This window comes from Ranitomeya variabilis, chromosome 6 (assembly GCF_051348905.1).
Source record: "Ranitomeya variabilis isolate aRanVar5 chromosome 6, aRanVar5.hap1, whole genome shotgun sequence".
In the NCBI taxonomy this organism is placed as follows: domain Eukaryota; kingdom Metazoa; phylum Chordata; class Amphibia; order Anura; family Dendrobatidae; genus Ranitomeya; species Ranitomeya variabilis.
In genome coordinates, this window is record NC_135237.1 from 24,328,719 (window position 1) to 25,482,151 (window position 1,153,433).

Here is a 1,153,433-nt window from a genome sequence, read left to right on the forward strand (position 1 = left end):
TAATCATTGTAGGCTGTATCCTTGATCTCATACCTCCCAAAGTCACCGCTGTTATTTATCATGTACGTTCCCATTCCTGTCATCACCATGCCCCTTTTCCTGATCACTTTATCCAACGATTCGGACGCCATTTTTTGGAACAAAAAAATGCGCCTTCCCAGCAGCAACTGGGTAGGAAACCACTTTACAGTTTTGCAAGGTGTTTATGATGCCCGTAAATTTTTTTTTTTACAAAATAACCCCCCATGGGGAAATGTTTGACAGCCCATGCACTTAGTGTATGGGCATCGCAAGTCAAGGAGACCCGCTCATTGACATTGGGCCTACTTTTTAATGAGGCCTTCCTCCACCTCTCTTCATTTTCCACCTCTAGATCAGGGTTCATGTGTTCCGTGCTGCTACAGACAGCCAATTTTTTGCCAAGGGTGTCTAAGATGGCCATACTATGTTTTTAATAAATGTATCCCCCTTGTGGAAACGTTTGTCAGCCTATACATTTACTGTATGGGCATTACAAGTGTAGGAGACACAATCCTTTACATTGGGCCTAGGTTTTAATGAGGCCTTCAGCAATGTCTCCTCATTCTCCACCACTAGATCACCAGGGTTCACGTGTTCTGTGCTGCTACAGACAGTCAATTTTTTCGAAAGGGTGTCTATGATCCACATGAAATATTTTTTAAAAATTTACCTCCCATGAGCAAATGCTTGTCAGGCCAGGCACTCCATTACAAGTCTCAGAGACCTACACCCCTACATTGGGCCTACTTCTTAACTCTGTCTCCTGCAATGTCTCTTCTTTACCTGCCACTAGATGACTAGGATGAATGTGCTCTGTACTGTTATAGGCCAGTAAATTTTGGGCAGGGGGGCTGTGATGGCACTATTTTATTTAGTAAAAAAGGACCCCACATTGAGGAATTGTTTGTCAGCTCATGCCCTCCATTACAAGTCTCAGAGACCCACACCCCTACATTGGGCCTACTTGGCTACTTCTTAGCTCTGTTTCCTGCAATGTCTCTTCCTTATCTCTGACGACATGACCTGGGTGAACGTGTTCTGTACTTTTATAGGCCACTGAATTTTGAGCAAGGGGGGCTGTGATGGCAATAGTATATTTTTAAAAAAGGTACCTCCCATTGGTGAAACCACATCCTTGTTGGCAAAGACTTCATAACATTTGTGTACCTTAAAGAGCTCACTTGAAAAGCTCCTTTTTGTGTTGCCTGGTTGCTCGCATTGGACACAATACACTTCATATAAATTTGATAAAGCAATGCTGTTACTTTGCCTCAGTAGTTCATTACAAAGATTTCTTTGTCGACTATATTAGTTTCTCTCCTTGAGAGCCATAACTTTGGCTGCCTCGAATGTACAAATGGCTTATATACAAATGGCGATTTGGAATCCAAATTAAAATACTGTACACCGAATGCATTCAGACAATCACATAGCTGCATGTCTTGTAAAACATTTACAGATGTGACAGACAATGCTCATAGTGACACAATCTTGAGAAATGTTTGTTTATTCACTTCACAAACAGTTCTAAGCCTCTATAGGTTTGCTGTTTGTCATTGTAAAACATTAAGGTTTACTGAAACTCTGCCTGTGGTGGTTTGATCTAAATCCTTATGGCTGTTATATTCTAGCGGTTTATGGCCCCTCGTCTGATGACTCCATGATATCTGAGTTTCATACAACCTTGAAAGCTGGCCACTTGAAGGTGTGGGTAAAACCAGAGTTACTACATAGTGTAAATCACTATATAAGACCAGAGAAACATGACTAAGACAGATGCCCAAACTGGGGTACCTGTACATGTACAGTGTGCTGATACCTGCATAATTGGGGATGCCCTTGCAGTGTAGGTAATCTCCCAGGGGTTCTCTGTCTTGGTGTTGCTTCTCTGATATTCCAGACGGATGATGTTTAAAAGCCTCTTGTGGATGATGTAAGTATACTGTATGTAGTTAATCTTCATATATACGTAATCAGTATATGTATTTAATCCATATATGTACTTATTAACCTTTGTATGTTATCATATAAAAAAGTGTACGCACTCCACACTATTCAATCATACAATACTTCAGTCTGCAGTGTGATTTCTAGAAGTGTGTTCTAAAAGTGTGGATTACATTAGAATTAAAACCTGAAAGATGTATACAGACTGTGCCCTGCTACCTGCCACCATCGCACTCTAACAAGCATCTCTATTCTTCCGACAGGTATGTTCACCCACCCAGTCCACCCAGCTCTCCTGCTGTCTGTCTGTGAAGTGCACATAGTACATCACCCAGCTTTGCGCATAGACTTTCCTCTGCTCCTAGCATTGTGATGGTATGTTCACCCACCCAGTCCACCCAGCTCTCCTGCTGTCTGTCTGTGAAGTGCACAGAGTACATCACCCAGCTTTGCGCATAGACTTTCCTCTGCTCCTAGCATTGTGATGGTATGTTCACCCACCCAGTCCACCCAGCTCTCCTGCTGTCTGTCTGTGAAGTGCACATAGTACATCACCCAGCTTTGCGCATAGACTTTCCTCTGCTCCTAGCATTGTGATGGTATGTTCACCCACCCAGTCCACCCAGCTCTCCTGCTGTCTGTCTGTGAAGTGCACATAGTACATCACCCAGCTTTGCGCATAGACTTTCCTCTGCTCCTAGCATTGTGATGGTATGTTCACCCACCCAGTCCACCCAGCTCTCCTGCTGTCTGTCTGTGAAGTGCACAGAGTACATCACCCAGCTTTGCGCATAGACTTTCCTCTGCTCCTAGCATTGTGATGGTATGTTCACCCACCCAGTCCACCCAGCTCTCCTGCTGTCTGTCTGTGAAGTGCACATAGTACATCACCCAGCTTTGCGCATAGACTTTCCTCTGCTCCTAGCATTGTGATGGTATGTTCACCCACCCAGTCCACCCAGCTCTCCTGCTGTCTGTCTGTGAAGTGCACATAGTACATAACCCAGCTTTGCGCATAGACTTTCCTCTGCTCCTAGCATTGTGATGGTATGTTCACCCACCCAGTCCACCCAGCTCTCCTGCTGTCTGTCTGTGAAGTGCACATAGTACATCACCCAGCTTTGCGCATAGACTTTCCTCTGCTCCTAGCATTGTGATGGTATGCCTTTCAGCTAACCCCCAACTTACTCTGTGATATTTATGACCTTGTTTACTTAGTCTTGATTGTATGCATCTGGTCCACCCTTAATTCTCTGACCAAGATGAGCAGAGACCACTCCTCTCTGCTCCACACCTGAACGCACTTAGTTTTCCATATATTGTATAGCACAAGTCTGCATGACTTCAGTCTGCAGTGTGATTTCTAGAAGTGTGTTCTAAAAGTGTGGATTACATTAGAATTAAAACCTGAATTGAACCTGAAGGGAACTGTCCAGTCACTGTAAACAATGTTTCTGTTTGTTGTCACTTTTACCCCTATAATCTTTCACTTTCTGCTACCTCCCTCAATCCCCACACCAAGTAAGGAACTGTTCATCTCCTCTTCAATCCTCCCCATCCACCTCACCTCCTCCTCAGAACTGTTCCTTAACATACAATCCTCTGTCTCAAAGCACAGGCAGCCCCCTCACGCTCTCTCCAGCTCCCACCTGCTAACACTATCTCTGCTCCTTCTCACTGCTGGTGATATCTCTCCAAATCCTGGTCCTCCTCACCACATTCCCACAGTCATTTCTACCTCCCATCCACGCTCCATCACAAACTTCCGTAACCTCTCTAACCTTATACCCATTCGCGCAGCCCCCGCTTCCCCAGTCCCACTAACAGGAGCTCTGTGGAACGCTCGCTCTGTCTGTAACAAGCTTTCCTACATCCATGATCTTTTTGTTACTACCAAACTTTCCTTCCTCGCCATCACCGAAACCTGGCTCACCCCTTCTGACACAGCCTCTCCTGCTGCACTCTCTTACGGTGGCTTCCACCTTTCTCACACACCCCGCCCCAGCAGCAAGCATGGTGGAGGAGTTGGTTTTCTCCTGTCAGATAACTGCTCCTGCACCCCAATCCCACTGCCACACTCTGTTACCCTCCCTTCCTTTGAGGTGCACTCTGTGCGCATCTACTCCCCCTCCAACCTCCAACTGGCTGTCATTTACCGCCCCCCAGGGCCAGCCACCATCTTCTTTGACCACTTCACCACCTGGCTACTTCATTTCCTTTCTGCAGACATCCCCACTATCATCATGGGCGATTTCAACATCCCCATTGACACTTCCCTCTCAGCTGCCACTAAACTTCTATCTCTCTCTTCCTCCTTCGGCCTCACTCAATGGTCTTCTGCAGCCACTCACAAAGATGGTCACACACTGGACCTCATCTTCACCCGCCTCTGCTCCATATCTAACCTCTCTAACTCACCTCTTCCTCTCTCTGAGCACAACCTTCTCACATTCTCATCTCTCTCCACTCCATGTCTAGAGTCCCCACCCCACAAACTTTCACACCCTCGCAGAAATCTTAAACATCTTGACCTACATTCATTCTCTAAATCCCTCCTCCCTCTCACAGACATAAGTTCCATACACAATGCGGATGACGCTGCCGCTCTATATAACACCACAATAGCTGTAGCTTTGGAATCTGCTGCCCCACTTACACATACCAAAGCTCGCAAAATCAACAGACAGCCCTGGCACACCAGCCTGACCAAAGAACTGAGGCGAGCTTCCAGGGCTGCTGAGCGCAGATGGAAAAGATCCCACTCCAACGACCACTTAATCGCATTCAAACAGTCCCTCACTACTTTCAAGACCGCACTCGCCACAGCTAAACAAACCTACTTCTCATCTCTCATATCCTCCCTGTCTCACAACCCTGTCATGAATCCCCAATGGCTAGGGATAGCACAGGATAAGCAAAGTATAATAAATATCGGACGAGCTCTAGGGTGATGGAACCTGGGCTGACCGCTGCCCTACGCCTGACAAACGCAACTAGAGATAGCCAGGGAGCGTGCCTACGTTGGTTCTAGACGCCACGCACCAGCCTAAGAGCTAACTAGTACTGCAGAGAAAACAAGACCTCATTTGCCTCCAGAGGAATTAACCCCAAAGATATAGTTGCCCCCCACATGTAATGACGGTGAAATGAGAGGAAGGCACATACATAGAGATGATGTATATAGCTTTAGCAAATAGAGGCCCGCTGAAAACTAGAAAGCAGAATTACACAAAAGGGGACTGAGCGGTCAGCAAAAAACCCTAATCAAAAAAACCATCCTGAGATTACAAGAACCCATGTGCCAACTCATGGCACATGGGGAGAACCTCAGTCCACTAGAGCAACCAGCTAACAAAGAGACATTCTAAGCAAGCTGGACAAAAAAACAAACAACTGAAAATCAGCACTTAGCTTATCCTGAAAGATCTGGGAGCAGGTAGGCAGGAACCAAACAGAGCACATCTGAACACATTGATAGCCGGCAAGGGAAATGACAGAGAGGCCAGGTAAAATAGGAAACACCCAGCCTCTGATGGACAGATGGAAACCAAAGGCCGCAACCCACCAAAGTCACCCAGTACCAGCAGTAACCACCAGAGGGAGCCCGTAAACAGAATCCACAACAGTACCCCCCCCTTGAGGAGGGGTCACCGAACCCTCACGAGAACCCCCAGGGCGATCAGGGTGAGCTCTATGGAAGGCGCGGACCAAATCAGTCGCATGAACATCGGAGGCGACCACCCAGGAATTGTCCTCCTGACCATAACCCTTCCACTTAACCAAATACTGGAGTTTGCGTCTGGAAACACGAGAATCCAAGATCTTTTCAACAACATACTCCAATTCTCCCTCCACCAGCACCGGAGCAGGAGGCTCGACCGAAGGAACAACAGGCACCTCATACCTCCGCAACAACGACCGATGGAACACATTATGAATAGCGAACGATGCTGGGAGATCCAAACGGAAAGATACAGGGTTAAGAATCTCCGAGATCCTATAAGGACCGATGAACCGAGGCTTGAACTTAGGAGAAGAGACCTTCATAGGGACAAAACGAGAAGACAACCACACCAAGTCCCCAACAAGAAGTCGGGGACCCACGCGGCGACGGCGATTAGCAAACTGCTGAGTCTTCTCCTGAGATAACTTCAAATTGTCCACCACCTGATTCCAAATGTGATGTAGCCTGTCCACCACCACGTCCACTCCAGGACAATCCGAAGACTCCACCTGACCAGAGGAAAAACGAGGATGAAACCCCAAATTACAAAAAAAAGGAGAGACCAACGTGGCCGAACTAGCCCGATTATTAAGAGCAAATTCGGCCAGTGGCAAAAAAGCAACCCAGTCATCCTGATCAGCAGAAACAAAACACCTCAAATAAGTTTCCAAGGTCTGATTAGTTCGCTCCGTCTGGCCATTCGTCTGAGGATGGAATGCAGACGAGAAAGACAAATCAATGCCCATCTTGGCACAAAACGTCCGCCAAAATCTAGACACAAACTGGGATCCCCTGTCAGAAACGATATTCTCCGGAATCCCATGCAAACGAACCACGTTCTGAAAAAACAAAGGAACCAACTCAGAGGAGGAGGGCAACTTAGGCAAGGGCACCAAATGAACCATCTTAGAAAAGCGGTCACACACAACCCAGATAACGGACATTTTCTGTGAAACCGGGAGATCAGAAATAAAATCCATGGAAATGTGCGTCCAAGGCCTCTTCGGGATGGGCAAGGATAACAACAACCCACTAGCCCGTGAACAGCAAGGCTTAGCTCGAGCACACACTTCACAAGACTGCACAAAGGTACGCACATCCCTAGACAAGGAAGGCCACCAAAAAGACCTGGCCACCAAGTCTCTTGTACCAAATATTCCAGGATGACCAGCCAACACAGAAGAATGGACCTCGGAGATGACTCTACTGGTCCAATCATCCGGAACAAACAGTCTTTCTGGTGGACATCGATCCGGTTTATCCACCTGAAACTCCTGCAATGCGCGTCGCAAGTCTGGGGATACAGCGGACAATATTACCCCATCCCTAAGGATACCAGCAGGCCCAGTGTCCCCAGGAGAGTCAGGCACAAAACTCCTGGAAAGAGCATCTGCCTTCACATTCTTTGAACCTGGCAGGTATGAAACCACGAAATTGAAACGAGAAAAAAATAACGACCAACGAGCCTGTCTAGGATTCAAACGCCTGGCAGACTCAAGGTAAATGAGATTCTTGTGATCAGTCAAGACCACCACGCGATGTTTAGCACCCTCAAGCCAATGACGCCACTCCTCAAATGCCCACTTCATGGCCAAAAGCTCCCGATTACCCACATCATAATTGCGCTCGGCGGGCGAGAATTTTCTAGAGAAGAAAGCACATGGCTTCATCACCGAGCCATTAGAACTTCTCTGTGACAAAACCGCCCCCGCTCCAATCTCGGAAGCATCAACCTCCACCTGGAAAGGAAGTGAAACATCTGGTTGACACAACACAGGAGCAGAAGAAAACCGGCGCTTAAGTTCCCAAAAGGCCTCCACGGCCGCAGGAGACCAATCAGCAACATCAGCACCCTTTTTAGTCAAATCAGTCAAAGGTTTAACAATACTGGAAAAATTAGCAATGAACCGACGATAAAAATTAGCAAACCCCAAGAACTTCTGAAGGCTCTTAACAGATGTAGGTTGTGTCCAGTCACAAATAGCCTGAACCTTAACGGGATCCATCTCAATAGGAGAAGGAGAAAAAATGTACCCCAAAAAAGAAATCTTCTGGACTCCGAAGAGACACTTTGAGCCCTTCACAAACAGAGAATTGGCCCGCAAAACCTGAAACACCTTCCTGACCTGTAGAACATGAGACTCCCAGTCATCAGAAAACACCAAAATATCATCCAAATACACAATCATAAACTTATCCAGATATTCACGGAAAATATTGTGCATAAAGGACTGAAAGACTGACGGAGCATTGGAGAGTCCAAAAGGCATTACCAAATACTCAAAATGGCCCTCAGGCGTATTAAATGCGGTTTTCCACTCATCACCCTGTTTTATCCGCACCAGATTATACGCACCACGAAGATCTATTTTAGTGAACCACCTAGCCCCCTTAATGCGAGCAAACAAATCAGTAAATAATGGCAATGGATACTGGTATTTGACTGTAATCTTATTCAGAAGGCGATAATCTATACAAGGCCTCAGGGAACCATCTTTTTTTGCCACGAAAAAAAAACCTGCTCCCAGAGGGGACGAAGATGGACGAATATGTCCCTTTTCCAAGGACTCCTTAATATAATTCCGCATAGCAGTATGCTCTGGCAGTGACAGATTAAATAAACGACCCTTAGGGAACTTACTGCCAGGAATCAATTCTATAGCACAGTCACACTCTCTATGGGGAGGGAGCGAATTGAGCTTAGGCTCCTCAAAAACATCCCTATAATCCGACAAAAATGCAGGGATCTCCGAAGGAGTAGATGAAGCTATAGAAATCGGAGGTGCATCATCATGAACCCCGTGACATCCCCAGCTTAGCACAGACATTGTTTTCCAGTCCAGGACAGGATTATGAGTTTGTAACCATGGCAGACCAAGCACTAGTACATCATGTAAATTATACAGTACAAGGAAGCGAATCACCTCCTGATGAACGGGAGTCATGCGCATGGTCACTTGTGTCCAATACTGCGGTTTATTCATAGCCAATGGTGTAGAATCAATTCCTTTCAGAGGAATAGGAACTTCCAGAGGCTCTAGACTAAAACCGCAGCGTTTAGCAAATGACCACTCCATAAGACTCAGGGCAGCGCCTGAATCCACATAGGCATCGACGGAAATGGAAGACAGTGAAAAAATCAGAGTCACAGACAAAAGGAACTTAGACTGCAGAGTATCAATGGCAAAAGATTTATCAACCCTTTTTGTGCGTTTAGAGCATGCTGAAATAACATGAGCTGAATCACCACAATAAAAACACAAACCATTTTTCCGCCTATAATTTTGCCGTTCACTTCTGGACTGAATTCTATCACATTGCATAGTCTCAGGTGCCTGTTCAGAAGACACCGCCAACTGGTGCACGGGTTTGCGCTCCCGTAAACGCCGATCAATCTGAATGGCCATAGCCATAGACTCATTCAGACCTGTAGGCGCAGGGAACCCCACCATAATATCCTTAATGGCCTCAGAAAGACCATTTCTGAAGTTTGCAGCCAGGGCGCACTCATTCCACTGAGTAAGCACCGACCATTTCCGAAATTTCTGACAATATATTTCCGCTTCATCATGCCCCTGAGAGAGGGCTAATAAAGCCTTTTCAGCCTGAATCTCTAGGTTAGGTTCCTCATAGAGCAATCCCAATGCCAGAAAAAACGCATCCACCCTGAGCAATGCAGGATCCCCTGGTGCCAATGCAAATGCCCAATTCTGAGGGTCGCCCCGTAGGAACGATATAACAATCTTGACCTGTTGAGCAGGGTCTCCAGAGGAGCGAGATTTCAAAGAGAGAAACAATTTACAATTGTTCCTGAAATTCAGGAAGGTAGATCTATCTCCAGAAAAAAACTCTGGAATAGGAATTCTAGGTTCAGACATGGGAGTGTGAACAACGAAATCCTGTATGTTTTGAACCTTTGCCGCGAGATTACTCAGGCTGGAAGCCAAACTCTGGACATCCATGATAAACAGCTAAGATCAGAGCCATTCAAGGGTTAAGAGGAGGTAAGAAGCAGCTAGACAGCAATTAAGGGCTAGGCAGCAAAACTCTGAAGGAAAAAAAAAAAAAAATTTTCCTTGAACACTTCTTTTTCTCCTGCATCAGCCCAAACAATTAACACTTTGTGGGCCGGCTATACTGTCATGAATCCCCAATGGCTAGGGATAGCACAGGATAAGCAAAGTATAATAAATATCGGACGAGCTCTAGGGTGATGGAACCTGGGCTGACCGCTGCCCTACGCCTGACAAACGCAACTAGAGATAGCCAGGGAGCGTGCCTACGTTGGTTCTAGACGCCACGCACCAGCCTAAGAGCTAACTAGTACTGCAGAGAAAACAAGACCTCACTTGCCTCCAGAGGAATTAACCCCAAAGATATAGTTGCCCCCCACATGTAATGACGGTGAAATGAGAGGAAGGCACATACATAGAGATGATGTACTGTATATAGCTTTAGCAAATAGAGGCCCGCTGAAAACTAGAAAGCAGAATGACACAAAAGGGGACTGAGCGGTCAGCAAAAAACCCTAATCAAAAAAACCATCCTGAGATTACAAGAACCCATGTGCCAACTCATGGCACATGGGGAGAACCTCAGTCCACTAGAGCAACCAGCTAACAAAGAGACATTCTAAGCAAGCTGGACAAAAAACCAAACAACTGAAAATCAGCACTTAGCTTATCCTGAAAGATCTGGGAGCAGGTAGGCAGGAACCAAACAGAGCACATCTGAACACATTGATAGCCGGCAAGGGAAATGACAGAGAGGCCAGGTAAAATAGGAAACACCCAGCCTCTGATGGACAGATGGAAACCAAAGGCCGCAACCCACCAAAGTCACCCAGTACCAGCAGTAACCACCAGAGGGAGCCCGTAAACAGAATCCACAACACAACCCTAAACAGTTATTCAACACCTTCAATTCTCTCCTCCGTCCCCCAGCACCTCCTCCCTCCTCACTTATCTCTGCTGAAGACTTTGCCTCATTCTTCAAGCAGAAGATTGATAACATCAGAGACAGTTTTGGTCAACAAGCCCCAGAGCCCTTCCTCCCAACTTCCCTACCCTCCACCTCCAAAACCAACTACTCCACCATTACAGAAGATCAACTCGCCACTCTACTCTCAAGATCGCATCTCACCACCTGTGCACTTGACCCGCTCCCATCCCACCTCATCCCAAACCTCACCACAATCTTCATCCCAACCCTAACCCATCTCTTCAACCTATCACTAACAACTGGTGTTTTCCCCTCAAGCTTTAAACATGCCTCCATCACACCTATCCTCAAAAAGCCCTCTCTTGACCCATCCTCTGTATCTAGCTATCGCCCTATATCACTTCTCCCCTATGCCTCAAAACTACTGGAACAACACGTCTACCTTGAACTGTCCTCCCATCTCTCTTCTTGCTCCCTCTTTGACCGCTTACAATCTGGCTTCCGGTCACACCATTCCACTGAAACTGCGCTAACTAAGGTCACCAATGACCTCTTAGCCGCCAAGAGCAAGCGACACTACTCTGTTCTCCTCCTCCTCGACCTGTCGGCTGCCTGACACAGTGGACCATTCCCTATTATTACAGACCCTCTCATCCCTTGGCATCACAGACTTGGCCCTATCCTGGATCTCATCATACCTAACAGACCGGACATTCAGCGTCTCCCACTCACACACCACCTCCTCACCTCGCCCCCTATCTGTCGGAGTCCCACAAGGTTCAGTCCTTGGGCCCCTGCTCTTCTCCATTTACACCTTTGGCCTGGGACAGCTCATAGAATCTCATGGCTTTCAGTATCACCTCTATGCTGATGACACACAGATCTACATCTCTGGACCAGATATCACCTCCCTACTAACCAGAATCCCTCAATGTCTGTCCACTATTTCATCCTTCTTCTCCGCTAGATTTCTGAAACTTAACATGGACAAAACAGAATTCATCATCTTTCCCCCATCTCACGTGACCCCCCCAACGAACCTATCCATTACAGTGCATGGCTGCCCACACTCCCCAGTCCCACAAGCTCGCTGCCTCGGGGTTATCCTTGATGCTGATCTCTCCTTCAAACCACATATCCAAGCCCTTTCCACTTCCTGCCGACTTCAACTCAAAAATATTGCATTCCTCAACCAAGAATCTGCAAAAACCCTACTCCATGCCCGCATCATCTCTCGCCTTGACTACTGCAACCTCCTGCTCTGTGGCCTCCCCTCAAACACTCTCGCACCTCTCCAATCTATTCTAAACTCTGCTGCCCGACTAATCCACCTGTCCCCCCGCTATTCCCCGGCCTCTCCCCTCTGTCAATCCCTTCACTGGCTCCCCATTACCCAGAGACTCCACTACAAAACCCTAACCATGACGTACAAAGCCATCCACAACCTGTCTCCTCCTTACATCTGTGACCTCATCTCCCGGTACTTTCCTACACGCAACCTCCGATCCTCACAAGATCTCCTTCTCTACTCCCCTCTTATCTCCTCTTCCCACAATCGTATACAAGATTTCTCTCGCGTATCACCCCTACTCTGGAACCCTCTACCACAACACATCAGACTCTCGCCCACCATCGAAACCTTCAAAAAGAATCTGAAGACTCACCTCTTCCGACAAGCCTACAACCTGCAGTAACCACCGATCGACCAAACCGCTGCATGACCAGCTCTACCCTCACCTACTGTATTCTCACCCATCCCTTCTAGATTGTGAGCCTTCGCGGGCATGGTCCTCTCTCCTACTGTACCAGTTATGACTTGTATTGTTCAAGATTATTGTACTTGTTTTTATTATGTATACCCCTCCTCACTTGTAAAGCGCCATGGAATAAATGGCGCTATAACAATAAATAATAATAAATAATAATAATAATAATAATACTATTCCTTGAATTTTGTAGTTTGAAATAAAATAGTGTTGTATTGCAAGTATTAGCCTTATTTAAAGCTGTATCTGAACGTTAGTGTTAAAAACACGGCAAATAAAATTGCCAAATTCTCCTGTAAATAATTCTGCAAAGAGGGAACCATCATACCATTAAAAAATACAAGTGGATTTTCATGGGCCCATCCAGTATGTGGGTTCCAAGGCGTAATGGGGTGCATGTGACTGACTATGCAGCAGGGCTGGCCTTGCTGCCAATGTGTAAAACAAAGGAGTACGGAGCACAAAATGCATATTGTTAGGTGGATTTTCAGGGGCCCATCCACTATGTGGGTTCAAAGGCTTATTGGGGTGCATATGAATTGGTAGCAGGGCAGGCCTTGAATTCAATGCAACACTGGTTTTCAGGAGTCCCCCCTGGACATCTTATGACACGGGTATTGTGGTGCGTCGTAATTCTTGGCAGCCCATCCTCTCACAGCATAGGCTACAACAGCTTAGGAGACCCACTGTTTCATAATGGCCCTTTAGGAAGATTAATGCAGCCTGATGCACCAGTAAAAATAGGCTCTGTGACTTTGAGTCCTTCCTTCATAAATGAAACAAGATGGGTCTGCTTATGTGTCACACACCACACGGCCAGCTAGGGGTGTTACATGTTACAATGACATTTCCCAGTGAATGCATTTGTAGTGGTTGAAAGCAATGTTAAACTTGAAAAATGCTTCAAAAACGCTGCGTCTGAACTAAGCCTAAGTGGGGGAGGAAATTTTTGATCTGGTGTTAAATATTTGGCCTTACATGCAAGTCATTAACCTGCAAAGGATGTACCGTGTCATATTTCCAAGCAAAATCCGTTTTGGTTTCGTTTTAGTGTGTTTTTTGTCGCACCGGGAGAAATGGCATGAATCTTGGAAAAAAATGTTTACGGCTGTGAACTACGAGTCAAGAATGCTTCCAGGGGCGATCCCCATGATGTTCCTGTGTCATTTGAGCAGTGTTTCCATCATTTTCAGGCATTTTTAGACCTTAAAAGGACCCCCGGGGGGATCGCGGTAAAAATACAGGGTCTCCCGTAGACTTACATTGGGCTCGTTATTCTGGCCGAGTACCCGAGTATACCAAACTGCTCGACCCGAGCAACGAGCACCCGAACATTTTAGTGCTTTCTCATCACTATTGTTCACCCGTTTTTTGAGGATTGAGCACAAGATGTCAATGGAATTGAGATCTGGGAAGTTTCCTGGGCCCCAAATCTCAGTGTTTTGTTCACCAACCTACTTATCACTTTTGCCTTGTGACGTGGTCTCCATCATGCTGGAAAAAACATTGTTCTTCATCACATTGCTCCTAGAAGATGGAATAAATTGGTCCTGGAGGAGGATTAGATCCTGTTCTTTATTCATGGTCTTGCTGTTAAGCAGAATTGTGAGTGAGCCCCTCCATAGATGAGAAGCCCCAACACATGAATGGTCTCAAGAGGCTTTACTGTTGGATGACACAGGAATCTTCACAGCGTTCACCTTTTCTTCCCAAAGTAATCATGCTTCCAGATGTCCAAAGTGGTCTAAAAGGGCTTCATCACAGAAAATAACTTTTCCCTTGTCCTCTGCAGTCCAATCCTTGTACTTTCTGCAGAATATCAGTCCATCCTTCATGTTATTCTTGGCAAGAAGTGACTTCTTTGCTGCCATCTGAACACCAATTCATCCTCTAAAGTCCTTCGATTCACTGTGCGTGCAGATGCACTAACTCCTGTCTGCTGCCATTCCTGAGCAAGCTCTGCATTGGAGATGAACTGATTCCATAGCTGAATCCTTTTCAGTTGATGGTGCCAGCATTTTCTGGACCTTCTTGGGTGCCATAAAGCTTTCTTCACAGCAACTGAATCATTCTCTTTGAAGTTCTTTAAAAGCAAGTTAAATGGTTGATTTATGGGCAATATTACAATTAGCAATGTCATTGCCTGTAAAACCCATTTTGATGCAAAGCAATGATGACTGCACGTGTTACTTTGGAAGTAACTCTGGTTAAGAGAAGAAAAAAGTAATTTCAAGCAATAGCCCCGTTTTAAAGCATCCAGTCTGCTCTTATAATCAATCAGCAGAGCAGAGTAATATCAGCTGCCTTGTCCTTGTTAACACTTTCTCCCGAGCAAACGAAAACTTAATTGAAATGATGTAAGCAGGTCATTTTGTGGCAGGGTCGAGATTCTGTGTTTCGTTTTTTTTTCTGATTAAGTTAGTTGTCATGTCAATGAATGACTTTGAAATTGTTTGCAATTCATCTCATCACTGTTCAGAACAGTCTAGATTTAATACAACGTGAATCTGTAAAAACTGAAGCAGCGAAGATTGCAAAAAACAAACTTTCTGTCAGTCTCAAAACTTTTTCCCGCAACTGTATCAATCTCAGATCATCTATATAACTCATATAAATCTTTCTCATGCGACTGCATTAGCTGCCTCCAAAAATGGAGCAAAATGTTTAAATCAATGACGTTTCATAAGATTATTTACAGTAGGATAATCTGTAGCATAAAAATGAATATTTTTGTGACACTTGTTCCCTCCCAACAAAGATTTCTGTTCTCATAATCGAATGGACCACCACAAAGTACAGGTTGTGTACGACTTGCACAGGTGGTAGGTTTTATGATTTACTGGTGTGGGCCAGAATGTAAGTTGTATCTGGGATTGCTGTGAGGGTAGGCAACGGGTGAAAAAATAAACCTTTATAGATACCTTTCCTCACCTCTTCTTACACCGTTTCCTCTGCATCTTCTGTTCTTCTATAGCTCCGTTCTGGAGTTGAGACCACTCATAGGCCTCAAATTGGTCTCATATGCCCACCACTCCCCTCCAATCCCACCTACATGAGTACATGAGGCTAATTAATGGATTCAGATTGGTCACCCTCATGCTCCGCCCCACCCAAATGACCACATGAGGCCAATCATAGGCCTCAGTGCTGGAATGGAGCGAGAGAAGAGCAGGAGACTGGGCAGCTGCGCTGGAGGCGGTGTAAGAACAGCTGAAGAAATGTGACTATTTAGGTTTTTTTTTTATTTCACACCTTTCTGGCTATCAGTGGGATATGGCAAGATGACAAATCAAAATATTTCACGAAATTCCTAATGATTTAGCTCAGGTAGGAATTGATTCACTCATAACTTAAAGTTTTATCTTAAGATAAAGTGTACTTACATTAGATAAATAAATAGACACAAGATAGATAGATAATAGATAGATAGATAGATAATAGATAGATAGATAATAGATAATAGATAGATAGATAATAGAAAGATGTCTCTGTGTCAGCAATTGAGTCTTCCTGTGTCTCCTACCATAGTGTTTTATATATATTTAATTGCCTTAAGGGCACACTAGACAATATACTACATACACAATGGTTACACATATACAATGGTCAGATATTCAAATACAGACAGTGGTAGGACAAAAGAAATAAGCAGAATATATGTCAATTACCAGTTTGATGTTAGGCTGTGTGTGTTATGGGCCGCAGGGGTCATGAGCTGCAAGCTCGCTCCTAGGTCCTTCACAGCTCTTTACTGGACCCGGCCTCCACTGTTGGACTGCATGTGCAGCGCCCCAGAGTCCTGGTCATTGCAGTACTGTGGCTCCGCCACTATGGGGAGCTACGGTGCGTCCGATGGCACTGAAGGAGTTCATCTGATCAGGTATCACAGACACCAATACATTTCACAGCTGGGCCTCCGGGGGGAGCTAAGGGTGCTATTCATTAGGCCACTCCCCACCATAGTGGGTAAACTGGGGGTCAGGCAGGAAGTTAGATCAGAAAGCTGACTGGATTGGACGAAGCAACACCTGGTGGCAGAGGGTGTTGTGGAGGAAGAGACAGTAGGGTCTCTGTCAGGGGTGGGATCCTGACAGAGGCTTGGTATTGGAAAGAACGTAACGGGTCCGCGCCAGCTCCGGGAAGCGGCGGGGCCCAAGAAAGGACTAGAAGCGAGATAGATTGTGCTGAGTGAGAAACGAGATCAAGCGATAGGAGAATACCAGTAGGGGTCGTGCTGTAAGACCGGAGCAACATCCTACTGAGGCGCACTACCGGTGGCCGGAACGCCGAGGGAGTATCATAACATTCAGCTTCAAGCAATACTCTAAACAGCGGCAGGACAGTCAGTCTAAGGCGGGCTGTCTCACACAAATCACCTATGAAGTCTTGGGGGGCACCTTGTGGAGAGGGGCGACTCTAGGGTCCCGGAAGAGCTCCGAGCCTACCCGTCAAACGGGTGCCGTCCCAACCAGAACAACCGGGAGGGACAGAGGATTAGAAGAACATCATTTAATCGAGTTGTGAGGGAACTTAAGAAACAGACACAACGGTTGTGGGGACTTTCCGTAAGCACAGCAGGGAAGGACCGCAACACATAGCGCTAGAAGGAAGGCACCGATTTCCACCTGTGAAGAGAACTCTGGAGGTGCCATTGGACCGGCCGGACTTGCGCAGCCTGGTGAACCGTATTCTGGATTGAGGACCCAGAGATCTTCAGTAAAGAGGTAAAGAGACTGCAACCTGGTGTCCTCGTTATTTACTGCACCGCACTACCTACATCCACACCTATCATTCACTGTGCGCCCCACGGCAGGGTCACGGACCGGGGCCTAGCCGCCGTGACAACCCCAGAGCAGAGAATCAGAGGCCCGGTACCGGGTAACCCCTCGGCCCTGCGGCGGTGGGGGCGCTACAACTTGGGGTCACGAACAGGATCTACTTAAGCCTGAAGAATCAGGTCATGTGTGCCTTAGAACTGTGATTTGTTGTGCTTGGACTGTACTTTATTGCAAAGACTGTGCTGCGCCATTTACCGCCAAAATCCGCCGCCATTGCAGCGCTGAAGAGAGTGCAGGAAGAGAGAAGGGGCGTGAAGTAGGCGTAGACAAGCTGGAGAGCGCGAACAGCAATGGCCGCCCAGTCTAAGTATTTCTGTGTCCTGAGGACGTGCCCGTCAACAGCCGAGGTCTGCCTCCTGATCCTGGTTGGAGGGTGGAGACCATGGGGACGGGGCCGCCCACGAAAGAGACCGTGGGAAGAGGACATTGGAGAGAAGGCAAAGATGGCGACACCAGGAACCCCGCGTGGGACTGACCCGATCCGGCCTGAGGCTGCGCAACCCGACACAGCCCCAGAAGCGCCGACGCTGCGGGGTCTGACCCTTACGGAACCACCGATGGGCCGACCCCCTTTGCCGCTGTCTGAGGAGTGTGTGGCTGCAACCGAGGCCCGACAGCTAGCCCGCCGGCCGGAGGCTGATGCCCGCGTGCTTACTCGGCTAGGCCAGCCCACGGAGATCCGTTTGTCCCCAGTGTCCCCTGTTCCTTCCCGCCTGGCCGCGGCTGGAGGTACGCTACAGACGCCGGACCTGAAGATCTTGCCGGACGCCGAACATCTGCGGCGTCTGATGACAGTATGGCGGAACCGGCCCCAGCCTGCAGCATCGATTGACTTGGTCAGAGCTCCGGAGATCCCGCTGTCCCACTGGGGTGTAGTGGTCTCCTTCAACCCCCGATATGGGCGCGGGGTTATCCAGGAAATCGGGGAGCCGCTACAAATTCATGTGGATCGGGAGGAGGTGGAGCCCTGCAGCGGAAGATTTCCCCGCGACCTGGAGCCAGGTGATGCGGTGACTTACACCAGATGGAGGAGGGCTACGGTAGAGGCTGGCTGGATGGCGCGAGGCGTGCAGCGATGCATTGCCCTCCAGGCTGCTGCCGGAACACCGGAAGAAGATGATCCTGTGGGGAAAGCAGCCGAGCCCGGCCCCGCAGAACCTCGAGAAGCCCGGCCTCGCCATGCCCCGGAGGAACGTGTGCACCTGCCAGCGAGAAGGGCCTCCCGGCGAGGGATTTTATCACTGCTGGGACCGGAACCGCTTCCTGGCTCACCACTGCGATCCGTTGGCCTGGTGAGGCCAGATCGGAGACCACCACCGTAAGATTTTACTGTTCTTTCTTACTTGTAAGTAGTTACTGTTTTACTGCTTTAATGTTGCTGCTAAACCCGTTCAGGGTAAACTCTAAAAGGGGATCCTTCTATGGACCTGGGATCCCTATTGTTTTTGGTTATTTTCTATTTTTTCTACGTTATTTAAAAACTGCTGAAATCATGAACAGTGCATGATCCGAACTTCTTGTATATAGTTTGCACCTTATTAAAGGCGCTCCCTACTGGTTTTACTTAAAGAAGGACTCTTTGCGAAGATACCGCACTGGAACCTTTGCTGAGTATGGACTGGTAGCTTGAGAAGATATGCTACCTCACAGAGACTTGGTCCCCTCTTAAAGGGGATGTTCATTTGCCGCACTTCGATAGTAATATTGCTTAAGACAAGTAGCAATAATGTTGATGAGAGAAAAGTGATAATAATGTTTGTACGAGAAAGTTATATGTGTTCAACTGGTTAATTGTGAAGAAATGTTAATGATGTTATCTGAGAAGAAAAAGGTGAAAGATAGAAGAAGGATGCAGTAGACCCGTAGGGATAGATGTGGTGTCCAGCATGCAAGAAAGAAAGATAATGAGAAGGCTTAATGTTCAGAAGAAAATGCTTGATAATGTTGATAGATAGCTAGGATAGAAGGTAAACCCTGAGTCCTCATAGGAGTCATGTAGAGATGGCTCAGTGCTCTTGAACTGAAGGTAATGTTATGTTCTATACTGTGTATAGTAGTTGAAAAGGCAGAAGGCCCTGGCTGAACGGGGCGGTCCTGTAACAGAAAGGAGAGGCAGTAGGTCTGGTGCCGATAGGACAGGCGGTCCTGCAGATCCAAAGTAGGAGAATGTAAAAGTTAAAATACCTTATAATGTGATTATAGGAAGGTCTTTAGTGGATTAAGAGTGTATGTCCTTAAAGGCAAAGTTAAATTATTGTTCAACAATTTTGCACTTAGTAGAATACCCGGTTGGGTAGCAGGAGTTATTTATAACCTGTAATTTATAATGTTAACCATGTTTGTAACGTTTAAGTGTCCTCACCTCCCATAAAGGGAAGCTCTGTTCAAGTATACTTATTGTTATTGCACTCAACAAAATTGTATGTCTTTTTGCTAACTTGTATTGTTGTTTTCTTCCCAGTCCCGGAGTACTGTGTTTAACCAGGGGGGAGTGCAGTGCCCCAGAGTCCTGGTCGTTGCAGTACTGTGGCTCCGCCACTATGGGGAGCTACGGTGCGTCCGATGGCACTGAAGGAGTTCATCTGATCAGGTATCACAGACACCAATACATTTCACAGCTGGGCCTCCGGGGGGAGCTAAGGGTGCTATTCATTAGGCCACTCCCCACCATAGTGGGTAAACTGGGGGTCAGGCAGGAAGTTAGATCAGAAAGCTGACTGGATTGGACGAAGCAACACCTGGTGGCAGAGGGTGTTGTGGAGGAAGAGACAGTAGGGTCTCTGTCAGGGGTGGGATCCTGACAGAGGCTTGGTATTGGAAAGAACGTAACGGGTCCGCGCCAGCTCCGGGAAGCGGCGGGGCCCAAGAAAGGACTAGAAGCGAGATAGATTGTGCTGAGTGAGAAACGAGATCAAGCGATAGGAGAATACCAGTAGGGGTCGTGCTGTAAGACCGGAGCAACATCCTACTGAGGCGCACTACCGGTGGCCGGAACGCCGAGGGAGTATCATAACATTCAGCTTCAAGCAATACTCTAAACAGCGGCAGGACAGTCAGTCTAAGGCGGGCTGTCTCACACAAATCACCTATGAAGTCTTGGGGGGCACCTTGTGGAGAGGGGCGACTCTAGGGTCCCGGAAGAGCTCCGAGCCTACCCGTCAAACGGGTGCCGTCCCAACCAGAACAACCGGGAGGGACAGAGGATTAGAAGAACATCATTTAATCGAGTTGTGAGGGAACTTAAGAAACAGACACAACGGTTGTGGGGACTTTCCGTAAGCACAGCAGGGAAGGACCGCAACACATAGCGCTAGAAGGAAGGCACCGATTTCCACCTGTGAAGAGAACTCTGGAGGTGCCATTGGACCGGCCGGACTTGCGCAGCCTGGTGAACCGTATTCTGGATTGAGGACCCAGAGATCTTCAGTAAAGAGGTAAAGAGACTGCAACCTGGTGTCCTCGTTATTTACTGCACCGCACTACCTACATCCACACCTATCATTCACTGTGCGCCCCACGGCAGGGTCACGGACCGGGGCCTAGCCGCCGTGACAACCCCAGAGCAGAGACTCAGAGGCCCGGTACCGGGTAACCCCTCGGCCCTGCGGCGGTAGGGGCGCTACACATGCATGATAGAGAGACCACATGGCCTTACACTAGCCTTTATCCCCTTTGGGTCACTCTTCTCCTGCCCTCTGGGCTGAACCTAAATCTCCTCCCTTTGCCTCTGCAGCTAAAAATTCCCAAACCTAAGATGGGTCATAATTCCTTAATAGATGGTTGTAGGGAGGTGGTTTTGGTGCCATCAGATCCGGCTGTTGCCTTGCTACGCATTAAAACCTAACACAGCTTTGCTATCTGGTTTCTACTAACTGCTCTATGTAACTACATACCCCTATGTGCTAGAACAGGTCTAGACTCAGGCAGGCGTTTGCCATGTTCTGGAGATCTTGGAAATATACATGTTGTACAGCTAGGACGTACAGTATCTCCATAAGTCCTTATAGAATTATGTTTCTGGATTGTTCTAGAAGTTGTCTCCAGCTTCAGCAAGACTCTATATGGCAACCAGACCCTTGGAAAAAACTCAGAAAAAATACATACAATAAGATACGGCCTTCCCACTATATGAGGTATTGGTTTAATACAGGCTAGGAGCGGCACATGTGCAAACTACTTGATAAGAACAACCACCCCCACCCTCCAAACATTGCAGGGGTTGGCTGCCTAGTAGAAAAAATGCACATTGTTATAACTCACATAGGACGCCAGTCACACTGATAAGTGTGGTGCACAGTGTCTGGTATGCAACCTATTAATGACGCCCCTTGTATTAACAGGCGGGCTGCCCAGCACTTTAATATGCAGCACACAGTGACAGACGCCCCAGAAAAACCTAACCAACATAGAGGCCTGGCCACATCCTGCAAAAAAGGATATGATATAGTGCAAAAAAAATGCATGCATATGATAAACACATACACTATTTGAGGTATTGGTTTAATATTATAGTGTGACTGGCGTCCTATGTGAGTTATAACAATGTGCATTTTTTCTACTAGGCAGCCAACCCCTGCAATGTTTGGAGGGTGGGGGTGGTTGTTCTTATCAAGTAGTTTGCACATGTGCCGCTCCTAGCCTGTATCAGTGGAGGCCTGCTGCATCCTGCTAAGTGTGCATTTGTCATCAGACAGGGTTTTGGGAAGGCCGTATCTTATTGTATGTATTTCAACCAGGCCCTTGTCCTGCTCTGAGCTGGTAAAGGTGTGAGATCTGTCACTTATAGCCTTACAACGTTTGAGGCTTGACCCCATGCTGAGCTAGGTGTTCTCATACAGCTGCACACTGAAGGGGGTTTCATAATCCCATGCCAGATTGGATGCAAATGATTGACATGAAATTATATCTCCAACATTCTTCACATTCATTAACAAGTATTAACATCACGTTTAGTCATCAAATACATTATTGAGACTTCCTCAATATAAATAGATAGGATATAGAGATGAGCGAAAACCGTGACAATCGGGGTCTGTACTGAATACTTAGTGTTCGGACACGGACCCTGAACACTGTTAGAGGAGGGATTTCTATTACTTCTCAGGCTTTTTCTGCCTTAGGTACCAAAGCTATGAGCAATAATCAGTGAGACACATACACGCCTTGTCTTTCCAAATAGTCTCTGTTTAATGAATTGATAGGGTGGTCTTTTAGACAAGATCAAAGGGAAATGAGGCATCTATCTATATAATCACCTAAAGGGTACTTTCGTCTGTTTGTCAGTCTGTAACGGAAATCCCAGGCTTAGTCCGGCCGCGAATTGGCCCCTCCCTACTCTCCTCCAGTCAGTGCCCTCTCCCTACTCCCCTCCCATCAGCGCCAGTGTGTCGCCCCATCCCAGACCAACTTTTTACTATTGATGCTGGCTATGCAGCATCAATAGTAAAAAGATATAGTGTTAAAAATAATTTAAAAAACCCCAAAATTGTGCTATTCTCACCTTCCGACATCCACGATGTGCGCGATGCTGCCTCCAGCTTCCGTTCCCAGAGATGCATTGCGAAATTACCCAGATGACTTAGCGGTCTCGCGAGACCGCTAAGTCATCTGGGTAATTTCGCAATGCATCTCTGGGAACGGAAGTTGGTGTCCGCATCGCGCGCCTCAAGACAGCTTCGGTGGACGACGGAGGGTGAGTATATAACTATTTTTTATTTTAATTCTTTTTTTTAACAGGGATAAGGTACCCACATTGCTATATACTGCGTGGGCTGTGTTATATACTACGTGGGCTGTGTTATATACTATGTGGGCTGTGTTATATACTACGTGGGCTGTGTGATATACTACGTGGGCTGTGTGATATACTACGTGGGCTGTTATATACTGCTTGGGCTGTGCTATATATTACATGGGCTGTGTTATATACTGCCTGGCTGCTATATGCTACGTGGGCAGTGTTATATACTGCATGGACTGTGTTATACAGTATACTAATTGGCCTGTGTTATATACTTCATGGGCTGTGCTATATATTAGGTGGGTTGTGCTATATACTACGTGGCTGCTATATAATACGTAGCTGTGCTATATACTGCGTGGCTGTCTGTGTTACATGGGCTGTGCTATATATTATGTGGCTGCTATATACTATGTGGCTGCTATATACTATTTGGCTGTGCTATATACTACGTGGCTATGCTATATACTATGTGGCTGTGCTATATACTACGTGACTGTGCAACACACTACATGGCTGTGCTATATACCACGTGGCTGTGCTATATACTACGTGGCTGTGTTATATACTACGTGGCTGTGCTATATACTATGTGGCTGTGCTAAGCGTGACATACATACATACATACATATTCTAGAATACCCGATGCGTGTTATATACTACGTGGACTGTGCTATATATTACGTGGGCTGTGTTATATACTGCCTGGCTGCTATATACTATGTGGGCAGTGTTATATACTGTGTGGCCTGTGTTATATACTACGTGGCCTGTGTTATATATTGCGTGGGCTGTGCTATATATTACGTGGGCTGTGCTATATACTACGTGGCTGCTATATACTGTGTGGCTGCTATATACTACGTGGCTGTGCTATATACTATGTGGCTGTCTGTGTTACGTGGGCTGTGCTATATAGTATGTGGCTGCTATATACTATGTGGCTGCTATATACTGTGTGGCTGCTATATACTATGTGGCTGTGCTATATACTATATGGTTGTGCTATATACTATGTGGCTGTGTTATATACTACGTGGCTGTGTTATATACTACGTGGCTGTGCTATATACTACGTGGCTGTGCTAAGCGCGACGTATATACATACATACATATTCTAGAATACCCGATGTGTTAGAATTGGGCCACCATCTAGTTACATAATAATCTGGCAGAAATATGAGTTATACAATGGGATGTCAAACACATCCTAGGATGGAAGATATATTACGTGAGATTATGTGGGGGAACTTTCCTTATGTCAACGTGCTCTGGTTGAAGAGGAAGTCTGTGTTACCATTTGGGATCGGCACCCCGAACATCGGCTAAGAGAGCTGCAGTTCTCACGATGTCAGATGACAGCGTGAGTCAGCAGCTGTGACCGGCAGTAAAAAGGTTACCTCTGGCCACAGGTGTCTGCTGGTGAGAGAGTAATACTCCCATCAGCCTACTCTTGCTGTCACTGATAACAGCGAGGGCAGGCACCGCTGACAGGAGTATTCATCACCTGGCGCTTGTGCTAAAAATATATATATTTTTAAATTACATGGGGTCTCTTCTATTTTTGATAAGCAGAACAGGTAAAACTGACAGCTGCAGCCTGCAACCCTCAGGTGTCAGCTTTATCATGGCTGGTTATCAATAATAGAGGGGTCCCATGTCGTTTTTTTTTTAATAATTAAACAAATGATTTAAACAAATTGCGTAGGATAACTAGCCAAGCTAAAGCAGACAGCTGGGGGCTGATATACTCAGGCTGGTAAGGGGACATGGATATTGCCCCCCCCCCCAGTCTAAAAATAGCAGCTGGGCCAGAAAAGGCATATGTGGATGGGTTAATCTGTACAAGATAAGTGACAAAATGGTTTACTTCATGTACTAATTCTATTATGGATGTCTTTATTGTGAATCTATTATGGTCCTGCTGTTAATATTTGACTTCTGTGTCTGATACTTGTTATGGCCCAGTGGGGTGGATATTGATTATAGGTATTATCTGAAAACCTCATCTTATCACTATCTATTACTAATTAGCTGTGTGTATATCAGGCTATTGATCTTTTATCTTGTGTGCAGCTGATGATACTATATTCTTCAGTCTTTATCTTGGCAATGTAACCTATAAGGGATAGGTTTTTCCTCTCATATGGCTATGTACATTAAGCTCCCCACCGAGTATCTTGGAATGTACATGTAACTTCTGTTCAATCAACAGTATTTTCCAGTAAGGTAAGGAGCTAACCTCATTGCAGCACACTTTACCTCATTGCTGTGTAACATCACCCACCGAGAGATAGCTATATGACATAGTTTATTGCCTAGAGTCTCTCTATCAGACTCAGATATTGTATATATGCACTTAAGCACTTTATTTGGTTGGTGGTGTTGGCTTTGGTGAGGGAGGTCCTGTTGTAGGGTCAGATAGGGACAGTCTACGTGGAGTGGGGGCGCCACAACGTATCCCCTATGGTGCCAACCTCCGCTGTTAGGAAGAGGAGCGAAGAAATAGATTTTGCCTCCCTTAGATTATTTCTGTGTGACTTGATCAATGAATTTATATTCGCTGCTGACATTGAATAATTCATGATCCTTACATGCTCTACTCGCCTAATTATGTATATTGTGTCGGCTTTTTTAATGAATACAAATAAACTACAATTTTATAGGGTTTTTTACCTTTGGTATTCCACAATTATAGACCCTGGTCCATTCTATTTTGCTTTTCTCACATCTATTAGATGCATCAATTCTGGTGCTTTGCAGCTTTTCCCACTTGCCACTACCCTACGTTAGCAAGTGGGGTAGTGGTTGTGGGGTTGATGTCAGCTGTTTTATGGCTGCAGACATCAAGCACACAGATTAGTAATGGAGAAGGGACTATAAGACACCCTCATTAGTAACCCCATAGTTAGATTGTAAAACACACAAAGCCAGAATAAAATCCTTTCATTGAAAGAAAGACACAGATTCCTTTATTTGAAATAAAAATACTAAAGTACAGATATACTCACCTATACACCTAATCCACTGAAGCCCATGTCACCTGTAAAAAAACCAGAAAATAATAAACAACCTTATCCCTCACCTGTTCCCTGACATGAATATATTCCTCATATGCCCATGTTCCCTGTAAAAGAAGAAAAATAATAAACAACCATATACCTCACCTGACCGAAGTGTAGATTGGCAATACTGTCCCATGCCGTAATCAACGCTGCGATATCTGATTTACAACATGAACAGTGCTGTTATGTGACCGTTCAGGTTGAAAACCAGAAAACCTTTACTGGTTGCTTTATGGAGGGACCCCAGAATAAAAATGATGTAGGGTCCCCCCATAATTTCAAACCAATAAAGGCTAAACAGACAGCTGTGAACTGATATTTATAGCCAGGGAAGGGGCCGGGGAAATTGGCCCTCCTCCTGTGCTAAAGACCTCAGTCCTCAGCCCCACCATCAATAAGATGCACCAAATCTGGCGCTAAGCCTCACTCCTTCACTTGCCCTGGTGCAGTGGCAAGTGGGGTAATAAATAGTTGTGGGGTTGTGGTAATAGATAAATAATAGATAACATATAGAGAGATAATAGATAGATAATAGATGATAGATAATAGATATATAATAGATAGATAATAGATATATAAATAATAGATAGATAATGGAAATATAATAGATGGATAGATTATATAGATAGATAATAGATTAGATAATAGATAGCTAATAGATGATAGATAGATAATTGTTAGATAGATAGATATTATTAACGGATGTTTTCACACAGATTAATAATAATAATAATAATAATAATAATAATAATAATATACCGTAATCTTTTGTTTCCTCTTTGGAGCAGGATCTGTTCCTGGTTCCTGTATTGTAACACTGACATCTAGAGGACATTTCTGGAACTAATGTTGTAGATTGATAACATGAATTCTGAATAACTAGAAATAAGTGAATCTTTTGAAATGTGAATTCTCCAGTTTCGTCAAAGTTTTGCCTATAATTAGATTAATAGGGAATCGATTTTGCATGAATTGCAAGTATGACAAAGCCTCCAATTTCCCTTAAGAGACATGTATGACACTCTGAGGTTTCACAATAGATTCACAGTATAAATGTTAACATGACCTCGCCATATGCGGCTATAGGGAAATGGGTGGTAACGATTCTTCCCTCCTCTGTTGTCACTCACAATAGCTGTAATGTTTGAAGACATTTTAAACAAATGGCTCCTTGTGCCATGAATGATGAGATCTGTCCTTTTTGCGCGATGGCTCCTTTTCAAATACTGTAGACCCCCAGAAAATATGTCCATGAAAAATAAACTTGATTGACACATCCAAAAAATAGATACAATCTTATAATTTTATTCCATGTCTGTCAAACATGTTGGTGATAGAAATCAACCATCAAACGAGCACCGATCGACTATATTCAGCTGGGTGGTTGTTTACCCGCCTCTATGATAATCCGCTAGATGTCATAGCTGAAGTGCATTATCGGGAGAAGCAAAATGACGTTACCCTGCTCTCTGATGCTTCAGTTGGGCTGAGCAAGTTTTTTTTTCTTTTTTGACAACCGCAAATCTAATCTCCATCTGTGAATTTCAGGAAATCCAGATGTCTAGCCTCAAGCCCCTGATGAAGCCAGTTATGGCGAAACATGTCGGAGAGAATATGAGTGAATTTTAATCGGCTCTAGTGGTCCGTCTGGCAACTGACATTTATAAGCATCCTGAGAAAAGCTCCCCTAGCTGGTGGACTGCAGCCATTAATCTAGGTAGGAGACATATTAGCTTTAGGAGAGCGATATCCCATAGAGGAGTTCCAAATAAATACTATACAGCAACACCACCTGAGGCATTACAATCTTTATTTGATAGGCCATATTAATTAACTACAATAAAAGTCAAGTTTTAATCACATTATCCCTTAAGTTGGGTCCATTTACCCCCTGGGTAATCTGTTTCAGGAAATCTGACTTGGACTCGATCATCTGCAGATTGGTCCGCTCATCTCTATTTCTACTCAAATTTTACAAAATGTGGGTATTTTGTTATTTGCTTACACGCAGAATCAGCAGAATGGAAAAGGGTTAGAAAAATGTTAAAAACTAAAAAAAAAATCCTTATACTGACACTCACCTCTCTGACCCATGCGTCACTTGTCTGGTCCTCAGCACATCTTTTGATCACTGCCTCTTGTGCTGAAATCAACGGTTCTGCGTATGCTCCAGTGACTAATCAGAACTGTCAGCCCAGTCCTTGTGGGAGGGGGCCAGTTATTTCAGTGCAAGTGACTTTGATCAGAAGATGCAGCTAGGACCAGAAGGTACGACTGGACGGGTGATGGTGAGGAGCTGAGGTGTCAGAGTGCTGAGCGGTAAGGTGCAGCTTGTGAAAAGGTGGCTCCAACCTGAGACTTTGACTCTGGCCCAGATGGTGGAGAGGGTGGTGGTCGACCAGCTGGTGGGAGCTCTGCCAGCAGCCATATAGTGTTGGGTGGAGCAAGGTGACCTAAGCACTCTGAACCAGGTGGTGGGACTGACTGAGCGGTTCACAGCCATTCAGGACTTTATACGGGACACGCCTCCATTACAGCTGTCACATCGGGCCCCACAACCCAGTAGCCTGGGAAAAGTCCACGACCCTCTACTGGGGTCATTCAGAACCTAGCCCGTACTGAGGGGGCATCCCGAAGGGAGAGTGACAGCAGACCTGTGTCCCCTAAATCGGCCCTAAGGTCCAGTCGCGCCACAGCTATCAAGTATTGGCAGTGCCAGGGCTCAGGACATGTGACTGCCAACTGCTCCCTGACAGTTGAACCCATGGACTGCGGATACACTCGCCATGTGTCTATGTATGCCCAGCCAGTGTGCACCGCCACTACAGGCACTGTCGGTACCGAACCCCAACTGTGCAAGGTACTCGTTAATGGGTAACAGACAGACATTCTCTTGGACTCGGGGAGCTTAGTGACTCTGGTACATGGGTCCCTTGTTGCAGGGGACAACCAAATGGACGGAAGGTGGGTGTGGTATGCATACATGGAGAACTCTGAGAGTACCCGACCGCGGAGGTTACATTCTCCACCCTGTGTGGAGAGATAAGACATGTGGAGGGAGTGGTAAAGACTCTTCCGTATGGTACTGTATTGGGAAGAGGCTTACCCCTGTTCTGTTCCCTGTGGGAGACCAAGGTTAACCCTCCCAGGGTAAATGGTCTTCCGGGCGCAGAACCCGAAGATCCCGAGTCAGGAATACTTGCCGTAAGGGTCGCCAACATAGGGATAGAGTGTAACCCCGATAGGTTTCCTCTAGAGGTATTGGCAGGAGAGGTCGAGGAGACCTCGCCGATCCCCAAGCTGGAAGTCTCCCCTGGTAAGTTCGGGACAGCTCAGCTCCAGGATCCCACCCTTGCTCGGGCACGACAAAGGGTGACAGAGGTGAATCGAGTGGCTCAGTAACCGGGTGCAGAAACTGTTTTTCTATATGTGGCTGTCAACTAAGACCTAATGTAAAAGATTGACAAAATCTGGGATGAAGTGGTAGAAGAACTGATAGTGCTTCAATCCTACCATCGCGCAGTGCTTGAAATGACCCACACCCACAAGCTGGGAGGGCACTCAGGGGCCAAAAAGACGCTGGAAGGCATACTGCAGCGTTTATTTTTGGCCTGAGGTCTATGCGGAGGTCCAGAGGTAGTGTGACACATGTCCAGAGTGCCAACTGACCTCACCCACCGCAAACTACCGGAGTCCATTGGTACCTCTGCCCATTATAGAGGTACATTTTGAGCGGATTGCGATGGATCTAGTGGGTCCGATAGTTATATCTGCACAGGGCCACTAAAACATATTGGTGGTCGTCAGGATCAGACTGCCCCAGAGGGGAGCGGGAATCCTCCATTGGGCCCCTTCCCAGATCTGGGCTCCCAACCTTATTGTATGACCAGCACTTGTCATAATTCACTTAATTCACTTTGTACAGAAAAAAGCAGCATCTCATTCATTAACCAAGCTACCCAGTTTATTATTATATAGGATTATAGGTAAATTTGGGAACCAGAGTCTTGTAATATTTGTATGCAGGTGAAAAGTGGGCCCCCCAAAGTCGATGTTACTGGTGGGCCCTGGGCTCCCCAGTCCAACACTGGTGGTCGTAGATTGCGCCACCTGGTACCTGGAGGCCATTCCGCTTAGTAACACCACAGCCAAACTTATCGTCTGGGAGTTTTCCATGTTCTGTTGTCTTGGGCTTCCGAAGGAGATCCTCACTGATTAGCGGACTCCTTTTATGTCTAAGGTGACAAAGGAACTGTGCAAGCTTCTAAAAATAAAACAATTGCCCACGTCGCTGTATCACCCCCCGACCGACGGGTTAGTCGAGCGCTTCAACAAAACCCTCAAATCCATGTTGAGGAAAGTAGTCGCCAAGGATGGAAGGGATTGGGACATGCTGTTGCCCTGCTTGATGTTCGCCATTCGGGAGGTACCGCAGACTACCACAGGATTTTCACCCTTTGAGCTACTTTATGGCAGACTTCCTAGGGGTCAAAGAGATGTGGGAGCAGGAACCTACGCCACATAGGAGGGTCACTGAGCACGTGGCCAATATGCAGGACCGAATTGCAACGATCATGCCTATAAAGGAGCATTTGGTGGATGCTCAAGCAGCGCAGAGCCGCATATATAACAAAAAGGCCACGGTACGGTCCTTTAACACAGGAGATTGGGTGTAGGTTTTGGTGCCCACCACCGAAAGCAAGATTATGGCCAACTGGCAAGGGCTGTATGACGTTAGGGAAAAAGTGCTTTTGAGGAAGCCTCATTGTGCGCCAAAACGTCGCCTATAGAAATAAATCCACTTTCTATTTCTTTTTTTCATCTATCTATCTATTATCTATCTATCTATCTATCTATCTATCTATCTATCTATCTATCTATCTATCTATCTATCATCTATCTATTGTCTATTATCTATCTATCTATTATCTATCTATCATCTATCATCTATTATCTATCTATCTATCTATCTATCTATCTATCTATCTAGCTATCATTTATTATCTATTATCTATCTATTACCTATCATCTATCTATCCATTGCCTATCTATCTATCTATCTATCTATCTATCTATCTATCTATTATCTATCTATTATATATCTATCTATTATCTATCTATCAATCATCTATCTATTATCTATTATCTATCTATCTATTATCTATTATCTATCTACTATCTATTATCTATTATCTATCTATTATCCATCTATTGTCATCATCTATCTTTTGTCTATTATCTATTATGTATTATCTATCTATTATCTATTATCTATCATCTCTCTATTATCTATCATTCTATCTAATATCTATTATCTATCTATTATCTATCTATCCATCCATTTTTGTGTTTGTCTTTCTAATCTTTTCTGGTTTACAGTTAATTTTAGTTATAATGGGATTACATCTGTGAATCTTCAGACTTCACTTTTTTCCTGAATATTTTAATATTAATAGTTTTTTTACTCCATAACTAATTGTTGGATTCGGCCGCTGATTCTGTAAACAGTTGTTGTTACAGATAGAATTGGAGGTGGTGGGTATCTGTGAGCAGCGGCCTCTGTGGGGATCAGTTATTATCTGGCACGTTCTCAGACGGAGCTGTCGAGCGGCTCTAAGCGGTAAACAAGGTGTTCGCTGATAAACACATAAATAGCTGCAAGAACCTGAGATTGCCGCCGTCCCATAATGCACCAGGATTGTGTCCATGCCTGAACGCATCTTGTGGATGAAATCTCATAAAATCTACGATTTGTTACTACAAAAGCTAGACATTTTATTTGGGGGCGGAGCTGAAGGATAGGCTGGGGTGCACTTACTTTTTATTTTCTATCACACTTTGTAATAATTTATTGAATCTCAGACAACTGATTTATTTTTTTCACAGATGGTTGATTTAGGAAACCATCAACAAGTTTCTTACTAGCCAAGTCGATCCATCCTGGTGGTGGGGTTCATTTTAAGCCATGTGATATGCTGCACTGAATTCTGGGAGAAATATTGTATCACTGTACAGTGAACGGCACCAACTAGAATGTGAATTTATACGGTAAATTCTCCAGACACTGAACAAACAGGGCGTGCTATGGAAAGTGATTACAGAAATCTAAGTTTACTCCTTTGAGTATTCCAGTTTTGTTTTATAAGATTTCAGAGATATAGGTCTTTTATTTAGTATTAGTTTTCTAGTTTTTACTACTGGGTCTGGTTAACAGGCTCCTCGGGGGCGGGTCTTTATATTATTCAGTTTGTGAGCCACACCCCCTAGGAAGATTGAAAAAATTCAGGGGAGGAACAGGAATAAAAAGTGATAGAGAAAGAACAGTGGTTGTTTTAGGTGTAAAATTCCTAAAAGTGCAACATGTCTAAAGAAAAATAAAAGAAAGTAACAGAGGTGTAATTGGCACCAAAGATCCGGGGCAAAGCACACGCTCCAATTCTTTGGTGTGGACAGGCTCCAGTCGGTGATGAGTATAGAGGCAGAACCTCTGGGGCTGCGCAGAGCCCGGACCCCACAACCCAATTCTACACCTGTCCTCTCTCGGAACCTTAGTAGACATAGTGACATTCTGATTCCATGATGTCAGTAATTCTCTCTTCCCCGGGATTGTCAGGATCCATACTTCATCATTTACGGGGGTCAGTGACAACAAGTGACATTTTCCTATACGTTTCCTGGATCTCCATAATGTGCAGGTTACAGGACGCCTCCGTCTCCATGTCCGGGGTCGCCAGTGCAACCTCCATATCCGGCTGATTAGATCAGACTGGTATTTATAGAAATATAACCTTTTTAACTGGAAGCAAACATGAGACAAAGATGGGGCTGCGAGGTCAGGTGCCGATCGGCCGCGCGTTCTCTGATGTCATTAGTATCGAGGCTTTTTATAGACGGAGAATGAGAAAAGAGGGAAAAATGACTGCAGGAGACAGAGGCAGGAGATATGGGCAACACGGATGAGCCCAGAAAATATTACAATTCCAAAAATTTTGTTTCGGGGAAAGTTGGGTGACAACATCCAACATGGGCTCTGTTAGAACACATACAAGATTTTTCACCCAGCTTTCCTACTATTCTGTTTGCAGAGGATGCTATTTGTCGTTCTGGGTTTGGAAATGCCGGCTTACTAAGACAGTGCACGCCATTGCAACTCATTTCCACCCAGCTTTCCTGCTATATAAATAAATCTGGGTGCAGAGGACGCTTTTTGACATTCTGGGTTCTGGAAAAGCTGGGCTTTAAGATAGTGGCTGCCATTGTAACTCATTGTATCCCAGCTTTTCTGCTGTAAATTAAAAAAAGATCCAAACTACTATGGGAGCCAAGGATGATAGAAGCCATTCAGAGCTGTAGGAAAGGTGGGTAATGACTCTCAGGTAAACTCTAATGGGCTTTAAGATATGGCTGCCATCAGATTTTCTCCACACAGCCACCCAGCTTTCCATCTGTAAAGAACTTCAGTGCTGGTCGTCTATGTTGTTCTGTGACTTAACAGCAGAACATATTTATCATTCAGGGCTTTTGGAAAGCTGGGTAATGACTCTCACAAACTGTAATAGGCTTTCTGGGAAAGCTGGGATGCAATTAATATGGCTGCCATGACTGTTCCTGCATGCAGTCACTTAGCCCTGAATAGTCACTTGCCCTTTAGGGTTCTAGAAAAGCTGGGTACTGACCCATATAGAAGTTACTTATTTGTCACTCAACTTCCCCAGAAATTGATTCAGGCTGAATAGACTTTATCAATTTCACACAAAAATGATGTCTCAAGGACTTTTGGGAAAGCTGGGTTGCAATTAATATAGCTGCAGTTAAGGATCAAAAAGGTCATCAACTTTTTTACTCTATTATCCTTTCAGGAATCTGGGAAAGCTGAGTGACCCCCAGTCAGAGATGTATAAAAGCTTTTATAACTGTATTCCATCCCCATGGCATTTTTTCATACCCAGAATAAAAAATCTGATTAGTTGTGTGTGCAGGAGTCAGGGAAAGTTGGGTGATGGTGAAAACTATCATGTCCTTTTTCCCAGATTCTGTAACAGAAGATTTTTAGTGAGAAAATGTGGAGATTCCCATATTATGGCAGTACACAGGTAGCAGAGCCGAGTTTGTAATTTTGCACAACTCATCATGGGGATATTGTTACTGATGTAGTCTGACATCTGCTTCCTGGCTCAGGCTCCTGTTCTGCTCCGTGCTTTACACTGCAGGTGCACTTGCTCGGAGTGGCTGCTGATTACAAGGTAAAAGCTCAGCAGTAGGTTAGTACATGAAGATCTGATTATTAGGGAGGAGCGAATATTCTCGGTTATACGCAGAAATCACTCGAGTATCTGGGGCTTGGATGTGCTCGGCACAGCAATCATTAGCTGGTGCTCGGATTTGAGGCTCAAATCCCCGCTCGCATGTTTGGTACCTGTTACGCAGCCAATAAGCATGCAGAGATCGCCTGCCAGTCACTGTAATGCCATAGCCACCTTGGTAGTGGCATTACTGTGATTGGCTGGATATAATACTTCATCAGGAGTTATAAAAGAACAGGCACCGCCACGCTCGAAAACACTGACACCATTGCACATCTCAGGGACAGGTATGATTGGAGGGAGGGAGCAGTTATCCAGGCCAGTGTGTGCGCAGTATAACTAATCAGAGTCTTCTACTGTTGATACTATTGCTGATGCTGAACCATCATGATAACAGCCCTTCTATGGACTAATCCTGCATTTTGCTGTTTGTATCAGATACATCCTGCATTTAGCCTAGGGACAGTTGCAGGAGCAGGGAGAGTGACAGAATACACCCTCTAGGCAGGGCTTAGGGCTTTGCAGTCCATTACTAAATACTGTATATAGCTGCTGCATGTAACCACATTCTTTTTTTGGGGGGTGAAAAAATTGACTTTGTTGTCCTCCATACTGTTTAACGTGTTCAGTGCTACATTACGGTGTTATATAAAACAAAAAAAAATGTTCCAAATTTGTTTTATTAGTCATCCATAGAGTTTACCACGGTTAGTGGTACATTATAATGGTATATAACACTCCCTCCAAAAAAGTCATCCATACAGTTTAACGTACTCTGTATAAAATTACGGTGGTTTAACATTTTTAAAAACTGCTCGGCCATCTGCAGTGACCCAACTTTTTGGCTCATTAAAAAAATGCAGTTTCAATTAATAAAGGAAACTTGATTTCCAGAGACCTATAAATTAGAAAATAGATAAGGTGCACGGTAAGGGACAGGAGAGTGGAAGTGCTGGTGATGCTTGTGCACATAGACGCCAAGGACGTAGGGTAGGTGCGACTATGCTACTGCTGGAGCTCAAAAAATAAACACCCATCCACAACACATAGCTTCCTATGTGTATAGCTTCACCTAAGCCCCTGACTCAGTGGGCCAAATGCCTGGGTCCACTATTGGTGCCAGCGGGTGACACCACTACATCTTCCCCTGTACTAGGTGCGTCCCAATCCCCTGTTCATGACATTGGCGCAGATGCCTCCCCCCCTGCACCTGTCCTTGCACATTCTGGGGCACCATCATGAGGCAGTTAGATAGTTAGGAAAGGATAATGAATTTTTAATTAAAGCATATTAGAAAAATTTCGGACCACCCCTTTAAAAAATGTGAGCTTCAAGTATACCCATCATCTTAGGTGACTTTTTAGGCCAATGCATAAGTCATCCTGCTTTTTTTCACCAGTTTCACTCTGCAGACTTTATATCAAAATTTCAGTTTTCTCTGAGCTACTGGATGAAGACTAGCTGCTATAATGTCTCCCATGCACAGCACACACAGACATGAAGGATTCCCGCTCTCCTGTCTCTATGTAGCAAAATCTTCAGAAGTAATAATGGCATGACATCATGCAGCAATACTGAGCAGTGTAGCTCTGATATCAGGACTGGAGTGAGATACAACACTTAGGGCTTATTTCCACATGCGAGACATACGTCCGTGTCTCGCAGGTTAAAACCCTCTTCTGGCGCCGGCACTCCAGAGCGGAGCGTGCGGCCGCACAGCAACACATGGAGCTGCACGCTCCGCTCCCAAGTGCCGGCGCCAGAAGAGGGTTTTAACCTGCGAGACACGGACGTATGTCTCGCATGTGGAAATGAGCCCTTAATAGAAAACTGCAAAATGGAACATCTTTTACAGCAGGACTGAAAAGTGTAGATGTGAATCCAGCAGTGGGGTGAGGGTAATACTGAAAAGCAGAAGCAGGACAGAGGACACTATACAGCAGTGCTAAGTAGTGAATCCAACACTGGTGTGAGAGTAACACTGGAAAGCAGCAGCATATAGGGCATTGTACAGCAGTACATAGCAGTGTAGCTGCGAATCCAGCGCTGGGTTGAGATAAACATCAAGCATGAACTGTGTTTGTCTCTGCCTGCTGCTTCTACCTTGCTCCTCTCTCCTTTTCCCTCTTTTCCTCTTCGTAGACTTCAAAAGCCAACAATAATCTTTCCTGTAACAATAATCTGATCTTTCAATGAGTTGGCGATCCAACTCATATTTAGCAAGAGGGATTTTAATAGTTTTTCACAGTTAATGATGAGTACAGGATATAGTGTTGAAGAAGTGGCTCATAAGTGGAGAAAGAAGCGTATTCCTCTTATATATTAACATTTTTTCTTATATTTACCCGTATTATTATTTTATGCAAAGTTTGTTATAAATTGTGTGAACCGTGAAACTGCAGCTAACACATTGTGCTATCACGATGAGCTGCGCAAAATGACAAATTCATCTCTATTACATTAATAGACTCGGCTCTGCCACATACAAATCAAATTGAGGATCTGAGCATGAGAGGGAGCGCGGTACTTTGCTTTGATGACACAGACTTTAATCTGATTGCTACAACTATCAAAACAATAGCGTTTTATAATAATCCAATGATAATATCATGGAGCGCTGACGACTTACATGAATCTAGTGCCTGAAGTAAAAATAATCTTTACCCCGGTCCTTAAATGCCCCCATCTGAGACTCAGGGCCATGATCAGTCCCCTGGTAGCCAATTGGTCACCAAAGTGTTAATAGTAGAAGTGCAGTGATACAATGTCAGGGCTGCGACTGCTACATTGTAACAACTGCATATTTTGTAAATAGAATGTTCCAAGTCTGAAGATTGTGATTCTGGTAAAACATTAGTAGAAGCTGAAATGAATCTGAGAATTAACCTCTGTGGTGCTGATGATTTATTTATGAGGTCGTCTTCTGGCGAGATGTGATGTCATGTCTATGGACGCGCGTTCTTCTATGTAACAGCCTGACCTCCTGCTCATCCACAATGCAATGAGTCAGTGACACTTTATGTCTTTTATCCAAAGCAATAAACACCAGCTCGGAAACTTGGATTTAGAGCTGAAAATGGAAAATGGCTTCAAGATAAGGAGCAGAGAAGGCTTCAGCCCAAATCCGATTATGGCGAAGGATAATCCATCCAGCAATATCAAACCATAAACTTATTGAAACAACCAGATTGTCATTTCAGAAGGATGAAGAAAAGCTCATGAGGCGCCCATTAATGTCAGAGTCCGGGGGCTGAGTGCTGTGGGAAGAGAAATCAGGGCCGATAGGAGATTCGGTATTTATAAAAAAAAATCAGATTTTCCATCTACTTCCTAATAATAATAGCTTTTTTTACATTTCTTCTTCTTTTTCTTATTTCCTTCCACCTCACTTACTTCATGAGAACAAGCAAAAATAAAGATGAGCTCACAAGTTTGTGAAGGAATGCTTGAAAAATGCCGTGTATCACTGAGTACGTACAGGGAGTCTAAAGCCTCTTTCACACTTCCGTTTTTCTTTTTCCGTCACAATGCGTCATTTTGTGAACAAAAACGGATCTAGCAAATGTTTCTGCTGGATCTGTTTTTTTCTCATAGACTTGTATTAGCGACGGATTGTGACGATGGCCACATGTTTCATCCGTCGTGCACTGGATCCGTTGTAAAATTGCTCTCTGTCGGGTGGAGACAATGCACAGACGAATGTTTTTTCTGCACATCGGAAAATCGCTCAGTGACAGATCCTGCGCTGCCCGTCGTTGGCTATAATGGAAGCCTATGGGCGCAGGATCCGTCGCTGCCTATGGACGCAGGACTCCAGCGACGGATGCCGTCTTTTGAAACTGAGCATGCCCGGAAGAATTTCCCATCAGGGAAATTCTCTCTCGCTCTCTCTCTTTTTACTATTGACGCTGTCTATGCAGCATCAATAGTAAAAGGATATAATGTTAAAAATCATTGGAAAAAAAAAAATCGTGATATTCTTACCTTCCAGCGTTACGGGAGCTGCCGGCAGCATCGCGAGCATCTGAAAGGCTGCGGGGGACGCCGGAAGGTAAGAATATCACGATTTTTTATTTTTTTTCATTATTTTTCACATGAGTTGCGTTGTATATGCGTTTTCGCAGGTGAAAAACGCGGCGAAGACACATACACAACGTGTGCACATAGCCTCGATGGATCCATAAAAAAAACTGACCCAGTGCACACGTTTTTACAATCTGCACAGGATCAGTCTTTTCAACATTTTGACGGATCCTGTGCAGATTGTAAAAAACAGAAGTGTGAAAGAGGCCTAAGCAAGAATGTTTCTCCTGATGGAGGGTGCCAAGTTGGTGCAAGGAGACTTATGTGCCATGCAATGTCCCTCTGGGAAACTAAATATGAAAAAATGTCATTCAGATAGGAAGAAAAATAGAATTTAAGTGCCACCTATTGGGGGTAGTATTCCTAAAAGTCGGAATTCTTTAGCCCCCTTTGCAGAGGCGTCTCCCAGTGATTTGCACTGATGAGGGTCAAACACCCCGAAACAAGTGGCTGCAAATAGAATGTCTGGTTTGGCAAGGCTCGTTAAAGGGTCAATATTGCTACCCCTGATAGGTGGCGCTAGAGTTCACATCCTCTCCCTCTATGAAGAAGATATTTGCATGCATAGGTAGAGACAAACCGTGGACACTTGGGAGTATGTCCACCTTTACCTTTGTTTGAGGTATTGATTGAGTGGGTGAGAGCTTCCTTCTATCAATACTGTTGTAAGTAGCATGGTGCTTACAAGAGGATTGTCCTCTCCTTCCTTGTTTCCTTCCTTTCTGCACCTCACAATTCATTTTCTACTAACTCTCTTCCTTTCTGTCTTCTTCCTTGTTAATTTCCTTCCATTTTAGTTCCTTTAGTTTGTTTTTCTTCCCAACTAACTCCTTCTTTCTTTCTTTTTCTTTCTCTTTCTTTCTTTCTTTCTTTCTTTCTTTCTTTCTTTCTTTCTTTCTTTCTTTCTTCCCTCAATTACTCACTGTACCCCCCTTTTTGCCACCTTTCTTTCTTCTATTTTGCTAATTCTTTCAATTTCTTTCTTCCTCTTTTTAACTCTCCTACTTACCTTCTTCATTCCTTTTCATTTATTCCTTTCTGCTGATTTCCTTCTTTATTTTTTCCTTTCTTCTTCCCATCCTTCATTCTTGTCAGCATGATGCATTCCTTTCTTATAACCTTCATTTCTCTTCTATTATTTCCCGCCTGGTGAGGTGGGTTCTCTAAACCTCAGGTCAGGGTGAGCAACACGAAGTGAAGGCGATGATGCCGGCGAGTGGATCTTGCCGGATGGCAGGTGGATCAGCAAGGGCCGGCGAAGCAGAGTATTAAGATGTCAGATGGGCAAGCAAAACTGGAAAAAGTAAGTGCAGGTATGCCTGATGTGTGTATCGTACAGGAACAACAGAGATGTATAGGCAAACGGGTGTCTTCCAGGAGGAGAGCAGTTACATCTAAATAAATAGAAGAGAGATGTAGGCAAACTGATATCTTTTAGTAGAGATGAGTTGAGAATGGTTAGTACTCAAGAATCTTGATACAGCAGAGTTGTAGCCATAGACAACACCTAAGAAAGCAGGACTGAGCTTAGCATAAAACTAGCGAAGGAAATAACTAGATAACTGGCTGGAGCTGCCAGAGACAACATTAAAAGTTGGGTGATGACATTACAGGGACTTGTACTAATATACGGACGAGCAGAGAGGGAGCTGGTGATAGAAAAAGGAAGCAAAGCCCGACATTGGAGCCGGGACAGGTGAGTAACATTTTCCTTTCTTCTCTCTTCTTCTTCTTCTTTTCTTCTTCTCTCCTTTCTTTTTCCCCACCCTCCTTTCCTCTCTGCTTTTCATTTTTCTCTGACAGGTTCTTCGTCTCCTCCTAAATGTTTTGCTCTTGTTTTTCTTGCCGCCTTTCTCCCTCTCTCTTCATTATGTTTTCCTTTTTCTTTTGTGTCTTCCTTTTATTTTATCTTAAGGTGTCCTTGCTTCCTAATAGCAGCAGGCAATGCAGATGATCAGAACCTCGCTACAAGGACAGAACTTGTGCTGAATTGTCACCGTCACAACAAAACCCAATCAAATGTATTCCACTGCTAAGGACTGAAGTGACTGAACCCAGTAATTAGAAGGGGGCACATAATTATGGCCATATAGTGAATATTCCTACAGCTGACATTATTGTCGCAGTGCTTATCAAACATTTATTGCGGCATTGTATATTATTATTGGCTCTATAATGGCTGTTATTTTGTACTGTTATATAAACATATTGTAACAATTTATTCCTGCGTATTAACAAGGTCACTCAATACATAATTCTTACAAGAGGCACAACTAAAAAAAACATTATCAAGGCTGACGAGAGTCCTTGTGTGATCAGTTGTCATTGACTACCAGAGCAGAGAGGAGGCAGATATAGATTGATCTCCATTATATATTTCTTCTCAGTCTTGTGTATTTTCATCCACAGTCTGACAAACCTGTACATTGTTCTATAGTATGCAGCGACCGCTAGTCCTTGAGCTTCTTTTCAAGGATGGATAGATGCAGAAGTTAAACTTTCCTGCATGGGGGGTAAAAATTTAGTTTTCTGCACAGTTTAGGTTTGAGTAGTAATCATGTGACTTCTTATATTCGATTTGCACACTTACAGTCACGTGCCAACTAGCTGCTCCTCCAGAGCTAGTTGACTTGTGACCATAAGTATGAAAATTGCATACAAGTGAACATGTGATGACCACTGGAACCAGCAAGCAAACAGAATGTATATTACACCACTGTCAGGATTGGATATGGTATAGTGATGAATTTTATAATTAATTCTCCTGACACAAAATCCAGATGTACTTTATCCTTCAAGGGAATCTATCATGTCCCCAAACACTATTGACCTGCAGATAACCTCATATCTGACATGACAATTTGTCAAATGCTGCAAAAATGTATTAAAATAACCATGCATCACATTATCTGACAAGCTATGCATTGTTGCATGTGTAAAGGATCAGAACAAATTACAGAAATACATCACTAAAATCACCAACAGGAATGCATCAGAAGAAGCACAATCACAGGAACACATCACCAGAACTACCATCAGTACAGTAATACAACATCACAACTACTATCAACATTTAGGAATACAATATGAGAACCACCGTGTGTTCAGAAATATAGCATCATAATCATCATCAGTACAGGAAGACATCACGAGAACAACCACCAGTACATGAATATACATCACCAGAACCATGATAAGTACATGAATGCAGCACAAGAACCACCATCAGTACATGACTACGTCACCATTACCTCCATCAGTACAAGCATAAAGGACCAGAAACACAATCAGCAAATTAATACATCACCAGAAGCCCCTTCAGTACATGACTATATCACCAGAAGTACCATAAGTGCATGAACATATCATCAATGCTAGAACCAGCATAGGTACATGAATACATCACTAGAACCCCAATTAGTACAGGAATTCAGCACCAGATCTAGCATCAGTACCTGAACCCAACACCAGAACAACTGTACATGAATACTGCACCGGAACCACCATCAGTACAGGAATACAGCACCAAGTTTAATACAGTGATTAACTGCAATGTTAGGTCAACTTCATATACAATTGCATTGCAGACATCATTAGACAGGGGACCATACAAAAGAAAAATATAAATTACAATGAAGAAGCTAACAATGACAGGTTGGAACACAGGTGGAGAGGTCCCTACCCTTGCTGACTTACATTGTACACGATAATGGGGAAGGAGACAGTTGGTTAGAGGGTTGCATCAGCTCAGATGATGATGAGGTGACAGTGGAGTCATTGCAGGCTTTGAGCTTTCATGACGTGATGGGTTTTCAAGTTCCATCTGAAAGTTCTGAATGTGGTGGATAATTGGACGTGTTGGGGTCAACTTCACATTGTCCATCTTGTGGTAAATGACCTCCACACTATCCTCTCTTATAAAACATTGACTACTCACCATCCGCGTTGTGAACTACAACCCCCACATTATCCACCCTTATTGACCATAACCACCACATTGTCTGCCTTTATTAGCTATAACTGTCACACTGTCCACCCTTATGAGCTATAACAGCTGCACTGTCCACTCTTATTAGTATAACTGCCGCACAGTCCACCCCTATTAGCTAAAATGCCACACTGTCTGCCCTTATTAGCCATAGCCATTATGTCTGGTCTCTACTGCCTTTATACTGTGCTCCCAGCTTACACTTTTCATCCGATACTCTGAACTCACACTGTCCCCCCATGCATTGAGGAGGCCTCTATAGATGTGAGTAGAGCAGGACCCGGGTCTGACTGTTTAAACAACTGCCCATGAAAAACTATATAAACTAAATACACAGCCCAAAAAGGGGCTGCTGGCACACAGAGAGGGTTTATTTTAGAGATAGAACCATTGTTGTGGTGGGATGACTTATATGCCTTTTTGATCAAAACAATGTCAACTAAGTACCCTGTGTTTTATATATATGTACTATTAGTATGCACTTACTGCAGGGTATTAATTTATTTTGTTTTTTATCCTAGGTTGTGTTTTTTAAGCTCAAACATGGGACTGCTACACGACACAAAGAAGACAAAGATATTACCTACTGCCAGGTACGACCGGGATACATTTGAAATGAACAGCGATGAACTGGAAGTTGTAAAGGACTTCAACCTACTTGGATCAATGATCACTCAAGAAGCAGCGACGACAAAGGAAGTCAATAGGAGAATAGCTATGGGCAAATCAACAATGGAGTCACCGGACAAGGTCTTCATACCGAGGAACATTTCACTGGTGATGAAGACACGGCTCTGTAGTAACATATGGATGTGAAACCTGGACAATAAAGAAATAAGACAGAACAAGAATCAACACCTTCAAAATGTGGTGCTGGAGAAGGAGGTTATCAATACCATGGACGGCAAGAAGAACAAGCAAATCAATTTTGGAACAAATCAAGCCAGACATGTCACTGGAAGCAAGGATCACCAAGCTACGACTCGCCTACTTTTGATACATCATAAGAAGAGAGCGATCGCTGGAGAAGGACATCATGGTTGGAAGAATAAAAAGAACAATGCGAAGAGGAATACCAGCAACTCGATGACTTGATGCAATCAAGATAATGGCGGTGAAGAGCCTATCTATGCTTCACAAGATCGGTCTTCCTAAAGAGCATTCATCCATCAAGTCGCCATAGGTCGAGATCGAGCTGATGGCCGTTAAATAATAATACAAAATATTCGTTAATGGCCTCTGTGTGAATGTATACCTACACATTTCTCTGCCCGTATCTATTGAGGCTTGCTGGCACATAAAGAGGTTTTACTTTAGAGATAGGACCATCCTGAGTGGGCACACCGTGTCATGGAAGGGTGGCTTATACTCTTCTTTGATCAAAACAGGGTCAACTAAGTATTAGTTATTTATATGTACTGTTACTATGTACTCATTTACTTACTGCAGGATATTTGCTCATTTTGTTTTTATTCTTGGTGATGTCTCTATGTTACATGATGTAGTAAAAAAAAGATACTTTTTTTTACCATGGATTCTGTTTTCGATCTCTTCACTTCTGGATCTTTTGGAAGATTTGGATCATCCTGTTTTTGGCATACGTGTAACCACTACCTACATATTAAGTTATTTGTAGTGAGGTAATGCCCTATACTTGCTTTTTTTAGCACTAGGCAGCGTGACAGCGCCTTCTGCATGCACCTGGCGCAATTGATCCACCTGCCCACATCTTTCCCTACTACTAGTTTCACCACTTATTAAACTGTGTTGTAGAAAAAAAACACATTTTATACACAATATGCAATATGTGATCTCAGATTAAAAAGTGTCTGTGTAAGAGGGTTTAAAATGAACTGCTACCTGCTTACAAAAAAGTACTAAAACAATACATGGACCACTCATTTCTAAGACTGTCTATCTGCTGCCCCCTGTCGTCTGGACAATTACGCGATTGACAGACGATCAACGGAGGAGGCCGCAGCGGTCTGTTTCCGCTAATAGGCTGGTTATTGGGAAACTAACAGTGAGCATATGGTATATACACCTCTGATTCCAACGCATGGAATATATGTATATGCCTCCAATATAGCCAATAAAAACTCCATGATAACCCTAGACTACTCGCTGCCACCACCAGTCATTTATACAGGCTGACTGGAGGCCTGGTTCTGGCTCTGGTATCGTATGGCTTTTGGGTGTGGGTTAAAGAACAAAAGGAACATAACTATTACATTTTATGTTTAATCCAAATGATAGGCAGTGTTATAAGAAAAATATACGAAAGATTTTACAAAGGGGACAAAACAATACAGCATATGCAATTACAGAAAATAAAAGGGATTAACAAAACACTTACAATGCCGATCACAGAGATGATTCTTCTTAGTGGATGGAAGACATCCGATTAAAATGTCTGGTTACGAGGTCACGCCTACACTGGTATGCATCTTCCTCAGCATTGAACAGAGATAATAATGAGTCTTGACCTTCTATCAGTAACTTAGTTAAACCTACACCCCTCCCTCTTGTGATGACCTCACTTGGGCTGGATTGTGGGATGTCCTCAGCCCTTCAGAATTTTATGAAATTCCCAAATTATGTGATAACTTCACTTCTGATGATCGCATATGTTCAAGATCACCGCCATATTTTTTATTGCGATTTTATCATTACTCAGAGACCAAACAAGACATGGCTGTTGTCAGTTATCTGCCCACTATGGATCTGGGGCTTATAGGCAGGTGTTAAGGTTATGAAAAAATATGCATCTTCTTCTCTGATTAGTCCTAAATCTGAAAATGTACAGTACAGACCAAAAGTTTGGACACACATTCTCATTTAAAGATTTTTCTGTATTTTCATGACTATGAAAATTGTACATTCACACTGAAGGCATCAAAACTATAAATTAACACATGTGGAATTATATACTTAACAAAAAAGTGTGAAACAACTGAAAATATATCTTATATTCTAGGTTCTTCAAAGTAGCCACCTTTTGCTTTGATGACTGCTTTGCACACTCTTGGAATTCTCTTGATGAGCTTCAAGAGGTAGTCACCAGAAATGGTCTTCCAGCAATCTTGAAGGAGTTCCCAGAGATGCTTTCACTTGTTGGCCCTTTTGCCTTCACTCTGCGGTCCAGCTCACCCCAAACCATCTCGATTGGGTCCAGGTCTGGTGACTGTGGAGGCCAGGTCATCTGGCGTAGCACCCCATCACTCTCCTTCTTGGTCAAATAGCCCTTACACAGCCTGGAGGTGTTTGGGGTCATTGTCCTGTTGAAAAATAAATGATGGTCCAACTAAACGCAAAGCGGATGGAATAGCATGCCGCTGCAAGATGCTGTGGTAGCCATGCTGGTTCAGTATGCCTTCAATTTTGAATAAATCCCCAACAGTGTCACCAGCAAAGCACCCCCACACCATCACACCTCCTCCTCCATGCTTCACGGTGGGAACCAGGCATGTAGAGTCCATCCGTTCACCTTTTCTGCGTCGCACAAAGACACGGTGGTTGGAACCAAAGATCTCAAATTTGGACTCATCAGACCAAAGCACAGATTTCCACTGGTCTAATGTCCACTCTTTGTGTTCTTTAGCCCAAACAAGTCTCTTCTGCTTGTTGCCTGTCCTTAGCAGTGGTTTCCTAGCAGCTATTTTACCATGAAGGCCTGCTGCACAAAGTCTCCTCTTAACAGTTGTTGTAGAGATGTGTCTGCTGCTAGAACTCTGTGTGGCATTGACCTGGTCTCTAATCTGAGCTGCTGTTAACCTGTGATTTCTGAGGCTGGTGACTCGGATAAACTTATCCTCAGAAGCAGAGGTGACTCTTGGTCTTCCTTTCCTGGGGCGGTCCTCATGTGAGCCAGTTTCTTTGTAGCGCTTGATGGTTTTTGCCACTGCACTTGGGGACACTTTCAAAGTTTTCCCAATTTTTCGGACTGACTGACCTTCATTTCTTAACCCCTTCATGACCGTGGGATTTTTCGTTTTTCCGTGTTCGTTTTTCACTCCCCTCCTTCCCAGAGACATAATTTTTTTATTTTTCCGTCAATTTGGCCATGTGAGGGCTTATTTTTTGCGGGACGAGTTGTACTTTTTAACGACATCATTGGTTTTACCATGTCGTGTACTAGAAAACAGGAAAAAAATTCCAAGTGCGGTGAAATTGCAAAAAAAGTGCAATCCCACACTTGTTTTTTGCTTGGCTTTTTTGCTAGGTTCACTAAATGCTAAAACTGACCTGCCATTATGTTTTTCCAGGTCATTATGAGTTCATAGACACCTAACATGACTAGGTTATTTTTTACCTAAGTGGTGAAAAAAAATTCCAAACTTTGCTAAAAAAAAAAAAAAATTGCGCCATTTTCCGATACTCGTAGCGTCTCCATTTTTCATGATCTGGGGTCGGTTGAGGGCTTATTTTTTGCGTGCCAAGCTGGCGTTTTTAATGATTCCTATTCGGTGCAGATATGTTCTTTTGATCGCCCGTTATTGCATTTTAATGCAATGTCACGGTGACCAAAAAAACGTAATTCTGGGGTTTTGATTTTTTTCTCGCTACATCGTTTAGCGATCAGGTTAATGCTTTTTTTTTTTTGATAGATCAGGCGATTCTCAAAGTGGCGATACCAAATATGTGTAGATTTGATTTTGATTTTTTTTTAATTGATTTATTTTGATTGGCGCGAAAGGGGGTGATTTAAACTTTTATATTTTTTTTATTTTTTTCACATTTTTTTTAACTTTTTTTAAAAACTTTTGCCATGCTTCAACAGCCTCCATGGGAGGCTAGAAGCAGGCACCACTCTATCGGCTCTGCTACATAACAGCGATCATCAAATCGCTGCTATGCAGCAGAAATGCAGGTGTGCTGTGAGCGCCGACCACAGGGTGGCGCTCACAGCTGCCGGAGATCAGTAACCATAGAGGTCTCAAGGACCTCTATGGTTACAATACTGAAGCATCGCCGACCTCCGATCATGTGACGGGGGTCGGCGATGACGTAATTTCCGGCCGCCCGGCCGGATGCGGTAGTTAAATGCCGCTGTCTGCGTTTGACAGCGGCATTTAACTAGTTAATCGCGATTTCACCCGCCGCTATTGCGGGCACATGTCAGCTGTTCAAAACAGCTGACATGTCCCGGCTTTGATGCGGGCTCACCGCAGAGCCCTGCATCAAAGCAGGGGACCTGACGTCGGACGTACTATCCCGTCCGAGGTTAGTAAGGGGTTAAAGTAATGATGGCCACTCGTTTTTCTTTACTTAGCTGCTTTTTTCTTGCCATAATACAAATTCTAACAGTCTATTCAGTAGGACTATCAGCTGTGTATCCACCAGACTTCTGCACAACACAACTGATGGCCCCAACCCCATTTATAAGGCAAGAAATCCCACTTATTAAACCTGACAGGGCACACCTGTGAAGTGAAAACCATTCCCGGTGACTACCTCTTGAAGCTCATCAAGGGAATGCCAAGAGTGTGCCAAGCAGTCATCAAAGTAAAAGATGGCTACTTTGAAGAACCTAGAATATAAGACATCATTTCAGTTGTTTCACACTTTTTTGTTAAGTATATAATTCCACATGTGATAATTCATAGTTTTGATGCCTTCAGTGTGAATGTACAATTTTCATAGTCATGAAAATACAGAAAAATCTTTAAATGAGAAGGTGTGTCCAAACTTTTGGTCTGTACTGTATGTCCCATCACTCTCTGATCTAAACAAACTCCAATAATCATAATTTTCTTTTGGAGACAGCCGTCTATTGTAAATGTATAACATTTCCTCTAAGGGAGTCCAGGTGTGATTGAAATTCAGGATGTAAAAATAATCTCTTCTATGGCTCTATGTGTAAACATAGGTACCTTTCTTCCAACCCTCTGAAAAGAACTTGTTCTGTCTTAATTATTTGTCCTTTCTATATACTTCTGTCTCATGCACAAAAGACATCCTCCTTGACACTGCCACGGTCCTTTATTTCCAAAAGGGACTGCCTGCTTGTTAATTAAGATGCTTCACTTCACAACTGTATGTAATTCCCTACTTATGCCCAGTGCACAATCTATTCAGGAGACTCAGACTGTCGGCTAATTGTTTCCTCACTGGCAATCTGTGCGAGAGGGAAGGAGGGAGGGGGGTGAGGGGGGCTTAGATATTTTTAATATTTTCTATGACAGTATCTTTAAAGGTTTGTGCAAAATGCCAGGGAGAATAGGAGTTACGCTCACCTTGTGAAGTTGTGACAGGCACAAGTACTATGTAGGCATGAAGAAAAACAGTTGCTAGTGGATAATTCCTTGTATAAATCAATTCTTCAGAAATGATAATGAGAATATTTTTTTTATATACAAAACGTGTTTCAATGCAATATCAGCATCTTTATCAAGTAAAGTAACCAAATTTTGTATTTTCCCTCACGTGGCAGATTGCAAACTATGTGCCAGATTCATCATTTGCATTTTTTAAGTCACTTTTTTCTTTTTTTATCTTTTCTTTTATCTAAATCCTTAGACATGATGCATGGGGTTTATGAGTTTTGTGCAAAATAAAAATTGCTCTTTATCTTCTCCGTTTTTGAGGGAGATCAAGACCCAGGGTGATAAACTTAAATTACGTTCATGAAACGGGAGAAAAATGAATGAAACAAAAAGAGCCATCCAGGAACCTAACAGTGGTAAAAGGAAAAGATGCTGGGAATGTAGACATACAGACACACAACAAAAATAAAAACAGTGTTAGTCTAGCAGGGTAAATCCCTTCAGTAAAAGGCTAGAACTCCTTAGCACAAATCCACCTTGAAGTATAGCCAGCAAGGAAGTGTAGTGAAGGGATAATATATAGAGCCCCGCCCAGAATGTGATAGGGCAAACCAAAATGGGAAAATGTAAATCACCTGGAGAGTAGCAGACCAAGAAGAGAGAATAAAGACAATAGGAACAATCAGTGATTGGATAGGGAAGGAAAAGAGCAATAGCTCAACAGACAGAAGAATCGGCCATGAAGCAACAGGTCACTGGATCGAATCCCCAAACTGAGCCTTTAAAAAGGTGAAAATTAAAAGAAGAAATATGGCGGAAATGAAAAACTGTCAAAACATCAAACATTTGGCAAGTAATAGATGCAAAAATGAATCAGGCTCTCTATTTTCTCGAGACCAATTTAACTCCCTGATTTCTTAAAATAGCAACTCCAATGAAATTTATTTAAGGGCGAATTAAACATTTCAAGAGCACATCTCCTCAGATCACATAACAAAACTTCAGATCATTGACTTATTTAAATACGGAGTGCCAAACATCTAGCTGCATACTAGGTAGGTTACTACCTGTACCAAATTTAACAGTAGAACCTGCAGTTCATACTCATTTTTCAATATACAAATTTAACCTGTTGAGGCTGGTGTATTTACTGTGAATATCCCTTTCAACGTGGTTGTATAATCCTGATTTTAAAAATTAGCTTTTTATAAGTCAAGCTAAAGAGTAAGAAAACTAATGAGTATATTCAACCACTGTCCACACAGCCTGACCATCAGCTGCAAGTTGTGTTGAGCAGCAACAGAGAGGAAGGTCTCTGAGGGGCTGTCATTCAGGCTATGTGGGTGGAGATTCATTCGCAGCAGGGAGGAGGGTCACTGAGAAGTTGACAACCAGGCTAGATGGATGGAGATTCAGCCACAGCAAGGAAGAAGGTCACTGAGAAGTTGACACAATCAGGCTAGATGGACGGAGATTCAGCAGCTGGGAGTAAGGACACTGAGGAGCAATCAATCAGGCTAGGTGGGTGGAGATTCAGAAGCAGCAAGGAGGGACACAGATAAGCTGTTAATCAGGCTAGGAAGATGTAGATTCAGCTGCAGCAGGGAGGAGGGTCACTTAGAAGTTGATAATCAGGCTAGATGGATGGAGATTCAGCCGCAGCAGGCAGGAGGGTCACTGAGCAGTTGACAATCAGGCTAGATGGATGGAGATTCAGCAGCAGGGAGGAGGACACTGAGGACTGTCAATCATGATAGATGGATGGAGGTTCAGCCGCAGCAGGCAGGGGGGTTATTGAGAAGTTGACAATCATGCTAGATGGATGGAGATTCAGCAGCAGGGAGGAGGACACTGAGGACTGTTAACCATGCTAGATGGATGGAGATTCAGCCGCAGCAGGCAGGGGAGTCATTGAAAAGTTGACAATCAGGCTAGATGGATGAAGATTCAGCAGCAGGGAGGAGGACACTGAGGACTGTTACCCATGCTAGATGGATGGAGATTCAGCCGCAGCAGGCAGGAGGGTCACTGAGCAGTTGACAATCAGGCTAGATGGATGGAGATTCAGCAGCAGGGAGGAGGACACCGAGGACTGACAATCATGATAGATGGATGGAGGTTCAGCCGCAGCAGGCAGGGGGGTCATTGAGAAGTTGACAATCAGGCTAGATGGACGGAGATTCAGCAGCAGGAAGGAGGACACTGAGGACTGTCAATCATGCTACGTGGGTGGAAATTTATTAGCAGCAGAGAGGGAAACACAGTAGCTGTCCATCGGGCTAGGTGGGCAGATATTAAGCAGCAACAGGAAGGAGGAACACTGAGGAGACTAAACATCCTATACATGGTAATCATATGCCCTTGTTTATATGTAACCCAGGTAGAACTCAACCCTCAATCTAGTTCTTCGACTCATTTGGAGGCTTTTCTGACCTTTTGAGGTATAATAACTTTGCATGCCTGATTAGTATCCTGATTACAGCACTTGGCTGTTCCAGTCATAAAATACAGCAGCAGGATGCAGGTTGCTTTAGTGTCTCTATTCTCATGATTGGATAGGGTCCCATTGGGTGAGACCCTGAAGGTCAGACATTAATCACCTGTCCTGTGTTAAGCAGCAAGGTCTTTGCTCATCGATTGCTCTGACAGTCTATAATTTTCGGTCTCTTTGGAAGGGCAAATAAATATTAATTGGGGCAGGGTTTGCATCTTTCAGTGGTTTAATGAGAAGATTGATGTCCATAGCCTGCAGCTTTGTGTCTTTCTTCTGTGCAATCATGGCTTCACTGGGATATAGGAACACTAAATCTAATCTTGCCTCCGCTGCTAGCTGTTCACCGGGATTTTCTGCATATTCCTGAGATAAACAATCATGTATAACACCTATGAACAACACGGGGTTAATACTGATTGTTTAATCCTGATCAGTTCTATATTCAACTGAGGGTCTATTTTACCAAGAGATGGAGCTTAGTGACCTTTGAGTCCTAATGAAGGAAGGAAAAAGGGGAGAGGCTCCTGCTGCAAAGGCATCTCTTCTGATGAACTGTGCAGGCTGCATCACATATGTCCGAATGAGGCAGAAGTGAGTCAGTGTTCAGAGCACAGCTGACTGATGATTTCTCTGCTGTGCTCTAACGCTGTGGTGTATCTTTATGTACCACTCCATGTAATCCTATCATGTGCAATACATATTTTTTTCCATTTTTAAAAAAAATATTTCTTTATGGCACATCCCCTTTAACAATTTTTTCTCTGCACTTTCTCAGTTGTGTGTTCCTTTGGGCACCACAGATTATTTATCTATTAATATGTTTGTTTTTACGAGCTTGTGAACTTGATATCCCTTTTTTCTTCTTTTTGCTGATTTTCCTTTTTCACTTGTTTTCTTTTCATTAATGTTTTCCCAATAAAACAATAAAAACAAAATAGCTGATGACAAAGGAGGACATTTTGTTTAATAGAAAAGGCATATGACGTGTCGTATCGAGAAAGTCATGCCGAATACAAGAAGAAAATTTACAATGAAAATTCCCTTGCCTTTTATTCCTAAATAAAATTACCCTAATTCCGTCATTTTAAACTACTTTTTCATACAAAGTTTAATATATTTAAAACAATAAAAAAGGCTTTTATTTGCCTTAAGGGATAAAATATCATTATGTAAAATCTTTTCCATTTTTAATTTTTAATGAACTATTTTATTTGATTCTAAAGCCCAAATCTATTATTAATTTTATTTCTTTTTTTAAACTAATTATCATATGAGCAGACATAAATTATCACTACCGCTTATTAGCACCTTTATCAATTCTTTTTAGTAAAGGCACCATGCCATGCATTTATGTCACCAACCATGGTGATAATTAACAGCCGAGCTTCTGCGGTAAAGACCTGATCAGAGAAACCTCCTTAGATGCCAAGGTCAATAGCGACTGCGGCATCCAAGGTGTTTGACAGAGAAGGGAAAAATCATCCGTCAGCTCAACATGGCAGGTAATGAGATCGCACGATGCCAATGGCCCCAAAGGCGGACATGACCTTCTGCCTATTAGCATCTATACCAGTCAACTTCAATTTTCTAGAGGAAAATAGTCATAAATTCAATAATAATGCTATTTAAAATTCTCTCCAATAAAATAAATAAAAAAATGAATCCTTTTTTCAATAAAACTTTAATTTTTTACGATCCCGAAAAATAAAATAATATATTATTAAATAAGCTCTCTCATCAAAATGTTTATCCTCTTAACATATTGCCATCATTATTTTCATTTTTAGTTTTTTTTAAAGATTTTTGTATCATTATACATAATATCACATTGTAGCTGATGAACAGACTTGTTTGCAGATTTTTATTCTCATTCTTATTTATCTGATATATTTTCAGCATTATCATTAGGTTGTTTTGTAAAAGTCTTTTCTAATTTCTTTCTTTCTTTAATTATGCATTTATTTTACATATGAACTAAAAAATCCCCAAAGCACTTTATTTTTATTCTTTAAGAAGCACTCCTCTTCCTCCTCCTCTTCCTCCTCCTCTTCCTCCTCCTCCTCCCATAAAATGTTTTATTCTTTTAATATATTGCCATCATATTATACAACAATGTGTACATACAATTGCTCATTTTGCCTTTCTACCCAGATAATTCTTCTCTTTTCCATTCTATGACATCACGAGATTAAAAAGTGACCAGCTCAATCCTTCTAAGCTCTATGTAGAAACAGGAGGTCAATTTTCCCTGCATGAGCCATCATTGCAAAAGTCCCTGGCAGGGGGAGAAGGGAACAGCTGGAGGTGAAAGGAATGATTCTGAGCAGAGAAAAGAGGGCAAACTAGAAAACCCCTTATAAAATATAACTTTATATATTTTTCGAGAAAAGAGAAGAATTAACTGGGTAGAAAGGCAAAATGAGCAATTGTAAGTACACAGTGCTATATAATATGGTGGCAATATATTAAGAGGATAAAAACTTTGATAGAAGGAGGAGGAAGAGGAGGAGGAGGAGGAAGACAAGGATGAGAAGATCTTCTTTAACCAATAATTCATACGTTATTCCCAACAGTACTAATAAAAACTTCAACCCAATCTGCAAAAAAAAACCTTGAATGTAAAAAAACTCATTTGCATAAAAAAAAAAATCAAAAGTCATGAATGTCACAATGGAATGATGGAAGAAAATGATTAATAATTGTTTAGTTCTTAACAGGTCAAAAGTGGTCAGTTTTTGTTAATTTATTTTCGCTGCCCCTCGGAGAATGGTGTGGTTATTGGCCATGGATGTAGAACATTTTATTTAGTGCTAATTTAAATAGTGCTTACTAAGGGTCAAAGCTCATAGGGTAATTAGGCCTGACGATACGCCCCAGAGGATCCTATGAACCACAACAACTTAACTAAAGATCATAAAATTCTGCACTATATAAAAAGGTCCATATCTCTGTAACAAAAATGGCACACTGAGGGGAGCAGTGGGAATAAAATAAGAGCAAAAACTGACGAGGTTTCACCTGGTCACAGGTTTAAAGGTCAAAAAATGCCACTAATTTAAGGCAACCTGAGATCTCCATAATGCTAGACTATCTATGGCTTATAACAAGGACACATCTCCTAGGGGCTTGTATGTTCTCCCCATGTTGACGTGGATTTCCTCCCGGTTCTCTGGTTTCCTCTCTCCCTCCAAAGACATAATGATAGGGAATCTAAATTGTGATCCCCAGTGGGGACAGTAATGATCTCTGTAAAGGGCTGTGGAATTATTGGAATTATGTGAGTAAAATAAATAAATAATAAAGCAGAAGAAGCTGAACAGATTGATATGTGGGTTGCCAAGTCATGACCACTAAAGTGGAGATATGGGACTCTCGTACTCCCGTTGTAACTGAATCATGACATCTGCTTTGACCATAGAGAAATCTAAAAATTGCATAAAAATTTCTTACAGTTTTTTAAAAAAATAATACACTGAGCCTCACTATAAAAAATTTTTGTAAGTGGCCCAAACCTAAACTAGACCGAATGCATGAAAGTTCTCGTTTATCGACACCTATTTCTCTAAACACGTACTATAAGACAAGTATGCGTGTGCTCTGACAGCTCCTGTACATAAAAGGGGTTTAGCATATTGAAATCCAACATTTCTGATCATTTCTTCCACCAGCATTTGTCACCCGGGAAAAGTTTGGAAACCGTCATGCATATAGATGAGCGAATCTGGAAAAATGTAAATTTGCAGATTTACTCATATTTGTTCAGGATATTTGATTTGCATTGAATTTCTTCGACATGTTTAGGATGTGCCCTAAAAATAGGGTAAAAAAACCCTCACATGTTCCTTACCTTTTCCTCACAGCTTACCCCCCAGTCCAATCTTCAGTAAGAACAGGTTTTCGGTTTGGTCAACACTGGAAGTGCCAAAGACCAGACAAGACCTGTGAAGAAGCCTGCTGTGATTGTAGACCTCCTTGGGATTGTGAGGAACAAAAAGGGAGCTGCATGCAGACCCGGAGAAGGGGCTGGGGAGGGGCGAGTACAATTTTTTTATTTACATTTTTAACTCTTTTTCAGATTTTTGGAATCCAGAAAAATAAAGAAAAATGGAGGCTGACTGGCTGCCACTTTCACAGATTCGCGCAAAACGTACCAATTCGGATTGGCATGAATGCAATTTTTGGGTAAATCTGATTTGCTTCAGATTGATTTATTCATCTGTACTCACAATACTCCATGGTCAGCTGTTCCTTCTAAAATCAGCGTTTAATCTTTAACTTTTTTATATTGTGTTGTTGTTATTGTATTTCGAGCATAAACTCTCATTAAAACCCAGACTTTGTTTCTTAATTTGCTTAGATCTTTTTATGTTATTCATTTTCAGAACTAATTTTTGTATCTTGGGATAGAAATTCTCTGCAGAGCTCATTGTCATTAAGCTTCCTCATCTAACCCTCTTTTGCTTTTTAATTTCTTGTTTTATTTTTTTTTCTAATTCATTAATGTATCTCTGGGCAAAAATTCTCACCATATCTCGTCATCATCTCCAGGCTTCCTTGTCTAACACCCTTTATTGTTTTCATTAGTTTTGGATAATGACTATTGTATATCAGAACGCACATTCTCTACAACATCCTCACCTCATTCTCTTTAATTTCTTTATTTTTTATTTCTGTTGTTCGATAATATCTCAGTATCGAAATGGTCATTATAGCGCACCATCAGATCCATACGTCTAATTCTATGTCATTTTTTAAAGGGGTTGGTTACTTTTTAGGGTTGAGAAATCTCACAAAATTTGATTTAGGCAAATTTGCTCATTTCAGGGTGGAGAAGGGGTTTTTGATTTGCAAAAAATAAATTTTGTGCGAATGAAATCTTTAGGGAAGAGTACCTGTCCTACCATTACTCCTCTATTTCCACCAGTAGAATCATCTTCATAGTTTTCTAGTCCTCCAACTCTCCAGCTTTGCATGTCGGTTTCGAACAAAACCTCATTGGTTCTACACTGTGTCCAGAATTATTAGGCAATTTGTATTTTAGAGGATTATTTTTATTATTGATCAACAACTATGTTCTCAATCAACCCAAAAGACTCATAAATATCAAAGCTTAATATTTTTGGAAGTTAGAGTGTTTTTTTTTTTAGATTTGGCTATCTTAGGAGGATATCTGTTTGTGCAGGTAACTATTACTGTGCAGAATTATTAGGCAACTTAATAAAAACCAAATATATTCCCATCTCACTTGTTTATTTTCACCAGGTAAACCAATATCACTGTACAAAATATAGAAATAAACATTTCTGACATGCAAAAACAAAACCTCAAAAAATTAGTGGCCAATATAGCCACCTTTCTTTATGATGACACTCGACAGCCTCCATCCATAGATTCTGCCAGTTGTTGATCTGTTTACCATCAACATTGCGTGCAGCAGCCACCACAGCCTCCCAGACACTATTCCGAGAGGTGGACTGTTTTCCCTCCCTGTAGATCTCACATTTTATGAGGGACCACAGGTTCTCTATGGGGTTCAGATCAGGTGAACAAGGGGGCCATGTCATTATTTTTTCTTCTTTGAGACCTTTACTGGCCAGCCACGCTGTGGAGTAGTTGGAGGCATGTGATGGAGCATTGTCCTGCATGAAAATCATGTTTTTCTTGAACGATACCAACTTCTTCCTGTACCACTGCTTGAAGAAATTGTCTTCCAGAAACTGGCAGTAGGTCTGGGAGTTGAGCTTCACTCCATCCTCAACCCGAAAAGATCCCACAAGTTCATCTTTGATGATCCCAGCCCAAACCAGTCCCCCACCTCCACCTTGCTGGCATCTGAGTCGGAGTGGAGCTCTCTGCCCTTTACTGATCTAGCCTCGGGCCCATCAATCTGGCCCATCAAGAGTCACTCTCATTTCCTCAGTCCATGAAACCTTTGAAAAGTCAGTCTTAAGATATTTGAAGTTGTATCTTCTGTTTATTGTTCACAGGTGGTCGTTTTTCAGCCTTCCTTACCTTGGCCATGTCCCTGAGTATCACACACCTTGTGCTCTTTGTTACTCCAGTAACATTGCAGCTCTGAAATATGTCAAAACTGGTGGCAAATGGCATCTTGGCAGCTTCACGCTTGATTTTCCTCAATTCATGGGCAGTTATTTTGCGCCTTTTTTGCCCAACACGCTTCTTGTGACCCTGTTGGCTATTTGCCATGAAACGCTTGATTGTTCGGTGATTACGCTTCAAAAGTTTGGTTATTTCAAGACTGTTGCATCCCTCTGCAAGACATCTCACAATTTTGGACTTTTTAGAGCCCGTCAAATCTCTCTTCTGACCCATTTTGCCAAAGGAAAGGAAGTTGCCTAATAATTAAGCACACCTTATATAGGGTGTTGATGTCATTAGACAACATCCCTCCTCATTACAGAGATGCACATCACCTGATTTACTTAATTGGTAGTTGGCTCTCAAGCCTGAACAGCTTGGAGTAGGACAACATGTATAAAAAGGATCATGTGATCAAAATACAACTTGCCTATTAATTCTGGCCACAGTGTAGTCAGTTTTGGTGGTGCCCACTGGATGCCCAGAGCAAAAGGAAAACAGGACCAGAGGAAGAGGAGTCTATCACAAGAAGAAAGAGGAGAGGTGTTGTGAACTATATTTCTTGGCTCCCTCTTGTGGTCACTAGCGGTATGACACTTGGATTACCTTTCTCCAGGTTGGTACCCACCTGGTTCATTAGGCCTTGGGTGTTCCTATTTAGACTTCCTGGAAACTCAGTCTAGTGCCTGGAATCGATGTAGTCAGTCTATGTCTGTTTGCTCCTGACTCCTGGTCTCCTGTTCTTTGCAAGATAAGCTATGTTCCGCTTTCTTATTTTTGTTTATTCGCTTTGCTTCTATTTTGTTCCAGCTTGTTCATAATGTGAATCTTGATTTTTGCTGGAAGCTCTGGGGGGCTGATATTCTCCCCCCACACCGTTAGTCGGTGCGGGGGCTCTTGGATATTCAGCGTGGATATTTTTGTAGGGTTTTTGCTGACCGTATAAGTCCTCTTCCTATTTTCTGCTATTAATTAGTGGGCCTCTCTTTGCTAAATCTAGTTCATTCTTACGTTTGTCTTTTCTTCTTACCTCACCGTTATTTTTTGTTGCGGGCTTGTATTTTAACTCTGGGGTCCTTTCTCTTGAGGCAAGTGAGGTCTTATTTTCTCTGAAAGGGTTAGTTAGTTCTCCGGCTGGTGCGAGACGTCTAGAATCAACGTAGGTACATTCCCCGGCTGCTGTTAGTTGTGTGCTAGGATTAGATATACGGTCAGCCAAGTTACCACCTTCCTATGAGCTGGTTTTTGTGTTTGCGGACTTAGCTGGAACTTCTGAGATCCTCTACCACTAGGATCATAACAGAGAGGCGTTGACAGGACAAAAATGCAACGGTGAGTGTGGTGGCACAGGAGAGGTCAGTGGTTGCACTCGATCGCAAGCCCATGACCGCATAGACCAGGGCTCATCCCACTGAACGTCCGGCCTCCTTTCCCGGGGGCAACATGTTACTCAGATAACACATGGTGAGGGTAAAACAATGTGGCAATACTTTATTGAACCACCAAACAGACAATAACATAATGAACAGTCTCATCAAAATTCACAAGACGGTGCAAATTACAGTCTCACCCTACCACTGACTCACTGGGATTAGCATAGCTGCGACTTTATTATGAAAAAGTCAGTATCTGATGTCCATCAAGTGCTGTACAGATTTTGCATGAAATGAACAAAGAATATGTTGTCAAAGTGAGTGGCCAAATTGTGGTGCGATGGTTGAGAGCAGTAGGGTTGAATGCACGAGGTCCAGTCAAGAAGCCTTTCATCTCTTCAAAGAACCAAAAGGTCCGACTTGAGTTTGCCAAAAACACAGACAAGGAAAAGAGTCAGATTGGTCTAAGGTGTTGTGGCCGGATGAATCCAAGTTCAATCTGTTTGGTAGTGATGTCAAGCACTATATATAATGCCCATATGGAAAACGTAAATAATGTTAGGTACCAAACACCTACAGTAAAACATTGTGGTGGCAATGTCATGGTTTGGGGCTGCTATTCTGCATCTGCCATTGACCCTCTGCATAGAATTGATGTAAATATGAATTATACCATGTACAAGGTTATACTGGAGAATGTAATGCTGCCACATGGTAAAGCCAAAGTAGGCAGGGGCTGGAAGTTCTAGCAAGACAATGATCCTAAGCACACATCCAATTTCGTAAAAAATTGGTTAGCAAAGAAAAATGTTCGCCTGTTGCAATGACCAAGCCAATCACCTGATTTACACCCTATAGAGCACCTTTGGTGTGAGTTAGGGCAACAAGTTGGAACCTGTACCCAGAGCAATAAAAATGAATTGTGCAGATTTGAGAATGGAGTGGAGCAAGATCTCTCACCTATATTCTAAAGCACATTAACGTATTGCATGATGACGACTTCATGCACTTTCAATTCATCATCAGGAACATGGCATCACAACAACCAGACAGAAGTAATCACACTTGTAAAAAAAATGCTAAACTTTTGGTTGCCACTGCACTTTATCAAATGCTTTGCTGAAGTCCAGATATACTATATCTACCGCATTTCCCAGATCCACCCAGTCAGTGATTCCATCATAGCAGGAAATTAGATTAGTCTGGCATGACTTGTTTGCTACAAACCCGTGCGGCTCTGGTTAATTACTGTATTCTTATCCAAGTACTTACATACATGCTGTTTAATAATTTGTTCAAATATCTTTCCTGGTATAGAAGTAAGGCTCACTGGCCTTTAATTTCCTGGCTCTGTCATCTTTCCTTTTTTGACGATAGGGACAACATTTGCCATTCTCCAATCTTCCGGGACTTCTGTTCTCCAGGATTTTTCAAAAATTCTGGCTAGTGGCTCTGCAATTTCCTCTGCTAACTCTTTCAGTACCCTAGGATGTAATTCATCGGTACCACGAGATTCATGCTCCCTCACCATCTCTCTGTTTATAGATAGTGTGGATTATTTTATTCCTTTGATGTTACCATGAAGATCTGTTGATGTTACATTTGCTTTCTTAGAGAAACCAGATGCAAAATAGCAATTTTAAAGTTCGGCCTTCTCAACATTATTTTTGACCACTTCACCCTTTTCATTCTGTAAAAATCCTATAGCTCTTATCATTCTCCTATCCTCATCTACAGAATTCCCTTTAATTATTTCCATTTCTATTTTTTTGATGATTTTTGCATCATTATGCAAATTATACATTATCATTTTGATTCATTAATACATAAATTCACATTGTAGCTGAACAACAGACTTGTTTGTCGATTTCTATTCTCATTCTTATTTATCTGATATATTTTCAGCATTATCAGCATTATCATTAGATTGTTTTTGTAAAATTCCTTGTAATTTATTTATGCATTTATGCATTTATTTTACATCTTCAAAAAAGAAATCCCAAAAGTACTTTATTTTTTGCTTTCTAAAGAAGCACTCCTCTTCCTCCTCCTCTTCCTCCAATCAAAGTTTTCTTATCTTAATATATTGCAGTCATTATATTATATAGCACTGTGTACTTACAATTGCTCTTTTTGCCTTTCTGCTCAGTTAATTCTTCTCTTTTCCATTAGGTCTGTGACAGCATGTGATTAAAAACTTGTTGAACCCTTCTAAACTTTAAGTAGAAACAGTAAGTCTCTCTTCCCTGCATGAGTCATCATTAGAACTACAATGTTGCCTCACTGCATAGTCACTGGCAGCCCAACTCCACACTCTCTTCAACGCCTGTCCCAGCTGTTTCCTTCTCTCCCTTGTCAGGGACTTTTACAGTGATGTAGAATTGTAGTTTTAATGATGACTCATGCACTGAAAAGAGACTTCCTGTCTGTAGATAAAGCTTAGGGGATTCGTCTGGTCTGTTTTTAATCATGTGATATCATAGACCTAATGGAAAAGAAAATGATTAACCGGATAGAGCAATTGTAAGAACACAGTACTATACAATATGACGACTACAATACATTAAGAGGATTCAAAGTTTGATGGAAGGAACATTTCTTTAATTTTGTTTTTTCTTTAATTAATTATCGACTTTCGGGAAAAAAAAAAATCCCAGGTCATCATCATCAAGCTTCCTTGTCTAATTCCCTCTAAATTCTATTTTCTTTTTCAATTCTATTAAGTCCTGGGAACATCCTGTATGTAGAATAGTGAAAGCCACTTTACATTAGAGGGTTATTTGTAGCCTCATTAGTAACAGGAGAAATAAGTTCTCGTCATCACAAACAATCTATCAGCAGAGAGTTCTCCGCATTGTCCACCACTAATAGGCTCGGCAACACTTACAAATCTTTCAAACAAAAGGTCAATAAATTTATTTTGGAGCCAGTTACACTAACAATCAGCATAGTGTATATGTAAAGGGGACATTTTCCAGATCTCCTCTGGTGCATTAATCCACCTTGCTATATTGTATTTCCATTCTGACATTTATCTAGACGCTTTTGCTGCCACATTCATCTCTATATTTTTAAAAACGTGAACCAAGCACATACTCCAGCAGGTTGTGCCTCTTGTCAAACACTGAAGTCTTCCTCAAGACGTAAAAGGCTCTTAATATTCTCCTTACATCCCTCAATAATTGTGATCCCTCAGTAAGCTGGCAGTCTACCTTCTTAAAAAAAGCTTTTAGAAGTTTTTCAGAGTAAATTTGTTCATGAGGCAGTGAGGAGAGAAAGAAGTGGTTCATAAGTATAGAAAGAAGTAGAAATATCTGATAGGATATATTTAAACATTTTCTTTCTTATAGTCACTTGTGATGTTTTTTGTAAAGTTTGCTGAATTGAAAGTGGCCATTTTCATTTTTTAAAAATGTATTATAATTCTAAAATATAATTATGATTAGTTTCACTTGGTTTGTTTGCTGTTATTCAATGTTTCTACAAATATTTTTATTTACTGTGACGACACAGAATTTTATCTTAATTAACCAGACGTCTATTTTGAGCAAGCCAGGAGGAACAGACTGTTATCTATATCTTGACTTTGAATGTATGTGTTTCTTTCTGGTTGGTCAAGAAAACACAGACTTTCGTCATATAAGACGGTAATATTGACTTGTAGGTTGACATTTGATGTAACATATTGTGCTGTTATCCTGAATGAAAAGAGAAGCAGGATAATTGAACAATGATGTTTGCTGATATGTTGATTACACATTGTCCAGGCCAGCTAGCTTGTTGACTTGAAAAACAAAGGAGGAAAAACTATGCAAATGGAATACATAATCAAAAAATGCAAGTTGATCTCATCACCATTCTTCCCTTTTATCTGTGACTGCTGGTTTGAAGGACAATTGTTAACTATAAAAAGAGGATATATGCACTTCTGTAAGAGATACCTCCATATACAGAGAGACATCCAGACATCCAACCGTCCAAAGATCTAGAGACTCTCTACAGGACAGCAGCCAAGACATCATGGCTCCAATGTGAGGGACACAGATTTGTCATTCTACAGGATGTCAGCTTAGGGGACCACGGCCCTGGCTGAAAGAATACAGATCTGCTCCAAAAGCCATTGCTGAACCATAGATACATTTGGGATGGTCAAGATTTGGACTCACCGACCACCTAAGCCCCATGGATACGTTTGTGAAATCCAGTAATGGGACCCACCGGTTACCTGGCTTTATGGAGATGTTTGGAGAAGCCAGGTTGTGACCCTTGGGTCACTTGGCCATGTACCTAGGTGGACTGTCATCTTTCTAAGCTTGTCATTGCCTCCTCTCTGTGCTTGCCATAGGTGGTGTAGTCTGCCCTGGAAGATCTGAAAGTACAGCTGCTCTTATCCCGGCGAGTCAGCGGAAGGGTGAGACTCTGTAATGTGCACCAACTTTGAGTATTGTGCTGAGACTATGTGTTCTATGTGTTATTTCACTGTTTTGTGGTTCAATAAAGTATTGCCATGCTGGCTTACCTTCACCCTGTGTTGTCTGAGAAGTATTACGCCCGTGGTAAAAGAAGAGCGGGTTTTCGGTGGGATGATCCCTGGTCCACATTGTTTCGGCTAGCTGACTAGGGCACCCGCTTTTCTTTTTATGTAATTTGTTTTCAATTTACTCTTCTATTTTGTTAATACAATCAAAAGGTTTTACAAGCGTATGAGAATAAGTAAAGTGCAGTCAGAAAAATAGCAACATTAAAGTCATTAAAGTAACAGTGCTTATAAAGGCGACAAATAGTTATTCAGTATAAAGTGCTTACCTATAATGGGGAGAGACTTAATGCACCCACCAAACTGCCCCAACGCGCGTTTCGTGTGTGTGTTTTCTCAATGGGAGGTACAACATCATTGTAGTCCTGCCATATACAGTGGGTACAGAAAGTATTCAGACCCCTTTAAATTTTTCACTCTTTGTTTCATTGTAGCCATTTGGTAAATTCAAAAAAGTTTATTTTTTTCTCATTAATGTATACTCTGCACCCCATCTTGACTGAAAAAAACAGAAATGTTGAAATTTTTGCAAATTTAATAAAAAAGAAAACCTGAAATATCACATGGTCATCAGTATTCAGCCCCTCTGCTCAGACGCTCATATGTAAGTCCCATGCTGTCCATTTCCTTCTGATCCTCCTTGAGATGGTTCTACTCCTTCATTGGAGTACAGCTGTGTGTAATTAAACTGATAGGACTTGATTTGGAAAGGCGCACACCTGTCTATATAAGATCTCACAGCTCACAGTATATGTCAGACCAAATGAGGATCATGAGGTCAAAGGAACTGGATGCCCAGGATGGGACAGATTATACCTGGATAAGGAATATTACACCTGGATGGGGGACTTTATACCAGGATGGGGAGCATAAATTACTGAAAGGGGCCCAGACTGGCAGGCATTAAAACAGGATGGGGCCAAGGATGGATGACATTATACCAGGAAAGAAGACATTATACCAGGAAGGGGCCCATGATGGAGACATTATATTATACCAGTAAGGGGGACTTTATTACTGGAAGGGGTCCAGAAGATTATATCAGTAAAAGGCCAAAGATGGAGTACATTATAGACTGAAGGGGCCCAGGATGGGGACAATAACATAGGAAGGAGCCAAGATGGAGGACATTATAACTGGAAGGGGCACAGGATGGGGGACACTATTACAGGAAAGGACCACAGGATAGAGGTCATTATTACAGGATGTTGAACTTTATTACAGGAAAGGGCCACAGGATAGGGGTCATTATTACAGGATGGAGGACATTATTGCAGGAAAGACACAGAATCAGGGACATTATTACAGGATGTGGGACATTGCAACATGGGGGGAGAACATGTGTGTCTTCACAGGATCTGGATGGGCCCATACATCTGACAAACATGCAGGTGGGGGGCCAGGTACAATTTTTGCATCGGGCCCATTGGAAAAAGGAATGTAATTAAAAGGAATGTAATTTTTGAAAAAATAAAATAAACAGAAGTTAAAAAAAATCTGCTCGTGGTAAATCTTCACCTACACATTTTACTTGTGTCACTTTCTATGTCTGGTTGAGTTCAGTGATATTATTTTATAGCTGTCTGTGTTGGCAGTTCAGGTCAGCCGGGATCAGTATATTACTCTTCAATAAGGCGGCTCAGGTCTTGAGCGGAGGGAGGTTGTGACGTCATAAATAAGGTTTTGCCACCTGATATTTACTTTTTCTTCAGCTCACAGTCTAGCCCGGTGAGTCCCCCGACACAATTATGTTCGCTGTGAATTACATTTACGATATAACCGCTCCATGACCAGAATATACAATGTAACAATCTGTATTTCACTTTGTGACACATTCATGAGATCCGAGTGATAAAATGCAGAGGACTGGTCTTTGTCACAATGTGTCGAATATCATGATGTCTTTTTGATGATGTGTTTTTCGTTTTTTGAGTTGTGATATGGAAGATTCTGAATTCATTTGGGCTATTACATCGCCGTGAGCGTCCGTGAGAATTCATTAGCTGTTCTTCGTGTTGCGATTGTTCTTTCAGCTTCTATTCAATGCTGGCAAATTAAATTATAATCAGGTTTGTTAAAAAAAACACAAGCGGGAGATTTTCTGCAAGTAATAAAATTGGTTCTTGGCTCAGAGGAACAGGCAATTATAGCTGCGGTCTGCGGAGAGAAACCCCATCAATATATGGTCCGTGCGAATGATTGTGATCAGGTCGACCACCTGCAGCAGTAAGAACATCAACATTGATTTCATTGCCAGCAATCAAAACAATGATGTTTAGTATCATCATCAATATCAATCACCTTCATCAATCATCACTATCACTCATCATCACTCTCAATATCATCAACCATCATCATCATCACCAGAAATCTTTACTCCCATTCATCACTTTCTGTCACCGCCATCAATATCACCTCTGTCAATCAACATCAATTATTATCATTTCTATCATTATCATAGACAATACAATCAACATTAATAGCATCAAAATCAATCACACATCATGGTAATTTATCACCATAGTCCTAATTATCATTAATTGTCAGCCTCATCAGTCTGACCTTATGAGGGACCAAAACCAGCGAAGTCTTGACATACAATACATGGAGAAAAGTATCGGTTAAAGTCTTAGTAATGTAATTCTGGTTTATCATTCAGTGCCATTGCCTCCAGTTTATAACCTCCCCATGTATAACATCCGGCTCCATGCCCCAGAGAATAACAACCCCTGGCCCCCGGTATATAACCTCTGGCCCCTCAGTCCCGGTGTATACCCTCCAGCCACCCTCCATGTCTTCTGCCTTTCCTACCATGTGGCAGAGCGGCCGGTGGTGCAGAGCTCACTGATACCAGCACGGTCCTGCAATAGGAGCCACCGGGGTAACAAGTCTGTCCATGACATTTCTTCCTCCTGGAAGGAACCGCAGCAACTCAGCCATGAAATGGAGACCCCGTAATGTTAGAGAGAGCTGAGGAGCAGAGGGCAGAAAAGTCACCACCGCTCTGCTGACCCCATAGCTGCAGAGTCCAGAGTCTGTTATGACCCCAGTGGACAGGGTCTCAGAGGAACGTGTAAGTATGCAAGATACAAAAATCCAGCTCATAGGGCTGTGGTAACTGGGTTGACCAAATAGCTACTCCTAACGCCAACACTAGAAGTAGCCGGGGATCATGCCTACGGTGATCGCTAGATGACTCGCGCCAGCCGGAGAATCTAACTACCCCTAGGAGAAGAAAACAAAGACCTCTCTTGCCTCCAGAGAAAGGGACCCCAAAGCAAGATACAAGCCCCCCACAAATAATAACGGTGAGGTAAGAGGAAATGACAAACACAGAAATGAACCAGGTTCAGCAAAGAGAGGCCAGCTTACTAATAGCAGAATATAGCAAGATAACTTATCTGGTCAACAAAAACCCTATAAAAATCCACGCTGGAGATTCAAGAACCCCCGAACCGTCTAACGGTCCGGGGGGAGAACACCAGCCCCCTAGAGCTTCCAGCAAAGGTCAGGATACAGATAGGAACAAGCTGGACAAAAATACCAAACAAAACAAAAGCAAAAAACAAAAAAGCAGACTTAGCTTGAAAAACAGGAACCAGGATCAGAGGACAAGAGCACAACAGATTAGCTCTGATTTCAACGATGCCAGGCATTGAACTGAAGGTCCAGGGAGCTTATATAGCAACGCCCCTGAACTAACGGCCCAGGTGAGGATATAGAAAAAGACAGACGCTCCAGAGTCAAATCACTAATGACCACTAGAGGGAGCAAAAAGCAAAATCACAACAGTACCCCCCCCCTTAGTGAGGGGTCACCGAACCCTCACCACGACCACCAGGGCGATCAGGATGAGCGGCGTGAAAGGCACGAACTAAATCGGCCGCATGAACAGCAGAGGCGACCACCCAGGAATTATCTTCCTGACCATAGCCCTTCCACTTGACCAGGTACTGAAGCCTCCGCCTGGAGAGACGAGAATCCAAGATCTTCTCCACCACATACTCCAACTCGCCCTCAACCAACACCAGAGCAGGAGGCTCAGCAGAAGGAACCACAGGCACAACGTACTGCCGCAACAAGGACCTATGAAACACGTTGTGGATAGCAAACGACACAGGAAGATCCAGGCGAAAGGATACAGGATTAAGAATTTCCAATATCTTGTAAGGACCAATAAAACGAGGTTTAAATTTGGGAGAGGAAACCTTCATAGGAACAAAGCGGGAAGAAAGCCACACCAAATCCCCAACACGTAGTCTGGGACCCACACCGCGGCGGCGGTTGGCAAAGCGCTGAGCCCTCTCCTGTGACAACTTCAAGTTGTCCACCACAAGATTCCAGATCCGCTGCAACCTATCCACCACAGAATCCACCCCAGGGCAGTCAGAAGGTTCCACATGACCCGAAGAAAAACGAGGGTGGAAACCAGAGTTGCAGAAAAACGGCGAAACCAAGGTGGCGGAACTAGCCCGATTATTAAGGGCAAACTCAGCTAACGGCAAGAAGGTCACCCAATCGTCCTGATCAGCAGAGACAAAACACCTCAAATAAGCCTCCAAAGTCTGATTAGTTCGCTCCGTCTGTCCATTAGTCTGAGGATGGAAAGCAGACGAAAACGACAAGTCAATGCCCATCCTACTACAAAAGGATCACCAGAATCTGGAAACGAACTGGGATCCTCTGTCTGACACAATATTCTCAGGGATGCCGTGCAAACGAACCACGTTCTGGAAAAACACAGGAACCAGATCGGAAGAGGAAGGCAGCTTAGGCAAAGGAACCAAATGGACCATCTTGGAGAAGCGATCACATATCACCCAGATAACAGACATGCCCTGAGACACCGGAAGATCAGAAATGAAATCCATGGAGATATGTGTCCAAGGTCTCTTAGGGACAGGCAAGGGCAAGAGCAACCCGCTGGCACGAGAACAGCAAGGCTTAGCTCGAGCACAAGTCCCACAGGACTGTACAAATGACCGCACATCCCTAGACAAGGAAGGCCACCAAAAGGATCTGGCCACCAGATCTCTGGTGCCAAAAATTCCTGGGTGACCTGCCAACACCGAGGAATGAACCTCGGAAATGACTCTGCTGGTCCACTTATCAGGCACAAACAGTCTGTCAGGTGGACAAGAATCAGGCCTATCAGCCTGAAATCTCTGCAACACACGTCGCAGATCTGGAGAAATAGCTGACAAGATAATACCATCCTTAAGAATACCAACAGGTTCAGCGACTCCAGGAGCATCAGGCACAAAGCTCCTGGAAAGAGCATCGGCCTTCACATTCTTTGAACCTGGTAAATACGAGACAACAAAGTCAAAACGGGAGAAAAACAATGACCAGCGGGCCTGTCTAGGATTCAGGCGTTTAGCAGACTCGAGATACATCAGATTTTTGTGATCAGTCAAGACCACCACACGATGCTTAGCACCCTCGAGCCAATGACGCCACTCCTCAAATGCCCATTTCATGGCCAACAACTCCCGATTGCCCACATCATAATTTCGCTCCGCAGGCGAAAACTTCCTAGAGAAAAAGGCGCAAGGTCTCATAACAGAGCAACCAGGGCCTCTCTGCGACAAAACGGCCCCTGCTCCAATCTCTGAAGCATCCACCTCAACTTGAAAGGGAAGCGAGACATCAGGCTGGCACAAAACAGGCGCCGAAGTAAACCGACGTTTCAACTCCTGGAAAGCCTCCACGGCAGCAGGAGCCCAATTAACCACATCGGAGCCCTTCTTGGTCATATCCGTCAAAGGTTTCACAATGCTAGAAAAGTTAGCGATAAAACGACGGTAGAAGTTAGCGAAACCCAAGAACTTCTGAAGACTCTTAACTGACGAGGGCTGAGTCCAATCAAGAATAGCTCGGACCTTGACTGGGTCCATCTCCACAGCAGAAGGGGAAAAAATGAACCCCAAAAAGGGAACCTTCTGTACACCAAAAAGACACTTTGAGCCCTTGACAAACAAAGAATTTTCACGCAAAATTTTAAAGACCATCCTGACCTGCTCCACATGCGAGTCCCAATTATCAGAAAAAACCAGAATATCATCCAGATAAACGATCAGAAATTTATCCAGATAGTTCCGGAAAATGTCATGCATAAAGGACTGAAAAACTGAAGGGGCATTAGAGAGCCCAAAAGGCATCACCAAGTACTCAAAATGACCTTCGGGCGTATTGAATGCGGTTTTCCATTCATCCCCTTGCTTAATGCGCACAAGGTTGTACGCACCACGAAGGTCTATCTTGGTAAACCACTTGGCACCTTTAATCCGGGCAAACAAGTCAGACAACAGCGGCAAAGGATACTGAAATTTGACAGTGATCTTATTTAAAAGCCGATAGTCAATACAAGGCCTCAAAGATCCGTCCTTTTTAGCCACAAAAAAGAATCCCGCACCAAGAGGGGAAGAAGACGGACGGATGTGTCCTTTCTCCAGAGACTCCTTGATATATGAACGCATAGCGGTATGTTCAGGTATCGACAGATTAAACAGTCTTCCCTTAGGAAACTTACTGCCTGGAATCAAATCTATTGCACAGTCACAGTCCCTATGAGGAGGCAATGCACTGGACCTGGACTCGCTAAAGACATCCTGATAATCAGACAAGTACTCCGGAACTTCCGAAGGCGTAGAAGAAGCAATAGACACAGGTAGGGAATCCTCATGAATACCACGACAGCCCCAACTAGACACTGACATAGCCTTCCAGTCAAGGACTGGATTATGGGTCTGTAACCATGGCAGCCCCAAAACAACCAAATCATGCATTTTATGTAGAACGAGAAAACGTATCACCTCGCGGTGTTCAGGAGTCATGCACATGGTAACCTGTGTCCAATACTGCGGCTTATTTTCTGCCAATGGCGTAGCATCAATACCCCTAAGAGGGATAGGATTTTCTAATGGTTCAAGAATAAAACCACAGCGCTTAGCAAATGAGAGATCCATAAGACTCAGGGCAGCACCCGAATCTACAAACGCCATGACAGGATAAGATGACAGTGAGCAAATCAAAGTTACAGACAGAATAAACTTAGGATGCAAATTACCAACGGTGACAGGACTAACAACCTTAGATATACGTTTAGAGCATGCTGAGATAACATGTGTAGAATCACCACAGTAGTAGCACAAGCCATTCCGGCGTCTATGAATTTTCCTCTCATTTCTAGTCAGGATTCTATCACATTGCATCAAATCAGGTGTCCGTTCAGACAACACCATGAGGGAATTTGCGGTTTTTCTATCACATTGCATCACATCAGGTGTCTGTTCAGACAACAACATGAGGGAATTTGCGGTTTTGCGCTCACGCAACCGCCGGTCAATTTGAATAGCCAGGGACATGGTATCATTCAGACCTGTGGGAATGGGAAAACCCACCATAACATTCTTAATGGCCTCAGAAAGGCCATTTCTAAAATTAGCGGCCAGTGCACACTCGTTCCAATGTGTCAGCACGGACCATTTCCGAAATTTTTGGCAATACACCTCAGCCTCGTCCTGGCCCTGAGACATAGCCAGCAAGGCTTTCTCTGCCTGAATCTCAAGATTGGGTTCCTCATAAAGTAAACCGAGCGCCAGAAAAAACGCATCAATATCAGCCAATGCCGGATCTCCTGGCACCAACGAAAAAGCCCAATCCTGAGGGTCACCCCGTAAGAATGAAATAACAATTTTTACTTGTTGAGCAGAGTCTCCAGACGAACAAGGTTTCGGGGACAAAAATAATTTACAATTATTCCTGAAATTCCTAAACTTAAATCGGTCTCCTGAAAACAGTTCAGGAATCGGAATCTTGGGTTCAGACCTAGGATTTCTGGTAACATAATCTTGTATACCCTGCACACGAGCGGCAAGCTGGTCCACACTTGTAATCAAGGTCTGGACATTCATGTCTGCAGCAAGCTTAAGCCACTCTGAGGTAAAGGGGAAAAGAAAAAAAAAAAAAAATGAGAGAGGGAAAAAAAAACCTCAAAATTTTCTTTCTTATAATCCCACTTCTGCAATGCATTAAACATTTAATACTGGCCTGGCATACTGTTATGACCCCAGTGGACAGGGTCTCAGAGGAACGTGTAAGTATGCAAGATACAAAAATCCAGCTCATAGGGCTGTGGTAACTGGGTTGACCAAATAGCTACTCCTAACGCCAACACTAGAAGTAGCCGGGGATCATGCCTACGGTGATCGCTAGATGACTCGCGCCAGCCGGAGAATCTAACTACCCCTAGGAGAAGAAAACAAAGACCTCTCTTGCCTCCAGAGAAAGGGACCCCAAAGCAAGATACAAGCCCCCCACAAATAATAACGGTGAGGTAAGAGGAAATGACAAACACAGAAATGAACCAGGTTCAGCAAAGAGAGGCCAGCTTACTAATAGCAGAATATAGCAAGATAACTTATCTGGTCAACAAAAACCCTATAAAAATCCACGCTGGAGATTCAAGAACCCCCGAACCGTCTAACGGTCCGGGGGGAGAACACCAGCCCCCTAGAGCTTCCAGCAAAGGTCAGGATACATGTTGGGAAATTGGATTTTGGGCTCCCCCGGTGGCCACTGGTGGAATTGAACTGGTGTGCATCATCCCCTCTGTTCACCTGTTTCCATCAGGATGTGGGAGTCGCTATTTAACCTTGCTCCTCTGTCACTTCCATGCCGGTCAACATTGTAATCAGAAGCCTTTCTGTGCATGTTCCTGCTGCTAGACAACTCCCAGCTAAGTTGGACTTTAGTCCTCGTTTGTTTTTGCATTTTGTTCCAGTTCACTGCTGTAGTTTCGTTTCTGTGTCTGGAAAGCTCTTGTGATCTGAAATTGCCACTCTGATGTTATGAGTTAATACTAGAGTCTTAAAGTAATTTCAGGATGGTATTTTGATAGGGTTTTCAGCTGACCATGAAAGTGCCCTTTCTGTCTTCCTGCTATCTAGTAAGCGGACCTCAATTTTGCTAAACCTATTTTCATACTACGTTTGTCATTTCATCTAAAATCACCGCCAATATATGTGGGGGCCTCTGTCTGCCTATCGGGGAAACTTCTCTAGAGGTGAGCCAGGACTATATTTTCCTCTGCCAGGATTAGTTAGTCCTCCGGCCGGCGCTGGGCGTCTAGGGATAAAAAACGTAGGCAACGCTACCCGGCTACTGTTAGTTGTGCGGCAGGTTTAGTTCATGGTCAGTTTAGTTTCCATCCTTCCAAGAGCTAGTACTTATGTTTGCTGGGCTATGTTCTCTTGCCATTGAGAACCATAACAGTTTGACCGGCCCAAAAAAGGGTTAAATTAATTGACAGAGAAAGGAGAGAAAAGAGAAGTCTGCTGAAGATTTTTTTTTTTTTTTTTTTCTCCCCTTCCCTTCAGTTCTGAGTGTGCTTGTAATTGAATCTCTTGCAAGTCTGCCTATATTGCACCCTTTCTCTCTCTCTCTCTCCTTCTAATCCTGGAATGGCTCTGTGTTCACCTGTTTAAAATGGATATTCAGAGTTTAGCTGCAGGTTTGAGTAATCTCACCACGAAAGTTCAAAATTTACAAGATTTTGTTGTTCATGTTCCTATATCTGAACCTAGAATTCCTTTGCCTGAATTTTTCTCGGGGAATAGATCTTGCTTTCAAAATTTCAAAAATAATTGCAAGTTGTTTTTGTCCCTGAAATCTCGCTCTGCTGGAGATCCTGCTCAGCAGGTCAGGATTGTGATTTCCTTGCTCCGGGGCGACCCTCAGGATTGGGCTTTTGCATTGGCTCCAGGGGATCCTGCGTTGCTCAATGTGGATGCGTTTTTTCTGGCCTTGGGGTTGCTTTATGAGGAACCTCAGTTAGAGCTTCAGGCGGAAAAGGCCTTGATGTCCCTATCTCAGGGGCAAGACGAAGCTGAAATATACTGCCAGAAATTCCGTAAATGGGCTGTGCTTACTCAGTGGAATGAGTGCGCCCTGGCGGCGAATTTCAGAGAGGGTCTCTCTGATGCCATTAAGGATGTTATGGTGGGGTTCCCTGTGCCTGCGGGTCTGAATGAGTCCATGACAATGGCTATCCAGATCGATAGGCGTCTGCGGGAGCGCAAACCTGTGCACCATTTGGCGGTGTCTACTGAGAAGACGCCAGAGAATATGCAATGTGATAGAATTCTGTCCAGAAGTGAACGGCAGAATTTAAGACGAAAAAATGGGTTGTGCTTCTATTGCGGTGATTCAACTCATGTTATATCAGCATGCTCTAAGCGTACTAAGAAGCTTGATAAGTCTGTTTCAATTGGCACTTTACAGTCTAAGTTTATTCTATCTGTGACCCTGATTTGTTCTTTATCATCTATTACCGCGGATGCCTATGTCGACTCTGGCGCCGCTTTGAGTCTTATGGATTGGTCCTTTGCCAAACGCTGTGGGTATGATTTGGAGCCTCTTGAAACTCCTATACCCCTGAAGGGGATTGACTCCACCCCATTGGCTAGTAATAAACCACAATACTGGACACAAGTAACTATGCGGATTAATCCGGATCATCAGGAGATTATTCGCTTTCTTGTGCTGTATAACCTACATGATGTGTTGGTGCTTGGATTGCCATGGCTGCAATCTCATAACCCAGTCCTTGACTGGAAAGCTATGTCTGTGTTAAGCTGGGGATGTAAGGGGAAGCATGGGGACGTACCTGTGGTTTCCATTTCATCATCTATTCCCTCTGAGATTCCTGAATTCTTGACTGAATATCGTGACGTTTTTGAAGAACCTAAGCTTGGTTCATTACCTCCGCACCGGGAGTGCGATTGTGCCATAGATTTGATTCCGGGTAGTAAATACCCTAAGGGTCGTTTATTTAATCTGTCTGTGCCTGAACATGCTGCTATGCGAGAATATATAAAGGAGTCCTTGGAAAAGGGACATATTCGTCCTTCGTCATCTCCCTTAGGAGCCGGTTTTTTCTTTGTGGCTAAGAAAGATGGCTCTTTGAGACCGTGTATTGATTATCGGCTTTTGAATAAAATCACGGTTAAATATCAATATCCGTTGCCACTGCTGACTGATTTGTTTGCTCGCATAAAGGGGGCCAAGTGGTTCTCTAAGATAGATCTCCGTGGGGCGTATAATTTGGTGCGAATTAAGCAGGGGGATGAGTGGAAGACCGCATTTAATACGCCCGAGGGCCACTTTGAGTATTTGGTGATGCCTTTTGGTCTTTCAAATGCCCCTTCAGTCTTTCAGTCCTTTATGCATGACATTTTCCGTGATTATTTGGATAAATTTATGATTGTGTATCTGGATGATATTTTGATTTTTTCGGATGACTGGGACTCTCATGTCCAGCAGGTCAGGAGGGTTTTTCAGGTTTTGCGGTCTAATTCCTTGTGTGTGAAGGGTTCTAAGTGCGTTTTTGGGGTTCAAAAGATTTCCTATTTGGGATATATTTTTTCCCCCTCTTCCATCGAGATGGATCCTGTCAAGGTTCAGGCTATTTGTGATTGGACGCAACCCTCTTCTCTTAAGAGTCTTCAGAAATTTTTGGGCTTTGCTAACTTTTATCGTCGATTTATTGCTGGTTTTTCTGATGTTGTTAAACCATTGACTGATTTGACTAAGAAGGGTGCTGATGTTGCTGATTGGTCCCCTGCTGCTGTGGAGGCCTTTCGGGAGCTTAAGCGCCGCTTTTCTTCCGCCCCTGTGTTGCGTCAGCCTGATGTTGCTCTTCCTTTTCAGGTTGAGGTCGACGCTTCTGAAATCGGAGCTGGGGCAGTTTTGTCGCAGAGAAGTTCCGATTGTTCCGTGATGAGACCTTGTGCCTTTTTCTCGCGTAAATTTTCGCCCGCCGAGCGGAATTATGATGTTGGGAATCGGGAGCTTTTGGCCATGAAGTGGGCTTTTGAGGAGTGGCGTCATTGGCTTGAGGGGGCTAGACATCAGGTGGTGGTATTGACTGACCACAAAAATCTAATTTATCTTGAGTCCGCCAGACGCCTGAATCCTAGACAGGCGCGCTGGTCGTTGTTTTTCTCTCGGTTTAATTTTGTGGTGTCCTACCTGCCGGGTTCTAAGAATGTTAAGGCGGATGCCCTTTCTAGGAGTTTTGAGCCTGACTCCCCTGGTAACTCTGAACCTACAGGTATCCTTAAGGATGGAGTGATATTGTCTGCCGTTTCTCCAGACCTGCGGCGGGCCTTGCAGGAGTTTCAGGCGGATAGACCTGATCGTTGCCCACCTGGTAGACTGTTTGTTCCTGATGATTGGACCAGTAAAGTCATTTCTGAGGTTCATTCTTCTGCGTTGACAGGTCATCCTGGAATCTTTGGTACCAGGGATTTGGTGGCAAGGTCCTTCTGGTGGCCTTCCCTGTCTCGAGATGTGCGAGGCTTTGTGCAGTCTTGTGACGTTTGTGCTCGGGCCAAGCCTTGTTGTTCTCGGGCTAGTGGATTGTTGTTGCCCTTGCCTATCCCGAAGAGGCCCTGGACGCACATCTCGATGGATTTTATTTCGGATCTTCCTGTTTCTCAGAAGATGTCTGTCATCTGGGTGGTGTGTGACCGTTTCTCTAAGATGGTCCATTTGGTTCCCCTGCCTAAGTTGCCTTCTTCTTCCGAGTTGGTTCCTCTGTTTTTTCAAAATGTGGTCCGTTTGCATGGTATTCCGGAGAATATCGTTTCTGACAGAGGAACCCAATTCGTGTCTAGATTTTGGCGAGCATTCTGTGCTAGGATGGGCATAGATTTGTCTTTCTCGTCTGCTTTCCATCCTCAGACTAATGGCCAGACCGAGCGGACGAATCAGACCTTGGAGACATATTTGAGGTGTTTTGTGTCTGCAGATCAGGATGATTGGGTTGCTTTTTTGCCTTTAGCGGAGTTTGCCCTCAATAATCGGGCCAGCTCTGCCACCTTGGTGTCTCCTTTTTTCTGTAATTCGGGGTTTCATCCTCGATTTTCTTCTGGTCAGGTGGAATCTTCGGATTGTCCTGGAGTGGATGCTGTGGTGGAGAGGTTGCATCAGATTTGGGGGCAGGTAGTGGACAATTTGAAGTTGTCCCAGGAGAAGACTCAGCTTTTTGCCAACCGCCGGCGTCGGGTTGGTCCTCGGCTTTGTGTTGGGGACTTGGTGTGGTTGTCTTCTCGTTTTGTCCCTATGAGGGTTTCTTCTCCTAAGTTTAAGCCTCGGTTCATCGGCCCGTACAAGATATTGGAGATTCTTAACCCTGTGTCCTTCCGTTTGGACCTCCCTGCATCTTTTTCTATTCATAATGTTTTTCATCGGTCATTGTTGCGCAGGTATGAGGTACCGGTTGTGCCTTCCGTTGAGCCTCCTGCTCCGGTGTTGGTTGAGGGCGAGTTGGAGTACGTTGTGGAAAAAATCTTGGACTCCCGTGTTTCCAGACGGAAACTCCAGTATCTGGTCAAATGGAAGGGATACGGTCAGGAGGATAATTCTTGGGTGACTGCCTCTGATGTTCATGCCTCTGATCTGGTCCGTGCCTTTCATAGGGCTCATCCTGATCGCCCTGGTGGTTCTGGTGAGGGTTCGGTGCCCCCTCCTTGAGGGGGGGGTACTGTTGTGAAATTGGATTTTGGGCTCCCCCGGTGGCCACTGGTGGAATTGAACTGGTGTGCATCATCCCCTCTGTTCACCTGTTTCCATCAGGATGTGGGAGTCGCTATTTAACCTTGCTCCTCTGTCACTTCCATGCCGGTCAACATTGTAATCAGAAGCCTTTCTGTGCATGTTCCTGCTGCTAGACAACTTCCAGCTAAGTTGGACTTTAGTCCTCGTTTGTTTTTGCATTTTGTTCCAGTTCACTGCTGTAGTTTCGTTTCTGTGTCTGGAAAGCTCTTGTGATCTGAAATTGCCACTCTGATGTTATGAGTTAATACTAGAGTCTTAAAGTAATTTCAGGATGGTATTTTGATAGGGTTTTCAGCTGACCATGAAAGTGCCCTTTCTGTCTTCCTGCTATCTAGTAAGCGGACCTCAATTTTGCTAAACCTATTTTCATACTACGTTTGTCATTTCATCTAAAATCACCGCCAATATATGTGGGGGCCTCTGTCTGCCTATCGGGGAAACTTCTCTAGAGGTGAGCCAGGACTATATTTTCCTCTGCCAGGATTAGTTAGTCCTCCGGCCGGCGCTGGGTGTCTAGGGATAAAAAACGTAGGCAACGCTACCCGGCTACTGTTAGTTGTGCGGCAGGTTTAGTTCATGGTCAGTTTAGTTTCCATCCTTCCAAGAGCTAGTACTTATGTTTGCTGGGCTATGTTCTCTTGCCATTGAGAACCATAACAGATACAGATAGGAACAAGCTGGACAAAAATACCAAACAAAACAAAAGCAAAAAACAAAAAAGCAGACTTAGCTTGAAAAACAGGAACCAGGATCAGAGGACAAGAGCACAACAGATTAGCTCTGATTTCAACGATGCCAGGCATTGAACTGAAGGTCCAGGGAGCTTATATAGCAACGCCCCTGAACTAACGGCCCAGGTGAGGATATAGAAAAAGACAGACGCTCCAGAGTCAAATCACTAATGACCACTAGAGGGAGCAAAAAGCAAAATCACAACAAGAGTCCTCCTCTGGTATCAGCACAAACACTGCTCGCCCGCCGGGAGTTTAATGGCAGAGTAGCTGCATGCAGCCGTACATCACCAAGCACAATGCCGAGCGTCGGATAGAGTGGTGTAAAGTCGCCACCACTGGAGGAGACGTGTTCTGTGCAGTGACGGATCGCACTTCTCTGATGGAATCTGGGTTTGGTGATTCCAGGAGGACGTTACCCCCTGACTGCATTGTGCCCCCTGTACAGATGGGGGAGGAGGATAATGCTATGGGCTGTTATCAGGGGGCAGCCTCGGACCCTCAGCTCCAGTGATGGAAAATCTTAATCTTCAGCACAAGACATTGTGGACGATTGTAGCTTCAGCTTTGTGGGAACAGTTTAGGGAAGACCCTTATCTGTCCCCCATGACGAGGTCCATACAGGCATGGAGGGAACATGAGCGGCCGCACAGAGCCCGGACCTCAGCCCCATCCTAAAATGGAGATTGTGAGCCCGGCCTCCCCCCAATATCAGTGTCTGACCCCACAAATGATCTTCTGGATGAAGGAACAAAAATTCCCAGATGCCTCCAAAATATTGTAGAAATCCTTCCCAGAAGAACGAGGGCCGTTATATCTGCAGAGGACGACTCCATATTATATCTATGGGTGTAGGATGGGAGGTCAGAAAAATGCTATGACGGGAATATGAAGGGGGCACTTACTTTTGTCCATGTATCATAGCCTCTGTTGTTAAGGTTCTGAAATAACATGATCACTAAAGGGAAGGGGCAAAAGTGCTCAGCACAACATCATAGCATTAGCAGAGTGGCACTGAGACCCACAGACGGTTGAGCCTGTACATCACTCTGCTCGCTCTTCCTTTGAGTGATGGGTGGGCGTCTCACGACCTGGACTCTGATTGATGAAAGCTGCTAAACAGAGTGCTTACTCTGTCCATCATCTGCTTATTCTGACCATCATCATCATCATCAATCTCCGTCATCATTAAACACTAGCATCATTACAAGGATCAATATTCATCAACGCCATCATCAACCCAAGTCAACATCACTCATCTCCTCCATCAATATACGGGACCAATCACCATCCTCTTCATCCTCTTCATCTTAAATTCTAACTTATTACAACAAATGTCTTAAACTACCTCCAGAGGGAAAAAAAATAGCAACAAAAACCTTAGGTGTCTGTGAACCTTTGGTAGAGGAAGTGTTTCCAAAAACAAATATATTTAAAAAATATATATTTTATTTAAATCCACAACAATAAAATCAGACGAAAGGTACAGAAAAAGGATGAAAACTAGAGGGACCGGAGTATACAAGTAAATATTTCAATAGGTAAGTATTTCAAAATTCTGGAATTACATCAAATAGACATGATTATATCAAAATTAATTATGAGTTCCAAGTACTTCAAAAAAGAAGGAAAATCAATACATCTTAATGTGCTGAACCTAAAAGATATCTATTACGTTGGTAATTGGATCAGGTCTTCTGATGCCATGCCATATAAAAGAAATATAAGGTACTAACAGGGTACATAGAATAACTTGAAAAACCAAAATAAAGTGCAAAAAGTGCTATGAAACTAATACATTACGAGTTCATATACTGTGCAGTGAAATAATAATCACACAATTTGTGAAGATATTTTTTAAATGTTACCCAACTTTATGTATCAAATATATTGCACAGAACCCTGAAGACCAATACTGTATATATAGAGAGAATAAAGGCCCCTTTCCTATCAATATAATTACCAGTCAAATGGTTTAGAATCCTGCAGACCAAAACACATGGAAGCAATAGAAAGCCCCTTTCCTATTTGTATCATTACCAATCACGTGGTGTAAGTATATAAAGGAAGGCAATCTAGGAATACATAGCATTCTGTGTGTAAAGTTAGCACATTAGTAAAGGCATGGTACTGTTTAAAGTTTGTTACCTGAAGTTAGATTGCAGTGTTAGAAAGCTTAAACACATGTTTCGCCCTGCTTCTTCAGGGGTCACGTCTGAAGAATGCTGCCTAGGCATTATTGTGGGCCCACACACGGAGAGGGAGGTGTCAGATTTATGGAGGTCAGTAGATGGTGGCAGCAGAAGAAGTTCAGTTTTGGAGAGGTTGAGTTTCAGATAGAGAGCGGACATGATGTTGGAGACTGCAGACAGACAGTCAGTGGCGTTCTGTAGTACAGCGGGGGTAAGGTCAGGGGATGACGTTTATAGTTGTGTGTCATCGGCATAAAGATGGTACTGAAAGCCAAATCTGCTGATGGTCCGTCCAATTGGGGCCGTGTAGAGAGAGAAGAGAAGGGTGCCAAGGACTACGCCCTGAGGTACCCCGACAGCGAGAGGAAGAGGAGATGAAGTGGAGCCAGTAAACAGAACTGTGAAGGAGCGGTCACAAAGATAGGAAGAGAACCAGGAGAGAGCAGCGTCCTTAATGCCTAGTGACTGGAGCCTAGAGAGTAGGAGAGGGTGGTCAACAGTGTCGAAAGCTGCAGAAGGTCGAGAAGAATGAGCAGAGAGTGGTCACTGTTACATTTTGCTGTCAGAAGGTCGTTGGTGACCTTGATGAGTGCAATTTCTTCAGAATGTAGGGGGCGGAAACTGGACTGTGAAGGGTCTAGGAGGGAGTGAGTGAAGAGGTAACGGGTAAGGTGGGAGTAGATCAGGCGCTCCAAGAGTTTAGAGATGAAGGGGAGATTGGAGACCGGTCTGTAGTTATTTGTGCAGGATGGGTTGACAGAGGGTTTTTAATAAAGGAGTAATGATAGAGTGTTTGAAGGAGGAAATGAAAATGCCAGAGGAGAGGGAGAGATTAAAGATTGTAGTTAGGTGAGTAGTGATGACTGGAGAGAGAGACTGGAGGAGATGAGAGGGAATGGGGTCGGTAGTGCATGCAGTAGGACGAGAAGAAGAGAAGAGCTTGGAGACTTCTTCTGTGATGGGATCAAATGTGGAGAGTGAATCAGAGGAGATGCAGGGAGGGATGGGAGTCACTGCACTTAGTGCCTGGGAGCAGATTTCCTGACAGATATTATCTATTTTCTCTATAAATTGGGAGGCCAGGTCATGAGCACAAATGTCTGTGATAGGGGCTTGTGCTTTCGGCCTGAGGAGGGAGTGAAAGACGTCAAATAGTTTTTTTGGGTTGTTAGATAGTGAGGAGATTAGGGTGGTGAAGTAGGTCTGTTTGGTGAGGTGAAGGGCAGAGTTATAGGTTCTTAACATAAATTTGAAGTGTACGAAGTCTTCTGGGGTGCGAGTTTTCCTCCATAAGCGTTCAGCACACCTGGAGCATCGCTGAAGAAATCGAGTTTGCAATGTGAGCCAGGGCTGTTTTACTCTGTGTTTGGAGGTTCTGAGGGTGAGAGGAGCTACTTGGTCCAGGGAGCTTCTAAAAGTGTCATTGTAGTGATGTACAGCCAGATCAGTACAGGAAAAAGAGGAAATTGGGAACAGTGATGAATGTGGGGAGTCTGAAAGTGTATGAGGGTTAATGGCATGTAGATTTCTGAATGTGTGGTGGGTGGGAGTGTGCTGTGGTGGGCGAGGAATTGTGAGCGTGAAGGAGAGAATGTGGTCAAAGAGGGGAAGAGGTGAGTTATTTGGGTATCAGATTGAACAGAGATGAACAAATACCAGATCAAGGGTGTTACCGTCTCTGTGTGTTTCTGAGGTTGAGAGCTGTGAGAGGCCAAGAGAAGTGGTTAGTGATAGAAGCTGGGATGCAGATGTGGAAGTGGGGCTGTTTATGGGGATGTTGAAGTCTCCCAGGATAAGGGTTGGTAGTTCTGAGGACATGAAGTGCGGCAGCCAGGCAGAGAAATGGTCCAGGAAGTGGGTGGATGAGCCTGGGGGCTAGTATATGACCACTACTCTGAGGGAGAGGGGACAAAAGAGCCTGATGGTGTGGACCTCAAAAGAAGGGAATGAGAGTGATAGAACTGGGAGGATGACCTGGAGAGTGCATTGTGGGGACAGGAGTATGCCGACTCCACCACCAAGTCTCCGGGTCTTGGGAAATGGGAAAAGTGTCAGAATCCAGGTTTCACTGAGATTAAGAGAGTTGTTCAGAAAGTAGTTGTGCAGGAAAGGAAGCTTATTGCATACAGACCGAGGATTCCAGAGGGCACAATTAAAAGAACAATGAGAAAGATGTTGAATTTTAGACAACCTTAGACTCCATTAGGAAATGCAGCCAAGCTGGGGCCAACGATCATCGCTAATGGAGCAGAGCTAACAATATTCTAACACTTAACATGGTGAATTATATCCAAGTCTCAACAGAACATAATGTCCACCGCTACATTGTAACTAATGACAGTGAATGTGGTCGTAAGCAAGCAAGTGGCAGCGGAAATCAAAACCTGCGGCATTTGGACCATCATCCTGAATTTGTGAAGAGTTTGTTAGCTCACACCATGTTAGGGGTCGAGTTCCCATCTCTGCACAGGGGGAATCTCGAACCATTTCCACTGAGGTCTCCCATTCTTCTCCAGCTGCAGTGGAGCCTGCTCAGCGGAGACATCGATCCCAGCATCTTGCTCAGTCTGATACGGTGCAGATGGTTACTGCTGCCTTTCCAGGCTCAGCCATTGTAGCCAGTACTGGTCAGTGGCGAACAGACGTCTCTGGGACCAAGTCCTGCTTTTCCCCTTCTGAGCATGCCCAGGGTAAGTCCTTACATTGGAGGTCGGGGGTCACATGCTCAGGTACTACAGCAGCTCCCATTGGTCCTCTAGGAAGGTCCTGAAGTGGCTCAGGTACTCTGGCAGCTCCCATTCATCCTCTAGGATGTTCCTGTAGTTGCTGCAGCTATAAAAGGTTTGCATGGCCGCACGGCCATTCGCTAGTATCAACTAAGTTATGTGTTCTGTGCCAGTGTGGTCATATGTATGTGGTTTCAGGGTTCGGCTGAAATAAGCCCCTAGAATACCGGCACCTCCGGTGAGGAGTTTTGTGGGAGTGGATTCAGGGCTCGGCTGAAATAATCCCCTAGAATACCAGCACCTCCGGTGAGGAGTTTTGCGTGTGCTATTCTGACTGCATGACCACTGTTCACTCTATTTGGTAGCTGTGCTCCTCTGTGAGGTTAACAGGGCACAGCGTTCTCTTGTCTAAGGCCGGGTTCACATTGCGTTAACAACAGCCCGTTCAACACATACGTTAATGGTGATGGACCCGGAAACATTGCAGCCCGTGTCTCGGGGTCCGTCATTCAATGACGGCACATTGCTAGCGCACGCCCATTGTGGGCGTGCGCTAGCGATGCGTCCGACATTGGATTCAATGGCGGCATTAACAGACTGCGTTACACTGCGTTATGCTGCGGTGTAACGCAGTCCGTCTAATGGACGGGTTTAACACAATTTGAATCCAGCCTTAAGTGACTCTGTGAAGTAACAGAGTTCACTTATACCGCCATATAGTACCGTCAGTTACTAGCAGCGGGTTTTACTCCTGCACGGTAGACCCTGGGTATATTACTATTTAAATATATATATTTGGTGCATTCCGCCAAACCCTAACACACCAGTCATGGGTGAACAGAAATCTCTGGAGTGTCTGATTAATAATACAAGGCACAGGTATAAAAAATGGATGAGCCTCATTGCTTCACAGCAACACTGAGGAACATAGAAGCATCCAGCATTAGAATCGTCATTTCATGTTTATAGGTGCCATGTATGGCGAGGGACCATGTGTGAGGAGATGCCATGTATGAGGAGGGGCCATGTGTGAGGAGATGCCATGTATGAGGAGATGCCATATGTGAGGAGATGCCATGTGTGAGGAGATACCATGTTTGGGGAGATGCCATGTATGAGGAGATACCATGTTTGGGGAGATTCCATATGTGAGGAGATGCCATGTGTGAGGAGATGTCATGTGTGAGGAGATGCCATGTGTGAGGAGATGCCATGTATGAAGAGATGCCATGTATGAGGAGATACCATGCTTGGGGAGATGTCATGTGTGAGGAGATGCCATGTGTGAGGAGATGTCATGTATGAGGAGATGCCATGTGTGAGGAGATGCCATGTATGAAGAGATGCCATGTGTGAGGAGATGCCATGTATGAGGAGATACCATGCTTGGGGAGATGTCATGTGTGAGGAGATGTCATGTGTGAGGAGTGGCCATGTATGAGGAGATGCCATGTGTGAGGAGGGGCCATGTGTGAAGAGATGCCATATGTGAAGATATGCCATGTGTGAGGAGGGGCCATGTATGAGAAGATGCCATGTGTGAGGAGATGCCATTTGTGAGGAGATGCCATGTGTGAGGAGTGGCCATGTATGAGGAGATGCCATGTATGAGGAGATGCCATGTATGAGGAGATGCCATGTGTGAGGAGATGCCATGTGTGAGGAGTGGCCATGTATGAGGAGATGCCATGTGTGAGGAGATGCCATGTGTGAGGAGATGCCATGTGTGAGGAGATGCCATGGGTGAGGAGATGCCATGTATGAGGAGATGCCATGTGTGAGGAGATGCCATGTGTGAGGAGATGCCATGTGTGAGGAGATGCCATGGGTGAGGAGATGCCATGTATGAGGAGATGCCATGTGTGAGGAGATGCCATGTGTGAGGAGATGCCATGTGTGAGGAGATGCCATGGGTGAGGAGATGCCATGTATGAGGAGATGCCATGTGTGAGGAGATGCCATGTGTGAGGAGATGCCATGTGTGAGGAGGGGCCATGTATGAGGAGATGCCATGTGCGAGGAGATGCCATATGTAAGGAGATGCCATGTGTGAGGTTGGTGACTATACGCGCACATCTTGTATACAATAAGCTAACTCTTTTGGTTATATGTGTATAAAGGAAGCAACTCTCATCTATTCAGTCTTGATAGGAATTTTTTTTATCTGCTCTGAAAAGTGCAGGCACAGATAGGACTCTCTCACTGCCTCTCCTTGTGAAAATTGCTGGCACAGGTAGTACTGCTTCCCTGACTCTAACTGTAAAGTAAAAATGTAGAATTAGGCCACGTTCACACGGTCAGTATTTTCCATCAGTATTTGTAAGCCAAAATCAGGAGAGGAACAATCAGGAAACAGAGGAAAAGTATAATAGAAACATCTGCTCCACTTCTGCATTTACCACCCACTCCTGGTTTTGGCTACAAATACTGATGTCAAATACTGACCAAATACTGAACGTGTGAACGTGGCCTTAGGAACATTCTGATTGGATACACCTTGTCGTGGTTGGATGGCTTTTATGCATTTTTGAACAAAATTGTGTCAACTAAGTAACCCATGTTATTTACATGTACTGTTACTATTTATTTATGTATTTATTCACTTACTGCAGAGGAGTTGCTCATTGTTTTTTTTCTAGGTTTTCTCTGTTAATGGCCACAATTTGAATGTGCACATAGACATTGCACTTAGTGCCAGCCTATTTATTCAGCATAGTTGTAAATTATGTAGGCACAGATAGTACTGCCTCTCTTATACCAGCTGCAAATTATGTGGGCACAGATAGTACTGCTTCTCTGATACCAACTGTAAATTATGTAGGCACAGATAGTACTGCTTCTCTGATACCAGCTGTAAATTATGTAGGCACAGATATTTCTTCTTCCCTGATACCAGCTATAAATTATGTAGGCACAGATAGTACTGCCTCTCTTATACCAGCTGTAAATTATGTAGACACAGATAGTACTGCCTCTCTTATACCAGCTGTAAATTATGTAGGCACAGATAGTACTGCCTCTCTTATACCAGCTGTAAATTATGTAGGCACAGATAGTACTGCTTCTCTGATACCAGCCGTAAATTATGTAGGCACAGATAGTACTGCCTCTCTTATACCAGCTGTAAATTATGTAGGCACAGATAGTACTGCTTCTCTGATACCAGCCGTAAATTATGTAGACACAGATAGTACTGCCTCTCTTATACCAGCTGTAAATTATGTAGGCACAGATAGTACTGCTTCTCTGATACCAGCCGTAAATTATGTAGGCACAGATAGTACTGCCTCTCTTATACCAGCTGTAAATTATGTAGGCACAGAGAGTACTGCTTCTCTGATACCAGCTGTAAATTATGTAGGCACAGATAGTACTGCCTCTCTTATACCAGCTGTAAATTATGTAGGCACAGATAGTACTGCCTCTCTTATACCAGCTATATATTATGTACGCACAGATAGTACTGCTTCTCTGATACCAGCTATAAATTATGTAGGCACAGATAGTACTGCCTCTCTTATACCAGCTGTAAATTATGTAGGCACAGATAGTACTGCTTCTCTGATACCAGCCATAAATTATGTAGGCACAGATAGTACTGCCTCTCTTATACCAGCTGTAAATTATGTAGGCACAGATAGTACTGCCTCTCTTATACCAGCTGTAAATTATGTAGGCACAGATAGTACTGCTTCTCTGATACCAGCTGTAAATTATGTAGACACAGATAGTACTGCCTCTCTTATACCAGCTGTAAATTATGTAGGCACAGATATTTCTTCTTCCCTGATACCAGCTGTAAATTATGTAGGCACATATAGTACTGCTTCCCTGATACCAACTGTAAATTATGTAGGCACAGATAGTACTGCTTCTCTGATACCAGCTATAAATTATGTAGGCACAGATAGTACTGCCTCTCTTATACCAGCTGTAAATTATGTAGGCACAGATAGTACTGCTTCTCTGATACCAGCTATAAATTATGTAGGCACAGATAGTACTGCTTCTCTGATACCAGCTGTAAATTATGTAGGCACAGATAGTACTGCTTCTCTGATACCAGCTGTAAATTATGTAGGCACAGATAGTACTGCTTCTCTGATACCAGCTGTAAATTATGTAGGCACAGATAGTACTGCCTCTCTTATACCAGCTGTAAATTATGTAGGCACAGATAGTACTGCCTCTCTTATACCAGCTGTAAATTATGTAGGCACAGATAGTACTGCCTCTCTTATACCAGCTGTAAATTATGTAGGCACAGATAGTACTGCTTCTCTGATACCAGCTATAAATTATATAGGTAGAGATATTCCTGCTTCCCTAATACTAGTAAATTATATAGGTATATTCCTGCTTCCCTGATACCAGCTGTAAGTTGGTAAGGCACAAATAGTACTGCTTCCTTGATACTAACTGTAAATCATATAGGCACAGATAGTAATGTTTCCCTGATACTAGCTGTAAATGATGTAGGCACAGATAATACTACTTCCCTAGGTACAGATAGTACTGCTTCCTTGATACGAACTGTAAATTAAGCAGGTAATGCTTCCCTTATACCAGATGTAAATTATGTATATACAGATAGTTCTGCTTCCCTGATAATAATCGTTCGTACATTATGTAGGCACAGATAGTACTGCTCCCTTGACATTATCTGTTAATTATATAGGCACAGATAGTACTGCTTCCCTTATAGTAACTGTAAATTATAGCTATGAATGATGTAGGCACAGGTAGTGCTGCTTCCCTGATAGTAACCTTAAATCATGTAGCCACAAAAAATACTGCTTTCCGGATACCATTTGTAAATGTACACAGCACTCATATTCCCTCAAATTTACCCTTTAAGTAGCGGTTGCAGTAGTCTCGTAGTACTGAATTTCCTGGCACCTTGGAGCATTAGCCATGATGCCTCCATAAATATAATAGGGAGTGGTGTCCCGTCACAGTAGAGTGATTTCTACTCAGCATTGACGGAAGCAAAGCAAATTCGAAAACCTGTGCTCTGCAGCCCAGTCCTGAAAGAACCAGAACTGCATATGCTCGGCCTCCGCTCTATTCATTGCCTATGGAACTGTACAGCTATTTTTTATCAGTCTCATAGACAATGAATGGAGCGAAGGTCAATCATGCACACCTCCACTGCAGAGCCCCATTCTCAGGATTACTGGGGTCCCCAGCAGATACACCCCATACACCCAATCAGATATTATCTATCATAATGATAGGGGATAACTTTTTTTTTGGTGGTGGAATAGGGTGTGGTAGAGTGATTTCGCCTCAGCATTGACGGAAGCAAAGCAAATTGCTAAAACCAGTGCTCTGCAGCCCAGTCCTGAAAGAACCAGAACTGCATATGCTCGGCCTCCGCTCCATTCATTGCCTATGGAACTGTACAGCTATTTTTTATCAGTCTCATAGACAATGAATGGAGCGAAGGTCAATCATGCACATCTCCACTGCAGAGCCCCGTTTTCATGATTACTGGGGTCCCCAGCAGCCGGTAACTTTTTTTTGGGTGGTGGAATAACCCTTTAATAATACTGATCTTCTGATAAGGGCCAAAGACTCCAGAACCTGGGTACAACCCCTGCACCGACTGTAGGTCCTCCGCTGTCCCACAAGTCTTGCGCATGTCCTCATACTTTAGTGCGTCCCCCCCTAAATGTGTCGTTAAGTGTGCGATGAACACTAAACTCCATAATTTCATTAACCAGAGGCTGCGCGATCACAGAAATGTCACATTTTATTTTTCCTTCTCGCTCTCTAAGGGACGAGCAGCTGGGACATAACGCTAAGCTGTCCCCGGGGATGTGCGCTGATTACATAACCACCAGAGCCGGGTGGTGATAGGCTCCGATCCCCTGTGATCCACCATCATCACTGCAACATATTATATTAAAAAAAGAGCAACAATGTAACAAAACGATACAATAAATAAACAAACAAACAAAAGTCCTTGCTGGTGTCAGTCATCTCCACTATAGGGGAATCCCTGGGGGGCTTGGGGGGATTGTACAGTACAGCGCCTGTGACATCACTGAAGCTGAGAAAGACTGCAGGATCTGAGGGAGGGATGGGGATGGAGTAGTTGGGGGGGAGAGCTTCCTCCTCCTCATCCTCCTCCTCCTCCTTCCCCTCCTGGACCACCGGTTTATACAGAAAACAGAGACATGCTAGAGAGAGAGAGAAGAGAGAGAAGAGACAGAGAAGAGAGGAGGAGGATGGGGGGGACATAAACAAGAAAATCAATGGTAACTGAATCCTTCATTAATTCCACTAGATGGAGCCTGGTGACATTCTGCTGGATCACATTAGTGCAGCAAGGTAGGAAAGGGATCAGATCCTCTGAATTGTGCAATTAGCAAAAAAAAAAAGGGAATAAGCAAGAGGGGGGAAAAAAAAATAACCTGTCCCCCTGCAACAAGCCCCCAGCTGCTGCCTGACATCCCCTCCATGCAAGTGGTCATCTGAGGAGGGGGCTAGAAGAAGAGCCGCAGCAGCAGCAGCAGCAGCAGCATCCTAGGAGCCCCAGGGCTGGTGGTGTGTGGAGCCCTCAATGGCAGCATCAGGTAAGTGTGCAGTCCTGGTTGGCTGGAGGTGCTGGTGGTGGGGGGTGCCCTGAATTACCGGTATACGTGCCATACACATTGGATTCCTTGTGCCTGCTGTTTGCAGCTGGAAAGATCTGCAGGTCAGGTAGGTGGCAGAGTCTGGGCACAGAGTGGGCATGAGGGCTTCTGAAGGGTTAATGCGGCATGAAAACGGAATATCCGTCAATCAAGGTAACGATATCCGTGGAAGTTGTCGGCAGGTGCAGGTTGGAGTCTGCGGACTGGGGGATGTGGTTTCCCGTCTGTTCCAGAATCTTACTTTTTTTTTAATAGTGATCTTTATGATTCCGCAGGATGGAGCGCGACTTTTCACCGTGGTGGATCACAACACAAACACGGGCCGTGCTATCTGTATCCGGGCAAATGTGTTGTCATTCAGTAAAAAATGGCAGGATTCTAGCTGTCAGTCAGAAAAATGGGAAGAAGGGTCAGGAACCGGCTGCCATCTTTATTGTGCTAGAATAGTGTTGGCTACAGATGTAGCAGAGGTGAAATTGCCCAAGGGGCGATATGACGAATTCGACTCTGATCCGTCTTACAAATCAGGCTGTGTTGCATTTTACAAACTTAGCTCTGCACATGACAAACATAACTCTGCACATGACAAACATAACTCTGCACATGACAAACATAGCTCTGCATATGACAAACATAGCCCTGCACATAGCAAACATAGCTCTGCATATGTCAAACATAGCTCTGCAAAGGACGAACATAGCCCTGCACATAGCAAACATAACTGTGCACAGGACAAGTATAACCCTACACATTACAAACATAGCCCTGCACATTACAAACATAGCTCTGCATATGACAAACATAGCCCTGCACATTACAAACATAGCCCTGCATATTACAAACATAGCCCTGCACATTACAAACATAGCTCTGCAAAGGACAAATATAGCGCTACACATAGCAAACATAACTGTGCACAGGACAAGTATAACCCTACACATGACAAACATAGCTCTGCACACGACAAAAATAGCTCTGCACATTACAAACGTAACTCTGCACACAACAAACATAGCCCTGCACATTACAAACATAGCTCTGCATATGACAAACATAGCCCTGCACATTACAAACATAGCCCTGCACATTACAAACATAGCCCTGCACATTACAAACATAGCTCTGCAAAGGACAAATATAGCCCTGCACATAGCAAACATAACTGTGCACAGGACAAGTATAACCCTACACATGACAAACATAGCTCTGCACACGACAAAAATAGCTCTGCACATTACAAACGTAACTCTGCACACAACAAACATAGCCCTGCGCATTACAAACATAGCTCTGCATATGACAAACATAGCCCTGCACATTACAAACATAGCCCTGCACATTACAAACATAGCTCTGCAAAGGACAAATATAGCCCTGCACATAGCAAACATAACTGTGCACAGGACAAGTATAACCCTACACATGACAAACATAGCTCTGCACACGACAAAAATAGCTCTGCACGTTACAAACGTAACTCTGCACACAACAAACATAGCCCTGCACATTACAAACATAGCTCTGCATATGACAAACATAGCCCTGCACATGATAAACATAACTCTGCACAGGGCAAACATAGCTCTGCACACGACAAGTATAGCTTTGCACATGACAACCAAAGCTCTGCACATGGTAAACATAGCACTGCACATGACACATAGCTGTGCACATGACAAAAATATCTTTGCATATGACAAACATAGCTCTGCACACGAGAAACATAGCTCTGCACACGACAAACGGCTGTGCACACAACATAGCCCTGCGCATCACAAATATAGCAGTGTACACGACAAACATAGCTCTGAACACAACAATTGTAGCTGTACACATGACGAACATAGCTTTGCACAGGACAAATATAGCTCTGTACATGGCAAACATAGGTTTGCAAATTACAAACATAGCTCTGCAATGACAGCCAAAGCTCTGCATAAAAAAACCATCTGTGACCCAAACTTATCTCTGCCCCATGATACATTTTGCTTTCCTACCCATGACATATTTACTTTGCTCTTCTTTATTTCACAAAGTCAGATCTGCTAAATCTGTCTGGACTACACCTGACAAACACACTTCTGCCACATTTGGCAAACAGAGTTTTGCTACATCCGATACATTTAGCCCTACAGCATCTAAGAAACACAATTCAGCTACATCTGCCCTAAACTGGTCCAAGAAGCCTCAAAGCCTAGCTTTACTAAATCTAACAAACACAGCCTTGCTGCATCTGACATACACACATATCACAAACTCTCGCTGCATCTGTAACAGACAGTTCTACTACTGTGCACCTCACTAGCTTAGTTCTGGCAGGTCTAACAAACTCAGCTCTGCTTTATGTGACACTTTACAACATCTATAGATCCAGCCTTAAATCTTTGACAAACTTTTTATTGCTACGTATGACAAACCTTGCTCTGCTATCATTCTCAATCTAAGGTCTGTAAAATCCAACAAACCTACCAAACTTAGCTCTGCTGTGTCTGACGGACCCAGCTACAGGTGCTTCTCACAAAATTAGAATATCATCAAAAAGTGAATTTATTTCAGTTCTTCGATACAAAAAGTGAATGTCCTATATTCTATAGAGTCATTCCAGACAGAGTGATTTATTTCAAGTGTTTATTTCTGTTAATGTTGATGATTATGGCTTACAGCCAATGAAAACCCAAAAGTCATTATCTCAGTAAATTAGAATAATTAACAAAAAACACCTGCAAAGGCTCCTAAGCGCTTGTAAAGGTCCTTAGTCTGTTTCAGTAGCTCCACAATCATGGGGAAGACTGCTGACTGACAGATGTCCAGAAGGCGCCACTGACACACTCCACAAGGAGGAGAAGCCACAAAAGGTAATTGCTAAAGAAGCCGGCTGTTCACACAGTGCTGTATCCAAGAATATTAATGGAAAGTGGAAGGAAAAAGTGTGGTAGAAAAAGGTGCACAAGCAACCGGGATAACCGCAGCCTGGAAAGGATTGTTAAGAAAAGGCCATTCAATAATGTGGAGATTCACCAGGAGTGGACTGCTGCTGGAGTCATTGCTTCACCACACACAGACGTCTCCAGGACATGGGCTACAAGTGTCACATTCCTTGTGTCAGCCACTCATGACCAATAGACAATGCCAGAAGCGTCTTACCTGGGCCAAGGAGACAAAGAACCGGACTGTTGTCAGTGGTCCAAGGTCCCAGAGTCTGGAGGAAGAGCGGAGAGGCCACAATCCAAGCTGCTGGAGGTCTGGTGTGAAGTCTCCACCATCAGTGATGGTTTGGGGAGCCATGTCATCTGCTGGTGTAGGTCCACTGTGTTTTATCAAGACCAAAGTCAGCGCAGCCGTCTACCTGGACATTGTAGAACCCTTCATGCTTCCCTCTGCCGACAAGCTTTTTGGAGATGGAAATGTCATTCTCCAGGAGGACTTGGCCCCTGTCCACATTGACAAAAGTACCAATACCTGGTGTAAAAACAACAGTATCACTGGGCTTGATTGGCGGCAAACTCTCCTGACCTTAACCCCATAGAGAATCTATGGAGTATTGTCAAGAGGAAGATGAGACACCAGACCCAACAATGCAGACGAGCTGAAGGCTGCTATCAAAGCAACCTGGGCTTCCATAACCCCTCAGCAGCTCCACAGGCTGATCGCCTCCATGCCACGCCGCATTGATGCAGTCATTGATGCAAAAGGAGCCGCGACCAAGTATTGAGTGCATTTACTGAACACACATTTCAGTAGGGAACAGTTCGGATTTTACAATCATTTTTCAAGCTGGTGTTATAAAGTATTCTAATTTACAGAGATAATGACTTTTGGGTTTTCATTGGCTGTAAGCCATAATCATCAACATTAACAGAAATAAACATGTGAAATAGATCACTCTGTGTGTAATGACTGTATAGAATATAGGAGATTCACTTTTTGTATTGAAGAACTAATATCTAATCTAACCAAATCTATCACGCTGAGCTCTGCTACATCTAACCTACTTATCTGCCTTGCAAATCCCACAATTTTTGATTTTCTAACTATCACACATTTAGCTCAACTACAGAAAATAAATAAGTTAATAATTTTACAACTGATAAAAACCTGTTGGAAATTAGTAATTGGAGCGGCAACTGCTGGAGTATCTCTGTAAGAAGTGACTACAGACCTAGCAGAGCTGAATTTATCATAAAATCCTTTTTGCAGCTTCATCAATCAGGCATCCAGGTAACACATTGAGAGATGTAGTAAGACGACCGACCGTCAGTCCTGTGGAATTGTAAAACATACACTTATTGCTATAGGATGGACTCAATGACAAACTCAGCTCTGCTACATCAGCAAGTGAATGTTAAAGAGACATGTGGTTGACCTGAAAATATTTTCCTGGACCAAGTCCTAAGATATATTGTTTTATTTCACATATCCACCTCTTTTAGCTTGGAGATTCAGCAGAGCTGAGTTTGCCATTTGCCACAACTCATAGGTGAAACTGCAGAGAAACCTTCAACATTACCTACCTATTGAGAAGCAAGCAAGCTTGTATGCTCTGGTAGAAAGATGTAGGAATTAGTATTTGAGTCAGTTGAATGTGAAATATAATAATGTACAACCCCTTTGATGTGCATGTGCACATTATTATAATGCTTTACAATATGAGGTTTTCCAGATACAAAGTTCCAAAGTTCCTGATTCTTTCACAATTCTGGCTACCATCAGCCACCACTAGGGGGAGCTCACTGCATGCTGTGTTATCATTGAAGATAATATACAACCAGTATCTTGTGAGCTCCCTCTAGTGGTGGCTGCAGGAATCTCTCCCTAGTGATTAGATTCTGCTACATGATAAGATCCTGTCTGCAGTCACCACTAGGGGGAGCTCCCTGTATACAGAGATACATGATAAGATCCTGTCTGCAGCCACCACTAGGGGGAGCTCCCTGTATAGAGTGATACATGATAAGACCCTGTCTGCAGTCACCACTAGGGGGAGCTCCCTGTATAGAGAGATACATGATAAGATTCCATCTACAGCCACCACTAGAGGGAGCTCCCTATTTACAGAGATACATGATAAGATCCTCTCTGCAGTCACCACTAGGGGGAGCTCCCTGTATACAGAGATACATGATAAGATCCTGTCTCCAGCCACCACTAGGGGGAGCTCCCTGTATACAGAGGTACATGATAAGATCCTGTCTGCAGCCACCACTAGGGGGAGCTCCCTGTATACAGAGGTACATGATAAGATCCTGTCTGCAGCCACCACTAGGGGAAGCTCCCTGTATACAGAGATACATGATAAGATCCTGTCTGCAACCACCACTAGGGGGAGCTCCCTGTATACAGAGATACATGATAAGATCCTGTCTGCAGTCACCACCAGGGGAGCTCCCTGTATACAGAGATACATGATAAGATCCTGTCTGCAGTCACCACTAGGGGAGCTCCCTGTATACAGAGATACATGATAAGATCCTGTCTCCAGCCACCACTAGGGGGAGCTCCCTGTATACAGAGATACATGATAAGATCCTGTCTGCACCCACCACTAGGGGGAGCTCCCTGTATACAGAGATACATGATAAGATCCTGTCTGCAGTCACTACTAGGGGGAGCTCCCTGTATACAGAGATACATGATAAGATTCTGTCTGCAGCCACCTCTAGGGGGAGCTCCCTGTATACAGAGATACATGATAAGATTCTGTCTACTGTCACCACTAGGCGGAGCTCCATGTATACAGAGATACATGATAAGATCCTGTCTGCAGCCACCACTAGGGGGAGCTCCCTGTATATAGAAATATATGATAAGATTCTGTCTGCAGTCAACACTAGGGGAAGCTCCCTGTATACAGAAATACATGATAAGTTTCTGTCTGCAGCCACCACTAGGGGGAGCTCCCTGTATACAGAGATACATGATAAGATCCTGTCTGCAGCCACCACTAGGGGGAGCTCCCTGTATACAGAAATACATGATAAGTTTCTGTCTGCAGCCACCACTAGGGGGAGCTCCCTGTATACAGAGATACATGATAAGATTCTGTCTGCAGTCACCACTAGGGGGAGCTCCCTGTATACAGAGATGCATGGTAAGATTCTGTTTGCAGTCACCACTAGGGGGAGCTCCCTGTATACAGAGATGCATGATAAGATTCTGTCTGCAGTCACCACTAGGAGGAGCTCCCTGTATACAGAGATACATGATAAGATCCTGTCTGCAGCCACCACTAGGGGGAGCTCCCTGTATATAGAAATATATGATAAGATTCTGTCTGCAGTCAACACTAGGGGAAGCTCCCTGTATACAGAAATACATGATAAGTTTCTGTCTGCAGCCACCACTAGGGGGAGCTCCCTGTATACAGAGATACATGATACAATTCTGTCTGCAGCCACCAATAGGGGGAGCTCTGTTGTGAATTTGCTTTTTGCTCCCTCTAGTGGTTACTAGTTTTTTGACTCTGGTTTTTCTGTCATTCCTTTTATCCGCACCTGGGTCGTTAGTTAGGGGTGTTGCTATATAAGCTCCCTGGACCTTCAGTTCAATGCCTGGCAACGTAGTTATCAGAGCTAGTCTGCTGTGCTCTTGTCTACTGATCCTGGTTCCAGTTATATCAGCTAAGTCTGCCTTTTGCTTTTTGCTATTTGTTTTGGTTTTGTATTTTTGTCCAGCTTGTTCCAAATCTATATCCTGACCTTTGCTGGAAGCTCTAGGGAGCTGGTGTTCTCCCCCCGGACCGTTAGACGGTTCGGGGGTTCTTGAATTTCCAGTGTGGATTTTGATAGGGTTTTTGTTGACCATATAAGTTACCTTTCTTTATTCTGCTATCAGTAAGCGGGCCTCTCTGTGCTAAACCTGATTCATTTCTGTGTTTGTCATTTCCTCTTACCTCACCGTCATTATTTGTGGGGGGCTTCTATCCAGCTTTGGGGTCCCCTTCTCTGGAGGCAAGAAAGGTCTTTGTTTTCCTCTACTAGGGGTAGCTAGATTCTCCGGCTGGCGCGTGTCATCTAGAATCAACGTAGGAATGATCCCCGGCTACTTCTAGTGTTGGCGTTAGGAGTAGATATATGGTCAACCCAGTTACCACTGCCCTATGAGCTGGATTTTTGTATTCTGCAGACTTCCACGTTCCTCTGAGACCCTCGCCATTGGGGTCATAACAGTTTGCCAGGCCAGTATTAAATGTTTAATGCATTGCAGAAGAGGGATTATAAGAAAGAAGATTCTGAGTTTTTTTTTTTTTTTTTTTTTTCTTCTTCCCCTTTACCTCAGAGTGGCTATGCTTGCTGCAGACATGAATGTCCAGACCTTGATTACAAGTGTGGACCAGCTGGCTACTCGTGTGCAGGGCATACAAGACTATGTTATCAGAAATCCTAGGTCAGAACCTAAAATACCGATTCCTGAACTATTTTCCGGAGACAGGTTTAAGTTTAGGAATTTCGTGAATAATTGTAAATTGTTTTTGTCCCTGAGACCCTGTTCATCTGGAGATTCTGCTCAGCAAGTAAAAATTGTTATTTCGTTCTTACGGGGCGACCCTCAGGATTGGGCTTTTTCGCTGGCGCCAGGAGATCCGGCATTGGCTGATCTTGATGCGTTTTTTCTGGCGCTCGGTTTACTTTATGAGGAACCCAATCTTGAGATTCAGGCAGAAAAGGCCTTGCTGGCTATGTCTCAGGGGCAGGACGAGGCTGAAGTGTATTGCCAAAAATTTCGGAAATGGTCCGTGCTGACACATTGGAACGAGTGTGCACTGGCCGCTAATTTTAGAAATGGCCTTTCTGAAGCCATTAAGAATGTTATGGTGGGTTTTCCCATTCCCACAGGTCTGAATGATACTATGGCACTGGCTATTCAAATTGACCGGCGGTTGCGGGAGCGCAAAACCGCAAAATCCCTCATGGTGTTGTCTGAACAGACACCTAATTCGGTGCAATGTGATAGAAAAACCGCAAATTCCCTCATGGTGTTGTCTGAACAGACACCTGATTTAATGCAATGTGATAGAATCCTGACTAGAAATGAGCGGAAAATTCATAGACGCCGGAATGGCTTGTGCTACTACTGTGGTGATTCTACACATGTTATCTCAGCATGCTCTAAACGTATAGCTAAGGTTGTTAGTCCTGTCACCGTTGGTAATTTGCAACCTAAATTTATTCTGTCTGTAACTTTGATTTGCTCACTGTCATCTTATCCTGTCATGGCGTTTGTAGATTCAGGTGCTGCCCTGAGTCTCATGGATCTCTCATTTGCTAAGCGCTGTGGTTTTACTCTTGAACCATTAGAAAATCCTATTCCTCTTAGGGGTATTGATGCTACACCATTGGCAGCAAATAAACCGCAGTATTGGACACAGGTTACCATGTGCATGACTCCTGAACACCGCGAGGTGATACGTTTCCTGGTTTTACATAAAATGCATGATTTGGTTGTTTTAGGGCTGCCATGGTTACAGACCCATAATCCAGTCCTGGACTGGAAGGCTATGTCAGTCTCAAGTTGGGGCTGTCGTGGTATTCATGGGGATTCCCTGCCTGTGTCTATTGCTTCTTCTACGCCTTCGGAAGTTCCGGAGTATTTGTCTGATTATCAGGATGTCTTCAGTGAGTCTGAGTCCAGTGCACTGCCTCCTCATAGGGACTGTGACTGTGCTATAGATTTGATCCCAGGCAGTAAGTTTCCTAAGGGAAGACTGTTTAATCTGTCGGTACCTGAACATACCGCTATGCGTTCATATATCAAGGAGTCTCTGGAGAAAGGACATATTCGTCCGTCTTCTTCCCCTCTTGGTGCGGGATTCTTTTTTGTGGCAAAAAAGGACGGATCTTTGAGACCTTGTATTGATTATCGGCTTTTAAATAAGATCACTGTCAAATTTCAGTATCCTTTACCGCTGTTGTCTGACTTATTTGCCCGGATTAAGGGTGCCAAGTGGTTCACCAAGATAGACCTTCGTGGTGCGTACAACCTTGTGCGCATTAACCCCTTCCCGACATTTGACGTACTATCCCGTCGAGGTGGGGTGGGCCCGTATGACCGCCGACGGGATAGTACGTCATCACCGATCAGCGGCGCTCACGGGGGGAGCGCGGCCGATCGCGGCCGGGTGTCAGCTGACTATCGCAGCTGACATCCGGCACTATGTGCCAGGAGCGGTCACGGACCGCCCCCGGCACATTAACCCCCGGCACACCGCGATCAAACATGATCGCAGTGTACCGGCGGTATAGGGAAGCATCGCGCAGGGAGGGGGCTCCCTGCGGGCTTCCCTGAGACCCCCGGAGCAACGCGATGTGATCGCGTTGCTGCGAGGGTCTCCTACCTCCTTCCTGGCTGCAGGTCCCGGATCCAAGATGGCCGCGGCATCCGGGTCCTGCAGGGAAGGAGGTGGCTTACCGAGTGTCTGCTCAGAGCAGACACTTGGTAAGCCTGCAGCCCTGCACAGCAGATCGTCGATCTGGCAGAGTGCTGTGCACACTGCCAGATCAATGATCTGTGATGTCCCCCCCTGGGACAAAGTAAAAAAGTTAAAAAAAAAATTTTCCACATGTGTAAAAAAAAAAAAAAAAAAAATCCTAAATAAATAATAAAAAAAAAATATATATTATTCCCATAAATACATTTCTTTATCTAAATAAAAAAAACAAAACAATAAAAGTACACATATTTAGTATCGCCGCGTCCGTAACGACCCAACCTATAAAACTGCCCCACTAGTTAACCCCTTCAGTAAACACCGTAAGAAAAAAAAACAAAAAACGAGGCAAAAAACAACGCTTTATTACCATACCGCCGAACAAAAAGTGGAATAACACGCGATCAAAAAGACTGATATAAATATCCATGGTACCGCTGAAAACGTCATCTTGTCCCGCAAAAAACAAGCCGCCATACAAAATTATCAGCAAAAAAATAAAAAAGTTATAGTCCTGAGAATAAAGCGATACGAAAATAATTATTTTTTCTATATTTTAGTTTTTATCGTATAAAAGCGCCAAAACATAAAAAAATGATATAAATGAGATATCGCTGTAATCGTACTGACCCGACGAATAAAACTGCTTTATCAATTTTACCAAACGCGGAACGGTATAAACGCCTCCCCCAAAAGAAATTCATGAATAGCTGGTTTTTGGTCATTCTGCCTCACAAAAATCGGAATAAAAAGCGATCAAAAACGGTCACGTGTCCGAAAATGTTACCAATAAAAACGTCAACTCGTCCCGCAAAAAACAAGACCTCACATGACTCTGTGGAGCAAAATGTGGAAAAATTATAGGTCTCAAAATGTGGAGACGCAAAAACTTTTTTGCTATAAAAAGCGTCGCTGGTTTCACACTTGCGTTTTTGTCTGCAGCGTTTTTTGCACAAAAAAACGCATGCGTTTTTTCCCTATATTTAACATTGAAAACGCATGCGGTTTTTTTGTACGCGTTTGGTCGCGTTTTCAAACGCATGCGTTTTTTTTCTGCATGCGTTCATTTTCAGAAATACAACCTGCAGTATTTTCTTGCGTTTTTAAGCACATGCGTTTGTTTGCGTTAAAAACGCATGCATTTAAACACACTGAAAAGCCACCCACCACCATCAAGGTGATAAAGGGATCCAAACCCTAACCCTACCCCTAACCTCACCCGTAACCGTTTAATGAACATTTTCTGACAGTCATAGTGCCACGTATTTCAGTGCCACGTATTTCAGTGCCACGTATTTCAGTGCCACGTGTTTCAGTGCCACGTATTTCAGTGCCACGTATCACATATTTCAGTGCCACGTATCACGTATTTCAGTGCCACGTATCACGTATTTCAGTGCCACATATTTTAGTACCACGTATTTCAGTGCCACGTATTTCAGTGCCACGTATTTCAGTGCCACGTATTTCAGTGCCACGTATTTCAGTGCCACGTATCACGTATTTCAGTGCCACGTATTTCAGTGCCACGTATTTCAGTGCCACGTATTTCAGTGCCACGTATTTCAGTGCCACGTATCACGTATTTCAGTGCCACGTATCACGTATTTCAGTGCCACGTGTTTCAGTGCCACGTATTTAAGTGCCACGTATCACGTATTTCAGTGCCACGTATTTCAGTGCCACGTATTTCAGTGCCACGTATCACGTATTTCAGTGCCACGTATCACGTATTTCAGTGCCACGTGTTTCAGTGCCACGTATTTAAGTGCCACGTATCACGTATTTCAGTGCCACGTATTTCAGTGCCACGTATTTCAGTGCCACGTATCACGTATTTCAGTGCCACGTATTTCAGTGCCACGTATTTCAGTGCCACGTATTTCAGTGCCACGTATTTCAGTGCCACGTATTTCAGTGCCACGTATCACATATTTCAGTGCCACGTATTTCAGTGCCACGTATTTCAGTGCCACGTATTTCAGTGCCACGTATTTCAGTGCCACGTATTTCAGTGCCACGTATCACGTATTTCAGTGCCACGTGTTTCAGTGCCACGTATTTAAGTGCCACGTATCACGTATTTCAGTGCCACGTATTTCAGTGCCACGTATTTCAGTGCCACGTATTTCAGTGCCACGTATTTCAGTGCCACGTATTTCAGTGCCACGTATCACGTATTTCAGTGCCACGTATCACGTATTTCAGTGCCACGTGTTTCAGTGCCACGTATTTAAGTGCCACGTATCACGTATTTCAGTGCCACGTATTTCAGTGCCACGTATTTCAGTGCCACGTATCACGTATTTCAGTGCCACGTATTTCAGTGCCACGTATTTCAGTGCCACGTATTTCAGTGCCACGTATTTCAGTGCCACGTATTTCAGTGCCACGTATCACATATTTCAGTGCCACGTATTTCAGTGCCACGTATTTCAGTGCCACGTATTTCAGTGCCACGTATTTCAGTGCCACGTATTTCAGTGCCACGTATCACGTATTTCAGTGCCACGTGTTTCAGTGCCACGTATTTAAGTGCCACGTATCACGTATTTCAGTGCCACGTATTTCAGTGCCACGTATTTCAGTGCCACGTATTTCAGTGCCACGTATTTCAGTGCCACGTATTTCAGTCACGTTTAGGGTTAGGGTTAGGGGTAGGGTTAGGGTTAGGGTTAGGGCTAGGGTTGGAGGTAAAGTTAGGGTTGGGGCTAAAGTTAGGGTTGGGGCTAAAGTTAGGGTTAGGGTTTGGATTACATTTACGTTTGGATTAGGGTTGGGATTAGAATTATGGGTGTGTCAGGGCTAGGGGTGTGGTTAGGGTTACCGTTGGGATTAGGGTTAGGGGTGTGTTTGGGTTAGGGTTTCAGGTAGAATTGGGGAGTTTCCACTGTCCAGGCACATCAGGGGCTCTACAAGCGCGACATGGCGTCCAATCTCAATTCCAGCCAATTCTGCGTTGAAAAAGTAAAACAGTGCTCCTTCCCTTCCGAGCTCTCCCGTGCGCCCAAAAAGGGGTTTACCCCAACATATGTGTTATCAGCGTACTCGGGACAAATTGAACAACAACTTCTGGGGTCCAAGTTCTCTTGTTATCCTTAGGAAAATAAAAATTTGGGGGGCTAAAAATCATTTTTGTGGGAAAAAAAAGATGTTTTATTTTCACGGCTCTGCGTTATAAACTGTAGTGAAACACTTGGGGGTTCAAAGTTCTCACAACACATCTAGATAAGTTCCTTGGGAGGTCTAGTTTCCAATATGGGGTCACTTGTGGGGGGTTTGTACTGTTTGGGTACATCAGGGGCTCTGCAAATGCAACGTGACGCCTGCAGACCAATCCATTTAAGGCTGCATTCCAAATGGCGCTCCTTCCCTTCCGAGCTCTGTCATGCACCCAAACAGTGGTTCCCCCCCACATATGGGGTATCAGCGTACTCAGGACAAATTGGACAACAACTTTTGGGGTCTAATTTATCCTGTTACCCTTGTGAAAATACAAAACTGGGGGCTAAAAAATCATTTTTGTGAAAAAAAAAAAGAATTTTTATTTTCACGGCTTTGCGCTATAAACTTTAGTGAAACACTTGGGGGTTCAAAGTTCTCAAAACACATCTAGATAAGTTCTTTGGGAGGTCTAGTTTCCAATATGGGGTCACTTGTGGGGGGTTTGTACTGTTTGGGTACATCAGGGGCTCTGCAAATGCAACGTGACGGCTGCTGACCAATCCATTTAAGTCTGCATTCCAAATGGCGCTCCTTCCCTTCCGAGCTCTGTCATGCGCCCAAACAGTGGTTCCCCCCCACATATGGGGTATCAGCGTACTCAGGACAAATTGGAAAACAAATTTTGGGGTCCAATTTATTCTGTTACCCTTGTAAAAATACAAAGCTGGGTGCTAAAAAATCATTTTTGAGAAAAAAAATAAAAATTATTTTCACGGCTCTGCGTTATAATCTGTAGTGAAACACTTGGGGGTTCAAAGCTCTCAAAACACATCTAGATAAGTTCCTTAGGGGGTCTACTTTCCAAAATGGTGTCACTTGTAGGGAGTTTCAATGTTTAGGCACATCAGGGGCTCTCCAAACGCAACATGGCGTCCCATCTCAATTCCAGTCAATTTTGCATTGAAAAGTCAAATGGCGCTCCTTCCCTTCCAAGCTCTGCCATGCGCCCAAACAATGGTTTACACCCACATATGGGGTATCAGCGTACTCAGGACAAATTGCACAACATTTTTTGGGGTCCAATTTCTTCTCTTACCCTTGGGAAAATAAAAAATTGGGGGCGAAAAGATCATTTTTGTGAAAAAATATGATTTTTTATTTTTACGGCTCTGCATTATAAACTTCTGTGAAGCACTTGGTGGGTCAAAGTGCTCACCACACATCAAGATAAGTTCCTTAGGGGGTCTACTTTCCAAAATGGTGTCACTTGTAGGGGGTTTCAGTGTTTAGGCACATCAGGGGCTCTCCAAACGCAACATGGCGTCCCATCTCAATTCCAGTCAATTTTGCATTGAAAAGTCAAATGGCGCTCCTTCCCTTCCAAGCTCTGCCATGCGCCCAAACAATGGTTTACACCCACATATGGGGTATCAGCGTACTCAGGACAAATTGCACAACATTTTTTGGGGTCCAATTTCTTCTCTTACCCTTGGGAAAATAAAAAATTGGGGGCAAAAAGATCATTTTTGTGAAAAAATATGATTTTTTATTTTTACGGCTCTGCATTATAAACTTCTGTGAAGCACTTGGTGGGTCAAAGTGCTCACCACACATCTAGATAAGTTCCTTAGGGGGTCTACTTTCCAAAATGGTGTCACTTGTAGGGAGTTTCAATGTTTAGGCACATCAGGGGCTCTCCAAACGCAACATGGCGTCCCATCTCAATTCCAGTCAATTTTGCATTGAAAAGTCAAATGGCGCTCCTTCCCTTCCAAGCTCTGCCATGCGCCCAAACAATGGTTTACACCCACATATGGGGTATCATCGTACTCAGGACAAATTGCACAACATTTTTTGGGGTCCAATTTCTTCTCTTACCCTTGGGAAAATAAAAAATTGGGGGCAAAAAGATCATTTTTGTGAAAAAATATGATTTTTTATTTTTACGGCTCTGCATTATAAACTTCTGTGAAGCACTTGGTGGGTCAAAGTGCTCACCACACATCTAGATAAGTTCCTTAGGGGGTCTACTTTCCAAAATGGTGTCACTTGTAGGGAGTTTCAATGTTTAGGCACATCAGGGGCTCTCCAAACGCAACATGGCGTCCCATCTCAATTCCAGTCAATTTTGCATTGAAAAGTCAAATGGCGCTCCTTCCCTTCCAAGCTCTGCCATGCGCCCAAACAATGGTTTACACCCACATATGGGGTATCATCGTACTCAGGACAAATTGCACAACATTTTTTGGGGTCCAATTTCTTCTCTTACCCTTGGGAAAATAAAAAATTGGGGGCAAAAAGATCATTTTTGTGAAAAAATATGATTTTTTATTTTTACGGCTCTGCATTATAAACTTCTGTGAAGCACTTGGTGGGTCAAAGTGCTCACCACACATCAAGATAAGTTCCTTAGGGGGTCTACTTTCCAAAATGGTGTCACTTGTAGGGGGTTTCAGTGTTTAGGCACATCAGGGGCTCTCCAAACGCAACATGGCGTCCCATCTCAATTCCAGTCAATTTTGCATTGAAAAGTCAAATGGCGCTCCTTTCCTTCCGAGCTCTGCCATACGCCCAAACAGTGGTTTACCCTCACATATGGGGTATCAGCGTACTCAGGACAAATTGTACAACAACTTTGGGGGTCCATTTTCTCCTGTTACCCTTGGTAAAATAAAACAAATTGGAGCTGAAATAAATTGTGTGTGAAAAAAAGTTAAATGCTCATTTTTATTTAAACATTCAAAAAATTCCTGTGAAACACCTGAAGGGTTAATAAACTTCTTGAATGTGGTTTTGAGCACCTTGAGGGGTGCAGTTTTTAGAATGGTGTCACACTTGAGTATTTTCTATCATATAGACCCCTCAAAATGACTTCAAATGAGATGTGGTCCCTAAAAAAAAATGGTGTTGTAAAAATGAGAAATTGCTGGTCAACTTTTAACCCTTATAACTCCGTCACAAAAAAAAATTTTGGTTCCAAAATTGTACTGATGTAAAGTAGACATGTGGGAAATGTTACTTATTAAGTATTTTGCGTGACATATGTCTGTGATTTAAGGGCATAAAAATTCAAAGTTGGAAAATTGCGAAATTTTCAAAATTTTCGCCAAATATTCATTTTTTTCACAAATAAATGCAAGTTATATCGAATAAATTTTACCACTAACATGAAGTACAATATGTCACGAGAAAACAATGTCAGAATCGCCAAGATCCGTCAAAGCGTTCCAGAGTTATAGCCTCATAAAGGGACAGTGGTCAGAATTGTAAAAATTGGCCCGGTCATTAACGTGCAAACCACCCTTGGGGGTGAAGGGGTTAAGCAAGGTGATGAATGGAAAACCGCATTCAATACGCCCGAAGGTCATTTTGAGTACTTGGTGATGCCTTTTGGGCTCTCCAATGCGCCTTCAGTTTTTCAGTCCTTTATGCATGACATTTTCCGGAAGTATCTGGATAAATTTTTGATCGTTTATCTGGATGATATTCTGGTTTTTTCTGATGACTGGGATTCGCATGTGGAGCAGGTCAGGTTGGTCTTTAAAATTTTGCGTGAAAATTCTTTGTTTGTCAAGGGCTCAAAGTGTCTTTTTGGTGTACAGAAGGTTCCCTTTTTGGGGTTCATTTTTTCTCCTTCTGCTGTGGAGATGGACCCAGTCAAGGTCCGAGCTATTCTTGATTGGACTCAGCCCTCGTCAGTTAAGAGTCTTCAGAAGTTCTTGGGCTTCGCTAACTTCTACCGTCGTTTTATTGCTAATTTTTCTAGCATTGTGAAACCGTTGACGGATATGACCAAGAAGGGCTCCGATGTAGCTAACTGGGCTCCTGCTGCCGTGGAGGCTTTCCAGGAGTTGAAACGCCGGTTTACTTCGGCGCCTGTTTTGTGCCAGCCTGACGTCTCACTTCCCTTTCAGGTTGAGGTGGATGCTTCGGAGATTGGGGCAGGGGCCGTTTTGTCGCAGAGAGGCCCTGGTTGCTCTGTTATGAAACCTTGTGCCTTTTTCTCTAGGAAGTTTTCGCCTGCCGAGCGAAATTATGATGTGGGCAATCGGGAGTTGTTGGCCATGAAATGGGCATTTGAGGAGTGGCGTCATTGGCTCGAGGGTGCTAAGCATCGTGTGGTGGTCTTGACTGATCACAAAAATCTGATGTATCTCGAGTCTGCTAAACGCCTTAATCCGAGACAGGCCCGCTGGTCATTGTTTTTCTCCCGCTTTGATTTTGTTGTCTCGTATTTACCAGGTTCAAAGAATGTGAAGGCCGATGCTCTTTCTAGGAGCTTTGTGCCTGATGCTCCTGGAGTCGCTGATCCTGTTGGTATTCTTAAAGATGGAGTTATCTTGTCAGCTATTTCTCCGGATCTGCGACGTGTGTTGCAGAGATTTCAGGCTGATAGGCCTGAGTCTTGTCCACCTGACAGACTGTTTGTCCCGGATAAGTGGACCAGCAGAGTCATTTCCGAGGTTCATTCCTCGGTGTTGGCAGGTCACCCGGGAATTTTTGGCACCAGAGATCTGGTGGCCAGGTCCTTTTGGTGGCCTTCCTTGTCAAGAGATGTGCGGTCATTTGTGCAGTCCTGTGGGACTTGTGCTCGAGCTAAGCCTTGCTGTTCTCGTGCCAGCGGTTTGCTCTTGCCCTTGCCTGTCCCGAAGAGACCTTGGACACATATCTCCATGGATTTCATTTCTGATCTTCCGCTATCTCAGGGCATGTCCGTTATCTGGGTGATATGTGATCGCTTCTCCAAGATGGTCCATTTGGTTCCTTTGCCTAAGCTGCCTTCCTCTTCCGATCTGGTTCCTGTGTTTTTCCAGAACGTGGTTCGTTTGCACGGCATCCCTGAGAATATTGTGTCAGACAGAGGATCCCAGTTCGTTTCCAGGTTCTGGCGATCCTTTTGTAGTAGGATGGGCATTGATTTGTCGTTTTCGTCTGCTTTCCATCCTCAGACTAATGGACAGACGGAGCGAACCAATCAGACTTTGGAGGCTTATTTGAGGTGTTTTGTCTCTGCTGATCAGGACGATTGGGTGACATTCTTGCCGTTGGCTGAGTTTGCCCTTAATAATCGGGCTAGTTCCGCCACCTTGGTTTCGCCTTTTTTCTGCAACTCTGGTTTCCATCCTCGCTTTTCTTCGGGTCATGTGGAGCCTTCTGACTGTCCTGGGGTGGATTCTGTGGTGGATAGGTTGCAGCAGATCTGGAATCATGTGGTGGACAACTTGAAGTTGTCACAGGAGAAGGCTCAGCGCTTTGCCAACCGCCGCCGCGGTGTGGGTCCCCGACTACGCGTTGGGGATTTGGTATGGCTTTCTTCCCGCTTTGTTCCTATGAAGGTCTCCTCTCCCAAATTTAAACCTCGTTTTATTGGGCCTTACAAGATATTGGAAATCCTTAATCCTGTATCTTTTCGTCTGGATCTTCCTGTGTCGTTTGCTATTCACAATGTATTTCATAGGTCCTTGTTGCGGCGGTACATTGTGCCTGTAGTTCCTTCTGCTGAGCCTCCTGCTCCGGTGTTGGTTGAGGGCGAGTTGGAGTATGTGGTGGAGAAGATCTTGGATTCTCGCCTCTCCAGGCGGAGGCTTCAGTACCTGGTCAAGTGGAAGGGCTATGGTCAGGAGGATAATTCCTGGGTGGTCGCCTCTGATGTTCATGCGGCCGATTTAGTTCGTGCCTTTCATGCCGCTCATCCTGATCGCCCTGGTGGTCGTGGTGAGGGTTCGGTGACCCCTCACTAAGGGGGGGGGTACTGTTGTGAATTTGCTTTTTGCTCCCTCTAGTGGTTACTAGTTTTTTGACTCTGGTTTTTCTGTCATTCCTTTTATCCGCACCTGGGTCGTTAGTTAGGGGTGTTGCTATATAAGCTCCCTGGACCTTCAGTTCAATGCCTGGCAACGTAGTTATCAGAGCTAGTCTGCTGTGCTCTTGTCTACTGATCCTGGTTCCAGTTATATCAGCTAAGTCTGCCTTTTGCTTTTTGCTATTTGTTTTGGTTTTGTATTTTTGTCCAGCTTGTTCCAAATCTATATCCTGACCTTTGCTGGAAGCTCTAGGGAGCTGGTGTTCTCCCCCCGGACCGTTAGACGGTTCGGGGGTTCTTGAATTTCCAGTGTGGATTTTGATAGGGTTTTTGTTGACCATATAAGTTACCTTTCTTTATTCTGCTATCAGTAAGCGGGCCTCTCTGTGCTAAACCTGATTCATTTCTGTGTTTGTCATTTCCTCTTACCTCACCGTCATTATTTGTGGGGGGCTTCTATCCAGCTTTGGGGTCCCCTTCTCTGGAGGCAAGAAAGGTCTTTGTTTTCCTCTACTAGGGGTAGCTAGATTCTCCGGCTGGCGCGTGTCATCTAGAATCAACGTAGGAATGATCCCCGGCTACTTCTAGTGTTGGCGTTAGGAGTAGATATATGGTCAACCCAGTTACCACTGCCCTATGAGCTGGATTTTTGTATTCTGCAGACTTCCACGTTCCTCTGAGACCCTCGCCATTGGGGTCATAACAGAGCTCCATGTATACAGAGATACATGATAAGATCCTGTCTGCAGCCACCACTAGGGGGAGCTCCCTGTATACAGATATACATGATAAGATCCTGTCTGCAGTCACCACTAGGTGGAGTTCCCTGTATACAGAGATACATGATAAGATTCTGTCTGCAGCCACCACTAGGGGGAGCTCCCTGTATACAAAGATACATGATAAGATCCTGTCTGCAGCCACCACTAGGGGGAGCTCCCTGTATACAGAGATACATGATAAGATCCTGTCTGCAGCCACCACTAGGGGGAGCTCCCTGTATACAGAGATGCATGATAAGATCCTCTCTGCAGCCACCACTAGGGGGAGCTCCCTGTATACAGAGATACATGATAAGATCCTGTCTGCAGCCACCACTAGGGGGAGATCCCTGTATACAGAGATACATGATAAGATCGTGTCTGCAGTCACCACTAGGGGGAGCTCTCTTTATACAGAGATACATGATAAGATCCTGTCTGCAGTCACCACTAGGGGGAGCTCCCTGTATACAGAGATACATGATAAGATCTTGTCTGAAGCCACCATTAGCGGGAGCTCCCTGTATACAGAGATACATGATAAGATCCTGTCTGCAGACACCACTAGGGGGAGCTCCATGTATATAGAGATACATGATAAGATCCTGTCTGCAGCCCCAACTAGGGGGAGCTCCCTGTATACAGAGATACTTGCTAAGATCCTGTCTGCAGCCACCACTAGGGGGAGCTCCCTGTATACAGAGATGCATGATAAGATCCTCTCTGCAGCCACCACTAGGGGGAGCTCCCTGTATACAGAGATACATGATAAGATCCTGTCTGCAGCCACCACTAGGGGGAGATCCCTGTATACAGAGATACATGATAAGATCCTGTCTGCAGTCACCACTAGGGGGAGCTCTCTTTATACAGAGATACATGATAAGATCCTGTCTGCAGTCACCACTAGGGGGAGCTCCCTGTATACAGAGATACATAATAATATCCTGTCTGCAGCCACCACTAGGGGGAGCTCCCTGTATACAGAGATACATGATAAGATCCTGTCTGCAGCCACCACTAGGGGGAGCTCCCTGTATACAGAGATACATGATAAGATCCTGTCTGCAGCCACCACTAGGGAGAGCTCCCTGTATACAGAGATACATGATAATATCTTGTCTGCAGTCACCACTAGGGGGAGCTCTCTTTATACAGAGATACATGATAAGATCCTGTCTGCAGTCACCACTAGGGGGAGCTCCCTGTATACAGAGATACATAATAATATCCTGTCTGCAGCCACCACTAGGGGGAGCTCCCTGTATACAGAGATACATGATAAGATCCTGTCTGCAGACACCACTAGGGGGAGCTCCATGTATACAGAGATACATGATAAGATCCTGTCTGCAGCCCCCACTAGGGGGAGCTCCCTGTATACAGAGATACTTGATAAGATCCTGTCTGCAGCCACCACTAGGGGGAGATCCCTTTATACAGAGATACATGATAAGATCCTGTCTGCAGTCACCACTAGGGGGAGCTCCCTGTATACAGAGATACATGATAAGATCTTGTCTGAAGCCACCACTAGAGGGAGCTCCCTGTATACAGAGATACATGATAAGATCCTGTCTGCAGCCACCACTAGGGGGAGCTCCCTGTATACAGAGATACATAATAAGATCCTGTCTACAGTCACCACTAGGGGGAGCTCCCTGTATACAGAGATACATGATAAGATCCTGTCTGCAGCCACCACTAGGGGGAGCTCCCTGTATACAGAGATACATGATAAGATCCTGTCTGTAGTCACCACTAGAGGGAGCGCCCTGTATACAGAGATACATGATAAGATCCTGTCTGCAGCCACCACTAGGGGGAGCTCCCTGTATACAGAGATACATGATAAGATCCTGTCCGCAGCCACCACTAGGGGGAGCTCCCTGTATACAGAGATATATGATAAGATCCTGTCTGCAGCCACCACTAGGGGGAGCTGCCTCCATAAGGATTTTTATAGCTAGCAACCACAGTACGTACATAAATCTAGAGTTGCTCTGTCTATTGCTCTAGTTTTAATTGAATACCCAGAACTCATTGTCAGATCTGTAACTTATAATATTAAGTTTTATATGGGTTAAATTCTAGCTTTAAAGATTTGTTTTCATGTAAAAATTCTTGGTGAGGTGTAGCAAATCTAAATATTATGTTATGACAATTACATATAGCTTCAACCTAAATTTGTAAGGCAATACATAGAACCATTTTGCTTATGTGCATATATATGTACAAACTCTATCTATTATCTATCTATTATCTATCTATCTAATATCCATTATTACATGTTCTGTGGGGGGATGGATCCCGTATTTCCTGACATATCACCGATCTGCTCATTTCTATGTTGTGTATGGATATAAATATTCCCACTTTGGGTCTGGCACACATTTCGCCGGCATACGGCCTTTTCCGGTTAATTACTGACTCGTGAAGCTGGACAGTTAAATGCCTCGAGCTGAATAATTAGTGATGGCCGACAGTTTCACATTTTGTGCTTGTTATTGAGTGAAAAGAAAATCTACATCTCATGTTGTCACATTGGCGAGCCGGCTCGAGTGCTGATGTGAGCAGAGCTGGCTTCTGTCATTATACAGATTAGCCTCGGCTGCAGCTTCATACCCCTCCTCCCCCATCCTCACCTTGTTATGGGAAAACTGTGTTTCTACTGATGGTTAATATAACCTGAGCTGCAGATACTGGGTGCAGGATGGGTGCAGAATGGGTGCAGAATGGGTGCAGGATGGGTGCAGGATGGGTGCAGGATGGGTGCAGGATGGGTGCAGTATGGGTGCAGGATGGGTGCAGGATGGGTGCAGGATGGGTGCAGTATGGGTGCAGGATGGGTGCAGGATGGGTGCAGACCAGGAGCAGACATGAAGAACAGGGACCAGAAGTGATGGGAAAATGTAGGAGCATTTTACTGTGAAGAGACACAGTTCTGCAGCAAATACAGCAGAAATACGTGTGTTTTTTTTGCCATTTTCCTGCATGCTGTCAATGCAGCACCACATCCTTGTGCAAATGGGAGAGCTGGGGGCACTAAAAGGGCCCCACTGTCTCTAGGGGCCCCTATCAGCAGAGCTAGCTTTCCCTATGATACAGATGGGATCATTTTACCAGTTTACAATCTTTATTATGGATTCCAATTACGCACTATGCAGATTCAATACTTTACCGATGTAGCGAATCTCTCGACAGGCTGCAATTCCTATTGTAGCCACCGGGTGGTCATGTAGAAACACATAGAGCGTAAACCGCACCCGACAGAGATAAAACACAAATTTATGGCATCGATGATCTTCACAGCAGAATCCACATCTTCCAGCATCCTCGTTTTGCTTCACTTTTACAACAACGGTGTATTCATCCAATGATTTTGCCATCAATCCTACTGAAACCAGTAATTCCATAATCACCGCTATCAATACTCTAAGCTACATAAAGAACAACTGAGCATTAAGTAGCACTTAGCTTACAAGTGGGATTATTTTATAGTCATAAAAATAATAATCTTTATTTATATACATATTCCGCAGCGCTTTACAGTTAAAGATAAATGAGTTAAAACACATATAAAGTTTCGCCTATTGGCTCCTTCTTGGGGCAAGCTCTTGGAAGAAGAAAGAAGCCGACAGGTGAAACCCAGGGTTAGTTAGAAGCCATTGCTTGTGTGACATACATTTTACTTGTTATTAACTCATTTCAGAAGCAAAGGAAGGTAACAAATATGCAAATGAGGAGGCATAGCGGTAAACCAAACTCTTGGTGCATCGGAGCCTCCTCATTTGCATATGAATCCAAAGTGATTTTCTCAGGCCCTGTATCAGTAAGGCTAGGTTCACATTTGCATTAGGCAGAGCTGTGGAGGGCAGCGCACTTCCTCCGCTAAGCCCTGCCACACCTCTTCCATTCAGCTCCACCTACATCTGCATTTTTTGTCCTGTGGTTTTCTTTGCAGTTTTCTGTGCCAAATTTTTCAGCATGGGTCATAGGGGTTCAGAAATGATGTGCATAATAAAAAATGTTCTCCAGTCTTTTATTTCTCCTTTTTGCATCTTTTTAAAGCATAAAGTCGTGGGATCTGTTAAAATGTCACACACAATCTTTGCGGTAAAAATTTCTGCTGTACAAAAAAAAATCACTCCTGGGGGGACTGGAGTACATTTGACCCAAAATTTGGTGACTTTTTTGTAAATTTACAAATAATGAAGTGTCTGCAAACATCTGCATCACTAAAATCCCACCCACATTGGCAAACAGAGAAAAAAGGCAAATAAGTAGAAGTAGGATTTTTCTGAACGTGTTATAGACAGCCTGACTCCAGGTCCAGATAGGAAAATTGGGGTTTGTATAGATCCAATATTTATGGGATATGGATTTTCAGTGTCATAGGGACAGATGTGACACATTCACTCCCATCACTCTAGGGCCACTAGAATCCCTCCAATTGAATAAAGGTCTGATAGATGTTGCTATACCTGTCATATTTTATCTCTATGTAATGGTAAAATCATGATAAAAATATGACAGCATTGTCTAATGCCTCAGAAGCAAAGATATCTTGTAAATTGGGGATCTCATAAAATCCTGAAAACTGAGAACATCCCACAAACAGGACCCACATGAAGTCATCAAGGGAGCGCAACTTATAAGCTAATTAAAAGCAGAAACTGGGCTTGGATCAGCAGTCAGTACTTGGAAGGCACAGTTCACTGTAGGTTCTGCCCATTTTTCAATCGGACCACTTCCCTCCGCTATGCTCTGAGCCATATCTGTGACAACATCAGTGTTAGTAGGTTTATTTAGTTATTCCTTTTTATTTTTTTATTTATTTTATGTAAGTGTATACATTGTATTGCTTTGTTCCCATTTTGTATCATCTTGTATATATTTTATAAACAATGCCTATCTTTCAGGATTAAATAGAAAATGTAATAGTTCGGTTCCTCTTGCTCTGTAAACCGCACCCCCGACGCCATACTCTACCTGTAACAGGTGCTTAATCGGCCTGTATAAACAATTGGTGGTGGCAGCGAGTACTTTCTTTGGTTATTGTATAGTAGGCAGTTAACTGAAACAGTAACATGGATTTCCTTGATAAAATCCGTGTTTGGGGTCTGTGCCCGAGCAGTAGATGTTCGGTATGGACCCCAAACTTTAATGTTCGGGTTCACCAACAACTACACATCAATGTTGAACTCAACGTTTTTGTTCATAAATAATCTGAAAGACTCTTGAAACTCAATAAGATCTTGCTGACTGATTTTCAGTTAATTCACTTGACAACGAATTCAACACAAAAACTACTGCAGGCAAATGGTGCAAAATTTTGAATGACACTCAATTTAAAGAAGCCCTAAAAATGGCCTCAAAGGTGTTCGCATCCCTTAAATAATCAGCAAAAGTAAGCTATTGATCAGCAAACTTGTCCATCGTTGGTCCGATACCCCAGATTGGCCATAAGACTTATCGATCAGCCTGTACGCACACTGCATACAGCATCTCTTCCAGTGCCACCAAGAAGACCAGAGTAGAGAAAGACATGCAACACTGGAGCACGGCTGGGTCCGTTTATTAACCCACCAAACTCACCAGACCTTCCTGTAGGGCATTGACATATGTGACGGCGTCCACATCCCCCCACCACCCGCAGTGACCTCGGGTGACCACACAGGTGATGTCTTCTTTCTGGCAGACTGCGTTGTGGCTCTTGGCGCTGTGATTACAATGTGTGACAGGACTCATAAACACACATGTTCTTTCCAATGTATTACAATGCTGCAAACATCCAAATATTTGTCCCTGCCAAGAGGTGGTACTTGGGATCCTCGGCCCGTGCTCACATTGATTGTTTTCCACTGGAGAAGTGGAGAGCGTTCACAATGGTGACATGAAGCAGAGACACTTGAGATATTTCTGCACACATTTGAGGATAGCCTGCAGGTTGATGAGAATGCCGATAGCAGAGATGTATTTATGTTGGATTTCGCAGCTGCCCAGTAACCTCTGAGACGCACGTAATATTTGCTCTTAGTTACTATTTAGTATAAACCAGTGCATGCACTTTTATAAGTCGACACCGCTGGTGCTACTTCATTGAAACCTGTGGATGTTACTGGGATAACGCAGCGGAGTTGACTGGCGAGCACCATATGGTCAATTGTGTTGTTCAAAAATGCAAAAACAGTAGTAAGTGTTGACTCCTGGGATTGACACTGGTGGAAAAGATGTGATACCAAAGTCAGGGCAAGCATCTGTTTACATGGACCGACCGGCGGCACTAAACGACTTCCGATCGGTAAACATTTACCACCAACAATTATGCGGAGAAATTTAATTTTACCCGATGAACTAGTGTTTTGCTCACTCATCAGGTAACTGACAGCCTGTTCTTAAGGATTCTTGTTCACAGTAATCTTTCAGTGCAAATGCAGCTTGTCTCTCTTATTATTTAGCTAAAATCTTTATTGTGCTATATGTATCCTCTAAAAATCACCTGCGCTAAAAACTGCAGCATCACCTAGTCTGCCCAATCTGCGACTGGGGTGCAAAAGTCTTTAGAGATCCATGACTCGTTCATCTTGATGAAAGTTAGGTGATCTACACTTTCAGGGGACAGCTGGATGCGTTTATCCATTAGGACACCACCAGTAGCCGCTGAAGACACGTTCTGAGAGGACGCTGGCTGCCAGGCATGACAAAACCTCCAAGGCGTGAGAGGCGAGCTCAGGCCACTCTTCCATTTTTGAACATCAAAATGTAAAAGGGTCCAACCCCCCCCGAATAGTTGAACGAAATAGTGATGCTGATGACAGCATTGTCAGTGCCAACCATCTCAGTAGCCATTTCGAAAACTGTGCAGAAGGGTGCAGAGGTCCTTCACCTGTTCCCACGCCACAAGCATGATTTGCACCATGTCCAAACTGCGTTGTCCCAGGCTATGCAAAAGGACATGCTGCACCAGGGATTGTCTCTGCTGCCACAGCCACTGCATCGTGTGCAGAGTGGAATTCCACCATGTCGGAACATTAGTAATTAAATTGTTAAATGGTAAGCCAAAAGACCTCTGTAGCAATGCAAGTCGACCTGTAGGGTGCGATCGTCGGAAGTGAACACACAGCGACCGTGCTTTCTGCAGTAATGCTTCCAGGCCGGGATGGTGGTGGAGAAATTGTTGTACCACCAGGTAGAGGATGTGAACCATGCAAGGCACGTGTGTGAGGTTGCCATGGGGTATGGCCACCATCAGGTTTACACCATTAGCGCACACAGCCTTTCCTGGCTCCAGATTTAGTGGAGACAGCCATTGCTCTAGCTTAGCCTGGATACCTGTCAACAACTCTTGAGCTGTGTGACTGTGATCTCCAAAGCAGATAAACACTGCCTGATTGCAGTGAGCTCTGGCTGCAGATTCTATCTGCACTGTTGGAATGTGTGTCTGATTAAGGGAGAGGTTGAGGGCACAGGTGGAGGCCCTAGAGGAGGTGGAGGAGGCAGAAGCAGTGGAGGAAGTGTTAGATACAGAGGTATGTCTCTCAAGCCTTGAAGATTCAAAGACTTGTGGAGCAGCCCCTTGACCGTCTGCCCCCACAGTGACTAGAATCACTCAGTGCCCAGTCAGTTAGATGTAACGCTCTGTCCATGTTTGCTTGTCCAAGTGTCTGTGGTGAAATGCACCCTGGCAGACATAGAGTTGTTGGTGATGTTGTCGGTAACATGCTGGTGTATCACAGACACACTTTATTAGAGAAGTAATGACGATTGGGCAACTGGTACTGGGGTACTGGGGTTCTGCGACGACCATCAACTTTCTGAAACCATCTGTATCCACCAGGTGGAAAGGCAGCATTTCCTTGGCCAACAGATTGGAGCTGTGGAGATGGTGGAGTTCAAGCTCTTCGCTATGCCATGTGTAGGAGGAAACATTCTTTTAAGTGAATACAACTGCAGGAACCAAGGGCTGAGTGTTGTGCTGAGAGAGGACAGATTATGGAGCACAGGACAAACTGCTAGACTGTGAGTGAGGTGCAGGCGGAGATATTAAGGTGGATTGAGAAAGATGTGTTGTACTAGGTGACAAAAGGCAGCAGTCATGTCTACTTCCATAACAGCTGACCGGCTCACACTCACCCCGACTGTGGTGGGTAAATAATTGTAGTTTCTGCGGCCGGAGACCTGTGTGAGAAGACTTGGAATAGTGATGAAGGAGGAAGAAGCAGCAGATGGGGTTGGTGGTATCTGGTAACTGAGTCTCATCAGGATCGCCTCCACCCTTGATGGTTAACGTCTGGTGATGAGGGGCTGGTTTCTGCTCGGACCCTACTTCGTCCGCCCCAGTTCCAACAAGAAAAAATTTATGGGCATCAGTGCAGATGATTTTCTCCTCTGGATTCCGTGATTCTTAGGAGCAGACCTCTGATGCCCACGGAGGAGAATGTGTGAACAGTTCTGCAGAGTGGCTCATCTGAGGTTCCCCACAATCAGATGGGCGTTTGGATATTTTTGACGTGGGGGGAAACAATGGTGATTGGAGTGACATCTCTGAGGATTGTGCTGTGTGTGATGTTAAGGGGGAGGAAGAGGAGAAGAGGCCACTTGACGCAATGCTTGCCATCCACTGGAGCACATGGTCTTTCTGAGCCTCATCTATAAGGCGTAGTGCTGTGCTTCTGCCAAAAAAGAAAGGGAGTCGAATAGCCCGGCCAGTAACAGATGTTGTCGGGGGTCTTTGAATAGGACAATATGGTGTTTGTTCAGTTGAGCTTTCATTCACATTAACACCTAACCCACATACACGATGCACACCGATCCTATTCCCCCTTCCACCACGACCTCGCTTTTTCCCACTCATGTTCTATGTTCCTTGTACCTGCTGTTTCACAACCTTAGGCCCACAGTTGTCAGTCACCTGTCACTAAATGAACAATATTTATTTTCTTAGCTAGTGTGCCTGAACGACACTGTTATGCCTGATGATTTTTAAGTGGAAATATAGCCTTCTGATTTCCCACAGACACGGTTTTAGCACAAACGATTTGGAGTAGCTAATTGGCCTTCCAGGCTTCACCCCAATATTAGGCCTAGCGATTTTTAAGTGGAAATCTGGCCTTCTAATTTGCCACTGATACACGGTTTTAGCACAAACGATTTGGAGTAGCTAATTAGGCCTCCGGAGACTGACACACAGTATTTGCACAATCTACTTCGATGCTGGAAGATTGATTTCAGCAACAGCACTAGCGCAGGAGCGACCTCTCTGCACCGTAACACTGAGACAATGACGCCAGCAAAACAAGATGTCTGCTTCTTATATGGCCAGGGACAGGTGACTTCGGCAGCCAATCACAGAAAATCTTGTGTCATGACGTTGTGGATGGTTTCTGCGCCCTTATTGGCTGCCGGAACATATCACCTTCCCTCATCAAACACTCCCCCCCAGCTCAAAATACAGCACCACTATCATAGCCAAAGTAATAACAAAATCATTAGTAGTGTTGAGCATTCCGAAACCGCAAGTATACTTGCGGTATCGGAATTCCGATACCGAGATCTGATACTTTTGTGGTATCGGGAATCGGAATCGGAAGTTCCCAGTGTATGGTTCCCAGGGTCTGAAGGAGAGGAAACTCTCCTTCAGGCCCTGGGATCCATATCCATGTAAAAAATAAAGAATTAAAATAAAAAATAGGGATATACTCACCCTCTGACGCGCCCTGGTAGTAACCGTCAGCCTGCTTTGCTTAAAATGAGCGCGTTCAGCACCTTCCATGACGTCACGGCTTCTGATTGGTCGCGTGCCGCTCATGTGACCGCCACGCGACCAATCACAAGCCGTGACGTCATTCTCAGGTCCTAAATTCCTCATTCTAGGAATTTAGGACCTGAGAATGACGTCACGGCTTGTGATTGGTCGCGTGACGGTCACATGAGCGGCACGCGACCAATCAAAAGCCGTGACGTCATGGAAGGCCCTAAACACGCTCATTTTAAGCAAAGAAGGCTACTGGTTAACAGCGGTGAGGTGCAGGGGCCTCCGGAGAGGTGAGTATATCAATATTTTTTATTTTAATTCTTTATTTTACACATTAATATGGATCCCAGGGCCTGAAGGAGAGTTTCCTCTCCTTCAGACCCTGGGAACCATCAGGAAACCTTCCGATACTTGGTGTCCCATTGACTTGTATTGGTATCGGGTATCGGTATCGGCGATATCCAATACTTTTCGGGTATCGGCCGATACTATCCGATACCGATACTTTCAAGTATCGGACGGTATCACTCAACACTAATCATTAGTGGAAACGCAATGATTTACCGAACTGTGACCGAATTTTGCCAACTTTGAGTAAAAATGCTAATTAAAGTGAATCCGAATGTGCTGCGTTTGTGCCGAATTTGAGATTGGCGAACGTTCGCTCACCTATAGTTACAGGCACCAGATTGTGCTGCACTTATAAAACACAGCGCCATATACAGCATGTGGCGTCACTGGCACACTGCCGGCATGTATAGAGGAGGGTCACCAGCTGGCGACTGCCATCATTTTGCATAGGTTCCTTGCTGTGCTGATAGACATGCGAAATTATGTTTTCCGCTCCACTCTTTCGTTAATTAGTCATCAATAAGTATATGTTTTACTTCATTTAATTAGGAGCATTAGAGGGAGGCACACGGGTGTAATAAAAACTGTCTCCCTGTATTGATTCACACTTATTTCACTCGTTGATATTGTTTACATCCTGAAAGTGTAAATGAACGGAAACACGAAAGGAGTCGCAGCTTATGGTGCAAAATAAGAGAAGAAAAGTACATCCACGCTCCACCAGAAGAGTCTCACTTACAGTATAGGATTTACAAAAATCTACAAAAATTCTGTGTCAAGATAACGTTCACGCTGGAGGAAAAGTGAGATGAAGAACAAGACAAATGTTATCCAGTCATGCATAACATAAAGCAAGGGATGTATCTCAGGAATATGAATTAAACACCAAGGAGAACACTTTTTTTAAAAATTTTTTTTTACTATTCTTTGACCTGGAGAAAATGTGCTCATACTTAATCACTACACTTTGTATTTAGAAATCTTTGGTCTGATACATTTACTATAGCTACAAGTATGTAGTTAATATAATACAACTATATACTACAGGAACATAATAAGAAATATAACTAAAACAATACTGCCCCTATGTGCAGGAATAAAACTACTATAATATTCCCCCTATGTACAAGAATATAACTACTACAATACTGTCCCCTATGTACAGGAATATAACTACTATAATAATGCTCCTATGTACAGGAATATAACTACTATAATACTGCCCCTATGTACAGGAATATAACTACTATAATACTGCCCCTATGTACAAGAATATAACTACTATAATACTGTCCCCTATGTACAGGAATATAACTACTATAATACTGCCCCATGTACAAGAATATAACTACTATAATACTGCCCCTATGTACAAGAATATAACTACTATAATACTGCTCCTATGTACAAGAATATAACTACTATAATATTGCCCCATGTACAAGAATATAACTACTATAATACTGCCCCTATGTACAATAATAAAGTTAGTATAATACTGCCTCATATATAATTGATTTAGAACGATTTTAACTGAATATAATGCCGTGTATTGGTAAACATGTATAGGTAACTTTGAGAAGTCATAACTTTAGGTCTTGTAGAGATCCTGTTTCTCTTTAGTTTTCAGGCTGTTTATCTGGTAGCAGCTAAAGATGAAACTTTCTCCTCTCTAATTATGACGGATGACCTAGTGTACTCCCAGTGGATTATGTGCATTGACCTTCTAGATGTTTATATATTAGCTATAAAGTATTTAGACATATTTTTAACAAAATGAACAATAATTTACTTTCTTTAAACTCTTGAATACCGATGTCTAGTTATGCTCTTAAAGGGATACAGGATTGACAGAAAAAATAGTCTGCAAATCACTTTTTTGTCAAATTATTATCGTGTTTTCCACTTAAAAATCACTTCTAAGTGCAACAATGTCCTTATCTTTCTACAGGAAGTGAGAGTGGGTCTTGGTTTGTCTACAGGAAGTGGGGCTGGGTTTTGGTTTGTCTACAGAAAGTGTGGGTGAGTCTTGGTTTGTCTACAGGAAGTTTGGGTGAGTCTTTGTTTGTCTACAGGAAGTGGGGCTGGGTCTTTGTCTACAGGAAGTAGGGCTGGGTCTTTGTTTGTCTACAGGAAGTGGGGCTGGGTCTTGGTTTGTCTACAGGAAGTAGGGCTGGGTCTTTGTCTACACGAAGTGGGGGTGGGTCTTTGTTTGTTTACAGGAAGTGGGGCTGGGTCTTGGTTTGTCTATAGGAAGTGGGGCTGGGTCTTTGTCTACAGGAAGTAGGGCTGGGTCTTGGTTTGTCTACAGGAAGTGGGGCTGGGTCTTTGTCTACAGGAAGTAGGGCTGGGTCTTTGTTTGTCTACAGGAAGTGGGGGTGGGTCTTGATTTGTCTACAGGAAGTAGGGCTGGGTCTTGGTTTGTCTACAGGAAGTGGAGGTGGGTTGTATTCTCTGTACAGTAGGTGTAGCTGGGATTTTGTCTTTCTCTCTCTAAAAGGAGTTGAGGTTGGTTTTGATTCTCTAAAGTAACTTGAGGCCGGTCTTTGTCTCTCTGCTCTTGCTCTCCTGTCTGTGAAACTCCACATAGGCATAACTTAGAGGTGGCAAGAATAATGCATGCTGGTAAGTAAGGCAAATAAAGTTGCAGCACCTGTAGTGCTTTAAAGGGCCACTGTCACCCCCTCCAGCCGTTATAAACTAAAAGAGCCACCTTGTGCAGCAGTAATGCTGCATTCCTCCGAGGTGGCTCTTTTAGTTTTTGGTTCAAGTATTCCCAAAATAAAGCGCTTTGAAACTTAGCCAAAATACCTGTCTTTAGCCAGGGAGGCGGGTCCTCACTCCCCAGCTTCAACCGCTACTCTGCCATCACTCAAATCTTCAGGGGCTTTCGGTGCCGCCTCCTCAGCGCTTTTTCTCTTCAAAACCGGAGCCTGCGCTGTGTGTAAGCTCTGGCCGTGTGACGTCCCAGCCAGGCTTGCAGAATGCGCCTGTGCGGGCATTGCGGCCACCCACCTTGGGAATCCCAGCCCCGCAGTGTGTTATGCATTATGCACAGTGCGGGGCTAGGATTCCTGGGCATGCGTACTGCGTGTGTCAGCCTGTCACCCAGGTCCCCCGCCTTACAGCGTCTCTATACTGTACTGTATACTGTATGAGGAGGCACGATCAGCTGAATACAGTATACAGATGCTGTAAGGCGGGGGACCTGGGTGACAGGCTGACACGCAGTGCGCATGCCCAGGAATCCTAGCCCCGCACTGTGCATAATGCATAACACACTGCGGGGCTGGGATTCCCAAGGTGGGTGGCCGCAATGCCCGCACAGGCGCAGTCTGCAAGCCTGGCTGGGACATCACACGGCCAGAGCTTACACACAGCGCAGGCGCCAGTTTTGAAGAGAAAAAAGCGCAGAGGGGGCGGCGCCGAAAGCCCCTGTAGATTTGAGTGACGGCAGAGTAGAGGTTCAAGCTGGGGAGTGAGGACCCGCCTCCCTGGCTAAAGACAGGTATTTTGGCTAAGTTTCAAAGTGCTTTATTTTGGGAATACTTGAACCAAAAACTAAAAGAGCCACCTTGTTAGAATGCAGCATTACTGCTGCACAAGGTGGCTCTTTTAGTTTATAACGGCTGGAGGGGGTGACAGTGGCCCTTTAAGGCATTAGGGTCCACACAATTGGAATTTGCTGTCGACAATTCCACAGACACTCTGACCATTAATCAACAGCAAATTTCGTAAGACAAATTGTGTGGATTTTCTTGAGGAGTTTGATTCAGATTTGCTTCTGTGGATTCAGAACACTATCATATATGTCATAGATGTAATGGTAAAATATGTCCAATCTATAAAGTCATCTCTTGAGAGGCGATATGTACCTCACATTGAAAATTGAAGCATGTCTTATTTTAACTTGGGAAGGGAAAAAGAGCTAACACTTCATTCCAAAGTGGTATCCACTGCATGACAAGATGGTGGGAAAGTGGTATCCAGTGCTTGTCAGGGTGATTGAAAAAAGTATTACCAACTCCCTGTCAGGATAATTATAGAAACTTGATTCCAGCTCACCCAGTTGCTCTATGCTCATCCACCTGGGACTCAGACACTGGCCTCACATCAAGGATAATAGAAAAAAATGGAGTCCAGCTCAACAGGACTGGATTTTTCTCTTCTTTTTCTTTTTCAAAAGAAAATATGGTGCAAACAAAAGAAAAAAAAGGAAAAGATCAACATGACCCAGTCGACACGTTTCAACTGCACTAGGTAGTCTTACTCATCAAAGTGAACCAAGTATATTCCACGTGTTGGAATTGAATGTGTATATACTATATATACGTTCACTCATAACTGCACAATAACCTGCCTAGTAATGACAGCAACCAAGACCTAGTCCATCAATCGTCAGTTAACTGCGAATTTTTCCTGATGATTGGAGGCAGCAGAGTGCTGGGTCATGTCATAAAGGAGACAGCTGCTATTGTACTGAAGCTCAGATCCTAGAAAAGGGAGTATTATCTATGCTGTAGTACCTGTGAACATGTGGTGCTCTGGCTCAATACACAGTGAACTTTCTCAGGATGCAGAACCAAGGATGGATGGATCACTACTATCTAAAGGTACCTTCACACGAAGCGACGCTGCAGCGATAGCGACAACGATGTCGATCGCTGCAGCGTCGCTGTTTGGTCGCTGGAGAGCTGTCACACAGACCGCTCTCCAGCGATCAACTATGCCGAGGTCCCCTGGTAACCAGGGTAAACATCGGGTAACTAAGCGCAGGGCCGCGCTTAGTAACCCGATGTTTACCCTGGTTACCAGCGTAAAATCTAAAAAAAACAAACAGCACATACTTACATTCACGTCCCCCTGCGTCCACTTCCTGACTGACTGACTGACTGAGCGCCGTACAGTGAGAGCAGAGCGGTGACGTCACCGCTGTGCTGCTTTCACTTTCACTTTGCGGCGCTGAGTCAGAGGAGGAAGCAGACTGCAGGGGACGCAATGTGAGTATGTGCTGTTTGTTTTTTTTACATTTTACGCTAGTAACCAGGGTAAACATCGGGTAACTAAGCGCGGCCCTGCGCTTAGTAACCCGATGTTTACCCTGGTTACCAGTGTAAAATATCGCTGGTATCGTTGCTTTTGCTTTCAAACACAACGATACACAGCGATCGGACGACCAAATAAAGTTCTGGACTTTATTCAGCGACCAGCGACATCACAGCAGGATCCTGATCGCTGCTGCGTGTCAAACGAAACGATATCGCTAGCGAGGACGCTGCAACGTCACGGATTGCTAGCGATATCGTTATAATGTCGTTTCGTGTGAAGGTACCTTAAGTCCTATATAAACCCTTAAACATCCCTGAGTCCCATGATGAGTTGACTCCCTAATCTGTCCTCAAGGAAACCGAGTAGCAACGATTTTTTTTGCCCCTTACAGTATTGAAGTGAATGAGACATACAGGTGTCATGGAAATTTAAAGGGATTATCCAGGACTATTTTTTTCAAGTAGATGCTACACCGACATCAGAGGAAGTGTTACGGTACCGTCACACTAAGCGACGCTGCAGCGATACAGACAACGATGCCGATCGCTGCAGCGTCGCTGTTTGGTCGCTGGAGAGCTGTCACACAGACCGCTCTCCAGCGACCAACTATGCCGAGGTCCCTGGGTAACCAGGGTAAACATCGGGTTGCTAAGCGCAGGGCCGCGCTTAGTAACCCGATGTTTACCCTGGTTACCAGTGTAAAATGTAAAAAAACAAACACTACATACTCACCTTCACGTCCCCCGCCGTCCGCTTCCTGCACTGACTGAGTGCCAGCCCTAACAGCAGAGCGGTGACGTCACCGCTGTGCTGTGCTTTCACTTTACGGCCAGCGCTCAGTCAGTGCAGGAAGCGGACAGCGGGGGACGCGAAGGTGAATATGTACTGTTTGTTTTTTTACATTTTACACTGGTAACCAGGGTAAACATCGGGTTACTAAGCGCGGCCCTGCGCTTAGTAACCCGATATTTACCATGGTTACCATTGTAAAACATCGCTGGTATCGTTGCTTTTGCTGTCAAACACAACGATACACGGCGATCTGACGACCAAATAAAGTTCTGAACTTTAATCAACGACCAGCGATATCACAGCAGGATCCTGATCGCTGCTGCGTGTCAAACACAATGATATCGCTATCCAGGACGCTGCAACGTCACGGATCGCTAGCGATATCGTTTAGTGTGAAGGTACCTTTAGAATCGCCAGCAGGAGTGATCTGTGACCGCTCTGAGCCGGCAGAGAGTGGCAGCGGGTAGAACGAGCAGCTACTGTGATGCTGAGTCACTTCTCACGGTCAAGCCATGAAAGGGGATATTCAGGAGTCTGAGGTCAAAAGCCAGGAAGGTACGTCATAAATAGAAGGAAGAGATAAAGATGTGGTCATGTAACGTTCCAAGGTCAGAATATCAGGAGGATAGCGGATCAGAGCAGAAGGAGTTAAACAGATGGATGGGTCAGAACAAGGTCCAAAGTCAGGGAACAAAAGATCTACAAACGGAACGCAAGGCACTGAAGAAACAAACCGCACTTAGCTGAATGTATGCATGGCAGAGGTCTGGGAGAAACAGCTCTGTTAAGTAGCCTGGCAATCACCTGGGACAATGAACACCTGGAGACAGCCAGCACCGCCCAGCCTCAGATTGGATGACTGAGCTGTCAATCAACACACTGACAGCTCAGCACGCCCCTGCACCAGACTGGATTACTAAGCTGTCAGTAACTGCATCCCAGACACCCTGAGGGGTGGAACCATGATAGCTACATGCTTGTGAGTTCTTATGCCCATAGTAAAAAATAAAAGAAAAAAAGAAAATAGTCAAGAAAATAGTCCCGGAAAAGCCCTTTAACCATAACCTGGTGATACAATAAATTGTATAATATTAAGTTTATGGCATTATACCCAGCACGGCAGCGATGAAGGGGTTAAAGAACAGATTACTAATATTTATCAGTCGAGGTTCCTCTCTCCCATTCAGTTGGCATTATGACTATCCACAGTCCTGCAATCTCTGGCTTTGGCCCTTTTCAATGTATCCATAAAGGAATACCTAGCTACTGTCCAAACAACCAATGAGCCGCGCGCCGCACGTGTCTGATCCGCTATCAACAGTCATTAATATGAATATAAAATTACACAACGACTTCCAGGAAAAGGATTAGTAGATTCTGTAATTAGTCCATTCTCGTTGTTGAGCGTGACACGTGTTTAATGTGAATGCCTAGCTCCGGGTGGACGGGTGTCACAAGGCGCTTCCATTATACCGTACACTGCAGCGTTCTGCGCTAATAATAATTTCATAATATTCCGGCAATTAATCAACGAGTACAAGATAAATAGAGAGATGAAAACATGCGGACGGCTCATAGTTACCAGGAGGGATATACACTACAGACCCCCTACACTGATAATACATACCTAATATCTGCAGCCTGGACAAAAGGCCATTGCCCAGATAACAAGCATCAGGGAAGCTTAAAAGGGAATGTGTCATCACTAAATCACTTTAAAGCTTTTATGGTAAGCTTATTTTTCATAATGTTCAATTTTTTTTTATATCATTATCTATATTAAAAATGATCTTCAAACTTTTAATTTTAAAATTGGTCACTAAGCCAAACACTAAACTCATACTTCCTGTTCCATATAGATAACTTTTTAGTAGTCTCATTGTCATCACAGACAGGATTGCAATTAAAAACAATATCTTTATATACAGTGGATAACAAATGATCCACTATTCACAATAGGTGATATCACAGCTCACCTCCTCCTCCTGTACAATGTCTGATAACACTTCTATATACAGTAGATAACACAGCATCCACCATTCACAATAGATGTCACAGATCACCTCCTCCTCCTGTACAATGACTGATAACACCTCTATATACAGTAGATAACACAGGATCCACCATTCACAATTGGTGATATCACAGCTCACCTGCTCCTACTGTACAATGACTGATAACACCCCTATATACTGTAGATAACACAGACCACCATTCACAATAGGTGATGTCACAGCTCACCTCCTCCTGTACAATGACTGATAACATCTCTATATACAGCAGCTAACCCAGGATCCACCATTCACAATAGCTGATGTCACAGCTCACCTCCTCCTCCTGTACAATGACTGATAACACCTCTATATACAGTAGATAACACAGGATCCACCATTCACAATATGTGATGTCACAGCTCACCTCCTCCTGTACAATGACTGATAACACCTCTATATACAGTAGATAACACAGGATCCACCAATCACAATAGGTGATGTCACAGCTCACCTCCTCCTCCTGTACAATGACTGATAACACCTCTATATACAGTAGATAGGATCCACCATTCACAATAGATGTCACAGCTCACCTCCTCCTCCTGTACAATGACTGATAGCACCTCTATATACAGTAGATGACACAGGATCCACCATTCACAATAGATGTCACATCTCACCTCCTCCTCCTGTACAATGACTGATAACACCTCTATATACAGTAGATAACACAGGATCCACCATTCACAATAGATGATGTCACAGCTCACCCCCTCATCCTCCTGTACAATGACTGATAACACATCTATATACAGTAGATAACACAGGATCCACCATTCACAATAGGTGATGTCAAAGCTCACCTCCTCCTCCTGTACAATGACTGATAGCACCTCTATATAAAGTAGATAACACAGGATCCACCAATCACAATAGGTGATGTCACAGCTCACCTCCTCCTCCTGTACAATGACTGATAACACCTCTATATAAAGTAGATAACACAGGATCCACCAATCACAATTGGTGATGTCACAGCTCACCTCCTCCTCCTGTACAATGACTGATAACACCTCTATATACAGTAGATAACACAGGATCCACCATTCACAATAGGTGATGTCACAGCTCACCTCCTCCTCCTGTACAATGACTGATAGCACCTCTATATAAAGTAGATAACACAGGATCCACCAATCACAATAGGTGATGTCACAGCTCACCTCCTCCTCCTGTACAATGACTGATAACACCTCTATATAAAGTAGATAACACAGGATCCACCAATCACAATAGGTGATGTCACAGCTCACCTCCTCCTCCTGTACAATGACTGATAACACCTCTATATAAAATAGATAACACAGGATCCACCATTCACAATAGGTGATGTCACAGCTCACCTCCTCCTCCTGTACAATGACTGATAACACCTCTATATACAGTAGATAACTGTTGTGAACTCTGTGTTCAGGCTCCCTCTTGTGGTCACTGGTGGTATGGTGTGACTTTTGCTTTGGGCTCCCCCTGGTGGCTTTGTCTGTTATCCTGCTGGTCTCTGGCTATCAGCTGGTTCGTTATCCTCTGGGAGGTTCCTATATAGCTCTGTTTTACTTCCACTTGTTGCCGGCTGTCGATGTAATCAGTGCTTCTCAGATTCCTTCTGACTACCTTGCTCCCAGTCCATCCAGCTCAAGCTAAGTTTTGTTTGCTCATTTTTTGATCAGCAGTGTTTTTCATGTTTTCTGTTCCAGCTTGCTAAAATGTAATTCCCTCGCTTGCTGGTTGCTCTAGTGGGCTGAGTTTCTCCCCACACACCGTTAGTTGGTGTGTGGGTTCTTGAAATCTCAGGATGGATATTTTGTAAGGGTTTTTTATTGATCGCATAGACCCCTGCTCTATTTTCTGCTTTCTAGTACTAGTGGGCCTCTTTTGCTGAATCTGATTTCATCCCTATGTATGTGCCTTCTTCTTACTTCACCGTTAATATTTGTTGGGGGCTTCTATATCTTTGGGGATTATTTCTCTGGAGGCAAGCGAGGTCTTTCTTTCTCTTTAGGGGTAGCTAGTTCCTCAGGATGGCTCGAGACGTCTAGGAATTTTTTAGGCACGTTCACCGGCTACCTCTAGTTGTTTTGGATAGGTTCAGATTTGCGATCAGTCCAGTTACCATCTCCCTAGAGCTCGTCCTTAGTTTATTCACTTGCTGGTCTATTTGTGATCCTCAGCCATTAAGGATCATAACAGATAACACAGGATCCATCATTCACAATAGGTGATGTCACAGCTCACCTCCTCCTATACAATGACTGATAGCACACCTGCATACAGTAGATAACTGAGGATTTCTCTGGATAACTTGGATACCACAAAAATGGACCTGCATACATGGACGATTATGTTTGTCAGGGAAGTGACGTGAGGGGGTGCCCATTGTAGCCCTTATTGATGTTCTCAAAATGTTCCTTTATTCTATCCTCAAACTGTCTTTTGGTTCCGACTATATATATCTTGTTGCAAGTGCAACGTATCATATAGTTGACCCGAGTATAAGCCGACCCCCCTAATTTTGCCACAAAAAACTGGGAAAACTTATTGACTCGAGTATAAGCCTAGGGTAGGAAATGCAGCAGCAACCGGTGAATTTCAAAAATAAAAATAGATGCTCCATACCATTCATTATTGCCCCATAGATGCTCCATATAAAGCTGTGCCACATATAATGCTCCATACCATTGATTATTGCCCCATAGATGCTCCATATAAAGCTGTGCCATATATAATGCTCTGCACCGTTCATTATGGCCCCATAGATGCTCCATATAAAGCTGTGCCACATATACAATGCTCTGCACCGTTCATTATGGCCCCATAGATGCTCCATAGAAAGCTGTGCCATATATAATGCTCTGCACCGTTCATTATGGCCCCATAGATGCTCCATAGAAAGCTGTGCCATATATAATGCTCTGCACCATTCATTATGGCCCCATAGATGCTCCATAGAAAGCTGTGCCATATATAATGCTCTACACCGTTCATTATGGCCCCATAGATGCTCCATATAAAGCTGTGCCATATATAATGCTCTGCACCGTTCATTATGGCCCCATAGATGCTCCATATAAAGCTGTGCCATATATAATGCTCTGCACCGTTCATTATGGCCCCATAGATGCTCCATAGAAAGCTGTGCCATATATAATGCTCTACACTGTTCATTATGGCCCCATAGATGCTCCATAGAAAGCTGTGCTATATATAATGCTCTGCACCGTTCAGTATGGCCCCATAGAAGCTCCTTATAAGGTTGTGCCATATATAATGCTCTGCACCGTTCAGTATGGCCCCATAGATGCTCCATAGAAAGCTGTGCCATATATAATGCTCTGCACCGTTCATTATGGCCCCATAGATGCTCCATAGAAAGCTGTGCCATATATAATGCTCTGCACCATTCATTATGGCCCCATAGATGCTCCATAGAAAGCTGTGCTATATATAATGCTCTGCACCGTTCATTATGGCCCCATAGATGCTCCATATAAAGCTGTGCCATATATAATGCTCTGCACCGATCATTATGGCCCCATAGATGCTCCATATAAAGCTGTGCCATATATAATGCTCTGCACCATTCATTATGGCCCCATAGATGCTCCATATAAAGCTGTGCCATATATAATGCTCTACACCGTTGATTATTGCCCCATAGATACTCCATATAAAGCTGTGCAATATATAATGCTGCTGCTGCTGCAATAAAAAAAAAAATCACATACTCACCTCTCTTCGCTCAGGACGCCGGCGCTTTCAATATTTACCTGCTCCTGGTGCGGCTCCGTCTCCAGCACTGACGCTCAGCAGAGGGCGCGCACTGACTACGACACCGCGCCCTCTGACCTGAGCGTCACAGCCAGAGGACGCTGATGACTGAGCCGCACCGTAACGAGGAGCGGTAAATATAGCGCAGCGCTCCCCTCCCCGTATACTTACCTGCTCCTGGCGTGGTCCCTGCTTCTTCCAGTGCTGCATCTTCTTCCTGTATTGAGCGGTCACCGTTACTGCTCATTACAGTCATGAATATGCGGCTCCACCTCTATGGGAGGTGGAGCCGCATATTCATGACTGTTATGAGCGGTACCATGTGACCGCTCAGTACAGGAAGAAGATGCAGCGCTGGAAGAAGCAGGCACTGCAGGGACCGCGCCGGGAGTAGGTGAGTATAACTAGACAGCCCACACTCCCCCTCCCCTGCCGACCCCCGGATATGACTCGAGTATAAGCTGAGAAGGGGACTTTCAGCCCAAAAAAATGGGCTGAAAATCTCGGCTTATACTTGAGTATATACGGTATAGTAGTTATATTCTTGTACATTGGAGCAGTATTATAGTAGTTATATTCTTGTACATAGGGGCAGTATTATAGTAGTTATATTCTTGTACATAGGGGCAGGATTATAGTAGTTATATTCTTGTACATAGGGGCAGTATTATAGTATTTACATTCTTGTACATAGGGGGCAGTATTATAGTAGTTATATTCTTGTACATAGGGGGCAGTATTACAGTAGTTATATTCTGGTATATAGGAGCAGTATTATAGTAGTTATATTTTTGCACATATGAGCAGTATTATAGTAGTTATAGTCTTGTACATAGGAGCAGTATTATAGAAGTTATAGTCTTGCACATAGGGAGCAGTATTAGGGTATGTGTCCACGTTCAGGATTGCATCAGGATTTGGTCAGGATTTTCCATCAGTATTTGTAAGCCAAAACCAGGAGTGGGTGATAAATACAGAAGTGGTGCATATGTTTCTTTTATACTTTTCCTCTAATTGTTCCACTCCTGGTTTTGGCTACAAATACTGATGGAAAATCCTGACCAAATCCTGATGCAATCCTGAACGTGGACACATACCCTTATAGTAGTTATATTCTTGTACATAGGGGCAGTATTATAGTAGTTATATTCTTGTACATAGGAGCAGTATTATAGTAGTTATATTCTTGTACATAGGAGCATTATTATTGTAGTTATATTCTTGTACATAGGAGCAGTATTATAGTAGTTATATTCTTGTACATAGGAGCAGTATTATAGTAGTTATATTCTTGTACATAGGAGCAGTATTATAGTAATTATATTCTTGTACATAGGGGGCAGTATTATAGTAGTTATATTCTTGTACATAGGGGCAGTATTATAGTAGTTATATTCTTGTACATAGGAGTTAGGAGTAGTATTATAGTAGTTATATTCTTGTACATAGGGGCAGTATTATAGTAGTTATATTCTTGTACATAGGGGCAGTATTATAGTAGTTATATTCTTGTACATAGGGGCAGTATTATAGTAGTTATATTCTTGTATATAGCAAGCAGCATTATAGTAGTTATATTCTTGTACATAGGAGCAGTATTATAGTAGTTATATTCTTGTACATAGGGGCAGTATTATAGTAGTTATATTCTTGTACATAGGAGCAGTATTATAGTAGTTATATTCTTGTACATAGGAGCAGTATTATAGTAGTTATATTCTTGTACATAGGAGCAGTATTATAGTAATTATATTCTTGTACATAGGGGGCAGTATTATAGTAGTTATATTCTTGTACATAGGGGCAGTATTATAGTAGTTATATTCTTGTACATAGGAGCAGTATTATAGTAGTTATATTCTTGTACATAGGGGCAGTACTATAGTAGTTATATTCTTGTACATAGGAGTTAGGAGTAGTATTATAGTAGTTATATTCTTGTACATAGGGGCAGTATTATAGTAGTTATATTCTTGTACATGGGGCAGTATTATAGTAGTTATATTCTTGTACATAGGGGCAGTACTATAGTAGTTATATTCTTGTACATAGGAGTTAGGAGTAGTATTATAGTAGTTATATTCTTGTACATAGGGAGCAGTATTATAGTAGTTATATTCTTGTACACTGAGGGCAATATTATAGTAGTTATATTCTTGTACATTGGAGGCAGTATTAGAGTAGTTATATTCCTATACATTGAGGGCACTATCTATATATATAATTGTCTAAGGGTTTTTCTGTCTGTCTGTCTGTCTGTCCTGGCGGCCTCGGCCAATCAGAGATGGGCACAGCATGGCGACGATGATGTCATAAAGGTTGCCTCGACCAATCAGCGACGGGCACAGTCTGCCGCAAATTCGCCTCGACCAATCAGCGACGGGCACAGTATCGATGTAGATGTCATAATGGTTGCCATGGCGACGATGATGTCATAAAGGTTGCCTCGACCAATCAGCGACGGGCACAGTCTGCCGCGAATTCTGGAATCATCATTGTCCATATACTACGGGGACATGCATATTCTAGAATACCTGATGCATTAGAATCGGGCCACTCCATTACACACAGATAGATAGATAGATAGATAGATAGATAGATAGATAGATAGATAGATAGATATGGGATGGATAGATAGATACATCTACCATATAATTGTCTAAGGGTCAATTCTGTCTTTCTGTCTGTCCTTCTGTCTGTCTGTCTTTCTGTCTGTCACGGATATTCATTGGCCGCGGCCTCTGTCTGTCATGGAAATCCAAGTCGCTCATTGGTCGTGGCAAAACAGCCACGACCAATCAGCGACGCGCACAGTCCGGAAGAAAATGGCCGCTCCTTACTCCCAGCAGTCAGTGCCCGGCGCCCGCATACTCACCTCTGGTCAGCGCTCACACAGGGTTAATGGCAGCGTTGACCGCGGTGTAACGCACTCGGTTAACGCTGCTATTAACCCTGTGTGACCAATTTTTTACTATTCATGCTGCCTATGCAGCATAAATAGTAATAAGATCTCATGTTAAAAATAGTAAAAAAAATAAAAAATAGTTACATACTCACCGCCCGTCGGCCCCTCGGATCCACAACAGGCCTTTCCCGCTCGCGACGCTCCGGTAACCGGTCCATGCTGCTCTCGCGAGACTGCTACGTCATCATCTCGCGAGACCGCAGCATGGACCGGTTACCGGAACGTCGCGAGCGGGAAAGGCCTGTTGTGGATCCGAGGGGCCGACGGAGGGTGAGTATATAACGATTTAAAAAAAAAAATAAAAATTTTTTTAACAGGGATATGATGCCCACATTGCTATATACTACGTGGGCTGTGCAATATACTACGTGGGCTGTGCAATATACTACATGGGCTGTGCAATATACTACGTGGGCTGTGCAATATACTACGTGGGCTGTGCAACATACTACGTGGGCTGTGCAATATACTACGTGGGCTGTGCAATATACTACATGGGCTGTGCAATATACTACGTGGGCTGTGCAATATACTACGTGGGCTGTGCAACATACTACGTGGGCTGTGCAATATACTACGTGGGCTGGGCAATATACTACGTGGACATGCATATTCTAGAATACCCAATGCGTTAGAATCGGGCCACAATCTAGTCTATATATATAATTGTCTAAGGGTTTTTCTGTCTGTCTGTCTGTCCTGGAAATCCCGCGTCTCTGATTGGTCGAGGCCGCCAGGCCTCGAGACCAATCAGCGACAGGCACAGCATGGCGACGATGATGTCATAAAGGTTGTCTCGACCAATCAGCGACGGGCACAGTCTGCCGCGAATTCGCCTCGACCAATCAGCGACGGGCACAGTATCAACGTAGATGTCATAATGGTTGCCATGGCGACGATGAGGTCATAAAGGTTGCCTCCACCAATCAGCGACGGGCACAGTCTGCCGCGAATTCTGGAATCATCATTGTCCATATACTACGGGGACATGCATATTCTAGAATACCCGAAGCATTAGAATCGGGCCACAGTCTAGTAGTAGTTATATTCTTACACATAGGAGCAGTATTATAGTAGTTATATTCTTGTGCATAGGGGACAGTATTGTAGTAGTTATATTATTGTACATAGGAGCAGTATTATAGTAGTTATATTCTTGTACATAGGGGCAGTATTATAGTAGTTATATTCTTGTACATAGGGAGCAGTATTATAAAAGTTATATTCTTGTACATTGAGGGCAGTATTATAGTAGTTATATTCTTGTAGATCGGGTACAGTATTATAGTAGTTATATTCTTGTACATAGGAGCAGTATTATAGTAGTTATATTCTTGTACATTGAGGGCAGTATTATTGTAGTTATATTCTTGTACATAAGCAGCAGTATTATAGTAGTTATATTCTTGTTCATAGGAGCAGTATTATAGTAGTTATATTCTTGTACATAGGAGCAGTATTATAGTAGTTATATTCTTGTACATAGAGGCAGTATTATAGTAGTTATATTCTTGTACATAGGGGCAGTATTATAGTAGTTATATTCTTGTACATAGGGAGCAGTATTATAGTAGTTATATTCTTGTACATAGGGCAGTATTATAGTAGTTATATTCTTGTACATAGGAGCAGTATTATAGTAGTTATATTCTTGTACATAGAGGCAGTATTATAGTAGTTATATTCTTGTACATAGGGGCAGTATTATAGTAGTTATATTCTTGTACATAGGGAGCAGTATTATAGTAGTTATATTCTTGTACATAGGGCAGTATTATAGTAGTTATATTCTTGTACATAGGGGGCAGTATTATAGTAGTTATATTCTTGTACATAGGAGCAGTTTTATAGTAGTAGTTATATTTTTGTACATAAGGGTAGTATTATAGTTAGTGTATTTAGGTTACTATTAGTAGTAGTAGAATTAGTATTATATTAGTTATAATCATATACACAGTCAGACACCTGAGCTGTAACTTACTTTTTTCCACTGCTCAGATCACTGCTGCTGCAGTGACACAGGGTTTGGAAAGTTGGGTTATAGCTTAGTGATGATATATTTTAGAATAGCTGTTGATTTCAGGAAAGCTGGTTTGCTCATCCGTTTTGACACTTTGAGAGAATGCTAACATATGGAAAACTGGATTGTAGTCTAACAATTTAACTTCCTGAAACTGCTACAAACAATGGGAAAGCTGGGTTACAGGTCAGTGATGATACTTTCTGAGAGCGCTGTTAACTTTTTCTCCATATTTCCTGTTTGTGTTTGTCATATTTATTTAGTTTAGCTGATAACAATAAAGCTGTCATTCTGTCGTTCCAATCATCCACCTTCTTTTTTTATGCGATTACGTTGCGGCAACAGTAAAGTGAGATTACTCCTCGTTACCTTTCATCTTTCTGTCATTACTGTTTGAGAAGAACAATATTTTACATGTAATTTTTAAGTGCGTAATATTTCTGAAAATGAATATAGGAAAAACAAATATTTTCAGTAAATACAAAGTAAAAAAAACCCAAACATTTTGAGAAAGTATCTTTAAAATCAGCCTTGCTACATCTCCTTAGCAGTGTTAGTCATAAGATATTATTTTTTCACTTTCTTTCATTCTTGAACCATTTGAATTTCTAATTAACAAATTCATTTTATGCATAAAAAAATTTAAACCGAGCCAAAAAAAAGAAATGTAAAAAAATTGCAACCTCAGAGGTTATCTAACTTGTCTCTATAGAGCTGCAAATGACTAATGTTCAGAAAATAAAACTATAAAAACTCTAGTTGCTATGAGATTCGTTTTCAGGCAACCTCCTGGGCTGATTCTACTGGAGAATTTATAATCAAGGAACAGATCGGGAATTTATGAGCAGCATATGTGATGGATACTATGTTCAGGCACAGAGCCAAGGAGAGCTGATAACCAGATCTACCAGACCGGCCAACAGGCGCATGTGTGCCCAAAATAAAGGGTCCCATATACAATCCCTGCAAAAATGATGGAATCGCCAGATGTGGAGGATGTTCATTCAGTTGATTAATTTTGTAGAAAAAAGCAGATCACAGACATGGCACAAAACCAAAGTCGTTTTAAATGGCAACTTTCTGGCTTTAGGAAACACTAAAAGAAATCAAGAACAAAAAATGTGGTCGTCAGTAATGGTTACTTTTTTTAACCAAGCATAGGGGAAAAATTATGGACTCACTCAATTCTGAGGAACAAATTATGGAACCACCCTGTAAATTTTCATACCCGAAAATAACACCTACATCAAATTAGATCTGCTCGTTAGTCTGCATCTAAGAAGGAGTGATCACACCTTGGAGAGCTGTTGCACCAAGTGGACTGACATGAATCATGGCTCCAACATGAGAGATGTCAATTGAAACAAAGGAGAGGATTATCAAACTCTTAAAAGAGGGTAAATCATCACACAATGTTGCAAAAGGTGTTGGTTGTTCACAGTCAGCTGTGTCTAAAATCTGGACCAAATACAAACAACATGGGAAGGTTTTTAAAGGCAAACATACTGGTAGACCAAGGAAGACATCAAAGCGTCAAGACCGGAAACTTAAAGCAATATGTCTCCAAAACAGGAAATGCACAAAAAAACCAAATGAGGAACGAATGGGTGGAAACTGGAGTCACCGTGTGTGACCGAACTGTAAGAAACCGCCTAAAGGAAATGGGATTTACATACAGAAAAGCTAAACGAAAGCCATCATTAACACCTAAACAGAAAAAAACAAGGTTACAATGGGCTAAGGAAAAGCAATCGTGGACTGTGGATGACTGGATGAAAGTCATATTCAGTGATGAATTGCAAATCTGCATTGGGCAAGGAGATGATGCTGGAACTTGTGTTTGGTGCCGTTCCAATGAGATTTATAAAGATGACTGCCTGAAGAGAACATGCAAATTTCCAGTCATTGATGATATGGGGCTGCATGTCAGGTAAAGGCACTGGGGAGATGGCCGTCATTACATCTTCAATAAACGCACAAGTTTATGTTGATATTTTGATACAGGAAAGATATATATCTTGGTACTGTGTTAGCCAGTGGATAAAAAAATATTTAGACTTGAGAGTCCTCAGTAGTTGATACCTTTTAATGGCAAACTGAAAAGATGGTAACAAATTGCAAGCTATATTCATGTACATAGGGGCAGTACTATAGTAGCTATATTCTGGTACATTGGAGCAGTATTATAGTAGTTATATTCTTGTACATAGGAGCAGTATTATCTATATATATAATCGTCTAAGGGGCACTTCCGTCAGTTTGTCTGTCACGAAAATCCCGCGTCACTGATTGGTCTCGGCCGGCAGACGGAGACCAATCAGCGACGGGCATTGTCCCGTCCTACTTTCTGTCAGTGCCCCCTCCAGTCAGCGCTCACACAGGGTTAATGGCTGCGTTACACCGTGTTATGCCGTTTTGTAACGCAGTCCGTTAACGCTGCTATTAACCCTGTGTGACCAACTTTTTACTATTGATGCTGCCTATGCAGCATCAATAGTAAAAAGATCTAATGTTAAAAATAATAAACAAAATAAAAAATCATTATATTCTCACCTTCCGCCGCCTTTCCCGCTGCTCCTCGCGATGCTCTGGTCCATGCATTGTGGTCTCGTGAGATGATGACGTAACAGTCTCGCGAGACCGCTACGTCATCATCTCGCGAGACCGCAATGGATTCTTGGGACCAGAGCGTCGCGAGGAGCATCGGTAAACGCCTGGGCTGGATCCAGGGGCCGACGAAAAGTGAGTATATAACTATTTTTTATTTTAATTCTTTTTTTAACAGGGATATGGTGCCCACATTGCTATATACTATGTGGGCTGTGCTATATACTACGTGGCTGTGCAATATATTACTTGGCTGTGCAATATACTACGTGGGCTGTGTTATATACTGCGTGGGCTGTGTTATACACTACGTATCTGTGCTATATACTACTTGGCTGTGGTATATATTACGTGGCTGGGCAATATACTACATCGCTGTGCTCTATACTACGTGGTGTGTGCTATATACTACGTGGGCTGTGATTGTGATGGTGTGATATCTTATGTGGGTATCATTTTTGTGTATATTTCTATTTTACTGATTATCATGGTGTTACTGTATCTTGTAGGATGAGTTGTTATTTGCCATCTGATATTCTCCCCACAGTTCTGTATTGTTATTTCTCCACAGGGTCAGTGAATAATGTTGTTTGCCAATATGCTAATGACATGTTGACCTAGCTTGTTGAAACAATGAGCCCCTGAGACCTTCCCCCTCCTGGCCTGTGAATGAGGTAGGAGACTTGTAACTATCAGGGAGGTGAGACACAGAGATCAGTGTGGAACCTTGATGTGAAGAGCATATCAGAGAGAAAGAAGGGAATATGGACTGTTATCCTCTATGCTGGATTGTTGGACTTTTATTCTGTAACTGAACTGCATTCGTGTTCTGGAATATTTTATCCTTTGGGTGATGGATCGTATATATAGACCTTTCATGTTTTCCCTAAATAAAGGTCTTGGAATTGTTCACTATTCTCTTGCTCTGTTGATTGTGTGATACCGGAGAAGGTACCTGTGACAGTGTTATATATTACGTCTCTGTGCTATATACTACATGGCTGTGCTATATACAGTTAGGTCCATATATATTTGGACAGAGACAACATTTTTCTAATTTTGGTTATAGACATTACCACAATGAATTTTAAACAAAACAATTCAGATGCAGTTGAAGTTCAGACTTTCAGCTTTCATTTGAGGGTATCCACAATAAAATTGGATGAAGGGTTTAGGAGTTTCAGCTCCTTAACATGTGCCACCCTGTTTTTAAAGGGACCAAAAGTAATTGGACAATTGACTCCAAGGCTATTTCATGAACAGGTGTGGGCAATCCCTTCGTTACGTCATTCTCAATTAGGCAGATAAAAGGCCTGGAGGTGATTTGAGGTGTGGTGCTTGCATTTGGAAGGTTTTGCTGTGAAGTAAACATGCGGTAAAGGAGCTCTCCATGCAAGTGAAACAAGCCATCCTTAAGCTGCGAAAACAGAAAAAAACAAGACGAGAAATTGCTACAATATTAGGAGTGGCAAAATCTACAGTTTGGTACATCCTGAGAAAGAAAGAAAGCACTGGTGATCTCATCAATGCAAAAAGACCTGGGCGCCCACGGAAGACAACAGTGGTGGATGATCACAGAATAATCTCCATGGTGAAGAGAAACCCCTTCACAACAGCCAACCAAGTGACCAACACTCTCCAGGAGGTCGGCGCATCAATATCCAAATCTACCATAAAGAGATGACTGCATGAAAGTAACTACAGAGGGTTCACTGCACGGTGCAGCCACTCATAAGCATCAGGAATAAAAAGGCTAAAAAACATCTAAAAAGCCAGCACAGTTCTGGAAGAACATTCTTTGGACAGATGAAACCAAGATCAACCTCTACCAGGATGATGGAAAGAGTAAAGTATGGCGAAGGCTTGGTACAGCTCATGATCCAAAGCATACCGCATCATCTGTAATACACGGCGGAGGCAGTGTGATGGCTTGGGCATGCATGGCTGCCAGTGGCACTGGGTCACTAGTGGTTATTGATGATGTGACACAGGAATGAATTCTGAGGTCTTCAGAGCCGCCATACTGTGTGCTCAGATCCAGCCAAATGCAGCCAAACTGACTGGTCATCGTTTCATACTACAGATGGAGAATGGCCCAAAACATAAAGCCAAAGCAACCCAGGAGTTTATTAAAGCAAAGAAGTGGAATATTCTTGAATGGCCAAGTCAGTCACCTGATCTCAACCCAATTGAGCAGCATTTCACTTGTTAAAGACTAAACTTCAGACAGAAAGGCCACAAACAAACAGCAACTGAAAACCACCGCAGTGAAGGCCTGGCCGAGCATCAAAAAGGAGGAAACACAGCGTCTGGTGATGTCCATGAGTTCAAGACTTCAGGCAGTCATTGCCAACAAAGGGTTTTCAACCAAGTACTAGAAATAAACATTTTATTTAAAATTATTGAATCTGTCCAATTACTTTTGGTCCTTTTAAAAACAGGGTGGCACATGTTAAGGAGCTGAAACTCTTAAACCCTTCATCCGATTTTAATGTGGATACCCTCAAATGAAAGCTGAAAGTCTGAACTTCAACTGCATCTGAATTGTTTTGTTTAAAATTCATTGTGGTAATGTCTATAACCAAAACTAGAAAAATGTTGTCTCTGTCCAAATATATATGGACCTAACTGTACTACGTGGCTGTGCAATATATTACGTGGCTGTGCAATATATTACATGGCTGTGCAATATATTATGTGGCTGGGCAAAATACTACGTGTCTGTGCTATATACTACGTGGGCTGTGCTATATACTATGCGGGCTGTATTATATACTATGTGGGCTGCATGCCACTTGGCTGTGCTATATTTCTCTGCTGTATCTGTGCATCATGAATTGTGGTATGTGTTAAAGAGGGGGGCCCACTGAGACTCTATCACCCGAGGTCCTCAAAAACCTGGAGCAGGCCCTGACTTCACTGATTATTCGCGGTCGGGCATGACCAATCAGCGACAGGCGCAGTTTGGCCGCAAATTGGCGTGGAATTTGAACCACGCTTCGCTAATTGGTTGCGCCCGGCCGTTAGAATCCTGTGTATAAATTGCATTATTCTGAAAACTTCATAAATAAACTACATACATATTCTAGAATACCTGATGCGTTAGAATCGGGCCACCATCTAGTAGTAGTTATATTCTTGTACATCGGGGCAGTATTATAGTAGTTATATTCTTGTATATAAGGGGTAGTATTATAGTAGTTATATTCTTGTATATAAGGGGTAGTATTATAGTAGTTATATTCTTGTACATAGGGGCAGTATTATAGTAGTTATATTCTTGTACATAGGAGCAGTATTATACTAGTTATATTCTTGTACATGGGGGCAGTATTATAGTAGTTATATTCTTGTACATAGCAGTATTATAGTAGTTATATTCTTGTACATAGGAGCAGTATTATAGCAGTCATATTCTTGTACATAGGGGTAGTTTTATAGTAGTTATATTCTTGTACATAGGGGCAGTATTATAGTAGTTATACTCTTGTACATAGGAGCAGTATTATAGTAGTTATATTCTTGTACATAGGAGCAGTATTATAGTAGTTTGTACATGGAGGCAGTATTATCGTAGTTATATTCTTGTACATAGGAGCAGTATTATAGTAGTTATATTCTTGTACATAGGAGCAGTATTATAGTAGTTATATTCTTGTACATAGGAGCAGTATTATAGTAGTTATATTCTTGTACATAGGAGCAGTATTATAGTAGTTATATTCTTGTACATAGGAGCAGTATTATAGTAGTTATATTCTTGTACATAGGAGCAGTATTATAGTAGTTATATTCTTCTACATAGGAGCAGTATTATAGTAGTTATATTCTTGTACATAGGAGCAGTATTATAGTAGTTATATTCTTGTACATAGGAGCAGTATTATAGTAGTTATATTCTTGTACATAGGAGCAGTATTATAGCAGTCATATTCTTGTACATAGGGGTAGTTTTATAGTAGTTATATTCTTGTACATAGGGGCAGTATTATAGTAGTTATACTCTTGTACATAGGAGCAGTATTATAGTAGTTATATTCTTGTACATAGGAGCAGTATTATAGTAGTTTGTACATGGAGGCAGTATTATCGTAGTTATATTCTTGTACATAGGAGCAGTATTATAGTAGTTATATTCTTGTACATAGGGACAGTATTATAGTAGTTATATTCTTGTACATAGGGACAGTATTATAGTAGTTATATTCTTGTACATAGGAGGAGCATTATAGTCGTTATATTCTTGTACATCGGGGCGGTATTATAGTAGTTATATTCTTGTACATAGGAGCAGTATTATAGTAGTCATATTCTTGTACATAGGGGTAGTATTATAGTAGTTATATTCTTGTACATAGGGGCAGTATTATAGTAGTTTGTACATAGGAGCAGTATTATCGTAGTTATATTCTTGTACATAGGAGCAGTATTATAGTAGTTATATTCTTGTACATAGGAGCAGTATTATAGTAGTCATATTCTTGTACATAGGAGCAGTATAATAGTAGTTTGTACATAGGGGCAGTATTATAGTAGTTTTATTCTTGTACTTAAGAGCAGTATTATAGTAGTTATATTCCTGTACATGAGAAGCAGTATTATAGTAGTTATATTATTGTACATAGGAGCAGTATTATAATAGTTATATTCTTGTACATAGGGAGCAGTATTATAGTAGTTATATTCTTGTACATAGGGCAGTATTACAGTAGTTTTATTCTTGTACATAGGAGCAGTATTATAGTAGTTATATTCTTGTACATAGGAACAGTATTATAGTAGTTATATTCTTGTTCATAGGGGCAGTATTATAGTAGTTATATTCTTGTACATAGGAGCAGTATTATAATAGTTATATTCTTGTACATAGGGAGCAGTATTATAATAGTTATATTCTTGTACATAGGGAGCAGTATTATAATAGTTTTATTCTTGTACATAGGGGGCAGTATTATAGTAGTTATATTCTTGTACATAGGAGCAGTAATATAGTAGTTATATTCTTGTTCATAGGGGCAGTATTATAGTAGTTATATTCTTGTACATAGGAGCAGTATTATAATAGTTATATTCTTGTACATAGGGAGCAGTATTATAATAGTTATATTCTTGTACATAGGGAGCAGTATTATAGTAGTTATAATCTTGTACATGGGGCAGTATTACAGTAGTTATATTATTGTACATAGAGGGCAGTATTATTGTAGTTATATTCTTGTACATAGAGGCAGTATTATAGTAGTTATATTCTTGTACATAGGAGCAGTATTATAGTAGTTATATTCTTGTACATAGGAGCAGTATTATAGTAGTCATATTCTTGTACATAGGAGCAGTATTATAGTAGTTTGTACATAGGGGCAGTATTATAGTAGTTTTATTCTTGTACTTAGGAGCAGTATTATAGTAGTTATATTCCTGTACATGAGAAGCAGTATTATAGTAGTTATATTATTGTACATAGGGGCAGTATTATAGTAGTTATATTCTTGTACATAGGGCAGTATTACCGTAGTTATATTCTTGTACATAGGAGCAGTAGTATAGTAGTTATATTCTTGTACATAGGAGCAGTATTATAGTAGTTATATTCTTGTACATAGGGGCAGTATTTTAGTAGTTATATTCTTGTACATTGGAGCAGTATTATAATAGTTATATTCTTGTACATAGGGAGCAGAATTATAGTAGTTATATTCTTGTACATGGGGCAGTATTACAGTAGTTATATTATTGTACATAGAGGGCAGTATTATATTAGTTATATTCTTGTACATAGGAGCAGTATTATAGTAGTTATATTCTTGTACATAGGGGCAGTATTATAGTAGTTATATTCTTGTACATAGGGACAGTATTATAGTAGTTATATTCTTGTACATATCAGCAGTATTATAGTAGTTATATTATTGCACATAGGGGCAGTATTGTAGTAGTTATATTCTTGTACATAGGAGCAGTATTATAGTAGTTATATTCTTGTACATAGGGACAGTATTATAGTAGTTATATTCTTGTACATAGGGACAGTATTATAGTAGTTATATTCTTGTACATATCAGCAGTATTATAGTAGTTATATTATTGCACATAGGGGCAGTATTGTAGTAGTTATATTCTTGTACATAGGAGCAGTATTATAGTAGTTATATTCTTGTACATAGGGACAGTATTATAGTAGTTATATTCTTGTACATAGGGACAGTATTATAGTAGTTATATTCTTGTACATAGGAGCAGTATTATAGTAGTCATATTCTTGTACATAGGGGTAGTATTATAGTAGTTATATTCTTGTACATAGGGGCAGTATTATAGAAGTTTGTACATAGGGGCAGTATTATCGTAGTTATATTCTTGTACATAGGAGCAGTATTATAGTAATTATATTCTTGTACATAGGAGCAGTATTATAGTAGTTATATTCTTGTACATAGGAGCAGTATTATAGTAGATATATTCTTGTACATAGGAGCAGTATTATAGTAGTCATATTCTTGTACATAGGAGCAGTATTATAGTAGTTTGTACATAGGGGCAGTATTATAGTAGTTTTATTCTTGTACTTAGGAGCAGTATTATAGTAGTTATATTCCTGTACATGAGAAGCAGTATTATAGTAGTTATATTATTGTACATAGGGGCAGTATTATAGTAGTTATATTCTTGTACATAGGAGCAGTATTATAATAGTTATATTCTTGTACATAGGGAGCAGTATTATAGTAGTTATATTCTTGTACATGGGGCAGTAGTACAGTAGTTATATTCTTGTACATAGGAGCAGTATTATAGTAGTTATATTCTTGTACATAGGAGCAGTATTATAGTAGTTATATTCTTGTATATAGCAGTATTATAGTAGTTATATTCTTGTACATAGGAGCAGTATTATAGTAGTCATATTCTTGCACATAGGAGCAGTATTATAGTAGTTTGTACATAGGGGCAGTATTATAGTAGTTTTATTCTTGTACTTAGCAGCATTATTATAGTAGTTATATTATTGTACATACGGGCAGTATTATAGTAGTTATATTCTTGTACATAGGGGCAGTATTATAGTAGTTATAGTCTTGTACATAGGAGCAGTATTATAGAAGCTATTTTATTTGTACTGCACTAAGGGCAGCGGTCACTTCCCTCAAGTTTTAGCAGTTCATTTACCATCTGTTATTAAACCGGAACTGTCAGCTATTTAAAATAGTATATGTTGCGAGATACAGGTGCATCTCACAAAATTAGAATATCATCAAAAAGTTAATTTATTTCAGTTCTTCAATACAAAAAAGTGAAACTCATATATTAGTTAAAGCCATCACACACAGAGTGATGTATTTCAAGTGTTTATTTCTGTTATCTAATATATGAGTTTTTCTTTTTGTATTGTAGAACTGAAATTAACTTTTTGATGATATTCTAATTTTATGAGATGCACCTGTATATACATATTATAAGGTGGCTGTCGGACACATAGTGTATGGGAGATATGTATCATAGAGGTGCATGTCCTCTGTGATATAAACCTGGAGAAATACTCTAGGTCCCATAGTACTAAGAGTGGTTATTCAGCCATGACAGGTTGATTGGGAGCAGCTGTACAGTTGGGAGAAACTGCTACTCACCATATCTCCACCCCTGGGTGTGGGTCACATTGTAAAATGAGGCATTTTTGTCTCAGAGATATCAATGTATGGAGGTTTGCAGACTTCCAGTATTGTGTGCTTTTGGTAAAGGACTAGGAAGCTGGACTCTAACTCCAGCGGGTGAACCCTCCCTATTGCATAGACTTTTTACTTTATTTTTCTCTTTGTGCCGGACAATGGCTGTATTTGGGTTTTCCTGCAAAGTGGTTTATGAGGTCTGAAATAAAGCGGCCAGACTTTTAACCCCTTAACGAACTAAAGTATTTTGGTTTTTGTGTTTTCATTTTTTGCTCCTTTTTTCCCAGAGCCATAACTTTTTTATTTTTACATTAATATGGCCATGTGAGGGCTTGTTTTTTGCGGGACGAGTTGTCCTTTTGAATAACACCATTGGTTTTAACATATCATGTACTGAAAAATGGGAAATAAATTCCAAGTGCAGTGAATTTGCAAAAAAAGTGCAATTCCACAGTCGTTCTTCGTTTTTTACCATGTTCACTAAATGCCCAAACTGACCTGTCATTATGATTCTCCAGATCACTACAAGTTCATAGACATCACACATGTCTAGGCTTTCTTTTATTTAAGTGGTGAAAAAAAAATCCAAACATTTTTTAAAAAAAGGTACCAATTTAAGAGACCCGTAGCATCTTGATTTTTTGTTATCTTGGGATAAGTGAGGGCTTATTTTTTGCATTACGAGCTCATATTTTTATTATTACCATTTTGATGTAGATACAATCTTTTGATCGCCGATAAAAAGTAATTCTGACATTTTTAATTTTTTTCTCGTTACGCTGTTTACTGATGGAGTTAATTATTTTTTTACCGTATTTTTCGGACTACAAGACGCACTTTTTCCCCCCAAAAAAGGGGGGAAAATAGGGGATGCGTCTTATAGTAAAAATGCAGGCATACCCGGTGTGGTGGCGGCGGCAGAGGTGTGGTATGACGTGTGCAGGGTCCCTTCCACAGGTGAGGTCGTCCGCAGCGGCCCGGAATGCAATGTGAACGGCAGAGCCGGGTGGATCACTGGTTTATCGGTGGCGGCGGCCATCTTCCTGAGGCCGAGTTCGCAGATTTAGATCTCGGCTTCAGGAAAATGGCCTCCGCGATCTCCATCTGCGCACGCGCGGCCTCCCGCGGCCATTTTCCTGAAGCCCCGGGAAGCAGAGCACTCCATCTGCGCACGCGTGGCCTCGGGAAGATGGCCGCCGCCACAGATAAACCGGTGATTAACCCGGCTCTGCTGGTCACATTGCATTCCAGGCCGCTGTGGACGACCTCACCTGTGGACGACCTCACCTGTGGATGACCTCACCTGTGGATGACCTCACCTGTGGACGACCTCACCTGTGGATGACCTCACCTGTGGATGACCTCACCTGTGGATGACCTCACCTGTGGATGACCTCACCTGTGGATGATCTCACCTGTGGATGACCTCACCTGTGGACGACCTCACCTGTGGACGACCTCACCTGTGGACCACCTCACCTGTGGACGACCTCACCTGTGGACGGGACCCTGCGCACACCATACCGCTCATTATCCCAGCACCTCTGCCGACACCACACCACTGCTGCAACCCCCCTGTTGTGAATTTGGATTCTGGGCTCCCCCGGTGGCCGCTTGTGGAATTGGACTTGTCATCCTCTTTCCTGTTTCACCTGGTTCCATCAGTAGTGGGTGTCGCTATTTAAGCTCATTTCTCTGGTGGTTTCTTGCCGGTCAACAATGTTATCTGATGCCTCTCAGTGCTTGTTCCTGCTTCTAGACAACTACTAGATAAGTTGGACTTTTGTCCATGTTTTGTTTTGCCTATTTGTTCCAGTTCACAGCTGAAGTTTTGTTACTGTGTCTGGAAAGCTCTCGTTGATCAGGGATTGCTACTCTGGCGTTATGAGTTAATGCCAGAGTTTAAGGTAATCTCTGGATGGTGTTTTGTTAGTGTTTTTCTGCTGACCATGAAAGTATACTATCTGTCTTCTGCTATCTAGTAAGCGGACCTCAAATTTGCTAAGACTATTTTCCTGCTGCGTTTGTTGTTTCATCTGAACTCACCGTCATTATATGTGGGGGGCTACTGTCTTCTTTGGAATATTTCTCTAGAGGTGAGCCAGGTCTTATATTTCCCTCTGCTAGCTATTTAGGTCTTAGGCCAGAGCTGGGCATCTAGCGATAAATAGGAAATGCTACCTGGCTATTTCTAGTTGCGCGGCAGGCTTAGTTCATGGTCAGTATAGTTCCATCTTCCGAGAGCTTGTCCCTCTATAGGCTTGCTATGATCTCTGCCTGCAGAGATCATGACAGTTTGACCGGCCAATAAAGTGTTAAAGACCCAGGTTGAGAAAGGAGAGTTATAAGAAGTCTGCTGGAATTTTTTTTTTTTTTTTTTTCCCTCCAGTCTGCCTTGCTGCAGTCTTTTTTCTCTCTCTCCTCCTAATCTCTGTATGCTCTGTGTGCACCTGACAATAATGGATCTCCAGAGTGTAACTGCGGGTTTGAATAATCTCATCACGAAAGTACAAAATTTACAAGATTTTGTGGTACATGCTCCGGTATCTGAGCCGAGAATTCCTTTGCCGGAGTTCTTCATAGGGAATAGAGCTAGCTTCCAGAATTTCCGAAATAATTGTAAGCTTTATTTGTCCCTGAAGTCTCGTTCAGCTGGAGACCCTGCTCAGCAGGTTAGGATTGTGATTTCCTTGCTCAGGGGTGACCCTCAAGATTGGGCCTTCTCATTGCCAGCAGGGGATCCTGCGTTACGCGATGTGGATGCGTTTTTTCTGGCCTTGGGCTTGCTTTATGAGGAACCTCATTTGGAACTTCAGGCAGAAAAAACTTTGATGGCACTATCTCAGGGGCAAGACGAAGCTGAAGTTTTCTGCCAAAAATTCCGTAAATGGTCTGTGCTTACTCAGTGGAATGAGTGCGCCTTGGCGGCAACTTTCAGAGAAGGTCTCTCTGATGCCGTTAAGGATGTTATGGTGGGGTTCCCTTTGCCTGCAGGTCTGAATGAGTCCATGACAATGGCTATTCAGATTGATAGGCGTCTGCGGGAGCGCAAACCGGTGCACCATCTGGCGGTGTCTATGGAAAAGACGCCAGAAAGTATGCAGTGTGATAGAATTCTGTCCAGGAGCGAGCGACAGAATTTTAGACGGAAGAATGGATTGTGTTTCTATTGTGGGGATTCTACTCATGTTATATCAGCATGCTCTAGGCGTACAAAGAAGCTTGATAAGTCTGTTTCCATTGGCACCATTCAGTCTAAGTTTATTTTGTCTGTAACCCTGATTTGTTCTTTGTCATCCATTGCCACGGACGCCTATGTTGACTCTGGCGCCGCTCTGAGTCTTATGGATTGGTCCTTTGCCAATCGTTGTGGTTTTGATTTAGAGCCTTTGGAGACTCTTATTCCTCTGAAGGGGATTGACTCCACCCCATTGGCTAATAATAAACCACAATACTGGACACAAGTAACCATGCGTATCAATCCGGATCACCAGGAGATTATTCGTTTCCTGGTGCTGTATAATTTACATGACGATTTAGTACTGGGATTGCCATGGTTGCAGTCTCACAACCCAGTCTTGGACTGGAGAGCAATGTCTGTGTTGAGCTGGGGATGTAAGGGTATTCATGGGGACGTACCTTTGGTTTCTATTTCGTCGTCCATTCCCTCTGAAGTCCCTGAGTTCCTCTCTGATTATCAAGACGTCTTTGACGAACCCAAGCTTGGGTCGTTACCTCCGCACCGTGAGTGCGATTGTGCCATAGATTTGATACCGGGTTGTAAATATCCAAAGGGTCGTTTGTTTAATTTGTCTGTGCCGGAACATGCTGCTATGCGGGAATATATAAAGGAGTCTTTGGAAAAGGGACATATTCGTCCATCTTCTTCTCCCTTGGGAGCTGGGTTTTTCTTTGTCTCAAAAAAAGACGGCTCTTTGAGACCATGTATTGATTATCGGCTTCTGAATAAGATCACTGTTAAGTATCAATACCCATTGCCATTGCTTACTGATTTGTTTGCTCGTATAGAGGGTGCTAAGTGGTTCTCTAAAATTGATCTTCGTGGGGCGTATAATTTGGTGCGGATCAGGCAGGGGGATGAGTGGAAGACCGCATTTAATACGCCCGAGGGCCACTTTGAGTATTTGGTCATGCCTTTTGGTCTTTCTAATGCCCCTTCAGTTTTCCAGTCTTTTATGCATGATATTTTCCGCGATTTTCTGGATAAATTTATGATAATATATCTGGATGATATTCTGATTTTTTCTGATGACTGGGACTCTCATGTCCAGCAGGTCAGGAGAGTTTTTCAGGTTCTGCGGTCTAATTCTTTATGTGTGAAGGGGTCTAAGTGCGTTTTTGGGGTCCAGAAAATTTCCTTTTTGGGGTATATTTTTTCTCCCTCTTCCATTGAGATGGATCCCGTCAAGGTGCAAGCTATTTGTGACTGGACTCAGCCCTCCTCTCTTAAGGGTCTTCAGAGATTTTTGGGCTTTGCCAACTTTTACCGCCGATTTATTGCTGGTTTTTCGGATGTCGTTAAACCACTGACTGATTTGACCAGACAAGGCGCTGATGTTGCTAATTGGTCCCCTCATGCTGTAGAGGCCTTTCAGGAGCTTAAGCGCCGTTTTGCCTCTGCCCCTGTGTTGCGTCAGCCTGATGTGAATCTGCCTTTTCAGGTTGAAGTTGACGCTTCGGAGATCGGAGCTGGGGCAGTGTTGTCGCAGAAAGGTTCCGACTGCTCCGTCATTAGGCCTTGTGCCTTCTTTTCTCGCAAATTTTCGCCCGCAGAGCGGAATTATGATGTTGGGAATCGGGAGCTTTTGGCCATGAAGTGGGCGTTTGAGGAGTGGCGCCATTGGCTCGAGGGGGCTAGGCATCAGGTGGTGGTATTGACTGACCACAAAAATTTGATTTATCTTGAGACTGCCAGACGCCTGAATCCTAGACAGGCGCGCTGGTCTTTATTTTTTTCTCGCTTTAATTTTGTGGTGTCATACCTACCGGGTTCTAAGAATGTTAAGGCAGATGCCCTTTCTAGGAGTTTTGACCCGGACTCTCCTGGTAATTCTGAACCCACAGGTATCCTTAGGGAGGGAGTAATTTTGTCGGCCGTTTCTCCTGATCTGCGGCGGTCCTTGCAAGAGTTTCAGGCGGATAGACCGGATCGTTGTCCGCCTGATAGACTGTTTGTTCCGGATGATTGGACCAGCAGAGTCATCTCTGAGGTACATTCTTCTGCATTGGCAGGTCATCCCGGAATTTTTGGTACCAGGGATTTGGTGGCAAGATCCTTCTGGTGGCCTTCCCTGTCACGAGATGTGCGAGTCTTTGTGCAGTCATGTGACGTTTGTGCTCGGGCCAAGTCTTGTAGTTCTCGGGCTAGCGGACTGCTGTTGCCCTTGCCTATTCCTAAGAGGCCTTGGACACACATCTCGATGGATTTTATTTCAGATCTGCCTGTTTCCCAGAAGATGTCTGTCATCTGGGTGGTCTGTGACCGTTTCTCTAAAATGGTCCATTTGGTTCCTCTGCCCAAGTTGCCTTCTTCTTCTGAGTTGGTTCCTCTGTTTTTTCAGAATGTTGTCCGATTGCACGGTATTCCTGAGAATATTGTTTCTGACAGAGGTACCCAATTTGTGTCTAGATTTTGGCGGGCATTCTGTGCTAGGATGGGCATAGATTTGTCTTTTTCATCTGCTTTTCACCCTCAGACTAATGGCCAGACCGAGCGGACTAATCAGACCCTTGAGACATATCTGAGGTGTTTTGTCTCTGCTGACCAGGATGATTGGGTTGCTTTTTTGCCATTGGCAGAGTTCGCCCTCAATAATCGGGCCAGTTCTTCCACCTTGGTGTCCCCGTTTTTCTGTAATTCGGGGTTTCACCCTCGATTTTCCTCCGGTCAGGTGGAATCCTCGGATTGTCCTGGAGTGGATGCGGTGGTGGAGAGATTGCATCACATCTGGGGGCAGGTTATGGACAATTTGAAGTTGTCCCAGGAGAAGACTCAGCGTTTTGCCAACCGTCATCGTCGTGTTGGTTCTCGGCTTTGTGTTGGAGATTTAGTGTGGTTGTCTTCTCGTTTTGTCCCTATGAGGGTCTCTTCTCCTAAGTTTAAACCTCGGTTCATCGGCCCTTATAGAATATTGGAGATTCTTAATCCTGTTTCTTTCCGTTTGGACCTCCCTGCGTCCTTTTCCATTCATAACGTTTTTCATCGGTCGTTATTGCGCAGGTATGAGGTACCTGTTGTACCTTCAGTTGAGCCTCCTGCTCCGGTGTTGGTTGAGGGTGAGTTGGAGTACGTTGTGGAGAAAATTTTGGACTCTCGTGTTTCCAGACGGAAACTCCAGTATCTGGTCAACTGGAAGGGTTACGGCCAGGAGGATAATTCTTGGGTCAATGCATCTGATGTTCATGCTTCTGATCTTGTTCGTGCCTTCCATAGGGCTCATCCTGGTCGCCCTGGTGGATCTGGTGAGGGTTCGGTGCCCCCTCCTTGAGGGGGGGGTACTGTTGTGAATTTGGATTCTGGGCTCCCCCGGTGGCCGCTTGTGGAATTGGACTTGTCATCCTCTTTCCTGTTTCACCTGGTTCCATCAGTAGTGGGTGTCGCTATTTAAGCTCATTTCTCTGGTGGTTTCTTGCCGGTCAACAATGTTATCTGATGCCTCTCAGTGCTTGTTCCTGCTTCTAGACAACTACTAGATAAGTTGGACTTTTGTCCATGTTTTGTTTTGCCTATTTGTTCCAGTTCACAGCTGAAGTTTTGTTACTGTGTCTGGAAAGCTCTCGTTGATCAGGGATTGCTACTCTGGCGTTATGAGTTAATGCCAGAGTTTAAGGTAATCTCTGGATGGTGTTTTGTTAGTGTTTTTCTGCTGACCATGAAAGTATACTATCTGTCTTCTGCTATCTAGTAAGCGGACCTCAAATTTGCTAAGACTATTTTCCTGCTGCGTTTGTTGTTTCATCTGAACTCACCGTCATTATATGTGGGGGGCTACTGTCTTCTTTGGAATATTTCTCTAGAGGTGAGCCAGGTCTTATATTTCCCTCTGCTAGCTATTTAGGTCTTAGGCCAGAGCTGGGCATCTAGCGATAAATAGGAAATGCTACCTGGCTATTTCTAGTTGCGCGGCAGGCTTAGTTCATGGTCAGTATAGTTCCATCTTCCGAGAGCTTGTCCCTCTATAGGCTTGCTATGATCTCTGCCTGCAGAGATCATGACACCCCCCCATGAACACCAGGCCGTGGCGTCGCCCACCTACGCAGGAAGGGACCCTGCTCAGGTGCACGCCGTACCACATCACTCCACCTCTGCCGACACCATGCCTCCTGTGACCCTGCTCTGCCATAGCCAGCCCTCAGGTAAGATACTGTAAATTCGGACAATAAGACGGACCCCCATCTTATAAAAAAATCTTTTTTTCTGCAATTTTATAGTCTTATAGTCCGAAAAATACGATATATTGATTGATCTCGTGATTGTGAACTCGGCAATACCAAATATGTGCATGTTTGATTTTTCTATTACTGTTTTATTTTGAATGGGGCAAAAGTAGGGCGATTTGAACTTTTAGGCTATGTGCACACGTAGGAAATGTGGTGCAGAATTTTCTGCACTAAATCTGCATCTCCTGGCAGAATCCGCAGGTGCGTTTTTTATGCATTTTTAGTGCGTTTTTTTGTGCGTTTTTTATGCGTTTTTTGTGCAGTTTTTGTGCAGATTTTACCACTGCAGATTTCTATTAATGGAGGGGTGCAGAAACGCTGCAGAAACGCACTAAAGAAGTGACATGCACTTCTTTGAAATCTGCAGCGTTTCTGCGCAGATTTTTCTGCACCATGTGCACGGCTTTTTTATTTTCACATTGATTTACATTGTACTGTAAATCACAGTGCAGTTCTGCACCAATTCTGCACCTGCATCGTGTGCAAATACCCTTATATCTTTTTTATTTTTTTTATATTTTTAAAAACATTTTTTCTTACTTTTTGCATGCTTCAATAGCCTCCATAGGAGACTAGAAGCTGCAATACTTTGATCGTCTCTGCTACATACAGGCGATGATCAGATTGCCTGTATGTAGCAGAAATGCTCACTTGCTGTGAGTGCCGACCACCGGACGGTGTTCATAGCAATCCGGCTATGAGATCCATAGAGGTCTGCTGGAGACCTCTGGTTGTCATGCTTACCCATCGGTGACCCACGATTACGTGACGGGGTCACCGATGGGCGGGATTTCTGCTGCACTTCTGGAAAGAGATAGACAGCGGCACCTAACTAGTTAACAGCCGTGGGTGGATTGCGATTCCACCCACGGCTTTTAGAGGTGCATGTCAGCTGTTCAAAACAGCTGACATGTGCCATTAAAGATGTGGACTCAGCGTTGGAACCCACATCAAGGGGAGGGAGTCCGACGTGGGCATACTATTTCTCCCAACATTGGAAAGGGGTTAAATAGAAACGCTTCCTGTGATACCTCATCTCACTCTCGAGTGAGTAGCATTGTTATAATATATATATATATATATTTGCATAACAAAAGATGATGTGACTTAAGGTACCGTCACATTAAGCGACGCTGCAGCGATATCGACAACGATGCCGATCGCTGCAGCGTCGCTGGAGAGCTGTCACACAGACAGCTCTCCAGCGACCAACGATGCCGAAGTCCCCGGATAACCAGGGTAAACATCGGGTTACTAAGCGCAGGGCCGCGCTTAGTAACCCGATGTTTACCCTGGTTACCAGTGTTAAATGTAAAAAAACAAACACTACATACTTACATTGCCGTGTCTGTCCCCCGGCGTCCGCTTCCCTGCACTGTGTAAGCGCCGGCCGTAGCAGGGCACAGCGGTGACGTCACCGCTGTGCTTTGCTTTCCGGCCGGCACTGACACATTCAGTGCAGGAAGCTCTGAGCAGCAGCGCGGACGCCGGGGGACGTGACAGACATCAGAAGGTGAGTATGTACTGTTTTTTTTTACTTTTACAATGGTAACCAGGGTAAATACCGGGTTACTAAGCGCGGCCCTGCGCTTAGTAACCCGATGTTTACCCTGGTTACCATTGTAAAACATTGCTGGCATTGTTGCTTTTGCTGTCAAACACGACGATACACGCCGATCTGACGACCAAATAAAGTTCTGGACTTTCAGCAACGACCAACGATGTCACAGCAGGATCCAGATCGCTGCTGCGTGTCAAACACAACGATATCGCTATCCAGGACGCTGCAACGTCACGGATCGCTATCGTTATCGTTGTAAAGTCGCTTAGTGTGAAGGTACCTTTATTCTGTTTATGTTGTATATTGTGAATAATGTGAAGTGTGATTTGATGAGGACGGTATATGGGAACGAATGTCACCAAATTACTAATATTCCAGTAACGTCACATGTTGGCACTTGAAGGCAATGATATATCACCTTGCCGGAAAACATTGAGGAATTATCTGTAAGTCCTTGCACTTTGTGAGGATTCCACTGTGACTCATTCTGCTGAGGCAAACCAGACAACCTGAGTGGAAAAGACTTGTGCTGACATTTGTAGCTGCAGAACTCGTGCATGGTGACTTTCCTAACATACATTTCGCACACATCCCCAGTGCCGAGTACCGGTATCATAAAATAATTGATGGAGGCACGTGAGAAATATCCAAATCTTCCTGAATATTAAGGAGTAAAGATTGTAGATGTGGAAGAGGCGAATGTTAAAGATCAAAGATTCTGCTGAGATTCAAATCCGGAAAATCGCTCGAATTTGTCAAGGAGATTTGATTTGCATCGAAGTGATACAGTGCAAATCGAATGTTTCTTATTTTTCTATGGGTTTCCTAAGCATAATAAACATAGGTTAGAAAACAAAGTATTCACCTGCCGCGAGCCTGACCCACCACATCAGCACCACCTCCACCCGCCATCTGGTTCTCCGCGCCTCCTCTCGCACCTTCTCCAGTACATCTTCGCTCATTGCAGTAACTTCAGCATCCAAGAAGTCTACTCAGCACTAGAAACCCAGCGCAAAATGAAAATTGCATGTGCAGCGCCCCAGAGTCCTGGTTGCTGCAGTAATGTCACTCTTCCACCAGGGGGAGTGATGTTACATCTGATGGTACTAAAAGAGTTCACCTGACCAGGTATCACAGTCACACACTACACTTCACACTCCAGTCCACCAGGGGGAGCAAAGGTTCTATCTATTAGGCCACTCCTCACACACGGGTAAAACTGGTGGGTTGGATAGGAAGTTAGTCAGAAGCTGCCTGGGTTTGACCCAGAGAGGACCTGTCAGGCAGACAGGGGGAGAAGCAGGAACATCTGAGCTGCAGACAGAGGGTCCCAGTCAGGGGTGGGATCCTGACAGAGGCCAAGCACGAGATAGAATGCTACGGAGCTGCGCCTGCCCCACGTGCGGCAGCATCCTAAGAAAGGACACGAAGCGAAGTGTATGGTGGAGAGTGAGAACCGAAGTCACAGCACAAGGAGAAATACCGGGAGGAGTCCTGCCCCGAGATCGGCAGCCTCCTTCCGAGGCGCGTAGCTGGTGGCCGGAACACCGAGGGAGTAATTGACTCTACGCATTACTTCAGAGACCGGCAGGACAGTCAATTCCAAGTTGGCTGCCCGGCCTTAATACCTAAGAAGACACGGTGGCAAATTGTGGGAGAGGGGCGTCTCTAGGGTCCCTATAAACAAGCCTCAGGCCATCCCAGTCATACGGGTTGTCCTATCCATACCATCTGGGGGACAGAGAGAGAGAGAACATCAGAAACATCCAAGAAAGTTGTGAGGACTATCCCGTGGTGCCGGGCAGGGAGGTACTACAACACACAGGCGCTAGTAGGAAGGCTACTGATTTCCACCTGCAAAGGGAACTCTGGATGTGTCTTCGGACCGGCCAGACTCTGCCTGCCCTGTGAATGGTACTCTGGACTTTGGACCCTGAAGTCTTCAGTAAAAGGTAAAGAGACTGCAACCCTGTGTCCTCGTTATTCATTGCGCCTTACAACGTCCACTATCACCACCTACACATCTGGGAAGCCCTGGGGACATACTTCACCTGTGGGAAAGTACACCATCTAGCTGCCATTCCATCACCCCAGTGGACCCCTAAGCAGCGTCAGTCACCCTGACCGAGTACCACAGGTGGCGTCACGAACACCAGACAAACTTCACCTTTAATTGGATGCCCCTCAGAAGGGCCACGGACCGGGTCGGGCCACCGTGACATTCCCAGAACCGAGAGAGATAGACCCGGTACCGAGTACTCCATTGCCCTTAACGTGGGGGCGCTCCACATGCAAAAACTTTCTGGTTTTCTGGAGATTTCGCTCATCTCTAGTTAATATGTCATGTAGCTACTTTGCTTTGTATTGAGTTACCGAGGCAGGATAATTAGGATCATGATGACACATTGTATCAAGTGTATACCCATCACTTTGTTCTAAATTGACATGCCAGTTTGTTTCCATGTGGATATTATAAGGCGAGTGGTTGAGATTTTGGTCTGCTTATTCACATATCTTTTATACTGCCCCTATAGACAAGCACTTCCGCTCTGTCTAGCTTGATCTGCAATTTTCAAAACACCCTTTAAAGGGTCGATATTGACTTTTTGGAATGCTATTTCCTAAAAGTGTCCCCAGAAGTTCTTCCTCTCTTCATTGGCAAAGAAGCTATTTGCCATGGATGGGTGACCTTATCTTTACTCCGGAATCATCCCAATCTTAAGATAGATATGCTCAAAATGTTTGAGATGAGATTCCTATTTTAAGACTTTAAGAATAATGAACTACTTAGGAGTTTCTCTTTGCCCTTCAGGCATCAAAGGCCCTCTCTATGGTCGGCAGATACATCAGTCTTCCTAAGTTACTATATCCAACATATTCCACAGCAGTGGACATCTGGCAACTACAGGCGTATGCCCAACCGGCATTTTGGGCCATGCCTCTATGTTCTTTAATGGGCTCCTATTGCATTCTATGATTCCTTTGGGCATTCATAGGACATTGTGAATTCTTTACAAAAGAAGACTCAGACGTATGACACAGTACAGGCACAATATCTATGTCACCCGTAGGGTCGAATATGTGTTGGTTATAACAGCAGGGGGAATGAGTTGTTCATAAATAGTGCATAGGAGAAACAATGCACATGGAAAACTTATCCTCAACTTTACTATGAGTTACCGTGGCAGGCGTCAGCACCCGGTGAACCCAGCGCTCAGGGTGTTGAAGAAACCATCGGCCATTTGTGCACTACCTGCATGGAGCTGACCCAATAACTGTGTTGTACAGCAGAGTCTAAGTGCTGTAATTGTAGCTGGCATTTATTGAAACAGTTTAATCCCTGTGATGCCTCGGTCAATTGTGACTGTAGCATTTAAGAAGTTGTAAATAAGGTGTTGATGTCAATTTCATGACAATATCAGTATAGTTCCCATGTCAGCCATGTTTCTACACACTTACGAAGTGCAGTGTGTGTCTGGTCTTCATAGGAGAATGGTAAATTTACAATACACATACATTGTATAAGGAGGACTGTATATATATATATTTATACGTGTATATACAGTTTATACTGTGATGCAGTGACCCCTGTTACAGGTAGGGGGCACAGCTTGCTCTCCCCCGAATACGCATGGAGGCATTTTGAGGCCATAGGAATGCATGGCAATCGCTGGCATAACTGTGGTGATAAGACAAAGTCCGGCATTATTGTGAATGGCTGTTATGTGTGTCGCAGAGGAAGATACTCTGCACTGTCAGCTTGAAGTAAGGTTGTTCTGGGACCTGTAGTCCCACAAGTAATTGTGTTGTTTTAGAGGGAGGCTGGCAGGGCTAGTTCTGAGAGCTGGGCGGGTCAAACTAGCTACATACACAGAGCTCCCACCTATGGGAGTGGTTACAAGTATGTAATGTGACCATGGTGTGGGTCACATGTTTTCTGGGTATGGACCTGAATGGTTTACCTGGAAGGTCCTTTGTGAGTAGAGGCCTGGGTGTTGGGAGGTCCAGAGTGAGGACCGGATTCCTGGAGAGCACCTGGTGAGGTCAAGGTCCTGGAAGGCCTCTGTGTTGGGAGGTCCTAGGAGTAGGACTGGATCCCTGAAGAGCACATGGGGAGGCCTTGGACCTGGCGGCCTGTATGTTGGACGGTCCCAGGTGGGGATGGATGTCCTGAATAGCACAGAGAGGCCATGTGTGCAGAGTCTGTGATGGCACTGCATTGGGGGAGCTACAGCCCGCCTGAGGATCTGGACTGACTGATGTGTGCCTGCCATGCAAGTTGGTGATCCCAGTTTGGCGGTTTCCCTGGAGGAGAGAGGACAGACAGGAGGTCAGCGTGTGGAGCAGGAGCTCCAGAAAGGTAACACCCGGGAAGGGGGCTATCATAACTGCAGATACATTTTTGCCAGTGGAACAGACTGTTGATGCTTGTTGTGTTCGGACATTGATGAACTGTTCGGTGAACGGTCACCCATGGTAACTGGATGAAGTGAGAAGTCAGACATGTTTAGTGTCTCTGACTTGTGAAATGTAAATAATGAACTGTGCATGTCCCGGTTTATGCTGCATAAAATAAACCGGATAGACTGTTTAAGTGAAAAACCGTGGCTGTCTGAGTGTATCCCGTTGCCAAGCGAGTGTCCCCCAACACATGCGGTAAGAACTATCTCATAACCTACTGAACCGCCGCACAACCAGCTCTACCCTCTCCTAGTGTATCCTCACCCATCCCCTGCAGACTGAGCCCTCGCGGGCAGGGTCCTCTCTCCTTATGTACTTGTGTGCCTTGTTTTTTGCTCATGTTTAATGTATTTGTCTATATTTGCCTCCTTTTTACATGTAATATAATCTTAGAACAAAGAGGGCACCATCCGGTAAATAAACAAAGTATTAGCGGATTCTCCTGCAGTATGTCTTAAATCAATTGAACAGCCAAAACAAGAAGACATACACAAAAGCAGGGATCACCTTAGAAAATAGCAAAAACAAGTGGTGATTACACCATAAATAGCCATAACAAACAGGAGCTACGGTTAGCCTAATTACACCAGGTCATGCATAATAGGTTCAGCATTTCACATGTAAATGCCGCTATAATAATGCATAATAATAATAATGATATATATATACATATATAAATATATATATACACATTTATATACATATACACAGCCATACTGCAATATACTGTACAAGAGCTAGCAAGTTCAAGATGGCAAAAAAAAAAAAAACAACAACAACAACGAAAATATAAATAATAGAAAAGTTTACTTCATTCGCCTTTTCCTGGAACATTAATTAATTATAATCGAAAAAAAAAAAAAAGAAAACATTTGGAATCTCCGAGTGTGTAAATTTTCGAATTAATAAAATATTATAATATTTGTCCCATAATGTAAATGTTAAAAAAAAATGTAGATCAGAAAATCGACCCATCCCCCCAAATAGTGACACTAAAAACCACAGCTCGTACCACGAAGGCAAAAACACGCCCTGATACAACTCAGCAAAATAAATTAAAAAGAGGAAAAAGTAAAAGTGAAAAAGAGACCAATAGAACTGTGTCTCATAAAGGTCCGTATAGACCTGGCGCTGGGCCCTGCATGTAGCGGTGTTATGTTTTGGCACAGTTGTGTGGTTTTCTGTGGTTTTCCATTCTGTAGGTCTTCAGTTGAACCTATTTTAACTCATCGGGGTATCACTTTTGCACCAAAGGAGGAACATTTAGATAACATTTCCGTCTCTCCAGTATATTTCACAGTCTTTTGTATTATGATCCATGCATTTATCATATTTTGTAGCTATGGCATTACATAGTCAGAGCTGTTAGTATTTCGGCACTCGATAAACAGCGGTGAACCGGCAACCTCTATATAACACCCTGCGGGTAAGCGGACAATGTCAGCGCTGTTCAGCTCTGTCAGATTGTCATAACAACACGTATTATACGCCACCAGACTTATTAGTGTAGGAGTAAATGCATTACATTTTCTCTATATACGCACAAAACTTCACGAGAAACAGCATTGTAAATCGAACAAGCGCCCCTGGAAGGTAAGATAATATAACTATAAGATAAGAAACTGTACACTGCAAGATCTGCAAAATCCATGGATACGGTCAGATTTCCAGCGCCCAAGGTTTGGCGTGAAAAGGGTAATTTTCTTAATAACATGGTAAAATCATATGTCCCAACTCTCCTGAGACGAGACGTCTTGTAGGCTCCCAACAAGAGGGAAGGTCCCTCCCTGATCCAAAACAATTAGAAATGCTCCTGGATGATGTAGAAACCCCATGAAAATCATTGCTCCCCCAATATTTTTTTTTCTGTGATGCTGAGAACTGATGATATAGTATGAAGCATATTCAAGTGGTGGAAAAGGAGCACAGATAAGGTGTGACCTGGCCGAAAAAGAGCGTGGTCACGAAACGGTTTTGCACAAAGTTTTTGTAGAGGATCTTTCTGTTAGGCTCACCGGGGGAGGTGGATCTTCTAAAACCTCTGGTCCACTCAGACTCCAGGTGTTGATGCAGCAAACCGGAAGGCACATGGGACACTCAGGAATATCATGGATGAAGTGGAATCCAGGAGGGATGGAAGCTCGTAAAGCAGAGTATGCACAGAAGTTGGAGCACACCAAACATAGAGATCTAGAGGCTCAATCCCAAGACACAATTTTGCGTCCAAATTGACCTCAAACAAGTCAAGGGAAATTATGTCACGAATCCATGCCGGTGTCATGAGTGTGTCATGCCAACTTGGGAGATCTGGGGGTAGAAGAGGTTTGCATTTTTGCTCCTCTAATGCTGGCCAATCAAAATACGGCCATTCCCAAAGAGGAATTCTGAAGTTTATGCCCTACTGTAACTTAGTATACATAGCACCACTCATATTTCTTGGCAAAAAGCATAACTCTATTTAACAAGGTTCCCCATCAGGATGTATCAAACATTACTGGGTAGGACACTCCCATATTAATATACCACCCCCAAAGAGCAACAACATGGACTAATAAAAAAACCACCAATCAGATAACTCAGAATGATTTTATTGAAATATAATTCAAAAACGTTAATTAAAATAATAAGAGGTCAACAAATAAAATTAAAAGAAAGGGGAAGGGAACAATTCTGGCAATAGCAAGATTTGGGATATGATACGTTACAGGTAGATTTGATAAATGTTTATGAAAAATGATTTAGCAAGAGAATGATTTTTCAAGGGCACATGATTAAAGTAAGTGCATAGATCACCATTAACCACTTACCGACATCTGCCGTATATGTAGCTGGGTGAGTTCGCCTTTTACCCTGCAGATAATAGATGTGTGTAGCCTCTATCAGCAACTGGTGGAGCGGAGCTCCGTCCTCAACTATCAGCGAAATAAATCAACAAGCATCGGCATGGGGGCGCGTTATTCTGTGCGCCCATAGGAGCCCCCGTGATGCATTTGCCAGACACCGGTAGGTTCCTATAACCTGGGGGTCTGTTGATGGCCCCTTACCTGTCATCATTGAGGTCCATGAAACCCAGCCTGTGGTCGAGCTTCTAAGGAGACTTTGATTTTAAATGCATTGCAGCAATTTTGTGGCATTGCTGTATATAGCACAAGTGATCAGACTATCACAGGATCAAGTCCCCCTAAGAAATTGAGTAAAAAGTTTTACAAAATTGCAAAAATATGAAAGACTTAAAAAAAACTAAAAATTCAAACCACTCCCTTTTTTCCCTAAAAATAAAGTAAAAAATAAAGATAAAAAAAATGTAAACATTCACATATGTGGTATTGCCGTGTTAATATATCAAAACATAAAAATAATTACCGTAACCTGATCGGTAAACAATGTAACAGATAAAAATTAAAACACCAAAAATACTGTGTCAATACGGCAAAAAATGCAAAAGAAGTGATCAAAATGTCATATCTATCCCAAAATGGAATCAATAAAAGCATCGTCTTGCTTTGCAAAAAATAAGCCCTCATACAGCTCCGTCAACTGAAAAATGTAAATGTTACGCTTCTCGGGAAAAAAGGGACACAATCAAAAATACTATGTTTCAAATTTCTGATTTTTTTTCACCAATAATATAATAACAAATACTGGACAGGTTTTGGTATTGCCATAATTGACATATTGACACAAAATGTACACCTTAAAATTATTCTAAAAAATCAATGTCAGAATTGCATTTTTTTTTACAATTACACCTCATTTTTAGTTACCGTATTTTTCGGACTATAAGACGCACCGTACTATAAGACGCACCCCAAATTTGGGGTGAAAATTGCAGAAAAAAATATTTTTTATAAGATGGGGGTCCTTCTTGTCCCAATTTAAGATCTCTTATCTGAGGGCAGGCAGTGGCAGAGCAGGGTCACAGGAGGCATGGTGGTGGCAGAGGTGAGGTGATGCTGAGGTGCGGTGGGCGGAACAGCGTGCACCTGAGCAGGGTCCCATCCTGCTTAGGTGGGCGACGCCATGGCCTGGTGTCCATGGGGATGTTGCTGTGGTGGCGGGAGATGTGCGGTCACTTCCTCAGGTGGCAGCGGCCAGGGTCCCTTCCACATTTGAGGTGACGCCACAGCAGTAGTGAAGGAGAGCAGCAGAGCTGGGTGGTTTTCCTGGTCGCGGCGGGCTTACCGGCATTGTCACGGCGACAGAGGTGCGGGCATGATGTGGCACGGTGAGCTGTATGGCGTGAGCAGGTCCCATCCATATTTGAGGTGAATCCGCGGCCCGGTATTGATGGAGAGCGGCAGCGCTGGTGAGTTACGGTATTTTCCGGTGGCAGCGGCCATCTTGCTGAGGCCGCGCGTGCGCAGATTCACTACTCTGCGTCCCAGGGCTTCAGGAAAATGGCCGCTGCGATCTCCATCTGCGCACACTCGGCCTCCTGCGGCCATTTTCCTGAAGCCCTGGGACGCAGAGTAGTGAATCTGCGCACGCGCGGCCTCAGCAAGATGGCCGCCGCCACCGGAAAATACCGTAACTCACCAGCGCTGCTGCTCTCCATCAATACCGGGCCGCGTATTCACCTCAAATGTGCACAAGACCCTGCTCACGCCATACAGCTCACCGCGCCACATCATCCCCGCACCACAATGCCGGTAAGCCTGCGTTCCGAATATAAGACGCACCCCCCATTTTCCTCACAATTTTTTTTGGGAAAAAGTGCGTCTTATATTCCAAAAAATACGGTATTTCTCATCTTCCAGTACACAATGTGGTAAAATGAACGGTGTCATTCGAAGGTACAATTCGTGCCGCAAAAATAAAAATCCTATTCATTTCCGTGGAGAGAAAAATAAATAAAAGTTATGGCTCTTGGATAACGGGAGAAGAATAGGAAAACAAAAAAAATTAGCCTCTGCAAGGAAGGGTTAATATGATCTTTTTATATGATTATATTGTGAATAATGGTCAAGTTCAATAAAAAGTGGTTGTATCCAGTAAATAAACCGATGTATCAAAGAATTAAGTAATTAGATGCTAAGTATAATTTTCATGTCCCTAAAGCAAAGTGTAGTGCTTAGCCATGATATTAGTAGTTTCCATACCCTCCATCCCACCCCAACCCCGACGCGCGTTTCGCATCCAGCTTTCTCATGGCTGGTTCCTTTATTACTCCATGTTGTTGTTCTTTGTAGGTGGTGTACTCCCAGTTGGTTGAAAGGAAAAATTGCATCAATATTACCAAGGGGGGCATAAATTTTTAACATGGGGGCACAGAAGAAAATGAAGAACTGTTCCACAATCTGTGGAGGAGGAACTCAGTTTAGAATTTAAAAAATCCAGCAAAAGGCCATCTTTAAGGGCATTATTAGCGCCAATGAGTATTCTTTGTTGGGACAATCACCTTTCAGTTTTGTAATTGGAAACTTATTAATGCCTACTATTAAAGGTAATCTGTCAGTCAGTATTATCTACCCTCTTAAGCTGTCTATATGGGCAAATGGGTCATAGAAAGTTGAATAAAATGATACCTTGATATCTGCTATCCGATGTCTTATTTCCAAGAAATCTATGTTTATCTTAGTGTGTAACTTAGCTGTTAAGATCTATGGGCCAGACATAGATCTCCCCGAGAATCTACCTCCAGAGCTTATTAGTTAATCAGATAAATAACCACTTGTATGCAAAATATATGTCATGTACTACTAGACTAAGATCATCCCAAATAAAAAGGTGCAACACAAAGACACATTATTAAAATTATTTTTTATTATTAGTAATATTACAGTAAAAAATGATAATGAATAGAAAGTAGAGCTTATTGTAAATTTTAACAAGTGTGAGACATGTAGATCAGGAAAGACAATCTGTAATGCTCCGATCTCCTTCACTTGGTTAGAACAGTCACGTGATGACAGAGCCTCTTTAAATAATTAAGAAAATATGAAGTTGTGATTTTGGCGCTGGAATAGGGCCAGTAATACATGAATGATTCAATGCTGCTGATTCAGGTTCTTCCAACATTTCGTCCTGATTTCCTTCATACGGATTGTTATACATTGTGCACTGAACTCTTCTGCCAGCTGCTCACAAATCATTCTCTACGAGCTCTTCTCCCTACAAAACCCCTTTGCTGATAATTCCATTTTAAAGCGGGGAGTGATTTCTTGCCGGCTTCTGTCTGGCTGTCAATGTGTCAGGTACGTTCTGATAACACAGAGCCGTCATTCTCCAGGACTCAGAATCCTCGCACCTTCTTCATGTCAGAATTTCAAGATTCAATTTAACTGACGAGTTATGACCGGGCTTAGAAGCGTCTTCACTCCGCCACGTTTCTCTAAAGCTTAAAAACTCCGTCAGTGGCGACTGAATGCAAACATTATCATATGCAACATTTCGCCCCTCCTTGCTTTGTTTGTTTTTGTAGTAAACATTAGAAGATCTGGGTTGCATTATTCTAGTGCAAAAACATCTTATTTGCCACGATTCCTTCTATCTGGGCGTCTGGACTCAATAAATGCCAGTTCTGCCGTCCGATCAGGACAACTGTGTGCCGGGGCTTTATCAATATGAATTACCTGGCTGTTTAGCCGGCTCTTTGCCTTAGATTTCTGCCAGTTGTAGCTTTGCTCAATATTGAGTCTGGCATTCTGATCTTTGCTGCTCGACCTTGAGTTTGCCTTGACCATCCATTTGCCTTGCCCCTTTGTCGTGATCTGCTACCTCCTTATAATTCTGACTTCGGACTTTTACCTGACTACGTCTTTGTCTCACCCCTCTGTTTATGACCTACCCTCCTGAATTTTGACCGTGGACCTCTTGAATAGCCAGCCTCACGGCTTGTCCCTGAGTAGTGACTTGCGTCACACTATTTCTATATCTTCAGGAGGCAACACCCAAAACATTGCAACATATTATAGTATTAATAATAATCTTTATTTTTATATAGTGCTAACATATTTCGCAGCGCTTTACAGTTTGCACACATTGTCCCCGTTGGGGCTCACAATCTAAATTCCCTATCAGTATGTCTTTGGAATGTGGGAGGAAACAGGAGTACCCGGAGGAAACCCATACAAAACCGGAGTACCCAGAGGAAACCTGCAGCGCCCCAGAGTCCTGGTCGTTGCAGTACTGTGGCTCCGCCACTAAGGGGAGCTATGGTACGTCTGATGGCACTGAAGGAGTTCATCTGACCAGGTATCACAGACACCAATACATTTCACAGTCTGGCCTCCAGGGGGAGCTAAGGGTTCTATTCATTAGGCCACTCCCCACATACTGGTAAAACTGGGGGTCAGGCAGGAAGTTAGTAGAGAAAGCTGACTGGGTTGGAACCAGGCAACACCTTGTGGCAGCGGGTGTTGTGGGGGAAGATTCGGTAGCGTCCCTGTCAGGTTTGGGACCCTGACAGAGGCCTGGCAACAAGGAAGAACGTCACGGGACCGTGCCTGCTCAGCATAGCGGCGGTGCCCTAAGAAAGGATTAGAAGCGAGATATATTGTGCTGAGTGAGAAACGAGATCAAAGCAAGAGGAGAAATACCAGTAGGAGTCGTGCTGTAAGACCGAGGCAACATCCTACTGAGGCGCACAGCCGGCGGCCGGAACGCCGAGGAAGTATTTATAAATCTAGCTTCAAGCAATACTTCAAACCAACGGCAGGACAGTCAGTCTCAGGCGGGCTGTCTCACATACATCACCTATGAAGACATGGGGGGCGCACTAGGAGAGGGGCGACTCTAGGGTCCCAGAAGAGCTCCGAGCCTACTCGTCATATGGGTGCCGTCCTAACCAGAACATCAGGGAGGGACGGGGGAGAAGAACATCATCCGAACGAGTTGTGAGGGAACATCAGAAACAGACACAACAGTTGTGGGTACTATCCCGTAAGCACAGCAGGGAAGGACCACAACACATAGCGCTAGCGGGAAGGCACAGATTTCCACCTGCAAAGAGAACTCTGGAGGTGCCATTGGGTCGGCCGGACTTGCGCAGCCTGGTGAACCGTATTCCGGACTGAGGACCCAGAGATCTTCAGTAAAGAGGTAAAGAGACTGCAACCTGGTGTCCTCGTTATTTACTGCACCGCACCACCACCACCATCCACATCTATCAGATACTGTGCGCCCTTCAGCAGGGTCACGGACCGGGGCCTAGCCACCGTGACAACCCCAGAGCAGAGACTCAGAGGCCCGGTACCGGGTACCCCTCGGCCCTGCGGCAGTGGGGGCGCTACAAACCCACATACAAACTCTTTGCAGATGTTTCCTTGGTGGGGTTTGAACCCAGGACTCCAGTGCTGCAAGGCTGCAGTGCTAACCACTGCGCCACCGTGCTGCCCAGTATTAGAATAGCTCCCCCAAAAAATGTTGTAAACAATAAGCTTTTCCGTTATCCACCAGTTAAGATGCTGAAAAGCAGGGACATAGAGTCATCAAACTTTTCGAGGTGCTGCTGGTGCTCAGTGGAGCATGTGTGAACCTTATCGGAGTCAATGTAAATTTATTCAGTAAATTTAATATCATTCATTGAGAAAAAAAAGTTGACAAATCCCTAGTAAAAAAAAAAGTTTACCTTGAACCTGTCAGATCTGTCCCAGACCACCACTACAGATGCTGATTTCACTATTCGTCATATGCTAATGAGGCAGGACTAGTCCAGTGGGTCATTTCTTCCCCCAGACTAGTCCTGTCTTGGATCATGCCTTTCTGGGTGTGATTGGCAGCCTCCATGTCATCCCCTTTCTGGAGCGTGTGACGACGCATCACGTGCATGGGCAAGATGTGCAGCAGTCCAATCACTATGGGGACTGTAAGGAGGCTGTCCATCACATTCAGGGGGGCATGATTAGTGCTACGTTCACACAAAGAGTATTTGGTGAGTTTTTATGTTGCAGATTTTCTGCACTATTTTTGCGCTCTAATTTACATATTAGCTTTAGAAATTGTGCAGCAAATCTGCAACATCAAAATTTCAACAAAAACTCATTGTGGACACAGCAAAAATAGGCAGCGGCAAAAACTCTGAGGATGATCCGAGGATGGACTAATTGAAGCTATGGACTAAAAGTAATTGTTAAAGAGTAACCATTGTTTTAATTTTATCTCATAAATCAAGAATCTTTGTAATACATCTTATCAGGAAAATCTGCTTCTTTTCTGGACCGATCATTTACTCTTAATTTATGGGTAAAATTTAAAATTTATAATTCAGTTTTCCATTATTGAGATAGGAGATGACAGTTAGTGCTCATAAAGCTCTATGGAGGAGCTGGAGACAGACACTGATGATCTACTGCAAGTTCTCCTGAAATGACAATAACAGTTCTCCGTAGAATTTTATGACCACCAACTGTCCTCTCCTATCTCAGTAATGGGAAAACCTGTATTCACGGAAGACACATTTTACCCATGAACGGAGAATTTTGAGAGTGAATTATCAGTCCAGGAAGAGAAAGAAGCAGATTTGTCCAACAAGATATATTACAAAATTCCTTATTTTCATGTGTTTTATTGATTAATGACAAACATAAAAAAAATATAGAACACCGGTTATTCTTTAAATTAGTAAGGCACGTAAAAGACTTTCTGGGAATAATTGTATCAGCAGTCATACATTGTAGCAGTTTGTGCCTGTACAGTTTTCCTTTAATTTACCTATTACGGTAAATAATGATGGTGCACTGGTTTTCTTAGCAGAACTAATTAGGGCTGATGAGAGAAGGATAATAATGCCATTGTGTTGTCAGAAAATATCCACAGTCTCATCACTAGAGAAGAGACAAAAAGTGGCAAAAAATATATTGATGAATAAAAACTTACTTTATTGAGTCTTCTTATAAAAGGTGCACTTGCCACTGCCCTGGTTTCTGCACATTTTATACAAAGATTCAATAAAGTAAGTTTTTATTCATCAATTTTTTTGACTCTTTTTATCTTTTTTTTTTAATATAGGGCTGATGCTTACTTTAAAGTCACGTTCACACGTTCGGAATTTTACATCAGTATTCGTAAGCCAAAATCAGACGGAAAATATAATAGAAACCCGTCACCACTTCTGTATTTCTCACCCACTCCGGATTTTGGCGAATACTGATGTAAAATACTGAACGTGTGAACGTGGCCAAAGGCCTCAATCGAGACAACAATTAAAGAACTAACGGATAGGCATTTAAGAGGAAAAAGCTACGAGAGGGGTAATCAATTAGGAGTCGATGGATGTTGTTATCTCAGGTGGACTGGGAGACGATGATATTTGCTACCAGTCCCAAATTTACCAAATGAGCAGAGTTTGCATAAACCTCATGCAAAATTTGGTAATCGCATCCATTTTGGGTGTCTTCTCCTATATAACTTGTGCTCATGCGTCACGCAACCATGAAGCTGCTTGCACCTGGGTTGCTGTGGCAGCACAGGGGTTAAAACATTTGAAACATTGTAACATTCCGTGTTTACAGAAATTACTTCCTGTTTACGAAACCACTGGAAATCAGGTAATATAAGTCCACATACACACAGAGATAATAAAAGAGATCTCGGACCACCATACGGAAGGGCGGGCAACCGGACAGACTATTACCGGCAGAGCTAGAGAGAAAAGAAAGGTGCCAGCACCCAGCAGAATATGAGAATCCTCCCAGGATTGCCCCACTGGATCATCACCTGATGGGGCGCAAGGTAATTGTCATCCTGGCGGGAGGGAGTCCTTGTTCTTCTGCTCATCCTGGAGAAATTATTATCATACATGACTGATAACAGAGAACAATAGAAAAAGGGGAACAGCAGCATGGTAGATGGTAGGATACCTGTTTAAGATCAGCTGTAGAATCATAGGAGGAGGAAAATGCTGAAAATAAGAAGCCAACGTTTAGATAAAGCCGCAGGCTCAAATAAAGCCGCAGCACCGCCATTATGGGCTCCGAATGTCTTTCACAGTCTTTGAATTGACTTCTCCTCACTGTTTAACACTGACAAAGTGCAATCCTGGAGGCGGACAAGCAGCTAGCAGTCTCCCTGCCATAGAACCAAAAATGATTCATATGGCTGACAGCAGAGAACAACCGTAAACTCCACATCTCATATTTTTCTCTTATTCTTTTGAAAACGTAACATCAGTTCAGCTACAACCTGAGATCAAAGAACAAAACTTTTCATCTCTTAAAAGGCCTCGTGACAGCAAATGAAATGAAAGAGAATAGTATAGAGAAATGACAAAAAGGAAATCGGAGGCAAATTTTAAAGATCATCACTAACTACGGTACATAATAACAGAACCACCTCTGTGACACTTAAGAATAAAACCAGTATATTGTAATATTTCACCTATGTAAAAGAATATAACGACTATAATACTGCCCCCTATGTACAAGAATATAACTACTATAATACTGCTCCTCTGTACAAGAATATAACTACTATAATACTGCCCCTATGTACAAGAATATAACTACTATAATACTGCCCCTATGTACAGAATATAACTACTATAATACTGCCCCTATGTACAAGAATATAACTACTATAATACTGCTCCTATGTACAAGAATATAACTACTATAATACTGCTCCTATGTACAAGAATATAACTACTATAATACTTCCGCCTATGTACAAGAATATAACTACTATAATACTGCCCCTATGTACAAGAATATAACTACTATAATACTGCTCCTATGTGCAAGAATATAACTACTATAATACTGCCCCTATGTACAGAATATAACTACTATAATACTGCCCCTATGTTCAAGAATATAACTACTATAATACTGCCCCTATGTACAAGAATATAACTACTATAATACTGCCCCTATGTACAGAATATAACTACTATAATACTGCTCCTATGTACAAGAATATAACTACTATAATACTTCCCCCTATGTACAAGAATATAACTACTATAATACTGCCCCTATGTACAAGAATATAACTACTATAATACTGCTCCTATGTACAAGAATATAACTACTATAATACTGCCCCCTATGTACAAGAATATAACTACTATAATACTGCCCCCATGTACAAGAATACAACTACTATAATACTGCTCCTATGTACAAGAATATAACTACTATAATACTGCCCCCTATGTACAAGAATATAACTGCTATAATACTGCCCCAATGTACAAGAATATAACTACTATATTACTGCTCCTATGTACACGAATATAACTACTATAATACTGCTCCTATGTACAACAATATAACTACTATAATACTGCCTCTATGTACAAGAATATAACTATTATAATACTGCTCCTATGTACAAGAATATAACTACTATAATACTGCCCCAATGTACAAGAATATAACTACTATAATACTGCCCCTATATACAAGAATATAACTACTATAATACTGCTCCTATGTACAAGAATATCACTACTATAATACTACTACTATGTACAACAATATAAACAACTATAATACTGCCCCTATGTACAAGAATATAACTACTATAATACTGCCCTCTATGTACAAGAATATAACTACTATAATACTGCTCCTATGTACAAGAATATAACTACTATAATACTGCCCCCTATGTACAAGAATATAACTACTATAATACTGCCCCCATGTACAGGAATATAACTACTATAATACTGCTCCTATGTACAAGAATATAACTACTATAATACTGTCCCTATGTACAGGAATATAACTACTATAATACTGCTCCTATGTACAAGAATATAATTACTATAATACTGCTCCTATGTACAAGAATATAACTATAATACTGCTCCTATGTACAAGAATATAACTACTATAATACTGCTCCTATGTACAAGAATATAACTACTATAATACTGCCCCTATGTACAAGAATATAATTACTATAATACTGCTCCTATGTACAAGAATATAACTACTATAATATTGCCCCTATGTACATGAATATAACTACTATAATACTGCTCCTATGTAAAAGAATATAACTACTATAATACTGATTTTATTTCTATAGCGCCAACATATTCCACAGCACTTTACATTTTAGAGGGGACTTGTACAGACAAGAAAAGACATTACAGCATAGCAATAATCACATAAACAACAGATACCAAGAGGAATGAGGGCCCTGCTCGCAAGCTTACTATCTATGAGGAAATAGGGGAGACACGAGAAGTGGATGGTAACAATTGCTTTCGTTGTTCTGACCAGCCATAATGTAAGAAATTTGGTGTTCATGTAAAGCTGCATGAACCAGTTTTCAGCCAGAATATATAAAAGTACAGACACAGAGGTCTATTAAATGCATAAAGCATGAGAGAACATGATGCGAGGGACCTGGTCATGGTGAAAATTTTGAATGGGCCACCCATGGATAGATAAGTAAATGTGATGAGGTGTTAGGCCAGTCTGAAGAAATGCATTTTAGGGCACGCCTAAAACTGTGGGGATTGGGGATTAATGAAAATATCCTGTGTAGTGCATTCCAAAGAATTGGAGCAGCACGTGAGAAATCTTTGAGACGCGAGTGGGAGGTTCTGATTATTGAGGATGTTTATCTCAGGTCGTTAGCAGAGCAGAGGGCACAGGTAGGGTGGTAGACTGAGACCAGGGAGGAGATGTAGGGTGGTGCTGAGCCATGGAGTGCTTTGTGGACCCGAGTGATAAGTATACATTGAACTCTGGAGTGGATGGGTAACCAGTGCAAGGACTGGGACAGGGTGGAGACATCGGTGTAACAATTTGTGAGGAATATAATCCTGGCTTCAGCATTCAGGACAGATTGGAGAGGGGAGAGTTTGGTAAGAGGGAGGCCGATAATTAGCAGAGAGTTACAATAATCCAGATGAGAATGAATAAGAGAAACAGTAAGAGATTTTGCTGAGTTGAAAGTAAGAAAAGGTCGAATTCTAGAAATGTTTTTGAGGTGCAGATAGCAAGTGCGAGCCAGTGATCAGATAAGGGGAGTGAATGAAAGCTCAGAATCAAGTATGACCCCAAGGCAGCGGGCATGTTGCTTTGGAGTAATGGTGGAACCGCACACGGAGATGGCAATGTCAGGCAAAGCTAGGTTAGTAGAGGGAGAGAACACGAGGAGGTCGGTTTTTGACAGGTTCAGTTTCAGAAAAAGAGAGGACTTGATGTTAGAGACAGCGGTAAGACAATCACTGGTGTATTCTAGAAAGGCAGGTGTGATATCAGGAGCAGAAGTGTATAATTAGGTGTCATCAGCATAGAGATGGTACTGGAAACCAAATCTACTGATTGTTTGTCCAATGGGGCAGTATACAAAGAGAAGAGGAGGGGGCCTAGGACTGATCCTTGAGGAACCCCAACAGTAAGGGGAAGATGAGAGGAGGAGGAGGAACCAGCAAAACATACAGTGAAAGAGCAGAGAGATAGGAGGAGAACCAGGAGAGAATAATTTCCTTAAGGCCGATGGAGTGGAGCATAGTGAGGAGGAGCTGATGATCCACAGTGTCGAATGCTGCAGAGAGATCCAAGAGGATTAGCATGGAGTAGTGACCATTAGATTTAGCTGTTAGTAAATCATTAGAGAATTTAGTGAGGGCAGTTTCAGTAGAGTGTAAAGAGCGGAAGCCAGATTGAAGAGGGTCGAGAAGAGAGTTATCTGAGAGATAGCGGGTAAGACGGGAGTGGACCAGGCATTCCAGGAGTTTAGAGATGAAGGGAAGATTAGAGACAGGTCTATAATTAGCGGCACAGTTTTGGTCGAGGGATGGTTTTTTAAGTAATGGGTGTATGATGGCATGCTTAAATGAGGAGGGAAAGATACCTGAAGAGAGAGAGGTTGAATATTTTTGTTAGGTGAGAGGTGACAGCAGGGGAAAGGGACTGGAGGAGATGTGACGGAATGGGGTCACTAGTGCAAGTGGTCGGGCGAGAAGATGCAAGGAGCCTGATTACTTCTTCTTCTGTAACTGGTTCAAAGTCAGAGAGTGAGGTAGATGCAGTGGTGGATGGAGGACAATGCATTGTATGAGGGGATTTCCTGTCGGATATGGTCATTTTTTCTTTGAAGTAGTTGGCCAGATCGTCATCATGGAGATCCGAGTTGCGGGCCTGCACTCTTGGGTTGAGTAGGGAGTGAAAAGTGTCAAATGTTTAGGATTATTGGATAGTGAGGTGATGAGGGTGCTGAAGTATGTTTGTTTGGAGAGGTGAAGGGCAGAGTTGTATGTTTTAAGCATAAACTTATAATGGATGAAATCTTCGGGTGGATTGGATTTTCTCCACAGACGTCCGACACACCTGGAGCAATGCTGGAGAAAACGTGTTTGCAGCGTGTGCCAGGGTTGTCGCCATCTGTGCTGAGTTGTTCTATGTATAGGAGGTGCAATTTCATCCAGGGCACTTTGCAGGGTTTCATTATAATGTTTCAGTGCAGCATCAGGACATAAGATGGAGGAGATAGGGGCCAATGAGGACTGCAAGTTCTTCATAAGTTTCTGGGTGTTAATGGCCCATATATCTCTATAAGTGTGGAAATTGGGGGTGTCCAGAGCGGAATGACATAAAACACTGATAGGTTTACATTTTTTTTTGCATAACTCAAGGTTATACATTTGTATAACTTTTGGCATTTTCACATGTGTTTCAACTCGCCGTGCCAAAATGGGTGTTGCTGGGGCATGACGGTGCACCTCAGAAGCATATGTAGCTATGTGAATGAGCGAGTATAATCATTGCTCGGGTTTTCCAAGCATGCTCGGTTGATCTTCGAGTATTTATTCAGTTTTTGATGATGCAGCTGCATGATTTGTGGCTACTAGACAGCTTAAATACATGTAGGGATTCTCTAACAACCAGGCAACCCCCACATGTACTCAGGCTGGCTAGCAGCCATAAATCATGCAGCTGCAGTTGACAAAAATGAAATCTCCGAGCACGCCAAAATACTCAGAGACCACCCGAGCGTGCTCGGGAAAACCCGAACAACGAGTATACTCGCTCATCACTAGTAATAATATGTCTATATTCGGAAGAGTCAGAGTTTTATCGGCCATTCCAGCTTTATTTCCTTGCAAACACTGTAGATCAATAGCTTTTTTGGGCAGAATCATCTGTCGATAGCAAAGGATCTCAAAGCTGAGCCGCGAGAGCCGTAAATCACTGACAGTGTTAGCTGCACATTAAACACAACACGACTTTCATCAAATGTTGAAATGTGGATGCATTTATTAATGTCCAGACAAGTAATGTTTCCAATAATACCGCAGCAAACACAGGAGCGGTGGTAGCGGCTTAGTCATAAACTGTAACTTCAATAAATGATGACGATTATATGTTGTATCAATCGAGCCCAATTGTGAGACTTCAAAGTCAGTAACAGTATGTTATTATTGCCTGCCATATGGGCCCCATAAACTATGCTGCCAACATAAATACCCCAGAAACACTGTATAATAACCTTACAGTGAAATCTTCTACTGTTCCCTACCCCCCGCAAAGTAGGATGGCCCCAGAGTGCCCCCAATACAGTTATATCCTCAGTTTGCCGATATACACATTATTAGTCCCTCAGTGACCCCAACACATTATGATGGCCCACATACACCCACAACACAGTATAATGGCCTCCACAGTCTCAGGGCACAGTATGACAGCTACCACACTCTTACAACATAGTATGATGGCCCACACAGCCCTCTACATAGCATAATGCCCCCTACCCAGCCCTCCACATTGTATAATGGCCCCTACACAGCCTTCCACAGTGTATAATAGCCCTCACATAGCCCTCCTCACAATATCATGGCCGCAGCACAGCTCTCCTCACAGTATAATGGCCCTCACACAGCCTTCCACACAGAATAATGCCCCCACATAGTATAATGGCCCAACACATGACTCCACCCAATATAATGGCCTCTACACAACCCTCTAAACTATATAATGGCTCCAACATCCTTTCAGACAGTATAATGGATCGCAGCCAGCCAAACACACAGTATATTGGCCCACACACAGTACTCCACACTGTATAATGGCCCACATGTGTCTCGTCACACAGTGTAATGGCCAACACATAGTCATGCACACAATATAATTGCCCACACACAGCCCACCAAATAGTATGATGTCCCTGCACACCCATCTACACGGTATAATGGCACTTACCTAGCAATCCACACAGTATAATGGCCCTCACACAGCCTTCCATTCAGTATAATGGTCTCCACGCCCAGTATAATGGCCCTCATATAGCCCTCCACACAGCATAATGATCCCATGTAGCCCTCCATACAGTATAATGGCCCCTGCACAGCTCTTTACACAGTATAATGGCTCCCACACAGTCCTCCACACTGTCTAATGGCCCTCATGTATCTCTTCACACAGTATAATGGCCCCATGTAGCCCTCCATACAGTATAATGGCCCCTACACAGCTCTACACACAGTATAATGGCCCCCACACAGTCCTCCACACTGTCTAATGGCTTTCAATTATCTCTTTACACAGTATAATGGCCCCATGTAGCGGTCTACACAGCACTATACACAGTATAATGGCCCCAATGTAGCACTCTACACAGTATAATGGCCCCCATGTAGCGCTCTACACAGCTCTATACACAGTATAATGGCCCACATGTAGCGCTCTACACAGCTCTATACACAGTATATTGGCCCCCATGTAGCGCTCTACACATCTTTATACCCAGTATAATGGCCCTCATGTAGCGTGCTACACAGCTCTATACACAGTATAATGGCCCCCATGTAGTGCTCTACACAGCTCTACACACAGTATAATGGCCCCCATGTAGCGCTTTATACAGCTATATATACAGTATAATGGCCCCAATGTAGAGCTCTATACAGCTATATACACAGTATAATGGCCCCCATGTAGCGCTCTACGCAGCTCTATACACAGTATAATGGCCCTCATGTAGCTTTCTACACAGTTCTGTACACAGTATAATGGCCCCCATGTAGCGCTCTACAAAGCTCTTTACATAGTATAATGGCCCCCATGTAGTGCTCTACACAGCTCTATACACAGTATATTGGCCCCCATGTAGCGCGCCACACAGCTCTATACACAGTATAATGGCCCCCATGTAGCGTGCCACACAGCTCTATACACAGTATAATGGCCCCCATGTAGTGCTCTACACAGCTCTATACACAGTATGTTGGCCCCCATGTAGCACGCCACACAGCTCTATACACAGTATAATGGCCCCCATGTAGCGCGCCACACAGCTCTATACACAGTATAATGGCCCCCATGTAGTGCTCTACACAGCTCTCTACACAGTATATTGGCCCCCATGTAGCACGCCACACAGCTCTATACACAGTATAATGGCCCACATGTAGTGCTCTACACAGCTCTACACACAGTATAATGGCCCCCATGTAGCGCTTTATACAGCTATATATACAGTATAATGGCCCCAATGTAGTGCTCTAAACAGCTATATACACAGTATAATGGCCCCCATGTAGCGCTCTACGCAGCTCTATACACAGTATAATGGCCCTCATGTAGCTTTCTACACAGTTCTGTACACAGTATAATGGCCCCCATGTAGTGCTCTACAAAGCTCTTTACATAGTATAATGGCCCCCATGAAGTGCTCTACACAGCTCTATACACAGTATATTGGCCCCCATGTAGCGCGCCACACAGCTCTATACACAGTATAATGGCCCCCATGTAGCGTGCCACACAGCTCTATACACAGTATAATGGCCCCCATGTAGCGCTCTACAAAGCTCTTTACATAGTATAATGGCCCCCATGAAGTGCTCTACACAGCTCTATACACAGTATATTGGCCCCCATGTAGCGCGCCACACAGCTCTATACACAGTATAATGGCCCCCATGTAGCGTGCCACACAGCTCTATACACAGTATAATGGCCCCCATGTAGCGCGCCACACAGCTCTATACACAGTATAATGGCCCCCATGTAGCGCTCTACACAGCTCTATACACAGTATATTGGCCCCCATGTAGTTCTCTACACAGTTCTGTACACAGTATAATGGCCCTCACACAGCTCTCCATAAAGTATAATGGCCCCATCCACAACCCTTCACACAGTATGATGGCCCCGACAGAGCCCTCCATACAGTTTGATGATCCCCACATACTGTTGATGGCCTCCAAAGCATTGATGAAATAAAAAACAAACACTCACCTCTCTCTATTTCCTTGCGGCCCTAGTCTCTGCAGCGTGTAGTGTGAAGCACCGTACAGCGGTCGAGATATAGCGGAGTCATTACACCCGCTATGCTATAGCATCATTGCTTTCAACTGTTTCTTTATCCACGATGCAGATACCAATGATGTGTGATGTAACTGACCCCCCTAATTCACGGGCCTTAGCGCGGCTGAGGGGTCTTCTGCTATTAGGGTCATAGCTCTGGCAGCAGCCTGATCCTAGGCCAGACATCACCGACTGACTGACCCTTTTCAGACCATATGCAAAGTCTTCTGAAGCACTGCAGATGCTGCTGTAATCACAGGGTCTAACTAACGCTGACTGTCTTTAAAGACCGTTAAATCCTGTGATTACAGCAGCCTCTGATCTTTTCTGGGCTATTGTCCCTTCAGTAGGACAGGAGTGAGGAGAAGAGGGGAGGATTGGGAACCCCTTTAAGTTAGTTTACCTACAGTATATCTATCAGCTTCTATAGCTGACATCAGCAGGGGATACATATATATATATATATATATATATATATATATATACACTAGTCAACTAGTCACCTACAGATTACATTTATATGACCTTTTACGATCTTCCATTCTAAATCCATAGGTATCAGAGTTGTACAGTACTTTATATTGATGGCCTATCCTTAGCACATCCGGCACTTCCACCGATCAACCACTCTTAGTGCCGGTGGAGGCCAGATGTGGTCAGCTGCGGAGTGGGAAAGCATAGCTCTGTCAACTGTGTAGTAGCCGCAGCCGGATGCTGCACTTCTGTCCTTATTCAAAAGAATAGAGGTGGATTGACAGTTCACCAAACTTTTCAAAGGGCACAATGCAGTCAGGTGGGTAATGTTCTCCTACCCTTCACCAAACCCAACCTCTTCCATCAGACCATATCAGATGCACTGGTCCATCAGATGCACAGAACAGGTTTCCTCCAGAGTCCAATGGTCGCGGCTTTACACTACTATATCCGATGCTCAGCGTTGTGCTTGGTGATGTACGGCTGCATGCAGATGCTCAGCTTTATAAACTTCAATAACATCACTCACAGGTGATGCTGGTATCAGTGAGCTCTGCAACATGATCTGTTACATAGTAGTAAAGGCCGAAGGCATGGGGTTTTCAACATCGGGAGAATGGGAATGGATGTTAAACACTGTTGGTGATATGATAGATGTGGTATATGGGGATGAAGGGCCAGATATTATATACCAGGGGTGAGGGGCTGGATATTATACACTAGGGCTGAATGGAGATCCTGAATTCAATGATTAAGACATGAGGTCTAATTATTTTCTACATAGTCTGTATATATATATATATATATATATATACAGCTCTGGCAAAAACTGAGAGATCACCATCACCACATCAAATCCCTGTCATGGCCGCCCAATCTCCAGACCTGAACCCCACTGAAAACCTCTGGAATGTAATCAGGAGGATGATGGATAGTCACAAGCCATCAAACAAAGAAGAACTGCTGACATTATTGTACCAGGAGAAGTGTGACAGACTGGAGGAAAGCTGTCAAGCCGCAGGAAAGCTGGGATTAATAATCATGGTTATTCCACACAATATTGATTTCTGAACTCTTCCTGAGTTATAACATTTGTATTGCTGTTTCTAAATGATTATGAACTTGTTTTCTTTGCATTATTTGAGCTCTGAAAGCACTGTTTTTTTTTTAATTTTGACCATTTCTCCTTTTCAGAAAATAAATACAACATTTATTGCTTGGAGCTTCGGAGACATGTTGTCAGAAGTTTATAGAATAAAAGAACAATTTACATTTTACTCAGAAATATAAAGAGAAAAATCAGACAAACTGAACATTCTGCAGGGGTCTCTTAATTTTTGCCAGAGCTGTATGTATATGTTCTTGTTTGAAAGTTGTAATGGAAATGTATTAAAAAAAACCAGTCACGCGCTGGGCCTTTAATAAAATAACATTTTACAAAAACACATCAAAGGTGTTTTATATTGAATCTATCTTGAACATGGCTGAGGACAGCGATCGTCTGACAAATTGCTGAATTAAAATTCGTTGACCATATTGAGATGTCATGGACGGGCCCGCTCCTCTGATTACCGTATGCTAATCGCATCCCCACATGGAGGAGAGTTCAGATACAGAACTTTGCATATAAATCAGTAAATTATGGGCACTGGAAGCCCCGGCCGTGTCATCTTCAGCTTCTAGGCAAGATCATTGATTAAATACTTAACTTCTTATTATGATAATACACAAGCGATAACAATAATAAGGCGTCAGCGCTGGATAACAGATCCTTATGACAGCTTCCTTACGGGGCTTGTCCACAAACATTATTCCCTTCTCTGTCTATGGGTTGTGTTTGGCTCAATTCGGTTAAAAAGAATGGGACTTACCGGCAAAACCCGGTGAAATCTATGGGAAAGATTTGTGGGTCCCATATTCCAATATCAGCACACTTATTACACTTGCTCCGTCCCTTGTTTTTTCGACTCCCTGTGTATGAATGAGTCATGTTCAAACAGCGGAAGTTTCTTGTTTTCCTTCTAATGGATACATAAGACGTCTCCGTCAATAAGGGGGCGTAAATCTTTCCAGTGGGGTTTATTTGCGCGGTTTTAAGTATATGGTCGCTGCGCTGTAAGCACGACTCTTCCAGCAGAGCTTTTTTATATTTTATGTATTGAAGTTCAGATTCAAGGAGAATTGCAATCAGGCGTTCAGCTCAGACAAAGGGAAAAGTCGTGAACCCAGCTCGGCACGCTCTACGGAATCTAAATGGATAATGTACTGAAGCCTTCCACCGAGCCATTGTGTGCCGTGACAAGCTGCCTCGTTTTCTGTACTTAATGCCAGTGCTTTATGTTTCCTGCTCAGTTAGTCATCCGGACAATTATACATTTTTTTCAATGTATGGTAAATGACGGTGATACTGTATATATCAGGAGGGAAAACAAACAAATGTGCATTTAAAGCATGTATCTGCTTTTAAGAATTACTTAGTAATTTACCAATACATTTACGGTAATCACAAATATTGAATCACTTCGTAAATACATCACATTACTTGCCCTGTACTGACCCTGTACTAACCCTGAATTACATCCTGTATTATACCCCAGAGCTGCACTCACTATTCTGCTGGTGCAGTCACTGTGTACATACATTACATTACTGATCCTGAGTTATATCCTGTATTATACCCCAGAGCTGCACTCACTATTCTGCTGGTGCAGTCACTGTGTACATACATTACATTACTGATCCTGAGTTATATCCTGTATTATACCCCAGAGCTGCACTCACTATTCTGCTGGTGCAGTCACTGTGTACATACATTACATTACTGATCCTGAGTTATATCCTGTATTATACCCCAGAGCTGCACTCACTATTCTGCTGATGCAGTCACTGTGTACATACATTACATTACTGATCCTGAGTTATATCCTGTATTATACGCCAGAGCTGCACTCACTATTCTGCTGGTGCAGTCACTGTGTACATACATTACATTGCTGATCCTGAGTTACATCCTGTATTGTACCCCAGAGCTGCACTCACTATTCTGCTGGTGCAGTCACTGTGTACATACATTACATTACTGATCCTGAGTTATATCCTGTATTATACGCCAGAGCTGCACTCACTATTCTGCTGGTGCAGTCACTGTGTACATACATTACATTATTGATCCTGAGTTACATCCTGTATTATACGCCAGAGCTGCACTCACTATTCTGCTGGTGCAGTCACTGTGTACATACATTACATTACTGATCCTGAGTTACATCCTGTATTATACCCCAGAGCTGCACTCACTATTCTGCTGGTGCAGTCACTGTGTACATACATTACATTACTGATCCTGAGTTATATCCTGTATTATACGCCAGAGCTGCACTCACTATTCTGCTGGTGCAGTCACTGTGTACATACATTACATTATTGATCCTGAGTTACATCCTGTATTATACCCCAGAGCTGCACTCACTATTCTGCTGGTGCAGTCACTGTGTACATACATTACATTACTGATCCTGAGATACATCCTGTATTATACCCCAGAGCTGCACTCACTATTCTGCTGGTGCAGTCACTGTGTACATACATTACATTACTGATCCTGAGTTACCTCCTGTATTATACCCCAGAGCTGCACTCACTATTCTGCTGGTGCAGTCACTGTGTACATACATTACATTACTGATCCTGAGTTACATCTTGTATTATACTCCAGAGCTGCACTCACTATTCTGCTGGGGCAGTCACTGTGTACATACATTACATTACTGATCCTGAGTTACATCCTGTATTATACCCCAGAGCTGCACTCACTATTCTGCTGGGGCAGTCACTGTGTACATACATTACATTACTGATCCTGTACTGATCCTGAGTTACCTCCTGTATTATACTCCAGAGCTGCACTCACTATTCTGCTGGTGCAGTCACTGTAGGCATACATTACATTACTAATTCTGCGTTACATCCTTTAACATCTATGAATTTTACTTTCCAATTCGACTCTACGGGTACTAAAAACTAGATATTATATTTGTAGCAATTTTTAATGTTTTTTTCAGACTTTATTGTCGACTTATTCATAGGATTCAGCATGTCTTTAATATCAGTTCAGTGGTATCTAACTCCTGGTTATGACTAACCTGAAGTGGGACAGCTTGTTGTCATACAAAATATTAAGATTCATAACACAGCAAAATTGAGGGGGCATTCACTACTCACACACACAGAATTTCCAGTAGGAATAAGAGCTGACATTATAAACCTCTTTTAGTAGTGGAATTACACAGTTTAACATTTGGGAACTGAGGAAATTATGTGTAGCTGAGAAGCCCATACTCCCTGCAATGCTCAGTTGACAGAAAGAGGATATCTATTGTGAGGAAGCAGCTATAGAGTCTAAGATTTGAAAGGAAGGGATGCAAATATCTAACACCTTTAGAAGTATCTGTTGTTACCTAAGAGGAAACTGGATGTCTGCAGCCAGTCGATTCGGTGTCGATGGGAAGTTATGAATATTGGGGTTTGTATAGATCCGATATTGATGGGACGATACATCTTCAACTTCAGGACTACTTTGGGCAATATTTTGTAATAACTGTGACACCTGCCTATAAGTCCCAAATAAATAGTTGTCAGATAGCTGACAATAGCCATGCTGTGTTTACTACCTATAGAAAGGTAAACTCCCGATAAAAAATGGTGGCGATCTGAATATTCTGCGATCGGCAGGAGTGAAGATATTGTTAATTTTGGGAATGTCATAATTTCCTGAAACTGAAGCCATATCCCTGTTTTGATTCATCAAGGGGAGTTGTGTGGGTGTAATTTAGCAGCTAATAAATGGCAAATTCCAAATGTTGGATGTTGTCAGTACTTGGAGGCACAGTTCACTATGGGTGCTGTCTGTTTTCCTGAAGCCATTGCTGTGATGACAGGTGTAGCAACTTTCTTTTGTTTATGTAATTGTATATGTTGTATTGTTTTGTCCTCTTTGTAAAATTGTTTGTATATGGTTTATAAACACTATGGTTTATAAACACTGTCTATCGTCCTGGAGATGTAATACCATACGCTCACTGTTAGTTCTCCAATAACTGACCCATTAGTGGAAACAGTACTTGGAGGCACAGCTCACTGTGGGTTCTGTCCGTTTTCCTAGAGTTGCTACCTTCATTAATTCTGAAGCTATTGCTGTGACAACAGGTGTAGTAACTTCCTTTTGTTTATCTTATGCATTTTATATAATTGTATATGATGCATTGTTTTTATCTCCTTTTTAAAATTGTTTGTATATGGTTTATAAACACTGCCTATCATTCTGGATTAAATTTAATAGTTCTGTTCCTTTTGTTCTGTAAACCACACTCCCGAAGTCATATGCTTCAGGAACCCAGTTGTCCAATCAACTTGTTTAAGTGATTGGTGGTGGCCGCGAGTAGTTCTTGGATTATCATGGCTATAGCAGTGACCATACTGGGGAATATTTATATTCCATGTGTTGGAATCGGGGGTGTATACACCATACGCTCACTGTTGGTTCTCCAATAGCCAACCTATTAGTGGAAACAGCCTGCGGCCTCCTCTGATGATCGTCGGCGAATCGTGTAATTGACCTGATGATAGGGGCAACAGAAGGCTGTTTGTGACAAAAAGGTAACAGCGGGGTGGTTCAGCGCAACCTCACAGGCTGTGATCTTTGACATAACTCTATTCTTTTTGTATTGGCCAAGACTGGTTCATGTCCACTTGTACAGAAGAGTTGCAGGAGGAGTATCGACCAGACCCTCCTAGTGGGAAATTATTCCAAATCATCCTATATGTTTTGATGCCACCTTCCATGTACACATCTATTTTGAACATTTGGAACCTGGCAATATGCCTCATACACTTAAAAAACTCTTCCTGCAATCTCAATGTCCTTGAGGTGTAAGACATCCACAACTTTCGAAAATTACTTTCTTGTAGATTGAAAAATCGGCCAAGTGAAGAGAATGCAACGCATACAACAGAATGGAGAATAGAGCTGAATTTTCTAAAACCGTAAAAGGCGGAATATTTATGATTGTTTTTGGACTTTTCTTACATTTCTGTTCTTAGTTGCATCCTATGGTGACAAGAAGCTCTCGCTTGTTCATTGTTTCTGATACATAGAAACCCCACGGCGAGTCTAAATTTGACAATCTGACTTTCTGACTTCACAAATGTTAAAGATGGTCTTTGGGAAATAAGGTGGCGGTCTTTAGGAAATAAGGTGGCGATCTTTAGGAAATAAGTTGGCGGTTTTTAGGAAATAAGGTGGTGGTCTTTAGGAAATAAGGTGGCGGTCTTTAGGAAATAAGGTTTCAGTCTTTAGGAAATAAGGTTTCAGTCTTTAGGAAATAAGGTGGCGGTCTTTAGGAAATGAGGTGGAAGTCTTTCGGAAATGAGGTGGTGGTCTTTAGGAAATAAGGTGGCTGTCTTTAGGAAATAAGGTGGCTGTCTTTAGCAAATGAGGTGGCGGTCTTTAGGAAATGAGGTGGCGGTCTTTAGGAAATAAGGTAGATTTCTTTCACTGTGAATGCTACACAACTCTTTATTTTCCTAAAGGATAGTTGATAAATATTAAAGAACCTTCAGTAGTTTCTTATCTAGGGTATGAGATAATCTAGAAGAACCCAGGGCAAGAAGGGTTAGGGTCTGGAGAATTGATATTGAAATGGTTTAGAAGTCTTTAACCCTTTAAGGTTTTAACCAATAGAAGTTGCTGTTCTTCCTTTGTTCCCTGTTACGTCCTTGTGTTTTTTTCCAATATAAATATGAGGGGGATTATGCATGAGTTACTTTGCCCAAAAATAAGGAAGCCAGAAGGTCCCAGATGATAATGTCCAGTTGTAGCTGAAGCCATCAAGCATGAGATTTGCTGCTTGATGCAGAGGAGTATGTCGGCTGTATGACTTTTGTCGCCCTTTTACTTACAAGAACGAAGAGCCTGGGGACGGGGAGTAGATGTAACAATGCCCTGCTGCTGGTGGGGATGGCATCATGTTCATTGAGGAGAAGATGGATAACAGCCTCCTGGTGGTGGCAATAGATGTAAATCCCAGTCTTTACCATTTTTCCTGGTTGCATTTGTGCATTTTGTTTCTACTTACATCGTTCACCCTGTAGGCCATGGAAAATATACGCTGTCCCTGTCCATAATTGCTGCTCCTTGTGCCTACAGTGCAGTGAACTTTTGAACTCAATGCTAAGTCTTGAGCGTGACCCACATTCTCCTAATTGCAAAATCATGAAACAGGCCCCCTATCAGCCAGACATGATGCTCGCTGGGTGTCTTTCACTGAGGCTGAGTACACACCATTATTTCTTAAAAGGCAGCAGACTCTACTAAGTGCCAAAGCAACTTCAACACCAGCAATCTGACCGGTTGGGAGGTGAGTTGGTAAATCGTGAGATGATTGGAAGCGTACACTTGATTCCTCAATGGATTGTTGATGTCACATGGAGAAGGAATAGGCAGAGAAGTCAAAGTTTGACTACTGTTTATGATGACTCTAGACTTTTCTACGCAGAGACCAAAATTCAGTTTGTTGCCCCTGCCTATAGATAGCTTAAAGTGCACCTGTCAGCAGGATTGTGCTCAGTAACTACAGACAGTGTCTGGTTGGCGGCATTATACTGATTACAATGATACCTGGTGATGAAATCTGTCTTGTGGTTCTTGTGTAATCTTTATTTTCAGTTTTCAGTTAATGATAGGTTCATGCTTTGGGGCGACCTGTGTGGGTGAAGCTTTATGTGGTGCTCTGATTAGGTGTTCACCTGTATGGCTTCTGATAGGTCACTAATCCTCAGTAACCTTCCTCTTAGTTACATACCGAATATAAAAGTATTAAAAAAAAAAAAATTACATTCAGCAGGCAGGCTCCGGCGCCTGCACCTGCACTGCAGCATGATCACATGTATCAAAATGGTGCCAGCCGCACCTGCGCAGTAGCATGTATCTTGGTGGAGACAATTTTTGTTCCTGTAGCAAAATGGCGCTGGCGGTGCCTGCGCTGTAGCATCTGTCAGATTGCCAATAGATACTACTGCACAGGCACAGCTGGTGCCATTTTGAGACAGAACACTGACTCTAACTGACAGTGTTGCTGTCAGAGATAACATCTTCTTGTTCTGATTGGGATGAGGGATGGGATACATATTCCATTACTTCCACCTCTGCCTTCTCTTTAATATATTTATGAGAGGCAATGTAGGCCAATTGAAATCTTGCTGGACGGTTGGTGCTAGAGACTACTGCATCACCTGCCAAGCTATGATAATCTCCCCTGATTGACTGTGTGATACCATGTGAACGCATTATGGGGGAGCCAGGGTGAGATCATTAGAGATTACATACTAGAGATGAGTGAATCTCTTTAAAATTAAATTTGCCAGCTTCATCGATTGTTTTGATTGACAGAAAATCGATTTGCCGTGAAACGCAAATATACAGTGAAGCCTCCAACTGACCTTTAAAAAACACTGAAAGGTCACCTGTATCCAACCCCATTCCCAGCTCTTTAATATTACAAAGCCTTAGAAATGTCAAAGTGACCTCAACATTTCTGGGTAAATGTATGGCAGCTGTTTTTTTACCGTTGTGCTGTCACACATTATCTGCAATGTTTATTCAGTATTTTATTGCTTTCTCTCCCTGCCTCTATAGGGAATCTGTCAGCTGTGTCGTTCTTTCACTATCCAGATTCGCCACAAAATCGCTGCTGCATTTCCACCTTCTGCTTTTATACTGGCTACAATAATTTCTCCACATTGATTGTCGTATACTATGTGATAGCTGCAAAATATTAACGGGAAGCCCAAACTGCAACACCTGAAGTCATACGAGTCTTCCCTTACCGATGCAATATTTTGCAATGTATAAAATGGCAGCCATTATCTTACATGATTCACACTAAGTAAATCGAAAATTGTTCAAATTTGTCAAGTTCAGTAAATTCCCAAAAATTCATTGACAATTTAATTTGCATATAATCATTTTGCTCAAGTCCGTTAGTGATGTCAGTAATGTACTTTGCTTTTTCTTACTGTTCTCACTTTCAGTTCTTCCTTCCTCCTTCCTGTACACAGATACAGAACCAAACAAATACAAGTTAGCATCCCACAAATTAACCGCAAGTGCTCCTACCTATGAGAGCTTTAAACCTGTGTGATGTGTTGGGATATGGATGATTTTTTTCTCTTTACACATAATAGGATATAGACAACTTAAATGTTTTCAATTGAGCAGCAATAAATTAATATGTTGAATCCTTTAGGGAATAAAAAATATGACAAAATTGATTTGGGATTTTTTTAAAATATTAAATTGTATTTTTTTTTCCATTTCAGGGTTGTAAACACACAATGACCTTATAGAGGATTTCATCTCTGTAATTATAACTTCACCGCGGACTAAAGATTCTTGGGGATCGGAAAAAAATTCTATAAATTATTTCTGCCTTTGGACTGTCACATTTGTCTTTTTTTGCAACTGGAATCTCTATGACCATAATGACTAACCAAGAAAAGTGGGTCAATCTCAGCCCTGCAGAATTTTCTCAACTTCAAAAGTATGCAGAATGTAAGTATGATTTGCTTTGAATATTTTAATCTTCACAGTTAATTTCTGTCGAACATCACAAATGTGCTGGAGTGAATGTATGCCGCGACCAAATGCTTCCTCGAGGGCAAATTATCAGTCTAATGTATATCTTTATAATCCTATCTTGTAATTGTAAGGGTCAGTGACGGATAGTTAGAAAAGGATGGTCCCAGCTGCAAAGGTCTGTCCAAGTTATATATATATATATATATATATATATATATATATATATATATATATATATATATATATATGTATCTGATATGTGAAAAAGGATCAGTGCTATCCAGGTAATTCAATGTATGTAGAATAAAAATGATTATGTATGCTACTTAATAAAATGTATCAATTTCTGAAGAAATATGTGTATAGTATTATAGTAGTTATATTCTTGTACATAGGGGCAGTATTATAGTAGTTATATTCTTGTACATAGAGGCAGTATTATAGTAGTTATATTCTTGTACATAGGAGCAGTATTATAGTAGTTATATTCTTGTACATTGAGGTAGTATTATAGTAGTTATATTCTTGTACATAGGGGCAGTATTATAGTAGTTATATTCTTGTACATAGGGGCAGTATTATAGTAGTTATATTCTTGTACATAGGAGCAGTATTATAGTAGTTATATTCTTGTACATAGGAGCAGTATTATAGTAGTTATATTCTTGTACATAGGGGCAGTATTATAGTAGTTATATTCTTGTACATAGGAGCAGTATTATAGTAGTTATATTCTTGTACATAGGAGCAGTATTACAGTAGTTATATTCTTGTACATAGGGGCAGTATTATAGTAGTTATATTCTTGTACATAAGAGCAGCATTATAGTAGTTATATTCTTGTACATAGGGGGCAGTATTATAGTAGTTATATTCTTGTACATAGGAGCAGTATTATTGTAGTTATATTCTTGTACATAGGGGCAGTATTATAGTAGTTATATTCTTGTACATAGAGGCAGTATTATAGTAGTTATATTCTTGTACATAGGGGCAGTTGGAGCGCCCCCAGACGCAGGGCCGCGGGGTACTCGGTATCGGGCCTCTCGGTCTCAGTTCTGGGGTTGTCACGGTGGCTAGACCCGGTCCGTGACCCTGCTAAGGGGCGTCCAATGAAAGTTGTGAGTGGTGGTGCGTGGTGCAGGTCGCGATGAATAACGAGGACACAGGGTTGCAGTCTCTTTACCTTTTTACTGAAGGCTTCGGCATGCACAATCCAGAGCACTGCTAACAGGGCTGGCTGAGACCGGCCGGTCCGATGGCACCTCCAGAGTTCCCTTTGCAGGTGGAAATCCGTGCCTACCTTCTAGCGCCTGTGTGTTGTAGTACTTCCCTGCTGAGCACCACGGGATAGTCCTCACAACTGTTATGTCTGTTTCTGATGTTATTTCCCACAACTTATGTCTGTTCTGATGTTCTTCTCTGTCCCCCAGATGATTTGGCTAGGACGCACCCGTATGACGGGTAGGCCTGGAGTTCTTCCGGGACCCTAGTGACGCCCCTCTCCCACAGTTGCCCCCTATGTCTGCTTAGGTGATTTAGGTGAGGCAGCCAACCTAGAGTTAACTGTCCTGCCGCTGTTTGAAGTAATGCTTGGAGCCCAATACTTCCTCGGCGTTCCGGCCACCGGCTATGCGCCTCAGTAGGATGTTGCCTCGGTCTTACAGCACGACTCCTACTGGTGTTATCTCCTTGTGCGTTCATATCGTTTCTCACTCTTCACAATAAACCTCGCTTCTTGTCCTTTCTTGAGATACCGCCGCGATGTAGTGCAGGCGCGGTTCCTTAACGTTCTTTTCTGTTCGCTAGGCCTCTGTCAGGATCCCACCCCTGACAGGGAGCCCCCTGAATCTTCACCTGCAACACCCTCTGCCACAGGATGTTGCTTGGTTCCAACCCAGTCAGCTTTCTCACTAACTTTCTGCCTAATGCCTAGTTTTACCAGATTGTGAGGAGTGGCCTAATACATAGTGCCCTTAGCTCCCCCTGGAGGCCAGACTGTGAAGTGTATTCGTGTCTGTGATACCTGGTCAGGTGAACTCCTTCAGTGCCATCAGACGTACCATCACTCCCCTTAGCGGCGGAGCATCAGTACTGCAACGACCAGGACTCTGGGGCGCTGCACTGTATTATAGTAGTTATTTTCTTGTACATAGGAGCAGTATTACAGTATGTATATTCTTGTACATAGGGGGCAGTATTATAGTAGTCATATTCTTGTACATAGAAACAGTATTATAGTAGTTATATTCTTTTGTACATATAGGCAGTATTATAGTTATATTCTTGTACATAGGGGCAGGATTATAGTAGTTTTATTCTTGTACATAGGGGCAGTATAATAGTAGTTATATTCTTGTACATAGGGGGCAGTATTATAGTAGTTATATTCTTGTACATAGGAGCAATATTATAGTAGATATATTCTTGTACATAGGGGCAGTATTATAGTTATATTCTTGTACATAGGGGCAGGATTATAGTAGTTTTATTCTTGTACATAGAAGCAGTATTATAGTAGTTATATTCCCTTACATAGGGGCAGTATTATAGCAGTTATATTCTTGTACATAGGGGGCAGTATTATAGTAGTTATATTCTTGTACATAGGAGCAGTATTATAGTAGTTATATTCTTGTACATAGAGGCAGTATTATAGTAGTTATATTCTTGTACATAGGGGCAGTATTATAGTAGTTATATTCTTGTACATAGGAGCAATATTATAGTAGATATATTCTTGTACATAGGGGCAGGATTATAGTAGTTTTATTCTTGTACATAGGAGCAGTATTATAGTAGTTATAATCCTGTACATAGGGGCAGTAATATAGTAGTTATATACTTGTACATAGGGTCAGGATTACAGTAGTTATATTCTTGTATATAGGAGCAGTATTATAGTTATATTCTTGTACATAGGGGCAATATCATAGTAGTTATATTCTTGTACATAGGAGCAGTATTATAGTAGTTATATTATTCTACATAGGGGCAGTATTATAGCAGTTATATTCTTGTACATAGGGGCAGTATTATAGTAGTTGTATTCTTGTACATAGGGGGCAGTATTATAGTAGTTATATTCTTGTACATAGGGGCAGTATTATAGTAGTTATATTCTTGTACATAGGGGCAGTATTATAGTAGTTATATTCTTGTACATAGGAGCAGTATTATAGTAGTTATATTATTCTACATAGGGAGCAGTATTATAGTAGTTATATTCTTGTACATAGGGGCAGTATTATAGTAGTTATATTCTTGTACATAAGGTCAGGATTATAGTAGTTATATTCTTGTACATAGGAGCAGTATTATAGTAGTTATATTCTTGTACATAGGGGCAGGATTATAGTAGTTATATTCTTGTATATAGAAGACAGTATTATAGTAGTTATATTCTTGTACATAGGGGAAGTATTATAGTAGTTATATTCTTGTATATAGAAGACAGTATTATAGTAGTTATATTCTTGTACATAGGGGACAGTATTATAGTAGTTATATTCTTGTACATAGGGGCAGTATTACAGTGGTTATATTCTTGTATATAGGGGAAAGTATTATAGTAGTTATATTGTACATATGGGAAGTATTATAGTAGTTATATTCTTGTACATAGGGGCAGTATTATTGTAGTTATATTCTTGTACATAGGGCAGTATTATAGTAGTTATATTCTTGTATATAGGAGCATTATTATATTATTTATATTCTTGTACATAGGGGAAGTATTATAGCAGTTATATTGTTATACATAGGAGCATTATTATAGTAGTTATATTCTTGTACATAGGAGCAGTATTATAGTTGTTATATTCTTGTACATAGGAGCATTATTATAGGAGTTATATTATTGTACGAAGGAGGCAGTATTATAGTGGTTATATTCTTGTACATAGGAGCAGAATTATTGTAATTATATTCTTGTACAAAGGGGCAGTATTATAGTAATTATATTCTTGTACATAGGGAGCAGTATTATAGTGGTTATATTCTTGTACATAGGGGGCAATGTTATAGTAGTTATATTCTTGTACATAGGGAGCAGTATTATAGCAGTTATATTCTTGTACATTGGGGCAGTATTATAGTAGTTATATTCTTGTAAATAGGAGCAGTATTACAGTAGTTATATTATTGTATATAGGAGCAGTATTATAGTAGTTATATTCTTGTACATAGGAAGCAGTATAATAGCAGTTATATTCTTGTTTATAGGAGCATTATTATATTATTTATATTCTTGTACTTAGGGGAAGTATTATAGCAGTTATATTCTTGTACATAGGAGCAGTATTATATTAGTTATATTCTTGTTTATAGGAGCATTATTATATTAGTTATATTCTTGTACATAGGGAGCAGTATTATAGTAGTTATATTCTTGTATATAGGAGCATTATTATATTATTTATATTCTTGTACATAGGGGAAGTATTATAGCAGTTATATTCTTGTACATAGCAGCAGTAATATAGTTGTTATATTCTTGTACATAGGGAGCAGTATTATAGCAGTTATATTCTTGTACATTGTGGCAGTATTATAGTAGTTATATTCTTGTACATAGGGGCAGTATTATAATAGTTATATTCTTTTGTACATAGGGGCAGTATTATAGTTATATTCTTGTACATAGGGGCAGGATTATAGTAGTTTTATTCTTGTACATAGAAGCAGTATTATAGTAGTTATATTCCCTTACATAGGGGCAGTATTATAGTAGTTATATTCTTGTACATAGGGGGCAGTATTATAGTAGTTATATTCTTGTACATAGGAGCAATATTATAGTAGATATATTCTTGTACATAGGGGCAGGATTATAGTAGTTTTATTCTTGTACATAGGAGCAGTATTATAGTAGTTATAATCCTGTACATAGGGGCAGTAATATAGTAGTTATATACTTGTACATAGGGTCAGGATTACAGTAGTTATATTCTTGTATATAGGGAGCAGTATTATAGTTATATTCTTGTACATAGGGGCAATATTATAGTAGTTATATTCTTGTACATAGGGGCAGTATTATAGTTATATTCTTGTACATAGGGGCAGGATTATAGTAGTTTTATTCTTGTACATAGAAGCAGTATTATAGTAGTTATATTCCCTTACATAGGGGCAGTATTATAGCAGTTATATTCTTGTACATAGGGGGCAGTATTATAGTAGTTATATTCTTGTACATAGGAGCAATATTATAGTAGATATATTCTTGTACATAGGGGCAGGATTATAGTAGTTTTATTCTTGTACATAGGAGCAGTATTATAGTAGTTATAATCCAGTACATAGGGGCAGTAATATAGTACTTGTACATAGGGTCAGGATTACAGTAGTTATATTCTTGTACATAGGAGCAGTATTATAGTTATATTCTTGTACATAGGGGCAATATTATAGTAGTTATATTCTTGTACATAGGGGCAGGATTATAGTAGTTTTATTCTTGTACATAGGAGCAGTATTATAGTAGTTATTATCCTGTACATAGGGGCAGTAATATAGTAGTTATATACATGTACATAGGGGCAGGATTACAGTAGTTATATTCTTGTACATAGGAGCAGTATTATAGTTATATTCTTGTACATAGGGGCAATATCATAGTAGTTATATTCTTGTACATAGGGGCAGGATTATAGTAGTTATATTCTTGTACATAGGGGCAGTATTATAGTAGTTATATTCTTGTACATAAGGTCAGGATTATAGTAGTTATATTCTTGTACATAGGAGCAGTATTATAGTAGTTATATTCTTGTACATAGGGGCAGGATTATAGTAGTTATATTCTTGTACATAGCGGCAATATTATAGTAGTTGTATTCTTGTACATAGGGAGCAGTATTATAGTAGTTATATTCTTGTACATAGGGGGCAGTATTATAGTAGTTATATTCTTGTATATAGAAGACAGTATTATAGTAGTTATATTCTTGTACATAGGGGAAGTATTATAGTAGTTATATTCTTGTATATAGAAGACAGTATTATAGTAGTTATAGTCTTGTACATAGGGGACAGTATTATAGTAGTTATATTCTTGTACATAGGGGCAGTATTATAGTAGTTATACTCTTGTATATAGGGGAAAGTATTATAGCAGTTATATTGTACATATGGGAAGTATTATAGTAGTTATATTCTTGTACATAGGGGCAGTATTATTGTAGTTATATTCTTGTACATAGGGGCAGTATTATAGTAGTTATATTCTTGTATATAGGAGCATTATTATATTATTTATATTTTTGTACATAGGGGAAGTATTATAGCAGTTATATTGTTATACATAGGAGAATTATTATAGTAGTTATATTCTTGTACATAGGAGCAGTATTATAGTTGTTATATTCTTGTACATAGGAGCATTATTATAGGAGTTATATTATTGTACGAAGGAGGCAGTATTATAGTGGTTATATTCTTGTACATAGGAGCAGAATTATTGTAATTATATTCTTGTACAAAGGGGCAGTATTATAGTAATTATATTCTTGTACATAGGGAGCAGTATTATAGTGGTTATATTCTTGTACATAGGGGGCAGTATTATAGCAGTTATATTCTTGTACATTGGGAGCAGTATTATAGCAGTTATATTCTTGTACATTGGGGCAGTATTATAGTAGTTATATTCTTGTAAATAGGAGCAGTATTACAGTAGTTATATTATTGTATATAGGAGCAGTATTATAGTAGTTATATTCTTGTACATAGGAAGCAGTATAATAGCAGTTATATTCTTGTTTATAGGAGCATTATTATATTATTTATATTCTTGTACTTAGGGGAAGTATTATAGCAGTTATATTCTTGTACATAGCAGCAGTAATATAGTTGTTATATTCTTGTACATAGGGAGCAGTATTATAGCAGTTATATTCTTGTACATTGTGGCAGTATTATAGTAGTTATATTCTTGTACATAGGGGCAGTATTATAGTAGTTATATTCTTGTACATAGGGAGCAGTATTATAGCAGTTATATTCTTGTACATAGGGGCAGTATTATGGTAGTTATATTCTTGTATATAGGAGCATTATTTTATTAGTTATATTCTTGTACATAGGGGACAGTATTATAGTAGTTATATTCTTGCACATAGGAGCAGTATTATAGTAGTTATATTTTTGTTCATACGGAGCAGTATTATAGCAGTTATATTCTTGTACATAGGAGCAGTATTACAGTAGTTATGTTCTTGTATATAGGAGGTATTATTATAGTAGTTATATTCTTGTACATAGGGGCAGTATTATAGTAGTTATATTCTTGTACATAGAGGGCTGTATTATAGTAGTTATATTCTTGTACATAGGGGCAGTATTATAGTAGTTATATTCTTGTACATAGGGAGCAGTATTATAGTAGTTATATTCTTGTACATAGGGGCAGTATTATAGTAGTTATATTCTTGTACATAGGAGCAGTACTATAGTAGTTATATTCTTGTACATAGGAGCAGTATTATAATAGTTATATTCTTGTATATAGGAGCATTATTATATCATTTATTTTGTTGTACATAGGGGAAGTATTATAGCAGTTATATTCTTGTACATAGGAGCATTATTATAGTAGTTATATTCTTGTACATAGGAGCAGTATTATAGTAGTTATATTCTTGTATATAGGAGCATTATTATATTATTTATATTCTTGTACATAGGGGAAGTATTATAGCAGGTTTATTCTTGTACATGGGAGCAGTATTATAGATGATACATTCTTGTACATAGGGGGCAGTGTTATAGTAGTTATATTCTTGTACATAGGGAGCTGTATTATAGCAGTTATATTCTTGTACATTGGGGCAGTATTATAGTAGTTATATTCTTGTACATAGGAGCATAATTATTGCAATTGTATTCTTGTACAAAGGGGCAGTATTATAGTAATTATATTCTTGTACATAGGGAGCAGTATTATAGTAGTTATATTCTTGTACATGGAGCAGTATTATAGTAGTTATATTCTTGTATATAGGAGCAGTATTATAGTAGTTATATTCTTGTACATAGGGGGCAGTGTTATAGTAGTTATATTCTTGTACATAGGAGCAGTATTATAGTAGTTATATTCTTGTACATAGGAGCAGTATTATAGTAGTTATATTCTTGTACATAGGAGCAGTATTATAGTAGTTATATTCTTCTAGATAAATGGGGGCAGTATTATAGTAGTTATATTCTTGTACATGGAGCAGTATTATAGTAGTTATATTCTTGTATATAGGAGCAGTATTATAGTAGTTATATTCTTGTACATAGGCGGCAGTGTTATAGTAGTTATATTCTTGTACATAGGAGCAGTATTATAGTAGTTATTTTCTTGTACATAGGGGCAGGATTATAGTAGTTATATTCTTATATTCTTGCACATAGGGGCAGTATTATAGTAATGTTCTTGTACATACGGACAGTATTATAGTCGTTGTAATGGGAGTGGTGGAACCATTTTGCTGTTGTCCAAAGAGAGACTGGAGGGGCATGACTAGGTGAGCATCTGATTTTTACTAGAGCCCCTGATGGTGGGGTTAGTTTGTCTCCCAATGAACACCAAGTGTGCACTCCAGGACCATCCACAGACACACGCCAGCTGACCCCCAAGGGACTGGTAGTTGGAACGGCCTAGAGGGAGAATAGAGCTGATGTAGGCAGGCTCTGGCAGAAACGGACTAGTAGGGCTGATAAAAATTGGCATGGCAGTTGCAGGTTGGTCTGGCAGATATACAGTCTGGTACAGGTAATTCCGGCTGATATACAGACTAACAATGAAAGTATTGACAAGGAGGTTCAGGGACAGACAGACTAGTGAGAAGTAGCAGACTGGGACCTGTGAACTTGCAAGCATGTTCATGAACAAACAACGTTGCCCAGGCACCTCCCATTAGGTGGAGATGCCTTAATTAATAGGTTTCTCCGAGCCATAGGCTGGAGACACTTTAGGATGGCGCGTGCTGTCTCTTGAAGAGGGTGGAACCACACAAGCGCCCTAAGCACAGTGCCTTGGGTTCTGCCTGTCTTGTGCAGACCCTAGTCAGCAGCAGGAGGTGGAGGGAGTGCTGGGCCGCTGCGGTCAGTAAGTTTGCATGCCTGCTGGGGAAGAAGGGTTGCATGCAGGGACGCCGGTGCTACAGTTGTTATAGTGTGAGGGGCCAGGGCCATAGTTGTGGCTGAGAGTATGTACTTTAATGTGCACTAGTCTCCCATCACATGAATATAATGTCCCTTTTGCAGCAGACCTTCTGCCAAATCAGGGTCCCATTGGGCTGGCTGAAGTTCTGCTGCTGGCGTTGTTGCATATAAAGAGACAGAGTCCATTTCAAACTTATAACAAAAAACTTTACTTTTCTCTGTTTACAGCACATCCTTTTCAGTTACAGCATTAGCATAGAGTTTCTTACAGTTCACATTCTCTACTTTCCCTGCACTAGGACCTCTCCTCTCGCTTCTGCTCCACACCGCTGTCACACGCTGTACCTGTGGCCCCTCAGGACCCTGGATGGCTGGGCTTTCCTCTTAAAACGTTACGGAGCTACTGGGTAGCTCAGGCTCTAAGGCCCACCTAAGCTGTTCGGGCTCCCTAGCCCCTCTGACCATAACCAGAAAACTCTTCCTGCCTTATCCCAGTAAACTCCTCCTATTATCCACTATTTACTATGTACCCATCTTGTGGCTCAACTAAGGTACTACACTGTCCCTATATCATTAGGTAAAAACACTATACACAGTAGTACCACACGTTATGTAACAGTAAACATTTAGGAGACACATATACTGTACATAACTAAAAGAACTTATCCTTACACAATGCCGCGGCCAGGCTATAATTAAACGAGTAGAGCAGTATACCAGTCTCTATGACCCCCTTACATTCCCCCTTCCTTTAACAATGGTCGTCCTTGACCATTCCCATATAAAACTTTATTAATAACAATGTATACTCCACGCTGGGAGACAAGAGAAGTAAATATACACTGCTCAATGTGAGCAAAGTCTTTTAAGGAATTTCCTTTTTTTTTAGAGGCACCTGGCGCACTGTCCTCCAGTTAGCACCTGTGGTTTTTTTCTTTTAAATCTGGTCCCATCCACTGGACTCGAACATATGTACACCGACATGACCCATCCATTGAGTCCACAGTCCTTGGAGGAGGCTTCCCCCCTTCCTTTGAGCAGAGCACACCCTTCTTCCAGCATGTGAGCTGCCTGTCCCGTAAACAGTCTGTTGCCGCAGCCTCACACTTAGTCGGTGACACAGTTCAGGGGTCCATGCCTCTGCCATCCAGCAGGAAGGGCGCAACAGGCGCAACAGAACAAAAACAACAGTCTCTTCTGATCATACTGTCCGCATTACTCCTGACTCTGGGAGTTTTTCAGGACTCCTCTGTCCTCAGGGACGCGAAACAGTCCTGCATATCTATTTATTTTACTCCAACACTATATGGTGCGACTAGCACTAACATTCTGTTTAGCAAGAAAGTGCATATAGTTCAATGGCACGCATCCCGTGTTGCTTAATCATAATGGTTCCATGCCTGCATATGAGCTGAAGAGGACTCTGCAGCCACTGAGTCCATAGGCTGCCAGGACTTAGCAGAGGCAGAATGGGGCTGGTAGGTAGAACAGGCACGGGGAACTGACCGAACCTGGCTCTGGCCCGCATATCATTCTAGGCCATCATCCTCGGAGCACAGAGCCACTGCCAGCGCAAAATAGCCTCGGGGTAGTCCTCTTTGACAAAGGAGACCCAGTCCCCTTCCACTAGGGGTCTCCCAAACCTCAGAGAGGCAGTGTTCACATGCACCTTGTCATTTGTGCCTTGCTCCCAGATAAAGCTGTGCCCATGCTCGATTTTGGTATGGACAAACTGCCCACGAGTGTGATGCCCAGCCATCGCGCTCTCTCCATGCTGGCGCAATTCTGTCTATATCTCCTTTTTTCGCTGTTTCTTTCCCTCTATGATGCCTGCAATCCAGGTGGATTATCCAGGGGTTGGAAATGGGTCCTCCACTGCCTGATGAAAATGTGATGTGACCAGCACCGTGCCTGCACGGCCTCCCAATCCTGACTAACACGGGTCAGATCAAGAGGCACCGGATCACTATTCGGAGGCCCTCTTCCCAAGACAGGAAGTTGAGGGACAGTCCAACCTGGCGGAGTACAAGGCCATAGCAGGGACCAGCCTTCCGGGGTCAAAGCCCGAGGTGCACTCACCGCCATTGGTCTCAGTGGTCCAGCCATGCCCATACCACGACCATTGGATCCTTCCTCGGACACCACTGTGCACTCCGGCCCCTGTTGACGAAGCACCAGCTCAGCCTCCCTTTCCGCTTTATGCTCCTCCAGGGCTTTCACTAGTGCTGGTCCCTGTCGATGCTATGGAACTGGCTCCAGATGAAAAGGTTCCGTTTCCTGCGAATGGCTTTCCGGCTTGGCCCTTTCTCCCAGCGTGGGCTCCATCAGTGCGATCGCTGTTTCATGCTCCCATTGACGAGGCTCCATCTTCCCCTGGTGACACGGTTCCTGGCATCGGCGTTCCTGCTCTTGATGACATTGTAGCTCTGTCTCCGGCAGCCGCTGGTGGCTCTCCTCTGCAGATAACGGGTTCATTTCAGCAGCGACGTCCCTCTGTCGTCCAGACTGGGTCTTTTCCTCCTCCTGCGGCCACTTCCACTCCACGCGGCCTATACCTCCACAACGAAGGGTACAGGAGTGGTGAGTCGCTGCCGGTGCCATGTCTCGTAATGGTGCCACACAGCTGCACACGGGATTTTCTTCTGGGCCCCACCCATTCCAGGGTGGGGTCGCTTTCGGCCGCTCCACCCATTCCTTGGCAATCTGTTGTAGGGATCAGGACCTTCATCTTCTCCAGCGCTCCCACCAGGGGCGGGCAACATAATTAGGCCACCGACTCCTCATGCCATTTCGGCTGCCAGACAGCTCCTTGCGCCATTTCCCTGTCAGGACGCCCATGAAGGGTGGGATCAGAGCTATTGTCCTCCATTTGCGCACCATTTTCCGCCATCTTTAGAGCCACCATCTTTGCCAACACAGTGTCCGTCACATTCAAAGTTTTAGACAAGTCCAGGATATCAGTCACATTCACATTTTCTTCATCCTTTCATTTCACGTAAACAATATCTTCCACGGCATTCCCATGCTGCATGATTGTGGCATCCTGCTGACTACGCCAAGTGTGAGGGAGGGCCAGGGCCATAATTGTGGCTGAGAGTATGTACTTTAAGACGCCCTGGTCTCCCATCACATGAATATAATGTCCCTTTTGTGGCATACCTTCTGCACCGTCAGGGTCCCATCGGGCTGGCTGAAGTTCTGCTGCTGGCGTTTTTACATATAAAGAGACAGAGTCCATTTCAAACTTATAATGTAAAACTTTACTTTCCTCTGTTTGCAGCACATCCTTTTGCAGATACAGTATCAGCATAGAGTTTCAGACAGTTCACATTCTCTACTTTCAGTGCACTTCTTTCTACAGTCCTCAGTACGTGCCCGGGTCGTACCGCTTCTTGCGGTAACGCAGCTTCCTTCCTGTCCAAACTCACTGCGCTTGGGGGTTCCCTAGTCCATTTTGCCTGGGTCTGAGGGCATCAGCCCATGCGATGATCTGCCACATGATGAGCAACCTGCATCCCCTTACTGTATAGGACCTCTCCTCTCACTTCTACTCCACACCGCTTTCACACGCTGTACCTATGGCCCCTCTGGACCCTGTATGGCTGGGCTTTCCTCTTAAAACATTATGGAGCTACTGGGTAGCTCGGGCTCTAAGGCCCACCCAAGCTGTTCGGGCTCCCTAGCCCCTCTGACCATAACCAGGAAACTCTTCCTGCCTTATCCCAGTAAACTCCTCCTATCATCCACTATTTACTATGTACCCATCTTGTGGCTCAACTAAGGTACTACACTGTCCCAATATCATTATGGAAAAACACTATACACAGTAGTACCACACGTTATATAACAGCAAACATTTAGGAGACACATATACATAACTAAAAGAACTTATCCTTACCCAGTGCAGCAGTCGGGACGTTATTAAAGGGGTAGGGGCATATACCAATCTCTGTGACCCCCTTACAATATTCTTATTAAATTGTTTAATGAACACATAACACAATATGACACTGTAACTCATCTCACCCTGCACAATACTTCTTGCTTCTATTTTGTTTTATAAATCTCTAGAAAAACTTCCATTTCTGTTGCTGCACACTTACTGATAGGCAGCTAGTTGGAAATGACGCACTATGGAGACGCGGGAGCTCGGTGTTCGGGCTGCAGGAGCATTATTTTGAATCCTAGACCTTGAATTGTTTTTCACCGATTATATTATTTGTTATTGCCATTAGCAAATAGTCAGAGACGTTTGTGGAAACCCACGCACGTCCGCATTGTATCCATGGCCCTTCGTCTGTCAGACACAACTCATGAAAAGATTAGCATTTGCATTTAGCATTGCGGTATATGAATTGTCATAGCAACTAGGAGCGCGGAATGGCAGGTAGTTACTGGAGATATTATGCCGCAAAGTTTATGCTTCTCTACAAAACACATCCTTCACAGGCTGCAGTTAGAAAACAATTCTGAATATTCTAGCACTGTGATAACTTTCTCTATCGCTGTCGTGCGTCACAATTTGTACACTGATCTCTCTATATACATCTACCAGTGACGTCCATTGTGACTGCAGGGACCATTTTCTTTCCCTAATGGCAGGATAACTTTGTAAAGGATGTCATCTCTTTGGCTAAGAAAATTGGAGCTGCAGTCACCCGAACAACAGGAGCCTGTAGGAGATGTGCCAGACCCGACGCACGCGGTAGAAGCGGAACGTGTGCATTAAATTGCATTTTTTTAAGTTTTGTTTTTTTAAATTTTTGATCCGAGATTTTAAAGTCCAAGAAAAGTCCCTTCAATAGTCTAAGAATATTTAGTGATGATCCACCTGTGATAACTGTTATACAGAAAAATAAAAATCTAGTCCTGTCATCATATACCAACTCTAAATGATATTTTTCACTATTTTTTTGTGTCGGTTTAGTATGTGCATTGTAACAAAAAATATTCACAATGTGGAAAGCATCAACGAGTAGGCTAACTGCTATTGAAACCATCAACAAGAAGGCTACATTTTATTGTGTTTAACTGTTCCAGATCCATCAGATCCATTTATACTACTTGTTTACTAACGTGAACCGGAATCCTCATCGTGTCAAGCACTGTATTCGATAAGGAAAATAATATATATATATATTTATTGTTGGGATTCACTCTTTGTGCTAGGCATTAGGTGTTAGGTAGCGTTCGCACAGGCAATGCAGTTTTGACCTAGACACATGCAGTTTTATTGCTTTCCACAAGTTGCTCAGAACCAAAACAAACTCATAAACATAAATCCCTAGCCTATATTCGGCTGAGCTAGTCCCGGCTTGGTCAAACAAATCAGCTATTGTCCTTAGTAACCAGCGATACTTGTGGTTCTTACAGACGGCCTGTGCAGACTCTTCTCAGGAAGGAATTTTTGCCTTGTCTGCATTCAGTAGACTGAGTCCTTGGTCACCCCATTCATAGAAAGACCCCAGTTCGTCTTTCTCTCAGCTACAGCTCACATCTTGTCTGGTCAGCCTCACCAGCACCACACCAAACTCTGCTTCATCCAGAATCCTGACGCTCCCTGATGATACTGCTACACGATGAGGGTATGTGTCCACGATCAGGATGGCCGGCGGTATCGTCGGAGCGCCAAACCCACTCGGCGCTAAGCCCCACCCCCTTCTGGGACGCGATGATGCCGGATGTGTTCATTGCACACATCCGGCATCATCGCACCCCTCGCATAGGACCCTGTGTTATTCCTTGCGGCGGCGCAGCGTCACTGCAAGGAACATGGACATGCTGCGATCTTATAAGACGCGCAGCATGTCCAGAGTCGCAGGGCCGACAGATGCGTGTTACCACGCATAGTGGACACGGGATTTCATAAAATCCCCTCCACTATGCTGGAACATCTGGACGCTGCGTGTTTGACGCTGCAGCCCCACGCAGCGTCAAACACGCAGCGTTTCCTGAACGTGGACATGTATCCTGAATCTACTTCCTGCTTCTTAGAGTCACACTGCAGGTGCTTCTAATCAAACACTGCAGGGCTGGGATTTAACCTTGCCCTTCCCAGCTACGCTACTATATGTATATAAAGTTGTATTTTTTTTTCTGACAATAACTACAAAAACTTTAATTCTATATTCACAACTTTCATGCTTTTAAGGGCAGCAATGCTTTCAAAATACTGTAATGAAATATGCATGTGGTGCTAAATTTATAACTAGCACGGACACAAAATAAATGAATGGAAAAGATATGAAATTTTCAAAAAACTGTACCGTACTTATTTTTCATGCAATCACTGAAGCAGACAGTACAGGCCCTCCAACCATTATGGAGCCTTCCAAATACACTGTGTTCCAAATTATTATGCAAATAATATTTCCTCATATTTTCTCTAAATTACCTATCTGAATTGCAGTCATTGTTATTTTCCAGTCATCTACTATTCTAGTATAATTGCAATGTTTTGGAACAAACTGCCTATGAAAACATGAGAACCTACAAGGAACGCACTACTAGAACCAATATAGAAATATAATAAACTTTATTAAGTAACCAATGAAAACAAGTCATACATGTATCACAGGGAAAACCAAATGGCAATGATCACCAAACAAAGGCAATGTGTAGAACAACAGGCAAAAGAGTAAACAGTACATAAAAACCTCTTAATGTATTGCCAAAAGTGCAAATGCTTAGTATATTGCAGTATACGGGATAGAGAGGCCCCCACAGATAAATACGTAATCCAAAAGCAAAAGTGCTGAGTGCTATAAACGTATATAGTAGGAAGACAGTCATCCCTCAGAGGAAAAACTAAGTAAAAATCAATGAATCATATTACCTGGAGATAAACCACACTGCCACGAGCCCCAACGCGCGTTTTGGCGCGATGCCTTCTTCCGGGGGTGTGGCGTAATGCAGACGTGAGAGATATTTAAGCATGACATAAGCCAATCACAGTGTGCCTAGTAAGGAGGCCGCATTGAGACAGAAAGCCCGCGCATGCGCAGAAGCAGGTAAACAATGACGCAGTAGGGAGAGGAAGACCAAACAGGTCTCGACCCAATAACCCCACAGCGCGTGCGCAGTGGATATTAACGTCGCCAAGACAACGGAGAGGGCGTCAACAGAGGAGGACGCCAGGGACATCCAGGTCACGCCCACCAGTAAGGCGCGAGCCGGATGAAAAAATCTTAGCGTGTACAACTCAAAGAGATGCCGTCGCCGTTGGTCGGCAACTAAGGTAAAAGCGCGAACGCCCTACGGAAAAGAAAGAGGGATCCAATAATATAAATGGAAAATGCGTAAAAAGAACAAAAAGCAAATGCGATAAGTGATAAAGAAGGGTGAAAAGGGGAAGAGATACTGAAACAAGTAAAAAATAAACAAGCGCGACAAAGGCACATTATCACTAAGTGGCAAAAATGAAAGGAAGAAGAAATGATTGAAAAGGGCAAAGATAATGGGAAAGTGTAAATGACAACGAAGCACATCTTTTCATACCATTATTAAAAGACATATAAACATATAAAAAATACTAATGAATATACAATGTGACAAACAGCAATATAAACATAAATATAAATATTAATAAAGTGTGAAGGATGCATCAAAAAAGATCCAAGTGAGGTGATCGATGAATCCACAAGATGGACAATACTTTCCCCGTAGAAATAGTCACACAATGGGCATAGAATAGCGACATCCAAGGAAACTATGAAAGGCAAGCGACATATGATTAAAAACACAATAATAAAAGAATATATACAAAGCCAATAAAAAACATGGGGACTGATGATTCAAAGGAATGAGGAAAAACTAAGGGCTTCATTAAGGCCATGGGGTTGCAGAGTTTGGAGTCTCCAAATCCATCGCGCTTCTTTTTGTGCAAGATGACGACCAAAATTGCCACCATGCTGCATAGGAATGAGATGGTCTATTCCCACAACCCTAAAACCTGTGGGGTCACAATCATGATAACGTTTAAAATGGCGGGGAACCGTTTTCAAGCATTCGATGTTCTTCTCTTTTTTGGCTGACAAAATATCCCGAACATGTTCACGTACACGTAACTTAAAAGCACGTGTTGTGAGTCCAATATAAATTTTGCCGCAAGGGCAAGTTCCATGATAAATCACCATTGTGGTCGAGCAGTTGATGGAATGTGTGATTGCAAATTCTCGACCATCAGACGATAGAAAATGGGTGGCATTATCAATATTTTGGCACGATATGCATTTGCCACATGGTTTACAGCCCCACCGAGGGGGATGATGGCCAGAGATTGTTTGAAAAATGGGTGCTGGAGTATTCGGTAGAAAATAACTACGCACCAAATGGTCCCCCAAATTCTTAAATCTACGGGCAACCACAGAGGGATGAGAGGGTAAGTATTGTTTAAGAACCGGATCGGCAAGAAGTATAGGCCAATGTTTAGCCAAAACTTGCGACATTTCCTTCCACCGAGAATGATATTGTGTAATCATCCTTACCTCTTGATTCATTTTGATTTGAGGTTGAGAGAACAGAAGTTGATGTCGATTTGTGTTCCTGGCCCTGTTATATGCCTTTTTGACACACCTTTTGCTGTATCCACGGGCCAAAAAACATTGTTTAAGATCTTCAGCTTGTCTCTCAAAACTTTCCACTGATGTACAAATTCTTTTCAGGCGGAGAAACTGTCCAACAGGGACCGCATTGATCACATGGGGTGGGTGGGAAGAAGAAGCGTGAAGTACAGAATTCACTGCAGTGTCCTTACGGAAAACACTGGTACCCAAAAGACTTTGGCTTTGTATATATTCTTTTATTATTGTGTTTTTAATCATATGTCGCTTGCCTTTCATAGTTTCCTTGGATGTCGCTATTCTATGCCCATTGTGTGACTATTTCTACAGAGAAAGTATTGTCCATCTTGTGGATTCATCGATCACCTCACTTGGATCTTTTTTGATGCATCCTTCACACTTTATTAATATTTATATTTATGTTTATATTGCTGTTTGTCACATTGTATATTCATTAGTATTTTTTATATGTTTATATGTCTTTTAATAATGGTATGAAAAGATGTGCTTCGTTGTCATTTACACTTTCCCATTATCTTTGCCCTTTTCAATCATTTCTTCTTCCTTTCATTTTTGCCACTTAGTGATAATGTGCCTTTGTCGCACTTGTTTATTTTTTACTTGTTTCAGTATCTCTTCCCCTTTTCACCCTTCTTTATCACTTATCGCATTTGCTTTTTGTTCTTTTTACGCATTTTCCATTTATATTATTGGATCCCTCTTTCTTTTCCGTAGGGCGTTCGCGCTTTTACCTTAGTTGCCGACCAACGGCGACGGCGTCTCTTTGAGTTGTACACGCTAAGATTTTTTCATCCGGCTCGCGCCTTACCGGTGGGCGTGACCTGGATGTCCCTGGCGTCCTCCTCTGTTGACGCCCTCTCCGTTGTCTTGGCGACGATAATATCCACTGGGCACGCGCTGTGGGGTTATTGGGTCGAGACCTGTTTGGTCTTCCTCTCCCTGCTGCGTCATTGTTTACCAGCTTCTGCGCATGCGCGGGCTTTCTGTCTCAATGCGGCCTCCTTACTAGGCACACTGTGATTGGCTTATGTCATGCTTAAATATCTCTCACGTCTGCATTACGCCACACCCCCGGAAGAAGGCATCGCGCCAAAACGCGCGTTGGGGCTCGTGGCAGTGTGGTTTATCTACAGGTAATATGATTCGTTGATTTTTACTTAGTTTTTCCTCTGAGGGATGACTGTCTTCCTACTATATACGTTTATAGCACTCAGCACTTTTGCTTTTGGATTACGTATTTATCTGTGGGGGCCTCTCTATCCCGTATAACTGCAATATACTAAGCATTTGCACTATTGGCAATACGTTAAGAGGTTTTTATGTACTGTTTACTCTTTTGCCTGTTGTTCTACACATTGCCTTTGTTTGGTGATCATTGCCATTTGGTTTTCCCTGTGATACATGTATGACTTGTTTTTATTGGTTACTTAATAAAGTTTATTATATTTCTATATTGGTTCTAGTAGTGCGTTCCTTGTAGGTTCTCATATTTATTCTTCTTTGCACTGAACCCTAGTGATTTACATCCGAGCACCCTTGGGATTCTCTATTAGTGGTGCACGCATGGTTTGGTTTATATGATTTGCCTATGAAAACAGTATCTTTAAAAAAAAAAAAAACACTCAAAATGCATGTTCCAAATTATTATGCACAGCAGAGTTTTCAACCTTTTTTTTTATTTTGAACAAAAAAATGGCCAATTGTAAAGTTATAAGCATTATCAGCTTATTACAAAATGAAATCAAACAGTTTTCAAGTGAAACCTTTATTCTAGGTGATGTTACATTTGCACATAGGACCCCTTGTTCAAAAGAAGCTTCTGAACTCTCTCGTCCATTGAATTTGTCAGTTTTTGGATGGTTTCTGCTTCAATTGTTTTGCATGTGGACAGAATCCCCTCCCAGAGCTGTTGCTTAGATGTGACCTGCCTCCCGCCATCATAGACACTCCTTTTGATGATGCTCCAGAGGTTCTCAATGGGGTTGAGGTCAGGGGAAGATGGTGGCCACACCATAAGTTTGTCCTCTTTTATGCCCATAGCAGCCAGAGATGCAGATGTGTTTTTTGCAGCATGAGACGGTGCATTATCATGCATGAAAATGATCTTGCTGCAGAAAGCACGGTTCTTCCTCTTGAACCATGGCAGGAAGTGTTTTAGAAACTCCACATAGATTATGGAGTTCATCTTTACCCCTTCAGGGATCATAAAGGGGCCGACAATCTCTCTCCCCATGATTCTAGCCCAAAACATTACTCCACCTCCTCCTTGTTGGCGCCTTAGCCGTGTTTTCATGGGGTGTCCATCAACCAGCCATCCTCCACTCCATCCATCTGGACCATGGAGCGTTGCACGGCACTCATCGGTGAACAGTTTGGAAGTCAGTCTTCATGTATCGTTTGGCCCCTGGAGCCGTTTCTGCTTGTGTGCAGTGGATAGAGGTGGTCGACAGTATGGCTTACGCACAGCTGCAAACCTCTGAAGGACCCTGCATCTTGTTGTTCTGGGGACGTTGGAGGCACCAGCAGCTTCAAAAACTTGTCTGCTGCTATGACAAGGCATTTTTGCAGCTGCTCTTTTAACCTTACGCAATTGCCTGTTGGAAAGAGTCCTCAATTTTTCCTTATCAGCACGCACACGTGTGTGCTGGGAATCAGCTACATACTTCTTGATTGTGCGATGATCACGATGAAGTGTCTTGGCAATGTTGATTGTAGTCATGCCTTGACCTAAATACTCCACAGTTTGTTGCTTCTCAGCAGCCGACACATCCTTTTTCTTTCCCATTTTGGCCAAAAATGTCGGCTGCTTAATAATGTGGAACAGCCTTCTTAAGTAGTCTTGCCTTTATTTGGACACACCGGCCAAACTAATGTGCACAGGTATCTGCAATTCAGTCCTGACACACATCACCATCAATGAGTGTACATGACAAACCAAAAAATTCTAACCTTATCACTCCTAAACTCTATGTGCAGAATCATTTGGAACACAGTGTACACGTGTTATGTTGCCAGGGTTATGAAGTGGTGAGAGTTATGGCATCAAGGCTGGTACGGGGGCAGGGGTTAAGGTCGTGGGTGATTTTATAGTGAGAAAAGTTTAAGTCGTGGGTGGTTAATGATGAGCTGATGGCCTGAAAAAAATGACTTGTGGGCTGTGGCTGTTTACATGTTTACAGTATAAATTGATTTTTTTTTGCATAAAAATATGAACAAAAGCTAAATGTCTTGTTCACAGACCAAACCAAATAAAACGACTCATAGCACAATTTTAAGAAATAATCACCAAGAGGCAAAGACTGGAGGAGAATTCTATTACTGCGGTTAAAGACTTATTGAAACATATAAATAAATACTAAGGGCAAAATAAACCCAAAACATTCCCAGTAATCCTTTAAAGACTGGAGGTTAGAATTTAAAAATGCCTTTAAAATGAATGAAAATGAGCTGCAATACCAAACATAACCTTTGGGCAAGGGTGGCGCTGGTTCATTAAAAGAAAATTATTTTAGTAATCCCAGATAACCCTTTCAACTCCTCCACCCTCGGGCAATTTTATGTTTTCGTTTTTTCCTCCCCTTCTTTCAAGAGCCATAACTTTTGTTTTATTTTTCTAGCCATAAAGCCATATGAGGGCTTTTCTTTTGCGGGACGAGTTGTACTTTTCAATTACATCATTTATTCTGCCACAAAGTGAACTGAAAAACAGGGGGGGAAAAATCAAAGTGTGGAAAAATTGCCAAAAAAATGGAATTCCACAATTTTTTTTTGTGTGGTTTTTCTTTACCATATTCACTGAATGCTAAAACTGCTCTGCCATTATGATTCTCCTGGTCATTATGAGTTCACACATACCAAACATGTGTAATTTTTTGAACATAAGAGGTGAAAAAAAATCATAAATTTGTAAAAAAAAAATGTTCACGCTTTTGTCTCTATTTTCCAAGACCTGTACAGTTCTCATTTTTCAGGACTTGAAGCTGTACGAGGGCTTATTTTTGTGCCCTAAGCTTAAATCAGTCATCAAGTGCAGGGAAAGTTGCAGGCTCAGTGTGTGAGCCTGCATCAAGGGCAGGGACATGTTCGATTACGTAAATATATGTCGTATGTCGTGAAGGAGTTATGATTTCTGAAAACCATTTTTCTTCTTCCCCTTATTAAACATGCAATCATGGATCATCAGGACTTGCATGTTTATTTCAAGACCAGTATGAGTATAGGTAGCCGCCATAATCTTATAGAAGTATTTATCTCATATTGCAGGTAGGTAAAAATACCCAATGCCTTAAACATCCATTGGATAGACAAAACCTTCTACACGAGTTAGCATTACGATGACAAATCTCATGTGTATGGCCGCACTCAGTTATTTTTTTTTTATTATTTAAAAGATTGTTTTTATTAGCATAGAACACAGCCATTAAATATTGAAACATGGTCATTATTAAAATCAACCCCAGCCTATAAGTAGTATACTCAAAAATAGGATTCGTTTTTAATAAAAATAGAATACAGCCTATAAATACTGTACTATACTCAAAAACAGGATTATTTTTAATAAAATAGAACACAGCCTAGAAATATTGAAACTTTGTTTTGAATCAAAATGGAATCTACCCTATCCTATTCTTGAGTATTTATAGATTTGGCTGAATTTTAATAAAAAAAAGAAACCCTATTTATAGACTGTGTTCTACCAAAAATAATAGTCCAATTTTTAACTATTTATAGACTTTGCCCCATGCTTGAGTATTTATAATACTCAAGCATGGGGCAAAGTCTATAAATAGTTAAAAATTGGACTATTATTTTTGGTAGAACACAGTCTATAAATAGGGTTTCTTTTTTTTATTAAAATTCAGCCAAATCTATAAATACTCAAGAATAGGATTGCTTTTTTATTTATATTTATTTAAAATCATACACAGCCTATAAATACTCATTCATGGGGCATAGCCTAAACTATTGTACAGATCAATTTTAATAATAGAACACAGCCTGTAAATATTCAAACTTTATTTTTTATTTTTTAATTAAAAAATTGAACCTAGATTATAAATGCTCAAGCATGGGGCGCAGCCTGTATGTAGTTAAAAATTGGAGTATTTATTTTTTATAGAACAAATCCTACAAATATTGTAACATGGATTATTTTTTTAAAACATAACCCAGACTAATAATACTCAAACATAGGATTGTTTTTATTTTATATTTATAAATTACTGCCTAAAATTAGTGAAACATAGGATTATTTTATCAAGCTATATCCCAGCCTAGGATTTTTTATTTGTATTTTTTTTTTTTTGTTAGAGTACACATCAATCTTAATAATAGAACACAGCCTGCAAATATTTAAACTTTTTTTTTTTTTTATTAAGAGGGAACCTAGACTGTAAATAATCAATCATGGGGCACAATCTGTGAGTAGGTAAAAAGTGAAGTTTTTCTTTTTTTTTTTATAGAACACGGCCTACAAATCCAATAACATTGATAATTTTTTAAATAGGACCCAGCCTAATAATATTCAAACATACGATTTTTTATTTATTTATTTTTTATTAAAATAGAGCACATATCAACCATAATAATAGAACACAGCCTATAAACACATAATGATATTTTATGATGTTTCTCAGTAAAATATATGCAAATTGTCTCTTCAGAGAGGAAGAGGACTAGAACTCTGGTGCCACCTATAGGAAGTAGCAATCCTAAAAAAGTCAATATCGACCCTCTAAGGAGCCTTATCACATGACTTAGGATGAAAGACAAAGCCAAAATCTTAATTTGCAGATACTGTGTTTCGGGGAACTGTCCCTCGTCAGTGCAAAGTGTGAGATAAGGTTTGGCTGGGTGAGAGGCATCTGACCGGGATTCAAAGGGTAACGTTACCTTTTAATCCCAGTAAAATATGTGAAATTGAACTTTTTTAGTGATTTTAATGGTTTTCCGTGTGGCTGCATTTATACATTTGACCACTAGAGGCACTGTTGCATTGGATTCAAGAGGAACTGATCTAATTTATTTATTCATTTATTTATTTATGTATTTACTGTTTTTAATTAAAATTTATGATATTATTCAAAAGTATAAAAATAGATAATCAGAAACAGACAGATTGTGCTGTAACTTGGTGAATGAATATTACAGCATAGGGCGTAGCAGTAAATATTCTCGGTGCCGCCTGTGTGTGAATATTCATCAGCGATGTTATCCCTCCAACCAGTTTTAGGCACATTATAAATATTTCATCTGTTTGTTCTCGGCGTTCGCAGCAGAAGTAAAGATTATTGAAGGTCGTTTCAAGCTGTAAAATAGCAGATCCTGTCCACAGAAGGCAGCGGCGTTTATGGGGTGGGATGGAGAATTGCGCAGTACTGATTCTAGGCATTTTCAGAGCTGAAATCCAGGGGACAAAAGAGAATGGCGTCATATCCGATCCTGGGTTATCGCTGGTTCGGCGGCATTGGGGGGACGGAGGCTGAAGAAGAAAACGGCTAAAATATTTTATAATGTCATATATCTCCTTTATATCATGTTCTCACGCAGTATTTTTTTTCTGCTTCATTTTGGAATCTAAGACGTCTGTTGCAGATAATTGTGCAAACAAAGTGGATGTGATTCCAAGAAAACACAAACTCCCTGTGGGTCTAAAGATGCTGCTAATCCATCTGCAGAATGGTGCATTGCTTACTTATAGGTTTCTATGTTCAGCCAGAAAAAACACATGTAAAAAAATGAATTTGTGTTTCAAAGTGCAGAATCCAAACTTTATTATGCAAAATAATGTATTAAGTTACACTACTTCAAATCTGCACAAAAATGCATTCAATAGAGGAAAAACCACATAAATTGTAATTTGTATCCTCATCTACACCTACAATAGGGAGCTTCACTATTATACTCCAGAGCTGCACTCACTATTCTGCTGGTGCAGTCACTGTGTACATACATTACATTACTGATCCCGACTTCCATCCTGTATTATACTCCAGAGCTGCGCTCACTATTCTGCTGGTGCAGTCACTGTGTACATACATTACATTACTGATCCTGAGTTACATCCTGTATTATACTCCAGAGCTGCACTCACTATTCTGCTGGTGCAGTCACTGTGTACATACATTACATTACTGATCCGGAGTTACATCCTGTATTATACTCCAGATCTGCACTCACTATTCTGCTGGTGCAGTCACTGTGTACATACATTACATTACTGATCCGGAGTTCCATCCTGTATTATACTCCAAAGCTGCACTCACTATTCTGCTGGTGCAGTCACTGTGTACATACATTACATTACTGATCCAGAGTTCCATCCTGTATTATACTCCAAAGCTGCACTCACTATTCTGCTGGTGCAGTCACTGTGTACATACATTACATTACTGATCCGGAGTTCCATCCTGTATTATACTCCAAAGCTGCACTCACTATTCTGCTGGTGCAGTCACTGTGTACATACATTACATTACTGATCCTGAGTTACATCCTGTATTATACCCCAGAGCTCTACTCACTATTCTGCTGGTGCAGTCACTGTGTACATACATTACATTACTGATCCGGAGTTCCATCCTGTATTATACTCCAAAGTTGCACTCACTATTCTGCTGGTGCAGTCACTGTGTACATACATTACATTACTGATCCTGAGTTACATCCTGTATTATAGTCCAGAGCTGCACTCACTATTCTGCTGGTGCAGTCACTGTGTACATACATTACATTACTGATCCTGAGTTACATCCTGTATTATACTCCAGAGCTGCACTCACTATTCTGCTGGTGCAGTCACTGTGTACATACATTACATTACTGATCCTGAGTTACATCCTGTATTATACCCCAGAGCTGCACTCACTATTCTGCTGGTGTAGTCACTGTGTACATACATTACATTACTGATCCTGAGTTACATCCTGTATTATACTCCAGAGCTGCACTCACTATTCTGCTGTTGCAGTCACTGTGTACATACATTACATTACTGATCCTGAGTTACATCCTGTATTATACTCCAGAGCTGCACTCACTATTCTGCTGGTGCAGTCACTGTGTACATACATTACATTACTGATCCTGAGTTACATCCTGTATTATACCCCAGAGCTGCACTCACTATTCTGCTGGTGTAGTCACTGTGTACATACATTACATTACTGATCCTGAGTTACATCCTGTATTATACTCCAGAGCTGCACTCACTATTCTGCTGTTGCAGTCACTGTGTACATACATTACATTACTGATCCTGAGTTACATCCTGTATTATACCCCAGAGCTGCACTCACTATTCTGCTGGTGCAGTCACTGTGTACATACTGTTGTGTATCCGCTTTTTGGGCTCCCCTGGTGGTTGCTGGTGGTACTGGTGACTTGTTTGCACTTTGCTGCTTCTGTTCACCTGCTTCCATCAGTGTTTGGGAGTTTCCTATTTAGCCTTGCTCTCCAGTCATTTCCTTGCCGGTCATCATTGTAACCAGAGCCTTCGGTTGCATGTTCCTGCTACTAGTCTGCTGATCAGCTAAGTGGACTTTGTCCTTTTGTTTTGTACCTTTTGTCCAGTTTGCAGTTTTTGTAATTCTCTGTAGCTGGAAGCTCTTGCAGGCTGAAATTGCCACTCCTGTGTCATGAGTTGACACAGGAGTCTTAAAGTAATTTCAGGATGGTTTTTGAAAGGGTTTTCAGTTGACCGTGAAGTCCTCTTTTGTATCCTTCTGCTATCTAGTAAGTGGACCTCTCTTTGCTAAATCTACTTTCATTCTGTGTATGTCTTTTCCTCTTAATTCACCGTTATTACATGTGGGGGGCTGCTATCATCTTTTGGGGTATTTCCCTAGAGGTAAGCCAGGTCTGTTTCTTCCTCTACCAGGTGTAGTTAGTCCTCCGGCTGGCGCGTGGCATATAGGAAGCCGTAGGTATGCTCCCTGGCTACTGTTAGTTGTGTGGTAGATTTAGCTCACGGTCAACTCGAGTTTCCATCACCCGAGAGCTCGTTCGTTACTTATATGTTTCTTACGTTCCCCTGCCATTGGGAACCATGACAGTATGACCGGCCTGTGTTAAACTTATTGGCAGAAGGAAGGAGAGAAAAAAGAAGTCTGTAAATTTTTTTTTTTTTTTCCCTTTTTCCTCTATGCTTGCTCCATAGTTGGACCAGTTGTATTTCAGCTTTAATTACAGCCTTTGCCTTTCTCTCCTTATAATCCTTGAATGGCTCTGAGCTCACCTGTTTAAAGATGGATCCTCAGAGTTTGGCTGCAGGTTTAAATAATCTTGCTACGAAGGTTCAAAATTTACAAGATTTTGTTATACATGCTCCTATTTCTGAACCTAAAATCCCTACACCAGAGGTGTTTTCCGGAGATAGATCTCGGTTTTTGAATTTCAAATATAATTGTAAATTATTCCTTTCTCTCAGACCTCACTCCTCAGGAGATCCTGTCCAGCAGGTTAAGATTGTAATCTCTTTGCTGCGAGGTGACCCTCAAAATTGGGCATTTTCATTGGCACCAGGGGATCCTGCGTTGCTCAATGTGGATGCGTTTTTCCTGGCTTTAGGGTTGCTTTATGAGGAACCTAATTTGGAGATTCAAGCTGAAAAAGCTTTGATAGCCCTATCTCAAGGGCAAGATGAAGCGGAGATATACTGCCAAAAATTTCGTAGGTGGTCTGTGCTTACTCAGTGGAATGAGTGCGCCTTAGCGGCAAATTTCAGAGAGGGCCTTTCTGATGCCGTTAAAGATGTTATGGTGGGGTTCCCTGTGCCTACAGGTCTGAATGAGTCCATGACAATGGCAATTCAGATTGATCGGCGTTTGCGGGAGCGCAAACCCGTGCACCATTTGGCGGTATCTTCTGAAGAGACGCCAGAGAAAATGCAATGTGACAGAGTTATGTCCAGAAGCGAGCGGCAGAATTATAGGCGTAAAAATGGGTTATGCTTCTATTGTGGTGATTCTGCTCATGTTATATCGGCATGCTCTAAGCGTACTAGGAAGGTTGACAAGTCCATTTCAATTGGCACTTTACAGTCCAAATTTATTTTGTCTGTAACCTTGATTTGTTCATTATCAGTTATTACCGTGGATGCCTATGTGGACTCTGGTGCCGCTCTGAGTCTTATGGACTGGTCCTTTGCCAGGCGCTGTGGGTTTGATTTAGAGCCTCTGGAAGTCCCTATACCTCTGAAGGGTATTGATTCTACACCTTTGGCTTGTAATAAACCACAGTTCTGGACGCAAGTGACTATGCGTATGACTCCAGACCATCAGGAGGTGATTCGCTTCCTTGTGTTGTACAATTTACATGATGTTTTGGTGCTTGGATTACCATGGTTACAGTCTCATAACCCAGTCCTTGACTGGAAGGCTATGTCTGTGTTAAGCTGGGGATGTCGGGGGGCTCATGGGGACACTCCTATGGTGTCCATTTCGTCATCTATTCCATCTGAGATTCCGGCATTTTTGTCTGATTATCGTGATATTTTTGAAGAGCCTAAGATTGGTTCACTCCCTCCTCACAGGGATTGTGATTGCGCCATAGATCTGATTCCTGGCAGTAAATTTCCAAAGGGTCGTTTGTTTAACCTATCTGTGCCTGAACATGCTGCTATGCGCGAGTATATTAAGGAGTCCCTGGAAAAGGGACATATTCGTCCTTCTTCATCACCTTTAGGAGCCGGTTTTTTCTTTGTCTCTAAAAAGGATGGCTCTTTGAGGCCTTGTATTGATTATCGTCTCCTGAATAAAATTACAGTCAAATATCAGTATCCGTTGCCTTTGCTGACTGATTTGTTTGCTCGCATAAGGGGGGCTAAGTGGTTCTCTAAGATTGATCTTCGTGGGGCGTATAATTTGGTGCGAATTAAGCAGGGGGATGAGTGGAAGACCGCATTTAATACGCCTGAGGGCCATTTTGAGTATTTGGTAATGCCTTTCGGCCTTTCTAATGCACCTTCTGTCTTTCAGTCCTTAATGCATGATATTTTCCGTGAATATTTGGATAAATTTATGATTGTGTACTTGGATGATATTTTGATTTTTTCTGATGACTGGGAGTCTCATGTTCAGCAGGTCAGGAGGGTTTTTCAGGTTTTGCGGGAGAATTCTTTGTGTGTAAAGGGTTCAAAGTGTGTTTTTGGGGTTCAAAAAATTTCATTTTTGGGGTATATTTTTTCCCCTTCTTCTATTGAGATGGACCCTGTCAAGGTTCGGGCTATTTACGACTGGACGCAGCCTACTTCTCTGAAGAGTCTCCAGAAATTCTTGGGCTTTGCTAATTTTTATCGTCGATTTATAGCTGGTTTTTCTGGCGTTGCTAAACCTCTGACGGATTTGACTAAAAAGGGTGCTGATGTTGCCAATTGGTCCCCTGCTGCCGTGGAGGCCTTTCGGGAGCTTAAGCACCGCTTTTTGTCTGCCCCTGTGTTGCGCCAGCCTGATGTTTCTCTTCCCTTTCAGGTTGAGGTTGATGCTTCCGAGATCGGAGCGGGGGCGGTTTTGTCGCAGAAAAGTTCCGACTGCTCAGTGATGAGACCTTGTGCGTTCTTTTCGTGAAAATTTTCGGCCGCCGAGCGAAACTATGATGTTGGTAATCGGGAGCTTTTGGCCATGAAGTGGGCATTTGAGGAGTGGCGTCATTGGCTTGAGGGTGCCAGACATCAGGTGGTAGTTTTGACTGATCACAAGAATTTAATTTATTTGGAGTCTGCCAGGCACCTGAATCCTAGACAGGCACGTTGGTCGTTGTTCTTTTCCCGGTTTAATTTTGTGGTCTCGTACTTACCGGGTTCTAGGAATGTGAAAGCAGATGCTCTTTCTAGGAGTTTTGAGCCTGACTCTCCTGGGAATTCTGAACCTGCTGGTGTCCTTAAGGATGGAGTGGTTTTGTCTGCTGTCTCTCCAGATTTGCGACGTGCTTTGCAAGAATTTCAGGCGGATAGACCTGATCGTTGTCCGTCTGGTAGACTGTTTGTTCCTGACGAGTGAACCACTAGAGTCATCTCGGAAGTTCATTCTTCTACTCTGGCAGGTCATCCGGGAATTTTTGGCACCAGAGATTTGGTGGCTAGATCCTTCTGGTGGCCTTCCCTGTCTCGAGATGTGCGTATTTTTGTGCAGTCTTGCGATGTGTGTGCTCGGGCCAAGCCTTGTTGTTCTAGGGCTAGTGGGTTGTTGTTGCCCTTGCCTATTCCGAAGAGGCCTTGGACGCACATCTCTATGGACTTTATCTCGGATCTCCCTGTTTCTCAGAAGATGTCTGTCATCTGGGTGGTGTGTGACCGTTTTTCTAAAATGGTTCATTTGGTGCCATTGCCTAAGTTGCCTTCCTCATCTGAGTTGGTCCCTCTGTTTTTTCAAAATGTGGTTCGCTTGCATGGTATTCCGGAAAACATCATTTCTGACAGGGGTACCCAGTTCGTGTCTAGATTTTGGCGGGCAGTCTGTGCCAGGTTGGGCATTGATTTGTCCTTTTCGTCTGCATTCCATCCTCAGACCAATGGCCAGACGGAGCGAACTAATCAAACTTTGGAGACTTATTTGAGGTGTTTTGTGTCTGCGGATCAGGATGATTGGGTTGCCTTTCTGCCGTTGGCGGAGTTTGCTCTTAATAATCGGGCTAGTTCTGCCACTTTGGTTTCTCCTTTCTTTTGCAATTCAGGGTTTCATCCGCGTTTTTCATCTGGTCAGGTTGAATCTTCGGATTGTCCTGGAGTGGATGCGGTGGTGGATCGGTTGCATCGGATTTGGGGACAAGTGGTGGATAATTTGGAATTGTCCCAGGAGAGGACTCAGCAGTTTGCTAACCGTCGTCGTCGTGTTGGTCCCCACCTTCGCGTTGGGGACTTGGTGTGGTTGTCTTCCCGTTTTGTCCCTATGAGGGTTTCTTCTCCCAAATTTAAGCCTCGGTTCATCGGTCCTTATAGGATTTTGGAGATTCTTAACCCTGTTTCCTTTCGTTTGGACCTTCCGGCATCTTTCGCTATCCATAATGTGTTCCATCGGTCGTTGTTGCGGAGATATGAGGTACCGGTGGTTCCTTCTACTGAACCTCCTGCTCCTGTGCTGGTGGAGGGTGAATTGGAGTACGTCGTAGAGAAGATCTTGGACTCCCGTATTTCCAGACGGAGACTTCAATATCTGGTTAAATGGAAAGGCTATGGTCAGGAAGATAATTCTTGGGTAACTGCCTCTGATGTTCATGCCTCGGATTTGGTTCGTGCCTTTCATAGGGCTCATCCAGATTGCCCTGGCGGTTCTTGTGAGGGTTCGGTGCCCCCTCCTTAAGGGGAGGGTACTGTTGTGTATCCGCTTTTTGGGCTCCCCTGGTGGTTGCTGGTGGTACTGGTGACTTGTTTGCACTTTGCTGCTTCTGTTCACCTGCTTCCATCAGTGTTTGGGAGTTTCCTATTTAGCCTTGCTCTCCAGTCATTTCCTTGCCGGTCATCATTGTAACCAGAGCCTTCGGTTGCATGTTCCTGCTACTAGTCTGCTGATCAGCTAAGTGGACTTTGTCCTTTTGTTTTGTACCTTTTGTCCAGTTTGCAGTTTTTGTAATTCTCTGTAGCTGGAAGCTCTTGCGGGCTGAAATTGCCACTCCTGTGTCATGAGTTGACACAGGAGTCTTAAAGTAATTTCAGGATGGTTTTTGAAAGGGTTTTCAGTTGACCGTGAAGTCCTCTTTTGTATCCTTCTGCTATCTAGTAAGTGGACCTCTCTTTGCTAAATCTACTTTCATACTGTGTATGTCTTTTCCTCTTAATTCACCGTTATTACATGTGGGGGGCTGCTATCATCTTTTGGGGTATTTCCCTAGAGGTAAGCCAGGTCTGTTTCTTCCTCTACCAGGCGTAGTTAGTCCTCCGGCTGGCGCGTGGCATATAGGAAGCCGTAGGTATGCTCCCTGGCTACTGTTAGTTGTGTGGTAGATTTAGCTCACGGTCAACTCGAGTTTCCATCACCCGAGAGCTCGTTCGTTACTTATATGTTTCTTACGTTCCCTTGCCATTGGGAACCATGACAACATACATTACATTACTGATCCGGAGTTCCATCCTGTATTATTCTCCAAAGCTGCACTCACTATTCTGCTGGTGCAGTCACTGTGTACATACATTACATTACTGATCCTGAGTTACATCCTGTATTATACTCCAGAGCTGTCATCAGAATTCTGCAGGTTGTCAAGTTAGCAGGTCTATTATCAAATTCACCCTTGGAGTCCTGTAATGTAGAGAGTGGGCAGATAATTTTTCATTCATTAAATGACACTAATCACATGGGTCATGCTGGGTATTTGAGCCCATAAGTATATACAGTTAAGTCCAGAAATATTTGGATGGTGAAACAAGTTTTGGCATTTTAGCTGTTTACCAAAACATTTTCAAGGTAGTTATATAATCAATCTGGGCTTAAAGTGCAGACTCTCAGCTTTAATCTGAGTGATTCACTTTCTAATTGGAGTAAGGGTTTAGGAATTACAGCTCTTTAATATGTAGCTGGCTCTTTTTCAAGGGACCAAAAGTAATTGGACAGTTATCTCAAAAGCTATGTAATGGGCTTCATGGGCTTTTCCTCATTAATCTATCATCAGCTAAGGTAAATAAAAGGTCTGGAGCTTATTCCAGATGTGGCATTTGCATTTGGAAGCTGTTGTTGTGAACCCACAACATGCTGTCTCAGTAGCTGTCAATGGAAGAGAAACAGACCATCATTAGGTTGAAAAAAAAAAAGAAATCCATCAGAGAGATAGTAGAAATGTCAAGACTGGCCAAGTCAACAGTTTGGTATATTCTGCAAAAAAAAGAGTTCACTGGTGAGATTGGGAACTCAAAAAGGCCTGGATGTCCACAGAAGACAACAGTGGTGGATGATTCCAGAATCCTTTCCATTGTGAAGAAAAACTCCTTAACAACATCCTCCAAGTGAAGAATACTCTCCATGAAGTCGGTGTTTCAGTATCTAAGTCTCCCATACAGAGAAGACTTCATGAGAGCAAATACAGAGAGTTCACCACAAGATGCAAACCATTAATCAGCCTGGAAATAGAAAGGCCAGGGTAGATTTTGGAAAAAAAACATCTAAAGAAGCCTCCCAGTTCTGGAAAAGCAAAACTAACATCAACCTGTCCTAGAATGATCGGAAGAAGAAAGTCTGGAGAAGGCTTGTAGCGGCTCCTGATCCTCGGTACACTTCATCCTGTGTGATGGTGGAGGTGGTGTGACGTCCATGGCCTCCAGATTTCAGGCAGTCATTGTCTGCAAAACATCACACAGGAGGAAACCAGTGATGGTGACGTCCATGGCCTTAAGACTACAGGCCGTCATTGCTACAAAACCTCACACAGGAGGAGATAAGCAATGGTGACATCCAGGGCCGGCGTCAGCACCCGGCGCACCCGGGCAAGTGCCGGGGCCCTGACAAGACAGGGGGGCCCACTCACGCAGTCATAGAATAGATCCATCTGGCCGCTTTAACCCTTTCTACCCTTTCAATTTGCGCTGCCTGGCACAAGCATCTTCTCAGTCAGTGCAGGGCCAGGCACGTAGGGGTTAAGGACACAGCCAGCATGACATTGTGGGCGGAGAGTTCTCCTGCTCTGCTCTCCTGGCTGCCTGCAGTGCTGAACTAATCAGGCACAGGCAGATTCCAGACTGGAGGAGCTCCTACTGGCACCTGAGTGAGTGCCATGCTATCGTTGTATGTTCTGACAGTCTGGGTGACCTGGGGCGGCCATGGGCTGGGCGGCTGCAGCTGACATATATATATATACTACAGCAGCCGCCCAGCCCAGGCCCCCAGCACAGCCTGTATAGATACAGTGTATATAATATATATACAGGACAGATGCTGGGGGCCTGGGCTGGGCGGCTGTTGAAGTATATACACCGCACAGTACCTCTCCCCTGTATATATACACCGCACATTACCTCTCCCCTATATATATATACACCACACAGTACCTCTCCCCTGTATATATACACCGCACAGTACCTCTCCCCTATATATATATATACACCGCACAGTACCTCTCCCCTGTATATATACACCGCACAGTACCTCTCCCCTGTATATATACACTGCACAGTACCTCTCCCCTGTATATATACACTGCACAGTACCACTCTTCCTGTCCTGTATATATACACTGCACAGTACCACTCCTCCTGTATATATACACCGCACAGTACCTCTCCCCTGTATATATACACTGCACAGTACCACTCCTCCTGTATATATATACACTGCACAGTACCTCTCCCCTGTATATATACACCGCACAGTACCTCTCCCCTGTATATATACACTGCACAGTACCACTCCTCCTGTCCTGTATATATACACTACACAGTACCACTCCTCCTGTCCTGTATATATACACTGCACAGTACCACTCCTCCTGTATATATACACTGCACAGTACCAATCCTCCTGTCCTGTATATATACACTGCACAGTACCACTCCTCCTGTCCTGTATATATACACTGCACAGTACCACTCCTCCTGTCCTGTATATATACACTGCACAGTACCACTCCTCCTGTATATATACACCGCACAGTACCTCTCCCCTGTATATATACACCGCACAGTACCTCTCCCCTGTATATATACACCGCACAGTACCTCTCCCCTGTATATATACACCGCACAGTACCACTCCTCCTGTATATATATACACTGCACAGTACCTCTCCCCTGTATATATACACCGCACAGTACCACTCCTCCTGTATATATATACACTGCACAGTACCTCTCCCCTGTATATATACACTGCACAGTACCACTCCTCCTGTATATATACACTGCACAGTACCTCTCCCCTGTATATATACACCGCACAGTACCTCTCCTCCTGTATATATACACCGCACAGTACCACTCCTCCTGTATATATACACCGCACAGTACCACTCCTCCTGTATATATATACACTGCACAGTACCTCTCCCCTGTATATATACACTGCACAGTACCACTCCTCCTGTATATATACACTGCACAGTACCACTCCTCCTGTCCTGTATACAGGGCCGGACTGGGACTAAAATTCAGCCCTGGCATTTGAAGTGACACAGGCCCACTTGTCACATGGTGACTGTATAATATCTTTGTACACTTGTAGGCAGGGCCGGTTTTAGGCAAAGTGGGGCCCTAGGCAAAGTTTAAAATGGGTCCCCAAATGCCAACATATTGCACATCACACAGAAGCCTTTCTGTTGTATTTACGTGCGCTGAGTTCAGGCCGCTAAACGAGTTTGATCGACAATACTGAAGTTGTTCAACGCTTGTTTCCCGGCCTCTTTCCACCAGCTGAGGAATAATGATGAGACAGAACGATCACTAATAGATCACTAACAGATCACCATACAGTATCATGTTTTCAGCAGCACATCTACAGTTTACACTGGCAATGTGCTGCTGACAACAAGGCTTTTTGTTCCAGCAAAAACAATCCGAATATGCAGCATTTTACTTGTTTAGTAAAATACACCCCATAGTCCTCCATATATTATAATGTGCTCCATAGTCCTCCATATAGTATAATACACTCCCTATAGTCCTCCATATATTAAAATACACTGCTCAGTCCTCCACATAGTATAATACACTCCTCATAGTCCTCCATATAGCATAATACAATCCTCATAGTCCTCCATATAGCATAATACAATCCTCATAGTGCTCCATATAGTATAATGCACCGCCACAGTCATCCATGTAGTACAATTCACTTCCCATAGTATAATGCACCCCATAGTTCTTCATATAGTATAACGTATTCCCCATAGTCCTCGATACAGTATAATGCAGCCCACATATAGTATAATGCAGCCACCCCAGAGTATAATGCAGCCACCCCAGAGTATAATGCAGCCACCCCAGAGTATAATGCAGCCACCCCAGAGTATAATGCAGCCACCCCACAGAGTATAATGCAGCCACCCCAGAGTATGTAACCCCCATAGAATATAATACAGCCCACCTCCCCATAATATATAATGTAGCCCCCCATAGAATATAATGCAGCCCCCCATAGTATATAACGCAGCCTCCCCCATAGAATATAATATACCCCCACAATAGTATATAACACAGCCACATAGTACATAACATGGCCTCCCCCATAGAATATAATATACTCCCCATAGTATATAGCAAAGCCCGCATATTATATAGCACAAACCGCATAGTATACAGCACAGCCTGCATACTATAGCACAGCTCGCGTAGTAGATAACACAGCCCACACAGCAGTATTCAGCACAGACCACACAGTAGTATACAGCACAGACCACACAGTAGTATACAGCACAGCCCACGTAGAAGTATACAGCACAGTCCACACAGTAGTATACAGCACAGCCCACAGAGTAATATATACAGCACAGCCCACAAAGTAATATATACAGCACAGCCCACAGAGAACTATATACAGCACAGCCCACAGAGAACTATATACAGCACAGCCCACAGAGAACTATATAAAGCACAGCCCAGAGTACTATATACAGCACAGCCCAGAGTACTATATAAAGCACAGCCCAGAGAGTACTATATACAGCACAGCCCAGAGAGTACTATATACAGCACAGCCCAGAGAGTACTATATACAGCACAGCCCACAGAGTACTATATACAGCACAGCCCAGAGTACTATACACAGCACAGCCCACAGAGTACTATATACAGCACAGCCCACAGAGTACTATATACAGCACAGCCCAGAGAGTACTATATACAGCACAGCCCACAAAGTAATATATACAGCACAGCCCACAGAGAACTATATACAGCACAGCCCACAGAGAACTATATACAGCACAGCCCACAGAGAACTATATAAAGCACAGCCCAGAGTACTATATACAGCACAGCCCAGAGTACTATATAAAGCACAGCCCAGAGAGTACTATATACAGCACAGCCCAGAGAGTACTATATACAGCACAGCCCAGAGAGTACTATATACAGCACAGCCCACAGAGTACTATATACAGCACAGCCCACAGAGTACTATACACAGCACAGCCCACAGAGTACTATATACAGCACAGCCCACAGAGTACTATATACAGCACAGCCCACAGAGTACTATATACAGCACAGCCCACAGAGTACTATATACAGCACAGCCCACAGAGAACTATATACAGCACACAGTAGTATACAGCACAGAGCACAGCCCACAGAGAACTATATACAGCCCACAGTGGTATACAGCACAGAGCACAGCCCACAGAGAACTATATACAGCCCACAGTAGTATACAGCACAGAGCACAGCCCACAGAGAACTATATACAGCACAGAGCACAGCCCACAGAGAACTATATACAGCCCACAGTAGCATACAGCACAGAGCACAGCCCACAGATAACTATATACAGCCCACAGTAGTATACAGCACAGAGCACAGCCCACAGAGTACTATATACAGCCCACAGTAGTATACAGCACAGAGCACAGCCCAGAGAACTATATATAGCACACAGTAGTATACAGCACAGAGCACAGCCCACAGAGTACTATATATAGCACAGAGCACACAGTAGTATACAGCACAGAGCACAGCCCACAGAGAGCTATATACAGCCCACAGTAGTATACAGCACAGAGCACAGCCCACAGAGAGCTATATACAGCCAACAGCAGTATACAGCACAGAGCACAGCCCACAGAGTACTATATACAGCCCACAGTAGTATACAGCACAGAGCACAGCCCACAGAGTACTATATACAGCCCACAGTAGTATACAGCACAGAGCACAGCCCACAGAGTACTATATACAGCCCACAGTAGTATACAGCACAGAGCACAGCTCACAGAGTACTATATATAGCCCACAGTAGTATACAGCACAGAGCACAGCCCACAGAGTACTATATACAGCCCACAGTAGTATACAGCACAGAGCACAGCCCACAGAGAACTATATACAGCACAGAGCACAGCCCACAGAGAACTATATACAGCCCACAGTAGCATACAGCACAGAGCACAGCCCACAGATAACTATATACAGCCCACAGTAGTATACAGCACAGAGCACAGCCCACAGAGTACTATATACAGCCCACAGTAGTATACAGCACAGAGCACAGCCCAGAGAACTATATATAGCACACAGTAGTATACAGCACAGAGCACAGCCCACAGAGTACTATATATAGCACAGAGCACACAGTAGTATACAGCACAGAGCACAGCCCAGAGAGCTATATACAGCCCACAGTAGTATACAGCACAGAGCACAGCCCACAGAGAGCTATATACAGCCCACAGCAGTATACAGCACAGAGCACAGCCCACAGAGTACTATATACAGCCCACAGTAGTATACAGCACAGAGCACAGCCCACAGAGAACTATATACAGCCCACAGCAGTATACAGCACAGAGCACAGCCCACAGAGTACTATATACAGCCCACAGTAGTATACAGCACAGAGCACAGCCCACAGAGTACTATATATAGCACAGAGCACACAGTAGTATACAGCAGAGCACAGCCCACAGAGAACTATATACAGCCCACAGCAGTATACAGCACAGAGCACAGCCCACAGAGAACTATATACAGCCCACAGTAGTATACAGCACAGAGCACAGCCCACAGAGTACTATATATAGCACACAGCCCACGGTAGTATACAGCACAGAGCACAGCCCACAGAGTACTATATATAGCACAGAGCACACAGTAGTATACAGCACAGAGCACAGCCCACAGAGAGCTATATACAGCCCACAGTAGTATACAGCACAGAGCACAGCCCACAGAGTACTATATATAGCACACAGCCCACGGTAGTATACAGCACAGAGCACAGCCCACAGAGAACTATATATAGCACAGAGCACACAGTAGTATACAGCACAGAGCACAGCCCACAGAGAACTATATAAAGCCCACAGCAGTATACAGCACAGAGCACAGCCCACAGAGAGCTATATACAGCCCACAGCAGTATACAGCACAGAGCACAGCCCACAGAGAACTATATACAGCCCACAGCAGTATACAGCACAGAGCACAGCCCACAGAGAACTATATATAGCACAGAGCACACAGTAGTATACAGCACAGAGCACAGCCCACAGAGAACTATATAAAGCCCACAGCAGTATACAGCACAGAGCACAGCCCACAGAGTACTATATACAGCCCACAGCAGTATACAGCACAGAGCACAGCCCACAGAGAACTATATACAGCCCACAGCAGTATACAGCACAGAGCACAGCCCACAGAGAACTATATACAGCCCACATCTCTTCTCTTCCTCCCCTCACCTCCTCCGAGAATGGCCCCACAGTCCAGAAAAAAAAAAAAAACTCTCCTCACCTCTCCTCGCGCCCAGCGTTGCTTCCTGGTTCCTGCTCCTGTCTCAGCAGCTGCAGTCTGCCCGGGACACAGCAGGTGCGCGATGATATGACGTCATCGCGCACCCGCAGTGTCAGAGGCAGAGCGGGGAATGATGGGAGAGGAGCGTCTGTAGACGCTCTCTCCTCCATCATTGCATTCAACTGTACCGGCGTCTATACGCCGGTATAGTTGAATGCGACGGCGGGGGCGGCGGATTGAGCGGCCCACCACTGGCACCGGCCCTTCTGGCATTTGCCAGAAGTGCCCTATGGCCAGTCCGGCCCTGCCTGTATATATATACACTGCACAGTACCACTCCTCCTGTCCTGTATATATACACTGCAGAATTTACAATAGCTATCACTCATGTAAGAAGTGAAATCTGGCATTGTACTCTACCTATATTTCTCTGCTGTATCTGGGCATCATGGATCGTGGTATGTGTTAAAGGGGGGGGGGGGCCCACTGAGACTCTTTCGCCCGGGGCCCTCAAAAACCTGGAGCCGGCCCTGGTGACATCCATAGCCTCCAGACTTCAGGCCGTCATTATCTGCAAAGCCTCACACAGGAGGAAACCAGTGATGGTGACGTCCATGGCCTTAAGACTACAGGCCGTCATTGCTACAAAGCCTCAGACCAGAGGACACCAATGATGGTGACGTCCATGGACTCCTGACTTCAGGCCGTCATTATTTGCAAAGCCTCACACAGGAGGAAACCAGTGATGGTGACGTCCATGGCCTTAAGACTTCAGGCCGCCATTGCTACAATGCCTCACACCAGAGGACACCAGCGATAGTGATGTTGATGGCCTTAAAACTTCAGGCCATCATTGCTACAAAGGATTCTCTATAAAGAATGAAACATGAACATTTTATTATGGGAAAATTAATTTGTCTAATTACTTTTGAGCCCCTGAAATGGGGCGGCTTTGTAGAAAAATGACTGCAATTGCTAAATGTTTCAAAGGATATTTTAGCTCAACCCTTTTTAATTAAACCTGAAAGTCTCCACTTCAATTACATCTCGGTAGTTTCATCCTTAATCCAAAAAAGTGGCCTGCAGAGCTGAAATCACAAAGATTCAGTCACTGCTAGTGTTGAGCATTCCGATACTGCAAGTATCGGGTATCGGCCGATACTTGCTGTATCGGAATTCCGATACCGAGATCCGATATTTTTGTGATATCGGGTATCGGTATCGAAACAACATTAATGTAAAAATGTGTAAAAGAGAGAATTAAAATAAAAAATATTGCTATACTCACCTCTCCGACGCAGCCTGCACCTTACCGAGGGAAGCGGCAGCGTTCTTTGTTTAAAATTTGCGCTTTTCTTTCCTTTACGTGAGTCCCGGCTTGTGATTGGTTGCGTGCCGCCCATGTGACCGGGACGCAACCAATCACAGCAAGCCGTGACGTAATTTCAGGTCCTTCAGGATTTTAAAATTACGTTCCGGCGTTGTGATTGGTTGCGTCGCAGTCACATGGGCGACGCAACCAATCACAGCAAGCCGTGACGTAATTTCAGGTCCTTAAGGATTTTAAAATTACGTCCCGGCTTTGTGATTGGTTGCGTCGCAGTCACATGGGAGACGCAACCAATCACAAGCCGTGACGTCACGGGAGGCTGGACACGCGCGCATTTTAAAATGGGCGCGTGTCCAGCCTCCCGTGACGTCCCGGCTTGTGATTGGTTAATGGCGGCCATGTTGCCGGGACGCGGACCAATCACAGCAAGCCGTGACGTAATTTCGTCACGGCTTGCTGTGATTGGTCCGCGTCCCGGCAACATGGCCGCCCTGACCAATCACAAGCCGGGACTTCACGTAACCAAGTAAAAGCGCGAATTTTAAACAAACAACGCTGCCGGTTCCCTCGCTGAGGTCCAGGCTGCGTCGGAGGGTGAGTATAGCGATATTTTTTATTTTAATTCTTTCTTTTACACATTTATATGGATCCCAGGGCCTGAAGGAGAGTTTCCTCTCCTTCAGACCCTGGGAACCATCAGGAATACCGTCCGATACTTGAGTCCCATTGACTTGTATTGGTATCGGGTATCGGTATCGGATTGGATCCGATACTTTGCCGGTATCGGCCGATACTTTCCGATACCGATACTTTCAAGTATCGGACGGTATCGCTCAACACTAGTCACTGCCCAAATATTTCTGGACTTAACTGTATAATGTGACACCAGTAAGGTTATGAGGGAAGTTCTGTTTTTGATAAATTTTTTATGAGAATCCTACCCAAGAAATAGTATGAACTTCGAGTAAGTTGTGGTAGATGTTGTTCTTAGCGGGTGGGAAAGAAATCTCCACAGCGATCTCTGAATGTGACAACCCCACAGCCTGAAGAGCCTTTCCCCCTGACATGGACGAGATATGGAGAAAATCCCGCATCTCACCCGATTCTTCGTTTTTCCATTGGGCAGGGACAGTTTTTTCTTTTAAGAGAACATTTAAGAATATTCTGAGTATCAGTATATTAATCCCTGGATACGTTTTCTTTCCCTTTCTTTAAGATTCGACCAAGAAACTCAAGGACGTCTTGGAGGAGTTTCATGGTAACGGAGTCCTGTCCAAATATAATCCGGAGGAGGTAACTCACTTATTTATCAGAATTGTCGTTTTTCTATATATGTTTGAGGCTGAATTGACATTTGGAGCAGGATGAAGCGCTGTTCCCCCACCAAAATGTGGGAAACATTGATGGAAACGGGGTCCATCTGGTGTCGGGGGTGTCCATTGGCAGGGCCGGCCTTTGCCCTGTGCGACCTGTGCGGCCGCACAGGGCGCCAAGGCTCGTTAGCATACAAGGGGCGCATTTGAGCTCAGCAGATTAATGTCACATTACATCACAATGTAGACGCTTAATGGCCTGAGGGCGCCCGCACCTCTTGTGGCGCCCCCCGCCGCGCCATTTGCGCTATCTGTATCTGCTGCTCGCCTGCTCCTGCCCAGTGCCGCCCGCCCGGCGCCCGCCCTGTCGCTCGGCTCTCTGCGTGTGACGTAATGTCACACGCGCAAGCCATTCTCCCCGCTGGGCAGGGACAGCACGCAGAGGAACTTTAGTTCCGCCTTCTGCTGTCCCCGGCGGGAGAGAACGGCTGCACAGCGTGTGACATGATTACGCCACACGTCCCCGCTCGTGCCCCGCCGCTCTCTTCCCGGCACTGAAGAGCAGAGCAGAGGTGGACCTGAGGAGCCAACTGTTACTCAGCCAAGCAAAGCGTGAGTAATAACCACCTCACATGGCCTCCACTATGCTGGCGGTCGCCCCGGGGGGGGGGGGGGTTTGGGGTGCAGCTTGCTTTTTTGCAGTGTGCGTGTGGGGGGGGGGGGTTGGGGTGCAGCCTTATTTTTTGGTGTGTGTGGAGGGTGGGGTGGGGTTGGGGTGCAGCTTGCTTTATTTTTTGCAGAGTGTGTGGGGGGGGGTGGGGTTGGGGTGCAGCTTGCTTTATTTTTTGCAGTGTGTGTGTGGGGGGGGTGGGGTTGGGGTGCCGCTTGCTTTATTTTTTGCAGTGTGCGTGTGTGGGGGGGGGGGGGTTGGGGTGCAGCCTTATTTTTTGGTGCGTGTGTGTGTGGGGGGGGTTGGGGTGCAGCCTTATTTTTTGCAGTGTGTGTGTGTGGGGGGGGGGCGGGGTGGGGTTGGGGTGCTGCTTTATTTTGCAAACGTATTATGTGTGGGGGGGGGGCGGGGGGTTGGGGTGCAGCTTTATTTTGGAAACTTATTATGTGTGTGGGGGGGGCGGGGGGGGGTTGGGGTGCAGCTTTATTTTGGAAACGTATTATGTGTTGCCGCAAGCAAGGGGCCCATCCGCAAGCATGGTCGCTGTGACTGGGTCTGGACACTGTGGCTGGGCACCATTGCTGTGACCCTTTTGCTGTGGGGCCCATTGTGTGGCTGGGCCCTGTTGCTGTGGCTGGGCACTGTGCTTGTGGTGGGGCCTAGCCACAGCAATGGGGCCCAGCAGCAAGCACGGGGCCCAACAGCAGCAATGGGGCCCAGCCACAAAAAAAGGGGACCAGCCGCAAGAAAAGGGCCCAGCGACAGCAATGGGGCCCAGCCACAAGCACGGTCACTGTGACTGGGTCCGGACACTGTGGCTGGGCACCATTGCTGTGACCCTTTTGCTGTGGGGCCCATTGTGTGGCTGGGCACTGTGCTTGTGGCAAAAATAAAAAAAAAGGACACACCATGGATGCGGGCGGGCGGCACTGGGCCCCCCCAAGCCACGGGCCTGGGTGCTTCCGCATCCGTCACATCTATGGTGTGTACGCCACTGCATATGGCTCTAGGAACACAAAAGGGTGTTTAGCCTGATTTTCAGGCGTCCTATGGGTCTACCATGTAACATACTACTATGTCCAGGGCAGTAGGGGCTAAAATAGCCCTATGGTGCCTAACCTAACCATGGCAACCGGGGGGGCAATTGGGGGTTAGGTGCATTGCTCAGGAGCCACCCTACTCTCACTTCCTCCCGCTCCTCTCTGCTAAATGTATTCATCCATCCTTCTCCTTCTCCCCCTCCCACTCTTCCCAGACTTTGTGCAGTGTACAGTGGCTTACTTGTTTCTAGTTACTTATCACCTGCTCACCTCTGCCACCTTAGGTTTAAATGAGCAGATAGATGGTTATAGTAGCATGTGGACTGCACTAATAAGACTTTTGGTCCACCTAACCTTTTCAGGGAAGAATAACATTTGTCAGGCAAGATGAGCCCTAAGAAAGCATCTGGTGCACAGAACAGAAAGCGAAAGGCCTTAGCAGAACAGGCAAATCAAAAGCAAGCAGGGTCTTTAAAAAGACTGTTCGAAAAATCTTCTGAACATGGTGGCACCAATGTACCGAGCACTGCTGAGGAATCAACATCAGATATTCCACAGCAAGAATGTGAAATAAGGAGTGGTATGGATACAATCCCATTGGAGCCAGGGGAACCATCAACGTCATTGAAAATTAGGATCAGCGAAGTTGACCAAGAGTCTACCATAGCAGACGTTTATGAGGTTGCAGTAGAACAAGATCAGTCTACCACACCAGCCCTCACATCAGAAGGGGATAACACATGCCAGCATGTGGAGGGCATTGATGAGGCTGAAAGCAGTGAAATTTCTGCAATCATTGACTCAGATCCTGCACTTTGGCCTACATTAAATTCTTCATCAATTGATCTAATCGTAGAAGCAGGCCCTGTGCAACTTGAAAATATAGAATTTAAGAGAGATGAGAGGAATCGACATTTTTCAGAGGACTTTTACTCTAGAATTTTGGACAATGGCGTGAAACGAGCAAGAAAGTGGTTGGTGTACTCCAAAAGTTTGAACAAAGTATTTTGCTTTTGTTGCAAACTGTTTGATAGAAGATCCCGTACGGCACTTGCATTGGATGGATCACAGGATTGGAGCCATATGAGTCAGATGTTAAAGGCCCATGAAACTTCCATTAACCATTACTCAGCAGAAACAAAGTGGATAGAAGTTCAGCTTCGCATGAAAAACAAAAAAACAATTGACCGTCAGTTACAGAGCAGAATACAGAAAGAGCAGCAGCACTGGAGAAACGTACTGGAAAGACTCATGCGTATTACTCAGTTGTTGGCTGAACGGAACTTGGCATTTCGAGGATCTTCTGATCGTCTATACACCGCAAATAATGGAAATTTTCTTGCTATAGTACAGTTATTAGGAAATTATGACTTTGTAATGGCAGAACATCTGCGACGAGTCAAGTCAAAGGAGACATCTGACCACTACTGTAGTAAAACTATTCAAAATGAAATAATTAATTTGATGGCCAAAAAGGTTATTAGTGAAATTCTTGAAAGATGCAAAAAGGCAAAGTATTATTCCTTAATTCTTGATTGTACAACTGATCTAGCCCATCAAGAGCAGATGTCTTTTACCATCCGTTTTATTGATGTTAAACTTGGGTTATGCCAGATCAGGGAACATTTTCTTGGATATGTTGCTGTAACAGACACAACTGGTAGAGGATTATCAGATATTATTCTTAATTTCCTAATTAGCAAAGAGCTAGATATTGATGACTGTCGTGGCCAGGGCTATGACAATGGTGCCAATATGGCAGGCAAAAATAATGGTGTTCAAGCCAACATACTAAAAAAAAATCCATGGGCGTTTTTTGTACCATGTGGATGCCACAGCCTCAATTTAGTGGTTGGAGATGCAGCAGAATCTAACATAGATTCTATAACCCTGTTTGGAATTATTCAGCGTGTATATACTATTTTTGCTGGGTCAGCCAAGAGATGGAAGGTTTTGACAGACCATGTATCAGGTCTTACTGTAAAACCTCTATGTACCACAAGATGGGAATGCCGGATAAACTGCCTCAAACCACTGATCCAAAATCTAGCAGGTATACAGGAGGCATTATTTGCCCTTTCTGAAGACAGCAGTACAGAGCCAAAAACAAAACATGATGCTCTAGAGTTGTCCCAACATATCCTTAATTTTAAATTCATGGTGTCCTTAATTGTGTGGTATGACATATTATTTCAAATCAATATTGTGAGCAAAGCTTTGCAAAACCAGACCGCCAACCTCATCACAGCAGCAGACATGATTGAAAAAACCCATGATTTTCTTAAGAAATTCAGGGAGAATGGTTTTGAAGGCTCTTTCCAAAGAGCAAAGAATATAGCAGAGGAAAATGGTGTGGACCCCATATTTAAGAGTACCTCACGTGTTAGAATTAAAAAACCCACTTTTAGCTATGAAGGACGGGATGAACCAATTGTGGATGCAAAGCAGAAATTTAAGGTTGAGTTCTTCAATGTGTTGGTGGATACTGCTTTAAATTCAATGGAGGAGCGTTTCCAGCAACTCAGTATTCATAATAAAAAATGGGGCTTTTTGTACGATATAAAGAGCCATGAATCACGGGAAGACTTGTTGGCACATAGTGTAGAACTGCAGAAGTCTCTGACTTATGGCAATAAGTCTGACATAAATGGTGCTGAACTTTCTGATGAACTCTGGCACATTCGGAATGTGCTCCCTGATGATGTTGAGACTCCGCTGCAGATACTTGGTTTCCTCACCAAAAATGAGTTTACAGAGCACTTTCCACAAACCTGGACTGCACTTCAGATTCTGTGCACCATCCCGATTTCTGTGGCCTCAGGAGAGCGCAGTTTTTCAAAACTTAAGCTCATTAAGACATATTTAAGGTCCACTATGACAGAGAGCAGGTTATCCTCACTTGCAGTCTTGTCAATTGAAAATGATGTGTTGGCATCTCTAGACTTAAATGAAACTATTGATGAGTTTGCCAAAGTAAAAGCACGGAAAGTTGCTTTTTAAATCAGTTTATGTAGCACGTTATTATGTTCTTGTTGTTGCTGGATTACAGTATAGTGCACTTTATTTTTATTTTTTTGTCTTGAAGGTTGAAAATTGTGCACATATTTAATGACAGTTTTTCTCATGTATGTTGCATATTTATTATATTATTTATATTTGATATTTTAAGATATTTTATTTAGTATTAAGGTGGATCAAAAGTCATAGAATGACTCTTGGTCCGCACGGCACCCGACCTGCTGCCACCCGTCCGGAACTCTTCTCCATGCTGGCCATCATCTCTGCACTCCGATTGGCTGTCAGCGTTGGGCTGACAGCCAATCAGAGTGCAGGGCGGTGTTTGGCCTTGCAGGCCGCCGCTCTGCACTCTGATTGGCTGTCAGCCCATATGGCTTTGGACCAAGCGTCATTTTTTCCTTTTGGTCCGCTTTAAAGCACTTTATAATTCCCGTTATTGCAATATTAGTGTTTCTTCAAGTGTTTTGCAGGGAAACACAAGTTTTCTAAGTAAACGTGTTGTTGTGAATATTAAAGAGTTATTGTTTTCTTTCAAAGTTTGGAGGGGGGGGGGGCGCCGTCCTGCAGTCTCGCACAGGGCGCCTTTTGGGCTAAGTCCGGCCCTGTCCATTGGATACATATATATATTCCGCCCCGGCCTCTTGGGTGTGTGACCAGGAAGGTCCATGCCTCCTTGCAATGGTGCTGAGGATACAGTAGAGCTCCGACCTGTGACAATCCTATTATTGTATTCTGAAAAGTTATGGACGCTTTCCGGGGAGATTCATTTTTACTTATTTGCTTGTATTTTGGAATTAAACGAACATTCTTGTAATTGAGTTTCTTTAAAAATGTAGCACCGTTCTGCTTTTTAGACTTTTTGTTTTCCTGAACATTTCTGGCTGCAGAATGAGCTAACTGAGAATTGATCAGGAAGCAACCTTCGAGGGTTGGTTCACACATATCCTCAGAGCTTCAGCTAGATAACTCAGACTATTTATTACTCTTTTAATCTGTGTACAATCTGTGTGCAATCCATATACAATCTGTATACAATCTGTGTGCAATTAGTATGCAATTCATGTGCAATTTATATACAATCTGTGTGCAATCCATGTACAATCCATATACAATCTGTATACAATCCATGCACAATCAGTATACAATTCTTGTGCAATTTGTGTACAATCCATGTACAATCCATGTACAATTAATATCTAATGCAATTTTTTACAGCAGCAGACATTGATCATTTACAAGACCATTTACAGTTTCCTTTGTATAATGGATCTACGCAATGTGTCTGTAAAAAACTGATGCTTTACTACATGTGATATCCGATTTTTTTTTATTTTTTTTGTGCAGCCATAGAATTCAATGGCCGAGTCTCATCCAATTTCTGGAAGAAACTAGCGCATGCTGTATTTTTTTTCAAATGCAGATTTCCTCAGTAAAAAAAAAATTACAGTCTGTTCATTAACGGACAGCACTGGGACAGAAAATACAGTCATGTGAACGGGCCCTAACATGTAGTTTGACAATCTATTTTTCTGTCCAATAGTTTTGCAATTTGCACAGGTTTATGACAAAGTAGATCTGAACTTTCACGTGGTCATAAATGAGCTGAGAGGAGCTCTGAAAACGTCACATGACAAACTTACAAACTTTCGATCTGAAATTCCATCAGAGCTCACTGACAAATTCTCAGTTGACTCATTTATTGACAATGTAAGACAGCGGCTATAAAGGGCAAAGGGAGGAAAATTTTTAATGAAGCTCAAATGCAAAAATAATTTTTAGCCCCTAAAACATGCATTTAAGTAACAAAAAAAATTGTCATATGCTTAAAGGGAGTTCTCCGGAAAAGCAAAATACTGGCTTCAGTGGTCGTGTGGCGGTCTTGCAATCAGCAGAATTGAGGCCAGAGATTGGCTGAAGCAGTCAGGGGTAGTTTTGGCAACTTAAGAGGCTACTGAAGTTTTTGTTTCTTCCATCTTTGTACTGCTATTAAGCCACGCCACAGGCGGCACGTCAAAGGAGCGGATGTTACACTGCAATACCAGAGCATTGCTAGGTATTGTGTCTACCATTATGCAGATTCAGGTCCCCTATACGGACTTTGATAAAAAGAAAAAATATAATAATTAAAAAAAGCCATCCCTTTTAATATTTTTGTGTTTTTAATATGGTGAAGATGAATTATTGTTTCCACATAATGAAGAAAATAAATAAGGAAAAAAAATAGAGAAAAAAAGTTAACACAGTTTATCTCCACCATTGTTATCATTCATCAGCTAAAAAAAAAAAACAAGAAAAAAACAAGAAAACAAACAAACCTATTTAGTCTCGTCACGTCTGCACTGTCCAGATATGATAAAATGTCATGGAGTTTTTCTCAGGTGTAAGAAGAAAGAAAATAAAAATTACAGTTTTTTTTAAACATTTCACATCCAGAAAAATAGCATTCATCACGCTGCATTTTACCCGCAGAAACGGCGGCTCTTCCCACAGAAAAGCTAATCTTCATACAGCCCCATGGTTAGAGTCTAAGAATTTGGAGATACAGAACTATTTTGTAAATTTTTTTTTATTTTTAAGCATTAAAGAATAAAAAAGTGACATACATTGTATCACCATAGCCAATACTGATCTGAAACATAAAAGTTAATTTTGAAAAATCCCTGGCTGTAATTTGTAAAAAAAAAAAAATAGCTGCGCATTACTCACCCTCACTGGGTCCAAAGCTGCTCCCGGCGTCTGTAATTGTCTTTGTGACATGAGCGCTGCAGCCAATCACTAAGCTCAGCAATTCTGACAGTGTTGATGGCTGAGTCGCTGAGCTGAGTTACTGGCTACTTTTGCCTTGCTGCGAAGCTGCTTCCAATATTATTGACTATTTTACTTTGTGTCCCGGTCCAGGAAACTTGCAGTCCGCATATCTGCTGCTGCCACCCAGCCGGGAATTGGCATCCAACGCTGCTTTTGGGCAGTGATCCATTACAATAGCACGGAGTAGCATTGTGGCGGTGTCTGGGCCTCTTACCCATCGGGAAACATGAACCCCAAATTATTCTGTTCTGCATTTTCCCATAGATCATAATAGACAGTAATATTCCCACTGAAGAGCTTAGTGTTGTGTGTTGTGGTGAGCAGATTGCTATCTGGCAACAAATGAGCAGCGTTCTGCCAACCGTCAGATACAATAAAAGCAGTCATTCTGTCACTTTGCGTAAATCAAGCCTCGTGATAACCGTACAAGTAATGCTGCTGCTGCTTTGTGGTATTGTAGTACAAAACCCGACCATGTGGAGCGCTGCAGAGAGTAAGACGCACTCATTTCGAATACAAGACGTGCTTTACTTTATAGAATTATTATTATTATTTATTTATATAGCATCATTGATTCCATGGTGCTGTACATGAGAAGGGGTTACATACAAGTTACAGATATCACTTACAGTAAACAAACTAACAATCACAGACTGATACAGAGGGGCGAGGACCCTGCCCTTGCGGGCTTACATTCTACAGGATGATGGGGAAGGAGACAATAGGTTAAGGGTTGCAGGAGCTCCGGTGTTGGTGAGGCGGTAGCTCCGGTAGTGATGAGGAGGCAGCGGGGTCAGTGCAGGCTGTAGGCTTTCCTGAAGAGATGGGTTTTCAGATTCCGTCTGAAGGATCCGAATGTGGTTGATAGTCAGATGTGTTGGGGCAAAGAATTCCAGAGGATGGGGGATATTCGGGAGAAGTCTTGTAGGCGGTTGGGTGAGGAGTGTTGTGAATTTGGATTCTGGGCTCCCCCGGTGGCTACTGGTGGAATTGAACTGGTGTTGTCATCTTCTCTGTTCACCTGTTCCCATCAAGATGTGGGAGTCGCTATATAACCTTGCTGCTCTGTTAGTTGCTTGCCGGTCAACAATGTTATCAGAAGCCTCTCTGTGCTTGTTCCTGCTCCTAGACAACTACTAGATAAGTTGGACTCTTGTCCATGTTTGTTTTTGCATTTTTGTTCCAGTTCACAGCTGAAGTTTCGTTACTGTGTCTGGAAAGCTCTTGTGAACAGGAATTGCCACTCTGGTGTTATGAGTTAATGCCAGAGTTTTAAAGTAATTTCTGGATGGTGTTTTGATAGGGTTTTCAGCTGACCATGAAAGTGTCCTTTCTGTCTTCTGCTATGTAGTAAGTGGACCTCAAATTTGCTAAACCTATTTTCATACTACGTTTGTTATTTCATCTTAATTCACCGCCAATACATGTGGGGGGCCTCTGTCTCCTTTCGGGGTATTTCTCTAGAGGTGAGCTAGGACTAATATTTTCCTCTGCTAGCATTATTTAGTCCTCCGGCTGGTGCTGGGCATCTAGAATCAACGTAGGCATGCTACCCGGCCACTGCTAGTTGTGCGTTAGGTTTAGTTCATGGTCAGCTCAGTTCCCATCTTCCAAGAGCTAGTTCCTATATATGCTGATGCTATGTTCTCTTGCCATTGAGAACATGACAGTTTGACCGGCCCACTAAAGGGTTAAAATCCTTGGCTGAGAAAGGAGAGAAATAAGAAGTCTGCTGAGAATTTTTTTTTTTTTTTTTTTTTTCTCCTTCTAATCTTTGAATGGCTCTGTGTCCACCTGTTTGTAATGGATCTTCAGAGTGTAACTGCAGGTTTGAATAATCTCGCCACGAAGGTACAAAATTTGCAAGACTTTGTTTGTCATGCACCTGTATCTGAGCCGAGAATTCCTTTGCCGGAATTTTTCTCGGGGAATAGATCTGGGTTTCAGAATTTTCGAAATAATTGCAAATTATTTTTGTCCCTGAAATTTCGCTCTGCCGGAGACCCTGCACAGCAGGTCAGGATTGTGATTTCCTTGCTCCGGGGCGACCCTCAAGACTGGGCTTTTTCATTGACACCAGGGGATCCTGCGTTGCTCAATGTGGATGCGTTTTTTCTGGCCTTGGGGTTGCTTTATGACGAACCTCATTTGGAGCTTCAGGCAGAAAAAACTTTGATGTCCCTATCTCAGGGGCAAGATGAAGCGGAAATTTACTGTCAAAGATTCCGTAAATGGTCTGTGCTTACTCAGTGGAATGAGTGCGCCCTGGCGGCGACTTTCAGAGAGGGTCTCTCTGATGCCATTAAGGATGTTATGGTGGGGTTCCCTGTGCCTGCGGGTCTGAATGAGTCCATGACAATGGCTATTCAGATCGATAGGCGTTTGCGGGAGCGCAAACCAGTGCACCATCTGGCGGTGTCCACTGAGAAGTCGCCAGAGAGTATGCAGTGTGATAGAATTCTGTCCCGAAGCGAGCGGCAGAATTTTAGACGAAAAAATGGGTTGTGTTTCTATTGTGGTGATTCTACTCATGTTATATCAGCATGCTCTAAGCGCACTAAAAAGCTTGATAAATCTGTTTCCATTTGCACCTTACCGTCTAAGTTTATTCTATCTGTGACCCTGATTTGCTCTTTGTCATCTATTACCACGGACGCCTATGTCGACTCTGGCGCCGCTTTGAGTCTTATGGATTGGTCCTTTGCCAAACGCTGTGGGTATGATTTAGAGCCTTTGGAGACTCTTATTCCTCTGAAGGGGATTGACTCCACCCCATTGGCTAATAATAAACCACAATACTGGACACAAGTAACTATGCGTATTAATCCGGATCACCAGGAGATTATTCGCTTTCTGGTGCTGCATAGTCTACATGATGATTTGGTGCTAGGATTGCCTTGGCTGCAATCTCACAACCCAGTCCTCGACTGGAGAGCTATGTCTGTGTTGAGCTGGGGATGTAGGGGGGCTCATGGGGATGTACCTGTGGTTTCCATTTCATCAACTATTCCCTCTGAAATTCCTGAGTTCCTGTCTGACTATCGTGACGTCTTTGAAGAATCCAAGCTTGGTTCATTACCTCCGCACCGAGAGTGCGATTGTGCCATAGATTTAATCCCGGGTAGTAAATACCCAAAGGGTCGTTTATTTAATCTGTCTGTGCCTGAACATGCTGCTATGCGAGAATATATAAAGGAGTCCTTGGAAAAGGGACATATTCGTCCATCGTCATCTCCCTTAGGAGCCGGTTTTTTCTTTGTGTCAAAAAAAGACGGCTCTTTGAGACCATGTATCGATTATCGGCTTTTGAATAAAATCACTGTAAAATATCAATACCCATTGCCGTTGCTGACTGATTTGTTTGCTCGCATAAAGGGGGCCAAGTGGTTCTCTAAGATTGACCTTCGTGGGGCGTATAATTTGGTGCGTATCAGGCAGGGGGATGAGTGGAAAACCGCATTTAATACGCCCGAGGGCCACTTTGAGTATTTAGTGATGCCTTTTGGTCTTTCAAATGCTCCGTCAGTTTTCCAGTCCTTTATGCATGATATTTTTCGCGATTATTTGGATAAATTTATGATTGTGTATCTGGATGATATTCTGATTTTTTCGGATGACTGGGACTCTCATGTCCAGCAAGTCAGGAGGGTTTTCCAGGTTTTGCGGTCTAATTCTTTGTGTGTGAAGGGTTCTAAGTGTGTTTTTGGGGTACAGAGGATTTCCTTTTTGGGATATATTTTTTCTCCCTCTTCCATTGAAATGGATCCTGTCAAGGTTCAAGCTATTTGTGATTGGACGCAGCCCTCTTCTCTTAAGAGTCTTCAGAAATTTTTGGGCTTTGCTAACTTTTATCGTCGATTTATTGCTGGTTTTTCGGATATTGCTAAACCATTGACCGATTTGACTAAGAAGGGTGCTGATGTTGCTGATTGGTCCCCTGACGCTGTGGAGGCCTTTCGGGAGCTTAAGCGCCGTTTTTCCTCTGCCCCTGTGTTGCGTCAGCCTGATGTTGCTCTCGGGCTAGTGGATTATTGTTGCCCTTGCCTATTCCTAAGAGGCCTTGGACGCACATCTCGATGGATTTTATTTCAGATCTGCCTGTTTCGCAGAAGATGTCTGTCATCTGGGTGGTGTGTGACCGTTTCTCTAAGATGGTCCATTTGGTTCCCCTGCCCAAGTTGCCTTCTTCTTCCGAGTTGGTTCCTCTGTTTTTTCAAAATGTTGTTCGTTTGCATGGTATTCCTGAGAATATCATTTCTGACAGAGGGACCCAATTCGTGTCTAGATTTTGGCGGGCATTCTGTGCTAGGATGGGCATAGATTTGTCTTTTTCGTCCGCTTTCCATCCTCAGACGAATGGCCAGACCGAGCGGACTAATCAGACCCTGGAGACATATCTGAGGTGTTTTGTGTCTGCTGACCAGGATGATTGGGTTGCTTTTTTGCCATTGGCGGAGTTCGCTCTCAATAATCGGGCCAGCTCTGCCACTTTGGTGTCCCCGTTTTTCTGTAATTCGGGGTTTCATCCTCGATTTTCCTCTGGTCAGGTGGAAACTTCGGATTGTCCTGGAGTGGATGCTGTGGTGGAGAGATTGCATCAGATCTGGGGACAGGTGGTGGACAATTTGAGGTTGTCCCAGGAGAAGACTCAGCTTTTTGCCAACCGCCACCGTCGTGTTGGTCCTCGGCTTTGTGTTGGGGATTTGGTGTGGTTGTCTTCTCGTTTTGTCCCTATGAGGGTCTCTTCTCCTAAGTTTAAGCCTCGGTTCATCGGCCCGTATAAGATATTGGAGATTCTTAACCCTGTTTCCTTCCGTTTGGACCTCCCTGCATCCTTTTCTATTCATAACGTTTTTCATCGGTCATTATTGCGCAGGTATGAGGTACCGGTTGTGCCTTCCGTTGAGCCTCCTGCTCCGGTGTTGGTTGAGGGTGAGTTGGAGTACGTTGTGGAGAAAATCTTGGACTCTCGTGTTTCCAGACGGAGACTCCAGTACCTGGTCAAGTGGAAGGGATACGGCCAGGAGGATAATTCTTGGGTGAATGCATCTGATGTTCATGCCTCTGATCTGGTTCGTGCCTTTCATAGGGCCCATCCTGATCGCCCTGGTGGTTCTGGTGAGGGTTCGGTGCCCCCTCCTTGAGGGGGGGGTACTGTTGTGAATTTGGATTCTGGGCTCCCCCGGTGGCTACTGGTGGAATTGAACTGGTGTTGTCATCTTCTCTGTTCACCTGTTCCCATCAAGATGTGGGAGTCGCTATATAACCTTGCTGCTCTGTTAGTTGCTTGCCGGTCAACAATGTTATCAGAAGCCTCTCTGTGCTTGTTCCTGCTCCTAGACAACTACTAGATAAGTTGGACTCTTGTCCATGTTTGTTTTTGCATTTTTGTTCCAGTTCACAGCTGAAGTTTCGTTACTGTGTCTGGAAAGCTCTTGTGAACAGGAATTGCCACTCTGGTGTTATGAGTTAATGCCAGAGTTTTAAAGTAATTTCTGGATGGTGTTTTGATAGGGTTTTCAGCTGACCATGAAAGTGTCCTTTCTGTCTTCTGCTATGTAGTAAGTGGACCTCAAATTTGCTAAACCTATTTTCATACTACGTTTGTTATTTCATCTTAATTCACCGCCAATACATGTGGGGGGCCTCTGTCTCCTTTCGGGGTATTTCTCTAGAGGTGAGCTAGGACTAATATTTTCCTCTGCTAGCATTATTTAGTCCTCCGGCTGGTGCTGGGCATCTAGAATCAACGTAGGCATGCTACCCGGCCACTGCTAGTTGTGCGTTAGGTTTAGTTCATGGTCAGCTCAGTTCCCATCTTCCAAGAGCTAGTTCCTATATATGCTGATGCTATGTTCTCTTGCCATTGAGAACATGACAGAGGAGCGAATAAGTGTGGAGGAGAGAAGGAGGTCTTGGAGGGACCGGAGAATACGTGAGGGAAGATATCGGGAGATTAGGTCAGAGATATATGGAGGAGACAGGTTATGGATGGGTTTGTGGGTCAGTATTAGTAATTTGAGCTGGATACGCTGAGTGTTGTGAAATTGGATTTTGGGCTCCCCCGGTGGCCACTGGTGGAATTGAACTGGTGTGCATCATCCTCTCTGTTCACCTGTTTCCATCAGGATGTGGGAGTCGCTATTTAGCCTTGCTCCTCTGTCACTTCCATGCCGGTCAACATTGTAATCAGAAGCCTTTCTGTGCATGTTCCTGCTGCTAGACAACTCCCAGCTAAGTTGGACTTAGTCCTTGTTTGTTTTTGCATTTTGTTCCAGTTCACAGCTGTAGTTTCGTTTCTGTGTCTGGAAAGCTCTTGTGATCTGAAATTGCCACTCTGATGTTATGAGTTAATACTAGAGTCTTAAAGTAATTTCAGGATGGTATTTTGATAGGGTTTTCAGCTGACCATGAAAGTGCCCTTTCTGTCTTCCTGCTATCTAGTAAGCGGACCTCAATTTTGCTAAACCTATTTTCATACTACGTTTGTCATTTCATCTAAAATCACCGCCAATATTTGTGGGGGCCTCTGTCTGCCTTTCGGGGAAATTTCTCTAGAGGTGAGCCAGGACTATATTTTCCTCTGCCAGGATTAGTTAGTCCTCCGGCCGGCGCTGGGCGTCTAGGGATAAAACGCAGGCTACGCTACCCGGCTACTGTTAGTTGTGCGGCAGGTTTAGTTCATGGTCAGTTTAGTTTCCATCCTTCCAAGAGCTAGTTCGTATGTTTGCTGGGCTATGTTCTCTTGCCATTGAGAACCATAACAGTTTGACCGGCCGTAAAAGGGTTAAATTAATTGACAGAGAAAGGAGAGAAAAGAGAAGTCTGCTGAAGATTTTTTTTTTTTTTTTCTCAGTTCTGAGTGTGCTTGTAATTGAATCTCTTGCAAGTCTGCCTATATTGCAGCCTTTCTCTCTCTCTCTCCTTCTAATCCTGGAATGGCTCTGTGTTCACCTGTTTAAAATGGATATTCAGAGTTTAGCTGCAGGTTTGAATAATCTCACCACGTAAGTTCAAAACTTACAAGATTTTGTTGTTCATGTTCCTATATCTGAACCTAGAATTCCTTTGCCTGAATTTTTCTCGGGGAATAGATCTTGCTTTCAAAATTTCAAAAATAATTGCAAGTTGTTTTTGTCCCTGAAATCTCGCTCTGCTGGAGATCCTGCTCAGCAGGTCAGGATTGTGATTTCTTTGCTCCGGGGCGACCCTCAGGATTGGGCTTTTGCATTGGCTCCAGGGGATCCTGCGTTGCTCAATGTGGATGCGTTTTTTCTGGCCTTGGGGTTGCTTTATGAGGAACCTCAGTTAGAACTTCAGGCGGAAAAGGCCTTGATGTCCCTATCTCAGGGGCAAGACGAAGCTGAAATATACTGCCAGAAATTCCGTAAATGGGCTGTGCTTACTCAGTGGAATGAGTGCGCCCTGGCGGCGAATTTCAGAGAGGGTCTCTCTGATGCCATTAAGGATGTTATGGTGGGGTTCCCTGTGCCTGCGGGTCTGAATGAGTCCATGACAATGGCTATCCAGATCGATAGGCGTCTGCGGGAGCGCAAACCTGTGCACCATTTGGCGGTGTCTACTGAGAAGACGCCAGAGAATATGCAATGTGATAGAATTCTGTCCAGAAGTGAACGGCAGAATTTTAGACGAAAAAATGGGTTGTGCTTCTATTGCGGTGATTCAACTCATGTTATATCAGCATGCTCTAAGCGTACTAAGAAGCTTGATAAGTCTGTTTCAATTGGCACTTTACAGTCTAAGTTTATTCTATCTGTGACCCTGATTTGTTCTTTATCATCTATTACCGCGGATGCCTATGTCGACTCTGGCGCCGCTTTGAGTCTTATGGATTGGTCCTTTGCCAAACGCTGTGGGTATGATTTGGAGCCTCTTGAAACTCCTATACCCCTGAAGGGGATTGACTCCACCCCATTGGCTAGCAATAAACCACAATACTGGACACAAGTAACTATGCGGATTAATCCGGATCACCAGGAGATTATTCGCTTTCTTGTGCTGTATAACCTACATGATGTGTTGGTGCTTGGATTGCCATGGCTGCAATCTCATAACCCAGTCCTTGACTGGAAAGCTATGTCTGTGTTAAGCTGGGGATGTAAGGGGACGCATGGGGACGTACCTGTGGTTTCCATTTTATCATCTATTCCCTCTGAGATTCCTGAATTCTTGACTGAATATCGTGACGTTTTTGAAGAACCTAAGCTTGGTTCATTACCTCCGCACCGGGAGTGCGATTGTGCCATAGATTTGATTCCGGGTAGTAAATACCCTAAGGGTCGTTTATTTAATCTGTCTGTGCCTGAACATGCTGCTATGCGAGAATATATAAAGGAGTCCTTGGAAAAGGGACATATTCGTCCTTCGTCATCTCCCTTAGGAGCCGGTTTTTTCTTTGTGGCTAAGAATGATGGCTCTTTGAGGCCGTGCATTGATTATCGGCTTTTGAATAAAATCACGGTTAAATATCAATATCCGTTGCCACTGCTGACTGATTTGTTTGCTCGCATAAAGGGGGTCAAGTGGTTCTCTAAGATAGATCTTCGTGGGGCGTATAATTTGGTGCGAATTAAGCAGGGGGATGAGTGGAAAACCGCATTTAATACGCCCGAGGGCCACTTTGAGTATTTGGTGATGCCTTTTGGTCTTTCAAATGCCCCTTCAGTCTTTCAGTCCTTTATGCATGACATTTTCCGTGATTATTTGGATAAATTTATGATTGTGTATCTGGATGATATTTTGATTTTTTCGGATGACTGGGACTCTCATGTCCAGCAGGTCAGGAGGGTTTTTCAGGTTTTGCGGTCTAATTCCTTGTGTGTGAAGGGTTCTAAGTGCGTTTTTGGGGTTCAAAAGATTTCCTTTTTGGGATATATTTTTTCCCCCTCTTCCATCGAGATGGATCCTGTCAAGGTTCAGGCTATTTGTGATTGGACGCAACCCTCTTCTCTTAAGAGTCTTCAGAAATTTTTGGGCTTTGCTAACTTTTATCGTCGATTTATTGCTGGTTTTTCTGATGTTGTTAAACCATTGACTGATTTGACTAAGAAGGGTGCTGATGTTGCTGATTGGTCCCCTGCTGCTGTGGAGGCCTTTCGGGAGCTTAAGCGCCGCTTTTCTTCCGCCCCTGTGTTGCGTCAGCCTGATGTTGCTCTTCCTTTTCAGGTTGAGGTCGACGCTTCTGAAATCGGAGCTGGGGCGGTTTTGTCGCAGAGAAGTTCCGATTGCTCCGTGATGAGACCTTGTGCTTTTTTCTCGCGTAAATTTTCGCCCGCCGAGCGGAATTATGATGTTGGGAATCGGGAGCTTTTGGCCATGAAGTGGGCTTTTGAGGAGTGGCGTCATTGGCTTGAGGGGGCTAGACATCAGGTGGTGGTATTGACTGACCACAAAAATCTAATTTATCTTGAGTCCGCCAGACGCCTGAATCCTAGACAGGCGCGCTGGTCGTTGTTTTTCTCTCGGTTTAATTTTGTGGTGTCCTACCTGCCGGGTTCTAAGAATGTTAAGGCGGATGCCCTTTCTAGGAGTTTTGAGCCTGACTCCCCTGGTAATTCTGAACCTACAGGTATCCTTAAGGATGGAGTGATATTGTCTGCCGTTTCTCCAGACCTGCGGCGGGCCTTGCAGGAGTTTCAGGCGGATAGACCTGATCGTTGCCCACCTGGTAGACTGTTTGTTCCTGATGATTGGACCAGTAAAGTCATTTCTGAGGTTCATTCTTCTGCGTTGACAGGTCATCCTGGAATCTTTGGTACCAGGGATTTGGTGGCAAGGTCCTTCTGGTGGCCTTCCCTGTCTCGAGATGTGCGAGGCTTCGTGCAGTCTTGTGACGTTTGTGCTCGGGCCAAGCCTTGTTGTTCTCGGGCTAGTGGATTGTTGTTGCCCTTGCCTATCCCGAAGAGGCCCTGGACGCACATCTCGATGGATTTTATTTCGGATCTTCCTGTTTCTCAGAAGATGTCTGTCATCTGGGTGGTGTGTGATCGTTTCTCTAAGATGGTCCATTTGGTTCCCCTGCCTAAGTTGCCTTCTTCTTCCGAGTTGGTTCCTCTGTTTTTTCAAAATGTGGTCCGTTTGCATGGTATTCCGGAGAATATCGTTTCTGACAGAGGTACCCAATTCGTGTCTAGATTTTGGCGAGCATTCTGTGCTAGGATGGGCATAGATTTGTCTTTCTCGTCTGCTTTCCATCCTCAGACTAATGGCCAGACCGAGCGGACGAATCAGACCTTGGAGACATATTTGAGGTGTTTTGTGTCTGCAGATCAGGATGATTGGGTTGCTTTTTTGCCTTTAGCGGAGTTTGCCCTCAATAATCGGGCCAGTTCTGCCACCTTGGTGTCTCCCTTTTTCTGTAATTCGGGGTTTCATCCTCGATTTTCTTCTGGTCAGGTGGAATCTTCGGATTGTCCTGGAGTGGATGCTGTGGTGGAGAGGTTGCATCAGATTTGGGGGCAGGTAGTGGACAATTTGAAGTTGTCCCAGGAGAAGACTCAGCTTTTTGCCAACCGCCGGCGTCGGGTTGGTCCTCGGCTTTGTGTTGGGGACTTGGTGTGGTTGTCTTCTCGTTTTTTCCCTATGAGGGTTTCTTCTCCCAAGTTTAAGCCTCGGTTCATCGGCCCGTACAAGATATTGGAGATTCTTAACCCTGTGTCCTTCCGTTTGGACCTCCCTGCATCTTTTTCTATTCATAATGTTTTTCATCGGTCATTATTGCGCAGGTATGAGGTACCGGTTGTGCCTTCCGTTGAGCCTCCTGCTCCGGTGTTGGTTGAGGGCGAGTTGGAGTACGTTGTGGAAAAAATCTTGGACTCCCGTGTTTCCAGACGGAAACTCCAGTATCTGGTCAAATGGAAGGGATACGGTCAGGAGGATAATTCTTGGGTGACTGCCTCTGATGTTCATGCCTCCGATTTGGTCCGTGCCTTTCATAGGGCTCATCCTGATCGCCCTGGTGGTTCTGGTGAGGGTTCGGTGCCCCCTCCTTGAGGGGGGGGTACTGTTGTGAAATTGGATTTTGGGCTCCCCCGGTGGCCACTGGTGGAATTGAACTGGTGTGCATCATCCTCTCTGTTCACCTGTTTCCATCAGGATGTGGGAGTCGCTATTTAGCCTTGCTCCTCTGTCACTTCCATGCCGGTCAACATTGTAATCAGAAGCCTTTCTGTGCATGTTCCTGCTGCTAGACAACTCCCAGCTAAGTTGGACTTAGTCCTTGTTTGTTTTTGCATTTTGTTCCAGTTCACAGCTGTAGTTTCGTTTCTGTGTCTGGAAAGCTCTTGTGATCTGAAATTGCCACTCTGATGTTATGAGTTAATACTAGAGTCTTAAAGTAATTTCAGGATGGTATTTTGATAGGGTTTTCAGCTGACCATGAAAGTGCCCTTTCTGTCTTCCTGCTATCTAGTAAGCGGACCTCAATTTTGCTAAACCTATTTTCATACTACGTTTGTCATTTCATCTAAAATCACCGCCAATATTTGTGGGGGCCTCTGTCTGCCTTTCGGGGAAATTTCTCTAGAGGTGAGCCAGGACTATATTTTCCTCTGCCAGGATTAGTTAGTCCTCCGGCCGGCGCTGGGCGTCTAGGGATAAAACGCAGGCTACGCTACCCGGCTACTGTTAGTTGTGCGGCAGGTTTAGTTCATGGTCAGTTTAGTTTCCATCCTTCCAAGAGCTAGTTCGTATGTTTGCTGGGCTATGTTCTCTTGCCATTGAGAACCATAACAGCTGAGGGAATGGGAGCCAGTGAAGAGATTTGCAGAGGGGGGAAGCAGAGGAGTAGCCAGGAGAGAGATGAATTAGTCGGGCAGCAGCGTTAAGGATGGACTGGAGAGGTGCAAGGGTGTTACCAGGGAGGTCACAGAAAAAGATGTTGCAGTAGTCGAGGCGGGAGATGATGAGGGCATGCGCAAGCATTTTAGTAGATTGACGATTGAGGAAAGGACAGATTCTGGAGATATTTTTGAGCTGGAGGCAACAGGAGGTGGAAAGACCTTGAATGTGCGGTTTGAAGGACAGGGCAGAGTCAAGGTGTGATGGTGTGATATGCTATGTGTGTATCATTTTTGTGTATATTTCTATTTCACTTATTTTCATGGTGTTCTCTTGTAGAAGGAGTTATTTGCTAATTGATGAATGGCTGTTGCTGCCATTTGATATCAGCCCCCACACTACGGTATTGTTTGCTAATATGCTAATGATATGTTGACCTAGCTTGTTGAAACAATGAGCCCCTGAGACCTTCCCCCTCCTCACCTGTGAATGAGGAGAGGGACTTAAAATATCAGGGAGGTGAGACACAGATCAGATCCTGTGTGGAATGATGATGTGTTCACAGCATCTCAGAGAGAAAGAAGAGTATATGGACTATGCTATCCTCTGTCTGCTGGATTGTTGGACTTTTATCCTGTTACTGAACTGCATTCGTGTTCTGGACTATTTTATATATGTATATGGACCTTTCGTATTTTTGCCTAAATAAAGGTCTTGGGATTGTTCACTCTTTGCTGTCTCTGTTGATTGTGTGGTACCGGAGAAGGACCCCATGACAACTGGTGGCAAGCAGCGGGATCAACAGAGCGTAACCTAATGGAGAACCACCCACAGAGTGAGTACAGAAATTGGACTGTATCCAGTTTACAGGAGAGAGCCAGAGACCTGGGCCTGAACTACCAGGGACTGACTAAAGAGGCCTTAATTGACCTACTGGTGGGTGCCAGCCGGCCACCTCTTCCCATATGTCTGAAGTACGAGCACTGGAGACGAGGACCCCCACCCCAAAAAGCCAGTGGGTAGTGTGGTACGAAGAAGAGATGGCGGTTCTGGGCCCAGGCATCTTTCAGGAGTACAAGGAGGAGGCTGCCCACCGGGCACCGCAGAGACAAGAAGCAATGGAGCTTGAAAGAGGGAGTAATGCAATGTGGAGTGTAAACCCAACGATTCGGGAGTCTGTACGGATCACCCAGACAGACTTTAAGCCATTTGATGAGGCTTCCGGAGATGTGGAGGGGTTCTTAAAGGACTTTGAGCAGCAGTGTGCTGTGATGGAAGTGCCCCACTCTGGCTGGATGCGTTTGTTAGTGGGACTCCTGAACGGTAGCCTGGCGGAGGCTTACCGAACCATTGACTCACAGCGGAATCGGGATTATAACATTGTAAAGCGGACTATCCTGGATTACCATGCTATCACCCCAGACTCATATAGGGCCAAGTTCCGAGACCTACCATGCACTACGGGGGGATCGTTTAGGATGTATGCACATAAGATGTCCCAGGCATGTCGGAGATGGTTGGAAGCAGAAAACGCCTTTACTGTGGAAGATGTTATACAGGCGTTCCTTATAGAACAATGTCTTGCCAAGTGCCCCGCAGAGGTACGGGATTGGGTCGGGGAGCGCACGCCGTGCACTGTGGATAGAGCTGCAGCCCTGGCCGATGAAGCCCTTACTACCCGATCGCAATGGAGGAGGCTTCTGGACAATGAACCACGGCCTGCTCACATGCCCCATCCCCCTCTGATTATATCTGCCCTTCCACCTAGTCGCAGGCCAATGACAATCACGCCTCACGATCCTGGGCCCCAACAGTTCCGACCACGACCTGGGGGTATCACAGAGAGGAGATGTTATGGGTGTGGGCAACCTGGACATTTGCAGTCTGGCTGTCCCTCAAGAATTTGAAGGAAGCCCCACGCAGCCCCACCTCATCCAGTACATCTTGTGCACTCCATCCCGCCTGAGGAAGAGCTACCACCACCCCCACCACCACCATCAAGACTGTATTGTCTTGATGAAGTGTACACTTGAGTAAGATACGCCAAATTTTTGAAGAGATGTTCACCTCTCTGGTGCATCTTTCAGCTGCCATGGTCTCACTTGTAAAAAACGTAGTCAGGGACTGGAAAACATTTCTTTTGTAAAGTATGATGACAATTTCAGGGACGCTTGGCCACGTTTGCTACTGCCTGAGCTCACCCGACTTTTTTAAAATATGACGGAGTTGGCCTGAACTGGCACAAAAATTACCAAAACTCACTATGAGTCGCACAAAAACTTAGCAACATTTCAAACAGGTTTATGCTATATAACAGGCGAAAACTGCTTGATAAATCTGAGCCGTAGTTTAAACCTACAGTACTTCTGTGGCAGAGCTAAATTTACTTTTAACCTCTTTGAGACTATTTTGTTTGAGCAGCATTTCACTGTTTTGTAGTTATGTTTCACAAGGATTTTTCCCTCATTCCTTTTATCCTGTGACTGGCACGATCATGTCACTTGTACCTTAAAAAAACATCTCCAGAATTTGCACATTTCTTACCATGGAATCTAATAAAAATCTACTTTGAAAACAGCCGCAATGCTCATCTTTGTGTCTAGCAGCTACATTGATGTCTCCACGCTGTGCCAGTCATTGCACTGGTTGCTCAGCTGGCATAGAATGCAACATGAATTTATCACACCCACCCACAAAACTCTCCACAGTGCTGCACCGCCCTAAATCTCCTCATGTTTCAGTTATAACCTTACCTATCCCCACCACAGTGCTGCACTGCCCGTCATCTCATCCTGCTTCTCTTTCTACCGGTTTACACGTACTTCCTACAGTGCAGCACCATATTACATCTTCTCACCACTCTCTATGTAACACCTTCTCCAGGATTTCCATTCTTGCCATCAGTCTCAGGGATACTGCAAAAGAGAGGGGCCAGAAGATCACAGCGTCTGGCCACACAAAATTATGCACTGATTAGAACTGCTTCAGCGTACTATTAAACAGTGCAAGATTTTCCTTCGCTCTGTCATTGCAAGTAATAATCAGTTCAGTTGATCACCTGGAGCTCTCCATCCTGAATTCTCCCAGCTGTTCTGTATTGACCACTTCCCTCTGGTATATGCTGTCCATTAGCGCTTGGGAATTGCCAGTCATAGTTCTTACTTCCTGGTTAGGTGTCTGAGGAGAAATTCAGTGTTTGGAGTAGGCGGTTGGAGAATTGTTATAGAGATTGCTGCGTGGAGTTGGTTTGCACATTTATCCTAATTCTCTCCTGTTTGGTTTCTCCTACCTATCCCTCCCCTGTGTTCCACCCTGTTGTTTTGTGAGTATATTTGTATGATTGTAGTTTTATTTCTTCCCTGTCTGTCTTCCCTTGTCTGTGTGTTTTGTATAATCCTATACACTTCAGCCTCACACTTCCATGGGTAGGGGCGGGAACAGATAAGGGCAGAGACAGGAGTGTAGCAAGCTACGTGACCTTTGTGTCTTCACCTTCTGGGGTAATCCGGTGGACTGGGATAATCTAGGGCACTCCCTAGTTCGAGGGATCAGGTAGGCGCTTAACGTCCTTAGTTACTATGTGACAAATATTCTCCATCATCTAAACCTCCGCTCTTGTCTTTCACATGCTGCAGCAGTTTTCTGGGATGCTCTACTCCAGTTTGTCAGTTTAGTTTTCAACTTAAGCATGCCCTAAAGCCACATCTTTTTAGTCTATTTACTATCTATTTACTAGTCTATTTACCTCCTATTTACCTCCCTTTATATTTACCTCCCTTTATATTTAGATAGATAGATATGAGTGAATCTCTTGAAAATCGTTAGATATGCCTTAATTGGCCTCTTTTGTAAAAAACAATAAAATACAACACACACCTGATCAAGGCCCACCGCTCACTATTCTTCCCTCTGCTTTCTTCCCCTCTACTTGCTTTAGAGCTGTCTTCTTTTTGGTTTTCAGAATGGTTTTTCATCTGGATCTTCCCACCATACTCCCAATGCTTGCTTCGGAACGGTCTTCTATTAGGTCTTCGTTCTTTAGTCCAGACATTCCGGCATTGACTACCCCCCATGTGCTCACGTGAGGAGCAATGGTGCCAGTGAGGTACGTCGTGCCCTACTTGACTATACAAGGTTTAGTTAGCACTGGAACATCTGTACCTGATTTGAAGACCTAAGAGAAGACCATTTTTGAAGTGAGTGGTGATGACTTGTGGCAACTGGACAAGTAAGGGGTGAGCCTAGGAAATATGAGTATAATTTTTTGTTATATTTTTTTCTGTCTGTCTTGACAGCTATATAAAGAATTCTGGAAAATGACGCCTGGCTATTTGCCAATTTGCTACATTTGTGCAAACTGACTGCCCAAAAATCGGAATTTTTTGTCAAATTTGATAGATTTTAAAGATTATTATTAGAAATGAGTGAATTGATTCTAAATGTAATACACTTATGTACCCGTAAGCCCCTGCACTTCCATACAATCCAGTAGCACTTTATGTGCACTTACAGAAACCGGCTGTAGGGCTTTACAGCTTTATGACTTGAACCATGAGATAAAATGGGCTTATCCAATTTCCTAGCCTATTTTAGGACATGGATGGGACTTACAATGTGCCATGGTTTTTTGGATGTTGTCTGATCGACATCTGTACTTTTAGCAAGATTTTTTATACCAGCCGTAACATGAAAGCTGCAGATATGAGTGTAGAAAAGACTCATAATTGAATTGTCCTCTGTGGAACGGTGAGGTCCATCCCGCTCTAGTCAGAAAATACATTGTAGCCATATCTACAATATTAAGCTGGAGCTGTGCAATTATTCAGCAACTTCCAGGTTTCGTACGCTTTCTACTCTAATGTCTTGGGAACAAAGATTTGCCTATGAAGTGACGGGACTACCAAGAGTTCAACCGGGGTCCGCTAATCTCCTTTTGTGTTGCCAAAACAGGACTGAACTAGACCAGGACTTTAGAAGTAGATCCTTTAGGCTATGTTGGCACAATATGATTGCACTGCATTCTTTCCTAAATCTGCAGTAAAAACACCCCAATTTTACAATTCAGAGATGATTCTTCACCATGAACGCTTTGTCAAGTTCCTCAGACAATTCCTGAATTATTTTTGCAGCACTGCAGGGGCATTTCTCTGATGAGAGAGGGAGAGGGACTGTCTTTCGGAAATCCTACTGCCTTGAATGGGAGTGGTGAGTCTGTGCAATGGTTAGGTAAATAATTATCGAGATCTATGGTTTCCACAAGAACATTGCCCCACCACGGTTGTCATATCTTCCCTTAATGCATCTTGGGACCATATCTTCCCCAAGTAAATGTTGGTTTTACACATGATAGAAAATCAGATTTATCCAACCAGGACTTCCTTGGTCCATGGTCCAGTTCTGGTGCTCACATGGCCATTGCAGATGCTTTTGATGGTAGAGACAGGAGTCAACCTGGACACTTTGGACTATTTGTGGCTACACTGACTCATACACAGCAAGCTGAGAAGCTCTGCAAGTCCTGTTCTTTCCATGTACCATATTTGTAGTAACCACTGTTTACTGGGAACATCCCACAAGACCTTCCATCTGGGAGATATTCATTCCTTACCCAATTGTCTATCTATCACAGTTCCTTTGACCTTTACACTTGCTCATTTTCCCTGTTACCAACATATCTACTCTAAAAATTGATTGTTCACTTGACTAATATATATCCCCCCGTCCCTTTACGTTAAGTGGGAATAGAGTGAAATATTTTACCTAGTGCTTAATGTACATATGGCATGTTACAAACAAGACTGTGCATCATAATGTTGCCAACTAGAGTACCATACAGTTTATAAAAAGTAGTTGAAGCCACGATTATTATAGGTGAGACTCCTACAAAATTATGTGGGGTCCCTCTGTTTATTAACCAGAAAATGCTAAGTAGACAGCTGCGGGTTGATATTAATTGACTAGGACAGGGCCATGGATATTGGCCCCCACCCAGACTAAAAGCATCATCCCTCAGCCACCCCAGAAATGACGCATGCATTGTTTCCCAATTAGTACCCAATTCTGGCTCTTAGCCTCCGCTCTTCCGACTTGTCCTGGTGTAGTGGCAAGTGGATAATAGTTGTGGGATTGATGTCATATGTTTTATGTTCGCTGAAATCAAGCCATGGGGTTAGTAATGGAGAGGTGTCTATCAGATCCCATAGTTAAATTCAATAAAAACACAGAGTAAAATCCTTTAATTGAAAAAAAATAAGAATAAAAAAGCAAAGTTATACTCACCTTTCCACCAATAATCTGTACTGCTCATGTCCCACAATGATCCCCATGTCAGCTACATCCAGATGGTGGGGTGAGCGGTGACATCAGTGGCCCAGTCTCATTCTAGTAATATCAGCACAAAGCTGTCTGTTTGGCCTTTGCTGGTTAGTAATTATCTGAGGTACCTCATCTCATAATAACCAGTAAAAGATAACAAAACAGCTGTGAGCTGATATTAATATGCTGGGAATCTTTTTGGCTATTGACCCTTTCCCAAAATATTACCACCAGCCCCTAGCTGTTTGCTTTACCTCAGCTGGTTAGGAAAATGAAGGGGGGACCCCAGGACAGTTTTTTTATTTAATTATTTATTTAATACGCGCAATACACAGATGGCCTGTGCTGACTACAAGGCTCATCAGTGTAGCGTTGTCTCGCTGATCGCAAGGAGACCAGGCTACAATGATGAGAGCTGTATTTAGCACCCGACCCCTGAGAATATTGCAGAATATTTTGCGAACCAAAGACAAGCATGTCAACATTTTTTGCACAGACACATGGTCCATGAAAACACACTGACATGTGTACAGAGTCATACATTTGAATGGATGTATATGTCTCTGGTAAGTGTGGAAACTATCACCACATGTACCAGAGCCACTGACATGTGAAAGAGGCCTAACTGTGAGCAGCCTACATGGCGTAAACGTGCTCCCATGGCTGCAGTGCCTACCGACTTGTTGGTCGATGATTTCACTGGATCTTGATTATTTGCCCAAGTGCATTCAGCAACATAATCTTCCTCAGACAACTATTAATGACCCCAGTGATAGCAGCCGAAGCCGTACGTGCCTGGATTTCTGTGGTGCTCATAATTCATGTTTGATAAATCGATTAGAAAATTCTGTTTCCTTATTTTCATCATTTGCAGTAACGTCGCCATCCGGTGATTTCCAGAATTCCACATCTTTTTATTTTTTCTTTTTGCAATTTAAATGTCAAGGATTGTAGTATCTGCCATTACTACCCCTTGTGGTCGGTCGTTCTACAGTCTGTCCACTCTTACTGTCCGGAATCGCCTTTCTTCCACAAGTAATGACTAGAGCGTTTTCAGCAGATCCACTGAAAATTCGAATTAAGCTTTTTCCAAAGTTTTTCATGGGAAAATAAGTTAATATGTAATATGTAAAAAATAAAACATCACTTATTCTCTTCTCTCCGACCCTTTTGCTTCTCATCATCACTTGTCCAATCCTTGTCCCATATTCTGATGCCCGCCACGAGTGCTGAAATCCCTGACCCTGTGCCTCTCACACTGAGACTGAACTTCCGGCTCTGATGTGACTCGGGGGGGTTTGCGTAAGGTGATAGCATCATGATGGGCACCATGAACTTGCTCGCATGTTCATAAAACTGGCAAGCGGCCGCCATTTCTCTGGATCCTCACGGAATTTAATGACTAGAAATCCGCACTTTGGTGAATGCAGAATTTTGGAAAATTCGAGAAGAATTCAATTCCACTTGAAGGTATTTGATCATCTCTACTCCTGTCATCTTTCGGGTTCTTAAACTCTTATAGGTTTCTGTTTTTATTCTGAGCTAAGCAAGCCCGACTTTTCTAACCTCTCAATATAGGAGAGACCTGGCGTAATTATCTAGGTTTTTGCCTTTGAACTGACCTTGGATTTCCAATATCTTTTTTAGAATGACGGCGCTGCCCCCGCTTCATGATTGACAGTGGAAACAGACGCTCTGCTGCACGACTTCACCTCTGCTCTTCGCTGTCAGTCAAGAAGCAGGAGACAGCGCCGGCGGGGAGACGAGAAGAGGAGCCATGGAGTACACATGCCCTGATTCACCCACCCGTGGCACTCGCAAAGGTAATTTGCAAATAAATAAAAGACGACTTTCGGTCTGTTGCGACACTGCAGGGCAATGATAGCAGTACCGTTGGATATGTTTTACCCTACCCAATCCTGCACTACCTCTGAAAGTCTTAACCTCATTCGGACATTTGATTTTCTCATGTGCAAGAAAAACAGACCGATTATTTTGATCAGAGTTTGATCAGAGTTTCACCAGTTTTTCTCGTTTTTGGTAGAAAAAGACTTGCATTGGCGATTTTGAAAAATCTAACACAAGTTTCTGCAGACCTCTCAGAGAAAATCATGTGAATGGCCCCACAGATTCCCTTTCAGTGGAAGTTTCTAGTGTGGCACCACATGGCCAACATCCAGATTTACACTTACCTCCTCGAAAGTGATGAGTGAACATGCTCGGATTACGTCTTATCGAGCATGCTCGGGTGTTATCCGAGGATCTGGGCATGCTCGTGTATTATGTTTGAGTCCCTGCAGCTGCATGATATGAGGATGTCTAAAAGCCGGAAGTCATGCAGCCGCAGGGACTCAAACATAATATACAAGCCCCCTCAGATCTTCACCCGAACGCTCTCATTCTACTTTTGTAGAATCCCAACAGGTTGGTGACACAAGACTTATCCTTCATGAATCCATGCTGGTTGTCAGTTATTATATTATTCTCTGTAATATATTTCTGCAGGTCGTCTTTTATAATGCCCTCAAAAATTTCACACACCACTGATGTTTGCACTTTCTTACCTTTCTTAAATATCAGTACCATGTCAGCCATCCTCCATTCCTATGGCTCCGATCCTGTAGCAAGATGATGATGTGCAGTATTATTTGTGTTTTTCTCCTTACATGACTGATGGTCGCAGCATGTGTTATTATTTCTCGGAGGAATCTTATGTGCATTTTGTCAGTACTCAATAAAACAAGCACAATTACACGGAATAACATTTTCAAGGAAGAAATTCTTAAAACGTGGTGAAATCCCAGGAAATTGAGGACGGGTGGTGACCGTGTTATCTCAGTGATACAACATACAAGTCTAATCGTTCTCATTATCCCACGGCTGCTACTTCCAGGATTTTTTATTGTCGTTCACAAACTGGCGTTTTAAAGCAACAGGACATTTTTCCGATTCATTTTCAACTTATGCCTCAGAATTTTGGCCTGGTTCCTTTATTCTTGTCTATACAGGCTCAGACTGGCCCATAGGGGAACAGGGCAATTCCCCGGTGGGCCCCCTGTGCAGATCTGGGCCATCAACTCCATTCTGTGGGCAGTACTTGTCATAATTCACTTGATTCACTCTGTACGGAAAAAAAAAATCAGCATCTCAGCATTCATGAACCAAACTACTCAGTTTATAATTATATAGATATATAGGTAAATTTGTGGATGAGGGTAGTGTAATTTGTATGCAGATGAAAAGTGGGACCCTCAAAGTCAATGTTACTGGTGGACCCTTAGCATTCCAGTCTGACACTGCGTCTATATGTGGGTTTAACCCTATTTCTTGACATTGCTTTCAGACCAGTGTTTGTTATTATTATTTTTATTATTATTATTTATTAATATAGCGCCATGGCGCTTTACATGTGAGGAGGGGTATACATAATAAAAACAAGTACAATAATCTTGAACAATACAAGTCATAACTGGTACAGGAGGAGAGAGGACCCTGCCCGCGAGGGCTCACAATCTACAAGGGATGGGTGAGGATACAGTAGGTGAGGATAGAGCTGGTCATGCAGCGGTTTGGTTGATTGGTGGTTACTGCAGGTTGTAGGCTTGTCGGAAGAGGTGGGTCTTCAGGTTCTTTTTGAAGGTTTCGATGGTAGGCGAGAGTCTGATGTGTTGTGGTAGAGAGTTCCAGAGTAGGGGGGATGAGCGAGAGAAATCTTGTATGCGATTGTGGGAAGAGGAGATAAGAGGGGAATAGAGAAGGAGATCTTGTGAGGATCGGAGGTTGCGTGTAGGTAAGTGCCGGGAGACGAGGTCACAGATGTATGGAGGAGACAGGTTGTGGATGGCTTTGTAATGTCATAATTAGGGTTTTGTACTGGAGTCTCTGGGTAATGGGGAGCCAGTGAAGGGATTGACAGAGGGGAGAGGCCGGGGAATAGCGGGGGGACAGGTGGATTAGTCGGGCAGCAGAGTTTCGAATAGATTGGAGGGGTGCGAGAGTGTTAGAGGGGAGGCCACAGAGCAGGAGGTTACAGTAGTCAAGGCGGGAGATGATGAGGGCATGGACTAGGGTTTTTGCAGATTCTTGGTTTCGGAATATACGGATCCGTGAAATATTTTTGAGTTGAAGGCGGCAGGAAGTGGAAAGGGCTTGGATATGCGGTTGTTCTGACCTGTATACTGTATGTCTTACCGTGTTGTATGAATCCTGCTGCCCATGACTTTCAGATTTCTGCATCACTGAGATACACAGGAACATCAGTCTCCCATGTACTTCAATTGCACAGAAGTTTAATTGCACTAGTGATGGACAGTCCGGCTCTCCTGGCTCCGCTCACCAAATAGAGCCAGCTCTTTTGGATCCTAAATGGATCCATTTTAAATATGTGATCACAATGACATTAATGCATACAAAATGCAGCTCACCCACGGACAAAACTCCGCCTACTTGCGCTTAGCCAATTAAGTTCATGAGTGGGTGGAGTTTAGTTCAGTTGGGCGGAGTTATGTGCTGGACACCAGAATTTTACGCCCAATGAGAGTCATTCAGAGAATTTAGTGGTTCTCACTGGGCTGCCGGCTCCTATCGTACACAGCAGGGAGTCGGATCATTCGCAAATGACCCATCACTAAATGGATAGGAAGTGTGCATGTAGAGTTGTTGCTGTGAGTGCAGAGATCATGTGTGCAGCTGAGTCAGAACCAGACAACAGAGCGGAGTAGCTACTCTTAGAAACTACATTGATATACCCTAGGGATTCCCGGTAGAAGGGCCACAAGGGGCAGGTGAAGGACTCTGCCATCCAACTAATTCATCGCTTATCGGCATGCTAAATTTGCAGAATGGGCAAAACAAAAATTGGAACAGGACCCTCAGTTTACACAGAACATTCTGTTCAGTGATGAGGCAAACTTTTTTGGGTGGACCATTTATATGGATACACCTAAATAACATGGGAATGGTGACAGTTTTCTTGCGTAGGGTGTCTTGCATTGAAATCTTCTGCAATGACCCGGGTACTGCATTCTCCAGATATCAACACAATTGCTATCCACTCCTCACGTGTTAACCTCTGCGACATGTCAATGACTGTAAACAAAGAGAAACTTGTAAATAACTCATGAAAGTTACATTAAAACCAAGCACACCATTATTTTTCTTGTGAAATTCTCAATGAGTTTGATGTGTCACATGACCCTCTTCCCATTGGAAAAAATAATTTGGATCCAAAATGGCTGACTTCAAAATGGCCGCCATGGTCACCACCCATCTTGAAAAGTTTTCCCCCTCTCATATGATATCACCAACCATTCCCATTTTATTTAGGTATATCCATATAAATGGCCCACCCTGTAGAATAATTCAGCATGTGCCCATGTTTCTGCTAATCTGTACAATTCCTTCTCTGCTCCACTACATTATTCACATCTTCTTTCAGTATTCCCCTCTTCTTTGGAATTACCTGCCTGACACTATCTATCACCCTTCAACTTCCCATACCTTAAATGTGTGTTCTTCTAAAGTCATTTTCTTAGGATATCATAAAAGTGAAGGAGTTGGCAGAGTTGGCTTGGCTGCTTGTTGTAAGCTTACTGTACATTCATATAACTGTTAAGAATAAACTGTCCTGTGTGAATACCTGAGGAATAACACTTTTTTCTGGCTATTGTATAACTGGTAACTTGCATTTTCACCATATTTTTCCTCTGGAGGCTTCATCTTTTATTTGCAATCTACACTGAGCTGGTGGGAGGAACCAAGCTGGTGCAATCACTTCCATATACAGCACATAGAGATATGAGATGTCACGCTCTTCATTTCCTTTTTTAGCACACAAATACAATCATCAGCTGCATGGAAAACATTGCATAGCAATAGTGAGCACTCTACAGGAGAGAGAGAGGACCCCACTGACCATAAGAGCTTACACTCTACAGGAGAGAAAGAGAGAGGACCCCACTGACCATAAGAGCTTATACTCTACAGGAGAGAGAGAGGACCCCACTGACCATAAGAGCTTACACTCTACAGGAGAGAGAGAGGACCCCACTGACCATAAGAGCTTACACTCTACCGGAGAGAGAGGACCCCACTGACCATAAGAGCTTACACTCTACAGGAGAGAGAGGACCCCACTGATCATAAGAGCTTACACTCTACAGGAGAGAGAGGACCCCACTGACCATAAGAGCTTACACTCTACAGGAGAGAGAGGACCCCACTGACCATAAGAGCTTACACTCTACAGGAGAGAGAGGACCCCACTGACCATAACAGCCTACACTCTACAGGAGAGAGAGGACTCCGCTGACCATAAGAGCTTATACTCTACAGGAGAGAGAGAGGACCCCACTGACCATAAGAGCTTACACTCTACAGGAGAGAGAGAGAGAGGACCCCACTGACCATAAGAGCTTACACTCTACAGGAGAGAGAGGACCCCACTGACCATAAGAGCTTAAACTCTACAGGAGAGAGAGGACCCCACTGACCATAAGAGCTTACACTCTACAGGAGAGAGAGAGGACCCCGCTGACCATAAGAGCTTACACTCTACAGGAGAGAGAGGACCCCACTGACCATAAGAGCTTATACTCTACAGGAGAGAGAGAGGACCCCACTGACCATAAGAGCTTACACTCTACAGGAGAGAAAGAGAGAGGACCCCACTGACCATAAGAGCTTACACTCTACAGGAGAGAGAGGACCCCACTGACCATAAGAGCTTATACTCTACAGGAGAGAGAGGACCCCACTGACCATAAGAGCTTACACTCTACAGGAGAGAGAGGACCCCGCTGACCATAAGAGCTTACACTCTACAGGAGAGAGAGGACCCTGCTGACCATAAGAGCTTACACTCTACAGGAGAGAGAGGACCCCACTGACCATAAGAGCTTACACTCTACAGGAGAGAGAGGACCCCGCTGACCATAAGAGCTTACACTCTACAGGAGAAAGAGGACCCTGCTGACCATAAGAGCTTACACTCTACAGGAGAGAGAGGACCCTGCTGACCATAAGAGCTTATACTCTACAGGAGAGAGAGGACCCCACTGACCATAAGAGCTTACACTCTACAGGAGAGAGAGGACCCCACTGACCATAAGAGCTTACATTCTACAGGAGAGAGAGAGGACTCCGCTGACCATAAGAGCTTACACTCTACAGGAGAGTAACAAGCAGAAAAACACACAGCTACAGATGTACCTCATAATGAACATTGATCATAAGCAGATATATATAGAAGTATAGAGGCAATCCATAGCCAAAATAATAGGACTATCAGGATCCACTAGAGTCAACAAGAAAACACCACAAAAGAAATAGTGGAAAAATTTCCAAAACTAGTAAAAAATATGCAATATAAATTTTATTATAAATACAGAAGGTAACAGACAGGGATGAAGCTAAAACAAGCAGTGAACCATGTCAAAGCACAAACGGTGGGAGACCGCACATAATGCCCGATATCACAAGAGTGGAAGCATAACACATATTGAAAATAGCAGTCTAAGCGTAAATATCATGCCTATCCAACATACCTAGTGGTGTGTAACAAGGGCACCAGCAGTCACCCGCCCTCCCCGACGCGCGTTTCGAAAGTAAAACTTCCTTCCCCAGGAGAGAGAGGACCCCGCTGACCATAAGAGCTTACACTCTACAGGAGAGAGAGAGAGGACCTCACTGACCATAAGAGCTTACACTCTACAGGAGAGAGAGAAAGGACCCTGCTGACCATAAGAGCTTACACTCTACAGAAGAGGACCCCGCTGACCATAAGAGCTGACACTCTACAGGAGATAGAGGACCCCACTGACCATAAGAGCTTACACTCTACAGGAGAGAGAGAGGACCCCACTGACCATAAGAGCTTACACTCTACAGGAGAGAGGACCCCACTGACTATAAGAGCTTACACTCTACCGGAGTGAGAGGACCCCACTGACCATAAGCGCTTACACTCTACAGGAGAGAGAGGACCCCACTGACTATATACACTCACCGGCCACTTTATTAGGTACACCATGCTAGTAACGGGTTGGACCCCCTTTTGCCTTCAGAACTGCCTCAATTCTTCGTGGCATAGATTCAACAAGGTGCTGGAAGCATTCCTCAGAGATTTTGGTCCATATTGACATGATGGCATCACACAGTTGCCGCAGATTTGTCGGCTGCACATCCCAAAGATGCTCCATACAAGGCAGGATGGATCCATGCTTTCATGTTGTTTACGCCAAATTCTGACCCTACCATCCGAATGTCGCAGCAGAAATCGAGACTCATCAGACCAAGCAACGTTTTTCCAATCTTCTACTGTCCAATTTCGATGAGCTTGTACAAATTGTAGCCTCAGTTTCCTGTTCTTAGCTGAAAGGAGTGTTACCCGGTGTGGTCTTCTGCTGCTGTAGCCCATCTGCCTCAAAGTTCGACGCACTGTGCGTTCAGAGATGCTCTTAGGCCTACCTTGGTTGTAACGGGTGGCGATTTGAGTCACTGTTGCCTTTCTATCAGCTCGAACCAGTCTGCCCATTCTCCTCTGACCTCTGGCATCAACAAGGCATTTCCGCCCACAGAACTGCCGCTCACTGGATTTTTTTTCTTTTTCGGACCATTCTCTGTAAACCCTAGAGATGGTTGTGCGTGAAAATCCCAGTAGATCAGCAGTTTCTGAAATACTCAGACCAGCCCTTCTGGCACCAACAACCATGCCACGTTCAAAGGCACTCAAATCACCTTTCTTCCCCATACTGATGCTCGGTTTGAACTGCAGGAGATTGTCTTGACCATGTCTACATGCCTAAATGCACTGAGTTGCCGCCATGTGATTGGCTGATTAGAAATTAAGTGTTAACAAGAAGTTGGACAGGTGTACCTAATAAAGTGGCCAGTGAGTGTATATATATATATATATATATATATATATATATATATATATATATATATATATACACTCACCGGTCACTTTATTAGGTACACCATGCTAGTAACGGGTTGGACCCCCTTTTGCCTTCAGAACTGCCTCAATTCTTCGTGGCATAGATTCAACAAGGTGCTGGAAGCATTCCTCAGAGATTTTGGTCCATATTGACATGATGGCATCACACAGTTGCCGCAGATTTGTCGGCTGCACATCCCAAAGATGCTCCATACAAGGCAGGATGGATCCATGCTTTCATGTTGTTTACGCCAAATTCTGACCCTACCATCCGAATTTCGCAGCAGAAATCGAGACTCATCAGACCAAGCAACGTTTTTCCAATCTTCTACTGTCCAATTTCGATGAGCTTGTACAAATTGTAGCCTCAGTTTCCTGTTCTTAGCTGAAAGGAGTGGTACCCGGTGTGGTCTTCTGCTGCTGTAGCCCATCTGTCTCAAAGTTCGACGCACTGTGCGTTCAGAGATGCTCTTAGGCCTACCTTGGTTGTAACGGGTGGCGATTTGAGTCACTGTTGCCTTTCTATCAGCTCGAACCAGTCTGCCCATTGTCCTCTGACCTCTGGCATCAACAAGGCATTTCCGCCCACAGAACTGCCGCTCACTGGATTTTTTTTCTTTTTCGGACCATTCTCTGTAAACCCTAGAGATGGTTGTGCGTGAATATCCCAGTAGATCAGCAGTTTCTGAAATACTCAGACCAGCCCTTCTGGCACCAACAACCATGCCACGTTCAAAGGCACTCAAATCACCTTTCTTCCCCATACTGATGCTCGGTTTGAACTGCAGGAGATTGTCTTGACCATGTCTACATGCCTAAATGCACTGAGTTGCCGCCATGTGATTGGCTGATTAGAAATTAAGTGTTAACAAGAAGTTGGACAGGTGTACCTAATAAAGTGGCCGGTGAGTGTATATATATATATATATATATATATACTGTACATATATACATTGCTCAAAAAATAAAGGGAACACTTAAACAACAGAATATATCTCCAAGTAAATTAAACTTCTGTGAAATCAAACTGTCCACTTAGGAAGCAACAGTGATTGACAATCAATTTCACATGCTGTTGTTCAAATGGAATAGACAATAGATGGAAATTATTGGTAATTATCAAGACACCCTCAATAAAGGAGTGGTTCTGCAGGTGGGGACCACAGACCACATCTCAGTACCAATGCTTTCTGGCTGATGTTTTGGTCACTTTTGAATGTTGGTTGTGCTTTCACACTCGTGGTAGCATGAGACGGACGCTACAACCCACATAAGTGGCTCAGGTAGTGCAGCTCATCCAGGTTGGCACATCAATGCGAGCTGTGGCAAGAAGGTTTACTGTGTCTGTCAGCGTAGTGTCCAGTGGCTGGAGGCGCTACCAGGAGACAGGCCAGTACACAAGGAGATGTGGATGGGGCCGTAAGAGGGCAGCAACCCAGCAGCAGGACCGCAACCTCAGCCTTTTTGCAAGGAGGAACAGTAGGAGCACTGACAGAGCCCTGCAAAATGACCTCCAGCAGGCCACAAATGTGCATGTGTCTGCACAAATGGTTAGAAATGGACTCCATGAGGATGGTCTGAGTGCCCGACGTCCACAGATGGGGGTTGTGCTCAAAGCCCAACACTGTTCAGGACGCTTGGCATTTGCCACAGAACACCAGGATTGGCAAATTTGCCACTGGCGCCCTGTGCTTTTCACAGATGAAAGCAGGTTCACACTGAGCACATGTGACAGACGTGACAGAGTCTGGAGACACCATGGAGAGTGATCTGCTGCCTGCAACATCCTTCAGCATGACCGGTTTGGCAGTGGGTCAGTAATGGTGTGGGGTGGCATTTCTTTGGAGGGCTGCACAGCCCTCAATGTGCTCACCAGAGGTAGCCTGAATGCCATTAGGTACCAAGATGAGATTCTCAGACCCCTTGTGAGACCATATGCTGGTGCGGTTGGCCCTGGGTTCCTCCTAATGCAGGACAATGCCAGACCTCATTTGGCTGGAGTGTGTCAGCAGTTCCTCAAGATGAAGGCATTGAAGCTATGGACTGGCCTGCCCGTTCCCTGGACCTGAATCCGATTGAACACATGTGGAACATCATGTCTCGCACCATCCACCAACGTCACATTGCACCACAGACTGTCCAGGAGTTGGCGGATGCTTTAGTCCAGGTCTGGGAGGAGATCCCTCAGGAGACCATCCACCGCCTCATCAGGAGCATGCCCAGGCGTTGTAGGGAGGTCATACAGGCACATGGAGGCCACACACAATACTGAGCATCTTTTCCTTGTCATGAGGAATTTCCACTGAAGTTGGATCAGCCTGTAACTTCATTTTCCACTTCGATTTTGAGCATCATTCCAACTCCAGACCTCCATGGCATATTAGTTGTGATTTACGTTGATCATTTTTATGTTCTATTGTTCTCAACTCATTCCACTATGTAATGAATAAACATTTACAACTGTAATATTTCATTCAGTGATATCTAGGATGTGGGATTTTAGTGTTCCCTTTATTTTTTTGACCAGTATATATATATATATATATACACAGCTCTGGCAAAACTTAAGAGACCACCACATCACAACCCCAGCCCAATCTCCAGACCTGAGCCCCATTAAAAAATGGATAGTCACAAGCCATCAAGGAAGAACTGCTTATGTTATTGTACTAGGAGTGGCATAAGGTCACCCAAAAGCAGTGTGAAAAACTGGTGCCAAGAGGTATGAAAGCTGTGATTAAAAATCATGGTTATTCCACAAAATATTGATTTCTCAACTCTTCCTGAGTTATAACATTACTATTGTTGTTTCTAAATGATTATGAACTTGTTTTCTTGCATTATTTGAGCTCTGAAAGCAATGCATTTTTTTTTTTATTTTGACCATTTCTCCTTTTCAGAAAAAAATACAAAATGTATTGCTTGGAACTTGGGAGACATGTTGTTAGAAGTTTATAGAATAAAAGAAAAATTTACATTTTACTCAAAAATATACCTATAAAGAGAAAAATCAGACAAACTGAACATTTTGCAGTGGTCTTTTAATTTTTGCCAGAGCTGTATATATCATGGAAAGCTGCGTAGCAACACAAAATGACATTAGCTCCCTCCTGCTTCAGCAGTGTATGAATTGATGGTTGGCAAGGGATTTTTTTTTACGAATTGCATATGAACCTCAAAGTGTTTGAGTTCACGTGAAACCGTGTTTTTCTGCAATCTTGACTTGAGCTGGATCGATCCGCTCATCTGAGTTTGTATATTTTCCCTGTGTTGGTCTGGGTTCCCTCCGGGTTCTCCGGTTTCCTCCCACATTCCAAAGACATACTGATAGGGATTATAGATTGTGAGCCCCAACAGGGACAGCGATGATAATGTGTGCAAACTGTAAAGCGCTGCGGAATATGTTAGCGCTATATAAAAATAAAGATTATTATCATCTCTAGTAATTAACATAAATAAAAATATCACAGTTGTATTTATCTTTCTGCATTTAGCAAAAAAAAATTGATAAATAAATGTAGCGCTTGCACATGTGATAGCACAACGGTGCCTAAACAAATTAAACCTTGTCAATCAAAAACAAAGCTATTTAGAAAAAAAAAGTTTTGACTATTATAATTTTAACCTTTTGAAGGTGAAAACAAATAAAAATTCTTCTGAGAATCGCATCAGCAACATTTCTTAGTGATCAAATTAAAACTTTGTAGCGTTCCACTGCCTCTCTCCTCTTTAAGGTTTTTGTTTATCTTTTTATTTTTTTTAAGTTTGGCGGAAAATATATTGATATCATTTGTAGATATTTGTGTAATGTGTAAGTATATAATTCATATAATCACACCTCAAGGACTCACGTTCTGTACAGAGACCCTTTACTGTCACTTTTCACCCTGATTGTTACATTAATTAGCAAAGAATATTGAACCCATTTAATGATGTAGTAGAAATATTGAGCCGTATTGTGTCTCAGACATAAGACCTGATGGCGCACAGCGTATCCGCGGTGTAATGCCGATGCGACGCCTTTATCAGCTTTTTTATTTCTGGATTGAGATGTCCTTTGGCTATTTGAACTGCTGACATAATAAGAGGGATGTCGAGGGGCAACTTGTACAATGTGACTGAAGGAATCTCATTAGACACTTGAATAAATGTTCCCTCGCTGCCGATCTACGAAAGGGAATATTCTGTCCCTCATTTATTATACTAATATCAGCCTCGGAGAACGGATTATGGTATTTGTACAGACTGAAGTGTTACGAGATCAGAATAAAATAAGACTTTTCATGTCTTAAAATGAATAATAATAATAATAATATGTCTACTGAATGCGTCACTATAACCAGCCGGTCCAGCAGAAAGCCATGTACATGGTGAGGTGCAAATCATTGTTCTAGACGTCCAGTAGAGGAATATGAGAAGTCCAAAAAATCATTGCAAAATGATCAAGGGAATTCGAAGCCACCTAGCATCAGCAGTGCAAGCATTAGAAGCATTGGGTGTATTGACATTGGCAACTGGATATGATCGTAGACGGCCATTTGGTGCCATTATAATGCATCATGGTGCTTCCACGCAGAAGAAGTCCTGGTGCTCAGAAAATTCACGCGAGTCGCACAAACGCTCACTACCTGTCACGCTGTGACGGTCTTCGGTAAGTGAAAGGGGAATCAAACTGTTCCTGGAACTGGGACCCTAAGTATCCCTGTCCCAGGGGTACTCTTGAAGGTAGAGAGGCCTGAGGCTCCGATGTTACTATGCTCCTGTTAAACCCTAATATTTCCCCTCCCCCACCCTATGAGGCATGGGATATAAATGTATGGTAAACAAGACAAAAAGACAAAACAGGGATAACAGAAAACCCCTATTATATAAAAGCACTAACCAACAATAGGGAGGATAGGGACAGGGAGGAATAATCTAAATAGGAACAGGGACCAGGCGATAAACACACACGTACTGCAGCAAACCACAGAACACTACTACAACAACTCTACTCCAACCACTTAGCTTTAGCACACAGCACAGGAAGACAAATCTTTCACCAGCAGGGACTAACCACCCAGAGCCTGTATACTGTAAATAGAGTAAGCAAATGATAAGCAGTTGCAGCTGAGAACAACCAGACTGTATGGTCTCAGTCAGCATGGAAAGAGTCCTTAACCCTCTCAGCACCGAAGGAACAAAATCCATTTAAAATAGGACATGAATCACACAATCTGTAAAGAAGACTTGCGATTCATTAACCAACGTGACCGTCTAACTCCAGGTCTTCCAGCGGGACATGATACGCTCATGACACTTCCTGATACAAAACACCAGAATTTGAAGTGTGCCAATGGTTCCACGGGCTGCGGTCCAATATTCTTTGATGAAAATGTGAACACAGCCTGTAACATGCATGAAGTTCTGCAATTTTATACAAAGCTAAAAAATATAGACGCCTTCTGGTTTGTTTGGTGACGAAGTTCTTAACTTTTAACACTGTTCCTCTGGGCTCCTCTCAGCTGATTCATGATCATGAGAAAGATGAGCTGAACTTGGTCAAAAATCAGCTGAGAGGAGATGATTTTATTCAAAATTACATGACTAAATTGAATTAAATGAATAAATTGTTCCCAAAGATGTCTATATTCTTCATCTAATCCCAAGCGCAATGATTATTTGTTACTATGAGTTTTTTGTATGGCACACTCTACTTCCTAACGTAATTTTTGTTCAACTTATCTTCATTTACTTAACTTGATTTTATAGTGTAGTTACAGATATGGGTTAAATAAAATACAGCAAGGACTTCTTTTTATCCTCACATGAAATTTTTTTTCAAACCCATATTTGAAATGACACTAAAATAAAGATTAATAAATGAAGATAATAAAATGGCTAATTTTAGATTGTTTAATTTCAACTTTTTATGAAATTCCATTCCCAGTTTTATTGTTTTATAATTTATTTCTTTACATTATCTTTATCTTTATCTGCATCATAACACACTTCCTATCATCTTATATATATATGTTTTTTTACATTTTGGATATGTTTCAGTAATTGACAGACATAGAGATATATGTAACATTGTACAGTATTCAAAAATAATGCAAAAACCATCAAAAAGGCATAATGTATATATTACAATGAGAAAGAATATTGTGTAATGTATACACAAAAAATGTATGGGCAAAATGTTACATCTCAAACACTTGTTAATATGTGCTCTTATTTTTATCTTCACATGCCATCCAGAAACAGGATATTCTGAATCAAGTAAGTAATTTTTAAATTATTAAACTACATTTCAAATATTTGACTTGTTTCTACAAAATGTATGATAAAAATCTGAGGAATTACCTCAAAATCCCATTTATAGTGAATAATATAGTACAGTAATTATATTCTTGTACATATGGGCAATATTATAGTAGTTATATTCTTGTACATAGGAGCAGTATTATAGTAGTTATATTCTTGTACATAGGGGCAGTATTATAGTAGATATTCTTGTACATAGGGAGCAGTATTATAGTAGTTATATTCTTGTACATAGGAGCAGTATTATAGTAGTTATATTCTTGTACATAGGAGCAGTATTATAGTAGTTATATTCTTGTACATAGGAGCAGTATTATAGTAGTTATATTCTTGTACATAGGAGCAGTATTATAGTAGTTATATTCTTGTACATAGGGGCAGTGTTATGATCCTAGTGGCAAGGATAGCAGGTCGGACTAGCTAAGTAACTGAACAGACTACTAGCTCTGGGGAAGTGGTAACTAGATTGACCGCAACCTGATCCTATCCGCAAACAACTATAGGCAGCCGTGGAGCGTTACCTAAAAATCCTAGACATCTCGTCACGGCCTGAGAAACTGACTATTCCTGGAGGGAAAGAAAGTCCTCTCTTGCCTCAGTGGAATGACCCCAAAGATATAGAATAGCCCCCCACAAATATTAACGGTGAGTTAAAGGGAAAGCACAAACGCAGAGATGAAATCAGATTTAGCAAATGAGGCCCGCTAATACTAGATAGCAGAAAATAGGAAGGGAACTGTGCGGTCAATAAAAAACCCTATTCAAAATATCCACGCAGAGATTGCTCGAGCCCCCGCACCAACTAATGGTGCGGGGGAAGCAACTCCGTACCCCAGAGCTTACCAGCAAAAAGAAATCACATGTTAGCAAGCTGGACTAGACTCATCATACACAGAAATCATATTGCAGGCAGATGAGCAAAAAATATTCAAACAGAACTTAGCTTATCCTGAAGAGGCAGAAAACGAGATAATCAGGAGTAATCAGAATAGCACTGAATACATTGACAGCCGGCAACAAGTGGAAGTGAAGCAGAGCTAAATAGGAGCCTCCCTGGTGAATAACGAGGCAGCTGATCCAGCAGACCCGCAGGATAATAAACCAAACCACCAGGGGGAGCCAAAAAACCAAAGTCACACAATACCATCTGTGACCACAAGAGGGAGCCTGAAAACGGAGTTCACAACAGGGCAGTATTATAGTAGTTATATTCTTGTACATAGGAGCAGTATTATAGTAGTTATATTCTTGTACATAGGAGGCAGTATTATAGCAGTTATATTCTTGTACATAGGGGCAGTGTTATAGTAGTTATATTCTTGTATATAGGGGCACTATTATAGTAGTTATATTCTTGTACATAGGGGCAGTATTATAGTAGTTATATTCTTGTACATAGGGGCAGTATTATAGTAGTTATATTCTTGTACATAGGGGCAGTATTATAGTAGTTATATTCTTGTACATAGGAGCAGTATTATAGTAGTTATATTCTTGTACATAGGAGGCAGTATTATAGCAGTTATATTCTTGTACATAGGGGCAGTATTATAATAGTTATATTCTTGTATATAGGGACAGTATTATAGTAGTTATATTCTTGTACATAGGAGCAGTATTATAGTAGTTGTATTCTTGTACATGGTGGCAGTGTTATAGTAGTTATATTCTTGTACATAGGGGCAATATTATAGTAGTTATATTCTTGTACATAGGAGCAGTATTATAGTAGTTATATTCTTGTACAAAGGGGCAGTATTATAGTAGTTATTTTCTTGTACATAGGAGCAGTATTACAGTAGTTATATTCTTGTACGTAGGGGGCAGTATTATAGTAGTTATATTCTTGTACATAGGGGGCATCATTATAGTAGTTATATTCTTGCATATAAGATCAGTATTACAGTAGTTATATTCTTGTACATAGGGGGCAGTATTATAGTAGTTATATTCTTGTACATAGGAGCAGTATTATAGTAGATATATTCTTGTACATAGGGGCAGTATTATAGTAGTTATATTCTTGTACATAGGAGCAGTATTATAGTAGTTATATTCTTGTACATAGGGGCAGTATTATAATAGTTATCTTCTTGTACATAGGAGGCAGTATTATATCAGTTATATTCTTGTACATCGGGGCAGTATTATAGTAGTTATATTCTTGTACATAGGAGCAGTATTATAGTAGTTATTTTTTTGTATATAGGAGCAGTATTATAGTAGTTATATTCTTGAACATAGGAGGCAGTATTATAGCAGTTATATTCCTGTGGATGGGGGCAGTATTACAGTAGTTATATTCTTGTACATAGGAGCAGTATTATAGTAGTTATTTTCTTGTACATAGGGGCAGTATTATAGTAGTTATATTCTTCTACATAGGGCAGTGTTATAGTAGTTATATTCTTGTACATAGGAGCAGTATTATAGTAGTTATACTCTTGAACATAGGAGCAGGATTATAGTACATTCTTGTACACAGGAGCAGTCTTATAGCAGTTATATTCTTGTACATAGGGGTCAGTATTACAGTAGTTGTTTTCTTGTACATAGGGGCAGTATTATAGTAGTTATATTCTTGCACATAGGAGTCAGTGTTATAGTAGTTGTATTCTTGTACATAGGGGCAGTGTTATAGAAGTTATATTCTTGTACATAGGAGCAGTATTATAGTAATTACATTCTTGTATATGTAGGAGCAGTATTATAGTAGTTATATTCTTGTACATAGGGAGCAGTATTATAGTAATTACATTCTTGTATATGTAGTAGCTGTATTATTGTAGTTATATTCTTGTACATAGGAGCAGTATTATACTAGTTATATTCTTGTACATAGGGGCAGTATTATAGTAGTTATATTCTTGTACATAGGGGCAGTATTATAGTGGTTATATTCCTGTACATAGGGGGCAGTATTATAGTAGTTATTTTCTTGTACATAGGAGCAGTATTATAGTAGTTATATTCTTGTACATAGGAGCAGTATTATAGTAGTTATATTCTTGTACATAGGAGCAGTATTATAGTAGTTATATTCTTGTACATAGGAGCAGTATGATAGTAGTTATATTCTTGTACATAGGAGCAGTATTATAGTAGTTATATTCTTGTACATAGGAGCAGTATTATAGTAGTTATATTCTTGTACATAGGAGCAGTATTATAGTAGTTATATTCTTGTACATAGGAGCAGTATTATAGTAGTTATATTCTTGTACATATGGGGCAGTATTATAGTAGTTATATTCTTGTACATAGGGGCAGTATTACAGTAGTTATTTTCTTTTACATAGGGACAGTATTATAGTAGTTATATTCTTGTACATAGGGGCAGTATTATAGTAGTTATATTCTTGTACATAGCAGCAGTATTATAGTAGTTATATTCTTGTACATAGGGCCAGTATTATAGTAGTTATATTCTTGTACATAGGAGCAGTATTATAGTAGTTATATTCTTGTACATAGGGGCAGTATTATAGTAGTTATATTCTTGTACATAGGGGCAGTATTATAGTAGTTATATTCTTGTACATAGGGGCAGTATTATAGTAGTTATATTCTTGTACATAGGGGCAGTATTATAGTAGTTATATTCTTGTACATAGGGGCAGTATTATAGTAGTTATATTCTTGTACATAGGGGCAGTATTATGGTAGTTATTTTATTGTACATAGGGAGCAGTATTATAGTAATTACATTCTTGTATATGTAGGAGTAGTATTATGATAGAATAATAGTGGCAGTAGTATGTATTTATATAATATGCTTAGTATTGCACGTGGATGGAAACTAGTGATTTTCTTGTACAGTACATAGAAGGTAGAATTAAAGTAGTGATAATAATGGCTAAACTGGCCTTTTTTCCCAGCTAATGATGTCTTTAGGGCGCTGATCAGTTCTCTTCCCTTATTCCACATTGGACTTTGAAGAAGAGGTATAATTTAGCAAGGGCGACAAGGACACTGTCAGTGATTGATGACTGGTAAATTGTCTTTTAATGCCTCCTGTCTACATTTTTTTTTTACCACCAGGCAATTGACTTTGAAGGTTTCCAGCTATTTATGAAGACATTTTTGGAGGTTGACCTGCCTGATGAATTCTGCAAACATCTTTTCATGTCATTTAGCAACAGATTCCAAAACCCAAGTCCCTCAATGCAGAGTAAAACAGCGCTTCTTTCTGGTGGTAGGTTGTGAATATGATCTTGTTTAACCTTATGTCATCATAAGAACATATTGCAAATATTTGAACACTTAATGGAATTGTGACTACATGACCTGGTGATCGTCATTGCTCCTCCTTCTCCTTTTTTGTATTACAGCACACCATGTGGTGGGGCATGGTATTGCAGGTCAACAAAAATTTGAAAACTGCTATATATTATTAAGCTATCATGTGCTAACAATGCTAGAATATTTAGTATTTTTAATTATTTTTAGGGTTATTTTTTCCTTAAAAAATAATCACCACCAATTGTTTACTTAGTATAGTCATGCACAATTCAAAAATGATACCTTAATCTATAAGTGGCCACCATTGGTACACATTTTCATCGTAATTATTAACATGGTGCAAGTGACATGTTCAGTAATATTTGCAAAACTCACTGACCATTTTAGTTATTTTTCACTTTATTTTGTTCATAGAATGGTGCATATCTCACAAATTTATTTTTCTAGGTGGCACCATTTATTTTTATTATACAGTTTGTATTAGGATTTTTGCTAATTTCTCATTGTATTGTCCTCTTTTCTTACATATCATGAAGCTTCTAATAAAATACCTAGTGGAATCACTTTTTTAAAGAAAACCTGTATTCACGTCAAAAGTGGCCAGTTATTGCTCTTATTTTACTTCTGCTGTCCCCTGGAGTACGACATTTTTTTCATATATATCTGCTATATTGTTGCACAGTTATGGTGTTTTTTATTTAATGCTGATTTTTGTGTTTTTTATTGAGGGGCGTAGCTTACAGGATCCGCCCCATAATAAAAAACATAACAATTTGTAGTAAATAAAAAGGCCTAAATTTCTCTGGATCCTTATGTCAGTTTACAAAAAACAAATAACAAAAATACAGAATACTTAGGGGAGCAAGAGGAATGAAATAAAAGAATAAACTGGCCACTTTTGATGTGGTGACAAGTCCTCTTTAATAAATTGTCTAGAACTTAAAACATTGATGACTTATCCTTAGGAATAATATTGGGTTGGTGGGGGTCTATCAGTCATCAGCTCCATCAATTAAGTGTTTGTTATTCCTGTATAAGCCGAACCAGTGTTATGTCGGTAACTCGCATGCCTGATCAGTCACATCCTACTCATTGTGTTCACCGCTCTGCTCCTTCCAGTCTTAGGCCATCGTGCTGCACTGCTTCTTGCAGCACTTCCATCACTACTTTGCCGCAACTTTTGCTGGTGCCACCGCTATGTCCATCTTTTCCCTGCAACACTCACTGCTCCAGCTGTGGCAGCATCCCTGTGTTTCTCTCTCTCCTTCCCCAGTGCACGCCGCACTGACTTTGCCATCTGCACGCTTAGTGCATGTGCGCTCGCGCTCCACTGCTCTTAACGAGGCAGCGCGCGCACATAGTAAAATGCTCCCTCCCCAACTGTGAGGTGCCTGAGATAATTTGTTATTGATGTTGGTGTGTGCAACTGTATGTTGCCAGGTCTCCTGCCCTTAGTTGGTTAGTTGTTATCTATCCAGTTTCCTGAACCCGAACTCTTGATACTCGCATGGCCAGTCTTGAACTCGAACCTCTGGTCCTAGTGAGGCCTGAAACTCGAACCTGACATGTGGGGTCAGCAGCTGCATTATCGGGGACTGCCAAGGAGTGGTAGATGGTGGCTATGTGCAGCCCAGCATGTCTCCACTGTAAGGAGGTGGAGGGCACCCTCACGTGCCTTCTTTCTCCTGGATGCTGTTCACACGGTTATATGTGGCACCTCATTGTTATTGATGTGATATGTAATGTTTACATATTGTGATGCCATGTACTGTTGATAGAAATAGGATCTCAGGTAGTATAGGACAATAGTGGGTAGATAGAGGGGGCACATTAGTGATAGAGGACAGCATAGAATAAAGTAGGAGGTAGGCAGCACAGGGGTTAAGTAAATGTGAGGGACACCATTTAATGCAAACAATTAATCGTTGACCCACCCATCTGATGATCTTATATGAATGACTTTTCCCAAGGATAGGCAATTAACATTTGACTCCCGGACATCACCTTTAATAACATTGATAAATCTATGCTACCCTATAATATTACAATTGGCTTATTTATAGAAATGCATTGATTTGACAGTAGTGGTACCACGATAAAACTGGTAATTTTTGCATTCTTTGCAATACCACTCCGAACCACATGGAGTGCTGTTATTAATTGTACCTCCACTCTCTTCATATCTTGCATGTTATATTGTTATTTAACAATTCAATGTTTGGTAAAAATGTAGGAAATGAGGGGCTACAATCAACACCTCAACCATAAGTCCATGTAACTTAGCTGTGTGCTGTACGAGAAAGGAAGAAGCGATTATCGGATTCCGTACTTGTTTTGCTAAACTTAAATGCCAATATTCACTGATGTCATGTTCTTATTCTTACGGTAATTATTCTTTCTGTAAACCATGTCCCCCACAGTTATGACTCTCCTTGATAGACAGGTTGTCTCTATCCACGCAGTGTAAATGTTTAATTATTCATCCGTGTTAGTGAATCGTGAAGAAAGAGACAATAGTCTGCTTAACACTGTCAGGTGCTAAACAATGAGATCGTTTGCTGTCTACAGCTTGTCACATCACATCAGGAGCAACGCGTTCTGCAAGGAGAGGACCGTAGATGGATCCTTACTTTCGACGAGATTAAAGAGATTATTTTATGATAATTCTTCTGAGAGTTTATTGGTCTAATATAATATAATTTATAATCTCCACATCAATGTCTTTCAATATATCTCATCTCCTTCGGGGGGTTGTTGTAGATCCTTCCACATTGCCTAATAACAGTACATATGTATAATAATCATAGCGTACGTATTACAGCCTCATTGCCGTCTATAAGAGCCCCGTCAACACAGGAAGCTTCGAACGGCAACATGGAGGCATTTTGCCCGGAGCAGCTTCAGTCTAACCCTAGAGGATCCGGCACTAGAGATGAGCCAATCGATTCGAGAAGAATCAAATTAGCCTAAAATCTCACTTAAAATTTTAAGTTTTCTTTTAGATACGTGCATTCAGTTGGCTGCCATTTTGCTAAGTTCTAAAGAGCCAATAAGTTTTGAAAAAATATAGATTTTAGAATTGAGCAAAAATATTCTTATGACCCCGATGTAGCGACCTCACTGGAAACTGTGGCCACCGGTCAGAGTCCTCCTCCCTGCAAGCATCACTTTTTTCAGATTATCAGGCCCCTCAATGAAGTCACTGGACAAGGTCTTAAAATCAAGGACTTCATCACTGGCGGTGAAGATACAGCTCGTACATAGTTTGGTCTTTTTTGTAGAAACAAGCGGATGTGAAACCTGGACGATAAAGAAACAAGACAGAAGATGAATCAACACCTTCAATATGTGGTGCTGGAGAAGGTTGTTATCAATATCATGGATAGTAAGAAGAACAAACAAATCAACTTTGGAAAAAATCAATCTAGACATGTCACTTGAAGCAAGGATCACCAAGCTTCGACTTGCCTACTGTGGACACATCATATAAAGCAAACAATCATTGGAGAATGACATTGTGGTCGGAAGAATAGAAGGAACAAGACAATATGGAAGACCAATAACCCGATGGCTTGAAAGTATCACAGTAACAGTGCAGAAGACCCTAGTGGACTTATCTAGGTTTGCACAAGATTGATCTACCTACAGAAATTAATCCATGAAATTTTCATGGCTTGAGAATCGAGATCAAGCTGAAGGCCGGTAAATAAAATAATAAAATCTCTCTCAATGTCAGAGATAAAGCTGCCCTGGTCCTATTCCTCAGAAGAGGTATCGAGAGAAGGAGGATTCTGGTTCCTCAGCCATGGACCAGAGGATGTTGTAGAGTAAGACACGTCAGGATGTTGTTGCTCTTCCATGTCATGACTTCACGTTGTAAATTCGGTATAGGAGGCGCCGAAGGTGCCCGAAAGATTGACCAAATGAGTGAGAGCGACAGGTGAGGACCAGGGACAGATGAATATATATACAGTACAGACCAAAAGTTTGGACACACTTTCTCATTTAAAGATTTTTCTGCATTTTCATGACTATGAAAATTGTACATTCACACTGAAGGCATCAAAACTATAAATTAACACATGTGGAATTATATACTTAACAAAAAAGTGTGAAACAACTGAAAATATTTCTTATATTCTAGGTTTTTCAAAGTAGCGACCTTTTGCTTTGATGACTGCTTTGCACACTCTTGGCATTCTCTTGATGAGCTTCAAGAGGTAGTCACCAGGAATGGTCTTCCAACAATCTTGAAGGAGTTCCCAGAGATGCTTAGCACTTGTTGGCCCTTTTGCCTTCACTCTGCGGTCCAGCTAACCCCAAACCATCTCGATTGGGTTCAGGTCTGGTGACTGTGGAGGCCAGGTCATCTGGCGTAGCACCCCATCACCCTCCTTCTTGGTCAAATAGCCCTTACACAGCCTGGAGGTGTGTTTGGGGTCATTGTGCTGTTGAAAAATAAATGATGGTCCAACTAAACGCAAACCGGATGGAATAGCATGCCGCTGCAAGATGCTGTGGTAGCCATGCTGGTTCAGTATACCTTCAATTTTGAATAAATCCCCAACAGTATCACCAGCAAAGCCCCCCCCCCCACACCATCACACCTCCTCCTCCATGCTTCACGGTGGGAACCAGGCATGTAGAGTCCATCCGTTCACCTTTTCTGCATTGCACAAAGACACGGTGGTTGGAACAAAAGATGACACATTTGGACTCATCAGACCAAAGCACAGATTTCCACTGGTCTAATGTCCATTCCTTGTGTTCTTTAGCCCAAACAAGTCTCTTCTGCTTGTTGCCTGTCCTTAGCAGTGGTTTCCTATCAGCTATTTTACCATGAAGGCCTGCTGCACAAAGTCTCCTCTTAACAGTTGTTGTAGAGATGTGTCTGCTGCTAGAACTCTGTGTGTCATTGACCTGGTCTCTAATCTAAGCTGATGTTAACCTGCGATTTCTGAGGCTGGTGACTCGGATAAACTTATCCTCAGAAGCAGAGGTGATTCTTGGTCTTCCTTTCCTGGGGCGGTCCTCATGTGAGCCAGTTTCTTTGTAGTGTTTGATGGTTTTTGCCACTGCACTTGGGGACACATTCAAAGTTTTCCCAATTTTTCAGACTGACTGACCTTCATTTCTTAAAGTAATGATGGCCACTCGTTTTTCATTACTTATCTGCTTTTTTCTTGCCATAATACAAATTCTAACAGTCTACTCATTAGGACTATCAGCTGTGTATCCACCAGACTTCTGCTCAACACAACTGATGGCCCCAACCCCATTTATAAGGCAAGAAATCCCACTTATTAATCCTGACAGGGCACACCTGTGAAGTGAAAACCATTCCCGGTGACTACCTCTTGAAGTCCATCAAGAGAATGCCAAGAGTGTGCAAAGCAGTCATCAAAGAACCTAGAATATAAGACATATTTTCAGTTGTTTCACACTTTTTTGTTAAGTATTCCACATGTGTTATTCCACATGTGTTAATTCATAGTTTTGATGCCTTCAGTGTGAATGTACAATTTTCATAGTCATGAAAACACAGAAAAATCTTTAAATGAGAAGGTGTGTCCAAACTTTTGGTTCTGTACTGTATATACTATATACTGTGTATATATATATATATATATATATATATATATATATATATATATATATATATACATATATATATATATATATTATTATTATTATTTATTGTTATAGCGCCATTTATTCCATGGCGCTTTACAAGTGAGGAGGGGTATACATAATAAAAACAAGTACAATAATCTTAAACAATACAAGTCTAACTGGTACAGGAGGAGTGAGGACCCTGCCCGCGAAGGCTCACAATCTACAAGGGATGGGTGAGAATGCAGTAGGTGAGGATAGAGCTGGTCGTGCAGCGGTTGGTTGATCGGTGGTTACTGCAGGTTGTAGGCTTGTCAGAAGAGGTCGGTCTTCAGATTCTTTTTGAAGATTCTGATGGTAGGCGAGAGTATGATGTGTTGTGGTAGAAGGTTCCAGAGTAGGGGTGATACGCGAGAGAAATCTTGTATATGATTGTGGGAAGAGGAGATAAGAGGGGAGTAGAGAAGGAGATCTTGTGAGGATCGGAGGTTGCGTGTAGGTAAGTGCCGGGAGACGAGGTCACAGATGTATGGAGGAGACAGGTTGTGGATGGCTTTGTAATGTCATGGTTAGGGTTTTGCACTGGAGTCTCTGGATGATAGGAAGCCAGTGAACCAATTGACAGAGGGGAGAGGCCGGGGAATAGCGGGGAGACAGGTGGATTAGTCGGGTGACTGAGTTTCGAATAGATTGGAGGGGTGCGAGAGTGTTAGAGGGGAGGCCACAGAGCAGGAGGTTACATGTAGGTAAGTGCCGGGAGACGAGGTCACAGATGTATGGAGGAGACAGGTTGTGGATGGCTTTGTATGTCATCGTTAGGGTTTTGTACTGGAGTCTCTGGGCAATGGGGAGCCAGTGAAGGGATTTACAGAGGGGAGAGGCCGGAAAATAGCGGGGGGACAGGTGGATTAGTCGGTCAGCAGAGTTTAGAATAGATTGGAGGGGTGCGAGAGTGTTCGAGGGGAGGCCACAGAGCAGGAGGTTGCAGTAGTCGAGGCGAGAGATGATGAGGGCATGGACTAGGGTTTTTGCAGATTCTTGGTTGAGGAATGAACGGATTCGTGAAATATTTTTGAGTTGAAGTCGGCAGGAAGTGGAAAGGGCTTGGATATGTGGTTTGAAGGAGAGATCAGCGTCAAGGATTACCCCGAGGCAGCGAGCTTGTGGGACTGGGGAGAGTGGGCAGCCATTTACTGTAATGGATAGGTTCGTTGGGGGGGTCGCGTGAGATGGGGGAAAGATGATGAATTCTGTTTTGTCCATGTTAAGTTTGAGAAATCTAGCGGAGAAGAAGGATGAAATAGTGGACAGACATTGAGGGATTCTGGTTAGTAGGGAGGTGATATCTGGTCCAGAGATGTAGATCTGTGTGTCATCAGCATAGAGGTGATACTGAAAGCCATGAGATTCTATGAGCTGTCCCAGGCCAAAGGTATAAATGGAGAAGAGCAGGGGCCCAAGGACTGAACCTTGTGGGACTCCGACAGATAGGGGGCGAGGTGAGGAGGTGGTGTGTGAGTGGGAGACGCTGAATGTCCGGTCTGTTAGGTATGATGAGATCCAGGATAGGGCCAAGTCTGTGATGCCAAGGGATGAGAGGGTCTGTAATAATAGGGAATGGTCCACTGTGTCAAAGGCAGAGGACAGGTCGAGGAGGAGGAGAACGGAGTAGTGTCGCTTGCTCTTGGCGGTTAAGAGGTCGTTGGTGACCTTAGTTAGGGCAGTTTCAGTGGAATGGTGTGACCGGAAGCCAGATTGTAAGCGGTCAAAGAGGGAGCAAGAAGAGAGATGGGAGGACAGTTCAAGGTAGACGTGTTGTTCCAGTAGTTTTGAGGCATAGGGGAGAAGTGATATAGGGCGATAGCTAGATACAGAGGATGGGTCAAGAGAGGGCTTTTTGAGGATAGGTGTGATGGAGGCATGTTTAAAGCTTGAGGGGAAAACACCAGTTGTTAGTGATAGGTTGAATAGATGGGTTAGGGTTGGGATGAAGATTGTGGTGAGGTTTGGGATGAGGTGGGATGGGAGCGGGTCAAGTGCACAGGTGGTGAGATGCGGTCTTGAGAGTAGAGTGGCGAGTTGATCTTCTGTAATGGTGGAGAAGTTGGTTTTGGAGGTGGAGGGTAGGGAAGTTGGGAGGAAGGGCTCTGGGGTTTGTTGACCAAAACTGTCTCTGATGTTATCAATCTTCTGCTTGAAGAATGAGGCGAAGTCTTCAGCGGAGATAAGTGGGGAGGGAGGAGGTGCTGGGGGACGGAGGAGAGAATTGAAGGTGTTGAATAACTGTTTAGGGTTGTGAGACAGGGAGGATATGAGAGATGAGAAGTAGGTTTGTTTTGCCGTGGCGAGTGTGGTCTTGAAAGTAGTGAGGGACTGTTTGAATGCGATGAAGTGGTCGTTGGAGTGGGATCTTTTCCATCTGCGCTCAGCAGCCCTGGAAGCTCGCCTCAGTTCTTTGGTCAGGCTGGTGTGCCAAGGCTGTCTGTTGATTTTGCGAGCTTTGGTATGTGTAAGTGGGGCAGCAGATTCCAAAGCTACAGCTATTGTGGTGTTATATAGAGTGGCAGCGTCATCCGCATTGTGTATGGAACTTATGTCTGTGAGAGGGAGGAGGGATTCAGAGAATGAATGTAGGTCAAGATGTTTAAGATTTCTGCGAGGGTGTGAAAGTTTGTGGGGTGGGGATTGTAGACATGGAGTAGAGAGAGATGAGAATGTGAGAAGGTTGTGGTCAGAGAGAGGAAGAGGTGAGTTAGAGAGGTTAGATAGGGAGCAGAGGCGGGTGAAGATGAGGTCCAGTGTGTGACCATCTTTGTGAGTGGCTGCAGAAGACCATTGAGTGAGGCCGAAGGAGGAAGTGAGAGATAGAAGTTTAGTGGCAGCTGAGAGGGAAGTGTCAATGGGGATGTTGAAATCGCCCATGATGATAGTGGGGATGTCTGCAGAAAGGAAATGAAGTAGCCAGGTGGTGAAGTGGTCAAAGAAGATGGTGGCTGGCCCTGGGGGGGCGGTAAATGACAGCCAGTTGGAGGTTGGAAGGGGAGTAGATGCGCACAGAGTGCACCTCAAAGGAAGGGAGGGTAACAGAGGGTGGCAGGGGGATTGGGGTGAAGGAGCAGTTATCTGACAGGAGAAAACCAACTCCTCCGCCATGCTTTCTGCTGGGGCGGGGTGTGTGAGAAAGGTGGAAGCCACCGTAAGAGAGTGCAGCAGGGGAGGCTGTGTCAGAAGGGGTGAGCCAGGTTTCGGTGATGGCGAGGAAGGAAAGTTTGGTAGTAACAAAAAGATCATGGATGTAGGGAAGCTTGTTACAGACAGAGCGAGCGTTCCACAGAGCTCCTGTTAGTGGGACTGGGGAAGCGGGGGCTGGGTGAATGGGTATAAGGTTAGAGAGGTTACGGAAGTTTGTGATGGAGCGTGGGTGGGAGGTAGAAATGACTGTGGGAATATGGTGAGGAGGACCAGGATTTGGAGAGATATCACCAGCAGTGAGAAGTAGCAGAGAAAGTGTTAGCAGGTGGGAGCAGGAGAGGGCGTGAGGGGGCTGCCTGTGCTTTGAGACAGAGGATTGTGTATATATATATGTATATACATATACTGTATATATATTTTGTTTTACTTTTTCTCAATGTTTTTTATGCTATTGGATCTGGATTGGCAGATATGAATTACATTGAATAAATTTGATGCAATTCCAATTTTCTCTCCTCTGAAAGGAAGAAAGCTGTCTCTCTCGTGCCACCTATATTTAGCTTAGCTACATCATGAACCAATGCCTGACCCATGAAAAAGTCTTAAAACGTGACTACCTAAGAAATGCCACCAAGGACTCTCAGTACCCTCCTATAAGCACGAACTCTGAAGCAGCTGCCTACAGGTGCCAATATTTGCTCTAACACTGTTTCAAGGTTGTTTAAGGGGTCACACATTGACTTTTGGAGGAGAGACATTTTGCATACTTTCTATTGCATGTACTTTTAGCCTTCAGTACATTAGCTGAAGCTCCTCAAGGAGAGCCAATGAGTCGCCTTTGACTTTGTTCTCGAATAGTCATGTTTCAAGACATAGATTCAGAGGATAGCTACCTATAGGTGGCACTAGAGAGAGAGAGCTTTCCTCTTTCTGTAATTTGCATACTCATACCGTTGTTGCAAAGGTTTTCATGACTCATGACGCAACACTTTGTTAACTAGTCACAGAAAGTTTTCTCACTTAAAAAAGTTTTTTTGGAAAACTTTTCTCCATAGGTTCACCGAGTTGTAAAATAACAAACTGTGCTTTACTTATCCTCCCTTGGTCTCCCTTGGTCCATGCTGTTTGGCTGCAGAGGTAATGACACGCGTACAGCGCGGCAGCCAATCTGTCAGGACTTTTGTGCATTACTGCCCTTTTCCAAGATGGCGTCTTTGGTCTCATGTGCACTTGTCTTCCTGCTATAAAACTCCACCCCAGCCTTCAGTCTGTGCTAGAGTATTCTGCCTTGCATCCAGCTCCTGACCTCTGATTACTCCCTGGCTATACACCTGCTCCTGTGAAACTGTGTGGTGATCCTGCTACTCTGCTCTGAGTTCCTGCTGCATACACCAGTTCCAGTAATCCTCCTTCATCTGCTGCTCGTGTTTACTTCCATCTGCATTTGCTGGACATGTAAGCGTTTGCTGCTCTGCAAAAACCTGAGACTATTAACCAGGCCTCCCTGGTTGAGCTAAGATATGATTTGAACTGCCTTATAAGCATATCTATCTGTGCCTGGACTAAGACAAGGATTTATTCGTGTCAAGTATCCTCAAGAATAACTGTGCTTCATAGACTTTCTGCTTGATTGCATTTTCCTCTGAAGTTTCCTATAGACTGCTAAGCTGCGTTTATTATTTGCACCAAGTGTTGTGGACTTGAGTTTCTCTCTGCACCTGTTTGAATCACCGTGTGATAATATAGACTTTACCACTTATAAAACTGTGTCTTGTAGTTGTCTTGTGCCACGCAAAGAGTCTCCTGAGTTATCCCCTATAATTATTACACAATCATTGAGTTCAACGGCTCGTTTTGTTGTGGTTATGACATTGCTACAAGTTGCCCCAAGACTTAGTGCCTTGGGATATACATGCTGTGATATTTTGTGACGTCAGGGTCCTGTCCAGCACCGAAGCAGAGAGAAGATCGGTGAAGAGGACAACGTATCTAAGGAGTCGCCATTTTGTTAAATTTGAATAAAGTGTAATAAAAAATTAAAACTCATGATGTTTTGTAAAATTTGAGGCTCTAACCTTCAGAAATCTACAGACATCACATTACGATATGGTGGGGATCTAATGTCCATGAGGAGAGATCAGTGGGGTCCATGACCTGGTACTCTTCTGATTGATGGAAACAAGGGGGCTGTGGTCATTTTTCTAACCCCATAATCCTTCGGCTGGAAGATTTTTGGATCCCCAAAAGTTGTTTGGTCTTTCGTTGAAACAAGTCAAACCGTACAATCAAGTCAAATTGTCTCAGTGGAAAATATGAAGACATCTTAAAGGGAACCTGTCACCCCGCTTTTTCCGTATGAGATAAAAATACTGTTAAATAGGGCCTGAGATGTGCATTACAATAGTGTATTTTGTGGACCCCGATTCCCCACCTATGCTGCCGAAATACGTTACCAAAGTCGCCGTTTTCGCCTGTCAATCAGGCTGGTCTGGTCGCATGGGCGTGGTGACATCGCTGTTTCTTCCCCCAGATCTTGCTTATTTTTCCGTTGGTGGCGTAGTGGTTTGCGCATGCCCGAGGTGCCGAATCCACTGCACAGGGGAGGGAAAAGAGCGCGATCTGCGCTATTCCCCTGGTGATCGGTGGGGGCGGCCATCTTCCTGTGGCCGCGCGTGCGCAGGTGGAGCGCTCTTCTTCCCGGGGCTTCAGGAAAATGGCCGCGGGATGCCGCGCGTGCGCAGATGGAGATCGCGGCGGCCATTTTCCTGAAGCAGAGTTCGCATCTCGGCTTCAGGAAAATGGTCGCCGCGATCTCCACCTGCGCACGCGTGGCATCCCGCGGCCATTTTCCTGAAGCCCCGGGCAGCAGAGCGCTCCATCTGCGCACGCGCGGCCACAGGAAGATGGCCGCCCCCACCGATCACTAGGGGAATAGCGCAGATCGCGCTCTTTTCCCTCCCCTGTGCAGTGGATTCGGGACCATGGGCATGCGCAAACCACTACGCCACCAACGTACAGATAAGCAAGATCTGGGGGAAGAAACAGCAATGTCACCACGCCCATCTGACCAGACCAGCCTGATTGACAGGTGAAAACGACTACTTTGGTAACGTATTTCGGCAGCATAGGTGGGGAATCGGGGTCCACAAAATACACTATTGTAATGCACAGCTCAGGCCCTATTTAACAGTATTTTTATCTCATACGGAAAAAACGGGGTGACAGGTTCCCTTTAATGTTCGTCCTGCTTTCATCTTACATTGCTAAAATGGGTTCATATGGTCCGTTAACCAAAATTGATCGTGAACTGTTTACTTTATTGGGATCCATCATTGACAATTGGAGACACTGTGTTGCAGAAATTCCCACAAGTTGTCCCCGCGGTTGTTTTTTTATGCACTGAATGTCTCTTCCGAATATCGATAACTGTGTGTCCTAATGACATTGTTCTTTACCTTGTAGGTCTTCGCATGAATTATAGAAGCAACAGTTCATCACGATCTTCATCCCCGGTGTCCTTGCGACCTCCTGACGTCATCCAGCTGAAAGATATTGTGTGTTATTTATCACTGCTGGAAAGAGGAAGACCCGAGGATAAGCTGGAATGTGAGTATTACCGCCATTGGCACTGCACCATATAACCAGTATGTAGCATATTGTAGCATTAATTTGCAGCATTGTGGTCCTAGGTTCAAATCCCACCAAGGACAACATCGGCAAGGAGTTTGTAGGTTCTCCCCATGTTTGCGTGGGTTTCCTTCAGGTTCTCCAGTTCCCTCCCTCATTCCAAAGTCGTACTGATAGGGAATGTAGATTGTGATTTTCAATAGGGAAAGCGATGATGATGTTTGTAAAGTGCTTTGGAATTAAAGGTTATCCAAGTGCAGTATAATGTAAGGGAAAAGACCCTGATTCCTAGGATGTGTCACTTACTCGGCTGCGTTTTGTTTTTTCAATACAACCAGATTTTATTATCAGGAGGAGATTATCACTGTAGGATTAGGTGTCTCATGCCTCCTAGTCCAACCACTCCTCCACCACTGTTTAGCAGCTTTGTGTCAATATACAGTGTACACAGAAAACTGCCAAACAGTAGCGTGGGTGAGGTTAGCTCTGCTAGATCTGCAGCAGAGTAATCAGTGATTGTGTCATAACTAATACATTGCTGGAATCATGGTCTCAATCCTTACATCAAGCTGCCTCCAGATTAGATAGCAAAAACCTGCTGACAGATTTCATTTAATTGCACCAATTAAATAATAATAAATAATTTGATAGTGTAACAGTGTAATATAGTAAATTTCAATAATATATTGCATGATACAACATGATATATATGTACCTAAACAGCATATTGTAAAGTATAATTATATAAGTATTATGGAGATGCTACCCACTTGGGTGCGTGTTGAGGCAACACAGGAACCGCTTCCATTTAAATGTCCAGGCTGGTTTATTGGTGCTTCATAAACCATGAAACAAGCAAAGGAAAATAAACGGCCATTCAGTGCAGGCAAAACAAAGTAAACAGTTCCAACACAGTCACTGTAGAGCCAGTCCAGGACACAGAGGCTGGATAGCACTTACTATACCGGCTCAGTCTGGAGACATCACACAGGAGGTCTTCTTACCTCCAGATACAGACCATGTGTCAAACAAATAGACTCCATTTTACCTTGTGAACCACATCCAGGGTTGGGTATGTGGGTAGCCATCTCTCAAGCTGCAGGTAACACCTGGCCCAAATGCACCAAACAAAGCTCTTAGTAGTATGTGCACTAGAGCATTACTCCAGGTTTACATCACAGAGGACAACCACCTCAGTGATACATATCCCACCTTACACAGTATAATGTAGCATAATGTATTGTATAATACACTATATTAGGAGGTACGTCATAAAGTATATAATAGTGTTATTTAATAATGTATTTTATTTTTTTTGCACTGGAGCTCTTACAAAGAGACTGTCTAGTAGTGGACGTCAGATTCCTGCTCTTTCGCTTCCACATAAGGAGGTCAGCAGAAGTGATATCTACTGATACCCGTCCATCAGAAGGTATCATGCACCTTTCCTAGTCTGACAATTCTTGTTGACAAGTATCAGTAGATGTGACGCCATCGGCCCCGCTGACCTCCTGATGGGGAAGTGTGCCAGTAGAATCACTACTTTTAAAGATCTTCCACCGGACACCAGGAGACATCTTCAGAGATGTCGTGGAGTCCATGCCTTGACCGCTCAGAGCATGGGTAGAATATGGCAAGTTTATAGTTATTATTATTAGCTTTTTGGATTCTATAAAAGTATTTGTGGCACAAACAGAAAGTTTGTGTCATCATCATGTAGGTTGGAGAATCACGTGATCGCAGTCATGGTGTCCTCGTCATCTCAGTCTTATTCCCTACAGCCTCTTGTGAGGATTTGTTTACCATCTTGAAGATTACAGGCGGGTTCTTATCATTCTCTGTTAAACAGCGTCCTCTGCTGGACGACCTCAGCAATAACATGCCAAATCTTCAATTCTAGACCTCATTCCCGTCATTAATCCGGCTCTGCTCTATTATTATTTTCTATAGAAGGTTGTGTGATGTCAAAAGGCCACAATGAGTGTAAGCTTTATCTCCTGAGGCTTTGTGGAGAAAATTGGCAAAATTAAGAGTGTTGTAGGGTCTAACAGGCCCAACGTTGAATACATTGTATTCACCGGTTGTAGCCCCTCACCTGTCCTTCAGCTCCCTTCTCCGCAGAGCCTCGGTCCTCCATGCCGGTTTTCAGTTCTTCTTGTGCTTCCAACAGAGGCCAGTGATTAGCCTCACATGGTCACGTTTTGGAGTTGAATCATGTCATTGACCTCCATGTGGTGTGTTTCTCCATGACACCACGTGAGTCTACAGAGAACTCCGGAAGAACCGAAAATTGGCCTGGAGGACTGAGAAGTTGTGGTGAGGACAAATAAGGATAGGTGAGGGTCTTGGGTCAGTGATTGTAATGTATATTCTGTTCCTTAATTTCTGGTAAAGTTGTGTGATAACCATAAGGGTGACTCCTCAGGGGCGGATCTTTCTTTCTTTTTGAATTTTTGGACAACAAATGTGCACAATTTTGAAACAATATGAAAACAGGATATATAGGGATGGATATGACATAAGTATTGGCACACACATTTCTAAGGATCCATGAATGAGATGATTGTCTAGAATCTCAAGATCCCCAAGCCTATATAACTGTTGTCCATTTTCAAAATTTGTCCCACAGATTGCTTTAAAATAATGAAATAATCATTACTTACTTGATGGAGACCCTGCTGCTCCATCCTTGCCTCTCGGCTGTTCCCCGCTGATAATTGTTCCCTGTCTACAACATGTGACTGTTGTAGCCAATTACTGCCCTCAGTGGTCAAATTAAGGCAACCTTGGCCAGACTGCTAAGCCCAGTGACTGGTTGCAGTAGTCACATGTTGCAGACGGGATGTCACCACTGCAAACAAGGTGGTAAACAAAGATCTCATTAAAATTTAAGTAAGAGAAGCCATATTGTTCTATCTCCCAGTTTTTGTATCCGCCCACGAGGAGCTGCATTCAAATTTATTTTCTTAATTATATACTTTATTCATTATTGGACGACCCCAACTGGAAAGCTAAAGTGCTCCATATAAATTAGAACGCCCATATACTCACCTCCGATGCTGCTTGAGCAACGTCAGCGCTGCATCTCCTGATACTGTTACACTAAAAGAACGTGTCAGAAACTTGTGCAGGAAGAATTTCTGATATTTTTTCCATTGTTTTCCATTTTAGTTATGTTTCGGCTGTACGACACTGATGGGAACGGCTACCTGGACAGTGCGGTGAGTGTCAGACCTGCGCAGTATGTCATGGATTACTTTTCTTACTGAGGTATTGACCATTGCTTCCTCCAGACCTTCCCAGCTGCTGAGCGGGGGCACTTACCTTTGAGGGGTCTTTTTACATCATATAGTGTACAATTGAAAAATCTTTTAGCGCATGCGCCATAAGTAACCTGATAATGCGTGCAGCTCCATACCGTACAGAGACATACATCAGGCCATGCTGAAAAACATATACTGCGCACCCAGGGATTTCCTAAAAATCAGGGCCCCCAATCTTTGGCATCTGAGCCACATGTGGCTCGCAGGTCCCTGGTGCGTGGCTCGCGGAGTCTCGGCTGTCTACTCCGGCAATCGTGACTGTCAACGTGACATCAATAGGACAAAGAGAATCGGGGCATTAATTATTGTGAACAGGTCACTCTGGGGGCATTGTTACTTTTTTGGGCAGCATTCAAGCGTTTTTTTATTTTTAAAGGGGCATTAATGCTTGATAAGGAAGGAATCAGACCAGTGCAACTTTCTATGGGGACAATCTAGGCATTATCATGTTATGATGGGGCAAAGGTGGCATTTTTACTTTTCTGAGCGCACACCTACGAAGACCACCCATCGGGCTTCCGCTATTTCTTTGCATAGAGTCATCTGATAAGATAAAGTTTTCCGTCTCTGATGATCTATCAGACTAAGTATTCAATCACAAGTAATAATAATAATAATTTTATTTATATAGCGCTGACATATTCCGCAGCGCTTTACAATTATAGAGGGGACTTGTACAGACAATAGACATTACAGCATAACAATAAACACAGATCAAAACATTAATTGTATATATATTCCCCAAAACATTTTACTCAATGCGTATTGCATTGCATGCATATGCCTTTATATGCTAAATTGCATATTGCGAAACAAAGCGACTCCAGAATACATATTATACAGACAAAAAACGAGTCTTGCTAGTAAATAGAAGTATATATGAACACATTTTATTGGTTAAATAAATCACAGAAGATATTATTAAAAAAGGGGCTTAAAAAGAGCACAGAAAATAGCCCAAAAGGTCACAGAGCAATAAATTAGTACAAAAAATACAAAGATATACCAGGTAAGTGACAACTAGTCCAAGTATAATAGGAGCTGGGTACAACCCCAGGACGTACGGGGTAAATATATATATAGCTAATGGTGTGGCTATTGCACAGTCTCTGTCTAAAGGTGCAAATGGAATCCCACCAAATGCGTCAGAGGGAGGTACATATTACCCATGTGGTTAACAGTGATCACAAAGTTTACTCCCCTTACTATATAACCCAAGTTGGCTCTAAAGCGCACCTATACGTAATGAGACCTGCACAGCATTAGCAATAAGTTAAGGAGTAAATTACCCATCATAACGTCCAGGTAGTCGTGCCACAGCTCCTTCCCCAACGCACGTTTCGGAAATCCGTTTTCCTTTTTCAAGGGGCGTGATTTATGTGGTAAGAAGTTACTCCCTTTATACTGCGTGCTGCACACCACATGGTGGCAGCAGGCAAATGAAAACCTGCCTATTGCGCACGCGCACCACCGCTGAGCCGCCGAGCGCCGTGCCTTCAGACACACCCCCCATCTGTCAGGTCACGTGGGGCGGTCGGCGCCTTGCCGTCACCACGCAACAAGACAAGATAGGGGCGGTCCAAGAACACGGAGCAGAAGACGTTCTGTGTTTCTCAGAGCTTCAAGCTCCAAAACTAATATGGACTATAGAGCACGTGAGCAAGTTTGGCTTACTCGCATTAATGAGGTGTTCAGTGACAAATCCAAGGCATCGGTGGCAACTGGTAGTAGGGATATACATGAGGCAACAAAGAGGCTAAAGGAATTACTTCACAAACGTACTAAGGTTTGGTGGAATCGGGCATTTCTGACTAAATATATTGAGACGGGTTTGACACCGAGGGGACTTCGTGTCCAAGTTTTTCCGTCATTTGAAGTGGAAGATATTATCTTCCAACAAAAATGGGAAGAATGTGCCAACGTGTGTTCCAGGGGCTTTATGGAGTTATTAGCACAACATAATCAGGACACCATAGATACCCTAGATCAAGAGATTGAAATAGTCCAAAATACACTTAAACAAGAACTCTCAGAAATTGAGTTACGGACATTAAATCAGGATATTGATATTGAATTCCAAAAATGGGAAAAAGACATCTGTACAATTAAGACCACAAAATTTCAGAGAGATATTGGTGACAAACAATCCAATACGATGTATAAATGGAATCGGAAATCAAGGAGGTATGTGAAGAGATCTAGGGGAAGACCGCCCCACGTGACCTGACAGATGGGGGGTGTGTCTGAAGGCACGGCGCTCGGCGGCTCAGCGGTGGTGCGCGTGCGCAATAGGCAGGTTTTCATTTGCCTGCTGCCACCATGTGGTGTGCAGCACGCAGTATAAAGGGAGTAACTTCTTACCACATAAATCACGCCCCTTGAAAAAGGAAAACGGATTTCCGAAACGTGCGTTGGGGAAGGAGCTGTGGCACGACTACCTGGACGTTATGATGGGTAATTTACTCCTTAACTTATTGCTAATGCTGTGCAGGTCTCATTACGTATAGGTGCGCTTTAGAGCCAACTTGGGTTATATAGTAAGGGGAGTAAACTTTGTGATCACTGTTAACCACATGGGTAATATGTACCTCCCTCTGACGCATTTGGTGGGATTCCATTTGCACCTTTAGACAGAGACTGTGCAATAGCCACACCATTAGCTATATATATATTTACCCCGTACGTCCTGGGGTTGTACCCAGCTCCTATTATACTTGGACTAGTTGTCACTTACCTGGTATATCTTTGTATTTTTTGTACTAATTTATTGCTCTGTGACCTTTTGGGCTATTTTCTGTGCTCTTTTTAAGCCCCTTTTTTAATAATATCTTCTGTGATTTATTTAACCAATAAAATGTGTTCATATATACTTCTATTTACTAGCAAGACTCGTTTTTTGTCTGTATAATACAGATCAAAACATACCAGGAGGAATGAGGGCCCTGCTCGCAAGCTTACAAACTATGAGGAAAAGGGGAGACACGAGAGGAGGATGGTAACAATTGCTTTAGTTATTTGGACCAGCCATAGTGTAAGGCTCGGGTGTTCATGTAAAGCTGCATGAACCAGTTAACTGCCTAAGTATGTAGCAGTACAGACACAGAGGCTATTAACTGCATAAAGTGTATGAGAACACGATGCGAGGAACCTGATTGTGGTTGAAGTTTTTTGAATGGGCCACACAGGGATAGTTAGGTTAATGCGTTGAGGCGGTAGGCCAGTCTGAACAAATGCGTTTTTAGGACACGCTTAAAACTTCGGGGATTGGGGATTAATCGTATTAACCTGGGTAGTGCATTCCAAAGAATCGGCGCAGCACGTGTAAAGTCTTGGAGACGGGAATGGGAGTTTCTGATTATTGAGGATGCTAACCTGAGGTCATTAGCGGAGCGGAGGGCACGGGTAGGGTGGTAGACTGAGACCAGAGAGGAGATGTAGGGTGGTGCTGAGCCATGGAGTGCTTTGTGGATGAGGGTAGTAGTTTTGTACTGGATTCTGGAGTGGATGGGTAGCCAGTGTAATGACTGGCACAAGGTAGAGGCATCGGTGTAACGGTTGGTGAGGAATATGATCCTGGCAGCAGCATTCAGGACAGATTGGAGCGGGGAGAGTTTGGTAAGAGGGAGGCTGATTAGTAGAGAGTTACAATAGTCCAGACGAGAATGAATAAGTGAGACAGTAAGAGTTTTTGCAGAGTCGAAAGTAAGAAAAGGGCGAATTCTAGAAATGTTTTTGAGATGCAGATAAGAAGAGCGAGCCAGTGATCGGATGTGGGGGGTGAATGAAAGCTCGGAATCAAGGATAACCCCAAGGCAGCGGGCATGTTGCTTTGGAGTAATGATGGAACCGCACACGGAGATGGCAATGTCAGGCAAAGGTAGGTTAGTAGAGGGAGAGAACACGAGGAGTTCAGTTTTTGACAGGTTCAGTTTCAGATAGAGGGAGGACATGATGTTAGAGACAGTGGTAAGACAATCACTGGTGTTTTCTAAAAAGGTCGGCGTGAAAACAGGAGAAGAGGTGTATAATTGGGTGTCGTCAGCATAGAGATGGTACTGGAAACCAAATCTACTGATTGTTTGTCCAATAGGGGCAGTATACAAAGAGAAGAGGAGGGGGCCTAGGACTGATCCTTGAAGAACCCCAACAGTAAGGGGAAGGGGAGAGGAGGAGGAACCAGCAAAACATACAGTGAAGGAGCGGTCAGAGAGATAGGAGGAGAACCAAGAGAGAACGGTGTCCTTGAGGCCGATGGAGCGGAGCATAGTGAGGAGGAGCTGATGATCCACAGTGCCGAATGCTGCGGAAAGATCCAAGAGAATTAGCATGGAGTAGTGACCATTAGATTTAGCTGTTAGTAGGTCATTAGAGACTTTAGTGAGGGCAGTTTCAGTAGAGTGTAAAGAGCGGAAGCCAGATTGAAGAGGGTCGAGAAGAGAGTTATCTGAGAGATAGCGGGTAAGACGGGAGTGGACCAGGCGTTCGAGGAGTTTAGAGATGAAGGGAAGATTAGAGACAGGTCTATAATTAGCGGCACAGTTTTGGTCGAGGGAGGGTTTTTTAAGTAATGGATGTATGATGGCATGCTTAAATGAGGAGGGAAAAATACCGGAAGTGAGAGAAAGGTTGAATATTTTTGTTAGGTGAGAGGTGACAGCCAGGAAAAGGGACTGGAGGAGATGTGACGGAATGGGGTCACTGGTGCAAGTGGTCGGGTGAGGAGATGCTAGGAGCCTGATTACTTCTTCTGACTGGTTCAAAGTCAGAGAGTGAACTAGATGCAGTGGGGGAGGGAGGACAGTGCCTGGTATGAAGAGATTGGGAGATGATTTCCTGTCGAATGTGGTCAATTTTTTCTTTGAAGTAATTGGCCATATCGTCAGCACCGAGATCCGTGGTTGGGGCCTGCTCTCTTGGGTTGAGTAGGGAATGAAAAGTGTCAAAGAGACGTTTAGTGTTATTGGACAGCGAGGTGATGAGGGTGTTAAAATAGGTTTGTTTGGAGAGGTGAAGGGCAGAGTTGTATGTTTTAAGCACAAACTTATAATGGATGTAATCTTTGGGTAGATTAGATTTTCTCCACAGACGTTCGGCGCACCTGGAGCACCGCTGCAGGAAACGTGTTTGCAGCGTGTTCCAGAGTTGTCGCCGTCTGTGCTGAGTTGTTCTATGTATAGGAGGTGCAATTTCATCCAGGGCACTTTGCAGGGTTTCATTGTAATGCTTCAGAGCAGAATCAGGACATGAGATGGAGGAGATTGGGGCCAATGAGGACTGCAAGTTCTTCATAAGTTTCTGAGTGCTAATGGCCCGTATATTTCTATAAGTGTGGAAAGTGGGGGTGACCTGAGCAGGATGGCAGTTCTTGATAGAGAATGAAAGAAGGTTATGGTCAGAGAGCGGAAGAGGGGAGTTTGTGAAATCATCCAGTGAGCAAAGCCGGGAGAAGACCAAATTGAGGGAGTTTCCATCTTCGTGAGTTGGAGAGTTAGTATGATGCGAGAGGCCGAAAGAGGAGGTTAGAGATAAAAGGTGAGAAGCAGATGGGGAGAGGGGAAAAGCAATGGGGATGTTGAAATCACCCATGATGAAGGTGGGGGTGTCACGGGAGAGAAAATGTGGAAGCCGGGAGGCAAAGTGATCCAGGAACTGATGAGAGGGGCTGGGAGGACGATACACCACCGCCACCCGCATGGAGAAGTGGATGTAGAGTCTAACCACACAAAGAGCAAAGATGCGGTGTGCTGCCCATCGCTTCCATCGTCAGTATCTGATGACTGCCTGTCGCCTCCATCATCAGGTGGAGTCAACGAGAGGTCACCAGATACTGATGATGGAGGCAACGGGCGGGCACCAGATACTGATGATGGAGGCGACGAGCGGTCACAGATACTAACGATGGAGGCAACGGGCGGGCACCAGATACTGATGATGGAGGCGACGAGCGGTCACAGATACTAACGATGGAGGCAATGGGCGGGCACCAGATACTGATGATGGAGGCGACGAGCGGTCACCAGATACTGATGATAGAGGCGACAGGCGGTCACCAGATACTGATCATGGAAGCGACAGGCGGTCACCAGATACTGATGATGGTGGCAACGGGCGATCACCAGATATTGATGATGGAGGCGATGGGCAGTCACCAGATGCTAATGATGGAGGCGACGGGCAGTCACCAGATGCTGATGATAGAGGCGATGGGCGGTCATCAGTTACTGATGATGGAGGCGATGGGTGGTCACCAGATACTGATGATGGGTGAAGGGAGGTCACTAGATACTGATGATGGAGGTGACGGGCGGTCACCAGATACTGATGATGAGGCAAAAGGAGGTCACTAGATACTGATGATGGAGGCGACGGGCGGTCACCAGATACTGTTGATGGAGGCAATGGGTGGTCACCAGATACTGATAATAGAGGCAATGGGCGGTCACCAGATACTGATAATAGAGGCGATGGGTGGTCACCAGATACTGATAATAGAGGCGATGGGTGGTCACCAGATACTGATAATAGAGGCAATGGGCGGTCACCAGATACTGATAATAGAGGCAATGGGCGGTCACCAGATACTGATAATAGAGGCGATGGGTGGTCACCAGATACTGATAATAGAGGCAATGGGCGGTCACCAGATACTGATAATAGAGGCAATGGGCGGTCACCAGATACTGATGATGGAGGCGATGGGCGGTAACCAGATACTGGTGAGATTTAGATGTATTCTTTATTTATTTACTTTGCATTATGTTCATTGATAAAAATAAACTATTAACATTTCTATTTTCTAGCCTCGTAGACATTAAATGGAGTGGAGGTCGAGCACGCGCAGCCACCTCTGCTACATTTAAGAGATGGTGCTGCAGAGCCCTGTTCCCAGACTTTCAGTGCACTGATCTTGGGAACACTCTGGGTCTCAGACAGCGGTTGGACCCCCAGCACTCAGCCACTTATCGTTCACTCCTTGCAGACACTTGTTCTTTTGGAGAATAATCATTTAATTGTCGGCACTTGCGCATTATTTTTTTCACTGTTGCTTAGTATTTTGCTGCCACCTGCTGGTCAATCTGTGTATTATCTCTCTAACTTCACATTGTTCTTTACATTATATTATTATTATTATTATTATTTATTGTTATAGCGCCATTTATTCCATGGTGCTTTACATGTGAGGAGGAGTATACATAATAAAAACAAGTACAATAATCTTAAACAATACAAGTCATAACTGGTACAGGAGGAGTGAGGACCCTGCCCGCGAAGGCTCACAATCTACAAGGGATGGGTGAGGATACAGTAGGCGAGGGTAGAGCTGGTCTTGCATCGGTTTGGTCGATTATATCTCTCCTGATACTGTGAATCTTTGTATGTTTGTTTTCAATCGTAAATTTCTTTCCCTGACTCCACTTTGGCCATTTTTAATTGTTTAAATTTTATATAAATTAAAAATAAAAAAATAAATATTTGTTCATATTCTGTTTAAGTTATACATCTTCAACTCAACTCTTAGGTTTATATATTCTCATTTTTCACTTTTCCTCGCTTGCAGGCTTTATTCTTCAGTGGTGTAATACTCCTCTTTCACCCCTTACCCACACTCTCAGTCATTGGCGGCTTAGTTTTCTCCTTTCCTATGTATGGGTTGGTCTCCAATGCCTTGGGTAGCACACAGAAGCTCCTTTCAATAGAGACTGCTTGCACCCCTTTGTCACTCTTTATTCAGGGGTGCAGTTACCAATTGGCAAGTGCACCGATCCCCCACTTTACTTTGGCCCTAACGAGTTCCTACTTTGGCATACCCATTGGCAAGTGTTTCTCTCCTCCTATTTGCTACTATAGCTTTTTGTCTAGGATTTTTTCTTTCTTTTATCGGCAGATTGTCTACAAATCCTTCCTCTTTCTAGCAAAAGAGGAGAACCCACTCTCTGTAAAAATCCAGGGTTCATTGGGCAAAGATACTTACGTTAACTCCAAACAACTAATAACTTGGCATTTCATGCAGCTGCTCAGTGTGCTAACTCTTTATGCTCTGCTTTTGTCCCTGCAGACATCACTCATGCTACTCATGCAGCTGCTCAGTGTGCTAACTCTTTATGCTCTGCTTTTGTCCCTGCAGACATCACTCATGCTACTCATGCAGCTGCTCAGTGTGCTAACTCTTTATGCTCTGCTTTTGTCCCTGCAGACATCACTCATGCTACTCATGCAGCTGCTCAGTGTGCTAACTCTTTATGCTCTGCTTTTGTCCCTGCAGACATCACTCATGATATAAGACTGTTGTTTGACAAGATGTTGCTATTCTTCTGTTGTCAGGAGCTGGAAAGTATAATCACACAGATGATGCACGTCGCTGAATATCTGGAATGGGACGTCACCGAGCTCAGTCCTGTAAGTGACAACTACTCCATTACAATGTGTAAGGCTGACACGACCGTATAAACGACATCTGATTTTTATCCGGGAAGAAGTGGACACTTATTCATATATATTTTCATCCGCATGGGACCCACTTTCATACAACAGCAGCTTCCCTCTTTCCTGATTGCAATGTATCACTAAAAAGCGGACGCTACATGGTTGATCGTATGGGATCTGATTTTTTTATGTACCATTCCTTTGACGTGGACATTTTTTCCTGGGGAAAAAAATGTCATCTGGGCAGTGTAATTGAAAAACATTGATCCAAGTTCTGCTTGTGTAATTGAATTTTTTTTTTACGGATATCTCTCACAGTGAAAATATGGTCGAGTGAACATACCCTAACAGGCAGATCTGGCATCCTCGATTCTGGAGTTGTAGAGCCACATTTATCAGATCAAGAAGGAATGAGTTTGACAAATGTGTCAGGGATCAGTTTATAAGATGTAGCAGAGCTGAGTTATAATTCATTGGAGCCGGTGATATATAATTAGTTACATGTAGCAGGGATGTGTGTATCTAATGCAGCAGAGCTGAGTTATACGTCATTGGAGCTGGTGATATATAATTAGTTACATGTAGCAGGGATGTGTGTATCTAATGCAGCAGAGCTGAGTTATAGTTCATTGGAGGTGGTGATATATAATTAGTTACATGTAGCAGGGATGTGTGTATCTAATGTAGCAGAGCTGAGTTATACTTCATTGGATCTGGTGATATATAATTAGTTACATGTAGCAGGGATGTGTGTATCTAATTGTAATAATTATAGGGGATAACTAAGTTTGTCCAAACACTTGTTGATTGTGTTCAAAGCTTCCAAACTTCTTTTGCAGACCTTCCACATCTTTCTGCAGTGATCTAATTATGGAAAACACCTGCTCTAATCTGCTCTCTGCAGTCATTGTTCCAGCAGTCTCCTTTTTTTATGGCTAGAGTATCCTGTAATAATTATAGGGGATAACTCAGGAGACTCTTTGCGTGGAAGAAGACAACTACAGGACACAGTTTTATAAGTGGTAAAGTCTATATTATCACACGGTGATTCAAACAGGTGCAGAGAGAAACTCAAGTACACAACACTTGGTGTAAATATTAAACGCAGTTTATCAGTTTATAGGGAACTTCAGAGGAAAATGCAATCAAGCAGAAAGTCTATGAAGCACAATTATTCTTGAGGATACTTGACACGAATAAGTTCTTGTCTTAGTCCAAACACAGATAGATATGCTTATAAGGCAGTTCAAATCATATCTTAGCTCAACCAGGGAGGCCTGGTTAATGGTCTCAGGTTTTTGCAGAGCAGAAACAGCTTACATGTCCAGCAAATGAGATGGAAGTAAACACGAGCAGCAGATGAAGGAGGATTACTTGGAAACTGGTGTATGCAGCAGGAACTCAGAGCAGAGTAGCAGGATCACCACACAGGTTCACAGGAGCAGGTATATAGCCAGGGAGTAATCAGAGGTCAGGAGCTGGATGCAAGGCAGAATACTCTAGCACAGACTGAAGGCTGGGGTGGAGTTTTATAGCAGGAAGACACAGTGCACATGAGACCAAAGACGCCATCTTGGAAAAGGGCAGTAATGCACAAAAGGTAAAAAATGTTCAGAGTCCTGACACTAATGTAGCAGAGCTGTGTTATACTTCATTGCAGCCAGTGATATATAATTAGTTACATGTAGCAGGGATGTGTGTATCTAATGCAGCAGAGCTGAGTTATAATTCATTGGAGCCGGTGATATATAATTAGTTACATGTAGCAGGGATGTGTGTATCTAATGCAGCAGAGCTGAGTTATACGTCATTGGAGCTGGTGATATATAATTAGTTACATGTAGCAGGGATGTGTGTACCTAATGTAGCAGAGCTGAGTTATAGTTCATTGGAGGTGGTGATATATAATTAGTTACATGTAGCAGGGATGTGTGTATCTAATGTAGCAGAGCTGAGTTATAATTAATTGGAGCCGGTGATATATAATTAGTTACATGTAGCAGGGATGTGTGTATCTAATGTAGCAGAGCTGAGTTATACTTCATTGGAGCCGGTGATATATAATTAGTTACATGTAGCAGGGATGTGTATCTAATGTAGCAGAGCTGAGTTATACTTCATTGGAGGTGGTGATATATAATTAATTACATGTAGCAGGGATGTGTGTATCTAATGTAGCAAAGCTGAGTTATACTTCATTGGAGGTGGTGATATATAATTAGTTACATGTAGCAGGGATGTGTGTATCTCATGTAGCAGAGCTGAGTTATACTTCATTGGAGGTGGTGATATATAATTAGTTACATGTAGCAGGGATGTGTATCTAATGTAGCAGAGCTGAGTTATACTTCATTGGAGGTGGTGATATATAATTAGTTACATGTAGCAGGGATGTGTGTATCTAATGTAGCAGAGCTGAGTTATACTTCATTGGAGGTGGTGATATATAATTAGTTACATGTAGCAGGGATGTGTATCTAATGTAGCAGAGCTGAGTTATACTTCATTGGAGGTGGTGATATATAATTAGTTACATGTAGCAGGGATGTGTGTATCTAATGCAGCAGAGCTGAGTTATACTTCATTGGAGGTGGTGATATATAGTTAGTTACATGTAGCAGGGATGTGTGTATCTAATGTAGCAGAGCTGAGTTATACGTCATTGGAGCCGGTGATATATAATTAGTTACATGTAGCAGTGATGTGTGTATCTAATGTAGCAGAGCTGAGTTATAATTCATTGGAGCCGGTGATATATAGTTAGTTACATGTAGCCAGGATGTGTGTATCTAATGTAGCAGAGCTGAGTTATAATTCATTGGAGCCGGTGATATATAGTTAGTTACATGTAGCAGGGATGTGTTTATCTAATGTAGCAGAGCTGAGTTATACTTCATTGGAGCCGGTGATATATACCGTAATTAGTTACATGTAGCAGGGATGTGTGTATCTAATGTAGCAGAGCTGGTGTGTAAAGTTTTTTTTATCCCGGACAAACCCTTTAAGGAAGTGATTTGGGGTAGGTGAGAAGGGGGAATGCAAACTATAAGCTACAAAAAGAGTTTTATTTTCTTGATAAAAAAATGTATTTAGTAATCTGATAAATATGGTAAGTGGAGTCTAGCTTAACAGACATTAGTAAAACTGTAAAAAAGTTGTGAGGGCTAAGGAGCCTAAAGTATTATCTCCATGGGGCTACGACAAGGGGGAGCTTAGGAGACTAATGCAAATCACATCTGCCTGTGGCCAATACCAGAGAGAATTTGGGGGAATAATGCAAATTCTATATACAACACCTCAGCGGAATTTAGGAACCAAATGAATGAACATGAGGAGCCTATTGCAAATTATATCTGCCTGCAGCCAGCACTAGGAGGACTAAAAAGAATAATCCAAATTCTATCAACCTGCAGCCAACTCTAGTGGCAGCTAAGGAGAAAAAAATGCAAATTCTATTTGCATATAACCACCACTACGGAACTTAGGAGCCTACTGAACATTGTGTCCGCAGTCAGCCCGCACTAGGGGGAGCTGAGGAATCTAATTCATATTGTATCTGCCTGTAGTCACCAAGATAGGGAGCTGAGGAGCCTAATGTATATGGTATTGGCTTGTAGCCACCACTAGGGGGAGCTGAGGAGTCTAATGTATATTGTGTCTGCCTGTAGCCACCATTAGGGGGAGCTGAGGAGCCTAATGTATATGGTATCGGCTTGTAATAGTAATAATAATCTTTATTTATATAGCGCCAACATATTCCGCAGCGCTTTACAGTTTAACAGTTTCAAACACAGTCATAGGTAACAATGTTAACAATACAGTAATAAGCCACCACTAGGGGAAACTGAAGAATCTAATGCATATTGTATCTGCCTGTAGCCACCATTAGGGGGAGCTGAGGAGCCAAATGCATATTGCATCTGCCTGTAGCCACCAATAGGGGGAGCTGAGGAGACTAATGCATATTGTATCTGCCTATAGTCACCAAAATGGGGAGCTGAGGAGCCTAATGTATATAGTATCTGCATGAAGACTCCACTAGGGGGAGCTAAGGAACCTAATGCATATGGTATCTGCCTGTAGCCACCACTAGGGGGAGCTGAGGAGCCTAATGCATATTGTGTCTGCCTGTAGCCATCACTAGGGGGAGCTGAGGAGCCTAATGCATATTGTGTCTGCCTGTAGCCATCACTAGGGGGAGCTGAGGAGCCTAATGCACATTGTGTCTGCCTGTAGCCACCACTAGGGGGAGCTGAGGAGCCTAATGCATATTGTGTCTGCCTGTAGCCACCACTAGGGGGAGCTGAGGAGCCTAATGCATATTGTGTCTGCCTGTAGCCATCACTAGGGGGAGCAGAGGAGCCTAATGCATATTGTGTCTGCCTGTAGCCACCACTAGGGGGAGCTGAGGAGCCTAATGCATATTGTGTCTGCCTGTAGCCACCACTAGGGGGAGCTGAGGAGCCTAATGCATATTGTGTCTGCCTGTAGCCACCACTAGGGGGAGCAGAGGAGCCTAATGCATATTGTGTCTGCCTGTAGCCATCACTAGGGGGAGCTGAGGAGCCTAATGCATATTGTGTCTGCCTGTAGCCATCACTAGGGGGAGCTGAGGAGCCTAATGCATATTGTGTCTGCCTGTAGCCACCACTAGGGGGAGCTGAGGAGCCTAATGCATATTGTGTCTGCCTGTAGCCATCACTAGGGGGAGCTGAGGAGCCTAATGCATATTGTGTCTGCCTGTAGCCACCACTAGGGGGAGCTGAGGAGCCTAATGCATATTGTGTCTGCCTGTAGCCACCACTAGGGGGAGCTGAGGAGCCTAATGCATATTGTGTCTGCCTGTAGCCACCACTAGGGGGAGCTGAGGAGCCTAATGCATATTGTGTCTGCCTGTAGCCACCACTAGGGGGAGCTGAGGAGCCTAATGCATATTGTGTCTGCCTGTAGCCATCACTAGGGGGAGCTGAGGAGCCTAATGCATATTGTGTCTGCCTGTAGCCACCACTAGGGGGAGCTGAGGAGCCTAATGCATATTGTGTCTGCCTGTAGCCACCACTAGGGGGAGCTGAGGAGCCTAATGCATATTGTGTCTGCCTGTAGCCACCACTAGGGGGAGCTGAGGAGCCTAATGCATATTGTGTCTGCCTGTAGCCACCACTAGGGGGAGCTGAGGAGCCTAATGCATATTGTGTCTGCCTGTAGCCACCACTAGGGGGAGCTGAGGAGCCTAATGCATATTGTGTCTGCCTGTAGCCACCACTAGGGGGAGCTGAGGAGCCTAATGCATATTGTGTCTGCCTGTAGCCATCACTAGGGGGAGCAGAGGAGCCTAATGCATATTGTGTCTGCCTGTAGCCATCACTAGGGGGAGCTGAGGAGCCTAATGCATATTGTGTCTGCCTGTAGCCATCACTAGGGGGAGCTGAGGAGCCTAATGCATATTGTGTCTGCCTGTAGCCACCACTAGGGGGAGCTGAGGAGCCTAATGCATATTGTGTCTGCCTGTAGCCATCACTAGGGGGAGCTGAGGAGCCTAATGCATATTGTGTCCGCCTGTAGCCATCACTAGGGGGAGCTGAGGAGCCTAATGCATATTGTGTCTGCCTGTAGCCACCACTAGGGGGAGCTGAGGAGCCTAATGCATATTGTGTCTGCCTGTAGCCACCACTAGGGGGAGCTGAGGAGCCTAATGCATATTGTGTCTGCCTGTAGCCACCACTAGGGGGAGCTGAGGAGCCTAATGCATATTGTGTCTGCCTGTAGCCACCACTAGGGGGAGCTGAGGAGCCTAATGCATATTGTGTCTGCCTGTAGCCACCACTAGGGGGAGCTGAGGAGCCTAATGCATATTGTGTCTGCCTGTAGCCATCACTAGGGGGAGCAGAGGAGCCTAATGCATATTGTGTCTGCCTGTAGCCATCACTAGGGGGAGCTGAGGAGCCTAATGCATATTGTGTCTGCCTGTAGCCATCACTAGGGGGAGCTGAGGAGCCTAATGCATATTGTGTCTGCCTGTAGCCACCACTAGGGGGAGCTGAGGAGCCTAATGCATATTGTGTCTGCCTGTAGCCATCACTAGGGGGAGCTGAGGAGCCTAATGCATATTGTGTCCGCCTGTAGCCATCACTAGGGGGAGCTGAGGAGCCTAATGCATATTGTGTCTGCCTGTAGCCATCACTAGGGGGAGCTGAGGAGCCTAATGCATATTGTGTCTGCCTGTAGCCATCACTAGGGGGAGCTGAGAAGCCTAATGCATATTGTGTCTGCCTGTAGCCATCACTAAGGGGAGCTGAGGAGCCTAATGCATATTGTGTCTGCCTGTAGCCATCACTAGGGGGAGCTGAGGAGCCTAATGCATATTGTGTCTGCCTGTAGCCATCACTAGGGGGAGCTGAGGAGCCTAATGCATATTGTAATTGCCTGTAGCCACCACTAGGGGGAGCTGAGGAGCCTAATGCATATGGTATCTGCCTGTAGCCACCACTAGGGGGAGCTGAGGAGCCTAATGCATATGGTATCTGCCTGTAGCCATCACTAGGGGGAGCTGAGGAGCCTAATGCATATAGTAATTGCCTATAGCCACCACTAGGAGGAGCTGAAGAGATTAATGCACATGAATTTAGGCCGTGTTTAATGCACAAGCAGTCCTCTTATGCTCCCTCTTGTGATGGCTTACAGGATTTTGGAGGACATTGACTGCAGATTTATCACTGACCTTGTCCTCCTCCTGCACCCCAGCAGACCAGGACAAGGTCTAGAAAATACTCAATGTTGCAACAATAATACAAATCTTAATTGCCCTTGTGTGACGTCCTCCACTTCTGACCACAGATTCTCCATGAAATGATGCAAGAGATCGACTACGACCACGATGGGACGGTCTCACTGGATGAATGGATTCAAGGGGGAATGACCACCATCCCCCTCCTTGTTTTACTTGGGTTGGAAACTGTAAGTTGTTGTTTTTTTTTGTTGTTCTAATAGATTTTTTGTTTAGCCGCCTCCATATTGCTAATAATAACCCTTATATCAAGTAACATCATATGACATTGTCCTGCCCTCTGACCATAGGGGGTCTCAATCCTGGGGTTGTTGCTGCAGTTTCTAGCTAAAACCTGCCCTTCATTGTAGCCATAAAGACAAAGTCCTTCTTATAACCTAAAGGTCAGTGGGTGCCCTCCGCCCGAGCCTGGCGCGCCCATCCCTGTCTATAATACCAAGGGAAGCCACCGGATGGCAGAATACTACCAAGGAGTAATGATAACGGGTATGTATAGGCGCGTATATGTATATTATAATCAGTCCTACCCAAAGGAATAATAATACACTGTGTCACCACATCGGCCTCCAACTCAGACGCCGACGGGTGTTCCGACCCTACTTCATCTGGAGGAGGGTCTGGAGCTTTGTACATGCCTTATAACATCATCATTAAAGGAAATCTGTCAGCAGGCTTTTGGTATGTTATCTGTGAGCAGCATCACATAGGGGACAAAGACCCTGATTTCAGTGATGTGTCATTTGCTGGGCTACTTGGCGCAGTTTTGATAAATTCTCTGTTTTTTTTAGCAGTTCTCTGAATGCTGAGCGCTGTATAGCCCCGCCCACACCACTGATTGGCAGATTTCTGTGTTGAAAGCAGCCAATCGTTGATTGGGGAGGGGTTAGACAGAGCAGGAGGACTAAAGGCACGAGCCAACTAGTCCTCTAGTGATAATCTCCTGCTGATAAAACACTGATTTTTTTAAAACTATAGCAAGCAGCTCAGTAAGTGACACGTCGCTGGAATCAGGGTTTCTGCTCCTACATCATACTGCTCTCAGATGAAATAGCAAAAATCTGGTGACAGATTCCGTTTAAGCCTTAGGGTAGCACTCATTTCCCAGCAAGTGCAACTCATCTCAACTTTCAGATTTTGAAAGAAGTTCTTAAACCATTTTCATCCCTTTTACATAAAACCAAGGCTGCCACCAGGAATTTCAGGGCCCCATACTAGCAAATTTTTGGGGGCCCCTTCAGACTCCATCAAAGCTCCACCTCTCACACCTTCCACAGTCTCAGAGCCCTCTCTGGGAAAAGCTCCACTTCTGCACCACGTCCTCACCAATCACACATAACAGTTCCCGCTAAACACCAGATCACATACACAACCAGCAGCTTTTGTTTTTGAACTAAGTAGCAAAGCCACTAAAGAATCAAGGTCTCCAAAAATTCAATATAAAACAGCAGAAAATGAGGCAGCAACACTTACCTGCTGAGATCTTGGAATAAATGCACTGCAGGGTGCAGCCAACCCATAAAGCAGGATGTTAGCAACACAGGTGCAAAATACCAGATCAACAGCCAGTCTCCACCTACCCATTCCTGGAGGGGGTGACTGCCCAGTATACAATTGCCCAATGAAGGTCCACATAGTATGTTGTTCACACAAGGGTACTGCATAGTGTCTGGTTCAAAGCCTATTAGTCACGCCCCTACTTTTCGATTACGCGGGCTGGCCAGCACGCTCTCAATGCATCCCAGTGTGAACACCCCTCATGTGAGACCGAACGTGTTTAGGCTTGGCTGCACCCCAAAAATATAGTGCAAAAAATATACAAAAATAGTGAGGTATTGGTTGATATTTTGGCCAAAATACGTAAGCTCGTAACCCACGCCAAGGGTCCCCACGCTTTTGTTTTTGGCCAAAAGATTTTTTAAGCTGCCACCACGACAAGGTAAACTCTTTTGGCCGGGCCCTACTCTTCTCTAACCTGCTAAATTTTTCTTACAATACCAATACTCTTTTTAGGTATATTTTTCTTTAAGGGAATGTGTCACATAATTTTTTTTAAAATGGTCAATAATATCACATACAAGGGACAAATATTGTCACACCATGGCCGGGCCACATATTACCACCACATAGTGATCATCTAACACCACATACAAGGAACAAATACCACCTCATCATGACCAGACCACATATTACCACCACATATGGACCAAATAATAGCACATACAAGGAACAAATACCACCACACCATGACCAGACCACATATTACCACCATGTAGTGACTGAATAATACCACATACGAGAGACAAATATAGTCACACCATGACCAGACCACATATTACCACCACATAGTGACTGAATAATGCCACATACAAGGGACAAATACTGACACACCATGACCACACCACATATTACCACCATATAGTGACCAAATACTACCACATACAAGGGACAAATACCACCACACTATGATAAGACTACATATTACCACCACGTAGTGACTGAATAATACTACATACAAGGGACAAATACCACCCTCGATGTCCAGACCACATATTGCTACCACATAGTGACCAAATCATACAACATACAAGGGAGAAATACAGCCACACCATGACCAGACTGCATATTACCACCACATAGTGACTGAATAATACCACATATAGGGACAAATGCCACCACACAATGACCAGACCACACATGACCACCAAATAGTGACCAAATAATACCATATTCAAGTAACAAATAGCACCACACCATGACCAGACCACATATTACCACCACATAGTGACCGAATAATACCGCATACAAGGAACAAATACCGCCATACCATGACCAGTGCACATATTACCACCACATAGTGACCAAATAATACCACATACAAGGAGAAAATACCACCACACCATGACCAGACCACATATTACCCCACATAGTGACCAAATAATACAATACTGATCATTAATAAAAAAACACAATACTAATATTTACCAGAAGTGCCATAATACACAGGAGATCTGTACATAATATACAGTGTGTAGTGTAAGTGTACAGGTCATGCAGTGATCACCAGTAACATTAATGTAAAGGATCTAGGGCGCACCTTTGATGAGACAACATAGAAATAAAGGATTAAATATAGGTCAGGTTGCTCCACCTTGCATGGAGAACAATATGCATATCGCAGAAAAGACCAATACAAAAATTGGTGCGCACACTGTTATGATCCTAGTGGCAAGGATCGCAGGTCGGACTAGCTAAGTAACTGAACAGACTACTAGCTCTGGGGAAGTGGTAACTAGATTGACCGCAACCTGATCCTATCCGCAAACAACTATAGGCAGCCGTGGAACGTTACCTAAAAATCCTAGACGTCTCGTCACGGCCTGAGAAACTGACTATTCCTGGAGGGAAAGAAAGTCCTCACTTGCCTCAGTGGAATGACCCCAAAGATATGGAATAGCCCCCCACAAATATTAACGGTGAGTTAAGGGGAAAGCACAAACGCAGAGATGAAATCAGATTTACCAAATGAGGCCCGCTAATACTAGATAGCAGAAAATAGGAAGGAAACTGTGCGGTCAATAAAAAACCCTATTCAAAATATCCACGCAGAGATTGCTCGAGCCCCCGCACCAACTAACAGTGCGGGGGAAGCAACTCCGTACCCCAGAGCTTACCAGCAAAAAGAAATCACATGTTAGCAAGCTGGACTAGACTCATCATACACAGAAATCATATTGCAGGCAGATGAGCAAAAAATATTCAAACAGAACTTAGCTTATCCTGAAGAGGCAGAAAACGAGATAATCAGGAATAATCAGAATAGCACTGAATACATTGACAGCCGGCAACAAGTGGAAGTGAAGCAGAGCTAAATAGGAGCCTCCCTGGTGAATAACGAGGCAGCTGATCCAGCAGACCCGCAGGATAATAAACCAAACCACCAGGGGGAGCCAAAAAAACAAAGTCACACAATACCATCTGTGACCACAAGAGGGAGCCTGAAAACGGAGTTCACAACAGTACCCCCCCCTTGAGGAGGGGTCACAGAACCCTCATCAAAACCCCCAGGGCGATCAGGGTGAGCCACATGGAAGGCACGAACCAAATCGGCCGCATGAACATCAGAGGCGACAACCCAGGAATTATCCTCCTGACCATAGCCTTTCCACTTAACCAAATACCGAAGCCTCCATCTAGAAATACGAGAATCCAAGATCTTCTCCACCACGTATTCCAATTCTCCCTCAACCAGCACAGGGGCAGGAGGCTCAACCGAAGGAACCACAGGCACCACATACCTCCGCAACAACGACCGATGGAACACATTATGAATAGCAAACGATGCCGGGAGGTCCAAACGAAATGACACAGGGTTAAGGACTTCCAAAATCTTATAAGGACCGATAAACCGAGGCTTAAACTTAGGAGAGGAGACCTTCATAGGAACAAAGCGAGAAGACAACCACACCAAATCCCCAACGCGAAGTCGGGGACCCACACAGCGACGGCGGTTGGCAAAGCGCTGAGCCTTCTCTTGTGACAGCTTCAAATTGTCCACCACATGATTCCAAATCTGATGCAACCTATCCACCACAACATCCACTCTAGGACAGTCAGAAGACTCCACCTGACCCGAGGAAAAACGAGGATGAAACCCTGAATTACAAAAAAAAGGCGAAACCAAAGTAGCAGAAGTAGCCCGATTATTAAGGGCAAACTCGGCCAATGGCAAAAAAGTCACCCAGTCGTCCTGATCAGCAGAAACAAAACATCTTAAATAGGTTTCCAAAGTCTGATTAGTGCGCTCGGTTTGGCCATTCGTCTGAGGATGGAAGGCCGACGAAAAAGACAAATTAATGCCCATCTTAGCACAAAAGGTCCGCCAAAATCTAGACACAAACTGGGATCCTCTGTCGGAAACAATATTTTCAGGGATCCCGTGCAAACGAACCACATTTTGAAAAAACAGAGGAACCAACTCGGAGGAGGAAGGCAACTTAGGCAAGGGCACCAAATGGACCATTTTAGAAAAACGATCACACACCACCCAAATGACCGACATTCTCTGAGAGACAGGGAGATCTGAAATAAAATCCATGGAAATGTGCGTCCAAGGCCTCTTCGGGACAGGCAAAGGCAACAACAAGCCACTGGCACGAGAACAGCAAGGCTTAGCCCGAGCACAAATTCCACAAGACTGCACAAAGGAACGCACATCCCGCTACAAGGAAGGCCACCAGAAGGACCTAGCCACCAAATCTCTGGTACCAAAAATCCCAGGATGGCCTGCCAACACTGAAGAATGAACCTCGGAAATAACTCTGCTGGTCCATCTATCCGGGACAAACAGTCTCTCTGGTGGACAACGGTCAGGTCTATCCACCTGAAACTCCTGCAGCACTCGCCGCAAATCTGGGGAGATGGCAGACAAAATCACCCCTTCTCTGAGGATATCAGCTGGCTCTGAATCACCAGGAGAGTCAGGCACAAAACTCCTAGAAAGAGCATCAGCCTTCACATTCTTCAAACCAGGCAGGTATGAGACCACGAAATCAAAATGAGAGAAAAACAACGACCAACGAGCCTGTCTAGGATTCAGCCGCTTGGCCGACTCGAGATAAATCAAATTCTTGTGATCAGTCAAGACCACCACACGATGCTTAGCTCCCTCGAGCCAATGTCGCCACTCCTCAAATGCCCACTTCATAGCCAACAACTCCCGATTACCAACATCATAATTCCGCTCGGCAGGCGAAAACTTTCTTGAAAAGAAAGCACATGGCTTCATCACAGAGCCATCAGAGCTTCTCTGTGACAAAACAGCCCCCGCTCCAATCTCAGAAGCATCAACCTCGACCTGGAAAGGAAGGGAGACGTCTGGCTGACATAAGACCGGAACCGAAGAAAACTGGCGCTTCAGCTCCCGAAAGGCCTCCACAGCCGCAGGAGACCAATTAGTAACATCAGAACCCTTCTTGGTCAAATCCGTCAATGGCTTAACAACACCAGAAAAATTAGCGATGAAGCGACGGTAAAAATTAGCAAAACCCAAGAACTTCTGAAGACTCTTAACATATGTAGGCTGAGTCCAGTCATGAATAGCCTGAAACTTGACTGGGTCCATCTAAGTAGCAGAAGGAGAAAAAATGAAACCCAAAAAAGAGACCTTCTGGACTTCAAAAAGACATTTTGAGCCCTTCACAAATAAAGCATTGGCACGCAGGACCTGAAACACCATCCTGACCTGCTTAACATGGGACTCCCAATCATCCGAAAAAAACAGAATATCATCCAGATACACAATCATAAATTTATCCAGATATTCGCGGAAGATGTCGTGCATAAAGGACTGAAAGACAGAAGGAGCGTTAGAAAGTCCAAAAGGCATCACCAAGTACTCAAAATGGCCTTCGGGTGTATTAAATGCAGTTTTCCATTCATCACCCTGCTTAATACGCACAAGGTTATACGCACCACGAAGATCTATCTTAGTGAACCAACTAGACCCCCTAATGCGAGCAAACAGATCAGATAACAATGGCAGAGGATACTGAAATTTGACCGTGATTTTGTTTAGAAGGCGATAATCAATACAAGGTCTCAAGGAACCATCCTTCTTAGCCACAAAAAAGAACCCCGCACCAAGAGGGGAGGAGGAGGGGCGAATAAGTCCTTTCTCCAAAGACTCCTTTATATACCTCCGCATAGCAGCATGCTCCGGCACTGACAAATTGAAAAGTCGTCCCTTAGGAAACTTACTACCAGGAATCAAATTTATAGCACAATCACAATCCCTATGAGGAGGTAGAGAACTGAGTTTGGGCTCATCAAATACATCCTGGTAATCTGACAAAAACGCAGGGACCTCAGAAGGAGTGGATGAAGCAATTGACACCACAGGAGCGTCACCATGAATTCCCTGACAACCCCAACTTGACACAGACATTGCTTTCCAATCCAGGACTGGATTATGAGTCTGCAACCATGGCAGGCCCAACACGACAACATCATGCAAATTATGCAATACAAGAAAGCGAATCACCTCCTGATGAACAGGAGTCATGCACATGGTCACTTGTGTCCAGTACTGAGGTTTATTCGTAGCCAATGGTGTAGCATCAATTCCCCTTAGTGGAATAGGGAATCTTAAAGGCTCCAAAACAAAACCACAGCGCCTGGCAAATGACAAATCCATCAGACTCAGGGCAGCACCTGAATCCACAAAAGCCATAACCGGGTAAGATGACAGGGAACAAATCAGGGTAACAGACAAAATAAACTTCGGCTGTAAAGTACCGATGGTGACAGATTTATCAATCTTTTTTGTGTGCTTAGAGCATGCTGAGATAACATGAGCTGAGTCACCACAGTAAAAGCACAACCCATTTTGCCGTCTATAATTTTGCCGTTCACTTCTGGTCAGAATTCTATCACATTGCATAGACTCAGGTGTCTGTTCAGAAGACACCGCCAAATGGTGCGCAGGTTTGCGCTCCCGCAAACGCCGATCAATCTGAATGGCCAGAGTCATTGACTCATTCAGACCTGCAGGCGTAGGGAACCCCACCATGACATTCTTAATGGCTTCAGAAAGACCTTTTCTGAAATTTGCAGCCAGGGCACACTCATTCCATTGAGTAAGCACCGACCATTTCCGAAATTTCTGGCAGTACACCTCTGCATCATCTTGCCCCTGAGAGAGGGCCAACAACGCTTTTTCAGCCTGGTTCTCAAGATTAGGTTCCTCATAGAGCAATCCAAGGGCCAGAAAAAACGCATCCACACTGAGCAATGCAGGATCCCCTGGAGCCAATGCGAAAGCCCAATCTTGAGGGTCCCCACGCAAAAAGGAAATGATAATCTTAACTTGCTGAACAGAATCCCCAGAGGAACGAGGTTTCAAAGAAAGAAACAACTTGCAATTGTTCTTAAAATTCAGGAACCTAGATCTATCTCCAGAAAACAACTCCGGAATAGGTATTCTAGGCTCTGACATAGGACTGTGCACAACAAAATCCTGAATACTTTGTACCCTTGCAGCAAAATGATCTACACTGGAGGCTAAACTCTGGATATCCATATCAGCAGCTGAACTCAGAGCCACACCAAGATTAAGAGGAGGAGAGAAGCCAGACACACTGCAGCTAGACACACGGCAGCAAAAAAAAAATAAAATATCTCCAAGCTTCTTTTCTCCTGCTTCTGCCATGCAATTAACACTTTATAGGCCGGCTGTACTGTTATGATCCTAGTGGCAAGGATCGCAGGTCGGACTAGCTAAGTAACTGAACAGACTACTAGCTCTGGGGAAGTGGTAACTAGATTGACCGCAACCTGATCCTATCCGCAAACAACTATAGGCAGCCGTGGAACGTTACCTAAAAATCCTAGACGTCTCGTCACGGCCTGAGAAACTGACTATTCCTGGAGGGAAAGAAAGTCCTCACTTGCCTCAGTGGAATGACCCCAAAGATATAGAATAGCCCCCCACAAATATTAACGGTGAGTTAAGGGGAAAGCACAAACGCAGAGATGAAATCAGATTTACCAAATGAGGCCCGCTAATACTAGATAGCAGAAAATAGGAAGGAAACTGTGCGGTCAATAAAAAACCCTATTCAAAATATCCACGCAGAGATTGCTCGAGCCCCCGCACCAACTAACGGTGCGGGGGAAGCAACTCCGTACCCCAGAGCTTACCAGCAAAAAGAAATCACATGTTAGCAAGCTGGACTTAACTCATCATACACAGAAATCATATTGCAGGCAGATGAGCAAAAAATATTCAAACAGAACTTAGCTTATCCTGAAGAGGCAGAAAACGAGATAATCAGGAGTAATCAGAATAGCACTGAATACATTGACAGCCGGCAACAAGTGGAAGTGAAGCAGAGCTAAATAGGAGCCTCCCTGGTGAATAACGAGGCAGCTGATCCAGCAGACCCGCAGGATAATAAACCAAACCACCAGGGGGAGCCAAAAAACCAAAGTCACACAATACCATCTGTGACCACAAGAGGGAGCCTGAAAACGGAGTTCACAACAGCACACCTGATAAGTAATAAAAAAATGCAAAGCTTTATTCATAACCATGGACATACAAACCCATTAAAAACATTTAAAAACATATAAACATGACACAATGATCATCCAACCCCCCCTGATACCGTGTAAGATACCTAAGTGGCCATATGTGTCACAGAGAGCAAATTGAAAAATGCTTATAAGATTCTTAATTCTATAATTGTAAAGTTACCCCCGAATGAGAATAAGATAATAATCATGCATCATATAGAGGTCACATATAGACAGAATTCTAGAGGGATAACCACCAAAGAAGAACAGTGCTGCAGATGCATGCACTCAGATAAGCAAGGACTCACTTGCAGTTAATACGACCTCATATGCTCCAAGAACGCTCCAGAGCACAAAAAGATGCCATGAAAAGCAAAAGGGCACAAAGATCAGGGGTGTGCGGAATCTCCTCACAAAGAAAAAAGTGACGTAGTGCCTTCCTGCACAGGAACGGGGACCACCCTTAATTCATCACCCTTTGTTGTCCAAACACCCCTAGACTAAAGTTACCAATTCATCATTATTATTCACTCTCCCCCATCTCGAATCATCATCACCCTTTGGTGTCCCCGACCTCCAGTCTCAACTAATAATTATTTCCTCTCCCCCATCCCACAGTCTCAATCATTATTTCGTCTTCTCATCCCCCAGTCTCAATTAATCATTATTTCCCCTCCCCAACCCCCAGTTTCAATCATTATTTCCTTTCCCCCACCTCCAATCTCAATTAATCATTATTTCCTCTCCCCGACCCCCCAATCTCAATCATTATTGTCTCTCCCCGACCCCCCAGTCTCAATTAATCATTATTTTCTATCCCCCATCCCCCAGTCTGAATCATTATTTCCTCTCCCCTACCCCCAGTCTCAATTAATCATTATTTCCTCTCCCCAACCCCCAGTCTCAATTAATCATTATTTCCTCTCCCCAACCCCCAGTCTCAATTAATCATTATTTTCTCTCGCTCATCCCCCAATCTCAATCATTATTTCCTCTCCCCATCCCCCAATCTCAATTAATCATTATTTTCTCTCGCTCATCCCCCAATCTCAATCATTATTTCCTCTCCCCATCCCCCAGTCTCAATCATTATTTCCTCTCCCCTACCCCCCAGTCTCAATTAATCATTATTTCCTCTCCCCAACCCCCAGTCTCAATTAATCATTATTTCCTCTCCCCATCCCCCAATCTCAATTAATCATTATTTCCTCTCCACGACCCCCCAATCTCAATCATTATTGTCTCTCCCCGACCCCCCAGTCTCAATTAATCATTATTTTCTCTCCCCCATCCCCCAGTCTGAATCATTATTTCCTCTCCCCTACCCCCAGTCTCAATTAATCATTATTTCCTCTCCCCAACCCCCAATCTCAATTAATCATTATTTTCTCTCGCTCATCCCCCAATCTCAATCATTATTTCCTCTCCCCATCCCCCATTCTCAATCATTATTTCCTCTCCCCTACCCCCCAGTCTCAATTAATCATTATTTCCTCTCCCCAACCCCCAGTCTCAATTAATCATTATTTCCTCTCCCCAACCCCCAGTCTCAATCATTATTTTCTCTCCCCTACCCCCAGTCTCAATTAATCATTATTTCCTCTCCCCAACCCCCAGTCTCAATTAATCATTATTTCCTCTTCCCATCCCCCAATCTCAATTAATCATTATTTCCTCTCCCCATCCCCCAATCTCAATTAATCATTATTTCCTCTCCCCGACCCCCCAATCTCAATCATTATTGTCTCTCCCCGACCCCCCAGTCTCAATTAATCATTATTTTCTCTCCCCCATCCCCCAGTCTGAATCATTATTTCCTCTCCCCTACCCCCAGTCTCAATTAATCATTATTTCCTCTCCCCAACCCCCAATCTCAATTAATCATTATTTTCTCTCGCTCATCCCCCAATCTCAATCATTATTTCCTCTCCCCATCCCCCAGTCTCAATCATTATTTCCTCTCCCCTACCCCCCAGTCTCAATTAATCATTATTTCCTCTCCCCAACCCCCAGTCTCAATTAATCATTATTTCCTCTCCCCAACCCCCAGTCTCAATCATTATTTTCTCTCCCCTACCCCCAGTCTCAATTAATCATTATTTCCTCTCCCCAACCCCCAGTCTCAATTAATCATTATTTCCTCTCCCCAACCCCCAGTCTCAATTAATCATTATTTCCTCTCCCCATCCCCCAATCTCAATTAATCATTATTTCCTCTCCCCATCCCCCAGTCTTAATTAATCATTATTTCCTCTCCCCATCCCCCAGTCTCAATTAATCATTATTTCCTCTCCCCATCCCCCAGTCTCAATTAATCATTATTTCCTCTCCCCGACCCCCCAGTCTCAATTAATCATTATTTCCTCTCCCCATCCCCCAGTCTCAATTAATCATTATCTCCTCTCCCCAACCCCCAGTCTCAATTAATCATTATTTCCTCTCCCCAACCCCCAGTCTCAATTAATCATTATTTCCTCTCCCCGACCCCCCAGTCTCAATTGATCATTATTTCCTCTCCCCAACCCCCAGTCTCAATTAATCATTATTTCCTCTCCCCATCCCCCAGTCTCAATTAATCATTATTTCCTCTCCCCATCCCCCAGTCTCAATCATTATTTCCTCTCCCCCATCCCCCAGTCTTAATTAATCATTATTTCCTCTCACCATCCCCCAGTCTCAATCATTATTTCCTCTCCCCCATCCCCCAGTCTTAATTAATCATTATTTCCTCTCCCCATCCCCCAGTCTCAATTAATCATTATTTCCTCTCCCCATCCCCCAGTCTCAATCATTATTTCCTCTCCCCAACCCCCAGTCTCAAATAATCATTATTTCCTCTCCCCATCTCCCAGTCTTAATTAATCATTATTTCCTCTCCCCAACCCCCAGTCTCAATTAATCATTATTTCCTCTCCCCATCCCCCAGTCTTAATTAATCATTATTTCCTCTCCCCATCCCCCAGTCTCAATCATTATTTCCTCTCCCCAACCCCCAGTCTCAAATAATCATTATTTCCTCTCCCTATCCCCACTCTCAATTAATCATTATTTCCTCTCCCCAACCCCCAGTCTCAATTAATCATTATTTCCTCTCCCCATCCCCCAGTCTTAATTAATCATTATTTCCTCTCCCCAACCCCCAGTCTCAATTAATCATTATTTCCTCTCCCCATCCCCCAGTCTTAATTAATCATTATTTCCTCTCCCCATCCCCCAGTCTCAATCATTATTTCCTCTCCCCATCCCCCAATCTCAATTAATCATTATTTCCTCTCCCCATCCCCCAGTCTCAATCATTATTTCCTCTCCCCATCCCCCAATCTCAAATAATCATTATTTCCTCTCCCTATCCCCACTCTCAATTAATCATTATTTCCTCTCCCCATCCCCCAGTCTTAATTAATCATTATTTCCTCTCCCCATCCCACAGTCTCAATCATTATTTCCTCTCCCCAACCACCAATCTCAATTAATCATTATTTCCTCACCCCATCCCCCAGTCTCAATCATTATTTCCTCTCCTCATCCCCCAGTCTCAATTAATCATTATTTCCTCTCCCCCATCCCCCAGTCTCAATTAATCATTATTTCCTCTCCCCCATCCCCCATTCTGAATCATTATTTCCTCTCCCCAACCCCCAGTCTGACTCATTATTGTCTCTCCCCCATCCCCCAGTCTCAATTAATCATTATTTCCTCTCCCCATCCACCAGTCTCAATCATTATTTCCTCTACCCCATCCCCCAGTCTCAATTAATCATTATTTCCTCTCCCCATCCCCCAGTCTCAATCATTATTTCCTCTACCCATCCCCCAGTCTCAATCATTATTTCCTCTACCCCATCCCCCAGTCTCAATTAATCATTATTTCCTCTCCCCATCCCCCAGTCTCAATCATTATTTCCTCTACCCCATCCCCCAGTCTCAATCACTCAATCATTATTTCCTCTACCCCATCCCCCAGTCTCAATTAATCATTATTTCCTCTCCCCCATCCCCCAGTCTCAATTAATCATTATTTCCTCTCCCCCATCCCCCAGTCTCAATTAATCATTATTTCCTCTCCCCCATCCCCCATTCTGAATCATTATTTCCTCTCCCCAACCCCCAGTCTGAATCATTATTGTCTCTCCCCCATCCCCCAGTCTCAATTAATCATTATTTCCTCTCCCCCATCCACCAGTCTCAATCATTATTTCCTCTACCCCATCCCCCAGTCTCAATTAATCATTATTTCCTCTCCCCATCCCCCAGTCTCAATCATTATTTCCTCTACCCATCCCCCAGTCTCAATCATTATTTCCTCTACCCCATCCCCCAGTCTCAATTAATCATTATTTCCTCTCCCCATCCCCCAGTCTCAATCATTATTTCCTCTACCCCATCCCCCAGTCTCAATCATTATTTCCTCTACCCCATCCCCCAGTCTCAATTAATCATTATTTCCTCTCCCCATCCACCAGTCTCAATCATTATTTCCTCTACCCCATCCCCCAGTCTCAATTAATCATTATTTCCTCTCCCCATCCACCAGTCTCAATCATTATTTCCTCTCCCCATCCACCAGTCTCAATCATTATTTCCTCTCCCCATCCACCAGTCTCAATCATTATTTCCTCTCCCCATCCACCAGTCTCAATCATTATTTCCTCTCCCCATCCACCAGTCTCAATCATTATTTCCTCTCCCCATCCACCAGTCTCAATCATTATTTCCTCTCCCCAACCCCCAGTCTCTGTTCTTCCTCATTTTCTGTCCCCCTCTCCACACTCATTTAATTCATGTTATTACAGCACAGTACATTATACCCTGGGGCCCCTTCTTCTTCTGTTCAGCAGTAAGGGCAGTAATGCCCTGATGGCGGCCCTGCATACAGCCACACCTGTAAGTTGAGCAGCTTGTTCCAGCTATTACAGCCGGCACCCTGGTACCTGCTCCACCAGCCGCACCCCTGTGCCAACGATCCAGGACTGTCTCCCTGAATTCTAGATTTGTGTTTATCATGGGGTTGGGTAGATTACCCAACCCCTCCCCCGCCCCTCGAAACCTGCATTATTGATATCCTGGTAATATACAGTGCCTACAAGTAGTATTACCCCCTGCAGATTTAGCAGGTTTACACATTTGGAATTAACTTGGCATTGTGACATTTGGACTGTAGATCAGCCTGGAAGTGTGAAATGCACTGCAGCAAAAAAGAATGTTATTTCTTTGTTTATTTTTTTTTTAAATTGGGAAAAGTTGTTTCAGAGGGTCATTTATTATTCAACCCCTCAACCCCCCAGAATTCTGTTTGGTTCCCCTAAAGTATTAAGAAGTAGTTCAGGCACAAAGAACAATGAGCTTCACATGTTTGGATTAATTATCTCTTTTTCCAGCCTTTTCTGACTATTTAAGACCCTCCCCAAACTTGTGAACAGCACTCATACATGGTCAACATGGGAAAGACAAAGGAGCATTCCAAGGCCATCAGAGACAAGATCGTGGAGGGTCACAAGGCTGGCAAGGGGTACAAAACCCTTTCCAAGGAGTTGGGCCTACCTGTCTCCACTGTTGGGAGCATCATCCGGAAGTGGAAGGCTTATGGAACTACTGTTAGCCTTCCACGGCCTGGACAGCCTTTGAAAGTTTCCTCCCGTGCCAAGGCCAGGCTTGTCCGAAGAGTCAAGGCTAACCCAAGGACAACAAGGAAGGAGCTCCGGGAAGATCTCATGGCAATGGGGACATTGGTTTCAGTCAATACCATAAGTAACGTACTCCACCGCAATGGTCTCCGTTCCAGACGAGCCCGTAAGGTACCTTTACTTTCAAAGCATCATGTCAAGGCTCGTCTACAGTTTGCTCATGATCACTTGGAGGACTCTGAGACTGACTGGTTCAAGGTTCTCTGGTCTGATGAGACCAAGATTGAGATCTTTGGTGCCAACCACACACGTGACGTTTGGAGACTGGATGGCACTGCATAGGACCCCAAGAATACCATCCCTACAGTCAAGCATGGTGGTGGCAGCATCATGCTGTGGGGCTGTTTCTCAGCCAAGGGGCCTGGCCATCTGGTCCGCATCCATGGGAAGATGGATAGCACGGCCTACCTGGTGATTTTGGCCAAGAACCTCCGCTCCTCCATCAAGGATCTTAAGATGGGTCATCATTTCATCTTCCAACAAGACAACGACCCAAAGCACACAGCCAAGAAAACCAAGGCCTGGTTCAAGAGGCAAAAAATCAAGGTGTTGCAGTGGCCTAGTCAGTCTCCTGACCTTAACCCAATTGAAAACTTGTGGAAGGAGCTCAAGATTAAAGTCCACATGAGACACCCAAAGAACCTAGATAACTTGGAGAAGATCTGCATGGAGGAGTGGGCCAAGATAACTCCAGAGACCTGTGCCGGCCTGATCAGGTCTTAGAAAAGACGATTATTAGCTGTAATTGCAAACAAAGGTTATTCCACAAAATATTAAACCTAGGGGTTGAATAATAATTGACCCACACTTTTATGTTTAAAATTTATAAAAATTTAACCGAGCAACAAAACTTTTGGTTTGTAAGATTTATGCATCTGTTAATAAATCCTGCTCTTGTTTGAAGTTTGAAGGCTCTAATTTATTTGCATCTTATTAAACCTGCTAAATCTGCAGGGGGTTGAATACTACTTGTAGGCACTGTAACATAACACAGTATAATGTATCATAAACATACTGTGCAAACAGGCTCTGACACACTGCCCCAAAACTTCCCATGAGGATGTAACTTTAATCAACTTTTTTTTATCCACCAGGATTTACTTAAGGGACGATTTATTAATGACCTGTTGGATCTTAGCGATGATCTGTTGTGTGTTACAAAATTAATTTCGCAAAAGAAAATAACATCCAAATGTCGATTCTCTCCAAGCATTTGATCGCGTTGATTGGCACTTCATGGAACACACACTTATAAAGTTTGGCTTCCCTCCAAGTTTTATAGACAAAATTCAGGCCTTATACACAGTTCCCTCAGCAAAACTTAAAATAAACAATACGTTATCCACTAGCTTTGATACAAAAAACAGTACAAGACAAGGTTGCCCCCTATCACCCCTTTTATTTATTCTTTCAGTTGAGACATTTCTACAAAAAATTAGACAGTCTCCTAAGATGACTGGATTGGAAACCGGCCCAATAGAACATAAGTGTGCAGCTTAGGCAGACGATATACTTTTTTTTTTGGTAAACCCGAACAATTCTAATCAAACTCTACTTGCAGAGCTTCAATCTTTCAACTCAATTTCTAACTTTAAAATAAATTTCACTAAATCGAACCTGTTACATATATCTTTATCACCCGAAAATAGACATAATTTATCAACACTTTCCCCATTTAAAGAATGCTCTTCCATCATCTATTTGGGAACTAAAATTGGCAGCTCGTCCTCTCACCTTTATGATCTAAACTTCAAACCACTACTACAAACAGTCAAAACCTCCATTTCCCACTGGAAGGACATTCCTGCCTCATGGTTTGGTAGAGTCAACTTAATAAAAATGATTATTCTCCCTAAAATTCTAACCTTCTTCAAACATTGCCGATAGATATTCCCCAACAATTTTTTTCAAAAACTAAAACTCCTGATCTAAAAATTTATTTGGGCAGATAAAAATCATAGAGTCAATCACCAAAATAATAAAAACCTAGAAAACAAAGGGGGACGAGGACTGCCTGATTTTGAAAGATACAGAATATCGAGTCATATAGCCAGAATAATTGATTTACGCTCACCCTCCTCTACAAAGCTTTGGATTCCACTGGAACTATGTAATCTTAATGGAGGCTTCTCACATTACCTATGGCCTACCCCTTTCAATAGATTCAAATAGAATAATATAAAAAAAACCATATACTAACACAACCCTCAGACTATGGCACAAAACCAATAAAAACAAGAACCTCATTCCAAACATATGCCCAACCACTCCTATCTTGCATCTGATCCCCAACAGATACAGGACTCTCCAAAAAAAATTTTGGGTCCTTAATCTCCCACATAGACCATGCCAATAGATTCCCTCATTTACAAAAATAGATGTAAAAACAAGGAGAAAATTCATTTTCTCACTAAAAATCTTCACTTAGACGACGCCGAAGACCAAATACTGCAAGAGGTAACCAAACTTCATCTCCCAGACATTTCCACTTCCCTACCAATCCTTAAACTTTTCACAAACACAAAAGATAATGGAAAAATAATAGCCAAAATCAACAACAATTTAACCCAAACAGACGATATTCCGGACTTTGTTTAAAAATGGGAATTAGAGCTTAACACAAAATTCCACTCAGAGGAAATACACATAATGTTTACAAATACTCATTGGCTAGCTTCTTCTTTGAAATTTCAAGAACTCAACTATAAAATTATTTCAAGATGGTACAGAACTCTGGGAATCCTAAATCGAATGAACAGTTCTATTTCTCCCCTTTGTTGGAGATGCAACGGAGAAAGAGGTACTCCAACACAGATTTGGCTAGAATGCATAAAAATGAAACAATTCTGGTTAAACATCAAAGAGTTCATTAACATAGATATACCAATAACACTCGGCTTCATTCTTCTCAATTTGGATCCCTCCAATATATACCTAAAGAGAAAATCACCGATACCTCATGTGATCAATGCGGCTAAAATTACCATTGCACGGCATTGGAAAGATGTTGAAGCCCCTACATGTAAAGAATGGTTAAAAGAAACAAATCAAACAGGCGTATACGAAAAGCTTAGACTATCCAATTCCAAAAACTCAAAAATTATTGACTCCTGGACCCTGTGGTTAAATACATCAGAGAAACCTCCAGGAGAAACAATCTATACTCCTTAAAACATAGCTCTTTACAATGTTATCACTTCTTTATGTCTATTTCAAAATCGAATGTTTACACCCACATTGGAAAGACTGAACTTACTATTTAATCAACATCATCTCTCTGAGCAGGACACCTCGGAACCCTTTATCTACCTTTCTTTCCCTTCTTCCCATCCCAAAATTCTTCCTAAGATTTCGCCTCCACTCCCTTTACTCCCCACTTCCCATTATAGTTAGATGTCTTTGTGACTCTCTGAAAATAACAACTGGTTATGCTAATAGTGACCTTTATTTTACGTCACAAAAAAGATGTCATGTTCTTTTGTTTTCCTTGCTTGTTAAAAAATACTTTAAATAAAGAATTTATTTTTAAAAAAAATTATTGGGGACATGTCTGTGTTCTGTGTAAATGGAGATTGGACCCCCATAATCACTGGACCAGGAGGGGCCAAGGACCCTCATGCACTAAGCACTGGTGATCAGGTCAGGGTAGATAACACTCATTCATCGCCATCTAGTGGAGGCAGAATGAAAAGCAACACAATTCTTTCAGAACAATATTAATTTGAAGTCTTCTATTATGTAAAAGTATTTGTACCCCAATTAATGTACATGAAATAAAGACAAGTAGAAAAGTGTGAACTTTAGAAATATGTATAATGCACCACATGTCATCGTACATAGAAGGTTCGGAACTTTCTAAATGAAACACATTTTACTTTATGTCCACTAGATGGCAGACACAGATTATAGAATCCATCCGTAACCAGTGGCTATGGGAGCTATAGATACTGTAGACATATGGAAAGATTGAAAAGAAAAAGAAGAGGCAAAAAAAGAGAAAGGAATATGCGATTAATACGGCAGATACATATGAGAGACGATTGATATGAAACTATAGATAAAAATCATATAGAGACATATTATATTAAAATAATCTTTAAGAAATAACCACTAAGAATGTCACGTACTGACATGGAGAACACACAACACCATAGATTACTGAACCGTCACAAACATTCCGCACCACTGGACTGTTGTATGTATGTTTAATATAGTAGGTAGTTTAATATCTATGCAATGTTTAAATATAGTATATTTTGGCTATCTACTGTATTTGGTAGACTCTACCAGATTTGTCTTAATAGTGTGGACATGTGTAAGTAGCGCTACAATACTGCACACACACATACATGGTAGTGCCATAGCGTAACCAATAAAATACTGCGATGCTTCGCATACTTACAATACTTAAACACACATAAATACCCACATTACACACATATACATGTAATACACTGATGCATACACATTATAACACACATATATAATTATTACGCACACTTTACACAAACATAACACGCATACATACACACATTTCCCACAAATACAAACACATGACACAAATGTACATACAAATTATAAACGCATTGCACACATTAAACACCAATGCATACATATTGAACACGCAATGCACACATACATACAATACAGACATTACACACACACTTGCATACACATTAGATACACAAAACAATCATATACATACAAATAACATACTTCACACTTGCTGCACATTTTACTTATGGATTTCACATACGTTACACATCCAAGAATAACATTAAACACACATTGGGTACATGAACATACATACACATTATCTATATATGTATATTACATGCTAACATACACACATGTTACACACATACATACTATGCATATATACATACCCATTACATACACTTCAAACACACACATGCAGAGTACGTACACATACATGCACATTACACACACATGACTGTACACACATACACTACATTACACACTAACATACATACACATTATACACTCATACAGTTGCTGATGTTTTTTCCTGCAGCCACTGTGATGAGCAGAGCCTGCTCCCTGTCTGAGCTGCTCTCTGTAGTTCCTTCTATTCTTTATTCTATCCGCAAAGGACACTATTCTGTTTTATCTCCTGCCCATTTGCTGCCCCTCCTGCCTTTCTGCTGTTTTTCTTGCTATGATTTTTACTCCCCTGTCTTTTTACAGGCTATTCTGTTGTCGTTACTGCTCAGTTGCTTTCCCTTCTGCCTTTCTGCTTCTGGAGCGCCCCCACTGCCGCAGGGCCGAGGGGTACCCAGTACTGGGCCTCAGAGTCTCTGTTCTGGGGGTTATCACGGTGGCTAGGCCCGGTCCGTGGCCCTGCCTGTCAGGGGGACGTCCGGTGAAAGAATAGTGAATGATGGTGTAGTTGTGACGTGCCGGTCGCAGTAAATAACGAGGACACCAGGTTGCAGTCTCTTTACCTCTTTACTGAAGATCTCTGGGTCCTCAGTCCGGATCCCGGATAACCAGGCTGCGCAAGTCCGGCCGGTCCAATGGCACCTCCGGAGTTCCCTTTGCAGGTGGAAATCTGTGCATTCCTTCTTGCGCTATGTGTTGTGGTCCTTCCCTGCTGTGCTTACGGAAAGTCCCCACAACTGTTGTGTCTGTTTCTTAAGTTCCCTCACAACTCGATTAGATGATGTTCTGCTAATCCTCCGTCCCTCCCTGATGTTACGGTTAGGACGGCACCCGTTTGACGGGTAGGCTCGGAGCTCTTCCGGGACCCTAGAGTCGCCCCTCTCCACAAGTTGCCCCCCAAGACTGCATAGGTGATTTAGGTGAGACAGCCCGCCTTAGACTGACTGTCCTGCCGTAGGTTTGAAGTATTGCCTGAAGCTGTATATAGAAATACTTCCTCGGCGTTCCGGCCACCGGTTGTTTGCGCCTCAGTAGGATGTTGCCTCGGTCTTACAGCACGACTCCTACTGGTATTCTCCTTCTTGCTTTGATCTCGTTTCTCACTCAGCACAATCTATCTCGCTTCTAATCCTTCCTTGGGCACCGCCGCTATCCGGAGCAGGCACGGTCCCGTGACGTTCTCTTCAATTGCCAGGCCTCTGTCAGGATCCCACCCCCGACAGGGGCCCTACCGAATCTTCCCCCACAACACCCTCTGCCACAAGGTGTTGCCTGGTTCCAACCCAGTCAGCTTTCTCTCTAACTTCCTGCCTAACCCCCAGTTTTACCAGTATGTGAGGAGTGGCCTAATGAATAGAACCCTTAGCTCCCCCTGGAGGCCAGACTGTGAAATGTATTGGTGTCTGTGATACCTGGTCAGATGAACTCCTTCAGTGCCATCAGACGTACCATAGCTCCCCATAGTGGCGGAGCCACAGTACTGCAACGACCAGGACTCTGGGGCGCTGCACTTCCTTTTACCTTCCTATTACCCCCTATCCTTTTGCCATCTTGTCTACTATTCTGTAATCACCCTTGTCTATTTCCTTCCCGCCTTTGGGTCTTTATTGTCTCCTTTCTTTTGGCTCCTGTCTTTTTTCTGTCTCTCCAGCTATTTTGTGGTCACTCCTTACTATTTGCTGTCCCTCTTACTTTACTTCTATTCTTCTTGCCATTATTCTTGCCCTTATTTTTCCTCCACTGTCCTTGTACTGACAGGGGATATTCTGTTGTCTCTCCTGACATTTGCAGTTTCTCCTGCCATTTTGTCTCCTTTTTGACTACCTGTTACCCCGTGTCCTATTATCTATCTCCCATGCTATTCTATAGTTACTGCTATCTATTTCTTGTCCTTCCTGCCTTTCTGTCTTCATTGCCTATTTCCTTTTACCTCCTGTCTTTTTACTGTCTCTCCTATTATGGTGGTGCTTTTCCTGCCTATTTACTATCTCTCCTACCTTTCTTCTATCCTTCTTTCCTATCTTTTACCTCCTGACTTTTTACAGTCTCTCCTGCTATTCCGTTGTCTCTCCTGCCTATTTTCTCTCTGTCCTCTCCTGCCTTTCTGCTGTCCTTCTTTCATATCTTTTCCTCCTTACTTTTTACAGTCTCTCCTGCTATTCCGTTGTCTCTCCTGCCTATTTTCTCTCCATCCTATCCTGCCTTTCTGCTATCTTTCTTTCCTATCTTTTAAATCCTGTCTTTGTACTGTCTCTCCTTTTATTCTGTTCTCTCTCCTGCCTATTTTCTCTCCGTCCTATCCTTCCTTTCTGATATCTTTCTTTCCTATCTTTTTCGTCCTGTCTTTGTACAGTCTCTCCTGCTATTCCGTTGTCTCTCCTGCCTATTTGCTCTCTGTCCTCTCCTGCATTTCTTCTGTCCTTCTTTCCTATCGTTTACCTCCTGACTTTGTACAGTCTCTCCTGCTTTTCCGTTGTCTCTCCTGCCTATTTGCTCTCTGTTCTCTCCTGCCTTTCTGCTGTCCTTCTTTCCTATCTTTTTCCTCCTTACTTTTTACAGTCTCTCCTGCTATTCCGTTGTCTCTCCTGCCTATTTTCTCTCTGTCCTCTCCTGCCTTTCTGCTGTCCTTCTTTCCTATCTTTTTCGTCCTTACTTTTTACAGTCTCTCCTGCTATTCCGTTGTCTTTCCTGCCTATTTGCTCTCTGTCCTCTCCTGCATTTCTTCTGTCCTTCTTTCCTATCGTTTACCTCCTGACTTTGTACAGTCTCTCCTGCTTTTCCGTTGTCTCTCCTGCCTATTTGCTCTCTGTTCTCTCCTGCCTTTCTGCTGTCCTTCTTTCCTATCTTTTTCCTCCTTACTTTTTACAGTCTCTCCTGCTATTCCGTTGTCTCTCCTGGCTATTTGCTCTCTATCCTCTCCTGCCTTTCTTCTGTCCTTCTTTCCTATCTTTTACCTCCTGTCTTTTCACTGTCTTCCCTGCTATTTCATTATCACCCCTGTTTATTTTCTATCCCCCTTCCTTTCTGCGCTCTTACTTGCCTGTCTCTTCTGTAATTTCACTGTCAACCTTGCTATTTTTTGTCTCTCTTACCCAATTGCTGTTTCTCCTGTGTTTCAGAATTTAACAAAGGTCAGATGCCTAAAACATTTTTATTCTACCCAAGAGTCTAATTACAAAAAATCCTGTAGCTTCTGTGACTCTCAGCAGCTAAAAGAAGATTCATATAAAATTAAATTGGTGGGAACTGGCATTAATGGTTTATAAATTTGGGCAAAATTGCCTCAATGAAGCTTCACTTCAGATGAACGGCTAAATATGCTCCTCTTTATGTTGCAAAAAGGCGTCGTAGATTTAAATAGAAAAATTAAATGCACACACAAATATGATTTCTGGCACTGAGACACTGTAAACACTTAAAGGAAAAATGGAGGGGAAAATGAAATAATCTAATAAAATGTGGAAGCGAATTCCGGAGCATCGGTGCAGCTCAAGAGAAGTCTAGAAGTCATATTTAAGCCATGAAGTGCTACATAGACAAAGGACACTACTATTACTATCACAAAGCACAGGGGGAGTGAGGGTCCTGCTGATTGCTATGAGAAAATAGGGGGGAGACAATAGGTAGAATGCACTTGTTATGTACGGCCCAGCCATCATTATGATATTAACCTGCAGGATCCGTGATCAGCCAGGATCTGTCTAAGTGCAGTCACCAAGTGCTATTGGGTACATGGAGGATGTGGAGACAGGTGAGCAGGAAGGAGCAGAACATGATTGACACATTTAGAAGGTGCAGCGCCCGCCAGAGCCTAGGGGTACTCGGTACCGGGTCCGGTCATCATTAAAGGGGTGATCATGGTGGCAACGACCCGGTCAGTGGCCCTTGGCGTCCAAGCAAAAGGAACAGTCTTTAAAGGGGTTTGTGAAATAAGAAATGTTCAAAAGATACAGTGAAGGAGCGGTCAGAGAGGTAGGAGGAGAACCAGGGGAGAACGGTGTCCGTGAGGCCGATGGAGAAGAGCATAGTGAGGAGCAACTGATGATCTGCAGTGTGGAATGCTGCGGAGAGATCCAGGAGAATCAGCAGAGAGCAGGGATCATTAGAGTTAACTGTTAGTAAATAGTTACAGATTTTAGTGAGGGCAGTTTGAGTAAAGAGGGGAAACCAAATAGGAAAGGGTTGAGAAGAGAGTGATCTGAAAGATAGAGGACCTTTACCAAAATTATATCACCTGACCCTTACCAAAATTATAAATTGATATTTTGAAAATATCAATTAAAAATGCAGTGCATCTTTTCAGAACTTCTCTAGAGACTTACAAAAAAAAGTAGTTAAAAATTAGAACAAAAACTGTGAATAATCCGCACTAACATGGTCCTGAAGAAGGTCATACTAGGACGTCCTAGTACAGAGTATGAGCGGAGCCCACTCAATAGAGGCAGATGCCACCTGTGTTATCCAGCCAGCAGCGATCTGAGCTAGATCTGATCACTGCTTTTGATCCACTTCAGTGCCAATGTCAATCCCCGACACTGGCATTTAAGAGGTACAACATCAGAGTGGATCCCGTTCTGATGCTCATCGGTTCTCGGCAATGTTTCACTGCCATCTTTGCACTCCCATGAAGTTTCATTGTGATTAAAGCAATCTCAGGTTTAAGTCCCCAAAGGGAACTAAAGTGAGAGGTAAAAAGAAAAATGTCTTAAAGAAACCAAAACATAAGTCTGAATCACCCCCTTTTCAAAATCGAAAAATAAGGAAATTAAAAATTTTTAAAAAATGAAGCTACTTAGCATCTCGGCATTTGTAAAAGTCTAAACAAAATATAAACTAATTAACCCATTCGATAATTGTTGTAAAGAAAGCCAAACAAAACACCAGAGCTACCATTTTTTGAGCACTGCACCTCTTCTAAAACAAGCATAAAATAAAACAAAAACATCACATGGAATCTAAAATGATATCACTAAAAGCTACAACCCGGCAGGCAAAAAGCAAGACTCCATACAGGTCATCAATGGAAAAGTAACCACTGTCAAAACGTTCTCAAAAACATCTACTCTTCCTAGTAAACAAGTAATACTTACACATTTTAATTCTTTTGGCACTGATATGTCGACAAATAGTAATCTCCCCAAACCAGTGACCCGGGAGCTGATTGTCGCTCTGATGCCCACTTCAGCTGACCCCCAACTCTTAAGATCTGTAGGTCCAGTTGTGCTCTACACCTCATGACTCTTCCCGTGTACGTCTATAGCCAGACTGTCATGTTTTACCGATGTTCCTTGCAGAACGTGAAGGACGATGGGCAGCATGTTTGGAGACTGAAGCATTTCAATAAACCTGCCTACTGCAACCTCTGCCTGAACATGCTGATAGGACTCGGGAAACAAGGATTATGCTGCTCATGTAAGTCCCTAATATCACGTACTGTATGAGGGCTCAAAACACCTAATGCAAAATTTAAAGGGCTGGTCTTTAGAAGACAAATCTTTCTACTGAAACCTCAGGTGATCGACGTCTCTGCAAGAAGGTAAGTCTGACCACGCATTTCTACTGCAGTGACCACTATAGGCAAAATGCAGTATTGCATGCCAGGAACAGTGATGGGCTTCCCTGGATTGAGCCTAACCAGATATTTCTATTGCAGCGGCCACTATAGGGGAAATGTAGTATTACATGCCATCATGGTAAGTGAATCTGACCACACATTTCTACCACAGGGGTCACTACAGGTGAAATGTAGTATTACATACCATCAAGATAAGTGACACTCATCACACATTTCTACTACAGTGGCCCCTATTGGCAAAATTATTAATATTATTATTATTATTTATTATTGTTATAGCGCCATTTATTCCATGGCGCTTTACATGTGAGGAGGGGTATACATAATAAAAACAAGTACAATAATCTTAAACAATACAAGTCATAACTGGTACAGGAGGAGAGAGGACCCTGCCCGCGAAGGCTCACAATCTACAAGGGATGGGTGAGGATACAGTAGGTGAGGATAGAGCTGGTCGTGCAGTGGTTTGGTTGATCGGTGGTTACTGCAGGTTGTAGGCTTGTCAGAAGAGGTGAGTCTTCAGGCTCTTTTTGAAGGTTTCGATGGTAGGCGAGAGTCTGATGTGTTGTGGTAGAGGGTTCCAGAGTAGGGGTGATACGCAAGAGAAATCTTGTATATGATTGTGGGAAGAGGAGATAAGAGGGGAGTAGAGAAGAAGATCTTGTGTGGATCGGAGGTTGCGTGCAGGAAAGTACCGGGAGACGAGGTCGCAGATGTAAGGAGGACACAGGTTGTGGATGGCTTTGTACGTCATGGTTAGGGTTTTGTACTGGAGTCTCTGGGCAATGGGGAGCTAGTGAAGGGATTGACAGAGGGGAGAGGCCAGGGAATAGCGGGGGGGACAGGTGGATTAGTCAGGCAGCAGAGTTTAGAATAGATTGGAGGGGTGCGAGAGTGTTAGAGGGGAGTCCAGAGAGCAGGAGGTTGCAGTAGTCAAGGCGAGAAATGATGAGGGCATGGACTAGGGTTTTTGCAGATTCTTGGTTGAGGAATGTACGGATTCGTGAAATATTTTTGAGTTGAAGTCGGCAGGAAGTGGAAAGGGCTTGGATATGTGGTTTGAAGGAGAGATTAGCGTCAAGGATTACCCCGAGGCAGCGAGCTTGTGGGACTGGGGAGAGTGGGCAGCCATGTACTGTAATGGATAGGTTCGTTGGGGGGTCGCGTGAGATGGGGGAAAGATGATGAATTCTGTTTTGTCCATGTTAAGTTTCAGAAATCTAGCGGAGAAGAAGGAGGTGATATCTGGTCCAGAGATGTAGATCTGTGTGTCATCAGCATAGAGATGATACTGAAAGCCATGAGATTCTATGAGCTGTCCCAGGCCAAAGGTGTAAATGGAGAAGAGCAGGGGCCCAAGGACTGAACCTTGTGGGACTCCAACAGATAGGGGGCGAGGTGAGGAGGTGGTGTGTCAGTGGGAGACGCTGAATGTCCGGTCTGTTAGGTATGATGAGATCCAGGATAGGGCCAAGTCTGTGATGCCAAGGGATGAGAGGGTCTGTAATAATAGGGAATGGTCCACTGTGTCAAAGGCAGCCGACAGGTCGAGGAGGAGGGGGACAGAGTAGTGTCGCTTGCTCTTGGCGGTTAAGAGATCATTGGTGACCTTAGTTAGGGCAGTTTCAGTGGAATGGTGTGACCGGAAGCCAGACTGTAAGCGGTCAAAGAGGGAGCAAGAAGAGAGATGGGAGGACAGTTCAAGGTAGACGTGTTGTTCCAGTAGTTTGGAGGCATAAGGGAGAAGTGATATAGGGCGATAGCTAGATAGAGAGGATGGGTCAAGAGAGGGCTTTTTGAGGATAGGTGTGATGGAGGCATGTTTAAAGCTTGAGGGGAAAACACCAGTTGTTAGTGATAGGTTGAAGAGATGGGTTAGGGTTGGGATGAAGACTGTGGTGAGGTGTGGGATGAAGTGGGATGGGATCTGGTCAAGTGCACAGGTGGTGAGATGCGATCTTGAGAGTAGAGTGGAGAGTTGATCTTCTGTAATGGTGGAGAAGTTGGTTTTGGAGGTGGAGGGCTGGGAAGTCGGTAGGAAGGGCTCTGGGGGTTGTTGACAAAAACTGTCTCTGATGCTATCAATCTTCTGCTTGAAAAATGAGGCAAAGTCTTGAGCTCAGACAAGTGGGGAGGGAGGAGGTGCTGGGGGACGGAGGAGAGAATTGAAGGTGTTGAATAACTGTTTAGGGTTGTGAGACAGGGAGGATATGAGAGATGAGAAGTAGGTTTGTTTAGCTGTGGCGAGTGTGGTCTTGAAAGTAGTGAGGGACTGTTTGAATGCGATGAAGTGCTCTTTGGAGTGGGATCTTTTCCATCTGCGCTCAGCAGCCCTGGAAGCTCGCCTCAGTTCTTTGGTCAGGCTGGTGTGCCAGGGCTGTCTGTTGATTTTGCGAGCTTTGGTATGTGTAAGTGGGGCAGCAGATTCCAGAGATACAGCTATTGTGGTGTTATATAGAGCGGCAGCGTCATCCGCATTGTGTAAGGAACTTATGTCTGTGAGAGGGAGGAGGGATTCAGAGAATGAATGTAGGTCAAGATGTTTAAGATTTCTGCAAGGGTGTGAAAGTTTGTGGGGTGGGGTTTGTAGACATGGAGTGGAGAGGGAAGAGAATGTGAGAAGGTTGTGGTCAGAGAGAGGAAGAGGTGAGTTAGAGAGGTTAGACAGGGAGCAGAGGCAGGTGAAGATGAGGTCCAGTGTGTGACCGTCTTTGTGAGTGGTTGCAGAAGACCATTGAGTGAGGCCAAAGGAGGAAGTGAGAGATAGAAGTTTAGTGGCAGCTGAGAGGGAAGTGTCAATGGGGATGTTGAAGTCGCCCATGATGATAGTGGGGATGTCCGTGGAAAGGAAATGAAGTAGCCAGGTGGTGAAGTGGTCAAAGAAGGTGGTGGCTGGCCCTGGGGGGCGGTAAATGACAGCCAGTTGGAGGTTGGAGGGGGAGTAGATGCGCACAGAGTGCACCTCAAAGGAAGGGAGGGTAACAAAGGGTGGCAGTGGGATTGGGGTGAAGGAGCAGTTATCTGACAGGAGAAAACCAATTCCTCCACCATGTTTGCTGCTGGGGCGGGGAGTGTGAGAAAGGTGGAAGCCACCGTAAGAGAGTGCAGCAGGGGAGGCTGTGTCAGAAGGGGTGAGCCAGGTAGTATTGCATGCCAGGAACAGTGATGGACTTCCCTGGACTGAGCCTAACCAGATATTTCTACCACAGTGGCCACTACAGGTGAAATATAGTATTACATGCTGTCAAGATAAGTGACTCTTATCACATATTTCTACCACAGTGGCCACTACAGGTGAAATGTAGTATTACATGCCAGCCCATTATATAATGTAATACGTAAATGTACCCTGTCTGTGTAGGATTGGGGTTACGCTACCACCTGCATTCATGAAAGCTACACTCCTGAGCCTATGCGTGCTGATGCTGTGTCACTGGTGTTATTATCCCTGTGTTATCCTTCTTCTTTCATAGAAATAATTTAACTCAGAAAGTGATCCATAAATAAAAGTATACTAGATTGTATATGGTTGTTTTGTAATATATAAGTGTAGGTGATTTATAGTTAGTATTGTGATCATGGTTTTGTGGGATCCAGAATGTAAATTTAGCTCCGGAGTAGATTAAGGTGCTTTGGTGGAGGACCATTGGGAAAGAAGATTTGTTGGGGCACCAACCAACCATCTAATAAGGCCATGCATTTGCATTTCCCTTTTCCCCAAGTCTTTAATATTATATGGAGGCAACGAGATTAGTGACTGCTTTAGACTTGGATAGAGGAATCGGAATCAGTGGCCATCATGGAAGGTGATCATGGAGGCTCCTAGGGTGGTGGAGACCTCGGTTCACATGCCACCTATGACTTGGAGACATCTGAACATTGCATGTTGGATTCTATGATCTTGGTTGTACCTTTAAGAGATCTTTGCAGAGCTCTTCGGCTTCTGATCTAAGCAAAGACCGCAAACTGTTTACTGTTCTCCACAATAGGTGAGCAATAAATACATCATTGAAGCAGAAGAGTTAGAATTACACCGTGCCAAAGCCACAAGCCTCTACCTCAGAAACGCTGCTGAAATATTAAAGTCCTGGAGTAATGTGGACTCAGCGAGTCTTAAGTAATGTGATGGTAATATATAATACCGAAGGTGAAGAAAGCACAGACGAGAAGCGGAAAGATGACCAAGAGAGCTATCACATCTGACTTACACAAAGGCTAAGTCCTCATCCCTATTACTGATCTATACATTTATTTATCTATTTATTCCATGCGGAGAAAAGTATGTGCCCCCTACACAACAGCTCCTGCTCTTTCTACAAGATTTTGGAGGCGTCTGTGGGAATTGTTTCTCCTTCATACAGAAGAACATTTGTGGGGTCAGACACTGATGTTGGGAAGAGGCTGGGATCACAATCTCCATTATAGGTGTTGAATGGGGCTGAGGTCCGGGCTCTGTGCATCTGCTCATGTCTGTCCCCCTCACGTTTGTATCGACCTTAGTAATGGGGGACAGATCAGGGTCTTCCCAAACTGTTCCCATAAATCTTCGAAAAGATTTCGTTTCAGTGGAACTAAGGGTCCAAGGTCACCACTTGATAAATATCCCAGAGCATTATCCTCCTCCACCATCTCTATAGCGGGTACAATGCAGTCAGGGGGTAACGTTCTCCTGGAATCACCAAACTCAAACTCAGAGGAGGTTTGGACTCTACAGTTATGGAATGCTCCTCAGCACTCTACCCCTCGCTCTACAACATTATGGGGTCTCCACTTCATGGCTGAGTTGCTGCGGTTCCTTGCACTTCTCAATAAGATCACTCACAGGTGATGCGGGAAGATTTAAGAGGTAGAAATATGATAAAATATGATAAAAAGACCTGTTACCCTGGTGGTTCCACAGGGTTCTGTTCTGTACTTTTCTTACATCCAACTGAGGTCAGAGCAGATGATAGCTGATTCCACCGATCGGCTGCCGGATGTTGGATCTCCACCGATCTCTTGTTGATGAAATAGGTCATCAATATATAAGTTCCAATCGGCCCCTTTAATCTGCACAACCAAATTATTTGTAACTTTTCTATAATGAACATTTATCTATATAATGTTTTGGAATATAGTCTTACAAATAATGAATATAAATGTCAGGTATGACCAGCATTGGACTAGACAATCCCACCATAGCTACCAAGGAACGTCCAATGGACTCCCTGTTCAGAGGTGACTTTGGAGCAATCTTTCTCCTTGTATCTATTTCTTATGGAATAATTTGGTGAAAACCAGATTTTGCCAGCAACAGAGATCACAATTCATTTACAAGTGAATGGGAACATCGTCTGCATATTTGGGCATGAGCGCCTGAAATAATCTCCACTGGTTCCGGGAGGCCCAAGAAAGTTGACTCTGAAATTGTTTACGTACTTTTCCATCTGAAACCGTGGCATTACATGATGGAGTCTCAGGTTCTCTGTGTTTCATAGACTTGGTTCTTAGCAGGATTCATCTCCTTCTGTCCAACTAAAAGGGAAGTTCATTTTTGTAAAATTTTTCCAAACATGTCTGATGGATTTCAGTAGCTCAATTGGACCAACTGTTGATGTTTCAGACCATGCATGACCACCATAGGTAAAGAAAAGATGAAAATTAGTAGGGTTAGGCCCGGATAACGATTTCTATATTAGAGTTGATTGATTTTAAGTTTTTGATTAGACTTCAGGTATCAGTTTTGAATGAGCTTTGGCCGAGAGCATTTTGGAAACATGGTCTTTGTTATCGAAGCTCTACCAATAAGTGGAGAGAATAAAAGTTCAGTAATGTGAGGGACCTGGTTCTGTCGCTCATACAGACAATGTTTTGTTTTCTTGGTAATGTCATCGATAATCCTATGATCCCACATTTTGCCTAATGTGCCTGGAAAATCAAATGTTAGAAGCAGATGGTGTATTCCGGAAGGCAACAAATTTACCCAATGAAGACATAGCGTTGTTGTCGTCGTGTGTTACAAATGAACTTGTGCTGCTGAGTACATGGCATCTATGACAACACTTGCTATCTGGAAATGGACTAATCAGCTATTTAAGGATCGGATAAACCAATAGACGAAACATCATAAACTCATATGGCTTTTACTTTTGTGCTTGCCAGCTGCTCATAAGCGTATATTTTGGAAAATGTAGATTTTTTTTATATTTTTATTAACAAATGACACCAGTCCATTTGGCTGCCATTAATTTGTCTTCAAAGTACTCATCATTTCAGGGGGTCATTTTTTAAAAATTTGAGTTGGGACTAATTGGATTACACATTTCCTGCCCTGCTCTGATAAGGTTTTCTTGTTTTATATTCATCATGTTTCCCGTAATTATTGACCATCTGAAGACGACGGAGAAAAACAGCCCAAGTTCTCTTCTACGGATTCTCCTGTTTCGACTTCTCTGGAAATGTGGATGAATTTCTTCTGCTTGTTTTAAATCTTTAAAGAATGCACTTTTATATTTTATTCATATTTTTGTTTTCCAGTCTGCAAATATACCGCCCATGAACGTTGCGTTTCCAGAGCTCCTCCATCCTGCATTAAAACTTACGTAAAGTCAAAGAAGAACACAAATGTACGTCCTGGATACAAAGTTTAGTTTCCAAGTTCAAACATTTTGATTTTTTTTTTTACATTAAATTTTCTTGTTTGGTTTTCCAGGTTATGCATCATTTTTGGGTGGAAGGAAATTGCCCCACCAAATGTGAAAAGTGTCACAAAGCCATTAAGTGCTACCAAGGCCTCACGGGATTACACTGTGTGTGGTGTCAGATTACAGTAAGTTTATTATTTTTTTATATATATAAACCATTTAGTGAAAGAGAAGGGTGACTTTTTTTTATTTTTAATTTTTTTTATATTTTGTATTAAAATTTTATTTTGCTACCAACTTACTTTATGAAGTAGTAAGTTATATCTAAAAAGAGTTTTATAGTAAAAAAAATGGCAATAAACCTGTATGGTTTGAAATAAAAAACTTTGTAAAATAAACTATTTAGGAATTCTTAGTTGATTGAGTTGGGTCCTCCATCTACCAGCAAAAGTGGGGAACAGCTAACAGGTTTCCTTTGTTCTGGAGGACTCGGAGGGTCTTTAGGATTCAAAGAACTGAGTAATTTGTTCTTTCTCCTATAGGGGCACCGTAACAAAAATTAATACTTGGGTGTCAGGACGTAGAGCACTTAAAGGCCTTACATCAAAATGAGGTCCTCTTTAAAGTTCCTGCCACTAAGAACAAAAGGGCCTGATTTTCGTTTAACACTCTTATCACCCAAACTTTGGTCCCTTACTCCAAGGGCCCATGGTAGCCACATGGTCTTCTACTCCCTTAAAATTGATTAGTGGGAGTTAGATCAGACACTCTTATTTTTTGGAAACCCTTATAATGAAAAAGCATTTTCCAAATGTGGACAATCCATTTACAAGCATGTGTCTGATTCCCGTATCCTCCAGACGCTTGATTTTTTTGTAAAGTTTTATTTTCTCCCAATTTCTAGTCTTCTGTATTCATAGGCATGCTAATATGAGAGAAGATTTTAAAAATATGTATATAATTTAAAATTTATAAATTTCTTCTGTTAATATATTTAAAAAATTCAGGACCATGAAAAAAAAAGACATACAATATTTTATATGAAATATTTATTTTTTCTGAGGATATTCTTTTTTTTATAGATTGGAATATATTTTAATCAATTTTATTCATTGCTTCCATATTTTTTTTAGATGATTTGGGTGTTATTATCTAGCATGCATCTCCCTTTTCATTAAAAATGAAATAAAAAATTAGAAATTTAAAAATAATATAAAATTTTTAGAATTTTAAATATTTCAGATCAATTGCATGTTTCACTTTAGGGAATAATAGGAAAGAATCTAAAAATGCAGTTGATATCTAGGTGCTTTAATTAGTCTTTCTGGAAGAAAGTTGCTAAAATAAGTCGGAATAATAGAGCAACACTAAGTACAGCAGTCATAGAGAACATTTCTGTACAGTATGCCGAACACACACCTCCACAAAAAATTGAAGAACAGATAAAAAAAAGCTTGACTAAATCTTTTGGAGGAAACAGTACACACATTTTAAAGAACATTAAAAAAATAAAATGTAACTACGGTATTTAATCATTAACTATTACTATTATTAAAATCATTATTTTGTTTACATTTGTATTTATTGTATTCCTTTGTTATGTAACTATTTATTATTACAATTATTAATATTATTATAATTATTATTATTTTCTTTCATTTCCATGTGTATGTATTTTATTTTCTGTTATTTATATTGAATTCAAACAATACCAAAGAAAATAATAAAATCTAATGGTTATTCAGTTTTTTACAGTTTTCACCAAAAATGCACAAAGGCAAGTTACACATTTCTCAGTTAGAACATAAATATTCAAAAAGTTATTTTTTTTGTTTCAAAAATGTGTAAAAATTAAGAATTATTTGTTTTAGTTATAATAATGACATAAATGTTTTCAGGTTAAAAATAATTCATTAAAGTTTCAAAAACACAATACAATTTCAGATTTCTTGTTCACGTTTTATTAAACTATGAGAAAGATGTTAGACTGAACATTTTTTAAAATAAAAATTAAAAGTAAATAAATGAATAGATTTTAAAGACAAAACAAAACGATTGAAAATTTTTGATCAAATCAAGTATCAATGTGTCAATATTATGGATAAGTGAAACAATTCACAGGACCCTGATCCAGCTGCATATCAGTAGTCCATGGCCACCAGAGAGTAGCCCTGTGAACCAGTTACGTACTACCGGCCGGAATTCCCAACACCTTTTCTGATTTGAAGGTCCGGCACAACGTCATCGTTGTGGTGTGACTCACATATGACGTTGTGACAGTCCGGCTAATTATTGGAGGAGTCGGGGTAGGACGCGGTTTACAGAGCTCATGTCAGAAATGGACAACTAATGAGGATGCTGCACCAAGCTTCTGCGAATCGATTGGTGTAACGCTAATGCTAGCGCCCTGGCATGCTCCCCCTTCTTGCAGGGACGCCTACATACCTCCACGCCCGTGCAGTGCAATCACCTCCCCATTTCTCAGCACATCTCCCTGCTTCATTCTGTCTGTGCATGCCATTCCTAGTCCGAAGGCGCTCCCCTTTTCTTAAAGGGGCAGCGCACAGTTTGAAATTTCTCCCAGCCAATATCTGGAAGGTATCTTCCTTAAAAGGCACCACCCCTTATAAGGAAGTGTCTGAGCAATGTTCACCCTTTAGTGTTTGTGCAACTAGTGAGTTGTCAGGTCCCAGTCCCTGAACCTGAATCCTTTGGTCCTTGTGTGACTAGAGCCTGAACCTGAACCCCTGTTCTTTGTGTGGCCAGGGCCTGAATCTGAAACCGCATCCGGCAGTACCTGGACCCTGAGAAGCCGCAACGGCTGTACCTGAACTCTGAGAATTTGCATTAGTGGTACCTGAACCCTGAGAAGTCACACTGGTGGTACCTGAACATAAGAAGCCGCATCAGTGGTACCTGAACCCTCAGAAGTCACACCGGTGGTACCTGAACCTGTAACCATTAAAATCAGTACTAGAACCTGCACCTGTGTCAGTCCTGGTTAGTGTTCCAGAGTTCGTACTGTCGGAGCCTGCTCATGTATCCGAATCCATCCCCGTCTATGACTCCGTGTCAGTATCTCTTCCGCTTGAGGATCCAAAACCTGTGTAGTCTGAACAAAGTCTGCACCCTCTCCTGCTAGCGACTCAGAGTCCAGTCTGTGTCAACATACCTGACCCCAGCTGCAGTACTGGGGACTGCTTATAACTGGTACTTGGTGGCTACCTGCAGCTCAAGCCTGACTCCACTATCAGGAGCTCCAGTGAAAAACAGGTAGCCGCTTAGCTATGTCCCTCCTATGTAAGTCTGTGGCACAGTGGGTCCCCAAATGACGTGCGCCACCTGAATACGTGACAGTTTGGTCAGGTAATGGACCCCACTGATCCTTGTGGCTTTTTGTGCATAGTGCTATATCAACAGTTGTCTCACCAGCAGCAGGAAAACATTTTTTTCATTCTACAGATGGTGCATGCCGTATTGGAAACCCTGAAGTCAACTGCATCAGCCCAAGTTGCAGTACCTGTGGCCACGTCTACTCAGCCTGCAACTTACGCTTCTAAAGGGGACCTTGTCCTGTCTGATCTGCCATGTTACGATGAGGATCTGAAGCAGTTACATGGATTCCTAGAGCAGTGGATGCAGCACTATGAGCAACAGGCCAATCAGTTCCCCCAGATCCGGTAATGATGGGATTCCTTATGTCCTATCTAGCTGGAGATGCCCTAGCGTGACTCAACCACTAGGAGAAAGGGGATCTTGTCATCTTGGACCAACAGTCCTTCTTTTTGGCCTTCCAAAAGGTCTTTGATGAGCTGAGTCTTAAACCTTCTTCTATATCTTCCATTCCCGCTTACAGGAGCAGAGCAGAGAGGTGACGAATGTGAGGGAGCCGTCACGTTTGGCTCTGTCCTTCCAAAGACCGCCTGTTCCCCAACTTTATGAAGCAGCTGTCCATATTGAATTCATGCTATTTGACCGTGTTGGGCTTGCTGAGCAACATCCTGAACTCAGTCGTGATTAGGGATTTCATTATTGCTTTGGTTGTGTGGAACATCCCATCTGTCTTTTTCCTGAGAAGTCTGAAAAACTCAAAAGCCTTGGGTCTATAGGAAAGGCTACCCTTGGCAAGAGTATTCCCTCTCCACCTTTGAATTTGACTGTATCTGTGTCATGTGGAGACTTTGGTTTGGCGTCAAATATCTTGCTGCAAGCTGTGAAGAATCTGTATCAGATTTCCTTTGCACATCTTCAGTATCTGATGAGATTGTTATCTAGCGAAGGAGAAGCCCTATCTGAAAACAGTCAGGTCCAGATGTGAGCATTGCATACGGAGAAGATTGATTTCCATGTGCTGTCTGGTTTATTTCATGTACTTCTCTTAGGTCTTCTGGGCCTGAAAACTCAAGTTCCCATTTTAGTCTGGAAGTTCAGTGAAGTGCTTTGTTGGGGACAGTCGTGTCACAAGAGATGTCTGATCTCTTGACGAACAGTTCAGCCGCCAGTGTCACCATCTTCTCCATCAGGTCTGCGAATTGCCGACTCACTGTGTTCTGACCCAAAAGAAGGTAACCGGAGGTGTTATCTACACACAACCCCAACGATTGTTCCAATGACCTGTTCCCAGGAACCTCCCCTCCTCAAGGACGTATTTTCTTGGACACCAGTTTGAAGATGGACTGAGAGAAGGTATCTTCAGTTTTCTGGTGGTAATATGATGAGAACATCAAGGCTGAGGCATCTTCCAAATCTCTACTTTCCACCGACCATGAGGAAGAGCTCCAGTTTGTCATTGTATCTTCCAAGGTGGTGGTAGTTGGTCTTGCTTGGCACAGAGAGACTTCACCATTTAAGATTCCTGGTACTACACCAGCATTGTCCTAATCTGAGGATGTCTTCATGGAGAGAAGTATTCTAATCATGAAGAAGAGAATTAACCTTTCTTCTTGTGGACTACAGTGAATGTAGTTCTGAAGAGAAGTCATGAGCGTCCATTAAAAAGAGTATGGCTCCACTTCTTTTGTAGAGAGTCCTCGTGGGCTTGAGAAAGAGGGGCTGTAAGGAGGGTCCTTAACGCTAATGCCAGTACCCTTGCATAGTTCCCCTTCCATGCAGGGATGCCGACATACTCACTGCCGCAGCCGAGCGGTTACTTGGCCATCTCTCGGCATATTTCCCTGCTTCCTGCTGTCTGTGCATGCTGCATAGACTTCTCATCTAGTGCGTTCATGCTGCCCTGCTCCTAAAGAGGTAACGCGTGTTGTTTGAATATTCCACCAGCCCATAACTGGGAGGCATCTGGTATAAAATGTATCCTCCCCAATATGGAGGTGCCTATGCAACGTTCTTACAATAGTGAGTGTTTGTGCAACTAGTGAGTTGTCAGGTCCCAGTCCCTGTACCTGAATCCTCAGGTCGTTTTGTGACCAGGGCCTGAACCTGAAACCGCATCCGGTGGTACCTTACTCCTGAAGCTGCTCCAGCAGTACCTGAACCCTGAAGCCATAGCCGTGAAGTGGCACACAAATCTGTATCCATTCAATCAGTACTATAACCTGCACCTATGTTTGTCCTGGCTAGTGTTCCAGAGTCTGTACTATCGGAGCCTGTTCCAGTATCTGAATCTAGCCCTGTCTGTGACTCCTTGTCAGTTTCTGTTCTTCCCGTGGATCGAGAACCTGTGTAGTCTGAACAGAGTCCGAACCCTCTCCTGTCAGCAACTACAAGTACAGTTCATGTCTGCGTACCTGACCCCTGGGGTCAGCAGCTGCAGTATCGGGAACTGCCTAGAAGTGGTACATGTCGGCTACCTGCAGCTCAAGCCTGACTCCACAATCAGGAGCTCCAGTGAAAACCAGGTAGCCGCTTAGCTATACCCCTCCTAGGTAATCCTGGCCTTGTGGCACAGTGGATTCACAAACGACATGTGCCAGTTGCGTGCATGACAATTGGCTCATTTTGAGTCAATAAGTGAGCAGATCGAGAGCTTTAACTCCTATCAATTTTTTTTTCTTCCCAACCCCCCCAGTGGTAACAGTTTTCAGCAGTGTATCACCCATTCCTGGCGATATTATTTGAAGTGTTTTGTAGGGTTTTTTATCCATATTTCTGAACAATCATGGTCTGATTGCACTTTGTGAAATTGCTTGGATAGTTATCAGAAACGTTACTGCAGTTGTATGGCAGGTGGAGAAACTGAGACTATAGTTTTGAATACAGAATTTAGCAGGAAAACCTAATTTTTTCCATCTTTTAAAAATCCTGGTTTCAAAAATATTAATTCACGTAAACTTGTCTTGATCAAAAATCTTCAACTGCTTTGCATTTATAGCACCAGTGCAAAAGAATGCATCCTCGTGTTTTATACTGTAGTTATGTGCAAATCCTAGTCTGAATGTAGCTGGAAACAGACAAAACTCAAGAAAAAAAATACATCTTATACCCTGCTGTAAGTAACTAAATAATAGTAGTATATATAAATAACATAGGGTACTTATTAAACACTATTTTTGATTAAAAAAGCGTAAAATCCATCCCACCACGATAAGATGTACCCCAATTGGGACGGTCTTATCTTCTAGTCAATACCTCAACTTGTGTCAGACGACCTCAATGATAAATGAATGATTGATATAGAACCCAGGAGGTTTGAAACGTGTTGCACTTTAGAGCCTTATAATTCCATCTATGCACTATTGGCTTGATACAATAATGGTGGAGAAGACCCTGTTGGACCTTTCTAGGCTTGCATTAATCTTCCTACAGATCGTTTCCTCTATCAAGTTGCCATGGCTCAAGATGGAGCTGAAGGCCGATAAAAAAATGCACTTTTGTTATATAGTCATTTTGATGAAAGATTATGCATAAAGCAGGACTTTTTTTGTCATTTTGTATGAAGTGTTCTACTCTTGGAGCCGATGAGGATACCAATCACTCCTAGATTACAGCAGACAGCTTCCAAAAGTTGGTGAACTTTATGCTATGCTAAAGCTGATTTTTTGCTATTTTTTTTCATACCTTCCTCAACCCTCTTTAATACTCATAAGTACGCCATCTACGACTGGTCTTACATTTTTTATGAGAAGGAGAGGACGTTGATCCAGCTTCTAACCTACGACTCAAATTGGTGTAGTTAAAAACATGAAGTCTTTATTTCCAAGGTTAAAAGTATATCCAAGGTATCAAACAACATCAATGGCTCCCCATGTGTGTGGATGGTAGGGAGGACATAGTGGATAAAGGAATGGAAAGACCAGACACGTTTAGAACACAAGGAGCGTTCTTAGACTGGGTTCAAATCTGGACAACAATAAACACTAATAGGGTGATGAGTGTTTGGGAAGGGGTGTGGGTTTTAACATATAAGCAGTTACAGAATTGTAATGTGGAGAATACCCCAGAATCAGAGGGGTCTACCAAGGAGCATTCAACCCTCTATTGGATCAATCTTGTTTTTTTCCAATACTTTTATATTGATGACTTTTCCTTAGGAAAACACACGGCACTTCCACCGATCAGTTATTCTCTGCTCTGGAGTAGGCTTAGTGTAAACAGGGTACGGAGTAGGAACTTCGCACATCATCTGCAGGGTACTGCAGATCATCTCCTATTGAAAAGAAATAGGCAACTCTATGTTGAAGTCAAGATATTAGTCTACAGGAACGTGGAAACTCTTAAATGTGGTTGTCCCCTTTCAACAAATTTTTGCCCGTAGGCACAGTTAAATGTAAATTAAAAAACTGAGCTTTTATTGGCGTCCTTATTTGCACTGCTGCCCCAGTCTTTGTTATTTGGCTGTGATGATGATGTAACATTGAAAACGCTGCAGCCAATCACTGAGCTCAGGGATTCTTGTTGTATATATCAGTAGAGATTTTGACCTCAGAGATTGGGTGGAAAGTGTGGTGCCAAGCCTATGGGTAAATATTTGATAAAAATGTAGCTTGTAGTTTAGGAGAAAGAAGCCTAGTGTATCGAGACTGGAGATCCTAGTCTACAGGGAAGTGGAACTCATACTTTATGGAGAACTGGAGCTCCTAGTCTACAGAGCAGTGGATATCCTAGTCTACAGGAAAGTTGCACTCCTACTCTATTGCAAAGGTGAGCTTCTAGTTTATGAATATTTGGAGATCCTAGTCTATAGAAATGTGGAGCTCCTAGTCTATGAAGAAGTGGTGGTACTAGTCTATGTGGAAGTGTAAACCCTACTATATGGAGCAGTGGATCTAATTTCCCATGTCAAAGTGATGCTTCTAGTCAATGGGGAAGTAGAGCTCTTTGTTTATGGAGAAGTGGAGCACCTGGTCTATGTAGAGGTGTTTCTCCTTGTCTATGAGAAATTGCTGCTCCTACTTTATAGAGAGGTGTTGCTGATGGTCTAAGGTGAAGTGGAGCTTCTTGTCTATGAAGCAGTTTTGCTACAAGTTTACAAGGAAGTTGAGCTCCTGGTCTGTAAAGAAGTGGTGCTTGTAGTCTGCATTGAGGTAGTGCTCCTAGTCTACTAGGAATTGAAATGCCTGGCCTATAGAGAGGCGGTGCTGCTAGTCTGTGTGGAAATGGAGCTCCTAGTATAAGGAGAGATTGTACTCTTAGTGTATGGGTAAGTAAAACTTCTAAACAAAGGAGAGTTGTTGCTCCTTGTCTATGGGGAAGAGGAGCTCCTAGTCTATGGAGAGGTTTTGCTCCAAGTTTATGGGAAAGTGGAGCTCCTGGTCCATGCAGACGTAGAGCCACTGATTTATGGAGAGGTGGTGGTCCTAGCCTATGGAGAAGTGGAGCTCCTAGTATGTAGAGAAGTGGTGCTTGTTGTGTACAAGGAAGTGGTGCTCCTAATCTACTGAGAAGTGGAGCCCCTGGTCTATGTAGAGGTTGTTCTTGTAGTGTACAGGAAAGTGGAACTCCTAAAATAAGAAGAGATGTTGCTCCTTGTCTATGGGGAAGAGGAGCTCCTAGTCTGTGGAGAAGTGTATGGCACTCCAAGTACATACAGAGGTGGTGCTTACTGGGTACAAAGAAGTAGTGTTCATAGTCTAGTGAGAAGTCGAGCCCCTGGTCTTTGAAGAGGTTGTTCTCCTAATGTACAGGGAAATGGAACTATTAAACTAAGGAGAAGTGTTGCTCTTTGTCTACGGGGACGTGGATCTTCTAGAATATACAAAAATGAAACTCATGATTTTTGGAGAAGTGGAGATCCTAGTGTATAAGCAAATAGTCTAGTATATGTAAACATAAAACTCCAAAAAAAAGAGACTTAATGTATTAGGAAGTGAAGGTAATAGTTTATAGGGAAACCGTTTAGTCTATGCAGACCTTTAGAAACTGTAAGTTAAAGAGGTCTACCTTTTAGGAAAGCAAGACCTTCTGTTTTACGTGGAAGTAGTCTATGGAGCGGAGGAGCTCCTTGTCTACAGAGAAGTAAAGCTTCAAGTTTATGGAACCATTATGCTTAGTCTAAGGGGAAGAGGTTCTTTTTTGTCCATAGGATATAGTTTCTTGACTTTTGGGAAGTGGAGCTCCTGGTGTATAAAAAGTATTGTAATATTTTAGGAGGGTGGTTCATATATGGTAGGAGACCCAGATGTTTTTCAAATTGATTCTATTTCTTGAGTATATGCCTATATATTAATTTTATAATTGATTGACATGAATATAACAAGAGTTGGGAAATGTCCTGTAACTATTAAATTGTGATTTACGATTTACTATTTTCATTTTCTCTGCAGCTTCACAATAAATGTGCTTCACATCTTAAACCTGAATGTGACTGCGGACCCCTGAAGGATCACATCTTAGCACCCACCACCATCTGCCCTGTCGTGTTGGTGAGTTTTCCCTTTTTTGCTTTGGATCTTGGTTGAAGTTTCTCTAATATACTGCTTCCCCATTAAGACGACAATGAAGTCTCATCAGGAGAGGCAATAATGGAGCCTGAGTCAGGTTTTATGACTTGTATAGTACTTACCAGAAGCGGTACAGCAGGTCACTTCTACATTTTACGTCTTTTAAAGATCCAACTTCCCAGAAGGATGAAGGTTTTCTTATGGTCAGTTCTGGATGTTCAGTGAGTATCTGCAATGCAGAGGTTACTGTGAATGATGACACCGAGCGCAGCAAATAGAAAAAGATGAATCTCCGAGAAAGCGGAACAAGTCACTGCCCAGTGTATAATATAGCACCATAGTCAGTCTGTCTACTATCTATCTATTATCTATCTATCTATCTATCTATCTATTATCTATCTATCTATCTATCTATCTGTCTATTATCCGTCTATTATCTTTTTATCTATAAACTATTCATCTATCTATTATGTATCCGTCTATTATCTATTATCTATCTATCATCTATCAATTATCTATCTATTATTTATCTATCTATCATTTATCTATTATCTATCTATTATCTATCTATCAATTATATATCTATCATTTATCTATCATCTATCTATTATCTATTAAGCTATCATTTATCTATCTATCATCTACCTGTTATCTATCTATTATCTATCTATTATCTATTATTCTATCTATTATCTATATATCAATTTTATATTTATTATCTATCTCTGTCTATTATCTATGTATCTGTTACTGTAAAAGTCAGAAGGACGGTAAAACCTAGGATTTACCGGTCAATCTGGACATTCACCGAGGCCGTCGGTAAAAGCTCAAAATGAAAAGTAAAATTGGACTTTTACCGGTGAAGTCTTGGTAAATGTTAACATTTCTCAACAGCGTTGGTAAAAGTCAGATGTATTCCATATAAACGAACAATTTTGGACTTTTACCTGGGCGATTTGGTAAATCTTTACATTTACCAGCATGCGTTATTACACCATTCTCAGCTACATTTACCAACTGCGCTTGGTTAAAGTCAGATGTTCCATCTTCACACCAGATATTTCTGACTTTTACCAGCGCTGTTGAGAAATGTTAACATTTACTAAGACTTCACCGCTAAAAGTCCAATTTTACTTTTCATTTTGAGCTTTTACCGACGGCCTCGGTGAATGTCCAGATTGACCGGTAAATCCTAGGTTTTACCGTCCTTCTGACATATATATCATTTATCTATTATCTATTATCTATCTCTATTATCTATGTATCTATTATCTATCTATCTATCTATCTATCTATCTATCTATTATCTATCTATTATCTATCTGTCTATTATCTATTATCTATCTATTATCTATTATCTATTATCTATCTATTATCTGTCCTTCTACCATCTTTTACTTATGAATTATTTGTCTATCAACCTCTTTTCTAGTATTCTGTCTTCTCTTATCCAATCTTCCTTCTCGTGTATTCAGGATACATGCCCCATCATTTCAGGAGTAGTAATACCAGAGCTGATTGCTTGGCTGATACATTCCTGTACTCTTATCTATGCATGTATCTACAGACATTTATAAATGTAGATGTCACGTGTCACAGCCATCGAGTTATCACAGTACCCGGAGACGCAGATGACGCGCTCAGCTCTGCTACATCAGTAATGATATCAATGTCATTCTCCTTCATACTCAGTAATTGATGATTTCTTACATGGTGCTCTGCTTTCCATAACTCGACCAAAGGCACAAACAACAGATCGATCCTTGCCTGTTCTGTAACTTTGTGTCGGAGATCTGGCACGGATAAGGTTGTGCAGCGCACGTATGTGGCCGCCATGCGCTAATCACCGACGGGTAAAGCTCTGGTTTTACTTAATTCAGTTTCAGTATTTATTGAAAAATCCAATAGAAATTAGTCTGACGATGTCCGAGACGATGACACCCCCCCTCTGCTGTCAGCGGCGTGTGTGTCGGGGGTCTCGGCAGTGAAGTCATGGGGCGGCTTGATTCAATAACTCCGTACGTGACACGCGGAGCTTTGCCTTTCTGGATTTCATTGTGTCCTCGTCTTCAGGAGGAAGTCATTGCGAGCCCTAAATTGTATTAGTTTTCTCTTTATTTATTTTTTTCCTAAGCAACAACAGACATATTCTGGGACTCTGCTACAAAGTAATTAACGAGACAGAGACGGCCATAGCAAGACGCTGTGTTTTCTGTCAGGAGACGACTGCTTCATTTTACATGGCCGTCTTGGTATATTAGTGCCCAGCTCTCGGGTTCCCCCTTTTATTTTTATTTTTTTCCATTTTATTGTAGAGATGAGAGAATATTTTTTTTTTAAATGCAAAGTTCCCAATTGCCATGAAACTCAATTCTATGTTCATTACTCACTAATCTCTGCTCTTCTTTCACTCACTATCTGTATAGTTTATTCAGTATTTTATGACTTTCTGTCTCTGTGTCTGAGCAGTGAGCTGCGACGTCCTCTCACTATCCAGATTCACCCTAGATTGGCTGCTGCATTCCTTGCCTCAGGCTTTTTTACTGGCAATGATAGTTCCTCTTGATTGGCTTTACTATACCATGTGATGTTAAATCTGAGAGGCATTTATCAGGAAGCTCACCCGACCGTGTTCAAGATCGCAAGATTTGTCTCTGGCTGATGCAATATGTTAAAGCGAATCTGTCACCTAATCTGAGAGCATCATGATGTAAAACAGAGTCCTTGATTCCAGTGATGTGTCACTTACTGGGCCGTTTGCTGTAGCTTTGATTAAATGTATTATATTCATGAGCTCTGTATAACTCCACCTTCACTACCGATTGGCAGCTTTCTACTGTGTACACTGTGCATAGGCAGAAAGCTGCCTATGAGAGGTGTAGGTGCGGTGAGCTCAGCGTTTAAATAACTGGTAGATCTGCAAGAGATAAAGCAAAAATATTTTAAAAACTCCAGCAAGTGGCCCAGCAAGTGATACATTGCTGGAATCATGCCCATCTGCCCCTACATGCATGATGGGGTAGAAAAAATCTGGCAACAGATTGTTTTTAAATAGTAGCATTAATTTTAGGTAATTTGTGCAAATTGTTCCAATTCACCAGATTCAATAAAAATTTGATTTGCATTGAATCCATCTGTGATTGCGGCTTTTAATGCAATCTGTAAAAGTTTCCAGCATTCCTGTGGGCTATTATGTGGTGGTTTTCCATACTTTCCAAGATTAGTGTTGGCAAAACACAGTCCCAACCCCCCAAACTGATTGAAGCCTCTTACTATTGGCAGCATTTACATAAACCACCAGCATTTAGAGTCAGGGACATTCAGAATTGTCCAAAAAATAAGCCCATTACTCGCGGCAAAAAACCCCCAAAGTGACTTGTACTAAATAGCTAAAAAAAAACTAAGGAAAAGATGTTATAGTCGCCTTACACGTTGTGTAATGTCCTGAAGAAGATTTTCCCCTGCAGCACAGTGCGTTTCGGCATCCGACCGGCTGCAGAGCAGTGCTTACAAGCTCTTTAGAAAACAGCTTGTAAGCACTGCACATGTTCAGCCACCACTGCTACACAGGAACAACGAGCTGAAAACTAATGAAAAGTCTTAATATCTCAAGAACGGCTGTTAATTTTAATGAACAATAAATTGCAACACTAGTTATTATCTCATCGTACCCATCTAGGAAGATGGGAATAACACTTTAACCCCTTTAAGATGTCCAACCCACATGTATGTTGCAAGTTGGATGTGAAAGTATGGAATGGGCTCAGGAGCTGAGCCTGCTGCACTTCTAGTAGGTGGTGGCTTTCTGACAGTTGTGTTAACCACATGTAGGCCTGTGGCCCCCTGCAACGTGATTGCATGAAGCTGAAGGCAGTTAAAGGGAACCTGTCACCCCCAAAATCAAAGATGAGCTAAGCCCACCGGCATCAGGGGCTTATCTACTTCATTCTGTAATGCATTCTGTAATGCTGTAGATAAGCCCCCGATGTATCCTGAAAGATGAGAAAAAGAGGTTAGATTATACTCACCCAGGGGCGGTCCGATCCAATGGGCTTCGCAGTCCGGGGCCTCCCATCTTCTTACGATGACGTCCTCTTCTTGTCTTCCTGCTGCGGCTCCTGCACAGGCGTACTTATATTCCCTGTTGAGGGCAGAGCAAAGTACTGCAGTGTGTAGGCGGCGGGAAAGGTCAGAGAGGCCCAGCGCCTGCACACTGCAGTACTTTGCTCTGCCCTCAACAGGGAATATAAGTACGCCTGCACCGGAGCCGCAGCATGAAGACAAGAAGAGGACGTCATCGTAAGAAGATGGGAGGCCCTGGACCGGACCATGACACCCATCAGACCAGACCGCAGCGGGACCGCCCCTGGGTGAGTATAATCTAATGTCTTTTTCTCATCTTTCAGGAAACATCGGGGGCTTCTCTACAGCATTATAGAATCAATGCAAAACTCACAAAAATCGGTAAATATTCGTGGCCGAGAGCTACAAATTATTATATCTCTCCCAATATTTCTGTCCAAAACGATGGGACAGTCTAGGATACTCCCCAATACATACAAAACAAGAGAATGGAGTATATAAATCCCAATACGCATTTTAAAAAGTTATATAATTTTATTAGTATTATCAAAAAACATATATCTTTGTAACGCAAGCTAAATAATCAAATATAAATACAGTACAGATATACAACAGGATAAGTGAAGGAGGAAACACTTAAGTGGTGGCGGAGCAGGTAAAGAGCCTATCACATCGTATCACCAGAGCTGCTATTATAAAAACCATGGTATAGGAACACTTGTGGCATTATAGAATGCATTACAGAATGCTGTAGATTAGCCCCTGATGCCGGTGGGCTTAGCTCATCTTCGATTTTGGGGGTGACAGGTTCCCTTTAAGGGTCTGCTGAGAGTCCTTGCACTTGCAATGTTGATATTCTGGTGATGACCGGTCACAGGAGGCTTAGTAGGTGATGACCTTGCCCAGAGCAGTGGACACTTCAATGCTGTGATGGAGCCTCTTCCTGCAGCACAATTCTGGTTTTCTTGAAAGACGCAGACTTTTTACTGCTCCGCTGCTGGAAGAAAGTGACTTCTGAACAATGGCAGGAGGTTTGGGAGGTGATTCTGATCCATCTTCAATTCTATAAGGTTCAACAAGCTCCTCTGTACAAATTGCAGCTTATAGCCCCTCGCTGGTGTCTGAGGGGAAGTGGAGGTCTGTGTCCTTTACTGATCCAGCCTCGGCCCATCCATCTGCTCCATCCAGAGATACTGTCAACTCAGTCCATAAAACCTGTAAACAAGCGTCGGGCTCAGCCTCCTCACCTCGGCCGTGTCTCTGAGCACTGAGTACCTTGTACTTCTGTGTCTTGCTCAGTGGTGGTCGGGCTCAGTCTCCTCATCTCGGCTGTGTCTCTGAGCACTGAACACATTGTTCTTCTGTGTCTTGCTCAGTTGTGGTCAGGCTCAGCCTCCTCACCTTGGCCGTGTCTCTGAGCACTGAACACCTTGTACTTCTGTGTCTTGCTCAGTGGTGGTCGGGCTCAGCCTCCTCACCTCTGCCGTGCCTCTGATCACCTTGTACTTTTATGTCTTGCTTAGTGGTGGTCAAGCTCAGTCTCCTCACCTTGGTCGTTTATCTGAGCATTGAACACCTTGTACTTCTGTGTCTTGCTCAGTGGTGGTCGGGCTCAGCCTCCTCACCTCGGCCGTGTCTCTGAGCACCGAACGCCTTGTACTTCCGTGTCTTGCTCAGTGGTGGTCGGGCTCATCCTCCTCACCTCGGCCATGTCTCTGAGCACTGAGCACCTTGTACTTCTGTGTCTTGCTCAGTGGTGGTCGGGCTCAGCCTCCTCACCTCGGCCATGTCTCTGAGCACTAAACGCCTTGTACTCCTGTGTCTTGCTCAGTGGTGGTCGAGCTCAGCTTCCTCACCTCGGCCGTGTCTCTGAGCACTGAACACCTTGTACTTCCGTGTCTTGCTCAGTGGTGGTCGGGCTCAGCCTCCTCACGTCGGCCGTGTCTCTGAGCACTGAACACCTTGTACTTCCGTGTCTTGCTCAGTGGTGGTCAGGCTCAGCCTCCTCACCTCGGCCATGCCTCTGAGCATCTTGTACTTCTATGTCTTGCTCAGTGGTGGTCGGGCTCAGCCTCCTCACCTCGGTCATTTATCTGAGCACTGAACACCTTGTACTTCTGTGTCTTGCTCAGTGGTGGTCAGGCTCGACCTCCTCACCTCTTCTGTGTCTCTGAGCACTGAATAGCTTGTACTTCTGTGTCTTGCTCAGTGGTGGTCGGGCTCAGACTCCTCACCTCGGCCGTGTCTCTGAGCACTGAACACTTTGTACTTCTGTGTCTTGCTCAGTGGTGGTCGGGCTCAGCCTCCTCACCTCGGTCATTTATCTGAGCACTGAACACCTTGTACTTCTGTGTCTTGCTCAGTGGTGGTCGGGCTCATCCTCCTCACCTCGGCCGTGTCTCTGAGCACTAAACGCCTTGTACTTCTGTGTCTTGCTCAGTGGTGGTCGAGCTCAGCTTCCTCACCTCGGCCGTGTCTCTGAGCACTGAACACCTTGTACTTCCGTGTCTTGCTCAGTGGTGGTCGGGCTCAGCCTCCTCACGTCGGCCGTGTCTCTGAGCACTGAACACCTTGTACTTCCGTGTCTTGCTCAGTGGTGGTCAGGCTCAGCCTCCTCACCTCGGCCATGCCTCTGAGCATCTTGTACTTCTATGTCTTGCTCAGTGGTGGTCGGGCTCAGCCTCCTCACCTCGGTCATTTATCTGAGCACTGAACACCTTGTACTTCTGTGTCTTGCTCAGTGGTGGTCAGGCTCGACCTCCTCACCTCTTCTGTGTCTCTGAGCACTGAATAGCTTGTACTTCTGTGTCTTGCTCAGTGGTGGTTGGGCTCAGCCTCCTCACCTCAGCCGTGTCTCTGAGCACTGAACACTTTGTACTTCTGTGTCTTGCTCAGTGGTGGTCGGGCTCAGCCTCCTCACCTCGGCCGTGTCTCTGAGCACTGAACGCCTTGTACTTCTGTGTCTTGCTCAGTGGTGGTCGGGCTCAGCCTCCTCACCTCGGCCATGTCTCTGAGCACTGTGCACCTTGTACTTCTGTGTCTTGCTCAGTGGTGGTCGGGCTCAGCCTCCTCACCTCGGCCATGTCTCTGAGCACTGAGCACCTTGTACTTCTGTGTCTTGCTCAGTGGTGGTCGGGCTCAGCCTCCTCACCTCGGCCGTGTCTCTGAGCACTGAACGCCTTGTACTTCTGTGTCTTGCTCAGTGGTGGTCGAGCTCAGCCTCCTCACCTCGGCCGTGTCTCTGAGCAGTGAACACCTTGTACTTCCGTGTCTTGCTCAGTGGTGGTCGGGCTCAGCCTCCTCACCTCGGCCGTGTCTCTGAGCACTGAACACCTTGTACTTCCGTGTCTTGCTCATTGGTGGTCGGGCTCAGCCTCCTCACCTCGGCCATGTCTCTGAGCACTGAGCACCTTGTACTTCTGTGTCTTGCTCAGTGGTGGTCGGGCTCAGCCTCCTCACCTCGGCCGTGTCTCTGAGCACTGAGCACCTTGTACTTCTGTGTCTTGCTCAGTAGTGGTCGAACTCAGCCTCCTCACCTCGGCCGTGTCTCTGAGCACTGAACACCTTGTACTTCCGTGTCTTGCTCAGTGGTGGTCGGGCTCAGCCTCCTCACCTCGGCCATGCCTCTGAGCATCTTGTACTTCTATGTCTTGCTCAGTGGTGGTCGGGCTCAGCCTCCTCACCTCGGTCATTTATCTGAGCACTGAACACCTTGTACTTCTGTGTCTTGCTCAGTGGTGGTTGGGCTCGACCTCCTCACCTCTTCTGTGTCTCTGAGCACTGAATACCTTGTACTTCTGTGTCTTGCTCAGTGGTGGTCGGGTTCAAGCATTTTTTTTAATGTTCGAGCTGCAGCTCGAGTTCCCGCCCTGCATGTTTGAGCATTTTAGACAGCCAATGAACATGCAGGGATTGCCTAGCAGTCACTGTAATTCCGTAGCCATCTTAGTTGTGGCTTTACTGTGATTGGCTGGCCGCATAGCGTCATCAAGTCTATGTCAGACCCGTGATGCCATTCTCGGCACACTGTACCCCCGACACAGTCAGCGTAGGGAGAGGTGCTACTGATAGAGGGACAGAATTGTAGCTGCATATTAGCCAAGGGATTGAACGACATTTACATTTCTGTGACGTACAACAATAGTGCTTCTTAGGGCTAACGGTAATCAATAGTAATGCTGCTGTTAGCAGCACTTAGGGAGAAATTGTGCTGAAGGGATCATGTAGGGCAGGATAGTGTGAATTACATGTCCTTTATGCTGAAGCCTGCAGCTCATACCAGAAGCACTTCTCAGGGCTAATAATATTCATTTTGTTCTTAATCCTTTAAATTGTTGTGAGCAGGTAAATATTATACACCATTTTTACTGCTGCAGTTGTGCATCAAAAGCATACAGCCAGAGTTGGTTGGATCTCAATAGTATCACTATATTGCTCCTGCTGTGTAACCAGTCCATCTGAGGTGGGTAAATTTTCCTGCAATAGTAATCCTGTAAATTTTTCAGCAGTGAAATTTATCATGTTCCAGTTGTGCCCCAAAACTCACAAAAAAATGGTTTTGTTACTAATAGCATCGCTAAATTGATACTGCAGTCTAATACGTCCATCTGAAGTGGGCAAATTTTCCTGGAATTGTAATACTGCTACTTTTTTCAGCAGTGGAATTTTACATGATATTTATTGCTCTGCATTTGTGGATCAAAACATCCAACAAAACGTGTTTGTTTAAAAATAGAATCACTATATTTATACTAAAAAATGTTTAGAATTGAGAGTCCTCAGTGGTTGATACCTTTTAATGGCTAACTGAAAAGATGGTAACAAATTGCAAGCTTTCGAGACTACACAGGTCTCTTCTTCAGGCATAGACTAATTCAAATTCTGAAGAATCACATATTTATGCACAACATAGCACAGAAAAAAAAACCATGGATAAGACAGGTGGCATGAAGCAGAATTACCATGAGTGATTTCCTGTATATTTATACTACAGTCTTATACTTCCATCTGAAATGGGCAAATTTTCCTGCCTTTGTAATACTGCAGTGTTTTCTCTAGTGGGATATATGATAGGTAATTTAAAATGGCCAAGGTGCATGGTATGGGACAGGGAAGTGGATGCGATGACGATGAGCACAGAGGCTGAGGCTGTGGGCCAGGTGATACTTTGCCTGCCACGGGAGCACAACAAACACACACATCATGTCGATCTAGCTTCATGTATCACTTTGTAGGGGGGTGCAGAATAACAGTCTTGAAACCAGACCAGTGTGGAAAGGTTGTTGGATGGGTAGCAGATAATGCTTCCATTCACTTTGCTAGCAAAACCCTGTCTTCTATAAGGTCCAGTCTCAGTAGCCGTGATTCTGGTCCACATAATCATCACCCTGATTCTCCTTTCCACCATGTTGAGTGCCCGGAGACAAGTGATCCCACACTTGGACACTCTGAACAGCTGTTCATCCCATAACATCAGCCATTCACTGACAAAAGTTGTTACTGGGAAGGTCCACGTAACCATGGACATGTAGACAATTGCTTGTGGCCAGGAATGCAATTTTTCCCTGACGGCACACTCGGTGAATATTGTTGAAGCCGCGACCCAGTCGGACCTCGGGACGGAACATGTGCTACCAACACCAAGGATTGCAGGGTTGCCCCTACCTTCTACAGCAGTTACTGCACCTCCTCACCCTCCATTTCAGAAACGTCAACATCAGTTGCAAGCTGGAAGCACTGCAGCACTGCCTCGGCCAAGTGGCAACAAGCTCTGCTGAAGCTAATCTGCATAGGTAACAAACTGCACACTGCTGAAGAGTTGCTGAAATGTCTAACAGACCAGACTGATATGTGGCTGTCACCCCTGAATCTACAGTCAGGCATAGTTGTGTGTGACAATGGCCGTAACCTGGTGGCAGCTCTGAAGCATGGCAACTAGGGTTGAGCGAAACAGATCGGCACTTTTAGCAAAGTCGGGTCGGCGGTACACGATCTGCAATCCAAAGTCGGGTTTCGTTTATATATATATATATATATATATATATATATATATATATATATATATATATCATAGAGACACATATATATATATATATTTATATTTATATTTACTTCAGCGCGATAATGTTGAAAAGCCGGTAATTAAATTGCTTTTCATTTCTCCTGCCTAAACCCGACATGATATGAGACATGGTTTACATACAGTAAACCATCTCATATCCCTTTTTTTTTGCATATTCCACACTACTAATGTTAGTAGTGTGTATGTGCAAAATTTCGGCGCTGTAGCTATTAAATTTAAGGGTTAAATCGCGGAAAAAATTGGCGTGGGCTCCCGCGCAATTTTCTCCGCCAGGGTGGTAAAGCCAGTGACTGAGGGCAGATATTAATAGCCAGGAGAGGGTCCATGGTTATTGGCCCCCCCATGGCTAAAAACATCTGCCCCCAGCCACCCCAGAAAAGGCACATCTGGAAGATGCACCTATTCTGGCACTTGGCCACTCTCTTCCCAGTCCCGTATGGGGTAATGAAGGGTTAATGCCACCTTGCTGTTGTAAGGTGACATTAAGCCAGATTAATAATGGAGAGGCGTCAATTATGACACCTATCCATTATTAATCCAATTGTATGAAAGGGTTAAAAAAACCACACACACATTATTAAAAAGTATTTTAATGAAATAAACACAGCGGTTGTTGTAATATTTTATTGCTCTCTCAATCCACCTGAAGACCCTCGCTCTAAAAATAATAAACCGACAATATACATACCATCCGAGGATCTGTCAGGTCCCACGATGTAAATCCTTCTGAAGGGGTTAAAATATTTTACAGGCAGGAGCTGTGCTAATGCACTCGCTGCTGCCTGTAAACCCCGGCGAATGAATGAAGGTAATGTAGGTCAATGACCTGTAGTTACCTTCAGTCGCGGTGATGCGCCCTCTGCTGGATGTCCTCATGAACTGCAGCCTGGGAACTTTTTCCCACGCTCCAGGTCATATGAGGACATCCACCAGGGGGCGCATCACCGCGACTGAAGGTAACTATAGGTCATTGACCTACATTTCCTTTATTCGCCGGGGTTTACAGGCACGAGCACAGCTGCATTATAGCAGAGCTCCTGCCTGTAAACTATTTTAACCCCTTCAGATGGATTTACCTCGTGGGACGTGACAGTTCATCAGAGGGTATGCAGGGCCGTATTTAGAGTTTCTGCTGCCCTAGGCACTTTTCGTGCTGCCTCCCCCATTGGCGAGTATGACTAATGCAGACTCTATCGGCAGTGACTTAGGCTACTTTCACATCAGCGATTTTTGACACTTGCGGCAGATCCGGCAGTTTTTCCGCATCCGTAACGGATCACTTATGGCAACACTGTGTTCGGCCTCATTCATTCCCTATGGGACTTGCGGCACTTGCGGTTTTGCTGCGATCCGGCAAATGCGGTACTTGCAGCAACAGGAAAAAAAAATGATGCTAGCAGTGTTTTTTTTTTGTCTCGCCTCAAGTGCCGCACATGTCCACAAGTCCCATAGGGAATGAATGAGGCCGAACGCAGAGTGGCCGGCCCGTAAGTGATATGTTACGCGACAGATGCGGAAAAACTGCAGTGTCTGCCGCGAACGGAGAAAATCGCTGATGTGAAAGTAGCCTTAGCAAACCTTTCCATTAGTTGTCATGTGAGAATCTGGTGGATCTCATACACAGTACATAGTCAGTTGATTCTGCCACGGTTGCACGGTTTGGCTGACAGATTTTTAAGGGCAACCTGTCAGTCGATTCATACTACCAAAACCACGGGCAGCATCAGTCAGACTGCAAACAGGGACGTTTATCTCTGCAATGCTCGGACGTTTCAGAGAGAATAGTGTGAAGAGCTGGATGGGTAATTTAGTGAGAGAACGGACTAATCTGTTGCTATCGTCTGTGGGCTTCTCACTCCATGTCTCTAGATCAGGGGTGGGCAATTTATTTCCCCGAGGGGCCAGATGAAAGACCATGACTGTTGTGGAGCATGAAATAGCATGAAAATAATTCTACTCAATATTAATTAGTATTAATTGTATCACTTAATATTGAGAATTAAGTATGCTGACACCCGCTATATATCTTTAAACCCCCCACAGCCCCTTATATACAGCATGAGCCCCACACAGCCTCCCCATATACAGCATGAGACCCACATAACCTCCCCATATACAGCATGAGACCAGCCTCTCATCTCCTCAGCAGCCTCCCCTCTCCAGCCTCTCATCCCCTCTCCTCAGCAGCCTCCCCTCACCAGCCTCTCATCTCCTCCCCTCAGCAGCCTCCCCTCACCAGCCTCTCATCCCCTCTCCTCAGCAGCCTCCCCACACCAGCCTCTCATCTCCTCTCCTTTCCAGCCTCTCATCTCCTCTCCTTACCAGCCTCTCCTCACCAGCCTCTCCTCTCCTTAGCAGCCTCCCAACACCAGCCTCTCATCTCCTCTCCTTTCCAGCCTCTCATCTCCTCTCCTTTCCAGCCTCTCATCTCCTCTCCTTTCCAGCCTCTCATCTCATCTCCTCTCCAGCCTCTCATCTCCTCTCCTTTCCAGCCTCTCATCTCCTCTCCTTTCCAGCCTCTCATCTCCTCTCCTTTCCAGCCTCTCATCTCCTCTCCTTTCCAGCCTCTCATCTCCTCTCCTTTCCAGCCTCTCATCTCCTCTCCAGCCTCTCATCTCCTCCCCTTACCAGCCTCCCCTCTCCTCACTCACATCAGTAGACTCCCGTCTCCTCTCTCACCTCACTCCTCTCTGCAGCTTCCTGAGTCCTCACACACTGCCCGCCTCCTCTCCCTGCTCACCGCCGACTTCAGTATCGTCTCCCACAAACATGTCCGTCCTGCTTCTCTACAAAAAAGCAAAATGTCTTCCAGCTTGAAACGTGTAAATCACCACAATCTGTGTCTCCCCTGTATGTGCATGCTGAGACTTATAGTGCCACAGCAGCTGAGACAGGACAGAAGGGCTCTTACCTGCAGACAGCAGTCATGGACCTTAGCAGGGTCCCCCCTCTGACAGGCAACATCTGAGGGGGCAGACAAGCACAGAGGTGAGACCCCCAATATCCCCAGACCTCCCTGATTCTCCCTGTACAAACCCCCCAGTCACCTTCTCACCACATGGGGGACAGTACTGGCAGAGCACAAGAAGTGCAGCACTGAAACACTTCCCCCGCAGATGACACAGAAAGGTTCCTTGTTACCGAGGAGACAGGAAATCCTCGGGCTGACAGCAGTTAACTCCTTACTGTCTGTGCCGTCACCTGCGGAGTATTCCTGAGGGCTCTCACACCTCCAGTCTGCTCCAGTGCTCCTACATAAGAGCGCGCAGCGTGTCACATGACCCGCGTCAGGACCGTGATACACTTGGGCCTGCTGCTTAAAGGTACAGCACCCATTTCTGCCCCATACAGTAGTCAGGGCTGTAATGCCCTGATGGCGGCCCTGCGCCCGAGACCCCCTCCCCCCGCAGCAGCCAAGACTGAGGTGGGTGGGTGGGGCCAGGGGTGAACCTAGCCTCTATGCTGCCTGAGGCGAACTGCAAAATGGCGCCCCCCCCCCCCCATAGTAAAATCAGTATAAATAAATCTGGTTTACTCTTTACTTACATTCAATTTACATTACATTTACTCTTTACATGCATTCAGTAGTTTGAAGTCACATAGAGTGCAGAAATATGTCTACAGCCCTGAACACCCCTTTAATTGCTACGTACTGTAGATCTGTATCCAGATGTACGATAAATAATAATGATTGCAGGGGCCTTCACCATTTGACCCCCACTAATCACAGGCTGCAGTGGTCGTACTATTATGTACAGCAAATGACTGTGAGGTCAGTGATTGGCTGCAGCGGTCATGTAAATAATGCACAGGTCGACATCACTTTTGGTACCAGAGGGGAACACCGACACGAATGAGAATCACTAAATAATGTAATAGGGGGTTTTCAATTTTATTTTTTAAGACCATCCCTTACTCTTTTGAAAATTTGGCAAAATAAGAGAAAATTAAAGCCCACAACTGTCAGGTGACTGGCACAGGCCCCCCTTCAGGGAAACGTCTAAGGCTATGTGCACACATTGCGGGTCCGCCGCTGTGGGTCCGCAGCGGTTTCCCATGCGTTTACAGTACAATGTAAACCTATGGAAAACGGAATCCGCAGTGCACATGCTGCGGAAAAATCGTGTGGAAACGCTGCGGAATGTACATTTACATTACGTTTACATTCCGCAGCATGTCAATTCTTTGTGCGGTTTCTGCAGCGGTTTACACCTGCTCCATAATGGGAATCTGCAGGTGTAAAACCGCAGGTGAAATTCGCACAAAATCTGCAAAAAAAAAAAAAAACACAGTAAAGCCGCGGTAAAACGCAGTGCCTTTTACCTGCGGATTTCTGAAATCCTCTGCGGAAAAATCCGCAGCCCTCAAAAATACATGTGCACATAGCCTCACAGTCACCTGACCGCTGCAGTTAATCACAGGTTTTATCTGTTCTGTGACATCCAGATGGTGCAGTCATCACTTCCAGAACCGCTGTCGACCACCAGAGAGGTCTGTGGCTGAATTTCCGGGGGTGACAGGAGAGCAATATCTCTCTGTGTAGGATTTATTTTAAATAAACTAGTATGTATATACTGTATATTTCCCCATCTCAGACAACCCCTTTAATGCCAGGCAGGATACAATACAAACATAACACATCCTCTTCTATTTACCTTCATGGTCGCACAGTCTCCTGCTGCCTGCAGCTCCTGTACTTGGGGACTGGTACCATTGTCATATTAAGGAAGCAATTTATGACGTGGGATTTACCCTGCTGGCATCACTGCTATATTCTAGTGACAGTGACAAGCGCATAATACCGGGGGCATAGGAGAATAGATGGGGGCACGAGAGAACAGAGGGGGGGGGGACGAGAGAATTACAGTGACGGTTGCGCACTCTAATTGTGAATATAGGGGAACCTCAGAATATGACCTCGCTGTTATTGAAAATAAATCTATATACAAAAACGAACACTGATTTTACCGCCATATTGTGACAATATGCAACTCTGATGGTCGCAATACTCTGAGTGCCCCTATAACAATACAATAATGCTGAAGTGCCCACTTTACATTTAATAATGTCCCCTAAGTCCCTCATGTACTGCTCCATTATACACAGTATGGTGAGCTCAAAGCTTCCCTATACACAGTATAAGGCCCCCACAGCTCCCCTATACACAGTATGATGGGCCCACAGCTCCTCTATACACAGTATGATGGGCCCGCAGCTCCCTTATACACAGTATGATGGGCCCGCAGCTCCCTTATACACAGTATGATGGACACACAGCTCCTCTATATACAGTATGATGGGCCCACAGCTCCTCTATACACAGTATGATGGGCCCACAGCTCCCTTATACACAGTATGATGGGCCCGCAGGTCCCTTATACACAGTATGATGGGCCCGCAGCTCCCTTATACACAGTATGATGGGCCCACAGCTCCCTTATACACAGTATGATGGGCCCGCAGCTCCCTTATACACAGTATGATGGGCCCGCAGCTCCCTTATACACAGTATGAGCCCACAGCTCCCTTATCACAGTATGATGAGCTCACAGCTCCCTTATCACAGTATGATGGGCTCACAGCTCCCTTACCACAGTATGATGGGCCCGCAGCTTCCTTATACACAGTATGATGGGCCCGCAGCTCCCTGTCATGATTTGGCAGTCTGCAGTCACATAAAGTGACTGCAGACATTTATTCCAAACCTTTATCAACTTTATAGTATTAAATTGCTTATTATTAAATTATTAAAGCACCACTCTAGCAGGGTTTTTTTCCACCGCTGGAGTGGTGCTTTAAGCGCAGGTCCCCATTCCCAGTCATTTACTCATCCTCCGGTGTATTCACTATTTTGTGGCACTGCTGCAGTCCCACAGCTCAAACTTGTGAGTGCAGCTTCTGACTGGCCAGAAGTGAGAAGCTATGTCACATGCGCTCAATGTAAGACTATGAGGCTATGTGCACACGTTGCGGATTCGTATGCGCATTTTTCCCGCACAGTTTTTGCAAAATTCACAGGTAAAATGTGCTGCGTTTTACATGCGTATTTACCGCGGATTTCCTGTTTTTTTTGTGAGGATTTTGCCTGCGTTTTTACACCTGCGGATTCCTATACAGGAGCAGGTGTAAAATGCTGCGGAATCCGCACAAAGAATTGACATGCTGCGGAAAATACAAAGCAGCGTTTCCGCGCGGTATTTTCCGCACCATGGGCACTGCGGATTTGGTTTTCCATAGGTTTACATGGCACTGTAAACCAGATAGAAAACTGCTGTGAATCCGCAGCGGCCGCTCCGCACCGTGTGCACATAGCCTGAGAGTGAGAAAGAGGCCAGAACGAGACTCCCACAGACTCACACTGATTAGTGACCTCTGCGCTGCTCCATGAAACACTGGAGCCTCGGACAGGTCACAAACTGCAGGAGACGGAGCTGAGGGGAGACAAAAACAGATGAAAACGCCAGAAGGTGAGGATCAGACAGGGAGCAGGGGACGGGGATTGTCAGCACCGCTCCAGCAGTGAAATAAAAAATAATGCTGGAGTGGTGCTGTAAATGTGATGCAGCTCTTGGTTACTGTATGCGGCTCCTTATACTAATACTCATAAAGACCCAGGTGGTCCGTATCAAAAGCCCCCGACCCCCCATCTCCAGCCTCCCCAGACAGCAAATATTACATGATGGAGCACATATAATATCATAACAAAACATTATAATATTCAGCCCCAATACGCCCATCATCTCACATCCACCCCTCGGTGCCCTGTCCCACTTCACCCACCTTCAGCCCCCACAACACCCCCATGGTCTCACATTTACCCCCCAGTGCCCTGCCTCCCCTCCCCCACTTCAGTACCCAATACCCCCATCATCTTTCATTCACCCCATCAGTACCCTGTCCCCCTCACCCACTTTCAGCGCCCACAACACCCCCATAGTCTCACATTCACCCCCCAGTGCCCTGTCTCCCCTCCCCCACAATACCCCCATGGTCTCACATCCACCCCCTCATTACCCTGTCCCCCCTCACCCACTTTCAGCTCCCACAATACCCCCATGGTCTCACATTCACATCACAGTGACATACCTGAATTTAATAAGCCTAAAATGTTCCATCCCCAGCACTTACTGATAAAGTTTGCAGACAGGACCAGGAAGTGTCTTGGTGAAATGCAACATGTGGGCACTAGGACCCAGCGTGCCTGAGCCAATCCCAGCGTGCACAGAGGGAAGAACTGCAGCCGGGAAAAGCTTCATGATCAGGTCAGAAGGGGCGAAACCATTCACTGCAGGAGGGAGACTGCAGCCGCCACTGTGCTAGCAGCGTGCAGAGTCTCCGTCAGATGGGAGCAGACATTATACTGCTCTGCTCCTATGCTGTGTTCTGTATGTCACAGAAGTGGCCCTGGCTCCCGGTGGGCCCCTTCATGTGACAGGGCCCGGGCGATGCAGGCAAGCAGCCACAGTCCCCGCCCACAGGCTGTGCTTAGTTCGTTCAAGTAGCTCGTCTTCCTGGCTGCCTGGGCATGCTTATGGCTACTGCTAGTACCCGGCACATCTGATCTGACTGCAGGGGGCGGCGCTGTGCTGTCGCCCCCTGTTTTGAGGGACTGGATGCCGCTAGAGGTGAAGTGCTCAACTCACCTCATTATAGCGGCGCCCCTGGGTGGGGCGACCCCGGACTTTCAAAAAAAAAAATAAAAAAAATTTTTTTTCTTAAACTTGCTCAGGTGCCGCCCCCTGCATTGTCCCCGCCCTAGGCACGTGCCCTCGAGTGCCTAGTGGCAAATACGGCCCTGAAGGTATGTATATTGTTGGTTTATTATTTTTCCAAGCGAGGGTCTTCAGGTGGATTGAGAGAGCAATAAAATATTAAAGCAACCTCTGTGTTTATTTCATTAAAATACTTTGCAATATTGTGTGTGTGTTTTTTAACCCTTTCATACAATTGGATTAATAATGGATTGGTGTCAGAATTGACGCCTCTCCATTATTAATCTGGCTTAATGTCACCTTCCAATAGCAAGGTGGCATTAACCCTTCATTACCCCATATCCCACCGCTACAGGGAGTGGGAAGAGAGTGGCCAAGTGCCAGAATAGGCGCATCTTCCAGATGTGCCTTTTCTGGGGTGGCTGGGGGCAGATGTTTGTAGCCAGGGGGGGCCAATAACCATGGACCCTCTCCTGGCTATTAATATCTGCCCTCAGTCACTGGCTTTACCACTCTGGCGGAGAAAATTGCGCGGGAGCCCACGCCAATTTTTTCCGTGATTTAACCTCTAAATTTAATAGCTACAGCGCCGAAATTTTGCACATACACACTACTAACATTAGTAGTGTGGAATATGCAAAAAAAAAGGGGATATGAGATGGTTTACTGTATGTAATCATGTCTCATATCATGTCGGGTTTAGGCAGGAGAAATGAAAAGCCGGCAATTGAATTACCGGCTTTTCAACATTATCGCGCTAAAGCAAATATTAAAAAAGTATGCTTCCCCATTGAATTGCATTGGGTTTCGTGTTTTGGCCGATCCCCAACCCCGACTTTTCAATAAGATCGGCCGATTTCACTCGACCCGACTTTTGAGAAAGTCGGGTTTCGTGAAACCCGACTCAATCTCAAAAAATAAAAAGTCGCTCAACCCTAATGGCAACCATGCACATGTCCCACATGCTCAACTTAGAGGTTCAGCATTTTCTCAAAGCCTACCCAGGTCTGCCACGTGTGCCAATTTCTATAAGTCAGCTACTGCTGCCGTAGCCCTGGCCTTGCTGCAGAATTGTTTGCAACTTACAGCTCATCGACTGGTTTGCGAAGTCACCACGCGTTGGAACTCAACATTACATATATTGGCAAAGCTTTGTGCACAGCAGAGGGCAGTAGTTGAATACCAGCTACACCATGCACGCCGCTATTCCGTTCAGCCTCAGCACATAAGAGTTGATGAGTGGGCATGGATGTTTGACATATGTCAAAACTTTAAGGACTCGACCAAGATGGTGAGCGGCGCTGAAGCCATAATCAGCATCACCATCCCACTTCTCTGTCTACTGAAACACTCACTACTCACAAATAAAGAGGAGGCTTTGCAGGCGGAGCAAGTTGAGATGGAGCAAGAATCTCATTTCATCTTCTCAGCATGGATTGGATGATAATGAGAAGAAGGAGGAAGAGGAACAGGAGCTGGTTGCCTGCGCTACAGATGGTAGTACCCACACCACCTTCATCCCATCTGTTCAGAGTGGATGGCCTGAAGACGAGGAAGAGGAGGAGGATTAGGAAGACAACATGAACAGTTGTCCTCTTGGTGGGGACAGGGAAGTCTTGGCTGGCACACAGAGCTGAGTTTATGTTCTGCTGCTATTCCCGTGAACCTTGCATTGTACCCATTTTGGCCAACACTAAATACTGGTTGCTCACCTTTCTAGACCCACGCTACAAGAAAAACTTTATATCTCTCCTTCCAGTGGCAGAGAGGTCTAAAAAAAAAGTGTTGTAGACCAGAAGGCCCTAGTTGAAGAATTATTAAAAAAAAATACCCATCTTACAACACTAGAGGCAGAGGTTAGAATTCCTTGAATAACCAAGAAGTGGAGACTACGGAGACATACACAAGATGCAGCAGAGGCATGGGAACACTCTCATAGGTCTGTGACAGTTTACTCGGACCCTCCCACAACCATAGCCCTGATGTGACGGTACCAGCATCCTCTGTGATTCCTCTGTGCCTTACAACTATTGAGTATCCAAGCTAGACTCATGGCATGACCTGTCTCTCTACGTCATGGAGGTCCTGGCCTGCCCTGCTGCAAGCATTTTGTCAGAGCAGGTTTTTAGTGTCACCTGGGGTATTATAAGAGGAGAGAAGAGGAAATTTGAGACAATGTTCTCCGCCTGTCAACTGGAAATGCTGACAGGCTGAGTCTTATCAAAATGATCAAGGGCTGGATTGGGCCAGACTTCTGTACACCGCCAAATGACAGCAGCAGAACATATATTCAAATCCAGTGTTTTTTTTTTTTTTTTTTTTGGTCTATTTGCATATTTGCATGCATACCTGCCCAACCAAATATGGGTATATGCTTCAGAATTTCATCTTTTTTGTGTCATCCTCCTCCTCTTCCTCCACCGCCATATCAACAGGGTGATGATGCTACCCTCGCTATCAAATCTTTAAGGGTGTTTATGATGCCCCCATTAACAATTTTTAGAGGCCTACCTTGAACATTCTTTTATATCTATGCATACCCTCCAGGGGTAAATGTCTGACGCCCGCCAAATGTGTGCATCCAAGTAAAAGGGAAAGTCCTTAAAGGGGTTTTGAATAAAGTTTCTGTTCGTGACTCCACCTGTGGTTCTCGGTCAGTGATGACCGACGCTGCTTAAAGGGGTCTGCTGGGGTGATGTTATGGCAGCTAAGATGGTATGGCTTCCCACAGGTGAAACTGGGTCCCCATGGCTTCCGGTGTATAGATGAGGATGGTGGGTGGTATAGCAAGAAACGGAGGACACAGGTTTGTAGTCTCTTTACCTGGTTTACTGAAGGATTCAGGCAGCCACAGTCCAGTCCAGATCACAGATGCAGGTATGGTCCGGCAGGCTTGGAAGCGAGTTGGGAGTTCCCCTTACCAGGTGGGGTTAGAAGCCTTCCTCCTAGTGCTGTGGTGTAAGCCCTTGCTGCTTTAAGCCTCTCACAAGGTCCTCACTAGTGATGAGCGAGTGTACTCGTTGCTCGGGTTTTCCCGAGCATGCTCGGGTGGTCTCCGAGTATTTGTAACTGCTCAGAGATTAAGTTTTCATCGCCTCAGCAGCATGATTTGCAGCTACTAGACAGCTTGAACACATGTGGGGATTCCCTAGTAACCAGGCAACCCCCACATGTACTCAGGCTGGGAAGTAGTTGTAAATTATTCAGCTGCAGCAATGAAAACTAAATCTCCGAACACTAACAAATACTCGGAGACCACCTGAGCGTGCTCGGGAAAACCCGATCAAACAAGTATACTCGCTCATCACTAGTCCACACTTGTGTTCTCCCTGTTCTCCAGGTTGGTAGGACTCTACCCAAATGACAGGTAGCTCAAGCCTTTTTATAGGGTCTCTATCATGACCAGGGCTCTATACGCTACTGTGTCCTCAGGTGTAAGGGCGGACAGGTGACAATAAATCCAGCTGTTCTGCCGGTTTCTGCTGTGCCACTTGGAGTACGACACAACCCCGGTCTTCCGGCTACCAGTGTCTGCGCTCAGTAGGGTGGTAGCTCAGTCACAGCTATTCCCCTAGTTCTTCGCTCTCCTGTGCTTCTCTTCCCCTCCACGCTCTCTACAGCTTGTTCAGAGTTCTGTTCTATCTCTTTCCTTTCAGGAGCTGCAGCACCCTCGTGGCTGCACGACCCCTCTCTTTATACGTTCTGTCTCAGACTGCTACAGTCTGCTGTCTGGCAGTCACTGACTGAACTCACTTCCCCTCCAGACCAGAACAGAATATATATAGAGGAGCCACCCACAAGCTGGATCAGAGCTCCCCTTCTGGCCTGGAGTATGAACATGTTGTATGCTTGTGATACCAAATAAAAGGAATCCTTCCTCGCTTCCAATCATGACATTACTCTCCCCGTGAGGAAAGCAATGTAACTGTAACAACCAGGGGTGTTACAAATGCTTTTCAGCCCAAGCACTTAGTGCATGGGCATTAACAGTCTCCACTCCTTAAAAATGGGAAAAAATGTTTTCTGAGTCTCTGAACTAAATCTCTTCAAAGGGATATTGGAGTGCCTCCTTCTAAATTTTGTCATCCCTTGCACTTATTACATATGCTTTACCAGTGTAGTAGACGCACTCTTTAGTAATGGGAAAAAAATGCTTCTCTGTGGATCCACCTTCCAGTTGAGGGAAAAAAAATTTAAACCAAAAGAGCTTCTATGGGTTCTATTAGTGTATGATTCAGTGCGTTGTGGGCTGTCAGGTGGTCATCACATAGGGAGTTCTCACATTGCGTACAGGATTTAACAGGGGAGTTTGTACATTAAGTACAGAAGAGCCTGTCATCCTCCTTATCAGGCTGAATAGATGTGAAATGCTCCACTATATTCCCCAGCATGGTTGATAATATAACAAATCTTGATCCTGCTACATTAAAATAATCCCTTTTTTAGGGTTAATTCAAATAGATTCTATTTTGTTATAATACCACTCTTATCTGCAAATCGTCTATGGTGAGGTGTGGCAGAAGGGATAGCGTATGACAGGCATCTAGTCAGAGATTATTGCCTTATAAATTCTAAGCCTTGCTGCTGCTTTTTTTCCATGGACTCATTGACTGATTCATGTTTTTTTATGGTGATCTGTACTCAGATATTCATGAAAGCTGGCAGTGTTACTTGCGTTCCTGCAGAGTTTGTTGCTGCCATGTACAAGAAAAAATATTTTCAGGGCCTGTTCAAATCTCTTCTATATTGTACAATAATACTACTCTTATCTGCACTTTGTCTATGGTGAGGTGTGGCAGTAGGTATAGGTTATGAGAGTCATCTAGTCAGGGATTATTGCCTTATAAATTCTAAGCCTTCCTGATGCTGCTTCTTTTTTACATAGCCTTATTGACCGATTCATGTTTTTTTACAGTGATCCGTACTCAGAAATTCATCAGAGCAGGCAAAATTAACCAATTTAATGTGTCCATTCCCAGTTTCTCTCTATCATCTGTATGTAAGAGGTAGGGGTGGGAGACTTTACACTACTGGAGCTGCAATTACCACTTCTAAACTCTCCAGTGCTTTGTTTCCATTTATTTCTGGGTACTTCTTTAAGTATGTTTGGGGTTATTGTCCTGCTGGAAGACCCATGACTTACGACACAAACCCAGCTTTCAGACCCCTGGCACTACATTGCGACCCAAAATTCTTTGGGACTCTTAACATTTCATGATGCCTTGCACACAGTCAAGGCAGCCAGGGCCAGAGGCAGAAAAACAACCCCAAAATATCAGTGAACCTCCACGATATTTCACTATAAGTATTGTGTTCTTTTATTTGTAGGCCTCATAACATTTACAGTAACAGTAGAATGATGTGCTTGACCGGAAACCTCCATCTTGGTCTCATCTATCCACAAGACGCCTTCTGGCCCTCTAAAAATTGTGGGGCCTGCCTGTTATCCCTCTATAAATTGTGAGAGCTGCCTGCTGGCCCTCCAAGTTTCAAACTTTACATTATTAATATGAAAAAGAAAATTTGCCACCTCAAAAAGATAAATTACATTGCAGTGGAAATATACGACTATGCAAAGCGTAGCCATCTGCTGGCCATCCAAAAATGGTTAGTGAGGGCTGGCTGCTGGCCCTGTGACAATAGTGGGGCTCACCTGCTGGCCTTCTAATATTAGAAAGGGCCGCCTAATGGCCCTCTACAAATAGTGATGGCCACCAAATGGCCCTGAAAAAAAAATTGTGACTTTCAGAGACCCTGCTTCATAAATGAAACAGGATGTGTTTGATCATGTCTCACATACCTCATGGACAGATAACGTATTATAATGCTAAAATTATATTTGCTGTAGAATGTTTTTTTCACCACTGAAAGCAATGCAAACGTGTAAAAACGCAGCAAAAACACTACAGTATGTGTACATAGTCCAAGGTGTGGAGAAGCATTTTTTTTCTCTTATTTATTTTGGCTTATATACAAGTCATTGTCCTGGAAGGAATGTTTCTTAACATTTATTCCAATCAAATCTTTTTAACTGTGGTTTTGCATGCTTTATTGTTAGTCCATAAAAGTGGTGTAATATTCTGATAACATTGTTCTCAGCAGCGACCTGGGATTCAGAGATGCTTCCAGGGGTCTTCCCCATGCCGTTCAGTTCTGTTCAGGTGAAAAAAACTTATGGCTCATTAAAAAAAGGCAAGAAGAAAACAATAGTAAGTGGCGGGAAGGAATTAACACACCAAAAGCCATTAATCATATCAAGTTAAGAGCCCAGATACAATCTTCTGCATCGTAATATGTACACTGCGTGCAGAATTATTAGGCAAGTTGTATTTTAGAGGATTATTTTTATTATTAATCAACAACTATGTTCTCAATCAACCCAAAAGAGTCAAAAATATCAAAGCTTAATATTTTGGAAGTTGGAGTGTTTTTTTTTTTAGATTTGGCTATCTTAGGAGGATATCTGTTTGTGCAGGTAACTATTACTGTGCAGAATTATTAGGCAACTTAATAAAAGCCAAATATATTCCCATCTCACTTGTTTATTTTCACCAGGTAAACCAATATCACTGCACAACATTTAGAAATAAACATTTCTGAACCGCAAAAACAAAACCCCCCAAAATTAGTTACCAATATAGCCCCCTTTCCTTATAATGATGCTCAGCAGCCTCCATCCATAGATTCTGTCATTTGCTTGATCTGTTTATGATCCATATTGCGTGCAGCAGCCACCACAGCCTCCAGACACTGTTCCGAGAGGTGGACTGTTTTCCCTCCCTGTAGATCTCACATTTTATGAGGGACCACAGGTTCTCTATGGGGTTCAGATCAGGTGAACCCGGGGGCCATGTCATTATTTTTTCTTCGTTGAGCCCTTTACTGGCCAGCCACGCTGTGGAGTAGTAGTGCAGCGCCCCAGAGTCCTGGTCGTTGCAGTACTGATGCTCCGCTGCTAAGGGGGGCTATGGTACGTCTGATGGCACTGAAGGAGTTCACCTGACCAGGTATCACAGACACCAATACACTTCACAGTCTGGCCTCCAGGGGGAGCTAAGGGTACTATGTATTAGGCCACTCCTCACATTTGGTAAAACTGGGGGTTAGATAGGAAGTTAGAGAGAAGCTGACTGGGTTGGAACTAGGCAACATCCTGTGGCAGAGGGTGTTGCAGGGGAAGATTCAGGGGGGTCCCTGTCAGGGGTGGGATCCTGACAGAGGCCTAGCGAACAGAAAGAACGTTACGGGACCGCGCCTGCACTTCATTGCGGCGGTACCCCAAGAAAGGACAAGAAGCGAGGTTTATTGTGCTGAGTGAGAAACGAGATCAATGCAACAAGGAGAAACACCAGTAGGAGTCGTGCTGTAAGACGAGGCAACATCCTACTGAGGCGCGTAGCCGGTGGCCGGAACGCCGAGGAAGTATTGAGCTCCAGGCCTTACTTCAAACCTACGGCAGGACAGTCAGTTATAGGCGGGCTGTCTCACTCAAATCACCTAAGAAGACATAGGGGGCAACATTTGGAGAGTGGCGACTCCAGGGTCCCGGAAGACCTCCGAGTCTACCCGTCATACGGGTGCGTCCTAGCCATATCATCGGGGGGACGGAGAAGAACATCATAATCGAGTTGTGAGGGAACTTCAGAAACAGACACAACAGTTGTGAGGACTATCCCGTAAGCACAGCAGGGGAGGACCACAACACACAAGCGCTAGAAGGTAGGCACAGATTTCCACCTGCAAAGGGAACCCTGGAGGTGCCATCGGACCGGCCGGACTTACGCAGCCCGGCTAACCGTATTCCGGATTGAGGATCCTGAAGCCTTCAGTAAAGAGGTAAAGAGACTGCAACCTGGTGTCCTCGTTATTTACTGCGACCTGCACCGCACCATAACATCATCACCATCCCCCACCTTTCATTGGGCCCCCACAGCAGGGTCACGGACCGGGTCTGGCCACCGTGACAACCCCAGAACAGAGACTCGGAGGCCCGGTACCGGGTACCCCTCGGCCCTGCGGCAGTGGGGGCGCTACAACTTGGCGTCACGAACAGGATCTACTTAAGCCTGAAGAATCAGGTCATGTGTGCCTTGGAACTGTGATTTATTATACTTGGACTGTGACTTATTGCAAAGACTGTGCATCGCCACTTGCCGCCAAAAGTTCCCACTAAAACCAACGCCATTACAGCGCTAATGAGAGCACAGGAGGAGAAGAAGGGCGTGGAGTAGGCGTGGACCAGCTGAAGAGCGCGAAAGACAATGGCCGCCCAGTCTAAATATTTCTGTACCTTGAGGACGTGTCCGTCAGCAGCCGAGATCCGCCTCTTGATTCTCAATGGTGGGCGGAGGCAGAGAAAACGGAACCGCCCACGAAGGAGAGAGCGGGAAAAGCACGAGGAAGAAGTCAACCACATGGTGGACGCCATGGCCAGCCGCCCGGAGCCGGAGCGTGGGGTCGGAGCAGAGGACTCCCCCAGCTACCCAGAGAGATACCGTGGCCAGGCATCACCTGTTGGCTCTGACTTCCTGCAGGCCGGAGTGGACAAGCTCAGCGACCAACTCCTGCGGACGCAGCTGAGCACTGAGGCCGGGTGGAAGAAGACCTTCATTGGGAGCCTCACCAGACGCCTGTCGGCAGCCTCGTCTGGTCCGGAGCAAGAAAGAAGTTCCAGCGCTCCGAAGCCAGAAAGCAAGGCCCTGCCGGAAAGCGAGATGCTGCAAGCCGAGATGACAACGTCGCAGCACGAGGCCCTGCAGCCAGCATTCCAGACCCCAGCGGAGGAAGAGCAGACCGGCACCGGAGGGACCGCATCTGAAGCAGGTATGAAGGACGACCCTGCCCTGATGACCGACACCACTCCAGTGACTGCTAGTGCCACAGCTGCTGACTCCGTTCCAGTGACTGATCTTGCAGCAGCCGCTACCTCTGCTGCAGCAAATGCCCATACTCAAGCTGCGCAGACCTACATCGCTGTGCATGATTTAACCGTACATGAAAGACGGATTAACGGCGTTTGTCCAGCACTGGGTGTAACCCTGGACCTCACTTTTCCCAGGCCAAGAAGGGTTAAGTGCCAGGTGCAGCCCTGGAAGCCATCCAACTAAACCTCGGAAACCTGAACATGTAAATAGTTCACTGTTTGTTTCCATGCTTTTTGCTGCTTTAAACCCGACTAGGGTTATTCTTAAAGGGATCCCTTTGTTTACCCGGGATCCATATTGCTTTTTATTTTTTTGCTTTTATTTTCCTTTTTGCTCCTTGTTCCCCCCCCCCATGTTATAAAGACTGCCGAATCATGGACGTGAATGGTTCACAAACTGTAATGTAAATAGTTTGCACCTTCTTAAAGGTGCCCCCTACTGGTTTTACAACAAAGAGAACTCTTTGCGAAGAAACTGTTCCTGGAAACAGTACAGAAATTCCTGCTGCAAAAGGACTTGCAGCTTGAGAAGTTGCACTACCTCATAGAGACTTGGTCCCTTCTTAAAGGGAACGTTCATCCATAGCACTTACAGAATGATGATGCTGTGAAAGGAAGTACTAATAATGCTTACATATGAGAGTTATATGTAGTGAGCTAGTTAATTGTGAGAAATGTTTAATGATGTTGCTAGAAGAATGAGGACAGCAAGTGAACCCGGGTGGGGTTAGTCGGTGAGTCCTCCTAGGAGCCATACAGAGATGGCTCGATGATCCTGAACCGAGAGAAGGAAGATAAGTTCTATACTGTGTATAGTAGCAGAAAGGCAGTAGGCCCGGGCGGAAAGGGGCGGTCCTGCAACAGAACGAGAGGCAGTAGGCCTGGGGCAGATAGACAAGCGGTCCTGCAGATGTAAAGATCGAAAATGAAGAAAAGTTGATTAGCCTTAGTGTTTTATAAGAAGGTCTTTAGTGGATTCAGCGTGTACATCCTTAAAGGCAACGTTAAATTATTGTTCAAAAATTTGCACTTAGTAGAATACCTGGTTGGGTAAGAAAAGTTATTTATAGTATGTTATTTAAAGTATTTAACCATGTTTGTAACGTTCAAGTGTCCTCACCTCCCATAAAGGGAAGCTCCGTTCAAATTTGCTTATTGTTATTGCATTTCAAAATTGTATGTCTTTTTGCTGACATGTATTGTTGTTTTCTTCCCAGTCCAGGAGTACTGGATTTAACCGGGGGGGAGTGCAGCGCCCCAGAGTCCTGGTCGTTGCAGTACTGATGCTCCGCCACTAAGGGGGGCTATGGTACGTCTGATGGCACTGAAAGAGTTCACCTGACCAGGTATCACAGACACCAATACACTTCACAGTCTGGCCTCCAGGGGGAGCTAAGGGTACTATGTATTAGGCCACTCCTCACATTTGGTAAAACTGGGGGTTAGATAGGAAGTTAGAGAGAAGCTGACTGGGTTGGAACCAGGCAACATCCTGTGGCAGAGGGTGTTGCAGGGGAAGATTCAGGGGGGTCCCTGTCAGGGGTGGGATCCTGACAGAGGCCTAGCGAACAGAAAGAACGTTACGGGACTGCGCCTGCACTTCATTGCGGCGGTACCCCAAGAAAGGACAAGAAGCGAGGTTTATTGTGCTGAGCGAGAAACGAGATCAACGCAACAAGGAGAAACACCAGTAGGAGTCGTGCTGTAAGACGAGGCAACATCCTACTGAGGCGCGTAGCCGGTGGCCGGAACGCTGAGGAAGTATTGAGCTCCAGGCCTTACTTCAAACCTACGGCAGGACAGTCAGTTATAGGCGGGCTGTCTCACTCAAATCACCTAAGAAGACATAGGGGGCAACATTTGGAGAGGGGCGACTCTAGGGTCCCGGAAGACCTCCGAGCCTACCCGTCATACGGGTGCGTCCTAGCCATATCATCTGGGGGACGAAGCAGAACATCATAATCGAGTTGTGCGGGAACTTCAGAAACAGACACAACAGTTGTGGGGACTATCCCGTAAGCACAGCAGGGGAGGACCACAACACACAAGCGCTAGAAGGTAGGCACAGATTTCTACCTGCAAAGGGAACCCTGGAGGTGCCATCGGACCGGCTGGACTTACGCAGCCCGGTTAACCGTATTCTGGATTGAGGATCCTGAAGCCTTCAGTAAAGAGGTAAAGAGACTGCAACCTGGTGTCCTCGTTATTTACTGCGACCTGCACCGCACCATAACATCATCACCATCCCCCACCTTTCATTGGGCGCCCCACAGCAGGGTCACGGACCGGGTCTGGCCACCGTGACAACCCCAGAACAGAGACTCGGAGGCCCGGTACCGGGTACCCCTCGGCCCTGCGGCAGTGGGGGCGCTACAGTTTGAGGCATGTGATGGAGCATTGTCCTGCATGAAAATCATGTTTTTCTTGAACGATACCGACTTCTTCCTGTACCACTGCTTGAAGAAGTTGTATTCCAGAAACTGGCAGTAGGTCTGGGAGTTGAGCTTCACTCCATCCTCCACCCGAAAAGGTCCCACAAGTTCATCTTTGATGATCCCAGCCCATACCAGTACCCCACCTTGCTGGCGTCTGAGTCGGAGTGGAGCTCTCTGCCCTTTACTGATCCAGCCTCTGGCCCATCCATCTGGCCCATCAAGAGTCACTCTCATTTCATCAGTCCATAAAACCTTTGAAAAGTCAGTCTTAAGATATTTCTTGGCCCAGTCTTGACGTTTTATCTTATGCTTCTTGTACAAAGGAGGTCGTTTTTCAGCCTTCCTTACCTTGGCCATGTCCCTGAGTATCGCACACCTTGTGCTTTTTGTTACTCCAGTAACGTTGCAGCTCTGAAATATGGCAAAACTGGTGGCAAATGGCATCTTGGCAGCTTCACGCTTGATTTTCCTCAATTCATGATGGGCAGTTAATTTGCGCCTTTTTTGCCCAACACACTTCTTGCGACCCTGTTGGCTATTTGCCACGAAACACTTGATTGTTCCATGATTACGCTTCAAAAGTTTGGCAGTTTCAAGACTGCTGCATCCCTCTGCAACACATCTCATAATTTTGGACTTTTCAGAGCCGTCAAATCTCTTTTCTGACCCATTTTGCCAAAGGAAAGGAAGTTGCATAATAATTACGCACACCTTATATAGGGTGTTGATGTCATTAGACAACACCCCTTCTCATTACAGAGATGCACATCACCTGATTTACTTAATTGGTAGTTGGCTCTCAAGCCTGAACAGCTTGGAGTAGGACAACATGTATAAAAAGTATCATGTGATCAAAATACAACTTGCCGAATAATTCTGCACACAGTGTATTGTCCCATCCACTAACTCTTGCAGAATATAGTCTACCTCTATAAAGTAGCAGTATAATAGTGGTGCCACAGCTTTTATTGTTGTGCATAGGGGGCAGTATTATAGTAGCTATATTCTTGTACATAGGAGCAGTATTATAGTAGTTATATTCTTGTACAGAGGGGGCAGTATTATAGTAGCTATATTCTTGTACATAGGGGCAGTATTATAGTAGTTATATTCTTGTACAGAGGGGGCAGTATTATAGTAGTTATATTCTTGTACATAGGGGGAGTATTATAGTAGTTATATTCTTGAACATAGGAGCAGTATTATAGTAGTTATATTCTTGTACATAGGGGGCAGTATTGTAGTAGTTATATTCTTGTACATAAGGGCAGTATTATAGTAGTCATATTCTTGTACATAGGAGCAGTATTATAGTAGTTATATTTTTGTACATAGGGGCAGTATTATAGTAGTTATATTCTTGTACATAGGGGCAGTATTACAGTAGTTATATTCTTGTACATAGGAGCAGTATTATAGTAGTTATATTCTTGTATATAGGGAGCAGTATTATAGTAGTTATATTCTTGTACATAGGAGCAGTATTATAGTAGTTATATTCTTGTACATAGGGACAGTATTATAGTAGTTATATTCTTGTACATAGGAGTAGTATTATAGCAGTTATATTCTTGTACATAGGGGCAGTATTACAGTAGTTATATTCTTGTACATAGGAGCAGTATTATAGTAGTTATATTCTTGTATATAGGGAGCAGTATTATAGTAGTTATATTCTTGTACATAGGAGCAGTATTATAGTAGTTATATTCTTGTACATAGGGACAGTATTATAGTAGTTATATTCTTGTACATGGGGCAGTATTATAGTAGTTATATTCTTGTACATAGGAGCAGTATTATAGTAGTTATATTCTTGTACATAGGAGCAGTATTATAGTAGTTATATTCTTGTACATAGGAGCAGTATTATAGTAGTTATATTCTTGTACATAGGAGCAGTATTATAGTAGTTATATTCTTGTAGATAGGGAGCAGTATTATAGTAGTTATATTCTTGTATATAGGAGCAGTAATAGAGTAGTTATATTCTTGTACATAGGGAGCAGTATTATAGTAGTTATATTCTTGTATATAGGATCAGTATTATATTAGTTATATTCTTGTATATAGAAGCAGTATTATAGTAGTTATATTCTTGTAGATAGGGAGCAGTATTATAGTAGTTATATTCTTGTACATAGGGGCAGTATTATAGTAGTTATATTCTTGTACATAGGAGCAGTATTATAGTAGCTATATTCTTGTACATAGGGGCAGTATTATAGTAGTTATATTCTTGTACATAGGGGCAGTATTATAGTAGTTATATTCTTGTACATAGGGGCAGTATTATAGTAGTTATATTCTTGTATATAGAGGCAGTATTATAGTAGTTATATTCTTGTACATAGGGAGCAGTATTATAGTAGTTATATTCTTGTACATAGGAGCAGTATTATAGTAGTTATATTATTGTATATATGATCAGTATTATAGTAGTTATATTCTTGTACATAGAGAGCAGTATTATAGTAGTTATATTCTTACACATAGGGGGCAGTATTATAGTAGTTATTTTCTTGTACATAGGGGCAGTATTATAGTAGTTATATTCTTGTACATAGGGGCAGTATTATAGTAGTTATATTCTTGTACATAGGGGCAGTATTATAGTAGTTATATTCTTGTACATAGGGGCAGTATTATAGTAGTTATATTCTTGTACATAGGGGCAGTATTATAGTAGTTATATTCTTGTACATAGGAGCAGTATTATAGTAATTATATTCTTGTACATAGAAGCAGTATTATAGTAGTTATATTCTTGTACATAGGGGCAGTATTATAGTAGTTATATTATTGTACGTAGGAGCAGTATTATAGTAGTTATATTCTTGTACATAGGAGCAGTATTATAGTAGTTATATTCTTGTACATAGGAGCAGTATTATAGTAGTTATATTCTTGTACATAGGAGCAGTATTATAGTAATTATATTCTTGTACATAGAAGCAGTATTATAGTAGTTATATTCTTGTACATAGGGGCAGTATTATAGTAGTTATATTATTGTACGTAGGAGCAGTATTATAGTAGTTATATTCTTGTACATAGGGGCAGTATTATAGTAGTTATATTCTTGTACATAGGAGCAGTATTATAGTAGTTATATTCTTGTACATAGGGGGCAGTATTATAGTAGTTATATTCTTGTACATAGGAGCAGTATTATAGTAGTTATATTCTTGTATATAGGAGCAGTATTATAGTAGTTATATTCTTGTACATAGGAGCAGTATTTATAGTAGTTATATTCTTGTACATAGGAGCAGTATTTATAGTAGTTATATTCTTGTACATAGGGGCAGTATTATAGTAGTTATATTCTTGTACATAGGGGCAGTATTATAGTAGTTATATTCTTGTACATAGGAGCAGTATTATAGTAGTTATATTCTTGTACATAGGGGCAGTATTACAGTGAAGTACATAAAACTTCTAAAGTTGATTCACAAATCAATGTTTTTCATAAATGTGCTGTCATTGTACCTAAAGCACGTTAATTCATTATTGAATATTGGTTTTTACATGTCAATCACACGGACCAGAAATTGACAAAATTCTGATCTGGTGTAACCTGTAATCCATCTGGGTTCTCATCTCACAGGTTCGATTCCTGCGGGTTCTGCCATCTGTAATGCTCGAGGAAGCAGTGGCCGAGCGTTGTCTCCGTGTCTCTGTACAGTACAGAGTAGGGCCCCTGGCCGGCCGTGTGTTGTTACCTCTTGTAATTTCAGCTGCAGACAGCAGGATATTTCATGCCAGGACCTGACAAAGTAGAGATGAATGAGAGAGACTGGAGTAGGACGATGTCCATCCGGTAGCAGTAATGGCACATAAGAATACATCTTCTGCACAATTCAGAGGTAGACGCGGGATGGTCACACGTGGCAGCAGGTTACTATCCGGGCCTCCATCTTCACTTCTTGTCGGGCCGCATGGGTTAGGGTGTGTCGCTGCTGCTGCTCATAACTATTCTCTACTTCCAATGTATTTGTACCTCCCGCATCTAGTCGCGCCTCTGCATCTTTGTACCTGTTAACCCTTGCAGCACCTCCTTAGGAGATAATATCTGCCATCCTGGCCCGCCTCCACTATGACCCTCAGGTCGGGGGACACTCTTCTTGTAGTAGTCGTCTCACTTGCCTGTGTCACCACTTCTGCCTCCTGATACTTGGTACCTTCAGAACTTGATACCTGAGTGTGATCCCCTCACTTCTCCGCACACAATACCCATAGTAGGTGCTGTTCTGCCAACCAACCTCATTCTTTCTCCTTTCAGTAATTCCACCAACTCGCCAACAAACAGGAGCTATGTCCCTATACCCTCTCAACCCCTCCCAGCATGGGCTCACCTAACATTTAACTCTGCATGCAAGCTAAAGAAGTGCTGCAGGCCACAGAGTAGATAAAACAACATACACAGGTCAATGCATTATATTAAGGGGCGGAGAGGGAGGTGCCAATGGCTTTTGCAGCCGTACGTCACCAAGCACAATGCCGAGCGTCGGATGGAGTGGTGTAAAGCTGCCATCACTGGATTCTGGAGGAGACGTGTTCTGTGCAGTGACGGATCGCACTTCTCTGATGGAGGAGTCTGATGGAGGAGTCTGGGTTTGGTGATTGCAGGAGAACATTACCCTCTGACTGCACAGATGGTGGAGGAGGATAATGCTCTGGGAATGTTATCAGGGGGCGGCCTCGGACCCTCAGCTCCAGTGATGGGGAATCTTTATTTTCAGCACAAGATGTGGACAATTGTAGCTTCAGGTTTGTGGAACCATTTGGGGAAGAGCCTTATCTGTCACCCATGACTGTGCCCAGTGCACAGGGTCCATACAGACATGGGGGGAGAACATAAGCCTGGACCTCAGCCCCATCCTATAAGGAGATTGTGAGCCCGATCTCCCCCCAATATCAGGGTCTGACCCCACAAATGATCTTCTGGATAAAGGGACAAAAATCCTCACAGATGCCTTCAAAATCTTGTAGGGATCCTTCCCGGAAGAACGAGAGCCGTTATATCTGCAGAGGATGACTCCATATTAGTCTCTATGGATGTAGGATTAGAGGTTAGAAAAGCTCCAGGATGGGAATCGGGAGGGGGCACATACTTTTCTCCCTATAGTGTCTTTCAGTTTGTCAATTTCCAGTAATCATCGTGCAGTTTTTCTCTTGACCAGCAGAGGGAGCTATGTTCCTATTTTTCAGCTCTCACATCCTGGTAAAGTTCTTGCCGTTCACATATAAAATGTTCTTATGACTTTAGATTGAGCCAAAAAAGTCGGTGATTTAATGTATTTGAACAATAAAGCGTCAACATATTCTATGAAGTCATTACTTTCATCAGTAATTAATTGAAGATTTACATCGAATAATTACTAATGTTTAATTAGTGTTACCAAACTCACAGGCAGCTAATTAGATTTTATGCTCCATTTGTAATCACTTAAAACTTTTCCATTATATAATAATTTTTCCTAATAGTCACATGGTTTACAGGTATCACTGTTTCATCGGGGTTTGGAGGAAATCAAAGTGTTGTCTCTAGAACTTCCAGCAATCAGTAGATTCTGCACAGTTCTATAAATAATTGTGCTATTTAGGGGCAGGGCCTAGCATTGCTAAGCAGGGGTTGGGCCTAGTGATGCTAAGCAGGTGTGGGGCCTAGTGGCACTAAGCATTGGTGGGGCCTAGTGGCGCTAAGCAGGGGTGGGGCCTAGTAGCACTAAGCATCGGTGGGGCCTAGTGGCACTAAGCAGGGGTGGGGCCTAGTGGCACTAAGCATCGGTGGGGCCTAGTGGCACTAAGCAGGGGTGGGGCCTAGTGGCACTAAGCATCGGTGGGGCCTAGTGGCGCTAAGCAGGGGTGGGGTCTAGTGGCACTAAGCATCGGTGGGGTCTAGTGGTGCTAAGCAGGGGTGGGGCATAGTGGCACTAAGCAGGAGTGGGGCCTAGTGGCGCTAAGCAGGGGTGGGGCCTAGTGGCACTAAGCATCGGAGGGGCCTAGTGGCGCTAAGCAGGGGTGTGGGCTAGTGGCACTAAGCATGGGTGGGGCCTAGTGGCACTAAGCAGGAGTGAGGCCTAGTGGCGCTAAGCAGGAGTGGGGCCTAGTGGCGCTAAGCAGGGTGGGGCATAGTGGTGCTAAGCAGGGGTGGAGCCTAGTGGGGGCTACACAGGGGTGTGTCCTAGTGGCGCTAAGCAGGGGTGAGGTCTAGTGGTGCTAAGCAGGGGTGGGGCCTAGTGGCGCTAAGCAGGAGAGGGGCCTAGTGGCGCTAAGCAGGGTGGGGCGTAGTGGTGCTAAGCAGGGGTGGAGCCTAGTGGGGGCTACACAGGGGTGTGGCCTAGTGGTGCTAAGCAGGGGTGGGGCTAGGTATAGGGCCACTTCTCATCCATCAATGCAATATAGGAACAATTCATTCTGATCTGCTGAGGAGAGCTGTCACAGTTTATACTGTAGATGAATGTGGATCTGTGACACAGGATCCTCGGACAGTAAAATCTAAGTATCTATGTGGAAAATACATGTTCTAAAGTAACTCTGTAACTGCTACACCCACAGTGCCCCTGCAATATTCCCATTCATAATACCCCAGTGTTAGTAGCACCATTAACAGTGTCCCTGTCGTAAAATAAAACAATCACGGCATCACACCACCTCTAAAACAACACTATCCACCATGCTCATAACAGCCCCATTTGCAGTGCCAATTTACTACTGCCATTCACAATGCACCTATCATGGCGTCATTGTCATATATTGATGCCACTTACGATGATGAGGACAAGGCAGCTGATACCACTCTGTCATTCTGCTGGAATTATAAGAGCAGACTGGTTGCTTTATAAGGAGACTAGTGCTTGAAATAATTATCTTTGTTTGTTTACCATGTTACTTCCATGGAAATAGTTACAGTCTTCATTGTTTTGGATCAAAGGGCTTTACAGGCAAGGACATTGCTGCTTGTAAGATTGCTCCTAAATCGACCATTTATTGGATCATCAGGAACTTCAAAGAGAGAGGTTCAATTGCTGAGAAGAAGGTTTCGAGGTGCCCAAGAAACGGTTATCAGGTGCCAGGACAATCTCTTAAGGAATCTTCTATGGGATTGGATCAACTCCAGCGCAGAGTTTGCATTGGAATGGCAGCAGGCAGGAATAAGCGTATCTGCCCACAGTGTGGTATTTATTGGTTTATTAGAGAATATTATTTGAGTGGCACCTATTTTGTGGGCACTATATGATGGTAATTTATTGGCTCTTTAGTGAGTATTGTATAATATATGTTCACAATATGGTGGCATTATATTGGCTTGTTAGTGTATTATTCAGTAGAACATATGTGTGCACTATATGGTGTTAAATTAGCTAATCAGAGAATATTACTCCTGTAGTACACATTATGAGGGGCACTATGTAGTGGCATTTTATTGGCTTCATAAAGAGTATTAGTTTCGTAATACATATAATTAGTATTATTGGAGTAGTATTTATTATGTGTGCACGATATAGGGGAATTATATTGCTTAAAATGGTATTTTACATTAGTATTCATATTATTTCTTCTCTGTATGGGGTATTGTATTGGCTCATTTTGGAGGTTTGAGTATTGCATACTGTTTTGGCACTGTATTGTGGCATTATATCATTATCAGCTACTTTGAGTATTATTGGAATTGTACATATCATGTGAGTATTGTATGGGGGTATTATTTTGGCTTATTATGGTATTTTACATTAGTATTGCACATTATTTCAGCACTCTATGGGGTATTATATCAGTTACTTTGCATATTATTGGAGTAGTACATATGTGAGCACCGTATGGGGGTATTATATCAGCTTATGGTATTTTACATTAGTATTGCATATTATGTGAGCACTATATGGGGTATTATATCAGTTACTTTGTGTATTATTGGAGTAGTACATATTATATGAGCACTATATGTATTATATCGGCTTATGGTATTTTGCATTAGTATTGCATTTTACATGAGCACTACATGGGGGTATTATATTGGCTTATGGTGTTTTGCATTAGTATTGTATATTATGTGAGCACTATATGGGGGTATTATATTGGCTTATTTGGGTGATTTGAGTATTGTATGCTCTTTGGGCTCTGTTTGGTGATGTTTTTCACCAACGTGGGTTGAGCTGAAGAGGAAAACTGTCAAAACTTGGGGGTCTCTAATTTCTTTTTTGCCCATTGCCCCGTTTTCCTGGGTCCCACAATACACAGACCGCAGCGCAGATCGAGCGGAGCGCCCCCTATAATCACTGCCGCATCAATTTTTACGCACATTTGGGAGAATTCATGGCACTCCTGCCGGCTACAGAGGCAGCTATCACATTTCTTAATAAATGTCATCTTTATTGCCATCTCCCTGATTCCTGTAACATTTTAATTAATTCATACTGATTGAATAAATGTACATTTAGACTAGTTTCTTAATGAGGGCACGTTTAGTATAAAGGTTCTACATCATCCTGATATCCTGCGGGTAATTATATCCTAATTATATGGTGAGAAGAAAGAGTCTATAACTCAGGGCAGCCATTGTTCATTGGACCCAATTAACAATTACACGCGGATAATAAAAAGTTCATGACGAGGTTGTCCGTCAGTCAATTTAAAAACCTTTATAGCAATCGAACCTCGGTACAAGACGGAGATCTAACCTGGTTAAGATCTTCTGGATTTACTGTCAAGTGGCTCGTGGAATAAATTATCGCACGGTAACGCTGGTGAAATGAGCCAGCTGACTCCGCACTTAGACCTCGTTATCGCAACGGAGGAGATCGCCGTCATATCAGCCCAGTTACTTTATCGGATTTAGTGGATATGGAGGAGATGTCTATCGAGTGACAAACGTGGGTTGCCAGAGACAGGTGAACCCTAAGCGAGCACTTAAAAAGTAATGATGCCCCTTACAAATTGCCAAAACGAAAACCCACAAAAAAAAAGTTTATACTCACCCAAGTCGGCAATCAAGTCCTCTTTTCCTGTGTACACAGAGTGGTGGCTCAATGCAATGGCGCCATTGCACCGTCTTCACCAGGATGCTGTCACCTTCTAAGCCGTTGGGTTCTGCTCTTCCACAAGGTTCAACTGTACCAGCGTCGTATTACAATTCATAGTGACGCTCACTTGGAGATCCAAGGTGCCCTGTTGTGAATTCCGTTCTTGGGCTCCCTCCTGTGGTTGTGAATGGTACTTTTGTGAGTTCTGCCCTTGGGCTCCCTCTGGTGGTTTTGAGTGGAACTGCTGTTCCTTGAGTTTAGCTTTAGCAGCTGCTTTCGCTGATCGTCTCTCCTGGCTTTGCTATTTAACCTGGCTCTGGTCTTCAGTTCATGCCAGCTGTCAATGTTTCTGGTTTGGGATTCAGATCTCTCCTTGGATTTCTCTGATGGCCTGTCCATTTCAGCAAAAGATAAGTTTTTGCTAGTTCTTTGTTGTCCATTTGCTTTGGACTTTATTGCTCAGCTCATGTTATGTTTCCTTTTGTCCAGCTTGTCATTATGATATATTCAGGCTAGCTGGAAGCTCTGGGGAAGCAGATTTGCCCTCCACACCGTGAGTCGGTGTGGAGATCATTTTTGTAAACTCTGTGTGGAGTTTTAGTTTTTAATACTGACCGCACAGTATCCTTTCCTATTCTGTCTATTTAGATTAGTATTGGCCTCCTTTGCTAAAATCTGTTTTCATTTCTGTGTATGTTATTTCCCTCTCCACTCACAGTCAATATTTGTGGGGGGCTATCTTTCCTTTTGGGAATTTCTCTGAGGCAAGATAGCTTTCTGTTTCCATCTTTAGGGGTAGTTAGTTCTCAGGCTGTGACGAGGTGTCTAGGGAGAGACAGGAACACTCCACGGCTATTTCTAGTGTTGGTGTTAGGATTAGGAACTGCGGTCAGTAAAGATACCACCTCCTCAGAGCTTGTCCCATGTTGCTCTTTAACCACCAGGTCATATCAGTGTTGCTCCTTAACCACCAGGTCATAACAGTGCCCGTCCAGAAGTCCGAGACGTATGCTGTGCCCTTGATCTTAGGTGCTGTTGATGCGCAGAGCATTCCGAATGAAAAGAAAGTATTGTTTTTTTCTTTGAAATTTTGCACCACACTAAAAAAAAAACATTCAGGAGCATCAGGGAGATCCGCTAACTCTTCTAGGAGTCTGGAAAGTTTTCTCCTTTTCCGGGAACCTCCTGGACAATCCTAGATCGTTGGATCTGTGGTTTCACAATTGGGGCATATAGTGGAAACAAATTGGTGATGATGACAGTCCCAGATTTGGCAAGAGTAATGCGAGACCAGTGGCCTCTTCAGCTACAGGTGGGCACTTCATACCTGTTCTTAACTTCTGAATGCAAGCCAATCTCAATAGTTGGGCACCTAAGCACTGTGAACTAAGAAATGTTCTCACAAGGTCTGTGTCCCCTCCATATATCTAATCTGGAGGCTCGATCATGCTATTTTCAACCTGCAGCTCCTGGGCCCTAATGCAAAATTCAGCGCCCCAATCGGCAATTTGCTATTTACAAAATCAGTGTGACCATTTGTGGCACATGCATTTTGGGGACCCGAAAGGCACCTGAGCATTGAACTGTAATGGAGAGCTGAGTTGAATGAGCTAGGTCCATTCTCTTTTTGTGAAGCAAGGGGACAGAAAGGCAAAGAAAAATAAGTTGTGATGAACAAATCTTCGGAAATTCAAATTCAAAAATTTGCTTCAATTTGGCAAGGACATTCTACCAGCATCAAATTTTCCATAAAAATAATATTCACTTCTTTACTCACATGTTCCGCTACTCACTGTTAGGTCCTCCACTAAGTACTATTTTGTTTTTCCTCCGATACGTGACTTTCTTTTTGCACCTCCTCACTCTGAAATTTGGCTTCCACTTCACACCGTGCGCCATTCGAAACCTAGTCCGCACCTCGGGCAGTATACTTTGTGACTTCATGCCTACTCACTGCCGAAGCTCCAATGCAGAGAGAAAAGGATCAAACAGGACATCGTGTGTTGGCCACCATTTTTCTGAATTTGCATGATGCAAATTTCAAAAACTTTGGATTGATGAAGATCTGAATTTTTGGGAAAATATTACTGTTTTCAAACAAATTTTCCTACCTCTCAAACTAAGGCTAAAAGTAAAAAATGGCAACTGTACAACCGAATAGTCTTAGCGAGTCCAAATAAAATGTTGGTGCATAGGTTTTTCTATATGCTCCTATATTTTATGTACACCTATGCAGACCTCCCCTAAAGAGAAAATTGGTGAGAATTGACAGGCTATCTTTAGCCATCCCCATTACTCATAGTCTCCTGAATTTCCATCCTAGGTTGGGTCTTGGATTCACGCTATAGACTCAGTCAATGAATTTTTATATTATGACGCCCATTCAGAAAAAAAAAAAAAAAACTCCAGAAACTCAAATTGATGTGACCCTTATGGAATTGATGTGCTTAAAATATACAAATCTGACTTTAATAGTGCGATGAACAGCTGTTTTTTGATGCTGCATCACATTTTTTCCTAATTAGCCCCCCAGACACCCGGTTTTCAAACACTTTGATAAACAGAGCCCTTTAGGGTCTATTTAATCGCAAGAGCAATTAATATACATAAATATATAGGTAAGTAGATCAGTTATAAAAAATACGAAGACGCATTCAGACACAAGGTAAAAATTTGAGAAAAGTGTTAATTTTTTTTTAATAACGGAGGAGAATTTTGGAAGTTTCTTTTCAACTAAGACGTCTGTCATTAAGATGATGATAATGTAAAAATACCACTGGGAGGTCTTGACTTCTCTTAGGTTCATTGTTCACATTTGTGAACTAGGGTTTGGCATGTGCACTGGAAAAGCAGAGATGGATAGTAAAAAAATACCAATGTGGTAAATCGATACTATTTCACACCCTTCTGTCTGAGGAAATCCTCCCAACATATCGAGTACGTCCAACAGAAGGTGGCACTGAAATGTGAATGCAGCTTTATGGTTTTTAGATTGATCAATGACCAGTTCTTTTTGTCGTTAACTCCATCCATCTTGTCCTCCAATTTCTTTTCCTTTGAGTTTGATTGTCTCATCCCAAATAAAAAAAATATCATATTATTCTACCATGATGAGGTTATCAGATCCTTTTATTGACCACTAGACTGTGGCCCGATTCTAATGCATCGGGTATTCTAGAATATGCATGTCCCCATAGTATATGGACAATGATGATTCCAGAATTCGCGGCAGACTGTGCCCGTCGTTGATTGGTCGAGGCAACCTTTATGACATCATCGTCGCCATGGCAACCATTATGACATCTACGTCGATACTGTGCCCGTCGCTGATTGGTCGAGGCGAATTCGCGGCTGACTGTGCCCGTCGCTGATTGGTCGAGGCAACCTTTATGACATCATCGTCGCCATGCTGTGCCCGTCGCTGATTGGTCGAGGCCGCCAGAGACGCGGGATTTCCAGGACAGACAGACAGACAGACAGACATAAAAACCCTTAGACAATTATATATATAGATGTTGTATAACGAGGCATTTTGGAAGGAGCACTACATGGATAAGAAGATAATGGTCTTATCTAACTTTGGTCATCCAAAAACCATGTCAAAGGAGTTCTCTCCATGGGTTGGACTATGACAGCAATGAAGAGGTTGCCAGAACCTCCCGGCATACAATGTACCTCCAACAGATGGTGCCAATGAAATGTGATTTGTTCTCTAGGGTCTTTAGATTTCTCAATGACAAGTTCTTTGTAAACTTGTCTCCATCCATCTCATTCATCATTGTCTTCTTCTTCTCTCTTCCCCCATGAGTTGGGTCATCTCAGAATAAATTTACCACAACAGAATTGTTCCACATTGGTTGGGCTTTGACAGCCGTGATGGCGTTGTCAGAATATTTTATTGATCACATTCTAGAATGGGGCCTGATCCTTTTGGAGGGAGCACTAAATGGATAGCGGAATCAAAATGACCCTGAGGATAGTGGAAAAAAAAGGGATCAACGCCGCACACGATCTAAGTGCAGTAGAAGCTAGGTTTAAATTGCACGCTTATATAATTGCACTCACCTAGTCAAAGGCAAAAATGAAGCAAAGGGGATCCAACAGGAATCCAAGGGGAATGGTCTGCAGCTCGGCTGACTGGGCACACGGAAAAGGCCCTCAGACATCCGTGGTAAAACAGTAGATTGCAAGGAAAATCCCAGTATGCAGCTCTCCCGTATAGAGATTATTGGAATTGTATTGTGTTTTTATGATACCTGAAGAAGGATATTTACTGTATCCGAAACACGTTGTATCTCCTCCTATCAAGCAATAAAAAAGAAAATATTCAAAATATCATCTTTGGATAATCTCTATACGGGAGCGCCAGCTGCATTCTGGGATTTTCCTTGCTAATTAAATGGATAACAAAACAATGGTCTTGTCTAGCTTTTGTTATCCTTGAACAAATCGAACAGGTTCACCAATCGCGAGTTGTGAAAGTTAAGGAAAGCATAGGCATACAGTAAAAAAAATTACACCAAGAGGTATGTCAAAGTTATTGGGTATACAATAATGTAGGTAATGGCAAATCGTCCTAAAATATAGAGTACCTCCAAAAGTTGGTGCCAGTGAATTATTCTCTAGGGTCTTTAGATCTTGTAATGAAAATGCCTCCAGGTGTCTCCATCTGTCTTCTTCTTGATTGTCCTTTTCTACGTCTCCCTTCTCCCATGTGTTGGGTCATCTCAGAATAAATCTCCAGCCCCCCCCCCCCCCCCAAAAAAAAAATTCCATGTTGGTTGGGATATGACAGCCCTAACGGGTTTGTTAGGACCTTTTATAATCCTCGCACCTTTTCGAGGGAGCACCAGATTGAAGTACGGTCTTGTCCAACTTTGGACATCCAAGAACATGTCGAAGTGCTTTTCAACTTTGAACAATCCCTATTTGTTACAAAGCTCCCTTGACATTATGTTGAACACAGTGTGTCTCCCTGCTGAGACCCCAGAGATCAGCTTTAAGTGTTGCGTTTGCACTGCGACCCCACCTCAGGAGAAATATGGTATTTCACAAAGCCAGGACAAGACAGGTCCTCCTGAGCGAGATTTACTCTTGAATTCTAGAAATCTGTTAGCCTGTATTGTTCCTCCCTATTTCTCCAATTGCATTGTAGAATGTTCCATTGTATGGCATTCCTTGGAAGTATTCAATAAAAGTATGGCTTCTGCTGGAAACAATGGTGCCTTACAGAGACACCATTCTCCAACAGTTGCAGGTACTTTGCATGGCTATGAGTTGCGTATGAGATCTGAAAATCACCTGTTCTATATCTGTAAATCCTGACTTGGGATCGGGAGGTCTTGTTTTATGGTCCAAAATTATTTTTATAAGATATAATATTTAAAAATACTTTGTGCTAGAAATTGTGCAAACTAGTTACATTGAATGATCTCTAGGTGAACGTTCCCTCTTCTTACAGGAGAGACAGTCAACGCTGAAAAGAGAGAAGAACTGTTCCCAGCAAGGACACAAATCTGGTGAAAGAGTAAAAATGCAAAGAGCAAACTCGGTAACGGTGGACGGACAAGGACTACAGGTTTGGATGCAAATTGTTATGTATATAATTATATCGATCAGAGCTACATATAAATCTGTGCAGAACAACTCCCAATAACATATGTATAATCAGATAAATGGAGTCAAAAGAACTGTTTATAAATAAAAGGGTATAATGTTTATTAAATATACATCTTGTAACAATACCACAATCTGAATAAATCAGTACAAAAATTACATGTAGTTACAAAAAAGGGTCACTCTCTATGTGCAAAGGATCCAGGTAAAGTATCCCAACATCCACACTATTATAAGGTTCAAGTTCACAAAGCCGTATATACTAATATGCAAGGTAGCCACCATTAATTCTGCTAACATTATAAAGCATAAAAATAATTGCAGGATTGAACCTCACCCATAATGATCGTAGTGTGGATGTGTTTATGATTAATAAGAATTTTAGGTAGAGATGAACAAGTCGTCTGAAATTTGTTCTATTCCATCGGTAAATTCGATATGGAGCGAGTATACTATCTTACTTGTTCTTAGTTTGCCTCTGCCATTGCTGCTGCTCCTTGGTCCTCTACACAACTGTTTACTTCTTCTGGTGCTGTAGCCCACATGGTCACGTAGGTGGAAATGTACATCTTTGACTTCAATAATGTCCATTGCCTCCCAACTTCCCTGCAAGAGGTCAACCAATAGCCTCAATGCAGGAAGAGCCATAGACCCGCCCCAGAGGGGCCGGCTGGATATGTAATGAGTGAAAGAGGCGTGAAATTTTGAGAAAATTTCTAATGAGTTTGATTTGTTACAGATCAATACGCTTATCTTTAATAAGGACTGAATAGAATATTTTCCACTCCGACGTAATGAGGAAATAACGACGTAAATTAAATACTCATAGAAAATCAGAGGGAGAGTTGAGTTCAGGTTGAAGGCTGACATATTGGATATAATAACAAATTATTGAGACATTATGATAAAAACCCACTGCTCGGCCTCAAGTGTGAGCTTCTAATTATGAGGCAATAAAATCTGATGACTTGGCGATGTCTCCCTGGTCATTATTTGGCAATGGCACGCTAAGTACAGGGAGTTCAGAGATTTATTGCAATTAATGCCTCTTCAAAATTTTATAGCCGCTTTAAAATCTGATCTCTACTTCTCTAGTATCATTCATTGTCTTCTAATTAGTGCCGCGCTGCACGGCTTTCTCATTCTGCAGTAATATAGGGGCTGCCGTCCATATGTTCCATTAGGTCATAACCAAGGAGCAAAGAGTGGCTTTCACTTTGGTGGCCAAGACATTTCTTTTTCTTTTTTTTTGCATTTATTTATTTCTTTTATTTTCCTTATCATCATCGATATTTTTAAAAAAAGAATATATGTATATAGATAGATAGATACATAATATAGATAGATAATATAGATAATAGATAGATAATATAGATAGATATTATAGATAGATAATAAATAAATAGATAGATAATAGATAGATAGATAGATAGATAGATAGATAGATAGATAGATAGATAATAGATAATAGATAGATATAGAGATATAGATATATACTTATTGTAGACTTCTGTTCTTTCAGGAATTCCACAAATTATGGTCAAAGTTCACAAGTTTCAATAAAAATAAATACCAGTACTTTATCGAAGTCCCTCATGCTGATCATATGGACCCAGACTAACAAAGAGTCAAACACTTTACGTTAATGTCCAATATAGACAGGTGGTATTAAATCATTATATAATATAATAAAACATGTAATCTATGATATTGGTTTTTTTCATATTTAATATTTTAAAAAAATAATTTGCATTAGTTTTTTTTTATAAAAGCATTGCAAAAAAGTTAAATAAAAAAAAGTACATTAGGAGAAATGGATGAATCTATTTTATATTGAAGCATTTAGTGAGTGTGTGTAAAGGTCATTGTGAAGAGAAGAGGAGGAGGTGAGCTGTGACATCACCTATTGTGAATGGTGGATCCTGTGTTATCTACTGTATATAGAGGTGTTATCTATAGAGGTGTTATCAGTCATTGTACAGGAGGAGGAGGTGAGCTGTGACATCACCTATTGTGAATGGTGGATCCTGTGTTATCTACTGTATATAGAGGTGTTATCAGTCATTGTACAGGAGGAGGAGGTGAGCTGTGACATCACCTATTGTGAATGGTGGATCCTGTGTTATCTGCTGTATATAGAGGTGTTATCAGTCATTGTACAGGAGGAGGAGGTGAGCTGTGACATCACCTATTGTGAATGGTGGATCCTGTGTTATCTACTGTATATAGAGGTGTTATCAGTCATTGTACAGGAGGAGGAGGTGAGCTGTGACATCACCTATTGTGAATGGTGGATCCGGTGTTATCTACTGTATATAGAGGTGTTATCAGTCATTGTAAAGGAGGAGGTGAGCTGTGACATCACCTATTGTGAATAGTGGATCCTGTGTTATCTCCTGTATATAGAGGTGAGAGAAGCCCAATCACCCTACCTATAGATCACCAGACAGTAACCAAAGCAAGGAGTTATATTAAATTTACTTTTATTGTACATACACAGCAACAACAATATTATATTTAACAATTTACACCAATAAAACTCATATAAAATCAATGAATCTGTACGTGTCTCAGGACAGTATATGATATCACGGCTACCCCACTATTGCATACTCGGTCCCTACCAGGAACACACTATATTGATCTCATTGCTCCTTTCTTAAGAAATTGTAAAAAAATAAAAAAATCCAAAGTGCAAGAGTGCTAAACAATTTCCATATATCATCAAATAGATAAAGAACTGTGCAATGTGCTAAGGCCACAGATACTCAAATACTCAAATATAAAGTGCAACAGTGCTAATGAGCTATATGTGTCTCCAACCAGCATAAAAAAGTGCAATGTGCTCAGACTGCATTTAGCAGCCAGCTTCCGTGCTTAGAAAACACCACTGTGCAAAAACGCTGGAAAGGACCATAAATATCATATATACTGGTATATACCTTGGGGTCAGCCGGCCGTGTCCTGAGATAACGCACCCCGACGCGCGTTTCGGATTATTTCCTTCGTCAGGGGTGTTTATGAGTTTTATTGGTGTAAATTGTTAAATATAATATTGTTGTTGCTGTGTATGTACAATAAAAGTAAATTTTAATATAACTCCTTGCTTTGGTTACTGTCTGGTGATCTATAGGTAGGGTGATTGGGCTTCTCTTTCCACTAGGTGGCGGCTGTCACCAATTTACACAGAGTACCAAGAACTGGTGAACTATGGCATTTGGGAATAGTATAGATATATGATTGTATTTTCTGTATCTGTGGTACTGCTGTGTTCTAACATTGTATATAGAGGTGTTATCAGTCATTGTACAGGAGGAGGAGGTGAGCTGTGATATCACCTATTGTGAATGGTGGATCGTGTGTTATCTACTGTATATACAGGTGTTATCAGTCATTGTACAGGAGGAGGAGGTGAGCTGTGATATCACCTATTGTGAATGGTGGATCCTGTGTTATCTACTGTATATAGAGGTGTTATCAGTCATTGTACAGGAGGAGGAGGTGAGCTGTGATATCACCTATTGTGAATGGTGGATCCTGTGTTATCTACTGTATATAGAGGTGTTATCAGTCATTGTACAGGAGGAGGAGGTGAGCTGTGATATCACCTATTGTGAATGGTGGATCCTGTGTTATCTACTGTATATAGAGGTGTAATCGGTCATTGTACAGGAGGAGGAGGTGAGCTGTGACATCACCTATTGTGAATGGTGGATCCTGTGTTATCTACTGTGTATAGAGGTGTAATCGGTCATTGTACAGGAGGAGGAGGTGAGCTGTGACATCACCTATTGTGAATAGTGGATCCTGTGTTATCTACTGTATATAGAGGTGTTATCAGTCATTGTACAGGAGGAGGAGGTGAGCTGTGACATCACCTATTGTGAATGGTGGATCCTGTGTTATCTACTGTATATAGAGGTGTTATCAGTCATTGTACAGGAGGAGAAGGTGAGCTGAAACAAAAAAATGGCCGGTCATTAGGGCCTATTTAGGAACGTTCACATGGCTCCAAATAATAATATAAGCTACAACACCTTCCTAAGTCTATAATATGATTAATACTAATGGCATCATATGGATCTAAGAAACGTTTAATTGAGGGATTTGTCCTTTTATCAGGAAAAATAGTGCTGAATGCCGCAATATATTGGACATGGGATGTCATTATGAAATATTCCCTTTAAGAAAGTACTCCTCCTCCTCCCATCAAAGTTTGTATCCTCTTTATATATTGCATTAACCATATTATATAGCACTGTGTACTTACAATTGCTCATTTTGCCTTTCTCTTTAGCTATTTTTTTCTATTTTCTCTGCTCTCTGTAGAAACAGGAAGTCTCTTGTCCCTGCAAGAATTATTCCCCTCTTCACCTCCTGACCCAGCTGCTCTCTCCCCCCATCACCCTACCATAGAGTTTTGCAGTTACTTATGACTCATACAGGGAAAATTGACCTTCTGTTTCTACATGGAGCTTAGAAGGATTCAGCTCGTCAGTTTTTAATCACGTGATGTCATAGACCTAATGGAAAAGAGAACAATTTACTTGGTAGAAAGGAAAAAAGAGCAGTTGTAAGTACACAGTATTATATAATATGATGACTGCAATATACACTGCTCAAAAAAAATGAAAATGAAATATTCCAGTTGTAAATCTTTATTCATTACATAGTGGAATGTGTTAAGAACAATAAAACCTAAAAATTATCAACGTAAATCACAACTAATATCCCACAGAGGTCTGGAGTTGGAATGATGCTCAAAATCAAAGTGGAAAATGAAGGTACAGGCTCATCGAACTTCAGTGGAAATGCCTCTGGAGCGCCCCCACACCGCCGCAGGGCCGAGGGGTACCCGGAGCCGGGCCTCTGGGATCTCAGTCCTGGGGTTGTCACGGTGGCTAGACCCGGTCCGTGGCCCTGTCTGTCAGTGGGGGACGTCCGTTGCAAATAGGTGCTGTTAACGGTGGTATAGCGGTGCAGTTGTGAGGTGCAGGTCGCGGTAAATAACGAGGACACCAGGTTGCAGTCTCTTTACCTCTTTACTGGAGATCTCTCGGTCCTCAGTCCAGAATCCGGTCCACCAGGCTGCGCAAGTCCGGCCGGTCCAATGGCACTTCCAGAGTTCTCCTCACAGGTGGAAATCAGTGCCTTCCTTCTTAGCGCTTTGTGTTGTAGTCCTTCCCTGCTGTGCTTACGGAAAGTACCCCACAACTGTTGTGTCTGTTTCTTAAGTTCCCTCACAACTCGATTAACTGATCTTCTGCTAATCTTCCGTCCCTTCCTGATGTTACAGTAAGAACGGCACCCGTTTGTCAGGTAGGCCTGGAGTTCTTCCGGGACCCTAGAGACGCCCCTCTCCCGCAATTGCCCCCCAAGACTTCATAGGTGATATGTGGTAGACAGCCCGCCTGAGACTGACTGTCCTGCCGCTGTTTGGAGTATGGCTTAAAGCTGTATATTATTCCACTCCCTCGGCGTTCCGGCCACCGGTAATGCGCCTCAGCAAGGTGCTGCCTCTTTCAACAAAACCCCTGCTGGTATTCTCCTTCTGCTTGATTTCGTTTCTCACTCAGCACAATCTATCTCGCTTCTAATCCTTTCTTAGGGCACCGCCGCTATTCTGAGCAGGCACGGTCCCGTTACGTTCTTTCAATGCCAAGCCTCTGCCAGGATCCCACCCCTGGCAGAGACCCTACTGTCTCTTCCTCCACAACACCCTCTCTCACTAGGTGTTGCTTCGTTCGATCCAGTCAGCTTTCTCTACTAACTTCCTGCCTGACCCCCAGTTTACCCACTATGGTGGGGAGTGGCCTAATGAATAGCACCCTTAGCTCCCCCCGGAGGCCCAGCTGTGAAACATATTGGTGTCTGTGATACCTGATTGGAGGAACTCCTTCAGTGCCATCGAACGCACCATGGCTCCCCTTAGTGGCGGAGCCACAGTACTGCAACGACCAGGACTCTGGGGCGCTGCACTCCCCCCTGGTTAAACACAGTACTCCGGGACTGGGAAGAAAACAACAATACAGGTTAGCAAAAAGACATACAAATTTGTTGAGTGCAAAACAATAAGCATACTTGAACAGGCTTCCCTTTATGGGAGGTGAGGACACTTTAACGTTACAAAACATAATCAAATATCATAGCAACAGGCTACAATTAACTCTCATTACCCAACCGGGTATTCTACTAAGTGCAAATGCCGGAACAATAAATTAACATTGCCTTTAGGAAACATACACTCTTAGTTTACCAAAGGCCTTCCTATAATCACATTACAGGGCAAGGTAACTTCACATTCTCCTACTTTGAACCTGCAGGACCGCCTGTCCCTATGGCACCAGACCTAATGCCTCTCCTTTCTTTTACAGGACCACCCCGTTCAGCCAGGGCCTACTGCCTTTCTCTACTATACATAGTATAGACATAACATTCCTTTCAATTTGAGAGCATGGAGCCCACTCTGCTTGGCTCCTATAAGGACTCACTCACTAACCCCTACGGGTCTACTTTCTGTCCTTAGTAACGAACTAACTTTCTATGGGGACGCAGGGTTTACCTTCTATCCTCACCTTGGTTATTACTTCTTTACTTTCAGTTAAACGGAACTCTACATCTACCCCTACGGGCTTTCTGCATCTTTCTCTTCAAAGAACATTATCTAGGTTTCACATTTTAAACAAATTAAACACACATAACTTTTCCATGAAAAACAGTTACATTTCCTTCAAAGCATTATCTTGACATTACTGTTCTAAAACAGTATCACTTTCAAGTTCAATTCTAACCTCCCCTTTAAGAGGAGATCAAGTCTTTCTGAGGTAGCTCTTCTTCTCAGCCTACCAGTCCATGTAAAGGCTCCGGAATGGTATCTTCGCAAAATGTCTTTAAACAAAACCAGTAGGAAGCACCTTTAAGAAGGTGTAAACTATTTACAAGAAAGTTCAAATCATGCACAGTCCATGATTTCGCAGTTTGTGTAACTTTGTGCAAAACTTCAAGAAAACAACAATAGTGACCCCGGGTCAACAAAGGGGTCACCTTTCTTAAAGTTTACCCTGGACGGGTTTAGCAGCAACTTAAAGAACAAACAGTAACTATTTACATTTTAGAAGCAATAAAATCTTACTGGGGTTCTGCGGAAGGCGACCTCTTATCCGGCCTCACCAGGCCAACAGATCGCACCGGTGAGCCAGGACGCCGTTCCGGTCCCAGTAACGATAAAATCCCTCGCCGGGAGGTCCTCCTTGTCGGCAGGTGCACCCGTCCCTCCGGGGCACGGCGAGGCCGAGCTTCTCGCGATTCCTCGGGGCCAGGTCCTGCTGCCTTCCCTACGGGATTATCTCCTTCCGGTGCTCCCGCCGCAGCCTGGAGGGCGACGCATCGTTGGACACCTCGGGCGAACCAGCCCGTCTCTCCAGTGCCCCTTCTCCACCTCGTGTAGGTGACGGCGTCTCCCGGCTCCAGGTCACGATCGAACCTTCCGCTGCAAGGCTCCACCTCCTCCCGGTCCACGCGGATCTGCAGCGGCTCTCCAATTTCCTGGATCACCCCTCTTCCATACCGGGGGTTAAAGGCCACCACCACACCCCAGTGTGAGGACGGAATCTCCGGAACACTAATCAAATTAACTTGCTCCGCCTGGGGCCGGCTCCGCCACTCTGCCATAAGACGCCGTAAGTGCTCAGCATCCGGCATGATTTTCAGGCCCGGTGCGGGTAGCGTACCTTCCGCCGCGGCTGGGTAAGCAGCAACAGGAGACAACTTGATCTCGGTGGGCTGGCCCACCCGGGTGAGGGCACGGGCATCAGCCTTCAGGCGGCGGGCCAGCTGTCGGGCCTCGGCTGCAGCCACACATTCTTCGGACAGTGGCACAGGGGGTCGGCCCAACAGTGGCTCGGTGAGGGTCAGACCCCGCAGCGTTGGCGTTTCGGAGCCTGTCCCAGCTTGTGTGGCCTCGGACTGGGCCGGGTCAGCTCCGCGCTGTGCTCCTGGTGCCGCCATTTCTTGTTCTTTTCCCGCGTCTTCTTCCCGCGGTCTCTTCCGTGGGCGGCCCCGTCCCCATGGTCTCCACCCTCCGGCCAGGATCAGGAGGCGGATCTCGGCTGCTGACGGACACGTCCTCAAGGGGCCGAGATATTTAGACTGGGCGGCCATTGTCTTTCGCGCTCTTCAACTTGTTCACGCCCACTTCCACGCCCTTCTTCTTCTCCTGCGCTCTCCTTAGCGCTGTAATGGCGGCGGTTTTGGCGGGAACTTCTGGCGGCAAGTGGCAACACACAGTCCTTGTAATAAAGCACAGTCCAAGCACAACAAATCACAGTTCCAAGGCACACATGACCTGATTCCTCAGGCTTAAGTAGATCCTGTTCGTGACGCCAAGATTTGGAGCGCCCCCACACCGCCGCAGGGCCGAGGGGTACCTGGAGCCGGGCCTCTGGGATCTCAGTCCTGGGGTTGTCACGGTGGCTAGACCCGGTCCGTGGCCCTGTCTGTCAGTGGGGGACGTCCGTTGCAAATAGGTGCTGTTAACGGTGGTATAGCGGTGCAGTTGTGGGGTGCAGGTCGCGGTAAATAACGAGGACACCAGGTTGCAGTCTCTTTACCTCTTTACTGGAGATCTCTCGGTCCTCAGTCCAGAATCCGGTCCACCAGGCTGCGCAAGTCCGGCCGGTCCAATGGCACTTCCAGAGTTCTCCTCACAGGTGGAAATCAGTGCCTTCCTTCTTAGCGCTTTGTGTTGTAGTCCTTCCCTGCTGTGCTTACGGAAAGTACCCCACAACTGTTGTGTCTGTTTCTTAAGTTCCCTCACAACTCGATTAACTGATCTTCTGCTAATCTTCCGTCCCTTCCTGATGTTACAGTAAGAACGGCACCCGTTTGTCAGGTAGGCCTGGAGTTCTTCCGGGACCCTAGAGACGCCCCTCTCCCGCAATTGCCCCCCAAGACTTCATAGGTGATATGTGGTAGACAGCCCGCCTGAGACTGACTGTCCTGCCGCTGTTTGGAGTATGGCTTAAAGCTGTATATTATTCCACTCCCTCGGCGTTCCGGCCACCGGTAATGCGCCTCAGCAAGGTGCTGCCTCTTTCAACAAAACCCCTGCTGGTATTCTCCTTCTGCTTGATTTCGTTTCTCACTCAGCACAATCTATCTCGCTTCTAATCCTTTCTTAGGGCACCGCCGCTATTCTGAGCAGGCACGGTCCCGTTACGTTCTTTCAATGCCAAGCCTCTGCCAGGATCCCACCCCTGGCAGAGACCCTACTGTCTCTTCCTCCACAACACCCTCTCTCACTAGGTGTTGCTTCGTTCGATCCAGTCAGCTTTCTCTACTAACTTCCTGCCTGACCCCCAGTTTACCCACTATGGTGGGGAGTGGCCTAATGAATAGCACCCTTAGCTCCCCCCGGAGGCCCAGCTGTGAAACATATTGGTGTCTGTGATACCTGATTGGAGGAACTCCTTCAGTGCCATCGAACGCACCATGGCTCCCCTTAGTGGCGGAGCCACAGTACTGCAACGACCAGGACTCTGGGGCGCTGCACCTCAAGACAAGGAAATGATGCTCGGTAGTGTGTGTGGCCTCCACGTGCCTGTATGACCTCCCTACAATCCTGGGCATGCTCATGATGAGGCGGCGGATGGTCTCCTGAGGGATCTCCTAAACCTGGTCTAAAGCATCCACCAACTCCTGGACAGTCTGTGGTGCAACTTGACGTTGGTGGATGGTTCGAGACATGATGTCCCACATGTGTTCAATCGGATTCAGGTCTTGGGAACCGGCTGGCCAGTCCATAGCTGCAATGCCTTCATCTTGCAGGAACTGCTTACACACTCCAGCCACATGAGGTCTGGCATTGTCCTGCATTAGGAGGAGCTCAGGGCCAACCGCACCAGCATATGTTCTCACAAGGGGTCTGAGGATCTCATCTCGGTACCTAATAGCAGTCAGGCTACCTCTGGCGAGCACATGGAGGGCTGTGCGACCCTCCAAAGAAATGCCACCCCACACCATTACTGACCCACTGCCAAACCAGTCATACTGAAGGATGTTGCAGGCAGCAGATCGCTCTTCATGTCATCTCCAGACTCTGTCACGTCTGTCACATGTGTTCAGTGTGAACCTGCTTTCATTTGTGAAGAGCACAGGGCACCAGTGGTGAATTTGCCAATCCAGGTGCTCTGTGGCAAATGCCAATCTTCCTGCATGGTGTTGGGCTGTGAGCACAAATCCCATCTGTGGACAACGGGCACTCAGACCATCCTCTTGGAGTCGGTTTGCACATTTGTGGCCTGCTAGAGGTCATTTTGCAGGGCTCTGGCAGTGCTCCTCCTGTTCCTCCTTGCTCAAAGGCTGAGGTAGCAGTCCTGTTGCTGGGTTGTTGCCCTCCTATCGCCCCCTCCACGTCTCCTGGTGTAATGGCCTGTCTCCTGGTAGCTCCTCCAGCCTCTGGACACTAAGCTGACAGATGCAGCAAACCTTCTTGCCACAGCTCACATTGATGTGCCATCATGGATGAGCTGCACTACCTGAGCCACTTGTGTGGGTTGTACAGTCCGTCTCATGCTACTACGAGTGTGAAAGCACAACCAACATTCAAAAGTGGCCAAAACATCAGCCAGAAAGCATTGGTACTGGGATGTGGTCTGTGGTCCCCACCTGCAGAACCACTCCTTTATTGAGGGTGTCTTGATAATTGCCAATAATTTCCATCTGTTGTCTATTCTATTTGCACAACGGCATGTGAAATTGATTTCAATCAGTGTTACTTCCTAAGTGGACAGTTTGGTTTCACAGAAGTCTGATTTACTTGGAGTAATATTCTGTTGTTTAAGTGTTCCCTTTATTTTTTTGAGCAGTGTATTAAGAGGATGCAAATTTTGATAGGAGGAGGAGGACAAGGAGGAAGAGGAGGAAGAGGAATGCTTCTTTAACCCCTTAGTGACAGAGCCAATTTGGTACTTAATGACCGAGCCAATTTTTACAATTCTGACCAGTGTCACTTTAAGAGGTTATAACTCTGGAACGCTTTATCAGATCCCGCTGATTCTGAGAATGTTTTTTCATGACATATTGTACTTCAAGTTAGTGGTAACATTTCTTCGATATTACTTGCGATTATTTATGAAAAAAATGGAAATATGGCGAAAACTTTTAAAATTTTGCAATTTTCAAACTTTGTATTTTTATGCCCTTAAATCAGAGAGATATGTCACAAAAAATAGTTCATAAATAACATTTCCCACATGTCTACTTTACATCAGCACAATTTTGGAATCAATTTTTTTTTTTTTTGTTAGGGAGTTATAAGGGTTAAAAGTTGACCAGCAATTTCTCATTTTTACAACACCATGTTTTTTTTAGGGACCACATCACCTTTGAAGTCATTTTGAGGGGTCTATATGATAGAAAATAACCAAGTGTGACACCATTCTAAAAACTGCACCCCTCAAGCTGCTCAAACCCACATTCAAGAAGTTTATTAACCCTTTATGTACTTCACAGGAACTGAAACAATGTGGAAGAAAAAAATGAACATTTAACTTTTTTTGCAAACATTTTACTTCAGAACCATTTTTTTTAATTTTCACAAGTGTAGAAACAGAATTTGTTGTGCAATTTTTCCTGAGTACGCCGATACCCAATATGTGGAGGTAAACCACTGTTTGGGCGCACCGCAGAGCTTGGAAGTGAAGGAGCACCGTTTGACTGTTTCAATGCAGAATTGGCTGGAATTGAGATCGGACGCCATGTCGCGTTTGGAGAGCCCCTAATGTGCCTAAACAGTGGAAACCCCCCACAAGTGACACCATTTTGGAAACTAGACCCCTTAAGGAACTTATCTAGATGTGTGGTGAGCACTTTGAACCCCCAAGTGCTTCACAGAAGTTTATAACGTAGAGCCGTGAAAATAAAAAATCGCATTTGTTTTCACAAAAATGATTTTTTTCGCCCACAAATTCTTATTTTCACAAGGGTAACAGGAGAAATTAAACCACAAAAGTTGTTGTGCAATTTCTCCTGAGTACGTCGATACCCTCGATACCCCATATGTGGAGGTAAACCACTGTTTGGGCGCACCGCAGAGCTTGGAAGTGAAGGAGCACCGTTTGACTTTTTCAATGCAGAATTGGCTGGAATTGAGATCGGATGCCATGTCGCGTTTGGAGAGCCCCTGATGTGCCTAAACAGTGGAAACCCCCCACAAGTGATACCATTTTGGAAACTAGACCCCTTAAGGAACTTATCTAGATGTGTAGTGAGCACTTTGTACCCCCAAGTGCTTCACAGAAGTTTATAACGTAGAGCCGTGAAAATAAAAAATCGCATTTTTTCTACAAAAATTATCTTTTTGCCCCCAAATTTTTATTTTCACAAGGGTAACAGGAGAAATTAGACCACAAAAGATGTTGTGCAATTTCTCCTGAGTACGTTGATACCCCATATGTGGGGGTAAACCACTGTTTGGGCGCACCGCAGAGCTTGGAAGAGAAGGAGTGTCGTTTTACTTTTTCAATGTAGAATTGGCTGGAATTGAGATCGGACGCCATGTCATGTTTGGAGAGCCGCTGATGTGCCTAAACAGTGGAAACCCCCACAAGTGATACCATTTTGGAAACTAGACCCCTTAAGGAACTTATCTAGATGTGTGGTGAGCACTTTAAACCCCCAGGTGCTTCACAGAAGTTTATAACGTAGAGCCGTGAAAATAAAAAAATCGAATTTTTTCTACAAAAATGATTTTTTGCCTCCAAATTTTTATTTTACCAAGGGTAACAGGAGAAAATGGACCCCAGAAGTTGATGTACAATTTGTCTTGAGTACGCCAACACCCCATATGTGGGGGTAAACCACTGTTTGGGCGCATGGCTGAGCTCGGAAGCAAAGGAGCGCCATTTGACTTTTCAATGCAAAATTGACTGGAATTGAGATCGGACGCCATGTCGCATTTGGAGAGCCCCTGATGTGCCTAAACAGTAGAAACCCCCCAAAAGTGACCCCATTTTGGAAACTAGACCCCCCATGGAATTTATCTAGATGTGTAGTGAGAACTTTGAATGCCCAAGTGCATCACAGAAGTTTATAATGCAGAGTCGTGAAAATAAAAAATATTTTTTTTCCCACAAAAAAGATTTTTTTAGCCCCCAAATTTTTATTTTCACAAGGGTAACAAGAGAAATTGGACCCCAAAAGTTGTTTTCCAATTTGTCCTGAGTATGCTGGTACCCAATATGTGGGGGTAAACCACTGTTTGGGCGCACGGCAGAGCTCGGAAGGGAAGGAGCGCCATTTTGAAATGCAGGCTTTGATAGAATGGTCTGCGGGCGTTATGTTGCGTTTGCAGAGCCACTGATGTACCTAAACAGTAGAAACCCCCCACAAGTGACCCCATTTTGAAAACTAGACCCCCCAAGGAACTTATCTAGATATGTGGTGAGAACTTTGAATGCCCAAGTGCTTCACAGAAGTTTATAATGCAGAGTAGTGAAAATAGAAAATATTTTTTTTTTCCACAAAAAAGATTTTTTAGCCCACAAGTTTTTATTTTCACAAGGGTAACAAGAGAAATTGGATGCCAATATTTGTTCTCCAATTTGTCCTGAGTATGCTGGTACCCCATATGTGGGGGTAAACCACTGTTTTGGCACACGTCAGAGCTCGGAAGAGAAGGAGCGCCATTTTGGAATTCAGACTTTGATAGAATTGTCTGTGGGTGTTATGTTGTGTTTGCAGAGCCCCTGATGTACCTAAACAGTAGAAACCCCCACAAGTGACCAAATTTTGGAAACTAGACCCCCTAAGGAACTTATCCAGATATGTGGTGAGAACTTTGAATGCTCAAGTGCTTCACAGAAGTTTATAATGCAGAGTAGCGAAAATAAAAAAATATTTTTTTTCCCACAAAAAAGATTTTTAGCCCCCAAGTTTTTATTTTCACAAGGGTAACAGGAGAAATTGGACCCCAAAAGTTGTTGTCCAATTTATCCCGAGTACGCTGATGCCCCATAAGTGGGGGTAAACCACTGTTTGGGCGCACGGCAGAGCTCAGAAGGGAGGGAGCACCATTTGACTTTTTTAGCTCAAAATTGGCTGTCGTGTTTGGAGACCCCCTGATGTACCTAAACAGTGGAAACCCCCAAATTATAACTCCAACCCTAACTCCAACACACCCCTAACCCTAATCTCAACCCGATCCATAATCCTAATCACAACCCTAACGATAATCACAACCCTAACCCCAAAACAGCCCTAATCTCAACCCTAACCATAACCCTAATCAAAACCCTAAATCAACACACCCCTAACCCTAATCCCAACCCTAATCCCAACCCTAACCCTAATCCCAACCCTAATCCCAAACGTAACCCTAATCCCAACCCTAATCCCAAACGTAACCTAATCCCAACCCTAATCCAAACCCTAACCCTAATCCCAACTCTAACCCTAACTTTAGCCCCAACCCTAACCCTAACTTTAGCCCCAACCCTAACCATAACTTTAGCCCCGTCGTCACAAAAAAAGTTCAATGTAACCTTTTTTTTGTACGTCGCGTCCGCCATTTCCGCGCATGCGTGGCCGTAACTCCTCCCCAGGACATAGACTGGGCAGCGGATGCGTTGAAAAACTGCATCCGCTGCCCATGTTGTGCACAATTTTCACAACGTGCGTCGGTACGTCGGGCCGACGCATTGCGACCGCCCCGTACCGACGCAAGTGTGAAAGAAGCCTAAGGCTACTTTCACACTAGCGTCATACTCGGCCCATCGCAGTGTGTCGGGCCGACGTACCGACGCTAGCGTTGTAAGCGCCGCACAACGGGTGCAGCAGATGCTGTTTTTTCAACGCATCCGCTGCCCCTTTGTGAGGTGCGGGGAGGCGGGGGCGGAGTTCCGGCCGCGCATGTGCGGTCGGAAATGGCGGACACGTCACACAAAAAAGTTACATGTAGCTTTTTTTGTGCCGACGGTCCGCCAAAGCACGACGCATCCGTCGCACGACGGATGCGACGTGTGGCAATCAGTCGAAATGCGTCGCTAATGCAAGACAATGGAGAAAAAAGGCATCCTGCAAGCACTTTTGCAGGATGCGTTTTTTCTCCAACGACGCATTGCAACGGAAGCCAAAAAACGCAAGTGTGAAAGTAGCCTAATCCTAACCCTAGCCCTAACCCTAACCCTAAATTTAGCCCCAACCCTAACCCTAACCCTAGCCTTAACCCTAACTCTAACCCTAGCCCTAACCCTAACCCTAACCCTAACCCTAGCCCTAACCCTAACCCTAACCATAATTTTAGCCCCAACTCGTCTCTCCTGCAGGAGGAGACAGAAGAGGACCCAGGGACACCGGGTGAGTATGATAGGGTCCCCGAATCCCCCTATTTCTCTGTCCTCTGATGTGCGATCACATCAGAGGACAGAGAATTACAGATCGCTTTTTTTTTTTTTTTGCGGTCGCCGGTAAACTGTTAATTACCGGCGATCGCAAAACAGGGGTCGGTGCAAACCGACCCCGATCATGTTCTTTGGGGTCTCGGCTACCCCCGGCAGCCGAGACCCCAAAGTTCTTCCGGGTGCCGGGCGGCGGGCGCACTGCGCATGCGCCCGCCATTTTTTCCCGGAAAAAAGATGGCGGCGCCCATCGGGAGCCACGAGGAGCACCAGGGGAGATAGGTGAGTATTGGGGGGCTATCGGGGGCCATCGGGGACCCTATTTCTCTGTCCTCCGATGTGCGATCACATCGGAGGACAGAGAAATTAAATGGCATATCGCGGTTTGTTTTTTTTTGTTGCGACCACCGGTAAACGGTTAATTACCGGCGATCGCAACTCAGGGGTCGGTAAAAACCCCACGAATCATGTTCTCTGGGGTCTCGGCTACCCTCGGCAACCGAGACCACAGAGAAAATCCGACTCTGGGGGGCGCTATTCACTTTTTCCACAGCGCCGTTAATTAACGGCGCTGTGGTTTAAGTACCCTTAGCGGCCGCCGTTAAAAGGCGTATCGGCGGTCGTTAAGGGGTTAAGACAGACCCATTTGTCAAGCAAAATTCCTTATTATAGTGAAGGGTTCATAAATCAAAATGACAAAATAAGTAAATAAATTACAATGATAATAAATATCCAACATGGTAATATTATTATTATTTATTATTATAGCGCCATTTTTTCCATGGTGCTTTACATGTGAGGAGGGGTATACATAATAAAAACAAGTACAATAATCTTAAACAATACAAGTCATGCCTGGTACAGGAGGAGAGAGGACCCTGCCCACGAGGGCTCACAATCTACAAGGGGTGGGTGAAGATACAATAGGTGAGGGTAGATCCAGACTAATAATGGATCCATCGCTTTAACTTAAAATCTGATAAAACCAAGTGATATTAAATCTTTCATGTAATAAAAAAATAAGCTATAGTCAATTTTTTTATATTTTCTAATTATAAATATTTCTTTAATATATTTTCAATTTTAAAATTTTTATTGGTTTAAAAGAAACATAAAAAAATGAAGAAAAAATATCTAAACGATAAAGAAATGATCTGATGATGGGTTTAACATTCCGCTCATTAGGAAAATGCAAAAACAAATGAAGAAAAATAAGAAATGCTCATATTCCAGTTAATTCAATTCGCAGTTGTAAAATGAGAATATGATAGAACTTCTTGCCGGAGTCAGGACTAATATGTTAGGTTTGGCCGTGATCATCTGAATTTCTTCTTTTTCTCTTCTTATTAATCATACTTAAGCACATTCATCTTATTCCATTCTTGCTAACCAGAATAATGATCATGATTATTACTTCTAATTAGAGGAAGTAATAGATCATGTATAACCTTAGGATGAGGCTCATTAATTAACCTGGGTCCATAGGGACGTGGGCTAAGCACTTTATCTTTGTCATGTTAAGTTTAGTTTATCCTTCGCTACAATAGATGATTTTATGGTTATTGAAATTGAAATAAATAACTAAAATTGATGAAAAATGAAAGAAACCCTGGATGTCAATACCTTGGTAATATGCAAGAGGGCGAGCCGTGAAATGTTTAATCAATTTTAATTAGTTCCAGTATTATATTAAGCAGCAGTGAATGTATTACTTATACGTTTGACAACTGCAATTATTATTACACGGAACGCTTTGTATTTCCATGAGCTGAATCTTTAGTGAGAGTTTTTTTTTTGTTTGTTCTTGTTTTCGCTAAATTATATTTATTCGCTTTGTTAATGTATTTTCTAAACATGTTAATAAATTAATTAACTGTAGCAAACTCCGTATTAGTCTGGGTAATATATCCTCCTTCCCAGCGCCTGAGTTTGTAGGTTTGTACTTTTTTAAGATTTCCTTTCATTCTGTATTTCCAAAAGTTAAAAAAAAATAGTATTTTTGAGAATTTTTGCCACTTTGGGCAATTGATGATTTTTGTTTCTGTTTTTAAGAGAATGAATTATTATTTCTTATTTTTAATTTATATATATTTTTTTAAATATTGCTTCGAAAAAAGACAATTAATATATATTTTTTAAAATTTTGCTTCGAAAAAAGACGAACTATTCTATCATATGTCAAAAACAATCAAAATTTGTCAATACAATCAATTGCCAAAAATGAGGCAGTACGAAGGATTCTCTCCATCGCTGTCCATCATTGTCTTTGACAATGTCCTTCTGTAGCTCTTAATTCAAGAGGTTTGAGCTGGTCTTCTCCTCTCCTTGCGCATTGAGATGGCGCATGCGCATTATTGCCAGTGGCACTGCAAGGAGTGCGCATGCGCAGTTCAAGTTCTCTTACTTCCCCCGTGTGTGAACGCAGTATTTTTTTTGCTGCATCACATATTATACATTTTGAGCTGCACAATTACCGATCTTGATGGGTTCACAATCATGTATGCCTGGAGTCATAGTGGAGCTTTTTGGGGGAAATGTTGGCGCAGTTATTGTGCATTTACAATTTCATATTGGCTCTAGGATTTTTGGAAAATCTCTAGATCTTGGGACAACCCTTTTCGGGCCAATATAGGAGAGTTGAGAAATAATTGAGTATAATAAAATTAAATTCAGGATCAGGACCACTCAAAAATTCATGGAAAGGATCGAAGAGTGAGGTAGATCCTGAGCTCTTCCGCCAACAAAGGTGGTAAGGGTGAAAAAAACTAATTTATTACAACGCGTTTCAGAGTAGATCCTACTCCTTCCTCAGGCATATTTTTTTCTATCGCTAAAAAATTCATGACTTCTCGCAATGTGCAATCCCACTTAAAAAACATAATCATGTCCCCCGATTTATACCCTTGAATACGAATGGCCATCACAATTAGCTATTCCGCAATCTTTCTTACCTTAAAAGCCACATTCAATTCTACGATATGGTTGCAAGCCACATCCAGTGCTCTCATCCTCCCCTACAATGGTGTTACCCAGAGTCCAGATTACGAGTATGATCCAAAAATCAAAAATCTGGCACATCTAAAAAGTATAAAGCTTTATTTTTCAATAATTAAAAACATTGCAGTGAAAGGATGGCATGCCAAAAAAGACTTGTATGGAAAAAGTCCCTTATTAGAGCATAAAAGTTGATGTGTTTTGAGACAAACGATGAGTAACAGGCATATGCCTCGAAACACGTGAACTTTTATGGTCAGGAACAGGTCAGTGAATCACTTACTTTATAAACTTTTGCCTTAGTTTTGCTTGTTTTCTTAAGAAAAATTGCAAAAGTGGTCGCTGAATATAGGGACAAAAATTAATGCTATGATTATGATCTAGTGTTATTACTAGTCATGGTAATTTTACTTTTTGATTACTCCAGATTACTCCAATTGCAGGAACACATCCTCTTCTGATCTTTGTAAATCCAAAAAGTGGTGGAAAACAAGGTGAAAGGTATGTAAATTCCCTGCCTTCTCAGACCAATTCCAACCTTTAAGAACAACATGTGAATAATTATGTATGTAAATTTAAAGTAGCACTAAACCAAGAAAATTGACATAAAAATACCCCAGTATTTTCAGTCCTCATCTTCTACTCTCCATTCATCATGTATTGTCTCATGTTGCAGTTAAAACTGAGCTGAGTTGTAAAACAAACTTCTCTATGTGCCTCAGGAGCTCAGCCATGTTCATCTCCTCCTCTTTCTCACTGCCTTGTGTCTGGCTGTAAGACAACTGGCTGCAGCAGGAGCCTCTCCCCTATGCCTTGTGTGTAGTAGGACCAAAAAAATTGTCAGCTACTAGTGATGAGTGAGTGTACTCGTCGCTTGGGTTTTCCAGAGCACGCTCGGGTGGTCTCCGAGTATTTTTGACTGCTCGGAGATTTTGTTTTTGTTGACACAGCCGCATGATTTACAGCTGCTAGCCAGCCTGAGTACATGTGGGGGTTCCCTGGTTGCTAATCAAGCTGTCTAGTAGCCGCAAATCATGCAGCTGCAGCAAAGAAAACTAAATCTCCGAGCAGTCTCAAATAATCGGAGACCACCCGAGTGTGCTCTGGAAAACCTGAGCAACGAGTACACTCGCTCATCACTATCAGCTACACCTATTGTCGGAGGCCCTAAACTCATTTTTGATTAGTGTTGTAGAATCATTACCCAAACAACATAATGTATCTAGGTTATGTTTAGGGCACTGAAATACACCGTTACCACATTTTAGAGTATTGTGGAACGATAGAATTTATATCGCCTACAGACCATATCTGGCAGGCTGAGGTCATTTTACATACTCACACTTTGTGCTTTGTAACCTCAGTTTAGATTAGTGTGGAAACCCCCAAACCCTGGTGTTCAGTTCCAGTTGGAACATGTGTCAATCAGGTCAAAGGCACACAATGCACTATTATGTTCTGTCGACATTTAAGGATAGTTTGGAACCCTGTTGTGAATTTGGATTCTGGGCTCCCCCGGTGGCTGCTTGTGGAATTGGACTTGTCATCCTCTTTCCTGTTTCACCTGGTTCCATCAGTAGTGGGTGTCGCTATTTAAGCTCATTTCTCTGGTGGTTTCTTGCCGGTCAACAATGTTATCTGATGCCTCTCAGTGCTTGTTCCTGCTTCTAGACAACTACTAGATAAGTTGGACTTTTGTCCATGTTTTGTTTTGCCTATTTGTTCCAGTTCACAGCTGAAGTTTTGTTACTGTGTCTGGAAAGCTCTCGTTGATCAGCGATTGCTACTCTGGCGTTATGAGTTAATGCCAGAGTTTAAGGTAATCTCTGGATGGTGTTTTGTTAGTGTTTTTCTGCTGACCATGAAAGTATACTATCTGTCTTCTGCTATCTAGTAAGCGGACCTCAAATTTGCTAAGACTATTTTCCTGCTGCGTTTGTTGTTTCATCTGAACTCACCGTCATTATATGTGGGGGGCTACTGTCTTCTTTGGAATATTTCTCTAGAGGTGAGCCAGGTCTTATATTTCCCTCTGCTAGCTATTTAGGTCTTAGGCCAGAGCTGGGCATCTAGCGATAAATAGGAAATGCTACCTGGCTATTTCTAGTTGCGCGGCAGGCTTAGTTCATGGTCAGTATAGTTCCATCTTCCGAGAGCTTGTCCCTCTATAGGCTTGCTATGATCTCTGCCTGCAGAGATCATGACAGTTTGACCGGCCCGTAAAGTGTTAAAGACCCAGGTTGAGGAAGGAGAGTTATAAGAAGTCTGCTGGAATTTTTTTTTTTTTTTTTCCTCCAGTCTGCCTTGCTGCAGTCTTTTTTCTCTCTCTCCTCCTAATCTCTGTATGCTCTGTGTGCACCTGACAATAATGGATCTCCAGAGTGTAACTGCGGGTTTGAATAATCTCATCACGAAAGTACAAAATTTACAAGATTTTGTGGTACATGCTCCGGTATCTGAACCGAGAATTCCTTTGCCGGAGTTCTTCACAGGGAATAGAGCTAGCTTCCAGAATTTCCGAAATAATTGTAAGCTTTATTTGTCCCTGAAGTCTCGTTCAGCTGGAGACCCTGCTCAGCAGGTTAGGATTGTGATTTCCTTGCTCAGGGGTGACCCTCAAGATTGGGCCTTCTCATTGCCAGCAGGGGATCCTGCGTTACGCGATGTGGATGCGTTTTTTCTGGCCTTGGGCTTGCTTTATGAGGAACCTCATTTGGAACTTCAGGCAGAAAAAACTTTGATGGCACTATCTCAGGGGCAAGACGAAGCTGAAGTTTTCTGCCAAAAATTCCGTAAATGGTCTGTGCTTACTCAGTGGAATGAGTGCGCCTTGGCGGCAACTTTCAGAGAAGGTCTCTCTGATGCCGTTAAGGATGTTATGGTGGGGTTCCCTTTGCCTGCAGGTCTGAATGAGTCCATGACAATGGCTATTCAGATTGATAGGCGTCTGCGGGAGCGCAAACCGGTGCACCATCTGGCGGTGTCTATGGAAAAGACGCCAGAAAGTATGCAGTGTGATAGAATTCTGTCCAGGAGCGAGCGACAGAATTTTAGACGGAAGAATGGATTGTGTTTCTATTGTGGGGATTCTACTCATGTTATATCAGCATGCTCTAGGCGTACAAAGAAGCTTGATAAGTCTGTTTCCATTGGCACCATTCAGTCTAAGTTTATTTTGTCTGTAACCCTGATTTGCTCTTTGTCATCCATTGCCACGGACGCTTATGTTGACTCTGGCGCCGCTCTGAGTCTTATGGATTGGTCCTTTGCCAATCGTTGTGGTTTTGATTTAGAGCCTTTGGAGACTCTTATTCCTCTGAAGGGGATTGACTCCACCCCATTGGCTAATAATAAACCACAATACTGGACACAAGTAACCATGCGTATCAATCCGGATCACCAGGAGATTATTCGTTTCCTGGTGCTGTATAATTTACATGACGATTTGGTACTGGGATTGCCATGGTTGCAGTCTCACAACCCAGTCTTGGACTGGAGAGCAATGTCTGTGTTGAGCTGGGGATGTAAGGGTATTCATGGGGACGTACCTTTGGTTTCTATTTCGTCGTCCATTCCCTCTGAAGTCCCTGAGTTCCTCTCTGATTATCAAGACGTCTTTGACGAACCCAAGCTTGGGTCGTTACCTCCGCACCGTGAGTGCGATTGTGCCATAGATTTGATACCGGGTTGTAAATATCCAAAGGGTCGTTTGTTTAATTTGTCTGTGCCGGAACATGCTGCTATGCGGGAATATATAAAGGAGTCTTTGGAAAAGGGACATATTCGTCCATCTTCTTCTCCCTTGGGAGCTGGGTTTTTCTTTGTCTCAAAAAAAGACGGCTCTTTGAGACCATGTATTGATTATCGGCTTCTGAATAAGATCACTGTTAAGTATCAATACCCATTGCCATTGCTTACTGATTTGTTTGCTCGTATAGAGGGTGCTAAGTGGTTCTCTAAAATTGATCTTCGTGGGGCGTATAATTTGGTGCGGATCAGGCAGGGGGATGAGTGGAAGACCGCATTTAATACGCCCGAGGGCCACTTTGAGTATTTGGTCATGCCTTTTGGTCTTTCTAATGCCCCTTCAGTTTTCCAGTCTTTTATGCATGATATTTTCCGCGATTTTCTGGATAAATTTATGATAATATATCTGGATGATATTCTGATTTTTTCTGATGACTGGGACTCTCATGTCCAGCAGGTCAGGAGAGTTTTTCAGGTTCTGCGGTCTAATTCTTTATGTGTGAAGGGGTCTAAGTGCGTTTTTGGGGTCCAGAAAATTTCCTTTTTGGGGTATATTTTTTCTCCCTCTTCCATTGAGATGGATCCCGTCAAGGTGCAAGCTATTTGTGACTGGACTCAGCCCTCCTCTCTTAAGGGTCTTCAGAGATTTTTGGGCTTTGCCAACTTTTACCGCCGATTTATTGCTGGTTTTTCGGATGTCGTTAAACCACTGACTGATTTGACCAGACAAGGCGCTGATGTTGCTAATTGGTCCCCTCATGCTGTAGAGGCCTTTCAGGAGCTTAAGCGCCGTTTTGCCTCTGCCCCTGTGTTGCGTCAGCCTGATGTGAATCTGCCTTTTCAGGTTGAGGTTGACGCTTCGGAGATCGGAGCTGGGGCAGTGTTGTCGCAGAAAGGTTCCGACTGCTCCGTCATTAGGCCTTGTGCCTTCTTTTCTCGCAAATTTTCGCCCGCAGAGCGGAATTATGATGTTGGGAATCGGGAGCTTTTGGCCATGAAGTGGGCGTTTGAGGAGTGGCGCCATTGGCTCGAGGGGGCTAGGCATCAGGTGGTGGTATTGACTGACCACAAAAATTTGATTTATCTTGAGACTGCCAGACGCCTGAATCCTAGACAGGCGCGCTGGTCTTTATTTTTTTCTCGCTTTAATTTTGTGGTGTCATACCTACCGGGTTCTAAGAATGTTAAGGCAGATGCCCTTTCTAGGAGTTTTGACCCGGACTCTCCTGGTAATTCTGAACCCACAGGTATCCTTAGGGAGGGAGTAATTTTGTCGGCCGTTTCTCCTGATCTGCGGCGGTCCTTGCAAGAGTTTCAGGCGGATAGACCGGATCGTTGTCCGCCTGATAGACTGTTTGTTCCGGATGATTGGACCAGCAGAGTCATCTCTGAGGTACATTCTTCTGCATTGGCAGGTCATCCCGGAATTTTTGGTACCAGGGATTTGGTGGCAAGATCCTTCTGGTGGCCTTCCCTGTCACGAGATGTGCGAGTCTTTGTGCAGTCATGTGACGTTTGTGCTCGGGCCAAGTCTTGTAGTTCTCGGGCTAGCGGACTGCTGTTGCCCTTGCCTATTCCTAAGAGGCCTTGGACACACATCTCGATGGATTTTATTTCAGATCTGCCTGTTTCCCAGAAGATGTCTGTCATCTGGGTGGTCTGTGACCGTTTCTCTAAAATGGTCCATTTGGTTCCTCTGCCCAAGTTGCCTTCTTCTTCTGAGTTGGTTCCTCTGTTTTTTCAGAATGTTGTCCGATTGCACGGTATTCCTGAGAATATTGTTTCTGACAGAGGTACCCAATTTGTGTCTAGATTTTGGCGGGCATTCTGTGCTAGGATGGGCATAGATTTGTCTTTTTCATCTGCTTTTCACCCTCAGACTAATGGCCAGACCGAGCGGACTAATCAGACCCTTGAGACATATCTGAGGTGTTTTGTCTCTGCTGACCAGGATGATTGGGTTGCTTTTTTGCCATTGGCAGAGTTCGCCCTCAATAATCGGGCCAGTTCTTCCACCTTGGTGTCCCCGTTTTTCTGTAATTCGGGGTTTCACCCTCGATTTTCCTCCGGTCAGGTGGAATCCTCGGATTGTCCTGGAGTGGATGCGGTGGTGGAGAGATTGCATCACATCTGGGGGCAGGTTATGGACAATTTGAAGTTGTCCCAGGAGAAGACTCAGCGTTTTGCCAACCGTCATCGTCGTGTTGGTTCTCGGCTTTGTGTTGGAGATTTAGTGTGGTTGTCTTCTCGTTTTGTCCCTATGAGGGTCTCTTCTCCTAAGTTTAAACCTCGGTTCATCGGCCCTTATAGAATATTGGAGATTCTTAATCCTGTTTCTTTCCGTTTGGACCTCCCTGCGTCCTTTTCCATTCATAACGTTTTTCATCGGTCGTTATTGCGCAGGTATGAGGTACCTGTTGTACCTTCAGTTGAGCCTCCTGCTCCGGTGTTGGTTGAGGGTGAGTTGGAGTACGTTGTGGAGAAAATTTTGGACTCTCGTGTTTCCAGACGGAAACTCCAGTATCTGGTCAACTGGAAGGGTTACGGCCAGGAGGATAATTCTTGGGTCAATGCATCTGATGTTCATGCTTCTGATCTTGTTCGTGCCTTCCATAGGGCTCATCCTGGTCGCCCTGGTGGATCTGGTGAGGGTTCGGTGCCCCCTCCTTGAGGGGGGGGTACTGTTGTGAATTTGGATTCTGGGCTCCCCCGGTGGCTGCTTGTGGAATTGGACTTGTCATCCTCTTTCCTGTTTCACCTGGTTCCATCAGTAGTGGGTGTCGCTATTTAAGCTCATTTCTCTGGTGGTTTCTTGCCGGTCAACAATGTTATCTGATGCCTCTCAGTGCTTGTTCCTGCTTCTAGACAACTACTAGATAAGTTGGACTTTTGTCCATGTTTTGTTTTGCCTATTTGTTCCAGTTCACAGCTGAAGTTTTGTTACTGTGTCTGGAAAGCTCTCGTTGATCAGCGATTGCTACTCTGGCGTTATGAGTTAATGCCAGAGTTTAAGGTAATCTCTGGATGGTGTTTTGTTAGTGTTTTTCTGCTGACCATGAAAGTATACTATCTGTCTTCTGCTATCTAGTAAGCGGACCTCAAATTTGCTAAGACTATTTTCCTGCTGCGTTTGTTGTTTCATCTGAACTCACCGTCATTATATGTGGGGGGCTACTGTCTTCTTTGGAATATTTCTCTAGAGGTGAGCCAGGTCTTATATTTCCCTCTGCTAGCTATTTAGGTCTTAGGCCAGAGCTGGGCATCTAGCGATAAATAGGAAATGCTACCTGGCTATTTCTAGTTGCGCGGCAGGCTTAGTTCATGGTCAGTATAGTTCCATCTTCCGAGAGCTTGTCCCTCTATAGGCTTGCTATGATCTCTGCCTGCAGAGATCATGACAGAACCCATAAACTTTGTTGACCATTGCCCAGAGAGCATACTTCTGGCAGATGTATGGCACTTTCTGTACTTATACCTCAACCATACTTCAGATTAGTGTGGAACCCCTAAACTCTGCTTATAATTCACTTATGTCATTTAGGCCGAGGACAAAACATACTCAAACCTTCTAACTCCATTTTAGATGAGTGTGGAACCCATAAGCTCTGTAGACCATTGCTGAAGAACATTTGCCAGTTGGTTGATGGTCACTTTACGTATCCATAATATGTACCTACTTTTTTAATTACTGGGGAACCTTTAAACTTTGTCCATTGCACATAAAACATATGTAGGTTCATTAAAGGGAACTTTATGTAGTTACATCTTATAACCACTAGACATGAGCAGATCAGGCAAAATTCTAATTTACCTGTTCACGTGTCTTTTTTCTGGGAAATTCAATATTCTCTGCAAATGTAATGTCCCTCTTCAGCCCCTCTATTACTCACTGCCATCCATTCAGCCCTCCTTTCATCTTCCGATCACCAGCTACTCTCGCTGGATTTCCCGGGCTTCTCACGCTGTGCTGGACTTTTGGCTTTCATGAGGCCCAGAGGGATTTGCGCAAGCCCACAGAGGGCACATCATCTTGATGTCGCGATGTGCGCCAGGACCTTCGTGAGCAGAACCGACACATCCACATGAAAGCTGGAAGTCTCGGCACAGCTTAAGATGCCCGAAGATTCGAGCATGAGCGAAGATGGACGAGTGGCACTAAAGAGCTGAGTATCCGGAGAGGTGAGCGAAAAGTTTGACATAAAAACTGTCTATAGTGGCTAAGAAAAATGGCAGCCAGTGGCCACCTTGTTATAACATTACATAAAAATTTGCAAGTTTGTGAATGAGGGTTATGAAGGATTCAATTACACTTGAATTTATTTTATCCTCTCTAGTGAACACCTTTTAGATCAGTGTGTAATCATTAAATTCTCTCAATTGCTGATAGAGCATTGGCCGGTTGGTTGAAGAGCCCTCTATGTTACCAAACCTTGTAGCCACATTTTAGATCTATGTTGAACCCATAAACTCCATCACCCATTTTTCATAACAGATTTGTTGGACAGGTCAAGGGCACTCTACGTACTTACACCTTGTAATCATATTATAGATTAGTGTTGAACCCGTAAACTCTGTCCATTGCCCATAGAACATTGGTTGGATGGTTGGAAGTCACGCTATATACTTACACCTTGGAAACCTGTTTTAAATATCATGAAACCTCTAAACTCTATTGTCTAATACTCGTAGCAGATATATTGGTCCGGTCAAGAGGACTCCAGGTTCTCTTATTTTGTAACCACATTTAAGATTATCGAGAACCCTAAACTCTGTTGACTATTGCCGACAAAACGTTTATCGAGACCCACAGTTCAACTGCCCATAATAACAATATTACGGCATGGTACTCTTTTTTTTTTACATTTTGTAAAATTGTCCTCTTTTTTTGTTCTCACAGTCACACATAAGCTCGTAATTTATTGCCGAGACTCAGCATTTGCCTTTCTATAATTATTATCAATATACCTCATATTACGAGACATTACTTAATATATGAACCGTGAATGTGATCAACAGGGAGCGTTCAGTTTTATTTTACTATCTGATTATGAAAACCATTTTTCTTTCTTACAATTTCCATCACATTAATGAATTTTTTATCAAGGGTAGGAGAAAAAAAAAACACATTCAATATTAGAGGAGATTAACAAATATGCTCCGAATGAGTCCTATGTCTTTATTGTGCTATAAAATGCCAATATGTTTTGTTTTTGTCACTTCATAAACTTCTTGTAAGTTTTCTTTCATTATTTTTTATCTGCAGGATACATAGGAAATTTCAGTACCTTCTAAATCCACGACAGGTTTACAGTCTTGCTGGGATCGGACCTATGCCGGGGTAGGAGGCTTCGTCTTGTATATATGTTTACATTTACATGAGTAATATTCTCTATTCCGTCCCCGTGAAGTTATTTATTTTTTTCAAAAATTAATCTTTTAAATTTGTAATTTTACCAAATAATAATTTGAAACCACATGAAAGTTTTTCCCCCATTCTACAAATTATCCGTTCATATCAACTTTTGAAACATTAATAAATGATATAATTGTTTGGCGCTTGCGGTAATAGCTTTGCTTCTACATTTATCTGGGATTATCTGCAGGTTGTAAGACTAAATACATTTTTTTACTTTGCTTTTTTAAAAATGCATGCCGGTACGATTTTTACAATATTTTATTATTTATATTTTATATTCATTTTGTTTTGATTTGCACATTTTTTTAATGAGATGGACAAAAATTTGCCCCCCCCTTTTGCTTTCAAAAAGAAGAAACAAACTGATAATTCCATTGCAATAAATTATAAAGGTCCTGATCAATCCTACAATAAAAATATGGAACTTCTTCCGCGCAAAATAAAATGTTAAAATTAGGAGTAGAACAAGGTGATTTCATTTAATAAGATTTGCTGAATTGAAGTAACCCACTAAAACAGGAACTATGTACCCTAATGCAAAAATGGGAACAGGACATTAAATACTATACTCATATGGGTCAAAGGGATCTTTTCGGGATTCTATTGGCTCCAGGTCATGATTTTAACTAACTTTGCACCACCTATGGCATGGGGCATTCCTAGAGGGACTTGCGTTTGCTTTTGAATTTTGAGGCCGTGTCTCCTCCCCAGAGGAAAGAATCCCCTCCCTAGAGGAGCCACAGACATTGAGGATTGGATCAAGGATAATGGAAAAGTTTTAGATGGGTAGTCAAGCTCAGCACTTAACAAAAACCTGCTCTTAAATGGGGGCTCAGTTTGATCCTTGGTATGAGCAACAAGTGTCTTCATGTCCACAATTATTTTTCTCGTTTTTGTTATCTTACAATAATGTTTTAATTTACACGCTATCTTCACTAACTACGCCTCTAAAATTTGATGGAACCCAATGGTGCCATAGTAGCTGCTGTATCTCCCAACTTGTCACTGCACCCATTAGAGCAACTAAATCCCTGCTATAGTTAAATAAAGGGGAAACATATATAGCCCAAAAATTGGAAATATTTTAATTCTAGACATTAGCAATGCTTCACGTCAATTGTCTTTTCCGTCTCAGGTTGAATTTCTTTCGGGATGTTGCAGACTTTCGGGTTCTTGCCTGCGGAGGGGATGGGACAGTCGGATGGATTTTAGACTGCATTGGTAAGAAAGTGTAATACGATATAAACCTCCATACAAACATGCGCCGCAAAGGGTTCATCTGTATTTCACTGGGTGAAAGCAGTCAAGCTCCAACTGTACAACTTAGGAATATCTTACCAATGGTATGAGAGAGGATTGGGCGTGTTGAAGGCCATCCTTGAATATCTTGACCAAGTAATAGCTAGAAGACCCCAATTACATTGAGTGGTAAGACTGTTTCATTTGTGGTGGTTATGGTCATACATGTAGGATAATTGTCAGACAAAAATTCTCATGCGCATGCTCAATTGGTTTGGCGGAGTATGTACGTTGTCTGTATGGGCAATGAACGGCTGATAGGTGTAGACACATCTGGCTGCAGGTTATGTCTCCTGAAAATAATACTATCGAGCATTGAAATTCAAAATTCTTAATTCTTCTTCGTACGAGCCCACAACTTTGTTGGTGACTTATCTCCCTTGGGAACAGAAGGATCAGACATTGAAACTCAACTTCTATTTATCGTAATCGTCTGTGGATGGGAGTTGGCAGGTCGCTATAGACATCAGATGGTTAGATGGTTCCAGAGAAATTGTCAGGCATGACCATCAATAATTTATCATCCATGCCATAGATCCTATAGCAATCTTTATAAATGAGATGACCTTTTCATCATTTTATGCAGGGTTTGGAGTAATAGGACAATCCCTTTACTTGTCACTCATCAAAATTCCAAAGAACTCGGGATTTACAGTCATGACAACCAAAAGTTATTTATTGCCCAAGTTTTATAGTTTTTTAAGCACCCCCTGCTATATTACAAGCTGTATAATGAATAGATATGAGCATTCACAGGACCTTGGTCCAGCAGCCACATCGGTGGTCCGTGGCTGCCTAGCCAGAGCACTGTGAACCTCCTCTTTCCTCTTGGCATCCTCATCACCTCTTATCATTAGGCTTTCGAGTGATGTCATCATTGCGGCAAAAGGCGAACATGACGTCACGATGGGTCTGTTGATCAGAAGCACTAGGAATACCGGTAGGAGGAGGATGTTTGCAGGGCTCTGGTCCAGCAGCTACTGACTGTCAACGTGACCCCTGATCCAGGGTCAATTGAATCTTTTTGGTCGACTCTAATAATGAAACATTACATGGCAATCATTGTGATCAGTGGACCATACATGTACCGTAATTCATAGCCATCCTGATATTTTTCTTAACATTACCTGCTTGGCTTATATGGCAAATCAAGAAGAGTTATCTTACAAAATCTAGAATTTTTTCTAAAAAATTGGTTTTCAAAGATCAAAAACCCATATCTTTTTCATTTTTTTCCCCCAGAAACAGCACCCCCCTTATTTACAGGTTGTGTCTGGTATTACAGCTCAGCTCCATTTAAACTAATAGTGCAAAGTTCCAATACTGCACCCACTCTGTAGACATTGGGTGGTGCTCTTTTTGTAATAAAATTAGACATGGTTTCATAACCCTTCTGAGAAACAGTAATTGGTGATTATTTGTGTAAGTAAAGAAATAATCAGGTGATATGGATCCACCTCTCGTGTCTCCCCTTTTCCTCATAGTTTGTAGCTTGCGAGCAGCAGGGCCCTCATTCCTCCTGGTATCTGTTTTGAACTGTGATTTCTGTTATGCTGTAATGTCTATTGTCTGTACAAGTCCCCTCTATAAGTTGTAAAGTGCTGCGGAATATGTTGGCGCTATATAAACAAAAATTATTATTATTATTATTATTATTATTATTATATGGATGAAGATTGTACCCAAACTTTGTAAGACCTCCCCATTTATTTTTTATGCCATGATGAATATTATCTCTTTATTTTTCCAACAGACAAGGCCAATTTGACCAAACAGCCTCCTGTGGCTATCCTACCTCTGGGTACCGGCAACGATCTGGCAAGATGTTTGAGATGGGGAGGAGGTAAATATTACTCATAGTTATTAGTTAAATGTATTCTGATTGTAAGTTATTTAACCTAACCATGATATTTCCATAATTTGACACATTTTTTTTGGCAATTGCAGTCTGTATTTTGACAATGGACGTTTCATGTAGACTAATGCAAAGCTTGATTAATTTCTCCCTTTAAGAGGGTTTGTTCTAGATTAGAAAAGCATGGCATGTTTTCCCAAAAACAGCACCACCTCTGTACATAGGTTATATGTGGTATTGCAGCTTGACCTCAGTTCTTTATACTAGGAGTTGTTCGCCCCTTCAAAACAATGGAGACTGTAATACAAATGATTTCATAAAATCCAGTTACAGATGAGCAAATTGATCCAGGACAAATCAAGTTCATTACGATCTACACTCAAATGTCAGATTCTCGAGAATTCCAAATTGTTGAACCTTTGATTTGCCCTAGTACAGCAAAATTATCACATTTTTCTATCTTCTTTTGAGGGACAAGAAGGGGTTGAAATAATAAAATACCTTACACAACACCTGTGCTAATCCCTCGCCTATCCTTACTACATCTCAGCCCAAGCTTCTCGGTCCTCTGCATCGGTCTTTGGCTCTTCCGGCAAAACCTTCCAATGAAAATCGAATTCCAAAAATTTCAGATCTAATTAGGTGACAATGCCGACCAATTGCTACTTTAAAAAATATTAAAGCAGATATAAGACGGTGGAGTCTCATGACTGTCTGCAACTGTGTGTAACAGGGCAGTATAGAAGGTTGGCGTGGGGCTGAAAATGAATTTTAGCCTTTTTCTTAATTTTTTTTAAATTGATCACAGTTATTTTTTTAAGGTTTGTTGAAACTTTTGGAAAATCCTTAACAGGGCTTTGAGTTGAAGTTGTATCGGTAATACAAAATCTTATTGGATTTAAGAAAAAAATAATAACCAAACTAATATTAAAATATCTGTGTAGATGTATGGATGTATGAAGGTGTAGTAACCACATGTCCAAGATTTGCCAAAGATTTATCAAACAGTTTATGACAGTTCCAAATTGAGCAAAAAGTTGCAAATTGTCTTAAATTTTCAATGTCTGCATCATGGTCACCAAAAGTTAAAAAAGCGTCTGTGGTGTACCTCCAGAAAGTAAATTACTGCATAAAATACCTCCTGTCCACAGAGGATGTAGACTTCATTTACTAACAATTTTTAAGTGACATGCACCTTTGAATAAATGGGGTGCTAATTACTCCAAAGATCTTTTTTTTTTTAGACTAGCGTAAAAACCACCAATCTCAATAAATCTGCCCCATTATCTCTTCCAGCATAAGTCATGTACCAATTCAGAAGTTTTCATTTTCGACTGCGTTCACACATTCATTGTACATGCCCATGTGCAGTGCAGTTTTAGCTTTTAGAAATGGATTCTAAAAATAAAAAACACGGATTCAAATCAGATGAAAAACAGATGAAAAATGGTCCATTTTCTATGGTTGTAAACAAGTAAATAGATATGCGAAGGAAACCTAACTATTGCTCTTACGTATGGTTGTATTTATGAATTTTTGACCCATGGGGGGCACATCAACGACCTAAAACTCATTATCTAAGGAAAAATCAAGAAAACACCACCCAGTGCCCTATCATGCATCATTAACTATTACAAATGAGGTTTTCGCTAAATACTAAATCCAAAGGATCAGCGCACTGGACTGCAACTATTGCTTCATATCTCCGGCTTAGGGCACCCTGCTTTGGACATAATCTCCTTGTGTGTCTGTTGTTTTTCTTCTGTGACATCACACAGACGTATTTCACCCATGGGATTCATTTATCCAAAGGTCACATTCTGATTCCACATTCCTGTCTTATTAGTTATAGGAGCAGATCGTAAAGATGACATACATTGCCTTATGAAAGTATTCGGCTCCCTGGAACTTTTCAACCTTTTCCCACATATCATGCTTCAAACATAAAGATACCAAATGTAAATTTTTGGTGAAGAATCAACAACAAGTGGAACACAATTGTGAAGTTGAATGAAATTTATTGGTTATTTTAAATTTTTGTGGAAATTCAAAAACTGAAAAGTGGGGCGTGAAATATTATTCGGCCCCTTTACTTTCAGTGCAGCAAACTCTCTCCAGATGTTCATTGTGGATCTCTGAATGATCCAATGTTGTCCTAAATGCCTAATGATGATAAATATAATCCACCTGTGTGTAATCAAGTCTCTGTATAAATGCACCTGCTCTGTGATAGTCTCAGAGAGCACAGAGAGCATCATGAAGACCAAGGAACACAACAGGCAGGTCCGTGATACAGTTGTGGAGAAGTTTAAAGCCGGATTTGGATGCAAAATGATTTCCAAAATTTTAAACATCCCAATGGAAGGAGTATGATACCACTGCAAATCTACCAAGACCCGGCCGTCCCTCTAAAATTTAATTTCAAACAAGGAGAAGACTGATCAGAGATGCAGCCAAGAGGCCCATGATCACTCTGGATGAACTGCAGAGATCTACAGCTGAGGTGGGACAGTCTGTCCATAGGACAACAATCAGTCGTACACTGCACATATCTGGCCTTTATGGAAGAGTGGCAAGAAGAAAGCCATTTCTCAAAGATATCCATAAAAAGTGTTGTTTAACCCCTTCACCCCCAAGGGTGGTTTGCACGTTAATGACCAGGCCAATTTTTACAATTCTAACCACTGTCCCTTTATGAGGTTATAACTCTGGAACGCTTCAACGGATCTTGGCGATTCTGACATTGTTTTCTCGTGAAATATTGTACTTCATGATAGTGATAAAATTTATTCGATATAATTTGCGTTTATTTGTGAAAAAAATGAATATTTGGCAAAAATTTGGAAAATTTTGCAATTTTCCAACTTTGAATTTTTATGCCCTTAAATCACAGACATATGTCACGCAAAATACTTAATAAGTAACATTTCCCACATGTCTACTTTACAGCAGCACAATTTTGGAACCAAAATTTTTTTTTGTGACGGAGTTATAAGGGTTAAAAGTTGACCAGCAATTTCTCATTTTTACAACACCATTTTTTTTTAGGGACCACATCTCATTTGAAGTCATTTTGAGGGGTCTATATGATAGAAAATACCCAAGTGTGACACCATTCTAAAAACTGCACCCCCCAAGGTGCTCAAAACCACATTCAATAAGTTTATTAACCCTTCAGGTGTTTCACAGGAATTTTTGGAATGTTTAAATAAAAATGAACACAAAAAAATTATTTCAGCTCCAATTTGTTTTATTTTACCAAGGGTAACAGGAGAAAATAGACGCCAAAATTTGTTGTACAATTTGTCCTGAGTACGCTGATACCCCATATGTCGGGGTAAACCACTGTTTGGGCGCATGGCAGAGCTCGGAAGGGAAGGAGCGCCATTTGACTTTTCAATGCAAAATTTACTGGAATTGAGATGGGATGCCATGTTGCATTTGGAGAGCCCCTGATGTGCCTAAACATTGAAAACCCCCACAAGTGACACCATTTTGGAAAGTAGACCCCCTAAGGATCTTATCTAGATGTGTGGTGAGCACTTTGACCCAAAAAGTGCTTCACAGAAGTTTATAATGCAGAGCCGTAAAAATAAAAAATCATATTTTTTCACAAAAATGATATTTTCGCCCCCAATTTTTTATTTTCCCAAGGGTAAGAGAAGAAATTGGACACCAAAAATTGTTGTGCAATTTGTCCTGAGTACGCTGATACCCCATATGTGGGTGTAAACCATTGTTTGGGCGCATGGCAGAGCTCGGAAGGGAAGGAGCGCCATTTGACTTTTCAATGCAAAATTGAATGGAATTGAGATGGGACGCCATGTTGCGTTTGGGGAGCCCCTGATGTGCCTAAACATTGAAACCCCCCACAAGTGACACCATTTTGGAAAGTAGACCCCTTATGGAATTTATCTAGATGTGTGGTGAGCACTTTGACCCAACAAGTGCTTCACAAAAGTTTATAATGCAGAGCCGTAAAAATAAAAAATCATATTTTTTCACAAAAATGATCTTTTTGCCCCCATTTTTTTATTTCCCCAAGGGTAAGAGAAGAAATTAGACCACAAAAGTTGTTGTGCAATTTATCCTGAGTACGACGATACCCCATATGTGGGGGTAAACTACTGTTTGGGCGCATAGCAGAGCTCGGAAGGGAAGGAGCGCTATTTTACTTTTCAATGCAAAATTGACTGGAATTAAGATGGGATGCCATGTTGCATTTGGAGAGCCCCTGATGTGCCTAAACATTAAAAACCCCCACAAGTGACACCATTTTGGAAAGTAGACCCCCTAAGGAACTTATCTAGATGTGTTTTGAGAGCTTTGAACCCCCAAGTGTTTCACTACAGTTTATAACGCAGAGCCGTGAAAATAAAAATTCTTTTTTTGTTCACAAAAATGATTTTTTAGCCCCCAGTTTTGTATTTTCACAAGGGTATCAGGATAAATTGGACCCCAAAGGTTGTTGTCCAATTTGTCCTGAGTACGCTGATACCCCATATGTGGGGGGGAACCACTGTTTGGGCGCATGACAGAGCTCGGAAGGGAAGGAGCGCCATTTGGAATGCAGACTTAAATGGATAGGTCTGCAGGCGTCACGTTGCATTTGCAGAGCCCCTGATGTACCCAAACAGTACAAAACCCCCACAAGTGACCCCATATTGGAAACTAGACCCCCCAAGGAACTTATCTAGATGTGTTGTGAGAACTTTAAACCCCCAAGTGTTTCACTACAGTTTATAACGCAGAGCCGTGAAAATAAAAATTCTTTTTTTTTTCACAAAAATGATTTTTTAGCCCCCATTTTTGTATTTTCCCAAGGGTATCAGGATAAATTGGACCCCAAAAGTTGTTGTCCAATTTGTCCTGAGTACGCTGATACCCCATGTGTGGGGGGGGAACCACTGTTTGGGCGCATGACAGAGCTCGGAAGGGAAGGAGCGCCATTTGGAATGCAGACTTAAATGGATAGGTCTGCAGGCGTCACGTTGCATTTGCAGAGCCCCTGATGTACCCAAACAGTACAAACCCCCCACAAGTGACCCCATATTGGAAACTAGACCCCCCAAGGAACTTATCTAGATGTGTTGTGAGAACTTTGAACCCCCAAGTATTTCACTACAGTTTATAACGCTGAGCCGTGAAAATAAAAATTCTTTTTTTGTTCACAAAAATGATTTTTTAGCCCCCATTTTTGTATTTTCACAAGGGTATCAGGATAAATTGGACCCCAAAAGTTGTTGTCCAATTTGTCCTGAGTACGCTGATACCCCATATGTGGGGGGGAACCACTGTTTGGGCGCATGACAGAGCTCGGAAGGGAAGGAGCGCCATTTGGAATGCAGACTTAAATGGATTGGTCTGCAGGCGTCACGTTGCATTTGCAGAGCCCCTGATGTACCCAAACAGTACAAATCCCCCACAAGTGACCCCATATTGGAAACTAGACCCCCCCAAGGAACTTATCTAGATGTGTTGTGAGAACTTTGAACCCCCAAGTGTTTCACTACAGTTTACAAAGGAGAGCCGTGAAAATAAAAAATCTTTTTTTTCCTACAAAACTTATTTTTTGGCCCCCAGTTTTGTATTTTCCCAAGAGTATCAGGATAAATTGGACCCCAAAAGTTGTTGTCCAATTTGTCCTGAGTACGCTGATACCCCATATGTGGGGGGGAACCACTGTTTGGGCGCATGACAGAGCTCGGAAGGGAAGGAGCGCCATTTGGAATGCAGACTTAAATGGATTGGTCTGCAGGCGTCACGTTGCATTTGCAGAGCCCCTGATGTACCCAAACAGTACAAATCCCCCACAAGTGACCCCATATTGGAAACTAGACCCCCCCAAGGAACTTATCTAGATGTGTTGTGAGAACTTTGAATCCCCAAGTGTTTCACTACAGTTTACAACGGAGAGCCGTGAAAATAAAAAATCTTTTTTTTCCCACGAAACTTATTTTTTGGCCCCCAGTTTTGTATTTTCCCAAGGGTAGCAGGAGAAATTGGACCCCAAAAGATGATGTCCAATTTGTCCTGAGTACGCTGATACCCCATATGTTGGGGTAAACCCCTGTTTGGGCACACGGGAGAGCTCTGAAGGGAAGGAGCACTGTTTTCCTTTTTCAACGCAGAATTGGCTGGAATTCAGATCGGATGCCATGTCCCGTTTGGAGAGCCCCTGATGTGCCTAAACAGTGGAAACCCCCCAATTATAACTGAAACCCTAATCCAAACACACCCCTTACCCTAATCCCAACAGTAACCCTAACCACTCCTCTAACCCAGACACACCAACCCTATTCCCAACCATAAATGTAATCCAAACCCTAACCCTATCTTTAGCCCCAACCCTAACTGTAGCCCCAACCCTAGCCCTAACCCTAGCAATAACCCTAGCCCTATCACTAGCCCTAACACTAGCCGTAACACTAGCCCTAACCCTAACCCTAGCCCTAGCCCTAACCCTAGCCCCAACCCTAGCCCTAACCCTAGCCCTAACCCTAGCCCCAACCCTAGCCCTAACCCTAACCCTAGCCCTAACCCTAGCCCTAACCCTTGCCCTAACCCTAACCCTAACCCTAACCCTAGCCCTAACTCTAGTCCTAACTCTAGCACTAACCCTAAAGGCCCCGTCTCACTTAGCGACGCTAAAGCGATCCCGACAACGATACGACCTGTCAGGGATCGTTGCTGCGTCGCTATGTGGTCGCTGGTGAGATGTCAAACAGTGAGATTTTCCCAACGATCGCTGCTGCGATCTCGCTGTTTGACATCTCCCCAGCGACCTGTAGCGACCTGTACAACGATGTCACATGGGAGCTATTATGACGATTCAGTGTCTGAGTCGTCAACGAGGTCGTTGGTAAGGTGTCAAACACAGCGATGTGTGCTACCCAGCGGGACCTCAACGATCAAAAAAACGTCCAGGCCATTTCGACACGACCAGCGATCTCACAGCAGGGGCCAGGTCGCTGCTACGTGTCACACATAGCGAGATCGCTACTGAGGTCGCTGTTGCGTCACAAAACTTGTGACTCAGCAGCGATCTCGCTAGCGATCTCGCTTAGTGAGACGGGGGCTTAACCCTAACCCTAATGGGAAAATGGAAATAAATACATTTTTTAATTTTTTTATTTTTCCCTAACTAAGGGGGTGATGAAGGGGGTTTGATTTACTTTTATAGCGGGTTTTTTAGCGGATTTTTATGATTGGCAGCCGTCACACACTGAAAGACGCTTTTCATTGCAAAAAATATTTTTTGCGTTACCACATTTTGAGAGCTGTAATTTTTCCATATTTGAGTCCACAGAGTCATGTGAGATCTTGTTTTTTGCGGGACGAGTTGACGTTTTTATTGGTTACATTTTCGGACACGTGACATTTTTTGATCGCTTTTTATTCCGATTTTTGTGAGGTAGAGTGATCAAAAGCCAGCTATTCATGAATTTCTTTTGGGGGAGGCGTTTATACCGTTCCGCGTTTGGTAAAATTGATAAAGCAGTTTTATTCGTCGGGTCAGTACGATTACAGCGATACCTCATTTATATCATTTTTTTTATGTTTTGGCGCTTTTATACGATAAAAACTATTTTATAGAAAAAATAATTATTTTGGTATCGCTTTATTCTCAGGACTATAACTTTTTTATTTTTTTGCTGATGATGCTGTATGGCGGCTCGTTTTTTGCGGGACAAGATGACGTTTTCAGCGGTACCATGGTTATTTATATCAGTCTTTTTGATCGCGTGTTATTCCACTTTTTGTTCGGCGGTATGATAATAAAGCGTTGTTTTTTGCCTCGTTTTTTTTTTTTTTTTCTTACGGTGTTTACTGAAGGGGTTAACTAGTGGGGCAGTTTTATAGGTTGGGTCGTTACGGACACGGCGATACTAAATATGTGTACTTTTATTGTTTTTTTTATTTTATTTAGCTAAAGAAATGTATTTATGGGAATAATTTTTTATTTTTTTTCTTTATTTAGGATATTTTTTTTATTTTTTTTTTTACACACGTGGGGAATTTTTTTTTAACTTTTTTACTTTGTCCCAGGGGGGGACATCACAGATCATTGATCTGGCAGTGTGCACAGCACTCTGCCAGATCTGCGATCTGCTGTGCAGGGCTGCAGGCTTACCAAGTGTCTGCTCTGAGCAGGCACTCGGTAAGCCACCTCCCTCCCTGCAGGACCCGGATGCCGTGGCCATCTTGGATCCGGGACCTGCGGCGAGGAGGGAGGTAGGAGACCCTCGGAGCAACGCGATCACATCGAGTTGCTCCGGGGGTCTCAGGGAAGCCCGCAGGGAGCCCCCTCCCTGCGCGATGCTTCCCTATACCGCCGGTACACCGCGATCATTGATCGCGGTGTGCCGGGGGTTAATGTGCCGGGGGCGGTCCGTGACCGCTCCTGGCACATAGTGCCGGATGTCAGCTGCGATAGTCAGCTGACACCCGGCCGCGATCGGCCGCGCTCCCCCCGTGAGCGCGGCCGATCGGCTATGACGTACTATCCCGTCAAGGGTCAGATAGGCCCAGGTCACCTCGACGGGATAGTACGTCTAAGGTCACAGAGGGGTTAAAGTTTGCAACAAGCAACCTGGGAGACACCAAACATGTGGAAGAAGGTGCTCTGGTCAGATTAAACCAAAATCAAACTTTTTGGCAACAATGCCAAACGATATTTTTGGCGTAAAGGCAACATATCTCATCACCCTGAACACACCATCCCCACTGTCAAACATGGTGGTGGCAATATCATGGTTTGGGCCTGCTTTTCTTCAGCAGGGACAGGCAAGATGGTTAAGATTGATGGGAAGATGGATGGAACCAAATACAGGACCACTGTTACTTTGATAATGACATTTAGCTAAAGAGCAGCCTACCCCTATCTCGCCTATGTCTCTAAAAGTTTACTCCCAACACTGAAAGTTATCACTTAACCACTGGATGGATGATAACTTTTTGATCGGTGAAGGTGCAACTGATCCCGAAACTGGAGTCCTGAAATGCCTCATCGAAATGGAGTGGTGGCTGTGCATGCAAGAGGTAGTTTATTAAAGGACTTGGATTTTCCCAAGATTCCCAAAAAGAAAGAATTGAGCAGCGGGCACCAAGGTGGAAGACCCTCGAATCAAAATGCTGTCATCTAGATGATGAGAATAACCATTTAACCTTAACTCACAGAGGCATAAATTTAAGTCCTTGTTCTCCAATGTAAGGTCTAGTCCACACCATATATATTTCACATCATGCAAAAGAAGGGATTTTAAATCACTTAATACACCAAAATCCAGGTGCGACTACAGCCTTCCTCTTGTATCATTTTCCATATGGCCACTCCTCTCCATGACTTAAGAAAAGCCAGAGGTTCAACTTGCATCAAAGAAATTTGGTGAGAACTTCAACAGTTTAAAAAACAAAACACTGCTATATTTATCTCACCTTGACGCTCCTCATACTCATCCCATAGCAGATACCCGCCGGTCCTCCTATCAATCCTCTTTGACTTTCTTATTTGAGATCTTCTGGCAGTGCCACTGCCGAATAGACCCCACATGGTCACGTGAGGCACAATGCACGTCATTGCCATCAAATACCATCAATTACATGCATTGTGGTCCTTGTGATCATTTGGGTCCTAGTCTGTGGAAACGCCGGAAGACCCAGAATAGGTAGAAAGTCGAAGAGAAGTGACGGAGGAGTTGACAGGGAGCGGCGGCAGGACAACTATGGAGAAGATCAAGGAGAGGTAAGTATAATAGTTTTTATTGTTTTTTTTACCCCTTCATATTCCTCATTGGCTGAAATCAAATCCCCCAAAATTTGGATTGTGATGATTTTGCTTCGAAATTCCCCCCAAAATTTTGGATTCTAACGTATCTGAATTTTGAGGGGAAATTCATACAGAAATCTAATCTTTTGGAATTTTTTCACTCAGCTCTAGTCCCTAAATATCTGTAGGAGCCAAAAACTGGGCTTGGCATGTTGGATTATAAAGAGAGTGTCCAGAAGTTGGAAAAATATATGTCCATGGACTGTGTTTTGTCTTCGGCCATTTTTTTTTTAACCCCCTTTATGAGAGGTACAAGTGAAGTCTGAGAACTGATAATCTCCGTTTACCCATGGCAGAAGCAATTTATGAGTTTTTTTCTATTCTGTGGGGTAGGCAGAAGGAGCGGCTGAGCCCCCAAATATTTCTTTATATAGATATTTTTTACAGTAAGGGTTGGAACCGTGGAAAAATGCCCCTTCTCTTGATTTAGTCCCGATGGTGATCACAAATTATCAGTCTTCATGCCCCTCCTACGGCGTTTATAACATCCACCCTTGGCCATAAGAGTGAAATTGTTGCGTCTGTTGGTTTTTACCCCCTCTACATTGAATAAAGATGGAGTCTTGTCCTTCACTGTGGTTACTGTTTGATATAAATTGTTTTCACAGGAGGGTCTGTACCGGCCCACCATCTCTCCAGTTAGACTAGAGATTTTATCTAGACCTTTGGAATGGTGGAGGCTCCCGCTGCCGGACTCCTGTGATATTACATCTATTTACTATATTTTATGGGGTTTTTTAATAGGTTACGAAGGGGAAAATCTGCTGAAATTCCTCAAAGACATTGAAAATGGCACAGTAGTCCTGGTAGACCGATGGAAAATCGAAGTAATCCCTAATGACAAAGATGAAAAGGGAGACCCAGTGCCTTACTCCATCGTAAATAATTACTTTTCCATTGGAGTGGTGAGTGATATTTGTAATTTATTTTTTTTGCATAGTTCACATCAATCCAACGTCTAGAGCCTTTGTAATGGATGCATTCCCCTAAGTGAATCAATTTAAAAAAATGACTACAAAATGGTAAAAGAAACCCAGTGATCTCTACTGATCTGCTGGAGGATAGGACATATATGGAAACTTTTAAAAATGTACTTTAAAGCAAATCTCCATTTTTTTTTTTTTATTATTGCTTTTTACTTTTTAATGGGTAAATAAACATTGAAATTTTTAATATTATAGTGTCTAGTGATAGAGTTGATTGGTGGGCGTTCAAGTCCTGGAACACCCACCATACCGATCAAACCGCTAAGACCCACATTGTCTGTGAATGTAAAGGGAAATTAACTTTTACATTTTTAATATGTTTTATGTCCTGTTTTGAAGTGTTGATTGACTCTGGACTCTGAGTTATGACACGCTATTATGTGTCACCTGTTGAGATGGATCCTTGGAGCCCTTGGTTCAGAAGATCAGCTGGAATGTAGCATGAACAGATGACATGGATGCAGCAGGGCAGTCTGCTTGGAACTACAGAGGCTGTAGATATTAGAGGGAAGTTGGAGAACAAGAGCAGAAGTGGCAGAGCAAAGTAGATCAGAAGGCTCCCTGAAGAGATGTAGCAGAGTCCAGTGATGTAGCAGAGTTGAGTACATCCATAGACTCATTGTAGTGATGTAGCAGAGTTCCTTCATGTATTAGATTGAAGTATGTCAGGATGTATCCTGTGAAAATATATCAGAGACCATCAACAAGTAAAGCAGGGTAGATCAGAAGGCATATAGTGGCAACATAGCAGAGCTCAGCCATATTTCAGGGTATGTCACGAGGTACTCAGTGGCTATGTAGGGTAGCCCAGCAATGTAGCAGAGTTGGGTATCTCCAGAGGCGTACAGTAGCAGAGTCCAGCTCTGTAGCGAAGTTGTGTATTTCTGGAAGAATGCAGGGTCGACGTAACAGAGTTGGGTATTTCAGAAAATACCGTTTGACGATGTAGCAGAGCTCAGAGACATAGAAGCGATGGGTATGTCACAGTCATAGAATGGTAACGTAGCAGAGTCCAGTGAGAAGGCCTAGCTGATAATGTAGGAGGCATTCACTCATCAGAGGAGTGTATTAGTGGTAGTTCAAAGTAGCCTAAATTTTCCTCCTGAGTTTTGTGACATTACGTACTAAGGTTCGCGATGTCACAGAGGAGCAGAGACAGACCACGACCGTAGAGTGCGAATGTAGCATCAGTGCTGATTCCATTGGAGCAGGGTTGGGGAACCTTTTTTCTACCTAAGGCCATTAGGATATTTATACCATTTATACCAGAGGGCAGTGCAAAATTATCAATTTATAACTGATCCTACTGTGTTTGGTCAAACCTTTCATTACCTCCCCCTAATGTGATTTCTGGAGCTGCTTCTCTAAGATGCGTGTTGTGAATTCTGTTTGTGGGCTCCCCCGGTGGTGTTTTATGGTAGTGTCACTTATTTGCCTTCTTCTATCCTTGATCACCTGTTGACACCCATTAGGGGAGTTTCCTATTTAAGGCTGCTTGGCTGCTGGTCCGATGCCGGCCAACAATGTATCAGTAGCATTCTGTTGCATTCTCCTGCCTCAAGATCCTGTTCAGCTAAGTTGAATTTTGTTTCTAGTTAATGCTATTTTTGTCCAGCTATTTGCAATGTGACTCTCTGTAGCTGGAAGCTCTCGTGGGCTGGAATTGCCACTCCAGTGGCATGAGTTGTCACTGGAGTTTTAAAGTAATTTCAGGATGGTGTTTTTGAGTAGTGTTTTGAAGTTGACCGTGAAGTGACTCTTTCCTGTACTTCTGCTATCTAGTAAGCGGACCTCACTGTGCTAAATCTGCTGTTCATCCTACGTATGTCTTTTCCTCTTGACTCACCGTCAATATCTGTGGGGGGCTGCTATCTCCTTTTGGGGTTCATCTCTGGAGGTAAGGCAGGCCTGTATATTCCTCTGATAGGGGTAGTTAGATCTCCGGCTGGCGCGTGGTGTCTAGGGCATCGTAGGAACACTCCCTGGCTACTTCCAGTGTCGTGTCAGGTTCAGGTCACGGTCACTTTAGTTCCCATCACCCGAGAGCTAGTCCGTTGTTATTTTGATTTCCCTGCCATTGGGAAAATCATAACAGTTTGGCTGGCCCTGCATGTGTTAAAACTATGCACTAAAGCAGGAAAGGATATGAAAAGGTTTTTTTTTTTTTTTCCTTCTGTGTTTGGAAAGTGCACCTTAGTGCTTATTTGTACTCCTTGCTTAAACTGCAGTCTTCAGCCTTTTTTTTTTTTCTCCTCTCCTCTTAATCTCTGAATGGCTTTGGTTACACCTGTTTGAATCATGGATCCACAGAGTTTGGTTGCAGGTCTGAATAACCTGGCTACAAAGGTCCAGAACTTACAAGATTTTGTTATACGTGCTCCAATGTCTGAACCTAAGATCCCTATGCCTGAATTTTTTACCGGAGACAGATCCCGTTTTTTGAATTTCAGAGAGAATTGTAAATTGTTTTTGTCTCTGAAATCTCACTCTGCTGGTGATCCTGCGCAACAGGTTAAAATTGTTATTTCTCTCTTGCGGGGTGACCCACAAAGTTGGGCATTTGCATTGTCGCCAGGGGATCCTGCGTTATTAAATGTAGATGCGTTTTTTCTGGCTTTGGGGTTGCTTTATGAAGAACCTAATTTAGAGATTTTGGCTGAGAAAGCCTTGATAGCTCTTTCCCAAGGGCAAGATGAAGCTGAGATATACTGCCAAAAATTTCGTAAATGGTCGGTGCTTACTAGATGGAATGAGTGCGCTCTAGCAGCTAATTTTAGAGAAGGTCTCTCTGATGCCGTGAAGGATGTCATGGTGGGGTTCCCTGTGCCTACAGGTCTGAATGATGCCATGAAATTGGCTATCCAGATTGATCGGCGTTTACGGGAGCGCAAATCTGTGCACCATATGGCGGTATCTTCTGAGCAAAAATCTGTGCACCATATGGCGGTATCTTTTGAGCAAAAACCTGTGCACCATATGGCGGTATCTTCTGAGCAAAAACCTGTGCACCATATGGCGGTATCTTCTGAGCAAAAACCTGTGCATCATTTGGCGGTGACCTCTGAAAAGGCACCAGAGCATATGCAATGCGATAGTGTATTGTCTAGAGGCGAACGACAGAATTACAGGCGCAAAAATGGGTTGTGCTTCTATTGTGGAGATCCAGCTCATGTTATATCAGCATGCTCTAAACGCATAAAGAAGGTTGATAAAAAGGTTGATAAATCTTTTTCTATGGGTACCTTGCAGTCTAAATTTCTTTTGTCCGTGACATTGATTTGTACTTTATCATCTGTTACTGTGGATGCTTATGTGGATTCTGGCGCCGCTCTGAGTCTCATGGATTGGTCCTTTGCCAAGCGTTGTGGGTTTGATTTAGAGCCTCTGGAGGTTTCTATTCCCTTAAAGGGTATTGATTCTACACCTTTGGCTAGCAATAAACCACAATATTGGACACAAGTGACTATGCATCTTTCCCCAGACCATCAGGAGATTATTCGTTTCCTTGTGTTATATAATCTACATGACGTATTAGTACTTGGATTACCATGGTTACAAATTCATAATCCAGTCTTGGACTGGAGATCAATGTCTGTGCTGAGCTGGGGATGTCGGGGGATTCATGGGGATGCACCTTTGGTTCCCATTTCTTCTTCTACTCCCTCTGAGATCCCAGCATTTCTGTCAGATTTTTATGATGTCTTTCAGGAGCCTAAAACTGATTCTCTCCCCCCTCACAGAGAGTGTGACTGCGCTATTGAGTTGATTCCCGGTAGTAAATTTCCTAAGGGTCGCTTGTTTAATTTGTCTGTACCTGAACATACTGCTATGCGGGAGTATATCAGAGAATCTTTGGAAAAGGGTCATATTCGCCCCTCTTTGTCTCCATTGGGGGCAGGGTTTTTCTTTGTGGGTAAAAAGGATGGTTCATTGAGACCTTGTATCGACTATCGACTTCTGAATAAGATTACAGTTAAATACCAGTACCCGTTACCTTTACTGACTGATCTTTTTGCTCGCATAAAGGGGGCGAAGTGGTTCACTAAGATCGATCTACGTGGTGCGTATAATTTGGTGCGGATTAAGCAGGGGGATGAGTGGAAGACCGCATTTAATACGCCTGAAGGCCATTTTGAGTATTTGGTAATGCCTTTCGGTCTCGCGAATGCCCCTTCCGTTTTTCAGTCCTTTATGCACGATATTTTCCGTGAATATCTGGATAAATTTATGATTGTGTATTTGGATGATATTTTGATTTTTTCGGAGGACTGGGAATCTCATGTTCAACAGGTCAGGAGAGTTTTTCAGGTTTTACGAGCTAATTCTCTATTTGTGAAGGGCTCAAAGTGTATTTTTGGGGTTCAGAGAATTTCCTTTTTGGGATATATTTTTTCCCCTTCATCTATGGAGATGGACCCTGTTAAGGTTCAGGCTATTTGTGATTGGATACAACCTACTTCTCTAAAGAGTCTTCAGAAATTCTTGGGATTTGCTAATTTCTATCGCCGATTCATAGCGGGTTTTTCTGCCATTGCTAAACCTTTGACTGATTTGACCAAGAAGGGTGCTGATGTTGCTAATTGGTCCTCTGCGGCTGTGGAGGCCTTTCGGGAGCTTAAGCGCCGCTTTTCTTCTGCTCCTGTGTTGCGCCAGCCTGATGTTTCGCTCCCGTTCCAGGTTGAAGTAGATGCTTCCGAGATCGGAGCAGGTGCAGTTTTGTCGCAGAAAGGTCCTGACTGCTCAGTGATGAGACCATGTGCGTTTTTCTCTCGCAAGTTTTCGCCCGCTGAGCGAAATTATGATGTTGGAAATCGGGAGCTCTTGGCCATGAAGTGGGCATTTGAGGAGTGGCGTCATTGGCTTGAGGGTGCTAGACATCAGGTGGTGGTCTTGACGGACCACAAAAATCTAATTTATCTTGAGTCAGCCAGGCGTCTGAATCCTAGACAGGCGCGCTGGTCGTTGTTTTTCTCTCGATTTAACTTTGTGGTTTCATATCTGCCTGGGTCTAAGAATGTGAGGGCGGATGCCCTCTCTAGGAGTTTTGAGCCTGACTCGCCTGGTGATTCCGAACCTACTGGCATCCTGAAGGATGGGGTGATATTGTCAGCTGTCTCCCCAGACCTGCGGCGCTCTTTGCAGGAGTTTCAGGTGGATAGGCCTGATCGCTGTCCGCCTGGTAGACTGTTTGTCCCTGATGACTGGACCAGTAGAGTTATTTCGGAGGTTCACTCTTCCGCGTTGGCAGGTCATCCTGGAATTTTTGGCACCAGGGATCTGGTGTCTAGGTCCTTCTGGTGGCCTTCCTTGTCTCGAGATGTACGTATTTTTGTGCAGTCTTGTGATGTTTGTGCTCGGGCTAAGCCCTGCTGTTCCCGGGCCAGCGGGTTGTTGTTGCCCTTGCCTATTCCTAAGAGGCCTTGGACGCACATCTCTATGGACTTTATTTCTGACCTTCCTGTTTCTCGTAGGATGTCCGTCATCTGGGTGGTGTGTGACCGTTTTTCCAAGATGGTTCACTTGGTGCCTTTGCCCAAATTGCCCTCCTCCTCTGAGCTGGTCCCTCTATTTTTTCAGAATGTTGTGCGTTTGCATGGTATTCCTGAGAATATAGTGTGTGACAGGGGTACTCAGTTTGTGTCTAGATTTTGGCGGGCGTTCTGTGCCAGGATGGGCATCGACTTGTCTTTTTCGTCTGCATTCCATCCTCAGACTAATGGCCAGACTGAGCGTACTAATCAGACCTTGGAGACTTACTTGAGGTGTTTTGTGTCCGCTGATCAGGACGATTGGCTTGATTTTTTGCCATTGGCAGAGTTTGCCCTTAACAATCGGGCCAGTTCTGCCACTTTGGTTTCTCCATTTTTTTGTAATTCAGGGTTTCACCCTCGCTTTTCGTCCGGTCAATTGGAGTCTTCGGATTGTCCTGGAGTAGATGCTGTGGTTGATAGAATGCATCAGATTTGGGGACAGGTTGTGGACAATCTGAAGTTGTCCCAGGAGAAGACTCAACAGTTCACTAATCGTCATCGGCGTGTCGGTCCTCGTCTTTGTGTTGGGGACCTGGTTTGGTTGTCTTCTCGATTTGTTCCTATGAAGGTCTCGTCTCCTAAGTTTAAGCCTCGGTTTATCGGCCCTTATAGGATTCTGGAGGTTCTCAATCCTGTGTCCTTTCGTTTGGACCTCCCAGCATCTTTTACTATTCATAATGTTTTTCATCGGTCATTATTGCGGAGGTATGAGGTGCCGGTTGTTCCGTCTGCTGATCCTCCTGCTCCTGTGCTAGTTGAGGGTGAGTTGGAGTATGTGGTGGAAAAGATCTTGGACTCCCGTGTTTCCAGACGGAAACTTCAGTATCTGGTTAAGTGGAAAGGCTATGGTCAGGAGGATAATTCTTGGGTGACAGCATCTGATGTTCATGCTCCTGATTTGGTTCGTGCATTTCATAGTGCTCATCCAGATCGCCCTGGTGGTTCTGGTGAGGGTTCGGTGCCCCCTCCTTAAGGGGGGGGTACTGTTGTGAATTCTGTTTGTGGGCTCCCCCGGTGGTGTTTTATGGTAGTGTCACTTATTTGCCTTCTTCTATCCTTGATCACCTGTTGACACCCATTAGGGGAGTTTCCTATTTAAGGCTGCTTGGCTGCTGGTCCGATGCCGGCCAACAATGTATCAGTAGCATTCTGTTGCATTCTCCTGCCTCAAGATCCTGTTCAGCTAAGTTGAATTTTGTTTCTAGTTAATGCTATTTTTGTCCAGCTATTTGCAATGTGACTCTCTGTAGCTGGAAGCTCTCGTGGGCTGGAATTGCCACTCCAGTGGCATGAGTTGTCACTGGAGTTTTAAAGTAATTTCAGGATGGTGTTTTTGAGTAGTGTTTTGAAGTTGACCGTGAAGTGACTCTTTCTTGTACTTCTGCTATCTAGTAAGCGGACCTCACTGTGCTAAATCTGCTGTTCATCCTACGTATGTCTTTTCCTCTTGACTCACCATCAATATCTGTGGGGGGCTGCTATCTCCTTTTGGGGTTCATCTCTGGAGGTAAGGCAGGCCTGTATATTCCTCTGATAGGGGTAGTTAGATCTCCGGCTGGCGCGTGGTGTCTAGGGCATCGTAGGAAACACTCCCCGGCTACTTCCAGTGTCGTGTCAGGTTCAGGTCACGGTCACTTTAGTTCCCATCACCCGAGAGCTAGTCCGTTGTTATTTTGATTTCCCTGCCATTGGGAAAATCATAACAGATGCGGCTGTGATGTTAGGTGGTATTGATGATGTTGCTCCTCGTAACTGCTGTGCCAGGTTTGCGTCGGCCGGAGACTGTTTCCGATGATAAGTTGGGTAAAGAACTTGCAGCAGTAAGTCATAGCAACACAGATGTATATTACACTGCAGGTCTCCTCATGGGGAAATTCATTACTGCTCATGTAACATAGAACACAAGCATTGGGACATCTGAAGCATACATCACATGAGACTCCAAGACTGCTGTATAAACATCACATAGGAGACAAGGAGACTGCTGTATACATATCACATAGAAGCCACTGAGACTGCTGAATGCATCACATAGGAGACACTGAGATTGCTGTATATACATCACATATTAGACACCGAGACTGCTTTATATACATCACATAGGAGACACTGAGACTGCTATATATACATCAGATAGGAGACACAGAGACCGCTGTATACACATCACATGGGAGACACTGAGACTGCTGTGTATACATCACATAGGAGACACCAAGACTGCTGTGTACACATAACATGGAAGACACTGAGACTGCTGTATACACATCCTATAGGAGCCACTGAGACTGCTGTATACATCACATAAGAGACACTGAGTCTCCTGTATGTGTATATATATATATATATATATATATATACACAGTACTGTATATCACATAGGAGACACCAAGCCTGCTGTATTTACATCACAAAGGAGTCACTGGGGCTGATGTATATACATCACATAGAATACATTGATACTGCTGTATACGTCACATAGAAGACACAGAGGGAGATGGTGGGGCTGGTAGCCCAAGCACTGCGAGACCCGGGAATCTGCCCAAGGGCGGGTGGGGCAAAGGGGTAGAAGAAAAGGCATTTGACACTTATGGCCTGTGAGGTAGATGTTCTCCACCCCAGCATTAGAGGTAACAGACCCCTCCAGAAATAAGGGAGAAAAGGCTAAGTTTAGCCTCAAGTACGAGCTGAGCATTATTCTTGCCCTGCAGAAGGTCTATCGGTCTGTAAACCTCTCTGATGCTAATTTTGAGTTATTGCATTCTTCTTCATTAACACCTATAATTACATTTACATAAAGTTACTTACATTCTTGAGCCCAGACCTAACGTCATTTTTTTACTGAATAGTATACAGCACTATCTTATTCTGAAGCGCTTTACATGCATTATCATCACTGTTACCATTGGGGCTCACAATCTAAGTTTCCTATCAGTACGTCTTTGAAGTGCCCGGAAGAAACCCAGACCAACACGGGAAGAACATGCAAACTCCTTGCAGATGTTATCCTTGGTGAGATTTGAACTCAGGACTCCAGGGTTACAGTGCTAACCACTGAGCCACCATTCTGCCCATCATCCTCACTGCACCGCACCCTGCTAATAGGAAATGTACAGAATTTCTAATTTTGCTTTGGCAACCTGTGAACAGAGAACAGAATATCCTGCATCTGAGATACAGTGAAAAAAAAAATGAAAGCAAACAATTTGTCAAAAAGCTTATTGTAGTTTGTAGATTAAAACTATGAAATGTGACAAACTTTGAAACAAAGGTGGAGTTTTCCTTAAAATCGTGATTTTGATTTTAAATTGTCGTTACAGTTTGATTGCAATTACATCACACAGTATTAACATTGCTTGTGCTCTATTTTTACGTTTTAATCCCTTCGTTAGTCCTTTACCATCAATTCATCTATTACGCCAAAGGTCCATGGCCCAGCTGTAATCAGGAAAATGCAAAATGAAGGTTACGGGAGGGACGGGGGCTGGGAGCACGTCTCACCTGCACTGATAAAAAGTATCTCTAGAATCTATGTACGGCTCGTATGTTGCAAAAGCACGAGAAATATTAATACCTCCTTTATAACATATTAAAGTGTCAAATGCAAAATGAGACCCCGAGGTCTCATTTACACTAGAGAGTGTTTTTCAAAGCCCATGACCCAATTCCTAAGCTCACATCATTGCCAGATTTCATCTTAATAGACATAGGATAAATGCCAATTATATACCCCCCAAAAAAATATATTTTCATCTTCACATTATGTATTTTGTCTCGCTATGCAGATTACAACCTGGATTTTTAGAGCTTACTTAACACATTTTGCTTGAAAAAAAAAAAAAAAAAAGAGAAAATTTGCAGCAAGGAAATATTGAAACGTCTCGTCTTTGTTCACATCTTATTATGAGAAAGTAAGGACAAGGCTCCGTGCTAACAGCCAATTGTAAAATAGGCCATGGGGATGGAGTTTTCATGCCTTAAATTGATGCATAGCTCTTCCACTAAGGAGATGCCGGACGGCTAAATGAGACAATTTTCCATTTCACTTAGATGGTTTTTGAAATTTAAAAAATTTACCCCACGTTTGACCTAAATGTTGACTTTTGATAGTTATCTCCCATTAGAATATTATGAGTGGAGGCAGCTACTGTATATCTTACCAACATGGCCTGCTTGACCATTAATGGGCAGTTGGAGTGAGAAAAGATGGCCACCCTGAAAATTTTTCAGTCCTGCTTGTTTCACTGTTTATAACTTTTTGTTCTTGTAGCAGACAACTAGTTAGGTCTCGTTAAGAAAAAAGTGCATATTTTCAGGTTTTTTTAGTCCACAATAACTCACCTTGGTCTTTAAAGGGAATCCATCAGTAAGTTTTTGCTTTGGAATCTGAGAGCAGCATTATATAGGGCAAGAGACCATGATTCCAGTGATATATCTGTCACCAGTGTGTCACATCCTCCTGGTAGATCTGGGGTGAGAAGATCACTACATATTGTGAATCACAGATCTTCCATGTAGCCTGTGTGTTTGTGTCTCATATTAAATGGATTTGGTTTCCTTTGGCGCTGAGGAGGTTAATGACCCTTTCTATGCTGATCAGAAACTTGCAGCTCAACTTCAGCTGCTTCTGAACTGATCATTACCTCTCCCTGATTTTCTTTTCCTTGCTAGTAGTGTTGAGCATTCCGATACCGCAAGTATCGGGTATCGGCCGATATTTGCTGTATCGGAATTCCGATACCGAGTTCCGATATTTTTGTGATATCGGAAATTGGAATCGGAAGTTCCCAGTGTATTGTTCCCAGGGTCTGGAGGAGAGGAGACTCTCCTTCAGGCCCTGGGATCCATATTCATGTAAAAAATAAAGAATAAAAATAAAAAATATGGATATAGTCACCCGTCCCGCGGCCCCTGGACCTTACCGATGTAACCGGCCGCCTCCGTTCCTAAGAATGCAGTGAGTTTAGGACCTGCGATGACGTCGCGGCTTGTGATTGGTCGCGTGAGTGGTCACATGAGCGGTCACGTGACCAATCACAAGCCGCGACGTCATCGAAGGTCCTTCACTGCTCATTCTTAGGAACGGAGGGTGCCGGTTACATCGGTAAGGTCCAGGGGCCGCCGGAGAGGTGAGTATATCCATATTTTTTATTTTAATTCTTTATTTTTTACATCAATATGGATCCCAGGGCCTGAAGGAGAGTTTCCTCTCCTTCAGACCCTGGGAACCATCCAGGATACCTTCCGATACTTGTGTCCCATTGACTTGCATTGGTATCGGGTATCGGTATCGGCGATATCTGATATTTTTTGGATATCTGCCGATACCATCCGATACCGATACCTTTGAGTATCGGAAGGTATCGCTCAACACTACTTGCCAGTTTTTTTTTCCTAGATGCTTGGAGATGCTGTGCTGCATTGGAGACCGTTGTTTCTACTGGAGATTGTTGCGTGCTGTTTTTGGGTGTATGTTTTCCTCATTGTCCTATTCCCATTCGGTTGGTACTTTCCTATCCAACCCTATATACCTCTTTACCTTTGGTGAGTGTTTGTATGTTTTACATTTTTTAATTCTTATGAAACCATAGTCTTTAATAAAAAATATAAATAAATACATAATAATAAATAATGTAGGCACCCAAGAGTATAAAGTGCTGGACTGCTTTTCTTTTTACAATGCCAGTTGTCTACTTTCAAAAAAGCTGTTTAGTATTGAGAATATAATAGGATTTTTATTGGGATGAGCGAGCACTAAAATGCTCTGATGCTCTTTACTCAAACCAAGCAATTACTAATACTCGCAAGCTCGTTTCGAGTAACGAGTATAATGGGAGTCTATGGGAAATCCAGCCATTTTTCCAGCAGACCCTACAAGGAAATCTGGGGACAGTGAAAATGTTTAAATGGATGGGAAAACAGGATGCAGAAGACCCCTAGAAGCATCTCTGACCCCCAGATTGCTGCTGAGAACAATGGTGTCACACTTTTACTCCACTTTAAGAACTGATAATAAAACATTCAAAATTAACTAGACTTGGAGTTTACAGGAAAAAAAAAAGTTGAGAAACATTGTTTCCTGTACAATGACTTGTATATAAGACATTTAAAAATGATATAAAAACTAATTTAAGTAAACCAACATGATTTTTTTAATAACTTTTAAAACATTTGTATTATTTTTTTATTAAAAAATTGGAAATTTCAGTGTAATTTATGAAGGAAGCAAGAACTTCCAAAAATGAGATGGAAGAGGGCCTATGCACTAAGTGCAAAATCTGCCAAAAGTTACAAGCAGGGTCATTCATAGACCATTGAAGGCACCAACTCTAGTGACTCATTCAAATATTGTGAACAAAGTGTAGTTGTGGTACTCCCACACTCATAAAATTCTGCCAAAAATTAAAAGCAGGGTCATCCATACACCCTTCAAGGCACCAAGTGGAGTGCCTCATAAAAAAAATTAACAAAGTGTAGTTTATGTACTCCTACACTCATAAAGACTTTGCACAAAGTGCAAAGCCAGAAAAAAATTCTAAGGAGGGTCATCTAGTCATCCGTAGACCCTTGAAGGCAGCAACTATCAGGCCTCATTGAAAAATTGAAAATTAAAACACTTTATGTGCTGCTGTCATCTGGTGGTATGGAAAAGTCAGTGCTAATCCAGTCTTTGTTCATTTTTAGCAATGTATTTTCTGTTGACAACCGAAAGCACCTGTCTGTTATGACCCCTCCAGCTGTGGCACTAAAAACCAGCTCAGACAATACGCTAGCAGCAGGGCAGCACAACACCTCCAAGGCATCGAGGGACAGCTCATGTCAGGTATCCAGCTTTGAGACCCAATAGAAGAAGGTCACAGAGGAATTAGGGAGTACGCTGGTTTTGTCAATCAGGTATTGGTTAGTTGATTGGTTCGCTTTGTAAGCTTCACAGCCATCACCAGTTTACAGCCATTATCACATACGACCATGCCAGGTTGGAGGTTCAGCGGCGAGAGCCACAGATCTGTCTGGTCTGTTATCTCCTAGGCAAATTAGCTTCAGCAGAGCCTGTTGCCACTTCGCTGAGGCAGTGCTGCAGAAATTCCAGCTTCTGACTAATGTGGACGATGTGCTCTGAGATAACAAATTGGAGATGGAGGATGAGGAGAAACAGGAGGGAGTGCAAGATCTTCTATAGGAGGAGGAACAATCCATGATTGAAGTGCAACCAACAATCAGCAGAGTTAGTAGCATATGTGCCATGCCAGGGTGGGACTCGGCCCCCACCTCCACAATGTTCACCCAGTGTGCAGGGAAATGTAGCATCCCTGGCCACAAGCATTTGTCCGTATGTCGATCGTTAAGTGTACAATCCAATTAACTGCATTAGTATGGCCATGGGTGATGCTCCTGGACACGTGCTGGTACAAGGCGGGGACACCACACCGAGAGACAAAAAAGTGGCGGTTGGAGACCGAGTATCGAGAGACGGCTTCCGCCATGAGTTGGCTGTAATCCTTTATATCTACAAGCCTAAACTGCAACATTTCCATGGCAAGCAGCCTGGAAATGTGCCCATTTAGCATTTGGGCCTGTGGGTAGGTGGCTGGGAACTTTTTTTTTCATTCCAAGTTCTGGGCTAGGGACAGCTGAACACTGCGCTGGGACAAGACTCACAGAAGACAGTATAGTAAGTTTAATATTTTATGAAATGTTGCCATTGAATTTAATGCATAGTCCTAGTGCCCTTTCCAGCCGGTGCCCGTCCTTTGGTACTTTTCACCTATCCTCAGTAGACATGTCACTTGACTGCAGACAAGTGTGAAATGTTGGAAGCCCTCACCACCGAATCACCTGTCTGTGTGCGATGCAAATGTGCCCTTTCCAATCACACTGAAATATAAAGTTGTTTCAACTCTTCTTGATACAGTACTTTGAACTTCACAGCTAAAAATAATCATTATTATACAAAACAGGGATCAAAATGAATGGCACCCGCCACTAGGAATAATATTAAATTTTTAGAAAAAAAAGATTGGCTGCACTTAAAAGGGTTCCTCAACATAAAATAAAACATTTACTCACTTCCCAAATTGGCACCATTCCTCCAATATCTGGCCTGCGACTTTCGGAGACAATACTACATTGTTCTGTCCCATGACCGCTGCAGGCAATCAGCAACCTCTGATTAGCTACATCTGTCAATACTCGGCAACAGTTTGAGAGGTGAGTGTAACGGGGTCTACCGTGCTGGAGTACCTCTTTAGTACCACCCCGTGTTTCAGGAGGTCCACTCTGCTTTGGCTGGAGTCTGAATGAAGGACGCTGGCTGTAATTCCTTGATTACATGGGCGCATATAAAATATCACTGCTTCTCCTCGTATTTCCAGTGTGACAACGCTTTACTCACAGGACACAGAATATATCACACAGATACAGAGGGCAGGCCTATTGACAAGCGGCAGGCCAGACATACATTACAATAGCCGCAGGGGGCCGGAGCCTGCCGATATTTACTGTGGGAATTACAAAGGTGGGGGAGGTCAGAAGGGGGATATCTTGTCCCCTCTGCCCAGGGGCGCAGCCTGTGGGCTGATGCATTAGGGACATGCCTCTCACATGGAAACTATTATACATACATATAACTGCACATCATAATCTGGGTGCTGAGGGGTTCCGTAACAGTGAGTATAGGTTTTCTGTTTTTAATTTTATGTGCGGCACTTTAGCAGTTAATAAGGTATTGTCCATTAGACCCCTTTAAGGAGAATAGCTGTGTATAGGATCCTGGCAAAAAAGTATGCAAAGTGGATCTCTCCCACTTGCAGACATATAATTCAGGTTACCGGTTGTTGATGGGTGTAGAGTGGGGTTTGGCTGGCTGAATCAGATGCCCTTTGGCAGGTGACCAGCTGTATACGGAGCCTTATTGGCAGTAGCTTGGTTAATTGTAATCATGTTGCAAAGCTCGTTAAAGGATCAGACATTGACTTATAGAGTCAAATGCAAATGCTGATACTAGTGAGATTCTTTTCCTTCTTAATGGGAGTAAGTTCATTTGCATCACAAAAAGATTAAAATAGTAACAAGAAAAATCAATATTCCGCTATTCATTTCTAATTCTTTGGTTTTTCTTAGCTGGTCTTTACCTAATCCACTTTTTCTAAGCGGATTGGTAGAGCAGGAATGCAGTAATGGGGTTGTGTCATTGGAGACCAACCCCTTTCAGAATGTATCTGCTGTGGCGATCAAATGATTGTCTCAGGTAGCCTTGTCTGGCCTGGTCAGAGGGTTTTGAGCCAATGAATGTAAAGAAGAATGTTCCACTGATCTTAAAAACTTTGAAGAACTAAGACACAAAGTATTTTGATGTTATCTAAGCCAGGGATGGCAAGAAGAACACTAAATCAATCTTGGAACAAATCAAGCAAGATATGTCACTGGAAGAGAGGATTACCAAGATCCGACTTGCCTTCTTTCGACACATCATACAAAGAGAACAATTACTGGAGAAGGACATCATGATCGGCAAAATAGGAGGAACAAGTTGAAGGGGAAGACCAGCAATTCGATGGCTTCACACTATCAAGATAACTTCAGAGAAGACCCTGTTGGACCTCTCTAGGCTTACACAAGACCGATCTTCCTCCAGAGTGTTCATCCATTAAGTCGCCATGGCTCGTGATCCGAAGGCCTTTAAATATATAAATAAAAAGTGTGGAAAATTGTATAACTTTTCGTTATGCAGTGAATAGACTTCTTCTGCATAAAACCAGAAAATCCAGAAGTTGGGCACAGGAATAGCACACATTTACGAGCTAAGACCTTGCAATAGGCAGTGTGTGTCAGCTGCAACATAAAGCCGACACAATGCTGCAATGGATGAAGATGGAAATAACTCTGATCATGGCTGTTTAACTCTTCAGATCACTCAATGATCCTCAAAGCTATTGTTCCGGATAAGCAGTTGTTGTTCTGCATGGATAAGTGAAGTTGGCGCAACAGGTGATAGAGCTGGAATAATGTAAGCAGTTGTGGCAGAATGGAACCATGTGGACTGACTCAGACTTGAAGATTCTGCAATAGGTCTAGACACGTTTTAACTTACGAGGGATCAGAGAAGACTCAGACATGAGGAACCAGTGAAGCAGAGCTGAATCTCGCAGAAGGATTATAGACAGAGCTGGGCTGGTGAAGTAGAAGAGATAACTCCGGACTGAATATTATTGAAACAGATTTGAGTTGATCAATAGATTGAGAGACAGAAATAGCCCAGTGATATAGCAAAGCTAAGTTTGTAGCATCGTGCTGGCACAGAAGTATGCAATAATTGTCTCAATGAGATAGCAGAGCTGAGTTTGTAACAGAGTCCATTGCAAAGCTAGAACACTGGTATGACAGAGTTGACTCAGTTATTTATCAGAGCTGAGTTTGCAATAGAGTCCAATGCAGAGATGACACAATGGTATGGCAGAGTTGACCCAGTAATATACACTCACTGGCCACTTTATTAGGTACACCTGTCCAACTTCTTGTTAACACTTAATTTCTAATCAGCCAATCACATGGCGGCAACTCAGTGCATTTAGGCATGTAGACATGGTCAAGACAATCTCCTGCAGTTCAAACCGAGCATCAGTATGGGGAAGAAAGGTGATTTGAGTGCCTTTGAACGTGGCATGGTTGTTGGTGCCAGAAGGGCTGGTCTGAGTATTTCAGAAACTGCTGATCTACTGGGATTTTCACGCACAACCATCTCTAAGGTTTACAGAGAATGGTCCGAAAAAGAAAAAAAATCCAGTGAGCGGCAGTTCTGTGGGCGGAAATGCCTTGTTGATGCCAGAGGTCAGAGGAGAATGGGCAGACTGGTTCGAGCTGATAGAAAGGCAACAGTGACTCAAATCGCCACCCGTTACAACCAAGGTAGGCCTAAGAGCATCTCTGAACGCACAGTGCGTCGAACTTTGAGGCAGATGGGCTACAGCAGCAGAAGACCACACCGGGTACCACTCCTTTCAGCTAAGAACAGGAAACTGAGGCTACAATTTGTACAAGCTCATCGAAATTGGACAGTAGAAGATTGGAAAAACGTTGCTTGGTCTGATGAGTCTCGATTTCTGCTGCGACATTCGGATGGTAGGGTCAGAATTTGGCGTAAACAACATGAAAGCATGGATCCATCCTGCCTTGTATGGAGCATCTTTGGGATGTGCAGCCGACAAATCTGCGGCAACTGTGTGATGCCATCATGTCAATATGGACCAAAATCTCTGAGGAATGCTTCCAGCACCTTGTTGAATCTATGCCACGAAGAATTGAGGCAGTTCTGAAGGCAAAAGGGGTCCAACCCGTTACTAGCATGGTGTACCTAATAAAGTGGCCGGTGAGTGTAGTAGAGCTGTGTTTGTAGCAGAGTCCAATGCAGATTTCGCACACTGAGTTTACTTAGCAATATAGAAGAACTGAGTGTAACAGAGTGCAATATAGAGCTGACACTCTAATATATCAGAGAGGACAGAGCAATATAGTTAGTCGAATGCAGATATGCACACTGTTATGACGACTCAGCAATATAGCAGAACTGAGTTTGTAACAAAGTACAATACGGATCTGGCACACTGGCATGCTACCAATTACAGCAAAGCTTTGTTTGTAACAGAGTACAAAGCAGATCTGGCAGAGCGGTATAGCAGAGTTGTCTCAGTGATATGGCAGAGCTTTGTTTGAAATCAGGGCTGGCACAGCGGTATGCCAGAGATGACAGTAGAGCTTTGTTTGGAACAGAGAACAAAGCTGAGCTTGAAGAGCGGAATGGCAGACTCTGATATATAGCAGAGCTTTGCTTATAACAGAGTACAATGCAGAGCTAGCACAGCAGTATGACAGAGCTGAGTTTGACAGGAGGTTCTAGGCTTGAGATTGTCATAGGAGGAGAAGAGCAGAAGGATCTGCCTGAGGAACAAGGAGGGTGCAGCACTAAATGTTGGAGCCAGATTAGAAGAGGTAGAAGACACTAATATAATAAATGGCACATGGTAGATGGAGGCTTGTAAAGGGGTCTGAAGTTTCAAGTTAGCATTCTAAGTGAATTTCTACACAATTAGAATAACAGGACTTTTCTTTATATCCAGTATATATAAAGTAGACCTTGGGAAGCAATTCTTGGATCACGGTATTGGCCCCATCCTAGCCACAGGTGGCCTCGGCCATCCACAGACCAATTTTTGCACATTCCTCAGCTATATATAATTTATTGTAATGTAATGGAAGCTAAAAAGAATAATAAGACTGAGCCGTCACTGTGAAAAGTATCGAACAAGAAGAAGCGCATCGAAGGAAATGTCCTGCAATCTTGTGTAATTATTATCGTATCTAATATAAATGAGAAAATGTACGTTTTACATTTGTTCGTAATGAAATATGGCGTGGAGAAGGAATTCAGACCGAGAAGGAATATAGGATAATAAAACGTAGATAATGTCTTAATCACTCTGCATTATTAAACATTAATAGAAAATCATTAATAGCATCTCTGTAACCGTCTCTGTCACTCAGTTCTCGGCCCATGGTGAACGATGCTCTTCTCGGAGACTCTCCCAACATCAGGGAATTTCTAAGGATTTAACTCCTTCATCCCCGTCATCATTGTAATGAGCTGTAATTTCATTCCAAGTCCTAATAACAATCTGTTGTACATAACCCTGCTCGAAGATGGTGCAGACTCAGGATCTAATGCTGTGCTGCAATGGTCGAGAACAGAGATAACTCTGATCCCACACCTATTCAAGGTCTAGAGAAACTGGAAAGGAATGGATTAACCTGCGCTGCCGTCGAAGGATGATGAGAAGAATGGATTCCAAAGATATGTGGTTTAATAGTCAACGTGTTTCGAAAAGTACTCAACTTCTTCATCTGGTCTAAAAGGTCTAAAGAGAGAGAGAATGTCAACCCCATTTCAGATGCAATCATGGGGCGTCCTGCCAGAGAAATAAACTTTATTGGGGTTACTCTCACTCTAGTAAAAGAAAAATTGGGTTTGAGCTTAGAAGTTGAAAGGAATGAAAAAATTCCAAAAGGCAATTCTTTATGTAGATTCAATATAAATGAAAATCTTGGCTCAACCAAGCTTGGACTGGCCCATTGGGGAACTGGTAAATGCCCCGGTAGGCCCCTCTGTAGGAGATGGGCCATCACACCTTTAAGGTGTAAGAAGGAAAGATACAGAAAATAATCCTCTAAGTTCAAAATCCTCAAAGTGAATTGTTTTATTAGGTACCAAGTGTACCATGCTCACCTCACCGCTCACCTCCCCGGTTGCCTCCACTACTCCCTGCCCACTGTCCCGGTCCTCCTTGTATCTGTGCGCTGTGAGCGAGGCCTAGAATCCACTACACATGCCCGAGGCATTACTCGCGGTTGGAAGACCTGGCCTAGAGTGAACAACGGGCAGGTGATGCAATGGGCAATGGAAGCGTCTGGAGAGGTGAGCGGTGAGTATACCTAATTTTTCTAATTTTTTACATATTACATGTATTTCATTCTGGGGTCTGGAGAGACCCCATAATAAGGGCCATTAATTTGTAGAGAATAGCTTGTATGCTTGTTTTGTTGTTTTCCCGGGAAAATCCAGGCAAACAGGCAAGTTTGAATTTTGCCTGATCCGCTCATCTCTAATAGTAATCAATAAAAAGTAGTGGCCAGAGCAAAATCGTGCACTCGTGCATTAGTCTGAGATTATTGCTATTTTTGCAACACAATGTAAAACGCATTAGTGCATCGTTCGAAAGGTCAGCAGAAAACTATAGAATATGTCGTCAGGCAGGAGCCGAATGGTCCCTCTACTCTGTCCATTTTCCAATCTGAAGCGCAAAGTCTGATTTAGTTCATTATTATTCTCATGTTATCTTGTGTCCAGTCGAGACAGAACATTGTACATATGTTTGCTTCATTTTCTGTTAACCCTTCGATTCCGCTTTACAAGCCGACAATGCTGTGCAGTTTGCATGAGGATGAGCAGAAGCAAACCCCAGATCCATATTAGCATTATATTAAAATGTATGCAACATCCAGATGGCAATTATAAGACTGTTATAGTCCTTAAGTACATGGACATATACTTATACGGGGCAATTTTTTTTACTTAAATGTAGAGATGAGTGGAACGATCCACGGAGGATCAAGTTTGAGTGAAATTTCTGGAAATTTGCAGTTTTACACAAATGACAAAAGTGTTAGATTCAATTTGCGTTTTGCAAAAAAAAAACTTGTCCATCATCATTTCACAAACTCCTGTAGCTTCAAAAAAAATGGGCTCATGTTTTTTTATGTTACCACTCAGCTTCCAGATTATGCCATGCGGCTATGACATCCAGCGGATCATCGCACCTTGTACAGTTTTGGTCAGTACCGAGACATAACAGATGAGCGGTTCCCAGTGAAGCTCAGATTGTACGGCAGAGTCATTTTACATCTCTAGAGTCACTGGGTGTCATGATCCAGGCTGAGGTTTGTTTCTCGCTATTCTCTCCCCGGTCTGGTCATGCGGGCATTAACCTTCTTTGCCCCGTTTTGGGATCTGTTTTGCTATTTCAGTCCACGGCTGCCTTCTGGCAGCATCAGATATAGTTCTTGCCCCCGGCTTGAGCGACTGACCACGTTACACCCTGATTTGTCCTCTGCCCATTTACTCTGTTCCCCTACCTTCCCATTCCTGCTTCTCCACTTGTCTTGAGGTGTGCTCCCCATGTTGTGACCTTGGTATCTGACCCAGCTTGTCCTCTGACCTGTTTCTCTGTCTTACGTCTCTGGCATCTCCGCTCCCGACTGGTTCCGACGACTTCTTTGGCTTGTATCTGACCACATGTATTGCTGTTTCCCCTGGTACTGCGTTTTCCGTCCGTTCCTGACCCAGCTTGTCTGACCTCTCTCTCGCCACCTAGTGGCACCTGTGCTGCCGCACTGAAGTTTTACGCCGTGAGTTCTACCTATCTTCCCTCTCAAGCACCCCCTGGGATAGGACGCACAACACTGCGCTGCGGCAGCATTACACTGGGGCTCTCTCCAGTAGAGTGTAAGCTCTTATAGTCAATGGGGTCTTCTCTCTCCTGTAGAATGTAAGCTCTTATGGTCAGTGGGGTCCTCTCTCTCTCTCCTATAGAGTGTAAGCTCTTATGGTCAGCGGGGTCCTCTCTCTCTCCTGTAGAGTGTAAGCTCTTATGGTCAGTGGGGTCTTCTCTCTCCTGTAGAATGTAAGCTCTTATGGTCAGCAGGGTCCTCTCTCTCTCTCCTGTAGAGTGTAAGCTCTTATGGTCAGTGGGGTCCTCTCTCTCCTGTAGAGTGTAAGCTCTTATGGTCAGCGGTTACTTTCTCTCTCCTGTAGAGTGTAAGCTCTTATGGTCAGTGAGGTCTTCTCTCTCCTGTAGAGTGTAAGCTCTTATGGTCAGTGGGGTCCCCTCTCTCTCTCCTGTAGAGTGTAAGATCTTATGGTCAGTGAGGTCCTCTCTCTCCTGTAGAGTGTAAGCTCTTATGGTCAGGGGGGTCCTTTCTCTCCTGTAGAACATAAGCTTTTATGGTGAGTGGGGTCCTCTCTCTCTCTCCCTGTAGAGTGTAAGCTCTTATGGTCAGCGGGGGTCTTCTCTCTCCTGTAGAATGTAAGCTCTTATGGTCAGTGGTGTCCTCTCTCTCTCCTGTAGAGTGTAAGATCTAATGGTCAGTGGGGTCCTTTCTCTCTCTCCTGTAGAGTGCAAGCTCTTATGGTTAGCTGGGTCCTCTCTCTCTCCTGTAGAGTGTAAGCTCTTATGGTCAGTGGGGTCCTCTCTCTACTGTAGAGTGTAAGCTCTTATAGTCAGTGGGGTCCTCTCTCCTGTAGAGTGTAAGCTCTTATAGTCAATGGGGTCTTCTCTCTCCTGTAGAATGTAAGCTCTTATGGTCAGTGGGGTCCTCTCTCTCTCCTGTAGAGTGTAAGCTCTTATGGTCAGTGAGGTCCTCTCTCTCTCTTTTGTAGAGTGTAAGCTCTTTTGGTCAGCGGGGTCCTTTCTCCTGTAGAGTGTAAGCTCTTATGGTCAGTGGGGTCCTCTCTCTCCTGTAGAGTGTAAGCTCTTATGGTCAGTGGGATCCTCTCTCTCCTGTAGAGTGTAAGCTCTTATGATCAGTGGGGTTCTCTCTCCTGTAGAGTGTAAGCTCATATGGTCAGCAGGGTCCTCCCTCTCCTGTAGAGTGTAAGCTCTTATGGTCAGTGCGGTCCTCTCTCTTTCCTGTAGAGTGTAAGCTCTTATGGTCAGTGGGGTCCTCTCTCTCTCCTGTAGAGTGTAAGCTCTTATGGTCAGTGGGGTCCTCTCTCTCCTATAGAGTGTAAGCTCTTATGGTCAGTGGGGTCCTCTCTCTCCTGTAGAGTGTAAGCTCTTATGGTCAGCGGGGTCCTCTCTCTCTCCTGTAGAGTGTAAGCTCTTATGGTCAGTGGAGTCCTCTCTCTCTCCTGTAGAGTGTAAGCTCTTATGGTCAGCTGGGTCCTCTCTCTCCTGTAGAGTGTAAGCTCTTATGGTCAGTGAGGTCCTCTCTCTCTCTTGTAGAGTGTAAGCTCTTATGGTCAGCAGGGTCCTCTCTCTCCTGTAGAGTGTAAGCTCCTATGATCAGTGGGGTCCTCTCTCTCCTGTAGAGTGTAAGCTCCTATGATCAGCGGGGTCCTCTCTCTCTCTCCTGTAGAGTGTAAGCTCCTATGATCAGTGGGGTCCTCTCTCTCTCTCCTGTAGAGTGTAAGCTCTTATGGTCAGTGGGGTCCTCTCTCTCTCCTGTAGAGTGTAAGCTTAAGCTCTTATGGTCAGTGGGGTCCTCTCTCTCCTATAGAGTGTAAGCTCTTATGGTCAGTGGAGTCCTCTCTCTCCTGTAGAGTGTAAGCTCTTATGGTCAGCGGGGTCCTCTCTCCTGTAGAGTGTAAGCTCTTATGGTCAGTGGAGTCCTCTCTCTCTCCTGTAGAGTGTAAGCTCTTATGGTCAGTGGGGTCCTCTCTCTCTCCTGTAGAGTGTAAGCTCTTATAGTCAGTGGGGTCCTCTCTCTCTCCTGTAGAGTGTAAGCTCTGATGGTCAGTGGGGTCCTCTCTCTCCTATAGAGTTTAAGCTCTTATGGTCAGAGGGGTCCTCTCTCTCTCTTGTAGAGTGTAAGCCCTTATGGTCAGCGGGGTCCTCTCTCTCTCCTGTAGAGTGTAAGCTCTTGTGGTCAGTGGGGTCCTCTCTCTCTCCTGTAGAGTGTAAGCTCTTGTGGTCAGTGGGGTCCTCTCTTTCTTCTAGAGTGTAAGCTCTTATGGTCAGTGGGGTCCTCTCTCTCCTGTAGAGTGTAAGCTCTTATGGTCAGCGGGGTCCTCTCTCTCTCCTGTAGAGTGTAAGCTCTTATGGTCAGTGGAGTCCTCTCTCTCTCCTGTAGAGTGTAAGCTCTTATGGTCAGCGGGGTCCTCTCTCTCCTGTAGAGTGTAAGCTCCTATGATCAGTGGGGTCCTCTCTCTCCTGTAGAGTGTAAGCTCCTATGATCAGCGGGGTCCTCTCTCTCTCTCCTGTAGAGTGTAAGCTCCTATGATCAGTGGGGTCCTCTCTCTCTCTCCTGTAGAGTGTAAGCTCTTATGGTCAGTGGGGTCCTCTCTCCTGTAGAGTGTAAGCTTAAGCTCTTATGGTCAGTGGGGTCCTCTCTCTCCTATAGAGTGTAAGCTCTTATGGTCAGTGGGGTCCTCTCTCTCCTGTAGAGTGTAAGCTCTTATGGTCAGCGGGGTCCTCTCTCTCTCCTGTAGAGTGTAAGCTCTTATGGTCAGTGGGGTCCTCTCTCTCTCCTGTAGAGTGTAAGCTCTTATGGTCAGTGTGGTCCTCTCTCTCCTATAGAGTGTAAGCTCTTATGGTCAGCAGTTCCTTTCTCTCTCCTGTAGAATACCAGCTCTTATGGTCAGGGGCGTCCTTTCTCTCCTGTAGAACATAAGCTCTTATGGTGAGTGGGGTCCTCTCTCTCTCTCCCTGTAGAATGTAAGGTCTTATGGTCAGCGGGGGTCCTCTCTCCTGTAGAGTGTCAGCTCTTATGGTCAGCGGGTCCTCTCTATCTCCTGTAGAGTGTAAGCTCTTATGGTCAGTGGGGTCCTCTCTCTCTCCTGTAGAGTGTAAGCTCTTATGGTCAGTGAGGTCCTCTCTCTCTCTTTTGTAGAGTGTAAGCTCTTTTGGTCAGCGGGGTTCTTTCTCCTGTAGAGTGTAAGCTCTTATGGTCAGTGGGGTCCTCTCTCTCCTGTAGAGTGTAAGCTCTTATGGTCAGTGGGATTCTCTCTCTCCTGTAGAGTGTAAGCTCTTATGATCAGTGGGGTTCTCTCTCTCCTGTAGAGTGTAAGCTCATATGGTCAGCAGGGTCCTCCCTCTCCTGTAGAGTGTAAGCTCTTATGGTCAGTGCGGTCCTCTCTCTCTCCTGTAGAGTGTAAGCTCTTATGGTCAGTGGGGTCCTCTCTCTCTCCTGTAGAGTGTAAGCTCTTATGGTCAGTGGGGTCCTCTCTCTCCTATAGAGTGTAAGCTCTTATGGTCAGTGGGGTCCTCTCTCTCCTGTAGAGTATAAGCTCTTATGGTCAGCGGGGTCCTCTCTCTCTCCTGTAGAGTGTAAGCTCTTATGGTCAGTGGAGTCCTCTCTCTCTCCTGTAGAGTGTAAGCTCTTATGGTCAGCGGGGTCCTCTCTCTCCTGTAGAGTGTAAGCTCTTATGGTCAGTGAGGTCCTCTCTCTCTCCTGTAGAGTGTAAGCTCTTATGGTCAGCGGGGTCCTCTCTCTCCTGTAGAGTATAAGCTCCTATGATCAGTGGGGTCCTCTCTCTCCTGTAGAGTGTAAGCTCCTATGATCAGCGGGGTCCTCTCACTCTCTCCTGTAGAGTGTAAGCTCCTATGATCAGTGGGGTCCTCTCTCTCTCTCCTGTAGAGTGTAAGCTCTTATGGTCAGTGGGGTTCTCTCTCTCCTGTAGAGTGTAAGCTCTTATGGTCAGTGGGGTCCTCTCTCTCCTGTAGAGTGTAAGCTCTTATGGTCAGCGGGGTCCTCTCTCTCCTGTAGAGTGTAAGCTCTTATGGTCAGTGGAGTCCTCTCTCTCTCCTGCAGAGTGTAAGCTCTTATGGTCAGTGGGGTCCTCTCTCTCTCCTGTAGAGTGTAAGCTCTTATGGTCAGTGGGGTCCTCTCTCTCTCCTGTAGAGTGTAAGCTCTGATGGTCAGTGGGGTCCTCTCTCTCCTATAGAGTGTAAGCTCTTATGGTCAGCGGAGTCCTCTCTCTCTCCTGTAGAGTGTAAGCTCTTATGGTCAGTGGGGTCCTCTCTCTCTCTTGTAGAGTGTAAGCCCTTATGGTCAGCGGGGTCCTCTCTCTCTCCTGTAGAGTGTAAGCTCTTGTGGTCAGTGGGGTCCTCTCTCTCTCCTGTAGAGTGTAAGCTCTTGTGGTCAGTGGGGTCCTCTCTTTCTTCTAGAGTGTAAGCTCTTATGGTCAGTGGGGTCCTCTCTCTCCTGTAGAGTGTTAGCTCTTATGGTCAGCGGGGTCCTCTCTCTCTCCTGTAGAGTGTAAGCTCTTATGGTCAGTGGAGTCCTCTCTCTCCTATAGAGTGTAAGCTCTTATGGTCAGTGGGGTCCTCTCTCTCCTATAGAGTGTAAGCTCTTATGGTCAGTGGGGTCCTCTCTCTCCTGTAGAGTGTAAGCTCTTATGGTCAGCGGGGTCCTCTCTCTCCTGTAGAGTGTAAGCTCTTATGGTCAGTGAGGTCCTCTCTCTCTCCTGTAGAGTGTAAGCTCTTATGGTCAGTGGGGTCCTCTCTCTCCTGTAGAGTGTAAGCTCCTATGATCAGTGGGGTCCTCTCTCTCCTGTAGAGTGTAAGCTCCTATGATCAGTGGGGTCCTCTCTCTCTCTCCTGTAGAGTGTAAGCTCCTATGATCAGTGGGGTCCTCTCTCTCTCTCCTGTAGAGTGTAAGCTCTTATGGTCAGTGGGGTCCTCTCTCTCCTGTAGAGTGTAAGCTCTTATGGTCAGTGAGGTTCTCTCTCTCCTGTAGAGTGTAAGCTCTTATGATCAGTGGGGTCCTCTCCCTCTCCTGTAGAGTGTAAGCTCTTATGATCAGTGGGGTCCTCTCTCTCCTGTAGAGTGTAAGCTCTTATAGTCAGTGGGGTCCTCTCTCTCCTGTAGAGTGTAAGCTCTTATGGTCAGTGGGGTCCTCTCTCTCTCCTGTAGAGTGTAAGCTCTTATGGTCAGTGGGGTCCTCTCTCTCTCTTGTAGAGTGTAAGCCCTTATGGTCAGCGGGGTCCTCTCTCTCTCCTGTAGAGTGTAAGCTCTTGTGGTCAATGGGGTCCTCTCTCTCTCCTGTAGAGTGTAAGCTCTTGTGGTCAGTGGGGTCCTCTCTCTCCTGTAGAGTGTAAGCTCCTATGATCAGCGGGGTCCTCTCTCTCTCTCCTGTAGAGTGTAAGCTCCTATGATCAGTGGGGTCCTCTCTCTCTCTCCTGTAGAGTGTAAGCTCTTTTGGTCAGTGGGATCCTCTCTCTCCTGTAGAGTGTAAGCTCTTATGATCAGTGGGGTCCTCTCTCTCCTGTAGAGTGTAAGCTCTTATGGTCAGTGGGGTCCTCTCTCTCCTGTAGAGTGTAAGCTCTTATGGTCAGTGGGGTCCTCTCTCTCCTGTAGAGTGTAAGTTCTTATGGTCAGTGAGGTCCTCTCTCTCTCTCTCCTGTAGAGTGTAAGCTCCTATGATCAGTGGGGTCCTCTCTCTCTCTCCTGTAGAGTGTAAGCTCTTATGGTCAGCGGGGTCTTCTCTCTCTCTCCTTTTCCTCATATGTATTTTCTGAGCAATTTCGAGCTTTCCAGTTTTGTGATCCTCTCATTTCTTCTGATATGTGTGCATTTTGGTTTAAAAATTATTTTAACTTTCACAGACTCTCAGTTTCCACACACATTGATGGCTGCAGAGTGAATTTACTGAGAATCTGTCAGTGAGTTAGTTCTGTGGACCTTCTTTTTTGAGCTGCTCTCAGCTGATTTATGACCATATCAAACTTAATCACAACCGAGAAGTCTAGAATGAAAGAGAGAAAAGAGTTATAAATCCTTTTTCTGAACAAGCTGACAAATTAATTCTCAGTTAACTCATTCTGCAACCAAAAACATGCTGGGAAACTGAGAACCCGTAAATACCTGATGGTGCAAAACTTTTAAGGAAACCAAATTGAATAAAAATATTTTTAGTCCAAAGTGACCTTATCCTTTGAGGTTTCCTACTGCAAAAGTAATGGCAACTGAAAAAAAAAACAGCTGCTCAACCGACGGGTGATGTCTAGGGTTGAGCGACTTTTATTTTTATAGGATCGGGTCGGGTTTCACGAAACCCGACTTTCTCAAAAGTCGGGTTGAGTGAAATCGGCCGATCCTATAAAAAAGTCGGGGTCGGCCGAAACGCGAAACCCAATGCAGTGCAATGGGATACTATGGTTCCCAGGGTCTGAAGGAGAGGAAACTCTCCTTCAGGCCCTGGGATCCATATTTAAGTGTAAAATAAATAATTAAAATAAAAAATATTGATATACTCACCCTCTGACGAGCCCTGGTAGTAATCGGCATCTTCCGTTCCTAAGAATGAGCGCGTTCAGGGCCTTAGATGACGTCACGGCTTTGTGATTGATTGCGGCGGCCCACGTGACCGCTCAGCGACCAATCACAAGCCGTGACGTAATTCTCTCAGGTCCTAAATTCCTCATTCTAGGAATTTAGGCCATGAGAATTACGTCACGGCTTGTGATTGGTCGCTGAGAGGTCAGGTGGGCCTCCGCGACCAATCACAAAGCTGTGACGTCATCTAAGGCCCTGAACATGCTCATTCTTAAGAAGAAAGGCTGCCGGAAAGAAGCAGGGCACGTACGAGGGTGAGTATATACCTAATAGGAATATACTCACCCTCGGCTTCTTTCCGGCAGCCTTTCTTCTTAAGAATGAGCGCGTTCAGGGCCTTAAATGACGTCACGGCTTTGTGATTGGTCGCGGCGGCCCACGTGACCGCTCAGCGACCAATCACAAGCCGTGACGTAATTCTCATGGCCTAAATTCCTAGAATGAGGAAGTTAGGGCCTGAGAGAATTATCAATATTTTTTATTTTAATTCTTTATTTTACACTTAAATGTGGATTCCGATACCGAGTTGCGATATCGCAAACATATCGGAACTCGGTATCGGAATTCCGATACCAGATTCAGAAGATCGCCGACCTCATGGCCGACCCCACACAGGGGTCGGGTCGGGTTTCATGAAACCCGACTTTGCCAAAAGTCGGCGACTTCTGAAAATGGTCGACCCGTTTCGCTCAACCCTAGTGATGTCGCATCCACATAATGCAGCACCATATATTCCACCATTGTCACCATTTATTTGACTATTTTGACAATTGTCGATTATTGTGCCATTGACTATTTCTTGACAAGTGATAATTTTTTTTGACCATTGCGAATGTTGTTATGACCATTTTTGTAACATTATGATCATTTTTTGCCCTTTTAAGGTTTTTTTTATTGACAATTGTTATCGTTCATTTTCTTCTTTTGCTCCTTGAGGGTCTTTAACGAAGTGATTTGGCCGTGGTCACAAGTCACGTGGGACTCTGCAGTTGAGCGCACGAGGCACATTACCAGGATGGCGCACAGTTCTTCTTGGTCTTGAAATTTAGAGACTCAACACAGGCAGTGCTCCCCTGTGGTCCCAATTACCAGAGTCAGAGTAGTGGATTCAGGAAACACATCCCGGACCTGGGGAGTTTACAGCCATGGGAGGGAAATAGAAATATTATAAAATATATATATATATGTATATATATGGGGCTGGATGTTATACAATGGGGTGCAATGGGGTCAGATGTTATACACCGGGGGCAATGGGGCCAGATGTTATACACTGGGGGCAATGGGGCCAGATGTTATACACTGGGGGCAATGGGTCTGGATATTATACATCAGGGGAAATGGGGCTGGATGTTATACACCAGGGGTCAATGGGGGCAATGGGGCCAGATGTTATACACCGGGGGGCAATGGGGCCAGTTGTTATACACCGGGGGCAATGGGGCCAGATGTTCTACACCAGCGGCAATGGGGCTGGATGTTATACATCAGGGGCAATGGGGCCAAATGTTATACACCGGGGGCAATGGGGTTGGGTGTTATACACCAGGGCAATGGGGCTGGATGTTATACATCAGGGGCAATGGGGCCAGATGTTATACACCGGGGGTAATGGGGCTGGATGTTATACAATGGGGGCCAATGGGCTGCAGGAAATATCTGAGTTCAGTATGTAAGCCGTGTGATGGTTGCTGGTCCTCCTGAAGGTTCTGCGCTGGCTCGTGCTGCCGCCCTGTATACAGGTCACAGGTTCCTATAAGCTCCTGAAGGTTCTGCACTGGCTCGTGTATACAGGTCACAGGTTCCTATAAGCTCCTGGAGGTTCTGCGCTGGCTCGTGTATACAGGTCACAGGTTCCTATAAGCTCCTGGAGATTCTGCGCTGGCTCGTGTATACAGGTCACAGGTTCCTATAAGCTCCTGGAGGCTCTGCGCTGGCTCGTGTATACAGGTCACAGGTTCCTATAAGCTCCTGGAGGCTCTGCGCTGGCTCGTGTGTACAGGTCACAGGTTCCTATAAGCTCCTGGAGGTTCTGCGCTGGCTCGTGTATACAGGTCACAGGTTCCTATAAGCTCCTGGAGGCTCTGCGCTGGCTCGTGTATACAGGTAACAGGTTCCTATAAGCTCCTGGAGATTCTGCGCTGGCTCGTGTATACAGGTCACAGGTTCCTATAAGCTCCTGGAGGCTCTGCGCTGGCTCGTGTATACAGGTCACAGGTTCCTATAAGCTCCTGGAGGCTCTGCGCTGGCTCGTGTATACAGGTCACAGGTTCCTATAAGCTCCTGGAGGCTCTGCGCTGGCTCGTGTATACAGGTCACAGGTTCCTATAAGCTCCGTCTTCTACATCTTGTACAGATTTTTTTCTTTGCTTCCCTTATGTAACGTTTACAGTATCCTGCAGATGTTTCTTTCTCTTGTTGTTACATTTCTTCATTTTAAAGACTAGGACTCATTATAATGGATTCTATGAAGCAGATAGTTAGTAGGTAACGTATATTCAGCGATGGATCTAAACTCCAGCTGATTGAACCAGCAGCTGTGGGACTTCATTATCTTTTGAAAGGCGGCTCGCCACACCAGCTGGTCCCCATTCGAAGGGCATGACATCATTTTCACTATACTAGTCATAAATGTAACAATTGTGTAGCGACAAAAGTTCTCGCAGCGTGGTCGCTGTTTTTTTTTCTTTCTTTTTTTTTTACAAAATAAAGTAGAGAGAGGCTGAATGAAGCCGACAGACCAAGACAAAGTACAGCAAAAGACGAGCGGACGCTAAAAGTACTAGTGCGCATGGAAACTTAGGATTATCGGAAATACTATTTGTTCTTTACTCTTCTTTTCCTGTACATGCAAAGGCCCTGATTCGTCAAAGCGTTTTCGACATATTTCTGGTGTAAAACACTTTGAAAAGTTGCAAAACTCTTGTGCAACTTGATGTTTCGACTTTTTGAGTTTTCAAAAAAGTTTTGGTCAGTGGGGAAAGCATGGGTGTGGATGGGGTGTGATGAAGCCTGGCCGATAAATTTACTAAAAGTTGTGCCATCACTTATCCTAGAAATGTTACTCCAGCCTAACATTTCTGGACAGGCGCACGCCACTAATAAGCATCTTAATCAGGTTGTCACATCTTATTCCTGCACATTCCTCCTTAAGACTGCCGTGTAAAATGCCAGTTTTAATGAATAGGTGCCCTAAGTGTACAGAAACTCAGAAAAGAAATTGAGGTAGTGGGGAGGAGGGAGATGCAGCTGCAGATGTTGTGTATGATATTGGAGGAGGAGCAGAAATGGGGAGACATCTGTGGAGCTCACAGTGGTGCACAAAACATTATAGGTGTTTGGGCAGTAGGAGACACCAAAGAAAAGACTCATAAAGTATGGGCAGGAAAGTAAAGATGGTTACTGTTACGGGCCTACCTGATCAGGTGGATTTGTAAGCCATAGGTCGGAGTGAGTAGCACGGACCAGAGGCATTGATGCAGCAGAGCTGCGCCAGTTGTGATGTAGCACGGAATTTACCGTAACAGCCATGCACATGACGCTGCCGGATACACAAAGCCTTAGATTACTCCAGCCCCACAGTAATATTCCTCCATGACATTTATTCTCAGGCTCATGATTCTTATTGATACATATGTGTATATTTTGTATATCGTTTTTTTACGGTTCACTTCCACCGTAAGTCTAAGTGGCACTTTAGAGAAATACGGCACAATCCGCATCGAGACTCATTGTCAAAACAACGTTGTCATCGCCTCCGTACAGTGGATAAGCCGAGTCCACATTGTAGATGTCCTTAATAATCTATGTAATTTGCTCACAAATCTCCAGCGCAAAATGTTTCCTGTTTCGGAGACAAGAGTATTAATAACGAATAATGTATGAATGAAAAACTTCCTTTGTCTAGGAAGATACGACCGTGCAGGGAATAGCGTTATGGATTTTTAGTTGCAGTTGACGCTGATGCTTTTGGATGGAGATTTTTCAGGCTATTTGTCTTGAGTAAAAAAGTCTTTCCACCTCAATAGTATCGATGGTTGTCCCATCGCAATTATAGGGTTTAATGGAAGGTGGGATGGGAGCGTTGCGTAAGGCTGGACACCGGTAGATACATCACCGTCTGGCCGCGATTCATAAAACATAAGAGGATCGTGCAGCAGTAGGATATAGGAATGTATCTCAATGATCCCATCCTTGGATTTACGTCCACATTGTCTTCTCCTGTTTACACCTGGACTAAATGTGCAGGTCCATGCACAACAAGAACATTTGACTTTACTTAACCCTTATGTCCAACTCCCTTTTCTCCACCCAACAAGAGTCTAGGAAGACGGGAGACATGAGGTCACACCTAAAGTAGTCATCACATCTGGAAACTCTCCACCTGTATCATGTCCATGCTCTATACATTTGAGTATACCTGGGAAGCAAAAAAGCTCAATAAAAATAAAAAAAACAATGTTCTTGTGTCTTGCAGGATGCATCCATCGCTCACAGATTTCATATGATGCGCGAAAAACATCCCGAAAAGTTCAACAGTAGGTAAGAGGTCCAGGAATTTTTTTTATAAAGTTTCTTATATTCTTATTATTCATTTGTATTTGGTGGAAAAACAACCGTGTGGTGTCCATCCTCCAACTCCAAATTGTGAGCCTAAAGTTCTAGGAATGGTCCCATCTGGTTCTAGAAGTTCCTCTTTTCATGGAAATCTCCAGTCTTCTCATCCTACAAGAACCTTAATTATTCCATTTCCACAGTCACACGAGGACTTGCTTTTCGCAGGACAAGTTGTAGTTGATTTAGTTTATTTTACCATAAAATAAACTTAAAAACAGGAAACAAAGTCTCCATTATTTTTATCCAGATGTTTTTCGGCAGAAGCGTCATTTGCATTATTTTTTTATTTAAAGTGGTCGCATTTTTGTACAAATGTGCTCCAGTCCATTCCCCTCCCTTAAGGTATTTTTATCATCAGAAATTCTTGCATAAATCTTAGCGACATTTATTTTGAAAAGGTAAAAAATATCAACTTTTATTGTTTGCAAAACTCATCAACTCGCTTGCACAATTTTAAAGAATTTGGTGCAAAAAAGAAAGTTGACAAAGAATACAAGACAAAAAAGAATAGCCAAAAAAAAAACAACGCAAGTTACTAATCTGGGCTTTTATCTTTTTATATTAAAATATAAAAAATCTTCTAGTGTTTTGGAAAACAACATAAATATTAATCAGTCTTGGAGGATGCAATGTTGCTTTTGTAATTGAAACTACAGAATCCTGGACTGGACATCTTAAGCTTTCGAGGTCTCGTCAATCGCTGTCCTGAACTTCACCAGTATCAAGATGATTGGTAACAATTATTATCCCAGGAGAATCACTTAAGCCCATGAACTTTGAGCAGTAAGCTCTTGACTAAAGAGTCAACTTAGCAAACTTTGCATAAATCACTAGTACAAGAGAATGTAAGATACTTTGTAATATATAATATCAGAGAAATCTGCTTCTTTCTCCACTTATAAACCACATCTCCTCTCCCTACTTCCTGATCATTCACTTTGAAAAACTGCTAAAATCTGTCCTGCTCAAGACAAGATGGACTGACAGCTCACTGAGGAATCGGATTACAGATCTCTATTAAAGTCCGTAGCGAAGCAGGGAGGAGTGAGAGCAAAGTGAGTGACAGAAATAAAAGCACAGAGACACATGGAGACTATGTTGCATCTTTTATTTAATCTCATAGCTGGATTCACAGCTACACTGCTCAGTATTGCTGTATAATGTCCTCCATGCTGGTGCTGCTGCTGCTACTTTTAAACTTGCACTGCAAAGAGACAGGAGAGCAGGAATCCCACAAGTCTCTGTACTGTAACCACATAACAAATGAGATTAGTGCATAGTGCCATAATGGGTGTGAACTATTTTGCATCTTTTATTTCATCTATGGCTGGATTCACAGCTACACTGCTCAGTACTGCTGTATAATGTCCTCCATTCTGCTGCTGCTTTTAAACTTGCTCTACAAAGAAACTTGAGAGCAGGAATTCCACAAGTCTCTGTACTGTAACCACATAACAGATGAGACTAGTGCATAGTGCCATGATGGGTGTAGACTATGTTGCATCTTTTATTTCATCTCATAGCTGGATTCACAGCTACACTGCTCAGTACTAATGTATAATGTCCTCCATTCTGCTGCTGCTTTTAAACTTGCTCTACAAAGAGACTTGAGAGCTGGAATCCCACAAGTCTCTGTACCGTATTGTCCACATAACCAAATAACAGACAAGACTAGTGCACAGTACCATGATGGGTGAGGAAAGTCACTAATGCTCACTAACCTCTGACATGAATTTGTTAGTTATTGTCCATGTGTGGTCTGTTGGGCCCACTGACCGAAAATGCACTCGTCTGAATATCGTATTTAAAAACTCTAAAAATAATAGAAAAAAAGTGTAGTTGTATAATATTGACGAATAAGACGCGATCATTCTTAATATATTTCTCTCATTTAATTTAAACTGAACGCGCCGTACTCTCTAATTAGAGAATAAATAATCAGGGTATAATCACTGTAACAGGCCCGGGTCTGATCCGAGGGGGAGAAATGTGTAAAAGCAGCAGGGAGCTGATGTGAAACAACTTTAAGAACTGGAATGTAAATTAATCTAAAATCAATAAAACGTTTTTTTTTCTTTTATTATTTATCTGAAAGCAAAGAGGAAAAAGCCATTTAATCTGTTAAACTTGTGTGACAAAGTGTAAAGTGAGTATTACTGAAAAATAGACGGCGTGTTAATTGAAATGTAGAAAAATGTAATGAAAACATTCTAATTATTGCAAGAAACTTCTACTACTAACATATCTGTATTGTGAACAAAGCATTTACCGACACAGTATGCAGCTCTGGGAAAAATGAAGAGACCGCTGCAAAATGTTCAGTTTGTCTGATTTTTCTCTTTATATTTTTGAGTAAAATGTAAATTGTTCTTTTATTCTATAAACTACGGACAACATGTCTCTGAAGTTCCAAGAAATACATTTTTTATTTATTTTCTGAAAATGAGAAATGGTCAAAATAACAAAAAAATGCATTACATGTAGACCTCAAATAATGCAAGAAAACAAGTTCATAATCATTAAGAAACAACAATACTAATGTTATAACTCAGGAGGAGTTCAGGAATCAATATTTTGTGGAATAACCAAGACTGGGCCAAGAAATATCTTAAGACTGACTTTTCAAAGGTTTATGGACTAATGAAATGAGAGAGACTCTTGATGGGCCAGATGGACGGGCCGGAGGCTGGATCAGTAAAGGGCAGAGAGCTCCACTCCGACTCAGACGCCAGCAAGGTGGAGGTGGGGGACTGGTATGGGCTGGGATCATCAAAGATGAACTTGTGGGACCTTTTCAGGTTGAGGATGGAGTGAAGCTCAACTCCCAGACCTACTGCCAGTTTCTGGAAGACAACTTCTTCAAGCAGTGGTACAGGAAGAAGTCGGTATCGTTCAGGAAAAACATGATTTTCATGCAGGACAATGCTCCATCACATGCCTCCAACTACTCCACAGCGTGGCTGGCCAGTAAAGGTCTCAAAGAAGAAAAAATAATAATATGGCCCCCTTGTTCACCTGATCTGAACCCCATAGAGAACATGTGGTCCCTCATAAAATGTGAGATCTACAGGGAGGGAAAACAGTCCACCTCTCGGAGCAGTGTCTGGAGGCTGTGGTGGCTGCTGCACGCAATGTTCATCGTAAACAGATCAAGCAACTGACAGAATCTATGGATGGAGGCTGCCGAGTGTCATCATAAAGAAAGGTGGCTATATTGGCCACTAATTTTTTTTGGTTTAGTTTTTGCATGCCAGAAATGTTTATTTCTAAATTTTGTGCAGTGATATTGGTTTACCTGGTGAAAATAAACAAGTGAGATGGGAATATATTTGGTTTTTATTAAGTTGCCTAATAATTCTGCACAGTAATAGTTACCTGCACAAACAGATATCCTCCTAAGATGGCCAAATCTAAAAAAAACCCCACTCCAACTTCCAAAAATATTAAGCTTTGATATTTGAGTCTTTTGGGTTGATTGAGAACATAGTTGTTGATCAATAATAAAAATAATCCTCTAAAATACAACTTGCCTAATAATTCTGCACACAGTGTATTATAGCAGTTATATTCTTGTACATAGGAGCAGTATTATAGTAGTTATATTCTTGTACATAGGAGCAGTATTATAGTAGTTATATTCCTGTACATAGGAGGCAGTATTATAGTAGTTATATTCTTGTATATAGGGAGCAGTATTATAGTAGTTATATTCCTGTACATAGGGGCAGTATTATAGTAGTTATATTCTTGTACATAGGAGCAGTATTATAGTAGTTATATTCTTGTACATAGGAAGCAGTATTATAGTAGATATATTCTTGTACATAGGAGCAGTATTATAGTAGTTATATTCCTGTACATAGGAGGCAGTATTATAGTAGTTATATTCTTGTATATAGGGAGCAGTATTATAGTAGTTATATTCTTGTACATAGGAGCAGTATTATAGTAGTTATATTCTTGTACATAGGGGGCAGTATTATAGTAATTATATTCTTGTACATAGGAGCAGTATTATAGTAGTTATATTCTTGTACATAGGAGCAGTATTATAGTAGTTATATTCTTGTACATAGGAGGCAGTATTATAGTAGTTATATTCTTGTACATAGGAGCAGTATTATAGTAGTTATATTCTTGTACATAGGAGCAGTATTATAGTAGTTATATTCTGTACATAGGGGGCAGTATTATAGTAGTTATATTCTTGTACATAGGGACAGTATTATAGTAGTTATACTGTTGTACATAGGAGCAGTATTATAGTAGTTATATTCTTGTACATAGGAGCAGCATTATAGTAGTTATATTCTTGTACATAGGGACAGTATTATAGTAGTTATATTCTTGTACATAGGTGCAGTATTATAGTAGTTATATTCTTGTACATAGGAGCAATATTATAGTAGTTATATTCTTGTACATAGGGGCAGTATTATAGTAGTTATATTCTTGTACATAGGTGCAGTATTATAGTAGTTATATTCTTGTACATAGGAGCAGTATTATAGTAGTTATATTCTTGTACATAGGGACAGTATTGTAGTAGTTATACTCTTGTACATAGGAGCAGTATTATAGTAGTTATATTCTTGTACATAGGAGCAGCATTATAGTAGTTATATTCTTGTACATAGGGACAGTATTATAGTAGTTATACTGTTGTACATAGGAGCAGTATTATAGTAGTTATATTCTTGTACATAGGAGCAGCATTATAGTAGTTATATTCTTGTACATAGGGACAGTATTATAGTAGTTATATTCTTGTACATAGGTGCAGTATTATAGTAGTTATATTCTTGTACATAGGAGCAATATTATAGTAGTTATATTCTTGTACATAGGGGCAGTATTATAGCAGTTATATTCTTGTACATAGGTGCAGTATTATAGTAGTTATATTCTTGTACATAGGAGCAGTATTATAGTAGTTATATTCTTGTACATAGGGGCAGTATTATAGTAGTTATATTCTTGTATATAGGGAGCAGCATTATAGTAGTTATATTCTTGTACATAGGGGCAGTATTATAGTAGTTATATTCTTGTACATAGGAGCAGTATTATAGTAGTTATATTCTTGTACATAGGGGCAGTATTATAGTAATTATATTCTTGTACATAGGAGCAGTATTATAGTAGTTATATTCTTGTACATAGGAGCAGTATTATAGTAGTTATATTCTTGTACATAGGAGCAGTATTATAGTAGTTATATTCTTGTACATAGGGGGCAGTATTATAGTAATTATATTCTTGTACATAGGAGAAGTATTATAGTAGTTATATTCTTGTACATAGGAGCAGTATTATAGTAGTTATATTCTTGTACATAGGAGCAGCATTATAGTAGTTATATTCTTGTACATAGGGGCAGTATTATAGTAGTTATATTCTTGTACATAGGAGCAGTATTATAGTAGTTATATTCTTGTACATAGGGGCAGTATTATAGTAATTATATTCTTGTACATAGGAGCAGTATTATAGTAGTTATATTCTTGTACATAGGAGCAGTATTATAGTAGTTATATTCTTGTACATAGGAGCAGTATTATAGTAGTTATATTCTTGTACATAGGGGGCAGTATTATAGTAATTATATTCTTGTACATAGGAGAAGTATTATAGTAGTTATATTCTTGTACATAGGAGCAGTATTATAGTAGTTATATTCTTGTACATAGGAGAAGTATTATAGTAGTTATATTATTGTATATAGGGGCAGTATTATAGTAGTTATATTCTTGTACATAGGGGGCAGTATTATAGTAGTTATATTCTTGTACATAGGGACAGTATTATAGTAGTTATACTCTTGTACATAGGAGCAGTATTATAGTAGTTATATTCTTGTACATAGGAGCAGCATTATAGTAGTTATATTCTTGTACATAGGGACAGTATTATAGTAGTTATACTCTTGTACATAGGAGCAGTATTATAGTAGTTATATTCTTGTACATAGGAGCAGCATTATAGTAGTTATATTCTTGTACATAGGGACAGTATTATAGTAGTTATATTCTTGTACATAGGTGCAGTATTATAGTAGTTATATTCTTGTACATAGGAGCAATATTATAGTAGTTATATTCTTGTACATAGGGGCAGTATTATAGTAGTTATATTCTTGTACATAGGTGCAGTATTATAGTAGTTATATTCTTGTACATAGGAGCAGTATTATAGTAGTTATATTCTTGTACATAGGGGCAGTATTATAGTAGTTATATTCTTGTATATAGGGAGCAGTATTATAGTAGTTATATTCCTGTACATAGGGGCAGTATTATAGTAGTTATATTCTTGTACATAGGAGCCGCATTATAGTAGTTATATTCTTGTATATAGGGAGCAGTATTACAGTAGTTATATTCCTGTACATAGGGTCAGTATTATAGTAGTTATATTCTTGTACATAGGGAGCAGTATTATAGTAGTTATATTCTTGTACATAGGAGCAGTATTATAGTAGTTATATTCTTGTACATAGGAGCAGTATTATAGTAGTTATATTCTTGTACATAGGAGCAGCATTATAGTAGTTATATTCTTGTACATAGGGGCAGTATTATAGTAGTTATATTCTTGTATATAGGGAGCAGTATTATAGTAGTTATATTCCTGTACATAGGGACAGTATTATAGTAGTTATATTCTTGTACATAGGTGCAGTATTATAGTAGTTATATTCTTGTACATAGGAGCAGTATTATAGTAGTTATATTCCTGCACATAGGAGCATCATTATAGTAGTTATATTCTTGTACATAGGGGCAGTATTATAGTAGTTATATTCCTGCACATAGGTGCAGTATTATAGTAGTTATATTCTTGTACATCGGAGCAGTAATATAGTAGTTATTTTCTTGTACATAGGAGCAGTATTATAGTAGTTATATTCTTGTACATAGGAGCAGTATTATAGTAGTTATATTCTTGTACATAGGAGCAGTATTATAGTAGTTATATTCTTGTACATAGGGGGCAGTATTATAGTAATTATATTCTTGTACATAGGAGAAGTATTATAGTAGTTATATTCTTGTACATAGGAGCAGTATTATAGTAGTTATATTCTTGTACATAGGAGAAGTATTATAGTAGTTATATTATTGTATATAGGGGCAGTATTATAGTAGTTATATTCTTGTACATAGGGGGCAGTATTATAGTAGTTATATTCTTGTACATAGGGACAGTATTATAGTAGTTATACTCTTGTACATAGGAGCAGTATTATAGTAGTTATATTCTTGTACATAGGAGCAGCATTATAGTAGTTATATTCTTGTACATAGGGACAGTATTATAGTAGTTATACTCTTGTACATAGGAGCAGTATTATAGTAGTTATATTCTTGTACATAGGAGCAGCATTATAGTAGTTATATTCTTGTACATAGGGACAGTATTATAGTAGTTATATTCTTGTACATAGGTGCAGTATTATAGTAGTTATATTCTTGTACATAGGAGCAATATTATAGTAGTTATATTCTTGTACATAGGGGCAGTATTATAGTAGTTATATTCTTGTACATAGGTGCAGTATTATAGTAGTTATATTCTTGTACATAGGAGCAGTATTATAGTAGTTATATTCTTGTACATAGGGGCAGTATTATAGTAGTTATATTCTTGTATATAGGGAGCAGTATTATAGTAGTTATATTCCTGTACATAGGGGCAGTATTATAGTAGTTATATTCTTGTACATAGGAGCCGCATTATAGTAGTTATATTCTTGTATATAGGGAGCAGTATTACAGTAGTTATATTCCTGTACATAGGGTCAGTATTATAGTAGTTATATTCTTGTACATAGGGAGCAGTATTATAGTAGTTATATTCTTGTACATAGGAGCAGTATTATAGTAGTTATATTCTTGTACATAGGAGCAGTATTATAGTAGTTATATTCTTGTACATAGGAGCAGCATTATAGTAGTTATATTCTTGTACATAGGGGCAGTATTATAGTAGTTATATTCTTGTATATAGGGAGCAGTATTATAGTAGTTATATTCCTGTACATAGGGACAGTATTATAGTAGTTATATTCTTGTACATAGGTGCAGTATTATAGTAGTTATATTCTTGTACATAGGAGCAGTATTATAGTAGTTATATTCCTGCACATAGGAGCATCATTATAGTAGTTATATTCTTGTACATAGGGGCAGTATTATAGTAGTTATATTCCTGCACATAGGTGCAGTATTATAGTAGTTATATTCTTGTACATCGGAGCAGTAATATAGTAGTTATTTTCTTGTACATAGGAGCAGTATTATAGTAGTTATATTCTTGTACATAGGAGCAGTATTATAGTAGTTATATTCTTGTACATAGGAGCAGTATTATAGTAGTTATATTCTTGTACATAGGAGCAGTATTATAGTAGTTATATTCTTGTACATAGGAGCAGTATTATAGTAGTTATATTCTTGTACATAGGAGCAGTATTATAGTAGTTATATTCTTGTACATAGGAGCAGTATTATAGTAGTTATATTCTTGTACATAGGAGCAGCATTATAGTAGTTATATTCTTGTACATGGGGACAGTATTATAGTAGTTATATTCTTGTACATAGGTGCAGAATTATAGTAGTTATATTCTTGTACATAGGAGTAATATTATAGTAGTTATATTCTTGTACATAGGGGCAGTATTATAGTAGTTATATTCTTGTACATAGGAGCAGCATTATAGTAGTTATATTCTTGTACATAGGGGCAGTATTATAGTAGTTATATTCCTGCACATAGGAGCAGCATTATAGTAGTTATATTCTTGTACATAGGGGCAGTATTATAGTAGTTATATTCCTGCACATAGGTGCAGTATTATAGTAGTTATATTCTTGTACATAGGAGCAGTATTATAGTAGTTATTTTCTTGTACATAGGAGCAGTATTATAGTAGTTATATTCTTGTACATAGGGGCAGTATTATAGTAGTTATATTCTTGTACATAGGAGCAGTATTATAGTAGTTAGATTCTTGTACATAGGGGGCAGTATTATAGTAGTTATATTCCTGTACATAGGTGCAGTATTATAGTAGTTATATTCTTGTACATAGGGGGCAGTATTATAGTAGTTATATTCTTGTACATAGGAGCAGCATTATAGTAGTTTTATTCTTGTACATAGGTGCAGTATTATAGTAGTTATATTCTTGTACATAGGGGCAGTATTATAGTAGTTATATTCTTGTACATAGGAGCAGCATTATAGTAGTTATATTCTTGTACATAGGGACAGTATTATAGTAGTTATATTCTTGTACATAGGTGCAGAATTATAGTAGTTATATTCTTGTACATAGGAGTAATATTATAGTAGTTATATTCTTGTACATAGGGGCAGTATTATAGTAGTTATATTCTTGTACATAGGAGCAGTATTATAGTAGTTATATTCTTGTACATAGGGGCAGTATTATAGTAGTTATATTCTTGTATATAGGGAGCAGTATTATAGTAGTTATATTCCTGTACATAGGGGCAGTATTATAGTAGTTATATTCTTGTACATAGGAGCAGCATTATAGTAGTTATATTCTTGTATATAGGGAGCAGTATTATAGTAGTTATATTCCTGTACATAGGGGCAGTATTATAGTAGTTATATTCTTGTACATAGGAGCAGTATTATAGTAGTTATATTCTTGTACCTTGTACATAGGAGCAGTATTATAGTAGTTATATTCTTGTACATAGGTGCAGTATTATAGTAGTTATATTCTTGTACATAGGAGCAATATTATAGTAGTTATATTCTTGTACATAGAGCCAGTATTATAGTAGTTATATTCCCTTACATAGGGGCAGTATTATAGTAGGTATATTCTTGTACATAGGGAGCAGTATTATAGTAGTTATATTCTTGTACATAGGTGCAGTGTTATAGTAGTTATATTCTTGTACATAGGTGCAGTATTATAGTAGTTATATTCTTGTACATAGGAGCAGCATTATAGTAGTTATATTCTTGTACATAGGGGCAGTATTATAGTAGTTATATTCCTGCACATAGGAGCAGCATTATAGTAGTTATATTCTTGTACATAGGGGCAGTATTATAGTAGTTATATTCCTGCACATAGGTGCAGTATTATAGTAGTTATATTCTTGTACATAGGAGCAGTATTATAGTAGTTATTTTCTTGTACATAGGAGCAGTATTATAGTAGTTATATTCTTGTACATAGGGGCAGTATTATAGTAGTTATATTCTTGTACATAGGAGCAGTATTATAGTAGTTAGATTCTTGTATGTAGGGGCAGTATTATAGTAGTTATATTCTTGTACATAGGGGCAGTATTATAGTAGTTATACTCTTGTACATAGGGCCAGTATTATAGTAGTTATATTCTTGTACATAGGAGCAGTATTATAGTAGTTATATTCTTGTACATAGGAGCAGTATTATAGTAGTTATATTCTTGTACATAGGAGTAGTATTATAGTAGTTATATTCTTGTACATAGGGGCAGTATTATAGTAGTTATATTCTTGTACATAGGAGCAGTATTATAGTAGTTATATTCTTGTACATAGGGGCAGTATTATAGTAGTTATTTTCTTGTATATAGGAGCAGTATTATAGTAGTTATATTCTTGTACATAGGAGCAGTATTATAGTAGTTATATTCTTGTACATAGGGGAAGTATTATAATAGTTATATTCTTGTACATATGAGCAGTATTATAGTAGTTATATTCTTGTACATAGGGAGCAGTATTATAGTAGTTATATTCTTGTACATAGGGAGCAGTATTATAGTAGTTATATTCTTGTACATAATGAGCAGTATTATAGTAGATATATTCTTGTACATGGGAGCAGTATTATAGTAGTTATATTCTTGTACATAGGGGAAGTATTATAATAGTTATATTCTTGTACATATGAGCAGTATTATAGTAGTTATATTCTTGTACATAGGGAGCAGTATTATAGTAGTTATATTCTTGTACATAGGGAGCAGTATTATAGTAGTTATATTCTTGTACATAGGAGCAGTATTATAGTAGTTATATTCTTGTACATAGGAGCAGTATTATTGTAGTTATATTCTTGTACATAGGGGCAGTATTATAGTAGTTATATTCTTGTACATAGGGAGCAGTATTATAGTAGTTATATTCTTGTACATAGGGAGCAGTATTATTGTAGTTATATTCTTGTACATAGGAGCAGTATTATAGTAGTTATATTCTTGTACATAGGAGCAGTATTATAGTAGTTATATTCTTGTACATAGGAGTAGTATTATAGTAGTTATATTCTTGTACATAGGGGCAGTATTATAGTAGTTATATTACTGTACATAGGAGCAGTATTATAGTAGTTATATTCTTGTACATAGGAGCAGTATTATAGTAGTTATATTCTTGTACATAGGGGCAGTATTATAGTAGTTATATTCTTGTATATATGAGCAGTATTATAGTAGTTATATTCTTGTACATAGGGACAGTATTATAGTAGTTATAGTCTTGTACATAGGAGCAGTATTATAGTAGTTATATTCTTGTACATAGGGGCAGTATTATAGTAGTTATATTCTTGTACATAGGGCCAGTATTATAGTAGTTATATTCTTGTACATAGGAGCAGTATTATAGTAGTTATATTCTTGTACATAGGAGCAGTATTATAGTAGTTATATTCTTGTACATAGGAGTAGTATTATAGTAGTTATATTCTTGTACATAGGGGCAGTATTATAGTAGTTATATTCTTGTACGTAGGGGCAGTATTATAGTAGTTATATTCTTGTACATAGGGGCAGTATTATAGTAGTTATATTCTTGTTCATAGGGCCAGTATTATAGTAGTTATATTCTTGTACATAGGAGCAGTATTATAGTAGTTATATTCTTGTACATAGGAGCAGTATTATAGTAGTTATATTCTTGTACATAGGAGTAGTATTATAGTAGTTATATTCTTGTACATAGGGGCAGTATTATAGTAGTTATATTCTTGTATATATGAGCAGTATTATAGTAGTTATATTCTTGTACATAGGAGCAGTATTACAGTAGTTATAGTCTTGTACATAGGAGCAGTATTATAGTAGTTATATTCTTGTACATAGGAGCAGTATTATAGTAGTTATATTCTTGTACATAAGAGCAGTATTATAGTAGTTATTTTCTTGTATATAGGAGCAGTATTATAGTAGTTATATTCTTATACATAGTAGCAGTATTATAGTAGTTATACTCTTGTACATAGGGCCAGTATTATAGTAGTTATATTCTTGTACATAGGAGCAGTATTATAGTAGTTATATTCTTGTACATAGGAGCAGTATTATAGTAGTTATATTCTTGTACATAGGAGTAGTATTATAGTAGTTATATTCTTGTACATAGGGGCAGTATTATAGTAGTTATATTCTTGTACATAGGAGCAGTATTATAGTAGTTATATTCTTGTACATAGGGGCAGTATTATAGTAGTTATTTTCTTGTATATAGGAGCAGTATTATAGTAGTTATATTCTTGTACATAGGAGCAGTATTATAGTAGTTATATTCTTGTACATAGGGGAAGTATTATAATAGTTATATTCTTGTACATATGAGCAGTATTATAGTAGTTATATTCTTGTACATAGGGAGCAGTATTATAGTAGTTATATTCTTGTACATAGGGAGCAGTATTATAGTAGTTATATTCTTGTACATAATGAGCAGTATTATAGTAGATATATTCTTGTACATGGGAGCAGTATTATAGTAGTTATATTCTTGTACATAGGGGAAGTATTATAATAGTTATATTCTTGTACATATGAGCAGTATTATAGTAGTTATATTCTTGTACATAGGGAGCAGTATTATAGTAGTTATATTCTTGTACATAGGGAGCAGTATTATAGTAGTTATATTCTTGTACATAGGAGCAGTATTATAGTAGTTATATTCTTGTACATAGGAGCAGTATTATTGTAGTTATATTCTTGTACATAGGGGCAGTATTATAGTAGTTATATTCTTGTACATAGGGAGCAGTATTATAGTAGTTATATTCTTGTACATAGGGAGCAGTATTATTGTAGTTATATTCTTGTACATAGGAGCAGTATTATAGTAGTTATATTCTTGTACATAGGAGCAGTATTATAGTAGTTATATTCTTGTACATAGGAGTAGTATTATAGTAGTTATATTCTTGTACATAGGGGCAGTATTATAGTAGTTATATTACTGTACATAGGAGCAGTATTATAGTAGTTATATTCTTGTACATAGGAGCAGTATTATAGTAGTTATATTCTTGTACATAGGGGCAGTATTATAGTAGTTATATTCTTGTATATATGAGCAGTATTATAGTAGTTATATTCTTGTACATAGGGACAGTATTATAGTAGTTATAGTCTTGTACATAGGAGCAGTATTATAGTAGTTATATTCTTGTACATAGGGGCAGTATTATAGTAGTTATATTCTTGTACATAGGGCCAGTATTATAGTAGTTATATTCTTGTACATAGGAGCAGTATTATAGTAGTTATATTCTTGTACATAGGAGCAGTATTATAGTAGTTATATTCTTGTACATAGGAGTAGTATTATAGTAGTTATATTCTTGTACATAGGGGCAGTATTATAGTAGTTATATTCTTGTACGTAGGGGCAGTATTATAGTAGTTATATTCTTGTACATAGGGGCAGTATTATAGTAGTTATATTCTTGTTCATAGGGCCAGTATTATAGTAGTTATATTCTTGTACATAGGAGCAGTATTATAGTAGTTATATTCTTGTACATAGGAGCAGTATTATAGTAGTTATATTCTTGTACATAGGAGTAGTATTATAGTAGTTATATTCTTGTACATAGGGGCAGTATTATAGTAGTTATATTCTTGTATATATGAGCAGTATTATAGTAGTTATATTCTTGTACATAGGAGCAGTATTATAGTAGTTATAGTCTTGTACATAGGAGCAGTATTATAGTAGTTATATTCTTGTACATAGGAGCAGTATTATAGTAGTTATATTCTTGTACATAAGAGCAGTATTATAGTAGTTATTTTCTTGTATATAGGAGCAGTATTATAGTAGTTATATTCTTATACATAGTAGCAGTATTATAGTAGTTATATTCCTGTACATAGGGGCAGTATTATAGTAGTTATATTCTTGTATATAGGAGCAGTATTATAGTAGTCATATTCTTGTACATAAGAGCAGTATTATAGTAGTTATATTCTTGTACATAGGAGCAGTATTATAGTAGTTATGTTCTTGTACATAGGAGCAGTATTATAGTAGTTATATTCTTGTACATGGGGCAGTATTATAGTAGTTATATTCTTGTATATAGGAGCAGTATTATAGTAGTTATATTCTTGTACATAGGGGCAGTATTATAGTACTTATAGTCTTGTACATAGGAGCAGTATTATAGTAGTTATAGTCTTGTACATAGGAGCAGTATTATAGTAGTTATATTCTTGTACATAAGAGCAGTATTATAGTAGTTATATTCTTGTATATAGGAGCAGTATTATAGTAGTTATATTCTTGTACATAGGAGCAGTATTATAGTAGTTATATTCTTGTACATAGGGGCAGTATTATAGTAGTTATATTCTTGTATATAGGAGCAGTATTATAGTAGTTATATTCTTGTACATAAGAGCAGTATTATAGTAGTTATATTCTTGTACATAGGGGCAGTATTATAGTAGTTATATTCTTGTACATAGGAGCAGTATTATAGTAGTTATATTCTTGTACATAGGAGCAGTATTATAGTAGGTATATTCTTGTACATAGGGGCAGTATTATAGTAGTTATATTCTTGTACATAGGAGCAGTATTATAGTAGTTATATTCTTGTACATAGGAGCAGTATTATAGTAGGTATATTCTTGTACATGGGGCAGTATTATAGTAGTTATATTCTTGTATATAGGAGCAGTATTATAGTAGTTATATTCTTGTACATAGGAGCAGTATTATAGTAGTTATATTCTTGTACATAGGAGCAGTATTATAGTAGTTATATTCTTGTACATAGTGGCAGTATTATAGTAGTTATATTCTTGTACATAGGAGCAGTATTATAGTAGTTATATTCTTGTACATAGGAGCAGTATTATAGTAGGTATATTCTTGTAGATAGAGGGCAGTATTATAGTAGTTATATTCCTGTGCATAGGAGCTGTATTATAGTAGTTATATTCTTGTACATAGGGGCAGTATTATAGTAGTTATATTCTTGTACATAGGGGCAGTATTATAGTAGTTATATTCTTGTACATGGGGCAGTATTATAGTAGTTATATTCTTGTATATAGGAGCAGTATTATAGTAGTTATATTCTTGTACATAGGAGCAGTATTATAGTAGTTATATTCTTGTACATAGGGGCAGTATTATAGTAGTTATATTCTAGTACATAGGAGCAGTATTATAGTAGTTATATTCTTGTACATAGGGGCAGTATTATAGTAGTTATATTCTTGTAGATAGAGGGCAGTATTATAGTAGTTATATTCCTGTACATAGGAGCAGTATTATAGTAGTTATATTCTTGTACATATAGGCAGTATTATAGTAGTTATATTCTTGTACATAGGGGCAGTATTATAGTAGTTATATTCTTGCACATAGGAGCAGTATTATAGTAGTTATATTCTTGTACATAGGGGCAGTATTATAGTAGTTATATTCTTGTAGATAGAGGGCAGTATTATAGTAGTTATATTCCTGTACATAGGAGCAGTATTATAGTAGTTATATTCTTGTACATAGGGGCAGTATTATAGTAGTTATATTCTTGTACATAGGGGCAGTATTATAGTAGTTATATTCTTGTACATAGGAGCAGTATTATAGTAGTTATATTCTTGTACATAGGGGCAGTATTATAGCAGTTATATTCTTGTACATAGGAGCAGTATTATAGTAGTTATATTCTTGTACATAGGAGCAGTATTATAGTAGTTATATTCTTGTATATAGCAGTATTATAGTAGTTATATTCTTGTACATAGGGGCAGTATTATAGTAGTTATATTCTTGTACATAGGAGCAGTATTATAGAATTTGTATTCTTGTACATAGGGAGCAGTATTATAGTAGTTATATTCTTGTACATAGGAGGCAGTTTTTCTGTACATTCATACTATGCTGCTGTTGTTGTGAATTTGCCATTGCATCTTATGGTTAGAAATCCAATTTAATAGGGGAAACAAAATGATTTAACCTTGTCCCCCTGTGAACCTGACCCAAGTCGTTTGCCTATCTTGATAGCAGACTACTTACTTACGTTTTAAATATTAACTTCCAGGCCTATGACATGTAAATCAGACACTTTCCATTGAAACACAAGGTGTACATTTCAGTCTCGGGTCTCGTTATGATATTTTGCATTGGCGAGACGAGTTGTTTATTTGCTGTTTTGGACATGTTTCACTTCCATGCAAAACATGTCCAGAACTTTCCTGAGATATTTTGTCACCAAATACCGAATAATAGCTGATAGCTTCTTGTTTTGCATATCGATGTAGCACATGCAAATCCCTGTGACGTTCCTATCAAACTCTGTGATTGCCGTATTGTCTCTGTAAGTGCTAGAAAAGGTTCATCTGTCTGATCATAGAAGGTATTTTAATAAATCAAAAGGAGAAAATCAGAAAGGTACCATGACAGGTAATGTTGTAGCTGGTGAGATGGATCTACACCTATCGATCATTGACAAATGATCCTTGGTCAAGTGATTGTCTGCTCGTGTGATGGCCCCATACACACTTTACATCACTTTGGGCAATGGCGGGACTCGTTTTTGCCATAAATGTCCGATGTCATAAGATAAAAAACAGCATCTATCCTGTGCATAGCTAAATATGATTAGCTTGAAAGAACTTCTTTAAAAAAAATCCGACATCAGAAAATGAATTTTTGTTTAAATTAAGTTTTTATGTTAAATGTATTTTGGCAATGTTTCTTTTTAATTTTCCATTTAACAATCTATATAAAAAAAAACTGAAATCATGTAGGTTTCACACTGGTCAGTAAGTCTATAATAGTCTCATTCTTACTGTTCATTACAGAAGACATTTTTTGCATTCATTGTTATTAAGATTATTATAGAATAGATAACACAGAATTCACCATTTACCGTCCATGTCACAGCTCACCTCCTCCTGTACAATGACTGATAACCCCTATATATACAGTAGATAACACAGGATTCACCATTCACAATAGGTGATGTCACAGCTCACCTCCTCCTCCTTCTGTACAATGACTGATAACACCTCTATATACAGTAGATAACACAGGATCCACCATTCACAATAGGTTATATCACAGCTCACCTCCTCCTCCTCCTGTACAATGACTGATTACACCTCTATATACAGTAGATAACACAGGATTCACTATTCACAATAGCTGATGTGACAGCTCACCTCCTCCTCCTGTACAATGACTGATAACACCTCTATATACTGTAGATAACACAGGATCCACTATTCACAATAGGTGATGTCACAGCTCACCTCCTCCTCCTGTACAATGACTGATAACACCTCTATATATACAGTAGATAACACAGGATTCACCATTCACAATAGGTGATGTCACAGCTCATCTCCTCCTCCTGTACAATGACTGATAACACCTCTATATACAGTAGATAACACAGGATTCACCATTCACAATAGGTGATGTCACAGCTCACCTCCTCCTCCTGTATAATGACTGATAACACCTCTATATACAGTAGATAACACAGGATCCACCATTCACAATAGGTGATGTCACAGCTCACCTCCTCCTCCTGTACTATGACTGATAACAACTCTAAATACAGTAGATAACACAGGATCCTCCATTCACAATAGGTGATATCACAGCTCACCTCCTCCTCCTGTACAATGACTGATAACACCTCTATATACAGTAGATAACACTGGATTCACCATTCACAATAGGTGATATCACAGCTCACCTTGTCCTCCTGTACAATGACTGATAGCACCTCTATATACAGTAGATAACACAGGATCCACCACTCACAATAGGTGATGTCACAGCTCACCTCCTTCTCCTGTACAGTGACTGACAACATCTCTATATACAGTGGAAAACACCGGATCCACCATTTACAATGGGTGATGTCACAGCTCACCTCCTCCTCCTGTACAATGACTGATAGCACCTCTATATACAGTAGATGACACAGGATCCACCATTCACAATAGATGATGTCACAGCTCACCTCCTCCTCCTATACAATGACTGATATCACCTCTATATCCAGTAGATAACACAGGATCCACCATTTACAGTAGGTGATGTCACAGCTCACCTCCTCCTCCTGCACAATGGCTGATCACACCTCTATATACAGTAGATAACACAGGATCCACCATTCACAATAGGTGATGTCACAGTTCACATCCTCCTCCTGTACAATGACTGATAACACCTCTATATAATGTAGATAACACAAGATCCACCATTCACAATTGATGATGTCACAGCTCACCTCCTCCTCCTGTACAATGACTGAAAGCATCTCTATATACAGTAGATAACACAGAATCCACCATTCACAATAGGTGATGTGACATCTCACCTCCTCCTCCTGTACAATGACTGATAATAACACCTCTATATACAGTAGATAACACAGGATCCACCATTCACAATAGGTGATGTCACAGCTCACGTCCCCCTCCTGTACAATAACTGATAACACCTCTATATACAGTAGATAACACAGGATCCACCATTCACAATAGATGATGTCACAGCTCACCTCCTCCTCCTGTACAATGACTGATAACACCTCTATATACAGTAGATAACACAGGATCCACCATTCACAATAGGTGATGTCACAGCTCACCTCCCCCTCCTGTGCAATGACTGATAACACCTCTATATACAGTAGATAACACAGGATCCACCATTCACAATAAGTGATGTCACAGCTCACCTCCTCCTCCTGTACTATGACTGATAACACCTCTAAATACAGTAGATAACACAGGATCCTCCATTCACAATAGGTGATATCACAGCTCACTTACTCCTCCTGTACAATGACTGATAACACCTCTATATACAGTAGATAACACTGGATCTACCATTCACAATAGGTGATATCACAGCTCACCTCCTCCTCCTGTACGATGACTGATAACACCTCTATATATACAGTAGATAACACAGGATCCACTATTCACAATAGGTGATGTCACAGCTCACCTCCTCCTCCTGTACAATGACTGATAGCACCTCTATATACAGTAGATGACACAGGATCCACCATTCACAATAGATGATGTCACAGCTCACCTCCTCCTCCTATACAATGACTGATATCACCTCTATATACAGTAGATAACACAGGATCCACCATTCACAATAGGTGATGTCACAGCTCACCTCCTCCTCCTGTACAATGACTGATAACATCTCTATATACAGCAGATAACACAGGATCCACCATTCACAATAGATGATGTCACAGGTCACCTCCTCCTCCTGTACAATGACTGATAACAGCTCTATATACAGTAGATAACACAGGATCCACCATTCACAATAGGTGATGTCACATCTCACCTCCTCCTCCTGTACGACTGATAACACCTCTATATACAGTAGATAACACAGGCTCCACCATTCACAATAGGTGATGTCACAGCCCACCTCCTCCTCCTGTACAATGACTGATAACACCTCTATATACAGTATATAACACAGGATCCACCATTCACAATAGGTGATGTCACATCTCACCTCCTCCTCCTGTACGACTGATAACACCTCTATATACAGTAGATAACACAGGCTCCACCAATCACAATAGGTGATGTCACAGCTCACCTCCTCCTGTGCAATGACTGATAACACCTCTATATACAGTAGAGAACACAAGATCCACCATTCACAATAGGTGATGTCACAGCTCACCTCCTCCTCCTGTACAATGACTGATAACACCTCTATATACAGCAGATAACACAGGATCCACCATTCACAATAGATGATGTCACAGCTCACCTCCTCCTCCTGTACAATGACTGATAACACCTCTATATACAGCAGATAACACAGGATCCACCATTCACAATAGATGATGTCACAGCTCACCTCCTCCTCCTGTACAATGACTGATAACGCCTCTATATACAGTAGATACCACAGGGTCCACCATTCACAATAGGTGATGTCACAGCTCACCTCCTCCTCCTGTACAATGACTGATAACCCTTTATATACAGTAGATAACACAGGATCCACCATTCACAATAGGTGATGTCACAGCTCACCTCCTTTTCCTATATCATGACTGAGGACACCTCTATTTTCACAATAGGTAATGGTCTCACTTCGCCACCTCTCTTCCCAGATCAGAGAGGTGCTAGAAGGTACTTCTATTCAGCTAGGTAAAGTTAGAGCCAGCCAGGTTGATTAAAAGTCAGAACTAGAAGTATGTATGTGACATTCGCCCTTCCTGTACAGCGCTAAAAGGTCACATGACACCAGAGAAGATCAATGTGGGTGGAAGCAGCTGACTTCTCCTCTTATTCCGGTTTCAATGGAAACCCCTTCCTATGAAGTCAAATAGTCATTTGATATGAAGCAAGAAATAGGTGGGTTCTGCTTCTGCTTGGATTTTAGTAGAAAACATTTTCTGTACAGTGTAAATTGTTATAAGATATGTGGGAAGCAGTGGCTGCCTTCTTTTCCTATTTCCTTCTTCTACACTGTAGATTGTCATCTGAGATTGGGAGGAAGTAGCTTCTCCACCTAGTTGGGTTTCAGTAGAAACAACTTATTGATAATGATGACTTAAAACTAAAATCCTCAATAATCCGAACTTCCCATTTCCATCTCCAAGACTTCTCTCGAGCTGCGCAAAGTTTTTGGAATGTAGTACCCAGGACAATTTGATTAGTTCCCAATATCCACAGTTTTAAGTGTGGCCTAAAAGCTCGTTTCTTTAGACTGGCCTATCGCCTCACTTTACTTACAGGTGCTTCTTACAAATTTAGAATACCATCAAAAAGTGAATTTATTTCAGTTCTTCAATACAAAAAGTGAATCTCCTATATTCTATAGATTCATTACACACAGAGTGATCTATTTCACGTGTTTATTTCTGTTAATGTTGATGATTATGGCTTACAGCCAATGAAAACCCAAAAGTCGTTATCTCAGTAAATTAGAATACTTTATAACACCAGCTTGAAAAATTATATTGAAATTTGAAATGTTGTCCTACTGAAATGTGTGTTCAGTAAGTGCCCTCAATACTTGGTCGTTTGTGGTCTAACACCCGATTTGGGTGGTCACTTATATTCTCTTCAGAGACTTTGGATTGCAGATTTTCTGTTGATTGAAATTCTATATAATTGAAGGTGTTTTTTACTTATTAGGAATCTATTACATCTATAAAAAATATATAGACATCTATTAAGATACTACAGTCAATCAATAAATTGTGTTTAGCATCCATCATACTCTGAAATAGTGAGCATAATACGATTCTTGTTTATGTGCAGCATTGTCACCTACATAATACAGTCAGGTTCATTATTATAAAGCACTTTATGGGTGTTGGTGACGGCTTGGTGAGGGATTTCCTTTATAGGGTCAGACAGGGTTAGCCTACGTTCAGCGGGGCGCCACAACGTTACCCTCTAGGGTGCTAACCTCCGCCGCCATGTAGGGAAACGGCGTATTAGTTATCTGTTCCCCTAGACTCTTTTCACAAATTATTATATCTTGACCTGGTTTTTAAATATTTAGCGCCTACGTCTGATCCACTCGCCAATATGTGTGTGATTTTAGGTTTTTTTAGAGGTATAATTCACCAACATAAAGCATTATTTTAAGCGATAAAGTAAATAACCACAATAAAACTTAACATTTACTAATATTTTAAATAAGAAATACACAATACAGCATACACACAACCTAAAAACACGTATGGCTGCAAAGATACAGGGTACACGAAATCCCTGATACAACAACTATCTATGCCCTACCTTGCCGCAGAGGTTGGCACCCTAAATCCTGGGCAATGGCGCCCCCGCTCAACGTAGGCTCTCCCTAACTGACTAACTGAGGTCAGGGGTTAGTAATGGAATGGCGTCTATAAGATGCCCTCATTACTAACCCCACAGTCAAATTGTAAAACAAAGTAACACCCAGAATAAAGTCCTTTATTTGAAATAATTATTCAGACTCCTTAATTGAATCTAAATTTACAAAAAACATACATAGGCACCTCAATGCCCAATCCACTGAAGCCAATGTCTCCTGTCAAAAATGTAAAATAATAATCAACCATATTCCTCACCGATCCACCGAGAAGGTAATAACCCAATTGTCCCGCTGCGCATCTAACTCTGCAACATTTAGGCAGGCTTCATTGTTGTATGATGCGACTATACAACCTGCCATTTGGCAGAGACACTGAGCTATGCATGCTTGCTCAGCTCAGTGCCTCATGGTGATGTGGCATAGTTGAGTGGGCTTCAAATCCAATTAACTCCTTTAACCTCACTGGCTTCACCACAAGCGTGAGAAAGTTATCACTCCCACAGTGCCATCAGAGAGGTCATTCGAGTTTGGCGCTCATGCTGACCTCATTGAGTTGAACTGAGTTCATTGGCTCTGAACTTTGATGACCTTTCTGATGGCTTTGAACTCCGCTCAACTTTAGCATGTCACCACGAAGCACTGAGCTGAGAAAGCATGTGCAGCTCAGTGTCTCTGCCGGATGGCATGCTGTATAGTCACAAAATCAAACAGTGCAGCCTGCCATCTATATGAAACAGAGTTAGATGTGTCACTGGACAATTGGATTAGTATCTTCTCAGCGGACAGGTGAGGAATATGGTTGTTTATTATTTTAATTCTTTTACAAGGGACATTGACATCAATGGACTGGCGTTGAGGTGAGTATGTATGTTTTGGGTAAATTTAAATTCATTAAAGGAGTCTGTGTCATTATTTCAAATAAAGAACTTTATTCTGGGTGTTACTTTTTTTGCAATTTGACTGTGGGGTTAGTAATGGGGGCGTCTTATAAACACCTCTCCTTTACTGATCCCAGGCTATTTTTTCCTAGAAAATAATTTATAAAAAAAATACAAGTACAGTAAGCTACACAAGCACTGTAATAATTATATATGTAACTGACATCTTTACCTCTATTCTATTCTATGTGTATATATCTATTCTATCCATTCTATATTTTCGAGTCATGCTGTGATTTTACGGTATGCGGCTGCTGAATATTATGGCTGTCTAGAAGTTGTGATAGCAGTCTGTGTGTCTGACTCCGTATACCTCTATTTTCATAGAACTTTGCTCCACCAGTTGCCATATTATAGAAGAATGGCTTTTAGTGAAGAACATGTTTCTATCATTGCGTAATAAAGATGTATCTAATTTATGCAACCTTAAAAGTGATTGTCTTGGACTGAAATTTTTATGACCTAACTGAAAGGTCATGAAAGGCGATCCCACGGTATCAGATGAAAATAATACCAGGAATATGCCAAAAATACAATTTATTTAAAAGCACAATGCATTTCAGCTCTTGACAGAGTCTGAATACAGCCGAAATGCAAAGTGTTTTATAAATAAATTGTATTTTATTTTTTTGTTATATTCCTGGTATTATTTTAATTTGATACCATTGAAGCACCTTTCACCTGGCATCTCTATCCTCATCATGCTCTGTCTTAACTCCCTTGGAGGAATTTCCAACAGCACACCAGGTCGGCTACATCACTTCTATGCACAACTCAATCAGATGAGAAAATTCCCTATTTTTTTGTTTTAATATTTTTTTTAATTTACTACACTAAGAAATCTCAATTTTTTCTCCCTTTCCTTTAAGGGAATTTCACTATTGTTATATTACAAAGCGTTGGTTAGAGCAATATAGGTCTTTGGTATCTCAGTCTTTGAAAACCTCTTTATCACTCTGAAAATTTGCTCTGTTTCTCCAATTTCTCACTTCATTAGGTAAAAAATTGTCACGGTATGATACAAAAATCCTTGACAAGCTGCAATTTCCATCTCAACCACTGGGGGAGCCATATATAGACAATTATGGCATAAACATCTCCTGACAGAGTATTGAAAAATCATCTTTTTCTGGTTGTCTATTAAATCGGTCATCTTGTGCCATACATTTTGGGATATCTTAAGCTAAAGAAAAGGTAATGAAGTCTTCATCTATACATAGGCACCATATGGTGGCACATGACGAGTGTACAGAACCAGAGGGACTTAGAGACTCTATTCATGAGCTCTATCAGTGTTTATTAACGGGAAACAATGGTAGTAATGTGCGGACATCTGACAACTTGCCAAGATGACTTTTTATTTCAAAACTTTAAAAGAGACTTACAATCTATCAGTATATGCAAAATATGAAGTATGCAAATGAACAATGAGATGATGAATGTATGTATGATAAACACAGAATAGAATGAATGCATAATAGACACCTAATTATGATCACATGCTTCACAATCAAAATGTATTCATCCAAAATCATTGATGACCTTGCATACTTGTTAAAAGTAGAGCGTGTCTGCAAGTGGTGATCATCATGTAATAAAGAGAGAAGAAAAAAACAATACAGGGATTCCCAGATCAGATGTTGAGACTTAAGAAAAATTGTGTCTGATTAGCATCTATGAAAATGCTGAATAATGGCAAACATGATTTTTTTTCTTAAAGTTCAAACAACGACTGTAGAGTCTTCATCGCTTATTGCTGATTTCAGAACTTGATAGTAAAGCAGAAGAAATAGTCAAACTTAAGTAATTTGTGACCTATAACTGTTCAGGATTAAAGAGCGCAATGTCCTATGGTCTTAATATTGACTTGAGTCATTAGTGGTTGGTAGTAATGGGCGAACGCGTGGATGTTCGGGTCTGGCGAGTTCAGGTACAAGTTTGGTTTGGGTACCAGAACGGTACCTGAACCCAGAACCCATTCAGATGCATAGGTTCCCGAACATCTGTTGTTTGGTACGCTGCATGGTGGTCCCCATGCTGTCATATGACAGCATGAGCCAGCAGCTGTGACCAGCAGTAAAAAAAGGTTACCACTGGTTATAGGCATTGGCTGATGACTCTTGTTGGGTCCCCCGTAAGTTTGATAAGCAGCAGAGAGAAAGCTAATGGCTGAGGGCTGATGTTAATATTCTGGGAAGGAGCCAACAGCCATAAAGGTTCTCGGTCTATTGATGTCAGCCCACAGCTGTTTTCTTAGCCTTTACTGGTATTATATGGGAGACGCCCCCCCAAAAAATAATGTGGGTTCCCGCTATACTCAAAAATCAGCAAAGGCTATGCAGAGAGCTACGGGCTGATATTAATAGCCTAGGAAAGGGCCATGAATATTGGCCCCCTCCCAGACTAAAAGCATCAGCTCTCAGCCCCCCCGGAAATGGTGCATCAATAAGATGCGCCAAATCTGATGCTAAGCTTTGCCGCTCTTCCCACTTGCCCTGGTGCAGTGGCAAGTGGGGTTCATAATTATTGGGTTGATGTCAGATTTGTTTTGGCAGCTGACATCAAGCCCAGGGGTTACTAATGGAGAGGCGTCTATAAGACACCGCCATTACTAACCCCATAGTTAGATTGTAAAAAAGACACAGAAAGACACTGACACCTTTATTTGAAAGAAAAATAAAATAGCACAGTTATACTCACCTCAATGCCAAATCCATTGAAGTCCATGTCACATGTCCAAAAAGAAAATAATAAAAAATCTTAATACTCACATTTATGCCTAATCCACCAATGCTCATGTCCCCTGGAAAAGAACAAAAAATAAATAAAAAAGCATTTCCCTCGCCTGTCTGATGTGAAGATAATCCATACTGTCCCATGACAATCCGGGTGATTTGGATAGGGATCACATCAGTGATGCCACCGCTATTCCCGCCAGCTGGCTAACCCTGAGCTGCTGTGAGAATGTCTGTGTTATTATTTCAATTAAATAATTTTATTCTGACTGTGGGTTTTTGTTACTATCTAACTGTGGGGTTAGTAATGGGGGTATCTTATAGGCCCTCTCCATTACTAACCTATAGACTTGATGTCAGCAGCCATAAAACAGCTGACATCACCCCCACAACCATTACCCCACTTGCCATCGCACATGGGCAAGTGGGAAGAGCTCGTCAAAGCTCCAGAATTGGCACATCTAATAGATGCACCTTTTCTGTGGTGGCTGCGGACTATTTTTTTAGGCTGGGGGCAATATCCATGGCCCATAACCAGTCTGAGAATACCATCTCCCAACTGTTTGCTTTAGCTTGGCTGGTTTTGAAAAATGGGGGGACCCCACACCTTTTTTTACATTTTTTATTTAAATAATAAAAAACAGCATGTGACCCCTTTCTTCTTGATAACCAGCCAGGATAAAGCTAGCAGCTGAGGGCTTCAGCACGCAGCTGTCAGTTTTGTCTGCTCTGGTTATCAAAAATAGAAGAGACCCCACGTCATTTTATAAAATGTATTTATTTATAGCGCACAGGCGCCAGCTGATGAATACATTAATCAGCGGCACCTGCTCTCGCTTTTATCAGCGAAAGCAGACGTAGGCTGATGAGAGTAGTACTCTCTTATCAGGCGACGCCTGTGACCAGCGGAAACCTCTTTACCACCGGTCACAGCTGCTGGCTCATGCTGTTATCTGACAGCGTGGGAACTGCTGGTCTGAGACCGGGGGTAATGATCTTACTGCCAATCAGAGCTGCCAGTGTTTCTCGCGCTGTCATGCAGATGACAGCGTGAGAAACAGCCAATGTTTGGGGTGCCGAACCTGAACAGTAACAATCTTCCTGGGGAAATTCGTGTTTGGGATCTGTCCACAAACACTAGGTGTTCAGTACGGACCCATAACTTTACTGTTTGGGTTCTCCCATCTCTAGTGGTTGGCCATTCATTGACCAATAGAGCAAACTTTCTTGAATTAGAGGAGTAAGAGCTTGGTCTAAGACCAGTCTGTTGTCTCTAGACTTGACATTCTGGGGTGAGCATAATAGGTTGAAGTAACAATATTTTGCTTCTGTGTTTAACCCTCATTTATGGTTAGAGGTTGGTCTACCAAAGGTCGTCTGGTGGGCCCATACAGATTAGATACATTTCTGGTTGGACCAGTTGCCCATCAAATGTGAATGGAATAGTTTGAACTCTTCTCTAACTGCAGATTGAGATATTGGTTTTTATCGTTCCTTATATACAGTATACCTGAGATATTCATGAGATCTCAGTCTTGGACCAGGCATGTTGAAATCCTACCTGACTGATCCTTCTTTTACTTAAGATCAATATCTCAGTCATCCAAATCTCATAATTTTGCCATCTGAGGTTTCTGACTTTGGCTCACTCTCTTCTGTCTATTGAGAGGTTACTAAACAAATATCTTAGTTCAGACATGTTGACATCCAACAAGCTCAATCCTACTCTTACCAATCATCAGTGTCTCAGTGATTCTTATCTCTCAGGAATGAAAATCCACCACCAGAGGTATTTGTCTTATTCTCCTCTCTCTAATAAAAGGGGAGTAGTTGGATATCTCAGATCAAGTGTCTTGAAGTCCAACATCCCCAATCCGTTTGTTACCCAAAGTCAATATCTTAGCCATCAGTATCTCAGGGAACAAAAGCCACCACACCCTTAGTGGTCTACATATTACACCCATAGTGGTCTACATATTTCACCCTTAGTAGTCTACATACTGAACCCTTAGTGGTCTATATACCACACCCTTAGTGGTCTAAATCCCACACCCTTAATGGTCTATATACCACACCCTTAGTGGTCTACATGCCACACACTTAGTGGTCTATATACCACACCCTTAGTGGTCTACATGCCACACACTTAGTGGTCTATATACCACACCCTTAGTGGTCTACATGCCACACACTTAGTGGTCTATATACCACACCCTTAGTGGTCTACATGCCACACACTTAGTGGTCTATATAGCACACCCTTAGTGGTCTACATACCACATTCTCGGTGGTCTACATACTACACACATAGTGAACTACATACTATACCCTTAGTGGTCTACATACCACACACTTAGTGGTCAACATACCAGACCCTTATTGGTCTACATATCACACCCTTAGTGGTCTATATACTACAACCTTAGTGGTCTGCTGTACATACCACAACTTTAGTGGTCGGTATACGACACCCTTTGTGGTCTACATACCACACCCTCAGTGGGCTACATACTACACCCTCAGTAGTCTACATACCACAACGTTAGTGGTTTACATACCGCACCCTCAGTGATTTACTTATACCCTCAGTGGTCTACATAACGTTCATCAGCATCTACATTATTTTACGATAGTTAAACAATTAATTAATGGTTATAAAAATGATTGTATCTATTTAGTTTCAGCTTCCTGTAACAAACTCTTTCCATTACACAAACTTTCCATTCCAACTGCTACCTGCAATGATGTGCCTGAATAACAAATGTTCCCTTCAACCAACTGTGCACATACCATAGAATTTCCCATGTTTTGATTTGCCAGCATCAAAAGACAAAAACAAACACCTACAAAGAAGTTCTGTGGTAAACACCCAGTTGGTTGAAGGGGAAATTTGCACCATCGTTACCCATGGGCAAAATTTTCAAATGGATGAGCACGGACGAAAAATAAAAACTGTTCCAGAGTCAGTGGAGCCGTTACAATTGGACGAGATGCTCAGTTTACATTGTAAAAATCCAGTAAACGGTCCTATTTAACATGGAGTTGAACCCATCTCTCTGCACAGCACATCATATATCACCACTGGCTCTTGCCGTTTTCCATTTGTTGCCCCCTGTACTCCTGACAGAGAAGTGACCCTGATAATGAAGGATCACTGCACAACTTAATTTATTGCTCAAGAGAAGGAGTGAGCCTGTGACTGTCCCCGTGCTCCAGTCCTGTCCCATGTATGATAAGTATCAGGTTTAGGCTCCTACCAGAAAAGGTTCACCTTGTCATGGCTGGTGGGCTCTCATGAATTGGCTGATTTGTGCACTCTGCGCTTTATATGTCTATTCTATTCGGTGTTTGCACATCGTAGCACTTACAGAGGTTGCTGTATTTTTCTTTTTGTGGATAGATAAATACTTATTACAACATATTATGTGTACATTTCCATATTTTTTTCCCCTACGGTCTTATTGTGGATGTAATATAGCTGCTTGCCTGACTTCTCGGTCCACATGTGCAGGGTGCTGTAGGCCGTGCGCAGTACACAGGATTATTCATGAAGCATGACAGAGGCCAATTACTATTAATGGCGCTCTGTTGTCAGGGGACGGGTGGGTTCTGGTGCTCACTTCCTGCTGTGTTTTGGAAAATACAATCAATGCCTCTTGATAATTAAGGACTTTGAGGGTCTGTCGTCTAAATGCCACATTAAGCAGGAAAGTGAGAACCTTCCTCTGAAGATTCAGGTTGATATTTCCCTTTGTATATATTAAAGTAGATATAGAAGCACCATGATACATATCTGATTATTTTAATAAAGATATCCCCCAAGAATATAAATGACTGTATAAATATTTCCTGCTTATAGATACAACATAACGTTAGATTGATCTCATTATCCATCTATCTCTCTGTCTATCTTATTATGGGATCACCTTGTGAGATGGATTCTCCGAGCCATGGGTGTGGGTGAGCACCAGGCTGGTGGCGATGGTGCCGCTGACTGGGGCTTGTCGAATGCCATGTGCATCACTATCGACCATGTATGCAAGAAGGGAGACGAAGAGGAGCAGGAAGCACTAGATGAAGCAGAGCCAGGAGTACGGATATGCATAAGAACAGTAAATGTATTGGCAGAGTGGTAACTTGCTTGCAGAGATACTGTTATGGAGCGCGCCCACATGTAAGGGCAATGGGGTGCTCGGTACCGGGTCCTTCTTCTGCTCGGGGAATGTCATGGTGGCCCCACCCGGTCCGTGGCCCTTCTGAGGGGTGCCCAAAATTAAAGGTGAAATTTGTACGGTGTTCGTGACGCCACCTGTGGTATTCGGTCATGATGACCGACGCTGCTGAGGGGTCCGCTGGGGTTTTGTTATAGCAGCTAGATGGTGTACCTTCCCACAGGTAAAGTATGTCCCCAGGGCTTCCCAGTAAGGTAGACGATGATGGTGAAGGCGCGGTAATAACGAGGACACAAGGTTGCAGTCTCTTTACCTTTTACTGTAGACTTCAGCGTCCGCAGTCCAGAGCCCTGTTCACAGGGCTGGCTGAGTCTGGCCGGTCTGAAGGCACATCCAGAGTTCCCTTTGCAGGTGGAAATCAGTAGCCTTCCTACTAGCGCCTGTGTGTTGTAGTACCTCCCTGCTGAGCACCACGGGATAGTCCTCACAACTTTCGTAGATGTTTCTGATATTCTCTCTCCGTTCCCCAGATGGTATGGATAGGACGACCCGTATGATGGGGTAGGCCTGGAGCTATTTTATAGGGACCCTAGTGATGCCCCTCTCCCACAATTTTCCTCCGTTGTCTTCATAGGTGAAAAGGTTGGACAGCCAAATTGGAATTAACTGCCCTGCCATGTTTCAAAGTAATGCGTAGAGCCTATTACTCCCTCGGTGTTCCGGCCACCGGCTACGCGCCTCAGAAGGATGTTGCTGATCTTAAGGCAGAACTCCTCCCGGTGTTATCTCCTTGTGCTGTGATCTCGTTTCTCACTCTCCACAATATACTTCTCTTCATGTCCTTTCTTAGGATGCTGCCGCAATGAGGTGCAGGCGCAGCTCCTTAATGTTCTAACTCATGCCTGTCTCTGTCAGGATCCCACCCCTGACAGGGACCTCTGTCTGCAGCTCAGATGTTCCTCCTTCTCTCCCTGTCTGCCTGACAGGTCTTTTCTGGGTCGAACCCAGGTAGCTTTCTGACTGACCTCCCATCCAACCCACCAGTTTTACCCGTGTGTGAGGAGTGGCCTAGTAGATAGAACCTTTGCTCCCCCTAGTGGACTGGAGCGTAAAGTGTAGTGTGTGACTGTGATACCTGGTCAGGTGAACTCCTTTAGTGCCATCAGACGTAACATCACTCCCCCTGGTGGAAGAGCGACAATACTGCAATGACCAGTAGTCTGGGGCGCTGCACTTACACACAGGAAAAGTAGATATTAAGGTGTGAACAGCACCACTATGAGCAGAGAGTACCTAACTATCCATTATCTATCTCTTATCTATGTATCTACTAGTATTCGGTTATTTCTCGTGTTTTGCTGCATGACAAACTGGAATTTCACTTTTTTTAGGGTTTGCATCGGTTCATATAAAGAGCATGCTTACAACAGTGAACATTTGTTTTTTTTATTGTGATCCAAATAACAAATAAGACAAAATAACTGAAAACTTCAGTGTGTGTAACTATTCACCCCCTGAAGTCAATACTTTTTAGAGCCCCCTTTTGTGGCAATTACATCTACAAGTCTCTTTGGATAAGTCTCTATTAGCTTTCCACTTTTAGCCACTGGGATTTTTGCCCATTCCTCAAAGCAAAACTGTTCCAGCTCCTTCAAATTAGATGTGTTCCTCTGGTGAACAGCGATCTTCAGGTCTGACCATAGATTCTCAATTGGATTAAAGTCTGGGCTGTGATTCGCCCACTTCAAAACATTTACACATTTCCCCTTAAACCACTCGAGTGTTGCTTTATCAGTATGCTTTGGGTCATTGTCTTCTTGGAAGGTGAACCTCCTTCCCAGTCTCAAATCACTGACAGACTGAAACAGGTTTCGCTCAAGAATATCCCTATATTTAGCACCATCCATCTTCCCCTCGACTCTAACTATTTTCCCTGATGCCAAAAAACATTCCCGCAGAATGATGCTGCCACCACTATGTTTCACTGTGGGGATAATATTTTGGGGTGAAGAGCTATGTTGGTTTGGCCCCAAAAACAGCGTTTACCTAGGTGAGCAAAAAGTTCAATTTTAGTTTCATCTGATCATAACACCTTTCTCCATACATTTGTGGAGTCTCCCATGTGTCTTTTGGCAAATTCAAAATGAGCCCTACAATTTTTTTGTGTAATTAAAGGCTTCTTCCTGCCCACTCTTCCATAAAGGCCACCTTTTTGGAGTGTACTTCTTTTTGTGGTTGTATGGACAGATATTTCTGTCTCTGTTTGGGAACTCTGCAGCTCCTTCAGGGTTACCTTTGGTCTCTGTACTGCCTCTCTGATCAATTCTCTCCTTGCCTAGGCTGATAGTTTTGGTGGACGACCTCTATTGGCAGGTTTGTTGTGGTACTATGTTCTTTTCATTTGATGATAATTAATTTTGATGGTGCTCTGGGGATCATCAGAAATTGGGATATTATTTATAACCCAACCCTGACTTGTGCTTCTCAACAACTTTGTCCCTGACTTGGTTGGAGATCTCCTTGGTCTTCATGGTGTTGTTTGGAGATCTCCTTTGTCTATATGTTGTTTGGAGATCTCCTTGGTCCTCATGGTGTTTGGAGATCTCCTTGGTCTTCATGGTGTTTTTGGAGATCTCTTTTGTCTTCATAGTGTTGGAGATCTACTTTGTCTTCATGATGTTTGGTTATTGATGCCTCTTGTTAATGGTGTTGCAGCCTCTGTGGCCTTTCAGAAAAGATGACCTGTATATAGTGACAGACGTGACACTTACATTGCCCACTGGTGAACATCTGGTCACTCAGCATGTGTCTTATGAAAGTAATTGTTTGCACCAGAAAATTTTAGGGGCTTTATAATAAAAGGGTGAATATATATGACAATTTTTAATTATTTTATCTCATAAATTTAATTTGTGCCTCTATTTTTCTCATTTCACTTCACCAACTTAGACTATTTAGTGCTGATGCATCACACACACAAATCAGATTACAAAAATATTTACACACAGAATGTAATGTAACAAAATAAGTAAAAAGTCAAAGGGGGTGAATACTTTTGCACGCCACTATATCTGTCTATCTTATATGTTTCTATCAATGTTTTGTTTCTTTGATTTTTTTTTCTTTTTTTTTTTGTGGGGAGAGGGGTGGAGTCCATTTGTAAGAAAAAGTGCTGTTCCAATATTTGCACTTTTGTTTTTCTTCAACTTCCTCCTGGAACCTTAAAGGGATTGTCCCATGAACAAAGTTCTTTTTAATCAGTATATCTTGTGATAATAATCAGTTCTACAATTGGATGTGTTTAAAAAAATGTTCCTGTGATCGATCTATCTACAGTATATCTATCTGTGTGCAAAAAAGAAAAGCCGGCAGCACTCCAATAGTTTAGGTGAAAACAGAGGATGCACGGCTTGATAAAGGCTGTTCACAGCCAAAACATTGCCACACCAGGTGAACTCATAAAGTCCCCTTTTTTTCACCTAAACTATTGGACTGCTGCCTGATTTTCTTTTTTGCATGTATCTATATGACAACTGGATAGTTGTCTGGGAGGCTTTGCACCCTGTTTTGCATATTTTGTGCAGTTCTGACTTTTTTTTTTTAATCATATACCGGTATCGATCTATCTATCTATCATCTATCTATCTATCTATCTATCTATCTATCTATCTATCTATCTATCTATCTATCTATCTATCTATCTATCTATCTATTATCTATCTAGCTATATATTATTTATCTATTATCTATCTATCTATATATTATCTATCTATTTATACAGTATATTATCTATCATCTATTTATTATCTATCTATCTATCTATCTATCTATCTATCTATCTATCTATCTATCTATCTATCTATCTATCATGTATCCATTATCTATCTATCTACTGTATGTATCCATCTATTGTCTATCTTTCTATTATATCTATTTGGCTATCCATCCATTCAGCAACTCATCTATCTGTGATAGGGAAAAACAAATGTGAACTTTTCTGTATAATTGGAGCTTAGACCAATTCTTTTTGAAAAGAAGATCATTTATGAAAGCAACAAACTGCCCTACTGATAAGTTACATTAATTTGCTTCCAAAGCTTTTCCTTGTACTTTATAAGAAGGTGATAATTAGGTTTGCAGATTAGAATATAATCAGACGGCGCTTCTGTGCCTGCTTGTTAAAATATATTTTTCTTCTTTAGATAAGTTTAAATTAATTAACCCGTGTTTTAAGAGAAAAAATAGTAAAAAAAACAATTTTTGTTATTTATTTTAGCAAAACAATCTATTGTCACAAAATAATTTTGAAGGTTAAATTAAAAATAAAATAACTTACAGCAACTGTAGATGAATTTACGCAGTAGCAGCAGGTTTTTCTAGAACACCTACAAACAGTTCTCATTCATATCCTGATTTAATTTACTTCCCTGTCATTACGCGTTCTCTATTTAATCTCCTATAAATCACACATAAATATCCCATGCATGTTACTTAACACCCGGGATTTGCAATCTTTCTGAAAGATGCGTGACGAAAAGAGAAAAAAAAGTATTTTAATGAAGTGTGCAAACAACCTACAAGCCGCTTATACCTTATATTGTGCACCAAAAAGTTATGATAAACGGTAAAAAATGTTATGTCTATGCTTTTATAGGGAAATCATTTTTTAAAAGACTTAGGAAAAACTTTTGGCTTTAAATTCTAAAATAAATTCTAAAATAAAATTGGAATTTGGAAAAAAAACCTACAAGCTAATTCTACCTTATATTGAATATCAAAATGTCCTTATAAAAAGTAGCATTTTTTGTTCATTCTTTTTTAGGCAAGTTGCTTTTTAATAAACTCAGAAAAAAATTTGCGCTTTAAATTATAAAATAAATTATAAAATATAATTGAAAAATAAACAAACGCAAGCAACCTACTAGCTGCTTCTACAATATTATACACCTCAAAGTCTTAATTAAAAAGTAAATTTTTTGTTGCTATTTTTCTAAAGGTGATTTAACCTTTAAAATACATAGGAAAACCTTTTTTTTTTTTCCTGAAATTTTAAAATAAATTCTAAAACAAAATTGAAAATTTCAAAATGTTGTGGGTTCTTATTCTGTAAGGTTTGAGAATGTGCAATTATTTGTTCTTTTGTTATATCGGTTTAAAGGCATACCGAAACATTACAATTGTCACCGCAAGGGTTGACCTTTGAAATTTGCCAGTTCTCAATTCCTTATCTTTCTCCAGGATTTTACAATGAACAGGTAGATTGATATACAGTTTAGGAAAGTAGGTAACAGTCCTATTGGTCTTATTAGTTTTCACTTTGAATTTTTTAGAAACATAGAGATTAAAAGTAAATTTGAGTTTGATATGAATTTGAGTAAACAGTAGCGGTGAGCAGATATGTTGAAGTTTGAGTTCTGGTACCCAACTCAAACTTTATTCCAAAGTTCTATTTGGGTACCGGAACTATATCCGAACTTGAATCAGAACTTGAACCTCTATGAAAACACTCGAGACCCAAACTTTTGAAAATTCTCTCTCTCTCTCTCTTTAACGGACTTCCCCACGGAACTCAGAACATTGAAATGGACTTCTGGGAGAAGTTCGTGTTAGGCGTTTAGCACCGGACACTAACTGTCCAGTAGAGGAAGGAGTATCTGACTAAGGTTGGAGTTGATAAGTCTACACATGATCCCACTGATGAGCCACCTTCGCCAGACCTTTGGAATCTCCAGTCCAGGTGTCCGAGTCACATGAGGCCATAGAGGTGACACGAGCGTGATCCAAGTCCCAGTCCGCTCGTGCACTTAAGGTCTGTCATGTTTGCTGGCAGTCAGGACATCTTGCCTCCAAGTGTCCTCAGCGGTCGTGGAAACGTCAGCATCTAGTGGCAGTTGGAGGAGGTACACTAGACACGGCGACGTTTGCCTCTAAGCTGTCCTTCAAGGGGACAATTACCATAGGCCCATCCACTCTTATGGTAGAGCTATGCGTGGACTCTGGGGCGGAGGGTAATTTTATGTCATCCGCTTTCGCCCAGCGTCATGCAATACCCCTGGTGATGCTCGCCAAACCAGTAACCGTTCGAGTGGTAAATGGGTCAACACTACCCTCACACATTACACACCAAACCATTCCTTTCACTCTTTCTGTGTCTCCATCACATCAGGAGATTATCTCCCTATTAGTCATTCCTGAGGGAATTGATGAGGTCCTGTTGGGGATACCATGGCTACGCTATCATTCTCCTCATATAGAGTGGTCCTCAGAGAGATTTTTGGGATGAAGTAAATCCTGTGAGGGTAGATGTCAGAGGGAGTGCGTTCAGGTTGCTACTACAGAGGTACCCGCAGATCTTTCCTCTCTCCCCAAGCACTATTGGCCCTATGCGGACGTGTTCTCCAAAAGGGCTGCGGAGACCCTTCCACCTCACTGCCCCTATGACTGTTCTATTGACCTCTTGCCTGGTGCTGAGTCTCAGTACATCCAAGAGAATCTGGCAAGAGGATTCATTAGGAAGTCAGTGTCACCTGCAGGGGCTGGGTTCTTCTTCGTACAGAAGAAGAGTGGAGACTTACCCCTGATATCTGAGCTTTTTGATAGGCTACGGGGAGCAAGGGTATTTACAAAATTAGATCTGCGGGGTGCTTACAACCTGATTCGCATCCATGAGGGGGACGAATGGAAGATGGCTTTTAACACCAGGGATGGACACTATGAATATCTGGTGATGCCCTTCGGGCTCTGTAATGCCCCAGCCGTTTTCCAAGACTTTGTGAACGACATCTTCCAGGATATGCTCACCACCTCGGTCGTAGTCTATCTGGATGATATTCTCATCTACTCTCCAGATATTGACTCCCATCGGAGAGATGTTCGCAAAGTCTTCGACCTCTTATGGGCAAACTCCCTCTACGCCAAGTTGGAGAAGTGTGTGTTTGAGCAGGAGTCCTTGCCTTTCCTTGGCTATATCATCTCTGCCCAGGGTTTGGCTATGGATCCTGCCAAGCTACAGGCTGTGATGGACTGGCAGGAACGCCATTCACTTAAAGCGGTGCAGCGCTTTATGGGGTTCATTAATTACTATTGTCAGTTCATCCCACACTTCTCAACTTTGGTAGCTCCCTTGGTTGCCCTCACCAAGAAGGGAGCAAATCCCAAGTTGTGGTCAGAGGATGTCTCCAAGGCCTTCCTCTCGGTTAAGTCACACTTCGCTAGCGCTCCCATTCTACATTCTACATGTAGATAAGCCATTTATCATGGAGGTGGATGCCTCATCCATTGGTGCTGGAGCAGTCCTTTTCCAAAAGGATGCTCAAGGTCGGAAGCATTCATGCTTCTTCTTCTCCAAGACCTTCACACCGGCGGAGAGGAATTATTCCATCGGGGACAGGGAGTTGCTAGCCATGAAGTTGGCTTTCTCAGAGTGGAGACATCTCTTAGAGGGAGCTCGCTTTCCCTTCCAGGTTTTCACTGACCACAAAAAACTTGGTATTTCTACAGACGGCCCAGCGGCTGAATTCTCGCCAGGCTAGATGGTCCCTGTTCTTCTCCCGGTTTCATTTTACTCTTCATTTTCTCTCCGGGGAGAAGAACATTCGTGCCGACGCTCTCTCCCGCTCTGTAGTGTCTTCTGAGGAGGAGCCTCGGCTTATTGTCCCTTCTGAGAGCCTGAGAACTGTAGCTCCGGTTTCGCTAGAGTCTGTGCCCCCGGGCAAGACTTTCGTGCCAGTGAATTTGCAACCGGAGGTTCTCTCTTGGGCTCACTCGTCCAGAGTGGGTGGGCATTTTGGGCCCAAAAGGACATTCGAGCTTTTGGCGAGAACGTACTGTTGGCCTCATATGGCCCGTGATGTCAGGGACTATATTCGGGCATGCGTTTCCTGCGCCCAGAATTGGTCTCCTCAGCAACGGCCTGCTGGGTTGCTTTACCCCCTACCGGTGGAAGACAGGCCTTGGGAAATGGTTGGGATGGACTTCGTGGTGGGTTTACCCAAGTCGCGTAGCTGCACCATTATCTGGGTTGTCACCGATCATTTCTCTAAGATGGTGCACTTGGTGCCGCTTCCACGGTTACCTTCTGCACGGGCCTTGGCGGCGTTATTCATAAAGCACATTTTCCGTTTACATGGAATGCCTGATAAAATTGTCAGTGGCCGGGGTCCCCAGTTCATGTCTCGGTTTTGGTGAGAGCTCTGCCGTTTACTCAGCATAGAGTTGAATCTCTCCTCTGCATACAATCCTGAGACGAATGGGTTGGTAGAGAGGACCAACCAGACTCTGGTGACATACTTGCGACATTTTGTCTCTGCTAGGCAGGATGATTGGGCATCTTTGCTACCTTGGGTTGAATTTGCCTTGAACAATGCCGTAGCCGATTCCACTGGGTCGACTCCTTTTCTCCTTAATTACGGCCAGCATCCGCATGTCCCTGTGCCCATGCCCGTGTCATCCACCGATTCTAGGGTGGCAGACTGGGCGGTGGAGGCACGTGATATCTGGGACCGCACACAGGATGCCATCCGGGCCTCCAAGGAGAGAATGAGGGTTTCTGCTGATACACACGGCGCCCCGCTCCGACCTTTGCTCCTGGCGACTTAGTGTGGCTCCCTGCCCGTGACATCAGGCTGGGAGTTGAGTCCACTAAGTTTGCGCCTCGCTACATTGGCCCATTCAAGGTTCTGGAACAGGCCAACCCTGTGGTCTACCATTTGGCTGTGCCTCCACACCTTGGTATCACCGACACTTTTCACGTTTCCCTCTTGAAGCCCATTCATTTGTCCTGGTTTTCTGAGTCATATCCTAGGACATCGGGTTCATCCTCGGATGAGTTTGAGGTGAATGCTATTGTGAGGTGCAAGGTGGTACGTGGCAAGAAATTTTATCTGGTGGACTGGAAGGGTCACGGTCCAGAAGATAGAACCTGGGAACCTGTGGAGCACATTCGGGCTCCGCTGCTCATTGCAGCCTTTGAGCGTAGCGAGGATCAAGGAGGGGGGGTAATGTTAGGAGTTGAGTTCCCACTGCTGCACAGGGGGAATCTCGAGCCGTGTCTGCTGCGGTCTCCCATTCTGCATCGGCCGCAGTGGAGCCTGCTCAGCGGAGACGTCGGTCCCAGCGTCTCACTGAGTCTGATACTGTGCAAAGGGTTACTGCTGTCTCTCCAGGCTCTGCTATTGTACCCTGCACTGATCTGCGCCGACCAGGCTTTTCTGGGACTAAGTCCTGCTTTGCACACTCTGAGCATGCCCAGGGTAAGATCTCTCAGTGGAGATCAAGGGTCACATGCTCAGGTACTGCAGCAACTTCCATTGGTCCTCCAGGAAGGTCCTGTACCTGATCAAGTTCTGTGGTAGCATTCCATTGGTCCTTCTTGGAAGGTCCTGTAGGTGCTGCAGCTATATAAGGTTCTCATGACCGCACGGCCATGCGCTAGTGTCAAATATGTACGAGCTCAGCGCCAGTGTGGTCGTGTGTGTGGTCAGGGAACCGGCTGAAATAAGCCCCTAGAATGCTGGCACCTCCAGCGAGGAGTTTTGTGTATGCAGTCATGAACCCGGCTGAAATAAGCCCCTAGAATGCTGGCACCTCCGGCGAGGAGTTTATGTGTGAATTCAGGGCTGGCTAATAGCTGATAGAATTCCGGCTCCACCGGAGAGGAGCTTCGTGTTGTTTGGACTGCATGACCACTGTCGGCTCTACACAATAGCTGTGTCCCCTGTGAGCTAAACAGGGCACAGCGTTCTCTTTACTACGGGCTCTGTGAAGTAACAGAGTTCATTTATTCTAATTTGCTTTGCCGCCTTACTTAGCAGCAGGTTCTTTCCTGCACGGTGGATCCTGGGTTGCGAACGCACCTATCCCATCTAATAAATATATTCGGTGTGTTCCGCCAACCCTAACACTCTGTGACTTTGCTTTGCTCCTTGCTCTGCATTCTGTGACCTTGCTCTGCACTCTGTGGTTTTGCTCTTGGCTCTGCACTCTGTGTCTTGTTCTGCTCTGCTCTCAGCTCTGCACTCTGTGGTTTTGCTCTCAACTCTGCACTCTGACTTTGCTCTGCTCTTGTCTCTGCACTCTGTGACTTTGCTCTGTGGCCCCGCTCCTTGCGGTTCTACTTGGCTCTGCCTCCTGCGTTTCTGTACTTGGCTCCGCCTCCTGCTCTTGGCTCCACCTCCTGTGTTTCTGTACTTGACTCAACTCCTTGCGGTCTTTCTCTACCTGTTCTCATAAATCCTCCTGTCTGAACAGGTTCTTTCCTGTTTTACATACCTGCCTGTATACCGGTCCCTACCAGCCCTGCCAGTGTACCAGTTCAGTCCTCTTGTCTTGCCAGAGCATCAGCTGTGCTCGCCTGTCTGCCAGTGTCCCAGCCATGCCTGCCTGTCTGCCAGAGTGCCAGCCATGCCCGCCTGTCTGCCAGTGTCCCAGCCGTGCCTGCCTGTCTGCCAGTGTCTCAGCCACGCCCTTTTGTCCACCAGTGTCTCTGCCATGTTCCGTTCCTCCGGTGGGATCAGCAGCCACAGCCAGACACCACCCTGGAGTAGCACCGGACAGCTGCCTGCCGCACAAGCCTGACCTCACCATCAGAGGCTCCAGAGAAGACCAAGGCAGCTGTCCTAGTCGCGCCCCTTCCAGGGTAGTCTGGTGTGTGGTCCAGTGGGGTCACTCCCCTCACACGCCCGCACCAACCAGTCTGGGCGCGGGCGTGACAGATTATAAGAAGCACCACCATTTTATTAAAAAAAAGTTTTTTTTCCTATATTTCTCCTCAAAATTTGGGGTGCGTCTTATAATCCAGTGCATCTTATAATCCGCAAAATATGGTAATTACTGTTTTTTGGTTGTTTGTTTTTCTCTTTTTTCCTAATAAAATGTTGAAAATAAAAGTCAATAAACTATATGTACCATCTAGTAGCCAAAAATTATTTGTTCCAACAAAACATGTTTTTACTATGCAAAAGGACTAAAAGGTTGGAAAAAAAAAAGCAGTACATATTTGCCAGTGCTACATTTATACCGACTCATAGAACAAAGTTAACGTCTTACTGTTATGCTTTTACAGTTTTACTGTATGGCTGTTATTTTTGCACTTAAAAAGGAACAAATGCTAATCCATAAATGATTTCTGTCCACAAATTATCCAATTGAAATAAATGACTCATCTTGCAAAAATATCACACCGCCATCTCCTTTGCTTGCTATAATTTTGCCCTATTGGAGGGAATTCATCAAAGTATTGATAACAGTTTTCTGTTGCTCAAAATTTTGCAACTTTTTCTATTTTACGCTTACCTGACACTTTTATAACATGCATGTTGAGTGGGTATTCGGGACCTGATAGATTCACTCAAACTTTCCCCAATAATTTGTGTAAATTATAGCTCCAGCTCTCAACTGGTGTAAGTCCCTACTTGGAGCGTCAGACAGCACCTCTTAAATTTGAAAGGAAATGCCAGTCTTGATTAATTTTCCCCTGTAATATATCAATTTTGGGGATTTTGAATATAGTATAAGGCAGATGGACGTAAAGTACGGTGAATCAGAAGCTTACAGGCTCCATATTACTTCTCATGTACATGGCACATTCATTTCTTGAAGCCTTAGCTAAGATACACTCTCAAATATTCTGTATTTGGAACCTAAAAAGTTGTTGAGTACTTTTTCTTGACATAATACGGAGGGTGAATCTTAATGCTTGAATTATTGTCTTAATTGAAGAACAAACTCCTTTGAATAGGTCCATGGCTTTTAGAATTGCCACCCCACCCAATAGGTGGTGCTAGATTTCTAGTCTTTCCTCTCCTCTCTTCCTCGTGGGCACTTTTCAATTTTTTTTTTCTTAAAAAAGCCACTTCTCGTAGCTCAGGGATCTTCAGCTTATACTTTCTTGTATACAAAGTGCTGTTTAATATGATATAGGTAATGCAATAAATGTCCAATCAGTGGTCATCTGACTATTTTAGCCACCAGATATGAGCCAATCTCCTGAAATTCATCTTTGGAAGATTCGGTTGAATTCAGCAGGGAAATTTGATTGGCATCACATTTATTAATTGCAAATTGAAAGTTCCTAAATTGTCAATAAACAACATTTAATATGTTCTGACCTCTCTCTACACCCAAACTTTGTCCCTGTTTGCATCCTCTGGTCTTCTAGAGTTGACTTCTTGGCTTGGGCTTGTCCCACATTGACTAGGGCACCTGCGAGACATTGACATCTATGATGTAGCTTGCATCCTATGTGAATAGGGCGTGGGATATCTTGGATTCTTAAAGGTCAGTGTCAGAATACTGGTGGGAGTGAGTGGCGGACTGGGCAGCAGCAGATCAGGTGAGAGGTGAGTATAATATTTTATTTTATTTTTCACCCCTTACTGAAAAGAGTCCGGCAAAATGGTAGCTGGCTAGAATTTATCGTATTGAATTGCAAATAATTCAGATTCTGACAATTCCATATTTTTTTGGGAAATTTGTAATAAATTTGATTTACCATAATTTTAGATTTTAAGATACACTTTTTTCCCAAATTTTTTGGGGAAAATGGGGGTGTGTCTTAGAATTAAACCATACCTTACCAGCTGCGGTGGAGTGGGGTCCCAGGCGGAGGAAGGAGTGGGGCGATGCTGTAGGTCTCAGGCTGAAAGAAGGGAGTGTTTGGAGGTGAAACGTTGTGGGTATTCGGTGGTGCAGTGGCTCCGCCGACATTTTGTGAAAGTCTGGAGCTCCTGCACTTCCATGGTTTACATTGCAGTGGACTCCGGGAATATAGACGCCGGTGGCGGCACATGCACACATGGAGAACTCGGCGCCGAGATCTCGTCACCCAAAATCTTTGTGCCGAGATCTCTATCTGCGCATGGGTGGCTGTTTTTCCGGAGTCTGCTGGAATGTAAACATAGAAGTGTGGGGACTCCGAGCTTTCACAAAATGTCGGTGGAGCCCTTGCAACACCGAACGCCCCTTCCTCCCAACCTGGGGTCCACAGCATCGCCCCACTCCTGCTTCCACCAGCAGCTACCCCTGGTAAGCAATAAAGTGCTTTAATAAAAAGGTTTTTTTTCCTATTTCTCTCCCAAAAATTTGGGGTTCTTATTATAAATAGGTGCGTCTGACAAATCACGAAATACGGTACTTTGAAACTATTCACTAATCTCTAACGTCCACCATTGATCACTAAAACAAAGAGGTCACTTTGTCCCTTCCCAGTTATTTTTAGGGACTCCAGAGTTGCTTTTTAAAAGTTAATGGTCGGCCATGAATCAAACATCTGCCTAATCTATTAATTTTGGTTAATATTTTCCCAATTTAGACTTTTTTTGATAGAAATTACTCTTTTTTATACAGTTTCTAGTGGTTAAAAATATCTACAAATTTTCATGCATTTTAACTTTTTTTGTTTATATTGTTTTGCTTTGTTCTATGTAAATTATATGAATTAAATAATTTTCTTATGCTAATTGCAAAACGTGTTGTAAAGCGGTTCTAAATCGGTAAGCGCCCAGAAGAGACGGGTGCAGATTGGTGGGAGTTAAAGGGGAGAAAGCAAAGCTCGAAAGTACAAACAATGCCCAATTCAAGGTATTGCTTTGCAGATGTAAAATTAATCTCAATCACAGCAGTGCACTGACAAGCATAATCAGGAGACAAATCAAGCACACATTAAATTTTACTTGTTTTGCATTTGTTCTCAAATGAAAGGCTTGACAAGCAACCTCTGCACCGAATACACACAGTAGATTAAATCAATAAATAAACTTGAAAACATGTCTTTTAGGTCGAAAAGTAAAAAGGCAAATTTTCCCCAGCTTGCAGCAACCTTATTTTTCATAATGAAGTCAAGTCTAATCTGTTTGTTCGTTTATTTCTAAAACAGATTGATTTATGAAACCAAATTTCATATACAAAATCATGGAAAATTCTGAATGACAACATTTTATATTATATTATATTTTATTTTATTATTATTTAGAATTAAACTCTAATATATATACAGTATATATATATATATATATATATATATATATATATATATATATATATATATATATATATATATATACACACATATTTATGTCTGTAAAGCTGTAGAATTAATGGCGCTATATAAGTGAGAAAAATAAATAAATAACGTTAAATAATGATAGGAAAAAATAAATAAATGAAAAATAAATAAATTATATATATATAACACTGCCACCATCACTATGGGTCTATAAATAACTCACCTGTTTTGGACCTTGGAGTGCTGCCTTTATCTTTTTTGGACATATACCGTATATATATCTATCTATATCTATGTATATATATATATATATATATATATATATATATATATATATATATATAGATATATATAGATAGATAGATTTTTTCATATATAAATATATCTATATATCTAATATCAAACCAAAGAGTAACTAAAGTTAAAAAATATATATGAAACTAAATTATTATATATTCCTTTCTTTATATTTTTTATTATATTAAAATATTTAATCACTTACCATATGTACTTTTGTTATGTTTAACAAAAAATTGGAAAAATCTAGCAAAAAAGCTGGACTATATACATGTGTGAAGTTTGGAAATTGATTTGGAAGCAAAAAAATAAATACAGGAAGAAAAAATAGCACTATAAGCCACGACTTGATAATTATTTCTTTTTTTTTTCGGTATGAATTTAAATATTTGCTAAAAGTGACTGCAGTCCATATGTTGACAGGATGTACTGCGTTGCTTTTCATAAACCTGTTACATAAATTAAATTATTCTACCAAGCTCAGCATAATTCAATGTTGTTAATTTGATTGTCAATTTATTTACTCAGTTACAAAACATTTCAAGAAAAACATTTGCAGGAAGACTAAGCAATATAGCAAAATGTTTGTGAACTGAATAAAATATCAATAAAAACATAGATATCAAAAAGTAAATACAGCAGATACAATAATAAGAGATGAGAAAGATATAACATTATTGATAGATAGATAGTAGATAGATACATAGATAGATAGATAGATAGATAGATAAACAGATGATAGATGAGATAGATAATAGATAGATAATAGATGAGATATAGATAATAGATGATACATGAGATAAATAGATAATAGATAGATTACATGAGATAGATAATGGATAGATAATAGATAAATAATAGATATATAATAGATAAAAGATAGATAATAGTTCAACAGATCGATCAATGGATAGACAGATAGATAATAGATAGATGATAGATAGATAATAGATAGATAGATGATAGATAGAGAGATGTTAATTGATACATTAATATATAAATGTGAGATAGACAGCTATTAGATGCATCAGTAATGGATAAATATGGGTGAGGTAGGTTGATAACGAGGATATACTTATGTAATAGAACCCAGCTATAATAAAACGACCTTCAAAATATTTGATACCAAAAAATTATACAAATTGACCAGTGGATGTTTCCTCTCTGAGACCCGTCCCGGCGAACGAGCCGATACAGACCGGCTCCTTCCTTAGAAGATCAATAGAGAGCTCTGTATTATTGACAGTCTATCGGGGAGTGAATGGAAGCAGATCGGAGGACAGTGATGGATCAGTAATAAGTTTATTGTGAAGCCATCGGCCTCTTATTAATCTCATCATGATTACATTATGGATTTCATTCCTTCTGATTTATTGTGTAGAGGTTACAAATTCCAGCTGTTATGCTAAACCGAAAGTGTTAGTTCCGATAGTTCTCAGGTGACGTTTTTGCAGACCATTATCATATTACAGGGACAGGACCCTTATTGTTCCATGGGGTGATTGAGATTTTAGTTTCTTATGCATTCAATTTAAACCAAAATGGAATCCCAGTTTACTTTTATTGATCTAATTTCCTTATCGGTCGTCGCCAAAGTTACATAGCAAATTGAAAGATTCCTTCCTGATCCTTCATGGCAATCAGTAAGACTGGATCAGTACTGATGGTTACAGAGTATCTACACCAGTCTGAGGCTGCCCAAAACACTGGATGGCCAAAAATTTGTCTACATATTATACAAGAAAAAATGTTGATACTATAAGTGTTCCTTCTTCTTTACTAAAGGACCTGACTTTTCAGCAAAAGTTGGGTCCGGACTTCTTGGATGACGGGTCTTGACATCAGAGTGGGGTCCCATGAACATAGGTGGCTTCACCTACTGTGAAAACCCCAAATCTCACATGTTATCACAAGATCGCGAACTTCAAACTAAACCAGTGCCACTGCTTTACCAACAATGAAGTTACTGTTTGGTAACTTTGCTCGAGGTGGCCGCAGAGGATTGTTGGATCCCACTTCTGTACAACCTAGAAGTTTGGACTCAACTTTTGCTAGAAAGTTGGGTCCATTAGGAAGGCATTGGGGACAATTATCAACTTTTTTTTTTGATAATAGAAAACTCATTGGTTTCAGACTGCCCACTATTTCTTAACCTCTTCTTAACATCCGTTGTACATTTAGGGTGCAAGTTGGGAGCAGGTGTATGGAGTGAACTCACAGGCTAAGCCCACCCCATGCATCATGCATGGCAGATGTGACAGCCATGACAGACCTCTGACAGTCATGGGTAGAGAAGACCTCCACCCCTGACTATTAATCTGTTAATTGCTACTGTCAATCTCTCACAGTGGCATTAACAGAACCCCGGCATGTCAGGCGCATCATTCTATGTGCCCGTCGGTTACCCCTCAAAGTGTTCTCAGGGTGTGATTGGATTGCTATGACAGTCGGGGGCCTGATAAAGCATAAAGATATTAAAAATATACAAAACACCAAATATTACAATACTGATCACTAATAAACCCCCCAATACTAATATTATGAAAAGTGCCATTATACACAGGAGCTCTATACATAGTATACGGTGTATAGTGTAAAAGTACAGATTATACAGTGATCACCGGTGACATTATACACCAGAACTCTGGACATAGTATACAATGTATAGTACAAGTGTACAGGTAACACACTGACTCACCAGTGAAGTCTCTAGTTGAAGATTATTATCTTTGCTTTTATTCTTCATCCAGCGCAGACCGCCATCACTTTTTCCATCCAGGACTCGTCTGTGTAGAAAATAACACACTTATCTAGAGCACCATTTCCAGAGCACGTTCCCCAACTTCTACACTACTCAAGATGAAGAAAAAATGTGACATATTGCCGCCCTGCACATGTAATAAAATAAATCACAGCAGTAATAATATCCCTTAATTTGTCCCTACAGTAATAATGTCTCACACTCTGGCCCCTTCCTGGTTCCCTTGTGTCTCCATCCTGCCCCCATATGTCCTCTCATTCTTTCATGTGTATCCATCCTGCCCCCATATGTCCTCCCATCCTGCCCCCATATGTTCTCCTGTCCTGGCACCATGTGTCTCCATGTGTCTCCATCCTGCCCCCATATAATCTCCCATTCTGGCCCTATGTGTCTTCATCCTGCTCCTGTATGATCTCCAATTCTGGCCCCTTGTGCTGGTTACAGGTCTTGGAAAACGGTAACACAATAATTTTTTTTTTTTTACAAATTTCAAATTTTTTTCACCTCTAAAAAATAAACAAAAACTGGACAAGTTTCCTATCGCCATAAGCGTACTGAAGAGGAGGATCATATTGCCAGGTCATTTTTTCCCTCACAATGTAGACTTTTAAAACAATTCCTAAAAATTGATGTCAGAATTGTGGGGTTGTTTTTGTTGTTTCACCGCACCTGGATTTTTGTTGTGTTTTCCAGTACACTATGTGGTAAAATGAATGATGTTATTCAAAAATACAATTCGTCCTGCAATAAATCAAAGCTGTGTGGACAGAAAAATATAAAAATTATGCCCCTTGGAAGTAATGCAAAATCGGAATTTGGCCACTTTTGCAAAGGGGTTAAATAAAACTAGTGATATCAATTCTTTAACTCATGGTGATTTTGAAATATATCAAATCGATATATTTCGACCTTGGTTAGTTTCTAACATTCTTGGTCAGCAGGTTCTTCAAGGGTCCAAGAGACAAATACCATCTTTAGAGTCATCCATCTGTCTAGGTTGTCACCCGATCATCTTAGCAAGAATAGGCTTACCCTAAAGTGGTTATGCCAAAATCCAACTGTACCCACAAGCCAACCAACCAATCCGGCTATTAGTTATATAATTTATCAAAATGACCAACAGCAGAATGTGTGACTTTTTCTTACAATTTAATCCTCAAAAACTAAAAAATGAAAAAAAATCACTATAAAAAGGCGATTAAAATAACATTTAGGACCAGTTAATCACAATGTATATAAAATGGCTTAAATAAACATTTAGACAAGCCACTAATTGGCGAACGAGTGGCAGTAAGATTGCTGAATCCCAATAATTAGCCTGTGTAAACATGCTGGTGATCAACTTATAGATAAGCAAAATACTCATTTGGTCATCAGATCATTTACTGTTGGTGTAAAAATCATCATTATCAGCAGCACATCTCTCCGAGTAAATGTGGGGCTTGTTGCTGACGACATGATATTCTATGGGGACAGAACGATCATGATAACAATCATTCTATTTCGTCGGTTTTCATTGTCCTGTGTAAACAGGCCCATAAACGAGTGCCCAATCAGCTTTTGTTAAAAGACCAAGAAGGGTCTAATTAAGTGGGCCTTAAAAAGTGTCTGGGTCAAACCTTTTGGCTGTAAAAAGGTTATTTGGATGTTCATGTATTAGGGCTTCTCCACACGTTGCGGTCACTTCTTCATTTTTTATCAGTTTTCGTATGAAAATTAGAGATGGACGAATTTGAGTTTAATTGAATTCAAATTGAATTTTGCAAAACTCTGCATTCTCGCGAATATGGACTTTTTGTAATCGTCTCTGCAAAGAGTCAGCAATATGGCAATGGGAGAGAGGTTACACGAGTTCATTAGTTGATGAGCTCCCGTGATTTCACTTAGAGCAGCTCAGCGCTATACATGGCGGGAGCGATGATGATCCTGTCAGTGTTTAGCTGGCCGATGGTTAGAGCTGTCACATCTCCCGATGTGACTGTTCTACAAGTGAGATCGCCATGGGTCACACTAGATTACGTGAACTACGGTGGACAGAAGAGTATATGGTTGTTTATTATTTTTGATTATTTACAGGGGACATGGGCATTGTGGATTGAGCATTAAGGTGAGTATAGGTTGTTTTATTATTTTTATTTTTATATAGGAGACACGGGCATCGGGGATTTAGTGTTAGGTGAATATAATGTGTTTTTTGTTTTTATTTTTATTTGAATATCTATTTACTTACTTCTTTAATTTCTATTTCTATTTAATTTCTATTTAATTACTTTTTTTGTTTTATTTTTTAAAAAAAATTTTAAGTTCGGTTACAGGCTCTGGCTGAAGAGAGACTACTTCTTCCATCAGCGGCGCCTGCTATCACTTTTATCAGTGACAGCAGGCGTCGGCTGATGGGAGTAGTAGTCTCTCATCAGCCGACGCCTGCTGACCTGTGGTAAAGTCACAGCTGCGGGGTCACGCTGACATCTGACAGCCACAGCGCTGTGACAGCGGTAACGGTCTTAATGGCGGTAAGGTTGCTGCTTCAATCGTGAGACCACCATCATTTTATAGGCAATCATCCTGGCTATCTCATACATAAATTTGACTTGCAGCTATTTAGCATATGATTAGTTATGCAGATTATTGTCATGTTGCTGCATTGTTAGTGTTTTGCTCCTGGTGGTGGAAAAATATTTTATTCCTGAATATTACAAAATACAACCTGTTCTCACATTCCCTAATAGCTCAGTGGGTTATTAGGTTGATTCCAAGGCAAAAAGTCACTGGTTTGAGTTGAAGAGAAACAATGAAGGTGATTTCCCAAGAAAAGAGAAACCGCATCATCCAACCCATCGATAGCGGTCTGTCAGTCTAGAATATTGCAAAACTGGATCATGTGAGCGCAACAACAGATGGAAGAATATGAAATGAAGTCCGTCCATCAATTCAAAAGCAAAGCCAAGAGGTAGATGTCCAGGCAAAATATCATGGTCAACAAGTCAGCTCATCCCAAGGTCTATCAGTTCTGGGTGACAAACAAGGCAGTGGAGGAGGCTTGTAGGCTTCATAATAGTGAGATCACAGATGTCCATGCAAGCACCGTGTGACGCACATTACACAAGTGTGGAATAGTGGCCTGAAAAGGTGAAGAAGCCTTGACGTTAATATTATCATCAAAAGCATTGGCTCGAGTTTGCAAACAAGTATGAAAAGTGGACAGTAGAAGATTTGAATAGGGTGATTTGGAGCAATGAGATGAAAGTAAATAGACTAGGCTCTAATAGGTGCAAATGGGTGGAAGAAACAAGGGGAAAAGGGGCTAACAGATGGAGAAATTGTAGGAACTGTCAATTTTGGTGGAGGAAGCCTGATATGGGGTTGTTTCATAGCCAAAGGCGTTGGATACTTGACCAGGATCGATGGTGGTCTCAATGCTGAGCTATATGTGAGTATCCTATAAGATGAGTTACTCTGTACACTCAAGTAGTATGGGTATGAAAAGGATGACATAATGATGCAACAAGGCAACAACACGAAGCATACGTCGAGATTGGCAAAGAAATGGTTCAGTGACAATGAATTAGCGGTACTGGATTGTCCCCACAGTGCCCTGACCTCACCCCAATCCAACACTTGTGAAAGAATTGAAGAAAAAACTATATACATAGCCAAGTGATGAGACCAGTATGTACCAACGGTGGGAACGTGTAGAAGAGACCTGGGATCAAATTTCGGTTGACACATGTTTGAATCTGGTCAAAAGCTGCCCAGAGGGATTCAGGCAATGTTGAAAGCCAAAGGTGGATTTACAAAATAATAACAAAGTAATAAAAATGTAAATTTAGATCTTTAGGAGCAAAACAGTAACAATGCAGTGACATGAGAAGAATAGTGGCAAGTGAAATTTAAGTATGGGATATCCAAGATGATTGTCTATAAAATGATGTCGGTCTCAAGTTCAAAGCAGAAGTGGATAATAAGATATGGAGCATGAAATTCAAAAGTTCAAAACTTTGTTACCCTTTTGCTCTTCACTGTACCTTGTAAAGGCTGACCAGGGACGTTGTGTATCAGATGATCAGTCTGACATAGGTCCTCAGCGGCTTTTCCTTATCCCGTTCCTTTAGACCCATAGGGAAGGACCTGTATATCTATTGGAGTGGAGTGGGGAGAAGCCACCAGGGACCTGCCTCTGACCAGTCATCCGAGATGCCTGGTTGCAATGAAGCGGCTGTGTATCGTTTGGGCAGTATGAATAAACTGTCAGGTTCCCTTTATCTAGCTTGAGGTATAATGATACAGGCTATCCATCTTGGGTTTCCACAAAGGTCTGCCAGCCTTCTTGATGATCATTTCCAAAATAAAATGCAGGTTTCTCTTAAAATGAGCAAAAGCAATCTAAAAACAAAAAGTAAAAACATCAAAAAGTTGAGAAGTTTTCTTATAAAAGTTAACGTTACAGTCACTGAACCAATGCAGATCAGGTGGTACTGAGAGGAACTTGACCTTAAGAACATCGTATCCTCTAATGTTCTGAGCCATCATTATTATATATGTAGCAGAAATGTTCCGTTCCTGAACTTTTACTTTTCTGCAGAATTACTGGCTGCTGTTATGAGTCTGAACATTACTCCCTTCACGTATTTAAAGAGCATTTTCTCTCCATTAACATTTAATTGATATTTTTTATGCCCGGTAACTTTCTACCAAGGTTCAAGTATGTAGGTTATTGTGTTCTTTAATTCTTCGTTACCATTGAGAGGGAAAAAAAAATTGTGTGTCACAGCCGGAGATTTAGTCTGTTGCCCCATTTTTTAATAAGATTATCAGTCAAATGTAATATTTCTTTTGACAAGAAGCTAATTTGTAATAAACATTGACATGGAAATCCCACAGAGCGACTACTGTGATTTGAACTTCAGCGTGACAACATTGTGTGACTATTTCCAGACACGAATGATGTTTGTCCTTTCTCGAAGTAAGAAACGAGACATTTGTAAATTCTAAAGAACAGCGCATGATTAAGACTATCATTTTTATTCATGAACGCTTCATATTTCTCCATCCGAGAGAAGTCTTTAATAACACTTTACATCCAGTTTCCTCCTTCGTAGACAGGGATAATATAACGATTGGGTAATAAATATGTTCCACTTTCGTATGTGCCACCCTCCTGATGAGTGATAATGAGGGTGAAATATTGTGGTGTCCAACCAGAAGCCTTGGAGTTCTTCAAAAGCTTAAGGGGTTGTCTACTTTGCGCAACCTTCTTACCATGAGAAATGACCCTTACACTTAATTGAATACCTTCCTTTCTATCACTTGACAAAGTCTCACGTTTCTTCAAATAAATTAAAGCATAAGAAGGCACCTGTTGAAATGACTTGGTATTTTCTTCTGTCGGGACACCGGAAGTCCTTCTTAGATATAGGTCATCCCCATCAAAATTCTTGATTCTACCTGTTCACAGAGTTCTTGCAGCAGTGGTTTACTAAAGGGTAGCTTCACTCAAGAAAATTGAAGGACAGCACAATACCCTTTGTATATTTGCGTAATGCTATGTAACCGGAAGTCCATCTAAGTAATAGGTGGTTTCCACAGTTGTGAATGTTAAGAGAACTTCTGAAAGTTCTCTTTCCCGAAAGACGTTGCCCACTAATTAGAAAACTCCTTCTCAATCTCTATGTTACCCCCCCAGTAATATGATAACACTTTTATTCACCTCCGGTGTTGGCGCCATTCCAACAGTGTCAGCACTGGCTCTTTTGGGATCATCTGACATTCTTATGTCTGCGGCCAGTCAGTGCTGACCTTACTGTCCCCCTCCTTTGGACAAATCAGACATCCAGAGGAAGTGAGAGCTGCAGCTGTCTTCTCACTTCCTCTGGATGTCAATTATGTCCATATAAGAGGCGAGTAATTGGCCTCCGAGAGAGACAGTGCTAACATCGCTGGAACTGCACCAGCATAGAAGTTGAGTGTAGATGTTATTATTTTATTAGGGCGGTGAGAAACATTAGGATTGAGATGGGGTTATCTGAGTAGTAGAAATTAATGCACAGAGCAATGTCCAAAGAAATTAATGAGGTGTTTGTGTACTGCTAAGAAACCTGAGGTCCTTCCAAGCAATAGGTCATCACCACTGGCCATAAGTGGTGGTCCACATCAGGATCCTGGCTTCTACCAAAACACAAGGACACAGTCAGAGACTGGAGTAGCACTTCTGGCTTAAAAACATGTCATCCCTACCCTGCTCCTCCCCAGCTCTGGCCATTTTGAAAACTACAAAGTTACAGATTTTTTGCACAAATTTTCAAAGTGTTTTACTCCAGTTTTCTGGCATAAGTACTTTGATGAATCGGGGCCATAGTTCTTCTACTGCAAAACCACCTCCCTATTTATTATTATCATAAGTTCACGTTGGAAAAAGTTTGCTTTCTTCAATGGAATTGAAGTACAGTATGTTGCGAGGCCTATTAGTATTCTAAAGATAAGACATTTTAGCAAAGTGTGATCTCTGAAGTGGTTCTTGTTTCTGGCCAATGTAAGGTAGTCCTAATCAGGTCCTTTGATCCTGGTTAATCATAGATTTCTCACTACAAAAGACCCTCCTCTTATTATTGCTGGGAAAACTACTTGGTAAAGGCTCATTTTCCTCAAGCATGCTGCTTATTGAAATCAGTAGATGTTTGTGTACTGCTTGAGCACCTGATTCTTGACGTTATCTAATAGAAGGTAGTCAAAATCACTACATTTGATCCTAGCTGATAACACATTTCCCACTGTAGTAGGCACCATTAACTTATTTCAACGAGAATCACTTGGTAACTTTCCTCTTTCCTTTGTGGAAATTGAAGTAAAGCATTGTGCTGATTTGGTATTTGTGTTTTGCTTGCAAACCAGAAGTGCTACTGAGCTACCTGTGATTTCAGCCTTCATTTTCAGCTCTGGTTATTAGATGGTGAACCTAAACAGGACCCTGCTTCATAGCTGATCACAAGGGATCTCCCAAAACCTTCCCAAGTTATTGGTGATGGAACCTCTCAATAAAGGCTCTTTTTGTCCATGAAAGTGAATTATTGCATGGTGTGTTAGGGGTCGAGTTCCCGCCTCTGCACAAGGGGAATCTCGAGCCATCTCTGCTGCTTTCCCCCATTCTTCTCCACCTGCAGTGGAGCCTGCTCAGCGGAGACGTCGGTCCCAGCATCTGTCTCAGCCTGATACGGTGCGGATGGTTACTGCTGCCTTTCCAGGCTCAGCCATTGAAGCCAGTGCTGGTCAGTGGCAAGCAGATGTCTCTGGGACTAAGTCCTGCTTTTCCCCTTCTGAGCATGCCCAGGGTAAGACCTCTCATTGGAGGTCGGGGGTCACATGCTCAGGTACTACAGCAGCTCCCATTGGTCCTCTAGGAAGGTCTTGAAGTTGCTGCAGCTATAAAAGGTTTGCATGGCCGCACGGCCATGCGCTAGTATCAACTGAGTTGTGTGTTCAGCGCCAGTGTGGTCTTATGCATGTGGTTTCAGGGTTCGGCTGAAATAAGCCCCTATAGTACCGGCACCTCCGGTGAGGAGTTTTGTGTGAGTGGATTCAGGGCCCGGATGAAACAAGCCCCTTGAATACCGGCACCTCCGGTGAGGAGTTTTGTGTTTGCTATTCTTACTGCATGACCACTGTTCGCTCTATTTGTCAGCTGTGTTCCTCTGTGAGGTTAACAGTAGTGTTGAGCATTCCGATACCGCAAGTATCGGGTATCGGCCGATACTTGCGGGTATCGGAATTCCGATACCGAGATCCAATACTTTTGTGATATCGGGAATCGGTATCGGGATTAATATCAATGTGTAAAATAAAGAATTAAAATAAAAATATTGCTATACTCACCTCTCCGACGCAGCCTGCACCTTACCGAGGGAACCGGCAGCCTTCTTTGCTTAAAATGCGCGCGTTTACTGCCTTCCGTGACGTCACGGCTTCTGATTGGTCGCGTGCCGCCCATGTGACGGCGACGCGACCAATCACAACAAGCCGTGACGTAATTTCAGGTCCTGAATGCCTAATTCTAGGCATTCAGGATTTGAAAATTACGTCACGGCTTCTGATTGGTCGCGTGCCGCCCATGTGACCGCGACGCGACCAATCACAACAAGCCGTGATGTAATTTCAGGTCCTGAATGCCTAATTCTAGGCATTCAGGATTTGAAAATTACGTCACGGCTTGTGATTGGTCGCGTGCCGCCCATGTGACCGCGACGCGACCAATCACAAGCCGTGATGTAATTTTCAAATCCTGAATGCCTAGAATTAGGCTTTCAGGACCTGAAATTATGTCACGGCTTGTTGTGATTGGTCGCGTCGCCGTCACATGGGTGGCACGCGACCAATCAGAAGCCGTGACGTCACGGAAGGCAGTAAACGCGCGCATTTTAAGCAAAGAAGGCTGCCGGTTCCCTCGGTAAGGTGCAGGCTGTGTCGGAGAGGTGAGTATAGCAATATTTTTTATTTTAATTCTTTATTTTACACAGTAATATGGATCCCAGGGCCTGAAGGAGAGTTTCCTCTCCTTCAGACCCTGGGAACCATCAGGGATACCGTCCGATACTTGAGTCCCATTGACTTGTATTGGTATCGGGTATCGGTATCGGATTAGATCCAATACTTTGCCGGTATCGGCCGATACTTTCCGATACCGATACTTTCAAGTATCGGACGGTATCGCTCAACACTAGTTAACAGGGCACAATGTTCTCTTGTCTTAAGTGACTCTGTGAAGTAACGGAGTTCACTTAAACCGCCATATAGTACCGTCACTTACTAGCAGCGGGTTTTACTCCTGCACGGTGGACCCCGAGTTGCGACCGCACCTATTACTTTATACATAAATATTTGGTGCGTTCCGCCAAACCCTAACATGGTGTCCACTTGATAGTCTTATAACTTGTCTTCGTAAATATATATGACACAATGTCTTCCCCACTTTTGACTTTACAAGTATAGGGCATGTTTACAAAGATTATGATGGTATGTTCCCACTAATGCTGATGCAGTGCCTGGATTTGTAATTCTAGGTGTCACATACATACTACTTAGCACGTGACATGGGGTGCGCCTGCAGGGGTTACTTTATCCTTTCACTCGATCTTGCATTCAACCTCCGTTGTAGGCTATAAAGTGTGCATAAATCACACAATGACACAGTCCACACATCCCGGAAACACAACACATTGCTACCACTCATCAAACACATGGTTGATGAGACCCCAAAATACTAGAGCGTGCCCTCAAAAATTATTTTCTATAGGTAAGTTGGTTGGCAGTGTTACCCTCTCCCAATAGGTATGTTTGCTAGACACTCTTCCTGCTCAATTAGCCAAGAAGAGTTCATGAGAATCTATCGTGGCCGACAGAATGATTGTTTTCTAAGGCCCCTCCCAACCCTCTCAGCAATTTTGGCGTGGCAAACTGTAAGTAGCAATGCGCCAACATCAAATTCAGTTTCCTGTTAAAGAAAATAGCAGCAGAAACAGTTTAAGTGCTTTGTGAACTTCATGGGAAGGAATCTGTAAGCCAGGCAGGAATTTATGAGTGATTTGCATGGTTCACAAGCAGACAAATGTAACTTAAAGATGAACTCCATTCAGGTCGCCCCTCAACGTCCACAGGAGAAATGAAACTGTGCAAAAAGTGGGTGATGCCATCATGTTTAATAGTCGCAAAACAATCTACGAATTGGAGGAAATAACTGGAATTTCCTGGAGTTCATGCCAAAGAATCCGAACTGAAGATTTGAACATAATGATAAGACGCATCACGGCAAAGTTTGTTCCATGACTGCTTTTCAATGACCCGAGAGAGAACCATCTGAGAGTGTGTCAGGAACTGAAAGAGCAGACACAAGCTGACCCTGATTTTTTGTCAAGTCATCACAGGGGATGAATCTTGTTGTTATGCCTATGATCCTGAAACAAAACACCAGTCCAGCCAGTGGAAGACCACTTCATCACCCAGACCAAAATAAGCATGGCAAGTGACATCAAACTTAAAGTCCATGATGATTTGTTTTTTTGACATCAAAGAAGTCGTTCTTATTGAACCATCATTACTATCTGCAGGTGCTGAAGCAATTGCGTGAGGCAGTGAGAAAAAAACGACCTGAATTGTGACAATCTGGAAACTGGCTGCTTCATACAGCGTTAAAAATCAACCAGTTTTTGGTGAAAAATGGCATGACAATGGCTTTTCATGCCCATTACTAGCCCCAACCTAGCCCCCTGGTACTTCTTCTTATTCCCAAGAATGAATAAAATGTAGATGTAGAACATGTTAAGAAAAAAATAGCTGGCGACACTTAACAGTATTAGTCAAGAAGAATATAAAAAATATTTTGAACAGTGGAAAAGCCATTGGTACAAGTGCATATCATCTAATGGAAAGTATTTTGAAGGGAATTCTTGCATACAAAAATTTAAATAAAAAATTCTCATTTATTTTGGGTACCCCCTTGTATATGATACTGTCTGACGATCAAAAAGGTCACATACTCTCTGGAAGGCTATAGATTCTTTAGAGCATACAAGGACCAAACTTACTAAAGTTTTATGCTTTAAATAAAAAATACAGTACTTGCAAGAAAAGGTATAAACAGATAAAAATATAGCAACACACAAACATGCAAAACACTTATAAAATAAAAAGGGGCAAATAACAAAAATACCTAAATGTTCCCATCTAAAGTTATTCAGTTTCCTCGAGGGAAGGAAAAGTGGATTGTGGATCACATTTAGCTCAGATCGACCCCCACATATGAACATCTTTTCATTGTGTAACCCATCTTTTATAAGATTAGTGCTGGGCTCAGGTTTCCAGGACGGCATAGACTATAATATTAAAAGTGCTGGTCTTTTGTTATGATCCTAGTGGCAAGCTTCGCAAATCTGACTAGCTAAGAAACTGAACCGACGACTAGCTCTGGGGAAGTGGTAACTGAATTGACCGCAACCTGATCCTATCCGCAAACAACTATAAGTAGCCGTGGAACGTTACCTGGAAATCCTAGACGTCTCGTCACGGCCTGAGAAACTGACTATTCCTAGAGAGAAAGTAAGTCCTCACTTGCCTCAGAGAAATGACCCCCAAAGATATAGAAAAGCCCCCCACAAATATTAACGGTGAGTTAAGGGGAAAGCACATACGCAGAGATGAAATAGATTTAGCAAATGAGGCCCACTAACACTAGATAGCAGAAAATAGGAAGAGAACTGTGCGGTCAATGAAAAACCCTATTCAAAATATCCACGCAGAGATTGCTCGAGCCCCCGCACCAACTAACGGTGCGGGGGAAGCAACTCCGTACCCCAGAGCTTACCAGCAGCAAGAAATCACATATTAGCAAGCTGGACTAAACTCATCATAAACAGAAATCATATTGCAGACAGATGGGCAAAAAATAATCAAACAGAACTTAGCTTCTCATGAAGAGACAGAAAACCAAGATAGTCAGGAGTAATCAGAATAGCACTGAATACATCGACAGCCGGCAACAAGTGGAGGTGAAGCAGAGCTAAATAGGAACCTCCCTAGAGAATAACGAGGCAGCTGATCCAGCCACAGACCCGCAAGATAACAAACAAAGCCACCAGGGGGAGCCCAAAAATAAAACTCACGCAATACCACCTGTGACCACAAGAGGGAGCCCGAAAACAGAGTTCACAACAGTCTTTGACTGCACCATGGGCAAATACAGAATCGAACATCTTGCATTTTAAGTACCTTGTGTTTCCAACCAGCCTCTCCTTGTAGTAAATAGGAAATATCCAGCCTGGCCACACAATACCAGTTGCCCAAACTTTGAAGCTTGGACTCTTCAGGCCTAGGTGTTACAATAGACACTATTGTATTCTCAGCAAAACCCCCTTTGGTTCTGAGTTTGTGTAATCAAATTAGCTAGATTATGCCCTTTGCGTAGAGGCAATCCTGTGGATGGCAGGCTTAAATTAATGTTACTTTGCTAAATACATTTTTTTGCTTACATAGGACAATGTACACCATCGAGACCAGTTGTTGCTATCGACATTGGCCCTTCGTTCTGGCAAAAACAAAGACCACCAAATAGGAATAATGATAAGCCGTCTGCTTCCTGCACCAGAGCATACATATTATTGTAACTTCAATGGATTAATTAGCTTTTCGTAGGGTAATGCAAAAGTCTTGAATAACCCCATTGCTAAACACAAAATAATGCCCACCATCTTTGCCTTGAAAGCCACCATCTGGAATACAACCATTACATTTTTATAACATTTCTGTGATTTCTGACTTTTGACTGTAGAAACAATATTATTTAGATTATGTCACGAGGTTCCTCCAACTAATGCAATAACGTAAATGGGAATTTAGTTTAGTTAGAGATGGTTTGCAAGAGATTGGAAGGTTATGTGATTAGGCGATTCCATGAAGTTATCTCTGAAATCATTTGCTAAGTGCTATTCATAACGTTGATTAGATTAAAGTGGATCAAGAACTGTTTACCTCATTCCAGATTGTTTTCCTTCTCTGTCTGCGTAGCTATACTCTGGATAAGAAATCTTGACCAGTAAAGCTGTAGTTTGGAGTCTGGGTCCCTGGATGTTGTGCCACTTGAGGACATCATTACATTTGGATTGGAAAAAAAATGCTAATTTACTAATGAAGACCCCACAATAAAGGACTTCCACCACGCAGTTCAGTCCAGTCAACTCCACTGTCAGCTTCAAGACACCTCAGGATCTGCTTTTTTTTTAATTTGTAATTGTTGAACATCAAGAGCAGATAACCGAGGACAGCAGGACATTTTCTAGTCTTAATAGCCTATACCAACTTTGATCTTTCTTGTCCTGAACACCAACTTATTTTTTAATAAAAAGTGAAAGTGACCAAACACTTTCCATAACTGTTGGTCGTATGCTTCTTTTGGCCAACAGGTATTTCTTTCACTACCCTCCCCCCATAATATGGACAGTCGACTCAGTGAAGAGTGTGTCTGTTCTCAATAGAGGTATAAGAGTATGCCATTAACTGACAGAAGCTTAACTTCCTTGAGATCGAAGGATCAGACGTTGAACTCCAGCTCACTCCAACTATTCTTCATCAATCTCCAATCTGGTGGAAAGTTGGGACATCTCCAGTAGTTGGGTCGGCGTGTTTGGCCAACCTTAATTTCAGTGAACATTGAGAGCCATATTCGAATTTTGTTGAGCTAAAAAAGATTTTTATAGATGGTACACGATAAGTCAACATCAGGAGTGACTTGGGCAATATCCAACTAGAAACACCTATCTGTAGACAGATCACCTTTGTGTTATTGGAAATCAGCAGGGCAAAGCAATATTGACATGCAAAGTGTAAAGCAAAGCACAAGTGTTTTCTTTATTTTGGACCTACTGTATTTTCAAGTTGTCCGGGGTGCATTGCCAAGAGTCTTCTCACATTTTACTGGCTCTCCCTTAAGGAGAACCACAACTTCAGGGGTCACTTAATAAAGCCGAAAAATTGTCCACCTGAAGGAAGAAGACCAGAAGACGGCACACATTTATGACATTGATTTACCCATAATGTAATTTACGTTCAACCTAGAATCTAGTTTTCCCTTATTTCCCCCACATGATCCGCTGGCCAGACGTAACTTAATGGGGATTAGAGATTTTGTTCCCAGATGGATAGCAGTTAGTTGATTGCTGCTCCAGTTTTAGGCAAAGACAATCCCTTTAATTACACTAACTGTAGCAAATAATATTCATACCTTTCGCATCTGGATTTTTTTCTTTGCTCTATTACCATCGATAGTCAGCGGTTCCATATGGATTGATGTGGGTTTTGGATATTAGAGGTTTCTTCTTGTGTAACATGGTGATGCACAATTTTCCCTTTTTTATCTCTAATCGTGTAAAACACTATTTGTGTTGCAAATTACCAGCCATTTGCAGGTCTCCACAGTTGATTATTTTGAGGGCTGCAATCTGACAAGGTGTATTTAGGAAAACCCCTTTAATAAAGTTTGGTTAAGATATAATTAAAAAACATTGCTGTTTTATTATTCACTTAATATGATTTCCAGAGCAGTGCAAATTTTTGGCAAGCATTGTGCTTACCGATTCATTGTGTCCGCAAGTATATGATTTGCTTGTCAGCCACTTACTGTTCTATATAGAGAAGTGGCTAAAAAGCTAATCAACATGTGATTCAGGAATGGATCATTTTTCTTTAGAAAAGCAAATAAGAAGCTAGTCTGGAAATGATCTAATAATAGATCCAAAATTCTCTCAATATTCTGTTGAGTGAAGTGGCTGAGATGGTAGTCAGCACATGATCCAAGAAGAAAAGGTCCAAGATTCTGTCAGTATTCTGCTGAGCAAAGCAGCTGAGAAGCTAGTTGACGTAATGTCCAAGAATCTACTCTGTGTCCAACTGAGTGAAGCAACAGAGAAGCTAGTTGCCAAGACATCTAAGAATAGATCCAAGACTAGATCCAAGGTTCTCGATGTTTTATTGAGTGATAAAGCTGAGATGATAGTTAGCATTTGATCTAAGAATAGATCCAATATTTTCTCAATGTTCCCTTGAGCAAAGTGGCTGAGAACCTAATTGACATATGATCCAAGAAGATTAGATACAAGATACTCTCAATGTTCCCTTGAGCAAAGTGGCTGAGAACCTAATCAGCATGTGGTCCAAGAAGAATAGATACAAGATACTCTCAATGTTCTGTTGAGTGAAGTGGCTGAGATGTTAGTTGTTACATGATACAAGAATTGATCCAAGACTAGAACCAATATTCTATCAATGTTCTGTTGAGTGAAGCAGCTGAGATGTTAGTTGGTACATGATACAAGAATGGATCCAAGAATAGATACAAGATTCTATCAATGTTCTGTTGAGTGAAGCAGCGGAGATGTTAGTTGGTACATGATACAAGAATGGATCCAAGAATAGATCCAAGATTCTATCAATGTTCTGTTGAGTGAAGGAGCTGAGATGTTAGTCGATACATGGTACAAGAATGGATCCAAGAATAGATCCAAGATTCTATCAATGTTCTGTTGAGTGAAACAGCTGACATGTTAGTCGGTCCATGATACAAGAATAGTTTAAAGAGTAGATCCAAGATTCTATCAATGTTCTGTTGAGTGAAGCAGCTGAGATGTTAGTCGGTAGTGGTACATAATACAAGAATGGACTGAAGAATAGATCCAAAATTCTATCAATGTCCTGTTTAGCTAAGTGGCTGAGAACCTATTCAGCACCTGATTCAAGAAGATCCAAGATTTTCTCAATGTTCTGTTGAGTGAAGTGGCTGAGATGGTAGTCGGCAGTGCACATGATCCAACAATAGATCCAAGAATCTGTCAATGTTCTACTGAGCAAAGTGGCTGAGATGTTAGTTGACATGGCATCCAAAAATAGATCCAAGATTCTCTGAATGTTTAATTGAGTAAAATGGTTGAGATGCTACTCAGTATCTGATCTCAGAATATGTCCAAGATTTACTCAATGTTCTATTAAGCGATGTGGCTGAGATGGTAGTTGGCAGGTCACTGCAAGTATGCAAATTGCGTTAATTAGCAAGGGAAACTGAAATCCTAACGGTGTGTGCATTACACACTGTTAGGATTTGGAAATCTTCTGTACTTGTCAATAATTTACCCTTTTAAGAAGATCAACAGGTGTCTGTAACGTAAAATCACTACTTGTAAATCCATAGACAGTCAACTTGGACCCAGGAGTCCGACATAGAAACCATTGTGATTTCAACCTTAGCGTTACTGTTACTTTCTAAGTAGGATCCTGAATATTTGATACTTCTCTAGAACAGAACAGTATAAGGTATTGCGTATGACACAATATGAATTCCTAATCTGGAAGATTACAGAGTACAGCAATCAAATCCGCATCATCCTATACAGAAGTATCAAAAACAGGAAAACAACTATCTGGCACACTTTTTTGTTGCCGCCAGTTGATGGGTTTGATGCCACCTCCTTTTGTCTGCCAGAATGTTGTGCAGTCAACAGTTACTCCTTATACCTCTAACATGTACGCCCATTGTTGCCAGGAATGCATGTAGTCTCAAAACAAAGAAAGGACTCACTGCTAGACACGTCAGGTATGGTGATGATTTCTCTCTCTCAAAAACAAAGGATTAAACATGAACAATTACATTTGGCTCCTAGATTAAATTATAGCTGTGTATATATAGGTAGGTATAGGTATATCTTATCAACCTACTGTATCTATCTATCTTTCTATCAATCAATTGATCTACTGTATTTGTCTATTTTTTCGATCTTTGTGATATCTATCAGCTATCTATATACAGTAGTGCGTGAAAATTTGTGAACCCTTCAGAATTTTCTATATTTTTGCATAAATTTGATCTAAAACTATTTTGAACTTTTGTCCTAAAAATAGATGAAGAACCAAATTGAACAAATGAGTCAAAAATATTAGATGTCATTTTTTTAATGTGGAAAATTATCCAATATCACGTGTTTGTGAGTAGCAAAAGTATATTAACTTTGCGAAATTGGAGTTTTTAATCAATGGAATGACAACCAGGTGTGAGTGGGCAACCTGTTTTATTGAAAGAACAGGAATCTATCAAAATCTGGTCTTCACCACAAATATTTGTGTCATAGCACGAACAGAGGAGTTTTCTGAGAACCTCAGAAGAAAAGTTGCTCATGCTCATCTTTCTGGTTAAAAAGGACACAGAGCCATCTGTAAAGAGTTTGGTTTCTAGCAGTCTACAGTCAGACACATTTTGGACAAGTGGAAGAGATTCAAGACTATTATTACCCTCCCCAGGAGTGGTCGACGATTCAAGATCAGTCCAAGAACAAGCCATTTAATAGTGTGATCACAAAAGAACCCAAGGTAACTTGTAAGCAACTAAAGGCCTCACTTACAGTATCTAACGTTAATGTTCATGAGTCAACCATCAGAAAGACGCTGAACAACAATGATGTGCATGGCAGGACTGCAAGGAAAAAGACAACGCTCTCCAAAAACAACATTAGTTCCTTTCTGCAGTTTGCTAAAGGTCATCTGGACAAGCTAAAAGGCTGTATGAATAATGTGTTGTTGATGGATAATACCAAAATGGAGGATTTTGGTTTAAATGAGAAGCATTTGATATCTATCTATCATCTATGATCTAATCATTCCCATTATAGAAAATTATAGAATTGTGTCTGCAGCGACCACTTCATTGTTTTCTGCTATGTCATTGATAACATTTTCGTGCTTAGCTATAGGTCTTTATTAAGGGAAGATGAAACAATAATTATTACAATGTATCTGAGGGCAGAGGAATCATATGACAATGAAATTCTCATCAGCTGATGCCCTTGACAGAGTCTCAGTGTTCCTGTCATCCCGATCTGTCGTAAACAAACCACTGATGAGACAATGACAGTAATTAACGAGAGCCGCAATACTACAAAAAGACTCTTATTTTTCAGCTAGAGTAAGCTGAATGATTGCCAGGCTGTACACATGGAGGACGGAGCAGTGTGTTATTAATCCTCCGCCCGGCTCAGGGAAGGACACTCATCCAGATTACTGACATTACATTACTACTCTTATGTCTTATTCTCGTTTTATCCTGTCAGACAGAAAAAAAAAAGATTGTTAATCTCAGTAATTTACAAATATGTCTCATTACTAGCAGAATACCAAGAAGAGAAACTTTAAGGAAACTATCATTTATCAAATGCAACATATGAAAAACGCAAGACTCCAAAAACACAGTGTAGCTGAGACTCAGATCTTGAAAAATGTCTTGATTTATTGGACTAAAATGTAGCACTTGAGCTAAATAAAGTCCCCACCACATTTTTAATTACGGCATCAATCTATTATCTATCTATCTATCTATCTATCTATCTATCTATCTATCTATCTATCTATCTATCATCTTTCTATTATCTATCTATTATCTATCATCTATTATCTATCTATTATCTATCTATCATCTATTATCTATCTATTATCTATCTATCTATCTATCATCTATCTATTATCTATTATCTATCTATCTATCTATCAATCATCTATCTATAATCTATCTATCTATCTATCTATCTATCTATCAATCATCTATCTATAATCTATCTATTATCTATCATCTATTATCTATCTATTATCTATTATCTATCTATTATCTGTCTATCTATGTATTATCTATCTATTATCTATCATCTATTATCTATCTATAATCTATTATCTATCTATTATCTATCATCTATTATCTGTCTATCTATGTATTATCTTATCTATCTATTATCTATTATCTATCTATTATCTATCTATGTATTATCTATCTATTATCTATCTATCTATTATCTATCTATTATCTATCTATCATCTTATCTATCTATTATCTATGTATTATCTATCTAGCTATCTATTGTCTATCTATTATCTATCTATTATCTATCATCTATTATCTATCTATTATCTATCATCTATTATCTATCTATAATCTATTATCTATCTATTATCTATCATCTATTATCTATCTATCTATCATCTATCTATGTATTATCTATCTGTTATCTATCTATTATCTATCTATCTATTATCTTTCTATTATCTATCTATCATCTTATCTATCTATTATCTATCTATCTATCTATCTATCTATCTATCTATTATCTATCTATTATCTATTTATCTTTCACATCCATCTTTCTTTCCATCCTGATGACATTTAAATCCACGTTCAGCATCACAAGTAATATTAATCCTCTTTTTAGATGCACTTTGTCTCTTCAGTCAGCATGGGGCTGATGATGAGAACTAATTAGCCAGTAAATGCTTGTGCACAGGAGAGGGATCCTGATTCCAGAGCAACGGGCCGTGCGTTCTGAGTGTGCTTGACAACTTACCTTTACAACTGAAGAACAAAAAATAAAATGTGCCTCTTGTAATATTTCTGTGTTCTGTACTTGAGGTATCTCGTCATTTAAAGATGTTGCAGAATAAAGACTCCAGCTAGTAATATCCCATTATAGCAGAATAATATGGGCTATATGAGAGGGGTATATGGAATACATGGAGTCACTGAGACCTGGCACTATGATGTGAGTGGACATTTCTTGCGTTCCCCTAGGTGGATCTAGTGGAGATAGAGGTGTGAATGTGGTACTGACTTGTCTCAAAAAGCAGTCATGGTGGAATTTAGGAGCCAAGTTGGCAAAAAAAACTTCTTAGAAATTATCAGTAGTATATGGAGACAAGTAGTTTTGCACCCATTAGACCTCAATTTAGTGCACAATGCCTCTCGTACATCCCTCTCTTAAAAGCATAATCTCCATTTCATACAAGACTAAAACTTTGCGTAGAACATTTTGAACTTTTGGATATCCACTTTCTTTGAGTGAACCATGATGAAAAGTTCTCCAGTATCTTATTCCACCCATTACAATATTTGTTATACTTATTCATCCCTTCCTGATTGGATTTATGTAGTTGGATGACCGGATGGACTGATAATTGTTTACAGGCTTAGCTACGTTAAAGTTTTGAGGTTACATCTCATTCATGTGGTCTTTCAAATGACCATGGTGACCAACATGCGATGAGCTATGAAGTGATATTGGAGCATTGATCTACTAATATACAGATAGGTAGTTTTGGTATTCAGAGGTATTAGAAAACTAGGAGACAACCTTCATAACTTCTTCAGTCTATTGTTGATGCCATCAGTGGGCAACCATCAGTAGGTCCTTCAACTCAAAAGGTCATCCATGACCAGACTTGCTTCAGCTTGTCCACTCCGTTTAGCAGGTCCCAAGGGCACTCTTCTTAAAAACCCTTTTACCCTTCACTGCAGATGCCATCCAGGGTTGCATCCCCAGAGTAGCTACAGGGACAATGGTATTGGCAGGGATGATGACAGAATACAAGGGGAGATAATCGAGGTCAAATCCAGAGAGTACACTAGAGAGAGACAAGTAAACAAACAGTCCATAGCAATATCCAGAAAAGATTCCAAAATGGATAAATCAGAAGAGAAGTCAAGTTAAACATTCTGGGTTGCATCATCAGGAGAATTTCATGTTCAAAAGAGGAATTTAGATTCCTTTAGATTTAGGGTCCTTTAGCCATCTCAAATTATAGGTCATTAATTAGTATAATGACCCTAATTACTATCCATAACTTGGGTTTATCCCCTCCTGATATGTTTATCTAGAGCAGGACAATCACCTCTAATACAGTGGCTTCAAAAACATCTCCATGTGTGGTTGCCTTCTGCTGAACCTTTGAAGCCCATACATTTATAAAGGCCTTGCCCTATGAGTGAATCTTCCAGTGCTCCAATGGACCAGTCCATCTCTGGATGCCATACCCATTATCAACTGGTTCATACAATCAGCTAACTTTACAAAGTAACTAAAAAGTTTTCTTTACAACTGTTCAATCATTTTTTTGCTTATTTGGGGTCATTCTTATTATATGGAACCAATATTCAATAAAAACCTATTTCCTTATGACCTACTGACATCACTATGAATATTAATTGGTCCAGCAGCATGGCCCTACTCACACTGGAGATCGTGTCTAATTGACGACCATTTTAGATCTATTTTTTACCGTAATTGTTTCTTCAAGTTTTCTAAGTTCACGCCAGTTTCCCAAAACACGAGCGTCACCTTCTACGAGATGTTCCATGACCTTGAACAGGACAATCAATATCATTTTAATTCCTTCTAGAAGATTGATACATATTTCTGACCAAATCTTTCTCCTTCTCCGGTGATACCAGAGGTTGAAAGTCAATTCGTCTCTTCACCAGCTCTGCTTTCTATAAACAGAGCGAACTCCTTTGGCTGGTAAATAACTGATGAACTCACTTAAGCAGTGATTATAGATTTTCTCCCAGCCTCTTTACACCACAATTTGCTTTTGATTCTTAATTCAAGGTTGTCTGGTGGGAAATGTTGCCAACGTTTTAACAGCGAACGTGATGCCAGCTGCTCAGCAAAACCTTTATTCAGAGCGGAGATGCTCTGGTCATAATTCAAGATGATTTGAGGAGGTTGGGTGATATATACTGTACTTTATGATCCTTGCCTCGTAAAGATTTTCTTTTCTTGTTTTACCAATTGATTGGACTGCGTTAACTACAGCGAGAATAAAATAGATTATAAATGTATCAGTGAATGGCCTTCTCTTCAGGAACAGGTTTTCTCCATTCTGCTATTGCCATAAGTATGGCCCCCTGCTGACTCCATCATAAGGAGGGCGCCTTAAAGAAAAAACATGGCTGACTTCTTCCAAAATTACTGCCACATCTTGCTTATTTTGTTACTGATCCTGAGTCATAGTCTGCATTAGGCCGGAGTCACACTAGAGAGTTTTACGGACGTATGAGAGGCGCAAAAACTACGCATTGCACACGGACCAATGTTTCTCTATGGGGCAGCTCCTATCTGCCGTATATTTCTCAGCTGTATTTTATGGGCATAGAACATCGCAGCATGCTGCGTTTGTCAGCGTATTGCGCAAAAAATCCACCAATGAAAGTCTATGGGGGCGAGAAAAATACGAATTACACACGGACCATCAGTGTGACTTGCGAGAAATACGCAGCGGTGTTCTAGAGAAGCGCCGGCAATTCAGTGCGGTGTACAGTAACATCACACTGACAGGTTAGAATAGAATAGATAGAATAAATGTCTACACATAGTATAGGTATATATATATATATATATATATATATATATATATATATATATATATATATATATATATATATATATTTTATTTTTTTTTTTCATACAGCGCTAGATAGCAGAACAGCCGGTAATTCAATTGTCGGCTTTTGCTATCTCCTTCCCAAACCCGACAGGATATGAGACATGGTTACATACAGTAAACCATCTCATATCCCTTCTTTTTTTACATATTCCTCACTACTAATATGAGAAGTGTCTGTGTGTAAAATTTTATGGCACTAGCTGTTAAAATAAAGGGTTAAATCACGGAAAAAATTGATGTGTGCTCCCGCGCAATTTTCTCCGCCAGAGTGGGAAAGCCAGTGACTAAGGGCAGATATTAATAGCCTAGAGCCTAGCCGGCTTTTCTGCTATCTAGCGCTGTATTAAATATATATATATGTCTCACTGATTATATATATATATATATATATATATATATATATATATATATAGACTGTATATATGTTTTCACGAATATTTGAGCCCATGGATCCATTCTATGTCCATTTTGCAAGTCGGCGAGAAAATCTCACCATACGGATAATTTTTGGAGAAAAAAAATCGCATCCTCGCATTAAATACAGATCAATGTTCAGGAGCAGCTTTTCTGAAAAATGTGTGTTCACTCACTGAGGATCAGTACAAGGTAAGCATTGTAATGTATGTACACAGTGACAATATCAGCAGAATAGTGAGTGCAGCTCTGGAGTATAATACAGGATGTAACTCAGGATCAGTAATGTAATGTATGTACACAGTGACTGCACCAGCAGAATAGTGAGTGCAGCTCTGGGGTATAATACAGGATGTAACTCAGGATCAGTAATGTAATGTATGTACACAGTGACTGCACCAGCAGAATAGTGAGTGCAGCTCTGGGGTATAATACAGGATGTAATTCAGGATCAGTTATGTAATGTATGTACACAGTGACTGCACCAGCAGAATAGTGAGTGCAGCTCTGGGGTATAATACAGGAGGTAACTCAGGATCAGTAATGTAATGTATGTACACAGTGACTGCACCAGCAGAATAGTGAGTGCAGCTCTGGGGTATAATACAGGATGTAATTCAGGATCAGTTATGTAATGTATGTACACAGTGACTGCACCAGCAGAATAGTGAGTGCAGCTCTGGGGTATAATACAGGATGTAATTCAGGATCAGTTATGTAATGTATGTACACAGTGACTGCACCAGCAGAATAGTGAGTGCAGCTCTGGAGTATAATACAGGAGGTAACTCAGGATCAGTAATGTAATGTATGTACACAGTGACTGCACCAGCAGAATAGTGAGTGCAGCTCTGGAGTATAATACAGGATGTAACTCAGGATCAGTAATGTAATGTATGTACACAGTGACTGCACCAGCAGAATAGTGAGTGCAGCTCTGGGGTATAATACAGGATGTAACTCAGGATCAGTAATGTAATGTATGTACACAGTGACTGCACCAGCAGAATAGTGAGTGCAGCTCTGGGGTATAATACAGAATGTACCTCAGGATCAGTAATGTAATGTATGTACACAGTGACTGCACCAGCAGAATAGTGAGTGCCGCTCTGGGGTATAATACAGGATGTAACTCACGATCAGTAATGTATGTACACAGTGACTGCACCAGCAGAATAGTGAATGCAGCTCTAGCGTATAATACAGGATGTAACTCAGGATCAGTAATGTAATGTATGTATACAGTGACTGCACCAGCAGAATAATGAGTGCAGCTCTGGGGTATAATACAGGATGTGACTCAGGATTAGTACAAGACATAATGTAATACATTTACAAAATGGCTCCGCTTTTTACAATTTTATTATATGTATTTAGATTCTGTTGTTGATGGCAGACACATTACATTTAGGGTACCTGTTTGATGGCCCCGTCCGCGCTTATGACTGAACCCCCTTGCAAACCAGAGTGATTGTGCGCTCTGCTATACATCATTTATCATTCACGCGCCTACTGGAGGTTAACAGTCTACTATGTCTGAGTATTTGCCTCCAGTAGGCGTAGACGCTCTAAAATGATGCTCTGCTGGCACGTGGCGCACCCAACCAGGGCCGTGGGGTACTCAATACCGGGTCCGGTCTTAAAGAGGATGTCACGGTGGTTGCGACCTGGTCCGTGGCCCTGGGCGCCCAATGAAAGGGGAAAAGGTCTTTAAAGGAAATTGTGGTAAAGTCTGTCATGACGCCACCTGTGGTGTTCGGTCAGTGGGGACCAATGCTGCTTTAAAGAGGTCCTCTGGGGGATATTGCTGCAGCAATGATGGTGATGCTTCCCACAGGTGAAGCGGGGTCCCCAGGGCTCCCAATGTGTATGGTGATGATGGTGTATGCCAGTCAATAAGTGGATGACACAAGCTGTGAAGACTTTACCAGGTTTACTGTAGATGTAGCAGGCCTCAGTCCAGGGTACCAGGTACAGGTGTAGTTAGGGTCCGGCCGGCTTGGAGGCAATTGGGGAATCCCTCTCCCAGGTGAGGTCCGTAAGCCTTTCCAACTAGCGCTGTCCTATGAGGTCCCTGCTGCTTGAAGCTGTTTATCAGAGTCCTCTTTTCCCCCTGTCCTAAGACAGGTACCTGCACGACGGGCAGCTTGAGCCATTTTACAGGGACTCTATCATGCCCAGGGCTCTTCAGGTGCTGCTGCATCTCAGGTGTGGTGTGGGCCAATCACATAAAGTTCTTAGTCCTCTGGTTCTGCCAAGTGTCAAAACTTAACCTTTATTTTAAAGGGATTTAAAATATCAAAAAAACACAAAAAAACAAAAACACCTCAAACAAGTACCAATTGATACAGCCTGTATGGTAATGTGTCAACTAATGGCACTAATATATTATGATTGGAACTTTAGTTCTACTTGTGACGTACACTGTCCCAACATATAGGATACCTATAATCAGTACGTGCAAAAACGAATCAGGTAATCCTATTATATAGATATCAACAAGTATCAAAAAAGTATCAAACATTCAATACTTAAACAGGCGGGATGAAAACAAGATACAGTGAAAATCATACGGGACACTTCAATAGGGAGAGTGCAGGGCATGACTTTGCTCAGGGGTAGCTGTGGACTGCCCTTGTAAGGGCGGGAGTCTGGGACGCAGGTTTATTGATAGCCCAATAGGGATTGACAGGGTATTGTCTCCCGACATCGCTGACATATGGAACTCTCCGCTTCAGTGAATTATGGGCATCATTTACCTGGTCTGTGGCAATTGGTGAGATCATTCCTGTTTTAATTCTTATGATTTTCACTGTATCTTGTTTTCATCCCGCCTGTTTAAGTATTGAATGTTTGATACTTTTTTGATACTTGTTGATATCTATATAATAGGATTACCTGATTCGTTTTTGCACGTACTGATTATAGGTATCCTATATGTTGGGACAGTGTACGTCACAAGTAGAACTAAAGTTCCAATCATAATATATTAGTGCCATTAGTTGACACATTACCATACAGGCTGTATCAATTGGTACTTGTTTGAGGTGTTTTTGTTTTTTTGTGTTTTTTTGATATTTTAAATCCCTTTAAAATAAAGGTTAAGTTTTAATTCCTACTATAGCTGTGTTCCTATTATACTGGTGGGATCTTGTTGGATTATTCCAAATAGTCATTTAGTATTGCTTTTTTCGCGTTCTGCCAAGTGTCCTACACTTCCACTAAGGCCTCGGGCTCCCGGTACCCAGTTGCTTCGCTCTGGCTCTAAGGGTGTCCTGCCACTGTTCCCCGGCTGAGCCCTGTTCCGCTCCCGTGCTCCTTTCCTTTGTGCTCCACTGCACTTCACCCTTCAGGTTCTCTATCCTTTCCTGGAGCTGCAGCACTTCACTGGCTGCACGGCTTTGGCTGTCTGCTCCACATCTCTCCTAGACTTCTGCTCTCCTTGGTCTCCCTGGACCAACTCTCTAACTCCTCCTCCAGGCCAGAGCACATAAAGTTGGGGGACGCTCCCCTGAATCCAGGTTCAGAGGTCCCCCTTCTGGCCTGGATTCAGAATGTGGTGCATGTGTGTGCTTACCTGGTAAAGAGAACTTCATTGCCTCCAAGCATGATATTGCCCTCCCCGAAAGGAAGACAACAAAACTGTAACAACCGGTCCCCTGGGGTGTTACACACCGTTATAGTCTATGGTGCAGTCGGTGCTTACGTCCGAATCATGGTTTGCGGGGGTTCAGACGTAAGTCTTGATGGGACCACCGGTGCCAGAACACAGTGTGATGTGAAGCACCCTACATAATCGGCTATATAACTGCCAACCTCCTTAATTATCCATTTCCAATTGATCTGTACAATTCTTCTTTTCTGCTTTCTATCATTGTTGGGCAGTTTATTTTTTCCTTTAGCATAAGCCAGCAGTATGTAGCCATGATAACTATTACTGAAGAGCAGATACGTGTTACCGCAGAGTAGGTGTATGGCAATGTCGCAGTGCTTCACATATAACAAGGGCATCTTATGGATATGGTACATTTCAACTTTCTCAGAAGAAGTGGACCAGATAATAAATTTATCATTTGTTCTCATGGGATATAGGTAAGCCCCAAGGAGTGTGAGAAGCCTGAGAAAATCCATATGTAATGGCTAAATAATAGCACAGCGGCTGAACTTGTATATTGATTACATTTTCTAGGACATTTAGGCATTAATGGGGCGAAAAAGCACAATCAATATTTATTTTTATAGCAAAATTGACAAAATGTGAGATCATTGTAATATTTCTCTAGTAAACCATAAATACACAGATTCCTTTGTTTGATCACTAATCTTTAACCATCGGTTCAACAACTACATCTTTCATTTATTTATGTTACTCATATATAGCGCCAATAATTCTGCAGCACTTTACATACAGTATAATCACTGTCCCCATAGGGGCTCATAATCTAGATTCCCTATGTATGGCTTTGAAGGGTGGGAGGAAAACAGAGAACCTGGAGGAAACCCACGCAAACATGGGGAGAACATACAAACTCCTTGTAGATGTTGTCCTTGGTGGGATTTGAACCCAGGACCTCAGTGCTGCAATGCTAACCACCGAGCCAACATGTTTTCATTTACAGGGTATAAAGGGTGGTCACGTCTCAGCCCCTTTAATTTGATAGCTATTATAGGGAAAGTCTTTCGCAAGGGTGGGATGGAAGACATCTTAGGTGGGACCAAGCTTCTCCAAGTGGTGAGATTTATCATTCTTAGCCACTTCTGACACGGAATAATGGGGGAGAGCTTCAGCAGAAGTGCACTGCATTACAGAAAACGTGATCTGAGGTTTTTGAGAAGAAAAAACTTCACTAAGGGTCAAGGCTTAGTATTCTTGGTCACTTATGGCTAAAAGAGCAGTGGGAGAGAACTTCTGCAAAAGTTTCCTTACGTACAACCTGTTCTGAGGTTTTGGAGGAGAACTTCTTGGACATAGAAGAAGCCCCTCACTTGGCAAACTTTCTCTCTCCATGTACAGTATTACATGATGGTCAATTTTATAATGGGAAAACCACTTTAATTTCCTCTTGATCCTTTTTTTGTAGTGCAGATGGCAGACCGCTAAGGTAAAGCAAAGTTGAGGCTTTGCGTTCTTGGCCTCCTATGGCAGACACATCTGTAGGACAGGACATCTGCTGAAATTAGTTACCTTACTGCCCAAGACAAGTCAAGGAAGTGGGAGAAATGACTGATTTTTCTTACGGTTTTCATTTCAATATGAGAAAGGATAGGAACAGAGGAAGAAGTAGACCAAAAAAGGAGAGAAGACGAGCATTTTCTTGCCAAGCTGAGACCAAACGAAAGTCTAGATTTCGAGTCTCCGATCTTGACCAAGTTACAACATGGTATGGCAGTTGCGTAAAAGAGTATTCTTCTCATGACCCAGGTGGTATTTTTGCTCCTATCCTCTTCTGATGATAATGTCTTGGCTATAGTTGCGGCATTTAAGTAGTATTTAGCATTCACCTGTTTATTGAGCTCATATAGCATCTTACTGGGGAGAAAAGTACAAATCAGGTTTGTAACATTTTGTTCGAGCACTTCAATTAGAACGCGGTTAGTAACTGCGGAGAGCTTGTTAGGAACAGTTTTCCACTGGTGCTTAAGCCGGACTCTTCAATTATCAAAACAGATGCTTGCCAAAAGCCACAAGACCAATTTAAAAAGTAGAATTAGTTCATCAGCAACAACTGTTTCGAGACAGCTCCATAGATCAGCCGCGTGCGATTTGCTGCGGGTAAACGGCTGCACGGAACAAGCTCTTCTCTTTATCCAGGGTAATAAAAATCATGCAGCACACTCCAGCTTTCCATATTAGCTTCATTAAGGGTTCCTTATTACTCTTCTATGCATTTGCGCCCAATTAATACCTTTTTAAATCAGTTTTTAGACATGTAAGCTCAAAATGCGCATATTTTATTTCTGTTTTTAAGTGATATGTCCATTACTCAACTTCGGGATGGAATTTTTTGATATTCTTGGCCCAGCCTAAAAATAAAAAAAAAATCATTTTAGGTAAAACTAATTAATTGTGGTATGCTTAAAGGGGCTTTACAGCTCTCTTTGGTGTTATTTGAAGTCCTGTGTCAAGCTGCCCCCTCGGACATTGGACTAGGTGTGCCATAGAATGTCACTCTTAGGTTTTGTACACATATACCGTATTGTAGGGATTCACGCTCTCTGTTAGGCATTAGGTAGCGTTCACACAGTCAATGCGGTTTGGTCCAAACAAGTGCAGTTTTATTGCTTACATAAAACTCCATGCAATTCAAAAACCAAAAACAGCATCTTTTGGTCATAAAACAAATAAACAATTCATTTAGCAGGGCACATATGGCAGTACAGCTCACCCAAACAAATTACAATCCTTTCTCCCAGAGCAAACTTCATACACAGAAGAGGCAGTATGGGTTTCTCCTTCAGCCTGAGCTCTATCAGCTTTTAGTGCCAAACAGAAGTGTTAACTCTGGGCACAGTTCACACTGAACAAGCTGCAACTTACACATGATTTTCTGCAGCTCACACACAGACTGCTCAGCTTTTCTAGCTGAGCCATACAGTCTCCATTCAGAGAGAGAGACCCTGCCACGTCTCTGATTCATCCACTGCTCACATTTTGGCTGGTCACTTACCAGCAGCACACTCAATTCTTCTCAAAATCCAGCAGACTAAAACAGACTGATCCACCCCTAGTGAACACAGGCTTTGGTTCTTAGCCAAAGCAAGTCAGGCGCATCTAATCAAGTCCTTCAGTGCTAGGATTTAACCCTAGCCTGTCCTAACATGCCTCTATGATAAACTTTTTTTTACAGTTTGTAAAAGCAGTGCTTTTCCCCTGTTCTGGCTCCAGCACCAGACATTGCATCTTCCTTCTGCAGCTCTGTTCCTCAGCGCATTTAGTTACCATGAAAAACCAACATGCATCTCTCCCAAGACTAATTGGTCTGCTCCAGTCGCAGGACTCTGACTGAGTATTCAGGTAGTTGGTGACAATGCAGCTACTATGGATTGCCTTTGACTTTAATCTGGCAAACCCAGGTCAGCTAAATGGCTGGGTAACTTTGCTATATCTCTGGCCACTTCTTATTTTCACTCTGTAACAAACCCAGCCTTGCTATATTACTGGCTAACCCTTAAATATTGTTGAGGTGTTTGTGATTTGGACTCTGTGACAAACCCAGCTCGTGTACTTCATTGGGTATGCAACAATTCACCAAACTGCTCAAAATAATTTACAAATTGCCTCAATGTTGAGAGATCCATCAGATCAAAATCTGAAGCACACCAGAGTTCCACTGTAGATACAGAAACATTCTCAACTCTTGGATTTTACCAGATTATATCAAGGGCAAAAGGCCTCAGATGACCATCATTTACCACCACATGGCCACCGAAAATTATCTGAACTAAACTTTTTTGGGGTGAATACCATTCTGTTTAGCAGTATTAATATAGTATTTGGGTAGTGTTAGGATAAGTTCACACGGCACCTTGACATATCTGATCTTGTCACTCTAGTTTTTTAATTATACATCTTCCCATTACTATCATGCTTTATAACTCTCATGGAAAATCTAAGAAGTTCCCAGAAATAGGGGTGACACATTGGAGTCGGGAAAGAGTTGGGAGGTCACTTGGGTGTTGCCAAATCATCCCGAAACTTTGGGGAAAAAAGTGTGTCCGATGTTTATTCGCTTTAAATTTCCACGTACTGCATGTAGGCACCTCATGGGTGGGCTTGCCTGAAGGCTGACAGGCTTGTTTATTATACAAGCCCTAGACGAATTACTTCAGGGGGTTCACAGGAAGTTAGACATAAGTGAATTTGACAAAATTTGATAAAATAAAAATGTTACCGATCTCGAAAAATTTCGACAAGAAGCAAAGCATTTTTTTACAATATTCAGATTTTTTTTTCCTCACTGGAGTAGAAAAAAAATATTGATAAATATTATTGCCGTAATCGTACTGACATGGACAATCATGTTTTTGGGTCAATTTTGCTGCACCATGAATGCTATAAAAAATTTAAAAAAAAAAAAGGCCGAATTGCAGTTCTTTTCCACCATTTCACCTTGGAATTTTTTCTTTTTTTTCCGATACATTGTATGGTAAAATAAATGGTGTCATTCAAGATGACAACTTTTCCTTTTAAAAAACAACACACCATATGTCTATGTCAACAAAAAAAATAAAAAAAGTGATAGCTCTTGGTAGAACAGGTGGGAAAACTGAAAGCACGAAAATGAAAAATTCCCTGATCATTAAAGGGTTAAAGAATAGAATAGATTTATCAAGAAGTCATAAAAATGCAAAGATTTCTCTATAAGTAACAGGTCACAGAAAATAGTGGCAATCTGTTTGGGGGGAATAATTAATTTAACGAAAGAATTTACCTGTGCTCTCCAAACCTTTGCATTTAAATCAATGTTCAGATCTGTATTTCTATTTTTGCCTTTCTAATTGAGCGGCAAAGTCAGGAATAAAGCGGTGAACTCAAGTGGATGATCTTCATTCACATCCTAGATTACGGCTGTCAGGTCTTTACTTGCTTTTTGCTTCTTTTATTTGCTCTTCTTAAAGAGTAGGTCAACTTTTTTTAAAATTATTGATCAGTGTTTGCAAAGTTATGAATCTTTGTAATAGGCTACATTTTCTTATTTTTCTTCCTTTTGTCTTATTTTGCCATGCTGAAAGGGCTGTTTTGCCTGCCTGGTTCATGCACTCAGAGAAGCTGTTTTGACCGGCATGTCTATCAAATATTCGTCCTCCAGTGTGAACTTTTCTGCTCCCCTCCTCTATGCTCAGACAGGGAGAGTGTTTGCAAATGTTATCTGATCATGGAGGAAGGGAGCAGAGAAGCTCCCAGTGGAGTATGGATATCGGATTTACCTGCTGGGCAAAACAGCTTCTCTGAGTGCATGAACCAGGCAGGCAAAACAGCTCTTTCAGCAATGAGCGTCAGAAAAAAGGAAGCAAAATAAGTTAAAGTTATATTACATTTTATGCATATAGTTGTAAAAATGATGTCAATTTTTTTCTTAATCTTTATTTTCTTATTTGCCTAATGACAATTCGAGGATAATTTGATTGAGGCTAGAATAAAAAAATGAACTAAACCAAAGAAAGCCAATGGCACAGCAGCCAGTAGATACGGGATTTTATCCAAAAGAAATAAAACAAAAATAGGGTAACTCAAAGCAATGTAAAATAGATACAAAATGTATTGAATTGAATAAATACAGGATCACAAAAGTATACAATGATTCCATAGAGGTAATCAAGGATATAGGAGAGGCCAAACTGGAAAAGACAGAAGTGAAGCAAAAAACTGGAATGACAGTGAGCGCGGTAGGGTCTTATCGATCTAGTCTGCTAGATCAATAATAAGATGTAAAGTTGGAGGGAAAGTGGATGAACAAGTGCTTCTCACTAAATTAGAATATCATCAAAAAGTTTCTGGCTTTGTCTATTGGTCATGAGTGGCTGACACAAGAAATGTGACACTTGTAGCCCATGTCCTGGAGACGTCTGTGTGTGGTGAAGCAATGACTCCAGCAGCAGTCCACTCCTTGTGAATCTCCTCCACATTATTGAATGGCCTTTTATTAACAATCCTTTCCAGGCTGCGGTTATCCTGGTTGCTTGTGCACCTTTTTCTACCACACTTTTTCCTTCCGCTCCACTTTCCATTAATATGCTTGGATACAGCAGTCTGTGAACAGTCGGCTTCTTTACCAACGACCTTTTGTGGCTTCTCCTCCTTGTGGAGTGTGTCAGTGACGCCTTCTGGACGTCTGTCAGTCAGCAGTCTTCCCCATGATTGTGAGCTACTGAAACAGACTAAGGGACCTTTATAAATGCTTAGGAAGCCTTTACAGGTGCTTTTTGTTAATTATTCTAATTTACAGAGATAATGACTTTTGGGTTTTCATTGGCTGTAAGCCATAATCATCAACATTAACAGAAATAAACACGTGTGTAATGACTCTATAGAATATAGGAGATTCACTTTTTGTATTGAAGAACTGAAATAAATTAACTTTTTTGATGATATTCTAATTTAGTGAGAAACGCCTATATCTCCAGAGGTCCAATATAGAAGGCCAAGAGTGTTTAGATGCCGTTTTTATTGTCAAATCCATACTTCTTCATCTGGACAAACCTCAATGATCATTGTTGATCTCCAGCAATGCAGATTTACATCCATTTTCCCTCCAAGTTTGAAACTATAAAGACAAGAACCCAAGTTATACTCTGGTTTGAGATGAGCGGATCAGGCAAAATTTTAATTTGCCTGTTCGCGTAAAATTTCCCTGGAAATTCGATTGGAGGACATGTTATTCTTAGAGAAATATGCAAAAAAATAAGAAAAAATTTATACTGACCTCGCTGCTCACTTCTCCGGCCCCTCCGCTCCTCACCATCGCCCGTCCAGTCCTCACCGTACCATCAGATCACCTGCTGCTCATGATAAAATCATCGTCTACGGAACCGTGCCAGGACTTCGGGGTGTCGTGGTGCCCTGGAGGGTTTTGCACAGGCACACAGGAGTTCATTGGCGTTATGACTTTGGTATGATCACTGTGACCTTTCATGCATATGCGTGATTAATTTTTTTAACCTTTGGATGGTGCATTATGCTTGAGAAAAATGATGTCCAGCTCCCTCATTTGTGCTGGATTTACACCGAAGTGAATTACAAAATACTTGCATTTAGGTAAATTTGTGAAATTTGGTGTAGAATTCAGTCCCACTTGAATCTATTTGCTCATCTATAGCAGAAGTATCCTCCCTCTTTTTTATCTGTTCATATAAAAAATAATATGGCAGTAACAATAATAGAAAATGTATTAGTTTAGTGTATGGATAAGAACTATGGCTAAAGGATGAACATCTTTTGAGATATTTTTATAACTACTGTATATGCATGCATTTTGGGCTAAAAATAATTTTTGCAATTGGGTTTCATTAAAAATTTGCTGTCTTTTGCTGGCTGCAAAATGAGTTAACTTAGAATCGGATAAAGCGGTCGTTAAGATGAGGCATTGTAACTTTATAATAGATCTTTTAGTGAGCACCTATGAGCTGATTTATGACCACATGAAAGTCAACTCTCCTTTGATGCTTTGATGGGTAGTCATCACAAGACAAATAAAAGAGTTACAAACTCCCTATCAGAAGGCGCTCACTGATGGATTCTTAGTTGATTTAACTAAACGAACAGTCTTAAAAGCCAAAAAGTGCGACATTTTTCCTGAAAACTAATTGCAAAAATTATTTTTAGCCCAAAATACAAGCATTTGAGTAAAAAAAAAGCCCTTGAAGGTGTCCATACTCTTTAAAAGATGCTTGACATTTTTTTTTACAAATAGTGGAAAACAAAGAAATAGTCATGGGAGCACCACGACAGAGGAGCCAGAAGACCACAGCATCTGATTTCTCCAAATTCTGCACTGATTAGACATACTTTACCTTATTAAATGGTGCAAGTTTATTTTAGCAGAGAAGAGGTTAATCTGCTCTGTTGAGAGCTCCTGAAAGCTTTCCTGCATTAAGGCTCTCAGCTGTTCACTGTTAGCCATTCCCATCTCCTATATAATCTGGGCCCTGGCTAGCACTCATTGTCAGAGATAGCTTATGCTGGATGGCTGGAGGTTTGGGGTTGTTGTTTGAGAAGGCATTTGGTCAGTTTATCTGTGACTGACGCTAGGTTTTGAGTGTGTGATAGCTCCCTTTCTTCTCCTACTTTGGTTTAACCCCATCCTACATTCTACATGTGTGGTATATTTGTATTTTTGGTATTTTTTGTTATGCCTGTTTGTATTACCTTGTTGGTATGGTTGGTGTATTATGGTACACTACTACTCCCTTCTTCCCTGGGTGGAGAAAGGATACAGACGTAGGGCGGATTCAGGAGCTAAGGCAAGGTTGGTGGCCCCGGCATCTTCTCCTTCAGAAGTAATCTGGGGGACAGGGCGAGCTAGGGCGACCCTAGTGTTGGGGGCAAAGAAAGAGCCCCTGGTCCCGGGACACCTGAAAGAAATTGTGACAGAAATTCATTTTTAATTACTTTTTTCCTTACATTTTTAATGTAGCATGTATTATTGTATGATTGCTGAACATAAGTAATAAGCAATGAAAAAAATTCATGTTAATTGTGTAAATTGTTTTAATTGTGTAAAATATATCTAATAACAGAATAAAAGAAAATGAAATGGAAAACAGTAAAATATGTAACAATAGAACTTTTTGTCTGATGCTGTCGTTACTTACAATAAATTAATTTAGCATTTGTTAATAAGACCTGTGTGGTGCTGGAGCCCTGATTGCCCTGGAGAGCTTTTTCTTGGAGCCCTCGCTCTCTCAGTGAACCATAGCTGTGTTTATTTTCTTCATGCTGCAGCAAACTTAGTAGTAAGCAAAAGTTAATAAAGGGACCCATTCATGCCCAGCCATGAACTATGTCCAGTTTTCCAATCGCACACTGGTGCTTTTTATGCATAAGTAGTTTCCATACTGTCCCTGAGCACTGAAGTGCGGCTCATGGAGACTCCATGAAAGGCTATAAAATAGACGTGTGTCCATTGGATGAAATGAACAGGGAGAATCATATTTTTGTATCATTAGCATCTTTAATTAGGGGTATGCTTCAGAAATGGGTTATTCCCATAATAGCAATAGTTTTTCTTTGCAAAGCACAGTACAAGCTGAACATAAAGTTTCATTTTTGGACCATTGTGTCTTTTTTGTATCTCCTGCCTCATTGTGTGTCCTGTTTCACAGAACTGAATGGGTTTGCCTATTCTTATCAGATAAAACTAAATTCCCAGCAGCACCCTGCTTCATCTCAGTGCTGCAGGCTCCTCACTCCGTTCTTCTGTTTGCTTCCTGATAGAGCTAATGAGATCTCAACATAGGCAATTTTTATTTCTATGGATGAAGCGACAGTTCTGAATGTAGTGATTGTGACCCATTATTTGACTTATATTCATTACTATTTAGAATCGCCACCTCCCATTGGTATTTCAGAGCATAATCATGCATACCTTAAAATGCATAGGAGAGCTGAGGATCGTATGCCTGAGCTGTGCTAAAACACAGCTCTCAAGGCAATGAGGATGCTAAGATAGGGTCTGGGGAATGTTTTATTTCATGGGGTCATTAGGTGCAAATGCATTTGGTATCAGTCGGATCTTCATCATAGCACAGCTGAGCTGTGCTAAACCTGGCTGGCAGATGTAATATGAGACAGAAGAGTCAGAGGTACATTTGCTTTTCATGAATTAGAATCTTTAACATAACAAAGCTAAGCTGGGCTAAACCCGGCTCTCAGATGTTTTATTAGATATGGTCAGTAGATGCATCTGTTTTTCATCAGTAGGGTCAGTAGGTGAAAATTCCAATGTTGTAAGTGATATCTTCAGCATTGCATTGCTGAGCTGTGCTGAACCCAGCTGTCAGATGTTATATTAGACTGAAGAGTCATAAGTGCATTTGTTTTTCATGAATTAGACGGGGAGAATTTCAACTGTGGTTAACTCGCCTCTGCACCGTGCGACTTTCTCACAGTGCTAGGGGGGATCTTATTGAGGTTCAGCCCGGCTGGGAACGGAGCCTCAATGACCGGAGGTAACCTTGATGATGACACCGCTAGTCACTGAGGCTGCACTCCCAGCAGTTCAGTCACCAGTGGTTCTCAGCCTGGACGATCGCATCGTGACGCCATCCAGGTTGAAAACTAATTATCCCCCAGACATGGATTACGGCGTGGGACAGAACGACGGAGAGGTGAGGGATATTGTTGGTTTTTATTTTTAGTTTATTACAGGAGATCGAGGGCTCTAGTGGAATTAGGCATTGTCATAAGTATGGTTTAATTAAGATTATTAAAGGAGCCTGTGTCTTTCTTTCAAGTAAAGGACTTTTTTCTTGGTGTCTGGTCTGTGTTTTCTTACAATGTGACTATGGGGTTAGTATTGGGGGTATTTTATTGATGCTTTTCTATTACTAACCATGGGGCTTGATGTCGCCTGACAATACAAAGGTGACATTAACCCCCCAGCCATCACCCCACTTGACACCGCTACAGGGCAAGTGGGAAGATTGAGGCTAAGTGCCCAAATTGGTGCATCTTAAAGCTGTGCCTTTTCTGGGGTGGCTGAGAGCTCATGTTTTTAGCCTGGGCAGGGCAGTTTCCATGGTTTCTTCCTAGGCTATTAATATCAGCCTGCAGCTGTCTGCATAGCCTTTGCTAGTTAGTCAATATAGGAGTACCCTGCGTCATTTTTTAGCGTCCCCCATTTTAGTAGCCAGTAAAAGCTAAGTATACAGATGTGAGCTGATATTAATAGCCTGGGGAGCTCCATGAGTATCACTCCCTTCCCAGGCTATAAACATCGGCCCTCAGCTGTCAGCTTTCCCTCTGCTGGTTACGAAAATTGCACAGGAGCCCATGACATTTTTTTTAAGAAAACATTTTTTTATTAATGAAATACATGTACATAAGCTGCACACACACACTGTACTAATTGTATTTTTCACTGACATCTATATATATCTATGTATTCTATATGTATACTGTATATCTATTCTATCTTTTCTATTCTAACCTGTTACGCTGTGATTTTACTGTACGCGGCACATGAATTGCCGGCTTTTCAAAGGATCTAGAGTATGGTTTCACAGGAAATAGGTTTTCTTTCCTCTGGGGGAACTAAACTTTATTAGCATGCACAAAGAGACACAAGATAGCCCCAAAAAGGCATGAAAAAACCACACCAAAACTGCAACAAAAAGGCAATAAAAAATGCACCAAACGTGTTTTTGGCACAGCTTCTTTCCTGCCAAGAAATCAGGTTTTGCTGCAGAAAAAATGCAGAAAAAATGCAGCAAAAATGCCCAGTGTGAACATACCCTTAGAGCGAACTCGTGACCCATTATATTGGAGCAAAGAGACTTTAGCTTTGGAGGACTTAACGCAGCCTTGTATTACATGGTCAACAATTTACAAAAGTGAGTTCCATGTAATCCTGCTATTCACTTATAGCTGCTGTACACTTCTTTGCCACCAGTGGTTTCAACCTTAAGATCCATGACGATCATCTGATTGCCCTTGGAAGCTTGCTTTGAGTTGTTCAGTTTTATGCACCAATGTCAGGAGTAGGTGGGAAAAGCTCAAGCCCCACAGCCCGAATCACGGCACGTAACTAACACTCCTTCTCACGAAGATAATAAAGATTGGCAAATTAATGCAGGTAGAACGAGACACGAAGGGATGAAACCCTGTAAAGAACATTTCAATAAATGTCACTTATTGTATCTGTACTAAATATCACTGCGAAATGTAACATCACAAACAATGTCACAGTGAATTCTGTAAGTGAGAAAGATCAAAAGAAAACCCAAGATGTAAAGTTCATCCAAGATAAACCAAACTGTATTTTCCTTTATCTTTCAGAATGAAGAATAAATTTTGGTATTTTGAATTTGGCACGTCTGAAACGTTCTCTGCTACCTGCAAAAAGCTTCATGAAGCGATCGAAATAGAAGTAAGTGAGATATTTTATTTCTTATCAAAACAAGTAACGTGACAGATGATGGTGAAACTGTTAAACAGAATACTAAGCGCAGCTCTGGAGTGATGTATGTGCACAGTGACTGCACCAGCAGAATAGTGAGTGCAGCTCTGGAGTATAATACAGGATGCAACTCAGGATCAGTAATGTAATGTATGTACACAGTGACTGCACCAGCAGAATAGTGAGTGCAGCTCTGGGGTATAATACAGGATGTAACTCAGGATCAGTAATGTAATGTATGTACACAGTGACTGCACCAGCAGAATAGTGAGTGCAGCTCTGGGGTATAATACGGGATGTAACTCAGGATCAGTAATGTAATGTATGTACACAGTGACTGCACCAGCAGAATAGTGAGTGCAGCTCTGGGGTATAATACAGGATCAGTACAGGATCAGTAATGTAATGTATGTACACAGTGACTGCACCAGCAGAATAGAGAGTGCAGCTCTGGAGTATAATACGGGATGTAACTCAGGATCAGTAATGTAATGTATGTACACAGTGACTGCACCAGCAGAATAGTGAGTGCAGCTCTGGAGTATAATACAGGATGTAACTCAGGATCAGTAATGTAATGTATGTACACAGTGACTGCACCAGCAGAATAGTGAGTGCAGCTCTGGGGTATAATACAGGCTGTAACTCAGGATCAGTAATGTAATGTATGTACACAGTGACTGCACCAGCAGAATAGTGAGTGCAGCTCTGGGGTATAATACAGGATGTAACTCAGGATCAGTAATGTATGTACACAGTGACTGCACCAGCAGAATAGTGAGTGCAGCTCTGGGGTATAATACAGGAGGTAACTCAGGATCAGTAATGTAATGTATGTACACAGTGACTGCACCAGCAGAATAGTGAGTGTAGCTCTGGCGTAATACAGGAGGTAATTCAGGATCAGTAAAGGATAAGCAATCTAGTCATGATTTTGGTCTTCTTGATGTTCACTTGAAGTCCCATCTTCTCGCTCTCTTCTTATGACTTCTGTATCAGTTTCTTCAGGACCTTCTGCCTTTCTGCCAGCAGGGTTGTATAATGTGTATATCTCAGATTGTTGATGGTTCTTTTGCATGTTTTCCTCAGACTCTCGAATCATCTAAGTCCAGCTCCCTCATGATTATTTCTGCATAGAGGTTGAAAAGTAAAGGAGACAGGATGCTTCCTTATCTTATGTCCTTTTTGAGCTTGAACCATTCTGTGACTCCATACCATGCTTGGACTGTAGCTTCTTAAATATCATGCAAGGACCTGACAACCTAATTGTAATGTCTACATGAGGTCACAGGCTGCCTCATACAGACCTGGCACAAGCCACTCCATCTGGCAGATTCAAGAGAAATCCCAGTAACCTTTAATCCCTGTACAAAGATCTGGTTTTATTACAGGACCCAGTTGAATGTTACCATGGAAGGGCTGCCATACGGAGGTAGGAATGGTTGACAAGCAGGGTCAGAGACAAGAAGTCACGTGAAGGAGAAAATCAGGATCTGTAAAAATAGTCAGAGACATAAGCTGAGGTCAGAACAGGAAAAGAAGAAAATCAACCAGTAGCAGAAGACACACACCTAACCAGGAAGTACAAAGCTATATCTGGCATCTTCCAGTAGTAAGCTGGAAGCTTTAGTAGGGTTTGTTGCTTTCCAATAGGCTGAAGTAAGGAGCAGATAAGTTCAGCTGGACAACACACACCCATTCTGACAGACAAGAAAGGCCCATCTATCCAAACCGTAGTGGCAGGACAGAGCCTGCCATCTAGAACTTCTGGTTCTGACATATCTTCAATCACCAGCACCGTCCGCAGAGTGAATATGGCGACTCCTGTCAACAGAATCAGACGTCGCATGAGTAGGTTCTGGTGGAGCTGTGACACTAATCATGTGCATCGGCTCTTCTACCTCACTCAGTGCTTCCCAAAGCTTATCATGCTCAACACAGTCAAAAGCCGGGATATATTCCAGTAGAACTTCTTCTGGTTGTTCCTAATTTTTCTATGATTCTCCACTTTTGCAATGTTATGTCTGGTCCTTCTGCCTCTAAGGAATCCCTCTTGGGCGTCAGGAAGATCTCTATGAACGATATTGCGCAAACACTTCTCAATGAGTTTTCGAAGCTCTGCAGGGTTACCATCAATGGTAGGTGGTTGGGTTTTGGTAGCTGCATCAGCATTTATCTTCACTTTCCAATAGGTCATCTGGTTCTGGCTCCTCTTGGCCCCAAAGCTTCTCTTGATGGACAGTGCTGGTCTTGTTGGCATATAGTTCTTTAGTGTATTCTTTCTATCTCTGATCAAATATTGTTCCTGGCTTTGGAAACAGTCATCTTTTTTTCATTTCTTATTCTTTTGATCATAAAAAATAGAAAGAATTTATCCTAGCAGTGAAAGGTAAATCCTTCACACACAACCATTTCTTGAGAACAAGCTCCATAACTGAGCATGTGCACAGCACCGTCTTTTTTACATTACAAAATTTGCCCGAAATACCCTAAGGACACATGCACATGGTGGCTAGGTACACACAGAGCATGTCACTTCTTTCAGTGATTTTTCACCCGTTGACTTGAATGGGTGCTGAAAAAATGCAGCAAAAAACGCAGGTATCAATTTTTGCAGTGTTTTTTTGTGCCAAAAACTCATTCTATGGAATAGAACTTTTTTTTTCAATGCTAAACTTTATCAGCAAGCACAAGAGACAAATCTAGCATGCCAAAAACCGCCGCACAAAAAACTCATGAAAAATGCAAGAAAATTAAAACATGCTTTTTTCTGCAGCTTGTTTCCTGCAAAGAGATGAGAAAAAAACGGTTCAAAAACGCCCAGTGTGAACTTAACCTAAAGATGCCGTATGCACATAGCTACTTTCTGCAGCAAAAAAAATACTGATGAAAAAACTCAGTGTGAACATACCCTTTCTTCAAAAAATGATAAAAGGGTTTGGACTAGGATTCTCCATACTGCCGTCACCCTATCAACACTACCTTCCCACTCCTGTCACCGTCCGACCCCGCTATCAACTGCAAAAGTGCAAACTAAACTCTCCGTCCGCGGTGTTAATTAGAGGTCCTGGCGCTAATTGTGAAGACTAGCTAGTCTAACTAGTCACAATGGGGTTCTGACGCCGAGCTGAATAATTGCCGTTTCGTACATCCCGCCGAGCTCAATATTAAGTGAAAATAGCTGCCGATCCCTCCTGCTCAGCGCTGGTCCTGAGCGTCGCCACCGACTGAAATCCTTCCAGTTGGTTTGGGGACTCCAGACCTTTATAAATTAACAGCAGGAAAATACCAAAGGTGCCAGATTGCATATTTATTGTCTTTTTTGTGTAATACTTCAATATGTATTATGAAGTGAGTGACATAAATTAGGCAGATTTCAGAATCCACAGGCCGTGGCTTGTAGGAGACCCCATGCTGTCTGACATTTCATCCTTGTCAAAGATCAAATTATTTTAATTTAGGCTGTAAATTATAACGAATGAAGACTTCTTTGTGGGAATTCCCTGTGGTAATCTGACTTTTGTTGTTACTGCTGCTTGTCAGTGTGCAAAAAATATAATATGCATGCAAATAAGCCTGGAAAATGTGTACTATCTAATTATCTATCCAGTACATTCCACTTGAAGACAGTGGGAAGTCTGACACACAGTATGTGTTTGATTCATTGAGGCCTGCAGGGTATTTACACAAGATTACTTTTAATTATGAAATTAATATCTTTTTATCTGAAATGTATAGAAGTCGGAGAAGGCATGAGGAGAATTTTTATCCAACAATCTCCATTTTTTTTTTTTACCCAATAAGTTAAATAAAATTCAGCACTACTTTAACAATAAGTGGGCTTTCTTAACTGCAAGAACGGGAACGGTCAGCCGTCAGGGAGAATCTAAACTGATGATATGATGAGAAGACATCTTGGTGGATGTCGCACAGTAATAATGATGCACTGTCCAAAATGGCTCTGTTGTCAGGTGTCCCAGAACAAGGGCCTCCTTCCCTGTCCCTAATGCTCGGGGCGCCCTAGGTCGCCCTGTTTCTTTGATTAAATCCGGGGCCACTTACCTTACCTTATCTGCTCAATCCGCCCTCAGTCTGTACCCTTCCCCCACCAAGAGGAATAGTAGTATACCATAATACACCAACCAGACTAACAAGGTAAAATGAACAGGGATAAAGAAAAATGGCAATCATAAAAATATACTCACACATACAACAGAGGTAAAGACCAGGGAGTGGGTGATGGGGTTAAACCAAAGTAGGAGAAGTAAGGGAATTATCCCACACTCAAAACCTAGCAACAATCACAGATAAACCCACTAAACACCTTCTCCAATAATAACCAACAACAACCTCCAGCCATGCAGCATAATCTAGCTCTGACAATGAGTGCTAGCCAGGGACCAGATTATACAGGAGATGGGAGTTGCTAACTGTGCACAGCTGAGAGCCTGAATGCAGAAATACTTCCAGGAACTCTCAACGCAGCAGAGCAGATTAACCCCTGCAATGCTAAAAGAAACCTGTACCAATTAATATGAAGATTAAGTGCTTCTAATCAGTGCAGGAGTACGAGAAATCAGATGCTGCTGTCTTCTTTCTCCTCTCTGTCACGGTAAACCCATGAGAACTCTATGGGAAGGGTCCATGGTTTGAAAGTGGAAACTTTATTTACTAGGGAATATAGCAAAGGGGTCAAAATGCATATTGTGAACTGCAGAAATGTTCTATTCGAGGAGAGGTGCATTTATCTTTGCTAATTGTTGCCCTATACTGAATATAACTACTATAATACTGTCCCATGTACGTACAGGAATATAAGTACTATAACACTGCTCCTATGTACAAGAATATAACTACTATAATACTGTCCCATGTACGTACAAGCATATAACTACTATAATACTGCTCCTATGTACAAGAATATAACTACTATAATACTGCCCCTATGTACAAGAATATAACTACTATAATACTGCCCCCTATGTACAAGAATATAACTGCTATAATACTGCTCCTATGTACAAGAATATAACTACTATAATACTGCCCCTATGTACAAGAATATAACTACTTTAATACTGCCCCCTATGTACAAGAATATAACTACTATAATACTGCCCCTATGTACAAGAATATAACTACTATAATACTGCTCCTATGTACAAGAATATAAATACTATAATACTGCCCCTATGTACAAGAATATAACTACTATAATACTGCCCCTATGTTCAAGAATATAACTACTATGATACTGTTCCTATGTATAAGAATATAACTACTATAATACTGCCTCTATGTACAAGAATATAACTACTATAATACTGCCCCTATGTACAGGAATATAACTACTATAATACTGCCCCATGCACAAGAATATAACTACTATAATTATAATACTGCCCCTATGTACACGAATATAACTACTATAATACTGCCCCCTATGTACAAGAATATAACTACTATAATACTGCCCCTATGTACAAGAAAATAACTAGTATAATACTGCTCCTTATATACAAGAATATAACTATTATAATACTGCTCCTATGTACAAGAATATAACTTCTATAATACTGTTCCTTATAGACAAGAATATAACTACTATAATACTGCTCCTATGTACAAGAATATAACTACTATAATATTGCTCCTATGTACAAGAATATAACTACTATAATACTGCTCCCTATGTACAAGAATATAACTACTATAATACTGCTCCTATGTACAAGAATATAACTACTATAATACTGCCCCTATGTACAAGAATATAACTACTATAATACTGCCCCTATGTACAAGAATATAACTACTATAATACTGCTCCTATGTACAATAATATAACTACTATAATACTGCCACTATGTACAAGAATATAACTACTATAATACTGCTCCTATGTACAATAATATAACTACTATAATACTGCTCCTATGTACAAGAATATAACTACTATAATACTGCCCCCTATGTACAAGAATATAACTACTATAATACTGCCCCTATGTACAAGAATATAACTACTATAATACTGCCCCCTATGTACAAGAATATAACTACTATAATACTGCCCCCTATGTACAAGAATATAACTACTATAATACTGCCCCTATGTAAAAGAATATAACTACTATAATACTGCCCCCTATGTACAAGAATATAACTACTATAATACTGCCCCTATGTACAAGAATATAACTACTATAATACTGCCCCCTATGTACAAGAATATAACTACTATAATACTGCCCCTATGTACAAGAATATAACTACTATAATACTTCTCCTATGTACAAGAATATAACTACTATAATACTGCTCCTATGTACAAGAATATAACTACTATAATACTGCCCCTATGTACAAGAATATAACTACTATAATACTGTTCCTATGTACAAGAATATAACTACTATAATACTGCTCCTATGTACAAGAATATAACTACTATAATACTGCCCCTATGTACAAGAATATAACTACTATAATACTGCCCCTATGTACAAGAATATAACTACTATAATACTGCCCCTATGTACAAGAATATAACTACTATAATACTGAACCTATGAACAAGACTATAACTACTATAATACTGCTCCTATGTACAAGAATACAACTTCTATAATACTGCCCCTATGTACAAGAATATAACTACTATAATACTGCCCCTATATACAAGAATATAACTACTATAATACTGCCCCTATATACAAGAATATAACTACTATAATACTGCCCCTATGTACAAGAATATAACTACTATAATACTGTTCCTATGTACAAGAATATAACTACTATAATACTGCTCCTATGTACAAGAATATAACTACTATAATACTGCCCCTATGTACAAGAATATAACTACTATAATACTGCCCCTATGTACAAGAATATAACTACTATAATACTGCCCCTATGTACAAGAATATAACTACTATAATACTGAACCTATGAACAAGACTATAACTACTATAATACTGCTCCTATGAACAAGACTATAACTACTATAATACTGCTCCTATGTACAAGAATATAACTTCTATAATACTGCCTCTATGTACAAGAATATAACTTCTATAATACTGCTCCTTATAGACAAGAATATAACTACTGTTATATTGAACCCAAACACAAGAATAATATAGATTTTTTTTTTTGGGGGGGGGGCAGGTTTGTCCCGAACAAATCAATGTACAGCGGATACTTCACCTTGGCATTAACATGGAATTTCCGCTACAATCCTTTATGTTTCAGGTTCATGCTCTATATGTATATTTACCGATCCCCTCCTGAGCTTTATGCTATCATCCAGGACAGTAAGGAACTGAAAGGCTTTAGTACTTCTTGCAGAACAGACATTGATCATCTCCTAAGACCATCTATATATTTTATTTATGCCATTGTCTTGGTGCCGATCAAGCTTTCATCTATTATCACCGATACTAATGTAACAGAAGAAGGAGGAAGTAGTTGTCTTTCCTCGGTTCAACAGAACATTTCGTTGGTCATTTCCTTAAATGCATTTCTAATTATGTGAGTTCTTGCCGGCGCTTTGATTACTGTGATTAGGAGTCTATATATAACCTTGTATGAGCTCAGGTGTAGGACCATTCATTATGGATCCAGCTTACTGGTGTCTACAGGCTTAAAGGGGCCAATGTGGCAATGAGTGCGCTGCACTGATCCGATGGAGCTCGTTATTTCCTTTATTGTTCTTTGACCACCCTTTAGAGTTGGGTCCTGACTTCTTCTATTGGGAGCAGTAAAATTAGTGAAATGCGTAGCTGCATTGCCACTCTAATTTAAAGGGAGGGTGATCACTCAGACCCCCGCCAATTCCCAATATGGGGCTCTAACACGTCCTATGAAAATTGGGTGGTGACTGCGCATTCGCACCTCCGCACCAATCATTGTAAATAAATCTCGGCTGTACTTGCTCACCGCTCAATATTATCATGGCATTCTAGAGCCCGATTGTCAGGATCGGGATGGGGACGAGGGTCCTAGCAGTCAGACCCTCAGCCGTCAGCATGGTATCAAATATCTTTGGTGTACCACTCCTATTGGCAAACCATGCAGCTAATATGAGGCAAGTGTTTGGGGACCCAAGAGTCAGGGTCTCCCACCCTCCCCGTGATATGAAAAGGTATCGGCATCCAATGGTACATGGATTAGAAGCCATCGGCCCACTGCTCATCCATTCATGCCTCTGAGACTCAGAGCGGTAGGCATGATAACGTCACTAGATTGCACCTTCTGCGTGGAACCTAAGTCCACCCAACGCACAAACCAGAGCAGTGCTTCGGGAAAAAGGGGTAGTGGTTATTTTATATTTTTTATTATTATTTTTTAAATTAATTAGTATTTGGACGTGGATATGGCATACATTATATTGAGTGGGTGGTCTGCTGGAACATCGTACTGTATGGGGTCACTGTGATGGCATAATTCTGTGAGTGGCTAGCTGTGGGGTATCATATAGTGTGGAAGGCTCTATAAGGTATTCTGTTTGAGTTGTGGGGGTCCCAATACTACATGTGGGGGTCACTGGAATAATCATATTGTGTATGTGGGCCATCATCCAGTATGTGAGGCTGTAGGGACATCATACTGTGTATGGGGGCCTGTGATGACATCATACTGTGTATGGGGAGGCTGTCTGGACATCATACTGTATGGGGTCACCATGAGGGCTTAATACTGTGAGTGGCGAGCTGTGGGGACACAATTCTCTTTGAGGAGTTGTGGGGGGTCCAATACTGTATGTGGGGGTCAGTAGAATAATTATATTGTGTATGTGGGCCATCATCCAGTATGGGAGGCTGTAGGGACATCACACTGTGTGTGGGGGGCTGTGAGGACATCATACAGTGTATGGGGATGCTGTGAGGACATCATACTGTATGGGGTCACCATGAGGGCTTCATACTGTGAGTGGCAAGCTGTGGGTACACAATTCTGTATGTGGGGTCAGTAGAATAATTATATTGTGTATGTGGGCCATCATCCAGTATGGGGGCTGTGAGGACATACTGTGTATGGGGGCTCTATGGACATCATCCAGTATGGGGGCTGTAAGGACATCACACTGTGTATGGAGGGGCTGTGAGGACATCATACTGTGTATGGGGGCTCTATGGACATCATACAGTGTATGGGGGGCTGTAAGGACATCATACTGTGTATGGGGGTGCTGTGAGGACATCATACTGTGTATGGGGGCTCTATGGACATCATACAGTGTATGGGGGGCTGTAAGGACATCATACTGTGTATGGGGGTGCTGTGAGGACATCATACTGTGTATGGGGGCTCTATGGACATCATACTGTGTATGGGGGGCTGTAAGGACATCATACTGTGTATGGGGGCTGTGAGACATCATACTGTGTATGGGGGTGCTGTGAGGACATCATACTGAGGAAGGGGTCACTGGGGGCCTCATAATGTGGGGAGGGGATTTGTGGGGTCATATTACTGTGGGATGGGACTACTTTATGTACTTGGGGCCACTGTGAGGTGATCATGCTGTGCATGTGGGGGAAAGACACTGTGAGGGTATCATGCTGTGTGTGGGGGGAATTTTTTTGCCATCACACTCCATGGGTGTCATGAAAGGAGACTATAGCAGATGAGAACACTAAGGGACTTCAAAAGGGTCACAATTACTGTACTAGTGCCACAATACATGTCCCTCTCTATGTTTTATTAAAAAGTTGGGATATAAACACTTCTATGACGACGCCTATACTCCATGGCCCCACCTACTGTGCCAAATTTTTTTTTTTGTAGAAAGGAAAGTGGCCCAATTAGGACTTTTGCTATTAGACTCCATGATTTCTATGTACGTTTCTGCTGGGAATATCACATTTACTGCCTATTCTTCTCCTCTTTCATGCCATTAAAGGGATGGTCTGGTTTAAAAAACAACACTTTTTATTATCGTTGTATAGTTTAGAGTTAAAGAAAACTGATATGTAATTTAAAGAGGTTGTCTTGGAGGTCATTGTTTTTAACGAATTGCTCAGAAGAATGGGTAATAAAAATAAAAGAAGTAATACCTCCTCAATCCTTTGCCTCTCCCTTTGGACACTGCATGAGCACCTCCTAGTTTGAACTTCTTGATCCCATCCCATTATAGAGGAAACGTGGCTTAGCCAATCACGGGCTGAAACAGTTCAAACTGTCTTCATCTTTCTGCCCGTGAACCCCTCTAACAAAATTAAGTGTGTCACATTCTCCTGGGAGATCTTGGGTTAGAAGATCGTTGCGCGTTGTGAATCGCAGATCTTCCATTTAGCCAGTGTGTTTGTGTCCCTTATTAAACGGATTTGCTTTCCTTTGGTGCTGAAGAGGTTAACGACTTTTTCTATTCTGGTAAGAAACTTACTCTATTTTCAGCTGCTTCTGATCTGGTCATTACCTCTCCCTACTAAGCATAGCCAGACCTTATCTGTCTTGCCAGTGAAAGCTTTGCTTCCTAGCTACTTGGACACCGTTGCTGCTACTGGAGATTGTTGCATGGTGTTTTTGGGTATATGTTTTCCTGATTGTCCTGCTCCCATTTGGTTGGTACATTCCTACCCGTCTCTACATTATATACCTCTTTACCTTTGGTGACTGTACATTTGTTGCATTCTGTTAGAACTGTTTTGTCTTTGTATCTTTTTTACCTTATATTTCTATCCCAGGCCTCATGGGGTGGGGAAGGGATATATCATGGTATAACAGGAGCATGGTAAGGTCGGAGACTCAGGCCTCTCTACCTTCAAGAGTACCCCAGGGACAGGGGAAGTTAGGGTCCCAGTTCCAGGGACAGATTGAGGCCCCTTTTCCTTACTTAAGACCGTCACAGCGTGACAGTGAATGAAGTATGTCAATAACCCTGCAGAGCTTAGTCTGTTATTCTTTGTATAATAGATGGTAGAAAAAGAGAATTTCTTCCTTGGTCAGACCAAAATGTCCTTAGAGACATTTGGTTGTCATACAAGATAGGAAATAGTTAACTATTCACTGAGGCTCCTATCTTTGAAGCCTCTACGGGGCTCTTAATGGGGTTTTACTTGTAAAAACAAGGGACTTTCCAAGTTACCTTTTATTAAAAATCCTCTAAGTTCTCACAGTTCTCAATAATGGACAGACTTTTAATTTTATTGTTCTGTGCCTAGGCTAGAAGAGCTGGCTAGTTTTCTTGGCAAGACACATACTTGCAAACTCTTTGCTTTAGAACTTCTGAGTGCTGCTCAGATTGCTGGCCAGTTTTAGTCTCCCCCTGCCCTCCTCTGAGCTGTCTTTGCAAACAGCATGGGAGAACTCACAGTTTAGACCAGAGGAGCAAACTTTCCGCTAGTCCAGACAGGCAATCATAAACGCACCTGCCCTTCTTTGGCAGTCAGGAAGCCGAGAGGCAAAGCAGCTGTGTGCTCCTGAAGAAGAAAGAACCCATATAAGTATGCCGAAAATGAAAAAGGTTGTTCCAGCTCCTTTGATTAAAATTCCAAACTTTCTGAGTTCACGATTAAAAATTACATTACACTCATAAAAAAAATCAAGGGGAAAAAAAGCAATGTGTTTTGAACGCAATCCTGAATTCTTTGTCTGAGCTTGTAAATAGAGTTGAGATAATTTTTCAAAATTCGGTTTTGATTATGATCAGTGGCGTATGTTGTTTTTGCTATATTCGCCAAACACAGCCGAATGTCATTTGAGTCAATGGGAGTAGAAATGACCGAATATGTTCGGAAACGATCATCAAACATAAATTCGGCACGAATAGGGTACCAATATGGCACGAATATGGCAAATTCAGATTTGGCGACTTATTCCGAATTTATTCCCTTAACTCTACTTGTAACCCCTGTAAGTGCCTGGCTTTATTTGAGCAATGTCTACACTCGCGCACCACCGTGCCGACGTCTGCAGGACTGCTGGAGATATTTTGGATTATTTTCTTTCAATTATCACAGGAAATCAATGATACATTTTAAAAACTATAATCTTAACGTACAAATCTTTGGTTTTGTTTCATCGCCTGTGAGAATTGGATGTCTTATTACCAATATTTGGTGAGAATTTCATGTCAATAGCTCCTTTAGAAATAGCTTTAATTAGAAAATTTATTTAATTTGATGTGTTCAATACTTATTTCACCCACTGTATATATATAATTCTGTTTAAGATTTATAATGAGACTTTCCCGAATTGCTGAAATGGATATATTAATTCACCTTTGTTCCTTACAGTGTGATGGCATTCAGATGGATCTTGGAAATATCTCTCTGGAAGGAATTGCTGTTCTCAACATCCCGAGCATGCACGGTGGCTCAAACCTCTGGGGAGATTCTAAAAAAAGAAGAATTAATCGAAGAATTGAAAAGAAGACTCCAGAAAAGAGGAACACGGTGACTGACGTCAAAGAGCTCAAATTTGCCGTGCAAGGTGCAGTAAATCTTACATATATCACATTCTGTTCAACAAGTGATACGTTATTAGAGGGGCGATCATCTGCTTTGGACCCCTATGTTTATGATCCAGAACAGAGAGCCTGTCTGTATGAGTATCTCCTGGACTGGAGGACTCAAGATGTCCTATAATTACATGGATGACTATTTTCATGATGGATGCAAAGTAACACTATATTCCGCTGTAACGAAAATGTCTACGTGGCTCCTGCTTGGCCAAATCAGGTGTTTGATACGGAGGGGAGGAGATACGGTTCTAAAAAAAAAAACAGGGATCATAGGCAAAAATATGTCTGTTGGGGTCAAGTTGTTCTTAATTGGACAGAGACATCGTCTCGAGCTGGTGATCTCACTGACTTGTTCTATTTGTCTTGTATTGATCTTGTTCCTGAAGACACCAAGAGTTTAAACTCTACAAAAGGTGGTGGAGGTCCAAGCAATCTACTGGTCATAGGGGTTGCTGATACCATAAAAAAAGTAAAAAAAAACTTGTAGAGCTATATTGGAGAGGATGTAAAGAGTCGTTCATAGGCGTTGTGAGGTTTTGCAGTTAGGCTGCAGAGGTAAACAGCAGAACAGGAACACTAAACCTTGTACCAAGGAACTGCATAAGAGGAGCATCCACCCATTCCAAGTCAAAATCCAAGTTGCAGAATTTTTTTTTTCATGTGGATTTTTTTCATGCAGAAACATCTCAAAATTTGTCCTTTTGCATTTGTACACTAGAAATAACTAGCACCTTCGGCACTATAGACATTTTTTTCCCAGTAAATGCATTAGGAACCTTATTCACCGAGTATTTGAAAATGTTTTTATATGGATTTTAGAGAGGAATTTGATCCAAAATTCACAAAAAAACGTGGTGTGAATATGCCCTTAGCTTTCTGTCCCAGTTCCACTATATACAAGAACACTCGGCTCATCCAAGAGCTCATGTATTTTCAATGGGAAAAAAGTTACAGGCTGTTGAATTTTGACTGCCGAATCCTTGTCTTCCACGCACCATTTATGGTGGAACATTTGGGAGGTCCCCCAAAATCGAAGGGCTTTGATGGCTTTCATCTAATTTTTTTTATTTTTATAAATCCTCCTCAAATTTCTTGATAGCATCACTTTTTAATATCTATCTTCTCTAGATTAGTGTTTTTGCTACTATGAGGATCAATGATCTACAGTTGACCAGAAAAATTTGCGAGTGCCATCTGGTGCTCCAAGTCAGCGAGACCGGTGCAGTCTTCACTTCTGCACCTGGCATTCCTCATAATATGGCAAAGCAATGAAGCAATTGCTAGGATGATATATTTTTGAAATGCTCAGAAAAATGGATCTAGTGATTAATCTCCTATAGCGGCTCAATAGAAAAGAAGAAATCCATAGTTTGTCAATCTTTATTGGCAACACAGACGCAAACTTTATTTCATGCAGGGGTGGTCTAAACTTGAAAGAGAACAAAGCCCAAGGATCCATGACTAGATCGTGACCAGGGCCGATTGTAAGTTTCAAAACTCCTAAATTCTCAACTTCAATTGCAGTTTATCAATTTGAAAGCTGTATATCATTGTTGTTATGGTTAGTGAAGAGCTCAGGACCTTCACAAGGGTTGTCGATTAGCTGTTGTCTGCTCCCCCCCGGCAAACAGCTGATTATTCCAGGAGACATGATGGCCATCTAGGCCATCTAGGTATTTTCCCTGTAGCATAAACTTGAGCTTGCGGAAAGGAGCCTTTTTTTAGAGCAGCATTGCCGTTCCATCCCGAGCAAAGGTCCTATGATGTCCATATGGATGACCATATGCTTGTGACAACCTCTTTAATGCCTGTGAGCTAAGATGTTGTTCCCTGAAATCAAGACTCTATGCTGGAAGACTAGTTCAGTTAGCAGAAAAAAAAAACCTACATAGATGTAATTTCTGGACATAGACCAATTCACAAACACAACGACGCCTTGAAGTATAAGAGGAAAACTGAAGAGCAGGAAGTACAAAAGACTGTCCTACATGTTCATACTTTCCAGGAAAAATCATTGATAATGATGAGTGGGTGCTTGAGCGCCATGCTTGAGTTCCCACCGTACATGTTTTGCGGCTGTTAGCCAATAAACATGCGGGGATTTCCTGCCATACATGGTAATGCCGTAGCCATGTTGGTTACTAACATTACTGTGATTGGCCGGCACATGGCATCATTGGGTCTTAAACATTACACTGTCCTCTGGATACAATTCAGAGAGAGTTAATCTTGAGGCGCAGGGCTTATGTTTAACCTAATAAATAAATGACATGGGGTCCCTCCTATTTTTGATAGCCAACCAAGGAAAAGCAGACAGCTGCTGGGTTATGTTATCAGGCTGGGAAGGTCCCTGGTTATCGGTCCCTTCACAGCCTAAAACTACCGTCTCACAGCTTCCACAGAATTGGTGTATCACATTAATTGTACCAATTCTTTGTCCAACTCTTCCCGCTGCCCTGGTGTGGTGGCAATTAGGGTAATAGTAGTTGGGTTTGATGACCGCTATGATTTGTCAAAAATCAAAACTGGCATTGAGCCCTGGGGTTAGTAATGGAGAGGTGTCTTTCAGACACCCCCATTACTAACCCAGTAATAAAAATAAAAGCACCAAAAAACACTTTATTTGAATAAAGACTCCACATCACTATCCCTCATTCACCAATTTATTGGAAAAAAAATCCCATGTAGGTCCACAGTAATTTAGTGAATCCAAAGTAGTCCAGAATAGGATAAATAAAAGACATAAAAAGACAGAAATAAAATCAAAAGACTGTCCCTCATTCACCAATTTATTACCCAAAATGTTGCCACACAGATTCCATGTGGTCCACATTCCTTGATTCTGTCTCCGGCGCCTGTGAATAGTGGTAAAGTGTCGGCTGTTCACAGGCGTCGGGAAGTGACATCAATGCTCATTATCGTCAGTGTCTCCCGCCTTTCTCAACGAGACTCAGCAGTTCTGATGGTCATTACCCAGCTACTGTGAATAGTGGTCACTTTACTGCTGTTCACAGCTGTCATCAAACTCAACTACCATTACCCGATTGCCACCAGAGCAGGGCAATCGGTAAGAGCTGGGCAAAGCACCAGAATTGGCACATCTAATGTGATGCGGGCTGGTATTTTTAGCCTGGGAAGGGCCCAATAACCAGGGACCTTCCCAGCCTGATAACATTTACAACACATGTAATTTTTTTAACTGCGGATTTACTGTATCTAATGCAAGTCTATTGTCAGTCCGTAAAAGTGGACAACATTGTTCCCAGCAGCGACCTGGGAGGCAAAGATGCGTCCACGCATCTTCCCCATGCTGTTCCCGTTCCATTTCAGTGCTGTTTCCATCCATTTCAGCAATTGTCCTGCCTCCCCCCAGCCATCCTCTTAGGGTCCTCCAGAAAAATGCTTGGGTTTCCCATTGACTTTCATTATACTCGATACTTGAGTCAAGACCATTCGAGCGTCCGACCTGCTCGATTCGCACACGAGCATTTTAGTGCTCGATTATCACTAAGAATTGATAATAAAGATGATCATTGGGTTATGCCTTTCAAGTAGCCGCAGTATAAAGGAACAAAGGAGGGTAATAATACCCAACATAGCACTCGTTTCTTTCCAGTGATGGGTAAAGGTCCCATAGTTTGAACAGAATCTTTTCTAAGTGTACTTTAATGGTTGCTAATGTCAGTCAATATTGCTAACTTCCATAGTATAATATGCATGAAGTCTTCACACACAGTTTGCTTGGCTAATTTCAGCTAAAAAATGGAATGGACATGTAGAATTTCAACATGTCTGATCCTTTGTTCTTAAAGGAGAGGTGTATGCCAGCAGTTTTTCCCCTCTACTCACTATGAAACATATGCACACTTGACCAAATCATGACTATGTATATAAGGAGGAAAATTAGTAGCTAACCAACAGGTATTGATTGTGTGTAGCCACTTACAGGCCCCATTAAACATTAAAGTTAGCCAAACCCGTCATTTTTTGTTGAACAGCAATCTAATAATTATTGGGTCTTCTCGACTCTACCAAAAGATGTCAAGGAGAGACAAATTAGAAGACATTTAACATTTGAAGGCCCAATCAATTTGGGCTCCATATTTCTTAGCTGCCCCCAGAGGTGTGTGGACTTAGTATTCTACAGGATAGACTTGTTGATCAATAGGTGTCCAATTGCTGGAACCCAGACCGATCAGCGGAATGAGGGACTTTTATCCTTGATGGGGAACTTTCATCCCCTTTCCAAAATGGCACAGCAGGTCAGATGCCAAACTGTTACTTCATTCATTCTATGTGGGGCTGTTGGAAAAATTGGCTCTCAGAAGCCCGTAGAGAATGAATGGTGCAGATTGAGCATGTTCTCCATTTTAACAAGAATAAAAGTGTTCCATTTTGTAAATCAATGCATGTCCCAGTAGTGACCCCCACCAATTTTTAAGCTATTCCATATTAGACTAGTGTTGGCCAAACTTGCCAATGTCGACATGTGCAGCCAACAGTTTAATGTGCATGGAGGTTCTTAACTCTTCCACAACAGACAGTATCAGTATATTACTATCCGACTTGTCCAGTTTCCATCTGCCGATCCTTATCTCGCAGCCACTCGCATAGGGAGTGCGAGATAGCTACAATTATCTGAACCATCCTTCGGCTGATAGCCACCCAATGTGATTTTGAGATGGGAAGATAATCGGGAAACAGACATACATAGGATGAGTCCAGTAACAATATTGCTACCAGTCAGTGATGGTCAACTATTATTTATTCATCGTAAGAAATCAAGCCGATCCATGGGTAAGAACTTTTCTCAGGCCTGCGTCAAGTTTGGGTAGTAGTTTTTTCATACTGTTCTCATAGAAAACTATTTAACTATATTACACCACAATTAAGGTCAATGCATCTCATGATAAGGACAAGTCCATTTGTGAAAAATAGTCCCAATTTTTGTAAAAAATGTGACACATCCTGATGAACCATAAAAAAACATTTTGGGGGGGCAAGTGTCATATCTTTGGCCAGATAAAGCCCAAAATACAAAGTTGTTATTGTAAAGGAAAAGGGTTCTGTTTGAGCAAATATTTAATTTACAGGTAGAATATCATTAAAAGGTTTTCTTATTTTGCACATAAATGGCATATCAACTTGACCAAGTGGTGGGACCTGCATCGCTCTTGAGAACCAGGCCTGTGTGTAATGGAGAGGTGATTGCACATTCGTTTGCATGGAAGTTCCAAAAATTTCTATGTAAGGATGCTGACCAATTGAGCGTGAAGGGGGTTGCATTTTTTATAGAAAGAAGTCAAGTTTTCCTAATCGTAGACAACCCTTCTAGAATCCCTTGGCCAGATAACTTTTATCTAGGAAATTCACGATGGTCGTTACATTTCATTTACTACGAGTTCAGAAGTATCCAACTTATTTTTATTTAGATTTTTTTTTATTGTTATGACTCACCCTAATCAATACTTATTTAAAGTCTATATTCTTTATCTGTATATTCTTAAGTCAGGGTATTTGTGTTCTTCGCTAAGGTCCAAGGGTCAACGAGGAATTATCTGTCCATTGTTCCATACAAGATACGAACTGATTGGTGGTTGATAGATCCTGTTCTACGCACAATAGATTGGGAAATGTGAGCGGTAACACGGATAGTAAAAAAGTAACATTTGATTGCCTTTTGGAAAGACAGAGCAATCTGAGACGTTGCCAAACATTTCTATTTTAGTCTAGTGTCCCCACCGCTATTCTCTAATAGAAGGTTTTCCGTTGGTATTGTTTTAAGCGATGTTAGACTACTCCTCCAGTGTGAAGAAGTCTTTTATATATACTGTGCTGTGTGTTGTTTTTTTATGTGTTTTTTATCCATATTGACCTATAGGTTTGTAATCTATATTATTCTTTATCCGATCAAAGAGTTGACGTTAAAGTGGCAAGATACTCATAGTCATTCCGCAAATACTTTGCAGCAATAGGTCCCTGTGAAAATGGATGTAGAGTCTTTTTCTACTATTGTGAAGTATTTATCAAGGTTGTCCTATTTTTTTATTAAACCAATACGGGATTTTATTATGAAGTCCACTGTAAAGGTTTCTCATCTGGTAGCCAGAGTTGAGCGTGCTTACAAAGACTGTCTCTTGATGTGAATCTACAATGTGTAATGCTTAATTTTCCCTGTGGGGGTGCTGCAGGAATGCTGAACACTTACTGCCAGGCTTTCCCACAGGTTACAGATCGCTGGGCTTCCTTTTGGGGACACACTTTAAGGATAGTGGAAACCCCTACTGGATAGGGACAGAAGCAGAGGCGTTGAGTCAAGGCACAACCCCTAAAGAAGTGTGACTATCCGCTGCCCCGTAGCTGAAGGAGACAGTTCTTCCAGATGTATATTTATCAGAGTTCGAGGTGTAACGATAGGCGGGCTGCGCTGCAAAAATGAAGGAGCCTTGGTGTTCAACATAATATTTTTTATTTACACCAATGTTTTTTGGCCTCTGGACCGGAGCCTTTTTTCAAGGTAAACAAAGCAAATGTTTATTTGTGGATTGCTCGTACGTTGACTTCTTAGGTTGTCAAGCCAAAAGTATTGTGCGGGAATTTGAGCAGAAATCAGATGGGTGCCGAAGATATTCAGTAGAGCAGCAAAATGTGTCAAATATTGTGTAACAGTAGTAAAGTAGAGCCGGGTATCGGTACAATAGGTGATGGTGCTGAAGAACCAAACAAGCCAGGTCTAGTTTAGAAGTTCAGTGTACAAGTAGCAATTGGACGTGCACCACTTGGAATCCCAACTTCCAGAAGACTCATTTAGCGCTGAAATAACCTTAGAGTTCAACTTTTGTGGACATGTGGCTATAAAGTATGGTGGAGAATGTTGGTAGACATATAATTCTAACCGAGTGACATTAATAAAGTAGCTTTTTTGGAGCCTTACTGCAAGTGCATTTGCCCAGAGAACTTGGAAATGAGTCTTTGGTCTTCAAAAGTGTAGAAAAGCTGGAAAAACAATAACGCATTTGGGTCTTATCTGGCGTATAAGGGGGATCAGGGTGCTGGGAATTGCTCGCCTGATGGAGTTGTGTAAAACAAATCAACTCAAACAGCTTGAAAAATGTCAGCTGCTGCAGACCCGCAAGTTAATTTGAGGAGAAGAAACAGTGGAGAGAAGGGGATGAAATACAGGTGGATGGAATCGGGAGATCAAGGATATTTCTGTGCGGTTTATTGAAAGTTCAGAAGCTTCTTCATCAGGACAAACCACAAATCATGTTAACTTTGAAATGCGTTGACAATAAACTGCAGGAAATCTCCTTGCTTATCTAACGGTATTTCCTAGTTTCATATACTGGTATCTTCGGCTGCGTAGTGAAGGCCATTTTTCCATTGTTTCTTCTCTTTGGTCTTCTAAGTGCAACAGGTTGTGATGTTGTGACCCACTTGTGTAGTGCACTTGACTTTCCACTCCAATTCTCTGACACCTTCCTTGGCCAGTATAAGCCTGGTCTGTATGACTGGTCAGCTGGCTAATCAGAGGATGGGTTCGACAGCGAATCAATGGTCCAAATTCCTTATTTGAGTTTCCTATTCAATACACCTGATGCCAGTTATTGAATTCTATATATATTATCAAGTGCACAAATTTAGATTATTTTTTTTTGGTTTGAAACCCAGATATTACTGGACTGTTCTTGTGGGGTAACCTTGGATGTTGACTTTGGACTAACTTCAGACTCTTTGACCCTTTTCTTGAATACTCTATCTTCCACTCCTCAATTCTGATCTGGTTTTTGCTGACCATTCTCTTCAGCCTTGATTTTGTCATTAACTAGTATATATCTGGTTCTGACCTAAGCTTGTTTGGTTATTTAGACACCTCTGGAGTCTCAGTAAGCAAATTTTTAGACCCTCACAGCCCCCACAGGTAAAGTTTTTAGGATTTCTTTAGTATGGCACAGGTGATGGAAGTTTCATCAAGGCATCAAGAATTCTCTCACCTTTGCAATACTGTGGAAATCCTGAAAACATGACCTGGAGTTTGGAAAAAACTGATTTAAGGATCTGAAATGTTGACTATGTCTATACCTTTGTACTATAAGTCCGTTTTTCTGTTTTCTAGAAATCCATTGGCAAGTGTTTGCATGTTTAGGCAATAAAGCTTGTAAGTGCCGGGGGCATAGCCCTCATTTACAGTGCACTGGCCTCTCTCCATTCGCTTATTCACTGGCCTCTCTCCATTCGCTTATTCACTGGCCTCTCTCCATTTGCTTCCTGTCAGTGACTAATAGGTCATTCTTCTCTGTGACCTGCTCTCCCACCCTAGATATTGGTCAGGAGCCATCATTCCCAAGGGTGACACATGCTGATTGGACGTCCAGTTCTCAAAATGTTATCAGAACCAAACTACACATATGTTTCCTCTGGGTATGATGGCTCCAGCTCTTGGGTGGAGGAGCAGGAGAGGCTGGAGAGCTGTAAGTGCAGGCTATTCTGCCTTCCATTTGCTTAAACATTCACCAGTGGATTTTGAGAAAATGGAGAAACAGAATTATTATACAAAGATAAAGGAACAATCAGCATTTCCTCTCTCTCCTGTAGAGTGTAAGCTCTTATGGTCAGTGAGGTCCTCTCTCTCCTGTAGAGTGTAAGCTCTTTTATGGTCAGTGGGGTCCTCTCTCTCCTGTAGAGTGTAAGCTCTTATGGTCAGTGATGTCCTCTCTCTCCTGTAGAGTGTAAGCTCTTATGGTCAGTGGGGTCCTCTCTCTCCTTTAGAGTGTAAGCTCTTATGGTCAGTGAGGTCCTCTCTCTCCTGTAGAGTGTAAGCTCTTATGGTCAGTGGGGTCCTCTCTCTCCTGTAGAGTGTAATCTCTTATGGTCAGCAGGGCCCTCTCTCTCCTGTAGAGTTTAAACTCTTATGGTCAGCGGAGTCCTTTCTCTCCTGTAAAGTGTAAGCTCTTATGGTCAGTAGGGTCTTCTCTCTCGCACAAATTTATTCTCTGCAAATATAATTTTTGTGTAAAGTTCGGTGACATTGTCAAATTCGAATTTCAAAATGTTCTCTCTCCTCTAGCAAATACCAGTGAGTTCCTGAGTTCCTTAGATCCTGCCATAGAGAGACTAACCAGTGCAATGTCCAAGTGTGGAAGTCCATTTTCAACTGACACTACTTATATACACCTCATGTACAGCAATAGCACTATTTTGAGAAGAAAGCAGCATCATGATTTGCTATCATTAGACAACTCCTTTAATTTTGGACTTTTACAGCCTTCTTCTCAAGTTGTGAAAAAAGGAAAATACAAAGATTCCAATCATTTGTTACATAAATGCCGAGTCTGTAATTGTATCTGCAGAAACACTTTTTGATTCCTTCAGAAAATAAGAACATCTCTCTGTAGTCCCGGATATTTGAGGAAAAATTGTTCTAGTTTTGAAATATTGTCATTGATTTAAAGGCTGTTGTCACCTCTGTGACAACAATTGAGATGGTTACCTTAAAAGACAAAAATAGCATTACCCCCTCAAATCTTATGTTCTCTGCGGAATTTGTTTTGGCATATAAAGACACTAATGCACCTGTGGATCAAATGTTCCCATCAATAGATGACATCTGGATTGAAGACAAAAGCAGTGTGTGTCATTAGACATACTGTAGTCGCGGGCATAACTAAGGCTGACAGCTTTGACTTCCAGAACCGTTATCGCAGTTTGAAGTCATATTTTTCTGTAACAACTTTAAAATAACTTAATAATTATATGTATATAAACTTGGGTTGTTGAATTTACACCAAAACTATGTTTGTTCTATAAGGTTGATCTTAGGCAAATCATTTTTTGGGTTGTAGGAAATCGGTTCTCCTGGACAATCATCTTGGCCAGTTCATGACTCCCCGAAGTAGTTTTTTTAACTCTACTTTTTGGCCCTATCATAACACTTAGTCTCTTGGGTGCTTGATCTGAGCACCAGCTTTTCTCACGCTACAAGGGTAATGACAGTTTATACAATGCGAAAAGTAGATCCCAAAAAAAATGTCGTTGTTCTCTAAGGTTGATTTCATATAGTGAATTTTTACGGAAATATGTTTCTCTCACCATACTTCTTGATCTTAATCTTAATTGTTCTTAATCTCTGGTGAGAGTTTTTTTAGGAACCCACATTTTGGCTACTTCTTAATCTACCAAAAGTAGGTTATTGACCCAAAGTCTCTTGGGTGCCTGATCTGAGCAACAGCTTTTCTCAAGTCTACAAATTAGGCTACCACTTATGACCTTTTATACAAAGATAAATGTAGATTGATAATGGAGTAGTGTCCAACTACCCAACTACTGAAATAATGTGGTCATTCTCTAAGGTTGATTTTATGTAACAAATTTTGAAGGTCTGTTTGAAGTAGGTTCTTCTCACCGTTCTTCTTGGCCTGTTTCAAATAGGTTTTTTCTAACCAATTTTCTTGGCCTGTTCTTGATCGCTGGTCAGACTTTCTTCTGGTCAGTTCTTAATCTCCAGAAGTAGGTTATTTTTTATCATACTTCATGATCCATGACTCCAAGTGAAGGTTGCCTGATCTAAGCAACAGCTTTTCTCAAGTCTCCAAATCAGGCTACCACTTATGACCTCTTATACAAAGAGAAATGGAGATTGATATGGAGAAGTGTCCAACTACTTAAAAAATGTGGTTATTCTCTAAGGTCGATTTTATGTAACAAATTTTGAAGGTCTGTTTGAAGTAGGTTCTTCTCACTGTTCTTCTTGGCCTGCACTTAATTGCTGGTGAGAGTTTCTTCTGACCCTACCTCTTAGTCAGTTCTTATTCTCCAGAAGTATGTGTTTATAGCCTTCTGCGTGCCATGGCCTATGCTTGACCCCAAGTCCCTTGGGTGCCTGATCCGTGCGCAACAAGTCTCCAAATAAAGCTACCATTCATGATGACTTACACTAAGAAAAAAGTAGATAGGCAATGGAGAAGATGTGTTACTGGAAGCTCCTGGTCCCAATGTAAAATCTCTAATGGAAGACCACCTACTATTTTTTCTACTGATGTTTTATTCTATGGCAGAGGAGCTTTAGAGTCCAGGACTTGGGTGTGGATGCTACTTCAGCACCCACTATAGTGATTAAACTAAGACCTTTGGGGAAAGAAATTGTGACCCTAGACTATCAGAAACTTAATAGTAGTTCTAATGCTGACCATATACTGTACTTTAGATAACTGTTGACCCACAGCTATTCCTACCAAACACTCATACACATTCATAATAGAAGGAGGGTAAAAAGCCACTTCTAGACTCCTTTGACAATAACTTATCGTCCTTAATAGAAACCCATCAAAACATTTTGCTTCCTGACCTGAGAGCAGCATGATGTAGGGGGAGTGACCCTGATTCCAGTGATGTTTCATTTACTTGGCTGCTTGCTGCAGTTTTTATAAAATCCCTCACAAAAAAAGTCCTTAGTAAATAGTTATGACCGAATGATATAATATGACAGTGTCCTGAAAGAGAATAACCTACCTACTATTCTATACCAATAATGGCTACCTTAACCTGCAGTGGTGATATATCTGTACATATTACTGTGGGAAAGCCTAATGTCATATACCCATATTTATATATATATACAGCTAGTAATGATATTATCCAATATATGGAAATACGGAGGTGGTAATGATACTCCACAAACACATTATATCCCCGTCCATATGATAAATCACCAGCCAGAAGTAGGCGGCTATAATACTCCTACCAAATAACATAATACCTTAAACAGTCAATACCCACATAGGCAGGATACTGCGGTGATAGGGTAGGTCACTTCTCCCTCGTGCGCCCCGACGCGCGTTTCGCCCAAAGCTTCTTCCGTGTTCTTGAGAACACCGATTCTGTTAACAACATAGCAGACAAGGCAGCCCATGACCAGACAGGCCCTTCTGACATTTGCCAGAATTGCCAGATGGCCAGTCCGGCCCTGCCGAACACGGACTTCTCCATGAAGTCTGTGTTACTGTTCAGATTCGGCACCCCAAACATTGGCTGTTACCCACACAGTCATCTGTGTGACAGAGCGGGAAACACGGGATGCTCTGATCAGCAGTAATTTAGTTACCGACGGTCAGAGAGCTGCGGTTCCCACACTGTCAGATGACAGCATGTGAGCCAGCAGCTGTGACTGGCAGTAAAAAGGTGATAGAAGCAAGAGCAGATGAGAGTAGTCATCCATTTACTAGCCCTTGGGCTTGATGTCAGCGACAATAAAACAGCTGACATCAACCCTAAACCTATTACCCCTCTTGCCACTGCACCAGGGTAAGTGGGAAGAGCTGGGCAAAGTGCCAGAATTGGCATATCTAATAGGCTGGGGAGGGCCAATTTCCATGTCCCCTTCCCAGTCTGAGAATACAAGCCCCTCAGCTGTCTGCTTTAGCTTGGCTGGTTGTCAAAAATGGGGGGATCCCATGCTGCTTTTTACTTATTCATTTAAATAATTTTAAAAAATGGCATTGGACCACTCTATTCTTGATAATTAGAGTTTCTTTATCTTACTTCCACATCAGGAAACGATTACGAATCATCATGGTTGTGATTTTACAGGTGGACCATCCGCTCTAATCCTCATCCGCACAGCATCAGAAACCTAGTAAGAAGCCACACAGGAGTAGTCAACCACTTCTTACTGTCTTTTGCTAGATAAGGACCATACTGAACATGACTCACTAAGTTCTGATTAATCCTCTCAATAAATTCCCTCATCTTCTAAATATCTAACATAATGGTAATAACAAATGAGAAGATGACACTTAGAATAATGTTCTCCTCGTCTCACTTTTCACTGGTCACGTCTCGTAGCTAAAAGTTTCCCATTAAGTTTCTTCGCACTTGCCTCTACTTCTTGACTTTTTGCTGTAGTACCTCGTGGCCAGCACGTTTCAGGATGTAAATAATACAATACATTTCTATGCATTTGCCCGTCGGTGTGTACAACTGTACTTATGCGTTCTGTGCTTCATAATTTGGTTGATTACTCGACTGAAGCGTTGTTTCTTTAAATGTCAAGAGTCTCTTTCCCTTTGACGACTTCCATTGTCTGCCTGGGATCCTTGGCTTGGCTGCTTTTAGCACTTGATAAATTAGTCATGTTGTACAGTTGTGCTGTTTTGAGACTATCGTGCCCTGTGTTTGTAAATTGTGGTTAGAGGCTGAAATGTGAACGTTACAATCTCTTTGCTGCCACCAATTACCGGTAATCATCTAGAAGAAACTTATTTTCCTTTCTCCTTTTCAGATGATGGATTTGAACTGGTATAATATTGGTTTCATAGTCACAATAACTACTCCTTGTAGGTTCACTTTTTTTTCCGTATGTTGCCTGCGGTTGTTGAGGATGGAGCCGGGGGGGAAACATTCTGATTTCATGTCTCTATTACTAAGTAGGGAGCTTTAGCAATATATAAGCACCGTGATGTGATATAGGGGATAGGGTGGGTGATCATCTATCAGAAGGGGAGATAGGGGAAGATAGACTAGGACTACAGTGTACTCCATACACATATTTTCATGTAAACTTGCATGAGCTTTCCTAACTGTGTTACTTATTTCACGGGACAATCCCAAGGAAAACTAAACAGTTGGGAAAAAGCAGAATAGAAAGAGGCCATGCTTACTGATACAAGGGCAGGCTCTCAAGCTAAAATGCAGCACAGGAGAGTCCCAGGGGTGGACATATCATTGGTGCAACCTGTGCAGTCGCACAGGGGCCCTAGAGGTAAGGGGGCCCATTTCTACTTCCAAAGCAGGTGCAATTTTGCATTTTTAGGAATTCTCGGGCGCAAAGGGCCCATATATTGTTCTTGCACAGGGGCCCTTTTCTGTCTGTGTCCGCCAGTAGAGACTAGTGATGGTGCTTAACAAGCCGATGGAGTAATACTATAAATAATAAGAAGGCTATAGTAGAGGGCTAGCATGGTCAGAGCCATGCATTAGAATCATGAACAGGCAGCCTTGCAGGAGACAGAGGAGTGGGCAGCTTTGCTGGAAACAGAGGTGTAGGCAGCCATGCTGTAGAGAGAGGAGGGTTCAGCCATGCTGGAGAGAGAGGAGGGTTCAGCCATGCTGGAGAGAGAGGAGGGTTCAGCCATGCTGGAGAGAGAGGAGCGGTCAGCCAAGCTGGAGGCAGATGAGTGAGCAGCCAAGCTGGAACGAGAGGAGCTGGCTGCCTTGCTGGAAACAGAGGAGCGGGCAGCCATGCTGGTGTAATGTGCCCAAGCGAGGTAGTCGGGGGGTGAGTTGCTCCTCCCAGTCTCTCTGGCGCTCCACAGACAATATGTGTCCATGTCCCGGTGGTCTGCTGTGTGTGTGGGACATCACACTTACTTCTGCCCTGCAGGCCTCCATTGTCTCCAGGTTTTCCTCTTCTGGAACCTTGGCAACAGTCAATCCAGGGGACATCAGTTTTGTAAAAACAATCAAACTTTTACTGGACACTTGTCAGTCTTTACAAACAGGCATACAGGATAAGACCCAACAGGTTGTTGTCTTTCCCACAGGTACAGGACACAACTTCAGCCTTAGTTCTCGGTATGGATACAGTGTCCATCTTGCTATCTTCTCTAGCACTAGGAATTCTTCTCCACCACTAGCAGTGGACCCAGATTGAAAAACCTTCAATCTCATAGAGTCCATCTTTCCCTGTAGCTTCACAGGCTGAGTGTGCCCAAGGGTCCCAATGTCCATCTCACGGTTCCCCAGGCTGGCATACAGAAGGGTATTTTTGACAATCCACTGCCCCGAATATTAGGCCCGCTTTGTCCCTAGCAGCCCAAGGTGTGAGACTGCTGCTGTCACTTCACACTACTGTCCTGAATTTAGCTGTCACTTCCTGAACATGGCACTAACGCTCAAAACTGGGCCGGCCAATACAGTTAACCCGGCCTAGGCTAAACGGCAGCCCAAGTGGGTGTTACCTTTGACAACATTCATGGATTTAAAATACATTTAACCCCTTAGAGTGTTAGGGAGCAGACCATCAGCTCCACCACTCCTATACTGGAGACAGAAGAGTGAGCATCCATGATGGAAACAGAGGAGCGGGCAGCCATGCTGGAGACAGAGGAGTGGGCAGCCATGCTGGAGACTAAGGAGTGGGCAGGCTTGCTGCAGACAGAGGAGCTGGAAGCCATGCAGGGAATACAGCAGAAACCTACATGCTGGGACTAAAGGAGAGGGCTTCCATGCGAGAGACTGAGGAGATGACATCTATACTGGGGACTGAAGATAGGGCACAGGGCAGTCCTGCTATAGACTATGAAGGGAATATCCATGCTGTAGAAGAATGAGAGGATAGCCATGTTGGAAACTGGAGAGTGGGTGGCCATGCTTCAGATTAAGAAGACAACCATGCTGTAGACTTTGAGGAAGATAGCCATGCTGTAGCCTGAGAAGCCATGCTAGAAAATGATGGGCAGGTGGCCATATTGCAGACTAATACCAGGGTATAATGTATACTGAGTATGATGAATATATTCATGCTGTAGATTGTGAAGAGTGAAGCCATGATGTAGAATATGATGAGGGAAACTATGCTCAACCAACTTCAGTCCTCAAGAGCCACCAACAGGTCATGTTTTCAGCATTTTCTTAGCATTGCCTAGATTATTGAATTATTACTTGTGCAATAATAAGGAAATCCTAAAAACATGACCTGTTAGTGGTTCCTGAGGACTGAAGTTGGGGAACACTGCCGCAGACTGTGCAAATGACAATCATGTTGGGGACTGAGGAGAAGGCACCCTTGCTGGGAATAGAAGAGAGTGCAGCTCTAAGGGGAATAGAGGAGAAGGCAGCCATGGTGTAGTTTGAGAAGAAAGTCTCTTTGCTGTATACTGAAGAATAAGTATCTATTCTGAAAAGTGGAAAAGAGGCGGCCATGCTGGAAACTGGGAGGGAGGCAGCCATGCTGGAAAGTGAAGAGAGGCAGCCATGCTGGGAAGTGAGGAGAGGCAGCCATGCTGGAAACTGGGAAGGGAGGCAGCCATGTTGGAAAATGAAGAGAGGCAGCCATGCTGGAAACTGGAAGGAGGCAGCCATGCTGGAAATTGGGAAGGGAGGTCGCCATGTTGGAAACGGGGAGGGAGATAGCCATGCTGGAAAGTGAGGAGAGGCAGCCATGCTGGAAACTGGGAGGGAGGCAGCCATGCTGGAAATTGAAGAGAGGCAGCAATGCTGGAAACTGGGAGCGAGGCAGCCATGCTGGAAAGTTTAGAGAGGCAGCCATGCTAAGAAGTGAGAACAGCCAGCCATGCTGGAAACTGGGAGGGAGGCAGCCATGCTGGAAAGTGAGGAGAGGCAGCCATGCTGTAACCTGGGAAGGGAGGCGGCCATGCTGGAAAGTGAAGAGAGGCAGCCATGCTGTAAACTGGGAAGGGAGGCAGCCATGCTGGAAAGTGAAAAGGAGCATCCATGCTGGAAACTGGGAGGGAGGCAGCCATGCTGGGAAGTGAAGAGAGGCAGCAAAGCTGGAAACTAGGAGTGAGGCAGCCATGCTGGAAAGTGAAGAGAGGCAGCCATGCTGGAAAGTGAGAAGAGCCAGCCATGCTGGAAACTGGGAGGGAGGCAGCCATGCTGGAAAGTGAGGAGAGGCAGCCATGCTGGAAACTGGGAGGGAGGAAGCCATGCTGGAAACTGAAGAGAGGCAGCAATGCTGGAAACTGGGAGGGAGGAAGCCATGCTGGGAAGTGAGAAGAGCCAGCCATGCTGGAAACTGGGAGGGAGGCAGCCATGCTGGAAAGTGAGGAGAGGCAGCCATGCTGGAAACAGGGAGGGAGGCAGCCATGCTGGAAAGTGAAGAGAGGCAGCAATGCTGGAAACTGGGAGGGAGGAAGCCATGCTGGGAAGTGAGAAGAGCCAGCCATGCTGGAAACTGGGAGGGAGGCAGCCATGCTGGAAAGTGAGGAGAGGCAGCTATGCTGGAAACTGGGAAGGGAGGCAGCCATGCTGGAAAGTGAAGAGAGGCAGCCACCATGCTGTAAACTGGGAAGGGAGGCAGCCATGCTGGAAAGTGAAAAGGAGCATCCATGCTGGAAACTGGGAGGGAGGCAGCCATGCTGGGAAGTGAGGGCTGAAGGCTGAGCATATTCGTGGTCACTTGGCTGAGGCCAAAATGTTGTCCTCGTGGCCTCCATTTTGCTATTTGTGCAGCATAGAAAAAACATAGCTGGCCATGTTATTCGATATGGAGACATCCAGTAAAAACTTATTCTCCGTGTTAGACTGTTTTTTTACATATGAACCCTAGGACAATTTTTCCCGCTGTATGCCTATATATTGGGATTCCTCACATGTAATGTGAATGCGGTCTTTGTGGTCTCCACAATCGCTGTCATCATGCAGATACATTGTACCCGTCTGATATTGGACCCACTCATGATGGAGAACACTCATCCTCCTCAGCACAGGAGACTTTATTTCTTTTTCCGTCGTACATCCCGAGCCTTTGACATATTCTAACAGGTTAATGCGGTGCTCATTACTGGAGCTCATGGCGCCGCCGAACCATTGACATTTGCTCTCTTTTTCAGGCTAACAGTTACAATCTATCTCTCCCCTGCTTCTAGGTGAGAAATGAGCACAGTGGGTGATGGCAAGTAAATGACAGTACTTATTCAGTTAACAGGCAAGTCTTGCTCGGTCGGCCAGGGGCTGCAGATGGGAACTTCTCAGGTTTTGTCTCATTTGGAGACGCACAGCTAAAAATGTCTCTTTTCACGTATCAATATTTACATTTTCGGTGACTATTCTGTCAAGAATGCCATAAAAATAACTCCTCCGGCAGCTGTTCTCAGCATTATTTAATGCATCATTTCATCGGAAGTTCAATTATAAATAGAGGAGAAAAAATAGATATATTTGTTTAAGATACTGGAGGTGATGGGGCCTGGAGAGAGAATGTGTGATCTTTTTTTTTTTCTCCAGAAATATTAGCATTTCAAGCACAGAGACGATTTATAAATGGATTGGAACATTTTGAAGAACCTTTCCAGCTTTTATAAATAAAGGTTCAAATCTCTATGGTGAAAAGTTTTACAACTTCCTAATATACTTTTTATTTCAGATCCTCAACATTCTTCAAGATCTTGTCTGCTGTCAGTGTTTCCATTAAGAGGGAGTATTGCTGCTCTCCGCTGAGAACGGGGAGCAATTGCATTCAATCTGCGCAATGCTCTGTGAGCTAAGCTGCCTACACTCCAGACTGATACATTGTAGCAAACTAGCAGAGAGATATGTGCATCTGCTGCAGATATGTTCAGCTGACGGAATGTTGTCTACATTGGATACATTTCTATCCACTGCTCAGATTCTCAAAAGGACCAAATGTGTACAGGATTACTGCCTCTGGTTGAAAACGGGAGTGTCCTCATTCAAGGACAGCAAAATCTTGATAATTGTAAGGAATTGAAACACAGAGCGTATTAGAAAGTAGTAGAACTTTTCATGTACAGTTGCACTGACAAATATTTCCTCCCATTGCAAATTCGGTTTATAAGCAAAAGTTTAAATCTTTTGTGTTTGCGATAAATTAATGAAACAACAACAAATACAAAACACAACTTATATAAAATGTGGTATCTCCAAGTTCATAAAAAAGGGCAACATTTACTGATTTCTCAGAATTATTCACTTGGGGTTCAAGTCAGGTGGTCGTGACAGCCACTCTAGAATCTCTAAGGACTCGTTCAGAAAACAAGTCTTGGAGGAGCATGTGGAGTGCCTGGTGGGGTACTAAGGCTGGGTCCGGCTTTATTTAAAGGGGTGGTCACAGTGGCAGTGACCCGGCCCGTTGCTCTGGGCGTCCAGTTAAAGGGGGTGAATGAAAGTGAAGAATAAAGGCTATAAAGGATAATTTGTGATGCCACCTGTGGTATTCGGCCAGGGATTGCCGACGCTGCTTAAAGGGGTCCACTGGGGCTGATGGAGTTGCAGCAGAGTTGGAATAGCTCCCCACAGGTAGAGCTTAGTCCCCAGGGCTGCCGATACAGTTGGTAAGAGGAATGATTGACAATGGGGTGCAGGACTAAGGGTGCAGGAAATAATTAGGGGACACAGGGATATCAGTTTCCTTTACCTTTTACTGATGAAATGCAGGTACAGTCCAGGGTACAGGTAACAGGTGATGATGGGGTCCGGGCAGCCTGGAAACAGCTTGGGATCCACCTAGCCAGGTGGGTTCGGAGGCCTTCCTTCTGTGCTGGATACTCTGACCCTTGCTGCCTGAAGCTCTGCACAAGTTCCTCTCAGTGTCTGTACTCCCAGCTTGTATGGCTGACAGCCTGAGCCTGTCATAGGCACTGCCTTCTCACTGGCAGCCCCAGGCTCCAGACTTGCTGTGGTCCCTCCAGGTGTAAGATGGGACAGGAGACTTGCAATCACCTGCCTCCGGTTCTAGTTGCTGGGCCTTTTAGTACCCATGCAACAACGGACTCCATTGTCCGGTTTCTCTTGCGCTTAATACTGGGAAGAGCTCAATCGCAGCTCAACTCCCAGCCTCTCTCCTCACATGCTTCGTCTCCCTTCACTGTCTCACACTGAACTCATTAACCCGCCTCCAGACCCGAACTTATAGGGAAGCTACCCTGAAACCAGGTTTAGAGCCCCCTCTTCTGGTCTGGAGTCAGGAAGGTGTTGTATGTTTGTGTTACCTTATAAGTAGATCCCTTCTTACTTCCAGGCATGACATCACCCCCCCGTGAGGAAGGCTATGCCATTGTGGCAACCGGACTCCTGGGGTGCCACACATGCTTGAGGTATGCTTGGGAAAATTGTTTTATAAGAAAGTCCAATGACACCCAAGTTTCAGCTTCCTTACTGAACACATGGCAGAAGCCACTGCCATGCTTCACTGTAGGTCTCAGCAAACTATTATCATGCTTTGGTGTAGGCATCACCAAGCCTGTTGTGAATTTGCTTTTTGCTCCCTCTAGTGGTTACTAGTTTTTTGACTCTGGTTTTTCTGTCATTCCTTTTATCCGCACCTGGGTCGTTAGTTAGGGGTGTTGCTATATAAGCTCCCTGGACCTTCAGTTCAATGCCTGGCAACGTAGTTATCAGAGCTAGTCTGCTGTGCTCTTGTCTACTGATCCTGGTTCCAGTTATATCAGCTAAGTCTGCCTTTTGCTTTTTGCTATTTGTTTTGGTTTTGTATTTTTGTCCAGTTTGTTCCAAATCTATATCCTGACCTTTGCTGGAAGCTCTAGGGGGCTGGTGTTCTCCCCCCGGACCGTTAGACGGTACGGGGGTTCTTGAATTTCCAGTGTGGATTTTGTTAGGGTTTTTGTTGACCATATAAGTTACCTTTCTTTATTCTGCTATCAGTAAGCGGGCCTCTCTGTGCTAAACCTGGTTCATTTCTGTGTTTGTCATTTCCTCTTACCTCACCGTCATTATTTGTGGGGGGCTTCTATCCAGCTTTGGGGTCCCCTTCTCTGGAGGCAAGAAAGGTCTTTGTTTTCCTCTACTAGGGGTAGCTAGATTCTCCGGCTGGCGCGTGTCATCTAGAATCAACGTAGGAATGATCCCCGGCTACTTCTAGTGTTGGCGTTAGGAGTAGATATATGGTCAACCCAGTTACCACTGCCCTATGAGCTGGATTTTTGTATTCTGCAGACTTCCACGTTCCTCTGAGACCCTCGCCATTGGGGTCATAACAGTTTGCCAGGCCAGTATTAAATGTTTAATGCATTGCAGAAGAGGGATTATAAGAAAGAAGATTCTGAGTTTTTTTTTTTTTTTCTTTTTCCCCTTTACCTCAGAGTGGCTATGCTTGCTGCAGACATGAATGTCCAGACCTTGATTACAAGTGTGGACCAGCTGGCTACTCGTGTGCAGGGCATACAAGACTATGTTATCAGAAATCCTAGGTCAGAACCTAAAATACCGATTCCTGAACTGTTTTCCGGAGACAGGTTTAAGTTTAGGAATTTTGTGAATAATTGTAAATTGTTTTTGTCCCTGAGACCCTGTTCATCTGGAGACTCTGCTCAGCAAGTAAAAATTGTTATTTCGTTCTTACGGGGCGACCCTCAGGATTGGGCTTTTTCGCTGGCGCCAGGAGATCCGGCATTGGCTGATATTAATGCGTTTTTTCTGGCGCTCGGTTTACTTTATGAGGAACCCAATCTTGAGATTCAGGCAGAAAAGGCCTTGCTGTCTATGTCTCAGGGGCAGGACGAGGCTGAAGTGTATTGCCAAAAATTTCGGAAATGGTCCGTGCTGACACATTGGAACGAGTGTGCACTGGCCGCTAATTTTAGAAATGGCCTTTCTGAAGCCATTAAGAATGTTATGGTGGGTTTTCCCATTCCCACAGGTCTGAATGATACTATGGCACTGGCTATTCAAATTGACCGGCGGTTGCGGGAGCGCAAAACCGCAAATTCCCTCATGGTGTTGTCTGAACAGACACCTGATTTAATGCAATGTGATAGAATCCTGACTAGAAATGAGCGGAAAATTCATAGACGCCGGAATGGCTTGTGCTACTACTGTGGTGATTCTACACATGTTATCTCAGCATGCTCTAAACGTATAGCTAAGGTTGTTAGTCCTGTCACCGTTGGTAATTTGCAACCTAAATTTATTCTGTCTGTAACTTTGATTTGCTCACTGTCATCTTATCCTGTCATGGCGTTTGTAGATTCAGGTGCTGCCCTGAGTCTCATGGATCTCTCATTTGCTAAGCGCTGTGGATTTACTCTTGAACCATTAGAAAATCCTATCCCTCTTAGGGGTATTGATGCTACACCATTGGCAGCAAATAAACCGCAGTATTGGACTCAGGTTACCATGTGCATGACTCCTGAACACCGCGAGGTGATACGTTTCCTGGTTTTACATAAAATGCATGATTTGGTTGTTTTAGGGCTGCCATGGTTACAGACCCATAATCCAGTCCTGGACTGGAAGGCTATGTCAGTCTCAAGTTGGGGCTGTCGTGGTATTCATGAGGATTCCCTGCCTGTGTCTATTGCTTCTTCTACGCCTTCGGAAGTTCCGGAGTATTTGTCTGATTATCAGGATGTCTTCAGTGAGTCTGAGTCCAAGTGCACTGCCTCCTCATAGGGACTGTGACTGTGCTATAGATTTGATCCCAGGCAGTAAATTTCCTAAGGGAAGACTGTTTAATCTGTCGGTACCTGAACATGCCGCTATGCGTTCATATATCAAGGAGTCTCTGGAAAAAGGACATATTCGTCCGTCTTCTTCCCCTCTTGGTGCGGGATTCTTTTTTGTGGCAAAAAAGGACGGATCTTTGAGACCTTGTATTGATTATCGGCTTTTAAATAAGATCACTGTCAAATTTCAGTATCCTTTACCGCTGTTGTCTGACTTGTTTGCCCGGATTAAGGGTGCCAAGTGGTTCACCAAGATAGACCTTCGTGGTGCGTACAACCTTGTGCGCATTAAGCAAGGTGATGAATGGAAAACCGCATTCAATACGCCCGAAGGTCATTTTGAGTACTTGGTGATGCCTTTTGGGCTCTCCAATGCGCCTTCAGTTTTTCAGTCCTTTATGCATGACATTTTCCGGAAGTATCTGGATAAATTTTTGATTGTTTATCTGGATGATATTTTGGTTTTTTCTGATAATTGGGATTCGCATGTGGAGCAGGTCAGGTTGGTCTTTAAAATTTTGCGTGAAAATTCTTTGTTTGTCAAGGGCTCAAAGTGTCTCTTTGGTGTACAGAAGGTTCCCTTTTTGGGGTTCATTTTTTCCCCTTCTGCTGTGGAGATGGACCCAGTCAAGGTCCGAGCTATTCTTGATTGGACTCAGCCCTCGTCAGTTAAGAGTCTTCAGAAGTTCTTGGGCTTCGCTAACTTCTACCGTCGTTTTATCGCTAATTTTTCTAGCATTGTGAAACCTTTGACGGATATGACCAAGAAGGGCTCCGATGTAGCTAACTGGGCTCCTGCTGCCGTGGAGGCTTTCCAGGAGTTGAAACGCCGGTTTACTTCGGCGCCTGTTTTGTGCCAGCCTGACGTCTCACTTCCCTTTCAGGTTGAGGTGGATGCTTCGGAGATTGGGGCAGGGGCCGTTTTGTCGCAGAGAGGCCCTGGTTGCTCTGTTATGAAGCCTTGTGCCTTTTTCTCTAGGAAATTTTCGCCTGCCGAGCGAAATTATGATGTGGGCAATCGGGAGTTGTTGGCCATGAAATGGGCATTTGAGGAGTGGCGTCATTGGCTCGAGGGTGCTAAGCATCGTGTGGTGGTCTTGACTGATCACAAAAATCTGATGTATCTCGAGTCTGCTAAACGCCTTAATCCGAGACAGGCCCGCTGGTCATTGTTTTTCTCCCGCTTTGATTTTGTTGTCTCGTATTTACCAGGTTCAAAGAATGTGAAGGCCGATGCTCTTTCTAGGAGCTTTGTGCCTGATGCTCCTGGAGTCGCTGATCCTGTTGGTATTCTTAAAGATGGAGTTATCTTGTCAGCTATTTCTCCGGATCTGCGACGTGTGTTGCAGAGATTTCAGGCTGATAGGCCTGAGTCTTGTCCACCTGACAGACTGTTTGTCCCGGATAAGTGGACCAGCAGAGTCATTTCCGAGGTTCATTCCTCGGTGTTGGCAGGTCACCCGGGAATTTTTGGCACCAGAGATCTGGTGGCCAGGTCCTTTTGGTGGCCTTCCTTGTCAAGGGATGTGCGGTCATTTGTGCAGTCCTGTGGGACTTGTGCTCGAGCTAAGCCTTGCTGTTCTCGTGCCAGCGGTTTGCTCTTGCCCTTGCCTGTCCCGAAGAGACCTTGGACACATATCTCCATGGATTTCATTTCTGATCTTCCGCTATCTCAGGGCATGTCCGTTATCTGGGTGATATGTGATCGCTTCTCCAAGATGGTCCATTTGGTTCCTTTGCCTAAGCTGCCTTCCTCTTCCGATCTGGTTCCTGTGTTTTTCCAGAACGTGGTTCGTTTGCACGGCATCCCTGAGAATATTGTGTCAGACAGAGGATCCCAGTTCGTTTCCAGGTTCTGGCGATCCTTTTGTAGTAGGATGGGCATTGATTTGTCGTTTTCGTCTGCTTTCCATCCTCAGACTAATGGACAGACGGAGCGAACCAATCAGACTTTGGAGGCTTATTTGAGGTGTTTTGTCTCTGCTGATCAGGACGATTGGGTGACATTCTTGCCGTTGGCTGAGTTTGCCCTTAATAATCGGGCTAGTTCCGCCACCTTGGTTTCGCCTTTTTTCTGCAACTCTGGTTTCCATCCTCGCTTTTCTTCGGGTCATGTGGAGCCTTCTGACTGTCCTGGGGTGGATTCTGTGGTGGATAGGTTGCAGCAGATCTGGAATCATGTGGTGGACAACTTGAAGTTGTCACAGGAGAAGGCTCAGCGCTTTGCCAACCGCCGCCGCGGTGTGGGTCCCCGACTACGCGTTGGGGATTTGGTGTGGCTTTCTTCCCGCTTTGTTCCTATGAAGGTCTCCTCTCCCAAATTGAAACCTCGTTTTATTGGGCCTTACAAGATATTGGAAATCCTTAATCCTGTATCTTTTCGTCTGGATCTTCCTGTGTCGTTTGCTATTCACAATGTATTTCATAGGTCCTTGTTGCGGCGGTACATTGTGCCTGTAGTTCCTTCTGCTGAGCCTCCTGCTCCGGTGTTGGTTGAGGGCGAGTTGGAGTACGTGGTGGAGAAGATCTTGGATTCTCGCCTCTCCAGGCGGAGGCTTCAGTACCTGGTCAAGTGGAAGGGCTATGGTCAGGAGGATAATTCCTGGGTGGTCGCCTCTGATGTTCATGCGGCCGATTTAGTTCGTGCCTTTCATGCCGCTCATCCTGATCGCCCTGGTGGTCGTGGTGAGGGTTCGGTGACCCCTCACTAAGGGGGGGGTACTGTTGTGAATTTGCTTTTTGCTCCCTCTAGTGGTTACTAGTTTTTTGACTCTGGTTTTTCTGTCATTCCTTTTATCCGCACCTGGGTCGTTAGTTAGGGGTGTTGCTATATAAGCTCCCTGGACCTTCAGTTCAATGCCTGGCAACGTAGTTATCAGAGCTAGTCTGCTGTGCTCTTGTCTACTGATCCTGGTTCCAGTTATATCAGCTAAGTCTGCCTTTTGCTTTTTGCTATTTGTTTTGGTTTTGAATTTTTGTCCAGCTTGTTCCAAATCTATATCCTGACCTTTGCTGGAAGCTCTAGGGGGCTGGTGTTCTCCCCCCGGACCGTTAGACGGTTCGGGGGTTCTTGAATTTCCAGTGTGGATTTTGTTAGGGTTTTTGTTGACCATATAAGTTACCTTTCTTTATTCTGCTATCAGTAAGCGGGCCTCTCTGTGCTAAACCTGGTTCATTTCTGTGTTTGTCATTTCCTCTTACCTCACCGTCATTATTTGTGGGGGGCTTCTATCCAGCTTTGGGGTCCCCTTCTCTGGAGGCAAGAAAGGTCTTTGTTTTCCTCTACTAGGGGTAGCTAGATTCTCCGGCTGGCGCGTGTCATCTAGAATCAACGTAGGAATGATCCCCGGCTACTTCTAGTGTTGGCGTTAGGAGTAGATATATGGTCAACCCAGTTACCACTGCCCTATGAGCTGGATTTTTGTATTCTGCAGACTTCCACGTTCCTCTGAGACCCTCGCCATTGGGGTCATAACACAAGCCACTGCCATGATTCACTGTAAGAATCTCTGAGCCCCAGCCATGCTTCACTGTAGGCATCATTGAGCCCCTGCCAATCTTTACTATAGACGTTACCGAGCCCCCACCATGCTTCACTATAAACATCACCGAGTTCCAGCCTTGCTTTACTGTACACATAAATGAGTTACCACCATGTTTCACTGTAGGTATCAACAGGCAATGCCATGCTTCACTGTAAGCATCGCTGAGCCACCACCATGCTTAACTGTATTAGATCAGAACATCATGTGAACGTACTGGATTGTCTTTATATCTAGACCTTCATCACACTCACAAGTATTCATAGTTAGGAATATGGGATGGTAAAAAGATAGCAGACCTAATGAAGAAAAGCAATGCTCATCCCTATTATGCTTTGATGTAGGTATCACTGACCCAACTCAATACTTCACTGTTAGCATTATTGAGCCACCACCATACTTCACTGTAGACATCACTATGCCACCTCTGTGCTACACTGTAGACATCACCTGGCTAACACCATGTATTATACAATCCAATAAGTTCACACAAAGTTTCAATCTATGTACCTAAACCTTATCAAACTCACAGATTGTCATAGTAAAGAGAATGGATCGGCAAGTAGAGAGCGAAGCTAATGGAGAAAAGCGATGTGCATCGCTAGTGGGTAATAAACATTACCACCATGTCACTGCAGTCATCACTGAGCCCGTGCCATGCTTCACTGTTAACATCAACTTGCCCCCGCCATGCTTCACTCTAGGCAGGATGTTCTTTTCAGTGTATGCTTCATTCTTCCTCCTCCAGGCAAATTTCAATATTCTTATTTTCTTTTTTCTTTCGCTCCATGGAATTGAAACCCAGAAGCTCTATTCCTTATTTTATAGTTTTGAGCATTTTGCAGGTGACTTTTGGGCCAGTAGAGGTGATGTCTTTGAGCTTGGACACCTTCAGCAGTGGTCCATGAATCAAGGGAATTACTTCTACCACCAAAGCTGCAAGCAGCCTCTGTCACAGACACATAGATGAATGCATTATGATGAACTATTAGACTAGAAAAGGGCCCATATACTGTTCTTGCACATAGATCCTATTATGTCTGTGTCTTGCTTGAGCGTTTATTATGCATCTTACTGTGAAAACTGAAACCTCAGCACCTGTTGCCACAAGATCTTGCTTCAGGTCCAAGGGTTTTGACCACCTTCCTTTTCCGGAATATTGTGGTCGCCGGTGACAGCTTCATGTTTCTTCTTCATCCAGGTAGTGTAGCCAATGTTCCTATACCTTCCAGCTGTATCTTTAGGGCCATTCAATGCCTTTGTAGCTTCATCAATCCTTTTCCTTGTTTTTCTTAACATTCCGGCACATTCTCTTGACTTAGCCATGTTTCTAACATGCAATCACAAGCCACTGTCAACAAACCCCCTAGCCAGTTCAAGTATTTGATATGTTTTACCCAAAGTAACAATTAAAGCTCTAAATTAGATATATCTTGTGTGCTGGAGACAAACATTCGCTCTCTTACTATGCTTCTATTCAGGGGGTAAATAATCCTTAGACTGTAGTACTCAGGAAAAATGGGATCTTGTGCTGATTTGGAGAAACCATTTGTTACAGTTGCGCGCAAAAGTAGTGTTGAGCATTCCGATACCGCAAGTATCGGGTATCGGCCGATATTTGCTGTATCGGAATTCCGATACCGAGTTCCGATATTTTTGTGATATCGGAAATCGGAATCGGAAGTTCCCAGTGTATTGTTCCCAGGGTCTGGAGGAGAGGAGACTCTCCTTCAGGCCCTGGGATCCATATTCATGTAAAAAATAAAGAATTAAAATAAAAAATATGGATATACTCACCTCTCCGGCAGCCCCTGGACCTTACCGATGTAACCGGCAGCCTCCGTTCCTAAGAATGAGGAGTTTAGGACCTGCGATGACGTCGCGGCTTGTGATTGGTTGCGTTAGCGGTCACATGAGCGGTCACGCGACCAATCACAAGCCGCGACGTCATCGAAGGTCCTAAACTCCTCATTCTTAGGAACGGAGGCTGCCAGTTACATCGGTAAGGTCCAGGGGCCGCCGGAGAGGTGAGTATATCCATATTTTTTATTTTAATTCTTTATTTTTTACATGAATATGGATCCCAGGTAGTGTTGAGCGATACCGTCCGATACTTGAAAGTATCGGTATCGGAAAGTATCGGCCGATACCGGCAAAGTATCGGATCTAATCCGATACCGATACCCGATACCAATACAAGTCAATGGGACTCAAGTATCGGACGGTATCCCTGATGGTTCCCAGGGTCTGAAGGAGAGGAAACTCTCCTTCAGGCCCTGGGAACCATATTAATGTGTAAAATAAAGAATTAAAATAAAAAATATTGCTATACTCACCTCTCCGACGCAGCCTGGACCTCACCGAGGGAACCGGCAGCGTTGTTTGCTTAAAATGCGCGCTTTTCCTTCCTTCCGTGACGTAACGGCTTCTGATTGGTCGCGTGCCGCCCATGTGGCCGCGACGCGACCAATCACAGCAAGCCGTGACGTAATTTTCAGGTCCTTCTAGGCATTCAGTATTTTAAAATTACGTTCCGGCTTTATGATTGGTCGCGTCGCGGTCACATGGGCGACGCGACCAATCACAAGCCGTGACGTCACGGGAGGCAGGAGACGCGCGCATTTTAAAATGCGCGCGTGTCCAGCCTCCCGTGACGTCACGGCTTGTGATTGGTCGCGTCGCCCATGTTGGCCGCGACGCAACCAATCACAGCAAGCCGTGACGTAATTTCAGGTCCTTCAGTATTTTAAAATTACGTTCCGGCTTTGTGATTGGTCGCGTCGCGGTCACATGGGCGACGCGACCAATCACAAGCCGTGACGTCACGGGAGGCAGGAGACGCGCGCATTTTGCGCGCGTCTCCTGCCTCCCGTGACGTCACGGCTTGTGATTGGTCGCGTCGCCCATGTGACCGCGACGCGACCAATCACAAAGCCGGAACATAATTTTAAAATACTGAATGCCTAGAAGGACCTGAAAATTACGTCACGGCTTGCTATGATTGGTCGCGTCGGGGCCACATGGGCGGCACGCGACCAATCAGAAGCCGTGACGTCACGGAAGGAAGGAAAAGCGCGCATTTTAAGCAAACAACGCTGCCGGTTCCCTCGGTGAGGTCCAGGCTGCGTCGGAGAGGTGAGTATAGCAATATTTTTTATTTTAATTCTTTATTTTACACATTAATGTTGTTTCGATACCGATACCCGATACCACAAAAGTATCGGATCTCGGTATCGGAATTCCGATACAGCAAATATCGGCCGATACCCGATACTTGCGGTATCGGAATGCTCAACACTAATCCCAGGGCCTGAAGGAGAGTTTCCTCTCCTGCAGACCCTGGGAACCATCCAGGATACCTTCCGATACTTGTGTCCCATTGACTTGCACTGGTATCGGGAATCGGTATCGGCGATATCCGATATTTTTCGGATATCGGCCGATACCATCCGATACCGATACCTTTGAGTATCGGAAGGTATCGCTCAACACTACTCAAAAGTTTACATACCCGGCAGAATTTTTGCTTTCTTGGCCTTTTTTCAGAGAATATGAATGATAACACCAAAACTTTTTCTCCACTCATGGTTAGTGGTTGGGTGAAGCCATTTATTGTCAGACTACTGTGTTTTCTCTTTATAAATCACAATAACAACCCAAAACATCCAAATGACCCTGATCAAAAGTTCACATCCCCATTTCTTAATACCGTGTATTGCCCCCTCTAACATCAATGACAGCTTTGAAGTCTTTTGTGGCAGTTGTGGATGAGGTTCTTTATTTTCTCAGATAGTAAAGCTGCCCACTCTTCTTGGCAAAAAGACACCAGTTCCTGTTAATTCCTGGGCTGTCTAGCATGAACTCACTTGAGATCTCCACAGGATGGCTCAATGATATTGAGGTCAGGAGACTGAGAAACTTCATTTTGTTCAGCTGTAGCCAATGACAGGTTGACTTGGCCTTGTGTTTTGGATCGTTATCATGTTGGAATGTCCAAGTACATCCCATGTGCAGCTTCCGGGCTGATGAGTGCAAATTTGCCTCCAGTATTTGCTGATAACGTGCTGCATTCATCTTTCCTTCAACTTTGACCAAGTTTCGTGTGCCTTTGTAGCGCACACATCCCCAAAACATCAGCGATCCACCTCCATGCTTTACAGTAGGAATGGTGTTCCTTTCATTATAGGCCTTGTTGACCTCTCTCCAAATGTAACATTTATGGTTGTGACCAAAACAGTTCAATTTTGGTCTCATCACTCCAAATGATCTTGTTCCAGATTTGTTGAGGCTTGTCACTGTGCTGTTTTGCATATTGTAGGCGAGATACTTTGTGGCATTTGTGCAGTAATGGCTTTCTTCTGGCGACTTGACCATGCAGCCCATTTTTCTTTAAGTGCCCCCTTACCGCTAATTTTCAGAGTGTCCTGTGTTTCAGCTGATGTTATTTGTGTTTTTTTCTTTGCATCCCAAACAATTTTCCTGGCAGTTGTGGATGACATTTTTGTTGGTCTGCCTTCCGGTGGTATTGTTTTTACAGAGCCCCTGATCTTCCATTTGTTAATCACAGTTTGAACGCTGCTGACTGGCATTATCAATTCCTTGGATATCTTTTTGTATCCCTTTCCTGTTTTATACAGTTCAACTGCCTTTTCCCGTAGATCCGTTCACAATTCTTTTGCTTTCCACATGACTCACAATCCAGAAACATCAGTGGCTGGATGAAAGATCCAAGAGTCTGTCTGGATCCCAGAAACTCACTCAGCTTTTATGCACACACTGATTACAAGCAAACAGGTCACCGGTGAGGATTTTACCTTTAGTAGCCATTCAAACCCATGTGTGTCAACTTCTGTGCATGTTTTCAGGCCACAATCACCAGGGTATGTAAACTTTTGATCAGGGTCATTTGGATGATTTGGGTTGTCATTATGATTTAAAAAGAGAAAGCGCAGGACAAAAAAGCAAAAATTCTGGAGGGGTATGTAAACTTTTGAGCACAATTGCATGTTAGTTGTGTTCAGCAATTTATATTGTTCTTCTTTATTTGCAATAAATCAAATGTTGTACAATTTGCTGATACACCAAATATGCAGTGAGATGTGTGAGAACAGGTTTCTGAAGTGTCCAGTGAGACTGTGAGGTGGTCGAAATGTGGTCCATTGTCTATGGGACTGCCAGAGAGAGAGGAGGAACAAGGTAGTGAAATGCCTCTTTAAAGCAGAGCTTCTCCCGTCCGTTGGGGCATCTCCATGCCCTATTCTTGAGTTCAGACGACCTAGTTAAGCCACACACTATGAATAAATTAGTGCATTAGTTTTGTGCTTACTGTTCCTTTAAAACAGTTTGATAACCACTGATTTTCGTAGACCCATCCGCTGACCACAGGTAAATGGTGCATTGGGTTACAGAGCAAACGTCTCCAGCTCCACAAGTGCAGTGGCCTCTATACCAGGTGCTGATGATAATGGGAAGAGATGGCCGCAAAGGTGGCGAGAGCCGAGGAGGAGTCCAAGAACTTGCTTGATCCAAATATAAAATTACCCAATGTGAATATAAAAAGTGAGACAGAACTTCTGTCAGATATTATTCGTTGTTCTTTTTCTTAGGAAAATACAACTAACTCACCTGGGAGCTGGAGCCTCATGTGAGGAACAGAACCGTGCTCCCGAAACGCTAATGATATACGTTATGCATTTTAATCGCTCTTGGAAGCCAGCGTGCGCTTTCTATATATGTAAACCATCTGTGGGCACCTTCTAAAAGACTAGAATTATGCCCAGCCAAACATGAATTATTTACTGTATTTTGATGGAAAATTATTTCTTACCACTCAACAAGCTCAGGGATGAAGATTCTTATAGTTTGACTTTTAATAAAAAAATCTCGATTTCACTAAAACTCACATCTCCACATCTGCTAAGTTTTTCCATAATGAAGTTTTGAATAAGTATAAAAACTCTCTTATAATCTATCTATCTATCTATCTATCTATCTATCTATCTATTAGCTATCTATCTACAGTATCTATCTATCATCTATCTATCTGTCTATTATCGATCATATATCTATTATCTATCTATTATCTATCTATCTATCTATCTATCTATCTATCTATCTATCTATCTATGTCATGTCGGACGCTGTTCAGACCAGGTCGTTCGACAGACAGCGGTAATTCCGCTTTTGACCACTATTTGCTCATTGGCGTCGGCTAGATTTTATCTAGCTGTTCCGGGGTTAATTTACCTCATCCTCGGATTGGAAGCTGGGCCATGCCCATTGCCTTTAAATAGTTCTCCTGATCATTGGGCGTCGCCGATTATAGCTTCTGTCTTATCCATAGTTATCTCGGTCCGGAGTGGAGAGCTGGTGGTTGGAGATTCGTTGCTGGTGGTGTATTTCCCTTTGTCTTATTTACTCCTTCCTATATTTGTATTTATTTTGCCCTGCACATTTATAGTGTATTCCTGAGTGACTGCGGCGTGGTGTATATTTTCCGTTATCCTTGTCTGTTCTAACTGTAGGTATTGGAGTATTACCTCTTCACTGGGTGGTGGGTGGAGGTTTCAGCCTAGGGTTGAAACAGGAGACAGGGTGAGGTTCGAGGCCTAGACATGCACACCATCAGTGTAAACTCCAGGTAGAGGGTCAGTTAGGATTTCCCTAGTCTGACGGAAATTGCAGGGGCCCGGGTTATTAGCTCTTGCCCACCTAGTCTCCCCGTGACAATCTATCTATCTATCTATCTATCTATCTATCTATCTATTATCTATTTATCTACAGTATCTATCATCTATCTATCTATCATCTATCTATTATCTATCTATCTATCTATCTATCTATCTATTATCTATCATCTATCTATCTACAGTATCTATCTATCTATCTATCTGTCTATTATTGATCATCTATCTATTATCTATATATTATCTATCTATCTATCCATTATCTATCTATCTATCTATCTATCTATCTATCTATCTATCATCTATCTATCTACAGTATATATCTATCATCTATCTATTATCTATCTATTATCTATTATCTATCATCTATCTATCTACAGTATCTATCTATTATCTATCTATCTATCTATCTATCATCTATCTATTATCTATTATCTATATATTATTTACCTATCTATCTATTAGCTGTTATCTATCTATCTATTATCTATCTATCTATCATCTATCTATCTATCTATCTACCATTTATCTATTATCTATTATGATAGCTAACAGCACAGTGACTACTTTGTACCCATTACATTGATAGCTGCAAATTACAATTTTGTACACATCGGTGATGCTAATTACAGGAGACTCCTTAGTTTATCATGTTGCTATGTCCAATTTATTTTCAATATTTTGTGGGGTAACTATCATTTTTGTACTGGCCATTTTCATTATTTTTTTTTAAATGTTGTTGAATCACAATTTAAAATCTAAATCTGATTGTCATTAGGTGACATTCAGTAACTTAAAATTGAAAATTACTTATGGCAATTTCAAGTTATTTCAGTGACCATTGTAGGTTTTTCTTACTTTGCCAAAAGATATCAACAATTTTGTCCACATGTCCATCTATCTATCTATCTATCTATCTATCTATCTATCTATCTATCTATCTATTATCTATAAACTATTATCTATCTATTATCTATTATCTATCATCTATTATCTATCTATTATATATCATCTATCTATCTATCTATCTATCTATCTATCTATCTATCTATCTATTATCTATAATCTATTATCTATCTATTATCTGTCTATTATCTATTATCTATCTATTATCTATCATCTATCTATCTATCTATCTATCTATCTATCATCTATCTATCTATTATCTATTATCTATCCATTATCTATCTATCTATCTATTATCTATCTATCTATTATATATCATCTATCTATCTATCTATCTATCTATCTATCTATCTATCTGTCTTCTCATTATTATTTATATTTTCATTATTATTACTATTTTTTCTTTTGTTCATTATTTACTTGTATACTTTTTTATATTTATTATATGCTGATTACTCTTCTTACTTTCATTTTTACGCTTTTACGCCGTTTCTCTTACGACTTCAGAGTTAAGGCTACTTTCACCCAATCTGACTTATCTGAAAATAGATCAAAGACAAGACGCTTGGCCTGTCATAAAGCCAGGAGTATTTTTATCATTAGGTCTGTTGTTTTTATTGCTTTCCTGAAAAGGTATAAAAGCTTTGTGTGGCCAGTGATCACATCACCGGGATGATTCAGGAGAGCTGTTCATCTGTACATTGACATTGCGACGTCCTTCACCTGACTTCATCCAGTTACCATCTTATTTGGATCCTGGCTCGGTACTTTCCTTTATGTCGCTGCTTCTTGTGATAGAAGACAGCGATAAGTCACTTTGGGCTATCGAATTCCTGTTAGAGAGCTAAGGAGAGTTTATTAACCCCTTAAGCCCCGAGGGTGGTTTGCACGTTAATGACCAGGCCAATTTTTACAATTCTGACCACTGTCCCTTTATGAGGTTATAACTCTGGAACGCTTCAACGGATCTTGGCGATTCTGACATTGTTTTCTCGTGACATATTGTACTTCATGTTAGTGGTAAAATTTGTTCGATATAACTTGCGTTTATTTGTGAAAAAAACGAATATTTGGCGAAAATTTGGAAAATTTCGCAATTTTCCAACTTTGAATTTTTATGCCCTTAAATCACAGACATATGTCACACAAAATACTTAATAAATAACATTTTCCACATGTCTACTTTACATCAGCACAATTTTGGAACCAAAATTTTTTTTTGTGACGGAGTTATAAGGGTTAAAAGTTGACCAGCAATTTCTCATTTTTACAACACCATTTTTTTTTAGGGACCACATCTCATTTGAAGTCATTTTGACGGGTCTATATGATAGAAAATACCCAAGTGTGACACCATTCTAAAAACTGCACCCCTCAAGGTACTCAAAACCACTTTCAAGAAGTTTATTAACCCTTCAGGTGTTTCACAGGAATTTTTGGAATGTTTAAATAAAAATGAACATTTAACTTTTTTTCACACAAAATTTATTTCAGCTCCAATTTGTTTTATTTTACCAAGGGTAACAGGAGAAAATAGACCCCAAAAGTTGTTGTACAATTTGTCCTGAGTACGCTGATACCCCATATGTGGGGGTAAACCACAGTTTGGGCGCATGGCAGAGCTTGGAAGCAAAGGAGCGCCATTTGACTTTTCAATGCAAAATTGACTGGAATTGAGATGGGACGCCATGTTGCATTTGGAGAGCCCCTGATGTGCCTAAACATTGAAACCCCTAACAAGTGACACCATTTTGGAAAGTAGACCCCCTAAGGAACTTATCTAGATGTGTGGTGAGCACTTTGACCCAACAAGTGCTTTACAGAAGTTTATAATGCAAAGCCGTAAAAATAAAAAATCATATTTTTTCACAAAAATGATCTTTTCACCCCCAATTTTTTATTTTCCCAAGGGTGAGAGAAGAAATTGGACCCCAAAAATTGTTGTGCAATTTGTCCTGAGTACGCTGATACCCCATATGTGGGTGTAAACCATTGTTTGGGCGCAGGGCAGAGCTCGGAAGGGAAGGAGCGCCATTTGACTTTTCAATGCAAAATTGACTGGAATTGAGATGGGACGCCATGTTGCATTTAGAGAGCCCTTGATGTGCCTAAACATTGAAACCCCTAACAAGTGACACCATTTTGGAAAGTAGACCCCCTAAGGAACTTATCTAGATGTGTGGTGAGCATTTTGACCCAACAAGTGCTTTACAGAAGTTTATAATGCAGAGCCGTAAAAATAAAAAATCATATTTTTTCACAAAAATGATCTTTTCACCCCCAATTTTTTATTTTCCCAAGGGTAAGAGAAGAAATTGGACCCCAAAAATTGTTGTGCAATTTGTCCTGAGTACACTGATACCCCATATGTGGGTGTAAACCATTGTTTGGGCGCAGGGCAGAGCTCAGAAGGGAAGGAGCGCCATTTGACTTTTCAATGCAAAATTGACTGGAATTGAGATGGGACGCCATGTTGCGTTTGGAGAGCCCCTAATGTGCCTAAACATTGAAACCCCCCACGAGTGACACCATTTTGGAAAGTAGACCCCTTAAGGAACTTATCTAGATGTGTGTTGAGCACTTTGACCCAACAAGTGCTTCACAGAAGTTTATAATGCAGAGCCGTAAAAATAAAAAATCATATTTTTTCACAAAAATGATCTTTTCACCCCCATTTTTTTATTTCCCCAAGGGTAAGAGAAGAAATTAGACCACAAAAGTTGTTGTGCAATTTGTCCTGAGTACGACGATACCCCATATGTGGGTGTAAACCATTGTTTGGGTGCATAGCAGAGCTCAGAAGGGAAGAAGCGCTATTTTACTTTTCAATGCAAAATTGACTGGAATTAAGATGGGATGCCATGTTGCGTTTGGAGAGCCCCTGATGTGCCTAAACATTAAACCCCCCCACAAGTGACACCATTTTGGAAAGTAGACCCCCTAAGGAACTTATCTAGATGTGTTTTGAGAGCTTTGAACCCCCAAGTGTTTCACTACAGTTTATAACGCAGAGCCGTGAAAATAAAAATATTTTTTTTTTTCACAAAAATGATTTTTTAGCCCCCAAGTTTTGTATTTTCACAAGGGTATCAGGATAAATTGGACCATAAAAGTTGTTGTCCAATTTGTCCTGAGTACGCTGATACCCCCTATATGGGGGGGAACCACTGTTTGGGCGCATGACAGAGCTCGGAAGTGAAGGAGCGCCATTTGGAATGCAGACTTAAATGGATTGGTCTGCAGGCGTCACGTTGCATTTGCAGAGCCCCTGATGTACCCAAACAGTACAAACCCCCCACAAGTGACCCCATATTGGAAACTAGACCCCCCAAGGAACTTATCTAGATGTGTTGTGAGAACTTTGAACCCCCAAGTGTTTCACTACAGTTTATAACGCAGAGCCGTGAAAATATTATTTTTTTTTTTTTTTCACAAAAATGAAATTTAGCCCCCAGTTTTGTATTTTCACAAGGGTATCAGGATAAATTGGACCCTAAAAGTTGTTGTCCAATTTGTCCTGAGTACGCTGATACCCCCTATGTGGGGGGGAACCACTGTTTGGGCGCATGACAGAGCTCGGAAGGGAAGGAGCGCCATTTGGAATGCAGACTTAAATGGATTGGTCTGCAGGCGTCACGTTGCATTTGCAGAGCCCCTGATGTACCCAAACAGTACAAACCCCCCACAAGTGACCCCATATTGGAAACTAGACCTCCCAAGGAACTTATCTAGATGTGTTGTGAGAACTTTGAACCCCCAAGTGTTTCACTACAGTTTACAACGCAGAGCCGTGAAAATAAAACATATTTTTTTTCCCACAAAAATGATTTTTAGCCCCCCAAATTTTTATTTTCCCAAGGATAACAAGAGAACTTGGACCCCAGAAGTTGTTGTTCAATTTGTCCCTAGTACGCTGATACCCCATATGTTGGGGTAAACCCCTTTTTGGACGCACGGGAGAGCTCGGAAGGGAAGGAGCACTGTTTTACTTTTTCAACGCAGAATTGGCTGGAATTGAGATTGGACGCCATGTCGCGTTTGGAGAGCCCCTGATGTGCCTGAACAGTGGAAGCTCCCCAATTCTACCTGAAACCCTACCCCTAACCTCACCCCTAACCGTTTACTGAACATTTTCTGACAGTCATAAGTGCCACGTATATAAGTGCCACGTATTTAAGAGCCACGTATTTAAGTGCCACGTATTTCAGTGCCACGTATTTCAGTGCCACGTATTTCAGTGCCACGATATTTCAGTGCCACGTATTTCAGTGCCACGTATTTCAGTGCCACGTATTTCAGGCACTGAAAAATACGTGGCACGTAAATACTTCAGTGCCACGATATTTCAGTGCCACGATATTTCAGTGCCACGAATTTCAGTGCCACGAATTTCAGTGCCACATATTTCAGTGCCACGTATTTCAGGCACTGAAAAATACGTGGCACGTAAATACGTGGCACTGAAATACGTGGCACTGAAATACGTGGCACTGAAATACGTGGCACTGAAATACGTGGCACTGAAATACGTGGCACTGAAATACGTGGCACTGAAATACGTGGCACTGAAATACGTGGCACTGAAATACGTGGCACTGAAATACGTGGCACTGAAATACGTGGCACTGAAATACGTGGCACTTAAATACGTGGCACTTATATACGTGGCCACTGAAATATCGTGGCACTTATATACGTATATACGTATATAAACGTATATTTCAGTGCCACGTATTTCAGTGCCACGTATTTCAGGTTAGGGGTAGGGTTAGGGTTTTTTGTTTTTTTCTTGTTTTCTTGTGTTTTTCTATAAAAACGCATGCGTTTTACCGCGTTTACATGCATTTTTTCACACATGCGGTTTTTTTAAAAAACGCATGCAGATAAAAACGCAAGTGTGAAACCAGACTAAAAGACGCTTTTTATAGCAAAAAAGTTTTTGCGTCTCCACATTTTGAGACCTATAATTTTTCCACATTTTGGTCCACAGAGTCATGTGAGGTCTTGTTTTTTGCGGGACGAGTTGACGTTTTTATTGGTAACATTTTCGGACACGTGACAGTTTTTGATCGCTTTTTATTCCGATTTTTGTGAGGCAGAAAGACCAAAAACCAGCTATTCATGAATTTCTTTTGGGGGAGGCGTTTATACCGTTCCGCGTTTGGTAAAATTGATAAAGCAGTTTTATTCTTCGGGTCAGTACGATTACAGCGATACCTCATTTATATCATTTTTTTATGTTTTGACGCTTTTATACGATAAAAACTATTTTATAGAAAAAATAATTATTTTGGCATCGCTTTATTCTGAGGACTATAACTTTTTAATTTTTTTGCTGATGATGCTGTATGGCGGCTCGTTTTTTGCGGGACAATATGACGTTTTCAGCGGTACCATGGTTATTTATATCCGTCTTTTTGATCGCGTGTTATTCCACTTTTTGTTCGGCGGTATGGTAATAAAGCGTTGTTTTTTGCCTCGTTTTTTTTTTTTTTTTTCTTACGGTGTTTACTGAAGGGGTTAACTAGTGGGCCAGTTTTATAGGTTGGGTCGTTACGGACGCGGCGATACTAAATATGTGTACTTTTATTGTTTTTGTTTGTTTTTTTTAGATAAAGAAATGTATTTATGGGAATAATATTTTTTTTTTTATTATTATTTATTTAGGATTTTTTTTTTTTTTTTTTTTACACATGTGGAAATTTTTTTTTTTACTTTTTTACTTTGTCCCAGGGGGGGACATCACAGATCGCAGATCTGATAGTGTGCACAGCACTCTATCAGATCCGCGATCATACTTTCATCGGAGCAGGCTGCAGCTTTCATCTGCAGCCTGCTCCGACCCGGAAGTGCTCCCTGCAGGACCCGGATACAGCCCCTCGGCCATTTTGGATCCGGGGCCTGCAGGGAGAAGACGTTCGGTACGAGGTGAGTACATCACCTTGTACCGATCGTCTCAGGGAAGCCCGCAGGGAGCCCCCTCCCTGCGCGATGCTTCCCTGTACCGCCGGTACACCGCGATCATGTTTGATCGCGGTGTGCCGGGGGTTAATGTGCCGGGGGCGGTCCGTGACCGCTCCTGGCACATAGTGCCGGATGTCAGCTGCGATATGCAGCCGACACCCGGCCGCGATCGGCCGCGCTCCCCCCGTGAGCGCGGCCGATCGCGTATGACGTACTATCCCGTCACCGGGAATTAAGGCCCACCCCACCTCGACGGGATAGTACGTCATACGGGCTTAAGGGGTTAAAGGCGTTACCCCAAAATCAAAGATTTCATTTTTCTGTTACATTTTCACATTTTTTCAATATTAGTTTTAATGTGTGTACAGGTCACACAACCCTGGGATGCTGATGGGGTCATATTGGTGGGACCACCGGATGTATATGGAGACCTGCCAACTCTCCACCCGACATCCATGAATTAATTACATTCCTGTTGTTCTAAAGTCAGATGGGCCGAGCCAAACATCCATGTTTATGGGGTGGGTGTTATGACCCCAATGGCAGAGGGTCTCAGGAATAATGCTAAGTCTGTAAATACAGAAAACCAGCTCATAGGGCAGTGGTAACTGGGCTGACCATATAACTAATCCTAGCACCACAAATACCAGCAGCCGGGGAACGTTCCTACGTTGATCCTAGACATCTCGCGCCAGCCGGAGAGCTAACTACCCCTAGAAGGGAAAAGAAAGACCTTTCTTGCCTCCAGAGGAAATACCCCAAAAGTTGGATAGAAGCCCCCTACAAATAATAACGGTGAGGTAAGAGGAAAAGACAAACATAAGAATGAGCTAGGTATTTAGCAAAGAGAGGCCCACTAGCTAATAGCAGAATATAGAAAGATAACTTATATGGTCAGCAAAAAATTCTATCAAAAATATCCACACTGGAAATTCAAGAACCCCCGAACCGTCTAACGGCCCGGGGGGAGAACACCAGCCCCCTAGAGCTTCCAGCAAGGTCAGGAATCACATTTAGTACAAGCTGGACAAAAATGATAGCAAACAAATAACCCAAAAAACAAGGAAGCAAGACTTAGCTTAATTTGGCACGAACCAGGACCAGCAAACAGGAGCAAACAGAATGTGTCAGAAAACACCGATGCCAGGCACTGGACTAAGGATCCAGGAGGTTTATATAGCAACACCCCTGAAGTAACGACCCAGCTGGGTGCAAACTGAGGGAAGGAAATCCCAGAGTCATATCACTAGTAACCACAAGAGGGAGCCAAAAAAGTCTAATTCACAACAGTACCCCCCCCCTTAAGGAGGGGTCACCGAACCCTCACCAAGACCACCAGGGCGATCAGGATGAGCAGCGTGAAAGGCACGAACTAAATCGGCCGCATGCACATCAGAGGCAACCACCCAGGAATTATCCTCCTGACCATAACCCTTCCACTTGACCAAATACTGAAGCCTCCGCCTGGAGAGACGAGAATCCAAGATCTTCTCCACCACGTACTCCAACTCGCCTTCAACCAACACCGGAGCAGGAGGCTCAGCAGAAGGAACCACAGGCACAACGTAGCGTCGTAACAAAGACCTATGGAACACGTTGTGAATGGCAAACGAAACCGGAAGATCCAAGCGAAAGGACACTGGATTAAGGATTTCCAATATCTTGTAAGGACCGATGAAGCGAGGCTTAAATTTAGGAGAGGAGACCTTCATAGGAACAAATCGAGAAGACAGCCACACCAAATCCCCAACACGAAGTCGGGGACCCACATCGCGGCGGCGGTTGGCAAAACGCTGAGCCTTCTCCTGTGACAATTTTAAGTTGTCCACCACATGATTCCAGATCTGCTGCAACCTATCCACCACAGAATCTACCCCAGGACAGTCAGAAGGCTCCACATGTCCCGAGGAAAAACGAGGATGGAAACCAGAGTTGCAGAAAAATGGCGAAACCAAAGTAGCGGAACTAGCCCGATTATTTAGGGCAAACTCAGCCAACGGCAAGAAGGTCACCCAATCATCCTGATCTGCCGAAACAAAACACCTCAAGTAAGCCTCCAGAGTCTGATTAGTTCGCTCAGTTTGTCCATTAGTCTGAGGATGAAAGGCAGACGAGAACGACAAATCAATGCCCATCCTAGCACAAAAGGATCGCCAGAACCTGGAAACAAACTGGGATCCTCTGTCAGACACAATATTCTCAGGAATGCCGTGTAAACGAACCACATTCTGAAGGAACACAGGAACCAGATCGGAAGAGGAAGGCAGCTTAGGCAAAGGCACCAAATGGACCATTTTTGAAAAGCGATCACATACCACCCAGATGACAGACATACCCCGAGACACCGGGAGATCAGAAATGAAATCCATGGAAATATGTGTCCAAGGCCTCTTCGGGACAGGCAAGGGCAAGAGCAACCCGCTGACACGGGAACAGCAAGGCTTAGCTCGAGCACAAGTCCCACAGGACTGCACAAATGACCGTACATCCCGTGACAAGGAAGGCCACCAAAATGACCTAGCCACCAGATCTCTGGTGCCAAAAATTCCTGGATGACCTGCCAACACCGAGGAATGAACCTCGGAAATGACTCTGCTGGTCCACTTATCAGGAACAAACAGTCTGTCAGGTGGACAAGAGTCAGGTCTACCAGCTTGAAATCTCTGCAACACACGTCGCAAATCAGGAGAAATGGCTGACAAAATAACTCCCTCTTTAAGAATACCAACAGGTTCTGTGACTCCAGGAGAGTCAGGCACAAAGCTCCTTGAAAGAGCATCAGCTTTCACATTCTTTGAACCTGGTAAATACGAGACCACAAAGTCAAAACGGGAGAAAAACAATGACCAGCGGGCCTGTCTAGGATTCAAGCGTTTAGCAGACTCGAGATACATCAAATTTTTGTGATCAGTCAAGGCCACCACACGATGCTTAGCACTCTCGAGCCAATGACGCCACTCCTCAAATGCCCACTTCATGGCCAGTAATTCCCGATTGCCAACATCATAATTCCGCTCAGCAGGCGAAAACTTCCTAGAGAAAAAAGCACATGGTCTCATTACCGAGCAACCAGGGCCTCTCTGTGACAAAACGGCCCCTGCCCCAATCTCAGAAGCATCCACCTCGACCTGAAAGGGAAGTGAGACATCAGGCTGGCACAAAACAGGCGCCGAGGTAAACCGGCGCTTCAACTCCTGGAACGCCTCCACGGCTGCAGGAGCCCAGTTAGCAACATCAGAACCTTTCTTGGTCATATCCGTCAAAGGTTTAACAACGCTAGAAAAATTAGCGATAAAACGACGGTAGAAGTTAGCAAAACCCAAGAACTTCTGAAGACTCTTAACTGACGTGGGTTGAGTCCACTCATGAATAGCTCGGACCTTGACTGGGTCCATCTCCACAGCAGAAGGGGAAAAAATAAACCCCAAAAAGGGAACTTTCTGTACTCCAAAGAGACACTTTGAGCCTTTAACAAACAAGGCATTCTCACGCAAAACCTGAAACACCATCCTGACCTGCTCCACATGTGAGTCCCAATCTTCAGAGAAAACCAGAATATCGTCCAGATAAACAATCATAAATTTATCCAGATACTTCCGGAAAATATCATGCATAAAGGACTGAAATACTGAGGGAGCATTAGAAAGCCCAAAAGGCATCACCAAGTACTCAAAATGACCTTCGGGCGTATTAAATGCAGTCTTCCATTCATCACCTTGCTTAATGCGCACAAGGTTGTACGCACCACGAAGATCTATCTTGGTGAACCACTTGGCACCCTTAATCCGGGCAAACAAGTCCGACAAGAGAGGCAAAGGATACTGAAATTTTACAGTGATTTTATTCAGAAGCCGATAGTCAATACAAGGTCTCAAAGATCCGTCCTTCTTAGCCACAAAAAAGAATCCCGCACCAAGAGGGGAAGAGGATGAACGGATATGCCCCTTCTCCAGAGACTCCTTGATATATGAACGCATTGCGGTATGCTCAGGTACTGACAGATTAAATAATCTTCCCTTAGGAAATTTACTACCTGGAATCAAATCTATGGCGCAGTCACAGTCCCTATGAGGAGGCAGAGCACTGGATCTGGACTCACTGAATACATCCTGATAATCAGACAAATACTCAGGAACTTCCGAAGGAGTAGAGGAAGCAATAGACACCGGCGGGGAATCAGCATGAATTCCCTGACAGCCCCAACTTGACACAGACATTGCCTTCCAATCCAAGACTGGATTGTGGGTCTGTAACCATGGCAGACCCAAAACGACCAAATCATGCATTTTATGCAGAACAAGAAAACGAATCACCTCCCGATGTTCAGGAGTCATGCACATGGTCACCTGCGTCCAAAACTGCGGTTTATTTTCCGCCAATGGCGTAGCATCAATACCTCTAAGAGGAATAGGATTTACTAACGGTTCAAGAACAAAACCACAGCGCTTGGCAAATGACAGATCCATAAGACTCAGGGCAGCACCTGAATCCACAAACGCCATAACAGGGTAAGAAGACAAAGAGCAAATTAAAGTCACAGACAAAATAAATTTAGGTTGCAAATTACCAATGGCGACAGGACTAACAACCCTTGTTAGGCGTTTAGAGCATGCTGATATAACATGTGTAGAATCACCACAGTAAAAACACAACCCATTCTGACGTCTATGATTTTTCCGCTCATTTCTAGTCTGAACTCTATCACATTGCATTAAATCAGGTGTTTGTTCAGACAACACCACCAGAGGATTAGCGGTTTTGCGCTCCCGCAAACGCCGGTCAATTTGAATAGCAAGCGCCATAGAATCATTCAGACTTGTAGGAATGGGGAAACCCACCATCACATTCTTAATGGCTTCAGAAAGGCCATTTCTGAAATTTGCGGCCAGAGCACACTCATTCCACTGAGTAAGCACGGACCATTTCCGAAATTTTTGGCAATACACTTCAGCTTCATCCTGACCCTGAGAAATAGCCAGCAAGGCTTTTTCTGCCTGAATTTCAAGATTGGGTTCCTCGTAAAGCAATCCGAGCGCCAGAAAAAACGCATCAATATTCGCCAATGCCGGATCTCCTGGCGCTAGCGAAAAAGCCCAATCCTGAGGGTCGCCCCGTAAAAAAGAGATAACAATTTTAACTTGTTGAGCTGAATCTCCAGATGAACGGGATCTCAGAGAAAGAAACAATTTACAATTATTCTTGAAATTCCTAAACCTAAATCGGTCTCCAGAAAACAGTTCCGGAATAGGTATTTTAGGTTCAGACATAGGACTACTGGTAACAAAATCTTGTATACCCTGCACACGAGCTGCCAGCTGGTCAACACTTGTAATCAAGGTCTGGACATTCATGTCTGCAGCAAGCACAAGCCACTCAAAGGTAAAGGGGAGGAAGAGAAGGAAAGAAAAAAAAAAACAACTCAGAATTTCCTTTCTTATTATCCCACTTCTGCAATGCTTTAAACATTCAATATGGGCCTGGCATACTGTTATGACCCCAATGGCAGAGGGTCTCAGGAATAATGCTAAGTCTGTAAATACAGAAAACCAGCTCATAGGGCAGTGGTAACTGGGCTGACCATATAACTAATCCTAGCACCACAAATACCAGCAGCCGGGGAACGTTCCTACGTTGATCCTAGACGTCTCGCGCCAGCCGGAGAGCTAACTACCCCTAGAAGGGAAAAGAAAGACCTTTCTTGCCTCCAGAGGAAATACCCCAAAAGTTGGATAGAAGCCCCCCACAAATAATAACGGTGAGGTAAGAGGAAAAGACAAACATAAGAATGAGCTAGGAATTTAGCAAAGAGAGGCCCACTAGCTAATAGCAGAATATAGAAAGATAACTTATATGGTCAGCAAAAAATCCTATCAAAAATATCCACACTGGAAATTCAAGAACCCCCGAACCGTCTAACGGCCCGGGGGGAGAACACCAGCCCCCTAGAGCTTCCAGCAAGGTCAGGAATCACATTTAGTACAAGCTGGACAAAAATGATAGCAAACAAATAACCCAAAAAACAAGGAAGCAAGACTTAGCTTAATTTTGCACGAACCAGGACCAGCAAACAGGAGCAAACAGAATGTGTCTGATAACACCGATGCCAGGCACTGGACTAAGGTTCCAGGAGGTTTATATAGCAACACCCCTGGACTAACGACCCAGGTGGGTGCAGACAGAGGGAAGGAAATCCCAGAGTCATATCACTAGTAACCACTAGAGGGAGCCAAAAAAGTCTAATTCACAACAGGTGGGGGTTTGGACACAGCTGTTGGCCAAGGAAGCATTCATGGGATAGTTATCTAAGGTGTATGCTCCTGTAGGACAGGCAGGAACCCTAGTTACACAGTGCATGGCTCGAGACCAATGGAGTTTGGTTGGAAGCAGTAGACATAAAGGTCAGGAAGGGTAAGAGACAAAAAGCATCGTCAAGGAGACAAGCAGGGTCAATGCCAAATGGTACAGAAACAAACAAACCTTTACTTCAAAAAATGTTTAAAAAATCACTAAAGAGGGTGCATGTTACTTATTTTTCTATTGACACCATAGCAAATTCTGTTTTTTGTATATAATTATGCTAAAGAAAGCCGACGTATCAAAGGATCACAATTAGTGCTATAGCAGGATACACTTTTTGTGAAGAATAGATAGATAGATAGATAATAGATAGATAGATAGGTAGATAGATAATATATACATACTAGATAGATATATAGATAATACATAGATAATAGATAGATAGATAGATAGATAGATAGATAGATAGATAGATAGAAGTCCAAAAAAGGAAGCAGCACACAACTGTCTGTGAGTAAGGAGCTGTTTTATTTAGCCCATGATGGCGACGTTTTGGGTCAGTGTTGCAAACCTTTATCAAGCCTACACTGAACCGAAACGTCGCCATTGTGGGCTAAATAAAACAGCTCCTTACTCACAGACAGTTGTGTGCTGCTTCCTTTTTTTGGACTACTACATGCAAGGTTTGGTATATGCCTGTGGAAGCTCTTTTGCACCCAGACTCTTTCCATGCTGAATGTGCTGTTCTATTTTTCTATTTCTTAGATAGATAGATAGATAGATAGATAGATAGATAGATAGATAGATAGATAGATAGATAATAGATAGATGATAGATATATAATAGATGATAGATAGATAATATAGATGATAGATAGATGATAGATAATAGATAGATAATAGATAGATGATAGATAATAGATAGATAATATAGATGATAGATAGATAACAGATAGATAAATAGATAGATATATAATAGATAGATAGATCCAAAAATGGGGGTCAGCACTCCAAAGTCAGATGGAGAGAAAACAAATTTTAATCAGCCCATGAGACATTTCGGCTCAAAATAACAAAACCATTCTCAAGCATTTTCTCTGTTATTTTGAGCTAAAATGTAGTATTGGCTCATTAACATCTGTTTTCTCACCATCTGACTTTGGAGTGCTGACCCCCATTTTTTTCATTTGTATACAAGATGTTTTGGTGATAACCTTGGAACCCTTTTTGCATGAAAAGTCTTCAGATGGATTGATGAATAGATATATACTAGATAGATATGATAGATAGATAGATAGATAGATAGATAGATAGATAGATAGATAGATGAAATATAGATTATAGATAGTTAATAGATAATAGATAATAGATAGATAATAGATAATAGATAATAGATCGAAAGATAGATAGTAGATAATATATAGATAGATAATAGATAGATAGTAGATAATATATAGAGAGATAATAGATAATCAATAGATAATAGATAATTATGGATGATAGATAATACATAGATAAATAATATACATAGATACATACTTATGAAATAGATATATACCGTAGACATATAGATACATATAGTCCTATGTAGATATTGTGGTACATGTTTTGTATTTTGCACATATTTGCTACATTATCTCATCCCAATATGTATGTAAATATAATGCACGCCCACTTTTTATCACTTTGCTAGCTCATTAGCATGTCTCGACATAACCATCTGTTTTCAAAGTGATTTGCTCGTTTTATGTAAATAAATCTTCTTCGCTGTATGATGGTAACTAGTTTCTAATAGACTTTATTCAAATTCTGACATTTTTCAAGATCTCCGCTTGCTACAAATGAATAGAAATATTGTAGTTGAGATCCCGGAGCTGGAAACCTCTGCAGACTTGTCTCAGCCAGTAGAGCCCTAGATAAGCTCATTGTGTTTATATGTGTTTAGATAAATGTATCACTATGGAGTCAGGCCTGTTCAGTTTACACAGGATTGTCTAGTAATCGTCCAGTAGTCCCAGCAGTTGGACCACTGCTTACATAAGCCTTTAAGATGGGAATATACTTCTAAAACCTGAATTGTGTCTCATTGGGCACCATAATATATGTCCTTTTTTGTGTATGTTTTTCTTTGAGTATGCCTGAATATAAATGCGTCCACATGTCTGTGTATGTGCAATATATATATATTATATGTACATACACATACATATACAGGTGCTTCTCACAAAATTAGAATATCATCAAAATGTTACTTAATTTCAGTTCTTCAATACAAAAAGTGAATCTCATATATTCTATAGAGTCATCACAGACAGAGTGATTTATTTCAAGTGTTTATTTCTGTTAATGTTGATGATTATGGCTTACAGCCAAAGAAAGCCCAAAAGTTATTATCTCAGTAAATTAGAATAATTAGCAAAAAACACCTGTAAAGGCTCCTAAGTGTTTATAAAGGTCCTTAGTCTGTTTCAGTAGCTCCACAATCATGGGGAAGACTGCTGACCTGACAGATGTCCAGAAGGCGTCATTCACACACTCCACAAGGAGGGGAAGTCACAAAAGGTCATTGGTAAAGAAGCCGGCTGTTCACTCAGTGCTGTATCCAAGAATATTAATGGAAAGTGGAAGGAAAAAGTGTGGTAGAGAAAGATGCACAAGCAACCGGGATAACCGCAGCCTGGAAATGATTAAGAAAAGGCCGTTCAATAATGTGGTGGAGATTCACAAGGAGTGGACTGCTGCTGGAGTCATTGCTTCACCACACACAGACGTCTCCAGGACATGGGCTACAAGTGTCACATTCCTTGTGTCAGCCACTCATGACCAATAGACAACGCCAGAGGCGTCTTACCTGGGCCAAGGAGGAAACGAACCGGACTGTTGTCAGTGGTCCAAGGTCCCAGAGTCTGGAGGAAGAGTGGAGAGGCCACAATCCAAGCTGCTGGAGGTCTAGTGTGAAGTCTCCACAATCAGTGGTGGTTTGGGGAGCCATGTCATCTGCTGGTGTAGGTCCACTGTGTTTTATCAAGACCAAAGTCAGCGCAGCCGTCTACCAGGACATTTTAGAGCACTTCATGCTTCCCTCTGCCGACAAGCTTTTTGGAGATGGAAATGTCATTCTCCAGCAGGACTTGGCCCCTGTCCACACTGACAAAAGTACCAATACCTGGTGTAAAAACAACAGTATCACTGGGCTTGATTGGCAGCAAACTCGCCTGATCTTAACCCCATAGAGAATCTATGGAGTATTGTCAAGAGGAAGATGAGAGACACCAGACCAACAATGCAGACGAGCTGAAGGCTGCTATCAAAGCAACCTGGGCTTCCATAACCCCTCAGCAGCGCCACAGGCTGATCTCTTCCATGCCACGCCGCATTGATGCAATAATTGATGCAAAAGGATCCCGACCAAGTATTGAGTGCATTTACTGAACACACATTTCAGTAGGCCAACATTTCAAATTTTAATAACATTTTTCAAGCCATTGTTATAAAGTATTCTAATTTACTGACATAATGACTTTTGGGTTTCCATTGGCTGTAAGCCATAATCATCAACATTAACAGAAATTAAAACGTGAAATAGATCACTCTGTGTGTAATGACTCTATAGAATATACTAGATGGTAGCCCGATTCTAACGCACCGGGTGTTCTAGAATATGTATGTAGTTTATTTATGAAGATTTGAGAATAATGCAATTTATACACAGGATTCAGCCGGCCGCGACCAATTAGCGAAGCGTGGTTCAAATCCCGTGCCAATTCGTGGCCGGACTGCGCCTATCGCTGATCGTTCGCGGCCGGCCACGTAGTATATAGCACAGCCACGTAGTATATAACAGCCCACGTAGTGTATAACACAGGCCACATAGTGTATATAACAGCCCACGTAGTGTATAACACAGCCCACGTAGTATATAGCACAGCCCACGTAGTATATAGCACAGCCACGTAGTATATAACACAGCCACGTAGTATATAGCACAGCCACGTAGTATATTGCACAGCCACGTAGTACATTGCACAGCCCACGTAGTACATTGCACAGCCCACATAGTACATTGCACAGCCCACATAGTACATTGCACAGCCCACTGTTATGACCCCAATGGCGAGGGTCTCAGAGGAACGTGGAAGTCTGCAGAATACAAAAATCCAGCTCATAGGGCAGTGGTAGCTGGGTTGACCATATATCTACTCCTAACGCCAACACTAGAAGTAGCCGGGGATCATTCCTACGTTGATTCTAGATGACACGCTCCAGCCGGAGAATCTAGCTACCCCTAGTAGAGGAAAACAAAAGACCTTTCTTGCCTCCAGAGAAGGGGACCCCAAAGCTGGATAGAAGCCCCCCACAAATAATAACGGTGAGGTAAGAGGAAATGACAAACACAGAAATGAACCAGGTTTAGCACAGAGAGGCCCGCTAACTGATAGCAGAATAAAGAAAGGTAACTTATATGGTCAACAAAAACCCTATCAAAATCCACACTGGAAATTCAAGAACCCCCGAACCGTCTAACGGTCCGGGGGGAGAACACCAGCCCCCTAGAGCTTCCAGCAAAGGTCAGGATATATATTTGGAACAAGCTGGACAAAAATACAAAACCAAAACAAAATAGCAAAAAGCAAAAGGCAGACTTAGCTGATATAACTGGAACCAGGATCAGTAGACAAGAGCACAGCAGACTAGCTCTGAAAACTACGTTGCCAGGCATTGAACTGAAGGTCCAGGGAGCTTAAATAGCAACACCCTTAACTAACGACCCAGGTGCGGATAAAAGGAAAGACAGAAAAACCAGAGTCAAAAAACTAGTAACCACTAGAGGGAGCAAAAAGTAAATTCACAACAGTACCCCCCCCCATAGTGAGGGGTCACCGAACCCTCACCACGACCACCAGGGCGATCAGGATGAGCGGCATGAAAGGCACGAACTAAATCGGCCGCATGAACATCAGAGGCGACCACCCAGGAATTATCCTCCTGACCATAGCCCTTCCACTTGACCAGGTACTGAAGCCTCCGCCTGGAGAGGCGAGAATCCAAGATCTTCTCCACCACGTACTCCAACTCGCCCTCAACCAACACCGGAGCAGGAGGCTCAGCAGAAGGAACTATAGGCACAATGTACCGCCGCAACAAGGACCTATGAAATACATTGTGAATAGCAAACGACACAGGAAGATCCAGACGAAAAGATACAGGATTAAGGATTTCCAATATCTTGTAAGGCCCAATAAAACGAGGTTTAAATTTGGGAGAGGAGACCTTCATAGGAACAAAGCGGGAAGAAAGCCATACCAAATCCCCAACGCGTAGTCGGGGACCCACACCGCGGCGGCGGTTGGCAAAGCGCTGAGCCCTCTCCTGTGACAACTTCAAGTTGTCCACCACATGATTCCAGATCCGCTGCAACCTATCCACCACAGAATCCACCCCAGGACAGTCAGAAGGCTCCACATGACCCGAAGAAAAGCGAGGATGGAAACCAGAGTTGCAGAAAAAAGGCGAAACCAAGGTGGCGGAACTAGCCCGATTATTAAGGGCAAACTCAGCCAACGGCAAGAATGTCACCCAATCGTCCTGATCAGCAGAGACAAAACACCTCAAATAAGCCTCCAAAGTCTGATTGGTTCGCTCCGTCTGTCCATTAGTCTGAGGATGGAAAGCAGACGAAAACGACAAATCAATGCCCATCCTACTACAAAAGGATCGCCAGAATCTGGAAACGAACTGGGATCCTCTGTCTGACACAATATTCTCAGGGATGCCGTGCAAACGAACCACGTTCTGGAAAAACACAGGAACCTGATCGGAAGAGGAAGGCAGCTTAGGCAAAGGAACCAAATGGACCATCTTTGAGAAGCGATCACATATCACCCAGATAACGGACATGCCCTGGGATAGCGGAAGATCAGAAATGAAATCCATGGAGATATGTGTCCAAGGTCTCTTCGGGACAGGCAAGGGCAAGAGCAAACCGCTGGCACGAGAACAGCAAGGCTTAGCTCGAGCACAAGTCCCACAGGACTGCACAAATGACCGCACATCCCTTGACAAGGAAGGCCACCAAAAGGACCTGGCCACCAGATCTCTGGTGCCAAAAATTCCCGGGTGACCTGCCAACACCGAGGAATGAACCTCGGAAATGACTCTGCTGGTCCACTTATCCGGGACAAACAGTCTGTCAGGTGGACAAGACTCAGGCCTATCAGCCTGAAATCTCTGCAACACACGTCGCAGATCCGGAGAAATAGCTGACAAGATAACTCCATCTTTAAGAATACCAACAGGATCAGCGACTCCAGGAGCATCAGGCACAAAGCTCCTAGAAAGAGCATCGGCCTTCACATTCTTTGAACCTGGTAAATACGAGACAACAAAATCAAAGCGGGAGAAAAACAATGACCAGCGGGCCTGTCTCGGATTAAGGCGTTTAGCAGACTCGAGATACATCAGATTTTTGTGATCAGTCAAGACCACCACACGATGCTTAGCACCCTCGAGCCAATGACGCCACTCCTCAAATGCCCATTTCATGGCCAACAACTCCCGATTGCCCACATCATAATTTCGCTCGGCAGGCGAAAACTTCCTAGAGAAAAAGGCACAAGGTTTCATAACAGAGCAACCAGGGCCTCTCTGCGACAAAACGGCCCCTGCTCCAATCTCTGAAGCATCCACCTCAACCTGAAAGGGAAGTGAGACATCGGGCTGGCACAAAACAGGCGCCGAAGTAAACCGGCGTTTCAACTCCTGGAAAGCCTCCACGGCAGCAGGAGCCCAGTTAGCTACATCGGAGCCCTTCTTGGTCATATCCGTCAAAGGTTTCACAATGCTAGAAAAATTAGCGATAAAACGACGGTAGAAGTTAGCGAAACCCAAGAACTTCTGTAGACTCTTAACTGACGAGGGCTGAGTCCAATCAAGAATAGCTCGGACCTTGACTGGGTCCATCTCCACAGCAGAAGGGGAAAAAATGAACCCCAAAAAGGGAACCTTCTGTACACCAAAGAGACACTTTGAGCCCTTGACAAACAAAGAATTTTCACGCAAAATTTTAAAGACCAACCTGACCTGCTCCACATGCGAATCCCAATTATCAGAAAAAACCAAAATATCATCCAGATAAACAATCAAAAATTTATCCAGATAATTCCGGAAAATGTCATGCATAAAGGACTGAAAAACTGAAGGCGCATTGGAGAGCCCAAAAGGCATCACCAAGTACTCAAAATGACCTTCGGGCGTATTGAATGCGGTTTTCCATTCATCACCTTGCTTAATGCGCACAAGGTTGTACGCACCACGAAGATCTATCTTGGTGAACCACTTGGCACCTTTAATCCGGGCAAACAAGTCAGACAACAGCGGTAAAGGATACTGAAATTTGACAGTGATCTTATTTAAAAGCCGATAATCAATACAAGGTCTCAAAGATCCGTCCTTTTTTGCCACAAAAAAGAATCCCGCACCAAGAGGGGAAGAAGACGGACGAATATGTCCTTTCTCTAGAGACTCCTTGATATATGAACGCATAGCGGTATGTTCAGGTACCGACAGATTAAACAGTCTTCCCTTAGGAAATTTACTGCCTGGGATCAAATCTATAGCACAGTCACAGTCCCTATGAGGAGGCAGTGCACTGGACTCAGACTCACTGAAGACATCCTGATAATCAGACAAATACTCCGGAACTTCCGAAGGCGTAGAAGAAGCAATAGACACAGGCAGGGAATCCCCATGAATACCACGACAGCCCCAACTTGAGACTGACATAGCCTTCCAGTCCAGGACTGGATTATGGGTCTGTAACCATGGCAGCCCTAAAACAACCAAATCATGCATTTTATGTAAAACCAGGAAACGTATCACCTCGCGGTGTTCAGGAGTCATGCACATGGTAACCTGTGTCCAATACTGCGGTTTATTTGCTGCCAATGGCGTAGCATCAATACCCCTAAGAGGAATAGGATTTTCTAATGGTTCAAGAGTAAAACCACAGTGCTTAGCAAATGACAGATCCATAAGACTCAGGGCAGCACCTGAATCTACAAACGCCATGACAGGATAAGACGACAGTGAGCAAATCAAAGTTACAGACAGAATAAATTTAGGTTGCAAATTACCAACGGTGACAGGACTAACAACCTTAGCTATACGTTTAGAGCATGCTGAGATAACATGTGTAGAATCACCACAGTAGTAGCACAAGCCATTCCGGCGTCTATGAATTTTCCGCTCATTTCTAGTCAGGATTCTATCACATTGCATTAAATCAGGTGTCTGTTCAGACAACACCATGAGGGAATTTGCGATTTTTCTATCACATTGCACCGAATTAGGTGTCTGTTCAGACAACACCATGAGGGAATTTGCGGTTTTGCGCTCCCGCAACCGCCGGTCAATTTGAATAGCCAGTGCCATAGTATCATTCAGACCTGTGGGAATGGGAAAACCCACCATAACATTCTTAATGGCTTCAGAAAGGCCATTTCTAAAATTAGCGGCCAGTGCACACTCGTTCCAATGTGTCAGCACGGACCATTTCCGAAATTTTTGGCAGTACACTTCAGCCTCGTCCTGCCCCTGAGACATAGCCAGCAAGGCCTTTTCTGCCTGAATCTCAAGATTGGGTTCCTCATAAAGTAAACCGAGCGCCAGAAAAAACGCATTAATATCAGCCAATGCCGGATCTCCTGGCGCCAGCGAAAAAGCCCAATCCTGAGGGTCGCCCCGTAAGAACGAAATAACAATTTTTACTTGCTGAGCAGAGTCTCCAGATGAACAGGGTCTCAGGGACAAAAACAATTTACAATTATTCACAAAATTCCTAAACTTAAACCTGTCTCCGGAAAACAGTTCAGGAATCGGTATTTTAGGTTCTGACCTAGGATTACTGATAACATAGTCTTGTATGCCCTGCACACGAGTAGCCAGCTGGTCCACACTTGTAATCAAGGTCTGGACATTCATGTCTGCAGCAAGCATAGCCACTCTGAGGTAAAGGGGAAGAAGAAAAAAAAAAAAAAAAACTCAGAATCTTCTTTCTTATAATCCCTCTTCTGCAATGCATTAAACATTTAATACTGGCCTGGCAAACTGTTATGACCCCAATGGCGAGGGTCTCAGAGGAACGTGGAAGTCTGCAGAATACAAAAATCCAGCTCATAGGGCAGTGGTAACTGGGTTGACCATATATCTACTCCTAACGCCAACACTAGAAGTAGCCGGGGATCATTCCTACGTTGATTCTAGATGACACGCTCCAGCCGGAGAATCTAGCTACCCCTAGTAGAGGAAAACAAAAGACCTTTCTTGCCTCCAGAGAAGGGGACCCCAAAGCTGGATAGAAGCCCCCCACAAATAATAACGGTGAGGTAAGAGGAAATGACAAACACAGAAATGAACCAGGTTTAGCACAGAGAGGCCCGCTAACTGATAGCAGAATAAAGAAAGGTAACTTATATGGTCAACAAAAACCCTATCAAAATCCACACTGGAAATTCAAGAACCCCCGAACCGTCTAACGGTCCGGGGGGAGAACACCAGCCCCCTAGAGCTTCCAGCAAAGGTCAGGATATATATTTGGAACAAGCTGGACAAAAATACAAAACCAAAACAAAATAGCAAAAAGCAAAAAGCGGACTTAGCTGATATAACTGGAACCAGGATCAGTAGACAAGAGCACAGCAGACTAGCTCTGATAACTACGTTGCCAGGCATTGAACTGAAGGTCCAGGGAGCTTAAATAGCAACACCCTTAACTAACGACCCAGGTGCGGATAAAAGGAAAGACAGAAAAACCAGAGTCAAAAAACTAGTAACCACTAGAGGGAGCAAAAAGTAAATTCACAACAGCCCACGTAGTACATTGCACAGCCCACATAGTATATTGCACAGCCCACGTAGTACATTGCACAGCCCACATAGTACATTGCACAGCCCACGTAGTACATTGCACAGCCCACATAGTATATTGCACAGCCACGTAGTATATTGCACAGCCCACGTAGTATATTGCACAGCCCACGCAGTATATTGCACAGCCCACGTAGTATATTGCACAGCCCACGTAGTACATTGCACAGCCCACATAGTATATTGCACAGCCCACGTAGTATATAGCAATGTGGGCATCATATCCCTGTTAAAAAAAAGAATTAAAATAAAAATAGTTCTATACTCACCTTCCCTTGGCCCCCGGATCCAGGCAAAGCATTTACCGATGCTCCTCGCTGCATAGGCAGCATCAATAGTAAAAAGTTGGTCACACAGGGTTAATAGCAGCATTAACGGAGTGCGATACACTGTGGCATAACGCGTATCGTTACCGCTGTTATTAACCCTGTGTGAGGGCAGACTGGGCGGGGAGTATGGAGCGGGCACTGACTGCCGGGAGTGAGGAGCGGTCATTTTGCCACCGGACTGTGCCCGTCGCTGATTGGTTGTGGCTGTTTTGCCGCAACCAATCAGCGACTTGGGATTTCCGTTACAGACAGACAGACAGAAAGACGGAAGTGACCCTTAGACAATTATATAGTAGATGAGTTTCACTTTTGAAGAACTGAAATAAATTAACTGATTGATGATATTCTAATTTTGTGAGAAGCACTTGTGTATATATATATGTATGTATGTACATGCTTATGTAGGTATAATTTTTCCATAATTCCATGAATTTTCCATCCTCTTGCAACTTCAATGCTAAGGAGTGTGTGTGTGTACATATATATATGTATATATATATTTATACACACTGTGTGCAGAATTATTAGGCAATTTTTATTTTGATGATTCATTTTTATTAAAGGTCTGCAGTGTTGTCGGTCAATCCAAACAGTTGATAAACCTGAACGCTGAATAATTAAGAAAGCAAAGGTGCGGTTTTGTCTTACGAGACTATGCAAATTAGTGTGCACCTAAATGAAAATTAAAATTTTCCTTCACAATTGTTTTCTTAATCTATTACAGTGAGAATAAGAACCAAACCACTCAATGTACAAAATACATTTATGACATTTTCATAAAAAAATTCCCAATGACAATATAGTAATCTATATATAGTAATATGGCCGCCCTTCTCTTCAGTAACAGCCATAAGCTTCATCCATGTAGTCTGAAAGATTCATCATCTAGTTCTACAATCGATCCTATCTGTAATGCATGCACAATTGGAAGTCACATACCGAGACTAAAGTGTCAAACAGTGTCTAACAGTGTCCATCCATCAGAAGGCGTTTGCATCCTCTTGGGCTGCAAGTCGGATGTCCAGCTACAGGTGTCCATTGACTTCACGACAAGCTCTGAAAGGCAATCATGGTGGAGTCCAAGACAGCAATGGAGTCTGGAGTAGAAGTCTATCCTTTTCATCAATGAGTCCTTTTTTTGTGTTAGAGTCATGGCTAACCAGAGATTGATCTGAAGACCTCATGGGTAATGCCATAAAGAGGCCACAACGCACTGGTCCTACTCCTGGGATTAATGTGTGCGAGGGGTATAATGTACAGTGGCCGGACCCCTCTAGTCTTCACTTTAGGTACAGTGATAGCTTGGTGTAGATTTGGTCATAAATCAGTGGTCATTTCTACATAGTAGAGCTATATATGGCCATATATATCTCCTTCTCTACTCCCCTCTTATCTCTTCTTCCCACAATCGTATACAAGACTTCGCCCATGCTCCCCATACTCTGGAACTCTCTACCACAACACATCAGACCTCGCCTACCACGGAAACCTTCAAAAGGAACCTGAAGACCCACCTCTTCTGACAAGCGTACAACCTGCAGTGATCCTCAGTCTTCTGAACCACCGCATGGCCAGCTCTACCCTCTCCTAGTGTATCCTCACCCATCCCCATGTGAGCCCTCGCGGGCAGGGTCCTCTCTCCTTCTGTACTTGTGTGTGCCTTGTATTGCTCATGTTTTTTGTACTTGTCTATGTATGCCCCTTTTTTCACATGTAAAGCACCATGGAATATGGCGCTATAAAAATGAATAATAATAATAATAATAATAATAATATATTCCACATTTTGACTCATTAGCCCAAAGCACCTGCTGGCATTTTTCAGCACCCCAGTTACTATGTTTTCAGTTGATTCCCTTGGCTTTGTTTTCATATGTAAGGTATGGGGGGTTTGGGCCACAATTCTTCCATGAAGACCACTTTCCGGGTAGACTTCTCTCAATAGTAGATGGATGTAGCTGGGTCCCACTGGTTGCTTCCAATTCTGAGTTGATGGCACTGCTGGACATCTTCTGTTTTGAAGGGAAGTAATCATGATGTGTCTTTCATGTGGTCCTCAGTGATGCACATTTATTTATACTTCTTCAAAAGAGCTTTTACAGCACATCTGGAGACCCCAATCTGCTTTGAAATCTTTGCCTGGGAGAGATCTTTCTGATACAGTAGTACAGTAGTTACTACTCTGTAACTATGGGCCATAACAATAGAGATGCATTGAGCAGAATTGGATCTACCATCATGGACTTTTACTTTTTAACTAAGATGAATTAGAGCATTAAAGTTTTATTTAGTTCTATCACAATCTGGAATTTTGCTCCAGGAAAGCATGTGAATGTGTATAAATGTCTGTGTATCCTTGTGTATAATATGCATCTTAAAAACATCTCCAGAATCCGACCTTTTCTCACCTTTGAAACTGCTAAGACTCTTACTGTCGCTCTTATTCATTCTTGTCTGGACTACTGCAACTCTCTTCTGATCGGTCTCCCTCTTACCAAACTTTCCCCTCTCCAATCCATCTTGAATGCTGCAGCCAGGGTCATATTTCTGTCCAGCCGCTTCACCGGTGCCTCCATCTTGTGCCAGTCATTACACTGGCTACCCATTCGCTACAGGGTCCAGTATAAACTCATCTCTCTCACCCACAAAGCTCTCCACAGTTCTGCACCGCCTTATATCTCCTCTCTCATCTCTGTCTATCGCCCTACACGTGCCCTCCGTTCTACAAACGACCTAAGACTAACATCCCCCATAGCTGAACCTCGCACCTCCGTCTCCAAGACTTCTCTCGTGCTGCGCCAGCTCTCTGGAATGCACTTCCCCAGACGATCAGACTGATACCTAGCCCCGACCTATTCAAGCGTGCTCTAAAAACCCATCTCTTCAAACAAGCCTACCACACCAACTACTCAGTAAACTAACTTTGCCCTGTTCCTTCCTTCCAAATATTACTCTGAATCTGCACCCTACTATTCATCTGTCTCCACACCCTCCATGCACATGATAACTGCACTTGATACTTGACTATTGCACTTAAACACACGGGCTGATGACCGGATCATTCAGCTATTTATTATAATTGCCAGACCTGAAATAACAAGCACTTTTCACCTATTGTGTCCCCCACTTCCTTGTAGATTGTAAGCTTGCGAGCAGGGACCTCACCCCTAATGTCACTGTTTAAATTGTCTTAACTTGTATTGAATTTATTGTCTGTACATGTCCCCGCTAATTGTAAAGTGCTGCGGAATATGTTGGCGCTATATAAATAAAAATTATTCTTATTTATTATTATTATTTGTATATATGTGTGTGTTTTTTATGTATATGTTTGTATGTGTATTGTGTATGTATATAAGTATACATACAGTGGGTACGGAAAGTATTCAGACCCCCTTAATTTTTTCACTCTTTGTTTCATTGCAGCCATTTGGTAAATTCAAAAAAGTTCATTTTTTTCTCATTAATGTTCACTCTGTACCCCATCATAACTGAAAAAAACTGAAATGCAGACATTTTTGCAAATTTAATAAAAAATAAAAACTGAAATATCACATGGTCATAAGTATTCAGATCCTTTGCTCAGACAATCATATTTAAGTCACATGCTGTCCATTTCCTTTTGATCCTCCTTGAGATGGTTTTACTCCTTCATTGGAGTCCAGCTGTGTGTAATTAAACTGATAGGATTTGATTTGGAAAGGCGCACACCTGTCTATATAAAACCTCACAGCTCACAGTGCATGTCAGACCAAATGAGAATCATGAGGTCAAAGGAACTGGCCAAGGAGCTCAGAGACAGAATTGTGGCAAGGCACAGATCTGGCCAACCAAGGTTACAACAGAATTTCTGCAGTACTCAAGGTTCCTAAGAGCAGAGTGGCCTCCATAATCCTTAAATGAAAGAAGTTTGGGACCACCAGAAGTCTCCCTAGACCTGGCCGTCCAGCCAAACTGAGCATTCGTGGGAGAAGATCATTGGTGAGAGAGGTAAAGAAGAACCCCAAGATCACTGTGGCTGAGCTCCAGAGATGCAGTAGGGAGATGGGAGAAAGATCCACAAAGTCACTGCAGCCCTCCACCAGTCAGGCCTTTATGGCAGAGTGGCCCGACGGAAGCCTCTCCTCAGTGCAAGACATATGAAGGCTGCATAGAGTTTGCTAAAAAACACACGAAGAACTCCCAGACTATGAGAAATAAGATTCTCTGGTCTGATGAGATGAAGATAGACATTTTTGGTGATAATTCTAAGTGGTATGTGTGGAGAAAACCAGGCACTGCTCATCACCTGCCCAATACCATCCCAACAGTGAAACACGGTGGCGGCAGCATCATGCTATGGGGGTGTTTTTCAGCTGCAGGGACAGGACGACTAGTTCTCATTGAAAGAAACATGAATGTGGCCAAGTGCAGAGATATCCTGGATGAAAACCTCTTCCAGAGTGCTCTGGACCTCAGACTTGGCAGAAGGTTCACCTTCCAACAAGACAATGACCCTAAGCACACAGCTAAAATAACAAAGAAGTGGCTTCAGAACATCTCTGTGACCATTCTTGACTGGCCCAGCCAGAGCCCTGACCTAAACCCAATGGAGCATCTCTAGAGAGACCTGAAAATGGCGTCCACCAACGTTCACCATCCAACCTGACGGAACTAGAGAGGATCTGCAAGGAAGAATGGCCGAGGATCCCCAAATCCAGGGGTGAAAAACTTGTTGTATCATTCCCAAGAAGACTCATGGCTGTACTAGCTCAAAAGGGGCTTCTACTCAATAATGAGCAAAGGGGCTGAAGACTTATGAGCATGGGATGTTTCAGTTTTTCTTTTTTAATAAATTTGCAAAAATTTCTACATTTCTGGGTTTTTTTCAGTCAAGATGGGGTGCAGATTGAACATTAATGTGAAAAAATGAACTTTATTGAATTTACCAAATGGCTGCAATGAAACAAAGAGTGAAAAATGTAAAGGAGTCTGAATACTTTCCGTACCCACTGTACGTGTATTGTGTATATGTGTATGTATGTACTGCATGTGTATATTTGTATATATGTAAATGTATATATTTATGTACTGTATGTGTATGTACTGTATGTATGTGTTTGTATATATGTATGTTTGTGTATTGTGTATGTAAGTGTATATATGTATGTACTGTATGTGTGTATTTGTATGTATTTGTATTGTGTATATATGTGTGTACATGTTTGTATGTGTATTGTCTATGTATGTATTGTATGTGTGTATTTGTATGTATGTAAGTGTATATATGTGTATTGTGTAAGTAGGTACAGTATGTGTATTTGTATGTAAGTGTATAAATGTATTTATGTGTACTGTGAATGTATGTATGTAATTGCATGTACTGTATGTGTGTATGTAAGTATATGCAGTGCCTTGCTAAAGTATTCGGCCCCCTGGAACTTTTCAACCTTTTCCCACATATCATGCTTCAAACATAAAGATACCAAATGTAAATTTTTGGTGAAGAATCAACAACAAGTGGAACACAATTGTGAAGTTGAACAAACTTTATTGGTTATTATAAATCTTTGTGGAAATTCAAAAACTGAAAAGTGGGGCGTGCAATATTATTTGGCCCCTTTCCTTTCAGTGCAGAAGTTCATTGTGGATCTCTGAATGATCCAATGTTGTCCTAAATGCCTAATGATGATAAATATAATCCACCTGTGTGTAATCAAGTCTCCGTATAAATGCACCTGCTCTGTGAGAGTCTCAGGGTTCTGTTTGAAGCACAGAGAGCATCATGAAGACCAAGGAACCCAACAGGCAGGTCCGTGATACTGTTGTGGAGAGGTTTAAAGCCAGATTTGGATACAAAATGATTTCCAAAACTTTAAACATCGCAAGGAGCACTGTGCAAGCGATCATATTGAAATGGAAGGAGTATCATACCACTGCAAATCTACCAATACCCGGCCGTCCCTCTAAACTTTCATCTCAAACAAGGAGAAGACTTATCAGAGATGGAGCCAAGAGGCCCATGATCACTCTGGATGAACTGCAGAGATCTACAGCTGAGGTGGGACAGTCTGTCCATAGGACAACAATCAGTCGTACACTGCACAAATCTGACCTTTATGGAAGAGTGGCAAGAAGAAAGCCATTTCTCAAAGATGTCCATAAAAAGTGTTGTTTAAAGTTTGCTAGAAGCCACCTGGGAGACCCACCAAACATGTGGAAGAAGGTGCTCTGGTCAGATGAAACAAAAAATTGAACATTTTGGCAACAATGCCAAACGATATGTTTGGCGTAAAGGCAACACAGCTCATCACCCTGAAAACACCATCCCCACTGTCAAACATGGTGGTGGCAGCATCATGGTTTGGGCCTGCTTTTCTTCAGCAGGGACAGGGAAGATGGTTAAAATTGATGGGAAGATGGATGGAGCCAAATACAGGACCATTCTTGAAGAAAACCTGTTGGACTCTGCAAAAGACCTGAGACTGGGACGGAGATTTGTCTTCCAACAAGACAATGATCCCAAACAGAAAGCAAAATCTACAATGGAATGGTTCACAAATAAACGTATCCAGGTGTTAGAATGGCCAAGTCAGAGTCCAGACCTCAATCCAATCGAGAATCTGTGGAAAGTGCTGAAAACTGCTGTTCACAAACGATCTCCATCCAACCTCACTGAGCTCGAGCTGTTTGCAAGGAAGAATGGGCAAGAATTTCAGTCTCTCGATGTACAAAACTGATAGAGACATAACCCAAGTGACTGCAGCTGTAATCGCAGAAAAAGGTGGCGCAACAAAGTATTAAGTTAAAGGGGCCGAATAATATTGCACGCCCCACTTTTCAGTTTTTGAATTTCTACAAAAATTTAAAATAAGCCAATAAATTTTGTTCAACTTCACAATTGTGTTCCACTTGTTGTTGATTCTTCACCAAAAATTTACATTTGGTATCTTTATGTTTGAAGCCTGATATGTGGGAAAAGGTTGAAAAGTTCCAGGGGGAAGTACTCAATACTTTCGCAAGGCACTGTATATATATATATATATATATATATATATATATATATATATATACAGTACAGACCAAAAGTTTGGACACACCTTCTCATTTAATGATTTTTCTGTATTTTCATGACTATGAAAATTGTACATTCACACTGAAGGCATCAAAACTATGAATTAACACATGTGGAATTATATACTTAACAAAAAAGTGTGAAACAACTGAAATTATGTCTTATATTCTAGGTTCTTCAAAGTAGCCAACTTTTGCTTTGATGACTGCTTTGCACACTCTTGGCATTCTCTTGATGAGCTTCAAGAGGTAGTCACCGGGAATGGTTTTCACTTCACAGGTGTGCCCTGTCAGGTTTAATAAGTGGGATTTCTTGCCTTATAAATGGGGTTGGGAACATCAGTTGTGGTGTGCAGAAGTCTGGTGGATACACAGCTGATAGTCCTACTGAATAGACTGTTAGAATTTGTATAATGGCAAGAAAAAAGCAGCTAAGTAAAGAAAAGCAAGTGGCCATCATTACTTTAAGAAATGAAGGTCAGTCAGTCTGAAATATTGGGAAAACTTTGAAAGTGTCCCCAAGTGCAGTGGCAAAAACCATCAAGCGCTACAAAGAAACTGTCTCACATGAGGACCGCCCCAGGAAAGGAAGACCAAGAGTCACCTCTGCTTCTGAGGATAAGTTTATCCGAGTCACCAGCCTCAGAAATTGCAGGTTAACATCAGCTCAGATTAGAGACCAGGTCAATGCCACACAGAGTTCTAGCAGCAGACACATCTCTACAACAACTGTTAAGAGGAGACTTTGTGCAGCAGGCCTTCATGGTAAAATAGCTGCTAGGAAACCACTGCTAAGGACAGGCAACAAGCAGAAAAGACTTGTTTGGGCTAAAGAACACAAGGAATGGACATTAGACCAGTGGAAATCTGTGCTTTAGTCTGAGGAGTCCAAATTTGAGATCTTTGGTTCCAACCACCGTGTCTTTGTGGGACGCAGAAAAGGAGAACGGATGGACTCTACATGCCTGGTTCCCACCGTGAAGCATGGAGGAGGAGGTGTGATGTGTGATGGTGCTTTGCTGGTGACACTGTTGGGGATTTATTCAAAACTGAAGGCACACTGAACCAGCATGGCTACCACAGCATCTTGCAGTGGCATGCTATTCCATCCGGTGTGCGTTTAGTTGGACCATCATTTATTTTTCAACAGGACAATGACCCCAAACACACCTCCAGACTATGTAAGGGCTATTTGACCAAGAAGGAGAGTGATGGGGTGCTACGCCAGATGACCTGGCCTCCACAGTCACCAGACCTGAACCCAATCGAGATGGTTTGGGGTGAGCTGAACCGCAAAGTGAAGGCAAAAGGGCCAACAAGTGCTAAGCATCTCTGGGAACTCCTTCAAGATTGTTGAAAGACCATTCACAGTGATTACCTCTTGAAGCTCATCAAGAGAATGCCAAGAGTGTGCAAAGCAGTCATCAAAGCAAACGGTGGCTACTTTGAAGAACCTAGAGTATAAGACATAATTTCAGTTGTTTCACACTTTTTTGTTAAGTATATAATTCCACATGTGTTAATTCATAGTTTTGATGCCTTCAGTGTGAATGTACAATTTTCATAGTCATGAAAATACAGAAAAATCTTTAAATGAGAAGGTGTGTCCAAACTTTTGGTCTGTACTGTGTATATATATATATATATATATATATATATATATATATATATATATATATATATATATTTGCTTGTATGTACTGTAGGTGTATGTATATGTATGTAGGTGTACTGTGTCGCTGCCGCTCAATCTTTCCAATAAAGTTTCCAGAGTATTTTAAATGCCTTTAATTCATGTAATCAGCAGAATTATCAACTATTAAAAAAGTGACATAAAAACAATAATGAAACCTAATTAAGAAAATATGAAATATAATTATCTCACTTCAATGTTTCACACCCAAATTAACCTCTTTTCATGTTTTTTATGGCAACATCTACATAGAAATGATAATTTGGCTGGTGAGAACTTTGATGCCTCTTCTTACATATCTACCGTTCTCCTTTTGTTTTCTCTCATAAAATATTACGACTATTCGGAGCGTCCAATTATCTGCAGGAAGCTCGATATCAATAGGTACATAAGAAGGAGCTGACATATATAGACGGCTGCAAGACACACGGACAATCCAATTTTCCAACTTTAATTTTGATTTACTGTAATTTTCAGATGACAGACGAGGGACGTTATAGGGTGAAACACGCCGGCCTTAACTTTTTCTAAATATTATTTTTAGCCCACACCGATCAATAGTGGCAGCGGCTCTAAATGTGGAATCTTCAGTAATTGAACTAAACTTTTAATGACTTGAAATCTTGACTTTTTTTGTTAGAACTGCTGGATAAAAATACATTTATAGAGAAACGTCTCAATATTATCTGCATAAAGAGGGAAAAACTTTTTCCCCTTCTAAGGCTGACACATTGTATCATAGCAGTTCTAGAGATATTTTTTTTTGCAGACAATTCACTGATCAAATCCAAAAAAATCATCTCCCAAATTACATAGAAGAAGTTAGATATGAACATCAGTAGACTTGGCTGGCCGATATGCGGAGCTGGATCTGCGGACGTTCCTGGCCACAGGGGATGCCGGGACCCGACTGCTGGAAGCAGGACTCGCCTGTCACCAAGGACGCTTGTTTGCTGATCGGCGGACATGTAACATCCAGTTTACTAGGGCAGACCCGACTTCTGGTGTGCACCGAACGATCAGTGAGGGAACATTCACAGCCACATTATTCCTGGCAGCGCTGATCCGGATTGCACAGGATGATGTGCTGCCGAGAAGGATAATCTGTTGGGCAGCATAAAACATAATGTCACCCGACGAACGAGCATTTTGCTTGTTCATCAGGTGATTGGCAGCAAGTTTGGAAGATTGTGAAATGAGCTTTCCTAGGACCACTCGGTCACTCTAATCTTACAGTGTAAATGGATCTTAAGTAGTGATCAGCGAACGTGCTCAGATAAGGTGCTATCCAAGATGCTGGAGAGCAAACCGGGACTTCAGCGTGCTACAATAATATGTCCCCACATTCTATTAACTATCTACAGTATCTATTATCTATCTGTTATCTGTCTATCTATTATCTATCCATTATCTATCTATAATCTATTATCTGTCTATTATCTATTATCTATCTATTATCTATCTATCTATTATCTATCTATCATCTATCTATTATCTATCTATCTATCTATCTTTTTATCTTTTGTATCTCCATGTATCTATTTATACACATGCTCACAAGTCCTGCAGGTGTCGCTGTTGTTACTTTTCTCCATTTAACTGTTTTTTCTCCACTTTATAAATAGGAAATTTGTCTAAACAGATAGAAGTAGAATAAAGTACAAATAATAATTTATTAACTTTATTTATTTTAAAGTGTCCTAAAGGGAGTCCTCCCATCTCATACACTGCACTGACAGCGTTTTGTGTCAGGTCCACCGCTCTCGAGATGCTGATGAGCCCGGATCTCCTGTACACGTAGATACACACAATGCTGTACATGTATAAGATGTGAGACACCTTATATTCCAGGGCTCTGTCCATGTGTAAAAGGTTCCACAAGCATGCACAGTATATAACATACATATAACAACACATAGGACGAGGTGTGACGAGTGATGGACGGGGCTGATATTCTCAGGTTGGCAAGTGGCCATGTATATTGGCCATCACTCCAGCCTAAAAATAGCAGCCCGCAGCCGCCCCAGAAAAGCTGCATCTATTATGGTACTTTGCCTGGCTCTTCGCACTTGCCCTGTGGTGGTGGAAAGTGGGGTTATTATTTGTGGGGTTGATGCACTATCTATGAGCTATGAACTCCTGTGAACTTTCTAACTGTGGGAGCAGATAACGCTCCGGTCAGTGTGTGTCGGCTGGCGAGGAGAATGGTCACTAACGTGACCGCTCTCCAAATCATCCGAATCGTTGCTGGACAGTATGGATTAGCTGCACTTCGGACAAGTGAGGAATATGGTTGTTTATTATTTTTTTATTTTTTTCTTACTTTATGGTGGGTGTTTTTATTTGCAATATGACTATGGGGTTAGTAATGGATAGATGTCTTTTAGACGCCTCTCCATTACTAACCTGTGGGATTGGTGTCACCTGACAATACAAATGTGACATCAACCTCATAAATATTAACCCCACTTGCCACCGCTACAGGGCAAGTGGGAAGAGCTTGGAAAAGCGCCAGAATAGGTGCATCTAATAGATGTGCCTTTTCTGGGGTGGCTGCGGGCTGCTATTTTTAGGCTGGTGGTGACTATGTCCATGGCCCTTTACCAGCCTGAGCATAACAGGCCCCATCTGTCTGCTATAGCTTGGCTGGCTGTCAAAAATGGAATGGACAGCCCCCATCTGTCTGCTTTAGCTTGGCTGGCTGTTTTTTAAAAATTATTTCTTTCAATAAATAAAAAAAAACTGCATGGGGACCCCTCAATTCTTGATAACCAGCCATGATAAAGCTGACAGCTGAGGGTTGCTGCCCGCTGCTGTCAGTTTTGCCATGCTGGTTATCAAATACAGAACAGATATCACATCATTTTTATTAAAATGTATTTATTGATAGTGCAGGCAGCGGCTGGTGAATACTCCCATCAGAGCCACCTGCTCTCACTGTTATTAGCGGCAACAGGTGTAGGCTGATGAGAGTAGTACCCACATCAGCCGACGCCTCTGTGGTCGGAGGTAAACATTTTACCTATGGACACAGCTACTAACGCTCTGACCGGCAGTAATAATGTTATCACCAATCAGAGCCCCCCCCCCCCGGTGTTTCTCGTGAAGTCGCACAGATGGCAGTGTTTGAAACAGCCAATGTTCGGGAATGCCGAACCCAAACAATAACACAAACTTCTTGGAGAAGTCCGTGTTCGGGGTACGTGTCTGAACAGTAGGTGTTCAGTACGGACCCCGAACTTTACTGTTCGGGTTCTCCCATCACTAATTGCCGGTGCTAAATGCTGGTTGCCCCTCCCCCTACAAAATGAGTTTTGTAATACATGAGTGGGCTGAGTCCACCAGGTAGAGAGCCTCTGCATAGTAGAGGGGCTCTGCCTTTTCTCATAAAGGGGTGCTAAACGTCAGACCCCCATTCTGTGACATCTTCATGCTTTAATAAAGCATATGAAATGAAGAGACGCTAAACATATCGTCCTCCGCTGTCTTGGAAGACATTCAAGGGTTTCGTTTGACAAACTGGCTCCACGTTGATCTCTGGTATAATCTTTTCACTTTTTATTATTATTTTATCCTTTTATAATAAGTAGTAATAACGGTCCCATATTTGCAAAATACATCAAGTGAAATAAAAGTATCTCAGTAGGATAGTGCCTGAAATTACGATGTGTCAATTGTTAATTATTCCTATATGCCCGTGATTATTATTAATCTATAAAAGCAGCGTAGCATTCGTCTTTCCGAGCTGCTACGCTCTTGCTTTACTTCCTTTAAGATGATGAAATGATCAATAATCCTGGATGCAGCTGCTTCATTGTACTGGCACACGGCCAACCAGTTCCTTCAGAGAGAAAGACAAAGAAAAACTTGTAGCAATTTCCTAGTAAAGGAGCACAGTACAAGGCTTTGTTAATGTGTCCATTGTACCCTGCTAGTTTATAGGGATTTGGGGGCAGGCAATGGGTATAACGAAAATTTACAACTCACTGCACTGTATATATTATAGCACCTTATAACGTCTTAGATTTTATATATACTGTGCAGGCAATCTAAGTAGAAAGATGAGTGAACTGAGGATACATTACATCACTTACCTTGGATTTATCCTGGGGGTACATCGAGAATTATACCCCAGAGCTGCACTCACTATTCTGTTGGTGGAGTCACTGTGTACATACATTACATTACTGATCCTGAGTTACCTCCTGTATTATACCCCAGAGCTGCACTCACTATTCTGCTGGTGCAGTCACTGTGTACATACATTACATTACTGATCCTGAGTTACATCCTGTATTATACTCCAGAGCTGCACTCACTATTCTGCTGGTGCAGTCACTGTGTACATACATTACATTACTGATCCTGAGTTACATCCTGTATTATACTCCAGAGCTGCACTCACTATTATGCTGGTGCAGTCACTGTGTACATACATTACATTACTGATCCTGAGTTACATCCTGTATTATACCCCAGAGCTGCACTCACTATTCTGCTGGTGCAGTCACTGTGTACATACATTACATTACTGATCCTGAGTTACATCCTGTATTATACCCCAGAGCTGCACTCACTATTCTGTTGGTGGAGTCACTGTGTACATACATTACATTACTGATCCTGAGTTACCTCCTGTATTATACCCCAGAGCTGCACTCACTATTATGCTGGTGCAGTCACTGTGTACATACATTACATTACTGATCCTGAGTTACCTCCTGTACTATACTCCAGAGCTGCACTCACTATTCTGCTGGTGCAGTCACTGTGTACATACATTACATTACTGATCCTGAGTTATATCCTGTATTATACCCCAGAGCTGCACTCACTATTCTGTTGGTGGAGTCACTGTGTACATACATTACATTACTGATCCTGAGTTACCTCCTGTATTATACCCCAGAGCTGCACTCACTATTCTGCTGGTGCAGTCACTGTGTACATACATTACATTACTGATCCTGAGTTACATCCTGTATTATACTCCAGAGCTGCACTCACTATTATGCTGGTGCAGTCACTGTGTACATACATTACATTACTGATCCTGAGTTACATCCTGTATTATACCCCACAGCTGCACTCACTATTCTGTTGGTGGAGTCACTGTGTACATACATTACATTACTGATCCTGAGTTACCTCCTGTACTATACTCCAGAGCTGCACTCACTATTCTGCTGGTGCAGTCACTGTGTACATACATTACATTACTGATCCTGAGTTATATCCTGTATTATACCCCAGAGCTGCACTCACTATTCTGCTGGTGCAGTCACTGTGTACATACTGTACATTACATCACTGATCCTGAGTTACCTCCTGTATTATACTCCAGAGCTGCACTCACTATTCTGCTGGTGCAGTCACTGTGTACATACATTACATTACTGATCCTGAGTTACATCCTGTATTATACTCCAGAGCTGCTATCACTATTCTGCTGGTGCAGTCACTGTGTACATACATTACATTACTGATCCTGAGTTGCCTCCTGTATTATACTCCAGAGCTGCACTCACTATTCTGCTGGTGCAGTCACTGTGTACATACATTACATTACTGATACTGAGTTACATCCTGTATTATACCCCAGAGCTGCACTCACTATTCTGCTGGTGCAGTCACTGTGTACATACATTACATTACTGATCCTGAGTTACCTCCTGTATTATACCCCAGAGCTGCACTCACTATTCTGCTGGTGCAGTCACTATGTACATACATTACATTACTGATCCTAAGTTACATCCTGTATTATACCCCAGAGCTGCACTCACTATTCTGCTGGTGCAGTCACTGTGTACATACATTACATTACTGATCCTGAGTTACATCCTGTATTATACTCCAGAGCTGCACTCACTATTCTGCTGGTGCAGTCACTATGTACATACATTACATTACTGATCCTGAGTTACCTCCTGTATTATACTCCAGAGCTGCACTCACTATTCTGCTGGTGCAGTCACTGTGTACATACATTACATTACTGATACTGAGTTACATCCTGTATTATACCCCAGAGCTGCACTCACTATTCTGCTGGTGCAGTCACTGTGTACATACATTACATTACTGATCCTGAGTTACCTCCTGTATTATACCCCAGAGCTGCACTCACTATTCTGCTGGTGCAGTCGCTGTGTACATACATTACATTACTGATCCTGAGTTACCTCCTGTATTATACTCCAGAGCTGCACTCACTATTCTGCTGGTGCAGTCACTGTGTACATACATTACTTTACTGATACTGAGTTACATCCTGTATTATACCCCAGAGCTGCACTCACTATTCTGCTGGTGCAGTCACTGTGTACATACATTACTTTACTGATCCTGAGTTACCTCCTGTATTATACTCCAGAGCGGCACTCACTATTCTGCTGGTGCAGTCACTGTGTACATACATTACATTACTGATACTGAGTTACATCCTGTATTATACCCCAGAGCTGCGCTCACTATTCTGCTGGTGCAGTCACTGTGTACATACATTACATTACTGATCCTGAGTTACATCCTGTATTATACCCCAGAGCTGCACTCACTATTCTGCTGGTGCAGTCACTGTGTACATACATTACATTACTGATCCTGAGTTACATCCTGTATTATACCCCAGAGCTGCACTCACTATTCTGCTGGTGCAGTCACTGTGTACATACATTACATTACTGATCCTGAGTTACATCCTGTAATATACTCCAGAGCTGCACTCACTATTCTGCTGGTGCAGTCACTGTGTACATACATTACATTACTGATCCTGTACTGATCCTGTAATATACTCCAGAGCTGCACTCACTATTCTGCTGGTTCAGTCAGGATGTACCGATCCTTAGGTACATCCAATATGACACTTCGATGCTACAATCACTATGCTGCAGGATACAAGACTAAAATCTCCCTGTATTTTGTTCTTTTTTAATATCTAACCAGAGCTTTGTCTGTGTAGTCATCAAACTGAAGAAAATGTCCTTTACATACAATTTAACAGAGATCTGACAGTTTTGAAATGCAACCAGCAGAATTGTGACTGCAGCTCTGGAGTATAATACGAGCTGTAGCTCAGAAAGGGAACAAATCAGTGGCAGACAAACAGTAAATCATCGTACAGCTGCAGACCTCATAGCGGGGATTTGTATATTTTGATGTTAGGTCACCAGTTTCTACTCTCTGTTGACTTCTATATACATGTGGTGTAACTGCTTCCTCGTTTTTCTGCGTATCAATGTGACTGTAACTAAAATTTATACTGAAGCTAATACATTTATGACAGCTAATATAAACTCCAACACATAGAAGAGTAAAGGGTTGGTATAAGAGCAAATGATGGAAGGCATGGGTACATAATGAATACAATAAGCAGGGAGCTTTGGCTGCCGTCATTAATATGGCTGCACTAGGGTGCTGAAACATGGAAATGCAAAGCTTCAGAACCAGGCACAGCCACAATCATATACAGTGCCTTGCGAAAGTATTTGGCCCCCTGGAACTTTTCAACCTTTTCCCACATATCATGTTTCAAACATAAAGATACCAAATGTAAATTTTTGGTGAAGAATCAACAACAAGTGGAACACAAGTGTGAAGTTGAACGAAATTTATTGGTTATTTTACATTTTTGTGGAAATTCAAAAACTGAGAAGTGGGGCGTGCAATATTATTCGGCCCCTTTACTTTCAGTGCAGCAAACTCCCTCCAGAACTTCGTTGTGGATCTCTGAATGATCTAATTTTGTCCTAAATGCCTAATGATGATAAATATAATCCACCTGTGTGTAATCAAGTCTCCGTATAAATGCACCTGCTCTGTGATAGTCTCAGGGTTCTGTTTGAAGCACAGAGAGCATCATGAAGACCATGGAACACAACAGGCAGGTCCGTGATACTGTTGTGGAGAAGTTTAAAGCCGGATTTGGATACAAAATGATTTCCAAAACTTTAAACATCCCAAGGAGCACTGTGCAAGTGATCATATTGAAATGGAAGGAGTATCATATCATACCACTGCAAATCTACCAAGACCCGGCCGTCCCTCTAGACTTTCATCTCAAACAAGGAGAAGACTGGTCAGAGATGCAGCCAAGAGGCCCATGATCACTCTGGATGAACTGCAGAGATCTACAGCTGAGGTGGGACAGTTTGTCCATAGGACAACAATCAGTCATACACTGAACAAATCTGACCTTAATGGAAGAGGGGCAAGAAGAAAGCCATTTCTCAAAGATATCCATAAAAAGTGTTGTTTAAAGCTTGCAACAAGCCACCTGGGAGACACACCAAACATGTGGAAGAAGGTGCTCTGGTCAGATGAAACCAAAATCAAACTTTTTGGCATCAATGCCAAACGATATGTTTGGCGTAAAGGCAACACAGCTCATCACCCTGAAAACACCATCCCCACTGTCAAACATGGTGGTGGCATCATCATGGTTTGGCCTGCTTTTCCTCAGCAGGGACAGGGAAGATGGTTAAAATTGATGGGAAGATGGATGGAGCCAAATACAGGACCATTCTTAAAGAAAACCTGTTGGAGTCTGCAAAAGACCTGAGACTGGGACGGAGATTTGTCTTCCAACAAGACAATGATCCCAAACATAAAGCAAAATCTACAATGGAATGGTTCACAAATAACCGTATCCAGGTGTTAGAATGGCCAAGTCAGAGTCCAGACCTCAATCCAATGGAGAATGTGTGGAAAGAGCTGAAAACTGCTGTTCACAAACGATCTCCATCAAACCTCACTGAGCTTGAGCTGTTTGACAAGGAAGAATGGGCAAGAATTTCAGTCTCTCGATGTACAAAACTGATAGAGACATACCCCAAGAGACTTGTAATCGCAGCAAAAGGTGGCGCAACAAAGTATTAAGTTAAAGGGGCCGAATAATATTGCACAATAATTATTCCACAAAAATTTAAAACAACCAATAAATTTCGCTCAACTTCACAATTGTGTTCCACTTGTTGTTGATTCTTCACCAAAAATTTACATTTGGAATCTTTATGTTTGAAGCATGATATGTGGGAAAAGGTTGAAAAGCTCCAGGGGGACGACTACTTTCGCAAGGCGCTGTATGGTGCTGTGCCTGTGACTGAAGCTCAGTTGAATTCATTATGATACATTTGCAGGGATCTTCACTATAGGCCATTGCTTTGTTACGTTTTACGTGGAGAAGTAGATTCTTGATACCTTCAGAAGGCTTGTTGTTCAGTAGCACGGACAGATGATGTTGTGTAGCAAGGAGAACAGGCTAAAGAAACAGAGCCTGCTGGCTGGACAACAACTGGAGGAGTACAATAGAAGGCCTCAGGCTAGCCAAAGACTTACCCAATGCACACCTGATGAAGCGGAGTCAGGAAAGCAGCATAGCAGAGAAGATTTGAATATGTAGCAGAGCCCGGCAAAGCAGCAGAGCATGGTAGATAAGGAGACTCTCTGTAGTGATGCAGCAGAACTCAGTGATGTACTCGAGTGGGAAGGTCAGGAACCTCATTGTCGTGAAGAAGGAGAGCACAACAGTTTTGCAGAGTTGAGTGTCAGATGCTACACTATTGATGTAGCAGAGTCCAGCAATGTAGCAGGGTTCAATAAGTCAGAAAATTCATAGAGTCTAGCATGTCAAATACCTGAATTTATGGTAACTAACCCAACACAAAGATGAACATAAGAGCAGTAGATAAATGAGGGAGCTAAGTCTGGAGTCGGTATAGATAGCACATTATTAGTTTTGTGATAAAAAACACCTTTAAATGTTACAAATTATGTTACATACCCGGTATCCCTGTCACCTATAGCATCATACGATGACCTAACTGGCACTTGACCCTTGTAACAGTACGGAATTATGCAAAGAGTACAACCCCTTTGTAAAGAAGCCGCACCCTGCCACCCCGTCTGACGTCAATATTATGTCAGCGGGATCATGTGATAAAGTCTCCCCACTTGTACCAACATGACATTCTGCACCGCCTGGGGACAGGTAAGGTCTGCTTGGCATAGTTTTATACAGACACCCCCTGTTCACACGAGCCCAGAGAGGCACGTGGAGTGAAAGAAGGTGGCCCACACCTTCACTGACGTGGCACCACACTCGCTCACAACCCTGACAGTCTGAGATGCCCTTTTCACTAGCACCAGTGAAACGAAACCTTATCAGCCCGGTAGGACTGCCATCAGTTCCTCTTTGGATATATGCCTGGTCCATTATCAGGGTTATATCGGGTCTGAAATCAGCCCCAGTAGCATGTGATTAGGCCGAGAAACGGACACGTGGATTCGTGGATCAAGATAAAAGATCAGTATCGGTTAAATTATATATTTAATCCCCTTAAAGGCACACCAGACAATACACTATATATAGACAATGGTTGCACATATATAATTGTCAGATATGCAAATTCTATAAGGGTAGGACTAAGGGTATAATCAGAACATATAGTCAGTTATCAGTTAGATGAAATGCCTGTCTTGTGGCGGTGGGGCTGTCACATAGGAGGCTTGTGTTCCCCTCTGTGTGACTTCTTCTCACACAATGTCCTCGTGACCTTCCAGTGAAGAAGCAATAGAAAATACTGAACACAAGAATTTAACCCTTTGGATCACTCCCCTCCTGCCCTCTGGGCTGAACCTTAATCTCCTCCCCTGGAGGATTGGAGGTAAATCTCCCAAAACCTATGAAAGATCGAAACTCATTTCTGGGCAGTCCTAGGGCAGCGGTTCTGGCGCCATTGGATCCGACCGGGCCCCTGTTACTCATAGAGACTAAACACAATATTACTACCTAGCTGCTAGTGGCTGTTCTATGTATCTCCATTCCCGTATGCGATAGAATGCTCGAGACCCAGTCAGGCGCTTGCACTGGCCTGGGGATCTCGGAAATATATACGATTTACAGCTAGGACTTATAGTATTTCTATGACTCTTTTCAGAATTAGTATCTGGCTTAACAAAGGACTCAGGCCACATGGCTGGGATCCACAGGATGTCTTCCTGTAGAAGGTTGCATACCAGCTTCTGTTTAGGGGTGTGTGAATCCTTTGTTTGAGCCAGGTGTCATATTACCACAACATGTGCTGAAGGTTTTTTAAAATTCCATGCCCAGTAGTATACAGATGATTGATATGGAATTATGTCTCCAATATTCTTCAGACCCTTTAAGAAGGTTATATTGGATTTAGCGATTTGTGTCCTTTATGTGATCAGGCTGTAAAGGATTTCACCCCTCCCTCCAATTAACAAGTTGTACCCCTATTGCACCCCCGAGTTATAATCAGCAGGATAATTCAACAGCCAGTGTTCAGATTCCCTGCAGTGCCTCCACAGGAAAAATGAGGTATTGCATGAGGTCCATAAAAATCATTGGCATGAAATGCAGAATATGAGGACCTCTTTGTAGCCTCTGGCTAATAGATAGATGTCCCCAAAGAGCGACCCCACTATATAAAATATCCTTTTTTCTATCTGATGGTCCTTTTTAGGGGTTAAAGACTACAATAATATGATCAATAATAGTGAAATACTCTTTCTCCGGTCTACATAACACATAACCTTTCTGGAAGACTCTGAGCTCCGTGTTTCTCTGTAGTCAGGATCCAATTGAACCGTGAATAAAGTGGCCACTCATCTTGAAGCACCACTTTTTCTGCTCGCAGTGCCTGTTCACCTGCATTCTAGGCATCGGAATAAAGTCGCTTTGATTATTTCAGATAGATTCCTCCACAAGACCCGTTCCTTGTCCTTGCAGGACCTTGCAAGACGAAGCTCAAAGCACACAGGGAAGTACAGTGGGTGAAACCAATTTAACCGTTTCTTCTTCGAGAGCCTTGAAAGATGACTCCGTAGGTGCAACCATCAGCAAAATGTCGCCAACGAGAAATCTGTGATTTTTATGACCAACTTTAACTTCTGAAAATCAGAATTTTTATCTTTAGTTATAAAGACTTTACTGCCGTGTTATCTTATTAAACGTTACATAGGCTCTTCATACAATTTACATTTCGGGTAGTAAAAAAACACAAGTTATGTGCATTTTTTTTGGAAGAATGTTAGAAATTAATTATAAAAGTTTACAATCTTCGTGAGGAAGATAATGACGGAAAAAGATCACAAAAATGGGAATGGGTTCGATATCGTCAAATGTAATTCCTTCACAATAAATTTGCTTTTGAATTGTATTAGATAGATAATAGAGAGATAGATAATAGCTAGATGAGTTGCTGAATGGATGGATAGCCAAATAGATAGAGAGATAATAGACAGATAGATAATAGATGGATAATAGATAGATGATAGATAGATAGATAGATAGATAGATAGATAGATAGATAGATAGATAGATAGATAGATAGATAGATAGATAGATAGATAATGGATAGATGATAGATAATAGATAATGGATAATAGACAGAATAGATAATAGAGAGATAATGGATAATTATTATTATTATTATTATTATTATTATTATTATTTATTGTTATAGCGCCATTTATTCCATGGCGCTTTACATGTGAGGAGGGGTATACATAATAAAAACAAGTACAATAATCTTAAACAATACAAGTCATAACTGGTACAGGAGGAGAGAGGACCCTGCCCGCGAAGGCTCACAATCTACAATAAACAACAGATAAATTGATAATATATAGACAAATAGTTATGATAGATAGATAGATAGATAGATAGATAGATAGATAGATAGATAGATAGATAGATAGAATAATACCAAGAACAAAAAATGTGCCTGGAATAGAATAATCACAAAATAGATTAAAAGTTAATGAACTTTATTAAAGGGAACCTGTCACCCCCGCAGGGCATTTTTAAGTAAAAGAGCCCCCTTCAGCAGCACTAAGGCTGTATTCTGTGATGGTGGCTGTTATGTTTCTCATCCCTAGGAACGGAGAAATAATGACTTTTATAAATTGCCCGCCATACCTCTATTGTCTCCCGGAGGTATGTTTTCTCCCCCGGTGTCAACCGCCTCCGAGCCGGCAATCATGTCTCTCTTGCGTCTGTGCGCCGCCTCCTGTGTTCCTGTTACATGCCCAGCGCCTGCGCCCTGACAACATTTCTCGGGCTGTGCCGTGCGCGCTGCCCGGGAACTTACATCAGACGCAAGAGGGACATGATTGACGGCTCGGAGGTGGTTGACTCCGGGGGAGAAAACATACCTCTGGGACACAGTAGAGGTATGGTGGGCAATTTATAAAAGTCATTATTTCTCTGTTCCTAGGGATAAGAAACATAACAGCCACCATCACAGAATGCAGCCTTAGTGCTGCTGAAGGGGGCTCTTTTACTTTAAAACGCCCTGGGGGGGTAGACAGGTTCCCTTTAAATACAAAGAAATAAAAACATAATAAAATCCCAAATTGCAGACAACCAGACAGACAAATTGGTGGATGAGTAACTGTAACCCAATTACGTAAAAGTATTAATAGAGCAATTAATATACAGTAGCCTACAGATACATATCAAAATGTAAAAACTAGTAACAATACTCACCCACCAAACACCCAAAATGCCCCTTTCCCTCTGGTTGTTGTGCCCTCTGCTAATAAAAATGAAAATTTACCCTTCAACCAATTGGGCATGTACCACAGAACTGCTCCGTGGGGGCGGCCATCTTATAACTGGCCAACATCAACCGGAGAACCCGGAGGAAACCCACGCAAATACGGGGAGAACATACAAACTCCTTGCAGGTATTGTCCTTGGTGGGATTTGAACCCAGGACCCCAGCGCTGCAGGGCTGCAGTGCTAACCACTGAGCCACCGTGCTGAATAATTTGTATTATCTTAGAGTTTAAATATACAAATACATTTAAAAAAATTAGGCAATGATGTGGATCAGGACATAGAGAAGCCTAATCCTATTTAAATGGAGCCCAGAAAGAAATATTTTATTAAATAAAGAACAAGATCAAAAAATTATCCAAAAATTATCCAAAAATTATTTTAGAAAAATTGGTTTTAATGTCATTGTTCTTTCATTGTTGTCTCATTTATTCTATATGTTATATTTTTTTTACTATAGTATTGATGTTGTTACAATGTAAAGTTAGTCTTGCTAAATGTGATTCTGAAAATATTAATATTTTCAGCTTACATAGTTACATAGTTACATAGTTATTGAGGTTGAAGGAAGACTTTAAGTCCATCTAGTTCAACCCATAGCCTAACCTAACATGCCCTAACATGTTGATCCAGAGGAAGGCAAAAAAAACCCATGTGGCAAGGAGTAACTCCACCATGGGGAAAAAAATTCCTTCCCGACTCCACATACGGCAATCAGACTAGTTCCCTGGATCAACGCCTTATCAAGGAATCTAATATATATACCCTGTAATATTATACTTTTCCAGAAAGGTATCCAGTCCCCTCTTAAATTTAATTAATGAATCACTCATTACAACATCATACGGCAGAGAGTTCCATAGTCTCACTGCTCTTACAGTAAAGAATCCGCGTCTGTTATTATGCTTAAACCTTCTTTCCTCCAGACGTAGAGGATGCCCCCTTGTCCCTGTCTCAGGTCTATGATTAAAAAGATCATCAGAAAGGTCTTTGTACTGTCCCCTCATATATTTATACATTAAAATAAGATCACCCCTTAGTCTTCGTTTTTCCAAACTAAATAGCCCCAAGTGTAATAACCTATCTTGGTATTGCAGACCCCCCAGTCCTCTAATAACCTTGGTCGCTCTTCTCTGCACCCGCTCTAGTTCAGCTATGTCTTTCTTATACACCGGAGACCAGAACTGTGCACAGTATTCTAAGTGTGGTCGAACTAGTGACTTGTATAGAGGTAAAATTATGTTCTCCTCATGAGCATCTATGCCTCTTTTAATACATCCCATTATTTTATTTGCCTTTGTAGCAGCTGCCTGACACTGGCCACTGAATATGAGTTTGTCATCCACCCATACACCCAGGTCTTTTTCATTGATGGTTTTGCCCAGAGTTTTAGAATTAAGCACATAGTTATACATCTTATTACTTCTACCCAAGTGCATGACCTTACATTTATCCCCATTAAAACTCATTTGCCATTCAGCCCAAGCTTCTAGTTTACATAAATCATCCTGTAATATAAAATTGTCCTCCCCTGTATTGATTACCCTACAGAGTTTAGTGTCATCTGCAAATATTGAAATTCTACTCTGAATGCCCCCTACAAGGTCATTAATAAATATGTTAAAAAGAAGAGGGCCCAATACTGACCCCTGTGGTACCCCACTGCTAACCGCGACCCAGTCCGAGTGTGCTCCATTAATAACCACCCTTTGTTTCCTATCCCTGAGCCAGCTCTCAACCCAATTACACATATTTTCCCCTATCCCCATTACTCTCATTTTATGTATCAACCTTTTGTGTGGCACCGTATCAAAAGCTTTGGAAAAGTCCATATACACTACGTCCACTGGGTTCCCTTGGTCCAGTCCGGAACTTACCTCTTCATAGAAGCTGATCAAATTAGTCTGACATGAACGGTCCCTAGTAAACCCGTGCTGATACTGGGTCATGAGGTTATTCCTCTTCAGATACTCCAGTATAGCATCCCTTAGAATGCCCTCCAGGATTTTACCCACAGTAGAGGTTAAACTTACTGGCCTATAATTACCGAATTCAGTTTTTGCCCCTTTTTTGAATATTGGCACCACATTTGCTATACGCCACTCCTGTGGTACAGACCCTGTTATTATGGACTCTTTAAAGATTAAAAATAATGGTCTATCAATGACTGTACTTAGTTCCTGCAGTACTCGGGGGTGTATCCCATCCGGGCCCGGAGATTTGTCAATTTTAGTGATTTTTAGACGCCGCTGTACTTCCTGCTGGGTTAAGCAGTTGACATTTAATGGGGAATTTTTATCACTAGTCATTTTGTCGCCATGGGATTTTCTTGTGTAAATACTGATGAAAAAAAGTCATTTAGCATATTGGCTTTTTCCACATCCTCATCCACCATTTCACCCAGACTATTTTTAAGGGGGCCAACACTGTCATTTTTTAGTTTCTTACTATTTATATAGTTAAAGAATATTTTGGGATTATTTTTACTCTCTCTGGCAATGAGTCTCTCTGTCTCAATCTTTGCTGCCTTGATTTGCTTTTTACAGAATGTATTTAATTTTTTGTATTTATTTAATGCCTCCTCACTACCTACTTCCTTTAATTCTCTAAATGCTTTCTTTTTGTCCCTTATTGCGCCCCTTACAGCTCTATTTAGCCATATTGGTTTCCTCCTATTTCTAGTATGTTTATTCCCATACGGTCTATACTGTGCACAGGTCCTATCCAGGATGCTAATAAACGTCTCCCATTTTCTTTGTGTATTTTTGTGCCTCAGGATATCGTCCTAGTTAATTGCACCGAGATCCTCTCTCATCCGTTGGAAATTTGCCCTCCTGAAGTTTAGTGTCTTTGTCACCCCCCTACTACCCATCTTATTAAAGGTTACATGAAAACTTATTATTTTATGATCACTAGTCCCCAAGTGACCCCCAACCCTTATATTTGATATGCGGTCTGGCCTGTTGGTTAATATTAGGTCTAGCAGTGCCCCCTTCCTTGTTGGGTCCTGAACCAGTTGTGAAAGGTAATTGTCTCTCATAGTTGTCAAAAACCGATTACCTTTACTGGAACTGCAGGTTTCTGTTCCCCAATCTATTTCAGGGTAGTTGAAGTCCCCCATAATAATGACTTCTCCTTGAGTCGCAGCTTCATCTATTTGCTTTACGAGGATATTCTCCATTGCTTCCATTAGTTTTGGAGATTTATAACAAACCCCTATCAGTAATTTATTATTTTTTCCCCTCCCCTTATCTCCACCCACAGGGACTCCACATTTTCATTAAATTCACCTATATTATCACGCAGGATGGGTTTTAAGGAAGATTTTACATATAGACACACCCCTCCCCCTCGCTTATCTGTACGGTCATTTCTGAACAGGCTATAGCCCTGCAAGTTAACAGCCCAGTCATGGCTCTCATCCAGCCACGTCTCAGATATCCCCACCATGTCATAATTATGCTCCAACAACATTAGTTCTAATTCGTCCATTTTATAGAACAAGTGGAATTAAATATTAAATGTGAATAAATATTTCTGATCACCTGAAAAAAAAATAGAATGAATATGGCAAGCGACCGTGTAAAGCTAGTAATGAAGTGTCTCCGCTTTCTAGAGCTTCCCAGATATTCCAATGGGCAAGTGGAGAGAGAAGAGATTTGCTTGTAGAAGCAGATGGCAGCAGTCAGAAATTACCCAGCCTGTACAGATATTTCCTTTGCACCTGGCACTGGAGGTGTGAGCCATGCCAGTTACTCAACACAGATGTTCTTGTTGTACATTTTTATGGAAGTGCAACATTACTTTCCTGCTCAAAAAGTTGCCGTGCTGAATGCGAGCCCTGTAATCCAAGACCGACACTTTATTACAGCACCTGTATTTTTGGAAGGATTTCGCAATCCCTCAGTCTATTTCTATCTTAGGTCTGCTGTATTTTTGCCCAATATGGATAAAACTAAATTTCTGATTGGCAAAGAAGAATGTACCATTATTTATGTGTCTTTATTAACTTTAACCAAACTTCTTAATTTGTTAATATTCATTTATTATGGTCAGAATTCCTAATTTTTGTTACTGAGCTCCACTCTTCTTTATGCACAATGATAAAAGTTTGGCTGGCTGCAGTCACCACTAGAGGGAGCTCAAGAACTACCTGCGTACTGCTCATACATAGAACTCGCTTATGCAGTACGCTCCTGAGCTCCCTCTAATGGTGTTTGGCTGCAGTCAAAATGAATCATTTAACAGAGAGGCAGAACATTTGAAGCTTCATTCGTTACAGAGATACATTATTAGGTAAATGGAATGAACGGACTCGCTTCCTTTAGTGCTGAAGGTCGAATTAGTTATGATCTAAGGTTTCCATACTTCTGGCTATTAAAGAAAACCTTTCACATTGTAAATTAGTCTTATCTGTGGGCAGCAAATTATAGAGCGGGAGGAGCTGGGTAGATCTATATATATAAAGCTGAGTGTATGCATGTGTGTGTGTGTGTATGTATCAAGCCATGCCCACTGCACAGGCAAAGAGCCCCTGGTCCAGGGACACCCGATAACAGTTGTGACACACAGCTTGGCCTCGCATACATTGCACACACAGCTCTGCTGCAGGGACCCTCTGATCCCATGCATACAGGTTTACTATACTTCCCCCAGTGATCTGATATAAGACCCTGCTCTGTGACAGGAGCGGTCACTTCTACTCCAGCACCAGCACAGCCCTGCATCTGACTCCTCCCAAGTTGGTCACATGGTCGTGACATCACAGGTCCTTTAGCTGCCCAGGATCTCGCATCTACCCATAGTTCCGGCAGGGAAGAGAGGAAAAAAGGAGCAGCAGGCGGTGCCATCCTCTCCGGCAGCAGTGACGGCTCCTCTCCAGAGTTTCACTCTGTCTGCTCTGCTCGCAGCCAACAATGTGCTGATTGGGACATACAGCCCAGAAACTCTACAGATCCAGGATTGGATCTGCGCACCAGCTGCTGGCCTGGCAGGAAGGAGGAAAGAAGAAACCCACCACACTCAGGTGGAGCCCCCACTGTCAGTCTGCACTGGAGGAGAGCAGCGACATGAACACCAACAACATGTACGCCAGCAGGAAGAGGCGCCAACCCGTGCAGAAGGCGTAAGTCACACAGTGCCCCGCTACGGGTCTGGAAGGGCCTAATAGGGGTTAACGAGAATGACCTGAGAGCGGCGGAGGGCCACTGCTGGCATGGAGGGGACGGGGCAGTGTTGTGTATAAAGGAGGAGCATGAGGTGCAGGAGGAGGCTGTGTAAAAAGAAGGAACATGAGGTGCAGGAGGAATATGGCCCCTTAACTGCCGCCGTTATTTGTTATAACTAACCACAGTTACTATTTCCAGGCAATTCCAGGATCTTCGAATAGTTAATATATAATTATGTGTGAAAATATTTATTACATCTTCTGTTTCATTAATTCTAATGCCTGCTGTATCTATGCTTAGAAATCCAGTGGGTGGTCCTCCAGAGAAGACAGTGTCTGCCTACTGGACTCCTAATGTCACACTGACGGGTGCAGACCCTCTGCTAGATGGACCTCGCTGTCCCTGGAGAGGCAGGCCCTAGCCACAGCAGTCCCTGGATGCCATGCTCCACCAAAGAGCCAGGTGGTGCACGGTGAAACAGATGGGAAAAGGAGCACTGCCACTAGGGAAAGATAAGGGGGCAACCCCTGAAACCTGCCCTACCCAACCCTGAGCTTCATGATGCCGCTAGATGGGTTCTTTCAACCCGTGCAGCAATCAAGTTCCTATCACTGTCTTGCCCCAAGCACGACCATGGCTAGTGCGAGGGGCAGCAAGATCACTAGTCCTGCTTTTAAAAAGGGAAACAGACAAGGGTAAAACAAACAGCAACCACTGAATGCGAACCCAAACTACAAAAGATATAAAGGGAAAGCAAGGATTAGACAAACCAAAAAAGGGAGATAAAGAAAAGGAAGATGCCAAACAAACCTCCAAACAGCAATCTCTGGAGACAACTCCTAGATGACTTCTCTTCCACGGCTCACATCTCCATACCGATACCAAGGTATAGCAAGCGATCACTGCCAACTACGCAGGCTAACAGGTGATCATTTATACCAGAGAGGAGTGGAGAAATCAGAACAGCTGAGATAACCCCAGGACGGAAAGCTATAAGGGAAAAACAGAACTGCTTAACCATTGCAACAAAATAACAAGGGAAATCTGCACAGCTAACTGGAAAGCAAAGTAGATCCAATCAGTGCAGGCATGCATGTAACCAAACACTTCTGACCCCTGATCCAAGGGGTAACATTTTCCCTTGCGGAGATTGACATGTCAAGCCAGACATGCCATAGTGAGGAGGCTTTTAAGTCACAATGCGCTTTTGGAAAATTTGCAAATTTTCTCTTCAGATAGAAAGAGGATTGGAACTCTAGTGCCACCTACAGGAAGTAGCAATCCTAAAGGTCAATATTGATTCTCTAAGGAGCCTTTTCACATGACTTAGGATAAGAGCCAAAGCCAAAATCTCAATTTGCAGACACTGTGTTTCTGGGTACTGCCCCTAGTTAGTGCAAAGTGTGAGATCTGGTTTGGCTGTGTGTGAGGCACCTGACTGGGATCCAAGGGGTAACATTTCACCTTGTGGAGAGTGACATGGCAAGCCTGAAATGCCAAGGTGAGGAGACTTTGAATCCCGGTCTGGCGCCTCTCACCAAGCCAAATCAAATCTAACACTTTGCACTGATGAGGGGCAGGTGTCACGGGGGAACTAGGTGAGCGAGAGCTAAAAACCCGGGCCCCTGCAGTTTCCCTCAGACTAGGGAAATCCTGACTGACCCTCTACCTGGAGTTTACACTGATGGTGTGCATGTCTGTTATGATCCTAGTGGCAAGGATCGCAAGTAGGACTAGCTAAGTAACTAAACCGACTACAAACTCTGGGGAAGTGGTAACTGAATTGACCGCAACCTGATCCTATCCGCAAACAACTATAGGCAGCCGTGGAACGTTACCTGAAAATCCTAGACGTCTCTTCACGGCCTGAGAAACTGACTATTCCTAGAGGGAACGAAAGTCCTCACTTGCCTCAGTGAAATGACCCCAAAGATATAGAATAGCCCCCCACAAATATTAACAGTGAGTTAAGGGGAAAGCACAAATGCAGAGATGAAATTAGATTTAGCAAATGAGGCCCGCTAACACTAGAAAGCAGAAAATAGAAAAGGAACTGTGCGGTCAATTAAAAACCCTATTCAAAATATCCACGCAGAGATCGCTCGAGCCCCCGCACCAACTAACGGTGCGGGGGAAGCAACTCTGTACCCCAGAGCAAACCAGCAGAAGAAATCACATATTAGCAAGCTGGACTAAACTCATCATACACAGAAATCATATTGCAGACTGATGAGCAAAAAATAATTAAACAGAACTTAGCTTCTCCTGAAGAGACTGAAACCGAAGATAATCAGGAGTAATCAGAATAGCACTGAGTACATTGACAGCCGGCAACAAGTGGAAGTGAAACAGAGCTAAATAGGAAACTCCCAAGTGAATAACAAGGCAGCTGATCAGCCACAGACCCGCAGGATAACAAACAAAGCCACCAGGGGGAGCCCAAAACAAAAGTCACACAATACCACCTGTGACCACAAGAGGGAGCCTGAAAACAGAGTTCACAACAGTACCCCCCTCTTGAGGAGGGGTCACCGAACCCTCATCAAAACCCCCAGGGCGATCAGGGTGAGCCACATGGAAGGCACGAACCAAATCGGCCGCATGAACATCAGAGGCGACAACCCAGGAATTATCCTCCTGACCATAGCCTGTTATGGTTCTCAATGGCAAGAGAACATAGCCCAGCAAACATAAGAACTAGCTCTTGGAAGGATGGAAACTAAACTGACCATGAACTAAACCTGCCGCACAACTAACAGTAGCCGGGTAGCGTAGCCTGCGTTTTATCCCTAGACGCCCAGCGCCGGCCGGAGGACTAACTAATCCTGGCAGAGGAAAATATAGTCCTGGCTCACCTCTAGAGAAATTTCCCCGAAAGGCAGACAGAGGCCCCCACAAATATTGGCGGTGATTTTAGATGAAATGACAAACGTAGTATGAAAATAGGTTTAGCAAAATTGAGGTCCGCTTACTAGATAGCAGGAAGACAGAAAGGGCACTTTCATGGTCAGCTGAAAACCCTATCAAAAAACCATCCTGAAATTACTTTAAGACTCTAGTATTAACTCATAACATCAGAGTGGCAATTTCAGATCACAAGAGCTTTCCAGACACAGAAACGAAACTACAGCTGTGAACTGGAACAAAATGCAAAAACAAACAAGGACTAAAGTCCAACTTAGCTGGGAGTTGTCTAGCAGCAGGAACATGCACAGAAAGGCTTCTGATTACAATGTTGACCGGCATGGAAGTGACAGAGGAGCAAGGCTAAATAGCGACTCCCACATCCTGATGGAAACAGGTGAACAGAGAGGATGATGCACACCAGTTCAATTCCACCAGTGGCCACCGGGGAGCCCAAAATCCAATTTCACAACAGTACCCCCCCCTCAAGGAGGGGGCACCGAACCCTCACCAGAACCACCAGGGCGATCAGGATGAGCCCTATGAAAGGCACGGACCAAATTGGAGGCATGAACATCAGAGGCAGTCACCCAAGAATTATCCTCCTGACCGTATCCCTTCCATTTGACCAGATACTGGAGTTTCCATCTGGAAACACGGGAGTCCAAGATTTTTTCCACAACGTACTCCAACTCGCCCTCAACCAACACCGGAGCAGGAGGCTCAACGGAAGGCACAACCGGTACCTCATACCTGCGCAATAATGACCGATGAAAAACATTATGAATAGAAAAAGATGAAGGGAGGTCCAAACGGAAGGACACAGGGTTAAGAATCTCCAATATCTTGTACGGGCCGATGAACCGAGGCTTAAACTTGGGAGAAGAAACCCTCATAGGGACAAAACGAGAAGACAACCACACCAAGTCCCCAACACAAAGCCGAGGACCAACCCGACGCCGGCGGTTGGCAAAAAGCTGAGTCTTCTCCTGGGACAACTTCAAATTGTCCACTACCTGCCCCCAAATCTGATGCAACCTCTCCACCACAGCATCCACTCCAGGACAATCCGAAGATTCCACCTGACCAGAAGAAAATCGAGGATGAAACCCCGAATTACAGAAAAAGGGAGACACCAAGGTGGCAGAGCTGGCCCGATTATTGAGGGCAAACTCCGCTAAAGGCAAAAAAGCAACCCAATCATCCTGATCTGCAGACACAAAACACCTCAAATATGTCTCCAAGGTCTGATTCGTCCGCTCGGTCTGGCCATTAGTCTGAGGATGGAAAGCAGACGAGAAAGACAAATCTATGCCCATCCTAGCACAGAATGCTCGCCAAAATCTAGACACGAATTGGGTACCTCTGTCAGAAACGATATTCTCCGGAATACCATGCAAACGGACCACATTTTGAAAAAACAGAGGAACCAACTCGGAAGAAGAAGGCAACTTAGGCAGGGGAACCAAATGGACCATCTTAGAGAAACGATCACACACCACCCAGATGACAGACATCTTCTGAGAAACAGGAAGATCCGAAATAAAATCCATCGAGATGTGCGTCCAGGGCCTCTTCGGGATAGGCAAGGGCAACAACAATCCACTAGCCCGAGAACAACAAGGCTTGGCCCGAGCACAAACGTCACAAGACTGCACAAAGCCTCGCACATCTCGAGACAGGGAAGGCCACCAGAAGGACCTTGCCACCAAATCCCTGGTACCAAAGATTCCAGGATGACCTGCCAACGCAGAAGAATGAACCTCAGAAATGACTTTACTGGTCCAATCATCAGGAACAAACAGTCTACCAGGTGGGCAACGATCAGGTCTATCCGCCTGAAACTCCTGCAAGGCCCGCCGCAGGTCTGGAGAAACGGCAGACAATATCACTCCATCCTTAAGGATACCTGTAGGTTCAGAATTACCAGGGGAGTCAGGCTCAAAACTCCTAGAAAGGGCATCCGCCTTAACATTCTTAGAACCCGGCAGGTAGGACACCACAAAATCAAACCGAGAGAAAAACAACGACCAGCGCGCCTGTCTAGGATTCAGGCGTCTGGCGGACTCAAGATAAATTAGATTTTTGTGGTCAGTCAATACCACCACCTGATGTCTAGCCCCCTCAAGCCAATGACGCCACTCCTCAAAAGCCCACTTCATGGCCAAAAGCTCCCGATTCCCAACATCATAATTCCGCTCGGCGGGCGAAAATTTACGCGAGAAAAAAGCACAAGGTCTCATCACGGAGCAATCGGAACTTCTCTGCGACAAAACCGCCCCAGCTCCGATTTCAGAAGCGTCGACCTCAACCTGAAAAGGAAGAGCAACATCAGGCTGACGCAACACAGGGGCGGAAGAAAAGCGGCGCTTAAGCTCCCGAAAGGCCTCCACAGCAGCAGGGGACCAATCAGCAACATCAGCACCCTTCTTAGTCAAATCAGTCAATGGTTTAACAACATCAGAAAAACCAGCAATAAATCGACGATAAAAGTTAGCAAAGCCCAAAAATTTCTGAAGACTCTTAAGAGAAGAGGGTTGCGTCCAATCACAAATAGCCTGAACCTTGACAGGATCCATCTCGATGGAAGAGGGGGAAAAAATATATCCCAAAAAGGAAATCTTTTGAACCCCAAAAACGCACTTAGAACCCTTCACACACAAGGAATTAGACCGCAAAACCTGAAAAACCCTCCTGACCTGCTGGACATGAGAGTCCCAGTCATCCGAAAAAATCAAAATATCATCCAGATACACAATCATAAATTTATCCAAATAATCACGGAAAATGTCATGCATAAAGGACTGAAAAACTGAAGGGGCATTTGAAAGACCAAAAGGCATCACCAAATACTCAAAGTGGCCCTCGGGCGTATTAAATGCGGTCTTCCACTCATCCCCCTGCTTAATTCGCACCAAATTATACGCCCCACGGAGATCTATCTTAGAGAACCACTTGGCCCCCTTTATGCGAGCAAACAAATCAGTCAGCAGTGGCAACGGATATTGATATTTAACCGTGATTTTATTCAAAAGCCGATAATCAATGCACGGCCTCAAAGAGCCATCTTTCTTAGCCACAAAGAAAAAACCGGCTCCTAAGGGAGATGACGAAGGACGAATATGTCCCTTTTCCAAGGACTCCTTTATATATTCTCGCATAGCAGCATGTTCAGGCACAGACAGATTAAATAAACGACCCTTAGGGTATTTACTACCCGGAATCAAATCTATGGCACAATCGCACTCCCGGTGCGGAGGTAATGAACCAAGCTTAGGTTCTTCAAAAACGTCACGATATTCAGTCAAGAATTCAGGAATCTCAGAGGGAATAGATGATGAAATGGAAACCACAGGTACGTCCCCATGCGTCCCCTTACATCCCCAGCTTAACACAGACATAGCTTTCCAGTCAAGGACTGGGTTATGAGATTGCAGCCATGGCAATCCAAGCACCAACACATCATGTAGGTTATACAGCACAAGAAAGCGAATAATCTCCTGGTGATCCGGATTAATCCGCATAGTTACTTGTGTCCAGTATTGTGGTTTATTGCTAGCCAATGGGGTGGAGTCAATCCCCTTCAGGGGTATAGGAGTTTCAAGAGGCTCCAAATCATACCCACAGCGTTTGGCAAAGGACCAATCCATAAGACTCAAAGCGGCGCCAGAGTCGACATAGGCATCCGCGGTAATAGATGATAAAGAACAAATCAGGGTCACAGATAGAATAAACTTAGACTGTAAAGTGCCAATTGAAACAGACTTATCAAGCTTCTTAGTACGCTTAGAGCATGCTGATATAACATGAGTTGAATCACCGCAATAGAAGCACAACCCATTTTTTCGTCTAAAATTCTGCCGTTCACTTCTGGACAGGATTCTATCACATTGCATATTCTCTGGCGTCTTCTCAGTAGACACCGCCAAATGGTGCACAGGTTTGCGCTCCCGCAGACGCCTATCGATCTGGATAGCCATTGTCATGGACTCATTCAGACCCGCAGGCACAGGGAACCCCACCATAACATCCTTAATGGCATCAGAGAGACCCTCTCTGAAATTCGCCGCCAGGGCGCACTCATTCCACTGAGTAAGCACAGCCCATTTACGGAATTTCTGGCAGTATATTTCAGCTTCGTCTTGCCCCTGAGATAGGGACATCAAGGCCTTTTCCGCCTGAAGTTCTAACTGAGGTTCCTCATAAAGCAACCCCAAGGCCAGAAAAAACGCATCCACATTGAGCAACGCAGGATCCCCTGGAGCCAATGCAAAAGCCCAATCCTGAGGGTCGCCCCGGAGCAAGGAAATCACAATCCTGACCTGCTGAGCAGGATCTCCAGCAGAGCGAGATTTCAGGGACAAAAACAACTTGCAATTATTTTTGAAATTTTGAAAGCAAGATCTATTCCCCGAGAAAAATTCAGGCAAAGGAATTCTAGGTTCAGATATAGGAACATGAACAACAAAATCTTGTAAATTTTGAACTTTCGTGGTGAGATTATTCAAACCTGCAGCTAAACTCTGAATATCCATTTTAAACAGGTGAACACAGAGCCATTCCAGGATTAGAAGGAGAGAGAGAGAGAAAGGCTGCAATATAGGCAGACTTGCAAGAGATTCAATTACAAGCACACTCAGAACTGAAGGAAAAAAAAAAAAAAAAATCTTCAGCAGACTTCTCTTTTCTCTCCTTTCTCTGTCAATTAATTTAACCCTTTTTGGCCGGTCAAACTGTTATGGTTCTCAATGGCAAGAGAACATAGCCCAGCAAACATAAGAACTAGCTCTTGGAAGGATGGAAACTAAACTGACCATGAACTAAACCTGCCGCACAACTAACAGTAGCCGGGTAGCGTAGCCTGCGTTTTATCCCTAGACGCCCAGCGCCGGCCGGAGGACTAACTAATCCTGGCAGAGGAAAATATAGTCCTGGCTCACCTCTAGAGAAATTTCCCCGAAAGGCAGACAGAGGCCCCCACAAATATTGGCGGTGATTTTAGATGAAATGACAAACGTAGTATGAAAATAGGTTTAGCAAAATTGAGGTCCGCTTACTAGATAGCAGGAAGACAGAAAGGGCACTTTCATGGTCAGCTGAAAACCCTATCAAAAAACCATCCTGAAATTACTTTAAGACTCTAGTATTAACTCATAACATCAGAGTGGCAATTTCAGATCACAAGAGCTTTCCAGACACAGAAACGAAACTACAGCTGTGAACTGGAACAAAATGCAAAAACAAACAAGGACTAAAGTCCAACTTAGCTGGGAGTTGTCTAGCAGCAGGAACATGCACAGAAAGGCTTCTGATTACAATGTTGACCGGCATGGAAGTGACAGAGGAGCAAGGCTAAATAGCGACTCCCACATCCTGATGGAAACAGGTGAACAGAGAGGATGATGCACACCAGTTCAATTCCACCAGTGGCCACCGGGGAGCCCAAAATCCAATTTCACAACAATAGCCCTTCAATTTAACCAAATACTGAAGCCTCCGTCTAGAAATACGAGAATCCAAGATCTTCTCCACCATGTATTCCAATTCTCCCTCAACCAGCACAGGGGCAGGAGGCTCAACCGGAGGACCCACAGGCACCACATACCTCCGCAACAACGACCGATGAAACACATTATGAATAGCAAATGATGCTGGGAGGTCCAAACGAAATGACACAGGGTTAAGGACTTCCAAAATCTTATAAGGACCGATAAACCGAGGCTTGAACTTAGGAGAGGAGACCTTCATAGGAACAAAGCGAGAAGACAACCACACCAAGTCCCCAACGCGAAGTCGGGGACCCACACAGCGACGGCGGTTGGCAAAGCGCTGAGCCTTCTCTTGTGACAGCTTCAAATTGTCCACAACATGATTCCAAATCTGATGCAACCTATCCACTACAACATCCACTCCAGGACAGTCAGAAGGCTCCACCTGACCCGAGGAATTACAAAAAAAAGGAGAAACCAAAGTAGCAGAACTAGCCCGATTATTAAGGGCAAACTCGGCCAATGGCAAAAAAGTCACCCAGTCGTCCTGATCAGCAGAAACAAAACATCTCAAATAGGTTTCCAAGGTCTGATTAGTTCGTTCGGTTTGGCCATTCGTCTGAGGATGGAAGGCCGACGAAAAAGACAAATCAATGCCCATCTTAGCGCAAAAGGTCCGCCAAAATCTAGACACAAACTGGGATCCTCTGTCGGAAACAATATTTTCAGGGATCCCATGCAAACGAACCACATTTTGAAAAAACAGCGGAAGCAACTCGGAGGAGGAAGGCAACTTAGGCAAGGGCACCAAATGGACCATCTTAGAAAAACGATCACACACCACCCAGATGACAGACATTCTCTGAGAGACAGGGAGATCCGAAATAAAATCCATGGAAATGTGCGTCCAAGGCCTCTTCGGGACAGGCAAAGGTAACAGCAAACCACTGGCACGAGAACAGCAAGGCTTAGCCCGAGCACAAATTCCACAAGACTGCACAAAGGAACGCACATCCCGCGACAAGGAAGGCCACCAAAAGGACCTGGCCACCAAATCTCTGGTACCAAATATTCCAGGATGGCCCGCCAACACCGAAGAATGAACCTCGGAAATAACTCTGCTGGTCCATCTATCCGGGACAAACAGTCTCTCCGATGGACAACGGTCAGGTCTATCCACCTGAATCTCCTGCAGCACTCGTCGCAAATCTGGGGAGATGGCAGACAAAATCACCCCTTCTCTGAGAATACCAGCCGGCTCTGAATCTCCAGGAGAGTCAGGCACAAAACTCCTAGAAAGAGCATCGGCCTTTACATTCTTCGAACCAGGCAGGTACGAGACCACAAAATCAAAACGAGAGAAAAACAACGACCAACGAGCCTGTCTAGGATTCAGCCGCTTGGCCGACTCGAGATAAATCAGATTCTTGTGATCAGTCAAGACCACCACACGATGCTTAGCTCCCTCGAGCCAATGTCGCCACTCCTCAAATGCCCACTTCATAGCCAACAACTCCCGATTACCGACATCATAATTCCGCTCGGCAGGCGAAAACTTTCTTGAAAAGAAAGCACATGGCTTCATCACAGAGCCATCGGCGCTTCTCTGCGACAAAACAGCCCCCGCTCCAATCTCGGAAGCATCAACCTCGACCTGGAAAGGAAGAGAGACATCTGGCTGACATAAGACCGGAGCCGAAGAAAACCGGCGCTTCAGCTCCCGAAAGGCCTCCACAGCCGCAGGAGACTAGTTAGTAACATCAGAACCTTTCTTGGTCAAATCCGTCAAAGGCTTAACAACACCAGAAAAATTAGCGATGAAGCGACGGTAAAAATTAGCAAAACCCAAGAACTTCTGAAGACTCTTAACAGATGTAGGCTGCGTCCAGTCATGAATAGCCTGAACCTTGACTGGGTCCATCTCAATAGTAGAAGGAGAAAAAATGAAACCCAAAAAAGAAACCTTCTGGACTCCAAAAAGACATTTTGAGCCCTTCACAAATAAAGCATTGGCACGCAGGACCATAAACACCATCCTGACCTGCTTAACATGGGACTCCCAATCATCAGAAAAAAACAGAATATCATCCAGATACACAATCATAAATTTATCCAGAAATTCGCGGAAGATGTCGTGCATAAAAGACTGAAAGACAGGAGTGTTAGAAAGTCCAAAAGGCATCACCAAGTACTCAAAATGGCCTTCGGGCGTATTAAATGCAGTTTTCCATTCATCACCCTGCTTAATACGCACAAGGTTATACGCACCACGAAGATCTATCTTGGTGAACCAACTAGACCCCTTAATGCGAGCAAACAGATCAGATAACAATGGCAAAGGATACTGAAATTTGACCGTGATTTTATTTAGAAGGCGATAATCAATACAAGGTCTCAGAGAACCATCCTTCTTAGCCACAAAGAAGAACCCCGCACCAAGAGGGGAGGAGGAGGGGCGAATAAGTCCTTTCTCCAAAGACTCCTTTATATAACTCCGCATGGCAGCATGCTCCGGCACTGACAAATTGAAAAGTCGTCCCTTAGGAAACTTACTACCAGGAGTCAAATTTATAGCACAATCACAATCCCTATGAGGAGGTAGAGAACTGAGTTTGGGCTCCTCAAATACATCCTGGTAGTCTGACAAAAACGCAGGGACTTCAGAAGGAGTGGATGAAGCAATTGACACCACAGGAGCGTCGCCATGAATTCCCTGACAACCCCAACTTGACACAGACATTGCTTTCCAATCCAGGACTGGATTATGAGTCTGCAACCATGGCAGACCCAACACGACCACATCATGCAAATTATGCAGCACAAGAAAGCGAATCACCTCCTGATGAACAGGAGTCATGCACATGGTCACTTGTGTCCAGTACTGAGGTTTATTCGTAGCCAATGGCGTAGCATCAATTCCCCTTAGTGGAATAGGGAATTTTAAAGGCTCCAAAACAAAACCACAGCGCCTGGCAAATGACAAGTCCATCAGACTCAGGGCAGCACCTGAATCTACAAAAGCCATAACCAGGTAAGATGACAAGGAACAAATCAGGGTAACAGACAAAATGAACTTAGGCTGTAAAGTACCAATGGTGACAGATTTATCAACCTTTTTTTTGCGCTTAGAGCATGCTGAGATAACATGAGCTGAGTCACCACAGTAAAAGCACAACCCATTTTGCCGTCTATAATTTTGCCGTTCACTTCTGGTCAGAATTCTATCACATTGCATAGACTCAGGTGTCTGTTCAGAAGACACCGCCAAATAGTGCGCAGGTTTGCGCTCCCGCAAACGCCGATCAATCTGAATGGCCAGAGTCATTGACTCATTCAGACCTGCAGGCGTAGGGAACCCCACCATGACATTCTTAATGGCCTCAGAAAGACCTTTTCTGAAATTTGCAGCCAGGGCACACTCATTCCACTGAGTAAGCACCGACCATTTCCGAAATTTCTGGCAGTACACCTCTGCTTCATCTTGCCCCTGAGAGAGGGCCAACAACGCTTTTTCAGCCTGGTTCTCAAGATTAGGTTCCTCATAGAGCAATCCAAGGGCCAGAAAAAACGCATCAACACTGAGCAATGCCGGATCCCCTGGCGCCAATGCGAAGGCCCAATCTTGAGGGTCACCACGCAAGAAAGAAATTATAATTTTAACTTGCTGAACGGAATCACCAGAGGAACGAGGTTTCAAAGAAAGAAACAATTTACAATTGTTCTTAAAATTCAGGAACCTAGATCTATCTCCAGAAAACAACTCCGGAATAGGTATTCTAGGCTCTGACATAGGACTGGGAACAACAAAATCCTGAATACTTTGTACCCTTGCAGCAAGATGATCTACACTGGAGGCCAAACTCTGAATATCCATATCAGCAGCTGAGTCCAGAGCCACACCAAGATTAAGAGGAGGAGAGAAGCTAGACACACAGCAGCTAGACACACGGCAAAAAAAAAAAAAAAATTCTCAAGGCTTCTTTTCTCCTGCTTCTGCCATGCAATTAACACTTTACTGGCCGGCTGTACTGTTATGATCCTAGTGGCAAGGATCGCAAGTAGGGCTAGCTAAGTAACTAAACCGACTACAAACTCTGGGGAAGTGGTAACTGAATTGACCGCAACCTGATCCTATCCGCAAACAACTATAGGCAGCCGTGGAACGTTACCTGAAAATCCTAGACGTCTCTTCACGGCCTGAGAAACTGACTATTCCTAGAGGGAACGAAAGTCCTCACTTGCCTCAGTGAAATGACCCCAAAGATATAGAATAGCCCCCACAAATATTAACGGTGAGTTAAGGGGAAAGCACAAATGCAGAGATGAAATTAGATTTAGCAAATGAGGCCTGCTAACACTAGAAAGCAGAAAATAGAAAAGGAACTGTGCGGTCAATTAAAAACCCTATTCAAAATATCCACGCAGAGATCGCTCGAGCCCCCGCACCAACTAACGGTGCGGGGGAAGCAACTCTGTACCCCAGAGCAAACCAGCAGAAGAAATCACATATTAGCAAGCTGGACTAAACTCATCATTCACAGAAATCATATTGCAGACTGATGAGCAAAAAGTAATTAAACAGAACTTAGCTTCTCCTGAAGAGACTGAAACCGAAGATAATCAGGAGTAATCAGAATAGCACTGAGTACATCGACAGCCGGCAACAAGTGGAAGTGAAACAGAGCTAAATAGGAAACTCCCAAGTGAATAACGAGGCAGCTGAACAGCCACAGACCCGCAGAATAACAAACAAAGCCACCAGGGGGAGCCCAAAACAAAAGTCACACAATACCACCTGTGACCACAAGAGGGAGCCTGAAAACAGAGTTCACAACACATGTCCAGGCCTCGACCCTCACCCTAACTCCTGTTATAACCCTAGGCTGATACCTTCGCCCTCCACCCGGTGAAGAGGTAATATTCCAATACCCACAGATAGAACAGACAAGGATAAAGGAAAATATACACCACGCCGCAGTCACTCAGGAATACACTATAAATGTGCAGGGCAAAATAAATACAAATATAGGAAGGAGTAAATAAGACAGAGGAAAATACACCACCAGCAACGAATCTCCAACCACCAGCTCTCCACTCCAGACCGAGATAACAATGCACAAGACAGAAGCTATAATCGGCGACGCCCAATGATCAGGAGAACTATTTAAAGGCAGTGGGCATGGCCCAGCTTCCAATCCGAGGATCAGGTAAATTAACCCCGGAACAGCTAGATAAAATCTAGCAGACGCCAATGAGCAAATAGTGGTCAAAAGCGGAATTACCGCTGTCTGTCGGACGACCTAGTCTGAACAGCGTCCGACATGACAGCAGGACTGGGATTCAAAATATCATCACCTTGGCTTGTGATGCTTGACATGTCATTCTCCGCAAGGAGAAATGTTACCCCTTGGTTCCCAATCAGATGCCTCTCACCGAGTCAAACCAGATCTCACACTTGGCATTGACGAGGGGCAGTACCCGAAACACAGTGTCTGCAAACTCAGATTTTAGTTTTGGCTTTTATCCTAAGACATGTGACAAAGATCATTAGAGAGTCGATATTGACTTTTAGGATTGCTACTTCCTATAGGTGGCACTAGAGTTCTAGTCCTCTTCCTCTCGGAAGAGACAATTTGCCTTCTGACTCCTGAGATAGAAGAGACGATTGTCTGTGGTGCTTGACACTGAGGCCATGTGCACACGTTCAGTATTTTTCGCGTTTTTTTCGCGTTTTTTTGCTATAAAAACGTGATAAAAACGTGAAAAAACGCTTACATATGCCTCCCATTACTTTAAGTGTATTCCGCATTTCTTGAGCAAATGTTGCATTTTTTTCGCTAAAAAATCGCATCACGGAAAAAAAAGCAACATGTTCATTAAATTTGCGGAATTGCGGGGATTCCGCACACAGGAATGCATTGATCTGCTTACTTTCCGCATGTGGCTATGCACACCATGCTGGAAGTAAGAAGATCATGTGCGGTTGGTACCCAGGGTGGAGGAGAGGAGACTCTCCTCCACGGACTGGGCACCATATAATTGGTAAAAAAAAGAATTAAAATAAAAAATAGTGATATACTCACCTTTGATGGCCCCCGGAGCCTTCCCGCCTCTCATCGGTGCACGCTGCAGCTTCGGTTCCTATAGCTGGTGTGTGTGAAGGACCTGCGATGACGTCGCGGTCACATGACATCGATAACGTCGCGGTCACGTGACCGCGACGTCATCGAAGGTCCTGCACACACCATCTATTGGAACGGACGCCGCTGAGGAGATCGGCTGTCTGCAGAGGGTGAGTATAACCATTTTTTTATTTTTTTATTATTTTTAACATTCTATCTTTTACTATTGATGCTGCATAGGCTGCATCTATAGTAAAAAGTTGGTCACACTTGTCAAACAGTATGTTTGACAAGTGTGACCAACCTGTCAATCAGTTTTCCAAGCGATGCTACAGATCGCTTGGAAAACGCTAGCATTCTGCAAGCTAATTTCGCTTGCAAAATTCTAAAAAAAACGCGAAAAAAACGGGAAAAAAAACGCAAAAAAAAAATGCGGATTTCTTGCAGAAAATTTCCGGTTTTCTTCAGGAAATTTCTGCAAGAAATCCTGACGTGTGCACATATCCTTAAGCATAGAAACAGCAGGGATTAGCATAGATAAAATACAAGTTATACGGCTTCTTTTATCATAACATGATATATCAATTTACTCAGCTCCTCCTACTCTATGGTATGCTGCCTACAGATTTGCCAACATGTCCAACCTGTAAGCATTTTTAATTACAGCCACCCTTCTGTTGTTGACTACATGGGACAGGTACTATCATGTAGTGATCCATGAGACATAAATATATACATATGTATGAGAAGGTAAATCCATATATAAATCCAAGTGTGAGAGAGGGTAGCAATAAGGCCAGGGTCACACTAAAGGTATGAAAAATCGGTCCTAGTCTCCCTGCCGAGAGTCGCACAAGTGTAAAGCAAGTGTCATGCGAGTACAATCTGATTTTTCACACCTAGCATCTGATTTACATCCGATTGCTATCAGACTGCAATGCAATTTTAACATGCGCTTTTAAATACATCAATTCTCTGTCATTTACACATCATTTTCAAAGGAAATATTCATCAAAACACACACACACATATATAGATATATAGATAGATCAAATAAAAGCCGGCAATTCATCTGCCGCATACAGGTGAGAATAGAATAGATATATATATGTATATATATATATATATATATATATATATATATATATGTATAATACTATTATAGTTGGGGGAGGTTGATGTCACCTTTGTATTGTCAGGTGACATCAAGCCCCGAGGTTAGTAATGGAGAGGCATCAATAATAGGCCCCCATTACTAACCCCGTAGCCACATTGTAAGAAAACACAGACACCCAGAAAAAAGTCCTTTTATTGAACTAAAGACGCAGACTCCTTTAATAATCTTAATTAAACCATACGTACGACCTCGCCCATTCCCCCGATGCTCTTGTCATCTGCAAAAGAGTTAAAAAAGAAACAACAATATTCCTCACCTTTCCGCAGAGATGATGATAAGAGATTTGACCCATGACGGGTCCAGCCCCAGTACATCTACTGTAGATGGCAGGCTGCATGGTTGCATGATGTGACCATACAGCCTCTCATCCAGCAGACACACTGAGCAGCGTGTGCTCAGTGTCTTCCTGTGAACTCCTATTACCTATCTGACGGCATCGCTAGTGTGAGAAAATTTTGGTGTGTTATTCCAACATTTTATTTTACAAACTTTTTTTCCATAAAGTCCCTTCAATGTACAGAGTGGAAAAAGAAACAATATACAGTTGTGCTCAAAAGTTTACATACCCCGGCAGAATTTTTGCTTTCTTGGCCTTTTTTCAGAGAATAGGAATGATAACATCAAAACTTTTCCTCCACTCATGGTTAGTGGTTGGGTGAAGCCATTTATTGTCAAACTACTGTGTTTTCTCTTTTTAAATCATAATGACAACCCAAAACATCCAAATGACCCTGATCAAAAGTTCACATCCCCCATTTCTTAATACGATGTATTACTCCCTCTAACATCAATGACAGCTTGAAGTCTTTTGTGGTAGTTGTGGATGAGGTTCTTTATTTTCTCAGATGGTAAAGTTGCCCACTCTTCTTGGCAAAAAGCCTCCAGTTCCTGTAAATTCCTGGGCTGTCTAGCATGAACTGTGCGCTTGAGATCTCCCCAGAGTGGCTCAATGATATATGGAGGTAGCTGCTCCCGATATGGACCTGTTCAGACTAGTTTGGATGGGCCAGTCAGTTTTTTGTTGTTTCTATGTTAGCTTACTGCCCGAGCACTCCGCCCTTCACCATGTGGTGGTTTTAATTACAGCAGGTCCCTACCTACCCATAAATGCAGGCATTGCTGAGAGAGGTGTCCCATTCACCCAGGAATTCACACATCGGCCTAAGAGAGGTACTCACATTGGTTAGGGACCCATCAGACTTATGAGACCACCTTGACGTTGGTTGATGGGCAGAGATTACTTAGCCTAATTTTATGCAAAGCGTCTCATTCATTTATTCCTAATATTCAAAAGCCGTAACTATTCATATTTCATATATTTTCCATTGACATGGTTTAGCACGATAGCATGCAACCTTTTCTTGTATATTGTATATGGAGGTAGCTGCTCCCGGTATGCACTTATTCAGACTAGTTTGGATGTGCCAGTCAGGTTTTTTGTTGGGTCTATTTGCATTTTCAGTATCCACTTATATCCTTCTACTTATGTCCATGTGTGAGCAAAATATATTTTCTGATTAATCTAAATTTGACCATGCTTTAGTGCAAGAGCTATCCCTCCCGTGTCCCCCAAACACGTGTACGCTGGGTGTGTGTGTTTTTAGTGCAGTGATGGAGTTACATGGCTGCCAGCTCCTCTTACATGCATGTGTTATGGGAACAGATAACAATGGACATGTTGAAATCAGTGCACGGTAGGACGCTCTTATCAATATTTGCTGATGTGATTGTAAATTCTTTTGTTGTTTTCTCTCTTATTTTTTTGTACATAATCCAATGTAAAATAGCTTATTCTATCGTAGGGATTCTCTCTTGCAGTATGCATTAGGCAGCGTTCACACAGGCAATGGGGTTTGGAATAAACATGCAGTTTTATTGCTTTCATAAAACTTCAAGGGATTCAAAACCAAATACAGCCTCTTCTGGGCACAAGGGTATCACAGCAAATGAACAGTTCGTTCAGCAGCATATATGTCAGTGCAGCTCACCCCGTCAGATTACAGTTCTTTCTCCTGTGGCAAACTTAATATACAGAAGAGGTGCAGTCCTACCAGTGTCTGTATCACCTCCAGCCTGAGCTCCAGCAGCTTCCGGCACGGAACAGAATTCCATGCACAGTTCACACTGAACGGTCTGCAGGTTTCACACTGTTTCCTGCAACTCCAGCACACAGACTGTTCATCTTTCCTAGCTGACCCATGCAGTCTCCATTTAGATAGAGACTCGAGCTTGTCTGTCTCCCAGCTACAGCTCACATTTTGGCTGGCTACTCACCAGCTTCCACACACAGACTGCTCATCTTTCCTAGCTGACCCATGCAGTCTCCATTCAGATAGAGACTCAGGCATGTCTGTCTCCCAGCTACAGCTCACATTTTGGCTGGCTACTCATCAGCGCCCACACACATACTGGGTAGCAGACTGACACAGGGTGAACCCATTTCCTAGTTCTTAGTCAAAGCTAATCAGTTGCATCTAATGAAGACCTGCAGTGCTAGAATTTAACTAAGCTCTACCTGGCTTTGCTAAACAATATAATTAGCTGCTAACATACAATGGCTCTGTCACAGAAAAAATTAGTGGACTAATATAAGGAAGCTCAGGCCAAAGAGGAAAAAATAGGTGGCACTCTGTGATGCAGTAAAACAATCCTTTCTTTATTCAATACAAGTAGTACATGGATGCAGGGGATCAGGTGCAGGGAAGTCCTTATGGTCCATCGAGTTAACTTGGAAAGGTATGTTATAAGTTGTTTGGTGCTAGTTTTCCTTATTTTCCACATAATATAAGGGAGTTCTGGACAGGAAGTGAATCAGGATGTGGCTGGAGTCTCTTTTACTGAGCAGAGTAAAAAACTAAACCTCAAATGAAGTAGCTCTTAAAGAAAGGACCTTTAAAATTCAGAGCAATCAGAAAAGATAGCTGAGCTGCCAAAAGGCATGTTAAAAGACGCCTGAAGAGATGGCAAATCGAGAACGCAATGACTATGGGCTGCAACATGTGACACAAGTCTTATGAACTTTGTTTGTTGAGTCATAGAGGATTTTATCTCTGTGTTGAGATAGTAAATGTTTGACCTTCGAAGACCTCCTCTGTGCAATGTGAGCAATTGCGTGAGGTGCCTGTTTTGGTTTACGCGAGAATACTTAAACCAATGGGTGTGCCTGTGGACTGAAATGGGAAACATGAGATGGGGAGGAAAACTACACAGTGAGTTCCTACAAATACAGGCAGTAGATTGTTTGGGTGGCCTAGAGATTGGGACCCAGGTGCACAGAGAACAACATGGCCCATTAAGTCGACCAGAAGTGCAGTCAATAAGTTGGCTTGGAAATGTGCCTTCAGACAGTGTGAGTTGTGTTAGACTTCAATCCTGTAGGAAACTTGAACTATCGGTTGTTTAATTCTAAGCTCTATCGGGAGATATAGCTGTGTCCTATTGGGCTTTGTGAGATCTCAGCCTATAAGTGATACATCCAGTGGTAAGGTCTGAAAGCCTTTCTTTACTTTTTTCTTTCAGTGTAAATCAGCCTTTAATGTAAAAATGAGATCATCAGACAGTTGTAGATGCAAATGTGAAAGAAAAGCGCTCATAGGATAGTAACACCATGAGATGGCAAAATGAAAAAGCCTAATAAGTTGAGGACACAACCCCTGTACAAAGTGATGGTAAATCCAGATCCTCCACCGGCAGAAGCACCCACCTTGCCTTTGCGTGGATTGAGTTTGTATTCCAATAGAGATAGGACTTTTCAGGTATGATGTTGGTGTAAATGACCCAAGGGACAAAGGTCTATGCCTGAAATGACATGTTACGGCACAAAACCAATGGCTTCCTCAGTCCAAATCTATCATCAGACATTTGACATATTGGAATGTCCTGTTTCAAGAATGATCCATAGTGTGACCTATTATGGGACGTTTTGTTAAAAAATTGGGCATTTTATGAACGACACCACTCCATTTATTGCCTATATGATGATAGGGATAACTGCGCTCCATTGGATAGAGACCATATGTATGGAGCGGTGGGGCTACTTCCTACAGCTATGAATGGAGCTGTGTTGTGCATGTGCAAAGCTCATCTATCTCCGACAGTCCGATTGGCAATAAATATGGTTGGACCTTCCTGTAAAAAGGTGATAACTTACTGTAATAGAAAAATTCATGAACAACTTTACAATAAAAACCCTCAACCTCAATATTGTTATTTCTATTCCGATGGTAAAATATTTTTTTTTTATCCCCAAACTTTTGAAACGGTTTCAAATGTCTCACGGCCCCGATGTCTTTCTGCCTCGGTTAGTCGTTATCTTGTCTCAACAAAAGCTGCAAATTTCATTATATTAATTGTGGGTTTTTTGGAATTTGGCCTACAATCAAAAAGCTTCTGGGAATGTATAATAATGCGCCTTTCAGCACCAGGATATTGATAAAGTCCTTTTTTTTTTCCTGAATACCAGCTCTCGCCCAGTTGTTTGCCGAGATATTTTCACCGTGCGAATATATGACTTGTTTATTGTCCACTATTTATATAGCAATATTTCAGATCAGCGATATTTTTAGTTTTGGCATTGTTATAAAATGGTTTTTTTTGTTGTTGTTTTTGGGCGTTTTTTTGCGTGATTAGCATTTAGGACAAGATATTAATTTAGAGTTTTGTCATTGGCTATAATAAAGTCCTATTGAGAAGCCATAAGCGTAAATATATCCCCCCGAACATAAAAAAAGTATTGTTAGTTCCCCCCCGTGTCCTACAATTATTAGAAAAAGCTGCCTACTTTATAAAGTTACCGCAAGTTCTATAGCAACGAAGCCAAAAGTCTAAAATACATTGGACACTGTGTAGTTATTTCCAAGAATAGCGCATGGAAGGATTAAAGCTATTGTCCATCTAACCACATCCTGAATCACATTATTGTCTGATTAAACATTTCAACGTTAGATTTGAATAAAGGGAAACTTCCTGTTATCGATATTTTCTCCTAGTATTTGCTAAATGGTTGGAGAGATTTAAGTACTGGATGTCATTTTTATTGTTTCCTGACTCGCTTCGTGTTTCCCTAAGTTTGAGTTCTGCGGAGAACAGAAAGTAACACAAGAAAGGCAAGAAATGTCTTACTTTGTACTTCAAGGGTAGCGTCAGGCGAAAGCTAAAATAATATAAAGTTTTTTGGGACTCAGAAATTAAATACATCAAGTTAATATGGGAAAAAAATAAATGACATTATTATTAATAATTTAAAGACAATATAATTAAAGGAATGTGTCATCTACCTATTGTATAAATCCAAGCACTTTTAATTTTTAACTAATCTTTGTGTTTTTAATGTTTATCAGATTTGGATCTTGCCGTTTTCTCCCTGGCGACTGAGCCGTGTGATAGGCTGATACGTCCTGTCTGTAGAGATCACTTCTCAGTATCATCATGTAGATAACACAGGATTCATATCATCACTAAAAATTGGTAATAAACTAGAGACGAGCTATGTGTTTCAGCTGAATTGAGAGCACTTCGAATTTTAGAAAAAAATTAGATTCTCCTGGATCCAAATTTTTCAACTCTCTTTATGCAAATTCAGGAAAATGGCCACAATTTAGCTGAATTTTAGATGGCGAGATAAAGGGTTAAAGAAATAATACTTACCTCACGGCTCTCCTGCTCCATCTCCGCTGCACTATATTGTCTGCTCATCCATGCCGTGAATCTTCTTTTCACCTTAATACATCATGTGACATTGTCTTCATACTTCTTCGCTCTTCCACCAGGCTTCCGAATGAGTATGCTCACTATCATGCACAGATTAGAGTGTATGCTCACTATCATGCACAGATTACAGAGTATGCTCACTATCATGCACAGATTACAGAGTATGCTCACTATCATGCAAAGATTGCAGAGTATGCTCACTATCATGCAAAGATTAGATTATGTTCACTATCATGCACACATCAGAGTATGCTCACTATCATGCAGAGATCATAGAGTATGCTCACTATCATACACAGATTACAGAGTATGCTCACTATCATACACAGATTACAGAGTATGCTTACTATCGTACAAAGATTAGATTATGTTCACTATCATGCACACATCAGAGTATGCTCACTATGATGCACAGATTACAGAGTATTCTCACTATCATGCACAGAACATAGATTATCCTCACTATCATACACAGATCATAGAGTATGCTCACTATCATGCACACATCAGAGTATGCTCACTATCATGCACAGATTGCAGAGTATGTTCACAATCATGCAAAGATTATAGAGTAAGCTCACTATCATACAAAGATTACAGAGTATGTTCACTATCATGCACAGATTACAGAGTAGGTGCACTATCATATACAGATTACAGAGTATGCTCACTATCATGCACCGATCATAAAGTATGTTCACTATCATACACAGATTACAGAGTATGCTCACTGTCATGCACAGATTACAGAGTAGGCACACTATCATGCACAGATTACAGAGTAAGCGCACTATCATGCACAGATCATAGAGTATGTTCACTATCATGCACAGATTACAGAGTATGCTCACTATCACGCACAGATTACAGAGTAGGTGCACTATCATGCACAGATCATAGAGTATGCTCACTATCATACACAGATTGCAGAGTATGCTCACTATCACGCACAGATTACAGAGTAGGCACACTGTCATGCACAGATTACAGAGTAAGCGCACTATCATGCACAGATCATAAAGTATGTTCACTATCATGCACAGATTACAGAATATGTTCACTATCATACATAGATTGCAGAGTAGGTGCACTATCATGCACAGATCATAGAGTATGCTCACTATCATACACAGATTACAGAGTATGCTCACTATCATGCACAGATCATATAGTATGTTCACTATCATACACAGAATACAGAGTATGCTCACTATCATACACACATTACAGAGTGTGCTGACAAGCATGCACAGATTACAGAATATGCACTCTATCATGCACAGATCATAAAGTTTGTTCACTATCATGCCCAGATTACAGCGTATGCTCACTATCATGCACAGATTACAGAGTATGTTCACTATCATGCACAGATTACAGAGTATGCTCACTATCATGCACAGATTACAGAGTATGTTCACTATCATGCACAGATTACAGAGTATGCACTCTATCATGCACAGAGCATAAAGTATGTTCACTATCATGCACAGATTACAGAATATGCGCTCTATAATGCACAGATCAGAAAGTATGTTCACTATCATGCCCAGATTACAGCGTATGCTCACTATCATGCACAGATTACAGAGTATCCTCACTATCATGCACAGATTACAGAGTATGTTCACTATCATACACAGATTACAGAGTACGCTCACAATCATGCACAGATTACAGAATATGCTGACTATCATACACAGATTACAGAGTATGCTCACAATCATGCACAGATTACAGGGTATGCTCACTATCATGCACAGATTACAGAATATGCTCACTATCATGCACAGATCATAGAATATCCTCACAATCATGCACAGATTACAGAGTATGTGCTCTATCATGCACATATCATAAAGTATGTTCACTATCATACACAGATTAGAGTATGCTCACAATCATGCACAGATTATTGAGTATGCGCTCTGTCATGCACAGATTACAGAGTATATTCACTATCATGCACAAATTACAGAGTATGCTCACTATCATGCACAGATCATAGAGTATGCTCACAATCATGCACAGATTACAGAGTATGCTCACTATCATGCACAGATCATAAAGTATGTTCACTATCATACACAGATTACAGAGTATGCTCACTATCATGCATAGATCATAGAGTATGCTCACAATCATGCACAGATTACAGAGTATGCGCTCTATCATGCCCAGATTATAAAGTATGTTCACTATCATACACAGATTACAGAGTATGCTCACAATCATGCACAGATTACAGCGTATGCTCACTATCATGCACAGGTCATAGAGTATATTCACTATCATGCACAGCAGTAAGTCGCAGGCAAGTTACATAAATATTTTTGGTTTTGCTACTTGAGAATTGCTGTCATGGACCATATTTGTCACTGTGTAGCCCAAACCGAGCTGCTCCTGCCATCTCTATGTCTGCTCTGTTTGCAGTAGAGGCAGCAGCAGCACCATATTGTAGCTGGCGATCATGTGATCGCTGACACTAATGTCACATGGCAGAGCTGGGGCTTCATACAGAACGGATTCTTACAACCATGACATGTTCACGGCTGTTATTTCTCTATGACACCATAAGTTCTTGTGTAAAAAAATGAACGATGCATCGCAAAGGACTTTACTGAAGCACAATAAAAATCTAAAAGTAAAAATAAAATAACATATTAAACATTTGTAACAATAACGTAATAACACCTGCTTCCTGGATGACGTCCAGTCCCTGATACATTATTAAATGCTATATATCATATATATAAACATTACACAATAGCGGAAATTCGTGACTTGGTCACAAAACAAAAATATTTCAAAACATTAAAGATTCAATTGTTTAACCAACCCCACTATAAAATCAATAAAATGTGTTTGATTTTTAAGGCCCCAAATAAATGAAGGAAATTAAGGGTTAAATAAATAAATGAAATAAAAAACATAAAGAAAAACTTCACAGTATCATTAATAAATCCATAAAGTGCATGTAGTATATTCAATCACAAAAATTCTCAATAGGATAATAAATTAACAAAAAAATTACTAACGAAAATATGAAAGATTTAGAAAAACAAAAAATTATACATACTACTTATCAAAGTTTTCATTAATAAGTGTCAAATGACTTAGAGCGAATGTTTCATTATCATTAAATATGACTTATTGTTTAAGTGTTTTTGTGTTAAATGCTAATTTCTATATATTTTTTACATATCAGGACCTGTATTCAAAATAAAATACAGAAATCTGACAATATTCACACCTACTATCATGGCATTTTTAAATCCCAACTTCCTGTTCTGTTTGGTTTTTTTTAAATACACTTGTACATTAGCAGCAATGGACAGATCTCTGACCCCTATCTTAGGATTTGAAGCATCTAATGAGCGTGTGTCATTTTGAAGGCAGGGGAAAGAGGTGATCTGTGACATTGTATATTGTGATTGATGAATCCTTTGCAATCTGCTCTATATAGAGGTGTTATCAGTCATTGTACAGGAGGAGGAGGTGAGCTGTGATATCACCTATTGTGAATGGTGGATCCTGTGTTATCTACTATACATAGAGGTGTTATCAGTCATTGTACAGGAGGAGGAGGTGAGCTGTGATAACACCTATTGTGAAAGGTGGATCCTGTGTTATCTACTATACATAGAGGTGTTATCAGTCATTGTACAGGAGGAGGAGGTGAGCTGTGACATCACCTATTATGAATGGTGGATTCTGTGTTATCTACTGTATATAGAGGTGTTATCAGTCATTGTACAGGAGGAGGAGGTGAGCTGTGACATCACCTATTGTGAATGGTGGATCCTGTGCTATCTACTGTATATAGAGGTGATATCAGTGATTGTGCAGGAGAAGGAGATGAGCTGTGACATCACCTATTGTGAATGGTGGATCCTGTGTTATCTACTGTATATAGAGGTGTTATCAGTCATTGTACAGGAGGAGGAGGTGAGCTGTGACATCACCTATTGTGAATGGTGGATCCTGTGCTATCTACTGTATATAGAGGTGATATCAGTGATTGTGCAGGAGAAGGAGGTGAGCTGTGAAATCACCTATTGTGAGTGGTGGATCCTGTGTTATCTACTGTATATAGAGGTGTTATCAGTCATTGTACAGGAGGAGAAGGTGAGCTGTGACATCACCTATTGTGAATGGTGGATCCTGTGTTATCTACTGTATATAGAGGTGTTATCAGTCATTGTACAGGAGGAGGAGGTGAGCTGTTACATCACCTATTGTGAATAGTGGATCCTGTGTTATCTACTGTATATAGAGGTGTTATCAGTCATTGTACAGGAGGAGAAGGTGAGCTGTGACATCCCCTATTGTGAATGTTGGATTATGTGCTCTCTACTGTATATAGAGGTGTTATTAGTTACTGTACCCCTACTTCTGATGATAAGGAAACTGCTGAAAATTCTTCATAAAAAAATATAGTCAGAGTCTAACTTGTGACAGTGAAAATTTACAAGATTTCTATTTTTTAAAAATTTTTTATGAAACCCACAAAACTGCTTTAACCCCTTTCTGACATATGACGTACTATCCTGTCGAGGTGGGGTGGGCCCGTATGACCACCGACGGGATAGTACGTCATATGCGATCGGCCACGCTCACGGGGGGAGCGCGGCCGGGTGTCACTGCCTATCGGACCTGACATCCGGCACTATGTGCCAGGAGCGGTCACGGACCGCCCCCGGCACATTAACCCCCGGCACATTACGATCAAACATGATCGCAGTGTTCCGGCGTTATAGGGAAACATCGCGCAGGGAGGGAGCTTCCCTGAGACCCCCGGAGCAACGCGATGTGATTGCGTTGCTCCGAGGGTCTCCATTCTCCTTCCTGCAGGCCCCGGATCCAAAATGGCTGCAGGGCTGCATCCGGGTCCTGCAGGGAGGTGGCTTACCAGCGCCTGCTCGGTGCAGGCGCTGGTAAGCCTGCAGCACTGGAAGTCAGATCGCTGATCTGACACAGTGCTGTGCAAAGTGTCAAATCAGCGATCTTACACTATAACATGATGTTCCACCCTGGGGCAATGTTATAGTGTAAAAAAAAAAAAATATACATATATATATATATATATATATATATATATATATATATATATATATATTGTTCCCATAAATACATTTCTTTATCTAAATTTAAAAAAAACAATAAAAGTACACATATTTAGTATTGCCGCGTCTGTAACGACCCAACCTATAAAACTGTCCCACTAGTTAACCCCTTCAGTGAACATCGTAAAAAAAAAACTACGCAAAAAACAACGCTTTATTATCATACCGCCAAACAAAAAGTGGAATAACACGCGATCAAAAAGACAGATTTAAATAACTATGGTACCGCTGCAAACGTCATCTTGTCCCGCAAAAAATGAGCCACCAAACAGCAAATCAGCGAAAAAATAGAAAAGTTATAGTCCTCAGAATAAAGCGATGCAAAAATAATTATTTTTTGTATAAAATAGTTTTTATCGTACAAAACATAAAAAAAGATATAAATGAGGTATCGCTGTAATCGTACTGACCAGAAGAATAAAACTGCTTTATCCATTTTACCAAATGCGGAACGGTATAAACGCCCCCCCCCCTAAATGAAATTCATGAATAGCTGGTTTTTGGTAATTCTGCCTCACAAAAATCGGAATAAAAAGAGATCAAAAAATGTCACCTGCACGAAAATGTTACCAATAAAAACGTCAACTCATCCCACAAAAAACAAGACCTCACATGACTCTGTGGACCAAAATATGCAAAAATTATAGCTCTCAAAATGTGGTAATGCAAAAAATATTTTTTGCAATAAAAAGCATCTTTTAGTGTATGATGGCTGCCAATCATAAAAATCCGCTAAAAAAAACCCGCTATAAAAGTAAATCAAACCCCCCTTCATCACCCCCTTAGTTACGGAAAAATTAAAAAAAGGTATTTATTTCCATTTTCCCATTAGGGCTAGGGTTAGGGCTAGGGTTAGGGCTAGGGTTAGGGTTAGGGCTAGGGTTAGGGCTAGGGTTAGGGCTAGGGTTAGGGCTAGGGTTAGGGTTGGGGCTAGGGTTAAGGATACAGTTAGGGTTGGGGCTAAAGTTAGGGTTAGGGTTTGGATTACATTTACGGTTGGGAATAGGGTTGGGATTAGGGTTAGGGGTGTGTCAGGGTTAGGCTAGTTTCACATTTGCATTTAAAAACGCAGCGTTTAAAACGCAAGCGCAGGTGGTGAAAAAAATGCATGCAAACGCTGCGTTTTTTAGACGCATGCGTTTTCTCATGCGGTAAAAAAAGCGGCGTGTTGACGCATTTACATGCGTTTTTTCCTGCGTTTGCGTTTTTGAAACGCATGCTGAGAAGTGTGTGACAGCTGCCAATCAAAATCATCTAGAAAACCCACTATAAATAGAAATAGCTAGGGTTGGGGTTAGGGGTAGGGTTAGGGTTAGGATCCCTAGGGTTAGGGTTAGGGGTAGGGTTAGGTTTAGGATTAGGGTTGAGCGAAACAGATCGGCCTATTTCAAAAGTCGCCGACTTTGGCAAAGTCGGGTTTCGTGAAACTCGACCCGATCTCACTGTGGGATCGGGTCGGCGGTCGGCGATTTTCGCTCCAAAGTCGGGTTTCGTTTTATATATATATATATATATATATATATATATATATATATATATGTCATTGAGACACATACAGTATATATATATATATATATATATATATATATATTTATATTTACTTTAGCGCGATATAGCAGAAAAGCCGGTAATTCAATTGCCGGCTTTTCATTTCTCCTGCCTAAACCCGACATGATATGAGACATGGTTTACATACAGTAAACCATGTCATATCCCCCTTTTTTTGCATATTCCACACTACTAATGTTATTAGTGTGTATGTGCAAAATTTCGGCGCTGTAGCTATTAAATTTAAGGGTTAAATCGCGGAAAAAATTGGCGTGGGCTCCCGCGCAATTTTCTCAGCCAGAGTGGTAAAGCCAGTGACTGAGGGCAGATATTAATAGCCTGGAGAGGGTCCACGGTTATTGGCCCCCCTCTGGCTAAAAACATCTGCCCACAGCCACCCCAGAAAAGGCACATCTGGAAGATGCGCCTATTCTGGCACTTGGCCACTCTCTTCCCACTCCCGTGTAGTGGTGGGATATGGGGTAATGAAGGGTTAATGTCACCTTGCTATTGTAAGGTGACATTAAGCCAGATTAATAATAGAGAGGCATCAATTATGACACCTATCCATTATTAATCCAATTGTATGAAATGGTTAGAAAAAAACACACACAATATTGCAAAGTATTTTAATGAAATAAACACACAGGTTGTTGTAATATTTTATTATTCTCTTAATCCAGCTGAAGACCCTCGTTCTGTAACAAATTAAAAATAATAAACCAACAATATACATACCTTCTGTAGATCTGTAACGTCCCACGATGTAAATCCATCTGAAGGGGTTAAATCATTTTACAGCCAGGAGCTGTGCTAATGCACTCGCTCCTGCCTGTAAAACCCCGGGTACTGAATGGAAAGCAGTTTGATCTGCTTGAGTCGCGGTGATGCGCCCTCTGCTGGATGTCCTCATATGACCTCGAGCCTGGGAACTTTTACCAGGCTCCAGTTCATGAGGACATCCAGCAGAGGGCGCATCACCGTGAATGAAGGTAACTACAGGTCATTGACCTACATTACCTTCATTTCCCGGGGTTTTGACAGGCACGAGCACAGCTGCATTATAGCAGAGCTCCTGCCTGTAAAATATTTTAACCCCTTCAGATGGATTTACATCGTGGGACGTTACAGATCTACGGAAGGTATGTATATTGTTGGTTTATTATTTTTAATTTGTTACAGAACGAGGGTCTTCAGGTGGATTGAGAGAGCAAAAAAATATTACAACAACCTGTGTGTTTATTTCATTAAAATACTTTGCAATATTGTGTGTTTTTTTAACCATTTCATACAATTGGATTAATAATGGATAGGTGTCATAATTGACGCCTCTCCATTATTAATCTGGCTTAATGTCACCTTACAATAGCAAGGTGACATTAACCCTTCATTACCCCATATCCCACCGCTACACGGGAGTGGGAAGAGAGTGGCCAAGTGCCAGAATAGGCACATCTTCCAGATGTGCCTTTTCTGGGGTGGCTGGGGGCAGATGTTTCTAGCCAGGGGGGGCCAATAACCGTGGACCCTCTCCAGGCTATTAATATCTGCCCTCAGTCACTGGCTTTACCACTCTGGCAGGGAAAATTGCGCGGGAGCCCACGCCAGTTTTTTCCGCGATTTAACCCTTAAATTTAATAGCTACAGCGCCGAAATTTTGCACATACTCACTACTAACATTAGTAGTGTGGAATATGCAAAAAAAAGGGATATGAGATGGTTTACTGTTTCGCGAAACCCGACTCGACCTCAAAAAAGGAAAAGTCGCTCAACCCTAGTTAGGATCCCTAGGGTTAGGGTTAGGATCCCTTTATCACCTTGATGGTGGGGGGTGGCTTATCAGTGTGTATTCTTGTTTTTTTCTATTGAAACGCATGCGTTTAAAACGCAACCAAACGCATGTGCTTAAAAACGCATGCGTTTACATAGACAGCAATACTTTTTTTGCCACAAAAAAACGCATGCGTTTTTTTGCGGAAAAAAAAAGGGCTCTAAAAATTACTACATGTTGCATTTCTGCAACCAAACGCAAGCATAGAAACGACGCATGCGTTGTCAAACACGGCAAAATGCATACAAAAAAAAGCATGCGTTTTTAATGTTAAATATAGGAAAAAAACGCATGCGATTTTTTGCGCTAAAACGCAGCGGCAAAAAACGCAAATGTGAAACCAGCCTTAGGGGTGTGGTTAGGGGTGTGGTTGGGATTAGGGTTAGGGGTGTGTTTGGATTACGGTTTCAGTTATAATTGGGGGGTTTCCACTGTTTAGGCACATCAGGGGCGCTCCAAACGCAACATGGCGTCCGATCTCAATTCCAGTCAATTTTGCATTGAAAAGTCAAACGGCGCTCCTTCCCTTCCAAGCTCTGCCATGTGCCCAAACAGTGGTGTATCCCCACATATGGGGTATCAGCGTACTCAGGACAAATTGTTCAACAACTTTTGGGATCCAATTTCTTCTCTTACCTTTGAGAAAATACAAAATTGGGGGCATAAAAATCATTTTTGTGAAAAAATATGATTTTTTATTTTTACGGCTCTGCATTATAAACTTCTGTGAAGCACTCGGTGGGTCAAAGTGCTCACCACACCTCTAGATAAGTTCCTTAGGGGGTCTACTTTCCAAAATGGTGTCACTTGTGGGGGGTTTCAATGTTTAGGCACATCAGGGGCTCTCCAAACGCAACATGGCGTCCCATCTGAATTCCAGTCAATTTTGCATTGAAAAGTCAAACGGCGCTCCTTCCCTTCCAAGCTCTGCCATGTGCCCAAACAGTGGTGTATCCCCACATATGGGGTATCAGCGTACTCAGGACAAATTGTTCAACAACTTTTGGGATCCAATTTCTTCTCTTACCTTTGAGAAAATACAAAATTGGGGGCATAAAAATCATTTTTGTGAAAAAATATGATTTTTTATTTTTACGGCTCTGCATTATAAACTTCTGTGAAGCACTCGGTGGGCCAAAGTGCTCACCACACCTCTAGATAAGTTCCTTAGGGGGTCTACTTTCCAAAATGGTGTCACTTGTGGGGGGTTTCAATGTTTAGGCACATCAGGGGCTCTCCAAACGCAACATGGCGTCCCATCTGAATTCCAGTCAATTTTGCATTGAAAAGTCAAACAGCGCTCCTTCCCTTCCGAGCTCTGCCATGCGCCCAAACTGTGGTTTACTCCCACATATGGGGTATCAGCGTACTCAGGACAAATTGTACAACAACTTTTGGGGTCCATTTTCTCCTGTTACCCTTGATAAAATAAAACAAATTGGAGTTGAAGTAAATTTTTTGTGAAAAAAAGTTAAATGTTCATTTTTATTTAAACATTCCAAAAATTCCTGTGAAACACCTGAAGGGTTAATAAACTTCTTGAATGTGGTTTTGAGCACCTTGAGGGGTGCAGTTTTTAGAATGGTGTCACATTTGGTTATTTTCTATCATATAGACCCCTCAAAATGACTTCAAATGAGATGTGGTCCCTAAAAAAAAATGGTATTGTAAAAATGAGAAATTGCTGGTCAACTTTTAACCCTTATAACTCTCTAACAAAAAAAATACTTTGGTTCCAAAATTGTTCTGATGTAAAGTAGACATGTGGGAAATGTTACTTATTAAGTATTTTGTGCAACATATCTCTGTGATTTAATTGCATAAAAATTCAAAGTTGGAAAATTGCGAAATTTTCAAAATGTTTGCCAAATTTCCGTTTTTTTCCACAACAGGTAATATCAAAGAAATTTTACCACTATCATGAAGCCCAATATGTCACGAGAAAACAATGTCAGAATCACCGGGATCCGTTCAAGTGTTCCAGAGTTATAACCTCATAAAGGGACAGTGGTCAGAATTGTAAAACTTGGCCTGGTCATTAACGTGCAAACCACCCTTGGGGCTTAAGGGGTTAAATAGAAACATAATACTCATATGATAGCTTCCCTGTAAGGCCATATTCCCAAATGCAGAAATGCTGCTTTTTCCGATCAATATAGACATGTGCACTGATTATTGCATTTTTGCCTTATTTTTTATTGCATTTTTGGTGCAAATTTGAAGCAGTTTTTTTTAGTGCAGAAATACCAGAATTCAGCAGTTAAAAAATGCAATTACACTTCTTAACATTCATTTTTTTCTGAAAAAACTTACCAAATAAAATTTGCAGTTGAACAGCAACTTCAAGCATGGAATTTGGAACAAGTTTTCATGACATCACAGCTACTCGCTAAGTTTGAACTGTTAGGCTGCTGTCACACTAGCAGTATGTGGTCAGTATTTTACATCAGTATTTGTAGCCAAAACCAGGAGTGGAACAATTAGAGGAAAAGTATAATAGAAACACGTCACCACTTCTGCATTTATCACCCACTCCTGGTTTTGGCTTACACAAATACTGAAGTAAAATACTGACCAAATACTGCTAGTGTGACGGCAGCCTTAAAAACAGAAGATTTTCTGCCAGAGAGAACCCAGTGTTTTTGCTACGTGGAATCATAATCTAAATGGATTTTCAAGTCATGGAAAATTTCCCAAAGTCAGTGCCGCTACTCCAGTGCTTACTATTTGCTGCTCTGCAGCCACTATGCTGTCTAATCATGTGACCACAGCAGCCAATTACTGGCCTCAGAAATCTACATTTTTCCACCTTACCGCTGAAACACTTACTAATAATTTTTCTTAAAATAATAATTACTAGTATTGTATTATCATTATTTTAGTATTATCATTATTATTGATATTATATTATTATTATTACTGATATTATTATTAATATCTACTATATAATTGTCTAAGGGTCACTTCCGTCTGTCTGTCCCGGATATTCATTGGTCGCGGCCTCTGCCTGTCATGGAAATCCAAGTCACTGATTGGTCGCAACAAAACAGCCACGACCAATCAGCGACGGCCACAGTCCGGAAGAAAATGGCCGCTCCTTACTCCCTGCAGTCAGTGCCCGGTGCCCGCATACTCCCCTCCACTCACCGCTCACACAGGGTTAATGCCAGCAGTAACGTACCGCGCTATGCTGCGGGTAACGTTACCGCTGCTATTAACTCTGTGTGTCCCCAACTTTTTACTATTGATGCTGCCTATGCAGCGTCAATAGTAAAAAGATCTAATGCTAAAAATAATAATAATAAAAAAAACCTGCTTTACTCACCCTAGGTCGTCCGACGATGCGCTCGCGCCGGCCGTCTTCTGCCGTTACCAGAGATGCTTTGCAAAATTACCCAGAAGGCTTAGAGGTCTCGCGAGACCGCTAAGTCTTCTGGGTAATTTCGCAATGCATCCTGGGAACGGAAGATGGCGCCAGCTGCGCGCATAGGGACAGCTTCGCTGGATCCCAGGGGGTGAGTATATAACTATTTTTTGTTTTAACACGTGACCAGGGGGCTTCACTGTTTCACCACATGATTTGGAACATTGCTGCAGTGCAAAATCACTGAGAGCGGCCGTGTCCACAGGAAAGGACGGAGGGGCAGTGACACACTGGGGGCTGCTCGGGTCTGGAAGGCTGTAGCCGGCCCGGTCTCGGCCCCGTTTATACAGCTGACTGTAACCTTACACTGTATCCTGCACACTCCGAATTATTCAGTCCCTCAAGACCGGCATCATTGGTGCAGCTCCTCTGGCTGTTGTGACCTGCTGCCAGGGCGATTTGTAGGCTGCACTGGTGACATGTCCGCCCCTGCGCCTCCGGTGACATGCCCGCCCCTGCGCCTCCGGTGACATGTCCGCCCCTGCTCCTCCAGTGACATGTCCGCCCCTGCGCCTCCGGTGACATGTCCGCCCTTGCTCCTCCGGTGACATGTCTGCCCTTGCTCCTCCGGCGACATGTCCGCCCTTGCGCCTCCGGTGACATGTCCGCCCCTGCGCCCATATGTGCCCACACTGCTATATACTACGTGGGCAGTGTTATATAGGTGTTATATAGCACGTGGGCTGCGTTATATACAGCTTGGCTGCTATATACTACTTGGCCAGTGTTATATACCGCGTGGGCAGTTATATATCGCGTGGGCAGTGTTATATACTGCGTGGGCTGCGTTATATACCGCGTGAGCTGCGTTATATACCGCGTGGGCTGCGTTATATACCGTGTGGGCTGCTATATACTACGTGGGCAGTGTTATATACCACGTGGGCAGTGTTATATACCACGTGGGCAGTGTTATATACCGCGTGGGCAGTGTTATATACCGCTTGGGCAGTGTTATATACCGTGTGGCTGCTATATACTACGTGGCCAGTGTTAGATACTATGTGGGCTGTGTTATGTACTGCGTGGCCTGTGCTATATATTACATGACCACTGTTATATACTGCATGGCCTGTGTTATATACTATGTCGCCTGTGTTATATACTGCGTGGCTGCTATATACTGCGTGGGCTGTGTTATATACTATTTGGACTGAGTTATATACTGCGTGGCCACTGTTATATATTGTGTGGCCTGTATTAACGCATCGGGTATTCCAGAATATGTATGTATGTATATAGCAGCCACATAGTATATAGCACAGGCCACGTAGTATTTGTCTGCTATATACTACATGGCTCCTATATACTACGTGGCCTGTGCTATATACTATGTGGCTGCTATATACATACATACATATTCTGGAATACCCGATGCGTTAGAATCGGGCCACCATCTAGTTATTGATATAACTAATATAATATTACTTATAAGATTTTATTGTTATTATTATACTTATTATTGATATTATTTTATTATTTTTATTAGTAGTAGTAGTATTAGTGTTTTTATTATTACTGATATTATTATTAATAATACTAATAATAATAATACTTATAATATGTTATTATTATCATTATTATAATAATTATTATCGATATGCTTTATTAATATTATTTTTGTTTTTATTATTATTACTGATATCATTTTATTGTTATTATTATAACTGATATTTTGTATTATTATTATTATTATTATAATAGATATTATTCTTTTATTAGTATTAGGCCGGGATCACACACAGCGAGATACGGCCGAGTCTCGCAGGTTAAAACCAATCTCTGGCACCGGCACTCCAGAGCGGAGCGGGCGGCCGCATAGCAATACATGGAGCTGCACGCTCCGCTCCGGAGTGCCGGTGCCAGAGCTTGTTTTTAACCTGCGAGACTCGGCCGTATCTCGCTGTGTGTGATCCCGGCCTTATTGTTATTATTAACACTCAGAACAGTAAAGGGGCTGTGAGCAGTCAGTAGTTCACTACTTGAAACAGGAAAACCCATTCTCGTTGTCTTTATTAGAAAACCACAGTGATCACCTGTGACCAGTGAAAAAAGGAACTTGGCGGCAAGTGTTCAGTTCCTCTACAGCACCTCCGCAGGAGAATTGAAGTATTACAAGGGTCCCTTTTGAAATGATTGAGCTGTCCTTGGGATGCATAGACATGCTGGGTCCTCCAGAGCAGGAAAGACGCCTTGCATTGAGTGGGGGTCCCGAACAGGAGACACCCTTTACATTTATTTCCTTAAGTGCTGCATATTTAAAGGTTTTTTAAAGGCAGATAACCTTTTATAGAAGGTTTTAGTCTTGACGCTCCGTTCTGAAACTTCTTTGATATTATGGTCACTGTTTCGATGGCCGGTACCTTGCCGACGGTGTGAACTTGTAGCACATTAACATTCCCCCTTCTCGGCGAGTCCAAGCTGCGGACGACCCTCCCTGATCCTAAACGTATTTCAGTATCTGTAACTGAATAGAAGGGTTTTCGAACAGCCTGTTCTAATGGTCGCCTGGCCGCTAGCCAAAAGCCAGTGAATAAGCCTGTTTGTAAAATACAGAAACCGAGAACAGCTGCAGCAATCCAATTTGATAAAAACAGAGAACTATTTTTTTTAAAGTTTAGACTTTTTCTTACAGGAGCGGCATTTGTTCTGCAAAAAAACAGGAGCATAAAAGCAATGGAGAGCAAATAATGGAGCAGATGGGGAAATATTAAAAAAACAAAAATTATTTTATTGGGGGTGTTCAAAAATGCCTCTTGCAGTGCTGTACATAAGGATATTGGGGGCTTGACGTTGTCTCGCCTGCTGCTAAACACCTCCCCCCCCCCCAAAAAAAAAAAAAAAAAAAAAAGAAAAAACAGCAATATTGGGAGTGATATTGGCATTCATTTTCATCATCTGTAGATACCTTAACAGCTTAAAAAAGTATGGACTTGCTGGTCAGATTGAGGGTAAGTGGCCAGTTTACTATAGAACATTTTGTGCAGTGGCCTCCTGCTGGTCATTTATGAAACTGCACTTAAAGTGTTCTACTCTTGTCTTCAAGAGCGCCTCGCTCCTCTGTGCCGCCTGCTTTTCGGGGGCGGGGGTGCTCCTGAAGATTGACAGGTGAGACCAGCGGCATGTTTGTGTGCGCTCTCTGCTGCTGCTCTGCTTCTGTAGCACTGGAGGGGCGCAGGGAAACTTCAGCTATTATCTTTCCAGCTTCAGAGCAGCACTTACAAGCTGTACAGCAAAACAGCTTGCAAGCGCGTACTCCTTGTCAAGGAAACCGGCCACTCTATGGACTGCAGAGGTCACCAGTAATGTAGAGAATGAGCAATAAACAGCATAAATAATCCCTCTGGAGGACAGGAAGGATTTTCTAATAAGAGGGGGAAAACAAAATTGCGACATCTCCAATTAAAGGAAAAATTCTACCTTTTAGCAAATATTTAAGTAAAAAGTTGGGTAACTTTATAGATTTTTTTTGTTACTTAAATGTTTTTATATTGATTGTAGTCTATCTGTGTTATATTCTCCATTTAGAAACATAGCTGGAAACAGTGGTGTAAGTAGAGTCTGATAAGCCCCAGGCAAAATTTGGACCTTGACTCCCAACTGTATGTTGGTTAGGTGTATATGCCATTGTTGTTTTCTAGATCCTATAAACACATACGTGTTCACCCCCTAAAGAATAACAGTAATCTCCCTTGCAGCGCCCCAGAGTCCTGGTCGTTTCAGTAATGTTGTTCTTCCACCAGGGGGGGTGATATTACATCTGAAGGCAATAAAGGAGATCTTCTGTCCAGGTATCACAACCACACACAACACACTTCACACTCCGGCCACCAGGGGGAGCAAAGGTTCTATCTACTAGGCCACTCCTCACAGTTAGATAAAACTGGTAGTTGGAGGGAAAGTTAGAGAGTTCCTGGCTGGAGACTGAGAGAGAAAGGTCTCCAGACCGAGCTGGCTGGAATGATTTCCAGTCAGATCCAGACTGAGGTCTGAGGAGGACGAGGGTCCACGGAGCTGCTCCTGCCCCACGTGCGGCAGCATCCAAAGAATGAGATAAAGAAGAGAAGTGTTTTGCAGTGAGTGAGAAACAAAGTCATAGCACAAGGAGAGAAAACCAGAAGGAGTTCTGCCCTGTGAGAGGCTGCCTCCTTCTGAAGCACAGGAATACCGGTGGCCAGAATACCGAGGGAGTAAGGATCTCTATGCTTTACTTCAGAGACTGGCAGGACAGTTAATTCTATGTTGGCTGCCCGACCTTTATACACAGAAGACACGGTGGCAACTTGTGGGAGCTGGGGCGTCTCTAGGGTCCCTGTAAAAAGCCTCAGGCCACCAGTCATACGTGTTTTGTTCTATCCGACCATGGGGAACAGTGAGAGGAGTAATAACAGTGAGGACCTTATTGGAGCTTATGCAAGTAGGGACCTACTGTGTTACTGTGCACATAGGAAGGCTATTGCATTCCACCTGGATAAGGGGACTCTGGATTTGCCTTCAGACCGGCCGGACTCTGCCTGCCCTGTGATCCGGTGCCCTGGACGGAGGACACTGAAGCCTTCAGTAAAGGTAAAGAGACTGCAACCTTGTGTCCTCGTTAGTCACTGCGCCTCACACCATCCACCATCTACACTCTGGGAAGCCCTGGGGGGACATACTTCTCCTGTGGGAAGGTATACCATCAAGCTGCCATAACATCACCCCAGCAGACCCCTAACCAGCGTCGGTCACCCTGACCGAATACCACAGGTGGCATCACGAACACTTCCCCTTCTTATACGGACGTCCCTAGGGCCACAGACCAGGTCAGCCACCGTGACATTCCCGCTGAGAACCGAAGGACCCGGCTCCGAGTACCCCACTGCCTTGCGTGAGGGCGCTCCGTCCCTCATCCTGGTTCCTTTCTATAATAATATCCCCCATACCTGTATAATGTCCCCCATCCTGGGTCCCTTCCTAGTGTAATGTCCACTCCTGGCTGTTTCCTGTAATAATCTCCATCATCCTGGTGTCATGATCCAGGCCAGGGTTTGTTTCATGTTATTCTCTCCCCTGTCTGGTCTTGCGGGGGTTAACCTTCTCTGCCTCGTTGTGGGTGCTGTGTGGCTATTTCAGTCTGCTGTGGCCTGCAAACCAATGTCAGTGATAGTTCATGCTCCCAGGCTAGAGCAGCTGACCCCTGATTCTGTGTTTTGTCCTCTGTCCGTTTACTCTGTTCCCGTGACTTCCCTTTCCTGCCACCCTGCTTGTCTTAGTGATCGCTCCCTGTGCTTGGACCTCTTGGTATGTGACCCAGCTTGTCCTGTGACCTGTTTGACTGTCTCTCATCTCTGTTATCTCTGCTCCCGTCTGGCTCTGACTTCTGGCTTGTATTTGACCATGTGTATTGCTGTGACCTCTGGTACTTTTTTTCCTGACTGTTTCTGACTCGGCCCGTCTGACCACTCTTTCGCCACCAGGTGGCACTTGTGCTGCTGCTCAGTGGTGTTGCGCTGTGTGTGCAACCTCTCTTCCCTCACCAGCATCCCCTGGAGGAGGTTGCGCTTTACCGCACTGCAGCAGCATTACATGTGGCCCCTTCCTATAATAATATCCCCCATACTTGTATAATGTCCCCAATCCTGTGTCCTTTCATGGTGTATTGTCCACTCCTGGCTGTTTCCTGTAATAATCTCTGTCATCCTGGCCCCTTCCTGTAATAATATCCCCCATTTTTGTGTAATGTCCCCCATCCTGGGTCCCTTCATTGTATAATGTCCCCCATTCTGGGACCCTTCCTGGTATAATGTGTACCATCCTGGCTGTTTGCTGTAATAATCTCCATCATCCTGGTATAATGTCCCCCATCCTTGCCCCTTCCGGTAATAATGTCCCCCATCCTGTGCCCCTTCCTGGTATAATGTCCCCCATCCTAGGCCCCTTTCTTGTATAATATCCTCCATCCTTTCCCCTTCCAGTAATAATGTCCCCCATCCTGTGCCCCTTCCTGGTATAATGTCCCCCCTCCTGTGCCCCTTCCTGATAAAATGTCCACCATCCTGGGCCCCTTCCTGGTATAATGCCCCCATCCTGTGCCCTTCTATTCTTCTCCATCACATATTAAGAAGAAACTAACAATTATTCTTATCTTCCTCCACCACCATGACATGTGGCATCCTCTGTAGCCAGGGAACAAGCTGGCAGCTGACTTCAGTGTGCCAGCACAGGCAGCACATGATGTCATTGTCATATGCCTTCCGTCACTGGCAAGCCGACGTCTGCCAGCCTCTAATTGGCTGACAGTGGCTGTTGCGGTGGAGCGGGCCGGCTGGTCTCTGTGCCACAATACATTACAGCTGAATGTGCGTCAGAGGACACAAATCCAGGTTAGATAGGTGCTGGCATCAGAAGGCCCCTCTCCTGCACCCTTTATGACCACAAACATTACGTCCCTGGCTGGCTATTTGTTATCTATTTTACTTTAGCACCGTCACCCAACAACAATAGTTTTGCTTTTGGCATATAATAAGGGATTGTCCAAGATTTGGAAAAAAAGGGTTTGCTTATTTTCTTGAGAAGCAGCGGCAGTTTGTTCGCAGGGTGTATTGTACATGGTGTTATATGTAGCTCCCTTCTATTCACTGGAATTCTGGACCCGGCCTTGGACAAACCCTTGAAAGATGAATTTTCTTAGGCTATGTGCACACGTTGCGGATTTCCTGCGGATCCGCAGTGTTTTTTTCCACGCAGAAACGCCGCAGATCTGCAAGTGATTTACAGTACAATGTACGTAAATGGGGAAAAAAAAATGCTGTACTAATGGTGCAGAAAAATCTGCACCGAAAATGCAGCAGATTAAAAAAAGGAGCATGTCACTTCTTTTTGCGTATCTGCAGCGTTTCTGCACCCATTGACTTCCATTGATTCAGTCAAATCTGCAGCAAAACCGCAGAATCTACGGTTTTGCTGCAGAGTTGGTGCAAGAAACGCTGCAGATCGGGAGGGGGAAGAGTGTGTGGGCAGAGTCTATGTGTGTGGGCGGAGACTGTGTGTGCGGGGAAGATGTGCATGTCTGTGTGCGGGTGTTTGTGTCTGTGGGGATCTGCGGTGGTCTGCGGGTGTTTGTGTGCGGGGGTCTTCAGGGCTGTGCAGGGATCATGGGGCTGTGCAGGGGTCTGCGGGGCTGTGTGTCTCTGTGTGGGTGTGCGTTGTGTATGCGGGGCTGTGTGTGTGTGGGGGTCTGTGGGGCTGTGTGTGTGCGGGGCTGTTTGTGTGCGGAGGTCTGTGGGGCTGTGTGTGCAGAGCTGTGTGTGTGTGGGTCTCTATGTAGGCAGGCATCGTCCGATGGGACTTCTAGTTCCATCTGGCTATGCCTGCTACAGTGACAGCTAGCCGGATGATGGGACAAGGTAGTCCCATCATCCGGCTACTGTGTTCAAGTGTAAAAAAAATACAAACACATATACAGTACAGACAGTACATACATATAGACATACAGTACATACAACATAGAGTACATACCAATCACCTAGTCCCCAAAGCCCTCGATTCTCCTGTAAGAAATATAAAAATAATAAACCAACAATATACTCCCTGATCCGCAGTAATCCATGTAATAACGTGTGATCCACGACGATCTCCCATGGAAAGCTGTCACATCAGCAGATACGACCACTCTTCAGGGGCTCTGGTATACAATGACGGAAGATATCCTTCGGCACTGTATCCCTCCACCTCTGTGAGTACAGTATAGTTCATACTGTCACTTGCGGCACAGCTGCGCTGGAAAATTCTCATGCAGCAGTGCCGTAAAGTGAGAGCAATGAACTCATTGAACCCACTGCAGGAACCATTGTCTCCTGTCAGTGTGTCACTGGAGGTCTATAGAGCTATCACATGTCCTGATGTGACAGCTCTGTAGGGAAGATCGTCGTGGGACACTCATTATTAATTGGACTGCGTCGGACAGGGAGTATACGGTTGGTTTATTATTTTTTATTTTTTGCAGGCTATTGAGGGCTTCGGGGAATTAGGCATGGTTGTAAGTATGGTGAAATTAAGAATATTAAAATACTTATTATCTATTACCTATTTATTATCTATCTATCTATTATCTATTTATCTATTATCTATCATCTATTATCTATATGTTAGCGCTATATAAAAATAAAGATTATTATTATTATCTATTATCTATTATCTATCTATTATCTGTCTATTATCTATCTATTATCTATCTATTATCTGTCTATTATCTATCATCTATCTATTATCTATCTATAATCTGTCTATTATCTATCTATCTATGTAAACACTATTCTTCAATGGAGTATGTAAATGAAGAGGTTGGACAAGAAATGACATCACAATTTATTTTTTTGAAGTATGTTAGCTTTATTTAGGGTACAAAAACGCAGACAAATCCGCATGAAAAAAACGCAGCAAAAACAAAGCAAATCCGCACCTGCGTTTACTGGCAAGAGAGGGAAGAATCGGCACAGAAAATTCCACAGGCAAATCTGCAACGTGTGCACATACCCTTAGGGTTAGATCCCGGTAGTGGTGACTTTACTATTTTAAAACATTGGTCACAATTTGTCATTTGCATTTTTGTTATGTTTTGTTAACTTTATTTTTTCCTTGTCTTGTAGTATTCATTGGCATTTTTTGTGCCAAATTCTTCAAAAAGATGTACAGGTGTTGATGTATTTTGTACACAAAGATGCTGATCTTTTACCTTTTTTCCACCTTTTTAGAGCAGAAAGTTACATGATCCTTTGAAATGTCGCCGTTAAGTCTTCAACTGCACAAAAATACACTTGGATTTTGTTTGACACTAGGGCGCTGGAGTTCTGTTGCGTCCAAATTTTGCTACATTTTTTGAAAGTCGCAAATGATAAAATAGGCTAAAACATCTGGATACGGAAAACCGCAGCCACATTGTAAAACAGCAAAAATAAAATAGACAGAACCAAATGAAGACAGTGTACAAAAAGGCAAAAAGTAATGAATAAGACGCCACTAACAAAAAAGTCACTATTAGACACAGTTTTGCATGAGAGTCACAATCAGTGAAAAATGAAAAAATTGAGGAGTTCTGTCTTGTTATTAATATTAATGCCTTTTTGGATTGCAAACAAATTCTAAATGATAGAAAGAACTGGATAATAAAAGAAATGGTAGAGGGGGAATGGAGGGATGCTTTATTAAAGGATGAGATCAATTTTCCCAATTCTCAATTTCTTTACTTCTGCATCAATTTCACATTTGCGGCAAATAACAGGCAAATTGATTCATCCTTGATTGAGCTGGCAGAACGGGAGGAGTATAAACGTGAACCTAAAAATGTTTATCACTTTTTTCCAGCAAGTGTCTCTCACTTTCCCTGTAGCACTCCCAGAGGGGATATGAGGAATTACATGGTGTCCACGGCCGTTAATGTGTAATGCAGGATAGGTTAGGTCCTCCAAAGAAAAAGGGACGCTCTCTGTAACCGATGGAGGTTGCTCCTCTCAGAATGCCATGATCGGGTATTAGAAAATGGCTTTTCCAAACTAGACCGCGCCGTTAAACATCTTATTAATTAATCTGAATTTATTTAACTTGTCTTTTTACTTTAAAAGAAAATCAGTCTGTCTATTTTTTCCCCCCAAAATATATAATGACATACTGCTAACACATGCGGGAAATGTTTTCACAGGTCCTTTTTATGTGCATTAAAAGTCCACTAGGAAAATAAAGTAACAGAAAAGAATCTTGTTTGGGTTCCTTGCTAAATATTATGAGACTTTTCACCGCATGATTAATTATACTTCATTAAGACTTATGAGGTGAACCTGAAACAGCTGTGGACTTAATGTTCGGAGCTCGGAGCCAGAGCCGTGCCCTCTTGTCATTCGGTTACTAATTTTTGAGTTAAGTAATTTTGAAGTTCTCTGTAGAAAATAAAGTGGTAATCTGGGCAGTAGACTGAACCCCGTATAGTAAAAGGGTCCCTTATTATGAACCTGAGATATAAGACTGGCTTCTGAAGAGGAGATTTCTCTATGTTCAAGGATACATTGGATAAAATTTGAAGCAAATGCTGCGGAACAATTTTTTTTGGAGTTTTTACACTTAAAAAGTTTCTTCAAAAGGTTCTAAAATGAGTTAAACTTGTTAAAGACTTCCCCAATATTTGGCATACAATTTGTATGGGTACACCAGCCAAAAAAGAAAAATTCACATTCAAAACATAAGCAAAAAAATAATAATTGGCAGCTACTGAAATCAGTCTGGACTTTGCTCCTGAACCAGATCTTCCAAAAGGAATGCTTCCAGCATGAGGTGAAAGCCACAATCTTGGGGGTAACTTCACTACACTTAGTCAGACTCCTCTTACCTCTTGGCATCCCCAGTGCCTCTTCTGGTTAGTTAGGCCTGTTTCAACATCATGAACAATAATGCTAAAGCAGAACACATGATACCGCAGCCATATAATTGGGAACATTACTAAGACATAATGTCTAGAACGGCCCAATAAGTTCAGGACACTCTACTTCAATATCATGTGTGCATCATGCTATAATGTTGACTTTGTTGGACTACTGATCAAAAGAGGTGCTGGGGATGTCGACAGGTAGAAGGCGATTCACAGGGCTCTGGTCTGGCACAGATTACCGATGTGCCTGCAAATATAGTTGCTGAACTCTAGGCAAAAATGGCTCAGCATGCATATGTCTGTTGTTCTTTTGTGGATCAACAACAGAGGCTAAGAACACAAACTCTAACTCCGATGTGAACACAGCCTCAGCTACCATAAGTATGCCTTGAAGAAGCTCAGTGCATGCGAAACAACTGTCTGCTTTTTTATTATCTTCTGACTGTTGTTTCTGTGGATTGAATAGGGCAAATGTGGATTTGAAGCCTGTGAGTGTCGCGTCCATCTTTCTCTTCCGGATTCCAAATGTAATTTTAAAGCTGAACAAAGTAGAAACATAAACTTAAATTAAAATAAATGCAAGATAGAGTTTAACTACAGTCCCCAAAACTAAGTGACCTAAAAAAAAAAAAACTTTAGATGTAAACTTTGGGCATTGTCTTCAGTGCTAAAACTTTGTCTTTATGAAGCTGTCCGAAGAAAAGCTCATTTCCATGTAAATTGTCAGCAGGGCAAAATATCTTCAGTTACACGCTGCAAAGAAAAAAAAAAAACGAGAAAAAAACAAAAACCTTCATCCGAGCCTCCACCAAAGATATTTACATCTGCATAAAATTTAGACAAATTGATTCATTTCATTCTGAAAGTGTCCAGCTGGGAGCGAGCGTGCATTGTCGATGGCAGATGTGTACGGGGACAACGTCATATATTTGTATTATATCAAATTGAGTTTACATTGTTCACTTAGAAATTGGTGTGATATTCATTGTTAAGTGCATTAAACGGCGGCTTTCAATATTCTCCCTCTATCCCAAGATTTCAAATTAGTCACCCATGCATAATTTCCCTTTTTAATCAAAAATCAGTTTTTACAGCTGACTGGTTTTAATTATTTCCCATGTCTTGCAATGTGTTAAAGGGACATTGCGCCGTGAGCATACGCTCAAGAACGGTCATGGTCACTGTTCATACTGAGCAGCATATAGTTGTACCATAAAAACATGGTTGGAAATGTTTTTGTAGTTTTGTGACTCCCAATGTCTCTTGGGATAAAGCGATGATTTTCTGCTCTCTTGGCGTGAGACGAATATGTATGTATAGAGGTGTTATCAGACATTGTACAGGAGGAGGAGGAGGTGAGCTGTGACGGACATACACTAGACCTGGTCTTCACCTGTCTCCGCTCTCTATCTAACTTCACCACCTCCCCTCTCCCTCTATCCGACCACCATCTGCTCACCTTCTCATCACTGTCCTCCTCACCAGTCACTCATGTCCAGCAACATGCGCACCCCCCCAGAAACCTCGCACACCTAGACACCCACACACTCTCTGACTCTATCCGACCACTAGCATCCATATCCTCACTCCACGACACAGACACTGCTTTCTACAATGCCACTCTCCATCAGCTATTGACACGGTTGCCCCTCTAGTCCATGACAGAGTGCGACGTATCAATAGACAACCCTGGCAGGATAACACCACTAAAAAGCTCCAGCAAGTGTCCAGGGTTGCAGAGCGGCGTTGGAAGAAAACACACTCACAAGACGACTTCACTGCATTCAAACAGGCAACAGTCGCTTTTAAATCTGCTCTCACCTCTGCTAAACAGGCCTACTTAACAACCCTCCTATCCTCCCTATCCTACAACCCCAAACAGTTATTCAAAACCTTTAACTCCTTCCTCCACCCCCCACTGCCCCCTCCAACCTCCCTCATCTTAGCTGAGGACTTTGTGACACACTTTAAAAATAAGATCGACCAAGGCAAGTCTTCATTGTTCCACCACCACAACCCCTTTGTATATCAGACCAATGCCCAAACCCTATAACATCCCTATCCAACATCACTAAAGGGGGGCTTAACTGTCTCCTCTCCAAATCGCACCTCACCACCTGTGCGTTCGACCCCATCCCATCCCACCTCCTCCCCAACCTCACCACCACACTTATCCCATCCCTAACCCACCTCTTCAACCTATCACTAACTTCTGGCACCTTCCCTTCTGCTTTCAAACATGCCACAATCACGCCTATCCTTAAAAAGCCAACCCTCGATCCAACTGCTATGTCCAGCTATCGCCCAATATCGCTGCTCCCATTCGCTTCCAAACTCCTGGAGCAGCACGTCCACTCTGATCTTTCCTCCCACCTCTCATCTAACTTGCTCTTTGACAATCTACAATCTGATTTCCGCCCCCATCACTCAACTGAGACAGCCCTGACCAAAATCATTAATGACCTACTTACAGCCAAAGCTAACGGACAATATTCTGTACTCCTCCTTCTACACCTGTCCTCTGCTTTCGAAACAGTTTACCACTGCCTCCTACTACAGATCCTCTCCTCCTTTGCCATGAAAGACCTCACCCTTTCCTGGATCTCCTCGTACCTTTCCAACCGCACATTCAGCATCTCCCACGCCCACACTACCTACTCATCCCACCCTCTCTCTGTTGGATTCCCCCAAGGCTCTGTTCTAGGACCGCTACTCTTCTCAAATCTAGACACTTGGCCTGGGACAACTCATAAAGTCTCATGGTTTCAAGTACCACCTTTATGCTGATGACTAGGGTTGAGCGAAACGGGTCGGCCATTTTCAGAAGTCGCCGACTTTTGGCAGTCGGGTTTCATGAAACGCGACCCGACCCCTGTGTGGGGTCGGCCATGAGGTCGGCGATCTTCTGAATCTGGTATCGGAATTCCGATACCGAGTTCCGATATGTTTGCGATATCGGAAATCGGTATCGGAATCCATATTTAAGTGTAAAATATAGAATCAAAATAAAAAATATTGATATACTCACCCTCGGACGCGCCCTGGTACTAACTGGCAGCCTTCCTTCCTAAGAATGAGCGCGTGAATGACCTGCGGTGACGTCGCGGCTTGTGATTGGTCGCCTGAGCGGTCACATGGGCGGCCGCGACCAATCACAAGCCGTGACGTCATCTAAGGCCCTTCACGCGCTCATTCTTAGGAAGGAAGGCTGCCGGAAAGAAGCCGAGGGTGAGTATATTCCTATTAGGTATATACTAACCCTCGGACGCGCACTGCTCCTTTCCGGCAGCCTTCCTTCTTAAGAACGAGCGCGTGAAGGGCCTTAGATGACGTCATGGCTTGTGATTGGTCGCGGCCGCCCGTGTGACCGCTCACGCGACCAATCACAAGCCGTGACGTCATCTAAGGCCCTTCACGCGCTCATTCTTAAGAAGGAAGGCTGCCGGAAAGAAGCAGGGCGCGTCCGAGGGTGAGTATATACCTAATAGGAATATACTCACCCTCGGCTTCTTTCCGGCAGCCTTCCTTCCTAAGAGTGAGCGCGTGAAGGGCCTTAGATGACGTCACGGCTTGTGATTGGTCGCGGCCGCCCATGTGACCGCTCACGCGACCAATCACAAGCCGTGACGTCACCGCAGGTCATTCACGCGCTCATTCTTAGGAAGGAAGGCTGCCAGTTAGTACCAGGGCGCGTCCGAGGGTGAGTATATCAATATTTTTTATTTTGATTCTTTATTTTACACTTAAATATGGATCCCAGGGCCTGAAGGAGAGTTTCCTCTCCTTCAGACCCTGGGAACCATAGTATCCCATTGCACTGCATTGGGTTTCGTGTTTCGCCTGACCCCGACTTTTTTATAGGATCGGCCGATTTCACTCGACCCGACTTTTGAGAAAGTCGGGTTTCGTGAAACCCGACCCGATCCTATAAAAATAAAAGTCGCTCAACCCTACTGATGACACTCAGATCTACATTCTGGCCCAGACGTCACCACTCTGCAGTCCAGAATCCCAGACTGTCTATCAGCCATATCCTCCTTTTTCTCCTCTTGCTTTCTCAAACTCAATGTGGACAAATCTGAACTCATCATCTTTCCTCCATGCCATAGATCTTCCTTACCTGACCTATCTATCGCAATTAACCTCATTATGCTTTCCACCGTACCGGAAGTCCGCTGCCTTGGAGTAACCTTTGACTCTGCCCTGTCCTTCAAACCGCACATCCAAGCTCTCTCCACCTCCTGTCGTCTCCAGCACAAAAATATCTCCAGAATCCGTCCTTTCCTCCACCGTCAATCTACTAAAATGCTTGTGCATGCCCTCATCATCTACCGCCTTGACTACTGCAACATCCTTTTCTGTGGCCTTCCTGGTAACACCCTTGCACCTCTCCAGTCCATCCTTAACTCTGCTGCCTGACTAATTCATCTCTCTCCTCGCTACACCTCCGCTTCCCCCCTCTGCAAATCTCTTCACTGGCTCCCATTCCCTCAGCGTATTCAGTTGAAATTACTAATACTGACCTACAAAAAGCCATCTATAACCTGTCTCCTCCATATATCTCTGAACTAATCTCCCGATATCTTCCCTCACGTAGTCTCCGGTCCTCCCAAGACCTCCTTCTCTCCTCCACACTTATTCGATCCTCATCCAACTGCCTCCAAGACTTTTCTCGAATATCCCCCATCCTCTGGAATTCTTTGTCCCAACACGTCGGACTGTCAACCATAATCGGATCCATCAGACGGAACCTGAAAACCCATCTCTTCAGGAAAGCCTACAGCCTGCACTGACCCCGCTGCCTCCTCACCACTACCGGAGCTACCGCCTCACCAACACCGGAGCTGCAGCAACCCTCAACCTATTGTCTCCTTCCCCACCATCCTGAAGAATGTAAGCCCGCAAGGGTAGGGTCCTCGCCCCTCTGTATCAGTCTGTAATTGTTAGTTTGTTTACTGTAAGTGATATCTGTAATTTGTATGTAACCCCTTCTCATGTACAGCACCATGGAATCAATGGTGCTATATAAATAAATAAATAATAATAATAATAATAATAATCACCTATTGTGAATGGTGGATCCTGTGTTATCTACTGTACATATAGAGGTGTTATCAGTCATTGTAGAGGAGGAGGAGGAGGTGAGCTGTGACATCACCTATTGTGGATGGTGGATCCTGAGTTATCTACTGTATATAGAGGTGTTATCAGTCATTGTACAGTAGGAGGAGGTGATCTGTAACATCACCTATTGTGAATGGTGGATCCTGTATTATCTACTGTATATAGAGGTGTTATCACTCATTGTACAGGAGGAGGAGGTGAGCTGTAACATCACCTATTGTGAATGGTGGATCCTGTGTTATCTACTGTATATAGAGGTGTTATCAGTCACTGTACAGAAGGAGGAGGTGAGCTGTGACATCACCTAATGTGAATGGTGGATCCTATGTTATCTACTGTATATAGAGGTGTTATCAGTCATTGTACAGGATTAGGTGAGCTGTGACATCACCTATTGTGAATGGTGGACCCTGTGCTATCTACAGTATATAGAGGTGTTATCAGTCATTGTACAGGAGGAGGAGGTGAGCTGTGACATCACCTATTGTGAATGGTGGATCCTGTTATATATTGTATATATTGAGGTGTTATCAGTCATTGTACAGGAGGAGGAGGTGAGCTGTGACATCACATATTGTGAATTGTGGATCATGTGTTATCTACTGTATATAGAGGTGTTATCAGTCATTGTACAGGAGGAGGAGGTGAGCTGTGACATCACCTATTGTGAATGGTGGATCCTGTTATATATTGTATATAGAGGTGTTATCAGTCATTGTACAGGAGGAGGAGGTGAGCTGTGACATCACCTATTGTGAATTGTGGATCATGTGTTATCTACTGTATATAGAGGTGTTATCAGTCATTGTACAGGAGGAGGAGGTGAGCTGTGACATCACCTATTGTGAATGGTGGATCCTGTGTTATCTACTGTATATAGAGGTGTTATCAGTCATTGTAGAGGAGGAGGAGGTGAGCTGAGACATCACTTATTGTGAATGGTGGATCCCGTGTTATCTACTGTATGTAGAGGTGTTATCAGTCATTGTACAGGAGGAAGAGGTGAGCTGTAACATCACCTACTGTGAATGGTGGATCCTGTGTTATCTACTGTATATAGAGGTGTTATCAGTCATTGTACAGGAGGAGGAGGAGGTGAGCTGTGACATCACCTATTGTGGATGGTGGATCCTGAGTTATCTACTGTATTTAGAGGTGTTATCAGTCATTGTACAGTAGGAGGAGGTGAGCTGTAACATCACCTATTGTGAATGGTGGATCCTGTGTTATCTACTGTATATAGAGGTGTTATCACTCATTGTACAGGAGGAGGAGGAGGTGAGCTGTGACATCACCTATTGTGAATGGTGGATCCTGTGTTATCTACTGTATATAGAGATGTTATCAGTCACTGTACAGAAGGAGGAGGTGAGCTGTGACATCACCTAATGTGAATGGTGGATCCTATGTTATCTACTGTATATAGAGGTGTTATCAGTCATTGTACAGGAGGAGGAGGTGAGCTGTGACATCACCTATTGTGAATGGTGGATCCTATTATATATTGTATATAGAGGTGTTATCAGTCATTGTGCAGGAGGAGGAGGTGAGCTGTGACATCACCTATTGTGAATTGTGGATCATGTGTTATCTACTGTATATAGAGGTGTTATCAGTCATTGTACAGGAGGAGGAGGTGAGCTGTGACATCACCTATTGTAAATGGTGGATCCTGTTATATATTGTATATAGAGGTGTTATCAGTCATTGTACAGGAGGAGGGGGTGAGCTGTGACATCACCTATTGTGAATGGTGGATCCTGTGTTATCTACTGTATATAGAGGTGTTATCAGTCATTGTACAGGAGGAGGAGGTGAGCTGTGATATCACCTATTGTGAATGGTGGATCCTGTGTTATCTACTGTATATAGAGGTGTTATCAGTCATTGTACAGGAGGAGGAGGTGAGCTGTGACATCACCTATTGTGAATTGTGGATCATGTGTTATCTACTGTATATAGAGGTGTTATCAGTCATTGTACAGGAGGAGGAGGTGAGCTGTGACATCACCTATTGTGAATGGTGGATCCTGTGTTATCTACTGTATATAGAGGTGTTATCAGTCATTGTACAGGAGGAGGAGGTGAGCTGAGATATCACCTATTGTGAATGGTGGATCCTGTGTTATCTACTGTATATAGAGGTGTTATCAGTCATTGTACAGGGGGAGGAGGTGAGCTGTGACATCACCTATTGTGAATGGTGGATCCTGTGTTATCTACTGTATATAGAGGTGTTATCAGTCATTGTACAGGAGGAGGAGGTGAGCTGTGACATCACCTATTGTGTATGGTGGATCCTGTGTTATCAGCTGTATATAGATATGTAAATGGCGGACCCTGTGTTATTTATATATTGATGTTATCAGTTATTGTAATCCCGCCGGTGATAAGCTGCTGACTGCTGAGAAGTGATTTCTACAGAACACTAAGTATGCGCATAGAATCCTCAGTGAATACTGTAAGATTTCAGATTTTTTTTTTAATTGTAGTAACATAAAAAATGAGGAAAAAACACCAAATGCATATAGCACAAATATTTGATATTAACAATGTGACCAGTTGTCAACATTTCCTCAATCTAAATGGAGCGGCCCCCAGTCGCAGGGCAATGGGGCACTCGGTACCGGGTCCCTCTGTCTCGGTTCTGGGGATGTCACGGTGGCCCGACCCGGTCCGTGGCCCTGCGAAGGGGCGTCCAATTAAAGGTGGAGGTGAAAGTTTGTCAAGTGTTCGTAACGCCACCTGTGGTGTTCGGTCAGAGTGACCGACGCTGCTGGGGGTCCGCTGGGGTAATGAAATGGCAGCTAGATGGTATACCTTCCCACAGGTGAAGTATGGTGCAGTCTCTTTACCTTTTACTGTAGACTTCGGTATCCACAATCCAGAGCACTGCTAACAGGGCTGGCTGAGACCGGCCGGTCCGAAGGCACATCCAGAGTTCCCTTTGCAGGTGGAAATCAGTAGCTTTCCTACTTGCACCTGTGTGTTGTAGTACCTCCCTGCTGAGCACCACAGGATAGTCCTCACAACTCTTGTATCTGTTCCTGATGTTCTCTCTCCGTCCCCCAGATGATATGGATAGGACGCACCCGTATGACGGGGTAGGCCTGGAGTTATTTTATAGGGACCCTAGAGACGCCCCTCTCCCACAATTGCCTCCGTTGTCTGCATAGGTGAAAAGGTGAGACAGCCAACCTAAAGTTAACTGCCCTTCCGTGATTCGAAGTAATGCGTAGAGCCAGTACTCCCTCGGTGTTCTGGCCACCGGCTATGCGCCTCAGAAGGATGTTGCCACCATCTTAGGGCACGACTCCTCCCGGTATTATCTCCTTTGTGCTGTGATCTCGTTTCTCACTTCTCCACAATATACTCCGCTTCGTGTCCTTTCTTAGGAGGCCGCCGCAATGAAGTGCAGGCGCGGCTCCATAACGATCTGTCTCTTGCTAGGCCACTGTCAGGATCCCACCCCTGACAGGGACCTCCCTGGATCTTCCCAGCAACTCTCTCTCTCTAGATGTGACCTGGGCAAAACCCAGTCAGCTTCTCCACTAACTTCCTATCCAACCCCCAGTTTTACCAGAGTGTGAGGAGTGGCCTAATACATAGAACCCTTTGCTCCCCCTGGTGGCCGGAGTGTGAAGTGTAATGTGTGACTGTGATACCTGGTCAGGTGAACTCTTTTAGTACAATCAGACGTAACATCACTCCCCTTAGTGGCAGAGCGACAATACTGCACGACCAGGACTCTGGGGCGCTGCATAAAGATATCCATTCCAGTCCCAGGTGACTTCAGGTCAACTCCTAGCATCTCCTGTGAAGGGGGCTGGCTGACAGACTCATTTACATAAAAGCCAACCATCCTTCATTGATACGGCTGAAGCATAGTCTAGAGATAAAATGAAACTGACTTTGCTATTGAAATAATCCAGTCAACCAGCCCCCTTCATACAGAACACAACAATGATGTCCTGACATAAGAAAGATTATATTATTTTGAGCACAAGCTGCACGTGGACTGCCAGGACCAGAGCGGATACCTTTACATTGGTGCAGTTTAATAATTCAACTATATTAGTATCTTGCATAATAATGTTTGTATAATAATTTCCTGTTTAAGCATATTTAGTAGGGTTGAGCGACCTTGACTTTTTTAGGGTCGAGTCATGTTTCGCGAAAGCCGACTGTTGGAAAAGTCGAGTCGGGCGAAATCGGCCGATTACAGCGCAAAGTCGAGGATCGGCCGGAACACGAAACCCTATGCACGTCAATGGGGATTTTTTTTTTATTTTTTTTTTCTCTCTCTCCCTCTCCCTCTCCCTCTCCCTCCCTCTCTCTCTCTCTCTCTCTCTCTCTCTCTCTCTCTCCTCCGTCCCAGCACAGGAAATTTCGTTTTACACATTCCAAATCGCTACTGCGCACAAGCGATAAAATGATGGGCGTGCACGCCCTAACCCCTATGTCATCACTCTGCCCACGCTCCTTCATTGGCTGAAAAAATGGCGCTAAACGCGTCATACGAAACGCGACTTTGGCGCCAAGATCGCGTACCGCATGGCCGACCCCACACAGGGATCGGGTCGGGTTTCATGAGACGCCGACTTTACCAAAAGTCGGCGACTTATGAAAATGAATGATCCGTTTCGCTCAACCCTAATATTTAGTAACATTTTTGCTAACTACACAAAAATATTATTACAATATTATTGTTCTATTTATTATTTAATTTTAAAATAATCAGCAAATGATCAAATTTTTATTACAATTATATTATTTTGATTATTAGGATTATTATTATTAATATAATAATAATAATAATTATTATATTTTCTCTAAATTTCTGATAGTGAATGAAAAAAAAAGAACTAAAAAAAGAAGACAACTCATTTAATTTCCCAGAGCAGCGGAAACAATGCAAGGAAGTGGGCCGACCATCTCCCTAGTGACTTTTATCCGGGGATCAAGAATGAGTGCAAAGGGTCAGATGTACTGTGTGCACCATTCACAATGTGCTGACATCGGCCGTCATTCATGAGAGCATGCTTTGTGTCCCCATAGCACTAATATGAGGAGACACGTGAAGTAGCTCCGTTTATGGAAGAGGCCAGAAGAGACACAGAGCTGTGAAAACATTCCCACACACTGTATCCACTCATTGACTGTGAAACCCTGCAAAACTCTCATTCACAAATCCTCCACAATGCATTCCCTTAAAAAAAAAATAGTCTGCATCATCTGGGACAATCCCCTCTTGCAGATCACTCCTCATTCACTGGCTTTTAATAAAGGGGCTTATTTTTTCAGACCACTGTATAGGGAGCACTGAATTAGAGGAAACAGATGTGGAGGTTTACATGGGGATGCAACATTTTTACAATTGCATGGAAAAGTTTTCTGAGGTTAAGAGAAAGGTCATGGGGGCCAGCAATAAATAAAATGGGGTATGCAACTCCTAAAACCATTGCGGGGATATTTGTGCACCACACCTCTCTAGGAGAACTGTCTGATATTCCAGCTTTAATTATTTGACTCAGAGATGTAATACCCTTCATAACCTGTGGACAGGCGTAGCACTGTTTTTGAGCCACCTTTAATTTTTGACAACTTTAAATGCCTGGAGTAGAGATCTCCAGAAACAACACATATCATTTCTCCACAAGATAAGTAATGAATAGTGATGAACAAACATGCTTGGATAAGGTGTTATCAGGGCACGCTCGGGTGCTAACTGAGTGACTTCGGCGTGCTCAAAAAATATGTTCGAGTCCTTGCAGCAGCAAGTCTCATGGCTGTTCAACCGCCACAACATGCATGGATTGCCTGTTTGTTACGCAATCCTTGCATGTGTTGCGGCTGTCAAACAGTATAATTGTGATTATTTATAATGTACGAGAATAATGTTTACTAAACTTACGTATAAAATGAATAAAGACATAAAATGGTTATTTGAAGATTTGAAGGATAAAAATGTGGTTTCATAGTTATTTCTACTTCTTTTTTAGACCTAAGTGATCAACTTTTGGAAGTAGTTGGCTTAGAAGGAGCAATGGAGATGGGACAGATTTACACAGGACTGAAAAGTGCTGGGAGGCGTCTTGCACAATGTTCCTCTGTGGTTATAAGGTAAGATTATTATTATTATTATTTTTGTTTTTTATATTTATCAATAAAAACATGCTTGAATGAAAATTTATGCGGCACCGTAATGGGGTCAAATTCAGCCCCAGTTTTTAAATGGGACTGAATTTTGCTGTTATTGTGCCAATAAAATGATTCTTCTGTTATAGTATCTCCAAAACTTTGTAATGTATCTTATTAGGGCAAATTGTCATCTCCCTCCCTTCCAGAAGTCTATATTTCTGCTCCCCCAGCTTGAGGATCTTTGTAAATATTCCAAAACTTTCTTGGTCATCAAATAATTGGTGTATGTAGCTACAGGATATTTATTTCTATGCTTCTTCAATTATGCAGTTATAGAAAAGCAGAGGGAATGTGTATCTGTTTGACTAAAGGCCCCATTACACATTAGATAAAAGATGGTCAAACCCACCAAATTCAGCAGGATATGCCGGCCATCTAATATGTTCAGGGATCTGCATCTCTGCAACAGAAATAATCAAATGCAGTTGGATGCGGTAAATCTGCATGTATCAGTTAACACCTGCGGATTTACCTGCATGATTAGAACACAGCAAAAATACGCTGCCTCCAAAGCGCTACTTCTTCCTGATTGTGGGAATGTAGCCCTATAGAGAACACACAATCACTTGGACGGGCAGACCATTCCTGTAATGGGATTCGATCAACAACTATCTAATGTGCATATCCATCTTAAGAACACACAGCACATCAGAAAAAGCAAAATCATTCAGCAACACAGGAAATAAGAAATTTATAGAAACCAGCATGGGTTAGAGATATTATTTATCTACTTGGTATCCACCCTGACATGTTATATTTAAATTTACCTTGTCTTTATTCAAAGGACCAGCAAGTCTCTTCCTATGCAGATTGATGGGGAACCCTGGATGCAGACACCTTGCACGGTAGGTCCATTTTTCAAAAACTTTACCTTTTTTTTATATTAAAGACTAAACTACTCAAAAATAGGGCTTATTTAGTGGTTTAAAGTAAAATGTGTCAGATGCGCTCAAAGAGAAATACTATTAAAAGGACTTTGTCAGCATGAATGATGGTTCAAACCAAGTATGGTGCCAAGTGCACCTTTGGCACAGCCAGACATTTAAGTGCACCTTCTCAACTGCTTTAATAAAATCTTCCCTTAGCTACCAAGTGCCTCTGATTTCACAAGTCATAGTTTGGTTTAGGAATGACTAATACTGCAAACTCAAGGACCTCACTCATGGTTAATTTAGCTTGATTATATTTTTTCATAATCAGTTGGAAATATTTTTGGCTACTATGCAAACTCATCTACCTGCATCAATCATCAAAATCCTTCTTTCCTCAACAAATTAACCTTTTACATAGTTTTCATACCTAGAAAAGAGGAATAAAGAAAGTTGTGAATTAAGCTGGATTTTGTTTTTAAAAGTTTTTATCAGTTCATCGACGATATGGCACAATGAAAGGGGCTATGTAATCTGAATATACGATACTGAGGGGTAACTATTATCAGTGAAGCTGATGACCATTTAAAGATTATGGAACGCAACTGGACTCCCCTGATGGCGGATGATGGGGGCAAGAAGTAACAAGCATGCTGGATTTTGCTATGCCTGATCCTTCATGTTCGCCAAACATAAGAGGTGGTAGCCAGTGGCTTCTCGTCTCCTGTTTCGGTACCAAGGAAGTGTTAAACATTGTCATTGACTCAAGACAAATTTTCATCAAGAACAGAGCCATACCATTTAATCAGTTGGATCCAACCACCAAATCGCAAATAAGGCTACTTTCACACTAGCGTTGGACGACGCACGACGAATTGCGTTGTTGCGACGTACCGACGCTAGAAGTGAATGCGCCGCACAACGGGGGCAGCGGATGCTGTTTTTCAATGCATCCGCTGCCCCATTGTGATGTGCGGGGAAGCGGGGGCGGAGTTCCGGCCGCGCATGCACGATCGGAAAAGACGGGAACGACGCACCCAAAAACCTTACAAGCAATGTTTTTTGGTGGCGACGGTCCGACGCAAACGTCGCATGACAGTTGCAACGTGTGGCAATGCGTCACACTGCGTCGCTAATGCAAGTCAATGGAGAAAAAACGCATCCTGCAAGCACTTTTGCAGGATGCGTTTTTTCTACAAAATTACGCATAGCGACGTGCAGTGCACGATGCTAGTGTGAAAGAGGCCTAAATCAAAAATTTGCTAGATTAGCCACTTTCCTCTTCTGGATTGTCAACCTTCTCCAGCTGTATCTTCTGTCTCGCGTAAATAAATGGTGATTCACTAATTACAGTATGTCAATGTCACATCACATTTCTCTACCATTTACCTCCCAGCAGAGACTATCTCCAAGAAAACGTTCCGCAGTATAAATTATAACCAGGCTGAATTCCTCATTTCAGATTCCTTTCGTAAGCACTCTCTCAGATTGTTCGGTTATTTACTGTCGAGGAAAGATTTTGCGGCTCAATAACATTCATTCCGATGCCTGGCTCTGAAAATGTAGACACAAGCTCATTATAACAATATGAAAACACTAGAAACACCCCTAAATTGAGGCGACTATAATACAATAAATCATTACTCTTGAGTCCCAAAAACTCCTTTTAGATCCTTTTAGTGGACCTTTCGCAAAATGAGATAAGATAAAGACTTAGAGCATAAATGGGACTGAAAACGTTGGACGGCAAGTATGTCTACTCCAAAGGTTACAGTACTAACAAGAATTTCTTTTCTTATGGGGGTGGAGGCTACATTATTTAATAGTAATCATTTGCTGCTTGGTTGTGAACTGTGGCACTTCAGAGTTGTGATAAAGTAGAGCTAGATTCCTCATAGCTTCTAAAAAAACCCTACCTAAAATAAAAGTATGGAAAGGTACCCCAAAGGGTATAGCCATACACCATTTTGCTTATAAAAAGTATAGCATAACCTTTTTGTAAATATATTCATAAGGAACATTCCCCCCCCCCCCCTCCGGTAAAATCCTAAATTCCTAGGATGTAATCTATCAGGGTTAATATGTTGTCTACCTGGCTGGGATCCTCGGGGTACTAGATACCCTAAACAAAATTTTCAAGCAGGACTTACTAATTGGTAGCAACCTCAAAGAACTTTCCTAGAGTCTTACCATACTATGTTGATTTGACATGGTTCTCGCCCTTAATACAATTTAAAAGGCTAAAGATACAATTTTGATTTTTTTTTTTGTATTTTTGACCCAGGAGACCCCCATGTTGCCCCCACCTCACATACCAATCAATGCAAGCTGCTTGTCTTAACTGGAACCCTCCATGAGATATTGGTCTGAAACGAGACCAGGGTGGATAAAAACATATCTTTGGCTAAGATTCATCTCTTCTACTCATCCCTCGCTGATGATTTTAGGTGCACACAAATTGTGCTTGCACTCATGTTAGGGGCCGAGCTGTGATGGCCACCACCCAGAGGCAATGCCAGGTTTAGAGTTTTATCATTTCAGTTGAGTGACTAAAACATCACGAGGGAGCTCTTCGGTATCCGTTCATTAGCATCAGTGATGTTTCCCACCAGCATCGGACTGGGGTGTCTGGGGCCCACAGGAGGAATTGACCCTAGTGGCCTACTCTACAATTATATGGAAAATCTTTTAGCCGATATCCCTGTTACAGCGGAGCATTGAGTGTAAAGCACAGGCAGCTCCTGCACATCTACTGTGCGCCACCATAACTGGGATGTACAAATATGAACTTTGAGCTTTGCCCTGTGCCTCAAAAGTAGTTTTCACCCACACATGGGGTATTGGCACACTCAGGAGAAATTGAAAAACAATTTTTTGGGGTCCATTTTCTCCTGTTACCCTTGAGAACATAAAAACTTTGATGCTAAAAGATGATTTTTGTGAAAAAAATTTGATTTTTAATTTTCCATCTCTACGTTATAAATTTATGTGAAGCACCTGGGGGTTCAAGGCGCTCAACAAACATCTAGATAAGTCCCTTGAGGGGTCTAGTTTCCAAAATGCGGTCACTTGTGGGGGGTTTCCACTATTTAGGTACATCAGGGGCTCTCCAAATGCGACATGGCGTCTGCTCTCGATTCCAGACAATTTTACGTTCGAAACCTCAAATGGTGCTCATTCCCTTCAGCCATGCCGTGCGCCTAAAGAGTGGCCTTCCTCCACACATGGGGTATCGGCGTACTAAGGAGAAATTGCACAACAACTATTATCATTTTCTCTTGATACCCTTGAGGAAAAAAAAATTGTGTCCGAAGTAAAAGTTTTTTGTGAAAAACAGTTAAATGTTCATTTTTTCCTTCCACATTGCTTCAGTTATTGTGAAGAACTTGAAGGGTTAATAAACTTCTTGAATGTGATTTTGAACACCTTGAGGGGTGAAGTTTTTACAATGTTTTCACTTTTGGGTATTTTCTGTCATATAGGCCTCCAAAGTCACTTCAGATGTGAGGTGGTCCCTAAAAAAATGATTTTGTAAATTTTGTTGGAAAAATGAGAAATCGCTGGTAAACTTTTAACCCTTATAATTCCTAACATAAAAATATGTTTACAAATTGTGCTGATGTAAAATAGACATGTGGGAAATGTTATTTATTAACTATTTTGTATGATATAATGCTCTGATTTAGGGGCATAAAAAGTAAAAATTTTAAAATTGTGAAATTTTCAAAATTTTTTACAAATTTACAAATCAGTGGGATCCATTGAAGCATTCCAGAGTTATAACCACATAAAGTGACAGTGGCCAGATTTGAAAATTAAGGTCTGGTCATTAACCTACAAAGTTGTTTGTTCCTTAAGGGGTTAAGGAATGACAAAAAAAACATTCAAAATCGAAGAGAAATTGAAGTTCACATGAACATTTTTTTTAAGAAACATTCTTTTCTGCATAATGACTTTTATAAAAGGCAAAATTTAAAAGGATTTAAAAAAAATAATTTAAGTAAATCAAATTTGGAATTTTTATTTAAAAAATGTACATTTCAGTGTAATTTATGAAGCAAGCAAGAACTGTCAAAAATGTGAGGTAAGAGGGACTGAGATACACCCTGTATTAGACATAAAGGAGGGCCTCATGCACACATTTTGTTCAAATTATCATGTACTGGTACTCCTAGACTCATAAAAGCTGTGCAATTCCTGCCAAAAATTACAAGCATAGTCATCCATACACCCTTATAGGCACCAACTGTAGTACCTCATTCAAATATTGTAAGCAAAGTATAGTTGTGGTACTCCTACACTTCTAAACGTTATGCAGAGTGCAAAGCCAGAAAACAATTACAAGCAGGATCATCCATACACCCTTGAAGGCAACAACTGGAGGAACTCATTAAAATATTAAGAAAGTGTACTCCTGTAACCATTCAATTTTGTTATTTTATTTCAAACCAACAAAATTTCACACAAAGCAGGTTCTACGGTATATATGACATAGTCAATTTTTTGACCAAAAATATTTTATGGACTGAACCACGCCAAGCGTTTTTCAAAAATTTTAACCCACTGTAGTTTTACACAAAGCACTTAATGTATCAGAAAGCACGAAATACTGTATGGATCAGTAATTGAATCGATAAAAAAGTTTTCAATTTTTTTTGAGTTTTATATAACATTAAAATGTAACAGAAAGCATGTAAAACTGTATGGATGAGTAATTGAATGCAGACAAATTTCTCACTGCTTTTTTGTAGTGTTATATATACCACTAAAATGTATGCAAGAACATGTAATATTCTATGGATAAGCAATATAATACCAAAAAAAATTACAATTATGTTTGAGGGTTATATACCACCAAAATGTACCCTAGAACATGTAATACTGTATGGATCAGCAATATAATACCAATAAATTTATGAACAGTTTTTTGAGGGTTAAATACCACCGTAATGTACCCAAGAAGACGTAATACCCTGTGGATGAGCAATATAATACCAATAAATTGTTAAACAATTTTTGGAGGCTTAAATACCACCGAAATGTACCCAAGTAGATATAATACTCTGTGAATGAGCAATATAACACCTATATATGTTTGAACATTTTTTTTGAGGGTTATGAACCACCAAAATGTACCTAAAAACATGTAATATTGTGTGAATGAGTAATGTAATACCGAAAAAAATTTGACAACTTGATTTTATATACAACAAAGTGTACCCAAGAAGATGTAATGCTCTGTAGATGAGTAATTTAATGCCACAACATTTTTTAGTGCTTTTTTGGCATGTTATATTTCACACAAATCTACCCAAGACCACAGAATACTGTATGGGTGAGTGACTTAACCCAGCAAATTTTTTGAACGATTTTTGTAGAGTTATATACAGTGGGGAAAATACGTTTTGATACACTTTTGATTTTGCAAGTTTTCCCACCTACAAAGAATGGGGAGGTCTGTAATTTGTATCGTAGGTACACTTCAACTGTGCAAGACAGAATCTTAAAATAAATCCAGAAAATCACATTGTATGATTTTTACATTATTAATTTGCATTTAATTACATGAACTAAGTATTTGATACAATAGAAAGACATTTTCTGTAGTTCTTAACCAATTTTTCACATACTGCAGCAGGGATTTTGGCCCACTCCTCCATGCAGATCTTCTTCAGATCTTTCAGGTTTTCAGGGCTGTCTCTGGGCAACATTGATTTTCATCTCCCTCCAAAGATTTTCTATTGGGTTCAAGTCTGGAGACAGGCTAGACCACTTCAGGCCCTTGAAATGCTTCTTACATAGCCACTCCTTAGTTGCCCTGGCTGTGTGTTTGGGGTCATTGTCATGCTGGGAGATCTAGCCATGACCCATCTTCAATGCTCTTACAGAAGGAAGGTTGTTGTTGGCCAAAATGTTGTGATACATGACCCCATCCATCGTCCCTTCAATACGGTGCAGTTGTCCTGTCCGCTTTGCAGAAAAGCACCCCCAAAGTATGATGTTTCCCCCACCATACTTCACAGTTGGGACAGTGTTCTTGGGCTGGTACTCATCCTTCTTCCTCCAAACACGGCGAGTGGAGTTGATACCGAAAAGTTCTATTTTGGTGTCATCTGACCACATGACCTTCTCCGATGCCTCTTCTGGATCATCCAGATGGTTACTGGTGAACTTCAAACAGACCTGGACATGTGCTGGCGTGAGCAGGGGAACCTTGTGTTCCCTGCAAGATTTAAATCCATGACGGCGTAATGTTTCAGACTGTGGTCCAAGCTATCTTCATATCATTGACCAGGTCCTTATGTGCAGTTCTGGGATGATTCCTGACCTTTCTTAGAATCATTCTTACCCCAAAAGGCAAGATCTTGCATGGAGCCCCAGACTGAGGAAGATTGACAGTCATCTTACGTTTTGTTCCATTTTCTAATAATTGTGCCTACAGTTGTTGCCGTCTAAAAAGATGCTTGTATATTGTCCTGTATCGCATCCCAGCCTTGTGCAGGTCTACAATTTTGTCCCTTTTGTCCTTAGACAGCCCTTTGGTCTTGGCCATGGTGGAGAGGTTGGAGTATGATTGAGTCTGTGGATAGGTGTCTTTTATACAGGTAACAAGTTCAAACAGTTACAATTAATACAGGTAATGAGTGCAGAGTAGAAGGCTTCTTAAAGAAAAACTCATGTAATTAATTTTGTGGGGTGAAATCCTGCTGACAGATTCCCTTTAAACTCACAAAACTTAACAGCTTCTTAATGCGGTATTCCTAATTTTAACAATTATAGCAAATCTACTGGATATGGCATAAATATCTAATAGATATGGGCCTGACCAGAATGTCTCCAGAGAACAGAAATACTCTGATACTTCTGGTGAGGTGCATGCACAGCCCACATCTCCAGATAGGTTGGAAGACCCTTGTTTTACATGTAGGTGCATGTTGCAGGGGCAGGACTGCCAAGGACATGTAGCAATAATTGGGGTTCTGTCCTGTGAGGGTCCCATCTCTGGAACATAAACCATTAAAAGGGTTGTCCAATACTTTTATGTTGATGGCGTATCCTTAGTATAGGTCATCCGTATCCGATCAATGAGTTTGTGACACATGCAACCCCTGTCAATCAACCATTCCCTGTGCTATCGGCTTGTTGTGAACAGCATAGTTCCGTCAACTGTATCATGGCCACAGTTGAGTATTGCAGATGCAACGCTATACATTTGCGGCACTGAGAACAGCTGGTTGGCCGGTGTGCCAGATGTTGCAAATTACATTATTATTTAAAGTGAACCTGTCACCAGGCTTGACCAATATGAGATAAGACCACCACCTTTCAGGCCTGATATACAGCATCCTTTAATGCTGTACATATGCCCCCAACCCGACCTGCAGGGTGGTCCGGTCCGAGGGGTGTCGCTGGTCTTGGTGCGGCGCCTCCTTTCTCCTTGTGATGCCGTCCTCCTTCTTGCTTCGTGTGGATGATGCATCCTACGTCATCCACATAGTCTCCCCAGCATCGTGTTCCTGTGCAGGTGTACTGCTCTGCCCTGCAGTGCGCAGGCACTGGGAGAAGGTCAGGGCAGAGAAGTACACCTGCACAGGAGCGCGAAGCCAGGGAGACTGTGCTGGTGATGTAGAATGCGTCATCCACACGAAGCAAGTAGGGGGATGGTATCGCAGGAAGAGAGGAGGCAGTGGACCAAGACAAGTGACTGCCATCAGACCGTACGGTCATTTTCTTGGTCTTTTTCAAGTAGGGTTGGGGGCATATGCAGAATATTACACTGCTATATATCAGGCCTTAAAGGTGGTGGTCTTATCTCATATTGGCCAAACCTGGGGACAGGTTCCCTTTAATCTAGTGGAAAACATCATTATGTTTTTAAATTATTTTTACATTTATTTTGTGGCCATTGTTTACCAGAAGTCCAGAACATGATTCATTTTATTTTTGTGAAAAAACTCAATCGAGAGAGTTACAAAGTGTCGTAAGGTCCTTTACCCATTACCTCTTCACCCTTTGGATACTTGTCAGAAATTCTGGGAAAAAAAACAACAAACATCTGACCCACGTTTATATTTTTGTATCTTTGAAAGAACAACCGTAGACGCTCGGAGGCTTTTATCTTACTTTATTCAGAAGGCTTTCACCTACCCAAGTCCATTTCACTGCGCAATGCTTTATAATAATGTTGTTGCCCGTTTCTCCGAACATGACTTCTATATGGATCATAAGTACATTTGTATTCATACCTAAACTGCCGTAAGAGCCTTCTACTGCATCTAAATGCAATGTATTCATAGCGTTCACATAATTTATTTGCTTTTTCACTCTTCATGCAAGATGGGTTTTTAGCCAAAAAATACATTAGATCAACTACTATCAAGGTAAGCCATTCACGGGCCAAGTTCACTCTGTCTTGGCAGCGGCTTGTTGTGCAAGTGGAAAGGAATTCATGAGCTCTCTTTCCCTCTTCTCGGTAAACCTGAACGATACAACACTACAGAAAAAACAAATGCAAAGGGTTTAGTAGAGGTTTCTGCATTTTATGTTCTACCACCAAAGAAAAAAAAATTGTAAAAAAAAAAATGGAAGTAAAGTTGAAATCTAGGGTAACTTGACCTGACTGATTTTTATTTTATTTTATAAAAGTATCATTGAATTTCTTTGCCCTTTTTGTTATCATATGTTGAATATCTTCTTTCTGGTATTGGTATCAATACCGAGCCTCCAATGTTGATCCAGAAGAAGGCAAAAGTAATTGAATATTGGTGGCACTATAGAAATAAAATTATTATTAATTATTATTACGAGATGTTTGCAATTGTTTCAGCCAGTCAATAGGATATGTTGTACACAGCTGGAAGCCATCATAAGTCTGTAGAGTCTATCAGGCAGGGTTGGTTTTAGACAAAATGGGACCCTGGGCAAAAGTTTAAAGTCTGGTCCCAAATGTTAAACATATCACCTTCACATTTCTATTGTATGTACAAGTGCTAAGTTCAGGCCGCTAAACGAACGTGACCGACAATACTGAAGTCGTTCAACGTTTATTTTCCGTCATTTTTAGGGTAGGTGCACATGTTCAGAAATTGGCAGCGCTTTATACGCAGCACATGTCCGCGCGTCCAAAACGCTGCCGGCTTATTAAACGCAGGTGAATCTGCATGTGTTAATTGAACCATGTGAATTCAGTATGTCCAATACATTATATGGGTGAAATTTATCTTTTGGAGACAAAGAAAGATAAATAGACATGCTGCGGTATGGAAAGACACGCCGCATGTCCATCTCCGAGTTTGAGCTTCGGGCATCTGTGCCCACATAGTGGATATGGGATTTCTTGAAATCCCATCCACTATGCTGTAACATTTGGACGCTGCACAAGTGCACAGTGTCTAACCCACATCGTTTACTGACCGTGAGCACATAACCTTACTATGGCTGAGGAAGAATGACTGGTACAGATACTCCTCGATACAGTATAATGCAGGTCCCATATAGTACAAATCGTAAAATGCACTCCCCATGGTCCTTGGTAGAGTATAATGCAGCCCCCCTCAGAGTATACTGCAGCTCCCCACATAGAGTATACTGCATCCTCCCTCATAGAGTATAATGCAGCCCCCCTCAGAGTATACTGCAGCTCCCCACAGAGAGTATACTGCATCCTCCCTCATAGAGTATAATGCAGCCCCCTCAGAGTATAGTGCAGCCCCACACACAGTATAATGCAGGCCCCACCCCCACAACCACACACAGTATAGTGCAGCACCCTTCAAACACAGTATAATGCAGCTCCCTCCAAACACACAGTATTATACAGCCCCTCAGAGTATAATGCAGCCCCAAAAACACAGTATAAATCAGACCCCACCCCCACACAGTATAATTCAGCCCACCCCACAAACACACACTGTATAGTGCAGTCCCCCATACATAGTGTAGTGCAGTAGACATACACACTATAATGCAGACATGCACACACAATGCTTACCTCTCCTCCTCCTTCCGCAGCTGGTCTGACTTCTACAGAGTGTCTCAGTGTCTCATCAGCTCTACTGCTGAAACACGCTGAGTCAGAGGCTAAGGGATAGGGATGGGAGAGGGAGCCTCACATGACTCTCTCTCCTCCATCACTGCTTTCAACTTTGATAAGTTGAATGTGGGATGTGGGGAGAGGGCGGTGCTAGGACCTTCTTACTCAGGGGCCCCAAAGTGGCCACTGGCTGGGGGCCCCTGGATGAGTGGGGGCCCTAGGCGGCTGCCTGGTCTGCCTGCCCCTAACGCCAGCCCTGCTATCAGGCACTGTTGATGGGACAAATCCTCCGTTGCATTGGGGTTTAAGTATTTGTAAAAGATCTGACTGATCTGTCCACCATTATGATCCATGGTGCTGACAGTGAATATGTTATTTCTAGTGTGGTTCAACACTGTCAACCGAAGACAGTGACATTTACAGATCTTGCAACAGATAAGAGTGTTGGAAGCATTTCAATGATGGACAATTGGCAATTATAGGTGCAATCACTTAGAAAAAATGGAATCACAAAGGCAATCAGTAGAACAATTTGACAACTGATTTTCAGAAATAACCAAATATTCCTCCGCTATTTTACACATTGCAGAAGATTGCATCAGTGAGAGAAGCCTCAGGTGACCATGAGCGTGACCAGGTGAGCTTCCCAGTAATGCCTTGTAGCTATCACATCACATATTATAGCACAGTCTGTAAAAGCCCGTATAAAAGTCAAGGCAGGGAGTGCAGTATATCAACCACTTTTGGGTAAATAATTTTAGTGAGAGGAGTTCACAGCTTTCCAATAGAAATAGAGAAAAAGTCCCAAAAACTCTGAATATACTGTACTTGTCTTTGACAAAACTGCAGTAAAGAACGGTCACTATTAATTTACCCCCAGCTACATAGGTGGAGGCCACTTTGAAATTAATAAGCTTCTGTTTGAGTTAAAGAACTTGAAAGAGTTAGGATACCGTCCTGGGAGATCTCAGAGTGTAACACGTCTTTTCAGGGGAATTGGAGTGACCAGAGTTGGCAAATTTTAATTCCAAAAAGATATGATCAACTCTACTAATCATAGTTATTAAGGTTGAAGGAAGACTGTAAGTCCATCTAGTCCAACCCATAGCCTAAACTAACATGCCCTAACATGTTGATCCAGAGGAAGGCAAAAAAACCCCATGTGGCAAAGAGTAACTCCACCATGGGGAAAAAAATTCCTTCCCGACTCCACATACGGCAATCAGACTAGTTCCCTGGATCAACGCCTTATCAAGGAATCTAGTGTATATACCCTGTAACATTATACTTTTCCAGAAAGGCATCCAGTCCCCTCTTAAATTTAATTAATGAATCACTCATTACAACATCATACGGCAGAGAGTTCCATAGTCTCACTGCTCTTACAGTAAAGAATCCGCGTCTGTTATTATGCTTAAACCTTCTTTCCTCCAGACGTAGAGGATGCCCCCTTGTCCCTGTCTCAGGTCTATGATTAAAAAGATCAGCAGAAAGGTCTTTGTACTGTCCCCTCATATATTTATACATTAAAATAAGATCACCCCTTAGCCTTCGTTTTTCCAAACTAAACAGCCCCAAGTGTAATAACCTATCTTGGTATTGCAGACCCCCCAGTCCTCTAATAACCTTGGTCGCTCTTCTCTGCACCCGCTCCAGTTCAGCTATGTCTTTCTTATACACCGGAGACCAGAACTGTGCACAGTATTCTAAGTGTGGTCGAACTAGTGACTTGTATAGAGGTAAAATTATGTTCTCCTCATGAGCATCTATGCCTCTTTTAATACATCCCATTATTTTATTTGCCTTTGTAGCAGTTGCCTGACACTGGCCACTGAATATGAGTTTGTCATCCACCCATACACCCAGGTCTTTTTCATTGACGGTTTTGCCCAGAGTTTTAGAATTAAGCACATAGTTATACATCTTATTACTTCTACCCAAGTGCATGACCTTACATTTATCCCCATTAAAGCTCATTTGCCATTTATCAGCCCAAGCTTCTAGCTTACATAAATCATCCTGTAATATAAAATTGTCCTCCTCTGTATTGATTACCCTGCAGAGTTTAGTGTCATCTGCAAATATTGAAATTCTACTCTGAATGCCCCCTACAAGGTCATTAATAAATATGTTAAAAAGAAGAGGGCCCAATACTGACCCCTGTGGTACCCCACTGCTAACCGTGACCCAGTCCGAGTGTGCTCCATTAATAACCACCCTTTGTTTCCTATCCCTGAGCCAGCTCTCAACCCACTTACACATATTTTCCCCTATCCCCATTACTCTCATTTTATGTAACAACCTTTTGTGTGGCACCGTATCAAAAGCTTTGGAAAAGTCCATATATACTACGTCCACTGGGTTCCCTTGGTCCAGTCCGGAACTTACCTCATCATAGAAGCTGAAAATCGGTCATTATAAACTGACCTCTGAGTGAGTAATATAATAATAATATATTCTTATTGCTTCACTGTTTTCATACCCCAAGAACGGTATGAACTGAATACATATAATGTTACACATGATACCTACATATGATAACATGGGAATCGAGTCATGATGATAGTGTGGTTGAGTCCATGTTGGTGACTTGAGTTTCCAATAATATTTTGGCTTTTAGAAGATAGGAAGACAATCCAGCCATGATGATAGAGGTGGTCCTCTTCCACTTTTCACCTTTGGCTTTTTTTTTACAGATGATGTTATGTTTGATTCAAGAATTTGTTGAAATTTCATTGAATCCATTATTTTCTCTACCTGTAAAATGTGTCCCGTGTCATTGGTTGCAACACAACCTCAAAGCATGAATGATCCACTTCCATTCTTAAATGGTTGGCGAGATGTTCTTTTCCTGAAACTATGTGCCCTTTTTCCTCCATACATACCTTTGATAGTTGTGGCCAAAGCGTTCTAATATAACCTCAAAAGTCCACAGGAATTGTTTCCGTAAATTAATCAGGTTTGCTTAGATATTCTTTTGCATACTTCTGATGCTGAAATTTATGGTAAAGATGCAGGAGAAGTTTTCTTCTGATGACTCTTCCATGAAGGCCAAATTTGTGCAGGTGTCTCAGAACAGTAGAACAATGTACCACAACTACAGAGTCTGATAAATCTTTCTGAAGGTCTTTTACAGTTAAGCTGGGGTTCTGAGTTGCCGCTCTAGCAATTCTGCGGGTATCTCTCGCTTAAATTTTGCTTGGTCTTCAAGACCTTATCTTGGCCTCCACTGTTCCTGGTAACTGCCATTTCTTAATTACATTTTGAACCAAGGAAAGGGTAACTTGAAAACACTTTGTTATCGTCTTATAGCCTTCTTCTGCTTTGTGTGCCTCCACAATTTTCATTTTTGGAGTGCTAGGCAACTGCTTAGAAGAAGCCATGGCTGCTGTTTTTTGGCACAAGGTTAGAGGAGGCAGAGTTTTTATAAAGCTGGGAAATTTTCATCACCTGGCCTTTCCTAACGATGATAGTGATCAAGCCAGAACCCTAACAGGCTAATTAAGGTCTGAAACCTTGGCTAAAGTTAACTAAGCACACAAATCTCCAGGGGTTCCCAAACTTTTGCATTGGCCCATTTTCCTTCTTGTAATTTTTAAAATGTAATACATTTGGGGGGATCTAAAATGAAAAGGAAATGTGTCATCTTTAACTTTTATCCTTTTAGAGATCATTTTATCTTTAACTTGCTTAACTGTTCACAATAATAGTCATTTTGACCATTGGTGCCCTGGTCCCAGTGTATGATGTGAGTTGATCATTCTGGGGGTCCTACTGTAGAGGCCCCCTATGGGCACGAGGATGAGCCTCCTCTGCAATTGTCATTGTACAGCCCTACTTGTTTGTTGTTCCACATAGTGCTACAGCTCCTCCATTATTGTTAGTCCCAGTTGGCGATCCCCCTCGATTAGCAAAGGATTGCTTTGACTGTGGCACCCCCGAGACGATTGACTTTTCATTAATACGGGTGCTTTTTTCTTATTTTTGTGTGTTTTGGGCAGGCAGGTGTTAAGTCAGATATAAAATAAAACTCACTGAATTCATTTTCTTCAAATAGATTCTGAGAATCAGGTTTACCTTTAGCGAGACTTTCATCGTCTGACGTGTTCTGCTGTATTTTTTTACGAGTTCCTATTAATTAGCTGTAGAGGGAATTCTATCATACCTCACTCCGAGAAGTGTTCTGACATACAAGATATTTATGGGATCACTGAAAACCATGAAAGATATTAATAGTAATGGATCTTCAGGGTCTCTGATGTGAACCTGGTTTATCTGCGATGTTATGAAGCATGAATATTGCAGATAAGAAGCATACATTGATTTTATTACAGAACGATCACTTTTTGTTTCATGGATGAACACTGTTTTCGTCTCTGTTCACACCTGTGACATTATAAAGCCATGACAATTATACCAGACCTGTTTATGACCTGATCCAAAAAAATGCAGATGAATCCCAAGTCTTAGAAAGGTCATGTCAGGTCTACATCATGGTTTCAGACGTTTTGATGAAATTATGGAGAGCGCAAAGGTTTACTAGACAGGTTGTCTACCGTTGGGAATATTTTTTGTTACTTTAATTCATGTATTTGGGGCTAAAAAGAACAGTAGAAAATCATATTCCCGCAGCCATCCATAACAAGGTAAAATATACCTAACATATGCACATACCTAATATATCCATGAGCTGTTCCAATTCTCATGCTCTGGAACTTGCCATCCACTCCTTTTGAGAGGGCGGTTTCTCTCTAACAGTATTCTACCGACACAATTTAGGCTGGATCTTACAAGTATGTGTTGCACCTGCCATGATTTGTTATAAAAGCTAGCCTGCACTGTTATGCCTGTTTGCAGTATGACAGACAGAAGAACAGTAGTATTAAAGACAAATGCCACCCCCTCAGTTCCCGTGGAAAAAAGACCCAACTCCACTTCTGTAGAGAAACAATGGCCCACCCCTACTTACTGTAGAGACAAAGACCACCATGTCCTGTTGAGACACAAAGATTTGTCCCCACTAACTGTGCAGTTACAAAGACCTGCCCCCAATTACTGTAGAGACACAGAGATCTACACACGCGTACTATCAAGACAAAGGTCTCTGCATCATGTCCTGTAGAGAGTAAATATTTGCCCCCACTTATTGCAGAGAGACATAGATCTGCCCCCTTATAGAAGAAAGGCAAAGACTCGCCATCACTATCTGTAGAGAGAGACCCACCCCCTGTTACTGTATAGATACAAAGGCCTGCCTCTGCTTACTATACAGAGACAAAGGTCAGCCTCCGCTTACCATATGGAGACAAAGGCCTGCCTCTGCTAACTGTAGAGAGACAAAGGCCTGCCTCTGCTTCCTGTAGAGAGACAATGGCCTGCCTCCACTTGCCATATGGAGACAAAGGCCTGCCTCCGCTTACTGTAGAGACAAAAGGCCTGCCTCCGCTTACTGTAGAGACACAAAGGCCTGCCTCTTCTTCCTGTAGAGAGACAATGGCCTGCCTCCACTTGCCATATGGAGACAAAGGCCTGCCTCCGCTTACTGTAGAGACACAAAGGCCCGCCTCTGCTTACTGTAGAGAGACAAAGGCCTGCCTCCGCTTACTGAAGAGAGACAAACGCCTTCCTCTGCTTACTGAAGAGAGACAAAGGCCTTCCTCCGCTTACTGTAGAGAGAAAAAGGCCTGCCTCCACTTACTGTTCCGGAGCAAAGGCCTGCCTCTGCTTCCTGTAGAGAGACAAAGGCCTGCCTCAACTTACTGTGTGGAAACAAAGGCCTGCCTCCACTTACTGTACAGAGAGGAGACAAAGGGCTGCCTCCACTTACTGTAGAGAGACAAAGGCCTGCCTCCACTTTCTGTAGAGAGACAAAGACCTGCCTCCACTTTCTGTAGAGAGACAAAGGCCTGCCTCCACTTACTGTACAGAGACAAAGGCCTGCCACTGCTTACTGTATGGAGACAAAGGCCTGCCTCTGTTTACTGTAGAGAGACAAAGGCCTGCCTCCACTTACTGTACAGAAACAAATGCCTGCCTCCACTTACTGTACGGAGAGGAGACAAAGGGCTACCTCCACTTTCTGTAGAGAGACAAAGGCCTGCCTCCACTTACTGTACAGAGACAAAGGCCTGCCTCTACTTACTGTATGGAGACATAGGCCTGCCTCTGCTTACTGTATGGAGACATAGGCCTGCCTCTGCTTACTGTATGGAGACATAGGCCTGCCTCTGCTTACTGTAGAGAGACAAAGGCGCTGTCTCCACTTACTGTACAGAAACAAAGGCCTGCCTCCACTTACTGTACAGAAACAAAGGCCTGCCTCCACTTACCATACAGAGACAAAGGCCTGCCTCCACTTACTGTACAGAAACAAAGGCCTGCCTCCGCTTACTCTATGGAGACAAAGGCCTGCCACCGCTTACTGTATGGAGACAAAGGCCTGCCTCGCCTTACTGTAGAGAGACAGAGACCCACCCCCACGAACTGCAGAGACAAAGACCCAACCCTACTAAATGTAGAGATACAAAGATCTGCACCCACTTACTATAGAGACAAAGATCTGCACCCACTTACTGTATAGAGAAAAAAAACCTACCCCCTTACTATAGAGAGACAAAAACCCACCCCAATTTCTGTAGAGAGACAAAGAACCGCCCCCACTTACAATAGAGAGTAAAAGACCTGCCCCCACTTACTATAGAGACAAACACCTGACCCCACTTACTGTAGAAAGTCAAAGTAATGTCCCCACCTTCTGTAGTGAATAAAACACCCCTGCCTCCTGTAATCTAGCTCGATGTTTTGCAGCTAGAGAAAGATTAGTCTTGACAACAGGCCCAGGATAGTAAATTTAAAAGAATGCAAGTGACAATAGATAATATGAATCAAACAAGAAAATGGTGTCAATGTACCAGTTTCAAAATGAAAGAGAAAGCCCTCTTGAAAACTCTGTGTAAAAAGGGAAGTTATCTATAAATACTCCCTTTCCATCAGCAAGAGGTCATCCTCAGCCGGCGTCTCAATCTTCTAAGATTGGGGTCAAGAGAATTTAAGGCTCCAAAAATATTACAGATTAAAAACGCCATCTTGACATCAATACTTTATTAGTTGCAATGCACTGAGATTGTCAAACCATCAGACTAAACCAATAACCCCATAAGTTGTTCTTCTTCCACCTTCTCCCTTTAACATTTGTTTTAAGCCATTAATGACTGCATGGCATAATTGTACTTTAGGTGATTCTGCGCTTTATTCTAACAAAAAGTAAGCTTACAATTGCACGATGAAAAATCTTTGCTCTTAATACTGACCAGGAGTAAATTTGGTGCCCAGGATCCCAGAGAGAAGACTTTTTTTTTTTTCATTTTTTCCGTACACAAAACTCTTGTTGTATGTTATAGCGGCAGTGTTCAGGCTGGCACGGGGAGAAAAAAAACAAAAGCTCGTAAATGTGTAGAAGATATTAATTTTATGTAGATACTATCCTTAATTGGATGTGAACCCAGGACCTCACGGTTGCATGGCATCAATAATATCCAACAAACCACTTTGTTTTCCTAAGTATTATCAGAGTGTGGGATTAAAATTAAGGCAATTAGCTCTCATATAAGGTTGGAGTTATAAAATTCAGGATTAACCCATTGACTACTTGTCCCAGCATGCTGATAATCCTTCTCCTTCCTGCACAGTCACAGAGCATGCTCATTACATCATCACAGTGCATGCTCAATACATAGTCACAAAGCATGCTCAATACACAGATACGGTGCATGCTACATGTGCAGTACAGGGTATGCTCTTTAGTTCAGGATGTATTTTGTAAAGCAAATGATCTCACACAAGTTGGCCAAGATAACATAAGATATATTTTTAGGATATATAAAAAATGAGCCCAGGACCTCACTGCTAAGAAAAATGTACTAATCAGCAAAACACCTAAGCACCTTGTTTCCTCCAGAGGCAGGGAACACAGGCTCAACCCGTGGACTGCTCAGCTCGGTGCACCATCCCTACTTCTTCTTCCTGCACAGTCACAGACTATGTTCAATACTCCAAAATATGCTCATTACATCATTACAGCGAATGCTCACTACACAGTCACAGAACATTTCCACTCCAAGATCACAGAACATGTTCACTACACAGACACAGAACCTGTTCACTTCAACTCCACAGAGCATGTTTATTCATGGAAAAAAAAGCATGTCAAACACACAATATGCATAAATTAAATCAGACAAATATACAGTATATCACATCTGACATGCCATTGCTATGTCACATCTGACATGCCATTGCTATGATGGGGCTTCTAATTGCATAGGGACAGATTGTCATTGAAGGATGCATAAAGAGGCAACAAAATAGACGACGATCAAGTCTCAGGTATTGGGCAAGATGCAAAAAAATGTTATTAGTAGAAAAATCAAGGTAAGGGGAAAAAGGGTGAATATACACCCATGTGAGGGAAAAATGGAGCGCCCCCAAACGCAGGGCCGCGGGGTACTCGGTACCGGGCCTCTCTGTCTCAGTTCTGGGGTTGTCACGGTGGCTAGACCCAGTCCGTGACCCTGCTAAGGGGCATCCAATGAAAGGTGTAGGTGGTGGTTTTGGCGAATAACGAGGACACAGGGTTGCAGTCTCTTTACCTCTTTACTGAAGGCTTCAAGATCCTCAATCCGGAGTACGGTTAACAGGGCTGTCTGAGACCGGCCGGTCCGATGGCACATCCAGAGTTCCCTTTGCAGGTGGAAATCTGTGCCTTCCTTCTAGCGCCTGTGTGTTGTAGTACTTCCCTGCTGAGCACCACGGGATAGTCCTCACAACTGTTGTGTCTGTTTCTGATGTTCTTTCCCACAACCTATGTCTGTTCTGATGTTCTTCTCCGTCCCCCAGATGATATGGCTAGGACGCACCCGTATGACGGGTAGGCCTGGAGTTCTTCCGGGACCCTAGTGACGCCCCTCTCCCACAATTGTCCCCTATGTCTGCTTAGGTGATTTAGGTGAGACAGCCAACCTATAATTAACTGTCCTGCCGTTGGTTTGAAGTAATGCTTGGAGCCCAATACTTCCTCGGCGTTCCGGCCTCCGGCTACGCGCCTCAGTAGGATGTTGCCTCGATCTTACAGCACGACTCCTACTGGTGTTATCTCCTTTTTGCTATGATCTCGTTTCTCACTCTTCACAATAAACCCCGCTTCTTGTCCTTTCTTGAGATACCGCCGCAATGTAGTGCAGGCGCGGTTCCTTAACATTCTCTCTTGTTCGCCAGGCCTCTGTCAGGATCCCACCCCTGACAGGGACCCCCCTGAATCTTCCCCTGCAACACCCTCTGCCACAGGATGTTGCCTGGTTCCAACCCAGTCAGCTTCTGTCTAACTTTCTATCCAACCCCCAGTTTTACCAGATTGTGAGGAGTGGCCTAATACATAGTGCCCTTTGCTCTCCCTGGAGGCCAGACTATGAAGTGTATTGGTGTCTGTGATACCTGGTCAGGTGAACTCCTTAAGTGCCATCAGAAGTACCATCACTCCCCTTAGTGGCGGAGCATCAGTACTGCAACGACCAGGACTCTGGGGCGCTGCACTCCCCCCCGGTTAAATCCAGTACTCCCGGACTGGCAGGAAAACAACAATACATGTCAGCAAAAGACATACAAATTTGTGGAATGCAATAAACAAGTTATAGGAAATAATAACAGTGCTTCCCTTTATGGGAGGTGAGGACTCTTAAACATTACAAACAAACATAGTTAAATATTTTAAATAACACACTATAAATAACTTTTACTACCCAGCCGGGTATTCTACTAAGTGCAAATTCTGAACAATAATTTAACTTTGCCTCTAAGGACGTATAAGCTGGATCCACTAAAGGCCTACTATAAAACTCCTAAAATATAAATTAACTTTTCTTCATTTCTCTCTTCTAAGTGCAACACCTTCTTCTTGATTTCTTGATTTGTCTTATGCAGGACCGCCTGTCTATCTGCCCAGGCCTACTGCCTCTTTTCTTAGCACAGGACTACTGAGCCATCTCTCTATGGCTCCCAGGAGGACTCACCCACTAACCCTTACGGGTTCACTTCCTGTCCTCAATTTCTAGCAACATTATCAAACATTTTCTATAACTAACTAGCTGGCTACATATAACTTGTTATGTAAAACATTATTCACTTTCTCTTAAGGCAACATTGTATATTAAGTGCAACTGGTGAACTTCCCCTTTAAGAGGGGACCAAGTCTCTTCGAGGTAGTGCAACTGCTCAAGTTGCAAGTCCGTGTAAGGCAGGAACTCCTATACTGTTTCCAGGAACAGTGTCTTCGCAAAGAGTTCTCTTTTTTTTTTTAAACCAGTAGGGGGCACCCTTAATAGGGTGCGAACTATTTACATCACAGTTTGTGAACCATTCACCGTTCATGATTCGGCAGTCTTTTCCAAATAGGGGGTTTAAAGGAGCAAAAAGGGAAAAGCAAAAGCAAAAAAAGTAATAGGGATCCCGGGTAAACAAAGGGATCCCTTTAAGAACAAACCTGGTCGGGTATTAGCAGCAAAAAGCAGGGAAAACTAACAGTTAACTATTTACATACTCGTGGTTCCGAGGTTTATCTTTAGAGGAGGTTACACTGCATCAGCTGGAGACGGACACTCGCCGGCCGGTAAGGCTGCGGTCCTCTGTCTTCGGCAGAAGCAGGATCAGTATCATTGGTCTGTCTCCCAGGCGTAGTCAGATAACCCGGTGTCTGGATTCGAATGTCGGCTGTAGTTGCAAGTTCAGTAGCGGCGATAATACACACTGTGGTGACAGTAGCGGCGTTGGTCAAATCCGGGTTAGTCGTAGTCGGGACAACAGGTGGCTCTACTACAGGCTCGCATCGTTGGACGTCTCGAGCGCACCACCCCTGCGCACTCCGATGGCGAGTGTAGGTCACCTGGTCCCTTTTACATGGTAGTTGCTTGTCACATCTATTGCGGAACGGGGTTTTCACATTGTAGCTGGTAAAGAAGATTTCAGTCGGCAGTCCCAGTTCTTGTATGGAGCCCCAACCCCGCTTCGGGTGAAAGGCTAGTACTGTCCCCTGCCTTACCGAGTTCCTCTTATTGTGTTCAGTCTTTGGTCTTTGTACTTTTGGTGGGTCATTTGGTTCTGTCTCTTTTTGGTTCTGCCATTGTAGAATTAAGCATTGCTTATACTGTTCCCAAGTGAGCGCAGCAATGCTGAGGCCCTCCTGCCTGGCCCCGTCCGGCCCAATCCGTGGGGTGTCCCACTGAAAGATCACCCCCTCCGAGCTCACATCTAGCGGTTTCCCCATCGTGGTTTGTAACGGAGGCACCAGCTTCTCCATGGTGCCTGGGGTTAGCACTACCAGGTCAGCGGTGAAAACTCGGTTATTGTCGGGCTGGGGAGCGGTCATGGGAGCAGGGTCGGTCGGGAGAGCAGGATCGGTCGGGGGAGCAGGGACGCTTTCCATACCTGCGTCTGATGTGATTCCACCGATGTCGATCTGTTCCGTTGACAAGGACACTGGAATCGGCTGTAGCCCGGACCCCGGTTCCTCCAGGGCGGCCTCCTGGCACAGCTCCGACTTCCATTGCTTCGCATCGGCTGGCTCTATGCTCGGGTAGGCTGGCTCGGCTCCGCCGCCTGTAGCTCCGAGAGGTCCGGATCCTCCAGCTGCGGTGGGTTCGGGTCCGTCTCCGGTGAACGAGGACAGGCCGGGATCACTTCGCCGTCGCTCGGGGACTCGCTGGTCGCCATCCCTGCTCCGGGATCTCCGGTGACACATGCACATTGCCCCTCCATTTTCTGAGGGCGTAGCTTCTTCTTCCTCTCATTCCCACCGTTGCAAATCAGGAGGCGGTTCTCCTCTGCTTCTGGGCAGGTCGTCATCTCGCAACAGTAGTTGGAGGGGGCGGTCGCTACTTCTGGCGCCATTTTGATAATCTCCTCACATGGCATGCCCTTCTTCTTCTTCTGCGCTCCCCGCGGCGTTACAATGGCGGCGGTTTTGGCGGGAACTTTTGGCGGCAAGTGGCAATTCACAGTCTTTGCAATAAATCACAGTTCAAGCACAATTCAATCACAATTCCAAGGCACACATGACCTGATTCTTCAGGCTTAAGTAGATCCTGTTCATGACGCCAAGTTTGGAGCACCCCCAGACGCAGGGACCGGCGACTCGGTACCGGGCCTCTCTGTCTCAGTTCTGGGGTTGTCATGGTGGCTTGACCCGGTCCGTGACCCTGCTAAGGGGCATCCAATGAAAGGTGTAGGTGGTGGTTTTGGCGAATAACGAGGACACAGGGTTGCAGTCTCTTTACCTCTTTACTGAAGGCTTCAAGATCCTCAATCCGGAGTACGGTTAACAGGGCTGTCCGAGACCGGCCGGTCCGATGGCACCTCCAGAGTTCCCTTTGCAGGTGGAAATCTGTGCCTTCCTTCTAGCGCCTGTGTGTTGTAGTACTTCCCTGCTGAGCACCACGGGATAGTCCTCACAACTGTTGTGTCTGTTTCTGATGTTATTTCCCACAACCTATGTCTGTTCTGATGTTCTTCTCCGTCCCCCAGATGATATGACTAGGACGCACCCGTATGACGGGAAGGCCTGGAGTTCTTCCGGGACCCTAGTGATGCCCCTCTCCCACAGTTGCCCCCTATGTCTGCTTAGGTGATTTAGGGGAGACAGCCAACCTATAATTAACTGTCCTGCCGTTGGTTTGAAGTAATGCTTGGAGCCCAATACTTCCTCGGCATTCCGGCCACCAGCTACGCGCCTCAGTAGGATGTTGCCTCGATCTTAGAGCACGACTCCTACTGGTGTTATCTCCTTTTTGCTATGATCTCGTTTCTCACTCTTCACAATAAACCTCGCTTCTTGTCCTTTCTTGAGATACCGCCGCGATGTAGTGCAGGCGCGGTTCCTTAGGCTAGGTTCACATTGCGTTAGTGGGTGATCGCTAACGGACAGCGTTGCACGGCGAAAATGTCGCAATTAACGCCATGCAACTGATCCGTTAGCGCACCCATTGACAGCAATGTAAATTTTGCCTGTAGCGCATCACTAGCGCGTGCCTTTTTCGGCTCGCGCTAGCGATGTGCCGTTCTTTTGTAGCGTGCCTCGGACGCTGCTTGCAGCGTCCGCGGCGCGCCCGAGGTCCGTTCCCCGCTCTCGCAGATCGGGGATCTGCGAGAGCGGGGACGTTAGCGCGACCCCTAAACGCGGCCCCTACAAATACATTGCGTTAGCGCAATCCGCAAGCGCTAGCGCTAAACGGATTGCCCTAACGCAATGTGAACCTAGCCTTAACGTTCTCTCTTGTTCGCCAGGCCTCTGTCAGGATCCCACCCCTGACAGGGACCCCCCTGAATCTTCCCCTGCAACACCCTCTGCCACAGGATGTTGCCTGGTTCCAACCCAGTCAGCTTCTGTCTAACTTTCCATCCAACCCCCAGTTTTACCAGATTGTGAGGAGTGGCCTAATACATAGTACCCTTTGCTCCCCCTGGAGGCCAGACTATGAAGTGTATTGGTGTCCGTTATACCTGGTCAGGTGAACTCCTTCAGTGCCATCAGACGTACCATCACTCCCCTAAGTGGCGGAGCATCAGTACTGCAACGACCAGGACTCTGGGGCGCTGCAAAAACAGGGACAAAAAAGACGGGAGCATGCTATTACAATACATCACATCATAAAGGATAGTAGTATATGAATTAAACACCTAATCCAATCCCTACTCTGCAACAGGATGTTCAAGTGTCAAGATGTATGATTGTTGATTACCACTAATATATGCATTAGGCAAAGTTTTATGAAACATTTCAGGAAAAGTAAAGGGTATATTACTTAAAGATGACACCAATGAATGCAGGGCTCCTGAAAGCAAGTGTGGCTGCCCCGACGCGCGTTTCGGACCAGCCTTCGACAGGGGTCAGGACGGTGTAGATGTGAGGGTGTTTAAAAAGAGGACCCGAGCAATAGTATGGCACCGTGGACCGGAAGTGACACATGTGCTGCACGTCATGTGATGAGTGACGTCATAATCACATGACTAGGCATGTGATCTGACGTGAGTCGCGGCATCAATACACAGAGAGCCAGCAGGGATAACGGGGACAGGGCGCGCATGCGTACAGGTCCGCGGAAAATTTCTGGATATATATGCAAAGCTGTCACATATAATGGGTGGCATAATGACAGTGATTAACGACAGTCAACTTGTAACAGACTGTAAAAGAATCAAAGCAAAAAGCTATTTTATGTCTTGGAACCGGTAGTCAATAAATATAAGAAGGGTAATTGAACAGTAATAGATCATACATATGAGCAAATGAATGATGAAAAATAAATAAAAATAAAAAAAATAGAAAAATGGAAACACTGATCAATACTGACTGTATAATAGCAGAAATAAATAACCACATCAATCTACAACCATAGCAACGTATATACATATGTCTGTATATATATATATATATATATATATATATATATATATATATATATATATATATAGAATGGTAAATTACCATATTACATGATGAAAGGACAGAATATATATTGGCCAAAGACATATTAGACCGCGGTTAGGTATGGAATTATTATCATCGGACAATCATTATATGTAATGTATAGGGGCCAATAAAGTAATAAGTATGCATATCACGAAAGCCTATATATGTATACTGTCAAAATAAGGATACACTTTTACAGTCACAGAGCATGCTCACTACACAGTCACAGAACATATTCACTACAAGTCCACAGAGCATGCTTACTACAGGATCATAGAGCATGCTCACTTCACAGTCACAGCGTATGTTCACTACACAGGCACAAAGAGACAGTCATGGTGTCACAGGGTTACCATGACAGTGTGGAGCCAGAAGGATGCAGCGTCTGATTTCTCCTAATCTTGCACTGAGAAGAAGCACTTCTCCTTAATTTTAATGGTGTTTATTCTTTCTAACAGAACGGGGATTTATCGGCCATGTTGGAAATCCCTGTGCTCACAGTTGAGCTCAGTTAGCCACTCCTTTCCCCTTTATAATCTGGGCTCTGATGCAAATCCTTGTCAGAGCTAGCATTTGCTGCATGGCTAACGGAGGGAGAGGAGTTCATATAAGGAGAGTTGGAGGAGCTATCAGTGACTGTTGCTTGGTTTGTATGTGTGGTACCTCCCTATCCTTCTCTATTTTGGTTTATTCCCCTATCTCCACGCCCTAGTGCATTTTTCTGTTGTATGTGAGTAAATATATTGCATGCCTGGAGTTTTCTGTTTACCCTTGTTTCTGTTGCCTTGTTAGTCAGGTTGGTGTACTACGGTGCACAGTACCGCTCCTCTTCCCAGGGTGGGGGAAGAGAACAGATGGAGGGCTAACTCAGGAGATAAGGCAAGGGTGGAGGCCCCGGCATCTTCACCTTCAGAAGTATGTTGGGAAGTAGGGCAAGCTAGGGCACCCCTAGTGTTAGGGACAGAGTAGGAACCCCTGGTTCTGGGTCACCCAACAGCTGTGTTATGACACATGCAGAACGCGAAGTATATAATTATAGAGCATTCTTATTAGGACCAGGTGTATTCTGTAAAGCAAATGATGTTACACAACTCAGGCAAAATAGCAAGCAACCCATAATTATATAGAAAATGAGAATATAATAAAATAAATATAGAAATAAAACAGATAAGAAAAATAGCATATATTAGAATTATTTTTAATTTAAAGAAAAATTAGGAACATTTTCCTTTTCTCAAATATAACAATATTTTTACTCTCAGCTGATGATCCCTTGTTACAATTAAAAGGGCCATTACCAACATTCCTAAATATTTAAGGCGTAATATATATTTTTGGCAATTGCCTTCAGCTCCATTAATTACATTTGTTTACCTTCTCATAATTTACTTTAATTTTACAGTCATCAATATTATTTCTTAGCACTGACAACACAATTTACTGCATGCTTGCTCGCGGCGTAGCAGAAACTGGGAGGCGAAGGTGTAAAGGCACAAGCTTTTAAATCTGTGACTGGTAAGAGCAAAAGATTACCTATGAGTAATTTCTAATTAATTTGGGATAATTAAGAGAAAAAAATTGCACATTTTAATTAAGCTTAAAATAATCCAAACTGTCATTTCCTGGTATCTGTGGAATATATTACTTCCATAGTCTGACACTGATCTGTTACAGACTGGAGCGCAAAGGCTTTATTAATGTAAGGGCTCAGTGATACCTATTAAAACAAAACATGCAAAAATAGTATGAATCATTTACATAATGTTTCCAGCTCTGTCACCTCCACTTTGCGCTCAGGATTAATGACGGGACCATTACATTTTCTTATTTACCTGAACTAATGGAAGTGAGAGAAAGTAAAATATAATTGCACCATATTGATACTTTCTGCAACAAAGAACTTAAAGGGAGCCTTCCACTACAGTCTATTCCTTAAAGGGTCACTGTACTTTCGGACAACTTGATCTGATTTGATAATGTGATAAATAGATCATCTGAAAAAAAATGGTTATTTACCGGCAAAGAAAGTCTCTCCAAAGTGCCATCAACTTGGCGTCTCCCTTCAATATAACTTTTTGTACACTGCCTGTTGTTAAGAGCAATCCGTCTCCAGCAGAAGTGATTTGAAGATAAATATCAGGAAGTGGGAGCAGAGTTTTATCTCTATAGGAAGTTTGGAGAAGTTCTTCATCTCTAGAGGAAGATATTCACCTTTCAGATTAAGGGAAGTGAGATCCCCTGGGTCAAATGTATATCTCACTGGGAAAAAGTGGGGACATCTTTCTGTTAAAGATGAACAAATTCCCAAAATCCATTTTTGGCACATTTGCTCGATTCATCTGGCAGATTTCATACAGTCCAAAGAAAATCAATTGGAATCAAAAGTTTCCTCATTTCCATTTATTAATTTCTGAGATCTTTCCAGACCACAAAACATAATAAATGGGGGCCTGTCCTAGGCCCTCACTTGTCGTGCCGTCTCGGAGATGCTCCCCAGTCCTACACATGGGTTCTTTGTTTTTCCAACGCTGAGGCCCAGTCAGTCACATAAGGGGGGATGCACATAATTGACGTTTATGACAAGTTTCACCCACAACAAGGGCCACCATTTTGCTGGATTCGTACTAATCAAAACCTACTAATTTCAGATTTGCCAGAATCCAAAATGCTTAGAAAATTCATAATTACTTCTATGAGTTGTGAGTCAATTTGTTAATCTCCACTTTCAGCACTTTCAGTCTCACAACAAAGAGGAAGGCTTTCAGTCACTGAACAATGGAATGGGAAATATATGCTGGAGAATAAGGAAAAGGAAGTTCCTGCACCTATAGTGCTGGCAGAAGAGCAATGTGCTCAGTATGGACAAAAAGGAAGAAGTAGGTGGTTAGGGGATGCCAAGAGTGGCGCTGTAATAGAAAGTAATATCATGTATCGAATGCAGTCAGATACCCCAAAATATAAACCACGGAAAACGAACAAGAGTCCTCCATGTTCATTAGTCATGTGACCTTCCACATCTGGCATTTCAGAGCTAGATTCTTAGTGGGAACTAGTCAGTGGACTTCAAAAGATTTAATACTTACCCGGCTTTGGAACGGACTAATTTATCCTTAACTAGACTTCAAAATTTGATAAAAAGTCCTATTTGCATCTTCGACTCACATATTTGTCATATTTCATTATTCAATATAAATTGGATTTTTTTTGCTTTATTGATTAAAAAAAAAGAGAAAAAAAATGAAAGAAACATTCCATGTATCAGAGTCTGAAAATCTGCTGCACCAACAACAACTGAACCTAACCTCGGCCACATTTGCACAAGCCTCCAAGGTGTCGGTCCCCAGGAGATCTGCCAAAATAACATTTCACACTTGGAGTTTCTTCTCATTAAATTTTGTTTAGAAAAAAAAAAAAAGAAAGAAAAAGAAAAATGCTATTTTTGACGGGATCCCAAAATGCATGCATAAAATTTAAAGGAACCCTTAATATGCTAAGGAAAACATCATCACACCGACATATATTTTCTTAAATAGACCGTAAAACGCGTTGCAGGAACCCCGCTTCTGAAATGTCTACATATGTGCTTCTTATAAAGATGTATTCATCGTTTCGCTCCTCAAAAGCAAATTTTATTGCACTAGGCTAAGCTTATTCTGAATACCTCTGCCATAACATAAGTGTCAAAAACACTCCATTATTTACAATGCAGAATTCGAGGGCTCGTACAGATGAATATGCTCATTGATGAAGGGCGCCCGTTCATTTACGTTCTCTCCCGTGTCCCCCCCATCACAGGTGTGCCGGCCAAAATTAACCAAGAAATTATCACTTATAGGATTACCAAATTACTACTATCATTAATATGTGCTGGGTGGTAAAAACAACTCTTAATAAAGTAACCTATGGATTGTACAAACATGGTCCTCTACAGCCCACGCTCAACTCCAGCCATGGACAGTCTTTAGGACCTTCTAACTTTTGCAGGATCTTTTGGAATTCTATATGCAAAATGGCTTTCCTCGAGGAGGACAAAAAACGATTGTCCGTCCAGTGCCACTTATAGATGACTACCGTGTACACCCGTTTTTCCCCTACAAGCCGGTAAGACTTCCAAGATACCAAGCCACCTAAAAAACCCGCCTCCTCTAAAGGACGAGATCGTGCTCTCAACCCAAGTGCTCTAAATAATATGTGATGGTGCCACAAAAAAGTGCACTAGGATGAGTTCTGATGCAGCCCACTCCAAAAGGAGAAGGGCCTCCAACAAAGAGGCAGAATCTGGTGGCTTCCCCGTGATATCGCCAACAATGCCCACTGCTATTTTGCACAAGGTAGAAGATTACAACAGCCATAGAAGGCTTGCATGGTCTCAGGGAAAACCGGGAAATCAACAATAGTTACCATCCGATTAACCATAACCATACACGGTGGATGTAAAAAGTATACACGCCCATGTTTCAAACTTTTTCCACCTCTAGGGCTTGTTCACATGTTGCATTTTTGCTACATTTTTATGTCGTGTTTTTGCTGCAAAAAAAAACCCCACAGCGTTTTATTGTACAAGTGAATGAGATGTCTGAAACCTCATGCAGTTCTAAATCTGCAGCATGTCAATTCTTTTAATGTTTTTTGCAGCATTTTTAACCCATTCATGTAAATATGGAAAAGCCGACATGAAAAAATGCTTAAAAAATGTGTCAAAAACACGCAAAAGTGTCTGCTGCAAATAGCTAATGTGTGCACACACCCATGGTCCAAGGGGTAACGTTTCTCCTTGCAGAGATTGACATGTCAAGGCTGACATGCCAAGGCGAGGAGACTTTTAAGCCGCAATGCTCCTCTGGGAAATCAGCAAATTGTTTCTTCAGAGAGGAAGGGAACTAGAACTCTAGTGCTACCTATTGGAAGTAGCAATCCTAAAAGTCAATAGGCTACATCCAACAGGTGGCGCTATAGAGTTCAAGTCCCCTTTTTCTCTGAAGAGGCAATTTGCATATAAAAGTCAATATAAACTCTCTAACGAGCCTTTTTAATGATCTTTTGTAATTTTATATGTAAAATGGCCTTTATTCAAAGTCATGTGACAAGGCTCGTTAGAGAGTCAATATTGACTTTTAGGATTGCTGCTTTCTACAGGTGGCGCTAGAGTTCTAGTCCTCTTTCTCTCTGGAGAGACAATTTGGACACCCATGGTGTCACTCCTAATCTATACAATTTAGTTGAAAAAGAAGCTGAAATCTTTACGGGTGGAAAAGGAAAAATAAAGAACTAAAATAATGTGGTTGCATAAATATTCACACCTTTAAGCTAATACTCTGTTGAAGTCCCTTTGAATTTCTGGCAGCATTCATTGTTTTGGGTTTGGAGTCTATCAGAGCGGCACATCTAGAATTGATGATCTTTGCCTGTTCCTCCTTACAGTAGCGCCACATCTGTTAGATTGCGAGGGCATCTCTTCTGTACAGCGCCCTCTCCAGTTTGCCCACAGATTGTCACTTGGGTTCAGATCTGGGATCAGGCTGGGTCATGCCAGACTTCAACCGTCTTCTCGAGAAGCTGTTCTTTTGGCAATTTGGTGGTCGCTTAGGGACTTTGTAGTGCTGAAGGGTTAAATTCCTCTTCATTTTTAGCTTTTTAGTAGAGACCTGGAAGTTTTGTTGCAAATTTGACTGATATTTGTAACTGTTCATAATTCTCTCCACTTTGACTAAAGCCCTAGTTCCAGGTGCCAGAAAAACAGCCCTAAAGCATATTGCTGCCTCCACCATGCCTCACTGTGGGTATGGTGATCTTCTGGTGATGTGCAGTGTTGGCTTTGTTCCCAACATACCTTTTGAAATTATGTCCAAAGATTTCCATCTTGGTTTCATCAGACCAGAACACGTTTCCCACATGCTTATGGCAGACTAGATCTAGGTTTTTGCCAGAATTTCTTGCAGCTCCTTTAATGTTACTGTCGACCTCTTGGCAGTCACCTGAACCAGTTTTCTTATTGTTTTTTCTTCTATTTTTGAGGCATGTACAGGTTCTAGGTAATGTCACTGTTGTGCCAAATTTCAGTCAATTCTTGGTGATATCTTCAATTATTCAAGGGTAGATCTAATGCCTTGGAAAAATCTTTTTACCCGGCTCCTGACTGATTTAACTTTTATCAATGAGATCCCTTTGCTGTGTCATCAGCTGTTTATAGATTATGGTGTAAAACAGGAAAATCCTCCTAGAACAGAAAAACTTTGTCTGGGGTTAATAAGAATCATTATAAATAATGGCGGCCGTGAACTGACTACTATGTAACTTGAAGCTAAATGTGATTGGTTAATTCTGAACACAACCCCTTCCCCAATTATAACAGGGTGTTCACACTTATGTGAATACATTATTTTAGAATTGTTATTAGAATTGTCTCCCTCCATACGATTTTAGTTTGTTTCACAATGGGTTTGTGCAGATTATTGGCGACATTAAGGGTGAAAAAGGTTCTGAAATGATTCATCTTGGCAGCATTTTTCTTACGTGACAAAAACCTGGCATTGTACACTTTTTATATCTGCGGCAGAAAAGGTACAAATGATTGAAAAGTTTTATTGTCACAGAAAGTCTTCTTTTATTATTCATTAATTATGAGCTTGTTCACGTCATAGTTATTCATAGCATTGTATCCAGTGTATTATTACATCTATGACGTCCGTGTCTCTATGGCCACCCTCTATTGTGTCCATATGCTCTATGGCACAACCTTATGTCTATGCCATATCATGCCCCCTCTATAATATATATGCTGCCAATATACCTTGACCAAATGCCCAATTCCTCTCTCATCCATGATGTCTCGGTGTATTATGACTCTCTGGTGTCAATCTGCTTTTATAAGGCATCTGGATGGGGATCGCCCTAATCGCACTTCTTTCTGCACGTTTTGCCACAAGTTTTGGTATGTTTTTCACTAATTTTTTTCTCCGAGCTGCACACACCCCTGCTAATAACACAGCGTGGACCTGTGCAACTTTGCCTTTCAGGAATCAGCCTGGAGTCCCTCTTATCTTCATGTCAGCCACTGATCGCATAAAGATGATGACAAACACTAGAATGAACATCGTTGTACATTTAATACCGTTTAATTACATGCTCAATGATTTGCCCTACAATGAATATGCATCGGATCATTTGAATATTAATTAATAATGTGTATATGAGAAGTGATGCGCGACATGAAGCAAGGGCTGTTCTGCATTATGAAGCTTCTCTTAAATAATATGTAAATCCATATTAAAGGATATCCTCGCGATCGGAAACCATCGCCTTCTTGTTGAATTTACTGAGTGTGAGATCTTATGCAGGTATCAGCGAATCCGAACGGTAAAGTTCGGGGTTCGTATAGGACACCATGTATCCGGTGTCAAACCCCGAACATGGACTTTTACGCGGAAGTCGGTGCTGCTGTTTGGGTTTACCAGACAACTAAAGCTTGTTGAAAGGCATCCACCTGCCTCCCCGCAAGTAGAGTATGTGACAGCACCACCAGTGTCACCGAGCTTCTTCACACCATCCCATGGAAGTGTTCAGCTCTCCATCCCCCAAATCCTCAAGAGAAAGAGGAAATACCACCCAAGAGCCATAGTCCTAAATGACAGCTTTTCAAAACTCCAGGCCTCTGAAGTGCTGACATTCCTGCTGGTGGAGACGGACAGTTTAAAAAAAATATGGCCGTGGTTGACCCGCAGTACGCTGCTCCCTGCCATCTCTGCTCTGCACACACATGTTACGGACCAAAATAATGTGCACTGCGCAATGCTATCATTGGTGAGATCCACATAATCACCAATATGTGGACCAGTAAGCACGGGCAAAGACATTACATCTCTCTAACTGCCCACTGGATAAATGTAGTGGAGACCGGGCCAGAGGCAGAAGGCGTTCTAACGCATGTCCTACCACCACCGAGGATTGGTGGACGTTTCTTTGTCCATGTTGCCTCCTCCTGCTCTTCCTCCAGCACCTCCTCATCCGGTCACAGTAAGACCTGCACCACCATCTTCAGCCCAGCCAGGGGGAAATGACAGTAGGCTGTTCTGAAACGCATCTGTTTGGGGGACAAATCCCAAATGGAGCAGGAGCTGTGGATGGAGATCAAACAGCAGACAGGTGATTGGCTTGTGCTGGCGAACCTCAAGCCCTGCCTGGTGGTGTGCGATATCCGGCAAAATCTCAAAGCAGGTCTGGGCCTAGCAAGATTGACACATATCCATTGCCTGGTGCAAGTTCTGAATTTGGTGGCGCACACCTTCCTTACAAATTACCTACATATGTCAGAGCTGCTGCTGAAACTGTGAGCTTTCAGCGTTCTCACCCTGCTGGTGGTCGCCTGCATCATCACTTCTGCCTTCCTGCTCACTTCCTCATATGCAACGTACCAACAAGATGGAACTCCACCATGTATATGCTGGAGAGATTGTGCGAACAGCAGCAGGTAATAGTGGAGTTTCAGCTGCAGGACACACACTCTGTGGAACAAAACCACTTCACCACCAATGAGTGGGCCACCATGCGGGGCGTGTGTGCCATGTTGCGCTGCATTGAATACTCCACCATAGCAAGATTTCAAATTCACCGCACACTCTGAGGTACTATAAATTTGTAATGAAAATTTATTGTATAAACACTCTGGGAGCGGAACAGAATATACAGTATTTTGCGATCTTTTAACAACGTTTCGGCTCAACCTGAGCCTTTACCACGTGATCGCTTCTAATGGTATCCCCAATAATCTGGAAGGGTAAGGTTTTAATGAAAAACCTACACTAATGGGATGTAAGTGTCCACCTGGAGTAGTCAAAGATACTAAATTTGTAGAGTCCTTTTTGGTGAGCGGCGCTCCCGCGCCCTGCTGTTGTCGACGCCGAACACAGCAGGGCGCGGGAGCGCCGCTCACCAAAAAGGACTCTACAGATTTAGTATCTTTGACTACTCCAGGTGGACACTTACATCCCATTAGTGTAGGTTTTTCATTAAAACCTTACCCTTCCAGATTATTGGGGATACCATTAGAAGCGATCACGTGATAAAGGCTCAGGTTGAGCCGAAACGTTGTTAAAAGATCGCAAAAGACTGTATATTCTGTTCCGCTCCCAGAATGTTTATACAATAAATTTTCATTACAAATTTATAGTACCTCAGAGTGTGCGGTGAATTTGAAATCTTGCTATAGTTGAGACTTCTAGTCTATTACACCAGCACCTCGTCAAAGGCCGAGTGCACACCATTATATTTCTTTGAATACTCCACCAACATTGCCAGCACTGATGAAGCCATCATAAGCATTACTATACCACATATGCCTGCTGGAAAAAATACTTCAGGCAATGATGGCTGAGATGGTGGCCTCAGAAGAAAGAGGATCAGGAGGAACAGGGACCATTCACACCACTATCAGGCCTGTCGTCCACACATGGCTGGGAAGGTAGGTTCTTTTACCGACAGCGGCCAGGTACACAACTGTCCAACCAGAGGACAGTTTTGGCGGATGAGGATAAGGAACCGTGTTCACAGCAGGGTGGCACTCAAAGCAGCTGAGGGGGATACAGAAGACCAGACCATACACCTCCCACCAAGGACCGCTTGTCATTGCCTCTGGCACAGACACAGCCTGGCACACTTGAGCCAATACATTCTGCTGTGCCTGCACAACAACAGCCGAGTTGCCCGGAGGTTTACCACTGCTGACTACTGGGTGACCAAACTGCTGCACCCAGCCATTGTTATACTCTATTTGCCATTTGTTTAATTTTGGGGCATTTCCAAGTAAAAAAAAAAACAACACAAAAACAGTGTTGACTGCATCCTCCTCTGCTTCTTCCACCTACACTGCCATCTCCACCTTCACCTTCTCCACTTGGACCTCCGCCTCCTGGTTTTAGATTATTTTTTATTTTTTCTATTTTTTTTCTATGTTTTTTTAAATATTTTCTCCCCCAAAAAACAAAAATACATAAAAACAGTGTTGGATACTTTCTACCCTCCCTCTTCCACCTGCACCGCCACCTCCTCCTCCACTTAGGCTACTTTCACATTAGCGTCGTGCACTGCACGTCGCAATGCGACGTTGCAGCCCACAAACGCATACTGTGGAAGCGTAGCACAACGGGGGCAGCGGATGCTGTTTTTCAACGCATCCGCTGCCCCATTGTGAGGTGCGGGGAGGAGGGGGCGGAGTTCCGGCCGCGCATGCATGGTTGGAAATGGCGGACACGACGCACCAAAAAACGTGGTGGCGACGGTCCGACGCAACACGACGCAACCGTCGCACGACGGATGCTACGTGTGGCAATGCGTCGCACTGCGTCGCTAACGCAAGTCTATGGAGAAAAAACGCATCCTGCAAGCACTTTTGCAGGATGCGTTTTTTTCTACAAAACGATGCATAGCGACGTGCAGTGCACGACGCTAGTGTGAAAGTAGCCTTAGACCTCTGCTTTCTGGTTCAAGATGATTATTATTTCTTTTTAATTTTTTAAGTTTTTTACCTTTCCACATTTGTTTGCAGGATAACTGTCCTGCTCTTATACCCATTTTTCTTCCTTTTGCAGCCCCCTACTCCTTACTATTCCCATTTTACAAGCACAAAAGTTCAGGCCCCCATTGACATCTATTGGCTGTTAGCTCGTCTTATTATGTTGGGAAGGACCCAATAACCATAGTGGTTCCCAACCTATTCATTTCAGCTCATGGCTGACTGCATTACCTTTGCTGTGGGACCGTAAAAAATGATGTGGGTCTCCCCATTTTTAATAACCAGCTAAGGCAAAGCAAACAGCTGGAGGCTGATAATAGGCTGGGAAGGTCCATGGATATTGGCCCCTTCCCAGCATAATAAGACCAGCTCACAGCTGTCTGTCATCCCTTGGCTCATTTTTTTCATTTATTCATTAACAAGCACAGTTAAATACACACGCAAAGGTTCTGTTCCACTCCTCCACTTGGCCGTTCGCCTCCTAGTTCAAAATTCTTATTATTATTTTTTTTAATCTGTGTTATTTTGAATCATTTCCCTATCCGGATTTGTTTGGAGGGCAATTGTCTTTGACTTACCCCCATTTTGCTTCCTTTTGCAGCCCTTCTAGTCCTTACAATAACCATTTTGCAGCAAAAAAAGTTTGGGTCCTCATTGCCTTCTATGGGGTTCGGGCCCAGGGGCCAAGTTTCGAACTTCCACGGGTCCGCTCATCCCTAATCTTATGCACATGGCCATATTATGGATCTTTTCTTATCATGGACATTTTTGCTTGCTGCAGAATGAGGTAACTGAGAATCCATAAGTGAGCTGTTCTGATGAGGAGTTTGTAGCTCATTTATCTGTTATTTTCTGAGCCCCTTTGTACTGATTTATGACCCCAGACCATATCAAGGTTGAGCTGAACTTTGATGTGGTCATGCGAAAACACAGAAGAGCAGAAAAAAGACAGTGTAGCATGGCTAAAGGGTGTGTAGTCGACGGGAGGTATGTGCCACATAAGTGCCTTGTTGCTGTAATGTAGCCCGGAGTATTTCTTTGTTGTATATAACCATGTATATATATGTGTTCCAGGACCTGTGGTGATGTCAGACCACATGGCTAATCATGTGATGGGTTACTGGGTGTGGTTAGCTCTATATAAGACAGGCTAATGCTTAACACAGGGGATATGTGTGGAGCGGCTAGCCTCCAGTGTGTTAAGGCTCCAGCACTGAGCCTGAAGGAATGGACACTTGTTTTTCCCCTTTTGCCTGAGTTAAAGGCTATTTGTTTTTCCTGTTTATGCTAAACTGGTTTATGAGGCAATAAACCTTTGAACTTTTGTTGGAACCTGCCTCCTAAGTGTCAGCCGTCGCACCTGAGTGAGTGAAATCCCTACAACAGATAAAATAGCTACAAATGCTCACTAATGGATTCTCAGATGATTCATTCTGCAGCCAGCAACATACAGTGAAGCAAAGAGCCTGTAAAAGCCATATTGATGCAACGTGTTTAATGAAACCAGTTGAAAATTTTTTTTAGATGGAAAAGACATGGTCAAAAGCAGCCAAATTTTAGCTTTTATTTTAATCACACCTACTCCTATGATAATTCTTTTTTTTCTTTTTCTTTCTTTTTTTTATCCGCCATACGGTTCCAGAGATATGGGCCTATTTATTTAGTGCTATTTTTTTTTATTTTTATGATATTTACCAAAGGGGCATCTTTTACAGGGTAATAATGCAGAGCATCCTAAAGGCTCGCCCCAGAGGATCCTATGAGCACCGCCCTCTTGTAAAGACCATAAGTTAAAAGAAAAAGAACTAAGATAAATTCAAAAAGGAAAAAATACCAAAAAAATATAAATACTCAGCTGAGTAAGAGAAATATAAGAACAAAAACTGGTTACTTTTCAGTGACAGGTCCTCTTTAAGGACTAATAAATAATACCGTTCTATAGCAATAAGTGGTATAAATATAATTCAGTCCAATTTTGTAAGCAATTGAAGCTTAAATTCAATCTAAGAGATTGGGATTTCTTTTTTTACATTTTAGTTAGTATCATGATTACAAAAATAGTACTGCTACCACCACTCCTATATTATTATTTTTATATACCTAATTATATTTTAATTTACGTGTTTATCATATGAAATAATTCCATTTGGATGTATGAGATGAGTTTTTTAGCAATGAATTTGTGAAATTTCTATATAGGGATAAAAAGTGAAGTAATAAAGAATGAAATTAAGGGACTAATAAATAATGCCGTACTATAGTGATATAGTTTTGTACTTACCTGCCCAATGTTGTACACAATTTACTCTTTAGAAGCAAATACATTATTGATATAATAGGAGTGGGGCTAAAAAATGACCTAATGGAGTATGAAATTAAGGGGCTAATAAATAATACCGTACTATAGTAATCTAACTTCTTTCATACATGCCCAATGTTATACACAAATTGTATTCTGCATTAATAAAATTAAAAAGTTAGATTTTAGATTTAATGTATTTAGCACAACAACCCAATTGCAATGAATCTGTGAGTATACCCATAAGAAAACACTGCATTGTAATGAGGATTGTGATAATAAATAATATCGTAGTGCCGTAATAATGTATGTTATAGCAAAAAAATCATATTTTGCATGAATGGAATGTTAGGATTTTTCCACATGTTTTTCTAGGGTCAAGGTGTAAACAAGTGATACTGCTACTTATCTTATGGATGTATTTTACTTTTTGCTTTTGTATCGCACATAGAATGATCTGCTATATAATGTTAGTATACTCTAATAGAATATATGGATATATGTGTCTGTGCCCCACCAATAGCGGAATAGCTGTTGTGTTGCCCCACCACATCGCCATCATAAATATAACATAAGGAACAGAAAAGAGGCCGCACCTTGTGTAATACAAGAATGCAGCATACTCGTCTTGCTGTCCTTTGTGGTTTTTCTCCTTTAAGTATCCAGGTCCCCCACGAGTCTCCATGCTGCCTCAGCGAGTAAAGAACAAAGTGTGACCTCTGCAGCCAATCACTGGCTGCAGGGGCCACAAATCCATACAATCAGAAAAGCAACGTATATGCATCTCTAGGAAAGAAACAGTGGGGGATCACTAGGTGAGGGCACTGTATTTTTTTCAAAATAAAATAGGGGTGGACAACCCCCTTAATAGACCTATTAAAGGTGAAATGTCATTCTTTTTAGATTCAGGGAACATTGCTTTCTAGAACATTGTGTCAAGTTTCTTGCACCAAAGTGATGTTCCTGTGCATAGAAAAATCTGCTGTCAAACTAAATGTTTATTAGGCTGGTAAAACAGATGTATAGTATGTCTAGTGCATCAATAGTGTCATTATTTCCATGCTATACCACCCTCAAAGGGGGTGTCCAGACTTGGAGTTGAAGTCTGCAGTCATTATATGTCCTACTGACTTGTGAATGCTCACAGTGTGCACAGTGCGCGCTGTCAGGATTTGCTGATGTCGGGAGATGGAGATTTGCATACATGCAGTCATGTGCCGACTGGTTGTGTGCTGCTTTGCTCCATTCAAGTGAATTGAGTGAAGTCAAACACGTCTAGTTGGAATGTGCCCGGAAGTATGCAAATCACTGGAGAATCCTGACAGCGCGCTCTGTACATGCTGAGGATTCACAGGTCACGTAGAGTAACTGCAGACTTAAGCCCCAAGCCTGAACAATCCCATGATTGGCATGTCTTTGTCACTTTTCAATCACAGCTATCACCTTTGTTGCATCTGTGCCCAACCTGGTGCATGGCAGCTTTGCCTACAGAAAGGAGAACACTGCGCATGCGCAGGATTTCACGAGTGAATACTGTGACGCAGCAGTGACACAGAGATGTTGATCCAGCAGAATTATGTCACAGGTATCATAGGTGATATCTTGCACACTTGTCTTTTGTTCTCCGCATGGGGGCAATGGCATCCCAGATCTACTGCGCATGTGCAAAGCCAGGACCAGACAGCGTATGCTCAACATTTCACGAGTGATACTTGTAACAATTCGATGTCGATCTTGCATTTAGGTGCTAAGGGTGGTGCAGTGAGGCCGGACGATGCGCTCGCCACGTATTAGCCCGCCCACATTGCACCGCCAGACCCATAAGTGGATTTTTCTCTGCAATGGAACATCACGTTGGGCAGAGGTTGTGAGATCATCCACGACTTTGAGTGATGGAAGTTTTAGTTGAAAATTTCAGTTGGAATCCGAGGTTGCAAGTAATGAAAATGGAAATCAGGCGAGGGGCGGATACTCCAGAGGGTCCACGTTAAGACCAAACTTTTTTTGAAGTCTGTATTAATTCCATTCTGTAGATTATATTCAGCAGCAATTTAAGGACATTTTTATTTCCATCCCTTGTCAAGAAAAATTGCCGATTCCAAAAAAAGAATAAAAAAAATTCCATTTTCGTCTCTAATGGCCCTGCTACGCGTGACATACTTTTTTATTTAATACGGTTAATATATGGCACCAGAAAAAAAAAAAAGGTATTCATTATACATTGCAAATGTCAGGTATGTACTTTACAAGAAATATATTTTGCAGGTTCTAATAGACTGGTGTTTCTGACCAGGGAAATGCTTTTCGTGAGACGGCTAAGGGAAGGCTGACAACTGATATTTAATAAGTGATGAATCCTTGTATTAGTCATAAGGATCTTAAAGAAAAATGTCTCTTAATACTTGTGAAAAACTTTCCGCATCACTAGCCCAAAGGCAACGTGTAACCTTTTTATTACCTAATTAGGGATGTCTATTATCTTACAACAATGTATCTTAAAGTCACAAGGAAAATGCCACTTTGATAATCACTTTCAATTAGCTTTAAGCTAAGCGGGCGCTCGTAAAATGTCTTCCTTCTTTAATTTTGAATTAGGAAACACTGTAGACATAATCTTTCCAGAGTGTGTGTAATTTAAGGCAGTTTATGCTAAAATAAATCAAAAAAAGTATAATTGTCCTAAGTCTACTGCGCAGTTATACAAGACTGATATCGTTACCAGATCATTAGCAGATTAGACAACTAGTTCATCTTTGGTGGCTTTTCCCGCAAGCTAACCTTTCTCGGTCTTTATCGGTGTCTATTAGATCTATGGCCGAGTGACGGAAAACGTAAGGTGCTATTTAAGACCAACAACAAAAAAGTTAAAAATGGGCCTGGTACGTGGATGATTATTAACATTTAGGCGTTCTAGCTTCTCAAATAGGATTTCGTTAAACTCCTTTATTTCCAACTGTTTAGTTTCAATTTGGGAAATTTAGACAATTAAAAAAAAAAAATAGGAAAAGAAAAACTTGAGGTTGGGTTCTGCCTTGAGTTAAGGGTTCGAATCCATCTAAGAATCGCAGATAGATTGTCCCTTCTTATAAGGGATTCTTCAACTTTTTTAGAACTTAACTTTTTATTCTTTGGAATACCCCTTTATCACTCAGCCACAAGTAGGTGATAACTACTAGTTCTGACCAATAAAAGTCTCATCAGTAGCCAGAATGTGGGACTTTGGTCCCATGGTTAAAAGGAGCCATGGTTGAACATACGCACTATAGTTCCATTCAAACTCTACGGGACTGCTCAAGATGCTTGACCACCACCGCATTCAAATGGGACGACAGAAGTTTTGGTAGTTGGGGGGTTTATCAGCCTGCAGATTTTCAATAATATAGTAGATATTATCTTCATGTAGAGTTATGGGTTCGAATCGGGTCAAGAAAGATCTGGTACTCAGTGTTTGCACTGTAGGTGGTTCCTCCTTGTAAGGGGTTCCTCAACCATTATGAAAACTCAAAGGAGTATTCTATGTAAGAAAAAGTTATCCACAGGTAGATGATACCTGCTAGATTTGAGAACAAGCTTGGATGTCTGACAACCACCAAAATAGCCTGACTGAGCACTGGTCAAATACACGCTTGTGTTGCTCTATCCATTCTCTAAGAGTCTGGTTAAGATGCTCTACTTGATTCCAACAGGTGACAGAAGTTTCCCATTTTGGCAATTTTAAAGGGGTCTCAGAAGTCAGACCCCCATCAGTCTAGTAGCTGCCATCTTGTAGTAGGGTTGTGGGCTTGAATCTGATTATGCAAAACATAGAACTTTGTGTTTGTTGGTTGCCACTTTGTGTAACTGTTTCTTCGGCTATCAAAAAAAGAGTATTCAAGGTAAAAAGAAATGATGACCCATTCCCATCTAAATGATGACTGCTCTACTGGACGACTAAATCTGAAACCTCCACGAATAACCAGAATGGGGGGCTCCCAATGAAGGATGTGCACTGCTGATCCATTCATTCTTTGTTGTTCTTCCCAAGATGCATGGTCACCACTCCATTCAAACAGATGTCCTATGCTCTGGCAATCGGTGAAGATCTCAGCAGTCAGACCTCCACAAATCCAGGAGCTATCCTCTATCCTATGGATGGGTTAGACCTTTAAGTATATTAGATTAACGAAAAGGAAGTGCTGTTTTTCTTATTTAAAAAAGTGGCATACTGGCCAGTGGGTTCTATCTGGTACTGCAGAATAATAATTGAAGTTTAGTTCACTCGTCAAGACCAAGTGGCTTGTTGGCACCCCACCTGTAACTGAGCACCTATGGCATATGACCTAGGTTGACGTCCACCACCAGATTTGCCCCTGACTTGCAGTATCCCTTAATAAGTACAACTGGGGATCAATACTAAGAAATCCACCCATCGAGAAAGACTTCCTCTTTGGCTTTACGCCCCAATGAAGACAGATAATCCAGTGATTCCAATGTTGCGGGCATCTTCGCTCTGTTATCCGGCCCCTGGATGTGACCTAGGTTGTAGCCACCCCAAATACTCATCCAGAAATCTTCTGAAATACACTAATAATAATGTTTTGCTTTTCTTTTGTTTATGTAGATCAAGATTACTCACAAGAACCAAGCTCCAATGCTGATGGGACCTCCCCCGAGGAACAGTCTCTTCACATCCTTCATCAAAGGAACAATGAGCAGAAACAAAGAGTGAATGACGTTACATATATGTAAATTCAATGGACATATTGGCCTCTTACCATGTGTTGCTGGGCTTCATAGCTGTATTTGGAATAATGGGCTTGTTTTGACAGTTTTTTATGTTATGTTTAATTATTTTAAAGTTAAATTATGATTCTAATTTATTGTAATATTTTTTTTTATGTTTGGCATGTGCAGTCAGTATTTGTTTCTATGAAGCGACATTACTGCCTGTAATGTTTGCATGCATTGACTTTACTTTTATGCATCTGAATGCTCAGATCAGACTTGTCGTTTCCACATTGCGCACACAAAAGGAAGAAGCGAAGAGAGATGTTTTTAAGGAAATATTTTGCTATAGTGGAGAACTGATGAGAACATGCTCGCACATTTATAATAATAATTTAAAAGAAAAAAATATTCTGTAATATCATTTATTTAGAGAAAGCCAGTGTCCAAAATGTCATTACCTAAGGGTCCGTGTGTAGAGACCGCAGATAAAGAAGGATGCAGGGACAAAGAGGAGTCAGAAAGCAAATAACGTTTTTTTAACTTTCCTTTAACCTCCAACCCAACAAAGAATAACAACAGTTTTCCACACAGGGAACTTAGGTACACGATCACAATTTCACAGTAAATCCTATCTACTATATAGGCGCCCTGAACTAAACCCGCGAAACACGACAGCGTCTCACTAGTGACCCACTAACAAGAACAAGTCAACCAAGTTCACTTATCAGCGTTGTTTCAACGATGCAGTCCTGATGGTGAAGCTCCGTCAGCGGCGTAGTCCTGATGGTGAAGCTCCGTCAGCGACGTAGTCCTGATGGCGGGGGAAGGAGGTGTCCTCCGTTGACGGGCCCAGGTGTAGATTCGAGTCCAGAATGTCTTTTGCGGTGCTGCGTTACCTCCCACAGGCGGACGTTGATCCGGGGTAACAGTTTCCACGTCCAGAGAGGGGTCTTTTTGAGTAGAATTAGCAGAATAATCAGTATCAGTCACAGCTAAGAAAAACCCAGGAGGGCCCGGAGTACTCTGTGGCAAGATGCTCCCGGGGAGCACGGTAATATTGTCCCTGAGCTGATCAGCGCTACCCCTCTGCCTGGGGGGTCGCTGACGACGAGTGCGCCTCTTTTTGGGGGCTCTGGTAATTGCCCGCAGTGTCTGTTGCACGTTCTCCCCCTGCTTCCAGCAAGTCTCACTGCGGCCTGCACACACACAACAACTGCGCTGCAGTTTCCTCTCCTCAGAGATTTCCCGCGCTTCTCTGTCCCTGCTTTCGCGCGTTTTGCTTTTTATCCTCTCCTCTCCCTGCGTCACTCTGCCTCCTGTCACATGAGCCTGGCTTCCCATGCGCCCCTCAAATCCGTCCCCCGGAACCCCGACTCCCGGCAACAATGGTTCCACCCGTCTGCACAGCTCACCAGGTCCCTGTCCCCTACATTCCCCCACCCTGTATGCTCGCCAGTCCCCGGGCGAGGCCTTCGCACTGACAGGTCGCCCATCTGACGGATTGTTCCACACTTGGGTCTGTCTAGTGTGTAAGTCAGGACTGTAGCGAGTTGGGGGTCTACCGGCAGTAGAACGTTCAGAACGTCGTGGCTCGGGTCCTTGTGTAGGGGGTGTTGGGGGAATGTCGTCAGCGGAAGGGTGACTGGTCAGGGGTAGTGTAGTAGTCGAGATAGGGGGAGTATTTTGACGCCGTTCTTCTTCTTCATCATCTTCTTCATCCCACCAATGGTTGTTTCGGGACTCAGTCGTAGGTGGCTCTTCCCTGATTGCGGATTCCGGGGGGGGCCGAGTCAACAGAGCGACACAACCGGAGCATGTTGCGATGAAGAATGCGAGTACCTGTACTTCCGGGGGCCTCAGACTGCACTTCATATACAGGTCCATGCGGGTCTATACGGCGAAGCACCCGATAGGGTGTTTTTTCCCAACGATGGTCTAACTTGTTTTGCGGTCTTTGCTCTCGAACGAGTACTCGATCACCTGGCCGGAACTCTGGGGGTTTTGCTGTAGGGGTGCTCCGATGCTCCACTTCCCGAATTCGAGTGTGTACCAGTCGGTGTAAGGTCTGCAGCCGATGCCGATGATCACGCACCCACGAAGCCATCCCTGTTCGGGGGCCTTCTTCCTCCGAAGACAGTTCCAGATCTGTCATGCCTTTTCCTGGGCGCCCAAAGACCACTTCATACGGGGTGCGTCCTGTGACTTGATGAACTCTATTGTTGTAGACCCACACTAGGTCAGACACATACTCCGGCCAGCGAGCCTTCTGATCTTGTTCTAGCGCACGCAGCATTTGAAGCAAAGTCCGGTTAAACCGCTCACAAGCCCCATTTCCCTGGGGGTGATACGGTGTGGTGCGTGACTTATCAATGCCGTAGAGGCGATGCAGCTCTTCCATGACTTTGCCCAAGAAACAGGCGCCTTGATCCGAATGTATTCGCCTCGGACAGCCGTAAACTTGAATAAAGTTCTTACAGATAGCGCTCGCCGCCGACTCAGCTGTCTGATCACGGGTAGGGGTGACTACCGCAAATTTTGAAAAATGATCTACCATAACGAGGCAGTGTTCGTAGCCTTGATGCGCTGCTCCAATGGTAATGTAGTCTATCATTAATACTTCAAAAGGGGCAGACGTCGTGATGCTCTGCACAGGCGCCCTTTCCTCCGGTGACTTGGTCAGCTCACATTGTCGACATTGTCTACAGGCAGTTTGTACTTCCGCAAGCAGCCGAGGATGATAGAACCGAGTTTGCAGCCACTTAAACGTCCTCTTCACTCCGAAGTGTGCCCCGGACTCATGAGCTTCTTTAGCAACTGCGGCCACCACGGGCCCTGGTAAGACCATCTGCCAGGTCGGCTCGGAATCTGCCTGAGCCATGGTTAAGTGGCATAAGAGCCCGTCCTGAAGAGTTAGGCGCTCCCACTGCCGCAGAAGAAGGTTCAGGTCTGACGGGAGAGTTTGTCCAGGGGTTCTCACGGGCAATAGACCATTCGTTATCCACTGTCGCAATGGAGCTAGTTCCTGGTCTTCCTGTTGCAGTCATATCCATTCGTCCCGACTCTGAACCAACAGTCCTGTAGCCGTTCCGTTCCCGGTCTGTTCCCGGCTCACAGCCGTCCGAGCAGCGCCCCCGATGGCGTAGGGGATTTCTTCTCCCTCCAGCTCCTCATCTCGGTTAGTTCTTGGGGGGTTCTTCCGCAGACGAGATAACGCGTCAGCATGAACATTCTCCGCTCCTCGCTTGTAGAGGATACGGTATCTGTACTTGGCCATCCGGGCTACCCAGCGCTGTTCCAGGGCACCCAATTTCGCATTTTCCAGATGTGCCAATGGGTTGTTATCCGTGCGTATCAGCACCTCGGAACCGGCCAGGTACTCAGCGAACCGCTCCGTCATAGCCCACACCACGGCCAGCAGCTCCACCTTGAAAGAACTATAATTGTCCGGGTTCAACTCAGAGTCATGAAGAGACCGACTCGCATAGGCGATCACTCTCTCCCGCCCATCCTGAACCTGAGACAACACAGCCCCCAATCCCTGAGAGCTGCCGTCGGTGTGTAGGATGAACGGTTGCGAAAAGTCCGCATAAGCCAACACCGGCGGCTCCATGAGAGCTGTCTTCAAGTCCCGGAACGCTGCTTCTTGTGGCTCCTGCCATTGTATCTTCTTTCCCCGTTCCTTGGGGGAGCTTCCTTTCAGCAGGACTTGTAGATTGTGAGAACGGCGAGCAAAGTTCTTCACGAAGCGCCGGTAGTACCCAGCGAGGCCCAAGAACGCCCGTACATCCTTGGCGGTCTCCGGTGTGGGCCACTCCTGGATTGCAGCAATCTTCTCCTGCGATGGCCGGACTCCTTCGGCGGACACCACATGCCCCAGGTACTCGATCTGTTCCCGGAACAAGTGACACTTCTGGGGCTTCACCTTAAGCCCGTATTTCAGCAACCGGTCTAGTACCTGCTCCAGTCGGCACAGATGTTCCTCGAATGTTGGAGCATAGATGATGATGTCATCCAGATAAATGAGAGTGGCCTCGAAGTTCAAATCCCCCAGACACCGCTCCATTAATCGTTGGAAGGTGCCTGGAGCGTTGGCCAGCCCAAACGGCATTCGATTGAACTCGAATAGTCCCATGGGAAGGATAAACGCTGTCTTAGGACGATCTGCTTCTGTCATCGGGACCTGCCAGTATCCGCTGGCTAGGTCTAAGGTGGAAAAATATTTGGCCCGACCCAGCACGGAGAGAGACTCCTCGATACGGGGAAGTGGATAAGAGTCTCGGACGGTGCATGCATTTAGCTTACGATAGTCCACACAGAACCGGAGCGTGCCGTCCTTTTTCCGCACCAGCACGATCGGGGCAGCCCACGGGCTCTGACTCTCGCAGATCACTCCCTTTTGTAGCATCTGGCCTAACAACGTCTTTACTTCCTGGTACATCTGCGGGGGAATCTGTCTGTACCGCTCCCTGATGGGCACTGTATCTCCGGTCGGAATTCCATGTTCGATGGCCGTGGTACAGCCAAAATTATCTTCATGTTGTGCGAACACTTTAGCATAATGTCCAAGGAGTCGCTGCACTTGTGAGATCTGTGATGGATCCAGGCCCGACAATTCCGTCCGCATGTGCTCCAGAATAGTTTGACCCTTTCGAAACGCTATTGGCTCAGGATCCTGCGTAGACCGGACACTGACCATCCAGGGATCAGGGGAATCCACCGTTAACTGCAAAGTATCTGGAGGGGGCATCACTTCTAAAGGTCGTAACACTTTGGCCATCTCACTTCGGACCCGTAGCACGACATCGTGTTCGTCCACATTCACACATCGCACTGGTACGGCCCCATTTTTAACAGTAGCCAGGGATCGGGCCACCAGCAGTCCTGTGGGCAAAGGGGATGTAAAGGTGGGCTCAATCTGTACTTGTACTCCTTCTAGAGGGATGCGAGCTCGTATGGGCAGGGATATAACAGTCTGTCCTGGGGGGAACGTCACCTTTGCTGTCGGGGAAGTAATTACTCTCCCTAGTATGTCTCCCTCCTGACAGGTCTCTTGTACTCGGACTTCCCTCACTAACTGTCTGAACACGGAGCCCTGAGGTGTACTGGTCCCCCACTGATTGAGTGTCTCTTGCGTAGTCTCCCCTAACAGAAAACTGCCAAAATCTTTCAATACGTTCATCCCCAAGGTCACAGTATGTTGTGGGCCGGGATCTCCCCGTGTTAACACAACCCCCCGGCGGCCCAGGTCCTTCCCACATAAAGATATTTGCATCCAGGTGACCCCTTCCACTGGGATGGGCAGCTGATTGGCGGCCTGTAACCGAATTACGGGACCCCATTGGGGTCTGACTGTCAAAGGAAAGTGTTTTCTAAAATAAGCCTCGGGCATAGTCGTGACTTGGGACCCAGTGTCCACCAGACAACGGACAGCCCGCCCTTCAAACTCTGCCCAAACCAGGGGGCAGCTGGCAACCAAATTTCCGGGACTTTCACCACCCATCCGCGGGGACTCTGGCTCCGAGCGTCGTCCCCTTAGCTCGGAGCCCTCTAGTTTAACGCCTGACGGGACGAGGCCCTCCCTCTCCGGGGGCACTCCCGTGCGAAATGTCCTGCCTCCCCGCAACCATAGCAAGCACCGGGGACCGGATAATATCCTGGACGAGCGCCACGAGCTGGACTCCCAGACCCTTGCCCCCGGGGTAGCTCCCTTGGGCTTCACGCATTCTTTTTAACTTCAGCCAGTTCGTCCCTGATTTGTTTGAGCTCCTGCCGCATCTCCTGAACCCACGACGGCTCACCCCCTCCTGGTGCAGCGGTCTGGATAACCCGAGTCTCTCCTGTCAGGACCGTCACCCCCCTCTCTTGCTCCCGGGTGCGGGCCTCATTGCCTATGTCGGAGAAAGTCAGGCGCGGATCGACCCGCACTCGTTCACGTAGAGCCTGTTTTGTCAACTCATCTCGCAGTCCCGTCACCAGTTGGTCGCGCAGGGTCACATCAACATGTCCCATCCCCATACCATCTTTCCGCACGATTGCAATGTTTAACTCTTGCAGAGCATTCATGTACTGAGTGACAGTCTCGCCTTCTTTTTGTCGCCGTCCAAACAACCGGGCCCGCAGCTCTCCCACGTCGGTGGGATCCCCGTGCGTCCCCTCTAACACATTTAACACCCCGGTAAAAGTATTCCGCTCTGTGGGGGGTCTCAACATCACTGAATCTCGGGCCTCTCCGTCTAAGGCCATAATGGCCACCTCTGCTTCCAGGGCCGGGGTCATAGGATGCATCCTCAGCAGCCCCCGCATCCTTTCAGTCCAACTCCACAACAACATGTTGCTCCCATTAAACTTGGGCAGGTTATTCAACATGGCCCCCAATGAGAGAGACGCTCTCGGGCCAGCCCCATCCTCCGTATCTTCTGGCTCCCTCTTTGGATCCTGCATCCTGCCGACTACGCCAAATGTAGAGACCGCAGATAAAGAAGGATGCAGGGACAAAGAGGAGTCAGAAAGCAAATAACGTTTTTTTAACTTTCCTTTAACTTCCAACCCAACAAAGAATAACAACAGTTTTCCACACAGGGAACTTAGGTACACGATCACAATTTCACAGTAAATCCTATCTACTATATAGGCGCCCTGAACTAAACCCGCGAAACACGACAGCGCCTCACTAGTGACCCACTAACAAGAACAAGTCAACCAAGTTCACTTATCAGCGTTGTTTCAACGATGCAGTCCTGATGGTGAAGCTCCGTCAGCGGCGTAGTCCTGATGGTGAAGCTCCGTCAGCGACGTAGTCCTGATGGCGGGGGAAGGAGGTGTCCTCCGTTGACGGGCCCAGGTGTAGATTCGAGTCCAGAATGTCTTTTGCGGTGCTGCGTTACCTCCCACAGGCGGACGTTGATCCGGGGTAACAGTTTCCACGTCCAGAGAGGGGTCTTTTTGAGTAGAATTAGCAGAATAATCGGTATCAGTCACAGCTAAGAAAAACCCAGGAGGGCCCGGAGTACTCTGTGGCAAGATGCTCCCGGGGAGCACGGTAATATTGTCCCTGAGCTGATCAGCGCTACCCCTCTGCCTGGGGGGTCGCTGACGACGAGTGCGCCTCTTTTTGGGGGCTCTGGTAATTGCCCGCAGTGTCTGTTGCACGTTCTCCCCCTGCTTCCAGCAAGTCTCACTGCGGCCTGCACACACACAACAACTGCGCTGCAGTTTCCTCTCCTCAGAGATTTCCCGCGCTTCTCTGTCCCTGCTTTCGCGCGTTTTGCTTTTTATCCTCTCCTCTCCCTGCGTCACTCTGCCTCCTGTCACATGAGCCTGGCTTCCCATGCGCCCCTCAAATCCGTCCCCCGGAACCCCGACTCCCGGCAACAATGGTTCCACCCGTCTGCACAGCTCACCAGGTCCCTGTCCCCTACACGTGCACACAACTAAGGCTCGAGCATCTCTGTATGAAAGTGGAGGTAACCGAGGTCCAGCATGGCTCAGGGTCCACCATTGTGCAGCGCAGATCAGTCGTCACTATTTCTACACTAATCAAAAAGATTACAAGACCCTCGGCAGAAACATTTTGCCCCATCCGGTGTAAGTATGTAATTGTGACCTCCTATGATGGGTATTAGTCAAGATGTTATATATCCTGCACTGATCTTTAGTCACATCCTCTACTCCAGAGCAGAATTCATAATTCTACTGGCTGCAGGGTTATATCTTCACAGATTCCAGTATTTGTTTATAGCAGAGATTATTCTGGTGATTTATACTCTTAGAAGTGTTCTCCTTGTAGACTTAGTGCAGCCATACCACCCAACTTTTGAAGATGGCAAAGAGGGACAAAGTTTGCGGCGCGCAACGTGCACCGCGGCAAATTTTAGGCCACGCCTCTGACCACACCCATTCATAATTTGTCACACCCATATCCACGTCCCAACCACACCCATTTAGCACTGCTGATCACACTGTTTCATATACAATAATTCTAAACAAAAAAATATGGCCACAGTGCTCCATACTGTATAATGGCCACACATGATGCTCCATACTGTATAATGACCGCACATGATGCTCCATACTGTATAATGACTGCACATGATGCTCCATACTGTATAATGGCCACACATAATGCTCCATACTGTATAATGACTGCACATGATGCTCCATACTGTATAATGGCCACACATGATGCTCCATACTGTATAATGACCGCACATGATGCTCCATACTGTATAATGGCAACACATGATGCTCCATACTGTATAATGGCCGCACATGATGCTCCATACTGTATAATGGCCACACATGATGCTCCATACTGTATAATGGCCACACATGATGCTCCATACTGTATAATGGCCACACATGATGCTCCATACTGTATAATGGCCACACATGATGCTCCATACTGTATAATGACTGCACATGATGCTCCATACTGTATAATGGCCACACATGATGCTCCATACTGTATAATGACCGCACATGATGCTCCATACTGTATAATGCCAACACATGATGCTCCATACTGTATAATGGCCGCACATGATGCTCCATACTGTATAATGGCCACACATGATGCTCCATACTGTATAATGGCCACACATGATGCTCCATACTGTATAATGGCCACACATGATGCTCCATACTGTATAATGGCCGCACATGATACTTCGTACCATATAATGGCCACACATAGCTACTCCTACACATGCAGCTGCGCTCCGTACACTTTTCACACACGGTTCCGCTCCGTACACACGCGCTCTGCTCTATACACCTCGTACACATTCAGCTCCGCTCCATACACCTCGTACACACACGGCTCCGCTCCATACACCTCGCACACACACGGCTCTGCTCCATACACCTCACACACACACGGCTCTGCTCCATACACCTCGCACACACACGGCTCCGCTCCATACACCTCGCACACACGGCTCCGCTCCATACACCTCGCACATACACGGCTCCGCTCCATACACCTCGCACACACACGGCTCCGCTCCATACACCTCGCACACACATGGCTCCGCTCCATACATCTCGCACACACATGGCTCCGCTCCATACACCTCGCACACACACAGCTCCGTTCCATACACCTCGCACACACATGGCTCTGCTAAATCCACCTCGTACACACATTGCTCTGCTCCATACACCTCGCACACAGACATGGCTCTGCTCCATACACCTCGTACACACACGGCTCCGCTCCATACACCTCGTACACACACGGCTCTGCTACATCCACCTCGTACACACATTGCTCCGCTCCATACACCTCGCACACACACACGGCTTCGCTCCATACACCTCGCACACACACACGGCTCTGCTCCATACACCTCGTACACACACGGCTCCGCTCCATACACCTCGTACACACACGGCTCCACTCCATACACCTCGTACACACGGCTCCGCTCCATACACCTCGTACACACGGCTCCGCTCCATACACCTTGCACACACACACGGCTCTGCTACATCCACACTGTACACCTCCTGACCCCACACAAGGCATCATCGACTACTCACTGATCTGCATCTGTCGCTCTGCAATAACACAGCAGTGAGCACTGAGCAGCAGAGGCAAACAGGGAGGCTGTGAGTGTGTCCATCCCTCCCTTCTCAGCCCCACTCATTCCACACACGATTACTAGCCAGGCATTATTAGCTCCAGTCCACTGGTCTGCTGCTTACATTGCCGCCGGCACCCAGGCTGTTTTCGGCTGTTACATACCTCAAACTAGAAGTGTCCCCTCTCTCTCCCTCTCTGAACAGTGACACACACTGGGAGATTCAGGGACATACGGAAGGGGAAGGGGCGTGGCCTAAAAAAGGGGGTGTGACGGCAGTTTCTCCTGCTGTCTCTGGGATCAGAGCGTCCTGCGCTGGACAGCGGGGCAAAGCATCAAATCCGGGACAGTCCCGCACAATGAGGGATGGTTGGGAGCTATGGTGCAGCATCTGCATCTAGGAAAAAATAGGCAACTGCATCATTGCGGAGTGTGTTTTAGAACTTGCTTACTGGCTAGCTACTTCCAATAACCATCAGAAGTGTGAGTACAGCTCTGGAGTATAACACAGACTGTAACTATTACAATGTAACTCAGGATCAGTATAGTAAGGAATGGAGAGTGTGTACACTCCGGCAGCAGAATAGTGAGTGCAGCTCTGCAGAATAATACAGGATGTAACTCAGGACCAGTAATGTAATGTATGTACACAGTGACTGCACCAGCAGAATAGTGAGTGCAGCTCTGGAGAATAATACAGGATGTAACTCAGGATCAGTAATGTAATGTATGTACACAGTGACTGCACCAGCAGAATGGTGAGTGCAGCTCTGGAGTATAAAACAGGATGTAACTCAGGATCAGTAATGTAATGTATGTACACAGTGACTGCACCAGCAGAATGGTGAGTGCAGCTCTGGAGTATAAAACAGGATGTAACTCAGGATCAGTAATGTAATGTATGCACACAGTGACTGCACCAGCAGAATAGTGAGTGCAGCTCTGGGGTATAATACAGGATATAACTCAGGATCAGTAATGTAATGTACGTACACAGTGACTGCACCAGCAGAATAGTGAGTGCAGCTCTGGAGTATAAAACAGGATGTAACTTAGGATCAGTAATGTAATGTATGTGCACAGTGACTGCATCAGCAAAATAGTGAGTGCAGCTCTGGAGTATAATACAGGATGTAACTTAGGATCAGTAATGTAATGTATGTGCACAGTGACTGCATCAGCAGAATAGTGAGTGCAGCTCTGGGGTAAAATACAGGATGTAACTCAGGATCAGTAATGTAATGTTTGTACACAGTGACTGCACCAGCAGAATAGTGAGTGCAGCTCTGGGGTATAATGCATGATGTAACTTAGGATCAGTACTGTAATGTATGTACACAGTGACTGCACCAGCAGAATAGTGAGCGCAGCTCTGGAGTATAATACAGGGAGCAATTCATAATTGTTACAAGATTGTTTCAAGATAAATAATGTTTTTCAAAAGTGACCTAACTTTTTAAGTGAAACTTTTGGCATACCCATCAGTACTAATTGCAGATAAGCAGAAAACTGTCACCCAAATAGAATTGTGAGATTGGAAACTGGAATATCTCTTTAAAAATGATATATATTCCACAAGGCAAATCATGTTCTGATCAGTTGCTTAATATAGGTTCCTGGCTGTTCTAATCTATGGTATAGACAGAAATGATTGTATGTACTGTCACCACTAGAGGGAACCTGCGAGCTTACTGCATACAGTTAACATTGAGTTCCATGTTTTAACTGTATGCTGCAAATTCTCCAGCTCCCCCTAGTGGTGTCTGTAGGAAGAAAGATTTTTTTACTAGTTTTGTGTCTGCACAGGATTTAGAGCTCTGTCTTAAATATTGAAGCTCCAACCACTGTAAAGTTATGTAATGAAAGTAATGAGCACAGGATTTTTAACTGAAATAATGGACATTCACTTCAATCCATCAATCATGTTCTTGACTTTTATTTTTATTTATCTGAACCTCCTCAATCACAAAAGAGGTATGCATAAACAATTTGTGAAAATCTATACAGTGGCACAAATAACCAATCTGATCTTTAGAAAACACTCACTTAATAAACTGTTTCCCGCCAAAGATTTACTGACTGAGACGTCGGAATAATGGGTTAATGCATAATTAATCAAGGGCATTGAATGAAATTCACAGCTGAAAAAAAATAAATAAATAAATTACAGCACTTTTGATTATCTTGGCAAGTGCTCAGATTACATTCCTGATGCATTAAGTAAACTTTAAGAAATAGACGTCTGTTGCCGGGTAAGATACCAGCGGCTTTATGTGGATATTAGGGATCAATCTGTAAATTGTTACACAAATTTTCATATGCAAAAATTCATATATGTAAATATTTGTGAAGTAATTTAGAGCATATATTTGCATAGATGCTTCTATACCATGGAGAGATTTATAAACCTTTTCCTATTGTAGGATGTAATAGTCAGGTTTGCATGTAAGGAGCAGGCTCAAGGGCTGAGACTGCACCCCATCGAGTCGTACATCAAAACTCAAACCCATGCAAAGCTTTATCAGCTGACAAATAAAAAAAGTTATGTATCTCAAAAAATGGTGAAACAAAGCAATTGTAGAATTACGTTTTTTTACTATTGGACTGCACCTGAATTTTTTTCTTCCTTTTTCATAATGGAAAAATTATCAAGGTCCCTTTCAAAAATACAATTCCTCCCCCCCAAAAAACAAGCCCTCATATGGCTAATCTTCCCTTGGAAGAAGGAAAAGAAAAAAAAAAGCCCAAAAATAAAAAAAATAGCAAGGGTGGGAGGATTACTATGGGATGTCCCAACTCAGCAAGTTAGGTGATCATTGGGGGTCTCACCACGAGGTCCCCCAGCCATCCTGAGAACTAAGAACGGCACTTGGCTATCCGAGTCATAACGATATTGAATCTGATGGAAGAGTGATCCAAGTGATTGGCAAAATAGACATCATCCCAAAGTATTATTTTTGTCAAAAAGTGGACCTCGTAGCCAAAATTTGGGTTACGCCCAGCATGCCCATAACAAATATTTACACTTCATTTTTGGTGAGCCGACGTTTCCCCGAGAGAAGGTCCAGCTCTCTCGATATGAGGTGCTTGAACCCAAGACATATGGACATTTGGGGTTTTAGAAGATTGGCTCAATCCTTACAGTTGGTTACCATTGGGTCGATGACGGGCTCGTTGAGCGTGGGTTCAAATGAAGGTTTACAAAATATCCATTTGTCAAAATTCTTAAAAAAAGAGAGTTTTTGGATACTCGATGGGGTTCATCTAGATTGCACATTGTTTTGGGATGGACACCATTAAGTGGTTATCTCAGTGAGTGCTGGTACAGGTTACAGTTCACATAAATTCTACTTTTGCACTGCATGGTGCTCAAAAAATCAGCGACCTCCTAAGTTAATCTTTGCATGAGCTGCTCCGAATGTAGACTATAGAATGCTCTTCTTGTTTGGTTGGAATGTGGTGGCAATTATTAAGAATTAAAGTATTTTACCTCCCGTTCAAAATAAATTTCTGGAAGCACCAAGGGGTGCAATTTTTATCATTTGAACTAGATGTAGACGTTATTATTTTATAAATTGTACATTTTAATTAAAAAGAATTCAATGATTTTCCACTATACAGAGGACCATTGATGTATCCCTTATCCCCCAAATATTGTGCTACCATTACGTAGAAAGTAGCTATATACTATACATAAGATTGTAATTTATACAGCCAGCCACTGATGATTGGAACCAAAGAAGGTTACCAATTAGCATTTTTAAGGTGGAACCGCCCATGAGGAGCCCTTGTGAATCTGGATCCAAACAAAAAGAGTTCACTTGTTCCGTACAGTATGTATAGTTGTAGTGACAAGTCGCAGCAGCATGCACTTTATATAAGACTACTGATTCAAAAATATTTTCATGAAGTGGAAACGTTCATCTGTTCGGCATTGCACGTTAATTTATCTTGTATATAAAGCATGTGGACCTGTATTTGTTTTTGCTTAGACAATGTTAATTATTCTGGTTACCGATCCCCTGTATGGAGTATAGTATTTTTTTACGAGATGCTTATTATAAATGAATTAATTGCTAACTACTAGTTCTGAAAAGTATTACGCATACAATTAAGATTTACAATGAGTTAAATGTGCTAAATTATGGTTTGGTTAAAAAAAAAATATTTTTTATAATGGGTCCTTGTCCTTGACCTAGATCTTTCTAGACTGTGGGTGAGACCATTAGACTTCTCTAGACCTTCTTCTAACATATCAAGATGTTTTAATGACTCCTTATTTCATGGAAAACCATTTACATTTCCAAAAATTTTTAATTTTAACCTTATTTCAAAATGAAGTCTCCATTTTTCACTTTCGCATATTTTAAAAATTTGCTAATGCTTTGAGTCGATAAAATGTCTTTGACCGAGACTCTTTAAGACTAGTGCTGGGACCATGAAACTTCTTCTAAGCCGTCAAGTCAGAAATCTTATTTTATACATCATTGAATGAGGTTTTAGAATCCAGACGTTATAATTCTTAACCTGAGATGTAATAAGTCAGAATTGATGAAGTTATATCCAAAGTACTAGAAATCAAATCCAATGAAACTCAAGAGTTTGAAGTTCTTTTTATGTCCAAATTCAAGACACAGGAAGACAGGCGCTTAGATTAAAAACACAAGGCTGTAGAAGTCAGACTCAAGAAATTTCATCCTAAGGTACTGGAAACCAAACTGAGGAATCAGAGCTCAGAGGTTGTGAATTAGAACCCAAAATACTAAAATTCAGGTTGTAGGAACTTGAATATGAGATACTGTAAAGGTTTCCTGTCACTTGGCGCTGTTCTCCTGAATCCAGCGCTGTTTTTCTTTTGTTCCTGTCCCTCTCTGTTCCTGAGAAATGGCTCCTTCTTCCCTGTATGTAAATCTAGTATTTAGACTTGTTTTTAGCTAAGTGGGTGTGGTCATCAACTCAGTGGGTGACCACTCTCAGTTAGTTAAAAAGACTAGATTTAAATACAGGGAAGAGGGGGCCGTATTTCAGGAAGTTAAAGCCCTAGGAGCAAAAGAAAAACAACACTGGATTCGGGAGAACGGCATTTACCCCAGATAGCAAAATTACATATTTATGAAAAATGAAAGGACCCCTTTAAGTCAAAACCTATAAATATGATCTTCATATACTGGAAATAATATGTCAAACTTCCTCGAGGCAAGAAGATAGACTGTTATCATATATTTCTATGTCATTGCTGGGGTATTTGGAGCTCAGAATCAGAAAGAAATCAGCACTATACATTGAAAATTTAAGGAACTCTCTGAGGGAAAAAGAGGACCTAAAGGGTGGTACTGTAACAAAGCATATCAAAAAGCCGCAATTCATAATTCTTGTGTAATACTGTATTATTTTTATACCATGGCTTAAAGACGTGGGGAAGGATGCAAGTATTCAAAGCATTCCTCCAAAAAATAACAAAAAAACACAAAACAATCCTCTGACATGCCCCACCCCTTTAAGTGAAAAATTCTAGTATTAATATAAAAGTGTTTTTCCAAACCATAATTTTTTCACATTTTCCTTATTTGTAAATTTCTTTTCATAGTTCAATTATTTACAACACATTTTTATTCAATCAATACAACAGTAATTAAAAGAAATAGTAACAGTAGAATAAATGCCTTAAACACAACAAAAATGCAATTTCCAAAAACTTTTGCAAAAGTTTTAAATGTGACCCTCTTCCCTCCCCCTTTGCAAACAGTACACGTCAAACAAGATACTATGGAAATATCCAAAATCAGATTTTCTGCCTTAATCCAAAGACCTCCTCTCGTTCAGCTTGATTAAATGTACCTATGTATATTTGATTCTATAGACTGAAATATCGGTGTATTTCCTGCCACTAAGTGAAATGTGACGGTGAAGTTGTAGAAGTCGTTAATTTTGCAATCACACCGTACGTTTTGCACTTTTTGAATTTATGTAAATGTTTACAAAGCACATAAGTTAAGGGAACATACCAGAGAAAACTGATACACTGTGTTATGCCTAGTGCTCTGCAGGGGCGGAGTCATCTCTTTTGTGTTTTATTTGCTCTGCCCCTGAGGTCTTGGACCTGGCACAATATCTTCACTTCTCCCTGGATTGTTCCTTTAAAACAAAGTCTTGAGACAACCAAGGTAAATTTAGTTTTACCTTTTCTTTGTTGTGCGTTACACGAAATGAGCATTCCACCTATTGTAATAATGAAGTTTATAACCTATATCTTAATATATGTGTATGCAATGTTTGTTACTCGTTGTGATATTTTTTTTTAATGATGCAATATATTGAGGCAGTTGTCTTTTGTCACAATTGTACATGTGATTGATAGAAAAAAAAATATGGAAAATGACTGTCATGTACATGGCGATTAGTAAACTGAATTTCTTTGTGCAGGCGTGATATCTAATTATCTAATGCTATCTATATACACTGTTAATTCTCAGAACGGTCCTCAAAAATGAATGGGTTACAAGATATAATGGTTTTTGGGGTGGATGTACACAATGGCAGGAGTAAACACTCCCTCGGTGTCCAACTGTTCTTAATAAAGTTCCCCTTAAAGGCACCCATAAAAGGTCCTCTTCTAAGGTTCTACCTAGCTTTTCTGACATTTTCTTTAAAGAATTTCAGAACTTGAGAGCCAAGGCAAGGTCAGATGCCTTGGACAACCACAAGCCAACAATTCTGTTGATCAAAGAAGGTCTCTCATGATCAAAAATAACTAACCCATCTTAAAGATTTATTACCATCTTTAGAAGTTTTTAACTAAACTAATCATTGGATAGGCGATAGCTTGCTGATTATTGGGACCCTCAATGATCCCAAGAACTTTTCCTTTGTCGAGCCCCATCTAAATAGAGTGCTAACTCAACATGCTCATCACAGCTCCATTCATTCCTTATGGAACTGCCATGGGGTGGACAACTGGGCTTGGCTTTCTCCATCACTCCAAAGAATGGAGTGGTGGCCCAGGAATGCTGACCAAGCTTAATGTGGAGGTTGGTGAGCATTCCTATTCGGTCCTCAACTGATCAGCAAGATATCATCTATCCTATATATGGGAACCATAATTTAATGATAGGCCATAAACATCTACTTCTGGAAAGTCCCTTAAAGAAACTGTAGAAGACCCATATCTGATCTTGTTTGTCCACCACGATGGTTTTCATTTTGGAACATCTCTAATTTGACTCTGGTTCAGTTAGTTCATTTACTACTAAAGTTGAACAGTTTTGCAAATTCTTTAATATTTCTTGTATCTAATGTGCACTTGTCTTGTAAGAGAACGTACCTAAGGTGATATATAACAGAGGCTGGAGAGACATCTATCCGAGATGGTTTAGTGACTCCTGCATTGAGCAGGGGGTTGGACCAGATCACCCAGGAGGTCCCTTCCAACTCTAACATTCTAGGATTCTATGATAAATGCCCCTTTATGTCAAAAAGACCCAGAGATGTGCGATAGAGCTCTTCTGCCTCAGTGTCAACAGTGTCACTAGTACAACAAATACTAATATTTGGGCAGTCCTAAATTATCAATTTGATATTTTGAGAATCAAAATCTTCTTCTACATGAATGTCCACATATTAGCTAGCAGATATAGCTTTAGGTAAGGTGAGAGGACATTTATTAGGGTGGGGATTGGATCAACAAACTGTTACTATGATAAGACTGGATGGCCAGAACACATAATATGAAGTTCTCTATTAAAGGGGTTGTCCAGGCGGGTTCAAGTCTGCAGTCACTCTCTGTAACTGCAGACTTGTGAATCTTCACCCGCTGTAATGTGCACACTGTCAGGATTTCCTGGTGAAGGCCATAGGATAGCAGGAGAGTGCATGCCCAAAATTATGTAATTTACACTCATGCAGTCACAAGCAGGCTAGACGTGCGCAGCCTTTATGGCTAGGTCTAGTTGGAATGTGTCCGGAAGTATGGAAATTGCGCAATTGCAGTCACATGATATTGGTCGCCCAAAATTATGCAATTTACACTCATGCAGTCACATGCAGACTAGATGTGCGCAGCCTTGATGGATACGTCTAGTTGGAATGTGTCCGGAAGTATGCAAATCGCACAAATGCGGTCACATGATATTGGTCGTAATATTGGACATCATGGCAAATGGAGATCTTGTACATCAGTGAGAAAAGTGGACAGAATGGCGCCTGACAGCTAAAAGAAATCCTGCAGCTATGTCTGTGAATGGAGATCAGAAAAAGATTGGTACAGGATAACTTTTCTAAACCTTTAAATAGTAAAAAGTTGAAAAGGAAAATTTTAAAATTGCAAAAAGTTTAAAAAATGAAAACCATTAATAAAAAACACCCCAGCAAACTGGGACTAGGAAAAGTGGAAGTGTATTTGCATGGGTGGAGAATATCATCTGCTACTTCGGTATTTCAGCAACAAGCAAGTTGCACTGTTAAAGCATGACGGTAAATTGCTGTCATTGTAGACACAGGTTGCTGATCACTGACAGTGTCCTGAGAGCAGAACAGAGCTGACCGGAGACGAAGCTCCATGGCTTGTGCCTCACGTCCTGAAAGTGTGAACTTTGTATGTTATTTTTGCTTATTTTATTGTTACAATTGAGAATTAAATTCTGCACTTTCAAGGATCCCTGTGTGCTGCTTATTTTATAGACATGGATTTGTTTGGAACAAATAGAAATTTGCATCACAAATATGAGCAGACATGAGCAAATCTTCAAAAATCACCTTTACCTACAGTCTGAATGTAAATGAAATCTGTGTCAAACCATTCAGTGCGTCTTGTATGACATCGTGAGGGGGATGACATGTTCTGCTGCTTCCTCAGGTACACAGAGGAACAATTTAATAGTGAAACACCTGCTGGTTTATTAAAGTCCACATAGACCAAGGCAGGGTTTATAAAACAAAAGCAGAACCTTCCTGGCTTATCCGAAAAACAAACAGAGTCCTTTCTCTGCAGGTTTCAACCTGCAGACACCACACACTGCCCTCAGCTCCTCCTTGGAGATACGTGGGAGTGCCTCCTCTCCCAAGACACAACACACACTGACTGTCATGGCCAGGCATTTAACACCCATGTGATGGTCACATGGCCATGACCGCACACAGGTCCAGTCAGGACTCTGCATGTGGAGATACAGTTGACCTCTTGTATATAGGGGGCAGTATTATAGCAGTTATATTCTTGTACATAGGGGCAGTAATATAGTAGTTATATTCTTGTACATAGGGGCAGTATTATAGTAGTTATATTCTTGTATATAGGGGCAGTATTATAGTAGTTATATTCTTATACATAGGAGCAGTATTATAGTAGTTATATTCTTGAACATAGGAGCAGTATTATAGTAGTTATATTCTTGTACATAGGGGCAGTATTATAGTAGTTATATTCTTGTACATAGGAGCAGTATTATAGTAGTTATATTCTTGTACATAGGGGCAGTATTATAGTAGTTATATTCTTGTACATAGGGGGCAGTATTATAGTAGTTATATTCTTGTACATAGAGGCAGTATTATAGTAGTTATATTCTTGTACATAGGAGCAGTATTATAGTAGTTATATTCTTGTACATAGGGGCAGTATTATAGTAGTTATATTCTTGTACATAGGGGGCAGTATTATAGTAGTTATATTCTTGTACATAGGGGCAGTATTATAGTAGTTATATTCTTGTACATAGGGGACAGTATTATAGTAGATATATTCTTGTAAATAGGGGACAGTATTATAGTAGTTATATTCTTGTACATAGGGGACAGTATTATAGTAGTTATATTCTTGTACATAGGGGACAGTATTATAGTAGTTATATTCTTATACATAGGAGCAGTATTATAGTAGTTATATTCTTGAACATAGGAGCAGTATTATAGTAGTTATATTCTTGTACATAGGAGCAGTATTATAGTAGTTATATTCTTGTACATAGGGGCAGTATTATAGTAGTTATATTCTTGTACATAGGGGGCAGTATTATAGTAGTTATATTCTTGTACATAGGGGCAGTATTATAGTAGTTATATTCTTGTACATAGGGGACAGTATTATAGTAGATATATTCTTGTAAATAGGGGACAGTATTATAGTAGTTATATTCTTGTACATAGGGGACAGTATTATAGTAGTTATATTCTTGTACATAGGGGACAGTATTATAGTAGTTATATTCTTGTACATAGGGGACAGTATTATAGTAGTTATATTCTTGTACATAGGGGACAGTATTATAGTAGTTATATTCTTGTACATAGGGGACAGTATTATAGTAGTTATATTCTTGTACATAGGAGCAGTATTATAGTAGTTATATTCTTGAACATAGGAGCAGTATTATAGTAGTTATATTCTTGTACATAGGGGACAGTATTATAGTAGTTATATTCTTGTACATAGGGGCAGTATTATAGTAGTTATATTCTTGTATATAGGGGCAGTATTATAGTAGTTATATTCTTGTACATAGGAGCAGTATTATAGTAGTTATATTCTTGTACATAGGGGCAGTATTATAGTAGTTATATTCTTGTACATAGGGGACAGTATTATAGTAGTTATATTCTTGTACATAGGGAGCAGTATTATAGTAGTTATATTCTTGTACATAGGAGCAGTATTATAGTAGTTATATTCTTGTACATAGGGGCAGTATTATAGTAGTTATATTCTTGTACATAGGGGACAGTATTATAGTAGTTATATTCTTGTACATAGGGAGCAGTATTATAGTAGTTATATTCTTGTACATAGGAGCAGTATTATAGTAGTTATATTCTTGTACATAGGAGCAGTATTATAGTAGTTATATTCTTGTACATAGGGGGCAGTAATATAGTAGTTATATTCTTGTACATAGGGGACAGTATTATAGTAGATATATTCTTGTACAGAGTGGGCAGTATTATAGTAGTTATATTCTTGTACATAGGAGCAGTATTATAGTAGTTATATCCTTGTACATAGGAGCAGTATTATAGTAGATATATTCTTGTACATAGAAGCAGTATTATAGTAGTTATATTCTTGTACATAGGGGGCAGTATTACATTACAAATATCAAAAGACTGACCATCACTTCCAAACAGAAATCAGGTGTGAACAGATGCTTAGAGAGTAGCCATCTCCATATATAACCAACAAACAAAGTAGCACTCTGTAGCATGCAAACATGACATACATGAAATCTGAATTGCATTACTGCACTAGAAAATATGAAACATTGAGAATACTTCATAATTTGGCCAATCATGTGTACCCGGCAGCCACGATAAGGCTTTTCTCGTTGCTGGGATCCTGCCTAATATGAATCCTCTCTTAGACTGAAGTCTACATTTATATGCAAACGGTCAGTCTTTTGATATTTGTATAAGAGAGGAATTTCAGGAAATGACTGTAGAAAATAGAAATAACTGATAAGGCAATGTATATGCAGGAATACTCTTTATATAGAAGCATCTTTATCATGTAAATAGTCAGACTCCAAAGGATTGACACTGTTTGAAATGATTTTTAGTAAAGAAAAATGGAAACAAACTCTTAAAGGTCATTTTCTTTGTAGTTCTTCAGGAGCACTCCCCTCCTCGTGACTGACAGCTCACACCAGCAGAATGGCTGCACCACTGCTCCGATCTCTGCTCTCTCTGATGCTGTTTTCTCTGCAGCATTGGTGGTGCGCGGGGGGACAGAGGTTGTATAGACAACGGTTTGCAAGTGCAAGCTCCTTTTCTTGAAAATTGGCGATCACTGCACAGGTTGCCAGTAATATAAGCAACGAGCAGTAAGCTATAGAATTTAAAATCACTTTTGTTCTTGAGAATGGAGAGGATTTTTAATAAGAGGCAAATTACAAAGTTGCTTATTTTTAAAAGAATTTTGAGACAGAAGTTGAGACAATGCCTTTAAGAACCTTATTAAAAAAAATCAAGCATCCGATTTTATTGACCACATGATGTGCTTCAGCTTTGCATAAATCTTGGAGGTCACATCCTCTGGGTTCATTTATCAAGTGTACAATCTATATGTGCATTATGCACATACATTTTTGCTGTATAGATTGGGACAGAATTAGATGAGTCATCTCTTTATCATTAGACATTATTCAGATTCATGCTGTAAGAGGGCTGGATAAGGCAGGATAGGACACAATGCATGCAGATAAGGTACGCAGCTCCCCTGCCACTTCCCACAGCTCCCCTGCCACTTCCCACAGCTCCCCTGCCACTTCCCACAGCTCCCCTGCCACTTCCCACAGCTCCCCTGCCACTTCCCACAGCTCCGCTGCCACTTCCCAGGAGACATATTTGTACTCCATTACTTCCTATTAACCTACTGACACTTTAATATCCAGAAGCCAAGCTCAAGTGAAGCACATACCTCGCTGCTCTGTCTATACCAGTGTTTCCCAAACTCCAGTTCTCACGACCCCAAATACGTCGTTTTCAGGATTTTCAAAATACTGACCCCAATGTAGACTATTCCTAAATACTGACCCCAATGTGGACTATTCCTAAAATACTGACCCCAATGTAGACTATTCCTAAATACTGACCCCAATGTAGACTATTCCCAAAATACTGACCCCAATGTAGACTATTCCTAAATACTGACCCCAATGTGGACTATTCCTAAAATACTGACCCCAATGTAGACTATTCCTAAATACTGACCCCAATGTAGACTATTCCCAAAATACTGACCCCAATGTGGACTATTCCTAAATACTGACCCCAATATAGACTATTCCTAAATACTGACCCCAATGTGGACTATTCCTAAATACTGACCCCAATGTGGACTATTCCTAAATACTGACCCCAATATAGACTATTCCTAAATACTGACCCCAATGTAGACTATTCCTAAATACTGACCCCAATGTAGACTATTCCTAAATACTGACCCCAATGTAGACTATTCGTAAATACTGACCCCAATATAGACTATTCCTAAATAATGACCCCAATGTAGACTATTCGTAAATACTGACCCCAATGTAGACTATTCGTAAATACTGACCCCAATATAGACTATTCCTAAATAATGACCCCAATGTAGACTATTCGTAAATACTGACCCCAATATAGACTATTCCTAAATAATGACCCCAATGTAGACTATTCCTAAATACTCACCCCAATATAGACTATTCCTAAATACTGACCCCAATGTAGACTATTCCTAAATACTGACCCCAATGTAGACTATTCCTAAATTCTGACCCCAATGTAGACTATTCCCAAAATACTGACCCCAATGTGGACTATTCCTAAATACTGACCCCAATGTAGACTATTCCTAAATACTGACCCCAATGTAGACTATTCCTAAATTCTGACCCCACTCCAGACTTTTCCTAAATACTGACCCCAATGTAGACTATTCCTAAATATTGACCCCAATGTAGACTATTCCTAAATATTGACCCCAATGTAGACTATTCCTAAATTCTGACCCCACTCCAGACTTTTCCTAAATACTGACCCCAATGTAGACTATTCCTAAATACTGACCCCAATGTAGACTATTCCTAAATATTGACCCCAATGTAGACTATTCCTAAATTCTGACCCCACTCCAGACTTTTCCTAAATACTGACCCCACTCCAGACTTTTCCTAAATACTGACCCCAATGTAGACTATTCCTAAATACTGACCCCAATGTAGACTATTCCTAAATATTGACCCCAATGTAGACTATTCCTAAATTCTGACCCCACTCCAGACTTTTCCTAAATACTGACCCCAATGTAGACTATTCCTAAATCACTTATCCTAGACCGGACACATGTACAGATTCACATACTCCGCATACCCCAATACCCCAGACACTGTATGTATAGAGGACTGTATGAGAAGGGAAATGTGAACACATATGTCAGAGGTGGCCCCTGAGAGATTCATCTGCTCTATGGTGAATCCTATTCCCAGACACTCTGGGAGAGTTGGAAAACGAGAAGTTCTCTAATAGTACCTCTCATGGGCAAGAATACATTCCTACATAGATAATGGATATTTTCTCTCTGATAGACTATAATTATCTGCCCTGAAAACATATAAACCCATAAATTTATATTCCAATGAGAAGCAAACACACTGATCATCCAGAGAACTCCTCCCCGCGATTCCTTCTCCCATCATCTTGAGACATAGATCTTCTGACACAAATTGGTTTATTTTACATATAAAAGAGAAATCAGCATTTCATTGTTTCCCATCTGCCATTATTACATATGTGACTCTCACAGAACAATAACCCACTGCTCTCCTAACAAAGGTGTTTCCTAACCTCTAATTTTCCCTCAAATCTACAACCACACGAAGCCAAAGTTATTCTGTTCAAAGGAGGAGAAAGAGGTTGGTGAACTCGAAGGATAAAAGTAAGAAAAGAAGAATTAAAAAAGGGTTATTTGTCATATTATTATAGAATATGTTACGAAGTAGTCAAAAAAGGTCAATAAGACACTAGAAGATAGATAGATAGATAGATAGATAGATAGATGATAGATAGATGATAGATAGATAGATAGATAGATAGATAGATAGATAGATAGATAGATAATAGATAGATGATAAATAGATAATAGATAGATAATAGATAGATAATAGATGATAAATAGATAATAGATGATAAATAATAGATAGAAAGATAATAGATATACACTGCTCAAAAAAATAAAGTGAACACTTAAACAGCAGGATATAACTCCAAGTAAATCAAACTTCTGTGAAATCAAACTGTCCACTTAGGAAGCAACACTGATATACAATCAATTTCACATGCTGTTGTGCAAAAGGAATAGACAACAGATGGAAATTATTGGCAATTATCAAGACCCCCTCAATAAAGGAGTGGTTCTGCAGGTGGGGATAACAGACCACATCTCAGTACCAATGCTTTCTGGCCGATGTTTTGGTCACTTTTGAATGTTGGTTGTGCTTTTACACTCGTGGTAGCATGAGACAGACTCTACAACCCACACAAGTGGCTCAGGTAGTGCAGCTCATCCAGGATGGCACATCAATGCGAGCTGTGGCAAGAAGGTTTGCTGTGTCTGTCAGCGTAGTGTCCAGAGGCTGGAGGCGCTACCAGAAGACAGGCCAGTACACCAGGAGACGTGGAGGGGGCGATAGGAGGGCAACAACTCAGCTACCCAGCAGCCTTTGTGCAAGCAGGAACAGGAGGAGCACTGCCAGAGCCCTGAAAAATGACCTCCAGCAGGCCACAAATGTGCATGTAAAAAAAGACCAAAAACCTATATAGAAAAGAAATACCATAAATATGTAATATATAAAAAAGCTATGAATATCAAAATATAATATTTCACCCAACAAAAAATATTCAAAGACAAACAAAATAAAATATATCAGAAAATTATTTTTAAGAAATTTTTTTTTTATTAAAAACTAATAATACATGATTATACACAAAAATTTCCAGAAAGCAGAATGATTAACTGCAGACAAGTTGACATCAAAGAATCTTTATTAAAAATATTAAAATTAAAAAGTATCTAAATTTAATATGTGGAAGGGGACAGAATAAGTCTTTGAATATTTTTTGTTGGGTGACACAAATATGCATGTGTCTGCACAAACAGTTAGAAACCGACTCCATGAGGATGGTCTGAGTGCCCGACGCCCACAGATGGGGGTTGTGTTCACAGCCCAACACCGTGCAGGACGCTTGGCATTTGCCACAGAACACCAGGATTGGCAAATTCCCCACTGGCGCCCTGTGCTCTTCACAGATGAAAGCAGGTTCACACTGAGCACATGAGACAGACGTGACAGAGACTGGAGACGCCGTGGAGAGCGATCTGCTGCCTGTAACATCCTTCAGCATGACCGGTTTGGCAGTGGGTCAGTAATGGTGTGGGGTGGCATTTCTTTGGAGGGCCGCACAGCCCTCCATGTGCTCACCAGAGGTAGCCTGACTGCCATTAGGTACCGAGATGAGATCCTCAGACCCCTTGTGAGACCATATGCTGGAGCGGTTGGCCCTGGATTCCTCCTAATACAGGACAATGCCAGACCTCATGTGGCTGGAGTGTGTCAGCAGTTCTCACAAGATGAAGGCATTGAAGCTATGGACTGGCCTGCCCGTTCCCCAGACCTGAATCCGATTGAACACATCTGGGACATCATGTCTCGCTCCATCCACCAACGTCACGTTGCACCCCAGACTGTCCTGGAGTTGGCGGATGCTTTAATCCTGGTCTGGGAGGAGACTCTCAGGAGACCATCCGCCGCATCATCAGGAGCATGCCCAGGCATTGTAGGGAGGTCATACAGGCACGTGGAGGCCACACACAATACTGAGCATCATTTCCTTGTCTTGAGGCATTTCTACTGAAGTTAGATCAGCCTGTAACTTCATTTTCCACTTTGATTTTGAGCATCATTCCAACTCCAGACCTCCGTGGGATATTAGTTGTGGTTTACGTTGGTAATTTTTAGGCTTTATTGTTCTCAACACATTCCACTATGCAATGAATAAAGATTTACAACTGGAATAATTCATTCAGTGATATCTAGGATGTGGGATTTTAGTGTTCCCTTTATTTTTTTGAGCAGTGAATATTAGATAGATAATAGATAGCTAGATAGAGAGATATATAGATGATAGATAGATAATAGATAGATAGGGTGCTGCAAAACGACAGTGCGAAGATATGCCACCTCCAGGCTGAGCTGCTGCAGTTGCCTTGTCAGAACAGTGATAGGATCTGTAGCGCCCCCACTGCCGCAGGGCCGAGGGGTACCCGGTACCGGGCCTCTGAGTCTCTGCTCTGGGGTTGTCACGGCGGCTAGGCCCAGTCCGTGACCCTGCCGAGGGGCGCACAGTGAAAGATATGATGGATAATGGTGGTAGCCTCTCCACAGGTTGCCCCCCAAGACTGCATAGGTGATTTTAAGGTAGACAGCCCGCCTTAAACTGACTGTCCTGCCGCTGTTTGGAATATTGCTTGAAGCTGAATGTTATGATACTCCCTCGGCGTTCCGGCCACCGGTAGTGCGCCTCAGTAGGGTGTTGCTTCGGTCTTACAGCACGACTCCTACTGGTATTCTCCTTTTGCGTGATCTCGTTTCTCACTCAGCACAATCTATCTCGCTTCTAATCCTTCCTTGGGCACCGCCGCTATCCTGAGCAGGCACGGTCCCGTTACGTTCGTTCAAGTTGCCAAGCCTCTGTCAGGATCCCACCCCTGACAGAGACCCTACTGTATCTTCCCCCACAACACCCTCTGCCACAAGGTGTTGCCTGGTTCCAACCCAGTCAGCTTTCTGATCTAACTTCCTGCCTGACCCCCAGTTTACCCACTATGGTGGGGAGTGGCCTAGTGAATAGAACCCTTAGCTCCCCCCGGAGGCCCGACTGTGAAATGTATTGGTGTCTGTGATACCTGATCAGATGAACTCCTTCAGTGCCATCAGACGCACCATAGCTCCCCATAGTGGCGGAGCCACAGTACTGCAACGACCAGGACTCTGGGGTGCTGCACTCCCCCCTGGTTAAACACAGTACTCCGGGACTGAGAAGAAAACAACAATACAAGTTAGCAAAAAGACATACAGTTTTGCTGAGTGCAATAACAATAAGCATATTTAACAGGCTTCCCTTTATGGGAGGTGAGGACACTTGAACATTACAAACATAGTTAAATATCATAGCAACATGCCACAATTAACTTTCTTTTACCCAACCGGGTATTCTACTAAGTGCAGAATTGTTTAACAATAATTTAACATTGCCTTTGAGGACATACACTCGGAATCCACTAAAGACCTTCTTATAATCACATTATAAGGCAATTTAACTTTTTTTTTTCATTCTCCATCTTTAAATCTGCAGGACCGCCTGTCCTAACGGCACCAGACCTACTGCGTCTCCTTTCAGTTACAGGACCGCCCCGTTCAGCCCGGGCCTACTGCCTTTTCAACTACTATACACGGTATAGAACATAACATTACTTTCAGTTTAAGAGCACTGAGCCATCTCTACATGACTCCTATGAGGACTCAGGGTTTACCTTCTATCCTAACTATCTATCAACATTATCAAAACATTTTGTATTGAACATTAAGCCTTCTCATTATCTTTCTAACTATCATGCATGCTGGACACCACGTCTACCCCTACACTGCATCCTTCTTCTATCTTTCACTTTCTTTCGGAGAACATCATCAACATTTCTTCACATTTAACTAGTTAAATACATATAACTTACTCATATAAACATTATCATCACTTTCTTTCATCAAACATTATTGCCAGCTGTCTTAAAGCAATATCACTATTTACGTGCAACAATTGAACATCCCCTTTAAGAGGGGAACAAGTCTCTATGAGGTAGCATATCTTCTCAAGCTACCAGTCCGTACTCAGCAAAGGTTCCAGTGTGGTATCTTCACAAAGAGTCCTTTTTGAAGTAAAACCAGTAGGGAGCACCTTTAATAAGGTGCAAACTATGTACAAAAAGTTCGTATCATGCACTGTTCATGATTTCAGCAGTTCTTTTCAACTAGAAACTTGTGCAAAAACTTTGGAAAAACAAACAAAAACAAACAATAGGGATCCCGGGTCAACAGAAGGATCCCCTTAAGAGTTAACCCTGGACGGGTTTTGCAGCAAAATCAGGAAACAAACAGACAGTCAAAGAACTATTTACATATTTAAAGCAGTCATGCTTACTCGTTTTTCGGGGAAGAAGGTGGTTTCCTCCCGGGCCTCACCAGACCAACGGGTCGTCCTGCTGGTTCAAGGAGCGGGTCCCGCCCCAACAACGACAGGATCCCTCGCCGGGATGTTCTTTTCACCGAGGATCCGGCACACCCCCAAGGTACGTGGTGGGTCTGGGTTCCCCGCTGCTCCGCAGGGTCAGGTTCCGTTGTCTTTTCGGCGGGAGGTTCATCTTCGGAGGTTGCAGCGGCGGCCTGGAGTGCGACGCACCGCTGGACGCCCCGCGCCATCCAGCCAGCTTCGCCTGTTGCTCTCCTCCACCTGGTGTAGGTTACGGCATCACCTGGCTCCAGGTCGCGAGCAAACCTTCCACCGCAAGGTTCTACCTCCTCTCGGTCCACGTGGACTTGTAGCGGCTCCCCGATCTCCTGTATAACCCCTCTTCCATATCGGGGGTTAAAGGAGACCACTACACCCCAGTGGGACGATGGGATCTCTGCAACGCTGGTCAGATCAATCTGAGCTGCAGGCTGGGGCCGGCTCCGCCACACCGTCATCAGGTGCCGCAGGTGTTCGGCCTCCGGCAAGATCCTCATGCCCTGTGTTGGCAGCGTACCTTCGCCGCGGCCGGGTTGGGACGAGCAGGGGACACCGGAGATAGACGGATCTCTGTGGGCTGGCCCAGCCGAGCAAGCACGCGGGCATCAGCCTCCAAGCGGCGTGCTATTTGGCGAGCCTCGGCTGCAGCTACACACTCCTCAGACGGTGGCAAGGGGGGTCGGCCCATCGGTAGCTCCGTGAGGGTCAGTCCCCGCAACGTTGGCGCATCTGGGGCTGTGTCAGGTGGTGCAGCCTCAGGCTGGATCGGGTCAGTCCCACGCGGTGTTCTCGGTGTCGCCATCTTTTCTCCTTCCTCCGTGTCCTCTTCCCGCGGTCTCTTTCGTGGGCGGCCCCATCTCCATGGTCTCCACCCTCCAAACAGGATCAGGAGGCGGACCTCGGCTGTTGACGGACACGTCCTCAGGACACAGAAATATTTAGACTGGGCGGCCATTGCTGTTCGCGCTCTCCAGCTTGCCTACGCCTACTCCACGCCCCTCTTCTCCTCCTGCGCTCTCCTCAGCGCTACAATGGTGGCGGATTTTGGCGGTAAATGGCGCAGCACAGTCTTTGTAATAAAGTACAGTCCAAGCACAGTAAATCACAGTTCCAAGGCACACATGACCTGATTCTTCAGGCTTAAGTAGATCCTGTTCGTGACGCCAAGTTGTAGCGCCCCCACTGCCGCAGGGCCGAGGGGTACCCGGTACCGGGCCTCTGAGTCTCTGCTCTGGGGTTGTCACAGCGGCTAGGCCCAGTCCGTGACCCTGCCGAGGGGTGCACAGTGAAAGATATGATGGATAATGGTGGTGGTAGTGATGTTGTAGTAGTGAGGCTTTGGTGATGCGGTGCAGTAAATAACGAGGACACCAGGTTGCAGTCTCTTTACCTCTTTACTGAAGATCTCTGGGTCCTCAGTCCGGAACATGGTTCACCAGGCTGCGCAAGTCCGGCCGGTCCAATGGCACCTCCAGAGTCCTCTTCACAGGTCGAAATCTGTGCCTTCCTTCTAGCGCTATGTGTTGTGGTCCTTCCCTGCTGTGCTTACGGAAAGTCCCCCACAACTGTTGTGTCTGTTTCTTAAGTTCCCTCACAACTCGATTAGATGATGTTCTGCTAATCCTCCGTCCCTCCCTGGTGTTCTGGTTGGAACGGCACCCGTTTGACGGGTAGGCTCGGAGCTCTTCCGGGACCCTAGAGTCGCCCCTCTCCACAGGTTGCCCCCCAAGACTGCATAGGTGATTTTAAGGTAGACAGCCCGCCTTAAACTGACTGTCCTGCCGCTGTTTGGAGTATTGCTTGAAGCAGAATGTTATGATACTCCCTCGGCGTTCCGGCCACCGGTAGTGCGCCTCAGTAGGATGTTGCTTCGGTCTTACAGCACGACTCCTACTGGTATTTCTCCTTTTGCGTGATCTCGTTTCTCACTCAGCACAATCTATCTCGCTTCTAATCCTTCCTTGGGCACTGCCGCTATCCTGAGCAGGCACGGTCCCGTTACGTTCGTTCAAGTTGCCAAGCCTCTGTCAGGATCCCACCCCTGACAGAGACCCTACTGTATCTTCCCCCACAACACCCTCTGCCACAAGGTGTTGCCTGGTTCCAATCCAGTCAGCTTTCTGATCTAACTTCCTGCCTGACCCCCAGTTTACCCACTATGGTGGGGAGTGGCCTAGTGAATAGAACCCTTAGCTCCCCCCGGAGGCCCGACTGTGAAATGTATTGGTGTCTGTGATACCTGATCAGATGAACTCCTTCAGTGCCATCAGACGCACCATAGCTCCCCATAGTGGCGGAGCCACAGTACTGCAACGACCAGGACTCTGGGGCGCTGCAGATCCATAATGTATAACTAAATGGTTTGATTGATGAAACACATTATGGATCATAAAAGTGAGTGGAAACGGCCAAAATCTTACACGGGCCGATAAACCTGGGACCCAGTTTCCAAGAGGGAGCCTTCAACTTAATATTCCTTGAAGACAACCACACCAAGTCACCAACACACAGGTCCGGACCCACCAAATGTCTCCAAACATTCTTACATTTGGACTCCAACTTCCTCAAATTATCAATAACTACTTGACACACAGACGCAGTTGATTATGAAAATTGTTCTTCAGGTAATCCAGAAGAACAATTTCCATCTAGGAACAAGGACATAACCTGAAGAATAGTTTACAGGCCTCCCTGAAAGCAGCAAACTTGTCACACACCAGCAAATCTGTCTGGCAAAGCGATCTTGGGCTCCACTAAGGGTTGCCTGGAAGTCATGGTCCCAAAACCTGATGTGAAGGGTGCTATAAAACGACAGTGCATAGATCTGCCACATCCTGGCTGAGCTGCTGCAGTTGCCTTGTCAGAGCAGTGATAGGTTCCATAATGGAAAAAAAAAATACAGTTTCAGTCAGAGCTGATGTCACGACTCTGTTGTTGGGTGTCCCAGGACCAGGGCATCCTTCCCTGTACTTAATGCTAGGGGCACCCTAGCTCGCGCTGTTTTCCCCGGATTACTTCTGATGGTGAAGATGCTGGGGCCACGTACCTTACTTTATCTCCTGAATTCGCCCTCAGTCTGTACCCTTCCCCCACCCAGGGAAGAGGGGAGTAGTAGTGTATCGGAATACATCAACCAGACTAACAAGGCAATATGAACAGGGGTAGCGAAAACATATCAAACATACAAACATACTCACACGTATAACAGAGGGATGCACCGGGCAGTGGAGGATGGGGATAAACCAAAGTAGGAGACGAAAGGGAATTATCACACACACAAAAACTAGCACCAGTCACAGATAAATCCACCAAATGCCTTCTCCAATAATAACCAACAACCTCCTAACCAAGCAGCATAAGCTAACTCTGACAATGAGTGCTAGCCAGGACCCAGATTATATAGGAGATGGGAATGGCTAACAGTGCACAGCTGACAGCGTAGCTCCAGGAGCTCTAAACAGAGCACATTAACTCCTGCACTGCTAAAAAGAAATTTACACTGTTTAATATGAAGGTGATGTGCTTCTAATCAGTGCAGGAGTAGAAGAAATCAGACGCTGCGGTCTTCTGGCTTCTCTTTGTAGCGGTAAACCCTTGACAAATAGATAGATAGATAGATAGATAGATAGATAGATAGATAATAGATTGATAATAGATAGACAATAGATAGATAGATAGATAGATAATAGATAGATAGATAGATAGATAGATAGATAGATAGATGATAGATAGATAGATAGATAGATAGATAGATAGATACTAGATAGATATTGTATAGATAGATAGATAGATAGATAGATAATAGATAGATAGATAGATAGATAGATAGATAGATAGATAGATAGATAGATAGATAGATAGAAGGGTAGATAGATAGATAGATAGATAGATAGATAGATAGATAGATAGATAGATAGATAGATAGATAGATAGATAGATAGATAGATAGATAAATACTGGATACTTTATCCAGATAAGTCAAAGTGAAAAAAGACCCCACGTCTGATGAGTTACTACGGACTCATCATTAATGCCCATGTAGCATCTTCTACTTGTTAGTCTGAGGTTTTGTATCTGACATCAATAACAGAAGGAACACAAGGTAATTTTGTATCATAAAAGGTTCTAGAAAGTGACCACATATTACATTTCCTGTCCTTGTGGTGGGACTCGGCTTTCAATGGCTTCATCAATCCAAAAGGAAAGTCTCTTAAGATTTCAGATATGCGTTGGCTTATGGAGACCGGGAGAAGAAATAACAGGGAGGAGATAAGCGGCAGACCCATATCTCATAGCTCCCACCGCTCCTCCGCCTGTCACCATGGGGTTTAGGATGAGGTCGATCATAAAACAACTCAGGTGAGATGTCTGCACACAGGAGCGAAGGGGCAATGTGAAGATCTTGGGCCCCAGGCAAAAGGACCCCATCTACCATGTGTGAGAGGGAGCTGGCCTAAATAGTAGTGCCCTAAAGTGATGTGATACAATTTTCAATTACTGTATGTTTTCTCTAAGGAAGAGCCAGAAGCCGTTATCTCTCCTCCTACAGTGGAAAAAGCCTTCACTTTACGAACAGTCATACATGAAAAAATTCAGTGGAATAAAGGAGGAACATTGTTGGGTCCCACGGATTTTGAGGTTACAAATTGGTGGGACCCAACATAAGTCAAATGTCTATGGTGATACCCTAACATCTGCCATGCGGGAAAACCAAAACGAGCCTATTGTATTCTCCGAAATAATGGGTGTCTTGTGGCCACTTATCTCCTGGCATGAAAGTTACAGGAAAAATAAATTAACAGGGTTGTCCAACAATTGGAAAAAAGAAGCCCCTATAAGAAAGAAAAGGTGCCAAAATTCACAGACAACCCCTTTAATGGGTGAACATGGATGTCAATGAAATGATCATTTGCCTAAAATGAGGTTTACGGTATTTTCAGCTGCAAACAGACTGAATAAACTATTGGGGGAACAATTTTAAAGTCAGGTCTAATCTTAGGGGTCTGCGACCTATACAGTTGCCAAGAGCACAGCATCCACCCAGCAGGAAAGGGGGCACCATGAGGCCACCGACAATCACCAGAGCAGAGGTTGAAAAATAGTCACAGCAGAAGAGGAACACAAGCATACGCAAGGGTGATGCCTGTTTTCTGCAATATTTGGGCCCAGGCACTGGGTCTGATGATGCAGCATCCTAGCGCCACACAAAGCTATTGTGCAGAGACTTGACAACTTTTCTGAATGTCCTGGAGGTCTTCTTTCTTTTTGGTAGCCTCTCTGATGTTTTAGTAGAGTTGTTAGAGATTATAGATGCCTGTGTGCGCACATTTATAATGGTGAATTGGTCTATTTTGGGCAAAAATAATGAGTCTCGTGCAAGGTGCCACCCAACGTACCTGCCTGCGTATAGTCAGAGGTTCATGGTCCAGATATGGCCTCCTGGGAGGATTGTGATCTCAGAGATGCAGGAGGCAATAGTAAGAGCTGGTTATAATGTTTGGGAACGGCACAATACAAAGTCAATATGTTTCCTCCAGAAAATGCAAAAGTGAAATAATTGTGCAAGTGCAAAGCAAAAACAAGCAAAACCAAAAATGCAGCAGCCCCTCCCGAAGAGCATCAAGATGTGTGCCAACATGGAATATTCTCTAGTGCATCACTGCTTTAGTGTCATGCACAGTGTAGGAAAGACTAAGTGCAACACAAAGGGATAAGGGGAAAGGAGCCCAACACTAGGGAAGCGGGGATTGGAGACCCCTAGGCAGATCTTAACATCACCCTGTCTGCCCTAAGCATCCCTATATATGTTCTGCACTTATCGCCGAGCAAGATACCTAATCCCTGCCTGACCCTAGTAGTAAGCCCTTCTCCTGAAGGGAAGGACGGGGTAAGCGCTGGTCAATCCCCACTGTAACTAAAGATAGAAGGGGAACACTTAGCTTGAGTAGACTCAGAGAGAAACAGAGATGTCCATCAAGCACCAGAGAGGAAGATAACTGACTGCTAAAGCTCCAAGCCTCAACAGTGGGAATTGGAAATATCACCGGCCACTCCCAGCAGGAGGTTGCCACTGGGTCATAGAGTCAGAAGGACCAGTAAGAAGTCTGCAAAGCAAACAGCTGAGACCTTCTGCAGCCAGATGAAGTGCGACGGTCTGCAGCCTCTGAAACACCCGTGACATTTAGTTACAATACTTATACATGTGGGGTTCTTACTGTAAATTTTGATCGAATAGTATGAGCCCATCTGCTCTGACAAAATGACTTTCCTTTTTCCTACAACAAGAGACTTTTTTTTGAAGGGGTTGTCCAGGGTTAGAAAAACATGGCAGCCTTCTTCCAAAAAAGCTCCAGCTTGAGTGACATTGCACCTTTCACTTTTTTGGAAGAAGGCAGCAATGTTATAATAAAACCTTCTGAGAGAATAAAAAAATAAAAATAAAATAATAATAATAATAATAATAATAATAATAAAAATGAAGCAACTTTGTAAATAATAATTATTCGAATTTAAAAAAAAAACATCGAGCAAATCTTGTGCATTCTCATCCTGATATACCCCATAATAACACTTTTATCTTAACAAGTAGCGTGTGTAACCATGGACACACATGTAACTGCATAGGAGATGTACACTAATCAATTATAAGGTTTTAATCATAGATTGTAGATTATTGTTTTTATCATTATTTTAGATGCAAAAGAGGTTTAAAAATAACAGTTGTAAAAGTATACACAATCTTTAAAAAAATGAATGAAAATAGATAAAAAAAAACAATAGAGAACTACAATAGAGATGCCACTAAGCCTAAATATACAGAAGTAAATGTCTGGAAGCACATACTATACTCCACGGAAATTTTTAATCGGGGTCAGATTGCAAAATTTGAAAAAAAAATACAATAAAAAGGAGAGGTTGTGGAGTGCGGTGTGTTTGCGTGTTTCCGGGCCTGGATTTTATGAGCAGCTGTTGTAGAATTTCTCAGACTGTTATGCAATCCCACGGCGAGGGCTGTTCTTACAAACCCTGGAAATAATGTCATTATTACTATTACATCAGGGCGCAGGGCCACATCACAGGGCCAGGATCGTATGGAAGGAGCTGCCGCCGCTGCTGCTGGTGTGTATGGAATTTCCGGCCCGAGCATCAGCCTATGCATAACCGAATCAAGGGAGGAAACAATGTATCAGTATTATAACACTGATCATACACTGATAGGAACAGATGGGAGGAAAAGTGCCATTAGTGAAAGAAGCAGACATCACTTATAGGGGAATATTCCTGACAGGAGCACGACTCTTATCTTATTATCATGCAGATTATTAATTATTATAATTGTATTATTGCTGCTAGTAGTAATAGAAATAGAACGTATGGTGAGGAGCATTTCTAGTTCTTAACGGTAAAAGTTACAGATGAGAGAATCGATTCTTAACTAATCAAATTTGTTTAGGATTCTCACCCAGACAACCTCCATTTTCTTGGGTTCTGAGAGCCAGGAAGAGGTTTAAGAGTTATTCCCATCTTCATATATGCATGTTGTTGGATACTGTCTGTAAAAACAAGCACTTTCTCAATTTACTGCTCATTAAAATTATCGTCTGCTCTTGAGAGATTAACACTTTCCTTTTGTTTACATTCCATTGCCTAGGAGACAGATCACCGCTGTTGGCTAGCTTGTAAGCAACACACTGCTCTCATGTTCAGAAACAGGCACAGCATAGAGATCATTATGCAGCAATACTGAGCATTGTAGCTGTGAGTTCAGATTTGAAGAAAGATAAAAATACTTCCTAGCAAGTGGAAGCTGCATGGAAGACATTATACAGAAGTACTGAGCAGTGCAGATGGGAATACAGCACTGACGTGAGATAAATATTACAAAAAGAAGCAGCATTGAGGACATTATACAGAAGTACTGAGCAGTGTAGATGGGAATAGAGCACTGAAGTGAGATAAATATTAGAAAGCAGCATGGAGGACATGATACAGCAGTACTGAGCAGTATAGCTGTGAATACAGCCCTGGGGTGAGATAACACACTTGCTAGAAAGTATAAGCAACATAGAGGACATTATACAGAAATGCTAAGCAGTGCACCTGTGAATACAGTTCTGGAGTGAGATAAAAACACTTACAAAAAGTAGAAGCAACACATATGACATTATATGGCAGTATTGAGCAGTGTAGCTGTGAATACATCTCTGGGGTAAGATAAAACATTAGAAAGTAGAAGCAGCATAGGTGACATTATAAAGTAGTACAGTATTGCTGTGAAAGCAATTCTGGAGTGAGCTCAAATACTCACTGGAAAGTAGAAGCAGCATGGAGCATGTTATACAGCTATTTTGAGCAGCGTAGCTGTGTGTACAGTTCTGAAGTGAGATAAAACACTTACTAGAAAGCAAAAGCAGCATGGAGGACATTATGCAACATTACTGAGCAGTGTAGCTGTGAATACAGGTCTGGAGTGAGGTAAAACACGATACTAGAAAATAGAAGCAGCATAGAGAACATTATACAGCAGTACTGGGCAGTGTAACTGTGAATACAGTTCTGAAGTGAGATAAAACACTTACTAATAAAAAGGAGAAGCAGCATGGAGGACATTATACATCAGTACCATGCAGGATATATGCACTGAAATAAAATTAATTTCCAAGAAGCTGCAATTAAACCTGTCTATGTCTGATTGATTGCTCAATGTGCTGAGTGCTGCTACCCTCTCTATAGACCTCAATATGTTCCATAAACTGACACTTCACTTTACTGAAGTCTGTTTTCCTTTGATGAAGACAGACGGGCGGAGTAACAATGGCTCATGAGTATATAAGTATACGTTTATTATATTTGCTTAAACTATTAGTTTACGCAAAGTTTGTTGAAATGGCTGTGACATTTATTAGTAATAAATTGGCAGCTTCCTGTCGATACTGTGTATTGATGAAATGCTGCTAATCAGTGATGGGAGAGTGTTTGGACCAGGAGGCGGACATCTAGTCTTGTAGTGATAATCTCCTGCTGATAAAACATTGCCCAGAAAGTAACAACTCGCTGGAATCAGGGTCTCTGCCCTTACACACACTGCCCTCGAATTACATCGCAAGAAACCTGCTGACGGATTATTTTTAGTTAGTTGCATTGAACTTCATCAATTATTTAACACATCGATAGGAAGAGGAACATTATTGGGGAACAGCATCGCACCCTGTGAGGCCATCAACTGCCGTATACGTTACATAGATGGCAATTTCCAATAGTCTGTGTATGAGGCGGAGGGACGGGCGCACATGATAATGTTTATAGTTTATTATTTAAATTATGCAAATAGATAAAAAATAAAGCTACATAGTGACACTTCCCACCTGATGGTGATGACATAATGATGTTCCGGGTGCCCTGTACTCACTCCGTTAATCACAGCCTGCTATATATAGAGAGATGTAGTAAACAGCTGTGTAAACCTCACCAGATAAGCGGCATTACAATTTAATTAACTTCAAGTAGTGTTCTAGATTTAGTGAGCAAAAATAGAGTGAAAGGATGAGCTATTCCCAGGCAAAATGTGTACGGATCCCGCTACTATTCAGCCCCGTGGGTCGCTTCTTTCTCTTTACAAACAGTGCGTTTATTTGTAGCATTGCTGTATTTTTACCAATTTTTCTTTACGATGAGATTTTGCGCTTTAGATTCACAATGTATGTAACTGTACAAACTAAAGGGTCATTTTTTTTTCTTTTAGAATATCCATTTAAATGTATAATGAAGCGTTGAGCAATTTTTTCTTTTTTCAAAGCTGCAACAACATTCTGCTGAAAATTGTTCCTCGCCTGACGCCTGACTCCACCATCGGGGTCTTCAACCCCTCTGCTGTGGCCGTCTCTCTCTCTCTCTCTGCCCCTGTGCAAGTCAAGTTATTATTGCAACCTGGCTTGCCCCGTCAATATTACTTCCTAAGACATTATTAGTCATCTCGGGCAGCTGAAGGCCACCTGAGTATTCAAGTAGTAGAGGAATCCGTGCCGCAACCACACTGATGGGCTCAGATTTTCTTTTTTAAAAGGGAACCTGTGACCTGAAAAAATGTTATTAACCTGCAAAGATGGGGTTAATCTGCAGGTTAATAGTGTTCTAAACCTGCCGATGCTGCCGGGAGTCATAGAGGCGACGCCAGCGCTGGTTCAGTCACCACTGAGCTTCTGTCAGTGTCGGGGGCTGCACTCACAGCCACCATGCTCAATACACTGAGCGGTGACTGATCCCATGCGGCACCGCCCCATATCTGCAGGTGAATAGCATTTTTTCAGGTGATAGATTCACTTTAAGTCCCCTTACGGACACATTTGCTACTTTGCACCTCTCTGTTACTGAGGTCCCACCTAATAAACCTAGCTCTGCTGCACTGCTGGTCTCTGTTACACCATCGGTCTCTTCTACACTGCTGGTCTCTGCTACATTATCACAAATGTGACCCCTGACAGGGGCGCAACTATAATAGGTGCAGGGGTTGAAATCGCACCCTGACCCTGTAGTCTTTGGGAGCCCAAAAAGTTCATTAGGCCCATATGAAAAGACCAATACTGCTAAACACCTGCTATAGCTGGGTGCCCTGTTACAAATTTTGCATTGGGGCCCAGAACGTTGAATTTACCACTGCTACCAAACTCAATCAGCTCTACAACCAGGCATACCCAGCTCTGCAATTTGCTTTATTATAAAATTCCCTTCTCACTGTCCTGCTCGTCGCCGTATCCATTATTTTTTCTTTGTATCCTTTGACATTTTTGTTTGAAGAGAGGACGTCATTCATGGGGTGGCGCTGCGGTTACTTGCCACAGCTTCTGTCCCAGCCATCCGCTGATGACAGAATCACTCATGGTTATGGAGGCAGGGAAAAAGTAACCACAGCTTCTTTCACCTCCACCACACTGCTTTAGTCCTTGCCATCCACATCTTCAGTTCCAACTGCCCCACATCTTCTGCCCCGCCGCCCCGCATCGTTACCGCCATCCCCTGAGCAAGTCCAGAATTATTCTTTAGTCCCCACCATCCACATCTTGAATCTCAACTCCTACAAAGCTTCTGCATCTGTCGCACCACTTTGTCAATGGCTACTGCCCAAGTCCCAGCTTCTGTCCCCACCGCCTCATTGACTGAACAAGACTTTATCAGGGGATGGTGATAGAGGCAATGTGAGTGACTGCAGCACTACGCTAATGTCTCCCATCCAGAGGCAGCAAAGACGTGGGCAGCGCTGGCAGAAGCAGTGTGATAGAAGCTGCGGTCATTTCTTCATGCCTCCATCAACATCGCAATGTTTGATTCAGGACATCATCAGGCGCCTTCCCTAGATGATGTTTTGTTTCTTGGGCAGTGATAGAAGCTGAAGAGAAGTGACACTTGGACCATCCTCCTGATGATGTCCCGATTGAGACTCCTCTCAAACGAAGCAACACAGGAAGTAAAGTAGAAAGAACCCACACAGGTAGGGATTAATCTACGTTCACATTTGCGGTTGGCGCCGCAGCGTCGGGCGCCGCAGCGTCGCCGTATGCGTCATGCGCCCCTATATTTAACATGGGGGCGCATGGACATGCGTCGCACTTGCGTTTTGCGCCGCATGCGTCCCTGCGGCGCCCGCGTCCGGGCGCAGAGGACGCAGCAAGTTGCATTTTTGCTGCGTCCAAAATCAATGAAAAAAAGGACGCATGCGGCGCAAAACGCAGCGTTGTGCATGTGTTTTGCTGCGTTTTTGTTTGCGTTGTGCGTTGCGGCGCCAACGCTGCGGCGCACAGCGCAAATGTGAACGTAGCCTTAGCTGTATAGGGAGAACAGTAGGGAATTTTAGAATAAGGCAAATTACAAAAGTGGTTGGGGCTTAAAAATAGATATTTACACAGGACAATTTATGTATTGGACCACCCCTTTAACTGTGTTAGGCCGGGTTGGACTCTGACATATCACAAGTGCATTAGGCCAGGTTCACACCAATCAACTAGTGATGTTAAAGGGAATCTGTCAGCAGATTTTTGCCAAGGAATCTGACAGAAGCATGATGTAAAGGCAGAGACCCTGATTCCACGGATGTGTCACTTACTGGGCTGAGTTTTGATAGAATCCCTGTTTCCTCTGTTGTAGGTGTAGCAATGGTCAGAGTACTGAGCTGTGTATAACCCCGTCCACACCACTGATTGGCTGCTTCCTGTGTACACTGTGAGCAAGCTGCCAATCGGTGCTGAGGGCGGGGATACACAGATTAGCCTGACTACCTGGCAAGCAACAACTAGTCCTGCAGTGATAATCTTCTGCTGATAAAACACTGATTGTATTAAAGCTGTAGCAAACTACTGAGCAAGTGTCACATCCCTGGAATCAGGCTCTCTGCCTGCATTATATAGCAAAGAACTTCTGACAGATGCCATTTAAATGACCACTAATCAGTAACATGTGTGCCGGTCACTCAGTAGTTGTTTATAGCCGACCGCTTTTCAGATGCGCTCTGAGAGATCAGTAAGGCCCCATTCACACATCCGGAAAAAACAGTACCGGTACAATCAGTGTTTTTCTGGTCTTCATGGCCTGTAACGCCCCTTTAAATAATGACAGAAGATGCTCTACGCCTATCGGACTTGCCCTAGAGACAACAAGTTTCCCAACGCCTCCAGCAATATAGATCTCTTGGAAAAATAGGATGGTGCCCACCCAAACATAGCCACGTGGCAGAAATGCCGATGGGTCAGCCAAGGTTTGTAGTTTGCAAGAAAGAAACGCCATGAACTGGTAGAAGTAGATTTACATGGCGAAATTTTTTTCAAGATAACCTGTGATTCCAATACTCTGAAAAATCTGATAATCCGGCATCTCACCTTTCCAGATGACTTGCCCATTGATGTGACCAGTCTCGGGCTCCGCTCCGTGTGAGCCGGTATTGGAGGCTCAGCCTTGATTTTTCCTTCTAATGTTTCATAATGAAAACAGGTTTAAAATACGACCTGCACATAGAATAAATGTAATTACAGAAGCGTAATTGGTGAATCATCAAACACAGATGGCATGAACATAGATAAATGTGGAGCACTTTAATTAAATTGTAGCCAAACAAGATGTACAAATGAATGCAGAAGTTAATTATTAAAGGTGTGAACGTCGGGTTACAGATTGCCCCGCGTGCTGGATATTAGTTACATTCCGAATGTTGCAAAATGGTAATGATACAATGTGCAGAATGATGCGGGAAGTGCAGCAAGAATCTCCCTTAGATCCCGGCGGGGGAGGCTACGGCACATAAATCCGGACGGGGGAGGGTATGGCACATAGATCACGGCGGGGGAGGCTAAGCACATAGATCCAGGCGGGGGAGGCTACGGCACATAGATCTGGGCAGGGGAGGCTACAGCACATAGATCCCGGCGGGGGAGGCTACGGCACATAAATCCGGACGGGGGAGGGTATGGCACATAGATCCCGGCGGGGGAGGCTACGGCACATAGATCTTCAGCGCCCCAGAGTCCTGGTCGTTGCAGTACTGTGGCTCCGCCACTAAGGGGGGCTTTGGTACGTCTGATGGCACTGAAGGAGTTCATCTGACCAGGTATCACAGACACCAATACATTTCACAGTCGGGCCTCTAGGGGGAGCTAAGGGTGCTATTTATTAGGCCACTCCTCACCACTGTGGGTAAACTGGGGGTCAGGCAGGAAGTTAGATCAGAAAGCTGACTGGGTTGGAACCAGGCAACACCTTGTGGCAGGGGGTGTTGTGGGGGAAGATTCGGTAGGGTCCCTGTCAGGTTTGGGACCCTGACAGAGGCCTGGCAACAAGGAAGAACGTCACGGGACCGTGCCTGCACAGTATAGCGGCGGTGCCCTAAGAAAGGATCAGAAGCGAGATATATTGTGCTGAGTGAGAAACGAGATCAAAGCAAGAAGGAGAATACCAGTAGGAGTCGTGCTGTAAGACCGAGGCAACATCCTACTGAGGCGCACAACCGGCGGCCGGAACGCCGAGGAAGTATTTATATATCTAGCTCCAAGCAATACTTCAAACCAACGGCAGGACAGTCAGTCTCAGGCGGGCTGTCTCACATACATCACCTATGAAGACATGGGGGGCGCACTAGGAGAGGGGCGACTCTAGGGTCCCGGAAGAGCTCTGAGCCTACCCGTCATACGGGTGCCGTCCTAACCAGAACATCAGGGAGGGACGGAGGAGAAGAACATCATCCGAACGAGTTGTGAGGGAACATCAGAAACAGACACAACAGTTGTGGGGTACTATCCCGTAAGCACAGCAGGGGAGGACCACAACACATAGCGCTAGCAGGAAGGCACAGATTTCCACCTGCGAAGAGACCTCTGGAGGTGCCATTGGACCGGCCGGACTTGCGCAGCCTGGGGAACCGTATTCCGGACTGAGGACCCAGAGATCTTCAGTAAAGAGGTAAAGAGACTGCAACCTGGTGTCCTCGTTATTTACTGCAACCGGCACTACACCGCACCACTACCACCATCCACATCTATTATTTACTGTACGCCCCACAGCAGGGTCACGGACCGGGCCTAGCCACCGTGACAACCCCAGAGCAGAGACTTAGAGGCCCGGTATCGGGTACCCCTCGGCCCTGCGGCAGTGGGGGCGCTGCAGATCCGGGCAGGGGAGGCTATGGCACATAGATCATGGTGGAAGGGGCTACGGCACATAGATCCCGGCGGGGGAGGTTACAGCACATAGATCCCAGCGGGGGAGGCTACAGCACATAGATCCTTGACGGGGAGGCTACGGCACATAGATCCCGGCGGGGGAGGCTACGGCACATAGATCCCGGCGGGGGAGGCTACGGCACATAGATCTTGGCGGGGGAGGCTACGGCACATAGATCCCGGTGGGAGAGGCTACGGCACAGAGATCCCGGTGGGGGAGGCTACGGCACAAAGATCCTGGCGGGGGAGGCTATGGCATGTGCCCGCAGTTAAAAGGGCTACCCTTACAGGGATGGGCCGTGTTGTTGGTCTAAAGGCCATTGTTCAGTAATGCCCTCACAGCACAAGTCCACACACCCAGCCAGGACCTCCACTTTCATGTAACGTGGCGGGGCGCAGGAGACGAGTGCCTCGCCCACACCTACTGCCCCGAGCCATGTTACACATTCACATGGGGGACAAGGACCCTAGCTCTTGTGAGAGCTCCGACTGATGCTACTTTTTTCATCTGTCCTGTAAATAGGACATAAATGTCGTTGGTAGGGCCGCCCTTTTGTTACAATGGACGGCATCATTGGAGTTGTCAAGAATTTGAAAAAATGATTGCTTTCTTCCAGAAATGGCGCCACAACTGTCTGAAGTTTGTATCCGGCATCGCAGCTCAGCTCCATTCCCTTCAGTAAGCTGCAATAGCAGATAGAACCCACCGACATCTCTTATAACGCAGGCCCTCTATGGAAGGATGGAAACAAGCGCTTCTCCAGCCGTACATTGCTGAGCGCTGTCAGGCTACACAGAGTATTCGATTACGCAGCAGCTGGAGAAACGACAATGAAAATGACATAAACGAGATGACTCACGTGGATGTGAAGAAGGCCAGAGCTGCCGATGAAAAGGTCACCTGTGAGTAGAGTATATAGAAGTATATAGAGGGGACTGAGCCGTGCACGTCGTCAGGAACCCAACCTACATTACATGTCTGTAGTAGTAATCGTCTGTCACATCCACCCGTCAGCTCATCATTCATCACCTGTCCATCAGTTGTCATCAGCCTGTCAATTATCCTCTGCCCATAAATAATCATCTATGCATTGACGGGTCGTCCTAAAAAATCTGTATGTTGTCATCTGCACGTCTGTCACCATCTGTCAGTCAGTCATCAACTGTCATGATGTCAGTCAACTGCACATTAGTCATTATCTCTTCGTGAGACATCATCTGTTCATTGTCAGTACTGTAGGCATCATCTGCCCATCATCTGCTCATTAGTAATCCTCTGTCAATCAGTAGTCATCAATCCATTATCAAATCAGCATTCATTATCTGTCCATTATACGTCAGTTATCATCTGCTCGTTAGTCATCACCTGTTCATCTGCTATCATCTGTCCATTATCTGCTAATTATTAAACATCTGTTCATTATATGTTGTCATCATTCATCAAATGCTCATCAGTCATCATCAGCTCATCATTAATCCTCTGTTCATCATCAGTAAGTTATCTGCCTTTCAATCACCATTATTCATCCTCTGCTCATCATCTGCTCATCATTATACATCTGTCCATCCTTGTAAGTTTTTATCTGCTCGCCTTTCATGATCTGTCAATCAGTCATCATCTGTCAGAGTCATCATGTCAAACAGTTATCATCTGCTCATCATTACCTTGTCATTCATCATCTGTACATTATAAGTCAGCTGTCATCACCTGTCCATTATCAGTCAGTAGGTGTCATCTGTCTATCATCTGCCCATTAGTCATCATCAGACCATATCAGATCAAGAATCATGATCTTTCTATCATCCATCTGTTGTCATCTGCCCATTAGTCTTCATCTGTCCATCATCTGGTTATTATTAAATATCTGTCTGTTATCTGTTAGTTGTCACCTGTCTGTCTGTCATCATCTATCCATCATGCATCATCTGACAGTTATGTCAATCAATCATCACTTTCCCTTTACCCGCCCATCAATTTTCAGCTGTCCATCATCAGCTCATCATTTATCATCTGTCCATCATCAGTTAGTTATCATCTGCCTGTCAATCATCAACTGATCAATCATTATTATATATCCTCTGTCCTTCATTATTTTATCATTCATCATCTGACCATTATAGGTCAGCATACATCATCTGCAAATAGTCATCATCTGCATATTATTGGTCAGTAGACATCATCTGCCTATTAGTCATCATCTGCATATTATTGGTCAGTAGACATTATCTGCCCATTATTGTCAGTAGATATCATCTGCCCATTAGTCATCATCTGTTCATTATCTGCTGATGATTCATCATGACCTTTCCATCATATAACAATTGTCATCTACCTATTAGTTATCATCTGCCATCTGTAAATCAGTCATCAACTGTCCATCATCTGGTCATCATTAAACATCTGACAATCATCTGTCAGTTGTCTTCTGCCTGTCTGTCATCGTCCATCATTCACCATTCATTCATCAGTCAACAGCTTCCCATTAGTTATCAGCTGCTCGTCATCATCAGCTCATCATCCATCACCTGTCAGTTCTTACCTGCTCACTAATCATCTGTAAATCAGTCATCATCTACCCATCAGTTATCACCATCTCATCATTCCTCAAAAATAAGCAAGGACTACGTGGTGATACAAATTAGCAAATTGATATATAATCCTAATTCCAAAAATGTTTCGACTTTGTGCAAAATGTAACGAAAAATTAGAATGCAACAATCTGGAATATTGTATTCCACAGAACATAGGACAAAGATCAGAAGTTGAACATCGGATATTTCTCCATTTCATTTGAAAAAAAATGACTAATTTAGAAATTGATGGCAGCGACACATCTCAAAAAAGTAAATCCTGGGTCTTTGTCCATCATTGTTCATGAGGGGACCTCTTCTTCTTACAACGGTCTGTAAACGTCAGGAATGTGAGGAGACAATTGCTGGACTTTTGGGAGCTTCTACCTTCTTGTCTGTTGTTGGATTCTCGCTGCTCCACAGTTTGGTGTCTTTGCATTTTTCGTTTCCTAAATTCCCCAAATGTTCTCTATTGGTGAAAGGTTTGGACTGCAGGTGGCTGGTTTATCACTGGAACTTTTCTTCTGCGGAACTGTGCTGTTGTGATGGAGGCTGTATGTGATTTACCATCGTCTTGCTGAAATATATACGTTAAGTCATTCCCTGAAATAAACGTTGTCTGGATGGAGCAGATGTTGTTCTAACACCTCAATATAACGCTCAGCATTGATATCGCCTCTCGTGTGTGCTGTCTCTTCCATAGACAGTAATGCTCCCCGTACCATCAGAGATGCAGGACTGCATGCTGGTAACAAGCTGGATGGTCCCTCTCCCCAATAACAAGCTGGATGGTCCCTCTCCCCAATTACAAGCTGGATGGTGCCTCTCCCCAATAACAAGCTGGATGCTCCCTCTCCCCAATAACAAGCTGGATGGTCCCTTTCCCCAATAACAAGCTGGATGGTCCCTCTCCCCAATAACAAGCTGGATGCTCCCTCTCCCCAATAACAAGCTGGATGGTCCCTCTCCCCAATAACAAGCAGGATGGTCCCTTTCCCCAATAACAAGCTGGATGGTCCCTCTCCCAAATAACAAGCTGGATGGTCCCTCTCTCCATGAACAAGCTGGATGGTACCTCTCCTCCTGAGTCCACAGGACACTGAACTTTGTTGATCCTTCCAACCACAGAACAGTTTTCCCTTTACCCCCATATTTCATAAATGAGCTTTGGCCTCGAGAAGATGACAGCATTTCAGGATTTTGCAGATATATGGATTCTTCTTTGGTAGAGCTTTATTTTGTATTTGTGGATTGCACGGCCACCTGTGTTCACAGACAGTAAAGCCCATGCAGTGATTAGCACAATCGAAGCATGTCTGTATTTGATGTGGTGATCACGAGCATCCAGTATTGACTGTTGGTCTTGACTAGAAATGAGTAAATATTTCAATGTTCGGTTCAGATTATGATCGTCGAATTTGCAATATTTGCCGATTTATTCATCGAATATTCACCGAATATTACCAAACCCCATTCAAGTCAATGGGAGGCAAAAACAAACGCTACACATCACCGTAAAACAGTCCCAAAAGCTCACAAAACACATCGCATGAGGGACAGACACCAGGAAAGTGGCCTCAATTAACCCACAGTACAAACTGTAGCATGGAACTGCAGCAATCAGCCAGGCATGAGGTATCGGAGCTTGGGACAGCATTTACAGCTTTCAATTGAATATCACAGTAAGATGAGGTGGGTGAGGGATCGGTGTAGGCCTCCTTTGCTGGCAGCCCTGATACCACATGCAACACCTCTACCTGCTTTCATGCTGAGCCACACTCAGGTGGCACAAATATCAGTTTTCTAGACTACCATTGTCAGAAAAATGTAAGGATAGTAACACGGGTAGTTGAGTCCAAGGAACTGGAGGCCTGACGGTCTCAGAGGTCTACTGCTACAGGCAACACGCATGAAGGAGACCCAACCAGGAGTGTTCTGTTCACATTTCCAAAAATTATTGGCCGACACCACCAAAGTGGCATCAATTTCACCACAGTATAGATAGTAGAATAGGGACCAATATGTCTTCCACTACCCCCAATACAGCAGATGGACACCCAACCAGGAGTGTTCACATTTCCTAAAATTACGAGCAGACACCACAAACTGAATTATTGCTCCGGGTGCCAGAAAACCTATGTACACCTCTGCCTTATGCACGGTTGCACAGAACTGTCCCAGCCCGGGATTCAGCGCTTGATGCGACTAGGACCAGACAGATGACTGAGAAGCAGAGGAGCCGGAGAGGTCAGTGGTAAGATCAGTATAAGTATTATTTTATATTTTACGTTTATTATGTTCTGTGATCCCGAAAGACCAGAGTAAAATAAGGGACATTAAATTATGGGGAAAATCCGTGCAAAAAGGCAGATTTGAATGTTGCCGGAACCGCTCATCTCTATTAGGTTTGTGTTCTATGTTTTGTTGAGAATAATTTATCGCTATAAGAAATTTCCAGATCACTGCATTTTTGTTTTTTTTTACAGTTTACACTGTTTTTTTGTAGAATCTTCACAATTTAGCATTTTTTCAGCATATTGGGCAGCCAGTGATTGTCCCACCTGCATTGCTCCTTTCCTATCCCACCAATATCCGGATCTCCAGCCAGTAAAGGTCACAAATATGGCGGATAATAATTTGATAGCTAACGTATATATTTTGATATATCTTTATATTAATATGGTCTATTTTAGATTTGTACAGCAGAGATGACAGGGAGCAGCATGAAAATTGCCCCTCATGATTCCTCCGTGTTAATTTCCATGGTGTGGAAGAAAGAGATTGCAGAAGCGTACCAGACTCCGCAGCTCTCCAGGAACTCACAGTATATGCATCACTCACAGTGGAGAACCAAGATTCTGCCAGAACCACATTTATTCTTAGATACAATCGGGTGAAACTGGGTCACATTGAGCTCAATGCATTTTTGTGTGATATATTTTGTTTTTTAACCCCTTCACGACCCAGCCTATTTTGACCTTAATGACCTGGCCATTATTTGCAATGCTGACCAGTGTCCCTTTATGAGGTAATAACTCAGGAACGCTTCAACGGATCCTAGCGATTCTGAGACTGTTTTTTCGTGACATATTGGGCTTCATGGTAGTGGTAACTTTAGGTCGATAATTTTTGCATTTATTTGTGAAAAAAATGGAAATTTGGCGAAAATTTTGAAAATTTTGCAATTTTCAAATTTTGAATTTTTATTCTGTTAAACCAGAGAGTTATGTGACACAAAATAGTTAATAAATAACATTTCCCACATGTCTACTTTACATCAGCACAATTTTGGAAACAACATTTTTTTTGCTAGGAAGTTATAAGGGTTAAAATTTGACCAGCGATTTCTCATTTTTACAACAAAATTTACAAAACCCTTTTGTTTAGGGACCACCTCACATTTGAAGTCAGTTTGAGAGGTCTGAATGGCTGAAAATACCCAAAAGTGACACCATTCTAAAAACTGCACCCCTCAAGGTGCTCAAAACCACATTCAAGAAGTTTATTAACCCTTTAGGTGTTTCACAGCAGCAGAAGCAACATGGAAGGAAAAAATTAACATTTACCTTTTTTGTCACAAAAATGATATTTTAGCAACAATTTTTTTATTTTCCCAAGAGTAAAAGGAGAAAATGGACCGCGAAAGTTGTTGTCCAATTAGTTCTCAGTACGCTGATACCCCATATATGGGGGGAACCACTGATTGGGTGCACAGAAAGGCTCGGAAGGGAAGGAGCGCCATTTGATTTTTTGAATGAAAAATTGGCTCCAATCTTTAGCGGACACCATGTCAAGTTTGGAGAGCCCCTGTGTGCCTAAAGATTGGAGCTCCCCCACAAGTGACCCCATTTTGGAAATTAGACCCCCCCCAAGGAACTTATCTAGATACATAGTGAGCACTTTGAACCCCCAGGTGCTTCACAAATTGATCTGTAAAAATGAAAAAGTCCTTTTTTTTTCACAAAAAAATTATTTTAGCCTCAATTTTTTCATTTTCACATGGGCAGCAGGATAAAATGAATCCTAAAATTTGTTGGGCAATGTTTCCTGAGTACACGGATACCTCATATGTGGGGATAAACTACTGTTTGGGTGCACGGCAAGGCTCAGAAGAAAAGGAGCGCCATTTGACTTTTTGAATGAAAAATTAGCTCCAATCGTTAGGGGACACCATGTCGCATTTGGAGAGCCCCTGTGTGCCTAAAGATTGGAGCTTCCCCACAAGTGACCCCATTTTGGAAACTAGACCCCCCAAGGAACTTATCTAGATGCATAGTGAGCACTTTCAACCCCCAGGTGCTTCACAAATTGATCCGTAAAAATGAAAAAGTACTTTTTTTCACAAAAAATTTCTTTTAGTCTCAATTTTTTCATTTTCATATGGGCAACAGGATAAAATGAATTCTAAAATTTGTTGGGCAATTTCTCCTGAGTACACCAATACCTTATATGTGGGGGTAAACTACTGTTTGGGCACACGGCAAGGCTCGGAAGGGAAGGAGCGCCATTTGACTTTTTGAATGAAAAATTAGCTCCAATTGTTAGCGGACACCATGTCGCGTTTGGAGAGCCCCTGTGTGCTTAAACATTGGAGCTCCCCCACAAGTGACCCCGTTTTTGAAACTAGACCTCCCAAGGAACTTATCTAAATGTGTGGTGAGCACTTTTTACCTCCAAGTGCTTCACAGAAGTTTATAACGCAGAGCCGTGAAAATGAAAAATCTTTTTTTTCCTCAAAATGATTTTTAGTCCGCAATTTTTTATTTTCTCAAGGGTTACAGGAGAAATTAGACCCCAAAAGTTGCTATCCAGTTTGTCTTGAGTACGCTGGTACCCCATACGTGGGGGTAAACCACTATTTTGGCACACGTCGGGGCTCAGAAGGGAAGTAGTGACGTTTTGAAATGCAGACTTTGATGGAATGGTCTGTGGGCGTCACGTTGCATTTGCAGAGCCCCTGATTTGCCTAAACAGTAGAAACCCCCCACAAGTGACCCCATTTTGGAAAATAGACCCCCCAAGGAACTTATCTAGATGTGTGGTGAGCACTTTGAACCCCCAAGTGCTTCACAGAAGTTTATAACGCAGAGCCATGAAAATAAAAAATCATTTTTTTCCCACCAAAAATTTTTTAGCCCCCAATTTTTTATTATCCCAAGGGTAACAGGAGAAATTAGACCCCCAAATTTGTTGTGCAATTTTTACTGAGTATGCTTATGCCCCATATGTTTGGGTAAACCACTGTTTGGGCACATGTCGGGGCTCGGAAGGGAGGGAGCGCCATTTGACTTTTTGAACGCAAGATTGGCTGGAATCAATGGTGGCGCCATGTCATTTGGGACCCCCTGATGTGCCTAAACAGTGGAAACCCCTCAATTCTAACTCAAACACTAACCCCAACACACCCCTAACCCTAATCCCAACGCTAACCATAACCCTAACCACAAGCCTAACCCTAACCCCAACACACCGCTAACCCTAATCTTATCCCTAATTCCAACCCAAACCCTAATCCCAACCCTAACTCTAATTCCAACCCTAACCCTAAGGCTATGTGCCCACGTTGAGGATTCTTGTGCAGATTTTTCCACACCGTTTTTAAAAAATCCGCAGGTAAAACGCACTGCGTTTTACCTGCAGATTTATCGCGGATTTCACCTGCGGTTTTACACCTGCGGATTCCTATTGAGGAGCAGGTGTAAAATGCTGCGGAATCCGCACAAAGAATTGACATGCTGCGGAAAATGCAACTCAGCGTTTCCGCACTGTATTTTCCACACCATGGGCACAGCGGATTTGATTTTCCATAGGTTTACATGGTACTGTACACCGCATGGAAAACTGCTGCGAACCCGCAGCCAAATGCGCACCGTGTGCACATACCCTAATTCCAACCCTAATTCTAACCCTAATTCTGACCCTAACCCTAGTTCTAACCCTAACCCTAATTCTAACCCTAATTCTAACCCTAACCCTCACCCTAGTTCTAACCCTAACCCTAGTTTTAACCCTAACCCTAATTCTAACACTAACCCTAGTTCTAACCTTAGTTCTAACCCTAACCCTAGTTCAAGCCCTAACCCTAACCCTAGTTCTAACCCTAGCCCTAATTCTAACCCTAACCCTAGTTCTAACCCTAACCCTAGTTCTAACCCTAACCCTAGTGGAAAAATAAAAAAATATATATTTTCTTTATTTTATGATGTTCCCTACCTATGGGGGTGATAAAGGGGGGGGCTATTTACTATTTTTTTTTAGAACCTATCACAGTGATCAAAATGAATGAACGAATCTGCCGGCGGCAGATTCGGCGGCCGCACTGCGCATGCGCCTGCCATTTTGGAAGATTGCGGTGCCCATCCTAGATGCCAGACGGACACCGGAAGGGACCCCGGGACTCCGGAGGTACGGGGGGGTGGGATCAGACAGCAGGGGGGTGCCGGACAGGACAGAGGGGAGAGGAAGGCAGCGGAGGACATAATGGAGGGGAGGAAAGACTGATGGCGGCGGCAGATCGCAGCTGTCAGTCGGTGGTGAGTGCAGATCAGGGTCTCCAGCCATGGCCGATGATATTGCAGCATCGGTCATTTCTGGATTGCTCTGATTGGCTGTTTCACTTTCAACAGTCAATCAGAGCGATCGGAGCCACTGGGTAGCAAAGCCACCCCCCTGGGCTGAAGTACCACTCCCCCTGTCCCTGCAGGTCTGGTGAAATTGGAGTTAACCCTTTCACCCGATCTGCAGGGACGCGATCTCTCCATGACACCATATAGGCATCACAGGTCGGATTGGCACCGACTTTCATGACGCCACAGGTCGGGAAGGGGTTAAAACCACTAGATTTTATATGGAGTCTTAAAGAGAACCTGTCTGGCCTGATAACTCTATTAACCTGTCGATATAGGGTTAATCTGCAGATAAATAGCTTTTTTTACTTGCATACTGAAAGTGCAGCACCTAGGAGTAAATTAACTTTATTGATTCCGGGAGCCGCCGGCTTTCAGTCATAGAGGAGTGACCGGAGCAGCTACAGTCATCGCTCAGAACATAATGGGTGGCGGATATAAGCATGCTCCGGTATTTTGATTGACAGCTTGTTTTGTACTGACCTACTACAGAGCCAGCTGTGAGGCAAGGTGCCGGGCCGTGCTTACCGCCACCGCTCTTTGTTATGGTTCTCAATGGCAAGAGAACTTAGCCCAGCAAACATAAGTACTAGCTCTTGGAAGGATGGAAACTAAACTGACCATGAACTAAACCTGCCGCACAACTAACAGTAGCCGGGTAGCGTTGCCTACGTTTTTTATCCCTAGACGCCCAGCGCCGGCCGGAGGACTAACTAATCCTGGCAGAGGAAAATATAGTCCTGGCTCACCTCTAGAGAAGTTTCCCCGATAGGCAGACAGAGGCCCCCACATATATTGGCGGTGATTTCAGATGAAATGACAAACGCAGTATGAAAATAGGTTTAGCAAAATTGAGGTCCGCTTACTAGATAGCAGGAAGACAGAAAGGGCACTTTCATGGTCAGCTGAAAACCCTATCAAAATACCATCCTGAAATTACTTTAAGACTCTAGTATTAACTCATAACATCAGAGTGGCAATTTCAGATCACAAGAGCTTTCCAGACACAGAAACGAAACTACAGCAGTGAACTGGAACAAAATGCAAAAACAAACGAGGACTAAAGTCCAACTTAGCTGGGAGTTGTCTAGCAGCAGGAACATGCACAGAAAGGCTTCTGATTACAATGTTGACCGGCATGGAAGTGACAGAGGAGCAAGGTTAAATAGCGACTCCCACATCCTGATGGAAACAGGTGAACAGAGGGGATGATGCACACCAGTTCAATTCCACCAGTGGCCACCGGGGGAGCCCAAAATCCAATTTCACAACAGTACCCCCCCCTCAAGGAGGGGGCACCGAACCCTCACCAGAACCACCAGGGCGATCAGGATGAGCCCTATGAAAGGCACGGACCAGATCGGAGGCATGAACATCAGAGGCAGTCACCCAAGAATTATCCTCCTGACCGTATCCCTTCCATTTGACCAGATACTGGAGTTTCCGTCTGGAAACACGGGAGTCCAAGATTTTTTCCACAACGTACTCCAACTCGCCCTCAACCAACACCGGAGCAGGAGGCTCAACGGAAGGCACAACCGGTACCTCATACCTGCGCAACAATGACCGATGAAAAACATTATGAATAGAAAAAGATGCAGGGAGGTCCAAACGGAAGGACACAGGGTTAAGAATCTCCAATATCTTGTACGGGCCGATGAACCGAGGCTTAAACTTAGGAGAAGAAACCCTCATAGGGACAAAACGAGAAGACAACCACACCAAGTCCCCAACACAAAGCCAAGGACCAACCCGACGCCGGCGGTTGGCAAAAAGCTGAGTCTTCTCCTGGGACAACTTCAAATTGTCCACCACCTGCCCCCAAATCTGATGCAACCTCTCCACCACAGCATCCACTCCAGGACAATCCGAAGATTCCACCTGACCAGAAGAAAATCGAGGATGAAACCCCGAATTACAGAAAAAAGGAGACACCAAGGTGGCAGAGCTGGCCCGATTATTGAGGGCAAACTCCGCTAAAGGCAAAAAAGCAACCCAATCATCCTGATCTGCAGACACAAAACACCTCAAATATGTCTCCAAGGTCTGATTCGTCCGCTCGGTCTGGCCATTAGTCTGAGGATGGAAAGCAGACGAGAAAGACAAATCTATGCCCATCCTAGCACAGAATGCTCGCCAAAATCTAGACACGAATTGGGTTCCTCTGTCAGAAACGATATTCTCCGGAATACCATGCAAACGGACCACATTTTGAAAAAACAGAGGAACCAACTCGGAAGAAGAAGGCAACTTAGGCAGGGGAACCAAATGGACCATCTTAGAGAAACGGTCACACACCACCCAGATGACAGACATCTTCTGAGAAACAGGAAGATCCGAAATAAAATCCATCGAGATGTGCGTCCAGGGCCTCTTCAGGATAGGCAAGGGCAACAACAATCCACTAGCCCGAGAACAACAAGGCTTGGCCCGAGCACAAACGTCACAAGACTGCACAAAGCCTCGCACATCTCGAGACAGGGAAGGCCACCAGAAGGACCTTGCCACCAAATCCCTGGTACCAAAGATTCCAGGATGACCTGTCAACGCAGAAGAATGAACCTCAGAAATGACTTTACTGGTCCAATCATCAGGAACAAACAGTCTACCAGGTGGGCAACGATCAGGTCTATCCGCCTGAAACTCCTGCAAGGCCCGCCGCAGGTCTGGAGAAACGGCAGACAATATCACTCCATCCTTAAGGATACCTGTAGGTTCAGAGTTACCAGGGGAGTCAGGCTCAAAACTCCTAGAAAGGGCATCCACCTTAACATTCTTAGAACCCGGCAGGTAGGACACCACAAAATTAAACCGAGAGAAAAACAACGACCAGCGCGCCTGTCTAGGATTCAGGCGTCTGGCGGACTCAAGATAAATTAGATTTTTGTGGTCAGTCAATACCACCACCTGATGTCTAGCCCCCTCAAGCCAATGACGCCACTCCTCAAAAGCCCACTTCATGGCCAAAAGCTCCCGATTCCCAACATCATAATTCCGCTCGGCGGGCGAAAATTTACGCGAGAAAAAGGCACAAGGTCTCATCACGGAACAATCGGAACTTCTCTGCGACAAAACTGCCCCAGCTCCGATTTCAGAAGCGTCGACCTCAACCTGAAAAGGAAGAGCAACATCAGGCTGACGCAACACAGGGGCGGAAGAAAAGCGGCGCTTAAGCTCCCGAAAGGCCTCCACAGCAGCAGGGGACCAATCAGCAACATCAGCACCCTTCTTAGTCAAATCAGTCAATGGTTTAACAACATCAGAAAAACCAGCAATAAATCGACGATAAAAGTTAGCAAAGCCCAAAAATTTCTGAAGACTCTTAAGAGAAGAGGGTTGCGTCCAATCACAAATAGCCTGAACCTTGACAGGATCCATCTCGATGGAAGAGGGGGAAAAAATATATCCCAAAAAGGAAATCTTTTGAACCCCAAAAACGCACTTAGAACCCTTCACACACAAGGAATTAGACCGCAAAACCTGAAAAACCCTCCTGACCTGCTGGACATGAGAGTCCCAGTCATCCGAAAAAATCAAAATATCATCCAGATACACAATCATAAATTTATCCAAATAATCACGGAAAATGTCATGCATAAAGGACTGAAAGACTGAAGGGGCATTTGAAAGACCAAAAGGCATCACCAAATACTCAAAGTGGCCCTCGGGCGTATTAAATGCGGTCTTCCACTCATCCCCCTGCTTAATTCGCACCAAATTATACGCCCCACGGAGATCTATCTTAGAGAACCCTTTATGCGAGCAAACAAATCAGTCAGCAGTGGCAACGGATATTGATATTTAACCGTGATTTTATTCAAAAGCCGATAATCAATACACGGTCTCAAAGAGCCATCTTTCTTAGCCACAAAGAAAAAAACGGCTCCTAAGGGAGATGACGAAGGACGAATATGTCCCTTTTCCAAGGACTCCTTTATATATTCTCGCATAGCAGCATGTTCAGGCACAGACAGATTAAATAAACGACCCTTAGGGTATTTACTACCCGGAATCAAATCTATGGCACAATCGCACTCCCGGTGCGGAGGTAATGAACCAAGCTTAGGTTCTTCAAAAACGTCACGATATTCAGTCAAGAATTCAGGAATCTCAGAGGGAATAGATGATGAAATGGAAACCACAGGTACGTCCCCATGCTTCCCCTTACATCCCCAGCTTAACACAGACATAGCTTTCCAGTCAAGGACTGGGTTATGAGATTGCAGCCATGGCAATCCAAGCACCAACACATCATGTAGGTTATACAGCACAAGAAAGCGAATAGTCTCCTGATGATCCGGATTAATCCGCATAGTTACTTGTGTCCAGTATTGTGGTTTATTACTAGCCAATGGGGTGGAGTCAATCCCCTTCAGGGGTATAGGAGTTTCAAGAGGCTCTAAATCATACCCACAGCGTTTGGCAAAGGACCAATCCATAAGACTCAAAGCGGCGCCAGAGTCGACATAGGCATCCGCGGTAATAGATGATAAAGAACAAATCAGGGTCACAGATAGAATAAACTTAGACTGTAAAGTGCCAATTGAAACAGACTTATCAAGCTTCTTAGTACGCTTAGAGCATGCTGATATAACATGAGTTGAATCACCGCAATAGAAGCACAACCCATTTTTTCGTCTTAAATTCTGCCGTTCACTTCTGGACAGAATTCTATCACATTGCATATTCTCTGGCGTCTTCTCAGTAGACACCGCCAAATGGTGCACAGGTTTGCGCTCCCGCAGACGCCTATCGATCTGGATAGCCATTGTCATGGACTCATTCAGACCCGCAGGCACAGGGAACCCCACCATAACATCCTTAATGGCATCAGAGAGACCCTCTCTGAAATTCGCCGCCAGGGCGCACTCATTCCACTGAGTAAGCACAGCCCATTTACGGAATTTCTGGCAGTATATTTCAGCTTCGTCTTGCCCCTGAGATAGGGACATCAAGGCCTTTTCCGCCTGAAGCTCTAACTGAGGTTCCTCATAAAGCAACCCCAAGGCCAGAAAAAACGCATCCACATTGAGCAACGCAGGATCCCCTGGAGCCAATGCAAAAGCCCAATCCTGAGGTTCGCCCCGGAGCAAGGAAATCACAATCCTGACCTGCTGAGCAGGATCTCCAGCAGAGCGAGATTTCAGGGACAAAAATAACTTGCAATTATTTTTGAAATTTTGAAAGCAAGATCTATTCCCCGAGAAAAATTCAGGCAAAGGAATTCTAGGTTCAGATATAGGAACATGAACAACAAAATCTTGTAAATTTTGAACTTTCGTGGTGAGATTATTCAAACCTGCAGCTAAACTCTGAATATCCATTTTAAACAGGTGAACACAGAGCCATTCCAGGATTAGAAGGAGAGAGAGAGAGAGAAAGGCTGCAATATAGGCAGACTTGCAAGAGATTCAATTACAAGCACACTCAGAACTGAAGGGAAGGGGAAAAAAAAAAAAAAAAAAATCTTCAGCAGACTTCTCTTTTCTCTCCTTTCTCTGTCAATTAATTTAACCCTTTTTTGGGCCGGTCAAACTGTTATGGTTCTCAATGGCAAGAGAACTTAGCCCAGCAAACATAAGTACTAGCTCTTGGAAGGATGGAAACTAAACTGACCATGAACTAAACCTGCCGCACAACTAACAGTAGCCGGGTAGCGTTGCCTACGTTTTTTATCCCTAGACGCCCAGCGCCGGCCGGAGGACTAACTAATCCTGGCAGAGGAAAATATAGTCCTGGCTCACCTCTAGAGAAGTTTCCCCGATAGGCAGACAGAGGCCCCCACATATATTGGCGGTGATTTCAGATGAAATGACAAACGCAGTATGAAAATAGGTTTAGCAAAATTGAGGTCCGCTTACTAGATAGCAGGAAGACAGAAAGGGCACTTTCATGGTCAGCTGAAAACCCTATCAAAATACCATCCTGAAATTACTTTAAGACTCTAGTATTAACTCATAACATCAGAGTGGCAATTTCAGATCACAAGAGCTTTCCAGACACAGAAACGAAACTACAGCAGTGAACTGGAACAAAATGCAAAAACAAACGAGGACTAAAGTCCAACTTAGCTGGGAGTTGTCTAGCAGCAGGAACAAGCACAGAAAGGCTTCTGATTACAATGTTGACCGGCATGGAAGTGACAGAGGAGCAAGGTTAAATAGCGACTCCCACATCCTGATGGAAACAGGTGAACAGAGGGGATGATGCACACCAGTTCAATTCCACCAGTGGCCACCGGGGGAGCCCAAAATCCAATTTCACAACAGCTCTTGTTGTATTTGCTCCAGCTCCATGACTGAAAGCCGGTGGATCCCGGTAGAAACACAGTTCATTTTCTCTAAGGTGTCGCAATTTCAGTACAGTAGCCAAAATTTTTTTAGTAAAGCCCTACTTAAAGGAATACTAAACACACAAAAAAACTCAAAAAAATAAAAAGTATCCCAGGACTTACTCTAATAATCTCCTTCTATTATTTTATCTAATCTTGTCTCATATTACAATTACTACTGTGAAATAAATAAAGAAATCTCTGTGCGTCTCAGGAGATTAGCCATTTCTCCTCTTCTCCTCCTCACTGTCCTGTGTGCGGCTGTGAGATAACTGTCTGCAGCAGGAGCCTCTCCCCACTGCCTTGTCGAAATTTGCATAGAAGGTTTCTAAGGCCTGCCTTTAGCTTAGAGGATGGGACTTTAGTCATTCAGCAGTCCAATAGTGGAAATAATTAGCAGATTAACCCTAGTGTTCTCACTTTGATAAGACATTTTACTAAGCAGGAAAAGCAGATGTAGAGCTACGGTCTGGATTTCAACTTCTTAGACTCCATGCGAAGTAACTTATGGGAGGAGTGGGAGATTGAGCTAAACTGTTCTTCCTCCAAATCATTTTACCTCTGAATTGAGAGTCTAGGTATTAAAGGGAATGTATAGTTTAGAAAACCTATCTACATTATGAGTTTCTAATTAATAATCATTCATTCCCTATAGTAGCCAGACTAGACAGTAACTACAAATAAATATTGAGAACCAGGCTTGTCAATACATTTCAATCATAAGCCATTGATTTTAATCTAAAGGGTGTAATGCTTAATTTGTCCTGTGGTGGCGCTGTGGGGAAATGGAACACTTGCTGATGGATTCTCCTATCGATCACAGCTGATTACAGATCAAGATCTTACAAAAAAAAAACTTAACTAACAAAATGTGTAAAACTTGGAACTCCTTTAAATATAATTTTGCAGAAGGTGACAGATTTGTCAAACTTAAGAATGTTTTCCTATTCATAAAGCCTGTAAAATCTTCCTAAGATATGTAGGTAGGAGGTTGCAAGACTTTCTGCAAAAAAAAGTATAAAAATGTATATATTATAATTTGCACATTATATGATTGTAATCCAAGGCGTTTAACGGGGGGCCAATGCCCCAGGTGCAGAGTTCAAGTAGGAGGGCACCGACCAGCTTGTTATCAATAGAAAGTCCCATCTGTTTCTGAGTCCAAGGGGTTAACACTTGTTCTGACGGTATTAACATCGTTAATATGCATATTAATTACTAAGACACTTTCTGTGGCTTTCATCAAGCAGTCACGAGGAGGAGAATGTCTGCCCACAGATGGAATGAAATAAATATAATTAAGTGTTCGTGTAACCAGTTCTCTCCTCGCAGCATGCTGGGGCATCTGTCCTTTTGATCTCCTGATTTTTGTTAGTAAGAATGGATGGGAGGGGGGGATTATTCATTGGCTCCGAAATAGATATTAATTTAGAATAATAGCACTTCATGAACCTTTCATTGGGGCAGTGTTCACATGCGACACCAGTGTTCATCGCTTTGGCATCGTTACATTTCGTTTTTGAAGATTGTTTCCAGAAAGGAATGGAATTGCTTTGCTTTGATCATTGAAGGCCCCATTCCGGTGGTCTACAATATCGGCTATACTTGACTCCCGGAAGAGTAGGAAAATTGTCGAAGCCAACTACAACCTCTGAGTAAGCAACCATCCCAAAAGTTGGAAAATTGAAGGCTCGGAATGGCCATGGCTCGCATGAAAGACATGGTTGGTCACAAATTTTTTATATCACTTTGCAATCTAACATAAAAAACTATTTAAAAAGTTACAATCTCAGGGAGGATACCGGTTCTCATTGAAGGCTTAATGGAGGCTTGGCTCGTTCAGCACAGAATGACTGCTCAAACTAAGTACAGGCGCTCGGTGCTACATGGCATGGCCAAAAATTTAAGTGCACCTTCCTTCATGCTTGTTTTGCCTATGTCTCCACGTCCCTTTTCTTTGATTGACAGCTGTGGCTTTATAAAGTCAGAGCAGGGTGGAGATAGATGGAAAATAAGTAGATGGGGAAAATGCTCTAAAATGATTGGCCTTACCATGATGCACTGAGCGCCCGTACTTGGTTTGAACAGTCATTCTGTGCTGACATAATCCCTTTAATTTCAAGGCAATGTTCCATGGTAATAAAAAAATCTGCAAAGTAGCTCATACCATCCAATTTGGAGAATTTATAGGGGAGTCTCTGGTTTTGCAAGTATGAGTTACTTTGCATAAGTTGCTAAACGTATTATATTTTTGAACAGCCGTAACCCTCTGTGGCATAGAACTTACTGAGATATTGGACCTACCACAACAAAATTTGGCATTTAATAACAGGGCACAGAGACTAGACAGAGCCAGATGCATTAAAGTGCATGCCCCAGCCCTAGCCTTCCCAAAGTCGCTAGCCCTCTGCCTACCCGGTTATCTACTGCCCTGATCCTCTGTTATCTACTGCTCCAATCTTGTTACCTGCTGACCTGTTTCTCTGTTATCTACCACCCTGATTCTCTATTACATGCCGCCCTGATCCTCTGTTATCCACTGCCCCAATCCTCTGTTATCTACTGTCCCGATCCTCTGTTATTTACTGCCCCCAATTTTCTGTTATCTAGAGCCCCGATCCTCTGTTATCTACTGCCCGATCCTCTGTTATCAACTGACCCAATTTTCTATTATCTAGAGCCCCGATCCCTTGTTATCTACTGCCCGATCCTCTGTTATCTACTGCCCCACTTTTCTGTTATCTACTGCCCCAATCTTCTGTTATCTACTGCCCGATCCTCTGTTATCTACTGCCCCAATCCTTTGTTATCTACTGCCCGATCTTCTGTTATCTACTGCCCTAATTTTCTGTTATCTACTGCCCCGATCCTCTGTTATCTACTGCCCGATCCTCTGTTATCTGCTGCCCCAATCTCCTGTTTTCTACTGTCCCGATCCTCTGTTATCTACTGTCCGATCCTCTGTTATCTGCTGCCCTGATCCTGTTATCTGCAGCCCTGATTCTCTGTTGTCTACTGTCCTGATCCTGTTATCTACTGCCCTATCCTCTGTTATCTGCTGCCCTGATCCTGTTATCTGCTGCCCTGATTCTCTGCTATCTACTGTCCCGATCCTCTATCTACTGCCCCAATCTTCTGTTATCTACTGCCCCGATACTTTGTTATCTGCTGCCCAGATCCTCTGTTATCTACTGTCCCGATCCTCTGTTATCTACTGCCCTGATCCTCTGTTATCAACTGCCCTGATCCTCTGTTATCTACTGCCCCGATCCTCTGTTTTCTAATGCCCTGATCCACTGTTACACGCAGCCCTTATTCTCTGTTATCTATGGCCCTGATTCTCTGTTACATGCAGCTCTGATCCTGTTATCCACTGCCCTGATCGTTTTTATCTACTGCCCTGATCCTCTGTTATCTACTGCCCTGATCCTCTGTTATCTACTTCCCCGATCCTCTGTTATCTACTTCCCCGATCCTCTTATCTACTGCCCCAATCCTCTGTTATCTACTGCCCTGATCCTCTGGTATCTACTGCCACAATCCTGTTTTCTAATGCCCTGATCCAGCCCTTATTCTCTGTTATCTACTGCTCCGATCCCCTGTTATCTATGGCCTTGATTCTCTGTTACAGGCCACCCTGATCCTCTGTTATCCACTTCCCCGATCCTTTGTTATCTACTGCCCCGATCTTCTGTTGTCTACTGCCTTGATTCTCTGTTATCTACTGCCCTGATCCTCTGTTATCTGCTGCCCCGATCCTGTTATCTGCTGCCCTGATCCTATGCTATTTACTCCCCTGATCCTGTTACCTGTAACCCTGAACCTGTGTTATCTACTGCCCTGATCCTCTGCTATCTACTGTCTCAATCCTCTGTTATCTACAACTCCAATCCTCTGTTACATGTTGCCCTGGTCCTCTGTTATTTACTGCCCCAATCCTCTGTTATCTGCTTCCCCAATCCTGTTATCTTTCGCCCCTCCATCTCATAATTCGCAACCCTGATCCTCTGTTATCTTCTGCATCGACCTGATCCTCTGTTATGCATCACTGTAATCCTGTTATCTACTGCCCCAATCCTCTGTTACATGTCACCCTGATCCTCTGTTATTCAACACCTCAATCCTGTGTTACCCTGTCCAAAAAAAATTTCTGTTGGATCCGGGGCCAGACAAAGTAGGGTCCGAGCTGAATCCAGACTCTCATCACCAGACGTTAACCCTCGTTGGTGGAGGTGATTCGGATGAGAATCAGATCCCTGATGCAAAGGCAGACTATACTAAGCTATCAGTGCAGGAAGAGGAGAAGGGTGACTCTTAGGGTAAGGAGTAGAAGAACAGAGAGGATGACAATGAGGTTGTAGATCCCACTTGTTGTGAACCCAGGGGTATGCAGCTGAGTAGCTCAGCAGAGGAGGTGGAGGAGGAAGACAAGGAGGTTACGTTGTGGCTTCCCGCACAGACACAGAGTGATGTAACCACGACAAGCACTGCATCCCCTGCCACAACTCTGGCTATGGCCAGCAGTGGTCGCAGGTCTGCAGTTCGCATGGATTACCTAGCCTAGGCCTTTCTTGAGACTGAAAAGGATAACCCAACTCACTTTGTTTGCCAACTTTGTAAAAAAAAAAAGGCTCTGTAGAGGCAAAAATTTCAAAAATGTGACTACTACATGCATGATCAACATGCGTTATTCTGGGAATCTCACAATGCTAAAATGTGCCCTAACGGGCCTTGCCAACCACCAGCTGCCACATCAAAAGCATATGCTGCGTCTTCCTTGTCCATCAGCCTGGCAAGTATTTTCATACAGGTCTCCAGCCGCAGAACCTTCACTTGTTTACTCCTTACAGTAGGGGTGAGTGACAGCCCTTCAGCTGTTATGGAAGTGGACATGCCTGATGCTTATTGCAGATCTCAGACACCAAGCACATCACATCTTTCTTAATCCACCATAACAACTCCATCTGCACCTCATTCACAGTTTAGCAGTTTGTCGTGTTCACCCTACTCCACCCTCTCTCAGTACAGAAGCCAGCCCTCGGTCTTGCAGTTGTGGTCATGTAAAATATTATTTCCTCCTATACATGGAAAAGCTAAGAGCATGAACTTTAACATCTCCAATCTGTTGGCCACGGAAATGCTGCTTTTCCGCCCACCTGGTGTATAGAGGCACTTTCCAAAAGCTGATGGCCTTCGCAGTCCCCCAGTACCAGTTGCCCAATCACCATTACTTCTCTAAGAAAGTTGTGACTCCGCTACACCAGCATGTCATAGACAACATCACCCGTTCCTTGAAAAAACCTATGTCTGCAAGGGTGCATTTCACCACTGACACCTCGACGAGCAATCATGGCCAGGGGAGTTACATCTCGGTGACTGAGCACTGGGTGACTCTGGTGGCTGTGAGGGCAGGCAGGGAAGGGTCTGCTACACATGTCTTGGAAGCCACAAGGATTGCAGGGCGCTTAGGGATGGAGAACTAAACCACTACACATCAGAGGATAGTGAACTAAACTAATAGACAACAAGGTTTGGAGAACTAAACTGCTAAACACAAGGGTTAGATAACTAAAAAACTACACATTAGATGATGGAAAACTAAACTACTTGTAATAATTATAGGGGATAACTCAGGAGACTCTTTGCGTGGAACAAGACAACTACAGGACACAGTTTTATGAGTGGTAAAGTCTATATTATCACACGGTGATTCAAACAGGTGCAGAGAGAAACTCAAGTCCACAACACTTGGTGCAAATATCAAACGCAGCTTAGCAGTCTATAGGAAACTTCAGAGGAAAATGCAATCAAGCGGAAAGTCTATGAAGCACAGTTATTATTGAGGAAACTTGACACGAATAAGTCCTTGGTAGTCCAAAACACAGATAGATATGCTATAAGGCAGTTCAAATCATATCTTAGCTCAACCAGGGAGGCCTGGTTAATAGTCTCAGGTTATTGCAGAGCAGAAACAGCTTACATGTCCAGCAAATGCAGATGGAAGTAACACGAGCAGCAGATGAAGGAGGATTACTGGAAACAAATGTATGCAGCAGGAACTCAGAGCAGAGTAGCAGGATCACCACACAGGTTCACAGGAGCAGGTATATAGCCAGGGAGTAATCAGAGGTCAGGACCTGGATGCAAGGCAGAATACTCTAGAACAGACTGAAGGCTGGGGTGGAGTTTTAGAGCAGGAAGACACAGTGCACATGAGACCAAAGACCGCCATCTTGGGAAAGGGCAGTAATGCACAAAAGGTAATAAAAAATGTTCAGAGTCCTGACACTACTAAGATAACAGGGGTTGGAGAACTAAACTACTAAACACCTAGAGTTAGGGAACTAAACCACTACACACCAGGGGTTGGAGAACTAAACCACTACACACCAAGGGATGATGAACAAACCCAATAGACACTAAGGTGTCGCTAGACACCAAGTCTTGGAATCTCCAAAGCTTGAAAGTCAAATCTCTGTATCTAACACATCCTCCATTCATTCTGCCTCCTCCACCTCCTCTAGGGCCTCCACATGTGCCCTCCATCTCTCCCTTAATGAAACACGTGTTTCAACAGTGCAGAGAGAACCCTCCCCACCTCCGCACTGAGCAGCCAGGGCTCACCGCATTCAGGCAGTGGTTAAATTAATAAGCCTTTGAGATCACAGTCACAAAGCTGAAGAGTTGTGGACAGCTATCCAGGCCAAGTTTGATCAATGGCTGTCTCCACTGAACCTGGAGGCAGGGAAGGGCTTGTGCTATAACTGTGTGAACCTGCTGGCGGCCCTATGCTGTGGCAATCTCACACACGTGCCTTGCATGGCTCATGTCCTCAACCTGGTGGTACAGAAATTTCTCTGCCACTATCCCGGCCTGGATGCACTGCTGCAAAAAGCACAGTCGCTGTGCGCTCAACTACGCCACTTGCACCCTGCGGGTCATCTACTTGCATCATTACAGAGGTCTTTCGGGCTACCGATTAATTGGCTGATATGGATGTGCTGACAGGTTGGAAATCCAATCTGCACATGTTGTAGTGACTATGGCAGCAGCGACGAGCCCTGGTGCCATATGTACTTTTGTATAGCTTGGGACAATGCAGTACAGACGTGGTGCAAATCACACTTGCGGAGTGGGCACAGACGAAGGACTTCTGCACCCTTTTGCACAGTTTCAAAATGGCTACTAAGATGGTTAGCATTGACGATGCCATCATCAGCATCACTATTCTGCTAATCTGCATGCTGAAGCAATAGTCTGAGGGAGGAGGTAGTAGTCCCAAAGGAAGAGGAGTAAGCAGTGGAGGATGTGGAAAGGATAAAAAATATCTCTAAGTTCCGGACTGTGTTCGCACAAGTGAGTGCCATAGGAAGGTGGTTACTGTGATCGACAGGTCTCATGGTATCAGACAAACTGTACTTGTCATGGACTTGTATCTCATGATGATGATGATGAGAGGCCACTAGATGCAGTGCTTGCCATCCACTGGAGAACATCCTCTTTCTGGCCCTCATCTACAAGGTGTACTGCTGGGCAGCTGCCAAAGAAGGGGAGTCGAGTAGCCCATCCAGTAACAGATGTTGTCAGAGGTCTTTGGATAGGATGAGCCGGTGTTTGTTCAAAGGAGCTTTCAGTAACATTACCACCTACCCCACGTACACCTCGAACACCAAACCTATTCCCCCTTCCACCACAACATTGCTTTTTCCTACTCATGTTGGATGTACCCTTCCCCTCTTTTAACCAGCTGTTTCACAATCCAAGGCCCAGACCTGTCAGTCACCTGTCACTAAATCAATTATCAGTATTTATTGGCTGAAATAGTGTGGCTGGACCACAGAATTAGCACACAATATTAATATGTTGAAATGTGGACTGGTGACTGGACCACACAATTAGCACAAAGGATTTAGATGCTGAAATGTGGACTGGTGGTTGGACCACACAATCAGCACAAACAATTTTGATTATGAAATGTGCCTGGTGCCTGCACCAGAGTATTAGCCAAAATAATTTTGATTATGAAATGAGGCCTGGTGCCTTCACCCTAATATTAGCCCAAACAATTTTGATTATGAAAGGAGGCCTGATGCCTGCAACAGAGTATTAGCTCAAACGATTTCGATTATGAAATCTGTCCTTGTGCCTGCACCAGAGTATTAGCCCAAACAATTTTGATTAGGAAATGTGGCCTGATGTCTGCAATAGAGTATATTAGCCCAACCGATTTTAGTTATGAAATTAGGCCTGCTGCCTGCAACAGAGTATTAGCCCACATGATTTTGATTATGAAATGAGTCCTGGTGCCTGCACCACAATATTAGCCCAAACAATTTTGATTATGAAATGAGGCCTGGAGCCTGCAACAGAGTATTAGCCCAAATGATTTTGATTATAAAATGAGGCCTGGTGCCTGCACCAGAGTATTAGCCCAAACAATTTTGATTATGAAATAAAGTCTGGTGCCTGCATCACAGAATTAACCCAAACGATTTTGATTATGAAATGAGGCCTGGTGCCTGCAACAGAGTATTAGCCCAAATGATTTTGATTATGAAATCTGTCCTGGTGCCTGCACCAGGGTATTAGCCCAAACAATTTTGATTATGAAATGGGGCCTGATGTCTGCAAAAGAGTATTAGCCCAAACAATTTGGATTATGAAATGAGACTTGATGCCTGCAACAGAGTATTAGCCCAAACAATTTTGATTATGAAATGTGTGATGGGGGCCTACACCAGAGTATTAGCTAAAACAATTTTGATTACGAAATGTGCTATGGGGCCTGCACCAGAGTATTAGCTAAAACGATTTTGTATATAAACTGAGATCTGGTGCTGGAAGCACATTCCCTGAAGAAATGCTACACCAGTGAGCTCTTTTTAGCAGTCTATGGTTTGCTTATAGTAATGCCATGGTGGGTAGTAGCAGCCAATGTACTGACTAGGGGCTGCCCGCTGTGACTTGCTCCCTCTTTTGATGTGCTGTTTTGGCAGTGTGGCCACCTCCTATTCCTCTGACCTGCGCACATCACGAGGATGGCCTTTTCTCCATGAGGGGTTATAGGACCTCATCATAACCTGCATCATCTTCCACCAACTCCTTAACCCTGTCTTTCTTTCCAGTCTGCACCTTGCATAAAGATTCTGCAGTTAGCAATTGAGTTTCGTAATCATCTGACGTGGTGTGGTGGCCCACTAATCGTGTGCACTAGCCCTCCCGCGTGTTCATCATCCAACCTAACAAGTGGCTGGGCATCAGTGCACTCAGTCTCTTCCACTTCTGGAGCAATGGGAGGTGGATCGGTCACAGAACCTCAGCCAGTAGAGTCATCAAAAAGCAGAAGAGACTTTATTAGACTGGCGAACCCGAACAGGAAACATACAGTAAAATGTCCGTGTTCGGTGTTTGGTGCCGGACACTAGGTGTTCGGTGTTTGGTACCGGACACTAGGTGTTCGGTAAGAACCTGAACTTTCCGGTTGGGGTTTGCTCAACCCTAGTCATGATGTCATTTGCACCCTTCGATTCTGATGCAGAAGTTAGCAGGGACGGATGGCACCAGATAATCCTAGTCAACCAATCGGAATATTTTGGGGAGTGTGCAAACTAGAGCAAGCACAGGACAATCTCTGAACGCTGTGCCGGAATTTATAAGTGTAATTAATTACCAATTTCAGGGTCCTAGTGCAAAACCTTTAACTCTCCTCTTGTATTTGTAAGCAGCAAATGGACTTTTGGGCCCCCTGAGAGATAGGGCCCCAGTGCCTGTGCACCCCCTTTAGCTTCTTCTCTATCAGGACCCCCGACTTTTCTTTGGCGACTCCCTGGCAGTTTGCAGAGATAAGCAGCAGAATAACCGCTACAAAGTAATAATAATATTGTAACACTGTAGCCTTCACATGCATTTCCTTTTCTTTAAGTAAATGTTTCCTTTCCTCTCCTCTCCCCTCCCTCTTTCTCTCTCTCTCTCTCTTTCATAGCTCTGGTAACTTTGGCTTGTTTTCCACCCCTTTAGTTCCATGTGACCCTTTGTGGAATTTTTGTGAATGAAGCTCTATAGCTGAGGCCTGGAGGCATATCTAGGCTGAGAGTCTATGAATAAACACATCAATCAGATTAGAAAAACACGCGCTCCCATTGGCTGAGCCGCCCAGGCAGACTGGACAGAATCCAAACCCCGCCAGGGTTACCAGGGCAACCAATCCTGCTCAGGCCGCTCCAGACGGTCTCTCTGCAAACTGTTGCTCACATTACAAGGAGGCAGGAGCCCGGATACTTAATATCCTTACAGAAAACACAGAGCGAGCTGGAAAAATGTTCCTTATTTATATGGCGCCGACCTATTCTGCAGCGCTATACGTACAAGAGAATGTCACATAGTGTCAAATAAACACCTAGAAACAATGTAACGGAAGGAGAGACCACTGTGTCCCCCCAAGAGCTTATATACAGAGATCAACATATATAGTGCAAGGTTCTTATCTACAATTATATGTGTGCGAAGGAGGAAACATTAAGTTCATTCCCACATTGGGCAAGGGAAGGATTTGCGCTACAGATATATATTACGCACCTATTTATGAACACCTTTATGACATCGGAGGAGTGTGACGGCCTGTGCACACGTTGCAGATTTGTCCTGTTTATTTCTGTTTATTCACATGCAGATTTGGTGCAGATTTAAATCAGCAGCATGTCAATTTTTCTGTTTTTGCTGCAGATTTCAGCCATACTAATGAGTAGGGAAAAAACTGCACCAAAAAATGCATAAAAGATGTTTAAGAAATGAACCTATTTTACGCATTTTTCCTGCCAAGAGATGCAAAGTGTAGAACTTTCTGCATCAAATACTTAACGTGTGCACATACCCTAACGGAGGCAAAGCTTCCAACGTATATAGTAAATGTGCCCACAGGGGTGAAGCACAGTGGCATAACTACCGAGGGGGTCAGAGGGTGTGGTCGCCCAGGGCCGCACGCTCGCAGGGTTCCCTACGGAGCTTCTCTACCGCTAACTGTACCGGCCGAGGCACCGACGCATGCGCAGGAAGTCCAAGTCCCGTGCAGTGACGTCATCATGCTGCAGCGGGACTCTGACGTCCTGTGCGTGTGTCGGTGCTATGACAGCACGTTGGTCCGCCCGGGCCTCGCCAATGGAGTCCTCAGGATGCTGGATTAGGTGGGTATATGATTTTTTTTTTATTTTAATTCAAACTTGTGGGGGCATCATAAAAATGGGTGACCTTCATACAGAGCGAGCGGGCCTCATACATTATAGGGACTACTGTGTTGGCACTTACATAATTTGTGGCCCATTTTACAGTTTGGGGATATTATACAGTGGGGGGTCTATTACACAGTTTGGGGGCTATTATACAGTTTGTAGACTAAAGTGGGCTCCATTATACAGTATGGGAGCTTATGTGGGGGTCATTATACAGTTGAGAGGCTAATGCGTGGGCCATTACATAGTTTGGAAGCTAGTATAGCAGCCATAATACAGTTTGGGGGCTAATGTACAGCTTGAGGGATAGTGTGGAGACTACGCTGGAGGCTTCTGTGGGGGTCATTATACTGTGTTTTAGGGGAGCAGTGGGGACATCATACTATGTGTATAGAGGAGCTGTGGGGGTTTCATACTGTGAATAGTGGAGTTGTGGACCCATGAAACTGTGTATATGGGAGATGTGCACCCACCATACTGTGTATAGGGGAGTTGTGGGCTCACCATACTGTGTATAGGGGAGTTGTGGGCTCTCCATACTGTATATAGGTGAGCTGTGGGGACATCATACTGTATATAGGTGAGCTGTGGGGACATCATACTGTATATACGGAGCTGTGGGGACATACTGTATATAAGTGAGCTGTGGGGACATCATACTGTATATAGGGAGCTGTGGGGACATCATACTGTATATAGGTGAGCTGTGGGGACATAATGCTGTACATAGGAAGCTGTGGGGACATCATACTGTATATAACTGAGCTGTGGGGACATCATACAGTATATAGGGAGCTGTGGGGACATAATGCTGTACATAGGAAGCTGTGGGGACATCATACTGTATATAACTGAGCTGTGGGGACATCATACTGTATATAGGGAGCTGTGGGGACATCATACTGTATATTGGTGAGCTGTGGGCCCATCATACTGTGTATAGGTGAGCTGTGGGGTCGGGACATCATACTGTATATAACTGAGCTGTGGGGACATCATACTGTATATAGGGAGCTATGGGGACATCATACTGTATATAGGTGAGCTGTGGGGACATCATACTGTATATAGGTGAGCTGTGGGGACATCATAGTGTATATAGGGAGCTGTGGGGACATCATACTTTATATAGGTGAGCTGTGGGCCCATCATACTGTGCATAGGTGAGCTGTGGGGACATCATACTGTATATAGGTGAGCTGTGGGGACATCATACTGTATATAGGTGAGCTGTGGGCCCATCATACTGTATATAGGTGAGCTGTGGGGACATCATACTTTATATAGGTGAGCTGTGGGCCCATCATACTGTATATAGGTGAGCTGTGGGGACATCATACTGTATATAGGTGAGCTGTGGGCCCATCATACTGTATATAGGTGAGCTGTGGGGACATCATACTGTATATAGGTGAACTGTGGGGACATCATAATGTATATAGGTGAGCTGTGGGGACATCATACTGTATATACGTGAGCTGTGGTGACATCATACTGTTAATAAGTGAGCTGTGGGGACATCCTGCTGAGACTTTTGAGGTATCTTTGATCAAAAGTTAGCAGCAATTTGGAGATCGCAGGTCCTTTTTGGAGTCAGCTTGGCAATTTACTTCAGTGGTGCAGATTGATTTTCACTTGATGTAGAAGGGGTTAAGAGTTCCTTTTTGATCCTACTGGGATTCTACATGGCTCTAATCTCAGCTGCTTCCGCTCCCTTCCATTATTTAAACTCACTCCAAGCTCTCTCCTATTGCAGTTATAGGTTTGCTATGCTGACCTCTCTGGAGAAGTTGCTCCTGGTTGTCGCCCTCCCTGGGTCTTCTTACTGTAGTAGTAACACTAGTGTCTCACTGGCCTACTCACTAGCCAGGACTAGCTCAGGGCCAACCAGGGCTTTGTCATGTGTTCGCGCACGGGGGGGGGGGGGCAGGGACCTGTCCGGGGATTAAACAGAGAGCAGTGTGCAGTCTCAGGTGAGTGTTTAGGGCTGGCTCTTCTCCCAGATGTGTCTATGTTGTACTCTCTGCAGACGAGTCCTGGCCGGAGAAGTTGTCATGTCGGTCTGGGCCAGATGGAAAAGATGAGAAAAGTGAGCGATTCCATCAGAAAGAACGTCAGGGGTAAGTCACCATCTATAACTGTGCTGTATTCGCATATGTTCTGCAGGACCGGTATCTACCACTATATGGTCCCTGTATGGTGGTAATATCACTGTGCCACTATAGTTGTAATCAGGGTTACCGATTAGGAGCCCACTCAGAAGTTTTGTTCCCATTGAGTTGAACCCTTAGCTATGCTTCTGGTCAAACAGGTAAGGATTGTCCTTTTTGTCGATACACCAGACTGCTCTTTCCTAAAGAGATGGCCATGGTAAAAGTAAAATGTGAACCATGTAGCTGTTTTTGCATCGGGATCCTTTTGGCGATGTATAGTCACTTTATGGTGATAGTGTCATATGTTGTTGCCGTCAATGGGAGGTATAGTGGCATGTAAAAGTTTTGGGCACCCCCGGTCAAAATTACTGTTACTGTAAACAGTATAGCAAGTTGAAGATGAAATGATCTCTAAAAGGCCTAAAGTTAAAGGTGACACATTTCCTTTGTATTTTTAGGCCAAAAATATATATTTTGTGATTTTTTTTTTTACATTTTAAAAATTGCAAAAAAAGAAATGGACCGACGCAAACATTTGTGCTCCCTTTGAGATTTGTGTGCTCAGATACCTTTGACCAAGGTTTCAGACCTTAATTAGCCTGTTAGGGTTGTGGCTTGTTTGCTATCATCATTACGAAAGGCCAGGTTATGCAAATTTCCAGCTTTATAAAAACCCAGCCTCCTCTAACCTTGTGCCAAAAAACAACAGCCATGGGCTCTTCTAAGAAGCTGCCTAGCACTCTGAAGAAGACTATTTGAAGATAGCAAAGCGTTTTCAAGTTGCCCGTTCCTCAGACAGAAATGTAATTAAGAAATGGCAGTTATCAGGAACAGTGGAGGTCAAAATAAGGTCTGGAAGAACAAGCAAACTTTCAGTGAGAGCAGTTCGCAGGATTTGTAGTCGGGCAAATCATAACCTCTGTTTGACTACAAAATACCTTCAGAATGTTTTAGCAAACTCTGGAGTTGTGATTCATTGTTCTACTGTTCATAGAGGCCTGTACAAATATGGCCATCATGGAAGAGTCACCAGACGAAAACCTCTCCTGCATCCTCACCTTAAAATTCTGCATCAGAAGTATGCAAAAGAACATCTAAACTATCCAGATGCATTTTAGAAACAAGTCCTGTGGACCGATGAAGATAAAATAGAACTCTTGTTGTACAATGATCAAAGGTATGTGTGGAGAAAAAGGGCACAGAGTTTCAGGAAAAAAACATCTCGCCAACCATTAAGCATGGGGGTGAATCAATCATACTTTGGTGTTGTGCTGCAGCCAATTGCACAGGGAACATTTCATGGGAAGAGGGAAGAATGAATTCAATGAAAATTCACCAAATTCTTGATGCAAACATAACATCATCTGTAAAAAAGCTGAAGTTGAAAAGAGGATGATGCTTACATTATGGATGATCTTAAACACACGTCAAAATTCAAAATAGACGACTTCAAAAGGTGCAAACTGAAGGTTTTACAATGGCCCTCACAGTCCCCTGATCTGAACATCATTGAAAATCTGTGGCTAGATCTCAAAATAGCAGAGGATGCAAGACGGCCCAGGAATCTCACAGAACTGGAAGAATTCTCCAAAGAAGAATGAAGGAAAATCCCTCAAACAAAAAATGAAAGACTCTTTTCTGGCTACAAAAAGTGTTTACAAGCTGTGATACTTTCAAAAGGGGGAGCTACTAGGTACTAACCATGCAGGGTGCCCAAACTTTTGCATCCGCCCATTTTCCATTTGTCATTTTTAAAATTTAAAATACAATATATATACATATATAGTTTTTGACTAAAAGGAAAAGGAAATGTGTCATCTGTAACTTTAGCCCCTTTAGAGATAATTTTGTCTTCAATTTGCTTAAAGGGAACCTGTCAGCAGGATTGTGCTCAGTAACCTACATACAGGGTCAGGTCGGCGCCGTTATACTGATTACAATGATACCTTGGTTGATGAAATCCGTCTTGTGGTTGTTTCTTAATCTTTATTTTCAGTTTTGTGTTAATGATATGCTCGTGCCCTAAGGCGGGGCTGGGGTATGTGGCGCTCTGATTATATATTCATAATCTTAATAATAATAATAATAATAATAATAATAATAATAATTTTTATTTTTATATAGTGCTAACATATTCCGCAGCGCTTTACAATTTTATAATATAATATTCATAATGCAGACTGCTTATGAATGAGAAGAAAAAAAAATGTCCTCCACCAAGATGGCACCGCCCACTAAGATCACGCTCTATAAAGATTATTATTATTTTATTATTATTCTACTCCCATCTTTACAAGTGCAGCACATAGGTAGGGGTCTGGTTCTTGAAACGCCCATTGCTCGAAAAAAAAGCACATTTTAGAGTATGGGCTCAATAGAATGTCTATGTGCGTATGCTCAAACGGAAGTGCAGCGCCCCAGAGTCCTGGTTGCTGCAGTAATACTATTCTTCCACCAGGGGGAGTGATATTACGTCTGAAGGTAATAAAGGAGTTCATCCTTCCAGGTATCACAGCATCACAACACACTTCACACTCCAGACCACCAGGGGGAGCCTTGCTCCTATCTAGTAGGGCACTCTTCACAGAAGGGTAAAACTGGTGGGCTGGATAGGAAGTTAGAGAGAAGCAGACTGGGCTTCGCCCAGGTAACATCTAGTCAGGAAGAAGCTGACTGGGCTCGGCCCAGGCAACACCTGTCAGGCAGACAGGGGGAAAGGAGGAACATCTGAGCTGCAAACAGAGGGTCCCTGTCAGGGGTGGGATCCTGGCAGAGGCCTAGCACGAGACAGAAAGACACGGAGCTGTGCCTGCCCCACGTGCGGCAGCATCCTAAGAAAGGACACAAAGAGAATTGTGTTGTAGAGAGTGAGAAACGAAGTTACAGCACAAGGAGAAAACACCGGGAGGAGTTCTTCCCTGAAATAGGCTGCCTCCTTCTGAGGTGCGTAGCCGGTGGCCGGAACACCGAGGGAGTAATTGACTCTACGCATTACTTCAGAGACCGGCAGGACAGTCAATTCCAAGTTGGCTGCCCGACCTTAATACCTATGAAGACACGGTGGCAAATTGTGGGGGTTGGGGCGTCTCTAGGGTCCCTATAAACAAGCCTCAGGCCATCAGTCATACGGGTTGTCCTATCCATACCATCTGGGGGACAGAGAGGAAGAAATAACATCTAGAATATCTACAAAGGTTGTGAGGACTATCCCGTGGTGCTCAGCAGGGAAGTACTACAACACACAGGCGCTAGTAGGAAGGCTACTGATTTCCACCTGGATAAGGGGACTCTGGATTTGCCTTCGGACCAGCCGGACTCTGCCTGCCCTGTGGTCTGTACCCTGGACTGTGGATGCTGAAGTCTTCAGTAAAAGGTAAAGAGACTGCAACCCTGTGTCCTCGTTATTCACTGCGCCTTACGTCGTCCACCATCACCACCTACACATCTGGGAAGCCCTGGGGACACACTTCACCTGTGGGAAGGTATACCATCTAGCTGCCATTCCATCACCCCAGCGGACCCCTAGCAGCGTCGGTCACCCTGACCGAATACCACAGGTGGCATCACGAACACTAGACAAACTTCACTTTTAATTGGACACCCCTAAAAAGGGCCACGGACCGGGTCAGGCCACCGTGACATTCCCCCGAACCGAAGGACCCGGTACCGAGTACCCCATTGCCCTACTCTGGGGGCGATCCAGAAGCTCAGCACAATTTTTGGGTTGTGGTATCAAGATCAGAATTCCCTCCGATCTGCTGAACGTTAGGAATTGATTAGATACAAAATAGAATGGTAGGTGTCCTTTAAGCACGAGGTCCAGCCGTTCAGTACAGACAAGTCTGTGTGCCGATGGTTGGAGCTTCGCAGTCCCTTTACTTGATCCCCTGCCTTAGTCCTTACTGATCTCTATGCTTCCAATCCAAGCAGGGACAAAACATAACCCCTGCAACCAATCACTAGATGAAGGGGGGACATGTGGGCTACTGATCGGATGCAGCAGTCATGCAGCGTCTATGCCAAGACCAGAAGCAAGGATTGGTCGCCTCCTCCTGCTTGACTGACAGGTAGGGTTGAGCGACTTTCATTTTTTTAAGATCGAGTAGGGTTTTGGGAAACCCGATTTTGTCCAGAGTCGAGTCGAGTGCAGTCGGCCGATTATCGCTAAAAGTCGGGGATCGACCGAAACACGAAACCCAATGCAAGTCAATGGGGAAGCATAGTCGGCAGTGAGTGGAGGCCAGGAAAACACCTACAGTGCCCATTTTAATGCCAAAAACATCCATTCTTGTTTCTGAAGCTTGCCAATCTTAATTAACTGTATAATAATAGTTGGGCATAGGGAATTGGGGGAAAGTTGTGGGGGGAGTAGGGCTGGCTCAAGTTTTTCGTGGGCCCAGGAAATGCGGACTACGTCACGGCGGTGTTGCAGGGAAAGGTAAGTATTTAAAAGTTGCAAGTGCTGTGATCCTGAGCAAGCAGGGGGGGGGCCCACTCGTTCGCATTGCCACTGGCACAGGGCCCCTCAAAGTACGGCGGTGTGTTTGCATGGCGGGGGCGCCTCCCACCAGCAGCGACACTTTTGCGTACTCTGAGGGGCCCTGTGCCAGTGACGTCGCCAACGAGTATGCCCCCCCACCTGATGAAGGAACCTGCACTTTCATCTGCACCTTCCTCTTTGTCCCTGTGTAAGGTGGTATAACATGCGGGAAGGGGAACCTTACTTTCAGCAGGGACAGATTCTGGCTGTGTAGAGTACAAGGGGAATGTAGTGGTCTAGGTCAATGTACCAGCAGACTCATTTAGCAGTGGCTGGGCAATGGGCAGGATGAGGAGGAAACAGATATAGGGCCAAAGAATAAAGTAGGCTACATGCAGTTCAAAATTGGTAACAGGACTAAACAGGCGGCATTGCTTTGTTCAGTGGAGTAGCAAACCCAAGAGCAGCAGACACTGTTTCAAGGGCCTAACCACACTAGTAGGCCAAATGCAGTTTAATATCTGATAGTATAGGGCGAAAGCCAGAATGTGGAAGCTCAGCTTTGTTCAGTTGAGGACAACACCAGGGAGGGGCAGACACCTTTAGTAGGCCGGAAAAGCCTATTGCATTTTTTAAAATGGTAATTTGGAGCAGAAGGTTGAAGCTCAGCTTTATTTAGTTGAGGGCAACACCAGGCAGGGGCACACAGACAGACACCTTTAGTAGGCCGGAAAAGCCTATTGCATTTTTCAAAATGGTAATTTGGAGCAGAAGGTTGAAGCTCAGCTTTATTTAGTTGAGGGCAACACCAGGGAGGGGCACACAGACAGACACCTTTAGTAGGCCTGAAAAGCCTATTGCATTTTTCAAAATGGTAATTTGGAGCAGAAGGTTGAAGCTCAGCTTTATTTAGTTGAGGGCAACACCAGGGAGGGGCAGAAGCCGTTAGTAGGCCCTAACCACCATTTTTTTTTTTAAAACCACATAATGAGAGCCGGAAGGTTGAAGCTCAGCTTTATTTAGTTGAGGACAACACCAGGGAGGGGCACACAGACAGACACCTTTAGTAGGCCTGAAAAGCCTATTGCATTTTTCAAAATGGTAATTTGGAGCAGAAGGTTGAAGCTCAGCTTTATTTAGTTGAGGGCAACACCAGGGAGGGGCAGAAGCCGTTAGTAGGCCCTAACCACCATTTTTTTTTTTAAAACCACATAATGAGAGCCGGAAGGTTGAAGCTCAGCTTTATTTAGTTGAGGACAACACCAGGGAGGGGCAGAAGCCGTTAGTAGGCCCTAACCACCATTTTTTTTTTTAAAACCACATAATGAGAGCCGGAAGGTTGAAGCTCAGCTTTATTTAGTTGAGGACAACACCAGGGAGGGGCAGAAGCCGTTAGTAGGCCCTAACCACCATTTTTTTTTTTAAAACCACATAATGAGAGCCGGAAGGTTGAAGCTCAGCTTTATTTAGTTGAGGACAACACCAGGGAGGGGCACACAGACAGACACCTTTTGTAGGCCTGAAAAGCCTATTGCATTTTTCAAAATGGTAATTTGGAGCAGAAGGTTGAAGCTCAGCTTTATTTAGTTGAGGGCAACACCAGGGAGGGGCAGAAGCCGTTAGTAGGCCCTAACCACCATTTTTTTTTTTAAAACCACATAATGAGAGCCGGAAGGTTGAAGCTCAGCTTTATTTAGTTGAGGACAACACCAGGGAGGGGCAGAAGCCGTTAGTAGGCCCTAACCACCATTTTTTTTTTTAAAACCACATAATGAGAGCCGGAAGGTTGAAGCTCAGCTTTATTTAGTTGAGGACAACACCAGGGAGGGGCACACAGACAGACACCTTTTGTAGGCCTGAAAAGCCTATTGCATTTTTCAAAATGGTAATTTGGAGCAGAAGGTTGAAGCTCAGCTTTATTTAGTTGAGGGCAACACCAGGGAGGGGCAGAAGCCGTTAGTAGGCCCTAACCACCATTTTTTTTTTTAAAACCACATAATGAGAGCCGGAAGGTTGAAGCTCAGCTTTATTTAGTTGAGGACAACACCAGGGAGGGGCAGAAGCCGTTAGTAGGCCCTAACCACCATTTTTTTTTTTAAAACCACATAATGAGAGCCGGAAGGTTGAAGCTCAGCTTTATTTAGTTGAGGACAACACCAGGGAGGGGCACACAGACAGACACCATTAGTAGGCCTGAAAAGCCTATTGCATTTTTCAAAATGGTAATTTGGAGCAGAAGGTTGAAGCTCAGCTTTATTTAGTTGAGGGCAACACCAGGGAGGGGCAGAAGCCGTTAGTAGGCCCTAACCACCATTTTTTTTTTTAAAACCACATAATGAGAGCCGGAAGGTTGAAGCTCAGCTTTATTTAGTTGAGGACAACACCAGGGAGGGGCACACAGACAGACACCTTTAGTAGGCCTGAAAAGCCTATTGCATTTTTCAAAATGGTAATTTGGAGCAGAAGGTTGAAGCTCAGCTTTATTTAGTTGAGGGCAACACCAGGGAGGGGCAGAAGCCGTTAGTAGGCCCTAACCACCATTTTTTTTTTTAAAACCACATAATGAGAGCCGGAAGGTTGAAGCTCAGCTTTATTTAGTTGAGGACAACACCAGGGAGGGGCAGAAGCCGTTAGTAGGCCCTAACCACCATTTTTTTTTTTAAAACCACATAATGAGAGCCGGAAGGTTGAAGCTCAGCTTTATTTAGTTGAGGACAACACCAGGGAGGGGCAGAAGCCGTTAGTAGGCCCTAACCACCATTTTTTTTTTTAAAACCACATAATGAGAGCCGGAAGGTTGAAGCTCAGCTTTATTTAGTTGAGGACAACACCAGGGAGGGGCACACAGACAGACACCTTTTGTAGGCCTGAAAAGCCTATTGCATTTTTCAAAATGGTAATTTGGAGCAGAAGGTTGAAGCTCAGCTTTATTTAGTTGAGGGCAACACCAGGGAGGGGCAGAAGCCGTTAGTAGGCCCTAACCACCATTTTTTTTTTTAAAACCACATAATGAGAGCCGGAAGGTTGAAGCTCAGCTTTATTTAGTTGAGGACAACACCAGGCAGGGGCACACAGACAGACACCTTTAGTAGGCCTGAAAAGCCTATTGCATTTTTCAAAATGGTAATTTGGAGCAGAAGGTTGAAGCTCAGCTTTATTTAGTTGAGGGCAACACCAGGGAGGGGCAGAAGCCGTTAGTAGGCCCTAACCAAAGTTGAAGGCCAAATGCAGTTTAATTTCTGATACTATAGGCCGAAAGCCAGAAGGTGGAAGTTCCGATTTAGACAGTGGAGGACAATTTGAATTAGGGACTGCAGACAGACTTAGTAGGCTGTCCCCTGTGGACCATGCATCCACCACATTAACCCATTGCGCCGTAATGGACACGTAATCTTCCGTGGCCATGCCTACAGGTCCATGCGTCTGTTGTCAGGTGCACCTTTGTACTCACAGATTGCCAGAGTGCATGGACAATGCGGTCTTCTACATGCTGGTGGAGGGTTGGGATGGCTTTTCTCGCAAAAGAAGTGTCGACTGGTTAGCTTGTAGCGTGGTACAGCGTAGTCCATCATGGCCTTATTAATAGTAAATAAAATATATAACTAGGCTCTATGAACTTTTAAATAGGTTCCAGGGGTACACGGGCAGCATTGGTGTGGTCAGTGGAGGAGTATTGCAAGTAGGGGCTGCAGACAGGCTATCAAAGGCCTAAAATAACAAACAGTAGGCAGTCATGGCAGTTTTACATCGGTTACATGGATACACAGGCAGGCACTCCAGGCAGCATTGTGGTCAGTGGAGGAGTATTGCAAGTAGGGGCCGCAGACAGGCTATCAAAGGCCTAAAATAACAAACAATAGGCTCATGGCAGTTTTACAGCGGTTACATGGATACACGGGCAGGCAGCTTGGTGGTCAGTGGAGGAGTATTTAAAGTAGGGACCGCAGACAGGCTATCAAAGGCCTAAAATAACAAACAATAGGCTCATGGCAGTTTTACAGCGGTTACATGGATACACGGGCAGGCAGCTTGGTGGTCAGTGGAGGAGTATTTAAAGTAGGGACCGCAGACAGGCTTCAAAGGCCTAACATAAGAAAATGGGCTGGCTGTAGGCACTTTATAATTGGTTCCAGGGGTACACGGGCAGCAGTGGTCTGGTCAGTGGAGGAGTATTTAAAGTAGGGACCGCAGACAGGCTTCAAAGGCCTAACATAAGAAAATGGGCTGGCTGTAGGCACTTTATAATTGGTTCCAGGGGTACACGGGCAGCAGTGGTCTGGTCAGTGGAGGAGTATTTAAAGTAGGGACCGCAGACAGGCTATCAAAGGCCTAACATAACAAACAATAGGCTCATGGCAGTTTCACAGCGGTTACATGGATACACGGGCAGGCAGCTTGGTGGTGGTGAGTGGAGGAGTATTTAAAGTAGGGACCGCAGACAGGCTTCAAAGGCCTAACATAAGAAAATGGGCTGGCTGTAGGCACTTTATAATTGGTTCCAGGGGTACACGGGCAGCAGTGGTCTGGTCAGTGGAGGAGTATTTAAAGTAGGGACCGCAGACAGGCTTCAAAGGCCTAACATAAGAAAATGGGCTGGCTGTAGGCACTTTATAATTGGTTCCAGGGGTACACGGGCAGCAGTGGTCTGGTCAGTGGAGGAGTATTTAAAGTAGGGACCGCAGACAGGCTTCAAAGGCCTAACATAAGAAAATGGGCTGGCTGTAGGCACTTTATAATTGGTTCCAGGGGTACACGGGCAGCAGTGGTCTGGTCAGTGGAGGAGTATTTAAAGTAGGGACCGCAGACAGGCTTCAAAGGCCTAACATAAGAAAATGGGCTGGCTGTAGGCACTTTATAATTGGTTCCAGGGGTACACGGGCAGCAGTGGTCTGGTCAGTGGAGGAGTATTTAAAGTAGGGACCGCAGACAGGCTATCAAAGGCCTAACATAACAAACAATAGGCTCATGGCAGTTTCACAGCGGTTACATGGATACACGGGCAGGCAGCTTGGTGGTGGTGAGTGGAGGAGTATTTAAAGTAGGGACCGCAGACAGGCTTCAAAGGCCTAACATAAGAAAATGGGCTGGCTGTAGGCACTTTATAATTGGTTCCAGGGGTACACGGGCAGCAGTGGTCTGGTCAGTGGAGGAGTATTTAAAGTAGGGACCGCAGACAGGCTATCAAAGGCCTAACATAACAAACAATAGGCTCATGGCAGTTTCACAGCGGTTACATGGATACACGGGCAGGCAGCTTGGTGGTGGTGAGTGGAGGAGTATTTAAAGTAGGGACCGCAGACAGGCTTCAAAGGCCTAACATAAGAAAATGGGCTGGCTGTAGGCACTTTATAATTGGTTCCAGGGGTACACGGGCAGCAGTGGTCTGGTCAGTGGAGGAGTATTTAAAGTAGGGACCGCAGACAGGCTTCAAAGGCCTAACATAAGAAAATGGGCTGGCTGTAGGCACTTTATAATTGGTTCCAGGGGTACACGGGCAGCAGTGGTCTGGTCAGTGGAGGAGTATTTAAAGTAGGGACCGCAGACAGGCTTCAAAGGCCTAACATAAGAAAATGGGCTGGCTGTAGGCACTTTATAATTGGTTCCAGGGGTACACGGGCAGCAGTGGTCTGGTCAGTGGAGGAGTATTTAAAGTAGGGACCGCAGATAGGCTTCAAAGGCCTAACATAAGAAAATGGGCTGGCTGTAGGCACTTTATAATTGGTTCCAGGGGTACACGGGCAGCAGTGGTCTGGTCAGTGGAGGAGTATTTAAAGTAGGGACCGCAGACAGGCTATCAAAGGCCTAACATAACAAACAATAGGCTCATGGCAGTTTCACAGCGGTTACATGGATACACGGGCAGGCAGCTTGGTGGTGGTGAGTGGAGGAGTATTTAAAGTAGGGACCGCAGACAGGCTTCAAAGGCCTAACATAAGAAAATGGGCTGGCTGTAGGCACTTTATAATTGGTTCCAGGGGTACACGGGCAGCAGTGGTCTGGTCAGTGGAGGAGTATTTAAAGTAGGGACCGCAGACAGGCTATCAAAGGCCTAACATAACAAACAATAGGCTCATGGCAGTTTCACAGCGGTTACATGGATACACGGGCAGGCAGCTTGGTGGTGGTGAGTGGAGGAGTATTTAAAGTAGGGACCGCAGACAGGCTTCAAAGGCCTAACATAAGAAAATGGGCTGGCTGTAGGCACTTTATAATTGGTTCCAGGGGTACACGGGCAGCAGTGGTCTGGTCAGTGGAGGAGTATTTAAAGTAGGGACCGCAGACAGGCTTCAAAGGCCTAACATAAGAAAATGGGCTGGCTGTAGGCACTTTATAATTGGTTCCAGGGGTACACGGGCAGCAGTGGTCTGGTCAGTGGAGGAGTATTTAAAGTAGGGACCGCAGACAGGCTATCAAAGGCCTAACATAACAAACAATAGGCTCATGGCAGTTTCACAGCGGTTACATGGATACACGGGCAGGCAGCTTGGTGGTCAGTGGAGGAGTATTGCAAGTAGGGGCCGCAGACAGGCTATCAAAGGCCTAAAATAACAAACAATAGGCTCATGGCAGTTTTACAGCGGTTACATGGATACACAGGCAGCTTGGTGGTGAGTGGAGGAGTAGTGCAAGGAGTGTCTGTCCCAGTACTCCCAAAATATAAATAGATGTTAATGTCTCGCAAAACAACCAAAACAAAAAAAAAAAGGTGGCATACTTAGGTACAGGGGTGGGCTCATCTACTGAGTTTCTGACATAGTAATTTGGCAGTAACTATTTAATGGTGCCAATATAGGACACAGACACAGACTACTTTAAGTTGCATCATAGATGTCTACAAATTTGTATTGTCAGTGCCAGACATTGAATGATGTCAGCGAATAGACTAAAGATTGGTGGAGCTGTGCGACATAATTTTGCACGTGGTAGAGCACATTTTGAGCTGGGGTAGGGGGGAACTCTCTTGAGGCCGGCGGGACCGCCCCAGGGCCCCTCATGTTACAACGGTGTGTCTGACGTTGGGTGCGCACCACCACCGCCAGAGACACTACATTGTACTATGAGGGACCCAGTAGCAATGCCGTCAACCAAAAGCGAGCACACCCACCTCTTCAGACAAACAGCAGTCTCACGGGTGCTTGCGCCAAGTCGCGATACCACGGCCCCGTGTGGGGAGTTTTGCCATTTAGGGAGGTGTAAACATGTCGTATGCTGTACAATCAGCTGCAGCAAATTAGACATTAGAAAAGTAATTCACAGGCAAGAGCTTTTCATAGGAAAGCTAGGTGTCGGCCGGGCAAGGTGGGGCAAAAGATTTCGAAATCCAGTTGTGGTTCATTTTAATGAATGTTAGATCGTCAACATTTTGGGTAGCCAGACGAGTCCTTTTTTCGGTTAATATTGAACCTGCAGCACTGAATACTCTTTCTGATAGGACACTTGCTGCCGGGCAAGCAAGCTCCTGCAATGCATATTCTGCCAATTCTGGCCAGGTGTCTAATTTGGAGGCCCAGTAATCAAATGGGAATGACGGTTGAGGGAGAACATCGATAAGGGATGAAAAATAGTTAGTAACCATACTGGACAAATGTTGTCTCCTGTCACTTTCAATTGATGCAGCAGTACCTGTCCTGTCTGCGGTCATAGCAAAATCACTCCACAACCTGGTCAGAAAACCCCTCTGTCCAACGCCACTTCTGATGTGTGCACCCCTAACACTCCTAGTCTGCTGCCCCCTGGAGCTCGTGTGAGAACGATCACGTGCGCTGTGTGCTGGGAATGCCTGAAGCAAACGGTCAACAAGAGTTGATTGTTTGGTTGCTAATATTAGTTCCAAGTTCTCATGTGGCATAATATTTTGCAATTTGCCTTTATAGCGTGGATCAAGGAGGCAGGCCAACCAGTAATCGTCATCGTTCATCATTTTCGTAATGCGTGTGTCCCTTTTTAGGATACGTAAGGCATAATCCGCCATGTGGGCCAAAGTTCCAGTTGTCAAATCTCCGGTTGTGATTGGTTGAGGGGCAGTTGCAGGCAAATCTACGTCACTTGTGTCCCTCAAAAAACCAGAACCCGGCCGTGACACGCAACCAAATTCCTGTGCCCCCGGGAAAGGTTCGGCATTAAAAATATACTCATCCCCATCATCCTCCTCGTCCTCCACCTCCTCTTCGCCCGCTACCTCGTCCTGTACACTGCCCTGACCAGACAATGGCTGACTGTCATCAAGGCTTTCCTCTTCCTCTGGTGCAGACGCCTGCTCCTTTATGTGCGTCAAACTTTGCATCAGCAGACGCATTAGGGGGATGCTCATGCTTATTACGGCGTTGTCTGCACTAACCAGCCATGTGCATTCCTCAAAGCACTGAAGGACTTGACACATGTCTTGTATCTTAGACCACTGCACACCTGACAACTCCATGTCTGCCATCCTACTGCCTGCCCGTGTATCCTCCCACAAATAAATAACAGCACGCCTCTGTTCGCACAGTCTCTGAAGCATGTGCAGTGTTGAGTTCCACCTTGTTGCAACGTCTATGATTAGGCGATGCTGGGGAAGGTTCAAAGACCGCTGATAGGTCTGCATACGGCTGGCGTGTACAGGCGAACGTCGGATATGTGAGCAAAGTGCACGCACTTTGAGGAGCAGGTCGGAGAACCCAGGATAAGTTTTCAATAAGCACTGCACCACCAGGTTTAAGGTGTGAGCCAGGCAAGGAATGTGTTTCAGTTGGGAAAGGGAGATGGCAGCCATGAAATTCCTTCCGTTATCACTCACTACCTTGCCTGCCTCAAGATCTACTGTGCCCAGCCACGACTGCGTTTCTTGTTGCAAGAACTCGGACAGAACTTCCGCGGTGTGTCTATTGTCGCCCAAGCACTTCATAGCCAATACAGCCTGCTGACGCTTGGCAGTAGCTGGCCCATAATGGGACAACTGGTGTGCAACAGTGTCATCTGCCGATGGAGTGGTTGGCAGACTGCGTTCTGTGGAAGAGCTGTAGCTTCTGCAGGAGGACGAGGAGGAGGAGGAGGAGGGGGTGCGAACGCCTACAGCCAACTGTTTCCTAGACCGTGGGCTAGGCACAACTGTCCCTAAATTGATGTCGCCTGTGGACCCTGCATCCACCACATTCACCCAGTGTGCCGTGATGGACACATAACGTCCCTGGCCATGCCTACTGGTCCATGCATCTGTAGTCAGGTGCACCTTTGTACTCACAGATTGCCTGAGTGCATGGACGATGCGCTGTTTAACATGCTGGTGCAGGGCTGGGATGGCTTTTCTGGAAAAAAAGTGTCGACTGGGTAGCTCGTATCGTGGTTCAGCGTACTCCATCAGGGCTTTGAAAGCTTCGCTTTCAACTAACCGGTAGGGCATCATCTCTAACGAGATTAGTCTAGCTATGTGGGCGTTAAAACCCTGTGTACGCGGATGCGAGGATAAGTACTTCCTTTTTCTAACCAGAGTCTCATGTAGGGTGAGCTGGACTGGAGAGCTGGAGATCGTGGAACTTTCGGGTGTGCCGGTGTACATGGCAGACTGAGAGACGGTTGGAGACGGTATTGTTTCCGCCGGTGCCCTAGATGCAATATTTCCTCCTACAAAACTGGTGATTCCCTGACCCTGACTGCTTTTGGCTGGCAAAGAAACCTGCACAGATACTGCCGGTGGTGCGGAAAATGGTGGCCTTACAGTGACGGAAGGGATGTTGCGTTGCTGACTAGCTTCATTGGCCGAGGGTGCTACAACCTTGAGGGACGTTTGGTAGTTAGTCCAGGCTTGAAAATGCATGGTGGTTAAGTGTCTATGCATGCAACTAGTATTTAGACTTTTCAGATTCTGACCTCTGCTTAAGCTAGTTGAACATTTTTGACAGATGACTTTGCGCTGATCAGTTGGATGTTGTTTAAAAAAATGCCAGACTGCACTCTTCCTAGACTCGGATCCCTTTTCAGGGATTGCAGACTGAGCTTTAACCGGATGGCAACGCTGTGCTCCAACAGGTTTTGGCTTTGACACGCGTTTTGGTCCAGATACGGGCCCGGCAGATGGAACCTGTTGCGATGTTGATGCCTGCTGCGGCCCCTCCTCCACCTCCGCTTCTGAACTACTGCCGCCTGCACCCTGTTCCCCCAATGGCTGCCAATCGGGGTCAATAACTGGGTCATCTATTACCTCCTCTTCGAGCTCGTGTGCAACTTCGTCTGTGTCACTGTGTCGGTCGGTGGTATAGCGTTCGTGGCGGGGCAACATAGTCTCATCAGGGTCTGATTGTGGATCTGTACCCTGAGAGGGCAATGTGGTGGTCTGAGTCAAAGGAGCAGCATAGTACTCTGGCTGTGGCTGTGCATCAGTGCACTCCATGTCAGAATATACTTGTAATGGGCATGGCCTGTTAAATGTTTCACTTTCTAAGCCAGGGACGGTATGTGTAAAGAGCTCCATGGAGTGACCCGTTGTGTCGCCTGCTGCATCCTTCTCTCTTGTTGTAGTTTTTGCTGAGGAGGACAAGGAAGCGACTTGTCCCTGACCGTGAACATCCACAAGCGACGCGCTGCTTTTACATTTACCAGTTTCGGAAGAGGAGGCAAAAGAGCTAGAGGCTGAGTCTGCAATGTAAGCCAAAACTTGCTGTTGCTGCTCCGCCTTTAAAAGCGGTTTTCCTACTCCCAGAAAAGAGAGCGTTCGAGGCCTTGTGTAGCCTGACGACGAAACTGGCTCCACAGCTCCAGACTTAGGTGGAATATTTTTATCCCCACGACCACCTGATGCTCCACTACCACTACCATCATTACCAGCTGACAATGAACGCCCACGACGACCTCTTGCACCAGACTTCCTCATTGTTTTAAAATCTTAACCAAAGTAACTTTATTTGTTGCTGTCAAACAACTTACACGGTGAGCTATAACTTCAGTATGATTTCAATATCCCTTAACAGGTTGGTGAGACCACAAGGAAAATCAGGCACAATGTTACACACTCTGTTTTCTGTGGCACAAAATCACAGAGATGACACACACGCAGGACTGTCACTCAAGCACTAATGTCAATATTAATCTCCCACCTAATTTATTTTTTTTTTTTTCTCAGGGAGACTTTAGAAACCAAATAATATTAAAAAAAAAAAAAAAAAAAGGCTTTCTATGGCCCACAATTAGAGAGAGAGAGGTGGCACAACCAGGAGTCAAGACTGGCGCACAAGCTGAAAGGGCAATATTACTCTCCCACTGTTTTTTATGTTTTTTTTGTTTTTTTCAGGGAGACTTTAGAAACCAAATAATATTAAAAAAACCAAAAAAAAAAAAGGCTTTCTATGGCCCACTGAATGAGAGGGAGAGAGGTGGCACACCCAGGAGTCAAGACTGGCACACAAGCTGAAAGGGCAATATTACTCTCCCACTGTTTTTTTAGGTTTTTTTTTTTTTTTCAGGGAGACTTTAGAAACCAAATAATATTAAAAAAAAAAAAAAAAAAAAAAATAGGCTTGCTATAGCCCACTGAATGAGAGATAGCACACACAGCAGTGGCACACAAGCCCTGACTGAGGCCAATATTTTTCTCCCACTGATTGATGTAGTGTTTTTGTGTTGAGGTAGAATTTAGAACACAAATCACGGAAAAAATAAATAGGCTTTCTATGGCCCACTGAATGAAAGGGAGAGAGGTGGCACACCCAGGAGTCAAGACTGGCACACAAGCTGAAAGGGCAATATTACTCTCCCACTGTTTTTTTATGTATTTTTTGTTTTTTCAGGGAGACTTTAGAAACCCAATAATATTTAAAAAAAAAAATAAATAGGCTTTCTATGGCCCACTGAATGAGAGGGAGAGAGGTGGCACACCCAGGAGTCAAGACTGGCACACAAGCTGAAAGGGCAATATTATTCTCCCACTGTTTTTTTAGGTTTTTTTTTTTTTTTTCAGGGAGAATTAGAAACCAAATAATATTAAAAAAAAAAAATAAATAGGCTTTCTATGGCCCACTGAATGAGAGGGAGAGAGGTGGCACACCCAGGAGTCAAGACTGGCACACAAGCTGAAAGGGCAATATTACTCTCCCACTGTTTTTTTAGGTTTTTTTTTTTTTTTCAGGGAGACTTTAGAAACCAAATAATATTAAAAAAAAAAAAAAAAAAAAAAATAGGCTTGCTATAGCCCACTGAATGAGAGATAGCACACACAGCAGTGGCACACAAGCCCTGACTGAGGCCAATATTTTTCTCCCACTGATTGATGTAGTGTTTTTGTGTTGAGGTAGAATTTAGAACACAAATCACGGAAAAAATAAATAGGCTTTCTATGGCCCACTGAATGAAAGGGAGAGAGGTGGCACACCCAGGAGTCAAGACTGGCACACAAGCTGAAAGGGCAATATTACTCTCCCACTGTTTTTTTATGTATTTTTTGTTTTTTCAGGGAGACTTTAGAAACCCAATAATATTTAAAAAAAAAAATAAATAGGCTTTCTATGGCCCACTGAATGAGAGGGAGAGAGGTGGCACACCCAGGAGTCAAGACTGGCACACAAGCTGAAAGGGCAATATTACTCTCCCACTGTTTTTTTAGGTTTTTTTTTTTTTTCAGGGAGACTTTAGAAACCAAATAATATTAAAAAAAAATAAAATAAATAGGCTTGCTATAGCCCACTGAATGAGAGATAGCACACACAGCAGTGGCACACAAGCCCTGACTGAGGCCAATATTTTTCTCCCACTGATTGATGTAGTGTTTTTGTGTTGAGGTAGATTTTAGAACACAAATCACGGAAAAAATAAATAGGCTTTCTATGGCCCACTCAGTGAGAGATGGCACACACAGGGATGGCACTGTAGCAGAAATGCCAATCTTAATCTCCCACAAAAAAAAAACAAAAAAAAAAAAAAAACTGTCCTACAATTACTATCTCCCTGCAGTAATGTAAGCCAGGTATGGCAGGCAGCAATAGGAGTGGACTGATGCACAAATTAAATAAAAAGTGTGGACAAACAAAAAAGATAGCTGTGCAGAAAGGAAGGAACAAGAGGATATGTGCTTTGAAAAAAGCAGTTGGTTTCCACAGTGGCGTACACACAGCAATACAGCTATCACGGAGCCTTCTAGGGCAGCCCAATGAGCTACAGCGCTGAGGGGAAAAAAAAAAAAAAATAGCTTCCACAGTCCCTGCACACCGAAGGTGGTGTTGGACAGTGGAAATCGCTGCAGCACAAGCGGTTTGGTGGTTAGTGGACCCTGCCTAACGCTCTCCCTGCTTCTGACGAAGCGGCAGCAACCTGTCCCTAAGCTCAGATCAGCAGCAGTAAGATGGCGGTCGGCGGGAACGCCCCTTTATAGCCCCTGTGACGCCGCAGACAGCAAGCCAATCACTGCAATGCCCTTCTCTAAGATGGTGGGGACCAGGATCTATGTCATCACGCTGCCCACACTCTGCGTTCACCTTCATTGGCTGAGAAATGGCGCTTTTCGCGTCATTGAAACGCGACTTTGGTGCGAAAGTCGCGTACCGCATGGCCGACAAGCACAGGGGTCGGATCGGGTTTCATGAGACGCCGACTTAGCCAAAAGTCGGCGACTTTTGAAAATGATCGACCCGTTTCGCTCAACCCTACTGACAGGCGTTAAGCTGTGTGACTTCAGGCAAAGGAGCCATCCGTCAGGCAGGAGGAGAAGGAGGCGGTGCTGGGAAAGGAAAAGAGCTGGAGTGATAGAGGCTTCGGATCTACCATAGCACTTCAGCCTTATTTGCATATCAATTGAAATGTTAATTTCTCAGTAATGGAGGAGTGGACTAGATAAGTAAAGGTATTACTGGACTTGTCTTTGAAAGACATGGTACATGCTACATGGGCCTATAAATAGTTTGGTGGGTGAAATTCTGCTGACACAGTGCCTTTAAGGCTGGGGCTACAAAGAAATGTGTCGCTCAACAGCAATTCTCAGACAAGTCGCATCAGCAGAAACATTTATGCAACTTGTCTATGATTTGCTGTCGGGTGACTATTTTAAATCACAGCCAAGTTGCCATCACAGCTTGCAGTAAAGTCTGTGGCAAGTGAGTTGCGTACGATCTGCGACCAGCGACTGATAGGCTAAATCTACACCGCGACAAGCGCACAAATGTTTTCGGTCACACGACTTGTCTAAAAAAAATTGCTATCGCCATGTAGCCCCGGCCATAATCAAACGCATTTTGGAAACATTTATGACTTTGCCGCAGGAGGTTATAGGTCGTAAGTCGGCACCGTAGGAAGTCATTAGATGTGATGTCACAATGCAACACTGTGATTGTCACACGACCCCTGTCCCTAAAGGGGTTAAATGGTGACTTTGGCCATGACACAGAATGATTAGTCAGAAATGGCTGTAAGCCGCAGCAACATTGCAGCATAATGTAAACAAGTTGGGGTCTCCGAGAACAGCAAGATGCCAAAATCACAAGTCACAAAAACTCACGACTTGGATATTTTGTGGTCGCGGGATTGTGACCTCATTCACATGAACTGAAGCAGTAGCACACAGCAATCTTTGCCCGTGGACAAAGTCGGTGTGTAACCACAACCTAAGGCATCAGTCAGTCGTCCATTTTTCACATATGAGCGTTATCCATATTTTTTACAGATACTACTGGTGATTAGAGTTGAGCGAATTTGTTCGGATTCGGTTCCGAATACGATCGACAAATACGATTGTTTTTGCAATATTCATCGAACGTTATTAGAATCAATGGGAGTAGAAATTGCAGAATGTGGTCGTAACCAATCAACAAACATACATTCGGCACGAATAGGGAACCAATATGGCACGAATATGGCAAATTCAGATTCGGCGACCGATTCCGAACAAAATCGCTCAACTCTGCTGGTGATCACGTATGGGGCCATCCATTTTCTATGGACCAAGCAGAAAATCTCAGACATTCCCGACTTCGATCTGATTGTCGGAACAGAATTAGCAAACCAAGCAAATGGATCAGTGAAAATAAAAAGTGGTCTGATTTTCATAGATTGTCACATAGAAAAAGGGGAGACGCTATTTTTTTTTCTCTGAGTACAAGAAAAACTGATGAGACTCGGACCAAACTCCGAGCAAAGTTAAATGTACGTTTTTCTCTTAGGTGAAAAAAACGGATATCTGAATGAGGCCGTGATCTGGCATCGATTGGATCTCACCAGTGTTGGATTATTATCAACTACACCAGATTGCCAAACTTCACTTACAATCAGAGGAATCCTTCAGGAAATCCAGGACCCCAAAAATAAAATGTTACCCCCAAATTTGCCCCTATAACGACCTTCACCTCCATCTCGACTTGATGGAAGAACGATCTGTAGGAAGATGGATCTTGTGCAAGCCTAGATAGGTCCACCAGGGTCTTCTCCACCTTGATAGTATTAAGCCATCAGGTTGCTGGTCTACCTCTTGGCACTTCCATCATGGGACTTGATGGATGAGTGCTCTATATTAAGATGGATCTGGTGCAAGCCTAGATAGGTCCACCAAGGTCTTCTCCACCTTGATAGTATCAAGCCATCAGGTTGCTGGTCTTCCTCTTGGCATTTTCATCATGGGACTTGATGGATGAGCACTCTATAGGAAGATGGATCTTGTCTAAGCCTAGATAGGTCCACCAGGGTCTTCTCCACCTTGATAGTATCAAGCCATTGGGTTGCTGGTCTACCGCTTGGCACTTCCATCATGGGACTTGATGTATGAGCGCTCTATAGGAAGAGGGATCTGGTGCAAGCCTAGATAGGTCCACCAGGGTCCTCTCCACCTTGATAGTATCAAGCCATTGGGTTGCTGGTCTTCCTCTTGGCACTTCCTTCATGGGACTTGATGGATGAGCGCTCTATAGGAAGATGGATATTGTCTAAGCCTAGATAGGTCCACCAGGGTCTTCTCCACCTTGATAGTATCAAGCCATTGGGTTGCTGGTCTACCTCTTGAGACTTCCATCATAAAACTTGATGGATGAACACTCTGTAGGAAGATGGATCTTGTGCAAGCCTAGATAGGTCCACCAGGGTCTTCTCTGCCTTGATAGTTGCTGGTCTACCTCTTCGCCGTGTTCCTTCTGTTCTTCCGACCATGATGCCCTTCTCCAATCTGCTACTAGAATTATTCTAACTTTTATAGTCCGGTCCGGTGACTACAATCTGTAGCCGATCTGCCCTATAAAATATCCGCTGGATGATCAGTCTTCCTACATGCATCATTTTATACATCAACATGCAATAAATCATGTGCAAACCTTCCTGCAGCCTAAACTGTGCGCCTATTAACCCCTGGTGTCCTGGAGCAAGATCGTCTCACGTCTTGTCTTTTTTTTTCCCTCCCACGAGTTGTTTTTAGGAAGTTAATGAAACTGGAGTAAAAACAAAAACCATTTCCGAATTTCACTGTGAGGGTGAAGAAAGGTCAGAGCTACAGATCCCCTGGGGGATCAGGAGAAGGTGAAGTGGGGAGGATTGGGGTAGGGATCAGGCAGGAGCCATTGTTTTCCTTATCAGGGGGGAAGGTGGAGGGAGAGAGAGAGAGAGAAGCTTGATTGACAGTCAGAAATCTGATCCTGTGAAAGAGACAGAGAGCAAATGGGAGGGAGAGATCTCTCAGTAGTTTGGATAGGAGGCCCCTGGAGGAGAAGCAGAGGAAAAACCACACAATCCAGCTCTGTCAGTGGAGCTTGCAGCCTGCACAGGGGGAAGTGCTTGGGAAATAATTAATGGTTTTTATTAAATTTGCAAGGAGTTTGGTGCAAGCTGTCGCCATCAGGTGGGTCTTTTCGCAACAACTTTGCCTTTCCTGCATGCAATCGTCAGCCCTTATAGGAATAACCATGTAGCCTCCTCTCACTCTCACTGCAAATCATCTTGATCGCCATTACTAGTTGTGCACACGTTTGCAAATCAGGGATTTCCACTTGCAGCCCTTGGAGGGAGAGAGGGGAGAGTGCAGGGAGGGAGGTGGACCCTCTGGCCTCACTACCTAGCCCCACCATACAAAGGTTGGATGATTTTTCTATATGCCCTGACTGTTGTTGATTTTTTTTCTTCTCCTCTTCTTCTTCTTCTCCTTCTTCTCCCCCCTTTCAGCTGAAGCCACAGCCTCTCATGCAAATGCAGCTCAGTGCTGAGGAGGGATTTTTTTTTTTTTTTATGAATGGGACTGTTGAAGGTTAATTAGCTATGCAAATGCAACCCTCTCATTCATGATTTTTTTTTCCCTTCTCCTAAAGCCATCTTGTTTCCCTTACAGCTCAGATCCTGAGGAAATCACCAGATAAATGCAGGCAGAGGACAGTTTGTGACTTTAAGAGTGGTGTAAATATAATCTCCCCAGGATGGATGGATTTTATGATCAGCAAGTGCCTTACATGGTTCCCAATGTGAGTGGCTTCAATGCACATGAAGTTTACAAACTTATTGCACTTCCTCTACTTTCCCCTTTCCTTCATCTTTCCTTTATGCAGTATTTACTTTATTGTTTCCTCTGTGATTTTCTTTTCAAAATGTCGCCATTTCTTTCCTGTTTTGCACTAATAAGGGTCTTCAATAACATGAGACCCTCTGAATAAACAACACTTGGACCTATATATAGTGTTTGGGTTTTGCAATCCTTACTTAAATAAAATGGGACCCTCTCAATGTTTACAAGTTGGACCTATATATAGTTGTTGGTTTTGCAATTGTGTCCTGTTTTGCACTAATAAGGGGCTTAAATTACATGGGACCCTCTAAATCGTCTCAGGTTGGAGTTACATATAGTTGTTGGTTTGCACTTTTTTTTTTTTTACTATTTTGCACTAATAAGGGGCTTACCCTCTCAATCTTTACATTTTGTACTTGCATATAGTTGTTGGGTTTTGCGATTGTTTCCAATTTTGCACTAATTAGGGGCTTAAACTACATGGGACCCTCTCAATATTTACAAGTTGGACCTATGTATGGTTGTTAGTTTTGCAATTGTTTCCTATTTTGCATTAATAAGAGGCTTAAATAACGAGACCCTCTCAGTAAACACCAGTTGGACCTATATATAGTGTGTGGGTTTTGCAATCGTTACTTTTAAGGGGCTTAAATAAAATCTTTACAAGTTGGACCTATATATAGTTGTTGGTTTTGCAACTGTTTCCTATTTTGCACTAATAAAGGGGCTTCATTAACATGGGACCCTTTCAATCTTCTCAGGTTGGAGTTACATATAGTTGTTGGTTTTGCATTGTTTTTTTACTATTTTGCACTAATAAGGGGGCTTCAATAACATGGGACCCCCTCTGTCTTCTCAGGTTGGAGTTACATATAGTTGTTGTTTTTGCAATTGTTTCCTATTTTGCACTAATATGGGTCTTGCATATAACTTGGGACCCTCTCAATAAACACCCATGTAGCATATTTGTCTTCCATTACTTAGTTTTCCCTGTTGCAAAAAAATGGGTTACAAAAGTATCAGTATCTGCAGAAAGTGTTCACCTCTTGCTCTTCTAGGTGATCATCACTAATATAAAAAAAAGCCCCTCTCAGGGGTTAATGTATGTGACTTATGAGTTTCCATACTGCAAAATCCCCCCCAATAGGAAGTTAACACAGTATAAAAAATGTTTGTTTTCTTGTTACAATGTTGCAAACACCTCTAAAAGAGGTGAATATAATGCAGCAATATTGATATCAATAGTTGCAATGTTGTAAAAGGTAAATAATGTAAATATTGAGTTTTCCAGATGATACAGTGTTGCTCAGGTCCCCAGCAGGCTCCTCACTATATAGTCTCAGTATATAATGTGGCTGTCAGTGTTTCTATAGCTCCTTCTTCTCAGTGTTGAGATGACTTTGGTCTCAGACTCTGATTCTTGCTGTTTTTAGAATCAAAGTGGGACAATCTGCCATGAGAGAACCACGAATAGCAGGAAAAGAAAGTTCTTACATAGAGATCTGGCTCATGACTCAGAAGGTGAGATATGCGAGGCTTTGGGTGGATTGTGTGTGTATATATATATATATATATCTATCTATATATATATATATATATATATATATATATATATATATATAATTTATGGACTGTTCACAGCTGGAATGCAACTTTAAGTACGGTATGTCTTTAATATTGATCATTTCATGATAGAATATGGCCACATTGTATCAGCTTTTATTTGGTGATGGTTGGTCTTTTTTCCCCATGCGTCACACAAGGTCTAGACTTCCTATAATGGACCATGTTTCATAATATATGTATGTAATACAAGTTATGGCCAATATATAGGAATAGCGAGATCAATGTGTTATAATTAGTGTAGATCCAAAACCTGTAACTTTCCCATAGAAGAACGTTGACACCTGTTGTCGAGCTGGAGAAACGTTGCAATCTCTCACTATATATGTATATATATGATACATAATGGACTAAAATGTAACTGTTGAACTTTTATCCGCAGAGCTTTTTCAGGATCTGAGTCAATTACAAGAGACGTGGCTTGCAGAAGGTAAGAATAAAAATAAATAGAAAAAGAAAAAAAAAAAAGAATAAATAAAATAATCCTAAATGTATGTTATCTGGGGGGGGGGGATCATGGATGTAAGGAGGGAGAGGAGGGAGAAAAAAAAAAGTCTTGAACTTGCTGTCTTAATGTTCAGCCCAATTAATTGAGCTTTAAAAGAGCCACCTCATGTGTCATGCATACATTAGAGAGACTGATGAGTTTGTCTTTGGGGACTCAGGGGCTGCTCTACCCAGTGTCATCACAAATTACCAGGAGAAATTGCTTCCAGCTCACAATCACATCTGCTTTTGGCAAGAACTAATGCAGCAAGACTTGGAAGTTCTGAGCCTCTGTTCAGGTTTTAATTGCAATTGATCAGGTTTCTATCAGTGCACCTCCAGAGAGCGGACACGACCAGATCAGGGCTCGCTGTTGTCTTCTGAGCTGCACACATGACTCTCTGGTGTTCTGGAAGAGCAGCCTTCTGATGGCAGAAATTGGTATCTCTGAGTTTAGGAGGACGGGATGCTTCAAGAATTGAGTGCCAGTGTCTTCTTTCCCCCTTGCGCACAGCATAGGACTCTAGGTGTGTATGCGTCCATTTTTTTTATTATTATTATTTTTTTGGGGGAAATAATTTTATTTTGAATATTTTTTTTCCCATTTTCATTACTATTATCTTGATTTCATTTTTACCATTTTTTTTAATATAAATATATTTTGCATGATTTCTTTTTCATACTGCCATTCTACGTATACACTATATCTGACCCTGTAATGCTCTATGTGACCATTAGCACTTTGTATATTTTAGCAGGCAGCTATATTTATTTCTCTAGAGTATCTGAAGTTTTTTTTTTTTTTTTTTTTTTGCGTCATTCTCTATATTTTCCAGACTTCCTCCTTTTAAATTTTTACCCTGGTGGATTTTCAATTTCCTTTTTTTTAATTTTTTTATTTATTTATTTATTTTTTTCAATTTTGGAATTTAATAGAAAAGACAGAAGCGTTTAGTATTGTGAAGATCTGTTCCAAAGATACATTTTAAGTCTTGACTAGGTTGATTATACTTTGACACTGAAAGGTTCTTTTAAAAAGAAAAGCAATAATTAGGAATGTACAAACATTTTCCGTCATCTAAAGATACAAGGTAGTGTGACATGTAAGAAAAGTATTTAATAACCAGAAAAGATGGTGTATATACTAAGTATTATCGTGTGATATAGATGATTGTTGGATGGTTAATAATTGTTTCCACCATGGTGCCTCCATGAAGGATGACTTGTCAGGCAGATGATTCAGGAACACCAGGTGTAGACTTTACCTGTTGGGGCAAGTTTTTATTCTAGACCTTGTGTAGAATATTTCTGTGTCTCGGGGGCTTTGGATTTTCTATATTATTATTATCTCTTGGTATTAATACTCTTGGTTATTATTACAATCACTGCCTTTTATCTAGATATTATATAGCAGTGGATTTAGAATTTAGATATAGTGTTTGTATTACAGAAGGCAACTTTACATAATCTTCTTATTAGTTGATATTTGACTTTAAGTCTCTAAACTTGCTGAAAATTGTAACTTTTGGCTTTAGAAATATTCTTATAGTTTAATGTGTTTTTTTTATTATTTTTTTTTTTGGGGGGAGGCTGCTTTCCTAATAGGTTTTGGACTGGACTTTGATCCTATTCATTTATTTTTACTACATCATATTGTCTACCGTGCAAAAATTGAGCGTATGTCCAAAATTCGTATTGTAGAACGTGGTAGGGACGCATGGCTTCTGACCGTACTTTAAGTTGTAGTCTGGTAGACGTTCTCTCCATGAATTGGTTCCCAAAATGTTACCCTATAGAGCATGACATATACTTATGTTGGGATTTCATGACTTGCATGTCGGCCGTGACCGAGCTCGTTGACTTGTCCCCCTGCAGGTGCGACTATTGAACCTTCGTAGAGTTAAACCTCGATAATATCATTAGCGTTCCACCATTCAATACGGAATCTGATCCCTTCATATCCTGCTTAACCCATCGCCTGCCCTATAGATCCAGAACGACATCTTCTGCTTTCCATGGTTGGGATTTACTTTTCGAATTGTTTTCCCTTTTTCAATTGGGGCGATGAAATCCTAAACTTTTCTTTTTGCTAATAGGCTTCATAGCAAATTTTGGAATTGATTTTGAAGCCTAATGTAGGGAAAAATCGGAAAAAAATCCCTGTTTCCTAAATCAAATGCCCTGAGAGTCAAATTATTGTATCAGTTTATCTCTCTATCCTCTCTTTCTGTTTCTCTCTTTTTCAGAATTCCTTTCTTTTTTTTCTCTCTCTTTCTGTTTCTCTTTCAGTATTTCTCTCCTTTTTTTCTTTCGTTCTCTCTTTATCTTGTTTTCTTTCTCTCGTTCCTTCTCTTGTTCTCTCTTTCGTTCTTTCTCTCGTTCTTTCTTTCTCTCTCTCTCATTCATTCTTTCTTTTCTGTCTTGTTCTCTCTCCCTCTTTCTCTAATTCTTTCTTTCTCTTTCTTTTTCTCTTTCTCTTCCTCTCTTTTTCTCGCTCTTTCTTTCTTTTTCCCTCTTTCTTTCTTTCCTGCTTTCTTTCTCTCCCTCTTTCTCTCACATTCTTTTTCTTGCTCTGTTTCTCTTTCTTGCTCTATTTTTCTTTCTTTCTTTCTTTCTTTCTTTCTTTCTTTCTTTCTTTCTTTCTTTCTTTCTTTCTTTCTCTCTCTTTCCCATTTTTATTCTTCTATAGAAATATTTTGCCGCCCTAAATTCACAAAATGGGAGTAGTTTGTGTATTTGTGGCATACTTTAGGCTCCGTGTTTTCTTCTACCTGTACAGATCAGGGAGATCAATTATTGTCGCCATGCTTAGGTCACCACTGGCCATGGATAGGGGAGGAGGGTTGACTTATCATGTCTCCGACTTGACTCCTACATTGACCAGTGAGTTTTTGACTACCGTACCTAGCAGCGATGTGACCTTGTGCTCCAACCACTCGGGGAATGACATTCATGTATGACATGGATTAAACTACATCCTCTCCGAGAGCTGCAAAGTTCTTGGTAAGTTTTTTTTTGTTTGTTTTTTCAAGAATTGCAGCAGGTGATTTGTGCCATTGAGCATTTACCATTCTATGTAGTATTCATTGTCCCCCCAATGTACAGAGACCACCCTTGAGACTAGAGATTTTTAATAAGAAGTGGCAGAAAGTTCTCAGTTTGTCCAAAAAAAGGAAAAAAAAAATGTAGGGGATTTTGAACATTTTTGCTTTCATATTATACTGTTCTGTATCATAATGATCACCAGGTTATATCCCTCGAGTGGGTGTTGAAGGGCGAGTTCACACACGGCAACTTCCTGAAGTGTCTACAACTTTCCTTCTCCTTGCAGAAAACCATGCACCTGCTGCAGACATGACACCATTCACTGGTTTTCCTTTGCAGAGATTTTTTTGCAAGAAATCTGCCGCATGTGAATATACCCTGAGGCTTTTCCCCCCATGCCTAGTGTCTTGGCGAGGGAGCACTGATCACACATGATGGAATGTGATGCTTTGTTCCATGATAACCCAACCCAAGACGTCTTCACTTAAAATGTTTTTTTTTTTTTCTGTAATGGTTCTTTATACTTCGCAAACTTATAAAAACTATTTTGACCCATAACAACATGTGGTCAGTGGACTGCAACCTGTGGCTCGTAAGCTCCTGGGAGACTACAAGTCTCAGCCACTTGAAAGGATAGGATGTATTTGAATCCCATAGACTTCTACACGTCTCATACAGATGATAGGACGGCCAATAAATTTTGTTGCATGTGAATGTACTCCGGCAGGTTCTGGTTGACTGGTCTTTGGTGACAGTCGCTTCTCACTGATGAAAATCTGCCTACGACTAAATATGTCTCTTCCTGAGGATGTTCATTCAGGGCAAAAAAAATATTTCAACATTTATAAAAGCTTAGTCCGATATCGGGGGGATATCGTTAGGTTTCTTGGGGGTACGCTTGCTCATTTATTTGCTCCCTCCGTTGGTCTATTGGGAAGATTCTTATTCGGAATGGTAACATTGTATCTATTTATCACTGATGTTTCTAATCTCACCCTCGGTTAACTGACCAATAGGAAGTGACCGGAGCTGCACTCAGTGGCGGTCCAGGGGGCGATGGGACTCGATGGGGCTTTATCATAGAATCCTAGAATGTTAGAGTTGGAAGGGACCTCCAGGGTCATCAGCACCTCCTGGGTCATCGGGATCTCCAGGGTCATCGGCACCTCCAGAGTCATCGAGATCTCCAGGGTCATCCGCACCTCCAGGGTCCTCGTGTCCAACCCCCTGTTCAATGCAGGATTCATTAAACCGCCTCAGACAGATGTCTGTCCAGCCTCTGTTGGAAGACTTCCATTGATGGAAAACTCACCACCTCTCATGGCCACCTGCTCCACTCATTGATTCCCCTTACTGTCGAAAAGTTTTTTTTTCTAATATCTAATCTTTATCTTCTCCCTTTCAGGCACGCTTTAAAAGTTTTTCACCGTTCTACAAGTTTTATCTCTATGGTCGAAAGGTTTAAGAGTCAGGTAGTTTTCCATGAGGCCGATGTACCCTCTAAGCCAAGGTTGATTCCTTTTTCTTTTTTGGGGAGGCGGGGGGCTATTAATGTAAAATCATGTTTTTTAAAGGGGGTTGTGCTTTACCCCCATCTCATGCCTTTGCTTCAGAATAACGGGTAACCCACCTCCCCTCAACCTTATTGACAAAATGAAAAGTGGAAAGCGGGCTGCTTTGAACCATTTTGGTGGACGATCTTTAGAAAGTCGTTTGTCGGCCGGTGGGGACTTTTGCCCAAAAAATCTTTTCCATCAAATTTGGCCTGTCATTTGCCACTTTGCGTTGTTGTGTTCTGCTAGTCTGGTCAGGCATGATGACGATCCGGCGGATGATCGATCCGTCCTACTCGGGCTGATAGTTACACATGAAGACAGATTTGTAAAAATGAGCGCGATGTAACGAATCTGCCGAAATGATCGGGTCGTTGTAAAACCTCTGATCAACATCAAGTAAGCACATGATCTTCAATCGACCGAATCCTCTTTGATCGTTTGATCACTGGTCAAGGATTGGAAACTTTTTTTGCTCAGTCCAACAATATTTTTTCCACGAGAATCACCCTGTAACCCAGTGAGAACACCCGACGTGTTACCCAGATCGGACGCCCCCTTTATGACCTCTTGGAGAACAATCATCTAGGCCAAAAAAAACACTAAGATCTTGTTTCCCCTTTGTCGTGTAGGTGATTGTTGGCCCCTTATATCATCCCTGAGGGACAGGAGAATAAAGGCTTTTGTTCTCTGTTATCAGCCAAAGTAGAGATCGACTGTAGTAAGTTTTCGGCTATGATCATGTTGTGTTTTATTTCTGAAGTCACAACTTTATTGTCAGTAAAAAATTGTGCAGCCAAAATGCAACTTTTGCTGTTTGTTTTTGCACTTTCTCATTTCTGGGGGAAAAAAAAAAAAGAAAAGCTGCAAAAACGCTTGAAGAACTGACAAGCCGCAGATTTAGAAAAAAAAAAAGCAGCGGTTTTCCAATTCAGTCAAGAAAAGAACGAAACAAACGTGTGCATGAGATTTCTGAAATCTCACGGCTTTCGCTGGCATGTTAAAAAGTCGCCATTCATTTGCAAAAAAAACCGCAACATGTGAACATAACCTTAAAGGGCTAAAGTACAGGAATCTCCCCGCCCCTAACAATCGCCACAATCTCCAGACTTCGGGGTTGCTGCTCCTTTAAGCCCCTCTTCTCATTTCCTCCGGACGTCCTGCAGGAGTTTGACTTTAGTTTTTATATTTTTTTTCGCTCCCCTTTCGCAGCGGGGTGCGACCGTGAGGCTGGAGTACACGCCCGGTGCTGGACTTCTGTGTGTATTTTTGTGAATGGAGGCAGAACTCCAGTCTTTCTCGCTCCTCGTCTTTGAGAAATTGCACAGGATCAGCTGTCTCATTCACTGGCAGAGAGAGTGACTCACGCATCTTCTGTCTTCTTTGGCTGCGGGTCATTGTTACAGTGGATAGAGCTCGTTTTTAATTAAAACGTTAACCCTTTCGTCCCCGGCTTAGTTTTTTTTTTTTTTTTCTACTTCCGAGTCCGGTTCCGGTTATGCTCCTTAATTTTTATTTATTTTTTTTCCTTTTGAGACGTCTTGTCAGGAGTCTCTTTCTGAAAGCTCCATTATATTTCCTTGATTCTGTTGATTTTTCTAGTAAAAAGCGTGACATCTTGGGGGTGGGTTGGATCTGGCACGTCGATGTTAATGCAGCTCCCATCTCCACCTCCGCACCCGCTAATAATAAAGCGAAAACAGGCTTCCGCTTCTGTCTCCAAATAGCGATTATATCAGGGTCTCTGCAGCACGGAAGCCTCCGTATACCGCTCTGTGCACGCGTGCATCCCCATGTATCCGTATACCAGTCTGTGCACGCGTGCATCCCCATGTATCCGTATACCGCTCTGTGCACGCGTGTATCCCCATGTATCCGTATACCACTCTGTGCACACGTGTATCCCCATGTATCCGTATACCAGTCTGTGCACGCGTGTATCCCATGTATCCGTATACCGGTCTGTGCACGCGTGTATCCCCATGTATCCGTATACCGCTCTGTGCACGCGTGTATCCCCATGTATCCGTATACCGCTCTGTGCACGCGTGTATCCCCATGTATCCGTATACCGCTCTGTGCACGCGTGTATCCCCATGTATCCGTATACCGCTCTGTGCACGCGTGTATCCCCATGTATCCGTATACCGCTCTGTGCACGCGTGTATCCCCATGTATCCGTATACCGCTCTGTGCACGCGTGTATCCCCATGTATCCGTATACCACTCTGTGCACACGTGTATCCCCATGTATCCGTATACCACTCTGTGCACACGTGTATCCCCATGTATCCGTATACCGCTCTGTGCACGCGTGCATCCCCATGTATCCGTATACCGCTCTGTGCACGCGTGCATCCCCATGTATCCGTATACCGGTCTGTGCATGCGTGTATCCCCATGTATCCGTATACCATCTGTGCACGCGTGTATCCCCATGTATCCGTATACCGTCTGTGCACGCGTGTATCCCCATGTATCCATATACCGGTCTGTGCACGCGTGTATCCCCATGTATCCGTATACCGGCCTGTGCACGCGAGTATCCCCATGTATCTGTATACCGGCCTGTGCACACTTGTATCCCCATGTATCCGTATACCGGCCTGTGCACGCGTGTATCCCCATGTATCCGTATACCGCTCTGCGCACACGTGTATCCCCATGTATCCGTATACCGGTCTGTGCATGCGTGTATCCCCATGTATCCGTATACCGCTCTGTGCACGCGTGTATCCCCATGTATCCGTATACCGCTCTGTGCACGCGTGCATCCCCATGTATCCGTATACCGCTCTGTGCACGCGTGTATCCCCATGTATCCGTATAAAGCTCTGTGCACACGTGTATCCCCATGTATCCATATACCGGTCTGTGCACACGTGTATCCCCATGTATCCGTATACCGGTCTGTGCACGCGTGTATCCCCATGTATCCGTATACCGCTCTGTGCACACGTGTATCCCCATGTATCCGTATACCGCTCTGTGCACGCGTGTATCCCCATGTATCCGTATACCGGTCTGTGCACACGTGTATCCCCATGTATCCGTATACCGCTCTGTGCACGCGTGTATCCCCATGTATCCGTATACCGCTCTGTGCACGCGTGCATCCCCATGTATCCGTATACCGCTCTGTGCACGCGTGTATCCCCATGTATCCGTATAAAGCTCTGTGCACACGTGTATCCCCATGTATCCATATACCGGTCTGTGCACACGTGTATCCCCATGTATCCGTATACCGGTCTGTGCACGCGTGTATCCCCATGTATCCGTATACCGCTCTGTGCACACGTGTATCCCCATGTATCCGTATACCGCTCTGTGCACGCGTGTATCCCCATGTATCCGTATACCGCTCTGTGCACACGTGTATCCCCATGTATCCGTATACCGCTCTGTGCACGCGTGTATCCCCATGTATCCGTATACCGGTCTGTGCACACGTGTATCCCCATGTATCCATATACCGGTCTGTGCACACGTGTATCCCCATGTATCCGTATACCGGTCTGTGCACGCGTGTATCCCCATGTATCCGTATACCGGTCTGTGCACGCGTGTATCCCCATGTATCCGTATACAGGTCTATGCATGCGTGTATCCATATACTGGTCTGTGCACGCGTGTATCCCCATGTATCCGTATACCGCTCTGTGCACACGTGTATTCCCATGTATCCGTATACAGGTCTATGCACACGTGTATCCCCATGTATCCGTATACCGGCCTGTGCACGCGTGTATCCATATACTGGTCTGTGCACACGTGTATCCCCATGTATCCGTATACCGCTCTGTCCACACGTGTATTCCCATGTATCCGTATACCGGCCTGTGCACGCGTGTATCCGTATGCCGCTCTGTGCACGCGTGTATCCCCGTGTATCCGTATACAGGTCTATGCACACGTGTATCCCCATGTATCCGTATACCGCTCTGTCCACACGTGTATTCCCATGTATCCGTATACCGGCCTGTGCACGCGTGTATCCATATACTGGTCTGTGCACGCGTGTATCCCCGTGTATCCATATACTGGTCTGTGCACACGTGTATCCCCATGTATCCGTATACCGCTCTGTGCACACGTGTATTCCCATGTATCCGTATACCGGCCTGTGCACGCGAGTATCCCCATGTATCCTTATACCGCTCTGTGCACGCGTGTATCCCCATGTATCCGTATACCGGTCTGTGCACGCGAGTATCCCCATGTATCCGTATACTGATCTGTGCACGCGAGTATCCCCATGTATCCGTATACCGGTCTGTGCACGCGTATATCCCCATGTATCCGTATTCCGGTCTGTGCACACGTGTATCCATATACTGGTCTGTGCACGCGTGTATCCCCATGTATCCATATACTGGTCTGTGCACGCGTGTATGTCTCCCTAATTTCAATGGGAAAACCCATCAATCTTGGAAGGGGCATTGGGTATGCAAGGGAGTCTACCAACTCAGGGGTCTCATCTCTCAGATCGGACCTTTTGCCCTCCTGACTTTAATTGGTTGCATCTTGTTCTTATTGCTGACCCCCCCCCCTTTCTTTTTTGGGGAGGGGTACACCCCTATCTCTACTTGGTTTCCCATGATATATAATGGATATAATGTGTGCTTTGTTTAACCCTTTGTGATCGGCATCGTTGGAGCAGATGAGGTTCAGTCGGTGCCCCAGGTGGTGACGAGTTGCTTTTTAAGGTTTTCTTGGCACTGGGGATAATTTTCCCTATGTTTGGTCTGAATGTTCTAGTTGCTAAATAACAGCAGTGGCTGTAGATATTAGAGAGTGACTTGAAAATCCCACAGTTTTTGGGCTTTTTTTTCTTTGTTTGAAAGGGGGGGCACACAAGAGGCGCCAGACACAATGTGGCAGCCGCTTATCTCTGTCCTATGGAAAATCCCTGCCTGGTTGGCTGTAGTGAGAGGTTGTGACAGACGAGGATTAGGGCACGTGATTCTGTTTTATGGATGCATGATTGGTACCGTCCGCGGTTCTGTGGAGACGAACTTGGATCTCACAAGAGACGTATTGCCAACTAAGCTAAGATCAGTACAACCACGAGAATTGGGGTCTTCAGGCTTAAAATATACATCATAATTTGACCAGATTATGGCCGCATGAATTGTCTTTGCCCGCCATAGGCTTCCAGTATATACTGGACTATAACGGGAGCCTATGGTTGTGCTGTAATGGAAGCCTATAGTGGTGCTATATTGGAAGCCTGTGGTGCTGCTATAACGGGAGCCTGTGGTGGTGCTATAATGGGAGCCTATGTTGCTATAACGGGAGCCTGTGGTGGTGCTGTAACTGGAGCCTTTGGTGGTGCTATAACGGGAGCCTATGGTAGTGCTATAACGGGAGCCTATGGTGCTATAACGGAAGCCTGTGGTGGTGCTATAACTGGAGCTTGTGGTGATGCTGTAATGGAAGCCTATGGTTGTGCTATAACGGGAGCCTGTGGTGGTGCTATAACGGGAGCCTGTGGTGGTGCTATAACGGGAGCCTGTGGTGGTGCTATAACGGGAGCCTGTGGTGGTGCTATAACGGGAGCCTGTGGTGGTGCTATAACGGAAGCCTATGGTGGTGCTATAACGGGAGCCTATGGTGCTATAACGGGAACCTATGGTGATGCTATAATGGGAGCCTGTGGTGGTATAACAGGAGCCTGTGGTGGTAAAACGGGAGCCTATGGTGGTGCTATAACGGAAGCCTATGGTGGTGCTATAACGGGAGCCTGTGGTGGTGTTATAACGGGAGCCTGTGGTGGTGCTATAACAGGAGCCTGTGGTGGTGCTATAACGGGAGCCTGTGGTGGTGCTATAATGGGAGCCTGTGGTGGTGCTATAGCGGGAGCCTATAGTGGTGCTATAATGGGAGCCTGTGGTGGTGGTATAACGGGAGCCTGTGGTGGTGCTATAGCGGGAGCCTATGGTGGTGCTATAATGGGAGCCTGTGGTGGTAAAACGGGAGCCTATGGTGGTGCTAGAATGGGAGCCTATGGTGGTGCTAGAATGGGAGCCTATGGTGGTGCTGTAACGGGAGCCTGTGGTGGTATAACGGGAGCCTAGGGTGGTGCTATAACGGGAGCCTATGGTGCTATAATGGGAGTATTGCACAGTGGCATGAAGAAGAGAGTTTGGGTTTACTGTCCCTTTAAGGAGTACAGAGAACACTGGGTTAATATTGGTCTCCTCTGCTTTTTCTTCGCATTATGGTGATTGATGGCTGTGTAATCCGAGGATGATGTAGCAGAGACTATTTGGCAGCATTAACTCTGTTTGTGCCATGGACGTACTAATGACTTGTTTGCATTACTGGGATCTGTCATTCATATGCTCAGTGGCATTTCCTAAAATGTCCTCATGGATTATGTAGCACTTTTTTTTTCTTCTTTTGCAAAACTTTATTGACGTACTTTTTTAATTTTAATGTATTTTCCGTTATTATTTTTTATTTAAATCCATCTGTGATGATGATAGAAAAATGGAAGATGGATACAAGATAAATACAAAGCGATATAAAATTATGATCTATGTATAATATCTATTGTCAATATAGTGTCCTTCATCTATTCCTGACTCCTATCTATTTCTATACATATGTCATGTATCCATCTCATATCTGTATTGTATCTCCTTCAGTCTATTCGTCCGTCTGTCTTTCTATCTGTCCTTCTCTTGGTCCTTCTCTCTGTCCTTCTCTCTGTCCTTCTCTCTGTCCTTCTATCGGTCCTTCTATCGGTCCTTCTATCGGTCCTTCTATCGGTCCTTCTATCGGTCCTTCTATCGGTCCTTCTATCTTGTAAAACTACAACTCCCAGCAGGTTATTGGATTTCTCTCCCATATCTATTTTTCATATGTATCTATGACTACAACCCCCAGCATGTTCTGAAGTTTCATCTTGAGAACTCAAAGGCGAGATTTCATCGTCCGATCAGCGCACTGGATAAAGCGTTTCAGCGAAACGTTTCCTAGAAAGTCTCTAATTCCTTGGAACTTTCTCCAACTTTCTGACAACTTTTGGTCGTGCGTCTTTGTCAGACTCCATAAGATGCTCCCGTATCTCTGACTGTGAACACATTAGTAACGTTCATGATCGGCACAACGACACTTTATTTCACTGACTACATGTCCGGCGATTCCGTCCGATCGCTCGCGGAGACAAGGCACAATGGCTGATTTACATACACACACACACACACACACACACACACACACACACAATCGGTGGGTTCAGTGCCGGCCGGGGGTCTACAGGTGGATGTTACACTGTTACCAAGTGCTCAAGGTGGAAGAATCATGTCTGTGTGAATATAATATATGTCGATTGTAGAGAGGAATGTGTGGATGTAGCAGAGCTTAAATAGTCTTTAAAGGTGTTAATCATCATTATATTGTTAGTTTACTAGCAGTCCTATGTAAAACCACAGATAACACATTGCTGCCAGTCGCTGCTGTGTCCGATAACTTTGCGACATGTGAACAGTTTTATGATGAGAAGTGAGATAATTTTCCTAGATCTGTGTCTTTTTGCTCTGTTGCTGCCTGATTATTTATTTACGTGTCATTTTATTTATTTATTTATTTTGCCTTTTAACATAATTTTCTTTTGTCTTTCCCATTGTTACAGCTCAGGTGCCGGACAACGATGAGCAGTTTGTTCCAGACTACCAGGCTGATAACTGTGAGTGCTCCGCTGTGCCGCCATTACTCTGCTGCAACCTGTAGCTTGTAATTTTTCTTGTTTGTATTCTGAGTAATGAAGGAAACCTGAAACTAATGAGTCCGGCGTTCTGCAGATCACTGTGCTTATATGGACAGGTGTAGCAGAAGGGATTACCAATTTAACCCATCATTTGTGGTGGTGTCCGGCTCCTGCCATCACCTCTTCATGGGAATTTACCCTGTTCCTCCCATTGTTGATACGTTGGGTAAATGGCATCATGGCCCTCACTCCCTTGTTGTAGTGAATAGGAAGAAGGCAAAATAGCACTTGGACAAGGGGGCAAACCCACCAGAGACCCCTCTGTCCTGATCTGGGGCTTCATTGATGTCGATATTTCTTTGTTGCTTTGTCATTTTTACATATTCCTTTATTACGTTCTGTGCATTATCAGACAGACGGAGCGGCTGCAGGAGACCGACGGCCCAGGCTCATATATCAGTGGTCACATGAAGAAAATCATCTGGAACAAAGTTCTGATTTTTTATTTTTTTTTTATTTTTTTTTTAAGCCTCAGGAATTGTATCGATTTTTGGAAATATCTTTGTTTTTGTTAATTTCATTTACATAGTTTGTATTATTGCTGCTACTTATTGTGAAACTACATCTCCCAACTTCCAATGACAGGTGTACATTTTTTTTCTCTCGTTCTTTTTTTTTTATTCTCTCGTTCTCTTTCTCTTTCTGTTTCTCTTTCTCTCGTTCTTTCTTTCGTTCTTTCATTTTCTTATTCTTGTTTTCGTTCTCTCCTTTCTTTCTCTTTCTGTTTTACTTTCTCTCTGCTTCGCTCTTTCATTCTCTCACTCTTTCTCTTTTGCTTTTTCTCTTTTGCTTCCTTTCTCTCTATCACACTCTTTCACTCTTTCCTTCTTTCTGTTTCTCGTTTGCTCTCTTGCTCATTTTCGCTCTTTCGCTTTTTCTCTTTCGCCCTTTCTCACTTTCTATTTCTCTCTTTTGCCTCGTTCTTTTGTGCTCTCTCTTTCGCCCTCACTCTTTCTCTCTCGCCCTCACTCTTTCTCTCTCGCTCTTTCTTTTACTCTCGCTCTTTCGCTCTCTCTTTCGCTCACTCTTGCTCTTTTTTGCTCTAGCTCTTTCTTTCTCTTTCGCTCTTTCTTTCTCTTTCGTTTTCTTTCTCTTTCGTTTTCTTTCTCTTTTGCGCTTTCTTTCGCTCTTTCTTTCTCTTTCGCTCTTTCTTTGTCTTTCACTTTTTCTCTTTCTATCTTTCTTTCTTTCTCTTTCGCTCTCTCTTTCGCTCTTTCTCTTTCGCTCTTTCTCTTTCGCTCTCTCTTTCGCTCTCTCTCTTTCGCTCTCTCTCTTTCGCTCTCTCTTTCGCTCTCTCTCTTTCGCTCTCTCTCTTTCGCTCTCTTTCGCTTTCTTTTTCTCTTTGGCGCTTTCTCTTCCGCGTTTTCTCTTTTGCTTTCTTTCTCTTTCACTTTTTCTTGCTCTTTCGCTCTTTCTTTCTCTTCCGCGCTTTCTCTTTCGCGCTTTCTCTTTCGCTCTTTCTTTCTTTCGCTCTCTTTTGCTCTTTCTCTTTTTCGCTCTTTCTCTTTTGCTCTTTCTCTTTTTCGCTCTTTCTCTCTTTTGCTCTTTCTCTTTTTCGCTCTCTCTCTTTTGCTCTTTCTCTTTTTCGCTCTTTCTCTCTTTTGCTCTTTCTCTTTTTCGCTCTCTCTCTTTTGCTCTTTCTCTTTTTCGCTCTTTCTCTCTTTTGCTCTTTCTCTTTTTCGCTCTTTCTCTCTTTCGCTCTTTTGCACTTTCGCTCTTTCTCTCATTCTCTTTCAATCTTTCTCCTGGATACACCAAAGGATGTCACACGTCAAGTTTATTTGGACCTTTGTAGTGATTTTTGTGTCGCTCGCTTGGACATGGTACATGGGGTGGGGGGATGGAGGTGACCAATATCCATTAAGGGGGCCATTACTGTTCAGGCCGTGGTCCTGCCTGGAGACCCCTGATTTCTCTCAGTGTAATTCGCCTCTAATCTTGGCCTTTCACATCATGAACGAGGAGTAATTTCTCTTTTGGAGCCAGCACTGGACGCCTCCCATCCTACCTGTGGGTGGAACAGGGGCTTGTAAATGTGCAGTATTGGAGCGGCCCCTTTTATAATAAAGTGCCATACTTAGTTCCTGCACAGCAGGTGGGGTCTAAGGAAAAAAATCATTGGAAACTGCTTGCTGATGGTTTCCTTGTGACAAATTAGGTTGCTACTGTTGGAATGAAGATGGAGGGGCTCACGTCGCCTTTGTAGAAGGGGCACTGAGCAGCCGGAGTTGGGGGTCTCTCCTGCATTCCTTATTGTGTTTCCAATAGAGTCACTGACCGTAAGGAAGACGGAGAGAATATTTTGTCTCTGCAGCTCACTGGTGATTTTATTGTCGAGGTTTGTGGTTGTGCCTAAATTCTCATTAATCTTCAGTGCGCCGCTGCGAATTACACTAATGACTTCAATGGTCTTTAAATCTGTGCAAAGTCCTTGTGGTTGGAGCGTATGTCGCAGAGCCGAGCTCGTCAGGTGTAGCAGAGCCGAGCTCGTCAGGTGTAGCAGAGCCGAGTCTGTCACTTGTACACCTTATAACTGATGTGGCTCTGCTACAGCTGCATCATTTGGCACAACTTGTGATGGCGATGTAGCAGAGTGGAGTTTGTCATTATTTCACAGCTTGTAATGGTAATGTAGCAGAGCTGAGGTCGTCATCTGACACTAATAACTATGTAAATACAGCAGGCTGAGGTTTTCAGTCTCATGATTCAAATGTGATTTGTCTTGGAAAATGTCTGCAGATTTACATGCAGATAACACGGTATTATACAGATGCAGCAGAGTTGACCTTTTCACGGTCCTATTCTAAACTATAACTTTTCATATTGGAACTACAGCAATGCATCTCCAAATGTTTAATGACTCATCCGCCTCTGCTACATCTGGGTACTCAGCAGATCACACACTGTATTAGATCGGTACATTTGGTTTTAGATTTCAGAATAGTATCGCAACCTTTTTATCTGCTCTGAAACACATAATGGGCTCCTTAAGGCCATGTTCACATGCAGTGTCTTTTGTTACAGCCAAAACCTGTTCGCTTTGCAGTAAAAATGCTGCATTCAAAAGTCAGGTTTTGCTGCATTTTATTCAGCTTGTTTTGCTGTGTTTTATTCAGCTTGTTTTGCTGTGTGTCTTCAGCTTGTTTTGCTGCTTTTTTCAGCTTGTTTTGTTGTTTCTTCAGCTTGTTTTGTTGTGCTTTCAGCTTGTTTTGCAATTTTTTTTTCAGCTTGTTTTTTCAGCTTGTTTTGCTGCTTTTTATTCAGCTTTTTTTGCTGTATTTTTCAGCTTGTTTTGTTGTGGTTTTCAGCTTGTTTTGCTGTGTTGTTTTTCAGCTTGTTGATTTCTAGTAAGTGTTTGTCTCGCACTAGAGCTGGATTCCCAGCTACACTGCTCAGTAATGCTGTATGATGTCCTGTTTATCAGCTACATAGTGACAGGAGGGCAGGAATCCCTCATGTCTATGGGAAACCTCATAGTAGCTAGTCTGCAGCGCACCAGCTTAGAGACAACTGAAAATTAGAAAGTGCAGGCTTACAAATCAAATAATGGCCAGAGATAGTGATATTCCTTATTCTTATTCTGAAATGACGGCTTTGAGTATATCTCTGTTCTAGGAGCTACATTATTTCTTCTTGTTCATAAATGACATCTTAAGGGTGTTGCTACCCCTGTAAGTGCTAATTACCCGCAGTTTGGACATAGTTTGCTTTATTCATGTCAAACACAGCTCGGCGTTGTCTTTACACGGCGCAGTGTTAATATTTGTGGAGACAGTTAAGGTTTGCATGTGCTGCTTTGTGTACACACTGAGGTCTGGATCCACCATTAAAGCTGACATCCATTACCTGCGGGCCTACAGGGATACACTTTATAGAATTTGCCTTAGAAACTTGCTGCTCTGTATCGTTTAAAGGGACAGTAAGTCTGAAATGACAAGTAAACTCACACACATTCCTGCTGTAGCTTTAAGATTTCAAAATCAATCAATTAAGGAAAAATTTTCTTAAAGGGGCAGATTTCACCCTGTACAAGCAGCTGGAAGAAAACAAAACCTGTGTATTTGGTCTGCATTGGAGAAAAAAATAAGTGCATTCAGAAAATGGAGCATTATCTTCAGATTTTTTGATTTCCAACAATCCAAAAATTGGAAGGGGACAATAAATAACTTCCTGCCCAAGTATGGAAGGGAGAAGTGGTGAAAAATGAAGGATACATCGCTAATCTCCAAGAAATAAAATGGAACTGGTCCACTCTTGGCTAAAATCCACATTTTTGGGATTTTTTTATTAAAAAACATTCACCTGCTGGAGATTTCTTGTGGTAGGAAATATGACTATATACTATGCAAATTGGATAGGATAGAAATGTAAACTAAAAATAAAGGGTCAATTTATAAAGAAAAAATATAACAAAGTAATATAACAAATGAATAATAGAATGAAAGAATGTGTCAACTTCCCATCCGTTCTCTGCAGGGTCCTAGCGAACGCCATGTTGTGTTTCGGGGAAAAAAAGAAAGATTTCCAAGCGTAAGACCTGAGAAAATTGATGAGAATCTGATAAATGCAAGATATTTAGCGCAAGAACGAAATGAGCAAATCACAAGTTGTATAAAGTAGAAGCATTATCACACCCTGAAATAACAGAAAAAGGTTGTAACTCTTATCGGCGATATAGTGAGAGTGTTACTGATCATCTACTACATGATTATGCAGATATATTCATGATATACCTTACGGTAAAAGTGTGGGGAGGTAGAAAAAAATGCATTCATTGTAGCTTCTTGGTGTGAATAAATATAAATTTATCAAAGAAGCTGTCAAGTTGTAATGATTATGCTCATTTTTACTTTGTCTCGACCCCATGGGATTTCTTCAGGTTCTTACACACAAGAATATAATTACTATAATACTGCCACCTATGTACAAGAATATAACTACTATAATACTGCCCCTATGTACAAGAATATAACTACTATAATACTGCTCCTATGTACAAGAATATAACTACTATAATACTGCTCCTATGTACAAGAATATAACTACTATAATACTGCCTCTATGTACAAGAATATAACTACTATAATACTGCCCCTATGTACAAGAATATAACTACTATAATACTGTCCCTATGTACAAGAATATAACTACTATAATACTGCTCCTATGTACAACAATATAACTACTATAATACTGCCCCTATGTACAGGAATATAACTACTATAATACTGCTCCTATATACAAGAATATAACTGCTATAATACTGCTCCTATATACAAGAATATAACTACTATAATACTGCCCCTATGTACAGGAATATAACTACTATAATACTGCCCCTATGTACAAGAATATAACTACTATAATACTGCCCCTATGTACATGAATATAACTACTATAATACTGCTCCCTATGTACAAGAATATAACTACTATAATACTGCCCCTATGTACAAGAATATAACTACTATAATGCTGCTCCTATGTACAAGAACATAACTACTATAATACTGCTCCTATGTACAACAATATAACTACTATAATACTGCCCCTATGTACAAGAATATAACTACTATAATACTGCTCCTATGTACAAGAATATAACTACTATAATACTGCCCCTATGTACAAGAATATAACTACTATAATGCTGCTCCTATGTACAAGAACATAACTACTATAATACTGCTCCTATGTACAACAATATAACTACTATAATACTGCCCCTATGTACAGGAATATAACTACTATAATACTGCTCCTATATACAAGAATATAACTGCTATAATACTGCTCCTATATACAAGAATATAACTACTATAATACTGCCCCTATGTACAGGAATATAACTACTATAATACTGCCCCTATGTACAAGAATATAACTACTATAATACTGCCCCTATGTACATGAATATAACTACTATAATACTGCTCCCTATGTACAAGAATATAACTACTATAATGCTGCTCCTATGTACAAGAACATAACTACTATAATACTGCTCCTATGTACAACAATATAACTACTATAATACTGCCCCTATGTACAAGAATATAACTACTATAATACTGCTCCTATGTACAAGAATATAACTACTATAATACTGCCCCTATGTACAAGAATATAACTACTATAATACTGTCCCTATATACAAGAATATAACTTACTATAATACTGCCCCTATGTACAAGAATATAACTACTATAATACTGCCCCTATGTACATGAATATAACTACTATAATACTGCTCCCTATGTACAAGAATATAACTACTATAATACTGCCCCTATGTACAAGAATATAACTACTATAATACTGCTCCTATGTACAAGAATATAACTACTATAATACTGCTCCTATGTACAAGAGTATAACTACTATAATACTGCTCCTATATACAAGAATATAACTACTATAATACTGCCCCTATGTACAAGAATATAACTACTATAATACTGCCCCAATGTACAAGAATATAACTACTATAATACTGCTCCTATGTACAAGAATATAACTACTATAATACTGCCCCTATGTACAATAATATAACAACTACAATACTTCCCCTATGTACAATAATATTACTACTATAATACTGCTCCTATGTACAAGAATATAACTACTATAATACTGCCCCTATGTACAAGAATATAACTACTATAATACTGCTCCTATGTACAAGAATATAACTATTATAATACTGCCCCTATGTACAAGAATATAACTACTATAATACTGCCCCTATGTACAAGAATATAGCTACTATAATACTGACCCTATGTACAGTAATATAGGTGCTATAATACAGCTCAGTAAGATATATGTGGCTTTGGGTTTCCTCATGGTTGCTCTATTACTACAGTTCTTGTATGGTTCTAGCTGAGCCTCTGATGATAGTGATGTGCTGTGTGTGGATCATCATGTTGATGAGTGGGCTGAAATTGGACGTTATAACATAATATTTTGGGAGTGGATGAGTGATCTTCTTCTTCATTTTCTTCTTTCTTTTATTTTCCCTCTTGTGTTTTATATAAAGAATCATCTGGAAACACTTTTTATTATAAAGGATTCTCTATGTGTTACAAAAAGGAGTCAGAGTATCATTTGTGACTAATACCGCCATCCTATAAAATAATTGTTTTGTTTATTGCACAGTTGTTCTACTAAAATTTTCCATTTGTGACTATGAATTTGGTTTCCACAGACTGTAGCGTATAATATTTCAGAATGTGAGCGCGCGCCCAGGCCTTGGCATCGCTCGGAGCTGTCGCTTCTTGGCAGTTTATACATAGAACATGGGAATATGTGTAAATTATCCGCGTGTTATCATTTGTCAGAGCCCATTAACACTGCCCATATACTATCCTGCAGAATGCCACCGAGGATGGGAGACCATTTACACTGCTGTAATTTATGGTCATTGTCCGAATTGGCTTGGACTAAGACTTTTACAGCCTTTACTGTGTCAGGGGGGAAATAATTTATGATCTGCGGAGCTTATAGTGTGAAGTATATGTGTGATTGATGGGCTTAGTATAGAGTACAATGGCTTTAAAGAAAACCTGTCACCAGATCAAAAGTGGCCAATTTTTGCTCTTAATTCATTCCCGCTGCTCCGCCATTCGATTTTTATTTTTTTCTTAATCCACCATGTGGTTGCTGAGTCACGGTTTTTACCTGGGGGGCAGTGATCACAGCCTAAAACGGCCCAGAGACTCTCTTGTCAGCTCCTCCCCCTTGATAAACCCTGCAAAAAAAAAAAAAAACTTATGGCAAGTTTATAAAAACAAACAAACATTAATGGAATACTCAAAGAATCAGTGGGAATAAAATGACAGCAAAGACTGATCACGTCTGCCCTGGTCACAGGTCCTCTTTAAGTTTGAGTGTTCTGTTTTCTTCCTTATTTTTTTCCTTTTCTTTCCTCTTTCCCTTTCTTTCCTCTTTCCCTTTCTCTCTTCTTTCCCTTTCTCCTTTCCCTTTCTCTCTTCTTTCCCTTTCTCTCCTCTTTCCCTTTCTCTCCTCTTTCCCTTTCTCTCCTCTTTCCCTTTCTCTCCTCTTTCCCTTTCTCTCCTCTTTCCCTTTCTCTCCTCTTTCCCTTTCTCTCCTCGTTCCCTTTCTCTCCTCGTTCCCTTTCTCTCCTCTTTCTCTTCCTCTCCTCTTTCTCTCCTTTGTTCCCTCTCTCCCTTTTTACCTTTCTCTCCTCTTTTTTCCTTTCTGTCCTTTCTCTCCTTTTTCATCTTTCTCTCCTTTTTCCATCTCTCCTTTCTTTCTCTCCTTTCTCTCCTCTTTCTCCCCTCTTTCTCTCTTACTTCCCTTTCTCCCTTTTTTCTCTCCTCTTTCCCTTTTTATCCCATTTTACCCTTTCTCTCCTCTTTTTCCTTTTTCCCTCTTTCTCTCCTTTTTTCCTTTTTCTCTCTTTTTTTCCTTTTTTCTCTCCACTTTTTTCTTTCTCTCCTCTTTTTTTCCTCTTTCTTTTTTTCCTCTGTCTCTCCTCTGTCTCTCCTTTTTTTTCTTTCTCTCCTCTCTCTCCTCTTTTTTCCTCTCTCTTTTTCCCTCTCCTCTTTCTCTCCTTTTCTCTCCTCTTTCTTACTCTCCTCTTTCCCTTTCTCTCCTCTTTCCTTTTCTTTCCTTTCTCTCTCTCCTCTTTATCCCTCACTCTCCTCTTTCTTTGTCTCCTTTTTCCCTCTCTTCTCTTTCTCTCCTCTTTTTTTCCCCTTTCTCTCCTCTTTTTTTTCTCTTTCTCTTCTATTTCTCTCCTTTCTCTCTCTCCTCTTTCTCTCCTCTTTTTTTCCTCTTTCTCTTCCTTCTCCCCTTTCTGTTCTTTCCTCTTTCTCTCCTCTTTTTTCCTCTTTTTTTCCCTCCTCTTTCACTCCGTTTTCTCTCCTCTTTCTTCCTCTCCTCTTTCCTTTTCTCTCCTCTTTCCTTTTCTCTCCTCTTTCCTTTTCTTTCCTCTTTCTTTCTCTCCTCTTTCTCTCCTCTTTTTTCCTCTCTCTCCTCTTTCTTTGTCTCCTTTTTCTCTCTCCTCTCTTTCTCTCCTCTTTCTCTCCTCTCTTTCTCTCCTCTCTTTCTCTCCTCTCTTTCTCTCCTCTCTTTCTCTCCTCTCTTTCTCTCCTCTCTTTCTCTCCTCTCTTTCTCTCCTCTCTTTCTCTCCTCTCTTTCTCTCCTCTCTTTCTCTCCTCTTTCCCTCTCTCTCCTTTCTTTCTCTTTTTTCCCTCTCTCCTCTCTTTCTCTCCTCTATGTCCTACAGATAAACACAAGGTGTGAACAATCTCTTCCATTACAGATATTTGAGGGTGAAATGTAACAAGGACCCTAGCCTTCGGGTTGTGCCAGGTTACTAACTACTTTTACCCTAGACAAAAAATCCTGCTCCCTTACAGAAAATCGATGAGGTAGTGTAGGATTTAGCACCAGATCCTCCTCCTATCATTAGCCGGATCACCTTTGCCCTTAACCAATGTTACAGCTGCACCGTGGAGCCAAGCAGCGACCATCTGTCTTTTTCTGTCTCTTGTAATCTGCGGCTCCACACTTGCTGCATATGGGAAGTGACAAAGGTAATATTTAAAGTGCACTTGTTGCCTGTACCCTGGGGGCGGCCATTCCTCGGACGATCCACTGCCTCGCTGCTATGACGTTTTCTGCAGATTTCATGCAGTGGTGTATCAGAAAGGATCTGCTTTTCTGAGTCATATGTCCTATGCTTTTTATATAAGGAAAACAAAATTTTAATTCAAAGTTTCTCATTTTTAACATTTCAATTCTGAAATTAAAAAAAAAAATTTTTTTGTTACTTCCCATATTAGTGATACTGTTCTTATATAAACAGTATAGGAAAGGTGATCGGAAGTGCACTGGGGAGGGTCGGTACACTTGATCAGCTTTTTCAAAGTGCATTGACACGCCTCCTGAGCACTTCAAAGCTGATTTGCATATGGCTTCTATGCTAGATTTCTCCATACTGGCACACTGGATCTGTACAAGAAAGGATCACACGATCCTATTCCAATATATCATATATTCAACATTGTAAAAGCAAGCTGAAAGTTTCCCTCTAATATTTACCAGCCGGGTCTGGAAGCTTTTCTACGACTGAGAACATTGTATAATCTGGTGTCTGTATTGGGTCCTATTGACAGTCAATTGGTAATCAACAAGATACAGAAAGATCCCAGTTTATTAAGACACGAGTTTTGCTCTCCGGTCTTGATGAACAGTGATGTGACCTGTGACATCATTGTTTTAGTCCTGACTCTGATGATAATGAGAACTGCTGAAAGGATGGGCCAGAATAAAGGTTGCAAGATTTCAGGTTCTATTATTTATTTGTTTATTTATTTTAATATAGTTCTACTGATCACAAAAATTGTGACGAAGAAAAAAAAAAAGTCATTTTCCAATCGGTCCTACAATGCGATTCTAGTGAGTTTTTGATGTTGTAGACTTTCTGCAGCGTTTCGGTAATTCGGCAAAAATTTGCAGCATCAATGACTCCTCATGGGAGCACGGCCTTAAGGAGTTTTTGTTTTTTCTGGCCATTTTGAGACCCTGTTTTGTCCAAGGTTACTTCCTATGAAAATAAATAGGAGTATCCCATACCTTCCTTAACTCCCACTGGAGCCCTGGAGAAAGAATACAAAACAAGGCTGCATTATTACACCGTGTCTTCATCTCATGATTAAGGGTACTTTTAAGTAAATGCTCTGGAAATCAAAGATCTGTAAGAAAAGGTTGGACGAGACGGGTTTTGCATGTTATTATTATTATGCTTTTCTTATAGATCATATTCCACAATGGTTTTCATACATTATCATCGCTGTCCCCTTTGGGGCACACAATCTAGATTCCCTATCAGTATGTCATGGAGTGTGGGAGGAAATCGGAGGAATCCAGAAGAAACACACACAAACACTGGGAGAACATACAAACCCCCGGCAGATGTTGCTTTTGGTGAGGCTTAAACCCAGGACCCCAGTATTGGAAAGCAGAAGAGCTAACCACTGAGCTGCCGTACAGTGCTAACCCCTGAGCCACCGTGCAGTGCTAACTGCAGCGCCCCAGAGTCCTGGTCGTTGCAGTACTGTGGCTCCGCCACTATGAGGAGCCATGGTGCGTCCGATGGCACTGAAGGAGTTCATCTGATCAGGTATCACAGACACCAATACATTTCACAGCCGGGCCTCCGGGGGGAGCTAAGGGTTCTATTCATTAGGCCACTCCCCACCATAGTGGGTAAACTGGGGGTCAGGCAGGAAGTTAGATCAGAAAGCTGACTGGATTGGACGAAGCAACACCTAGTGGCAGAGGGTGTTGTGGAGGAAGAGACAGTAGGGTCTCTGTCAGGGGTGGGATCCTGACAGAGGCTTGGCATTGGAAAGAACGTAACGGGTCCGCGCCAGCTCCGGGAAGCGGCGGGGCCCAAGAAAGGACTAGAAGCGAGATAGATTGTGCTGAGTGAGAAACGAGATCAAGCGATAGGAGAATTCCAGTAGGGGTCGTGCTGTAAGACCGGAGCAACACCCTACTGAGGCGCATTACCGGTGGCCGGAACGCCGAGGGAGTATTATAACATTCAGCTTCAAGCAATACTCTAAACAGCGGCAGGACAGTCAGTTTAAGGCGGGCTGTCTAACACATATCACCTATGAAGTCTTGGGAGGCAATTGCGGGAGAGGGGCGTCTCTAGGGTCCCGGAAGAACTTCAGGCCTACCCGACAAACGGGTGCCGTTCTAACTGTAACATCAGGAAGGGACGGACGATTAGAAGAACATCATTTAATCGAGTTGTGAGGGAACTTAAGAAACAGACACAACAGTTGTGGGGTACTTTCCGTAAGCACAGCAGGGAAGGACTACAACACATAGCGCTAAGAAGGAAGGCACCGATTTCCACCTGTGAAGAGAACTCTGGAGGTGCCATTGGACCGGCCGGACTTGCGCAGCTTGGTGAACCGTATTCTGGACTGAGGACTCAGAGATCTCCAGTAAAGAGGTAAAGAGACTGCAACCTGGTGTCCTCGTTATTTACCGCGACCTGCACCCCACAACTGCACCGTTACAACACCACTTACTGCACCGGACGTCCCCCACTGACAGACAGGGCCACGGACCGGGTCTAGCCACCGTGACAACTCCAGGACTGAGACCCAGAGGCCCGGCTCCGGGTACCCCTCGGCCCTGCGGCGGTGTGGGGGCGCTCCAAACCTTGGCGTCACGAACAGGATCTACTTAAGCCTGAAGAATCAGGTCATGTGTGCCTTGGAACTGTGATTTATCGTGCTTGGACTGTGCTTTATTACAAGGACTGTGTGTTGCCACTTGCCGCCAGAAGTTCCCGCCAAAACCGCCGCCATTACAGCGCTAAGGAGAGCGCAGGAGAAGAAGAAGGGCGTGGAAGTGGGCGTGAACAAGCTGAAGAGCGCGAAAGACAATGGCCGCCCAGTCTAAATATCTCGGCCCCTTGAGGACGTGTCCGTCAGCAGCCGAGATCCGCCTCCTGATCCTTAATGGTGGGCAGAGACAACGAAAACGAAACCGCCCACGAAGAAGAGAGCGGGAAAAGGACCAGGAAGAAGGAGCGAGCAACATGCAGGCCGCCATGGCCAGCCGCCCGGAGCCGGAGCGTGGGGTCGGAGCCGAGGACTCCCCCAGCTACCCGGAGAGGCACCGCAGCCAGGCCTCCACAGTTGACGCTGACCTCCTGCAGACCGGAGCGGACGGGCTGATCCATCAACCCCGGCGGATGCAGCTGAGCACTGAGGCCGGGTGGAAGAAGACCATCATCGGGAGCCTCGCCAGACGTCTGTCGGCAGCCTCGTCTGGTCTGGAGCAAGAAAGAAGTTCCAGCGCTCCGAAGCCAGAAAGCAAGGCCCTGCCGGAAAGCGAGGTGCTGCAAGCAGAGATGACAGCGTCGCAGCACAAGGCCCCGCAGCCAGCGTTCCAGACCCCAGCGGAGACGGAGCAGACCGGCACCGGAGGAACCGCATCTGAAGCAGGTAGGAAGAGCCACCCTGCCCTGACGACCGACACCACTCCAGTGACTGCTAGTGCCACAGCTGCTGACTCCGTTCCAGTGACTGATCTTGCAGCAGCCGCTACCTCTGCTGCAGCAGATGCCCATACTCAAGCTGCGCAGACCTCCATCGCTGCGCATGATTTAATCGTACATGAAAGACGGATTAACGGCGTTTGTCCAGCACTGGGTGTAACCCTGGACCTCACTTTGCCCAGGCCAAGAAGGGTTAAGTGCCAGGTGCAGCCCTGGAAGCCGTCCAACTAAGCCTCGGAAACCTGAAACTGTAAATAGTTAACTGTTTATTTCCTTGCTATTTTGCTGCTAAAACCCGTCCTGGGTTAACTCTTAAAGGGATCCCTTTGTTTACCCGGGATCCCTATTGCTTTTTATTTTTGCTTTCACTTTCATTTTTGCTTTTTTGTTCCACAATGTTATAAGGACTGCCGTAATCATGAACAGTGCATGATACAAACTTCCTGTATATAGTTTGCACCTTCTTAAAGGCGCTCCCTACTGGTTTTACTTAAACAAGGACTCTTTGCGAAGATACCGCACTGGAACCTTTGATGAGTATGGACTGGTGGCTTGAGAAGATGTGCTACCTCACAGAGATTTGGTCCCCTCTTAAAGGGGATGTTCATTTGTTGCACGTAAATGGTGATATTGCTTTAAGATCGGTAGCAATAATGTCAATGGAAGAAAATGATGATAATATTTACATGTAAAAGTTATATGTATGCCATTAGTTAATTGTAAAGGAATGCTGATAATGTTCTCTGAAAGAAAAAAAAAAAAAAAAAAAGGAAGTAATGAGAAAGTTTAATGTTGTGAAAAGAAGATAGTTGATAATGTTGATAAGAAAAGGGGGGGGGATAGAAGGTAAACCCTGCGTTCCCCATCGAAAGTTAGTAATGTGTTACTAAGGACAGAAAGTGAACCCGTAAGGGTTAGTGGGTGAGTCCTTATAGGAGCCAAGTAGAGCCGGCTCAGTGTTCTCAAACTGAAAGAAAAGTTATGTTCTATACTGTGTATAGTAGTTGAAAAGGCAGTAGGCCCTGGCTGAACGGGGCGGTCCTGTAACAGAAAGGAGAGGCAGTAGGTCTGGTGCCGATAGGACAGGCGGTCCTGCAGATCCAAAGTAGGAGAATGAAAAAGTTAAAAATACCTTGTAATGTGATTATAGGAAGGTCTTTAGCGGACTAAGAGTGTATATCCTTAAAGGCAAAGTTAAATTATTGGTTAATAATGTTTGCACTTAGTAGAATACCCGGTTGGGTAAGAAAAGTTAATTATAGCATGTTGCTATGATATTTTTGCCATGTTTGTAACGTTCAAGTGTCCTTACCTCCCATAAAGGGAAGCCTTTTCAAGTATACTTATTGTCATTGCACTCAACAAAATTGTATGTCTTTTTGCTAACTTGTATTGTTGTTTTCTTCCCAGTCCCGGAGTACTGTGTTTAACCAGGGGGGAGTGCAGCGCCCCAGAGTCCTGGTCGTTGCAGTACTGTGGCTCCGCCACTATGGGGAGCCATGGTGCGTCCGATGGCACTGAAGGAGTTCATCTGATCAGGTATCACAGACACCAATACATTTCACAGCCGGGCCTCCGGGGGGAGCTAAGGGTTCTATTCATTAGGCCACTCCCCACCATAGTGGGTAAACTGGGGGTCAGGCAGGAAGTTAGATCAGAAAGCTGACTGGATTGGACGAAGCAACACCTAGTGGCAGAGGGTGTTGTGGAGGAAGAGACAGTAGGGTCTCTGTCAGGGGTGGGATCCTGACAGAGGCTTGGCATTGGAAAGAACGTAACGGGTCCGCGCCAGCTCCGGGAAGCGGCGGGGCCCAAGAAAGGACTAGAAGCGAGATAGATTGTGCTGAGTGAGAAACGAGATCAAGCGATAGGAGAATTCCAGTAGGGGTCGTGCTGTAAGACCGGAGCAACACCCTACTGAGGCGCACTACCGGTGGCCGGAACGCCGAGGGAGTATTATAACATTCAGCTTCAAGCAATACTCTAAACAGCGGCAGGACAGTCAGTTTAAGGCGGGCTGTCTAACACATATCACCTATGAAGTCTTGGGAGGCAATTGCGGGAGAGGGGCGTCTCTAGGGTCCCGGAAGAACTCCAAGCCTACCCGACAAACGGGTGCCGTTCTAACTGTAACATCAGGAAGGGACGGACGATTAGAAGAACATCATTTAATCGAGTTGTGAGGGAACTTAAGAAACAGACACAACAGTTGTGGGGTACTTTCCGTAAGCACAGCAGGGAAGGACTACAACACATAGCGCTAAGAAGGAAGGCACCGATTTCCACCTGTGAAGAGAACTCTGGAGGTGCCATTGGACCGGCCGGACTTGCGCAGCTTGGTGAACCGTATTCTGGACTGAGGACTCAGAGATCTCCAGTAAAGAGGTAAAGAGACTGCAACCTGGTGTCCTCGTTATTTACCGCGACCTGCACCCCACAACTGCACCGTTACAACACCACTTACTGCACCGGACGTCCCCCACTGACAGACAGGGCCACGGACCGGGTCTAGCCACCGTGACAACTCCAGGACTGAGACCCAGAGACCCGGCTCCGGGTACCCCTCGGCCCTGCGGCGGTGTGGGGGCGCTCCACTAACCACTGAGCCACCATACCATCCATGTTGAAGTTTATTTCCTGGGAGGAACTGGAGGTGGAAGTTTCTTCCCTCTGGATAATACGTTCCCGGTCACAACAAAAAGTTGATTTTCGGCTTTGGATTTGGTGCCAGTTGTAACTTTTTTTAAACTGTCCGAATTGCTGTTTCGTCCTTTACTTGGAAAACCCACTGAGAGATTAACTGTCTTCCTGCACATAAAACAGGGACTGACGAGCGTGTTCATGGTTTACATTGTGAGTGCTTCATACATAAGAAATGCATAAAAAATTGGATGATTCTTACAAAATTTGTCTAAGTCGTGTCTAACCCTGAGCCATCGTGTGACCTTGATATTTAATCTCAGTGATATTAGTTGGTGTTTCCTGCTGCCAAAGACATTGATAAACCAGTATTCTCCAGTGGACACCATTTAGGACGTATGGATAGCATTGAGGGAATCCTCTGCTTCAGACTTACCCCACAACCCCACCTACTAGTTGGCACAAAGAGAGATTACCCCTTTGGCTTAACCATATAGTACATGTTGGTTTTTTTGGGGGGTTTGGAGGGATCTTAAAACTTTTAAATTTCCAGTGAGATGTTTTAGCCGATACGCCCTGTCCCCTACATGGGATGTCAAGAGCCTGGTCCCAAAAAACAGTCAAGAGCCTGGTCCCAAGAAACAGTCAAGAGCCTGGTCCCAAGAAACAGTCAAGAGCCTGGTCCCAAGAAACAGTCAAGAGCCTGGTCCCAAGAAACAGTCAAGAGCCTGGTCCCAAGAAACAGTCAAGAGCCCGGTCCCAAGAAACAGTCAAGAGCCTGGTCCCAAGAAACAGTCAAGAGCCTGGTCCCAAGAAACAGTCAAGAGCCCGGTCCCAAAAAACTGCCAAGAGCCTGGTCCCAAAAAACAGTTTTCAGCATGGTATGATGACAAAATAACTGAGGACTAGACTCGTTACTGTTTTTTTTCCATTGGCAGGCCACCTCCTATACATTTCTTGGATGTGATGAGCATCCGTAAAAATCAATATAAGGTCATGGTGGGTTTTTTTTTGTGAGGCTTTCAAAAATGAGTTTTTAATGTGAAAATGACTCCAGGAAAAGCTCCTTTTTTTCTGAATTTTAGAATTTTTTAGTTTCCTGTAGCATTTTTGATGCATTTTGGAAGATTCTTATTTTTTTTATTGGCCAGTGCCTAGACTGGAACAGATTCCATCAGGGACCGCGTCAAAGACGTGACATGCTCTTCCTTTTAAAGGATTTTAAAACCCAAAGTGGGAAAAAATTGCTCAAAATGCTTTAACCTATGAATAGCAAATAGTTTTTGTAATAGAAGACCTACTTCAAGGCTCTTTTTAAAAAAAAAATTTTAAGCTTCACTTTGCCCAAAACTCTGTGTGTGCTTTACCTAAAGGTTTATCCAGATGTCGGTATTTTTGAGAAAAATAGATCAATTATTTGGATCAAAGTTTGGTCCAAGTGTTGTCAGTTTTTCTCGTACATGGAGAGAAAAAAATACGTTTCTCCACTTTTTCCTAATTTTGAAAGTCCGTGAAAATTGGACCCAACTTGGATGTGATCCAATTTTATTTTATTTTTTTTCATGAACCCACAGACTTGCACTGCCAATTTTGATCAAAATTGGACGTCTCCCATATTTTTCGCGGACCACTTGGTCTGAGATCAAAGTTGGACATGTGCCCAGCCCCGCAGACTATCCCAGGTAGGAGTGCTATCCATGAAACCCAAGTGGAGGTCGTTAAAGCCGCCCAACCCTCTATATAATAATATAATAAATGGTTCTTACCGGAACAATCGGAAACAGAACAAACTTGAATCGGAATCTTCACCCAATAGAGCGATTATTAAAATTGTCCATTTTTATTGTTTTCTTCTCAACACTTATTAGTATATCAGACTTGTTAAGCGAGGTTTAATCCTGTATTTTTTTTAAATTTAATATATTTTTTTATTTTAGTGTATGTTTTTTAATAGCAGTTTAGACATGTTATCGCTAGATTTGTCACAGACATAATTCCCATCTATCTTCGGGCACGGGGTAAACAAGAAAAATGGTTTAATGGCTCCATAAAAGGCACTCTATGCTGATAGCTGAGATTAGGCCTTTCAGTAATGGATTTTGGCGTGGGGGAAGGGCACCGGTTTGGCAGAGGTAAATGTACTGGAAGACAATCTGAGAAAGCCTCTGATATATGTCAAGTGCTTTCAGTCTTGTTTTCTTGTACAGGAAGACAGCTTGAAGAGAAAAAAAGAAGCTTGCGACACCATTGTGCTTTTCTATACGCGGGTCGTCCCCTTTAATCTGGAATTTGACCAAGTGCTACGTTATATGCACGTCGGTTATCGCTAAGCCAATTATTAGATAAGCGGGTTTCGCCGTAAAGTGTTGTGCTGCAAAGTTTTATGGTACCATAAAGTAAAATCATAGTTATTTTATGTTTTACACCTTCTGGCCTTCCGACGTAAAAAATGCTATTGTTTAAAAACGGGGAAAGAAAGAAATGCAAAATAAAGAAGAAAAGAACATTTTATTTTTCTCCTTAAAAATTCAAATTTGCTGGAATCTAAATGTTGTTTTTTTGTTTTTGTTTTTTTTGGAAGGGATTCAATTTGCATACATTTTTTATTCTTTTGATGAGTGGGAAGGAATCCTGCTCTTGCGTCACCGCTACAGCTCTCCAGGCTTCCATTCTTCCTTCTGAGGTCTGATTGGTCCGATGTGGTCACCTGGGATGGGAACACCGCTCATGATGACTTGCTCCGCCCCCTTCCCCCATGTGACCACATGAGGCCAATCATTGGCCTCCGGTTTAGCCTCAGTGCCGATATAGATCAAGTAGATGAAGGAAGCGGCGGTGGAAATGTGAGTATTTGGGTATGGGAACAAGGACAGTTTTTGGGAGTGAGTCTGCTTTAAAAATTATCTGAAAAATTGCTTAAAAATGGGAAAGAAAAAGTGCTTTGAGGCATCTCCTGATGGAATGTGCACCTAACTAGGCACCGGCCAATCAGTAGGCTGCAAAAAAATTTTCATTTTAAAAAGCAAACTCTTTAGGCATTTGAAAAATGTAATGTTTTTGTCAAATAGAGAATTAATATTAAGATTTACTCATGACTCAGGATTCTGAGGGAGTTCTGCCTAGTACAGATCCTCGGGGGCGGGTTCTCATTATTTATTCTTGTTTATGTAGGTCCAGTAATCCCACAAGCATCATCATCACTGTCCCCATTGGGGCTCACAATCTAAATTCCTTCTCACTGTCTTTAAAGTTTGGGATGATATTGGAGAATCCGGAGAAATACATACAGTACAAACTCCTTGCAGATCTTGTTCTTTTTCAGGAAAAATCCAGAGTACCCAAAGGAAAATCCTTGCCATCAGAAGGAGAACATACAGACTCCTTGCAGATGTCGTCCTTGACAGGATTTCGACCCCAGAGCTGCAAAGCAATAGTGCTAAGCCCCGAGCTTCCGTGCTGTCTTGACCCGCCCCTGAGGTTCAGCACTAGGCATATAACACCACATCTGTTTTACCTGGAGCTTTCCTTCAGGGATATCATTAATCCTTAACCCAAACTTGTCCAAATCATTGACTCTTGAGGCGAGACTGGAACATTACAGAGATTCTCTGTTGATACTTTCCAAAAATATTGCCCAAACTGTCCCTTTTTAACGGTAAAATCCCAAGAAGCAATTTTTATTTTTTTGTCTCCTGGATATCTGGACTGTGTCGATCTTGAATCTGCAGGATTGACATAATAGAAGTCATTTCAGCATCACTTAATCCTGACTCAGCATGTGAGATGAGACGTTACTGTAGTATCCCGGGCTGAGTGCTTCACAATCTCCAAACTTTAGACGATGCAGCATAGTCCATAAACATTAAAGTGATTTTTTTTTTTTTTTAAATACTCCTTATGGCATAGAAGCAAAATGTATATAGCAGGCAGCAGGCTGGAGCCGTGTTCAGCGAGTCTAATTTAATTAGTGTTGATCATGACTCCAGATGATGGTGATTTGATAAGGAATAATTTAGTACTTAACAGGCTTTTACATGCACCAGCTCCATGTGGGAAGGTAAAGCAAGAAGCACAAAATGAGAACGCAGCTTTTTTTTTTTTTTTTTTTTTTATTTGTGAAAATGCCAGTAAGCTGGAAGAAAGCCGAATAGCAGATGCAGAGGCTTTTTTAATATATAGAGATTTATACAAAACATCCTTTTTATTATTATTTTTTTTTTTTTTTTTTATTTCCAATTTTTTTTGGCTAGAAAATCAAATCAAATAAACCGCCTACATATTTTGCCTTTTTTCTTCCATGTCAACATTTAGAGCTGGCAGGGACATGAGAAATGAACATTCATTAGCAGCTCTTCCTTTATCATACAAGAACATTATTTTATTTATATATATATATATATATATATATATATATATATATATATATATATAAATATATAAATTTTTTTTTTTTTTTATTATTTTTTTTTTATTTTTTTTTTTCTTATTTTATGATTTTATTTTTTATTGAAATATTTTATATATCAGTCGTATTAGTATTATTAAAAACATAATGATTGCATGTAAAGGAACTACTCTTTTTGTGACATTTTAATGCTGGTTTTTTTTTTTTGGGGGGGAGGGCAGGTTTCATAACATTTTATGGACATTATAAATTAATTTCATACAAAAGTTTTCCAGTTTGTAGGGTCTTGGCGGGGTCTTTTGTGTCCTTCCCAGAGCGCTATTCTCTCGCTTTAACTTTTTTTTTTACATTTTTCTTTGTCCGATTTTGGCCTGAAGAACGCAGAATAAAAATGGCCAAAATGTAACAAAAAAAAACCTCCAGTAAAAATTATATGAAAAACTCTTGCAATTCATAAGTTGTTTTTATATAATTTTATGGTATTTTTATTACATTTTTATGACATCATTTTTTTTTTCAAAACTACACTGAAATAATTGTCCAATTGTTTTTTTTCTTATCTGATGAATCCATTGCATTTGTCATATATTATAACTTTTAATGTAGGCGATCTTTCATCAATGTTAAATCACATGAATATCTCTTTTCACTAAAAAAAAACAAGTATAAAAGCTGCATAGTATTGCAAAAAGGAAAAAAAAAAAAAAACAACAAAACCCAGATCGAGTTTTCATATTGAACAATTAGCGCTGTATAATCCATATGGGAATTCTTGCCACAGGAAATGAAATAATCTAATCGTCCTCTTTGCTATTCACTGACCACACTGGCAGAATTGACTAAATGCATATGAATGGTGGATAATCTTAATTGATATTGAATTGAGCACATGGTGAAAGAAAGTCATGTACTGCTCGGTTCAGACATCGTATCCTATAAAGGATCAGTCCGCCTTCTTGGAATCGCTTTCTAAGAACAATAACTTGTATATACCCCGATTTATACATATTTACTTCCATTTTATATCTCATTATTTTTATAATATTTATTTTTCTCTTTTTTTTTTTCTTTTTGAGCACAGGAGTTTGTCTGCCAATTATCATTATATTTTTATTATGATTTTATCTTTTTTGTTACAAAAAGTTTTTTATCAGACTTTTTGAGTGTTAAAACCTACAAAAATTTTCCACAGTGTTTTTTTTTTTTTTTTTAACCTTTTTTTTTTTGGCCTTGTTCAGCCCATATCACCATGCACACTCCTGCCCTTAGAAGTATTAGTATACTTGTATATGACACATAACTCTGCAAACAGCACCATATGGTGTTAAATTAGTATAAAATTAATGGAGAATCAATGTACCCCATCACAGACTTTGTATGCTCCTCTGGGTGACCCTACAGAGGTTCTTCTCCCACATAGGTTCCATTTGTTCTGTCATATGCTCCCTGCACAGGCACTGTCGTGTGACCCCCCCCTGTGCAGGCTCTGCTGCGTACCTCCATCTGCGCAGGCTTGTGCCCCCCCCACGCAGGTTCAGTGACTGCCCTGCGCAGGCTTTGCCGCGTGCCCCCCCCGCAAGGCTCTGCCGGTTCTTCCCCCGCACAGGCTCTGCCGGTTCTTCCCCCGCACTGGCTCTGCCGGTTCTTCCCCCGCACTGGCTCTGCCGGTTCTTCCCCCGCACTGGCTCTGCCGGTTCTTCCCCCGCACTGGCACTGCCGGTTCTTCCCCCGCACTGGCTCTGCCGGTTCTTCCCCCGCACTGGCTCTGCCGGTTCTTCCCCCGCACTGGCACTGCCGGTTCTTCCCCCGCATTGGCTCTGCCGGTTCTTCCCCCGCACTGGCTCTGCCGGTTCTTCCCCCGCACTGGCTTGGCCGGTTCTTTCCCGGCGCACTGACTCGGCAGGTTCTTCCCCAACTCATGCTAAATTGTTTATTATGCTGCTTGTTCCCTGTGCAGGCTTTTGTGCCCCCCCATGCAGACTCTGTCATATTGGATAAACTCATATCCTTATATTGTCTGTATCGATCCATGCATTTGGCAGAGTCTCCTCCACGCAGGCTCTGCCGTATGCCCCCTCGCACTGGCTCGGCCGGTTCTTCCCCCGCTCTGGCTCAGCCGGTTCTTCCCTCGCACTGGCTCGGCCGGTTCTTCCCTCGCACTGGCTCGGCCGGTTCTTTCCCCGGACTGGCTCAGCTGGTTCTTCCCCAACTCACCCTCCATTGTTTCTGCTGCGTGTTCCCTGTGTAGCCTTTTGTACCCCCCATGTAGACTCTGCCATATTGGATGCACTCGTATCCTTATATTGTCTGTATCGATCCGTGCACTTGGCTGTGTCTACCTAGACACAATTTCTTTGAAAACATAAGTACTACTCTTCCCTAGAGATCAGGGAGTGACAGGGGATCTGCACACAGAACCTTATCCCCTAGTATTTATTTAGGCTTCCAGATTGTTAAAATGCTTGCTTTCTACTGATAATGAGATGACTGTGCCAATTCTGTCCCAGTCTATACAACAAAGTTGAAAAGGAAATCTGTTGTGAAACAGTGAATATCCTAGGATAGGTGTGGTACGTGTATGTGTATATATAATATATGTGTGTATGTATCGATATATCTATTTCACACCTGTCTTCTGGAATAGTCAAACATTTAAGTGTGTATTTCTATGTCCACCTATTATTTTTTGTATGTGTGTATATATTCGTCTGATAATATTCCAGCACATATAACTTCTAGCTACCGGTCAGGACAATGTTTTAATTGTTAACGATTCTTCTCTCCTAGTGGCTTTTCACGGTGTCCCTTTAAAAATTAAGAAAGAACCGCACAGCCCCTGCTCTGACCTGAACACCGCCTGTGGTCAAGAACAGCCATTTAAGTTCAGCTATGGAGAAAAGTGCCTGTACAATGTCAGGTAAGCGCTCGATTCTGGAGACAGATGGCCGAGAAATCTGGTTAGTTTGACGTGTCTGGGATGTTCGATGAAAGCGGGAAACTTTGGAAGGACCTTTCGACGTTCTCTGATCGTTTTTCCACCATCGACCTTCCTCAAATTTTAATATATGCAGACTCCACCCTTATATAATATTTAGCATCGTATTATTAAATATTATGTACAAGTTGTAGTGCTGGGTCCTGCTATAAGAACCAATTGTAGTTGAAATCTCCTAAAAACTCTGGGAACCAACTGTGGTGCCCATCCCTATAAAACTAGCAATTTTAATATTCTATATTAAATATTTGCTTTTTTTTTGTAAGATTCTTAGAAGTCACAGTCTATTCCCATGGATATTTTTCTAATTTTCGTTTTACAGGTGGCTTTGTTTCTTGTCATCTCCTTATTCACAGACTTCTATTGGGTTTGTGTTTATGCTAAGTTGCTTGAATTGATCGAATCTGCCGAAAATCTAATTTGCAAATTTACTCAAATTTTAGTAGATAAATACAAATGTTCACTGATTGCTGGCAAAAGTCGTTTACAAAAACAATAAAAATATATGTCACCTTTCCGACCACCTGTACCACCACGGTATCTCCCCGGACTGTCCTCCGCTGACTCCCTCTCTCTCCATTTTGCGAGCTTCTCCTCACTCTCTAAACTCTTCTCTGCCTCCGGCACTGACCAGACCTTATGCAACATCATGGCTCCATAAAATAATCTGGCTGCCATTTTACCCAATCTTAAAGACCATTGGATCGGAAAAAAAATTGGATTCTATTGAATCCAAATTTTGGAGGGCAGATTTGTATCAATTTTGATCCACTTTGAATCTATTTGCTCATTTCTATCATTGACTTATCAGAAGGAGCCGGTTTGCAGTATAAAATATAGGAGATTCCTTCTCAGTCCATAATGAGATAGATGATCAATTTTTTGACTACCTTTTGACTCCATTAGACCATGCAGCCAAGTCCAAGTCAATGATGAACAGGACTAATGTGGCAGATCTCAAAATCACCAAACATTTTAGTAAATAAATGATAAATGTGCAACCCCCCGGACACTGTCAGTTTGCTTAAAATGTAGGCTGAGACTGATGGTGGATTTCAGGCTTCCCTTGACTCCAATAGACAATGCAGTTGAGTGGGATTCGCTTTATACATGTGCCAATATGGGACAGCGCTAAAAATCTGGTTATATTATATAAAATTATTGACAAATATGCAACCTCTCGGGGTTTGACTTTTTGACTTCTGCAAACTGTGTGTGCAGAGATCTATTTAAAAAAAGTTTGACGAAAAATTAAAATAAGTAATATATTTTTAAAAATCTTTAATGAAGGCGCAGACTTCTGTTTCTTGAGTCCACTAAAGAAGATGAATTTACAATCAGCGTCTAAAAATATTAAGACACCTTTGTAATTTACGGGTCTGTGTAGATGGCACTTATGTAATTTATGGGGCTGTTTTGGGGCCTCTTGGCTCTACGATCCCTGTAGATGAAAAATAATGCTTTTCAGCAGAAGTGTTTACACGCAGCTTTTTAACCTTTGCTTTTTTTTTTCCCTTACTGTAATGCATTTTTGTTTAGCATAGACGAGACAGGCTTTTAAAGTGATTTACATTGCTGCGCTCGTCCGGCGGTGAGTGTATTGTGACTCGTAGGTAGGCGACATAGGCGATCACATGATTCTCCTTCAGCTTCTATGTAAATATGTCTAATGTAGCAAGGACATCTGTTACATTGTAGCCTGGAAAGGTCGCTTCATTCTCCCTTCTTCCAAAAGTAAAAATCCCTGGAAAAGTTTAGTTTTTGAGTTGGACCCATCCTCTTGTCAACCAACTGTCCCAGAACTTTTTCTTTTTTGTTGATGCTGATCCCCAAGGTGTCTTATCATCGGGTCAACTATCAATCTTCTGTAATCTGTGGGCGAGTTCCGTTTTCATGCAGTGCCTCTACAGGTGAAATGAGGTATTGCATTGATCTCATATGAAAATGTAAGGACTTGCTGGGTTCTTCAGTGCTAGAGACAGGTTTTTTGCTACATTACCACTCTAAATAAAAAAAGGTCTTCTTCATCAATTCAACCAGAGCTTTAGGATTTGATATATGTTCTCTTAAAGGGTTTGTCCAGGATAAAAAAAAGCCAGCCTTCTACAGGTTAAGTATGGTATTGCCACTCTACTTGATTAAAGTGAGCTGCAATATCACTCACAAGCTCTAAACAAGGGTGGGACTGTTTTTTGGAAGAAAGCAGCCATGTATTTCTAATTCTGGACATTTTTTTTTTAAATACAATCCTTTTAATGGTAAGCCTAGTTATATAAAGGCAAATCACTCCATCTCCCATATCAATGCATCGGATGGCAGATTTTCTGAGTGAAGACTCCTCTTAGTCGAGTTCTTACCACCATATTGGCTAGAATTCAGATTAGCAATATGTGGATTCCATCTGAAGATAGAGAAAGCTGAGCTCTAACTCCTGTAGAAGCTGCAACCGTGGCTGCGTTTGTCTTAAGCTTTAGAAAACATAAAAATATCCAAAAGTTGTACATATAGCAGTTATTACTGATGAGTCCTTTTATTACCTGCACATTTTGGTATTTTGGTTCTCCTCAAGTAGCAAGCATAATGGAAGTGATTGTGAAACTCAAGCATTTTTCAAGAGGACAGTTTCATTTTAGTGGAAAAAATCTCTCTTCTCTCTGATGTCTCTTCTCTCTGATGTCTCTTCTCTCTCGATCTCTCTTCTCTCTCGATGTCTCTTCTCTCTCGATGTCTCTTCTCTCTCGATGTCTCTTCTCTCTCGATCTCTCTTCTCTGTCGATCTCTCTTCTCTCTCTCTGATGTCTCTTCTCTCTCTTTTTTTCTCTCTCGATCTCTCTTCCCTCTCGATCTCTCTTCCCTCTCGATCTCTCTTCCCTCTCGATCTCTCTTCCCTCTCGATCTCTCTTCCCTCTCGATCTCTCTTCCCTCTCGATCTCTCTTCCCTCTCGATCTCTCTTCCCTCTCGATCTCTCTTCCCTCTCGATCTCTCTTCTCTCTTCTTCCTCTTCTCTTTTTGATCTCTCTCCTCTCTCTTTGATCTCTTCGAACTTTGATCTCTCTTCTCTCTTCTTCCTCTTCTCTCTTTGATCTCTCTCCTCTCTCTTTGATCTCTTCGAACTTTGATCTCTCTTCTCTCTCTTATCTCTCTTCTCTCTCTTCTCTCTCTGATCTCTCTGATCTCTCTTCTCTCTCAATCGAGTAAGGAGCAGTGCCGAGCACGCTCGCCCATCACTACATGCTTTCAGTTTCCTATGTTACATGTTCGTAGAAAGAACTGATATTCATTTTAAGTAAATAATTGTGGATCTATATTTCCTTTCTAGTGCCTATGATCAGAAACCACAAGTTGGAATGAGGCCCTCTAACCCCCCAACCCCATCAAGCACTCCAGTGTCCCCACTACATCATGCATCACCGAACACAGCACAGAATCCTAAAGCAGAACGTCTTTTTCCTACACATCTTCCACCATCCCAGCCGATCCCAGACAGCACCTACACAATGGACCATAGGTAAGTCACTGTTTGGCTCGCAGAGAGCACCGACTTTACCATTCAAGAATTGTGAGAGTCTCTAAGGTTCTTAAAGGGACTATTTCCATTGCTGCTAAAGGCTGATTCCTTTGGGTCCCTCCACTGGCAGCTGCTTTTGACATAGAAGCCTTGGCCTGCCGGTCATTTCCCTTCCCGCGGCCATGACATGAGATTGGTAGTATTATAAGGCAGCCATACATAAAGAGTGCAAAGAAGCTTCGAGTCCACTAGAACAGAAACTTCTCATAGAACAATATTGTTCTGGCTCTATGATATGAGCCGCCCACCAGGGCAGCGGGGTACTCGGTACCGGGTCCGGTCTTAAAGGGGATGTCATGGTGGCTGCGACCCGGTCCGTGGCCTGGGAACTCAATTAAAGGGGGACGGTCTTTTAAGGGAAAACAATGTTTATAAGTCTGTCGTGACGCCATCTGTGGTGTTTGGTCAATAGTGGGACCGACGCTGCATTAAAGGGGTCCTCTGGGGGATGTTATTGCTGCACTGATGATACACTTCCCACAGGTGAATTGGGGTCCTAGGGGTCCTAAGGTGTATGGTGGTGATGAAGGTTGGTGGTAAATGAGTAAAGGACACAAGTTATAAGTCTTTACCTGGTTTACTGTAGTTGGCAGGCCACAGTCCAGGGTACCAGGATGATGGTATGGCCCGACCAGCCCAGAGGCAATGGAGGGTTCCTTTGCTCCGGTAGAGGTCTGTGAGCCTTTCCAACTAGCGCTTGCTAAAGTGAAGTCCCTGCTGCCTTGAAGCTTCCTGCAGAGTCCTCTATTCCCCCTGTCCTGAGACAGGTACCTGCATGACGGGCAGATTGAGCCTTTTTACAGGGACTCTATCATGCCCCGGGCTCCTAGGTGCTGCTGCGTGTCAGGCATGGTGTGGGCCAATACATAAAGCTCTGAGCCCTCTGGTTCTGCCAAGTGTCGTACAGTTCCACTAAGGCCTCAGGCTCCCGGTACTCAGTACTGCGCTTCGGCTCTGAGGGTGCCCGGTCACAGTTCCCCTCTGAGCCCTGTTTCTCTCCTTTGCTCCTTCCCTTCCGGCTCCTCCACATTCAACCCCTCAGGTCTTCCTCCTTCCAGAGGCTACAGCTCCCTCGTGGCTGCCAGGCCTCTCTGTCTGCCCTCAGTTCCAGACTTCCTTCTACCTCAATGTCTCTCCCAGACTAACCTCACTGGTCTCCTGGGACCGACTAACTCGCTCCTCCTAAAAACCAGGATCTTTATCCAGAGAAGCTGCCGTAAAACAGGGTTTTGAGCTCCCCCTTCTGGCCTGGATTTGGAAGGTGTTGTGTGTGTGCTAACCTGCCAAAAGGAATCTCACTTGTCTCCAGGCATAGCACTACCTTCCCCGAGAGGAAGGCAGCACTACTGTGTATACCCGAACTCCTGGGGTGCCACAGATACATAATCTAATAAATTAATAGGGTATATGAAAAAGGTGGCGTTCATGAGACAGCCCCTTCAGGTCACTGCCCGGTGATCTCAGCTGAAAAGAATTTTAAGCGACTTGTATGAAGACAGTGACTTAAAGGGGTTGTCTTCTAGGAGTTGGTTATAAGTTGGAGGAGGTCAAGGTGAGCACCAATGAGTCGCAAAATAACATATTGAAATGAAAGACTAGGGAAGAAAATGGAAGTTTGCTGCACTTCTTTAATAGGATGGGCCTAAAAAATAAGCTCATTACATTGTGTCCCCAAGCGATGTGCTGCAATCTGCTCAAGAACCTCGTAGCAATCGTGTAATTCCTCTGCAGCACCACCGCTGGTGAAATGAGGCATTACATGGTGTCCACTGAAATTAATCTATTCCAGCATTGCTGGGTCCTCCAGAGAGAGTAGACGCTCTTTGTAGACGCACTCTACTGTGTAATTTGTTTTGATCCTTAATGGAGGACTTTACTCCATCAGATACATGTTGGTGGGATCGAGCAAAGACACTTTTTTGCGTATATTCATGAACGGAGTTGTTTTAGCAATCATAACCCAGTAAAGTAAACTGAGCTCTCTGTATACAAACCCGGGCTCTCATTGGTGATTCCCTATCCCTATATTCTTACACAAGCATGGAAATTCCACATCTTTTTTGTATATTGGTTTTGCATTGCAAATGTTCCTATCGTGGAGTAAAATGCAACTATGCCGTTCACTAATGGTTTTGAATCACCTTGGCTGGATGCGGCTCATGCCGATGTCAAGCCCGTAGAAAAAAAAAAACATAACATCGCTCCTGATCTCTTGATTTGTTGCAGCCTCTTATCCCCGTCCATAAATCCACCTTCCGCTTGTGACCTTCAATGAATAGCGCTGAGGAATCACTTTGATTATCTCACATTGCACCTTTAAAATACAATCACACAATTAACCTTTGGCTGCAGTTCCTCTATAGTTTCATTCCTTCCTTTTACATAAAAGAAAAAAATGGATTTGTTTTATAATAACTAATAAAAAATTGGATTTAGAATTTAAGGAGTGTCTCCGGAGCTGGCAATAGCGGAGCCAAAAATATGGGCTAATTGCTTTTATGTGTGTGTTTTTTTTTTAATCATTTTACAGGTGAAACTTTAAAAAAAAATGTTATGTACCTTCATGTTTCATGACTTTGCTTAGTTTTTGTCTAACACTGGGTAGGGTAGAACGGCACACACATAAAAACAAAAGCCAGGTATGGCATCCAAGCATTATGCAGGAGAAAACGTATGCTGGGAGAGCCAAACCTAAAACAAAAATCTCACGATCCTATTGTTTGATCCTATTGCCCTTTTGGACCCACATAGCTAATCCCAAACTTTTTCTAGGCAACAAGGATCCAAAGACTGAAATAAAGAATCATAGTTTCAATTTCTTTGGAAGGCTAGTGGCCCAAACCAAGCTCTTAAGATGCGCAAACGATTATTTTCTCCAATCCACTCCCCCAATTTACAGGTCAAGAAGACCAGCCAATTCGAGGCGAGGCTTCATCTCTTAACAGAACGATGGGATTGAATATGTTAAAACCAAGCCTGTCCGATCCTCGGTACTTGGATTTCTTCCATTGAGTGACATTTGGGAGGCCCCTACAGACTCTTTAATCCAGCTTGTGGCAGAATACAGAATAGGGGCTTGTTTCCACTTGCGAGAAACACGTCCGTACCTCGCATGTGGAAACCATGCTCTGGCGCCGGCACTTTGGAGCGGAGCGTGCAGCTCCATGTGTTCCTATGTGGCCGCACGCTCCGCTCTGGAGTGCCGGCGCCAGAGCTTGGTTTCCACATGCGAGACACGGACGTGTTTCTCGCAAGTGGAAACAAGCCCTAAAGGCTGTCATACTGTGGTGAATTCTGCTCTTGGGTTCCCTCCGGTGGTTGTTGGTGGTAATACAGTTGTCCCTGGGTTGCAATCCTGGGCAGGTGTCCCTGCTGATTGCAGCTCTGACTGGGGTATTTAGGTGTGCAGGATTCATTAGCCCTTGCCAGTTGTCCATTGTTCTTGGAGGTTTTGCATCTCTGTCTGGTTCCTCCTGCCCTGCTGCCAAATCAACAAAGATAAGTGTCTGGTTTTTGTTTCTACAGCACACATGCTGTGTGCTTTACAATTCAGTGCTATTCATTGTGTTTTCTTGTCCAGCTTAGACTGTGTTTGGATATTTCAGTCAAGTTGGATTCTTAGGAGATGCAGATATACATTCCATGTCTTTAGTTAGATGGTGGAATTTTTGTATTATCTGCTGTGGATATTTTTAGGGTTTTAATACTGACCGCTTAGTATTCTGTCCTATCCTTTCCTATTTAGCTAGCGTGGCCTCTTTTGCTAAATCCTGATTTCTGCCTGTGTGTCTTTCCTCTAATACTCACAGTCAATATTTGTGGGGGGCTGCCTATCCTTTGGGGTTCTGCTCTGAGGCAAGATAGAATTCCCATTTCCATCTATAGGGGTATTTAGTCCTCCGGCTGTGTCGAGGTGTCTAGGATGTGTTAGGCACACACCACGGCTACTTCTAGTTGCGGTGTTAGTTCAGGTTTTGCGGTCAGTACAGGTTCCACCTACTCCTGAGAAAGTCTCATGCGGCTCCAAGGTCACCGGATCATAACACATACACATCGAATAGCTGTTGGCGAAACTCCTTTAAAAAAACTTGTATTTTCGAGAGAGAGAGAGATGCTGCCAGACTCCTGGTTGGGTTGGAGGATGCTCGGGAGGTCCCAATACCAGAAAGACTATGGGTGCGCTTGGCCAACTTTAGTCTAATGGAGATCTGTAAAAATCATAAACATATGCAATGATTTGGAAGCCTTCTCCTTCCTTTTGTGCCCAAAGCATTTCATCCAATAATTAGGTGGTCTTCTGCAAGACCTTTTGAGGCCTGCCCTTTTGGCCACAAGAACACCCACAAAACCTAGTATTAGCTCTTTGTGGTCAATATCCTAAAACCATATACTGTATATTGAAGCTTGATAGACCTACCCCAATAAAGGTGACCAAACTCTTAGATACTGTGCTCTGAAGAGGCTGAAAAAAACAGTACATGAATTGAATGCCGGCTAAACGAAAATTTGTAGACCTGTTTCTAAGTTAGTTTTAATTTTTGTAATTTTTTAATAATTAGTTTCTATTCTCTTATTTTTCCAAACCAGGTTTCGTCGGCAGCTCTCAGAACCGTGCAATTCGTTTCCACCGCTTCCTACGTTGCCAAGGGAAGGCCGACCTGTCTACCAACGACAAATGTCTGAGCCAAGCATCCAGTTCCCTCCTCAAGGATTTAAGCAAGAATATCATGATCCGGTGTATGAACACAGCACTATGGTGGGCAATGCCCCCAACCAGAACTTCCCTCCTCCTCTTATGATTAAGCAGGAACCTAGAGATTTTGCTTACGACTCAGGTAAATATCCATGTTGTATTTTTTTTGCTTATTGTCCACTTTTTGTTGAAGTTCTTAGTTTTGACAACGCTTAAGATATTGAGTTATCCTCTGGTTGGCCAGTCCATCCTATTATGCATTTTCTGATAACATTTTGGTAAAATTAATATTAGATGGGTATTACAGAATGATGGACCAGCCTGTCCCAAGGCGGGAACATCTCCAAGATAAAATGATGTGATTCGTTGTATCTGGGGGTGGAGGAGTTGTGTATAATAAATAAGGACCTAACCAAAACCCAAGTATCATAACCTTAAAATCTTCTTCAAAGCACTTATCAGGCCATTGTGGCAAAGTCTGTAGAATGCTAAGATGAGCGTTCATAGGGAATGTGAAAGTGTAGATTTTTCATATCTATCTTGTCAAAAATATTGCCTCCAGTAACAAGTGCAACCACATTTCCCACCAGAAGTTTAAAAGTGAGCACGGTAGCTGGATGTCTACATTTATACGTAACCCAACCATGCACAAAGCCTCTCCTACAACTCTCATTTGAAGGATTTAATTCAGGGGTCAAGCAGTTGACTAGATGATCTGACTATTGGTCTTCCTGATGCATCTCCCACCATCGAGTTGACTTCTCTGGTGGAGACATGACCGTTCGTCTAACAGTTTAAGAAAGTTCTCTATCTAAACTTTTTTGAAAAAAAAAAATAGTACCGTATTTGGCCAAATGTATGCTACGTTTAAAGCTGGATTGACATTGAGGCTTGGGAACCAGTCATTTCCCGAAAAGGCTTTATCTCAAGGCTAAATTATTTTCCACCTGTGTTAGCAAAACATGTCTGATTTCTTAAAAAATCAGCATGAGTCCTATTTTCAGGTGGTGTTTAATATTGATGCTGAGCCTGGTTTACCTTAATTTAGTTGAGTTGTAATACCGGACTCGATCTTTGGACTGGCGTGCCATCTGGGGAAAAAGAAGCCATGTTTTCTGTCTTCTATGTACTGTCCTTGTTATGGGCCTCTGGCCACTTTTGTCCCATCTTCCATTCACTAAGCCTCATGTCGTCATTAATGTTTGTTATACTTCAAGCGGTCATTTTTGAGGAGCGCTACACCTTACCACATGCTGTGCGCAGCACATTATTGACATACATCACGTCCCGTATGATGGTGTAGGCCCTATTGAATAAAAGACCTAGTCGAAAATTACCGAAGGCCGAGAGTAAGGACAGATGATGGAAGAACCAATTTTAGGAGCAAAGACGGTGGGACAGGAAAAAGAAGGGCTAAGGAGCGGTGAATATCGTCAGAATTTTTGTTTTTTAAACTCCTCTTCCTGGCAACCTATAATCCAGAAAAAAAAAAAGATTCCAACTGACATTTCACTGAATTTATTTAGTCTAAAGCAAATAGCAACAAAATTGGATTTTGGTGAATCCGAATACTTTTGCAAAGCCGAGGCAAATTTGATTAATTTGGAGGAAAAATAAGCTTATGAGCAAAATTACTCAGCATGTACAAAGGCCACACTGAAAAAAATAAATAAATAAATAAAATAAAAAAAATACTGACTCAGTTGCTCAAGCTTTGCTTAATAAACACGTATCATTGAGATCAAGAGTTACAGTAAGTGCTACTGTCTGGTTATTTGATTTGAGAATTGCGCAGTCTGGATTTCCTCTATGCATTAGGAGGGGTCACGGGAACGCAGGCTGCCTTTTAAATCCGTAATGGAAGTTCTGGAGATGGTCTTAAACCAATCACATAGGTTTTAGCCATGACTGATTGATCTCCAGGGGGGCTGCCTTTTGTAAGCGCTGTCTTACATGAATGGTCTTTGTATAGCTCAGAGCTTCATTCATAAAGTCGACGACGAGAGGTCGTGGGCTAAAAAAGAAAAAAAAAAATCTCGGGAGTCGTTCAATAATCTTGAGCTGGAAGGTTTAAAGTTCCATCAGCTGTTCTGCTTGCCAGATAACTTCCAGCCATGATTAATGCTCGCTGACTGTGCCAATATGTTATATGACTCTACTTTATGGGCTCCGTGTGTCCCGGATATACACAGATGTAGAGAGCTGTGTTCTCAACTGTGAAAGATTAAGAAAGAAATACTCTGTTGTGAATTCCATTCAACTTTTTCTCTTTCTTTTTTTTTTCCTGCCTTGCCAGTATTGTGGGAAACCTAGCACACATGCAGAAATCTCTGTGACCGAGCCATTCATCTAAATGATGCTTGCAGATATCTATGTTGGAAATCTATGGAAATCTCCTTTAATTGGGTGGGGGAGGTAGACATGGACACAAGTATATCAACATTAATTAAAAGGATTTTCTGGAAACTAACAACTTTTTATTAATTCTACAGAAAGGAAAAAATAAGTCATAGTGACCATACCAAACCCAAACCGATCTGTTACTGATCTCCACTGCTCCCACTTCCGAGGCTGGTCTCCGTACTACCTGCACTGTCACAGACGGACATGGGATCGCTGCATTGGTGACCAACTCATCACCACTATAGCCAGTGATTGGCTGCAGGGGTCACTCGTTCCTGAGCAGGAAGTACAGAGTTCAGCAAAGAATTTAGGAAGCATTGGAATGGGCTTGGCGGGGACTGGTAATGGAAGCATAACTTATTTTATTTATTTATGTTTCCAGATAATCATTTTAATGGGCCAATCTAGATAGGCAAAGATTGAGGGTTTACTTCTGACGAACATGTTCTACTCCCTATATTCTATTCTAAGCGCTCTTTCTAAAAGAAAATGGCTTACTTTTTATGACCCTGGTAAATGACTTTAGGCAAAGAATCATCTAGATGTTGTTTTTTTTTCCCTCTTCTGCGTTGGTTGCTGTTTTCCGCATTTATCGGCTGCAGTGGATCGCTTCCCTGTGTAAATACTTTTTGCAGGGAAACGCTCTTCATGAAAAGTGCGCATAATTTGACCTTAACGTTATGAAGCGCAGGCTTGTTTTTATTTTCGTAACTTCATGTACTTGCTTTCATTTTGCCTTAATTAGTTTCTTGGCAAGTCTCCTCCAGCAACGCGCTTTTCATTTTCAAGTATCTCATAATAATTGTTTTTATTCAATATCTTTTGAAAAGATGCAAACACAACGCCAGCGAAGTTTAATTGTATTGTATTCTACCACTTTGTGTTTAATTTTGACTTATTTTTCTGCTTTTTTTTTGTTGTTGTTTTTTTAATTGTTTGCTTATTTTATGCATTTCTTTTCTTTAGAATTTTATATGATATCATCATCATCATCATGTTATTTATTAAAAATAAATATGATGATGTAATTTATTTTTTAAACTGTGGCTGCTTTAGACTTTCACATGCTCATAAGCCTTTTCAGCAGGCTCATTGTCACCAGAGGCAGGATTACAAGGACAGGTAACACCGCCATACACAGCTGATAACACAGAATCCACCAATCACAATAGGCCATATTGCAGCTTCTCCTTTTACTCTCCCTTCACAATGACCTTTGCACACACTCATTAGATGCTTCAATATAATTACCGTATTTTCCGGCGTATAAGACAACTTTTTAACCCCTGAAAATCGTCTCAAAAGTCGGGGGTCGTCTTATACGCTGGGTACAGCGTGTGCAGAGAGCGATCCTGGATGGTTCCCAGGGTCTCGAGGAGTGGAGACTCTCCTTCAGGCCCTGGGATCCATATTCATGTTAAAAAAAAAAAAACAAACAACAAAAAAAAAAGAATAAAAATAAAAAAATATGGATATACTTACCTTCCGACGGCCCCCGGCTCTCAGCGGTGCAAGCGGCGGCCTCCGTTCCTAAGGATGCATTGAGCGTAGGACGTGGACTAATTTTCCAGTGTACAAATTGGAAGATTTCATTTTTTAACATATATTAAAATATTTATAAATATAGCCATGACTGAAAGTGTTGGCATCATTGAAATTGTTTCAGAAAGTGAAGTATTTCTCCCAGAAAATTATTGCAGTTACACGTTTTGTTATACACATTGTGTATTTCCTTTGTGTATTGGAAATTGGACATAATTTCACACAAAACCCCAATAATGTGCCGTACAAAATTGTTGGCACCCTCCATTTAATTTTTGGTTACATACCCTGTGGAATAAATAACTGCAATCAGTCTGTTCTATAACTACCAACAAGCTTCTTAAACCTCTCAACCGAAATTTTGGGCAACTCTTCTTTTGCTCCATTTGAAGGCACCTTCTCCCAACAGCAATTGTAATATCCCTCCACACGTGATCAATGGGACTTAATTCCATTGCTGCCATTTCAGAACTCTCCAGTGCTTTGTTTCCATTCATTTCTGGGGGCTTCTTGAGGCATGTTTGTGGTCAGTTTCCTGCTGGAAGACCAATGACCTAGGACACAAACCCAGCTTTTCTGACACTGGGCGCTACATTACCAACCTTTGGTAATCTTCAGATTTTATGATGCCTTGGTCATAGTCAAGGCTCCCAGTGTCAGAGGCAGCGAAACAACCCAAAAACATCTTTGAACTTCCACCATATTTGACTGTAGGTACAGTGTTTTTTTCTTTGTAGACCTCATTCCGTTTTGGTAAACAGTAGAATGATGTGCTTTACCAAAAAGCTCTATTTTGGTTTCATCTGTCCAGAAGATGCTTTCACAAAAGGATTTTGGCTTACTTGCATACATTTTGGCAAACTGCATTGTAGCTTTTTTAAGTTTGTCAGCATCGGGGTCCTCCTGGATCTCCTACCATAGAGTTTCATTTAATTCAAATGTTGCTGGATAGTTCACACTGACACTGATGCACCCTGAGCATGCAGTTCAGCTTGACTTTCTTTGGAACTTGATTGGGGCTGCTTATCCACCATCCGGACTATCCTGCAACCTTTCATCAATTTGTCTTTGCTGTCCCCGTCCACAGAGATTAGCTACAGTGGCATGGGTTGTAAACTTCTCGATTTATGTCGCACACCATGGGCAAAGGAATATCAAGCTAGAGATGGATTTGTAATCTTGAGATTGTTCATATTTTTAAACAATTTTGTTTCTCAAGTCCTCAGACAGTTCTCTTCTCCTCTTTCTGTTCTCCATGCTTAGTGTGGCACACACAGACACACAATTCAAAGATTAAGTCAACGTCTCTCCATTATTCTGGTTTCAGGTGTGATTTTCATATTACCCACACCTGTTACTTGCCACAGGTGAGTGTGAACGAGCATCACATGCTTGAAACAAATTTATTTACCCACAGTTTTTGAAAGGTGCCAAGGACCATTTTTGTGGTTTTGTGTGAAATTATGTCCACTTTCTTTTCTTTGTGTTTTTTTGTGGTGTTACAATACACACAAAGGAATTAAACATGTGTATTACAAAACGTGTATCTTCAATAACTTTCTGGGAGAAATACTTCATTTTCTGGAACAACTTCAAGGGTGCCAACACTTTTGGACAATTATTTACATTATAACGGGACAATTGTTTGGGAGTCCTTGCACCCACTGCTTTCCCCATGGTACTGTTCCATTTTTCCTCGATGGATGGATAGATAGATAAAAATCCTGAATTTAGCAATAGGTCATTGTGACGATGGCTCCCCTTTAAGCCAGGCTCTGCTTTGCTTATGCACAGTCCTGGATAATCACATTATCTGCTGACTATAAAATATGTGATGAAGTCTATTCACGCTAATCTGTTTTTTTTTTCCATCCGATGAAGAGTTGGAGCCGAGATGGTCTCATGGAATTACATTTATTTCGCTTTAGTCATGTCTTAATCAGGGAGCGAGATACAATTAGTCTTCAGCGTTTTCTAATTGTTTGCTTTGAACTCACCCTGTTTAACCGGTGCAAATAGTTCTGTGTTTTGTATCAACATTTCGTACAGTTTGAAACTGTAAATGCTAAATTTCATTGATGTGACTGGTTATTAGATAAGGTAGAAATGGAAGCAGCCGGCAATTTAATTAGCTACTATTTTTCTGAGCAAGTCATTACTTTGATGAACCTCAGAGCAATGTTTATGGCTCCTAATTAACCATGTTAGTCATTTGATTGAATAATCACTTTAGAAATGTTTCTGCAATTTGATTAGGCCCTGACCCGCTCTTAGAGTCACAAATTAACAGTTAGACCTTTCGAGAGACTCTGGAGGATTCTGGGATTTATTTATTTATTTTTTTTTAAAAACATGATATTGCCTTGGTATTAGAAGACCCCCTAAGTCCAAAATATCATATTAGTCCATTCCTTTTTTTTTAAATCAAAGACTTGCCCATGTTTTCTTACAACTAACCCAATGATTTAAATAAAAATTGTGTAATACCACATTTTGCCTGTGGTGGCGCTATGGGGAAATTGTGCACTTATTAGTTAATTTCTCCATGGATTACACTGAGAGGTGAAACATGAAAACTTTTCATAAGTTAATTTTTATGGGATGATAAAAGAGATTTGCTATGTATTACATGGACAGCCCATTGATTTTATAAAAAAAAAAATATGTAATACTTTATTTCTCCTGCGGGGGCACTGCAGGAAAATTGTACAGTTATTGTCAACGTTCCCCATAGATCACACCGATCAGTCTGAGCAATAGGAAAAATTAATAGCAGCCAATGTCTAGGGGATCCTTTTAGTATAAGTTTGCACTCAAGTGCTTGTTCACACATTGCATTTTTGCTGTGAAAAAAAAAGCAGCGTTTTACTGTAACAGCAAAGTGAATGAGATTTTTAAACCTCATGCACACAATGCTTAATTTTTTCCTTAAAGATTTCAAGCGGTTTCAAATCTACAGCATGTCAATTCTTTCAGCATTTTTACAGCATTTTTATTTATACCCATTCAAATAAATAGGAAATAATGCTATTTTGGTGCATAAATGTCTGATGCAAATACTTAAAGGGAATCTGTCACCCCAAAATCGTATACGAGCCAAGGCCACCGGCATCAGGGGCTTATCTACAGCATTCTGTAATGCATTCTGGAATGCTGTACATAAGCCCCCGATGTAACCTGAAAGATAAGAAAAAGGGGTTATATTATACTCACCCAGGGGCGTTCCCGGTTCGTTTCGGGTCCGATGGGCTTCGCGGTCCTGTCCGGCGCCTCCCATCTTCATACGATGACGTCTTCTTCTTGTGTTCCTGCCACAGCTCCGGCACAGGTGTACTTTGTCTGTCCTGTTGAGGGCAGAGCAAAGTACTGCATTGCGCAGGTGTTGGGCCTCTCTGACCTTTCCCGGCGCCTGCGCACATTCCCTAGGTCAGTGTCGGACTTTGCTGCCAAGGGTCTACAGTAACATAGAATCTAAGGACCCACTGTTGATGATTAGATGATTAATTCCTCTGTAAATATTACAAGTGTATTATCATTGCTTATTGGCACTTCTTCGCAGCGGCCCACCTGGGAATTCTCCTTCTCCGGTGGGCCAGTTGAAGCCTTCCCTTGTGTCAACTCTCCCCCATCGTTCACCGCTGCATGTCTCGCGGCTGTTCGACAGCCACAACACATGCAAGGATAGCCTGTCTGTTAGGCAATCCCTGCATGTGTCGAACAGCAGCAAAATATGCAGCCTCGGTGACTCGAACATATTAGTCGAGCACGCCGACTACAATATCAGCACATGAGCATGCTCGGGTAAAGCCTTATCCAAGCATGCTCGCTCGTTACTAGTAATACTTCCCCTGTGTTGCCATTGCAGAGAAATGGTACACTTGCTTCCAACTTCCTCCACTGATTGCAATGTTTGCCGAGACTAGGAGCAAAGCTACTTTGCTTCAGCAATTTGCTGGGGGACTAAAATCACTAGTGATTATCCAAAGTGGATGACCTCTTTAAGTTTACTACAACTGTCAGCAGAGTTTAGAAGTCTTCTGCTTTCTGTCTTTATAAGACCATTATTGTTAAAATCGCTGGCTCAATATTTACCTAGAGCAAACCTGGTAATCTTCTGTAAGAGCATCATATCCGCTGCCCAAGTCCAAATTTGCTGTACGAAAGTTTGGAGATGGTTGAGGAAGAACAAAAGCTTGTTTGTGCCGGTTCCTAAAAGAAGAGCGTACACCGTCATTACTCCCGTGATGGTCATTGTTACTTTATTCGTACAGACAATTGAAACCTTAGAGCGATCCAGAATGACCTTACTTGGGAGCAAACATGTCAGTGTGATCAGGATGACGTTTCATCGTAACTGTAACTTTTTGATTTTCTTTATCTGGTGTTGCCCCTATTGATGCACATTGGCTCTCGTCCATAAAAATACATTGAGCTGAGCGATAGTTACATGTATACCCTATGGACATAAGGTCATACCTTTAGCTATTTCCCATTCTAAAAGCATTTTTTTTTTACTTATTTTTTATTTTATTGCTCTATATGGAAAAGTACAAAACTTCATGATAAGAGTCATATCCACTGAAATCCTTGCAGGTCTCATTTTGACACTTGTCTGGTTCCCAGCTGGTCTCTACTTTCTACTCCTCCTTGACACACAGGAAATCACTGCTCTACCAATGATTGGCTGCAGATGGTCACATGTTCCTTTGTTGAGACATCCTCCTCTCTTTAGCAGAAAGTAGAGACTGATGGAGGACATGGCAGCATCGTAACGGTAGTAGTGGTTGAAAGTCAAGGGGAGTATTACTTTTTGATTTGGATTTTTTTTTTGTGCCGTTTTAGAATCATTGAAATATATAACTTTTGCAAGATTCAAGGTCCTGACGGGAGTTTTTTCTTTTTTAGCTCAATGAGTACTATGTATCAGTCTTCCGTAAAAATCTACAAGAATTCTATGGTTTAAAACCTTACTAAGCAACCAGTTCTCTAATTACCATAAATGCTTTCTTCACACAGACTCCAAGCTGTGAAATCTTCCATATATACATATAGTGTGTGTGTGTGTGTGTGTATGTGTGTGTGTGGATGTATCCATGTATATATAGCGACAGTGTGTGTATCTGTGTGTATGTATGTATGTATGTGTATAAATATATATATATATATATATATATATATATTTATATATAATATATGTGTGTGTATATGTGTGTATGTATGTGTATATATATAATATATATATATATTAGTATATACATACACTGTCGCTATATAAATAAATATATATGCCGTGTAGATATATAAAAACTTGTGTGTATGTATATATACTATATTTTTATATGCATTATAATTCGCACACTAGGTCAAACCCCATTATAGTTCAAAGATATAATGCAAAAAATATATTAAAAATAAAATTAAAAAAAATGCATAACTAATGAGAAAGATAACTTCAAACATTTTCAAATCATATGTTAAACAAATAATTAAAATATATACATATTGTTTTATTACTATTTTTCAAAACTTGTGTGTGTTTTGAAAATAAAAATAATATATTTTTACATTCATTTTATTAAACTTTTCTATACATATGATTTGAATTTTTTTTTTGTGGTGTATTTTTAATATATATTCTAATATAAAATATTATTATTATTATTATTATTTTTTTTAAAATATTTGTAATTCACCCAACATTTTAGGCTTCTTTCGTGGCATAAATTTCCATCCTCTAAATAACAAAAAAAAAAAAAGAAAAGAAAATGCGATTTTCTTGCAGCACTTTTTTTTTCTTTAAACTTGTAGATTGTGGCGATCATGAAAACATTGTACAACCTAATGTAATTAATCAGAACAGATCAGGCAACTGTGAATCGTGCTAGTTTGAAGGAAGGGGGGGAAATACTAAGTGCTATTTAAAGTAAAGTGTGATTGCCAAAGGAGCTGACCTTTAGCAAGGTTGATTATGCTGAAAGTTTGAGTTCAAGTGACTGTGTTAGATAAAATCAATGTTCTTCATATTCTCGTTTCATTTTGCCTTGCCACGTGCGTGTGTCTGGGAGAAGGCTAACCATGTGTTGACAGGTTTCCTTTCGCTGCAGCGCGTGTCCCTTTCTGTTACTCTTCTGTCTGCAGGCTGTCTCATTGATAACCTGCACGCTTTCAATTCCAGACACTTCTTTGATTAGCATTGTCTTGTTTTTCCTTGCAGAAGTGCCTAGCTGCCATTCCATTTACATGAGGCAAGAAGCTTTCCTGGCACATCCCAATGGAGCAGAAGGTATTTTATTCTACCGCTGTTTTTATTTATTTATACGTTGCGCTACACCACCGCAACCAATGTATCGCTTTCAACTCACAATTGACTTTTTTTCTAACTTATTTTAGGTTGTATGTTTGAGAAGGGTCCTCGACAGTTCTTTGATGACACATGTGTGGTCCCGGAGAAATTTGAAGGTATGCGTTAGCTTTTTTTTTTTTTGTGCCAAATACTGCGTCTTTAAAAAAAAAAATCATAGTACAACTTTGTTACCTTGTGTGGTTTGTGCCAAAATAAAGTAAATTGAAACGTAGGAAATCTGGTAATTGTAAAGCATGGAGATCTAGTGATTAATACTAACACTGCTCCTCGTGGGCGGGCCTAAGAAATTACCAGTGCTGCATAAGCTAAGCAAGAAGACATGAAGCTGCCACTTGTTTCAAGGCCAGGAGCTTCTAGTTATGCCTTTGAGTGTAATCATTTGTCTTAATGATGGGTGCTAATACATATACTCAGCATGAAACCTTTTTAGGCTTGATCCACTAGTGAAACCTTGGCAGTGTCTGGGTGGCAGCAGCAAATAGCTCTCCTCTTTGAGAAAGAAGAAAATTAATTTTAAGGCTACAAAGGTTTTAAAATATGCAGAAAAGTCTTGTGTTGACGATACCAATTCCTTCTTGTTATTGGAGAGTTATCTCTCCTCCCTCCTCATAACCATATTTTTTGCTTAAAGAAGAACATTCCTCATCTTAAAGGGTTATTCCTAAAATATGAAGTTATTCCCTATGCACGGGTCAGGGGGTTATCTTTAGATTGCTGGGAGTGCTTTTTGGATCTCTGGGAATCTCGGGGGTTGGATCCCCAGTGATCGTTACGTTTTTTTCCATTCCCATGAAGAGGGGAAAATTATTTCAATCTAAGCCAGTTATCCTGGATAGGTAATAGGATTCTGAAGGAAACTTATCCCATCACTAGGACCCAACCGACCCTAAAGGCATGGCTCCATTCATTGACTGCAGGTTTGCTGGAAAAGGCGGAGTGCAGTGCTTGGCTATAACCAGCAGTGCCGTAGACCATGATTGGAGCCATGTTGCGCATACGCATTCATCATTTCATTCAAAAGGCGACCATTTCAGAATCTCGATCTTGAGATTGGTGGGAATGATACTCTCCCAATGATCAGAACCTTATTACCTATCCTGTAGAATATTGATAACCTGCTAAGATGGGAAAAGCTCCGAGATTAGAGAGTGATGTATCTCCTGTTTCAATATTGATGTCGAGCTAGAAGACAGCCATGGTTGCAAACATGTGTTTTTGGTTTTTTTTGCTTAAAACCGTTCATGTAATTAGCTTGACAGAAGAGGCCAGATACGTAACTTTGTGCGTTGTTCATGACTGACGCACGTTGTTTTGCATATTTATCATACAAATTATGCACTTATGGATAAGCACAGAAAACATTCTGGGCTTTTGTGTCCTGAGCGTATATCATGTATAATATTATTGTCCATCTGCAAAACAACGCTGCTGCTACTGCAATGGCAGCAAATCTGCAACAGAAATCCAGGCGGACTCTCCATTTTGTGAAAAGCCTGTATGGCTTGCATAACATTTGCAGAATTCAGGAGTTTCAAGGGAATGTAATAGCATGTAATTAAACAACTGGGCAATAGAGGCAACTTAAAGGACCACTAACCTAAATTCATCAATATATAACCAATGCCATTTTAGGTACTGTCCCTTTAAGAAATCCAACCCCCCCTGTAAAAAAAACAAATAAACATATGATCATTTATTTACATTTTAGTGATCTGTGTCAACGCAATCTATGAGCTGTAATAATCTTTTTTGAAATTTTGTAATAATTTTGCAGGTGACATTAAACAAGAGCCTGGACTGTACCGTGAAGGGCCAACCTATCAGAGACGAGGCTCGCTCCAGTTATGGCAGTTTTTAGTTGCATTACTTGACGACCCTGGAAATTCCCATTTTATTGCCTGGACAGGCCGAGGCATGGAGTTCAAGCTTATTGAGCCCGAGGAGGTAGGCGCATTCTTCCGGTTGAGGGCATCTTTAGGGGAGGTTGCCTTTTTACATGGGTTTTACCAATATTATGGCCCCTCCAAGCACATTGCCGGCACTGTATTATGTCCTTAGTCTCAGCTCTTTCATTGCTCTGACTTGGCATCTACCAGGTGGCACAGGAAGAGGAAGTTACATGCGAGCAACCTCCTATTGGTTACTCACACGCAACTTCCTGCTTGTGGAGGGAGGAGCAAAGGAAGATCATAATATCGTAAAAGTGTTTTGTTACCTATAAAACCTATCCAAACAGACCAAGTATTCAATAAAATACCATACACCTGCTTTTTTCTCTTCCATCCACCTGACTTAGTATCTCCTCTACAGTCAGTAGGTAAAAGACATTCCTAAAGAGTACATGAAGGGTCTGCTGAAAGTTGGATAGAACTAAACTTTTTTAAATTATTTATAAGTAGTGTTGAGCGATACCGTCCGATACTTGAAAGTATCGGTATCGGAAAGTATCGGCCGATACCGGCAAAGTATCGGATCTAATCCGATACCGATACCCGATACCAATACAAGTCAATGGGACTCAAGTATTGGACGGTATCCCTGATGGTTCCCAGGGTCTGAAGGAGAGGAAACTCTCCTTCAGGCCCTGGGAACCATATTAATGTGTAAAATAAAGAATTAAAATAAAAAATATTGCTATACTCACCTCTCCGAGGGAACCGGCAGCGTTGTTTGCTTAAAATGCGCGCTTTTCCTTCCTTCCGTGACGTCACGGCTTCTGATTGGTCGCGTGCCGCCCATGTGGCCGCGACGCGACCAATCACAGCAAGCCGTGACGTAATTTTCAGGTCCTTCTAGGCATTCAGTATTTTAAAATTACGTTCCGGCTTTGTGATTGGTCGCGTCGCGGTCACATGGGCGACGCGACCAATCACAAGCCGTGACGTCACGGGAGGCAGGAGACGCTCGCATTTTAAAATGCGCGCGTGTCCAGCCTCCCGTGACGTCACGGCTTCTGATTGGTCGCGTCGCCCATGTGACCGCGACGCGACCAATCACAGCAAATTACGTCACGGCTTGCTGTGATTGGTCGCGTCGCGGCCACATGGGCGGCACGTGACCAATCAGAAGCCGTGACGTCACGGAAGGAAGGAAAAGCGCGCATTTTAAGCAAACAACGCTGCCGGTTCCCTCGGTGAGGTCCAGGCTGCGTCGGAGAGGTGAGTATAGCAATATTTTTTATTTTAATTCTTTATTTTACACATTAATGTTGTTTCGATACCGATACCCGATACCACAAAAGTATCGGATCTCGGTATCGGAATTCCGATACAGCAAATATCGGCCGATACCCGATACTTGCGGTATCGGAATGCTCAACACTATTTATAAGTGATACATTACAAACTTCAACTTGATGAGTTTAATTGTATGGTTTGTTACTTTTTTTTTTGTCATAGGTGGCGCGACGATGGGGTTTACAGAAGAACCGACCCGCCATGAACTATGATAAGCTTAGTCGTTCACTGCGCTACTACTATGAGAAGGGAATTATGCAGAAGGTGAGATGTCAATTTCATCTCCTATAAGGGTTGGTCCTGATTTAGAAATTGTGCTTTATAAACTACAAAAAAAAACCTTATTAGATTAGAAGTCATATAAACTATTGGAACTGACACCAAGGCCAAGAATGAAGGGTTCAAAGTCCATACTCTTGGTTGAGAGTTGACCATGTATAATGGCTCCATCTAGGCCAAAATTAATTGGAGATATGAAACTGGAGCTAGGACCATTTTATTGTTGTAATTGCACAATCCTTGCCCCATAGCGATGAAGTTGTTACCCACTACTGGCTTTAGAGCTAGAAAATGCAGTTGATCTAGGATAAGCTTCATTTGTGGTCACCCATTTTTTTTTGGCAATCTACTGGTTTCCATTCCCAACAAACACTCCATTTTTAGTTCGAATGCATCCAAAGAGCTGGTCAAGTAAAATTCCTGTTAAAGATAAGCAGGTCTGACAAGATTCAAATTTGCCAAATTTTTCCTAATTTTCCAGAAAATTTGATTTGCAGGGAATTTATTCTCAGCAAATTGAATGTCCCTTATTATGCCCTGGGGTCTGGAATACTCACTTCACCACTGACCCCTGCTGCTCACCATCCCCCATAAAATCCTCCCCACATATTCTTACCATCATAGTGCTGAAACCCTGGGCATCTTCACGCAGGGATGTGGCAGGCCTAGTTGTGGCCCAGAGTGCTCCTAGTAAAGTTACAGCTCACCTTATGATGTTGCCTCAACCTTGCAACATGCGTATTCAGAGACTTCCCGGGACTAGTTGCAGTTGCAAATCCCAACTTAAAGTGCACGTCCTAATGTCACCGTACTTACTGTGACACCATGACATGTGCCTTAACCCTATACTGTGCACTCTAGGCCGAGACTAGATTTCAGTGAATGGAGGCGTTATGAAGAGGGGCCAAGGACCATAAAGGGGAGAACGAGCAGCCAGCTGCCATTTTGCTATATTTGGCCAGAATGATTTGAAAAAAAAAATGCATTTTGGAGAATACAGATTTGTTTTCCCCAAAATGTTAGCAGAATTTTAAATGTTTCCCTCTCTAGTCTTGTGTTGAAAGATATCATATTTTTAAGCCTTCTTTTTCTGAAAATTGTCAACCAGTCAGGCTAAAGCAGAACTTCCATTCGGAAGAGGACTCTAACCAACTTTTGGGGACACTGTGTGGGTACAAAATATAACAACCCATCCACATTACTACCTGGAGCTATCATCTCCTAAATGTATTGATCATGTAGACATTAATGCGGATGGTGATAATAAAATTCTTCTTTCTCCATCTAAGGTCGCTGGAGAGAGATACGTGTACAAATTTGTGTGCGATCCTGAAGCCCTCTTCTCTATGGCCTTCCCAGACAATCAACGGCCGCTGTTGAAAACGGACATGGAGCGACACATTAATGAAGAAGACACAGTGCCATTGTCACATTTTGAAGAAAATATTCCCTACATGGCAGACGGAGGCTACTGTAACAGTCACCCATACAATGAAGGATACGTTTACTAACAGAGGGGAAAAAAAAGACATTTCTATGACGACGATCATTTCACTTTTCTTCGCAAGAACCGAGAAAAGAAAAAATACACATTTTTTTTTATAAATATATAAATATATATATTTAGTAGATCATAAATGGGCTTTTCCTGTTGCATATCTCCTATGGTCTGCCATGGACAAAGCACTTTACTTGAGGGACGGAGGATAAAACTGATACTATGTATGTAACAGGACGATAACAGATGGATATCTAATATTCATTTATGCTCGGGAAGGGAACTTAAAGCTCACGGTACTTCATTAATAAGTCATGACAGTGTTTCTTTCCTTCAGTTTTAAGATCTCATGATATATTGTACATTATTTCTGGATACACAGAGTACAGTTAATTTTCATGGTATGAATGACTCTTTATAAGATTTTCCTCTGTTGAAATTAAATTTTTTTACGTTATATTTTTTAAAAATTGGTACATGCCTTGGCTCCTCATTTGAGGAGTTAAAAGGGCTCTCCATATTATCAGGCTTCACTAGGTTCTAGAGTAGACACTTATGAATTCCGTACTCATGACAGATCTCAGTGCTTGAGATGCCAAAAAACCTGCTCTTAAAACTTCACAGATGTCCACCTCCCACCATTCTCTGACACTCCCTGAAGTTTAAGCTCCTTGCTTGGTTTGAAGAGGTTGAATAGTAATGGAGTATAGTTGCACTCCATTCCTGCCTTTGGTGGCAAAGTTTCTTGCAATGAAGTGATATCTTTGGCATCTTGGGACAGGATAGAGAACCAAAGTGTTGGTCAATGCAGTTGGTAATCTACAAGATCTGGATATTTCACCTGAAGTAACTTGTCTCCAAAGAAGTAACCTGTCTCCAAAGTTCTTTAGGTCAAAGGCTGAAGACCATAGCTCACAAGTTGACAATTATGGTAGATCTTTGCAGATGCAGTCCTTTACTTTCTTTAGAAAAATAACTAGAGGCCAAATCAATACTGAACAAATGTTAGGAGGGACCTTGATATATCTAGAATACCAGTTTTAAAATGGCTTTTGGACTTTTGTCAGAGATCATAATAGATGAGACATCAACAGACCTGCTCAAAACATTTACAGATATCCACATTCCACCATTTTCTGACACTCCATCCAGTTTAAGTTCCTCCATTGCTTAGAAGAGTCTGAATAACGATGGAGTTTAGTTGGACTCCATCCTAAATTCCTACCATTGGTGGCAAAATTTCTTGCAATAAAGTGATATCTTTGGGGTCTAGGAGCAGGATGGAGAACTAAAATGGTGGGCAATGCATTTGGTAATCTACAAAACCTGGGTGGACATTTGGCTCAGAAGTTCTTGATATGTTTTGAGGTCAATGTTGAAGGCCATGGCTTTCAAGTTGACATTGTTGGTAGATCTTTGCTCAATGAATAAAGTCTGTACTTTTTTAGAAAAGTATCTAGAGGCCAAATCAAGATTTAATAAATATACCTAGGACCCTTATATATCTATAATACCAGCGGCAAAGGGGCTTCTTCTGTAATGAGAGATCTTAATGGATGAGACATCAAAAGACCTGTTCTTAAAACTTCACAGGTGTCCACATTCCACCATTGTCCAACACTTCATCCAGTTTAACTCCTCGATTGGTTATAAGAGGCTTAATTATGATTGGGTCTAATCGGACGCCATTCCAAATTCCTGTTTTTGACAGCAAAGTTTCCAAAGTGATAGCTTTGGATTTCTAAGGGCAGAATAGAAAACTAAAGTGGTCATCAATGCAGTTGGTAATTTAAAAGACCTGGGTATTTCACCTGCAACCATTTGGCTCAGAATTTCTTGATAGGTCTTGAGGTCAAGGACTGAAGACCTTAGCTCACAAGTTGATGATGTTGGTAGTACCTACTTTCTTTAGAAATGTAACTCGAAGCCAAATCAAGATTTAACAAATGGTAGGAGGAACACTAATATACTGTATCTATAATACCAGTGGCAATGGGGCCTTTTGGGCTTCTTGAGGCTCTGAACCTCCTATGGTTTACACCCCTGCTTAAGTTACAGTGCACAAAATTAGAAAATGAAGTCTGCCTACATTTTTTTTTTTTAACCGAAATTCTTGCTTGGCATCAGCAGCACTTGAATTTGTATTTTTTAATTAAAAATTTGAGTCCATTTAAGAACAATAATGGAATGAAAAAAAAAAATATATCCCATTAATAAGCTTTTTAATTTGTTAAAATTAACTGTACTCTATGTAATACATTGTTATGCTGTTTGGCTGCAAAAAGCACTCTTTGGACAAAAAAAAAAAGTAATGAAAAACAACAACAACAAAATTGCAAAAATAACCAATACACTAAATAGGTACTTTAGTAATTTTTAGACATGGTACCCATTAATATGCATTTATGCCTTTTACTGCTGTGTTCTGTTCATAACATGTATAAATACTAGAAAAAAAATTGCTTCTGCTGCTGTATATTTTCTGTACTATTCTCTTTGATGATAAATTTACTCTCTGGTCATTCTACGCATCGCTGTAGCATTTCAGGACAAAATAGATGGTGCAGATCATTTATTGCTTAGTGCATAGCTTTGCCGCCATGCAATCAGCTTTTGCGCATCAAAAGCTGACCGGTAAGCGTCCGCTTGCTGTCTGGAGGCTCAGCAGGAACTTTTTGTAAAATGGGATCGGAGACTTTGCTTCTTAACGGACTTCCGGGACTTGAGGAGGAAACTGATGGATCGACTGGTTCTACTGCTACTTACCTGGAGGCTGTATGTAAATGAATAGAAATCAGATTGGGAGAAATTTCTAAGGTTACATTTCTGACATTTTTGTTTTAATTTTTAAGACCTGTACAGAAAAGAATATGTATTGAAAATTTATTGGAAACTTATGGATTTTGTGTGCGTGTTTCTTGTTATTTTTCTTTTACTTTTTTGTTTTTATTTTGAAAAAAAATAATCTAAATTTGTGGAAAAGCTAACACTCTGATTTTTGTTTTTATTTTGTTTGTTTTCTTTTTTTTTTTTTTTTCAAAAATATCTCCATTGTCACTGTGGAATGCAGAACTGCAGACCGCGCAAAGGCTAATTCTGATGAATGTATTTGCGCTAACAGAATTTTTAACCTGCACGTTGACCAATCCTATGCAGGATGTGTGCAAAAATTTACTAAACACTTTGTCATTCAATTAAAAATAATGTATACAACATTTCCGTGCATTTCTAGATGATTTCTCAAATATGGTGCTGGCGGAAGACTTTCTGAGCATTCATTCATACTTGGTTTTATTTATGGAGGATGGTCGACCCTTTTCGTCACTTCATTCCTTAACCCCAATAGTTTGGATCCATGTTGGGGCTTAATCACACGTCAGTTTTTGACGAACGAGTGCGATCTGTGTTTTTCTATCTATAATAATCTACATGTCCATGATTTTTGCAAACTGAGCGGTCTGTACAAAATGCCAGCGACATGTCCAATATTGACCCGAATATCGGATCAAACTCCTTTTAATGAAATTCTATGGTTCCGTGAAAAAAAAAATCGGACAGCACTTTGATGCCATCCAAGTTCTATCAGTTTGTCATGGACTGATAAAAAAAGGTAAAGACACGCTATATATATATATATATATATATATATATACATATATATATATATATATATATATATATATATATATATATATACACTAGATGGTGTCCCGATTCTAACGCATCGGGTATTCTAGAATATGCATGTCCACGTAGTATATTGCCCAGTCACGTAGTATAATGCTCCATGCAGTTCATTATGGCCCCATAGATGCTCCATATAATGCTCCATGCAGTTATGGCCCCATAGATGCCCCATATAATGCTCCATGCAGTTATGGCCCCATAGATGCTCCATATAATGCTCCATGCAGTTATGGCCCCATAGATGCCCCATATAATGCTCCATGCAGTTATGGCCCCATAGATGCTCCATATAATGCTCCATGCAGTTCTTTATGGCCCCATAGACGCTCCATACAGCATTGTGCCACATGTAATGCTGCTGCAATAAAAAAAAAAAATCACATACTCACCTCTCGTCGCTGCTCCTCAGCGTCCTGTCTCTCCGCACTGACTGTTCAGGCAGAGGGCGGCACGCACACTAATACGTCATTGCGCCCTCTGACCTGCACAGTCACTGCAAGAGGACGGGAAGACAGAGCGGCGCCCGGCGGATGGAACGGGGACAGGTGAATATGAAATGCTCACCTGCTCCTGGCGCTCCTGACGCTGTCCCTCCCTGTCCCATGGTACCGCAGCTTCTTTGTGCCTGCGTGAGAAGGACCTGCCATGACATCACGGTCACATGACCGTGACATCATGCCAGGTCCTTCTCGCACAGGCGCGCAGGGCCTGTGATGACGTCACGGTCACATGACCGTGATGTCATGGCAGGTCCTTCTCGTGCAGGCCACACAGGATTAATAGCGGCGGTAATGGAGTGAGTTACCCGCAGCATAATACGGTCCATTACCGCCGACATTCACCTTGTGTGAGCGGTGACTGGAGGGGAGTATGGAGCGGGCGCCCGGCACTGACTGCAGGGGAGTAGGGAGGGACTAATCGGACTGTGGCCGTCGCTGATTGGTCGCGGCAGCCATGACAGGCAGCTGGCGAGACCAATCAGCGACTTGGATTCCATGACAGAGGCCGCGACCAATGAATATCCGTGACAGAAAGAAAGACAGACAGAAAGACGGAAGTGACCCTTAGACAATTATATAGTATGTATATATATATATATATATATATATATATATATATCTATATATATATATATAAAAATTATTATTTAATTTTTTTTTTCTCAACAGAGCAATAGTGACCAAACTCTGAAAGTTTCATAAGAGACACTGATGAACCTCGGAGACACACCTAGAAGCTAGCGTTTAAATCCGTCATTGAATATAGGGGCCGATTCATAAAACAGTTTTTCGCTGGAATTCTGATGTTAAACTGCATGAAATGTTGCAAATTTTTTTTGTGCAACTCAAAATTGCACAGAAATTTTGCAATTATTTTTTTCTTCCATCAGTTTAGAAATGTCAAATGACAAATTCATAATTTGTGGTATAAATTATAACAATATGTTCCCAGCCATCGCCTGGAGTAATATTTCTTGGATGGGTCATATCAGTTGAGTAAATGTGCAAAATTCATTAAGAGGTGTCAGTCGTAATGAATCGGTGGCATGATTCTTCACAGTTGTAAATCTGAAGCATTTTGTGCCTGATACTGATCCAGTTTTGTAGAGAACATGGGGGTGTAATTTTATGCTGATTAATTCCATACTTACCTGGTTGACTTCTTGAGTCTTGACTAAATGTACAGAACTTTGCAAAATGTTTGTTCTGCTGCAGCCAGTTGTCTTAGGACAGTGAGGTGGTAGAGCGGAGAACATGGCTGAGCTCCTGGGACAAACACTAAAAGTTTTAGATATTTTCTCAGTGTTAACTTTCCAACAGTCTGTGTTCATCCAGCCGAGAGGATGACATGTTACATGTGACCTCTGCAGCCAATCGCTGCCTTTAGCTGTCACATGTCATGTCGATGTGTCCTTCATGGAACCAGGTGAGCTTAGTTGACAACAGTCATAAATTACCAGAACTGTCCAAATTTTGGGAAACAATAAACTTGACAAATTTGAGTGTGTTCACTGGCCAAAAAAAGAGCACGGCATACATAATTCTAGACCAAAAAGCATTTGTTGTTCATGCACCGAAATGTGTGGCGGTGTTGTCCAGCATTACAAAAAAGTATTTTGACTCCTTAGAATCGGCTCCACAGCCATTATTGTGGCTAATTTTGCAGCCCCATTAATTTATTGGGGTGTATCATCCAAAAGCAAGGTCATCTATGCACTGAATAAGCGATTCATTCTAGAATGGTGGGATCCAACCTCCAATCTCCGCTAAGAGCGGCGGTCAACTTACATATTTCGCATATATCACCTAAACAGTGGAAACCCAGCACATGTTTCCAATTAATTACCCCCTTCAACAAACTTTTTTTTTTGTCCCTTAATTATAGACCACTGCTTTATAGACTCTACCATTGGGCTTCCCAAATCAAGGGGCTACCTGCCTGGGTAGCAGCTGAGGGGCCGGTAGCCACCGTTACAGTGGCATCCATGGTAAAGGTATTTGGCCATCATACTTTTACCCACCACAATTTGAGACCTGTCTGGATTGTGGAGGTGAGAAGAATGGAAACAAGTTCTTGAGATTAATTTGGCCTCTTTTCACTTTGGGTCCCAAAATTACCTTTTATATCGATAAACCCAGCACCACTTTAAAGGTTTAGGCCAAATTCACACAAGCGTAACAGTCTGATCATGACATTTTGAGTCAGGCTATAGAGCCAGGATTTGTGTCTGTAACACAAATAGAAAAAGTTCCCTCATTAGTCTAAACTCCAGCTGATGCCCAAAGTTGATGATACATTATGACCATGTTCCCACAAGTGAAAAAATATTTTTTTCTGCCGGTGTCTGGACCAAAATACACTATAATAATATGCTCTAATTATTACGTTTTTGCTGCTTTTTTGGCTTCATTTTCGACTTTTCTTTAATGCATTTTTTGGCAGATTTTAAGCATTGTTTTCAAGCTCCCTATAGGGGAAAAAATACTCCAAAAAACTGCACAGCTTAACAGCGTTTGTGCTACATGGGTGCATGGCCTAATGGGGTTTTTCTATCTAGTAAAGTGATGGCATAACATTAGGATATAACATCACTTTATGATTGGTGAGGTCCATCTTCTGTGATCCCACCAATACTAAAAATGAAGAGGCTAATTTTTTTTTGGAGGCCACTTTAGCTCATCAGAACTTCTCCATTGGTATCTCTCAAGCTGCATCTGGAGCGCCCCCACTGCCACAGGGCCGAGGGGTACCCGGTATCGGGCCTCTCTGTCTCGGTTCTGGGAGTGTCACGGTGGCTAGACCCGGTCCGTGACCCTGCTGAGGGGCGTCCAGTGAAAGTTGAGAATGTTGTGGTGTGGTGCAGGTCGCGATGATTAACGAGGACACCAGGTTGCAGTCTCTTTACCTCTTTACTGAAGTCTTCAGGATCCTCAATCCGGAGTACGGTTAACAGGGCTGTCTGAGACCAGCCGGTCCGATGGCACCTCCAGAGTTCCCTTTGCAGGTGGAAATCTGTGCCTACCTGCTAGCGCTTGTGTGTTGTAGTCCTTCCCTGCTGTGCTTACGGGATAGTCCTCACAACTGTTGTGTCTGTTTCTGAAGTTCCCTCACAACTGATTCTGATGTTCTTCTTCGTCCCCCAGATCATATGGCTAGGACGCACCCGTATGACGGGTAGGCCTGGAGGTCTTCCGGGACCCTAGAGTCGCCCCTCTCCAACTGTTGCCCCCTATGTCTGCTTAGGTGACTTAGGTGAGACAGCCCGCCTATAACTGACTGTCCTGCCATAGGTTTGAAGTAAGGCCTGGAGCTCAATACTTCCTCGGCGTTTCCGGCCACCGACTACGCGCCTCAGTAGGATGTTGCCTCGGTCTTGCAGCACGACTCCTACTGGTGTTATCTCCTTGTTGCGTTGATCTCGTTTCTCACTCTTTACAATAAACCTCGCTTCTTATCCTTTCTTGGGGTACCGCCGCAATGAAGTGCAGGCGCGGTTCCTTAACGTTCTTTCTGTTCGCTAGGCCTCTGTCAGGATCCCACCCCTGACAGGGACCCCCCCTGAATCTTCCCCTGCAACACCCTCTGCCACAGGATGTTGCCTGGTTCCAACCCAGTCAGCTTCTCACTCACTTCCTATCTAACCCCCAGTTTTACCAGATTGTGAGGAGTGGCCTAATACATAGCGCCCTTAGCTCCCCCTGGAGGCCAGACTATGAAGTGTATTGGTGTCTGTGATACCTGGTCAGGTGAACTCCTTCAGTGCCATCAGACGTACCATAGCCCCCCTTAGCGGCGGAGCATCAGTACTGCAACGACCAGGACTCTGGGGCGCTGCACATCCATTGATTGACTCCTGCATTTTGGTCTGGTCTGGTGAAGATCCTTCTACCTTGGTCTATCAACATTTTACTTTCTGGAAGTAATCAAATCAAAGGTGTCTACACAATAAAAGCAGAATACGTAGCTTCTTGACGACAACTGTCCTGGCCCATTATGTTCAGTACAGCGAGCATGGCCCATGTCATGTCACAGATTAAAAAAATAGAAAATTGCATCAACCGTACTAAATTGACAATTACGTAGGTTGAAACACATCTAGGATAAAAAAAAGTTTTAATGAATTAGTTTTATGGCTGGATGAGAATTAGGGCTTGCAGAGCGTTGTCTCCTGATTCATTTGTGTAGAAGTCCTTTCTTCAGGTTCTTCTCCACTCTCAAAGTAAACCTTGTGAATATTTTGAGCTGACCCTAAGGGTATGTGCACACAATGTCATTTTCAAGAAGGTGAACACTCAAAATTTTTCAAAAAGTAGACGCTTCAGCCAACTGAGGCTTTTTTTTTTACCCTTTTGTCTTTTAACATTTTTTGACTGTTTCATGAGCACGTTTTCAATATTTTTGAGCACCATTGAGTTTCTTTTCATGTTTTTCCTTCGTTTTTTTTGCGCAAATTTTTTTAGCTTTTTTTCAACAGTGAAAAAACGCTATCAGTTTTCAAAGCTGGCAGAACCCCCATGGAAATATCGGGAGGCTTTTCAGCCTTACCATTGACTTGTAATGGGAAGGATAGAGCATCTTTGAAGCAGAAAACACATGAAGAATGGTCAGGTCACTTCTTTTAACCATTTTGTATCATTGGAAAGCTGAAAAGAAGCTCCGAAGACTTAACATATGTACAGCAAGTAGTTTTTACATTCATTCTTTTGAATGTTTCACACTTTTTCGGGGTTTTTTGGAGCAGAACCTGCCTGAGAAACTGTCATGTGCACAATAATCTAAATTTTAAAGAATTAAACTCTACCACTGCCCTATATGTGATGATGGTTGCAGACAAATAAAACTTTCTTTCAATCTCTCCAGAAAAGATAGACCTCCTGGAAAAGTTGACAAATCAGCCGTTGCACCTGCTAAAACTCTCCAGATTCTCTTGGAAATCCGTTGTTCCTGAGCATTTATTGTTCAGACTCTGACTGCTCAAATGCAAGTTTAGGGGGTTGGAAATGGGGTGTGGAAGGGCATGGAGTGGGTGAGAACTGTTCAGGGGTCAAATTAAACATTATTTAGTCCTCAAGAATCTCCCAGAGGCAGGTTGCCAAAAGTTTGTAAGTATGCAAACAAACTTTCTGATTTTGCGCTTGTGAGTAACTTTCCTCTTTTTGACTTTGCTTGTACTCTCCGAGAGACATCAAAAACTTGAAGCAAAATGGCAAGAATAATACTTGTAGGAGTATGCTAAACAATGTAACGAGTTAGTAACCATAGACACACGCAAATCCGCATACACAAAACAATAGAACTAATGACTAATTTCAAGGTTGCTACATTTTTTTCAATTACAAAAAGACACCAAATGTATCATGGAAGTAATTTTGCACCTTTTATAAGACATCCACTGTCCATAGCCAAGGATATCCCATAGCCAAGGCATCCACTGCCCATTTATGAGCCAAGGAACATCACCTTGTAATACTATTAACTTGAGTTTTAAGAACTTTGACTTCCAGAACTATGCAGAAAACAAGAAAAAAAAAACCCTCCCCTGCCAGTTCTCTGTGGAAAATCCATGAATTCACGAGTCTGGATGAGGTGAGATCTTTGTCAGTAACTTACGATGAAGTTCAGTCTCGCACCTTGATCTCGATATAGCTCTTGAATACCAATTGGCTGAAAACTAATTTTGTGAATATGAATGAGGTCTCCGGGGACATCACAAATCTTTTAGTGACCTCTTAGTCTGAAATTCTTCCGTTATGTTTTCCTTTGCTCTGCTAATGTGAATTCTGTAAGACGTGCAGTCTTTTCATGACTCTACTCAAGGTGTTCCCAATGTTGCCATTGTTTTGTTGAGGACACAATCACAGAAGAGACATTGATGATGACTTATTAATAGGATTCGCCATTGATATCCGATCTATGTAACCCCCATTAATCGGAAGGATCACTAAGTTCATTTGCAGTTTTCAAGTTGCCACGTGCTTAGACTTTGAAAATAATGGGCAGATGTTGCAGCCTCAGAAGAAAGCCGATAGTTACAGAAGACTCTGCCCAGTCTGACACTGGTATATCCAAGTGTTCGGCTATCAATGGGAAGATAGCAGATCACCACTACAACTTCTGAAGTTGGGACAGTCTTTATTAGACAAGTTTTAACACCAAAGTCATTTATGGCATATCCATATCTTTATTACTTTTGCAACAGACTGTCATAGACCGCCCTGGATATAGAAGTCAAGTCTTGTGTTTACGCACATAATCCAATCACGTTTTAGGTTGTTGTCCTGCTCCAAAAAGAACTGAATTTATTTTGCACCCTTAAATTATGATTTTTGGACTAACCAGAGCTGGACTTAATGGTTATTCCCACATGGGACTAGAGTTAAGCAAATCTTCCGAAAGATTTGCTCAAAGTCGCATTGGCTGATTCATCTTGCATCAAACAAAATGCTAATTGAATCTTCTGGGAAAGAGTTAAAAAAAAACCTATCAAATATTGCATTCAAGCTTCCTCGGCCTTAACCTCACCGATCCCTCCACCGCAGCTCTCTGCTTAATCCTCAGCTTTCTGTTCTTCAGTCTTCGTTCTGGTCATCCAGAGGTCGTATGAGGCAAGACTCAGATCATTGATGTGGGGGCTAATCAGCGCCAATGCTTAAAGACTGAAAAACTGAAAAAACTAGGAGGAGGGAAAGGACCAGGTGGGGAGATATAGCAGCCGAACAAGTGAAGGATGAACCGAGGAGAGGTGAGTATTAGCGAGAAGTGGATCATTTGAAATTTGAATTTGCCGTCTTCTTTGAATTTTCCCCCAAAATGTGATTTGTAGTGAATAAATTTGCACGAATTTCAACACTGGAATACTTGTAATTGCTCATAAAATGCACATGGGGTTGACGAGAGAGAACCCCACTGACTAAGAGCTTACACACTACCGGAGACAGAGGACCCGGCTGACCATAAGAGCTTACACTCTACAGGAGAGAGAGAGAGGACCCCGCTGACCATAAGAGCTTACACTCTACAGGAGAGAGAGGACCCTGCTGACCATAAGATCTTACACTCTACAGGAGAGAGATGACCACACTGACCACAAGAGCTTACACTCTACAGGAGAGAGGACCTCACTGACCATAAGAGCTTACACTCTACAGGAGAGAGAGAGAGAGAGGACCCCACTGACCATAAGAGCTTACACTCTACAGGAGAGAGAGAGGACCCCGCTGACCATAAGAGCTTACACTCTACAGGAGAGAGAGAGAGGACCCCGCTGACCATAAGAGCTTACACTCTACAGGAGAGAGAGGACCCCACTGACCATAAGAGCTTACACTCTACAGGAGAGAGGACCCCACTGACCATAAGAGCTTACACTCTACAGGAGAGAGAGGACCCCACTGACCATAAGAGCTTACACTCTACAGGAGAGAAAGCACCTCACTGACCATAAGAGCTTACACTCTACAGGAGAGAGAGAGGACCCCACTGACCATAAGAGCTTACTCTCTATAGGAGAGAGAGAGGACCCCACTGACCATAAGAGCTTACACTCTATAGGAGAGAGAGAGAGGATCCCACTGACCATAAGAGCTTACACTCTAGAGGAGAGAGAGGACCTCACTGACCATAAGAGCTTACACTCTACAGGAGAGAGAGGACCCCACTGACCATAAGAGCTTACAATCTACAGGGGAGAGAGGACCTGGCTGACCATAAGAGCTTACACTCTACAGGAGAGAAAGCACCTCACTGACCATAAGAGCTTACACTCTACAGGAGAGAAAGCACCTCACTTACCATAAGAGCTTACACTCTTCAGGAGAGAGAGAGGACCCCACTGACCATAAGAGCTTACACTCTATAGGAGAGAGAGAGGATCCCACTGACCATAAGAGCTTACACTCTATAGGAGAGAGAGAGGACCCCACTGACCATAAGAGCATACACTCTACCGGAGACAGAGGACCCGGCTGACCATAAGAGCTTACACTCTACAGGAGAGAAAGGACCCCAACTGACCATAAGAGCTTACACTCTACAGGAGAGAGAGGACCCCACTGACCATAAGAGCTTACACTCTACAGGAGAGAAAGAGGACCCCACTGACCATAAGAGCTTACACTCTACAGGAGAGAAGGCACCTCACTGACCATAAGAGCTTACACTCTACAGGAGAGAGAGAGGACCCCACTGACTATAAGAGCTCACACTCTACAGGGGATAAAGGACCCCACTGACCATAAGAGCTTACACTCTACAGGAGAGAGAGGACCCCACTGACCATAAGAGCTTACACTCTACAGGAGAGAGAGAGGACCCCACTGACCATAAGAGCTTACACTCTACAGGAGAGAAAGCACCTCACTGACCATAAGAGCTTACACTCTACAGGAGAGAGAGGACCCCACTGACCATAAGAGCTTACACTCTACAGGGGATAGAGGACCCCACTGACCATAAGAGCTTACACTCTACAGGAGAGAGAGGACCCCACTGACCATAAGAGCTTACACTCTGCAGGAGAGAGAGAGAGGACCTCGCTGACCATAAGAGCTTACACTCTACAGGTGTCATGTCGGACGCTGTTCATACTAGGGCGTTCGACAGACAGCGGTAATTCCGCTTTTGTCCACTATGCGCTCAGTGGCGTCGGCTAGATTTTATCTAGCTGGTCCGGGGTTAATTTAGCTGGTGCTCGGATTGGAAGCTGGGTCACGCCCACTGCCTTTAAATTGTTCTTCTGAACATTGGGCGTCGCCGATTATAGCTTCTGTCTTGTGCTTGGTTATCTTGGTCTGGAGTGGTGGTCTAGGAGAAGGAGTATCGTATCTGGTGGTGTATATTTCCCTTTGTCATATTTTCCTCCTTCCTTTATTTGTATTTGTTTTGCCCTGAGCACTTATTGTGTATTCCTGTGCGACTGCGGCATGGTGTATATTTTCCGTTATCCTTGTCTGTGCTAACTGTGGGTATTGGTTAGTGGTCTCTTCACTGGGTGGTGGGTGGTGGTTTCAGCCAGTGGTTGTTACAGGAGACAGGGTGAGGATGGAGGCCCAGACATGCACACCATCAGTGTAAACTCTGGGAGAGGGTCAGTCAGGGTTTCCCAGAACTGAGGGAAATCGCAGGGGCCCGGGTTATTAGCTCTTGCCTACCTAGGTTTTCTCGTCACACCTAGGTTTCCCGTGACAACAGGAGAGAGAGGACCCCACTGGCCATAAGAGCTTACACTCTACAGGAGAGAGAGGACCCCACTGACCATAAGAGCTTACACTCTACAGGAGAGAGAGGACCCCACTGACCATAAGAGCTTACACTCTACAGGAGAGAGGACCCCACTGACCATAAGAGCTTACACTCTACCAGAGACAGAGGACCCCACTGACCATAAGAGCTTACACTCTACAGGAGAGAGAGGACCCCACTGACCATAAGAGCTTACACTCTACCAGAGACAGAGGACCCCGCTGACCATAAGAACTTACACTCTACCGGAGAGAGGACCCCACTGACCATAACAGCTTACACTCTACCAGAGACAGAGGACCCCACTGACCATAAGAGCTTACACTCTACAGGAGAGAGGACCCCACTGACCATAAGAACTTACACTCTACCAGAGACAGAGGACCCCACTGACCATAAGAACTTACACTCTACAGGAGAGAGAGGACCCCGCTGACCATAAGAGCTTACACTCTACCAGAGACAGAGGACCCCGCTGACCATAAGGGCTTACACTCTACAGGAGAGAGAGGACCCCGCTGACCATAAGAGCTTACACTCTACAGGAGAGAGAGAGAGGACCCCGCTGACCATAAGAGCTTACACTCTACAGGAGAGAGAGGACCCCGCTGACCATAAGAGTTTACACTCTACAGGAGAGAGAGGACCCCGCTGACCATAAGAGCTTACACTCTACAGGAGAGAGAGGACCTCACTGACCATAAGAGCTTACACTCTACAGGAGAGAGAGAGGACCCCGCTGACCATAAGAGCTTACACTCTACAGGAGAGAGAGGACCCCACTGACCATAAGAGCTTAAACTCTACAGGAGAGAGAGGACTCCGCTGACCATAAGAGCTTACACTCTACAGGAGAGAGAGGACCCCACTGACCATAAGAGCTTATACTCTACCAGAGACAGAGGACCCCGCTGACCATAAGAACTTACACTCTACCGGAGAGAGGACCCCACTGACCATAACAGCTTACACTCTACCAGAGACAGAGGACCCCACTGACCATAAGAGCTTACACTCTACAGGACAGAGGACCCCGCTGACCATAAGGGCTTACACTCTAGAGGAGGAGAGAGAGGACCCCGCTGACCATAAGAGCTTACACTCTACAGGAGAGAGAGGATCCCGATGACCATGAGAACTTACACTCTACCGGAGAGAAATGATCCCGCTGACCATAAGAGCTTACACTCTACAGGAGAGAGAGGACCCCGCTGACCATAAGAGCTTACACTCTACAGGAGAGAGAGAGAGGACCCCGCTGACCATAAGAGCTTACACTCTACAGGAGAGAGGACCCCGCTGACCATAAGAGCTTACACTCTACAGGAGAGAGAGAGAGGACCCCACTGACCATAAGAGCTTACACTCTACAGGAGAGAGAGGACCTCACTGACCATAAGAGCTTACACGCTACAGGAGAGAGAGAGGACCCCGCTGACCATAAGAGCTTACACTCTACAGGAGAGAGAGGACCCCGCTGACCATAAGAGCTTACACTCTACAGGAGAGAGAGGACCCCACTGACCATAAGAGCTTAAACTCTACAGGAGAGAGAGGACCCCGCTGACCATAAGAGCTTACACTCTACCAGAGACAGAGGACCCCGCTGACCATAAGGGCTTACACTCTACAGGAGAGAGAGGACCCCATTGACCATAAGAGCTTACACTCTACAGGAGAGAGAGGACCCCACTGACCATAAGAGCTTAAACTCTACAGGAGAGAGAGGACTCTGCTGACCATAAGAGCTTACACTCTACAGGAGAGAGAGGACCCCGCTGACCATAAGAGCTTAAACTCTACAGGAGAGAGAGGACTCCGCTGACCATAAGAGCTTAAACTCTACAGGAGAGAGAGGACTCCGCTGACCATAAGAGCTTACACTCTACAGGAGAGAGAGGACCCCGCTGACCATAAGAGCTTACACTCTACCAGAGACAGAGGACCCCGCTGACCATAAGAACTTACACTCTACCGGAGAGAGGACCCCACTGACCATAACAGCTTACACTCTACCAGAGACAGAGGACCCCACTGACCATAAGAGCTTACACTCTACAGGACAGAGGACTCCGCTGACCATAAGGGCTTACACTCTAGAGGAGGAGAGAGAGGACCCTGCTGACCATAAGAGCTTACACTCTACAGGAGAGAGAGGACCCCGCTGACCATAAGAACTTACACTCTACAGGAGAGAGAGAGAGGACCCCGCTGACCATAAGAGCTTACACTCTACAGGAGAGAGAGGACCCCGCTGACCATAAGAGCTTACACTCTACAGGAGAGAGAGGACCCCGCTGACCATAAGAGCTTACACTCTACAGGAGAGAGAGAGAGGACCCCGCTGACCATAAGAGCTTACACTCTACAGGAGAGAGAGGACCCCACTGACCATAAGAGCTTACACTCTACAGGAGAGAGAGAGGACCCCGCTGACCATAAGAGCTTACACTCTACAGGAGAGAGAGGACCTCACTGACCATAAGAGCTTACACTCTACAGCAGAGAGAGAGGACCCCGCTGACCATAAGAGCTTACACTCTACAGGAGAGAGAGGACCCCACTGACCATAAGAGCTTAAACTCTACAGGAGAGAGAGGACTCCGCTGACCATAAGAGCTTACACTCTACAGGAGAGAGAGGACCCCGCTGACCATAAGAACTTACACTCTACCGGAGAGAAATGATCCCGCTGACCATAAGAGCTTACACTCTACTGGAGAGAGGACCCCGCTGACCATAAGTGCTTACACTCTAGAGGAGGAGAGAGAGGACCCCGCTGACCATAAGAGCTTAAACTCTACAGGAGAGAGAGGACCCCACTGACCATAAAAGCTTACACTCTACCGGACAGAAATGATCCCGCTGACCATAAGAGCTTACACTCTATAGGACAGAGAGAGAGGACCCCACTGACCATAAGAGCTTACACGCTACCGGACAGAGAGGACCTCAGTGACCATAGGATCTTACACTCTACAAGAGAGAGATAATGACTTTGGGGTTTCCATTGGCTGTAAGCCATAATCATCAACATCAACAGAAACAAACTCTCTGTGTGTAATGACTCTTTATAATATATGAGTTTCACTTTTTATATTGAAGAAATTAAATAAATTAACTTTTTGATGATATTCAAATTTTTTGAGAAGCACCTGTATTCTGAAGGCACCATGGTCAGAGTCTGCTTGGCTTCCTAGGTCCTTGAAGGAGTTTTGTTAACTTCTTTAATGAGTAAAATTACAAAGTGTTTATAAAAACAAGTAACTTTGCAATTTACCTCTCATTAAAAATCTATTCCGTTCTGAAGAATGAAAATATTTTTAATTGTATACTGCTCGTTGCTTAGGTTACCAGCCTCCTCTTTAATCTATGAGATGTGGCCAGATTCGTAGGCAAAGAGCGCACGCTTGATAACTCTTTTCAATGCAGTTTACAAGCTCTGCTCTGGATTACTCAATCTGGCCAGTGTTAGCGCCCCTGAACTCCTAGACTAGAGGCTGGTAGCTCAATAATCTCGCAAGGAAGGAGTGCTATGCCAGGTTTAAGTAGGGTGTTCAACCAGGGTGGAGACAATCAGGAACTCGGGGTGGAGACAATCAGAAACTAAACAGGTGCAAGTATCTGGGTTAGATGGAAATCTCTAGCAAGCTAAATAGCTCAGAGGGAAGAGCTGCCGCCTGGTGCATAAGAGCTGCTGGGTTCAAGTCCTGAGAGTTGCACTGCTGTTCTAAACTGAAAATCATGAGGAGTGCACCGTTTCCTGGGAGGCAGGGGACAAGTGTTCTCCTGCAGAAGATAATAACCCTTTAAGGTGGGAAAGACAGGTCCTTGTGCTCATTCTGTACTTTGATTCCTGAGACTATAGGAATTTTGCTTGTATATCTTAATAGACTTATTAAAATGCACAGTAAATATTCATATGGTCTAAACCTAACTAAGGTTCAGAAATCCAAAGTTAACTCAATATAAAGAGAATAATTAATTTTCAGCCATTATATTTACTATATCCATAGGATATACAATAAATGTCTGATAGAAGTGATTTTCCCATCAGTTACCTGCACCTATTTCCAGAATCGGGATTCCTCAGTCTAGAGATAAGTGAAGGTCCTAGAAAAGCCTCTTGTAAGACAAACCCTTTAATGGGGCTTACCAGCTATTGGAAGTTATAGAAAATGATTAGGATGTTCTTTAACTTTGTAATTGTTGGAAGACATCCTCCAAGGAAAGTGGCCAAAGAACTAATAAAGTAGGGAAGGGTTTTTGGCAGAAGGGGCAACAAGCATTACCCAATATCTAGACCCTTAGTAATGATAAAGGTGTTGCACTTACTAGCACAATGTCATAACTTCATACAGATACAATACTCTTTTAATCAAAATTCCTTTATAACTTGGTTGGTCGTAAGAAAAATGGAAAAGAGAAGGTAAAATGGACTGCGGGTTCTTAATGGACCAGTTTAGTCAACTGACTCCAATATGTCCTCTATTATGGTTAGACATTGTTGTTCCATTTATGGAGAAGCTCCGAGCATCAATGAGCTTATGAGCTTCTTGTAGGGAGGTGGGGGACAAACTTACATTATATGAATCCACCAAAACTGGACAACCTGCTCCAAGGTCATACCTATCATAAAGGCCGACCATGCGGCTGCTATGGGGCCCCTGTAGAGAGTGGCCCAACTCTGGTTGGTTCCATCCCTTATGTGATTGGGTGCAAAAACCAGTACAGTAACTACATTATTAGTACAAGTTAAGGGAATTTGTTCAATGGCAAACCCCAAGGTCATTAGTCTTAGGTTGCAAGATCTAGCACCATAATGAGCCTATTTGTGACCCCATATAGAAAATCCACTAAAATGACTAAGAGTTATAAGTGATTTCATCTGACAAATGACTTGACTCATTCTTCGGAATTAATTACTAAAAGGGTGTAAAGGTAATGGCTTGATAATTAATAACTGAGAGACAGCGACGGGAGGGATTCACCGTTCCGGGGTGATCGGAGGAGACGGCAGACTGTGCCCTCTCCTCCTCTGCACTCATTTACTGCCTGATTCACTTCATCTGCCTAGATTATACTGTAAATATAATATTACAACTTGCTTTTAAAGAAATTTGCAACTTCTTAACGTGAAATTGTTATTATTTTAATTTACCTCTTCTGCATTCCTAATGGTATACATTGTTACAAAAACACAACTTTAAAAGCAATCATGCTCCGAAATGGCACTTTACATAATCATCAAGGTCTCATTTACAAGTTACGGTAAACTTTAGACATTTTGTAAATTAGAACGTCTTATCATGCCTCATAGTCTTCCAGGAAACTTTTCTTTCTTTAGTAGAAGCCCTTTCTACTAGTTCCGTATAACTTTGGCTTGGCCTTGACCCCATGGCGGGTTCATCATTAATGCAAGTGTGGTCTAAGGGTTAACGTTTCTTCTTGTGGAGACTGATATTCCAGGATAAGGAGACTTATAAGCTAAGCAATACTTCTCTGGGAATTGAAATATATAAATTGCTTTTTCAGAGAAGAAGAGGACTTAAATTCTAGTGTCACCTATTGGAAGTAGCAATCCTAAAAGTCGATATTGACCTTTTCACATGCCTTGACTTAGGATACAAGCCCAACCAGAATCTCAATTTTCAGACACATGTTTCAGGGTGTTGCCCCTCATCAGTGCTAAACATGTGATCTGATTTGTGTGTATGAGAGGGCACCACAGTTCAAGTCCTGTTCCTCTCTTAAGAGGCAATTTGCATATTTAATTTCCCAGAGGATCATTGCATGGCCTTTAAGTCTGCTTATCGTGGAATATCAAGCATGTCACACTCCACAGGGAGAAATGTTACCCCTTAAACCCCAGTCAGTGCCCTCTCATACAGCCAAATCAAATTTAATGATTTGCACTCACTGATGAGGGGCAACTTCCCGAAACACGTATCTGAAAATTGAGATTCTGCTTTGGCTTTTATCCTAAGTCATGCGGCAAGGCTCGTTAAAGGGTCTATATTGACTTTTAGGATTTCCACTTCCAATAGGTGGCACTAGTGTTCAAGTCCATTAGTGTCTCCTGGAATTGATAGCCTAAATTCAACACACGGTAGTTAGTCGTAGATGCTTTTTTGCGGGAAATGCAACGGGAAACAACTTCAATTGATAGAGAGTGGTCCACCCTGAAGAGTTAATCTCATCTGTAAAGCTTCATGCTCTGCAAAGTACTAAAAAGATTAGTGGCGCAGCATGGGGAGGGCCACAGGGGAGGTTACCTTTGGCCTACGATGGAGCAGAAGTTCACTCCTTTTCGCCACTTCTTCTTTGTGCCGTGAGGGACCACTCGGCCAACAAGCAATCTAGAGGAATAAAACTGCTTTGACATCTCAGTCGGTGCCATAGGTTCCTATGCAGAGTGCAGCAATCAAGATTAATTTGTCAACTGCTGCTCTCTGCATAGGCATAACTGCATAACTAGAGATGACAAAGTCTGCACGGTGCTCTCTCACAACTCTCTACCTCTCCTCTCCTCTCACTCCCTTGTGGGGGGGAGCTGTTGCAAAAAAACAACAAAACACTGATGTTATTATAAACTTTAAGTTTTTGCAAACTTTTTTTACCGCTTTAACCGCTTTATAAGGTTAGGACTAGGATTAAGATTAGGACTAGCGTTAGGGTTTGCGTTGGAGTTAGGACTAAGCTAGGGATATGATTAGAGATTAGCTTACAGACAGTTGGGGTTTGGTTTAGGCCTAATGCCAAGGTAATAAAATAGTTATATACTCGAAAATGTCCACAAAATATATAACGAACTCAGAGATAGAAACCGTAATTCACTGAATCCCATTGTTGGGATGTTGGGTAACGAAAGGGAGCTTTGGCTTTTTTAGAGTTTTCTAATTGCCAAAAGCTGCTAGATACTTGTCTTCTCCAGGAATAAAAGGAGTTGCTTTTATTATTCACAGACTACTACTCTCATCTTCTTCACTGCTGTGGTTGTATAACACATTATTGCCTAAATTACATATTGCTATTAGCGACAGACCTCGCATCCGCTGTGGGGCCTGTGAGTAGGGGGGAGACCAATGTCAGCCACGGACCCCCACTCCGCCCGGCATCACAATTGTAAACAATGATGGATCAATGCACTGTCAGCTCCCAGTTCCATCTGAGTCTCAGACCAGCAGACGCAATAGCAACAATACATCACGTTCGCTCTGAGGGTCTCCAGACCACACACTGCAGAGACCGGAGCAGTGGGGAAAGGGGAGAGATGAGAAGTAATTTTTCAATTATTAATTATGGGGCTGTCATTTTGTGTTTAGGGGATGTCAGGAGTTTTGAAGGCCAATAATTGCATGTGGGAGTGATCGAACTGTGTGTGGGGCTGTATGGAGGCCATTATAATGTGTGGAGCACTGTGGGAACATTATACTATATGGAGGGCTGCAGGGACCATTATTTTGTTGCAAAATTAGTCCCAAACGCATTTTTGTATATCAAAGAAAGGTACATAAGTTACCCAGCAAACATTTGCTTACACATGCTAAATTGCATGTTGTGAATATAGAACAAACGACTCAAGGATCATATATTAATAAGGAGAAAACGGAGTCTGATCTAATATATCAAAATTTGAAACAGACTTTATTATCAATAGTACATCACATATAAAATGTAAAAACCAAAGAGCACAAAGCACAAAATAGCACATATACCAGTGTATTTAACGCGAGGTAGTTTCGCAGATAAATCCAAGCTAATCCACAACATAAATGCAGCCACGCCCCCTGAGGAAGGAATTAAACACCGAAACGTGCGTTGGGGAGCGAGTGCCGGCACAGCTATCTGCAGCTATGATGGGTAACTTACTTTTTGCTTTTATGGCATAGTGTGTTCTGTTATTTCATTACCTCATGCTGCCAAGTAGTGCTATATTATGCTGTATCATGCGATATTGACTGAATCTCTATGTATGGGTATAGTTTAACATAATTGGGGCAGCTACTGCTGCTGATATTTGTATTCCCACTAGGATATATACCTTTCTTTTGGTTGACAGTCAGATATCTAGCATAGCTCTATATATCCATTTTGGCAGTATATAAGAGATACACTATATATACATATACATGCTATAAGACATCCATTTGCTGCATTTATGTTGTGCTAGCACTTAGCTTGGATTTATCTGCGAAACTACCTCGCGTTAAATACACTGGTATATGTGCTATTTTGAACATTATTTTGTGTTGGAATCACTGGGGGCATTGTTGTGAACTGTGTTTCTGGGCTCCCTCTTGTGGTCACTAATGGTATTGTATGAGTCATGTCTTTCTGCAGGCCTGGGCTTCAGCTGTTTCATTAAGCTGTGGGTGTTCCCTATTTAGTCCTCCTTAGGACTCAGTCTCTTGCCTGGTATCGATGTATTCAGTCCAATTTGGTCTCCTCCTGATTCCTTGCCATCTGTCTCATGCAAGAAAAGCTAAGTCCTGTTTGCATACTTTGGATCATTTGCATTATCAGTGTTTTTTGTCCCGCTTGCTCAAAATGTGATTTTCTAGCTCGCTGGAAGCTCTAGGGTGCTGATATTCTCCCCTCACACCGTCAGTCGGTGCGGGGTTTCTTGAATATTCAGCGTGGATGTTTTTGCAGGGTTTTCTGCTGACCGCATAGTTCACTTTCTATTTTCTGCCTATCTAGATTAGTGGGCCTCACTTTGCTGAATCTAGTTCATCTCTACGTTTGTGTTTTCCTCTTGCCTCACCGTTATTATTTGTTGGGGGCTTTCTATATCTTTGGGGTTAATTTCTCTGGAGGCAAGTGAGGTCTTATTTTCCCTCTAGGGGTAGTCAGTTCTCCGGCTGGCTCGAGACGTCTAGAAACAACGTAGGCACGTTCACCGGCTATTTCTAGTTGTGTGTTAGGATCAGGTATGCGGTTAGCCCAGTTTCCACCTCCCTAGAGCAGTTCCTATGTTTTTGCAGACTTAGCCGGAATACCAGAGATCCTCTACCACTAGGATCATAACAGGGCATCATGTGTGTTATGGGGTCATTACTGTGTTGGCAGTACTATGAGAGCATCATACTTTAATGGGGGCCTCATACTGTACATCCAGAGGAATTGACTGTGGGGGCATTTTTGTTGGTATCATACTTTAAAGGGGCCATGATAGGGTTATCATAGAGCGTGAGAAGACTTAAAGACTTCAGTAGGGGCAATATTACTTTATAAGTGCTACCATACATGTTCTTTAACAATTAGTAGATACGCCCTTCTGCGACTTTGCCTATGTGCCATGACCCCACATAATTGGCTGAATATTTTAGGGTATATAGCACTTCTGTTATGAGGTTCCATGATTTCTATGTATGCCCCTAACCGTCTGGAGTATTTCTCCAAGGCTTTAGGGCTTCCTATTCCTATATCTATTACTGAGCTGAGAGATCTGTCGTTCTCTCACTAGCCTAAATAACCCTAAAATGTCTGCTGCATTTCCTGCCTCGGCTTTTATACAGGCTACAATAGCTCCTCCCGACTATACCATGTGATGTGATAGCTACAATGCATACGGGTAAGCGTCTGAGATCATGTCAGCCTTTTGTACTTTATGCAATCTTCTACAATGTGTAAAAAGGTAGTGTTCATTTTTTGGATGGAGATTCGTGCAAATCGAATAGCAAATTATTTGATCTTGGCTGGGACCTGCGAACGTCAGAAAATTTGACACAATTCCATTTTGCATTGAAACGATTTTCTGATTTTCTCACCTCTACCTGTGAAAAGTCGAAAGGAAGTAAATGAAAAATCTTCTTCCAAAGTCAAAAGAAATCTAAATCTTTGCTTTTATTGGATGAGATATGGACAATGAGATTAAAAAAAACGATTTCAAGAAATCTTCTCCCAGTTTTTGAAGAAATTAATACGACATTTTAAAAGTGAAAGTTTGTGAAAACTGGAAAATTCCTCATTAAAAGGCCATCGTGTTTTCCTAAAAGTTTCACAGCTTTACGCGAGAATCTCCTAACTTTTCCCTAGACCAGTCTTTGCTTCCCTCTGCTGGCTCCTCTACAACTTTCGGCATCAGGCTGTAAACTGTCTGCCCAATTCTACAACACTCTTCCATAGACATTTTATAATTATCCCTGATGTTTGCGGCAGAATTCCTAAAATTTTAAAAAAGTTACCTAAGTTCTCAAAAATTTGGGATTCTGGCATGTATATTGAAAACTATTCAGAAATTGATCTTCACTTCTTTCTTTCTTCTCAGTCTTCAGCTTTATACATTCTTACAGTTTTCGGAATCAGTTTTCCAGGAATATGAAAGACCAGATGAAAGGAATTGTATTATTAAGTCTTGTTGGTCAATTGAAGAGGACAAGCTGCAATACCTTATATGACCACTGAGCAAGGGTGGCACTGTTTCAAGAGAAAAAATAAAATAGGTCACATTTTTTTAAGAGGTTGCCCAGGACTAGAGGTGAGAAAATGTGCCAAACATTAAACTTTGATAGAATCCAGTATTATTTAGATACAGTTTATCCAATATTAAACAAATGTCTCCCGATTGCAAGTAAAAAAGTAATTTGTGTGGATTCTAGAACGCAATGTATAATAAATGGATGGAAGGGGAAAGAATAAAAACCAATAAAATATCCTGCTCGCTTTGCCCCTTCCCCACCGATCCTCCGCCGGCTTCTTAAAGCTCAGGCTCCGGCTCCAGTCTCTTCTTCACTCCTCGCTGACTAGTTATGGCGCCATGACATGCACCAGGTCCTGGCCAGCGTTGGAATGGCTGTCGAAAAGGAAGTCAGAGTTGGTGCCTTGGAAAGCAAGCAGAGGACTAGTGAGGAGTTGGACCAGCGAGAGGGGAGGAGAACTTGATATTATAGCATTTTTTAGACCCTTCCTGGCCCAAATGGGCAGTCGGTTGCCAATGATTTTGCAGGATTTGCCCAAATTTCAGTTCCCCAAAAATTTGAATTAGAATCTCCACATTTTGGGGAAATTTTAATTAGTTTAAAATCAATTTTCTCCTCCTTAGCCAAGACTTATATACTGATGACCTATCCTTAGTCAATATCAGATTTGTGGGGGTCCAACGCCTGCCTCCTGCACTGAGCAGCTGTTTGTAGCCCCTGCAGAGGCGGAAGGTGTACAGTGCACAGAGCTGGCACAGTGATCGGTCTCGGGACTGCAGCTCAGCTCCTATTGAGGTGAATGTGATCTCAGCTGCAGTACCCAGTACAACCACTACACAGAGGATGGCACTGTTCTGCATATCTGAGCGGCAGACAGGTGATCGGTGGTGGTGCCGGGTGTTGGACCGCCACTGATCCAATATTAATGGCCAATCCTAAGCAGTGGACAACCCCTTTAAGTCTGATAACTTCTTTAAACTTCCACACTGTTCTTTAGCGCTCTCTCACTAGCTGATCATTGCTCTCTATACATCTATCACCTGCTGTCCTCACCTAGATCTCACATTGCATTAGTAATTGAGCAATTTGATAAATTCCCGCCACCGATACGTCAATTAGCCCTCCACTTAATTGACACGCTTAACAACAACCTAACGCGACTTGTTTGTAGCTAATCACTCGTGTCTGAGAGGCTGTGAACATCTCTGTCTCCGGCTCCGGCTCCACCACTATTTATTAGGTCGCTCTTAAAAACAAGAATCAGATCTTAATAGAGAATCGGAGACTTTGGAGCCCACAGGACTGTACGGTCTCGTGCACACACGGCCTCCTATACGTGACAATGCTGTCTGGTGGTTTATTGCACCATTGATGCTCCGTGTGCCGCCACATGGTGCAAAGAATGGTGCACGAGAAATCCCCCTTAATACAACGTCTGATGAAGTATGCAAGTGTAAAGCCTATTCTGGTACCGTAGGGTTGTATAAAAATCCATAGATGCCCTATACAAAGTATACACACTCCTTGTAGATGCTTTCCATGGACCCCAACACTGCAAAGCAGCAGTGCTGACCACTGAGCCACCATACTCACGGCTATGTGACACTTTGTATTGTCATTAGATTACCATTTGTTTAAAACCGTTTTTTATGTTTAAGAGTTTATTTTAAATTCAATTTTATTTATTTAATTTTCAATATCATTATCGACAATAAACAATTCAAAAATCTTCCAATTCTCACGCTGGTATCGAGGCCTGCTACTACACTCGCACTTTCTTTGGTATTGAAGACTTTCCAGCAGTTACTTTATCATCACAGAGAGGACTACAATGACTGATAACACCTCTATATACAGTAGATGACACAGGATCCACTATTCACAATAGGTGATATCACAGCTCACCTCCTCCTCCTGTACAATGACTGATAACATCTCTATATACAGTAGATGACACAGGATCCACCATTCACAATAGGTGATGTCACAGCTCACCTCCTCCTCCTCCTGTACAATGACTGATAACACCTCTATATACAGTAGATAGCACAGGATCCACCATTCACATTAGGTGATGTCACAGCTCACCTCCTCCTCCTCCTGTACAATGGCTGATAACATCTCTATATACAGTAGATGACACAGGATCCAACATTCACAATAGGTGATGTCACAGCTCACCTCCTTCTCCTGTACAATGACTGATAACACCTCTATATACAGGAGATAACACAGGATCCACCATTCACAATAGGTGATGTCACAGCTCACCTCCTCCTCCTGTACAATGACTGATAACACCTCTATATACAGTAGATAACACATGATCCACCATTCACAATAGGTGATGTCACAGCTCACCTCCTCCTCCTGTACAATGACTGATAACACTTCTATATACAGTAGATAACACTGGATCCACTATTCACAATAGGTGATATCACAGCTCACCTCCTCCTCCTGTACAATGGCTGATAACATCTCTATATACAGTAGATAACACAGGATCCACCAGTCACAATAGGTGATGTCACAGCTCACCTCCTTCTCCTGTACAATGACTGATAACACCTCTATATACAGGAGATAACACAGGATCCACCATTCACAATAGGTGATGTCACAGCTCACCTCCTCCTCCTGTACAATGACTGATAACACCTCTATACACAGTAGATAACACAGGATCCACCACTCTCAATAGGTGATGTCACAGCTCACCTCCTCCTCCTCTACAATGCCTGATAACACCTCTATATACAGTAGATAACACAGGATCCACCATTCACAATAGGTGATGTCACAGCTCACCTCCTCCTCCTGTACAATGACTGATAACACCTATGTATACAGGAGATAACACAGGATCCACCATTCACAATAGGTGATGTCACAGCTCACCTCCTCCTCCTGTACAATGACTGATAACACCTCTATACACAGTAGATAACACAGGATCCACCATTCTCAATAGGTGATGTCACAGCTCACCTCCTTCTCCTGTACAATGACTGATAACACCTCTATATAGAGTAGATAACACAGAATCCACCATTCACAATAGGTGATGTCACAGCTCACCTCCTCCTCCTGTACAATGACTGATAACACCTCTATATACATTAGATAACACAGGATCCACCATTCACAATAGGTGATATCACAGCTCACCTCCTCCTCCTGTACAATGACTGATAACACCTCTATATACAGTAGATAACAGAGGATCCACCATTCACAATAGGTGATGTCACAGCTCACCTCCTCCTCCTGTACAATGACTGATAGCACCGCTATTTACAGTAGATAACACAGGATCCACCATTCACAATAGGTGATATCACAGCTCACATCCTCTTCCTGTACAATGACTGATAACACCTCTATTTACAGAACATAACACAGGATCCACCATTCACAATAGGTGATGTCACAGCTCACCTCCTCCTTCTGTACAATGACTGATAACACCTCTATATACAGTAGATAACACAGGATCCTCCATTCACAATAGGTGATATCACAGCTCACCTCCTCCTCCTGTACAATGACTGATAACACCTCTATTTACAGAACATAACACAGGATCCACCATTCACAGTAGGTGATGTCACAGCTCAACTCCTCCTCCTGTACAATGACTGATAGCACCTCTTTTTACAGTAGATAACACAGGATCCACCATTCACATTAGCTGATATCACAGCTCACCTCCTCCTTCTGTACAATGACTGATAACACCTCTATATACAGTAGATAACACAGGATCCTCCATTCACAGTAGGTGATATCACAGCTCACCTCCTCCTCCTGTACAATGACTGATAACTCCTCTATATACAGTAGATAACACAGGATCCTCCATTCACAATAGGTGATATCACAGCTCACCTCCTCCTCCTGTACAATGACTGATAACACCTCTATTTACAGAACATAACACAGGATCCACCATTCACAATAGGTGATGTCACAGCTCACCTCCTCCTCCTGTACAATGACTGATAGCACCTCTATTTACAGAAGATAACACAGGATCCATCATTCATGATAGGTGATTTCACAGCTCACCTCTGCATACTGGTTGGACAAACCTTTTAACTGAAAATGACAAATTGATTAGACTGTGTTAAATTTCATTAAATTTGAAGTTCCTGGTGAATTCAAACAATTTGGAAATTGCTGTGAAGTACCAAGAAAACCACGACCTGCCGCATTTTAAACATTGTAGAAGATTGCATCAGTCTCATATGACGGACAAGTCCTCAGGCATAACAACATGAGTTTCCTTCTAATGCTGTGCAGCTATTACGTCACATGGTATAATGTAACCAATCATATGGAACTATTGTAATTTGTTTAAAAGCCGAAGCAGGTAAGGCAGCAGCCAGTCGATGGTAGTTTTAGGCTTGTGAGAGAATGTTAAAGCTCACAGCTTAGCAAGAAAGATAGCACGTGAAAACTGTAAAGCATTGAACAAATACTCCACAAAGCAATGTGTTGTACAACAGCAGCAGTGAAGGAATTGAATGTAGTAGCCTGCAGGTAAGGCCGGGGTCACACTTGCGAGTGCAATGCGAGAAACTCAGGCAAGTCTCTTGCACCAATACACGCCAGCATTCAGGACCGTAATGTGCGGCTGCATGTATTTCTATGCAGCTGAACTCTCCGGTCTCGAGTGCTGGCGGCAGTGCCGGGTATTGGTGCAAGGAGGCACACTGTCTCTGGCTGACACCGATATCAGATTTTTATTATTTTGACTTGCTTCTGCTTTCTAATGCATTAAGGGCTCATACTCACCTGCGAGAAACTCGGATGAGTCTCGCACATCAATGCCCGGCACTGCACCCGGCATTCAGGAGCGGAGCATGTATTGCTACGCGGCCACATGCTCTGCTCCGAGTGGCAGCAGCAGCATCGGGTATTAACATGTGAGGCTCATCCAAATTGCTTGCAGGTGAGTATGAGCCCTTAATGCATTAGAAAGCAGAAGCTAGTCAAAATAATAAAAATCTGATATCGGTGTCAGCCAGAGACAGTGTGTCTCCTTGTTACAAGCAACTGTACTGAGTTTCCACTTTTCTTGAGCAATCCTTTTTGTGAAGAGAGGTATAATTGTTTTTTTTTTTAACATACAAAGGAGAACTTTCCAAAATTCAGACATTTAACTGTAACTGTCCAAGTCACAAAGTGTGCATGTGCCAATCTCTTTTTTTGCACATCTGTTTTACTAGTCTGTTTTTGTAGTCCAGGTTCACTAGTCCAATTTTACATCTGTACATGTCACACCTATACTGCAGGATGCCGTCACATTTTGCTTTTTGTATATGTGCCTGCCTATGTAGCATTTTTTTAATGTCCTTGTTGGCAAGAATTTAATAATTCAGGTTGAAAAGATTGTGAAATGTCAATTACAGTGTTGTATAAAATGTTAGGTAAAAAAAAAGGCCGGAATGGCAATGGACGGGGAAGTGCAAAATAAAAAAATGCTGACCTTTGTTCAGTGGTTTTAGCATGTATGGAATAAACTTGCAATAAACAGTGTGGCAGTATGGAACATACGGCGCATCTATCATCTCAGTTATGCAGAGTTATGTTACCTCTGACAGCGACACTGGCACAGTTTGTATTTGTGTTCTGCACAGAACGGTGCATGATCACAAATTACTAGCAGGTAGAAATTCAAGTTGACTTTTCTCAAATTTGCAGGTCTCCGTGAATTTGAACCTCAATTCGTGAGGATCATGAAAAAAAAGACTCAGAGAGGGGGATAAAAATGTCAGGGATAGTGGCTTGAGCTTCCTCATAGAGATGAGCGAATAATGTCAAGTAGGATTAAATTCCAAGCAAATTTGGCAAAAATCTGCGTTTTATAGCAAATCTGCAAATTTTCTGGGCGCAATGTTTTCGAATTGTAAAGGGCCATCAAAAGTTTTTAAAAAATCATTATACTCAACTTATCAATCACCTCTCCGGCCCCTCCGCTGTTCATCATCATTACCCATCCAGTCCTCCTTGCGTCTTCTGATCCCCACCGCTCGCACTGAAATTCTCGACCATGATACTGTGACTTTTCGCATGCTTGAGCAGAACCTTCCTTGGTCTCATCAAAGCTGGAAGTTCTAGGTTAGCATGAGAGGCCCGGGGACTTTGGCACAGGCAGTGGGGATCAGAAGATGCGTCGATGGTCAGACTGTTGACGATGAGGTCTGGAGAGACTATTAAGGGAGGTGCTGGGCCTGCATAGTCAGTGGGATTGTGAATTGATTGATCTGTGACATACCGCGGTAACAGGACTTTAATAACGGCATTTTTAAAATTCTTTAAACACTGCAAACAAGGAAGGCCGTTTAATACCCTGTGTCCTAACGTTGAAGCTAAACAAAAATCCTGAATCCAAGGCTTGTGTGTCACAAAAAGTGAGCTCCCTGAAAGGGGCAAGCTATTTTTTTTAAAACACAAAAGAAAAATCTCTATATTCCAGAAATGTAATCAAAACTGTCTACCTCTTCTTCTTATAGTCCAACTTTAAATCCATACACAGTCCAAATCTCATTGTTGATTATTTACCTCCGGTTATCATCTGTTTTTCCTTAGTCATATAGGTTGAGGTTCTCGTTGATATTACTAAGGCTATGTTTGCATTAAAGATCTAAAATAAAAATAGGTTCAATACTGTTCTAGGAGACCTGTGTTTGTTACACGCGTATTTTCCAAGCAATTAGAGGTTTTGCACTAATCCGATTCACAGTGAATTGATTCACTGTAAGTCTATTTTTTTTAAACTTCGGTGAGGCTAGTGAATTCAAATTTCAATCGATCCAACCCAACTGTACCAAGAGGGATAATTTTTGGACCATTTTTAAATTTTAATCTAAAGGTTAAACTGCAGTTATAGGCAGGTGGTTTGGCGCGACTCCTGAGCTGCTCCATACATTATCTTCTCAAATATGTCCTGTAGTTAGCAGTGCTCTTTCTTGTAAGAAGAAGAAATCCATTTTTGTGGATGAATTTTGTGTAATCAGGGTTTGACGTTTTGCATCGGGGCAGGACTGGGGAGCGGGACTCTGTGTAGAGTCTTCAACTCTGCCATGGCCCTCTGCTGCTCCTGTTGTCTTTATTGTCCTCCTGGATTAAACTTTGCACCGGCGCTGTCCTAGCCAAGGGTGGTGCTCACGCCTAATGACAAGCACCGCTATTGGCGCTATTTTAGTAAAGACTGCTGGGAAGTCAATTTGTGCATGTGCCGCCACAGTGCCATTTTCCTGAAGACTGCCAGGAGATCAATGTGTGCAAATGCCGTCTAGGGCTAGATCGACACCGGTGCAAAGTATAAGCCAGGGGGACGATAAAGACAATGGGAGCATTGGAGGGGCTGTGGTGGAGCCAAAGACCCTACCCACAGTTCTGCCCTACTGTCCCACCCAACAGTCCCGCCCCACAATTCTGCCCCACAATCCCACCCCAACAGTCCTGCCCCACAGCCCCGCCTCACAGTCCCACCCCACAATCCCGCCCCACAGTCCTGCCCCACAGTCCTGCCCCACAAACCCATCCCACAATCTTGCCTCACAATCCCACTCCACAGTCTCATCCCACAATCCTGCCCCACAGTCTTGCCCAACAATTTCACCCCACAGTCCCACCCCACAGTCCCGCCTCACAGTCCCACCCCACAGTCCTGCCTCACAGTCCCGTCCCACGATCCCACTCCGACGCAAGAAGCTATGATTATAAGAAAACTTCAAACCCTGATTACACAAAATCCCCACATCGGATTTCTTCACCACGGGTATCGTTCTAATGAGTATCACAGCTCCAACATGGCCATGTGTGTACTTCACTTAGCAGAGCTCTGCCGACAGGTTCTCTTTAACTGTAAATCTGTCAGTGAGCTCGTCTCATTCTTTGTGGGGTTTTAAGATCTTTTTCTGAACTCTATGTTGATATTTGACCACATAAAAAATTGAACTAAACTTTAATGCGGTCCAAAATCTGCACAGTGTTCAGAAAAAGATAAAACAGTTACAAGCTCCTTGACCAGACGGAGGAACTCACCGATGGATTTTTATTTAATTCATTCATTCATTCTGCCACCGGTGAGGAATAAAAAGTATAAGGGTCAAATGGAGCAAAAAAAATTGTATCGAAACACAATTACCCCCAAAATGCACAAATTTACAGCAAACAGAGATCCTGGAATAACTGATACAGATGAGTTAGTAAATTGGAGAACTGTATGATTGGAGGGGGCACCCCATGACCAGACCTTCCCTGTGTGTAAATGGACCAGGAGAACTGATGAGTGTGAAGAAAGACGACCTTGACTCGCCGCCATCTCAGCCCGGTTTGGAGGTGAGAGTGGCGCCTATTTATATCTTGTTTTTATCAATGGTGAGCGCCGCACCTCCCTCCGTGCCGATCTCGGGGCTGTGTACACATGTTCTTCCGTGTTTACAGCCTCATAGAGGGATACATGGAATGTTAATGCATGGGACAGGTGCGGATACTATTCTAGGGGCGAGCGAGGCATCACAGCAATACATGGAGAGCCTGATCTTACGTCTGCGCTATGACCGACATGTCACGGTGGTAACTTCATACTGTCCTGGAATGAGCAGAACGGAAGTATGATGGGAAGCTATGAGGTGAACTGCACTTTCGGGTTATTAGGCTCAGGTTTCCGTCCTCGCCTCGGTATCCTGCTGACTTGCTGGTTGTTCAGTACAGAGAGAATAATGACAAACGATAGGCGTAATCTAAAAAATGTGGACATTTATAGCTTCTTCTTTACTATCATCCTTCTCAGTACAGAAAAATGCCCAAATTTGCAAACAAGCAGCTTCTTCTCTAGTATCCTCCTGTACAGTACAGAGAGAATAAAGACAAAAGACAGTTGCAATCTCAAAGGGTTACACATATGCAGCTTCTTCTCTAGTATCCTCCTATTCAGTACAGACGGAGTGATGGCAAAAGATAGTTATAATCTTGTATCAATGTTTTCGGTAGGGTTCCCCTAAGCTACGACTGATGCAGAACTACAATTCCCAGCATTCCCTGATAGCTGGTAAGAGTTTTAGGTTGGAGAACAGACGTGGCTATAAACCTGGGGAAAAGCGTGAGCTTTGTCCGGGCAGAATAAGAAATGGAATTATCACATGAAAAAAAAAAAAACTATCCTGAAAAAATGGAATTTTTACAAAAGCATGAAAAAGGGGTGAGTCTCCTTTAAGATTTTAAAACGGAGTCTTAGCTGACAGTTTTTATCATAAGTGAACCGTAGGATTCGGTGTCGACCCCCACAAGCCCCATAAAAGATGACACCGCTGTGTCTCCATCTCCCCGGATTTACGCGGCGTTTGAAGCGCGCTCGACCCCCAGACGTCCAGTTGTTACATGTTTAACAATATCCCCGGCGTTCTTTCTCCTCTTCTTCTATAGGACCGGTGTCTTTAAACACTTAGGTTTCCATTTTTATTTTTTTTTTGCCCTGAACAGATGGCTGCCGATTATTCCCGAAGCCGCCGTTAATTCATTTGCAAACAACAGAGACCGCTGCGCAATTGTTAAGAGAATGGCAAATGTGTTTCCAGCAAGAAGGGAGTTGCTGCTCACGAGCGCGCGGCACGTTTGCTTTACTCCGCCATTAGCAGCAAATGGTGTTTACTTAAGCTGAATTATTTGTACGAAGCATCTCCGAAGCTTCACAATAAATGGCGCAACGATGAAATGAAAATCACCTGGCTGAGTTATTAGCTCCATTGACCTCCAGCGATAAGCGCTCCCAATGCAACAATTTTCCTTATATTGCAATTACATTTGAGAAAACACTTTACAACCTTTCAGGGCCGAGGATTTAATTCAGATTCTTTCTTTCTTTCTTTTTTTTTTTAACGAGATTTGCGTCACGCGTAATTACGATTTTCTACGCCCCGAGCCACGGTTTTCTTTTTTTTCTTCGAAGCAAATATTATGACTTAATTGTTGTAGATTCCTAGTATTTTTTCTGCAGAGGGATTTGCTACTTTTTAGGAAATTAAAAGGTCAGATTAAAAAAAAAGCAAGTAGAACTTGCTGATCGCTGGGATCCCACAGTTGTAGTCCTGAAACACTGAAAAGAGCCGTATGTGGCCTCCGCTACATTAACTATCTATGGGACTGTGCTCGGCTATTTCCAGCAGTCCTATGGACAATAAATGAAATGGCGTTGAGTATGAGAATCTGTGCTCCATTCACTGTGGACAGTGGTGTAATTTGAAGCTTGAGGGCTCCGATGCAAAATCTCCTACAGGGCCCCCAATTTAATAGTATTAGTCTATTCATATGGGACAAAGGGATCTTTTGAGCCCACTAAGCTCCAGGACCCAGGTGTGAGAGCAACCCATGAACCAATCATAGATACTCTCCTAAGTATGGGGGTGCGGGTCCAAGAGCTCCATCCACAGAATTCCAGGGCGCCATCCTCAGGGTTCCAGAGCTCCATCCTCAGGTTTCCAGAGCACCGCCCTCAGGGTTCCAGAGCCCCATCCTCATGGTTCCAGAGCCCTGTCATCAGAGTTTCAGAGTCCCGTCCTAAGGGTTCCAGAGCCCCATCATCAGAGTTCCAAAGCCCCATCCTCAGGGTTCTAGTGCCCCATTCTCAGGGTCCCAGAGACCCATCCTCAGAGTTCCAGAGCCTCATCCTCAGGGTCACAGTGCTCCATCCTCACGGTCCCAGAGACCCATCCTCAGAGTTCCAGAGCCCCATCCTCAGGGTCCCAGTGCTCCATCCTCATGGCCCCAGTTCCAGAGCTCCTTCCTCAGAGTTCCAGAGCCCCATCCTCAGGGTCCCAGTGCTCCATCCGCACGGTCCCAGTTCTAGAGCTCCATCCTCAGAGTTCCAGTGCCCCATCCTCAGGGTCCCAGAGCCCCATCCTCAGGGTCCCAGAGCCCCATCCTCAGGGTTGCAGAGCCCTGTCATCAGAGTTTCAGTGCCCCAACCTCAGGGTTCCAGAGCCCCATCCTCAGGGTCCCAGTGCTCGATCCTCACGGTCCCAGAGCCCCATCCTCAGAGTTCCAGAGTCCCATCCTCAGGGTTCCAGAGCCCCATCCTCAGGGTCCAGAGCCCCATCCTCAGAGTTGCATAGCCCCATCCTCAGAGTTCCAGTGTCCCGTCCCCAGGGTTCCAAAGCCCTGTCCTTGGGGATTACAGAGCCCCTTCCTCAGAGTTTAAGAGCCTGGCTCTCAAGGTTTTAGAGCCCCATTTTCAGCATTCCAGATGCCCGTTCTCAGGGTTGCAGAGCTCCATTTTCAGGGTTCCAGAAGCCTGTTCTCAGGGTTGCAGAGAATCAATTCTCAGAGTTCCAGAGTCCCATCCTCAGGGTTCCAAATCCCCGTTCTCAGGGTTCCAGAGCCCCTTCCTCAGAGTTTCAGTGCCCTGTTCTCATTGTTCCAGAGCCCCATTTCCAGGGTTCCAGAGCCCCATTCTCATGATTCTCGAGCCCCGTTCTCAGGATTGCAGAACCCCATTCTCTGGATCACTTTAGGTCCCAGTGGTGGGACCCCCAGCAATCAGCAATTTATCAACATACTATCCTAACTTACTTTGGCAATAACCCTTTAAATGGTACAGCTATGTTCCTGTTTTCAAGGTTGGATGGAGATAATACAGGGGAATGGAGAATGCCAGGTCCAGGAGTTCCCACTGCTCATCGATTCCAAATCTCAGAATCCATGAGAGTTATTATGGATCTTGAAAGATGACTTCTCATTTTCTCTGCAACGGCCACTACAGGAAAAATATAATATTCCGTGTGGCCATGTAATATACAATCAGTACATGCTTGTCTGTTCTGGTCATAAAGGGGGTCTTAAGTAGGGTTCCCCCAGAATAAACTCATTATGCCCTTATAAGGTATATGGAAATGGAGTCTCCGACTGATTGTAGTGCAATCAATACTTCTACAGCAGCCACTGCAGGAGAAATGTGATATTACATAGCAATTATTCCCATGAATAATGAGTAGAATAAGATCTGGCCAAGTCTTCTAAAGCAACAGACACTTTTCTCCTAGATCTGGTATATAGTAGGTGTTCAATAAGGGACTGGGACCCCCATTACATTTATATGCTGGGAATATTATTTTCTTTTTAAATTGAATTGTAGCACAGATATAACTGCTACAAGGTGCACGTTGGACTTAGATAATATTAATATTTCCTTCAGTTTCTGCTCTAAAAACTCCTTGAAAAGCTGCTCTCTGGTTGCAGTTTGTGTTTTAAAAAAGCGCCTTATTCACCTTCCCCAGGTCCAGCACCTAGTGTCTGCTGCTGTGCCAGTTGCCTGAGTTGATGGCATGAGCAGCTCTGAGCCGTTGAGCTCACTGATTGGCTGCAGCTTTGATGCTGTGATACCAGTGGTGCCGTCTATAACAGAAACCGGAAGCAGTGGCGGAGACTCAGCGCTGGACCTGGGAAGGATTAGTAAAGCGCAGTTAGTTTTTTTTTTACCAAACTGCAGCCGGGGACAGGGGGTTTGCGAAACTGAAAAACCATTTAATTATCATTGGCCACAGTGCAGTCGGTAGTGCATCACAGCAAAATAGTCATGACCCTGCAGGGGGCAGCAGTGAGATGTAAGGGCCTAGAGGCCGAGATAGCAAAGATGTTCATACAAAATATCTGTTCTGCAGGTTTTAGGAAAGAAGTGATTTTTGTCCATGTGCTGTTTTTTTTTAACAGTAGGTCATAGATGTGAGGGTTTAACTGGATGACAAACCGGTGTCATCTGGTTGATACCATGTACACGTAAGGGGGATGTCTCACCCATGTGTTATTGTATATATTGTATATCACCACTGGATGACTACCATCATGGCTAGACAGATCCAGCTCAAGTATTCCGTGTCCATTAAATGCAATAGAAGACCATTTTATGAGGGGAGGGGAAGGGGAGAGGTTAGAGCAGCGGTGCCCTGTTAATTAAAAAAATACAAATAACTTAATATGTGTAGATTCCGGCAGCCAATCAGGGCACAGAAACCATCCACCAAATCCAGACGCAACGGCTTTTGTCATTGATTGCCAAAGTCACATGTCCCTCTCCATATAAAAAGCAGACATGTTATTTTGCTGGCGCCATTTTGCCAGTGTAACAGTGCAGAGATGCTGCTGCTTCTGCAAGTTGTCATATAGTTAGACAGGATCCTGTTCTGTGTGGAATTAACCTTCCAGCATCTAACTAGTTTGTGCTAACAGTGATGTGCAGGCAGAAGTCCACATTTCCTTATCCAAATCGTTTGTTGCAGTCAGGACTCAGTAGGTTACATTTCCTAATCAAAATCGTTTGGGCTAATATTGGTGTGCAGGCACACTATCTCAGAAAATAAATGCTGATTGTTAATTTAGTGACAGGTGACTGACAGGTCAGGGCCTAGGGTTGTGAAACAGCAGGTTACAAGAGGGGAAGGGCACATTCAACATGAGTGGGAAAAAGCAAGGTCGTGGTGGAAGGGGGAATAGGCATGGTGTTTAATGTGTAAGTGGAATAGATGGTAATGTAAGTTCAAATGAACGAACAGAGTCTCATCCTATCAAAAGGATGGGCTACTTGACTCCCTTTCTTGGGCAGCCGCACAGCGGTACGGCATGTAGATGAGGGCAAGAAGGAGCATGTGCTCCAGTGAATGGCATCTAGTCATCTCTCCTCCTCTCCGTCGGCCTTAATATCACACACAGTAAAACTTTAGAGGTGGCACCCCCAATTACTCTTTTTTCCCCCCACGTCACAACTCTCCAACCAGTCAATGACTGTAGGGAACCACAGATGGGCCATTCTGCAGAGCTGTTCTCACATTCTATTCCATTGGCATTAGAGGTCTGCTCCAAAGATTCACAGAATCCAGAGGAGGAAAGCATCTGCACTGATGCCCCAACATTTTTCCTGTTGGATCTAGGGCTGGACAAAGTAGGGTCCAGCCAGTATCCAGATCCTCTTCACCAGACATTTAGCCCTGGTGGTGGAGGTGATCTTGATGAGACTAAGATAACTGAGGCACATGTGGACTTTACTGTGCTGTCAGGGCAGGAAGAGAAAGAGGGTCACTCCAGGGCAAGGAGTGGTAGAACAGAGAGGATGACGATACAGTTGTAGATCCAACTTGATGTGAACCCAGAGGCACACAGATGAGTAGCTCAGCAGAGGAGGTGGAAGAGGAGGAAGGCAAGGAGGTTACATTAAGGCTTGCCACACAGACATGGAGTGATGCAACCGCAACAAGCACTGCATCCTCAGCCACAGCGCTGGCTGTGGCCAGCAGCGGTTGTGTGTCTGCAATGCGCAAGGGCGACAAGGGTTACCTAGCCTTAGCCTTTTTTGAGACCACAAAAGATGACTCAACTCATGTTATCTGCCAACTGCAAAAACCAACTCAATACAGGCAATAATTGGAATAATTTGACTACTACATGCATGAACCGACACATGTGCGATGAACAATGAACATGCCTTAGTTTGGGAATCTCACTGCGCTAAAATGCAGACTAGCCGGCCTCGCCAACCACTTGCCATCCCATCAACTGCATCTGCTGCTTCTTCCTCCTCTGTCACCATGGCAAGTGTTTTCACACAGGTCTACAGCCTCAGAACCTCCACTTGTTTACCCTCTACAGTTGGGATGAGTGAGAGCCAATCAGCTGTCACAGAAGTAGAGATACCTGCTGTTTTTGTTTCACCAAGCACACCACATCTTTCTCAATCTGTCGTAACATCTCCGCATGCACCTCACTCACAGTCCAGCAGTTTATCCTGTTCTCTGTACCCCACTCTCTCTCAGCACAAGAGCCAACCCTCAGTCTCACAGTTGTGGTCACGTAAAATAATCTTTCCTCCTACATATGCAAAGCTAAGAGCTTGAACTCCACCATATCCAATCTGTTGGCCACGGAAATGCGGCCTTTCCGCCTGGTGGATACAGACGGTTTATGAAAGCTGATGGTCATCGCAGTGCCTCAGTATAAGTTGCCCAGTCGCCATTACTTCACTAAGAAAGCTGTGCCTGTGCTACACCAGCATGTCACAGACAACATCACCCATTCCTTGAAAAATCTATGTCTGCCAGGATGCATTTAATCACCGACACCTGGACGAGCAAACATGGACAGGGGCATTATATCTTACTGACTGGGCACTGGGTGACTCTGGTGGCTTTGCGGGCAGGTGGGTAAGGAGTTGCTCCACAAGTGTTGGAAGACTTGCAGGGCAAACCTCTGTATCTAACACTTCCTCCACTGCTTTAGCCTCCTCCACCTCCTCTAGGGCCTCCACCTGTGTCAGTAATCCTTTCCTTAATGAGACACGTGTTTCAACAGTGCAGAGACAATCCCCAGCACCTCCGTACTGCGCAGCCAGGGCTCACCGCAATCATGTAGTGTTTAAATTAATATGCCTTGGAGATTGCAGGCACACAGCTCAAGAGTTGTGGGCAGCTAACCAGGCTGAGTTAGAACAATGACTATCTACATTGAACCTGGAGCCATGGAAAGATGTGGGCAACAACGGTGCGAACCTGGTGGCAGCCCTACAGCAGGGCAACCTCACACAAGGGTCATGTCCTCAACCTGGTGGTACAGCAATTTCTCCGCCACTATCCCGGCCTGAGTGCACTGCTGCAGAAAGCACAGTCACTGTGTGCTCACTTCTGCCATAGGCACCCCACAGGTCATCGACTTGCATCGCAACAGAGGTGTTTCGGCCTACCAGCTAATCGTTTGATATGCAAGGTTCCGATACGGTAGAATTCCACTCTGCACATGTTGCAGCGACCGTGGCAGTAGTGAAAAACCCTGGTGCAGTATGTCCTTTTGCATAGATGAAGAGGATAATGATCCCCCTCTGTTGTCCTTGGCTGCTGGAGGGGACGGAGGAAGTAAGCTTGAGTATCACCCTGCCACCAACACACCATGGACTTGGATCTCATGGAGGCGACAGACACATGTAAATTTTGCCAGATGCTTTCACACCTGGAAAGGGACGAGCGCATACTGGAATATCGAAACATGCTTCTGCACAAACGTAAGAGTAGTTTTCCCCCAAGACACCAGTGAGGCACACAGTGTGCATCGCAGTTATATACTTCAAACCCCAGGAACATCAAGTTGTCACACAAAAAACATTAGCAGGAGCAGTGTAATTGGCATAAGCAATTTCTGTGAGCCTTTTAACACATTTTCTTAGACCAACCCGTGCACCAGCAGAGCAGAGTACAAGTCTGTCATGTTGTGAATGACTGGAGAGGATGGTGCTGGAGTATTTGGAGCTCAATATCAATGTCATCAGGGATCTTTTGGACCCTTTGCATTTTGGTCTTCAAAAATGGAGGAGTGGACTGAGCTCGCCTGTCAGGCCTTGGAGGTTTTGTCATGCTTGGCAGCCAGTGTTCTCTCAGAAACGTGTCTTCAGTGCTGCTGGTGGTGTCCTGACAGATAAGTGCTTCCGGCTGTCCCATGAAAGTGTAGACCACTTAACTTTCATCAAGATGAATGAGTCATGGATCTCCAATGACTTTTGCACCCTGTCTTAGACTGGGCACACTAGGCGATGCTGTAGTTTTAGTGTGATGCATTGATCTCGCGTTATTGCAGTCTGTGCCACCTTTGTGGTGTCTTCTGTGCCTGCTGTTGCTTCTGCTGCTGATGTTACAAACAATTTTTTGAAATGTGGAGTCTCCAAGTTGGGCCTCCATCTGGTGGGTTGCCTGTAGTTGAAGGTGTCTCAGAGGGCCATTATACTATTTATACTCTGGGGAAATTGATGATCTTTTAGTGGTGTGCAACAATAATTTTGGAAATGTGTAGACTCCAAGTTGGGTTTCCTTCATGTGTGTTGCCTGTAGCAGTAGGGCTCCCAGACAGGCAGGCCTGCACTTACTTTCAGTCAACTACCTATGTTACTTTCCTTACATTTCCTTACTTGCATGGCCCATGGCTGACTGCTGTGCCATTATCAAATTTCTACTGTAGGTCAATTGATGTCACTTTTCCTGGTATCTGCGCCTAATTTTTAAAAATGTTTGGTCTCTAATTTGGGTCTCCTTTATGTGTGTTGGCTGAATTTGGCAGACCTCACAGAGCAGCAGGCCTACACCTGTCACTCATTCACCTGTTACTGATCAATGTTTCACCTACAAATTCTGGTCCAAGCCCTGTCCAATGCATCCATGCTGTGCAAGTATACTATTTGTACTCTGGGTCAAATGATGCCACTTTTCCTGGTGTCTGCCCCTAATTGAAGCAGCTTGGAATGCTTTTTGGCCCTCCTTACGGTGTTGTCTATGCGTTTGGTTTTGCCTCCCATTGATTCGAGAGGGTTCGGGTATGCTCGGCAAACATTGGTTCACTCATCTCTAATCCCAAGTTTAGAACAGACACAGTAAAAGCATCTTCAATTCTGAAGTACTGAACAATAAGAAAATGCTGCAGAAAAGCACGGTGCTGCTGCCTTCATCCCTCACATGCTAAATCTGCTTATGGTGCACATAACAGTGCAATATATCCTCATTCTCATGCTCTCTAATTTGCCATTCGCTCTTATTTAGTGGGATCCAAGAAGTATTGTTTCTCCTTGCGCAGAGTGACATGTTAAGCATGTCGAGATGAGGAGACTTAAAGTCGCAATGCTCCTTTGGGAAATATGCAAATTGTCTCTTCAGAGAGGAAGAGGACTAGAACTCTAGTGCCACCTATTGGAAGTAGCAATCCTAAAAGTCAATGTCGACCCTTTAACGAGCCTTGTCACATGACTTAGGATAAGAGCCAAACCAGATCTCAGTTTGCAGACACTGTGTTTCGTCAGTGCAAAACTGTAGCTGTGGGCTGTGGATTGGGTTTGTAGATCACTGATCGCTCACTTTAACCTGCTACAAAATTGTTGCTCAGCTACGTTTTAGCAATGAAGTGAATAGATTCTTACACAAAGTTGCAGATGCAAGGGTTTAAAGGGGTTTTCCAAGACTTTTACAAATAGGCCATCAATATAAAGATCAACCCCTTTAAGGATAAGTAAGGCTAGGTTCACATTGCGTTAGGGCAATCCGTTTAGAGCATACACTAGCGGATTGCGCTAACGCAATGTCCCAAAAGGGATCGCGTTTGGCGATCCCGCTAGCGCAGATGCCCGATCTGCGCTAGCAAGGAACGGACCTCAGACGCTGCAAGCAGCATTCGAGGTCCGTTCGAAAATAACGGGACATCGCTAGCGCATGCCAAAAATGACATGCGCCAGCGATGCGTTAGCGACCCGTTAGCACATTGCGGTCAATGGGTGCGCTAACGGACCCGTTACATAGCGTTAATTGCGACAATTGCGCCATGTAACGGAGTCCGCTAGCGGACACCTATTAATGCAATGTGAACCTAGCCTAAGAGATGCCAAATGGGACAATATTGATAAGAATGAGCTTGGTGATAAATCAGGCACCAGAACCACTAGAAACTACAGTACGCTATGGTACAGGACAAAATTAGAAATTTGTGTCATTTTTTCGTGGCCCATAGAAGTTAGGTTCCCCCGCTAATCTAGTCATTCATTCTTTGGCTAATGCCCCATTGTCTGCTGGAGATGGGTAGGTACCTCCTTTTACTCCACCATCTGTTATATCGTGGTGTTTTTTCGCCTATCGTTAGGGCGTCCTGTATTGTATCACATCCTGGTCCTCAGCCTATCCTGCTATCTCATAGAAGGGTCTACTTCACACCTGACTCAGCTGACTGTGTCCTTTATGACCCATTGTCATTGCCCATTGGAGCCATATGAATGTCCCTTTCCATTGTGTCTGGTCCCATGCCTAAAGTTTATCCAGAGACTCAATCACCAGATCAGCTATGGTCACCAAAGCCCTGGGGATAGCAGGTATATGGACATTAAACAAAGTGTAGTTGGCAGAGTCAAGTCGTGTCATTTAGTGCATTGTCCTGCTGGGTGTCAATGGGACTATATCGTGGAAAGATCTACACCACCAAGACATGTTTTAGGAGCCATTAAGTGGCCATAAAAAGGTTAGAGGCAGGAGTCTTAAGACCAATGACTGCTGGAGACCCAATCAACAAGTGAAATATATCAGGATAGGTAGTAGTAATATTGGGTAGACACTAAATGTCTCTGTAGTATCGTCCTGTGGACCCTGACGCGGACCTTCTATTTAGCTTCTTCACAAAAATGGAATCCAGTTGTAAATCTGTCGAATGAACACCCAAAGGTTTCTCTTTTCGTAAAGGTTAGTCTCATAGAATTTTTTTTATATATATATATATATATATGAATGTATAAATCACATGTATCACATAACTATAATGTGACAAGAAGTTAGGATCTTGGCGCGGTGAAGAAAAATCTTCTTGGCTCGATGATAATACTGTACACAACAGACTATTATGTCCTGGGATGTTCTCAGGTCAATTTACCCAAAGACTATTATCAACTAGGAGCGGAGATCTATTCTGAGCTGAAGGCAGATGACTAATTCAATGGTTAAGGTCAGTTGTCGATTGCTCTGTGTCAGTGTGATGTCATAAAGCTCTTCCACTGATGGCAAGGAATGGCTGCCACAATAAATATTATGTCTGAAAGGTTAAGATAAATGACTTTTCTTACATTGGTTACTGAAGATGTAAAAATGGGGCAATATCAGTCTGAGTAGTTTACTTCTTTTTTGATCTCATATAAGGAAGTGATAAAAGTTATTTTTTAAATAACAATTTAAATGAGATTTGTAGACTTCTTCCATATCGAAGAATGTGCAGGATACACATTTTGCCATCTGTAAGAATCCTAGTAATTCTGTGCTTGTGTTTCTACAAAACTGCTTTTATGCAGAGGCAATTATTCGATATTGATGTCTATTATACAACCTATTAGGTTGAAAAGTCTTCTTTTTTCTTCCCTGAGATCTATTAGATCTGTATTTTTGATGTTTGATTGATGGTTATTCAGATAAACTATTAAAAAGGCAGATGGAAAATATAAAGTGCCACCTTGACGTGGAGTATGATAAATAGCAGGTGAAATGTGTTAAGAAAGCTGTGAAATTAGATATTGAAGGGGAAAGATGCTCGAGGTTGTTGTTGATGGTCTCAACTTTATGATGTTAAGTAAAGTAAACTTCCATTAAATAACTTACAAAAGAAGCTGCTGATAAAGTCAACTTCTGATTATTTGGTAACATATTATCCAGACGAGGGAACACTAAAAGGAACACTCCAGTGAAAACTGAGACATTGTGTACGATTCCTAATGTGGCGGTGCATGACATCTTTTTTTAATGCTTTTTGTCACGCTCCACCCATCAGACCCTTCACTTTGCATAACGCAATATATCAGCATTTCCCAGGGTTTTTCTGTAATAGTTCAGGTATCAGCAATATATTTGCTACATTTTGCTGACAACTCACTTTTTTTATGTTCTTTCGTTGAACGTTATACATTAAAGATGAACCAATCGATTTATAGGACCTTGGCCAAATATCGGTAGGTCATGGCGGCCAGATTGGAGCCTTTCGAACCACCTCGTATTTGCCACCATCCCGTGGACTCTTCTGATTTGTATGCCAGGTGTGATATCATCGTTGTGACGCGACGCATCTATGACATAATGCCGTTCCTACAAATAAGAATAAACTTTGCAGATGCCAACAGGTTTGAGGCGGTTCGCAGGGTTCTCATCTGGCGGCCACGGACTACAGATATGTCCCCTTGGCCAAGGTCCTGCCGATTGACTCACTAATCTCTAGCACCACAAGCTTCCATTGTGTGAAGGGCTTCAAGATTGTGTTGTAAATTTTGGACACATTTTTCACCATCTAAGTATCAATGAAATCCTTAGCAGTTTTCTTTGAAGCATGCCACAGACATGTGACACATGGAATACGGGAAAAAAAAATAGTATAAATTGCCACAGATTTGGCTGACTCCAATGGCTGCATTGGAAAAAGACAGGTGACACTAGTTCAGATGACCAATACACAGAGATGGCAGTGAGTTGGAGGAGTTCTTTGAACACTTATAAACAGAAGATCTAGGCTGGTGGAGTTACATCAACGCGAGTACCATGCAAAAGGTCAGGGCAGGTGGCAGACAAAGAATCATAGGAAACTAGGAGAGTTCTAACATAAAGAAACACAGCAAAAATGTAGCAAGAAAAGCAGCAAAAATGCATGCAAAACCTGTGTTTAGGCTTCAGCTTTTTTACTGCCAAAAATCAGCAGAAAAAAAAAGCAACAGGTGAACATAGTCTTAAAATTGAAAAAGAAGAAGAAATTGGATTTGCATTAAATACATTTGGTGAATATTGAACCTGCTGTGAGGGGGTAAAATAAATAACAATCCCTTACACTCACGCATTGGCAATTTTACCTTGAAGAAGAAAATGGTTATGCATAAAAATACAAAGAGCCCATCCCTCATATAAATCATCCACTGGTAGCAGTCGGGACCCCCATAGACACTAGACTGTCGGCGCAGCACCCATATCAGACAGATGTTGGTAGCCTCTTAGGGAAAGCTTCTATATTACAATCGTAATTAGTTTTTGGAAAAAAATGAAAAGAGAAAAAGAATAGAAAAAAAAATCCATGAGGGTCCAGAAGGATTTCTCGAGTGCATCATTATGTGATCTCTAGATATTATGTTGCGCAGAGTTTCTGAAAGATTCCAGATATTAGTTTATCGATGGCATTAATAAGCGGAGGAGCGATCCGAGATTTCCTTTGAAGTGTCCTACGTTCTACACATGCTCCATCAATGCCACAGTCTAACAGACAGCGCGCGCCATGTCTTCTCCGACTTCAAAGACGTCTCCTCGTGTGCGACTCGGATGCTTATCTTAATAATACTTTTCATTAAGTGGCAACATGACAGTAATGAAGAGCAGAAGCTGTAAATGTGATCCCATATTTTACACTTTATTATACCGATATGATGAGTATCACATGCTATAAAAGTCATCCGGGCAGCAGGCGGACCTCCATGTGTAAGAGCTCTGATACTTTATTTCATGCAGACACATTACTACTCCGTGTGCTCGAAAAATTCTGAGCTGATTCATTTCCTAATGTATCTTGAAGGCTTTTCCTAAATCAGTTGTTCTGATACTAAGTTCCAAACCCTCCGCAGAGACAATAAAAATGACCAGGAAACAAAAAACTTCTTCTCGCCCTGTGGTCACCCCCCGCGGACTTTGTTGTATACTATCATATTGCAGCGCCCCAGGGTCCTGGTCGTTGCAGTAATATTATTCTCCTCTAGGGGAGGGTGATGTTATGTCTGAAGGCAATAAAGGAGATCTTTTTACCAGGTATCACAAACCACACAACACACTTCACACTCCAGCCCACCAGGGGGAGCTATGCTCCTATTTAGTAGGGCACTCTTCACAATTAGGTAAAACTGGTGGTCTGGATAGGAAGTGAGGCAGAAGCTGACTGGGCTTCACCCAGGCAGTACCTGTCAGGCAGACAGAGTGGAAGGAGGAACATCTAAGAGCTACAGACAGGGTGGTCCCTGACAGGGGTGGGATCCTGTCAGAAACCTAGACAGAAGGCCACGGAGCTGCGCCTGCCCCATGTGCTGCAGCATTCTAAGAAAGAGACACAAACAGCGAATTGTATTCTAGAGGGTGAGAAATGAAGTCATAGCAAAAGGAGAGGAAACCAGAAGGAGTTCTGCCCTGCAAAAGGCTGCCTCCTTTCTGAAGCGCAGGATCCGGTAGCCGGAACACCGAGGGAGTAATCGTCTCCAAGCTTTGCTCCAGAGACCGGCAGGACAGGTAATTCCACGTTACCTGCCCGACCCATACCCAGGAGGCACAGTGGCAACTTGTGGGGGCTGGGGCGTGCTAGAGTCCCTGTAAAAAGCCTCAGGCCACCAGTCATACGGGTTTGTCCTATCCTTACTATCAGGGGGACAGAGAAAGAGACATAACATCTAGAACACCAACATCAGTTGTGAGGACCTTACCGAGACGCTCAGCAGGGAGGTACTACAACATCCAGGCACTAGAGGAAGGATACTGATTTCCACCTGGATAAGGGGACTCTGGATTTGCCTTCAGACCGGCCGGACTCTGCCTACCCTGTGATCTGATGCTCTGGACTGTGGACGCTGAAGCCTTTAGTAAAGGTAAAGAGACTGCAACCTTGTGTCCTCGTTCTTCTCTGCGCCTCACACCATCCACCATCTACACCTCTGGGAAGCCCTGGGGATACACTTCACCTGTGGGAAGGTATACCATCTAGCTGCCATAACATCACCCCAGTGGACCCCTTAAAACATCGTCGGTCACCCTGACCGAATACCACAGGTGGCGTCACGAACAATTTTTTCAATTCTGACCAGTGTCACTTTATGAGGTCATAACTCTGGAACGCTTCCCTGGATCCCACCGATTCTGAGTTTGTTTCTCGTGACATATTGTAGTTTATGATAGTGGTAAAATTTCTTTGATATGACTTGCGTTTATTTGTGTAAAAAACCTGAAATTTGGCAAAAATTTAGCAATTTTCAAACTTTTCACTTTTATGCCCTTAAATCAGAGTCATATTGGACAAAATAGTTAATAAATAACATTTCCCATGACTACTTTACATCAGCACAATTTTTGAAACATCAGCACCCAGCAGAAACTGGGAAGTAATATAAGCAAAATACTTTTCAGTATGAAGTTAATTTTCGCCTTCACAAAAAGAAAAAACACTACACATCACATCAGTTTTATTTGTAGAAATGTGCCTACGAAAAAAAAAAATATATATATATATATATATATATAAATAAATATATATATATATATATATATATATATATATATATATATATATATAATTTTGAAAATATGCTAGAACAGCAGAATATAAAATTGGCGCATTGTTTTCTGACCTAATATAGGATATATTTTTCAACAATGTTTTTTTTTATATTTTTGTAATATTTCTAAAATATAAAACCGCCATCGTTTGCCATGAGGATATGAAACAAGTTTGAAACATTGAAGAACAACACTTAAAGTTTCGACATCTAAAGCAGTTGTTATCAAATTCATTATGTCGCATGCTCCGATTTTGATGGTTCATATTTAAGTAATGGGAGTAAAAAAAAAAGAATATTTCGAAAAAAAAGGCACTAAATTGATACATTATTCCAAACCTTGCCGTAGTTAGCAAAGTCATTTAACTGAAGAAAATTTCTTTTCAGAATACTAAAATGCTTATTTTTGTGCTCTTTATGAATAGATACCTTTCATCATATGAACAATTTGTCTTCCCGTGACGTTAATCAGCATATATGAGAACGGAGCTTTAAAAACAATCATTGCATTTTCCAGCCGTACAATGTTCCTGCATTCGCTGACAATTTGCACCATGCTAGCTAAGATGCTTTTTAACAATTTTCTTTTTTTTTGGTTCCCTTCTGGAGCAGCAGGTAGCTTGTGATTGACCAGCATCTTGCAAGTTCCCAAATTATGATTTGCAAAGTAGTTTTCCATGTGTAATTTGAATAACAATTTTTAAAGTGGTACGGCTCGATAGAATTTTTTTCCAACGCTGTTTAATTTTTTTTTTTTTTTGCCCCGATAGAGAAAACAAAATAGCTTGCATTAAGTACAGTATTTCTTTCAAAAGGTCAGTGGATGTAATTTTAAACTCCAGGGCTGTAAAAAAAAAGTTTCTGACTTTTGTCAAGGTTGATCAATTGGTTATACTTGAAGAGAAAAGCTGTCCGTAAATGGAAGCTACTATCAGAATATGACATTGTTTTAATCAGGTTTTCAGTTTAATTTATTATTCTTTCAATTAAAAGGAGTCTGTGCCATTTACTTCAATTATGGACGTTATTCTGGTTGTGTGTTTATTTCAAAACTTACTATTGGGTTAGTAATGGATAGGTGAGTCTTATAGACAACTCTCTATTACGAACCTGTGGGCTTGATATCACCTGAGAATATAAAGGTGACAGCAACCTCACAAATAGAGTTGAGCGACTTTTACTTTTTTAGGATCGAGTCGGGTTTCGCGAAACCCGACTTTGTCAAAAGTCGGGTCGGGTGAAATCGGCCGATTATTGCGTAAAGTTGGGGGTTGACTGAAACACGGAACCCAATGCAAGTCAATGGGGAATCAAAGTCGGCAGAGAGTGGAGGACAGGAAAACACCAACAGTGCCCATTTTAATGCCAAAAACATCAATTCTTGTTACTGAAGCTTGTCAATCTTAATTTACTTTATAATAATAGTTAGGCATTGAAAATTGGGGGTCATTTGGCTAAAGTTGTGGGGGGGTAGGGCTGGTTCAAGTTTTTCGTGGGCCCAGGAAATGTAGACTACGTCACGGTGGTGGAGCAGGGAGAGGGAAGTATTTCAACTTTGCAAGTGCTGTGATCCTGAGCAAGCAGGGGGGGCCCACTTGTTCGCATTGGCACTGGCACAGGGCCCCTCAAAGTACGGTGGTGTGTTTGACGGCGGGGGCGCCTCCCACCGGCGGAGACACTTTTCGTGTACTATGAGGGGCCCTGTGCCACTGACATTGCCAACGAGTATGCCCCCCCACCTGATGAAGGAACCTGCATTTTCATCTGCACCTTCCTGTTTGTCCCCGTGTAAGGTGGTATAGTATGCGGGAAGGGGAACCTGACTTTCAGCAGGGTCAGATTCTGGCTGTGTAGAGTGCAAGGGGAATGTAGTGGTCTGGGTCAATGTACCAGCAGACTCATCTAGCAGTGGCTGGGCAATGGGCAGGATGAGGAGGAAACACAGATATAGGCCCAAATAGTAAAGTGGGCTAAATGCAGTTCAAAATTAATAACAGGAGTAAACTGGCGGCATAGCTTTGTTCAGCGGAGGACAATTGTAAGTAGTGGCAGACACAGTTAGTAGGCCCAAAAAAGTACGTAGGCTAAATGCAGTTCAAAATTGGTAACAGGAGCATACTGGCGGCATAGCTTTGTTCAGCGGAGGACAATTGTAAGGAGTGGCAGACACAGTTAGTAGGTCCCAAAAAGTAAGTAGGCTACATGCAGTTCAAAATTGGTAACAGGAGTACACTACTGGCGGCATAGCTTTGTTCAGCGGAGGACAATTGTAAGGAGTGGCAGACACAGTTAGTAGGCCCAAAAAAGTAAGTAGGCTAAATGCAGTTCAAAATTGGTAACAGGAGTAAACTGGCGGCATAGCTTTGTTCAGCGGAGGACAATTGTAAGGAATGGCAGACACAGTTAGTAGGCCCAAAAAAGTAAGTAGGCTAAATGCAGTTCAAAATTGGTAACAGGACTAACCAGGTGGCATTGCTTTGTTCAGTGGAGAAGAACAACAAGGAGCAGCAGACATCGTTAGTAGGCCCAACCAAACAAGTAGGCCAAATGCAGTTTAATATTTGATATAGGCTGAAAATTGAAGCTCCGCTTTGTTCAGTGGAGGAGAACAACAAGCAGCGGCAGACACCGTTAGTAGGCCCAACCAAACAAGTAGGCCAAATGCTGTTTAATATTTGATATAGGCTGAAAATTGAAGCTCAGCTTTGTTCAGTGGAGGAGAAAAGCAAGGAGCGGCAGACACCGTTAGTTGGCGCAACCAAACAAGTAGGCCAAATGCAGTTTAATATATGATATAGGCTGAAAATTGAAGCTCAGCTTTGTTCAGTGGAAGAGAACAACAAGCAGCGGCAGACAGGGTTAGTAGGCCCAACCAAACAAGTAGGCCAAATGCAGTTTAATATTTGATATAGGCTGAAAATTGAAGCTCAGCTTTGTTCAGAGGAGGAGAACAACAAGCAGCGGCAGACACCGTTAGTAGGCCCAACCAAACAAGTAGACCAATTGCAGTTTAATATTTGATATAGGCTGAAAATTGAAGCTCAGCTTTGTTCAGTGGAGGAGAAAAGCAAGGAGCGGCAGACACCGTTAGTTGGCCCAACCAAACAAGTAGGCCAAATGCAGTTTAATAGTTAATAATAATAATAATAATAATAATCTTTATTTATATAGCGCCAACATATTCCGCAGCGCTTTACAGTTTAACAGTTTCAAACACAACAGTCATAGGTAACAATGTTAACAGTACAGCAATAAAGCAAAATAAGACGACCCTGCTCGTGAGAGCTTACAATCTACAATGAGGTGGGGAGATACAAAGTACAGGTGTGTATTTACAATGATGTATTTACAATGATGGTCCAGCCATCTTCAGGGGGTGGGGGGTAGATGAGATAGTGAATGGGCTACACACACACACACAAACATAAAATGACTGATTAGGGAACGTGATAGGCCGCTCTGAACAAATGAGTTTTGAGTGAGCGCCTAAAGCTATGCAAGTTGTGGATGGTCCTAATATCTTGGGGTAGAGCATTCCAGAGGATTGGTGCAGCACAGGAGAAGTCTTGGAGTCGGGAGTGGGAGGTACGGATTAGTGCAGAGGTTAGTCGAAGCTATAGTTGATATAGGCTTAAAATTGAAGCTCAGCTTTGTTCAGTGGAGAACAACAAGCAGCGGCAGACAGCGTTAGTAGGCCCAACCAAACAAGTAGGCCAAATGCAGTTTAATATTTGATATAGGCTGAAAATTGAAGCTCAGCTTTGTTCAGTGGAGAACAACAAGCAGTGGCAGACAGCGTTAGTAGGCCCAACCAAACAAGTAGGCAAAATGCAGTTTAATATTCGAAACAGGAGTAAACAGGCGGCATAGCTTTGTTCAATGGAGGACAGCTGTAATGAGTGGCGCAGACACATGTTGTAGGCCCACATTTAAAAAGTAGGCTCCAAGCAGTTCAAAAACAGTAACAGGAGTAAACAGGCGGCATAGCTTTGTTCAATGGAGGACAGCTGTATTGAGTGGTGCAGACAGACACAGGTAGTAGGCATGTAGTAGGCCTAAAATAAAAAAGTAGGCTCAATGCAGTTCCAAACGGGTTACAGGAGTGAACTGGCGGCATAGCGTTGTTCAGCGGAGGACAATTAAGTAAGGAGTGGCAGACACAGTTAGTAGGCCCAAAAAAGTAAGTAGGCTAAATGCAGTTCAAAATTGTTAACAGGAGTACACTGGTGGCATAGCTTTGTTCAGCGGAGGCCAATTGTAAGGAGTGGCGCAAACAGACTTAGCAGGCCTAAAATAAAAAAGTAGGCTCAATGCAGTTTAAAATTGGTTACAGGGGTACATAAGCGGCATAGCGTTGTTCAGCGGAAGACGATTGTAATGAGTGGTGCAGACAGACTTAGTAGGCCTAAAATAAACAAGTAAGCTCAAGGCAGTTCAAAACGGGTTACAGGAGTGAACTGGCGGCATAGCATTGTTCAGCGGAGGAGAATTGTAAGGAGTGGCAGACACAGTTAGTAGGCCCAAAAAAGTAAGTAGGCTAAATGCAGTTCAAAATTGTTAACAGGAGTACACTGGTGGCATAGCTTTGTTCAGCGGAGGCCAATTGTAAGGAGTGGCGCAAACAGACTTAGCAGGCCTAAAATAAAAAAGTAGGCTCAATGCAGTTTAAAATTGGTTACAGGGGTACATAAGCGGCATAGCGTTGTTCAGCGGAAGACGATTGTAATGAGTGGTGCAGACAGACTTAGTAGGCCTAAAATAAACAAGTAAGCTCAAGGCAGTTCAAAACGGGTTACAGGAGTGAACTGGCGGCATAGCATTGTTCAGCGGAGGAGAATTGTAAGGAGTGGCAGACACAGTTAGTAGGCCCAAAAAAGTAAGTAGGCTAAATGCAGTTCAAAATTGGTAACAGTAGTAAACTGGTGGCATAGCTTTGTTCAGTGGAGGACAACTGTAAGGAGTGGCTGACACAGTTGGTAGGCCAAAATAATAAAGTGAGGTAAATGTCTGCCCAAAATTTTTTCAAAAATAAACAGGTGGCATAGCTACGTACAGGGGTGGACTCCTCTGCTGAGTAGCAGACAGTGGTAGTTGGCGCAAAGTATTAAATGGTCTAAATGGAGGCCAGGGCCCCTGTATATTTTAACTATCATCTATCATTTCAACAAATTTGTAATGGCAGTGCCATTGAAGGATTTATCAGCACAGACTACACTGGGGTGGAGCAGGGAGAGGTAAGTATTGCAAGTGGTAGAGCACTGTTCGACCAGGGGGGGGAACACTCTCTCGTGGGCGGCGGTACTGGCACAGGGCCCCTCATATTACGACGGTGTGTCTGACGTTGGTTGTGCACCACCACCGTCAGAGACACTTCATTGTACTATGAGGGACCCTGTGCCAGTGCCATCGCCCAAGAGTGGGCACACTCACCTGTCCAGGCAAACGGCACTCGCACGGGTGCTTGCGCTAGGTGGTGACCACGGCCCCGTGGGGGGAGTCAGCCCATTTAGGGAGGTAAAAAAATGGCCTATGGTGGACATTCAGCAGCTGCAAATGGAGGAATTGGAGCAATCAGTAAGAGGAGGCCAAAAGCAAGACATATTTCAGGCAAGCTACGTGTCAGCAGGGGAAGGTGGGGCAAAATAATTAGAAATCCATGATTGGTTCATTTTAATGAAGGTTAGATCATCAACATTTTGGGTAGCCAGACGAGTCCTTTTTTCGGTCAGTATTGAACCAGTAGCACTGAAGACTCTTTCTGATAGCACACTAGCAGCTGGGCAAGCAAGCTCCTGTAATGCATATTCTGCCAATTCAGGCCAGGTGTCTATTTTTGGTGCCCAGTAATCAAAGGGGAATGACGTGTGAGGGAGAACATCGATAAGGGAGGAAAAATAGTTCGTAACCATACTGGACAAATGTTTTCTCCTGTCACTTTGAATTGATGCAGCAGTACCTGTCGTGTCTGCGGTCATTGCGAAATCACTCCACAACCTGGTCATAAAACCCCTCTGTCCAACGCCACTTCTGATTTGTGCACCAGGCTCTAACACCTCTGCCATGTTGCCCCCTGCAGCTCGTATGAGAACTATCACCGCCGCTGTGTGCTGGGAATGCCTGAACCAAACGGTCTACAAGAGTTGCTTGTTTGGTAGCCAATATTTGATCAAAGTTCTCATGTGGCATGATATTTTGTAATTTCCCTTTATGGCATGAATCCAGGAGGCAGGCCAACCAGTAATCGTCATCGGTCATCATTTTAATAATGCGGGGGTCCCTTTTAGGATATGCAAGACATAATCAGCCATGTGGGCCAATGTTCCAGGTATCAATTCACTGCTTGTGCTGGGTTGAGGAGCACTTTCTTGCAAATCAACATCACTTGTCTCCCACAAAAACCCTGTACTTGACCTTGCAAGGCCACCAGTTTCTATTGCCCCCTGAGAATCATCCTCCACCCATAAATATTCATCTCCATCATCCTCCTCCTCCTCCTCTTCATCTGCCACCTCGTCCAGGAGAGTTCCCTGAGCAGACAATGGCTGACTGTCATCAAGGCTTCCCTCCTCCTCGGCTGCTGACGCCTGCTCCTTAATGTGCGTCAAACTTTGCATCAGCAGACGCATTAGGGGGATGCTCATGCTTATGATGGCTCTTCTGAGCCCAGTATGCCTAAACCATTAGTGGCCACATGTTTAGCATTTCTGTAGTGATGAGAGCTTGCTTAATTTATGTGGTGCGTGTCTCCAGAAGCATGAGCTGGGCACAATGTATGAGCACTACAAAGTACTGTTCGCCATAATGGCAGATTTGCAATTTTCACTCATCAACATTTATTGCTGGCTGTTGCTGGTAAACACTCATGGAGTCAAAATCGTCACTGGACCTGTAGATAAATTCACAGAGGGTTGCAATTTCTAAAATGGGGTCACTTGAGGGGTGATTCTGCTGAGCTGGAATTTAGGGCCTCTGTATATAAAGTCTAAAAACTATTCTAGGAAAATCTGTTCTCCAAGAGTCAAATAGCACTCCATCTCTCCTGAGTTTTGCTGTGTGGCTAAGCAGTACTGTACATATATGGGGTATTTCTACATTCAGCAGAATTAGTGTGACAGATTTTTGTGCTATTTGTACTGATTTCCTCATGTGAAATTGAAAAAATTGGCCTGGTCAGGAAGGTGAAAACAGCCATGCTGATCATAGGAAAGTACAGGCAGATAATATTAATTTACTTCTTTGGAAGTTAGTTATGGGTATGCTCTGTGACCTGTGCAGAGGTCATTTTGCAAAGATGATAAGGGAGTGAACTATGACCATCACTTTTTGTGAATGATGGATCCTATACTACCTGTACAGTGGGTACGGAAAGCATTCAGACCCCTTTAAATGTTTCACTCTTTGTTTCATTGTAGCCATTTGGTAAATTCAAAAAAGTTCATTTTTTTCTCATTAATGTGCACTCTGTAACCCATCTTGACTGAAAAAAATGCAGAAATGTAGAAATTTATTAAAAAAGAAAAATATATTTTTGAGGATTTTATGCTGCTGGTATTAAAACAGAAGCCCATCGGTGTAAGATGCTATTGTAATTTATGTCATCTTCTGGCACGAATTGATGAAATTATAGAAAATAACACTGGTCAATGCAATTTTTCTGGCAAAAGGTTTTAACCCCTTCCCGATCTGTGATGCCACGTAGGCGTCATGAAAGTCGGTGCCAATCCGACCTGTGACGCCTATGTGGCTTCATGGAGGGATAGCGTCCCTGCAGATCGGGTGAAAGGGTTAACTCCAATTTCTCCCGATCTGCAGGGACAGGGGGAGTGGTGCTTCAGCCCAGGGGGCTGGTACTTCAGTGGTACTTCAGCGCCCCCCCGTGGCTACGATCGCTCTGATTGGCTGTTGAAAGTGAAACAGTCAATCAGAGCGATTTGTAATATTTCACCTATGAAAACTGGTGAAATATTACAATCCAGCCATGGCCGATGCTGCAATATCATCGGCCATGGCTGGAAACCCTGATCTGCCCCCCCACCCCACCCCCACCGATCGCCTCCCCAGTCTTCCATCCTGTGCTCCGCTCCCCTCCGTCCGCCTGTCCACTCTCCCGTCCCCCTGTCTGCTCCCCCCGTGCTCCGATCCCACCCCCGTGCTCCGATATCCCTCCGTGCTCCGATACCCCCCCATACTTACTGAGCCTCCCAGTGTCCGTCCGTCTGCTCCATGGGCGCCGCCATCTTCCAAAGATGGCAGATTCGTTCCAGGTACATTTTGATCACAGTGATAAAACCTATCACAGTGATCAAAATAAAAAAATAGTAAATGAACCCCCCCTTTATCACCCCCATAGGTAGGCAAAATAATAAAATAAAGAAAATATATTTACTTTTATTTTTCCACTAGGGTTAGGGTTAGAAATAGGGTGTAATAATTATAGGGGATAACACAGGAGACTCTTTGCGTGGAACAAGACAACTACAGGACACAGTTTTATAAGTGATAAAGTCTATATTATCACACGGTGAATCAAACAGGTGCAGAGAGAAACTCAAGTCCACAACACTTGGTAAAGTAATAAACGCAGCTTACCAGTCTTCAGAGAAAAATGCAATCAAGCAGAAAGTCTATGAAGCACAGTTATTCTTGAGGATACTTGACATGAATAAATCCTTGTCTTAGTCCAGACACAGATAGATATGCTTATAGGCAGTTCAAATCATATCTTAGCTCAACCAGGGAGGCCTGGTTAATAGTCTCAGGTTTTGCAGAGCAGAAACAGCTTACATGTCCAGCAAATGCAGATGAAGTAAAGACGAGCAGCAGATGAAGGAGGATTACTGGAAACTTGTGTATGCAGCAGGAACTCAGAGCAGAGTACCAGGATCACCACACAGGTTCACAGGAGCAGGTGTATAGCCAGGGAGTAATCAGAGGTCAGGAGATGGATGCAAGGCAGAATACTCTAGCACAGACTGAAGGCTGGGGTGGAGTTTTATAGCAGGAAGACAGTGCACATGAGACCAAAGATGCCATCTTGGAAGAGGGCAGTAAAGCACAAAAGGTAAAAAATGTTCAGAGTCCTGACATTACTCCCTCCTTAGAAGCGGCCTCAGGGCGACCCTGGACCTGGTTTCTCAGGGAATCTCTGATGAAAACGAGAAATCTTCTGTTGGGCATTGATGTTTTCCACAGGTTCCCAAGAGTCTTCCTCATGGAGATATCCCTGCCATCTTATCAGATATTGGAGCCGATTCCTGCGAATCCTGGACTCAATAATTTCCTCCACCACAAATTGTTCTTGCCCATCAATCGCCACAGGCTGCGGAGGTGGCACAACACGTCCCTGGAAGGTATTAGGAGATACAGGCTTTAGTAAAGATACATGAAAAACTGGATGTACCTTCATTGTCCTAGGCAGCTTCAGCAGGCAGGCCACAGAGCTCACAATACCGTTGATCTTGAAAGGGCCAATGAATTTCTGTCCAAGTTTTTGTGAAGGAACGTTTAACTTCAGATTCTTAGTTGCTAACGACACGGAATCTCCTACCTTGAATATGGGTACAGGTTTACGGAATCTATCAGCCGATCTCTTATAACGTTCTTGAGCTGTGGTCAGGGATTCCTTCAGAACCTCCAGATTTTGTCTCATCGCAGTCAGCCTTTCCTCCACTGCCGGAACCAGAGAATTTATTGGAGACCTAGGTAAAATACACGGATGATAACCCAGATTGGCAAAGAAAGGTGTAAATTTAGTGGAGGCGCTCTGAGAATTATTATATGAAAATTCGGCTAACGGCAACAACTCCAACCAATCATCCTGGAGATGGCTGACATAGCATCTTAGATATTGTTCCAGCGTCTGGTTGGTACGCTCAGTCTGACCATTTGTCTGGGGATGGTAAGCAGAAGAGAGACACACATTAATATTGAGTGCAGAGCAAAACCCCTTCCAGAATCTTGAAGTGAACTGTACTCCACGGTCAGAAATTATCTCATCCGGAACCCCGTTCAACCGAAAGACATTCTGTATAACCAAGTTCACTGTATCTTTAGCTGAGGGGAGGCCGGTGCACCGAACAAAATGAGCAGCTTTAGTCAGGCGATCAACTACCACCATGATTGTATTCATGCCCCCTGATGTAGGCAGCTCCACAATAAAGTCCATTGATATAGACCCCCAAGGACGGGACGGAACTGGTAATGGTTGTAGAAGACCCGTAAGTGCCACATGAGGAGTCTTGTAACGGGCACATACCTCGCAAGAGAGAACATAGTCCTTGGTATCCTTCAGGCAAGTTGGCCACCAGAAGAATCGGCTCAGGTACTCTTGTGTCTTCTGTACCCCCCTGTGACCAGCCAACTTGGAGTCATGTACCAACTTGAGGATCTGCAGACGGATGACCTCCGGGACGTAGATACGTCGATCTCTGAACCACATGCCACCCTTAATACAAGATAATATCCACAGGTGGGTTGGCCAGAAATACACCACCTTCATAGGCCTCCCTGCACTCCTTCCACAAGTCCTGATCGTGGATAACTCCGATGAAATTGGCATCAGATAGAATGGTCTTGGACGGGGCTCCAGGTACGGAATCCACAGCATGGATTCGGGATAAAGCATCAGCCTTCCTATTACGAGAACCTGGACGGTATGAGATAACATAGTTAAATTGATTTAAAAATAAGTTCCAATGAGCCTGATGAGGAGAAAGACATCTAGCGGATCTAAGGAACTCTAAATTGTGATGGTCAGTTAGTACTATGATCTGTTGTGCAGCTCCTTGCAGATGATGCCTCCATTCTTTGAAAGCCGCAATAATAGCCAGCAATTCCTTGTCTCCCACGTCGTAATTCTTGTCTGCTGAGGTTAGTCTACGGGAAAAGAAAGCACAAGGATGTAGCAGACCCTTCTCCCCAGTTCTTTGGGAGAGAATAGCCCCCAAAGCATTATCAGAAGCGTCCACCTCCACAATGAAAGGTTGTGTTGGATCTGGGTGTATCAACAGTGGTGCTGATGTGAAACAGATCTTAAGCCGATCAAAAGCTTCTTGAGCCTGTGATGACCACTTAAAGGGCTTTTCCTTCTTTGTCAAGGAAGTAATGGGACAGACAATATCAGAAAAATTTCGAATGAAGCATCTGTAGAAATTTGCAAAACCAATAAAACTTTGGACCTCCTTAACGTTCTTGGGTACCGGCCAGTCAAGAATAGCCTGAATCTTACCAGATTCCATGTTCAGCCCCTGGGGAGAGATGATATAACCTAAGAACTGTATCTCAGAACAATGGAACTCGCATTTCTCTGGCTTAATATACAGATGGTTCTCTTTCAGATGTCTTAAAACAGTTTTGACATGTTCTTCATGTTCCTGTAGAGAGTCAGAAAAGATTAGTATATCGTCCAAATAGATCACTACAAACTGGTCCAACAAATCTCTGAAAATGTCATTAGCAAGGTGTTGAAATGTTGCAGGGGCGTTACAAAGCCCGAAGGGCATCACAAGAGATTCAAAGTGTCCATACCGGCATCTGAATGCTGTCTTCCGCTCATCCCCTGGACGAATACGTACCAAATTATAAGCCCCATGAAGATCCAGTTTAGAGAACACCTTAGCATGGTGGACTCTTTCCAGTAATTCGGGAATCAGAGGCAAAGGGTAATGGTTTCGTACGGTTACCTTATTGAGTTCTCGATAGTCAACACAGGGTCTCAGGGTCCCATCCTTCTTCTTTACAAAAAAGATAGGTGCCCCTGCTGGTGAGGAAGAAGGACGTATGAAGCCTTTGGCCAGATTTTCATCAATATACTCTTTTAAGGCTTGAAGCTCAGGTGCCGCTAAAGGGTATACGTTACCAAAAGGAATGGCTGCCCTGGCAATCAGCTCAATGGGACAGTCATAATGCCTGTGTGGAGGAAGCTGATCAGCATTCTTCTTGTCACAGATGTCAGAGAACTCTTTATAAGCTGGAGGTAAAGAAAATACCTGTACATGTGGTTCCGTAGCCGTGGACTCAGGGACAGCTTCTGTTAACGCTGAGTTGCTCCTTGTTGGGAAGATAATCTCCTTGGTCTCCCAGTTGATAATTGGGTTCTGAGAACGCAACCAAGGAATGCCTAAAATCACAGGAAAATGAGGAGAAGAAATTAGCAAGAAAGAAAGTTGCTCCTGATGATTAGGCTCCAACAAAATTTCAAGGGGAATGGTCTCCTGATCCACAGGCCCAGAGATTAAAGATGACCCATCCACTGTTTCCATGGTAATTGGAGAGGCTCTTGGCTGAATTTTAATACCATGTTCCTTGGCAAATGCGATATCCATGAAATTGCCACCTGCACCAGAGTCAATCATAGCTGAACTGGAAATCCACTGTCCTGAACACAGGATCTTAATAGGGAGAGAACAGTGTGAGTTCTTTTCCTTCAGCTCCTTGGGGGGTGAAGTCATAGAAAGTGAATGGAATACAGCGTTTAAAGGCAGGCTACATTCAGAGATGTCAGATTAATTCTCACAGTTGTCATACTCCCCTATTGCTGCTAGCACCTTGTTAGGCCATCTAGGACACTTAGGACAATTGATCAAGAAGTGGTCAGACTGGACGCAGTAGAAACATAGACTTTCACGAAGGTGATGCTCCCGGCGCTCATTGATCTCGCGCTTCTGAATGGAATCAATTTGCATGGGCACCTCCTCCACCTCCTGAGAGGTTTTACCTGCAGGCTCTTTGGAAGGAAGGGAAAAGTTAGAAACACGGTTATATGCAGCAAATTTCTCCTGCCTACGCTCAGTAAGGCGAATGCGCACACAATGCTGTATAAATGTCTCTAGCTCTTGTGGTGACTCAGAGCGGGCCAGTTCATCTTTTACAATACTAGACAGACCCCTTTTAAAAATAGGCAATTGTGCATAACTGTCCCAATTGGTATCTACCGCCAATCTCCTGAATTCAGTGGCATACTCAATAACAGAACGTTTAGCCTGGCGTAAAGACAACAAAGCAGATTCAGCGGTTGCACGGCGATTAGGGTCATCAAACATTAATGCCACAGCGGCCAAGAAATGATCCAAGTCATTTAACCATGGGTCACGAGACTCAGTCATCGGATTCGCCCAGGCGAGCGCTCGTGAGGTCAGAAGCATTATTACACACAATACTTTGGATCTATCAGTAGGAAAACGGTCTGCATGCACATCAAAATATAGCATACATTGATTCACAAAGCCACGAAATTTGTCGCTATCACCATTAAATCTGAATGGGGGCAACTTAGGTGGGCTAGCTGGTGGCGGTTGCCCAGAGGGTAAAGTCACTTGTGCAGCTATTTGCGTGCTTATGTCCTGAAAAGCCCATCCATACTGGGACTCTATGCCAGCAAGTTTGTTTTCCTGGGCTGCCATGCGGTTGCTCAAGTCCTGCAAAGTCTGTCCAAACACTTGTTGATTAAGTTCAAAGCTTCCAAACTTCTTTTGCAGACCTTCCACATCTTTCTGCAGTGATCTAATTATGGAAAACACCTGCTCTAATTTTCTTTCTGCAGTCATTGTTCCAGCAGTCTCCTTTTTTTTTTTTTTTTTTTTTAGGCTAGAGTATCCTGTAATAATTAGGGGATAACTCAGGACTCAGGAGACTCTTTGCGTGGAACAAGACAACTACAGGACACAGTTTTATAAGTGGTAAAGTCTATATTATCACACGGTGATTCAAACAGGTGGAGAGAGAAACTCAAGTCCACAACACTTGGTGCAAATAATAAACACAGCTTAGCAGTCTTCAGAGAAAAATGCAAACAAGCAGAAAGTCTATGAAGCACAGTTATTCTTGAGGATACTTGACACAAATAAATCCTTGTCTTAGTCCAGATACAGATAGATATGCTTATAGGCATATCTTAGCTCAACCAGGGAGTTCTGGTTAATAGTCTCAGGTTATAGCAAAGCAGCAGCAGCTTACATGTCCAAAAAATGCAGATGAAGTAAACAGGAGCAGAAGATGAAGGAGGATTACTGGAAACTTGTGTATGCAGTAGGAACTCAGAGCAGAGTAGCAGGATCACCACACAGGTTCACAGGAGCAGGTGTATAGCTAGGAAATAATCAGAGGTCAGGAGCTGGATGCAAGGCAGAATACTCTAGCACAGACTGAAGGCTGGGGTGGAGTTTTATAGCAGGAAGACAGTGCACATGAGACCAAAGATGCCATCTTGGAAGAGGGCAGTAAAGCACAAAAGGTAAAAAATGTTCAGAGTCCTGACATAGGGTTAGGGTTAGGGCTAGGGTTAGAGATAGGGCTAGGGTTAGAGTTAGAATTACGGTTAGGGTTAGAATTAGCTATGTGCACACGGTGTGGATTTGGCTGCGGATCTGCGGCGGATTGGCCGCTGCGGATTTGTAGCAGTTTTCCATCAGGTTTACAGTACCATGTAAACCTATGGAAAACCAAATCCGCTGTGCCCATAATGCGGAAAATACAGCGTGGAAACGCTGCATTGTATTTTCCACAGCATGTCAATTCTTTGTGCGGATTCCGCAGCGTTTTACACCTGTTCCTCAATAGGAATCTGCAGGTGAAATCCGCACAAAAAACACTGAAAATCTGCTGTAAATCCGCGGTAAATCCGCAGGTAAAACGCAGTGCATTTTACCTGCGGATTTTTTCAAAAGTGGTGCGGAAAAATCTCACACGATGGACAAATAGACTTAGGGTTAGGATTGGAATTAGAGTTAGGGTTGGAATTAGGGCTAGGGTTGGAAATAGGGTTAAGATTAGGCTTGTGGTTAGGGATATGGTTAGGGTTAGGGGTGTGTTGGGGTTAGGGTTGAGGTTAGGGTTGGGATAAGGGTTAGGGTTGGGATTAGGGTTAGGATTAGGGTTAGGGTTGGGATTAGGGTTAGGGGTGTGTCGGGGTTAGGGTTGTGGTTAGAGTTGTGTTGGTGTTTGGGTTGTGATTAGGGTTATGGCTAGCGTTGGGATTAGGGGTGTGTTGGGGTTGGTGTTGGAGTTAGAATTGAGGGGTTTCCACTGTTTAGGCACATCAGGGGTCTCCAAACGCAACATGGCGCCACCATTGATTCCAGCCAATCTTGCGTTCAAAAAGTTAAATGGTGCTCCCTCCCTTCTGAGCCCTGACGTGCACCCAAACAGTGGTTTACTCCCACAAGTGGGGTACCAGCACACTCAGGACAAACTGGGCAACAACTATTGGGGTCCAATTTCTCCTGTTAGCCTTGCAAAAATAAAAAATTGCTTGCTAAATGATAATTTTTGAGGAAAGAAAAATAATTTTTTATTTTCAAGTCTCGGCGTTATAAACTTCTGTGAAGCACTTGGGGGTTCAAAGTGCTCACCACACATCTAGATAAGTTCCTTTGGGGGTCTGGTTTCCAAAATGGGATCACTTGTGGGGGGTTTCTACTGTTTAGGCACATCAGGGGCTCTGCAAATGCAATGTGACGCCTGCAGACCATTCCATCAAAGTCTGCATTTCAAAATGTGACTACTTCCCTTCCGAGCCCCGACGTGTGCCCAAACAGTGGTTCCCACCCACATATGGGGTATCAGCGTACTCAGGACAAACTGGACAACAACTTTTGGGGTCCAATTTCTCCTGTTACTCTTGTGAAAATAAAAAATTGAGGGCTAAAAAATAATTTTTGAGGAAAGAAAAATGATTTTTTATTTTCAAGGCTCTGCGTTATAAACTTCTGTGAAGCACTTGGGGGTGTAAAGTGGTCACCGCACATCTAGATTAGTTCCATGGGAGATCTAGTTTCCAAAATGGGGCCACATGTGGGGGAGCTCCAATATTTAGGCACACAGGAGCTCTCCAAAGGCGACATGGTGTCCGCTAATGATTGGAGCTAATTTTTCATTCAAAAAGTCAAATGGCACTCCTTCCCTTCCAAGCCCTGCCGTGTGCCCAAACAGTGGTTTACCCTCACATGTGAGGTATCAGTGTACTCAGGAGAAATTGCCCAATGAATTTTAGGATCTATTTTATCCTGTTGCCCATGTGGAAATGAACAAATTGAGGCTAAAATAAATTTTTTGTGAAAAAAAGTACTTTTTCATTTTTACGGATCAATTTTTGAAGCTCTTGGGGGTTCAAAGTGCTCACTATGCATCTAGATAAGTTCATTGGGGGGTCTAGTTTCCAAAATGGGGTCACTTGTGGGGGAGCTCCAAGTTTCAGGTACACAGGGGCTCTCCAAACGCGACATGGTGTCCGCTAACGATTGGAGCTAATTTTTCATTCAAAAGTCAAATGCCGCTCCTTCCCTTCTGAGCCTTGACGTGTGCACAAACAGTGATTTGTGAACACATATGAGGTATCTGTGTACTCAGGAGAAATTGCCCAACACATTTTAGGATCCATTTTATCCTGTTGCCCATGTGAAAATGAAAATTGAGGCTAAAAGAAATTTTTTGTGAAAAAAAAGTACTTTTTCATTTTTACGGATCAATTTGTGAAGCACCTGGGGATTCAAAGTGCTCACTATGCATCTAGATAAGCTCCTTGGGGGGTCTAGTTTCCAAAATGGGGTCACTTGTGGGGGAGCTCCAATGTTTAGGCACACAGGGGCTCTCCAAACACGACATGGTGTCCGCTAAAGATTGGAGCCAATTTTTCATTGAAAAAGTCAAATGGCGCACTTTCCATTCCGAGCCCTGCCGTGTGCTCAAACAGTGGCTCCCCCCCACATATGGGGTATCAGCATACTCAGGACAAATTGTACAAAAACTTTTGGGGTCCAGTTTCTCTTTTTACCCTTGGGAAAATAAAAAAATTGTTGCTAAAAGATCTTTTTTGTGATTAAAAAGTTAAATGTTCATTTTTTCCTTCCATGTTGCTTCTGCTGCTGTGAAGCACCTGAAGGGTTAATAAACTTTTTGAATGTTGTTTTGAGAACCTTGAGGGGCGCACTTTTTAGAATCGTGTCACTTTTGGGTATTTTCAACCATATAGACCCCTCAAACTGACTTCAAATGTGAGGTGGTCCCTAAAAAAATGGTTTTGTAAATTTCGTTGTAAAAATGAGAAATTGCTGGTCAAATTTTAATCCTTATAACTTCCTAGCAAAAATATTTTGTTTCCAAAATTGTGCTGATGTAAAGTAGACATGTGGGTAATGTTATTTATTAACTATTTTGTGTCACATAGCTCTCTCGTTTAACAGAATAAAATTTGAAAATTGCGAAATTTTCAAAATTTTCGCAAAATTTCCATTTTTTTCACAAATAAAGGCGAAAATTAGCGACCTAAATCTACCACTATCATGAAGCCCAATATGTCATGAAAAAACAATCTCAGAACCACTCAGATCCGTTGACGCGTTCCTGAGTTATTACCTCATAAAGGGACACTGGTCAGAATTGCAAAAAACGACCAGATCATTAAGGTCAAAATAGGCTGAGTCATGAAGGGGTTAAAACATATTGTAAGTCAATTTTGGCTGCTGATTCCAAATATGAACTCCGTTTTTGGCTATCACATCAGTATTTCGAGATATTTTCAATTTTTTATTAAAATTACTCCTAATGTTTTATGATAAAAACACATGATTTTCAGTACTACATTTTGTATATTTTTAATCAAGGAATAACAAAGATTACAAAGTCTATGTACAGCAAATCAAATATACTTACAGAATTAAACTACAAAATATAAAAACACATATATGGCACACAGATGACAAATGGCAGTTATTTGAACTTTCTTTTCTTGGCTGATCTGTTATGTACATGTAATAGGATGCAGGTACTGAGTATGTCACCACGGAACAGACAGACCAACAGTTGAGGGGTTTAATAACAGGAATAAGGTTCTCCTCGCAGGGAGGAAGCAATGCAAAATAACTAACAATAAAACAATGCAAAAATACAGGAGTTAGACAATATAACAGAATTAAGCAGGATTCCTTGAGAAAAGAACACTTATCAGTCTGAAGATGACTTGCTTGGAGGGTCGTCTTCTCCAACGTAGACGGCGAGAAACAGCGGCACTTGTTGTCCCTCTGTTGCCCGTGGGCTGAGTAGTCTCTAGGAACCTGCTGCCTGGGGTTTCGGGAGTTAATGTGGTATGCACAGGCTCTGAGTCTTTAACTTTTACAGCACAACCAGGAAATCGGGGCTCCGCACTGTTGTCTCTATACCAGGAAAACAGGGGCTCTGCACTGTTAAGTCTCTGTACCAGGAGTCAGGGGCTCTGTACTGTTAAGTCTCTGTACTGATACCGCGGGGACCAGGGTGTCGTAGTCTCTAAACGGGTCTCAAAGCGCCCCTCTCCAGTCACAGCAGAGTCCGCTTTATGGACTCACGAGATACAGTCTTTCTGGGCAGTCTCTCTCTATTTGTCCTCAGACTGGGAGCTCTCTCTCTCTTCTGGAGCGCAGCTGCACCCTGCTCTGCACGTTGCTCTGCCTCCAGCGCGCGTCCCTTTCCCGCCCTCTGGCTGCTTCCTTTTTGTCCCAGTCTCTCAGTCTCTCCCTAGGGAACCCGCAGCACAGCTCAATGGTTCCGGGCACAGAGCCGAGAAGGTAACCGCCCCCAGACTCTTCTTGTGATTTTAACTCCTTACATACAGCTTCTGGGTTGTCTCTCATCAAGCTCCAGCAATAGTCAGCCATCATATATGAGTCCCACCGGCCTTGATACCATTCTTCCATTGTTTTAATGTCCTGATAAAAACGCTCCCCTTGTTCCTCGCTCACATCCCCAAGGTTCTCTGGAAAAAATCCAAATGGCCGTGTAACTAGTGAATCTTGATCCTCATTCTACATCCCAGATTTTGCAGACTCATTAGTAGCTCTTCCACAATCTCTTCATAGTTGTCTGCTTTCTTATTCCCTAGATAATTCTGCACCACATTACAAAATGCATTCCAAGCTCTTTCTTCTGTCTCATTCATTGATGTGATAACATTTGGGTCTCTCATAAGTGTTCTTATTTGAGGTCCATCAAATATTCCAGCCTTTTTCTTCTCTTCACTAAGACCAGGAAAAGTTAAACATATATAGTTAAAGCATTCTCCACTGTGATTGAGAGCTTTGACGAACTGCTTCATCAATCCAAGTTTTATGTGTAAGGGAGGAAAGACAATGTCCTTCCTATCCACTAGAGGATCATGGATGACATTCTTATCGCCAGATGCCAAACTCTGTCGCTGAGGCCATTCAGTTTTCACCCAATGCTCTGCTGTAGCTCTACTGTCCCAGTAGCACAGAAAACAAGGGTGTCATCATAACAAATGGGAATTATGCATGCTCTGTTCAAAGAAAACAAAGATATTCTCACATTTATTGGGAGACTAAACAAAAACTTAATTTACCTTAGTGAACCGTATAAACCGGCACTTTTCCTACACTACTTATATTCATCATGGAATTCTTGAAAATGGACTATATACCTATAGCGCAAAAACGTGATGTGATAGAGAAATTATAAGATCCGATTTGAATTCAGCACCCTCAAATTAGTCTAAAACTGTTCTTAAAGCCCATGCCAGAAAATGTTTTGTTTTTTCTTTGTAGACCCGTGTAATAAGTTCCACCGACTTTTCAGGAATGTGTAGAGAGTGGCGTACATTTTGCCAAAATTTTCAACTTTTAACCAGCACAAATTTCAACTGTTGATGCTGTAATTTCTCATCATTTACAGATATTTATTTGCTTCCAGTGAATGTCTTGTTTCCATTAATGGACACTAATCCTGCACATATCTGGAAAGTGGGAGCAATTGTATCCAGTGTAGACAATGCTCTATTCTCAAGTGTCTTGAGCTCACACAGCATTGTCTGCACTGGATACAATTGTATCCACTTCTCAGCTGAGGGCAGGACCAGATATGTGCAGGATCTCTGCCTCTGAATGGAGACCATTGTGTCCTCATTCACTGGCAACATGCAAACATCTTCATTTTCTGATGCTTCTACTTGACCCTCCGGAATATTGTTTCCTCTTGCGTTTTCTAATCCTGTCACATCTATATAAATCACAGTCATTATTTGGGGCTTTGTTATTATTGTACAAGTTCACTGGGAACAGCTCCATTCACAGACTCCAGAGGAAACAATATGAGAAATGATGAACTCTAAACATAAGCGAGAGAAATACTTCAGCGGAGGATAAATATTCCTGTATCTGTTTTTTTTCAATGGTAAAGGGGAGATGGCATCTGTTATTCCTGAATATGATATTTTATTATTTGCCGTAGTGATATATTACAGAGACACACTGGCCCAATGCCAAATACCTGTTAAAGATAGATATACAGTCACTCAAATTAATTTGCCGCAAATCAAATTTTGGGGGATTCTTTGACGAAGTCACCAAATTCGGATTTCAAAAGATCTGTTCATCTCTAACTGGGATCTCAAGATCAAGAAAAAAGTGGAAATGAGACCCAGCTTCTAAAATTCCAGACTTTTATTAGAAAAAGCTTAAAAACACTTGGGAACAAGTATCTTGGAGATCTGTGCATGCAGCAATGTGTTTCAAACGCCCTTCCGGCATTCTTTCTCACAGCTGCTTTGAGAGAGAACACCGGAAGGGTGTTTGAAATGCGTTGCTTCTTGCACAAATCCCCATGATACTTGTTCCCATGTGTTTTTAAGCTTTTTTTTTAAATAAAAAAAAGTCTGGAAATGTAAAAGCTGGATCTCAATTCCACTTTTTGGGGGATTTTTCTGCGTGTGGCAACACGTACCCTTGCTTCATCACCCTATAGGCCGTTCAGATGAGCTGGTTCATTTTTCATCTATATTACCCCAAGATCAAAGTTTTGGAACTCCAAGAAAAGGTTCTGCAGCCCCATCCTGTATGGGGCAGATATGCGCATGCTCAGCCTCCACTCCATTATGGAATTTCTGGAAATAGCAGAGCTCTGCACTCTGTGGTCCCAAAGACAATGAATATGTATCTGTCATGGGTTTACCATGACAAAGAGGAGCCAGAAGACCACAGTCTCTGATTTCTCCTACTCCTTCACTGATTAGAAGCACGTCACCTTCATATTAAGAGGTGCCCATTTCTTTAGGAAGAGCAGGGTTAATCTGCTCAGTTGAGAGCTCCTGGAAGCTTTCCTGCATTAAAGCTGTCAGCTGTTCACTGTTAGACACTCCCATCTCCAATATAATCTGGGCCCTGGATAGCACTCAGTGTGAGGCCATGTGCACACGTTAAGTATTTTTCGCGTTTTTTTCGTGTTTTTTCGCTATAAAAACGTGATAAAAACGTGAAAAAAACGCTTACATATGCCTCCCATTATTTTAAGTGTATTCCGCATTTTTTGTGCAAATGTAGCCTTTTTTTCCGTGAAAAAATCGCATCGCGGAAAAAAAAGCAACATGTTCATTAAAATGCGGAATTGCAGGGGATTCTGCACACCTAGGGGTCCATTGATCTGCTTACTTCCCGCACGGGGCTGTGCCCACGATGCGGGAAGTAAGCAGATTATGTGCGGTTGGTACCCAGGGTGGAGAGGAGACTCTCCTCCACGCACTGGGCACCATATAAGTGGTCAAAAAATAAGAATTAAAATAAAAAATAGTCCTATACTCACCCTCGATGTCTTCCCGCCTCCACTGCATGCTGTCGCTTCGGTTCCTGTAGCTGATGTGCGGTGAAGGACCTTGCCGATGACGTCACTGTCCTGTGATTGGTCGTGAGCGGTCATGTGACCGCTCACGTGACCGTGACGTCACGGAAGGTCCTGCGCGCACAGACCAGCTATAGGAAGAGGAACGGACGCCGCTGAGGAGATGTCTGGGTGAGTATAACCTTTTTTTTTATTTTTTTTATTATTTTTAAACATTCTATCTTTTACTATAGATGCTGCATAAGCTGCATCTATAGTAAAAAGTTGGTCACACTTGTCAAACGCTATGTTTGACAAGTGTGACCAACCTGTCAGTCAGTTTTCCAAGCGATGCTACAGATCGCTTGGAAAACTTTAGCATTCTGCAAGCTAATTACGCTTGCAGAATGCTAAAAAAAGGCGAAAAAAACGGAAAAAAAACGCAAAAAAAAAATGCGGATTTCTTGCAGAAAATTTCCGGTTTTCTTCAGGAAATTTCTGCAAGAAATCCGCAACGTGTGCACATACCCTGAGAGTTAGCTTATGCTTCATGGCTGGATGTTGTTGGTGGTTATTGGGGAAGGTGTTTGGTGGCTTTATCTGTGACTGTTTATAGGCTTTGAGTGTGTGTAATAAAGGGAATAATAATTCCCTTTCTTCTCCTTCTTTGGTTTAACCCTATCATTCACTCCCCCGTGCATCCCTCTGCTATTTGTATGTGTTGTAGCATGGCTAAAGGGTGTGTAGTCGACGGGAGGTATGTGCCACATAAGTGCCTTGTTGCTGTAATGTAGCTCAGAGTATTTCTTTGTTGTATATAACCATGTATATATGTGTGTTCCAGGACCTGTGGTGATGTCAGACCACATGGCTAATCATGTGATGGGTTACTGGGTGTGGTTAGCTCTATATTAGACAGGCTAATGCTTAACACAGGGGATATGTGTGGAGGTGAAACCCTCCTGAGTGTGTTAAGGCTAGAGGACTGAGCCTGGTGGACTGGACACTTTGTTTTGCTTTTCCTGAACTTAAGGCTGTTATTTTTCCATGTGGTTTATGACGTAATAAACCCTGTGAACTTTAAAGGAACGTGCCTCCTGAGTGTCAGCCGTCGCACCTGAGTGAGTGAAATCCCTACAATTGGTGGTAGACGTGCGGGCAGCGTTCCCAGCGGAGACGAAAAGTCTGTTATTGAATGTCCTGGGTCAAGTCTGTTGTAAGCCAGCCGGGGAAAATGGAGGAACTGCTGAAACACTTGGTCCAGTTGCAGTCACAGCAGCAAGAGGCTAACAGGCTGTTGCAGTCACAGCAGCAAGAGACCAACAGGTTGTTGGTGCAGCAGATACAACAGAGCCAGCAGGAGCAACAGCAGAGCCAGCAGGAGCAACGGCAGAGCCAGCAGAAGCAACGGCAGCAGATGCAACAGAACCAGCAGGAGCAACGGCAGCAGATGCAGCTTCTGGCAACCGCCATCCAGGGCAAGACGAGTGCCCCAACCCCAGGTTTGGCTGATGACACCCACGTCCGGAAGACGGTAAGACGCGCATTGCAGAAAATGACCCCCGGGGATGATGTTGAGGCCTTCCTGACGGTGTTTGAGAGGGTCGTTGAGAGGGAAAAACTCCCGCCAGAGCAGTGGGCAGAGGTACTGGCGCCATACCTGACGGGTGAACCCCAGAAGGCGTACTATGATTTGACCTTGCAGGATGCCAAAGAGTATCACAAATTGAAAGTCGAGATTCTCGCACATTTGGGGGTGACACTGACTGTCCGGGCACAGCGAGTTCACAGCTGGGCCTATCACCGGGACGAACCGCCTCGCTCTCAAATGTTTGATCTGTTGCACCTGGTCCAGAAATGGCTGCAGCCAGAGTCGTGTACACCTGCACAGATGGTGGAACGGGTGATGATGGATCGGTTTGTGCATTCCCTCCCGAGGTCCATACAGACTTGGGTTGCCCAGGGTGATCCCCAGAATGCCGACAAGCTGATCGGACTGGTTGAGAGATACCAAGGGTTGGAAGGCTCCTCCGGGAGGCAACCCATGCCGTACTGGGGGTCCCAGAAGGGAGCTGAGTCCCAAAAAGGGGTGGCGCGTCCAAGGTCACAAAGGGCGGGGGAGGTGGTGCAAAGGTCCCTACGGGTGATATTATCTGTTGGAGGTGCCACGGACCAGGACATATAGCTGTCCTTTGTTCCCAGACCACTGAGCAGATGGACTGCAGCATGGGACGCCGTTGTTCATACTATGCGTATCCAGCCTGCAGTGTGAACTCTCCGCCCAACGAGGGACCTCAAGCGTGTCCCGTAAAGGTGAACGGTCGAGCAGTAACGGCACTGTTAGACTCGGGGAGCCTAGTGACCCTGGTGAGGGCCACTTTTCCTCTCCACCTGCTCCCGGGAAAGAAGGTCAGAGTGCGGTGCATCCATGGTGATGCAAAGGACTACCCTGTGGCTAGGGTGGACATTGAAACGGCATGTGGCACTGAGTCCCACATAGTCGGCGTCATGCAGGACTTGTTGCACCCTATAATTATTGGCCGGGATTTCTGTTTGTTTTGGGATTTGTGGGGAAAAGGTTCTGAGCCCCCTAGCAAGAGTAGGGAACCAGTGAACCCTGGAAGGGTGTCACCACACCCAGAAACAGACAGGTTTCCTTTTTGTGTGCTGGTTGGGGATGAGGAGGAAGTGTCCCCTGCATCTGACACTATGGAGTTAGAGGTAACCGGTGAAAATTTTGGGACTGCCCAACATGGGGACCCCACTCTGAGGGAAGCCTTTAATAATGTCACAGTTATTGACGGGGTGGTACAGGAGCCGGGGGCAGACACAAGGTTTCCCCATTTCCTGATGAGTGGGGAGTTGTTATACCGGGTCACGAAAATAAGGGAGGAGTTGGTAGAGCAGTTGGTAGTGCCGGGTCCATATAGACAGAAGGTGTTGGACATGGCCCATTCACACATCTTCGGTGGACACCTAGGGGTGGAAAAAACGCAGGAAAGGGTTGTGCAGAGATTCTATTGGCCTGGGTGTCACCGAGAAATAGTGAACTATTGCAGGTCCTGCCCTACATGTCAGCTAACTGCTCCCATTCCTCATTTCCGGAACCCCCTTGTGCCACTGCCCATTATTGAGGTACCGTTCGAGAGAATTGCCATGGACTTGGTTGGTCCCTTAGTTAAATCAGCCCGGGGCCATCAGTATATATTAGTCATCCTGGACTATGCCACACGCTATCCTGAGGCAATTCCCTTGAGAAACTCTTCCTCCAAGAGTATAGCCCGCGAGTTGGTCCATGTGTTTTCCCGGACAGGTCTGCCGAAGGAGATCCTGACTGACCAGGGGACACCTTTCATGAGCAAGGTGATGAGGGAGTTATGCAAAGCCCTGAAAATCTCCCAGTTGAGGACCTCGGTGTATCATCCCCAATCAGATGGTCTCATTGACAGATTTAACAAGACACTGAAGAGCATGCTGAGAAAAGCTATAGAGAAAGACGGTAGAGACTGGGATTGTCTCTTACTCTATCTGATGTTTTCCATTCGTGAAGTTCCACAGGCCTCCACAGGGTTCTCACCATTTGAGCTTCTATATGGCCGACATCCGCGAGGACTCCTGGATGTAGCCAAGGAAACCTGGGAAGCCGAAGCCACGCCCCACAGAAGCGTCATTGAGCATGTGGCCCTGATGCAGCAGAGGATTGCAAAGGTGATGCCTATCGTGAAAGAACACCTCCTCCAGGCACAAGAAGCTCAGGCCAGAATCTACAACCGGTCTGCAAGAGTGAGGCAGTTCAATCCGGGAGACCGAGTTCTTGTGTTAGTTCCAACGGTAGAAAGCAAGTTCTTGGCCAAATGGCAAGGGCCATATGAGGTTGTCGAGAAACTTGGTGAAGTAAATTATAAAATTCACCAACCAGGAAGACGGAAACCATTCCAAGTATACCATGTCAACCTCATCAAGCCGTGGCAAGATAGAGAGCCGACAGTAACTCCATCGTTGTTAAGCAACCCAGAAGGTGAGGTTGGAGTGGTTACTATAGCGGAGACGCTATCAAAGACCCAGAAACAACAGTGCCGGGAGTTACTCCAGAAAAACAGGGACCTGTTTTCAGAGTTGCCAGGACACACGAAAGTCATAGTGCATGAGGTCCTAACAGAGCCACATGTGCGGGTGAACGTGAAGCCCTATCGTATTCCTGAGGCTCATCGAGAAGTTATCTCCAAGGAAGTGGAGCGTATGTTGAAGCTTGGAGTCATTGAGGAATCCAAGAGCGGTTGGTCGAGCCCAATTGTCCTGGTCCCAAAACCTGATGGAGAGTGGAGGTTTTGCAACGACTATCGGAAGTTGAATGAGGTCTCCAAGTTTGACGCTTATCCCATGCCTCGCGTTGATGAGCTCATCGAAAGGCTTGGACCTGCCAGGTACATAACCACCTTGGATTTGACGAAGGGGTATTGGCAGATCCCCATGGCACAGGAAGCCAAGGAGAAGACGGCGTTTTCTACGCCAGATGGATGTTTCAAGTATGTCCGGATGCCGTTTGGCCTACAGGGAGCTCCAGCGACCTTCCAGAGGGCTATGGATAGAGTCCTTGCACCCCATAAGGCATACGCTGCTGCGTACCTGGATGATATCGTCATCTTTAGCCCGGACTGGGAGAGTCATCTGGAAAAGGTCCAAGCTGTCATGATTCTCAATGGCGAGAGAACATAGCCCAGCATATATGAGAACTAGCTCTTGGAAGATGGAAACTATACTGACCATGAACTAAACCTGCCGCACAACTAGAAGTGGCCGGGTAGCATGCCTACGTTTTTTATCCCTAGATGCCCAGCGCCAGCCGGAGAACTACCTAATCCTAGCAGAGGAAAAGACAGTCCTGGCTCACCTCTAGAGAAATTTTCCCAAAAGGCAGACAGAGGCCCCCACATATATTGGCGGTGATTTTAGATGAAATGAGAAACGTAGTATGAAAATAGGTTTAGCAAAATCGAGGTCCGCTTACTAGATAGCATGAAGACAGAAAGGGCACTTTCATGGTCAGCAGAAAACCCTATCAAAACACCATCCAGAAATTACTTTAAGACTCTAGCATTAACTCATAACACCAGAGTGGCAATTTCCGCTCACAAGAGTTTTCCAGACACAGTAACGAAACAGCAGCTGTGAACAGGAACAAAATGCAAAAACACACAAGGACAAAAGTCCAACTTAGCTAGGAGTTGTCTAGTAGCAGGAACATGCACAGAAGGCTTCTGATTACATTGTTGACCGGCATGAAACTGACAGAGGAGCAAGGTTATATAGCGACTCCCACATCCTGATAGGAGCAGGTGAACAGAGGGGATGATGCACACAAGTACAATTCCACAAGTGGCCACCGGGGGAGCCCAGAATCCAATTTCACAACAGTACCCCCCCCTCAAGGAGGGGGCACCGAACCCTCACCAGAACCACCAGGGCGATCAGGATGAGCCCTATGAAAGGCACGAACAAGATCGGAGGCATGAACATCAGAGGCAGTGACCCAAGAATTATCCTCCTGACCGTATCCCTTCCATTTGACCAGATACTGGAGTTTCCGTCTGGAAACATGAGAGTCTAAGATCTTTTCCACAACGTACTCCAACTCACCCTCAACCAACACCGGAGCAGGAGGCTCAACGGAAGGCACAGCCGGTACCTCATACCTGCGCAACAATGACCGATGAAAAACATTATGAATCGAAAAGGATGCAGGGAGGTCCAAACGGAAGGACACAGGGTTAAGAATCTCCAATATCTTGTACGGGCCGATGAACCGAGGCTTAAACTTAGGAGAAGAAACCCTCATAGGGACAAAACGAGAAGACAACCACACCAAGTCCCCAACACAAAGCCGAGGACCAACACGACGACGGCGGTTGGCAAAAAGCTGAGTCTTCTCCTGGGACAACTTCAAATTGTCCACCACCTGCCCCCAAATCTGATGCAACCTCTCCACCACAGCATCCACTCCAGGACAATCCGAAGATTCCACTTGACCGGAGGAAAATCGAGGATGAAACCCCGAATTACAGAAAAACGGGGACACCAAGGTGGCAGAGCTGGCCCGATTATTGAGGGCGAACTCCGCCAAAGGCAAAAAAGCAACCCAATCATCCTGATCCGCAGACACAAAACACCTCAAATATGTCTCCAAGGTCTGATTAGTCCGCTCGGTCTGGCCATTAGTCTGAGGATGGAAAGCAGACGAAAAAGACAAATCTATGCCCATCCTAGCACAGAATGCCCGCCAAAATCTAGACACAAATTGGGTCCCTCTGTCAGAAACGATATTCTCCGGAATACCATGCAAACGAACAACATTTTGAAAAAACAGAGGAACCAACTCGGAAGAAGAAGGCAACTTAGGCAAGGGAACCAGATGGACCATCTTAGAGAAACGGTCACACACCACCCAGATGACAGACATCTTCTGAGAAACAGGCAGATCCGAAATAAAATCCATCGAGATGTGCATCCAAGGCCTCTTCGGGATAGGCAAGGGTAACAACAATCCACTAGCCCGAGAACAACAAGGCTTGGCCCGAGCACAAACGTCACAAGACTGCACAAAGCCTCGCACATCTCGTGACAGGGAAGGCCACCAGAAGGACCTTGCCACCAAATCCCTGGTACCAAAGATTCCAGGATGACCTGCCAACGCAGAAGAATGAACCTCAGAGATGACTCTACTGGTCCAATCATCAGGAACAAACAGTCTACCAGGTGGGCAACGATCAGGTCTATCCGCCTGAAACTCCTGCAAGGCCCGCCGCAGGTCTGGAGAAACGGCAGACAATATCACTCCATCTTTAAGGATACCTGTGGGCTCAGAATTACCAGGGGAGTCAGGCTCAAAACTCCTAGAAAGAGCATCCGCCTTAACATTCTTAGAACCCGGTAGGTAAGACACCACAAAATTAAACCGAGAGAAAAACAACGACCAGCGCGCCTGTCTAGGATTCAGGCGCCTGGCAGACTCAAGGTAAATTAAATTTTTGTGGTCAGTCAATACCACCACCTGATGTCTGGCCCCCTCAAGCCAGTGACGCCACTCCTCAAAAGCCCACTTCATGGCCAAAAGCTCCCGATTCCCAATATCATAATTCCGCTCGGCGGGCGAAAATTTACGGGAAAAAAAGGCACAAGGTCTCATCACGGAGCAGTCGGAACTTCTCTGCGACAACACCGCCCCAGCTCCGATTTCAGAAGCGTCGACCTCAACCTGAAAAGGAAGAGCAACATCAGGCTGACGCAACACTGGGGCGGAAGAAAAGCGGCGCTTGAGCTCCCGAAAGGCCTCCACAGCATCAGGGGACCAATCAGCAACATCAGCACCCTTCTTAGTCAAATCAGTCAATGGTTTTACAACATCAGAAAAACCAGCAATAAATCGACGATAAAAGTTAGCAAAGCCCAAAAATTTCTGAAGACTCTTAAGAGAAGAGGGTTGCGTCCAATCACCAATAGCCTGAACCTTGACAGGATCCATCTCGATGGAAGAGGGGGAAAAAATGTATCCCAAGAAGGAAATCTTTTGAACCCCAAAAACACACTTAGAACCCTTCACACACAAGGAATTAGACCGCAAAACCTGAAAAACCCTCCTGACCTGCTGGACGTGAGAGTCCCAGTCATCCGAAAAAATCAGAATATCATCCAGATACACAATCATAAATTTATCCAAATAATCGCGGAAAATGTCATGCATAAAGGACTGGAAGACTGAAGGGGCATTTGAAAGACCAAAAGGCATCACCAAATACTCAAAATGGCCCTCGGGCGTATTAAATGCGGTTTTCCACTCATCCCCCTGCTTGATTCGCACCAAATTATACGCCCCACGGAGATCAATCTTAGAGAACCACTTGGCCCCCTTTATACGAGCAAACAAATCAGTAAGCAGTGGTAACGGATATTGATATTTAACCGTGATTTTATTCAAAAGTCGATAATCAATACACGGCCTCAAAGAGCCGTCTTTCTTAGACACAAAGAAAAAACCGGCTCCTAAGGGAGATGACGAAGGACGAATATGTCCCTTTTCCAAGGACTCCTTTATATATTCTCGCATAGCCGCGTGTTCAGGCACAGACAGATTAAATAAACGACCCTTAGGGTATTTACTACCCGGGATCAAGTCTATGGCACAATCGCACTCCCGGTGCGGAGGTAGTGAACCAACCTTGGGTTCTTCAAAAACGTCACGAAAGTCAGACAAGAATTCAGGAATCTCAGAGGGCATAGATGATGAAATGGAAACCAAAGGTACGTCCCCATGAGTTCCTTTACATCCCCAGCTTAACACAGACATAGCTCTCCAGTCGAGGACTGGGTTATGAGATTGCAGCCATGGCAATCCCAGCACCAAAACATCATGTAGATTATACAGCACCAGAAAGCGAATAACCTCCTGGTGATCCGGATTAACACGCATAGTCACTTGTGTCCAGTATTGTGGTTTATTACTAGCCAATGGGGTGGAGTCAATCCCTTTCAGAGGTATCGGAGCCTCCAATGGCTCCAAATCATACCCACAGCGTTTGGCAAAGGACCAATCCATAAGACTCAAAGCAGCGCCAGAGTCGACATAGGCGTCCGCGGTAATAGATGACAAAGAACAAATCAGGGTCACAGATAGAATAAACTTAGACTGTAAAGTGCTAATTGAAACAGACTTGTCAGGCTTCTTAGTACGCTTAAAGCATGCTGATATAACATGAGTTGAATCACCACAATAGAAGCACAACCCATTTTTTCGTCTAAAATTCTGCCGCTCGCTTCTGGACAGAATTCTATCACATTGCATATTTTCTGGCGTTTTCTCAGTAGACACCGCCAAATGGTGCACAGGTTTGCGCTCCCGCAGACGCCTATCGATCTGAATAGCCATCGTCATGGACTCATTCAGACTCGCAGGCACAGGGAACCCCACCATAACATCCTTAATGGCATCAGAGAGACCTTCTCTGAAAATCGCCGCCAGGGCGCACTCATTCCACTGAGTAAGCACAGACCATTTGCGGAATTTTTGGCAGTATATTTCAGCTTCATCTTGCCCCTGAGACAAGGACATCAAGGCCTTTTCCGCCTGAAGCTCTAAATGAGGTTCCTCATAAAGCAACCCCAAGGCCAGAAAAAACGCATCCACATTGAGCAACGCAGGATCCCCTGGTGCCAATGCAAAAGCCCAGTCCTGAGGGTCACCCCGGAGCAAGGAAATTACAATCCTGACCTGCTGTGCAGGGTCTCCGGCAGAGCGAGACTTCAGGGACAAAAACAATTTGCAATTATTTTTAAAATTTTGAAAGTGAGATCTATTCCCCGAGAAGAATTCAGGCAAAGGAATTCTAGGCTCAGATATAGGTGCATGAACAACAAAATCTTGCAAATTTTGTACCTTTGTGGCGAGATTATTCAAACCTGTAGCTACACTCTGAAGATCCATTTGGAACAGGTGAACACAGAGCCATTCAAGGATTAGAAGGAGAGAAAGAGAGGAAGGCTGAAGTATAGGCAGACTAGCAAGTGATTCAATTAAGAGCACACTCAGAACTAGAGGGAAAAAAAAAAAAAAATTGTAGCAGACTTCTTTTTTCTCTCCTTTCTCAGCCAGTAATTTAACCCTTTTTTTGGCCGGTCAAACTGTCATGATTCTCAATGGCGAGAGAACATAGCCCAGCATATATGAGAACTAGCTCTTGGAAGATGGAAACTATACTGACCATGAACTAAACCTGCCGCACAACTAGAAGTGGCCGGGTAGCATGCCTACGTTTTTTATCCCTAGATGCCCAGCGCCAGCCGGAGAACTACCTAATCCTAGCAGAGGAAAAGACAGTCCTGGCTCACCTCTAGAGAAATTTTCCCAAAAGGCAGACAGAGGCCCCCACATATATTGGCGGTGATTTTAGATGAAATGACAAACGTAGTATGAAAATAGGTTTAGCAAAATCGAGGTCCGCTTACTAGATAGCATGAAGACAGAAAGGGCACTTTCATGGTCAGCAGAAAACCCTATCAAAACACCATCCAGAAATTACTTTAAGACTCTAGCATTAACTCATAACACCAGAGTGGCAATTTCCGCTCACAAGAGTTTTCCAGACACAGTAACGAAACAGCAGCTGTGAACAGGAACAAAATGCAAAAACACACAAGGACAAAAGTCCAACTTAGCTAGGAGTTGTCTAGTAGCAGGAACATGCACAGAAGGCTTCTGATTACATTGTTGACCGGCATGAAACTGACAGAGGAGCAAGGTTATATAGCGACTCCCACATCCTGATAGGAGCAGGTGAACAGAGGGGATGATGCACACAAGTACAATTCCACAAGTGGCCACCGGGGGAGCCCAGAATCCAATTTCACAACACCAAGCGGTGTTTGATGCTATAAGAGAGGCCGGATTTACAATAAACCCGAAGAAGTGTGCCTTGGGTAAAGAAGAAGCTAAGTACCTTGGATACATAGTGGGTCGTGGAGAAATAAAACCCCAAATCAGTAAAGTGGAGGCAATTCAAACATGGCCAAAACCAGTTTCCAAGAAGCAAGTTAAAGCCTTCCTGGGAATCGTGGGTTATTACAGGAGGTTCATCCCAAACTTCGCCACGATGGCTGCGCCTCTGACTGACCTGCTAAAAGGGACAAAATCAGTAATGGTTAAGTGGTCCGAAGAAACAGAGTCAGCCTTCCAAGAAATGAAAGAGGCTTTGTGTAAGCAACCCGTTCTGGTGGCCCCAAAGTTCAAAAAAGAGTTTATTCTTCAGACAGATGCCTCAGATGTCGGGGTGGGAGCAGTCCTTTCCCAGGAGCTACATGGGGAGGAGCATCCTGTCCTCTATCTGAGTAGGAAGTTGTCCTCGTCTGAAAAGAACTACTCAGTCGTTGAGAAGGAGTGCTTGGCCATAAAATGGGCGGTGGACACGTTACGGTACTATCTGCTGGGTCGTAAATTCAGATTGATATCTGACCATGCCCCACTAAGATGGATGAGGGAAACAAAGGGTAGAAATGCTAGGGTCACCCGTTGGTTCTTAGCCCTGCAGGACTTCAGTTTCCATGTGGAACATAGGGCCGGAAAGCTGCACGGTAATGCGGATGCCCTATCAAGAATCCCTTGTTTAATGGGGAAAAGTGCCAAGCCCCACGGCTTTAGGCAGAGGGGGAGGTATGTAGCGTGGCTAAAGGGTGTGTAGTCGACGGGAGGTATGTGCCATATAAGTGCCTTGTTGCTGTAATGTAGCCCGGAGTATTTCTTTGTTGTATATAACCATGTATATATGTGTGTTCCAGGACCTGTGGTGATGTCAGACCACATGGCTAATCATGTGATGGGTTACTGGGTGTGGTTAGCTCTATATTAGACAGGCTAATGCTTAACACAGGGGATATGTGTGGAGGTGAAACCCTCCTGAGTGTGTTAAGGCTAGAGAACTGAGCCTGGTGGACTGGACACTTTGTTTTGCTTTTCCTGAACTTAAGGCTATTTGTTTGCTGTTATTTTTCTATGTGGTTTATGACGTAATAAACCCTGTGAACTTTAAAGGAACGTGCCTCCTGAGTGTCAGCCGTCGCACCTGAGTGAGTGAAATCCCTACAGTGTATATTTGTATGTTTCGCATTTTTCATTACCCCTGTTCATATTACCGTGTTAGTCTGGTTGGTGTACTATGGTACACTACTACTCCCCTCTTCCCTGGGTGGGGGAAGGGTACAGACTGAGGGCAGATTCAGGAGCTAAGACAATGTACATGGCCCCAGCGTCTTCACCATTAGATGTTATTCGGGGAACAGGGTGAGCTAGGGCGCCCCCAGCAGTATGGACAGTGAAGGAGTTCCTGACAACAGAGTCATGAGTATCCTTTTGAAAATAATGTAAAACAAAATAAAACAATGTTCACTATTTTAAATTCACAATGAAAAAATAAAATAATTTTAGTAAAAATGTACCCAAAATCCTTAAAAAAAAGTTCTGTCCTAATTGAATTTCACCTTAATCTACAGCAAGACAACTACAAGTTACAACCTAACATAAAATGACCGTAACCTAACAAAGGTAAATCAATTACTTTGCAGTTCTCCCCCCCCACCCCCTCCACGCTCATTAAAATGTATGAGGTCAGTATTATTAAACCTTTTAATGGGATAGATCCACCAAATGATTAAGAATTTTTTTTTTAATCAATCTACGTTGATTTAACCCAGAATGACAGGTAGGAAATAGTGTGTCCTGCTCGCTCTCAAGTCGTCTCCACTCGCGTTAGTCTATTTTCCATCATACACATGAATTCTTTCTCTTCTCCGACGCTTGAATATCTCATACTGTTTCGTTGGCTGATGAAATGCTGTTTCACCTTCTCCAACTTGGTTTGATCACTGATTTCCTGTGAAGCACAATGAATGTTACATTAGACTGTTCAAAGTCAGTTGGTGCACCATCTGTTATTCCAGGATTGGAAACACCAAGCAGCAGACATCAACAGTATAAGGGAAGCAGCTCTCTCCGATTTTCATCAGAATATTCATATTCACACACAATGCCTGGGAGAACTGATTTTTTTTGTCAACATTTTTTTAGTTTTTTTTTTCTTACGGAACGCATGTGACGACAAGTTACTTTTACGAAATATGCAAAGATTTTCTCTGAGGATTGATACAGAACAGGTCGCCTCCGGGTTCTGTTTCAGCTCATCATCATCATGTGAATGTTCTTCGTTGCATCTTTATTTGTATCTTGTAAAACAGTTTTTATTTCTTTTACCCCCAGAAATAATTTAGTCACTGCTTATGTAAAGTAAAAATATTTTAAGGTAAATATTTTGTAAATCCATATTTTAAGAACTAACAAGCTGGAATTTATGGTTAAAGGGAACCTGTCACCTGAATTTGGCGGGCCCTTTTTTCGGTCCGATGGGCGGTGTTTTCGGGTCTTTTATTCACCCCTTCCTTTCCCGCTGGCCGCACGCTGGCCGCAATATCGTCTTGAAGTTGATTCTCTTTCCTTCATAGAACACGCCTGCGCAAGGCAATATTGCCTTGTGCACGCGCAGTACGCTTTGCCCAACTGCGGGCAAAGCCGAAAAGCATTAGTGCGCATGCGCCGGCGCACTATGTCCCAGAAGTATTTTGCTGTGTTCCGGGACATAGTGCGCCGGCGCATGTGCACTAATGCTTTTTGGCTTTGCCCGCAGTTGGGCAAAGCATACTGCGCATGCGCAAGGCAAGATTGCCTTATTGTTTTTAAACCCCTTTTATCTCCTTTAGTATGTTTTGGGGTTAGTACAGACGTCTTTGGATAAGTAACATCCTTTCCCGGTCATTGGTCAATTTGACAAAATTTGCTCAGATCAAAATAACTCTGTTCTCCAAATCGAAAGATTCTAGAGGGAATTTTGGGAGATTTGCCTATCTCTGTTTGTGTAAACTGTTTCAAAGACTCCTTCTGCCTCCACTTTTTAGAATAGGAAGTAACTGTCTGATTCCATCGTCAGCCATGTTACCTCTCAAAGGGTTTATTTGTCAAACTCAAAAGATTATTTGTCACTCAAAAGATTCTGCCCCTTCCTTAATCAGCTCTTCTTGACAGTCAAGAGTCCTCCTCATCCCTCATACAGAGTTGAAAACAGTTTGATTAATGGGTTATTACTAGGAATGAGTGAGCAGCACTAAAATGCTCGGATGCTTATTGCTGAAACCGAGCAATTTCTAATACGCGCATGCTCGTTTCGAGAAACAAGTATAATGGAAGTCAATGAGTAAGCCAAACTTGTTTCCAGCAGATCCTACAAAAAGGTCTGGGGGGCAGTGAAAATGTTAAAATTGATGGGAAAAGTGCTGAATGGAAGGAGAACAGCATGGGGAAGAAACCTGGAAGCATCTCTGACTCCCGCGTCGCAACTAAGAACAATGGTGTCACACTTTTACTCCACTTTAAGGAATGACAGTAAAACATTAATATCCTATGGATGAGCAATATGATACTGATACATTTTGAACAGGTTTTATGAGACTTTTATAGCAGCGAAATTTACCCAACAAGATGTAATACACTATGAATGAATAACATAAAACCAATAAATTTTGAAGAAGTTTTTGGAGGATTATTTAAGAAGGAAATGTACTCTAGACCACATAATAGTCCATGGGTGATCAATATAATAATGATAACATTTGAAATAATTTTTTTGAGGGTTATATACCAAAGAAATGTACCCAAAAACACATAATACTGTATGGCTGAGAACTGTAACCCAACAAATTTTTTAAGCTTTTTTTTGTCTTATATATCACTAAAATGTACCCCAGAACATGGAATATGGGTAAGACATGTGAAGAAACAAGCAAAATTTTCAAATGCTTTTTTCTACTGTTATATACCACCATAATGTGACAGAAAGCTGTAATACTGTATGGATGAGTAAGCTAATCCTGAACTGTTTTCCTACTCCTTTGGTAAGTTTTATATAGCACCGCAATGCAACAATAACCATGTTAAACTGTTTGGATGAGTCACTGAATCCATAAAAAAAGTTTGAATGAAAATATTTTGAAAGTGTAATTGATGTACTTATAAAGTCATAAAGGCTTTGCAGAAAGTGCAAAGCCAGACAGAAATTATGAGGAGGGTCATCCATAGACCCCTGAAAGGAAACAACTGGCAGGCCTCATTAAAATATTGAATATTACAAATATTTTATGTGCTACTATCATCTGGTGATGTGGAAAAGTTTGGCCTAATCCAGGCTTTGTTCATTTTTGAGAGTGAGCCTGTCTGCCTTCTCTGTTGACAGGTAAAAGTGCTTGTCTGTTATGACCCCCCAGTGGCACTAAAACCCCACTCATTCAAGATGCTAGCGGCAGGGCAAAACAACACCTCCAAGGCATAGACGGACAGCTCATGCCAGGTATCCAGCTTTGAGACCCAATATCTCCCATCACGTAATCACTAGTCCTCCCAAGACCTCCTTCTTTCTTCCACAATTGTATGTTCCTCATCCAATCACCTGCAAGACTTCTGAGTATGTAAGGTGGTTGACAGCACTGCGAGTACCTGTGTGCTGGGAGCCAGACCTTCCCCTATTGCCTGGGGGAAGCGCTAGTGGGGCGGATCTTTCTGCTGTCTCAGGAGGGCAGAGAAAGAAGAGGAGAAAGTGCATGCAGCAATGGGGGATAAAAGAGAAGAGCGCGCGCAGGAGGTCAGTTTGGCATGAACGCAGAGCAGCGCGCAGAGCAGTGAGCGGCGTGCTCTGCCTCTCCTGCCCTCACCACAGAGTACTGGCGCTGCGACAGGTGGCATAGGGAGATCCCCCGTCACTTGCAGAGGGACCGCTGCAGGACAGAGCAGAGCCGCGCACACAGAACAGAGCTGTGCACATCGTGCAGGCCAGCGTCCGCCATCTTCTACCGTAAGCAGCGGGGAATAGAGAGGGAGAGTGATGTGCAGTGTGCAAGGTGCCAAATGTACTGTGTCCGTCAGTACAAGACATGTGACCCACAAGAGTGACAGGACAGACCTTTTCACCCTGTCTGTGCCATTATAAATTTGCCGAGCCACATTGGGCTCGTACAGGACTGTGACCCTTACCCTTGTCAGACACTACAGCAGAGACCAGTGAGTGCTTTGGTCCCTGAGCATCCGTACAGTGTAGGCCCAAGCCCAAGCACTGCCACAGCCACCGCTAACAGAGACTGGGAGGAGAGTCATGCAGGGGCCACGTCAGGCTCAGACAGTGCCGTGGCCCAAGCTCTTCCAGCCACATCAGTATACGGACTAGGACTCAGCGGAAGGTACCGGAGATGACCGCTGCCACCAGAAGACAGGGCATTGATGCCCACAGGACCTTCAAGGAAAAGATACCGCATCACCTGTTGTCGGCGCTAACCATTTCATGGACCTAGGAATCATTGACTTTCATCAAAACTGCTGTTACTATTACTGTTATTCTTCACCTCACCACTATAGTCATTTAACTGTTTTATCCCCTGTTTAACCCTTTACCTCCCTGTGTGGAGTATTCCCGTTAATAAACTTGTTAACCCTTGCTCTGCCTCCTGTCCATCACTGCATCCCGCACCCTGCATACAAGTATCCCCCATGCTATAAATTTCTGTGGCCCAACACATCTGATTGTCCCCTACATTCGGAATTTTCAAGCGGAACTTGAAAACCCATCTCTTCTGAACAGTTTACAGTCTGCAATGACCCCACTGCCACCTCACCAACACCAGAGCTGCTGCAGTCCCCGAACCTACAGTCTCCTTCCCCATTATCCTGTAGACTGTAGCTCCGTAGGGGTAGGTTCCTCTCCTCTCTGTACCTGTCTGTCACTATTAGTTGGTTCATTGTAAATTCCTTTTGTGTTTTGTATGTAACCCCTCCTCATTTACAGCCCCATAAAATCAGTGGTGCTCTAATCATAAATAATAATCCCCCGCACGATGTTCCACCCAGTCCTCACCACGGCCCTCCCTGCCAGTCTATACACAGCAGAAAGCTGCAGCAGTTGGCTGTTTCGTCATCATCATCATTATCAAATATGTGCTGCGGTGGTGCGCTGACTGTTTGCACTACCCTCCCACGTGCACTTAATCTCTTCCACTTGTAGGGCAGGATCAGATGGATGGCCCACGGAACTACATACTGCAGAGTCATCAAAAAGCTGAAGTGACTGCTGCATGACTTGTTGCCTAATTTGCAAGGGGGTGAGATGGAGGAGAGATACCCATGGGTCACTGGTGCAAAACCTGCACTTTCAGCAGGAGACCAGGTGGAAGACAAAGGGAAGGAACTGGAGGCACTCTCAGCCATCCAATCTAAAACCTGCTCTACTTGTTCTGACCTCTACATTCATCCTTCATTACTAGATCCTACAAAATTACGCAGAACATTCTGTCACCTGCATGCACCACAGTAAGGTTTTTCATTTGGGGACATAGCCGGTACCGATAAACTTCGTCCTCTCTCTCCCTGCAGCAGCTACACCACCACCACCAGTAGCATGGCCATGTCCTCTATTTGATGCTCTCCTCATTATTTGCACCATAAATAAGTGCAGAGTTTTACATGGCCTGTATACAGATAGAGAATGGTTATTACACTGCCTGCATTTAGAGTGCCCACACAGAGCTTATTTTAAGAGTGCACCCCAAAAAAATAAATAAAAACAAAAACGCAAAAACAATGTTGGCTACCGCCTCCTCCTGCGCCTCTTCCAGCTAGACCGCCACGATCACCTCCTACTCAACCTCCTCCTCCACTTGGACCTCTGCCTACTGGTTCAACATTATTATTATTTTTTTTTTATTCTCTGTTATTATAAGCAACTTCCCTATCCACAATTGTCCTGCTCTTACCACCATTTTTCTTCCTTTTGCAGCCCCCTAGCTCTTACTATGACCATTTTACAGCCATTTTAAAACACCAAAGTTTGGGTCCCCATTGACTTCTATAGACTTCAAGGTCAAGTTCGGCTGCTGAACCGAACTTTGAACTACTCTTCGGCCAAATCTGAAGAGCCTGAACTTCCACGGGTCCGCTCATCCCACCACCATGGCATATCCAAAGGATATAACTGGATCACTGGTCCACCTGGTGAGAAGATCACCGGACTGAGCTCTCACAGAAGTGAATGTGTTGAGACAGCAGGGCACTTGTCCGAAAGGGTTTTGCTGTGCCCATCAGTTATGCCTCGAGATGAGTGAATCTATTAAAATACAAATTAGGCAGAGCTGCCCTATTTTGGCGATAAAATTCAATTTGCATTACATTTATTTGATGCAAATAGAATGTGCCAATTTTTTCTCCCTGGTCTTTCCATCCCCAGAGTATAACAATTGTAGAATTTAAAAAAAACCTGATACTCACCTTGGCCCTCACCTGTTCTTTTCAGACAATTCACTGCCCTGTTCTCTGACCAGCTAGCTCCCTCTTTTCCAGTCTTCCGCTTTCTCGGTGCTATTTGGTGACTCTGGAGCTCACTAAGCTTCTTGTGACCTCGTGATGTGTATCATCCTCATGATGTGTATAGAACAGCGACTTCATAATGTTGCATGAGGTCTAGTGAGCACCGGAGACACCAAAGGGTACTGCGAAATGAGAAGACCGGACCGGAGGAAGCTAGCTGCACATAGGACCAAGCTGGGAGGCCTGGAGGGAGGTGGGTATAATTTTCCTTAAACCCTTCTAGTCCTAAAATAAATGTGGCAAACTAGGAGATATTTTATGGAATTTAAGTGAATTGAAGATCTCCAAAATCAGATTCTAGTAAATGTGATTTTTTGGGGGGTGAAATTCAAAGTGAAAAACCAACCCAAAGAAAAATGTGCTACCAAGGGGTCACAAGCATCAAAAAAACAAAAGAAGAATTACCCCCCAAAATATATTTTTATTATCAATTAGTTAAAAATTGAACAATGTCCAGACACACTTCACCCATCTACGGGTGCCAACCTCCGCTGGCAGGTAGACCGTCAATCTATAGGACCTACCAGGGCAATATAGGCATAATTTGAGTGGTTTATCTCTATAGACTGCTGACATACCAAGATTCCCTGCGATTACACCAATTTGTGTGTCTGGACATTGTTCATTTTTTAATTAATTAATAATAAAAATAACTTTTTAGGGGCAATTCTTCTTTTGGTTTTTTTTCGTGAATTTAGTTCACTTCAAATCCATTTGCTTATCTCAAGTCCTGGCTCCTCATCAAGTTCAGCCCATCTAAATTTGGTCCCAATAGCATTCTCCTCGTCCCCAAGTGAGCTATTTTGATTTTGGAAAGACAACTTATCCCCCATCATTATTTTCCCCCAGATGAGTCACATAGTTACAAGTAAGTGACTTTAGAAGATTGCATATTATTCCAAGTGCATAATGAGCCGGTGTTGCCCCCAAGTACATTACTTCTGCCTGTGATGTGACAAGCAGTGGCCGACAGGCTAGGGGAGCTGATCTAGGTGGGTTACTTGAGACGCTGAACTTTCTGCAGGGGCAGGACCAAAGAGGTGCGGCATTGAGCACAGCACAGAGGACAACCAAGCCCAATCAGTCACATGATGTCTCCACAAAGAACGGAAGGAGGACTGTTTCCTCCTGCATGGAGAACTTCTGGTCATCACATTTGGGGCCAAATAATGATGAAAGACACTGGAAATTTTAATGTGAAAAAATTCCCCACATTATTTTTACTGATTTCTTACATTTAAAATACAATTCACATAATATTCTCAATAATAACTCTTCAATTTACAGGATTATCTGATGACGAATTATGGGAATTTACCTGAAAATACTTATGGTATTTGCTATAAAATTGATATTTGTTTTAGAAGCTCCACAATTTCCAATGTGGTGGATGGGAGTGGGCGGAGGGTCACCCGGGGAAGGTTCTGTCTGATCTATTGAAGATGCTCTTTGAACCAGATTCTTACTTATCGTCTGACAAGAGAAGAATGCTTGATAGCCCTAATTAGTGATCTGGTAATTGGGTATCATGTCAGTTGTCATGTAGCTGCCGGCATCGAAGGAGAACACATCTGAATGCCTTTTTTTCTTCCATATTGTCTCAGTTTAGCATTGCCATTTGTTCGGAAAGCCGCTCATGCAGAATATGATAGCCCTGGGGTGCAATTAATTTAAGCGTTTACGACTTGATAGGAACTAAGTATTATCATGTGTGCACCGAAGGTCAGATGATGCCACAATTTACACTTTTGTTGTAAAAGAAATAAATTAAAATTAGCAATTAACGCAAATATGTTAATTAACATATGGATAGTTTACCCCGCTTGAACTAAACAGGCAAAGCATATTTTGCCATATGTAAGCTTTCCGGAAAGTGAGAAATTGAAATTATTTTCGCTTTTTCTGTTGCTGACAAAGTTTGACTTTTTGAAAAAGTGTTTCCGTGTCAAGATGACTATTTCATTCCCATAAAAGTGTAAACCGGACTCTTCTGTACCTTGTAATCAATTTTGCACCAGTAGATGCCCAGTAGCCGTGCCATATAATGTGAGGTTTAGTTACCCTTGAAGTATGCTTTAGATAATTTTCGTCAAGACAACAGTTCAATATGGAACTGTCCCATTTCTTATGTTCTCTAACTTAACATTCACTCATTATCAGTAGGTGATCTGTTTATATTAACATTCTGCCAATATTATAGGTGTTGGAACTTCCATTCCCTTAGTTCCCATTTTGTATTGTGTCTGTAATTGTACAGAGGTTTGCCTGCCCTGAACTAAAAACTTGCTTCACTGTTATGTACAGTATGTGTACAGGCAATAGAGTAAAAGCAGAAAAAAAGACCCCTCTTCACTTTCTATATAGAGAGCACTAAGCCCTGCCTCCACTCAGTGTAGAAAGCCAAAGATCTAGCCCCACTTCCTGTAGAGAGACAAAGACTCACCCCTACTTCCTGTAGAGAGACAAATACTAACCCCCATTTACTGTAGAAAGACAATGAACTGGTCTCATTTCCAATAGATAGACAAAGGCATGGCCTCACTTCCTGTAGAGAGACATTGATCAACCCCCACTTTCTGTAGAAATAGAAGGAACTGGTCTCATTTCCAATAGATAGACAAAGGCATGGCCTCACTTCCTGTAGAGAGACATTGATCTATCCCCACTTTCTGTAGAAATAGAAGAAACTGGTCTCATTTCCAATAGATAGACAAAGACATGGCCTCACTTCCAGTAGAGAGACATTGACCAACCCCCACTTCCTGTAGAAAAACAAGGACCCGGTCTCACTTCTTGTGCAGGGACAAAAACTAACCACCATTAGCTGTAAAAAGATAAGGCTCAGGTCCCACTTCCTATAGAGAAACAAAGACCTGCAACCCACTTCAAGTAAAGAGACAAAGACCCACCTCTCTTTTTTTAGAGAGATAAAGATCTGCCTCTACTCTCTGTAGAGAGACATGGCCCCAACCCCATTTCCTTTACAGAGACAAAAGACCAACCCCAACTTCCTGTAATAGAAAAAGTAAAAAGCTCACCAGCGTTGCCATTAGTTTGCCAACCGTGCAACCATCAGAGGGTGCCAAATCCAGCTGGCAGAGTCAGCACAAACAGATAAGAATAAAGGAAGTCCAGGAAAACCGTTAAAATCAGAAGAAGAAGAAAGTTGAAGAAAATTTAAAAAACTGTTACGCCTTTCAAGTGGAACAACCGCCTTTAACCATAGCTATGATCTTCCCAACTTCCTGTAGAGAGACAAAGACAAGGCCACACTTCCTATAGAGAGACAAAGACTCGCTCCCACTTCAAGTACAGAAACAAAGACTCTCCGCACTTTATTTAGCAAGAAAAAGACACCTCCACTTCCTGCAGACAAATAAAGATTCAGGTGCCACTTGCTGTTCAGTGACAAAGACCTGCCCGAACTTCCTGTAAAAAGACAAAGACTTGGCTCCAGTTCCTGTAAAGAGACAAATACATCTTCCACTTCCTATAGAGAGACAAAGTCCGGCTCCCCACTGCTTGTAGATAGACAAAGACCCATCTTACTCTCTTTAAAGAGACAAACATTCCTCTTTTCCCTTAATCTCTTCACGACCAGAGGTGTTTCCGTTTTTGCATTTTTCATTTTTTGCCCCACCTTCTTCCCAGAGTCATAACTTTTTTATTCTTTCATCAAAATGGCCATATGAGGGCTTGTTGTTTGCGGGACAAGATGTACTTCTGAAAGACAACATTAGATTTAACATATCATGTACTGGAAAATGGGAAAAAAAATTCCAAGTGCGGTGAAATTGCTAAAAAAGTGCAATTCCACAGTTTTGTTTTTTTTTTTTTTGCCATGTTCACTAAATGCTAAAACCAACCTACCGTTATGATTCTCCAGGTAATTACGAGTTCATAGACACCAAACATGTCTAAGTTCTTTTTTATTTAAGTGGTAGAAAAATATCCAAACTTTGGTAAGAAAAAATGGCGCCATTTTCCGAGACCTGTAGTGTCTCCATTTTTCGTGATCTTGGGCTGGGTGAGGGCTTATATTTTGCGCTCTAAGCTGACATTTTTATTGATACTGTTTTGGTATAGATACAATCTTTTGATCGCCTGTTATTGCATTTTATTGCAATTTAGCGGCGACCAAAAAAAAAGGTATTCTTGAATTTTTTTCTCGTTACGCTGTTTAGCAATTCATTCATTTTTTATATTGATAGATCTGGCAATTCTAAATGTGGTGATGCCAAATATATGTATATTTGCTTTTTTTAATTGCTATATTTTTGAATGGGGAGAAAGGGGGTGATTTGAACTTTTATTTTTTTAAATTTTTAAAATATTTTTAAAAACTTTTTGTACTTTTTGCATTCTTAAATGGTCTCCATGGGAGACTAGAAGCTGCAATACTCTGATCTCCTCTGCTACACACAGGCGATGATCAGATCGACTATGTGTAGCAGAAATGCTCACTTGCTATGAGCGCCTACCAAGGGGTGTTGCTCATAGAAATCTGGCAGTGACAACCATAGAGGTCTGCTGGAGACCTCTGGTTGTCATGTCAACCCATCGGTGACCCACAATCATGTGACGCGATCGCGATCCACCCATGGCAGTCAACTAGTTAAATGCCACTGTCAATCTCCGAAAGAGGCATTTAACTCACGTTTACAGAAGCGCGTCAGTAAACCCACCCATTGGTGACCAGGTCACATGATTGTGGGTCACCAATGGGTGGGTTTACTGACGCGCTTCTGTAAACGTGAGTTAAATGCCTCTTTCGGAGATTGACAGCGGCATTTAACTAGTTGACAGCCATGGATGGATCACGATTCCACCCACGGCTGTTGTGGGCACATGTCAGCTGTACAGATCAGCTGTCATGTGCCCAGAAAGTTGAAGACTCAGCGCCGGAGCCTGCACCAAACAAGGGGAGTCTGGCATCGGCATACTATTCTGCCCGATAGGGGGTTAAGAGGGTCAAAGACCCAACCCCACTTCCTGTAGAGAGACAAATTCCCACCCCCATTTCCTGTAGAGCAACAAAGACCAACCACCACTTCTAGTGGAAAAAAATCTGCTGATTCCTGAGTCCTGATGGTTAAAATTATACAAAAAAATTAGCATACCTCCAGGTCAATTCTAACCTCAATGACAGCTCTCAGTCTCTTACAAAAAACAGTTTTTCTTTTGACACACTAGCATAATTTGCACCAGTTGGCAAGGTCATTGGCAGTGATACCTTAAGCCTAAGGTCACACTTTTTCGGAAATCATTTTCTATTTGAGTGGGGCTCTAAACACTCATCTGTCCCTGCTCTGCAACTGTCTCTCTGTTTGCTTGATCATTAACTCCTCTCAAAATGGATATTCACAAACTGTCACTCACTTCCAGTTCACTCTGATTTGTCTCTGCCCTGTCCTCTGTCTTGGCTACAAAATATTATTCTACAGCAAAATTCTTTCTTCTCCATCACACCAGGTGACCCAACTACAAGTATACAGGTCATATTTGCTTATTGCAGCCATTTTAATGTAGAGCAGTGTTCCCCAATTCCGGTCCTCAAGAGCCACCAACAGGTCATGTTTTCAAGATTTCCTTCACCTTCACAGACAATAATTCCATCACCTGTTAAATACTAAGGAAATCCTGAAAACATGACCTGTTGGTGGCTCTTGAGGACTGGAGTTGGGGAACACTGATGTAGAGCAATGTATGCCTGCTGGTTGCAGCCATTTTTGAGTAATACTTTTTGTTGCCATGCATGCTTTGCAGTTATGGCCATTGTGTAGTACAGAGGTGTACAACATTTTTGGGTTTAAGGGGGAGATTGCCATATTGAGCAAATCCCAAGGGCTGCAAAAAAATGTAAAGAGTTACATTAATACATCAAGAACTTTTGAGAATATGAGGAGGAATTAGAAAGTTTCTGCTCCCAAAAAATCAGTATGAACATATACTAACTTAAACTAAGTTTTTGGACCATAAACTAGCCAAATCCTCCTCAAATCTCAACATTTTGATGATTTTTAAGTTTTAACATAGCTAATAAGTATGTTATGGTTTGCTACATGTGTATAAGATCAGAACCACCATCAGCACGTGAGTGCAGTGTCAGAACAACTTTCACTACATGAATACAGCTTCATACCCACTGTCAGTACATGAGTGAAGCACTGTACCACCAACAGTACATGAATGCTGCGCCAGAACCACTGTCCGCTAATGAATGCAGTGTCAGAACCACTGACAGTACATGAATGTAGCAACAGAAAAAAACATTAGTACATAAATGCAGGGTTAGAAACTCTGCCAGTTCCTGAATGCAGCACCTAAACCACCATCAGAACATGTATACAGTGTTGGAAGTTTGGTCCTCTGCACACTCCGTAGCAGCTTCTGTCACATGCCATTGACATCACACAGGTCCTGCATCGACCAGAAGCAGATTATACCTAATCAGTGTTACCGGCGTATCGCATACCGCTGCAGCAGGAGCCCGGAGTTGCTGTCACCAGCCGGGACAACACTCCCTTTTTATCAGTCTAAATAGACTGCAACATTCATATTAGAAGTCCCACACCAGGATTTTACATAAATCATTGGGACATTTTTTTGCCTGGACATCTGCAAACCGGACCACAGGTATTAATACCCTCATGCACTCTCATTGACTTTACTACCTTGGATATCACTATTGTTCACCACTTTACCGCCAAGTAAAGCACTTTAGATTTCAGCAGGCACAAGTGCACTTTACAGGTGGTCTCTCTATGTTTACATACGTTACATGGACATCAACTTGTTTTAACCCAAATGCCTGATTGCTATTAACCTGTGTAACAAGAGTCATTGAGCTTGTTATTGTGATTTATTTGTGGGTTTCTCTAGATTACAGCCCATACTGTTTCTCATCCTGCTTTCTTGATTTTATTGCTCTAACACCTTTTTTTTTTTTGCTGCTAATAGGGTTCCCATAAGGTACACCATATCCCACTAGGACTTGAGGTCTAAGCGCGAATATACACTTTTATTATCTATTATGTTCAACGACAAGTTGGTGGCTATTGTCTTTATTCAGCTGCTAAGACCCTTTTTAGCGCTACTGTATATAACTATATAACACTATCCCTCAATACCGCCCTTCTCCATAATATTCCCTCCACAGCATAATATTCTCTACACATTGCCCTTCTCCATAATATTCCCCCATACTGTCCCTCTTCATAATATTTCCCCACACGCACTGCCCCTCTCCATAATATTCCATCCCACACTGCTCTTATCCATAATATTCCCCCACACTCTCCCATTCCATAATATTCCCATCCACACACACTGCCCATCTCCATAATATCCCCCACAATACACCTCTCATTACTATTCCCACACACACTGCCCCTTTCCATTATATTTCCACACACACTGCCCTTCTTTATAATATTCCACCCCACACTGCTCTTATCTACAATATTCCCCCACACTCTCCCTTTCTATAATATTCCCATCCACACACACTGCCCATCTCCATAATATCCCCCACAATACACCCCTCAATAATATTCCCACACACACTGCCCCTTTCCATTATATTTCCACACACACTGCCCTTCTTTATAATATTCCACCCCACACTGCTCTTATCTATAATATTCCCCCACACTCTCCCTTTCTATAATATTCCCCCACACACACAGCGCCCTTCTCCATAATATTCCCCCACACTACACCCCTCAATAATATTCCCACACACACTGCCCCTTTCCATTATATTTCCACACATTGCCCCTCTCCATATTATTCCCCACACACAGTGTTTTTCTCCCTAATGTCACCCCCCACAGTGTCCCTCTCCATAATATCCCCCACACTGTCAATCTCCATAATATTTACCCCCACACAATACCTTTCTATAACATCCCCCACATTATCCCTTTCCATAATAGACCACCCATACTGCCCTCTCCAAAATATCACCCCAAACTGCCCTTTCCATATTTTCCCTACACCGCCACTCTGCATAATGTCCCCACTGCCCTTCGTTATACTATATCACTTTTTACAATTTGCAAAATGTCCCATAATTCCCTCCATTGCCTGATAATGTGCTTCATTGAATGTCCTCCATTGAATGTCCTCCATTGCCTCATAATGTCCTACATATAATGTCCCCCATTGCTTCATAATGTCTACCACTATGTGCCCTCGCCATAACCCCAACCCTTCCCTCCCCTCATCTAAAATGAAAGCATATTTCATCTTCAGCTCCTCCATGGAGTGCTAATTTTGACCCTCTACCTGTAATTTGTCTTGCCCCTTGAAAAAGGGGCAAGAGAGGAGACAAAGTCACAACCGGTGTCCAAATATGATGTCCATTCGAATTTGCAACTTTTCTACTCCACGAAAATGGCACAAATGCAACAGTGGGACGTTGTAATGTTTTTCAACTACATAGTGACTATCCTTATGCATCACGACCTTCCCATAGATATTAATGTCAAGGATTAAATTTGATTTATTTGGGGTGAGGGGAAGTGTTATCCCAACAAGCACTGACACAGAAACAAACTAGATTCCAATTAAATATTGAAGTGAGAAAAAGAACTTGATAAATTGAATTTTCAACATCTGAACAAAGTCTTTGCCAATGTACAGCAGCCCTGGCAGCCGAGCGGGGGTGAGGAGCTTGTAACACTAACGCAACGCTGTGAACTAAAAGACAGTTGCTCTACAATATTCTTGCTATGTGGCAACGTGCAAACAGAAAAAAATAGAATTAAAGGCTAAATAAAAGTCAATCATTGCTTCATTCATCATGTGCTGTCGTTACTAGCAGTTTTACAAGTTGTATTTTTTTCTGTCCGTTTTTGCATCGTTGTGGCCAAATATTGGCGGTGGCTCAATGGGAAAATAAGAAATGTGATACAAACAGAGCATTTTTTTGTAATTTCTCACACTTTTCAGTCCCTGTAGTTTTTTTCCAAACATTAGGTAAAACAACACCAAGAGTGGCCATTTTTGGATCATTTTTCCATAGAGTTCTCTTCATGGAAAATAATATCAGGAAAAAATGAATGGATACATAAAAATAAAAAGTGCCACAATCGAACTATGGTGGGCATTCGACTAGGACCTAGTTTATACACTTGTTTTCATTAGAAGCCACTAAAGTATAATGTGTCCGATTTATTAGGTCTGTAAATTGGTTCTTCAGAGAGAAAGAAGAAGTGAAAACTAGCGCCACCTATTAGAAGCAGTGATCCTAAAAGTCAAAATCAACCCTTTAACGAGCCTTGTCACATGACTGGGGATAAAAGCCAAACCAGAATCTCAATTTACTGGGATCTAAATGGTAACAATTCTCCTTGTGGAGAGTTACAAGTGAGGCAGGAAATATCAGAATGAGGAGACTTATAAGCCATGCATACTCCTCTAGGAAATGAGATATTCAAATTGCCTCTTCAGAGAGGAAGACGACTAGAGATTTGTGATGACTAGTGATGAGCGAACGTGCTCGCCACTACTAGTTACTCGCCCGAGTATCACTATGCTCGGTCTACTCGGCGAGCATTGAGCATTTCCGGGATTATTCGGCGGGAAGTGAGGTCTCCACCCCGTGTTTGTGGCAGACTTTAGTGACCCAATCACGCTGCAGGGATTGTCTGCCAGGTCATGAAATGCCGCAGCCACCTTTGTTGTGGTCGTGCAGTGATTGACTTGGCCGTACAGCATGATCCCGAGTATAAGAGACCTGGCGCCGCCCTGCCGCCGCATTCAGCTCCGGACTTAGCGAGAGTAGGGAGAGCTGCTGCAGAGATAGGGTCAGAATTGTGGTTTTTAGAGTTAGCGTAGGTCTGCAACTGTTAATTCCACAACTCCTGAGAAACCAACAGTCCTTTTTAGGGCTAATTCGTGGGTCCCGATATGGCAGCGCTAGGTAGGCACGGCATATCCACATCAGTGCAAGGCCTGCAGGCACTGTATGTGCGTCCATTGCTCTCACTGCATCGCTCCCAAAGCTCCATAACTGCCTGCTGCTGCGGCTTTTGGGTGAATTTATAAAAAAAAAAGAATAGATGTGAATACTTTTCTGCCCAATGATGACAGAATTATTCCAGGAGTGATACCTTTATTGGCTAACCAGAAAATAATATGTTTGCAAGCTTTCAGAGCACAGTGGCTCTGAAAGCTTGCAAACATATTATTTTCTGGTTAGCCAATAAAGGTATCAGTCCTGGAATACTTCTGTCATCATTGGGGAGAAAAGTATTCACATCTATTCTTTTTTTTTTATAAATTCACCCAAAAGCCCCCCAAAAAATTAATACAGTCTGTTATGTCAGGTTGAGGGCTGGTGTTTCCGTTTTTGAAAAATCGTATTTCCGCAGGCATACGTAGCATAGTTCTGTGTGCCAGCCTTGTGCCACTCTTTTTTGGGGGGGTTTAAATTCACCAAAAAGCCCAAAAATGTAATACAGTCTGTTATGTCAGGCTGAGGCCTAGTGTTTGTGTTTGAAAAATTCTAGCTTTGCAGGCATACTGATCAGATATAATTTAGCTCCAAGAATATACATTTGTGTTGAGCTTTTGAAATAGTGCAGTAGTCCATTTAACTCCTTAACGACCGCCGATACACCTTTTAACGGCGGCAGTTAAGGGTACTTAAACCACAGTGCCGTTAATTAACGGCGCTGTAGAAAAAGTGAATAGCGCCCCCCAGAGTCGGATTTTCTCTGGGGTCTCGGTTACCGGGGAGACCCCAGAGAACATGATTCGGGGTTTTTTTACCGACCCCCAGGTTGCGATCGCCGGTAATTAACCGTTTACCGGAGGGTGCAAACAAAAAAAACGCGATTTCCCATTTAATTTCTCTGTCCTCCGATGTGATCGCACATCAGAGGACAGAGAAATGGGGTCCCCGATCGGCCCCGATACTCACCTGTCTCCCCCGGTGCTCCTTGTGGCTCCCAATGGGCGCCGCCATCTTGTTCCGGCCAAAAAATGGCGGGCGCATGCGCAGTGCGCCCGCCGGCTGGCACCCGGGAGATCTTTGGGGTCTCGGCTGCTGGGGGTAGCCGAGACCCCAAAGAACATGATCGGGGTTGGTTTTTACCGACCCCTGTTTTGCGATCACCGGTAATTGACTGTTTACCGGCGACCGCAAAAAAAAAGCGGTGTGTCATTATCTGTCCTCTGATGTGATCGCACATCAGAGGACAGAGAAATAGGGGGATTCGGGGACCCTGTTATACTTACCGGTGTCCCTGGGTCCTCCTGCATCTTCTCCTGCCCGCCGGCTTCTTCATCCGGTAAAAAAATTGCGGGCGCATGCGCAGTGCGCCCACCATGATCTGCCAGCCGGCAGCTAGAGGAGTTGGGGCTAAATTTAGGGTTGGGGCTAAATTTAGGGTTAGGGTTAGGGTTGGGGCTAAATGTAGGGTTAGGGTTGGGGCTAAATTTAGGGTTAGGGCTAGTGTTAGGCTTCTTTCACACTTGTGTCGGCACGGGGCCGTTGCAATGCGTCAGCCCGACGTACCGAAGCACGTTGTGAAAACTGTGCACAACGTGGGCAGCGGATGCAGTTTTTCAACACATCCGCTGCCCAGTCTATGTCCTGGGGAGGAGGGGGCGGAGTTACGGCCGTCCATGCGCGGTCGGAAATGGCGGACGCGACGTACAAAAAAACCTTACATTGAACGCTTTTTTCTGACGACGGTCCGCCAAAACACAACGGATTCAGTGCACGACGGACGCGATGTGTGGCCATCCATCACGATCCGTCGGCAATACAAGTCTATGGGCAAAAAACGCATCCTGCGGGTACATTTGCAGGATCTGTTTTTTGTCCAAAACGACGGATTGCGACGGATGCCACACGACACGGCGCAAGTGTGAAAGTAGCCTTAGGGCTAGGGTTAGGGTTAGGGTTGGGGCTAAAGTTAGGGCTAGGGTTAGGGCTAGGGTTAGGGTTGGGGCTAAAGTTAGGGCTAGGGTTAGGGTTAGGGTTGGCGCTAAATTTTGGGTTAGGGTTAGGGCTACGGTTGCGGCTAAAGTTAGGGCTAGGGTTAGGGTTGGGGCTAAAGTTAGGGCTAGGGTTGGGGCTAAAGTTAGGGCTAGGGTTGCTGCTAAAGTTAGGGTTAGAGTTGGGATTAGGGTTAGGGTTTGGATTAGGGTTACGTTTGGGATTAGGGTTAGATTTGGGATTAGGGTTAAGGTTAGGGTTGGGATTAGGGTTAAGGGTGTATTGGGATTAGGGTCAGGTTTGAGGTTAGGGTTGAGATTAGGATTAGGGGTGTGTTGGATTTAGGGTTTTGATTAGGGTTATGGTTCGGGTTGGGATTAGGGTTGTTTTGGGGTTAGGGTTGTGATTATCGTTAGGGTTGTGATTAGGATTATGGATCGGGTTGGGATTAGGGTTAGGGGTGTGTTGGGGTTAGGGTTGGAGTTAGAATAGGGGGGTTTCCACTGTTTAGGTACATCAGGGGGTCTCTAAATGCCACAGCCAATTTTGCGCTCAAAAAGTCAAATGGTGCTCCCTCTCTTCTGAGCTCTGCTGTGCGCCCAAACAGTGGTTTACCCCCACATATGGAGCATCAGCATACTCGGGATGAATTGGACAACAACTTTTGGGGTCCTATTTCTCCTGCTACCCTTGTGGAAAAATTTTTTTTTTATTTTCACGACTCTGCATTATAAACTTCTGTGAAGCACTTGGGCATTCAAAGTTCTCACCACACATCTAGATAAGTTCCTTGGGGGGGTCTAGTTTCCAAAATGGGGTCACTTGTGGGGGGTTTCAACTGTTTAGGTACATCAGGGGCTCTGCAAACGCAACATAACGCCCGCAGACCATTCTATCAAAGTCTGCATTCCAAAATGGCGCTCCTTCCCTTCCGAGCTCTGCCGTGCGCCCAAACAGTGGTCCCCACAACACATGGGGTATCAGTATACTCAGGACAAATTGGACAACAACTTTTGGGGTCCAATTTCTCTTGTTACCCTTGTGAAAATAAAAACTTGGGGGCTAAAAAATCTTTTTTTGTGGAGAAAAAAATATTTTTTTATTTTCATGACTCTGCATTATAAACTTCTGTGAAGCACTTGGGCATTCAAAGTTCTCACCACACATCTAGATAAGTTCCTTGGGGGGTCTAGTTTCCAAAATGTGGTCACTTGTGGGGGGTTTCTACTGTTTAGGTACAACCCCATTCTATCAAAGTCTGCATTCCAAAACGGTGCTCCTTCCCTTCCGAGCTCTGCCATGCGCTCAAACAGTGGTTTACCCCCACATATGGGGTATCAGCCTACTCAGCATAAATTGCACAATAAATTTTGGGGTCCAATTTCTCCTGTTACCCTTGTGAAAGTAAAAATTTGTGGGTGAAAAAATCATTTTTGTGGAAACAAATATGATTTTTTTTATTTTCATGGCTCTACATTATAAACTTCTGTGAAGCAGTTGGGGGTTCATTGTGCTCACCACACATCTAGATAAGCTCTTTGGGGGGTCTAGTTTCCAAAATTGGGTCACTTTTGGGGGGTTTCTACTGTTTAGGTACATCAGGAGCTCTGCAAATGCAACATGATGCCCGCAGACATCCCATCAAAGTCTGCATTCCAAGCGGCGCTCCTTCCCTTCCGAGCCCCGATGGGTGCCCAAACAGTGCCCCCCCCCACATATGGGGTATCAGCATACTCAGGACAAACTGGTCAACAGATTTTGGGGTCCAATGTCTCCTGTTACCCTTGAGAAAATAAAAAATTGCAGGCTAAAAAATCATTTTTGAGGAAAATAAAAGGATTTTTTATTTTCACGGCTCTACTTTATAAATTTCTGTGAAGCACTTGGGGGTTTAAAGTGCTCACCTCACATCTAGATAAGTTCCTTAAGGGGCCTAGTTTCCAAAACGGGGTCACTTGTGGGGGGTTTCTACTGTTTAGGCACATCAGGGGCTCTCCAAACGTGACATGGTGTCCGATCTCAATTCCAGCCAATTCTACATTGAAAAAGTAAAACGGCATTCCTTCTCTTCCAAGCTCTGCAGTGCGCCTAAACAGTGGTTTAACCCCACATATGGGGTATCGACGTACTCAGGAGAAATTGAACAACAACTTTTGTGGTCTAATTTTTCCTGTTACCCTTGTAAAAATAAAAAATTTGGGCAAAAAGATCATTTTTGTGGAAAAAATTAGATTTTTTATTTTCGCGACTCTACGTTATAAACTTCCATGAAGCACCTGGGGGTTTAAAGTGTTCAACACACATCTAGATAAGTTCCTTAAGGGGTCTAGTTTCCAAAATGGTGTCACTTGTGGGGGATTTCCACTGTTTAGGCACATCAGGGGCTCTCCAAACACGACATGGCTTCCTATCTCAATTCCAGCCAATTCTACATTGAAAAGTAAAACGGCACTCCTTCTCGTCCAAGCTCTGCAGTGCGCCCAAACAGTGGTTTACCCCCACATATGGGGTATCAACGTACTCAGGAGAAATTGCACAACAACTTTTGTGGTCTAATTTCTACTGTTACCCTTGTGAAAATAAAAATTTGGGGGCAAAAATATCATTTTTGTAGAAAAAATTTGATTTTTTATTTTCACGGCTCTACATTATAAACTTCTGTGAAGCACCTGGGGGTTTAAAGTGCTCACCACACATCTAGTTAAGTTCCTTAAGGGGTCTAGTTTCCAAAATGGTGTCACTTATGGGGGGTTTCCACAGTTTTTAGAATGGTGTCACACTTGGTTATTTTCTATCATATAGACCCCTCAAAATGACTTCAAATGAGATGTGGTCCCTAAAAAAAATGGTGTTGTAAAAATTAGAAATTGCTGGTCAACTTTTAACCCTTATAACTCCCTAACAAAAAAAAAATTTGTTTCCAAAATTGTACTGAAATTGAAATTGATTATTGTAAAGTAGACATGTGGGAAATGTTATTTATTAACAATTTTTTGTGACATATCTTTCTGATTTAAGGGCAGAAAAATACAAAATTTGAATATTGCTAAATTTTAAAAATTTTCGCTATATTTCCGTTTTTTTCATAAATAATCGCAAGTAATATCAAAGAAATGTTACCACTAACATGAAGTACAATATGTCACGAAAAAAAAATCTCAGAATCAGCGGGATCTGTTAAAGGGCCACTGTCACCCCCTCCAGCCGTTATAAACTAAAAGAGCCACCTTGTGCAGCAGTAATGCTGCATTCTAAAAAGGTGGCTCTTTTAGTTTTTGGTGCATGTATTCCCAAAATAAAGTGTTTTTTAACTTCTCCAAAATACCTGTCTTTCGCCAGGGAGGCAGGTCTTAACCCCCCTGCTGCAAACGCCACACAGTTGTCATTCACATCTTCTTCGGCGCCGGGCGCCGCCCCCTCCGCTCTATTTTCGCATGAAATCCGGCGCCTACGCTGTGTAGTACTGTCTGGTGCAGGCGCAGTGTGCTTTGGCCGTCTGACGTCACAGCCAGGCTTGCAGACTCCGCCTGTGCGGCCAGTGCGGCCACCCACCTTGGTAATCCCAGCCCAGTGTGTTATGCATTATGCAGAGTGCGGGGCTGGGATTCACAAGCAGGGCGGCCGCACAGGCGCAGTCTGCCAGACTGCATCGGAGGCCAGACGGCCAGAGCTCACTGCGCATGCCCCAGCCAGTACTAAACAGCGCAGGCGCCAGATTTAATTTGAAAACAGCGTGGAGGGGGCGGAGCCCGGTGCCGAAGAAGATTTGAATGACAACTGTGTGGCGTTTGCAGCAGGGGGGTTAAGACCTGCCTCCCTGGCGAAAGACAGGCATTTTGGCGAAGTTATAAAACGCTTTATTTTGGGAATACATTTTGGCCTTAACTGCAACAATAACTAAAAGAGCCACCTTGTCAGAATGCAGCATTACTGCCGCACAAGTTGGCTCCTTTAGTTTCTAACGGCTGGAGGGGGTGACAGTGTCCCTTTAAAGCGTTCCAGAGTTATAACCTCATAAAGTGACAGTGGTCAGAATTGTAAAAATTGGCTCGGTCATTAAGTACCAAATTGGCTGTGTCACTAAGGGGTTAAAATGGTCAAGGCAAGGTGCAAGGGATGGGGAAGTGGACGTGATGCTGATGGTGCATGCAGGGGACGAGGCCATGGCCAAGGTGAACGTGGGCCACAACAAAGACCCACATCTTCTCGCTCAACCTTCCTGTCCCAGTTTCTAGGGGACCGCAGCACACCACTATTGAAGTCAGAGCAGTGTGAAACGGTTGTTGGTTGGATAGTGGATAATGCTTCCAGTCACTTAGCCACCACCACTACCACCATGTCTTCCACACGGTCAAGTCTGAGTAGTCATGAGTGTGGCCCGGATATTCCTCACTGACCGTTCTTCCTCCCACCATGCCGAGTGCCCTGAGAGAACTGATCCCACACTTGGACACTCTGAAGAGCTGTTCAGTAGGGTTGAGCGAAACGGGTCGGCAATTTTCAGAAGTCGACGACTTTTGGCAAAGTCGGGTTTCATGAAACCCGACCCGACCCCTGTGTGGGGTCGGCCATGAAGTCGGCGATCTTCTGAATCTGGAATCGGAATTCCAATACCGATTCCTGAAATGTTTAAGATATCGGGAATTGGTATCGGAATTCAGATTTAAGTGTAAAATAAAGAATTAAAATAAAAAATATCGCTATACTTACCCTCTGACGGGCCCTGGTACTAACCGGGAACCTTCCTTCCTTAGAATCAGCCTTCCAGGACCTTGCGGTGACGTCGCGGTGACGTCGCAGCTTGTGATTGGTCGTGCGGCCGCCCATGTGACCGCTCGCGCGACCAATCACAAGCCGCGACGTCACCGTGACGTCACCGAAGGTCCTGGAAGGGCTGATTCTTAGGAAGGAAGGCTGCCGGAACGAAGCCGAGGGTGAGTATATTCCTATTAGGTATATATTCACCCTCGGACACGCCCTGCTTCTTTCCGGCAGCCTTCCTTCCTAAGAATCAGCCCTTCCAGGACCTTTCGGTGACATCGCGGCTTGTGATTGGTCGCGCGAGCGGTCACATGGGCGGCCGCGCGACCAATCACAAGCCGCGACGTCACCGCGACGTCACCGAAGGTCCTGGAAGGGCTGATTCTTAGGAAGGAAGGCTGCCGGAACGAAGCCGAGGGTGAGTATATTCCTATTAGGTATATATTCACCCTCGGACACGCCCTGCTTCTTTCCGGCAGCCTTCCTTCCTAAGAATCAGCCCTTCCAGGACCTTTCGGTGACATCGCGGCTTGTGATTGGTCGCGCGAGCGGTCACATGGGCGGCCGCGCGACCAATCACAAGCCGCGACGTCACCGCGACGTCACCGCAAGGTCCTGGAAGGCTGATTCTAAGGAAGGAAGGTTCCCGGTTAGTACCAGGGCCCGTCAGAGGGTAAGTATAGCGATATTTTTTATTTTAATTCTTTATTTTACACTTAAATATGGATCCCAGGGCCTGAAGGAGAGTTTCCGCTCCTTCAGACCCTGGTAACCATTGGAAACCCAATGCACTGCATTGGGTTTCGAGTTTCGGCCGACCCCGACCCCGACTTTTTTATAGGATCGGCCGATTTCACTCGACCCGACTTTTGAAAAAGTCGGGTTTCGTGAAACCCGACCCGATCCTATAAAAGTAAAGGTCGCTCATCCCTACTGTTCAGTTTTCCATTTCAAGAATCCAGACTCTCGGCAGGTTAACTTGAAGTGTGAGATCGCATATAGAGATGCCCAAAACTTTGACTGGCCCCGATCACACGAAGGCGATGGTGGGAAAGTGTCAGAAGAGTTGGACGATGATGAGACACAATTCCCAGAAAGTCAGGAGGAGGATCAGGGTGTGGATGTGGAAGACGAGGTGGTGGATGACCTAGTGACTGACCCAACCTGGCAGGAGGACATGCAGAGTGAGGACAGTAGCACAAAGGGGGAAGGAGGCATATCCCCCCAACAGGCAGGAAGAAGCAGTGTGGTGGCCACAGACAGAAGGCATGCATCCATTCCCCATAACACCAACATGAGAGAAGTTGCAATTCCAACTGTTAGATCTTCCCGAGTCTGGTTATTTTTTAAAGACTCTGCCGATAACCCCAAACAGGCCTTCTGCAGCAGCTACCGTGCCCACATCAGCAGGGGTAGCAAAACAACCATACTGACCACCACCAGCATGACCTGGCACATGGCAGCAAAGCACCCGTCTTTGGGTTCCGAACCCCAGGCTCCAGGAACACTGTCTGCAGGTGACACCACTGCTTCTTTCACTGTTTTGCGTAGAAGCCAATCCCCAGTCCACCATGCATGTGAAGATGCCTCTAGCCCTGCACCTGTTGTTGCCCACAGTCAAGCAGCACCATCATCAAGCCTGTCCACGTCCTTGTCCCAGCACAGCCTTCAGTTGTCTATACCCCAGTCTTTGAAATGCAAGCAGAAATACCCAGCCAACGCCCCACAGGCCACAGTCCTGCATTCTAAAATTTCTTTTCTGCTTGCGCTAGAAATGTTGCCTTTTAGGCTCTTGAGACTGAAGCTTTCCGCAACCTGATGGCGGCAGCCGTCCCAAGGTACTCGGTCCCCAGTCGCCACTATTTCTCCCGGTTTGCCGTACCGGCATTACACCAGCATGTGTCCCACAACATTACCCATGCCCTCAACAATGCTGTTACAGGGAAAGTCCACCTAACCACGGACATGTGGGCTAGTGGTTGTGGACAGGGACTGTACATCTCACTGATGGCACACCGGGTTAACATAGTGGAAGCCGGGAACCAGTCGGACCTTGGGATGGAACACATCCTCCCTATGTGGGCACTACATCAATCAGGGTTGCCCCCAGAGTCTACAGCTCCTGCACCACCTCTTCCTCCTCTTCATCTTCCATCTCTGCAATCAACACATCAATCAAAAGCTGGAAGCACTGCAGCACTGCCTCAGCCAAGTGGCAACAGGCTGTGCTGAAGCTAATCTGCACAGGTGACAAACCGTACAATGCAGAAGAGTTGCGGACAGCATTGAAAGAGTAGTCAGCTATTTGGATGACACCGCTGAACCTACAGCCAGGCATGGTTGTGTGTGACAATGGCCGTAACCTGGTGGCGGCTCTGAGGCAAGGTGAACTCACACACGTACCTTGCTTATCCCATGTGCTTAACCTTGTGGTTCAACGTTTTCTGAAAAGCTACCCAGAGCTGCTGGATCTACTAGTGAAAGTACGCCGTCTGTCTGCCCATTTTAGAAAGTCAGCTACAGCTTCATCCGCCCTTGCCGTGCTTCAGCAGCGTTTGCAGCTTCCAGCTCACAGACTGGTGTGTGATGTCCTCACGCGCTGGAAATCTACACTGCATATGTTGGAAAGGATTTGAGAGCAGAAGAGGGCAGTTGTTGACTAGCAACATCAACAAGGCCGTCGATATTCAGTTCAGACTCCACACATAAGACCTCTGGAGTGGACATGGATGTCAGACATATGTACCATCCTCCAAAACTTTGAGGACTGCACCAAGATGGTGAGCGGCGATGACACCATAATTAGCATCACCATCCTGCTTCTCAGCATTCTGAAAACCTCTCTGCTCACAATGAAAGAGGATGCATTGCAGGCAGAGCACGAGGACATGGATCAAGGAACCATACAGGGGGATTACACTCAGCCCAGCCTCATGTCTTCTCAACTTGGATTGGTAGGCAATGAAGAGGAGGAAGAACAGGAGCTACTTTCATGCGCTATAGATGGTACTACAAGCACAGCTGTCCTACCGTCTGTTCAGCTGGGATGGCCTGAGGGCTGGGAGGAGGAGGATGAGGAGGAGGAGGACAGCATGGTCAGTCGTCCTGTTGGTGAGGACACGGAAGTCTTGCCTGTTAGCAGTCTGGCATGCATGGCTGACTTTATGTTGCACTGCGTTTCACGTGACCCTCGCATTATAAAAATTTTGGGTGACACTCATTACTGGTTGGTGACACTTGTGGACCCACGCTACAAGGAGAACTTTCAATCTCTTCTGCCAGAAGCAAAGAGGTGTACTAAAATGTTGCAGTACCAGAGAGCCCTTGTAGCAGAATTACTTAGAAAACTCCCATGTGAAAACGCTGGCAGCAGATGTCAGAGTTTGTTGCACAACCAAGGAGTCCAAGCGAGAGAGACAGAAGTACAATCCAGCTCAGGCAGGGTAACAATGGCAAAGTTCTGGGACAGTTTTCTCAGACCCTCCCATCGTTACGGCACAGAGGCAAGGGGTGCTGTCACAAGAAGTGCAATGTTTGTGAAGGGAGTACCTTGCAGATCGTACAAACGTCCTCCGGGATTCCTCTGTGCCTTTTAATTATTGGGTATCCAAGCTGGACACGTGGCATGAACTGGCTCTCTACGTCTTGGAGGTCCTGGCCTGCCATGCTGCTAGCGTTCTGTCAGAGCGGGTTTTTAGTGCCGCTGGTAGAATTATAACAGATAAGCGCATCCGCCTGTCAACTGAAAATGCTGACAGGCTGACTGTTATAAAAATGAGCAAGGGCTGGATTGGGAAAGACTTCTGTACACCACCAAGTGAAAAAAGCGAAACATAACTTCAAATACATTCTCTGTTTTGGGGAGGTGTATTCTCATGCACCTCTTCACAACCACACATGGGTATATGCTTCCAGATTTGGTCTGTTTGTTGTTATCCTCCTCCTCATCATCCACAACCAGTAGAACACCAGCGTGAACGGATTCCGTGATGCCAAAGTCACAAATTCTTTTTTGCAAGGGTGTAAATATGATGCCCGTAACTAATTGGAAACCAAAACAAATGTTACTCCCACAGGGGAAAATGTCATAAAAAAGAGATGTACATCTATTATTCCCATTTATTCTTATATATTCCATTTTCCCTATCTTTGGAGAGTCCTCTAATGAGGTAGTGTATACCTCTACAATAGAAAATATCTCATTGGACACATTCTGGCTTCAAATCTATGAACCTGTGTTCGCCCTTCCCTTTTGTAATTTACTTTCATCGGTGGATTCACATTATTTATTTATTTGTTTGATTTCACTATGATTTAGCTTTGTCTCCTCATTCTTTACCACTAGATCACCAGGCTTAACGTCTTCTGTGCTGCTACAGGCAGTCAATTTTTTGGCAAGGGTGTCTATGATGCCCATAGTATGTTTTTAAAAAATGTATCCCCCTTGGGGAAATGTTTGTCAGCCCATGCACTGCGTGTATGGGCATGACAAGTGTAGGAGACATACTCCTTTAAATTGGGCCTAGTTTTTAATGAGGCCTTCCTAAACCTCTCATCATTTTTCACCACTAAATTACCAAGGTTCACGTGTTCTGTGCTGCTACAAACAGTCAACTTTTTGGCAAGGGTGTCTATGATGCCCATAGTATATTTTTAAAAAATGTATCCCTCCATGGCAGGGCTGGACTGGGACTAAAATTCAGCCCTGGCATTTGAAGTTACAGGCCCACTTGTCACATGGTGACTGTATAATATCTTTGGACACTTGTAGGTTATAAGAAGAGTGTAACACGACTATATAACATATAATTACAGCTGTAATTTATTTATTGCTTTTAGTTGCAGTACCAAGAAAAGCCGCTACTTTACCTACATAACTGCATCTCGTAGATAATGAAGGGATGAGACGACCAAAGGCTGTGGAACCTCATTCTGATGCTCCATAAACTTTGCCTACAGCCACTTTTGGTTCCGTTGCGCAGCACGAGACACGGTGACTCTGGAGAGCGGTGACATCAGTAACTCAGTAACGTCACCGCTCTTTAGATATTCTGGGTCTTGCACTGAGCTCAGCGACTGTGAAGAGCGGTATTGTTACTATTGTCACCGCTCTTCAGAGTCGCTGCATCTCACCAGGTCTGGGCTGGTAGTGGGGGTGTCTGATAGACACCTCTCCATTACTTACACCAGGAATTGATAGCAGCTGACATTACGCAGCTGACATCAACCCTAAAAATCATTACACATACCAGAATTAAATGCCCCCATAGAATGTAATGCAGCACAGCCCCCATAGAATGTAATACAGCACAGCCCCCATAGAATGTAATGCAGCCAGACCCATAGAATGTAATGCAGCCAGCCCCCATAGAATGTAATGCAGCACAGCCCCATAGAATGTAATGCAGCCAGCCCCCATAGAATGCAATGCAGCACAGCCCCATAGAATGTAATGCAGCCAGCCCCCATAGAATGTAATGCAGCCAGCCCCATAGAATGTAATGCAGCACAGCCCCCATAGAATGTAATACAGCACAGCCCCCATAGAATGTAATGCAGCACAGCCCCTATAGAATGTAATGCAGCACAGCCCCCATAGAATGTAATGCAGCCAGCCCCCATAGAATGTAATACAGCACAGCCCCCATAGAATGTAATGCAGCACAGCCCCCATAGAATATAATGCAGCACAGCCCCATAGAATGTAATGCAGCCAGCCCCCATAGAATGTAATGCAGCACAGCCCCCAGAGAATGTAAGGCAGCCAGCCCCCATAGAATGTAATGCAGCACAGCCCCATAGAATGTAATGCAGCCAGCCCCTATAGAATGTAATGCAGCACAGCCCCCATAGATTGTAATACACCACAGCCCCCATAGAATGTAATAAATCCCCCCATAGAATGTAATACAGCCCCCCCAATGGCCCCACAATCCAGTTATCACTCATTGATATATTTAAAAAAACAAAAAAAAAAAAACACTCTTCTCACCTCTCCTCGTGCCCGTGCTGCTCCCGGCTCCAGTCTCAGCAGCTGCGGTCTGCCCTCCCGACACGCAGCAGGTGCGCGATGATATGACATTATCGCGCACCCGCAGTGTCAGAGGCAGAGCAGGGAATGATGGGAGAGGGAGCGTCAGCAGACGCTCTCTCCTCCATCATTGCATTTAACTGTAGCTGAATGCGGCGGCGCTAGTGGGGGAGTGAGGCGGCGGCGGGGGGGGGTGTACACTGGCGAGCGGCCCACGACTGCCACCGGCCCTTATGGCATTTGCCAGAAATGCCCGATGGCCAGTCCGGCCCTGGTCACAGCTTGCCTCTTCCTCGCTGCACAATGACATTTTCCCAGAATAAAGCATACTTACATATTGCTTCTATACAAATAATTTTTGTCAGTCTATGTCTATATGAAAAATTTGAATTTTAAAATGCGCACGTCTCCTGCCTCCCGTGACGTCACGGCTTGTGATTGGTCGCGTCGCCCATGTGACCGCGACGCAACCAATCACAACGCCGGAACGTAATTTTAAAATCTCGAAGGACCTAAAATTACGTCACGGCTTGCTGTGATTGGTCGCGTCGCGGTCACATGGGCGGCGCGCGACCAATCACAAGCCGGGACTTCAAGTAAGGAAGTTAAAGCGCGAATTTTAAGCAAACAACGCTGCCGGTTCCCTCGCTGAAGTCCAGGCTGCGTCGGAGAGGTGAGTATAGCAATATTTTTTATTTTAATTCTTTCTTTTACACATTAATATGGTTCCCAGGGCCTGAAGGAGAGTTTCCTCTCCTTCAGACCCTGGGAACCATCAGGAATACCGTCCGATACATGAGTCCCATTGACTTGTATTGGTATCGGGTATCGGTATCGGATTAGATCCGATACTTTGCCGGTATCGGCCGATACTTTCCGATACCGATACTTTCAAGTATCGGACGGTATCGCTCAACACTACTGGTAAGTGATTGTACAGCAGTGTCACCGGCTCATTACTTTACCCTGACATATTGCTATAGTGTGGCCTTATGGCACTGGTTACATCAGTATCACTATGGGAAATTGTCGGAGCCCCGGCGTCCGCACCATATACCGGCACACCGTGTTCTGCACAGTAACGCAGAGCAGCGCTGATGGTTTACATCATCATGTCAGGAAATATACAATAGATGTGGCAATCATCCAAGCTCTGAAAATAGAAGGCGCACAGACACCTTTGTACCATTGAGATAGATTGTGAGAAAGAGGAAGCAAAACAATATTCTTCTTTGCACAGATAAACCCGGCCGTGACGGACGTTTATGCTTTATAATGTTTGATTGCTTCTGTCTTGTATCACGTGCCTCGTACTCCTGGGATTAAGTCTTGTTTAATCCAACGTACAAGTTATATCAGTGCAATTTTTTTATATATTTTTGGAACAATTACAGAAATAAAATTGGGAAATACCTTTAGGATATGAACATTGAGGGCATCAATCGGTCAACACAACCCCCATATACACTACTGCTCCTATGCTTGCTATAAGAGGTTTTTTGGGGTAGAGTGCATGTTGAAGGTCTAAAAACACCTTAACAATTTAGCAATGTGACTTAGGTAAAGTGGCTCTACTGTATGTTTTTTTTAATATACAGTCCACCACGGTCTGAAAAAAATATCAATGTTTTCCTGTCTCATCGTCTGGGTCTGGGTGCACTGGCTGACTGCTACAATCAGTCAGTGACTGGAGAGCTGATCATTACCATCAAAAGAAGCAAGAAGATCAGCAAGGGTCCAAGGCAGAGGTGGGAGATATGTACCGTAAGTGAGTCATTTTTTTTACACTTTTATCAGAAAAAAGCAGGTGGATAACACACTTGTTGAAAAAAATGTTGCAGTCAGAGATGCCCATCAACCAGTGTCAAGGTGGTCTCAAAACTGATGGGTCCTAATGTGTCTAATGTAAATGACAAAAAATGGAGGTATCAGGCTCTAGCCCAGCATTTACAGCTTGGGACTGAAGATTCAATGAGTGCCTGGAGGTTAAGGGAGCGGTTTAAGCCTTCTTAGCTGGGAGCCCTGATACCTCATGCAACACCTCCAATTTTTTTTTCTTTTTTCTTATTCCAGCCACACTCAGATGGCAAAAACATCAGTTTCATTGACTACTGTTGATAGAAAAATGTAAGGAAAGTAAAACAGGTTGTTGAGTGAAAGTAAGTTCAGGCCTGCCTGACTGGGAGCCATACTGCTAGAAGCAACAAACATGAAAGAGACCCAACTTGGAGTCTCCACATTTCAAAATTATTGTCACACACCACTATAGTGGCAACAATTTCCACAGAGTAGAAATGGTATAATATGTTATGATCTGGTGGCCTAGGAGCAGCATGAGACGTACCCTGGAGAAGGTGGTACCTGTACTGACCGCAGACCCTGAACTTAACACCGCAACTAGAAGTAGCCGTGGAATGTACCTATCACTCCCTAGACATCTCGACACAGCCGGAGGACTAATTACCCCTAGAGATAGAAAAGGGAAAACTATCTTGCCTCAGAGAAAATCCCCAAAGGATAGACAGCCCCCCACAAATATTGACTGTGAGAGGAGAGGGAAAAAACATACACAGACTGAAATCAGAATTTAGCAAAGGAGGCCACTTCTAGCTAAATAGAAAGGATAGGACAGAGTACTATGCGGTCAGTATTAAAACACTAGAAAATATCCACCACAGAAAATACAAAATCTCCACATCTAACTAAAGATATGGAGGGTATATCTGCATCTCCAGAGATACCAGCTTGGCTAAACAAATCCTTATACAGACCAAGCTGGACAAGACAAAAACATAGAAAAGAACTGAACAATAAGGCCCACAGCATGTGGACTGCAAAAATCAGGGCCAGAACTTATCTTTGTTGAAATGAACAGCACAGCAGGAGAGACCAGGCAGGGATGTGAATCCTCCAGGAACAATGAACAACTGGCACTGACTAAAGGGTCAAGCAAGACTAAATAGCCCAGTCAGATTTGCAAAAAGTGGACACACCTGATGAATGCTGCGATCCAGAGACAGCAGCGCTACCACTTATAACCACCGGAGGGAGCCCAAGAGCAGAATTCACAACAGTACCCCCCCCTTGAGGAGGGGTCACCGAACCCTCACCAGAGCCCCCAGGCCGATCCGGACGAGCCAAATGAAAGGCACGAACCAAATACTCAGCATGAACATCGGAGGCAACAACCCAAGAATTATCCTCCTGGCCATAACCCTTCCATTTGACAAGATACTGAAGCTTCCGCCTCGAAAAACGAGAATCCAAAATCTTCTCAACCACATACTCCAACTCCCCATCAATCAACACCGGGGCAGGAGGATCAACAGAGGGAACAACGGGCACCACATATTTCCGCAACAAAGATCTATGAAAAAGATTATGGATGGAAAAAGAGGCCGGAAGGGCCAAACGAAAAGACACTGGATTGATAATCTCAGAAATCCTATAAGGGCCAATAAACCGAGGCTTAAACTTAGGGGAAGAAACCTTCATAGGGACATGACGGGAAGACAACCAGACGAAATCCCCAACCCGAAGCCGGGAACCAACACACCGACGACGGTTAGCAAAACGCTGAGCCCCCTCCTGAGACAACACCAAATTGTCAACAACATGAGCCCAAATTTGCTGCAACCTGTCAACCACAGAGTCCACCCCAGGACAATCAGAAGGCTCAACCTGCCCTGAAGAAAAACGAGGATGAAAACCAGAGTTACAAAGGAAGGGTGAAACCAAGGTAGCAGAACTAGCCCGATTATTAAGGGCAAACTCGGCCAATGGCAAGAAAGCCACCCAATCATCCTGATCAGCAGACACAAAGCATCTCAAATAAGTTTCCAAAGTCTGATTAGTTCGCTCGGTTTGGCCATTTGTCTGAGGATGAAATGCGGAAGAAAAAGACAAATCAATGCCCAGCCTAGCACAAAAGGCCCGCCAAAACCTAGAAACAAACTGGGAACCTCTATCAGACACAATATTCTCCGGAATGCCATGCAAACGAACCACATGCTGAAAAAACAATGGAACCAAATCAGAAGAGGAAGGCAATTTAGGCAAAGGTACCAAATGAACCATCTTAGAAAACCGGTCACAAACCACCCAGATAACCGACATCCTCTGGGAAACCGGAAGATCCGAAATAAAATCCATAGAAATATGCGTCCAAGGCCTCTCAGGGACCGGCAAAGGCAAAAGCAACCCACTAGCGCGGGAACAGCAAGGCTTGGCCCGCGCACAAGTCCCACAGGACTGCACAAAAGAACGCACATCCCGTGACAAAGAAGGCCACCAAAAGGACCTACCAACCAAATCTCTGGTACCAAAAATCCCAGGATGACCAGCCAACACAGAACAATGAACCTCAGAAATCACTTTACTAGTCCATCTGTCAGGAACAAACAGTTTCCCCACTGGACAGCGGTCAGGTTTATCAGCCTGAAATTCCTGAAGAACCCGTCGTAAATCAGGGGAGATGGCAGAAAGAATCACCCCTTCCTTCAGAATGCCGACCGGCTCAAGGACCCCAGGAGAATCAGGCAAAAAGCTCCTAGAGAGGGCATCAGCCTTAACATTCTTAGAACCCGGAAGATACGAGACCACAAAATCAAAACGGGAGAAAAACAGGGACCATCGGGCCTGTCTAGGATTCAGCCGTTTCGCAGACTCGAGGTAAATCAGATTCTTATGATCAGTCAAGACCACAATACGGTGCTTGGCCCCCTCAAGCCAATGTCGCCACTCCTCAAATGCCCACTTCATAGCCAACAACTCACGATTGCCGACATCATAATTGCGTTCCGCAGGCGAAAACTTTCGAGAAAAGAAGGCACACGGTCTCATCAAGGAACCATCAGAATTCCTCTGAGACAAAACGGCCCCTGCCCCAATCTCAGAAGCGTCAACCTCAACCTGAAAAGGAAGAGAAACATCCGGCTGACGCAACACAGGGGCAGAAGTAAATCGGAGCTTAAGCTCCTGAAAGTCAGAAACAGCCGCAGAGGACCAATTCGTCACATCAGCGCCTTTCTTCGTCAAATCGGTCAGGGGTTTAACCACACTGGAGAAGTTGGCAATGAAACGGCGATAAAAATTAGGAAAGCCCAAAAATTTCTGAAGGCTCTTCACGGATGTGGGCTGGATCCAATCATGAATGGCCTGAACCTTAACCGGATCCATTTCTATAGATGAGGGAGAAAAAATGAAGCCCAAAAAAGAAACCTTCTGTACTCCAAAGAGGCACTTAGACCCCTTCACAAACAAGGCATTATCACGAATGATCTGAAATACCATCCTGACTTGTTTCACATGAGACACCCAATCATCTGAAAAAATCAAAATATCATCCAAATATACAATCATGAATTTATCAAGATAATTCCGAAATATATCATGCATGAAGGACTGAAGCACAGATGGAGCATTAGAGAGTCCGAATGGCATCACAAGGTATTCAAAATGGCCTTTGGGCGTATTAAACGCAGTTTTCCATTCGTCACCCTGCTTAATACGAACAAGATTATATGCCCCTCGAAGGTCAATCTTAGTAAACCAACTAGCCCCCTTAATCCTAGCAAACAGATCAGAAAGCAAAGGCAAAGGGTATTGGAATTTGACCGTGATCTTATTCAAGAGGCGATAATCAATACAGGGTCTCAAGGAGCCATCCTTCTTGGCAACAAAAAAAAAACCTGCTCCCAATGGTGAAGAAGATGGCCGAATATGCCCCTTCTCCAAAGACTCCTTAACATAGCTCCGCATGGCGGTATGTTCTGGCACAGACAGGTTGAAAAGTCGGCCCTTAGGGAACTTACAGCCTGGAATCAAGTCAATAGCACAATCACAGTCCCTATGCGGTGGAAGGGAACTGGACTTGGGCTCATTGAATACATCCTGGAAATCTGACAAAAACTCAGGAATTTCAGAAGAGGGGGAGGAGGCAATTGACATCAAAGGAACGTCACCATGAACCCCCTGACAACCCCAACTAGTCACAGACATAGATTTCCAATCTAATACCGGATTATGCACCTGTAACCATGGGAAACCCAGCACAATAGCATCATGCAAATTATGCAACACCAGAAAACGACAATCTTCCTGATGGGCTGGCGCCATGCACATGGTCAGCTGTGTCCAAAACTGAGGTTTATTTTTAGCCAACGGTGTAGCATCAATGCCCCTCAAAGGAATAGGACTCTGCAAAGGCTGCAAGGGGAAACCACAACGTCTGGCAAATTCTAAGTCCATTAAGTTTAGAGCGGCGCCTGAATCCACAAATGCCATGACAGAAAATGACGATAATGAGCAGATCAGGGTCACAGATAACAGAAATTTAGGTTGTACAGTACTGATGGTAATGGAACTAGCGATTCTCTTGGCACGCTTAGGGCAATCAGAAATAACATGAGCAGAATCGCCGCAGTAAAAACACAACCTATTCTGACGTCTGAATCCTTGTCGTTCAGCTCTAGACACAATCCTATCACACTGCATAGGCTCAGGACTCAGCTCGGAAGACAATGCCATAGTGTGCACAACTCTGCGCTCGCGCAAGCGCCGATCAATCTGAATGGCCAGAGACATAGAATCACTCAGACTAGCAGGCGTGGGGAACCCCACCATAACATCTTTAACGGATTCAGAAAGACCCTTTCTGAAAATTGCCGCCAAGGCATCCTCATTCCATTTAGTCAGCACAGACCATTTTCTAAATTTCTGGCAATATGATTCTGCCGCTTCTTGACCCTGACACAGGGCCAACAAGGTCTTCTCAGCATGATCCACTGAATTAGGTTCATCATACAATAACCCAAGCGCCTGGAAAAAGGTGTCTACATTAAGCAAAGCCGGATTCCCAGGTTCCAGGGAAAATGCCCAATCCTGGGGGTCACCACGCAGCAGAGATATAACAATTTTAACCTGCTGGATGGGATCACCAGAGGAACGGGGTTTCAGAGCAAAAAACAGTTTAGAATTATTTTTAAAGCTCAAAAATTTGGACCTGTCCCCAAAAAACAAATCAGGAGTTGGAATTCTAGGCTCTAAAACCGGAGTCTGAACGATATAATCGGAAATACCCTGTATTCTAGCAGCAAGTTGATCCACACGAGAAGCCAATCCCTGAACATCCATGCCAGTGCCAAACTCCTGAGCCACCCAGAGGTAAAGAGGGAAAAAAAAACACAACAGACTACAGAAAAAAAAATGGCTCAGCACTTTCCTACCCTTCTTCTGAGATGCAGTTAACTCATTGTGGGCCAGTTGTACTGTTATGATCTGGTGGCCTAGGAGCAGCATGAGACGTACCCTGGAGAAGGTGGTACCTGTACTGACCGCAGACCCTGAACTTAACACCGCAACTAGAAGTAGCCGTGGAATGTACCTATCACTCCCTAGACATCTCGACACAGCCGGAGGACTAATTACCCCTAGAGATAGAAAAGGGAAAACTATCTTGCCTCAGAGAAAATCCCCAAAGGATAGACAGCCCCCCACAAATATTGACTGTGAGAGGAGAGGGAAAAAACATACACAGACTGAAATCAGAATTTAGCAAAGGAGGCCACTTCTAGCTAAATAGAAAGGATAGGACAGAGTACTATGCGGTCAGTATTAAAACACTAGAAAATATCCATCACAGAAAATACAAAATCTCCACATCTAACTAAAGATATGGAGGGTATATCTGCATCTCCAGAGATACCAGCTTGGCTAAACAAATCCTTATACAGACCAAGCTGGACAAGACAAAAACATAGAAAAGAACTGAACAATAAGGCCCACAGCATGTGGACTGCAAAAATCAGGGCCAGAACTTATCTTTGTTGAAATGAACAGCAAAGCAGGAGAGACCAGGCAGGGATGTGAATCCTCCAGGAACAATGGACAACTGGCACTGACTAAAGGGTCAAGCAAGACTAAATAGCCCAGTCAGATTTGCAAAAAGTGGACACACCTGATGAATGCTGCGATCCAGAGACAGCAGCGTTACCACTTATAACCACCAGAGGGAGCCCAAGAGCAGAATTCACAACAATAATAGGCCTCTGACACACACTCCAGTACAGGCAACCCAACAGATAGAGACTCAGCTACGAGTCTTCACATTTCAAAAAATTGTTTGTAATAGCAGCAGCAATAGGAACAGCAGGCACAGAAGACACCACAAAGATGGCAACAAAGACTGCAATAACGCGAGATCAATACATGACAATAAATACGACTCCATCTCCTAGTCTGCCCAGTATGTGACTGAGGCTGTAAATGCATGTAGAAAAGCAGCGGAGACACCATCACGTGTTTCTCAATGCAAGCAATGAATAGCCAGGTCTTTCACCGGGAAGGAACAACCACGGGAAGGGCAGCATCCAATAAAGGAAAACCACCTATGCCAAAACATGGTATCCATCCACAGACAGCTGTTTCGAGGTATTTGCCCCTCATCAGTTTGGAGTAGGAAACTGGCTATTAGGAGCAGTACCTAGTGAAAAGACTATAAACATAAGGATGAATGACCTCGGGGAGATCAAAACATCCAACACCGCGGAGACACCATCACGCTTTTCTCAAGGCAGTGATCCAGAACATTGCCCCCATCCCTTATGGGAAATATGCAAATGCATGTAGAAAAGCCATGGAGACACCATCAAGTGTTTCTCAACGCAAGCAATGAATAGCCAGGTCTTTCACCGGGAAGGAACAACCATGGGAAGGGCAGCATCCAATAAAGGAAAACCACCTATGCCAAAACATGGTATCCATCCACAGACAGCTGTTTCGGGGTATTTGCCCCTCATCAGTTTGGAGTAGGAAACTGGCTATTAGGAGCAGTGCCTAGTGAAAAGACTATAAACATAAGGATGAATGACCTCGGAGAGATCAAAACATCCAACACCGCGGAGACACCATCACGTGTTTCTCAACTCAGTGATCCAGAACACTGCCCCCATCCCTTATGGAAAATATGCAAATGCATGGGGCTGAAAAGTCATTGGAGATCCACGACTTGTTAATTTTAATGAAAGTTAGGCGTTCTACACTTTCAGGGGACAGCCAGATACGCTTTTCCATCTGGTCACCACCAGCAGCGCTGAAGAACGCTGGCTGCCAGGCATGGTAAAATCTTCAAGGCGTGACAGGCGAGCTCAGGCCACTATTCCAATTTTGAAGACGAAAATGCAAAAGGGTCCAAATTCCCCCTCATGGCATTGATATTGCACTCCAGATACTCCTGCACCATCCTCTCCAGTCGTTCACAATGTGTCAGACTTGTACTCTGTTCTGCTGGTGTACAGGCTGGTCTAAAAAAAAGGGTGAATTTACAATAATTGCTTATGCCACTTACACTGCTGCTGCTAATGTTTTTGTGGTGATGCCTTGATGTTCCCGGGGTTGGACATCTAGAACAGAGATGCACACTGTGTGCCTCACTGCTGTCTTGGGGAAAACAACTCTTGTCTACAAGTGTGTTTCGATGTTTCAGCATGCCCTTGTTCCTTTCCAGGGGAGAAGCATCTGGCAAAATCTATCTCTTGTACCGTGAATCTAAGAGAGTGGCAACCCAGTAGGCAGCACTATTTCTAACCTTAAGAATATGTGGATCATGTTGAAGATAGTGAAGCAAGAAGGCCACATGTCTCGGGCACGTCCATGAGATCCAAGTCCATGGTGTGTTGGTGGCGGGGTAACAGTGAAGGTTGTGCCATTCGTCCCCTCCCGACAACCACAGACAAGAAAGGGGATCATTATCCTCTGTCCTCCATTTGTTCCTTTGCTCCTGCACCTTTGCTAACAGTTTTTCTGGTACCATGAACCACCCTTGATTGCTGTAATCCACCCTCCCATGTCACCCGCCTGTGCGTCAACAGTCCGGAACTTCTCATTAAGGAGAGGTTGAGGGTGCAGGTGGAGGCCCTAGAGGAGAAGGCAGAATCAGTGGAAGTGTGAGATACAGAGGTTTGTCCCGCAAGCCTCGGGGATTCCAAGACTTGTGGAGCAGCCCCTTGACCGCCTGCCCCCACAGCCACAAGAGTCACCTCGTGCCCTGACAGCGAGTCGTAACGCCACTGCCCATATTTGCTCATCCAGGTGTCAGAGGTAAAATGCGCCCTGACAGACATAGATTTTTTCAGGGAATGGGTCATGAAGGAGTCCCTTCATGTCAGCATTGCAGGGACTTTGAGCATGCAAATGGCCATAGCTTTTGTGTCTTAAAGTGATTGTCTTAATGATTTTAATAGTCAAAATGGAAAAGTGTTTGGAACAATAAGCAACTTTGCAATTTACCCCTTATTATAAATCATCTCCCTTCTCAAGAGTGATTTTTAATTCTATATTTTATTTATCACTGTCAAAGTAACCTGCCATCTCACGTCTGCAGTTTATTAAAGTACGCACGTGCACATGCTCCCCTGCTTTTAAAGGGAAAGCAGGTGCACATGGTAAAATGCCCCCAGCTAACAGCTATGAGGCATTTTGTTAATGTGAACATCTGATAGATGTTTCCCAGCCAATAGCTGGGAGGCATCTTGTGTAAAAGGCATCTTCACAAATAGGGAGGTGCCTGAGCAACCCCTATAGTTGCTATTAGGTGGTTTGATGTGTGCAGCTGTATGTTGCCAGGTCCCTTGTCCCTATTATATTCTTATGTTATTCCAGTATCCTGTGTCCCATTATTCCAGTATAGTTTACTCATGTTCCTGTCATCGCTTCTTGAAACCATGTCTGCGGTACCTATACCCAAACCCTGGTTACAGTGTGGCCAGTGCTGTGCCCGTTGTTCCTGGTCCTAGTGCAGCCATCTGCAGATCTGTTCCTGATATCTACGGGTGTGAACAAAAGCCTATCTAATACATCCATGTTGTCCGTACACTCCGTCAATCTCTGGTTCTGGCTAGGCAGTGACATTGGTCACGTATCCCCCATTAGTGAACCCAACCCCTGGGATCAGCAGCTGCAGTAGCAGCATCAGCTTACGAGTGGTACCTGCTGGCTACCTGCAGCACAGTCTGTCTCCCCCATCAGGAGCTTCAGCAAACACTAGCCTCACCCCTTCCTAGGCAGGTCCGACCCTGTTGCATAGTGGGTCTATGAACCACGTGTGCAATCTGCGGGTGTGACAGGTGGATTGCAGGATCCAGACAGGTTGAGTGGCCTTTTGCTCCTCCACTCGTGCAATTGACCGAGCTGTTAATCTTCAGGAGTGCACCGTCCCACTGACAAGAAGGAAGCCAGGAGGAAGGGGAGCAGTGCGCTCTTGAAGATAGATGAGAAGTCCATTAGTTACAAGTCAATGTGCTTATTTGTACATGAGATCCACAGACGACGGCCTCTGCTTCTTTATAAAGGAATGCATTGTGGTCTATGTGGTCTAGGTGCCATTACAAGCTCTGAGACCCCTATAGATACATCACTGGAAGAACGTAACATAAAAATAAAATCCCAGTATATAGGTCCTTACAAGTGAATGCTCTGTTGTTCTGCTTTGATTGACAGAGGATATGACAGTCCTTGCCCCATAGTAATCTGCATATAGTGGCCATGAACAATGCAGGCCACAGACCCGTCATCACAGAGCCCCGAATACACTTCACCTCCGACCCAAATTCATGACTTTATAACAAGATTTCCCAGTAATCAGCAGAGAATGTCAGTTGATAATCAAGTCTATTGTTCAGAAGATTCGTGCAATAAAATGAGTATGGAACGTGCAGGCTTATCGAATTATAGCTTTACATTCAAGTATTGTATCTGGAAAACATTACAAGTCCCTGCATGCACTCCGAAAAGTTACCGAACCTGAAACTACAGAGCGGGAACAATCAGTACAATGTTATAAGTGACATCACGCCATATGCACCATAAATGATATAGTATATATATTATCTACAGTATCTACTAAACGTTGTTGACTCACAGATCAGCTATCTGTTGTGGATCATAGAGCAGAATTCTGAGCACAAACACTTTTCTATGATGCTCTTTATGCCCACATGACATATGGGAAGGGATTGCCATCATAAGACCCTTTTAAGGGCCATATTTGATATGTGTTTCCGATCGCTGGTCCACTTGCTCAGATTTACGAAGCTGGATACATGTAGCATATGCACAGTGGCATGTAAAAGTTTGTGCACCCATTGTCCAAATTTCTGTTATTGCGAACAGGTGAGCAGTTTAGCAAGTTGAAGATTAAATGATCTCTAAAAAGCCTACATTTAAAGATGAAAAATTTCCTTTGTATTTTAAGCAAACCAATATATACAGTACAGAGCAAAAGTTTGGACACACCTCCTCATTTAAAGATTTTTCTGTATTTTCATGACTATGAAAATTGTAAATTCACACTGAAGGCATCAAAACTATGAATTAACACACATGTGGAATTATATACTTAACAAAAAAGTGTGAAACAACTGAAATTATGTCTTATATTCTAGGTTCCAAAGTAGCCACGTTTTGCTTTGATGACTGCTTTGCACACTCTTGGCTTTCTCTTGATGAGCTTCAAGAGGTAGTCACCGGGAATGGTTTTCACTTCACAGGTGTGCCCTGTCAGGTTTAATAAGTGGGATTTCTTGCCTTATAAATGGTGTTGGGACCATCAGTTGTGTTGAGCAGAAGTCTGGTGGATACACAGCTGATAGTCCTACTGAATAGACTGTTAGAATTTGTATTATGGCAAAAAAAAAGCAGCTAAGTAAAGAAAAACGCGTGGCCATCATTACTTTAAGAAATGAAGGTCAGTCAGTCCGAAAAATTGGGCAAACTTTGAAAGTGTCCCCAAGTGCAGTGGCAAAAACCATCAAGTGCTACAAAGAAACTGGCTCACATGAGGACTGCCCCAGGAAAGGAAGACCAAGAGTCACCTCTGCTTCTGAGGATAAGTTTATCCGAGTCACCAGCCTCAGAAATCGCAGGTTAACAGCAGCTCAGATTAGAGACCAGGTCAATGCCACACAGGATTCTAGCAGCAGACACATCCTTACAACAACTGTTAAGAGGAGACTTTGTGCAGCAGACCTTCATGGTAAAATAGCTGCTAGGAAACCACTGCTAAGGACAGGCAACAAGCAGAAGAGACTTGTTTGTGCTAAAGAACACAAGGAATGGACATTAGACCAGTGGAAATCTGTGCTTTGGTCTGATGAGTATAAATTTGAGATCTTTGGTTCCAACCTCCGTATCTTTGTGCGATGCAGAAAAGGTGAACGGATGGACTCTACATGCCTGGTTCCCACCGTGAAGCATGGAGGAGGAGGTGTGATGGTGTGGGGGTGCTTTGCTGGTGACACTGTTGGGGATTTATTCAAAATTGAAGGCATACTGAACCAGCATGGCTACCACAGCATCTTGCAGCGGCATGCTATTCCATCCGGTTTGCGTTTAGTTGGACCATCATTTATTTTTCAACAGGACAATGACCCCAAACACACCTCCAGGCTGTGTAAGGGCTATTTGACCAAGAGGGAGAGTGATGGGGTGCTACGCCAGATGACCAGGCCTCCACAGTCACCAGACCTGAACCCAATCGAGATGGTTTGGGGTGAGCTGGACCGCAGAGTGAAGGCAAAAGGGCCAACAAGTGCTAAGCATCTCTGGGAACTCCTTCAAGATTGTTGGAAGACCATTCCTGGTGACTACCTCTTGAAGCTCATCAAGAGAATGCCAAGAGTGTGCAAAGCAGTCATCAAAGCAAAAGGTGGCTACTTTGAAGAACCTAGAATATAAGACATAATTTCAGTTGTTTTACACTTTTTTGTTAAGTATATAATTCCACATGTGTTAATTCATAGTTTTGATGCCTTCAGTGTGAATGTACAATTTTCATAGTCATGAAAATACAGAAAAATCTTTAAATGAGAAGGTATGTCCAAACTTTTGGTCTATACTGTATATTGTAATCTTTTCATTTTAGAAATTTTAAAAAGAAAAATGGGCAGATGCAAAAGTTTGGGCACCCTTGGAGATTTGTGTGCTCAGATAACTCTCCCCAAGGTTTGACCTTAATTAGCCTGTTAAGGTTATGGCTTTTTCGCTATTATCGTTAGGAAAGGCCAGGTGATACAAATTTCCCTTCTTTATAAAAACTCAGCCTCCTCTAACCTCGTGCCAAAAAACAGCAGCAATAGGTTCCTCTAAGCAGCTGCCTAGTACTCTGAAAATGAAAATGGTGGAGGGCACAAAACTGGAGAAGAAGATAGGAAAGCATATTAAAATTGCCCTTCTCTCAGTTTGAAATGTAATTAAGAAATGTCAGTTACCAGGAACAGTGGAGGTCAAGATAAGGTCTGGAAGACCAAGCACAATTTCAATGAGAGCTGCTTGTATGATTGCTAGAGAGGCAAATCAGAATGCGCGATTGACAACAAAAGACCTTCAGAAAGATTTTTCAGACTCTGGAGGTGTGGAACATTGTTCTACTGTTCAGAGACACCTGCACAAATATGGTGTTCATGGAAGAGTCATCAGAAGAAAACCTCTCCTGCGTCCTCACCATAAAATTCAGCATCAGAGGTATGGAAAAGAACATCTAAACAAACCTGATGCATTTTGGAAACAAGTCCTGTGGACTGATGAGGTTAAAACAGAACTGTTTGGTCCCAATGATCAAAGGTATGTGTATAAAAAAAGGCACAGAAATTCAGGAGAAGAACATCTCGCCAACCATTAAGCATGGGGGTGGATCAACCATGCTTTGGGGTTGTGTTGCAGCCAATGGCAAGGAAACATTTCACGTGTAGGGGGAAGAATGGATTCAATGAAATCTCAACAAATTCTTGATGCAAACATAACACATCTGAAAAAAAGCTGAAGGTAAAAAAAGGATGGTGGTAGCCTCTATCACATTCCGATAGAATATACTGCGCAAGAGCCGCTGCCAGCACTATTTTGCTGGAGAAAAAAAAATGTTGGCTCCATGGTGCCAGTGGTGCCTGCTTAGTAGCATCTATTGTAATGTGATAAATGCTACTGTGCAGGTGCCACCAGTGCCATTTTAATGGAACCTAATTTTTTTCAACAGCAAAATGGCGCCGGCAGCAGCGCCTGCGCAGTAGCATATATTCATATATATCAACGCGATAGATGCTACTGTGCAGGCACCGGCGCCATTTTGAAGAGAGAGAATTTTTTTTTTTTTTTTTTTGAACCCCACATTGTGATATGCAGTATGTAAAATAGGGGGCAGGTCACTGAGGGATCATAGGCCCATACAGATGCATATGTAAGTAGAGCATCATAAATCTTTCCCCACAGGCCGCCCCGGAGCACGAGAATCTCATTAACTCAAAACTACAAATAAAGATTCCACAACAACCACAAGACGGATTTCATTACCAGGTATCATTGTAATCAGTATAACGGTGCCAACCTGACACTGTCTGTAGTTTACTTTGCAAAATCCTGCTGACAGGTTCCCTTTAACTTAAAGAGTGCAAACTCAATTCATATCAAAAGTAGACTTATTATTGCAGCCCTTTACTTTCTCATTGCTGATTTCAGCTAGAGGAGAAATGCAGACGCATCTGCAAAATCAGAGAAACAGAAAACTGATAGAAATTGAATATTTTACCCAAACGGGAACTAGCAATCTGTATTCATAGAATAGACGTAATTAATGAAGTCCAGTGGTTACAGCAGCCTCTGCACATATCCGACCACGCCGTCTCAGTAGTGTAAAAGTGGGAGATAGAGGAAGCATAATCTGAGTCAGAAAGCTTGTAAAGACATTGCCCCGGACCAGGCTGCAGATCTTCTTGATCTGTTACATGGCAGTAAGGAGGACATGGTGCAAATGGCTGCAAAACACATATAGGAAATGTGTTATAAACGTCTTGTACTTGGAGACCCAAGATAATGAAATTGTGAGGGGGTTTTTTTTCTTCCAAAAACATAATATTAATCCATGGAGCTGTTGAGTAATTCTCCAGCTCAAACATAGTGACCATAATCATGTAAACCCAGTAGAAGTTGATGGACATTCGTCTATCATCTTTATTATTTTTGTCTGGTATATTTTTAAATTAAAGCAACATTTCTACGTGAAAAAACAACATTACATTTTAATGCATAATACATAATTAAACTATTCTTTTTGAATCATATTCTTTGATTGTCAACGTTTTTCTATCAATTTACAATTACCGTTCACTTCTGAGCACCTTAAAACAACCGTTGAGCACCCATTTTCCCTCGTATAATACATCTTCCTTCTCCTACAGATTCATGGTTTTCTTAATTACTTGTACCTCGCCACCGTTCCCGCGTGACTCCACAGTTGTGATCACCTTGCCAACAAGTTTGTAAATATGAGCATTTTAACGGCAGTTTTGCAATTATGATCACGTTGCTATTAGTTCTAAAATTATGAGAATTCTTAACACCCTGACTATAGTTCTTCACTTATCAACACCTTGTCCTTAATTCTTCGAGGTCTGAACACAATACAGACTACACTGTAATCAGATCTACTTTCTAATTAGGTTGCAATTAAACTTAGATGGCTCCAGACCGAAAATTATTACTTGTGTTTCCTTTGTGTCCATGAACAGGCGCATCCTACACCCATGCAGAGGTATCCACCATGAAATTAGTTCCAGGACCGGACAGTTCGTTACAAACCATCTCATTAATTGTGGCAGAAAAATTTGCTCCAATATTTTAGCTAATTAGTCCGAATGAATCTGCGCCCTCTAATCCTAAATATTTTGTCTAATGATATGAGTTAATTAATATTATAATGCTAGTATTACAAACTTTATAGCAGTCGCAGCAGTTTTCTGATGCACGGCTCCAAATCTCCTGCATAGACACAAAGTTACATGATTCCGTTTTGGATGTTAGCATCCACCACTAGTGGGAGCTCAGGAGCACACTGCATACTGTTATATTATTGATTTCAATGTATGCCCAGTATACAGTGAGCTCCTCAGCTCCCTCTAGTGGTGGCTAACAGATTCTTTTTCATTTTATAGGATTTTTTTCTTTTAAAGTAATGTCAGATTTCAAGGATGTATGGCCATTGGCCAACTCATGATCCTCATCACCTCTGAGAAAGAAGGTATTGCTGGTTTAGCATTGTGTCTTGTTCTATTTTTTCCATGCCTCCCCACCACTTGGAAATCTTGAATCTCTATATACAAGACACGTTTCTTGTCCAGGTTTTGTAGCCATTCGAAACCTTTCCTCCTTCCTGCCATATAACAGGTGAAGTGGAGCTGTAGCCCAATCCAGGTCAATGATTTACAGGCTTTCTAGCTCACATAATGCTTCCCCTTATCTCCCCCCTTTTTACATTTCTGAGACTGTATGGTTGAATAGGTGCAGAGGCTGCTGTAAGAACAGGACCATTCCCAGTGGTTGGGTTATTTGCAGAGAAAAAAAAATAGTCAAAGGGTGCAGCGCTAAATTAGAGCCACTAATGGCAACCTATCCTATCTCCCTCTCCAGTTCCACAGCTCCAATGGTCCCCACCGGTCTCCGCTTCCATCCTGCAGCAATAATATGTCCTGTCTTCACACTTCACTGCTGCAGCCACTCTCCATCCTCAACCATGATGCCGTCATGAGTAGCACTGATTGTTGTGGCCCATCGGCACGTCATCGATGGAGAAGCTAGAAGACCAGAGGCGACCACCAGAGTGGCAACCGGCAACGCCAGAGTTAACGGCATAGAATGGGTGAGTATAGGTTATTACTTTATTTCCAATATTCGCTTTTACAAGTTTTTCTTTAATCATTTATAGGGTCATCGTCGCCTTTTGGTAACATTGTGACACCCGATGTGAAATTGCAGCGAAACCAAATGATCACCATCATCGATTTTGGTAACCGGATTAGGGTTGGTCCCATACGTCTTTGTCATGGGAAATATTAATCTGCACATAGTCATCAGAAAATTAAGCAAGGAGCTGGGTATCAAATGCAAAGTTGTCAACACCAATCCTTCCATCCCTTCCATTATTTCGAATTGTCAAGTTCGAGAATGGGCAAGAACACAGTCATTTTTTTTTGTCAATTTGGATACCCTTTCGTCTATAAATCATTGATATCACATGATATTTGTGTGGGCGGCCATGATATTTTTATACTAAAGATTAATTTACGATGTCCTCCGATCTTCTCCATGTCTTTTTTGGACATAACACAAAGAATGCTCTATATGCCATAGTTAATAACAAAAAAAAAACCAACACAAAACAAGAATGCAGAGAGACCACCTCCTTCCATATGGCTTTATTTGTGTTCTCCTGGCACAGCTAGAGACATACAGTAACCAACATAAATTTTTAGTTTTATTATCACCTCTAAAAAGAGACAGAAATGTGAAAATTGAAGCCAGAAGGTTTGTATCACAGGATTAATTAAGCAGGGCCAAGTGAAGTCACACTCCTCTTGGCAGTGAATGCCTTGAGAAAGTGCCTGTCTTCAATTATGAAGAGCACAAAGCAATTAAAAAGCCTGTTTCTTTTTTCCTGAGGTGTTACTTGTTACTAGATAAATCTCTCTTTTTTTTTTTCTTAATTCCCCGGGGATCTGAACTGGCCCGAGGTGCAGTCTGCTGGGGTAAATTTCCAACAAAATTGATTTAAGCGGAACAAAGGTGTAAGAGATTTACAATAATCAAACTGAAGAGATTGAACACTATGGGCCCCGCTTAAAAATATTTTTTGGCATACTGAAAATTCCCCATGTCCACATAGAAAGAATGAGTCCAGTACATTTGTTGGCTCATATCTATTTCCAAAATAGCCAAAAAGTGCGCCCATCTGGATCTGTAAATGGGACTGGAAATGATGCAATGGCTGCTCATGGAATATATGGACACACTTTACTATTAGAGAGTAATTCCGGCTTTATGTCCTACTACGACACGTTCAATTTTACAGTTGCAATTCTATGACATTTTTTAAAGAACCTTGCATTAGTATTTGGGTATTAAAGTCATATTTGCACAAAAATTTGCAATTTTTTGCACTTTTTTTCGCCACCTTCAACAATTTTCTACAAAGTTTAGCTCTAAGAGAAAGATCAACACATTTTTACGGATTTTTGATGCATTTTTTGCACATGTTTTTCCCATGAAAAATGAGTATGGCAAGCACATGCAAATCTTGACAGTGAGTATCTTACACACTTTTAGGATTTGGCGTGCAACAGGGCTTAATTTTTCAATTAATTCTTCTAACATAAATATAGATGTTGTCAGATAAAACTTTATTACCACAGCCGTGTATCACATCATCATAGAAAATATTAAAAATCTCTATGACTCTGTAGCAAAGGGGGATTCTCCCCATCCCACCTCCACTCTCTCTTTTTCAGTGGGACAATAGCTTGCAATCTAGCTGACACTTTTAGGCAATAGTCTAATACAAGTAGGAAGTTGGATGTGGCTGAATAGTGAACCAGCTTAATTACCATGCAAGAGCTCCTTTTTGGACAAAGACCATGAGGATGTCTTTTGGTGTGTGAACAAGAAGCTTTAGTTTGGACAGGTAATTGGGATTTAGAATAGATAGGAGAAGTCTTTTCAAAGAGTTGGTCAACAATAGGGTTCCTGGGTTTAAGCATAAATAGCAAAGTGGAAGGGTCTTTGTCCCCAGAAAATGCATTTTGAACTCAAGTGACATTGGGGTTTCCTGCAGGGGTTATATTTACAATAGCTAGCCTAGACTCAATGTCTCCGAAAGACAGTTTATATAAATCCAATATTGATGACACACATATTTTCAGTGCCAGGGTGAACGAGGGAAGAAGATGCATATTTCTCATAACTGTAACCCCTGCCTATAAGCTACAAATTGCTGACTGCAGCCATGTCTGGGTAAACGTAAAATCCCAATAAAAAAATGGTAACAATCTTGAACTTCTGAGATCTTCCGGACAGAAGTTATTGCATAAGTTGGGATTTTTGTAAAATTCTGAACGGCTGAGGACATCCCACAACCCTGCCCAAGTGAGGTCATCATGGGGGCATGTAATTTTATGTAACTGTATATGTTGTATTGTTTTGTTCCCTTTGTAAATTCTTTTGTACAATTTTCATAAACACTGCCTCCCATTGGATTAAATATAAAATGTAACAATTCTGTTCCTTTTGCTCTGTAAACCGTGCCTCAAAGCTATAAGCTATCTTCCAGGCCTCTAGTCAGCCTGTGAAAATCGACTGGTGGTGGCAGTGAGTAGTCTGGGGTAATCATGGAGTTTGCAGTGACTGTATCAGGGGTATATACACATATTCCATGCATTGGAATTAGAGGTGTATATACCATATGCTCACTGTTAGTTTCCCCGATAACCAGTCTCTTAGTGCAAACAGCCCGCAGCCGCCTCCATTAATCGTCAGTCAGTCGTGCAATTGTCCAGATGATAGGGGGCAGCAGAGAGCTGTTTGACACAAAGATCACAGTGGGTGGTTCTGCATGACCTTCCTGGGCTGCAATAATTTGTGATGCACATTATTTGACAAGTTATGGATTGCTACATGAGTATATGATCATAACTAAAAAGAGTACTTTAATACATCAGCAGAATCACCATTAGTTCTGAAATACATCACCATAGCAACTACAAGTACAGATATACATCACCAGACCCACTAGCAGTACAGGAACACCTCACCAAAACCACCATCAATACAGGAATACAGCATCACAACCACAATCAATACATGAATACATCTCCAAAACTATCAACAGTACATAAATACATCACTAGAACCACCAACAGTGTTATGACCCCAATGGCGAGGGTCTCAGAGATATCAGCAAGTCTGCGAAGTACAAAAATCCAGCTCATAGGGCAGTGGTAACTGGGTTGACCATATATCTACTCCTAACGCCAACACTAGAAGTAGCCGGGGAACATGCCTACGTTGGTCGCTAGATGTCTCGCGCCAGCCGGAGGACTAACTACCCCTAGAAGAGGAAAACAAAGACCTCTCTTGCCTCCAGAGAATAGACCCCAAAAGTTGGATACAAGCCCCCCACAAATAATAACGGTGAGGTAAGAGGAAATGACAAACACAGAGATGAACTAGGTTTAGCAAAGAGAGGCCCACTCACTAATAGCAGAATGTAGTAAGATAACTTATATGGTCAACTAAAACCCTAACAAAAATCCACACTGGAGATTCAAGAACCCCCGAACCGTCTAACGGCCCGGGGCGAGAACTCCAGCCTCCCTAGAGCTTCCAGCAAGGATAGGATACAGATTATGTACAAGCTGGACAAAAATGCAAAACAAAAACAATAGCAAAAAGCAAGAAAGCAGACTTAGCTTAATCAAGCAGGAACCAGGATCAGTAGACAAGAGCACTACAGATTAGCTCTGATATCAACGTTGCCAGGCATTGAACTGAAGGTCCAGGGAGCTAATATAGCAACACCCCTGACCTAACGACCCAGGTGAGCATACAAGGGATGAAAGACATACCCAGAGTAAAAACACTAGTAGCCACTAGAGGGAGCCAAAAGGTAAATTCACAACAGTACCCCCCCCTTAGTGAGGGGTCACTGAACCCTCACCAAGACCACCAGGGCGATCAGGATGAGCGGCGTGAAAGGCGCGAACTAAATCGGCCGCATGCACATCAGAGGCGACCACCCAGGAATTATCCTCCTGACCATAGCCCTTCCACTTGACCAGGTACTGAAGCCTCCGCCTGGAGAGACGAGAATCTAAGATCTTCTCCACCACGTACTCCAACTCGCCCTCAACCAACACCGGAGCAGGAGGCTCAGCAGAAGGAACCACAGGCACAACGTACCGCCGCAACAAGGACCTATGAAATACGTTGTGAATGGCAAACGACACCGGAAGATCCAGGCGAAAGGATACAGGATTAAGGATCTCCAATATCTTGTAAGGACCAATGAATCGAGGCTTAAATTTGGGAGAGGAGACCTTCATAGGAACAAATCGAGAAGACAGCCATACCAAATCCCCAACACGAAGTCGGGGACCCACACCGCGGCGGCGATTGGCAAAACACTGAGCCTTCTCCTGTGACAACTTCAAGTTGTCCACCACATGATTCCAGATCCGCTGCAACCTATCCACCACAGAATCCACTCCAGGACAGTCAGAAGGCTCCACATGTCCCGAGGAAAAACGAGGATGGAAACCGGAGTTGCAGAAAAATGGCGAAACCAAGGTGGCAGAACTAGCCCGATTATTAAGGGCAAACTCAGCCAACGGCAAGAAGGTCACCCAATCATCCTGATCAGAAGAGACAAAACACCTCAAATACGCCTCCAGAGTCTGATTAGTTTGTTCCGTTTGTCCGTTAGTCTGTGGATGAAAAGCGGACGAAAACGACAAATCAATGCCCATCCTACCACAAAAGGATCGCCAGAACCTGGAAACAAACTGGGATCCTCTGTCCGACACAATATTCTCAGGAATGCCGTGCAAACGAACCACGTTCTGGAAGAACACAGGAACCAGATCAGCAGAGGAAGGCAGCTTAGGCAAAGGAACCAGATGAACCATCTTGGAGAAACGATCACATATCACCCAGATGACAGACATGCCTTTAGACACCGGGAGATCCGAAATGAAATCCATAGAGATGTGTGTCCAAGGTCTCTTCGGGACAGGCAAGGGCAAGAGCAACCCGCTGGCACGAGAACAGCAAGGCTTAGCTCGAGCACAAGTACCGCAGGACTGCACAAATGACCGCACATCCCTTGACAAGGAAGGCCACCAAAAGGACCTGGCCACCAGATCTCTGGTGCCAAAAATTCCCGGGTGCCCTGCCAACACTGAGGAATGAACCTCGGAAATGACTCTGCTGGTCCATTTAGCAGGCACAAACAATCTGTCAGGTGGACAAGAGTCAGGCCTACCAGCCTGAAATCTCTGCAACACACGTCGCAGATCTGGAGAAATTGCTGACAAGATAACTCCTTCCTTAAGAATACCCTCAGGTTCAGCGACTCCAGGAGCATCAGGCACAAAGCTCCTAGACAGAGCATCGGCCTTCACATTCTTAGAACCTGGTAAATACGAGACCACAAAGTCAAAACGGGAGAAAAACAATGACCAGCGGGCCTGTCTAGGATTCAGGCGTTTAGCAGACTCGAGATACATCAAATTTTTGTGATCAGTCAAGACCACCACCCGATGCTTAGCACCCTCGAGCCAATGACGCCACTCCTCAAATGCCCACTTCATGGCCAATAACTCCTGATTGCCCACATCATAATTTCGCTCTGCCGGCGAAAACTTCCTAGAGAAAAAGGCACAAGGTCTCATAGTAGAGCAACCACGGCCTCTCTGCGACAAAACGGCCCCTGCCCCAATCGCCGAAGCATCCACCTCAACCTGAAAGGGAAGTGAGACGTCAGGCTGGCACAAAACAGGCGCCGAAGTAAACCGGTGTTTCAACTCCTGGAAAGCCTCCACGGCAGCAGGAGCCCAGTTAGCTACATCAGAGCCTTTCTTGGTCATATCCGTCAGCGGTTTAACAACGCTAGAGAAATTTGCGATAAAACGACGGTAGAAGTTAGCAAAACCCAAGAACTTCTGAAGACTCTTAACTGACGAGGGTTGAGTCCAATCATGAATAGCTCGGACCTTGACTGGATCCATCTCCACAGCAGAAGGGGAAAAAATGAACCCCAAAAAGGGAACCTTCTGTACACCAAAGAGACACTTTGAGCCTTTTACAAACAAAGAATTTTCACGCAAAATCTCAAAAACCATCCTGACCTGCTCCACATGCGAGTCCCAATCATCAGAAAAAACCAGAATATCATCCAGATAAACAATCAAAAATTTATCCAGATACTTCCGGAAAATGTCATGCATGAAGGACTGAAAAACTGAAGGTGCATTAGAGAGCCCAAATGGCATCACCAAGTACTCAAAATGACCTTCGGGCGTATTGAATGCGGTTTTCCATTCATCACCCTGCCTAATGCGCACAAGGTTGTACGCACCACGAAGGTCTATCTTGGTAAACCACTTGGCATCTTTAATCCGGGCAAACAAATCTGACAACAACGGCAAAGGATACTGAAATTTGACAGTGATCTTATTTAAAAGCCGATAGTCAATACAAGGCCTCAAAGATCCGTCCTTTTTGGCCACAAAAAAGAATCCCGCACCAAGAGGGGAAGAAGAAGGACGGATATGCCCCTTCTCAAGAGACTCCTTGATATATGAACGCATCGCGGTATGTTCAGGTACCGACAGATTAAACAGTCTCCCCTTAGGAAACTTACTGCCAGGGATCAAATCTATTGCACAGTCACATTCCCTATGAGGAGGCAGTGCACTGGACTTAGACTCGCTGAAGACATCCTGATAATCAGACAAATACGCCGGAACTTCCGAAGGCGTAGAAGAAGCAATAGACAAGGGCAGGGAATCTCCATGAATTCCATGGCAGCCCCAACTAGACACTGACATAGCCTTCCAGTCCAAGACTGGATTATGGGTCTGTAACCATGGCAAACCCAAAACAACCAAATCATGCATTTTATGCAGAACAAGAAAACGTATTACCTCCCGATGTTCGGGAGTCATGCACATAGTAACCTGTGTCCAAAACTGCGGTTTATTTTTTGCCAATGGCGTAGAATCAATACCCCTAAGAGGGATAGGATTTTCCAATGGCTCAAGAACAAATCCGCAGCGCTTGGCAAATGACAGATCCATAAGGCTCAGGGCAGCACCTGAGTCCACAAACGCCATGACAGGATACGATGACAGTGAGCAAATCAAAGTTACAGATAGAATAAACTTAGGTTGCAAATTACCAATGGCGACCGGACTAACAACCTTAGTAAGACGTTTAGAGCATGCTGAGATAACATGTGTAGAATCACCACAGTAGTAACACAAGCCATTCTGGCGTCTATGAATTTTCCGCTCATTTCTAGTCAGGATTCTATCACATTGCATTAATTCAGGTGCCTGTTCAGACAACACCATGAGGGAATTTGCGGTTTTGCGCTCCCGCAACCGCCGGTCGATTTGAATAGCCAGGGCCATAGAATCATTCAGACCTGTGGGAATGGGAAAACCCACCATCACATTCTTAATGGCTTCAGAAAGACCATTTCTAAAATTTGCAGCCAATGCACACTCGTTCCACTGGGTCAGCACGGACCATTTCCGAAATTTTTGGCAATACACTTCAGCCTCGTCCTGGCCCTGAGACATAGCCAGCAAGGCTTTTTCTGCCTGAATCTCAAGATTGGGTTCCTCATAAAGCAAACCGAGCGCCAGAAAAAACGCATCAATATCAGCCAATGCCGGATCTCCTGGCGCCAGCGAGAAAGCCCAATCCTGAGGGTCGCCCCGTAAAAAAGAAATAACAATTTTCACTTGCTGAGCGGAGTCTCCAGAGGAACAGGGTCTCAGGGACAAAAACAATTTACAATTATTCCTGAAATTTCTAAACTTAAATCGGTCTCCGGAAAACAGTTCAGGAATCGGTATCTTAGGTTCTGACATAGGATTTCTGGTAACATAATCTTGTATGCCCTGCACACGAGCAGCAATCTGGTCCACACTTGTAATCAAAGGTCTGGACATTCATGTCTGCAGCAATCACAAGCCACTCAGAGGTAAAGGGGAAAAGAAAAAAAAATGAGAGAGAGAAAAAAAAACTCAGAACTTTCTTTCTTATAATCCCGTTTCTGCAATGCATTAAACATTTAATACTGGCCTGGCAAACTGTTATGACCCCAATGGCGAGGGTCTCAGAGATATCAGCAAGTCTGCGAAGTACAAAAATCCAGCTCATAGGGCAGTGGTAACTGGGTTGACCATATATCTACTCCTAACGCCAACACTAGAAGTAGCCGGGGAACATGCCTACGTTGGTCGCTAGATGTCTCGCGCCAGCCGGAGGACTAACTACCCCTAGAAGAGGAAAACAAAGACCTCTCTTGCCTCCAGAGAATAGACCCCAAAAGTTGGATACAAGCCCCCCACAAATAATAACGGTGAGGTAAGAGGAAATGACAAACACAGAGATGAACTAGGTTTAGCAAAGAGAGGCCCACTCACTAATAGCAGAATGTAGTAAGATAACTTATATGGTCAACTAAAACCCTAACAAAAAATCCACACTGGAGATACAAGAACCCCCGAACCGTCTAACGGCCCGGGGGGAGAACTCCAGCCTCCCTAGAGCTTGCAGCAAGGATAGGATACAGATTATGTACAAGCTGGACAAAAATGCAAAACAAAAACAATAGCAAAAAGCAAGAAAGCAGACTTAGCTTAATCAAGCAGGAACCAGGATCAGTAGACAAGAGCACTACAGATTAGCTCTGATATCAACGTTGCCAGGCATTGAACTGAAGGTCCAGGGAGCTAATATAGCAACACCCCTGACCTAACGACCCAGGTGAGCATACAAGGGATGAAAGACATACCCAGAGTAAAAACACTAGTAGCCACTAGAGGGAGCCAAAAGGTAAATTCACAACACAACAGTACATGAATACATCACCAGAACCAACAACAGTACATGAATATATCACAAGAAGCACAATCAGTACAGGAATACAGGAATACGTTACCAGAATCATCATCAGTATATGAATATATTGACAAGCTTAGTACAGAGATCAATTGTAATGTTATATCACCCCTATAAACAATTGTTTTGCATCAACCTACTGCTCCCAGAATGTCATTAACAATGGTAAGGAGATACTAGGAATTGTTTTGACCAGCCATCATCAGACAGTATTCATCCTGATTCATAAAACCTGATCCATAATCCACGCCAGTAATTTGTGGCCACTGGATGGGACATCATTGTTGCCATATGATGCACAATTGACATTCCCCAGCTAATCAAAAGTGGAGTCGCGGATGCTATTAGGTAGAAGGTGATTTGCATGGCTCCCTTACAGGGGCCACAGATTAATGATGTGTACCAGATCCTGGGAATTGACTTGCTCCATCTTTAACTCTGCTGCTGACTAGTGTCAGAATGTCATGTGCAGCGGCACCACTTGCCAAAGAGCATGAACAAACAAAAAGCCGTGATCAATTCTTTTCAATGAGCATCTGTTAGAAAACTATAGAGCATTTCGCTTAAGATCGAGGTTGCAAGTACTCCAAAGCCTCCAATTGTCCTGACACTATTCTCTTTTCATTACACACTAATCGACTAATCGTTTTCACTGATGTGCTGTCATATACTACCTGTAATGTATTTGTGGCACCCCAGGAGTTCGGGTACCACAGTAGTGCTGCCTTCCTCTCGGGGAGGGTAGTGCTATGCCTGGAAACAAGAGGGAGATTTCTTTGGCAGGTAACCACACACACAACACTTTCTGAATCCAGGACAGGAGAGGGAGCTCTAAACCCGGTTTCAGGGCAGCTTCCCTGAATAAAGATCCTGGTCTGGAGCAGGAGTTAGTTTAGTTTGGAGCAGACAGTGAAGGGAAAGGAGCGGAGTCGAGATTAGGAGCTCAGGGAGGCTGCAAGTGGGCCTCCTGTGAGCCAGAGCGCAGAAACCGGGCAATGGGAGCCCAAAGTCGTGGGAGACTAAAAGTCACGAGACAGACTTGGAGGGCATAGGACTATACATAAACTGCCTGTACAACACCTGTGGTACAGCAGCATTCTGGAGCCTGGCGTCACCGTGCAGAGACCCCAGAAGGAAGGGCTCAAGCTGCCTTCCATACAGGTACTGTCCCAGGACAGGAAAGAACAAGGAACTTGTTAGGACACTTCAGGTAGAAAGGGACTAATAGTGAGCGCAAAGTGGAAGGCTCCCAACCTGACCTGCCAAGGGAATTTCCACTTGTTTCTGGGCTGCCTGGACTCCTTCTCCTCCCTGGACTGTGGCCTGCTACCAACAGTAAACCAGATAAAGACTGCAACACTGAGTCCTCTGTTATTTACCGGCAACACATCATCCCTGCCATACACCATGGGAGCCCAGGGGACCCCGCTTCACCTGTGGGAAGCGTCACCATCTAGCCGCCATACCATCACCCCAGAGGACATCTTTAAGCGGCGTCGGCTTTACTGACCGAGAACCACAGGTGGCATCACGAAAATAGACTTTCACAATACCCCTTAAAAGACCGTTCCCCTTTAATTGGGCGCCCAGGGCACGAACCGGGTTGCAGCCACCGTGACATTCCCTTTAAGAGCGACCGGACCCGGTGCCGAGTACCCCAGGCCCTGGCGGGCTACCCATATGTCTATGGCTTTTTCATAAGATGTGATATCTTCTACACATACAGATTCAGCACAAATCGGCTGCTGTGTTCCCTGCTTTGGTTTTTATACAAGCTCTGATAGTCCTTTCTGATTGACTGTGCAATACCATGCTATGTGATAGCTTCAAGAACTTATGGGGAAGCCCGCCAGAGGTGATGGGATCCTCCTCTTACTGGTGCTATATTCTGATATTCTGGAATGTGTAAAAGACTGGCGGGCAAATTGCGAATTAGTCAAATTTGCAAAGTTCAGAGAATTCCTAAAAATTGTACACAAATTCAATTTGCATCAAATTGGTTTCTCTCCTCTCTAGTAAAGACATAATTGTTTGCAAGAAGGGAACAGTGGCGATGGAGGCAAGATAGAGGAAAAGAGCAACCTCATAGGGAACACCCACTGAGCCCTGAACTTGCATCTTACCCAGCAGTCATGTCAGATGTGGGAAGAAAGATGACCTGGCTTGTTTTTATTGGATGGAAAATTGGATTGTATTAAAATGAAGTCTTCTCCAAGCTGACACTTGGTTGTCCACCTAGTTTGGCCAACTGAACTCATGATGATCTTCACATAGAATGGTCTGTCCTATGGCAAATTCTTTACAGTGCGCTATAGAGTTGATCATTTCTAGATCTTACAAAATGGTACATTTCCCCAGGTCGGTTTAACCTGTAAATCAACAGCTTTGAAGGGTGAGATTACCCCCTGCCATCCACCTCCTCCACCGGCTTCACCACGAGATCTGCACCGTGTTCACCGACTCCAGTAGATCCACCTATCGTCATCTACTGTATATGAGGGAATGTATTGTAAGTCATTGTCGCCTCACCTATTATACATCTTCTGGGGTCACCATGGCTTTTACTTTAAGGTCGTCTTAAAAATTATGATTTCGCTTTGCACATAAAGAAGCGTATTTATGTCCCTGCGTACCTCGTACGATGTCATGGATATTCATGATCATTGTTAATTTCTGTCCAGTTCCAGGATGAATTCTACACTCGGAGATCACAAAATTTACTTTTTTGGCTAAAAGTCGAACCACATGAGTATAAACAAAGGCCGTATAAAATCTATTAGTCTGAAGTTATCATTTTATATCTTCATCATCGCTTCTGGTAATAACTAATATTTTACGTTAATTACTCCATGAAGGTGAATTAGCTAAATACGCAGGAAACCGGAAAAATGGTTTTAGTTATTAAGCAAAAAAAAAAAAAGGATTCCACTGTATATTAGCAATTTTTCAGAAAGGGATTATTTAATGGGCTCACTTGTACAATGCTAAAAAAAATTATTAAAAGAATCTGCTTCTGAGATATCTACTGCTAATTCCTGTAATTTTGGTACTCTGCTGGCCTTGGAAGTTAGAGTGTACATATTAATTAATTTGCTTTTTAATACACTCACTAAACAGCAAAAAGAGGACTTAAAAATCCTCCAAAAAATTCAAAAAACAGCAGAAAAAAGGCAGAGATGCTTACCTGCCCAGGCCTCCTAACAAATGCACAAACAGGATGCAGTGGACCCATTTAACACAGGAGCAAAAATACCGATGAGACAACCACTCACAGCCGCCAATCCATGGGATGGGGGGTTGTTTGGCATAATAATGCACAAAAAAGGTCTGTATGTGGCGCTGTTCACACCCAGGCGATGCAGAGCATCGGACTTGCAGCCTATTGGTGACGCCCATACTATTCGATCAGGTGGTCTGCCCCCAGTGCTATCCAAAATGCATCCCATGTGAACAGACACCACAGTTTACAGAGCTAAATGGGCCCAACTGCACCCCGAAAGATAAAGTGCAAAAAACACATACAAAAATATGTGAGGAATTAGTTTATATTATGGCAAAAATCTGCAAGCTGGATTTTGATTTTTTTAGAGGATTTTTAAGTCCTCTTTTTGTTATGACTAAGGACCCTGTGTGGTCTGAAATGGCGTAACAAGATGTTTTTATGGAATTACAATAAAGGACAAAGGTTTTTTTAAAAATCATGGCCTAATATTCCTCTACCTAAGGCCGGTTTCACACATCCTGATATTTCCGGTACCGTAGATATCAGTGTCTGTGTATCGATCTGTGTACTATGTGGGGCACATGTGTGGCAACCATGTGCCGCCCGTGTGCCGCATCAGTACCACACGGACAGCCACCGGGGAAGTAGCGCTACTGTAAGCGCTGTTCCCCTGCGTGTGGTGCTGAAGCCGGCTGTCAACCCTTCTCCTCTGCTCGGCCGGAGAGCAGCGCGAGCAGTGGAGAATGAATGAATGATATGAAGTGGGCACAGGCTCAGTAACTAGCGCTGACGTCACAGAGTCTGTGCTCGCTGCCGGCATAAACTCTTGTGACCTCAGGACCGTGGGAGAATGCAAGTGATGAGGTAATGGCAGTTCAAGCTCTGTCACAGTGACCTCATGACTTGCATTATCCCATGTTCCTGAGCTCACACAAATTCATGCCGGGGAGCGAGTACAGACTCAGTGACATCACCGCTAGTTACTCAGTGCGCCGCTGTGTATCATTCATTCCCCAGTACTTACAGCCGGGCCGGTCGCATTACCAGCGCTCCCGGTAGTAAACTGTATATACCCAAGATATGGATTACAGCGTGGCACTGACTGAACACCTGACAGGTATGCGTATATTGTTGGTTTATTATTTTTATTTTTTTTACAGGAGATCAAGGCCGTCGTATGGATTACCAGTATAATAAAGATGGCAAAACTGTGTGGTGTATGATTTCATTAAAATACTTTATTCTGCATGTGTGTGTTTATTTAACCCTTTACTAACTATAGGATTAGTAATGGAAAGGTGTCTTATTGACACCTCTCCATTACTAAGCCAGGCTTAATGTCACCTTACAAAATGAAGGTGACATTAACCCCCCATTACCCCACTTGCTACTGCTACAGGGCAAGTGGGAAGAACCGGGCAAAGCTCCAGAATTGACGCATCTAATAGATGCACCTTTTCTGGGCTGCTGCGGGCTGCTGTTTTTAGGCTGGGGGGGGGCCCATATCCATGGCCCCTTACCAGCCTGAGAATAGCAGCCCACACCTGTGAATTTTGCCGGGTTGGTTTAAAAACATAGGGGGACCCCATGTAAGGTTTTTCATTCATTCATTGTCCCCTGCTCGCGCTGCTTGGCGGCAGAGCAGGAGACAATGGATGAAAGCCGCGTTCAGCACCACACGCCGGGGAACAGCGGCTTACAGTAGCGCTACTTCCCCGGCGGCCATCTGTGCACTGTTCTCTCCATGTGCAGGTGTCCGGGATAAAATGGACATGTCTGTGTGTTTTGCATATGGACACACGGCCCGTGAAAACCTGCTGACATGTGCATAGACCATTTATTTGAATGGGACTACATGTGTTAGTGTCTCCGGTACGTGAGAAAACTGTCACCACACATACCGGAGACACTGATGTGTGCAACCAGTCTAATACGTCATTTTGCTGGTGACTGGACCTCTTCTTCTTTGTGTATATGGTTCATTCACCTTGGAGTCGGCTCAGGATCTCCATGCACCACATTCTATTCTCCAGAGTGACCACAATTGGATGAATCTTTGGTGAGCTGAAATATTTTTTATTTATTTTATTTTTTTAATATATATATTTTTATTTATATATATGTTAGGGGTCGAGTTCCCGCCTCTGCACAGGGGGAGTCTCGAACCATCTCCACTGCGGTCTCCCATTCTTCTCCAGCCACAGTGAAGCCTGCTCAGCGGAGACGTCGGTCTCAGCGTCTGGCTCAGCCTGATACTGTGCGGATGTTTACTGCTGCCTTTCCAGGCTCAGCCATTGTAGCCAGTACTGGTCAGCGGCGAGCAGACGTCTCTGGGACTAAGTCCTGCTTTTCCCCTTCTGAGCATGCCCAAGGTAAGACCTCTCATTGGAGGTCAGGGGTTACCTACTCAGGTACTGCAGCAGCTCCCATTGGTCCTCTAGGAAGGTCCTGAAGTTGCTCAGGTACTGTAGCAGCTCCCATTGGTCCTCTAGGAAGGTCCTGAAGTTGCTGCAACCATAAAAGGTTAGGATCAGCTTATGTCATGAGCTTTTGCTATTCAGTGGTCTTGTATGCTTGTGGTCAGGGTCCGGCTGAAATAAGCCACTAGAATACCGCCACCTCCAGTGAGGAGTTTTGTGTAGTGAATTCAGGGCTGGTGTAAAGCCATTGGAATTTCGGCTCCACCGGAGAGGAGGTGTTTGTGTGCTTGCTACTCCCTGACCACTGATTGTTTTTGCTCTGTTAGGCAGCTGTGTTCACCTGTGACGCTAACAGGGCACAGCGTTTTCCCTTCTGTGCGACTCTGTGAAGTAACAGAGTTCGCTTGTACCGCCATATTGTGCAGCCATTTGCTAGCAGCAGGTTCGTCTCCTGCACGGTGGACCCCGGGCTGCGAACGCACCAATTATTATATCTAAATATACTCGGTACGGTTCGCCAGCCCTAACATAATCCTAGCGCCAGGGTCTGGCTAGCAATGGCGGACAAACAGCAATCATTTCGGTACATCCAGCAGCTGGAGGGCAGGTTGGCAGCTCTCGAGTGCACAGCTCGCTGTAGCTGTTCAGACTGCTAGTGTGGCTGCAGCAACTTTGTCCACTGCCGCTCCGACTCTATCTCGCCTCCCGCTGCCAGAAAAATTTTCTGGTGATGGCAAATCTTGTAGGGGTTTCGTGAGCCAGTGCTCTATACACCTCGAGCTCCTGGTTGCACGTTTCCCTACAGAGCAGGCAAAGGTGAGATTCATTATGTCTCTCCTGTTGGACAAGGCGATGGAGTGGGCTACGCCGCTGTGGGAGTGTGGCGATCATGTGGTGCAGAGTGCTCCGCTGTTCCTGAGCACTCTGAAACAGGTCTTTTTAGTTCCTCGAGTCACCCATGATATCGCGCTCCAACTGTTGGCATTGACTCAGGGGTCGTCCTTGGTCAGCCATTTTGCCGTCCACTTCTGCACCTTAGCATCTGAGCTGGAGTGGTCGGATAAAGCCCTCATTCCTATATTTTGAAGGGGGCTGGCTGACCATGTTAAGGACGCTCTGGCCACTAGGGAGATTCCTGCCACATTGGAGGAGCTAATAGCTGTGTCTACTCGTATTGACCTCCGTTTTATTGAGCGGAGGTTAGAGCAAGCCCAGTGTAGGCAGAGGTTTTGGCTGGCTCCCACCTTCGCCAAACCTTTGGAATCTCCGGTCCAGGTGCCCGAGTCACATGAGGCCTTGGAGGTGTCACGAGCGGGATCTAAGTCCCAGACCGCTCGAGCACTTAGGGTCTGTCATTGTTGCTGGCAGTCAGGACATCTTGCCACCAGATATCCCCAGCGGTTGGGGAAACATCGGCGTCTAGTGGTAGTAGGTGGAGGTACACTAGACATGGTGACGTTTGCCTCCAAATTGTCCTTTAAGGGGACAATTACCATTGGCCCATCCACTCATTCGGTAGAGCTTTGCGTGGATTCTGGGGCGGAGGGTAATTTTAACGTCTTCTGCCTTCGCCCAACGACACGCAATACCTCTGGTGATGCTCGCCCAACCAGTGACCGTACGAGTGGTGAATGGGTCGACACTGCCCTCACAGATTACACACCAGACCATCCCACTTACTCTATCCATGTCGCCATCTCATCAGGAGATAATATCTCTGCTCGTCATTCCTGAGGGAATTGATGAGGTCCTGTTAGGGATACCTTGGCTACGGTACCACTTTCCTCATATTGAGTGGTCCACAGGCAGGATTTTGGGATGGAGTGAATCTTGTGGGGGTAGATGTCAGAAGGAATGCATTCAGGTTGCTACTACTGAGGTACCCGAAGATCTCTCCTCTCTCCCCAAGCAATATTGGCCCTATGCAGATGTGTTCTCCAAAAGGGCTGCGGAGACCCTTCCGCCTCACCGCCCCTATGACTGTCCTATTGACCTCTTGCCTGGTGCTGAGCCTCCCGGGGTCGAGTCTACCCATTGTCTCTCCCAGAGACGGAGGCGATGTCTCAGTACATCCAGGAGAATCTGGCAAGGTGATTCATTAGGAAGTCAGTGTCACCTGCAGGGGCTGGGTTCTTCTTTGTGCAGAAGAAGAACGAAGAATTACGTCCATGCATAGATTACAGGGGTCTTAAAGCCATCACCGTTAAGAACAAGTACCCATTGCCCCTGATATCTGAGCTTTTTGATAGGCTTCGGGGAGCAAGAGTGTTTACTAAACTAGATCTGCGGGGTGCTTACAACCTGATTCGCATCCGTGAGGGGGACGAATGGAAGACAGATTTTAACACCAGGGATGGGCACTATGAATATCTGGTGATGCCCTTCGGGCTCTGTAATGCCCCAGCCGTTTTCCAAGACTTTCTGAATGATATCTTCCGGGATATGCTCTTCACCTCGGTTGTAGTCTACCTGGATGATATTCTCATCTACTCTCCAGATCTAAACTCCCACCGGAAAGATGTTTGCAGAGTCTTCGATCTCCTACGGGCAAATTCCCTCTATGTCAAGTTGGAGAAGTGTGTGTTTGAGCGGGAGTCTTTGCCTTTCCTGGGTTATACCATCTCGGCCCAAGGATTGACTATGGATCCTGCCAAGCTACAGGCTGTGATGGACTTGCAGGAATCCCATTCTCTCAAAGCGGTGCAGCGCTTTATGGCGTTCATTAATTACTATCGCCAGTTCATTCCCCACTTCTTAACTTTGGTAGCTACTTTGGTTGCCCTCACCAAAAAGGGAGCAAATCCCAAATTGTGGTCGGAGGAGGTCTCCAAGGCCTTCCTCTCTATTAAGTCCCACTTTACTAGCGCTCCCATTCTACATCGTCCCAATGTAGATAAACCTTTCATAATGGAGGTGGATGCCTCATCTGTCGGTGCTGGAGCTGTCCTATTCCAAAAAGATGCTCAAGGTTGGAAGCATCCTTGCTTCTTTTTCTCTAAGACCTTCACACTGGCGGAGAGAAATTATTCCATCGGGGACAGGGAGTTGCTAGCTATGAAGTTGGCCTTCTCGGAGTGGAGACACCTCCTGGAGGGGGCTCACTTTTCCTTCCAAGTTTACACCGACCATAAGAACTTGATCTATATTCAGACTGCCCAGCGGCTAAATTCTCACCAGACCAGATGATCCCTGTTCTTCTCCCGGTTCCATTTCACCCTCCATTTTCTCTCTGAGGAGAAGAACATTCGTGCCGACGCTCTCTCCCGCTCTGTAGTGTCATCAGCGGAGGAGGAGGAACCTCGGCTTATTGTCCCTTCCGTGGCTCCGGTTTCTCTAGAGTCTGTGCCCCCGGGCAAGACCTTCGTGCCATCAAATTTGCGACCGGAGGTTCTCTCTTGGGCTCACTCGTCCAGGGTGGGTAGACACTTTGGGACCAAAAGTACATCTGAGCTTCTGGCGAGGACGTACTGGTGGCCGCATATGGCTGTGACATCGGAGACTATATTCGGGCGTGTGTCTCCTGCGCCAAAAATAAGTCTTCTCGACAACGGCAAGCTGGGTTACTTTATCCTGCCGGTGGCAGACAGGCCCTGGGAGATGGTCGGGGTGAACATTGTGGTGGGCTTACCCAAGTCCCGTGGCTGCACCATCATTTGGGTAATCACCGACCATTTTTCCAAAATGGTGCACTTGGTGCCGCTTCCATGGCTACCTTCTGCACGGGCCTTGGCAGCGCTGTATATAAAACACATTTTCCACCTACACAGCATGCCAGACAAAATTGTCAGTGACCGGGGTCCCCAGTTTGCGTCTCAGTTCTGGAGAGAGCTTTGTCGTCTACTCAGCATCGAGTTCAATCTCTCTTCAGCATACCATCCCGAGACGAATGGGTTGGTAGAGAGGGCCAACCAGACCTTGGTCACATATATGCGACATTTTGTTTCAGCCAAGCAGGATGACTGGGCATCCTTGCTACCGTGGGCGGAGTTTGCGCTGAACAATGCCATAGCCGACTCCACTGGGCAGACCTCATTCCTTCTTAACTATGGTCAGCATCAGCGGGTTCCTGTACCTATGCCCGTTTCTTCCGCCGACTCCAGGGTGGCAGACTGGGCTGTGGAGGCACGGGACATTTGGGACTGCACTTAAGATGCCATCCGGGCCTCCAGGGAGAGAATGAGGTCCTCTGCCGATACACATTGGCGCCCCGCTCCGACCTTTTCTCCTGGCGACTTAGTGTGGCTCTCTGCCCGTAACATCAGGCTGCGAGTTGAGTCCACTAAGTTTTTACCTCGCTACTTGGGACCCTTCAAGGTCCTCAAACAGGTTAACTCTGTGGTCTACCGTCTGGCCCTTCCTCCACGCCTAGGTATCATTGACACCTTTCATGTGTCCCTCTTGAAGCCCGTTTACATGTCCCGGTTTTCCAAGTCATCTGCCGGGACATCGGGTTCGTCTACGGACGATTACGAGGTGAACGCCATTTTGGGGTGCAAGGTGGTATGTGGCAAGAAATTTTATTTGGTGGACTGGAAGGGTTATGGCCCAGAGGACAGGTCTTGGGAGCCTGCTGAGCACATTCGAGCCCGCAGCTCATTGCAGCCTTCGAGTGTAGCGAGGTCCAAGGAGGGGGGCCTAGGAGGGAGGTAATGTTAGGGGTCAAGTTCCTGCCTCTGCTCAGGGGGAGTCTCGAACCATCTCCGCTGCGGTCTCCCATTCTTCTCCAGCTGCAGTGGAGCCTGCTCAGCAGAGACGTTGGTCTCAGCATCTGGCTCAGCCTGATTTGTGCGGATGGTTACTGCTGCCTTTCCAGGCTCAGCCATTGTAGCCAGTACTGGTCAGCAGCGAGCAGATGTCTCTGGGACTAAGTCCTGCTTTTCCCCTTCTGAGCATGCCCAAGGTAAGACCTCTCATTGGAGGTCAGGGGTCACATGCTCAGGTACTGCAGCAGCTCCCATTGGTCCTCTAGGAAGGTCCTGAAGTTGCTGCAGCTATAATAGGTTTGCATGGCCATTCGCTAGTATCAGCTTATGTCATGAGCGTTTGCTATTCAGTGGTCTTGTCTGCTTGTGGTCAGGGTCCGGCTGAAATAAGCCGCTAGAATACCGACACCTCCGGTGAGTTTTGTGAGTGTTTGTCTCATCGGCATTTTTGCGCCTGTGTTAAATGGGTCCACTGCATGCTGTTAGTGCATTTATTTAATGGCCTGGGCAGGTAAGCACCTCTGCCTTTTTTTCTGCTGGATTTTGCTTTTTAATACATTCCTCAACATTGTAATTGCAACATTAAAAATAAAAAAATGGGAAATGATGAAAATCACAGGATGGAGAAAAGTTACTGCAAATAATGCAAAAAATGGAAACATAGGCCCCGATCCATCATTGGTGGGGGTTTCTTTTAAGTCTCTTTCCTTTTTGTTCTGTGATATTATTTATCATTTTTGGTGCCAGATTCATCAAAGTGGTGCACAGAATTGATGAAATTGGTACAAAGTAAAAAAATTGGCTTTTTTCTGTCTTGAATTGTTTTTGTGACTTTTGACACCAAAGGTCGTAATTTGGTGCAGAAAGTTGCAAAAATTGCACCAAAATTTTGGTGTATTCAAAAGTACACCTGTGGGGACTGAAGTGAAATTGTGTTGAATTTTAATGTCTTTTTTAATAAGCCGCAGTAGATGAATCCGGCGAAAACATCGGGAATTGCTAAGGTGACGTCCGCACACAAAAGGTGACCTATTTTTTACATTTACGAGATATAATTCTGTAACCTAAACTTTACTGATGAGTAAACTGATCAATTTATTAATTCACTATTAAAGAATAATGAGTAAAAGACGGCTAGTCTAAAAACAGTGCCTTGCCTGTGTATGGTTTGTGTGCGGTATTGCATCTTAGCTCTTTTCATAGATAATAAACACAGCCCATGGATAGGAGTGCCACAATTTCTGACCATTTTTTTAAAATCATGTATATAGTACCCTTTGAAGGCAGATATCTCCCCCATAATAATTCATTTTCACGGCTAGAAATGCTTTTTATGGAAACAGCGCTTCTCAGGTCATTTGTGGTATTGCAACTTGAATGCATTCACTTTGGATGGAAATGAACTGCAATACCACTTATGGCCTGCACAGTGGTGGCGCTGTTTCCGGGAAAATAATATATATATATTTCTTTTCTGATGCAATATACTATACTATATACATAGCGCTATAGTCCTCTCCGTACCCTAAATCCTCTTCTCTCTGACAGCATATTTTGCACTCAGTCTTGCTTGGTTTGCACCCGGTAGATGCAAAGTAACATCTGTTCTGGCTTCTTGCCTCTTAATGTGTTACTCTTGCAGAATCTGTCATCAGGAAGAGCAAATGTAACCTCTCGCAATCATTTAATAAAAAAGCGTGAACCCTCTTGAGAAACTGTTCCTTTGTAACAGGTCAAAGGGGACGAAAACTGTGAAAATATGTCGCGAGCGTCCTGGGATAATGTGGGTGAAAACATATGGAGTCGTCCCTCTTTTGCATGTTACGTGTCAGACATAAGAAAGATGTTTGTGCTGGTTCGTCATCCATATGGCTCCTCGTTACCAGTATTGTGCTACGGCTTCGTGAACGCCAGTGTATGATCATGGAGGCCGCCCGATGCTTGTCGCCAGGGCGTAACAGGGGAAGATGCTGCTGGTACCTGGACAACATGCAAAATAGGAATGCTTTACCATTAACGGGTGCAAGGTACCCCAAAGGCATCCCTGAGATCCCTGCTATCATCTTCATGGGCGCAAAAATTCATACACCCCAACCAAGGTTTTGACACCCTATTACCTAAGCAAATGTCCCTCCATCCCCCTTTAGCTACACCCATGGGGGATAACCTGGGTCAATAAATCAAGTAGGCGGCAAAATCTCTTAGGTAGTTGAGCCAAGCAAAGTGGGTCCAATAACATGAATAGCTGCCATAAAAATCATACAAAAGATGTCCCTAATAGGACAGCAGGTTTTTTGTATGTAATTTGACAGCAGCATGATGTATGGGCAGAGACCCTGATTCCAGCGATATATCACTTGCTCGTCTGTCCTGCTGTAATTTCCTTAGAATCAGGCTGGAGGCACACATATAAAAATACGGTCCGTTTTTTACAGACCAAATATGCAGAAATGTTCCATGAACAGTGATCCGTATGTCATCCGTAGGCAGGGTGTGGCTGCGTATTTTGCGCATGTAAACCTCCGTATGTAATCCGTATGGCATCCGTACAGCGAGATTTTCTCGCCGGCTTGCAAAATGGACAGAGAATGGATCCATGGGCTCAAATATTCGTGAAAGCATATATACAGTATATATATGTGCAGCGCCCCAGAGTCCTGGTCGTTGCAGTACTGTCGCTCTTCCACCAGGGGGAGTGATGGTACGTCTGATGGTACTAAAGGAGTTCACCTGACCAGGTATCAGTCACACACTACACTTCACACTCCGGCCACCAGGGGGAGCAAAGGGTTCTATCTATTAGGCCACTCCTCACACACGGGTAAAACTGGTGGTCTGGATAGGAAGTTAGTCAGAAGCTGCCTGGGTTCGACCCAGAGAGGACCTGTCAGGCAGACAGGGAGAGAAGGAGGAACATCTGAGCTGCAGACAGAGGTCCCTGTCAGGGGTGGTATCCTGACAGAGGCCAAGCAAGAGATAGAACGTTACGGAGCTGCACCTGCACCCATTGTGGCAGCATCCTAAGAAAGGACAAGAAGCGAAGTATATTGTGGAGAAGTAAAAAACGAGATCACAGCACAAGGAGATAATACCGGGAGGAGTCCTGCCTTAAGACAGGCAACATCCTTCTGAGACGCGTAGCCGGTGGCCGGAACACCGAGGGAGTAATAGGCTCTATGCATTACTTCAGAGACCGGCAGGACAATTAATTCCAAGTTGGCTGCCCGACCTTTAACCTAATGAAGACAACGGAGGCAAATTGTGGGAGAGGGGCGTCTCTAGGGTCCCTATAAAATAGCTCCAGGCCTACCCCGTCATACGGGTGCGTCCTAGCCATACCATCTGGGGGACGGAGAGAGAGAACATCAGAAACATACACGACAGTTGTAAGGACTATCCCGTGGTGCTCAGCAGGGAGGTACTACAACACACAGGCGCTAGTAGGAAGGCTACTGATTTCCACCTGCAAAGGGAACTCTGGATGTGCCTTCAGACCGGCCGGACTCTGCCTGCCCTGTGAACGGTGCTCTGGACTGTGGACGCTGAAGTCTTCAGTAAAAGGTAAAGAGACTGCAACCTTTGTGTCCTCGTTATTCACTGCGCCTTACAACATCCACCATTACCACCTACTCTTCAAGGGAAGCCCTGGGGACATACTTCACCTGTGGGAAGGTATACCATCTAGCTGCCATTCCATCACCCCAGCGGACCCCTAGCAGTGTCGGTCACCCTGACCGAACACCACAGGAGGCATCACGAACACTTGACAAACTACACCTTTAATTGGGTGCCCCTTAGCAGGGCCACGGACCGGGTCGGGCCACCGTGACATCCCCGGAACCTAGACAGAGGGACCCAGTACACCTGGGGACGATCCATATATATATACTAGATTGTGGCCCGATTCTAACGCATCGGGTATTCTAGAATATGCATGTCCCCGTAGTATATGGACAATGATGATTCCAGAATACGCTGATTGGTCGAGGCAACCTTTATGACATCATCGTCGCCATGGCAACCATTATGACCTACGTTGACACTGTGCCCGTCGCTGATTGGTCGAGGCCTGGCGGCCTCGACCAATCAGAGACGCGGGATTTCCATTATGACATCATCGTCGCCATGCTGTGCCCGTCTCTGATTGGTCGAGGCCTGGCGGCCTCGACCAATCAGAGATGCGGGATTTCCAGGACAGACAGACAGACAGACAGACAGACAGACGGAAAAACCCTTAGACAATTATATATATAGATATATATTTACATTTAATACAGCGCTAGATAGCAGAAAAGCCGGTAATTCAATTGCCGGCTTTTGCTATCTCCTTCACAAACCCGACAGGATACGAGACATGATTACATACAGTAAACCATCTCATATCCCTTCTTTTTTTGCATATTCCTCTTTATTAATGTTAGAAGTGTCTGTGTGTAAAATTTGGGGGCTCTAGCGGTTTAAATAAAGGGTTAAATCACGGAAAAAATTGGCGTGGTCTCCCACGCAATTTTCTCCACCAGAGTGGGAAAGCCAGTGACTGAGGGCAGTTATTGATAGCCTAGAGAGGGACCATGGTTATAGGACCCCCTGGCTAAAAACATCTGCCCCCAGCCACCCCAGAAAAGGCACATCTGTAAGATGCGCCTATTCTGGCACTTAACCTTTCTCTTCCCACTCCCCTGTAGTGGTGGGATATGGGGTAATAAGGGGTTAATGTCACCTTGCTATTGTAAGGTGACATTAAGCCTGGTTAATAATGGAGACGTGTCAATTATGACACCTATCCATTATTAATCCAATAGTAGGAAAGGGTTAAAAAACACACACACATTATGAATAAAGTATTTTAATGAAAAACATGGGGTTTTAACATCTTTATTGTATGCTCAATCCAACTGATGACCCTCATCATCTGTAATATAATAAAATTATTTAACCCCTTCAGATGGATTTACATCGTGGGACATGACTGTATGGCGGACAGGTATGGGATATTGTTGCTTTTTTATTTTTCATTTTTTTTCAGAACATCGAGAGTCGTCAGTTGGATTGGGCACACAATAAAGATATTAAAACCCCATATGCATTTATTTCATTAAAATACTTTATTCATAATGTGTGTGTTTTTTTAACCCTTTAATAATATTGGATTAATAATGGATAGGTGTCTTATTGACACCTCTCCATTATTAACCAGGCTTAATGTCACTTTACATTAGCAAGGTGACATTAACGTTTCATTACCCCATAACCCACCGCCACAGGGGAGTGGGAAGAGAGAGGCTAAGTGCCAGAATAGGCGCATCTTACAGATACAACTTTTCTGGGGTGGCTGGGGGCAGATGTTTTTAGCCAGGGGGGGGGGGGGCAATAACCATGGACCCTCTCTAGGCTATTAATATCTGCCCTCAGTCACTGGCTTTACCACTCTGGCGGAGAAAATTGCGCTGGAGCCCACGCCAATTTTTTCCATGATTTAATCCTTTATTTTAACACCTAGAGCTCCCAAATTTTACACACACACTTCTAATATTAGTAGTGAGGAATATGTAAAAATATAACGGATATGTAACCCATGTCTCATATCCTGTCGGGTTTGATAAGGAGAGAGCAAAAGCCGGCAATTGAATTGCCGGATTTTCTGCTATCTAGCGCTGTTTTTTAATTTAAATACTATGTGTAGACATTTATCTATTTATCTATTCTATTTTAACCTGTTAGTGTGAGTTTACTGTACACCGCACTGAATTATCGGCTTTTCTATAGTCACACTGATGATCCGTGTGTAATCCGGATTTTTCTCGCCCCCATAGACTTTCATTGGTGGATTTTTTGCGCAATACGCTGACAAATGCTTTCTCAGCCCGTAAAATACGGCCAAGAAATATACGGCAGATAGGAGCTGCCCCATAGAGAAACATTGGTCCGTGTGCAATGCGTTGTTTTTGCGCCTTGCGCTCATCCGTAAAACTCTCTAATGTGACCCCGGCCTCACACTTTTCTCTGCTGCAGATCTAGAAGAGCTCGGAATTCTGAGCCCTGTATAACCCCACTCACATCACTGATTGGCAGGTTTCTGTGTATAATCCCACCCACATCACTGATTGGTGGCTTTCTGTGTATACTGTAGATTGACAGAAAGCTGCTAATCCATGGTGTAGGTGTGGTTGGACCAGAAGGCACGAGACACCTAGTCCTGAAGCGATAATCTCCTGCTGATGAAACATTGATTGTATTGAAGCAGCAGCACACAGCCCAGTAAGTGACACATTGTTGGAATCAGGATCTTGCTCCCAAATTATATAGCAAAAATCTACTGTCAGACTCCATTTAACCCCTTTATGCTTGGGCAATTTTCCATTTTTGGCTGTTAGTTTTTTCACCTCCCTCTTCCAAGAGCCATTAATGTTTTATTATTTTTTACGAATATTTATTATTTTGTGGGACGAGTTCTAATTTTGACACCGTTCATTTTACCATATAACATGCTGTAAAATGGGGGGAAAAAAAGTTTGAAGTGTGGGATATAGTGATGAAAAAAAAAAACACCTTCACAATTTTTTGGATTCTGTTTTCTTTTTGCAACGTACATTATGCAATAAAAATGACCTGGTAACAATTCTCCAGGTTGGTATAATCATGGCGATACCAAACTTGAAAAGTTTTTTTTTTTTGTGCTGAAAACAAAAAAGGATAAATTTGTTAAAATAAAATATTTCATTTGTTTCACCCCTTTATTTCTCCGTCGATATTTATTCGCTTTCTGCAGAATAGATGATTGGTGTGAATAGGAATTTTATTTTCAGAATGAAAACAATACGACTATGAGCCAATATTTCTAGGAAAGGTTGTTTGCCTACGATTGGCCACTAATAATGTATTATTACATGGTGTCTATTCCAATGCACGGTCTTACACAAGCTAAAAAAATTCCCCCCAGAAGCCCCAATATTCATATATTACAATATGACTTCATCAACTTACCAAATAGATTGTGTGTGGATAAATACAAAGTTCTGCATCTGGGCGCCTGTAACCTGAGGGCATCATTTGTTCTAAGGGGATAGAACTAGGAGAGTCACTTGCATAGAAGGATCTGGCCATACTTGTAGATCACAGACTAAATAACAGCACTCAATGCCAATCAGCAGCTTCTACAGCCAGTACGATATTGTCATGTAATAAAATAGGACTTGCGGATCAGAGATGTAATACCACTGTTCATGGATTCCCTGGAACTAGAAAGGTACAAAGAAGAGGCACAAAGCTGATAAGGGTCATGTGGAAGCTTAGTTATGAGAAAATACTGGAAATTTATTTATTTAATGCTAAGAACAGACGCAAGACCATTAACCTGTACAAGTGAAAAATAGCTGATCTAGAAAATATAGTCAAAATGTATTTTAAGTAAAATCACCCTTAAATGACAAGGGAGGATTCCCTCCGTTTGAAAGAAAAAAAGTTAAGGCTTCTTTACTGTAAGAGCAGTGAACCTATCGTGATCTCAAGAGCTGGTTCTTTCCTGTAAGAGCCGTGAATTTGGGGGAACATAGATTCATGGAACCCGTCAAAGTGGAAACAGTTGACGACTTCAAGAAAATCTTAAATGGTTTCTTAAGCCAAATTAATATCAACACCTATGGAAAAGTTGATCCAGTCTGATGAACTGTAGAGGGGATTTTATTTTTTTAAGGGCACATTGTTTCAGTAGGGAGGAACAGTTCCCAAATTAATGCATAGGCCTCCCAATATTTGGTTGAATTTTATCAGCCATGCTATGTAAGTAATTAAAGCAGTGATAAAGCAACAGTCCGATAGGTCCTGGAGCACAATTTGGATTTGGGCCGCCACTCGCATATTGTTCAGATGCATGTAGTGTTTTAAAACCTTTGCATGTCCCCCCCATTATGTAATAATTTCCGCTACTCTGTACTAATTGTCCCCTGTGACGCTAATCACTACTCACTGACAAGCCGTAAGGCTGGGTAGTCAAGAACTATGATGCTAGTCACTACTCAAGGACAAGCTGCGAGACTAGGTAGTCAAAAGGTCCGAGGTCAAAAGCCAAGAGGGTACATCATAGACAGAGGGGTGAGACAAAAGCCTGGGCAGGTCACAGTTTGAATGTCAAAAAGGTAGAGGATCATGACCAAAGGGCTAGGCAAACGGAAGGTCAAAGACAAATCCAAGGTCAAGCAACAAAGATCATAAAACAAAACTAGGAGCACAGAGTAAAAACACACCAGTTGAGCAAAGCTACAATTGTCAGAAATCTAAGGCAGAGAGCTGGCTAAATAGCGAGGTAATGACTCCGGACAGGAGACACATGGATAAAGCTCTGGCCATGATTGGACAGCTAAACTGCCAGTCAAGATAGTGACAACTCAGCATTCCCCAGCATCTGATTGGATGGCTGAGTTGTCCATCATTATACTGACAGCTCAGCACGCCCCAGTCCTAGATTAGATAGTAGAACTGTCATTCATAGCATCCAGACTCACTGATGGGAGGATGTCATGATTCTCAATGGCGAGAGAACATAGCCCAGCATATATGAGAACTAGCTCTTGGAAGATGGAAACTATACTGACCATGAACTAAACCTGCCGCACAACTAGAAGTGGCCGGGTAGCATGCCTACGTTTTTTAACCCTAGATGCCCAGCGCCAGCCGGAGAACTACCTAATCCTAGCAGAGGAAAAGACAGTCCTGGCTCACCTCTAGAGAAATTTTCCCAAAAGGCAGACAGAGGCCCCCACATATATTGGCGGTGATTTTAGATGAAATGACAAACGTAGTATGAAAATAGGTTTAGCAAAATCGAGGTCCGCTTTCTAGATAGCAGGAAGACAGAAAGGACACTTTCATGGTCAGCAGAAAACCCTATCAAAACACCATCCAGAAATTCCTTTAAGACTCTAGCATTAACTCATAACACCAGAGTGGCAATTTCCGATCACAAGAGCTTTCCAGACACAGTAACGAAACAGCAGCTGTGAACAGGAACAAAATGCAAAAACACACAAGGACAAAAGTCCAACTTAGCTGGGAGTTGTCTAGTAGCAGGAACAAGCACAGAAGGCTTCTGATTACATTGTTGACCGGCAAGAAACTGACAGAGGAGCAAGGTTATATAGCGACTCCCACATCCTGATAGGAGCAGGTGAACAGAGGGGATGATGCACACAAGTTCAATTCCACAAGTGGCCACCGGGGGAGCCCAGAATCCAATTTCACAACAGGAGGAACTGTGACAGCCCCTTCCTAATATAATGTCCTCCATTCTGGGCCCCTATCAGTAATAATGACCTCCATCCTTTACCCTTCCAGTAATAATGACCCCCATCCTCGGCCCCTTGCCGTAATAATGTCCAGCATCGTGGGCCCCTTCCTGCTATGATGTCCCCTATCCTGAGCCACTTCCTATAATAATGCCCCTTTTACTCTTCGCCACGACAGCACCCCACTGGAGAGAGGGATCCGCCCCGCAGGAACAGGAAACCTATTGAGAAATAAAAGGGGGCGGTCCGCCTCTCCTCCTCAGTTTAGGTTTCCTGTTCCTGCGGGAACGACAGGATTTCTATGAAGAGAAAAATACCTGGGCATGCATGCCGCCTGTGCGGTATCTTTGAGAACGGCAGGGGCTGCAGTCCAGAGGCAGCGTCGGGGGAGAACCGTTTGACGGCTCCCTCCTCGTCTGACAGAAGCCCTGGATGATGACCTGGTCCGGGTGAAGCCGCCGGGCATCATTTCCGAAATGGGCGGCTGAAGCAAGCGCCGGTGTCCTCGCTGATCAGGTGAGGACAGCGTTCCGGAAGTAAGTCCGAGGCAAGATCCCGGACTGCGCACGCGCCGCCCACCACCAATGATTCACCCGGAAGTATAGATTTGAACTTCCGGAGTATCCAAGATGCGGCCAGCGGCGGGGGGAGGCGCGGCCTTCGCGCATGCGCAATGCGATTGAAAAAAAAAAAAAAGGGAACGCTTAAACGCCCTATATAAATCAAATAAGCACCATTATTTGGCGATGCAAGATGTCATCCCCAGGTGCCATGGACCCTGAAATGGGAGACCAAGTACCCCCCGCCAAGGATCGTCCCAGCAAAGGATCTTCAGACACCGGTCATAAGAGCGGTTCGGTGGTCAGATCCAGGACAGGATCTCGGGCTTCTGATCCAGTATTATCAGCTTCACTGGGTGAGTGTGAGTGACTCTACCTATTAAGCTAATGCTATTTTCCCCGCTCTCTCTCTCTCTTCCTCCTTCTCTCGTCAGCACACATCGGGTCAGGTTAAAAAGCGACAAAAAACAAAACATAGGGAATGCGCTTTATGTAGCCAGCCCCTACCCGACTCATACCCCAAAAAACTCTGCCAGGACTGCATAACCGAAACCACACAAGGAGCGGCAATGTCCGTTACGGACTTGCGTACCATTATCAGGGAGGAATTAAGAGCTATGTCCCAAGATAAACCTCATAAAACCAAGACCAAAATACCAACACCCTCATCAGATTCAGATAGTGACCAGGTGCTAGGTTCAGACGCCTCCCTATCATCATCATCATCATCGTCATCGTCTGAAATTGAGGGACGCTCTTGTTTCCCGGTGGAAAGTGTGGACAATTTAGTAAAATCGATACGAGACACTATGGGGTGTGAAGAAACAAAGTGCACAAACCACGCAAGACATAATGTTTGCTGGTTTGGCAGAGAGAAAAAGGAGATGTTTTCCGGTTATACCGGCAGTAAAAGCATTAATAAAAAGGGAGTGGGAAAAACAGGATCAGAGAAGCTTTCTACCCTCAGCGTCAAAACGAAAGTTGTCATGATTCCCAATGGCAGGGACTTAGGCAAAAAACGGACAAGCTCTAGGAAGAATGGTATCTTAGGTAACCGCGATACTGAACCTAACACGCAACTAAAAATAGCCAGGGGGTGTGCCTACGTTGTCTCTAGACACCTCGCGCCAGCCGGAGAACTAACTACCCCTAATAGAGGAATACACAGACCTGACTTGCCTCCAGGGAAACCCCAAAGGTTATAGTAGCCCCCCACATATAATAACGGTTAGATAAGAGGAAAACACAAACGCAGTATGAATATAGATTCAGCAAAGCGAGGCCCTCTGACTAGATAGCGGAATATACAAAAGAGGACTTCGCGGTCACCTCAAAACCCTGAACAGCCATCCTGGAATTACCTTAACTCCGTTGTCAACTCATGACACCGGAGTAGCAATTCCAGATCACTAGAGCTTCCAACCGCACGAGATATGAAAATGCATGCTGGACAAAACAAACACAAAAGCCAAAGATTCAACTTAGCTGACTTGCAGACTTGGAGCAGGAAGCAAGCAACAAGGTGCTCTGATAACATTGATTGCCGGCACTACAATGACTGGGAAGCCAGACTAAATAGGAGACTCCCAATTTCCTAATGGAAACAGGTGCACTGGAAAAAACAAGACACCAGTCAACCAGTACCACCAGTAACCACCAGAGGGAGCCCAAAAACAGAATTCACAACAGTACCCCCCCCTTAAGGAGGGGGCACCGAACCCTCATGAGAACCACCAGGGCGATCTGGATGCGCCCTATGAAAGGCGCGAACCAAATCCGAAGCATGAACATCAGAGGCAGTCACCCAAGAATTATCCTCCTGACCGTATCCCTTCCATTTAACCAAATACTGAAGTCTCCGTCTGGAAATGCGAGAGTCCAAAATCTTCTCCACAACATACTCCAATTCACCCTCCACCAGCACAGGAGCAGGAGGCTCAACAGAAGGAACAACCGGTACCTCGTACCTCCGCAACAACGACCGATGGAAGACATTATGAATGGTGAAAGATGCTGGTAGATCCAAACGAAAAGATACAGGATTAAGAATCTCCAAAATCTTATAAGGACCTATAAACCGAGGCTTAAACTTAGGAGAGGAGACCTTCATAGGGACAAAACGAGAAGACAACCACACCAAGTCCCCAACACGGAGATGATGACCCACACGACGATGACGATTAGCAAACTGCTGAGTCTTCTCCTGAGACAGCTTCAAATTGTCCACCACATGACTCCAAAATCTGGTGCAGTCTATCCACCACAGTGTCCACTCCAGGACAATCCGAAGATTCTACCTGGCCAGATGAAAAACGAGGGTGAAACCCTGAATTGCAAAAGAAAGGAGAAACCAGAGTGGCAGAACTGGCCCGATTATTGAGGGCAAACTCTGCCAACGGCAAAAAGGCGACCCAATCATCCTGATCAGCAAACACAAAACACCTCAAATAAGTCTCCAAGGTCTGATTAGTTCGCTCCGTCTGGCCATTAGTCTGGGGATGGAACGCAGACGAAAAAGACAAATCAATGCCCATCCTGGCACAGAACGCTCGCCAGAACCTGGACACAAATTGAGATCCCCTGTCAGAAACGATGTTTTCCGGGATACCATGTAAACGAACCACATTCTGAAAAAATAAAGGAACCAACTCCGATGAAGAAGGCAATTTGGGCAAGGGTACCAAATGAACCATCTTAGAAAAACGGTCACACACCACCCAAATGACGGACATTTTCTGAGAAACCGGGAGGTCCGAGATAAAGTCCATAGAGATGTGCGTCCACGGCCTCTTCGGAATAGGCAAGGACAACAACAATCCACTAGCCCGAGAACAGCAAGGCTTGGCCCGAGCACAAACATCACAAGACTGTACAAAGGTACGCACATCCCGAGACAGGGAAGGCCACCAGAAGGACCTGGCCACCAAATCTCTGGTACCAAAAATTCCAGGGTGACCTGCCAACACAGAAGAATGAACCTCTGAGATGATTCTACTGGTCCATTCATCTGGAACAAACAGTCTCCCAGGCGGACAACGATCAGGCCTATCAGTCTGAAACTCCTGCAAAGCACGCCGCAAGTCTGGGGAGACAGCAGACAAAAGCACTCCATCCTTAAGGATACCCGTAGGCTCAGAATCACCAGAGGAGTCAGGCTCAAAACTCCTAGAAAGAGCATCTGCCTTCACATTTTTCGAGCCCGGCAAGTATGAAACCACAAAATTAAACCGGGAGAAAAACAAAGACCAGCGCGCCTGTCTAGGATTCAGACGCCTGGCAGACTCAAGGTAAATCAGATTCTTGTGATCAGTCAAGACCACCACCTGATGTCTAGCACCCTCAAGCCAATGACGCCACTCCTCAAATGCCCACTTCATAGCCAAGAGCTCCCGATTACCGACATCATAATTTCGCTCGGCGGGCGAAAATTTTCGAGAGAAGAATGCACATGGTCTCATCACTGAGCAATCGGGACCTTTCTGCGACAAAACCGCCCCTGCTCCAATCTCGGAAGCATCAACCTCAACCTGAAAAGGGAGCGAAACATCAGGCTGACGCAACACAGGGGCAGAAGAAAAGCGGCGCTTAAGCTCCCGAAAGGCCTCCACAGCCGCAGAGGACCAATTGGCAACATCAGCACCCTTCTTAGTCAAATCAGTGAGGGGTCTAACCACACTTGAAAACCCAGTTATAAATCGACGATAGAAATTAGCAAAGCCCAAGAACTTCTGAAGACTCTTCAGGGAAGTAGGCTGCGTCCAATCACAAATAGCCCGAACCTTGACAGGATCCATCTCAACAGAAGAAGGGGAAAAAATATACCCCAAAAAGGAGATCTTCTGAACCCCAAAAATGCACTTTGAACCCTTTACAAACAAAGAATTGGACCGCAAAACCTGAAAAACCTTCCTAACCTGTTGAACATGCGACTCCCAGTCATCCGAAAAAATCAAAATATCATCCAAATACACAATCATAAATTTATCCAGGTATTTACGGAAAATATCGTGCATAAAGGACTGAAAGACTGAAGGAGCATTAGAAAGACCAAAAGGCATTACCAAATACTCAAAATGGCCCTCGGGCGTATTAAATGCAGTTTTCCACTCATCTCCCTGCTTAATCTGCACCAAATTATACGCACCCCGAAGATCAACCTTAGAGAACCACTTTGCCCCTTTAATACGAGCAAATAAATCAGTCAATAGTGGCAAAGAATACTGATATTTGACTGTAATCTTATTCAACAAGCGATAATCAATACAGGGCCTCAGGGAGCCATCTTTCTTACCCACGAAAAAAAAACCTGCTCCTAAAGGGGATGAGGATGGACGGATATGTCCCTTTTCCAAGGACTCCTTAATATACTCTCGCATAGCAGCATGCTCAGGCACAGACAGATTAAACAAACGACCCTTGGGAAACTTGCTGCCAGGAATCAATTCTATAGCACAATCACAATCCCGGTGAGGGGGAAGAGAACCAAGTTTAGGCTCTTCAAAAACATCACCATAATCAGACAAAAATGCCGGAATTTCAGAGGGAGTAGATGAAGCAATGGAAACCAAAGGTACTTCCCCATGAGCCCCCCAACATCCCCAACTTAACACAGACATTGTTTTCCAGTCGAGGACTGGATTATGAGTTTGCAACCATGGCAATCCAAGCACTAAGACATCATGCAAGTTATGCAACACAAGGAAGCGAATCACCTCCCGATGGTCAGGAGTCATACACATAGTCACTTGTGTCCAGAATTGTGGTTTATTCCTAGCCAAAGGTGTGGAGTCGATACCCTTCAGAGGGATAGGAACTTCCAAAGGCTCTAGGCTAAACCCACAACGTCTGGCAAAGGACCAATCCATAAGACTCAAGGAAGCGCCAGAATCCACATAGGCATCTACAGTGATAGATGACAATGAACAAATCAAAGTTACAGACAAAATAAACTTAGATTGTAAGGTGCCAATTGAAAAAGACTTATCAACCTTTTTTGTGCGTTTAGAGCATGCTGATATAACATGAGCAGAATCACCACAGTAGAAGCACAACCCATTTTTGCGCCTATAATTCTGCCGTTCACCTCTGGACAGAATTCTATCACATTGCATAATCTCTGGTGCCTGTTCAGAAGACACCGCCAAATGGTGCACAGGTTTGCGCTCCTGTAAACGCCAATCAATCTGAATAGCCATAGTCATGGATTCATTCAGACCTGTGGGCGTAGGAAACCCCACCATGACATCTTTAACGGCGTCAGAGAGACCTTCTCTGAAATTCGCCGCCAGGGCGCACTCATTCCACTGAGTAAGCACAGACCATTTTCGAAATTTTTGACAATATATTTCAGCTTCATCATGCCCTTGAGAGAGGGCTATTAAGGCCTTTTCAGCCTGAATCTCCAAATTAGGTTCCTCATAGAGCAACCCCAGTGCCAGAAAAAACGCATCCACACTGAGCAGCGCAGGATCCCCTGGTGCCAATTCAAATGCCCAATTCTGGGGGTCACCCCGCAACAAGGAAATAACAATTTTAACCTGCTGAGCGGAGTCTCCAGCGGAGCGAGATCTCAGAGAAAGATACAATTTACAATTGTGCTTAAAATTCAAAAAACGAGATCTATCTCCAGAAAAGAACTCGGGTATAGGGATCTTGGGTTCAGACACAGGAGCATGCATAACATAGTCTTGGATATTTTGAACCTTAGAAGCGAGAGCATTTAGGTTTGAAGCTAAACTCTGGATATCCATTTTTCAACAGCAGAGATCTGAGCCATTCAGGGGTTAAGAGGAGAGGAAAAGAAAAAAAAACAAAACAGCAGACTGCAATTATGGCTAGGAGAACTTCTGAGCAAAAAAAAAAAAAGTGTCAGAAAACTTCTTTTTACTCTCTTTCTTCAGCCAATACTCTTATTATATGTGGGGGCCGGCAATACTGTCATGATTCCCAATGGCAGGGACTTAGGCAAAAAACGGACAAGCTCTAGGAAGAATGGTATCTTAGGTAACCGCGATACTGAACCTAACACGCAACTAAAAATAGCCAGGGGGTGTGCCTACGTTGTCTCTAGACACCTCGCACCAGCCGGAGAACTAACTACCCCTAATAGAGGAATACACAGACCTGACTTGCCTCCAGGGAAACCCCAAAGGTTATAGTAGCCCCCCACATATAATAACGGTTAGGTAAGAGGAAAACACAAACGCAGTATGCATATAGATTCAGCAAAGCGAGGCCCTCTGACTAGATAGCGGAATATACAAAAGAGGACTTCGCGGTCACCTCAAAACCCTGAACAGCCATCCTGGAATTACCTTAACTCCGTTGTCAACTCATGACACCGGAGTAGCAATTCCAGATCACTAGAGCTTCCAGCCGCACGAGATATGAAAATGCATGCTGGACAAAACAAACACAAAAGCCAAAGATTCAACTTAGCTGACTTGCAGACTTGGAGCAGGAAGCAAGCAACAAGGTGCTCTGATAACATTGATTGCCGGCACTACAATGACTGGGAAGCCAGACTAAATAGGAGACTCCCAATTTCCTAATGGAAACAGGTGCACTGGAAAAAACAAGACACCAGTCAACCAGTACCACCAGTAACCACCAGAGGGAGCCCAAAAACAGAATTCACAACAGAAAGTATCCGTTTAGTGACGACGAGCTTCTTACATGGACAAAAGTCCCTAAAGTTGACGCAGCGGTAGCCTCTACCTCGAAGCAGTCAACCTTACCTGTAGAGGATGCGGGACTGCTCTCTGACCCTCTGGATCGCAAAGCCGAGTCCTCCCTAAAAAGATCCTGGGAGGCAACTACAGGAATATTTAAGCCAGCAGTGGCAAGCACTTGCACAGCCAGATCGATGCTTATATGGATCGATCAATTGGACCAACAAATTGAGAATAAGATCTCAAGAGAGAAATTACGGGCAGCTATCCCCTTGATACGGGGCGCAGCAGCCTTTATGGCAGACGCATCCGCGGACTCCCTTCGGTTAGCGGCAAGATCTGCAGGTCTGGTAAACAACGCGAGGTGTGCTGTTGTGAATTTTGTTTTTGGCTCCCTCTGGTGGCTACTGGTGGTACTGGCTTACTTTTGTCTTGTTTCCAGTGCATCTGTTCCCATCAGGGTTTGGGAGTTTCCTATTTAGTCTGGCTTCTCAGTAATTCTAGTGCCGGCAATCAATGTTATCAGAGCACCTCTGTTGCTTGCTACCTGCTCCAAGTCTGCAATTCAGCTAAGTTGGATCTTTTGTATTTTTGTGTTTGTTTTGTCCAGCACGCATTTATACACTCTTGCTGCTGGAAGCTCTAGTGATCTGAAATTACTACTCCGGTGTCATGAGTTGATATCGGAGTTAAAGTAATTTCAGGATGGCTGATTAGGGTTTTGAGGTGACCGCGAAGTCCTCTTTTGTATTTTCTGCTATCTAGTCAGAGGGCCTCTCTTTGCTGAACCTATATTCATACTGCGTACGTGCTTTCCTCTTACCTAACCGTTATTATATGTGGGGGGCTACTATCACTTCTGGCGCTTCCTTGAGTCTTATGGATTACTGTCATGGTTCCCAATGGCAGGGACTTAGGCAAAAACGGACTAGCTCTAGGAAGATGGTAACTCAGATGACCGCGATGCTGAACCTAACACACAAATAACAGTAGCCGGGGGGCGTGCCTACGTTTATATCCCTAGATGTCTCGCACCAGCCGGAGATCTAGCTACCCCTAGTAGAGGAATACACAGACCTGACTTGCCTCCAGGGAAACCCCAAAAGTGATAGTAGCCCCCCACATATAATAACGGTTAGGTAAGAGGAAAGCACGTACGCAGTATGAATATAGGTTCAGCAAAGAGAGGCCCTCTGACTAGATAGCAGAAAATACAAAAGAGGACTTCGCGGTCACCTCAAAACCCTAAACAGCCATCCTGAAATTACTTTAACTCCGATATCAACTCATGACACCGGAGTAGTAATTTCAGATCACTAGAGCTTCCAGCAGCAAGAGTGTATAAATGCGTGCTGGACAAAACAAACACAAAAATACAAAAGATCCAACTTAGCTGAATTGCAGACTTGGAGCAGGTAGCAAGCAACAGAGGTGCTCTGATAACATTGATTGCCGGCACTAGAATGACTGAGAAGCCAAACTAAATAGGAAACTCCCAAACCCTGATGGGAACAGGTGCACTGGAAACAAAAGACAAAAGTAAGCCAGTACCACCAGTAGCCACCAGAGGGAGCCAAAAACAGAATTCACAACAGCGTGCATTATGGATGAAAAGCTGGAACGGCGATGCGCAATCAAAATCTAAAATATGCGCCATCCCATGTGAGGGTGAGTTCCTCTTTGGCAAAACTCTAGACGACATACTAAAGAAAGCAAAAGACAGGAAGAAAGCTTTTCCTGACTCTTCTATCCCTTTTATAGGAGGGCCTTTAGAAGGAGACCGTTTGGCAAAAGAAGACAAACGGACAGGTCTACAACATGGACTGCTAAAGACGACAAGCAGAGAGGTACCATGTTTAGAAGACCCAACCCCCCAAAAGACAACAAATACTGAGGGTATACCAGTTGGGGGCAGACTAAAGTTTTTCACCACTCAATGGGAAAAAATAACATCTAGCTCGTGGGTTTTAAATATCATCCGAGATGGAATTAAACTAAAATTCTCTCGTGTTCCCCACGAGTCTTATATTATAACATCCCTCAGCTCGCCTATACAGCAACAGGCGCTAGAGCTTGAGATTCAAACCCTAATATCAAAACGGGTCTTAGTCCAAGTTCCGGTGGGACAGGAGGGTAGGGGATTCTACTCTCCCCTATTCCTAATTTCTAAGCCCGACGGTTCTTTCAGGACAATCATAAACCTTAAAAAACTCAATTCATTTATTGAAAATTATACATTTAAAATGGAATCCATTAGATCCACCATAAAGCTCCTCTTCCCAAACTGTATGATGGGGGGCATTGATCTTAAAGATGCTTACTATCATCTCCCTATTCATAACAGATACCAGAAATTCCTCAGGGTGGCAGTAAAAATCAACAACGAGGTTCGTCATTTCCAATATGCGGCCCTGCCCTTCGGCCTCTCAACAGCGCCGAGGATTTTCACCAAGATAATGCTAGAGGTGATGGCCTACCTTCGCCAGAAGGAAACTCTGATTGTGCCCTATCTGGATGACTTTTTGGTAATAGGAAATTCAGTTACTCAATGTACTGATCGTTTAGCTCACGCAATTTCCTCTCTACAGGACCTGGGCTGGATAATCAATACCGACAAATCCAGACTCACTCCGCTTTCCCGTCAAGCGTTCTTGGGGTTCCATTTAGACTCCATATCTCAAAAGTGTCTTCTGCCACAGGTAAAGACTTTACTGATCAGACACAAAGTCCTAGCTGCAATAAACAATCCACGTATATCCCTAAGACAAGCTATGTCGTTATTAGGGTCTCTTATCTCTTGTATACCTGCAGTAAGATGGGCTCAACACCATACTAGAACACTACAACATCAAATTTTACAAGAGAATAGACGGTTATTTGGTCACCTAAATACGAAAATAACCTTATCTCAGGAGGTTTTAACTTCCTTAGAGTGGTGGCTAGACTCAAACAATTTGAGTGGGGTTCCATGGGTAATAACGCCATCTCATATCATAACCACTGACGCCAGTCCTTATGGATGGGGCGCTCATATGGGGAATGATTATTGCCAGGGGTCATGGAGCATGGAGGAAAGCCGCAACTCCTCTAATGTTAAAGAACTAAATGCCGTAAAATACGCCTTATTCTATTTCCTCCCACAGCTTCGGGGGAAAGACGTCAGAGTCCTGTCCGACAACACCACCGTGGCGTATCTAAACAGGCAAGGAGGTACGCGATCAGAGACTCTGATGTCTTCTGCTACAGAAATCCTAAATCTAGCAGAAAGTCATCTAACATCCCTTACTGCGCTGCACATAAGAGGAGCAAACAATCAGCAGGCGGACTTTTTAAGTCGACACACCTTGAGACAAGGAGTGGTACCTAAACCAGCAAATTTTTCTGGACATAATATCTTTGGGGCCGACCTCAGATAGATCTCTTTGCCACAAGGAAAAACAGGAAAGTCTGGAGATTTGCCTCCTTATCTCCAGCGGATCATCCGGACATTCTGGACGCTCTCCAAGCCCCTTGGCAGTTCAGTCTGGCGTACGCGTTTCCTCCGATCATATTGCTACCTCAAGTCATACGCAAAATCAGAGAAGAAGGAGCGCGAGTTGTACTGATAGCTCCATTCTGGCCCAAGAGACCATGGTTCTCATGGCTACAGACCATGTCTGTCTCAGATCCATGGGTCCTCCCCTCAACACCCAATCTTCTCTTCCAGGGTCCGTTTTTCCACCCTCAGGTGGACAATCTCCACCTGACGGCCTGGAACTTGAGAGGCAGATGCTAAGATCGAGAGGATTCTCGGAGGGTTTGATTGATACGCTTCTCCGTAGTAGAAAACCCTCCACCACAAAAATCTATACGAGAATATGGAAAAAATTTTTACAATTCCATACATCTACCAACACATCAGAGATTCCGATACATTCTATCCTGGAATTTCTTCAAAAAGGGAGAGAACTAGGTTTAACTGTAAACACCTTAAAGGTTCATGTTTCTGCACTAGGAGCCCTCTATGGCCATAACATCGCGGGGGATAGATGGGTATCCAGATTTATTACGGCCTGCGAAAGAATTAATCCAGTTAACATACCTAGGATTCCACCCTGGGATTTAAATTTAGTTTTACAAGCCCTAACAGACTCTCCATTTGAGCCAATAGACTCAATACTAATTAAATGTCTATCACTAAAAACGGCCCTCTTGGTAGCACTGACTTCAGCTAGGAGAATAAGTGACATCCAAGCACTCTCTATAGATCCACCTTTTCTGTTAACTTTTCAGGATAAGTTATTTCTCAAGCCAGACCCTTCCTACCTTCCCAAAGTAGCGAAAAAATTTCACAGGTCACAAGAAATAATCCTGCCCACTTTCTTCAGTAATCCTTCCACTCCTGAAGAACAGAAATATCACACTCTAGACGTTAAAAGAGTAGTGTTAAAATACATTGAAAAGACCAGCAGCTGGCGACAGTGTAGGGCTCTGTTTATTTCCTTCCAGGGTCACAAGAAGGGCCATGGAGTAACAAAAGGCACCTTATCCCGGTGGATCAGAGAGTCTATCAGACTTGCTTATTCCGCGAGGAAAGAAAACCCTCCGGAAGGCATAACAGCACACTCTACCAGAGCGATGGCATCCTCCTGGGCAGAGAGGGGAGACGTCCCGATTGAAACTATATGTAAGGCGGCAACTTGGTCAAATCCTTCCACATTTTATAACCACTATAGGCTAGACCTATCGTCAACTTCTGACCTAGACTTTGGCAGGACTGTCCTCAGCACGGTGGTCCCCTCCCTAGGTGATGGTCTCTGAAAGATCTCCAGTGGGGTGCTGTCGTGGTGAAGAGTAAAAAGCCGGATTACTCACCGGTAATGCTCTTTTAGTGAGTCCACGACAGCACCCTCTTACATCCCTCCCTACATTTATATAAAACATACTGATGAGTAAAATACTTTTAATCATAAGCAAATAAGTTTAAAGAATGAAATAAATGATATTTGCCTAATACTGGCGGTCCTCCGGGTACTCTGAAATCAAAACTGAGGAGGAGAGGCGGACCGCCCCCTTTTATTTCTCAATAGGTTTCCTGTTCCTGCGGGGCGGATCCCTCTCTCCAGTGGGGTGCTGTCGCGGACTCACTAAAAGAGCATTACCGGTGAGTAATCCGGCTTATCCTGACCCCCTTCCTTGTGTAACTTTCAACATCCTGGACCCTTTCAGTAATGTATGTCCCCCCTCCTATGCTCCTTCTTGGTATAATGTCCCTTCCAGTAATAATGTTCCCCATCCTGGTGTAATGTCTTCATCCTTCCAGTAGTAAATGTCCTCCATCCTGGTCCCCTTCCTGACATAATGTCCCCCATCCTGGTACAATGTCCCAAACCAGTAATATTGGGCCCCTTCCTTGTTTAATGTTCCCCCTTCTGGGCCCATCCGGTAATATGTTCCTTGTTCTGAAACAAATTAAAAAAACAAACATTCTTCTCACCTTTCCCTACTACCATGATGTGGGGCGTCCTCTTCTGTAGCCGGCGCAGAGACGTTTGCGTGTCTACCATGATGTCACTGCTATGGCCGCCTATGACTGGCACGCTGATGTCAGTTGTCCACCTCTGATCGGCCAGTGGTGTTTGATGTGGTGCAGGGACCTACCGAGTCTCTACACCGCAATACATTTCAGCTGAATGTGTGTCCATGGGCGCACGTCCAACTGAAATAGGTGACCGCGATTGTTACACCGCTGAATAGGAGTCATGGGAAGGAGTCATCTTCATGTGACTATTCCTTGAAGAAATGGGAGCTTTCAAGCATTGGCCACTTTACCCTAAAATACAGAGCCAAAAACTTTGGATTTTGCACTCTCCTATGTGTACCGTAGAAGTTTTCCTATCTTTGTACCACTTTAGAATTGTATCGAACAACATAAAAGTTTAAAGCCCCATTAGAATGGACGATAATTAATATTTTACGTTCGGTGACAGAATTTTACAGAATTCACTTTTCTTATTGCAAAGTGCCAAAAAGAAGCCGCTTCCTAACATGTTATGAGAAGCGTCAGTGTATGTATATGAGTAGGGGGCCGTGAGCGAACATCCAGCGATATTTGGAATCAATGTGCGACTATTCATCTGCCTTGAACTTCCTGTAATAATATTGAGACAGACTGTCTGCCGGTTTCTACATTATGACTTGCTCTGCAATCTGTACACAAACTAATGAGGTGTGTAATTCTGTAAACGTATTGATTGTGACCATTTGAAATGCTGGGATGCATTTAGATATTTTGGATACTTTTGTGTCTCTTTCAAATACATAATTGAATTAAAATAGGATTAAGCAACAATGTATCGATTTCAGATTCCAAAAGCCATGAATTGTTTCCACGAGGCAAAAAAAATAGAAGTAGATGAGGAAGAAATTAATTGAAGACATTGGATTTTAAGAAACTGCAAATATTTATTGCAAATTATAATTACCAATTAATAAAACGACACCTATCATTGTCCCAGAAAGCAGGGCGCCCTATAAGGTCCATCCAAAGAACTCTAAGGCCCCGATTTATCATAGTTATCTCGAGTAATTAACTTTTTTTTTTTAAGTATCTTTGGTGTTTGCGCTTTATTCTCTATAAATAAACATTATTTTTTAAGTTGTTCTTCTTTTTAAAGTCTTTTTTTTATTAATAAGCTCATCAATTTTACTTATCGGGATGTTTTAAACAGAGTCATGAAATGCAAATTTTAGAATTTTACTAAATGGAAATCTTATTTTTTTGGGGGGGAGGGGGGCTCTTCTCACTCTTGTCCCTTTCTAGAGTAAGGAATAGCATTTTTTATTCTCTTACATCTCATGAACCGCGTGCGCCACTTTGAAGATTGTGGTGCAAAATATGTCAGTGTATAGCAGAAGAAAAAGTGATTTCAATAAATTACCAATGATGAATCGGGGCCTAAGAGAGAATGCCCTGGTGACTTGCAGCACTTTGGCTAGGTACATTTGCTCACAGTTTTTGAGGGTTCTCGGCAGGAGGTTGTTCCAAACATCTTGGAGACCTGACCCCAGAACTTCTGTGTATGAGGCTTGTACGGATCCTTCTATCTCTTCATGTGATCCCAGACAGACTGGATGATGTGAGATCAGGGCTCTATCGGGGCAGGATCAACACTTCCAAAGCAGGAAGTTCTTCTTCTTCTAAGATAGTTCTGAATGACATTGGATGGATGTTTGGGGTCATTGTCCTGCTGGAACCAATCAGACGCCTCCGTGATGGTATTACATGATGGATAAGTGTCTGCCTGGATTACTCAGCATTGAGGACACCATTACTCCTGACCAAATCCCCAACTCCCTTTGTTGAAATACAGCCCCAAAATGGCAGGACCCCCCATTGTGCTTCACAGCTCCTGCAGAACCTCATTATTGTGCTGCGCTCCTGCACTTTGACAACAAACTGCTTCTGCTTTATCCTGCACTCCAGTTCATATGTTTTCATGCATAGTTCAGTCGCTTGGCCTTGTTTCCATGTAGAAGCACTGGCTTTTGGACACAATTTTTCCATAAAGATCACTTCTGGCCAGACGTCTCCAAACATGGATGGATGTAGTTGGGTATCACTGGTTTCTGCCAGTTCTGAGCTGATGGCACTAATGGACACCTTCTAATTTTGAAAGTAGTTAAGCATGATGTGTCTTGCATCTGCACTAAGTTTCCTTAGCTGACCTCTTCGTCTACTGTCCTCAATATTGGCCAATTCTTGGTGCATCAACAAAAAAGCTCATACAGCACAACTTAACACCCCAGTCTGCTGCAGAATCTTTGCCTGGGAGAAACCTTGCGGATGCAGTATAACTAAGTTATATATTGTTCAGTCTTGCGAGGTGTATGACCAGTGACATGAAACTTTCTTCCACAGCCTCACCTTTGCAGCAGAGTTTGTCCATTTCTCACCCAGCTTTAAGCTTCCTAAATTACAGTCAGGTAACGACTGTGTATGGAAATGATAATCATTATTCACTGTTTGGAATAATTGGTTGCTCATACACCTGACTATAATGCTACAATATCGCAGACTTTTTGCAAGTGTACCTAGGAGAATTGGTACTGTTTCGAAGACAAAGGGGCGGTCATCACATATTTCATTGATTTCGATTTCTCTTTCATTTATTCGCTTTGCATTTTGTTAATTAATAAAAATAAACAATTACACTTCTATTTCTGAAAGTTTCTTACTCTGCAAAAGTTTTAGTCAGACAGAAAATTCTGCAGAGTACAGGACACACATACACTATACACCAATATACATGGTGTATAGAAACACACAAACTGTACACAAATATATATGTGGAGACACGAGGGTTAGTGGGTGGTCTCGACCTCTGGCGTGGATGTCTTTAGAAGGACTGTATGAACGCCCACGCTCCTTCCCTGTGGGTAGAACACTACTCAGACAACACAGGATGAGGGTAACACTACAGTAAGACTTTATTGACGTTCCAACAGTCAACAGCATATATTACATTCCTAGCAAGTAAACAAGATGGTGAAAGTAGCAGAGTCTCACCCTTCCGCTGGCTCATCGGGGGTTAGAACCTCCATGACTATGGGGCATCCAGGACCAGCAACCCCAATCAGCAGCACACTACTTTCGGTCGGCATTCACAGATAGGAGGTTATGGCAAGCTTAGGAAGCTGACCGAGCACAGCTAAGAATGTGGCCAGGTGACCGGATTGTCACTACCTGGTTTATCCAAACAAATGCGTTGGGTCAGTGATTGGCAGTGGAGCACTTCTGCTAAATAGTATGGACCTTAGTTATAACCACATATATTAGCTTTGCATCAATACTATAGCGGAGATATACAGTGTGTACGGAAAGTATTCAGACCCCTTTAAATTTTTTCACTCTTTGTTTCATTGCAGCCATTTGGAAAATTCAAAAAAGTTAATTTTTTCCTCATTAACCCCTTCATGACCCAGCCTATTTTGACCTTAATGACCTGGCCGTTTTTTGCAATTCTGACCAGTGTCCCTTTATGAGGTAATAACTTAGGAACGCTTCAACGGATCCTAGCGGTTCTGAGATTGTTTTTTCGTGACATATTGGGCTTCATGTTAGTGGTAAATTTAGGTCGATAATTTCTGAGTTTATTTGTGAAAATTTTGAAAATTTCGCAATTTTTATCCTGTTAAACCAGAGAGTTATGTGACACAAAATAGTTAATAAATAACATTTCCCACATGTCTACTTTACATCAGCACAATTTTGGAAACAAAATTTTTTTTTTGCTAGGAAGTTATAAGGGTTAAAATTTGACCAGTGATTTCTCATTTTTACAACAAAATTTACAAAACCATTTTTTTAGGGACCACCTCACATTTGAAGTCAGTTTGAGGGTTCTATATGGCTGAAAATACCCAAAAGTGACACCATTCTAAAAACTGCACCCCTCAAGGTGCTCAAAACCACATTCAAGAAGTTTATTAACCCTTCAGGTGCTTCACAGCAGCAGAAGCAACATGGAAGGAAAAAATGAACATTTAAATTTTTAGTCACAAAAATGATCTTTTAGAAACAATTTTTTTATTTTCCCAAGGGTAAAAGGAGAAACTGGACCACGAAGGTTGTTGTCCAATTTGTCCTGAGTACGCTGATACCTCATATGTGGGGTCAAACCACTGTTTGGGCGCCCGGCAGGGCTCGGAAGGGAAGGAGCGCCATTTGACTTTTTGAAGGAAAAATTGTCTCCAATCTTTAGCGGACACCATGTCGCGTTTGGAGAGCCCCCGTGTGCCTAAACATTGGAGCTCCCCCACAAGTGACCCCATTTTGGAAACTAGACCCCACAAGGAACTTATCTAGAGGCATAGTGAGCACTTTAAACCCCAAGGTGCTTCACAAATTGATCTGTAAAAATGAAAAAGTACTTAATTTTCACAAAAAAATTATTTTAGCCTCAATTTTTTCATTTTCACATGGGCAACAGGATAAAATGGATCCTAAAATTTGTTGGGCAATTTCTCCTGAGTACACCTATACCTCACATGTGGGGGTAAACCACTGTTTGGGCACATGGTAAGGCTCGGAAGGGAAGGGGCGCCATTTGACTTTTTGAAGGAAAAATTAGCTCCAATCGTTAGCGGACACCATGTCACGTTTGGAAAGCCCCTGTGTGCCTAAACATTGGAGCTCCCCCACAAGTGAGCCCATTTTGGAAACTAGACCCCCCAAGGAACTAATCTAGATGTGTGGTGAGCACTTTGAACTCCCAAGTGCTTCACAGAAATTTATAACGCAGAGCCATGAAAATAAAAAATAATTTTTCTTTTCTCAAAAATGATTTTTTAGCCCTCAATTTTTTATTTTCCCAAGCGTAAGAGGAGAAATTTGACCCCAATAGTTGTTTCCCAGTTTGTCCTGAGTATGCTGGTACCCCATATGTGGGGGTAAACCACTGTTTTGGTGCACGTCAGGGCCCGGAAGGGAGGGAGCACCATTTGACTTTTTGAACGCAAGATTGGCTGGAATCAATGGTGGCGCCATGTTGCGTTTGGAGACCCCTGATGTGCCTAAACAGTGGAAACCCCTCAATTCTAACCCCAACACACCCCTAACCATAATGCCAACTGTAGCCATAACCCTAATCACAACCCTAACCCCAACACACCCCTAGCCACAACCCTAACCCCAACACACCCCTAACCACAACCCTAACCCCAACACACCCCTAACCCTAATCCCAACCCTAACGCTAATCCTAACCCTAACCACAACCCTAACCCCAACACACCCCTAACCCTAACCATAACCCTAACCACAAGCCTAATCTTAACCCTATTTCCAACCCTAGCCCTAATTCCAACCCTAACTCTAATTCCAAACCTAACCCTAAGGCTATGTGCCCACGTTGCGGATTTGTGAGATTTTTTTCGCACCATTTTTGAAAAATCCGCATGTAAAAGGCACTGCGTTTTACATGCAGATTTACCGCAGATTTCCAGTGTTTTTTGTGCGGATTACACCTGCGGATTGCTATTGAGGAACAGGTGTAAAACGCTGCGGAATCCACACAAAGCATTGACATGCTGCGGAAAATACAACGCAGCATTTCTGCGTCGTATTTTCCGCACCATGGGCACAGCGGATTTGGTTTTCCATAGGTTTACATGGTACTGTAAACCTGATGGAAAACTGCTACGAATCTGCAGTGGCCAATCCACTGTGGATCCGCAGCCAAATCCGCACCATGTGCACATAGCCTAATTCTAAGGGTATGTGCACACGCTGCGGAAAACGCTGCGGATCCGCAGCAGCGTTTCCGCAGCTGCGGGTCCGCAGCAGCGTTTCCGCAGCTGCGGGTCCGCAGCAGCGTTTCCGCAGCTGCGGGTCCGCAGCAGCGTTTCCGCAGCTGCGGGTCCGCAGCAGCGTTTCCGCAGCTGCGGGTCCGCAGCAGCGTTTCCGCAGCTGCGGGTCCGCAGCAGCGTTTCCGCAGCTGCGGGTCCGCAGCAGCGTTTCCGCAGCTGCGGGTCCGCAGCAGTTTCCCATGAGTTTACAGTTGAATGTAAAGCTATGGGAAACAAAACGCTGTGCACATGCTGCGGAAAAAACTGCGTGGAAATGCAGCGGTTTACATTCCGCAGCATTTCACTTCTTTCTGCAGATTCCGCAGCGGTTTTACAACTGTTCCAATAGAAAACGCAGTTGTAAAACCGCAGTGAAATCTGCACAAAAACCGTGGTAAATCCGCAGCGGTTTTGCACTGCGGATTTATCAAATCCGCTGCGGAAAAATCCGCAGAGTACCAGAATACGTGTGCACATAGCCTTACCCTAGCCCTAACCCACTTTCAACAGCCAATCAGAGCGATCGTAGCCACGTGGGGGTAAAGCCACCCCCCCTGGGCTAAAGTACCACTCCCCTGTCCCTGCAGATCGGGTGAAATTGGAGTTAACCCTTTCACCCGATCTGCAGGGACGCGATCCCTCCATGACGCATACGGTGCGTCACAGGTCGGATTGGCACCGACTTTCATGACGCAGCGTATGCATCAAAGGTCGGGAAGGGGTTAATGTACACTCTGCACCCCATCTTGACTGAAAAAACCAGAAATGTTGAAATTTTTGCAAGTTTATTAAAAAAGAAAAAATCGAAATATCCCATGGCCATAAGTCTTCAGCCCCTTTGCTCAGACACTCATATGTAAGTCACATGCTGTTCATTTCCTTGTGATCCTCATTGAGATGGTTCTACTCCTTCATTGGAGTCCAGCTGTGTTTCCATACCCACTGTATATTACCTTGCACATTTCGCCGTCGCTTCTTCCCAAGGCTGCCAGGAAAATAACAAAAGGTTCAGAATTGTTATTCTATATACAGAAGAATTATTTAAGAGATGTGAGTTTGTTTTGTTCTTGACTTATTTCCTTTGTTATTTTCGCTTATATTTTCTGTTTCTTCTTTTCACTTTTCATTTTTTTCCCTTTTCTCTCTTCTTACTTTACTTCTCTTTTTTGTTTTCTTTTACTTTCTCTCCCCTCACTTCTGCCCTTTTCACATCCACTTCTCTATTCTCCTCTTCTCTCTTTGGTTCTTCTGTCCTCTACTCTTACATCTTCTTTTCTCTCCTATACTTTCTGTTCTTTTCTTTTCTTCTCTCTTCTCCTCTGTCCTCCTCTCCTCTTCCCTGGATTCTCCTGCTGTCTTTTCTTTACTCTAATCTTTTCCCCTACATTCACCTCTCCTTTTCTTTCTTCTCTGTCTTTTCCTTTTCTCCACTCCATCTTGCTTCACTTCTCTCTTCTTTTCCTTCACTCCTCTCTTCTTCCTCTCCTCTTACATTTTTCCTTTCACTCATCTATACTCCTCTTTTCTACTTTGTTTTTCTTTTCTTTTAATCTCCTCATCTTTACTTACTATTATTATAATTTTTTTATTTTTTTTTATTTTAGAGCACCATTGATTCCATGGTGCTGTACATGAGAAGGGATTACATACAGAATACAAATATAAAATACAGTGAACAAACTAACAATGACAGACTGATACAGAAAGGAGAGGGCCCTGCTCTTGCAGGTTTACTGTGATGATGGTGGGTGTGGACCCTCTGCGCCACTGGCCAGGTTCACCCTGGAGGGGCATAAATAAGTGGCTACCTGGTCTTCACTAGAGCCTCTGATGATGAGAATAGACTTGGGCCCTTTCACGAGGGTGTCACATCCCACTGGAAGACCTGGAGTTGGAAGGTCACCACAGGTGACTAATTGCCGATCCTCTTTAGTGATGGTGTGATTCGAGTCTTATTTTAAATGGATTTCCTTTCTGTCAGTCCTGAAAGGTGTAAGGAATCTTTACATGCTGGCAGGGAACATACAGGTGGTTGCTCCAAGCTGCAGCTGCTAACATCATCTCATCTCCCTATGTAAACTAGCTCTGAGCTTTTCTTCTTTACCGGTGAAAGTTTCTTCTCTCTGTGCTAAGTTAGTAGTTGGAATTGTAGTTGTAGTGATCTGTAGTTTTCTGTTGAACGTGTTTATCGCCTGGTCCCTGTTCCCATTTAGTTTATTCCTCCCTGTCGCTATTCTCTTCCTCATCCCTGTTCCCATTTAGTTTATTCCTCCTTTTCCCTATCCTCCAACATCCTCCTCCCTATTGTTGGTTAGTTACTTTGTTTGATGGACTTTTTCTGTTATCCCTATGTAACACCCCTTTAGGGCTACCACGGTACACTGGGTGTTATGGGGGGTCTCACCTCTCCAGGGTGCAGTGCCTCCACCCGAATCTTGATTGGAGCTCTCTCTCTGGGACTGCAGAAGGACTATTATCTTCTGCCAGGGGCTGACTCGGGAAGCCCCTGCCACACTCAGTACACACTCACAGGGATCAGGAGTAAAACAGTTTAATAGGTTTATTGCTATGCAGCATAAATGAGATGGATTTAAAAGAATAACATGCAATACAAGTAACTGTGCTCTGTCAAAGTCATATACACATCACACTCTAATTCTACTTCCACCCTGCAAGTATAACGTAGCAGGGTTTTTTGTCTCTTCTGGTTTAACTCAGTCCAAATGTTGGGGCCCAGTTGCCGCGGATGTTGGCGTGCAAATTAGGCTAGGTTCACATTGCGTTAGTGGGTGGTCGCTAACGGACAGCGTTGCACGGCGAAAATGTCGCAATTAACGCCGTGCAACGGGTCCGTTAGCGCACCCATTGACAGCAATGTAAATTTTGCCTGCAGCGCATCGCTAGCGCGTGCCTTTTTCGGCTCGCGCTAGCGATGTGCCGTTCTTTTGTAGTGCGCCTCGGACGCTGCTTGCAGCGTCCGCGGCGCGCCCAAGGTCCGTTCCTCGCTCTCGCAGATCGGGGCTCTGCGAGAGCGGGGACGTTAGCGCGACCCCTAAACGCGGCCCCTACAAAAACATTGCGTTAGCGCAATCCGCTAGCGCTAGTGCTAAACGGATTGCCCTAACGCAATGTGAACCTAGCCTTAGAACAGTTTGTGCACTTAGATGAATATTATTGGCAATAGTCTGGGCTGTAATGTACTCACTGTAAATAGCGCTGGTAGAACCACAAGTCTCAGAAGGGCACTCACTGCGCATCTCCAACAGTCCGATGGGTCTCTGGACACCAGCTGGGGGCGGCCGGATTTAGTCCTTTATATGGTGGGAGTGCCGGCAGAACTCTCCAAGTTCTTGATGTAACTTGCTTCAGAGGGTAAACAAAAGCCGCTCTCTCTCCAGCAGCGCGGGTATATCTGAGGGGACAGCAACACTGCAGCGTAGAGGGATGCAAATCTGCAGTGCTCAGTCTCTCCCAGCAAGATGCCACGCTCTTTTCTTTCTCTGAATTCTTGCTTTCACTTTCTGCCCAGCTCCTCCCTCCAAGTCCCTCCTCATCCAATCCAGGCTGTGTCATCTGACTGAAACAAGGGTCCCTGGGAATTGTAGTCCACTGCAGCTCAGGGGAAAATCTGCTAATGTCTGTAGGTCCCTGTTTAATACCAGTAGCTGCCCTGACAGTTCCCAGTGCAGGTGTTACACCTGTTTTGCATTTGTCTTGTTTACCTTTCAATTATGTACAATGCCTCATGGGATGGGGGATGGGACAGATCAGGGTTTAACAGGAGCATAGTAAGGTCAGAGACCTGGGACTATCTACTGTCATGATTCTCAATGGCGAGAGAACATAGCCCAGCATATATGAGAACTAGCTCTTGGAAGATGGAAACTATACTGACCATGAACTAAACCTGCCGCACAACTAGAAGTGGCCGGGTAGCATGCCTACGTTTTTTTATCCCTAGATGCCCAGCGCCAGCCGGAGAACTACCTAATCCTAGCAGAGGAAAAGACAGTCCTGGCTCACCTCTAGAGAAATTTTCCCAAAAGGCAGACAGAGGCCCCCACATATATTGGCGGTGATTTTAGATGAAATGACAAACGTAGTATGAAAATAGGTTTAGCAAAAATCGAGGTCCGCTTACTAGATAGCAAGAAGACAGAAAGGGCACTTTCATGGTCAGCAGAAAACTCTATCAAAACACCATCCAGAAATTACTTTAAGACTCTAGCATTAACTCATAACACCAGAGTGGCAATTTCCGCTCACAAGAGCTTTCCAGACACAGTAACGAAACAGCAGCTGTGAACAGGAACAAAATGCAAAAACGCACAAGGACAAAAGTCCAACTTAGCTGGGAGTTGTCTAGTAGCAGGAACATGCACAGAAAGGCTTCTGATTACATTGTTGACCGGCATGAAACTGACAGAGGAGCAAGGTTATATAGCGACTCCCACATCCTGATAGGAGCAGGTGAACAGAGGGGATGATGCACACAAGTACAATTCCACAAGTGGCCACCGGGGGAGCCCAGAATCCAATTTCACAACAGTACCCCCCCCCCTCAAGGAGGGGGCACCGAACCCTCACCAGAACCACCAGGGCGATCAGGACGAGCCCCATGAAAGGCACGGACAAGATCGGAGGCATGAACATCAGAGGCAGTGACCCAAGAATTATCCTCCTGACCGTATCCCTTCCATTTGACCAGATACTGGAGTTTCCGTCTGGAAACACGAGAGTCCAAGATCTTTTCCACAACGTACTCCAACTCACCCTCAACCAACACCGGAGCAGGAGGCTCAACGGAAGGCACAGCCGGTACCTCATACCTGCGCAACAATGACCGATGAAAAACATTATGAATCGAAAAGGATGCAGGGAGGTCCAAACGGAAGGACACAGGGTTAAGAATCTCCAATATCTTGTACGGGCCGATGAACCGAGGCTTAAACTTAGGAGAAGAAACCCTCATAGGGACAAAACGAGAAGACAACCACACCAAGTCCCCAACACAAAGCCGAGGACCAACACGACGACGGCGGTTGGCAAAAAGCTGAGTCTTCTCCTGGGACAACTTCAAATTGTCCACCACCTGCCCCCAAATCTGATGCAACCTCTCCACCACAGCATCCACTCCAGGACAATCCGAAGATTCCACTTGACCGGAGGAAAATCGAGGATGAAACCCCGAATTACAGAAAAACGGGGACACCAAGGTGGCAGAGCTGGCCCGATTATTGAGGGCGAACTCCGCCAAAGGCAAAAAAGCAACCCAATCATCCTGATCCGCAGACACAAAACACCTCAAATATGTCTCCAAGGTCTGATTAGTCCGTTCGGTCTGGCCATTAGTCTGAGGATGGAAAGCAGACGAAAAAGACAAATCTATGCCCATCCTAGCACAGAATGCCCGCCAAAATCTAGACACGAATTGGGTCCCTCTGTCAGAAACGATATTCTCCGGAATACCATGCAAACGAACAACATTTTGAAAAAACAGAGGAACCAACTCGGAAGAAGAAGGCAACTTAGGCAAGGGAACCAGATGGACCATCTTAGAGAAACGGTCACACACCACCCAGATGACAGACATCTTATGAGAAACAGGCAGATCCGAAATAAAATCCATCGAGATGTGCGTCCAAGGCCTCTTCGGGATAGGCAAGGGTAACAACAATCCACTAGCCCGAGAACAACAAGGCTTGGCCCGAGCACAAACGTCACAAGACTGCACAAAGCCTCGCACATCTCGTGACAGGGAAGGCCACCAGAAGGACCTTGCCACCAAATCCCTGGTACCAAAGATTCCAGGATGACCTGCCAACGCAGAAGAATGAACCTCAGAGATGACTCTACTGGTCCAATCATCAGGAACAAACAGTCTACCAGGTGGGCAACGATCAGGTCTATCCGCCTGAAACTCCTGCAAGGCCCGCCGCAGGTCTGGAGAAACGGCAGACAATATCACTCCATCTTTAAGGATACCTGTGGGCTCAGAATTACCAGGGGAGTCAGGCTCAAAACTCCTAGAAAGGGCATCCGCCTTAACATTCTTAGAACCCGGTAGGTAAGACACCACAAAATTAAACCGAGAGAAAAACAACGACCAGCGCGCCTGTCTAGGATTCAGGCGCCTGGCAGACTCAAGGTAAATTAAATTTTTGTGGTCAGTCAATACCACCACCTGATGTCTGGCCCCCTCAAGCCAGTGACGCCACTCCTCAAAAGCCCACTTCATGGCCAAAAGCTCCCGATTCCCAATATCATAATTCCGCTCGGCGGGCGAAAATTTACGGGAAAAAAAAGCACAAGGTCTCATCACGGAGCAGTCGGAACTTCTCTGCGACAACACCGCCCCAGCTCCGATCTCAGAAGCGTCGACCTCAACCTGAAAAGGAAGAGCAACATCAGGCTGACGCAACACTGGGGCGGAAGAAAAGCGGCGCTTGAGCTCCCGAAAGGCCTCCACAGCATCAGGGGACCAATCAGCAACATCAGCACCCTTCTTAGTCAAATCAGTCAATGGTTTTACAACATCAGAAAAACCAGCAATAAATCGACGATAAAAGTTAGCAAAGCCCAAAAATTTCTGAAGACTCTTAAGAGAAGAGGGCTGCGTCCAATCACCAATAGCCTGAACCTTGACAGGATCCATCTCGATGGAAGAGGGGGAAAAAATGTATCCCAAGAAGGAAATCTTTTGAACCCCAAAAACACACTTAGAACCCTTCACACACAAGGAATTAGACCGCAAAACCTGAAAAACCCTCCTGACCTGCTGGACATGAGAGTCCCAGTCATCCGAAAAAATCAGAATATCATCCAGATACACAATCATAAATTTATCCAAATAATCGCGGAAAATGTCATGCATAAAGGACTGGAAGACTGAAGGGGCATTTGAAAGACCAAAAGGCATCACCAAATACTCAAAATGGCCCTCGGGCGTATTAAATGCGGTTTTCCACTCATCCCCCTGCTTGATTCGCACCAAATTGTACGCCCCACGGAGATCAATCTTAGAGAACCACTTGGCCCCCTTTATACGAGCAAACAAATCAGTAAGCAGTGGTAACGGATATTGATATTTAACCGTGATTTTATTCAAAAGTCGATAATCAATACACGGCCTCAAAGAGCCGTCTTTCTTAGACACAAAGAAAAAACCGGCTCCTAAGGGAGATGACGAAGGACGAATATGTCCCTTTTCCAAGGACTCCTTTATATATTCTCGCATAGCCGCGTGTTCAGGCACAGACAGATTAAATAAACGACCCTTAGGGTATTTACTACCCGGAATCAAGTCTATGGCACAATCGCACTCCCGGTGCGGAGGTAGTGAACCAACCTTGGGTTCTTCAAAAACGTCACGAAAGTCAGACAAGAATTCAGGAATCTCAGAGGGAATAGATGATGAAATGGAAACCAAAGGTACGTCCCCATGAGTTCCTTTACATCCCCAGCTTAACACAGACATAGCTCTCCAGTCGAGGACTGGGTTATGAGATTGCAGCCATGGCAATCCCAGCACCAAAACATCATGTAGATTATACAGCACCAGAAAGCGAACAACCTCCTGGTGATCCGGATTAACACGCATAGTCACTTGTGTCCAGTATTGTGGTTTATTACTAGCCAATGGGGTGGAGTCAATCCCTTTCAGAGGTATCGGAGCCTCCAATGGCTCCAAATCATACCCACAGCGTTTGGCAAAGGACCAATCCATAAGACTCAAAGCAGCGCCAGAGTCGACATAGGCGTCCGCGGTAATAGATGACAAAGAACAAATCAGGGTCACAGATAGAATAAACTTAGACTGTAAAGTGCTAATTGAAACAGACTTGTCAGGCTTCTTAGTACGCTTAAAGCATGCTGATATAACATGAGTTGAATCACCACAATAGAAGCACAACCCATTTTTTCGTCTAAAATTCTGCCGCTCGCTTCTGGACAGAATTCTATCACATTGCATATTTTCTGGCGTTTTCTCAGTAGACACCGCCAAATGGTGCACAGGTTTGCGCTCCCGCAGACGCCTATCGATCTGAATAGCCATCGTCATGGACTCATTCAGACTCGCAGGCACAGGGAACCCCACCATAACATCCTTAATGGCATCAGAGAGACCTTCTCTGAAAATCGCCGCCAGGGCGCACTCATTCCACTGAATAAGCACAGACCATTTGCGGAATTTTTGGCAGTATATTTCAGCTTCATCTTGCCCCTGAGACAAGGACATCAAGGCCTTTTCCGCCTGAAGCTCTAAATGAGGTTCCTCATAGAGCAACCCCAAGGCCAGAAAAAACGCATCCACATTGAGCAACGCAGGATCCCCTGGTGCCAATGCAAAAGCCCAGTCTTGAGGGTCGCCCCGGAGCAAGGAAATTACAATCCTGACCTGCTGTGCAGGGTCTCCGGCAGAGCGAGACTTCAGGGACAAAAACAATTTGCAATTATTTTTAAAATTTTGAAAGTGAGATCTATTCCCCGAGAAGAATTCAGGCAAAGGAATTCTAGGCTCAGACATAGGTGCATGAACAACAAAATCTTGCAAATTTTGTACCTTTGTGGCGAGATTATTCAAACCTGTAGCTACACTCTGAAGATCCATTTGAAACAGGTGAACACAGAGCCATTCAAGGATTAGAAGGAGAGAAAGAGAGGAAGGCTGCAGTATAGGCAGACTAGCAAGTGATTCAATTAAGAGCACACTCAGAACTAGAGGAAAAAAAAAAAAAAAAAATTGTAGCAGACTTCTTTTTTTCTCTCCTTTCTCAGCCAGTAATTTAACCCTTTTTTTTTTTTTGCCGGTCAAACTGTCATGATTCTCAATGGCGAGAGAACATAGCCCAGCATATATGAGAACTAGCTCTTGGAAGATGGAAACTATACTGACCATGAACTAAACCTGCCGCACAACTAGAAGTGGCCGGGTAGCATGCCTACGTTTTTTTATCCCTAGATGCCCAGCGCCAGCCGGAGAACTACCTAATCCTAGCAGAGGAAAAGACAGTCCTGGCTCACCTCTAGAGAAATTTTCCCAAAAGGCAGACAGAGGCCCCCACATATATTGGCGGTGATTTTAGATGAAATGACAAACGTAGTATGAAAATAGGTTTAGCAAAAATCGAGGTCCGCTTACTAGATAGCAAGAAGACAGAAAGGGCACTTTCATGGTCAGCAGAAAACTCTATCAAAACACCATCCAGAAATTACTTTAAGACTCTAGCATTAACTCATAACACCAGAGTGGCAATTTCCGCTCACAAGAGCTTTCCAGACACAGTAACGAAACAGCAGCTGTGAACAGGAACAAAATGCAAAAACACACAAGGACAAAAGTCCAACTTAGCTGGGAGTTGTCTAGTAGCAGGAACATGCACAGAAAGGCTTCTGATTACATTGTTGACCGGCATGAAACTGACAGAGGAGCAAGGTTATATAGCGACTCCCACATCCTGATAGGAGCAGGTGAACAGAGGGGATGATGCACACAAGTACAATTCCACAAGTGGCCACCGGGGGAGCCCAGAATCCAATTTCACAACAATCTACCTTCAATAGTACCCCCTGGCCAGGGATAGTTAGAGTCCCAGTTCCAGAGATAGTTTGAGGCCCCTCTCCCATACTTAAACCCGTCACAGCGTGACAGGCCATTACAGTAGTCACCAGGTGCTGCTTCAGTGCAGTCCCTGGACCTGCAGCAGTTGACCAGCAGGTCAAAGACACAAATGCGAATCATATAGGGCACAGCCAGAGATGTGGTCAGACAGTTCAAGAACAAGACAGGCAGCGCAGGTTCAAAATACCAAGCCAGTGTCAGGAGCAGAGAGATCAGACCAAACAAGGAAAGAAGCCAGGTTGGTAACAGAAGGGTCAAAACAATAACGCACCTTGACAGGGAACTAGTGACAAACTGCAGCTAGGACCTAAGCTCAGGCAAGGTGTGGAGAGAGGAGCTGCCTAATATATCCAGGAGATAGGATAGTGAAGCAAAACTCTACAACACAATGGTTTTTAATTCCTGCAGAGTCTGGCCGCTCCTCTCTACAGCCAGGTGGAGACACCCCAGCAACAGGAGGATATAGCAGTGCTGGAAGTGTTGCATAAGGAAGCTCAGTGAGATGGTCTGACATGGAAGGAGCAGAGCGGTGCATGCAGTGAGTAGGACAGCACTTACAAACTGTTCGAGTCACTAGCATGACACTTACATTCTACAGGATACCCTCTAGTCTATCCCCTTCACCTTTCCCTTTCCTTTTCCATTTCCTTTTCATTTCCCTTTCCTTTACCATAACTTTTCATTCGCTCCTTTCTTTTTTCTTTTTCCTCTCCTCTCTTCTCACTTTTTTACATCCCTCTACTATCTCCTCTTTTCCACTTTGTTCTTCTTTTAATCTTCTTATCTCCACTTACTATACCCTCTGGTCTTTTCCCTTCACCTTTTCCGTTCACTTTTCTTTAATTCTGAAGTTGCTTCAAGTGAGTGAGTTTGTCACATATATGCAAAAAATATGTTACACTAAGTGTTTCTTGCTTGATAAGGCTGAGTGTGGAGACACAGGGGTCAGGTGCTCTAATCTCCTGGCTCGAGACTGCATTGACCAGGGATCATCCCACCAAGTGCTCGCTCTCCTTTTACGGTGGATAAAATACTACTCAGACAACACAGAGTGAGGGAATAACTGTGTGGCAATACTATATTGAATCACAAACACATGATAACAAATAGAACAGTCGCAGAAAAATACCCAATATGGTGCAAAATTACAGAGTCTCACCATTTTGCTGTCACACCGGGATTAAAACCAGCTGCTGTTTCCAGGGCTGACTACTCCCACCTGTGGCATTCACAGGGAGGAGGTAAGACAAGCTTAGGAAGTTGACAGTCCATTGCGGTACAAGGCCAGGTGCCCGAAGGGTCACAAACTGGCTTCTCCAAACACCTCCATGGAGCCAGGTGATGGTACATCCTAATTTGGCTTCCCCAAAATGTATCCTTGGGACTCAGGTGACTGGTGAGTCCAAATTCTGACTTCCTAAACATTTCCATTGGTTCAGTGATGGAGTGGTCAGTGAAGCAGATCTGTATTCTTTCAGCCAGGGCCATGGTCCCGCAATCTGGCATCCTGTAGAATGTCAAATCTGTGTCCCTTGTGAAGGAGCTATAATGTGCTGGCTGCTGTCTTGTAGAGTGTCCCTGGCTGTGGTTTTGTAAAGAGTCTCTGGGTCTCTGGATCTCTTGTTACAGATGCATATCCCCATTATATAGTTCACAACTTTTGTCCTTCAAGCCATCATGCAGAGGTCAAGAGGAAGATGTAATGAGATTAACTCGCATTGTTTGAGTATTTAATCAATTTGCATAGGTTTTCCTCCTGTTTTCCAAGTCAACAAGCCACATGGTCCCACACAGTGGTCAATCAACATATTATCAAACATCCATTGTTCAATGACCCTGCATCCTTGTTTTGGAAAGATAGCAGACAATAAGCTGTAAGAGCTGATATAAGAGGCAAACAACAATTCGGACATATTAAAAATCAATGTTTAAGACTCATATGACAACAATGTACGGTTCTTTATCAACTGAAAATAGACATCTGGATAATTAAGATTAAATGCTGTGCCGTCACACTAAGCAAAAGTCAACCCATATAAAAAATGGCCCTTAAAGGAGTCTCATGAGGACAATACCTATGGATGTGCCATTTGGGGCATAAAGGACATTATAAAAGAGTGTTTCTGCTTACGAGAGATTGATGATAGATAGATAGATAGATAGATAGATAGATACATACATACAGTATATACTGCACATATGAAGTTACCCACCCCTGGTGCCACACATTAGGCATGCAAGGCCACCAGTTGGGCATCACTGATTGAGACAGTTTCGCACAAGGAGACATTTGTCCTGGCAAATGAAGCAGCTCATAACTGTGCAAGACAAATGAAAATATTTAACAAGCGTAATTCTCTGTTTGATTTAATAGGGCCCAATAAATGGAATCCATAAAGCCCCAGTAATGAAATGAGCACACCATTTATCTTCCTCTGTTGTCCTCTCCGTGTTCTTTTGTCCTTTGATTGCACTGGTGGATAATATTATTTTGTTCCCAAGGAAATCTGTCCCTTTGATTAGGTTGCTGATATTCCCTCATTTGTCACTGTTCTATCAGGCTCAGCCATGTAACAGCAGGGACTCCTGATTATTTAATTGCTTGTAAGAACTCATTAAATTTTCCTATCAATCACGGGACATATGGTGAATATCACCCAATGGTGTGAGAGTCTGAGACAAAGATCTTTCACCAATTATCCCGTGTGCAGCGCCCGGCTGTTTGTACAGATCTTTTATGTGAAATATAAAAATGTACAAAACACAAGTCATAAAGTAACATATAACCTGTGTCATATAGTGCAGAAAGAAGAAAGACCCGGCGAAGGATGGGGGACACTGTCTGTCTATCTATCTTTCATCTATATCTATCTATTATCTATCTGTCATCTATCTATTATTTATCTATCCATCTATTATCTATTATTTATCTATCTATCTATCATCTATTATCTATCTATTATTTATCTATCTATCTATCTATCTATCTATCTATCTATTATCTAACAAATGGAGGCAGCAGTTCAAGGAATTAGGCAAAAACAGTGATTTATTAGACCCTTTCTCAAGCAGTGATAGGATACAAATGGCAGATATTTCCATGCAGTGTGATTAGGAAGGTTACTCTGTGATTAGGAAGGTTACTCCAATCGTCAATGTGCATGGGCCAAATCACATTACACACCTGCCTTTTGTTCTGATGTGTGCAGTGAGCTAAATACCGTATATACTCGAGTATAAGCCGACCCCCTAATTTTGCCACAAAAAATTGGGAAAACTTAATGACTCGAGTATAAGCCTAGGGTTGAAAATGCAGCAGCTACCGGTAAATTTCAAAAGTAATAATAGATACCAATAAAAGTAAAATTAATTGAGACAGCAGTAGGTTAAGTGTTTTTGAATATCCATATTGAATCAGGAGCCCCATAAGATGCTCCATAATAAAATATGCCCCATATAATCCTGCATAAAGGGTAATAAGGGCCCCATAAGATGCTCCATAGAGATATTTGCCCTATATAGTGCTGCACAAGTGTTATGGCCCCATACAGATGCTCCGCACAGCCACTTGCTCCTTATAGTGCTGCACAAGGGTTATGGCCCCATACAGATGCTCCGCACAGCCACTTGCTCCTTATAGTGCTGCACAAGCGTTATGGCCCCATACAGATGCTCCGCACAGCCACTTGCCCCTTATAGTGCTGCACAAGTGTTATGGCCCCATACAGATGCTCCGTACAGCCACTTGCTCCTTATAGTGCTGCACAAGTGTTATGGCCCCATACAGATGCTCCGCACAGCCACTTGCTCCTTATAGTGCTGCACAAGTGTTATGGCCCCATACAGATGCTCCGTACAGCCACTTGCTCCTTATAGTGCTGCACAAGTGTTATGGCCCCATACAGATGCTCCGCACAGCCACTTGCTCCTTATAGTGCTGCACAAGTGTTATGGCCCCATACAGATGCTCCGCACAGCCACTTGCCCCTTATAGTGCTGCACAAGTGTTATGGCCCCATACAGATGCTCCGCACAGCCACTTGCTCCTTATAGTGCTGCACAAGGGTTATGGCCCCATACAGATGCTCCGCACAGCCACTTGCTCCTTATAGTGCTGCACAAGCGTTATGGCCCCATACAGATGCTCCGTACAGCCACTTGCTCCTTATAGTGCTGCACAAGTGTTATGGCCCCATACAGATGCTCCGCACAGCCACTTGCTCCTTATAGTGCTGCACAAGTGTTATGGCCCCATACAGATGCTCCGCACAGCCACTTGCCCCTTATAGTGCTGCACAAGTGTTATGGCCCCATACAGATGCTCCGTACAGCCACTTGCCCCTTATAGTGCTGCACAAGTGTTATGGCCCCATACAGATGCTCCGCACAGCCACTTGCTCCTTATAGTGCTGCACAAGTGTTATGGCCCCATAAGATGCTCCGCACAGCCACTTGCTCCTTATAGTGTTGCACAAGCGTTATGGCCCCATACAGATGCTCCGCACAGCCACTTGCTCCTTATAGTGCTGCACAAGCGTTATGGCCCCATACAGATGCTACGTACAGTCACTTGCCCCATATAGTGCTGCACAAGTGTTATGGCCCCATAAGATGCTCCGCACAGTCACTGCCCCTTATAGTGCTGCACAAGAGTTATGGCCCCATACAGATGCACCGCACAGCCACTTGCTCCTTATAGTGTTGCACAAGCGTTATGGCCCCATACAGATGCTCCGTACAGACACTTGCTCCTTATAGTGCTGCACAAGCGTTATGGCCCCATACAGATGCTCCGCACAGTCACTGCCCCTTATAGTGCTGCACAAGAGTTATGGCCCCATACAGATGCTCCGTACAGACACTTGCTCCTTATAGTGCTGCACAAGCGTTATGGCCCCATACAGATGCTCCGCACAGCCACTTGCCCCTTATAGTGCTGCACAAGAGTTATGGCCCCATACAGATGCTCCGCACAGCCACTTGCTCCTTATAGTGTTGCACAAGCGTTATGGCCCCATACAGATGCTACGTACAGTCACTTGCCCCATATAGTGCTGCACAAGTGTTATGGCCCCATACAGATGCTCCGCACAGCCACTTGCCCCTTATAGTGCTGCACAAGAGTTATGGCCCCATACAGATGCTCCGCACAGCCACTTGCTCCTTATAGTGTTGCACAAGCGTTATGGCCCCATACAGATGCTACGTACAGTCACTTGCCCCATATAGTGCTGCACAAGTGTTATGGCCCCATACAGATGCTCCGCACAGACACTTGCCCCTTATAGTGCTGCACAAGTGTTATGGCCCCATACAGATGCTCCGCACAGACACTTGCCCCATTTGCTTTTGCTGCCATAAAAAAAAAATCACATACTCACCTCTCCGTCGCTCAGGACCCCCAGCACTTTTACCTGCTCCTCATGCGGCTCCGTCTTCGGCACTGACGTTCAGCAGAGGGCGCGCGCTGACTACGTCACCGCGCCCTCTGACCTGAGCGTCACTGCCAGAGGACGATGAAGACAGAGCCGCACTGGAACGAGGAGTGGTAAATATCGCGCTGCGCTCCCCCTCCCCGTATACTTACCTGCTCCTGGCGCTGTGTCCCTGCTTCTTCCCTGGCGCTGCATCTTCTTCCTGTATTGAGCGGTCACCGTTACCGCTCATACATTAATGAATATGCGGCTCCACCTCTATGGGAGGTGGAGCCGCATATTCATTTCTGTAATGAGCGGGACCATGTGACCGCTCAGTACAGGAAGAAGCTGCAGCGCTGGAAGAAGCAGGGACATCCAGGGACCGCGCCGGGAGCGGTTAAGTATAATTACACAGCCCCCGCCCCCCCTCACCTGCCGACCCCCGGGTATGACTCGAGTATAAGCCGAGAGGGGAACTTTCAGCCCAAAAAAATGGGCTGAAAATCTCGGCTTATACTCGAGTATATACGGTAGAACACGGAATACGTCGGTTTTGTTATATAGATGTTCCTATGACCTATAGGGTGAGTCATCAGAGCTATATTTAATTATTGTGATTTTTCCAGCTCTGGTATTTACCTGCATAATTAAGCACTATTTCCCTTTTCCTGTACACTGTGATACTGTAATATCTTCCCTTACAGGTATTTTTAATGTATATGCGCATGGTCATATATCTGCTTACTGTATATTCATCTTGTATTTGCTTTTTTATGCATTTTTTATGACCTTGAATAATCACCTTCCTGATCACTTTCCCTTTAGACATTTGGCATTTGTATCATCAGTGCTTGAAAAAGGGCTAATAAACCATTGATTGTTTTGCCCTATTGCTTGGTGTGCTGCCTCCATCTGTTACTTTTTATCTGGCTGGGACCCTGTTAGTGTTGCAGGTGGGGTGACAGGCGTATATGTCTCAGTGCGTGGCCTCTTGACCCCATACATGGTTTCTAGCATGAGGATTGCACAGCTATGGACACAGACATGTTAGGGTTAAACTGAGACTGGTTTTAGTTTTACAAGAAATTGTAAAGATTATAATCAGTTAGTAAGAAAAACTTGATGGTGGCAAAGTAGATGCCGCCATTTATTTCACCATAAAACATACTGAAAAATAGGCTTAAAATGATATGTTTGGTGCAGTGGAAAACATTTCTTTTAGCTTTTTTTTTACTTCTGTGCTGTAGCGTATTGTATTTTAACTATCCTGTTTGATCATTTAGATGCTGTAGTTACATTTAAAGAAGCTCTCCTCCTCCTCCTCCTCCTTGTCCTCCTCCTCCTTGTCCTCCTCCTTGTCCTCCTTTTCCTCCTTCTCTTCCTCCTCCTCCTTGTCCTCTTCTTCCTCCTCCTCCTTGTGCTCCTCCTCCTCGTCCTCCTCCTCCTTGTCCACTTCCTCCTCCTTCTCCTCCCATCAAAGTTTTTATCATCGTGCACTGTGCACTTACAATTGCTCATTTTGCCTTTCTACCCAGATAATTCTTCTCTTTTCTCTGCTCTATGTAGAAACAGGAAGTCTCTTGTCCCTGTATGACTCATTCCCCTCTTCACCTCCTAACCTAGCTGCTCCCTCGTCCTCCTGCCAGGGACTTTGGCAGCGACTTATGACTCGTAGAGAAAACTGACCTGCTATTTCTACATGAAGCTTAGAAGAATTCAGCTTCTCAGTTTTTAATCACGTGATGTCATAGACCTAATGTAAAAGAGAACAATTAACTGGGTAGAAATGAAAAATGAGCAATTGTAAGTGCACAGCGCTATATAATATGATGACTGCAATGTAAGAGAAGACTATGAAAAGCCCAAGAGGAGGGAAGACTAAAGGAGAAGAAGAGGTGAACAAATTGATTCAAATCCTGGTCCAAAAGCCACATCTGTATTACATGGCCATGGACAAATTGATTCCCAATATACTGGTCCAACAGCCACATCATTCAGCCATCCAATGAGAACCATGCAAACTGTCTTCAACTTTCCCAATTCGAAAGCACTTACCCTGATTAATAGGTGCTGCAATAAGAGGCATCAAGGATTCCATCAAGAAGGAGGCAAATTGCAGGGTTCTCGCTGGAAGGCCAAGGACTACTGATATTTCATCTGGACCAGGATCCAGAAAATTGATCCACTGCCAAGATACATTTTCAAGACAAGACAAAGATGAGTCCAGTGACATGCACCCATTGCGCAAATGAACCTGAGGACATGAGAGTAAGTAGCTATATAGTAAGTGAGGAAATATTAGCTGCACTCTGACCGTGGTATCTAGTGGGGCTCAATGATCTCTTAACAAATAAAAAGAAACGAGAATTACAAATGGCACGTGGTAGGAGAAGGCTCTGTTAAGGATTTTTATAGAGACCAAGAAGTTACGTTTCATAGACCTGAAGAACCAAGAAGTTACACCTTCATTAACCTGAAGAACCAAGAAGTTACACCTTCATAAACTTGAAGAACCTAGAAGTTAAGCCTTGATAAACCTGAAGAACCAAGAAGTTACATCTTCATAAACTTGAAGAACCAAGAAGTTACATCTTCATAAACCTGAAGAACCAAGAAGTTACGTTTTCATTAACCTGAAGAACCAAGAAGTTATGTACCTGAACAACCAATAACTTGCGCCTTCAGAAAATCAGTTCATGAACCTGAAATACATAGTAACTTTTTGAAAATATTTGAAAGTTTAACCTTAAAGTGAAACACACTCCTACAACCTTCATCGTAAATGACAAAAAGCAAAGTGGAAATCCAAACCCAGGATAACATATTCCGCACCTGTACACTGAAGTCCATGGCTGCTGACGGGTATATGCTGTATATACTCTGGAGTATAATAACCACCTGGGGGGCTCCAGAAATATTGCACAAGTCTTTGTTGTTTCAGGAGTTGGAAACACTCAAATGGGTCATCTTATGTTATATTAATCAACGAATTAATATTTTAATTCAATTTTTCTTTATAGTTTTGTTGCTCATGGCATTTATAATTTTACTCTTTTAAAATCCTGAGTAATGATTTACTTTGATTATCATGCTGTACCGCAGGGTTGTGAGATAACAGACTTCACAGTCTTAGGAGATTCCAAGATGATTATGGTGGCACTTAAGCACTTTTTAATGGGACTTTTGCTGCTCACGTGTCAGGTAATTGTTTCATAAGTAAAGACGCTGGATTTATCAATTTTGCAAAGGCCATTTCATTCCAAATTGTCTTTTTGGCTGATGTTTGTAGATGAGTGAATTGATTTTAAAGTAATCAAATTCCCTATCAATTTAGTTCCAACTTTGGATTTTAGCAAATCAAAATTTTTTAAAGATTTGATATGCATTAACCCCTTCACCCCCAAGGGTGGTTTGCACGTTAATGACCGGGCCAATTTTTACAATTCTGACCACTGTCTCTTTATGAGGTTATAACTCTGGAACGCTTCAACGGATCTTGGCGATTCTGACATTGTTTTCTCGTGACATATTGTACTTCATGATAGTGGTAAAATTTATTCGATAGAACTTGCGTTTATTTGTGAAAAAAACGAATATTTGTCAAAAATTTTGAAAATGTCGCAATTTTCCAACTTTGAATTTTTATGCCCTTAAATCACAGACACATGTCATGCAAAATACTTAATAAGTAACATTTCCCACATGTCTACTTTACATCAGCACAATTTTGGAACCAAATTTTTTTTTTGTGACAGAGTTATAAGGGTTAAAATTTGACCAGCAATTTCTCATTTTTACAACACCATTTTTTTTTTAGGGACCACATCTCATTTGAAGTCATTTTGAGGGGTCTATATGATAGAAAATACCCAAGTGTGACACCATTCTAAAAACTGCACCCCTCAAGATACTCAAAACCACTTTCAAGAAGTTTATTAACCCTTCAGGTGTTTCACAGGAATTTTTGGAATGTTTAAATAAAAATGAACATTTAACTTTTTTTCACACAATTTATTTCAGCTCCAATTTGTTTTATTTTACCAAGGGTAACAGGAGAAAATAGACCCCAAAATTTGTTGTACAATTTGTCCTGAGTACGCTGATACCCCATATGTGGGGGTAAACCACTGTTTGGGCGCATGGCAGAGCTCGGAAGGAAAGGAGCGCCATTTGACTTTTCAATGCAAAATTGACTGGAATTGAGATGGGACGCCATGTTGCATTTGGAGAGCCCCTGATGTGCCTAAAAATTGAAACCCCCCACAAGTGACACCATTTTGGAAAGTAGACCCCCTAAGGATCTTATCTAGATGTGTGGTGAGCACTTTGACCCAACAAGTGCTTCATAGAAGTTTATAATGCAGAGCCGTAAAAATAAAAAATCATATTTTTTCACAAAAATGATCTTTTCGCCCCCATTTTTTTTATTTCCCCAAGGGTAAGAGAAGAAATTAGACCACAAAAGTTGTTGTGCAATTTGTCCTGAGTACGACGATACCCCATATGTGGGGGTAAACCACTGTTTGGGCGCATAGCAGAGCTCGGAAGGGAAGGAGCGCTATTTTACTTTTCAATGCAAAATTGACTGCAATTAAGATGGGATGCCATGTTGCGTTTGGAGAGCCCCTGATGTGCCTAAACATTAAAAACCCCCACAAGTGACACCATTTTGGAAAGTAGACCCCCCAAGGAACTTATCTAGATGTGTTGTGAGAACTTTGAACCCCCAAGTGTTTCACTACAGTTTACAACACAGAGCCGTGAAAATAAAAAATCTTTTTTTTCCCACAAAACTTATTTTTTGGCCCCCAGTTTTGTATTTTCCCAAGGGTAGCAGGATAAATTGGACAAAAGATGATGTCCAACTTGTCCTGAGTACGCTGATACCCCATATGTTGGGGTAAACCCCTGTTTGGGCACACGGGAGAGCTCTGAAGGGAAGGAGCACTGTTTTCCTTTTTCAACGCAGAATTGGCTGGAATTCAGATCGGATGCCATGTCCCGTTTGGAGAGCCCCTGATGTGCCTTAACAGTGGAAACCCCCCAATTATAACTGAAACCCTAATCCAAACACACCCCTTACCCTAATCCCAACAGTAACCCTAACCACTCCTTTAACCCAGACACACCCAACCCTATTCCCAACCGTAAATGTAATCCAAACCCTAACCCTATCTTTAGCCCCAACCCTAACTGTAGCCCCAACCCTAGCCCTAACCCTAGCAATAACCCTAGCCCTATCACTAGCCGTAACACTAGCCCTAACCCTAGCCCTAACCCTAACCCTAGCCCCAACCCTAACCCTAGCCCTAACTCTAGTCCTAACTCTAGCCCTAACCCTAACCCTAATGGGAAAATGGAAATAAATAATTTTTTTTTTATTTTTGTATTTTTCCCTAACTAAGGGGGTGATGAAGGGGGGTTTGATTTACTTTTATAGCGGGTTATTTAGCGGATTTTTATGATTGGCAGCTGTCACACACTGAAAGACGCTTTTCATTGCAAAAAATATTTTTTGCGTTACCACATTTTGAGAGCTGTAATTTTTCCATATTTGAGTCCACAGAGTCATGTGAGATCTTGTTTTTTGCGGGACGAGTTGACGTTTTTATTGGTAACATTTTCGGACACGTGACATTTTTTGATCGCTTTTTATTCCGATTTTTGTGAGGTAGAGTGATCAAAAACCAGCTATTCATGAATTTCTTTTGGGGGAGGCGTTTATACCGTTCCACGTTTGGTAAAATTGATAAAGCAGTTTTATTCGTCGGGTCAGTACGATTACAGCGATATCTCATTTATATAATTTTTTTTATGTTTTGGCGCTTTTATACCGTAAAAACTATTTTATAGAAAAAATAATTATTTTGGTATCGCTTTATTCTCAGGACTATAACTTTTTAATTTTTTTGCTGATGCTGTATGGCGGCTCGTTTTTTGCGGGATAAGATGCCGTTTTCAGCGGTACCATGGTTATTTATATCAGTCTTTTTGATCGCGTGTTATTCCACTTTTTGTTCGGCGGTATGATAATAAAGCGTTGTTTTTTGCCTCGGTTTTTTTTTTTTCTTACGGTGTTTACTGAAGGGGTTAACTAGTGGAGCAGTTTTATAGGTTGGGTCGTTACGGACACGGCGATACTAAATATGTGTACTTTTATTGTTTTTTTTATTTTATTTAGCTAAAGAAATGTATTCATGGGAATAATATTTTTTTTTTTTCTTTATTTAGGATATTTTTTTTATTTTTTTTTACACATGTGGGGATTTTTTTTTTAACTTTTTTACTTTGTCCCGGGGGGGACATCACAGGTCATTGATCTGACAGTGTGCACAGCACTCTGCCAGATCTGCGATCTGCTGTGCAGGGCTGCAGGCTTACCAGCGCCTGCTCTGAGCAGGCACTCGGTAAGCCACCTCCCTCCCTGCAGGACCCGGATGCCGCGGCCATCTTGGATCCGGGACCTGCGGCGAGGAGGGAGGTAGGAGACCCTCGGAGCAACGCGATCACATCGCGTTGCTCCGGGGGTCTCAGGGAAGCCCGCAGGGAGCCCCCTCCCTGCGCGATGCTTCCCTATACCGCCGGTACACCGCGATCATGTTTGATCGCGGTGTGCCGGGGGTTAATGTGCCGGGGGCGGTCCGTGACCGCTCCTGGCACATAGTGCCGGATGTCAGCTGTGATATGCAGCTGACACCCGGCCGCGATCGGCCGCGCTCCCCCCGTGAGCGCGGCCGATCGCGTATGACGTACTATCCCGTCGGTGGTCATACGGGCCCACCCCACCTCGACGGGATAGTACGTCAGATGTCAGAAAGGGGTTAATTTAGCAAAATGGCAGGGAGGGCGATGCCATTTTGCCTGATTCTGAGGCCGGAAAGTGTCAAAAATACCCAATGAACTCTTAGTCTAACTTCTTATCTGATCTGCTGCTCTTTGGTGTTCTTCTCCCTTGGAGTCTTCTGCTGGTGCTGCATGTACTAGGCATCAAGACTATACATGGGGCACGTGCAATGCACCACACATTGTTAACGTCAATGACGTGCATTGCACCTCGGGTGATGTTGTTGGAATTAGTTAGCAATAATGTCCTTCAGAAGACACAGAGGGACAAGAAGACAGAAGAAGAGTCAACAGAAGGACCTAGTGGGGAAAGGTGGTGGGACAAGTAGGGAAAGGTCAGTATAAAAAAGTGTTAAGGTTAATATTTTAAAGCTTGGTTTCATTACACTGTTCTACATATTTTCTAAAGTTTGTCAGGTTCAGTTATGAAATGAGACATTTCTTAATAATATTGACCTCCTGAATTGAAAATGACAATGAAAATTATTACCGTAGTTGTCTCTTTTTTTCTATGATATCAAAGAGTTTTTCTTTTACAGCTACATATTATTAATGCATTAAAGTTTCAGTATTTTGAAACATTATTATGTTTGCAAATATAAAGATGCAGTATGCTTTGTTATGCCAATTTTCTGATATTTATTTAGAGGAAACTTAGGAACAATTCTGATAACTAAAACATGTTAAACAGTACCGTGAATTATAAAATGTTACAGAAATTGCTCTACAACATCTGTTCCTCATTCAGTGACACTTCTTTTTTGCTTGTCTCTTGTACTCCTGCATTGGATCATCTCTTACAATTATCAGTTATTTGTAAGTATTAATGGCTTCCATATTCCTTGATATCTTTTCTCCATTGCCGCAATATCTTAGTGAAATCTCTCACTGTGATCGACACTCACTGCTCCGCAGTTTGGTGTAAAAAAAGTCTAGATGCGAATGTAGAATGAAGAGGAAACTAATCTTTAAGGACAAATTACAACCAAGATCCTTATATGTTTTGATGAGATTTTCCACCAACTCTTTATAGTTATTTGCTCTTGAGTTTCCCCAAAAATCATTTACCACTAATGCGAATGCTACCCATGCAGCCTTTTCCTTGCCCTGCAACAAATGAAGAAGCTCCTCATCTTGAAGAATCTCATGAATCTGAGGTCCAATAAAGATGCCTTCCTCTATCTTTGATTCACTCAGTCTTGGAAATTTATCAATGAGACACTTGATGCCTTTACATTTTTATCCATTGCCTTTACAAAGTTATACCCAGCTTAATATGCAATGGTGGTAATAAAATCTTAGGTGCGTCAACAAGTGCTGGATGCTGGACATTTTTACTCTTTCCTGGCTGAAGTGAATATCGGAGAGGTCAGACTCTTATTGTAGTGATATTCTCTTGCCCGACTATCACAAAAACAGAAAGCAGCAGTACTTTGTGTATCCACCCTGGAGACCAAGTAAGAGGACAACCACAGATGGCCAAAAATGTTGGTCATAGTTCAGGCACCTCAACAGCTGTTTCATGTTGTCTTAGGTTCCTTTCATGTGGACTGCTGAACCAATTGGAACTGAAGGTAATGCATTGCCATTATGCAGCAATATGGCTTTTAGGCTTGTTTTGGACTAATCGATGAAGAGCCTCCATTCCTCTGGATTATAACTTATCTTCAGAGATTCTATTAAACTGTTTAGGTTGTTGCATGCAACATGATCACCCTCCATGAAGAAGGATTGGTCAAAATCTTTATCACAGTTGCAGAACAAATATATCTTATCATCCGCTAGGAGATTCCACTGCTGTAGTCGGGAACCTAAGAGCTCAGCTTTATTCCCGGGCAAATCCAAATCTCTAACAAGATCACTTAGTTCACTTTATGTTATAAGATGTGGTTCAGTTGAGGTTGCTGACAAAGTCTGAGTCATGAGAGTAAGATACTTTATGACACCAAACGCCCTCTTCTTCCTAGCTTGACTTGACTGAAAATGTTTCTGGTGTTTTTGGAACCCACAGTTCTTCTGTATGTGGTGCTGGGCGTATTGCAGATGGAAGTCCACTTCTTCTTCTATTAAGCTCCCTTCCTAATGGGGGCACCATGCAGAATTAGCAATTAATCATGTGATCGATTGGCTCTCTCCAAATCATTGGGACAGCAAAAGGCATAGATTGCCTCTTCCCTGAAACCACTGGGTAAGGTGTGATGCACATATGCGTGGAGCCCAACTCATGTCCTGATCTTCTATCCTACAGCCAAAATACAGGTTGTAGGCTTTCCTTGTCATGGTAGTCAAGTTTCGCCTTTGTGACGCAAAAGTTACTTTTCCATATATGTTAATGCAAGATCGAGGCATATCTGAAAAAACATATAGAAACATGCCAATATTCTAAAAAATCCTAAAAATGTATATGTGGCGCCCCTAGGGGTATTTGCCACAAAAATAGTTATTGACACCAAATACAAATATTAAAATAGCAAGACTGCACTACCATCTCCGGCCAGAAGGGGGAGCTCCAGAGACTCCCCTTGATCTATTCTGGTCTGAGAAAAGGATTGGCAGTTCGGTTGAGGAGCTGAAAGTGAGAGGTCGTATAACTGAACTCCTAACAGCCCTATGACGGATTATAGGCCCGTAATACCCATAGTAGGAAAAGAGGAATAGAGAAAAAGGACATTGTGAGAACCGGGTAGCAATAATTTCTACCCAAAATAGGCGCAGAGACGGATACCGGATCCGTGGCTATATTCGTTATATATAATACAGCAACGGGAAGAAAGTGAGGTGATATCAGCTTCACCAAAGGTAAGATGCAGCAACAGACACAGAGTTCAGCGGTACTCCCAAAGGGGGTAAGCCGACAAAAAGGACTCGGGTTGTCCGTCGAACCAGAGCACGGAAGAGACAGATTGGGTCGGCAGCCAGTTCACATACAGCAGCAGGGCCATACAGAAACTGCGCATAATAAGAGGTGGAAATCCTGACAGGGTCAAAGTAATTCAGAGTTCTTATACAGACTCCGGTGACCGTATTGGTTGCAAATTTCTTTTTGTTGAAGTAAACTGGTTAAACGCTTCAGCACCTCAGTCTTTCATTTGGACAATAGCCATCGATCCAGGATTGGGGTCATCACAGCTGAGAGGACCTGCTGCTGATCAAGTAAGTGTCTGTTCCTTCATGATATCTCTTGCACTGTGCATCGCCTGAGGCCACAGCACCGGGTCAAGCCACTAGTGACATCCCCCTCAAGAGACGGACCTCTTTGATCTGGTGCTGGGTACCTCGGTCTCCCGGGCGTCACAACTGGCGTCACGAACAGGATTGGGCCAGCCCGTACACCGGGTATTGTGTGCCGTAAATGGAGTCTGAAACTGTGAAAATTTGGATGAAAAATCTTGGAAATTGACTTTGTTAAAGAAAATCCCGTTCCCCATTGAAAACTATTGAAAGTGACTTTTCTCCATTGGTTATAATGGGGTAAAAATGGCTGCCATCCCCTGAAGTAATCATCTCATAACCGTTAGGCACAAAACTGTTAATCGAGCTACGTCATTACCCAAGCCCCAGTCTAACTGAAAAACTTCAAAATCTACCATCACAGAGCGTGCGGCAGTTAGAGGCAGCAGGGTTCGTATCATTGTCATCCTGCTGCACAGAGGAACGAATCTACATTATCTAGACGGAAGCTGGGACCAGAGGGGTCTGGATTAACTAAGGGGGTACAGTATGTGGCAGCACGGAGACGCCGCAGCATCCGGCGACGCTAATGCAGCTGAAAGGCAGAGTGTCGATAGAGAGCCTGGCAGCGCAGCAGTGCAAGGAGTGGTGCCCATCATGCCGGTGTTAATGCCATATACCCCGGGTGGCCCGTGGCTTCCAATGTATGAAGGTGAACCTAATACCCTTGACGGTTTCAGGGAAAAGATGCTGGCTCATTTTGATATGTTCCCCGTGGGTGAAGCTCAGCGTGTTAGTCTCCTGATGATGCAGTTAAGTGGCCATGCTAAGCGAGAAGTCACGGCATGGGCAACTGATCTAAAAGGTACTGTTGAACGCATATTTGCTGGATTAAAGCTACATTTGAAACCACTGCCAGCAGCAAAGCTAAAGTACGATTCTTTAATTGCAAACAAAAAGCTAATGAGGGCGTGTGAGATTTTGCCTTAAACCTGCAGGAAGCCCTTAAATCACTTACACTGGCTGAACCCATTTTTAACACAGGAGCCGATAAACTGCTAAGAGATCAATTTATTGAGGGACTCTACACCCCTTCTCACCGGGGGCATGTGAGCATGCTTGTTTTTAAGAACCCTGAATTGACATTTGCCCAATTAAAGGAGAGCGCTATACGTCTCCAGCTGGCAGAGGCACCTCGGGATCAGGATCTCACACAACCCATGGCAGATGCACTTCAGCAACGGGGAATGCCAGTGACATCAGCTACGTCCGGTGCCAGTGCGAAGTCCCTGGGGCCCATTACTAATGAGACTCTTCAGCAAAAGCTTGACTCTTTAACTGATGTTGTTGCTTCAATGGCTAAAACCATGCAGGAGATGAGAGAACCCAAGATGGAGTTGGTAAAACGTAGAGAGAATGTTCCATGGATGAGGTCCCGGAGATACTCGACATGGAGAGGACGGCCCCGTGACCGCTACCAACCGGATGGACAGCCCATTTGCCGCCGTTGCCAGCAGCCAGGCCACTTTGCACGAAATTGTGATTTAAACGGGAATCCCCTGGGAATGCGGGCCGCTTTGCAGGAATGAATTTTCAAGGCCCAACACCCTGGCACGACAGATACATCAGAGGACGACCCATCATCCCTATCATGCTGGACGGAATTCCTCTCAACGCTTTGCTGGATACAGGTTCCCAGATTTCATCTATACCATATATCCTTTATAAGAGGTACTGGGCTGAGGTAGATATTGATAAAGGACCCTCTGATGTTGAACTAGTTATATGGGCCAGTAATGGTAAGTTGGTACCGAAACTAGGATTCAGGGAGATGACCGTAAAGATTGGTAAAGCAGAATTGAAGAAACAGGGTATAATTGTCGTTGATGTTGACCGACAGAACTGTGAACCAACTGTATTGATAGGAATGAATGTGTTAGAGAACTGCTTTTCCGAAGTTATTTCTGTCTTACAACAAATTGCTGAAACTGCCCGATCCTGCCAGCAGAGAGTTCTCCAGAGGGAATTAAAAGTATTAATGTTAAGGCAACAGATAGAAGTTGCAGGTGGAGAAATCGGCAGTGTGAGGGTGAGTGATCCAATGTCTATTGTAATCCCACCAAAAACAGAAATGCTGGTATGGTGTAGAGCGGCCATTGGTACTAAAGGACGAGACTATCAAGCCTTAATAGAACCAGCGTACACCGACAGCAGGCCCACTATACTCACGGCATGAGGGGTGGTCGAGGTACACCGGGGACGGGTGCCGGTACGACTTTTGAACTGTGGAGAGGAAGAGGTCACTTTGCCAAGGTACGCTACAGTGGCAAAGTTATATACTGTTGACAACAATGCCATCACAACCGTTGAGCCCTTAGAATCGACCTGTCAGGTGGAAAATAATGGCTCAGATGGAGAATCAGAGGATTGGTGCCAACAGCTAGACGTGGGTGTAGATTCAACACCTATCCATCAAAGACAAGGGGTGTATAGATTAGTGACGGAATATGAACAGGTCTTCAGTAAACACCCATTGGACTTTGGACGGATAGAAGGGGTGGAACATACAATCCCCACCGGTGACCATCCCCCGATAAAAGAAAGATATAGACCCATATCACCCGCTCACTATCAATGCGCGAAGGACATGCTGAGAGAGATGAAACAGGCCGGGGTAATAAGAGATAGTTGTAGCCCTTGGGCGGCCCCTCTGGTGATTGTCAAAAAAAAGGACGGAACCATGAGAATGTGCGTAGACTACCGGCGGATTAATAATATCACCCATAAAGACGCCTATCCCTTGCCTAGGATAGAAGAGTCCTTGACTGCTTTGAAATCTGCTAATTATTTTTCCACCTTAGACTTAACAAGCGGGTATTGGCAAGTCCCTGTGGCTGAGAGAGATAAAGAAAAAACTGCATTCACCACACCAATGGGTCTAAGCGAATTTAATCGCATGCCGTTCGGACTCTGCAACGCATCCGGTACTTTCCAGCGACTGATGGAATGTTGCCTCGGACACAAGAACTTCGAGACCGTCCTCCTGTACCTAGATGATGTGATCGTCTATTCAAAGACTTACGAACAGCACTTAACAGACCTGGCAGAGGTGTTTGAAGCCTTATCCAAGTATGGTATGAAAATCAAACCATCCAAATGTCACCTTCTCAAGCCAAAGGTACAATACTTAGGGCACATCGTGAGTTCGGAGGGAGTAGCACCGGATCCCGAGAAAATAACTGCCATAAGGGATTGGCCAAGACCTACCAACGCAAAAGAAGTGAGGCAATTCTTGGGATTAGTGGGTTACTATCGTAGATTTATAAAAGGATTTACCAAATTGGCAGCGCCCTTGCAAGATGCTTTGATAGGGCAGACGAAGAAACCTTCAAACCGAAACCCTCCTTTTCAGTGGAATGACGAAAGAGAAGACTCCTTTGAACAACTAAAGAAAGCACTAACCGGAGAAGAAGTTCTGGCATACCCGGATTACCATCAACCTTTCATCCTCTACACCGATGCCAGCAATGTGGGATTGGGAGCGGTGCTGTCACAAAAGCAAGAAGGTCGGGAGAAATTCATCGCCTTTGCAAGTAGAAAACTCCGGCCTACTGAAAGAAATTCAGAAAATTATAGTTCCTTCAAATTGGAGCTACTGGCAGTAGTTTGGGCTGTGACTGAACGTTTCAAACACTATTTGACTGGTGCAGAATTTATTGTCTATACTGACCACAATCCATTGACCCACCTAGACACGGCTAAATTAGGTGCGTTAGAACAGCGATGGATAGCCCAGCTATCTAATTACAACTTCGTGATCAAGTATCGAGCATGTCGCAATAATGGAAATGCCGATGCGCTATCCCGGATGCCACACTTGAGAGATGTAGAAGAAGAAACGGGGGAGCTTGAAGAAATTGAACTACCAGCCTTTCATCAGCCCAAGGCAAAACATCGTCAGTCAAATACCTATCAGAAACAACAAGAAGTGAATTTTTATCCGTTAGCACACCATAGATGGGCTGACACCCAAGATAGCAATCCGGCTGTGAAGCTAGTGAAGGAACTATTGACTGAGCAAAGTGCATATCCCGATGAGGATGCCCCAGAAGAGACGCATCAACTCTGGAAAGAGAGAGGCAAAATGTTCCTGTATCAAGGGGAACTCTGTAGAAGATACACCAATCCGAAAAACACATGAATTGGTTTGGCAGATTATCGTGCCTAAACAAGATGTGAAGATGGTCCTCGAGGCTTACCACAATGGTGCTGGTCACTTTGGTTGGAAAAAGCTAGAAGTACTTCTGAGAGAGAGATTTTATTGGGTCGGGATGAGAAAATCAATCGAACAGTGGTGTAGAAACTGTGGCCCGTGAAACCTCAGAAGGAACGATCAAAAGAGCCAAAGAGCACCACTGCAGCCCATAATCACCAAACAACCACTTGAACTGGTAGCCATGGACCATGTGAAGTTGACACCGAGCCGGTCCGGTTACGTCTATGCCTTGACCATCGTGGGCCATTATTCACGCTTCTTGGTAGTAGTACCTGTAAAAGATCTAACTGCAAAAACAGCAGCCAAAGCATTCCAAACGTACTTTTGTAGACCCCATGGATATCCGGAACAGGTTCTCACTGACCAGGGTACAGCCTTTGAATCAGAGATCTTCAGAGAATTCTGTAATATGTATGGTTGCAAAAAGATCCGGACGATGGCCTATCATCCGCAAACAAACGGCTTATGTGAGTAGATGAACCATATTGTGATAGACCTACTAAAGACTTTACCTGAAACGGAAAGGAATCAATGGCCAGAGAAATTGCCTGACTTGGTGGATCTGTATAATCATGTCCCGGTGAGCTCTACCAACTGCACCCCAGCTTATCTTATGCGTGCAAGACCCGGCCAATTGCCAATCGATCTAGAAATGGGAATTCTGAAACCAGACGCAGAAGTTCAAGACTCCAATTGGGATGTCGTACGGCAAAAGCAGTATCGCCAAGTGCAAGAGAGTGTGGAAAGAAGCCTCCAGCAAACCAGAGAAAGACAAGAGCGAACTTTCAACCAGAATGCTCTAGCAACTCCATTAAGACCGGGTGACCAAGTACTCAAGAGGAATCGTTGAACCAATAAACTGGATAATCAATGGGAAGCTGTACCCTACACAGTTTTACCAACAAGAATGGATAATCCTAAAATGTGTCTCATTAGCAAAAACGGAGGTTTAACATCTGTACTAGTGTCAAGAGACAATCTTAAATTATGTCCGGAAACGTTGAAAGAGCCAGAAGTTGTCCAGCCAGAATCAGAAGTTATTCAACCTATACAGGTTCAACCAGTAAAGGAAAAAGAGGAGGAAATGTATCACACCTGTATAGGAGACCTTCCCAAAACCCTACTAACATACCATGGTGCAGTAGTGGTTCCCATGGTGGCCTTTTATCCAACACCGAACCCAATATTAGAAGTCCCAAGACAGGAAGAGGCTGACCCCGTACTACAAGAGGTTCCAGGTCAGGAAGAACAGATTCCTGATCAGAGTGATCCCATTCACGGTGGACTTGCCAACCCCATAGTGGTGAAATTATCTATAGCAGAGAGGGCAGATACTATATCCGCAGTAGACAGTAGTACTGGTGTATAAAGAGACACCGCTATTACGTAGATCCCAGCGTAGTACCCAGGGTCAATTGCCGGCCAGGTATGCGGATTACCAACTATAAGACTATAGTCATTGTTATCGTTCTGTAACGTTTAAGCCCAGTACCTACAGAGACTTACCTGTATGAACTTCTTGCATATTCTTGAACTTTTTATCAGCCCGGAAACACTAAATCAAAGCTCCGGAAAGACTGCTTTGTGAACTTTGCTACCTAAGTACCTTCAAGGATAGAACTGTATTAATGGACGCTATTTGAAGTGACTTTTTACAGAATTCCATTTTTTTTTTTTTGTTTCTTTGAGTGGTTTTTGTAACTTTTCATTTTTAAGACTCTGTACATATCAACTGTTATTTCAAAATGTTATCGTCCCACAGTCCCGGAGTACTGTTCTTAACTAAAGGGGAACAATGTGGCGCCCCTAGGGGTATTTGCCACAAAAATAGTTATTGACACCAAATACAAATATTAAAATAGCAAGACTGCACTACCATCTCCGGCCAGAAGGGGGAGCTCCAGAGACTCCCCTTGATCTATTCTGGTCTGAGAAAAGGATTGGCAGTTGGGTTGAGGAGCTGAAAGTGAGAGGTCGTATAACTGAACTCCTAACAGCCCTATGACGGATTATAGGCCCGTAATACCCATAGTAGGAAAAGAGGAATAGAGAAAAAGGACATTGTGAGAACTGGGTAGCAATAATTTCTACCCAAAATAGGCGCAGAGACGGATACCGGATCCGTGGCTATATTCGTTATATATAATACAGCAACGGGAAGAAAGTGAGGTGATATCAGCTTCACCAAAGGTAAGATGCAGCAACAGACACAGAGTTCAGTGGTACTCCCAAAGGGGGTAAGCCGACAAAAAGGACTCGGGTTGTCCGTCGAACCAGAGCACGAAAGAGACAGATTGGGTCGGCAGCCAGTTCACATACAGCAGCAGGGCCATACAGAAACTGCGCATAATAAGAGGTGGAAATCCTGACAGGGTCAAAGTAATTCAGAGTTCTTATACAGACTCCGGTGACAGTATTGGTTGCAAATGGTTAAAAGTTTCAGCGCCTCAGTCTTTCATTTGGACAATAGCCATCGATCCAGGATCGGGGTCATCACAGCTGAGAGGACCTGCTGCTGATCAAGTAAGTGTCTGTTCCTTCATGATATCTCTTGCACTGTGCATCGCCTGAGGCCACAGCACCGGGTCAAGCCACTAGTGACATCCCCCTCAAGAGACGGACCTCTTTGATCTGGTGCTGGGTACCTCGGTCTCCCGGGCGTCACATATACCTTACACAGAGAGCATTTATAAAAGTAGGTGAGGCAACTGTAATTAGGATTACGTCATTGGAGCTGAGTTGACGTTTTTTGATTGGTTGCCCTAAGGTGATAGAAGACTAGTAAAGACTCAATAGACTAAATAGATGATGTAATAGACAAGCTACTAACAATGCAATAATGAGGAGGAAATATTAATGATGCAATTTTTCTATATGCTGCCTGAAAGGTGTCATAAGTAATTACAACCTCCTCTGGATCTTGAAAATTAGAGCCAATCAGCACATGTAAGCATCATGTTCGTTTTCAGCACCACAATATAGGTTAAGTTCAACTGTTTTCATCTCTGAATTAATTTGGCTGTAGAAAAGTGTTATTTAAACAATTTATATATATAGCAATAGCTTTAATATTCCTGTGTTTTTGTATTCTCAGTACATGTTTTTGTTTAACCCCTTCCCGACATGCGCCGTACTAGTACTGCGCTGCCGGCACTGCATTACTGACAGCCGCAGTACTAGTACGGCGCCCCGATCACCGCGGTCTCACGCTGAGCGCCGCGGTGATCGGTTGCGGGTGTCAGCTGTATATGACAGCTGACACCCCGCAGCAATGCCCACGATCGGCGCTGTCGCCGATCGCGGGCATTTAACCCCTCTGATGCCGCTGTCAATAGTGACAGCGGCATAGAGGGGGATCGCGCAGGGACGGGGGCTCCCTGCGCTCTCCCACCGGAGCAGCGCGATGAGATCCTGGAAGGAGTCCCCGGATCCAAGATGGCCGCGGGACTCCTTCCGGGTCATAAGATGACCCTGCTTGCCGGCGTCTGCTGAGAATCCTCATAGCAGGCGCCGGCAAGCCTGTGGAACGTGCCTGTCACATCGGTGATCAGACCGAGTGCTATGCACACGGTCTGATCACCGATCTGTGATGTCCCCTCCTGGGACAAAGTAAAAAAGTAAAAAAAAAAAATTTCCACATGTGTAAAAAAAAAAAAAAAAAAAAAAAAAAAAATTCCTAAATAAAGAAAAAAAAAATAAATATATTCCCATAAATACATTTCTTTATCTAAATAAAAAAAACACCACATAATAAAAGTACACATATTTAGTATCGCCGCGTCCGAAACAACCCCACCTATAAAACTATATCACTAGTTAACCCCTTCAGTGAACACCGTAAAAAAAAAAAAAAAAAACGAGGCAAAAAACAACGCTTTATTCTCATACCGCCAAACAAAAAGTGGAATAACACGCGATCAAAAAGACGGATATAAATAACCATGGTACCCCTGAACACGTCATCTTGTCCCGCAAAAAAAAAGCCGCCATACAGCATCATCAGCAGAAAAATAAAAAAGTTCTAGCTCTCAGAATAAAGCGATGCAAAAACAATTATTTTTTATATAAAATAGTTTTTATTGTGTAAAAGCGCCAAAACATAAAAAAATTATATAAATGAGTTATCGCTGTAATCGTACTGACCCGAAGAATAAAACTGCTTTATCCTTTTTACCAAACGCGGAACGGTATAAACGCACCCCCTAAAAGAATTTCAGGAATTGCTGGTTTTTGTTCATTCCGCCTCCCAAAAATCGGAATAAAAAGCGATCAAAAAATGTCATGTACCCAAATATGGTACCAGCAAAAACGTCAACTCGTCCCGCAAAAAACAAGATCTCACATGACTCTGTGGACCAAAATATGGAAAAATTATAGCTCTCAAAATGTGGTGATGCAAAAACTATTGTTTGCAATAAAAAGCGTCTTTTAGTGTGTGACGGCTGCCAACCATAAAAATCCGCCCAAAAAATGCTATATAAGTAAATCAAATCCCCCTTCATCACCCACTTAGTTAGGAAAAATAATGAAATTTTAAAAAATATATTTATTTCCATTTTCCCGTTAGGCTACTTTCACACTAGTGTCGGTACGGGGCCGTCGCGCTGCGTCGGCCCGACATACCGACGCATACTGTGCAAGCGCCGCACAACGGGGGCAGCGGATGCTGTTTTTCCACGCATCCGCTGCCCCATTGTGAGGTGCGGGGAGGTGGGGGCGGAGTTCCAGCCGCGCATGCGCGGTCGGAAATGGTGGACCGTCAGCACAAAAAAAGTTACATGTAACGTTTTTTGCTGCCGGCGGTCCGCCACAACACGACGCAACCGTCGCACGACGCTTGCGACGTGTGTCAATACGTCGCTAATGTTAGTCTATGGGGAAAAAACGCATCCTGCAGATGACTTTGCAGGATGCGTTTTTTCGCCAAAACGACGCATTGCGACGTATGCAAAAAAACGCTAGTGTGAAAGTAGCGCTAGGGTTAGGACTAGGGTTAGGGTTGGGGTTAGGGTTTCAGTTAGAATTGGGGAGTTTTCACTGTTTAGGCACATCAGGGGCTCTCCAAACGCGACATGGCGTCCGATCTCAAAGCGTTTGTTTGCGTTAAAAACGCATGCGTTTTTATAGAAAAAAAACAGAACACACACTGAAAAGTCACCCACCACCATCAAGGTGATAAAGGGATCCAAACCCTAACCCTACCCCTAAACTCATCCCTAACCGTTTAATGAACATTTTCTGACAGTCATAGTGCCACGTATTTCAGTGCCACGTATTTCAGTGCCACGTATTTCAGTGCCACGTATTTCAGTGCCATGTATTTCAGTGCCATGTATTTCAGTGCCACGTATTTCAGTGCCACGTATTTCAGTGCCACGTATTTCAGTGCCACGTATTTCAGTGCCACGATATTTCAGTGCCACGTATTTAAGTGCCACGGTATTTCAGTGAAATACGTGGCACTGAAATATCGTGGCATTTACGTGAAATACGTGGCACTTAAATACGTGGCACTTAAATACGTGGCACTTAAATATCGTGGCATGTACATGAAATACGTGGCACTTATATACGTGGCACTTATATACGTGGCCACTGAAATATCGTGGCACTTATATACGTATATACGTATATACGTATATAAACGTATTTCAGTGCCACGTATTTCAGTGCCACGTATTTCAGGTTAGGGGTAGGGGTAGGGTTAGGGGTAGGGTTAGGGTTTTTTGGTTTTTTCTTGTTTTCTTGTGTTTTTCTATAAAAACGCATGCGTCTAAAAAAAACGCATGCGTTTTACCGCGATTACATGCGTTTTTTCACACATGCGTTTTTTAAAAAAACGCAAGTGTGAAACCAGCCTTACCCTTGGGAAAATAAAAACATGGGGGTTCAAAGTTCTCACAACACATCTAGATAAGTTCCGTGGGGGGTCTAGTTTCCAATATGGGGTCACTTGTGGGGGGTTTCTACTGTTTAGGTACATCAGGGGCTCTGCAAATGCAACATGACACCTGCAGACCAATCCATCTAAGTCTGCATTTCAAACGGCGCTCCTTCCCTTCCGAGCTCTGCCGTGCGCCCAAACAGTGGTTCCCCCCAATGTATGGGGTATCAGCGTACTCAGGACAAATTGGACAATAACTTTTGTGGTCCAATTTCTCCTGTTACCCTTGGGGGAAAAAAAATTGCGGGCTAAAACATCATTTTGTGGAAAGAAAAAATGATTTTTTGATTTTCACAGCGCTACATTCTAAACTTTAGTGAAACAACTGGGGGTTAAAAGTGCTCACCACACATCTAAATAAGTTCCTTATAGGGTCTTCTTTCCAAAATGGTGTCACTTGTGGGGGTTTCCACTGTTTAGGCACGTCAGGGGCTCTCCAAACACGACATGGGTTCCGATCTCAATTCCAGCCAATTTTGCATTGAAAAGTCAAATGGCGCTCCTTCCCTTCCGAGCTCTGCCATGCGCCCAAACAGTGGTTTATCCCCATATATGAAGTATCAGCGTACTCAGGACAAATTGCACAACAACTTTTGGGGTCCAATTTATCCTGCTACCCTTGGGAAAATAAAAAATTTGGGGCAAAAAGATCATTTTTTGTGAAAATTAATATTAATTTTTTTTACGGCTCCACATTATAAACTTCTGTGAAGCACTTGGAGGTTCAAAGTGCTCACCACACATCTAGATTAGTTCCTTAGAGGGTCTACTTTCCAAAATGGTGTCACTTGTGGGGGTTTCCACTGTTTAGGCACGTCAGGGGCTCTCCAAACACGACATGGGTTCCGATCTCAATTCCAGCCAATTTTGCATTGAAAAGTCAAATGGCGCTCCTTCCCTTCCGAGCTCTGCCATGCGCCCAAACAGTGGTTTATCCCCATATATGAAGTATCAGCGTACTCAGGACAAATTGCACAACAACTTTTGGGGTCCAATTTATCCTGCTACCCTTGGGAAAATAAAAAATTTGGGGCAAAAAGATCATTTTTTGTGAAAATTAATATTAATTTTTTTTACGGCTCCACATTATAAACTTCTGTGAAGCACTTGGAGGTTCAAAGTGCTCACCATACATCTAGATTAGTTCCTTAGAGGGTCTACTTTCCAAAATGGTGTCACTTGTGGGGGTTTCCACTGTTTAGGCACGTCAGGGGCTCTCCAAACACGACATGGGTTCCGATCTCAATTCCAGCCAATTTTGCATTGAAAAGTCAAATGGCGCTCCTTCCCTTCCGAGCTCTGCCATGCGCCCAAACAGTGGTTTATCCCCATATATGAAGTATCAGCGTACTCAGGACAAATTGCACAACAACTTTTGGGGTCCAATTTATCCTGCTACCCTTGGGAAAATAAAAAATGTGGGGCAAAAAGATCATTTTTTGTGAAAATTAATATTAATTTTTTTTACGGCTCCACATTATAAACTTCTGTGAAGCACTTGGAGGTTCAAAGTGCTCACCACACATCTAGATTAGTTCCTTAGAGGGTCTACTTTCCAAAATGGTGTCACTTGTGGGGGTTTCCACTGTTTAGGCACGTCAGGGGCTCTCCAAACACGACATGGGTTCCGATCTCAATTCCAGCCAATTTTGCATTGAAAAGTCAAATGGCGCTCCTTCCCTTCCGAGCTCTGCCATGTGCCCAATCAATGGTTTACCCCAACATGTGGGGTATCGGCGCACTCAGGACAAATTGTACAACAACTTTTTTGGTCCAATTTCTCCTGTTACCCTTGGTAAAATAAAACAAATTGGATCTGAAGTAAAAATTTTGTGAAAAAAAAGTTAAATGTTCAATTTTTTTTAAACATTCCAAAAATTCCTGTGAAGCACCTGAAGGGTTAATAAACTTTTTGAATGTGGTTTAGAGTACCTTGAGGGGTGCAGTTTTTAGAATGGTGTCACTTTTGGACATTTTCTGTCATATAGACCCCTCAAAGTCACTTCAAGTGTGAGGTGGTTAGTAAAAAAAATGGTTTTGCAAATTTTGTTGCAAAAATGAGAAATCGCTGGTCAACTTTTAACCCTTATAACTCCCTAACAAAAAAAAATTATGTTTCCAAAATTGTGCTGATGTAAAGCAGACATGTGGGAAATGTTGTTTATTAACTATATTATGTGATATAACTCTCTAATTTAAGGGCATAAAAACGAAAAATTTGAATATTGCTAAATTTTCATAATTTTCGACAAATTTCTGTTTTTTTCACAAATAAATGCAAGTCATATCGAAGAAGTTTTACCACTATCATAAAGTACAATATGTCACGAGAAAACAATCTCAGAATCACCAGGATCCGTTGAAGCGTTTCAGAGTTATGACCTCATAAAGTGACAGTGGTCAGAATTGTAAAAATTGGCCGTGTCACTTAGGTGAAAACAGGCTTTGGGGTGAAGGGGTTAAAAAGTAAAATAACTGGATATTGTTTTTTTTTTTATAAGCTGTTGAAGACAGTTGTAATCTGATATAACCCCTTCGTGACAAATTCACATACATCATATGCCGTTCCCCTGACTTTGAGGCGGGCTCCGACACTGAGCCCACATCTTAATCAACTGTCATGTGCCTTTAACATCCGCGGATGGATCGGTGCTCCACTTGGGGCTGTTAACCAGTTAAATCCCGCTGTCAATCTCTGACAGCAAGATTTAACTTGCTCCAGCCGGAAGCACAATCACATGAGAGGGACCCAGACGGATTATCATGACAGCCTTGGGCCAAGGGTCTACAGAAGACCCCCTTGCTTGTCATTACAATCCTCTGAACGCCGGCTCATGGCTGGTGTTCATAGGAGATTGTGGTTTCTGCTATACATAGCATTCTGAAGCAATGCTATGTATAGCACAGGTGATCGAATGATCCCAGCTTCAAATCTCCTAAGGGGACTATTACATTCAGTAAAAAGAAAAAAAAACACAAATATTCAAATCCCACTCCCCCTTTTGGCCCATTGAAAATAAAACAATAATAATAAAAAATACTATATTTGGAAACTCTAAATTCAGAAATGTCCACTCTATCAAAATATAAAATAAATTAATCAGATTGGTAAACAGCGTAACGAGAGAAAAATGAAAAACTCCCGAAGTAATTTTTTTTTGCCACCGCAACATTGCAATAAAATGCAATAACAGGCGAAGAAAGCATTATATCTACCCTAAAATGGGATCAGAAAAAGACTGCACAGGGCACAAAAAATAAGCCACTTTTATACAAATTTTGGAATTTTTATTCATCATTTAAGTAAAAAATAAACTACACATGTTTGGTATCCGCGTACTCGCACTGACTTGGGGGATCACCTTGTTAGTTTTACCATATAATAAACTTGGTAAATAAAAAAAAAAAAAACTAAAAGCAATTGCACAATTGCACTTTGTTTGCAATTTCACTACACTTGGAATTTTTCCCCAGTTTTTTCAGTACACTAAGATAAGATTAATAATGTCATTCAAAAGTACAAGCAGTCCAGCAAAAATAAGTCCTCATATGGCTATATTGACTGAAATATAAAAAAAGTTATGGCTCTTGGAAGAAGGGGAGGAAAAATGAAAATGAAAAAGTGGAAAATGACATGAAGGGGTTAAGACAGAGGTCAGTTAGCTTTTTTTGCAAATTTCAAATTCTTTTGTGGAAATATACTGTAACTTTCTCTTTTCTAAAGACAATAAAACCCCCTTGCATTTGAGGATGGGTCAAGCAAGCTTCATATGGAGACAGACCCCTGTGTATGCTTTGTCTCCAATCGAAGCTGTCCTGATTTCGCCAACACTGGCAAAAGTGCGAGACCCCTTGTGTCTCCCTTAAAAAACTCTCCCTAAAGAGGAGTTTCTACAACAAGAATTTATTAATATCTTATCCAGTTCCTGGCAGATTCGATTAGTACTGAATTTCTAATTGAGCAAATCTAACTGAATAGAATTTTAGGAGGAGCTGCGCTCAATGCTACTGAAAGTTATTAAAAGATTTTTCTGGAACTTTTAAAATTGATGTGCCATGATCTCTCACCTTAAAAATATTTGAGTTAGACCCACCAGTTGTTGCCTTTCAGAGGTCTATGGATTACCCTCCTTAAAATTTTTACCTGACTTTGCATTTTCTGCACAGCCTTTTATGAGTGCATCAACTATACTTTCAAAATATTTAAGTAAAAAATTTTTTTCTGGATTCAATTAGTCATCCATACCATTTAACAAGAGGTTCTTCTTACATAACAGTGATATATAACACTTCAAAAAAGCCTTAAAAAATTTACCTGGATTCAATTACTCATCCATAGAGTATTACATGCTTTCTGTGACATTAGAGTGGTGTATAACACTCCAAAAAAGTTTTGAAAAATTTTACTGGATTCAATTAGTCATCCATAGAGTATTAGGTGCATCCTGTTACTTTTTGGTGGTATATAACGCTCTAAAAAAGAGCTGAAAAATTTTCTGGATTCAATTAATCATCCCAATAGTATTACATGATTTCTGTTACATTTCAGTGGTATAAAACACTTCAGAAGACTATTGAAAAATTTGACTGGATTCAGTTAGACATCCATAGAGTATTGGGTGCTTTCTGTGATATTAGGGTGATTATGCAGCTTCCCCGTCCTCTCAGGATCACGTATAGAGAAGTCTCATCTCCAGCAGCTTCAGCACGCTGCTTTCAGGCATCGGGTATTGGGCAGTCCGCACTGAACTAGAGGAAGTCCCGCCCTTCCTGTGACATCATCCACTCACACAGGAGCAGCTACATTTTAGACACTACCCAGAGTTGATACTAGGATACAGCATTGTGCTGGAGACCCCCCCCAATAGCAGCACCAGACCCAATGGAAAATGGATGGATGCGGCAACCGGCAATCAGCACATACCATTTCCCTGACAGTGAGTGGGCCACCCGTTTGTCATCCATAGAGTATTAGGTGCTTTCGGTGCTTTCTCTGGATTTAATTACTCATCCATATAGTATTGTGTTTTGTGTTAAATTTCGGTGGTATATAACACAAAAAAAGTTCAATTGTTTTATGAATTCAGTTATTCATTCATGCAGTTTAACGCAGTTATTGTTACATTACAATGGTATATAAAACTCCAAAATAACCTTCCAAAATATTTTGTGGATTCAGTTAGTCATCCATACAGTTTAACGTTCTTTGAGTAAAATTACGTTGGGTTCAAACTTTTGAAAACCCTATGGCCTGGAAAAGTTCACAAAATATTTTTGTTAAAAAAATTGACTGTTGTCATGCATAATTTAGAACTTGGTTTGTGTGCAATCTCATTGGTTTGAAATAAAAAACAAAATTGTCCTGCTGCAGGTGTATAAATTTGGCTGTTAAAAAAATGACTATTGTCATATATGTTGTAGAACTTGGTTTGTGTGCAATTTCATTTCTTTGAAATTAAAAACAAAATTGGCCTTCTACAAGTGCATAAATTTGGTCCCTTGGTTCTCGGTTTCCAGCTGTCACTCCATGTGTGGCATCCCCGTCTTGTACCAACACGTGTCCAGGAACATCACCAGTTTCCTTACCAACATGGTACTGGGATTATCCACTTAACGATCGACATGTGGACAAGCGCTTGTTGGCAGGGACGCTACATTTCACTGACAGCACACTTGGGGATCCTTGTGGAGGCTGGGCCGAGTCTCACCTTGGCACAGCACATGTGCTACCAACGCCCTATTCTATCAGGGTATCCTCTACCTCCAACACCAGTTATTGCACCCCCTCCTACTCCTCATCCTCCATCTCCACGTGTTATCTCAGAGCACACATCAGCAGGAAGCTCTGCAGCACTGCCTCAGAGGCTCTGCTGAAGCTAATTTGTCTAGGAGACAAACCACACATCACGGCACAGTTATTGAAATGAATAACAGACCTGACAGATCTGTGGTTCTCGCCAATAAACCTCCAACCAGGCATGGTCATGTGTTTTAATGGCTGTAATCTGGTGGCGACTGTGAAGCTTGGAAAACTCACACACGTACCATACTTGGCCCATGTACTCAACTTGGTTGTTCAGCGGTTTCTGAAAACCTACCCATATTTGCCAGAGCTCCTGGTGATGGTATGCTGCGTCAGCACCCATTTTTGCAAATGCTTCAGCAGCGTTTACAAGTGCCAGCTCACTGACTGTTGTGCAACGTGACCTCTTGCTGGAACTCCACACTGCACATGCTGGCAAGGCTTTGTGAGCAGCAGAGGCCAGCTGTCAAATCCAAACTCCAACATGCCCATTGATATTCTGGTCAGCCTCCTCACATAACAACTGAAGAGTGGGCATGGATGTCTGACATTTTTCTCCAATATTTTGAGAACTCCACAAAGATGGTGAGAGGTGATGATGCCACTTCTGTGCCAGTAAACAGATGTTGCTGACAATTAAACATGAAGCTTTGCATGCGGACCAGGTGGAGATGATGAAAGACATGAGAGGGAGATACTACCCACCCAGCCTCATCTCATCTGCTCAGAGCAGATTGGGTAACTGAGCACATGAAGGCTGAGGCAGAGTAGGTGGAACAGGAGTTAGTTGATAGCGCAACAGAGGCTAGTACCCACACAAACTTTGTCCCGTTTCTCCTATGTGAATGGGCTGAGGAGGGGAATGAGGAAGAAGAGATGGAGGAAGAGAAGGAGTGGGAGATGGAGAAGAGTCATCATGATGGAGACAGGGAAGTGTTGGCTGTAGAACCTTGGCACATATGGCAGATTTTATGCACCGAAGCCTTTCTCGTAATCTTCACGTTACATTCATAATTGCCAAAAAAAGTAATGGTTGTACCCCCTGCTAGGAGAATCTTGAATTTTTCCTTCCTAAGACAGAGAGGTCTAGTAAAATGGTGCTATAACAGAAGACCATCGTGGAAAATATGTTGGAAAAATTCCCATCAGACAACCCTAGCTGCAGGGATCAAGCTTCCTTGGCCAACCAAGGAGGAAAGGCCATGGAGACACACCACAGAAGATGGGGTACACTGTCAAAGGCCTGTGCCAATTTCATGACATTTGGCGTCCAAGCCCTGATGATTGGGTATTTTTGACAAGGAGGGAACATTTTTTTAAGATAGTCAAGCAATACCTGACAGGAAAACCAGTGTACTCACTAATTCCTCCTCGACCTTCAGCTATTGGGTCTCAAAGCTGGACACCTGGCATTAGCTGTCTCTCTATGCCTTGAAGGTGTTTTGCTACCCTGCCACTAGCATCTTGTCTGATCAGGTTTTTAATGCTGCTGGTGGGATCAGAACTGAAAGTGCTGACAGGCTCACTCTGATAAAAATCAACAAAGCTTGTATTAGCCAAAACTTTTCCACAGCACCACATGATAGCAGCACATAAAGTGTTTTTAATTTTCAACATATAAATGAGGCTCACTAGTTGTTGCCTTTAAGGGTCTATGGATGACTGGATGACCTTACTTATAATTTTTCCTGACTTTTCACTTTTTGTTAACCCTTTATTAGTGTAGGAGTGCAACAACTACACTTTAAAAATATTTTAATGATGCCCTCCAGTTGTTGCCTTCAAGAGTCTATAGCAGGGGTGGGGAACCTCAGGCCCCAGGGCCATTTATGGCCCTTAATGATCTTTTATCAGGCCCCTGAGGAGATTCTCAGGGTTCGCATTATTGGGCAGGGAGATGTACTTTGATTACAACCAGCTCATTAATTTCATCTTGTTCTGTTAGCACACACATGCAGTGTTCACTACCAAACACTGAAGGGCATGCAATGAAAGATTACATCCTGAAACCAATGCCAAAGTCAGGATGTACATTGTAGGCAGAGTTTGTATGGCCCCCGAAGGATGGTATAAATATCCAAATGGCCCTTGGTGGAAAAAAGATTCCCACCCCTGGTCTATGGATAAGCCTACACATTTGTTTCTTGGCTTTGCACTATGTGTAGGGACACCATATTAGGTGTCGAGTTCCCGCCGCTGCACAGTGGGAATCTCGAACCACCTCCGCTGCAGTCTCCAATTCTTCTCCAACCGCAGTGGAGTCTGCTCACTGGAGACATCGGTCCCAGCGTCTGGCTCAGCCTGATATGGTGCGGATGATTACTGCTGCCTTTCCATGCTCAGCCATTGTAGCCATTACTGGTCAGTGGCGAGCACACGTCTCTGGGACTAAGTCCTGCTTTTTCCCTTCTGAGCATGCCCAAAGAAAGATTTCTCATTGGAAGTCGGGGGTCACATGCTCAGGTCCTGTAGCTACTCCCATTGGTCCTCTAGGGAGGTCCTTGTCTGCTGCAGCTATAAAAGGTTTGCATGGCTGCATGGCCATGCGCTAGTATCAGCTTATGTTATGAGCTTTTCTGTTTGGTGGTCATGTCTGCTTGTGGTCAGGTTCAGGTGAAATAAGCCCCTAGAATGCTGGCACCTCCGGTGAGGAGTTTTGTGTGTTTGAATTCAGGGCAGGCGTATAGCCACTAGAATCCCGGATCCACCGGAGAGGAGTTGTTTGTGTGTTAAGCTGACTGCATAACCATTAATTGCTTTCTGCTCTGTTAGGTAGCTGTGATCCTCTGTGAGGTTAACAGGGCACAGCGTTTTCCTATCTAGGTGACTCTGTGAAGTAACAGAGTTCGCTTATACCACCATATAGTGCCGCCAATTGCTAGCAGCAGGTTCCTCTCCTGCACGGTGGACCTGGGCTGTGAACGCACCTTTAATAACATATATATATATATATTTGGTGTGTTCTGCTAGCCCTAACATACCATAACTATACTTTGTTCACAATATTTGAACAGTTGGTGCCTTTAAGGGTCTATGGATGACCTTGCTTATAATTTTTGCTAGCTTTGCACTGTTCAGAACTCTTCTGAGTGTAGTAGTACCACAATTATACTTTGTTCAGAATATTTGAATGAGGTGCTACAGTTGTTGCCTTCAAGGGTGCATGGATGACCCTGTTTGTCATTTTTGTCAGGCATTGCACTTAGTGCATAGCCTTTATGAGTCTAAGAGTACCACTACATGACAAATTGAATAAAATGTATATGAGTCCCTCCTTTATGTCTAATACAGGGTGTATGTGAGTGCATCTTCCATCACATTTTTGGCAGTTCTTGCTTCCTTCATAAATCACACTGAAATTTGTTTCTTTTTTTAAATCAATTTTGGTTTACTTAAATTATTTTTTAAAATCCTTTTGAAATTTTGTCTTATATACAAGTCATTATGAATGTTTCTTAACATTTTTTTTCCTGTAATCTCCAATTTCTTTTCGATTTTGAATTTTTTTTGTCATTTCTTAAAGTGGAGTAAAAGTGTGACACCATTCTGTGCTTCTAGGTGTCTTCCCCATGCTTTTCTTTTTACATCCATTTGAACATTTTCACTGCCCCCAGACCTCCTTATAGGGTCTGCTGGAAAAATGATCACATTTTCCATTGACTCTTATTTACTCATTACTCGAAACGAGCAACCCAGTATTAGGAATTGCTCGGTTCGAGTAACAAACATCTGAGCATCTTAGCTCTCTCTCATCTCTAGTTCCAAGGTCTCTCCAGGGAGCTATTATACTCTTCTTGACCTTCAACTTTTTGTTGCTACCACTCAGCTGCCCGATTCTCGGATAGCTTGCACGCCTCATCACTTCTCTTCTGTCTTTAGTCTCCTTCATGATTTGGTGCCTGTGGCACTCATTAGGCCTCACACAAGGCATCATGAAGAAGACTAAAGTTAGAAGAGAAGATTAAAGTTGGAGGAAGAAAGCGAACTATTGGAGAATGGGGCGGGAGATGTGGCACCAGGACACAAAAGTGGCAATGTGAGTACAATATTTTTAAATATGAAAGCTTTTCCCAATAAAATGACAGCCATCCAATTTTTTAGTGAAAATCTAAGAGTTTGATTTACCTTAAATCGATTTGCTCAACTCTGGTATGCAATACAAATCAGTGGGGTCATTATAGGTTGTAAATAATGATGAGCGAATATACTCGCTACTCGAGATTTCTCGAGCACGCTCGGGGGTCCTCCGAGTATTTTTTAGTGCTCGGAGATTTCGTTTTTCTTGCCGCAGCTGAATGATTTACATCTGTTAGCCAGCATAAGTACATGTGGGGGTTGCCTGGTTGCTAGGGTTGCTAATTGTAAACTGTTTTGAAGACATGGGATTTCAAGTTTTGCTTGAAAGTTTGAAATGTAGGGGATAATCGGATGTGTTGGGCCAGAATTCTACAGGATGGAGGATAGAAGTCTTGCAGATGATTGGATGAGGAGCGTACAATTGTGGAGGAGAGAAAGTCTTGGGAGGACCAGAGATGATGTGGTGTGAGATATCGTTAGATTAGTTCAGAGATATGTGGGGGAGGCAGATTATGGACGGTTTTGCATGTCAGTGTTAGTAACTTGAAGTGGATACGTTGTGGAATTGGGAAGCAATAAAGGGATTTGCAGAGGGGAGAAGTGGAGGATTAGCGAGTGGGTTAGTAGGGCAGCAGAGTTATGGACAGACTGGAAGGGTGTGATGATGCAATGGGGGATAATGAGGTCCTAGACCCCACATGGAGTCAAGGCCATCCAAGTGACTTGGGCAGTTCAGAGGAAGAGGTGGTGGTCACTCTGCCCCAGCTGCACAGCAAAGAAGGGAGCAGGGTGCAAAAGCACCGAGGCTTGCCCGTAGCAATTAAGTTGGCCAATCATTTTCTCTGTCCATGTTGCCTCCTCCACCTACTCCGCTTTTTCCACCACTTCAACATCCGATCAGAAAGTGCAGACAGTGTGTGCGCACTTTTCGCATGCTCAACCTAGTGCTACTCACCTGTCTATGGTGCAGCCATACTTCTATGTTCTTGCTTCCCACCTTATATGTAACATACCCAAAAGGTGGAACTCCACGTTGCATATGCTGGAGAGACTGTGTGAGCCGCAGCAGGCAATAGTGGAGCTTTTTATAAACCGTTATCTGGCATTGCTATGGGGAGAAATATTGCACCTACACATTTGTTGAGTATTATCAGCTGATTCAGAGAAAAATTTGTATATATCAATCCATTGTAGTTAAAACAAATAGAAATGATTCATGTGTTTCATTAGTGTCACTGGGTGATTGCTAATCATATTATGCATAAATTGGAGGAACTGAAATGGGTATTGCCGAATCTGTGCAAGACTTGTGCTGTAAGCTTGTCTTAAGCTAGTCTTGCTTGCAGAGAATAAATCAAATACGTCATCAAACTATTTGATAAGGAAGGTAATGTCTCCCTTACTGACCACTGGGTAAATGTAGTGGCGGCTGGGTCTGAGGCGGAAAAGGATTGGAGCATGTTCTACTCACCACTGAGGATTGCTGGATGTTTGTCCAAATTGCCTCTTCCTCCATCACCTCCTCTTTTGCCTCCTCCTCCGGTCAACATAACACCTGCACCACCAATTTTAGCACAGCCAGGGGGAAAACTACAGCAGACTGTTTTGAAAGTCACATGTTTGTTGGAAAAATTCCACATTGTACAGGCGCTGTGGATGGGGATCAAAAAACAGTCAGGTGTATGGTTGATGCCGATAAACCTCAAGCCCGGCTTGGTGATGTGTGACAACAGGTGAAATCTAGTAGCAGCCCTGGGCCTAGCCAGTTTGATGCACATCCCTTGCCCGGTGCATGTGGAGCGCCTGCTAGGACCATGGGGTACTCGGTTCTGGGTCCGTTGGTCATTAAAGTGGTAGTCACAGTGGCAGCGAACTCAGTCCATGGCCCTGGGCGTCAAAGGTAACGGAAAGGTCTTTAAAGGGTTTTTTTTTTTTAAAGAAAATAAAGAATGTTTGTGACACCACCTGTGGTATTCGGTCAGGGATGACCAGCGCTGCTTAAAGGGATCCACTGGGAATGATGTCATTGCAGCAATGATGGTGTGGCTTCCCACAGATGAAGCTTAGTCCCCAGGGCTCCCGATGTAGTAAGCAATGGTGATAAATGGTGTGGTGCCAGAAAGAATTACAGTACAAAAGGTTGCAGTACCTTTACCTTTTACTGGTAGCATCCAGCCACAGTCCAGGGTACAGACCACAGGTGATGGTGAGGTCAGGCCAGCCTGGAAGCGATTCAGAATGCTCCTAGCCAGGTGGAGTCGGAAGCATTCCTTACTGCGATGTGTTGTAGTCAGGGGTGGATTAAGGGTAGCCAGGGCCCCGGGCTGTTCAGACACTGTGGGCCCCCCCCGGTCATGTGACGGGGGGGTCATGTGACGGGGGGTCATGTGACAGGGGGGGTCATGTGACGGGGGGGGGGTCATATTATACCCGAACCAGATTATTCCAGAAAAATGGCCGGGCCCTACTCTACTGTAACCTATTAAATATTTGTTAAAATCTGCAATATAATTTAGGTATATTTTGACCAATAATATCACATACAAGGAACAAATACCACCGTGCCATGACCAGACCACAAATTACAAACACAGGGATCGAATAATATCACATACAAGGAACAAATACCACCGCACCATGTCAAGACCACATATTACCACCACTTGGTGACCAAATAGCACATTCAAGGGACAAATACCACAACACCATTTCCAGACCACATATTACCACCACATAGTGACTGAATACTACAATACTGATCAGTAATAATAATAAAAAAAACCACAATACTATCACCATAAGTGCCAGTATTCACAGGAGATCTATACTTAGTATGCAGTGTCTGTGTAGAGGTAATACAGAGATCACTGGTGACATTGTACACAGGACCTCTGTATATAGTATAGTGTCAATGTATAGGTAACACTGACTCACCAATGACGTCTTTAGGTGAAGTCCTTCATCTTTCATCCAGCACAGACCGCCATCATTTCTTCCAGCCAGGACTCGTTTCTGCAGGAAATAACAGTTATCTCGAGCTCTGCTTGCAGAACACATTACTTAATTTTTCACAACTTCTACATTACACATGGAGAAAAAAAGGCGATATAGTCACTCTGCACAGTAACAGGACCGCCCCCCCATTTAAAACAGTATACTCAAAAAATAAAATAAATACATCACTGCAGTAATAATATCCCTTAATTAGCCCCTATGGTAATAATATTCCCCACCCTGGCCCCGTGTATCTCATTCCTGGCTCCTGCCATATGTTCTCCCATCCTGCACTCATGAGTATCCATTCTACCCCATGTGATCTCCCCATCCTGCCCCATCTGTCTCCATCGTATTCTCCTGCCCCATGATCCAATCCTGCCCCATGTCTTTCATTCTGCCCCGTGTCTACATTCTGCCCATGCCTCCAGTCCTGTCCCCAGTGTGTCCAGCAATCTGCCCCAGTGTCTCCAGCATTGCCCCAGTGTCTCCAGCATTGCCCCAGTGTCTCCAGCATTGCCCCAGTGTCTCCAGCATTGCCCAAGTGTCTCCAGCAATCTGCCCCAGTGTCTCCAGCATTGCCCCCAGTGTGTCCAGCAATCTGCCCCAGTGTCTCCAGCATTGCCCCAGTGTCTCCAGCAATCTGCCCTAGTGTCTCCAGCAATCTGCCCCAGTGTCTCCAGCATTGCCCCCAGTGTGTCCAGCAATCTGCCCCAGTGTCTCCAGCATTGCCCCAGTGTCTACAGCAATCTGTCCCAGTGTGTCCTCCAGCATTGCCCCAGTGTCTCCAGCAATCTGCCCCAGTGTCTCCAGCATTGCCCCCAGTGTGTCCAGCAATCTGCCCCAGTGTTTACAGCAATCTGCCCCAGTGTCTACAGCAATCTGCCCCAGTGTCTACAGCAATCTGCTCCAGTGTCTACAGCAATCTGCTCCAGTGTCTACAGCAATCTGCTCCAGTGTCTACAGCAATCTGCTCCAGTGTCTACAGCAATCTGCCCCAGTGTCTACAGCAATCTGCCCCAGTGTCTACAGCATTGCCCCAGTGTCTCCAGCAATCTGCCCCAGTGTCTCCAGCAATCTGCCCCAGTGTCTCCAGCAATCTGCCCCAGTGTCTCCAGCAATCTGCCCCAGTGTCTCCAGCATTCTGCCCCAGTGTCTCCAGCATTCTGCCCCAGTGTCTCCAGCATTGCCCCAGTGTCTCCAGCAATCTGCCCCAGTGTCTCCAGCAATCTGCCCCAGTGTCTCCAGCAATCTGCCCCAGTGTCTCCAGCATTGCCCCAGTGTCTCCAGCAATCTGCCCCAGTGTCTCCAGCAATCTGTCCCAGTGTCTCCAGCATTGCCCCCAGTGCGTCCAGCAATCTGCCCCAGTGTCTCCAGCATTGCCCCAGTGTCTACAGCAATCTGTCCCAGTGTGTCCTCCAGCATTGCCCCAGTGTCTCCAGCAATCTGCCCCAGTGTCTCCAGCATTGCCCTAGTGTGTCCAGCAATCTGCCCCAGTGTGTCCAGCAATCTGCCCCAGTGTGTCCAGCAATCTGCCCCAGTGTCTCCAGCATTGCCCCAGTGTCTACAGCATTGCCCCCAATGTGTCCGCAGTCCACCGTTAGCTTATAAAAAAAAACGAAAAAAAAAAAAACAGTCTCCCAGTCCTCACCTTACCAGCGCTCCACGCGGGGAGCTCCCTCCAGCAGCGCACACTCGCCGGCGACTGACAATGATGTCAGACGCCGGCGACGTGTGAGCTGCGGCCGACTTCAGCTGCCAGCCTCCAATTGGCTGGCGGCTTTTGTTAACTATTGAGGTGCGGGCGCGCGCGCACGCACGTCAATAGGAAAGCACCGCAGCGCCGGAAGGGGCCCGGTGAGCAGATGAGAAGGGGCCCGATGTGGACCCCCTCTCTCTGCCCACCGGGTCCAGGGGGCGGGGCACATAAATGCCGGCGGGCCGGGCATTCAGTCACACTCCGGCGGATTATCAGAGGGTCAATCTGCGGTGGCCCAGGGCCCCCCCAAGCCACTGGGCCCTGGGCTACCGCCCATATTGACCCTCTGATAATCCGCCCCTGGTTGTAGTCCCTTGCTGTCTAAGGCTTCACACAAGGTCCTTACTTTCTCTCTGTCCTATATGTAGGGCAATATCCGTATGGCAGGCAACTTGAGCCTTTTTACAGGTGTCCCTACTTGTGGCGACTCCGGGCTCTATATGCTGCTGTGCCTTCAGATGTAATGATGGATAGGCAACTTGAAATCTCCTGCTGTGGGGCACACAGATGCCCCCACAACCTTGGAACTCCGGCCTCTGGTATTCTGCTCTGATTATGGAGTGAGACCTCTCGCAGCTCCACTCCCACTATCTTTCCTCTCCTTTGCCTTTTCTCCCCTCACAGTCTCTCACAGACTGCTCTGTCAGGAGCTGCAGAACCACGTGTCTGCACGGTTCCAACTCTTCTCTAGACTGACTACCTAACTCCTCCTCCAGCCAGAATATATAGGGAAGCCTCCCACAAACTGGATCAGAACTCCCCCTTCTGGCCTGGAGTCAGAACAGTGTTGTGTGTACGTGTCACCTGTTAAAGGGATCCTTCCTCGCTTTCAGGCATGGAATCACCCTCTCCGTGAGGAAGGCAATATCACTGTAACAACCAGCTTCCTGGAGTGTTACATATGTGCTGAATTTGGGGATAAAGAGCTTCCTTAAAATTTACACAGATGCGGTATGTCAGAGAACTGCTGGTGAACGTGCGGGCTGTCTGTGCACACTTTCAGCATTCTCACATTCATGCTGCTCGCCTGTGTGTGCCTCAGTGTCACTTCTGCCTTTCCACTCACCCTCTAATATGCGACGTAACCGCAAGGTGAAATCCTCCTTGCATATGCTGGAAAGACTGTGCAAGTAGCAACACAGGATAGTGGAATTTAGTCACACATCAGGTTTTTGCCGTCATTCACAATCCGGCAAGATTTGAAAAAAAAAACGGATCCGTTTTTTTCCGCCGGATCCGTTTTTTTCTCATAGTTGTATTAGCGCTGGATTGCTCCTGATGGCCACACGTTTCATCCGTTTTTTGCCAGATCCGTCAAAAAAGCTGTTTCTGGCGAACATGGAAAATGTACAGAGAAACTTTTTTTTCTGTCTGGCGAAAAAACGCCGAGCGACTGATCCGGCGAAAAATCTATGAAAATGAGATGTAAAAGGATGAATCCGGCCTCCGAATCTGGTTTTTAATGCATTCTCGATACAAATCATGCACATTTTCTGGTTCTCTCTCTCTCTCTCCATTCCCTGGTTCATTAAAAAAAAAAACGGATCCAGCAAAAACCGAATCCGTTGCATCAGTTTTTCACAATTTGCAAAGTATCCGTTTCTTTCAGAAATTTGCTGGATCCTGCCTGACGGCAAAAAACTAATGTGTGAAAGTAGCCTTAGGGCGCAGAACTCACTGAGTCACTCTGCACAACAGCACCACTTCAAGACCAACCACACTGGTGAGTCACTCTGCACATCACCACCACTTCAAGACCAATGAGTGGGCCTCCATGAAGGATGTGTGTGCTGTTTTGTGCTGCTTTGAGTACTTCATGAACATGGTCAGGGCTGATGATGCCATCATCATCGTTACTAGCCCACTTCTATGTTTTCTAGAAAAAAAAAGAGGAGCAGGAACAAGGACAAATCAAACCATTATCAAGCCAGAAGTCCACACATGCTTTGGAGGGTACATTCCTGTACCAAAAGTGCCCTGGTACACAAATGTTCAGCCAGGGAACAGTTTTGGAGGATGAGTAAAAGTATGAGGAGGAGGATGAGTCACAACCATGTTCACAGCAGGGTGGCACGGGTTCCATTAGAGAGACCCAGACAATACACCTCCAACTGAGGACAACTTGTTGCCTCTGCACACATGAGGTCATATGAGTTGCCCGGATTGTTACATATGCTGATTACTGGGTGGACAGCTGTTGAATCCCCACAACAAGCACAATGTGTCATCCTTATTTCCATCACTAGAGCGAGACCGGAAAATGTGGGAATACAAGCGCACGCTGATAGCTGCGCTACTGACGGAGTCCTCACCTGACAGCGGGGCTCTGAGTGGGAGCACGAGGCAGATTAATGGGAGAAAGTCGCCAAAAAAGCTGGGGCACTGGCAGTACCTCAGAAAGGATAGTTAGCAGGGCAGAAATGTGGAAAACCTTACTCAGCATGTTGCAAAATCTAGCACCACCATCTGATATGGTCCCTATTTTGATAGAGTAAAAACAGAGGCTTTTTGGCACAGTACTCCCAAAGGCTTTTTGCTAAAATGGAAACAAAGGCTTTTTGGCACAGTACACACAGAGGCATTTTGGCACAGTACACACAGAGGCATTTTGGCACAGTACTCCCAAAGGCATTTTGCTAAAATAGAAGCAGAGGCTTTTTGGCACAGTACACACAGAGGATTTTTGGCACAGTACACAGAGTCTTTTTCAGAAAGTAGAAACAGAAGCTCTTTGGCACAGTCCACACAGGGTTTTTGGCACAGTACTCACAGCGTTTTTTTGGTACAGTACAGAGTCTTTTTGGCTCATAAATAAAGACATGGCTGCATACTAGAATTTTTTTTTATATACCCCTCAAAAAAGATGGCTGCAGAGAAGAATTTTTAAAAAACTTGTCCTAAAAACACAGCTGCAGAGTAGAAAATTGTTTTCGAAACACTGCTCATGTAGACACAGAGGTGCAATAAAATTATTTGTTTGGCCTACAAATGGCAGAGATGCAGGTACTGAAATTTATTTATTTACCACACTACTAGAAAAGACAAAGCGGTAGAGAAAAATTATTTGTTTGTCCTATAAATAGCAATAAGATGGCTGATGTCAGATATTTATTTCCCGGACTACTACAAAGCACACAGCGATACTGAAAAATTATTTCTTTGGTTTAGAAATGGCAAAGAGACGGCTGCTGAGATATATTTAGTTACCACACTACTGGAAAAGACACAGCGGTGCATAAAAATTGTTTTGCCTATAAATAGCAACGAGATGTCTGATGCCAATAATTTATTTATTTCCCAGACTACTAAAACATACCAGTTTAGGCCGGTTTCATACGTCAGTGGCTCCGATACGTGAGGTGACAGTTTCCTCACGTACCGGAGCCACTGACACACGTAGACACATTAAAATCAATGCATCTGTTCAGATGTCATTGATTTTTTGCGGACCGTGTCTCCGTGTGCCAAACACGGAGACATGTCAGTGTTCGTGGGAGCGCACATATTACACAAACCCATTAAAGTCAATGGGTCCGTGTAAAACACGTACCGCACACGGACGTTCTCCGTGTGCCGTGCAGGAGACAGCGCTCCAGTAAGCGCTGTCCCCCCCACATGGTGCTGAAGCCGCGATTCATATCTTCTGTGCAGCAGCGTTTGCTGCAAAGAAGATATGAGTAATCCATTTTTTTAGTGGTATTTCGTGTTTAAAATAAAGCTCCATGTCCCCACCCCCTGTGCGCCCCCCCCCCGCTGTTCTGAAAATACTCACCCGGCTCCCTCGTTGGCTGTCGCTGCTTCCTGTCCTGGCCGCACCTTCTACTGTATGAAGTCACATGGGGCCGCTCATTTACAGTAATGAATATGCGGCTCCACCCCTATGGGAGGTGGAGCCACATATTCATGACTGTAATCGGCGGCCCCACGTGACCGCTCATACAGTAGAAGGTGCGGCCAGGACAGGAAGCAGCGACAGCCAACGAGGGAGCCGGGTGAGTATTTTCAGAACAGCGAGGGGGGGGGGGCGCACAGGGGGTGGGGACATGGAGCTTTATTTTAAACATGAAATACCACTAAAAAAATGGATTATTCATATCTTTACAGCAAACGCTGCTGCACAGAAGATATGAATCGCGACTTCAGCACGATGCAGGGGACAGCGCTAAACTTTAGCGCTGTCTCCTGCACAGTGCATGTGGTACCCAGTGGGCACACGGGAGGCACACGTGTGCCACACTGATGTGCCACAGAAACGCAGGGGCACACGGACACAGATAATTCCGGTACCTTTTTTCCTGTACCGGAATTATCTGGACGTGTGAGACTGCCCTTAGAAGAATTATTTCTTTGGCCTGAAAATGTCAACGAGACAGTTGCTGAGACTTATATATTTGCCACACTACTAGAAAAGACACAGCTGGACAGAAAAATTATTTGTTTGGCCTACAAATGGCAACATGATGGCTGATGTAAATTATTTCTTTGCAATGCTACTAGAAAACACACAGTGGTCCTGAAAAATTGTTTATTTGTCGTATAAGCGGCAACAAGATAGCTGAGGCCAGTTATTTATTTCACAGAGTGCTAGAAAACATATATCACTTTATAAAAATTATTTCTTTCTCCTAGAAACGGCAACGAAACAGCTGTTGAAAATTACTTACTATACTACTAGAAAAGACAGCGATACAGAAAAATTATTTGTTTGGCTTACAAATGGCAAAGAGATGGCTGCTGATATTTATTTGCAACACTACTAGAAAACACACAGCGTTCCTGCAAAATTATTTATTTGGTCTATAAATGGCAACGAGATAGCTGATGCCAATTATCTATTTGTAATACTATTAGAAAACACAGTGGTCCTGAAAAATTATCTCCTTGGCCTGTAAATGGTAATGGGATGGCTGATGCCAATTCTTTATTTGCAACACTACTAGAAAACACGCAGTGGTCCTGAAAACTATTTATCGGACCTAGAAATGGCAAGAAGATGGCTGATGACAATTATTTATTTGGAACACTACTGGAAAACACCCAACGGTCCTGAAAAATTATTTATTTGGCCTATAAATGACAATGCGTTGGCTGATGCCAATTATTTACTTGGAACACTGCTGGAAAACACACCGCAGTCCTGAAAAACTATTTATTTGGCCTATAAATGGCAACAAGATGGCTGATGCCAATTTGTTATTTCCCAGACAACTAAAAAACACGCACAGGTTTAGAAAATGTATTTCTTTGGCCTAAAAATGTCAATGAGACGGCGGATACAAATTATTTCTTTCCCAAGCTATTGGAAAACACATAGTGGCTAAAAGGCACAGTACTCCCAAAGGCGAGGGGGCATAGTACACACAGTGGCTTAAAACCACTGTACTCCCACAGGCAGAGGGTACAGAGTGCATACAGTGTCTTACAGGCACAAGCTTAGGGTGCAGAGTACACAGCATTTTTTGGCACAGTTCTCCCACAGATATGGGTTTCAGAATATACACAGCAGCTTATTTGCAAAGTACACAGTAAGAATCTGTCCCTCACTCCAGCTGCACCCTATCCCTACACTAATAAGATCAGAATGCTAGTAGCACTCATGATTCAGCCTTTAAATAGGCTGGGTCATGTGGTGTGCTGGCCAATGGTTGTCAATGGTCCAAAATTGCCCACAGTGTAAAAACTTGATGATTGGCTGCGTTGCAGCCTTTCAACAAGCTTTACAAGACTGGCGAATACAAACAGGAAACCAGACATACAGTAAAATGTCCATATTCGGGGTTCATTACTGGACAGTAGGTGTCCTGTATGGACCCCAAACTTTACCGTTCGTTCATCACTATTAGTCCTATCCCTACCATTTACTCATACTCTCATCCCTATTAGCAATTTTTAGCATAACGGTAAAATTTTGCTATATTTTTGTAGGCTTATACAATCCTTAAACCATTAATTTCTTTTTTGATCAACTATCACAAGACACCTCTGAAAATCTGATAATGGTGAAAACAATAAATATTTAAGGAGCAGATTTTTTACCTGTCTTCTTTTGATTAGCGAGAATCAAAAATCCATGAGAACCTTCTAGATAAGAAATTGTCTAATATTCTTGAGTTAATTATCTACGAGTATCAGGTCAAACATTTTCATTCTAAAATCATTCAGCCAATGTTTGATACAGAAATTATTAGCTGTCAAGTTCCCTTTAACTTTTCAACTGACAAACAAAAAAATCCAACATCAGAAATGAACTTTTTGACTAGCTTAATCTCACCATGAAAAAGTGCCGATGGGCTCTAAAGAATTATCTAGATATTTTTTGTTAGAAACATACTTAAAATCTCTTTGCTTTTTGGAATATTTAAAGATCCTTTATGATCTAGCACCTAAATGTTGTTATGCTCCATTCCTAGTGCGAGTTCAAAAGTTAAGTGAATCAATTCGCCAGACCCTTGGAAGGAGCTGGGTATGCCAGCAGGTAGGAGTCAATTCACAATGTTCTAGTCCAGGAGTTTTTTTTTGAATTTTGTTGCCCATGGACGACTTCCCTGACCACTGGACCTGTCTCTTGAGTATTAATTCACTCATATTTAGTAAGGTCACATTACTATATACATTTTGCCTTATGGCCATGCCCCAATGAAATGTGTATGAGAGTCCAAATCAATCATTGAATTGTGAACTCTTTGGTTGGTTTATGTCCCCTACCCCATTTTTGGGACAGATGGGCAAAATGCTTGGCATACATTCCTTCTTCAGTGTTGTCGACACATCTAGGAAGATTTCTCTGGGGAAGGTGGCTGACAACTCTTGTAATGCCTTCACCGGTGGCCATTTTGTTGGTCAATGAGCTTGTCTGTTAACAGAACTTAAAACCCACCAAGATTTTGGTTATTTTTGTAACTGATGATTTTCCCTAAGACAGAGTGTAGGCAATGGTTGACTTGCATCCAGTCAACCATTGACACCAAAGTACATGAATGGTTGGCTGGACTCTAGTGCTGATTTTACACTGGTGCCCAGAAAAAAAATGACCCAAATATACCAAATCTCCTGGTCAATTAAACCATTTACTCTTTACCCTTTTTCAGTATTAATTGAGTCAGACCTGGCTTTAATTTACCCAAGAGGATACAACAAATGGCCTATTGATATAGCAATCTTTTCTCTTCGGAGACAACCAGTTATCTTCACCGGGACCTTTGCATTACTAATAGTCTCGTTCGAGTTGTTATCAAACATGACTTTTTCTTTCTCTTATCTCCAATTTATAGGAATCCATTAAGTGACTTCACACCTCCAAGGTATTCTATCGGCTCATTAAGCACCTTCTTAACTCCTGACCCAATGCAAAGAAATGACAACGGGCGTTTTATCAATAGGTAGCAAGATGGATAATTTAACGGTAAAAGCTCTAATTGGTCTAATTCACTAACTGACCTCTCACCACTTGATTCACTAGTACAATTGAGCTCTGATAAATCCTTTAATTGTAAATTGCACACAGCTGTGAGCTGTTTCTCATGCTGGCACAAAAATACTATCATCGACTGTTTCATCTCTACGACCTGGTAATTTGAAGCATATGCAACTGTTCTTAACGCTGAAGGCTTGACATACCACAAACAGCAGATGTTGCAGCTGCCCCGGCGATGCTTTATTTAATTCAATTACGTCTTTTGGAGATATGTTAAGAAGCGACGAGAGAGACAAGGGAGGGCAAGGGAATGTTAAAAATGGAGCCCCTGGTTGAGGCCCAGGTGGCTCTGTAGGCAAATGATTGGGTGAATATCTAAATGATCTTTTTAATTGAGTAGACTGACGACTAATCAGGGTCATGAAGTGTTATCATACTGATGAGCTGAGTGGAGCCCTGGGTTGCTCTGCAATTAATGCCGCTTTTGTGAAAGGAGAAAAAGAATGATAATGTATGCCATCTGGCAATTGTTTATGATAAAAGCAGCGGTTTTCTAAAAATTCGACATAAATGTTATTCATAATGATCTAATCTTTTACTTTTTTTCTGAAACGTGAAGGCAAAATCCCAAATTCAAACCTGTAAAACTAAATTTTCTGGATAAGGCAAAACATTAATTTTGTGGCATGCGGTGGTTATTGGTCGTTTATGTCTTCTTGCTTGTTTAGTTTTGTTGTAGTCACTTTTGCTATGTTTATGGCACTGAGCTACCATTTTAGTTCACAGTCAGGATGGGGATACTATTTGCTACAAGTTGAGATGGGCATATCCACTCGAGACTAATCAAATTTGCTTCAAGTCTAACCAAAAAATTTGGATTTGCTAGATTTCACATTTTTGGAGATTCCATTCGCTTGGATTTGCTTGATTCTTTTTAAGGCCAGGAAGGAAAAACATGTATGCTCCTCACCCCTCATCAGTCCTTGTGCTGCACCTCCCCTCTTGATACTCTGGTTGTTCGCTAACTGCCTTCGGCTCCAGTTTTTTTCAACTCTTAATCTACAGCTCCTCTGCTAACTAGGTTTTGAGAGATATGACACTGTCCGTCATACGGTGCTCAGCGCCTCTTCTTACCGCCATACTGAAACTCTAGACAGCTTCACACTACACTGTGACTTCCATCTGCAAACAGGCCCAGGAAGCCTGTGAATGCCCATCATTGGGTCGCGGAGCATATCTTGACGCATGACATAGAAACCTTATAATACACATGCGCAAGGACATCCCTGGCCTAGAGTGTGCATCGTAAAGTTGTGACACTTCTTGATGTCACAACTTTAAGACACACATTTTTTTTCACTAGTATTGGACAATGTCAGTGGAAAAATAGAGGAAATATTTGTCTGTTTTTCACATTTTTTTTATTACCACAAAGGGCCACTCTAATACATTTTATATTTGTTTCCTTTTCCATAAAAATGATTTTTATTTATCAGATACATTTGTATGGGGAGGACCTAGCAACAGAGATTTGGCTTTCTACTTTTTGGAGAGTGTTCTTCACTTGAGTGGATGTTGTGAAGTGTTTTTTCTTCACCATGATCATCCACCACTGTTGTCTTCAGTGGACGTCCAGACCTTTTTGTGTTCCCGAACTCGTTACTGCACTCTTTTTTTGCATAATGTGCTAAACTGTTGATTTGGCCGCTCCTAACATTTCTGCAATCTCTCTGATGGATTTCTTATTTTTTTTTTTAAGCCTAATCGTGGGCTGTTTCTCTTCTATTGAGAGTTCCTTTGACAGCATGTTGTACGTTCACAGCAACAGCTTCCAAATGCAAATACCACACCTGGAATCAGCTCCAGACATTTTACCTGCTTAATTGGTGATGGATTATTGAGGCAATAACCCTTGCATTACATTAATGAACTTTTGAGATAATTGTCCTATTACTTTTGGTTCCTTTAAAAAGAGGCAGCTACATATTATAGAGCTATAATTCCTAAACCCTTACTCCAACTAGGATGTGAATCCCCTGAGAGTCGGTACTTTAGGCCCATATTGATTACGTAATTGTATCTTTCTTGATTGGGTAAACACGATATAATGCCAACTTGTATTACTGTCTAAATATTTCTGGACTTAGCTGTATATTTTTTGGTTCCTTACCCTCTTTTGTTTAAGATGAAGTCTTTGAAAGAGGTACATTTATTGGGATCCCATTTCAGTTTAGATGATGTCCCAGTTTATAATGTTGTTTGGTAAATTGCTGGAAGTGTGTCCCCTACTGGGCTTAGGAAAATGCTGTTGGCCAATATTCAGCTTTAGGTATCTTTTAGTGAATTTGAAGGTAGAGACAAGGTGCTGATGTTGCAATCTACGGTTGGATAACTGCTTCTTTATGTTAATTGGCTAAATCTACAGACAGGACAAAATTGTTTGCACCCGTGTGGTAAAGTAAGAGAAACTCCCAATAGTCACTAAAATAACTTTAAACTGACAAATGTAATATTCTAATTTAATTTACTGAACATCAACTAATGAAAATCAGACGTTTGTTTTGAATTGTGGTTCTAAAGGAAAATTAGAAAATAAAACCTAATGAAAATGACCTGACATAAATGATGGTACCACTAGAAAACATTGAAAATAATTTGACCATAGGGACATGTGAAACTAAGGAGTGTTGTGTAATTACGATCACAGGTGTCTACAAACTTGTAATGTCAGTCGCCTATTTACAGGGTGAAGATTAGCCACTGTGCTGTTTTTGGTATCATGGTCAGTAACACAGGCAAAGATTGTATGACATCTCCAAACAGCTCAATATTCCTATTACTATAGCTGCACATATTATCAAAAAGTCTATGGGACTGCAGCAAAGCTCCCCATTATCTCGTAGAATATAAGTCCGCAAGGGCAGGGTCCTCTCCTCTCTGCACCAGTCTGTCATTGTAAATTTGCTTACTGTAAATGTTATCTGTAACCCCTTTTCTCATGTACAGCACCATGGAATTAATGGCGCTATATAAATAAATAATAATAATAATAACCTCCCTAGACGTGGCCGCAATAGCAAATTGAAAAGATGGATGATATGAATGGAAATCAAAGAGCCCAGAACAACTTCCAGAGAGATTAGAGGTGAGCTCCAAGATCAAGGTCCATCAGTGTTGGATCACGCCATATGTCACTGTCTTGGCTAAAGTGGACTCCATGGAAAGAGTCCGAGAAGGAAACCATGGCTGAAAGCAAATCTTAAAATGTGAGACTGAAATTTGCCAAAATGCACATTGACAAACCACAAAGCTTCTGGGAGAATGTTCTGTGGACAGAGGAGACAAAGCTGGAGCTTTGTGGCTTCACATGAGAAGGAAACCATGGCTGAAAGCAAACCTTAAAATGTGAGATTGAAATTCACCAAAATGCTTATTGACAAACCACAAAGATTCTGGGAGAACATTCTGTGGACAGATGAGACATAGCTGGAGCATTTTGGCATCACATGAGCTCTATGTTCACAAATGCAAAAAAGCCTCCAAAAAGAAGAACATTGTACCTACTGTGACACATGGAGGAGGCTCGGGAATGTTTTGGAGCTGTTTCTTTGTATTTGGCACAGTTGATCTTGAATCTGTGCAGGGTAAAATTAAATCTCAAAACTATCAAGGCATTCTGAAGCCAAATCTGCTGCACAGTGTCAGAAAGCTCGGTCTGAGTCACAGGTCATGGGTCCACCAACTGGATAATGAGCTAAAACACAGCTAAAAACATCCAAGAATGGCTGAGAGCAAAGCATCGGACTCTGCTGAAGTGGCCTCTATGAGTCCTGATCTAAATCCTACTGAACATCTGTGGAAGGAGTTGAGACCGGCAGTTTGGAGAAGACGCCTCCACACATAAGACCCAAAGAACAGTTTGCTCATGAGAAGTGGCCAAAATACCTGTGGACTCAAGCAAAAGCATTATCGAGAGTTACAGAAACCCTTTGTTTACAGTAATTGTTCCAAAAGATGGTCATCAAAATATTGAGTTAAGGGAACCTCCATTTTTGTTCAGGCTGGAGTCAATATTTTTTTTTTATTTTTTTTGTTGAGCCAAAATTAAAATGCCCCCCAAAAATGTCTGATTTTCATTAGCTGATATTCAGTAAATTTATATTGAAAATTACTTTGGTCAGTTTCAAGTTGTTTCAATGGCCACTGTGTGATTTTCTTTCTTTAACCAACAATTTTGTTTACGTGTATACAGCATAGATTGTTTATTTTATGATTATTTTGCTCGCTGTGACTATTTTTTTCCCATCTGTCATGATCTTTATTTTGGGGAATTTTGGGGGGTAATTTCTCAGGTTATCTAGGACCAAACTCAACCATGCATTTGTCTCGTGGTCAAATTTGTGGATGTCTTATTTCTGTAAAGATCTCATCTTGTATGCTAGCCTGTTTACCAGCCACATTTTCATGCCCGATTTGCACATATATGCATAAATGTTTTGGATTAATCAGTGCCCACAACCGAATTTCAATGTGTCAGGTGTAACACAACGGGTCTAAATCTGTCTTTAGTCTAACGGAAGTTGTGCTCATGTAAAGACATGAACCACTCGTGTGAGCGCATGCATTATTTATATTTTTTTGCATAAATAACAGTTTGTTTGCCAACATAAGGGGGTGATAAGTTAGCCCCTCGGATAAAACTACAAACAGTTCTGTAATGTAAAACAGACAGCCGGGTGTGAAGATGGTCTTTTATAAAAACTCAAACTTCTCGCTGTAAGGAATTCAACATGAATTTGTGGAGATTTCAATGGTTTGTGTCCAAATCATATTCACCCATACAAATGTGCAAAATAGTCATCAAAAACATTAATTTACAAACTGATCATGAAAATCTGATTATTTTTCCATGTTTGAATAGATATTAGTTATGTTAAGGGATCCATTGTAAAAAAAAATGTTGCTAAGGTTTATCACGTAATGCCGAAACAGAAGGAGCTATAACAGGTAATTAATACTTATTTAGTTAATTTAATGCATTATCCACCGCTGTCCCATTTTTTTTTTTTAAATGGACATCCCCTTTAAATAGTAACTTCTCTTCTTTTTCAGAAATCATTAGAACTAGAGGAGCAAAGAAATTGTGTAATATAATGTATCAAAGAAAATTGTCCGATTCCCCACTTATTAGTAAAGTTCTTGTCTCCTGCATTGATCATTCAAACTGCTCGAATCTGTCTACATATCTGTGTTTAGTAAAAAAAAAATCTAATTATACCTAGTGACTATAAAAAAAAATTGGAAAAATAAGGGGGAGAAGTTGGACGTTGGAAGGATATAGATGCAGAGAGACACACAGAGAAACCACTAGGGTTTTTTGTAGAGGGAAAATCTGCTAAAAAGTCAGGATACAAGTCACATAATGCCTAGAGAAAGTGATATTTCTTGTCTACACACATGACAGCAACAGTCACTTGAAAGGGAAGCTAGTTATACTTTACCTCTTAGGCCTGATGGCCATAAAGTGTCACCCAAAAGTCACAGAATTTTCATCAGAGGGACAACTTGTAAAATCATTAACTCCTCATACACATACATTTACCACGTGCAACTGATGTCGATGAGATTCATGTCCGATGTGGACAATTTTAAAATTACTGTAATTTTCTTTCTAAGTTTGGCAAGTGTCTGTTGTATTTTATGAAAATCCAGAAAAGACAAAATGATTATTGAGAAGCTATATCCTTAGAAGAGGTTATCGGTAGAAATGGAGCAAATCAATTTGCAGCGCCTGGTTTAGTGGCTGCATCGCTACTCTACTGGACGTAGGCCTTGAGAACCACATCCTACCTGATGGTTTGGCCAGCTTCTTTATGACGTCGCTACATGTCACATGTGTAAGGTGCATGTATCATCTCTACAGGCTGGCTCATCAAAAGAAAAGTTGAAGATATGGATACGTAGAAGGCAGTTCCCAGGGCTCCTATCCGGTGGCCACAGATGATGTCCTACTGTGAGTCCACTCTCAACTTTAGTAATGAGTATCAGAACAGAGGGGGTGCCAAATCAGTTAATTGAAGTTAGCGCAGAACACCATAAGTGGCATCATTCGCTACTTGGTACAGTGGCCATGAGTTGGGCCACCAGTCCTCCAAATTGGCTCTGTTTCATTCGTTCACTAGGTTCCACGCTGTCACTGCGGGCACAAAGTAGATGATTGATACTGTGGGCCAAGTAAATGAAGATCGAAGATAAAGGATAGGAGAACCAATTGGAGGATCGACGGGAGCGGGACAGATACTGGGAAGGCCATAAAGAGGGAAGCAGAAGATGATTTTTACACCCCTCCTGAGCCTCTAAAATCTAGCAAGATGAATAAGCCATTTTTCTGGCTTCATAAATGAAGATCACAAAAACATGGCGATAACATTGAATACAAATTTTGGGGTAAAATTTGAGCGAATTCCGTTTGCCACGATTCAATGAACTAGTCTCTACTTCTTTAGTAGACAGATGGCTCTATGGTTAGACCGGTATAAGCTACTTTGAATATATTTCCTTTTTTCCTTGGAGCATTGCCTTGAAAATAAGTCTCCGCACTGAGTTGGGTCTCTTCAATGACAATATCCTCCGTGAGCTATAATTAGGTCCGACATTCTGCACTGATTCATTCCTCGATACATCTACATGGGGAAGCTTTTATGCTTTTCAAGTGATGATCTAAGAGACGCCTCCATATTTCCTGTAAAGTGGTAAACACTAGAGATGAGCAAATACATTTGAATGGAGTTGAATTCTAATTGAATTTTACAAAAATGCACATTCGTCAAAATGTGGATTTTTTTTTACAATTCGTTTTTGCTCAGATTCAGAAAAATGACGGCTTCTACCCAACATTTTTGTAAACCATAATGGGACATCAAAATGTAAAAAAAAATAAAAATAACTTTTACTCACCTTCTGTCTGGTCCTCACCACATCTTATGATCCTCCACCACTCACGCTGAAATGTCACAGTGCCTGTCGTCATGTCATGGTGCTGTGACCTCCCAAGACCCATGAAAGGTGGAAGTCTCGATTCAACATGATAGGTCCGGGGATTAGAAGATACAGCGAGGACTGTACGGGTCAAGGTGAGGAGCAGAGGAGCCGAAGAAATGAGCAATAAGGTGAGTATAAGGATTTTTCTATTTTTACATATTATATAGACAGACTACAGAGATTAATAAGGCACATTAAATTAATGGAGAATAATTTCTCCGCAAATCAAATTTCCAAGGAGAAACCGCACGAAGAGTCAAATTTGAATTTTGCTTGATCTGCTAATCTCAAGTAAGCACCATGACAGAAATCAAATAAATCCCAATAGATTCCGTAGTCCTTTGTTTGCAACTTAAACCTATTAGAAAGAAGAAACAGAGAATTGTAATCCCAAAATGCAAGTGTGAACAGAGCCTAACACAAAGTTTGAGCCTGATGCAGAGTCATATTAACTTATACATTGTAAACCTTCTGATGCAGACGTGACTACTAAGATTCAGATTCAGATATTCTCTGTAATGTCATTACCTGGGTGAGAAACAACTGCCGCCCGATCTGTGGACTTTGAATAAACATTTTTTGTTTCCAAACTCTAGGAATAAAAGCCTTAAAAATTCTAGAATATTTTACTAGTTTCAGCTTGAACTTTTTGTTCTACAAAACGAAAAAAAAAACTTTGCTGAAAATTTCCAATGCTGTGTTTGAATTGTATTTTGTTATAAAAGTTGGATTAACTTTTGATTTTTCTCTTTTCCTCCTCCAGCCTTCTGTACTCCTCACTTGCTTTGAATGATTAGTGCTGTCGATGGAAAGTGGAAGAGAAGATTAAGTGAGGAGTAGACTAAGAGAGTTACACACAGACATACGCAAATGGAACTGGTGTTTTCTAGTCAGTGTTTTATTTTGCTCCAGAGCTGGATTCACATCCACAATGGTCAGTACTGCTCTATAATTTCTGCCATGCTGTTGCTGCTTGTGAAGCATAGAGACAAGAAAGCAGGAATCTTTCATGTCTGTGTGTGCTATGTATAGGAAACATCATGGTAACTAATCTCTACCCACTAGCTCAGAGACAACTGAAAATTAGAGATGGAGGCTGCAAATGGAGATCAAAAATGAGACAAACTTGGGATAGGCCCAGACTACCAGGAAAAAAACATTGGATCTCCCCGATAGCAACACTGGGGGGTGTTGGGGTTATATAGGGACTTATATTGTAACAGTTACAGGTGGGTGTCAGATGTATAAAACAGTCATCAAGAAGGGGTTAAAATTAATTTTCCATTCACTTCATTTTCAATCTCTGAAAAAAACTCGGTAATGCCTATATTAGTTTTAGACTTGCCACCATGACAACCCTTAAATACAGTGGGGATAATAAGTATATGATACACGGCCAATTTTGCAAGTTTTCCCACCTACAAAGAATGGAGAGGTCTGTAATTTTTATCATAAGAACACTTCAACTGTACTTTCAATCTAAAAATAAAGAACGGAAAATCACATTGTATGATTATGATTTTTAAATAATTAAACTGCATTTTAATTATGAAATAAGTATTTGATCACTGACCAACCTGTAAGAATTCTGGCTCTCACAGACCTGTGAGTTTTTCTTTAAGAAGCCTCCTACTCTGCACTCATTACCTGTATAAAAGACACCTGTCCACCACTCAATCACACTCCAACCTCTCCACCATGGCCAAGACCAAAGAGCTGTCTAAGGACACCAGGGACAAAATTGTAGACCTGCACAAGGCTGGATGGACTACAGGACAATAGGCGAGCAGCTTGGTGAGAAGGCAACAACTGTTGGCACAATTAAAGGGAATCTGTCACCCCATTTTTCTCCTATAAGCTGTGGCCACCGCCATCAGGGGCTTATCTACAGCATTCTATAATGCTGTAGATAAGCCCCTGATGTAACCTGACAGATAAGAAAAACAAAGTAGATTATACTCACCCAGGGGCGGTCCCGGTGCGGTTCGGTTCGATGGGCGTCGTGGTCCACGTCCAGCACCTCCCATCTTCATGCGAGGACGTCCTCTTCTTTGCTTCCTGTCGCAGCTCCTGTGCAGGCGAACTGATTTGCCCTGTTGAGGGTAGAGCAAAGTCCTGCAGTGAGAAGGCGTCGGGAAAGGTCAGAGAGGTCCGGCACCTGCACACTGCAGTACTTTACCCTGCCCTCAACAGGGCAGATCAGTACACCTGCGCAGGAGCCATGACAGCAAGCAAAGAAGAGCATGTGATCGCATGAAGATGGGAGGCGCTGGACCCAGACCGCGACACCCATTGGACCAGACCGCAGCGGAACCACCTCTGGGTGAGTATAATCGAACTGGTTTTTCTTATCTTTCAGGATACATCGGGGGCTTATCTACAGCATTACAGAATGTGGTAGATAAGCCCTTGATGCCGGTGGTCGCAGCTTATAGGTGAAAAATGGGGTGACAGATTCCCTTTAATATAAAATGGAAGAATCACAAGATGACTGTCAATCTTCCTCGGTCTGATGCTCCATGCAAGATCTCGCCTCGTGGGGTAAGGATGATTCTGAGAAAGGCCAGGAATCAGCCCACAACTACACAGGATGACCTGATAAATGACCTGAAGAGATCTGGGACCACAGTCTCAAACATTACTGCAACTACACAAAGAAAAGAACCAGCATCATATAAATGGGATCACCACACCAATAATATAAAGAAATAATAACAATTTTTATTTTATTTAGAAAACACCACACAAACTGTAGTAAAAACAATTAAAAACTCCCCTAAAAAGTAGTGGGAGATAAGGGTCCATACAATGCAAAAATTCAATACTTAAAGAACATTGCAGAGTCATATAACAACTATAAATACCACAATTAGGGTGTGAACATGCAAAAGATGATGTGGGTTAAATCCTATAGGCATGCTGTGTCTCCTATCAACTTAAACATGTCTAATACCCCAATCCGTTGTTAGGGTGTTTAACCAGCTTGCCTACCTATAATGCAATTTCCCATACAAGCCAGTGTGGACTGCAAAATACCCATAAAGGTCTGGTATAAAGCGGCTATCAAATAAACAGCACCCAAGGATCCAATATCTTACCCTCCCACCATCAAGCAGGTCACCAACTGAATAAGCAAAGAGGACTCTGACAATGTGTGACCCACGCGTATCGACGCTAGAGGCGTCTTCCTCAAGGTCCACAGGCTACTAGTGGTGTGGTCACACTTTAAATACAGAGTTTACAAACAAAAATACGTGCCAGGTGTGCAGTATACTGGCGGCGAGGCTCAGAGGAAGTCAATTAGAGCGGCACAGATGAATCACAAATACGCAGGCGCCAGACTCTCAAAGTTGTGCACTACGCATGCGTCTACCCGTGATTAAAGTCAACATAGCAACCCATGCGGACAAGAAAAAAACCCCATGCAGGCTGTCACAAAATCTAAACGCCTGCCTAAATCTAACTCGGAGTTTAAGCACGATGTTCTCGCAGCACCTATACACTGATATGTTTAGAAGTGGCATATTCCAGTCACCTGATGAACGAATACCAACCATAAACACACTTAAAAGGCACTGCGCATGCGGACATGTTCCTATGGCAACCTGGACGCATCAGTCACTATCTGAGTGTTTCCACTCCATATACTAAATGTCAGATGAGCACATTCATGTCCCTGCCTCTTGCATGTCTAAAGAGGTATGCACAGTTTTGCCTAAAAGGTTCTCAGAAGGAACCGTGTCTACACCAACCCACATACAGATTGCACATGCACAGTCAAAGATAGCAAACATAAGCCCTATGGAGATATGTCTGAAGCCAAACAACCCAGGGGACGGGGGTCCGGCCCCAGAACACTATATTAGGAATGATGAATGCAAAGAAGTTGTCTGAGCTAAAGAGGAGGTTTAACCTGCGACCCCCACCAAAGCTGACAGAATGCTCTCCTGGTTTTAAAGCTGTCAAAAAATACAAAAGGCATTCGCTACTAAAAGTTACTAATTGCATGTAATGTAATGGCTGCGAGTCCAAGCTATACCAAGATTGTTACACTTCATAATACGTGACTTAAAGAGTCCAATAACAACATGATTTATTACATGTAAGCCACTTACAGACTAATACCGCTAATGATATAACCTTGAACTTCATGTTCCTAAACCCAGCCGTGTACCATGACTGCCTGACCCAAACATTAAGTGACAGAGCAAGTCAGAGCATGTGTGCCATATGTGTATACCAAGTCAATACGACTGCGAACCAATGCCCATCCCTGCTAGTAACACACTATGCCATCATGGATTACAATCCAGCAAGGTACAAAAGTTCCCCCTGCTCACACCAGCACATGTCAAGGCAATTTTGAAGTCTGCAATGACCATATGATCCAGAGGAGTCATGGGAGAAGGTCATGTGGTCAGATGAGACCAAAATAGAATGTTTCGGTATCAACTCCACTCGCCATGTTTGAAGGAGGAAGATGGATGAGTGCAACCCCCAAAACACCGTCCCAACTGTGGGGGAAACATCACACTTTGGGAGTGATTTTCTGCAAATGAGACATGTTGACTGCACCGTATTGAAGGGAGGATGGATGGGGTCATGTATCATGAGATTTTGGCCAACAACCTCCTTCCCTTAGTAAGAGCATTGAAGATGGGTTGTGGATGGGTTTTCCAGCATGACAATGACCCAAAACACGCAGCCAGGGCAACTAAGCAGTGGCTCCATAAGAAGCATTTAAAGGTCCTGGAGTGGACTAGCCGATCTACAGTCCACAGCTCTATGGAAAATATTTGGAGGGAGCCTAAACTCAGTTTTGCCCAGCGCAGCCCCAAAACCTGAAAGATCTGGAGAAGATCTGTATGGAGGAGGGGGCCAAAATCCCTGCTGCAATGTGTGCAAACTTGGTCAATAGCTACAGGAAGCATCTGACCTCTGTAACTGCCAACAAAGCAATTTCCCACTTGAGGGGTGATATGGCTCAATCACAATGTCAACTTTGGCTACTAGAGGAGTAAAAACAATACTAATTTTCCAGCCCCTAGTAAACAGAATATCATCAGTTTGATAAGAAAGGGTACTACATGATACAAGATAAGCAGCTGTCACACTGAATAATTGTATGCAGGGAAGTTTGATAGATTTGCTGCCCATTTCTACTTGTAGACCCTCTTGTAAAGAATGCAAATGCGACTGCACTTGCTTGACTTTCTCTATTCATTTAGATGGAAGCTTAGCAATTTTTTTTGAGCTCTCATAAAGATAAATGGAATGAGCAGAGCATCTGTGACTGCTTCTCCACTTCCAATCACATCAGATCCCTGTTCTTGAGATACAGTAGTGTTCAAAATCCTAGCAGTCCAATATGAGTAACCAGATTAGTCCCTGTTATGGTATAAATTATTTTACCACATGTCACACAATTTACCAGTTGGTTCAGGAGATTCTAAGAAAACCCCCAGACTGCGCATTCAGGATCTGCAGGTTTCTGACTCTGTGTATTAGAATAATTAATTGAAATGGGGTTGATCAAAATAATAGCAGTGTGGAGATCAATTAGTGACATCAATCATTCTGTGAAGGAACAGGTGTGAATCCGGTGGCCCTTATTTAAGGGTGATGCCAGGACATGATCTACATGCATTTCTCCTTGAAAGCCTGAGAAATATGGGTCGTTCGAGACATTGTTCAGAAGAAAAATTGTTCAAAAAAGTTGTTTGGAGAGGGTAAAACTTATAAAGAAGTGCAGAACAATGATCGGCTGTTTTAGAGTTCAGCTATAATGATCTCCAATGCTTTATAATGGAAAGCCAAACCAGAGAGACGTGGAAGAAAACGGAAGACGACCATTCTAATGGATGGAAGAGTGGCCTGAATGGCAAAGGCTCAGCCAATGATCGGCTCCAGGATGATCACAGACAGTCTCACGTTACCTGTGAGGACTGTGACAGTTAGGAGACGCCTGTGTGACGCTAATCTCTGAGCAAGAAGTCCCAGCAAAGTCCCACTGTTAAAAAAAAAAAAAGCCATGTACTGAAGAGAATACATTTTGCCAAAGAACACACCAACCGACCTAAAGAGAAATGGAGAAACGTTTTGTGGACTGATGAAAGTAAAATTGTTCTTTTTGGGTCCAAGGGATGAAGACAGTTCTTCAGACGACCCCCAAACTCTTCATTCAAGACACAGTACACTCTGAAGACAGTGAAGCACGGTGGTGAAGCTTCATGATATGGGTAGGTTTCTCTTACTATGTTGCCAGACTTACCACATACCAGGGATCATGGACCAGATATTAAAATACTTGAAGAGGTCATGTTGCCTAAAGCTGAAGAGGATTTGCCCTTGAAATGGGGGTTCCAACAAGACATTGACCCTAACACACCTGTAAACAAGCAAAATCTTTGCTCCAGTCCAACAAAATTGAGGTTATGGAGCTGCTGGCCCAATCCCTGGACCTTAATCCAATAGGACACTTATGGGGGACATGAAAAATGACCTTTCTAAGGCAAAACCAACAAATGCCAAAAAATTGTGGGATGTAGCCCGAGCATCCTGGGCTGGAATAACAGGTGATAACATGGCCCCTATCAAAGATCTTTTATTTTCTCATATGGGCCAAGAGGATCTTTTGAGGGTTTCATATGGCTCCAGGACCTGGTTGTGACTTCAACCCTGATGGACAAGTACGACATATTTAATCAGTGCTCCATAAAGGTCCCACATGGAGCAACCATTTTAACACACGTACCCAGGAGCTCATTTCTATTATCTCATTTTATTTTTAGCATCTCTTTTATGTTTTGCAGAACTTTTTGATCTTTATTTGATTCATTGTTTCACTTATTCGGGTGTTTAAGAATATAATGAGCACTTTTTTCGAAATTCCCTAAGGATTAGGTGAAGTTATATTGTCCCAAAAATTATCAACAAAAATGAGAATTAGGCCTCAATTAGACCCATCTTTGAGTTTTTTATTATTTATACCTTACATCTGTTGTTTTTTTATTCTTTTTCTTTAAGTTCTCTGCCTTACGGCTAGAGATAAAATGGCACCTTTTCTGTTAAGAAATTTGAGAACGATATGAATGCTTTAAATAATTCATGACTGCCGAAGATCAGAGGGAAGCATTAAACACCAAAGCAATGTTAGATTATGCTTTGATAGAAGCTGCTGAATAATTCAGCTGAATGTAAATCATTACATTGCTGGCGTTACTAGTAACAATTGATTTGTCCACACCGGCTAACAAAGCGATTAAGTGTTGAATTCAATTCAGAACATGCATTAACTCACGCAAAGCTGACTGCCTGACGTCTTATCGCGTCTACGCTTTGTACTCTGACGGCTTAATTGTCACTGTCTTCCAGGTCGTAGTAGAGAACAAATGTATAGATCTAGGTCTATATCTGAGTTCTAGGTCCTTGTGGGACCCCAGAGACCTACATATGGCCAGGCGACCTCTACAGCTGTTGTAAAGTGAGGACACTTTGGGGTCAATTTGGTGAATTTAGGGTCAGTGCTCAATTTTCTTTACACCAAGCGTCAAAATTTCTATGGAGACATAGCATTAAATTATAACATTTGGGCATTTTGCACCTGTAAGCAGATGTGAAGATGCAGCAGCTCAGAGGACCGACTCGGATTATTTACACTATTAACGAGACAAGTCAAAATACGCGAAAATTATTATGCTATCTGGCATTATCACAACAGTCTATTGTTTCTGTGGCTACCAGTTTGGCGCCGGTTCCCTCCTTAACACTGCCTTAGAAAACCACAAACCCAGCGCTACTGCCTGAAAAGTGTGACACCGATATCCTATTCATCAACTACCAGTCTCACCAGGCAGCAACTGGCGCTTTGTCACATATCCTTTTTATAGTTAACAACTGTCTTTCGTGCCAGCATTTCACAGGTAAAGAGTAAGAATGGTGACAAGATCAACCTGCATTGTTTGATTATGTAATCTATTTGCATAGTTTTTCCACCTCTGTTTTGAAAGGCAACAAACTAGCTGGCCTGGACAATGTGTAATCAACATATCAGCAAACTTCATTGTTCAATAACCCTGCATCACAGTCTTTCAAAGACAGCAGACAATAAGTTGTAGGACTTGATATAATATGCAAACCTTAGTCATTCATCTATTTAGAATTATCAATTTAACCTACAAGACGGGGCAGCATTTCAGGCTCTTGACCAACAAGCAGGAAATACATACATTCAAAAGTCAACATATAGATAACAGTCTATTCCTCCTGGCTTAATGAAAAAAGAAATTTGGTTAATTAAGATAATATGCTGTGCCTTCTGTTGTGAATTCCGTTCTGGAGCTCCCTCCTGTGGTTGCTAATGGTATTTTTGTGAGTTCTGCCCTTGGGCTCCCTCTGGTGGTTTCGAGTGGAACTGCTGCTCCTTTAGGTAGCTGTAGCAGCTGCCTTTACTAATCGCCTTGCCTGGGATTGTTATTTAAACCTGCTCTGGGCTTTAGTTCATGCCTGCTGTCAATGTTCTTGGTTGGATTTGGTTCTCTCCTTGGATTTCTCATATGGCCTGTCCTTGTCAGCAAAAGATAAGTTTTTGCTAGTTTTTGTTTGTCCATTTGCTTGGACTCTATTGCTCTGCAAATATGTCTCTTTTTGTCCAGCTTGTCACTATGTCTTATTCAGGCTAGCTGGAAGCTCTGGGAAAGCAGATTTGCCCCTCCACACCGTGAGTCGGTGTGGAGTTCATTTTTGTAAACTCTGCGTGGATTTTGTAGTTTTTAATACTGACCGCACAGTATCCTTTTCTCTCTGTCTATCAAGTTTAGTATTGGCCTCCTTTGCTGAATTCTGATTTCATTTCTGTATACGTCATTTCCCTCTCCATTCACAGTCAATATTTGTGGGGGGCTGTCTTTCCTTTTGGGGGTTTCTCTGAGGCAAGATAGCTTTCTATTTCCTTCTTTAGGGGTAGTTAGTTCTTTGGCTGTGAAGAGGTGTCTAGGGAGAGTCAGGAACATCCCACGGCTATTACTAGTGTTGTTGTTAAGATTAGGGACTGCGGTCAGTAGAGATACCACCTTCTCAGAGTTTGTCCCATGTTGCGTTTTAGGCACCAGGTCATATCAGTGTGGCCTCTTAATCACCAGGTCATAACAGTACAGCAGGCCCACAATGTGTTAAATGCATCTCAAAAGAGGGAAAAGAAAGTTCTGAGTCATTTTTTTTTCCTTTGTAGCTTGTTTTGTCTTTTTTTTCCCCCTTAATCTCTGGGTGGTTCAGGATTTTGGTGCTGATATGGAGGTTCAGGGTCTGTCCTTGCGCGTGGATCAACTCGCTGCTAGGGTACAGAGTATTCAAGATTATGTTGTCCAGACTCCAATATTAGAGCCTAGAATTCCTATTCCTGATTTATTTTCTGGGGATAGATCTAAATTTTTGAATTTTAAAAATAATTGCAGATTGGTTTTTGCTCTGAGACCCCGTTCCTCTGGTGACCCCATTCAGCAGGTGAAGATTATTATTTCTTTGCTGCGTGGTGACCCGCAGGACTGGGCATTCTCCCTTGAGCCAGGAAATCCTGCATTGCTCAATATTGACGCATTTTTTCAAGCGCTCGGATTGCTGTATGACGAGCCTAATTCTGTGGATCAGGCAGAAAAAACTTTGCTGGCTCTGTGTCAGGGTCAGGAAGCAGCAGAAGTATACTGCCAGAAATTTAGAAAGTGGTCTGTGCTCACAAAATGGAATGAGAATGCCCTGGCAGCGATTTTCAGAAAGGGTCTTTCTGAAGCCCTTAAAGATGTTATGGTGGGGTTTCCTACGCCTGCTGGTCTGAATGAGTCAATGTCTTTGACCATTCAGATTGATCGGCGCTTACGTGAGCGCAAGGTGGTGCACCATATGGCGGTGTCCTCTGAGCAGAGTCCTGAGCCTATGCAATGTGATAGGATTTTGACTAGAGCAGAAAGGCAGAAATTCAGACGTCAGAAAGGCCTGTGTTTTTACTGTGGTGATTCTGCTCATGCTATTTCTGATTGCCCTAAGCGTACTAGGAGGGTCCCTGGGTCTGTTACCATTAGTACTGTACAGCCTACATTTCTCTTGTCTATTACCCTGATTTGCTCATTGTCGTCCTTTTCTGTTATGGCATTTGTGGATTCTGGCGCTGCCCTGAACATAATGGACTTAGAATTTGCCAAGCGTTGTGGTTTTTCCTTGGAGCCTTTGCAGAGTCCTATTCCCTTAAGGGGGATTGATGCTACACCATTGGCCAAGAATAAACCTCAGTACTGGACACAGTTAACCAGGTACATGGCTCCAGCACATCAGGAAAATATTCGCTTTTTGGTGTTGCATAATTTGCATGATGTTGTTGTGCTGGGTTTTCCATGGTTACAGGTACATAATCCAGTGCTGGATTGAAGATCTATGTCTGTAACTGGTTGGGGTTGTCAGGGGATACACAGTGATATTCCTTTGATGTCCATTTCCTCGTCCCCTTCTTCTGAAGTTCCTCAGTTTTTGTCGGATTTCCAGGATGTGCTGGAATATGATTTGATGAGCCCAAGTCCAGTTCCCTGCCTCCTCATAGGGACTGCGATTGTGCCATTAATTTGATTCCTGGCTGTAAGTTCCCGAAGGGCCGACTTTTTAATCTGTCTGTGCCAGAGCATGCTGCTATGCGGAGTTATGTAAAGGAGTCCTTGGAGAAGGGGCATATTCGCCTGTCTTCGTCACCGTTGGGAGCGGGATTTTTTTTTGTTGCCAAGAAGGATGGCTCCTTGAGACCCTGTATAGATTATCGCCTTCTCAATAAGATCACAGTCAAATTCCAATACCCTTTACCTTTACTTTCTGATTTGTTTGCTCGGATTAAGGGTGCCAGTTGGTTTACTAAAATCAACCTTCGAGGGGAGTATAATCTCGTGTGTATTAAACAAGGTGATGAATGGAAAACAGCATTTAATACACCCAAAGGCCATTTTGAATATCTTGTGATGCCATTCGGGCTCTCTAATGCTCCATCGGTATTTCAGTCCTTTATGCATGATATCTTCCGGAATTATCTGGATAAATTCATGATTGTGTATTTGGATGATATTTTGGTTTTCTCCGATGATTGGGAGTCTCATGTGAAGCAGGTTAGGATGGTATTTCAGGTCCTTCGTGCTAATGCGTTGTTTGTGAAGGGGTCTAAGTGCCTCTTTGGAGTTCAGAAGGTTTCTTTTTTTGGTTTCATTTTTTCTCCCTCGGCTATTGAAATGGACCCTGTTAAAGTCCAGGCCATTCATGATTGGACTCAACCTACATCTGTAAAGAGACTTCAGAAATTTTTGGGCTTTGCCAATTTTTGTCGCCGCTTTATGCTAATTTTTCTAGTGTGGTGATTGAAGCCTCTGACCGATTTGACGAGGAAGGGCGCTGATGTGGTGAATTGGTCCTCTGCGGCTGTTGAGGCCTTTCAGGAGCTTAAACGTCGTTTTACTTCTGCCCCTGTGTTGCGTCAGCCAGATGTTTCTCTCCCTTTTCAGGTTGAGGTTGACGCTTCTGAGATTGGGGCAGGAGCCGTTTTGTCTCAAAGAAGTTCTGATGGCTCTTTGATGAAACCGTGTGCTTTCTTCTCCAGAAAGTTTTCGCCTGCTGAGCGTAATTATGATGTCGGCAATCGGGAGTTGTTGGCTATGAAGTGGGCATTTGAGGAGTGGCGACATTGGCTTGAGGGAGCCAAGCATCGCATGGTGGTCTTGACTGATCACAAGAATCTGATTTACCTCGAGTCTGCTAAGCGGTTGAATCCTAGACAGGCTCGGTGGTCTCTGTTTTTCTCACGTTTTGATTTTGTGGTCTCGTATATTTCGGGATCTAAGAATGTGAAGGCTGATGCCCTTTCTAGGAGTTTTTTGCCTGATTCTCTGGGAGTTCTTGAGCCGGCTGGGATCCTCAAGGAGGGGGTGATTCTTTCTGCCATCTCCCCTGATTTGCAGCGGGTACTTCAGGAGTTTCAGGCTGATAAACCTGACCGCTGTCCTGTGGGGAAACTGTTTGTTCCTGATAGATGGACTAGTAGGGTAATTTCTGAGGTTCATTGTTCGGTGTTGGCTGGTCACCCTGGGATTTTCGGTACCAGAGATTTGGTGGCTAGGTCCTTTTGGTGGCCTTCCTTGTCGCGGGATGTGCGTTCGTTTGTGCAGTCCTGTGGGACCTGTGCTCGGGCTAAGCCTTGCTGTTCCCGTGCCAGCGGGTTGCTTTTGCCTTTGCCTATTCCTGAGAGGCCCTGGACGCATATTTCCATGGATTTTATTTCTGATCTTCCTGTTTCTCAGAAGATGTCTGTCATCTGGGTGGTTTGTGACCGGTTTTCTAAGATGGTCCATTTGGTACCGTTGCCTAAGTTGCCTTCCTCCTCTGATTTGGTTCCATTATTTTTTCAGCATGTGGTTCGTTTGCATGGTATTCCGGAGAATATTGTGTCTGACAGAGGTTCCCAGTTCGTTTCTAGGTTTTGGCGGTCCTTTTGTGCTAGAATGGGCATTGATTTGTCTTTTTCTTCAGCATTCCATCCTTAGACAAATGGCCAAATGGAGCGAACCAATCAGACCTTGGAAACCTATTTGAGATGCTTCGTGTGTGCTGATCAGGATGATTGGGTGACCTTTTTGCCGTTGACCGAGTTTGCCCTTAATAATCGGGCTAGTTCGGCTACCTTGGTTTCGCCTTTCTTTTGTAACTTTGGTTTTCATCCTCGTTTTTCTTCAGGGCAGCTTGAGCCTTCTGACTGTCCTGGTGTGGATTCCGTGGTGGACAGGTTGCAGCAAATTTGGACTCATGTGGTGGACAATTTGACGTTGTCTCAGGAAAAGGCTCAACGTTTTGCTAACCGTCATCGGTGTGTTGGTCCCCGGCTTCGTGTTGGGGATTTGGTCTGGTTGTCTTCTCGTCATGTTCCTATGAAGGTTTCTTCCCCTAAGTTCAAGCCTCGCTTTATTGGGCCTTATAAGATTTCTGAAATTATCAATCCGGTGTCTTTTCGTTTGGCCCTTCCAGCTTCCTTTTCCATTCATAATGTGTTCCATAGATCCTTGTTGCGGAGATATGTGGTACCTATGGTTCCCTCTATTGTCCCTCCTGCTCCGGTGTTGGTTGAGGGGGAATTGGAATATGTGGTGGAGAAGATTTTGGATTCTCGTTTTTCGACGCGGAAGCTTCAGTATCTGGTCAAGTGGAAGCGTTATGGCCAGGAGGATAATTCTTGGGTTGTTGCCTCCAATGTTCATGCTGCCGATTTGGTTCGTGCTTTCCATTTGGCTCGTCCTGATCGGCCTGGGAGCTCTGGTGAGGGTTCGGTGACCCCTCCTAAAGGGGGGGGTACTGTTGTGAATTCCGTTCTGGAGCTCCCTCCTGTGGTTGCTAATGGTATTTTTGTGAGTTCTGCCCTTGGGCTCCCTCTGGTGGTTTCGAGTGGAACTGCTGCTCCTTTAGGTAGCTGTAGCAACTGCCTTCACTAATCGCCTTGCCTGGGTTTGTTATTTAAACCTGCTCTGGGCTTTAGTTCATGCCTGCTGTCAATGTTCTTGGTTGGATTTGGTTCTCTCCTTGGATTTCTCATATGGCCTGTCCTTGTCAGCAAAAGATAAGTTTTTGCTAGTTTTTGTTTGTCCATTTGCTTGGACTCTATTGCTCTGCAAATATGTCTCTTTTTGTCCAGCTTGTCACTATGTCTTATTCAGGCTAGCTGGAAGCTCTGGGAAAGCAGATTTGCCCCTCCACACCATGAGTCGGTGTGGAGTTCATTTTTGTAAACTCTGCGTGGATTTTGTAGTTTTTAATACTGACCGCACAGTATCCTTTTCTCTCTGTCTATCAAGTTTAGTATTGGCCTCCTTTGCTGAATTCTGATTTCTTTTCTGTGTACATCATTTCCCTCTCCATTCACAGTCAATATTTGTGGGGGGCTGTCTTTCCTTTTGGGGTTTTCTCTGAGGCAAGATAGCTTTCTATTTCCTTCTTTAGGGGTAGTTAGTTCTTAGGCTGTGAAGAGGTGTCTAGGGAGAGTCAGGAACCTCCCACGGCTATTACTAGTGTTGTTGTTAGGATTAGGGACTGCGGTCAGTAGAGATACCACCTTCTCAGAGTTCGTCCCATGTTGCGTTTTAGCCACCAGGTCATATCAGTGTGGCCTCTTAACGACCAGGTCATAACAGCCTTCACAGCGTCCTAACAGAATGAAACAAATGTGAACAGGTACAAGCTGATAGTACTGCAATATCTACATACCAAAGAGAACAGCAGCTTCTGTATGTACTACGATGTCTGAAAACACTGAATATATGAAATGTGAATGGTATCACTGCTACATAAACTATATGCACAAAATGACTAGACCATGTTTGCAACTGTGCTCGGCCGCACTATTCCAAAGTCCAGAAGGCTGATGTCGTCAGTCGTCCACAGCTACAACCACAGCTCCATCTTGACTGATATATGCCATAAATATAGCAATTATCACCTATTCTGCGGACCCAGAATATTACGGTGAGTCCCTGATTTAGCTATTTCCATAACACCCATAAACTTCATTCATGTGCAGTCACCTCTCTTATACATGGCTGTGAAATGGAGCCAGGTAGGGTCGGAATTCTAGAGGTGGAATGTACATATACCGCTTTGGAAGCCAATTTTTTAATTAAATGCATGTTGTTTTTTTAAATTCATTATGCAGTCAGCTTTTCCTTAAAAATTTTGTAACGTTGGCCTTATACAGCATCTGATTTGCGCTTTCTATTGCAGAATGCGAGGGAGTTAACCAAAAATCCATCAGTGAACTCTTTCTGACTTTAGAGTTTTCTTCCTCTGAGCTCCTTTCATTAGAATTATGTTCACAAAGTTCAATTCAACTGAGAAAAGCTCAGAGAAAGGAATATAAGATTTATAAATTCTCCTGCAACAAGGAGCTCACTGACAGTCTCCCAGTTAACTCCTTCTGCAGCCAAATAGAAAACGGTGCAAACATTTCAAATGAAACCCAATTTCAAAAATTGATTTTTAGCCCCAAAACTGTTCCCGAATATTTCTTTATAGGGTTAAACTAACGCCACAAAAGGGGAAAATGGAATTTTACAGAACGGATCTTGTCCTTATTGTGCACAGAAATAGGGTCTTGGAATCTCCTTTCGGCTCTCGCCACAGGGAAGACTTCAGCATTGTGCGATCAGTCAGATAACCCCCGACGTGACGTTTTTTGGAAGGTGCCTGGTTCCATTGCAGTTGGTTGATTTCCTGGTATTAGTACGAGCTGAATAGACAGATGGTGGATGCCTCATGCTCGGATGATCTGTTTGTCGTGATTGCATCTTACATTTCTGGGGATTTATGGAATGTCATAACAGAGCAGAATAAGGCCAAAAGGGAATTCCTGCTAGTAAATATTTTCATACTCCTTGCTGGTTCCTCTGAAATGCCACCAACAAAACCTGGTAAAAATACTTTTTTTCACAGCGCTTCTGCATGGAAAGTTCCATGGAGCTGAATATTAAAGTGGCTAAGGAGGTGTTGGCAGAGAGAATTTCATCCTGGTATTGTAAATAACAGACGAAGTCACAGCGGCCAAAAACACAATCCTGTGGAGGCTTGCCACGGCGTTCATGGATAAATGTGTCCGCGTGCGCACAGGTTATCTGCTAGCATTACATAAGAAATGTATACGCTGTACTGGAGGAAAACTTCTCTGTAGGGAAAAACTAAGCTTGGTTACAATCATTTATTTAATTTTATTCGGAGCTAAATTCTAGAGACAAATATATACAGTGGGTACAGAAAGTATTCAGACCCCTTTCAATTTTTCACTATTTGTTTCATTACAGCCATTTGGTAAATTCAAAAAAGTTCATTTTTTCTCATTAATGTACACTCTGCACCCCATCTTGACTGAAAAAAACAGAAATGTAGTAATTTTTGCAAATT

The 1,153,433-nt window shown here is 43.1% G+C and overlaps 2 protein-coding genes and 1 long non-coding RNA gene across 7 annotated transcripts; 2 read left to right on the top strand and 1 right to left on the bottom strand.

The window, feature by feature from the left end:
• Positions 1–88,508: 88,508 nt before the first annotated feature.
• DGKB (diacylglycerol kinase beta) lies at positions 88,509–743,812 on the top strand. 3 transcript variants are annotated; one of them, XM_077268080.1, is made up of 25 exons: positions 88,509–89,038; positions 187,819–188,050; positions 229,726–229,802; positions 270,651–270,671; positions 274,758–274,911; positions 287,226–287,369; positions 290,562–290,611; positions 299,036–299,110; positions 305,972–306,091; positions 330,874–330,991; positions 337,671–337,759; positions 337,846–337,962; positions 347,497–347,595; positions 391,339–391,455; positions 410,310–410,383; positions 418,893–418,967; positions 420,181–420,266; positions 422,098–422,187; positions 432,773–432,933; positions 464,622–464,686; positions 549,482–549,572; positions 561,851–562,046; positions 700,239–700,359; positions 701,222–701,282; positions 743,261–743,812. In XM_077268080.1, the coding sequence occupies exons 2-25, from the start codon at positions 187,972–187,974 to the stop codon at positions 743,366–743,368; spliced, it is 2,388 nt and encodes a 795-aa protein (XP_077124195.1). In that variant the 5' UTR covers positions 88,509–89,038; positions 187,819–187,971; the 3' UTR covers positions 743,369–743,812. The 3 variants fall into 3 exon arrangements, with proteins under 3 accessions (XP_077124195.1, XP_077124196.1, XP_077124197.1); XM_077268081.1 differs by having other exon boundaries at positions 88,610–88,793; positions 743,261–743,761; XM_077268082.1 differs by lacking the exon at positions 88,509–89,038 and adding an exon at positions 89,082–89,165 and having other exon boundaries at positions 743,261–743,761.
• A 35,400-nt stretch (positions 743,813–779,212) lies between these two features.
• On the bottom strand, positions 779,213–787,574 carry LOC143783377 (uncharacterized). The gene is made up of 3 exons (XR_013217138.1): positions 787,318–787,574; positions 784,625–784,750; positions 779,213–779,311 (listed from the first exon to the last, which is right to left on the bottom strand). It is a non-coding gene; the product is annotated as an uncharacterized LOC143783377 (long non-coding RNA).
• A 48,882-nt stretch (positions 787,575–836,456) lies between these two features.
• On the top strand, positions 836,457–898,586 carry ETV1 (ETS variant transcription factor 1). Of its 3 annotated transcripts, none has more exons than XM_077268073.1 (13): positions 836,457–836,617; positions 837,101–837,230; positions 838,705–838,792; positions 839,277–839,324; positions 851,621–851,674; positions 874,641–874,770; positions 878,169–878,357; positions 883,005–883,252; positions 893,270–893,338; positions 893,446–893,514; positions 895,194–895,363; positions 896,818–896,919; positions 898,224–898,586. In XM_077268073.1, exons 2-13 carry the CDS (start codon positions 837,186–837,188, stop codon positions 898,443–898,445), a joined length of 1,434 nt encoding a protein of 477 aa, XP_077124188.1. In that variant the 5' UTR covers positions 836,457–836,617; positions 837,101–837,185; the 3' UTR covers positions 898,446–898,586. The 3 variants fall into 3 exon arrangements, with proteins under 3 accessions (XP_077124188.1, XP_077124189.1, XP_077124190.1); XM_077268074.1 differs by lacking the exon at positions 836,457–836,617 and adding an exon at positions 836,721–836,849; XM_077268075.1 differs by lacking the exons at positions 836,457–836,617; positions 837,101–837,230; positions 838,705–838,792; positions 839,277–839,324 and adding an exon at positions 839,717–839,907.
• The last annotated feature ends 254,847 nt before the right edge of the window (positions 898,587–1,153,433 follow it).

Bases quoted from the DNA above. Each gene is read 5' to 3' on its own strand.
- ETV1 (XM_077268073.1), top strand. From the start codon at position 837,186: ATGGATGGATTTTATGATCAGCAAGTGCCTTACATGGTTCCCAAT. The intron at 851,675-874,640 runs GTGAGTGCTCCG...CTTCTCTCCTAG, and splicing joins AGACTACCAGGCTGATAACT to TGGCTTTTCACGGTGTCCCT. The intron at 895,364-896,817 runs GTAGGCGCATTC...TTTTTGTCATAG, and splicing joins AGCTTATTGAGCCCGAGGAG to GTGGCGCGACGATGGGGTTT.
- DGKB (XM_077268080.1), top strand. From the start codon at position 187,972: ATGACCATAATGACTAACCAAGAAAAGTGGGTCAATCTCAGCCCTGCA. The intron at 287,370-290,561 runs GTGAGTATTACC...TTTCCATTTTAG, and splicing joins ACCCGAGGATAAGCTGGAAT to TTATGTTTCGGCTGTACGAC. The intron at 391,456-410,309 runs GTTTGGATGCAA...TGATTACTCCAG, and splicing joins TGGACGGACAAGGACTACAG to ATTACTCCAATTGCAGGAAC.